Genomic DNA, 1,092,148 nt, shown 5'->3' with positions numbered 1-1,092,148 from the left:
CTGACTGTCACAACATGCTGTCTGTGTCACGACACATTAGTTGGGTTGGTTTCGTTTGTCCGGCATCAATCTCTCCTGATTCTCCGTTCCTGTGTTCTCTATGAGAGAGCTGTCACCAGACTTTTACGACATCGTCTTTTCTCCAGAGACAATCCAATCGGCACTCCATAATCGGAGATGCTGGATCGGTTTTTAAAATTGTCTGGGGCTCCCATACACCCAAAAGCCATTGATATCTTTGGGCTTGGCTAACATTTGTCTAATGGGTATGGGGGGCTAGGTTGAGGCAGTGGTTGTAAATCCGGGCTTCGCTTCCAGGCATCAATGCCTATATACAGTGGGGCAAAAAAGTATTTAGTCAGTCAGAAATAGTGCAAGTTCCACCACTTAAAAAGATGAGAGGCGTCTGTAATTTACATCATAGGTAGACCTCAACTATGGGAGACAAACTGAGAAAAAAAAATCCAGAAAATCACATTGTCTGTTTTTTTAACATTTTATTTGCATATTATGGTGGAAAATAAGTATTTGGTCAGAAACAAACAATCAAGATTTCTAGCTCTCACAGACCTGTAACTTCTTCTTTAAGAGTCTCCTCTTTCCTCCACTCATTACCTGTAGTAATGGCACCTGTTTAAACTTGTTATCAGTATAAAAAGACACCTGTGCACACCCTCAAACAGTCTGACTCCAAACTCCACTATGGTGAAGACCAAAGAGCTGTCAAAGGACACCAGAAACAAAATTGTAGCCCTGCACCAGGCTGGGAAGACTGAATCTGCAATAGCCAACCAGCTTGGAGTGAAGAAATCAACAGTGGGAGCAATAATTAGAAAATGGAAGACATACAAGACCACTGATAATCTCCCTCGATCTGGGGCTCCACGCAAAATCCCACCCTGTGGGGTCAGAATGATCACAAGAACGGTGAGCAAAAATCCCAGAACCACGCGGGGGGACCTAGTGAATGAACTGCAGAGAGCTGGGACCAAGGTAACAAGGCCTACCATAAGTAACACACTACGCCACCATGGACTCAGATCCTGCAGTGCCAGACGTGTCCCACTGCTTAAGCCAGTACATGTCCGGGCCCGTCGGAAGTTTGATAGAGAGCATTTGGATGATCCAGAGGAGTTTTGGGAGAATGTCCTATGGTCTGATGAAACCAAACTGGAACTGTTTGGTAGAAACACAACTTGTCATGTTTGGAGGAAAAAGAATACTGAGTTGCATCCATCAAACACCATACCTACTGTAAAGCATGGTGGTGGAAACATCATGCTTTGGGGCTGTTTCTCTGCAAAGGGGCCAGGACGACTGATCCGGGTACATGAAAGAATGAATGGGGCCATGTATCGTGAGATTTTGAGTGCAAACCTCCTTCCATCAGCAAGGGCATTGAAGATGAAACGTGGCTGGGTCTTTCAACATGACAATGATCCAAAGCACACCGCCAGGGCAACGAAGGAGTGGCTTCGTAAGAAGCATTTCAAGGTCCTGGAGTGGCCTAGCCAGTCTCCAGATCTCAACACTATAGAAAACCTTTGGAGGGAGTTGAAAGTCCGTATTGCCAAGCGAAAAGCCAAAAACATCACTGCTCTAGAGGAGATCTGCATGGAGGAATGGGCCAACATACCAACAACAGTGTGTGGCAACCTTGTGAAGACTTACAGAAAACGTTTGACCTCTGTCATTGCCAACAAAGGATATATTACAAAGTATTGAGATGAAATTTTGTTTCTGACCAAATACTTATTTTCCACCATAATATGCAAATAAAATGTTAAAAAAACAGACAATGTGATTTTCTGGATTTTTTTTTCTCAGTTTGTCTCCCATAGTTGAGGTCTACCTATGATGTAAATTACAGACGCCTCTCATCTTTTTAAGTAGTGGAACTTGCACTATTGCTGACTGACTAAATACTTTTTTGCCCCACTGTAACTACCCCAAGTTTTGAGGAACTTTACCCATCAGAGTGGTCATCATCTTTTGACTCTCAAGGCCACAACACATTAAATGGCTGTTGGCCGTCTGACAGCCATCTCGCCTGGCTGTCCCATGCACAGTCAGCGAATTCTCTTGTGTTCTTTATGTCTGGCATTGTCTTACCTTCGCGAGACAATACGATCAGCAGTACAAAATCGGACCTGCCGTACCCTCATCAGTTGTTTGGAGCCGCCATAAACATCATAGAGTCAGCTTAACCCATGGATATCAATGGGTTCAGGTGAAATTAGTCTACTGTGCCGGGGGGGCTGGGTTCAGTGGCAGAAATAGGCCCAACGTGGCTTCATCTGCTCGTCCACATTGCATATGCGAATATGATCCACAGCAGAAATTCTTTATAATTTTTCTATGCTACTTATTTCCATAGTGCATTTTTTTCCACAGCCCAGGCAAAACTCCACAATGACATTTTACTTATGGCACAGTCAGGTGACTGTATAAATCGGACTGAGAACAGATCGCAATGTACGGACTGGCCGGCGGCTCTCCCGACTCAAGCATGATAGCTTCATAGAAATATATGCAACTGTCACACCCGCTGGCCAGTCCGTTCATTGCTTTCTGATCTCTGTCTGACTTAAACCAGCCTTAATAAGGTTAGAAGGCCTTATAAATCAGACAGAGATAATACTTTATAATCGGTTCACCCTTGTTGTAGTGGAAATCAGCATTGGATGCACTGACTGATAATGCAGTAGAACCATTTCTCACCAACATATAGCAGACATGTCTTCTCCTCTGAATTACAGCTTCAAGTCTGCACCCAACTAACAGCCTCATAGTCTAGTGCTGGGTTTCCATATACCCCAACAATCCAGATCACATGAGTTTCCTTGTGCCTCAACTGACGACAAAACAGAAGTCAAAATGGCACCAGTTGTCATCAATCATGTTAACCTGTTTCTACTGCAACATGTAGTTCCAGCTATTTGAATGGTTCAGTGCAACAACTGATGTACCAGATGGATGTGAAGAATCCCATAGCAAATCTATGGAATCCGTTCTCGCATCACCTTCGCTCCAACATTTCACCGCCATTCTGGAGGGAGAAAAAATTACCGTACATGGATCTTTAGCCCATATTACGCTGGTCTATAGGCCATATGTGAGGAGCGAACTAGTAATGTATCACTGAACCACAACCATGGTAATATGTAACTTTTAATAAATAATCAATAAAACTTTATGAAAATGGTACAAAAAAAACAATCAAGGGTATGTTATCAAGTGGTATAATAAATACAACCACTAAAGGAACTTGAAAAATGATAAAATTAGTAGGATACTAATACTATCTCTAAAGCTGCATTTAGGCAGGCAGGTTTTTTGCCCATAATGATTGCTGATTGACGATTTAACAAGTTCATCAGCAATCCTTTACAAGGATTTGTCTCCTATTGATAAATAATGTATTTTACCTGATTTGAGCATGTCAGACTGTCCACATGATAGAATGATGTCTGCAGAGCTGAATAAAACGTTTTTATTTTTTTTTTATTTCCCATCTTTGTTGGAGAGATATAAGCTTGTAAAGTTTCTACTCTAATTTGTGATAAGTAACACAATGCATACTTCTCTGGAGGCGTGTACTTCTTCCCCTGTATGACGTTGGCCAATCATAAAGAGGAGGTGTCTTGCCCCTACGTTCAGAAGAAGATGCTTTCTTCTGTGAGAAATGTAATGATAGAAAGTCTTTCTCTCCACTGTGATCAAAGCAGCTACTTCTGAGTGTCATTACAAATGCTTCAAGTATTTATCTCATGTCAGTCAGTGTGTGTGTGGTGGAGTAGTACAGTGACTTAAAAGGGCTCTCCAATAATGTAATAAAATAGCCCAACTCACCTAATTTAAACAACAACTGGTACTAGTCACGTTTCAGGATGGGCTGCAGTCTGAAGAAACACAGCTTCCGTGACCTGTGTCTCAACTGACAGCAATGCTGTATCGTAAGCACTGATATGCAACTAAAATGTGGGTAGGAAGGGGTCAAATGACAACTGTCACCAAAGACATGGTATGAATCAAGTTATACTTGCTGCCTTTGTGTCTTAAATAAGGTTTTGCTCCCCTTTTCTGTGTACCATTGCTCCTGTAGATATACAGGATATGAGGATAACATTTCTGCTCATTGCCGTCATAGTAATTGTAGCTTTTCTAAATAAATTCACTTCTGTAAAATCTGCAATTCTAATCTTCTAAAAAAGTTTACAGATAACAGAAGGCAGGAAAATGTCACCGGTTTGTAAATGGTGAGTATGGTGTCCTCCATATGACCTATGGGAAATTCTTGAGTAAGGTGTGTAGTGGGGTGGTCATCAGTCACGCAGAATACACAGGAAAAAAAATCCACTCCATATTCTTTGCTGTGTGCATTTCACCTAATCTAATCAATTGCAATGTTATCATCTTAATAACTAATTTTATGTATTGTTTGGAGGCAGGTTGTTGTCATATATCAGATTTATTTTTTGTATTGAAGAACTGAAATAAATTAACTTTTTGATGATATTCTAATTATGTGAGAAGCACCTGAATGTGTATATGTAATGCTAAACATTGCGAAATAGGAATGAAACCTATAAACTCCAACAGAAAGAAAGCAGAAATAATGCGCACAGTGATGTCACAATGCAGGGATAATGCCCACAGTAAAGTCACGGCACAGACATATTGCCCACAGTGAAGTCACAATACAATAATAATGACCACAGTGAAGTCATGGCACAGACACAATGCCCACAGTGAAGTCACGGCACAGACATAATGCCCACAGTGAAGTCACGACACAGACATAATGCCCACAGTGAAGTCATGGCACAGACATAATGCCCACAGTGAAGTCACGACACAGGCATAATGCCCACAGTGAAGTCACGGCACAGACATAATGCCCACAGTGAAGTCACGACACAGGCATAATGTCCACAGTGAAGTCACGCACAGACATAATGCCCACAGTGAATTCACGACACAGGCATAATGCCCACAGTGAAGTCACGGCACAGACATAATGCCCACAGTGAAGTCACGACACAGACATAATGCCCACAGTGAAGTCACGACACAGACATAATGCCCACAGTGAAGTCACGACAGACATGATGCCCACAGTGAAGTCACGGCACAGACATAATGCCCACAGTGAAGTCACGACACAGGCATAATGCCCACAGTGAAGTCACGACACAGGCATAATGCCCACAGTGATGTCATGGCACAGACATAATGCCCACAGTAAAGTCACGACACAGGCATAATGCCCACAGTGAAGTCACAGCACAGACATAATGCCCACAGTGGAGTCACGACACAGGCATAATGTCCACAGTGAAGTCACGGCACAGATATACGATACGATACGATACGATACGATACACTTTATTGATCCCGTGGGAAATTATGGTATCACAGCAGCACAACTTAAATCATAAAAATCATAAAGGAATTCTATAGTTGACATGACAGTGGAGTTGACAGAAGAACATTATACATTATACATTAGAATAGGACATACACAACGAGTGAACTGAAATGTAGAGAAATAAGTAGACATTCACCTTGGTGGTTTAACCCTAATGTTATTGTTGTACATTCCCATGGCAGTTGGCACAAACGATTTCCTATATTTTTCCTTCTTACACCTCAGAAGTATTAGCCGGTTGCTGAAGGTGCTCTTCTGTCTCATGAATAGCTCATATAGTGGATGTGCATTATTGTTCATAATTGTCATACACTTTCTCAGAGTTCTTTTCTCCACTACCTCCCCAAAAGAGTCCAGATTGTAGCCCACAGCAGAACTTGCCTTCTTGATAATCTTATTCAGCTTATTAGCATCAGAGGCCCGCACACTACTACCCCAGCACGTGATTGCAAAAAAGATGGCACTTGCCACCACAGATTGGTAGAACATTTCTAACATTTTGCTACACACATTAAAAGACCTCAGTTTCCTTAGGAAATACAGTCTGCTCATCCCCTTCTTGTAGACAAACTCTGAGTGGCATCTCCAGTCCAGTTTGCTATCCAAATGGACCCCCAAATATTTGTAACTCTCCACCTGCTCTACCTCCTGACCAGCAATAGTGATCGGTAAGCATTCCAACTTTATCCTGCTATAGTTGGCCACCAACTCCTTGGTTTTCTTAACATTTAGCTGCAGATAGTTACCATTGCACCAATCCACGAAATTCGACACCACCCTTCTATATTCCTCATCCCCCTGATCTCCCCTAATGCATCCCACAACAACAGAGTCATCCGAAAATTTTTGAAGATGGCAAAGTTCAGATTTATACTGAAAGTCTGAAGTATACAGTGTGAATAGAAAGGGCGCAAGCACCGTTCCCTGGGGGGCACCTACACTGCTCAATAATCTGCTTGACACCACTGCTCCCATCTGTACAAACTGTGGCCGATCTGATAGGTAGTCAGTTATCCAATTTCTCATCCCCTCCTCCACCTTCATATCAGTCATCTTTTTGTGTAGTAAAAGTGGCTGCAGGGAGTTAAATGCACTCGAGAAATCGAAGAACATCGCTCGCACCGTGGCTCCGTCATTCTCCAGAAATGAATGTACCCTATGTAACAGAGAAAGAATAGCATCATCCACCCCCAATCTATGTCGGTAAGCAAACTGAAGGGGATCAATAAAAGCATTGACCCTCGGTCTTAAGTGAGCAAGCACTAATCTTTCCAAGGCCTTCATAGCATGAGATGTTAAGATATAATGCCCACAGTGAAGTCACGACACAGGCATAATGCCAACAGTGAAGTCACGGCACAGACATAATGCCCACAGTGAAGTCACGACACAGACATAATGCCCACAGTGAAGTCACGACACAGACATAATGCCCACAGTGAAGTCACGACAGACATGATGCCCACAGTGAAGTCACGGCACAGACATAATGCCCACAGTGAAGTCACGACACAGGCATAATGCCCACAGTGAAGTCACGACACAGACATAATAACCACAGTGAAGTCACGACACAGGCATAATGCCCACAGTGAAGTCACGGCACAGACATAATGCCCACAGTGAAGTCACGACACAGGCATAATGCCCACAGTGAAGTTACGGTACAGACATAATGCCCACAGTGAAGTCACGACACAGACATAATGCCCACAGTGAAGTCACGACACAGACATGATGCCCACAGTGAAGTCACGACACAGACATAATGCCCACAGTGAAGTCACGACAGACATGATGCCCACAGTGAAGTCACGGCACAGACATAATGCCCACAGTGAAGTCACGACACAGGCATATTGCCCACAGTGATGTTACGACACAGACATAATGCCCACAGTGAAGTCACGGCACAGACATAATACCCACAGTGAAGTCACAACACAGACATAATGCCCACAGTGAAGTCACGGCACAGGCATAATGCCCACAGTGAAGTCACGACACAGGCATATTGCCCACAGTGAAGTCACGGCACAGGCACAGACATAATGCCCACAGTGAAGTCACGGCACAGACATAATGCCCACAGTGAAGTCACGACACAGACATAATGCCCACAGTGAAGTCACGACACAGGCATATTGCCCACAGTGAAGTCACGACACAGACATCATGCCCACAGTGAAGTCACGACACAGGCATATTGCCCACAGTGAAGTCATGACACAGACATAATGCCCACAGTGAAATTTAACATGTTATTTCAAGTGCTGCTGTATTAATATACTGTATATATGTTACTTTTATTCCTATAAGCTTGTGCAGTACTGAAGTTTTCCCACTAGATGGGGAACCCTAACATAGTGTAGATAGTTAACTAGAGGAGGAGCTAGACGTGGGTAAGACAGGAACATTTCCTGATTAGGGTATGTGCACACATTGCAGATTTCCTGCGGATCTGCAGCTTTTTTTCTGCGCAGAAATGCTGCAGAACTGCAAGTGATTTACAGTACAATGTAAATAAATGGCAAAAAAAAGTGGTGCGGAAAAATCCGCATGGAAAACGCAGCAGATTCAAAAATTCTTTGTGCAGATATGCTGCGTTTCTGCACCCATTCCATAATAGAAATCCGCAGGGGTAAAAAAAGGAAGAAATCCGCACAAAAATCTGCAACGTGTGCACATACCAAAAAAAGGCTCAGATTCTGACCTGCGTTTTCTGCCAAGAAATGCAGAATCTGTACAGAAAATTCCACAGTCAAATCTGCAACGTGTGCATGTAGCTTTATAGTTCAGTGAAGACTGGGAGCTGAGACAGCTCAGAGGGACCAGGGAGCCCCAGGCGTCCCGAGGGGCTTTAGAGCCTGGGACAGTGCAGCAGAAACGCAGCATCCTATAAAGAGGGCCCAGCCGTCCAGTGCCAGTGAGTCAGAGAGTTACAGTACAAGAAGTGCAGCAGAATAGAGATGCAGGTCGCTCCGAAAATGTGGCAGCTATCTACATAGGTTGAAGCCCTTCTGTCTGTTGCGAAACAGACGAGGGAACTCCCAAGAGTAGTCATGCTGGACAGGGAGGTCGCTGCAGTACCGAATGGTTCAGTACGACCCGGGGAAGCCCTGGAAGGAATAAGAGAAGGCACAGGGAAAGTAACAGATGTGAACGATGCCGTACTCTGTGTTGATGCTGTAACTGATGTGGATGTGCTGCAATTGAAACCAAGTAAAGTTCTTTGTTTACAGTTAGAAATGGACTCTGTCTCTTTGTGCTCAACAACACCAGCAGCCGAATTTCAGCAGCCCCAATGGGACCCTGACGGTGCAGAGGGTGCAGTAGAAGGTATGCAAGAAAACGGACATTGTTTACATGTGATGGCAGGCCAGGGCACGTGTAACCAGATATACTCAGCCACAACTACGGCCCTGGCTCTGCCCCTTACACTAAATACCAAATTCAAATAACTTGAGGGCATAAATAGACTAATATGAATCATAGACCTACCCTATAAAAACCAATTTTTATTATTTATTAACAAAACCAATAGGTTACAAAGAAAACCAAAAAACACAGTGAAATGACAAACAATCCCAACCATGGGATATTAGGGGAATCCCTAGTGCTGTACCTATGCTGTCACCTTCCTAATAGCGGGGGTTGGCACCCTATGGGAAACGTATTGGCGCCCCCGCTCAACGATGGCTACCCCTAGTGGCCCTAAAAATACCATGAGCCGTAACCCTCCCCAGATAGGGATTAAGGGGCACCTCTAGGTCTACACATTTTTTCATGTCTTGTTTGCATCAGTGCTCATGTTTTTGAAGGGCCGTCAGGGCAGGGTTTGGACTGCACCAAACCTTTGTCACTAAGAATAGACATGATTCTGGGGTACTTGTTTGTTCAAAGGGTTAACCATTTGTATTATGGATGTTTTTCTATGGATACCCCATTGGGATCAATAAGTAAGATCTATATGCATAGTACCACCATACGCCGATTGTGTTCATCATTTTGTTTTTAATTTGCACTTACATTGGGGGATTAGGGTTATCCTTAGATTTGTAGGAGTGATCACTGTATAGACCTAGAGGTGCCCCTTATTCCCTATCTGGGGAGGGTTACGGCTCATGGTATTTTTAGGGCCACTAGGGGTAGCCATCGTTGAGCGGGGGCGCCAATACGTTTCCCATAGGGTGCCAACCCCCGCTATTAGGAAGGTGACAGCATAGGTACAGCACTAGGGATTCCCCTAATATCCCATGGTTGGGATTGTTTGTCATTTCACGGTGTTTTTTGGTTTTCTTTGTAACCTATCTATTGGTTTTGTTAATAAATAATAAAAATTGGTTTTTATAGGGTAGGTCTATGATTCATATTACTCTGCCCCTTACACCATCATGCAGACTCATTTTTACCTTGTGTGCTGGGTGCCTCTTAATGGTCCCCATAACAGTTTGTAGCATAGCTGATCCCTCTTGAGGTTCCCTTATAACAGCAGATCATTGCAGAACAGCAAAAATCAAACAATTCAACTCTCTTTTTTTCAATCACATGTAGTGGTAGAGAAACGAAATGGTCGTTGTAGGAGCCAAAAAATGCTTGAAACATGCTACATGGAGTGCCCCCAGACGCAGGGCCGCGGGGTACTCGGTACCGGTCCTCTCTGTCTCGGTGCTGGGGTTGTCACGGTGGCTGGACCCGGTCCGTGACCCTGCCAAGGGGCGTCCAATGAGAGGGTGATGAAAGTTTGTCAAGGGTTCGTGACGCCACCTGTGGTATTCGGTCAGAATGACCGACGCTGCTTAGGGGTCCGCTGGGGTGATGGAATGGCAGCTAGATGGTATACTTTCCCACAAGTGAAGTATATCCCCAGGGCTTCCCAGTAGTGTAGGTTGCGATGATGTGAGGCGCAGTTAATAACAAGGACACAGGGTTGCAGTCTCTTTACCTTTTACTGAAGACTTCGGGATCCACAATCCAGAGCACTGCTAACAGGGCTGGCTGAGTCCGGCCGGTCCGAAGGCACATCCAGAGTTCCCTTTGCAGGTGGAAATCAGTGCCTACCAACAAGCGCCTGTGTGTTGTAGTTCTTCGCTGCTGAGCATTCGGGATAGTCCTAGCAACCTTCGTATCTGTTCTTTCTCTTGCTCTCTGTCCCCCAAGTTATTGTGTGGATAGGACGCACCCGTTTGACGGGAAGGCTCGGAGCTATTCTGGGACCCTAGAGACGCCCCTCTCCAACTTTGCCCCCTATGTCTGCTTAGGTGATGTAAGGTAGACAGCCAACCTAAAATCAACTGTCCTGCTGCTGTTTGAAGTAATGCTTGGAGTCTGTCACTTCCTCGGCGTTCCGGCCACCGGCTACGCGCCTCAGTAGGATGTTGCCGTTCTCGGGGCACGACTCCTACTGGATATCTCCTTGTGCTGCGATTTCGTTTCTCACTTCTCCACAATATCCTTCGCTTCGTGTCCTTCCTTAGGATGCCACCGCAAGGTAATGCAGGCGCGGCTCCGTAACGTTCTGTCCTTTCTGCTAAGTACCTGCCAGGAACCCACCCCTGAAAGGTCCTCCCTGGAGCTCTCCCAGGCTGCGTTCTGTTCTAACTTCCTATCCAACCCCCAGTTTTACCAGTGTGAGGAGTGGCCTAATACATAGTGCCTTTTGCTCCCCCTGGTGGCCGGAGTGTGAAGTGTAATGTGTGACTGTGATACCTGGTCAGGTGAACTCCTTTAGTGCAATCAGATATAACATCACTCCCCTTAGTAGCAGAGCGACATTACTGCAACGACCAGGACTCTGGGGCGCTGCACTCACCCCCGTTTAAATCCAGTACTCCCGGACTGGGAAAAGAAGAACAACAATACATGTTAGGAAAAAGACATACAAAGTTTTGAAATGCTATGAATAAGTAAATATAACAATGCTTCCCTTTATGGGAGGTGAGGCCACTTGAACGTTACAAACAGAAACATTTTAAATAACATTCTAATCTACTGACTATCAATAATTTCCTATTACCCAGCCGGGTATTCTACTAAGTGCAAATCTTTGAACAATAATTTAACTTTTCCTTTAAGGGCGTATAGGCTGAACCCACTAAAGGCTTACTACAAAACACTATGGTACAAAACTAACATTCTCTTTACTTCTTCGACTTCACACATGCATGACCGCCTAGCTACTTGTCTGGGCCTACTGCATCCCTTCTTCTAGGTCTACGGCAAACCATGATTCTCAGGAAGACTCTCTAACCCCTACGGGTTCACTTACTAGCTCTCTAGCTACACGTCATCTACTATGTAAACATTATTTCTACCTTACTACTTAAGAAACAGTGCAACACGTAAACATTCCCTTTAAGAGGGAAAATCAGTCTTTTCTGAGGTAGTGCAATCAATCAACAAGTCTCTAATAAACTTTAAGACAAGAGAAACTTTCACTTGGTCATCAGGAGCAGTCTTTTCGCAAAGTCCTCTTCCTTTGCAAAACCAGTAGGGAGCACCCCTAAGAAGGTGCAAACTATTTACAACACAGTTTGTGAATCATTCACCGTCCATGATTCGGCAGTCTTTTGAAACACTGATAACTTTGTGCAAGAGAAAACATAAAACAATAGGGACCCCGGGTCAACAAAGGGATCCCTTTAAGAAATAACCCTAGACGGGTTTAAGGCAGCAAAAGCAGGAAACCGTTAACTATTTACATTTGTCGGGGTTTCGAGGTTTATTTCTTTAGTAGGTGACAAGACATCAGTCGGTAGTGGACACTTCCTGACCGGGAATGGTCTGGATCCGTGCTCTCATCCGATGTCGTGTGGACGTCCTTGGGTTGTCCCTTAGCACAATCAAGTCATCAGTGGTCTGGGTACGGACGTCAGTGTTAGCGGCTGACTCCGTAGGCAGGACGCTACACGTAGGGGTAGTGGTACTGGGCGCCGTGGGCTCGGGGACTGGAGGGGTACCGTCACTAGTTTCAGTTGTGACAGTAGATGGCGCTAGTACAGGCTTGCATCGTTTGACTCCCTTGGCATACCATCCCTGCTCACTCCAGTGGCGGGTGTAGGTCACATGGTCCCCTCTGTACAAGTTTCGCATAGGCGGTACACTGTGGGACTGGGCTTCCACGTTACAGCTAGTAACATAGACTTCGGTCGGCAGCCCTGGCTCCAGTATAAAGCCACACCCCCTTCTCAACTGAAAGGCGAGTACTATCCCCTGTTTCACCACACTCTCAGGGCAGCAGTTGAAGAGGGGCATTTGTACCCCTGATCGGGCAGTCTGTTCTGTTCACCCCCGGTCTTTCCATTGTGAAATTAAGCATCGTCTATACTGCTCCCAAGTGAGCCCGATGACATAAGAGCCCTCCTGTATGGACCCGTCTGGTTGTATCCTTGGAGCATCCCATTCGAAGGTCACCCCCTCGCGACTCACATCCAACGGTTCGCCCATAGGCATCGGCAGCGGGGGCAGTATCCCTTTCATGGCATAAAGGGCTGCCACCACGACCTCGGCAGCGAGAGATCCGTCATAGACGGGATGGGGAGCGGTCACTGGAGTTGGGTCAGTCGGTGGGGCAGGGTCGTTTTTGGTACCTGCGTCTAATGTGGTTCCACCGATGGCGATCTGCTCCACTGATGAGGACGCTGGAGTTGGCTGCGGCACGGACCACGGTTCTTCCAGTGCGACCTTCCTGCACAGCTCCGACTTCCACTTCCTCACCGCTGTCGGCTCTGCGCCCGGGAGTGGACAGCTCGATGCCTCCTCCGGTGGCTCCAAGAGGTGCGGTTCCTCTAGTGGCGGCAAGCCCCGGTTCAGCTCCGATGGGCTGCGGTGGGTCTGGGTCACTTCGTTGTCGTTCAGGTACCCGCTGGTCGGCATCTCTGCTCCTTGATCTGTGGTGGCACTCACACGCTGCTCCTCCTTTTTCTGGGGGTGGAGCTCCTTCTTGTCTTGGTTCCTGCCGTTGCAAATCAGGGGGCGGTTCTCCTCTGCTTCGGGGCAGATCGTCCTCCCGCAGCAGTAATCGGAGGGGGCGGTCAGCACTTCTCGTGCCACTTTGATAGTCTTCTCCCATGGCACGCCCTCCTTCTTCTCCTGCGCTCCTCGTGGCGCGGCAATGGCGGCGGTTTTGGCGGGAATCTTGGCGGCAAATAGCAATACACAGTCTTTGCAATAAATCACAGTTCCAAGGCACACATGACCTGATTCTTCAGGCTTAAGTACGATCCTGTTCGTGATGCCAAGTTGGAGCGCCCCCAGACACAGGGCCGCGGGGTGGTCGGTACCGGTCCTCTCTGTCTCGGTGCTGGGGTTGTCACGGTGGCTGGACCCGGTCCGTGACCCTGCTAAGGGGCGTCCAATGAGAGGGTGATGAAAGTTTGTCAAGGGTTCGTGACGCCACCTGTGGTATTCGGTCAGGATGACCGACGCTGCTTAGGGGTCCGCTGGGGTGATGGAATGGCAGCTAGATGGTATACCTTCCCACAGGTGAAGTATATCCCCAGGGCTTCCCAGTAGTGTAGGTGGCGATGATGTGAGGTGCAGTTAATAACAAGGACACAGGGTTGCAGTCTCTTTACCTTTTACTGAAGACTTTGGGATCCACAATCCAGAGCACTGCTAACAGGGCTGGCTGAGTCCGGCCGGCCCGAAGGCACATCCAGAGTTCCCTTTGCAGGTGGAAATCAGTGCCTACCAACTATCGCCTGTGTGTTGTAGTTCTTCCCTGCTGAGCATTCGGGATAGTCCTCGCAACTTTCGTATCTGTTCTTTCTCTTGCTCTCTGTCCCCCAAGTTATTGTGTGGATAGGACGCACCCGTTTGACGAGAAGGCTCGGAGCTATTCTGGGACCCTAGAGACGCCCCTCTCCAACTTTGCCCCCTATGTCTGCTTAGGTGATGTAAGGTAGACAGCCAACCTAAAATCAACTGTCCTGCCGCTGTTTGAAGTACTGTTTGGAGTCTGTCACTTCCTCGGCGTTCCGGCCACCGGCTACGCGTCTCAGTAGGATGTTGCCGTTCTCGGGGCACGACTCCTACTGGATATCTCCTTGTGCTGCGATTTCGTTTCTCACTTCTCCACAATATCCTTCGCTTCGTGTCCTTCCTTAGGATGCCGCCGCAAGGTAGTGCAGGCGCGGCTCCGTAACGTTCTGTCCTTTCTGCTAGGTACCTGCCAAGAACCCACCCCTGACAGGTCCTCCCTGAAGCTCTCCCAGGCTGCGTTCTGTTCTAACTTCCTATCCAACCCCCAGTTTTACCAGTGTGAAGAGTGGCCTAATACATAGTGCCTTTTGCTCCCCCTGGTGGCCGGAGTGTGAAGTGTAATGTGTGACTGTGATACCTGGTCAGGTGAACTCCTTTAGTGCAATCAGACATAACATCACTCCCCTTAGTGGCAGAGGCCCAGAGTATCAGTGGCACAGCTGGCGAATATTGCAGAATTATCAGAAAAGATCACTGAGAACAATTTACGAAGACTGAACATATGTACAACCCTCTATCTGAAGTCCCTGATTGCGTCAAATAGGCCATGCTTTAGGGCCACATAACTCCACACAAACCTCAAGATAGAACTTGGTGAAAATGGAATTGTATTAATCCTCCCAGCCATGTCTTATTCTTCCGAGCACTTTCCTTTCCACCAAGGACTCACTCTTAAGAGCCCTGCTTCTCTGTAGCCAGGTCCTGTCTTCTAGATCCTTATTTTTCTTTCTTGATGCTTCTAGGGGTTTGGCTACAATATCTCATCTTTCAGAAGTGAAAGATGCACAGGCAGAGGAAACATCGGGCACTAGTAAGCGCTCCATAGAGGATTTGAAGATGAAATGTCATATTATTTTGGATGAGGGTCCAGGGGAGGGAAGGGTTGTGTTACTATGAGGATACATTATGTGACAATTTGGGACATTATGGGCAATTTGGGGATTTATGGGGATCATTATGGGACAATATGGGACATTATACGGGAATCTGAGACATTGTGGGGCATAGTAGAGCGAGGGACAGTGGGATGGGTGGGGACATGGAAAAAAGCAGTTTGGGGGGAAATATTGAAACGGCAATATGTGGGCAGACATTATGGAAAGGGGTTGTGTGGGAGAAATATTATATAGTGGGATAATGGGACAGTGTGGAGGGATCTTTTGGAGAGGAGCATTGTGAGGGGGATTTTATACAGCAGGGCAATGTGGGGGATATTTTACATGAATGCATGTACTGACTGTGGATCTGGTGCTGCATTCATGTACTAATGATGATTCTGGCACTCCATTTACCGTATGTACTGATGGTGATTCTGGCACTGCATTTAAGTTCTGACGGTGTTTATGGTGCAGATTTAATGTACTGACGGTGTTTCTGGCACTGAATTTGTGCACTGACTGTATTTACGGCACTGCATTCATGTACGGACTGTGGTTTTGACACTGCATTCATGTAGTGATGGTGGTTCTGGCGCTGCATTCCTGTGCTGACAGTTGTTCTGATCTTGTACACATGTAGTGATCCATAATGTGTTTTATAGCTATGTTAAAACCTAGAGATTTGAGATTACTAGGAGGATTTGGCTGGTAAAAAACTCAGTATAAGTTAGCGTGTGTTCAAACTGATTTTTTTTTTTTAGCTGAAACTGAGCACAAACTCTCCAAATCTTTCTCAAATACTCAAAATGTTATTACAGAGATCAGTTAATGCACTGATGGTGGTTTTAGTGATGAATTCATGTAACTACCTCTTTAAAAAATATTTGAAGCCCTTGGGATTGGTTCAGAATGGCATTGTGGTCCTTAGACTGAAAATTGTTGTGCTCTCCTGCCTTAAGGTAATAAGTTCCCCATGTCTTATCGAATATGAGTTTAAACTTGGAAATGAGGTGCAGGGACGGTGTGGCCCCTTAACCTGTATTTATATTCTAACCCTTGATGGACATATTGGTTTGCTCACTCAGATGACTAAAGTAACGCAGCTTAAAACCAGCAATGTCTAAAAAAGTTTTTACATACTGAGTGGCAATGAGCTTGATGGTTACAAAGTCTCTACAAAAGGCACCAGATTTTAACCAAGGTACAACTTGTACTTGTAACAGTGTTCTAGCAATCACTTCTGCAGCACTTCCTTCATTCTAGCACAAGCTCCATGTCTCCTGCAATGCAGTCAGCACACAGACTCGGTGGTCATTTTGATGCACTATTGCAGCCTACTCTGTTACTGCATCACAGCACTCGACATAAAGGCAGTAATGTCACTCCTCCTTGTCTCCTCCAGGGTGGCATTATCACCATAGCAGACTCCTCCAAAGCTATAAGCAAACAGATTTAGGGCCTGATTCATTATTATTTTTTGCACTTTTTCCTGATTTTGTGTGTTTTCCATCTGTGTTTAGTTCTGCCCTTACTCATCTTTTAACCTGTGCCTTTTTTAGAGTTACTTTATGTGGGGCTTTTTATAGTGGACGAGATTTAGATTTTCCAGATGTATGGGCCCAATTACTAATTTACAACTTTTCGAAAAATCTCAACATTTTTGTACAAATATTCTCACGTCTCCCCCAAGAATAATTTTGTATGCGCCATTATTTTATTTGCACAATTTTGAGCTAAAAAGTCACCCAAAAAATGAAAGACAAAATTAATATTTTTTACGTGGGTCAAAATTCATGAACCATTCATGCACCATTTTGAAATATTTGGTGAAGAAAACAGCAATGATTAGAAGTAGTGATGAGAAGAGTTGAGAAAATATGTTCGGATCTACTATATAATTGTCTAAGGGTCACTTCCGTCTTTCTGTCTGTCCTTCTGTCTGTCACGGAAATCCCAAGTCGCTGATTGGTCGCGGCAAAACAGCCACGACCAATCAGCGACGGGCACAGTCTGGCGGCAAAATGGCAGCTCCTTACTCCCCGCAGTCAGCACCCACTTCATAATCCCCTCCAGTGAGCGCTCACACAGGGTTAATGGCAGCGTTAACGGACCGCGTTATGCTGCGGTGTAACGCACTCCGTTAATGCTGCTATTAACCCTGTGTGACCAACTTTTTACTATTAATGCTGCCTATGCAGCATCAATAGTAAAAAGATCTAATGTTAAAAATAATAATAAAAAAAAAAAAAATAGTTATATACTCACCGTCCGTCGGCCCCTTGGATCCAGAACAGGCCTTTCCCGCTCCTCACGATGCTCCGGTGACCTTTCCATGCATTGCGATCTTGCGAGATGATGACGTAGCAGTCTCGTAAGACCGCTACGTCATCATCTCGCGAGACCGCAATGCACTCTTGGGACCGAAGCGCGCGAGGAGCATCGGTAAAAGCTTCGCCTGAATCCGGGGCCAACGGAAGGTGAGTATATAACTATTTTTTATTTTAATTCATTTTTTTAACAGGGATATGATGCCCACATTGCTATATACTACGTGGGCTGTGCAATATACTACGTGGGCTGTGCAATATACTATGTGGGCTGTGCAATATACTATGTGGGCTGTGCAATATACTACGTGGGCTGTGCAATATACTGCGTGGGCTGTGCAATATACTATGTGGGCTGTGCAATATACTACGTGGGCTATGCAATATACTACATGGGCTGTGCAATGTACTACGTGGGCTGTGCAATGTACTACGTGGGCTGTGCAATGTACTACGTGGGCTGTGCAAAATACTACGTGGGCTGTGCAATATACTACGTGGGCTGTGCAATATACTATGTGGCTGTGCTATATATTACATGGCTGTGCTATATACTATGTGGGCTATGTGGGCTGTGCTATATACTACGTGGGCTGTGCTATATACTATGTGGGCAGTGTTATACACTATGTGGCCTGTGTTATACACTATGTGGCCTGTGTTATACACTACGTGGGCTGTGTTATACACTACATGGGCTGTGGTATACACTATGTGGGCTGTGTTATATACTGCATGCGTGGGCTGTTATAAACTATGTGGCTGTGTTATATGCTATGTGGGCTGGCATACACTCCATGGGCTGTGCTATATACTACGTGGCTGTGCTATATACGCCATGGGCTGTGTTATATCCTATGTGGCTGTGCTATATACTCCGTGGGCTGTGCTATATACTCCGTGGCTGTGCTATATACGTGGCTGTCCTATATACTGCATGACTGTGCAATATACTACGTGGCTGTGCTATTTACTATGTGGGCTGTTATATACTATGTGGCTGTGCTATATACTACGTGGCAGGCTGCGAACAATCAGCGACAGGCGCAATCCTGTGTATTCAATGTATTATTCTAAAATCTTCATAAATAAACTACATACATATTCTAGAATACCCGATGCGTTAGAATCGGGCTACCATCTAGTTTGGTCATATTTGCCATATTGCTACCCTATTTGTGCTGAATTTATGTTTGTTGATCGGTTCGGTAATTTCTACTTCTATTGACACCAATTTGGCTATGTTCGGAGAATATTGCAAAACCAATATTCGCCTCCAATCGTAAATCGGAACCGAATTTTGAAAAATTCGCTCAACTTTAGTGATGAGTGAACGTGCTGGGATAAAGTGTTATTTGAGTATGCTCGAGTACTAACCTAGTGTCTTCCGCAAGCTGGAAAAATATGTTCTAGTCCCCACAGCTACATGTGTCATGGCTGTTCGACAGACGCAACACATGCAGAGAGTATTTAACAAATAGGACACTTGGTTAGTACACAAGACAAAAAAAGGAAAAGGGATTTAAAAACATGTAAATCAAAAATCGGGGGTTATAGTCTAACCTGTTTTTGGAGCAGCCTGCACAGAACACTGCAAACAACCCTCCTCTATGACCAGTCTCCCTAGTCCCCCAGTATCAGTATGCCATCTTCTTTCATGACACGTATCGGAATGGGGTTGATTCTGTATAATGTGCACGAATTTCCAGAAATCCAATTTCTAAAAATAGGAGAGGTGTAAAGGTGGCTGCTATAAAACTGCCCAAAGTCTGCAGATCTAGCTCTAGAGGTAACCCATGGATTTCATCTCTAGGGATATCATCTACCTTCGTATTAGGACATTTTTCTGTTTTCTTACAATTTACAGCTCATCACTCAAATTTTATACAAACTGCAGCAATTATGTCTTTAATTATTATTAAGAGCATTCTGTAAAGTGATACATCAGGTGACATCATTAAAACACAATTTGTGCAGCACATCTGCGGAATATGTTAGTGCGGCACTGAATCACCAAGCCAAGTATGAAATCATCCAACAGACAGTTCTGGAGCCGCCAGATGTTGCTTCATGGAAAGCCGATTTCATGATTTGGACAGAAAAAAAAATAAAATAAAAAAAATTACAGCTGTCATGTATATTTTCACAGCGTTAAGGGCTGAATGATTAACCATTTTATAATTTTATAATTTCATTCTGGATTTTTTAAACCAGATAGTAAAAATTATATATATATATATATACACGATGGTGGCCCGATTGTAACGCATCGGGTATTCTAGAATATGTATGTACGTATGTGTATAGCAGCCACATAGTATATAGCACAGGCCACATAGTATATAAGAGCCATGTAGTATATAGCAGACAAATACTACGTGGCCTGTGCTATATACTAAGTGGCTGCTATATACATACATACATACATATTGTAGAATACACGATGCGTTAATACAGGCCACGCAATATATAACAGTGGCCACGCAGTATATAAGACAGCTCAAACAATATATAACACAGCCCACGCAGTATATAGCAGCCACGCAGTATATAACACAGGCGACGTAGTATATAACACAGGCCATGCAGTATATAACACTGGCCACAACATATATAGCACAGCCCACGCAGTAAATAACACAGCCCACATAGTATCTAACAATGGTCACGTAGTATATAGCAGCCACGCGGTATATAACACAGCCCACGCGGTATATAACACTGCCCACGTAGTATATAGCAGTGTGGGCACATACAGTGGGGCAAAAAAGTATTTAGTCAGTCAGCAATAGTACAAGTTCCACCACTTAAAAAGATGAGAGGCATCTGTAATTTACATCATAGGTAGACCTCAACTATGGGAGACAAACTGAGAAAAAAAAATCCAGAAAATCACATTGTCTGGTTTTTTAACATTTTATTTGCATATTATGGTGGAAAATAAGTATTTGGTCAGAAACAAAATTTCATCTCAATACTTTGTAATATATCCTTTGTTGGCAATGACAGAGGTCAAACGTTTTCTGTAAGTCTTCACAAGGTTGCCACACACTGTTGTTGGTATGTTGGCCCATTCCTCCATGCAGATCTCCTCTAGAGCAGTGATGTTTTTGGCTTTTCGCTTGGCAACACGGACTTTCAACTCCCTCCAAAGGTTTTCTATAGGGTTGAGATCTGGAGACTGGATAGGCCACTCCAGGACCTTGAAATGCTTCTTACGAAGCCACCCCTTCGTTGCCCTGGCGGTGTGCTTTGGATCATTGTCATGTTGAAAGACCCAGCCACGTTTCATCTTCAATTCCCTTGATGATGGAAGGAGGTTTGCACTCAAAATCTCACGATACATGGCCCCATTCATTCTTTCATGTACCCGGATCAGTCGTCCTGGCCCCTTTGCAGAGAAACAGCCCCAAAGCATGATGTTTCCACCACCATGCTTTACAGTAGGTATGGTGTTTGATGGATGCAACTCAGTATTCTTTTTCCTCCAAACACGACAAGTTGTGTTTCTACCAAAGAGTTCCAGTTTGGTTTCATCAGACCATAGGACATTCTCCCAAAACTCCTCTGGATCATCCAAATGCTCTCTATCAAACTTCAGACGGGCCCGGACACGTACTGGCTTAAGCAGTGGGACACGTCTGGCACTGCAGGATCTGAGTCCATGGTGGCGTAGTGTGTTACTTATGGTAGGCCTTGTTACATTGGTCCCAGCTCTCTGCAGTTCATTCACTAGGTCCCCCCGCGTGGTTCTGGGATTTTTGCTCACCGTTCTTGTGATCATTCCGACCCCATGGGGTGGGATTTTGCGTGGAGCCCCAGATCAAGGGAGATTATCAGTGGTCTTGTATGTCTTCCATTTTCTAATTATTGCTCCCACTGTTGATTTCTTCACTCCAAGCTGGTTGGCTATTGCAGATTCAGTCTTCCCAGCCTGGTGCAGGGCTACAATTTTGTTTCTGGTGTCCTTTGACAGCTCTTTGGTCTTCACCATAGTGGAGTTTGGAGTCAGACTGTTTGAGGGTGTGCACAGGTGTCTTTTTATACTGATAACAAGTTTAAACAGGTGCCATTACTACAGGTAATGAGTGGAGGAAAGAGGAGACTCTTAAAGAAGAAGTTACAGGTCTGTGAGAGCCAGAAATCTTGATTGTTTGTTTCTGACCAAATACTTATTTTCCACCATAATATGCAAATAAAATGTTAAAAAAACAGACAATGTGATTTTCTGGATTTTTTTTATCTCAGTTTGTCTCCCATAGTTGAGGTCTACCTATGATGTAAATTACAGATGCCTCTCATCTTTTTAAGTGGTGGAACTTGCACTATTGCTGACTGACTAAATACTTTTTTGCCCCACTGTATCTCTGTTAAAAAAAAAATTAAATAAAAAATAGTTATATACTCACCCGCCGGGATCCAGCAAAGCTCTGGCGATGCGCGCGCGGCTGCCACCATCTTCCGTTCCCAGGATGCATTGCAAAATTACCCAGATGACTTAGCGGTCTTGCGAGACCGCTAAGTCTTCTGGGTAATTTCGCAATGCATCTCTGAGAACGGAAGCTGGCGGCAGGTGTGAGCGCATCGTCGGACTACGGAAGGTGAGAATAGCAGGTTTTTTGGTTTTTTATTATTTTTAACATCACATATTTTTACTATTGATGCTGCATAGTAAAAAGTTGGGGACACGCAGGGTTAATAGCAGCGTTAACGGAGTGCGTTACCCGCGGCATAACACGGTCCGTTACCGCTGGCATTAACCCTGTGTGAGCGGTGACTTGAGGGGAGTATGGAGCGGGCGCCGGGCACTGACTGTAGGGGAGTAGGAAGGGACTAATCGGACTGTGCCCGTCGCTGATTGGTCGTGGCAGCCATGACAGGCAGCTGGCGAGACCAATCAGCGACGCGGCATTTCCGTTACGGAAGTTGCAGACAGACAGACAGACGGAAGTACCCCTTAGACAATTATATGTATACTAGATTGTGGCCCGTTTCTAACGCATCGGGTATTCTAGAATATGCATGTGCCCGTAGTATATGGACAATGATGATTCCAGAATTCGCGGCAGATTGTGCCCGTCGCTGATTGGTCGAGGCAACCTTTATGACATCATCGTCGCCATGGCAACCATTATGACATCGACGTCGATACTGTGCCCGTCGCTGAATCAGAAACGTGGGATTTCTACGTCCTTTATGACATCATTATGACATCATCGTCGCTGTGCCCGTTGCTGATTGGCGGCCTCAACCAATCAGAGACGCGGGATGTCTACGTCCTTTATGACATCATCGTCGCTGTGCCCGTCGCTGATTGGTCGAGGCCTGGCGGCCTCGACCAATCAGAGACGCGGGATTTCTACGTCGATGCTGTGCCCGTCGCTGATTGGTCGAGGCCTGGCGGCCTCGACCAATCAGAGACGCGGTATTTCCAGGACAGACAGACAGATAGACGGAAAAACCCTTAGACATATATACTAGATTGTGGCCCGATTCTAACGCATCGGGTATTCTAGAATATGCATGTCCCCGTAGTATATGGAAAATGATTATTCCAGAATTCGCAGCAGACTGTGCCCGTTGCTGATTGGTCGAGGCAACCTTTATGACATCATCGTCGCCATGGCAACCATTATGACATCTACGTCGATACTGTGCCCGTCGCTGAATCAGAGACGCGGGATGTCTACGTCCTTTATGATATCATCGTCGCTGTGCCCGTCGCTGATTGGTCGAGGCCTGGCGGCCTCGACCAATCAGAGACGCGGGATTTCCAGGACAGACAGACAGACAGACAGACAGACGGAAAAACCCTTAGACAATTATATATATAGATATATATATCTATATATATATATATAGATAGATAGATAGATAGATAGACTGCTCAAAAAAATAAAGGGAACACTTAAACAACAGAATATAACTCAAAGTAAATCAAACTTCTGTGATATCAAACTGTTCACTTTTCACTTTTCACATGCTGTTGTGCAAATGGAATAGATGACAGATGGAAATTATTGGCAATTATCAAGACACACTCAATAAAGGAGTGGTTCTGCAGGTGGGGACCACAGACCACATCTCAGTACCAATGCTTTCTGGCTGATGTTTTGGTCACTTTTCAATGTTGGCTGTGCTTTCACACTCGTGGTAGCACGAGACGGACTCAACCCCCCACACAAGTGGCTCAGGTAGTGCAGCTCATCCAGGAGGGCACATCAATAGGAGCTGGAACAAGAAGGTTTGCTGTGTCTGTCAGCGTAGTGTCCAGAGGCTGAAGGTGCTACCAGGAGACAGGCCAGTACACCCGGAGATGTGGAGGGGGCCGTAGGAGGGCAATAACCCAGCAGCAGGACCACTACCTCAGTCTTTGTGCAAGGAGGAACAGGAGGAGCACTGCCAGAGCCCTGCAAAATGACCTCCAGCAGGTCACAAATGTGCATGTGTCTGCACAAACGGTTAGAAACCGACTCCATGAGGATGGTTTGAGTGCCCGACATCCACAGATGGGGGTTGTACACACAGCCCAACACCGTGCAAAACGCTTGGCATTTGCCACAGAATATCAGTATTGGCAAATTCGCCACTGGCGCCCTGTGCTCTTCACAGATGAAAGCAGGTTCACCCTGAGCACATGTGATAGACATGACAGTCTGGAGACGCCATGGAGAGCGATCTGCTGCCTGCAGCATCCTTCAGCATGACTGGTTTGGCAGTGGGTCAGAAAAGGTGTGGGGTGGCATTTCTTTGGAGGGCCGCACAGCCCTCCATGTGCTTGCCAGAGGTAGCCTGACTGCCATTAGGTGCCGAAATGAAATCCTCAGACCCCTTGTGAGACCATAAGCTTGTGTAGTTGGCCCTGGATTCATCCTAATGCAGGACAATGCCAGACCTCATGTGGCTGGAGTGTGTCAGCAGTTCCTGCAAGACAAAGGCATTGAAGCTATGGACAGGTCCGCCCATTCCCCAGACCTGAATCCGATTGAACACATCTGGGACATCATGTCTCATACCATCCACCAATGTCACGTTGCACTACAGACTGTCCAGGAGATGGCGGATTCTTTAGTCCAGGTCTGGGAGGAGATCCCTCAGGAGACCATCCGCCGCCATGCCCAGGTATTGTAGGGAGGTCATAAATGCACATGGAGGCCACACACACACACAACAGAACATCATTTCCTTTTTCCTTGTCTTGAGGCATTTCCACTGAAGTTGGACCAGCCTGTAATTTGATTTTCCACTTTGATTTTGAGCATCATTCCAAATCCAGACCTCCATGGGATATTAATTTTGATTTACATTGATCATTTTTATGTTTTATTGTTCTCAACACATTGCACTATGTAATGAATAAAGATTTGCAACTGAAATATTTCATTCAGTGATATCTAGGATGTGGGATTTTAGTGCTCCCTTTATTTTTTTGAGCAGTGTATATACAGTGGGGCAAAAAAGTATTTAGTCAGTCAGCAATAGTGCAAGTTCCACCACTTAAAAAGATGAGAGGCGTCTGTAATTTACATCATAGGTAGACATCAACTATGGGAGACAAACTGAGAAAAAAAAATCCAGAAAATCACATTGTCTGTTTTTTTTATATTTTATTTGCATATTATGGTGGAAAATAAGTATTTGGTCAGAAACAAAATTTCATCTCAATACTTTGTAATATATCCTTTGTTGGCAATGACAGAGGTCAAACGTTTTCTGTAAGTCTTCACAAGGTTGCCACACACTGTTGTTGGTATGTTGGCCCATTCCTCCATGCAGATCTCCTCTAGAGCAGTGATGTTTTTGGCTTTTCGCTTGGCAACACGGACTTTCAACTCCCTCCAAAGGTTTTCTATAGGGTTGAGATCTGGAGACTGGCTAGGCCACTCCAGGACCTTGAAATGCTTCTTACGAAGCCACTCCTTCGTTGCCCTGGCGTTGTGCTTTGGATCATTGTCATGTTGAAAGACCCAGCCACGTTTCATCTTCAATGCCCTTGCTGATGGAAGGAGGTTTGCACTCAAAATCTCACGATACATGGCCCCATTCATTCTTTCATGTACCCGGATCAGTCGTCCTGGCCCCTTTGCAGAGAAACAGCCCCAAAGCATGATGTTTCCACCACCATGCTTTACAGTAGGTATGGTGTTTGATGGATGCAACTCAGTATTCTTTTTCCTCCAAACACGACAAGTTGTGTTTCTACCAAACAGTTCCAGTTTGGTTTCATCAGACCATAGGACATTCTCCCAAAACTCTTCTGGATCATCCAAATGCTCTCTAGCAAACTTCAGATGGGCCCAGACATGTACTGGCTTAAGCAGTGGGACATGTCTGGCACTGCAGGATCTGAATCCATGGTGGCGTAGTGTGTTACTTATGGTAGGCCTTGTTACATTGGTCCCAGCTCTCTGCAGTTCATTCACTAGGTCCCCCCGCGTGGTTCTGGGATTTTTGCTCACCGTTCTTGTGATCATTCTGACCCTACGGGGTGGGATTTTGCGTGGAGCCCCAGATTGAGGGAGATTATCAGTGGTCTTGTATGTCTTCCATTTTCTAATTATTGCTCCCACTGTTGATTTCTTCACTCCAAGCTGGTTGGCTATTGCAGATTCAGTCTTCCCAGCCTGGTGCAGGGCTACAATTTTGTTTCTGGTGTCCTTTGACAGCTCTTTGGTCTTCACCATAGTGGAGTTTGGAGTCAGACTGTTTGAGGGTGTGCACAGGTGTCTTTTTATACTGATAACAAGTTTAAACAGGTGCCATTACTACAGGTAATGAGTGGAGGAAAGAGGAGACTCTTAAAGAAGAAGTTACAGGTCTGTGAGAGCCAGAAATCTTGATTGTTTGTTTCTGACCAAATACTTATTTTCCACCATAAAATGCAAAAAAAAAGATAAAAAAACAGACAATGTGATTTTCTGGATTTTTTTTTCTCAGTTTGTCTCCCATAGTTGAGGTCTACCTATGATGTAAATTACAGACGCCTCTCATCTTTTTAAGTGGTGGAACTTGCACTATTGCTGACTGACTAAATACTTTTTTGCCCCACTGTATACCTTGTAAAAGTTTAGGGTCACTTAGAAATTTCCTTATTTTTGAAAGAAAAGCACAGTTTTTTCCAAGGAAGCTAACATTAAATGATTCAGAAATACACTCTATACGTGGTTAATTTGGTAAATGACTATTATAGCTGCAAACGTCTGGTTTGTAATGCAATATCCAATATTGCAATAACATGCTAAATATCACCTAACCAAATCAGTTCTCATGCTTCGCACTGACGAGGGCCAACAACCCGAAACACCATGTCTGCGAATTGAGATATTGATTTGGCTTTTATCCTAAGTCATATTGCACGACTCGTTAAAGGGTTGATTGTGACTTGTAGGATCGCTACTTCCAACAGGTGGCGCTATAGAGTTTAAGTCGTCTTTTTCTCAGAAGAGGCAATTTGCATATTATATTTCCCAGAGGAGCATTGCACGGCGAATAAGCCTCCTTACCTTGACAAGCCAGAGCTGGTATGTCACTCGCCATAAGGAGAAACGATACCCCTTAGACCCCAGTCCAGAGCCTCTCACCTAGCCAAATCAGTTCTCATGCTTCGCACTGACGATGGCCAACAGCCCGAAACACCGTGTCTGCGAATTGAGATATTGATTTGGCTTTTATCCTAAGTCAAATTGCACGACTCGTTAAAGGGTTGATTGTGACTTGTAGGATCGCTACTTCCAACAGGTGGCGCTATTGAGTTTAAGTCCTCTTTTTCTCAGAATTGGCAATTTGCATATAAATATAACCAAGAAACTGAAGATTTCCTACAACGGTGTGTACTACTTCCTTCAGAAGAGAGCAAGTACATTAGAGTCTGTAGTTTGAGAAATCGATGCCTCACAGGTCCTCAACTGGCAGCTTCTTTAAATAGTACAAGCAAAACGCCAGTGTCAACGTCTACAGTAAAGAGGCGACTCCGGGATGCTGGCCTTCAGGGCAGAGTGGCAAAGAAAAAGCCATATCTGAGACTGGCTAATAAAAGGAAAAGATTAATATGGGCAAAAGAACACAGAGGTTGGACAGAGGAAGATTGGAAAAAAGTGTTATGGACAGATGAATCCAAGTTTGAGGTGTTTGGATCACACAGAAGAATATTTGTGAGACACAGAACAACTGAAAAGATGCTGGAAGAGTGCCTGACGCCATCTGTCAAGCATGGTGGAGGTAATGTGACGGTCTGGGGTTGCTTTGGTGCTGGTAAAGTGGGAGATTTGTACAAGGTAAAAGGGATTTTGAATAAGGAAGGCTATCACTCCTTTTTGCAACGCGATGCCATACCCTGTGGACAGCGCTTGACTGGAGCCAATTTCATCCTACAACAGGACAATGACCCAAAGCACACCTCCAAATTATGCAAGAACTATTTAGGGAAGAAGCAGACAGCTGGTATTCTATCTGTAATGGAGTTGCAGTCAGGGGTGGATTAAGGGTAGCCAGGGCCCCGGGCTGTTCAGACACTGTGGGCCCCCCCAGTCACGTGACGGGGGTCACATGATGGGGGTCACGTGACGGGGGTCACGTGACGGGGGTCACGATATACCCGAACCAGATTACTCCAGAAAAATGGCCGGGCCCTACTCTACTGTAACCTATTAAATATTTGTTAAAATCTGCAATACAATTTAGGTGTATTTTGACCAATAATATCACATACAAGGAACAAATACCACCACACCATGACCAGACCACAAATTACAACCACTTGGTGACCAAATAGCACATACAAGGGACAAATACCACAACACCATTTCCAGACCACATATTACCACCACATAGTGACTGAATACTACAATACTGATCAGTAATAAAAAAAAACACTATACTATCACCATAAATGCCATTATACACAGGAGATCTGTAATTAGTATGCAGTGTCTGTGTAGAGGTAATACAGAGATCACTGGTGGTATTATACACAGGAGCTCTGTATATAGTGTATAGGTAATACAGTGATCACTGGTGACATTGTACACAGGACCTCTGTATATAGTATACAGTGTATAGTGTCAGTGTATAGGTAACACTGATTCACCAGTGACGTCTCTAGGTGAAGTCCTTCATCTTTCATCCAGCACAGACCGCCATCATTTCTTCCAGCCAGGACTTGTCTCTGCAGGAAATAACACAGTTATCTCGAGCTCCGCTTGCAGAACACATTACTTAATTTTTCACAACTTCTACATTACACCACATGAAGAAAAAAAGGCGATATAGTGTCACTCTGCACAGTAACAGGACCCCCCCCCCATTTAAAACAGTATGCTCAAAAAATAAAATAAATACATCACTGCAGTAATAATATCCCTTAATTAGCCCCTATGGTAATACTATTCCCCACCCTGGCCCCGTTTATCTCATTCCTGACTCCAGCCATATGTTCTCGCATCCTGCCCTCATGAGTATTCATTCTACCCCATATGATCTCCCCATCCTGCCCCATCTGTCTCCATCATATCCATCCTGCCCCATGATCTAATCCTGCCCCATGTCTTTCATTCTGCCCCGTGTATCCAATCATGCCCCGTGTCTACATTCTGCCCATGCCTCCAGTCCTGCCCCCAGTGTGTCCAGCAATCTGCCCCAGTATGTCCAGCATATTGCCCCAGTGTCCAGCAATCTGCCCCAGTGTGTCCAGCATTGCCCCCAGACAGTGTCTCCAGCAACCTGCCCCAGTGTCTGACTCCAGCATATTGCCCCCAGTGTCCAGCAATCTGCCCCAGTGTGTCCAGCATTGCCCCCAGACAGTGTCTCCAGCAACCTGCCCCAGTGTCTGACTCCAGCATATTGCCCCCAGTGTGTCCAGCAATCTGCCCCAGTGTGTCCAGCATTGCTCCTAGACAGTGTGTCCAGCAATCTGCCCCAGTGTGTCCAGCAATCTGCCCCAGTGTCTCCAGCAATCTGCCCCAGTGTCTCCAGCATTGCCCCAGTGTCTCCAGCATTGCCCCAGTGTCTCCAGCATTGCCCCAGTGTCTCCAGCAATCTTCCCCAGTGTCTCCAGCAATCTGCCCCAGTGTGTCCTCCAGCGAGACAGAGAGCGAGACAGATTGAAAGAGACAGAGAGCGAGACAGTTTGAAAGAGACAGAGAGCGAGACAGATTGAAAGAGACAGAGAGCGAGACAGATTGAAAGAGACAGAGAGCGAGACAGATTGAAAGAGACAGAGAGCGAGACAGATTGAAAGAGACAGAGGGCGAGACAGATTGAAAGAGACAGAGGGCGAGACAGATTGAAAGAGACAGAGGGCGAGACAGATTGAAAGAGACAGAGGGCGAGACAGATTGAAAGAGACAGAGGGCGAGACAGATTGAAAGAGACAGATTGAAAGAGACAGAGGGCGAGACAGATTGAAAGAGACAGAGGGCGAGACAGATTGAAAGAGACAGAGGGCGAGACAGATTGAAAGAGACAGAGGGCGAGACAGATTGAAAGAGACAGAGGGCGAGACAGACTGAAAGAGACAGAGGGCGAGACAGACTGAAAGAGACAGAGGGCGAGACAGATTGAAAGAGACAGAGGGCGAGACAGATTGAAAGAGACAGAGGGCGAGACAGACTGAAAGAGACAGAGGGCGAGACAGATTGAAAGAGACAGAGGGCGAGACAGATTGAAAGAGACAGAGGGCGAGACAGATTGAAAGAGACAGAGGGCGAGACAGATTGAAAGAGACAGATTGAAAGAGACAGAGGGCGAGACAGATTGAAAGAGACAGAGGGCGAGACAGATTGAAAGAGACAGAGGGCGAGACAGATTGAAAGAGACAGAGGGCGAGACAGATTGAAAGAGACAGAGGGCGAGACAGATTGAAAGAGACAGATTGAAAGAGACAGAGGGCGAGACAGATTGAAAGAGACAGAGGGCGAGACAGATTGAAAGAGACAGAGGGCGAAACAGATTGAAAGAGACAGAGGGCGAGACAGATTGAAAGAGACAGAGGGCGAGACAGATTGAAAGAGACAGAGGGCGAAACAGATTGAAAGAGACAGAGGGCGAGACAGATTGAAAGAGACAGAGGGCGAGACAGATTGAAAGAGACAGAGGGTGAGACAGATTGAAAGAGACAGAGGGCGAGACAGATTGAAAGAGACAGAGCAAAACGGATGCAAGAAACCTCAGGGACATGTCAGGAGGGGAACAGTGTCCGTCCTGCCTCCTCCTCACTGCACAGTGCAGTCACCTCCAGCCCCCCGCAGCCTGAGCTCCTCTTCGTCCTATCTCCTGTCCTGCTCCTGTATGCAGGGCTCAGGGAGGGAAGAAGCAGCGTCCTGACTTTCTCCTGCTCCTCTCAGCAGGAAGAAGCCGGTGCCCTGTGCTGTGAGGTCTCTCCTGCAGACACAGCGTGCAATGTGGGCGTGTCTGCAGTTGGACCCCTGCAGCAGAGGTACAGTTCCGGCAGAACAGACAGCTGTAGTGCAGGGCGATCATGTCTCTCTGCACTACAGTGGAGCTTACCTATATCGGCGTGCTGTGCACACCGATATAATTAGCATTGGCATTAGCTCCAGGTGGGCCCCTCTGAGCTCCGGGGCGACCGCACCCTCTGCCCCCCTGGTAGCTTTGCTACTGGCCGGCGGGCATTCACAGACGATTATCAGAGGGTCAATCTGTGGCTGTGCGGTAGCCCAGGGCCCCCCCACACCACTGGGCCCTGGGCTACCGCCCATATTGACCCTCTGATAATCCGCCCCTGAGTGCAGTCACCAGATCTCAACCCCATTGAGCTGTTGTGGGAGCAGCTTGACCATATGGTTTGCAAAAAGTGCCCATCAAGCCAAACCAACTTGTGGGAGGGGCTTCTGGAAGCATGGGGAGAAATTTCTCCAGATTACCTCAGCAAATTAACTGCTAGAATGCCAAAGGTCTGCAATGCTGGAATTGCTGCAAAGGGAGAATTCTTTGACGAAAGCAAAATTTGAAGAAAAAAATTATTATTTCAAATACAAATCTTTTTCGAACCTTTTCAATTTCTGGACTAAATTTTCAATTCATTTGCCAACTCATTTGATTAATAAAAGTATGCGTTTTCATGGAAAACACAAAATTGTCTGGGTGACCCCAACATTTTGAACGGTAGTGTGTGTGTGTATATACACTGAAATTGCATCAGGTTTTTGTTACAAAGAAGATATTACTCTACAAGAGCCTTTTCTCATGTTACACCTTGGGAAAATGAGAAATTTGGGACTAAAATAGCTGAAGTATATATATATATATATATATATACATATATATATATATATATGTGTGTATATATATATACATATGAATATACAGTACAGACCAATAGTTTGGACACACCTTCTCATTTAAAGATTTTTCTCTATTTTCATGGCTATGAAAATTGTAGATTGACCCTGAAGGCATCAAAACTATGAATTAACACATGTGGAATTATATACTTAACAAAAAAGTGTGAAACAACTGAAATTATGTCTTATATTCTAGGTTCTTCAAAGTAGCCACCTTTTGCTTTGATAACTGCTTTGCACACTCTTGGCATTCTCTTGATGAGCTTCAAGAGGTAGTCACCGGGAATGGTCTTCCAACAATCTTGAAGGAGTTCCCAGAGACTGTGGAGGCGTAGCACCCCATCACTCTCCTTCTTGGTCAAATAGCCCTTACACAGCCTGGAGGTGTGTTTGGGGTCATTGTCCTGTTGGAAAATAGATGATGGTCCAACTAAACGCAAACCAGATGGAATAGCATGCCGCTGCAAGATGCTGTGGTAGCCATGCTGGTTCAGTATGCCTTCAATTTTGAATAAATCCCCAACAGTGTCACCAGCAAATCACCCCCTCAGCATCACACCTCCTCCTCCATGCTTCACAGTGGGATCCAGGCATGTAGAGTCCATCCGTTCACCTTTTCTACGTCGCACAAAGACACGGTGGTTGGAACCAAAGATCTCAAATTTGGACTCATCAGACCAAAGTACAGATTTCCACTGGTCTAATGTCCATTCCTTGTGTTCTTTAGCCCAAACAAGTCTCTTCTGCTTGTTGCCTGTCCTTAGCAGTGGTTTCCTAGCAGCTATTTTACCATGAAGGCCTGCTGTACAAAGTCTCCTCTTAACAGTTGTTGTAGAGATGTGTCTGTTGCTAGAACTCTGTGTGGCATTGTCCTGGTCTCTAATCTGAGCTGTTGTTAACCTGCGATTTCTAAGGCTAGGGTCACATTGCGTTAGGGCAGTCCGTTTAGCGCATAGTGCTACGGACTGCGCTAACGCAATGTCTCAAAAGGGATCCCGTTAGCCGATCCCGCTAGCGCAGATCCCCGATCTCCGCTAGCGAGGAAAGGACCGCGAACGCTGCAAGCAGCGTTTGCAGTCTGTCACTCAAATGACAGCACATTGCTAGGGCACACCCAATGTGGGCGTGCGCTAGCGATGCGTTCGCCATTACAGGCAATGGCAGCGTTAACGGACTACGTTACACCGCGTTATGCCACGGTGTAACGTAGTCCATTAAACGCGGACACATAACGCAATGTGACCCTAGCCTAAGGCTGGTGACTCGGATAAACGTATCCTCAGAAGCAGAGGTGACTCTTGGTCTTCCTTTCCTGGGGCGGTCCTCATGTGAGCCAGTTTCTTGGTAGCGCTTGATGGTTTTTGCCACTGCACTTTGGGACACTTTCAAAGTTTTCCCAATTTTTCGGACTGACTGACCTTCATTTCTTAAAGTAATGATGGCCACTCGTTTTTCTTTACTTAGCTTCTTTTTTCTTGCCATAATACAAATTCAAACAGTCTATTCAGTAGGACTATCAGCTGTGTATCCACCAGACTTCTGCACAACACAATTGATGGTCCCAACCCCATTTATAAGGCAAGAAATCCCACTTATTAAACCTGACAGGGCACACCTGTGAAGTGAAAACCATTCCCGGTGACTATCTCTTGAAGCTCATCAAGAGAATGCCAAGAGTGTGTAAAGCAATTATCAAAGCAAAAGGTGGCTACTTTGAAGAACCTAGAATATAAGACATAATTTCAGTTGTTTCACACTTTTTTGTTAAGTATATAATTCCACATGTGTTAATTCATAGTTTTGATGCCTTCAGTGTGAATGTACAATTTTCATAGTCATGAAAATACAGAAAAATCTTTAAATGAGAAGGTGTGTCCAAACTTTTGGTCTGTACTGTATATATACAGCTCTGGCAAAAATGAAGAGACCACCACATCAAAACCCTGTCATGGGCAGCCCAATCTCCAGACCTGAGCCCCATAGAAAACCTCTGGAATGTAATCATGAGGATGATGGATAGTTACAAGCCATCAAAGAAGAACTGCTTACATTTTTGCCCCAGGAGCAGTGTGAAAGACTGGTGGAAAGTATGCCAAGACACATGAAAGCTGTGATTAAAAATCATGGTTATTCTACAAAATATTGATTTCTGAACTCTTCAGGAAAACACATTAGTATTGTTGTTTCTAAATGATTTTGAACTTGTTTTCTTTGCATTATTTGAGATCTAAAAGCACTGTTTTTAAAAAAAAATTTGACCAGGACAGGAGAGAACGAGGACCTTGTTAGGACACTTCAGACAGCAAGGGACCAATAGCCAGCGCAAAGTGGAAGGCTTACAGACCTCACCTGGGAGAGGGATCCACCTTTGCCTCCAGGACGGCCGGACCACATCACCACCTCTTCCTGATACCCTGGACTGTGGACTGCTACCATCAGTAAACCAGGTAAAGACGTTCCAACTCTGTGTCCTCCATTTATTTGCCGGCATACACTATCTCTGCCCAGCACACCGGGAGCCCTGGGGACCTCGCTTCACCTGTGGGAAGCGTCACCATCTATGCTGCAGCAACATCACCCCAGAGGAGCCCTTTAAACAACGTCAGTCCCTACTGACCGAGAACCACAGGTGGCGTCACGAACACAAACTTTAATACAAACCCTTTAAAAGACCTTTCCCTTTTAATTCATTGCCTAGGGCCACGGACCGGGTCGCAGCCACCGTGACATCCCCTTTAAGTGCGACCAGACCAGGTACCGAGTATCCCCATTGCCCTGGTGGACGACTCATAAAGCGCTGCAGAATATGTTAGCGCTATATAAAAAATAAAGATTAATAATCCATTTTAAGGATTTTTTCTCTTGCATAATGGCAGTTTCTGGTATTGCAGTTCACACTAATTTACTTGAAAGCAGTTTTTTTTAAATTAAAAGCTGTAAATTACAAGTAATGGCAGTTTTTGTCGTATTTTGAGCCAAACTCTGCAGTTATTGCAAAATTTTATTGAGGCTACCTGGGTCTGTTTTATGGACCAGACTAAAGCAATCAGAGGCAGCTACAGCCCCTGTCCCCCTGTCTGCAACGCAGGTGAACCAAGGAACTACATACGCAGCCAATAACATCGGCAATTTGTGGTAGTGACTGACGTGATTTTTTAAAGTCATCTGACCCTGGACTATGTGTGCGTGTGATATTGCAGCTCTGGAGTGGAACCACTTAAGGGCAGTCCCACACGTCCAGATAATTCCGGTACCGGAAAAAATCGGTACCGGAATTATCCGTGTCTGTGTGCCCCTGCGTTTCTGTGGCACATCAGTGTGGCACACGTGCGGCACACGTGTGCCACCCGTGTGACCACTGGGTACCACACGGAGCGTGCAGGAGATAGCGCTAAAGTTTAGCGCTGTCCCCTGCATCGTGCTGAAACCGCGACTCATATCTTCTGTGCAGCAGCGTTTGCTGCAGAGAAGATATGAATAATCCTTTTTTTTAAGTTTATCGTGTATAAAATAAAGGTCCATGTCCCCACCCCCTGTGCAACCCCCCCCCCCCCCCCGCTGTTCTGAAAATACTCACCCAGCTCCCTCGTTGGCTGTCGCTGCTTCCTCCTGTCCTGGCCGCACCTTCTACTGTATGCGGTCACGTGGGGCCGCTCATTTACAATAATGAATATGCGGCTCCACCCCTATGAGAAGGTGGAGCTGCATATTCATGACTGTAATCGGCTCTATTCAAGCTCTATTCACATACCACATAATTATACCAATTATTTGCCCTTCCTTTTTTATCTACCATACCTGTTCTGTTTTAGTAGTTTTTTGGTGTCTCCGCATATCTACTACAGGAACATGCTGCTTATCTTTTCCTGTGCCTTGCAGATACCATAGCAGGCAGTGTAAGCATTGAGTTTCCTGACAGAAGCTCTGATACACAGCACTGACATTGCTCCATTGTTCCATCTGCTATCTCACATTCAGTGAAAAGAAATCTGGAAATAATCGATCAGATCAGATGTGTTTGCATCAACATTTCCCCCATCGCCACTTACAGTACAGACCAAAAGTTTGGACACACCTTCTCATTTAAAGATTTTTCTGTATTTTCATGACTATTAAAATTGTACATTCACACTGAAGGCATCAAAACTATGAATTAACACATGTGGAATTATATACTTAACAAAAAAGTGTGAAAATTATGTCTTAGATTCTAGGTTCTTCAAAGTAGCCACCTTTTGCTTTGATGACTGCTTTGCACACTCCTGGCATTCTCTTGATGAGCTTCAAGAGGTATTCACCGCAGAGGCGTAGCTAGGGTTTTGGTTCAGGGGGGGCAAAGCTTCTGAGTGGGCCCCTAACCAGGTAACCTTGATTACAATTCGGTGACCCGCCCTAATAGTGGAGGAGAACCTCAGCAGATGACCGCGCTATTACTGAAGATAATCTCTATATAACGACCAACATGGATATTACCGCCATATGGTCAGTGGTAGATACCAGCCCTGCAGAATATATAACGATCACAGCACAGTTACAGATAATGTCTGACCGCTGACGTTCTTTATGATGGAGTCGTCACTTTTCCCGTGTTTTCCATCTGGCCCAGACCAACATGACAACTTCTTCCAGCCAGGACTCGTCTGCAAAGAATATGCAGCGCCCCAGGGTCCTGGTCATTGCAGTAATGTTATTCTTCCACCAGGGGGAGTGATATTACGTCTGAAGGCAATAAAGGAGATCTCTTTATCAGGTATCACAAACCACACAACACACTTCACACTCTAGGCCGCCAGGGTGAGCCATGTTTCTATTTATTAGGGCACTCCTCACAATTAGGTAAAACTGGTGGTTTGGACAGGAAGTTAGGCAGAAGCGAGCTGGGTTTCACCCAAGCAGCACCAGTCTGGCGGACACTGGCTGGGCTACACTCAGTAAGCTGCTATCTGAGCTCCACTCAGGTAGTGGGTCCCTGACAGGGGTGGGATCCTGTCAGAGGCCTAGACAGAAGGTTACGGAGCTGCGCCTGCTTACCAATGCGGCAGCATCCAAAGAAAGAGACATTGAAAGGAATTGCGTTGCTGAGAGTGAGAAATGAAGTCAGAGCAAAAGTAGAGGAAACCAGAAGGAGTTCTTTCCTGTAAAAGGCTGCCTCCTTTCTGAGGCGCAGAAGCCGGTAGCAGGAACACCGAGGAAGTCATCGTCTCCAAGCCTGGCTCCAGAGACCGGCAGGACAGCTAATCCCATATTAGTTGCCCGACCCTATACCCAGGAGGCACGGTGGCAACTGTGGGGGCCGGGGCGTGATACTGTCCCTGTAAAAAGCCTCAGGCCATCAGTCATACGGGTTTGTCCTATCCTTACCATCAGGGGGACAGAGAGAGAAAGACATAACATCTATAACAGTTGTGAGGACCTTACCGAGACGCACAGCAGGGAGGTACTACAACACTCAGGCGCTAGAGGAAGGCTATTAATTTCCACCTGGATAAGGGGACTCTGGAATTGCCTTCAGACTGGCCGGACTCTGCCTGCCCTGTGATCTGGTGCTCTGGACTGTGGATGCTGAATCTTCAGTAAAAAGGTAAAGAGACTGCCACCTTGTGTCCTTGTTCTTCACTGCGCCTCGCACCATCCACCATCTACACACTGGGAAGCCCTGGGGACATACTTCACCTGTGGGAAGGTATACCATCTAGCTGCCATAACATCACCTCAGTGGACCCCTAAGCATCATCCTGACCGAATACCACAGGTGGCGTCACGAACATTATCCCTTTAAAGACCTTTCCCCTCTTTTTTACAACAGACGTCCCTAGGGCCACGGACCGGGTCAGCCACCGTCACATCCCCCTTGAGAACCGAAGGGCCCGGCTGCCCTAACGGGGGTGCTCCAAATACAACAAAGACACATTTCACTTCTCATTTTCCAGCCCCATCACCATCTATTCCCAACCTGCACAAACTCCTCATTCTGCTGATATCCCAATTCTGAGCCGCTGCTGCCGTATGTGTCCCTATTACGGCCCCTGATACCCCAATACTGAGCCTCTGCTGCCGTATGTGTCCCTATTACTGCCCGATACCCCAATACTAAGATGCTGGCGCCATATTTGTCCCTATTACTGCCCCTGATATCCCAATACTGAGCCGCTGCTGCCGTAAGTGACCCTATTACTGCACCTGATACTCAATACTGAGCCGCTGCTGCCGTATGTGTCCCTATTACTGCACCAGCTGTGTGGTTCTGGGTGCCCTCTAAATTCTAAGGAATTCCTCTATAATATAGCATTACCAGGTGCAAGTGCCCTAGAAAACAGTGCCCATATTTTGCTCCCTAGAAAATAATATTGCCCTGTGTGCCCCTTTGATAGTCACAGTAACCTGAGTTCCCCTATAACAATAAGTGCCCACTTTACATTTAATAATGTCCCGAGTCTGCCCACTGTACAGCTCCCCTATACACAATATGATGCTCTCTTATACACAGTATACTGACCCCTTAGTAGCCTCCAAACTGTTTGATGGCTCCAACACTGTAATCCCCACACTGTATGATGCCCCTCTAGATGGCCCCCATATAGTATAATGCACCAGATCATCCTCAATATAGTATAATGCACCAGATAGTCCTCAATATAGTATAATGCACTCCCCATAGGCCTACTCTATATTGTATAATGCACCCCCCATAGGCAGACTCTATAGTACAAGGCAACACCCCATATGCAGACCCTGTAGTATAAGGTAGCACCCCGCAGGCAGACCATGTAGGCAGACCTTGTAGTATAAAGCAGCACCCCTATAGGCAGACCTTATACTATAAGGCAGCACCCCCATAGGCAGATCCTGTAGTATAAGACAGAACCCTCCATAGGCAGACCCTGTAGTATAAGGCAGACCCCCCATAGGCAGACCCTGTAGTATAATGCAGACCCCCCCATAGGCAGACCCTGTAGTATAAGGCAGACCCCCCCTAGGCAGACCCCCCATAGACAGACCCTGTAGCATTAGGCAGACCCCCCATAGGCAGAACCTGTAGTATTAGGCAGACCCCCCATAGGCAGATTCTGTAGTATAAGGCAGCCCCCTTAAAAACATAAATACTCACCTCTCTTCCTGGTTCCTGCGCTGCTCTGGGCTCCCGCTCGCCTCCTGACAGCAGTTGCCAGGCAGTGACTCATCGCGCCCCCTGTCTGCATTGCCGACGTCCAACGCTGACAGGGGGATGATGGGGGAAGGAGCGCAGCACTCCTTCCCTCATCATTGCGGTCAGCTGTATCAGCTAAATGCCGATACATCTGACCCTGCGATGACAGGCGGGGGCCCCCTGCTGGCACCGGGCCCCCCCACCTGTTCAGGGGCCCCATAGCGGCAGAGCAGGGAGATCGATTCTCCCTGCTCTCCCGCAAAAGGTAACTGTATCGTAGCTCCGGGTGGGCCCCCTCTGAGCACCGGGCCCGGGGCACCCGCACCCTCTGCCCCACCGGGAGCTACGCTACTGAGTCACCAGGAATGGTTTTCACTTCACAGGTGTGCCATGTCAGGTTTAATAAGTGATATTTCTTTCTGTTAGAATTTGTTTTATGGCAAGAAAAAAGCAGCTAAGTAAAGAAAAACGAGTGGCCATCATTACTTTAAGAAATGAAGGTCAGTCAGTCCGAAAAATTGGGAAAACTTTGAAAGTGTCCCCAAGTGCAGTGGCAAAAACCATCAAGCGCTACCAAGAAACTGGCTCACATGAGGACCGCCTCAGGAAAGGAAGACCAAGAGTCACCTCTGCTTCTGAGGTTAACAACAGGTTAACAACAGCTAAGATTAGAGACCAGGTCAATGCCACACAGAGTTCTATCAGCAGACAGATCTCTACAACAACTGTTAAGAGGAGACTTTGTGCAGCAGACCTTCATGGTAAAATAGCTGCTAGGAAACCACTGCAAAGGACAGGCAACAAGCATAAGAGACTTGTTTGGGCCAAAGAGCACAAGGAATGGACATTAGACCGGTGGAAATCTGAGCTTTGGTCTGATGAGTCCAAATTTGAGATCTTTGGTTCCAACCACCGTGTCTTTGAGCGACGCAGAAAAGGTGAACGGATGGACTCTACATGCCTGGTTCCCACCGTGAAGCATGGAGGAGGAGGTGTGATGGTGTGGGGGTGCTTTGCTGGTGACACTGTTGGGGATTCAAAATTGAAGGCATACTGAACCAGTATGGCTACCACAGCATCTTGCAGCGGCATGCTATTCCATGCTATTCCATCCGGTTTGCATTTAGTTGGACCATCATTTATTTTTCAACAGGACAATGACCCCAAACACACCTCCAGGCTGTGTAAGGGCTATTTGACCAAGAAGGAGAGTGATGGGGTGCTACGCCAGATGACCTGGCCTCCACAGTCACCAGAGCTGAACCCAATCGAGATGGTTTGGGGTGAGCTGGACCGCAGAGTGAAGGCAGAAGGGCCAACAAGTGCTAAGCATCTCTGGGAACTCCTTCAAGATTGTTGGAAGACCATTTCCGGTGACTACCTCTTGAAGCTCATCAAGAGAATGCCAAGAGTGTGCAAAGCAGTCATCAAAACAAAAGGTGGCTACTTTGATGAACCTAGACTATAAGACATAATTTCAGTTGTTTCACACTTTTTTGTTAAGTATACAATTCCACATGTGTTAATTTATACAAGTTTCATAGTCATGAAAATACAGAAAAATCTTTAAATGAGAAGGTGTGTCCAAACTTTTGGTCTGGTACATACAATGCTTTTATATAGATAACTGATGCACATTGCAAGATCTGCTCACATGTCCCTTAAAGTGTGTAACCGTCGCTTTCATTTTTATTTCATAAATCAATAGTACGCATAAAAATAAGGAACTTTGTAATATATCTTATCACAGAAATCTGCTTCTTTTTCCTCCCGGATTAATCTTTCAGTTCTGGTAAATTGAGAATTTTAAGAATAAAAGATCAGTCCAGGATGAGGAAGATTTCTCTGATGCAATACATTGCAAAGTTGCTTATTTTCATATCTACTATTGATTTAGGTACTAAAAATTAAAACAACGATTACACTTTAAGGCCACATTCACACGCCCAGTATTCGGTCAGTATTTTCCATCAGTATTTGGAAGCCAATCTGGAACAATCAGAGGAAAAGTATAAGGCTGCCGTCACACTATCAGTATTTGGTCAGTATTTTCCATCAGTATCTGTGAGCCAAAACCAGGAGTGGGTGATAAATGCAGAAGTGGTGCATATACTGACCAAATACTGAACATGTGAACGGTGCCTTAGGAACATGTTATATTGGCTGAGCCAAGAAAGCATCATGAATCCATTCCACTATGGTAAGCTGTTACATAGGAAATTGTTGCTTGGTTACTTATTTTTGAAATTGACCAATTATTTTTTTAATCAATAGTACATGTCCTGTAGTTATAATGGACATTGGTGAAATTGGGGGATGAGCGGGGTGGGGGTGGATGTCCCAAAATGCCACTTCTATGATGATTTTTCTCTATCAGAGGGTGACCTTACAAATAGATCTCTTAGGCTTAAAGGAGATGTGTCATCACAAAATGATTATCAGGTTTTTGTTACAAATGATTTTTTTTAAAATGGCCGTGAATAGTTTTTTTTTTATTCCAGATCACAATATGCATTAAAAATATAAAAATAGAAATGTTGCAATTTTCACACTGAACACTGGTGCTTTTTTAGACTCAAACTTCCTGTAGTTTCAGAAAATTCACTCGTACATTAGTAGCAATAGACCGACTCCGATCTTATCTTTTATATTGAAGCATCTAATTAGCGTGTGCAAAGGTCATTGTGAAGGGAGGAGGAAAAGGGGAGCTGTGATATCGCCTATTGTGATTGGTGGATCCTATGTTAGCAGCTGTGTATAGATATGTTGCCTCTCACTGTAACCCTGCCTCTGATGATAACGAGTCTGCTGAAAAATCTTCCTGATGGAGTGTATTTTTGTTGTTGTTGTTGCCTTTCTTTATGATTCTTCTGTCTTTTTAATGCATTTTGGAGCTGTAATCACATCCCACTGAGCAGTAAGGAGGACATTAGTCAAGTCCAGGACTGGATGACTACATCATCTGCTGCCTGACTGTTCTGGGTTAAAGCTCCGCCCACAGGACTGGAAGAAGGTAATTACCATATACTGAGCAACCGCAAAATACGGTAACTAGATTTCATCCACAAACCACAGCTTTTCTGGGACATCAAGGGGCATGTTACTGGATTAGGGGACTATGTAGTAGAGATAAAAGTTTGGGATCTTTAGAAGCTGTCACAGGTTCCCTATCAGAAATATCTTAGGCCGGGTTCACATTGCATTAACAGCAGCCCATTCAACACATGTGATAAATGGGCTGCGTTAACGCAAGTGCCGACATGCCGTCGTGCTAGCGCAGATAGAACTAGCAGATGCTCTATCTGCGCTAGCAGTGACGGACCCAGAAACGCTGCAGCCCGCGTCCCAGGGTCCGTCACTCAATGACGGCACATCGCTAGCGCATGCCAATTTAGCGATGCGTCCGACATAGGGCTTATAGGTGGCGTTAATGGACTGCGTTACACCACGTTATGCCGCAGTGTAACGCAGTCCGTCTAACAGACTACAGAAACGTAATGTGAACCCAGCCTTTGAGATATGTTCCAATAGTGAAAGGTGAAATGTAGGGCGAATCTGCAACATATCTGCAGTTTTTCCACAGCAAAATGGACCTGTGTGCATATATCTCAAGAGTGTCTGTTACTTTTTTTAATTAAAAAATGAACAAAAAAAAGAAAGACCCATGAATAATTGTGGGAAATGTTCTCACTATTAATAGCTCATCAATAGATGATATTTACTTATTCCCAGTTTATTAAAGGGGTGTTCTAGCTATATACACTTATGTGGCATCCATAATGGCGTGTTCTATACATCACCCTTCCCTCTCTTGCCTGTCACAAGGATCCTAGGATCTCTGTTCTCCCAGGGTGGTAGCTATAGGATGTACAGAATAAGCAGTCCCACGTAAGATCTGTTGCCTGACATAAGTGGACAGGGTAAAAATGTCCTTTTGTTACAGAAGAAGACACTAATTGGTATTTGGTAGGTGGGTGCTGAGTCACATACTTTACACTGGGGCTAAGAAGACACAAGTTTCAAATCCAGGACTCAATAAAATGTCTAATGCCCCTTTAACAGGAGCTGCTATAAATATGTATAGTTTTTACCTGGTGTAAATGCTGCTGTTTTCCTGAATCCGGCGCCATTTTTCTTTTGTTCCTGCGCCTCTCCGTTCCTGAGATATGGCCTCCTCTTCCCTTATATAAATCTTGTCTTTTTTATCCAAGTGGGCATGGCCTTCAACTATTCTCTGTGGCTGTAATCTAGAGCAACACGCCCACTTGTCTAATAAGACTAGATTTCCATGCAGGGAAAAGGAGGCCATATCTCAGGAACGGAGAAACGTAGGAGCTAAAGAAAGACATTGCCGAATTCAGGAGAACAGCGGCATTTATACCAGGTGGAAATATTACATATTTATGGCAACTGACAGGTCCCTTTTAAGGAACTGTTCTCTAAGCAATTTCCTAATGTACATGTAAGGGAAGATTTACTAACTGTGAAGAAAGTGAGATTAAGCAGAGCAGATCTACTTCATATTGCACATCACCCATGAGACTTAAGCAGGAGGGGGCTGCTGATTGAACTGATTGAACCGTAACCCAGCACATTAATGTCTGCGGGGGAATAACTATGTGATCCTATAAAGAACGCTGAGCCTCTGACCACCTCCTACCTGGGAGTGAGATGTTACATCTGCAGCCATGACATCATCGGCCGAGTCCGGAGATTTTCTGATAAAAAGTCATAGATTTTGGATTATTAGGTGTTATTAGGAGCAGAACAGTTTGTCTTTTTTTCCCTTCCTATAACCGCAAGAAACCTATTTGCTGCAATTTTCTCACAGTTGCTCAAAAGTAAAAACGGTTTAGAAAAATCCCCAATGAAAAACAATTCAGTTCGGAAGATCCGCTGCACCCGCTGGTATGCAGAAATGTTATTTTCCCTGGATTCGGGCCCAGTGGACAATCTGAGTCAGCTGTCACCTGTTTTCTTGGTTTTAGTAATTTGCTGTTTGAGAAATGTGTTGTTCCCATTTTACGGAGCCGTTTTGCCACGGGGGGCACTTCCCATGCTTGACCTTACCGCTCCGATACCGGCCTTCAGAATGGGCCACTTGATCCCCTCTACTGCACTCAGGACTGGAGGAAGAAGGACCTCGCAACGCACCTCTTACTACATTTAGGCTACTTTCACACTAGCGTCGGAATCTCCCCGTCGCAATGCGTCGGGCAGAGATTCCGACGCTAGCGTTTAACGCACTGCACAACGGAGGCAGCGGATGCATTTCTCCGGTGCATCCGCTGCCCCATTGTGAGGTGCGGGGAGGTGGGGGCGGAGTTCCGGCCGCGCATGCACGGTCGGAAAAAGCGGTCCGTCAGGAGCAAAAAACGTTTGCATGTAGCGTTTTTTGCTCCCGACGGTCCGCCAAAGCACGACGCATCCGTCGCACGACGGATGCGACGTGTGGCAATCCGTCGCAATGCGTCGTCAATACAAGTCTATGGGGAAAAAACGCATCCTGCAAGCACTTTTGCAGGATGCGTTTTTTCTGCAAAACGACGCATTGTGACGGATTGCAGAAAACGCTAGTGTGAAAGTAGCCTTAGTGTATCTTTGGGTTGGACAAGTGTACATTTCCGCCATTCTTTTTCTATTTTTTACCATCGGCCTTCAGCTCGATCCCGAGCCATGGCGACTTGATGGATGAACGATCTGTAGGAAGAACGATCTTGTGCAAACCTAGATAGGTCCACCAGGGTCTTCTCCGCCGTTACTTTGACTGTACCAAGCCATCGGGATTGTTGTTCTTCCTCATAACATATGCCAATCTGGCTGACAGTGTTTGGTCCTGCCTACTTCTTCCTACGTCTCCCCATTTTCATAAAAGTGTACAAAAAATTGCCAAAATTTGCAACTTCTATGGTGTACAAGTCTTGATAAATTTACCTTTACTTTTTTTGTAACCGTCGTGACAAAGTCACTAGTAAAGTACTGGAGGGGAGTCGCTTAATATTGTCAGTGATGTGAAATCCAGAGTATTTTCCTCCAGCACACTATGTGCCGGGATGGGTTTAGCTAATTTTCATGCGTTAATTAATTTTTGGAGTCTTTATCGAGGGGGTATCGGTGACCATATTTTCTGGGGGTCTGTGCTGGATTATGACACTTTGATAAAGACCATAAACATTGGCGCTAAAGACAAAGGCCCATATATATTGTATTCCGCTCACTCGGCAGCACTTGAGGAATACACGGGAAGCAATTCTGTCCAGGCAGGTTCATTCACACGTCATAAACCGTGCTGTAAATAAATCCTATATTGGCCCTTGGGAGTAAGGAAAACAAAAACAAAAGTACAGTGGCACATACGGGTTGGTCCGGCTCGCCCAGACGGCGTAGCATCCAGCACAGCAGACTCTGGCCGGAGTCTTAACACCGGGGGTCCGCACACCTCCACTCACAAACCCTGAATGAGACAACTGGTCTCCTTTTTATCTACAGTACTACACCCCAGGGTGGGAATATGTGATCAGTCATTCCCACCCATCTCTCTGACTACTGGTAAACCTGGCCCTGACACGCCCTATTAACTCTCTCAGCACTATATGTGCTGGGGCCTGTTTTTCCAGGCTTACATAACCGAGGCTACAAACCTCAACGATACATATCTCCCCTGAAGGACCTGTCCGGCAACCATCTTAAAATATCTAGAACCATATGGCGGATTTAAGAAGAAACATAGAACTTCATGAGCACCAACTGTCATCTCCTATCTCAGTAATGGCAATGTTTGTATCCACTATGGGGACACAAGACCTGGATCTGAGGACTCAAAATGTCTTCCTACCCCCGGAATCAGTAGTTTAGTGCCATAGCAGATAGTTTCCAAAAGTCACTGACACCAAGTCACAGACAATTTACTCCATTTTTAAAGGTCCTGTGACTTAGCAAAAGTAAATGGTTCCATTGTGGACTCTGGAAAAAATGTTCCCATAGCAGCATGCATGGGGCATAAATAGAATAATATAAAATGTTTTATTCTATAGCAGAAAAAAACAGTATTTAACTACCATACAGAAATATATATCACAAGCAGCAAATTGAGACTTGTTCGCCACCTAGTGGAGTTTTTTTATAAAAGCAAGTAGACTGTGTAACCAAAATTGGAATGTTCCGAAAATTTTATTTTTATTATTTATTTTAAAGCACTGTTAATTCCAGGGTGATGAATATGTGAAAAGGGTTACATACATAACGTACAGTGTATATAACAAATATAAAAATTAGGGAAATAAACTGACAGACTGATACCGAGCGGGAGAGGACCCTGCCCTCCCAGGCTTAAGGCTATATGTGCACACGTTGCGGATTGGTGTGCAAATTTTTCTGCACTGTTTTTGCAAAATCCGCAGGTAAACCCGATTTGCCGCGGATTTACCGCGGTTTTTGTGTGGATTCCACCTGCGGTTTTACACATGCGGATTCCTATTGAGGAGCAGGTGTAAACCGCTGCGGAATCCGCACAAAGAATTGACATGCTGCGGAATAAACAACACTGCGTTTCCGTGTGTTTTTTCCACAGCATGTACACTGGGGATTTTGTTTTCCATAGGTTTACAAGTTACTGTAAACTCATGGAAAACTGCTGCAGATTCGCAGCAAAATCCACAACGTGTGCACATAGCCTCAGTGTCTGGTATCAAAATCTGATGAGAATAAGAAAAGCGTTTTTCTTCTACGTGGAAAACACTGATGTATGAATGCAGAGATGTATCCAGGTTTTCCGGCACCCGGGGCAAGAATTAAACTTTGCGCCCGCCGTAAACATCGTGATTTGCACACTAAGTGCCGACCAGCTGCTCTCCCTAGATCTCTCAATGTTCAGTGAAAAACTGCGAGAAGCAGGAAGAAAAGCTCGTTGTCATGTGACCGTATGTATGTGAAATCACATATGATTGAGGTGGCCATGTGATGACTGATCGAATCTGCAGGGATGAATCCTGACAGTGAGTACATTACACACTGTTAGGATTGGAGTGCTACAGTGCTTTACTTTATAATCAGAGGGCTCCTCCAGGTTTGAGATGAAGCTCTGCAGTCATTCTATGTGACTGCAGGCTTCTGAATTCTCACAGCGTCTCTATTGCACACTATTAGGATTCTCCCTGCCGGTGGCAAGAGTGGTCAGCACAAATATGAGATTTATGAGATTTATAAACTTCTGGCCACATTCCGGCCACGCTCCATTCATTTTCATTGAGTGAGGCAACGCATGTCTAGTCGGCACGTGACCACATGTATGCAAATCACCGATACGAGAGAATTCTGACAGCAGTCCGCACTGTGAGAATATAGAAGTATGCAGTCACATAGAATGACTACAGACTCATTACAAACGTGGACAATCCCATTAATGCATAGCATGAATACAAATATGAGAATTGGTCAGTATCACAAAAAACATTTACATCTAGGTAGCTGATAGATTACGTTGTCTCTGATTGGAATCATTCTCTTTCTTTTATTCATCTTGATCAGAATCCAGGAAGACTTTTCTCATCCACCACATGTCTCTGCAGACATCATCTTCTTCGGTCTAGTGCAGCACATCATTATCATGCTCCTGAATAAAAGTATTTGCCCTACGCTGAGCCCATGAATAAATGATTACCCCTCACTATATTCCCTGCATAAAACATGATCAACACACTGTCCCTCTTATGGCACATGGCCTCCACACTGCCCCCGCCTTTACATACTGGGCCCCTTCATCACATTGTCCTCTCACATAGTGTTCCCCCTATAGAGCCCAGTCTTCATACTATGCCCCCTCACCACACTCTCCCTCCTTGGTATACTGTCCCCTCCTGGCTGTGCCCTTATGACGCGCCCACAGGGCCGTGGGGTACTCGGTACTGGGTCCTGCGGTTCACAGAGGGATGTCACAGTGGCGACCCGGTCCGTGGCCCTGGGCATCAACGTTAAAGGGAAAGGTCTTAAAAGGGAATAAAGTTTATGTTTGTGACGCCACCTGTGGTGTTCGGTCAATGGGGACCGACGCTGCTTTAAGGGGTCCTCTGGGGTGATGTTATGGCAGCTAGATGGTACAACTTCCCACAGGTGAAGTGTATCCCCAGGGCTCCCATGGTGTAGATGGAAGATGGTGAGGAGTGCAGTAAAGAACGAGGACACAAGGTTGCAGTCTCTTTACCTTGGTTTACTGAAGACTTCAGCATCCGCAGTCCAGAGCACCAGATCACAGGGCAGGCAGGGGCAGGCCGGCTTGAAGGCAAGTTAGGAGTCCCCTTATCCGGTTGGAAATCAAAAGCCTTCCTCTAGCGCCATGGTGCTGCAGTCCCTTATGGCTTAAAGCTCCACATAAGGTCCTCACAGATGTTATCGCTCTCTCTGTCCCCGGGTAGGATAGGACATAACCCGTATGACTGGTGGTTAGAGGCTGTTTATAGGAATTCTAGCATGCCCCGGCCTCTGAGTGGTGCCACCGTGCCTCCTGGGTGTTAGGTCGGACAGGTAATGTAGAGTTCAGCTGTCCTGCCAGTCTCTGATGTAAGTCATAAAAGTCCTTACAACCTCGGTGTTCCGGCTACCGGTCTCTGCGCCTCAGAAGGAGGCAGCCTGCTTGGGGCTGGTCTCCCCCTGGTATTCTCTCCTGTGCTTTGCTCTCCTGCATGCTCTCTGCAATGTATTTGGCTTTCTCAATGTCTCTTTCCAGGAGCTGCTGCACTGTGGCGGCACAGCTCCGTAAAAACCTTCTGCTGCCTCAGACTGATCCAGTCCGTCTCCTGATTAGACCTTCCTGGAACTGACTAACTTTCCCTACAGACTACCAGTTATATATCTATGGGGAGTCACCTAGTAAGTAGGATCAAAAGCTCCCCCTGGTGGCCTGGAGTGTGAATGTGTTGCATGTTTGTGGTACCTCGTTGCAGTTATCCCTTCTTGCCTTCAAGCGCAACATCACTCTCCCCGTGAGGAAAGCTGTGATGACCAGGACCCTGGGGCGCCACACTTACACTGCTTCCTATGCTACCCCCCACTACTCAGTCTATATTCTATGCCCACTCACACTTTTCTCACCCTTACTGTCTCGTCACACTATTTCTCCTCCCTCCTCATACTGTGTACTCTAACATCCCCCTGCTAACCATACTGTCTCCTCATATATTTCTCCCCTCACCCTCCATACGGCCTCCTCACACATCCTCAGCGACTCCCCATGCTGTGTCTTGCACACATTACCCCGACTCCCCGTACTGTGTCTGCCCACATCCCATCACCCTCACACCCCATACTCTGTCTGCACACATCCCATCACCCTCACTCACATAGTGTGTCTGCACACATCCCATCACCCTCACTCCCCATTTTGTGTCTGTATACATTTCCCCCTTTGCTCCCCATATAGCATTTGCACCAATCCTCCTACTGTGTCTGCACCCATCCCCACACACTATACTGTGTCTGCACCAATTACCACATTCACCATGCTGTGTCTGCACCCAATCCTCACTCATACTTTGTCTGCATCCAGCCCCCACTGACCACACTAAGTCTGCACCCATCCCCCACTCACCATACTGTGTCTGCACCCATCCTTCATACTGTTTCCTCATACATTCCTCCCATCTCCCACCTTGCTCCTCATACTGTGTCTTCAAATTTCACCAGCTCCCCATATTATGTCTGCACCTGTCCCTTCCTTGCTCCCCAAGCTTGTGTCCTGAAATCTTCTTCACCCGGGTTACATTAAATCTTCCCCATCCCTCCCCCTCACACAAAATCTTCCCCACACAAAATCTCCTCACACACTTAATCTGCACCCACCTCCACACTAAATCTCCCCCTGTTACACTAAATCTTCAGTGTCTTCTTTGCACCTGTGCGCCGGCGAGTGATATCAGCAGTGTGATCACATAATCTGACGTCGCCCTGACTTGACGGTCAGAGCTTCAATTGTACTTACATCTGAAAGATGCGAGTACAATTGTTCTTTGGGATCCGACTAGCTGCAAACCCTCGAACTGGCTGCCATCTTGACAGAACAGCAGATTCCCAGTCTGGATGGCAACAAAATTCAGCCGCTGGGGAAACACCTCAAACCACCACATTAGGTGTCTGGACAGCACCTCCTGCTGGGTACACCAAGGGCAGATACCGCGCCTGTCCCCCTAGATACACCTCTGCCTGATTGTGCCCTTAGCCATTGAATTAGTGAAATTGGAAAATTAGATTATGAGCTCAATGGATACAGTGACAAGAGAGAGGAATAAGAAGGGACTGCATTTAGGCAATAACCAACCTTTGGGATTTTTTAAATTCACTTTTACTTAAATGCATACATTTTGGTTTAAAATCTTTTTTTTTTTTTTTTTTTTACAATTGGGTTCCATTAAAAATCTTGCACCATTTTCTATCTGTAGTCTCTGTGTTGCACTGACTGTTGCTGACTACTAAATTAGTTAACTGAGAATTAAACCCAATTGCAAAAATTATTATTTAAAAATTATCCCCAGAAGTGGGTAACCCCTTTAATAAGAAATATTTTTTTCAACAAAAAGTCTTCAAAATGAGAAACTATACATTGAATTCTACATATCTGGAATAGCCATCAGCTGCTTAAAAGCCTTTGTTTTCCACTTAAAGAGATCTTGTCACCAGGTCAAAAGTGTTTAGTTTTTTGTCTTATTTTATTCCCACTGATTCCCTCAGTATTCTGCTTTTTTCTTTTTTAAATACACCATACAGTTTCAGAGATGTGGGCTTTATTTCTTGCAAATGTTTATCCATACAAGGGGGTGTGACTCATTGTATTCTCTGGGGCGTGTTTTAAAATGATTTGCATAATCATAATCATAGTCCTTTGCAAAGAGTATAAAAATTAGCACTAATCAAAAGGGCCCATATCTCTAGAACCGTATTTAAAAAAGGAAAAAAGCAGAATACTGAAAGGATCACCGCAAATAAAATAAGGGCAAAAGCTGGCACTTTTGACCTGGTGACAGGTCCTCTTTAACACCACTAAGGCGCACTATTGGGACTAGGAGGGCAATGAATATACTGCATTTACCATTCTGGCTTCACCAGAGTGAAAAATTCACAAAATGACAATCCCCAGATGACAAAACCTATGGAACAGATTAAACTCCTGAATGTGTAATTAATCTCTGTTCTGGATGACAGCAGTACATGATTCACAATATGCCAATGTATTTAATATATTTCAGGGATGTCTACTCAATTAGCTGAATGATTTAACCTTGGGAAAACACTGTCGCACCATCTAAATTGTTTTTCATTCACATTTCTGTGGGACGAGAGGTGTAACTTGGCGTTCCTGCACCCCAATACCAAATCAATAACAGTGCGCCTCCTAACATGTGGTTTATAATGTGGCAGAAGGGCCACCTAATACACAGGGGCTGTTCAAGAAACATCTGGGCATCTTTTATTTTTTCAGTTCGGACATGTGTCACTTTACGTGGGAATAACTTTGGAATGCTTCTACCTGTTACGTGTCCTGGCTCTAGCACCAGACTCTGCTTCCCGCCATGCACCTCTGATGTCATTGCAGCGCCCCAGAGATCTGGTCGTTGCAGTATGACACTCTGCTGCTAAGGGGAGTGATGGTACGTCTGATGGCACTAAAGGAGTTCTGATCAGGTATCACAAACACACATGACACTTCACACTCCGGCCACCAGGAGGAGTGGTTCTATCTAGTAGGCCACTCCTCACACTCTGGTAAAACTGGGGGTTGGACAGGAAGTTAGACAGAAAGAGCCCGGGAGAGTTCGGGAGAGGACCTGTCAGGGGTGGGATCCTGACAGCGGTCTAGAAAGAGAACAGATCGTTACGGAGCCGCGCCTGCACTACCTTGCGGCGGTATTCTAGAAAGGACACAAAGCTAAGTTGATTGTGGAGAAGTGAGAAGCGGGATCACAGTGTAAAGGAGATAGAGCCAGTAGGAGTCGTGCCGTGAGACCGAGGCAACATCCTTCTGAGGAGCATAGCGGTGGCCGGAGCACCGAGAAAGTAAGAGATTTTACGCATTACTTCAACACGGCAGGACAGTTAATTATAGGTTCAAGAAACAAAAAAGATGGCTGACAGCACTCATAGGCCGGGTCGCCCGTCCAGGTCCAGGGAACCCACTAGGACCATACGGTATACCAAAAGTAAAAATAGACAGCGCTCCATCCAGGTGTATAGACCAAAAACCAGTGAATTTATTCAGCCATGATAGCTATCATGGCTGAATAAATTCACTGGTTTTTGGTCTATACACCTGGATGGAGCGCTGTCTAGTTTTACTTTTAGTTAATTATAGGTTGGCTGTCTCACCTAAATCACCTAAGCAGACAAGGGAGGCAACTGTGGGAGAGGGGCGTCTCTAGGGTCCCAGAATAACTCCAGGCCTACCCGTCATACGGGTGCGTCCTAACCATATAATCTGGGGGACGAAGAGAGAGAGAAAGAACAACGAACACAGACACAACAGTTGTGAGGACTATCCCGTGGTGCTCAGCAGGGAAGGACTACAACACACAGGCGCTAGTGGGTAGGCACTGATTTCCACCTGCAAAGGAAACTCAGGATGTGCCATCGGACCGGCCGGTCTCAGATAGCCCTGTTAAGCGTGCTCTGGATTGAGGATCCTGAAGTCTTCAGTAAAGAGGTAAAGAGACTGCAACCTTGTGTCCTCGTTATTCATCGCGCCTCGCACCACGCATCACACCATCACCTTTCATTGGGCGCCCCTTAGCAGGGTCACGGACCGGGTCTAGCCACCGTGACGACCCCAATACAGAGACTGAGGGGCCCGGTATCGAGAACCCGTGGCCCTGTGTCTGGGGGCGCTCCATCATCATCTTTTAAGGCCAGCTCTGGCAGCTGCATGCCTCTTGAGTATTCATGTAGCAGCACACTTGATAACATGTGCTTTTCAGTAGTCAAGCTACACTTGCCATTAGGCTCTGCATCAAGTCAGGTGCCTGATTATCTGCTCAGCCTCCCTTGAGCGCTATCTAGCAACCTGCTGCTATCATATCAGTCCTGTTCTTCCTGTTGCTGTCCACACCCTCAACTCTGCCATCAAGTTATCTGATGACCCACTCATCTCTGCTATTCCTTGCTATTCCTGATACTATCCTTACCGCAACTCTGCTTTTGAGATTCCTGATAACCAACTTGTCTTTGAGATTCCAGGTGCTGACCGCATGCTAAATCCTGTTAAACCAAAGTAAACGATAATCAACCTGTCTCTGCTATTCCTTGTGCTCTCCACATCCTCAAGTCAACTCTGTTGAATCAAAGTATACGATAACCGGTGCACTTTCTAGGAAACAATTCCATTTTTGGCTGTTAGAGGCCTATATATTTGAAATGGCAAAATAATTACTCCATTTTAAAAATTGCACATCTTCAAGTCTCCAAAACAGCATTCAGGAAGTTTGTTAACCCTTTGTATGCTTCATGAAGTTTAAGCCAAAATGGATGTGAAATTTAAAGATTTTCTTGCAGCCTTAAAGGGACACTGTCACCTGAATTTGGAGGGAACAATCTTCAGCCATGGAGGCGGGGTTTTTGGGTGTTTGACTCACCCTTTCCTTTCCCGCTGGCTGCATGCTGGCTGCAATATTGGATTGAAGTTCATTCTCTGTCCTCCATAGTACATGCCTGCGCAAGGCAAGATTACCTTGTGCAGGCATGTACTACGGAGGACAGAGAATGAACTTCAATCCAATATTGCAGCCAGCATGCAGCCAGCGGGTAAGGAAAGGGTGAATCAAAAACCCCAAAACTCCGCCTCCATGGCTGAAGATTGTTCCCTCCAAATTCAGGTGACAGTGTCCCTTTAATCCCTGTTTTTTTCCAGTAGCACAACAGGTATTAACAGTGAAACACCACTCTGATTTACTACCCCTGATTCTGCTGTTTGTGGCCATAATGTTTTTTTCCCTCTTAATCACAGCCATCATTGATGTAGTAGGTGTAAGGGTATGAACAGAAGGATGGACTCAAATGGGGTTGCCTCCTCTGCTCTGTGTCCGGAACCACCGTGGCAGATACCAGTGTTCCCGTGGGAAGCTTACCTGTCCAAGACCAACCTTCCCATGTGACAGAAGGGGGTGGGTACCGGTCAAACGGCGCTGCGCACGGGGAGCTGACAGGAGTCCGGGCGGGAAAGTGCAGAGCGCAGCAGAGTGAACTGCCAACTGCGCCGCAGTAAGTAAGCATGAGGGCCCCCCGACCAGGGACGCAAGCAGGGAGGCTTAACACTGTGAGCGCCCACGAACTGACACTGACCTGCCAGCCTCCGTAACTGGAGAAGACACCCCTCACAGGTTAGAGGCAGACGCTGGTGCAGGCAGGTCCGGTGAACTGAGTAGTAGGCCTGATCCCCTGATAGGAGTATTTGGACTTACCGGGGAGCGCAGTATCGTTCCTGTGGTGACTCGTTCTGGACAGAGCTTTGTGACTAAGACCGGTGAGAGCAGGACCTCGCCTCACCCCACGCCGCCTTGTTACCTGCTTTGGGAATCGTATCTTCGCCGTGGACTGGGACCTGAGAGACTTAATGTGCCGCTGTTGACGGTGCCAACGTTGGAGAATTAGACCCTTCAATCAAGCCTTCTTCTGACTGATAAATTTTATGCCTGCCTTTTGTTCATTTCCCTGAAATACTGTTTTGCCTCTTAATTGTTTCATTTAATTCCTTCATCCTCTCGTCCCTGTGCAGAGTGGTAATCCCTGTTAATAAATCTTTAACTCTTGGTCTGCCTCAGATCCGTGGCGACATCCTCCGTACCTGCAGATTATTGCATAGGATTGGGGACTTTGGAGCCTTCGTTTTATTTGGGGCTTTTGCAATAATATTGTTTTGCAGAGGCCCTGAGTTGCCAAAAATGTATTTAGTGGGGTAGTTGATCTAAGGGTGCAGCTGTCATTTTGCCTTGTAATTTATTATGAAAGTATAATATATGTATACAATATATATACAGTGTGTCGTAAAGTCATGGTGCACTTTTGACCAGTCATTGGAATGCAACAAAAAACAAAATAAATGTGAAATGTGCTCCAAATAAAAGAAAAACTCTCCCAGGTTTATACCTATTCAGTGAGTTCGATGTGGGCTCTATTTGTTGCCCTACACACATCCAAACGATAGTGAAGTTCTTGCCACACACAAGTAAGGACGTCTCGTGTAACAGAGTGAATAACGTCTATGATTCTCTGTTTTAAGTGATTAATGTCGTTGATACGTTCAATGTCACATGCTGCTTCACATAACCCCAAAAGTAAAAGTCTAAGGGCGTCAGATCCGGGGATTGTGTTGGCCATGGCTTGACAGCACCCCTGCCTATCCACCGCCGGGGGAATGTTCTATCCAGAAACTCATGAACAATGGTGGCATAGTGTGGAGGAGCACCGTCCTGGTGAAAGTTGACACCTTCTGGAAATTGTGGCACTCCATACAATTCCAACATGTCAAGATACGTGTTTGCCGCCACAGACTGGTCTGCGAAAAAAATGGGAATATCACCTTATCATGCATCAGGCCACACCACACGTTCACTTCAAGGGTGTTACGTTCGTACTCAACGTTGACATGAGGATGTTCAGCAGCCCATATTCGGACATTATGGCAATGAACATGTCCACAGATATGGAAGGACGCCTCATCGCTAAACACAATCTTCTGCAAAAATCTTTCATCATTGTCGATCTCATGAAGCATATCTGTAGCAATGGCACATCATTTGGGTCTATCTGCCGGTTTGATAGCATGCAACAACCACAATTTGAACCCCGTAAAACAGAGACATTTCTTTAACACATTATGAACTGTAGCCTTGTTTAGGTGTAATTGTTGAGCACACGCACACTGTTGTGAATTCTGTTGTCGAACTCCCTCCTGTGGTCCTGAATGGTACTTCGGCGAGTTCTGTCTATGGGTTCCCTCTGGTGGCTATGAGTGAAGCTGCTGCTTCTGAGGTTCCTTACACAGGTGACTTGGTTTATCCTTTGGTTGGCTTCTCTATTTAACTCCACTCAGATCGTTACTCCATGCCAGCTGTCAATGTTTTAGCATTGGTTCAGTTCGCTCCTGGATCTGCCTGGTGACCTGTCTTCTCCTGCAGAAGCTAAGTTCCTTATTGTTATTTTTGCTCATTGTTTCTTTTTCCAGATGGTTATCCTGATTTTGTCTTGCTAGCTGGAAGCTCTGGGATGCAGAGTGGCACCCCCCGCACCGTGAGTCGGTGCGGAGGACCCTTTTGCACACTCTGCGTGGTCTTTTGTAGGTTTTTGTGCTGACCACAAAGATTCCTTTCCTATCCTCTGTCTATTTGGTAGGTCTGGCCTCCCTTTGCTGAAACCTATTTCATTTCTGCGTTTGTGACTTTCATCTTTACTCACAGTCATTATATGTGGGGGGCTGCCTATTCCTTTGGGGAATTTCTCTGAGGCAAGGTAGGCTTTATTTTCTTCTCTAGGGCTAGCTAGCTCTGAGGCTGTGACAAGGCGCCTAGGGAGCGTCAGGAGCGCTCCACGGCTATTTTTAGTGTGTGCGATAGGATTAGGGCTTGCGGTCACCAGAGCTCCCACATCCCAGAGCTCGTCCTGTATGAGTTTAACTATCAGGTCGGGTGCTCCTAACCACCAGGTCATAACAGTACAGCTGGCCCAAAGTATTAATGCATCTCAATAGAAGGATAAGAGGACTTCTGAGACCATTTTTTTTTCTTTGCACTGTGTTTTGTCTTTCTTTTCCCCTAGACCTTTGGGTGGTTCAGGCACAGGTGTAGAGATGGACATTCAGGGTCTATCCTCTTGTGTGGATCATCTCACTGCAAGGGTACAAAACATTCAAGATTTTGTGGTTCAGAATCCTATGTTAGAGCCTAGAATTCCTATTCCTGATTTATTTTCTGGGGATAGATCTAGATTCTTGAATTTCAAAAATAATTGTAAACTGTTTCTAGCTTTGAAACCCAGCTCCTCTGGTGACCCCGTTCAACAAGTAAAAATCATAATTTCTTTGTTGCGTGGTGACCCTCAAGACTGGGTATTTTCCCTTCCTCCAGGAGATCCTGCATTGCGAGATGTAGATGCGTTTTTTCTGGCGCTTGGATTGCTTTATGATGAACCAAATTCAGTGGATCAGGCAGAGAAAATCTTGCTGGCTTTGTGTCAGGGTCAGGATGAAGCGGAGGTGTACTGTCAGAAGTTTAGAAAGTGGTCTGTGCTTACTCAGTGGAATGAATGTGCCCTGGCGGCAATTTTCAGAAAGGGTCTTTCTGAAGCCCTTAAGGATGTCATGGTGGGATTTCCCACGCCTGCTGGTCTGAATGAGTCTATGTCCTTGGCCATTCAGATCGATCGGTGCATGTGTGAGCGCAAAGCTGTGCACCATCTGGCGGTATTCTCTGAGCATAGGCCTGAGCCTATGCAATGTGATAGGACTTTGACTAGAGCTGAACGGCAAGAACACAGATGTCGGAATGGGCTGTGTTTTTACTGTGGTGAATCCACTCATGCTATCTCCGATTGTCCTAAGCGCACTAAGCGGTTCGCTAGGTCTGCCACCATTGGTACGGTACAGTCTAAATTTCTTTTGTCCGTTACTCTGATTTGCTCTCTGTCGTCCTATTCTGTAATGGCATTTGTGGATTCAGGCGCTGCCCTGAATTTGATGGACTTGGAGTTTGCCAGGCGCTGTGGTTTTTTCTTGGAGCCCTTGCAGTATCCTATTCCATTGAGAGGAATTGATGCTACGCCTTTGGCCAAGAATAAACCTCAGTACTGGACTCAATTGACCATGTGCATGACTCCTGCACATCAGGAGGATATTCGCTTTTTGGTGTTGCATAATCTGCATGATGTGGTCGTTTTGGGGTTGCCATGGCTACAGGTCCATAATCCAGTGTTGGATTGGAAATCTATGTCTGTGTACAGCTGGGGTTGTCAGGTTGTCAGGGGGTACATGGTGATGTTCCATTGCTGTCAATTTCGCCTTCCACTCCTTCTGAAGTCCCTGAGTTTTTATCAGATTACCGGGATGTATTTGAAGAGCCCAAATCTGGTGCCCTACCTCCTCATAGGGATTGCGACTGTGCTATTAATTTGATTCCTGGTAGTAAGTTTCCTAAGGGCCGTCTGTTTAATTTATCTGTGCCAGAGCACGCCGCTATGCGGAGTTATATAAAGGAATCCTTGGAGAAGGGTCATATTCGTCCGTCGTCGTCACCATTGGGAGCAGGGTTCTTTTTTGTGGCCAAGAAGGATGGCTCTTTGAGACCTTGTATTGATTACCGCCTTCTTAATAAGATCACAGTCAAATTTCAGTACCCTTTGCCGCTGCTGTCTGATTTGTTTGCTCGGATTAAGGGGGCTAGTTGGTTCACCAAGATAGATCTTCGAGGGGCGTATAATCTTGTGCGAATTAAACAGGGCGATGAATGGAAAACAGCATTTAATACGCCCGAGGGCCATTTTGAGTACCTGGTTATGCCATTCGGGCTTTCTAATGCTCCATCTGTGTTTCAGTCCTTTATGCATGACATATTCCGAGAGTACCTGGATAGATTCATGATTGTATATTTGGATGATATTTTGGTCTTTTCGGATGATTGGGAGTCTCATGTGAAGCAGGTCAGAATGGTGTTCCAGGTCCTTCGTGCGAATTCCTTGTTTGTGAAGGGGTCAAAGTGTCTCTTTGGAGTTCAGAAGGTTTCATTTTTGGGTTTCATTTTTTCCCCTTCTACTATCGAGATAGACCCTGTTAAAGTTCAGGCCATTTACGATTGGACTCAGCCGACATCTGTGAAGAGCTTGCAGTAGTTCCTGGGCTTTGCTAATTTTTATCGTCGCTTCATCGCTAACTTTTCCAGTATTGCTAAACCGTTGACTGATTTGACCAAGAAAGTTGCTGATGTGGTCAATTGGTCCTCTGCGGCTGTAGCGGCTTTTCAGGAGTTGAAGCGTCGTTTTGCTTCTGCCCCTGTGTTGTGCCAGCCAGATGTTTCGCTCCCTTTTCAGGTGGAGGTTGATGCTTCTGAAATTGGAGCAGGGGCTGTTTTGTCGCAAAGAGGTTCTGATGGCTCGGTCATGAAACCCTGTGCCTTCTTTTCTAGAAAATTCTCACCTGCTGAGCGCAATTATGATGTGGGCAATTGGGAGTTGTTAGCCATGAAGTGGGCATTCGAGGAGTGGCGACATTGGCTTGAAGGAGGTAAACATCGCGTGGTGGTCTTGACGGATCACACGAATTTGACTTATCTCGAGTCTGCCAAACGGTTGAATCCTAGACAGGCTCGATGGTCGCTCTTTTTCTCCCGTTTTGATTTTGTGGTTTGATACCTTTCGGGATCTAAGAATGTGAAGGCTGATGCCCTGTCAAGGAGTTTTGTGCCTGACTCTCCAGGTGTTCCGGAGCCGGCGGGTATTCTTAAAGAAGGGGTAATTTTGTCTGCCATTTCCCCTGATTTGCGGCGTGTGCTGCAAAAGTTTCAGGCTGATAGATCTGACCGTTGTCATACGGAGAAACTGTTTGTCCCTGATAGATGGACTGGTAGAGTTATCTCGGAGATTCATTGTTCAGTATTGGCTGGTCATCCTGGAATCTTTGGTACCAGAGATTTGGTGGCTAGATCTTTTTGGTGGCCTTCTTTTTCACGGGATGTGCGTTCTTTTGTGCAGTCCTGTGGGATTTGTGTTTGGGCTAAGCCCTGCTGTTCTCGTGCCAGTGGGTTGCTTTTGCCCTTGCCGATTCCGAAGAGGCCCTGGACACATATTTCCATGGATTTTATTTCAGATCTCCCTGTTTCTCAAAAGATGTCGGTCATTTGGGTGGTTTGTGATCGCTTCTCTAAGATGGTCCATTTGGTACCCTTATCTAAACTGCCTTCCTCCTCTGATTTGGTGCCATTGTTTTTCCAGCATGTGGTTCGTTTGCATGGCATTCCAGAGAACATCGTCTCGGACAGAGGTTCCCAGTTTGTTTCGAGGTTTTGGCGGTCCTTTTGCGCTAAGATGGGCATTTATTTGTCTTTTTCTTCGGCTTTCCATCCTCAGACTAATGGCCAAACCGAACGAACTAATCAGACTTTGGAGACATATCTGAGATGCTTTGTTTCTGCTGATCAGGATGATTGGGTGTCCTTCTTGCCTTTGGCTGAGTTCGCCCTCAATAATCGGGCCAGCTCGGCTACTTTAGTTTCTCCTTTTTTCTGCAATTCTGGTTTCCATCCTCGTTTCTCTTCAGGGCAGGTTGAGCCTTCGGACTGTCCTGGTGTGGATGCAGTGGTGGACAGGTTGCAGCAGATTTGGACTCATGTGGTGGACAATTTGACATTGTCCCAGGAGAAGACTCAACGTTTCGCTAACCGCCGGCGTTGTGTTGGTCCCCGACTTCGTGTTGGGGATTTGGTTTGGTTGTCGTCTCGTCACGTTCCTATGAAGGTTTCCTCTCCTAAGTTTAAGCCTCGTTTCATTGGACCATATAAGATTTCTGAGGTTCTTAATCCTGTGTCATTTCGTTTGGACCTTCCAGCTTCTTTTGCCATCCATAATGTGTTCCATAGGTCGTTGTTGCGGAGATACGTGGCGCCTATGGTTCCCTCCGTTGATCCTCCTGCCCCGGTGTTGGTCGAGGGGGAGTTGGAGTATGTGGTGGAGAAGATTTTTGATTCTCGTGTTTCGAGACGGAAACTCCAGTACCTGGTCAAGTGGAAGGGTTATGGTCAAGAAGATAATTCCTGGGTTTTTGACTCTGATGTTCATGCTGCCGATCTTGTTCGTGCCTTTCATTTGGCTAATCCTGATCGGCTTGGGGGCTCTGGTGAGGGTTCGGTGACCCCTCCTCAAGGGGGGGTACTGTTGTGAATTCTGTTGTCGAACTCCCTCCTGTGGTCGTGAATGGTACTTTGGCAAGTTCTGTCTATGGGCTCCCTCTGGTGGCTAAGAGTGAAGCTGCTGCTTCTGAGGTTCCTTACACAGGTGACTTGGTTTATCCTTTGGTTGGCTTCTCTATTTAACTCCACTCAGATCGTTACTCCATGCCAGCTGTCAATGTTTTAGCATTGGTTCAGTTCGCTCCTGGATCTGCCTGGTGACCTGTCTTCTCCTGCAGAAGCTAAGTTCCTTATTGTTATTTTTGCTCATTGTTTCTTTTTCCAGATGGTTATCCTGATTTTGTCTTGCTAGCTGGAAGCTCTGGGATGCAGAGTGGCACCCCCCGCACCGTGAGTCGGTGCGGAGGACCCTTTTGCACACTCTGCGTGGTCTTTTGTAGGTTTTTGTGCTGACCACAAAGATTCCTTTTCTATCCTCTGTCTATTTAGTAAGTCTGGCCTCCCTTTGCTGAAACCTATTTCATTTCTGCGTTTGTGACTTTCATCTTTACTCACAGTCATTATATGTGGGGGGCTGCCTATTCCTTTGGGGAATTTCTCTGAGGCAAGGTAGGCTTTATTTTCTTCTCTAGGGCTAGCTAGCTCTGAGGCTGTGACGAGGCGCCTAGGGAGCGTCAGGAGCGCTCCACGGCTATTTTTAGTGTGTGCGATAGGATTAGGGCTTGCGGTCAGCAGAGCTCCCACATCCCAGAGCTCGTCCTGTATGAGTTTAACTATCAGGTCGGGTGCTCCTAACCACCAGGTCATAACAGCACACACAGAGTTTTTTGGGCTCCTTAGGTAGCTATCCTGTATAGCTTCTACAGACTAGTCACTGACTGATTGCCTACCAGAACGGGGTTTCTCCACCAAATTGCCGGTTTCCTTCAACTGTTTATCCCTCCAAGTAATATTATTCCTATGTGGTGGCGCTTCGTTATAAATGCGCCAATATTCACGTAGCACTTTGGTCACGGATTCAAATTTAGTGAGCCACAGAACACACTGAACTTTCCTCTATACCGTCCACATCTTGACTGGCATGAAATACCACACAGCTGGCATAAGCTTGTGGTTGCATGATGTCACAGACCTGGCAGTGTATTAATCAGAGTTCAGTTTATCAGGGGTTAATCTGACTGGGGGCTCAGCAACAGCTTAAATGAGTTTGTGTTGTTTGATTGGTTCTTGCTACGTTTTCCCATGATAACCTCATAACCATTCATCCAGCCCCCAGCCCCCCTACCTGGAGCACTATGGAACGCACGCTCTGTCTGCAACAAACTGCCATTTATCCATGACTTCTTCATCACAAACAAACTCTCCTTCCTTGGCATCACTGAAACCTGGCTCACCCCCTCTGACTCAGCCTCTCCGGCTGCACTTTCCTATGGTGGATTCCACCTCTCTAACACCCTTCGCCCCAGCACCAAACGTGGTGGAGGAGTTGGCTTGCTCCTGTCCACCACCTGCTCCTTTACTCCAATCCCACTACCACCTTCCGCTATTCTTCCTTCGTTTGAGGTGCACTCCGTCTGCATCTATTCCCCCTCCAACCTCCAGCTGGCTGTCATCTACCGCCCCCAGAACTAGCCATCTCCACCTTACTTGACCACTTCACCACCTGGCTACTTCATTTCCTCTCTGCTGACATCCCCACTATCATCATGGGTGACTTCAGTATCCCAATTGACACTTCCACCTCAGCTGCCTCTAAACTTTTATCGGTTACTGCCTCCTTCGGCCTCACTCAGTGGTCTTCTGCGGCTACTCACAAAGATGGTCACACACTAGACCTTATCTTTACCCGCTTCTGTTCCCTTACTAATCTCACTAACTCACCCTCCCCCTGTCTGACCACAACCTACTGACATTCTCTTCCCTCTTCTCTCCCAGTGCGCAACCCCCACTCCACAAACTCACTCACCCTCGCAGAAATCTCAAACACCTCAATTTACAATCACTCTCTGAGTCCCTTCTCCCTCTTATAGACATAGCTTCCCTTCATGACACAGATGCTGCTGACACTTTTTATAACACCATAATAACAGCAACACTTGATTCGGCCACCCCCCTCATGCATAGCAAAACTCGTACAATCAACAGACAGCCCTGGCTGACCAGCCTGACCAAAGAACTGACACGGGCTTCCAGGGTCGCTGAGTGGAGATGTGTTATGTTTGCTAATGACAGGTGTTATGAAGGCAATCCAGAAACACAGTGTGCTTAGCGATCAGAGCGCACACAGTGATCTGACAAATACCCAAAAATACAAGAACGAGCTCTGAGACGTGGAAACTCTGTAGACTGCACACCTGATCCTATCCTAAACACAACTAAAAGCGGCTGTGGATTGCGCCTAACAACTACCTAGGCAACTCGGCACAGCCTAAGAAACTAGCTAGCCTGAAGATAGAAAAATAGGCCTGACTTGCCCCAGAGAAATTCCCCAAAGGAAAAGGCAGCCCCCCACATATAATGACTGTGAGTAAGATGAAAAGACAAAACGTAGGGATGAAATAGATTCAGCAAAGTGGGGCCCGATATTCTAGGACAGAGCGAGGACAGTAAAGCGAACTTTGCAGTCTACAAAAAACCCTAAAGCAAAACCACGCAAAGGGGGCAAAAAAAAACCCACCGTGCCGAACTAACGGCACGGAGGTACACCCTTTGCGTCTCAGAGCTTCCAGCAAAACAAAAGACAAGCTGGACAGAAAAAAAGCAACAAAAAAGCAAAAGGCACTTAGCTATACAGAGCAGCAGGTCACAGGAACAATCAGGAGAAGCTCAGATCCAACACTGAAACATTGACAAGGAGCAAGGATAGCAGCATCAGGCGGAGTTAAGTAATGAAGCAGTTAACGAGCTCACCAGAACACCTGAGGGAGGAAGCTCAGAAGCTGCAGTACCACTTGTGACCACAGGAGTGAATTCAGCCACAGAATTCACAACAGTACCCCCCCTTGAGGAGGGGTCACCGAACCCTCACCAGAGCCCCCAGGCCGACCAGGATGAGCCGCATGAAAGGCACGAACAAGATCGGAAGCATGAACATCAGAGGCAAAAACCCAGGAATTATCTTCCTGAGCATAACCCTTCCATTTAACCAGATACTGGAGTTTCCGTCTAGAAACACGAGAATCCAAAATCTTCTCCACAATATACTCCAATTCCCCCTCCACCAAAACCGGGGCAGGAGGCTCAACAGATGGAACCATAGGTGCCACGTATCTCCGCAACAACGACCTATGGAATACATTATGTATGGAAAAGGAGTCTGGGAGGGTCAAACGAAAAGACACAGGACTGAGAACCTCAGAAATCCTATACGGACCAATAAAACGAGGTTTAAATTTAGGAGAGGAAACCTTCATAGTAATATGACGAGAAGATAACCAAACCAGATCCCCAACACGAAGTCGGGGACCCACACGGCGTCTGCGATTAGCAAAAAGTTGAGCTTTCTCCTGGGACAAGATCAAATTGTCCACTACCTGAGTCCAGATCTACTGCAACCTATCCACCACAGAATCCACACCAGGACAGTCCGAAGACTCAACCTGTCCTGAAGAGAAACGAGGATGGAACCCAGAATTGCAAAAAAATGGAGAAACCAAGGTAGCCGAGCTGGCCCGATTATTAAGGGCGAACTCAGCCAACGGCAAAAAGGACACCCAATCATCCTGGTCTGCAGAAACAAAACATCTCAGATATATTTCCAAGGTCTGATTGGTTCGTTCGGTCTGGCCATTAGTCTGAGGATGGAAAGCCGAGGAAAAGGATAGGTCAATGCCCATCCTACCACAAAAGGCTCGCCAGAACCTTGAAACAAACTGGGAACCTCTGTCAGAAACAATATTCTCAGGAATGCCATGCAACCGAACCACATGCTGAAAGAACAAAGGTACCAAATCAGAGGAGGAAGGCAATTTAGCCAAGGGCACCAGATGGACCATTTTAGAAAAGCGATCACAGACCACCCAAATGACTGACATCTTTTGAGAAACGGGAAGGTCAGAAATGAAATCCATCGAAATATGTGTCCAAGGCCTCTTTGGGACCGGCAAGGGCAAAAGCAACCCACTGGCACGAGAACAGCAGGGCTTAGCCCTAGCACAAATCCCACAGGACTGCACAAAAGTACGTACATCCCGTGACAGAGATGGCCACCAGAAGGATCTAGCCACTAACTCTCTGGTACCAAAGATTCCAGGATGACCAGCCAACACCGAACAATGAAGTTCAGAGATAAGTTTATTAGTCCACCTATCAGGGACGAACAGTTTCTCTGCTGGACAACGATCAGGTTTATTCGCCTGAAATTTTTGCAGCACCCGCCGCAAATCAGGGGAGATGGCAGACACAATGACTCCTTCCTTGAGGATACCCGCTGGCTCAGATAAACCCGGAGAGTCGGGCACAAAACTCCTAGACAGAGCATCCGCCTTCACATTTTTAGAGCCCGGAAGGTACGAAATCACAAAGTCGAAGCGGGCAAAAAATAACGACCAACGGGCCTGTCTAGGATTCAAGCGCTTGGCAGACTCGAGATAAGTCAAGTTCTTATGATCAGTCAATACCACCACGCGATGCTTAGCTCCTTCAAGCCAATGACGCCACTCCTCGAATGCCCACTTCATGGCCAGCAACTCTCGATTGCCCACATCATAATTACGCTCAGCGGGCGAAAACTTCCTGGAAAAGAAAGCACATGGTTTCATCACTGAGCAATCAGAACCTCTCTGTGACAAAACCGCCCCTGCTCCAATCTCAGAAGCATCAACCTCGACCTGGAACGGAAGAGAAACATCTGGCTGACACAACACAGGGGCAGAACAAAAACGACGCTTCAACTCCTGAAAAGCTTCCACAGCAGCAGAAGACCAATTAACCAAATCAGCACCCTTCTTGGTCAAATCGGTCAATGGTTTGGCAATGCTAGAAAAATTACAGATGAAGCGACGATAAAAATTAGCAAAGCCCAGGAACTTTTGCAGACTTTTCAGAGATGTCGGCTGAATCCAATCCTGGATGGCTTGGACCTTAACTGGATCCATCTCGATAGTAGAAGGGGTTAAGATAAACCCCAAAAATGAAACTTTCTGCACACCGAAGAGACACTTTGATCCCTTCACAAACAAAGAGTTAGCACGCAGGACCTGAAAAACCATTCTGACCTGCTTCACATGAGACTCCCAATCATCTGAGAAGATCAAAATGTCATCCAAGTAAACAATCAGGAATTTATCCAGATACTCACGGAAGATGTCATGCATAAAAGACTGAAACACAGATGGAGCATTGGCAAGTCCGAACGGCATCACTAGATACTCAAAATGACCCTCGGGCGTATTGAATGCAGTTTTCCATTCATCTCCTTGCCTGATTCTCACCAGATTATACGCACCACGAAGATCTATCTTAGTGAACCAACTAGCCCCCTTAATCCGAGCAAACAAGTCAGATAACAATGGCAAGGGATACTGAAATTTAACAGTGATCTTATTAAGAAGGCGGTAATCAATACACGGTCTCAGCGAACCATCCTTCTTGGCTACAAAGAAGAACCCTGCTCCCAGTGGTGATGACGATGGGCGAATATGTCCCTTCTCCAGGGATTCCTTCACATAACTGCGCATAGCGGCGTGTTCGGGCACGGATAAATTAAATAATCGACCTTTAGGGAATTTACTACCAGGAATCAAATTGATAGCACAATCACAATCCCTATGCGGAGGTAGAGCATCGGACTTGGGCTCTTCAAATACATCCTGATAATCAGACAAGAACTCTGGGACCTCAGAAGGGGTGGATGACGAAATCGACAAAAATGGAACATCACCATGTACCCCCTGACAACCCCAGCTGGATACCGACATGGAATTCCAATCCAATACTGGATTATGGGTTTGTAGCCATGGCAACCCCAACACGACCACATCATGCAGATTATGCAACACCAGAAAGCGAATAACTTCCTGATGTGCAGGAGCCATGCACATGGTCAGCTGGGCCCAGTATTGAGGTTTATTCTTGGCCAAAGGTGTAGCATCAATTCCTCTCAATGGAATAGGACACCGCAAAGGCTCCAAGAAAAACCCACAACGTTTAGCAAAATCCAAATCCATCAGATTCAGGGCAGCGCCCGAATCCACAAACGCCATGACAGAAAACGACGACAAAGAGCATATCAAGGTAATGGACAGAAGGAATTTGGACTGTACAGTACCAATGACGGCAGACCTAGCGGACCGCTTAGTGCGCTTAGGACAATCAGAAATAGCATGAGTGGAATCACCACAGTAGAAACACAGACCATTCAGACGTCTGTATTCCTGCCGTTCAACTCTAGTCATAGTCCTATCGCACTGCATAGGCTCAGGTTTAACCTCAGGCAGTACCGCCAAATGGTGCACAGATTTACGCTCGCGCAAGCGTCGACCGATCTGAATGGCCAAAGACAAAGACTCATTCAAACCAGCAGGCATAGGAAATCCCACCATGACATCCTTGAGAGCCTCAGAGAGACCCTTTCTGAACAAAGCTGCCAGCGCAGATTCATTCCACTGAGTGAGTACTGACCATTTCCTAAATTTCTGACAATATACTTCTATATCATCCTGACCCTGGCACAAAGCCAGCAAATTTTTCTCAGCCTGATCCACTGAATTAGGCTCATCGTACAGCAATCCGAGCGCCAGGAAAAACGCATCGACACTACTCAATGCAGGGTCTCCTGGCGCAAGAGAAAATGCCCAGTCTTGAGGGTCGCCGCGCAAAAAAGAAATAATAATCAAAACCTGTTGAATAGGATTACCAGAAGAATGAGGTTTCAAGGCCAGAAATAGCTTACAATTATTTTTGAAACTTAGAAACTTAGTTCTATCTCCAAAAAACAAATCAGGAATAGGAATTCTTGGTTCTAACATAGATTTCTGATCAATAGTATCTTGAATTTTTTGTACATTTATAACGAGATTATCCATTGAAGAGCACAGACCCTGAATATCCATGTCCACACCTGTGTCCAGAATCACCCAAATGTCTAGGGGAAAAAAAAAAAGTGAACACAGAGCAGAAAAAAAAAAAATGATGTCAGAACTTTTTCTTTCCCTCTATTGAGAATCATTAGTTTGGCTCCTTGTACTGTTATGTTTGCTAATGACAGGTGTTATGAAGGCAATCCAGAAACACAGTGTGCTTAGCGATCAGAGCGCACACAGTGATCTGACAAATACCCAAAAATACAAGAACGAGCTCTGAGACGTGGAAACTCTGTAGACTGCACACCTGATCCTATCCTAAACACAACTAAAAGCGGCTGTGGATTGCGCCTAACAACTACCTAGGCAACTCGGCACAGCCTAAGAAACTAGCTAGCCTGAAGATAGAAAAATAGGCCTGACTTGCCCCAGAGAAATTCCCCAAAGGAAAAGGCAGCCCCCCACATATATCATGGTGGAGAAGCTGGTTTTGGAGGAACAGGGTTGAGCAGCTAAGAGGGGCATTGGGCGCTGCAGGCTAAAGCTTTCTCTGATCATATCGATCTTCTGTTTAAAGAAAGAGGCAAAGTCTTCAGCAGAAATGAGAGGGGAGGGAGGAGGTGCTGGGGGACGGAGTAGAGAATTGAAAGTGTTGAAAAGCTGTTTAGGGTTGTGAGACAGGGAGGATATGAAAGATGAGAAAAAAGTTTGTTTTGCGGCAGTGAGCGTGGACTTGAAGCTGGTGAGGGACTGCTTGTATGCGATGAAGTGCTCAGCAAAGCGGGATCTCTTCCATCTCTGTTGTGAATTCTGTGGCTGAATTCACTCCTGTGGTCACAAGTGGTACTGCAGCTTCTGAGCTTCCTCCCTCAGGTGTTCTGGTGAGCTCGTTAACTGCTTCATTACTTAACTCCGCCTGATGCTGCTATCCTTGCTCCTTGTCAATGTTTCAGTGTTGGATCTGAGCTTCTCCTGATTGTTCCTGTGACCTGCTGCTCTGTATAGCTAAGTGCCTTTTGCTTTTTTGTTGCTTTTTTTCTGTCCAGCTTGTCTTTTGTTTTGCTGGAAGCTCTGAGACGCAAAGGGTGTACCGCCGTGCCGTTAGTTCGGCACGGTGGGTTTTTTTTTGCCCCCTTTGCGTGGTTTTGCTTTAGGGTTTTTTGTAGACTGCAAAGTTCGCTTTACTGTCCTCGCTCTGTCCTAGAATATCGGGCCCCACTTTGCTGAATCTATTTCATCCCTACGTTTTGTCTTTTCATCTTACTCACAGTCATTATATGTGGGGGGCTGCCTTTTCCTTTGGGGAATTTCTCTGAGGCAAGGTAGGCTTTATTTTCTATTTCTAGGGCTAGCTAGCTCTTAGGCTGTGAAGAGGCGTCTAGGCCGTGTTAGGTACGCTCCACGGCTATTTCTAGTTGTGTGATAGGATTAGGGGTTGCGGTCAGCAGAGTTCCCACTTCCCAGAGCTTGTCTTGTGTGAGTTTAACCATCAGGTCGTTCCTGGTGCTCCTAACCACCAGGTCCATAACAGTACTGCCGGCCCAAAGCATTAATGCATCTCAGTAGAGGGATAAGAGAAGTTCTGAGACCATTTTTTTTTCTTTGCAGTGTGTTTTGTCTTTCTTTTCCCCTTAACCTTTGGGTGGTTCAGGACACAGGTGTACAGGTCCTTCTCAAAAAATTAGCATATAGTGTTAAATTTCATTATTTACCATAATGTAATGATTACAATTAAACTTTCATATATTATAGATTCATTATCCACCAACTGAAATTTGTCAGGTCTTTTATTGTTTTAATACTGATGATTTTGGCATACAACTCCTGATAACCCAAAAAACCTGTCTCAATAAATTAGCATATCAAGAAAAGGTTCTCTAAACGACCTATTACCCTAATCTTCTGAATCAACTAATTAACTCTAAACACATGCAAAAGATACCTGAGGCTTTTATAAACTCCCTGCCTGGTTCATTACTCAAAACCCCCATCATGGGTAAGACTAGCGACCTGACAGGTGTCAAGAAGGCCATCATTGACACCCTCAAGCAAGAGGGTAAGACCCAGAAAGAAATTTCTCAACAAATAGGCTGTTCCCAGAGTGCTGTATCAAGGCACCTCAATGGTAAGTCTGTTGGAAGGAAACAATGTGGCAGAAAACGCTGTACAACGAGAAGAGGAGACCGGACCCTGAGGAAGATTGTGGAGAAGGACCGATTCCAGACCTTGGGGAACCTGAGGAAGCAGTGGACTGAGTCTGGTGTGGAAACATCCAGAGCCACCGTGCACAGGCGTGTGCAGGAAATGGGCTACAGGTGCCGCATTCCCCAGGTAAAGCCACTTTTGAACCATAAACAGCGGCAGAGGCGCCTGACCTGGGCTACAGAGAAGCAGCACTGGACTGTTGCTAAGTGATCCCAAGTACTTTTTTCTGATGAAAGCAAATTTTGCATGTCATTCGGAAATCAAGGTGCCAGAGTCTGGAGGAAGACTGGGGAGAAGGAAATGCCAAAATGCCTGAAGTCCAGTGTCAAGTACCCACAGTCAGTGATGGTGTGGGGTGCCATGTCAGCTGCTGGTGTTGGTCCACTGTGTTTCATCAAGGGCAGGGTCAATGCAGCTAGCTATCAGGAGATTTTGGAGCACTTCATGCTTCCATCGGCTGAAATGCTTTATGGAGATGAAGATTTCATTTTTCAGCACGACCTGGCACCTGCTCACAGTGCCAAAACCACTGGTAAATGGTTTACTGACCATGGTATTACTGTGCTCAATTGGCCTGCCAACTCTCCTGACCTGAACCCCATAGAGAATCTGTGGGATATTGTGAAGAGAAAGTTGAGAGACGCAAGACCCAACACTCTGGATGAGCTTAAGGCCGCTATTGAAGCATCCTGGGCCTCCATAACATCTCAGCAGTGTCACAGGCTGATTGCCTCCATGCCACGCCGCATTGAAGCAGTCATTTCTGCCAAAGGATTCCCGACCAAGTATTGAGTGCATAACTGAACATTATTATTTGATGGTTTTTTTGTTTGTTATTAAAAAACACTTTTATTTGATTGGATGGGTGAAATATGCTAATTTATTGAGACAGGTTTTTTGGGTTATCAGGAGTTGTATGCCAAAATCATCAGTATTAAAACAATAAAAGACCTGACAAATTTCAGTTGGTGGATAATGAATCTATAATATATGAAAGTTTAATTGTAATCATTACATTATGGTAAATAATGAAATTTAACACTATATGCTAATTTTTTGAGAAGGACCTGTAGATATGGACATTCAAGGTCTGTCCTCTTGTGTAGATCATCTCACTGCAAGGGTACAAAACATTCAAGATTTTGTGGTTCAGAATCCAATGTTAGAGCCTAGAATTCCAATTCCTGATTTGTTTTCTGGGGATAGATCTAAGTTCCTGAATTTCAAAAATAATTGTAAATTGTTTCTAGCTTTGAAACCCCGCTCCTCTGGTGACCTCGTTCAACAGGTAAAAATCATTATTTCTTTGTTGCGTGGTGACCCTCAAGACTGGGCATTTTCCCTTGCGCCAGGAGATCCTGCACTGCGTGATGTAGATGCGTTTTTTCTGGCGCTTGGATTGCTTTATGATGAACCTAATTCTGTGGATCAGGCAGGGAAAGTCTTGCTGGCTTTGTGTCAGGGTCAGGATGAAGCGAAGGTGTATTGTCAGAAGTTTAGAAAGTGGTCTGTGCTTACTCAGTGGATTGAGTGTGCCCTGGCGGCAATTTTCAGAAAAGGTCTTTCTGAAGCCCTTAAGGATGTTATGGTGGGATTTCCCACGCCTGCTGGTCTGAATGAGTCTATGTCCTTGGCCATTCAGATCGATTGGTGCTTGCGTGAGCGCAAAGCTGTGCACCATTTGGCGGTATTCTCTGAGCATAGGCCTGAGCCTATGCAGTGTGATAGGACTTTGACCAGAGTTGAACGGCAAGAACACAGACGTCGGAATGGGCTGTGTTTTTACTGTGGTGATTCCACTCATGCTATCTCCGATTGTCCTAAGCGCACTAAGCGGTTCGCTAGGTCTGCCACCATTGGTACGGTACAGTCTAAATTTCTTTTGTCCGTTACTCTGATTTGCTCTCTGTCGTCCTATTCTGTAATGGCATTTATGGATTCAGGCGCTGCCCTGAATTTGATGGACTTGGAGTTTGCCAGGCGCTGTGGTTTTTTCTTGGAGCCCTTGCAGCATCCTATTCCATTGAGAGGAATTGATGCTACGCCTTTGGCCAAGAATAAGCCTCAGTACTGGACTCAACTGATCATGTGCATGGCTCCTGCACATCAGGAGGATATTCGCTTTTTGGTGTTGCATAATCTGCATGATGTGGTCGTTTTGGGGTTGCCATGGCTACAGGTCCATAATCCAGTTTTGGATTGGAAATCTATGTCTGTGTCCGGCTGGGGTTGTCAGGGGGTACATAGTGATGTTCCATTGCTGTCAATTTCGTCTTCCACTCCTTCTGAAGTCCCTGAGTTTTTGTCAGATTACCGGGATGTATTTGAAGAGCCCAAATCCGGTGCCCTACCTCCTCATAGGGATTGCGATTGTGCTATTAATTTGATTCCTGGTAGTAAGTTTCCGAAGGGCCGACTGTTTAATTTATTTGTGCCAGAGCACGCCGCTATGCGGAGTTATATAAAGGAATCCTTGGAGAAAGGTCATATTCGCCCGTTGTCATCACCGTTGGGAGCAGGGTTCTTTTTTGTGGCCAAGAAGGATGGCTCTTTGAGACCTTGTATTGATTACCGCCTTCTTAATAAGATCACAGTCAAATTTCAGTACCCTTTGCCGCTGCTGTCTGATTTGTTTGCTCGGATTAAGGGGGCTAGTTGGTTCACCAAGATAGATCTTCGAGGGGCGTATAATCTTGTGCGAATTAAACAGGGCGATGAATGGAAAACAGCATTTAATACGCCCGAGGGCCATTTTGAGTACCTGGTTATGCCATTCGGGCTTTCTAATGCTCCATCTGTGTTTCAGTCCTTTATGCATGACATCTTCCGAGAGTACCTGGATAGATTCATGATTGTATATTTGGATGATATTTTGGTCTTTTCGGATGATTGGGAGTCTCATGTGAAGCAGGCCAGAATGGTGTTCCAGGTTCTTCATGCGAATTCCTTGTTTGTGAAGGGGTCGAAATGTCTCTTTGGAGTTCAGAAGGTTTCATTTTTGGGTTTCATTTTTTCACCTTCTACTATCGAGATGGACCCTGTTAAAGTTCAGGCCATTTATGATTGGACTCAGCTGACATCTGTGAAGAGCCTGCAGAAGTTCCTGGGCTTTGCTAATTTTTACCGTTGCTTCATCGCTAATTTTTCTAGTGTTTCTAAACCGTTGACTGATTTGACCAAGAAAGGTGCTGATGTGGTCAATTGGTCCTCTGCAGCTGTAGAGGCTTTTCAGGAGTTGAAGCGTCATTTTTCTTCTGCCCCTGTGTTGTGCCGGCCAGATGTTTCACTTCCGTTTCAGGTCGAGGTTGATGCTTCTGAGATTGGAGCAGGGGCTGTTTTGTCGCAAAGAAGTTCTGATTGCTCGGTGATGAAACCATGTGCCTTCTTTTCTAGAAAATTTTCGCCTGCTGAGCGCAATTATGATGTTGGCAATCGAGAGTTGTTGGCCATGAAGTGGGCATTCGAGGAGTGGCGACATTGGCTTGAAGGAGCCAAGCATCGCGTGGTGGTCTTGACGGATCACAAGAATTTGACTTATCTCGAGTCTGCCAAACGGTTGAATCCTAGACAGGCTCAATGGTCGCTGTTTTTCTCCCGTTTCGATTTTGTGGTTTCGTACCTTCCGGGCTCTAAGAATGTGAAGGCTGATGCCCTGTCAAGGAGTTTTGTGCCTGACTCTCCGGATGTTCCTGAGCCGGCGGGTATTCTCAAAGAGGGGGTAATTTTGTCTGCCATCTCCCCTGATTTGCGGCATGTGCTGCAGAAATTTCAGGCTGATAGACCTGACCGTTGTCCAGCGGAGAAACTGTTTGTCCCTGATAGATGGACTAGTAGAGTTATCTCTGAGGTTCATTGTTCGGTGTTAGTGGGTCATCCGGGAATCTTTGGTACCAGAGATTTGGTGGCTAGATCCTTTTGGTGGCCTTCTTTGTCACGGGATGTGCGTTCTTTTGTGCAGTCCTGTGGGACTTGTGCTCGGGCTAAGCCCTGCTGTTCTCGTGCCAGTGGGTTGCTTTTGCCCTTGCCGGTCCCGAAGAGGCCCTGGACGCATATTTCCATGGATTTTATTTCAGATCTCCCTGTCTCTCAAAGGATGTCGGTCATTTGGGTGGTTTGTGATCGCTTCTCTAAGATGGTCCATTTGGTACCCTTTTCTAAATTGCCTTCCTCCTCTGATTTGGTGCCATTGTTTTTCCAGCATGTGGTTCGTTTGCATGGCATTCCGGAGAACATCGTCTCGGACAGAGGTTCCCAGTTCGTTTCGAGGTTTTGGCGGTCCTTTTGTGCTAAGATGGGCATTGATTTGTCTTTTTCTTCGGCTTTCCATCCTCAGACAAATGGCCAAACCGAACGAACTAATCAGACTTTGGAAACATATCTGAGATGCTTTGTTTCTGCTGATCAGGATGATTGGGTGTCCTTCTTGCCTTTGGCTGAGTTCGCCCTTAATAATCGGGCCAGCTCGGCTACTTTGGTTTCGCCCTTTTTCTGTAATTCTGGTTTCCATCCTCGTTTCTCTTCAGGGCAGGTTGAGTCTTCGGACTGTCCTGGTGTGGATACTGTGGTGGACAGGTTGCAGCAGATTTGGACTCATGTGGTGGACAATTTGACATTGTCCCAGGAGAAGGCTCAACGTTTCACTAACCGCCGGCGCTGTGTTGGTCCCCGACTTCGTGTTGGGGATTTGGTTTGGTTGTCGTCTCGTCATGTTCCTATGAAGGTTTCCTCTCCTAAGTTTAAGCCTCGTTTCATTGGTCCGTATAAGATTTCTGAAGTTCTCAATCCTGTGTCATTTCGTTTGGCCCTTCCAGCTTCTTTTGCCATCCATTATGTGTTCCATAGGTCGTTATTGCGGAGATACGTGGCGCCTATGGTTCCCTCCGTTGATCCTCCTGCCCCGGTGTTGGTCGAGGGGGAGTTGGAGTATGTGGTGGAGAAGATTTTGGATTCTCGTATTTCGAGACGGAAGCTCCAGTACCTGGTCAAGTGGAAGGGTTATGGTCAGGAAGATAATTCCTGGGTTTTTGCCTCTGATGTTCATGCTGCCGATCTAGTTCGTGCCTTTCATTTGGCTCGTCCTGATCGGCCTGGGGGCTCTGGTGAGGGTTCGGTGACCCCTCCTCAAGGGGGGGTACTGTTGTGAATTCTGTTATCGAACTCCCTCCTGTGGTCATGAATGGTACTTCGGCGAGTTCTGTCCATGGACTCCCTCTGGTGGCTGTGAGTGGTGCTGCTGCTTCTGAGGTTCCTTCCACAGGTGACGGAGTTTATTCGTTGGCTGGCTGCTCTATTTAACTCCACTCAGATCGTTACTCCATGCCAGCTGTCAATGTTCTTGTACTGGTTCAGTTTGCTCTTGGATCTTTCTGGTGACCTGTCTACTCCAGCAGAAGCTAAGTCCATGCTAGTTATATTTGTTCATTGTTTTCTGGTCCAACTTGCTATCATGATTTTGTTTTGTTAGCTGGAAGCTCTGGGATGCAGAGTGGCACTTCCGCACTGTGAGTCGGTGCGGAGGTCTTTTTGCACACTCTGCGTGGTCTTTTTGTAGTTTTTTGTGCGACCGCAAAGATACCTTTCCTATCCTCAGTCTGTTTAGTAAGTCGGGCCTCTCTTTGCGGAAACCTGTTTCATTTCTGTGTTTGTGACTTTCATCTTTACTCACAGTCAATATATGTGGGGGGCTGCCTTTTCCTTTGGGGAATTTCTCTGAGGCAAGGTAGGCTTTATTTTCTATTTCTAGGGCTAGCTAGCTCTTAGGCTGTGAAGAGGCGTCTAGGCCGTGTTAGGTACGCTTCACGGCTATTTCTAGTTGTGTGATAGGATTAGGGGTTGCGGTCAGCAGAGTTCCCACTTCCCAGAGCTTGTCTTGTGTGAGTTTAACCATCAGGTCGTTCCTGGTGCTCCTAACCACCAGGTCCATAACAAGAAAGGGCGCCACAATGTAAACTACAAATAGATCTTGTGACTGGTCAAAAGTGCACCATGAGTTTACGGACACACTGTATATACAGCTCTGGAAACAATTGAGACCACTGCAAAACGCTCAGTTTTTCTCTTTATAGGTATATGTTTGAGTAAAATGTAAATTGTTCTTTTATTCTATAAACTTCTAACAAAGTCTCCGAATTTCCAAGCAATAAATTTTGTATTTCCGTGCCCAACTTGTGCCACTGTGACTGAAAAGCCCCTTTAATTATTATTCTTGGTTTCCGAATAGCAAGTGCACGAAGAATAAGTCCAGATAAGGAGCTGCAAGCACACTTGTTAAAGGTTCAGTCTCTCTTTTTATAGGTTTAACAACCTACAGTTACTATAGTGATGCAAATTCGACTAATTCGCACTCATCAACAATCCTAAACTTCTATTGAAACCAATAATTATTATTTTGGGATTTTCTTTGTTGTTCCCTTTAAAAAGTCATAAAAGTCTGAGATCACTGCACAACAACACACATTGTCATAGCATGAAATATCATTCTGATGGATGATGTCAGATGCCAACAGAATACTTGAAGGCCTAATGCCAACTTTTTTACTAAGTTGAATTCCTTATTACATTAAAGATGTTGTTCACGATTAGAGCAAAAAACATGGCTGATTTCTTTCAAACACAGCTCCACCCATGTCCACTGGTTGTGTCTAGTCTTGGAATTCAGTCCCAATGAAGTTAACAGAGCTGAGCTGCAATGCCACGAACCACAATCCATGGTTCTAAAAAAAAAGCAGCCATGATTATCTAATCTAATCCTTTAAATATTTCTCTGTAAGAGGGTGTGTCATAGAAAATGAGATTCCCAAGAGCTGTTTAGCATTTGTGGCTGGAGATTGCCACTTACTGCCCAAGTATAACCCTGTGAAATCAACAGGAAGGGGAAAAGTTTTGGGAAGGACGAACTTAGATGGAGCACAGGTACAGGTAACCTTCATGATGGAGTTCCCCGATATAAGAAGCCGAAGTGACAAGCCGGGAAGAGAATTGGCGCCAACCAGTGAGACGAGCAGAATATGTGCCGAGAGGGGCGAGACACCAGGACGTAATAGGACGCCCAAACCAGTGGGTTGTTGTACATTCGCGAGTGGGAGTCAGACCATGCCAGTCAAGACCCGCAGACCAGACCACGCCGGTCAAGACCTGGGATCCAGATCCGCTCCAGTCAGGGTCCGTGAACCAAATGACGCCAAGCAAGACCCGAGGCCAAGCTCTCATCCGACTGGGCCAGATAAAGCACTGAAGATTTGTCGAGGACCCCCTCCAGAGGAGAACATCTGTAGCGGTGAACAGAAGGTGTGAGTGAGCCTGGCCGTTACTTCCAGCACTGATGTACAGTACAGGGTTTGGTCTGGGTTACTGAATGGAAAAGCACAACATTATTCTCTTTATTTTAGTACCTTTACTACTTTCACACTTTTCTCACATTCCTGAAATAATTATACTCGTATAAAGTGCGTTTTCATTAGCAAAATCTGGCAAGGAAAGAGAATGACCGGCCTTTTCACTAGCAAAAGTGGTGAGTCACCTTCAGAGGTTTCTTTAAAACCCAGCAAAACAGCAGCAACTTGTCAATTTCCACTTAAATGTTAATGGAATATATTAGAGAGCAAATCCCACATCCACAGAAGCGTGATTGATATTACAAAATGCAAGCCGAATAGGAAAACCATGAAGCTATTGGGTTACAAATGGCAAATGTTACTTGTCCAGTCAGCGTCGTCTTTGCCTTTCACTTGACAGGCATCCCGTCAAGTCTGTCTGAGCCAAGAACAGCTTATCTCTATGTAGCAAAAACAGCTTTCTGTAATGTGCTTTGTAAAATGAGGGACGTGGCGTGTTTTGCTTAAGGGGCAGAAATTTTGTAGCGATGTGGATTGTCAAATCATTACAACCATATAATGAAATTAGTAATGTAAGATGATTAATGACGGCGATTGTTTAGCGATTTACCGCATTCCTGCCAAGTTGACTGATAAGGCTGGTCACTCTAAGGTCAAGATGGCAGTAAATCTCACCAGATAATCAAAAATAAAAGCATTTGACTGATGGAAGAATGAAATGAAAATGATTGTACAATAGAAGACATCTTTGGGGCCTCATATGGGTTTCCCAGATTCAAATAATATGGGGAGAGGAGATCACATGGACACAAATAGGTGGTCTAGGTTAGAAAACATATTTTTAATTATTATTTTAGAGAATACTAAGTAAATAGTTTTTTGGAGCTCCCCAATTCAAGACCTTCATGTATTACTCAGAGTGGAATGCAGTTACAAGGAGCATCTGTGTTTCTAGAACACATGTAAGGGATACAAAGGCGGTACTATATTCCCCACACTCGTCCCAGTATGTCTTATTGTGAATATTGTATGTACGTGTTATTTACCTAGATGTCTTACGGTATCTTGGACGTGACATTGTATTTAACTATTAATGCTGCAATGTACATATTTTCTACTGTGTATATTTAGTAAATAGGGTAAGTGCAGTTTTAATATTAGCCACTAGATGGTAGGGTTATAGTATACTGAAATATAGTGAAGCCAGTTAGTAAACAATAAAACATAGGAGGGGTCAGCTGCAGCTAAGAGAGGGAAAACTTCCTTAAAGTAGTCAGCCGAGCCAGGGTGCCCAAACCGCCTGCACAGGCTTAAGTGCCTGGAATGACAGCTGTGACCATGCAATGTTGAATAAGGAAGAAGCCCAGCCATCCACAGCACGAGGCCTGAATAGTAGTATGCCAGAACAGTAGCAGGAAAAGAAGCTCCCTAATGTGGCATGTTATCGCATAGGCTGATGCCCTCAGATCCGGTGCAAAACAGCTGAGGGAACACTCAGATGCAATGAGTTTGGACCAGGGCGATGCTGTGTCACCGAAAGGGATAGTACAGATGGGCAGGTCGCTCGCCATGTGGCAACTGACTTCAGAGGCTGAAACTCTTATGTCTGGGGTGAAACAGACTAGGGAATGTCTAACCATTGCAGAGCTGAACAGGGAGGATGCTGAGGATTGGAACCATGTGAGATGGTCCGACCTGGGTACTTGCTGTGTGACAGAGAGAGAAGTGCAGGGCAAGAGAAAAAAATGTGCAATGTGAAACCTGTTGTAAATGCTGTAAAGAATATGGATGTGCTGCATAAAGAAAAACAGTAAAGCTGTTCATTAGAAAGTTGAAATGGACTGTGTCTCTATTTATGTGGAACCGTCTATAGGGAGCCTACAGCAGAGCAGAGAGGACCCTGACAGCGTAGAAAGTGGAGTCACAGGTATGCAGAGCAATGGACACTATTTTCATGTGATAGGAGGTCAGGGCACAAATGCCCCGCTGCGTTCGACCATGACTATGGCCCTGGCCCTCCCTCACACATGTCGAACTCTGGTCGACAGGCCAAATCTGACCCACAATGCCGGCACTGCCACCCCACCCTGGCATTGCAATTTCAACTGTATCGACATCCTGGATGCTGATACAGTTGAAAGCAATGATGGACGAGGGAGTATCAGCTGACATTCCCTCAGCCAGCATTCTCTCTCTGGGTCTGATGTTTCAGCGCAATGAGCGCAATGACGTCACTATTTTGAGCCCGCTATGCCAAGCAGTGAATAGCTTCAGAGCGCTCCTTGCAGAGACTGGAGCAGTGAGGGAACAAGGAAATAAGAGCATTTTTTTAATGTGGGTACATTATACTGTATGGAGGACAATGCAGAGCCATTATTCTGTATGGAGCTATGTAGGGCCATTAGTCTATATGCAGCACAATGTGGGACCCTTTATACTGTATGGAACACTATGTGGGGCCATTGTTCTGTGTGGACCACTATGTGGGGTAATTTTCCTATATGGAGCACTGTGTACAATGTAGGGCCAATTAGGCGTATGGAGAACTATGTGGGGCTCATTATTCGTATGGATGACTATGCGGGGCCCATTATACCATGTGGAGGACTATGTGTGGCCCATTATACTGTATGGAGGGCTGTGTTGGGATCACAGTTGAGGTATCATACTGTGTTGAGGTCACCATACTTTTCTGGGAGGTACAGTAGGGTCATCATATCATGTGTGTGGAAGGTACTGTGTGGGAATTCACTGTAGGGGTATCATACTGTGTTTTGGGGCACTTTTGTTGGTATCATACTTTTTATCTGTATTATTTATTAACTAAAGTTTTTTTATCATTTGTTATTACATATTTAATTTAGGCTATTGGGCCATATGCTTTTTACTGCTCTTACATAACATATTATATTATTCCAGTATTATATCCCATTTATGGTTACAGCATGTGTTTATTTTATTCTAAGATCAGTTAATTAAAATGTACTTTGTTCATGGGACAATCCCTTTGAGTTTGTTTCTATATGAAAAGGTTCATCGTGATATTTGATGATAAAGAAAAACTTCCTCAATTATAGACATTCTTTAATAAATGTTAAGGTTGGCAGGCGACTGTGTCCAAGTTTTTTATTTTTGCCCTCTGTGTATTTGAGTTTGACATCCCTGCTGTAGACCATCCAGTACTAGTGGGTGTCATCGATCCTACCTTTTAGCTCCTGAGGTACAGCAGTATCTTCTAAAAAGAGGCTCCCTGCAATCGTGTTGCGTTTTTGAATTTAAAGTACCCCCAAAAAATGGCCTGTTGGCACTGGAACTTTCCAAACATGAAGCGTGGAGATGTTGGCTCTCCAGAAGACGGTTGAGGAGGCCATCAGGCCACTTGTTTTGGTTGCACATGGTCATGACCAAAAAACCGATATAATGATGCTGGTGTTGCAGCCATGTGGTCCTTCTTGGCAAGTGAGGCACATGCCAAAGCCAATTAAGGGCTCATGCGTACATCAATGACTTTCTTGTATGAAAACAATGGTCTGAGTTTCACCAGATCACAGTGTCTTCAGATCATCTTCAAAGCTTCGTCAGAGCTTCGTCAGCTTTCTCTGATAAAAAAGCAAGTTTCTTCACCTTCCATTTATCAGTCCGTGAAAAACAGACAGCACTTGGATGGTATCTGATTGCTGTCCAATTTTTTAAATAGACCCATAGGTTTTTATTGCAGAGTTTGAATCGACACTGGGATCAACACCAGACATGTCTTCATGACTTTGGAAGGACCATTCGGTCGGCAAAAAATAACTGACATGTGAACAACATCATAGACTGTCATACGCATGGATGCTGAAAAAAATCACAGATGGCACTTGTGCATAAAAAAACTGATGTGTGAATGAAGCCCTATGCTTCACATCTTGATCTTTGCACTGTATGTTGGCTTTAACCTGTGGTGCAAGACAGATAACTGCCACATATGGAATGACAGCTCCTTGGTCTCTGAGGTGTAGCTCCTGGCTATTTCCTGCTCACCTGGTGCCGGCATAATCGCACCTTGCAACGAATCATACCTATGCAATGAGTGGTCTTGCCAAATCAATTCTGGCCTCATACAAAATGTTATCAGCAAGCGAAGGAAAGCGGACTATGAAATCCTACTGCAGCTTCTTTAGACTATAACCTTTGTACCTGAGCCTCCTGCTTTGGGAGTCAGCTACCTAGTGATTTTCCCACAGTCTGCACCCTAACCTTCCGTATTGAAATCCATTGAACCGTAGGATCACAATCACCCTCTGCTCCCACTCCAATCCAGTATACAGTCTCCCCTCTCCCTGGCTTTTCTGCCTCTTGAGTCTCTGTAGAGCTTTCCCTCTGTTCCCTGCACTCTTCTCTATTTCCCTCTCTTTCCTGTAATACAGTTTTTTGGGGATCAGGGTGGGACTTTGTTGTCTTAATTTGGTCTAGGATCTGATTTTAATTAAATGGTCCAATTTGGGATCTCAAAATTTCAAGATGTCTTGGGTGTCAGCTAATTTAGAGATTTATTCCTAGTTCATTGGTATTGGTAGCAGCAGGAGTCTAAAGATGTTGCAGCAGGAAAATTTACATTTGTCAGGAGAAGTTGTCATAGTGGTCTGGGCCTGATGTGAATTAAAAAAAATTAAAGAATTGAGGAAGTGTTATACAATAAGTTCCTGTATTTAATGGCACTGTGATAACTTATATGATCTGCAGAACACTTATTATTACAGTATGGCCGTATGTCATGCAATACCTTACCCCCTCCCTATTTTTGCACATCCAGTAATTATGTGCATTGAGAGAACTGTCTGTGAAGTGCTGTGGAAATTAATTGAAATATATTAGCAATTAAAATAAGTACAGTACATAACAAGAAGAATAGGGAAACAACAATGCTGTAGGATGAAAATATAGGAAAAAAGTATCAATATTTTTAACCTGTAATAAAATATGGATGAAAAAAAAAATCCATGCTGTATTGTTACCTGTAGACAAGTGCAAACATCTGTCAAGACTGCCAGGGATGTGCCGCATAAGCATCATCTCCTCCTCTTGTAGCTGAATTGCACTATTGAGCCACCATCTGTAGCACCTCGCTGGGTCACCTTGTCCCTCATCTCTTCGCCTGCAGCTATAGTAACTTTTTTTTCTTTACATTTCCGCAGATCTCGTTAAAATATATTTGTGGAGATGTAATTGCTTGGTTTGGATTATTGCAAGTTTGGAAAAAAGCCGTCTTATATTCATGGGAGAAATGAAATATCTTACTAACATGTGTATGACTTAGGTGCATCTCCAAAAGACCACCATATTTAAAAAAACAACTAAATGCGAAGACCACCTTTAAATAACTACTGCCCAAGTTCAAACCCCTTTGACATAACCAGATTTCTGCACCAGAACAGTATTGTTACAAAGGAAACTGACTCCAAAAAATGAAGCAAGTGTGAACAGGTGGAAGCTGCGGTGACTATGGTTTCTATAGAACAGCAATGGTGGATTTCTTAGAATAATTTGCTTATGAGCAAATTTTTGTCAATGCAGCACATAGAGCAGATGCCCCATACATGTTCCCCATACTTATCTATGATAAAAATGTAATGTATTTCCTCCCTCGGTTGATTTCCAAGCAGCCAAATTGATGGTAAAATTTCCATTTTCTGATTATCGACACATCTGCTCTCAAAATAACACATGGCCAATTAGTTTTAATACATTTTTAACCAACGCATCTTGTATACTAGGATGGATCCCGAGAACTCAGGAAGAGGTTTTCTTAGCGAAGCTTTTAAGAAACATTAACCTGTCTTATTCTGTTAAATATTTAGAAGCTCGAGCCCAAACTCTCCCATTATGTACATCCTTGAATTGGCACTAAAGGCATTTGCAAGGATGCTTCGGTCCAGATGTTCTCCATGAATTCATCCAGCGTTTTATGTCAAACATTTTAGAGGCTAAATAAATTTAAGGTTTCTGCAGGAGCGCTGTACTGGCGTCCAAATACAGATAAATCTGTCGTCTTATGCCTCCATTTACTTTTGCACACTTTATGATTTGGATACAATTTTTAAAACGGACCCTAAACAGATGTAGTTGATCCCTTTACTAGGGGTGCAAAATTAATTGGCATGTCTAATTGTTGCCCCGTCTATTACTTTTTTTCTTTAAATGGTTCCTTTAGAATACATTTTTCATGTTTTAATGGAAGCTGGTTATTTTCAGGTAAGATTTCAGAAAAAGCTGTTATATGTTCATGAATAATTTCTGCCCATTATAGTGTTATGGGCTCCATTAATGAGAAGGATTTGAAAAGTCATAAGTCAGGATGAGGGGCTTCAACTAGAGGAACTGGTGTAGCGGAATAGGACAACTGTATGGTAGCTGGAACGACGAGAGTCACTACATGTGGATATGCAGGATGGCAGGTGGATAAGCAGAGCTGGAAGTACTAAATGCAGCAAAGACAAATTTGTGGACAGCACCTTGATGCAGAAGTGTAGATAACACAAATGAACAGCAGAATTGAATAGGAAATCAGGCACCTTGTTTGGATAGCATACAGGCACAGTAGATTGAGTAGGCAATCATACACTTTGCAGGAGTGAAAATAGCAAACAGGAAAAGCAAAGTTGGGTAGGCAGTTACCTTGAAACAGTAGAGTAGATGGTGCGGACTGCACCATGAACAGCAGAGCTGAGTTGATAGTTGGAGCCGGACATAAAATAGCACAATTGAGTAGCTGAGTAAATAAACAGGTAATAATAATAATCTTTATATAGCACCGCTTTACAGTTTGCACACATTATCATCACTGTCTCCATGTATGTCTTTTGGAATGTGGGAGGAAACCAGAGTACCAGGAGGAAACCCATGCAAACACAGGGAGAACATACAAACTCATTTCAGATGTTGTCCTTGGTGGGTTTTGAACCCAGGACTCCAGCGCTGCAAAGCTGCAGTGCAAACCACTGAGCCACCGTACTGCCCAGGTGACTAAAGATGTCACTTATAAAGTGCTGAAAAACGGCACGCGCATTTGTCAACCCAAATGGCATCACCAGGTTCTCATAATGTCCCTCATCATATGTGTGTCCTGCTACTCTGTTCCAATGAAGCCACTGTGTCTCTCAATTGAGTACCCCATAAAAATGAAGACTGGCGGGCACCACTACATGGGATCTCCCATCACATGCCACAAATGCATATATATAGAAAAACAAAGAAAAAAGAGAGGCATGTACAAAGTGGGGATCACCACATTCTAGATCATACAAATGTAATAAATTTTATTGAATACAACAAGCACAAAACACTGCAAGAAAGCTTAAAAACACATAAAACCACCAAAAACATGGTAAATACAAAGACCCATAATAGGGTCTATAACCCTGGTTCAAACAAACCCCCACATACAATAACGTGTTCAACACCAGTATAATGCACTGAATATAGATACACTATGCAGTCCCAAAGGCTAAGATAGTGAAATAAACAGACCTAGACTTACATATAGGCAAAGAGTACCCAATCCAAAATATCCATATAAGGAGTGTAGGTATAAGGGTAACCCCCAGTAAATCCTAAGGATACAGGTCCGGTGTAAAAGCACAAAAAATCTATCATGGCAAGATGGAAAAATACAAGGATATGTACCATGTGCAAGGTTTAGCCCCAATCCCTATAGGATGTCAGGGGATTCTGAAGGACAAGCAAGGAGGGTAGAGAACCAGGGCATAAAACCGCCCAACGCGTGTCGCCAGGGAATCTGGCTTCCTCAGGGGCAATGAATGCAGAGAAAGTGCCCGCATTATAAATACCTGTTAATTATGCAAGGCTAGCGACAGCTGGTGCCTGATATCCAGCGTGTGGGGCATGGCGCTGGTGCTGGTCGGAGAAAGCCGGAAGTGGCAAAGGACGCCGGCGTCTGCGCAGTGCAGTGGAACTTCCTGAGATGAGAAGTTCCCTAGTTGCGGACTGCCCGCGAATGCGCATGCGCCAATCGGCGATGAAGGACACCGGCGTCTGCGCAGTGCAGCAAGGCTACAGAAGGAGAGAGGATTCTATTAGTGCGTACTGCTGGCAAGTGCGCGTGCGCCAATCGGCGCCTGCGTACTAAGTGCCAAAACATAATAAGTCCGCATACAGACTCTCGGCCGAGAGTGGTTAGAAGAAAAGAACCCCTAATGGACACAATAGGACAAGGGTAAAAAAAGGGGGGGGGGGGGGTGTAGTACACAGGGGGCACAGGACAGGGACATACCTACCCATAAGGGCATAATGGAAACAAAGTTCATTTGAAGGACAGAAAGTTTAAATAGTCTGCACCATAGCTCTGAGGAGTATGTATTAAAGAATACAAAAATAATAAATAACAATAAGCACAAATAAATACAAACAAGAATGAATTAAATAAAGAAAAAATTAATAATAATAGCAATAATAATAAGAAATATCAAAGTAACTAAATTGGAATAAAGAAAAAGGTATAATATAAAAAAAAATAAAAAAAAATAAAAATAAAAATATATAAAGAAAATAATAATAAAGACACAGCCAAAATACTAAGATTGTTTATAATATCCAGAAAATAAGAGTTCCTCATTGAGTCCATGTGGAGCGAGGCTTTGAAGGTCATGGATCCATCTCGATTCACATCGCAGTAGTTTTTTAGCTCTATCTCCACCTCTGATATTGAGTGGAACCATCTCCAGTCCCATAACCTTTAAGCCCCTGGTACGGCCAAGGTGGATGTCCAGAAAGTGTGTCGCTACTGATGAAATACTCTTGCCCTTCTCTCGATCCTTCTGAGCCGTGGCAATGTTCGATAAGTGCTGTTGAAACCTCCTTCTTAATTCTTGAGTTGTTTGTCCCACGTAGATTTTGGGGCAGTCGCATATTAAGGCACAGACCAATGAGCGACTTTTGCAGTTGAAGAAAGACCTCCTAGGTTTGATCTGGAGAGGAGAAATAGATAGTGACAGACCATCCTGGGCTACGGTATACTGGCAAACGTTACAGCCTCCACAGGGGTAAGTGCCAAAAGTCCTAATACCCCTGTTAAGTCTGGTGGTGGGACGGACAAAATGACTATGGCATAACAAGTCCTTCAAATTACTAGCCCTCCTGGCTATTAATTTGGGTGTTTCTGCAATGTGAGGCTTAAGCTTGGGTTCACTAAGTAAGATCCCCCAGCTGTGATCCAAGATTTTATAAATCTCCCCCCACTGATTATTAAATGTGGTAACGATACCCAGGGGCCTAGAGGACTCACGTGTTTGTCTTTGGAATAGTCCCGTCCGTTCACTATTTTTCGCTCTCTGATAAGCCGAGGAAATAACAGTCTTTGGATATCCCCGATGTTTAAAGCGGTCAGTCAATTTCCGAGCCTCCACATTGAAATCTGTCGTCACACTGCAATTTCTCCTTAGTCGAAGAAATTGGCCAGTTGGTATGCCATTTTTTAAATGCCTAGGGTGGAAACTAGAATAATGCAGCAAGCTATTTGTCGCTGTCGGTTTGTGATAGAGGGTGGTAGCAATATACGAACCATCAAGGGTAAGCTTCAAGTCAAGGAATTCCACTGACGTCCGTGATAGATGTGAGGTAAGCCGGATGTTGAAAGGATTGTTGTTAAGATCAGTGAGGAAAAGATAGTAATCCTCCTCCGTACCTGTCCAAAAAATTATAACATCATCAATGAAACAAAGCCATTTCTGGCAAAATTTCTTGTAGGCTCCGTGTTCGAAGACCACCGACTCCTCCCACCACCCTAAAAAAAGGTTTGCATAGGATGGTGCGCATCGTGCCCCCATGGCCGTACCTTTTACCTGTCTATAGAATATGCCATCAAAGACAAAGTAGTTTTTGTCAAGGACAAAAAACAAAAGATCTAAGATAAACTGATCATGTCCTCTATCCCCTGTACTGCTATGTTCCAAAAAGAATGAAACAGCCCTTAGACCTATGTCATGATCGATACTTGTGTACAGGGACTCGACATCCAGTGTAATTAAGAGAGTGCCAGATGGTAAGGCAAAATCCTGGAGTAACTGGATCAAGTGTGTCGAGTCCCTGATAAAAGATTTTAATGACATTGCCATAGGCTGTAAAAAGAAATCCAAATACGTACATGGTTTCTCAAAAAGACCACTTATGCCGGACACGATTGGCCTACCTGGAGGGTTTTCCAACGACTTATGCACCTTGGGGAGCAAGTAAAAAGTCGGTACCACAGGATGGTCTGTTGTCAAGAACGTCACTTCCTTTTTATTCAGAGTGCCATGTTGGAGTGCTAATTCAAACAGACGATCCAGTTTCCCTTTGAAAATATCGGTGGGATCTCCAGGTAGGCGTCTATAGCATGTAGAATCTCCCAGTTGTCGTTCAACTTCCTGCAAGTGAAGAGAGTTAGGCCATAAGACAATGTTGCCCCCCTTATCCGCCTCGCGGACCAAAAATTCCTTGTTCTTTTGTAGACCCAAAAGGGCCCTCTGTTCAAGTGGACTTAGATTCCTGTTTTTATTACCATCCACACGTAGAGTCTGTATTTCTCTACAGATGTTATTGAAGAAGATCTGGACCGCCGGGAAGAGGGAAAGAGATGGAGTGGCCTGTGATGGTAGTCTTCCGGAGAATCGTCTCCTGGTGACATCCAAGTCATTCTCATTAAGCAAGTCCATAAGATCCCTGTGGTCTGCTAGAGAGGGATGATGATACAGGAGTTTAAAAGTTAATTGACGGCAAAATAAATACACATCCTTGACCAGGGTGAATTTGTCAAGGGTGTTCATGGGAGCAAATGACAAGCCCTTAGTCAAGACCATGTTTTCTGCTGGTGTCAGAACATGTGTGGAAAGATTAATAATTTGCAGGTTAACTTGATCTTGGTCTTTAGGGTCTTGATGTACAATTGGACATAATGCAGTCAGTGTTGTTGATTCCTGCGATTGAACCTCGTCTCCCTTTTGTGAGATGGTGGAGAGTTTCTGTAGCCTCTGGTTTTTCTCTTCTTTACCCCTCCGAGTCTTGCGTCGACCCCGCCTATGGCCCCGTCGAGGTCGCTGGGGTCTGATGACAAAAAATCACTGGACGAGGCCTCAAGTCTCGTATTAGTATCCCTTGGGTTTTTAGAATCGAAGGACACCGCCCTTCTATTGCCTCGATGACCCCATTTATAGGCCTGTCCACTAGAAAAATCAGATTTGTCCCTTTGAAATTTGCGTTTCTTGCCAACCGAGATCTCTCCTTCATATTTTTCGATGGTAATTTTAAGTTGCTGTTTGAATGAGGACACTTGTGATGCATCAAAACTAGCTAGTTTAGTCTCTCTTACTATTATATCATCCTTTAATTTATTTAGGAGAGCTTGATCATGGACAATCAGCATATCCATAAGTATTACAGAACACTTCATTAAACCACTTTCCCAGTTCTGGCGGAAACAATCATCTACCTCCCAAGCAGGGAAAATCTGGACCCTAAGTCCACGGGGGACAAAACTAGACACCTTGTATTGCTCCAGACTTCTCAAATTCCACCACACTTTTGTTAAAGATTTATGCAAATTAGTCAACTCATTTGTAAGTTTAGAAAAACCTCCATCGTCATTAGCAATCACAGCACTATCGTCACCCCCGATTTCAAAAATACCCTTAGCCTTCTGGCTCCAAGCTGTCTCCCTAGCCTGTAAGTCCATAATAACAGTCAGTAATACCAACTACTGTAGTGTGCCACACTCCAAGAAAAAGGGGGAACAAGAGGAAAGGAAACCCCCGAACTCCCTAGAAACGAACTTATAAAAATGAAGACTGGATTTATATATATATATGGATATTTTGGATTGGGTACTCTTTGCCTATATGTAAGTCTAGGTCTGTTTATTTCACTATCTTAGCCTTTGGGACTGCATAGTGTATCTATATTCAGTGCATTATACTGGTGTTGAACACGTTATTGTATGTGGGGGTTTGTTTGAACCAGGGTTATAGACCCTATTATGGGTCTTTGTATTTACCATGTTTTTGGTGGTTTTATGTGTTTTTAAGCTTTCTTGCAGTGTTTTGTGCTTGTTGTATTCAATAAAATGTATTACATTTGTATGATCTAGAATGTGGTGATCCCCACTTTGTACATGCCTCTCTTTTTTCTTTGTTTTTCTATATCAATTGAGTACCCCAAGGCAGGTCTCCATTGGCTTCTCTGTTGTGAATTCTGCTCTTGGGCTCCCTCCGGTGGTTATGAGTGGTAGTGCTGCTGTCTTTGGATCACAGCATTTATCAGGTGTGTTCACTTTTTGCAATTTGGACTCAGCTATTTAGTCCTGCTTGATCCTTTAGTCAGTGCCAGTTGTCCATTGTTTTTGGAGGATTCACATCCCTTACTGGTCTCTCCTGTTTGCTGTGCTTTTCATCAAAGATAAGTTCTGGCTTTGTTTTTGCTGTCCACCTACTGTGGACCTTATAGTTCTGTGCATTTTTATGTTTTGTCTTGTCCAGCTTTGTCTGTGAAGGATTTTTTGCAGCCAAGCTGTGTCTCTGGAGATGCAGATATACCCTCCATGTCTTTAGTCAGATGTGGTGATTTGTATTTTCTGTGGTGGATATTTTCTAGTGTTTTAATACTGACCGCATAGTACTCTGTCCTATTCTTTCTTTTTAGCTAGAATGGCCTCCTATGCTAAATCCTGATTTCATGTCTGCGTATGTTATTTGCCTCTCCTCTCACAGTCAATATTTTTGGGGGGCTGTCTATCCTTTGGGGATTTTCTCTGAGGCAAGATAGTTTTCCCGTTTCTGTCTTTAGGGGAAGTTAGTTCTCAGGCTGTGTCGAGGGGTCTAGGGAGTGTTAGGTACTCCCCACGGCTGCTTCTAGTTGCGCTGCTAAGTTCAGGGTTTGCGGTCAGTACAGGTACCACCTTCTCCAGAGTACGTCTCATGCTGCTCCTAGGCCACCAGATCATAACAGTACAACTGGCCAACAATGAGTTAATTGCATCTCAGAAGAAGGGAGGAAAGGTTTTGAGCCATTTTTTTTCCTTAGCCTGTTTTGTCTTTTCCTCCCTCTTAATCTCTGGGTGGCTGCGGAGCCTAGTAATAACATGGATGTTCAGGAGTTAGTTTCTCGTGTGGATCAGCTTGCTGCTAGGGTACAGGGTATTTCAGATTATATTATTCAGACTCCTGCCTTAGAACCTAAGATTCCCACTCCTGATTTATTCTTTGGTGACAGATCCAAATTTTTGAGTTTCAAAAATAACTGTAAACTGTTTTTTGCATTGAGACCCCGGTCCTCTGGTGATCCCATTCAGCAGGTTAAAATCATCATATCCCTGCTGTGTGGTGACCCACAGGATTGGGCATTTTCCCTGGAAACTGGCAATCCTGCTTTGCTTTATGTTGATTCTTTCTTTCAGAGAGAGAGAGATAGAGATGGCGTGCACTCGGTCAGGGATGCGAGGTGCTGGTGTAATGGATCAAATGATCCTGAATACTAGTAAATATATACACCGCACACTCTAATGATAACGTGTTGATTGCTTAAACATTTATTGTCAAGTAAACTTATATTGGGGAGCGAAACAGCAACATAGAACTTGGAAGCAATATATACAGACGTTTCGGCTCTACCAGAGCCTTACTCATTGTATCGCTGAAACAAATAAAAATAAAAAACGTATATCACAAAACAAAATAATAATAATATGTTGACAATACAGTGGGGCAAAAAAGTATTTAGTCAGTCAGCAATAGTGCAAGTTCCACCACTTAAAAAGATGAGAGGCGTCTGTAATTTACATCATAGGTAGACCTCAACTATGGGAGACAAACTGAGAAAAAAAAATCCAGAAAATCACATTGTCTGTTTTTTTATCATTTTTTTTGCATATTATGGTGGAAAATAATTATTTGGTCAGAAACAAACAATCAAGATTTCTGGCTCTCACAGACCTGTAACTTCTTCTTTAAGAGTCTCCTCTGTCCTCCACTCATTACCTGTAGTAATGGCACCTGTTTAAACTTGTTATCAGTATAAAAAGACATCTGTGCACACCCTCAAACAGTCTGACTCCAAACTCCACTATGGTGAAGACCAAAGAGCTGTCAAAGGACACCAGAAACAAAATTGTAGCCCTGCACCAGGCTGGGAAGACTGAAGCTGCAATAGCCAACCAGCTTGGAGTGAAGAAATCAACAGTGGGAGCAATAATTAGAAGATGGAAGACATACAAGACCACTGATAATCTCCCTCGATCTGGAGCTCCACGCAAAATCCCACCCCGTGGGGTCAGAATGATCACAAGAACGGTGAGCAAAAATCCCAGAACCACGCGGGGGGACCTAGTGAATGAACTGCAGAGAGCTGGGACCAATGTAACAAGGCCTACCATAAGTAACACACTACGCCACCATGGACTCAGATCCTGCAGTGCCAGACGTGTCCCACTGCTTAAGCCAGTACATGCCTGGGCCCGTCTGAAGTTTGCTAGAGAGCATTTGGATGATCCAGAGGAGTTTTGGGAGAATGTCCTATGGTCTGATGAAACCAAACTGGAACTGTTTGGTAGAAACACAACTTGTCGTGTTTGGAGGAAAAAGAATACTAAGTTGCATCCATCAAACACCATACCTACTGTAAAGCATGGTGGTGGAAACATCATGCTTTGGGGCTTTTTCTCTGCAAAGGGGCCAGGACGACTGATCCGGGTACATGAAAGAATGAATGGGGCCATGTATCGTGAGATTTTGAGTGCAAACCTCCTTCCATCAGCAAGGGCATTGAAGATGAAACGTGGTTGGGTCTTTCAACATGACAATGATCCAAAGCACACCACCAGGGTAACGAAGGAGTGGCTTCGTAAGAAGCATTTCAAGGTCCTGGAGTGGCCTAGCCAGTCTCCAGATCTCAACCCTATAGAAAACCTTTGGAGGGAGTTGAAAGTCCGTGTTGCCAAGCGAAAAGCCAAAAACATCACTGCTCTAGAGGAGATCTGCATGGAGGAATGGGCCAACATACCAACAACAGTGTGTGGCAACCTTGTGAAGACTTACAGAAAACGTTTGACCTCTGTCATTGCCAACAAAGGATATATTACAAAGTATTGAGATGAAATTTTGTTTCTGACCAAATACTTATTTTCCACCATAATATGCAAATAAAATGTTAAAAAAACAGATAATGTGATTTTCTGGATTTTTTTTTCTCAGTTTGTCTCCCATAGTTGAGGTCTACCTATGATGTAAATTACAGACGCCTCTCATCTTTTTAAGTGGTGGAACTTGCACTATTGCTGACTGACTAAATACTTTTTTGCCCCACTGTATATATTGAAACATATCCGTGATCCTAGAAGTAAAAAAACACTGCATCGTAAATGAACAAATATGTACAAAATATACAATATAGGCTAGCAAGTACTGGTGTCCTAATAAGTACATCTATTTAGAAAGGGTATGTTACCTTTTCCACAGTAAAGAATGAGATGAGACGACTAGGGTAGAAATCCCACAGTGCCCAGATAAGACTGCAAAGAATAGCAACATAATTAATATAAAGGTTAAACTCTCTGTGTCATAGAGAAAGAGTAGGAAGATTGGATGGTACCTATGGCTGTGCTGCTGTTCATGTAATGTATGCAGGTGGTGGCACAGCAGATGTGTGGTGGTAGTCTATGGAGGGATGGAAACACATAGTAAGATATACATGTAGGGACATAGAGGTATGGGGGTTTAGTATGGCGCTAGTAGTGCCCCGGCTTGTGTGCTGGCATGAGTTACCTGAAACGCTGGTAGGGGTAAGCGGCGCTCCCGCGCCTTGCTCTGTCAGCGGCGTGCCTGCAGATCCCATCTCCCTGTGTTATATGCGGCCAGAAGTGTCGAAAACCGGAAGTCCCAGACCGGAAGTGACGTGGCGCTGTGTGTCTGGATAACAGAGTGCAGATGTAAGGGAGCCTGTGTATACCCTGTAGTCAGGGTAACGAAAGTGAAACAGCAACGCTGAGATAGCGCTATGGTGTAGCCCCAGTGTGTATGCATGAGTAACCGGACCTCTATGCATAGGTCACACAGTGCAAATCTGGGACGCAAGTGTGTACTAGGAACAGCAAAGGGAGGGGCAAGCATAAGGATGGCACTACAATGAGGCTCAGAAATAAGGCTATGACATGTTCCTATATATGCTGTGTAATAAACTAACTAAGGACTACATATGAACAGAACAGGATAGCAGCTATATATATGGGCAAACCCATGTAAGGGAGTGACACTAGATACATATCCTAGAGTAGATATAGTGGAAGTATTGATCCATATATATAGAGATGGCACTAATTATGCCTAGGACATAAAAGGTGTATATGATAAAAATAAAAATAAAAATAGAGGAATCAGGGATTATGAGGAGACAGAGACCAGAGGGTAGGAGGGGGAAGGTGAAGAAGGTTATTTTGGAAACTCACCCATCATGATAGTTTAACGGGTCTGTGAAGACAATAGGGTAAAGGTTATACGTAGTTTATAAGAGCCAATCTATTTCTCTATTAAGCCCTTTTGGGGCTAATGTATCCAGCTTATGTATCCAATAAGACTCTCTCATTTTAAGGAGTCTTACATGGTTACCACCCCTACGGGGGCGGGGGACGTGCTCTATTATCTGAAAGCGAAGTTGTGCTACAGAGTGACCGGAGTTAGAGAAATGTTCTGGTAGAGGGAGCCAATTCTTTTTGCAACGGATAGTAGATTTATGGCTCGCGATGCGATCTCTCACATGTTGGGTGGTCTCCCCCACATAGAGGAGACCACAAGGACATTTCACCAGGTATACCACAAAGTTTGAGTTGCATGTGTAGAAGCCTTTGATTGGAAAAGATTTGCCTGTCCTGGGGTGGGTTATGTTATCTGACTTGATGACGTTGGAGCAGGCCGCACAATTTAGACAGGGGAATGTCCCCTGACGACGGGTTGCCAGTACCTTTTGTGTAGAAGTAGGTCTGGAACTCCCCATGTCCGCTCTTACCAACTTGTCCCGGATATTGGAGGGCCGTTTAGTACAAATTAAAGTTGGCGCTTTAAATGAGTCAATGTTAGGGTATGCCTTAGATAATAGTGGCCATTGATGTAGCGATGATATCCCAGGGCAAACCGTGAGAAGAGATCATTAGGGAATACATGATTGATCTCAAAGAAATTCATGTAAGCGTTTGCATAAGCTGGCGCTACGTTCGCGCCCATTGCAGTACCGCATTTCTGGACATAGAATGTATCCTTGTATAGGAAATAGTTTTCACGTAATACTATGTCTAATAGGTCTAGGCAAAATTGTATAGAATCAATGGACATATCTGATGATTCTAGTAGAAACCTAGTAGCTTCAATCCCCTTATCGTGTGTGATTGAGGTGTAGAGGCTATTGACGTCTAAGGTCACTAGGATACTCTCTGAGGGTACTGTACCCTGACGTTGTATGATTTCTAAAAAATGTCCTGTATCTAAGAGATAAGATTTAGTTTTCTTCACTAGTGGTGTCAATGTTTTTTCTAGAAAAACTGAAAGTGGAGATAAAACTGAGTCGGTGGAGGCGACTATTGGTCTGCCTGGTGGATTCTGAAGGGACTTGTGAATTTTGGGCAAGATATAAAAGACCGGTGTGATGGGATAAGGATTGATAAGGAAAGAGGCAGTTTTCTGATCAATCGTCTTTCTTTCAAGCATTGGGGTTATTGTATGATGAGCCTAATTCTGTGGATCAAGCTGAGAAGATCTTGTTGGCCCTGTGTCAGGGTCAAGAAGCGGCAGAATCGTATTGCCAGAAATTTAGAAAATGGTCTGTACTGACTAAATGGAATGAGGATGCCTTGGCGGCAATTTTCAGAAAGGGTCTTTCTGAATCCGTTAAAGATGTTATGGTGGGGTTCCCCACGCCTGCTGGTCTGAGTGATTCTATGTCTCTGGCCATTCAGATTGATCGGCGCTTGTGCGAGCGCAGAGTTGTGCACACTGTGGCGTTGTCCTCCGAGCGGAGCCCTGAGCCTATGCAGTGTGATAGGATTTTGTCTAGAGCTGAACGTCAAAGATTCAGGCGTCAGAATAGGTTGTGTTTTTACTGCGGCGATTCTGCTCATGTTATTTCTGATTGCCCTAAGCGTACAAAGAGAATCGCTAGTTCTGTTACCATCAGTACTGTGCAACCTAAATTTCTGTTATCTGTGACCTTGATATGCTCATTATCATCATTTTCTGTCATGGCATTTGTGGATTCAGGCACCGCTCTGAACTTAAACTTAGAATTTGCCAGACGTTGTGGTTTCCCCTTGCAGCCTTTGCAGAACCCTATTCCTTTAAGGGGTATTGATGCTACACCGTTGGCTAAAAATAAACCTCAGTTTTGGACACAGCTGACCATGCGCATGGCGCCAGCCCATCAGGAAGATTGTCGTTTTCTGGTGTTGCATAATTTGCATGATGATATTGTGCTGGGTTTTCCATGGTTACAGGTACATAATCCGGTGTTAGATTGGAGATCTATGTCTGTGACTAGTTGGGGTTGTCAGGGGGTTCATGGTCACGTTCCTTTGATGTCAATTTCCTCTTCCCCCTCTTCTGAAATTCCTGAGTTTTTGTCAGATTTCCAGGATGTATTCGATAAGCCCAAATCCAGTTCCCTTCCACCGCATAGGGACTGTGATTGTGCTATTGACTTGATTCCAGGTTGTAAGTTCCCTAAGGGCCGACTTTTCAACCTGTCTGTGCCAGAACATGCCGCCATGCGGAGCTATATTAAGGAGTCTTTGGAGAAGGGGCATATTCGGCCATCTTCTTCACCATTCGGAGCAGGTTTTTTTTTTGTTGCCAAGAAGGATGGCTCCTTGAGACCCTGTATTGATTATCGCCTCTTGAATAAGATCACGGTCAAATTTCAATACCCTTTGCCTTTGCTTACTGATTTGTTTGCTAGGATTAAGGGGTCTAGCTGGTTTACCAAGATAGACCTTCGAGTGGCATATAATCTTATTCGTATTAAGCAGGGTGACGAATGGAAAACTGCATTTAATACGCCCGAAGGCCATTTTGAATACCTTGTGATGCCATTCGGACTCTCTAATGCCCCATCTGTGTTCCAATCCTTCATGCATGATATCTTTCGGAGTTATCTTGATAAATTCATGGTTGTATATTTGGATGATATTTTGATTTTTTCTGATGATTGGGAGTCTCATGTGAAACAGGTCAGGATGGTATTTCAGATCCTCCGTAATAATGCTTTATTTGTGAAGGGGTCGAAGTGCCTCTTTGGAGTGCAGAAGGTTTCTTTTTTGGGCTTCATTTTTTCTCCCTCATCTATAGAAATGGATCCGGTTAAGGTTCAGGCCATTCATGATTGGATTCAGCCCACATCTGTGAAGAGCCTTCAGAAATTCTTGGGCTTTGCTAATTTTTATCGTCGTTTCATTGCCAACTTCTCCAGTGTGGTTAAACCTCTGACCGATTTGACAAAGAAAGGCGCTGATGTGACGAATTGGTCCTCTGCGGCTGTTTCTGCCTTTCAGGAGCCTAAACGCCGATTTACTTCTGCCCCTGTGTTGCATCAGCCGGATGTTTCTCTTCCATTTCAGGTTGAGGTTGACGCGTCTGAGATTGGGGCAGGGGCCATTTTGTCTCAGAGGAATTCTGATGGTTCATTGATGAAACCGTGTGCCTTCTTTTCTCGGAAGTTTTCGCCTGCGGAACGCAATTATGATGTCGGCAATCGGGAGTTGTTGGCTATGAAGTGGGCATTTGAGGAGTGGCGACATTGGCTTGAGGGGGACAAGCACCGTATTGTGGTCCTGACTCCTGACCGATCATAAGAATCTGATTTACCTCGAGTCTGCCAAACGGCTGAATCCTAGACAGGCTTGATGGTCCCTGTTTTTCTCCCGTTTTGATTTTGTGGTCTCATACATTCCTGGTACTAAGAATGTTAAGGCAGATGCCCTCTCTAGGAGTTTTTTTCCTGATTCCCCTGGGGTTCTTGAGCTGGTCGGCATTCTGAAGGAAGGGGTGATTCTTTCTGCCATCTCCCCTGATTTACGACGGGTTCTTCAGGAATTTCAGGCTAATAAACCTGACCGCTGTCCAGTGGGGAAACTGTTTGTTCCTGATAGATGGACTAGTAAAGTGATTTCTGAGGTTCATTGTTCTGTGTTGGCTGGCCATCCTGGGATTTTTGGTACCAGAGATTTGGTTGGTAGGTCCTTTTGGTGGCCTTCTTTGTCACGGGATGTGCGTTCTTTTGTGCAGTCCTGTGGGATTTGTGCGCTGGCTATGCCTTGCTGTTCCCGCGCTAGTGGGTTGCTTCTGCCTTTGCCGGTCCCTGAGAGACCTTGGACGCATATTTCTATGGATTTTATTTCAGAGCTTCCGGTTTCCCAGAGGATGTCTGTTATCTGGGTGGCTTGTGACCGGTTTTCTAAGATGGTTCATTTGGTACCTTTGCCTAAATTGCCTTCTTCTTCTGATTTGGTTTCGTTGTTTTTTCAGCATGTGGTTCGTTTGCATGGCATTCCGGAGAATATTGTGTCCGATAGAGGTTCCCAGTTTGTTTCTAGGTTTTGGCGGGCCTTTTGTGCTAGGATGGGCATTGATTTGTCTTTTTCTTCCGCATTTCATCCTCAGACAAATGGCCAAACCGAGCGAACTAATCAGACTTTGGAAACTTATTTGAGATGCTTTGTGTCTGCTGATCAGGATGATTGGGAGGCTTTCTTGCCATTGGCTGAGTTTGCCCTTAATAATCGGGCTAGTTCTGCTACCTTGGTTTCGCCTTTTTTATGTAATTTTGGTTTTCATCCTCGTTTTTCTTCAGGGCAGGTTGAGCCTTCTGATTGTCCTGGTGTGGATTCTGTGGTTGACAGGCTGCAGCAGATTTGGGCTCATGTGGTGGACAATTTGGTGTTGTCTCAGGAGGAGGCTCAGCGTTTTGCTGGTTGTCTTCCCGTCATGTTCCTATGAAAGTTTCTTCCCCTAAGTTCAAGCCTCGGTTTATTGGTCCTTATAGGATTTCTGAGATTATCAATCCTGTGTCTTTTCGTTTGGCCCTTCCAGCCTCTTTTTCCATCCATAATGTTTTCCATAGATCTTTGTTGCAGAAGTATGTGGTGCCCGTTGTTCCCTCTGTTGATCCTCCGGCCCTGGTGTTGATTGATGGGGAGTTGGAGTATGTGGTTGAGAAGACTTTGGATTCTCGTTTTTCGAGGCGGAGGCTTCAGTATCTGGTCAAATGGAAGGGTTATGGCCAGGAGGATAATTCTTGGGTTGTTGCCTCCGATGTTCATGCTGATGATTTGGTTCGTGCCTTTCATTTGGCTCGTCCTGATCGGCCTGGGGGCTTTGGTGAGGGTTCGGTGACCCCTCCTCAAGGGGGGGGGGGTAATGTTGTGAATTCTGCTCTTGGGCTCCCTCCGGTGGTTATGAGTGGTAGTGCTGCTGTCTTTGGAATTTGCAATTTGGACTCAGCTATTTAGTCCTGCTTGATCCTTTAGTCAGTGCCAGTTGTCCATTGTTTTTGGAGGATTCACATCCCTTACTGGTCTCTCCTGTTTGCTGTGCTTTTCATCAAAGATAAGTTCTGGCTTTGTTTTTGCTGTCCACCTGCTGTGGATCTTATAGTTCTGTGCATTTTTATGTTTTGTCTTGTCCAGCTTTGTCTGTGAAGGATTTTTTGCAGCCAAGCTGTGTCTCTGGAGATGCAGATATACCCTCCATGTCTTTAGTCAGATGTGGTGATTTGTATTTTCTGTGGTGGATATTTTCTAGTGACTATCATAAACTATCCTAAAATAACAAATCTTTATTAATAAATACAAAGAACCTATATTGGTTCACACCGCAAAAGACGGACAAAAATGACAAAAACAAAAAAAATGTGCTCAAAACTAAACACTAAGTTAAAATTGGGGGGTATACTATGAATCCCTGATTAGTACTACACTTCTCCCCTACCTGGCTGTGGAGGTTGACACCCAACGGGGGAGCGTTGTGGCGCCCCCACTCCGCGGCGGCTGTCCCTGGGTTACTAATGCACCCTACGATAGCCACGGGACACCCACTACCCACAGCCTAGGGCCCACTAAAGGCTAAACAGAGAAGCTCCTATACTAAGGGAACACTAGATCCCCACAAAGTAAAAACAACGTGCAGAACACATAAGGCACATCGATGCAGACGTATTTTTCGGGGAGTACTTATAGGGGCACAGTCTCATACAAGTACATACTGCCAGTCATGGCCGATCCCCTTGACCTTGGCTGAAACCCGTAGACCAGTGTCACCCATATATGTGTACATGTGTAATCACAAATCTTGATGATACATTGTGAGCACTTATCTCCCACTGTACGTCGTTTGCCCCAGACCACAGCGCCTCAACGCGTTTCGCCCTCCGCGGGCTCCTCAGGAGGCAAGATTCACTGACGTAGTGTGTCCTGATGCGGTGTCATGGCTGAGCAGCCCCCAGCACACCCGCTCCTTTAACCCTCCGCCGCCATAGCGGTGGACTAGATCACCACGCCCCCTACCTGCGCATTTCCGGTGAGTCCGGCATCACTGCGCCTGCTCCCGCTGGCCCGCATGAGACTCCGCCAGCGGCAGCACGGCGTCCGAGTCCCCGCTGCCCCTTTCACTTCCGGGGACGCGCTATGCGACCCGCACCGCTTCCGGGTTGTCCCTCGCCTGTCCTCACTGCGCATGCTCCAGCTCCACATCCTGCAGCTGCGCACATCTCTCCATATTTACTGCGTTTGCGCAAGGATGATCAGTGCGATGACATTTGTTTTATTGAGACACTCGGACTATGCCTTACTAAAGCCTCAAACCCCCACCCCCTAAGTTTGTTATACACTTTGACTTCCCCGAATAGAGCCATACCACACCGCGCATGCTCCAGCTCCCCATCCTGCAGCTGCGCACATCTCTCGATATTTACTGCGCTTGCGCACGGATGATCAGTGTGATAACATTTATTTTATTGAGACACTCGGACTATGCCTCACCTGGGACATCATAGCTCCACCCCCTAAGTTTGTTAGACACTTTGACGTCCCCGGATAAAGCCATACCACACCGCCGCAGATTATTAGCGCATGCGTATGACCACAATCCACAAGACATCCCTATCTCGCACCAAACCAGGGGGGGGGGGGAGGGCTTTAATCTTTAAGCCTCGCCGGCTCTTGTCATAGCCGAAGCGTAGGAACACATGTCCGCCCCCACATTTATCCTCAGGTATACTTAGCGCCTGCACACTGTATGACCAACAAAACAGGGAGTTAGTACCCTCTAGTCTATTTTTGGTGGATCTCCCCATTCGATATTGGGGCCGGACCTTCAGAGAAAGGGATATTATTTTCCCCCTTATTTTAATCAAGCTCTTTTCGTCCGGATATCTTACCCTTACAGTGGCTGGTATATTCATTGCTCTATACCTAATTGATGGCCCTCTCAGTGTTCATTGATGACACCAGTGGTGGACACCTATTCCGATATTTCAGGTCAGGTGTATCCGCCCACCACTGACACAATCGTGTACCTAGAGGATTATGCGGACCTATTATTGGTAGGAGGGTTTGTAGGGTTATAAGAGCGGGATATTAAAACCTTGATATCTTGATATTACACATCGATCCATGCCGCTCCCCTATTCCATCGGGAGACTCCAGACAAAAGTTAGACAAATGCACGGCTATTAGATTGTTGACCCCTATCCAACACCCTTATTTTGACTGTACTACAAAAAACAGGCATATGACAATTGCTCATTCAGTCCTTTAGGTTCAAGACTCCCCATTCTAAATATCCATTCGCACTCTCTCTTTAGAATGGTCTTATCTGTATTACCCCCTCTGGGGTTGATGTTAACCACCTCAATAACGGTAAAGGTCACACTTTTAACATCTCCCCGTGATGGGTTTGTATATGCTTTGCTAGGGGGTATCCCGGTTGTTTCTGATGTCCCCCATGTGCTCCCCCACTCGTCTCCTAAATTCCCTTTTTGTTTTGCCTACATAATCTTTCGGGCATGAGCATTTCGCCATATACCCCACCCCTGTAGTTTTACAGTTAGAGAAGTTCCTCTGATAGTATACTCTCCCTGTGGCCGAGCTACGAAATGATTTCCCTGGTTCCATCCATCTACACATACTACAGTTGCCCCACTTGAAGAAGCCACATGGCTTTCTATCCAACCAGGTGCCACTTGGTTCAGGTCTTCTATATTGGCTATGTACCAGCATGTCTCTAAGCGACTTCCCTTTCCTGAACGTAATACTGGGGTATTCTCCCACCACTTCGCTCAATTCTGGATCCAGTCTAATGATGTCCCAGTGTTTAAGTAGTATTTTACGAATTTCCTGATGCCTAGTGTCATAAGTACCAATTATCCTTATGTCCTCCTTACCTTCCTCATCCCTTCCCTTACTTTGTAGAAGTTTTTGTCTGTCTGTTTTTTTGGCATGTTCATAAGCAGTGTCAAGTACATGTCTCGGTTATCCCTTTTCCCTAAATCTTCTGTACATGTCCCCTGCTTGCCTGTCAAACAGATCTGTCCTGGAACAGTTCCTCTTGAGTCTCAGGAACTGACCCTTGGGGATCCCTCTCTTAAGGGGGGTCGGATGGTGACTTTGCCAATGCAAAAGGCTATTAGTACTTGTCGGCTTGCGATATATCCCAGTGGAGATTCCCCCTCTATCCTCTTTTTTGATAGTGACATCCAAGAAGGCCAGTTCCTGTTTTTGGATTTCTGATGTGAACCTGAGCCCTAGACCGTTATGATGGAGGTCCCCTAAGAAGTCCCCAAACGTCTCTCTCGTTCCTGTCCATATTACAAACACGTCGTCTATAAACCTGTACCATACTAGAATGGAGTCCTGCCACCAGCCAGCATCGCCTCCAAACACCACCGTCTCCTCCCACCAGCTCAGGAACAGATTTGCATACGATGGGGCACAGGGAGTCCCCATCGCGGTGCCCCTGAGCTGGTGGAAGTGCCTCCCATCAAACATAAAGGTGTTATGGGTAAGCGTAAATTCCAGAAGGGACAGTACAAATTTGTTATGCTCCCTGCATGCCACCGACCTTTGTTGTAGGTAAAACTGTACTCCTTTAATCCCTGCCTCGTGTGGTATGCTGCTGTATAAGGCCTCTATATCAATGGATGCCAGCCAGTACTCCCCCTCCAGATGTATTCCCTCCAATTTCAACAATAAGTCCGCTGTGTCCCTCAGATATGATGGAGTAGCCACCACAAATGGACGCAAGATTTGATCCACATAAATCCCACAGTTCTGCAGCAGAGAATCTACTCCCGACACTATGGGTCGTCCCTTTAATGGATTCAGCCCCTTGTGAATCTTCGGGAGTGCATAAAACGTGGCCATGAGTGGATATTTGGGTAGCAAAAAGTCATACTCCTGTTTTGAGATAAGATCCCGGGAGAGGGCCCCTTCTAGTAATGTTCTTAATTCCTCCCCAAAAATCCCCATTTGACTGCGGTCTAGAATCTCATATGTTTCTCTGTCATTTAAGATGGACTGACACATTGATCGATATTCAGTGTGGTTTAAAATGACCAGATTTCCCCCCTTGTCTGAGGGTTTAATTATTATCTGTTCATTCTTTTTAAGGGTATCCAGGGCCAAACATTCACTCTCTGACATGTTTCCTTCTCCCCCCATACTGTGTAATTTCCTCAGGTCCCTTTCCACCAATAGTGCAAAGATGTCGATGTTACTTGTGTCTCCCTGCGGTGGCATCCTTGTGCTTTTGATTTTCAAGGATGTGAATGGACCTTTTCCATCTTGTGGGGCTCTGTCATTTTCTCTAAGGAGATCTCTGAGTGCCTGGTACCCCTCTATATCCTCATGACTCAGGCCATGTTGTTGGCATTCTTCCCGAGTGTTATGCTGAAAAAACTTTTTCCACTTTAACTTCCTACAAAATAGGTTCAAATCTTTTACCCATTCAAAGCAGTTGTACTTATTAGTTGGTACAAAATTGAGGCCCCTAGACAATATACGCATTTCATCATCAGTGAGTAGGTGCGAGGACAGGTTCACGATCTGACCTTTTATTGGTTGAATCGAGTTCTCAATCCGTATCCTGTTCTCGCACCCTGCTCCAAAAAAGATGGTACTGAGGAGGATGAGGATGGTTGTGTAGATGCCACTCCCCCACTGTGTGGAAAGAAGGAGGCAGACATTCCTGCTGCCCCGTTGTATGCTCCTCTTCCTCTTTTTCCTGTTTTCCCTCTCCCCTTCTGCCATTTTGGTCTATGTGTGGCCCCCCGGAACTGTTGTACCCCGACCCCTCTAGGGCTTGTTCTCTCTGTGTCTGAGGTATCAATGTCCGAGGATGATGTCTCGGACTGTCTATCTGTTTGGAAATTGAGAACCTGATTTTCACTGAAATCCTTCAAATTGCGTGCCCCCAATACTAAATGCCTGATTTGCATCTTCCAGCCAAAAATCTGAGTTAATGGGGCCTGTAAGGAAGCCGGCCATTCCAACTTTGAATTATTAAACTTTCCAGAAACCAATACAATCACATAGGATCTCAAGAGACTATCATAAACTATCCTAAAATAACAAATCTTTATTAATAAATACAAAGAACCTATATTGGTTCACACCGCAAAAGACGGACAAAAATGACAAAAACAAAAAAAATGTGCTCAAAACTAAACACTAAGTTAAAATTGGGGGGTATACTATGAATCCCTGATTAGTACTACACTTCTCCCCTACCTGGCTGTGGAGGTTGACACCCTACGGGGGAGCGTTGTGGCGCCCCCACTCCGCGGCGGCTGTCCCTGGGTTACTAATGCACCCTACGATAGCCACGGGACACCCACTACCCACAGCCTAGGGCCCACTAAAGGCTAAACAGAGAAGCTCCTATACTAAGGGAACACTAGATCCCCACAAAGTAAAAACAACGTGCAGAACACATAAGGCACATCGATGCAGACGTATTTTTCGGGGAGTACTTATAGGGGCTCAGTCTCATGCAAGTACATACTGCCAGTCATGGCCGATCTCCTTGACCTTGGCTGAAACCCGTAGACCAGTGTCACCCATATATGTGTACATGTGTAATCACAAATCTTGATGATACATTGTGAGCACTTATCTCCCACTGTACGTCGTTTGCCCCAGACCACAGCGCCTCAACGCGTTTCGCCCTCCGCGGGCTCCTCAGGAGGCAAGATTCACTGACATAGTGTGTCCTGATGCGGTGTCATGGCTGAGCAGCCCCCAGCACACGCGCTCCTTTAACCCTCCGCCGCCATAGCGGTGGACTAGATCACCACGCCCCCTACCTGCGCATTTCCGGTGAGTCCGGCATCACTGCGCCTGCTCCCGCTGGCCCGCATGAGACTCCGCCAGCGGCAGCACGGCGTCCGAGTCCCCGCTGCCCCTTTCACTTCCGGGGACGCGCTATGCGACCCGCACCGCTTCCGGGTTGTCCCTCGCCTGTCCTCACTGCGCATGCTCCAGCTCCACATCCTGCAGCTGCGCACATCTCTCCATATTTACTGCGTTTGCGCAAGGATGATCAGTGCGATGACATTTGTTTTACTGAGACACTCGGACTATGCCTTACTAAAGCCTCAAACCCCCACCCCCTAAGTTTGTTATACACTTTGACTTCCCCGGAGAGAGCCATACCACACCGCGCATGCTCCAGCTCCCCATCCTGCAGCTGCGTGTGGAAAGAAGGAGGCAGACATTCCTGCTGCCCCGTTGTATGCTCCTCTTCCTCTTTTTCCTGTTTTCCCTCTCCCCTTCTGCCATTTTGGTCTATGTGTGGCCCCCCGGAACTGTTGTACCCCGACCGCTCTAGGGCCTGTTCTCTCTGTGTCTGAGGTATCAATGTCCGAGAATGATGCCTCGGACTGTCTATCTGTTTGGAAATTGAGAACCTGATTTTCACTGAAATCCTTCAAATCTCTCTGGAATTGCAGTGTCTTCCTTTCTTTTAGCAATGCTTGATATCTCTCTACAGATGTTTGTAGCAGTCCCTCTCTTCTATTAAAGTCTGGATCGCTTTTACTCTTAAGGGCACGCTCAATAAGCTGATTTAATTCGCTATTGGCTTTTTCGAACACTTTTTTCTCTTCCACCAGTAAGATATTCATAAGCCTCAGTGATGATTCTACTGATTCCCGCACCCATATATTCATAAATTCGGGGGAAGCCACTCTTGGGGAGGGAGAAATGTTTATCCTTAAACCTCTGGGGACAATATGATTTTTAATGTAATTCTCCAATGTTCTAATCTCCCACCAGGATTTCAAATACTCCTTATATCCACCGTATACCTCACTGAACAAATTTTTAAGAGCTAAGGGACCCGTATTGGTGTCATGCGTGCCCCCAATACTAAATGCCTGATTTGCATCTTCCAGCCAAAAATCTGAGTTAATGGGGCCTGTAAGGAAGCCGGCCATTCCAACTTTGAATTATTAAACTTCCCCCCCCCCCCCCTGGTTTGGTGCGAGATAGGGATGTCTTGTGGATTGTGGTCATACGCATGCGCTAATAATCTGCGGCGGTGTGGTATGGCTTTATCCGGGGACGTCAAAGTGTCTAACAAACTTAGGGGGTGGAGCTATGATGTCCCAGGTGAGGCATAGTCCGAGTGTCTCAATAAAATAAATGTTATCACATTGATCATCCGTGCGCAAGCGCAGTAAATATCGAGAGATGTGCGCAGCTGCAGGATGGGGAGCTGGAGCATGCGCGGTGTGGTATGGCTCTATCCGGGGAAGTCAAAGTGTATAACAAACTTAGGGGGTGGGGGTTTGAGGCTTTAGTAAGGCATAGTCCGAGTGTCTCAATAAAACAAATGTCATCGCACTGATCATCCTTGCGCAAACGCAGTAAATATGGAGAGATGTGCACAGCTGCAGGATGTGGAGCTGGAGCATGCGCAGTGAGGACAGGCGAGGGACAACCCGGAAGCGGTGCGGGTCGCATAGCGCGTCCCCGGAAGTGAAAGGGGCAGCGGGGACTCGGACGCCGTGCTGCCGCTGGCGGAGTCTCATGCGGGCCAGCGGGAGCAGGCGCAGTGATGCCGGACTCACCGGAAATGCGCAGGTAGGGGGTGTGGTGATCTAGTCCACCGCTATGGCGGCGGAGGGTTAAAGGAGCGCGTGTGCTGGGGGCTGCTCAGCCATGACACCGCATCAGGACACACTACGTCAGTGAATCTTGCCTCCTGAGAAGCCCGCAGAGGGCGAAACGCGTTGAAGCGCTGTGGTCTGGGGCAAACGACGTACAGTGGGAGATAAGTGCTCACAATGTATCATCAAGATTTGTGATTACACATGTACACATATATGGGTGACACTGGTCTACGGGTTTCAGCCAAGGTCAAGGGGATCGGCCATGACTGGCAGTATGTACTTGCATGAGACTGTGCCCCTATAAGTACTCCCCGAAAAATACGTCTGCATCGATGTGCCTTATGTGTTCTGCACGTTGTTTTTACTTTGTGGGGATCTAGTGTTCCCTTAGTATAGGAGCTTCTCTGTTTAGCCTTTAGTGGGCCCTAGGCTGTGGGTAGTGGGTGTCCCGTGGCTATCGTAGGGTGCATTAGTAACCCAGGGACAGCCGCCGCGGAATGGGGGCGCCACAACGCTCCCCCGTAGGGTGTCAACCTCCACAGCCAGGTAGGGGAGAAGTGTAGTACTAATCAGGGATTCATAGTATACCCCCCAATTTTAACTTAGTGTTTAGTTTTGAGCACATTTTTTTTGTTTTTGTCATTTTTGTCCGTCTTTTGCGGTGTGAACCAATATAGGTTCTTTGTATTTATTAATAAAGATTTGTTATTTTAGGATAGTGTATGATAGTCTCTTGAGATCCTATGTGATTGTATTGGTTTCTGGAAAGTTTGGATATTTTCTAGTGTTTTAATACTGACCGCATAATACTCTGTCCTATTCTTTCTTTTTAGCTAGAATGCCCTCCTATGCTAAATCCTGATTTCATGTCTGCGTATGTTATTTCCCTCTCCTTTCACAGTCAATATTTGTGGGGGGCTGTCTATCCTTTGGGGATTTTCTCTGAGGCAAGATAGTTTTCCCGTTTCTGTCTTTAGGGGAAGTTAGTTCTCAGGCTGTGTCGAGGGGTCTAGGGAGTGTTAGGTACTCCCCACGGCTGCTTCTAGTTGCGCTGCTAAGTTCAGGGTTTGCGGTCAGTACAGGTACCACCTTCTCCAGAGTACGTCTCATGCTGCTCCTAGACCACCAGATCATAACACTTCTCCTGCCCACGATCCATTGTACACACATAGGGAAAGACCTGTCAGTCAACTAGAGTGGGGCAAGGTGAAGTTTCCCATATTTCAGGCAGCATTAATCTGATTAGTTTCCTTTTAAAGAGTATTCTCAAGTTTGGAAATTATCCCCTAACTATAGGATATGGAATAACATCCTGATACCTGAGATACCCAACAAACTGGACAATCATGACTCTGAAGAGCCCAGCGTGAATGGAGTGTTGGTCGATCATGCTCATTAGTGCACCATTCATTCTTATAGAAGTACTGAAGACCAGTTAAGCTCAGAGTTTAGCTATTTCAGGCAGGACCATTAAGAATGAATAGGGAGGCAGTGCAAATGATCAACCATCATTCCATTCACACACGGTTTTTGGGATCAATGAGGCTTCTATTGGTCAGATCACAAGCAATTGAAAAGTTATTCCCCATCCAATGGACCGGAGATAACTTTAAAACTCGAGAATTACCCTTTAAAGCAATTGGGGCTGCAGAAAGATATGGTAACTTTTTGGAAAAAAACAATCATGTTTTTCTAATCCCCAACAATCCCCTAAACGATAGAAATGAAGTGGAAATAAAGAACAAAGACAACAAATTCTGAACGAAAATAGAGGAGCAAGAGAAACTGACTACAAACTAAAATGTGCCTATACAGATGCACACATCATATGAAACAAGGAGAATTGGAGCTGCTAACACAGGAAGAAACATATGTCATAGGCATCACTGAAACTTGGTGGGATGATATACATGATTGGAATACAAACCTTGAAGGCTACAATCTATTTATAAGAAACAGGCTTAACAAGATTGTAGGAGGTGTTGCATTTTACATTAGGAAAGCGTATATCTCCACAGAGATCCAAGCTTCAGAGAATGGTAGCTTTGTAGAAACTTTTTGGGTTAGAATACGAGGAGAGAAGAACAGAAAGGACAATATTGTAGGTGTTTATTATAGGCTAACTGGACAGACTGAAGATGTGGATAAACTTTTTTTTATATCAGATGTCTTTCTTCTCAAAAAAGTATGACATAGTGATCATGGGAGATATTAAGTATCCACATATTTATTGGGAATCTCTCTCAGGCAAAAGTAATGTGTCCAGAAAATCCTCATCTTCGCTCGCTGATAACTTTATCTTTCAAAAGGTAGAAGAGAAAACAAGAGAATCTGCCATCTTAGATCTAATTCTTATCAACAGGGAAGAAATATTTGAAGACGTAAAGGTGGCTGGGAATTTAGGAGGCAGTGATCCTGCTAGCCTCGAATTTTGGATTACAGAGGAGGAAGACCAGCGAGGAGGAAGACTTTAAGGTTGGACTTCAGAAAGGCAGATTTTAATGGACTCAGAAAGAGGGTAGGAAAGGTCCAATGGCTGGATGTTCTAAAGGACAGAAATATCCAAGAAGGATGGGAGATTTTGCTAAATAAAATTCTCCCTGCACAATCAGTAGCACTTCTGAAAAGAAGGAAGAATTGGAAGCATTTAAAGAGACCAGAATAGATGAACACAGAACTTAAACACTTGCTAAAAAGGAAAAACTAAAAGTATGTCAAATAGAAAATGGGGTATATCAAAAGAAGAATACAATGCGGTCGGCAGGGAATGCAGGGCAAGCGTTAGAAGCACTAAAGCCAGTAATGAAGTGAGGCTTGCAAGCGAGACCACATGCAATAAAAAAGGATTTTAGGGGTGTGTCAAATGCAAAAGAAAAGTCAAAGATGCAATAGGATTTTTACATGATGAAAAGGGTGAATTGGTCAAAAATAATTTTGAGAAGGCCGAACTTTTAAATTCCTAGTTTAGTTTACATCTGTGTTCTCTCAGAAAGCAATTGTAACATCTACTGATCTTCACAGTGCCATTGAAGGAATAAAATAATCCTCACTATTCATAAACAGAGAGATGGTTTGGGAACACTTAGCTAATTTAAATGAATTTAAATATACTGGCCCAGATGAATTACATCCTAGGGTACTGAAAGAGTTAGCAGAGGAAATTGCAGAAACATCCTGGAGAACGGCAAAAGTCCCAGAAGATTGGAGAAGATCAATTGTTATCTTTACAAAAGGAAAGAAGACAGAGCCAGGAAATTACAGGCCAATGAGCCTTACTTCTATACCAGGAAAAAATCTTTGAACAAGTTATTAAACAGCATGTATGTAAGTACTTGGATAAGAATACAGTAATTAGCCAGAGCCAGCATGGCTATGAAGCAAACAAGTTACGCCAGACTAATCTAATTTCCTTCTATGATGGAATCACTGACTGGATAGATCAGAGAAACGCAGTAAAAATAGTATATCTTGACTTCAGCAAAGCAATTGATTCAATATTTCATACTATCCTTATTGAAAAAATGACCAAGTATGGGATTGACAAGGCTACGGTTAGGTAGATTCTTAACTGACTCAGTGATCATATTCAAAGAGTGGTAATAAATGGTTGTACATCCATTTGGAAGAGTGTTTCAAGTGGGGTACCATGATGTAGATAAGGGAATTGAAGGTAAACTAATCAAATTTGCAGATGATGCAAAGCTAGGAGGGATAGCTAACACTAGAGAAGACAGAGAAGGGATTCAGAAGGATCTAGAAAATCTTGGACAATGGGCGCAACTAATAGAATGGAATTTAACAGGGAGGAATGCAAGATTGTACATCTGGGCAAGAAAGATGGAAATTATATCTACAGAATAGGGAGAAAAGAACAAAGGAACAGCACAGCAAGAACAGGAAAAACTAAGCAACAGCAAGTCTTTTTTCACAGTGTGAAAAGATTTGAATATACTAATAGATCACAGACTGCACATGAGTCAACATGAGTGAGATGCAGCAGCAAAGAAGGCAAACACAGTTCAGGGATTTATTAAGAGGAGCATAGAGTCTAGATCACGTGAAGTAATTACAGGAGCTTCTCACATAATTAGAATATCATCAAAAAGTTAATTTATTTCAGTTCTTCAATACAAAAAGTGAAACTCATATATTATATAGAGTCATTACAAACAGAGTGATCTATTTCACGTGTTTGTTTCTGTTAATGTTGATGATTATGGCTTACAGCCAATGAAAACCCAAAAGTCATTATCCCAGTAAATTAGAATACTTAATAACACCAGTTTGAAAAATGATTTTAAAATCCGAATTGATGGCCTACTGAAATGTATTTTCAGTAAATGCACTCAATACTTGGTCGGGGCTCCTTTTGCATCAATTACTGCGTCAATGCGGCATGGCATGGAGGCGATCTGCCTGTGGCACTACTGAAATGTTATGGAAGCCCAGGGTGCTTTGATAGCAGCTTTCACCTCATCTGCATTGTTGGGTCTGGTGTCTCTCATCTTCCTCTTGACAATACCCCATAGATTCTCTATGAGATTAAGGTCAGGCGAGTTTGCTGGCCAATGAAGCACAGTGATACTGTGGCTTTTAAACCAGGTATTGGTACTTTTGGCAGTGTGGACAGGTGCCAAGTCCTGCTGGAGAATGACATTTCCATCTCCAAAAAGCTTGTCGGCAGAGGGAAGCATGAAGTGATCTAAAATTTCCTGGTAGACGGCTGCGCTGACTTTGGTCTTGATTACACACAGTGGACCTACACCAGCAGATGGTATGGCTCCCCAAACCATCACTGATTGTGGAAACTTCACACTAGACCTCCAGCAGCTTGGATTGTGTGTCTCTTCCTCCAGACTCTGTGACCTTGATTTCCAAATGAAATGCAAAATTTACTTTCATCTGAAAACAACACCTTGGACCACTGAGCAACAGTCCAGTTGTTTTTCTTTTTGGCTCAGGTAAGACGCTTCTAGCGTTGTCTATTGGTCATGAGTGGCTTGACACAAGGAATGGGACAGTTGTAGCCCATGTCCTGGATACCTATGTGTGGGGTGGCTCTTGAAGAAATTAATCCAGCAGCAGTTCACTCCTTGTGAATCTCCTCTCAATTTTTGAATGGCCTTTTCTTAACAATCCTTTCAAGGCTGCGGATATCCCGGTTGCTTGTGCACCTTTTTCTACCACACTTTTCCTTCCACTTAGCTTTCCATTATTATGCTTGGATACAGCACTCTGTGACCAGTCAGCTTCTTTAGCAATGACCTTTTGTGGCTTACCCTTCTTGTGTAGTGTGTCAATGACTGCCTTCTGGACATCTGTGAAGTCAGCAGTCTTCCCCATGATTGCGGAGCCTACTAAAACAAACTAAGGGACCTTTTTAAAACACTTAGGAAGCCTTTGCAGGTGGTTTTTTTTTGTTAATTCTTCTAATTTACTGAGATAATGACTTTTGGGTTTTCATTGGCTGTAAACCATAATCATCAACATTAGCAGAAATAAACACTTGAAATAGATCACTCTGTTTGTAATGACTCTATATAATATATGAGTTTAACTTTTCGTATTGAAGAACTGAAATAAATTAACTTTTTGATGATATTCTAATTTTGTGAGAAGCACCTGTACCCCTCTCTACTCATCCTTGGTTAGGCCTCATCTGGAATACTGTGTCCAGTTTTGGGCACCACATTTTAAAAAAGGCAATCAAAAACTGGAGCGAGTTCAGAGAAGAGCTGCCAGGATGGTGAGCGGACTGCAAACTATATCCTACGAAGAAAAGTTAAAGGATCTGGGAATATTTAGCTTGCAAAAAAGAAGACTAAGAGGAGACTTAATAGCTGTCTACAAATATCACAGTGTAGAGGGATCATCCTTATTCTAATTTGCACATGGAAACACGCGAAGCAATGGAGTGAAACTGAAAGGAAGAAGACACAGATTAGATATTATAAAAAACTTTTTTACAGTGAGGGTAATCAACGAGCGGAACAGGCTGCCATGAGAGGTGGTGAGATCTCCATCAATGAAACTCTTCAAACAGAGGGTGCACAGACATCTGTCTGAGATGAATAAGTGAATCCTTCATTTAGCAGGGGGTTGGACACGATGACCCTGGAGGTCCCTTTCAACTCTAACGTTCTATGATTTTAGGATTCTTTGATACTTGGTCTATCAAATGCATACTGTAATAAGGGATATGGGATAAAAAGGAGTTAAATAATATGTATCAGTAAGGTAAACTACACAAATTAACATCAAATTGTTGCAGGATCTTGCAGAACACGGCTCTACATTGTGTCGGATCCAAAAACAATATTTACTGTTCAACATATTGAGAAACAGGAAAAAAATCTCTTCTCGCACATTGCTAGAGAGAAGTCATAGATTTAGGTGATAACCAGCTCAGGCATTGCTATGGATCCAGTAAACATGATTGATTTGGGATTCCAGGATGCAACACAGGAGAGAGATGCAGCAATTAAACCTCGTAGAGAAACACATTATTGGAAGTCTTGGCAGAGACAGGATTTTACTGAATAGCAGTAATATAAAGTAAGTGCTAAACTTAAGATATAGGATGTGAGAGGCCCCACGGACTGAGTAACATGAGTCATCGGCTCCGCTCTACAAATAATGTTTTCATTGCTTAAACTGAGCCCCGAGAATCATGCTAAATAAATACATCTATAATAATCATCTTTGCTGAATTTAAATTAGGAAATCTCATTTCATTTTGCGAAATGTAACACTAAAGGAATTTTCCGCACCAGGTAGAAAAATGGTCTCTGATCTGAGGGCTGGATGCTGCAGAGCATGAGGGGCTGATCAGACTGATGTACATTTTTGGAGAAAAAGTTTCAGTAATACTTGGATTTTACTCTTTGAAATCCGTGATGTTTTTAAGGTCCAATGGGCAGTTCTAGTTTTATCAGTCCAGTGGGCGGTCCTACTAGTGATTGACAATCTTCCATGTGTGACACTGCATGCAGAAATTTCAGAAATCTCTGTCAATCAATAATCGGTTCACTCATTGGACTCATGCTTACAAACATCAGGGATATAAATGAATAAAATACAAGTTATACGGAATCTTTTCCCACAAATCTATTTACCATTCTGCTCAGCTTCTCCGCACCCTTGTGTACACTGATCGGGCTGCATGTACATGGCAGGTTCCCTTTAGGCATTATACAGCACCCATTCAAATCAACGAGTTGTCTCTGTGATGCAGATCAGGTCCTTCAGAAGACAAAATCTTTGTTACTACGTTCCACTTAGACCAAGAGATGAGGATCCCATATAGTTGGTTTCCCTCTGTTATTTCAGAATTTGGATTCAGGGGTCTTAAAAGAAAAACATGATGTAGGGTCAGAGACCCCAATAAAACCATCAAGGTCATTGGGGTGCTATAACCCTGTAAGTCCATGATCCCAATGTTGCACATAGCCTTGCTAATGTAGGGTTTCCTTATAGATTACATATAGAAGCATCGCCGGTTTGAATTATCCCTATATCTAATGCTGGAGGTGCAAATACTATATTCCACCTGCTGTTAAGTGTAAATCTTTTTGATTCTCTTTGTTATGAGCTGTAGTCGGTAATATAGTATGGCCGAGGGAATAGGAATGTAATTGAACCCTTGAGACACGCCGGGTCTACACATAGTCTACTTCATCGCAGAAATATTCCCACAGCTGTAAGATTTCACAGTAAAGCCGGGATTGATGTCTTGGAAACATTGTAATTTCTCCGAATATGTTATCATATCCTTCTCTACACTTAAATTCCCATAGACTGTAATAGGGAAACATCCAAGTACTGGATTTATATAATACTTATATGATTATTCTATAGTGATTATACAACACATAATACTTAGATTAATAATTATCCCAACCTCCTAAAAACATAGAAATGCACATTTGTGGTCATTATGAATGCAATCACTGGTGGTGGACTTGGGGCTCAGGATCAATCCTTAGCTTAGGTCAATAATGTCAATAATGTTAAAGGGATTATTACGCTCCTTATTTTTCAGCATTGGGAGACGAAACGTGTTACTGACATGACGTCCATTGGCTACTTTGCTTTTCTTATGCATTTGTCCTTTTAATTAGACCTAGCAAAGCCAACGAATGCTAGGTCATTAACACCCTTCACCTCCTGATGTTGAAGTTACTAACCCCTTTAATGTTCTGGCAAACCCTAATAACTTGTCTGCACATTTTTGTATGGCTTATCAGCTGTGGACAGCAGTTGTATTTTGGACACAGGGAAGGTCAACTGAGAGGAGTCAAGGCTTCCACCCGGCACTGAAGGTCCAGGACCCCTTACTAACTACTATATTTGCATTAGGTTGACAGATTGAATTTAGGAAGCACCCATCACCGTGGCCATAGGCACTGCTCAAATGCCTAAACAAGTAGGGTGTACCTGGAGACTAGCATCATGATGGACAGTTTTTAGTTACAATAATTGAAGCCTATGTTCTCCTGAGGGCACTTGGTGTTACCATACTGGTGGAGCACAGCTGGAATTTAACCCCTTTACCCCCAAGGGTGGTTTGCACGATAATGACCGGGCCAATTTTTACAATTCTGACCACTGTCCCTTTATGAGGTTATAACTCTGGAACGCTTCAACGGATCCCGGTGATTCTGACAATGTTATCTCGTGACATATTGTACTTCATGATACTGGTAAAATTTATTTGATATTAACTGTGGTTATTTATGAAAAAAATGGATATTTGGCGAAAATTTCGCAATTTTCCAACTTTGAATTTTTATGCAATTAAATCACAGAGATATGTCACACAAAATACTTAATAAGTAAAATTTCCCACATGTCTACTTTACATCAGCACAATTTTGGAAACAATTTTTTTTTTGTTAGGGAGTTATAAAGGTTAAAATTTGACCAGCAATTTCTCATTTTTACAACACCATTTTTTTAGGGACCACATCTCATTTGAAGTCATTTTAAGGGGTCTATATGATAGCAAATAACCAAGTGTGACACCATTCTAAAAACTGCACCCCTCAAGGTGCTCAAAACCACATTCAAGAAGTTTATTAACCCTTCAGGTGTTTCACAGGAATAAAAATAAACATTTAACTTTTTTTCACAAAAAATTTACTTCAGCTCCAATTTGTTTTATTTTACCAAGGGTAACAGGAGAAAATGGACCCAAAAGTCGTTGTACAATTTGTTCTGAGTATGCTGATACCCCATATGTGGGGATAAACCACTGTTTGGGCGCATGGCAGAGCTCGGAAGCGAAGGAGCGCCATTTGATTTTTCAATGCAAAATTGACTGGAATTGAGATGGGACGCCGTGTTGCGTTTGGAGAGCCCCTGATGTGCCTAAACATTGAAACCCCCCACAAGTGACACCATTTTGGAAAGTAGACCCCCTAAGGAACTTATCTAGATGTGTGGTGAGAACTTTGATCTACCAAGTGCTTCACAGAAGTTTATAATGCAGAGGTGTAAAAATAAAAAATCATATTTTTTCGCAAAAATGATCTTTTCGCCCCAAATTTTTTATTTTCCCAAGGATAACAGATGAAATTGGACCCCAAAAGTTGTTGTACAATTTGTCTTGAGTACGCTGATACCCCATATGTGGGGGTAAACCACTATTTGGGCGCTTGGCAGAGCTCGGAAGGGAAGGAGTGCCATTTGACTTTTCAATGCAAAATTGATTGGAATTGAGATGAGACGCCATGTTGCGTTTGGAGAGCCACTGATGTGTCTAAACATTGAAACCCCCCCACAAGTGACACCATTTTGGAAAGTAGATCCCCTAAGGAACTTATCTAGATGTGTTGTGAGAGCATTGAACCCCCAAGTGTTTCACTACCAGGGCCGCCATCAGGGCATGACGGCCATGACTGGCGTATGGGGCCCGGTGGGCAGAAGGGGCCCGCATCGGGCCCCGTCTCATCTGCTCACCGGGCCCCTACCGGCAGCCGCAGGCTAACCGGGCCCTTAGCGCCCCTTAGCTTCTGTGTATAATGTCACCGGTGATCACTGTATTATCTGTAGACACTGCTTACTAATTACAGATCTCCTGTGTATAATGGCACTGATGGTGATAGTATTGTGGTTTTTTTTTTATTACTGATCAGTATTGTAGTATTCAGTCACTATGTGGTGGTAATATGTGGTCTGGTCATGATGTAGCGGTATTTGTTCCTTGTATTTTATATTATTCGATCACTGTGGTGGTAATATGTCATCTGGTCATAGTGCTGTATTTGTTCCTTGTATGTAGTATTATAGGTCATTTTAAAAATTGAAAAATAAATAAAAATATACCTAAATTGTATTGCATATTTTAACAAATATTTAATAGGTTACAGCAGAGTAGGGCCCGGCCAAAAGTGTCTACCGTGTTATGGTGGCGGCTTAAAAAATCTTTTGGCCAAAACAAAAGCTGCTGGCTATATGTGTGATCTGGTGATGGGAACTGTCAATGTGTGATAGGTAAGAAGTGGAGATTTTCCAAGAGAGAGTGGTGGGACTGTGGACAGTTCGAGGGGTGGAGCCTGGAGGCGGGGCTGGGGTGGAGCCTGGGCGGAGTCTCAAGGGGGCCCCGAAAATTTTGCCAGTATGGGGCCCCAAAATTTCTAGAGGCAGCCCTGTTCACTACAGTTTATAATGCAGAGCCGTGAAAATAAAAATTCTTTTTTTTCCCACAAAAATTATTTTTTAGCCCCCAGTTTTGTTTTTTTCCCAAGGGTAACAGGAGAAATTGGACCACTAAAGTTGTTGTCCAATTTGTCCCGAGTACGCTGAAACCCCATATATGGGGGGGAACCACCGTTTGGGCGCATGGAAGAGCTCGGAGCAAGGATCAATGGCGGCACTCAACTGTACTAAAGCAAGGAAATGTGCGATACATGAAATGTGAATAGCATAATGGCTTGTGAAATCTATGAAAAAACACATGAGATGCTTAGCACAAGATTTTTGCCAAAAAATGTGAGCCCATCCACCATCGTCAAGGTAATCTCATGGATTGGATGGGTTAATATCATGGTAAAGTCTGCATTTATAGGAAGGTCGGAACCAAATATGTTTGGATGTAATTAAAATGACAGCATGGTGAAGGGCGGGGGGTTCAAGTCAGAAAAGATAGTACATAGTAAATATAGGTAAACTGACTGAACAGCAATCTAGTCTGAACTGGTGCATAACCAAAAAAGACTTACATAGCAAATAGATCAATGGCTGCACTCAACTGTACTAAAGCAAGAAAATGTGCGATACATGAAATGTGAATAGCATAATGGCAGTTGGTTCCGACCCTCCTATAAATGCAGGCTTTACCATGTTATTAGCCAGAGGTAAGTGTTCACACTAGGTAGACAGGTTAGAGACCCATCTGATCCATGAGATTACCTTGACGATGGGCTCACATATTTTGGCCAAATCTTGTGCTAAGAATCTCATGTGTTTTTTCATAGATTTCACAAGCCATTATGCTATTCACATTTCATGTATCGCACATTCCCTTGCTTTAGTACAGTTGAGTGCAGCCATTGATCTATTTGCTATGTAAGTCTTTTTTGGTTATGCACCAGTTCAGACTAGATTGCTGTTCAGGCAGTTTACCTATATTTGTTTTTAAATAGAGATGAGCCTCATATTGCCACTGTCTGTTTTTCCCATTTAGTTATATATTTACCACTCTTGTTTAAAGGGAAAATACTAAACTAATTAACAGATAATCTAGTGGTTATTAAAAAGGTTCCCTTGACTGTATGTGGTATTATGGCTTAGCCTAGAGATGAGCAAATCAATTCAATGTGAATCGAGTTCAAGTCAAATTATTTTAAACTCTGTAAATTTTAACAATTTGTGACTAGGGCGCTACCGGGTGGGTGTCCCCATAATGTCTTATAGCGATCACCTCACATGGTATTGCACATCCAATCAAAAAGCACAGCCATAGCCCACATAAAAGCAGAAGCAGGGAATCCAGCAGCCATTTTGGAGTGAATCTCAATCGTAAAAGGACATTGCAGCTCAGCAAAAAACTTAGAGAGAGAAAGCCATGAAACACTGAAGAAACTGAACAGCAGCAGTGAATAACAACTGCCATCAGTTCACCCATAGCCAAGTATGTTGAGATCATTTTGATTACTAAGGCTGTATTTGTGTTATAGAGCTTGGAATAAGTTGGATACAGTCCTAGGAGACCTCAGGCGATATACACAGTTACAAATCAATTTAAAGGGATTATCCAGGACTATCTAATGTCTTTAGTATCGGCCTAAGAACAAACAGGCAGATAGTTGCTAACTACTTGCCTGTTGTGACCAGCACCGATTTTTGCCGCACAGAGCTGCTGGTGATTCAGTCACTTCCGCTGATGTCATGTCAGCAGAGCAGCGACTTCTCTTCCGCTCTGCTCTGTTTACAGTCCATCGATGTCATGCTGATTGACAGACAGCTTTCTGCTGCTTATCAGTGGTGGGTCAGCTGTCAATCAGCATGACGTCGGCATTCACGCCCATCACTAGAGCAGCCCGGAAGAATAATAGGTGTTGACATTGAGCAGCTGAATCGCCAGCAGGAGTGGTCGGTGACTGCTCTCATCTAGCACAGGGTAGAACAGGCAGGTAGTTGCCTCTGTTAGCAGCTACCTGCCTGTTAGTTTTTAGTCCCACAGTAAAAGAAAGTAAAATAGTCCTGGACAACCCGTTTAAATGCTTGCAATTTGTCATGAATCGAATTGTTAGGAAAAATTTGGCGAATTCAAATTTCAAAAGATTTGTTCATCGCCGCATTCATTGATACGGGGTTAAATAAGATTAGAAAAAATTGTCTTCTTATGAGAAATAGCTCCACTCTTGTCCAATGGATGAGTCTGAAATTAAAGCGTAATTCCATTTACCTTAATGGGAAACTTTCTTTTTTTGTTAATCTCATACAAATACCTCAATAAATCACACAACTCAGAGGCTTCAATTTCTAGGAATATTTGTTATGTTAACGATAATGCCCCAGCTCTTTCCAACCATGTTGTACAGTTGTCATTACAGAGATGTCATCTACACCTTTAAGCTAAATCTTTCTAACGTTCCCCATGTGATTATCCTCTTCCATTAATGCTTAGAATAAATATACAAATTATTCCATTAGATTATATTATGCTGTTGGGGGAAGGTATTTCCAAACTTATGCGGTATTGTACTTCTCCACAATTTTAAAGATGCAACAAAAGGCGTCTTTAGCTTCGAGGCATGCGACTTAAATTGATGTTTCGACTATATCATATTTCTCGCAAAGCCAGCAGTAAAATCTAATGTTACCAAACAGTAAATTGCTGCTGCCTTTATGCCGGCCGCCTGAGCTCTTTTGGATGAAAGAGGGGAGGGAGGAAAAATCTTATTTTGAAGCTTGCTGTCTGCAAGGTTGGAATCACATTATCAGCTTATAACATCATATGGGATTGTTACCATGTGTGGGTTTAAAGATGATTACCTTGTTCATTAAATGGGACACAATAACACCTGCACTTGTGTGGTCTGGGTGCAGAAGGATATATCTGGACTATGCAGCGGTGGGAGCATTTTTACTAAAATTTGTCTTATAGAAACAGACATGGGGATTTTTAAAATTAAATTTATGCATTTGTGGGTAAAAATGATTTTTGTAATAGGGTTTCATTAAAAATTGTGAACCATTCTGCAGCCCCTATTTATCACAGTACATGGATTGTAGAATGGGTTATCAGTGACTCTGTCAGTAGGTCCCCACTACTGATCTCTTTTCTCCCAAAGCAGCTCCTAACCTGATTTGTGACCAGCTGAAAAATGACCTTTGATGTGGTCATTCATTGGCTTAGAAAATCAGTCAGGAAAAAATGATTAGGGTTACAGATCCTGCCATGAGAACATGATCACTAATGGATTCACTGTTAGGCTGCCGTCACACTAGCAGTATTTGGTCAGTATTTCATATCGGTATTTGTAAGCCAAAACTAGGAGTGGATGATAAATGCAGAAGTGGTGCATATGTTTCTATTATACTTTTCCTCTAATTGTTCCACTCCTGGTTTTGGCTTACAAATAATGAAGTAACATACTGACCAAATACTGCTAGTGTGACGGCAGCCTTAGCACTTTCTGCAGTCTACTCTGTACTCTTGTTATGTACCTGTCTTGATTCTAGGTTCGGTCTCCACTCCCTTTGGCCAGTCTCACACGTCCAGATAATTCCGGTACCGGAAAAATCGGTACCGGAATTATCCGTGTCCGTGTGTCCGTGTGCTCCCGTGGTACATCAGTGTGGCACACGTGTGCCGCCTGTGTGCCGACTGGGTACCACACGGAGCATGCAGGAGACAGCGCTAGAGATAAGCGCTGTCCCCTGCTTCTGGTGCTGAAGTGGCCATTCATATCTTCTCTCCAGCAAAAAAAATCCTTTTTTTTTTGTCCTCGTGTTTAAAATAAAGATCCCTGTCACCACGCCCCTCCCACCCCCTGTGCGCCCCCCCGCTGTTACTAAAATACTCACCCGGCTCCCTCGCAGCATCCTGTCCTCGCCGCACCTTCTCCTGTATGAGCGGTCACGTGGTGCCGCTTATTACAGTAATGAATATGCGGCTCCACCCCTATGGGAGGTGGAGCCGCATATTCATGACTGTAATTGGCGGCCCCACGTGACCGCTCATACAGGAGAAGGTGCGGCGAGGACAGGACACTGCGTTTACTTGTGAAAAACAACTGAAATCTGGCGAAAATTTTAAAAATGTTGCAATTTTCCAACTTTGAATTTTCATGCCCTTCAATCACACAAAATACTTAATAAGTAACATTTCCCACATGACTACTTTACATCAGCACAATTTTGGAACCAACATTTTTTTTTGTTGGGGAGTTATAAGGGTTAAAATTTGACCAGCGACTAATCATTTTTACAACACCATTTTTTTTTTAGGGACCACATCAGATTTGAAGTCACTTTGAGGGGTCTATATGATAGAAAATACCCAAAAGTGACACCATTCTAAAAAATGCACCCCTCAAGGGGCGCAAAACCACATTCAAGAAATGTATTAACCCTTCTGGTGCTTCACAGGAATTTTTGGAATGGTTAAAGAAAATGAACATTTAACTTTTTGTCACAAAAAAATTACTTCAGGTCCAATGTTTTTTATTTTCCCAAGGGTAACTAACAGGAGAAATTGGACCGAAAAGTTATTGTCCAATTTGTCCTGAGTACGCTGATACCCCATATGTGGGGGGAACGACTTTTTCGGCGCATGGCAGAGCACAAAAGGGAAGGAGCGCCATTTGACTTTTTCAACGCAAAATTGGCTGGAATTGAGATCCAACGCCATGTCGTGTTTGGAGAGGCCCTGATGTGCCTAAACAGTGGAAACCCCCACAAGTGACCCCATTTTAGAAACTAGACCCCCCCAAGGAACTTACTGTATCTAGGTGTGTTGAGAACTTTGAACTCCCAAGGGCTTCACAGAAGTTTATAACGTACAGCCGTAAAATTAAAAAAATGATATTTTTTCCACAAAAATGATATTTTCACCACCCATTTTTATTTTTCCAAGAGTAAAAGAACCCCAAAAGTTATTGTGCAATTTGTCGTGAGTACGCGGATACCCGACATGTGGGGGTAAACCACTGTTTGGGCGCATGGCAGAGCTCAAAAGGGAAGGAGTGCCGTTTGACTTTTTTATCGCAGAATTGGCTGGAATTGAGATCTGACACCATGTTGCGTTTGGAGACATGATGTGCCTAAACAGTGGAACCCCCCAATTCTAACTCCAACCCTAACCCCAGCACACCCCTAACCCTAATCCCAACCCTAACTATAACCCTAACCACAAACCTAACCCTAATCCCAACCCTAATCCTAACTTTAGCCCCAATCCTAACCTTAACTTTAGCCCCAACCCTAACCCTAACTTTAGCCCCAACTCTAACTTTAGCCCCAATCCTAACCCTAAATTTAGCCCCAACCCTAACTTTAGCCCTAACCCAAACCCTAATGGTAAATGGAAATAAATACATTTTTTCATTTTATTATTTTTCCCTAACTAAGGGATTGATAAAGCATGGTTTGATTTACTATTTATAGCGGGTTTTTATTTTTGGCAGCTGTCACCGCTAAAAGACGCTTTTTATTGCAAAAGCCTGTTTTTGTATCACCATATTTTGAGAGCTATAATTTTTCCATATTTTGGCTCACAGAGTCATGTGAGGTCTTATTTTTTGCAGGACAAGTTGACATTTTTATTGGTACCATTTTCAGGCACATGACATTTTTTGATCGCTTTTTATTAAGATTTTTGGGCGGCAGAATGAACAAAAACCAGCAATTCATTAATTTCTTTTGGGGGGGGGAGGTTTATACTATTTCGTGTTAAAATTGATAAAGCAATTTTATTCTTCGGGTCAGTACGATTACAGCGATACCTCATTTACCGTATATATTTTTTTATATTCTGGCTCTTTTATACAATGAAAACAATTTTATGGCATTGCAGCTCAGTTTTTGCGGGACAAGATGACATTTTCAGCGGCACCAAATTTATTTATATACATCTTTTTGATCGCGAGTTACTCCACTTTTTGTTCAGCGGTATGATGATAAAGTTTTTTTTTTTAAGGGCTTCACTAAAGGGGTTAACCAGTGGGACGGTTTTATAGGTCGGGTCATTACGGACACCGCGATGCTAAATATGTGTACTTTTATTTTTTTATTTACATAAAGAAATGTATTTTTTGGAAAAATATATATTTTTTTCTTTATTTAGAAATTTAAAAAAATATATTTTTACACATGTTAATTTTTTTTTATTACTTTTTTATATTGTCCCAGGGTGGGACATCACTATATAGTGTCAGATCGCTGACAGGCAGTGAAGGAGGCTTTTCAGATCCTGCTCTCAACAGACACTGACAAGCCACCTCCTTGCACGACCCGGAAGGACCCCGCAGCCATCTTGGATCCGGGGGCCTGCAGGGAGGAGACCCTCGGAACAACACGATCACATTGCGTTGTTCTGAGGGTCTCAGGGAAGCATGCAGGGAGCTCCCTCCCTGCATGATGCTTCCCTATGCCACTGGAACGCTGCAATCTTGTTTGATCACAGTGCTCAGGAGGTTAAAGTGCCGGGAGCGGCCTGTGACCGCACATAGTGACTGTGATTCTGACAGCTGACACCCGGCCGCGATTGGCGACGCTCCCCCTGTGTGTCTGACTATTCAGTCAATGTTGTGTTCAGTTGACATTTATCTAGAAGTTTACCAACATCTAGTTTCTTCAGCTGCAATCATCTTTGAAAACTCCTGTGGTTTCTAGAGCCTCCATATATTTCTCTTCAGAAGTGCTGATCAATCCTTCGGCTGCTGTAAGCATTACGAACTGTTATCTAGAGCATGTTGGCACTAGTAATCATCTCTGCAAACTCCTGTGGTTTCTACAGCCTGCATTTAATTCTGCTCAGACATGCTGATTAATCCATCATCTGCTGAAAGCATTACGGACTGTTATCTCGAGACTGTTACCATCAGGGTATGTGCTCACATCAGGATTTCTTGCAGAAATTTTCCTGACAAAAACCGGACATTTCTGCCAGAAATCCGCATGCGTTTTTACCGCGATTTTGACGCGTTTTTTATGCGTTTTTGGTGCGTTTTTCCCAAATGCATAGAATTGTGGGAAAAACGCAGAAAATCCGCAAAAATAATGAACATGCTCATTTTTTTACCGCAATGCGTTTTTTTCACGGAAAAAAAACGCATCCATGTGCACAAAACATGCAGAATGCATTCTAAATGATAGAATGCATAATGTATGCATTTTTAATGAGTTTTTATAGCGCGAAAAAACGCGAAAAAACGCAAAAAAACCTGAACGTGTGCACATGGCCTCAAGCTGCAATAATCTCTACAAACTCCTGTGGTTTCTACAGCCTGTATTTACTTCTCCTCAGACTTGCTGATTAATCCATTGTCTGCTGAGAGCATTATGGACTGTTATCCTATTCACATAAAGCTGCAAAAATCTCTAAAAATTCTTGTGGCTTCTACAACTTGCATCTAAATCCTGATTTAGACCTTCCGTTTAACCCTTCATCTGCTCCCCTGTGTTTGTCTACACTCATGACTCTGTGGCTTCCAGTGTGTTAAGCTCTGCTTGTTTGCTTGTCGTCCAACATAGTCCATTTTCCAGTTCCTTACTGTTTTACTTGCCACATGGCAAATCTAGCTCACTGTACCATTGCCCCAGCCCTGTGTTTACCCTGACCTGTGGCTTAGTGAATCCACCTCACCTGGTGTGAGCCCCAACAACTAAGATACATAGAAGTTATAGAGACCAAAACATTCCAATTTTTTAATGAAACTCTATAGCAAAATTAATTCTTAGCCAAAAATATATGCTTTGACTTTCATTTGTCCATGTTCATAGATCTTTTATTTATTATTACTTTTGTTAGATTCAAGTTATTTCTGTGACCATTGTGCACTTTTCTGTCATTAATCTAATAAAGTATCCTTAAATTAAATAACATTGATCCTGCCAGTTATGGAAGTCATATAATGTCAGCCATAGTGGCCATATAATAACTCCATTTAGGGGTTTTATACCACAGTACCCTAAAAGGGCCACCTTCAACAGCACTGCTAGAGCAAAGCTGCCAAAATAGCTGTAAAGTGCATGGCATTGCGTCCTATATAATATTACTATGTGCTAGTCAAGGCTGATAAACCAAGTATAGTACATATAAAAGTTGTACAGTTTGTACTGCATGGATTGGAAGCCACAGATGAAAGGGTTCCTGTACACAGTTGTATAATAACTCCGTTTTGTATGGTATAGATCTACCAGAGACAAAAACCCACAGAGAATCCTGCTCCCATTGTCCAATGTAGTAAAAATCAGCTTTTATTGAATAATCCATGGACAACAGGCACGACACAAGTCCAGAAATTGCAGAAATGCAATGCATTTTGGATCACTTATTATCCTTTTTCATAGTGTCTTATCATATGCTATGAAAAAGGATCATAGATAATCCGAAACGCGTTGCATTTCTGCAATTTCTCTACTTGTGTCGTGCCTGTTGTCCGTGGATTATTCAATAAAAGCTGAATTTTACTATTTTGGACGGTTGGAGCAGGAATCTCTTCATTTTTCCTCATTGCTGCACACAGATCTGGTCATCTGTGCACCTGGTGGAGAGTTAGCTGGATTTTATCTACATTGGACAGAGATCCTGATTCCAGCAATGCATCGCTTACTGAGCAATGTTTTTGTGTTTATAAAATCATGCTTTATTACTTTCAGGACTAGCTGCCTCGTGCCATTTAGTCCTCCTGCTTTGTATAACCCCGCCACCCAAGACCGATTAGCAGCTTTTCAGCATTCCGAGCTCTGCTAGATCTGCAGGAGAGAAAAGTTATTCTATTACAACTGCTGCACCCAGTAATCTAAGTGACACTGCTGGAATCAGATTCTCTGCACCTCCATAATGCTGCTCTCAGATTACATAGCAAATACCTGCTGATGAATTCCCATAAAATGTTATCCTTACCAAATTGCATCAAAATTCAGGTGCAAAAAAAGTGCCACAAATAAGCCAAAGGATCAAATTTCTCATCCACTATAAGCCACTGCATTTGGTGCATTGTAGGGTTAATAAATCTGACCTGTAGTACCATGTTTAACTGATCTTTAAAGTATACAGGTTTCTACACTAGGAAAATTGCTTTTAGTAAGGATTCTCTCTGTACAGATGTAGTTAGAAGGAGCCTGCAAATAAGTGCATGGAGACCATATAGCGCTGCATTAAAGAACCATATTGGCACAACACTCCGCCAATTGAAAGGGAATTTATCCAAACAGATCTTGCACCAACTCTGTAACGTCAATGGAAATTGCCACTGTTTTGTAAGAATGGTTTACTTTTGCATTGACTTTTTCTCGGGAAAATAACACAACTTCTCCAATCCGTGTGATATTCAGGGGGTCCGTGGACTGTACACAAAACCATCTATTTCATTCTTGGAAGAAGACATTTACTGGACAAAAATTGCAAGATACATCATCAAGCCAGAAAATCTAATAAATTGTGTGTTAGAAGAACCTCCAGCACCAAGAATATGTTATGCATTATATGTATGTATAATAGTTTCCATGTGAAATGCATCAGTCCACAGGCTGCGCCCCCTGGACAAGATATTCTCTTTCTGACCTCCCCCCACCTTTGTAATTCCCACAGTAAATAGCGGCAGGCTCCGGCCCCCTGCGGCTATTGTAATGTATGTCTGGCCAGCTGGTTTCCTATTGGCTTGTCCTGTGTATCTGTGTTATATATTCTGTGTGCTGAAAATAAAGTGTGTTCTTTTAGACTGGAAATACGTGGGGTAGCAGTCAGCTTTTATATGCTCTCACGTAACCAAGGAATTCCAGCCAGCGTCCTACATTCAGAATCCAGCAAAAGCAGCGTGGACCTCCTGAAACACTGGGTGGTACTGAAAGAGGTACTCCAGCTTGTTAGACCCCGTTAAACTGGTGGCAGACAGCAGGATCTGATACCCCTTCTACAGGAGGAAAGGAATGAATGGAAGACAACTACCAGAAGTTAAAGAGAACTACATTAAAAGATCTGGTGGAAGCCCGAGGGTTAATCGCCAGCAACAAAACAAAAGCGGATTTGATAGCAGCCATCATGGAACACGACAGTGCAGCGCCCCCAATGTGAACGTGGAGGAGACTGAATTCCAGAGGGAGGTAAAGAACAGACTGGCGTTCTATGGCCCAAACCCTGCAGTAGAGATCATACGAGAGGTGATGGCTGATGTGCGTACTGATCTGAAGGAAGAGATGGCCGAGCGGACCAGGATAGAGCTGGCCAAGTTGGAGATGGCAGAACGGACCAAAGTGGAACTGGCCAAGATGGAGATGGCAGAGCGGAGAGAGGAGGGTCAGCGAGCAGGGGGAGCTCTGGCTTCCGCCCAGGTACCTTCAACAGCAAGCCACAAAAAGATCCAGTATAATGCCTTCCGACAGTTGGGGGAGGCAGAGGAAGACATTGATGGCTTTCTGCAGGACTTTGAGCGGCAGTGTGCCCTTCATCAAGTGAAGCCGGAGGAACGGGTTCAGATTCTGGCCAGCAAGCTCACAGGCCGGGCAGCGGATGCCTATCGCACGGTACCTGATGAGGACTGTATGGACTATGAGCGGATCAAAGAAGTGATCTTGGCCCGGTATGCGCTGACACCAGAGGCATACCGCCAAAAGTTCCATGGACTTATAAAATGAGTAACCGATACCCACGCTGAATGGGCCTGTGAATTACGGCGGTCACTGCTACAGTGGGTACAAGGGAGCCAAGCAACCACTAAGGAGGACATCCTCCAGCTCTTCTTGTTAGAACGATTCTTTAATGGACTAAACCCCGAGACACAGGAATGGCTTCGGGACAGGCGGCCAATGACTCTTGAGGAAGCCGCTCGTCTGGCCGATGAACATCATGACGCCAGGAGGCCTCAGTTGTCAGGATCAAAGATGGTCACGAGGGGTCCGCCCATGGACCTGGAGGGCCCCAAACCACCGAAGATTGTAGTGGGACCAGCTAGAAACCCGGCCTACCACAGCTCCCCTGGGGCGTGATGCCACACCTGCCGTCAGCTGGGCCACCTGCAAAGACAATGTCCCAGCCGGACTCAGCATACCCAGTGGCCAAAGGCGGGAACAGCTACCTTCCGCCGGGCCACTGTATGCTGCTACCAAGGCGAAGCTGACCCGGCATTGGGGGCTACAACTAACCAAGGGGTGGAAGACATGGAGGAAGTGCTGCATGAAGTAGACCCCGTGCAGGCAGCCCGGGCAGATAATCGACAACAGCATCGACAGGTCGTGTGGGTTAATGGGAAACGCATGCAGGGACTAAGAGATTCCGGAGCAACTTTGACCCTTGTTAAGCCTCATCTCGTCCGGGACCAAGAGAAGACGGACCGGACAGTGGCAGTCCGTGTAGCAGGGGGAGCCATACATCGACTGCCCACTGCCAGGATTCACCTGAACTGGGGAGTTGGGGATGGCCTTGTTGAGGTCGGCTTGATGGAGGATTTGCCTGCAGATGTTTTGCTGGGAAATGACTTGGGGCCCATGTTGTCTGCCTTCTCAGTTGCCCCTCTGGCTGAGACATATCCTGTGACCACCCGGAGACAAGCTCGAGCTGCGGAGACGGAATCACACTCAGAGGAAGCCCAGGTAAGACATCCCAGCCCTACACATATTCCCATAGCCAGACACATTTCTTGGGCCACCCCAGATGAATTTAAGAAGGAGTTACTTGAGGATCCTTCATTGGAGGGATATCGTGGGAAGGCACAGGAGGGGAGAGGGGTACTAGAAGGGGAACAGTTTATATGGAAGCAGGGACTCCTCTACCGGATCACAGAGCAGCACCAAACAGCAACGAGCCCCACTATAAAACGACAGCTGGTAGTTCTCAAGAAGTATAGGCAGGAGTTACTGCGAATCTCTCATGACATACCCTTGGCGGGTCACTTCGGCGTCAGTCGCACCAGGCATCGTCTGACACAAAACTTCTTTTGGCCGAGGGTAACCTATGATGTTCGTCAATACTGCCAGACCTGTGACAGTTGCCAGCGCATTGGCAAGAGGGGAGATCAATGCAAGGCCAAATTACGCCCCCTCCCCACTGTGGAGGAACCATTTATCCGAGTAGCGGTCGATCTGATAGGGCCGTTAGCCAAACCCAGTCCGTCAGGGTAAAGGTATATATTGACAGTGGTAGATTATGCCACACTGTATCCAGAGGCGGTTGCGTTACCTAACATACTGGCAGAGACGGTGGTGGCTGCCTTGCTCCAGGTTTTCTCATGGGTTGGATTTCCCCGGGAGATTATCTCAGACCAGGGTACCCAGTTTACAGCAGAGGTGACCAACCAACTGTGGAAGCTGTGCGGCGTAAAGTCCATTAGAAGCGCCCCGTACCACCCGCAAACCAATGGGTTGTGTGAACGCTTTAACGGGACGTTAAAACAACTCATTGGGACTTTTGCCAGGACCTACAGGGACTGGGAGAAATTCTTGCCTCACCTCCTGTTTGCCTATCGAGAGGTGCCCCAAGAATCCACGGGGTTCTCCCCATTCGGACTAGTATACTGGAGACGGGTAAGGGGACCCCTAGACTTAGTGCTAGAACACTGGGAAGGGGAGGGCACCATAGAAGGGGTACCTATTTTACCCTATGTGCTGGAATTCCGGGACCGCCTACAGGAGCTGACCCAGGCTGTACGTGGGAACATGCAGGTGGCCCAGCGGCGCCAGCGCGTATGGTACGATTGGAGGACCAGAGAGCGCACCTTGGAAATAGGGCAGAAGGTTCTGGTGTTAGAGCCCACTAGGCAGTACAAGTTCCAAGCTGCATGGCAGGGGCCCTACCAGGTAGTGGGGAAAATAGCTGACACCACCTATAATGTCGCCGATTGTGACGACCCCAGGGTTATCCGCATGTTCCACATGAATATGCGGAAGCCCTATCGGGAGCGCCCTGAAGAGGTAGTGGCCATCTGTGCACCTGAAGCAGAGGATTTAGCCGGACTTCCCTTGCCTGATGTCTTAGGGGAGAGGACTCAGTCTAAAACATGGGACCAGGTACACTGGGGTGAAGACTTAGGTCCCCGGGAGAGACAGCAGGCGGAGGAGTTGTTGAGGCAGCGACAGAGGATGTTTTCGGGGAAACCCGGGTACACTCACCTGGCACAACACAAGGTTGAGACCCAGGATCAGACCCCCCTGCGACAACCCCCCTTCCGCATCCCTGAGTCTGTACGAGAAGGGATGCGACAAGAGATACAAGAGATGTTGCGTTTAGGGGTCATTGAAGAGTCAGATAGTCCCTGGGCATCCCCCGTAGTGTTAGTGCCCAAAAAGGATGGGACTACATGGTTTTCTGTAGACTATCGTAAGCTCAATGAGAAAACAGTGACGGATGCGTATCCCATGCCGCGTGTGGATGACTTGTTAGACCGGCTGGCAGGGGCAAAGTATTTGACCACCATCGATCTATGCAAAGGCTACTGGCAGATTCCCCTTAGTCCTGATGCTATTCCCAAGTCGGCATTTGTCACCCCGTTTGGCTTATTCCAGTTTCGAGTTATGCCATTCGGGATGAAAACTGCCCCGGTGACCTTCCAGAGGCTGGCTGACTGGCTTCAGGATGGTCTCCAGGACTATGCGTGTGCCTACCTGGATGACATCGCTATCTACAGCGCGACATGGGAAGAGCATCTAAATCACCTAGAGACAGTATTAGACAGGATCCACAAGGCCTGAATCACCCTGAACCCAAACAAGTGTCACGTGGGCAAAGCAGAGGTTCAGTATTTAGGGCATTGGGTGGGAAGTGGGAAACAGAGACCAGAACCAGCCAAGATTGAGGCCATAGCCAAATGGCCCACCCCACGCACTAAAACCCAGGTCATGGCGTTTCTAGGGACAGCGGGGTATTACAGGAAATTCGTTCCCAATTACAGCAGCGTAGCCAAGCCCCTCACTGATCTGACCCGTAAGAACCTACCCCGCCAGGTAACCTGGACCCCAGAGTGTGAGGAAGCCTTCCGCCAGCTAAAGGACGCCCTCACCAATACCCCTGTATTGGCCGCACCCGATCCAACTAAACGTTTCCTGGTCCACACAGACGCTTCTATGTTTGGATTGGGGGCAGTACTGAGCCAAGTCGGGCCAGACGGCCAAGAACACCCGGTAGCTTACCTGAGTCGGAAACTACTGCCCCGTGAAGTGAGCTATGCGGCCATCGAGAAGGAGTGCCTGGCAATAGTATGGGCACTCAAAAAGTTACAACCATATTTGTATGGACGACAGTTTTCCCTCCTAACGGACCATAATCCCCTAGTCTGGCTTAATCGGGTCTCCGGAGACAACGCCAGATCACTGCGGTGGAGTTTAGCCCTACAACCTCTGGACTTCACCATCCACTACAGACCCGGCAAACAAAACGGTAACGCCAATGGACTAAGTCAACAAACGGAACTCGTACCAACCCCATAAACTTCGGTCATCCCCAAACCGATCCGTTAAGGATCAGACTGTGTATGCCGATCGCGTCGCTGAAAAGGGGAGCCGTGTTACAGAACCCCCAGCACCAAGAATATGTTATGCAGTATATGTATGTATAATAGTTTCCATGTGAAATGCATCAGTCCACAGGCTGCGCCCCTGGACAAGATATTCTCTTTCTGACCTCCCCCCACCTTTGTAATTCCCACAGTAAATAGCGGCAGGCTCCGGCCCCCTGCGGCTATTGTAATGTATGTCTGGCCAGCTGGTTTCCTATTGGCCTGTCCTGTGTATCTGTGTTATATATTCTGTGTGCTGAAAATAAAGTGTGTTCTTTTAGACTGGAAATACGTGGGGTAGCAGTCAGCTTTTATATGCTCTCCAGCAAAAGCAGCGTGGACCTCCTGAAACACGGGGTGGTACTGAAAGAGGTACCCCAGGTTGTTAGACCCCGTTACATTGTGTACACCTGAAAACCTGCTAAAAATAAAATACCATGCTATGGATTGTTATTTTAGGATTAAATGCATAATTTGTGAAGAATACACTTACACTGGAGCAGACAGGGGGTCTAAGGGTCAGATGTGTAACTAGTCCCAGAGGGATTCATTACTTCCAGATTGTGACATTTCTCTAATACATGTTTGCTCTAAATCAATATTGCTGCCCAATCCCTAGACCATAAATTGTGCAAAGATGTACTGTTTTTTTTATAGTTAATCCACAAGGAAGACATAAGCCAAGACTAACTGTGTCAAGGCGAGTATTCTGTGGATTGTTGTTTTACTTTTTAATTTTGTATGTTTTTATTCCCCTAGCCCTAGACCTGACCGTAACCTTACCCTTATCTCTATTCCTTAACCTAACCCTAGTCAAACTCTAACCATACTTAAGGTTAGAAAAAATATGTAAAAACTTTATTGTAACTTTATTGTTTAGATTTTTTATTGACTTTATTTATTTTTTACAGGGGCCACTTTTTTTTAGACTTGAAACCGTTCCCTTGTCAGGTCCCTGTCTCTTCTCCATAAAACTAAAAGTGAGAAGAGAGGCAGGGAGCTTTGGGAGAACACTGTGCAGCCTTTGTCATCTCAGTTCCTGCCCATCGAGAGGAGTTTGTCATCTGCTGTTCGGCAGCAACTTAAGGTACCTTCACACTGAACAACTTAACAACGATATCGCTAGCGATCCGTGACGTTGCAACGTCCTGGATAGCGATATCGTTGTGTTTGACACGCAGCAGCGATCTGGATCCTGCTGTGACATCGTTGGTCGGAGCAGAAAGGACAGAACTTTATTTTGTCGCTGGATCTCCCGCAGACATCGCTGAATCGGCGTGTGTGACGGTACCTTTAGAAGACAAAGTTCACTACAGAGACTTGTCATTTGGGTTGCTGCCTTTGCAGAGCGCAGTAGTCAAGATGAGCTTGTCCTCAACTGCTGTGCTTTGCATTGGCAGTGACATAGATGACAAAGCTCACTTCATCATAATGAGAGCTTTGTTATCTTGGTCTCTGCCTATGCAGAGTGCAGCAGTTGATAAAAAATAAATTTGTTATCTATTGCTGCACTCTGCAGAATAATCTGTTTCATCAACTTTGGAGGAGTGTTGTAGAAATTTTGCACCCCCATAGAATTTGATACCAAGAGCAACTGCCCCTGTGATCACCACTGCATAATTTGTCCTTAGGATATGTACACAACTATCGACACTAAAGTATATTTTGTGGACCTTTCCTATGAGTTCTAAATGCACAGTAGGGTTCACACCTTTCTCTCATTCTAGAAGACAATAATGGGGGATGAGTTAACCTCAACTTGTGCAAGATATTGGCACTTTCCAATAAGGGACTACTCAGTGTATGCATGGTCCACACACAACCCACAAGTGATCTCAGCTCCAGTTGATGATGATTCTTGAATATCGGTTGGAAGTGTCTAATTTACATAGTAACATAGTGAGAGAAAGAAAAGGACCACTCCAAAATACCGCACACCACTGGTAAATATAATATAAAAGGCAAACTTTTATTGATGCGATAATTTAAAAACATCTAAAAAATCCCCACCAAAACCCAGCAGATCCGGCGCCAGACATGACAAGGTCAAAAAATGCATGTAAAAGGTAAACATTAAATATTATGACTAAAGTGTAATGCAAGATACCAATGTATCATGTGACCATGTATCCGATAGCCTGAATGGCTAGTACGCACCCCAGGGGGTAAAGCAAACAACCGCACATATATATACGGCTATTACATACTACAAAAGCCTGTGCCGAGGACTATACTGCTGTGCCTGTATGCCAGAACAAGCGTCAAAATACATAAAGGGGCAGGAGCAGTGATATGCATGCATGTAATGCCCCACTATGCAGACGAAATTACCACACTACAGCGGTAACAACCGCAGTCCTAAGCCTGATAATGTGCAGAGGAACGCAGTGCCAAGGTGTCTGAGCACGAGCAAACCTTAGCCGGGCATGAATGGAAACCTGAGTCCAACTGTGTGTGGAACCCAGAGCAAAGACAGGCAGCCACCGGGGGAGGAAAGAAGAGGAAAGAAGAGGCAAGGATCAGCGTGGGGACGGACCCTACGGGTGTCGCCGTTACAAGGACGGCTTCATCAGGGGATATATATATATATAAAAAGAGTTTTTGGCAAAGCCAGCTTACCGCTTTGAAGAAACAGGAACACATCCAAGCTGTGGTTACAGTTCGCACAGAAAACGGATTGGGACAAATCCACACATGTAAAGAAAAAACTTATTGTTTCTCCAGCGATCAGTCCAATGGTAGAGTAAAATATACCTTTTATTTATCCATTAAAAAGTTCCAGATTTCTTCAGTTGCAATATTGCATACATTTAATCCCTTATGGACGACATGTTTCGACACCACATGTGTCTTCCTCCAGGTCCAATGGATAAATACAGTAAAAGGTATATTTTACTCTACCATTGGACTGATCGCTGGAGAAACAAAAAGTTTTTTCTTTATATATAGATATACATATATCTATATATATATATATATATATATATATATATATATATATATATATTTATTCTGACTTTAAGGCATTATGAGTCTCTAAATCCTTAGCAATCAATCCCTTAGATAACTGTATGATTTTTGTATTCACATGCCAGGCTTCCTCAGACAGTGCCAACTCAGCCGTACTGATTTGTAATGAGAGTCGAGGAGAAACAGAGTTGATATTCTCTGAAATCCTGTACTGAGTACAATGCAGCAGGTGGAAAGAGTAATCCCAAACAGAGAAGTATACATGTGCATCCAAAGATGGCTACAGCAAACTGATAATGAAGAAGAAGGGTGGTGCAAGGGCTAACATCATCAACTACAGAAGGGAAGAAGGGACACACTTCAAAAGACAGAGCTTCTCCCTAGCAACAGCAGAATTCAATGCATAACATAGAAATACATAACAAGGTTTTCCCATTCATGAGACACAACACTCCCCATCTGAAATCTTCAGATTTCACAATGACTCTGTATGACGTGATGAGTTTGCATCTCGGCTTTGGGAAAATGGCCGCCGCGATCTCTTCTGCGCACGCGCGGCATCCCGCGGCCATTTTCCTGAAGCCCCGTGCAGCAGAGCACTACATCTGCGCACGCGCGGCCCCAGGAAGATGGCCGCCCGCACCGATGAAAGGAATGACAGCGCAGATCGCGCGCTGTGTCTTCACGTGGGCACAGGGAATCCGGACCTTGGACATGCGCACACCACTACGCCACCAACGGAAACCTGGGGAAGAAAAGAACGCTGTGAACACGCCCACCTGACCAGACCAGCCTGATTGACAGGCGAAAACGCCGACTTTGGTAATGTATTTCTCGGCATACATGGGGAATCAGGGTACACTACATACACCATAGTAACGCACAGCACAGGCCCTATTTAACAGTATTTATATCTCAATCTCAAAAAACGGGGTGACAGGTTCCCTTTAAGGTCCAAGCCATCCATGATTGGACTCAGCCGACATCTCTGAAAAGTCTGCAAAAGTTCCTGGGCTTTGCTAATTTTTATCGTCGCTTCATCTGCAATTTTTCTAGAATTGCTAAACCATTGACCGATTTGACCAAGAAGGGTGCTGATGTGGTCAATTGGTCTTCTACTGCTGTGGAAGCTTTTCAAGAGTTGAAGCGTCGTTTTTCTTCTGCCCCTGTGTTGTGTCAACCAGATGTTTCGCTTCCATTCCAGGTCGAGGTTGATGCTTCTGAGATTGGAGCGGGGGCTGTTTTGTCGCAGAGAAGTTCTGATTGCTCGGTGATGAAACCATGCGCCTTCTTTTCCAGGAAGTTTTCGCCTGCTGAGCGAAATTATGATGTTGGCAATCGAGAGTTGCTGGCCATGAAGTGGGCATTCGAGGAGTGGCGTCATTGGCTTGAAGGAGCTAAGCATCGCGTGGTGGTCTTGACTGATCATAAGAACTTGACTTATCTCGAGTCTGCCAAGCGGTTGAATCCCAGACAGGCTCGTTGGTCGCTGTTTTTTGCCCGTTTTGACTTTGTGGTTTCGTACCTTCCGGGCTCTAAAAATGTGAAGGCGGATGCCCTGTCTAGGAGTTTTGTGCCCGACTCTCCGGGTTTATCTGATCCGGCGGGTATTCTCAAAGAGGGAGTAATTGTGTCTGCCTTCTCCCCTGATTTGCGGCGGGTGCTGCAAAAATTTCAGGCTAATAAACCTGATCGTTGCCCAGCGGAGAAACTGTTTGTCCCTGATAGGTGGACGAATAAAGTTATCTCTGAGGTTCATTGTTCGGTGTTGGCTGGTCATCCTGGAATCTTTGGTACCAGAGAGTTAGTGGCTAGATCCTTTTGGTGGCCATCGCTGTCGCGGGATGTGCGTTCTTTTGTGCAGTCCTGTGGGATTTGTGCTCGGGCTAAGCCCTGCTGTTCTCGTGCCAGTGGGTTGCTTTTGCCCTTGCCGGTCCCGAAGAGGCCTTGGACACATATCTCTATGGATTTTATTTCAGATCTTCCCGTCTCTCAAAAAATGTCAGTCATTTGGGTGGTTTGTGATCGCTTCTCTAAGATGGTCCATTTGGTACCCTTGTCTAAATTACCTTCCTCCTCTGATTTGGTGCCATTGTTCTTCCAGCATGTGGTTCGTTTACATGGCATTCCAGAGAATATCGTTTCTGACAGAGATTCCCAGTTTGTTTCGAGGTTTTGGCGAGCTTTTTGTGCTAGGATGGGCATTGACTTGTCTTTTTCCTCGGCTTTCCATCCTCAGACCAATGGCCAGACCGAACGAATCAATCAGACCTTGGAAACATATCTGAGATGCTTTGTTTCTGCTGATCAGGATGACTGGGTGTCCTTTTTGCCTTTGGCTGAGTTCGCCCTTAATAATCGGGCCAGCTCGGCTACCTTGGTTTCGCCGTTTTTCTGCAACTCTGGGTTCCATCCTCGTTTCTCTTCAGGGCAGGTTGAGTCTTCGGACTGTCCTGGTGTGGATACTGTGGTGGACAGGTTGCAGCAGATTTGGACTCATGTAGTGGACAATTTGACCTTGTCCCAGGAGAAGGCTCAACGTTTCGCTAATCGCAGACGCTGTGTGGGTCCCCGACTTCGTGTTGGGGATTTGGTTTGGTTGTCTTCTCGTCATATTCCTATGAAAGTTTCCTCTCCTAAGTTTAAACCTCGTTTCATTGGTCCGTATAGGATTTCTGAGGTTCTTAATCCTGTGTCTTTTCGTTTGACCCTTCCAGATTCTTTTTCCATCCATAACGTATTCCATAGGTCATTGTTGCGGAGATACGTGGCACCTATGGTTCCATCTGTTGATCCTCCTGCTCCGATTTTGGTGGAGGGGGAGTTGGAGTATATTGTGGAGAAGATTTTGGATTCTCGTGTTTCAAGACGGAAACTCCAGTATCTGGTTAAGTGGAAGGGTTATGCTCAGGAAGATAATTCCTGGGTCTTTGCCTCTGATGTCCATGCTCCCGATCTTGTTCGTGCCTTTCATGTGGCTCATCCTGGTCGTCCTGGGGGCTCTGGTGAGGGTTCGGTGACCCCTCCTCAAGGGGGGGTACTGTTGTGAATTCTGTGGCAGAGCTCCCTCCTGTGGTCACAAGTGGTACTTCGGCTGATTCTCTCTATGAGCTTCCGTTGGTGGAGGAAAGTGGTACTGCGGCTTCTGAGTTTCCTTCCTCAGGTAATGTGGTGAAGTCGTTAGGTGCTGCTCTATTTAACTCCACCTAGTGCTTTGATCCTGGCTTCCAGTCAATGTTCTAGTATTGGACTTGCTTCCTCCTGGATCGTTCCTGTGGCCTGCTGCTCTGCATAGCTAAGTTCCGCTTTTGCTATTTTTGTTTGCTGTTTTTTCTGTCCAGCTTGCTTATTTGTTTTTTTCTTGCTTGCTGGAAGCTCTGGGACGCAGAGGGTGTACCTCCGTGCTGTTAGTCGGTACGGAGGGTCTTTTTGCCCCCTTTGCGTGGTTGTTTGTAGGGTTTTGTGTTGACCGCAAAGTTACCTTTCCTATCCTCGCTCTGTTCAGAAAGTCGGGCCTCACTTTGCTAAATCTATTTCATCTCTACGTTTGTCTTTTCATCTTACTCACAGTCATTATATGTGGGGGGCTGCCTTTTCCTTTGGGGTATTTCTCTGAGGCAAGGTAGGCTTATTTTCTATCTTCAGGCTAGCTAGTTTCTCAGGCTGTGCCGAGTTGCATAGGGAGCGTTAGGCGCAATCCACGGCTGCCTTTAGTGTGGTTGGAGAGGATTAGGGATTGCGGTCAGCAGATTTCCCACGTCTCAGAGCTCGTTCTATGTTTTTGGGTATTGTCAGGTCACTGTATGTGCTCTGACTTCTATGTCCATTGTGGTACTGAATTACCTAATCATAACAGTACTGGAAGCCAAAAGTACTAATGATTCTCAATAGAGGGAAAAAAGAAGTTCTGAGACCATTTTTTTTTCTCTGCATTGTGTTTTGCCTTTTTTTCCCCTAGACATTTAGACATGTACTGAATTACCTAATCATAACAGCTCCTGCCATTTGTGATGGCTTTGAAGCAGATGCAGATATTGTCTTCCACCGGTGCCAGAATATATTAGACAGATGTTGTACCTGCTTCCATTGACGTTTGAAAATGTCTTTGTGATCAAAGTCTCTGGGAGAGACTGGAACAGCTCCGATCTTCTGCGTAAGATGTGTTGCTACAGTGAGAATCATTGGAGCATCGGGGTCAGATGATACCAGAACCAAAGGTCTGTCATTTATTATAGCTGGCACCTCTGCTAGGAATGTGACCAGCACTTCATGGGTGAGAGGAAGCTTGTTGTCCAATACAAGAAGCAATAGTGTAGAGTGGCCACACCATAAGCATACCCTCTGGTTCACTGGTTCCCTCTGGTTCACACTGGTTCACTTATTTTTGTTTTTGTTTGGGTCTATTGTTAGGTGTGCAATATATTTTAAATTTATATTATTAAAAGCTATGTTTTAATAGTGGATATCCTCCACAGCTGAAGCTTGTGGTCCAGCAACATGGAATCAAGAATTCTTTGTGCAATTTCAATCATGCGTTCCCAGGATCCACCCATGTGTGATGAGTGTCGAGGATTGAACACCCAGGTGCAGCCGTTATTGGTCAAGAAGTTGTCTAACTGCAATTTCTTGCGAGCCCCTATAAAGTTAGTTCCATAGTCGGACCGGAGTTGTTTAGCAGGCCCACGGATGGAAAAGAATCTTCTTAGTCCATGGCTTTGATAACCTCAATACAAGGATACAGGTAAATAGACAGGTAAATAGAACAGCCCATTGCTTATTGTTTGCACCTTCACCACAGGTTCTCCGAGTAATGACTGACCAAGGACCGAAGATGCCGACCCAACATAAGAGAATGGCTGATCTGTGCTTAGACGATCTGAGATTCGCCATCTGCTGGTACTGATGTCTTCCTCTTAACCTTTGGCACTTAAGGCATCTATGGAGCACAGAGGAGACACATGTCTTCATTCCAATGATCCATAAACCACTGGGCCTGAGGCTACCTTCGGTAAGCTGTATGCCTTGATGCTGTACTTGTTCGTGATAGTGCCGGACTAACAGAGTAGCCACGTAGTGCCGACCTGGGATGATAATAGGGTTCTGTTCCTTATGGTGCAGTGCAGATTTCCCTATGCGACCGCCTACTCTGAGCAACTTGCTGTGATCGAGCACTGGGTTCAAGTCAAGGAGCGTACTGTTTTTGGAGAGGTTGACACCTTTCGTAATACTGTCAATCTAATGGTGATATACTTCTTGTTGTACACACCTGATGATGACTTGTGCAGCTTGCTCCTTGTCTTTGATGGTAGGATGACCCTTGCACATGTGCCGGCAACGGAAACCTGAAGACTTGTCATTGGTAAAAGAATGAGTGATGTGAGTAAGACGAGCCATGGCTCGTACAGTGGATGACCAACTTGAGAAGTGTTCAAAACAATGAGGTTTCAACTTCAGCCTTGATATCTTTGAAGTATAGTGTGTGGAGATAGTTGGTCTCATTTCTTTGTCAGATTCTGGATCCACCAGCTCGTATGCATTGCTGATGTAGTTATCATAGGTATCCTCGTATAAGATACTTGGAGGTGTCAGCCACATGTTGTCACCGAGCTTGGATGCAGCTGTGAGTCTCGTTCCTCGGTCAGCTGGGTTTAATCAGAGAGGATGTGATGCTACTGCTCAGGAGTAGCAAAACATCTGATGCACTCTACTCTATTACTCACATAGACGTAGAATTGTTTAGTTTGGTTATATATATATCCGAGTACCACTCTACTATCTGTGTAGAATGTAAAGGAATTGATTGTGATGTCAATTTCATCTCTCATGACTTCAGCGATTTCTACCACCAATACTGCGGCACAAAGTTCAATCCTTGGTACTGAGTGTGCAGGTTTAGGGGTTAGTTTGGCCTTATCCAGAATGAAACCACAGTGCACTTCATTGTGCGCTCCCAAGGTCTTCAAATAAGCTACTGCGGCTATGGCTTCTGTAGATGCGTCAGAGAAAATGTGGACTTCTCTTCTGGTGGCAACTGAAGTTTTTACAGAGTAGCAACGTGGAACTTGGAGTTGTTCTTAGTCCTTTAGTGACGTCTTCCAGGCCTCCCATCTTTGTTGTTTCTGGGACGACAGCAGAGCATCCCAATCGGTATTTTCGGCAGTGAACTATCTTAGCAGAATGTTGCCTTGAATAGTGATGAGTGCAACGAACCCAAGAGGATCGTAGATACTGTTTATGACAGATAGGACTCCTCATTTGGTGAATGGTTTGTTGCAGAGTGACACTTGAAAAGTAAATGTGTCCAGTTTAATATCCCATAGCAGACCGAGGCTGCATTGCGTGGGAGGGATGTCGGAACCTAAATCGAGGTCTCTTAAGCTCGTGGCATAGTCTTCGGATGGAAACGTCTCCATTACCTCTTGACTGTTGGAGATAATCTTGTGGAGCCTGAGATTTGCTTCAGCAAGGTGAAGAGCTGTTTCTGAAGATGTGTACCTTCATCCAGTAGTCCACGACATCATTGTGGATGTCATTGCCCTTGTGTCATAGGAATCTGAGATAGTTTCTACTGTCTTCCCTCATGAAGAAGCAATGAAACATCTGCTGGATGTCTGCCATTATAGCCACGGGTTCAAGCCTGAAGCGAATTAACACTCCTCTGAGGCTGTTGTTCATGTTGGGTCCAGTAAGAAGCAAGTTGTTCAGGGAGACGTCTTCATGCTGAGCACTGGAGTTAAATACCACCCTGATCTGGTTAGGTTTCCGAGGGTGGTAGACCCCTAAGGATGGAAGGTACCAGCATTCTTCTCCTTCCTTCAGTAGTGGTGTAGGTTCTGCATGATCTCTGTCAAAAATGTTTTGCATGAAATCGATGAAATGTCTATCCATCTCTGGCCTTCTTTTTAAAGTGCGCTTTAGAGAAGATAACCTTGCTGTTGCTTGCTGCAGATTGTTTAGCATCCTTGGTCTTGGAAAACGAAAGGGTAATGGAGCCACCCAGCTGTTGGAGTCGTATTGAGCAAATTCTTTGTCCAAAACCCTTATAAATTCTTTATCTTCTCTTGTAGGTGCCAACTTGTTGTCTTCACTTGTGGAATTGAACACTGTTGACGCGAGCTCTTCGCCCCAGGGACGGTCCGTTTTCGCACTGGCAAGTGGTGGCCTTTGCCACTTGGTGTCGCTCAGTATCTCTTTCACCGAGTAATGATGTGGGCATGGCTGGAATTGAGTGCTGTGACTATTTGACAAGATGTGCGTGTTGTAGGAGAAGATAGCATTAGGTCTCTTCATTCTGTCCACGCAGTCGTTCCCTATGATCACCCAGCCTCGGTCGATGCGTTAAACAAATGGTGCGTCGGGAGGACTGTTGATTTGCTGACGTATCTTATGTAAATGGCAGATATCTCTCCCAAGTAGAATCAGGATTTCTATGTTGTGATCGAGAGCTGGAATCTCGCTGGCTATAGACTGAGGGTGATGAAGAGCGGCTTCCAGAGTTAGGATCTCTTCCATGTTAGACGGTATCTGATTGCACTCGACGAGTGTGGGTAGAGGTATTTCTATGGTATTTTCAAGAGATGTTACCATGAGACCACTTCTTCCGAAGACTTCTGAGATGCTGCTGCAGGTGCCTATGGTGTAGGGTAGGCGCTTCCCTTTAAATCAAACAGATCAAAGCATTCTGACCTTGCAACTCTCATCGTTCAGGATGCTATACACCTTCACAGCTTTCTCTGGGTGACCCTTGGGATGTACCTTTACCAGGCAAATCTTCGCACAAGACTTGTCCCAAAGATCTTCTCCGCAGACTTCTATGTGCTGGGATGGATGGAGCGCTTGTACGTGGTCCTCGCTGTCACACACCATACACTTGATTGTAACCTTACAGTCCTTAGCAAGGTGTTCGGTACAAGCACAACATCTGAAGCATACTCCAAACTTCTTGAGAAGCTCCTTATGCTCTTGGAGCGGTTTCTTTCTGAAGCTGATACATTTCTTCAGCGGAAGTGGCTTCTTGTGGATGGGAAACTGATGGTTTGGATTCTCGACTTTCACCCTTGTCACCCTCATCAGGAACCGATGCTGGTGTGGGAAAAACATCAGTCTTTTTTACCGATACTGGGCATCTGCGTTTTTTGCAAAAGAGAGAAAATTAAAGTAAGAGGCAAACGGGCTTCAGCCAGCTCACTGACCACCACAGGTGCACAGAACTCCGTCTTGACTGGACGTGCAGTATTTGTGACAAAGATCTGTTTAGATCGAAACGCATCGCTTATTCCTTTTTCTTACATGCTTGCATAATTTTTATACAAGGATTTCCACCTATACTATGAAATTTTAATGGACCAATAAAGTTTTTTTCTATTTTTAAGGAGCTGGAACAACGTTTTTTATCAATTTGATAAGGGCTCTCATATTTGGGAGTGGATGGAGCTGTGCCGGTGAGTTCTCCAAAGCTTGGGTCAACTTTACGCTCTGCAATGTCTTTTATGAACTCGCAGAAGTAGGAGAACGGAGGAAAGGACACCTGGTGTTCCTTTTTGTATCTTGTCCCTAGCATAGTCCACCTTTGTTGCACATTATATGGCAGCTTGGCGACTATGGGTTTCACCCCACGTGCGGTGTAGCTGAGGCCAGGTACATGGGTGTCTGTCTTGGCCAGCTGGAGTTTGAACAGCAGGTCACTGAGCTCCTGGAATTTTGAAGCGTCCTTGCCGGATATTTTAGGAAAATCCTGTAATTGTTTGAGCAGTGCGCCTTCTATAGCGTCAAGACTGCCGAAACCTTTCTCTAGTCTGTCCCATGCGGTCGTGAGACCAGCCACTGGATCGCTGATGTTAATGGATCTGAGTCTCTTTATTTGCTCTGTGGATCATGGTCCCAGCCACCTGATCAGCAGGTCCAGCTGTTCGGCAGCAATGCCTAGTTGTAGTTTTAAAGGCACACTTCCACTCTGTAGTTTTCAGGTTGGTCGTCGAACCTTGTGAGACTGGTGTTGGTGAATTCTCGGCAAATCATGTACCTCGCAAAGTCGGACATGTCTGTTCTTTCTAACTTTGGGAGCACATTTGCTGGCTGAGAAGTGCTGTTTACTTTGGTTGTAGTTTCTTGGTTCAGGAACACGGGAAGTTATGGATCGGCATAAGTGTTCAACCCAGCAACTGGTTTGGTGTATACAGTCTCTGTCGTATGCGAGGCTAGTGCCATGCAGTTGTCAAAGGTATAGTGACTTGCTGTCATGTTAGGTTGCATGTAGACATCAGCATATGGAGTTTGCTAAGTTGCAGTATTTGGCTGTGTGTTGGAGCGTGAATGAGATTCAGGTTTGGACATTAGTTGTGCATTGACTGACCTTGATATTTGGGAGCTGCAGGCGGATCAACGTCTTGGTGCCTTGGAGAGTGTCGGATCTGACAGGAATGTTAGTGTTGATCGGTGGTTCGTTGTTTTGGCTTAGTACATAGTTACTTGTGTGACTAAGGGGGTTTTCTGTATCGATCTCACAGAAGCTGATATTGTCCCATTGACTCCCACTTAGAGCTTGTTCAAAGACCTTTAACCTTGCGATAGCTGTCGCAAGTTCGCATTCCTTCTCTATGGCTTCTATTTCCGCCTTGTAACGTGCAGCCTCGGCTTCTGCCCTTGCTGTCATCACATCCTTGTCTGACTTCTTGCGTGCAGATTCAGCTTATATCTCTTCTTTTTTGGGGGCGAAGACGGCTTGCACTTTCGTAGTGTCCGCTTTGGTACGCGCTCTTATAAGCTGTTCACTGAGGGTAGAGAATTTTGATGCACTTGATCTGGAAGAGTGCTTTGAGTACTTAGCAGACCTGGATTTGTGAGATGACACTTCTGATATCTGTGTGATTTTTGCTTCCGTTTTATTCACAATGTCACGCACAGTGCAGTCTCATTCAGAATTGAGTTTTGAAAGCTCTGAAGTTCCTTTAGAGACTCTGGTGTGTCTAGTCTCACCAAGACAGAGGTATGTTTCTCACAAGTGTCCTTGAAAGACTGGTACGCTGGGTACAATAGTTGCAGGGCTCCCTCTGGTGTTAACTTATGAGCGCCAGACATAGATAAGACAGTCACATGATTCTGCAGCCTTTCCCATAGAGAAGTTACATTGGAAAGTAATTCACATTTGGTGGTTTCTAGATTGTCTTTGACCTTCCATGTAGGTTTAGTCAAGCGTTTAGATCTTTCACTGAAGGCTCCATAAGATCCTGTGTCTTTTTCTTGCTGTCGTAAATCAGGCAGAGAATTGGAGATCCTTCCTGTGTTTGCCATTATACAAGGAATGCAAGGGTGGGGGCTATTCTGCTCCTACAGTAGCTGCAGAGGAGCTGGCATACAATGTTGCAATTTATAAGCAGCATAGGCAGTGTCTACAGACTATATGAAGCTGCTGTGTCTTCGCAATTAGCTTTATAGATGTTCCTTTCTCTGGATTGTAAGCCGTATACTGTTCTAGGTGGCAGGCCACTCTTTCCACTATTCTGACTCTTCAAGGCAGTATGAGTCTCTAAATCCTTAGCCATCAATCCCTTAGATAACTGTATGATTACTGTACTCACATGCCAGGCTTCCTCAGACAGTGTCAACTCAGCCGTACTAACTTGTAATAAGAGTCGAGGACAGAGTTGATATTCTCTGAAATCTTGTATTATGTACAATGCAGCAGGTGGAAAGAGTAATCCTAAACAGAGCAGTATACATGTGCATCCAAAGATGGCTACAGCAAACTGATAATGAAGAAGGGAGGAGCAAGGGCTAACATTATCAACTACAGAAGGGAAGAAGGGACACACTTCAAAAGACAGAGCTTCTCCCTATCAAAAGGAGAGTTCAATGCATAACATAGAAATACATAACAAGTTGTTCCCTTTCATGGGACACAACAATATTCCTCTTTTTTACATTTTAAATATTACAAAAGGATAATGGACAGATGTAAAAGTTTGGACACCCTGCATGGTTAGAACCTAGTAGCACCCGCTTTTGAAAGTATCACAACTTGTAAACACTTTTTATAGTCAGAGAAGAGTCTTTCAATTCTTGCTTGAGGGATTTTCATCGATTCCTTGGAAAATTCTTCCAGTTCTGTGAGATTTCTGGGTCGTCTTGCATCCTCTCCTATTTTGAGGTCTAGCTACAGATTTTTAATGATGTTCAGATCAGCGGACTGTGAGGGCCATTGTAAAATCTTCAGCTTTTGTTTTTTGAGGTTGTATTTTGTGGATTTTGACATGTGTTTAGGATCATTGTCAATTTGTAGAAGCCATCCTCTTTCAACTTCTGCTTTTTTTTTTACAGATGGTGCATAGTCTTTTGTAGTCAAGCGGGGGTTCTGATTTGCCTCTCTAGCAATCCTATGAGCAGCTCTCACTGAAATTTTGCTTTGTCATCCAGACCTTATCTTGATGTCCACTGTTCCTGTTAATTGCTGTTTCTTAATTACATTTCAAACTGAGGAAAGAGCAACTTGAAAACACTTTGCTATCTACTTATAGCCTTCTCCTGATTTGTGGGCCTCCACCATTCTCATTTTCAGAGTGCTAGGCAGCTGCTAAGAAGAACCATGGCTGCTGTTTTTTTTTAGCACAAGGTTAGAAGAGGCTGGGTTTTTAAAAAGCTGGGAAAATTGCATCACCTTGCCTTTCCTAACGATGATAGTGAACAAGCCATAACCCAAACAGGTTAATTAAGGTCTGAATCCTTGGCCAAAGTTATCGGAGCACACAAATCTCCAAAGATGGATCCATAGTGTGTATTTGACACCTATGATGTTCCAAGTGCAATCGAAGGTGGAAAACACTGACATGTGAAGTGGGAATTCTCGCTGACTCAAGTCTCGTTTTGGATCCATATCGTTCTAAATCCAAAACTGGAATTTCTGGAGGGTTTGCTCTCCGGTTAATATCCTACTATTCTGATAAAAAAGCTTATTCCCACATGTTCAACATCGGCAACAACTAATGGAATTGTCCCTACCAAAGAATAAAATTAATGGGGACTACCTGACTGATTCCATTAAAAAAAATGATAATATTCATCTATTAACATTGGTCTGATGACACTTGTAAAAACAAGCACATTTGCAATTTATTGCTTATTAATATTTGCAGTCGTTTTTGAGATATTAACACTTTTGTTCTCCTTTGTTTACAGCTCGTTGACGAAGAGACAGGACCACCGCCGCTTATAAGCATGGCGCTGAATCTGCATGGGATTAGGAATTTGGAACCAACAGTGTGTATCATATTCAAAACAGCACTTACAAGCTCAATAGAAAAGTGCTGGTAAGCACTGAGTATGTTCTACTGTCTAGCAGAAGCAATCTATAGAGTCTCACAGAGGTTCTCTTGCTTGATTACAGTTTCTTTAATGAAAACTAAAAATTGCAAAAAAAAAAGCAAATTGAAAATGATTACAAAAAATCCATTTAAAAGTTGGCGATGACGACCATTCACTCACTTTGAATCACAAGTTGGGCTTTACTTAAAGCACCTTCGGGGCATTCTTTTTGCTGAAATTTATTTTTGACTAAAATTCATTGATTTAATTGGGTTTCAGTAGAAATTGTGCACAGTTTGACTTCTATGTTGTCTGTGTTGTACTTTCTATTGCTGGATGCAGGATGAGTTACCTGAGAATTGGTCAGTGATCTTGGTCTGACCGTCTAATGGGAGAGTTTATAAGTTTTATGCGTCTTTTTCTGAGCTCCACTTAGCTGATTTATCACCCCAGTTAAATATGTAGGGGAAATAAAGAGCCTGAAAAGCTAAATAGTGTACAATGCATGCATTTAAAGGGGTTTCCAGGACTTTTCCAATGATCACCTAGCCCTAGAATAGGTCATCAATAGCTAATAGGTGGGGTCCATAGCGTAGCTACCAGGAGGGGGCAAGAAGGTGAAAACACTGTGTGGTGGGCAGAATACTGTTTGGAGGACTATGAGGAGGGCATTACACTATATGGAGGAATATGGAGAGTGCATTATGCTATATGGAGGACTATGTAGAGTGCATTATACTATATGGAGAACTATGGAGAGTGCATTACACTACATGGAAGACTACGGGGTGCATTATACTATATGGAGGACTATGGCAAGTGCATTACATTATATGGAGTACTATGGCGAGTGCAGTATACTGTAAGAATGAATATGGGGAGTGCATTATATTATCTGGAGTACTACGGGGTGCATTATACTATATAGAGGACTATGGTGAGTGCGTCATACTGTATGGAGCACTATGGGGAGTGCAGTATACTGTATGGAGGACAATGTGGAGTGTAATATACTATATGGATGACTATGAAGAGTGCATTATACTATATGGAGGATTGTAAGCTTGCGAGCAGGGCCCTCATTCCTCTTGGTATTTGTTTTGATCTATGTGTTTATTGTTATGCTGTAATGTCTATTGTATGTACAAGTCCCCTCTAAAACGTAAAGTGCTGAAAAATATGTCGGTTCTATAGAAATAAAATTATTATTATTATTATTATTATCCTGTATGGAAGACTATGAGGTGCATTATCCTATATGGAAGACTATGAGGTGCATTATCCTATATGGAAGACTTTAGGTAGTGTGTTATATTATATGGATGACTATGGGGAGTGCATTATACTATATGGCGGACTATGGGAAGGGCATTATACTGTATGGGGGACTGTGGGGAAGATATTGTACTATATAGAGAATTATGGGGCGTGCAGTATACTATACGGAGGACTATGAGAAGTGCAGTATACTATATGGTGGACAATGTGGAGTGCATTATACTATATGGAGGACTATGGGGAGCACATTATATTATATGGATGACTATGTGGAGTGCATTATCCTATATAGAGGACTATAGGGAGTGCATTATACTATATGGGGGATTATGGGGAGTGTATTATACTATATAAAGGACTATGGGGAGCATTACACTGGGGGCTTTGTGGGAGTCACAGTTGGGGGATCATACTGTGTTGGTGTAACCCTACTTTTCCGAGGGCGTTGAGGGGTGGGGTAACGTAGAGTCATCATACTGTGCGTGTGGAGGGTGCTGTGGAGGAATTCACTGTAGGGGTATCTTACAATGTTTTTGGGACACTTTTGTTGGCATCATACTTTATGAGTGTAATGAAAGCAGGACTGAGGGCTCAAGTTGTAGGAAAATTAGAGAGCATGCAGTACCACACAGTAGCTGCAGTAATAGGAACACATACAGCAGAAGCGGCTCAGCATTGGGGTATCAGTAGTATGAGGAGTTTGAGCAGGTTGGGGATACATGGGGATGGCACGTGAATGTAAGAAGTGAAATGTGTCTTTGTTGTAACCTCTGCAGCAAAGACCTGGCTGGAAAAAATTATTATGTTAGTCTGGAGCCAGATGGAAAAGATGGTAAAAGTGAACAACTCCACCAGAAATAAGGTCAGTAAGTGACTTTATGTAATTGTACTGTAATCTCTTACATGTTCTGCAGCACTTGTATCTACCACTGTATGGTCACTATATGGCGGCAATATCAGTGTTGGTGTTTGTATAGATTATGTAAGGTGGCAGCTGAACAGGTCATGGATGAGAGGTATGTTTCCCCGAGATGCCAAGCCTTGGTGATGTAGGATCCGGAGAAGCAGGCTCCAGTACACTTAGTGCAGAGAGGTGTTTTTATGAGCCTGGATTATGGGTCTGGGTTTTATGAGCAGCAGAAAGAGCAGCTCACTACCTCCAGTCAAAGTCTTGGATGGTCTGATTTAAGGCAGCTGGGGCTGCCTCACTTGGTCTGTGTGTTTTGCAAGGTGAGGAAGCCTTGAAAAGACTGCTCAGACCCTGCTGGAGTCTGGGAGGAAAAGACTCACTAAGGCTACGATCACATTTGCGTTGTGCGCCGCTGGATCGGCGACGCAACGCACAACGCAAATAAAAACGCACCAAAATGCACGCAAAAGCGCTTTGTTTTGCGACGCATGCGTCCTTTTTTGTCGAAATTTGGACGCAAGAAAAATGCAACTTGTTGCGTTTTCTGCGCCCGATGCTTGCGGCAAAAAAAACGCATGCGTCGCACAACGCAGCACAACGCATGTCCATGCGTCCCCCATGTTAAATATAGCGGCGCATGACGCATGCGTCGCCGCTGCGTCGCCCGACGCAAACAAGCAAAACGCTAATGTGAACGTAGCCTTAAACTTCTGAGCCCATGTGTTATACGTACTGGTTATTTTCCGTTTTGTTCTGTGATACCTTTTGTTTACCTGGAAGAAGCTGTGTTATTTTTTTTGTTACCGCTGTCGGTTTATGAGCTTTTAATAAACCGCTTGTATGTTTGAGTCAACGAACTAAGATGAGTGTGTGAACCGGCATCTACCACAGAGTCAATTTCTCACAATATTTATTTAGTAATAGCACGGTCATCTGCTGAGGTTCTTCTATATCCACCATTAGGCTATGTGCACACGATGCGTTTTTGAGGCTTTTTTTATGGATGGAAATGCTCCAAAAATGCAATGGAATACTAGAGCAAGGTAAAGCAGTGACAATCTGAGGTGTTGTGCACATGACAAAGGGTATCCGTGACTCACGCGAGCTCTTAATGAGGCCCCATTTCCCAACCCTGTACTATCTCAGAATTACAATCCCCTCCCCCCTTTCTAAACCAAGAAATACAACCTTAATAAACACACGACAGTCATGAATTGGATTAATTGGCCACAGCAGCCATTTATTAACATTTAAATATACATAATATTCAAACCATAAACTCCCGGAAGTGGATGGTCCTCGAAGCCCAAACCATATAACCAAAAAATATCCAAAAACGTCCCACTTTTTTGGCCCTGGGTTAGTCTTACCCCCAGCCGCTACGCACCAGCTCGGAGGTAGATAACAACCAACCTGGCCAAACCACAAGCCTGATAATGAGTCCATTAATAATCCCTCCCACGGGATTATATATATACAGTGGGGCAAAAAAGTATTTAGTCAGTCAGCAATAGTGCAAGTTCCACCACTTAAAAAGATGAGAGGCGACTGTAATTTACATCATAGGTAGACCTCAACTATGGGAGACAAACTGAGAAAAAAAAATCCAGAAAATCACATTGTCTGTTTTTTTAACATTTTATTTGCATATTATGGTGGAAAATAAGTATTTGGTCAGAAACAAACAATCAAGATTTCTGGCTCTCACAGACCTGTAACTTCTTCTTTAAGAGTCTCCTCTTTCCTCCACTCATTACCTGTAGTAATGGCACCTGTTTAAACTTGTTATCAGTTTAAAAAGACCCTGCACCAGGCTGGGAAGACTGAATCTGCAATAGCCAACCAGCTTGGAGTGAAGAAATCAACAGTGGGAGCAATAATTAGAAAATGGAAGACATACAAGACCACTGATAATCTCCCTCGATCTGGGGCTCCACGCAAAATCCCACCCCGTGGGGTCAGAATGATCACAAGAACGGTGAGCAAAAATCCCAGAACCACGCGGGGGGACCTAGTGAATGAACTGCAGAGAGCTGGGACCAATGTAACAAGGCCTACCATAAGTAACACACTACGCCACCATGGACTCAGATCCTGCAGTGCCAGACGTGTCCCACTGCTTAAGCCAGTACATGTCCGGGCCCGTCTGAAGTTTGCTAGAGAGCATTTGGATGATCCAGAGGAGTTTTGGGAGAATGTCCTATGTTCTGATGAAACCAAACTGGAACTGTTTGGTAGAAACACAACTTGTCGTGTTTGGAGGAAAAAGAATACTGAGTTGCATCCATCAAACACCATACCTACTGTAAAGCATGGTGGTGGAAACATCATGCTTTGGGGCTGTTTCTCTGCAAAGGGGCCAGGACAACTGATCCGGGTACATGAAAGAATGAATGGGGTCATGTATCGTGAGATTTTGAGTGCAAACCTCCTTCCATCAGCAAGGGCATTGAGGATGAAACGTGGCTGGGTCTTTCAACATGACAATGATCCAAAGCACACCGCCAGGGCAACGAAGGAGTGGCTTCGTAAGAAGCATTTCAAGGTCCTGGAGTGGCCTAGCCAGTCTCCAGATCTCAACCCTATAGAAAACCTTTGGAGGGAGTTGAAAGTCCGTGTTGCCAAGCGAAAAGCCAAAAACATCACTGCTCTAGAGGAGATCTGCATGGAGGAATGGGCCAACATACCAACAACAGTGTGTGGCAACCTTGTGAAGACTTACAGAAAACGTTTGACCTCTGTCATTGCCAATAAAGGATATATTACAAAGTATTGAGATGAAATTTTGTTTCTGACCAAATACTTATTTTCCACCATAATATGCAAATAAAATGTTAAAAAAACAGACAATGTGATTTTCTGGATTTTTTTTTCTCAGTTTGTCTCCCATAGTTGAGGTCTACCTATGATGTAAATTACAGACGCCTCTCATCTTTTTAAGTGGTGGAACTTGCACTATTGCTGACTGACTAAATACTTTTTTGCCCCACTGTACCTCGACCATTTGAATTCACCCAGGGGAGTCCAGGACCTGTTGAGATCCCCCCACCAATCCACCATTTTTGAATTCCACCAACTTCGAAGACCTCCCCCCATGCCAAGCTGCCATGATAAATGTTCTTCCATAATGAAATAAAACTACAATCAAAATAACAAAACAACCTTCCCAAACTCGAAACCAATGACATAATTGAGTCCATAAACCTTTAACCTTAATAAAGGGAAGGGTAGGTGGGAGCTTCTGAACTTGGCCGGTGAGTACCTAAAATGGTTGCCCCACTAACATGGCCACCCCCATTTATATGGTCCCTTAAACCCCACCTCTGACCTCACCTACCCCCTAGATTCAAACTCCACTCCTCCTATAACCATAGCATTAACCCCATAGCCCACTCCAGCAACTGTCAGCTCCCTATATTCCCACGTCACCTCGTCATGTCGGCCTCCCCTGATGGCCAGGGGCCCAGTACGGCCTCTCTTGACAAAGAGTATCCGTGACTCATGCGAGCTCTTAATGAGACCCCATTTCCCAACCCCGTACTATCTCAGAATTACAATCCCCTCCCCCCTTTCTAAACCAAGAAATCCAATATTAATAAACACACAACAGTCATGAATTTGATTAATTGGCCACAGCAGCCATTCATTAACATTTAAATATACAACATATTCAAACCATAAACTCCCAGAAGTGGATCATCCTCGAAGCCCAAACCATATAACCGAAAAATATCCAAAAACTTCCCACTTTTTTGGCCCTGGGTTAGTCTTACCCCCAGCCGCTACGCACCAGCTCGGAGGCAGATAACAACCAACCTGGCCAAACCACAAGCCTGTTAATGGGTCCCTTAATAATCCCTCCCACGGGATTATATATATACCTCGACCATTTGAATTCACCCAGGGGAGTCCAGGACCTGTTGAGATCCCCACCACCAATCCGCCATTTTTGAATTCCACTAACTTCGAGGACCTCCCCCCATGCCATGAACATAAATGTTATGACCCCTCAAACATTTATGTCCCCCCACACTTTCAAAGCTGTTTCGATGCCTCCCTGTATAGCCAAGCACCATATATCCGTGCCGACCGCATTCAAATGCACGCCATCCAACCTCCAGAAACCTCCAGTGCCGGACTCCAAATCTATGTGCTGCACTACTACTGCCCCATTCCTTGCCATAAATCGAGAAACAGCTTTGTTCACCTTGATCCTTGCTTTATTCACCCCTTCAACCGACCTAGCGCCACGCCAAACCTTCTGCAGAACAAGGTCGGACCAAATCACCAAAACCCTTGGAAACATTGTCCAAAGCCGTAACATGTCAAATTTGATGTCTTTTATCAACTCTCTACAAGGCCTCTTCCCTAAATCATTTTCCCCTAAATGTATAATCACAATGTCTGGGACCTGATCCAAGTGCACAAAGCGATGAAACTTGGGCAAAAACTGACTCCATACCATCCCCCTTCTTTCAATCAACCGCACGGTTACCAATTCCCGCGGGAAATCCAAATGACGTCCATCCGGACGAACTGCTGCCCTCTGTGCGGCCCAGAAAACGAAAGAGTGTCCCATTATCCACACCAGTCGCTGTCCATGCTCTGCAAGAAGAAAAAACAATAACACTGATTAAATTCAATAACCAAATACTGAAGCCGTGAACCTCAGACCAATTCTGGATGAACATATGACCGGAATCTCTCCGATTCCCACCGCTCCATCCTCTTCATCACCTCATCACCCAAACCCCTCCTGGCTGCTTCCGTTGCTGCCCCTAATGTCCACTATGCTCTGCCGCTGAAATGCCCCCCAACTCTAAACAGCGCCTGAATAGGGAAACAAATTGAAAGCGCGACAAAAAGGAGCCATCCGCATGAACCAACAACAGGTTATACAATACACCGCCCCGTTTCATGAAATTATACACACAGGTCACGGGACACAATGGACAACCCGGGATCCCAAATAACACTATTTTACATCCCTTGCCCATTACATCCGTTTTAGAAGATCGAATGAACACTACCACCTTATCCACAGTAACATCCACGTCCTCTCTCAACAAACCCCCTTTTTTAACCCTGGAAGGGCTAACTAACTCTCCTAAATGAAATGCTCCAAAAAACGCCAATGCGAAAGCCGCACGGAATAAATCCACCTCCCATTCCAAAAAACATACTCCCAATAATTGCCTTCCAATAACTAATAACACTTCGAAAGAGACCGGTCGCCTACCGTCCATCGACTTCTGCCCTTTTTTCCAGCCCCTTACCACTTGGGTCACTAGGAATGATTTTGTCTCGTCCCTGATACCTCTAACTTTAAAACCGAATGATAATCCGGCCAAAAACTTACTCACTTTGGTCAGCCCACCTCCCAACAATGACCCACAAGCATCAATAGCCTATTCTCATCTTCCATTCCAGCCCCCTTGGACGCATTCCAAGCCTGCCAAGTATTCCACGCCTGATCATATTGTCTCCAAGACCTATCCGACAATGATTTTTAAAACAACTCCCTTATGGCCCGAAGGGCAGGTTCCACAGTTCCGCTGGACATTCCAGGCCCGCTGAATCCGTATAATGTCTCGGATCTTGAGACTGATGCCACTGTGAATGAAAAAAACATCATCAACAGGAGTAATCATACTGGCCTTAAGCTTCGCCACAATCCATAAGTTACGCTTCAAACCCAGAAAAACTGCGACAACCGCCGGAGTTGCAGCGGACAATGTGTTGATCACCTCCACCACCCCCGCGTGTTCGCAAGGAAAGCAAATTTTTTTATTCTTTACCATCTCACCCCAGACCGATAGTGCCACAACCCTTGGGAATAACTGAAGCAAAATCCGATTTTGTAACAAACCTTGTTCGCGCCATGCGAATGGCCACTCCGCCAATAACCGGTTACCTTGAAATTGCAAAGCAAAACCACGTTTGTCATCCACTTTGACATAGAGACCTAAGACGCCTGCACTTTCACCTGGCTGAATCCAAATGGATCTGCAGTTATACTCCTCCAGAAAAAGTGCCCACACCTTCAAATCCTCCCTCAATTCCTTTTTTAATCTGATAAAATGTAAAGGAGACTTCACCCCCGCTGTCACCAAGGATAAACTCCGACAAAAAGCGCGACCCATCGGCATAATCCTGCAAGCAAAATTTAGCTTGCCCAACAATGATTGTAAATCGTGCAGCGTTATCATTTGCAGAGAGCCTGCTTTTTTTAACCTCGTCTCGTATAGCAATCACTTTGTCATCAGGCAGTCTACATTCCATCGCGGTGTCGATCTCTATACCCAAAAAACTCAGCGAGGTTACAGACCCAACGGTCTTCTCAGCCGCTAGTGGAACCCCAAATCTTTTTGCCACTCTCTCCATTGTATGCAGTAAAATTGAACAATCTGAAGCTTGGGCTGGACCTATAAAAAAGAAATCATCGAGATAATGTATGCAAGAATTCAAGCCTGACATGTCCTTAACGACCCATTCCAAGAATGTACTAAACGTCTCGAAGTAAGCACACGAAAGTCAACAGCCCATGGGAAGGCAACGATCAACGAAAAAAACCCCATCCCAGAAACAGCCTAACAAGTGCATACTATCGGGGTGCACAGGTAACAAGCGAAATGCAGCTTCGATATCTGTCTTTGCAAGCAAAGCCCCTTTTCCGCACAACCGAACCAAATCCATCGCTACATTAAATGACGTGTATAAAACTGAACACAATTGAGGGTCAATCCCGTCATTAACCGACGACCCTTTTGAAAAAGACAAGTGATGAATAAGCCTAAATTTGTTAGGTTCTTTTTTCGGAACCACCCCAAGCGGTGACACCCTTAATTTGCTGATGGGAGCTAACGCGAAAGGTCCCGCCATCCTTCCCAATGCAACCTCTTTTTTTAACTTCTCAGAAACTACAACTGGAAACTGCATCGCCGACTTTAAATTCTTTTTTGACAAACGAAAATCTTGTTCAACAATCGGAATCTTGAAACCTTCCCCAAAAACCTCCTTCAACAATGACGCCGCTGCTATGTCAGGGTATCTATTTAGATAAGCCACCATCGCGCCCAGATGCACTGGGGTCTCCCCTTTTCTCAACAACATCTCCCCCTCTTGCTTTGCCCCCTCTAAGACATCTCACTGCACCATATGTGCCCCCACACCCTGAACATTCATGTTTGAACTTACATTTGCTCCCAAATCTACAGGTCCCCTAGTTGAACGAAAAACACAGTCCCTTCTGCATTGTGACCGAGTGTCCTGACTGTCCCAAACTCCAGGCGCCCCCTTGAAAAGGCTGACTCCCTTGACTCACCCTAGATGGAACCATCACCCTCATCCATAAGGCTATATCCTTGTGGTCCCACCGTATACTAGGTCGGATCGCCTTCCGCTGACAGAATGTCATGTCGGACGCTGTTCACACTAGGGCATCCGACATACAGCGGTAATTCCACATTTGTCCACTATACGCTCAGTGGCACCTGCTGGATTTTATCCAGGTTATCCAGGGTTAATCTGGCTGGTAATCTGGTTGGAGGCTGGGTCACGCCCGTGGCCTTTAAATAGTCATTCTGGACTTTGGGCATCGCCGATTATAGCTTGTGTCTTGTGCCTGGTGATCTCGGTCTGTAGTGGTGGTCTAGGAGTTGAAGTATCGTATCTGGTGGTGTATTATCCTTTGTCATATTTCTCCTTCCTATATTTGTGTTTATTTTTGCCCTGTGCACATTATAGTGTTTTCCTGTGTGTCTGCGGCGAGGTGCGTTTTTAGTTTTCCTTGTCTGTACTTTCTGTGTAGGTTGGTGTGTGGTCTTATCACTGGGTGGCGGGTGGAGGTTTCAGCATAGGGCTGAAACAGGAGTTAGGGTCAGGCCTGGCGGCCCAGACAAGCACGCCAGCAGTGTAAATTCTGGGAGAGGGACAGACAGGGTTTTCCCTAGTCTGAGGGATATTGCAGGGGCCCGGGTAATCAGCTTTAGTCTACCCAATACCCCCGTGACATTATAATCGGCCTAAATAAATTTTGGATGCCATGGATCCCATGACTTCCATAACCCGCCAGTTGGAGGCGCTGTCCTTACAGGTCACTGAGTTGAAGGGGGCAGTTCAGCAACAAGGTCTGGTAGTATCTAATGTGCAAGCTGAGACTGCAGGTAGAGTCGCAGAGCCAAAGATCCCTTTACCTGAGAGGTTTGCTGGGGAACGCAGTAAATTTGTTGTTTTTCGTGAAGCTTGCAAATTATATTTTCGTATGCGCCCGGTTTCCTCAGGTAATGAGGCTCAGCGTGTGGGCCTGGTATTGTCATTACTGAACGGAGACCCCCAAGCATGGGCGTTTTCATTACCATCTGATTCAGCTGCATTTAACTGAGTGGAGATTTTTTTTTCTGCTCTTGGACTCATATATGATGATCCTGACAGACTGGCTCTAGCAGAGTCTAAAATACGCGCTCTCCGCCAGGGGGAGCGAATGGCGGAGGATTACTGTTCTGAATTTCGCCGCTGGGCGGTGGACACGCAATGGAATGACCCTGCGCTGCGGAGTCAATTTGTACATGGGGTTTCGAGAAGGGTTAAACAAGCCCTCCTTATGTATGAGACTCCTGCTTCTCTAGAGTCTGCCATGAGTCTTGTTGTCCGCATTGATCGCCGTTTGCGTCAGGGAGCGCAAGAGACGCCGCCTATGGGGGTGGGCGTAGGTGCACGTGTGATTGCTGCAGGTGAGCCCACAGAGCCTATGCAAATCGCAGGGGTGTCACATCATCTTGCCTCCTCACTCAGGAAGCAGGGAGCCTGTTTTTGCTGTGGTAAAAAAGGGCATTATGTAAATACTTGTCCTCTGTTTTCTAAGGAAAGCACAACGGCGGAAAACTTCTAAGCTCAGAGGGTGTGGAGGAGGCCAATCTGAGCTTATGCATATCCTCCATGGGGGTCTCTCAATGTATGCTCCCTGCCAGAGATACGGTCGCTGGCAGAGAGCTGCCAATCACTGTTTTTGTGGATAGTAGATCGGCCACTAATCTCATTGATGCGGAGTTTGCGCACATGGCCGGGTTCACGGTCGATAAAATGCCTCATCCTATCCGGGTGGTCACCATCAATGCTACTCCACTCCCACAGGGGGAGATTACTGAGTTTGTGGCTGAGGTTAAACTCCACATTGGGGTCCTACATTCTGAGCAAGTTACATGTAGGGTGCTCAGTAATCTTCCTGCACAAATGGTTCTGGGTTTTCCATGGTTGTCTATGCACAACCCGGTGATTGGAAAACTCAGGATATAATTCAGTGGAGCGGATTTTGCCAGGAGAATTGCCTGGCCACATGTGTGTCCGCTGTGACTCCTAGCATACCTGAGTCACTGCTGGATTTCGCGGATGTGTTTTCTGAGAAGGGTTGCTCAGAATTGCCACCACATCGCCCCCTATGACTGTACTATCAGGTTTAAACCAGTGGCCAAGTTGCCGAAAGCTAGGATGTTTAATATTTCTGGTCCTTAGAAGCAAGCCTTAAAGGACTACATTGCTGAGAGTCTGAGCAAAGGGTACATCAGGCCTTCGTCCTCGCCGGTGGCAGCGGGGTTCTTCTTCGTTAATAAGAAAGATGGCGGACTACGCCTGTGTCTGGATTTTAGGGAGTTAAACCAGATTACGGTTCGTGATCCATACCCTATGCCAATGATACCTGATTTGTTCAGCCAGGTGGCTGGTGCTATGTGGTTTTCCAAGCTTGACCTCAGGGGGGTGTACAACCTCATAAGAGTCCGTCAAGGTGATGAGTGGAAGACGGCTTTTAATACTCCTGAGGGTCCTTTTGAAAATTTGGTGATGCCAGTTGGGTTGACAAACGCGCCTGCTGTATTCCAACATTTCATAAATGATGTGTTCTCGCATGTACTGGGGAAATTCGTTATTGTGTACCTAGATGACATTCTCATTTATTCATGCGACCGTGATACTCATTTAGAGCATGTGAGGCAGGTGTTACAACTACTCAGAGAAAATAAGCTTTATGCAAAACTTGAGAAATGTGTTTTTTTCGGTTCAGGAGTTGCCTTTCTTGGGTTATTTTGTGTCTGCTTCAGGGTTTAAAATGGACGCCGCTAAGGTGCAAGCGGTGCTGCATTGGGAACGGCCTGATAACCTAAAAGCACTCCAGCGGTTCCTTGGATTTTCTAATTATTATAGAAAATTTATCAAAGATTTTTCTACCATTGCTAAACCGCTTACTGACATGACGAAAAAGGGTACCAATTTCTCCACCTGGCCGGAGGCTGCTGTGCGCGCATTCGAATATCTGAAGAACAGTTTTGCTTCGGCCCCCATTTTGGTGCAACCGGATGTATCAAAACCATTTACCGTGGAGGTCGATGCATCTGAGGTTGGAGTGGGGGCGGTGCTGCCACAAGGCTCATCCTTGGGCGAGTTGCGTCCATGCGCCTACTTTTCCAAGAAGCTGTCGTCCGCCGAACGTAACTACGATATCGGCAACAGGGAGTTGTTGGCTATCAAGTTGGCTTTTGAGGAGTGGCGACACTTTTTGGAGGGGGCGGTCCACCAGGTTACAGTTATCACCGACCATAAAAATCTGCTTTATTTAGAGTCAGCCAAGCGTCTGTCCCCCAGGCAGGCTCGCTGGGCATTGTTTTTTACGCGTTTCAACTTTTTTGTCACGTACCGTCCGGGGTCTAAAAACACTAAGGCAGATGCTTTATCCAGGTGTTTTCCGGGGGGAGAACCTCGGGAAGATCCGGTACCCATCCTCCAAAAGGGTGCAGTGTGTTGTGAATTCTACTCTTGGGCTCCCTCCGGTGGTTATGAGTGGTAGTGCTGCTGTCTGTGGATCGCAGCATTTATCAGGTGTGTTCACTTTTTGCAATTTGGACTCAACTATTTAGTCCTGCTTGATCCTTTAGTCAGTGCCAGTTGTCCATTGTTTTTGGAGGATTCACATCCCTTTCTGGTCTCTCCTGTTTGCTGTGCTTTTCAACAAAGATAAGTCCTGGCTTTGTTTCTGCTGTCCACATGCTGTGGGCCTTATAGTTCAGTGCATTTTCATGTTTTGTCTTGTCCAGCTTGTCTGTGAAAGGATGTTTTGCAGCCAAGCGGTATCTCTGGAGATGCAGATATACCCTCCATGTCTTTAGTCAGATGTGGAGTTTTGTATTTTCTGTGGTGGATATTTTCTAGTGTTTTAATACTGACCGCATAGTTCTCTGTCCTATTCTTTCTTTTTAGCTAGTAAGGCCTCCTTTGCTAATCCTGATTTCAGTCTGCGTTTGTCATTTCCCTCTCCTCTCACAGTCAATATTTGTGGGGGGCTGTCTATCCTTTGGGGATTTTCTCTGAGGCAAGATAGTTTTCAGTTTCTATCTTTAGGGGAAGTTAGTCCTTAGGCTGTGTCGAGGTGTCTAGGGAGTGTTAGGTACATCCCACGGCTATTTCTAGTTGCGCTGCTAAGTTCAGGGTTTGCAGTCAGTACAGGTACCACCTTCTCCAGAGTACGTCACATGCTGCTCCTAGGCCACCAGATCATAACAGTCGTGGTCTCGGCTCTCACGACAGAGGTTGAGGCGGAGATTGCCGAGGCTCAGGAGGAAGTACTACCAGAACTTCCCGTTAACAAATCATTTGTACTGCTTCATCTTCGCCTAAAGGTGTTGGGTGAGCATCATGATGCGGTTCTGGCTGGCCATCCAGGGGTTAGGGGTACCTTGGAGTTGGTGTCGTGTCGGTTTTGGTGGCCCAAAATCCGTCAGGACGTGGTCTCGTACGTATCAGCATGTACAACGTGTGCTAGGGCTAAGACGCCTCGCTCCCATCCTGCTGGCTCATTACATCCTCTAGGGGTACCCAGTAGGCCATGGACGGAGATCTCCATGGATTTTATTACAGACCTACCTTCCTCTGCTGGGAACACGGTCATCTTGGTGGTTATTGATCAGCTCTCAAAGATGTCGCACTTTGTGTCCTTGCCTTCGTTACCTAACGCAAAGACTCTGGCTCAGGTTTTTGTGCAGGAGGTGGTCAGACTTCACGGGGTCCTGTCTGACATAGTGTCTGATAGGGGTACTCAGTTTGTGGCGAAGTTTTGGAAAGCATTTTGCTCACGACTGGGGATCAAGTTGTCGCATTCTTCGGTGTTTCATCCTCAGTCAAAGGGTCAGACCGAGCGTATGAACCAGAATTTGGAGCAGTACTTACGCTGCTTTATTTCTGACAACCAGGAGGAATGGTCAACGTTCCTTCCTTTGGCTGAGTTTGCCATTAACAATCACCACCAGGAATCGTCTGGGGAGTCCCTGTTCTTTTGTGTTTATGGGTACCATCCTCAATTTTGTACTCTGCGTCAGGGTGGCTCTGCTTGCGTTCCTGAGGAGGACCAGCTAGGAGCACAACTGTCATCTGTTTGGAGGAGAGTGAAACAGCGCTTGCTGAGCGTGGGTGCTAGGTACAAATGAGTGGCTGACAGTAGACGTGTGCCAGGTCCGGACCTGAGTATGGGTGATTGGGTGTGGTTGTCCACAAAAAACATAAAGCTCAAAGTACCATCCCTGAAATTGGGTCCAAGGTTTATTGGTCTATTTAGGGTCGCCGCCATCATTAACTCGGTAGCCTACCAATTGGAACTTCCTACAGTATATAAAATACACGTGTTTTACAGATCTTTGTTAAAGAAGGTGGTGGGTTCTGTGGACGCGGCACCTATGCCACCTCCAGTCTTGGTGGATGGCAATTTGGAGTTTGAAGTCTCCAAGGTGGTTGACTGTCGTATAGTGCGCCGCACATTACAGTACTTGGTACACTGGCGTGGTTATGGGCCAGAGGAGAGGTCTTGGGTACCAGCTTCGAACATACATGCGGACCGGCTGGTCAGTATGTTTCACCGCCGCCATCCGGACAAGCCGGGTCCTATAAGTCGTGAAGGCCCTGGGGTCCTCGTAGAAGGCGGGGTACTGTCATGTCGGACGCTGTTCACACTAGGGCGTCCGACAGACAGCGGTAATTCCACATTTGTCCACTATACGCTCAGTGGCGCCAGCTAGATTTTATCCAGGTTATCCAGGGTTAATCTGGCTGGTAATCTGGTTGGAGGCTGGGTCACGCCCGTGGCCTTTAAATAGTCATTCTGGACTTTGGGCATCGCCGATGATAGCTTGTGTCTTGTGCCTGGTGATCTCGGTCTAGTGGTGGTCTAGGAGTTGAAGTATCGCATCTGGTGGTGTATTATCCTTTGTCATATTTCTCCTTCCTATATTTGTGTTTATTTTTGCCCTGTGCACATTATAGTGTTTTCCTGTGTGTCTGCGGCAAGGTGCGTTTTTAGTTTTCCCTGTCTGTACTTTCTGTGTAGGTTGGTGTGTGGTCTTATCACTGGGTGGCGGGTGGAGTTTTCAGCATAGGGCTGAAACAGGAGTCAGGGTCAGGCCTGGCGGCCCAGACAATTACACCATCAGTGTTAATTCTGGGAGAGGGACAGACAGGGTTTTCCCTAGTTTGAGGGATATCGCAGGGGCCCGGGCAATCAGCTTTAGTCTACCCAATACCCCCGTGACACGGAACTGCTCATCATATCTCAACCAATCCTGACCAGCATAAACCCGATAAGCTGCCCCTATCGCATCCATATAACAAAACAAACCCGAACAATTTTCTGGCGCCTTCTCGCCAATTACACTTGCTAAAATAGCAAATGCCTGTAACCAGTTAGAGAAGGTCCGAGGAATAAATTGGTACCTCCTCTTCTCCTTGTCTTCCTTCTTGGAATCTTCTCTCCTCAGCCTATCAAGATTGAATCGTTCCAACGGCAATAATGAAAATATATCAATGTAATCCCCCTTCCATATTTTTTCCCTTACCTCTTCCTTCAAATGGGACCCCAGCGGTCCCTCAAAACATACATACACCTCCCCGCTAGCCGTATCGTCCAAGCGTATTGCATTATCCTTCTCTTTTTCCCTGCCATCCCCCATATATTGGCTCGTGCCTCCCAAGTCCCCTGATCCTGCACACCCTTCTGATGCCCTGCCACTCCCCCCTAGAGAAGCTGAAACACTTGTCCCTAGATCTGAATTAACTAAACCTCCCTCAAAACACAGTGATACCCCGAACCCTTAAACCACTCACCATTCCCTATCCAAGCGGCTGACGGTGACCCCCCTCCTTGTATGCCCCCATACCGCAACCTAGCTAGATCGCTCAGGCCATGTAATATTAAACCCATACCCCTGCTAACGCCCCCTGAAAATGCCTCCCGATCCCTAAACTCATGAGGAGCTAAGCAGGGGTTAAATGGAAAAAACTGTTCACTCTCACCTGGCTGCCTGGGCGCTGTGAACCCAGCAGCCGCAGGTCCCAAATCCTGACGAGGGTGCGCTGTTCCCAATCTGGGCCAGTCCATTGTTGACTCGGCAGCTCCCGGGTCTCCCTGCCTCACAAGTTGCCTGCCGCTCGCGGCAGCTGAGCTGGCCACCTGTGCAGGGACCCCCGGAGCCGCCGCTGCGCTGCATACGTTGCTGCCGTCCTGGTGTCAACCTTGGGATGCCTCCCCCGCATCTTGGGAAGAAGCTGCTGAACTTCTGACTGAGGCAGCCGACTGCCGCCCCCCCGTTCCTGGTATCACAAGTGCCGCCCCTTCCTCCCCGCTTGCGGCGCTTAGTCCCAGCACATCTTGCGCTGCCACCCGCAGCGCGCTGGTTACTGGGCCAGCTGCCGCCCGTTATTCTCCCGACACTGAGGAGCCACTCGACAGGGCCCCCTCCCCCTCGATTTACGAGGCCTTCTCCGATGAGTGGGCCCTGCTGTAGCACAGGCGCCTGCCGCTCCAGGTCCCGATACCAGTTGCTGCTCTGATGAGAGGGAGGCGGACCCCCCCCCTGTTGCAGGCCCTGCCACCCGGTTGGATTCCTCCCAGCTTGAAGACACGAAGCGGCCGGCCTGCGGCCACCATCGCTAGCTGGAGGGTCCCCAGAGGGGCTCCTGATACGGCGCCGGACCCGGGGAGTGACTTCCGGACTTAGGCATGCTGGAGGCCTGGACCTCCGCGGCCGGCGTCCTGCTGATGGAGCGTTGGAAGCTCCAGCCACTGTCTCCTGCAGCAGGCCATTGACTGAGGACTGCAACCACTCCATACCCTGAGCATCCGCCACGTCCCTCAAACGCTGCAGCAAGGCCTCCACATCCATAATCGCGATAGGTACCCTAAAGCTTCTGAACTTGGCCGGTGAGTACCTAAAATGGTTGCCCCACTAACAAGACTACCCCCATTTATATGGTTCCCTTAACCTCACCTCTGACCCCACCTACTCCAAAGATTCAAACTCCACTCCTCCTATAACCATAGCATTAACCCCATAGCCCACTCCAGAACTGTCAGCTCCATATATTCCCACGTCACCTCGTCATGTCGGCCTCCCCTGATGGCCAGGGGCCAAGTACGGCCTCTCTTGATCAGTAAATTTCCATCCTTATTTGCAGCGTTTTATTTTCTGCAGCATGTCAATTCTTTTTGCAGATCTGCCATGTTTTTGACTCATTGACTTCATTGACTGAGTCAGTCAAATCTGCAGCAAAAATGCATATTTAATGCTAAAAACGTTGCGAATTGTCAAAGGGAAGTTATGTCAGAAGAAGGAAGAGTGTGTGGGTGGAGAATGTTTATGTGTGTGTCTCTGAGTGGCCGGAGAATATGTGTGTGTGTCTTTGTGTGTGAGCGGAGAATATGTTTGTGTGTCTCTGTGTGTGAGTGGAGAATGTGTGTGTCTCTGTGTGTGGGAGGAGAATATGTGTGTCTCTGTGTGTGGGCGAGAATTTGTGTGTGTGTCTCTGTGTGTGGGCGGAGAATATGTGTGTGTGGGGGAGAATATGTGTGTCTCTGTGTGTGGGCGGAGAATACGTGTGTGTCTCTGTGTGTGGGCAGAGAATGTGTGTGGAGCGCCCCCAGACACAGGGCCATGAGTTCTCGGTACCGGGCCTCTCTGGTTCGGTTCTGAGGCTGTCACGGTGGCTAGACCCGGTCCGCGACCCTGCTAAGTGGCGTCCAATAAAGATGGTACAGTCTGTCAGGGATTCGTGACGCCACCTGTGATGTTCGGTCAGGGTGACTGACGCTGCTGTGGGGTCCACTGGGGTGATGGAATGGCAGCTTGATGGTATACCTTCCCACAGGTGAAGTGCATCCCCAGGGCTTCCCAGTAAGGTGGATGGTGATGGTGTGAGGTACAGTCAATAACGAGGACACAAGGTTGCAGTCTCTTTACCTCTTTACTGAAGACTTCAGGATCCTCAATCCAGAGCACGCTTAACAGAGCTATCTGAGACCGGCCGGTCCGATGGGCACAACCAGAGTTCCCTTTGCAGGTGGAAATCAGTGCCTACCACTAGTGCCTGTGTGTTGTAATGCTACCCTGCTGAGCATTCGGTATAGTCCTCACAACTGCTGTTCTCGTTCATTCTTTCTAATTCTCTCTCGCTTGTTCCAGATGTTACTAGTTTCTCGTCCCCCAGTATGTTATGGCTAGGACGCACCCGTATGACGGGAAGTATGTCTTCGTAGGAAATTTAAGGTAGACAGCCAACCTATAATTAGCTGTCCTGCGGAGTTCGAAGTAAGGCCTAGAGTCAGTTACTCCTGCGGTGTTCCGGCCACGCTCCTCAGTAGGATGTTGCCTCGGTCTCACGGCACGACTCCTACTGGTTCTCCTTTGTGCTTGATCTCGTTTCTCACTGTTCCACAATATCCTTCCCTTCGTGTCTCTCTCTTAGGATACCGCCGCGGGGTGTGCAGGCGCGGTTCCGTTACGTTCTGCTCTGTTCGCTAGGCACTTGCCAGGTTCCCACGCCTGACAGGGACCCCCCTGTGTCTTCTCCCTGCAACACCCCCTGCCACGGGATGTTGCCTGAATCCAACCCAGTCCGCTTCTGACTAACTTCCTATCCAACCCCTAGTTTTACCAGCGTGAGGAGTGGCCCAATAAATAAATAAAGCCTTTTTCTCCCCCTAGTGGCCGGAGTGTGAAGTGTAATGTGTGCTGGTGATACCTGGTCAGTAGAATTCCTTCAGTGCCATCAGACGTACCATCACTCCCCTTAGCGGCAGAGTGTCATACTGCAACGACCAGATCTCTGGGGCGCTGCACTCCCCCCCGGTTAAATCCAGTACTCCTGGACTAGGAAGAAGAACAACAATACATTTCAGCAAAAGACATACAAAATTTTGAAATGCTTAAAACAAGTAAATAGAACAATGCTTCCCTTTATGGGAGGTGAGGACACTTGAACGTTACAAACAAAACAAGGTTAAATATTTTTAAATAACATCCTATTCTACATACTATAAATAACTCTCATTACCCAGCCGGGTATTCTACTAAGTGCAAATTCTGAACAATAAGTTAACTTTTCCTTTAAGGGCGTATAAGCTGAACCCACTAAAGGCCTACTATAAAATACTATAAAATAACTTAACTTTTCTTTCCTTTCTAGCTTCACCAATGCAGGACCGCCTAGCTCCTGGGTCGGGCCTACTGTCATTGTCTCTCTTCCAACAACCAACTGTTGTTCTACGGTTCTCAGGAGGACTCTCTCTCTAACCCCTACGGGTTCACTTTCAATCTTTCCTGTCCTCAATCTCTATTAACATTATCAAACTTTTCTAAATTTCAACATTATCAACATTTCAACCTTTCCTAAGGCAACATGTAAACATTCCCTTTAAGAGGGAGCCAAGTCTCTAGGAGGTAGTGCAGATTCTCTCTGTCTGCAAGTCTAATGAAAGCAAGACCTTCTGCATCATGTCCAAAAGCATTATCTTCGCAAAGTCTTCTTTCCTTTGTAAAACCAGTAGGGAGCACCTTTAAGAAGGTGCAAACTATATACAAAACAGTTTTGGAATCATTCACTGTTCATGATCCGGCAGTCTTTGAAACAATGATAACTTGTGCAAAAATAGAAAAAGAAATGCAAAACAACAGGGATCCTGGGTCAACAAAGGGATCCCTTTAAGAAATAACCCTGGATGGGTTTAAAGCAGCAAAGACAGGAAACAGTTAACTATTTACATTTGTCGGGGTTTCGAGGTTTAGTGCTGTAACTCAGGGGGTAGCACTGGTCGGAGTAGCCCAGCTGGATACTTGAGGCTACCAGGTGCCACATAAGGGGCTCCCTCACTCCAGATGGGGGTCTTATGGCTTTGCATATCTCTTTTCTCATCCGATGCGGTATCAATGTCACTAATCGGTTCTTCAGGTATAATCTGGGTTCGAATGTCAATTTTGGTAGTAGGTTCAGTAGCGGCAATAATGCCCACTGTGGTAGTAGTATTAGGATTTGTCAGTTCAGGGTTAGTCTTAGTCATGGCAGCAGGTGGCGCTGCTACGGGGCCTACCAGTAGGTCTTCTGTCACTGGGGCAGGGTCGTTCTTCATACCTGCTTCAGATGCGGTCCCTCCGGTGCCGGCCTGCTCCGTCTCCGCTGGGATCTGGAACGCTGACTGCGGGGCCTGGCGCTGCGGCGTTGTCATCTCTGTTTGCAGCATCTCGCTTTCCGGCAGGGCCTTGCTTTCTGGCTTCGGAGCGCTGGAACTTCTTTCTTGCTCCGGACCAAACGAGGCTGCCGACAGACGTCTGGTGAGGCCCCCGGTGACGATCTCCTTCCACCCGGCCTCAGTGCTCTGCTGCGTCCACCAGAGTTGATCGCTGAGCTCGTCCACTCCGGCCTGCAGGAAATCGGGGCCAACAGGTGACGCCTGGCCGCGGTATCTCTCTGGGTAGCTGGGGGAGTCCTCGGCTCCGACCCCGGGCGGCTGGCCATGGCGTCTCCTGTTATGATCAGGTGGCCTTGGAGCAGCATGAAATGACCTTCGCTGGAGCAGTGGTAACTTTACTGACCGCAAACCCTGATCCTATCACCGCAACTAGAAGTAGCCGTGGGGTGTGCCTAACCAGACCTAGACACCTCGACACAGCCTAAGGACTAAATATTCCTAAAGATGGAAATAGGAAAACTCTCTTGCCCCAGAGTAGATCCCCAAAGGATAGATAGCCCCCACAAATAATGACTGTGAGTAGGAGAGGAAAAGACACACGCAGACAGAAAACAGGGATAAGCAAAGGATGCCACTTCTACCTAGACAGGAAAGGATAGTACAGGATACTATGCGGTCAGCATAAAACACTACAAAATATCCACAGCAGAAAAATACAAAAACTCCACCACCTAACTAAAGATGTGGAGAGTATATCTGTGACTCCAGCGAGTCCAACTAGACTGAGAAAAACATCAGGCACAGTCTAGCAGGAACAAAATAGAAACAAGATAAGCACAGAAAATAAACACACAGCAGTGTGTCTAAAAAAATAAAGCAAACACTTATCTTAGCTGAATTGGCAGCAAGCAGGAGAGGCCAGGCAGAGGACTAACACTTCCAAAGGAACATTGACTACTGGCAAGGACTAATGAGTCCTGCACAGCTAAATACCCCAGTCAGAATTGCAATTAGCAGAAACACCTGTCCAAGGCTGCTGCTCAGGAATAACTGCATTACCATCAACAACCACCGTAGGGAGCCCAAGAGCAGAATTCACAACAGTCTCCCACGTGGTTCACTTCTTCACCCTCCTTGTCCTTTTCCCGCTCTCTCCTTTATGGGCGGTTTCGTTTTCTTTGTCTCTGCCCTCCACTGAGGATCAGGAGGCGGATCTCGGCTGCTGACGGACACCTCCTCAAAGTACAGAAATATTTAGACTGGGCGGCCATTACTTTTCGCGCTCTTCAGCTTGCTCACTCCCACTTCCACGCCCTTCTTCTTCTCCTACGCTCCTCGTGGCGCGGCAATGGCGGCGGTTTTGGCGGGAATCTTGCGGCAGATAGCAATACACAGTCTTTGCAATAAATCACAGTTCAAACACGTTTCAATCACAGTTCCAAGGCACACATGACCTGATTCTTCAGGCTTAAGTACAATCCTGTTTGTGACGCCAAGTTGGAGCGCCCCCAGACACAGGGCCACGAGTTCTCGATACCGGGCCTCTCTGGTTCGGTTCTGAGGTGGTCACGGTGGCTAGACCCGGTCCGCGACCCTGCTAAGGGGCGTCCAATAAAGGTGGTACAGTCTGTCAGGGATTCGTGACGCCACCTGTGGTGTTCGGTCAGGGTGACCGACGCTGCTGTGGGGTCCGCTGGGGTGATGGAATGGCAGCTGGATGGTATACCTTCCCACAGGTGAAGTATGTCCCCAGGGCTTCCCAGTAAGATGGATGGTGATGGTGTGAGGTGCAGTCAATAACGAGGACACAAGGTTGCAGTCTCTTTACCTCTTTACTGAAGACTTCAGGATCCTCAATCCAGAGCACGCTTAACAGGGCTTTCTGAGACCGGCCGGTCCGATGGGCACATCCAGAGTTCCCTTTGCAGGTGGAAATCAGTGCCTACCACTAGCGCCTGTGTGTTGTAGTGCTACCCTGCTGAGCATTCGGTATAGTCCTCACAACTGCTGTTCTCGTTCGCTCGTTCTTTCTAATTCTCTCTCACTAGTTCCAGATGTTACTAGTTTCTCATCCCCCAGTATGTTATGGCTAGGACGCACCCGTATGACGGGAAGGCTCGGAGCTCTTCTGGGACCCTTGAGATGCCCCTCTCCACGCGTTGCCCCCTATGTCTTCGTAGGAAATTTAAGGTAGACAGCCAACCTATAATTAACTGTCCTGCGGAGTTCGAAGTAAGGCCTAGAGTCAGTTACTCCCGCGGTGTTTCGGCTACGTGCCTCAGTAGGATGTTGCCTCGGTCTCACGGCACGACTCCTACTGGTTCTCCTTTGTGCTTGATCTCGTTTCTCACTGTTCCACAATATCCTTCCCTTCGTGTCTCTCTCTTAGTATACCGCCGCGGGGTGTGCAGGCGCGGTTCCGTTACGTTCTGCTCTGTTTGCTAGGCACCTGCCAGGTTCCCATGCCTGACAGGGACCCCCCTGTGTCTTCTCCCTGCAACACCCCCTACCACGGGATGTTGCCTGAATCCAGCCCAGTCAGCTTCTGACTAACTTCCTACCCAACCCCTAGTTTTACCAGTGTGAGGAGTGGCCCAATAAATAAAACCTTTTTCTCCCCCTAGTGGCCGGAGTGTGAAGTGTAATGTGTGCTGGTGATACCTGGTCAGTAGAATTCCTTCAGTGCCATCAGACGTACCATCACTCCCCTTAGCGGCAGAGTGACATACTGCAACGACCAGATCTCTGGGGCGCTGCATGTGCTTCTCTGTGTGTGGGAGGAGAATATGTGTGTTTCTGTGTGTGGGCGGAGAATATGTGTGTGTATCTCTGTATGTGGGGGGAGAATATGTGTGTGTGGGGGAGAATATGTGTGTGTCTCTGTGTGTAGGCGGAGAATATGTGTGTGTGTATCTGTGTGATGGTGGAGAATATGTGTGTGTGTCTGTGTGTGGGCGGAGAATGTGTGTGTCTGTGTGGGCAGATAATATGTGTGTGTGTCTCTGTGTGGGGGGAGAATATGTATGTCTGTGTGTGGGCAGAGAATATGTGTGTGTGTCTCTTTGTGTGGGGGGAGAATATGTGTGTCCTGTGTATGGGCAGAGAATATGTGTGTCTCTGTGTGTGGGCAGAGAATATATGTGTGTGTCTCTGTGTGGGCGGAGAATATGTGTGCGTGTCTCTGTGTGTGGGTAGAGAATATGTGTATGTGTCTTTGTGTGTGAGTGGAGAATATGTGTGTGTGTCTTTGCGTGTGGGCGGAGAATATGTGTGTTTCTTTGTGTGTGGGTGAAGAATATGTATGTCTGTGTGGGCGAAAAATATGTGTGTGTGTGTGTGTGTGTGTGGGCTGAGAATGTGTGTCTGTGGGCAGAGAATTTGTGTCTCTGTGTGTGGGCAGAGAATATGTGTGTGTGTCTGTGTGTGGGTGGAGAATGTGTGTTTCTGTGTGTGGGCAGAGAATATGTGTGTCTGTGGGCAAGAATATGTGTGTCTCTGTGTGTGGGCGGAGAATGTGTGTGTGTCTGTGTGTGGGTGGATAATGTGTGTGTCTCTGTGTGTGAGCGGAGAATATGTATGTGTGTCTCTGTGTGTGAGTGGAGAATGAGTGTGTCTCTGTGTGTGGGAGGAGAATATGTGTGTCTCTGTGTGTGGGCGAGAATATGTATGTGTATCTCTATGTGTGGGCAGAAAATATGTGTGTGTATCTCTGTGTGTGGGGGGAGAATATGTGTGTGGGGGGAGAATATGTGTGTCTCTGTGTGTGGGAGGAGAATATGTGTGTCTCTGTGTGTGGGCGAGAATATGCGTGTGTGTCTCTGTGTGTGGGCGGAGAATATTTGTGTGTATCTCTGTGTGGGGGGAGAATATGTGTGTGTGAGGGGAGAATATGTGTGTGTGTATCTGTGTGATGGTGGAGAATATGTGTGTGTCTCTGTGTGTGGGCGGAGAATGTGTGTGTCTGTGTGGGCAGAGAATATGTGTGTGTGTCTCTGTGTGGGGGGAGAATATGTATGTCTGTGTGTGGGCAGAGAATATGTGTGCGTGTCTGTGTGTGTGGGGGGGGGGAATATGTGTGTCCTGTGTATGGGCAGAGAATATGCATGTGCCTCTGTGTGGGGGGAGAATATGTATGTCTGTGTGGGCAGAGAATATGTGTGTGTCTCTGTGTGTGTGGGGGGGAATATGTGTGTCCTGTGTATGGGCAGAGAATATGTGTGTGTCTCTGTGTGTGGGGGGAGAATATGTGTGTCCTGTGTATGGGCAGAGAATATGTGTGTCTCTGTGTGTGGGCAGAGAATATATGTGTGTGTCTCTGTGTGGGCGGAGAATATTTGTGCGTGTCTCTGTGTGTGGGTGGAGAATATGTGTATGTGTCTTTGTGTGTGGGTGGAGAAAATGTGTGTGTGTCTTTGCGTGTGGGCGGAGAATATGTGTGTGTGTGTCTTTATGTGTGGGTGAAGAATATGTATGTCTGTGTGGGTGAAAAATATGTGTGTGTCTCTGTGTGTGGGCTTAAAATGTGTGTGTGTGTGTGTGTGTGTGGGCTGAGAATGTGTGTCTGTGTGTGGGCAGAGAATGTGTGTCTCTATGTGTGAGCAGAGAATATGTGCTTCTGTGTGTGGGCAGAGAATATGTGTGTGTGTCTGTGTGTGGGCGGAGAATGTGTGTCTCTGTGTTTGGGTGGAGAATATGTGTGTGTGTGTCTCTGTGTTTGGGCAGAGAATGTGTGGTTCTGTGTGTGGGCAGAAAATATGTGTGTCTGTGGGCGAGCATATGTGTGTCTCTGTGTGTGGGCGGAGAATGTGTGTGTGTCTGTGTGTGGGTGGAAAATGTGTGTGTCTCTGTGTGTGGGCGGAGAATATGTGTGTGTGTCTCTGTGTGTGAGTGGAGAATGTGTGTGTCTCTGTGTGTGTCACTCTCCATAAGTATGGTATGTCACTCTCCATAAGGAGAAAAATTACCCCTTAGACCCCAGTCCAGAGCCTCTCACCTAGTCAACTCAGTTCTCATACTTCGCACTGACGAGGGCCAACAGCCCGAAACACCATGCCTGCGAATTGAGATACTGATTTGTCTTTTATCCTAAGTCATATTGTACGACTCGTTAAAGGGTTGATTGTGATTTGTAGGATTGCTACTTCCAACAGGTAGCGCTATAGAGTTTAAGTCCTCTTTTTCTCTGAAGAGGCAATTTGCATATTTAATTTCCCAGAGGAGCATTGCATGGTGAATAAGCCTTCTTACCTTGACAAGCCAGCTGGTATGTCACTCTCCATAAGGAGAAACGTTACCCCTTAGACCCCAGTCCAGAGCCTCTCACCTAGCCAAATCAGTTCTCATACTTCACACTGATGAGGGCCAACAGCCCGAAACACCATGTCTGCGAATTGAGATACTGATTTGGCTTTTATCCTAAGTCATATTGCACGACTCGTTAAAGGTTGATTGTGACTTGTAGGATCGCTACTTCCAACAGGTGGCGCTATAGAGTTTAAGTCCTCTTTTTCTCTGAAGAGGCAATTTGCATCTCTGTGTGTGGGCAGAGAATATGTGTCTGTGTCTCTGTGTGTAGACAGAGAATATGTGGGTGTGTCTCTGTCAGACAGGATTAGTATTATATGTTGGTTTATTATTTTTTGATTGTTTGCAGGAGACAAGGGCGTCAGTAAGTATGGTAAATTTAGATTCATTAAGGCTAGGTTCAGATTGCGTTAGTGCAATCCGTTTTGCGCCTAACGCTAGCGGATTGCGCTAACGCAATGTGTTGTAAAGGGGTCGCGTTAAACGTCCCCGCTCTCGCAGATCTCCGATCTACGAGAGCGGGGAACGGACCGCGGGCGCGCTTCGGACGCTGCAAGCAGCGTCCGCGGCTCACCACAAAACACCGGCACATCGCTAGCGCGTGCCGAGAATGGCACGCGCTAGTGATGCGCGTCCCCATTGCTGTTAATGGGCGCGCTAACGGACGCGTTGCACGGCGTTAATTTCGCCGTGCAACGCTGTCCGTTAGCGCGGTCCCATTAACGCAATGGGAGCCTAGGGAGTCTGTGTGATTATTTCAAATAAAGGATTTTATTTTGGGTGTCTGTGTTTTTCTACAATATCACTATATGGTTAATAATTGATAGGTGTCTTATAGACGCCTCTCCATTACTAACCTGTGGGCTTGATGTCACCTGACAATACAAAGTTGACATCAACTCCACAAATATGAGCCCCACTTACCACCACTACAGGGCAAGTGGGAAGAGCGAGTCTAAGTGCCAGAATTGGCGCATCTATAAGATGCATCATTTCTGGGGTGGCTGAGAGCTGATGTTTTTAGCCTGAGGGGTGCCAATATCCATGGCCCCTTCACAGGCTATTAATATTGGCCCGCAACTGTCTGCCTAGCCTTTGCTGGTTTAATTGTATAGGGGGGCGCCCTTGTCAATTTTTTTCTGGGGTTCCCCCGTAAAGGCTAAGCAAACAGCTGTGAGCTGATATTAGTAGCCTGGGAACCTTTATGGCTATTTGTTCCTTCCCAGAATATTAACATCAGCCCTCAGACGTCAGCTTTTCCTCTGCTGGTTATTAAAATTATGCGGGAGCCCACGAAATCGTTTAAAAATTTTTCTTGAAAAATAAACATATTGCATTTCACGCAGATTTCTGAGGGTATGTTCCTACGGTCAGTAAACACTGTGGGTTGGACGCTGTGAACCTGCAGGGGCCAGATGTTACAGCATAGTGGGTGAGATTTCAAGAAATCTCATGTCTGCTTCCCTGCTGAGACTGACATGTGGTGCATCTTTTCCGACCGCAGCATGTCTATCTTGCAGAGACGCTCAGTCTCCGTAAGATAAATATCACCCGTCCAGTGAACACATGCGGAATCACCTGCGTTCAAAAGCCGGCAGAACTTTGAACAGAGCAGACATGTGCTGCTTCCAAAGCACTGTCAATTACTGTCCGTGGGGATGTAGCCAGGGCCGGACTGAGAAAAAAATCAGCCCTGGCATTTGAAGTTATACAGACCCACTTGTCTCATGGTGACGGTATAATATCTTTGTACACTTGTAGGCAGGGCCGGTATTAGGCAAAGTGGGGCCCTAGGCAAAGTTTAAAATAGGGCCCCAAATGCTAACATATTGCACATCACACAAAAGCATTTCGGTTGTATTCACATGCGCTGATCTCAGGCCGCTAACTGAGTTTGATTGACAATACTGAAGTTGTTCAACGCTTGTTTCTCGGCCTCTTTCCACCAGCTGAGGAATAATGATGGGACAGAACGATGACTAATAGATCACTAACAGATCACCATACAGCATCATGTGATCAGTAGCACATCTACAGTTTACACCGGCGATGTGCTGCTAAGAACAATGATTTTTGTTCCAGCTAAAACAATCTGAATATGCAGCATTTTACTAGTGTAGTAAAATACACCCCATAGTCCTCCATATATTATAATGTGCACCACAGTCCTCCACATAGTATAATACACTCCCTATAGTCCTCCATATATTAAAATACACTGCTCAGTCCTCCATATAGCATAATACACTCCTCATAGTGCTCCATATAGTATAATGCACCGCCACAGTCATCCATGTAGTGCAATTCACTTCCCATAGTATAATGCACCCCATAGTTCTTCATATAGTATAACGTATTTCCCATAGTCCTCAATACAGTATAATGCAGCCCACATATAATATAATGCAGCCACCACCCTACAGAATATAATGCAGCCACCCCAGAGTATAATGCAGCCAACCCAGAGTATAATGCAGCCACCTCATAGAATATAATACAGCCCCCCTCATAGTTTAATGCAGCCCCCTCATAGAGTATGATGCAATCACCCCTCAAAGAATATAAATATAATACAGCCCCTCATAGAATATAATGTAGCCTCGAATAGAATATAATACAGCCCACCTCCCCACAGAATATAATGCAACCACATCAAAGACTATGATGCAATCATCCCTCACAAAATCTAATACAGCCCCCCATAGAATAGAATATAGCCCACCTCCCCATAATATATAATGTAGCCCCATAGAATATAATGCAGCCCCCATAGTATATAACACAGCCTCCCCCATAGAATATAATATACCCCCATAGTATATAACACAGCCTCCCCCATAGAATATAATATACCCCCACAATAGTATATTACACAGCCACATAGTATATAACACGACCTCCCCATAGAATATAATATACCCCCCATAGTATATAACACAGCCTCCCCCATAGAATATAATATACCCCCACAATAGTATATTACACAGCCACATAGTATATAACACGGCCTCCCCCATAGAATATAATATACACCCCATAGTATATAGCAAAGCCAGCATAGTATATAGCACATCCTGCATAGTATATAGCAAAGCCCGCATAGTATATATGCACAACCAGCATAGTATATAGCACAACCTGCATAGTATATATCACAACCCACATAGCATATAGCACAACCCGCATAGCAGATAACACAGCCCATGTAGTAGTATACAGCACAGCCCACACACTAGTATACAGCACAGCCCACACAGTAGTATGCAGCACAGCCCACACAGTAGTATAGAGCAACGGCCCACGTAGCAGTATACAGCACACCCCATGCAGCAGTATACAGTACAGCCCACATAGCAGTATACAGCACAGCCCACGTAGCAGTATACAGCACTGCCCACGTAGTAGTATACAGCACAGCCCACATAGTAGTATACAGCACAGCCCACATAGTAGTATATAGCACAGCCCACATAGTAGTATACAGCACATCCCACATAGTAGTATATAGCACAGCCCAGCCCACATAGTAGTATATAGCACAGCCCACATAGTAGTATATAGCACAGCCCAGCCCACATAGTAGTATATAGCACAGCCCACACAGTAGTATATAGCACAGCCCACATAGTAGTATATAGCACAACCCAGCCCTCACAGTAGTGTATAGCACAGCTGTTATGACCTGGTGGTGAGGACAATAATGGACCTGGTGGTTAAGAGCACACGGAATGACCAGATAGTTACTAATAATACAGGACAAGCTCTGAGACGTGGGAACTCTGCTGACCGCAATCCCTAATCCTATCACACACACTAGAAATAGCCGTGGAGCGCTCCTGACGCTCCCTAGGCGCCTCGTCACAGCCTAAGGAACTAGCTAGCCCTAAAGATAGAAAAATAAAGCCTACCTTGCCTCAGAGAAATTCCCCAAAGGAACAGGCAGCCCCCCACATATAATGACTGTGAGTTAAGATGAAAATTACAAACACAGAGATGAAATAGATTTAGCAAAGTGAGGCCCGACTTACTGAACAGACAGAGGATAGGAAAGGTAAGTTTGCTGTCAGCACAAAAAACTACAAAAAGACCACGCAGAGGGTGCAAAAAGACCCTCCGCACCGACTCACGGTGCGGAGGCGCTCCCTCTGCGTCCCAGAGCTTCCAGCAAGCAAGACAAAAATCAAAAAAGCAAGCTGGACAGAAAAAATAGCAAACAGAGAAAAACAAGCAGGAACTTAGCTTCTGCTGGGAAGACAGGTCACAAGAACGATCCAGGAGCGAACTAGACCAATACTGGAACATTGACAGGTGGCTTGGAGCAATGATCTAGGTGGAGTTAAATAGAGCAGCCAGCTAACGAATTAACCTCGTCACCTGTGGAAGGAACCCCAGAAGCCGCAGCCCCACTCACAACCACCAGAGGAAGCCCATGGACAGAACCAGCCGAAGTACCATTCATGACCACAGGAGGGAGCTTAACAACAGAATTCACAACAGTACCCCCCCCTTGAGGAGGGGTCACCGAACCCTCACCAGAGCCCCCAGGCCGACCAGGACGAGCCAAATGAAAGGCACGAACCAGATCAGCAGCATGAACATCAGAGGCAAAGACCCAGGAATTATCTTCCTGAGCATAACCCTTCCACTTGACCAGGTACTGGAGTTTCTGTCTCGAAATACGAGAATCCAAAATCTTCTCCACCACATACTCCAACTCCCCCTCAACCAACACCGGGGCAGGAGGATCAATGGATGGAACCACAGGCGCCACGTATCTCCACAACAACGACCTATGGAATACATTATGGATGGCAAAAGAAGCTGGAAGGGTCAAAAGAAATGACACAGAATTGAGAACCTCAGAAATCTTATACGGACCAATGAAACGAGGCTTAAACTTAGGAGAGGAAACCTTCATAGGAACATAACGAGACGACAACCAAACCAAATCCCCAACACGAAGTCGGGGACCCACACAGCGCCGGCGGTTAGCGAAACGTTGAGCCTTCTCCTGGGACAATGTCAAATTGTCCACCACATGAGTCCAAATCTGCTGCAACCTATCCACCACAGTATCTACACCAGGACAGTCCGAAGACTCAACCTGCCCTGAAGAGAAACGAGGATGGAAACCAGAATTGCAGAAAAACGGCGAAACCAAAGTAGTCGAGCTGGTCCGATTATTAAGGGCGAACTCAGCCAAAGGCAAAAAGGACACCCAATCATCCTGAATAGCAGAAACAAAGCATCTCAGATATGTTTCCAAAGTCTGATTAGTACGTGCGGTTTGGCCATTTGTCTGAGGATGGAAAGCCGAGGAAAAAGACAAATCAATGCCCATCCTAGCACAAAAGGATCGCCAAAACCTCGAAACAAACTGGGAACCTCTGTCCGAAACGATGTTCTCCGGAATGCCATGTAAACGAACCACATGCTGGAAAAACAACGGCACCAAATCAGAGGAGGAAGGCAATTTAGACAAGGGTACCAAATGGACCATCTTAGAGAAGCGATCACAAACCACCCAAATGACCGACATCTTTTGAGAGACAGGGAGATCCGAAATAAAATCCATAGAAATATGCGTCCAGGTCCTCTTCGGGACCGGCAAGGGCAAAAGCAACCCACTGGCACGAGAACAGCAGGGCTTAGCCCGAGCACAAGTCCCACAGGACTGCACAAAAGAACGCACATCCCGCGACAAAGACGGACACCAAAAGGATCTAGCCACCAAATCTCTGGTACCAAAGATTCCAGGATGACCAGCCAACACCGAACAATGAACCTCAGAGATAACTCTACTAGTCCATTTATCAGGGACAAACAGTTTCTCCGCTGGGCAACGGTCAGGTCTATCAGCCTGAAATTTTTGCAGCACCCGCCGCAAATCAGGGGAGATGGCAGACAAAATTACCCCCTCTTTGAGAATACCCGCCGGCTCAGGAACACCCGGAGAGTCGGGCACAAAACTCCTTGACAGGGCATCAGCCTTCACATTCTTAGAGCCCGGAAGGTACGAAACCACAAAATCAAAACGGGAGAAAAATAGCGACCAACGAGCCTGTCTAGGATTCAACCGTTTGGCAGACTCGAGATAAGTCAAATTCTTGTGATCCGTCAAGACCACCACTCGATGCTTGGCTCCTTCAAGCCAATTATGCCACTCCTCGAATGCCCACTTCATGGCCAACAACTCTCGATTGCCAACATCATAATTGCGCTCAGCAGGCGAAAACTTTCTAGAAAAGAAGGCACATGGTTTCGTCACCGAGCCATCAGAACTTCATTGCGACAAAACAGCTCCTGCTCCAATCTCAGAAGCATCAACCTCGACCTGAAACGGGAGCGAAACATCTGGCTGCACAACACAGGGGCAGAAGAAAAACGACGCTTCAACTCCTGAAAAGCTTCCACAGCCGCAGAAGACCAATTGACCACATCAGCACCCTTCTTGGTCAAATCAGTCAACGGTTTAGCAACACTAGAAAAATTACTGATGAAGCGACGATAAAAATTAGCAAAGCCCAGGAACTTTTGCAGACTCTTCACAGATGTCGGCTGAGTCCAATCATAAATGGCCTGGACTTTAACAGGGTCCATCTCGATAGTAGAAGGGAAAAAAATGAAACCCAAAAATGAAACCTTCTGAACTCCAAAGAGACACTTAGACCCATTCACAAACAAAGAATTAGCACGAAGGACCTGGAACACCATTCTGACCTGCTTCACGTGAGACTCCCAATCATCCGAGAAGACCAAAATATCATCCAAATATACAATCAGGAATTTATCCAGGTACTCTCGGAAGATGTCCTGCATAAAGGACTGAAATACTGATGGAGCATTGGAAAGCCCGAATGGCATAACCAGGTACTCAAAATGGCTCTCGGGCGTATTAAATGCTGTTTTCCATTCATCGCCCTGTTTAATACGCACAAGATTATACGCACCACGAAGATCTATCTTGGTAAACCAACTAGCCCCCTTAATCCGAGCAAATAAATCAGACAGCAGCGGCAAAGGGTACTGAAATTTGACTGTGATCTTATTAAGAAGGCGGTAATCAATACAAGGTCTCAAAGAACCATCCTTCTTGGCCACAAAAAAGAACCCTGCTCCTAATGGTGACGACGACGGGCGAATATGACCCTTCTCCAAGGATTCCTTTATATAACTCCGCATAGCGGCGTGTTCTGGCACAGATAAATTGAACAGTCGGCCCTTAGGAAACTTACTACCAGGAATCAAATTGATAGCACAATCGCAACCCCTATGAGGAGGTAGGGCACTGGATTTGGGCTCATCAAATACATCCCGGTAATAAGACAAAAACTCCGGGACTTCAGAAGGCGTGGATGACGAAATAGACAAAAATGGAACATCACCATGTACCCCCTGACAACCCCAGCTGGACACAGACATAGATTTCCAATCCAAAACTGGATTATAAACCTGTAGCCATGGCAACCCCAAAACGACCACATCATGCAGATTATGCAACACCAAAAAGCGAATATCCTCCTGATGTGCAGGAGCCATGCACATGGTCAATTGGGTCCAGTACTGGGGCTTATTCTTGGCCAAAGGCGTAGCATCAATTCCTCTCAATGGAATAGGATACTGCAAGGGCTCCAAGAAAAAACCACAGCGCCTAGCAAACTCCAAGTCCATCAAATTCAGGGCAGCGCCTGAATCCACAAATGCCATAACAGAATAGGATGACAAAGAGCAAATCAGAGTAACGGACAAAAGAAATTTCGACTGTACCATACCAATGGTGGCAGACCTAGCGAAACGCTGAGTGCGCTTAGGACAATCGGAGATAGCATGAGTGGAATCACCACAGTAAAAACACAGCCCATTCCGACGTCTGTGTTCTTGCCGTTCAGCTCTGGTCAAAGTCCTATCACATTGCATAGGCTCAGGTCTATGCTCAGATAATACCGCCAAATGGTGCACAACTTTACGCTCACGCAAGCATCGATCGATCTGAATGGCCAAAGACATAGACTCATTCAGACCAGCAGGCATGGGAAATCCCACCATGACATCCTTAAGGGCTTCAGAGAGACCCTTTCTGAAAATTGCTGCCAGCGCACATTCATTCCACTGAGTGAGTACAGACCAGTTCCTAAACTTCTGACAATATATCTCTACCTCATCCTGACCCTGACACAGAGTCAGCAAGATTTTCTCTGCCTGATCCACTGAATTAGGTTCATCATAAAGCAATCCAAGCGCCAGAAAAAACGCATCAACATCACGCAATGCCGGATCTCCTGGCGCAAGGGAAAATGCCCAGTCTTGAGGGTCGCCACGTAACAAAGAAATAATGATTTTCACTTGCTGAACAGGGTCACCTGAGGAGCGAGGTTTCAAAGCAAGAAACAATTTACAATTATTTTTGAAATTCAGAAACTTAGATCTATCCCCAAAAAACAAATCAGGAATTTGAATCCTAGGCTCTAACATCGGATTCTGAACCACAAAATCTTGAATGTTTTGTACCCTTGCAGTGAGATTATCCATACAAGAGGACAGACCTTGAATGCCCATATCTACACCTGTATCCTGAACCACCCAGAGGTAAAGGGGAAAAGAGAGACAAAACACACTGCAAAGAAAAAAAAATGGTCTCAGAACTTCTCTTATCCCTCTATTGAGATGCATTAATACTTTGGGCCAGCTGTACTGTTATGACCTGGTGGTGAGGACAATAATGGACCTGGTGGTTAAGAGCACACGGAATGACCAGATAGTTACTAATAATACAGGACAAGCTCTGAGACGTGGGAACTCTGCTGACCGCAATCCCTAATCCTATCACACACACTAGAAATAGCCGTGGAGCGCTCCTGACGCTCCCTAGGCGCCTCGTCACAGCCTAAGGAACTAGCTAGTCCTAAAGATAGAAAAATAAAGCCTACCTTGCCTCAGAGAAATTCCCCAAAGGAACAGGCAGCCCCCCACATATAATGACTGTGAGTTAAGATGAAAATTACAAACACAGAGATGAAATAGATTTAGCAAAGTGAGGCCCGACTTACTGAACAGACAGAGGATAGGAAAGGTAACTTTGCTGTCAGCACAAAAAACTACAAAAAGACCACGCAGAGGGTGCAAAAAGACCCTCCGCACCGACTCACGGTGCGGAGGCGCTCCCTTTGCGTCCCAGAGCTTCCAGCAAGCAAGACAAAGATCAAAATAGCAAGCTGGACAGAAAAAATAGCAAACAGAGAAAAACAAGCAGGAACTTAGCTTCTGCTGGGAAGACAGGTCACAAGAACGATCCAGGAGCGAACTAGACCAATACTGGAACATTGACAGGTGGCATGGAGAAATGATCTAGGTGGAGTTAAATAGAGCAGCCAGCTAACGAATTAACCTCGTCACCTGTGGAAGGAACCCCAGAAGCCGCAGCCCCACTCACAACCACCAGAGGAAGCCCATGGACAGAACCAGCCGAAGTACCATTCATGACCACAGGAGGGAGCTTAACAACAGAATTCACAACACACAGCCCACATAGTAGTATACAGCACAGCCTGCATCTCTCCTCCCCCCGAGAATGGCCCCACAGTCCAGTAAAAAAAAAACACACTCCTCACCTCCGCGTTGCTCCCTGGTCCTGTCTCGGCAGCTGCCTCTGCACTGCCTGGGACACAGTGAGTGCGCGCGCACCCGCAGTGTCAGATGCAGAGCGGGGAATGATGGGAGAGGGAGCGCCAGCAGACGCTCTCTCCTCCATCATTGCATTCAACTGTAGCGGTGTCATAGACGCCAGTATAGTTGAATGTGGCGGCAGCACTGGGGGGGGTGAGTCGGCGCGCAGCGGCCCACTACTGGCACTGGCCCTGGACGTAGGCCAACAGTTGATGTTTTGTTATAGCATATGTAGGTTAATTATGTTGATGCTCCTACATAGGTTGGTGACTGTGTGTGTATGTCTTTACTTAATATTAATGCGGGTATCTGGCTGAAGTGGTTGAACAAGGAAATGACATTACAATTCTTTTTTTATAATAATATATGTTTATTTAACTCTATGGATTGACAAAAACGCATGAAAAAACGCGTGAAAAAAAGCATGAAAAACGCATAAAAAAGAGCACATTTTCAACTGCGTTTTTCTGCCAAGAGATGTAGAAACCTTGCAGAAATTTCTGCAAGCAAATCCACAACCTGTGGACATAGCCTTAGGGTGCGCCTCTATAGATGTAATCAGGGTTACCTTTTCAGGAGCCCACTCAGAACTTTTGCTTCTATGAACAAAACTTCTAGCTTAGCCTCTGGTGGGAATGGAACGCCTAACACCCCCACGATCAATTGTTACTAGTGTCAGATGGACGTTCACGGACACTTCCAGAACACAGCAGCTCAACCAAAATTATAGTGGCCATGTTTGAATATGGGGCGGTGGGTTTGCAGTACCCGGCAGTGGCCACTTAGAAAATGACAGAGCTGCTGTGTTCTGGCAGCATCTGCCAACTTCTGACTGCTTTTAGTAACAGATGATCAGCGGTGCTGTCAGGTATTGATCCCCACCGATCAGCTATTGATAGGCCAATACAGAGAATACCTATTAATATGGGCATACAGCTAATAGACATGTTACACTAGTGCAGCGCCCCAGGGTCCTGGTTGCTGCAGTAATGTCATTCTTCCACCAGGGGGAGTGATGTTACGTCTGAAGGCAATAAAGGAAATCTCTTTATCAGGTAAACACTATGCATGCAACATGTTCACACTCCAGACCAGAAGGGGGAGCTCTAAGCCTGTTTTAGGTGAACTCCCCTATAAAACATCCTGATCTGGAGGGAAAGGGGGTTCAGAGTTGAGTTCCTGTCAGGAAGACAGAGGGAGAGGAAGGAGTCCTGGAGCCTGAAGTGCTGCAGCTCCTGGAAGAAGACACTAAAGCGAACATATTGCAGAGAGTGTGCAGGAGAGCAGAGCACAGGAGAGGAATATCAGAGGGAGACCAGCCAGGAGCAGACTGCTTCCTTCTGAGGCGCAGGATCCGGTAGCCAGAACACAGAGGGAGTAAGGATCTCTATGCTTTACTTCAGAGACTGGCAGGACAGATAATTCCACATTACCTGCCCGACTTATACCCAGGAGGCATGGTGGCAACTTGTGGAGGCTGGGGCGTGCTAGAGTCCCTGTAAAAAGCCTCAGGCCATCAGTCATACGGGTTGTTTCTATCCATCTGGGGGACAGAGAGAAAGACTTAACATCTAGAACACCAACACAGTTGTGAGGACCTTATGAGAAGCTCAGCAGTAAGGTACTACAACATCCAGGCACTAGAAGAAGGCTACTGATTTCCACCTGGATAAAGGGACTCTGAATTTGACTCTGCCAGCCCTGTGATCTGGTGCTTTGGACTGTGGATGCTGAACCTTCAGTAAAAAGGTAAAGAGACTGCAACCTTGTGTCCTCGTTCTTCACTGCGCCTCACACCATCCTCCATCTTACACACTGGGAAGCCCTGGGGACATACTTCACCTGTGGGAAGGTATACCATCCAGCTGCCATAACATCACCCCAGCGGACCCCTAAGCAGCGTCGGTCACCCTGGCCAAATACCACAGGTGGCGTCACGAACATTATCCCTTTAAAGACCTTTCCGCCATTAACAACGGACCTCCCGAGGGCCACGGACTGGGTCAGCCACCGTGATATCCCCCTTGAGAACCAAAGGACCCGGTACCGAGTACCCCACTGCCCTACGGGAGCGATCCACTAGTCCTACCTGTATGCCTCATATTAGCAATCTTGTTGCTGAGAAATGTTATATTCTTTCTTTATGCTAATGATTTCTTCCAGGCTCCAGGGTGTGTGGTGCCTGGAAGAAATCCCTGCTTCTTCTCTTCAAAATAATACTATCCCCCACCCATGTACGTCAGTTCTGGTGCTGGAATCCGGCCCCTGCGCCCTGCACTCCTCCACAGTATGTACTTTTCCTCCCTTCTATGGGCACTGTATTCAGGGACCTTTCTGCACAGGTGAGTCACTGTGATCTCCAGCGTGTGCGATGATAATGTGCTCTCCCCATGTTTACATAGTGATTACTGTGCAGGGAGGAAGTGGGGAGAACACCTTATCGGCACACACGCTGGAGGTCACTGGAGCGGAAGTTCAGAAGATCGCTGAATGCAGTGCCTACAGAAGGAAGGAAAAAGGTACGGTAAGTATGGTGGATAGAGAGCAGGGTGCAGGTGTTGGATTCCAGCGTCAAAACTGATGTGCATTGGAGGGGGTAGTATTATAATGAAGACAGGAGGCAGGGCCCGGAGCCTGGAAGAAATTATTAGCATAAAGACGGAATATAACATTTCTCAGCAACAAGACCATTAATATGGGGCATACAGGTAGGACTAGTTCAACATTTCTATTACCTGAATGCCTAAATAGCTCATATACATCCCGGGGGTGAAAGGTTCCCTTTAATTAAAAATAATTGATTGATGCCTTTAGGCATATAAAAAAATTCAAATTGTGAACCACCGCTTTAATTACTCTACTCAATAACGGTAGTGTGTTGTTCAGTTGTCTATTAAGTCTCATTTGAAGAAATCTGAGTTTGTGTTTTTTTCTGCTTAGGATATCCACAAGGCAGGGGCTACCTTCTGTGGATGCTTAGGAAAGAGACTTGCTTTATTTGCCAGCTTATCTAAAAGCTCAGCTTCTGTGTATAAGATTCCTCAGAAACGCTGATATTGGAAATCACCATAAAGAGAGGCGCAGCTCCCTGATGGATGTGTTCTCCATGATAAGAGTTGTTCCTTACGATTTTCTACAAGAATTTACAAGTAACAAATGAAGCTGTTGTAAAAGCTTCCATCAATTCTCTTTATTCTGCGAAATCATCTTCAGCAGGTTACACGCTGCTGAAAAAAATGTGCAACAATTTGTAAATTGAAACATTTGTACGTTTACAGGCTTCTCCACCATTAGGTGCGCTGTCAGCACAGATGGATATTATGAGGGATCCGGAAATTAATCTGAAATGACCAGTTATAGCGTGAGAAGCATAAGTAATAAAAGGGCAATTTGCTTTGAATGAAACAAATAGTTTACTTCCTAGACCAATTAGAGCTGAAAGCAATGCTATAAAATGCAAATGTCATCCGTAAAAGTTTAATTAGTAAAAAAACAATTAAAAATTAAGAATAAGTTCTTATATGTTGACTTTTTCATAGTTGGTGAGATGAAGAACTACTATTTGTGGACAATGGAGTATGATGAAAACTTTTAAAATTAGAAAATGGGTACAGTAGCATTTTCCTAAAGGTGATGGTACATTTTATCTGAATGTGGGCTTCTTTATACCCCAGTGATCAAGGATTTTTTTCCATGCAGCAGCCAGTGAATGGGAAATCTAGTACAATATGGCAGCCACTAGAGGAAAAGGGCTATCCACGTAAAGCATTAATGGGCACAGAGCACAGAGAATGGAGTGATACTGCACCGAGTTCCTAAATGGAGGACCATCCTCTAACACATCCATAGGCCATAAGGAAATCAGTCATGGGTTGTCTCCAGGGGTTGGCTTACCAGTACCCCAGCTCAAAATCCCCATTTCCCAATGTCAGCATTTGCTGCCTCCTGTCAGTGTGTTAGAAAATGTGTGATCACAAAGATTACCTTATCTCCTGTGTTGACAGTACTTGCTTACTGATTTGGGTATTCACCACAGAAGAATGAATTTCAAATGTAACAAATCTTGCAGGAATTTTTTTCATATTTGACAAGGTCTTTAATTGCCTGTAGATCAGGTAGAGTTTGGGTCCTAATACACCCCACCGATTGCTCAATAGACCCCTGAAACCATGCAGCCCAGAAGACAGGAGCATACAACATATCGAGCGGATAATAGAAATCATAGAATATCAAGACTTCTAGAACGACACCCTGCGAGTGACAAATCTGGAGCCCTTCGAGCAACAAGCCCGGCACCCTTCCAGCAACAAACTCTGTGTCCTGCAAGCAACAAACTCGGCGCCCTGCAAACGTCAAGCCCCGCACCCTGCAAGCAAAAAGCCCAACACCCTGCAAGTGACAAGCCCAACACCCTGCAAGCAACAAGCCCCGCACCCTGCAAGCAAAAAGCCCAACACCCTGCAAGTGACAAGCCCAACACCCTGCAAGCGTCAAGCCCCGCACCCTGCAAGCAAAAAGCCCAACACCCTGCAAGTGACAAGCCCAACACCCTGCAAGCAACAAGCCCCGCACCCTGCAAGCAAAAAGCCCAACACCCTGCAAGTGACAAGCCCAACACCCTGCAAGCAACAAGCCCCGCACCCTGCAAGCAAAAAGCCCAACACCCTGCAAGTGACAAGCCCAACACCCTGCAAGCAACAAGCCCCGCACCCTGCAAGCAAAAAGCCCAACACCCTGCAAGTGACAAGCCCAACACCCTGCAAGCAACAAGCCCCGCACCCTGCAAGCAAAAAGCCCGACACCCTGCACGTAACAAGCTTGACACCCTGCAAGTGACAAGCTCGACACCCTGCAAGTGACAAGCCTGGCACCCTGCAAGTGGCAAGCTTGACACCTTTGCAAGCGACAAGCCCTGCATTCTGCAAGTGACAAGCATGGCACCCTGCAAGCGACAAGCCTGGCAACCTGCAAGCGACAAGCCCGGCACCCTGCATGCCAAAATCCCTGCACCCTGCAAGTGACAAGCCTGGCACCCTACAAGTGACAAGTCCAGCACCCTGCAACTCACAAGCCTGGCTCCCCGCATGCCAAAATCCCTGCACCCTGAAAGCGACAAGTCCGATTCCCTACAAGAAACAAGCCATTCATCCTGAAAGTGACAATTCTGGCACCCTGCAAGTGATAAGCTCGCCACTCTGCAAGTGACAAGCCCGGCATCTTGCATGCCAAAATTCCTGCACCACGCAAGCGACAAGCCTGGATCCCCACAAGCAGCAAGCCAGTCATCCTGCAAGTGACAAGCCTAGCATACTGCAAGCGACAAGCCCGGCACCCTGCAAGCGACAAACCCGACACCCTATAAGAAACAAGCCAGTCATCCTGCAAGTGACAAGTCCAGCACCTTGCAACTGACAAGCCCGACTCCCTGCAAGTGACAAACTCCATACCCTACAAGAGACAAGCCCTGGCATCCTGTAAGTGACAAAGTCTACACCCTGCAAGTGACAAACTCCACACCCTACAAGTGACAAGCCCTGGCACCCTGCAAGTGACAAAGTCTACACCCTGCAAGTGACAAGCTCCACATCTTGCAAGCGACAAGTCCACCCACATTGTTGCTTGCAATCCTGTTTCTTGAGATACTAATTATGCACAAGTTATTGTTACCCCAAATCAAAAAGGATTGGACCCCCTCTCCAAGAATTCATAGCAGGCTCATTGTCTGCCTCTATGTTCCAAATTACTCAGTAATGGAGGATCTTTACTAGCCATGTAAAGGTATTGCTGAATTTGTCTTTGAACGAGCCACTTGTGCATATCAATAGTTTTGGGGGGTACAATCCTGCTGACAGATTCTCTTTAAGAAAAATGTCCACAGGGGAAAAAGAAAAGAAAGTCGCATAGTACAAACGTCTTCTGCCTGTGCCCTAAAAGTACATTTTTCTCAGGTTCTTCAAGATACCTTGTATTCTCCTTTATAGAAAAATAATACGTTAATATAGAGACTATAACTCTTGTTTCCTCCTAGTTGCCCAATTCCACCATGATAAGTGACTTGTTTAGGTTGAGGCTATAAATGAAATATCACTCAGAAAATTCCACTTATCTAAATGAAAAGGAAGATCAGTGAATTCCAAAATACAATTGTGCTGATTCTACTGCTTCAGTGGAAAAGCCGCTGAGCTGATGCAATCAATTACCAGCTCAATAAACGTTTATCAGAACAATTAATGGCCAACACTTGCGTATAATTTATATAGGTATCCCACACTTCATTCTGTGACCAGTGTATTTTAACCCCTTAGTGACAGAGCCAATTTGGTACTTAATGACCTGGCCAATTTTTGCAATTCTGACCACTGTCACTTTATGAGGTTATAACTCTGGAACGCTTCAATGGATCCCGCTGATTCTGAGATTGTTTTTTCGTGACATATTGTACTTCATGTTAGTGGTAACATTTCTTCGATATTACTTGCGATTATTTATGAAAAAAATGGAAATATGGCGAAAATTTTTTAAATTTTGCAATTTTCAAACTTTGTATTTTTATGCCCTTAAATCAGAGAGATATGTCATGAAAAATAGTTAATAAATAACATTTCCCACATGTCTACTTTACATCAGCACAATTTTGGAAACAAAATTTTTTTTTGTTAGGGAGTTACAAGGGTTAAAAGTTGACCAGCAATTTCTCATTTTTACAACACCATTTTTTTTTAGGGACCACATCACATTTGAAGTCATTTTGAGGGGTCTATATGATAGAAAATAATGAAGTGTGACACCATTCTAAAAACTACACCCCTCAAGGTTCTCAAAACCACATTCAAGAAGTTTATTAACCCTTTACGTGCTTCACAGGAACTGAAACAATGTGGAAGGAAAAAATGAACATTTAACTTTTTTTTGCAAACATTTTAATTCAGAACCATTTTTTTTATTTTCACAAGTGTAAAAACAGAAATGTAACCATAAATTTTGTTATGCAATTTCTCCTGAATACGCCAATACCCCATATGTGGGGGTAAACCACTTTTTGGGCGCACCACAGAACTTAGAAGTGAAGGAGCGCCGTTTGACTTTTTCAATACAGAATTGGCTGGAATTGAGATCGGACACCATGTCACGTTTAGAGAGCCCCTGATGTGCCTAAACAGTGGAAACCCCCCACAAGTGACACCATTTTGGAAACTAGACCCCTTAAGGAACTTATCTAGATGTGTGGTGAGCACTTTGAACCCCCAAGTGCTTCACAGAAGTTTATAACGTAGAGCTGTGAAAATAAAAAATCGCTTTTGTTTACACAAAAATGATCATTTCGCCCACACATTCTTATTTTCACAAGGCTAACAGGAGAAATTAGACCACAAAAGTTGTTGTGCGATTTCTCCTGAATACGTCGATACCCCATATGTGAGGGTAAACCACTGTTTGGGCGCACCGCAGAGCTTGGAAGTGAAGGAGCGCCGTTTTACTTTTCAATGTAGAATTGGCTGGAATTGAGATTGGACGCCATGTCGCGTTTGGAGAGCCCCTGATGTGCCTAAACAGTAGAAACCCCCCACAAGTGACCCCATTTTGGAAACTAGACCCCTTAAGGAACTTATCTAGATGTGTGGTGAGCATTTTGAACCCCCATGTGCTTCACAGAAGTTTATAATGTAGAGCCGTGAAAAAAAAATTGCATTTTTTCTACAAAAATGATCTTTTTGCCCACAAATTTTTATTTTCACAAGGGTAACAGGAGAAATTAGACCACAAAAGTTGTTGTGCAATTTCTCCTGAGTACGCTGATACCCAATATGTGGGGGTAAACCACTGTTTGGGTGCACCGCAGAGCTTGGAAGAGAAGGAGTGCCGTTTTACTTTTTCAATGTAGAATTGGCTGGAATTGAGATTGGACGCCATGTTGCGTTTGGAGAGCCCCTGATGTGCCTAAACAGTAGAAATCCCCCTCAAGTGACCCCATTTTGGAAACTAGACCCCCCATGGAACTTATCTAGATGTGTGGTGAGAACTTTGAATGCCCAAGTGCTTCACAGAAGTTTATAATGCAGAGTCGTGAAAATAAAAAATATTTTTTTTTTCCACAAAAAAGATTTTTTAGCCCCCAAGTTTTTATTTTCATAAGGGTAGCAAGAGAAATTGGACCCCAAAAGTTGTTGTCCAATTTGTCCTGAGTATGCTGGTACCCCATATGTGGGGGTAAACCACTGTTTGGGCGCACGGCAGAGCTCGGAAGGAAGGAGCGCCGTTTTGGAATGCAGACTTTGATAGAATGGTCTGCGGGCATTATGTTGCGTTTGCAGAGCCCCTGATGTACCTAACCAGTAGAAACCCTCCACAAGTGACCCCATTTTGGAAACTAGACCCCCCAAGGAACTTATCTAGATGTGTGGTGAGAACTTTGAATGCCCAAGTGCTTCACAGAAGTTTAGAAAGCAGAGTCGTGAAAATAAAAAATATTTTTTTTTCCACAAAAAAGATATTGTAGCCCCCAAGTTTTTATTTTCACAAGGGTAACAGGAGAAATTGGACTGCAATAGTTGTTGCACAATTTATCCCGAGTACGCTGATGCACCATATGTGGGGGTAAACCACTGTATGGGCGCACGGCGGAGCTCGGAAGGGAAGGAGCGCCTTTTTGGAATGCAGACTTTGATAGAATGGTCTGTGTTGTGAATTCTGTGGCAGAGCTCCCTCCTGTGGTCACAAGTGGTACTTCGGCTGATTCTCTCTGTAAGCTTCCGTTGGTGGAGGGAAGTGGTACTGCGGCTTCTGAGTTTCCTCCCTCAGGTGATGTGGTGAGGTCGTTAGGTGCTGCTCTACTTAACTCCACCTAGTGCTTTGATCCTGGCTTCCTGTCAATGTTCCAGTATTGGACTTGTTTTCCTCCTGGATCGTTCCTGTGGCCTGCTGCTCTGCATAGCTAAGTTTTCCTTTGCTATTTTGTTTGCTTTTCTTTTGTCCAGCTTATCTATTTGTTTGCTGGAAGCTCTGGGACGCAGAGGGTGTACCTCCGTGCCGTTAGTTCGGTACGGAGGGTCTTTTTGCCCCCTTTGCGTTTTTTTTTGGGTTTGTGTTGACCGTAAAGTTACCTTTCCTATCCTCGCTCTGTTCAGAAAGTCGGGCCTCACTTTGCTAAATCTATTTCATCTCTACGTTTGTCTTTTCATCTTACTCACAGTCATTATATGTGGGGGGCTGCCTTTTCCTTTGGGGTATTTCTCTGAGGCAAGGTAGGCTTATTTTCTATCTTCAGGCTAGCTAGTTTCTCAGGCTGTGCCGAGTTGCATAGGTAGTGTTAGGCGCAATCCACGGCTGCCTCTAGTGTTGTTGGATGGGATTAGGGATTGCGGTCAACAGAGTTCCCACGTCTCAGAGCTCGTTCTATGTTTTTGGATTATTGTCAGATCACTGTATGTGCTCTGACCTCTATGTTCACTGTGGTACTGAATTGCCTAATCATAACAGGTCTGTGGGCATTATGTTGCGATTGCAGAGCCCCTGATGTACCTAAACTGTAGTAACCCCCCACAAGTGACCCCATTTTGGAAACTAGACCCCCCAAGGAACTTATCTAGATGTGTGGTGAGAACTTTGAATGCCCAAGTGCTTCACAGAAGTTTAGAATGCAGAGTCGTAAAAATAAAAAATATTTTTTTTCACAAAAAAGATATTGTAGCCCCCAAGTTTTTATTTTCACAATGGTAACAGGAGAAATTGGACCACTAAAGTTGTTGTCCAATTTATCCTGAGTATGCTGATGTCCCATATGTGGGGGTAAACCACTGTTTGTGCGCACGGCAGAGCTCGGTAGGGAAGGAGCGCCTTTTTGGAATGCAGACTTTGATAGAATGGTCTGTGGGCATTATGTTGCGATTGCAGAGCCCCTGATGTACCTAAACTGTAGTAACCCCCCACAAGTGACCCCATTTTAGAAACTAGACCCCCCAAGGAACTTATCTAGATGTGTGGTGAGAACTTTGAATGCCCAAGTGCTTCATAGAAGTTTATAATGCAGAGTCATAAAAAAAATATATATATATTTTTCCATAAATAGGATTTTGTAGCCCCCAAGTTTTTATTTTCACAAGGGTAACAAGAGAAATTGGACCCCAGAAGTTGTTGTCCAATTTATCCCGAGTATGCTGATGCCAAATATGTGGGGGTAACCCACTGTTTGGGCGCACGGCAGAGCTCAGAAGGGAGGGAGCACCATTTGACTTTTTGAGCGCAAAATTGGCTGTCGTGTTTGGAGACCCCCTGATGTACCTAAACAGTGGAAACCCCTCAATTCTAGCTCCAACCCAACTCCAACACACCCCTAACCCTAATCCCAACCCGATCCATAATCCTAATCACTAACCCTAACGATAATCCCAACCCTTACCCCAAAACAACCCTAATGTAAACCCTAACCATAACCCTAATCAAAACCCTAAATCCAACACACCCCTAATCCTAATCTCAACACTAACCTCAAACCTAACCCTAATCCCAATACACCCCTAATCACAACCCTAACCTTAACCCTAATCCCAAACCTAATCCTGATCCCAAGCGTAACCCTAATGCCAACCCTAACCCTAATACCAACCCTAATCCAAACCCTAACCCTAATCCCAACTCTAACCCTAACTTTAGCCCCAACCCTAACCCTAGCCCTAAGGCTACTTTCACACTTGCGTCGTTTGGCATCCATCGCAATCCGTCATTTTGGACAAGAAACGGATCCTGCAAATGTGCCCGCAGGATGCGTTTTTTGCCCATAGACTTGTATTGCCGACGGATCGTGACGGATGGCCACACGTCGCGTCCGTAGTGCATTGGATCAGTGTTTTGGTGGACCGTCAGCACAAAAAAACGTTCAATGTAACGTTTTTGTTGTACGTCGCATCCGCCATTTCTGACCGTGCATGCGTGGCCGTAACTCCGCCCCCTCCTCCCCAGGACATAGATTGGGCAGCAGATGCGTTGAAAAACTACATCCGCTGCCCACGTTGTGCACAATTTTCACAACGTGCGTCGGTATGTCGGGCCGATGCATTGCGACGGCCCCGTACCTACGTAAGTGTGAAAGAAGCCTAACCCTAAATTTAGCGCCAACCCTAACTCTAAATTTAGCCCCAACCTTAACCCTAAATTTAGCCCTAACCCTAACCCTACCCTTAGCCCTACCCCTACCCCTAGCCCTAACCCTAGCCCTAACCCTACCCCTAACCCTAGCCCTAACCCTACCCCTAACCCTACCCCTAGCCTTAACCCTACCCCTAACCCTAGCCCTAACCGACCCCCGATCATGCTCTTTGGGGTCTCGGCTACCCCCAACAGCCGAGACCCCAAAGATTCTCGCGGGGCCGGCTGGCGGGCGCACTGCGCATGCGCCCGCCATTTTCAAGATGGCGGCGCCCACCGGGAGCCACGAGGAGCATCGGGGGAGATAGGTAAGTATTGGGGGGCTACCTAGGACCCCTTTTCTCTATCCTCCGATGTGCGATCACATCGGAGGATAGAGAAATTAAAAAGAGATCGCGTTTTGTTTTTTTTTGCGATCGCCGGTAAACGGTTAATTACCGGCGATCGCAAATGCGGGGTGGGTTAAAAACCCCCCGAATCATGTTCTCTGGGGTCTCGGCTACCCCCGGCAGCCGAGACCCCGGAGAAAATCCGACTCTGGGGGGCGCTATTTAGTTTTTCCACAGCACCGTTAATTAACGGCGCTGTGGTTTAAGTACCCTTAGCGGCCGCCGTTAAAAGGCGTATCGGCGGTCGTTAAGGGGTTAATAAAGTGTGCAGGATTTTGTTGAAGTACATTTTTATGTCCAGGTAGTTTCAATTTCTAAAGGAGGATTTCAAAATAATAGTTGGGCAAAGGGTTAATGCAATATATAGCTGGATATTCGTAGGTAACCTGCTTGGATCTAGTGGAAAGATGATGAAGCCCCTGCTAGGTCATCGAATCTAGATTGTGCCTGGGGAGCAAGGAACATGGCCTATTTCCAAGTACAATGCCAGGACCCAATGTGCAGTTGGAGGCAACTAAAGTAGAAGATTCCCAGAGAGCTGTGGGCATAGGAGATCGCTGAACTGCTCGACCTTGCAAGGTACTTGGTTTGAATAGTCTTTTGTTGCAGACAGACTCCCTTTAACCAGGTTCGGCTGGACCCGCTGGTCCCCAAACCAAGAGTTTATGCAGGGAACGTCAAGCACAGTAACCAAGCATCTAATTTGGTGCCATAATATTATTTGCTTCTTCAGGTCTGGGATCTTATTCATCCTGGGGTCTAATTCAATTAGGAGTCTGGTCTGTTGAATCATTCTACGGGCTGATATATTTATGTGGTCTAGTCTGAGACCTTAATTAGTTAAACCTTTAACAATTAGTGCCATATTTGACAGTGGCATTTACAATGTGGCCGGGGAAGGCTATTACACGTGCCCAACGCCATACCCATATGACATGAGTGCCGATTGTCTACTGAAGGCCCTCCATGCCTGCATACAGTTGGTCTACATAGGAGACCATGATTTTTAATGTGTATTACAAAACATTTGTATTGTGGTTTAAGGTATACGTGATTGCAGGTTTAGGTATTATTTAAATATATATATATTTTTTAATATAACAAATATAACAATTGGAATCACCACCTTAAAAATAAAAGCAAAAATGTAAAAAAAAAACATATTTCATATGTCTACGCAGCCCAATCTATCAAAACATTAAGTTAATTATCCCGACCGATAAAAACTATAAAGAGAAGAGAACACAGAATCACAAGAATAGTACTTTTTGTTTGCTGCAACTTTGCAAAAAAAAATGCTATAAGAAACAATCAAAATGCCAAAATAATATCAATAAAAGCAACAACTCCCCATACAAAAATATCAACCATCACTCAGCTCCACTAACCGAAAAATGAAAACGTTACAGGTCATGGAAAATGGAGACACAATTTTTTTTTTTTTTTTATTAATTTCCAATTTTTTTTTCATTGCCTAATTTCAATGCTTAATTTTTTTTTCATTGCTCAAATAGAAAAAAAGAAAAAAAGAAGAATCATACCGCCAGGTCATTTTAACTCTACTATGAACACCATAAAAAACTTATCCAGAAAAAAACAAATTTTGTTCAGTCAATTTCATCGCACTTCGAAAAATGTTTTCACCTGTTTGCCAGCATGTTGCATGGTAAAATGGATGGTGGTATTTAAAAAGTAGAATTCATTCTGCAAAAATCAAGACCTCATACAGGCTATGTCAATGAAAAAAAAATTAAATGTTATGGCTCTTGGAAAAAGGGGAGGGAAAAAACGGAAGTGCAAAAATGGAGAGTCTGAATTAAATTTGGAGTCTAAAAGTTTAGCTTGAAGTTTTTTCGTCAATCATTTGAGAAAAAGAATGATGTAATAGGAAAAGTATGAAATAAGACTTTACTGAAAGCTTCCGATGGGGTCAGCGCAGCCACTCCAGCCCCACACACATACGCCCATAAATTGCTTATTGGTAAATATATGTTGTATATATGTGTGAATATATATGCAGCGCCCTAGGTGCCTAGCGAACAGAGCATAACGTAACGGAACCGCGCCTGCACACCCCGCGGCAGTATCCTAAGAGAGAGACACGAAGGGAAGGATATTGTGGAACAGTGAGAAACGAGATCAAGCACAAAGGAGAACCACTAGGAGTCGTGCCGTGAGACCGAGGCAGCATCCTACTGAGGCACGTAGCCGGTGGCCGGAACACCGCGGGAGTAACTGACTCTAGGCCTTACTTCGAACTCCGCAGGACAGTTAATTATAGGTTGGCTGTCTAACTTAAATTTCATACGAAGACATAGGGGGCAACGCGTGGAGAGGGGCGTCTCTAGGGTCCCGGAAGAGCTCCAAGCCTTCCCGTCATACGGGTGCGTCCTAGCCATAACATACCTGGGGGACGAGAAACTAGTAACATCTGGAACAAGCGAGAGAGAATTAGAAAGAATGAACGAACAAGAACAGCAGTTGTGAGGACTATTCCGAATGCTCAGCAGGGTAGCACTACAACACACAGGCGCTAGTGGTAGGCACTGATTTCCACCTGCAAAGGGAACTCTGCAAGTGTCCATCGGACCGGCCGGTCTCAGAAAGCCCTGTTGATCGTGCTCTGGATTGAGGATCCTTAAGACGTCAGTAAAGCGGTAAAGAGACTGCAACCCTGTGTCCTCGTTATTGACTGCACCTCACACCATCACCATCTACCTTACTGGGAAGCCCTGGGGACATACTTCACCTGTGGGAAGGTATACCATCCAGCTGCCATTCCATCACCCCAGCGGACCCCACAGCAGCATCGGTCACCCTGACCGAACACCACATGTGGCGTCACGAATCCCTGAGTTTGCCAAAAGACATGTGAGAGACTCCCCAAATGTATGGAGGAAGGTGCTGTGGTCAGATGAGACCAAAATTGAACTTTTTGGCCACCAAGGTAAACGCTATATCTGGGGCCAAACCAACACAGCTCATCACCATATGAACACCATCCCTACAATTAAGCATGGTGATGGCAGCATCTTGCTGTGGGATGTTTTTTGGCAACAGGGACAGGGGAAATGGTCCGAGTTGAGGGGAAGATGGATGGTGCGAAATACAGGGCAAAACTTGAGCAAAACCTGTTTTAGTCTGTCAGTGATTTGAGACTGGGACGGAGGTTCACCTACCAACAATAAAATGACCCAAAGCATACTACTAAAGTAACACTCAAGTGGTTTAAGGGGAAACGTGTGAATGTTTTGAAGTGGCCTAGTCAAAGCCCAGACCTTAATCCAATTGAGAATCTGTGGTCAGACTTGAGGATCACAGCTCACCAGAGGAAACCATCTAACTTGAAGGAGCTGAAATGGTTTTGCCTTGAGGAATGGGCAAAAATCCCAGTGGCAAGATGTGGAAAGTTAATAGAGACTTATCCATAGTGACTTGCAGTTGTAAATGATGCAAAAGGAGGCTCTAAAAAGTACTGACTTTAGGGGGGTGAACAGTTATGCCCACTGAAGTTTTCAGTTATTTTGTCTTATTTGTTGTTTAAGTCACAATAAAAAGAAAAACAAATGTTCACAGTTGTATGCGTGCTCTTTACATGAACTGATGCAAACTCTCAACAAGCAAACCATGAAATACCAGGTCGTGAGGTATAAAAAAAACACAAAAATTCCTAGGGGGTGAATACTTTCACAAGCCACTATATATATACTGTGTATATATATATATATATATATATATATATATATATATATATATATATACATACACAGTTATATGAAAAAGTTTGGGCCCCCCTATTAATCTTAAGCTTAATGTTTTATAAAAATTGTTTTTTTTGCAACAGCTATTTCAGTTTCATATATCTAATAACTGTTGGACACAGTAATGTTTCTGCCTTGAAATGAGGTTTATTGTACTAACAGAAAATGTGGAATCTGCATTCAAACAAAATTTGACAGGTGCATAAGTATGGGCACCTCACCAGAAAAGTAACATTAATATTCAGTAGATCCTCCTTTTGCAAAAATAACAGCCTCTAGTCGCTTCCTGTAGCTTTTAATGAGTTCCTGGATCCTTGATGAAGGTATTTTTGCAAAACAATTCCAGTTCAGTTAAGTTTGATGGTCGCCGAGCATGGACAGCCCTCTTCAAATGATCCCACAGATGTTCAATGATATTCAGGTCTGGGGACTGGGATGGCCATTCTAGAACAGTGTAATTGTTCCTCTGCATGAATGCCTGAGTAGATTTGAAGCGGTGTTTTGGATCATTGTCTTGCTGAAAGTTCCATCCCCTGCATAACTTCAACTTTGTCACTGATTCATGAGCATTATTGTCAAGAATCTGCTGATACTGAGAGGAATCCATGCGTCCCTCAACTTTAACAAGATTCTCGCTGCTGGCATTGGCCACACAGCCCCAAATCATGATGGAACCTCCACCAAATTTTACTGTGGGTAGCAAGTGTTTTTCTTGGAATGCTGTGTTTTTTGGCCGCTATGCCTTTTTGTATGACCAAACAACCCAATCTTGGCTTCATCAGTCAACAGGACCTTCTTCCAAAAAGAAATTGGCTTCTCCAAATGTGCTTTTGCATACCTCAGCCGACTCTGTTTGTGGCGTGCTTGCAGAAACGGCTTCTTTAGCATCACTCTCCCATATACCTTCTCCTTGTGCAAAGTGCGTTGTATAGTTGACCGATGCACAGTGACACCATCTGCAGCAAGTTGATGCTGGAGCTCTCTGGAGGTGGTCTGAGGATTGTCCTTGACTGATCTCACCATTCTTCTTCTCTGCCTTTCTGATGTTTTTCTTGGCCTGCCACTTCTGGCCTTAACAAGAACTGTACTTGTGTTCTTCCATTTCCTTACTATGTTCCTCACAGTGGAAATTGACAGGTTAAATCTCTGAGACAGCTTTTTGTATCCTTCCCCTGAACAACTATGTTGAATAATCTTTGTTTTCAGCTCATTAGACAGTTGTTTTGAGGAGCCCATGATGCCACTCTTCAGAGGAGATTCAAACAGGAGAACAACTTGCAAATGGCCACTTTAAGTAGCTTTTCTCATGATTGCATACACCTGGCTATGAATTTCAAAGTTCAATGAGGTTAGAAAACCCCCAAAAGTGCTTTAGTAAGTCACTAAAAAGTAGGTAGGAGTATTTAAAACAAGAAAATGATAAGGGTGCCCATACTTATGCACCTGTCAAATTTTGTTTGAATGCAGATTGCACATTTTCTGTTAGTATAATAAACCTCATTTCAAGGCAGAAACATTACTGTGTCCAACAGTTATTAGATATATGAAACTGAAATAGCTGATGCAAAAAAAACAATTTTTATAAAACATTAAGCTTAAGATTAATAGGGGTGCCCAAACTTTTTCATATAACGATATATATATATATATATATATATATGAAAGAAAAAAATTGGAACAGCATCAAACACTACCTTACAAAGTATGCAAAGGTCTCCCAACCAGCAATCCAATGGTCCTCAATGATAGATTCAAAAAAAGGAAAGCAGCACAAAAAAAAAACTAAAGAAAATAAGTGGACTTTAATGCCTGAATGGCGTGGCAACGTTTCGGATGTAATATCCTTTTTCAAGCTTGAAAGAGGATATTACATCCGAAACGTTGCCACGCCATTCAGGCATTAAATTCCACTTATTTACTTTAGTTTTTTTGTGCTGGTTTCCTTTTTTTGAATATATATATATATATATATATATATATATATATATATATATACACAAGTGTATATACTGTATATAAAATCATTATATATATAACACAGTAAACACATTTGTCCGGGGGTTTAAATGTGTATTGTAGTTTTTACATTTATTTTTAGTATTTATCAGTCACATGCACCTTGTGTAATACTGGAGAAATTGACTTCATTCTTGGGTGTAAGCCAAATGTTTAAGTGTTCAATGTTCAACAATTTCCATTAGTTTTCAGCCACCAAATACATCTTTTCCTGGTGAATAAGAACCTAACAAAGACTGACATATATTCTGGTACATTAGATTGTGAAACTCGTCACAATTCTGTAGCTTCTGTAGCGAACCTCGTCTCTTTTCTTGTGCTTCTCATTGTGCGTTTTCTCCAATTTTACTCGCTATTACTTTTTTTCCATCATCTCTACTATAAATGTTAAAGTAATTCTTATATGCTAAATTCCCAGTAATCCACTATTTAATTAGCTATCCATCTATCTTTTTCGATGTCTGCATTTTTTTAGGTGGCCCCCTAGCAAATATATTAAAGGAAATTGACAAATAAAAACAAATAAAATATAATATATCTACTATATAATTGTCTAAGGGTCACTTCCTTCTGTCTGTCCTTCTATCTGTCCTTCTTTCTGTCACGGATATTCATTGGTCGAGGCATCTGCCTGTTATGGAATCCAAGTCGCTGATTGGTCGCGCCAGCTGCCTGTCATGGCTGCCGCGACCAATCAGCGACGGCAATAGTCCGGAAGAAAATGGCCACTCCTTCCTCCCCGCAGTCAGTGCCCGTTGCCCGCATATTCCCCTCCGGTCAGCGCTCACACAGGGTTAATGACAGCGTTGACCGCGGTGTAACGCACTCGGTTAACGCTGCTATTAACCCTGTGTGACCAACTTTTTACTATTCATGCTGCCTATGCAGCATGAATAGTAAAAAGATCTAATGTTAAAAGTAATTAAAAAAAATAAAAAATAGTTATATACTCACCCTCCGGAGGCCCCCCGGATCGAAGCGGTTACGACGCTCCTCGCGACGCCCCGGTGACCGCTCCATGCATTGCAGTCTCGCGAGATGATGACGTGCGGTCTCGCAAGACCACTACGTCATCATCTCGCGAGACCGCAATGCACTCTTCAGACCGGAGCGCACGAGGAGCGTCGGTAACCGCTTCAATCCGGGGGGCCAACGGAGGGTGAGTAACATACATAGTAACATAGTAACATAGTTAGTAAGGCCGAAAAAAGACATTTGTCCATGCAGTTCAGCCTATATTCCATCATAATAAATACCCAGATCTACGTCCTTCTACAGAACCTAATAATTGTATGATACAATATTGTTCTGCTCCAGGAAGACATCCAGGCCTCTCTTGAACCCCTCGACTGAGTTCGCCATCACCACCTCCTCAGGCAAGCAATTCCAGATTCTCACTGCCCTAACAGTAAAGAATCCTCTTCTATGTTGGTGGAAAAACCTTCTCTCCTCCAGACGCAAAGAATGCCCCCTTGTGCCCGTCACCTTCCTTGGTATAAACAGATCCTCAGCGAGATATTTGTATTGTCCCCTTATATACTTATACATGGTTATTAGATCGCCCCTCAGTCGTCTTTTTTCTAGACTAAATAATCCTAATTTCGCTAATCTATCTGGGTATTGTAGTTCTCCCATCCCCTTTATTAATTTTGTTGCCCTCCTTTGTACTCTCTCTAGTTCCATTATATCCTTCCTGAGCACCGGTGCCCAAAACTGGACACAGTACTCCATGTGCGGTCTAACTAGGGATTTGTACAGAGGCAGTATAATGCTCTCATCATGTGTATCCAGACCTCTTTTAATGCACCCCATGATCCTGTTTGCCTTGGCAGCTGCTGCCTGGCACTGGCTGCTCCAGGTAAGTTTATCATTAACTAGGATCCCCAAGTCCTTCTCCCTGTCAGATTTACCCAGTGGTTTCCCGTTCAGTGTGTAATGGTGATATTGATTCCCTCTTCCCATGTGTATAACCTTACATTTATCATTGTTAAACCTCATCTGCCACCTTTCAGCCCAAGTTTCCAACTTATCCAGATCCATCTGTAGCAGAATACTATCTTCTCTTGTATTAACTGCTTTACATAGTTTTGTATCATCTGCAAATATCGATATTTTACTGTGTAAACCTTCTACCAGATCATTAATGAATATGTTGAAGAGAACAGGTCCCAATACTGACCCCTGCGGTACCCCACTGGTCACTTCGACCCAGTTAGAGACTATACCATTTATAACCACCCTCTGCTTTCTATCACTAAGCCAGTTACTAACCCATTTACACACATTTTCCCCCAGACCAAGCATTCTCATTTTGTGTACCAACCTCTTGTGCGGCACGGTATCAAACGCTTTGGAAAAATCGAGATATACCACGTCCAATGACTCACCGTGGTCCAGTCTATAGCTTACCTCTTCATAAAAACTGATTAGATTGGTTTGACAGGAGCGATTTCCCATAAACCCATGCTGATATGGAGTTAAACAGTTATTCTCATTGAGATAATCCAGAATAACATCCCTCAGAAACCCTTCAAATATTTTACCAACAATAGTGGTTAGACTTACTGGCCTATAATTTCCAGGTTCACTTTTAGAGCCCTTTTTGAATATTGGCACCACATTTGCTATGCGCCAGTCCTGCGGAACAGACCCTGTTGCTATAGAGTCACTAAAAATAAGAAATAATGGTTTATCTATTACATTACTTAGTTCTCTTAGTACTCGTGGGTGTATGCCATCCGGACCCGGAGATTTATCTATTTTAATCTTATTTAGCCGGTTTCGCACCTCTTCTTGGGTTAGATTGGTGACCTTTAATATAGGGTTTTCATTGTTTCTTGGGATTTCACCTAGCATTTCATTTTCCACCGTGAATACCGTGGAGAAGAAGGTGTTTAATATGTTAGCTTTTTCCTCGTCATCTACAACCATTCTTTCCTCACTATTTTTTAAGGGGCCTACATTTTCAGTTTTTATTCTTTTACTATTGATATAGTTGAAGAACAGTTTGGGATTAGTTTTACTCTCCTTAGCAATGTGCTTCTCTGTTTCCTTTTTGGCAGCTTTAATTAGTTTTTTAGATAAAGTATTTTTCTCCCTATAGTTTTTTAGAGCTTCAATGGTGCCATCCTGCTTTAGTAGTGCAAATGCTTTCTTTTTACTGTTAATTGCCTGTCTTACTTCTTTGTTTAGCCACATTGGGTTTTTCCTATTTCTAGTCCTTTTATTCCCACAAGGTATAAACCGCTTACACTGCCTATTTAGGATGTTCTTAAACATTTCCCATTTATTATCTGTATTCTCATTTCTGAGGATATTGTCCCAGTCTACCAGATTAAGGGCATCTCTAAGCTGTTCAAACTTTGCCTTCCTAAAGTTCAATGTTTTTGTGACTCCCTGACAAGTCCCCCTAGTGAAAGACAGGTGAAACTGCACAATATTGTGGTCGCTATTTCCTAAATGCCCAACCACCTGCAGATTTGTTATTCTGTCAGGTCTATTAGATAGTATTAGGTCTAAAAGTGCTGCTCCTCTGGTTGGATTCTGCACCAATTGTGAAAGATAATTTTTCTTGGTTATTAGCAGAAACCTGTTGCCTTTATGGGTTTCACAGGTTTCTGTTTCCCAGTTCTGTTTCCCAGTTAATATCCAGGTAGTTAAAGAGTATATAACTATTTTTTATTTTAATTCTTTTTTTTAACAGGGATATGGTGCCCACATTGCTATAGACTGCGTGGGCTGTGCAATATACTACATGGACTGTGCAATATACAACGTGGGCTGTGCAATATACTACATGGACTGTGCAATATACAACGTGGGCTGTGCAATATACTACGTGGGCTGTGCAATATACAACGTGGGCTGCGCAATGTACTACATGGGCTGCGCAATATACACTGTGGGATGCACAATGTACTACATGGGCTGGGCCACATACTACGTGGGCTGCGCAATATACTACGTGGGCTGCGCAATATACTACGTGGACTGTGCAATATACTACGTGGGCTGCGCAATATACTACGTGGGCTGCGCAATATACAATGTGGGCTGCGCAATATACTACGTGGGCTGTGCAATATACAACGTGGGCTGCGCAATGTACTACATGGGCTGCGCAATATACACTGTGGGATGCACAATGTACTACATGGGCTGGGCCACATACTACGTGGGCTGCGCAATATACTACGTGGGCTGCGCAATATACTACGTGGACTGTGCAATATACTACGTGGGCTGCGCAATATACTACGTGGGCTGCGCAATATACAATGTGGGCTGCGCAATATACTACGTGGGCTGTGCAATATACAACGTGGGCTGCGCAATGTACTACATGGGCTGCGCAATATACACTGTGGGATGCACAATGTACTACATGGGCTGGGCCACATACTACGTGGGCTGCGCAATATACTACGTGGGCTGCGCAATATACTACGTGGACTGTGCAATATACTACGTGGGCTGCGCAATATACTACGTGGGCTGCGCAATATACAATGTGGGCTGCGCAATATACTACGTGGGCTGCGCAATATACAACGTGGGCTGCGCAATATACAATGTGTACTGCGTGGGCTGCGCAATGTACTGCGTGGGCTGTGCTATACACTACGCATACATATTCTAGAATACCCGATGCATTAGAATCGAGCCACCATCTAGTTGTTATATAAATACATGCCTTACTGGCTAAAATTAATTTTTGCAATATGAATTCATTACAACTTTTAAAACCGTTTTGCTACAACAACCTCTGTGTTTCACAGTACATAGCAGACTGAAAAATGAGTTAACGGTGAATCCATCAGTGAGCTCATTCTGACCACAAGGGATTTATCCCTTATTTTTCTTCTTCCACGCAACTTATAAGCCAAGTTGTGTCCAAATAGATATTCAGCATAAGGGCTCACACTCCTCAGAGTAAATAAAACCAGTCCAATGTTGTCCCTGAAAACTAGGACTTGTGTCATGCAAGTACAAAGTGATTTTTCTCACATAGCATCCATATGCAATGTGATTTTTTTTATAGGCACATGAGCATGAGCCCTAAATGTGACCATAAAGCGTAGAAGAAGGTGATTTAAAGAGGCTATGTGTTCGGTCAATATGAGGAAATTGTAACCGTCATTTCAATTTTGATTTCATAAATCAAATTAAGGAACTTTGTACTGTATTTTATCAAAGAAATTTGCTTAGTACTCCTCCTGGACTGATCATTATCAGTTCACGAAAAAAAATCTGACTTCAGTGAAGACAGATTTTCCCATTGCTGAGATAGGAGATGACAGTTGGTGCTCATAAAGTTCTATGGAGAGGGGAGGAACTAGGGGCCAAACACAGACACTCCATTGCAAGTTCTTCTGAATCAACAGTTACCAGTTCTCCATAGAACTTTATAAGCACCAACTGTCATCTATTTCAGAAATGAGAAACTCTGTATTCACTAAAGACACATTTTACCTGTGAATTGACAATTTTTTAAATTAATGGTTACTCCTGGAGGAGAAAGAAGCAGATTACTCTGATAAGATGTATTACCATTGATTTATGAAAAAACCCACGCCATGACCTATTCCGTTTTCATGTTTTTGTTCTTTTCCTCCCCTTCTTCCCAAAGCCATAACTTTTTTTATTTTTTTTTATATGAGGGCTTGTTTTCTGCAAGATGAGTTGTACATTTGAAAGACACCATTGATTTTACCATCTAATGTACTGGAAAACAGCAGAAAAATTTCAAGTGCGGTGAAATTGCAAAAAATGTGCAACTCAACAATAGTTTTTTTTATTTTTTTATTTACCATGTTCACTAAATGCTAAAACTGACCTGGCAATATGATTCTCCAGGTCAGTATTAGTATGCAGATACCAAACATGCATAGTTTATTTTTATTTAAAGGGAACCTGTCAGCAGGATTTTGCTAAGTAAACTACAGGCATTGTCAGGTTGGCGTTGTTAAACTGATTAAAATTATATCTGGGGTGAAGAAATCCGTCTTGTGGTTCTTGTGTAATCAGTGTTAGAAGTTTTCTGTTAATGATATGGCTGTACTCTGGGGCGGGACTGTAGGCAGAGAGTTATCTACCTGCTCTAGGTCAGAGGAGCCAAGTAAGAACCTGCCCACAGGCTGCCCCAAAACACAAACGTGTTCCTCTTCATAGAGAGAAGACAGTTTGTGCTTCAGGGTGGCCTGTGGACATGTCTTTTCTTGGTTCCTCTGGCCTAGAGCAGGTGGATAACTCTCTGCCTACAGTCCCGCCCCAGAGTACAGCTATATCATTAACAGAAAACTTCTAACACAGATTACACAAGAACCACAAGACGGATTTCTTCACCCCAGATATCATTTTAATCAGTATAACAGTGACAATCTGACACTGTCTGTAGTTTACTTAGCAAAATCCTAATGACAGGTTTACTTTAAGTGATGAAAAAAACCCGTCCGAAATTTGGATAAAAAAAGTTTTTGCATTTTTAGCCATTTTTTGAGACCAGTAGCGTCAAGCTGACATTTTTATTGATACTATATTGAGCTAGATACAATATTTTGATCGCCTGTTATTGCATTTTGTTGTAAAGTAAAAAAGTAATTCTGGTGTTTTGATTTTTTTTCTAGCTATGCTATTTACTGATCAGATTAATTTAGTTTATATTTTGATAGATTGGACATTTGTGAACTCAGTGATACCAAATGTGTATTTTTTTATTCTCAATGGGAAAAAAGGAGGGTGACTTGAACTTTTTACTTTACTTAATAGTCCAATTAGGAGGATTGAAGCTGCGATCATCTGATCACCTGTGCTACACATGCACGAGGATCTTCTGCAGATCCCCAGTTGTAATGACAACCCATCGGTACCTACTGATCACATGACAAGGGCGCCAATGGATGGGATTAATTATGCGCTTCTGGCTGTAGCATATTAAATCCCATGGTCAGAGATTGACACAGAGGCTCCGAGGCTTTTAAAGGCACATGATGGCCCATTAAATCAACCAACATGTGCTGGGAAATATGTCATATGTTATGAAGCGGTTAAGTAAAAATGTAATTTGCCCTGAAAGGTGATAAGCTCGGTAATAATAATGTAATGAGCAAACGTTAAGTATTTGGTGCAGAAATTTTTGTATATTTTGGCAGGAAAAAGGCTGTGTAAAATAGGTGGATTTTTGCAACTTTTTTGCTTTCTTTTTTTCATGCGTTTTTTGCTCAGATTTTTCCTGACTTATTAGTTTGAGTGAAATCTGCAGCAAATGACTGGAAAAAAAAATGCATCAAAATGCCCATATTTTTCGGATAATTTTTCTGCCAAAACTCTAGCAGATATTTCTGCTGCAAATACTGAACATGTGCCCATACCCTTATTCAGTCTCTCCTCTTTAAAGGGGACCTGTCAGTAAGATCATCCCTTCTAAGCCATCTATATACGCATGATATCACGCTGTGATGATCTTCAGTAAGGAAGAGGGGCCTCAATCTGTCCCTGGAGCTGGGACCCTAACTATACCTGTCCCGGGGGTACTCCGACTTGTAAAAACCTTAATGTGATGTGTTGTTTTATTCCAGAGAAATCCATCATTTTCTTTTATATGCAAATGAGCTGTTAAGATCTATGGGCGGGACATAGATCTGCAAGAGAATCTACAGTTAGGGCCAGAAATATTTGGACAGTGACACAATTTTCGCGAGTTGGGCTCTGCATGCCACCACATTGGATTTGAAATGAAACCTCTACAACAGAATTCAAGTGCAGATTGTAACGTTTAATTTGAAGGGTTGAACAAAAATATCTGATAGAAAATGTAGGAATTGTACACACTTCTTTACAAACACTCCACATTTTAGGAGGTCAAAAGTAATTGGACAAATAAACATAACCAAACAAAATATTTTTATTTTCAATATTTTGTTGCAAATCCTTTGGAGGCAATCACTGCCTTAAGTCTGGAACCCATGGACATCACCAAATGCTGGGTTTCCTCCTTCTTAATGCTTTGCCAGGCCTTTACAGCCGCAGCCTTCAAGTCTTGCTTGTTTGTGGGTCTTTCCGTCTTAAGTCTGGATTTGAGCAAGTGAAATGCATGCTCAATTGGGTTTAGATCTGGAGATTGACTTGGCCATTGCAGAATGTTCCACTTTTTGGCACTCATGAACTCCTGGGTAGCTTTGGCTTTATGCTTGGGGTCATTGTCCATCTGTACTATGAAGCGCCGTCCAATCAACTTTGCAGCATTTGGCTGAATCTGGGCTGAAAGTATATCCCGGTACACTTCAGAATTCATCTGGCTACTCTTGTCTGCTCTTATGTCATCAATAAACACAAGTGACCCAGTGCCATTGAAAGCCATGCATGCCCATGCCATCACGTTGCCTCCACCATGTTTTACAGAGGATGTGGTGTGCCTTGGATCATGTGCCGTTCCCTTTCTTCTCCAAACTTTTTTCTTCCCATCATTCTGGTACAGGTTGATCTTTGTCTCATCTGTCCATAGAATACTTTTCCAGAACTGAGCTGGCTTCTTGAGGTGTTTTTCTGCAAATTTAACTCTGGCCTGTCTATTTTTGGTATTGATGAATGGTTTGCATCTAGATGTGAACCCTTTGTATTTACTGTCATGGAGTCTTCTCTTTACTGTTGACTTAGAGACAGATACACCTACTTCACTGAGAGTGTTCTGGACTTCAGTTGATGTTGTGAACGGGTTCTTCTTCACCAAATTAAGTATGCGGCGATCATCCACCACTGTTGTCATCCGTGGACGCCCAGGCCTTTTTGAGTTCCCAAGCTCACCAGTCAATTCCTTTTTTCTCAGAATGTACCCAACTGTTGATTTTGCTACTCCAAGCATGTCTGCTATCTCTCTGATGGATTTTTTCTTTTTTTTCAGCCTCAGGATGTTCTGCTTCACCTCAATTGAGAGTTCCTTTGACCGCATGTTGTCTGCTCACAGCAACAGCTTCCAAATGCAAAACCACACACCTGGAATCCACCCCTGACCTTTTAACTACTTCATTGATTACAGGTTAACGAGGGAGACACCTTCAGAGTTAATTGCAGCCCTTAGAGTCCATTGTCCAATAACTTTTGGTCCCTTGAAAAAGAGGACGCTATGCATTACAGAGCTATGATTCCTAAACCCTTTCTCCGATTTGGATGTGGAAACTATCATATTGCAGCTGGGAGTGTGCACTTTCAGCCCATATTATATATATAATTGTATTTCTGAACATGTTTTTGTAAACAGCTAAAATAACAAAACTTGTGTCACTGTCCAAATATTTCTGGCCCTAACTGTATCTCCAGAGCTTATTTTAAGTGAAACGGGGCATTACCAGTGTGAGACATGTAATGACTAACAGTCTGTTCTCCTGGTCTACATGTCTCACACTGGTAATGTGACATCCCCTTTCACCTAACATGAGCTCTGGAGGCAGATTCTTAGGGACATCTATGTCCGGCCCATAGATCTGAACAGCTTATTTATATATTGAGAACAATTTTAATTTCTATGGAATGAAATGTCAGATCACAAATATCAAGTTATCATTTTTTTCAGCTTCTTATGACCTGCATGCCCATATTGACGGCTTAGGAGAGCTGATCCTACTGACAGATGCCCTTAAAAGTAATGCATTATTGACAAACAATGGGGTGAAGAATTGACTCTAGAGTCACAGAAGGAAAAAATCTTGGCACCATAATGTGTGGTTTGTTGAACTTTTGCTATGGAATCCCCTCTTACTTTTTGTATAACGCTGTGCCCATAAAATCAGAAACATGCAAAGGTATTGTATGGGGCCATATATGTCGACGGGTGCCATACTAGCGATTTTCATGCTATACATCTATAATACAGCTGTGTAAATGAGCCTCAAACGTAACCACAGTGGTATAATTATGGCACACGCTTCTTTGCCTTTGACATGTGGACACAGTGCATTAATTTGGAACCCTAGGACTTTTTACGACGTATGGTTGTATTTGGATGAAGAGATTGGAGTGGCATTATGGCTTCTGCATCTAGCCAAACCATCCAGGTGGCTAAATGAAGTGTGGTGGGAAATTAGTTTGGCTCATGATTTTTTGGGTCGTATCTCAACCATTGACAATGGAGGAAATGCAACATAATTAATTGATAGTATTAAAGGAATGGACTGGGTATGGATATAATCTGTGGAATAATATAAAAAAAAATTTAGATAGTGCAGCGTCCCAGGGTCCTGGTCGTTGCAGTAATATCATTTTCCTCTAGGGGGGAGTGATGTTATGCCTGATGGCAATAAAGAAGATCACTTTACCAGGTATCACAAACCATACACCACACTTCACACTCCAGTCCGCCAGGGGAAGCTATGCTCCTATCTATTAGGGCACTCTTCACAATTAGGTAAAACTGGTGGGCTGGATAGGAAGTTAGGCAGAAGCTGACTGGGCTTCACCCAGGCAGCACCTGTCAGGCAGACAGGGGGAAGGAGGAACATCTAAGAGCCACAGACAGAGTGGTCCCTGACAGGGGTGGGATCCTGTCAGAGGCCTAGATAGAAGGCCACGGAGCTGCGCCTGCCCGACATGCGGCAGCATCCTAAGAAAGGACTCGAAGAGAATTGTGTTGTAGCGGGTGAGAAACGAAGTTATAGCACAGGAGAGGAAACCAGAAGGAGTTCTGCCCTATAAAAGACTGCCTCCTTTCTGAGGCGCAGAAGCCGGTAGCCAGAACACCGAGGGAGTAAGGATCTCTACGCTTTACTTCAGAGACTGGCAGGACAGTTAATTCCATGTTGGCTGCCCGACCTTATACCCAGGAGGCACGGTGGCAACTTGTGGGGACTGGTGGGGCATGATAGGGTCCCTGTAAAAAGCCTCAGGCCATCAGTCATATGGGTTGTTCCTATCCATCTGGGGACAGAGAGAAAGACTTAACATCTAGAACACCAACAACAGTTGTGAGGACCTCACCGAGAAGCACAGCAGGGAGGGACTACAACACTCAGGCGCTAGAGGAAGGCTACTGATTACCACCTGGATAAGGGGACTCTGGAATTGCCTTCAGACCGGCCGGATTCTGCCTGCCCTATGATCTGGTGCTCTGGACTGTGGATGCTGAAGCCTTCAGTAAAAAGGTAAAGAGACTGCAACCTTGTGTCTTCGTTCTTCACTGCGCCTCACACCATCCACCATCTACACTTTGGGAAGCCTTGGGGTTACACTTAACCTATGGAAAGGTATACCATCTAACTGCCATAACATCGCCCCAGCGGACCCCTAAGCAGCGTCGGTCACCCTGACCGAATACCACAGGTGGCGTCACGAACATTTCCCCTTTAAAGACCTTTCCACCATTTATCAACGGAAGTCCCCTAGGGCCACGGACCGGGTCAGCCACCGTGACATCCCCCTTGAGAACCAAAGGGCCCAGATCCGAGTACCCCACTGCCCTACTGGGGGGCGATCCAATAGTATTAGATGGAATAGTGGTTTTTAATATTGATAGTAGAAATATACAAATATATAATTAAGTTAAATAGTGCCATACATTTCCAAGCACTGAATAAGCAAATTGCCTCTTCAGAGAGGAAGACGACTTGATCCCTGGCACCACCTATTGGAAGCAACCATCCAAAAATCAATATCGACCCTTTAACGAGCCTTGCCACATGGCTTAGGATAAAAGACAAACCAGAACCTATATTTGCAGACATGTGTTTTGGGGGGTTGTCCCTCCTAAGTGCAAAAGATCTGATTTGACTGTATGAGAGGCCTTTGACAAAGACCAGCCACGCTTCTTGAGCAGAGACAAAGACCAGTCAACCCACTTCTTGTAGATAAGCAGAAACCAGCCCTGCTTCTTGTAGATAGACAGAGACCAGCCCTGCTTCTTTGAGCGAGACAAAGGCCATCTCCACTTCTTTCAGAGAAACAAAGACCAGCCCTGCTTCTTCTAGAGACAGAGACCAGCCCCACTTTTAGCACAGAGACAAAGACCATCCCCACTTCTTGTAGAAATAGAGGCCATCCCTGCTTCTTGTAGAGACAAAGACCAGCCCTGCTTCTTATAGAGACAAAGACCATCCTCAGTTATTTTAGAGAGACAAAGACCAGCCCCACTTCTTCTAGAGACAGAGACAAGCCCCGCTTCTTATAGAGAGACAAAGACCAGCCCTGTGTCATGATCCAGACTGGGTTTTGAGTCCTGCCTTCCCTTTTACCAGTCTGGTCATGTCAGGGGTTAACTTCTCTGAGCCTCAGTCTGGGTTTAGGTTTGCTATTTATCGCCGTTGCATCCTGCAGGTGGTGTCAGTTATAGTTCTGCCTAAAGCGTGAGTAGCTGACTCTGTTACACTCTTACTTGTCGTGCTGTTATTTCTGACTCGACCCGTGTCTGTGTTATACCCTGCTCCCTGTCTTGTTTCTGTGTGTCCCCTTTGTGTCTGGACTTCTTGGTACTTGAACTCGATTTGGACCCTGACCTGCTTTTGTCTCTTGTCTTTGGCATATATGCTCATGACCGATACTGATCCCCTGGCTTGACTCTGACCCTGAGTTTGCTTATACCTTTGGATTTGACCCGGCTTGTTTGACTTGCCTGCTGCCAACTGGTGGTAGCTTCGCTGCTGCACTTTCGGTCTGCTTCATCTGTGTGCATGACTTCTATATCGCCACCTAGTGGAGCGCCCCATCAGGGCAGCGGGGGTACTCGGTACTGGGTCCTGAGTTCACAGGGGGATGTCACGGTGGCGACTCGGTCCGTGGCCCTGGAGCTTCCATGTAAAAGGGAAAAGTCTTTTAAGGGAATAAAGCTTGTGTTCATGACGCCACTTGTGGTATTCAGTCAGTGGGGACCGACGGTGCTTTAACCCCTTTACCCCCAAGGGTGGTTTGCACGTTAATGACCGGGCCAATTTTTACAATTCTGACCACTGTCCCTTTATGAGGTTATAACTCTGGAACGCTTCAATGGATCCTGGTGATTCTGACATTGTTTTCTCGTGACATATTGTACTTCATCACAATGGTAAAAATTATTTGATAGTACCTGCGTTTATTTGTGAAAAAAACGGAAATTTGGCGAAAATTATGAAAATTTCGCAATTTTCCAACTTTGAATTTTTATGCAATTAAATCACAGAGATATGTCACACAAAATACTTAATAAGTAACATTTCCCACATGTCTACTTTACATCAGCACAATTTTGGAACCAAAATTTTTTTTTGTTAGGGAGTTATAAGGGTTAAAAGTTGACCAGCAATTTCTCATTTCTACAACACCATTTTATTTTAGGGACCACATCTCATTTGAAGTCATTTTGAGGGGTCTATATGATAGAAAATACCCAAGTGTGACACCATTCTAAAAACTACACCCCTCAAGGTGCTCAAAACCATATTCAAGAAGTTTATTAACCCTTCTGGTGCTTCACAGGAATTTTTTGAATGTTTAAATAAAAATGAACATTTAACTTTTTTTCACAAAAAATTTAATTCAGCTCCAATTTGTTTTATTTTACCAAGGGTAACAGGAGAAAATGGACCCCAAACATTGTTGTACAATTTGTCCTGAGTATGCCAATACCCCACATGTGGGGGTAAACCACTGTTTGGGCGCATGGCAGAGCTCGGAAGCGAAGGAGTGCCATTTGACTTTTCAATGCAAAATTGACTGGAATTGAGATGGGACGCCATGTTTCGTTTGGAGAGCCCCTGATGTGGCTAAACATTGAAACCCCCCACAAGTGACACCATTTTGGAAAGTAGACCCCCTAAGGAACTTATCTAGAGGTGTGGTGAGCACTTTGACCCAACAAGTGCTTCACAGAAGTTTATAATGTAGAACCGTAAAAATAAAAAATCATATTTTTTCACAAAAATTATCTTTTTGCCCCCAATTTTTTATTTTCCCAAGGGTAAGAGAAGAAATTGGACCCCAAAAGTTGTTGTACAATTTGTCCTGAGTACGCTGATACCCCATATGTGGGGGTAAACCACTGTTTGGGTGGATGGGAGAGCTCGGAAGGGAAGGAGCGCCGTTTGACTTTTCAAAGCAAAATTGACAGGAATTGAGATGGGACGCCATGTTGCGTTTGAAGAGCCACTGATGTGCCTAAACATTGAAACCCCCCACAAATGACACCATTTTGGAAAGTAGACCCCCTAAGGAACTTATCTAGAGGTGTGGTGAGCACTTTGACCCACCAAGTGCTTCACAGAAGTTTATAATGCAGAGCCGTAAAAATAAAACAAAATTTTTTTCCCACAAAAATTATTTTTTTAGCCCCCAGTTTTGTATTTTCCTGAGGGTAACAGGAGAAATTGGACCCCAAAATTTGTTGCCCAATTTGTCCTGAGTGCGATGATACACCATATGTGGGGGGAACCACTGTTTGGGCACATGGGAGGGCTCAGAAGGGAAGGAGTGCCATTTGAATGCAGACTTAGATGGAATGGTCTGCAGGTGTCACATTGCGTTTGCAGAGCCCCTAATGTACCTAAACAGTAGAAACCCCCCACAAGTGACACCATTTTGGAAAGAAGACCCCCTTAGGAACTTATCTAGATGTGTGCTGAGCGCTTTGACCCACCAAGGGCTTCACAGAAGTTTATAATGGAGAGCCGTAAAAATAAAACAAAAATTTTTTCCCACAAAAATTATTTTTTAGCCCCCAGTTTTGTATTTTCCCGAGGGTAACAGGAGAAATTCGACCCCACAATTTATTGTCCAATTTGTCCTGAGTGCGCTGATACCCCATATGTGGGGGGGAACCACTGTTTGGGCGCATGGGAGGGCTCGGAAGGGAAGGAGCTCCATTTGGAATGAGGACTTAGATGGAATGGTCTGCAGGTGTCACATTGCGTTTGCAGAGCCCCTAATGTACCTAAACAGTAGAAACCTCCCACAAGTGACACCATTTTGGAAACTAGACCCCCTAAGGAACTCATCTAGATGTGTTGTGATAGCTTTGAACCCCCAAGTGTTTCACTACAGTTTGTAACGCAGAGCCGTGAAAATTAAAAAAAAAAATCTTTCCCCCCAAAATTATTTTTTAGCCCCCAGTTTTGTATTTTCCCGAGGGTAAGAGGAGAAATTCGACCCCAAAAGTTGTTGTCCAATTTGTCCTGAGTACGCTGATACCCCGTATGTTGGGGGAAACCAACGTTTGAGTGCATGGCAGAGCTCGGAAGGGAAGGAGCGCCATTTGGAATGCAGACTTAGATGGAATGGTCTGCAGACGTCACATTGCGTTTGCAGAACCCCTAATGTACCTAAACAGTAGAAACCCCCCACAAGTGACACCATATTGGAAACTAGACCCCCCAGGGAACTAATCTAGATGTGTTGTGAGAACTTTGAACCCCCAAGTGTTTCACTACAGTTTATAACGCAGAGCCGTGAAAAAAAAAAATCTTTTTTTTTCCCACAAAAAATATGTTTTAGCCCCGAGTTTTGTATTTTCCCAAGGGTAACAGGAGAAATTGGACCCCAAAAGTTGTTGTCCGATTTGTCCTGAGTACACTGATACACCATATGTTGGGGTAAACCCCTGTTTGGGCACACGGGAGAGCTCGGAAGGGAAGAAGCACTGTTTTACTTTTTCAACGCAGAATTGGCTGGAATTGAGATCGGACGCCATGTCGCGTTTGGAGAGCCCCTGATGTGCCTAAACAGTGGAAACCCCCCAATTATAACTGAAACCCTAATCCAAACACATCCCTAACCCTAGTCCCAACAGTAACCCTAACCACACCTCTAACCCTGACACACCCCTAACCCTAATCCCAACCCTATTCCCAACCGTAAATGTAATCTAAACCCTAACTGTAACTTTAGCCCCAACCCAAACTGTAGCCCTAGCCCTAACCCTAACCCTAATCCTAACCCTAGCCCTAACCCTAGCCCTAACCCTAACCCTAGCCCTAACCCTAGCCCTAGCCCTAACCCTAGCCCTAACCCTAGCCCTAACCCTAGCCCTAACCCTAGCCCTAACCCTAACCCTAGCCCTAACCCTAGCCCTAACCCTAACCCTAACCCTAACCCTAGCCCTAACCCTAACCCTAACCCTAGCCCTAACCCTAGCCCTAACCCTAGCCCTAACCCTAACCCTAACCCTAGCCCTAACCCTAGCCCTAACCCTAGCCCTAACCCTAGTCCTAACTCTAACCCTAGCCCTAATGGGAAAATGGAAATAAATACATTTTTTTAATTTTTCCCTAACTAAGGGGGTGATGAAGGGGGGTTTGATTTACTTTTATAGCGGGTTTTTTAGCGGATTTTTATGATTGGCAGCCGTCACACACTGAAAGACGCTTTTTATTGCAAAAAATATTTTTTGCGTTACCACATTTTGAGAGCTATAATTTTTCTATATTTTGGTCCACAGAGTCATGTGAGGTCTTGTTTTTTGCAGGACGAGTTGATGTTTTTATTGGTAACATTTTCGGGCACGTGACATTTTTTGATCGCTTTTTATTCCGATTTTTGTGAGGCAGAATTACCAAAAACCAGCTATTCATGAATTTCTTTTGGGGGAGGCGTTTATACCGTTCCGCGTTTGGTAAAATTGATGAAGCAGTTTTATTCTTCGGGTCAGTACGATTACAGCGACACCTCATTTATATCATTTTTTTATGTTTTGGCGCTTTTATACGATAAAAACTATTTTATAGAAAAAATAATTATTTTTGCATCGCTTTATTCTCAGGACTATAACTTTTTTATTTTTTTGCTGATGATGCTGTATGGTGGCTCGTTTTTTGCGGGACAAGATGATGTTTTCAGCGGTACCATGGTTAGTTATATCTGTCTTTTTGATCGCGTGTTATTCCACTTTTTGTTCGGCGGTATGATAATAAAGCGTTGTTTTTTGCCTCGTTTTTTTTTTTTTTTTCTTATGGTGTTTACTGAAGGGGTTAACTAGTGGGCCAGTTTTATAGGTCGGGCCGTTACGGACGCGGCGATACTAAATATGTGTACTTTTATTGTTTTTTTTTTTTTAATTTAGATAAAGAAATGTATTTATGGGAATAATATTTTTATTTTTTTTTCATTATTTTGGAATATTTTTTTTAATTTTTTTTACACATTTGAAATTTTTTTTTTTTACTTTTTTACTTTGTCCCAGGGGGGGACATCACAGATCAGTGATCTGACAGTTTGCACAGCACTCTGTCAGATCACTGATCTGACATGCAGCGCTGCAGGCTTCACAGTGCCTGATCTGAGCAGGCTCTGTGAAGCCACCTCCCTCCCTGCAGGACCCGGATCCGCGGCCATCTTGGATCCGGGGCTGGAGGGAGCAGGGAGGGAGGTGAGACCCTCGCAGCAACGCGATCACATCGCGTTGCTGCGGGGGCTCAGGGAAGCCCGCAGGGAGCCCCCTCCCTGCGCGGTGCTTCCCTGTACCGCCGGCACATCGTGATCATCTTTGATCGCGGTGTGCCGGGGGTTAATGTGCCGGGGGCGGTCCGTGACCGCTCCTGGCACATAGTGCCGGATGTCAGCTGCGATAAACAGCTGACACCCGGCCGCGATCGGCGGCGCTCCCCCCGTGAGCGCTGCCGATCGCATATGACGTACTATTGCGTCCTTGGGAAGTAAAGCCCACCCCACATGGACGCAATAGTACGTCTAATGGCAGAAAGGGGTTAAGGGGTCCTCTGGGGTAATGTTATGGCAGCTAGATGGTATATCTTCCCACAGGTGAAGTGTATCCCCAGAGCTCCCGGTGTGTAAATGGAAGATGGTGAGGAGTGCAGTAAAGAATGAGAACACAGGTTTGCAGTCTCTTTACCTTGGTTTACTGAAGACTTCAGCATCAACAGTCCAGAGCATCAGATCACAGGGCAGGCAGGGTCTAGCCAGCTTGAAGGCAAGTTAGGAGTCCCTCACCCAGGTGGAAATCAAAAGCCTTCCTCTAGCGCCGTGGTGTTGTAGTTCCTTATGGCTTAAAGCTCCACATAAGGTCCTCACAGATGTTATCTCTCTCTCTGTTCCCCGGGTAGGATAGGACATGACTGGTGGCTTGAGGCTGTTTATAGGAACTCAAGCACGCCCCGGCCTTGGAGGGGTGCCACCGTGCCTCCTGGGTGTTAGGTCAGACAGGTAACTGTTATGACCTGGTGGTTAGGAGCACCCGGAATGACCTGATAGTTAAACCTCATACAGGACGAGCTCTGGGATGTGGGAGCTCTGCTGACCGCAAGCCCTAATCCTACCACACACACTAAAAATAGCCGTGGAGCGTTCCTGACCAGACCTAGACGCCTCGTCACAGCCTCAGAGCTATCTAGCCCTAGAGATAGAAAATAAAGCCTACCTTGCCTCAGAGAAATTCCCCAAAGGTAAAGGAAGCCCCCACATATATTGACTGTGAGTAAAGATGGAAGTCACAAACGCAGAGATGAAACAGGTTTCAGCAAAGGGAGGCCAGACTTACTAAATAGACAGAGGATAGGAAAGGTAACTTTGCGATCAGCACAAAAACCTACAAAAGACCACGCAGAGTGTGCAAAAAAGACCTCCGCACCGACTCACGGTGCGGAGGGGCCACTCTGCATCCCAGAGCTTCCAGCTACCAAGACAAAATCATGCTAACCAGCTGGACAAGAAAACAGTGAACAAATAATGACTATCAGGAACTTAGCTTCTGCAGGAGAAGGCAGGTCACCAGAGAGATCCAGGAGCGAACTGAACCAATGCAAAAACATTGACAGCTGGCATGGAGTAACGATCTGAGAGTTAAATAGAGCAGCCAACCAAAGAATAAACCACGTCACCTGTGTAAGGAACCTCAGAAGCAGCAGCTTCACTCATAGCCACCAGAGGGAGCCCATAGACAGAACTCGCCGAAGTACCATTCACGACCACAGGAGGGAGTTCGACAACAGAATTCACAGCAGGTAACATAAAGTTCAGCTGTCCTGCCAGTCTCTGATGTAAGTCATAGAGTGCCTTACGATCCTCGGTGTTCCGGCTACCGGTCCGGCGCCTCAGAAGGAAGCAGCCTGCTCGGGGCTGGTCTCCCTCTGATATCCACTCCTGTGCTTTGCTCTCCTGCACGCTCTCTGCAATCAATTCAGCTTTCTGAATGTCTCTTTCCAGGAACTGCTGCACTGGGTCTACACAGCTCCATAAAACTTTTGCCTCCCTCAGATGGCTCCTGTCTGCTTCCTGGCAGGAACCCTCTGGAAAACTGACTAACTTTCCCTACAGACTACCAGTTATATATATATATGGGGAGTCACCTAGTAAATAGGATCAAAAGCTCCACCTGGTGGCCTGAAGTGTGAATGTGTTGCATGTTTGTGGTACCTGGTTGCAGTTATCCCTTCTTGCCTTCAAGCATAACATCTCTCTCCCCATGAGAAAAGCAATGCTACTGTGACGACCAGGACCCTGGGGCACCACACTAGCTTCTACCTGCATTGCAGCAGAGTGATACCCTGCTTCTTCTAGAGACAAAGACCTGCCCCATCTCTTTTAGAGAGACAAGGACCAGCCCCGCTTCTTCTAGAGACAGAGACCAGCCATGCTTCTTGTGGAGAGATGGAGAGGAGCCCCGCTTCTTGTACAGAGACAGTGACCAGCCCCGCTTCTTCTAGAGACAAACACGAGCCATGCTTCTTCTAGAGACAAAGACTAGCCCCATTTCTTTTAGAGAGACAAAGACCAGCTCCACTTCTTTTAGCAACAGAGACCAGCCCGTCTTCTTGTGGAAAGACACAGACCAACGCCGCTTCTTCTAGAGATTAAGATCAGCTCCGCTTCTTGTAGAGAGACAAAGACCAGCTCCACTTCTTCTAGATATAGAGACCAGCCCTGCTTTTTGTAGAGAGACAAAGACTAGCACTGCTTCTTCTAAAGAGAAAGACCAGCCTCGCTTCTTCTGGATATAAAGACCAGCCCTGCCTTCTTGTAGAGACAGAGACCAGCCCCCCTTCTTGTACTGAGACAAAAAGCAGCCCCACTTGTTCTAGAGATAAAGACCTGCCCTGCCTTCTTGTAGAGACAGAAACCAGCCCCTCGTCTTGTACTGAGAAGACGACCAGCTCTACTTCTTGTACTGAGATGAAGATCAGCCTACCTATAATCCTTTCTGGAGTCTTTGCTCTCTAGAGACAGGTTACAGGTGATGACAGGCAATGTAGTCATTTAGGCAGAAGAGAGAAACTTAATGGCCAGCACTTTGTAGTGACTTTGTGAGGGTAAGACACCATAATTTATATAATAAATATAATAAGACAATTTACAGATTGTCTATTTATTACACTGCATGGCCGCTGGTAGGACCCACTACGAGGTTTGCCGTGAAGTGGCAGTGGGCTTCATACAGTCTGATCAGAATGTTAAACTGAAAACCTCATGTTCAGTTATATAAATTTTTGCCTAGCGGCTTTAGATCAACGTATGATTTTGGGATGTGTGGTTCATGCTCTTTTTTTTCTTTTTGTACAAAGCTATTTATTACACTACTTATCTAATTATATCAAGTTGCCTGAAAGTACAAAGGCCTTTTAAATATCTGCTCATAATTACAAAAAACAAAAAAATTGCAAAAAGAAAAGTGATCTGCTTACATATAACTGCCAATGAGATTGCAGTTTTTACTTTTAGTAGATATTATAAAGGAGAGATGGGTTCTGTTTGCTAAAATGATGATGATGATCATTCTTCTCTGTGCTACTTTGCTGAGGTATTACATGACACATATCAAGAATCCAAGCAATCTAATTAGTCTATATCTAATTGATCTGATACATCTACAGTTATGTAATAAATTCAGCCTTATTCCCACTGCAGAACTTATATGATTTCATGTATATCCATCTGAGGGATAGAGGAGATGCGACAACTCCATCACAATCATTTAACTAATTAGTATCCACTCCTCTCCCTCCTCCGTACATTGACAAGAGGGTCAGGGAAGCGGAGCAGGCAAACCTGCTAAGTGATCCTATCACTGTAGTATGGTCTCACAGCAGAAGAGGATAGAAAGGGTGCCGGAGGATTATGCGAGATCATTGCAAAGGGGAGGAGGAATGATTTAATGGGAGAGGATTTATTGGTTAGATTGGGAAAATGCTGCAAGAGCAGAACATGCCAATAACACTACTGGAAATAGTGGCTGCTACAGGAGTGGGGATGGAAAGTAACAGGCAGTCCTAGGAGCCAAGGAGAGAGAAAGAGCTGCAGGTTACTCCAAAGATAAAGGAAAGAGGTGACCACAGATGAATCCAATAAAGTGCAAGACAAGAGGATGACTTCATGGTCGGAAGGCTGCAGGTGAGATGAGACTTCCTTCATGTAAGCACCTCTCCCCTCACTGCTCATGAGCTGCTATTGAATACACCTGGATGACACCTTACCCTGCACCTCAGCACCCTTACACCACTAAATAATTCTGATGTCCAGACATTTTCTGCCCAAAGGCTGAGAATTATCCCCCCACTGTACATGAGCCCAGACATAAGAGACCACCCAGGGAGAGGATCCTGCCTCCTTACAGGAGGCACTGGTTAGACACAGCACCTTGCCCCAGTTTTATATATGGCTTCATGATGCTGATGCGTTTGCCTTTACTGCTTGCAGGAATCAACCAAAGTCCCAAGATCCAAGGAGGTAACATGCTCCTGGTATCAAACTCCGTGGACTGGACGGGCTTGGAGGAGCTCAACCCTCAGCACTTTTAATGGGGCAATTTTCGAGATCTTAAACTGCCAGAACTTTCGGCATTGGGACGCGATCTGGTATTCTGAACTGCCGGCACTACCTGCATTGGGACGCTTTCCGCAGTGCTAACTTGCATCTTCTGAACTGGAATGCAACCTGGGGTGCTGAACAGCCTGTTCTTGTTGTAAAGAGATGCTGACTGAGAGTCTCAACTCCTTACTTGTATTGGGACACTGAATCTTTTCAGAGCCTCCTGCACTTTCTGCATTGGGACACTGCACCAGGATCTTCTGCACTAGGAAGCTATCTGAGGTGCTGAATTGCCTACACTACCTGCATTGGGACGCTAAACTGATGGCACTTCCTGCATTGGGAAGTTAACTGGAGTGCCGGACTGTCTGCACTACCTGCATTGGGACGCTATCTGGGGTGCTGAACTGCCGACACTTCCTGCATTGGGACGCTATCTGGGGTGCTGAACTATCGGCACTTCCTGCATTGGGACGCTATCTGGGGTGCTGAACTATCGACACTTCCTGCATTGGGACGCTATCTGGGGTGCTGAACTATCGGCACTTCCTGCATTGGGACGCTATCTGGGGTGCTGAACTATCGGCACTTCCTGCATTGGGACGCTATCTGGGGTGCTGAACTATCGGCACTTCCTGCATTGGGACGCTATCTGGGGTGCTGAACTGCCGGCACTTCCTGCATTGGGACGCTATCTGGGGTGCTGAACTGCCGACACTTCCTGCATTGGGACGCTATCTGGGGTGCTGAACTGCCGGCACTTCCTGCATTGGGACGCTATCTGGGGTGCTGAACTGCCAGCACTTCCTGCATTGGGACACTATCTGGGGTGCTGAACTGCCGGCACTTCCTGCATTGGGACGCTATCTGAGGTGCTGAACTACCGGCACTTCCTGCATTGGGACGCCATCCGTGGTGCTGAACTATCGGCACTTCCTGCATTGGGAGCTATCTGAGGTGCTGAACTACCGGCACTTCCTACATTGGGAGCTATCTGAGGTGCTGAACTGCCGGCACTTCCTACATTGGGAGCTATCTGAGGTGCTGAACTACCGGCACTTCCTACATTGGGAGCTATCTGAGGTGCTGAACTACCGGCACTTCCTGCATTGGGAGCTATCTGAGGTGCTGAACTACCGGCACTTCCTACATTGGGAGCTATCTGAGGTGCTGAACTATCGGCACTTCCTGCATTGGGAGCTATCTGAGGTGCTGAACTACCGGCACTTCCTACATTGGGAGCTATCTGAGGTGCTGAACTACCGGCACTTCCTGCATTGGGACGCCATCCGTGGTGCTGAACTATCGGCACTTCCTGCATTGGGAGCTATCTGAGGTGCTGAACTACCGGCACTTCCTACATTGGGAGCTATCTGAGGTGCTGAACTGCCGGCACTTCCTGCACTGGGATGCTGTCCATGGTGCTGGACCATAGCCAGATTACGCAAGCGCAGTGTCTCCAGAGCCTGCACGTCCAGAGCCTTGTGTGCTGCCCTGCCACAGTCTCAGCACCTGCAGCCAGAGGAGCGTTACCATGAACTGCTACACCCATCCCAAACCTACTCACCCGGACTCGGTCACCACCAGCATCAGCAGCAGCCCCGCGTCCCAGCCCAGGAGCTTCCCAAGCACAGAATGCCGGGGGGCAAACGAGGGTTGGTGGCACCTCAGAACACGTTTTTGGAGAACATCGTCAGACGTTCAAGTGGTGAGTATCCGACTACCGTGTCAGTAGTCGGCAACTTGTGGCTATTGTAAAACTATCACTCCAAACATGCTGCCAGACCATGTTGAGAGTTGTAGTTTCCAATGGCAGCAGATCCTGTGTGTGTGCAGTTTTCTAGGACTTTTCCTGTACCTGTTAAACCACTAGTCTGATGCTTTTAAAGAGACACTAACCCCAAAATCTATTTGCTGTGCAATCTCTTTTCGCCTTATATCTCCTTGGACTGGTGTTCTACAATGAAAATAGTTATAGAGAGTTATTAATTCTCTGCCTCATGATCAATATTTTAGCTCACATTCCCCAGATAATATTAGCTGTGTTCAGTAGGGTTAGAGCTCTCCCTTCACCATAGTAGTGGTATAGTATCACTAAAGCCCTGGAGCTTGGCCTGGCATTGCAGTGTAGACTAGGTCAGAGTAAAGCCGGAATATTATCCCACCCTGGATTATTAGCTCACCGGGAGATTGGATGTTGGTCATTGTGCTGCTTATTTTCTGGCTGAACAGTAGTTGTAATCAATAATACAGAAAAAAAGAAGTTTGTTTTATATTTATTTTTTCGCATTTTTGTGTAGTTATTTCTCAAATGTAAACAGACTTCTGGTGGGTTATTCGTTTAGATATTAATAGCTGTTAGATTTTTAATTAAGAAAAGTAAATGTAATTTATTCACTTTTTTGTTATTCGAATTTAAATATCTATTAAGACACACACACACACAAATATATATATACACACACATATGTATATACACAAACATACATACACACACATTTATATATATACACACACACACACATACATATACACACACATACATATACACACATTTATATATACACACACATATGTATATACACACATATTTATATACAAACATACATACACACACATATACACAAACATACTTACACACACATATACACCCACACATATATATACACACATATGTATATGCACATATACACAAACATACATACACACACACAAAAATATATATATACACACACATATATACACATACATACATACACATATATGCACACACACACATATACACACACATATACACATATATACACACACACACATATATACACAATCATACATACACATATATGCACACACACACATATACACACACACATGCGCATACATATACAGTATATACACAACCGTATATGGCAAGTCTATACATGCATTTATTGCATTTTATATATTTTATATGGTATATACCATGCATCCAATTAAGGACCCCGTCTGTACATGTCCATTTAATAGAAAGTGATCAATATCTATGCATCCATCATAGCAGACACCAAGCGTTACATATGATTGTGTTACCACTTCACTGAAGAAGCAGATATAACATTTTCATCTGTACTAAATCAAAGTCTAAATGTGTGCATATATACTGTATATATAAGCTGTATACACACAATGTCTATAGATAGATAGATAATTATATAGTAAAGCTAAGCTTTGTCATTTGATAATGTGTTTATTTAAACTTGACAGTAAATCTGCAGTGTGGTCTTCTGACAAAATATACAGTTTTTGTAGTTTTGCTACATAGTTATACTATCTATATCTATCAATCTATCTCTGAATATATCAATCTACATCTATTGTCTATTTATTATCTATCTATCTATCTATCTATCTATCATCTATCCATCTATCTCATATCTATCTATCTATCTATCTATCTATTTATCTATCTATCTATCATCTATCCATCTACCTCATATCTATCTATCTATCTATCTATCTATCTCTATCTATCTATCTATCTATCATCTATCCATCTATCTCATATCTATCTATCTATCTATCTATATCTATCTATCTATCTATCTATCTATCTATCTATCTATCTATCTATCTATCTATCCATCTATCTCATATCTATCCCATATCTATCTATCTATCTATCTATCTATCATCTATCCATCTATACCATATCTATCTATCCCATATCTATCTATCTATCTATCTATCTATCTATCTATCTATCTATCTATCTATCTATCTATCTATCTATCTCTATCTATCTATCTATCTATCTATCGTTCTATCTCATATCTATCCCATATCTATCTATCTATCTATCTATCTATCTATCTATCTATCTATCTATCTATCTATCTATCTATCTATCTATCCCATATCTATCTATCTATCTATCATCTATCCATCTATCTCATATCTATCTATCTATCTATCTCTATCTAACTATCTATCTATCTATCTATCTATCTACCTATCCATCTATCTCATATCTATCCCATATCTATCTATCTATCTATCTATCTATCCATCTATCTCATATCTATCCCATATCTATCTATCTATCTATCTATCTATCTATCTATCTATCTATCTATCTATCTATCTATCTATCTATCTATCTATCTCATATCTATCTATCCCATATCTATCTATCTATCCCATATCTATCTATCTATCTCATATCTATCTATCTATCTATATCTATCTCATATCTATCTATCTAATATCTATTTATCTATCTATCCCATATCTATCTATCTATCTATCTATCTATCTATCTATCTATCTATCTATCTATCCCATATCTATCTATCTATCTATCTATCTATCTATCTCATATCTATCTATCTATCTATCTATCTATCTATCTATCTATCTATCTCATATCTATCTATCCATCCCATATCTATCTATCTATCTATCTATCTATCTATCTATCTATCTATCTATCTATCTATCTATCTATCTATCTATCTATCTCATATCTATCTATCTATCTATCTCATATCTATCTATCTAATATCTATCGATCTATCTATCTATCCCATATCTATCTATCTATCTATCTATCTATCCCATATCTATCTATCTATCTATCTATCTATCTATCTATCTATCTATCTATCTATCTATCTATCTATCTATCTCATATCTATCTATCTATCTATCTATCTATCTATCCCATATCTATCTATCTATCTATCTATCTATCTATCTATCTATCTATCTATCTAATATCTATCTATCTATCTCATATCTATCTATCTATCTATCTATCTATCTATCTATCTATCTAATATCTATCTATCTATCTATCTATCTATCTATCTAATATCTATCTATCTATCTCATATCTATCTATATGCCTGCCGGGTATTGAGGCGAGAGACTCGTGTGAGTTTCTCGCATGTGTGATCCCGGCCTAACTCTTTATTAACATTTTATTATGTTTATTACTAAACATCGGGCTTGGTATCATCTATCTATCTATCTATCTATCTATCTATCTATCTATCTATCTATCTATCTCATATCTATCTATCTATCTATCTATCTAATATCTATCTATCCATCCATCCATCCATCCATCTCATATATCTCTATTTCTCTGGAACATACAGTATACTACACAATAACTTTATTTTACCAGTTTTTTGGTCATGTAAGCTATATCTCCACATTGCCAATGCTTTGTGGCTCATTTACCTAAATGTAAGAACTGACTACTCATTTCATACTAAGTGAGCCGTGTTGCAAAATCATACAATGTCTATATGACCAGGAGAAATGTAAAATGGCTATAGATGAACTGCACCTGAGGAATACAATGTGTTGTCCAACCAAAGGCACGGACATGGGGAAGCCCTTGGAGCACTTTCAGCATGACATATATAAACTATATGATGTCTTATATCACTTTTAGAGTTTATAAAATAATTACAGGTGCTTCTCACGAAATTAGAATATCATCAAAAAGTGAATTTATTTCAGTTCTTCAATACAAAAAGTGAACATCATATATTTTTACAAACTGCATGATCTATTTCAAGTGTTTATTTCTATTAATGTTGATGATTATGGCTTACAGCCAATGAAAACCCAAAAGTCATTATCTCATTAAATTAGAATACTTTATAACACCAGCTTGAAAAAATTATTTTAAAATCCTAAATGTTGGCCTACTGAAATGTATGTTCAGTAAATGCATTCAATACTTGGTCGGGGCTCCTTTTGCATCAATTACTGCATCAGTGTGGCGTGGCATGGAGGCGATCAGCCTGTGGCACTGCTGACGTGTTATGGAAGCCCAGTCTTCAGCTCGTTTGCATTGTTGGGTCTGGTGTCTCTCATCTTCCTCTTGTCAATACCCCATAGATTCTCCATGGAGTTAAGGTCAGGTGAGTTTGCTGGCCAATCAAGCACAGTAATGTGTCACTGACTGCCTTTTGGACATCTGTCAAGTCAGCAGTCTTCCCCATGATTATGGTGCCTACTGAAACAGACTAAGGGACCTTTGCAGGTGTTTTTTGTTAATTATTCTAATTTACTGAGATAATGACTTTTGGGTTTTCATTGGCTGTAAGCCATAATCATCAACATTAACAGAAATAAACCCTTGAAATAGATCACACTGTTTGTAATTACTCTATATAATATATGAGTTTCACTTTTTGTATTGAAGAACTGAAATAAATTCAGTTTTTGATGATATTATAATTTTGTGAGAAGCACCTGTAGATGTAGCAGAGCCGAGTTTGTCACTTATGATATTTTGTGATATTTGTGGCATCCCATAGGACTCCCTAGTACATTATCAGAATGCTTTGAAGTAATGGTTAAACTGCAGATTCAGCTCTGCTATACCGGAGACTTTTTTATTGCTCTATATCCATAGCTATACCGAGGGTAGAAATTGACATTCTCTATATTTTCATTGGTCACATAAAAGAAAACACAAAATGTTTCCTCTGGTGACATAGTTCACCTTATTTTCCTTACTTGCCACCAGAGGTCATCCTAAGTGCTTTTATAAAATGAAGGCTGCCCAGCAGTAACTCATCCCACCCCAATACGTTCAGCTCACCTTATCCAAGATATAAGACGGACATATAAAGTTTACACATTATGAGCGGAGTTACATGAAAACAAAAGAAGATCTGTCCAAAGACAAAGTCCTCTGCTCTCCGATAGTGAAGGGGTGACCTTGTACAGTCACTGCCACCAAGACTAACTTACATCGATACTGAATCCGGTGTATTCAGAAATAGCCGTGCTTAATGTGTAATCTGGCACACATTAAAATGATAGTATAGAAAGGTAGGAGACAAAAAAGCGCAAATATGGTAGGAGGGTAGGTTTGTCGCAGCAGCGCGGATTTTATCCACATTCATCTATTATAACATTAAAATGACTCACATCAGGCAATAATATCACTAGGGGGTGTAGCGATACGGGAGTCAGTGGGTGCTCTCGTTCACTGGCCCAGCTATCTTTAGAAAGACTACATGTACCAAGGCTCATACGACTGAATGCCCGCGCTCTCTCTTTGTGGGCCGAACACTACTCACACTACACAGGATGAGGGTAAAACAGTGTGGCAATAATTTATTGAACCACTAACACACAATAGCATACAGAACAGTCCCAGCAAATACCCAAGATGGTGCATAATACAGAGTCTCAACCTTCCACTGACTCTCCAGGATTAGGGCTGCTTCCAGGGCAGGGTACCCCCACCAGTGGCTCCCCGCTTTTGGTGGGTCCCCACAGAGAGGAGGTAAAGACAAGCTTAGGAAACTAACCGAGAGCAGTAAGGTATGTAACCAGGTGACCCAATTGTCCCAACCTGGATTCTGTAAGACATCTCTGGGGTTCTTGCAGCCCTGTGTTCTTCCAGCCAGGGCGGTAGTCCCCTAAGCTGATATCCTGTAGAGTCACATGGACCAGAAGAAAACATCTCTTTATATAGTGCACAACTGGCCTTCAACCAGCATCCAGAGGTCAGAGAGAAATGTGCATGAGGCCAACCTGCATTGTTTGACTATGTAATCTATTTGCATGGTTTATCCTCCTTTGCTTGGAATTTCAACAAACTGGCTGGTATGGACAATGCATGTAATCAACATATCAGCAAATATAATTGTTCAGTGGCCATGCATTCCTGTATTGTAAAGATAAAAGAAAATAAACTGTAGGAGATAATATTAGAGGTAAATATTTGTCCTACAAGAAGAGTCAATACTTCTGACAACAGTTTATGATTGTGGGCCCACTCAAATTAAGTCTGGCATAATTAAGAAGATAAGTTGTTTCGTCACGGGGGCTATCTGCTATATAAAGTTAAAAGGTTCCTGCCAGTACGTGTTTACATATGGAAGTCGTGGTATGAGTGTACAGGTGCTTGTCCTGCATTAAAAATTACACCTTTTTTGTAGAGATCCGATGTGCCAGTCATGAGAAATCTTGTGTAGAAGACAGATCAGGCTAGAAGTGCTCTGGGGGCAAATCACTGCAGCTTGGAGAAAGCCATATAAGGGTATTGACACGCCCCCAGCCTGATTTGTTTAAATCTTCTACCTTAGATTTCTCATTAAATAGAAACTCAAGGCAAGGAATATATAAATACCTGATGCACGTAGTACGATAATCAATAAAGATGGAGTATTAGGTACACAATCAAAATTTACATATGTAGTTGTATGTATCCCGCAATGGACGTAGTAATGGAAAAATCGGAAGAAATATACAAAAAAAGAGAACACAAAAACCGAACTGATGCCCAAACAGTAAATTCAAATAATTTTATTTATAAGTGAATACACCAAATGGTAGGGGGGAAAAGAAACCAAAAGAAGGCACAATACCAAGGAGACGGAGCAATAAACAGTCCTGCTGTAATAAAGTAATGGAGTGATACAAATAAATAAATGAATAAATAAATATATGTAACCCCACAGAACTGAGAAATGTGTATATACACACACAAAATGAATGAATGTACAAGGGGAAGGGAAATACAATATATAATATATGGCGGTACACCTTTAAAAAATGGCCTAAGGTGCTTAGTAGGCTAAGGTGCACAAAATGATTGCAAGTGCAATGAGGAGTGTGTGTATATATTAATATACCAGCGTAAAGTGCAACCAGTGCTTAGAGAGTGCGGCCAGAGTACGAATATAAAGTGCAAATGTGCAGCCAAAAATTACGCTGGAAAAAGAGTGTAAATGCAGGTACCTGCTGAATAGGTTCAGGCATTATCACAATGTCACAGATGGTCAATCATAAATTAAGAAAATAGTGTATTTAAATAGTTAGCCTGGAGCAGGTGTTACCTGTAATACTGCCGTCTCCTGGATGTGCCACTCCCCGACGCGCGTTTCGGCATCAGCCTTCGTCAGGGGCTTAGATTTCTCATGACTGGCACATCAGATCGGTACAAAAATGTGTCATTTTTATTGAGGGACAGGTTCCCATCCTACCATACCACTATTTCCATATGTACTGTAAATACTTGATGAAAAAAATCCCTTTTTTTTTGGGCATGCGAAGTTTGCGCTGCCCTTCTAACTTACAGCGCAGGCGCCGGGGATTTCGGGAAGGAAATGGAGGCGGCGCCCGTAGGCCCTGAGTGACGGCTGGGAGGCGTTTGTGTCAGGGTGGAAAAGACATGCCCCCCTGACAAATTCAGTTATGAGGGGCACATTACAAAAGTGATTATTTCAGCGTTTTTTCAGAGGCCCAAACTAAAAGAGCCACCTTGACAGAATGCAGCATTAGTTCTGCACAAGGTGGCTATTTTGTTAAAAACGCCTAGGGGGTGAAAGGTTCCCTTTAAGGGATAGGTTTTATACTTACCTAGTAGTTGCCTGGCTTTCCTTACTGCTATTTTGTTTTACTTCATTTCAGGGCCAATATTCTATTTTGCCTTGTCTTGCATTGATTTTCTATCTCTTTGCTCTGCCATTATTGTATACTTATGGGGCACCTTAACTAGAAATTATCAAATCTATTGAAAGCAAATCTAATGCTACGTGAATTTTATAAAATTTGCAGGTCCAATCCATCTAAGTCTGCATTCCAAATGATGCTCCTTCCCTTCCGAGCTCTGCCATGCACCCAAACAGTGGTTCCCCCTCCACATATGGGGTATCAGCGTACTCAGGACAAATTGGACAACAATTTTCGGGGTCCAATTTCTCCTGTTACCCTTGGGAAATTACAAAACTGGGGACTAAAACATAATTTTTGTGGAAAAAAATGATTTTTTATATTCACAGCTCTGCGTTATAAACTGTAGTGAAACACTTAGGGGTTGAAAGTTCTCACAACACATCTAGATAAGTTCCGTGGGGGGTCTTGTTTCTAATATGGGGTCAACTGTGGGGGGATTCTACTGTTTAGGTACCTTAGGGGATCTGCAAACGCAATGTGACGCCTGCAGACCAATCCATCTAAGACTGCATTTCAAATGGCGCTCCTTCCCTTCCATGCTCTGCCATGCGCCGAAACAGTGGTTCCCCCCCTAGGGTTAGGGCTAGGGTTAGTGTTAGGGTTAGGGTTGGGGCTAGGGTTAGGGCTAGGATTAGGGTTAGGGCTAGGGATAGGGCTAGGCTTAGGGTTAGGGCTAGGGTTAGGGCTAGGGCTAGGGTTAGGGCTGGGGCTAGGGTTAGGGATAGGGTTAGGGTAAGGGCTAGGGTTAGGGCTAGGTTTAGGGGTAGGGTTAAGGCTAGGGTTAGGGCTGGGGTTAGGGCTAGGGTTGGGGCTAAGGTTAGGGTTGGTAATAGGGTTAGAATTTCAGTTAGAATTGGGGGTTTCCACTGTTTAGGCACATCAGGGGCTCTCCAAATGCGACATGGCGTCCAATCTCAATTCCAGCCAATTCTGCGTTGAAAAAGTAAAACAGTGCTCCTTCCCTTCCGAGCTCTCCCGTGCGCCCAAACAAGGGTTTACCCCAACATATGGGGTATCAGCGTACTCAGGACAAATTGGACAACAACTTTTGGGGTCCAATTTCTATTACCCTTGGGAAAATAAAAATTATGGGGGCTAACAGATCATTTTTGTGGGAAAAAAATGATTTTTTATTTTCACGGCTCTGCGTTATAAACTGGAGTGAAACACTTGGGGGTTCAAAGTTCTCACAACACATCTAGATAAGTTCCTTGGGGGGTCTAGTTTCCAATATGGGGTCACTTGTGGGGGGTTTCTACTGCTTAGGAACATTAGGGGCTCTGCAAACGCAATGTGACGCCTGCAGACGATTCCATCTAAGTCTGCATTCCAAATGGCACTCCTTCCCTTCCAAGCTCTGCCATGCGCCCAAATGGTGGTTCCCCCCCACATATGGGATATCAGCGTACTCAGGACAAATTGGACAACAACATTTGAGGTCCAATTTCTCCTGTTATCCATGGGAAAATACAAAACTGGGGGCTAAAATATAATTTTTGTGTGAAAAAAAATAATTTTTATTTTCATGGCTCTGCGTTATAAACTGTAGTGAAACATTTGGGGGTTCAAAGCTCTTACAACACATCTAGATAAGTCCCTTAGGGGGCCTACTTTCCAAAATGGTGTCACTTGTGGGGGGTTTCAATGTTTAGGCACATCAGTGGCTGTCCAAACGCAACATGGCGTCCCATCTCTATTCCTGTCAATTTTGCATTGAAAAGTCAAACGGTGCTCCTTCCCTTCCGAGCTCTGCCATGCACCCAAACAGTGGCTTACCCCCACATATGGGGTATCAGCGTACTCAGCACAAATTGCACAACAACTATTGGCATCCAATTTCTTCTCTTACTCTTGGGAAAATAAAAAATTGGGGGCGAAAAGATAATTTTGTGAAAAAATATGATTTTTTATTTTTACGGCTCTGCATTATAAACTTCTGTGAAGCTCTTGGTGGGTCAGGGCTTAGGTTTAGGGCTAGGGTTAGGGTTAGGGCTAGGGTTAGGGCTGAGGCTAGGGTTAGGGATAGGGCTAGGGTTAGGGTAAGGGCTAGGGTTAGGGCTAGGTTTAGGGGTAGGGTTAAGGCTAGGTTTAGTGTTATGATCTGGTAATTCAGTACCACAATGGACATAGAAGTCAGAGCACATAGAGTGACCTGACAATAACCCAAAAACATAGAACGAGCTCTGAGACGTGGGAACTCTGCTGACCGCAATCCCTAATCCTCTCCAACCACACTAGAGGCAGCCGTGGATTGCGCCTAACGCTCCCTATGCAACTCGGCACAGCCTGAGAAACTAGCTAGCCTGAAGATAGAAAAAAAGCCTACCTTGCCTCAGAGAAATACCCCAAAGGAAAAGGCAGCCCCCACATATAATGACTGTGAGTTAAGATGAAAAGACAAACGTAGAGATGAAACAGATTTAGCAAAGTGAGGCCCGACTTTCTGAACAGAGCGAGGATAGGAAAGGTAACTTTGCGGTCAACACAAAACCCTACAAACAACCACGCAAAGGGGGCAAAAAGACCCTCCGTACCGAACTAACGGCACGGAGGTACACCCTCTGCGTCCCAGAGCTTCCAGCAAGCAAGAAAAAAACAAAAAGCAAGCTGGACAGAAAAAAACAGCAAACAAAATAGCAAAAGCAGAACTTAGCTACCACTCTCCTCCACCAACGGAAGCTCACAGAGAGAATCAGCCGAAGTACCACTTGTGACCACAGGAGGGAGCTCTGCCACAGAATTCACAACAGTACCCCCCCCTTGAGGAGGGGTCACCGAACCCTCACCAGAGCCCCCAGGACGACCAGGATGAGCCATATGAAAGGCACGAACAAGATCGGGAGCATGGACATCAGAGCCAAAGACCCAGGAATTATCTTCCTGAGCATAACCCTTCCACTTAACCAAATACTGGAGTTTCCGTCTTGAAACACGACAGAGCGAGGATAGGAAAGATAACTTTGCGGTCTACACAAAACCCTAAAGAAAACCACGCAAAGGGGGCAAAAAGACCCTCCGTACCGAACTAACGGCACGGAGGTACACCCTTTGCGTCCCAGAGCTTCCAGCAAAACAATTAGACAAGCTGGACAGAAAAAATAGCAAACAAATAGCAAAGAAGAACTTAGCTATGCAGAGCAGCAGGCCACAGGAATGATCCAGGGAAAAACAAGTCCAACACTGGAACATTGACAGGAAGCATAGATCAAAGCATTAGGTGGAGTTAAGTAGAGAAGCACCTAACGACCTCACCAGATCACCTGAGGGAGGAAACTCAGAAGCCGCAGTACCACTTTCCTCCACAAACGGAAGCTCCCAGAGAGAATCAGCCGAAGTACCACTTGTGACCACAGGAGGGAGCTCTGCCACAGAATTCACAACAGTACCCCCCCTTGAGGAGGGGTCACCGAACCCTCACCAGAGCCCCCAGGCCGACCAGGATGAGCCACATGAAAGGCACGAACAAGATCGGGAGCATGGACATCAGAGGCAAAAACCCAGGAATTATCTTCCTGAGCATAACCCTTCCATTTAACCAGATACTGGAGTTTCCGTCTTGAAACACGAGAATCCAAAATCTTCTCCACAATATACTCCAATTCCCCCTCCACCAAAACCGGGGCAGGAGGGTCAACAGATGGAACCATAGGTACCACGTATCTCTGCAACAATGACCTATGGAATACGTTATGTATGGAAAAAGAATCTGGGAGGGTCAGACGAAAAGACACAGGATTAAGAACCTCAGAAATCCTATACGGACCAATGAAACGAGGTTTAAACTTAGGAGAGGAAACCTTCATAGGAATATGACGAGAAGATAACCAAACCAAATCCCCAACACGAAGTCGGGAACCCACACAGTGTCTGCGATTAGCGAAACGTTGAGCCTTCTCCTGGGACAAGGTCAAATTGTCCACTACATGAGTCCAAATCTGCTGCAACCTGTCCACCACAGTATCCACACCAGGATAGTCCGAAGACTCAACCTGCCCTGAAGAGAAACGAGGATGGAACCCAGAGTTGCAGAAAAACGGCGAAACCAAGGTAGCCGAGCTGGCCCGATTATTAAGGGCGAACTCAGCCAAAGGCAAAAAGGACACCCAGTCATCCTGATCAGCAGAAACAAAGCATCTCAGATATGTTTCCAAGGTCTGATTGGTTCGTTCGGTCTGGCCATTAGTCTGAGGATGGAAAGCCGAGGAAAAAGACAAGTCAATGCCCATCCTAGCACAAAAGGCTCGCCAAAACCTCGAAACAAACTGGGAACCTCTGTCAGAAACGATATTCTCTGGAATGCCATGTAAATGAACCACATGCTGGAAAAACAATGGCACCAAATCAGAGGAGGAAGGTAATTTAGACAAGGGTACCAAATGGACCATCTTAGAGAAGCGATCACAAACCACCCAAATGACTGACATCTTTTGAGAGACGGGAAGATCTGAAATAAAATCCATAGAGATATGTGTCCAAGGCCTCTTCGGGACCGGCAAGTGCAAAAGCAACCCACTGGCACGAGAACAGCAGGGCTTAGCCCGAGCACAAATCCCACAGGACTGCACAAAAGAACACACATCCCGCGACAGAGATGGCCACCAAAAGGATCTAGCCACTAATTCTCTGGTACCAAAGATTCCAGGATGACCAGCCAACACCGAACAATGAACCTCAGAGATAACTTTATTCGTCCACCTATCAGGGACAAACAGTTTCTCCGCTGGGCAACGATCAGGTTTATTAGCCTGAAATTTTTGCAGCACCCGCAGCAAATCAGGGGAGATGGCAGACACAATTACTCCCTCTTTGAGAATACCCGCCGGCTCAGATAAACCCGGAGAGTCGGGCACAAAACTCCTAGACAGAGCATCCGCCTTCACATTTTTAGAGCCCGGAAGGTACGAAATCACAAAGTCAAAACGGGCAAAAAACAGCGACCAACGAGCCTGTCTAGGATTCAACCGCTTGGCAGACTCGAGATAAGTCAAGTTCTTATGATCAGTCAAGACCACCACGCGATGCTTAGCTCCTTCAAGCCAATGACGCCACTCATCGAATGCCCACTTCATGGCCAGCAACTCTCGATTGCCAACATCATAATTTCGCTCAGCAGGCGAAAACTTCCTGGAAAAGAAGGCGCATGGTTTCATCACCGAGCAATCAGAACATCTCTGCGACAAAACAGCCCCTGCTCCAATCTCAGAAGCATCAACCTCGACCTGGAATGGAAGCGAAACATCTGGTTGACACAACACAGGGGCAGAAGAAAAACGACGCTTCAACTCTTGAAAAGCTTCCACAGCAGCAGAAGACCAATTGACCACATCAGCACCCTTCTTGGTCAAATCGGTCATTGGTTTAGCAATACTAGAAAAATTGCAGATGAAGCGGCGATAAAAATTAGCAAAGCCCAGGAACTTTTGCAGACTTTTCAGAGATGTCGGCTGAGTCCAATCATGGATGGCTTGGACCTTAACCGGGTCCATCTCGATAGTAGAAGGGGAAAAGATGAACCCCAAAAATGAAACCTTCTGAACACCAAAGAGACACTTTGATCCCTTCACAAACAAAGAATTAGCACGCAGGACCTGAAACACCGTTCTGACCTGCTTCACATGAGACTCCCAATCATCCGAGAAGATCAAAATGTCATCCAAGTACACAATCAGGAATTTATCCAGGTACTCTCGGAAGATGTCATGCATAAAGGACTGAAACACAGATGGAGCATTGGCAAGTCCGAATGGCATTACTAGATACTCAAAATGGCCCTCGGGCGTATTAAATGCAGTTTTCCATTCATCGCCTCGCTTAATACGCACAAGATTATACGCACCACGAAGATCTATCTTGGTGAACCAACTAGCCCCCTTAATTCGAGTAAACAAATCAGATAACAACGGCAAGGGGTACTGAAATTTAACCGTGATGTTATTTAGAAGGCGGTAATCTATACAAGGTCTCAGCGCACCATCCTTCTTGGCCACAAAAAAGAACCCTGCTCCTAATGGCGACGATGACGGGCGAATATGCCCCTTCTCCAAGGACTCCTTCACGTAACTCCGCATAGCGGCGTGCTCAGGCACAGATAAATTAAACAGTCGACCCTTTGGGAATTTACTACCAGGAATCAAATCGATAGCACAATCACAATCCCTATGCGGAGGTAGGGTATCGGACTTAGGCTCATCAAATACATCCCGGTAATCAGACAAGAACTCTGGAACCTCAGAAGGGGTGGATGACGAAATAGACAGAAATGGGACATCACCATGTACCCCCTGACAACACCAGCTGGACACAGACATGGATTTCCAATCTAATACTGGATTATGGACTTGTAGCCATGGCAACCCCAACACGACCACATCATGCAAATTATGCAACACCAGAAAGCGAATAACCTCTTGATGTGCAGGAGCCATGCACATGGTCAGCTGGGTCCAGTACTGAGGCTTATTCTTGGCCAAAGGCATAGCATCAATTCCTCTCAATGGAATAGGACACTGCAAGGGCTCCAAGAAAAACCCACAAGGCCTAGCATACTCCAAGTCCATCAAATTCAGGGCAGCGCCTGAATCCACAAATGCCATGACAGAATAAGATTACAAAGAGCAGATCAAGGTAACGGACAAAAGAAATTTTGACTGTACCGTACCAATGGTGGCAGACCTAGCGAACCGCTTAGTGCGCTTAGGACAATCAGAGATAGCATGAGTGGAATCACCACAGTAGAAACACAGCCCATTCAGACGTCTGTGTTCTTGCCGTTCAACTCTGGTCAAAGTCCTATCGCACTGCATAGGCTCAGGTTTATGCTCAGAAAATACCGCCAAATGGTGCACAAATTTACGCTCACGCAAGCGTCGACCGATCTGAATGGCCAAAGACATAGACTCATTCAGACCAGCAGGCATAGGAAATCCCACCATGACATCCTTAAGGGCTTCAGAGAGACCCTTTCTGAAAATAGCTGCGAGCGCACCTTCATTCCATTGAGTGAGTACGGACCACTTTCTAAATTTCTGACAATATACCTCTATCTCATCCTGACCCTGACACAGAGCCAGCAAATTTTTCTCTGCCTGATCCACTGAATTAGGTTCATCGTACAGCAATCCGAGCGCCAGGAAAAACGCATCAATATTACTTAATGCAGGATCTCCTGGCGCAAGGGAAAATGCCCAGTCTTGAGGGTCGCCACGCAAAAAAGAAATAATAATTCTCACTTGTTGAACTGGGTCACCAGAGGAGCGAGGTTTCAAGGCCAGAAACAGTTTGCAATTATTTTTGAAATTCACAAACTTGGCTCTATCACCATAAAACAAATCAGGAATAGGAATTCTTGGTTCTAACTTAGGATTCTGAACCACCATATCTTGAATATTTTGTACATTTATAACGAGATTATCCATTGAAGAGCACAGACCCTGAATGTCCATGTCCACACCTGTGTCCTGAACCACCCAAATGTCTAGCGGAAAAAAAAGGCAAAACACAGTGCAAAGAAAAAAAAATAGTCTCAGAACTTCTTTTTTCGCTCTATTGGGAATCATTAGTACTTTTGGCCTCCAGTACTGTTATGATCTGGTAATTCAGTACCACAATGGACATAGAAGTCAGAGCACATACAGTGACCTGACAATAACCCAAAAACATAGAACGAGCTCTGAGACGTGGGAACTCTGCTGACCGCTATCCCTAATCCTCTCCAACCACACTAGAGGCAGCCGTGGATTGCGCCTAACGCTCCCTATGCAACTCGGCACAGCCTGAGAAACTAGCTAGCCTGAAGATAGAAAAAAAGCCTACCTTGCCTCAGAGAAATACCCCAAAGGAAAAGGCAGCCCCCACATATAATGACTGTGAGTTAAGATGAAAAGACAAACGTAGAGATGAAACAGATTTAGCAAAGTGAGGCCCAACTTTCTGAACAGAGTGAGGATAGGAAAGGTAACTTTGCGGTCAACACAAAACCCTACAAACAACCACGCAAAGGGGGCAAAAAGACCCTTCGTACCGAACTAACGGCACGGAGGTACACCCTCTGCGTCCCAGAGCTTCCAGCAAGCAAGAAAAAACAAAAAGCAAGCTGGACAGAAAAAACAGCAAACAAAATAGCAAAAGCGGAACTTAGCTATGCAGAGCAGCAGGCCACAGGAACGATCCAGGAGGAAACAGGTCCAATACTAGAACATTGACTGGAGGCCAGGATAAAAGCACTAGGTGGAGTTAAATAGAGCAGCACCTAACGACTTCACCACATCACCTGAGGAAGGAAACTCAGAAGCCGCAGTACTACTCTCCTCCACCAACGGAAGCTCACAGAGAGAATCAGCCGAAGTACCACTTCTGACCACAGGAGGGAGCTCTGCCACAGAATTCACAACAGGTTAGGACTGGGGTTAGGGCTAGGGTTGGGGCTAAGGTTAGGGTTGGTAATAGGGTTAGAATTTCAGTTAGAATTGGGGGTTTCCACTGTTTAGGCACATCAGGGGCTCTCCAAATGCGACATGGCGTCCGATCTCAATTCCAGCCAATTCTGCGTTGAAAAAGTAAAACAGTGCTCCTTCCCTTCCGAGCTCTCCCGTGCGCCCAAACAAGGGTTTACCCCAACATATGGGATATCAGCGTACTCAGGACAAATTGGACAACAACTTTTGGGGTCCAATTTCTATTACCCTTGGGAAAATAAAAATTTGGGGGGCTAAAAGATCATTTTTGTGGGAAAAAAATGATTTTTTATCTTCACGGCTCAGTGTTATAAACTGTAGTGAAACACTTGGGGGTTCAAAGTTCTCACAACACATCTAGATGAGTTCCTTGTGGGGTCTAGTTTTCAATATGAGGTCACTCGTGGGGGGTTTCTACTGTTTAGGTACATTAGGGGCTCTGCAAATGCATCTAAGTCTGCATTCCAAAAAGCACTCCTTCCATTCCGAGCTCTCCCATGCGCCCAATTGGTGGTTCCCCCCCACATATGGGGTATCAGCGTACTCAGGACAAATTGGACAACAAATTTTGGCATCCAATTTCTCTTGTTACCCTTGGGAAAATACAAAACTGGGGGCAAAAATATAATTTTTGTGTGAAAAAAAATAATTTTTATTTTAACGGCCCTGTGTTATAAACTGTAGTGAAACACTGGGGGTTCAAAGCTCTTACAACACATCTAGATAAGTTCCTTAGGCAGTCTACTTTCCAAAGTGGTGTCACTTGTGGGGGTTCAATGTTTAGGCACATCAGTGGCTCTCCAAGTGCAACTTGGCGTCCCATCTCAATTCCAATCAATTTTGCATTGAAAAGTCAAATGGCGCTCCTTCCCTTCCGAGCTCTGCCATGCACCCAAACAGTGGTTTACCCCCACATATTGGGTATCAGCGTACTCAGGACAAATTGCACAACAACTTTTGGGGTCCAATTTCTCTTATTACCCTTGGGAAAATAAAAATTTGTGGGGCTAAAGATAATTTTTGTGGGAAAAAATGACTTTTTATATTCACGGCTCTGCATTATAAACTGTAGTGAAACACTTGGGGGTTCAAAGTTCTCACAATACATCTAGATAAGTTCCTTGGGGGGTCTAGTTTCCAATATGCGGTCACTTGTGGGAGTTTCTACTGTTTTGTTACATCAGGGGTTCTGCAAATGCAACTCGACGCCTGCAGACCAATCCATGTAAGTCTGCATTCCAAATGGTGCTCCTTCCCTTCTGAACTCTGCCATGTGCCCGAACGGTGGTTCCCGCACATATGGGGTGTCAGCGTACTCAGGAGAAATTGGACAACTTTTGGGGTCCAAATTCTCCTGTTATCCTTGGAAAAATACAAAACTGGGGGCTAAAAAATAATTTTTGTGAAAAAAAAAGATTTTTTATTTTCACAGCTCAGTGTTATAAACTGTAGTGAAACACTTGGGGGTTTAAAATTCTCACAACACATCTGGATAAGTTCCTTTGGCGATCTAGTTTCCAATATGGGGTCACTTGTGGGGGGTTTCTACTGTTTAGGTACAGTAGGGGCTCTGCAAACGCAATGTGACGCCTGCAGACATTTCCATCTAAGTCTGCATTCCAAATGGCGCTCCTTCCCTTTGATCTCTCCCGTGCGCCCAAACGGTGGTTCCCCCCACATATGGGGTATCAGCGTACTCAGGACAAATTGGACAACAACTTTTGGCATCCAATTTCTCTTGTTACCCTTGGGAAAATACAAAACTGGGGGCTAAAACATAATTTTGTGGGAAAAAAATCATTTTTATTTTCACGGCTCTGTGTTATAAACTGTAGTGAAACACTTGGGGGTTCAAAGCTCTCACAACACATCTAGATAAGTTCCTTAGGCAGTCTACTTTCCAAAATGGTGTCACTTGTGGGGGGTTTCAATGTTTAGGCACATCAGTGGCTCTCCAAACATGGCGTCCAATCTCTATTCCTGTCAATTTTGCATTGAAAAGTCAAACGGCGCTCCTTCCCTTCCGAGCTCTGCCATGCACCCAAACAGGGGTTTACCCCCACATATGGGGTATCAGCGTACTCAGGACAAATTGCACAACAACTTTTGTGGTCCAATTTCTCTTATTACCCTTGGGAAAATAAAAATTTGGGAGGCTAAAGATCATATTTGTCGGAAAAAAATGATTTTTTTATTTTCACGGCTCTGCGTTATAAACTGTAGTGAAACACTTGGGGGTTCACAGTTCTCACAACACATCTAGATACGTTCCGTGGGGGGTCTAGTTTACAATATGGGGTCACTTGTGGGGGGTTTGTACTGTTTAGGTACATTAGGGGCTCTGCAAACGCAATGTGATGCCTGCAGATGATTCCATCTAAGTCTGCATTCCAAATGGCGCTCCTTCCCTTCCAAGCTCTGCCATGTGCCCAATCGGTGGTTCCCCCCCATATTTGGGGTATCAGTGTACTCAGGACAAATTGGACAACAACTTTTGGGGTCAAATTTCTCCTGTTACCCTTGGGAAAATACAAAACTGGGGCAAAAAATAAATTTTTGTGGGATAAAAAATAATTTTAATTTTCACGGCTCTACATTCTAAGCTGTAGTAAAACACTTGGGGGTTCAAAGCTCTCACAACACATCTAGATAAGTTCCTTAGGCAGTCTACTTTCCAAAATGGTGTCACTTGCGGGGGGTTTCAATGTTTAGGCACATCAGTGGCTCTCCAAACGCAACATGGCGTCCAATCTCTATTCCTGTCAATTTTGCATTGAAAAGTCAAATGGCGCTCCTTCCCTTCCAAGCTCTGCCATGCGCCCAAACGGTGGTTTCCCCCCCACATATGGGGTATCAGCGTACTCAGGACAAATTGGACAACAACTTTTGGGGTCAAATTTCTCCTGTTACCCTTGGGAAAATACAAAACTGGGGCAAAAAATTATTTTTGTGGGGAAAAAAAATTATTTTTATTTTCACGGCTCTACGTTCTAAGCTGTAGTGAAACACTTGGGGGTTCAAAGCTCTCACAACACATCTAGATAAGTTCCTTAGGGGATCTGCTTTCCAAAATGGTGTCGCTTGTGGGGGGGTTTCAATGTTTAGGCACATCAGTGGCTCTCCAAACGCAACATGGCGTCCAATCTCTATTCCTGTCAATTTTGCATTGAAAAGTCAAACGGCGCTCCTTCCATTCCGAGCTCTGCCATGCGCCCAAACAGCGATTTACCCCCACATATGGGGTATCAGCATACTCAGGACAAATTGCACAACAACTTTTGGGGTCCAATTTCTTCTCTTACTCTTGGGAAAATAAAAAATTGGGGGCAAAAATATCATTTTTGTGAAAAAATATGATTTTTTATTTTTACGGCTCTGCATTATAAACTTCTGTGAAGCACTTGGTGGGTCAAAGTGCTCACCACACATCTAGATAAGTTCCTTAGGGGGTCTACTTTCCAAAATGGTGTCACTTGTGGGGAGTTTCAATGTTTAGGCACATCAAGAGCTCTCCAAACACAACATGGTGTCCCATCTCAATTCCAGTCAATTTTGCATTGAAAAGTCAAATAGCGCTCCTTCCTTCCGAGCTCTGTCATGCGCCCAAACAGTGGTTTACCCCCACATATGGGTATCGGCGTACTCAGGAAAAATTGTACAACAACTTTTGGGGTCCATTTTCTCCTGTTACCCTTGGTAAAATAAATTAAATTGGAGCTGAAGTAAATTTTGTGTGAAAAAAGTTAAATGTTCATTTTTATTTAAACATTCCAAAAATTCATGTGAAACACCTGAAGGGTTAATAAAACTTCTTGAATGTGGTTTTGAGCACCTTGAGGGGTACAGTTTTTAGAATGGTGTCACACTTGGTTGTTTTCTATCATATAGACCCCTCAAAATGACTTCAAATTAGATGTGGTCCCTAAAGAAAAATGGTGTTGTAAAAATGAGAAATTGCTGGTCAACTTTTAACCCTTATAACTCCCTAAGAAAAAAATGTTTTGGTTCCAAAATTGTGCTGATGTAAAGTAGACATGTTGGAAATGTTACTTATTAAGTATTTTGTGTGACATATGGAGCGCCCCCATGGGGCCATGGGGTACTCGGTACCGGGTCCTGCGGTTCACAGGGGGATGTGACGGTGGCTGACCAGGTCCGTGGCCTTGGAACGTCCATGTAAAATTGAAAGGTCTTTAAAGGGATAAAGTTTGTGCTCATGACGGCACCTGTGGTATTCGGTCAGGGTGACCGACGCTTCTTTAAGGGGTCCGCTGGGGTGATGCTATGGCAGCTAGATGGTATACCTTCCCACAGGTGAAGTATGTCCCCAGGGCTTCACGATGTGTAGATGGTGAATGGAGAATGGCGCAGTGAAGAACGAGGACACAAGGTTGCAGTCTCTTTACCTTTACTAAAGACTTCAGCATCCACAGTCCAGGGCACCAGATCACAGGGCAGGCAGCGTCCGGCTGGTTTGGAGGCAAGTCCAGAGTCCCCTTGTCCAGGTGGAAATCAGTAGCCTTCCCTTGCGCTGTAGTGGTGTAGTCCCTTACTGCCTATGGTTTCTCATAAGGTCCTCACAGATGTTATAGATGTTATGTCTCTCTCTCTCTGTCCCCCGGATAGGATAGGACAAACCCGTATGACCAATGGCTTGAGGTGGTTTATAGGGACTCTATCATGCCCCAGCCTCTAAGGGGTGCCACCTTGCCTCCTGGGTATAGGGCGGACAGGTAATGTGAAATTAGCTGTCCTGCTGGTCTCTGGAGCAAGGCATAAAGCGTCATTGCTCCCTCGGTGTTCTGGCTACCGGGATCTTGCGCCTCAGAGAAAAGCAGCCTGTGTCTGGCTGGTCTCCTTCTAGTATCCACTCCTTTGCTACAACTTCTTTCACCCTCTCTGCAATACAGTTCTCCTACAATGTCTCTTTCTGGAAGCTGCAGCTCTCAGGGCATGCACAGCTCCGTGTCCTTTTTCCTCTATCTCTGACAGGATCCCACCCCTGTCAGGGACCAACTATCTGAGCGGAGCTCAGCCAGCAACTAACTAACTTTCCCTACAGGCAACCAGTGTTACCTAAGTGTGAGGAGTGACCTAATAAATAGGAGCAGAGCTCCCCCTGGCGGCCTGGAGTGTGAAATGTGTTACATGTTTGTGATACCTGGATGCAGTTGTCCTTCTTTGCCTCCAAACGTAACACCCCTCCCCCTAGAGGAGAATGATATTACTGCAACGACCAGGACCCTGGGGTGCTGCACCACCCATTAAATCCAGTACTCCCGGACTGGGAAAAGAAAACAACATACATTAGCAAAAAGACATACAAATTTTTGAATGCAATTAAACAAATTAATATAAACTGATGCTTCCCTTTATGGGAGGTAAGAACTCTTGAACGTTGCTTAACAAAAACATTGGTACATGGTAGGCCTACTTTCGGAAATAGAACAATTTAGCAAAACAGTACATTAACTAACTATGAAATACAATTACCCATACAGGTATACTATCTCTTAAGTGTAAATCAAGCATTTTTCTTTATTCAAGTGCAAATCACCATCTGATTATTTCTACTCTTCTTTAAGTGCAGGGCAGTCTATTAACCCCCATGGGCTCACTGCATTTTCTCTCAATTTATTCTTTTTTTGTTCCATTCAAAAGTGCATCAAAATATCAATACTCGTTGTCGGCTATGTAAAACATTATTTTAACTAGATTCAAAAGTTAGCTTTCACTACTATCTACTATAGTAACCCTCTAATATACTTTGTCAAGCGCAACAATTGAACATTCCCTTTAAGGGAGCAAACAGTATTCAAGTCTCTTTTCTGAGGTAGTGCAAAGTGTCAATCACATTATTATTCAAGTCAGTTTAGCAACAAAAATGACGTGATGCGAGGGACCCATTACGAACCCCCAACATTGGACTTGGGTGGGCTACAAGGCTTGTATCTTGACCCGATATTCTGCCACACCAATGGGTTTTTCTTCAGGTCTCTGTAAGACAAAAACACTTTCTAACAACATTAGAAACAGTCTCTGTCAGAAACAGTCTCTGTAAAGCTTCTGCTGTAACACCAGTAGGAAGCACCTTTACGAAGGTGCAAATTATTTACAAATAAAGTTTGTGAATCACTGTCCATGATTCAAGTGTTATTTAAACCAAGGCAACTTGTGCAAAACGGGTGTGGAACTTGGAATCCTCCTATAACTGAGGACCCTTTAAGGCATAACCCAGTCGGGTTCAATAAACTTTGACTGCAGCAAAAAGAGTTAAATAACTATAGATAGTCATTTTCAGATTTCTATGGTTCCCTTATAGCAGGTTGCAAGGCATCAGCCGGTAACGAACACTTCCTGGCCGGGGAAGGTTTGTATCCGAGTCCTCATCTGATGCTATATCAACGTCATTGGTTTGTCTCTCAGGTGTGGTCAAGCCATTAGCCGCCTGAGTACGGATGTCAGCTTTAGCATTTACCACAGTGGCAGTCTCAGTGGTGGTGATTATGCACACTGTTGTAGTAGTGTTGGTTTGAGGAGTCGCTGTTTCAGAGACTGGAGGGATAGTGCTGGTGGTCTTAGTTTTGGCACCAGGTGGCGCTACTGCAGGTGCACATCGTTTAACATTCTTGGCGTACCAACCTTTCTCGCTCCAGTGACGGGTGTAGGTCACATGATCCCCTCGACACAAGTCTCGGTCAGGATGTCCTTCCCGGAGATGAGTTTCCACGTTACGGCTGGTGACATACACTTCTGTCTGCAGTCCCGGTTCCTGAATGAAGCCCCAAGCCCTTTTCGGGTGAAAGGCTACTACTATCCCCCGCTCCGCTGGACTCCTATTACAGCATTTGGTTTTATGGGTCTGCGCTTTATGTTGGGCTTCCCGCTCCTTTCTGTCTCTCCAGTGTAAGAGCAGGCATTGTCTATATAGGTGAGGATTCCAATATAGGCCCCGTTCATCCTATCTCTCGGAGCATCTCATCGGAAGATCACCCCCTCAGGGCTCACATCCAGCCGTATGCCCTCTGTCGCTAGAGACGGGAGTGGTGTCTCCTCAGTGGTGTGGGGAGTCGCTGGAGCTGGAGCGACGGCTGGTGTTCGGTCGCAGTCTGGAGGAGGAACGGTCACTGAAGCGGGATCAGTAGCTGGGGGAGAGCGGTCATTGGAGCAGGATCGGTTGGTAGGGCAGGGTCGTTTTCTGTACCTGCGACTGATGTGGTTCCACCGATGCCGGTCCGCTCCGCTGATGAGGATGCTGGAGTCTGCTGCTGCCCGGACCGTGATTCTTCCAGTGCGATCTTCCTGCACAGGGCCGACTTCCATTTCTCTGCTGTCGCTACCCTGTTGCTCAGGATCTGGCGGTGTAGCTCCTCCACTGGCAACTCCAGGAAGTCCAAATCCTCCAGCTGTGGTAGGTCTGGGTATTCCTCTGGTGGCTCGAGACGGTCCTGGGTCACTTCATCATCGTTCAGGTACCCGCTGGTCGCCATCTCTACTCCTGGATCGGCGGCCGCACATGCACGTTGCTCCTCCATATTCAGGGGGCGGTTCTCCTTCTCCTTGTTCCTGCCATTGCAAAGCAGGGGGCGGACCTCTTTGGCTGCTGGGCACGTCCTCATCACGTAGCAGCAGTCGGAGGGGGCGTTCATCACTTTTGGCACCGCTTTGGTAGTCTCCTCCCATGTTGGCACGCCCTTCTTCTCCGGCGCTCCTCGGGACGCTGTAATGGCGGCGGTTTTGGCGGGAATCTTTGACCCATCAAGTGCTTCACAGAAGCCAAAGTGCTCACCACACATCTAAATAAGTTTATTAGGGGGTCTCCTTTCCAAAATGGTGACACTTGTGGGGGTTTCAATGTTTAGGCACATTAAGGGCTCTTCAAACGCAACATGGCATCCCATCTCAATTCCAGTCAATTTTGCATTGAAAAGTCAAATAGTGCTCCTTCCCTTCCGAGCTCTGCCATGTGCCCAAACAGTTGTTTACCCCTACATATGTGTATCAGCGTACTCAGGACAAATTGTACAACAAATTTTGGGGTCCATTTTCTCCTGTTACCCTTGGTAAAATAAATCAAATTGGAGCTGAATTAAATTTTGTGTGAAAAAAAAGTTAAATGTTCATTTTTATTTAAACATTCCAAAAATTCCATAAGGCATAAAGGGTCGTTGCTCCCTTGGTGTTCCGGCTACCGGGATCCTGCGCCTCAGAGGGAAGCAGCATGTGTCGGGCTGGTCTCCTTCTGGTATCCACTCCTTTGCAATGACTTCTTTCACCCTCTCTGCAATACAGTTCTCCTTCAATGTCTCTTTCTATAAGCTGCAGCTCTCAGAACAAGCACAGCTCCGTGTCCTTCTTCCTCGATCTCTGACAGGATCACACCCCTGTCAGGGACCAACTACCTGAGCAAAGCTCAGCCAGCAACTAACTAACTTTCCCTACAGGCAACCAGTTTTACCTAAGTGTGGGGAGTGACCTAATAAATAGGAGCAGAGCTCTGTTGTGAATTCTGTGGCAGAGCTCCCTCCTGTGGTCACAAGTGGTACTTCGGCTGATTCTCTCTGGGAGCTTCCGTTTGTGGAGGAAAGTGGTACTGCGGCTTCTGAGTTTCCTCCCTCAGGTGATCTGGTGAGGTCGTTAGGTGCTTCTCTACTTAACTCCACCTAATGCTTTGATCTATGCTTCCTGTCAATGTTCCAGTGTTGGACTTGTTTTTCCCTGGATCATTCCTGTGGCCTGCTGCTCTGCATAGCTAAGTTCTTCTTTGCTATTTGTTTGCTATTTTTTCTGTCCAGCTTGTCTAATTGTTTTGCTGGAAGCTCTGGGACGCAAAGGGTGTACCTCCGTGCCGTTAGTTCGGTACGGAGGGTCTTTTTGCCCCCTTTGCGTGGTTTTCTTTAGGGTTTTGTGTAGACCGCAAAGTTATCTTTCCTATCCTCGCTCTGTTAAGAAAGTCGGGCCTCACTTTGCTGAATCTATTTCATCCCTACGTTTGTCTTTTCATCTTAACTCACAGTCATTATATGTGGGGGGCTGCCTTTTCCTTTGGGGTATTTCTCTGAGGCAAGGTAGGCTTATTTTCTATCTTCAGGCTAGTTAGTTTCTCAGGCTGTGCCGAGTTGCATAGGCAGAGTTAGGCGCAATCCACGGCTGCCTCTAGTGTTGTTTGGAGAGGATTAGGGATTGCGGTCTGCAGAGTTCCCACGTCTCAGAGCTCGTTCCATTATTTTGGGTTATTGTCAGATCACTGTATGTGCTCTGACCGCTATGTCCATTGTGATACTGAATTGCCTATCACAACAGTACAGGAAGCCAAAAGTGCTAATGATTCTCAATAGAGGGAAAAAAGAAGTTCTGAGACCATTTTTTTTTCTTTGCACTGTGTTTTGCCTTTTTTTCCCCCTAGACATTTGGGTGGTTCAGGACACAGGTGTAGCAATGGATATTAAAGGTCTGTCTTCATGTGTGGATCAGCTCACTGCAAGAGTTCAAAATATTCAAGATTTTGTGGTTCAGAATTCTTTGTTAGAACCGAGAATTCCTATTCCAGATTTGTTTTTTGGAGATAGAACTAAATTTCTGAGTTTCAAAAATAATTGTAAACTGTTTCTGGCTTTGAAACCTCGCTCCTCTGGTGACCCAGTTCAACAGGTTAGGATCGGCATTTCTTTTTTGCGTGGCGACCCTCAGGACTGGGCATTTTCTCTTGCGTCAGGAGATCCTGCATTAAGTAATATCGATGCGTTTTTCCTGGCGCTTGGATTGCTGTACGATGAGCCTAATTCAGTGGATCAGGCAGAAAAAAATTAGCTGGCTCTTTGTCAGGCTCAGGATGAGATAGAGGTATATTGTCAGAAATTTAGAAAGTGGTCCGTGTTTACTCAATGGAATGAATCTGCGCTGGCAGCTATATTCAGAAAGGGTCTCTCTGAAGCCCTTAAGGATGTCATGGTGGGATTTCCTATGCCTGCTGGTTTGAATGAGTCTATGTCTTTGGCCATTCAGATCGGTCGACGCTTGCGTGAGCGTAAATCTGTGCACCATTTGGCGGTATTACCTGAGAATAAACCTAAGCCTATGCAGTGCGATAGGACTATGACCAGAGTTGAACGGCAAGAACACAGACGTCTAAATGGGCTGTGTTTCTACTGTGGTGATTCCACTCATGCTATCTCTGATTGTCCTAAGCGCACTAAGCGGTTCGCTAGGTCTGCCACCATTGGTACAGTACAGTCAAAATTTCTTCTGTCCGTTACCTTGATCTGCTCTTTGTCATCGTATTCTGTCATGGTGTTTGTGGATTCAGGCGCTGCCCTGAATTTGATGGACTTGGAATATGCTAAGTGTTGTGGGTTTTTCTTGGAGCCCTTGCAGTGTCCTATTCCATTGAGAGGAATTGATGCTACGCCTTTGGCCAAGAATAAGCCTCAATACTGGACCCAGCTGACCATGTGCATGGCTCCTGCACATCAGGAGGTTATTCGCTTTCTGGTGTTGCATAATCTGCATGATGTGGTCGTGTTGGGGTTGCCATGGCTACAAGCCCATAATCCAGTATTGGATTGGAAATCCATGTCGGTGTCCAGCTGGGGTTGTCAGGGGGTACATGGTGATGTTCCATTTCTGTCAATTTCGTCATCCACCCCTTCTGAGGTTCCAGAGTTCTTGTCTGATTACCGGGATGTATTTGATGAGCCCAAGTCCGATGCCCTACCTCCGCATAGGGATTGTGATTGTGCTATCAATTTGATTCCTGGCAGTAAATTCCCAAAAGGTCGACTGTTTAATTTATCCGTGCCTGAGCACACCGCTATGCACAGTTATGTGAAGGAATCCCTGGAGAAGGGGCATATTCGCCCGTCATCGTCGCCATTAGGAGCAGGGTTCTTTTTTGTAGCCAAGAAGGATGGTTCGCTGAGACCTTGTATAGATTACCACCTTCTTAATAAGATCACTGTTAAATTTCAGTACCCCTTGCCATTGTTATCTGATTTGTTTGCTCGGATTAAGGGGGCTAGTTGGTTCACCAAGATAGATCTTCGTGGTGCGTATAATCTGGTGCGAATCAGGCGAGGCGATGAATGGAAAACTGCATTTAATACGCCCGAGGGTCATTTTGAGTATCTAGTGATGCCATTCGGACTTGCCAATGCTCCATCAGTGTTTCAGTCCTTTATGCATGACATCTTCCGAGAGTACCTGGATAAATTCCTGATTGTGTACTTGGATGACATTTTGATCTTCTCGGATGATTGGGAGTCTCATGTGAAGCAGGTCAGAACGGTTTTTCAGGTCCTGCGTGCTAATTCTTTGTTTGTGAAGGGATCAAAGTGTCTCTTTAGTGTGCAGAAGTTTTCATTTTTGGGGTTCATCTTTTCCCCTTCTACTATCGAGATGGATCCTGTTAAGGTCCAAGCCATCCATGATTGGACTCAGCCGACATCTCTGAAAAGTCTGCAAAAGTTCCTGGGCTTTGCTAATTTTTATCGTCGCTTCATCTGCAATTTTTCTAGTATTGCCAAACCATTGACCGATTTGACCAAGAAGGGTGCTGATTTGGTCAATTGGTCTTCTGCTGCTGTGGAAGCTTTTCAAGAGTTGAAGCGTCGTTTTTCTTCTGCCCCTGTGTTGTGTCAACCAGATGTTTCTCTTCCGTTCCAGGTCGAGGTTGATGCTTCTGAGATTGGAGCAGGGGCTGTTTTGTCGCAGAGAGGTTCTGATTGCTCAGTGATGAAACCATGCGCTTTTATTTTCCAGGAAGTTTTCGCCTTCTGAGCGAAATCATGATGTGGGCAACCGAGAGTTGCTGGCCATGAAGTGGGCATTCGATGAGTGGCGTCATTGGCTTGAAGGAGCTAAGCATCGCGTGGTGGTATTGACTGATCATAAGAACTTGACTTATCTCGAGTCTGCTAAGCGTTTGAATCCTAGACAGGCTCGTTGGTCGCTGTTTTTTGCCCGTTTTGACTTTGTGATTTCGTACCTTCCGGGCTCTAAAAATGTGAAGGCGGATGCTCTGTCTAGGAGTTTTGTGCCCGACTCTCCGGGTTTATCTGAGCTGGCGGGTATCCTCAAGGAAGGAGTTATTGTGTCTGCCATCTCCCCTGATTTGCGGCGGGTGCTGCAAAAATTTCAGGCTAATAAACCTGATCGTTGTCCAGCGGAGAAACTGTTTGTCCCTGATAGGTGGACGAATAAAGTTATCTCTGAGGTTCATTGTTCTGTGTTGGCTGGTCATCCTGGAATCTTTGGTACCAGAGAGTTAGTGGCTAGATCCTTTTGGTGGCCATCTCTGTCGCGGGATGTGCGTACTTTTGTGCAGTCCTGTGGGATTTGTGCTCGGGCTAAGCCCTGCTGTTCTCGTGCCAGTGGGTTGCTTTTGCCCTTGCCGGTCCCGAAGAGGCCTTGGACACATATCTCTATGGATTTTATTTCAGATCTTCCCGTTTCTCAAAAGATGTCAGTCATTTGGGTGGTCTGTGATCGCTTTTCTAAGATGGTCCATCTGGTACCCTTGTCTAAATTGCCTTCCTCCTCTGATTTGGTGCCATTGTTCTTCCAGCATGTGGTTCGTTTGCATGGCATTCCAGGGAATATCGTTTCTGACAGAGGTTCCCAGTTTGTTTCGAGGTTTTGGCGAGCCTTTTGTGCTAGGATGGGCATTGACTTGTCTTTTTCCTCGGCTTTCCATCCTCAGACTAATGGCCAGACCGAACGAACCAATCAGACCTTGGAAACCTATCTGAGATGCTTTGTTTCTGCCGATCAGGATGACTGGGTGTCCTTTTTGCCTTTGGCTGAGTTCGCCCTTAATAATCGGGCCAGCTCGGCTACCTTGGTTTCACCATTTTTCTGCAATTCTGGGTTCCATCCTCGTTTCTCTTCAGGACAGGTTGAGTCTTCGGACTATCCTGGTGTGGATACTGTGGTGGACAGGTTGCAGCAGATTTGGACTCATGTGGTGGACAATTTGACCTTGTCCCAGGAGAGGGCTCAACGTTTCGCTAATCGCAGACGCCGTGTGGGTCCCCGACTTCGTGTTGGGGATCTGGTTTGGTTATCTTCTCGTCATATTCCTATGAAGGTTTCCTCTCCTAAGTTTAAACCTCGTTTCATTGGTCCGTATAGGATTTCTGAGGTTCTTAATCCTGTGTCTTTTCGTCTGACCCTCCCAGATTCTTTTTCCATACATAACGTATTCCATAGGTCATTGTTGCAGAGATACGTGGTACCTATGGTTCCATCTGTTGACCCTCCTGCCCCGGTTTTGGTGGAGGGGGAATTGGAGTATATTGTGGAGAAGATTTTGGATTCTCGTGTTTCAAGACGGAAACTCCAGTATCTGGTTAAATGGAAGGGTTATGCTCAGGAAGATAATTCCTGGGTTTTTGCCTCTGATGTCCATGCTCCCGATCTTGTTCGTGCCTTTCATGTGGCTCATCCTGGTCGGCCTGGGGGCTCTGGTGAGGGTTCGGTGACCCCTCCTCAAGGGGGGGTACTGTTGTGAATTCTGTGGCAGAGCTCCCTCCTGTGGTCACAAGTGGTACTTCGGCTGATTCTCTCTGGGAGCTTCCGTTTGTGGAGGAAAGTGGTACTGCGGCTTCTGAGTTTCCTCCCTCAGGTGATCTGGTGAGGTCGTTAGGTGCTTCTCTACTTAACTCCACCTAATGCTTTGATCTATGCTTCCTGTCAATGTTCCAGTGTTGGACTTGTTTTTCCCTGGATCATTCCTGTGGCCTGCTGCTCTGCATAGCTAAGTTCTTCTTTGCTATTTGTTTGCTATTTTTTCTGTCCAGCTTGTCTAATTGTTTTGCTGGAAGCTCTGGGACGCAAAGGGTGTACCTCCGTGCCGTTAGTTCGGTACGGAGGGTCTTTTTGCCCCCTTTGCGTGGTTTTCTTTAGGGTTTTGTGTAGACCGCAAAGTTATCTTTCCTATCCTCGCTCTGTTAAGAAAGTCGGGCCTCACTTTGCTGAATCTATTTCATCCCTACGTTTGTCTTTTCATCTTAACTCACAGTCATTATATGTGGGGGGCTGCCTTTTCCTTTGGGGTATTTCTCTGAGGCAAGGTAGGCTTATTTTCTATCTTCAGGCTAGTTAGTTTCTCAGGCTGTGCCGAGTTGCATAGGCAGAGTTAGGCGCAATCCACGGCTGCCTCTAGTGTTGTTTGGAGAGGATTAGGGATTGCGGTCTGCAGAGTTCCCACGTCTCAGAGCTCGTTCTATTATTTTGGGTTATTGTCAGATCACTGTATGTGCTCTGACCGCTATGTCCATTGTGATACTGAATTGCCTATCACAACAGAGCTCCCTCTGGCGGCCTGGAGTGTGAAATGTGTTGCACGTTTGTGATACATGGATGCAGTTGTCCTTCTTTGCCTCCAAAGGAAACACCACTCCCCCCTAGAGGAGAATGATATTACTGCAACGACCAGGACCCTGGGGCGCTGCACATATCTCTGTGATTTAAGGGCATAAAAATTCAAAGTTGGAAAATTGCGAAACTTCAAAATTTTTGCCAAATTTCCATTTTTTTCACAAACAAACGCAAGTCTTATCGAATAAATTTTACCACTTTCATGAAGTATACAATATGTCTCGAGAAAACAATGTCAGAATCATCAGAATCCGTTGAAGCGTTCCAGAGTTATAACCTCCTAAAGGGACAGTGGTCAGAATTGTAAAAATTGGCCCGGTCATTAACGTGCAAACCACCCTTGGGGCTTAAGGGGTTAAAATCTAAATCCATCAACATCTTTATATTTTCACCAACCTATAAAAAGTCTCCACCAAAAATAACAATATACCATATAAAGAAAGAAAAAAAGAGAAAAATAAGGTGACCAGATATATAACAAAATAAGTAAAGTTTATTGATAAATAAGTAGAAATAATTAAGACATCTCCTGATGAAGCCCAGTGTTGGTGAAACACACATTAAGGTGAGTGTGTCCCCTCCTGCTCTTTTCCTTGTTTTTTGTTTTTTTTTTACTGTCGTTATGTCTGAAGGTATATGCAGAATTTAGTACTTAAGGTTTGTATTATTACATGTAGCCTATTGTTTGGGCTCTGGTGCAATTTTGGCACCTGGATTCTCTTGCCATTTACTCTTATATTTAGATTTCCAGGGCAACTTTTCCTGTAAGCTGCAATGTATATGGAGCGCCCCCAGACACAGGGCCACGAGTTCTCGGTACTGGGCCTCTCTGGTTCGGTTCTGAAGCTGTCACGGTGGCTAAACCCGGTCCGCGACCCTGCTAAGGGGCGTCCAATAAAGGTGGTACAGTCTATCAGGGATTCGTGACGCCACCTGTGGTGTTTGGTCAGGGTGACCGACGCTGCTGTGGGGTCCGCTGGGGTGATGGAATGGCAGCTGGATGGTATACCTTCCCACAGGTGAAGTGTGTTCCCAGGGCTTCCCAGGAAGGTGGATGGTGATGGTGTGAGGTGCAGTCAATAATGAGGACACAAGGTTGCAGTCTCTATACCTCTTTACTGAAGACTTCAGGATCCGCAATCCAGAGCACGCTCAACAGGGCTATCTGAGACCGGCCAGTCTGATGGGCACTTCCAGAATTCCCTTTGCAGGTGGAAATCGTTGCCTACCAATAGCGCCTGTGTGTTGTAGTGCTACCCTGCTGAGCATTCGGAATAGTCCTCACAACTTCTGTTCTCGTTCGTTCGTTCTTTCTAATGTGTTCCAGATGTTTCTAGTTCAACGTCCCCCAGGTATGTTATGGCTAGGACGCACCCGTATGACGGGAAGGCCTGGAGGTCTTCCGGGACCCTAGAGACGCCCCTCTCCCACTGTTGCCCCCTATGTCTTCGTAGGTGTTTAGGTGAGACAGCCAACCTATAATTAACTGTCCTGCGGAGTTTGAAGTAAGGCGTAGAGTCAGTTACTCCCTCGGTGTTCCGGCCACCGGCTACGTGCCTCAGTAGGATGTTGCCTCGGTCTCACGGCACGACTCCTACTGGCTCTCCTTTGTGCTTGATCTCATTTCTCACTGTCTCACAATATCCTTCGCTTCGTGTCTCTTCCTTAGGATACCGCCGCGGGGTGTGCAGGCGCAGTTCCGTAACGTTCTATTCTGGTCGCTAGGTGCCTGCCAGGTTCCCACGCCTGACAGGGACCCCCCTGTGTCTTCTCCCTGCAACATCCCCTGCCACGGGATGTTGCCTGAATCCAACCCAGTCAGCTTCTGACTAACTTTCTATCCAACCCCTAGTTTTACCAGTGTGAGGAGTGGCCCAATAAATAAAGCCTTTGGCTCCCCCCTAGTGGCCGGAGTGTGAAGTGTAATGTGTGCTGGTGATACCTGGTCAGTAGAATTCCTAGAGTGCCATCAGACGCACCATCACTCCCCTTAGTGGCAGAGTGTCATACTGCAACGACCAGATCTCTGGGGCGCTGCACTCCCCCCCGGTTAAATCGAATACTCCTGGACTGGGAAGAAGAACAACAATACATTTCAGCAAAAGACATACAAAATTTTGAAATGCTTAAAACAAGTAAATAGAACAAAGCTTCCCTTTATGGGAGGTGAGGACTGTTATGATCAGGTGGCCTTGGAGCAGCATGAAAAGACCTTCGCTGGAGCAGTGGTAACTTTACTGACCACAAACCCTGATCCTATCACAGCAACTAGAAGTAGCCGTGGGGTGTGCCTAACCAGACCTAGACACCTCGACACAGCCTAAGGACTAAATATCCCTAAAGATGGAAATAGGAAAACTCTCTTGCCTCAGAGTAGATCCCCAAAGGATAGGTAGCCCCCCACAAATAATGACTGTGAGTAGGAGAGGAAAAGACACACGCAGACAGAACACAGGGATAAGCAAAGGAGGCCACTTCTACCTAGATAGTAAAGGATAGTACAGGATACTATGCGGTCAGCATAAAACACTACAAAATATCCACAGCAGAAAAATACAAAAACTCCACCACCTAACTAAAGATGTGGAGAGTATATCTGCGACTCCAGCGAGTCCAACTAGACTGATAAAAACATCAGGCACAGTCTAGCAGGAACAAAATAGAAACAAGATAAGCACAGAAAATAAACACACAGCAGTGTGTCTAAAAAATGAAGCAAACACTTATCTTAGCTGAATTGGCAGCAAGCAGGAGAGGCCAGGCAGAGGACCAACACTTCCAAAGGAACATTGACTACTGGCAAGGACTAATGAGTCCTGCACAGCTAAATACCCCAGTCAGAATTGCAATTAGCAGAAACACCTGTCCAAGGCTGCTGCTCAGGAATAACTGCATTACCACCAACAACCACCGGAGGGAGCCCAAGAGCAGAATTCACAACAGTACCCCCCCTTGAGGAGGGGTCACCGAACCCTCACCAGAGCCCCCAGGCCGGTCAGGACGAGCAAGATGAAAGGCACGAACCAAATCAGCGGCATGGACATCAGAGGCCGAAACCCAAGAATTATCCTCCTGGCCATAACCCTTCCATTTGACAAGGTACTGAAGCTTCCTCTCGAAAAACGAGAATCCAAAATCTTCTCAACCACATATTCCAACTCCCCATCGACCAACACAGGGGCCGGAGGATCAACAGAGGGAACAACGGGCTCCACATATTTCCGCAACAAAGATCTATGGAAGACATTACGGATAGCAAAAGAGGCCGGAAGCGCCAGACGAAAAGACACCGGATTAATAATCTCAGAAATCCTATAAGGACCAATAAACCGAGGCTTAAACTTAGGAGAAGAAACCTTCATAGGAACATGACGGGAAGATATCCAAACCAGATCCCCAACCCGAAGCCGGGAACCAACACAGCGACGTCGGTTAGCAAAACGTTGAGCCTCCTCCTGAGACAACAACAAATTGTCCACCACCTGAGCCCAAATCTGCTGCAACCTGTCAACCACAGAATCCACACCAGGAAAGTCAGAAGACTCAACCTGCCCAGAAGAAAAACGAGGATGAAAACCAAAATTACAAAAAAAAGGCGAAACCAAAGTAGCCGAACTAGCCCGATTATTAAGGGCAAACTCGGCCAATGGCAAAAAAGCCACCCAATCATCCTGATCAGCAGACACAAAGCATCTCAAATAAGTCTCCAAAGTCTGATTAGTACGCTCGGTCTGGCCATTTGTCTGAGGATGAAATGCAGAAGAAAAAGACAAATCAATGCCCAGCCTAGCACAATAGGCCCGCCAAAACCTAGAAACAAACTGGGAACCTCTGTCGGACACAATATTCTCAGGAATACCATGCAATCGGACCACATGCTGAAAAAACAACGGAACCAAATCAAACGAAGAAGGCAATTTAGGCAAAGGCACCAAATGAACCATCTTAGAGAATCGGTCACAAACAACCCAGATAACAGACATCCTCTGGGAAACAGGAAGATCGGACATAAAATCCATAGAAATATGCGTCCAGGGCCTCTCAGGGACCGGCAATGGCAAAAGCAACCCACTAGTACGGGAGCAACAAGACTTGGCCCACGCACAAGTCCCACAGGACTGCACAAAAGACTGCACATCACGCGATAAAGAAGGCCACCAAAATGACCTACCAACCAAGTCTCTGGTACCAAAAATGCCAGGATGACCAGCCAACACAGAACAGTGAACCTCAGAAATCACTACTAGTCCATCTGTCAGGAACAAACAGCTTCCCCACAGGACAACGATCAGGTTTTTCAGCCTGAAATTTCTGAAGAACCCGTCGTAAATCAGGAGAAACGGCAGAAAGGACCACCCCTTCCTTCAAAATACCGAATGGTTCCAAGACCTCAGGAGAATCAGGCAAAAAACTCCTAGAGAGGGCATCAGCCTTAATATTCTTAGAACCCGGAAGGTACGAGACCACGAAATGAAAACGAGAAAAAAACAAGGACCATCGAGCCTGTCTAGGATTCAACCGTTTGGCAGACTCGAGGTAAATCAGATTCTTATGATCGGTCAAGACCACAATACAGTACTTAGCTCCCTCAAGCCAATGTCGCCACTCCTCAAACGCCCACTTCATAGCCAACAACTCCCGATTGCCGACATCATAATTGCGTTCTGCAGGCGAAAACTTACGGGAAAAGAAGGCACACAGTTTCATTAAAGAACCAACAGGATCCATCTGAGACAAAACAGCCCCTGCCCCAATCTCAGAAGCGTCAACCTCAACCTGAAACGGAAGAGAAACATCCGGTTGACGCAACACAGGAGCAGAAGTAAAACGATGCTTAAGTTCCTGAAAGGCAGAGACAGCCGCAGGGGACCAATTCGCCACATCAGCGCCCTTCTTCGTCAAATCAGTCAAGGGTTTAACCATGCTGGAAAAATTAGCAATGAAACGGCGATAAAAATTAGCAAAACCCAAAAATTTCTGAAGGCTCTTCACGGATGTGGGCTGAATCCAATCATGAATGGCCTGAACCTTAACCGGATCCATCTCTATAGACGAGGGAGAAAAAATAAAGCCCAAAAAGGAAACCTTCTGCACCCCAAAAAGACACTTAGACCATTTCACAAACAAGGCATTAGACCAACAACAAAAGAAAAAGAGTAGCATGCATGATAAAGGGATCACCACAAAATATATAGCAAAATATAACACATTTTTATTGAAACACACTTGAGTACACCACAAAAAAGTTAAAAACACTTAAAATAGCAGCATAGAGCAAATATGAAAAACAAGGCCCATAATAGGGTCAAGCCACAGTGTCACCCCACACACACTACCAGGGAAAATAGCAAGTATAGGAGATATAGGGATATAATGGAACCCAGCAAATAGGGCCTCTGTAGCTAAAGATAGCCAAACAGATAACCCATCCTATACTACCAGACGTGAGTAGACCAGGCCTCCTAGGTAGCGTTCCTGCATAATAAATCAGGGCTGATGAAAGATGACAATAGACAGGGGTGGCACCGGGCTAAGATGCCCAACGCGTGTCGCCAGTAAACTGGCTTCTTCAGGGGCAGTATCAGCAGTGTCCCAAGTATACGGTTTAAATACCTTGATAATGGTGTGCAAATTCAATACAGCTGGAGACCAGGGAGGGTCGGGAACGCGGTATGTGCAGGTGAAGCCGGAAGTGTAGAACAACGCTGGCGCCTGCGCAGTGAAAGGGCAGAGCCGAGGTCCCCGCCTCAAAGCGTCCGTCCAGAAGCAAGCGCGCAAGCGCCAAGAGCGGCGTCCGCGCACTGCAGTCCAGGCGGGCGCCTGGCAGAGACAGGACACCGCGCCACCATCCCCCACCGTGCCGGCGCCTGCGCAGTATGAGGTATGAAGGCCGAGCCACCCTTTCCAAGATGGCCGCCCGAAGCTCAGTGCGCACGCGCAGGTGCGCAAATAGAGCAAGGGGCGGGCATCCAGCGAGCAGGGTGCCCGGTGACATAAATACCAGCGAAGGAAGCCAGAGGGGGAAGGAGGGAACTGAGAGAGGGGTGGGAAAGAACGGAGATCTCCATAATGCGTAGCAGATCCCCACCACCCATATATCAAGAGGCCAGGCACTGGAGTCTAAAAAAAGGGGGGGGGGTGCCCTGAAAGTATGCAAGGGTATATTAAACCAACTAAAGGTCTCGAAGAGGTTATGTACAGAAGAAATATATATACAGAAAAATATAAACAATAGCACTTCAAGTATAATGAACATATATATAATAACAAAAAAGCATTAGTTAAAGAGACATAAATATATATAATACTTGAAAATAAATTCAAATACACCCTTTACGAAAACCATGGTTTTCACGGATAGAAACTAGTTCATCCGTATTTGGACATATATATAACGAGGTACAGATATAGGTCACAGAAAAAATAAAAGTAAACAAACAGCATTAACATATTCTATAGTTGTTTATAGTAGCCAGTGAAAAGTAATTCCTCGTTCAGTCCATGTGGAGTGAGGGTGTTGAGATTATGAATCCACTTGGACTCACATCTTAGCAGTTTTCTTGCCACATCACCACCTCGGATATTCTGTAAGACTCCCTCTAGTCCCATGACCTTTAACCCCCTTGGCTTTCCATTATGACAGTCCAAAAAATGCGCAGCCACAGATGAAATGCCCCTGCCCCTTGCACGATCCCTTGACGCCATAGCGATATTGGATAAATGTTGCTGGGTTCTTCTACGCAATTCCTGCGTGGTCTGTCCCACGTAGATCAACGGACAGTCGCAGATTAAAGCATAAACAAGGCAGCGGGTTTTGCAGTTGAAAAAGGCATTTTTCGGTGTAACCTGAAAAGGAGAGGCAATGAGCGTGAGCCCATCCTGTGCCACCATATATTGGCACACATTACATCCGCCACATGGGAATGTTCCAACAATCCTCACTCCCCTGTTCAGTCTAACCGTAGGGCGTACATAATGGCTATGGCAAAGCAAATCCTTAAGATTTTTCGCCTGTCGCGCAATCAATTTAGGCGTAGCCGAGATATGTGATGTCAACCTCGGTTCACTTAATAATATGCCCCAACTGCGGTCAAGAATCTTATAGATGTCCCGCCACTGATTGTTAAAAGTAGTCACAATACCAAGTGGTATATTGGACTCACGTGCCTGTCTCTGAAGCAGATCTGGTCGTGCACTAGTCCGGGCCCTCTGGTATGCAGACGAGATTACCTTCTTGGGATAGCCACGATATCTGAAGCGGTCCGTGAGTATCCTTGCTTCATCTTGAAAGTCAGACATTAGGCTGCAGTTCCTCTTAAGGCGCAGAAACTGGCCGGTTGGTATGCCATTCTTGAGGTGCCTAGGATGGAAACTTGAATAGTGTAACAAACTATTCGTCGCTGTCGGCTTACGATAGAGTGTAGTGACGACGTTTGGACCTGCCAAACTCACTTTCAGGTCTAGAAACTCCACCGAAGTTCGTGAGATATGTGAGGTCAGCCTGATATTGTGGGGGTTGTCATTCAAATCAGCAATAAACCACTCACAGTCCTCTTCGGTGCCTGCCCAAAACATTACAATGTCGTCAATAAACCGAAGCCACTTAAGGCACCGTTCCCTAAACGCCACATGTTTGTACACAACCGACTCCTCCCACCACCCTAAAAATAAATTCGCATAAGAAGGTGCACACCTAGCCCCCATGGCGGTCCCCTTGACCTGTCTATAAAAACACTGATCAAAGACAAAATAATTTTTATCGAGGACAAAGAACAGAAGATCAAGAAGGAATTGATCATGCTCCCTGTCGCCCGTGGTGCACAGGTCCAAGAAAAAGGATACCGCCTTCAAACCTAAATCGTGATTGATGTTTGTGTAAAGGGACTCGACATCTAAAGTAATCAAGATCGTATCTGGTGGTAGACAGAGATCTTGGAGAAGTTGGATAAGATGTGTCGAGTCCCTAAGAAACGATTTAAGCTTCATGGCCAATGGTTGGAGAAAGAAGTCTACATAGATACAAGGCTTTTCAAATAGGCCATTGATGCCGGAGACTATCGGCCTACCTGGGGGATTAACCAACGATTTGTGCACCTTCGGAAGAAGGTAGAAGGTCGGTGTGACCGGGAACTCCGTTGTAAGGAAGTCCACCTCCTTTTTGCTCAATATGCCACGGTCCGCTGCTTGTCCAATGAGCTGTTCCAATTTCCCCTTGAAGAAGTCCGTAGGATCCGCTGGAAGGCGCAGGTAGCAAGTAGGGTCTCCCAGTTGGCGACCAACCTCCTGTAGATAAAGTGAATTAGGCCACAGAACAATATTGCCCCCCTTGTCCGCTTCACGGACAAGGAATTCCATATTGCCCTGCAGATCCCTGAGTGCCCTGCGTTCAGATGAATTTAAGTTGTTATTGCTATTACCGTCGATGCGGAGAGCCTGGATTTCTCTGCAAGTTTGATTAAAGAAGATCTGGACCGCCGGAAAGAGGGAGAAGGAAGGGGTGGCCCGTGAGGGTAGTCTTCCATCAAAACGTTTCCTTGCCGATGTCGTCTCATTTTCATGAAGAAGGTCCATCAGATCCCTGAGGACTTGCCGTTCGTCATTTGGGAGCAGATCTACTGAGGAAGGGTGATGATACAAAAGCTTGAATGTAAGCTGACGGCAAAACAAATATACATCTTTCACCAAAATAAACTTGTCCAAGCTGTTCATGGGAGCAAAAGAAAGACCCTTTCCCAAGACATGTTGTTCAATTGGAGTCAAAACATGCGTGGAAAGATTAATGATTTGTAGGTTACCCGAATCATCCTGTAGGTTTTGCTGCTCCGAAGAAACACAGGGGGCTGGGTCTAACGTCTCCTGTAGTTGTATCCCGTTTCCCGTTTGTATGCAGGGGACGAGTTCTTGAACCCCCTGGTACGTTTTTTGGTTGTTGTGCCTCCAAGTCTTACGTCTGCCCCTCCTGCAGCCCCTTCTAGATCGCTTGGATCTGACGATAAAAAATCGCTGGACGATACTTCCAGTCTATTGTTGGTGGTAATGTGAGTGTTAGTCTCTGGAGGTGTTACCCTTCTATTACCACGGTGTCCCCATCTATAGGCCCGACCACCTGTAAAGTCCATCTTGTCCCTATGGAATTTACGTCTTTTTCCCTCAGTTATTTCCTTCTCAAATTTATCGATGGTACTTTTGAGTTGTTGTTTAAACGCTGCCACTGAGGACGCTTCAAAGGTGGCAAGTTGAATCTCCCTACTCTTAATGTCCTCCTTCAATGTGGCTAGGAGGGCCTGGTCATGGGCTATTAGCATATCCATTAGGATTGATGAGCATTTCATTAAGCCGGCCTCCCAGGTATTTTGAAATGCTGTATCCACTTCCCAAGCAGGGAAGATCTGTACCCTAAGGCCTCGGGGGACATAACCTGTTATTTTATACTCCTCCAGGCTTCTAATATTCCACCATACCTTGGTGAGTGTTTTATGCAAATTAGTTAATTCATTAGTCACCCTAGAGAAACCCCCGTCACTACTAGCTGTTTCAGTAGTACAACTCCCACCATTATCAAAGATCCCCTGAGCCCTCTGGCTCCAAGCCGTTTCCCTGGTCTGCAGATCCATATAAATACCACAGTCCACAAATAAGTAAATAACAGTGTGCCGTACACCAAGAAATGAGGAACCACAAGGTCCCCAAACAACAACCTGTGTACACTACAAAATATAGGTCGGCACCACCGTCAGGGATCACCTATAACATGCTACAGAAGAGCTAAGACCAACAACAAAAGAAAAAGAGTAGCATGCATGATAAAGGGATCACCACAAAATATATAGCAAAATATAACAAATTTTTATTGAAACACACTTGAGTACACCACAAAAAAGTTAAAAACACTTAAAATAGCAGCATAGAGCAAATATGAAAAACATGGCCCATAATAGGGTCAAGCCACAGTGTCACCCCACACACACTACCAGGGAAAATAGCAAGTATAGGAGATATAGGGATATAATGGAACCCAGCAAATAGAGCCTCTGTAGCTAAAGATAGCCAAACAGATAACCCATCCTATACTACCTGACGTGAGTAGACCAGGCCTCCTAGGTAGCGTTCCTGCATAATAAATCAGGGCTGATGAAAGATGACAATAGACAGGGGTGGCACCGGGCTAAGATGCCCAACGCGTGTCGCCAGTAAACTGGCTTCTTCAGGGGCAGTATCAGCAGTGTCCCAAGTATACGGTTTAAATACCTTGATAATGGTGTGCAAATTCAATACAGCTGGAGACCAGGGAGGGTCGGGAACGCGGTATGTGCAGGTGAAGCCGGAAGTGTAGAACAACGCCGGCGCCTGCGCAGTGAAAGGGCAGAGCCGAGGTCCCCGCCTCAAAGCGTCCGTCCAGAAGCAAGCGCGCAAGCGCCAAGAGCGGCGTCCGCGCACTGCAGTCCAGGCGGGCGCCTGGCAGAGACAGGACACCGCGCCACCATCCCCCACCGCGCCGGCGCCTGCGCAGTATGAGGTATGAAGGCCGAGCCACCCGTTCCAAGATGGCCGCCCGAAGCTCAGTGCGCACGCGCAGGTGCGCAAATAGAGCAAGGGGCGGGCATCCAGCGAGCAGGGTGCCCGGTGACATAAATACCAGCGAAGGAAGCCAGAGGGGGAAGGAGGGAACTGCTAGTAGTGACGGGGGTTTCTCTAGGGTGACTAATGAATTAACTAATTTGCATAAAACACTCACCAAGGTATGGTGGAATATTAGAAGCCTGGAGGAGTATAAAATAACAGGTTATGTCCCCCGAGGCCTTAGGGTACAGATCTTCCCTGCTTGGGAAGTGGATACAGCATTTCAAAATACCTGGGAGGCCGGCTTAATGAAATGCTCATCAATCCTAATGGATATGCTAATAGCCCATGACCAGGCCCTCCTAGCCACATTGAAGGAGGACATTAAGAGTAGGGAGATTCAACTTGCCACCTTTGAAGCGTCCTCAGTGGCAGCGTTTAAACAACAACTCAAAAGTACCATCGATAAATTTGAGAAGGAAAAAGGGGAAAAAGACGTAAATTCCATAGGGACAAGATGGACTTTACAGGTGGTCGGGCCTATAGATGGGGACACCGTGGTAATAGAAGGGTAATACCTCCAGAGACTAACACTCACATTACCACCAACAATAGACTGGAAGTATCGTCCAGCGATTTTTTATCGTCAGATCCAAGCGATCTAGAAGGGGCTGCAGGAGGGGCAGACGTAAGACTTGGAGGCACAACAACCAAAAAACGTTCCAGGGGGTTCAAGAACTCGTCCCCTGCATACAAACGGGAAACGAGATACAACTACAGGAGACGTTAGACCCAGCCCCCTGTGTTTCTTCGGAGCAGCAAAACCTACAGGATGATTCGGGTAACCTACAAATCATTAATCTTTCCACGCATGTTTTGACTCCAATTGAACAACATGTCTTGGGAAAGGGTCTTTCTTTTGCTCCCATGAACAGCTTGGACAAGTTTATTTTGGTGAAAGATGTATATTTGTTTTGCCGTCAGCTTACATTCAAGCTTTTGTATCATCACCCTTCCTCAGTAGATCTGCTCCCGAATGACGAACGACAAGTCCTCAGGGATCTGATGGACCTTCTTCATGAAAATGAGACGACATCGGCAAGGAAACGTTTTGATGGAAGACTACCCTCACGGGCCACCCCTTCCTTCTCCCTCTTTCCGGCGGTCCAGATCTTCTTTAATCAAACTTGCAGAGAAATCCAGGCTCTCCGCATCGACGGTAATAGCAATAACAACTTAAATTCATCTGAACGCAGGGCACTCAGGGATCTGCAGGGCAATAGGGAATTCCTTGTCCGTGAAGCGGACAAGGGGGGCAATATTGTTCTGTGGCCTAATTCACTTTATCTACAGGAGGTTGGTCGCCAACTGGGAGACCCTACTTGCTACCTGCGCCTTCCAGCGGATCCTACGGACTTCTTCAAGGGGAAATTGGAACAGCTTATTGGACAAGCAGCGGACCGTGGCATATTGAGCAAAAAGGAGGTGGACTTCCTTACAACGGAGTTCCCGGTCACACCGACCTTCTACCTTCTTCCGAAGGTGCACAAATCGTTGGTTAATCCCCCAGGTAGGCCGATAGTCTCCGGCATCAATGGCCTATTTGAAAAGCCTTGTATCTATGTAGACTTCTTTCTCCAACCATTGGCCATGAAGCTTAAATCGTTTCTTAGGGACTCGACACATCTTATCCAACTTCTCCAAGATCTCTGTCTACCACCAGATACGATCTTGATTACTTTAGATGTCGAGTCGCTTTACACAAACATCAATCACGATTTAGGTTTGAAGGCGGTATCCTTTTTCTTGGACCTGTGCACCACGGGCGACAGGGAGCATGATCAATTCCTTCTTGATCTTCTGTTCTTTGTCCTCGATAAAAATTATTTTGTCTTTGATAGGTGCTTTTATAGACAGGTCAAGGGGACCGCCATGGGGGCTAGGTGTGCACCTTCTTATGCGAATTTATTTTTAGGGTGGTGGGAGGAGTCGGTTGTGTACAAACATGTGGCGTTTAGGGAACGGTGCCTTAAGTGGCTTCGGTTTATTGACGACATTGTAATGTTTTGGGCAGGCACCGAAGAGGACTGTGAGCGGTTTATTGCTGACTTGAATGACAACCCCCACAATATCAGGCTGACCTCACATATCTCACGAACTTCGGTGGAGTTTCTAGACCAGAAAGTGAGTTTGGCAGGTCCAAACGTCGTCACTACACTCTATCGTAAGCCGACAGCGACGAATAGTTTGTTACACTATTCAAGTTTCCATCCTAGGCACCTCAAGAATGGCATACCAACCGGCCAGTTTCTGCGCCTTAAGAGGAACTGCAGCCTAATGTCTGACTTTCAAGATGAAGCAAGGATACTCACGGACCGCTTCAGATATCGTGGCTATCCCAAGAAGGTAATCTCGTCTGCATACCAGAGGGCCCGGACTAGTGCACGACCAGATCTGCTTCAGAGACAGGCACGTGAGTCCAATATACCACTTGGTATTGTGACTACTTTTAACAATCAGTGGCGGGACATCTATAAGATTCTTGACCGCAGTTGGGGCATATTATTAAGTGAACTGAGGTTGACATCACATATCTCGGCTACGCCTAAATTGATTGCGCGACGGGCGAAAAATCTTAAGGATTTGCTTTGCCATAGCCATTATGTACGCCCTACGGTTAGACTGAATAGGGGAGTGAGGATTGTTGGAACATTCCCATGTGGCGGATGTAATGTGTGCCAATATATGGTGGCACAGGATGGGCTCACGCTCATTGCCTCTCCTTTTCAGGTTACACCGAAAAATGCCTTTTTCAACTGCAAAACCCGCTGCCTTGTTTATGCTTTAATCTGCGACTGTCCGTTGATCTACGTGGGACAGACCACGCAGGAATTGCGTAGAAGAACCCAGCAACATTTATCCAATATCGCTATGGCGTCAAGGGATCATGCAAGGGGCAGGGGCATTTCATCTGTGGCTGCGCATTTTTTGGACTGTCATAATGGAAAGCCAAGGGGGTTAAAGGTCATGGGACTAGAGGGAGTCTTACAGAATATCCGAGGTGGTGATGTGGCAAGAAAACTGCTAAGATGTGAGTCCAAGTGGATTCATAATCTCAACACCCTCACTCCACATGGACTGAACGAGGAATTACTTTTCACTGGCTACTATAAACAACTATAGAATATGTTAATGCTGTTTGTTTACTTTTATTTTTTCTGTGACCTATATTTGTACCTCGTTATATATATGTCCAAATACGGATGAACTAGTTTCTATCCGTGAAAACCATGGTTTTCGTAAAGGGTGTATTTGAATTTATTTTCAAGTATTATATATATTTATGTCTCTTTAACTAATGCTTTTTTGTTATTATATATATGTTCATTATACTTGAAGTGCTATTGTTTATATTTTTCTGTATATATATTTCTTCTGTACATAACCTCTTCGAGACCTTTAGTTGGTTTTATATATACTCTTGCATACTTTCAGGGCACCCCCCCCCCCTTTTTTAGACTCCAGTGCCTGGCCTCTTGATATATGGGTGGTGGGGATCTGCTACGCATTATGGAGATCTCCGTTCTTTCCCACCCCTCTCTCAGTTCCCTCCTTCCCCCTCTGGCTTCCTTCGCTGGTATTTATGTCACCGGGCACACTGCTTGCTGGATGCCCGCCCCTTGCTCTATTTGCGCACCTGCGCGTGCGCACTGAGCTTCGGGCGGCCATCTTGGAACTGGTGGCTCGGCCTTCATACCTCATACTGCGCAGGCGCCGGCACGGTGGGGGATGGTGGCGCGGTGTCCTGTCTCTGCCAGGCGCCCGCCTGGACTGCAGTGCGCGGACGCCGCTCTTGGCGCTTGCACGCTTGCTTCTGGACGGACGCTTTGAGGCGGGGACCTCGGCTCTGCCCTTTCACTGCACAGGCGCCGGCGTTGTTCTACACTTCCGGCTTCACCTGCACATACCGCGTTCCCGACCCTCCCTGGTCTCCAGCTGTATTGAATTTGCACACCATTATCAAGGTATTTAAACCGTATACTTGGGACACTGCTGATACTGCCCCTGAAGAAGCCAGTTTACTGGCGACACGCGTTGGGCATCTTAGCCCGGTGCCACCCCTGTCTATTGTCATCTTTCATCAGCCCTGATTTATTATGCAGGAACGCTACCTAGGAGGCCTGGTCTACTCACGTCAGGTAGTATAGGATGGGTTATCTGTTTGGCTATCTTTAGCTACAGAGGCCCTATTTGCTGGGTTCCATTATATCCCTATATCTCCTATACTTGCTATTTTCCCTGGTAGTGTGTGTGGGGTGACACTGTGGCTTGACCCTATTATGGGCCATGTTTTTCATATTTGCTCTATGCTGCTATTTTAAGTGTTTTTAACTTTTTTGTGGTGTACTCAAGTGTGTTTCAATAAAAATTTGTTATATTTTGCTATATATTTTGTGGTGATCCCTTTATCATGCATGCTACTCTTTTTCTTTTGTTGTTGGTCTTAGCTCTTCTGTAGCATGTTATAGGTGATCCCTGACGGTGGTGCCGACCTATATTTTGTAGTGTACACAAACAAGTTATTGTCACGAAGGATCTGAAATACCATCCTGGCCTGCTGCACATGAGACTCCCAATCATCGGAAAAAATCAAAATATCGTCCAAATATACAATCAGGAATTTAGCAAGATAATCCCGGAAGATATCATGCATGAAGGACTGAAAAACAGATGGAGCATTAGAGAGTCCGAATGGCATCACAAGGTATTCAAAATAGCCCTCGGGCGTGTTAAACGCAGTTTTCCATTCATCACCCTGCTTAATACGAACAAGATTATAAGCCCCCCGCAGGTCAATCTTAGTAAACCAACTAGCTCCCTTAATCTTAGCAAACAAATCGGAAAGAAAAGGTAAAGGATATTGAAACTTGACCATGATCTTATTCAAGAGGCGATAATCAATACAGGGTCTTAAGGAACCATCTTTTTTAGCAACAAAAAAGAACCCCACCTCCCAACGGTGAAGAAGATGGCCGAATATGCCCTTTCTCCAAAGACTCCTTAATATAGCTCCGCATGGCGGTATGTTCAGGTACAGACAGGTTGAAAAGTCGGCCCTTAGGAAACTTACAGCCTGGAATCAAGTCAATAGCACAATCGCAGTCCCTGTGTGGTGGAAGGAAACTGGACTTGGGCTCATCGAATACATCCTGAAAATCAGACAAAAACTCCGGAATTTCAGAAGAGGAAGAAGGGGCGATAGACATCAGAGGAACATCATTATGAACCCCCTGACAACCCCAACTAGTCACAGACATGGACTTCCAATCCAAAACAGGATTATGTACTTGCAACCATGGAAAACCCAGCACGATAGCATCATGCAAATTATGCAACACCAGAAATCGACAATCTTCCTGATGGGCTGGCGCCATGCGCATGGTCACCTGTGTCCAAAACTGGGGCTTATTTTTAGCCAAGGGTGTAGCATCAATGCCCCTTAAAGGAATAGGGTTCTGCAAAGGCTGCAAGGGAAAACCACAACGCCTGGCAAACTCAAAGTCCATTAAGCTCAAGGCGGCGCCAGAATCCACAAACGCCATGACAGAAAATGATGACAATGAACAGATCAAGGACACAGATAACAGAAATTTAGGTTGTACAGTACTGATGGTAAATGAACTGGCGATCCTCTTGGTCCGCTTAGGGCAGACAGAAATGACATGGGAAGCGTCGCCACAATAATAACACAACCTATTCTGACGTCTAAAACCTTGTCGTTCCGTTCTAGACAGAATCCTATCACATTGCATTGGCTCAGGAATTTGCTCTGAGGATAACGCCATAGCGCGCACAGTTCTGCGCTCCCGCAAGCGCCGATCAATCTGAATGGCCAGAGACATAGAATCACTCAGATTGGAGGATGTGGGAAACCCCACCATAACATCTTTAATGGATTCAGAAAGACCCTTTCTGAAAATTGCCGCCAAAGCATCATTATTCCATTTAGTCAATACAGATCATTTTCTGAATTTCTGACAATACAATTCTGCCGCCTCTTGACCCTGAGACAGGGCCAACAAGGTCTTCTCAGCTTGATCCACCGAATTAGGTTCATCATACAGTAATCCTAACGCCTGAAAGAAGGAGTCTACATTAAGCAAAGCAGGATCCCCAGATTCCAGGGAAAATGCCCAATCCTGTGGATCACCACGCAGCAGGGAAATGATGATTTTAACTTGTTGAATGGAATCATCGGAGGATCGAGGTTTCAATGCAAAAAACAGTTTACAGTTGTTTTTAAAACTCAAAAATTTGGACCTGTCACCAAAAAACAAATCAGGAGTAGGTATATTTGGTTCTAAAGCAGGAGTCTGCACAATGTAATCAGAAATACCCTGTACTCTAGCAGCAAGCTGGTCTATACGAGAAACTAATTCCTGAACATTCATGCTAGCACAAGGCTCTTCAGCCACCCAGAGATAAAGAGGGAGGAGAAGACAAAACAGACTGGGGGAAAAAAAATGGCTCAAGATCTTTCCTCCCTTCTTCTGAGATGCAATTAACTCATTGTTGGCCAGTAGTACTGTTATGATCAGGTGGCCTTGGAGCAGCATGAAAAGACCTTCACTGGAGCAGTGGTAACTTTACTGACCGCAAACCCTGATCCTATCACCGCAACTAGAAGTAGCCGTGGGGTGTGCCTAACCAGACCTAGACACCTCGACACAGCCTAAGGACTAAATATCCCTAAAGATGGAAATAGGAAAACTCTCTTGCCTCAGAGTAGATCCCCAAAGGATAGGTAGCCCCCCACAAATAATGACTGTGAGTAGGAGAGGAAAAGACACATGCAGACAGAAAACAGGGATAAGCAAAGGAGGCCACTTCTACCTAGATAGTAAAGGATAGTACAGGATACTATGCGGTCAGCATAAAACACTACAAAATATCCACAGCAGAAAAATACAAAAACTCCACCACCTAACTAAAGATGTGGAGAGTATATCTGCGACTCCAGCGAGTCCAACTAGACTGAGAAAAACATCAGGCACAGTCTAGCAGGAACAAAATAGAAACAAGATAAGCACAGAAAATAAACACACAGCAGTGTGTCTAAAAAATGAAGCAAACACTTATCTTAGCTGAATTGGCAGCAAGCAGGAGAGGCCAGGCAGAGGACCAACACTTCCAAAGGAACATTGACTACTGGCAAGGACTAATGAGTCCTGCACAGCTAAATATCTCAGTCAGAATTGCAATTAGCAGAAACACCTGTCCAAGACTGCTGCTCAGGAATAACTGCATTACCATCAACAACCACCGGAGGGAGCCCAAGAGCAGAATTCACAACAGAGGACACTTGAACGTTACAAACAAAAACAGGATTAAATATTTTTTTAAAATAACATTATGACTATAAATAACTCTTTTCACCCAACCGGGTATTCTACTCAGTGCAAATTCTAAACAATAAACTAACTTTTCCTTTAAGGGCGTATAAGCTGAACCCACTAAAGGCCTACTATAAAATACTATGAAATAACTCAACTTGTCTTTCCTTTCTAGCTTCACCAATGCAGGACCGCCTAGCTCCTGCGCCGGGCGCAACCAACTATCGTTCTACAGTTCTCAGGAGGACTCCCTCTCTAACCCCAAAAGCATTATCTTTGCAAAGTCTTCTTTCTGTGTAAAACCAGTAGTGAGCACCTTTAAGAAGGTGCAAACTATATACAAAGCAGTTTTGGAATCATTCACTGTTCATGATCCGGCAGTCTTTGGAAACAATGATGAACAAACAAAAAGAAGAGGGATCCCGGGTAAACAAAGGGACCCCTTTAAGAGTTAACCCTTGACGGGTTTATAGCAGCAAACAGGAAACAGTTAAATAACTATGTACATACTCGGTTCTTTGAGGTTTATTGCTGCGACGTTTGCGGTCTTACCTCACAGACCACCCCTCTTAGCCGAGAACGGGTGGGACCCCCAATGACACGCGGGGCCTGGTCTGTCTGGTGGTCCGCAGCAGGGGCTTCACCCTCTGGAACCTCAGCTGCAACCTGAAGGACTGCGCATCGCTGGACACCCCTGGCCACCCAGCCGGTCTCCCTCCGCCACCGGGTGTAGGTCACTGCATCCCCAGGTCTCAAGTCACGATCCTCTTCGACCATTCCATAACAGGGCTCCACCTCGCTCCGAGACCTGCAGGGGCTCTCCAATCTCCTGGATGACCCCCCTCTCCTCCTTGGGGTTATAGAAGACCACCTCTCCCCACTGTGATGTGGGACCTTCTCCTCTTCTGTGAGGTCTATCATGGTCACAGGTCGAGGCTGTTTCCTCCATGCCGCCACTAGGCGTCGCTGGTGTTCCGTCACCGCGCGCTGGTGTTCCGAGCGCGACACCCTGGTCGGGTGCGGGGACCTGACGCGGCCGGAGTGGGTAGAGGAGGGGACACGGGAGAGAGACGGATCTCCGTCGGGTGACCCAACCAGGAACTCACCTGAGCGCGGGCCTCCAGGCAGCGCGCCAGCCACCGAGCCTCAGCGGCAGCCACCCAGACATCAGGCATCCGTCCGATGGGTTTTCCTTCAGGCAGCTCCACAGCGGTCGATCTCTGCAGCGGCGGTGACTCCGGAGTCACCGTGGGTGATGCAGGCCTGCGCCTGGCTGGGTCGTCTCCATGTGGTGGCCTGGAAGTCGCCATCTTTGTCCCCTCCTCTGGATCTTCTTCCCGGGCTCTTTTTCGGGGGCGGCTCCGTCCTCACTGTCCCCACCCTCCATAGCGGATGAGAAGGCGGACCTCAGCGGCTGACGGGCCCGGAAGACGGGCTCAGAATACAACAATACTTAGACTGGGCGGCCATTATCTTTCGCGCTCTTCAGTTCTTTCACACCCAATTCCATGCCCCTATTTTTCTCCTGCGCTCCTCGTGGCACGGTAATGGTGACAGTTTTGGCAGGAATCTTGCGGCAGATAGCAATACACAGTCTTTGCAATAAATCACAGTCCAAACACGTTTCAATCACAGTTCCAAGGCACACATGACCTGCTTCTCAGACTTAAGTACGATCCTGTTCGTGACGCCAAGTTGGAGCGCCCCCAGACGACACAGGGCCACGAGGTCTCGGTACCGGGCCTCTCTGGTTCGGTTCTGAAGCTGTCACGGTGGCTAGACCCGGTCCGCGACCCTGCTAAGGGGCGTCCAATAAAGGTGGCACAGTCTGTCAGGGATTCGTGACCCCACCTGTGGTGTTCGGACAGGGTGACCGACGCTGCTGTGGGGTCCGCTGGGGTGATGGAATGGCAGCTGGATGGTATACCTTCCCACAGGTGAAGTGTGTCCCCAGGGCTTCCCAGGAAGGTGGATGGTGATGGTGTGAGGTGCAGTCAATAATGAGGACACAAGGTTGCAGTCTCTATACCTCTTTACTGAAGACTTCAGGATCCGCAATCCAGAGCACGCTCAACAGGGCTATCTGAGACCGGCCAGTCCGATGGGCACTTCCAGAATTCCCTTTGCAGGTGGAAATCGTTGCCTACCAATAGCGCCTGTGTGTTGTAGTGCTACCCTGCTGAGCATTCGGAATAGTCCTCACAACGTCTGTTCTCGTTCATTCGTTCTTTCTAATGTGTTCCAGATGTTTCTAGTTCAACGTCCCCCAGGTATGTTATGGCTAGGATGCACCCGTATGACGGGAAGGCCTGGAGGTCTTCCGGGACCCTAGAGATGCCCCTCTCCCACTGTTGCCACCTATGTCTTCGTAGGTGTTTAGGTGAGACAGCCAACCTATAATTAACTGTCCTGTGGATTTTGAAGTAAGGCGTAGAGTCAGTTACTCCCTCGGTGTTCCGGCCACCGGCTACGTGCCTCAGTAGGATGTTGCCTCGGTCTCACGGCACGACTCCTACTGGCTCTCCTTTGAGCTTGATCTTGTTTCTCACTGTCTCACAATATCCTTCGCTTCGTGTCTCTTCCTTAGGATACCGCCGCGGGGTGTGCAGGCGCAGTTCCGTAACGTTCTATTCTGGTCGCTAGGTGCCTGCCAGGTTCCCACGCCTGACAGGGACCCCCCTGTGTCTTCTCCCTGCAACATCCCCTGCCACGGGATGTTGCCTGAATCCAACCCAGTCAGCTTCTGACTAACTTTCTATCCAACCCCTAGTTTTACCAGTGTGAGGAGTGGCCCAATAAATAAAGCCTTTGGCTCCCCCTAGTGGCCGGAGTGTGAAGTGTAATGTGTGCTGGTGATACCTGGTCAGTAGAATTCCTTCAGTGCCATCAGACGTACCATCACTCCCCTTAGTGGCAGAGTGTCATACTGCAACGACCAGATCTATGGGGCGCTGCATATACCCATTGAGCTAATTATCAGCTATTGTGCCCTTGACTCTCTATATCTAATTTTTGCCTGTAATTTGCATTGTGTCTATGTAAGTATTTGTTACATGATGTGTTTGTATATTGTTGTCATCAAGGAGAATTGATTTGGAGGTGATGAGGTGGTGGTTTGACCTTTCACAATAGGGATTTTTTTTCATCCATTACCCTGATCTGACCTCACCTGACCACCATTTAATTATTTGTATTTATTTATCAATAAACTTTATTTTATTGTTAAATATTTGGTTGCCCTTATTTATCTCTTTTTTCTTTATTTGGGACATTATTTACTGTGCTATTTCCCAATTAGGAAATAATTGTTGGTTCTACCTTTATACCTACTAGCTGTTGCTAAATTCCCAAGGAATAGTGTTTTCATTTGTACGCAAATGAGGTGTAAAATGATCTTGGCATTTCAGAGCGCTTCCCTAGCATCTTCCTCCTGAGGCTGTTTCCATGCCCAGCAGCAGCCTCTTTAGCTTGATTGACAGCTCAATGTCTTTGTGACATCAGGCAAGGAAATCAGACAGTTTGCTATTAATGATGAACGAATGCGCTCGGATAAGGTGTTATCTGAGCATGCTCGTGTGCTAATAGAGTGCCTTTGGCGCGCTTGAAAAATATGCTCGAGTCGCTGCGGCTGCATGCCTGGTGGCTGTTCGACAGCTGCAACACATGCAGGGATTGGCTGTTTGTTGGGTAATTCCTGCATGTGTTGCGGCTGTTGTACAGCTGCGAGACATGCCGCCATGGGGACTCGAATATATATACTTTTTTAAGTACGCCAAAGTCACTCGGTTAGCACCCGAGCATTTTCAGATAACACCTTATCCCAGCATGTTCGCTCATTATTATTTGCTATCAATCAAGATAGAAGTTGGTATTGGGCGGGGAAACAACCTTAGAAGGCAGAGGCCCGGGAAGTGCTCTGTAATGCCCAGAGCATTAAACACCTAATTTGCATACAAATAAAAACACTAATTACTTGGGAATGCAGCAACGGATAGAAGATATAAAGGCGGAAACAAAAATTACTTCCTAATTGGTAAAATAGAACAATAAATAATGGCAAAGGCTTGGGAAGTGCTCGATCACACCCAGATCTCTTCACGCCTCATTAATGGGAATGAAATAGCTAATTATTTGGGAATGCAGTAACAGATTGAAGTGTAAAGCCGTCACCACCTTTATATCATCTAGGATCTGCATGGCCATATACGAGATTGGGAGGATTTTGACCTCACTGACCGATTCCCTTTCAAGTCATGTAGTTCAATGTTCTTTACTTTTACCCCTTTAAAAGGGTAACTCAGTAGACACTTTAAAGGGACACTGTCACCTGAATTTGGAGGGAACAATCTTCAGCCATGGAGGCGGGGTTTTGGGGTTTTTGATTCACCCTTTCCTTACCCGCTAGCTGCATGCTGGCTGCAATATTGGATTGAAGTTCATTCTCTGTCCTCCATAGTACACGCGTGCGCAAGGTAATCTTGCCTTGTGCAGGCATGGACTACGGAGGACAGAGAAGGAACTTCAATCCAATATTGCAGCCAGCATGCAGCCAGCAGGTAAGGAAAGGGTGAATCAAAAACCCAAAAACCCCGCCTCCATGGCTGAAGATTGTTCCCTCCAAATTCAGGTGACAGTGTCCCTTTAAGAACCTGGGTAAAACCCTGTAATGCATGTTATTGGGCACCAACCAGGCATATTCCTTGCTACACCACAGAGAATATCATGAGAACAGAGTTCTCAGAGTATATCAGCTTTAATGTGACGGTGAAAACGATGCAGACCCTAAATCGAGCTCAGAGTGGCTTCCACTTCTCTACGCCCACGTGGCTCCTCGATGAAGCTGCAGTAGATGATGCTCTAATAAATCATGCTAAGAGCAAAGTATCCAAGGTTAAAGCACTAAGACTATGAGAAATTTAACATAATGAAGGTTATTAATTGCTCTTGGTCCTTAAAATGAACATGTCCAGTCCAGTCCTCCATTACTGAGAAATCAGCATTTGTATTGATATGTAAATGAGGCTGAAGTACTATGGTAGATCAAAAACCTCTCTCACTCCAGCTCTATTTCCTCGCCTGGTGCCGCCTCCTCCTGCTTGACTGATGACTCCTTTATGAAACTGACCCCAATGCATTTTTTTTTTTAATCGAAAAAAGTCCATTGGAATCACTCTGTACAATGCTGCAAAATATACTGGTGCCGTGTATGAAAATATTTTTACATGTAGGAGATCACCTTTCAGAAATAATATTGTAACTAGTTTACCTATATGGAGTTTGTAGCCTGATCCTAAATTTTTCTTTTGTGGGAGCAACTCTCCCAGGAATATAGGCTGGAAGTGAAGTTTGACTGCTGCTGTTTTCAGTAGGTCATATATCATCACAGCTTCTATCCTGTGCTTATTTCTTTTTCAAGGCCTTTATTTTTTATCTGAAGCTTGCCTGACATTGTAGATACTTTCTCCCCTCTCCCTATTGTGAAAATATCTCTACACCTCCCTCCCTCCCTCCTGCAATGTCTATCACTGAGAAAACAGAGGATAAAAAAGAAAGAGCCATCAGAGCTAGAAGCTTTCACTGGTTTGTAACATTTTTCCAAAGCACTCAGCTAGATAAAGGCGTTGCAGCTGCTGTGCTGCATAAAAATGGCGATTATTATTATTTTATTTTAAATGATGACTGTTGATAAAGATTTGCATTTAGGAAACAAGTGAACAATAAAAAAAATGATTACCCAAGGCATCCACAGCCTTTGGCCGGCTTCACACTTGCGAGTTTTACGGACGTAAGAGCGCAGAAACTACGTCCGTAAAACTCGCAAAAAATACGGCACAATTATTCTCTATGCCCCTGCTCCTATCTGCCGTATTTTACTGATCAGTATTATACGGCTTTCTACGGCCGTACAAAATCGCAGCATGCTGTGTTTGTCACCGTACTGCGCAAGAAATACGCCAATGAAAGTCTATGGAAGCGTGAAAAATACGGATTACACACGGACAAGCAGTGTGACTTGCGAGAAATACGCAGCGGTGTTAGAGAGAAAAGCCGGTAATTCAGTGCGGTGTACAGTAAAATCACACTGACAGCTTACAGTCCAATAGGTAGAATAAATGTGTACACATAGAATAGGTATATATATTGTAGCGTGGCTAAAGGATGTCTAATCGATGGGAGATATGTGTCTTATAGATGGCTTGTTGCTGTGATGTAACCATGGCTACCTATATGTGTTTCAGGACCTGTGGTGATGTCACAACCACATGTCTGGTCATGTGATGGGTTCTGGGTGTGGTTAGACATATAAAAGAAAGCCTAATGCTTAACACAGGTAGGTATGTGTGGAGGTGAAACCCTCCTGAGTGTGTTACGGCTTCAGGACTGAGCCGGATGAACTGGACACTTGTTTTTCTTTACCTGAACCAAAGGCTATTTGTTTTCTGTTGTTTGCCACATGGTTTATGAAGCAGTAAACCCAGTGAACTTTAAAGGAACACGTCTCCTGAGTGTCAGCCGTCGCAGCTGAGTGAGTGAAATCCCTACAATTGGTGGTAGACGTGCGAGCAGCGTTCCCAGCGGAGACGTGAGTTTATTTTGAATGTCCTGGGTCAAGGCTGTTGCAAGCCAGCAAGCATTGCCGGAGAAAATGGAGGACCTGCTGAAACAATTGGTCCAGATGCAGTCACAGCAGGAGAAAAGGCAGCAAGAGACCAACAGGCTGTTGATGCAGCAGATACAAGGGCAAGGCGAGCGCCCCAACCCCAGGTTTGGCTGATGACACCCACGTCCGGAAAACGGTAAGACGCGCATTGCAGAAAATGACTCCCGGGGATGATGTTGAGGCCTTCCTGACGGTGTTTGAGAGGGTCGCTGAGAGGGAAAAACTTCCGCCAGAGCAGTGGGCAGAGGTACTTGCGCCATACCTGACGGGAGAACCCCAGAAGGCGTACTATGATTTGACCTTGCAGGATGCCAAAGAGTATCACAAATTGAAAGCCGAGATTCTCGCACGTTTGGGGGTGACACTGACTGTCAGGGCACAGCGAGTTCACTCCTGGGGCTATCACCGGGACAAACCACCTCGTTCCCAAATGTTTGATCTGTTGCACCTGGTCCAGAAATGGCTGCAGCCAGAGTCCTCTGCGCCTGCACAGATGGTAGAACGGGTGATGATGGATCGGTTTGTCCATTCCCTCCCGAGGCCTATACAGTCTTGGGTTGCCCAGGGTGATCCCCAGAATGCCGACGAGCTGATCGGACTGGTTGAGAGGTACCAAGGGTTGGAAGGCTCCTTCGGGAGGCAGCCCATGCCGTACTGGGGATCCCAGAAGGCAGCTGAGTCCCAAAAAGGGGTGGTGCGTCCAAGGTCACAAAGGGCGGGGGAGGTGGTGCCCAAGGTCCCCACGGGTGATATTATTTGTTGGAGGTGCCACAAGCCAGGACATATAGCTGCCCGTTGTTCCCAAACCACTGAGCAGATGGACTGCAGCATGGGACGCCGTTGTTCATACTATGCGTATCCAGCTTGCAGTGTGAACTCTCCGCCCAACGAGGGACCTCAAGCATGTCCCGTGAAGGTGAACGGTCAAGCAGTAACGGCACTGTTAGACTCGGGGAGCCTAGTGACCCTGGTGAGGGCCACTTTTCCTCTCCACCTGCTCCCGGGAAAGAAGGTCGGAGTGCGGTGCATACATGGTGATGCAAAGGACTACCCTGTGGCCAGTGTGAACATTGAAACGACATGTGGCACGGAGTCCCACATAGTCGGCGTCGTTCAGGACTTGTTGCACCCTATAATTATTGGCCGGGATTTCTGTTTGTTTTGGGATTTGTGGGGGAAAGGTTCTGAGCTCCCTAGCAAGAGTAGGGAACCAGTGAACCCGGGAAGGGTGGTGCCACACCCAGAGTCAGACAGATTTCCTTTTTGTGTCCTGGCTGGAGATGAGGAGGAAGTGTCCCCTGCATCTGACATTCTGGAGTTAGAGGTATCCGGTGAAAATTTTGGGACTGCCCAACATAGGGACCCCACTCTGAGGGAAGCCTTTAATAATGTCACAGTTATTGACGGGGTGGTACAGGAGCCGGGGGCAGACACAAGATTTCCCCATTTTCTAATGAGCAGGGAGTTGTTGTACCGGGTCACGAAAATAAGGGAGGAGTTGGTAGAGCAGTTGGTAGTGCCGGGTCCATATAGACGGAAGGTGTTGGACATGGCCCATTCACACATCTTGGGTGGACACCTAGGGGTGGAAAAAACGCAGGAACGGGTTGTGCAGAGGTTCTATTGGCCTGGGTGCCACCGGGAAATAGTGAACTATTGCAGGTCCTGCCCTACATGTCAGCTAACTGCTCCCACTCCTCATTTCCGGAACCCCCTTGTGCCACTGCCCATTATTGAGGTGCCATTCGAGAGAATTGCCATGGACTTGGTCGGTCCCTTAGTTAAATCAGCCCGGGGCCATCAGTATATATTAGTCATCCTGGACTACGCCACACGCTATCCTGAGGCAATTCCCTTGAGAAATTCTTCTTCAAAGAGTATAGCTCGCGAGTTGGTCCATGTCTTTTCCCGGACAGGTCTGCCGAAGGAGATCCTGACTGACCAGGGGACACCTTTCATGAGCAAGGTGATGAGGGAACTATGCAAAGCCCTGAAAATCTCCCAGTTGAGGACCTCGGTGTACCATCCCCAGTCAGATGGCCTTGTTGAGAGATTTAACAAGACACTGAAGAGCATGCTGAGAAAAGCTATAGAGAAAGACGGTAGAGACTGGGATTGTCTCTTACCCTATTTGATGTTTTCCATTCGTGAAGTTCCACAGGCCTCCACAGGTTTCTCACCGTTTGAGCTTCTGTATGGCCGACATCCACGAGGACTCCTGGATATAGCCAAGGAAACCTGGGAAGCCGAAGTCACGCCCCACAGAAGCGTCATTGAGCATGTGGCCCTGATGCAGCAGAGGATTGCAAAGGTGATGCCTATCGTGAAAGAACACCTTCTCCAAGCACAAGAAGCTCAGGCCAGGGTCTACAACCGGTCTGCAAGAGTGAGGCAATTCAATCCGGGAGACCGAGTTCTTGTGTTAGTTCCGACAGTGGAAAGCAAGTTCTTGGCCAAATGGCAAGGGCCATATGAGGTTGTCGAGAAACTTGGTGAAGTAAACTATAAAATTCACCAACCAGGAAGACGGAAACCATTCCAAGTATACCATGTCAACCTTATCAAGCCGTGGCAAGATAGAGAGCCGACAGTAACTCCATCGTTGTTAAGCAACCCAGAAGATGAGGTTGGAGCGGTTACTATAGCGGAGACGCTATCGGAGTCCCAGAAACAGCAATGCCGGGAGTTACTCCAGAAAAACAGGGACCTGTTTTCCGAGTTGCCTGGGTACAAGAAGGTCATAGAGCATGAGGTCCTGACAGAGCCCCATGTGCGCGTGAACGTGAAGCCCTATAGAATTCCTGAGGCCCGTCGAGAAATAGTCTCCAAGGAAGTGGAGCGTATGTTGAAGCTTGGAGTCATTGAGGAATCCAAGAGCGGTTGGTCGAGCCCAATTGTCCTGGTCCCAAAACCTGATGGGGAGTGGAGATTTTGCAACGACTATAGGAAGTTGAATGAGGTCTCCAAGTTCGACGCATATCCCATGCCCCGAGTTGATGAGCTCATCGAAAGGCTTGGGCCCGCCAGGTACATAACCACCTTGGATTTGACGAAGGGGTATTGGCAGATCCCCATGGCACAGGAAGCCAAGGAGAAGACGGCGTTTTCTACACCAGATGGATGCTTCCAGTATGTCCGGATGCCATTTGGCCTACAGGGAGCTCCGGCCACCTTCCAAAGGGCTATGGATAGAGTCCTTGCACCCCACAAGGCATACGCTGCTGCGTACCTAGATAATATCGTCATCTTTAGCCCGGACTGGGAGAGTCATCTGGAGAAAGTCCAAGCGGTGTTTGATGCTATAAGAGAGGCCGGATTTACAATAAACCCGAAGAAGTGTGCATTGGGTAAAGAAGAAGCTAAGTACCTTGGATACATAGTGGGTCATGGAGAAATAAAACCCCAAATCAGTAAAGTGGAGGCAATTCAAACATGGCCAAAACCAGTTTCCAAGAAGCAAGTTAAAGCCTTCCTGGGAATCGTGGGATATTACAGGAGGTTCATCCCAACTTCGCCACAATGGCGGCGCCTCTGACTGACCTGCTAAAAGGGACAAAATCAGTAATGGTTAAGTGGTCCGAAGAAACAGATTCAGCCTTCCAAGAAATGAAAGAGGCTTTATGTAAGCAACCCGTTCTGATGGCCCCAAACTTCAAGAAAGAGTTTATTCTTCAGACAGATGCCTCAGATGTTGGGGTGGGAGCAGTCCTTTCCCAAGAACTACATGGAGAGGAGCATCCTGTTCTCTATCTGAGTAGGAAGCTGTCCTCGTCTGAAAAGAACTACTCAGTCGTTGAAAAGGAGTGCTTGGCCATAAAATGGGCAGTCGACACATTACAGTACTATTTGCTGGGACGTAAATTTAGACTGATATCCGACCATGCCCCACTTAGGTGGATGAGGGAAACGAAGGGTAGAAATGCTAGGGTCACCCGTTGGTTCTTAGCCCTGCAGGACTTCTGTTTCCATGTGGAACATAGGGCCGGAAAGCTGCACGGTAATGCTGATGCCCTGTCAAGAATCCCTTGTCTAGTGGGAGAAAGTGCCAAGCCCCACGGCTTTAGGCAGAGGGGGGAGGTATGTAGCGTGGCTAAAGGATGTCTAATCGATGGGAGATATGTGTCTTATAGATGGCTTGTTGCTGTGATGTAACCATGGCTACCTATATGTGTTTCAGGACCTGTGGTGATGTCACAACCACATGTCTGGTCATGTGATGGGTTCTGGGTGTGGTTAGACATATAAAAGAAAGCCTAATGCTTAACACAGGTAGGTATGTGTGGAGGTGAAACCCTCCTGAGTGTGTTACGGCTTCAGGACTGAGCCGGATGAACTGGACACTTGTTTTTCTTTACCTGAACCAAAGGCTATTTGTTTTCTGTTGTTTGCCACATGGTTTATGAAGCAATAAACCCAGTGAACTTTAAAGGAACACGTCTCCTGAGTGTCAGCCGTCGCAGCTGAGTGAGTGAAATCCCTACAATATATATAATGTCAGTGAGACACATATATGTATATATATTAATATTTATTCCAGCGCTATACAGCTTGAAAGCCGGTAATTCAATTACCGGCTTTTTCTTTCTCCTTCCTAAACCCGACATGATTTGAGACATGGTTTACATACAGTAAACCATGTCTTCTCTCCATTTTTTTTGCAGATTCCACACTACTAATGTCAGTAGTGTGTATCTGCAAAATTTGGCCGTTCTAGCTCTTAAAATAAAGGGTTAAATGGCGGAAAAAATTGGCGTGGGCTCCCGCGCAATTTTCTCCGCCAGAGTAGTAAAGCCAGTGACTGAGGGCAGATATTAATAGCCTGGAGAGGGTCCATGGTTATTGGCCCCCCCCTGGCTAAAAATATCTGCCTCCAGCCACCCCAGAAAAGGCACATCTGTAAGATGCGCCTATTCTGGCACTTGGCCACTCTCTTCCCATTCCCGTGTAGCGGTGGGATATGGGGTAATGAAGGGTTAATGCCACCTTGCTATTGTAAGGTGACATTAAGCCAGATTAATAATGGAGAGTAGGGTTGAGCGACCTTGACCTTTTTAGAGTCGAGCCGTGTTTCGCGAAACCCTACTATCTTAGAAGTCGAGTCGAGTGGAATCGGCCGATTTTCGCGAAAAGTCGGGTATCGCCCGAAACACGAAACCCCATGCAAGTCAATGGGGGAGCATAGTCGGCAGTGAGTGGAGGTCAGGAAAACACCTACACTGCCCATTTTAATGGCAAAAACATCCATTCTTGTTAAAGAAGCTTGTCAATCGTAATTTACCTTATAATAATTGGAAGGCATTTGAAATTGGGGGTCATTTGGCTAAAGTTGTGGGGGGTAGGGCTGGTTCAAGTAATTAGTGGGCCCAGTAAATCTGGACCACGTCACGGCAGTGGAGCAGGGAGAGGTAAGTATTTCAACTTTGCAAGTGCTGTGATCCTGAGCAAGCAGGGGGGGGGCACTCGTTGGCATTGGCACAGGCACAGGGCCCCTCAAAGTACAGCGGTGTGTTTGCACGGCGGGGGCGCCTCCCATCGGCAGCAACACTTTTGCGTACTATGAGAGGCCCTGTGCCAAAGACGTCGCCAACTAGTATTCCTCCCCCCACCTGATGAAGGAACCTGCACTTTCATCTGCACCTTCCTCTTTGTCCCCGTGTAAGGTGGTATGGTATGCGGGAAGAGGAACCTGACTTTCAGCAGGGTCACAATCTTGCTGTGTAGCGTGCACGGGGAATTTTGCGTTATGGGTCAATGTACCAGCAGACTCATCTATCACTGGCTGGGCAATGGGCAGGATGAGGAGGAAACACAGATATAGGCCCAAAGAATAAAGTTGGCTAAATGCAGTTCAAAATTGGTAACACAGGACTAACCAGGGGGCATTGCAGTGGAGGACAACTGGAATGAGAGGCTGACACAGAGAGTAGGCCCAAATCAGTAAGTAGTCGAAATGCAGTTCAAAATTGGCAACCGTAGTAAACAGGCGGCACAGCTTTGTTCAGTGGAGGAGAACAGCAAGGAGTGGCAGACACCGATAGTAGGCCCCAACCCAACTAGTAGGCCAAATGCAGTCTAACATTAACAACTACTTAACAAGAGCCTGAAAATGGAATTTCAGGACAGGAAACCAGGAGAACAGCAAGGAGTGGCAGACACCGATAGTAGGCCCCAAACCAACTAGTACGCCAAATGCAGTTGTTCCGTTTAACCACAATTTAATGAGAGCCTGAAGATAGAAGTTCAGGAAAGGCAACCTGGAGAACACCTTGGAGTGGAACACACCATCTCTCTACACCCCATACCCAATTTGTAGGCCTAATGCAGCGTAGTTTCCAACAACTACTAAACGAGAGCCGGAAGATCGGAGCTCAGGAAAGGTAACCTGGAGAACACCTTGAAGTGGAACACACCATCTCTCTACACCCCATACCCAATTTGTAGGCCTAATGCAGCGTAGTTTCCAACAACTACTAAACGAGAGCCGGAAGATCGAAGCTCAGGAAAGGCAACCTGGAGAACACCTTGGAGTGGAACACACCATCTCTCTACACCCCGTACCCAATTTGTAGGCCTAATGCAGTGTAGTTTCCAAGAACTACTAAACGAGAGCCGGAAGATCGAAGCTCAGGAAAGGCAACCTGGAGAACACCTTGGAGTGGAACACACCATCTCTCTACACCCCATACCCAATTTGTAGGCCTAATGCAGTGTAGTTTTCTACAACTACTAAACGAGAGCCGGAAGATCGGAGCTCAGGAAAGGTAACCTGGAGAACACCTTGGAGTGGAACACACCATCTCTCTACACCCCATACCCAATTTGTAGGCCTAATGCAGTGTAGTTTCCAACAACTACTAAACGAGAGCATGAAGATCGAAGCATTGGCGAGGAAACCTGGGGAACACCTTGGAGTGGAACACACCATCTCTCTACACCCCATACCCAATTTGTAGGCCTAATGCAGTGTAGTTTCCAACAACTACTAAACGAGAGCCGGAAGATCGAAGCTCAGGAAAGGCAACCTGGAGAACACCTTGGAGTGGAACACACCATCTCTCTACACCCCATACCCAATTTGTAGGCCTAATGCAGTGTAGTTTCCAAGAACTACTAAACGAGAGCCGGAAGATCGAAGCTCAGGAAAGGCAACCTGGAGAACACCTTGGAGTGGAACACACCATCTCTCTACACCCCATACCCAATTTGTAGGCCTAATGCAGTGTAGTTTCCAACAACTACTAAACGAGAGCATGAAGATCGAAGCATTGGCGAGGAAACCTGGGGAACACCTTGGAGTGGAACACACCATCTCTCTACACCCCATACCCAATTTGTAGGCCTAATGCAGTGTAGTTTCCAACAACTACTAAACGAGAGCCGGAAGATCGAAGCTCAGGAAAGGCAACCTGGAGAACACCTTGGAGTGGAACACACCATCTCTCTACACCCCATACCCAATTTGTAGGCCTAATGCAGTGTAGTTTCCAAGAACTACTAAACGAGAGCCGGAAGATCGAAGCTCAGGAAAGGCAACCTGGAGAACACCTTGGAGTGGAACACACCATCTCTCTACACCCCATACCCAATTTGTAGGCCTAATGCAGTGTAGTTTCCAAGAACTACTAAACGAGAGCATGAAGATCGAAGCATTGGCGAGGAAACCTGGGGAACACCTTGGAGTGGAACACACCATCTCTCTACACCCCATACCCAATTTGTAGGCCTAATGCAGTGTAGTTTCCAACAACTACTAAACGAGAGCCGGAAGATCGAAGCTCAGGAAAGGCAACCTGGAGAACACCTTGGAGTGGAACACACCATCTCTCTACACCCCATACCCAATTTGTAGGCCTAATGCAGTGTAGTTTCCAACAACTACTAAACGAGAGCATTAAGATCGAAGCAATGGCGAGGAAACCTGTGGCACACCTTGGGTAGGCAGACACCGTTAGTAGTCCCTACCAAAGTTGTACCCCCAATGCAGTTTTAAAATTCCTAGAGGCTGAAAACAAGACTATTGACGCTCAGCTTTTTTCAAAGGAACACAGCTGAATTGAGTGGCGCAGACAGACACAGGTAGTAGGACTTAACCCAAAAATGTGCTCTGGGCAGTGGAGGACAATTTCAATAGTGGACCGCAGACAGACTTTGTACGCCTACTATTAAAAAAAGGATGCTCTATGCAATTAAAAATAGGTTCCAGGGGTCCACGGGCAGCAGTGGTGTGGTCAGTGGACGAGTATTGGAAGGAGGGACCGCAGACAGGCGTAGTAGGCCTAACATAACAAAATTAGGCTGTAGATACTGTAAAATTGGTTCCAGGGGTACACGGGCAGCAGTGGTGTGGTCAGTGGAGGCCTAGTGGAAGGAGTGACCGCAGACAGGCATCGAAGGCATAAAAAAATTGGGCTGGCTGTAGGCAATTTTAAATTGGTTCCAGGGGTACACGGGCAGCAGTGGTGTGGTCAGTGGAGGCCTAGTGGAAGGAGTGACCGCAGACAGGCATCGAAGGCCTAAAATAATAACACATGGCTGTAGGCAATTTTAAATTGGTTCCAGGGGTACACGGGCAGCAGTGGCCTGGTCAGTGTAGTAGTAGTAGAAAGAACGGACCGCAGACAGGCATCGAAGGCCTAAAATAAAAAAATTGGGCTGGCTGTAGGCAATTTTAAATTGGTTCCAGGGGTACACGGACAGCAGTGGTGTGGTCAGTGGAGGCATATTGTAAGGAGTGACCGCAGACAGGCATCGAAGGCCTAAAATAATAACACATGGCTGTAGGCAATTTTAAATTGGTTCCAGGGGTACACGGGCAGCAGTGGTGTGGTCAGTGGAGGCATAGTGGAAGGAGTGACCGCAGACAGGCTTCGAAGGCCTAGCATAACAAAAATGTCAATACAATGGTATTGTCAGTGGCAGGCATTGAAGGATGTCAGCGCATAGACTAAACATTGGTGGAGCTGTGAGATAATTTTGCAAGTGGTAGAGCACTGTTTGAGCTGGGGGGGGGGGGGAACTGTCTTGTGGCCGGCGGTACAGGCCCAGGGCCCCTCATATTACAACGGTGTGTCTGACGTTGGGTGCGCACCACCACCGCCAGAGACACTTTATTGTACTAGGAGGGACCCAGTGGCAGTGCCGTCGACCAAAAGCGGGCACACCCACCTCTTCAGACAAACAGCACTCTCACGGGTGCTGTCGCCAAGTGTCGATACCACGGCCCCGTGTGGGGAGTTTGGCCATTTAGTGAGGTGTAAACATGTCGTATGCTGGACAATCAGGTGCAGAAATTTATGAGATTGGAAAAGGCATTCAGAATAGTCCACAGGCAAGACCTTTTCATAGGAAAGCTAGGTGTCAGCCGGGCAAGGTGGGGCAAAAGATTTCGAAATCCAGTTGTGGTTCATTTTAATGAAGGTTAGATCATCTACATTTTGGGTAGCCAGACGAGTCCTTTTTTCTGTTAGTATTGAACCTGCAGCACTGAATACTCTTTCTGATAGGACACTAGCTGCCGGGCAAGCAAGCTCCTGCAATGCATATTCTGCCAATTCTGGCCAGGTGTCTAATTTTGATGCCCAGTAATCAAATGGGAATGACGGTTGAGGGAGAACATCGATAAGGGATGAAAAATAGTTTGTAACCATACTGGACAAATGTTGTCTCCTGTCACTTTGAATTGATGCTGCAGTACCTGTCCTGTCTGCGGTCATAGCAAAATCACTCAACAACCTGGTCAGAAAACCCCTCTGGCCAACGCCACTTCTGATTTCTGCCCCTCTAACTCCTCTGGTCTGCTGGCCCCTGCAGCTCGTGTGAGAACGATCACGGGCGCTGTGTGCAGGGAATGCCAGAAGCAAACGGTCAACAAGAGTTGATTGTTTGGTTGCTATTATTAGTTCCAAGTTCTCATGTGGCATTATATTTTGCAATTTGCCTTTATAGCGAGGATCAAGGAGGCAGGCCAACCAGTAATCGTCATCGTTCATCATTTTAGTTATGCGTGTGTCCCTTTTGAGGATACGTAAGGCATAATCCGCCATGTGGGCCAAAGTTCCAGTTCTCAAATCTGCGGTTGTGCTTGGTTGAGGGGCAGTTTCAGGCAAATCCACGTCACTTGTGTCCCTCCAAAAACCAGAACCCGGCCTTGCCGCGCCACCAATTTCCAGTGGCCCTGGAAAAGCTTCCTCATTAAAAATATAATCATCCCCATCATCCTCCTCGTCCTCCTCCTCCTCTTCGCCCGCTAACTCGTCCTGTACACTGCCCTGGCCAGACAATGGCTGACTGTCATCAAGGCTTTCCTCTTCCTCAGCTGCAGACGCCTGATCCTTTATGTGCGTCAAACTTTGCATCAGCATACGCATTAGGGGGATGCTCATGCTTATTATGGCGTTGTCTGCACTAACCAGCCGTGTGCATTCCTCAAAACACTGAAGGACTTGACACATGTCTTGAATCTTCGACCACTGCACACCTGACAGCTCCATGTCTGCCATCCTACTGCCTGCCCGTGTATGTGTATCCTCCCACAAAAACATAACAGCCCGCCTCTGTTCGCACAGTCTCTGAAGCATGTGCAGTGTTGAGTTCCACCTTGTTGCAACGTCTATGATTAGGCGATGCTGGGGAAGGTTCAAAGAACGCTGATAGGTCTGCATACGGCTGCAGTGTACGGGCGAACGGTGGATATGTGAGCAAAGTCCACGCACTTTGAGGAGCAGGTCGGATAACCCCGGATAACTTTTCAGGAAGCACTGCACCACCAGGTTTAAGGTGTGAGCCAGGCAAGGAATGTGTTTCAGTTGGGAAAGGGAGATGGCAGCCATGAAATTCCTTCCGTTATCACTCACTACCTTGCCTGCCTCAAGATCTACAGTGCCCAGCCACGACTGCGTTTCTTTCTGCAAGAACTCGGACAGAACTTCCGCGGTGTGTCTGTTATCGCCCAAACACTTCATAGCCAATACAGCCTGCTGACGTTTGCCAGTAGCTGCCCATAATGGGAGACCTGGTGTGCAACAGTGGCAGCTGCGGATGGAGTGGTTGTGCGACTGCGGTCTGTGGACGAGCTCTCGCTTCTGCAGGAGGACGAAGAGGAGGAGGAGGGGGTGCGAACGGCTACAGCCAACTGTTTCCTAGACCGTGGACTAGGCAGAACTGTCCCAAACTTGCTGTCCCCTGTGGACCCTGCATCCACAACATTCACCCAGTGTGCCGTGATGGACAAGTAACGTCCCTGGCCATGCCTACTGGTCCATGCATCTGTTGTCAGGTGCACCTTTGTGCTCACAGATTGCCTGAGTGCATGGACGATGCGCTCTTTAACATGCTGGTGGAGGGCTGGGATGGCTCTTCTGGGAAAAAAAGTGTCGACTGGGTAGCTCGTAGCGTGGTACAGCGTAGTCCATCAGGGCTTTGAAAGCTTCGCTTTCAACTAACCGGTAGGGCATCATCTCTAACGAGATTAGTCTAGCTATGTGGGCGTTCAAACCCTGTGTACGCGGATGCGAGGCTAAGTACTTCCTTTTTCTAACCATAGTCTCATGTAGGGTGAGCTGGACTGGAGAGCTGGAGATCGTGGAACTAGCGGGGGTGCCGGTGGACATGGTAGACTGAGAGACGGTGGGAGATGGTATTGTTGCCGCCGGTGCCCTAGATGCAGTGTTTCCTACTACGAAACTGGTGATTCCCTGACCCTGACTGCTTTGGCCTGGCAAAGAAACCTGCACAGATACTGCAGGTGGTGCGGAAAATGGTGGCCCTACACTGCCGGAAGGGATGTTGCGTTGCTGACTAGCTTCATTGGCCGAGGGTGCTACAACCTTAAGGGACGTTTGGTAGTTAGTCCAGGCTTGCAAATGCATGGTGGTTAAATGTCTATGCATGCAACTTGTATTGAGACTTTTCAGATTCTGTCCTCTGCTTAAGGTAGTTGAACATTTTTGACAGATGACTTTGCGCTGATCAATTGGATGTTGTTTAAAAAAATGCCAGACTGCACTCTTTCTAGCATCGGATACCTTTTCAGGCATTGCAGACTGAGCTTTAACCGGATGGCCACGCTGTCCTCCAACAGGTTTTGGCTTTGCCACGCGTTTTGGGCAAGATACGGGCCCGGCAGATGGAACCTGTTGCGATGTTGATGCCTGCTGCGGCCCCTCCTCCTCCGCTTCAAAACTGCTGCCGCCTGCACCCTGTTCCCCCAATGGCTGCCAATCGGGGTCAAGAACTGGGTCATCTATTACCTCTTCTTGTAGCTCGTGTGCAACTTCGTCTGTGTCACCGTGTCGGTCGGTGGTATAGCGTTCGTGATGGGGCAACATAGTCTCATCAGGGTCTGATTCTTGATCATTACCCTGCGACGGCAATGTTGTGGTCTGAGTCAAAGGACCAGCATAGTAGTCTGGCTGTGGCTGTGCATCAGTGCACCCCATGTCAGATTCAACTTGTAATGGGCATGGACTGTTAACTGCTTCACTTTCTAAGCCAGGGACGGTATGTGTAAAGAGCTCCATGGAGTAACCCGTTGTGTCGCCTGCTGCATTCTTCTCTGTTGTTGTTTTTGCTGAAGAGGACAAGGAAGCGACTTGTCCCTGACCGTGAACATCCACTAACGACGCGCTGCTTTGACATTTACGAGAGGAGGCAAAAGAGCTAGAGGCTGAGTCAGCAAGATAAGCCAAAACTTGCTCTTGCTGCTCCGGCTTTAAAAGCGGTTTTCCTACTCCCAGAAAAGGGAGCGTTCGAGGCCTTGTGTAGCCAGACGACGAACCTGGCTCCACAGCTCCAGACTTAGGTGCAATATTTTTTTTCCCACGACCAGCTGATGCTCCACCACTACCACTACCCTCATTACCAGCTGACAATGAACGCCCCCGGCCACGACCTCTTCCACCAGACTTCCTCATTGTTTTAAAAACGTAAACAAACTAACGGTATTTGTTGCTGTCACACAACTTACACGGTGAGCTATAACTTCAGTATGATTTAGCTACCCCTTTACAGGTGAGTGAGACCACAACGAAAATCAGGCACAATGTTACACACTCTGTTGTTGGTGGCAACAAATGAGAGAGATGCCACACACGCAGGACTGTCACTGAAGCACAAATGTAAATATTAATCTCCCACTGATTTGATTTTTTTTTTTTTTTTCAGGGAGACTTTAGGAGAAAAAAAAATAATAGAATAAAATGATTTTTTCAGGAAGAATTTAGAAACCAAATAAAATAAAATGATTTTTTCAGGGAGAATTTAGAAAACAAATAAAACAAAAAAAGGCTTTCTATGGTCCACTGAGTGAGAGATGACGCACACAGGAGTCAGGAGTGGCACACAAGCCCAGAGGCCAATATTTATCTCCCACTGATTGATGTAGTGATTTTTTCAGGTAGATTTTGGAACCCAAATCAAGCTAAAAAAATAATAGGCTTTCTATGGCCCACAATTGGAGAGAGAGAGAGAGGGCACACCCATGAGTCAAGACTGGCACACAAGCAGAAAGGGCAATATTAATCTCCCACTGATTTGTTTTTGTTTTTTTTTTCAGGGAGACTTTAGGAAAAAAAAATAATAGAATAAAATGATTTTTTCAGGAAGAATTTAGAAACCAAATAAAATAAAAAAAGGCTTTCTATGGCCCACTGAGTGAGAGATGACGCACACAGGAGTCAGGAGTGGCACACAAGCCCAGAGGCCAATATTTATCTCCCACTGATTGATGTAGTGATTTTTTCAGGTAGAATTTAGAACCCAAATCAACCAAAAACATAAATAGGCTTTCTATGGCCCACTATTTGTGAGAGAGATGGCACGCTCAGGACTGACACACAAGCCCAGAGGCCAATATTAATCTCCCACTTTTTATTTTTTTTCAGTGAAAATTTATAAACCCAATAAAAAAAAAAAAAATAGGCTTTCTATGGCCCACTATCTGAGAGAGAGAGATGGCACGCTTAGGACTGGCACACAAGCCCAAAGGCCAATATTAATCTCCCTTTTTTTTTTCAGGGAGAATTTATAAAACCAAAAAAAAATAAATAAATAGGCTTTCTATGGCCCACTATTTGTGAGAGAGATGGCACGCTCAGGACTGGCACACAAGCCCAGAGGCCAATATTAATCTCCCACTTTTTTTTTTTGTTCCAGGGAAAATTTATAAACCCAATAAAAAAATAATAAATAGGCTTTCTATGGCCCACTATCTGAGAGAGAGAGATGGCACGCTTAGGACTGGCACACAAGCCCAAAGGCCAATATTAATCTCCCACTGATTGATTTATTGATTTTTTCAGGTAGAATTTAGAACCCAAATAAAGCAAAAAAAAAAAAAAAATGGGCTTTCTATGGCCCACTGAGTGAGTGATGATGCACACAGGAGTCAGGAGTGGCACACAAGCCCTGAGGCCAATATTTTTCTCCCACTGATTGATGTAGTGATTTTTTCAGGTAGATTTTAGAACCCAAATCAAGCAAAAAAATAAATAGGCTTTCTATGGCCCACTGACTGAGAGATGGCACACACAGGAGTCAAGAGTGGCACACAAGCCCTGAGGCCAATATTTTTATCCCACTGATTGATGTAGTGATTTTTTCAGGTAGATTTTATAACCCAAATCAAGCAAAAAAATAAATAGGCTTTCTATGGCCCACTGAGTGAGAGATGGCACACACAGGGATGGCACTCTAGCAGAAATGTCAATCTTAATCTCCCACAAAAAAAAACAAAAAAAAAAAAAAACAGGGAGTGTCCAACAATTACTATCTCCCTGCAGTAATCTCAGCCAGGTATGGCAGGCAGCAATAAGGAGTGGACTGATGCACAAATTAAATAAAAAGTGTGGACAAACAAAAAAGATAGCTGTGCAGAAAGGAAGGAACAAGAGGATTTGTGCTTTGAAAAAAGCAGTTGGTTTGCACAGCGGCGTACACACAGCATTGCAGCTATCAGGGAGCCTTCTAGGGCAGCCCAATGAGCTACAGCGCTAAGGGGAAAAAAAAAAATGTAGCTTCCACTGTCCCTGCACACCGAAGGTGGTGTTGGGCAGTAGAAATCGCTACAGCACAAGCGGTTTGGTGGTTAATGGACCCTGCCTAACGCTATCCCTGCTTCTGACGAAGCGGCAGCAACCTCTCCCTAAGCTCAGATCAGCAGCAGTAACATGGCGGTCGGTGGGAACGCCCCTTTATAGCCCCTGTGACGCCGCAGACAGCAAGCCAATCACTGCAATGCCCTTCTCTAAGATGGTGGGGACCAGGACCTATGTCATCACGCTGCCCACACTCTGCGTTTACCTTCATTGGCTGAGAAATGGCGCTTTTCGCGTCATTGAAACGCGACTTTGGCGCGAAAGTCGCGTACCGCATGGCCAACCCCGCACAGGGGTTCGGATCGGGTTTCATGAAACCCGACTTTGCCAAAAGTCGGCGACTTTTGAAAATGAACGACCCGTTTCGCTCAACCCTAATGGAGAGGCGTCAATTATGACACCTATCCATTATTAATCCAATTGTAGTAAAGGGTTAAATAAAACACAAACACATTATTTAAAATTATTTTAATGAAATAAAAACAATGGTTGTTGGAGTATTTTATTCTACGCCCAATCCAGTCACTGAAGACCCTCGTTCTGTAAGTAAAAAAACATAATAAACCAACAATATACTTACCCTCCGCAGATCTGTAACGTCCAACGATGTAAATCCTTCTGAAGGGGTTAAAACATTTTGCAGCAAGGAGTTCCGCTAATGCAGGCTGATCCTTGCTGCAAAACCCCGGGGAATGAGGCTAAATATAGATCAATGATTCATTTGCTTCATTTGCGGTGAGGCACCCTCTGCTGGCTGTTCCTAGATCGTGGGAACTTACCTAGAAAGCTCCCACATTTTTTATGTTGTTGCAGTGGCCGAAAATCCGTAATTCTGGTGTTTTCATTTTTTACTGATCAGATTAATTTACTTAAAATTTTGATAGATCGGACATTTACAAATACAGCGATGCCAAAAATGTGTATTTTTTTATTTCTTAATTTTGAATGAAAAAGAGGGGCAATTTTAATTTTTATATATATTTTTTATCTGTATTTGCTAGTTCCCTGAGGGGACTTGATCCTGCGATCATCTGATCACTTGTGCTCTATACAGCAATGCTAGAGTATTGCTGTATATAACAAAAATCTCGGTTTCCTATGAACATCGGCCAGGGTTGGTTTTCACAGGAGCTCTGAAATGACAGCCATGGGGGGTCTTCAGCAGACCCCTGGCAGTAATAGCAACTCATCGCATCATGGAAGCACCGATGGGCAGATAGAACGGCGCCCCCTGCTGGAGCACTGTAGATGCTGCTGTCACAGATTCACAGCAGAATTTCACAGGTTAATGACCCAGGGCAGAGCTGCGCTCCACTCGTGGCTGTTAGGGGCAGATGATGGCTGATTATCACAGCCATCATCTGCCAAGAAAGATGCGGACTTGGCTTGCACATAAAAATTTCTCACCTCCTCCACAGTATAGGTAATAAATGTCTAACTGTTGGGGGAAGGTCTCACCCCTGTTTAAGAAGAGTGGTGGTTGATCATGCATGTTACAGATCCAAAGTCTATGGGAATGAGGAATTAACGACAGTGCTCGGCTACCTCCATCTTTCCCAAGTGTTGATCCTGGAAACACTACTTTAATTAACAGTAGAGATACGTGAATTAATTCAGTTTTATTTGGGCAGACATATTCAAATTCAGCTCGCAGATTCAATATAAAAAAATAAACTTTAAATTTACCTCTCCCCTCTTGTTCTAATGCCTTTTACACAATCTGTAGCGCTCCATGGTCTTCTTTTCTTTCTGTGTTCTCCCATTTTGGGAGCGATAATGTATGTTGTAAGAACCGGTGAGGAAAGGAGACTATCATTTTTATTTCTTACCCCTTCCTGATTTAAAAAAAATGAATCCATCAAAATGGTGGCCATCAAAACCCCAAAAATTCAGATTCTCACAAATTTGAATTATTTTAGGAAAATTCATAATGAATTAATTTTATATTGATTTGCACATCTCTAATTAAAAGGATTATCCAGGTCACTATTTTGTTTTCAACTTTGAACTAACGGACAGCGTTTTGGACACAGCGCATTTGCACTGCTTCCAAAAATTTACCGCTGCATAAACTCACCTGCGATTAATTTTGGCTTTGGATGCTACATAGTTTCCCCATGGCCAGTCATTAGATGCGGTAAATTCGCATAGTTCACTAAGAATATGCAGATTTAACTGCGTGATTAGAACTCAGCACTTTGGAGGTAGTTAAAACATGCTGCTTTCAAAACACTGCTATTCCTGATCGTTAGCACATAGCCTTAACTTCCTGCATGTTGTGCCAGGCACTGATCTCTGCTGGCTCATCGCAGACTGCTCCTGCCGGCGATTCTGCTTCTCTTCAGCTCTGCTCGATTGCGTATTACTGCCGATGTCATGCTGATGGGTGTAGATCGGGCATGCCCAGGAGGGGTGTAACTAAGCAACTACCTGATTTTTCACTAGATCCTCTGATAGTGAGGCTAGGCTTGAGTTGTAGGTACATAACCAAAATCCAAATAGTGGGCAACCCACCTCAAAGAACCATTTAGATACACAAACACCACTTGAGTTGTAGGTAGCTGCAAGGTACCACTTCAAGGTCGTCCCCAATGCTGCAGCAGTTGACCCCAGGGGTCATGGATGCAGGTACAGACTTGGGGTGTCAGGCAGAACAGGATCAGGATCACTGGCAGTATGGATACTAGTTCCAGTTCTGACAGAGCAAATTCAGGTTCAGACAGAATCGCTGATTCAGACAGAACAAGTTCAGGTTCGAGCAGAATGACTGGTTCAGACAGGACGGGCTGAGGATCACTGAATAGGCACTGGTAAAGGATCGCATACTAAGTTCGGGAACAGGGACCTAAAATGGACTAGTAGGTTGTAGACACACAAGGTACTAAAATTGCTCAGGCACCTCCCTACAGGGAAGGGTGCCTTAAATACCTTTGCCTACCAGCTATAGACTTTGGACACTTGTGGAGTGTGCTGCGCCTATAAGAAGCAGGGAGCATGCATGCATGCCCTAAGAGCATTGCTGGGAGACCTACGTGACATACGCAGGCCCTGGGAAAACTGAAAGCCGCACCGGGATCCAGAGCGGAAGGCACCGCTGAGTTGCTGTGTTGGTGAGCATGTTAGCATCCCTACTGGAGGAAGGATGGGGAACCCATGCAGGTATGCTGGTGCTACATTGATTCAAAGCCTGCTCCCCGCTGCCTTACTGCGGAGAGCCAGCTATCAATCAGGATGACATTGGCAGTCATGCTCCTTCGACAGAACAGCCTAGGGAAAGAAGAACTGCACTGTTGATGTGTAGCAGCTTACTTGTCGGTAGGAGCAGTCAATGACCGGACTGGGTAGAACAGGCAGATAGTTGCCTCAGTTAGTTTTTTGGCTCACAGCACAAAATAATGTAGTCCTGGACAAGCTCTTTAACAGATCACATATTTTACAATATCTACAAATAATTCTTGTCTATTTGTCCCCTTTAACACGTACCCTGTAGGTTTTATATTTTTGTTGACTACTTGATAATCAAAGTTTTCCCAGTGCATATTTCCGTAGTGAAGGCAGGTAGGATATTGGCTTAATTACCATTGTTATTCTGCTGAGGCCATGCTGCCCTACTTCTAATATAAAGCAATGTGGTTGCCGCTCAGACGAACACTTACAAACACTATGCATTATTTAGAAATGAAGGCGGCCAATAAAATGTTGGAACACGGCTGCATTTAATATACAGGCGCCTGCAGATTTGGCAGGAAGGGGTTTTTTTGTACAGTAGATAGATATAATGTAAATTTATGGCTTGCATTAAAATGATTTGCATCGTGTATGGTCGGAGCTTTGGATTCAAGAGATAAAGTACAGTGTCAGTCTGGCAATATCACATCTTACCTTTCTCCATTTTACGAGGAGACGTAAGGTGAAGGCACTTCATGTTAGGTCACATAATAGAAAGAATATTTAAAGGTTGTGTCCACTTTTGTGACCTTTTCTGGAATAAGAAAAGATGGTTAAAAAAATCTGAACCCTATGGGAAATATAATCCATAGGTTCAACGGTATTTAGGCTTTTTCCTGGGGCAAATACTCAGTTTGTCACCTTTGTCCTGTCTAAATATCATGGCCAGGGCAGCGATCATTGACGTTCCTAACGGGCATCAAAAATTACCACTTCCAACAACATCTAAGCTATGTACTTTTTTGTTATTTTAGCTGGCGTGATCACTTACTAAAACCTTTAAAGATACACATCTTCACTTGCAGTGCACTGTTTATTCATTTTGATACAGACTAGAAAAATATGTGAATTACTTCAACCCTTTACTTCTTCCCTGCTGATGTCAAGTACAGGAGAAGATAAAAAAATATGAGATGGAGCAAAAACCCCCAAAAATGAAGTGTACTATATACTGGTATACATGTAAAGTGTAAGAGCACATTCACACTGTGACCATTTCACAGACACAACCCAAGAAAAAAAACAACACTAAAAAATTTGCATTTACCCTACAGCAAGTAAGCAGTAATAGTACATGTAAATTCCATATGGTACTTATTTAATGCTATTTTGATCAAAAAAGCATAAAAGCCATCCCACCACAACAAGATGTACCCATCGGGATGGTCCTAACCTGTCTCTACTATTAAAACTTTACCATGTGTCAAATGGATTGAATGTGAATAAGGATGGGTGTTTCAGTCGGGCCCCATCCTTCTCTGCCCTTATTCACATTGACGTTGCTTGATGCATGGTAAGGTTTTAATACTAGAGACAGGTTAGAGACCATCACGATGGGTACACCTTGTCGTGGTGGGATGGCCTTTATGCTTTTTCTTTTTAAAAAATTAAAATAGCGTTAACTAAGTACCCTATGTTATTTACATATACTTTTGCTATTGTCTTATTTACCGTACTTGCTTTAGGGTACAGTGCCTTGCAAAAGTATTCGGCCCCCTGGAACTTTTCAACCTTTTCTCACATATCATGCTTCAAACATAAAGATACCAAATGTAAATTTTTGGTGAAGAATCAACAAGTGGAACACAATTGTGAAATTGAGCGAAATTTATTGGTTATTTTAAATTTTTTTTAAAAGTGCAATATTATTCGGCCCCTTTATTTTTAGTGCAGCAAACTCATTCCAGAAGTTCATTGTGGATCTCTGAATGATCTAATGTTGTCCTAAATGCCTAATGATGATCAATATAATCCACCTGCGTGTAATCAAGTCTCCGTATAAATGCACCTGCTCTCTGATAGTCTCAGGGTTCTGTTTGAAGCACAGAGAGCATCATGAAGACCAAGGAACACAACAGGCAGTTCCGTGATACTGTTCTGGAGAAGTTTAAAGCCAGATTTGGATACAAAATTATTTCCAAAACTTTAACCCCTTTCTGACCTCGGACGGGATAGTACATCCAAGGTCAGAAGCCCCGCTTTGATGCGGGCTTCGGCGGTGAGTCCGCATCAAAGCCGGGACATGTCAGCTGTTTTGAACAGCTGACATGTGCCCGTAATAGGCGCGGGCAGAATCGCGATCTGCCCGCGCCTATTAACTAGTTAAATGCCGCTGTCAAACGCAAACAGCGGCATTTAACCACCGCATCCGGCCGGGCGGCCGGCAATGACGGCATCGCCGACCCCCATCACATGATTGGAGGTCGGCGATGCTTCAGTATTGTAACCATAGAGGTCCTTGAGACCTCTATGGTTACTGATCGCCGGTAGCTGTCAGCGCCACCCTGTGGTCGGCGCTCACAGCACACCTGATTTTCTGCTACATAGCAGCGAACAGCAGATCGCTGCTATGTAGCAGAGCCGATCGTGCTGTGCCTGCTTCTAGCCTCCCATGGAGGCTATTGAAGCATGGCAAAAGTTTAAAAAAAAAAGTAAAAAAAAATGTGAAAAAAATAAAAAAAATATAAAAGTTTAAATCACCCCCCTTTAGCCCCAATCAAAATAAATCAATAAAAAAAAATCAAATCTACACATATTTGGTATCGCCGCATTCAGAATTGCCTGATCTATCAATTAAAAAAAAGCATTAACCTGATCGCTAAACGACATAGCGAGAAAAAAAATTTGAAACGCCAGAATTATGGTTTTTTGGTCGCCGCGACATTGCATTAAAATGCAATAACGGGCAATCAAAAGAACGTATCTGCACTAAAATGCTATCATTAAAAACGTCATCTCGGCACGCAAAAAATAAGCCCTCAACCAACCCCAGGTCATGAAAAATGGAGACGCTATGAGTATCGGAAAATGGCGCAATTTTTTTTTTTTTAATCAAAGTTTGGAATTTTTTTTCACCACTTAGGTAAAAAATAACCTAGTCATGTTAGGTGTCTATGAACTCGTACTGACCTGGAATCATAATGGCAGGTCAGTTTTAGCATTTAGTGAACCTAGCAAAAAAGCCAAACAAAAAACAAGTGTGGGACTGCACTTTATTTGCAATTTCACCGCGCTTGGAATTTTTTTCCCGTTTTCTAGTACACGACATGCTAAAACCAATGATGTCGTTCAAAAGTACAACTCGTCCCGCAAAAAATAAGCCCTCACATGGCCAAATTGACGGAAAAATAAAAAAGTTATGGCTCTGGGAAGGAGGGGAGTGAAAAACGAACACGGAAAAAACGAAAAATCCCAAGGTCATGAAGGGGTTAAACATCTCAATGAGCACTGTGCAAGCGATCATATTGAAATGGAAGGGGTATCATACCACTGCAAATCTACCGAGACCTGGCCGTCCCTCTAAACTTTCATCTCAAGCAAGGAGAAGACTGATCAGAGATGCAGCCAAGAGGCCCATGATCACTCTGGATGAACTGCAGAGATCTACAGCTGAGGTGGGACAGTCTGTCCATAGGACAACAATCAGTCGTACACTGTACAAATCTGGCCTTTATGGAAGAGTGGCAAGAAGAAAGCCATTTCTCAAAGATATCCATAAAAAGTGTTGTTTAAAGTTTGCAACAAGCCTCCTGGGAAACACTCCAAACATGTGGAAGAAGGTGCTCTGGTCAGATGAAACCAAAATTGAACTTTTTGGCAACAATGCCAAACGATATGTTTGGCATAAAGGCAACACAGCTCATCACCCAGAACACACCATCACCACTATCAAACATGGTGGTGGCAGCATCATGGTTTGGGCCTGCTTTTCTTCAGCAGGGACAGGGAAGATGGTTAAAATTGATGGGAAGATGAATGGAGCCAAATACAGGACTATTCTTGAAGAAAACCTGTTTGAGTCTGCAAAAGACCTGAGACTGGGATCGAGATTTGTCTTCCAACAAAACAATGATCCCAAACATACAGCAAAATTTACAATGGAATGGTTCACAAATAAACGTATCCAGGTGTTAGAATGGCCAAGTCAAAGTCCAGACCTCAATCCAATCGAGAATCTGTGGAAAGAGCTGAAAACTGCTGTTCACAAACGATCTCTATCAAACCTCACTGAGCTCGAGCTGTTTGCCAAGGAAGAATGGGCAAGAATTTCAGTGTCTCGATGTACAAAACTGATAGAGACAAACCCCAAGTGACTTGCAGCTGTAATCGCAGCAAAAGGTGGTGCAACAAAAGTATTAAGTTAAAGGGGCCGAATAATATTGCATGCTCCACTTTTCAGTTTTTGAATTTCCACAAAAATTTTAAATAACCAGTAAATTTCGTTCAACTTCACAATTGTGTTCACCTTGTTGTTGATTCTTCACCAAAAAGTTATCTTTGGTATCTTTATGGTTGAAGCATGATATGTGGGAAAAGGTTGAAAAGTTCCAGGGGGCCGAATACTTTCACAGGGCATTTTTTTTTTCCTCAGGTATTGTCTGAAAATGAGATGGAACAAAATAGTTTTAATATTTTACAAAAACAGGTTATCATGTTGAGGTTTCTTTTTTTTGTAGAGGGAGATTACTATTTAATGCAGTCCTGTGATTACAGCAGCCTTGGCACTGAATCAGGAATTATGTAGGAGAGTACAAATAGGGAATGATGTTGACAAGATTTCTTTGTGTCTGTAAAGGGAGTTTACTAGTTAATGAATTTCTGTGATTACAGCAGCCTTGGCACTGAGTCAGGAATTATGTAGGAGAGTACAAACAGGGAATGAAGAAGAGGTGTCTTTGTGCCTATATAGGGAATTTACTTGTTAATGTAGTCCTGTGATTGCAGCAGCCTTGGCACTGAGTCAGGAATTATGTAGGAGAGTACAAAAGGAATGATGACGATAAGGTGTCTGTAGAGGGAGATTGCTAATTAATGCAGTCCTGTGATTACAGCAACATTGGCACTGAGTCAGGAATTGTGTAGGAGAGTACAAACAGAGAATGATGATGATAAGGTGTCTATAAAGGGAGTTTGCTAGTTAATGCAGTCCTGTGATTACAGCAGCCTTGGCACTGAGTCAGGAATTACATACAAACAGGGAAAGGGGAGAAGTGTCAAGTGTAATGTGAGCTAGAAGGTTCTCATTCATCGTGGACTATGACCGGGATGGCAGACCATGACAACGTCCTGAAGGTTAATTAGTAAAAAGAAGAAGTTTGCAGTTCCAATATCTGAGCTTGGTAGGTAAATACTCTACAAAAAGTAGTGTACATGAGGATCTCGGAGCACGTTAGGTTTTTCTTCACTGATAGCACGCCTTAAAAACAGTTCAAACTCCATTGAAGCATTTTGGCAACTAGGTGTTTCCTCTTCTGCACGCAGATTAATGAGCTGTATGCAAAACGACATGTCTTTTCCGTTACTTAGCTAAAAATGCGAGAAAATGTCACAAGAAGCTGAATTTTTATTGTTACAGAATAGAACCTGACATTCTGCTATGGACAATAGACTATGGTTTTCCTAAATACTCCAGACATCCTGTGAACAAAGCAGAAAAGGGCAACTGGACTCATAGATAGCAGAGAATGGTAATTGCCACTGAGTAATGGTCAATATCGGTTATTGCCAGTAGCCTTCAGCCCTTTTTAATTCTCTGGTTATATTTTCCAGGATTTTACATCACAGTGGAAAAAATAAGACAAGATGGACATTTATCCTATGAAAATTGCAGAAGCATTTTGTAGTTGCAAGGACTGTGTAATATCAGATGTGATGTTTCATGAGTTATTTGCAGTTCTCAGGCGCAGTTGACTGGTTTTAACCATCAAAGATGTAACTTAAAAGGTCGCTAATGCAGATTTTACATAAAGACAGTCCAACCTAGCATGTGCCATTTATAATTCTAGACGTCTGTTGTCTTAAGGGAAACTTTAGATTTTCTCGGCTACTAGGGTTTGGGTACAACTACTAATTCTACACTGCCCACAGTAATGCCCCTAGTATAAACGCATTCCTCTGTGTTGTACAGATACTGTATCACTGCCCTCATTGGGGCTCACAATCTTTGTTCCCTATCAGTATGTCTTTGGAGTGTGAGCGGAAACCAGAGAAGCCAGTGAAAACTCACGCAAACACGGGGAGAACATACAAACATCATACAGATGTTGAAGCTTGGTGGGACTTGAACCCAGGCCCCCAGCGCTGCTAATCACTGAGCCAACCTGCGGCCCCATGGAGACGCAGCCTCCTGATTGGGTTCTTGTTGTGAATTCTGTGGCAGAGCTCCCTCTTCTGGTCACAAGTGGTACTTCGGCTGATTCTCTCTGTGATCTTCCGTTGGTGGAGAAAAGTGGTACTGCGGCTTCTGAGTTTCCTTCCTCAGGTGATATGGTGAAGTCGTTAGGTGCTACCCTATTTAACTCCACCTGGTGCTTGGATCCTTGCTTCCAGTCAATGTTCTAGTGTTGGACCAGTTTCCTCCTGGATCGTTCCTGTGGCCTGCTGCGCTGCATAGCTAAGTTCCTCTTTGCTATTTGTTTGCTGTTTTTTCCATTCCAGCTTGTCAATTTGTTTTTTCTGCTAGCTGGAAGCTCTGGGACGCAGAGGGTGTACCTCCATGCCGTTAGTTCGGTACGGAGGGTCTTTTTGCCCCCTTTGCGTGGATTTTGTAGGGTTTTGTGTTGACCGCAAAGTTGCCTTTTCTATCCTCGCTCTGTTCAGGAAGTTGGGCCTCACTTTGCTAAATCTATTTCATCTCTACGTTTGTCTTTTCATCTTAACTCACAGTCATTATATGTGGGGGCTGCCTTTTCCTTTGGGGTATTTCTCTGAGGCAAGGTGGGCTTATTTTCTATCTTCAGGCTAGTTAGTTTCTCAGGCTGTGCCGAGTTGCATAGGCAGAGTTAGGCGCAATCCACGGCTGCCTCTAGTGTTGTTTGGAGAGGATTAGGGATTGCGGTCTGCAGAGTTCCCATGTCTCAGAGCTCGTTCTATTATTTTGGGTTATTGTCAGATCACTGTATGTGCTCTGACCGCTATGTCCATTGTGATACTGAATTGCCTATCACAACAGTACAGGAAGCCCAAAGTGCTAATGATTCTCAATAGAGGGAAAAAAGAAGTTCTGAGACCATTTTTTTTTCTTTGCACTGTGTTTTGCCTTTTTTTTTCCCCTAGACATTTGGGTGGTTCAGGACACAGGTGTAGCAATGGACATTAAAGGTCTGTCTTCATGTGTGGATCAGCTCACGGCAAGAGTTCAAAATATTCAAGATTTTGTGGTTCAGAATTCTTTGTTAGAACTGAGAATTCCTATTCCAGATTTGTTTTTTTGGAGATAGAACTAAATTTCTGAGATTCAAAAATAATTGTAAACTGTTTCTGGCTTTGAAACCTCGCTCCTCTGGTGACCCAGTTCAACAGGTTAGGATCGTCATTTCTTTTTTGCGTGGCGACCCTCAGGACTGGGCATTTTCAATTGCGTCAGGAGATCCTGCATTAAGTAATATCGATGCGTTTTTCCTGGCGCTTGGATTGCTGTACGATGAGCCTAATTCAGTGGATCAGGCAGAAAAAAATTTGCTGGCTCTTTGTCAGGCTCAGGATGAGATAGAGGTATATTGCCAGAAATTTAGAAAGTGGTCCGTGCTCACTCAATGGAATGAATCTGCGCTGGCAGCTATATTCAGAAAGGGTCTCTCTGAAGCCCTTAAGGATGTCATGGTGGGATTTCCTATGCCTGCTGGTTTGAATGAGTCTATGTCTTTGGCCATTCAGATCGGTCGACGCTTGCGTGAGCGTAAATCTGTGCACCATTTGGCGGTATTACCTGAGATTAAACCTGAGCCTATGCAGTGCGATAGGACTATGACCAGAGTTGAACGGCAAGAACACAGACGTCTGAATGGGCTGTGTTTCTACTGTGGTGATTCCACTCATGCTATCTCTGATTGTCCTAAGCGCACTAAGCGGTTCGCTAGGTCTGCCACCATTGGTACAGTACAGTCAAAATTTCTTCTGTCCGTTACCTTGATCTGCTCTTTGTCATCGTATTCTGTCATGGCGTTTGTGGATTCAGGCGCTGCCCTGAATTTGATGGACTTGGAATATGCTAAGCGTTGAGGGTTTTTCTTGGAGCCCTTGCAGTGTCCTATTCCATTGAGAGGAATTGATGCTGCGCCTTTGGCCAAGAATAAGCCTCAATACTGGACCCAGCTGACCATGTGCATGGCTCCTGCACATCAGGAGGTTATTCGCTTTCTGGTGTTGCATAATCTGCATGATGTGGTCGTGTTGGGGTTGCCATGGCTACAAGCCCATAATCCAGTATTGGATTGGAAATCCATGTCGGTGTCCAGCTGGGGTTGTCAGGGGGTACATGGTGATGTTCCATTTCTGTCAATTTCGTCATTCACCCCTTCTGAGGTTCCAGACTTCTTGTCTGATTACCGGGATGTATTTGATGAGCCCAAGTCAGATGCCCTACCTCCGCATAGGGATTGTGATTTTGCTATCAATTTGATTCCTGGTAGTAAATTCCCAAAAGGTCGACTGTTTAATTTATCCGTGCCTGAGCACACCGCTATGCGCAGTTATGTGAAGGAATCCCTGGAGAAGGGGCATATTCGCCCGTCATCGTCGCCATTAGGAGCAGGGTTCATTTTTGTAGCCAAGAAGGATGGTTCGCTGAGACCTTGTATAGATTACCGCCTTCTTAATAAGATCACTGTTAAATTTCAGTACCCCTTGCCATTGTTATCTGATTTGTTTGCTCGGATTAAGGGGGCTAGTTGGTTCACCAAGATAGATCTTCGTGGTGCGTATAATCTGGTGCGAATCAGGCGAGGCGATGAATGGAAAACTGCATTTAATACGCCCGAGGGTCATTTTGAGTATCTAGTGATGCCATTCGGACTTGCCAATGCTCCATCAGTGTTTCAGTCCTTTATGCATGACATCTTCCGAGAGTACCTGGATAAATTCCTGATTGTGTACTTGGATGACATTTTGATCTTCTCAGATGATTGGGAGTCTCATGTGAAGCAGGTCAGAACGGTTTTTCAGGTCCTGCGTGCTAATTCTTTGTTTGTGAAGGGATCAAAGTGTCTCTTTGGTGTGCAGAAGGTTTCATTTTTGGGGTTCATCTTTTCCCCTTGTACTATCGAGATGGATCCTGTTAAGGTCCAAGCCATCCATGATTGGACTCAGCCGACATCTCTGAAAAGTCTGCAAAAGTTCCTGGGCTTTGCTAATTTTTATCGTCGCTTCATCTGCAATATTTCTAGTATTGCCAAACCATTGACCGATTTGACCAAGAAGGGTGCTGATTTGGTCAATTGGTCTTCTGCTGCTGTGGAAGCTTTTGAAGAGTTGAAGCATCGTTTTTCTTCTGCCCCTGTGTTGTGTCAACCAGATGTTTCTCTTCCGTTCCAGGTCGAGGTTGATGCTTCTGAGATTGGAGCAGGGGCTGTTTTGTCGCAGAGAGGTTCTGATTGCTCAGTGATGAAACCATGCGCTTTTTTTTCCAGGAAGTTTTCGCCTGCTGAGCGAAATTATGATGTGGGCAACCGAGAGTTGCTGGCCATGAAGTGGGCATTCGAGGAGTGGCGTCATTGGCTTGAAGGAGCTAAGCATCGTGTGGTGGTATTGACTGATCATAAGAACTTGACTTATCTCGAGTCTGCTAAGCGTTTGAATCCTAGACAGGCTCGTTGGTCGCTGTTTTTTGCCCGTTTTGACTTTGTGATTTCGTACCTTCCGGGCTCTAAAAATGTGAAGGCAGATGCTCTGTCTAGGAGTTTTGTGCCCGACTCTCCGGGTTTATCTGAGCCGGCGGGTATCCTCAAGGAAGGAGTAATTGTGTCTGCCATCTCCCCTGATTTGCGGCGGGTGCTGCAAAAATTTCAGGCTAATAAACCTGATCGTTGTCCAGCGGAGAAACTGTTTGTCCCTGATAGGTGGACGAATAAAGTTATCTCTGAGGTTCATTGTTCGGTGTTGGCTGGTCATCCTGGAATCTTTGGTACCAGAGAGTTAGTGGCTAGATCCTTTTGGTGGCCATCTCTGTCGCGGGATGTGCGTACTTTTGTGCAGTCCTGTGGGATTTGTGCTCGGGCTAAGCCCTGCTGTTCTCGTGCCAGTGGGTTGCTTTTGCCCTTGCCGGTCCCGAAGAGGCCTTGGACACATATCTCTATGGATTTTATTTCAGATCTTCCCGTTTCTCAAAAGATGTCAGTCATTTGGGTGGTCTGTGATCGCTTTTCTAAGATGGTCCATCTGGTACCCTTGTCTAAATTGCCTTCCTCCTCTGATTTGGTGCCATTGTTCTTCCAGCATGTGGTTCGTTTACATGGCATTCCAGAGAATATCGTTTCTGACAGAGGTTCCCAGTTTGTTTCGAGGTTTTGGCGAGCCTTTTGTGGTAGGATGGGCATTGACTTGTCTTTTTCCTCGGCTTTCCATCCTCAGACTAATGGCCAGACCGAACGAACCAATCAGACCTTGGAAACCTATCTGAGATGCTTTGTTTCTGCCGATCAGGATGACTGGGTGTCCTTTTTGCCTTTGGCTGAGTTCGCCCTTAATAATCGGGCCAGCTCGGCTACCTTGGTTTCCCCATTTTTCTGCAATTCTGGGTTCCATCCTCGTTTCTCTTCAGTACAGGTTGAGTCTTCGGCCTGTCCTGGTGTGGATACTGTGGTGGACAGGTTGCAGCTGATTTGGACTCATGTAGTGGACAATTTGACCTTGTCCCAGGAGAAGGCTCAACGTTTTGCTAATCGCAGACGCCGTGTGGGTCCCCGACTTCGTGTTGGGGATCTGGTTTGGTTATCTTCTCGTCATATTCCTATGAAGGTTTCCTCTCCTAAGTTTAAACCTCGTTTCATTGGTCCGTATAGGATTTCTGAGGTTCTTAATCCTGTGTCTTTTCGTCTGACCCTCCCAGATTCTATTTCCATACATAACGTATTCCATAGGTCATTGTTGCGGAGATACGTGGCACCTATGGTTCCATCTGTTGACCCTCCTGCCCCGGTTTTGGTGGAGGGGGAATTGGAGTATATTGTGGAGAAGATTTTGGATTCTCGTGTTTCAAGACGGAAACTCCAGTATCTGGTTAAATGGAAGGGTTATGCTCAGGAAGATAATTCCTGGGTTTTTGCCTCTGATGTCCATGCTCCCGATCTTGTTCGTGCCTTTCATGTGGCTCATCCTGGTCGGCCTGGGAGCTCTGGTGAGGGTTTGGTGACCCCTCCTCAAGGGGGGGTACTGTTGTGAATTCTGTGGCAGAGCTCCCTCTTGTGGTCACAAGTGGTACTTCGGCTGATTCTCTCTGTGATCTTCCATTGGTGGAGAAAAGTGGTACTGCGGCTTCTGAGTTTCCTTCCTCAGGTGATATGGTGAAGTCGTTAGGTGCTACCCTATTTAACTCCACCTGGTGCTTGGATCCTTGCTTCCAGTCAATGTTCTAGTGTTGGACCAGTTTCCTCCTGGATCGTTCCTGTGGCCTGCTGCTCTGCATAGCTAAGTTCCTCTTTGCTATTTGTTTGCTGTTTTTTCCATTCCAACTTGTCAATTTGTTTTTTCTGCTAGCTGGAAGCTCTGGGACGCAGAGGGTGTACCTCCGTGCCGTTAGTTCGGTACGGAGGGTCTTTTTGCCCCCTTTGCGTGGATTTTGTAGGGTTTTGTGTTGACCGCAAAGTTGCCTTTTCTATCCTCGCTCTGTTCAGGAAGTTGGGCCTCACTTTGCTAAATCTATTTCATCTCTACGTTTGTCTTTTCATCTTAACTCACAGTCATTATATGTGGGGGGCTGCATTTTCCTTTGGGGTATTTCTCTGAGGCAAGGTGGGCTTATTTTCTATCTTCAGGCTAGTTAGTTTCTCAGGCTGTGCCGAGTTGCATAGGCAGAGTTAGGCGCAATCCACGGCTGCCTCTAGTGTTGTTTGGAGAGGATTAGGGATTGCGGTCTGCAGAGTTCCCACGTCTCAGAGCTCGTTCTATTATTTTGGGTTATTGTCAGATCACTGTATGTGCTCTGACCGCTATGTCCATTGTGATACTGAATTGCCTATCACAACAGGTTCTGAATCATCATGCAAAACTGTAACAGGGTCCTCAACTATCATGAGTAAAAACATTGGATTCAGATGTGACTGGAACATCCACATATCTAGTAGGCTGCCCCAGTGACGGGACATGTTAGCTAATGTAATGGTCTTGTGCCAGCTTCCCTTGTTTTATTTTCGATACCTTCTCACAAAGGTTCCTGGAGCTGCCCCTTATTGCCTCTTTTTCTCCTTTGTGCTGCTAAGGGTACGTTCACACTAGCGTTGCGCCGCCCTGCGTCGGCGACGCAACGCGCGACGCATCGAAAAACGCGCGCAAACGCGCACAAAAACGCGCGCGTTTTGCGACGCGTGCGTCGTTTTTGACCAAAATCGGACGCACAGAAAATGCAACTTGTAGCGTTTTCGTGCGTCCGACGCTAGCGTCGGAAACGACGCACGTGGCGAAAAACGCAACCAAAAAGACGCACGCGTCCCCTATGTTAAACATAGGGGCGCGTCGCCGCTGCGTCGCCGCTGCGTCGCCGACGCAACAGCGGCGCAACGCTAATGTGAACTTAGACTAAGTTATCTCTGTCCTTGGACCTGCAAAACTTAACTCATGGTAATTTATAAACAGGGACATGACTACACGTGCAGGGGTTGTAATCACACCCGAGCCCTGGAGACTAAGGAGCTTCAGAAGGAACCTTTTGCCTATATAGAAAGACCATTACTATTAGGGGCCCATTGGAGGTTTTGAATTGAGGCCCACAAGCTTCAAGTTATGCCAAAGTTTATAAACCATCCAAAAGGGAACCATATGCAATAAGTAACTTTCATTATTATAACTGTTATCCCATCTAAAAAAAAACAGTAATGCAAAGGGCATGTGCTCCTGGTCCTCTAGTGGATCTACTTCAACAAAAAGAAGACCCTTTACATTTAAAACGCTTGTCCACTCCTGATTGAATAGTTAACCCCAGCCTAATTTAGCCATGCATGGTGTTATTCTGCTGTCTGGGATGGAATCAGAACCAATTTTTGTCCAATATTAACACTGCCTGATTGATCCGCAAATCACTTCTCTACAACTTTGATTGCAATTGGTCCAAGCCATCATTTATGGTCCTACCTCCATACACTATTAAGAGGGAGTCTGTCAACACAAAGTGACAGTTCAAATCAAGCACTCGAGCTCAGTACATTCCTGTTATGGCCACACTATAAAGCGCACCTTCCCCCTTACTTGTTTTCCATCTATCTCTCTCTTCTCTGGCTCTATAAAGCCAGAGCTGTCAATCAAAATAGAGAGGCAATAGAGGGAAAACAAGTAGGTGGGTAGGTGTACAGAACTGTTTGGCCACGATAAGAGTGAACAGATTGTCGGTATTTGTTTCAAACAGCCATTTTGTGCTGAGTCTCCCTTCAAGGATTCACATTGGTTTCCAAATTAAGTAGACAAGACTACTAAGAAAAACAATAGTTAACAGCATAATTAATATTGGACTTGATGATCTCTACATTCCCATGTGTCAATGTCATTGTATTTCCAAGCCGTCTTCAAGTGATCAGTAAAATATAAAAGCATTCACAAAAATAAAATGTTTGTATCGGATAGAGTAATCTAAGTGACATTATTTTCTCAGGGATTGGTGTTCAGTAGAGGTGAGCAGATCTTTTGAAATTAAAATTTGCCAACTTTGCCGAATTTTCCTCCAAAATTTAATTTGTAGTGAATAAATTTACGTATCAATACTGAACAGATTATCATTGCTCAGAAAATAGATAATGGAGAAAGGAGAGAGACGAAGACCCTTGCTGACCACAAGAGCTTACCTTCTGTAGCAGTATTCCTCAACTCGGTCCTCAAGAGAAACCAACACGTCTTGTTTTCAGGATTTCCTTAGTATTGCACAGGTAATGGAATTTTTGCCTGTCCAGGTAATGCAATTATCACCTTTGCAATACTAAAGGTACTGTCACACTAGACGATATCGCTAGCGATCCGTGACGTTGCAGCGTCCTCGCTAGCGATATCGTCCAGTGTGACAGGCAGCAGCGATCAGGCCCCTGCTGGGAGATCGCTGGTCGGGGAAGAAAGTCCAGAACTTTATTTCGTCGCTGGACTCCCCGTAGACATCGCTGAATCGGCGTGTGTGACACCGATTCAGCGATGTCTTCACTGGTAACCAGGGTAAACATCGGGTAACTAAGCGCAGGGCCGCGCTTAGTAACCCGATGTTTACCCTGGTTACCAGCGTAAAAAAACAAACAGTACATACTTACATTCAGCTGTCTGTCCCTTGCCGTCTGGTTCCTGCACTGACTGCTGGCCGTAAAGTGAAAGCAGAGCACAGCCACAGCGGTGAGTCACCGCTGTGTGACTCACCGCTGTGCTGTGCTTTCACTTTCACTTTACGGCCAGCAGTCAGTGCAGGAACCAGACGGCAAGGGACAGACAGCTGAATGTAAGTATGTACTGTTTGTTTTCTTACGCTGGTAACCAGGGTAAACATCGGGTTACTAAGCGCGGCCCTGCGCTTAGTTACCCGATGTTTACCCTGGTTACCGGGGACCTCGGGATCGTTGGTCGCTGGAGAGCTGTCTGTGTGACAGCTCTCCAGCGACCAAACAGCGATGCTGCAGCGATCCGGATCGTTGTCGGTATCGCTGCAGCGTCGCTAAGTGTGACGGTACCTTAAGGAAATCCTGAAAACATGATGTATTGGTGGCTCTTGAGGACCAGAGTTGGAGAACACTGCTCTACAGTATACAGAGAAATATGACCCCGCTGACCATAAGAGCTTACACTCTACAGAAGTGAGAGAGGGAGAACCCCCACTGACCATAAAAGCTTACACTGTACAGGAGAGAGAGTGGACCTCACTGACCATAACAGCATAAACTCTACAAGAGACAGAGACAGGGAGGACCCAACTGATAACACGAGCTTACACTCTACAGGAGAGAGACGACCCTGATGACCATAAGAGCTTACACTATACAGGAGAGAGACAACCCTGATGACCATAAGAGCTTACACTCTACAGGAGAGAGACGACCCTGATGACCATAAGAGCTTACACTCTACAGGAGAGAGACGACCCTGATGACCATAAGAGCTTACACTCTACAGGAGAGGGAGAGGACCCTGCTGATCATAAAAGCGTACACTCTACAGGAGAGAGAGGACCCTGCTGACCATAAGAGCTTACACTCTACAGGAGAGAGAGAGGGCCCTGCTGACCATAACAGCTTACACTCTACAGATGAGAGGGAGTATGAAACTGACCATAAGAGCTTACACTCTACAAGAGAGAGAGGACCCCGCTGGCCATAAGAGCTTACATTCTACAGGACAGAGAGAACCCTGCTGACCAAAAGAGCTTACACTCTACAGGAGACAGAGGACCCTGTTGACCATAAGATCTTACACTCTACAGGAGAGAGACTAACCCAGTCACTCTGAAGATGGAAAATGACTATGCTGCACAAACTGTGCTCTATTGAGAACTGGTGATCTGTGATAGACCCAGTACAGAACACCACTGTACAAACCATAATCCGCTAGATGTCATAGTTGCAGGGCATTATTAGGTGGCCCATCGCCATGCAAAAAGGCATTCACCCGCTCTCTGATGCTTCAGAAGAGTGAGAAATAGTGTCTGGCAAGTTTTTTTGCAAACAGCAAATCTCAAAATGTTTGATTTCGTGAGAACCCACAAATTACAGGAAATTCAACTCAAACTCAATCTGCTCATCTCTAATGTTCAGTCTTTCACTCTGAACTCCTAATATCCCATGTATGGCAGTCACTGCTCTCCTTGTTCCTGTTTACACATTAGCAAGGACAGCATGGCAGACATCACGGGGCGCTTTTCACTGCTGTCCACTCTGCCTTTCTTCAGAAGACATTGTTTTTGCACTGATAAAATGATGCTTTCAGGAAAACATTGGAAAAATTGGAAAAAGCATGCAGAGGACCTCAGAGGAGTTACCAGACAGATTGAATACAACGACTCAGGTAGGACACTCTGGGTGCTGTCCTTCACATTAGAAGTACCTCTCAAAATGGAGTAATCCTAAAAAAGACATTATCATCTGATTTTCCTATCTCAAAAGTTGATTATTATTTCTATTACATGTTATCAAGTTAATTTGGATTTCTGATAACTTTGTGAATGGCGTTTCCTTAGATGGTCTCTTCTTCTAGTTTGACTTTCTGACTTCTTGACAGCATGTCTCTTCTTTCTTTTTTCTGGACATTCTCTTCTTTACTCTTAAAATGTGTAGTTGAGCTTAAGAAACCCATTGTTATACGCTATTCCTATTTAGGAATTCTCAAGTAATAGAGTGGGGTCTTCCATTGAGGGTAGTTGAGCTTAGAAAACCCATTGTTATACCCTATTTAGGAATTCTCAAGTAATAGAGTGGGGTTTTCCATTGAGGATCTTTTGCTGTTGTCCAGATTGGTTAACGGTTACAAAGAGTTCCTCTTGTTTTTAGAAGACATGTAGATCACCATTTTGATGATTTTACTAGGACCAGGAGTAGGCAAAAAAATATATTAAAAAAATATATTCTCATCTCTTACATATCGCTTGTCTTGGCATATCATCCCCCCTACCTGGTCCTCTATGTGCTCGATTTTTCCTTCCTTCTTTAGTCTTCAGTCTCCACTTTACTATTTTTAGAAATTCTTTAATAGAAGGAATTGGTAAAGCACTGGCCAGATTATTGACGCTCAGTTTTACAGATATCTGCCATAGTTATGGCATCTCTTCTAGTAAACTCATTTTTGTCTTGTGTGTAATTCTTAAACGCATAACCAAGAGCGAAAAACTTTGCAAAAGCATCATGGCATTCCCACATATAAAGGGGAGCCTTTCATGTTGGGCTTTATTTAGGGACCATTTGTAACATGTTGCTCTACTTTTACATTTGGAAACTCTGAATTTTACCGGTTTGGTGAATTGCATCAAATTATAAATTCGATGGACATTGTCTTTTTTTTAGCTTTCGTCTCAATTTCATTGTTAACGGGGTTGCCATTTCTTCTGTTAAAAGTCTGTAAATTGTGAGAATACTGCAGTATTCTCAATCATGACAGTGTGTGGTGTGCACACTTTCAGGATTCACTGGTATTGCCTGTGAGTTATTGGCAATTATTTGACCACAAGAGTGACATTTGCATACATGTAGTCACATCTCCGACTTATGGTTGGAATGTGGCTGGAAGTATACAAATCGCATATTTGTGGTCACGTGACCACGCTCTCATCAGTTTTTCTTGTTTGTGGATACAAAAAAGTTTCTCCACCTTCATGTTTCTAACAGTCCTCGAAAATTGGACCTCACTTGGATGTAATCTGGGTGTGGTCCAATTTCTTCATGGACCTATAAACTTGCATTTCAGATTTTGATCTGTTGCTCGGATCAAAAGTGAACATGCCTATATTTTCTGCAGATCACTCGATCCAAGGAAAAAGATGGACTTGTGAAAAGCCCAATAGAATATCACAGGTATGAGTGCTCTCTGTGAAAAAAACGGATAGCACTTGTGATAAGCCACAATTTTTAAATCCATTAAAGGAAACTCTTTGGCTTGACTCGTGGTCTGGTTTCCAAAACGAGATAATAATTCAGATTAGGTGGATAGGGTTTTGTAGGGTATTTGGTTCTCAGAACCCTTTGTTCTTTTTTCTATTAGGTCATATTGCATTGATATACTGTAATGTAGCCCATCTTTTGATTTTAGTGAAAATTACATCATTTGGACAAATATTATTTTTTTTAAGGACTAGGTAATGCTTGATTTACCTCTGCATGAAGAAAATAAGCCTGTACATAGCAGCCGCATATCCTTCCTCCCCCGCATGATAAATCTGTCTTTGGTGGATATTGTATGTTTCCAAATATGTAAATCCTTTGAATGCCATGGTTTATCTTTAGAAAATGACTCAATGTGTATCATTAATGCAAAAGTATTTTTCTCTTTCCATTAGTTAATATTTGTTTTGACTAATTTGAATCCAAATGGAATCACCCTCAAATCTGTATGTAAACATTTTCCGATGAGGCAAAAATAACTTTGTATCAAAACTTAAAAATTGTATAATTTAATATTAACCTCCAGGAATAACACATGCATTGCATAATAATTAGTCACTCAAATTAGATTCCATCTTCTAAATAAATCCGTTCAAAAGCTACAATGGTGAAGTCGGTTTGCCTGATTTATAGAAATGCTAAATGCAAAACTGATGTATGTAAGGTGTTACCAATAGTGCAGGGTCATAACAGTCGTACAAGTGCATTAGACATGATTGATTAAATAAAGAAAGTAGGGGACAATCATGGGTCGTGTCCGACTCTTCTGTTCCTGCAATAGACATAACTGTGAGGCAGATTTACTAAAACTTTCACATTTTTGAACCACGTAAACTTTGCACCAGTAATTTTCTCCCAACTTTTGGCACCTGTCATTGCATCCAATTTCATGCCAAACTCAGCCCCTTTCTGCTAGTAGGGTCACACAACCCTACTTTGAATGAGATGGAAAAGACGTGCAAAATGTGACATAACATGAAGCTTGTGAGCCCCAATGTAAAACTTCCAAAGGGGTTCCAACTATTAAGCATCTTTGATGGTATTGTTCTTCTCATATGGGCGAAACCAACATTCTTGGGCTCCCATATGCTCTACAACCTGTGCACCCACTGATGTTCTGCCCCTAGTTCAAGGCACGTTGTCATGTGTCTGGGTTCAAACCCTCGAGCCTTTGCTTTGTGGTCAGCTTCTTTGTCTATTAAGCCACAGAAAACATACCTTTTCTCTTCTTTTATCCTTGCTTTAGTCTTTTTAGGGTAATAGGTGTTAGGCATCGGGATTCTCCCACTGTATGGGATAGATCCCAAGCCTTATCTGCCTCTGTGGTCTCCCATTCAGGTCCGGTTGCTCAGATTGCTGCTTAGCATAGACGTCGTTCCCTGCTCCTGGTATGTACTTGGTTACTGCTGGCTCTCCAGCCAAACCTATAGTAACCAGTGTTGCGCAGGTGCAGTCTTGTGCTCTGTGGCCTATGTCCAGAAATCACCTTACTAAGCATGATGTGGCAGTTCCGGAATGGCCTGCAGCTGATGTCACAACTGGCAGGGTGTGAGTCTTTGGGGTGGAGCCTAATGTTTAAAAGGCTCTCAAAGATGCTCATTTTATGTATGGCTATGTGAGCAAGTCTCTACCACTCTGTCTGCAAGTGTCGTGAGTCTGTCTAAGCTTTGGGACTGTACACGTAGGCAGGCAGCTAGCATCAGTGGGGCAATTAGCCATTGGCTTACCATCTGATTCTTGCATGTGTGTGGTTAGCACAGCAGAGTTCCAGAGCAAGCACAACCCTAGTCACGGTACTAAGCTCAGAGCACCTGTTCCATTTCTGTGTGCGAGTGACACAGCTCAGTTGCAGAGCTTCTCTTTCATTTCTGTGTGCGAGTGACAGAGCTCAGGTGCAGAGCATCTCCTTTGTTTCTGTGTGCGAGTAACACAGCTCTGTTGCAGAGAATTTGCTTTGTTTCTGTGTGCAAGTTCAGTTAACGTGCTTGTCCTGTCACGTTAACAGAGCAAAACACTTAGTACCCAGTGTGTATAAGTAATCGCTCACGTGTGTTCCATCATTGTTTACTAGTAGCATTTTTCCATCTCTGCACGGTGGACCCCGGGTTGCGATTGCTCTTTATTAGTTATTTTATTTAGCGCAATCCGCCAACCCTGGGTGCAGCTTTATATACTTTCCCCCTACTGGTATTTCCTACTGGTGATAGTTTCTTTTAGATGTCCAGCCATACTGACATACAGTCAGTGAAAGGCTAGTTATGGGTTATCTCTCTGCTGTTTATGTTCTTTACTCTGCACCTATTTTCTGTTTCTTTTTAGGAAATAGGTGACATAATCTCTTACAGTGCATACTTAAAGGGGTTGTCCACTACTTTCAATTAACTCCCCAATATATCCCCCCGGGACCCCTAATGAATTGTGTAAATACCTTCCGTTGCTGTTTTCGCCTGTGAGCGGCGCTATGCAGGCGGCTGAGTCCGAGTCACGTGACCCTCAGGCTGCAGTCACCGCTAATTTCCGCCAGACTCTGGAAATTGACGTTATGTCAGCAGCAGGCGTGACCCAGCCTCCACAGACAGCGGTCACTCATCAAGAGTGACTGGGCTGTGGGCGGCGCTGGGGGCTGCAGGGCTGTGCTGGGGGTGGGCGGGGCTGTGCTGGGGCGGGCAGGGCTGTGCTGGCTGTAATGGATGGGTGGGGCTGTGCTCTGATGTGCGGGCATGGGGGTCTGCATGGCTGCATCGGGCAGTGCGGCGGCGCCGGGCAGTGTGGCTGCGCTGGGATGTGTGGGCGCCGGGCGGTGCTGGGGTCTGCAGGTGTGTGCGGTGGGTCCACTGGCCGTGCTGGGGTCTGCTTCGGGTGGGGGTGTCATTGGTGTGTGTGTCTCTGTATGCAGGCATCATCCGATGGGACTACAAGTCCCATCGGGCTATGCCTGCTACAGTGGCAGTGAGTGACACATTAGCCAATGATGGGACTGTAGTAGTCCCATCATCCGGCTAATGTGTTGAATGTAAAAAAAAACAACACACATATACAGTACATACAACATACACCATGCGACATGCAGCATGCGACATGCAACATGTGACATGCAGCATGCGACATATGACATGCGACATGTGACAACATGCAACATGCAGCATGCAACAACATGCGACATGTGATAACATGCAACATGCAGCATGCGACATGTGACAATATGCGACAACATGCGACATGCAGCATGCGACATGCTACATGTGACAACATGCGACATGTGACGACATGCGACATGTGACAACATGTGACATGCAACATGCGACAAGATGTGACAACATGCGACATGTGACGACATGCGACAACATGCGACATCATGCGACATGCAGCATGCAACATGCGACAGTGTGCAACATGCAGCATGCAACATGTGACGACATGCAGCATGCGACATGCAACGTGACAACATGAGACATGCAGCATGCGACATGTGACAACATGCGACATGCAGCATGCGACATGCAACATACAGTACATACATACAGTACATACTGTACATACAACATACATATAGACATACAGTACATATAACATAGTGTACATACTCACCATCACTTGTCACTTTGATCCCCGAAGCCAGTGTCACCTGTAAAAAATATTAAAATAATAAACAAACACTATACTCCCATATACGCAGATATCCAATTAAAACGAGTGTCCCACGACGATCTCCCGTAGAGAGCAGCAGCATCAGCTGATGCAACCGCTCTCCAGGGGCTGCAGGAATACAATGATGGAAGATATCCTTCCACAATGTATTCCCCACAATGTATTCCTACGCCCCTGTGAGAAAATAGTCCCTAGTCTCACTTTTGGCATTGCTGTATGAGAAAGTTCCAGTGCAGCAATGGCATAAAGTGAGACCAGTGAACTATAGTAACCTCTCAGTGATACACTGCAGGAGCCATTGTCTCCTGTCAGTGTGTCACTGAGGGTCCTATAGAGCAGTGACATCACCCGATGTCACTGTTCTATAGGGGAGATCGTCGTGGGACACGTTTTTTGCAGGCGCTGAAGTATGGTAAGTATGGTTAAATTAAGAATATTAAAATACTTTTTTCTGACTGTGTCTTTATTTTTTTAACTCTTTCACTACTCTAGGATTAATAATGGATTGGCGTCTTATTGACGCCTCTCCATTATTAACCCGGCTTAATGTCACCTTACAATAGCAAGGTGACATTAACCCCTTATTATCCCATATCCCACCGCTACTCGGGAGTGGGAAGAGAGGGGCTAAGTGCTGGAATTGGCGCATCTTACAGATGCGCCATTTCTGGGGGGGCTGCGGGCTGGTATTTGTAGCCGGGGGGGGGGCAATATCCATGGCCCCTCTCTAGGCTATGAATATTAGCCCGCAGCTGTCTGCGTAGCCTTTCTGGCTATAAAATATAGGGGGACCCCACGTCATTTTTTTGGGGGGGTCCCCCTATTTTAATAGCCAGTAAAGGCTACGCGGACAGCTGCGGGCTGATATTCATAGCCTGGGAGGGGCCATGGGTATTACCCCCTTCCCAGGCTACAAATAGATATCTATCTATCTGTGTGTAATGGAGTGTGGATTGGACAAATGAAAAAGAGGAGGTTGGACAGAAATAACATCACAAATCTTTTTGAAGCGAGAGGAGGGAGGGGTTTGGGTGTGTTTTTGGAGAGGGTGTGGTAGGTTCGAGCTTAGTGGCCAGTGCAATGCATCATGGAACTTGTAGTATTAGAGCACAATAACTCAGGAGAAAGGAAGTTGTCTATTAACGCCATGAGACCTGGATCCAGCACTGAAGATGTGCTGCTACAGCATGATAACAGGTAATATTGCTAAAATAAACACAGTGGATGTTTTCAGTGGCACATAATAGCAAGATTTATGAAAAAATATATATATTGCAGTGGACAACTTCTTTAATCCTTTATTTTTTAATTTGTGGTTTTTTTCTCACTCTGTGATCTCTATTTCAGCACACTTTCACTTTTGTAGGTAACTTGCACTCTGCTCTGCCCTCCGGTTCTTTAGGAAGAATAGGAAGCATTCGACAGCCTTTCAGACATCATAGGTCAGCGTTGCCATCATCTAGTCTGCAATTAGGGCAATCTCAGCTCACACAGAAAGCACTAGGGACTGCAGGGTCAGAATCTCTAGCCTGTGCAGGACCTGGAAGGGTCAGTTCCAGTTTTTAGTGTCTTACCTATTTTCCAAGTGAGTTGCTACATTATCATAACACATGTACAACATTTTCTAGAATTCTTGCACACTTACCTTAGTGAATCTCTCCAAATGTATCCAACTGTGCTCCAGCTGTGGCAATGCAAAAGTTCAATACAAACTATGTAATGAATAAAGATTTACAACTGTAATCCATCCATCCGTTCACCTTTTCTGCGTCACACAAAGACATGGTGGTTGGAACAAAAGATCTCAAATTTGGACTCATCAGACCAAAGCACAGATTTCTACCGGTCTAATGTCCATTCCTTGTGTGTTTTAGCCCAAACAGTCTCTTCTGCTTGTTGCCTGTCCTTAGTAGTGGTTTCCTAGCAGCTATTTTACCATGAAGGCCTTCTGCATAAAGTCTCCTCTTAACAGTTGTTGTAGATATGTATCTGCTGCTAGAACTCTGTGTGGTATTGACCTGGTCTCTAATCTGAGCTGCTGTTAACCTGCGATTTCTGAGGCTGGTGACTCGGATAAACTTATCCTTAGAAGCAGAGGTGACTCTTGGTCTTCCTTTCCTGGGGCGGTCCTCATGTGAGCCAGTTTCTTTGTAGCGCTTGATGGTTTTTGCCACTGCACTTGGGGACACTTTCAAAGTTTTCCCAATTTTTTGGACTGACTGACCTTCATTTCTTAAAGTAATGATGGCCACTCGTTTTTCTTTACTTAGCTGTTTTTTTCTAACAGTCTATTCAGTAGGACTATCATCTGTGTATCCACCAGACTTCTGCACAACACAACTGATGGTCCCAACACCATTTATAAGGCAAGAAATCCCACTTATTAAATCTGACAGGGCACACCTGTGAAGTGAAAACCATTCCCGGTGACTACCTCTTGAAGCTCATCAAGAGAATGCCAAGAGTGTGCAAAGCAGTCATCAAAGCTAAAGGTGGCTACTTTGAAGAACCTAGAATATAAGTCATATTTTCAGTTGTTTCACACTTTTTTGTTAAGTATATAATTCCACGTGTTAATTCATAGTTTTGATGCCTTCAGTGTGAATTTACAGTTTTCATAGTCATGAAAATACAGAAAAATCTTTAAATGAGAAGGTGTGTCCAAACTTTTGCTCTGTACTGCATATAATTTTATTTTGCGCTATATACATATAATTATGAAGGAAAAAATGTTTCTTAGGATTTTCCCTTTAAAAAAAAATGTAGGTTTAGTTTGGTAGGTCTTTTTATAAATCTGTAAACCTTGCGCAATAGTTTGACAACAATATCTCCCAGATACCATGTGTGAGTCAGAAAAGCATGCAGGCATCTTCTCCATGCTGTTCCCATTTAGTTTTAGCTCTTCCCATTCATTTCAGCTTTTTTCTCGTGCCGCCAAACCTGTTTGTTGGGTCCAGCAGAAAAATATTCGGCTTTCCCATTGACTTGCATTGGATTCGTTATTTGGTGCGAAAACATGGATATTTATTCGTGCTGATGTTCCCGAATCCGAATAGTTCACTATTCTCTTATCTCTACTCTAGGCACATTTTTAACCCCTTGTTGATGGCTGCAATACTATGTGGATTGGGTTGAGGAGTTGAGGCCCTTCCATACAGCATGGGTTACATAGCTGGAATCGGAGCCCAAGTATTGCGATCTATGCTAGCTGTGGTCACAACTGTTCAGTGTCTCAAATGCCACTTTCACGTGACATTTTGAAGGCTTTAACATGGCAGCCGTCATTTTCCTGTGCAATGCAATTATGGGGAACCGATGTGAGTTGTCAATCCAGCTAGGGCCTACAAACATCCCGAAGTCTTCCAAGTTAGAACTTTTATGACGCCCAGCCAGTGGTTTCACTTCTTAGGTGTTTGTAAGTTTCACATTACTTTGCAATACTACAAGCGATTTCAGGTTCAAGTAATTAAAAGTATACAATGCGTAATTGCCTGAACCAATAATTATAAAATATTTAGCTCATCAAATGAACGCCATAATAAAAAAAAAAGGAATGCTGGAAATGCTGTTTCTTCTTCACCACTCTTCCTCCTCAAAATCCAATTAAAACATTGCAAATATCCTAACACGGTATCAATGCAAAACTACATTTCGATGTATAAGAAATCAAGCTCTCAAACGGGTCCATTGGCAGAAGAATATAAAAGCTACAGGTCTCGAAAAATGGAAGCACGTAGTAAATTTTGTTTTTCTTACAAAGCTTCAAGACAATGAAACAAAGCAAAAAAAATGGCGGAATTGTGTATTTCATTTTTTTTAATCATTTCACCACAATTTTTTTCTTGTTTTCCAGTACATTATGTAGTAAAATGACAGGTATCAGTCAATACTATAAGCCACAAAAAATTAAGCCCTCATTCGGCTATGTCTTCAGAAAAAGAAAATTGGAAGAAGAGGAAGGGAAAAAAAGAAAGAGTAAAAATTAAAAATCACCCAGACTTTAATGGATTAAAAACCACTGGTAATGTCAAAGAAAATAATTTTTAAAAAATACTAATATTCATCGATGTTCTATGTCCATGTGCTTTCCGAAGCTGTTAAGCTTTTAAAAAATATATGACCTGCTAAAAGACTAAGGCTGCAAATTAGCGGCCATTTCCATAAACAACGTGTGCAAGTTGAGAAGAGGTGCGCACCACGGCACTCAGGAGCAGTTACACGAGTAGCTGCCCTATTAAGTCTTCATTGCTTCACTAACACCTTAACTTAAAACACAAATAATGGATTGCTCATCAATATTGTACAAGCTAAAAGTGCCGGCCGAGATGCGAGAACATCCTGATCTGGAGGACGGAGAACAGAGCATTCTCTTACGCCTCTCGAAGTTTCTTGTGTGTTTCTCACAGCTCTAATGATGAACTTATTGACTAATTTATATTCAGAAGCATAATGCCTGTCCTTCTCCGCAAGATTATCTGTGTAAACAAACCGAACCTTCCCTTTAAGTTCTTTTCTGTGTCCCATTTTGCTATTAGTGTTACTACACAAAAAGAACAAACTGAGTCATTCACAGTTTCGGGAACTTTCAGAATGTTCCTGGAGGAACTGTAGACATCCATTGAGTCTGGATAGTTTTGATAAAGAGTATTATAATTAAAGAGGATCAACTATGGGATTTCACAATCTAAACTGAATTCATTATTGAATAGAGTTCTTGGGCCTGATGAGGCTGGTGTACATACTATGAAAATTCTCATAAGAGTGGCTGTAAAATATATATTTTTTTTATTTTTTCTTGCTCTATGTTAAATTTGGTTGGCCACTACTTGGACAACCCCTGCTCAATTACAATATTGCCCCATTTAAAGGGAACCTGTCACCCCCAAAATGGAAGATGAGCTAAGCCCACTGGCATCAGTGGCTTATCTACAGCCTTCTGTAGTGCTGTAGATAAGCCCCCGATGTATCCTGAAAGATGAGAAAAAGAGGTTAGATTATACTCACCTGGGTGGGCGGTCCAATCCGATGGGTGTCGCGGTCCGGTCCAGGGCCTCCCATCTTCATAGGATGACGTCCTCTTCTTGTCTTCACGCTGCGGCTCCTGCACAGGTGTACTTTATCTGCCCTGTTGAGGGCAGAGCAAAGTACTGCAGTGCGCAGGCATCGGGAAAGGTCAGAGAGGCCCAGCACCTGCACACTGCAGTAGTTTGCTCGGCCCTCAACAGGGCAGACAAAGTACGCCTGCGTCGGAGCCGCAGCATGAAGACAAGAAGACGTCATCGTAAGATGGGAGGCCCCGGACCGCGATGCCCATTGGACCAGACCGCAGCGGGGCCACCCCTGGGTGAGTATAGTCTAACCTCTTTTTCTCATCTTTCAGGATACATCGGGGGCTTATCTACAGCATTACAGAATGCTGTAGATAAGCCCCGGATGCTGGTGGGCTTAGCTCATCTTCAATTTTGGGGGTGGCAGGTTCCCTTTAAGGGCCCAGTCAGACGGCCGTATAAATCGGACTGAGATTGGAACACAGTGCATGGACTGGCCAGCGGCTGTTCTGACCCGAGCGTGGCCAGCTTGGAGGCAGTAAGAGATCCCTTTACAAGGTGAGGTCCGTAAGCCTTTCCTACTTGCACTGTTTAGTTGGTTAGGTGCCTGCCACTTGAAGCTCAGTGCAAGTCCCCTCTCTCCTGTCCTAAGACAGATGTCTGTACAATAGGCAGTTCGAGCCTGTTTACAGGGACTCTATCATGCCCCGGGTTCTAAAGTGACTGCTTCACCTCAGACTAGATACAGGCAATTGACATACAGTCCTATGCCCTCCGGTTCTGCTAAGTGTCCTAGAGTCGCACTATAGTATCGGGCTCCCGATACCCAGTTCTGCACTATGGCTCCCAGGGTGTCCTTCCACTGAGCCTCTTCCTCCTCTGTGCTTCTTCCCTCTAAGCTCCTCCACAATTCAACTTTCCTTCTGCTTCTCACTCTTTCCAGGGGTAGCAGCTCCCTCGTGGCTGCTCGGCCCCCATGTCTGCTCCAGACGTCCATCTGCTCTCTACTCTCAGACTGGCTAGCTCCTCCTCCAGACCAGGAAACATAAAGTGTCAGGAAGCTCCCCTGAATTCGGGTCCTGAGCTCCCCCTCGTGGCCTACAGTCAGATGTGTTGAATGTGAGTGCCTTACCTGATAGAGAGAATCTCACTTGCCTCCAAGCGTGACATCACCCTCCCCAAAAGGAAGGCAACATCACTGCAACAACTGGTTACCTGGGGTCTTGCATATGCGTGCACGGACGCCTCCGGCTTTCCTGTGGAGACGGACATGCGGCACGTCTTTCCAGACTGCAGCATGTCTATTTAAATAAATTTCTCCAGTCCAATGTATTGGATGAGGTGATTTCGCACAGTTCAATGAACAGATGTGGAATCACCTGCGTTCAAAAGCCGGCAGCGCTTTGGACGGAGCGGACATGTGCTGCATCCAAAGCGCTGCCGATTACTGACCGTGGGGACTTAGCCTTAGTGTACACAGTTTGTGTTGTAAAATCTTTTGACAGCTTTGGTGGAGAAAGGTTGAACTTGATAGATCTTGGTTTTTTTTTTCAACCTATGTAGCTATGAAATCTCATTAATAATTGACTCATTGTAAAGAAATGGTAGCAATGGTGACAGCCACATAAAAAACAGGAACTTTGGAAAATCTAATACATCATGAATGCGCTTCGTAGTGGTTTGATTTCACCTAGTGCTCAGTCAAATGCATAGTGGCCATGGTTGATACTGCACATCCGCCCCCTAATCATATCAATAGGGGGCTGATGGTTAGTACTTAGACAATCGGTGGAGCATTTTAGCTCCACAACTGATCATATCTGGCAGCCACTTTTGCACCCCCACCAATCAGACATTGATGACCTATGCTAAGGCTAGAATATCAATATCAAAATCCAGGACCATCTTTTTATATATGAATACTGATGGTCTGACTTTTTGGACCCCCTAATCATTCACAAGAATGGAGTTCCCAAAGACCCCCTGGTCAATGTATCAGTAGTCAGCATGAGCGACCACTGTTGGGATCACTATTGGTAAGAGTGGTGGTAGGACAAGCTCACTACCCCCCGTCCCCCAAGGGCTCCTGTTTTCAGGACCTGGGGGTCCTGATCATACATTTATCATCTTTCCTTTGCATAGACCAAATGTATGTAAAGTAAGGGGCTCACTGGACAGTTGCTACGTAGACCCACCAATCAGAGACATGGCAGTGCCAAGCTCAAGAGTCTGCAGAGTCTGAATGGTACCAAGCACGGCTTCTCTATTCAATGTCTATGTGTTGGAAACAGACAAATTCAGCAAAGAGGATGACCCAGGGGGCACTGGACCCCTATTCTGGTAATTTATGAGGTGGTGTGCTCTGTGGTCCTCCTAAAGCAAAACTCAGATCACTATGAAGTCGTTTCAGCAGATGGAATGACTTTGTGTACCCTTCTTTGCTTTGTATTGTCCTTATTATGTTTTATTTACTAACATGATTAATATTACTGGTAAGAAGTGGAGCTGTTATGTAAATAGAATAAACACAGAATGCCATGATTGGGACTATTGGAATTATACTTGCCTTTCATAAATGTCACTTTGTCGGCCAGATTCCCATGTAATCATATTTTAAGTAGGGGGGCGATGTCACAGCGAGATTCGTGAATATGCATCGGCATTCCCATAATGGAGGAATGACAATGATGCATATCAGGGAGCCTTGCTGATACTAATAAGAGTTGCAAATCAATCTTTAGAATTGCACTGCAATGCACTTTCTACGGATTTTTTAATCTGCTGGGAACGGAGGCTACCTTCTATTTCTTGGCAAATTGTTCTGTTTTCAGACCGTCATCTGCAGCCAGGACGAGTATTAAACTGAATGCAAATGGAAAATAACTGAAGTTTATATTGTTCTTTTCAATTCTGCGTGTCACCCTTATAGCCTCCTCCCTCGGTACCAGATTACAGCGACTACTGATAAATCCAACTCTGCGAGGAGATATTCTCAGACGTTAGTCACTTCTACATCTCAGGAAGGACAGATCGGCCACATATCAATGAAAATTCAGCTTTATTACAGCCATTTAAATATCATGCAAGTAACATGTACATGAAGTATTGAGTAACTCGGCTTTGCTTATTTTGTGCTGACTTTGAGTTATTTTCTTTTTTCTCCATTTACATCTTAAATGGAATGGGAAGGTATCTTCACAAAATGGCCTCTTATATAGAGTAAATCAGGTTGTTAAATGCGTTTTTAGTCAAATGTATTATTTTCTTAATTTAAAAAAAAGAATAGAAATCCTGTAATTATTTACATTGCCCACTAAGCCTAACACTTCCTGTTCTGTATAGTAAACTTTGCAGCAGTCTCATTATCATCACAGAAAGGATTACAATGACAGACAACACATTTCTATACAGTAGATAATACAGGATCCACTATTCACAATAGGTGATGTGACAGCTCACCTCCTCCTCCTCCTGTATAATGAATGATAACACCTCTATATACAGTAGATAACACAGGATTCACCATTCACAATAGTTAATGTCACAGCTCACATCCTACTACTGTATAATGACTGATAACATCTCTATATTTACAGTAGATAACACAGGAGCCACCATTCACAATAGGTGATGTCACAACTCGCCTCTTCCTCCTGCACAATAATTGATAACACCTCTATATACGGTAGATAGCAATGGATCCACCATTCACAACTGGTAATGTCACAGCTCACCTCCTCCCCTTCTGTATAATGGCTTATAACACTTCTACATGTAGATCTATACACAGTATATATCTACATTTTTTGAGATAACACACGATCCACCATTCATAATAGGTGATGTCACAGGTCACCTCCTCCCTCTCCTTAACAATCACTGATAACACCTCTACATACAGTGGATAACATAGGATCCACCTGTCATGGCTCAACACTGGTGCTGGATCCAGTGACCTCTGGCTGTGTGGTTGGTTTTCCTGTTGGACCACAGCCTGTGTTGTCTCTGTCCAACTGCTTATAATTCTCTTGTCTTTGCTGTGTTGCTTGTGTGCAGGTGTTCTCACTTCCTCGTTTGGTTTGACCTATCATATGTTGGGAAGGGCTATAATTACTCTTCTGGCACATGCGATCTTTGCTGACTGTATTCCATGTTTGATGGATGTTTCAAGTCCCAGCTCTTCAGTGCAGGATTATCTTGCTGAGGTTTTGTCTATTGCTTCTCCTGTGGTTTGCTTGCTTGTTCCCCTTCTCAGCACTCTTCCCATTTTGTTACATGTATGCTCTGGGAGTTTTCACTTATGCCGAAGGTCGTTTTGGGTTCCATTCTGTTTCTTCCATCTTTCATGTATGACTGTGTGAACTTGTCATTAGCCCTGTGTGTCACCCTCTCTCTGTGTGCTCTCCATTCCGCTGTTGCTGTTTTGGTTTACACTCTGTGTATAATTAAGGTTGCAGACACTCGGGGTCAGCCAACACTGAGTTGGGGAGCGATTGCGTAATTTTAGAGTGCCAACCTCCACGGTCAGGCAGGGACAAATCAGGATCAGGTTAAAGATTTGCCTAGTCTGTTTATGAACCTGTGTTGTGCAGGTTTAACATCTCCCCTGGTTTGTTTACCCCCCCCACCCCCCATTAGTTTTAGGGCTCAGACATAACAACATTTACAATAGGTGATGTCACAGCTCACCTCCTCCCCCTCCTGTACAATAACTGATATGTATGGTACATAGAGGTGCGAACATAGAATCCACCATTCACAATAGATGATGTCACAGCTCTCCTCCCCCCTCCTGTGCAATTACTGATACGTCAATATTCAGTAGAGAGCAAAGATCCCCCATGCACAATATGTGATGTCACAGCTCACTTACTCCTCTCTTCACAAGGAATGTTGCCCTGATTGGAGCATGCATAGAAAAGCTCTCCTGTAGAAGTCAACAAGTCAGAGCTAGCCCATTGCTTCCTATGTCCATGAAGCTGCTGCAGAGAATAGCAACTAGGAGCCTAGTTAGGTTTTATTGGCAGTCTGAAAATTGCATAATGTCTGATTTATTTTTTTTAAATTTAGATTGTGATATAGAAAAAAAATATATATGTTGACTATAGCAAATCCATCATCTCAAAGAGGTCTTACACTGTCAGCCTTGATGATAACCACTTGTCTTAGCAGGGTCCAAGGGCTTTTTCACTCTTCAGTCTCTTGCATTTCCCTAACCCTAGTACTCACAGCCTCTCCAACAGATCATGTTTTCAGGATTTCCTTAGTATTGCACTGCTGATGGCTCCAATATATACTTTTCTGTATTATATTACTATTTATAGTATACTATTACTCCCGTCTTCTTCAGTGCTGCAGTTATACAGTACATTACTGTGTGCATTATCTGTTCAATATTTGTTGGATTTCTCTTCCTATCTCTATCGATGCGCTTTTAGCACTGATGTCCTCTCACTATATTTAATCATGCTACAATGGCTGCTGCATTCCTTTCCTTGGCTTTTACACAGGCTACGATAGTCCCTCCAGATTGGTCGTGCTATACTACGTGATACGATAGCTGCAAAGCATAATGGGGAAGCCTGGGCTGTCGTTCCTGAGGTCGTCAGCCTTCTCTGGCTGAGGAAACCTACTATAATGTGTAAAAGACGGCTGCCATTTTTGGGACGAATAGCACAAAATTTATTTCAAATGGTTCGATTTCGCTGGAACCTGTGAATTTCGTAAAATTCATGAAGAATTCAATTTTCATCAATCATCATTATGACTTTTATGTAATATGTATAATGTACTTTTTATATAACATCTTACTACTGTACAAGTGATGATATTGATATAAAAAAAACTGATGAAAATTTGCAACTTTTTTGTCAAAATTTGGCTCATGTAAATAATGTAAAAAAAATTCAGGCACAAGAGATCATTGAAAATGACGCCAAATAAATTTTACCTGTGTCTTGGAAATTGCATATTTGGACTTTAATTAGGGTCTTTGTCATTTTATCAGATGCTACAGCAACAAAATTTACCATTCCTTACTTCTTGACCCACTAGAACATTTCTTGTTTGACGGTGCTCTATCCTTCTGCTAAATGCTTTGTGCATGTCACACTATTTTCTTTTCATTGTTTAATAGGCTAAACATATATTGTATCATGTCTCTGATCAATAATACTGATACAGAACAGTTCTGCTTCCTACAATGGCTCTTTAGCACTTTACTACAGATTCAGAAGAGATAGAACTATAACTTCAACTCAAAAACGAGTTCACAGTTTAAGGGCTCATACTCACATTCGAGAAACTCAGATGAGTCTCGCACGTCAATACCTGGCACTGCACCCGGCACTCAGGAGCGGAGCGTTCAGCTTCATGTATTGCTATGCAGCCGCATGCTCCGATCTGAGTGCCGGGTATTGACGAGCGAGACTCATCCGAGTTTCTCGCATGTGAGTATGAGCCCTTAAGCTCATTACCATCCAAAATGTATTTTGATATCCTGGTCAACAAAAACTAAGTTTTTGAATATTTGTAGTTTTTTCTTGTAGCCCCAAGTATGGAGATAGCATACCATGAGCTCCTTTATGTCTCTAACTCCTGAGCTCAGTTCTGCACTTCTGTCATTGGCTGTAGCCTCTCTCTCTACCTGATATACAATAGTTAGGACTTTACCCTATTTCTAAATTTTTTTAAAGATTTTACAAGTTTTATTTTCTTGTGTTAAAGGTAATCTGTCACCAGGTTTTTTCTGCATCTTCTGAAAAAAAAAACAATGTAGGGGAAGAACCTGATTTCAATGATGTATCAATCACCATTGATCGGCAGCTTTCTGTGTACACTGTGTATAGGCAGAAAGCTGCCAATAAGTGGTGGGGGCGTGGTTATACAGCGCTCATGGATATGGAGGACTACTGGGCAGCAGGTTTAGTAGTCCTCTATCGAATTTCCTGAAGATAATGCAGGGAATACCTCGAAACACTGTGTCTGCCAATTGAGATACTGATTTGGCTTTTATCATATACAGTGCCTTGCAAAAGTATTCGCCCCCCTGGAACTTTTCAACCTTTTCCCACATATCATGCTTCAAACATAAAGATACCAAATGTACATTTTTGGTGAAGAATCAACAACAAGTGGAACACAATTGTGAAGTTGAATGAAATTTATTTACTTTAAATTTTTGTGGAAAATCAAAAACTGAAAATTGGGGCGTGTAATATTATTCGGCCCCTTTAACTTAATACTTTTGTTGCGCCACCTTTTGCTGTGATTACAGCTGCAAGTCGCTTGGGGTATGTCTCTATCAGTTTTGTACATCGAGAGACTGAAATTCTTGCCCATTCTTCCTTGGCAAACAGCTTGAGCTCAGTGAGATTTGATGGAGATCGTTTGTGAACAGCAGTTTTCAGCTCTTTCCACAGATTCTCGATTGGATTGAGGTCTGGACTTTGACTTGGCCATTCTAACACCTGGATACGTTTATTTGTGAACCATTCCATTGTAGATTTTGCTTTATGTTTGGGATCATTGTCTTGTTGGAAGACAAATCTCCGTCCCAGTCTCAGGTCTTTTGCAGATTCCAACAGGTTTTCTTCAAGAATGGTCCTGTATTTGGCTCCATCCATTTTCCCATCAATTTTAACCATCTTCCCTGTCTCTGCTGAAGAAAAGCAGCCCCAAACCATTATGCTGCCACCACCATGTTTGACAGTGGGGATGGTGTGTTCAGGGTGATGAGCTATGTTGCCTTTACGCCAAACATATTGTTTGGCATTGTTGCCAAAAAGTTTGATTTTGGTTTCATCTGATCAGAGCACCTTCTTCCACATGTTTGGTGTGTCTCCCAGGTGGCTTGTTGTAAACTTTAAACGACACTTTTTATGGATATCTTTGAGAAACGGCTTTCTTCTTGCCACTCTTCAATAAAGGCCAGATTTGTTCAGTGTACGACTTATTGTTTGTGATGAAAGTTTAGAGGGACGGCCGGGTCTTGGTAGATTTGCAGTGGTATGTTACTCCTTCCATTCAATATGATCGCTTGCACAGTGCTCCTTGGGATGTTTAAAGTTTTGGAAATAATTTTGTTTCCAAATCCAGCTTTAAACTTCTCCACAACAGTATCACGGACCTGCCTGTTGTGTTCCTTGGTCTTCATGATGCTCTCTGTGCTTCAAACAGAACCCTGAGGCTATCACAGAGCAGGTGCATTTATACGGAGACTTGATTACACACAGGTGGATTATATTTATCATCATTAGGCATTTAGGACAACATTGGATCATTCAGAGATCCACAATGAACTTCTGGAGTGAGTTTGCGGCACTGAAACTAAAGGGGCCGAATAATATTCCACGCCCCACTTTTCAGTTTTTGAATTTCCACAAAAATTTAAAATAACCAATAAATTTCGTTCAACTTCACAATTGTGTTCCACTTGTTGATTCTTCACCAAAAATTTACATTTGGAATCTTTATGTTTGAAGCATGATATGTGGGAAAAGGTTGAAAAGTTCCAGGGAGACGAATATTTTCGCAAGGCGCTGTAGTCATATTGCAAGACTTAGTAAAGGGTTGATTGTAACGTAGGATCACTGCTGCAAGCAGGTGGCTCTATAGAGCTCAAGCCCTCTTTCTCTCTGAAGTGACAATTTGTATGCTGATAATGCAGTGGTTTTATCAAAACTACACTAAGCTGCCCAGTAAGTGATACATCGCTGGAATCAAGTCTCTACCACTGCATTGTGCTGTTCTCAAATTAGGTGTCCAAATCCTGGTGACAGCTTCCCTTTAAATATTTTCATTTTATTCAGCAGCCTGACAAAATATGAGACTTGCCTTATTTTTGTTTCTGATGATCTCTGCTTTTCTCCGTCTCAGAGGCTTGGTACTTGAATACTTCTTCAATGATCAGGACAGCTCTCGAGTGTCCTTTAGGTTATGAACGCTATTTGAGTCAATGATAGAAAAGCACTTACTCAAAATGGTGGAAATTGTCTCAAGCTTATCTAGGGTTTATGAAATCCATTTTACTAATGTCGTTGGCGTAGCCGACTGCATCAGATATGATTGTAATTCATGTACAGAATACAGGCAGAATTATTCCTTTGTTGCCCGTTCTAAAATCCAATAACTATATTATCTTTTGCCTGGATTGGGTCAGACTGGGCCACAGGGGATGCCTCCAATCAATGCAATAACCTGAAGCTTGTGGGCCCCAATGCAAAATCCCCAACAGGGCCCCCAACTATCACTGATCATTGATAGTAATAGTTATTTCCAATGGGGCAATGGGACCATTGATGCCCCTCTAGTCTCCAGAGCTCTGGTGTGATTGCAACCCCTGCACCTATGAGCCAGGCTCTGCCATAATGATGTGCCCCAAAATAAAGGAGGGTTGGTCAACAAAGGAATTTTCTACGATAGTCTCACGTTACTCCAGCCCAGCACTGGATCAGGGGTAATGTTGGATATTTTTTAGTGGACTATCTCCTGCAGTGGATGAAATCATGGCGTTATATAACTTGGTCAACAAATTGATGGCTGATATGGTTAAGGTTGATTTATTGTTTGCTTGTATCTTCTGCAATATTGGTCATACGTGGACCTTACTGCCAGGGACATTTGTTTAACCCAACCTACCCAATACATAGAGTTGTCCCAATACTTATCGGAACAGGGCCACTCCTCCGCATTCTGCACTATGTCCCCTGCTGGTCTTTAGACCTCTTATCCCCATGGGGGCATCTGGTTGTTGACAGAAAAAACAATCCCTCTTCTGACTTGGAGAATGAATGCTAAAGCCGATCTGCTGTCATTTTAAAGCCCTGCAGGTCTAGAAGCACTGATTTTTTTTTTTCATTTCCCACTACCCTAAGCCATTTAGAATGTGTTTTAAATAGGAAACTGCCAGCAAGTTTTTGCTATTTAATCTGAGAGAAGCATAATATAGGTCACGAGAGCCTGATTATGGCAATGTGTCAATTATTTGCCTGTGTGATGTAGTTTCAAAACAATCAGTGTTTTATCAGAAGGAGATTATCGCTGCTTGACTACATCTCACATGCAGAGCAGTCCAGCTAATCTATGTAACCCTGCCCCCACAACTGATTGGCTGACAATGCACTGTCTACACAGGAAACTGCCAGTCGGGGGTGCAGGCAGTTATTCACAGCCCAGAAGTCTTAGCCCTGTAACATCTACATCAGACAAAGAGGGAATCTATCAAAACTGCACCAATCAGTCCAGTAAGTGGCTCATCGCTGACATCTGGGTCTCGTGCACTATATTATGCTGCTCTCAGGTTATATAGCAAAAATGGAAATGTATTATCAGCCACAACTTGCATGACAGTATTACGGAATATGTTCACAGCCAGCCCTGATCCGAACCAAAATTCCAGTTCCCCTTTAGAGACTACTGTTCATGCATGGTAACTACTAAGGAGCATGACATCAAAAAGTTTAAAATATTTTTTATTGGTAGTTTCCAGATAATTACTATATTTAAAAAAAAGAACAAAAAAAATATGTATTTTTCCTTTACAAAGTGTAGATTATTTTTACCTGAAATAAGTAGGTAATTTTTTACTTTATACATTTTTGTTATCAGTGTAATTTAAGTTATTTTTCCGTTTATTTGGGACTTATTTTCAATAGTTGATTAAATCCCATTTCTTAGTCTATCATTTTTTCTGTTTGAAACCAAACTAAAAAAATAATTTTATGTTGTTGTATTTTTCTGTTTGATGGGTACATGCTTTGTTTTTTTTTTTTTTTTTTCATGTTTTGTAATGCCTTAGTTTTGGAATTAATTATCTGGGGTTGTATATAGGACAAAGGTTTTGTAAGTGTGTGCTGTACAGCATATGTGTGTACCTCTATATGTACTGTATGTGTATTATTTGTTTGTCTATATTTGTATGTGTGTGTTTATGTCTGTGTACAGTGGGGGAAATAATTATTTGATCCCTTGCTGATTTTATATGTTTGCCCACTGTCAAAGACGTGAACAGTCTATAATTTTAAGGGTAGGTTAATTTTAACATTCAGAGACAGAATATCAAAAATAACATCCAGAAAATCACATTGTATAAATTATATACATTTATTTGCATTTTGCAGTGAGAAAAAAGTATTTGATCCTATACCAACCATTAAGGGTATGTGCACACGTCCGGATTTTTAGCGTTTTTTTTGCGGAATTTCGCTATAAAAACGCTATAATTCCGCATCAAAAACGCTAAAAATATGCATCCTATCATTTAGAATGCATTCCGGATTTTTTGTTCAGATGGATGCATTTTGTTACCGCAAAAAAAAACGCATTCCGCAAAAAAAATGAACATGCTCATTCTTTTTGCGGATTTTTTGCGGATTTCTTAGCCAAAATGACTTTCAGGGAAAAAAAAAAAAACCGCAAAAATTCCGCAAAAAATCCGCGCAAAAACCGCGAAAAAACCGCGAAAAATCCACGCGGAAAAAAACGCGAATTTCTGCCAGAAATCTCCGGATTTTGTCAGGAAAAAAACCTGACGTGTGCACATACCCTAAGAGTTCTGGTTCCTACTGACTGAGGAAGTGAGAGATCAGCCTAAAACTACACAGGTGGAGCTTGTTAATGATCTCAAGGCAGCTGGGACCACAGTCACCAAGAAACCATTGGTAACACATTACGCCATAAAGGTTTAAAATTCTTCAGTGCCCGCAAGGTTCCTTTGCTCAAGAAGGGACATGTGCAGGCCCGTCTGAAGTTTGCCAATGAACACCTGGATGATTCTGTGAGTGATTAGGAGTAGGTGCTGTGCTCGGATGAGGCAAAAATTGAGGTCTTTGGCATTAACTTAACTCGCTCTGTTTGGAGGAAGAGAAATGCTTTCTGTGACACAAAGAACACCTTCCCCACTGTCAAGCATGGAGGTGGAAACAATATCTTTTTGGGGTGTTTCTCTGCTAAAGGCACAGGACTACTTCACCGCATCAATGGGAGAATGGATGGAGCCATGTACCGAAAAATCCTGAGTGACAACATCCTTCCCTCCGCCAGGACATTAAAAATGGGTCGTGGCTGAGTCTTCCAGCAAGACAATGACCCAAAACATACAGCCAAGGAGTGGCTCAAAAAGAAGCACATTAAGGTCATGGAGTGGCATAGCGAGTCTCCAGACCTTAATCCCATAGAAAACTTATGGAGGGAGTTTAAGCTCCGAGTTGCCAAGTGACAGACTCAAAATCTTAATGATTTAGAGATCATCTGTAAAGAGGAGTGGTCCAAAATTCCTCCTGACATGTGCAAACCTCATCATCTACTACAAAAACGTCTGACTGCTGTGCTTGCTAACAAGGGTTTTGCCACCAAATATTAAGTCTTGTTTGCCAGAGGGATCAAATACTTATTTCTCACTGCAAAATGCAAATAAATTTATATAATTTATGTAATGTGATTTTCTGGATTTTATTTTTGATATTCTATCTCTCAATGTTAAAATTAACCTACCCTTGAAATCAGAGGTGTAGCTAGGGTTTCAGCTTGGGGGGGGCGAAAAATCTGAGTGGGCCCCTAATCAGATAATCCTGACTACAACTACGTGGTGCTCCCTAATTGTGAGTATAGTGGAACATCAGCAGGTGACCGCACTGTGATTGAAAATAAATCTATATACAAAACCGAACACTGATATTACTATATGGAGACCATATCGTGGTAGATACCAGACCTGCAGACCATATAAGAGATCACAGTACAGCTATAGTTGGTGACTTACAGCTGACATTCTTCTTTTTCATCTGGCCCAGACCAATGTGACAACTTCTCCAAACAGGACTCGTCTACAGAGATTACAACAAAGACACACATGACTTCTCAAATTTCCTGCACCGTCCCCATCTATTCCCAACCTGCACAAACTCCTCATCCTGATGATACTCCAATGCTGAGCCGCTGTTGCGTATGTGTCCCTATTACTACACCTACTGTGCGGTAAAATAACTGTGCTCCTCTTACCGACCCACATAGTAATGCCACCACTGTGCTCCTTACATAGTAATAATGCCACATTTTGGCTTGGAGATAGTAAAATCCCCCCCAAAAATATTAATGCCCTGTGCTAGTGCCCTCCACATTTTGTCCCTAAAAAGTAATATTACCCCATATGCAACTTTGATGGTGACAATACTCTTAGTGCCCCTATAACAATAATGCTTCTTAAATGCCCACTTAACATTAAATAATGTCCGGAGTCCCCCCATGTACAGTAACAATGGCCCCAGTATCAGTGATGTCAGCAGGCGGTTGTGTGACGACTCTTTCGTCTTCTCTCAATTCTCTTCTATTAAGAGAAACCAAACCTTTCTAGTGGACACATGCACATAGCAAACGTGGTTGCATGACCACCTGATAACGCCAGTGATATTGGGGGCTCATGCAGCAGGCGCTCCCTGTCATGATTTGGCAGTCTGCAGTCACATAAAGTGACATTTATTCCAAGCTGAAATTAATTTTATAATAAAATGCTCCTGCACAGGTGTACCTCTCTGTCCTGTCGAGGGCAGAGCAAAGTACTGAAGTGCGCATGCAGCGGGGCTCTTTGACCTTTTTTTCCGGCGCCTGCGCACTGCAGATCTTTGCTCTGCCCTCGACAGGGCAGAGAAGTGCACCTGTACAGGAGCATGGTGCCGAGGAGACGCGTCATCCACACAAAGCAAGCAGCAGGGCGGCAACAAAAGAAGAAGGGGCGCGCCGGACCAAGACAAGAGACGTCCATCCGACCAGACCACCTTGCAGGTGAGTATAATAAAAGTTTTTTTCTTCTCTTGCAGGTCGGGTTGGGGGCAGATATACAGCATTATAGAATGATGTATATCAGCCCCAAAAGGTGGTGGACGTATCTCTTATCGGGCCAAACCTGGTGACAGGTTCTCTTTAGGTCATAGCAGACCAAGTGCTTTTTATTTCCCATGGGCCACACTATTGCTTGGCTGTATTCATCCTCTCTGTTGTGAAAGCCTGGAGAGTGTACCTTTTGTACAGTATTTGCTTTAGGCACTTTGCAGATTGAATCATTGTAATATCTGCCTAAAAATTAGTGTATATTTATGCACTTTTCCCTTTATCCAGTCAGTTTGTTTGTCCCCCCCCCCCCCATTTAGCTTAGCAGCCTTTGTATTTTATCCACTATTTTTAACATATGTCTAATAAAACTTAGTATTTTAGGATTATACTCCATGAGCATGTAATGGAGTGCATATAATCTCCTAACAAAACAGTATAATAATCAACCCCCCAGTACCTTGTTGCCCCTCACCCACCTCAGCCCTCACAATACCCTCATCCTCTCACACTCACCCCCAGTGCCCTGTACCCCTCCCCCCACAATACCCCATCCTCTCACATTCACCTCTAGTGCCCTGCCCCCTCCCCCACTTCAGCCTCCACAATACCCCATTTTTTCACATTCGCCCCAATTGCCTTGTCCCACTCCCCCAGTTCAGCCCCCACAATACCCCCATCTTCTCACATTCACCCCCAATTGCTTTGTCCCCCTCCCTCACTTCAGCTCCCACAATACCCCCATCCTCTCACCTTCACCCCACAGTGACCATGACATGGCTTCATTTAATAAAGCTAATAAATTCCATCCCCACTTACCGATGATGTTTGCAGGCAGTGAGGCCGAACCAGGAAGTGTCAGAGTGGGCACTAGGGCACAGCGTGCTTGAGCCAATTTGAGCATGCACCAAATTGCAGTCTGACAGAAGCTCCTCAGGTCATAAGCCTGCAGCATACAGTGCGGGAGGGCCACTGGCCACTGTGTTACGAGCGTGCAGTCTCTGTCAGGCTGGGGAGCAGGCATTTTCCTGCACTCCTGTGCTGTGTTCTGCCTCATGTCTCCCGGTGGGCCCCTTCATGTGACGGGGCTCGGGGCGACGGCCCCCTCTGCCCCCTCAGTAGCTATGCTGCTGCTTGAAATTATAGATAGACTGTTCATGTCTTTGTCAGTGGGCATACTTACAAAATCAGCAAGGGATCAAATACTTATTTCCCCCACTGTATATACAGTATGTGTGTATTGTGTGTTAGTATGTGTACATGTATGTGTTTGTCTAGTATTCCAGGACCAGTAAACCTGCTGCCAGGTAGTCCAACCACGCCCCCACCTCAGATTGGCAGCCTTCTGCCTATGCACAGTGTACATAGAAAGCTGCCAGTCAGTGATGTGGGAGGGGCTATACATGGCTCTGCTTTTAGAGAACCACTAGATCTGCAGCAGATAAATCAGTTTTTACCAGTAAAGTAAGTGATACATCGCTGGAATCAGGGTCTCTGCCCCAACATCATGGTGCACTCAGATGGAAGAGCAAAAAACAGGTGACAGATTTTCTTTAAAATCATGTGTCCTGCAAAATTGCGTCAGTCTTCAGTTTAAATAGACACATGCAGGTTGTATCTGCATCCACGCCCTGACAGTGCACAGAGCCCAGTGGCTTCATTGCAGGGGTGTAGCAATAGTTGTGGAATTGTGTGTCAGTTGCACCTTGGCCCTAGTGCCAAAAAGAAATCAAAGGGCCCTCCGTTACTTAAGATAGCAATATTAGAAATGGCACTCAGCATAAATACCAGGCTCTTCTACAGATTTAGCATTGGGGCCCCAGGGTTTCACGTTGTTCTGTATGTGCTTCTCTATAAAATTACAAAGGATTTTACATCTCATTTTGCTAATTCATAGGCAGCAGTGAACATATAGAAATGATCTGACATTCTACATCTTATTCCCCCTACAGAATCAAGCTTCTTACTGGGAAACGCACAGATTGTGGACTGGCCTGTAGTTTATAGTAATGACGGATTCTGTAAACTTTCTGGATATCATCGAGCCGACATCATGCAGAAGAGCAGTACGTGCAGGTGAGCGACAATATTTCCTTCTTTATTCTTGGGAAAGAAAATCATGCTGAGCGTGAACCCAGGAGAGAGCAGTTTCTCGAAAGCCGATTTTCATAGAAAATGCCTAAAAATTAGTGATGAGAAAACGTGCTTGGACCAGGCATTATATAAGCATGCTCGGGTGCTGACTGGATGTCTTCGGCATGTTCGTATAATATGTTCGAGTCCCCACTGCTGTATGTCTCGCGGCCGTTCGACTGCCACAACACATGCAGGGATTACTTGTTAGACAATCCCTGTCTGTGTTGCGGCTGTCAAACAGCCACGAGACATGCAGCCGCGAGAACTCGAACATATTTTTCGAGTGCGCCAAAGACACTTGGCTAAGACCCGAGCATGCTCAGATAACACCTTTTCCCATAACGCTCATCACTACTAAAATCTAAGTTAATGCAGAAGGTTCCCCACTAAGAACCCGATATATTAACCAAAAGGGAGAGTATTACACAATCAGCCTATTGATTCTGGCAGAAACGGAAATACCTTTTTTTCACTGTGGAGGTGCTTCAGGAAAATGTAATATATTCTGTTAGGCTGGAGTCACACACAATGTATAAAAAAATCTGTCCGATTTTGTCTGCTGAGAATCGCACAAATGTTCTCCGTATGGTGATCCGTATCTTATGTGCTGTGCCAGGATGCTTTTTTTCTCATCCATGTGTTGAGATTTTCTCACACACTTGCAAAATGAGCAAATAATGGCTGAGCCATTCCTGTCACCTGCCCAATGCCTGAGAATTTCTCGCAAGTCACACGCATGGTCCGTTTTTTTCTCGCCGCCTTTGACTTGCATTGGCGTTTCTCAGCTGAGATACGCAGACAATCGCAGCATGCTGCGATTTCACTCGCAAGCATAATACGGACGAGAAAAAAACGCATGCTATGAACTGCCCCATAGATTAACATTGGTCTGAGTGCTATGCGATTATTTATTGCATAGCCCTCGTCCATATTACAGACTAGTGTGACTCCAGCCTTAGATTCATCCACAAATTACAACTTCTAGAAAACATTACTAATTAAAGTCAAAAGTGACTTAAAAAATATATATATTATTGTGGTTTTTTTTTACTGTTAGCATTTAAATAATTTTTCCCATTAATAAATGCTGTGACAGCTAGGAAATATGATAACTTTCTCACTGATGGTTGATGGGAACTGTAGTACAGCAACATTCAAATAATCATGGTGGTCCTGAAGTTAAGGATCCCTTATTGATCAGAAATGTCATATTAATATACCATTTTCTAGGGTATATGCTCTTTATGCTTCTTAGGCTATGTGCCCATGATCAGGAAATAGTAGCACTTTTGACTTTTGACTGTATTTTCGCTGTGTCCAAAGAACTCTGTTCAGTCACACAGTGAAATCCACATGTGCTCATTGAACAATGTGAATTTATTGCATCCAATGCATATCTATTGTGGAAATATCTGTTTTGAAGACTAGCATCTCCACAACAGAAATTGACATGCTGCGGCTCGTAAGCCCGCACCGTGGCTGAGTTTACGTAAAATAGAAGCAGAGTGGGCATGGGATTTCTACAGTTCCCATCCATCATGCTTGTATTGTAAAACACAGCATTTTTGGTGCAGCGCAGGTGAGTTGCATCCAAAATGCTGCTATTCCTGATCCTGGAAACGTATCCTTATTGTTACTAAGAGTAAATTCGAATGCAACTGTTCACGTCATAAGCAGCAGACAAATTGCCCCTCTTGTGGTCGCAATAGTTAGCAGAATTATGTTTAAGCAGGAAACAGGCAACAGTGCTCTATATTAAAGCAGAAACCAGGCAACGGTGCTCTCTGCTAATCAGAAGTCAGGCAACGGTGCGCTATGCTAATCAGAAGCCAGGCAAAGGTGCGCTCTGCTAAAGCAGAAACCAGGCAACGGTGCTCTCTGCTAAAGCAGAAACCAGGCAACGGTGCTCTCTGCTAATCAGAAGTCAGGCAACTGTGCGCTATGCTAATCAGAAGCCAGGCAAAGGTGCGCTCTGCTAAAGCAGAAACCAGGCAACGGTGCTCTCTGCTAAAGCAGAAACCAGGCAACGGTGCTCTCTGCTAAAGCAGAAACCAGGCAACGATGCTCTCTGCTAAAGCAAAAACCAGGCAACGGTGCTCTCTGCTAAAGCAAAAACCAGGCAACGGTGCTCTCTGCTAAAGCAAAAACCAGGCAACGGTGCTCTCTGCTAAAGCAGAAACCAGGCAACGGTGCTCTCTGCTAAAGCAAAAACCAGGCAACGGTGCTCTCTGCTAAAGCAGAAACCAGGCAACGGTGCTCTCTGCTAAAGCAGAAACCAGGCAACGGTGCTCTCTGCTAAACCAGAAACCAGGCAACGGTGTGCTCTGCAAAAGCAGAAACCAGGCAACGGTACGCTCTGCTAAAGTAAAAGCCAGGCAACGGTATGCTTTGTTAAAGCAGAAACCAGGCAACGGTGCTCTCTGCTAAAGCAGAAACCAGGCAACGATGCTCTCTGCTAAAGCAGAAACCAGGCAACGGTGCTCTCTGCTAAAGCAGAAATTAGGCAATGGTGCACTCTGCTAAAGCAGAAACCAGGCAACGGTACTCTCTGCTAAAACAGAAACAAGGCAATGGTGAGCTCTGCTAAAGCAAAAACCTGGCAATGGTGCACTTTGCTAAAGCAGAAACCAGGCAACGGTGCTCTCTGCTTAAGCAGAAACTAGGCAACAGTGCTGTCTGCTAAAGTAGAAACCATGCAACGGTGCTCTCTGCTAAAGCAGAAAACAGGCAACGGTACGCTTTGCTAAAGCAGAAACCAGGCAACGGTGCTCTCTACTAAAGCAGAAACCAGGCAACGGTACGCTTTGCTAAAGCAGAAACCAGGCAACGATGCTCTCTGCTAAAGCAGAAACCAGGCAACGGTGCTCTCTACTAAAGCAGAAACCAGGCAACGGTACGCTATGCTAAAGCAGAAACCAGGCAACGGTGCTCTCTGCTAAAGCAGAAACCAGGCAACGGTGCTCTCTGCTAAAGCTGAAACCAGGCAACGATGCTCTTTGCTAAAGCAAAAACCAGGCAACGGTGCTCTCTGCTAAAGCAAAAACCAGGCAACGGTGCTCTCTGCTAAAGCAAAAACCAGGCAACGGTGCTCTCTGCTAAAGCAGAAACCAGGCAACGGTGCTCTCTGCTAAAGCAAAAACCAGGCAACGGTGCTCTCTGCTAAAGCAGAAACCAGGCAACGGTGCTCTCTGCTAAAGCAGAAACCAGGCAACGGTGCTCTCTGCTAAACCAGAAACCAGGCAACGGTGTGCTCTGCAAAAGCAGAAACCAGGCAACGGTACGCTCTGCTAAAGTAAAAGCCAGGCAACGGTATGCTTTGTTAAAGCAGAAACCAGGCAACGGTGCTCTCTGCTAAAGCAGAAACCAGGCAACGATGCTCTCTGCTAAAGCAGAAACCAGGCAACGGTGCTCTCTGCTAAAGCAGAAATTAGGCAATGGTGCACTCTGCTAAAGCAGAAACCAGGCAACGGTAATCTCTGCTAAAACAGAAACAAGGCAATGGTGTGCTCTGCTAAAGCAAAAACCTGGCAATGGTGCACTTTGCTAAAGCAGAAACCAGGCAACGGTGCTCTCTGCTTAAGCAGAAACTAGGCAACAGTGCTGTCTGCTAAAGCAGAAACCATGCAACGGTGCTCTCTGCTAAAGCAGAAACCAGGCAACGGTGCTCTCTACTAAAGCAGAAACCAGGCAACGGTACGCTTTGCTAAAGCAGAAACCAGGCAACGGTGCTCTCTGCTAAAGCAGAAACCAGGCAACGGTGCTCTCTGCTAAACCAGAAAGCCAGGCAAAGGTGCTCTGTGCTAAAGAAGAAACCAGGCAAAGGTGCTCTGTGCTAAAGCAGAAACCAGGCAATGGTGCTCTCTGCTAAACCAGAAACCAGGCAAAGGTGCTTTCTGCTAAAGCAGAAACCAGGCAACGGTGCTCTCTGCTAAAGCAGAAACCAGGCAACAGTGCTCTCTGCTAAACCAGAAACCAGGCAACGGTGTGCTCTGCTAAAGCAGAAACCTGGCAGCGGTGCTCTCTGCTAAAGCAAAAAAGCAGGCAACGGTGCTCTCTGCTAAAGCAGAAACGAAGCAAAGGTGCTCTCTGCTAAACCAGAAACCAGGCAAAGGTGCTTTCTGCTAAAGCAGAAACCAGGCAACGGTGCTCTCTGCTAAAGCAGAAACCAGGCAACGATGCTCTCTGCTAAAGCAAAAACCAGGCAACGGTGCTCTCTGCTAAAGCAAAAACCAGGCAACGGTGCTCTCTGCTAAAGCAAAAACCAGGCAACGGTGCTCTCTGCTAAAGCAGAAACCAGGCAACGGTGCTCTCTGCTAAAGCAAAAACCAGGCAACGGTGCTCTCTGCTAAAGCAGAAACCAGGCAACGGTGCTCTCTGCTAAAGCAGAAACCAGGCAACGGTGCTCTCTGCTAAACCAGAAACCAGGCAACGGTGTGCTCTGCAAAAGCAGAAACCAGGCAACGGTACGCTCTGCTAAAGTAAAAGCCAGGCAACGGTATGCTTTGTTAAAGCAGAAACCAGGCAACGGTGCTCTCTGCTAAAGCAGAAACCAGGCAACGATGCTCTCTGCTAAAGCAGAAACCAGGCAACGGTGCTCTCTGCTAAAGCAGAAATTAGGCAATGGTGCACTCTGCTAAAGCAGAAACCAGGCAACGGTACTCTCTGCTAAAACAGAAACAAGGCAATGGTGAGCTCTGCTAAAGCAAAAACCTGGCAATGGTGCACTTTGCTAAAGCAGAAACCAGGCAACGGTGCTCTCTGCTTAAGCAGAAACTAGGCAACAGTGCTGTCTGCTAAAGTAGAAACCATGCAACGGTGCTCTCTGCTAAAGCAGAAAACAGGCAACGGTACGCTTTGCTAAAGCAGAAACCAGGCAACGGTGCTCTCTACTAAAGCAGAAACCAGGCAACGGTACGCTTTGCTAAAGCAGAAACCAGGCAACGATGCTCTCTGCTAAAGCAGAAACCAGGCAACGGTGCTCTCTACTAAAGCAGAAACCAGGCAACGGTACGCTATGCTAAAGCAGAAACCAGGCAACGGTGCTCTCTGCTAAAGCAGAAACCAGGCAACGGTGCTCTCTGCTAAAGCTGAAACCAGGCAACGATGCTCTTTGCTAAAGCAAAAACCAGGCAACGGTGCTCTCTGCTAAAGCAAAAACCAGGCAACGGTGCTCTCTGCTAAAGCAAAAACCAGGCAACGGTGCTCTCTGCTAAAGCAGAAACCAGGCAACGGTGCTCTCTGCTAAAGCAAAAACCAGGCAACGGTGCTCTCTGCTAAAGCAGAAACCAGGCAACGGTGCTCTCTGCTAAAGCAGAAACCAGGCAACGGTGCTCTCTGCTAAACCAGAAACCAGGCAACGGTGTGCTCTGCAAAAGCAGAAACCAGGCAACGGTACGCTCTGCTAAAGTAAAAGCCAGGCAACGGTATGCTTTGTTAAAGCAGAAACCAGGCAACGGTGCTCTCTGCTAAAGCAGAAACCAGGCAACGATGCTCTCTGCTAAAGCAGAAACCAGGCAACGGTGCTCTCTGCTAAAGCAGAAATTAGGCAATGGTGCACTCTGCTAAAGCAGAAACCAGGCAACGGTAATCTCTGCTAAAACAGAAACAAGGCAATGGTGTGCTCTGCTAAAGCAAAAACCTGGCAATGGTGCACTTTGCTAAAGCAGAAACCAGGCAACGGTGCTCTCTGCTTAAGCAGAAACTAGGCAACAGTGCTGTCTGCTAAAGCAGAAACCATGCAACGGTGCTCTCTGCTAAAGCAGAAACCAGGCAACGGTGCTCTCTACTAAAGCAGAAACCAGGCAACGGTACGCTTTGCTAAAGCAGAAACCAGGCAACGGTGCTCTCTGCTAAAGCAGAAACCAGGCAACGGTGCTCTCTGCTAAACCAGAAAGCCAGGCAAAGGTGCTCTGTGCTAAAGAAGAAACCAGGCAAAGGTGCTCTGTGCTAAAGCAGAAACCAGGCAATGGTGCTCTCTGCTAAACCAGAAACCAGGCAAAGGTGCTTTCTGCTAAAGCAGAAACCAGGCAACGGTGCTCTCTGCTAAAGCAGAAACCAGGCAACAGTGCTCTCTGCTAAACCAGAAACCAGGCAACGGTGTGCTCTGCTAAAGCAGAAACCTGGCAGCGGTGCTCTCTGCTAAAGCAAAAAAGCAGGCAACGGTGCTCTCTGCTAAAGCAGAAACGAAGCAAAGGTGCTCTCTGCTAAACCAGAAACCAGGCAAAGGTGCTTTCTGCTAAAGCAGAAACCAGGCAACGGTGCTCTCTGCTAAAGCAGAAACCTGGCAGCGGTGCTCTCTGCTAAAGCAAAAAAGCAGGCAACGGTGCTCTCTGCTAAAGCAGAAACGAAGCAAAGGTGCTCTCTGCTAAACCAGAAACCAGGCAAAGGTGCTTTCTGCTAAAGCAGAAACCAGGCAACGGTGCTCTCTGCTAAAGCAGAAACCAGGCAACAGTGCTCTCTGCTAAACCAGAAACCAGGCAACGGTGTGCTCTGCTAAAGCAGAAACCAGGCAACGGTACGCTCTGCTAAAGCAAAAGCCAAGCAACGGTACGCTTTGTTGAAGCAGAAACCAGGCAACGGTGCTCTCTGCTAAAGCAGAAACCAGGCAACGATGCTCTCTGCTAAAGCAAAAACCAGGCAACAGTGCTCTCTGCTAAAGCAGAAACCAGGCAACGGTGCTCTCTGCTAAAGCAGAAATTAGGCAATGGTGCACTCTGCTAAAGCAGAAACCAGGCAACGGTACTCTCTGCTAAAGCAGAAACAAGGCAATGGTGTGCTCTGCTAAAGCAAAAACCTGGCAATGGTGCACTTTGCTAAAGCAGAAACCAGGCAACGGTGCTCTCTGCTTAAGCAGAAACTAGGCAACAGTGCTGTCTGCTAAAGTAGAAACCATGCAACGGTGCTCTCTGCTAAAGCAGAAAACAGGCAACGGTGCTCTCTACTAAAGCAGAAACCAGGCAACAGTACGCTTTGCTAAAGCAGAAACCAGGCAATGGTGCTCTCTACTAAAGCAGAAACCAGGCAACGGTACGCTTTGCTAAAGCAGAAACCAGGCAACGATGCTCTCTGCTAAACCAGAAACCAGGCAACGGTGTGCTCTGCTAAAGCAGAAAGCCAGGCAAAGGTGCTCTGTGCTAAAGCAGAAACCAGGCAAAGGTGCTCTGTGCTAAAGCAGAAACCAGGCAATGGTGCTCTCTGCTAAACCAGAAACCAGGCAACTGTGTGCTCTGCTAAAGCAGAAGCCAGGTAAAGGTGCTCTCTGCTAAAGCAGAAACCTGGCAGCGGTGCTCTCTGCTAAAGCAAAAAGCAGGCAACGGTGCTCTCTGCTAAAGCAGAAACCAGGCAAAGGTGCTCTCTGCTAAACCAGAAACCAGGCAAACGTGCTTTCTGCTAAAGCAGAAGCCAGGCAACGGTACGCTCTGCTAAAGCAGAAACCAGGCAACGGTGCTCTCTGCTAAAGCAGAAACCAGGCAACGGTGCTCTCTGCTAAAGCAGAAACCAGGCAACGATGCTCTCTGCTAAAGCAAAAACCAGGCAACGGTGCACTTTGCTAAAGCAGAAACCAGGCAACGGTGCTCTCTGCTAAAGCAGAAACCAGGCAACGGTGCTCTCTACTAAAGCAGAAACCAGGCAACGGTATGCTTTGCTAAAGCAGAAACCAGGCAACGGTGCTCTCTCCTAAAGCAGAAACTAGGCAACGGTACGCTTTGCTAAAGCAGAAACCAGGTAATGGTGCTCTCTGCTAAAGCAGAAACCTGGCAATGGTGCTCTCTGCTAAAACAGAAACCAGGCAATGGTGCTCTCTGCTAAAGCAGAAACCAGGCAATGGTGCTCTCTACTACAGCAGAAACCAGGCAACGGTGCTCTCTGCTAAAGCAGAAACCAGGCAACGGTGCTCTCTCCTAAAGCAGAAACCAGGCAACAGTGCTTTCTGCTAAAGCAGAAACCATGCAACGGTGCTCTCTGCTAAATCAGAAACTAGGCAACGGTGCTGTCTGCTAAAGCAGAAACCTGGCAACGGTGCTCTCTGCTAAAGCAGAAACCAGGCAACGGTGCTCTCTGCTAAAACAGAAACCAGGCAACGGTGCTCTCTGCTAAAGCAGAAACCAGGCAACGGTGCTCTCTGCTAAAGCAGAAACCAGGCAACGGTGCTCTCTGCTAAATCAGAACCCAGGCAACGGTGCTCTCTGCTAAAGCAGAAACTAGGCAACAGTGCTCTCTGCTAAAGCAGAAACCATGCAACGGTGCTCTCTGCTAAAGCAGAAACCTGGCAACGGTGCTCTCTACTAAAGCAGAAACCAGGCAACGGTGCTCTCTGCTAAAGCAGAAACCAGGCAACGGTGCTCTCTGCTAAAACAGAAACCAGGCAATGGTGCTCTCTGCTAAAACAGAAACCAGGCAACAGTGCTCTCTGCTAAAGCAGAAACCAGGCAACAGTGCTGTCTCCTAAAGCAGAAACCAGGCATCGGTGCTTTCTGCTAAAGCAGAAACCAGGCAACGGTGCTCTCTGCTAAAGCAGAAACCAGGCAACGGTGCTTTCTGCTAAAGCAGAAACCAGGCAATGGTGCTCTCTGCTAAAGCAGAAACCAGGCAGTAGTGTATAATCCATATGTCTCGTCAAACTCAATCTGACAGGTGCCCCGCCCCTATCAAAGTGTATCAAAAGTGTGTAACCCCTCCCCTCCCCTTGTCTGACGGCTGGTAGCCAGCTCTCCCTCCTTGTTTGATTTCCCCTTTTGATATAGTTTGATATAGTTTGATATAGTTTGATATAGTTTGATATTATTCCCGTATTTGTTTTATATTAAATTTTATACGTAGCTCGAGCTTGATTCTGTAAGCTGCGTTTTATTCACAGTGTACACATATCTACTGACCATTAACTAAATGATGGTCACCTTATTTACACAAACAGAAAAGACAGATTTTCTCTTTGTGCCTGTAGATGTTATCTGAGGGTCATTTGCCCGGGCAGTGTGTTTTATTTATGTTTTTATAACGCACCATGTTTGATATTGTTAATTTGATTCTGGGATAACACATGTTTAATGTCTCAGGCTTATTTTTTGTACAAATCCAGGCTGATATTATTCCCGTATTTGTTTTATATTAGATTTTATACGTAGCTCGAGCTTGATTCTGTAAGCTGTGTTTTATTCACAGTGTACGCATATAGTGCAGAACTTTGTTTTATAACGCACCCCAGCTGTTTATTTGTGTCTCTACTGACCATTAACTAAATGATGGTCACCTTATGTTTGATTTCCCCTTTTGATATAGCTTGATATAGTTTGATATTATTCCCGTATTTGTTTTATATTAGACTTTATACGTAGCTCGAGCTTGATTCTGTAAGCTGTGTTTTTATTCACAGTGTACACATATAGTGCAGAACTTTGTTTTATAACACACCCCAGCTGTTTATTTGTGTCTCTACTGACCATTAACTAAATGATGGACACCTTATTTACACAAACAGAAAAGACAGATTTTCTCTTTGTGCCTGTAGTTGTTATCTGAGGGGTCATTTGTTTTTGTATTCGCTTTCTCTTTGTGCCTGTAGATGTTATCTGAGGGTCATTTGTTTTTGTATTCGCTTTCTCTTTGTGCCTGTAGGTGTTATCTGAGGGTCAGTGGTTTATAACACCTCTCTCATTATATGGGGGCCCTATATATACAGTGGGGCAAAAAAGTATTTAGTCAGTCAGCAGTAGTGCAAGTTCCACCACTTAAAAAGATGAGAGGCGTCTGTAATTTACATCATAGGTAGACCTCAACTATGGGAGACAAACTGAGAAAAAAAATCCAGAAAATCACATTGTCTGTTTTTTTTAACATTTTATTTGCATATTATGGTGGAAAATAAGTATTTGGTCAGAAACAAAATTTAATCTCAATACTTTGTAATATATCCTTTGTTGGCAATGACAGAGGTCAAACGTTTTGTGTAAGTCTTCACAAGGTTGCCACACACTGTTGTCAGTATGTTGGCCCATTCCTCCATGCAGATCTCCTCTAGAGCAGTGATGTTTTTGGCTTTTCGCTTGGCAACACGGACTTTCAACTCCCTCCAAAGGTTTTCTATAGGGTTGAGATCTGGAGACTGGCTAGGCCACTCCAGGACCTTGAAATGCTTCTTACGAAGCCACTCCTTCGTTGCCCTGGCGGTGTGCTTTGGATCATTGTCATGTTGAAAGACCCAGCCACGTTTCATCTTCAATGCCCTTGCTGATGAAAGGAGGTTTGCACTCAAAATCTCACGATACATGGCCCCATTCATTCTTTCATGTACCCGGATCAGTCGTCCTGGCCCCTTTGCAGAGAAACAGCCCCAAAGCATGATGTTTCCACCACCATGCTTTACAGTAGGTATGGTGTTTGATGGATGCAACTCAGTATTCTTTTTCCTCCAAACACGACAAGTTGTGTTTCTACCAAACAGTTCCAGTTTGGTTTCATCAGACCATAGGACATTCTCCCAAAACTCCTCTGGATCATCCAAATGCTCTCTAGCAAACTTCAGACGGGCCCGGACATGTACTGGCTTAAGCAGTGGGACACGTCTGGCACTGCAGGATCTGAGTCCATGGTGGCGTAGTGTGTTACTTATGGTAGGCCTTGTTACATTGGTCCCAGCTCTCTGCAGTTCATTCACTAGGTCCCCCCGCGTGGTTCTGGGATTTTTGCTCACCGTTCTTGTGATCATTCTGACCCCACGGGGTGGGATTTTGTGTGGAGCCCCAGATCGAGGGAGATTATCAGTGGTCTTGTATGTCTTCCATTTTCTAATTATTGCTCCCACTGTTGATTTCTTCACTCCAAGCTGGTTGGCTATTGCAGATTCAGTCTTCCCAGCCTGGTGCAGGGCTACAATTTTGTTTCTGGTGTCCTTTGACAGCTCTTTGGTCTTCACCATAGTGGAGTTTGGAGTCAGACTGTTTGAGGGTGTGCACAGGTGTCTTTTTATACTGATAACAAGTTTAACCAGGTGCCATTACTACAGGTAATGAGTGGAGGAAAGAGGAGACTCTTAAAGAAGAAGTTACAGGTCTGTGAGAGCCAGAAATCTTGATTGTTTGTTTCTGACCAAATACTTATTTTCCACCATAATATGCAAAAAAAATGATAACAAAACAGACAATGTGATTTTCTGGATTTTTTTTTCTCAGTTTGTCTCCCCTAGTTGAGGTCTACCTATGATGTAAATTACAGACGCCTCTCATCTTTTTAAGTGGTGGAACTTGCACTATTGCTGACTGACTAAATACTTTTTTGCCCCACTGTATATATAATATGCCCCAATGTTACAACACACGCAAGTAAGAAGCGGTGTGTTTTATACGAAAATAAAACCAAAGACACGTTATTGTAAAATTTAAAAAGATTTTATTTCTCACAATAAAACAACATCTAAAAGACATTTCAATACTATAAAAATTCTTACAGAATATAAAAAGTAAAAACATTAAATAGTACAATGAACATACATCATTACACTTCTTACAAAATAAATTAGCTTTTTGATAATCCCCTATTAGATGACCGTGGTATATAATTATATCCTAGGATCTGTACGATTACATACGGCATTCTGTACAGCGGTCTCAGGCTTATTTTTGTACAAATCCATGCTGTTTGGTGAACCCCTTTTTGTATTGCCTCTGCTTTTTCTTGTTTTTGTGTAAAATCTCGGTCAGGCAGGCACGAACACACACACAACACAGAACCCACACACAACAAACACACATAACATACAAAACACACACAACACATACAACACACACGACAAACATACACACACAACATACAGAACACATACAACACATGCGGCACACACAACACACACACACAACAAACACACAGAACACACACACACACAAGAAATAGACATTTAGGACTTATTCATGTTATGTTTTTGCACTTTGCCTGTGCTGTCTATAATTTGACTCCTTTTTATTCAAAGACAGCTAACATATGCAGACTTTTAAAGCTTTTTTACATTTCTATTGGTGTTACATTTCTATTGGTGTTACTTTTGCACATGTATTACTGGATTCTTTAAAAATATGAATATTATCTAGTTTACTTATGTTGCAGTATTTTATTTTCCTGGTGTTACTTTTGCACATGTATTACTGGCGTCTTTAAAAAATATGAATATTATTTAGTTTACTTATGTTACAGTATTTTATTTTCCGTGTGTTACTTATGCACATGTATTACTGGCGTCTTCAACAGTTATGATCCATACCTTTTCTATATAAATATGGGTAAATGAATACACCATTATAGAACCATTTCGAATCCATGTTTTGTTGAAAATAACTGGGCATACATAAGAAACCGTGCAATATATCTTTATAGAAATAACACTTCTGCACCCACGGCCGCTTCTCAGCAACCCCTGCATCCGGTACTCATCAGGCACTGTGAAATAATGCAAAAATACATCTGTGTGCGGCTGGCGGGATCAACATTTTGCTATTATAAGTTTATGGTTCTGTAAAAGAACACACAACACATACAGAACACACACACACAACAAGCACATATTATGAAAAAATGACAATCATTGTATGTGATTTAAAAGACTTTAGTCGCTCACACGTATCACAGAAAGATTTAGTTTAAAAACTGCTTAGTCATGGGGATTTAGATTTATCAGGGGTGATTTAGTTTGAAAGCACACAGCTCCGCGATAATGTCGGGGGTTGGGCAGGCATTTAACAGTCTTTCATATGTATCACAGAAAGATTTTAGTTCCATCTGTGCGAGTTTGCTTTGAGCGTACTGTGCAGCCATGTCAGTAAACATTTTGACATGGTCATCATCCCACGAAGGACGACCTGTGTAAGGTGTATGTACAGCAACTTTCTGTTTTTTACCTACATGGCGACGGGATACTGCGCGTTTTGTTAGAGGTAATACAGGGGCAAAAACGCTAGAAGAGCCTGCAAGAGCAGTATCTGCAGATTGCACAGTCTGGCACACAGGTATATTGAGGGGGTCTATGGGTGACCACATACCCTCGGAGAGCTGGTCAATTTCTCTGTTTTCAGGAGTAACTTGTGGTATGGCGACTGCGCTATTGGCGTCCCGAGTTATGCAGGGACTAGCGTTCTGCGATGCACGTCTCTCTCTTGAAATGTTCGTATATTTCTGATGTGGAATCTTGGGGCTTGGATTCCCGGGTTGTTTTGGGGCCGCGTAGCATTCATCACGATCCACAACACAGATGGGCGAAAGAGATGTTGTTCTCACCGCCGTATTAGCTCTTTGTGGTTGATTCTCGGCAGCTCCGTAATTACACCGTTGCAAAACGCGTTGCTGAAGATCCGTCGTATCTAAAAGAAAAGATACAAGCGTCGGATAGCCGCGAAACGGGGCAAAATTGGAAAAGCTAAACGGCGACGCATAGCTATGATCCTGCGTAATATTTGAAAAGTTAACGGTGCCAGTTACCCATGAAATCATTGTAACAATATTTACATAAACCTGTATAGAGCAGCCCAGATATATACTTACAAGTATGAAGCGGGAATTGCCCCACAACAGCAACAGATGGGAATATTCTCTTTTTCAAGCTGTATTTTCCGGGCAACTAGATTAGCGGATGTAAGTAAAAATATAACGATTAGCTAACACAGAATTGATTTTCTACACAAAAGTGCAGCGTTGAGACGGATACATATATATATAAATATATATATATATTTTTTTTTTTCAAAATGAATTTTCTGACAGCTAGTTAGCAGCTGTAAGTAAATATGAGTATTACACAAAAGTGAGAATCGACTGTATTTCAAGTGAACAGATACCTTTTCTATTCTTGAAACACCTGCGTAACGAGCTGCCGCGTCTTTTAGGCGCAGCGGGTTTCGATGAAATTGCAGGGTTCTTGACATCTATGATCTCCACGTCTGAACCCAGTGTATCGCATGGTTCGGGAACACACCAGTTTTCAGGCATATCGTCAGATGTCTCCGTGTCAGTATCTGTATGAGAAATTGCGCGTAGTTCGTGTTTACATACAAAGGATTAAAGCAACTGACATAGTATAATATAGTTTTACGGCATAAACATATTTGCGGTGTAAAATTAATATAGCAAGACTTATGCCGCTATATATTAATAATTCAGTATTATATTGGTGGCTACCGCTATTATTTGTTTTATGAATTTAATCATATATTTATTATGACATAATTTGTGTAATACAATAGTTAATAGCTGCTATAGTTTTACGCCATAAACAGTATATATTAACATAGATAATATATATATATATATATATATATATATTTAGCTTTCTTACATGTGATACATGAAAGATAAATATCTTTGTACCGTGTTACAATGACATTTTTCCCTATCTAAAAGCAAAAAGGCGCGCCTAATTACCCATGATGAGGTGAAGAGCAGGCCCATTATCGGCTATAGGCTCCACGGCTTCAATGCTCTCATAATTCTGCGTTATGAAATTATTGCGCCAATCGGGCGACATACACGGCTCTTAAATAAGAAAGAATGCATGAATATATAATTAATATAAATTACTTATAATATAATGACACAATCAGAATGAGTCAATACTCTGTACATTATACGCGTATAATACCTAATTGTGTGCTTGCAAGAAGGGGGCTGCATTGATCGCGAGGGTATTGGGCTTCCATCTTAAATAAATAGGGGAAAAGTTTTATCTATAACTGCTCCGCCAATAAATACAGTTTAAAACTACATTACAAAAATATGCGTTACAGGCAATGATAATATTAGGCCGCAAATAAAACAGTAAACACTTACTTTTTCAGAGAGTAGCGCAGCTGTTCAGAGGCCCAGAAAAATGGTGTTTAAGATTCTGCTTCTCAAGCTTGGAGGAACTATCCATGTATGTAAAGAGAAATTACCACCCACCGTGACCACACCTACAGGAAATCCGCATTATACGGCACCCGTGACTAATTGCTAGCACATGTCAGATAACAATGGTGGTTATGCCCCCGCCATAAGTCTTTCTATATTAATTATGTACCACAAATATGGTTTATGCAGTAAAGCTATATTATACAGCGCAACTAAATATGCAGCTAGCTTCCAGTATAACACTAACTTATTAAACAAATAACATCCTTAATTATGGTTTTAGAGACGCATAGTTAAATATAATTAAGCATTTGCGAATAATAAGCCAACTGTCTTATATACTTACATTTAGAATAGTTCTGCTTTTTGTCTAGTCTGGCTTCTGGTGGATGTCTGCTGTACTGTAGTGGTACAGCCAGCTGTATTTATCCTGAGTGTCAGAAAACAAGCCAGCTGTTAACACCCAGAAACACACCCAGTTACGCCCCACCACACGCCTTCTGTTAACACCCAGAACACAGTCATACATGCAATTAATGCATGTATTAACTCAGTATTATACGCGTATAATGTACAGAGTATTGACTCATTCTGATTGTGTCATTATATTATAAGTAATTTATATTAATTATATATTCATGCATTCTTTCTCATTTAAGAGCCATGTATGTCGCCCGATTGGCGCAATAATTTCATAACGCAGAATTATGAGAGCATTGAAGCCGTGGAGCCGATAGCCGATAATGGGCCTGCTCTTCACCTCATCATGGGTAATTAGGCGCGCCTTTTTGCTTTTAGATAGGGAAAAATGTTATTGTAACACGGTACAAAGATATTTATCTTTCATGTATCACATGTAAGAAAGCTAAATATATATATATACTGTATATATATATATATATATATATCTATGTTAATATATACTGTTTATGGCGTAAAACTATAGCAGCTATTAACTATTGTATTACACAAATTATGTCATAATAAATATATGATTAAATTAATAAAACAAATAATAGCGGTTGCCACCAATATAATACTGAATTATTAATATATAGCGGCATAAGTCTTGCTATATTAATTTTACACTGCAAATATGTTTATGCCGTAAAACTATATTATACTATGTCAGTTGCTTTAATCCTTTGTATGTAAACACGAACTACGCGCAATTTCTCATACAGATACTGACACGGAGACATCTGACGATATGCCTGAAAACTGGTGTGTTCCCGAACCATGCGATACGCTGGGTTCAGACGTGGAGATCATAGATGTCAAGAACCCTGCAATTTCATCGAAACCCGATGCGCCTAAAAGACGCGGCAGCTCGTTACGCAGGTGTTTCAAGAATAGAAAAGGTATCTGTTCATTTGAAATACAGTCGATGCTCACTTTTGTGTAATACTCATATTTACTTACAGCTGCTAACTAGCTGTCAGAAAATTCATTTTGAAAAAAAAAAATATATATATATATATATATCCGTCTCAATGCTGCAGTTTTGTGTAGAAAATCAATTCTGTGTTAGCTAATCGTTATATTTTTACTTACATCCGCTAATCTAGTTGCCCAGAAAATACAGCTTGAAAAAGAGAATATTCCCATCTCGGCGAGTTTGAGCATTGCGCCGACCGTTAAACCAGGAGCTGTTGTGGGGCAATTCCCGCTTCATACTTGTAAGTATATATGTGAGCTGCTCTATACAGGTTTATGTAAATATTGTTACAATGATTTCATGGGTAACTGGCACCGTTAACTTTTCAAATATTACGCAGGATCATAGCTATGCGTCGCCGTTTAGCTTTTCCAATTTTGCCCCGTTTCGTGGCTATCCGACGCTTGTATCTTTTCTTTTAGATACGACGGATCTTCAGCAACGCGTTTTGCAACGGCGTAATTACGGAGCTGCAGAGAATCAACCACAAAGAGCTAATACGGCGGTGAGAACAACATCTCTTTCGCCCATCTGTGTTGTGGATCGTGATGAATGCTACGCGGCCCCAAAACAACCCGGGAATCCAAGCCCCAAGATTCCACATCAGAAATATACGAACGTTTCAAGAGAGAGACGTGCATCGCAGAACACTAGTCCCTGCATAACTCGGGACGCCAATAGCGCAGTCGCCATACCACAAGTTACTCCTGAAAACAGAGAAATTGACCAGCTCTCCGAGGGTATGTGGTCACCCATAGACCCCCTCAATATACCTGTGTGCCAAACTGTGCAATCTGCAGATACTGCTCTTGCAGGCTCTTCTAGCATTTTTGCCCCTGTATTACCTCTAAAGAAATGCGCAGTATCCCGTCGCCGTGTAGGTAAAAAACAGAAAGTTGCTGTACATACACCTTACACAGGTCGTCCTTCGTGGGATGATGACCATGTCAAACTGTTTACTGACATGGCTGCGCAGTACGCTCAAAGCAAACTCGCACCGATGGAACTAAAATCTTTCTGTGATACATATGAAAGACTGTTAAATGCCTGCCCAACCCCCGACATTATCGCGGAGCTGTGTGCTTTCAAACTAAATCACCCCTGATAAATCTAAATCCCCATGACTAAGCAGTTTTTAAACTAAATCTTTCTGTGATACGTGTGAGCGACTAAAGTCTTTTAAATCACATACAATGATTGTCATTTTTTCATAATATGTGCTTGTTGTGTGTTGTGTGTGTGTGTGTTCTGTATGTGTTGTGTGTTCTTTTACAGAACCATAAACTTATAATAGCAAAATGTTGATCCCGCCAGCCGCACACAGATGTATTTTTGCATTATTTCACAGTGCCTGATGAGTACCGGATGCAGGGGTTGCTGAGAAGCGCCCGTGGGTGCAGAAGTGTTATTTCTATAAAGATATATTGCACGGTTTCAACAAAACATGGATTCGAAATGGTTCTATAATGGTGTATTCATTTACCCATATTTATATAGAAAAGGTATGGATCATAACTGTTGAAGACGCCAGTAATACATGTGCATAAGTAACACACGGAAAATAAAATACTGTAACATAAGTAAACTAAATAATATTCATATTTTTTAAAGACGCCAGTAATACATGTGCAAAAGTAACACCAGGAAAATAAAATACTGCAACATAAGTAAACTAGATAATATTCATATTTTTAAAGAATCCAGTAATACATGTGCAAAAGTAACACCAATAGAAATGTAACACCAATAGAAATGTAAAAAAGCTTTAAAAGTCTGCATATGTTAGCTGTCTTTGAATAAAAAGGAGTCAAATTATAGACAGCACAGGCAAAGTGCAAAAACATAATAACATAAATAAGTCCTAAATGTCTATTTCTTGTGTGTGTGTGTTCTGTGTGTTTGTTGTGTGTGTGTGTTGTGTGTGCCGCATGTGTTGTATGTGTTCTGTATGTTGTGTGTGTATGTTTGTCGTGTGTGTTGTATGTGTTGTGTGTGTTTTGTATGTTATGTGTGTTTGTTGTGTGTGGGTTCTGTGTTGTGTGTGTGTGTTCGTGCCTGCCTGACCGAGATTTTACACAAAAACAAGAAAAAGCAGAGGCAATACAAAAAGGGGTTCACCAAACAGCATGGATTTGTACAAAAATAAGCCTGAGACCGCTGTACAGAATGCCGTATGTAATCGTACAGATCCTAGGATATAATTATATACCACGGTCATCTAATAGGGGATTATCAAAAAGCTAATTTATTTTGTAAGAAGTAGTGTTGAGCATTCCGATACCGCAAGTATCGGGTATCGGCCGATACTTGCGGTATCGGAATTCCGATACCGAGATCCGATATTTTTGTGATATCGGGTATCGGTATCGGAAGTGTAAAATAAAGAATTAAAATAAAAAATATTGTTATATTCACCTCTCCGGCGGCCCCTGGACATCAGCGGGAGGATCCGGCGTCCGGCACGGCTTCTTTCTTCAAAATGCGCGCCTTCAGGACCTGTGGAATGACGTCCCGGCTTCTGATTGGTCGCGTGCCGCCCATGTGACCGCCACGCGACCAATCAGAAGCCGCGACGTCATTCCTCAGCTAAAGTCCTAGAATGAGCGCCTTCTAGGACCTGAGGAATGACGTCGCGGCTTCTGATTGGTCGCGTGGCGGTCACATGGGCGGCACGCGACCAATCAGAAGCCGGGACGTCATTCCACAGGTCCTGAAGGCGCGCATTTTGAAGAAAGAAGCCGTGCCGGACGCCGGATCCTCCCGCTGATGTCCAGGGGCCGCCGGAGAGGTGAATATAACAATATTTTTTATTTTAATTCTTTATTTTACACTTTAATATGGATCCCAGGGCCTGAAGGAGAGTTTCCTCTCCTTCAGACCCTGGGATCCATGAGGATACATTCCGATACTTGATGTCCCATTGACTTGTATTGGTATCGGATATCGGTATCGGCGATATCCGATATTTTTCGGGTATCGGCCGATACTATCCGATACCGATACTTTCAAGTATCGGACGGTATCGCTCAACACTAGTAAGAAGTGTAATGATGTATGTTCATTGTACTATTTAATGTTTTTACTTTTTATATTCTGTAAGAATTTTTATAGTATTGAAATGTCTTTTAGATGTTGTTTTATTGTGAGAAATAAAATCTTTTTAAATTTTACAATAACGTGTCTTTGGTTTTATATTCGTATAAAACACACCGCTTCTTACTTGCGTGTGTTGTAACATTGGGGCATATTATATATATATATAGGGCCCCCATATAATGAGAGAGGTGTTATAAACCACTGACCCTCAGATAACACCTACAGGCACAAAGAGAAAGCGAATACAAAAACAAATGACCCTCAGATAACATCTACAGGCACAAAGAGAAAGCGAATACAAAAACAAATGACCCCTCAGATAACAACTACAGGCACAAAGAGAAAATCTGTCTTTTCTGTTTGTGTAAATAAGGTGTCCATCATTTAGTTAATGGTCAGTAGAGACACAAATAAACAGCTGGGGTGCGTTATAAAACAAAGTTCTGCACTATATGTGTACACTGTGAATAAAACACAGCTTACAGAATCAAGCTCGAGCTACGTATAAAATCTAATATAAAACAAATACGGGAATAATATCAGCATGGATTTGTACAAAAAAAAAGCCTGAGACATTAAACATGTGTTATCCCAGAATCAAATTAACAATATCAAACATGGTGCGTTATAAAAACATAAATAAAACACACTGCCCGGGCAAATGACCCTCAGATAACATCTACAGGCACAAAGAGAAAATCTGTCTTTTCTGTTTGTGTAAATAAGGTGACCATCATTTAGTTAATGGTCAGTAGATATGTGTACACTGTGAATAAAACGCAGCTTACAGAATCAAGCTCGAGCTACGTATAAAATCTAATATAAAACAAATACGGGAATAATATCAAACTATATCAAACTATATCAAACTATATCAAACTATATCAAAAGGGGAAATCAAACAAGGAGGGACAGCTGGCTACCAGCCGTCAGACAAGGGGAGGGGTTACACACTTTTGATACACTTTGATAGGGGCGGGGCACCTGTCAGATTGAGTTTGACGAGACATATGGATTATACACTACTCCAGGCAATGGTGCTTTCTGCTAAAACAGAAACCAGGCAACGGTGCTCTCTGCTAAAGCAGAAACCAGGCAACGGTGCTCTCTGCTAAAGCAGAAACCAGGCAACGGTGCTCTCTGCTAAAGCAGAAACCAGGCAATGGTGCTCTCTGCTAAAGCAGAAACCAGGCAATGGTGCTCTCTGCTAAAGCAGAAACCTGCCAACGGTGCTCTCTGCTAAAGTAGAAACCAGGCAACGGTGCTCTCTGCTAAAACAGAAACCAGGCAATGGTCCTCTCTGCTAAAGCAGAAACCAGTCAACGGTGCTCTCTGCTAAAGCAGAAACCAGGCAACGGTGCTCTCTGCTAAAGCAGAAACCAGGCAACGGTGCTCTCTGCTAAAGCAGACACCAGGCAACAGTGCTCTCTGCTAAAGCAGAAACCAGGCAACGGTGCTCTCTGCTACAACAGAAACCAGGCAACAGTGCTCTCTGCTAAAGCAGAAACCAGGCAACAGTGCTCTCTGCTAAAGCAGAAGAAAGGCAACGGTGCTCTTTGCTACAGCAGAAGCCAGGCAGCTATGCACTCTTCTAAAGCAGAATCCAGGCAAAAGTGCTCTCTACTAAAGCAGAAACCAGGCAACAGTGCTCTCTGTACCACCCACACTTCTTATCCCACACCTGGGTTTACTATTACGGCTCCACTTCTCAGGTAATATGTCTCCATCTTTGCATTAGTGTATTTGGCGATACCTACTGCATAGGGCTTTCACAATTTAATTGGGCATTAGTATATTAGGATGCCTTAGGTACTTGGTCACTTTATTAAATACCGGTACCCTTTTCCTTTGCCTTTTCTCTTGAAATTAGTAATGCCATTATGCTAGCACAGCTTTTTCACTGATTTCTTTATTATTATCTAATATTTATTTTGGAGCTGTAGATATAGGCACTGATCTTTAATATATATTGTTGGTGTTTTCCTCGGTCCCCCTTGTGTATTAATGGTTTATGTCCTTTATCTTTTTAAATATTTATTAATAAATGTTCATTTTAAATTGATAACCTGGGTTCTCTTTGTTTAGTCTGTTGTTTAATTACAGCAAAACTTTTTTGTTGTTCAGGTAATAAGCAGTGCCTGGTTTTCTCCACACATACCGCTTAGAATTATGACCAAAAAGGTCTATCTTCGTCTCATCAGACCAGAGAATCTTATTTCTCATAGGCTGGGAGTCCTTCATGTTTGTTTTGCAAACTATGCAGGCTTTCATATGTCTTGCACTGAGGAGAGGCTTCCGTCGGGCCACTCTGCCATAAAGGCCCGACTGGTGGAGGGCTGCAGTGATAGTTGACTTTGTGGAACTTTCTCCCATCTCCCTACTGCATCTGTGGAGCTAAGCCACAGTGATCTTGGGGTTCTTCTTTACCTCTCTCACCAAGGCTCTTCTCCCACGATTGCTCAGATGGCTGGACGGCCAGGTCTAGAAAGAATTCTGGTGGTCCAAAACTTCTTCCATTTAAGGATTATGGAGGTCACTGTGCTCTTAGGAACCTTTAGTATTGCAGAAATTCTGTTGTAACCTTGTCCAGATCTGTGCCTTGCCACAATTCTGTCTCTGAGCTCCTTGGCCAGTTCCTTTGACCTCATGATTCTCATTTGGTCTGACATGCACTGTGAGCTAGTATTGAAAGATAGGAGACAAAAAAAGCGCAAATGGGGTCTTATCCTCAGGATTGTTTCTGATCAATTGTGAGAGAACTGCTCACCTGGTAGTACACAGTACAAGCGTGTAGTTTGTCAGCTGCTGCAGATCCACAGGTCGGCGCTGCGACCTCTCAGAACCGTTATAATAGATGAAATGTGGATTACATCCGCGCTGCTGCGACAAATAATAGATCCAGATATACTTGTAAGATGTTCGGGTGGTTTATTCAACGCGTTTCGAAGCTCATGGCTTCTTCTTCAAGAAGTTTCCACACAAAGATAACCAAAAATGCAACAAAAATGCACTGTGAGCTGTGAGGTCTTAGGCTACGTTCACATTTGCATTGTTGGCCGTTGCGTCGGCGACGCAACGCACAACGCATGCAAAACGCATGCGAAAACGCATTGTTTTGTGATGCATGCGTCCATTTTTGGCTTGATTTTGGACGCAAAAAAAATGCAACATGCAGGGTCCTCTGCGCCCTGACGCTTGCGCCAAAAATGACGCATGCATCACAAAACGCAAGACAACGCATGTCCATGTGCCCCCATGTTAAATATAGGGGCGCATGACGCATGCGTCGCCGCGGTTGCGCCCGACGCAACACAAATGTGAACATAGCCTTATGTAGACATATGTGTGCCTTTCCAAATCAAGTCCTATCAGTTTATTTAAACACAGCTGGAATCCAATGAAGGAGTAGAACCATCTCAAGGAGGATGACAAGGAAATGGACAGCATGTGACTTAAATATGAGTGTCTGAGCAAAGGGTCTGAATACTTATGACCATGTGATATTTCAGTTTTTGTTTTTTTATTAAATTTGCAAAAAATACTACATTTCTGTTTTTTTCAGTCAAGATGGGGTGCAGAGTGTACATTAATGTGAAAAAATGAACTTTTTTGAATTTACCAAATGGCTTCAATGAAACAAAGAGTGAAAAATTTAAAGTGGTCTGAATACTTTCTGTACTCACTGTATATATATTTTTTTAACTTAAAATCCATGTATTTTGGATTAAAATACACTTTTACAATTGGGTTTCATTAAGGATTTTGCACCATTTTGCTTTTTGTGTCTCTGCACAATGCTAGATGCAGAGTACCGTATTTTTCGGACTACAAGACGCACTTTTTCCCCCCCAAAAAAGGGAGGAAAATGGGGGGTGCGTCTAATAGTCGCAATGCAGGCTTACCGCCACGGTAAGAGGTGCTGTGGCAGAGGTGCAGCGGCAGAGGTGCGGTGGCAGAGGTGCGGTGGCAGAGGTGCAGCGGCAGAGGTGCGGCGGCAGAGGTGTGGCGGCAGAGGAGGCGCAGTAAGCGGGGTCCCTTTCTCCGGTGAGGTGATGCAGCAGCCCGGTATGCAGCAGAGCCGGGTGAATCCTGTTATCGGTGGTGGCGGCCATTTTCCTGAGGCCGCGCGTGCGCAGATGGAGCGCTCTGCTTCCCGGGGCTTCAGGAAAATGGCCGCCGCAATCTTCATCTGCGCACACGCGGCCTCCCGCGGCCATTTTCCTGAAGCCCCGGGAAGCAGAGCGCTTCATCTGCACACGCGCGGCCTCAGGAAGATGGCCGCGCCCACCGATAACAACAGGATTCACCCGGCTCTGCTGCTTACCGGGCTGCTGCATCACCATACCGGGGAAAGGGACCCCGCTTACTGCGCCTCCTCTGCAGCTGCACCTCTGCCACCGCACCTCTGCCACCGCACCTCTGCCGCCACGGTAAGCCTGTATTGCCTGCACGGTAAGCCTGGGACCCCTCTCACGCCATACCTCTCACTGCACCTCCTGATCCCAGCACCTCCTGATCCCAGCACCTCCTGATCCCAGCACCTCCTGATCCCAGCACCTCCTCATCCCAGCACCTCCTGATCCCAGCACCTCCTGATCCCAGCACCTCCTGATCCTAGCACCTCCTGATCCCAGCACCTCCTCATCCCAGCACCTCCTGATCCCAGCACCTCCTGATCCCAGCACCTCCTGATCCCAGCACCTCCTGATCCCAGCACCTCCTCATCCCAGCACCTTCTCATCCCAGCACCTCCTCATCCCAGCATCACCCCACCTCTGCCGACACCTTGCCTCCTGTGACCCTGCTCTGCCACCGCCAGCCCTCAGGTAAGATACTGTAAATTCGGACAATAAGACGGACCCCCATCTTATAAAAAATCTTTTTTTCTGCAATTTTCACCCCAAATTTGGGGTGCGTCTTATGGTCCGGTGCGTCTTATAGTCCGAAAAAATACGGTAAGTTAACTTAGCATCCATCAGTGAAATCATTCTGACCAGTTTGTCACAATTTGATCTGTCTTTCTGTGAGCTCCCTTCAGACTATTTTTTGACAATGGCAATGTTCATCTTAACTTTAATGTGGTCTGTGGTTATGAATCAGCACAGAAGAGTTAAGAAAAAGTCAGAATTGCAAAGTTCACATCAGATCAAGTTCACTAACAGATTCTCAGGTATCTCAATCCACAGTGAATAATTGTGGAAAGAAATAAAGAGTGTAAAAAGTTAAATAATGCAAAATCTTTAACTGAAACTCAATTGCAAAAGTTATTTTAACTACAAAATATATGTACTTATGTCAAAATATTACATTTAAGTTTAAAAAGATAGTTAATAATTACTATATTACTAGAGTTTGCAGGAGGGGTGGGGACAATCACTTACTGTGTCAAATATACCTAAATCGATCCCTCGCTGCAGCTTCCAAGCTATTAACATCAATTTCACCTAAATCAAACTGCTAATTCCAACGATTATATCTGCTAATTTCCCCTAAATAAAACTGATAAAGGTTTACCTTGACACTCCACTATAGTCCCGTGGAAACACTGAACGGATCTGAACCCCTGTAACATTATGAGCCATTTACACCAATCTATTTCTTAGAACACATTTTAATCAAATTGTGTGTGCCCACTGGCCACAACCACACACTAGTCTGGTTCGTCTTTTTTAAGAATTGAACCAACAAAAAGAGCTTGGGGTAAATAAGAGACATCTTTATTTTACTCTAGAAAAGTCTTGGACAGATGGGACAAGACCACGATCAAGATGAAGGCCGTCGCCACTCCTACATATACAATGCAAAAAGTGAAGTTAGAAGATCCAAACAAAGTGAAATAAATGTGCACAGTCAAAACAGGCTCAAAAGATTTAGCAGCACAGGGAAAGCTCTAAAAGATGTACATGCAAATATTGAGAATATGGATTTTTCGGACTATAAGACGCACCGGACTATAAGACACACACCAGGTTTCAGAGGTGGAAAATAGGGAAAAAAATATTTGAAGCAAAAAAAGTGGTAAAATATTTAATAACATAAATAACATACATGTGGTGTTAATATATATAATAGTATGTTATTATGTTGGAAGCTGCGGGACCAGTGTGGTGTCTGTGAAGTACTATATGAAGACGCTGGAGGGTGAGTATAAGAATGGGGGCACGGGCTTATATTGAAAGCACCACTCCAGCACTGAAAAATAACACTGGAGTGCTGCTTTAAAATCCCATGGGAGAACTATAACTCCCAGCATGTCCTACAGATCCTACAGCATGATGGAAGTTATAGTTCACCAAAGGAGTGTCAGAGTGCTGTATTGTGTGTTGTAAAGACTAACCTCTTAATTGTGGCAGCCAGCCACACTGTGGTGAGGTAAAAGCTGGAGCATCCCATGACTGCACAGAGCTCTCCCTCTTGTTGCCTCTCCACAGCACAGGTTATAAGAGGAGGCCTGCAGATTCTAGTGGGGAGTCTGACGGACCTGTGATGACATCAGAAGAGGGAGGGATCTTTGCTGTCATGTGATGCTCCAGCCCGCCCACTTCATGACATCACACAGGTCCTTATGCCCAGCACTCAGCATCCAGCACAGCCTGGCAGGTATGCGGCGCTCTTGTCCCCTCTGGCCCCCTGCTGCTGCCCCCTCCTCCACCGGACACAGATCTTCCCATCCGCTGCAGGAATCCAGCGTCGGGGAAACCATGTGTGTCCGCTGCTTAAGTGGAGTATTCATTTGCTGCTCCCTGCTCACTGCTCTGAGCTGACAGGTGGGCGGGGAAGCGGCTAATGAATATTCACTGCACTTAATCATCGGGACCAGGTGGTTTCCCCAGTGCTGATTCCGGGCAGCGGGGACATTTTTCTGCCTCCTGAAAGTGGGATCCCAGTGTGATCCCACTAGCCGCTGCCACCCCTCCCCACTTGTTACATTCCAACCATAAGACGCACCCACACTTTCCTCCCAAATTTGGAGGGAAAAAAGTGCATCTTATGGTCGGAAAAATATGGTACAATTTACACAATTTGATCAAAACTGTGTTAGCCCACCGGCTACACCAATGCGACGTCATAAAGAGAAGTCCCTATACTATATCGTCAAGAGTAATTAAAAAAAATAAATCTGGTGAGATTCACATAGTTTCCAAATCTTTTTTAAGCTGCCAGATATTTTTCTATTCCCTGAATATATAATTGCATAATATAAAGCCGGCAGTGCCTACTGATAGGAGAGGATGCTCAGAACATTGGGAATCAATAGAGGTTATTGTTCTTTAGTGCCAAATTGTCATCTATTCCATTTGGTTAAAAGCCCTTAAGACTTTGGCAAGAAGGTTAAGGAGGTTAAAGTTGTCTGGGCTTAGACTAGAAAGTGTTACTGGAGCCTAAGACCCTTCATCTCTCCCTGTTGTTTCTTTTACATGTAGGGGACAGAAACCAATTGCTGCTGAATCTTCTGGTAAATTTGATCTTCATGCTCGAAATTGCTTTTTATGTTTTCAGTTGAGATTTCCATCACACACAATTATTTTAGGAGTCGACACGGTGTTTTATACCATTTTTTTCTCCCTGTGTGTCTATTGTTGCACAAAAAGGATAACTTGCTTATAAGCGAGCAGAGCAATCAATATATGACGCTTTAAGACTTTTAATATGTGAACTGCAGTAACACAACACTAAAAGACCACATGGACTGACCTTAGCTTCTGCTGTGTGAGTTGAATCAGCCACTTAAGAAAGTGATCAGTTTCCCTGAGGTTAATTTAGAATAACAAAGCATTTATCGGATTTTCTTGACTCATCCTCTTTCCCTGGTGTGAAAATGTTTTAAATGGTAAGACCACCTTAGCAATCCATGCATCTAAAATAACAAAGAAACTTTCCAAATACATTGAACCACCTCTACAATATATTTCTAAAGTCCATCATAAGCTTTTGTAGACAATCAACCAAAGTTGCAATGAAATATTGTTTTCCAAAAAGTTGACCAGTATGTATAACATAAAAGGGGTGGTCTTTGTGAGTGGTTTCATTATATCATACATACATTTCAACATTTTTTTAAATGGTCTAGATAAGGGAACTGAAGGTAAACTAATCAAATTTGCAGATGATGCAAAGCTAGGAGGGATAGCTAAAGGTACCGTCACACTCAGCAACGCTGCAGCGATATAGACAACGAGCCGATCGCTGGAGCGTCGCTGTTTAGGTTGCTGTAGAGACGTCAAACACAGCAACTCCTGAACGATGCAGGAGGGATCCAGTGACGTAACGGCGACTCACTTATCGTTCTCGCTGGTTGTTAGCTCCATGTAAAACGTTGCTGGCATAGTTGCTTTTGATGTCAAACATGACGATACACGCCGACCTGACAACGAAATAAAGTTCTGGACTTCTAGCTCCGACCAGCGATGGCACAGCGGGATCCAGATCGCTGCTGCGTGTCAAACACAATGAGATCTGTCATGATTCCAATGGCAGGGAATCACAAAAGGACAAGCACCAACGAGCTCTAGGGGGATGGAACCTGAGCTGACCGCGACCCTAAACCTGAACACACAAATAACAATAGCCGGGGAACGTGCCTATGTTGATCCTAGACGTCTCGCACCAGCCGAAGATCTAACTTCCCCTATTAGAAGAAACACAGACCTCTCTTGCCTCCAGAGAAATACCCCACAGAAATAGCAGCCCCCCACATATAATGACGGTGAAATGAGAGGAAGGCACATACACAGTATGAAAACAGATTCAGCAAAATGTGGCCCGCTAAAACTAGATAGCAGAGGATACAAAAGTAAACTGAGCGGTCAGCAAAAAACCCTTCAAAAAACCATCCTGTAATTACTTGAACTCATGTTCCAACTCATGGAACATGAGGAGCAATTACAGCCCACTAAAGCAACCAGCAGCAAAGAGACAATTATATGCAAGCTGGACAAGACAAAAATAAAGCAAAACGTGGAATAAGAAAATCAAAACTTAGCTTGTCCTGAAGATTACTGAAGCCAGAAGCTGAGGTAACAAAACACTCTGATAACCTTGATAGCCGGCGGGGAAATGACAAGAAAGCCCGGTTAAATAGGAAACTCCCAAATCCTAATAGAACAGGTGGACACCAGAGACAGCAGAACACAAATCACCCAGTACCATCAGTAACCACCAGAGGGAGCCCAAAAACAGAACTCACAACAGAGATCGCTATCCAGGACGCTGCAACGTCACGGATCGTTGTCGTTCTCGTTGCAAAGTTGCTGAGTGTGATGGTACCTTAGCACTAGAGAAGACAGAAAGGATTCAGAAGGATCTAGATAAGCTTGAACAATGGGCTCTGACTCATTGAATAGCATTTAACTGAGAAAAATGCAATATTCTACATCTGGGCAAGAAAAACAAAAATTGCATCTACAGAATGAGAGTAATAGACCTAAGCAACAGCACGTGTGAAAAAGACTTGGGTATACTAATAGATCACAGACTGCACATGAGTCAACAGTGTAATGCAACAGCAAAAAGGCAAACACAGTTCTAGGATACATTAAGAGAAGCATATAGTCTAGATCACATGAAGTAATTTCCCCCCTCTACTCCTCTTTGGTCAGACCTCATCTGGAATACTGTGTCCAGTTTTGGGCACCACATTTTTAAAAAGTCATGAAGAAACTGGAGCAAGTTAAGAAAAGAGCTACCAAGATGGTGAGCAGACTGCAAAGTATGTCCTACGAGGAATAGTTAAAGGATCTGGGAATGTTTAGTTTGTAGAAAAGAAGGCCAAGAGGAGACTTTATAGCGGTCTACAGATATCTGAGGGGATGTCACAGTGTAGAGGGATCATCATTATTTGCATTTGCATATGGAAACATGTGAAGCAATGGAATGAAACTTAAAGGGAAGAGTTACAGATTAGATATTAGAAAAAATGATCTGAAAAAGAAGGAACTCCTGCTTTCTATACTATAAGGTTTCTACGTTACTCTCCTCCGGGGAGTTCACATTTGCATTACATTTTGCCTACATGCTGTATGTACATGTGGCTGCAACATAAAATCAATATAAACCATGTATATAAGCAAAACAATAAGCATCATGTCCTACAGCCAAACATGACGTCCAATTAACTTGTAAGGTTGCATGGATTTCCCCAGTAGCCAATAATCAGAGCACAAGCATAATAATGATACGTAAACAAGACCGGCAAGGGATTCATTAAGAAAGCACATTATACCAACAAAACAAGTGTAATGTGAAGCTGCATTAACAAAACACCACTCGTAATGTTTCATCTTAGTGGCCATGCCTCGAAACAGGTGTGACAGGAGATTATCACCGGTCCATTAAAGAGAAATGAGATTTTTGCTTGTTGCGTACTGCCACAGGGGTGCTATAATTTGTGCAACCTGAGCAGCTATGTAATAGGGGTATCGCGGGATGATGAGTTTAGGCACAGACAGTTTCTTTATACTGATGTATTTTCATCATTAACAGTAGATCAGACAGGCTATGGAATGATAACTAATAGAAATAAATCTTGTTTGAGGAACAGTCCTATAAGATTGGTACTTTTTTTCCGAGAACTTATCTAAACTGAGATCCAGTGTCTTATAGAGAGCGAAGCTTATTTGTTACTCATACCATCCGCTGCTTTGTAGCCAGGTTCCTTGGGCAATTCATAATTAACCATCCAGTAACTCGCGGATCTTGGGCCCCCTTCAAAGATCACCAACTAAGGGTTAATAAAACCGGAGTTCTGGTCTGGCACCTTCGTCCTAGCGTGTTGCAGCTCTGTACACTTGCTTGCCCGTTGTCACCGATCTGTGCCAAATCTCTCTCTCCTTCAGACATGTTGCTCTACACACACTGGTTTTTCTTCTCTCCCTCACATTTAATCTACTCCTTTCCTCTGCCCCAGCACACTCTTTGTTTCTCTCCAGTAGTGCTCCATCACAGTTTTATAGACTCCAGTTACACACGGCCCAGCTAATAAGGGGCTCCCATGATACCTTAAAAGCAGCCAACAGCTTCCCATTAAGTATTAAATTGCTTGTAAGTGGTGATGTCGCCTATATACAGTTCGCTCCACCGGCCAGCAGCTTCTCCATAGATACAACACTAGGGCCTCTACAGTAAAGGCCAGATTTCTTTATACTGATTAAATGGTGAAAAGCTAGATTTGCAATCTGTGTTGTAAGGATATCTCATATAGCGCCCATTGCTTTCGATGGTCCATATTGTAACTTGTTCTTTCTACAATTCTATATAAAAGAACATAGATTCAGCAGGAATTCAAGGGAAAAAATGTGCATGCCAAATTACAGAAAGAGCATACAGGTGCCTACCGATGTGTCCTATGGATGGCAAAGCATTGCCCTCAAGCTTGTAGTTTGCATGGAATGGACTGAACAATTGATGCCCTGATGTTTTAAAAGCACTAGGACCTGCTTTATTAAGAAATATGGATATCATTAGGGACCTTTTTTATATGCATGTATTGTTTCAGCAAAATTTTATACATTTATGGCTTGTACAGGCGCTATGTATTACAGTACATAGAAAACTCCAGAATGAGGTAACTAGGAATCTGTCAGTGAGCTGGTTCTGGAAGTTGATGTCCTCTTAGCTGGTTTATCACCTCATCAAAGTTGAACTACACTTTGAAGTGGTTAAAAATCAACATTGAGAAGCTCAGGAGAAGAGAGATAAGATTACAAACCTTCTACCAGAATGAGCTTACTGACAAGTTGATAGCAAACTGCAGAATCAGGTGACTATGAACTATAATACATAAAGGCTATGGAAGCCAAATGGTTGAAAACCAAGAGCAGATGATCCTCTAAAAAGTGAATGGAGCTGCGGAGTTCTGCTGTCATAATCCAGTCCTGAGTTTGCTTTCAGCTGTCTTGTCTCTGGACTGGTCATGCGGGAGTTATTTCCCTCTGCCTCATTGTGAAGATGGCTCGGCTATTTCAGTCCTCTTCAGCCTGCGGGCCAGTGTCAGCTATAGTTCATGCTTCCTGGCTTGAGCCCCTGACCTGTATACCTGTATTAGTGATCCTTGTGCCTCTGACTGCCTGTACTCGTGTATGACTCGACCTGATCTCTGAACTTCGCCCCTTGTTTTCCGTCTCTGATACCACGCTTTCCAACTGGCTTCGACTCTGGCTTGTACCCCGACCTTGTCCTGACAGTTTTGGATTCGGCTTGTCTGACTACTCTTTCGCTACCTGTGGCACCTGTGTTGCTGATCAGTGTTGCAACGCTGTGTGTGCAGCCTCTCTTCCCTCACCAACATCCCCTGGTGGAGGTTGCACTATACTGCACTGCAGCAGCACATTACATTATAGCTGACCACACATTTAAAGGGGATTTTTGCATTTATTTCTCTGGTCATGGATCCGCTTTGTAACCTGGCGGATCAAGTATCCAGTTTGACACAGATGGTGCGGGATTTTTCGGTGGAACATTGGGCCCTTGTCATATCTCATACCCACTTACAAAAAAAACTGACGGAGACTGTTAAGACCGTGCAGGGAACCACCCCCCATGCTGTTAGTCAACCTGGTGAGTCAGTAGATGTTTTTTTGTACTCTGCCGAACCCTTGGTTATGCTTCCTGACACTTTTTCTGACAAAAAAGATAAATTTCGTATGTTCAGGGAGAGTTGTAAATTACTGTTTTCCTTTAGACCTCAATCGTCTGAGAATGAGACTCAGCGGGTAGGGATTATTATCTCCTTACTTAGGGAGGGTCCCCAATCTTGGGCTTTCTCGCTGCCCCCCACTGCTCCTGAACGGATGTCTGTAGATTGGTTCTTTGAGGCCCTAGGGCTTATCTATGATGATCTGGACCGTGCCAGGTATGGGTCTGGTTGAGGAGAAGCGTTCAGCCGAGTGGTACAGCTCCGACTTCCGTCGATGGTCCACTGAAGTGTCCTGGGATGATTCCATGCTGAGATGTCTGTTCAGGTGTGGACTGGTGGAATTCCTGAAGGACGCTCTGGCTCTCCATCCACCTCCCAGCTCAATGGAGGAAGCTATGAATCAGGCTATCCACATGGATCGGAGGCTACGGGAGAGAGGTTTTGTACAGCGAGAGGTTCCGTTGTTCTCTGCTGGTCCTGTTGTTTTGACTCCGTCTGAACCTATGGAGGTGGGGGCCGCCAATCTCAGGAGAGGAGAGGAGACGACAGCTTGAAGCAAAGTTGTGTTTCTATTGCGGAGACCCAGGACATTGGAAAAAGACTGCTCCTCCTGTCCACCAACCAACAAGCGGCTGAGTCTGGGTGATTGTTGTGGTAGTCACCCAGACTCTCAGGTACATTTTTTGGCATTTTCGAAAATTTTGTTGGAAGTGGAACTTTGTCGTGGGAGTGGCTCCATATCCACTTCTGCCTACGTGGATTGCCGGTCGTCGATGAACTTTATTAACTCTTATTTGGAGTCCAGGTCTAAGACAGGGACAGTTAGGCTGGAGACTCCTATTCATGTTGTTGCCATTGACAAAACACCACTGGCTAAGAATGTCATCAAAATGGTTTCAGACGAGTTTCTCCTTAATGTGAGTTTCTTGCACCAGAAACGTATTTAATGTTTCGTTATAGACAATCTGCCTGCGGGACTGGTGTTGGGGTTCCCCTGGTTGCAATTAGATAATCCTGTGATAAACTGGAAATCTCGGGACATTGTTAAATGGGGTCCCAACTGTTCTAAGAGATGTCTTATTACTGTATCTGTGACATCCGTCAGTCTGGAGGGTATTCCGGAGTACCTGAATGACTTTGAGGATGTGTTCTCCGAAAAGGAGGCTGAAGTTCTGCCACCACACCGGCCATTCGATTGTGCTGTTGATCTTGATCCCAGTGCCAAATTGCCCAAAGCCCGTCTGTACCATCTCTCCGCCCCTGAGCGGGCCGCTATGAAGGAGTATATCTCCTATAGCTTCCGCAAAGGGCACATTCGGCCATCTGTCTCTCCCGTGGCTGTGGGGTTCTTTTTCTTGAAGAAAAAGGATGGTGGTTTACGCCCATGCCTCGATCTTCGAGAACTTAATAAAATCACCATAAGATATACTTATCCCCTCCCACTTATACCCGATTTGTACCTCAGGGGGCATACAATCTCATCCGTTATGCGCTTTGGCCTGACTAACGCGCCAGCAGTATTTCAGAATTTCATGAATCATGTTTTCTCAGATTTTATAGGGCATTTCATGGTAACTAATTTGGATGACATCCTCATATATTCTTCTGACAAACAGAGTCACATGGGCCACCTTCGTGCAGTTCTTCTGAGGCTTAGGGAGAACTCACTATTTGCTAAACCAGAGAAGTGTTCACTTTTTCCTCAGGAATTAAAGGGTTCATTTTGTCCGCTAAGGGGTTTCGTATGGACCCTAGGAAGGTACAGGCTATTGTGGATTGAGTGCAACCCAGAGATCTCAATGGTTTTCAGCGTTTTCTGGGTTTCACCAATTATTGTAGAAAATTCATTAAGGGTTTTTCTCAGGTGGTCAAACCCCGCAAGGATTTAACTCGTAAAGGGGCTGAACTCAAAAACTGGTCAGCTCCAGCTTTGGTGGCATTTTCTTCTTTGAAGAACTGTTTCATAACTGCTCCTGTACTGGTTCACTCTGATTTGTATAAACTATTTATGATAGAGGTGGATGGGAGTGGGGGCTGTGTTGTCCCAAGGGCCCACCACATTGACTAATTTAAGACCTTGTGCCTTCTTTTTGAGACAATTTTCCTCTGCTTAGAGGAATTGTGATATGGGTAACCAGGAGGTGTTGGCCATTAAATTGGCATTTGACGAATGGAGGCATTTTTTGGAGAGGGCTGCCCATCGTGTCACTGTCATTACGGATCACAAGAATCTGTCTTACATCGAATCTACCAAACGTTTGACCCCAAGAAAGGCAAGGTGGTCACTTTTTTTTCCCGATTTCAGGTTTCTATTACTGTCAGACCAGGGTCCAAGAATGTGAAGGCTGATGCTTTATCTCATTGCCTGGATCCAGTTGCACCTCGTGAACCTCCTTCCTCCATTCTTCACCGTGGAGTGGTAGTGGCTACGGTGTCCTCGGCATTGGAACGAGAGATTCGTGAGGTCCAATCTCTTGCTCCTTTGTCCGTACCTGATAATAAGCTCTTTGTACCTGTCCAGTATCGGTTTAGGGTGCTTCGGGAGTTCCATGACTCAACTCTTAGTGGGCATCCTGCAATCTCGGCCACACGCAAAGTCAATCACTAGGCTGTTTTGGTGGCACTTGTTAGCTTCTGATGTCATTGGGTTTGTGTCTTCCTGTGAAACATGTGCTCACGCTAAATCCTCCCGTGACCGGCCTGCCGGGGAATTGGTGCCACTGCCAATTCCAAATAGACCGTGGACTCATCTGTCCATGGATTTTATCATCGATCTCCCCCCTCTAATGGCAAAACCATGATCTGGGCAGTTGTTGATAGGTTCAGTAAGCAGGCTCATTTTGTACCTTTGGCGGGCCTCCCTAATGCTGAGACTCTATCAAAACTATTCATTGAGAATGTGGTCCGATTGCATGGTGTGCCTGTCAGTGTGGTGTCTGATAGAGGGGTGCTATTTGTGGCAAAATTCTGGAGGGCTTTTTGTAAAAGGCTGGGTATCAGTCTGTCCTTTTCATCGGCCTACCATCCCGAGATCAACGGTCAGACTGAAAGGACTAAAAAGTCTTTGGAGCAGATATTGCAATGTCTTGCTACATCCCATGGCAGAATTTGCTTTCAATAATCGTGTCAATCAGTCCACTGGTACTTCCCCGTACTTCTGCAACTATGGGTTTCACCCTCACTTTGGTGAGGTCCCCCGGCTGGATTCGGGGTGTCCAGGGCCTGATTCGGCCTTTCTGTGGTTGGGGGAGATCTGGAGGGAAGTTCAAAGAAACATTGGGGAGGCTCAGGGCAAGTATAAATTTTTTGCCGATAAATGACGTTCTGTGGGGCCGGTTTACAAGCAGGGGGATTAGGTATGGTGATCCACTAAGAATATTAGATTGAGGATTCCCTCTGCTAAGTTGGGTCCCAAGTTTATTGTCCCTTATGAAATTTTAGAGGTGGTTAATCCTGTGGCCTTTCGTCTGCGCTTGCCTCCGTCGTTGCGGATCTCCAATGCATTCCATAAGGCACTTCTGAAGCCATCGGTGCCTTCCTCAGGTGTGTCTCCCTCGCACCCACCACCTGTTGTGGTGGATGGCCAGACTGAGTATGAGGTGGAACGGGTGGTGGATTCTGGTATGCTCCACCGTTTACTACAGTACTTGGTCCATTGGAAAGGTTACAGTCCTGAGGACCGGTCGTGGGTGCCGGTACTTTCGGTCCATGCAGATTGACTGGTTTGGGCCTTTCACGCTCGTTATCAAGGGAAGCCTGGGGGTCTGGTGGACTCTCATTGAGAGGGGGTACTGTCATGATCCAGTCCTGAGTTTGCTTTCAGCTGTCTTGTTTCTGGACTGGTCATGCGGGAATTAATCCCATCTGCCTTGTTGTGAAGCTGGCTGGGCTATTTCAGTCCTCTACAGCCTGCAGGCCAGTGTCAGCTATAGTTCATGCTTCCTGGCTTGAGCCCCTGACCTGTATACCTGTATTAGTGATCCTTGTGCCTCTGACTGCCTGTATTCGTGTATGACTCGACCTGATCGCTGGACTTCGCCCCTTGTTTTCCGTCTCTGATACCACGCTCCCCAACTGGCTTCAACTCTGGCTTGTACCCCGACTTTGTATTACGTCTCACGTTTTGTTTACCACGTTCCCGGTAGGCTCTGACTTCTTGCTTGTCCCTGACTACGTGTTTTGCTGTTATCTTTGGTACTTCAGCTCCTGACAGTTTTGGATTCGGCTTGTCTGACTACTCTTTTGTTACCTGTGGCACCTGTGCTGCTGCTCAGTGTTGCTACGCTGTGTGTGCAGCCTCTCTTCCCTCACCAATACCCCCTGGTGGAGGTTGCACTATACTGCACTGCAGCAGCACATTACATCTGCTTCTTACATTTTTGACATGCAGCCACCGCTATCTGCTTCCTACTGTTCCCCAGAATATGCAGTCTTTTTTTTAAATGTGCCATACGATTCCAGAGATATGGGCCTATTTATTTACCTAGGGGGCATGACTCACTGGATCCTCTGGGGCGTGTCTTTAGAATATAATAATTAGCAGTGAATATCTCTGGAACCATATGGTGGATTTAAAAAAAACCCTGAATAATCAGGGGAGCATTGGGAATAAACTAAAGCAAAAATCTGGGACAAGTTCTCTAAGTCTCTGGACTGATACGCCTGTGCTATGAGCACCTTACTGTTCAAACTACTACCTCATTAATAAAACGGACAACTTGCGCATGGCGCTGATTGTATTTCTGGTCATCTTGAAGTATTACCTTGATTCTGACTTATTAAGGATTCACATCACAGTATTGGAATCAGTATATTCTGCCCTTCAGTTTATATTTAAGCTAAAATGCTATGTAACATCCAGGATCTGATTTATCTGCTTTTTTTTGTTGTTGCTGCTCTGTAATAAAAAGTTCTATTTTAACATTCAAACATTCTATTTGCAAACTCTCAGTTCCTAATAAACGTCAATGCGTGTATCTCTTCCTCCACAGCTTCATGTACGGGGAACTGACTGATAAGAAGACTATTGAGAAAATCAGGCAGACCTTTGAGAACTACGAGTCAAATTGCTATGAAGTCCTCCTGTACAAGAAAAGCAGTATGTACATCGCCCCATTGTGTGTGCTACTAAGCCAGACTGCAGCAATTGTGCGATAACCGAATAATTATTTTCCTGTACCATTTGAACCGTTTGCTTCCAAGACTTTTCGATACTGTCCAAAAATCCACCTTTTCCCCACTCTATATTTATACTCTCAATAGCAATGATTTTGCGTCATCTCTCCCTTCCATCAAGGTATTATTTCTACTTTCTATATTCTACCATTGACCAACTCCAGTTTTCCAACTTCAATTCACTTTAAAGAGGTAGTCCATGATTAGGGAAAAAGTGTCCACTTTCTTCCAAATACAGTGCCATACCCATCCTTAGTTTGCATGAGGATAGGACATTGCAGCTCATTAAAGTGACTAGACATCAACTGCAATACCAAACACAACCTATGGATATGTATGGTGCTGTCTGCGGAGACAAAACAGCCATTTGACAAAGCCTCTAATTTGGGAAGCAGACCATAACTGATTTAGTAATCAAAAATGTGTCCCATAGTAATCCATAGCACTTCAAACAACATATATGAACCAATCCAATCTGTGCAAACCATATCCCAGAACAATAAGAAGAAATATATGATGCAATAAAAGATTTATAAGCTAATTGAAAAAAATTAAAAGAAAAAAAGTTATTTAAAAATCATGCATAGAAAAAGGAATATCTCTGGGGGACATCACACACTTTGGTGAATTAGTATTGCTTGCAAAATCAGGCTATATATAAAAATGTATAGAGGTATGAACAATAGTACTTAGCGCATGGTTTTTTTATTTCTACCTATATAATAAAGATTTTGCTCCATTTACAAGTACCATCAGAAACAATCACTAGTTAATATATTACCCATTAAAGTACATATATACATTATAAATATATAAAGGTGACCGTCTCTGTGGAGCTGTTTCAGAGGGACAGGTATGATGTGTCCTGCTGCCCCAACGCGCGTTTCACCTCGTTTGCTTCTTCCTGAGGGGCGTGTCACATAACTGATTTAGGAAGAACAAAATAAAATCATTATTCCCTTACAGAACAAACAGGGCACTATGAAATGTCACAGAGACTCATGAAAAAAATATTGCTTTGGAAATATTTGGTATGACTGTTCTAGGGGATAACATATCAATCAATGGTGGTCTTATTGTATGGCTAACACAAGGTAGAACTTTATTTTTTGTGGTAATTTCTAGAATATTTTAAGCATTGTTTCCCCGTGGCCATTATATTTTCTGAATTTATAAAAAAAAAAAGCAATATTTTTTTTTCCAGGAAAGACGTATCGTTTATTAACTTCAGGTAATCATGTTAACTTGAAAATCCGCTTAAAAAGCCTCCAGAAAATCCCCAAATGATCCTCTAGATCTCCAGATAAAGATTTTGTTTCTATGGATCTGCGCTAATGTTTCGCTCATTAGAATCAATATTCAGGTTCACTGAGGAGGCCGTAACGCGGAGCGCGACAATGGCGATTATTGGGCTGTTAATATACATGCCGATAGTTATTGCGGTAATACTGTTAATTGATTCCATGAGATTTCTTGCCTGTATAATGACGCCTTCAGGTTTTAGTCAATTTCTGGGAAAACGATGGCTTAAATTAACCATCTCTTATCTTCATGGACAAAATCCTTACACATGTGTTACATTACCTAGCAGTGCATGCAAATGGAGGCTGTAATGAGGTTTATTGTGACACAGCTGCAGCAAGAACCAGGCTTCACTGAACAATATGAAGAGCAGGCACAGGCGATCAGAGAGAAATGCTCGCAAATTTCTTACTTTTTAAAGTCACGGTCAAAAATAAATATCATATAACTCGTAAGTTCAGTGCATTGGACAAAACACTTACGATCTGGCAAATTGGGTAAATCCTACTTCTTTACTGATTTTCTTACAAATTTTTTTGTGCATCGACATCCAGGGTAGAATGGAGAAGATGGAGAAAAACTGCCGCCATCTTTTCCTCATCTGAGAGTTTGATCAGAGTGTCATTTGCATAATTGTCCCGATTCTCTCAGATGAGAGAATCTACAGCCATCTGCACCTGCTCTTTGTATCAAATTCCAGCTCCTCTACTCATGAGTTGATCTGCTCACCACCGTCCCTACTCCCCTTATTGTTTTCACGATGCATCTCAATTTTTTATTTACCAGTATTCCCATCACAGGCTCTAGTGACTAGAAGCCTCATCGGCTCTTCCTTTTCTTTCTGCTTGTAAAGATTTACCCACTTTTAGTCTAGTCAGCATTTGCAATTTGATCCCTGATTGAAGACAGATCTGTAGACAGATTTGAGCAGTTTTTGAGAGTGACTGACTAGTGCATAGAAAAAACGTGGGGGAAGAATTATTTTTCTCTAATAATATATTTTGTATTGTTGATTTTAGGAAAAAATATAGTAAGAAACAAGTTTCTATTTAGAAGATCACAGAGCAACTCAGTCCCTTCAATCTGCTGATCGGTGGAGATCAAAGTACTAGTATAAGTCATCAATGTCCCAGAAAACAACTTGACTCTTGGAGCTCTGTTGACTTTAGCATTTCATTAGCATTTCATTTTGGTGAGCGGGAAGTCCTGCCTACTAATACTTGTACCGCTAATCACATATTTTATGGATTCCTGGTGCATTTATATAGTTATTATGCTATATAATGACTTACTGTGTGATTATTATTACTATTAATATTCGCCTCCTTAGATGTTCTTCTCTTGTTTTACTAACATACATAATTTTTAAATTCCATTTTCACAGGAACTCCGGTTTGGTTTTATATGCAGATTGCTCCAATAAGAAACGAACACGACAAGGTTGTTTTATTCCTTTGCACTTTCAAAGATATTACGCTATTCAAACAACCGATCGAGGATGAATCTACAAGAGGTAAATTGTTCTGTTATTCATTAGTGATGTGCGTCTCTGGCAGTGTCTGTAAAGAGCATGTGCAGACATTCACTCATACCCAATCATTTTGCACATGCTCATGGCAAGTTATTTACCGAAACCTTGGTGAAAATGCAACATATAACACTGGAAATAAAAACAATTACTACATAAAGCATCATGACTTTTAATGCAAAGTGCAGATCTAAACTAATAGGAGAAATTGAGAACTGCAATAATATTCTCTTGTGTCCTCCACTGCTATACTAAATTTTCCTTTTTTTCAGAACCTGGAGGATTTGATGTGCAAATATCAAGGTTTTAGATATTTTTTCTAAAATGCAAATGTAACAAAATAAAATGGTTCAAATCATGAGAATCTACAATAAAAAACAAAAAAGGAAATAAGAAACGTTCAAGTCTTGTTTACTGCCCTGTCCGTATAGACTATGGCACTTAGACGAATCAATAGAGTCAGAATTGAGAAAGGGGGATGAAATTGAGACCTCCAAAGTTCAGTTCATCACTGGTTTACTTTTGTGCACGCCATAGTGACATATCTATTAGATTAAATGTAAGTGCCCAATAAGCTGATTATAACTTGCCGCAAAAGTGGCATAAATTACAAAAAAAAGTCTGCCAACCCATGACTGTTGTACAATTTGAAGATGTGCCAAATTAATCCATTAATTAATCTTAATCCATCAATTAGAATATGTGCCACATTAATTAATCCATTAATCTTAATCTATCAATTGGAAAATGTACCAAATTAATTAATCCATTAATCTTAATCCATCAATTGGAAGATGTGCCAAATTAATGAATTTGGTGCATTTTACTCCATCACTGACTAGTGTGAAAAATGCCAGTTTTAATTAATCGGAGCCTTGAACTACAACACAATGGGGGCATATTTATCAAGTCATGTCCCGCTTGAGCAAAGCCACATCTCCTTATAGAATAAAAGATGTGTAAAGTGTCCAAAACACAATGAATATGTCACAAGTCATGAAAGATAGTTTTTGGTGCAAATGAAGCACATCTAGCTTGATAAATATGCCCCAATGTAATAGGCTGTTTATGGCAAAACACATGCCAATCAACTAGTAGAGGGGATATTATGAAGAAGATGCTGGTTCTATGGGGAAAGAACAGGTAATCCTAACCAAAATACACCTTTAAAAGGGGTCTCGAGAAGATAATCATTGAGTGGTCAATTGAGATGAGCAAATAAACTCAAGTGAATCTTGCAAAAATCGCATTCACCAAGACTGTAATTTGGTTAGCGTGGATTCAGCAAGATGTTGGTGGCTGGCCACCATATTTCTAAATTAAAACAGCTATCAAAAGGTTAAAAAAAAAATAAAAAAATGATTACTCACCATAACGCTCACCTCTCTGTCTCCTCTGCTACTCGCTGCCACCTCCAGGCCTTGTTGCATCTTCTGGTCCACTGCCGCTCGACCTGGAATCCTTGGGTCTCTCAAGCTAGGTTTGCAATTGTGGGAGAGTTTGGGGCATTTGTGTTGAAGGACATGTCGCACATTGTGACGTCATGATGCTGTGACCTCTCATGTGCTTGCACAAAACCCTATTGGGCTTCATGAAAGCCAAAAGTCCCAGAGAAGCCCAGTGATTTCTGTATGAGTGGCGGGAATCAGAAGATGCAGTTAAGACCGGATGGATGGCAGTGAGTAGCAGAGGGGATGCAGAGGTGGATGAGGAGTAAGGTGATTTTAGGGATTTTTTAAATTTTTTTTTTTTTACATATTACGTTTGTTATACACTGAGCTCTGAAGAGACCCCCAGAGCATAATAAGGGACATTAAACTTGTGAAGACTATCTTCTCTGCAAATCTAATTTCCTGGGAAAAACACAGCAACAGGAAAATACAATGTTTGGTGGATCTGCTCATTTCTAGTGGTCAGTTATTGGTCACTTCTGACCAGACAATGTAACATAAGTGACTAAAGAAATGAATAATCATTCATGTAGTCAAATCCTTGTAAGCAGGAGTTGGTTCTAAATTCTGGCTCATAGAGGAAGGTGCTGTCTATGATTTTAATATTTCTGGAAAGAGGCACATGGTTGTCTTCATGAGATAAACCTTGTAAGAGTAATTCTTTGGCTCCTTACGTAATAAAAATTCTAACAAACAAGCACAATGCTCGAGAAAGCTTTTACAAGCCTAGATAAATATATCCGAGACGCTATAAATAAATAATTGATAAGATTAAGTAGCGTTGGGCCAAGACTCAGTAATGAGTTTCTTATTGTTATTGTTCACCTGTTTGCTTACAACGGAAATTAATAGAAAAAGACTTTCTGCAGACTTACAGCTCCAACAGAGGAATCTAGTTAAAATTTGATGCTGTGTTGGTTACAAAGCAACTCCTCGGAGATAATAAAACGTAATGATGCAGTGATCAATGGAAACACAAGAAACCGGAACTCATGTTGTAAATCAGGAACCTGATGAAAAACTTACTGCTTAGATTCACACTTTTAATTGTGCTAATCACAAATTTGGAATCTTGTTGTTTTTTTTTATGGGGTTTGATGGCTTTGCCTTTGTTAATGAACTTTCCCCTGGGAATCTAAACAAAGACTTTGATTCCATCTCCTGCAGTTGTGTGTTATACACTTCAGCTATAGGTGAGATTTTCATTGATCTTTCAATTCATGGGGTGATGTATAAAGAGAGGATCCTGCTTCATCACGTTGACATTGTAAAAAAAGATACCTTGCTGGGACTGTGCTTTTTATGTAATGTTCTTGATGTATGAGCCACACATAATCAATCCCTTTCTGTACGTAGACTTGGACACCACACATTAAAGTAACCACCACAAAAGGTTTACATGTTTCTGCCATGGGTGCCTCCAAAAATGATGATGGAAAGTATTGAATGACTTATCAACTGTTCTTTTCCAAAAGGTGTGTTGATGACGTCAACATTTTAGCATAGTCAGTGAACTATGTCCATGTGTAATTCAGTAGGGTATTTGACTTATTGTGGCTAGCCTTAATGGCAAAGGTGGATATGAAAATAGCCTTCTAGCTCCTATTGTCAGGATGTTTCTTTTATGGACATCTGTAAACTGATGGGGTATTCCTTGGTTGGACTTTCTTTGAAACTTCCTGTATGTTCCTTTAGTCGGTCTGGTAGGAGGGGACAATCGCTCACACTTTACTTAGACTACATCCTCTGTATTGAGCCAGCAAGATTGGAGGTGTGCCAAAAGTCGTTGGATACCTTCTGAAAACTCTTTGATTCCTATAATGTACGGGAAAATGGCCCAAAGAATTTCTTGAAATTTCTGGGGTTATAGTTGGATTAGGTAACAAGGGTCAGACAAGGTGGACAACATTAGGCGCTGCTTCCGTAAGGTGTTGGCCAATTGCTACTGACGAAGCTGGACTTCACCTAATTGTAATGGCCAGTGGCTGGTTGGGATATAGCTCATGTGTCTAATGCACATGATTTTATCAAACCTAAAGAGTATTCATTGGTGTGGGATACATTTTCTTAACAATGTTGTAGTTTTTACAAGATGTGATAGATGGTTTGGGCAAGTAAGACCTTTAACCAAACACAGTTTGGGGCATGTGGAGATTGAACTGGCCAGTATTAGTGTGCAATGTAGTATTTTCGTATCAATGGGACATTTTGGGGAAGAAGACTTTCTTAAGGGTGCACTTTGATGCTTCTTGTTTTTGGTGGGTTGAGTAGACAGCCATTTTGTTTAGATAGATTGAAAAGGACAGGACTGAAATAATAATGACCCGCTCTTGTGGAAAAGTTGAGATTTGGAAATTCATGTTCTGGTTTGTTCATTTTAGTTAAACGAGGTTGGTATGGGTGGGATGATTCCAACATTTGAGTAGTGATTGTGGAGGGTGAATTATGCATTTGAGGATTTTTGGCGTATGTTTAGTTTAAGTCAATAAACCCCCCCTCAGCCTTATTATCTTCATCTACAGGAACATCTCTGGTATCCTTATTTTGGCTTGGGAAAAGATGAGGTTGGGCTTGAAACTTGTCTCACAGCTCTGGTGATGTAGTTATATTTTAAGAAAAACTTTTCCTAAATTCTATTTTATGTTGATTTTCTGCATACAAAGTGAAGAAGAATAAATGTAAATCATCTCATCAGTCCCAAGTCACTGGTGGGGAGCACGGGAAAAGCTGCTGGCTAGTTCCCAAGTAATAGTACATGTAGAAGACTGGAGGTTTCAGCATCTGCTCTAAAAAAATATGAAAAATAAAATTCAATCATCCATAAACACATGAGAAACTCGATTCAATCGCACACAGGGCTTTTTGTTTAGTAACATCTATGTCTAAGAGCCATGTATGGATTTTAAACGAATAGGCCTTGTGTTTTTGGAGAACCGAATTCTTATTTTCATAATTTTCTAGAGCAGTTACAATGAAATTAAGTCTGAATTTTTTTTTTCTGGATGCTTCAACTCCCAGTCTGCATGTACCATTATCTGCATGTCTGTCAGTACATGCCAACAATAGTATACGAAAGAGTTAAAAAAAAATGTCTGTTTCAGTTGCGGTGCATTAATGGACACTTTCTTCCATGGTGAAAGCACGGACAATTGAGTATACAGCTGAATCTTACTTAATGATGACCTATATAGCGTCATTGGCAGCCCTATGTAAATGTCTTCTTCTGAAAACCATATATTAGTATGATAATGTGTACATACTGTAAAGCTCTGCGGAATATGTTAGCACTATAAAAAAAGACAGATTATTATTATTATATATTAGTTCAGATTGGAGAATGGAAAATGAGTATATTTTGCTGCCTTTTACATGAATTGTCAGTGTTGTGCTGAGTGTGCGTTGTGCCACTGTCTTGTAGATCAGCTCAGGGTTGATCTGATGAGGCAGATGGCAAGAACCCGTGGAATAAAATAAGTAGGCGGCTAGTGTTTGTTCCTTTTTTTTTACTCATTATATTTGCTTGACATCTCCCGGGTTTGAATGGTTCACACTAATGGTTTTATACCAGGATGACAGGATAATAAGGTTCCCTACTTGAGGCGGAAAACAGGAATGTGTGCAAATAACTAGTGAGGGAGATGGTTTCTCTGAAGTTAGGTAAATCTAAAGAAAAGTATGTCATATGCTGTAAATTACGTGTCCGGAGTCTTTATGATGGCACTAGAAATGCTTCAGCTCAGTGTTACGGAACTGCAGCACCTCAGGACATCTGTAACAATGTATAATCCCTCCTTCATGGTTCTATACAAAAAATATTCCCATAATATGATATTCAATTGAAAACTACACTTTTTCTTAAGGATTCCATATGAATCCATGAGAAAAACAATCTCTGTATTAAAAACTCAGTGGCATGCTAGAGTACCAGACTAATAGATTTCTGGCGAAACCATAAGCTGCTTCACGGGAGATCATCCAAAGAGAGCAACAAGTGAGTTTAAACTTGGAACAAAGTTTTTGTTTAAATCTTTTTCTGCAGCTAGGGTGATTGATAGTTGGTTGTCTGAGCATAAAGAGCCCCACTAATGATAAGGAGACTTTAGCCATCAATGAAGGGGGGGGGGGGGGGGGGGGGCTCAGCAGGCAAACAGCTAACAATTAAGAAATAAAGGTATATTTAGCGATGTTCTGTCACTTTCTTTCCTGAAATACCCATTTATTATTTACATTTAACCACACAAATTGAAAATACAGATGACATAATGACTGGAGTGGGAGAGGGGGGGTTTGAATAGGTGAGTAATGGGTCTTTTATTATTTTATAAAAATACATAATTTTGGGGTAACTTTTTTGAAAATCCTAAACCTTTTAAAGGGTTTTTCTCATCACACAATGAGATGGCATATTGTTAAGATTTACCATCATTTTCTGCTCAGACTTGTGAGACCTTGAAGCAACCCTTGACCCTGGGACCTGAATGGGCTATACATTTCTCAAGTATGGTCACACTATCTGGTGCCTCCGTTAGCCTTCCTCTGCCTCGTCAGCTGAGAGCTCTGTTCCTCCTGACTCCAAAATGGTGAGCCCTCTGGATAATCTAAACTATTAGTGATTATAAGGTGTTATCCAAGCATGCTCGGGTGCTAACCGAGTGTCTTCGGCGTGTTATCCAAGTATCTTGGGTGTGTTCAAATAATATGTTCTAGTCCCCACGGCTGCATGTTTCTTGGCTCTTAGGCTACTTTCACTTTTACGTCTTTTGAAATCCGTTGCAATGCATTGTTGTTGGAAAAAAACGCATCCTGCAAAGTTGCCCGCAGGATGCATTTTTTCACATAGACTTGTATTACCGACGCATTGCGATGTATGGACACACGTTCCATACGTCATGCACTGGATGCGTCGGTATTTGGTGGACCGTCGTAGCGAAAAAACGTTCAAGGGAACGTTTTTTCCTACGTCGTGTCCTGCATTTTAAACTGCGCATGCACGGCCGTAACTCCACCTCCTCCTTCCTGGGAGTTTACTATGGGCAGCGGACGCGTTGAAACACTGCGTCCGCTGCCCACGTTGTGCAAAATATCACCAACGTCCATCGGTACGTCGCGCTGACGCTTTGTGATGGCCGCGTACCGACGGAGGTGTGAAAGAAGCCTTAGACAGCCACAACACATGCAGGGATTTCCTGTTTGTCAGACAATCACTGCATGTGTTGCAGCTGTCGAACAGTGGCGAGACATGCAGCCATGGGGACTCGAACATATTATTTGAACACACCCAAGATACTTTGATAACACGCAAGCATTCTCAGATAACACCTTATCTGAGCACACTCACTCATTACTATAAACTATGCCTCTCCTGCCTTTCTTATCTCACAGGACAGGGAAGATGTGGTCTATACTATCCACTGTGCAGCCCAACTCCCCAAGGTTACTGCAATGGCCATCTTGGAAGCAAGAAAACCAGAAGGCTAAGCTGAGCAAAGGATGCAACAGGAAGCAAATGAAGGACACCTGGTAGTGTGGCTATATAGGAGAAATGTATTGTGACTTTTCAGTGCTATGGTGGAGGTTATCTTTAAGCAGTCTTGAGCAAAGTTAACCTTAGAAGGCCTGACCTTCAGATTTTTGTGTAATTGGTTAACCATCTAAAGTGTACGGGGGTCTCTCGATTCTCCATCAACAGAAGATTTCATGGAAGTGAAGGATCCGGACATTGGAATTTCATGGCCAATCTTTTGGAGCTAAGCCATTAAGTCTGGCAGTGACTCTCCCATAGGCCGGTTTCACACGTCAGTGGCTCCGGTGCGTGAGGTGACAGTTTCCTCACTTGCCGGAGACACTGACTCACGTAGACACATTGAAAGCAATGTGTCACTGCACATTTCAGCGTGTTTTCACGGACCGCGTGTCCGTGTGCAAAACACGGAGACATGTCAGTGTTCGTGGGAGCGCACGGATTACACGGACACATTAAAGTCAATGGGTCCGTGTAAAACACGTACCGCACACGGACGTTGTCCGTGTGCAGTCCGTGTGCCGTGCAGGAGACAGCACTACAGTAAGCGCTGTCCCCCCCACATGGTGCTGAAGCCGCGATTCATATCTTCTCTGCAGTAGCGTTTGCTGTAGAGAAGATATGAAAAATCCTTTTTTTTTTGTTTCTTGTGTTTAAAATAAAGATCCCTGTCCCTACCCCCCTCCCACCCCCTGTGCCCCCGCCCTTCCCCCCCCCTCCCGGTCTGAGGAGACAAAGATAGACCTTTTAGGCCAAGTACAGAGATATCATTGATGAAAACCTCTTCCAGAGTGCTTTGGACCTCAGACTTGGCCGAAAGTTCACCTTCCAACAAGACAATGACCCTAAGCACACAGCTAAAATAACAAAGGAGTGGCTTCAGACATACTCTGTGACCATTCTTGACTGGCCCAGCCAGCGCCCTGACCTAAACCCAATTTAGCATCTCTGGAGAAACCTGAAATTGGCTGTCTGCCAAGGTTCACCATCCAACCTGACGGAACTGGAGAGGATCTGCAAGGAAAAATGGCAGAGGATCCTTAAATCCAAAAAACTTGTTGCATCATTCCCAAGAAGACTCATGGCTGTACTAGCTCAAAAGAATGCTTTTACTCAATACTAAGCAAAGGGTCTGAATACTTATGAACATTTGATATGTCAGTTTTTCTTTTTTAATAAATTTACAAAAATTTCGACATTTCTGGGTTTTTTTCAGTCAAGATGGGGTGCAGAGTGTACATTAATGAGAAACTTTTTTGAATATACTGAATGGCTGCAATGAAACACGGAGTGAAAAATGTAAAGGGGTCTGAATACTTTCCATACCCACTGTAGTTGTTCTAGTTAAATCTTTTCCTTGTCCTTAAAAGGGAGGACCCAAAAACTATATATATTATACTATATATTCATCTATCCCCAGGGTGGGAGATATACGTACGCTAGCTGAGTATCTGACAATTGGGTTCCCTGCAATTACCAAGAGCGGTGCCAAGGTTCCCTGTCCCACTGCTGCACTCACTGTTAGGGCCGGACTGGAACAAAAATTCAGCCCTGGCATTTGAAGTTACACAGCCCCACTTGTCACATGGTGACTGTATAATATCTTTGTACACTTGTAGATTACAAGAAGTGAGGGGAGTGTAACACGACTATATAATATATAATTACAGCTGTATCCAGCATTACAGCTCAGTCCTATTTGTTGCTTTTAGTTGCAGTACCAAGAAAAGCCGCTACTTTGCCTGCATAACTGGATCTCGTAGGTAATGAAGGGATGAGACGACCAAAGGCAATGGAACCTCATTCTGATGCTCCATAAACGTTGCGCAGCACGAGACCCGGTGACTCTGAGGAGTGGTGACATCAGTATCTCAGTAACGTGATCGCTCTTCAGATATTCCGGGTCTTGCGCTGAGCTCGGCGACTGTGAAGAGCGGTATTGTTACTACCGTCACCGCTCTTCAGAGTCGCTGGATCTCGCCAGGTCTGGGCTAGTAGTGGGGATGTCTGATAGACACCTCTCCATTACTTACACCAGCGATTGATAGCAGCTGACATTACGCATCTGACATCAACCCTAAAAATCATTACACATACCAGAATTAAATGCTCTGATGGCTGGGAAAAGCAGTAGAGTTAGCGCTATTCCCAGGCGTCGGGTGCTAACTACAACTGTCATCATCCTTGCCTGGTCTCCCTGCGAAGCATTTCTGCTGTATTTACATGTGCTGATCTCAGGCCACTAAACGAGTGTGATGACAATACTGAAGTCGTTCGCTGGTTTCCCATCCTCTTTACACCAACTGAGAAAGAATGAAGGGAACAGAACAATCACAATTACATAAGTCTGTTCCCATACAGTATCATGTTATCAGCAGCACAACTACAGTTTACACCGGCGATGTGCTGCTGAGAAAAAGGATTTCTGTTCTCACATAAACAATCCAATCACTCGATGAATAGGCAGCATTTTGCTTGTTTAGTATAACACACCCCATAGTCCTCCATATATTATAATGTGCACCTCAGTCCTCCATATAGTATAATACACTCCTCAGTCCTCCATATAGTATAATACACTCCTCAGTCCTCCATATAGTATAATACACTCCCCATAGTCCTCCATATAGTATAATACACTCCTCATAGTCCTCCATATACTAAAATACACTGCAATTCCTCCATATAGTATAATACACTCCTCAGTCCTCCATATAGTATAATGTACTGCCACAGTCCTCCATAAAGTATAATACACTCCTTAGTCCTCCAAATAGTATAATACATTCCTCATAGTGCTCCATATAGTATAATGCCCCGCCATTGTCATCCATGTAGTACAATTCACTTCACATAGTATAATGCACCCATAGTTCTTCATATAGTATAATGTATTCCCCATAGTCCTCGATACAGTATAATGCAGCCCACATATAGTAACCCCAGAGTGTAATGCAGCCACCCCACAGAATATATCGTAACCCCCTGAGTATAATGTAACCCCCTAGAGAATATAATGCTGCCCCCTCATATAGTATAATGCAGCCCCTGCATATATAATATATGGTAGCCCCCTCATAGAACATAATGCAGCCCCATAGAATATAATACAGCCCCCCATAGAATGTAATACAGCCCACCTCCCCATAGAATATAATATAGTCCCCATAGAATATAATGTAGCCCCCAGAGAATGTAATACAGCCCCCCATAGAATGTAATACAGCCCCCCCCCATAGAATGTAATACAGCCCCCATAGAATGTAATACAGCCCTCCCACAAAGAATATAATACACCCCTCCCCCATAGAATGTAATACAGCCCCCATAGAATGTAATGCAGCCAGCCCCCATAGAATGTAATGCAGCCAGCCCCCATAGAATGTAATGCAGCCCGCCACCCATAGAATGTAATGCAGCCAGCCCCCATGGAATGTAATGCAGCCAGCCCCATAGAATGTAATGCAGCCAGCCCCCATAGAATGTAACTTAGCCAGCTCCCATAGAATGTAACGCAGCACAGCCCCCATAGAATGTAACACAGCACAGCACCCATAGAATGTAATGCAGCCAGCCCCATAGAATGTAATGCAGCCAGCCCCCATCGAATGTAATGCAGCCAGCCCCCATCAAATGTAATGCAGCACAGCCCCCATAGAATGTAATGCAGCACAGTCCCCATAGAATGTAATGCAGCACAGCCCCATAGAATGTAATGGAGCCAGCCAACATAGAATGTAATACAGCCCCCGAAATAGCCCAACAATCCAGTTATCACTCATTGATATAGTTAAAAAAAACAAAAAAAAACACTATACGCCAGTATAGTTGAATGATGCGGCGGCGCTGGCGGGGGGGAGTCGGTGGCGGGGGCGGGGGGAGTCGGCGCTGGCGAGTGGCCTACGACTGCCACCGGCCCTTCTGGCAGAAATGCCCGATGGCTCACTGTGCATACAGATGTAGTGTAACTCTAACACTGGTCAAAGTCTTGTGCAAAGTTATCTTAATACTAAATTTTATTTTTTTATTTAGGTAAATTTGCCGTGCATGGAAAGTTGTGAAACTTTGCAAATCAGAAAGAAACAGGAAGTCTTTTTTCCCTGCATGAGCCATTCGGCTCTTCAACTCCTGACACAGCTACTCCCTTGCAATTTCCCTCTAGGGAAAAAAGACTTACTGTTTCTACATAGAGCTTAGAAAGATTCATCTAGTCAGTTATTAATCACGTGATGACATAGACTTAATGGAAAAGAAAAGAATTAGCTGCGTAGAAAGGCAAAATGGGCAATTGTAAGTCCACAGTGCCGTATAATATGATGACTGCAATATATTAAGAGGATAAAAACTTTGATGGGGGGAGGAGGAAGAGGGGAGGAGGAGGAGGTGGAAAGGAAGAGGAGGAGTTCTTCAAATTTGGCTACAGCTTTACATATTCCATTTCACAGGAGGCTATTAGACCCTCTGTTCTCAAGTTCAGTTGGGACCCAACAAGATCCAGGCAGCAATCATTCATCTATAGGTGATCAGTGTTGTTTATGGCCTCTACATTATTCATCAGACTTGATATGACCTGATGGAGTTCTGCAAGAACAAGACTGCAGACCGTCATACTAATCTATTAGTAGGGTTTTATTTATTTTTTTAGGGGGGAAGGGGGATGTTCATTTTGTCTTTATCGCTTTCCACACACAGGTGTCAGGACCCAGGTCCTGCTCTGCCCCCATCTACAGTGAGGTCTATCAACACAGTGAGGTGACTCACAAGAGTTAGGGACCATTCCGATGGGGACACGCGGTGCGGCGGGATGGCTTTTACGTTTTTTTTTCAATCCAAAAATGTTAACTAAGTCCCTATATTATTTACATGTACTATTACTATTTATTACTTTACTACAAAGTATTTTCTCCTTTTGTTTATATCTTAGGATTATATTGTGTTAAACAGGCGAAAATCTTTGTGACCTAACCAAAACACACACATAGCCTTACTCAGTGTTATATAGTGCTGACCAGTGATGAGCGAGCGTGCTCGGATCAGGTGTTATCTGCTCATGCTCAGGTGTTGAGTGACTTTGATGTGCCTGAATAGTATGTTCTAGTCCCTGCAGCTGCATGTCTCGCTGCTGTTCGACAGCCTCAACACATGCAGGGGTTACCTGTCTGTTACAAGTGTTGCATCTGTCAAACAGCCGTGAGACATGCAGCTGCAGGGACGAGAACATACTAATTGAGCACGCTGAAGTCAGTCGGTTAGCACCCGAGCATGCTCAGATAACACCTTATCAGAGCATGCTCGCTCATAACTAGTGCTGACCTTTCACCTGGGGTTGTAGAAATAATGACTATGTGGCTTTCTGCCAGTGCCCTTCCATCTCCATCTTAAAGAATGTTTGTTTTTGACTTTTTGAGACTATGACTTTATTGTATGTTCATATTTGTGATTGTTGAATTTATTTTTAAAAAAAGTAAAAAAAAAAAAATAATAATTGGAAAGACAAAATGGGAATTCTTTTTTGCACAGCTCACCTGGGATCAACTCGTCTAAAAAACACACAAAGTAAGTCACCCTGGCTGCTGCTGCTCCATTAGTTGGTAGCATCTTTAGTAGCTCCTTATTTTTGTTAGTTAGAAGTTATAGTCCGGAAATGTTTGGTGTTGTGACCCTCCCTCGCCCAGAATTAGTACTAATAATCATTTAGAATTTAGGCTTCTATGTAAAATGTAGCAAAACCTCTTTGAGAAGACCACCCCGTAATCAGTTCCTTCATATAATATGCATAATCAAAGAGAAGTTTTCAGTCCAGTTTTGGCAAGGTCGCCTCAAGGAGGTTTTATTGTAGATCACTGTCAAATCTGTGCAGTAGATTCATCAAATCAGATGTGTTAATTATTACTTTGTCATTTAGATCTCTTAGACCTGATGAGACTCCTGTACTTACGTTGAAAATCCAGGTCAGAATAAAATGAGAATTTTAATATTAGGCTGTTAAACTTTTTATAAGGATCACACACCATTTTGACCTGGATATTCAAAGTAAGCACTCCAGCCTTATCAGACGTGTGAGATCTAACATCTAAGATCTCATTTTATAATGTATGCAGTTTGTATTATGAAATCGGGGGACAAATCCACTGTAAATTCGCATTGTCTTGCTAATTTTCTGCTTTTGTGTCTTCAATAAAAACATTAAGGTTCATTGACAAAAACTGACATGGAAACCATTTTTTTAATCTTTTTTTTTATTAGAAAAAGGGGTCCAAAAATTGTGACCTATTTGTATCATGTTTGCATTTTTTTTACCACCTTCAGACTTGACCAATGGTTTTACTAAGATGATACAAAGGGTGAAAAACTACAGCAAATCCACAATGTAGTCCAGAGAAAAATCTCTCTTAGGCCTGTCCCACACGTCCAGATAATTCCGGTACCGGAAAAATCGGTACCGGAGTTATCCGTGTCCGTGAGCTCACGTAGGCCATCTGTATGGCACACGGGTGGCACACGTGGGTACCACATGGAGCGTGCAGGAGACAGCGCTAGAGATAAGCGCTGTCCCCTGCATCTGGTGCTGAAGCCGCCATTCATATCTTCTCTCCAGCAGCGTTCGCTGGAGAGAAGATATGAAAAATCCTTTTTTTTTTTTCGTGTTTAAAATAAAGATCCCTGTTCCCACCCCCCTCCCACCCCCTGTGCACCCGCCCGCTGTTAATAAAATACTCACCCGGCTCCCTCGCAGCGTCCTCTCCGCGCCGCACCATCTCCTGTATGAGCGGTCACGTGGTGCCTCCATTACAGTCATGAATATGCGGCTCCACCCCTATGGGAGGTGGAGCCACATATTCATGACTGTAATGGGCGGCACCACGTGACCGCTCATACAGGAGAAGCTGCGGCCAGGAGAGGACGCTGCGAGGGAGCCGGTGAGTATTTTATTAACAGCGGGCGGGCCACGGGGGTGGGAGGGGGGTGGGGACAGGGATCTTTATTTTAAACATGAAAAAAAAAAAAAGGATTTTTCATATCTTCTCTCCAGCGAACGCTGCTGGAGAGAAGATATGAATGGCGGCTTCAGCACCACGTGGGGGGGACAGCACTTACTGTAGCGCTGTCTCCTGCACGGCACACGGATTACACATGGACAGCGTCCGTGTGCGGTACGTGTTTTACACGGACCCATTGACTTTAATGGGTCCGTGTAATCTGTGCGCTCCCACGAACACTGACATGTCTCCGTGTTTTGCACACGGATACACGGTCCGTGAAAACACGCTGACATGTGCAGAGACACAATGATTTAAATGTGTCTACGTGAGTCAGTGTCTCCGGTATGTGAGGAAACTGTCACCTCACGTACCAGAGCCACTGACGTGTGAAACCGGCCTTAAAGAGAACGTGTCCACAGAAAATGACCTATTTCTTAAATCAGGTTTTTATGTTAAATGCTTTGTTAAATTAGATTTTTCTTTTTAATTTTTAATTTATCACAATCTACATTAATCCCATAATGACCTGTGATATACATTTTTGTCATAGGTCGCTGAGGGAGGCAATTAGTGTCTTTTAAAACTGCAGCTTGTTCCACAGATACAAGCCCTCACATAGCTATGTTGAAAAATAAAAAAAAGTTTTGGCTCTTCAAAGAAGGGGAACAAATAACAAAAGTACAAAAACAGAAAAAAATGCCTCGATCCTTAGAGGAATAAAAAAAAATATCTTGTAATTTTCAAGTTGGTCAGTAGGAGTAAAACTAGACTCCTACTTCCTGTTCTTCAGAGGGAGATTAGCAGCAACAGACGGACTCATACACTATTTGTTTTTCTGTTTTTTGTTTTTTTTAAAAAGTACAAATTGGGCTTGTGCAAATCTGTTCAAAGGTTATTGTGTAGGAAGGAGGAGGAGGTGAGCTGTGATATCTCCTATTATGAATAGTGGGTTCTGTGATATCTACTCTCCAATTTGCCTTTTTCTCTGTTTTTTTATGTTGTTCCAATTCACACAAAGGAAATAAACATGTGTATAACAAAACATGGGTAATTGCAATAATTTTCTGGGATAAATACCGTACTTTATTTTCTGGAACAATTTCAGTGGTGCCAACACTTTCAGCCATGACTGTAGAGGGGTTATCAGGTATTGTACAGGAGGTGGATGATGTGAGCTGTGATATTACATATGTTGAATGGTGGATCCTGTGTTATCTACTCTATATAGAGGTGTCATCAGTCATTGTACAGGAGGAGCAGGTGAGCTGTGATATCACCTATTGTATGTGGTGGATCCTGTGTTATCTACTGTATATAGAGGTGTTATCAGTCATTGTACAGGAGGAGAAGGTGAGCTGTGACATCACCCATTGTGAATGGTGGGTCCTGTGTTATCTACTGTATATAGAGGTGTTATCAGACATTATACAGGAGGAGGAGGTGAGCTGTGACATCACCTATTGTGAATGGGGGATCCTGTGTTATCTATTGTATATAGAGGTGTTATCAGTCATTGTACAGGAGAAGGAGGTGAGCTGTGACTACACCTATTGTGAATGGTGGATCCTGTGTCATCACTGTATATAGAGGTGTTATCAGTCACTGTACATAAGGAGGAGGTGAGCTGTGATATCACCTATTGTGTATGATGGATCCTGTGTCGTCACTGTATATAGAGGTGATATCAGTCATTGTACAGGAGGAGGAGGTGAGCTGTGACATCACCTATTGTGAATGGTGGATCCTGTGTTATCTACTCTATATAGAGGTGTTATCAGTCATTGTACAGGAGGAGGAAGTGAGCTGTGATATCACCTATTGTGTATGGTGGATCCTGTGTTATTTACTTTATATAGAGGTGTTATCAGTCATTGTACAGGAGATGGAGGTGAGCTATGATATCACCTATTGTGTATGGTGGATCCTGTGTTATCTACTGTATATAGAGTTGTTATCAGTCATTGTACAGGAGGAGGAGGTGAGCTGTGACATCACCTATTGTGAATGGTGGATCCTGTGTTATCTACTATATATAGAGGTGTTATCAGTCATTGCTGTCCGTGTGCAGTCCGTGTGCCATGCAGGAGACAGCGCTACAGTAAGCGCTGTCCCCCCAGCGTGGTGTTGAAGCCACCATTCATTTCTTCTCTCCAGCAGCGTTCGCTGGAGAGAAGATATGAAAAATCTTTTTTGTGGGAGGGGGTTGGGGACAGGGATCTTTTTTTAAGCACCAAAAAAAACAAAAAAAAAGATTTTTCATATCTTCTCTCCAGCGAACACTGCTGGAGAGAAGAAATGAATGGCGGCTTCAGCACCAGATGCAGGGGACAGCGCTTAACTGTAGCACTGTCTCCTAAACGGTGCGTGTGGTACCCTGTCGGCACAAGGGCGGCACACGGATGCCGCACGTGTGCCACACTGATGTCGGCACAAGGGCGGCACACGGACACACAGACATGGATAATTCCGGTACCGATTTTTCCGGTACCGGAATTATCTGGACATGTGGGACAGGTCTAACCTTGTGCCAAAAACAGCAGCCATTGGTTCCTCTAAGCAGCTGCACAGTGCTCTGAAAATGGAGGAGGCCCACAATGTAGGAGAAGGTTACAAGAAGGTAGCAAATCGTTGTCCTCAGTTCGAAATAAATGCTTTTGTCAGAACTTTGCCTTATGGCAGTCCTCTGTTTTTCCTACTAAAAGGGGTATTATAGTTTCAGAAAACACCTAGTCCCGGTCCAGTTTAACCCCTCACTACAAAATATGCTTTACTCACCAATCCCAGGTCCAACACAGTGTCTCCTCCGTTACCCTGCTGTTTGTTATTGTCTGCAGGAAACAACAAATAGGAGGGCAACGTCGGAGACTCAGCTCTGGACCCAGGGAGGGTAAGTAATGCATAGTTTGTTTTGTTAAAACAAACTACAGCCAGGGGACAAGCACTTTCTGACACCGGAAAACCCTTATATATTTATGAATAAATTAACAACTGGGCGGTACTATTCTGCCTTGTTAGAAGGTAGCATCAGTACATTGCTATGGCATTGTCAGCACTGTCCTCGTGAACTAGCACATCCCCTTTAATTGGTAGTACCCAGTTTCCAGGAGTAATAACAAAAGAACAAAATATTAAATGAGGACTACAAGTACAGTTGTGTGAAAGATGAATTTGCCCCCTTCCTGATTTCATCTTCTTTTTCATGTTTGCCACACTTTAAATGTTTCAGATCACCAAGCAAATGTAAATATTAGACAAAAGATAACACAAGTAATCACGAAATTCAGTTTTTAAATGAAAGTCTTTATTATTAAGGGAAAAGAAAATCCAAACCTACAGGACCCGGTGTGAAGAAATGATTGCCCCCTAAACCTAATAGCTTGTCGGGCCACCCTTAGCAGCAACAACTGCAATCAAATTTTTGCAATAAATGGCAATGAGTCTTTTACAACGCACTGGATGAATTTTGGCCCACTCATCTTTTGCAGAAATGTTGTAATGTAGTCACATTGGAGGGTTTCCGAGCATGAACCAACTTTTTAAGGTCATGCCACAGCATCTCAATTGGATTAAGGTAAGGGCTTTGACTAGGACACTCCAAAGTCTTAGTTTTTCTTTTCTTAAGTGTGGTAGATCGGCTCACTTGGCTGCACACAGAGGTAGAGATGGGAACATTGTGGCTTGAAAGATGCACTTGGTTTATTAAGTACAGCATAAACCATGGGGTAAGCACAAAATAAACACGGCCCTCTGGGCAAAACAGCAAAATAAAACAAAACAGTAACTCTCGGTACAGTCCTTGTAGTAGGGGACAGCCCCCTCAGGGTAAGCACAACCGCAGATCAGGCATAAATCACAGCACAAAACCACTTCTCTGGAGTGTTCCTCTCCAGACCCACAACACACAGACTACCATTCGAGTCCAGCTATTTAAACCCAGACCATGTAACTCCTCACCCATGTGACTGATCACATGACTGTGACATCACACAGGTCCTGTCAGCACAGGTGGTGCCAGCTCTGCAGGTGGAGATAAGGTGGACATCTACTCTATAGATGTCCATATAAAACCAACCCATGCATGCAATTTTTTTATCCCTCACAACATGTGCTGTGATGAAGGAAAATACTCTGGTTTCACATCACTGACGCCATTAAGAGCAGTGATACATATCTCCCCTCCATTACTTTACCAGTGACTTTGTCACATAAGTCTTTCAGAGGTGGACTTACTGGTGTGTTTTGGATCATTGTCCTGCCACATAACCTAAGTGCGCCTCAGCTTGAGGTCATGAACAGATGGCTGGGCATTCTCCTGCAGGATTTTTTAGTAGACAGCAAAATTTATGGTTCCATTTACCGCAGCAAGTCTTCCAGGTCCTGAAGTAGCAAAGCAGCCCCAGTCCAACACACTACCACCACCATATTTTACTGTTGGCATGATGTTCCTTTTCTGAAATGCTGTGTTACTTTTACGCCAGATGTAATGGGACATACACCTTCCAAACAGATCAACATTTGTCTCATTTGTCTACAGAGTATTCTCCCAAAAGTTTTAGGGATCATCAAGATGTTTTCTGACAAAACTGAGAAGATCCTTTATGCTCTTATTGCTCAGCAGTGGTTTTCATCTTGGAACTCTGCCATGCAGGCCATTTTCGGACAGTCTCTTTTTTTATGTTGGAGTCATGAACACTGACCTTAGCTGAGGCAAGTGAGGCCTGCCGTTCTTTGGATGTTGTTGTGGGGTCTTTTGTGACCTCTTGGATGAGATTTAGCTGCAGTATTTTTTGTCAGCTGGCCACTCCTGGGAAGGTTCACTCACTTTTTCACACAACTGTATATACTAGAATAGACATGTAGTGGACTACAGTTAAGAAGGCTCACAGCTAGTGATGAGCTAGTATACTCGTTACTTGGGTTTCCCCAAGCATGCTCGGGTGGTCTCCGAGTATTTGGATGTGCTCGGAGATTTAGTTTTCATCGCAGCAGCTGCATGATTTGCGACTGCTAGACAGCCTGAACACATGTGGGAATTCCCTAACAAACAGGCAACCCCCACATGTATTCAAGCTGTTTAGCAGTCACAAATCATGCGACGAAAACTAAATCGAGCACATCCAAATACTCAGAGACCACCCTAGCATGCCCGAGGAAACCCGAGTAACGAGCATACTCGCTCATCACTACTCACAGCAAATATTAAAATTAGCCCTCAGTTATGGTGCTGAGTTTGCCACCTAGAAGAGAAATTTATTATGTAATTTTGAAACTGTTAAAGAGGACTGGTTAGGACAGTTACTGGTACAAGACCATGTAGTTATGGACCATCCCACTGCTAGGAGCCTCCATGATCTTCTGAGATCCCTGCTGGTAATCCAAAACGCCACAGGGTATTGGGCTGCATCCAGGATGCATATACAGAACTGTTCAAAAGTTTTAAGCAGGTGTGGAAAAAATTCTGCAAAGTAAGAAGCTTTCATAAAAAGAAGTGTTAATAGTTTATTTCTATTAAAAAACAAAATGCAAAGTGAATGAAAGAGAAAAATCTCAATAGAATTAATTTTTGGTGACCGCCCGTGCCTTTATCCGTTCTTCTCAGTATTTGTACTTGTACAGTGTTTCAAGGATCTCGGCAGGAAGGTTGTTCCAAACATCTTGGAGAGCTAACCACAGATCTTCTCTGTATGAGGCTTGATCCTTCTGTCCAAGACAGACTGGATGATGCTGAGATAAGGGCTCTGTGGGTGCCTGATCATCACTTAATGGACTCCTTGTTCTTCTTTACTCTGAAGATAGTTAAAGACATTGGCTGTAAGTTTGTAGTCATTTTCCTGCTGTAAAATACATTTGGAGCCAGTCAGCACCTCCCTGATGGTATTGTATGATGGATCATTATCTGCCTATATTTCTCAGTATTGAGGACACCAATAATCCTGACCGAATCCTCACCTCTATTTGCTGAAATGTTGCTCCAAACTTGCAGGAACCTCCACTGTGCTTCACTGTTACCTGCAGACACTCATTATTGTGCCAATCTACTGCCCTTCAGAGAACAAACTGCCTTCTGTTACAGTCAAATATTTCACATTTTGACTCCATTCAGAGCACCTGCTGATATTTTTCTGCACCCCAGTTCCTATGTTTTCCTACATAGTTTAGTCACTTGGCATTGATTCCAAATGGAGGGTACGGGTTCTTGGCCACATGTCACCCATCAAGCCGATTTCTGGCCAGACTTCTCTGAAAAGTAGATGGGTGTAGTTGGGTTCCAATGGTTGCTGCCAGTTCTGAAGGAACTGATGATACGTCTGGCCAACCACTGCGTTTAACATCTTTAAAGCTGTGAAATTAAGGCAAATAATTATCCATCATGCAATACCATCAAGAGGGGAGTCTGATTGGCTCCAAGTTTATTCTGTAGCTGGACAATGATCCCCCGTAACATACAGTCAATGTCCTTAAGAAGTATCTTCAGCATAAAGAAGAACAAGGAGTCCTGGAAGTGATGATCCGGCCCCCACAGAGCCCTGATCTCAGCATCCTCCAATCTGCCTAGGATTACGCAAAGAGAAGGATTTCCACAAGCGACATCCACAGAAAATTTATGGTTAGTGCTCCTAGATATTTGGAATAGGCTCCTTCAAAAACTGTGTGAAAGTACAAGTACCTAGAAGAGCTGATGCTCTTCAGAAGAAAAAGGGTGGTCACACCAAATATGGGTCAGAGTTAGATTTCGCTCTTTTGTTCATTCATTTTGCATTTTGTTAATTAATAAAAAAAACTTCAAACACATCTATGGTATTTTTGAAAGCGTCTTCCTTTGCAGCAATTTTTCCACACCTGCCCACATCTTTTGCCTCATACTGTTGTTCTCAAGAGATTCCTGAGAAGTCAAGATTTGTCCATTGGCCTCTGCTTTAAATACTTCTGTTACCTTACCAATAAAGTCCCATCAAGCAAGTGAGATATTGCTTTTGCAGCTGCCCCAGTATTTTCTAATATTTTGCTCCTCTAGTGTCAATTAATTTGAAATATTCCAGATTTTATTTATTTTCCTATGGAAGATCATTAACAAGACAAGCTGCTTTACTGGCAAAATATCTACATTTCTGAAGTAGCAGAGAAATTATTGAGCCAAGCGTTGCAATAAACAGCAGAAATTACCACTTTTTTATACAGATCGGCGCATAGCTGTTTAATGTATTTTGAATAAATCGAGTAGCTGAAATCTATTTCTAAAATTTCTCTTTGACCTAAAATTACAAGCAAAAATGTAACCTTTGCAGAATTAAGCCTTTGTAAGCTGGAATACCAAGCAGATGTTAGTTATAAATCCTATGAAGTATTTTGTAACAAGGGTCATTTGAGGCAATTTCTTCCCCTCCTATGTCTACAGTAGGAATTTGTTTTTAACTTAGTTAATTATCAGATCATAGTTATTTCAGATAATGCTCAAAATTGTAGAACGACCCCGTCATTTTTTTTTTCTAGTGATCTCAAGTTTTGCACTAATGTGAAGATCCTATGTACAGGGGCTGACTGGCCATCTGGCAATTTTGGCTAATGGTGTCATCATGTGGTGCATTGCGCCACTGACATCCGCTGCAAAACAGGATTGTAGAGGAGACAGTGGCTGCGGTGGAAGCCAAGGCTGGATTTGGTGAGTATTAGTTTTGTTTTTGTGGGCTGTGGTGCCGATAATACTGTGTGGTAATTCATTATACTATATCGAGGCCTATGGGGTGGGCCATCATACTGTATGGAAAACTGTGGGGAACCATCATATTATATAAGGGCCCATGGTGGGACCATCATAATATATGGGGGTCTGTGGAGAAACATCATACTAAATAGGGACCTGTGTGGAGAAGGTCATACTGTATGGAAAGCTGTGGGGGGCCATCATGCTATTAAAGGGCCTGTAGGTGGACCATAATACTATATGGGGTTCTGTGGAGGACTATCATACTATATGTGGGTCTATGGGGCACCATCATATTGTATTGGGGCTGTGGGTGACCGTCATACTACATAGGGCCCTACAGGGGACTATAATAATATATGGGGGTTGTGGGATCATCATATTGTTTTGGAGATATGGGGTACCATCATTCTGTGTGGGGGACCATCATACTATATGAGAGGCTATGGAAGGACCATCATACCATGTTGAAGGCTATGGGAGACCATCATATTAGATTGGGGCTGTGGTGGACCAATATAATATGTGGCTGGATGTAGGGGGGGGCATCATACTGTATTGGGGATTTGGGGGCACATCATACAGTGTGGGGACCATTATACTGTATTGCGGTTGTGGAGAGACCATCATAAAGTAATGGGGTAGTGGGAGGACCATAATACTATACAAGGGCCTGTGGGGGACCATCATACTATATGGGTGCCTGTGGGGGTCAATTATATGGGGGTTGGGGGAACCATCATAGTGAATTATGACTCCATAGTCATAATTCAGTATGATGGTTCCCTTGAGAAAGGCAATAGCCGAAACGCGCGTCGGGGGGGACAGGGGTGAGGTGCCAGTCCAAGCCGGGATTCTTTCTACACTGACTGGTATGTATATTAGTTTTACTCATTGTGTATGTGCTCTTTTATACAATCCTCTGGACCTGTGTGTTTAATGCAGGTGTTTGAACTTTATTTACTTGCACAGTCACTTTGATTTTTCTGTGATACCTGTCTCGGTTACAATGTGGATATATTTATACTGTAGGCACCTGTCCCCTGTTCATGTAGGTGCGTGCTGAGTACAGCACGGGGATTATTTCCCCCTGTCGTTTTTAAACCTGGAATTATCATTAATAAAGTTTGTTCTACATATTTATCTGGACTTTATGCTGCTTCCTTTCTATTGGTTTTTACAGTATATGGTGGCTATGGGGTATCATCATATTGTATTGGGGTTGTGGAGGACCATGGGGGGCCGTGAAGGATATCATATTATATGGAAGGCTGTGGGGGAACCATCATACTGTACTAGGGCCGTGGGGGGCATATAGAACTGAATGGGAGGTTCATCACACTATATAGGGGTTGTGGGTGGACCATCATACCATATAAAGACCAACATATTACATAGGGGCCTGTACGGGGACCATCATACTATGTGGGGCGTTTTGGGGAACAATCTTACTGTACTGGGGCTGTGGGAAACCATTGTACTATATGGAGGGCTGTGATGGGACCATTTTACTGTGTGGGGGGAACATCACACTATCTGGAAGGCTGAGGAGTGGACCATCATACTCTGCGGAGACCATCATACTGTGTGTAGTGACCATTAAACTGTGTGGGGAGCTGTGGTTTAATCATTATAATGTGTGGGGGAACCATCATGCTGTTTGGGAAGGCTGTGGTAGACATTATACTGCGTGGAGAGGCTGTGCTGACCGTCATAATGTGTGGGACGGCTGGGGTGACCATCATACTCTGTGGGGGGGGGGGAGGCAGGGGTGACCATTTTACTGTGTGGTGTTTGTGGGGCCAACACTACTGTGTATGTTGAACAGTATGGGAACATTAGTCTGAATCATTTTTTTGAGTATCATACTTTATGACGGCAAAGCAAAGGATAACGTAGTGGGCGAGAACACCGAGAGGATTCAGTAGGGGCAAAATAACTATGTTAGGCTGGTTTCACAATTGCTGTTGTGTCCACAGCGTTTCTGATGCATACATCCGCATGCGTCTTGATTTCCTATCATTAACATTGTAGTCGCAGGTGCATGCTTTTGTATGCGTTCGTCCGCATTTGCTTACGCATGCGCCTTTTTGCTGTGTGCGGCAGCACGTGGCTAACGCTCCATGTTGCAATTTTTGAGGTGGAAAATATCCGTCAAATATGTGCAGGCATGCGCATGCGGATGAGTGCGTTAAAAAAAGCATTACTGTCTATGGGAAAGCATGTCTTTGCATAGGCATGCGTTCGATGCGCTTGCGTACTTCGGACTGCGCATGTCCAGGAACTGATTTAGACACGCCCATTGAGACACGCCCTCCTGGAAATATCAAACGCATGCGCATAAAAAGCGCATACGCATGTAAAAACGCATGCAAAAGCTGCAGTTTTTTCCCGTCATGCGTAAGCTGAAGAGGATAAAAAATGTTGCGTTATCATGCTTTTGCATGTGGTTGCGGTTGCGGACGATACGCTGCGGACTCGACCGCAAATGTGAACCTAGCCTAAGTGCTGCAATATACAGTTTATCCCTCTCCTAAAGTTGAGAAGTCTGCCCTTCTGAGACTGAGCCTTTGTTCCATGAAAGGACTTTTCCAAAGGGATTCTGTGATTTCTATGTGCACCCCTCCTCAGAGGCATTATTTTAAGGAGGCACACTGGGGAATCATTACCATTATAAGGAGAGCACAGGGGGCATTATTATTATTATAAGAATGGACAAGGGTGTTTGTATTATAAGTAGGTTTGGTGTAATTATAATAAGACGTCACATGGGTTTTTTTTGCCTTCCTCTAGATCAACATGTTAAGGCATGTTAGGTTAGGCTATGGGTTGAACAAGATGGACTTAAAGTCTTCCCTCAACCTTAATAATTAAGCTACTATGTTACTATGTAAGGTCAATTATTATAAGGAGGCACAGTGCAATTATTATTATAAGGAGGCATGGGGGGCATTATTGCTATGAGTAACTGCAGAGGGAATATTATTTGTAGGGTTCGCAGAGGTGGCACTGTTATTGTGTGAGGTACATTACTGTACAGGGCACGCAGGGGCATTATCACTGTCTAGGGTACTAGTTGTAGCACTATGTGGTTTGTGTAGAGGTGGAAGAATGTGAGGAGGGGACTGGAAAAGCAGCAAGTCAAAGATGTCTCTGTGTTACATTTTGCAGGGATGATGAATGGATGGATGAAGAGGTCATGGCGGTCTGGGCCGAATAAAAAAGATAAAGGAAAATGAATGACAACAATCATCAAGAATGAAACTGGTGAAAACCTCTACAGTACACATGTAAGGAGGTGGCAGGGACCCTCATTTGCCTCCCCTCTCTCCTTTGCCTCTTGTGATATGTCACCTATGTACTAATGAGTATTGTCTTGCAATGTTCTTTTGTTATTCTTGTGCTGTGTTTGTCTTATCCTCATGTTCTACTATTGTATAATATAATGTATGTAGCTTAGGGATAGTAAGGGGTTAATTAAGGGGCTGGGTCAGCTGCCTCCAAAAGGAACAGGAAGTCCCTGTTGGTAGTTCAGTGCCCGAGCAGGTTTGCCCATGGCAGGACGTGCTCTCCATCTGGGAGTATCCTTTACCCCCTGGAAGGAACTGAGCTGCCAGTGGACTGTCGGGTAGCAAGCACAAGGACTGTGTGAGTGCCTCACAAGAGACTTTTTGCTCTTGGAAGCCGACTGGGAGCCATTGCCTTCACTGCTGCAGCCATTGCTGTGAATAGGAACAGTTCAGGGATTGTTACCTTTCTTCTCTACCTCACCTTTATTAAATCAGTTGCCACTGTTGGGCCCTAATGAGTGTGATGTGTGGTGCATCTGTTTCAGCATGGAGAGCAACTGAGGTATCCCACTGTGACTCGGGGCTGGGACTAGAACTGTCTATTTATGTGCAAGGGGCTGGAGTGCTCACTGACTGTCACCTAGTGAACTTGCCCATGACTACCACCCCGTGCCACCTTGTTACACTTGGCATAGTCAGCAGGATCGAACCCAGCAGCCCTGAAACCTTAATACTGTCAGAGAAGGATCCGGGGTCTACGACAGGGGCGGGAGCAGCTGAGATGGCATTCCCGGAACCTTTCCCCATTGGAACCGGACGAGAGGCTGAATGACTTTGAGAAGACTCCTGAGCTTTGTGAAGTGTTGACCGCCGTGAAGGAATTAAAGATAGCAGCTGACAAGTGATTGTGAATTGTTGACCGCCGTGAAGGAATTAAAGATGGCTGCTGACAGTGACTTAACGATGGTGCCGAACACTGACCGGGAAGCGGAGGTCAGAGCTGCGAGAATAAAGGAGGGTGCCGCCTTTCGTGAGTGTCATGAAAGAGATTTGGTGCTAAAGGAAAGAAGGCCGCAACCCCCTGTGAAAAAGGCCTGCCCGAAATGGGTGCGGGTGAAGAGAGAGCTCTCGTCCCTAAAGGCGGAACTTGGAGAAACGGGTGGAGAAGCAGGAAGTGACTCCACCCACGAATGGGAGGAGCCTGACAAAGACAGACTACCTGTTGATGGATGAGACATCATTGTGGGACACGATGGAAAGGCTCAGCACATCTTTCTGCTGTGGCATCAGCCACCAGGACTAGAGGCAATCCTCGGCCCGGGCAGAGACGGACCTGCGTTTTAAAGTCTGGTGGTCTGAGGAGCTGGAAAAATGGCACCCAGTCTGGCAGCCGAACAAGCAGCCGGTGGAGACCGAGGAGTTCATGGAATTGGCGGTGCCCAGACGGGAACTGGAAGGAATGCGGAAGACTCTGGAGACTGCCCTGCAAGGAATTGTGGTGGCTGCGATCCCCAGCACCAGCGGCCACGCCAGAGAACTGTTACTGGACGCAGTAGGAAGTTCCCGCCCGGTCATCCCATCACCTTATCCTCTGTCCCTTTACCTCCTGTGGCCCCACTGTCATCGCCGGAGGCCTCTCATCTCCCGACTCCACCTTCATCCCCAGTAACTATGGCCCTTGCATCCTCCCAGCCCATGACTGTTTCGGCTGACACCAATGGCATGTATGTGGAGGAGCCCTGGGTGCCAACTGCTGCAGAGACTCAGTGGATCCGAGGAGTCATGCGGGAGAAGAGGTGGCAGGAACGTTGCATTGTGCAGGAGCTGCAGCGCTCTGGCGGAGGGCATGTGTCTGACCAGATGACCAGCAGAGTGATCTGGTATTTTGACCCTGTAAGGGTTGGCGGAACGCACCGAGTATATATGTATGTATTAATGGGTGCGTTCGCAACCCGGGGTCCACCGTGCAGGAGAGGAACCTGCTGCTGGCAAGTGGCGGCGCTATATGGTGGTATAAGCGAACTCTTAACTCCACAGATTCGCTTAAAACAAGATGCTGTGCCCTGTTAACCTCACAGAGGTACACAGCTACCAACAAAGCAAAACTGTGGTCATGCAGTCACCGGAGGTGCCGGTATTCTAGCGACTTATTTCAGCCAAGGCCCTGAATACACACATACAAACTCCTCACCAGAGGTGCCGGTGTTCTAGGGGCTAATTTCAGCCAAACCCCAACCACATCCAGACATGACCACACTGGCGCTGAGCTCATTGACTTTGGTTTGATACTAGCGCACGGCCGTGCGGCCATGCGAACCTTTTATAGCTGTAGCAGACAAGGACCTTCCAAGTGGTCCAATAGGAGCTGCTACAGGGCCTGAGCGTGTGACCCCAGACCTCCAATGAGAGGTCCTCCCGTGGGCATGCTCAGTGTGTGCAAAGCAGGACTTAGTCCCAGAAAAGCCCGCATGCCGCTGACTAGTGCTAGCTACAAAAGCAGAACCTGGAAAGACAGCAGTAACCCTTTTCACACTATCAGGCTGAGCGAGACGCTGGGACTGACGTCTCCGCTGAGCAGGCTCCATTGCGGCTGAAGCAGAATGGGAGACCGCAGCAGACATGGCTCGAGATTCCCTCTGTGCAGCGGCGGGAACTCGACTCCTAACAGACCCCTCAAGGGTTTATGGCTTCATTTTGGAGGATGGCACTACGTTAATGCCATATCTGTACATTGCAAAGGCCCCATACAGGAATGGGATCAGGTAGCATTTATAAAGGAGTCATGACCTCGAGGGCCATACGTGGTGTCCATGCAAATGGTCTCCCCTCCTGAAGAACAATGGTAGCGTGCAGCCCGCCATGATCTGCGACCTGTTGCAACGGCCGCAGCGCCTGCTGCCAAACAAAAGAAACCGGAGCCTGAACTGTGTGAGGTGGCCGCAAATACAACAGTAGAGCCAGAAGCTCGGTGGGCTATGTGACCGCCGCTGGAGCGTCCTCGTCCCACATCTATATTATCGTGCAGGGCCCGCATGCGGCCCATTACACCAACAAACGGCCGTGCGTTGACTGACATGGCCCGTTAAGAAAAAATGTTGTGCTGGTTGCCCCTGAAAAAATGTAGAGAGACTGCGCCGCGTCTCGTAAAGGGTGAGGAGCCTGGTACGGCATCAGGACTGAGGTGCCAGTGGTGGCCAATCCGGTCACGGTCATAAGACTTTGTTTTTTCCCCTCCTCGCAGTTTATTTTCGCACCTTTGTGCACCCCCTGCTGGATCACGAGCCTGAAAACCCTATGAGGGTTGGCTACCAGGAACTGTGCGTGTAGCTGTTGCAAGGACTGTCTTCTTTTAACCCGGAACTTTGCCCCCATTTTAGCCTTGGACTAGCCCCATGTTAAGCATAGCACACCAATTTGCTGATAAGCCTGTGATCTGTTCAAAGAAGGGAGGGGGAGAGATTGGTGAGGAGGACCCAAGGAACGAGCCAGGTCAAGACTGTATGAACAGATGACAAGTGGAGCTGCTAGTGGACTGTCGGGCAGCAGGCACAAGGACTGTGTGTGTGCCTCACAAGAGACTTTTTGCTCCTGGAAGCCAACTGGGAGCCATTGCCTTCACTGCTGCAGCCATTGCTGTAAATAGGGACAGTTCAGGGATTGTTACCTTTCTTCTCTACCTCACCTTTATTAAATCATTTGCCACTGTTGGGCTCTACAGAGTGTAACGTGTGGTGCATTCATTCCAGCATGGAGAGCAGCCGTACATCTGAAATAACCCACTGTGACGCGGGGCTAGGACTAGAACTGTCTATTCATGTGCAAGGGGCCGGGGTGCTCACTGACTGTCACCTAGTGAATTCACCCATGACTACCACCCCATGCCGCTTTGTTACACACACATACAGTATGTGGTCTGCAGAGCACTGATTTAGACCACCTGATACTATCAATATACGGTCACTGTATGGTGATAGCATCAGTTCTAGTACAGAGGCTTTGATTAATGATCAGTATGGCAGTATTATCACCACTGTATATCTTGTGATATTTGTCTGTTATATTGCAATGTTATTAAATCTTATATAATGTTATTATTGGAAATATAGTTAATAGTCTTGGTTTCCTGTAGGCAGAGTTCAAGTCTCTGCGGCTGCATGTCTCGCTGCTGTTTGACATCCACAACACATGTAGGGATTTCCTGTTTGTTAGACAATCCCTGCATGTGTTACGACTGCCACCCGCCGCGAGACATGCAGACGCAGAGACTCAAACATATTACTCGAGCACATCGAAGTCACTCGGGTAGCACCGGAGCATGCTCAGATAACACCTTATCCAAGCATGTTAGCGCATCACAAATAGAGACCATAATCTGGGGGAGGGGGCAGCTACACCATGGGCCTATGTGCTTTCAAATGCCAGGACTGAATTCTAGTCCCAGTCCGTCCCTGCCTATGTAGAAGTTCAGATTTTTTTTTCATGAGGAACAATTATTACTACCTTATAATAGCTTTTAAGTGGAAGACCCTTACAAGTTACAGCATAGAACACATTATTTTCAAGGCTTACCTTTTACTAAGAGAGAATGCCCTACAACTTGCAGTGGCTCATGGCTACAAAAGTGGAAATTGGAAATAAAATGTCTTCCTTCTTCCGAAAACATTAGTTTGATAGATTAGGTTGATATTCAAATGATGATATAGGTAGATAATGGTTTAAAAATTAAACTGTTTGCATCTGACTTCTTGTAAGAAGAGAGGAGCATGCACAGGGACCCAAGAGGTAAAGGGGCCACTACCACCTCCAAAGGAGGTAATGAGATGTAAATGTTAAACACATGCGTTAAACGGGCTGAGTTTAACGCAAGTGGCGACATGCCATCGCACTAGCACAGATAGAGCTAGCAGATGCTCTATCTGCGCTAGCAGTGACGGACCCGGAAACGCTGCAGCCCGCGTCCCAGGGTCCGTCACTCAATGACAGCACATCGCTAGCGCACGCCCATTTTGAGCGTGTGCTAGCGATGCGCCCACAATAGAGATTAATGGCAGCGTTAACGGACTGCGTTACACCGCGTTATCCCGCGGTGTAACGCAGTCCATCTAACGGACTGCCAGAACGCAGTATGAACCCAGCCTTACACGCGAGAATCTGGTTAACTTTCAAGCAGTGGGATACAGAAAAGTGATGAAACCTCTTTGCCAGGTTTTGCCATCTCAGAAAGAAGAGGTTGGTGTTGTTTCTCCCTCTACACTCAATTCCCCACTTCCTTGTGGACCCACTAGATTTTAGCCATCCGAATGGCATCAGCCGACAATCTGATGCATATAGAGGCCTCACTTGCTTTTTTGGGGTAGATAAGAATTGAGCATCTTCAATGTCTCCTTTTTCAGTCAGAAATCAGCTGCCAATGGGTTATACCCAGTGTCCTAACTGGAAACTTGTGGGTCCGAATGCAAAGACTTCAACAGGGACCCAACTCTCATTCTCATAGATCTTCTCTTATGGGCCGAAGGACCTTTTGAGTGCAAATTTGGGTCCAAATTTGACTGTAACTACAGCATCCATGATAGTTATGCCGGAGGTTACGCCAAATGGTGCTTTTTGCACCCTTGATGTGGCCAAACAGTTGTCTGCATCTCCCCACCTTCTGGTTTTGCATCTTTCTCCACCCTCATCGTGCTTGACTGACTTTATAGCAGCCAGAGAAGGGCAGAGATAGACTGTTAACAAGTAGGCATGAATGTGCCCGTCACGCCAAGGATGCACACACGTTTATGCTTGGTTTGAACCATCATTTTGTGACAACAGAATCATTGCTACAATTCTAGGGCACATTCAGAAAGTCGTATGAATTGGACCAAGATCAGACTGTAATGCATGGAGTGGCTGGTGACTCTCCTGACCTGACCGTGACAGCTACATAGAAATACATGAAGCGGTCACGTTCGGGAGGGGAGAGCCGCCGGCCAGTCCATGCACTGCGTTCCAATCTTGGTCTGATTTCTACAAACGTCTGAGCGTGACATATGGAGGTGTCAGAACAAGTTGTCATGACCCAGTAGAAAGGGGGATAGAACAAACCAGAGCTAGGTCCCCTCTCTCCATGGCCACCAAGGCTGCCGCATGTTCAACTTCTACAGGATAAATGCCTACAAGTAGGAAAATAAGGAATGAAAAAAATCTGCACCTGAAAAGTCCAGAAGCACTTCGGAAAGTTGTGATGATCTCACACATTTAATAAATTAGTGGATTATTTTTTTTAGAAGATAATTGAGAAAGTAAAATTACTGTTTATATACAGGTGCTTCTCACAAATTTAGAATATCATCAAAAAGTAAATTAATTTCAGTTCTTCAATACAAAAAGTGAAACTCATATATTATATAGAGTCATTACAAACAGAGTGATCTATTTCAAGTGTTTATTTCTGTAAATGTTGATGATTATGGCTTACAGCCAATGAAAACCCCAAAGTCATTATCTCAGTAAATTAGAATACTTGATAACACCGGCTTGAAAAAGTTATTTTAAAATCTGAAATGTTGACCTACTGAAATGTATGTTCAGTAAATGCACTCAATACTTGGTTGGGGCTCCTTTTGCATCAATTACTGCATAAGTGCGGCGTGGCATGGAGGCGATCAGTCTGTGGCACTGCTGAGGTGTTATGGAAGCCCAGATTGCTTTGATAGCAGCCTTCAGCTCATCTTCATTGTTGGGTCTGGTGTCCCTCATCTTCCTCTATGGGATTAAGGGGTCAGGCGAGTTTGCTGGCCAATCAAGCACAGTGATACTGCACATGCACCAAGGCCATCTACTTCATAAACCAGATTACGCTTTACTCATTTAACAAAGTAAAGATAATACTGGGTGCTCTCATGTTCAAGACCATCCTTTATTATCGAGTGGTCTTGATTGAACATTGGTCTTTTATAGGTTGATCCTCTACAAAGCTGCTAGAAGGAAAGAATCTCTTGTTGTTTAGGACTTGCCATTTTAGGGGAAATTGTGATATTGTTAATTTCTACTGGGGTAAGAAACAGAAGACTTTCTGGTCATTGCCGACTGTTCTAATAAGAGAGCATGAGTCAAAATGGACAACTGTTTTACAGAGGGAGATCATATTGTGTCTTATCTGCAATGTAATATACAAGGTAGAGGACCTCATGCTGTGTTAGAAGACGAGCAGAGGACAAATAAATATATGTGTGGCTACAAATAAAAATGTCTTATCTTCCAAAACTGACTTTTTGAACTAATGGTTCAGAAAGGGAATTTCTTCATCCCATCCTCACCGATGTCTTCCATTTTCTTCTCCTTATTATCTCCCTGTACCCAAGAACAAGCCACTTCTGCATACAGAAAAAAAATTCACTCATACAGGAAAAAAAAAGTCTCAAAACTTTGGAGTTACATTCATCAGTCCAGTCCTACACAATTTTGGAAAGTTTAATAGGACTTATTCTTGAAAGTGCCAAAAACTTTCTAGCAGCGCCTCCTTTCAAAGAATATCTCAATAATCCAAAGATGTGCAGAAATCTTTCCATTAATTTATAGATAATTTTTAGAAAAATAATGAGATCAATATAAATCAACAAAACATGATCGAAAAACATCTAAAATCAGTATATTTTATAGTTGATTTTGCCAAAATGATTAAAGACCTACACAATTTACGATTGCCATTTTTATGTTTTTCTCTAAAGGATGGACAAAATTTGCCCGCTTAACTCGCGCATTGACGAACAGCCGAAGTGTTTTGCAGCAGTTGACTCCTATGAACAAAGCAGAAGTGGTCCACAAACATTCCAGATTAGCAGAAGTAAGGGATTCTTTATTTCTTCTTTGTTATTTTTGTTTTTTTTGGTTGGGGTAAACTAAAGGATTGCATACAGTGAATATTACTAGGTTTCTGTCATTAAAGGGGTTATCTGCATGACTGCAAGTGTGTAATATTCATACATGTGGTCACGTGCCACTCCCTGAGGAAGCGACGTGCTGCGAAACGCGCGTTGGAGTGCGGGGTTGAGGCACAGGCACATCATGAGCACTGGTAAGGTCAGCCACATTTATAATGCACCTTAGTTTTCTTGTACTTTATAGATACTAATATATGGAGAAGCTATAGGTATTATACCTTATATGGTCACTACTATTGCTATCAGCATCATGCACAGTGCACCTTACTATACATCTTTCTCTATTTGATAGTGGTTCTTTGCCGTGTCTCATACATACCTGTTGAGCAAAAAAAGAAAGGACATAATATTACTATACTTTATATACACTGTTATCAGTGGTCCTTATATAGAAACTTTTATATGTGTATTTTTGTGCCTCCTCCGACTGTCTGTGTTATTGTTTGTTAGTGTCTTTATATTTAATAAAATATTATGTTTTATCATATTTTCTTTGTGTTATTGGTTAGATTTTCAAGTAGTTTGTTTTGGTTACATGTGGTCACGTGCCGACTACGCGTGCCTGACCTTCCTCTGTACAAGTGTATTGAGAGAGGTTGGACACATCTAGTTGGAATGTGGCGGAAAGTATGCAAATTGCATAATTGTGCTCACATGACCAACCGCTCCCGGAACAAGCACCAGAGAATCCCGCAGTGGGCAATGCAAGTGATGTGGGACCGATGTGATGATTCACAAATCTGCAGTCACATACAGTGACTGCAGACTTGTACCCCAAGGCTGCACAACCAGTTTAATAAGCCTCTGCTTTTTCTAATGAGACCTGAAAGCCAGCATTGAAAGGGAATCTGAGAGTCGCATAATGTAGGGGCAAAGACCCTGTTTTAGCAAAATGCCACTTACTGGACTGCTTGCTATAGTTTTGATGAAATAACTTTAATCAGCAAGAGATTATCACTAGAAGACTAGTTAAACCTGCTGTCATGTAGTCCCACTCCACCCCTACTACTGATTGGTAGCTTTCTGCCTATACACAGTGCACACAGAAGCTGCCAATCAGTGATGTGGGCAGGGTTATACAGAGCTCAGCATTCAGCGAAATGGTAAATCTGCAGCAGATATTTATCAAAACTACAGAAAACAGCCAAGTAATGAATACATTGCTGGAATCAGGGTCTCTGACGTAAATCATGCTGCTCTCAGCAGAAGCCTGATGACAGATTCCTTTTATTCCATACAGTATGTATTAAGGTGTTTTTCATGTTGAAATAGGCTAAAAATGTAAAAACATCATAGCTGTTTGACAAATGTTTGATCGGTGGTGGAGAACTTCTTGTTACTTTTCATTAATCTGCTTAAAACGTTCGACTAAACAGAGTGGATGAAAAATAATAAAAAATGACTTAAAATAGGAAATGATTTATGGCATGGCACAAAACATATAGAGAATAAGGCACCAGTGATAAAGTCACTAAAAAGGAGCAAATTGCTCCAGAAAAAGGGAGAAACAACAATGATGAATTGCCGCCATAATTTGTCTTCACGGGTACAGATGGTGCAAATTGATTCACAGGACCTGGATAATCGTCAACAATGTATGGCCGTTGGACTGTAACGGCTTCTACCTCCCAGGATCTGCAGTTCTTTTTTTGATTAGCCGGCCTGGCTAATCAAAAGAGCCGCTGAGGATGCCGGGAGGTAGGAGGCGTTTCGCCGTCTCCCATCGACTAGCCACAGATTACTGCTGGTTCCTGTGAAACGATTTACACTTTTTACTGAGCAATAATTATATTTGGACATTATTATTTTTCATTCTTCCCCTTAATTCACCTATTATTATAGACATATCTCTATATTTCCTTTTTTTTGGAGGCCATTCGCAGGCCAGGTACTTAATGAAACTCTTTACAAAGTTCGCTACTTAATTACATATTAATTAGGAGAAAACTGAAGCGCTTAAGTAGGTCAGCGGCCTCCAAATACAGAGGATCCTTCACACTTACAGTTAAACAATTAGTTTCTCTCATTTACTGAGTCTTTTCTATTTTAAAGGGAACCTGTCACCCCCAAAATCGATGGTGAGGTAAGCTCACCGTCATCAGGGGCTTATTATCTACAGCATTCTGTAATGCTGTAGATAAGCCACCGATGTTACCTGAAAGAGGAGAAAAAGAGGTTAGATTATACTCACCCAGGGGCGGCCCTGCTCCGATGGGTGTCTCAGGTTCAGGTCCGGCGCCTCCCATCTTCATTCCATGATGTCCTCTTCTGGTCTTCCTGCTGCGGCTCCGGCACAGGCGTACTTTGTCTGCCCTGTTGAGGGCAGAGCAAAATACTGCAGTGCGCAGTCGCTGGGCCTCTCTGACATTTCCGGCGCCTGCGCACTGCAGTACTTTCCTCTGCCCTCAACAGGGTAGGGTATTAGAGAATGCTGTAGATAAGCCCCTGATGATAGTGAGCTTACCTCACCATCGATTTTGGGGGTGACAGGTTCCCTTTAATATCCCTTGGAAAAACCAATAATTTCAGATTTGTAATATTTTTTTTCTAGATATAAAATTCAAACTATATTGAGGTCTTAAACTAAAATCAGATGTCCAAGAGTTTAGTCCTGGATTCAGTACTAGAGCCTTATATTTAACCAGCGTTATGATACTAATTAGAGTGAAAATTTGTAAAGTTGAGATTTGTAGAGTTCAAGAATCCAGATCCAGTGGCCATGTTGGTAGTCATTGGCTGCCAAATCAGAGCCCTGTAAACCACTGCCTCCTACCTGCCGGCATCCCTGATTGCTCCGAGCCAATTAATCAGAAGAGTAGAAGGCGATATCACATTGAACGGGCTGCGCTGCGGTAAATGAGAAACCTTTTGTGTTCCAAAATGGTTCTTTATTGTTGCAATGCGTTTCGGTACCTGACCAACACCTTTTTGAAAGTAAAAAAATACAAGTTTCAAAATACTCGTTTTTTTACCTTGAAAAAGGTAACGAAACGCGAAACTGGAAATGAGAAACCTTTTGTGTTCCAAAATGGTTCTTTATTGTTTTAACACGTTTCTTCACCTTTTTCAAGGTAAAAAACTAAAAATCTTGATACTTGTATTTTTTACTTTAAAAAAGATGCCTGTCCAGTGCAGAAATGCGTTGAAACAATAAAGATCCATTTTGGAGCACAAAAGGTTTCTTATTTACCACAGCTTAGCCAGTTCAATATGATATTATCCTCCTTTACTATTATGTAGAAGTTTTTCTCCTTCAGCCATGGTGTCAGCAGCAGGTACACGCGTCTACAGGTGTTGTGCCTTCACCCCGCCAGGTGAGCGCATACTCCTGCCTTTCACTCTCCTTACAAGGTGATACTGCTCTGTGTGTGCGCGCGTTTGTCCTCCAGCAGTGTTTTATTAATCAGAAGAAGCGCCCGAGATTCTGTCTGGAATAAAAAAGTTTGCAATGGTCTGGTCCCATGACCAAGGACTTCCAAACAGCCAGATCCTGTGATTCTTTTTGCACAACTTTTTATGATCATTTGACCATGGCTTTAATGGCTCACAGGTTATGCTCAGACTAAAATCTCTGCTAAAATTCTATAGGTTCAATATTTTTTTAAAGTCTGGTGACTTAGTATTGCAGGAAAATTAATGTCTTGTGTCATGTGGTATAGTAAACTGAAAACTAGCTTAAAAGTTTTTTAATTCCAGTGATGTGTCATTTACTAGGCTGTGTTTTGCTGTTTCAATAAAATCAGTGTTTAATCAGCAGGAGATTTAACATTACAGGACTAGGTGTCTCGTGCCTGATGGTCCAACCCCGCCTTCATCACTGATAGACAGCCTTCTGTGTAAACTGTACATTGATAGAAAGCAGTGGTGTGGGAGGTTATACAGGGTTCAGTATTCTCAACTCTGCTAGATCTGTAGAAGAGAGAACTGCAATTCTATCACAGCTGCAGCACCCTGACACATCTTTGGAATCAGAGTCACTGTCCCTGTAGTGCCAGCATCCCTGCACAGCTCTCTCCTCCCCCGGCAGGGATGCCGACTCACTCACCGCCACGACCCCTGTCCCACACTTCCTTTTAATTCTGCTGCTGCCCGGGGTCGCCTTAAAGGGACATTGTGCGCCATTATAAAGTGTCCTAAGCCAATGGCTGGGAGATTCTTATTATTTAAGGCACTACCACCTGATGGAAGGTGCCTGAGCAACGTTGCCAGCATTTGCCTGTACCTGTCTGTCTTTGCCAGTACCTGCCTGTTCCTGTCTTTCCGTACCTGCTGTGCGTTCCTGTACACCAGCCATCCTGTTCCATACCTGCCTGTATACCAGCCGTACCCACCTGCACCTGCCGTGCCCATCTGTATACCAGCTGTACCTGCCTGCACCTGCCATGTTAGTCTGTATACCAGTCGTACCTGCGTGTACTTGCTGTGCCTACCTGTATGCCAGCTGTACCTGCCTTCACCTGCCGTGCCAGTCTATATTCCTGCCGTACCTGCCAGAACCTTTCGTGCCTGTCTGTACCAAAAAATCTACTCCTCCTGGCTGTTCCAACTACTTGCACTCATTGGGGGCCAGATGCCGTGTGTCCAAGGATTGTCCTGGAGTAGCATCCAGAGCCAAGTCTAAACGCACCATCAGGGCTCTAGCGAAGAGTCAGGTGTTCACCTAGTAACGGCCCTTCAGGCTCTCCTCTGTCAACTGCACAGTGGTTCCACCACTTCCGTTACAATCCCTACATTATCCTGCTCTCATATTACAAAGCAAACACCTGCTGACAGATTCCCTTTAAAAACAAACTAAACTGTGATCCTCATTGATCCACTGAAATCTACAGTGGAACCTGGAACCTAACAACAAGTATTCTTTTCCCCTGCAGTGCCACTACAGGGCAAATGAGATATTACACTGTGCCTATTAAAATAATAAAACCAATCAGCTGTCTGTATAATACAGCTTCTACAGATCCTCCAAAAGGTAGATACTCTCTTTGTAGCTGTTCAAATTTATGTAGATCCTGAATAAGAACCTTATTTAAAATTAATAAAAATGGCAACTATTTATTAATGAGTTATCTATATCCGAACCCGTCATGGAGCAGGGAAAATCGAGCTCCACTGTTACATTTTGCGCACTAGATTCCTTTAATCCCTTTTAACAGAGCATTGCAATTAATGTGTTCCGTATATTTGCTATTTATTATGAGAGATTGATAATCAAACCAGCTTCAAAACACTTTTTTCACGGTTGCACAAAGGTTCTTTATTGCACGCCTATGCCTAATTAAAATAACAATAATTTTTGATTGCCTTTCTAAATTTAGCTCCTTATTGAAGTGGAAATGCTCTAGTTTACATGCTATACCTATCTTTTTTTTCTGCGGCTTTTATATTATTTTTCAGGCCATTTTGTACTATTAACCTACTCTTTCCTGGCGACTGTTTTCAAACAGTTTAATAGTGTTAGCAAATAGAGAGCATCTTGATAATATTTAGCACTTTCTCAAAATTCAACGCGTTTCGCAGACTGATCTGACATCCTTTTCTTTGCACATCTGTAATTAATCCCCTCTGGGGTAAGGTTACGCTTGCAGCCTGCCTTTGCGTGTGGTGTGTAATAGGACATGGACTGTCCTGTCCTGCATGATTCATGCACTGATGAGATCCTTAGATTGCCCCAATTAATAATTCACCGAGTGTTGTTAGCCTTTGGAACCTAATCAAAATGTAAGATCAAAGTAGCTCCTTCTACTTGAAGGCAAGCATGTCTGTTATTCAGTTGGACCTATTCGCAAGTGTTACTATGTATCGGAGCAACCCAAATCCATATATTTGTTGCTTTTACTTATCTTGATAAATAGTCCCTAAAATAGAAAATTGTTTGATGTTCATGCTGCAGAACAGCCATCCCCGGGGGGAGCTACATTAAGATTCCTGTAGGCGTGAGCATTTGGGGGGGCGACTGTCTCCTGAGATTCTCTAATAAGAGAAAATTCCAGGTAAAAGTTGACATTAATTCTACAAAACTGGATGTTTTCTCGCCATCGATGTATATAAATATTATTCGTGTTACACACAGACAGGATATAAGAATATCTGTTAGATGTGACACAAATATCATATATATAAGATAATGATGCGCCAAGGCGAGAAACCTAAATGATAATATTTGGTAATATCTTAGACTTCATCCAAGGCCTAAGCAATCTTTTCAGTCTGTGTGGTCCTACCATGATAAAAAGGGTTCTGCAGGAACAGAAAAAAAGTAAAGAGAGAAAATGTCACCATGAATACTTTTCACTGCTTTCAAAAGATAGAAACAGAGGGCATCACTACTTAGTAATCAGACAAAAAGGGGTTCACCTGGAGCATGCTGTGTAACAATGGATAAAATAGAAGAGAGAAAGATGTATGCTGAAAAAGTCGGGAACACCCAAAAGTAGGTAAAAGAATAATTTGTATTAGGAACAACACCACATCACATGCAACAAAACAGACAGTTAAAACAATAAAAAAAAAAACAAAGAATGATTCAGTGACTGTTTACGCCCTTAATGTGGCAATAACCAACCTCAACTAATGTCAATTGGCAATATATCAGTATATGGTACCAGAGAAAAGTCAAAAAATTTTATAGCGAACAAAACAATTTTATGCAATCCTATTATATGGTTAAACCAATAAACCTATAAATATGCAAAGATACAAAAATGCCCAGCATGAAATGGCCAAGGCTGAATGCCCCTATTCATAGTACCATGTTATAAATCAAATGGTTATAGCCCCCAAGAATTATTATATTGACCCAAAGAAATAAAATAACGTCCTTAAGATGAAAAAAGTTATAGATGTGAAAAATATTGAATGCAAGAAAACCTTGCTTACAGAGTAGATGTGCTTACAGAGTAGACAACATCTATAGGGAGCAATCCAGGTTCAGACCTGCTGGAATGAAAACATGAAATAACTATCTGGAGCCATATTTGCAAAAAAAAAGCTTAAGGAGGGTTGGTGTACATGTACATTACGGCAAGGTTGCACATGCCCTTTCTATACAGGGCAGATGACGGCTGCACTATGCAACAGCAGGGATGGGCGCTAGCCTGTGATTGTGGATTTTAACTATTTAAATGCCGCTGTCAATCACCAACAGCGACATTTAACTGGAGTGATTGTTGGGCTTTAGTTGCTTAGAGTATATCTTGGGTTCCTTTGTGACTTCATAGTTTATTAGACGCCTTGCTCCTACAGTGATCTTTCCTCATTAACCACTTATGAGGAGGGTAATAATGGTCTTGAATTTCCTCAACTTGTACACAAACCATCTGACTTTGGATTGATGGAGTCCAAACGCTTTAGAAATGTTTTTTTTAACCTTTTTTCCAGCTTCACATCCAGCCATCAACAATGCATCTTCTTTGGTCCTTAGACATCTTCTTTGTTCATGCCATAATACAAGAAGATCACACTTTACTAAATCCCTGTTCTTTAAATAAAACAGGTCGCCCACTCATACCTGATTGTCATCCCATTTATTGAAAACCTTCAATAATCCTTAAGGTTCACATAATTTTACCACTCCCAAACATATTTTTGACTCATCAGTTTGTGGTTCTCATTATCTACTTTTAGGACTTAGGTGAAAATCTGATGTAGTGTTTGGTCAGATTTACGCAGAAATATGGAACAATTCTGAAGGGCTCACAAACATTCAAGCACCATTGTAGTTTGAGATAGATAGATCTTGTACACTGCATTATTTTTTCACATACAACACTCTTTGGTCTTATTTTAGACCTACATCAAAGGACTGAAACATCAAACCTTGCTGCCTGAACAATATGTTTTTCATGCCTCTGAATAATCCATATAAACAAGTCTTGATGTTCAATAATAAAAAAACGGTTCACTGGCGTTAGATAAAACATCTAATCTTCCAGAATCTAGAACGGTGACAGGATTGTATTTTCTTTTCGCATGAGTTTCCACAAATAAGGAAGCAGACATTAGGAATAAAGTGTCAGATGATTTTGACCGAGTTGTTTAGCAAGATAAGTTTGCAGAGCGAACTAGTGTTTGGCATTTTCACATATGCATGATCAGCTTTAATCCCTCTTGAATATCCCTCGATAGTGACCACTGTCTTGATGTCCTAATTCATATCCTTCCATCTCCTCCATTGCTGGAGCATGTACAAAACTTCCATGGAACATATCGGAGCTATGATGACAACTATGATGGATCCATAGAATAGATGGATCTTACAAGGTTTCCATTAGGGTTTGATGGCAAGAAGAATGCTTGCCAACAAAAATACTGCAAAAAGTGAATACTACTAATTTTACAAAACCTTAAAGGGACACAGATGAGTCTCAAACTATTTAGTTGTTCCAAAGTCAAGAATGGTTTAATGGTTTGACCCAAGTCTTCTGTCAAATTGTAGGAAGACTATCTGTATCGAGGCTTGCAGTAAGTCGTTCTCATTCTCAGATATTTTGAGAGTTGATCTCTCATGTTTTCTAGGATTATCATTCCTTTAAAGGGTGTTGGACAATAAATGCACATGATAGGTGATAATTTGCTGATTGCTGTGGGGTCTCGTCACTGGGACAGACATTCCTGATCCTGAGAATGAGGTTCTGCAGTGCCCCATTGAATGGAGTAAAGACTGCTTCATTCATTGACTATGGCTAAATCAATAGTACACATGAAAATAAGCAACTTTGTAATATATCTTACCAGAGAAATCTGCTTATTTCTCCTCCTGGATTGAGCATTCATTCTCAGTTAATGAGTAAATCTGTTTTCAGTGAAGACTGCTTTTCCCACTTCTGAGATAGAAGAGGACAGTTGGTGGTTAAAAATTTTATGGAGAGAGCAGAAGAGAGGAGCTACAGTTCCCCATAGAACTTTATGAGCACTAACTGTCATCTCCTTTCAATAATGGGAAAATCTGTTTTCACTGAAGATATATTTTATACATGAATTGAGAATTTTGAAAACGAATGATTAGTCCTGGAGGAGAAAGAGGTAAATTTATCCGATAAGATATATTAAAACGTTTCTATTGATTTATGGAAAAAAAAATTCATGACGGTTCGGTTACATTTTAAGTCTTATGGGATTATCTCTGCATTGCTGGACTTTTTCTATGTTTGTGATTTTCTTTGCCTATAGGACTGTTGGAGATCAATGAGTACTATGCTCTGCTAGCGCCGTTCGTCCAATAGGCAACGAATGTGGCAGTGGCACACATCTACTTAAATGGGCCAACCAAGAGCTCTGTCCTATGAATCAGTGGGTTTCCCAGTGGTGGAATCATGAAATCATCACTTGTCTTTCAGGGTGCAAGCCTTGTACTAGAATAGTCAATATATACCTGAGGAATAACGGTCAATAAAATATTGCATTGATGAGGTCACAGAAGTGAATAATGTCTTCCTGTTGTATAATAAATGCATACTTTGATTTGTATAACTAAGTTTTACATTTTTTTCACTTTTTTTAGGTTCTACAGTTGGGATCTGACATCCTTCCTCAATACAAGCAAGAAGCACCAAAAACTCCACCCCATATTATCTTGCACTATTGTGCTTTCAAGACTACGTGGGATTGGGTGATCCTTATATTAACCTTCTACACTGCAATCATGGTTCCTTACAATGTCTCATTCAAGACGAAACAGTACAACATTGCCTGGCTGGTGCTGGACAGTGTGGTGGACGTTATTTTCCTGGTTGATATAGTTTTAAACTTTCACACAACTTTTGTTGGACCTGGAGGAGAAGTTATTTCAGATCCAAAACTTATAAGAATGAACTACTTGAAAACATGGTTCGTCATTGACTTGCTGTCTTGCTTGCCATATGATATCATCAATGCCTTTGAAAATGTGGATGAGGTAAGTGTGTGGTGTCAAAGTGGTGGTACAAATGTATGATGACGTTAGACCGTAAAAGGCCTACATACACATGACAGGTGTCAGCCGGACAACTATATGACCGACAGCTATCAATACCCAACAGCCCCATACACATGAATGTTCCTCTCAGCTGAACTTTCACGGTATATTCAAGGGGGAGAATGGAAAAAAGCTTCTGCCACATGGCAAAAGGGTTGGCTTTAAAACTGCACGACACTTAGAGAAGGTGCACACCATCATTTTTTTTCTCCATCTAAGAAAAATGGACCGATTTATCAGATCAGACGGATCAGAGTTTGATCAGAGTAGGATCAGTTTTTTTCGGTTGTGGAGAAAAAAAAAAAAAAAGAGTTCCTCCACCTTTTCCATTATTTCAGTCCATGAAAATTGTCATCCAATTGTGGTCCAATGTTTTCTCTCCGCCCCATAAAATATTTACAGATAGCAGTCGTACTAGAAAATAGGTCGTGTCCACGATCCCTTAGACTCAGGATTAGAGATGAGCTAATAATGTTCGGTTCATATTATGATCGCCGAATTTGCAATATTCGCCGATTAATTTTTCGAATATTCACAGAACATAACTGAACGCCATTCATGTCAATGGGAGGCAAAAGCAAATGCATGCACAACACTTTATAATGGCCCCAAATACTGCCAAAACACATCAAATGAGGGACAGACACCAGGAAAGTGGCCTCAATTCACCCACAGTACAGATTTTTTGCATGGCACTGCAGCAATAAGCCAGGCATGAGGTATCTGGGGTTTGGGACAGCATTTACAGCTTTCAATTGAATGTCACAGTAAGATGAGGTGGTTGAGGGATCTGTGTAGGCCGCCTTTGCTGGGACCCCAGATACCATATGCAACACCTCGACTTGCTTTCCTGCTCAGCCATACCAAGGTGGCACAAATCAGTTTTGTAGACTACTATTGTCAGAAAAATTCTAGGATAGTAACATGGGTAGTTGAGTCTAGGAAGTGGAGGCCTGACGGTCTCGGAGGTCTACTGCTAAAGGCAACACACATGAAGGGGATCCAACCAGGATTCTACACATTTGCAAAAATTATTGGCAGACAATACCAAAGTGGCATCAATTTCACCACTGTATAGTTAGTATAATAGGGTCCGACAGGTTTTCCACTACACCCAATACAGCAGATGGACACCCAACCAGGAGTGTTCACATTTCCAAAAATTACTGGCAGACACCACAAAAGTGGCCTTACACCACAGAAGTGGCATCAATTTCACCACAGTAGAAATAGTATAAGGGTATGTGTCCACTTTCAGGATGGCAGGAGGTATTGTCGGAGCGGCTTTGCCGCTCTGTGGTAAGCCCCGCCCCCTTCTGGGACGCGATGATGCCGGATGTGTTCATAGCACACATCCGGCATCATCGCACCCATCGCATAGGGCCCTGTGCTGTTATGACCTGGTGGTCAGGACAATAATGGACCTGGTGGATAAGAGCACACGGAACGACCTGATAGTTACTGATAATATAAGACGAGCTCTGGGACGTGGGAACTCTGCTGACCGCAATCCCTAATCCTATCAACCACACTAGAAATAGCCGTGGATTGCGCCTAACGCTCCCTATGCAACTCGGCACAGCCTAAGAAACTAGCTAGCCCTGAAGATAGAAAAATAAAGCCTACCTTGCCTCAGAGAAATTCCCCAAAGGAAAAGGCAGCCCCCCACATATAATGACTGTGAGTAAAGAAGAAAATACAAACACAGAGATGAAATAGATTTAGCAAAGTGAGGCCCGACTTACTGAATAGACTGAGGATAGGAAAGATAGCTTTGCGGTCAACACAAAAACCTACAAAAAGACCACGCAGAGGGCGCAAAAAGACCCTCCGCACCGACTCACGGTGCGGAGGCGCTCCCTCTGCGTCCCAGAGCTTCCAGCAAGCAAGAACAATCGAAATAGCAAGCTGGACAGAAAAATAGCAAACCAGAGAAAAACAAGCAGTCACTTAGCTTCTGCTGGGAAGACTGGTCACAAGAACGATCCAGGAGTGAACTAGACCAATACTGGAACATTGACAGGTGGCCTGGAGCAAAGATCTAAGTGGAGTTAAATAGAGGAGCCAGCTAACGAATTAACCTCGTCACCTGAGGAAGGAAACTCAGAAACACCCACAGCCACCAGAGAAAGTCCATGGACAGAACCAGCCGAAGTACCATTCATGACCACAGGAGGGAGCCCGACAACAGAACTCACAACACTGTGCTATATCTTGCGGCGACGCAGCGTCGCCGCAAGATATACGGACATGCTGCGATCTGAAAAGACGCGCAGCATGTCCGGAGTCGCAGGGCCGCCGCGTGCGTGTTACCACGCATAGTGGAGACGGGATTTCATTCAATCCCCTCCACTATGCTGTAACATCTGGACGCTGCGTGTCTGACGCTGTGGCTCTATGCAGCGTCAGACACGCAGCGTTTCCTGCACGTGGAAACATACCCTAATAGGGACCAACAGGTCATCCACTACACCCAATATAGCAGATGGGCACCAAACCAGGAGTTTTCACATTTCCAAAAATTACTGGCAGACACCACAAAAGTGGCATCAATTTCACCACAGTATAGATAGTATAATAGGATTGACAGGTCTTCCACTACACCCAATCCAGCAAATGGACACCCAACCAGGAGTGTTCACATTTCCAAAAATGATTGGCAGACAATACCAAAGTGGCATTAATTTCACCACAGAAGAAATAGTACAGTAGGGACCGACAGGTCTTCCACTGCACCCAATCCAGCAGATGGACACCTAACCAGGAGTGTTCACATTTCCAAAAATTATTAGCTCAAACCACCAAAGTGGCATCAATTTCACCACAGTAGAAATAGTATAATAGGGACCGAGAGATCTTTCACTACACCCAATCCAGCAGATGGACACCAAACCAGGAGTGTTCACATTTAAAAAATGAGGGACTGATACCACCGAAGTGGAATAACTGCCACGAGAGTAGAAATAGTATAATTGGGACCGAGACGTCTTCCACTACAGCTAACCCAGCAGATGTAGACCAACCATGACTGTTCACATTTCCACAAATTTGTGTTAACATCAGCAGCAGCCACAGCAGGCACAGAAGCCACACTAAAAATATCACAGAGTGCAGTTACGTGACATTAATGCATCACACTAAAAATGCAATTTCACCTAGTCTTTACAGTCTGTGATTGGGGTGCAAAAGTCCTTGAAGATCCATGACTTGTTCATCTTGATGAAAGTTAGGTGGTCTACACTTTCACTGGACAGCCGGCTGCGCTTATCCGTCAGAACACCACCAGCAACGCTGAAGACACGTTCTGAGAGAACGCTGGCTGCCGGGCATGATAAAACCTCCAAGGTACAGTATGTGAGGCGAGCTCAGGCCACTCATCCATTTTGGAAGACCAAAATGTAAAAGGGTCCAAACCCTGATGGTATTGATATTCAGTGCTAGATACTCCTGCACCATCCTCTCCATTCGTTCCCCACGTGTAAGACTTGGACTCTGTTGTGCTGGTGCACGAGCTGGTCTAAAAAATTGTCAAATGACTCCCAGAAATTGCTTCTTCCACTTACACCGCTGCTGCAGCTAATGTTTTGGCATTGAAGAATTGACGTGCCAGAGGTTGGAAGTCTAGAGCTGCGATGCGATCTGTGTGCTTCACTGCTGTCTTGGGGAAAAGCTCTCTTAAGGTTGTGTAAAAACGTGTTTTGATACTTCAGCATTGACGGGTCCCTGTCCAGGGAGGGAAGCATCTGGCAAATAATTTTTTTAACGAGGATCTAAGGGGCAACCCAGTAGTCAGCATTAGGGTTGAGCGACTTTTACTTTTTTAAGATCGAGTCGGGTTTCGCGAAACCCAACTTTCTCAAAAGTCGAGTCGAGTGAAATCGGCCGATTATCGCGAAAACTCGGGGTTCGACCGAAACACGAAACCCAATGCAAGTCAATGGTAAAAATATATATTCTCTCTCTCTCTCCCCTCCGTCCCTGCACCGAAAAGCTGGTGTTGCACAATGCAAATCGCTACTACAGCACACAAGCGATAAGATGGCGATAGGCACACCCCTAAGACCTATGTCATCACTCTGCCCACGCTCCTTCATTGGCTGAAAAAATGGCGCTAAACGCGTCATATGAAACGCGACTTTGGCGCGAAGATCGCCGACCGCATGGCCGATCCCACACTGGGATTGGGTCGGGTTTCATGAAACCCGACTTTGCCGAAAGTCGGCGACTTTTGAATTTGTGTGATCTGTTTCGCTCAAGCCTAGTCAGCATTATTCCTAATCATAACTATACAGCGATCATGATGCAGATAGTGCAACAAGAAGGCACTCGTATGTCCAGCTCTACCATGAGGTCCAAGCCCATGCTGTTGGTGGCTGGGTAACAATAAGGCTCGTTTCCTCCGTCTCCTCCCGCCAACCACAAACAACAGAGAGGCAAAGATTACCCTCTTCATCTGACAGTTGCTCGCCCATCACCTCTTCCTGCTCCATTTGTTCCTTGGATCTTGCACCTTCGATAACAGATTGTCTGTTATCACCAGCCCCCCTCGATCGCAGTAATCCACCCTCCATTGGCACCTGCCTGTGTGACGACAGTCTGGAACTATGAGACAATGTTATCCCTTCTGCATGCTCCTCTGCTTCCGCCTTTTCTTCTGGGACCACCATCTCCTCCAGCAGGATATTCAAAGTCTGCTATAGCATATAGGCATATAGACCATGAATTTGAAAAAGAGAAAAGACCAAGCAATAAATGGTTTGCACACCTGAATGAATATCAAATATATACGTAAATCACAATTTATTGGGGAAACAACACACACATTAAATCTTAAAACCATTTAAAAACATATGCAAAATCAAATGACAACACCCTTAGCCCAATATACATGTGTAAAGATATTACCACCCCCTGTTGCACTATAACACTGGTATATGAAACCATGTTTATATGTAACGTTCAATAGACAGGCAATGATTATGATATAATCAAAACATGAGGAAGCATGCACATGTATACAAATGTCCACATATAACTAAATAGAAAACAATGAACCTCTGTTCCCCATTGTCCTGTGGACCCTCAGCTCATTTCCATTTGCTCCTTGCCTTTACTCAAACTGGTTTGGTAAATATCATCAGAGCTTTGGCGGTTTTTTTTTGGTCCTCAGTCTCCCTTGGTCAAGGGGCTTTCACATAGCAATCTTTTTTTGCTATAGGCATTGGTTATTCATCCTGGGCTTTTTACATAGGCATGTTACATAGGGGTTCACTGTTTTTTATTTAGTTATATGTGGACATTTGTATACATGTGCATGCTTCCTCATGTTTTGATTATATCATAATCATTGCCTGTCTATTGAACGTGACATATACACATGGCGGATTGGCCGCTACGGATTTGCAGCAGTTTTCCCTGAGTTTACAGTACCATGTAAACCTATGGAAAACAAAATCCGCAGTGCACATGCTGTGGAAAAAAAACGTGCATAAACTAAGCGTTGTTTATTTTGCAGCATGTCAATTCTTTGTGTGGATTCTGCAGCAGTTTACACCTGCTCCATAATAGGAATCATAATAGGTGTAAAACCGAAGGTGGAATCCGCACAAAATCCGCAAAAAAATTGAGGTAAATCCACGGTAATTCCACAGGTACTCTGCAGTTCGCTTTACCTGCGGATTTACCAAAATCAGTCCGGAAAAATCCGCACCACTTTCCGCAATGTGTGCACGTGGCCTTATAGTGCAATACGGGGTGGTAATATCATTACACATGTATATTGGGCTAGAGGTGTTGTGATTTGATTTTGCACATGTTTTTAAATGTTTTTAAGATTTATTGTGTGTGTTATTTCCCCAATAAATTGTGATTTGTATATTTGATATTCATTCAGGTGTGCAAACCATTTATTGCTTGGTCTTTTCTCATTTTCAAATTCATGGTCTAATTTTCCATGCATGGTTTTTGCACCCGCATTGATTAATATCTGTTTTTTGGTGCACCCTATAGTGCAGGGGTCCCCAACTCCAGGCCTCGAGGGCCGCCAACAGTGCAGGTTTTCAGGATTTCTTTAGTATTGCATCGGTGGTAATGTGATCATCTGCACAGGTGATGATTTCAACCCCTGTGCAATACTAAGGAAATCCTGAAAACCTGCACTGTTGGCGGCCCTCGAGGCCTGGAGTTGGGGACCACTGCTATAGTGCTTTGTATCAGTCCATTGCTACAGCATGTAGATGATTGGAATAGTGATGCTGATGACTGCAGTGTCAGCGCTAACCATCTTAGTAGCCATTTCGAAACTGTGCAGAATTGTGCAGAGGTCCTTAATCTGTGCCCACTCTGTAAACTTGATAGGCGCCACACCCGATGTCGATAAGGGGTTAAAATAGATTTTAAACTCTGCACCACCTCTGCAAACAGCTGAATTTCAGCAAATTCACAGGTAATATATGGCGTGCTGTATCATTAGCCACAGAAGAAGAATTGTTTAAGTGTGGATGACAAACAATTTGCAGGTCAGATGTCCCCTAATGACACTAGGAACAGAAGAATTTTTTGGTGGCCTCTGGATCAGGCCTCTATAACATACTAGATGCTACAAACCATTTTAAAGTCAGTCCCCTAGTGTATGACGTTAGGAACACAAGAATTTTTTGCAGCCTCTGCATCAGGCCTCTGCAGCCCCTTTTTCAACCCAACAAAATGACAAAGTGTGATGCGGCGGGCTGTCTAACTTTTTGCAACTGAAAAATTATATATTTTTTATGTGCCTTAGGTCTGCAGACAGTTTCATATCACAACAGCACAAAATGACAAGGTGGGATACAGCAGGCTGTTTCACATTTAGCTAGTGAAAAAATATTATTCAGAATGCTATACTGATGCATGGAGGACACTAGAAGCAGTGCACAACACACTTGTAGGACATGTGCCCTACTGTCTGTGGACCTCAGTAATGGCCCAAAAAGAAATGCTGGAAGGTAAATTTAACAGCCACACTGGACACTAGCTAGCTACACTATCTGACTGATATACAACTGCCTAGCTAACTATTTATAATCTTGCTGCTAACAGTGGCAGTGTCAGGAGCAGCCTGTCTTTGCTGTTACAGTGTCAACATGGCGCTAAAACAAGATCTCCGCAATTTATATGGAGAGGGACATGTGATTTCAGCAGCCAATGACACAAGCCGTTGTGTCAGGACATTGTGGGTGTTTTCTGTGCACTGATTGGCTAGCCGCAATGTGCACACATAAAGTTAGGGGACAAAAAAGACTGTTTACAAGAACGCCGCGACTCTGAGCTCTGCAAACCCCCTCCCCTCATCAAACACATGCCAAACACTCATGATACATCACCATAATCATTGCTAAAGTGTTGAAAATACTTTTGTGGCAACACAAATATTTTCCAGCACTTTTTACGAACGTTACCGATTTTTTCCGATTTTACAAAATTTTGCTTGTGTTTCCGATCATGAATCCGAATGTGCCATATTTATGCCGAATTTATGTTTGCCGATTGTTTTCTGAACAAATTCACTCATCACTACTCGGGATGCCATCATACACATAGGACTGTCGGACAATCTTGCCAATATCAGCAGGTAAGGATGACTTTAGTATAATGCATTAAAGAGTCATGTATAAGCAACCCTTGACCCCTGTGTGTACTTAACATAATACAATCATGTCCCTCCCCATACAATTTAAATAGGCGTTAGCCAAACAATGGTTCATCCAATTGGTTGGCCAGCAGCTATCTTGCTCATCTTTCCCGTACATATGAAACCCTTGCTTGGCTGTGAGAGAAAGCCGCTGCCAGATATCTCTGGCGGTGACTTATCTTTACAGAAAAACAGGATTGGTTGTCCAAATTTGGACATGCCTGACCCTTAGCTCCCCCAATCATCTTATGGGGAAACAGACACACATTAGACTGTGAGCTGAAACCTTTAATAATTGTCGGATTAAGCCAATTTTAATATGATATGCATGAAGGGTCCACTAGAGTAACCAAATAGTGCCTCCATAAGTAATCAAATAATACTTCTATATAGTGACTACAGAGATCGATTAATGGGACTCCAATCCAGTCACAAATTCAGTGGAACCTGGTAGTTAGATCAAAGGCCCGTGTCAAGAACCCTGCAGCTCTTGTGCACTAGGTGGCAGCACTTCTTTCTGGGTTATTCAGCTCTAACACTAATACCTGTGTTGTTTCTGATTGTCTCCACCCTGAGACCCTGATTGGCTCTATCCTGTAATCTCCTGATTGAACACCCTACTTAGACCTGGCATTGCACTTCACTCCTTGTGAAATTATTGAGCTCCCAGCCTTTAGTCAAGCTCTCCTTTCACCTGCTGCTTCATCCACGATTATACTGCTGCTACCATGTATCGACCCCTGGCAATTCCTGACTACGCAACCTGCAGATCCTTCAACTATATTGCTTCTCCCGTGTACCAACCTCTGACTATTCCACCTGATGGTGCTGCCCCTATTGGTTGCAATACCACTATTCCAACCCAAGTCAGTCCATAACAGCCCGTGAATCTCCTGCTTTTGGGCATAGGATTTGATTTTTATGGCTGGCATGACGACATCTGTGTGATGTTATGGACTGATTATGATGCGCCAGCTCTGAGAAATCAAATTCTGCGGGAAGGTAAAAGATTTGCCGTACCACTGACCTGAGCGCTGGACTGGAGTCCAAGCGAATCGATCAGATCATCTCTAATCATGACCACTGTATAGTGATGTATAGTGGGCTAATAATAATGCCATACAAGCAGTTTGCAGGGCTTTTTATGATGCACACCAGACAGAACCATGACCAACTCACCATATGCAGTTAATAGCAAATTTTTTACTTTGCCTCCTGTGCCATATTGTCACAAATGCTCCCTCCAGCTATACTGCTATTGCCAACGTCTGCTATAAAAGTTCCTGGCAGCTGCCCCTACTAGCAGTCCTTTCACAGTGCACTCTTTAAGAAACCTTTTTGGGGGCCTATTATTTGGTGATTGGGTTAATATGCAAAGAGAGACCAGATAAATTTTCTGTTGGAATCTGCATTCCCTGGTGGTCTAAATGAACAGATCAGATTCACATCAGCTTTATTTAATTTATGTGTGTGATTACTTTACACTTACCACAATAAAGAACTTTGCTTTGGTTTATATGACTGCCGAGACTACATCTTGATACACTTATGATCCTTCACTGTCAGGATCTTGTGGTTATTTAGACTTCCTGTTCATTACTAACCACTTATTCATCTATTGTGGTCATTATAATCTTTACTGGTATTACCTCGAGTATCAAATGATTTCCCCACTTATCTATACTTGGGTATATATGGGGAATACAAAAACATATTTGTGATTTGATATGTACACCATATCTGTCTGACTGTGAGCGCCTACCCAATCCCTTGATCTGTAGGCGCCCTAATCTATCTCTGTCTCCCAGATTACTCCTGAAGGTGGAGACACTGGTCACGTGCCTTGCTATTCTCCTACATTAACCATTATCTTCTCTCAACCACCCAGGAAGGTATGAGGCCGAAGTGTATAGAATAACACTAAAAAGACAAACAAGGAAAGACAGACAGGGATAAATGAAAACTACAATCAGACAAAATACACTCGCCAAACAGAGTGTAACACAGGAGAGGTATAGGAACATGAAACCAAATAGTAGAGGATTAGAATGTGCGCACAAACAAACTCCACACAACTATCTCTTGAACAACTCTCCAATCACCTACTCCAAACACATACTTCACGTCCAACCCCTAACCAGGCAGTAAGAACTAACACTGGCATTTCCCAAGTGCCAGTGGTGACCATATATAACAGAGGGGAGTGGCCAACACTCCAGGTAGGAAAGCTCCATGAGACAAACTTAACCGATTAACCTTTGCACTGCCAGCAAGGAAAAAGCCTGCATTGTTTAATAAGATGGTGAGCCAGTTTTAAGCAGTGCAGGAGTTTGTGAAACCAAACATGTGATCTTCTGGCCCTCTCTGTCGTGGTATCCCCGTGACAATATCTGGTGACATTATAAGTGATGAGGAATGCACTCGGCGCTCCTTTCTTAATGGAAGACACTTTCAGAGATTGTTGAGTAGCTCACACATGCAGTGGAAATCTGGATGTATTCCAAATACGTTCGTTCCTCAAAAGACGTCACTACTGGTGACCTGCAAAGGTCTTGTACTTACAGTGGAACGCAGTGTAAGTTCCAATCTGACCACTGACCGCTTGATTCTGGCAGCAGGGTTTAAGAAGGGACTCTTTCTTAGTGGAACGCACAGAGCATTCCATCATACATGCAGCCAGGGAGACATGATCCTTATTAAAGAAATACCTTCCATACAAGCATATTAGGACACCTAATTAATACTGTGCTTCACCTTCTGGGGGGAAACATGCTGGGATAAGCTTGTAAACATCTAAAGAGATAAGTGTACCACCTTATCGCTATTGGCCTGTTGTATTTTGACTTCAATTTTGTCCCTGGTGTCCTTAGACAGTTCTTTGGTCTTGGCCATGGTGGAAAGGTTGTAGTGTAATTGATTGTGTGGACATGTGTCTTTTAATCAGGTAACAAACTCAAACAGATGCAATTAATACAGGTAATGAGAGGAGAGTAGGAGGGCTTCTTAAAGAAAAACTAACAGGTTTGTGAGAGCCAGAATTCTTGCTGGTTGGTAGGTGATCAAATACTTATTTCATTTAATGAAATGCAATGCAATTTTTAAAAAAAATCATACAATATGATTTTCAGTTTTTTTATTTTTAGATGCTGTCTCTCGTAGTTGACGTGCAACTATGATAAAAATTAAAGACCTCTCCATTCTTTGTAGGTGGAAAAACTTGCAAAATTGACAGAGTATCAAATACTTACAGTGCCTTGCAAAAGTATTCGGCCCCCTGGAACTTTTCAACCTTTTCCCACATATGCTTCAAACATAAAGATACCAAATGTAAATTTTTGGTGAAGAATCAACAACAAGTGGAACACAATTGTTAAGTTGAACGAAATTTATTGGTTACCGTATATACTCGAGTATAAGCCGACCCAAGTATAATCCGACCCCCCTAATTTTGCCACAAAAAAATGAGAAAACTTAATGACTCGAGTATTAGCCTAGGGTGGGTAATGCAGCAGCTACCGGTAAATGTCAAAAGTAAAAATAGATACCAATAAAAGTAAAATTAATTGAGACATCAGTAGGTTAAGTGTTTTTGAATATCTATATTGAATCAGGAGCCCCATATAATGCTCGATAAAGTTTATGACGGCCCCATAAGATGCTCCATATTAAAATATGCCACAAATAATCCTACATAAAGGTTAATAATGGCCCCATAAGATGCTCCATAAAGATATTTGCTCCATATAGTGCTGCACAAACGTTGATTATGGCCCCATACAAACACTTGCGCCATATAGTGCTGCACAAACGTTATGGCCCCATACAGACACTTGCCCCATATAGTGCTGCACAAACGTTATGGCCCCATACAGACACTTGCGCCATATAGTGCTGCACAAACATTATGACCCCATACAGACACTTGTGCCATATAGTACTGCACAAACGTTATGGCCCCATATAGACACTTGCCCCATATAGTGCTGCACAAACGTTATTGGCCCATACAGACACTTGCCCCATACAGTGCTGCACAAACGTTATGGACCCATATAGTGCTGCACAAACGTTATGGCCCCATACAGTGCTGCACAAACGTTATGGCCCCATATAGTGCTGCACAAACGTTATAGCCCTATATAGTGCTGCACAAACGTTATGGCCCCATATAGTGCTGCACAAACGTTATAGCCCCATATAGTGCTGCACAAACGTTATGGCCCCTTATAGTGCTGCACAAACGTTATAGCCCCATAGATGCTCCATACAGACACTTGCCCCATTTGCTGTGATAAAAAAAAAAAAAATTGCATACTCACCTCTCCGTCGCTCAGGCCCCCGGCACTTTCAATAGGCACCTGCTCCTCATTCCGACGCCGCTCCATCTTCAGCACTGGCGTTCAGGCTGAGGGCGCGCACTAACCACGTCACCGCGCCCTCTGACCTGAGCGCCACTGCTGAAGATGGAGCGGCGGCGGAACGAGGAGCAGGTGACTATCGCGCAGCGCTCCCCCTCTCCGTTATACTTACCTGCTCCTGGCGCTGTGCAGTCCCTGGCTTCCCCGACACTGCAGCTTCTTCCTGTAGAGAGTGGTCACAGTTACTGCTCATTACAGTAATGAATATGCGGCTCCACCTCTATGGGAGGTGGAGCCGCATATTCATTACTGTAATGAGCGGTAGCATGTGATCGCTCAGTACAGGAGGAAGCTGCCGGCGCTGGGAAGCCAGGGACCTGCAGGGACCACGCCAGGAGCAGGTTGGTATAATTAGACAGCCCCCGCTCGCCCTCACCTGCCAACCCCTTGGTTTGACTTGAGTATAAGCCGAGAGGGGGACTTTCAGCCCAAAAAAGTGGGCTGAAAAATCTCGGCTTATACTCGAGTATATACGATATTTGAAATATGTGTGGAAATTCAAAAACTGAAAAGTGGGGCGTGGAATATTATTCGGCCCCTTTACTTTCAGTGCAGTAAACTCACTCCAGAAGTTCATTGTGGATCTCTGAATGATCTAATGTTGTCCTAAATGCCTAATGATGATAAATATAATCCTCCTGTGTGTAATCAAGTCTCCGTATAAATTCACCTGCTCTGTGATAGTCTCAGGGTTCTGTTTGAAGCACAGGGAGCATCATGAAGACCAAGGACCACAACAGGCAGGTCCGTGATACTGCTGTGGAGAAGTTTAAAGCCGGATTTGGATACAAAATTATTTCCAAAACTTTAAACATCCCAAGGAGCACTGTACAAGCGATCATATTGAATGGAAGGAGTATCATACCACTGCAAATCTACCAAGACCAGGTTGTCCCTCTAAACTTTCATCTCAAACAAGGAGAAGACTGATCAGAGATGCAGCCAAGAGGCCCGGGATCACTCTGGATCAGATCTGCAGCTGAGGTGAGACAGTCTGTTCATAGGACAACAATAAGTCATACACTGCACAAATCTAGCCTACATGGAAGAGTGGCAAGAAGAAAGCCGTTTCTCAAGGATATCCATAAAAAGTGTTGTTTACAGTTTGCAACAAGCCACCTGGGAAACACACCAAACATGTGGAAGAAGGTGCTCTGGTCAGATGAAACCAAAATCGAACTTTTTGGCAACAATGCCAAACTATATGTTTGGCATAAAGGCAACACAGCTCATCACTCTGAACACACCATCCCCACTGTCAAACATGGTGGTGGCAGCATCATGGTTTGGGCCTGCTTTTCTTCAGCAGGGATAGGGAAGATGGTTAAAATTGATGGGAAGATGGATGGAGCCAAATACAGGACCATTCTTGAAGAAAACCTGTTGGAGTCTGCAAAAGACCTGAGACTGGGACGGAGATTTGTCTTCCAACAAGACAATGATCCCAAACATAAAGCAAAATCTACAATGGAATGGTTCACAAATAAACGTATCCAGGTGTTAGAATGGCCAAGTCAAAGTCCAGACCTCAATCCAATCGAGAATCTGTAGAAAGAGCTGAAAACTGCTGTTCACAAACGATCTCCATCAAACCTCAATGAGCTCGAGCTGTTTGCCAAGGAAGAATGGGCAAGAATTTCAGTCTCTCGATGTACAAAACTGATGGAGACAAACCCTAAGCGACTTGCAGCTGTAATCATAGCAAAAACTGTTGCAACAAATCCAAACACAGAATCCAAAACGAGGCAAAGAAGGTTAACCCCCGCATGACTAGACCGGGGAGAGAATAGCAAGAAACAAACCACTGCCTGGATCATGACAGTCAGTAGGGCACTATGATCCCACTGTATTCTTGAGGGGAATGCTTTTGATCGACTCATTGTGCTTTTTATAAACCCAGTACTGAGGCTAAAAAATAGTATATTTTAGGGTACATTAAGTCATAACGATATACTGCTTTTTTACTACTATTTGTTAGGCAATCCCTGCATGTGTTGCACTGTCGAAAAGCCGTGAGGACTCCAACATGTTATTCTAGCACACCAAAGTCAATCTGTTAGCACCTGAGCATGCCTAGATAACACCTTATCCCAGCATGTTCACTCAACACTAGTCACCAGATTCATTCTGGTAGATACTACTGGAAACTAACTGACCTCTTCGCTTTTTCTCCACACTCCGTTCCATCCATCAAGCCCTAATTAACTCTTTAAATGGAACCTTCATGTGCTATAAATACCGTATATACTCGAGAATACGCCGACCCGAGTATAAGCCGACCCCCCTAATTTTGCCACAAAAAACTGGAAAAACTTATTGACTCGAGTATAAGCCTAGGGTGGAAAATGCAGCAGCTACCGCTGAATTTCAAAAATAAAAATAGATGCTCCATACCATTCATTATTGCCCCATAGATGCTCCATAGAAAGCTGTGCCCCATATAATGCTTTGCACCGTTCATTATTGCCCCATAGATGCTCCACATAAAGCTGTGCCATATAGAATGCTTTGCACCGTTCATTATGGCCCTATAGATGCTCCATAGAAAGCTGTGCCACATATATTGCTCTGCACCGTTCATTATGGCCCCATAGATGCTCCATAGAAAGCTGTGCCATATAGAATGCTCTGCACCATTCATTATGGCCCCATAGATGCTCCATATAAAGCTGTGCCATATATAATGCTCTGCACCGTTCATTATGGCCCCATAGATGCTCCATAGAAATCTGTGCCATATATAATGCTCTGCACCGTTCATTATTGCCCCATAGATGCTCCTGGAGCGCCCCCAGACACAGGGCCACGAGTTCTCGGTACCAGGCCTCTCTGGTTCGGTTCTGAGGCTGTCACGGTGGCTAGACCTGGTCCGTGACCCTGCTAAGGGGGCGTCCAGTAAAGGGATTTATACAGTCTGTCAATGGTTCGTGACGCCACCTGTGGTGTTCGGTCAGGGAGACCGACGCTGCTGTGGGGTCCGCTGGGGTGATGGAATGGCAGCTGGATGGTATACCTTCCCACAGGTGAAGTATGTCCCAGGGCTTCCCAGTAAGGTAGATGGTGATGGTGTGAGGTGCAGGCAATAACGAGGACACAAGGTTGCAGTCTCTTTACCTTTTTACTGAAGGCTTCAATATACTCAGTCCAGAGCACGTTCAACCAGGCTATCAGAGACCGGCCGGTCCGATGGGCACATCCAGAGTTTCCTTCGCAGATGGAAATCGTTGCCTACCAATAGCGCCTGTGTGTTGTAGTCCTACACTGCTGAGCATTCGGAATAGTCCTCACAACTGCTGTTCTCGTTCGTTCGTTCTCTACAGCTTTCTCTCTCTCTCTCGTTCTTTGGTTCCAGATGTTGCTAGTTTCTAACGTCCCCCAGATATGTTATGGCTAGGACGCCACCCGCTTGACGGGAAGGCTTGGAGGTCTTCCGGGACCCTAGAGACGCCCCTCTCCCAATGTTGCCCCCTATGTCTTCGTAGGTGTAGAAGGTAGACAGCCAACCTATAATCAACTATCCAGCGGAATTTGAAGTAAGGCCTGAAGTCAGTTACTCCTACGGTGATCCGGCCACCGACTACGCGCCTCAGTAAGATGTTGCCTTCCTCTCTCGGCATGACTCTTACTGGCTCTCCTTTATGCTGATCTCGTTTCTCACTGTTCCACAATATTCTTCCCTTCTTGTCTCTTTCTTAGGATACCGCCGCAAGGTGTGCAGGCGCGGTTCCGTTACGTTCTGTTCTGTTCGCTAGGCACCTGCCAGGTTCCCACGCCTGACCGGGACCCCCCTGTGTCTTCTCCCTGCAACACCCCCTGCCACGGGATGTTGCCTGGTTCCAACCCAGTCAGCTTCTGACTAACTTCCTCCCCAGCCCCTAGTTTTACCAGTGTGAGGAGTGGCCCAATAAATAAAGCCTTTTTCTCCCCCTAGTGGCCGGAGTGTGAAGTGTAATGTGTTCTGGTGATACCTGGTCAGGAGAACTCTTTAGTGCCATCGGACGTACCGCTGCTCCCCTTAGCGGCACAGCGCCATACTGCAACGACCAGGTCTCTGGGGCGCTGCATAAGCATTATTTGATATTCTATTCCCCAGATGGAGCTGGTGTTTTTATTGATTTAAGACATTTACCTCTTAATAAAAGTCCTCTCCTTTCTCAAGAACTACAGGATTTTTAATTCTGTTTACTGCTCATCGTCTAGGTTACCGGTCATCTTTGCAGTCTACCAGAGGTAGCTGGTGTTGTATGCACTTTCAAGGTCTCGGAAGCTGGCAGTCAGCGAAACAGGGGACAACCCCTTTAAATATCTGAATAATGTCTGATGAAGCATCAGGATAGGTGATAAATGTGTGATCACTGGTGGCCTTAGAGCTGAGAACTCCACCAAACCTGGGAGTGGAGTCCTGTTTCCAATCTCTCCTCACTATGGTTTTGATTTGATGGAGCAGCGCAGTCGTGCATGACATCTGACTCCATTTATTGACTTTGTGGCTGAATACAGTGGCAGCAAAATCCCTTGGCAGCGGTATCCTAAGAGAGAGACAAGAAGGGAAGGATATTGTGGAACCGTGCAAACGAGATCAGCACAAAGGAGAGCCAGTAAGAGTCGTGCCGAGAAGGAGAGGCAACATCTTACTGAGGCGCGTAGTCGGTGGCCGGATCACCGTAGGAGTAACTGACTTCAGGCCTTACTTCAAATTCCGCTGGACAGTTAGTCATAGGTTGGCTGTCTACCTTCTACACCTACGAAGACATAGGGGGCAACATTGGGAGAGGGGCGTCTCTAGGGTCCCGGAAGACCTCCAAGCCTTCCCGTCATACGGGTGGCGTCCTAGCCATAACATATCTGGGGGACGTTAGAAACTAGTAACATCTGGAACCAAAGAACGAGAGAAAGAGCTGTAGAGAACGAACGAACGAGAGCAGCAGTTGTGAGGACTATTCCGAATGCTCAGCAGGGTAGGACTACAACACACAGGCGCTATTGGTAGGCAACGATTTCCATCTGTGAGGGAAACTCTAGATGTGCCCATCGGACCGGCTGGTCTCTGATAGCCCGGTTGAACTGAGGATATTGAAGCCTTCGGTAAAGAGGTAAAGAGACTGCAACCTTGTGTCCTCGTTATTGCCTGCACCTCACACCATCACCATCTGCCTTACTGGGAAGCCCTGGGGACATACTTCACCTGTGGGAAGGTATACCATCCAGCTGCCATTCCATCACCCCAGCGGACCCCACAGCAGCGTCGGTCACCCTGACCGAACACCACAGGTGGCGTCACGAACCCCTGACAGACTGCACCACCTTTATTGGACGCCCCTTAGCAGGGTCACGACCGGGTCCAGCCACCGTGACAACCGCATAACTGAGCAGAAAGGACCGGTACCGAGTGACTTGTGGCCCTGTGTCTGGGGGTGCTCCACTTAGTCATCATCACTTTATATTTTTCGCTCCGAACCCGGAAATTGTTATTACTTTAGCGCCGATAGTGGGAAATTAAACTCGGGGATAATATAGTCGTTTTGTACTGGTCAACTGTTTCAGGATCCCCCCTGGTGATAAACACATTAAGTGGAAGCAATTTACTATGATAACGCTCTGGAGTATAGGATGATATAGTCACTAAGTGAACACTTGGCACCGGCGCTGTAGGCCAGAGCTATCAGGTACACACATCTCCGAGCTGTCACTCGATGACCCACTTCAGCTTGACACTGGCTTAGATAAAGGCTTTTATTGGTATCCGGGGGAACTGAAAAAGACTTATTGTTGGAATAACAGAACAATGAATCCCGAGAGCATAACCACTGTATTAATAGCTGCGATTCATACATTATTATTACTTAGGTTGATTTTATCATGTTTTCTTGGCTGTGCGTTTTTTAAAACCTTAAAGGGACAAATTCATCAAAAAAGGGTATTCTTTTATAAAATATTAATGTAAAACATTTTGTAGCATCAATGATATGCAAATGAGAAATAAATCCTAAATTTTGTTTTTCTAGCGGTGATCAAAAAGGCTTAAAAATCATGAATGGTAGGGGAAGAGAGGCTTTTTAACAAGAGGTAAATTGTGACGTTGCTTGAGAATCTGTCAACATGTTTTTGCTATGTAAACTGAGTACAGTTTGAGGTAGTGGTGAAAACACAGATTTCAATGATGTGTTACTTATCAGGCTGTGTGATGTATACTGACAATGAAAGTTTTATCACCTGGTGATTATTATTGCCGAGACTACAGCAACACCTGCATGTTAGATAAGCTGTGATAAGCAGCTCACTGTTAATAGACAATGTACATAGAGAGCCTGGTGTGGACGGAGTTAGTTCTGCGCCCCAGGGTCCTGGTCGTCGCAATGGTATTGCTTTCCTCTCGGGGAGAGTGATGCTACGTTTGGAGGCAAAAAAGGATCACTGCATCCAGGTATCACCAACATGCAACACATTCACACTCCAGGCTACCAGGGGGAGCTCCTGTTCTTATTTATTAGGACACTCCTCATATATATATAACTGGTAGTCTGTTGAAAGTTAGTCAGTTCCAGACAGGAGTTAGTTCCTGACAGAGCTCCAGACAGGAGTTCTGTAGGAGAAAGTTCCAGACAGTAGTCTGAGGAGGACAGAAGGTCAACAGAGCTGTTCATGGCCTCAGAGCTGCAGCTCCCAGAAACAGACATTGAAAGGCAGAATTGTATTGCAGCGACCATGAAGGAAGTCGAAGCAAAAGAGAGGATACCAGAAGGGGACCAGCTCCTCTCAGGCTGCCTCCTTCTAAGTTGCAAAATCCCGGTAGCCGGAACACTGAGGGAGTAAGGACCTCTATGCCTTATTTCAGAGGCCAGTAAAGAAGCTGCGGAGACACCGCAGCTTCTTTACTTGCATTTGCATATTTCCCATAAGGGATGGGGGCAGTGTTCTGGAATCACTGCGTTGAGAAACACGTGATGGTGTCTCCGCAGTGTTGGATGTTTTGGTCTCCCCGAGGCCAATCATCTGTGCCTTTATAGTCTTTTTACTAGGCACTGCTCCTAATAGCCAGATTCCTACTCCACACTGATGAGGGGCAAAAAACCCCGAAACAGCTGTCTGTGGATGGATACCATGCTTGGCATAGGTGGCTTTCCTTCATAGGATGCTGCCCTTCCCGTGGTTGTTCCTTCCCGGGGAAAGGCCTGGCTATTCACTGCTTGCGTCGAGAAACACGTGTTGGTGTCTCCGCAGCTTCTTTACTTGCATTTGCATATTTCCCATAAGGGATGGGGGCAGTGTTCTGGAATCACTGCGTTGAGAAACACGTGATGGTGTCTCCGCAGTGTTGGATGTTTTGGTCTCCCCGAGGCCAATCATCTGTGCCTTTATTTCAGAGGCCGACAGGACAGCTAATTGCAGGTTATCTATCCGCACCTACACCCAGGAGGTACATACAGAGCCGGGTTATCTAAGAGACCCTATAAACAGTCTAAAGTCACCAGTCATATGGGTTTTGTCCTATCCTATATGGTGGACAGAGAGAGTGAAACATCGAACTGTGAGACACTTATGTGAAGCCATAAGCAGTAAGGGACTACACCACTGCAGCGCAAGGGAAGGCTACTGATTTCCATCTGGACAAGGGGACTCTGGACTTGCCTCCAATCTGGACGGACTCTGCCTGCCCTGTGATCTGGTGCTCTGGACTGTGGATGCTGAAGTCTTCAGTAAAGGTAAAGAGACTGCAACCTTGTGTCCTTGTTCTCTGCGCCTCTCACCATATCACCATCTACACTCCGGGAAGCCCTGGGGACATACTTCACCTATGGGAAGTGTGATGCAGTGACCCCTGTGACCGCTAGGGGGCACTGTGAGTGCTCCTTGGGATGTGCATGGATGCATATCTATTGTGATAATCGTGGTGAAACAGTGACTGGCTGTGTTGTGAATGGCCGATATGTGTCGCAGAGGGAGTCTGCGTAGTAAGTCTGATGCAATGTTGTTGTTCTGAGACGTGTAGTCCCTCAAGAGTGTGTATATGTATGGTGTAGTTGTAAGGGAGACTTACTAGGCTAGTTGTGTGAGATGGGCGGGACAAACTAGCCACACATCCACACTCCCATCCAGGGGAGTGGTTAAGGGTATATAATGTGACCAGGGTGTGGGTCACATGTTCCTATGTGGTTCCAGTGGAAGGTCCTGGAGAGCCTGTGTGTTGGGAGGTTTTGGGAGTAGGACCAGATCCCTGAATAGCACACTAAACAACCTGTGTTGGATTTCCTGGGAGTAGGAGTCCAGAAGAGCATGTGGTGGGGCTTTGGACCTGGTGGCCTGGGGTGTTGGACAGAGGTCCTGAATAGCACCTGGACAGGTCACATGCTGGTGTGTTGGATTTCCTGGGAGTAGGAGTCCTGAATAGCACACTGAACAACCTGTGTTGGATTTCCTGGGAGTAGGAGTCCTGAAGAGCACATGGTGGGGCTTTGGACTTGCTAGTGGCCTCCGGTGTTGGTCTTACGTCCAGAATAGCATCTGGACAGGTCATATGCCTGGGGTATTGGACTGACGTCCTGAATAGCACCTGGACAGGTTATATGCCTGGGGTGTTGGACGAGGTCCTGAATAGTACCTGGACAGGTCATATGCCTGGGGTGTTGGACGAGGTCCTGAATAGCACCTGGACAGGTCACATGTACGGTTCATGTGAGGAGGAGATGCCAGTGTGTTGGATTTCCTGGGAGTAGGAATCCTGAATAGCACACTGGGCAACCTGTGTTGGAAGACCTGGGAAGAGGCTTCCTGAAGAGCACATGCTGGGGTGTTGGGAGGTTCTGGGAGTAGGACCGGATCCCTGAATAGCGCACAGAAAGACTATGATTCTCGATAGTCTATGTAGGGGAAGCTACCGTCCTTCGGTGGGTCTGGACTGACTAAGATATGCTGCCCAGTCAAGTTGGTGATCCCTGTGAGGCAGCTTTTCCGGAGGAGTGGACTGACAAGGAGTCAGCAGGTGGAGCAGGAGCTCCAGTCAGGTACCTATACAGACTGTTGGCGCTTGTGATGTTCTATGAACTGTGTGGTCTCCCACGGTGACGGAACGGAGTGAGGTTCGGCGTGTTTAGAGACCGCGACCCAGTGTCATATGCGCTGTATGACTTGGGACATGGTGAACTGTACGGCGTACGGACACCCATGGTAACTGGGTGAAGTGAGAGGTCCAGCATGTTTAGTGTCCGTGAGTCAAAGCCGTATATGAAGTGTACAAGATAAAGCTGCAAGTTAATATCACCAGTTGGTGCCTATTGTGTTCTATGAAATGTGTATAATGAACTGTGCATAACTCGGTTTATGACTCTTTAATAAACCGTATAGACTGTGTTTAAGTGAAAAATCGTTCCTGACTACGTTAATCCCGTGCCAAGCGAGTGTCCCCCAATACACTTAGTGAGAGCAATCTTACAGAAGGTATACCATCTTGCTGCCATAACATCACCCCAGCGGACCCCTTAAAGCAGCGTCGGTCACCCTGACCGAATACCACAGATGGTGTCACGAACATAAACTTTATCCCTTTAAAGACCTTTCCCTTTTACATGGACGTCCCAGGGCCGTGGACAGGGTCTGCCACCGTGACATCCCCCTGTGAACCGCAGGACCCGGTACCGAGTACCCCACTGCCCTTGGGGGGCAATCCATTAGCTTTTCAGCTCTGCTGCATTCTAAATCTAAAAACTGTGTGTCAGAATCAGAACGGCTGCACCCAGTAAACTAAGTGATACATTGCTGGAATCAGGGTCTCTTTGCCTACATCATACTGCTCTCAGATGAGCTAGCAAAAACCTGCTGACAGATTCCCTTTAAGAAGATAAGACCACCCCCTTAAGACTGTCCCAGCCACAGTCTCTATAAAATTTTGATGTAACGGATACAGTTGACCATGGTGACAATAGCAATTGCAAAGACAGATAAGTTATAAACTCCCCTTTATACCATCATAGCCAGCTGACCAACGGATTCTCGGTTAACCCATTCTACATGCAGCAATAGATGCAACACAGGGGTTACAAAAGGCAAGAAGGCAACATTTTTAATGAAGCTCATTTGCAGAAATAATTTTTAGCCCAAGTTGCATGCATTTAAGAAAAAAAACATCCCTGGACAACCCCTTTAACCTTCTTTACACTATATTACCAGATGGACAACTCCTTCAGAGGGGAAGTATGTGTGTGCTTTAAGTTATCGGCCTTAACACCTTACTTATTAGACTGCTGGTCAGACATAGAGTGATAAATTATTACCTCTCTGCCATGCTAACAAGGTCTAGGTAAAATAGTCCTTAAAGGGGTTGTCTTGTCCAAATCGATTAGTCTGCAGTCACTCTGTGTGACTGCAGACTTATGAATCCTCAAGCGGGCCAGGAGGGTATATATGTGTCATACATTCTCTTTATTTTATTCCCGCTGTTCTCCCAAGTATTTTTTTCTTGTTTGTATTTTTTTTAAAATCCATCATACAGTTCCACAGATATGGTCTTTTTATTTATTGCATGTTTTTTGTTTTTTTTCCAACAGGACGTTCCTAACAGGATCCTCTGGGGTGTGTCTTTAGGCTGCTCTGCTCTTGAAAGTCATGCCCCCTTGATGAAGGCCATAACAAAAATTAGCACTAAACAAAAAGGACCATATCTCTGAAACTGTATTTGGGATTTAAAAAAGTAAAAGAAAAATGTAGAATACTCAGAGAATCAATCAGGATAAAATAAAAGCAAAAACTGGCCATTTTTGACCTGCTGACAGTATATTTTTGAAACATTGTAATGGAACTATTATAAAATTGCTCATCACCCAAATACATTTATTTGAAAGGAAGCCATCATCAGAAAATGACCTATTGTTTAAATCAGGTTTTTGTGTTCAATTAATTTCTTAAAATATTTTGCATTTTGTTATTTATATTACGATCTTTATTAAAAAAAAGTAATCTTTCAAATTTTCACACTACCAACAGGGGATTTTTTAGACTTCCTATCCTTTCAGGAAGAGTTTTCAGCAGACTGCTTATCAACAGAGGCAGGATTACAATGACTTCACAGCTAATAACACAAAATCCCCCATTCACAATAGGTGATGTCACAGCTCAACTCTTCCTGTACAATGATTGATGATACCGCTATATACAGTAGATAACACAGGATCCACCATTCACAATAGGTGATGTCACAGCTCTCCTCCTCCTCCTGTACAATGACTGATAACACCTCTATATACAGTGGAAAACATAGGATCCACCATTCACAATAGGTGATATCACAGCTCACCTCCTCCTCCTGTACAATGACTGATAACACCTCTATATACAGTAGATAACACAGGATCCACCATTCACAATAGGTGATATCACAGCTCACCTCCTCCTGTACAATGACTGATGACACGTCTATATACAGTAGATAACACAAGATCCACCATTCACAATAGGTGATATTACAGCTCACCTCCTCCTCCTGTACAATGATTGATAACACCTCTATATACAGTCGATAACACAGGATCCACCATTCACAGTAGGTGATATCACAGCTCACCTCCTCCTCCTGTACAATGACTGATGACACCTCTATATACAGTAGATAACACAGGATCCACCATTCACAATAGGTTATCTCACAGCTCACCTCCTCCTCCTGTACAATGACCAGAGGCAATAGGAAGTAGCAGTCTAATAAATCTCCAGTGGCCAAAGTAAACATTGCAAGATTTCTTTTTTTTTTTAATACAGATTGTGATATTTTTTAAAAAAAACATATATACAGTGCTGGCAAAAATTAAGAGACCACAATATCAAAACCCTGTCATGGGCAGCCCAATCTCCAGACCTGAACCCCATTGAGAACCTCTGGAATGTAATCAAGAGGATGATGGATAGTCACAAGCCACCAAACTAAGAGGAACTGATTACATTTTTGCACTAGGAGCAGTGTGAAAGACTGGTGGAAAGCATGCCAAGACACATGAAAGCTGTGATTAAAAATCATGGTTATTCCACAAAATATTGACTTCTGAACTCTTTCTGAGTGACTGGGCAATATACTACGTGACTGGGCAATATACTATGTGGCTGGGCAATATAGTACGTGACTGGGCAATATAGTACGTGACTGGGCAATATACTATGTGGCTGGGCAGTATACTACATGGCTGGGCAATATAGTACATGAGTGGGCAATATACTACTTGGCTGGGCAATATACTATGTGGCTGGGCAATATACTACGTGGCTGGGCAATATACTACGTGGCTGGGCAATATACTATGTGACTGGGCAATATACTACGTGACTGGGCAATATACTACGTGGCTGGGCAATACACTATGTGACTGGGCAATATACTACGTGGCTGGGCAATATACTAGGTGGCTGGGCAATATACTACGTGACTGGGCAATACACTACGTGGCTGGGCAATATACTACGTGGCTGGGCAATATGCTACGTGGCTGGGCAATATACTACGTAACTGGGCAATATACTACGTGGCTGGGCAACATACTACGTGACTGGGCAATATTCTACGTGGCTGGGCAATATTCTACGTGGCTGGGCAATATACTACGTGGCTGGGCAATATACTACGCAATATACTACGTGGGCTGGGCAATATACTACCTGGACATGCATATTCTAGAATACCCGATGCGTTAGAATAGGGCCACCATCTAGTATATATATATATATATATATATATATGTATATATATATATATATATATATATATACATATATATATATATATATATTGTTAAAAATAACACCAGAAAATTGTATACACCCATGTAAATGGCGACTCACCAATCAATTTATAATCAGGAGGACATAGAGTCAAAAATACCAAAAAATTAAACAAAATTTTATTTAGAATTACATGCACATATAATCAATGTTAATTACATGGGTCTCATATATTTGAATACATGAATGAATCCAAAAGTGTGAATAATGACCGAGGGGAAGATCGGAAAAAAGAGAAGGGGAGAAAGACGATGAGCATCTATGATAAGCCTAACAATATTAACCACATAATGGTGTATATAATTCAATAACAGTGGCAGAATATAACTGCAAGTACTCTGTTTAAATCACAACACCATGACAATGTCCTTAACTTAATATGCCCATCATCCCTACATTGATACAGATAAGTAAAGGCAATAATTACCCATAAGTGTAGCCAATTCCCGTTCAGACCTCGGCCATAAACCCCGATGCGCGTTTCGCGTGTAAATAGTCTCGCTTCCTCAGGGGGAACTGGCCCTGCACTAATGCACTTCATCTTCTATCCTCATTATGCTAAGTTCATATTTTAATTATGAAGTCAAAGACAATAATGTGTCCACTATTCGCTATTGTGGTGCATATAGAAATGGTCCAAAAATAAATGCACAGTCCTAAAACCAAAATTGTGTTTGTTTCCAACTAAAATAACTTGACCATTGTTAACTTCTTACATGCTAATTGTCGCCTGTGTTTCCATGAACACTAGATAGCAACAAGCGAGCGCACTGCAGGCGACATTTATCTTTTTGTTCCAAGCCAATTACTTCCTACACTCTTGTACTTTCGCATGATCCAAATATACGTTCAATCGCATGCAATGATCCAAGTGAGAAATGTTTGTGTTAATTGTGGAAAATGGCTTGTGGAGAATACAGCGGGAATGTTTTTCTCTCTGAATCTCACAGTATAAAATGTACTGTATTGCTCCATACAGAATAATGGACCCCATATATTGTTCCATAAATAATAATGAGCCCCATATATAGCTCCATACAGTATTATGGGCACGACATAGAGCTCCATACAGAATAATGAGCCCCATATATTGCTCCATACAGTATTATGGACACCACATAGTGCTCCATACAGAATAATGAGCCCCATATATTGCTCCATACAGTATTATGGACACCACAAAGTGCTCCATACAGAATAATGAGCCCCACATATTGCTCCATATAGAATTATGGGCACCACATAGTCCTCCATACAGAATAATGAGCCCCATATATAGCTCCATACAGTATTATGGGCACCACATAGCGCTCCATATAGAATAATGAGCCCCATATATTGCTCCATGCAGTATTATGGGCACCACATAGCGCTCCATACAGAATAATGAGCCCCATATATTACTCCATACAGTATTATGGGCACCACATAGGCCTCCATACAGTATTATGGGCACCACATAGCGCTCCATACAGAATAATGAGCCCCATATATTGCTCCATACAATATTATAGGCACCACATAGTGCTAATTACAGAATAATGAGCCCCATATATTACTCCATACAGTATTATGGGCACAACATAATCCTCCATACAGTATTATGGGCACCACATAGCGCTCCATACAGAATAATGAGCCCCATATATTGCTCCATACAGTATTCTGGGCACCACATAGTGCTCCATACAGAATAATGAACCTCGTATGTTGCTCGATACAGAATAATGGACTCCATGTAATGTTCCATACACTATAATGAGCCCCATGTATTGCTCCATACATAATGGGTCCCATATAATGTTCCATACAGTATATGATGGGCCACATATAATGCTCCATACAGAATGGGCTCCATATAATGCTCCATATATAAGGGCTATAAGGGCCCCATATGATGCTCCATATATAATGAGCCCCATATATTGCTCCATACAGTATTATACGCACTACATAGTGCTCCATACAGAATAATGAACCTCGTATATTGCTCCATACAGAATAATGGACTCCATGTAATGTTCCATACACTCTAATGAGCCCTATGTATTGCTTCATACATAATGGGTCCCATATAATGTTCCATACAGTATATGATGGGCCACATATAATGCTCCATATATAAGGGCCCCATATGATGCTCCATATATAATGGGCCCCATATGATGCTACATATATAATGAGCCTCATATGATGTTCCATATATAATGGGCCCCATATGATGCTCCAGTATATGATGGGCCCCATACATGATGCTCCAGTGTATGATGGACCCCATATAATGTTCCTTGTATAATGGGCCCAAATACGATGCTCCAATATATGGTGGGCCCCATAAATGATGCTCCAGTGAATGCTGGGCCCCATATAATGCTCCATATATAATGGGCCCCATATATGATGCTCCAGAGTATGATGGTCCATATATATTGCTTCAAACATAAAATAAAAATGAAATACCTCTCCTTGCTGTCTGCTGCTCTGCTCTGGACTTCTTAGTGTCAGCGTTTTCCGTCTCTCTGCACTGTGACTGTACAGAGGGCACAGAGGGCGCACAGACATGCAGGGCCGGCTCCAGGTTTTTGAGGGCCCCGGGCGAAAGAGTCTCAGTGGGCCCCCCTTTAACACATACCACGATTCATGATCGCATATAAACACAGCCATGTAGTATATAACACTGCCCAAGTAGTATATAGCAGCCCATGTAGTATATAGCAGCCCACGTAGCATATAGTAGCCCATGTAGTATATAGCACAGCCCACGTAGTATATAGCAGCGCAGCCCACATAGTATATAGCAGCCCACGTAGTATATAGCAGCGCAGCCCAAGTAGTATATAGCAGCGCAGCCCACGTAGTATATAGCAGCGCAGCCCACGTAGTATATAGCAGCGCAGCCCACGTAGTATATAGCAGCGCTGGAGTTGGGACGGACGGACCCTCACCCTCTTTTAACCTCACCGAAGACGATTCACTGACAGTCACGAGTCACGACGACACACTCATAATCAGTGCAGGGTAACAATCAGTGCAGGGTAACAATCAGTGCAGGGTAACAATCAGTGCAGCAGGGTAACAATCAGTCCAGGGTAACAATCAGTGCAGGGTAACAATCAGTGCAGCAGGGTAACAATCAGTGCAGCAGGGTAACAATCAGTGCAGCAGGGTAACAATCAGTGCAGCAGGGTAACAATCAGTGCAGCAGGGTAACAATCAGTCCAGGGTAACAATCAGTCCAGGGTAACAATCAGTGCAGGGTAACAATTAGTGCAGGATAACAATCAGTGCAGGGTAACAATCAGTGCAGGGTAACAATCAGTGCAGGGTAACAATCAGCGCCACGTGTAGTAGTCATCAGTGCAGACTATCAGTGCGGGGTGATAATCAGTGCCATGTCTAGTAATAATCAGTGCAGGGTAATAATCAGTGCTATGTGTAGTAGACTAGTAGTCATCAGTGCTGACTCACTGCTTCGCCGGCCCCCTCGTTGTGGACACAGCAGGAGAGGAGAGGGTGCACCGTCCTCACCTCACTGCAGGCTGCAGCTGCTGCTCGTCTTCTCCTCCTGCTTGGCGCGCCGCTGCAGGTCCGGATCTGTCCTCTCCTGTGCTGGCCTGGATCATCTGGATGGTGGACGCATAGATTCTGACTGGACTGCCTGGAATGGGAAGAGGGAAGGCTTCAGCGGCGCGGTCCAACTCCGAACGGCTCTCTCTGTCCACTCCTTGCCCGCCGACCGGATGTACTAACAGGAGAGGAGATGACCCAGCGTCGCGACCCGGAAGTGTCTTCTGTATCCATGGTGACGGCCGGCAGAGGTGAATATTGCTGCTATTGCAGCTGCGCAGCGCCAGGCGCCAGCGAAATGGCCTCAGACACAGCTGACTGTGCCCCCTGCAGCCAAGGCGCCGCCGGGCGACGTGTGGACAGTGGATGGATACAGTGAGTGACGCGCGCTGGCTGCTGACGTGTACTACCAAATGGGCCCCCCCGTCTTGCCAGGGCCCCGGCATTTGCCCGGGTGCGCCGGGTGCTGACGCCGGCCCTGCAGACATGACATCATAGCACCCCTTGATCTGAACATCACACTCAGAAGACGTGGAAGACGCTGCAGTGGAGGAATGTGGAGAGGTAAGTATCGTAATTGCTGGGGCCCTGACCAAGTAATGGGCCCCCATAGTATGCCAGTGTCCCTGACGGTGAGTGGGCTCCCGCCTGCTTAGGTCACTTACCCAGGTGCTTATGCCGGCCCTGTCTACAATGGAATATCCTTGTATGGGCGCCACTTTTTTCATAATTCCTTATCTGTTTAGGACTGTCTTCCAGGAGACCTGATGAAAGCCAGTACAAAGAGTAGACTTTGGCCCCATTTCATAATTTCCTTTGTGCCTTTTTTTCTCTAATTTTGTTTTTCTATTGCACCCATTTCTTTCATTACTCTATTTCTTTTTTGTAGTCTATTTTATGTGTGCTCATCTGTTTTTGTTTGTTTTTTCCTCTTTATGGGCTGAATCTAGCAATTCCAGGTCTCTTTACCTGACTCATCATTTGTGGCGTCTTAAAAAGTTTAAAAACGTGGTGCCAATCCACGAAAGTCCCCTCCATTCTGGCGTATTTTTTGAGTACGTCAAACTTTTGGTGTTGAAAGTCAGAAAGAAAGCTTATTATTGACACCATGCCAAATTTATGAATCACGTCTACCATTTTGATTAATTTGGCACCACAAACCACACAACTAATACCTTGAGACAAAAATGAAAAGTAGCTTAAAAAATGGTAAAAAGAAAAATGTAACAAGCAACTGGATCTATTGGAAAAATAAAAATACATGTTGGCCATCACCAGTTCAATTGTGATTTTCAATTGGTGATGAACACCGCATAATTTTATTTTTACAATACATAGTGATGTCTAATAGAAGATCTGGTTACTGGATACAATTTTCTTTTTACCCAGTCCCCTTAATTTTTCATCTTGCAGTATTAGTTGGAGTTTTGGTGCCAAATTCATAAAATTTTGCTACCATTTACTTTTGGACTTATGGCAACGGACCTCTCGGCTTGTTGAACATTTATCTTCTGTTAATTTTCTACAATTAAATTGTAATGGGGCACTACGAATGAGCAGTCACATGGGGCTTCCCCTCCATCAGCCAATGGTCATTCAATGCAACTAGAAGGGAATCCAGATGACGTGCTAGCCCTTTGTGACATGCATTTAATTTTTTTGGTCAGCATAACAGCCTCGTAAGTTGTTGTCTGTTGGATCTTTCCAGTTGGCTTCAGTTTTTCAGAAAAATTAGACTTGAATCCACATATAGTAATTGTGAAACAAATGTTTAATCACTTGGTACACATTCAACAGCATCTTCATAGACGATGGAAGGTGGCCTTTAGTGTCAGCTATTGGAAGTAGCAATACTATAAGTCAATACTGAAATGTCAAATTAGCCTAGTAGCCAAATGACTTTGTCCTCTCAGACGTACGATTTTCACGTATGAGTGCTATCCATGGTTTTCACGGATAGCACTTGTACTTGTGTTACTCTATTGGGCCAATCCGTTGTGATGAAGGTCTGAAAAGACCCAAAATGTTATACTATATGGATTGCCAATAAATTATTTCATTTTTACTCAAATCTGAGTTCCAAGTTTTTCTGCTACTTATGGATTACGATTTGGAACCCTACTTGGGCTCCTTATTCACTCACCAGGAGTGCCACAAATTTATTTTCAATCAATTAATCTATGAGGCCATTCCCATGTTTGTGAATTTTCATAGACCGAGAAATCCTTGAAAAATCCTAGAGACATATTCAATTTTGGTCAATGGGTCTGTGAAAAATTCGGACTGAATTTGAATGACATCCGAGTGTTGTCCGATTTTTATAGAATGTCAAACTGGAGGAAGTGAAGAATTTTTTTTTTTTAACTTCGCCACGTATGAGAAAATTGGATGATGCTCATACCACACTCTGATCTGAGTCTGGTAAAAAGAATCGGACTGTTTTTTTAGTACGTGAAAAGAAAATCGGACGTGTGAATGAGGCCTTAGGGTAAGTCCATAGTGGGGGTTTTTCAACAGTTTTTGATGAAAAAACTTTCCAATCAAACATTATCATTTTGAACTCGTCTTGGTTTTTGGGGAGTTTCCAAAAATTCCTGAAAAAAACCTTTATATCTTAATGATAACATTCCAAATCGTAATTTCCACTTATAGACATCTGCTCCAGGGTTCTTGCCTCTCATCAGTGGAAAGTAGGAGACTGGTTAGCTGGGTGAAGACTGGTAGGTCATGGCAAGCAGTGCATGCCCTCTAAGTCTCTTTCCGTGAGCTTGTTGTCGCCTTTAACTCTTGGGTACTTATGGTAACACAGAGGTTCATATAGTTTGGTGGTATAAGCGTGTTGTGTAGTACTGTAGAACGTTTGGTATTTTATGATAGACCGAAGTTATTATAGTGAAATAAGTGCTGGTTGTTTTTCTGCCACCACAGTAGTCTTTGTGGTTTGTGTCATTGATGCAGGGCAATGAAGACTTTATATTATGCGTTAGCATGCCCATGTAATTTTAATGCAACCGATTTAATACTGTTTTGTCTTTCCCAGGGCATCAGCAGCCTCTTCAGCTCTCTTAAAGTGGTGCGACTCCTGAGATTGGGCCGTGTAGCCAGGAAATTGGATCACTATTTGGAATATGGTGCCGCGGTGCTGGTTCTCTTGGTCTGCGTATTTGGACTTGTTGCCCATTGGCTGGCCTGTATTTGGTATAGTATTGGAGACTATGAAGTTATCAATGAAGCCAACAACACAACCAAGAATGACAGCTGGCTTTACCAACTGGGAATAAGTATTGGCAGTCCGTATCGATACAATACCTCCGGTACAGGACAGTGGGAGGGTGGACCCAGTAAGTACTCATTGTACATATCATCGCTCTACTTTACCATGACAAGCCTTACAACTATTGGATTTGGAAATATTGCTCCAACAACTGATGGAGAGAAGATATTTTCTGTCGCAATGATGATGGTTGGCTGTAAGTATTTTGTTTTCTATTACTTTGCAAGTAAATCTTTGTCAGTGTTTTTAAACTGCCAAGAAATGATTACACTATATGATAATGTTTTGCAGTTTGCATTTTTATATAGATGTTTCAAGTGGCCACTGTTTCAGAATCTAAAGTAAACTCAGTATTATTTCGCAATGCATTAACAAATACAGCAAGGTACAAATTCATGTTTGACTATGCATACATTTTTGTGTTGAATCTGTTTATCCGACATGAGAGCCCCTGTATATTAGAACCAAAGATAGTCTATAAATGTTACTTACCATGTCCTTGCTATGCAAATTGCCTCTTCAGAGAAAAAGAGGACTTGAACTCTATAGCGCCACCTATTGGAAGTAGCGATCCTACAAGTCACAATCAACCCTTTAATGAGTCGTGCAATATGACTTAGGATAAAAGCCAAATCAGTATCTCAATTCACAGACACTGTGTTTTGGGCTGTTGGCCCTCGTCAGTGCGAAGCATGAGAACTGATTTGGCTAGGTGAGAGGCTCTGGACTGGGGTCTAAGGGGTAAGGTTTCTTCTTGTGGAGAGTGACATGTCCTTGCTGTAATGTTGGTCTTGGTTTCATTCCATGGTTAGGAGGCACAAAGATTTGTTGGTGTGCTATCCTCTTTTGCTTGGATAACGACCGGGCCATAAAGGTGATCATTCCCTTGCTATTGACTATAGCTATGATCCATTGGTTTGAATTTATAAATTTGAGTGCAATTTTTTTCCCAGAATCTTAACTTAAAGGGGTTGCCCCCTTTCATGACACCTTGGTCTACAGGTGCAGTTAATAATAATAAGACAAACAAACGTAATGTACTTGACTCACCATTGCCATCTACAGCACTGAGTTTCTATCGCTGCTCCCAGTGTTTCATTTTGCTGTTAGGATGACGTCAAATTGACAACGCTGCAGCCAATCACTGAGCTCAGTATTTGGCTGTAACACTGTCAATATGACGTCAGCATCACAGCCAATACCAAACACCAGGAACGACGGCAGAGACTCAGACCTGTGGAGGGTGAGTAAAACATGGTTTGTTTTCTAATAATAAACTGCAGCCCAGACACAACCCCTTTACACATAAAATTGTTTTAACTCACCAAAGACCACCATACATGAGAAGAATATTGATTAACTTGACTGGATGAATGATTCGGTGAGGGAAAACCCATCGAGGGCTGCCTTGAGCCGTGTTGGGTTTTTTCGGCCGATGACGCAGCCAACGCTCCTCAAAAAAAATCCAACATCCCCACTCCGTCTTTTTAACGATATTGAATATTCACCAGTTTACCATCAAATGAAATGAACAATTACTCCTTTCACCGGTACAGCCGATGATCGTCCATATTGGTTGACTTATCTTTGGTTGAGGCCATTAGGTCCATAAGGGACCTTGAGCCGTTTGGGCCGTGGGTCATCAGCTGTTTTTATGCTCAGTTTAGCTTTACTCAATGACCTTTTTTGACCTTTTTATTAGTTTTTTTAATTATATAGACAGGTAATTTGAGTTGGGTGGATCAATTTGCGAAACTCATGGGTATGGTATAACCAAGTCAGTAGTCTCTGATCGTTGGACAAGAGGGTCGCGTCGGAGAGCTCAGAAAAGATGAGATTTGCCAGCCTCCCATAGAGCTGCCCGAAACTTCTGACCTAGGCGATGGACCCAAGTCCTGTGAATTGATCTGCTCAGCACTAGTGATGAGCGAATATACTCGGTACTCGAGATTTCCCGAGCACGCTCGGGTGTCCTCCGAGTATTTGTAAGTACTCGGAGATTTAGTTTTTCTTCCTGCAGCTGGATCATTTACAGCTACTAGCCAGCTTGATTACATGTGGGGATTCCCGAGCAACCAGGCAACCCCCACATGTACTTATGCTGGCTAACAGATGTAAATCATTCAGCTGCGGCGCGGAAAACTAAATCTCCGAGCACTAAAAAATACTCGGAGGACTCGAGTACCGAGTATATTCGCTCATCATTACTCAACACTTCTGGTAATATTTTATGCCGTATGTACAAACTTCCCTTCTAGCAGAATCTGACCAATCCCAGAGCACTTTCCACGCCGTAACTTACATTTATTTACCATATCGTTAGAGCTTCTATTCCTCTTAATTTACTTAGCAATGAATTCTTCCACTAATGCGCTAAACCCCCGGTCCATCCAGTTATGATGATAAATGATTTAATCAGATAAAACCTACTGCTAATGTTTTATTGATATAAGAAGCCGGAGAAAATCCTCTGAGTAATTTTTCCAGCATGGTTTTAATGACTTGCATTTTGCGTGTACTTTGAAATGATTTATTATTACGTGTAATGGATCTTGATTGCCTTGATTGAAGCAGATGAGACAGAGAATGTATTGTCCAAACAGTGTGTTACCGAAGCTGGAACACAATACAATGATTTTCTGTTGAGTAACGAAAGCTCAATAATATGGCAGTGAGTATACTCAAATATTGCAGCAGGGAAACAGCTCTGTTCTGGTCTGGAGGAAATTTCTATATAAAGAAGCTGCCACTAGAGGGAGCATTTTCAAGACTGGTTGATTACAGGTTCATTGAGCTCAGTATCAGATTTAAAAAAAGTATTACATCAATCACTTTAAACTGTGTAATTATTGCATGGGATAGATGTAATGATAGTGGAACTTTAGTGCAGATCTGTCACCAGATTTCATAATCCAAATTACATAAGTTATTAAAAAGATCTCCTAGACCTGATGAAACTGATGTACTTACTTTGATATAATTTATGTCAGAATGGTTGGTTGTATAAACTTTTTTTTCAAGTTTAAACTCAATGTTTGCCGGAAAACCTTACTTACAGCTCCACGGTGTCCCTCCTCCTTGCTGACGCTGAATCTCCCTTCTCCTTGATACTGAATCTCAACCCACATAGCACAATTGACAGCTCCTCAGTGTCCCTCCTCCCTGCTGCTGCTGAGTCTCAACCCACATAGCCTGATTAATAGCTGCTCAGTGTCCCTCCTTCCTGCTGGTGCTGAGTCTCAACCCACATAGCTGATTAATAGCTGCTCAGTGTCCCTCCTTCCTGCTGCTGCTGAATCCCTGAACACCTAACTTTATTGATAGCTCCTCAATGTCCATTCTTCCTTCCTCAGTGTGCATCCTCCCTACTGATGCTGAATCTCCACCAGTCTAACCTGATTGATAGCTCCTTAATTATCCCTCCTCCTTGCAGCTACTGAATCTTTGCCCAGGTAGCCTGATTGATAGTTTGTCAGTGCTCCTCCTCCCTGCAGCTACTGAATCTTTGCCCAGCTAGCCTGACTGATAGTTTCTCAGTGCCCTTCCTCCCTGTTACTGCTTAATAGGGTTGAGCGAAACGGATCGAAAAAAATTAAAAAATCGACGACTTTCGACAAAGTCGGGTTTCATGAAACCCGACCCTGTGGGATCGGCCATGAGGTCGCCGATCTGTGCGCAAAAGTCGCGTTTCATATGACGCTTTCAGCGCCATTTTTCAGCCAATGAAGGAGGACGCAGAGTGTGGGCAGCGTGATGACATAGGTCTCGGTCCCCACCATCTTAGAGAAGGGCATGACAGTGATTGGCTTGCTTTCTGCGGCGTCACTGGGGCTATAAAGTGACGTGCACGCCGACCGCCATCTTACTTCTGCCGATCTTAGCATAGGGAGAGGTTGCTGCAGCTTCATCAGAAGAAGGGATATAGTTAGGGAGGGAAGATTAACCCCCAAACTGCTTGTGCTGTAGCGATTTCCACTGTCCAACACCACCATTTGTTTGCAGGGACAGTGGAGTTTATATTATTGTGCATCAGTTCTGTAGCTTATTAGGCTGCCTTATAAGGCTCCCTGATAGCTGCATTGCTGTTTACACGCTGCTGTGCAAACCAACTGCTTTTTTAAAAGCAAAAATCCTGTTGCTCCTTTCTGCACAGTTATCTTGTATATTTGTCTATACGTTTGTGTGCAGCAGTCCTTTTTATTGCTGCCATACTTTTCCTGAGATCATTGTAGGGAGATTGAAATTGTGCTACAGTCCTTGTATTTTTTAATATATCTTCCAGCCACTTTCTGCCACTTACATGGTGTTGTTTTATACACTGGGCCTGAGTTTTGGTTCAGTCTCCCCCAAAAAAGTGAGATTCAAATTCTCACAAAGTGGATATACTTCAGTCCTGTTAGTTTGTCATATGTCAGCCAGCCACTTTCTGCCACTTAGATTGCGTTGTTATATACACTGGGCCTGAGTTTTGGTTCAGTCTCCCCCCAAAAAAGTGAGATTCAAATTCTCACAAAGTGGATATACTTCAGTCCTGTTAGATTGTCGTATATCAGCCAGCTACTTTGTGCCACTTAGATTGTGTTGTTATATACGCTGGGCCTGAGTTTTGGTTCAGTCTCTTCAAAAAAAAGGGAGATTTAAATTCTCAACAAGTTTATATACACCGTCTACCTTGTTTTACAGTACCATATAACGGTTGTTATTTTGGTTAGATTTTCTAAAAAATGAGGAAGTCTGGTGGAAGAGCCCGTGGGCCATGGTCACTACCTGGCGCAAGCACCCGTGCGAGTGCCGTTTGCCTGGACAGGTGGGTGTGCCCACTCTTGGGCGATGACACTGGCACAGGGTCCCTCATAGTACAATGAAGTGTCTCTGACGGTTGTGGTGCACAACCAGCGTCAGACACACCGTCGTAATATGAGGGGCCCTGTGCCAGTACCGCTGCCCACGAGAGAGTGTTCCCCCCAGCTCGAACAGTGCTCTACCACTTGCAAAACTTACCTCTCCCTGCTCCACCACTGTGTAGTCTGTGCTGTTAAATCCTTCAATGGCACTGCCAATACAAATTTGTTGAAATGATAGATGATAGTAAAAATATACAGGGGCCCTGGCCTCCATTTAGACCAGTTAATACTTTGCACCTATTACCACTGTCTGCTACTCAGCAGAGGAGCCCACCCCAGTACCTAGCTATGCCACCTGTTTATTTATGAACAATTTTTTGGCAGACATTTAGCCCACTTTATTATTTGGGCCTACTAACTTAGTCTGCTACTCATTACAATTTTCCGACACTGAGCAAAGCAATGTCGCCTGTTTATTTATGAACAATTTTTTGGCAGACATTTAGCCCACTTTATTATTTGGGCCTACTAACTGTGTCAGCCACTCATTACAGTTTTCCTCCACTGAACAAAGCAATGCCGCCTGTTTAGTCCTGTTAACAATTTTGAACTGCATTTAGCCGACTTTAGTATTTGGGCCTACTAACTGTGTCTGCCACTCATTACAGTTTTCCTCCACTGAATATAGCAATGCCGCCTGTTTAGTCTTGTTACCAATTTTGAACTGCATTTAGCCTATTTTAGCCTATATCTGTGTTTCCTCCTCACCCTGCCCATTGCCCAGCCACTGCTAGATGAGTCTGCTGGTACATTGACCCAGACCTCTACATTCCCCTTGCACTCTACACAGCCAGAATCTGACCCTGCTGAAAGTCAGGTTCCCCTTCCCGCATATTATACCACCTTACACGGGGACAAAGAGGAAGGTGCAGATGAAAGTGCAGGTTCCTTCATCAGGTGGGGCATACTTGTTGGCGACGTCCCTGCACAGGGCTCCTCATAGTACGCAAAAGTGTCTCTGCCAGTGGGAAGCGCCACCCGCCGTCAAACACACCGCCATACTATGAGGGGCCCTGTGCCAGTGCCAACGAGTGGCCCCCCCCCCGCTTGCTCAGGATCACAGCACTTGCAAAGTTGAAATATCTCTCCCTGCTCCACCGCCGTGACGTATTCCGCGTTTCCTGGGCCCACAAAAATCTTGAGCCAGCCCTACCCCCCCACAACTTTAGCCAAATGACCCACAGTTTTCAATGCCTTACTATTATTATAAAGTAAATTAAGATTGACAAGCTTAAGTAATAAGAATTGATGTTTTTGGCATTAAAATGGGCACTGTAGGTGTTTTCCTGTCCTCCCCTCACTGCCGACTTTGATTCCCCATGGACTTGCATTGGGTTTCGTGTTTCAGTCGGCCCCCGACTTTTTGCAATAATCGACCGATTTCACCCGACCCGACTTTTGACAAAGTCGGGTTTCGCGAAACCCTCCCCCTTCTTGCAGCTACTGAATCTATGCCCAGCTAGCCTGAATGATAGTTTCTCAGTGCTCCTCCTCCCTGCAGCTGCTTAATCTTTGCCCAGCTAGCCTGATTGATAGCTTCTCAATGCTCCTCCTCCCTGCAGATGTTTAATCTTTTCCCATCTAGCTTGTTTGATAGCTTCTCAGTGCTCCTCCTCCCTGCAGCTGATGAATCTCCACCCTCTAGCCTGATTGATAGCTGCTCAGTGTCCCTCCTCACTGCTGAGATCTCACAATACTCAGTACAAGCTGCAGCTGTCAGTCAGGCTGGTTAAGAGAAGACTAAAACTTTGACTTGTGAGCACTTATACTCTTTAGCCAGACTCCTAAAATGCTCATGGTTAATAGAAAGGATTATACAGCAATTCTGATGCGGATTTTCAAAGTAAGTACACCAGCATTTTCATATCTAACAGATATATTTAATAATTTATGCAGCTTATATTGTGAAATCTGGTGGTTTGAAAAAAAGTCTTGATTAAAAATATATTGTAACTAGAGCCTCTATGGTCCCAAGTAGGTTTGCAGGACAGCAAGACCATTTGCAAAGGGTTGTGTTTTTACAATGACTCAGGAGAAACATTTTGGGGACTATAAGTCTATAGTAAGGGTGCATCATGGTGCTTAGATATAATGCAGCATTACCTGTATAGTCCTAGATACAAAAATGTATTATTGTCCCTTATCGCTCCTACCCTGGAGGAAGCCGCATAGCTTGTAAGGCATACTGCTGCTGACAGCACTGTCTATTATGGGAAATGTGTCCCAGGCACCCCGCCGAAAATGCTGATCGTGTCACACTCATCACTTCTCAGCCCTTCAGTCAAATAGAAAGGGCCCCATGGGGTCACAACAGATTTCTTTTTGGAAAATATATACTATCGGAAAGCCTCGAACTTCCATTTTCAGAAGAGCCCGGGGAAGGAGAGCTGTTAAATAAAATATCCAGGCTAAGTATAGCAGGAGTGACATTAAAGGCAGCTGACAGTATGTGGAGACGCAGTGCAGACATTCGGCTGTGTGCAGAAAGCTATACTTCTGATGGAGCTCGTAAGCGCGGAAAACCATTGCATCTAATACTTTGCAAATTGTACTAAATGATGCACTCCACTCTGCTGCATTTATAGAAGCTTAGATTCGGTAGCTGAAATTTAAAGTGCACATAACCTTTCACACCAAACTTGTAAAATAAAAAAGCATCATCCTGTTGTCCTCATCCTAACAAGTTAAAACTTATTTTGGTGCCTATACTGTATATGTCTAATACGTCGAATCAACATGCTCTTTAACTTGCCATTTGTTTTTTTTTTCATAGGTAGTTTCTCTCCATCTGAATTCTGCCAGCACTATAGGCGCTAGAACTACGTAACATAAATTGCTTCTGCCATTCTCCAACAGTTAGCTTGCTCTGGACTGAAAGTCCATCTCTGTGTTGTGTCTGTATGCAATTTGACAGATTCTAATGTCCTTTATTATACAGACTACAGAGAATAATAATAAGGATAAGACGTCAAAAACAATAAAACAAAACCTTACACTCACCTGTCTGGCCCTCTACTCCTCACAATAATTACTTGTCCGGTCCTCGTCACATCTTTAACCCCTCTGTGACCTTAGACGTACTATCCCGTCGAGGTGCCCTGGGCTTATCTGACCCTGGACGGGATAGTACGTCATAGCCGATCGGCCGCGCTCACGGGGGGAGCGCGGCCGATCGCGGCCGGGTGTCAGCTGCTTATCGCAGCTGACATCCGGCACTATGTGCCAGGAGCGGTCACGGACCGCCCCCGGCACATTAACCCCTGGCACACCGCGATCAAAGATGATCGCGATGTGCCGGTGGTGCAGGGAAGCACCGCGCAGGGAGGGGGCTCCCTGCGGGCTTCCCTGAGCCCCCCGCAGCAACGCGATGTGATCGCGTTGCTGCGAGGGTCTCCTCACCTCCCTCCCTGCTCGAGCCCCGGATCCAAGATGGCCGCGGATCCGGGTCCTGCAGGGAGGGAGGTGGCTTCACAGAGCCTGCTCAGAGCAGGCACTGTGAAGCAGCCTGCACTCCTATCAGATCAGTGATCTGACAGAGTGCTGTGCAAACTGTCAGATCACTGATCTGTGATGTCCCCCCCTGGGACAAAGTAAAAAAGTAAAAAAAAAATTTTCCAAATGTGTAAAAAAAATAAAAAAAAAAATTCCAAAATAATGAAAAAAAAAAAAAAATATTATTCCCATAAATACATTTCTTCATCTAAATAAAAAAAAAAAAACAATAAAAGTACACATATTTAGTATCGCCGCGTCCGTAACGACCCGACCTATAAAACTGTCCCACTAGTTAACCCCTTCAGTAAACACCGTAAGGAAAAAAAAAAAAAAAACGAGGCAAAAAACGCTTTATTATCATACCGCCGAACAAAAAGTGGAATAACACGCGATCAAAAGGACAGATATAAATAACCATGGTACCGCTGAAAGCGTCATATTGTCCCGCAAAAAAAGAGCTGCCATACAGCATCATCAGCAAAAAAATAAAAAAGTTATAGTCCTGAGAATAAAGCGATGCAAAAATAATTATTTTTTCTGTAAAATAGTTTTTATCGTATAAAAGCACCAAACCATAAAAAAATGATATAAATGAGGTATCGCTGTAATCGTACTGACCCGAAGAATAAAACTGCTTTATCAATTTTACCAAACGCGGAACGGTATAAACGCCTCCCCCAATAGAAATTCATGAATAGCTGGCTTTTGGTCATTCTTCCTCACAAAAATCGGAATAAAAAGCGATAAAAAAATGTCACGTGCCCAAAAATGTTTTCAATAAAAACGTCAACTCGTCCCGCAAAAAACAAGACCTCACGTGACTCTGTGGACCAAAATATGGAAAAATTATAGCTCTCAAAATGTGGTATTGCAAAAAATATTTTTTGCAATAAAAAGGGTCTTTCAGTGTGTGACGGCTGCCAATCATAAAAATCCGCTAAAAAACTCGCTATAAAAGTAAATCAAACCCCCCTTCATCACCCCCTTAGTTAGGGAAAAATAAAAAAAAATGTATTTATTTCCATTTTCCCATTAGGGCTAGGGTTAGGGCTAGGGTTAGGGCTAGGGCTAGGGTTAGGGCTAGGGTTAGGGCTAGGGTTAGGGCTAGGGTTAGGGCTAGAGCTAGGGCTAGGGTTAGGGTTAGGGCTAGGGTTAGGGTTAGGGCTAGGGTTAGGGTTAGGGCTAGGGTTAGGGTTAGGGCTAGGGTTAGGGCTAGGGTTAGGGTTGGGGCTACAGTTAGGGTTGGGGCTAAAGTTAGGGTTAGGGTTTAGATTACATTTACAGTTGGGAATAGGGTTGGGATTAGGGTTAGGGGTGTGTCAGGGTTAGAGGTGTGGTTAGGGTTACCGTTGGAATTAGGGTTAGGGGTGTGTTTAGATTAGGGTTTCAGTTATAATTGGGGGGTTTCCACTGTTTCAGCACATCAGGGGCTCTCCAAACACGACATGGCGTCCGATCTCAATTCCAGCCAATTCTGCGTTGAAAAAGTAAAACAGTGCTCCTTCCCTTCCGAGCTCTCCTGTGTGCCCAAACAGGGGTTTACCCCAACATATGGGGTATCAGCGTACTCAGGACAAATTGGACAACAACTTTTGTGGACCAATTTCTCCTGTTACCCTTGGGAAAATACAAAACTGGGGGCTAAAAAATAATTTTTGTGGGAAAACAAAAAGATTTTTTATTTTCACGGCTCTGCGTTATAAACTGTAGTGAAACACTTGGGGGTTCAAAGTTCTCACAACACATCTAGATAAGTTCATTGAGGGGTCTAGTTTCCAATATGGGGTCACTTGTGGGGGGTTTCTACTGTTTAGGTACATTAGGGGCTCTGCAAACGCAATGTGACGCCTGCAGACCAATCCATCTAAGTCTGCATTCCAAATGATGCTCCTTCCCTTCCGAGCCCTCCCATGCGCCCAAACGGTGGTTCCCCCCCACATATCGGGTATCAGCGTACTCAGGACAAATTGGACAACAACATTTAGGGTCCAATTTCTCCTGCTAACCTTGGAAAAATACAAAACTGGGGGCTAAAATATAATTTTTGTGGAAAAAAAAATATTTTTTATTTGCATGGCTCTGCGTTATAAACTGTAGTGAAATACTTGGGGGTTCAAAGCTCTCACAACACATCAAGATGAGTTCCTTAGGGGGTCTACTTTCCAAAATGGTGTCACTTGTGGGGGGTTTCTACTGTTTAGGTACATTAGGGGCTCTGCAAACGCAATGTGACGCCTGCAGACCATTCCATCTAAGTCTGCATTCCAAATGGCGCTCCTTCCCTTCCGAACCCTCCCATGCGCCCAAACGGTGGTTCCCCCCCACATATGGGGTATCAGCGTACTCAGGACAAATTGGACAACAACTTTTGGGGTCCAATTTCTCCTGTTACCCTAGGGAAAATACAAAACTGGGGGCTAAAAAATAATTTTTGTGGGAAAAAAATTTTGTTTTATTTTTATGGCTCTGCATTATAAACTTCTGTGAAGCCCTTGGTGGGTCAAAGTGCTCACCACACATCCAGATAAGTTCCTTAGGGGGTCTACTTTCCAAAATGGTGTCACTTGTGGGGGGTTTCAATGTTTAGGCACATCAGTGGCTCTCCAAACGCAACATGGCGTCCCATCTCAATTCCTGTCAATTTTGCATTGAAAAGTCAAACGGCGCTCCTTCCCTTCCGAGCTCTCCCATGCGCCCAAACAGTGGTTTACTGCCACATATGGGGTATCAGCGTACTCGGGACAAATTGGACAACAACTTTTGAGGTCCAATTTCTTCTCTTACCCTTGGAAAAATAAAAAATTGGGGGCAAAAATATAATTTTTGTGAAAAAATATGATTTTTTATTTTTACGGTTCTGCATTATAAACTTCTGTGAAGCACTTGGTGGGTCAAAGTGCTCACCACACCTCTAGATAAGTTCCTTAGGGGGTCTACTTTCCAAAATGGTGTCACTTGTGGGGGGTTTCAATGTTTAGGCACATCAGTGGCTCTCCAAACGCAACATGGCGTCCCATCTCAATTTCTGTCAATTTTGCATTGAAAAGTCAAACTGCGCTCCTTCCCTTCCGAGCTCTCCCATGCGCCCAAACAGTGGTTTACTGCCACATATGGGGTATAAGCGTACTCAGGACAAATTGGACAACAACTTTTGAGGTCCAAATTCTTCTCTTACCCTTGGAAAAATAAAAAATTGGGGGCAAAAATATAATTTTTGTGAAAAAATATGATTTTTTATTTTTACGGTTCTGCATTATAAACTTCTGTGAAGCACTTGGTGGGTCAAAGTGCTCACCACACATCCAGATAAGTTCCTTAGGGGGTCTACTTTCCAAAATGGTGTCACTTGTGGGGGGTTTCAATGTTTAGGCACATCAGTGGCTCTCCAAACGCAACATGGCGTCCCATCTCAATTCCTGTCAATTTTGCATTGAAAAGTCAAATAGCGCTCCTTCCCTTCCGAGCTCTCCCATGCGCCCAAACAGTGGTTTACTGCCACATATGGGGTATCAGCGTACTCAGGACAAATTGGACAACAACTTTTTGGGTCCAATTTCTCCTGTTACCCTTGGTAAAATAAAACAAATTGGAGCTGAAGTAAATTTTTTGTGTAAAAAAGTTAAATGTTTATTTTTATTTAAACATTCCAAAAATTCCTATTAAACACCTGAAGGGTTAATAAACTTCTTGAATGTGGTTTTGAGCACCTTGAGGGGTGCAGTTTTTAGAATGGTGTCACACTTGGGCATTTTCTATCATATAGACCCCTCAAAATGACTTCAAATGAGACGTGGTCCCTAAAAAAAAATGGTGTTGTAAAAATGAGAAATTGCTGGTCAACTTTTAACCCTTATAACTCCCTAACAAAAAAAAAAATTGGTTCCAAAATTATGCTGATGTAAAGGAGACATGTGGGAAATGTTACTTATTAAGTATTTTGTGTGACATATCTCTGTGATTTAATTGCATAAATATTCAAAGTTTGAAAATTGCGAAATTTTCAAAATTTTCGCCAAATTTCCGTTTTTTTCACAAATAAACGCAGGTACTATCAAAGAAATTTTACCACTATCATGAAGTACAATATGTCACGAGAAAACAATGTCAGAATCACCAGGATCCGTTGAAGCGTTTCGGAGTTATAACCTCATAAAGGGACAGTGGTCAGAATTGTAAAAATTGGCCTGGTCATTAACGTGCAAACCACCCTTGGGGGTAAAGGGGTTAAATCTCCGCCGCAAGCGCCAAATCCCTGAATTCTAGACACGCACCCGCAAGGTCATAGCGCAAGTCATGACCTTTTCCACATTATTGTGGGATCTCAGCGCTCAAAAGCGGTGATAGGAAGATGTGTCGAGGATCAGATCGGTGAGGGGCGAACTGAGTTTAATTTCTTTTTTTTAACGTTATTATGGATAATTATTTGTTAGAAAAATGGCATCCGCCACTTTGCTGAATCCACGCTGTAGCGAATGACAAAATATTACAAAATGAATGGATTACAAGATTTATTGAATCTAATTAATCTTTTTTTTTTTTTTATTTGAGCATAAATCAATTCTACTGGAATATATTCGCCTATATTCGCCTATCTCTAATAATGTATGATGAAATCCAATAGATCATTGTTTAAGGGGGAGAATATTTCAATTTTACAGCTATCTACAAACCCGAGTGCCCGTGTTCGCTTCTGTATATGCACAAAGCCAAGAGTAGTAATATGTATAAAAAAGAAAAAGAAAAATGTAAGCAAAAAAAAAGAAAAACAAAAATATGGCTAAATTTTTTGCTTCCTCATCACTACATACATAACTAAAGAAATCTGAGCATCGTCCTGAAATACTGCAGGGGATTTCATTTTATGGATTGGGTTTTCTTGATGTAAGAAAATTAGACATTTCTTAATTGTTTTTCTAAAATGATATAAAACTTCCACATACGGCGAGAAATAATAAAACGCAGCGTCTGCTCGTCAGCATAGACGTATGCCGCTGCCTGTTCCACAGCTCTACATAGTATATGCTGAATACCTTCCAATCTCTGTATTAACCATCTGCCTGAAAGGCTAAGCAGCCATCTGTCCAAGGTTTTATGGGATTGACTTGTATTAAGTACATATCACTCGAAACTAGCAGAAATTACAGGCTTTCTAGTTATTTTTAAGTGTTTGATGCCCATTTTAGTATATTACCTTATTCCGACAAGTCTCCCTATTTATAGGAGCAAATATATCATGTAATTCTAATATATGAGATTTTTTGAGTGTAGATAATCACAGAGCCCCATACCACAAACCTAACAGGGTCACCCAATAAACCTGGAAATATACATACAATATATATATATATATATATATATATACTCAAACTCTCCTACCTAGATTAATATACATACAGAAACAAAGACAAAAACATCCACAAATAAACGTGTCATTCATTTGTATATGAAAAGTAAGAATATGTAATATACAATTGTCCACTAGGGGCAGTGGAAGTCGTTACCTCAGTATCATCAGGGGGCAATGTCGGTGTTACCTAAAAATTGACTGTAGGTGAAGGGGTAGGTCACCTTGTCACATCTCTGCGATGTCTGCTTCTGTCACCAGGCACCGTCAGTGATGGAAGAGATGTCGAGACTGGAAGCTCTGGGAGGCTCAGGCTCTGTTTAGTGACAGAGACTAGTGTGGATAGGACTTGTAGTACGGCCCAGTCCGGCAGTATGGATGTCTCTCTAGTTTCTCCCATCTCTGGTTCACTTTTGTGCTTCAGCTCTTGTACAGTTTGTGACCTCAGACAGTTTAAAGGGAACCTGTCACCTGAATTTGGCGGGACCAGTTTTGGGTCATATGGGCGGGGTTTTTGGGTGTTTGATTCACCCTTTCCTTACCCGCTGGCTGCATGCTGGCTGCAATATTGGATTGAAGTTCATTCTCTGTCCTCCATAGTACACGCCTGCACAAGGCAAGATTGCTTTGTGCAGGCGTGTACTATGGAGGACAGAGAATGAACTTCAATCCAATATTGCAGCCAGCATGCAGCCAGCGGGTAAGGAAAGGGTGAATCAAACACCCGAAAACTCCGCCCATATGACCCAAAACCAGTCCCGCCAAATTCAGGTGACAGAGTCCCTTTAATGATGATTCTTCCAACTTCTGATTTTGTCACCTCTCTTCTGGTTGTGACCTGTCAGCCTCACCATTCACAATGGCTGGTGATGGTGTAATTTCCTCTTACAACCCCCAAAAAGTAGAAAATAGTTACTGATTCCAGAGTTGATGCCAGATGAAATGTTCAAACTTTATATAAACAAACAGTACTGAAATTGAGTGTAAAGGGAGTCTGTCAGCACAAAATGACTGTTCAAACCAACCACAGGTTCTTGGTGCACCCTTGGTGTGGCCAAACAGTTCAGTGCACCTTCCCAGGGCATTAGTGACCTTTCTGCCCTTTGCTCCTCAGCAGTCAGCCCCCCGCTCTGTAACATTTCATAGTCTTGACTTCGTGGCTGAGTTGCTGCAGTTCCTTCCATTTTCCATTAATATCAATTGATTCCTTTTAACATATAAACTTGAAAATACACTAAAGCGCATTGACAAAAACTTTTTTTTTATATAGAAGAAATACATTGATAAGATCTTTTGGATAAAAGTTGGAGACATTTTGGATTTCGCCGTCAGTATATCCGGCTCGTCTGTCAGACACAGTCATTACTAAAGGCAATTTTCCTGCAGGCATTCCCCGATGATACACTGCATAATAACAGCATCGTCTTGTGTTTATCTCAGCTTTCACATACGGTGATGTCCAGATATAGACTTGCCAGACATTGTAAATCATTGGAGTATTGCTGTAAACTCAGAAGGAAAAAAGAAGAATTCGATGAAATACACTGAACTGGGATAACAGATCTTAAGTTTGGATAAGGATTTTTTCTCTTCTTCAAACGTAATGAGAACAGTCTTGTTTTTGATCTACTAAAACTGAATTAGAAAAATGTAAATGAAGAAAAAAAAAGTTAAAAAAAAAAGTGTACAGCAGGCACACTGCAGTCAGGCGTGTAACTTTCTGGCATTCACCCAGCCCAGACTTGTCCTTCAGACGCTACATAGACAAGTGTGATCCGTCACTGCAGACAGAATGTTTTCTCCAGAGTCCAGTGGCGGCAGCTTTACACCGTACCATCCATCGCTCAGCATTGTGCTTGGTGGTGTAAGGCTGCACGCAGCTGCTCGGCCATGAAGCTTCCCGTGAAGGTGCAGTGTTTGTGCTGATGTTAATACCAGAGGTTCTCTGGACTCTGCAGTTATGGAGTCAGCAGGGCATTAGTGACCTTTCTGCCCTTTGCTCCTCAGCAGTCAGCCCCCCGCTCTGTAACATTTCATAGTCTTGACTTCGTGGCGGAGTTGCTGCAGTTCCTTCCATTTTCCATTAATATCACTCCAGGTGATGGGGGAAGATTTAGAAGGGAAGAAATTTAAGGAATTAACTTGTTACTCTGGTGGCTCCTATTACAGGACCACGCTAGGGTCAGTGAGATCTTTCCCACCGGACGTTCTGTCACGTTAATAAAAGCAGGTCAGCATCATAGTGGGGGGCTGGATTTTACACGCACGGGGGTGAGGGGCCGAATGTTATATACCATAAGAGACTGTTCAGGTGTTATACTCCTAGGGCAACGGGCTGGATGTTGTTCACCAGGGGAAATGGGGCCAGATGTTATAAACTAGGGGCAAAACTAGGGGCAAAGGCACTGATGTTATACACCGAGGGCAATGGGGCCAGATTTTATATACCAAGTGGCAATTGGGCCGGATGTTATTCACCAGGGGCAATGGGGACTGATGTATTACATCGGAGGCAATGGGGCCGGATGTTAAACACCAGGGACAATGGGTCTGGATGTTATACACCAGGGGAAAGGGGGCTGATGTTATACACTGAGGGCGAGGGGCCGGATGTTATACACCAAGGGGCAATGGGACCGGATGTTATACACCAGGGACAATGGGTCTGGATGTTATACACCAGGGGAAAGGGGGCTGATGTTAGGCTACGTTCACATTAGCGTTTCCCGACGCAGCGTCGGGAAACGCTGCGGCGACACATGCATCATGCGCCCCTATATTTAACATGGGGGACGCATGGACATGCGTTGTGCTGCGTTGTGCGACGCATGCGTTTTTTTTGCCGCAAGCGTCGGGCGCAGAAAACGCAACAAGTTGCATTTTTCTTGCGTCCAAATTTCGGCAAAAAACGACGCATGCGTCGCAAAACGCAGCGTTTTTGCGTGCGTTTTGGTGCGTTTTTATTTGCGTTGTGCGTTGCGTCGCTGACGCAGCGGCGCACAACGCAAATGTGAACGTAGCCTTATACACCAGGGACAATGGGGCTGGATGTTATACACCAGGGGAAAAAGGGCTGGTGTTATACACTGAGGGGGCGAGGGGCTGGATGATATACACATTTTAAGGGGTCAAATGTTATACACCGGGGATGAGAGGGCTGGATGTTATACATGGGGCAGTAAGGGGCCGGATTTTATACATGGGCCGGCGAGGCGCAGGATGTTATACATGGGGTGGGGAGGGGCCGGATATTATACTGCGAGGGATAGGGTCCAGATGTTGTACACCAGAGATGAGGGGCCTGATGTTATGCACCAGGGTCAATAGCAATTAAAGAAAAACCTGAATTCAGTGACTAAGACATGGGGACCATTCCTCTTGTCTATCTAGTATATTATGAAGTTAAATATGCTCAAGAGGTGTGATATGTAAACTGTCCTGATGCATTTCAGTAAACTCACAAATTTCCCATAAAATACAAATTCTGGGAAAAAAATGTAGAACGGTGTTTTGTGCCATTCCTCTACTACTTTTGTTGAAAAAATATGATTAAAATGACAACTGGGTGTTACCATTTTTACTGTCAATATGATATGTCCCTGCCCACTGTCAGTGGATTTTGTAGAGACAGTCTCCATTGATTTGAGCAGTCCGTAGTTGTCAAATCAATTATCATGCAACATTGATTAAAATGAAGATGAAAGCAAACAAAAACTGTAAATAAAAAAATAGAACAAAAAAAATAATAAATAGTCATGGCCAAAAGTGTCAGCACCCTTGATATAATAGTTCCAGAAAGTGAAGTATTTCTCCCAGAAATTACTGCAGTTACACATGTTTTGTTATACACATTTCCTTTGTGTGTATTGGAACAACACAAAAAAACTGAGAAAAAAAAAGCAAATTAGACATAGTTTCACATAAAACCCCAAAAATGAACCAGATTAACCCCTTTCTGCCAGCTGACGGAATAGTACGTCAGCTGGCAGATCCCCTGCTTTGAGGTGGGCTCCGGCGGTGAGCCCACCTCAAAGCCGCGACATGTCAGCTGTTTTGTACAGCTGACATGTGCGCGCAATGAGCGCGAGCGGAATCGCGATCCGCCCGTGCTCATTAACTAGTTAAATGCCGCCGTCAAGCGCTGACAGCGGCATTTAACTAGCGCTCCCGGCCGCGCGGCCGGAACTGCTCGCACTGCTGACCCCCGTCACATGATCGGGGGTCAGCAGTGCATCGCCATAACAACCAGAGGTCTCCTTGAGAACTCTATGGTTGTTGATGGCCGATTGCTTTGAGCGCCACCCTGTGGTCGGCGTTCAAAGCAACCCTGCATTTCTGCTACATAGAGGTGATCTGTACTTCACCTCTATGTAGCAGAGCCGATCAAGTTATGCATGCTTCTAGCCTCCCATGGAGGCTATTGAAGCATGCTAAAATTAAAAAAAAAAAGTGATAAAAAATATAAAAAAAATTAAAAATATATAAAAGTTCAAATCACCCCCCTTTCGCCCCAATCAAAATAAAACAATTAAAAAAAAATCAAACATACACATATTTGGTATCGCCGCGTTCAGAATCGCCCGATCTATCAATAAAAACAAAGGATTAACCTGACCGCTAAATGACGTAGCGAGAAAAAAAATCAAAACGCCAAAATTACGTTTTTTTGGTCGCCGCAACATTGCATTAAAATGCAATAACGGGCGATCAAAAGAACGTATCTACACCAAAATGGTATCATTAAAAACGCCAGCTCGGCACGCAAAAAATAAGCCCTCACCTGACCCCAGATCACGAAAATTGGAGACGCTACGGGTATCGGAAAATCGCGCAATTTTTTTTTTTTTTTTTAGCAAAATTTGGAAATTTTCTTCACCACTTAGATAAAAAATAACCTAGACATGTTTGGTGTCTATGAACTCATAATGACCTGGAGAATCATAATGGCAGGTTAGTTTTAGCATTTAGTGAACCTAGCAAAAAAGCCAAACAAAAAACAAGTGTGAGATTGCACTTTTTTTGCAATTTCATCACACTTGGAATTTTTTTCCCGTTTTCTGTTACATGGCATGGTAAAATCAATCGTATCGTTCAAAAGTACATCTCGCCCCGCAAAAAATAAGCCCTCACATGGCCATATTGACGGAAAAATAAAAAAGTTATGGCTCTGTGAAGGAGGGGAGCAAAAAACGAAAATGAAAAAGCGGAAAAAGCTCCGGGGGTGAAGGGGTTAAATTTTTGGGAGAAATACTTAATTTTCTGGAACTTCAAGGGTGCCAACACTTTTGGCCATGACTGTATCTACTATATAATTGTCTAAGGGTCACATCCGTCTGTCTGTCTGTCTTTCTGTCACGGATATTCAGTGGTCGCGGCCTCTGTCTGTCATGGTAATCCAAGTCGCTGATTGGTCGTGGCAAAACGCCCACGACCATTGCCACGACCAGTCAGCGACTGGTGCAGTCCGGCGGCAACATGGCCGCTCCTTCCTCCCCGCAGTCAGTGCCCGCTCCGTACTCCCCTCCAGTCAGCGCTCACACAGGGTTAATGGCAGCGCTAATGGACCACGTTATGCCGCGGTGTAACGCACTCCATTAACGCTGCTATTAACCCTGTGTGACCAACTTTTTTACTATTGATGCTGCCTATGCAGCATCAATAGTAAAAAGATCTAATGTTAAAAATAATAAAAAAATTAAAAAAAATCATCATATACTCACCTTCCGGCGCCTTTCCCGCTCCTCGCGATGCTCCGGTGACCGGTCCATGCATTGCGATCTCGCGAGACCGCTACGTCATCATCTCGCGAGACCGCAATGCACTCTTGAGACCGGAGCGCGCGAGGAGCGTCGGTAAACGCTTCCTGGATCCAGGGCCAACGGAAGGTGAGTATATAACTATTTTTTATTTTAATTTTTTTTTTTAACAGGGATATGATGCCCACATTGCTATATACTACGTGAGCTGTGCAATATACTACGCGGGGGCTGGGCAATATACTACGCAGGCTGGGCAATATACTACGCGGGCTGGGCAATATACTACGCGGGCTGGGCAATGTACTACGCAGGCTGGGCAATATACTACGCGGGCTGGGCAATATACTACGCGCGCTGGGCAATATACTACATGGGCTGGGCAATATACTACGCGGGCTGGGCAATGTACTACGCAGGCTGGGCAATATACTACGCGGGCTGGGCAATGTACTACGCAGGCTGGGCAATATACTACGCGGGCTGGGCAATATACTACGCGCGCTGGGCAATATACTACATGGGCTGGGCAATATACTACGCGGGCTGGGCAATGTACTACGCAGGCTGGGCAATATACTACATTATTGGGCAATATACTATGTGGCTGGGCAATATAGTACGTGACTGGGCAATATACTACGTGACTGGGCAATATACTATGTGGCTGGGCAATATAGTACGTGACTGGGCAATATACTACGTGACTGGGCAATATACTACGTGACTGGGCAATATACTACGTGGCTGGGCAATATACTACGTGGCTGGGCAATATACTACGTCGCTGGGCAATATACTACGTGGCTGGGCAATATACTACGTGACTGGGCAATATACTACGTGGCTGGGATATACACTATGTGGCTGGGCAATATACTACGTGGCTGGGCAATATACTACATGGCTGGGCAATATACTACGTGGCTCTGCAATATACTATGTGGACATGCATATTCTAGAATACCCGATGTGTTAGAATCGGGCCACCATCTAGTATATTATAGTAATCTTTCTCATATCTACATCAGACTGTGGTTTTAATAAAGGAAGAATAAAATACTGACCTCGTCGTTATAAGCCAAAGATGTTTCTTTGGGCTTAGTGGGAGAAATGCTGACTTGTAGAATAAAAGAATATGCTGTTCTATAACCCATGGCAGGGAAAATGATGTGAAACAGTCGTTCCCTTTACTCAATGGTTAGGTAAATGTGTCACATTAAATATAGGCTTTCTCTATCCCGCTTTTTACAGTTCAGTGGGTGAAAATCCAGCCAAAAAACACAGCGCGCGTCGTGGGTTTTGACTTTAATAGACACCACTGCAGCCAGCATCATTGCCCGCGCTGCCTTTTTATATCATTTGTTTTTTGAGTTATATGGGGATTTTTTTTTCTTTCTAAACAAATGATTTGAAGACAGGAGTAATTGCTTTCTGAACTATGCATCAATGCCATGGAGCAAGATAAATGCATTAAGTTACCACAAAACCACTTTGTATCGCGAGCAGGCGTAATTCAGCGGAGCGTACTCTCTATACGCCTAAATCTGCCCATATGATGCCTTTAAAATGGAAATATCTGCTATAGCTTTATTTTTCTGGCAGCTGCTGCTGTTTTATTTTATTTTTTCATGTGGATAAAAAGATTATATAATATTTGATGGCTGGAGAAGATAAAAACAATATGGGAGATTTATGGAAGCTGTCTAAATGTAAATCTGCCTGTGCTGAGCAAAGCAGCCAATCGGAGCTCAGCGTTTCCTAATTAAACAGAGCTAGTAAAATAAAATCGTCCCTCTGATTGGTTGCTATAGAAAAGAAGAAAAGATTTGTTTTATTAAGCTTTCATAATTTTATTCCAATGTGTTAACTATGTTATGAGGGTGGTCAGGGCACTAAACATCTGTAAGCAAAATCACTGAACAGCTATCTCATTATCACAGACAAGATTACAATGTCTGATAACACCCCTATATACAGTGGATAACACAGGATCTACCATTCACAATAGGTGATGTCACAGCTCACCTCCTCCTCCTGTACAATGAGTGATTAAACCTCTATATACAGTAGATAACACAGAATCCACCATTCACAATAGGTGATGTCACAGCTCACCTCCTCCTTCTGTACAATGAGTGATTACACCTCTATATACAGTAGATAACACAGAATCCACCATTCAAAGAATGTGATGTCAAAACTCTCCTCCTCCTCCTGTACAATGACTGATAACACCTCTATATACAGTAGATAACACAGGATCCACCATTCACAATAGGCGATGTCACAGCTCACCTCCTCCTGTACAATGACTGATTACATCTCTATATACAGTAGATAACACAGAATCCACCATGCAAAGAAGGTGATGTCAAAGCTCACCTCCTCCTCCTGTATAATGACTGATTACATCTCTTTTAAAAGGGATTTGGTGAATAGAGTTTGTTCGTGACGCCACCTGTGGTATTCGGTCAGTGGGGACCAACGCTGCTTTAAGGGGTCCCCTGGGGTGATGTTATGGCAGCTAGATGGTATAACTTCCCATAGGTGAAGTATATCCCCAGGACTCCCGGTGTGTAGATGAAAGATGGTGAATGGTGCAGTAAAGAATGAGGACACAGGTTTGCAGTCTCTTTACTTGGTTTACTTAAGACTTCAGGCAACCACAGTCCAGGGTACCAGATCACAGGGCAGGCAATCCAGAGTCTCCTTTACCAGGTGGAGTTAAAAGCCTTCCTCAAAGTGCGGTGGTGTTGTAGTCCCTTACTGCATATGGCTTCAGATAAGGTTCTCACAGTTCTTCTCTCTGTCCCCCATATAGGATAGGACAATACCTGTATGACAGGTAACTCTAGCCTTTTTACAGGGACTCTATCACGCCCCGGGCTCAATGTGTTACTGTGTCTTCAGGTGTGTGTGGTGGACAGGTAACTTGCAGTTCAGCTGTCCTGACGGTCTCTGCTGTAATACATAGAGTCCCTTACAACCTCGGTATCCGGCTACCGGTTATCTGCGCTTCAGAAAGAGGCAGCTTGTTCGCAGCTGATCTCCCCTGATATCACTCTCCTGTGCTCTGCTCTCCTGCACACTTTCCACAAGCTGTCCTTTCCTTCTTAATTTTCTTTCTTTAGGAGCTGTAGCGATTCTGGCTACATGGCTCCTTCAGTCCTTCCGACACTCTATGTCTGACTGCTTCCTCCTCTGTCCTCTGACAGAATCTCCCTAACTTCGCTCCAAACCACAATATATCTGCATTTGCAGGGAGTCACCTAGAAATAGGATCTAAAGCTCCCCCTTGTAACCTGGAGTGTGAACATGTTGTGTGTATGGTGATTACCCGATAAAAGATATCCTTCATCGCTTCCAAGCGTAACATCACTCTCCCCGTGAGGAAAGCAATGTTACTTTGTCGACCAGGACCCTGGTGCGCCACACTCCCCCCCATTAAATCCAGTTCTCCGGGACTGGGAAAAGAAGAACAACAATACATATTAGCAAAAAGGCATACAAATTTTTTAAATGCTGTAAACATGTAAAACAAATTTATGTAAACTGGAGCTTCCCTTTATGGGAGGAATTGATGCTTGAACCTTACAAGAACATATTTACATGGTATGCATACCTATTACAACTGACTATGAAATGTAATTACCCTCTAAGGGTATACTATCTTTAAGACTTCTAAATGAAAAACAAACGTTATCTTTATTTTCTTCAAAGTGCAGAACTTTTCTTACAAACAGTGACTACCCTTACAGGTATACTACCTAAGATTCTCTTTATTCAAAAGTGCAACATTAGACATACTATAATTTTCAACACTTTCTGCACATAACACTATCTGGCATATAAAATACAGTTCTAACTAGCTTCTTTGACACTATCAAATACTATCATTTTATTAAATTGCAACAAGTCAACATTCCCTTTAAGGGTGAAAACGTTTTTCAAGTCATTAGTATTTTTCTCGCTTTCTTTAACAAGAGTAAACATTATGGTTACCCTAAAGTGCAACACATTTAACTTTTTATACTGAGGTAGCATATTTAAAGGTGCAATTTATCATTCAAGTTAATGTTCAAGCAACGATGCGAGGGACCCCTCATAAACCCCCAACGTAGGCCCTTGGATGGGCTACGAGGCGTGTATCCAGACCCAGAATCCTGCCGCGCCAAACGTGTTTTTCTTCAGGTCTCTGTAAAACAAGGCAACTTTCACAGCAATATTAGAAACAGTTTCTTTAAAGCTTCTTTGTAAAACCAGTAGGAAGCACCTAAATAGGTGCCAACTATGTACAACAAAGTTTGTGAATCATTCACTGTCGATGATCCGAATGTCCTTTAACCCCTTCCCGACCTGTGTCACAGTGTATGCATCATGAAAGTCGGTGCCAATCCGACCTGTGATGCATATGCTGCATCACAGAATGATCGCGTTCCTGTAGATCAGGTGAAATGGTTAACTCAAATTTCACCTGACCTGCAGGGACAGGGAGAGTGGTACTTCAACCCAGGGGGTTGGTTTTGCCCCCATGTGGCTGCGATCGCTCTGATTGGCTGTTGAAAGTGAAACAGCCAGTCAGAGCAATTTGTAATATTTCACCAATGAAACTTAGTGAAATATTACAACGCTGCCAATGCTGAGCCATCAGCTGCGGATGCAGCCTTATATATGGAGGCCCTGGATGCAGGCCCACCGTCTAAACCACTTCCATCCCATCCGCGCCGACGATATAGACCCGTTCCACCTGAAGGTGAAGGACTGAGTCCGGAATCTCCAGCCAGGTCCAGCAGCCCCGCCGCACCTGGAGCGCCGCCTGCCGCCACATCAAAAGCTCTCCCCCGCTGTCTGCTGCTGGCGGATGAGGCAGGCCGCCTGACAGGGTCATCGCCACGGCGACCCGCTGCAATATCACATGGGGCCACAGTTGAACCGGCGTGCGCAGGCCTGCCAACCGCCACAGGCCCCAGCGCAGCTGTCGAATACCTCCCGGACCGAGTCCTGCTTGGGCATTTACAGGCAGGCACTCGGTCTGGAGGGGCTCCTGCGCTGCCGCTGGGCCATTTGAGGTAGGTCGGGGGATAGACGCTCAGGAGGCCTGACCCACCGGGACCGCCGCTCCCCTGTAGCGCTCGCCGGGGGACTCCCGCTGCCTCCACCCAGGATACCGGACACCTGGGACTCCAAGCAGCCTGGGGGCTGGTTTACAGCAACTGCCCACAGCCGTGCTAGCACCTGGTCGACGGAGCTTATCCTCGGTAAGTATGGATGTCCTGCCTTCTGAGCAGGAATTACTAAGCCCCACCCCCTGCTTCCTTCTAAGAACCCCTTCCCATCCATATTCCTTCTCCCATGATAACCCCACCCCTACCCTTCTACTCCAAACCCCCTGTCATGCCGGCTTCCTCGTACGCCGCCCGTGGGGGAGGGTGTGGCGACTCGCTCCAGCATGTTCTTTAAAATGACTGGTGACTGCATGGCATGTGCAGGAGCGTCAGTTCTCCTATTGACTAGGTGTCCAATAGCGAGACCCTTACGAATCAGTAATGTATGGTATATCTTGAGGAAGTACTTTTACTGCTTATACCTGTCATTTCAGGTGACTTTATAGAATTAGCTTTCATCTGTGTGTGTACATGAGTAAGAACACCGATTCTTGCCATTTTATGACTTGTGCCCTGCATTTTTCTCAAGTTTTCTCCTCTGTAAGCTAATGTGTGTAGACCAGATGTCTCACATCCACAGCATGCACAGACATGATGGATTACTGGTATCCTGTCACTATCAACACGTGAATAAAAACAGTAGCATGGAGGACATTATACAGGAATACTAATGTCACGTAGTGACTAGGGACCTACCCAATCACTCGAACTACGGGCGCCCAAGTTTATTCCTGTCCCATGGATTACTCCTGAAGGTGGAGATGCTGGGGTCAGAAGCCTTGCTAAGCTCCTATCTTAGCCTTTTCTGTGCGTTCCGCCACCCAGGGAGGTCTGAGGCCGAAGTGCATGGGATAATACTAGCCAGAGAGAAAAGGGAAAACAGACAGGAATAAATGAAAACTACAATCGTAGAAAATACACTCACTAGAGTGTAACACAGGGGAGGTATAGGAAAGTGAAAACAAATAGGAGAGGATGAACACACAAACAAACTACACACAGAAAGCTTCAGAATAACTCTCCAACCGCCAACTTCAAACACTGAACTTCACCTCCAGCTCCTAACCAGGAAGGAAGGACTAAAACTGGCAATTCCCAAGTGTCAGTGGTGAGCAATGTATATATAGCAGAGGGAAGTGTTCAACACTGAACAGCTTAAACAACCCAGGAGATCAAGTGAACTAATTTCCTCTTGCACTGTCCACAAGGAAAAAATCTTCACTGTGTAATAAGATAGTGAAGCAGTTCTAATCAGTGCAGGAGTTCATGAAACCAGACTACACAATCGTCTGGCCCCTCTCTGCCGTGGTTTCCCCATGATAACTAAGCAGTATAGCTGTAAAACTAGCAATGGGGTGAGATTAATCACAGATACAAGATTAAACATGAGGAGTATCACTATTTCTGGCCAATATATGACTTGTATCCTACATTTTTCACCAGTTTTTTCCTCTGCAGACTCTAGCTATAATTTACAGTTGCATCTGAGCTAGTGGGTGGAGACTATCTGCTAAGGGGTTTCCCATACACTGCACATAAATACATGAGGGATTACTGTTCTCTTGTCTTTATCCACCAAATGATAAAAAAACAACAGCATGGAGGATATTATACTGGAATATTGAGCAGAGTAGCTATAAATCCAGCACTGGGTGAGATTAGAAATTTAAACAAGCTATTTTACATGAATATTAACATTTTCTGGCTATTATATGGCTTATTATCTACATTTTCACCAGTATTCCTCTCTGTTGGCTCTCTAATTTATAGTGGTCACCAAGCTAAGTAATTGTCTCCAAACTAGATTCTAGCTAAAATATACTGTTGAAAGATTTCTATCTCTATTTAGCACATAATCAGAAACAGCAGCATATAGGATATTATGCTGGAATACTTAGCAGTGAAGCTGTAAATCCAGCACTGGGGTTATATTAGACACTTAAAACAGGAGACTAAACATGAGGAATAACACTTTCTGGCCATTAAATAGCTTGTATCCTACATTGTCTTTACAGAATTTCCCCTCTGCTGGCTATTTATTATCCAGTTGTCTCTGAGTTAGTGGATGGAGACAAGCTGCTAAGATGTCTCCAATACACTGCAACACAGAGACGTTAGAGATTCCTGCTCTTCTATCTCTACACGGGATGAGAAGCAGCAGCATGGAGGACATTATACTGGAACACTGATTGATATAACAATAGAACTGGGTTAAATTTCAAGTATGAGACAGATTAGTCACATGATTACTGGATGTTTATATCCTATCTGGTCTTGCTTTGTCCCAGTTATGGACACATTTCTGAACGGCTACATACCAAATGCTTTCGTTTAATCTACCGCTTTACCTCCGGTGGGCCAACTTCATCCTTGGACCCCATTGATGTTAATTGAGGCTAATCTCGGGTATAATGAATTTGTCATTTTTTGTTAAATGCTCCATTTACCCAGCGTCAGAGAAAATACTGAAAGTTTCTACTCGTCTATTTTTAGCCATTAAAACCCATAAACTAACAATGCAGAAAGCAACAGCCCAGCACAATTATTCTGTCTGTTCTCGGCACTCCAGGCTACTACACACTTTTTCTGTTTTCTTGTAGCACAAATTACATTGCGCACAGAACTAGTGGGACCCTTAAGGACCCTTTGGGTAAAGAGATGACCTCTTTTCTGTGCCAAGAAAAGCCAATAACATTCACTGCATTGATTTATTATTCTGAACATAGCCATCGTATCAGTTTTTCATCATAACTTTACCAGTCTTCCTTCGCTTAAAGGGATTGTATTGTTTTGTCACCCCCATCCATTCTCCATATTATGGCATATGCATGCAGCTATCTTTCTGGAAGATGTATTACTTAGACAGCCTGCTGATCTCAATGACACCATTTAAGATAATTAGGACCAATAATGCATATAGAGGTCATGTATGGGGTGAGATATTCAAGATGTCTTTTTATGTGCCAGACCCGAATGACTGGCATGTTATACAATTTTACTTTGTAACCATAGACTACCCTCTGATTTATCTTGGAAATTAACTACAATAAAAAAAAACATTTAATGCTTAATTTTCTGCTCCTTCTAATATTGGAGGACTATGTCTAAAATGGACAACCCCTTTAAGGGGTCTAACAGTGATATTTACCTTATGAAACTGGAACTTGGTAAGTAAAAAATAACAATACAACTAGAAAAGAGACACAGAAACACTAATAATGAAAGGACCAGAAAGACGGTTGCCAGAGACAGACGTATGCAAAACAAATGGGAGGGTGCAGGAAACAGAAAAAAACGTGGAAAGATGAGTTAAAGGGGCAGAAAGATGACTGCAAGAAGCGGAAAGACGAGTGCAAGAGATAGACGTGTGCAAGACATATGGAGGGGTGCAGGAAACAGCAGAAAGTGGCAAAAGTCAGAATAACGATTGAAGAGGCAGATATATGAGCGCAAGAGGCAAAAAGACGAGGACAAGAGACATAAAGACATCTGCAAGACACGGAAACACGAGTGCAAGAGGCGGAAACACGAGTACAAGAGTTGGAAAGACAAGCGCAAGAGGCGGAAAGACGAGAACAAAAGTTGGAAAGACGAGAGCAAGAGGCATAAACACGAGTGCAAGAGGCATAAACACGAGTGTAAGAGTTGGAAAGATGAGAGCAAAAGTTGGAAAGACGAGAGCAAGAGTTGGAAAGATGAGAGCAAGAGGCGTAAACACAAGTGCAAGAGGCGGAAAGACAAGTGTAAGAGTTGGAAAGACGAGAGCAAGAGGCAGAAACACGAGTGCAAGAGGCAGAAAGACGAGTGCAATTGGTGTAAATATGAGTGCAAGAGTTGGAAAGATGAGAGCAAAAGGCGGAAAGAAGAGTGCAAGAGGCGGAAAGACGGGTGCAAGAGTTGGAAAGGCGAGATTAAAAGGCAGAAACACGAGTGCAATTGGTGCAAACATGAGTGCAGGAGTTGGAAAGATGAGCGCAAGAGGTTGAAAGATGAGAGCAAGAGCTGGAAAGACGAGCGCAAGAGGCGGAAAGACAAATGCCAGAGATAGACGTGTGCTAGGCATATGGAGTGGTGCAGGAAACAGCAGAAAGTGAGCAAAAGTCAGAATGATGAGGCCAAGAGGCAGAAAGATGAGCACAAGAGGTAGACAAGACCAAAAGGCAGAAAGACGAGCGCAAGATAAGACTAAGGAAAAGCTGTAGGAGAGATCAGCGCAAATAGGGTTTTATCTTAGAAATACAGTAAACTTTATGCTCAGATTAAACTAACTTGTTTAATCTGTAAAAACAGCATACAACGTGAGGTCAGCTGCAGCAGATCCACCGGTCACCAAGTGACAATTTCAGATATCAAAAGGTAAGAAGGAGTTAGGTAATTTTATACACTGGGATATATGTTTTAATCCTGTCGGCAGCGCGGAGATTATCCACTAACTCCTTTTACCTTTTGAGTACAAGAGATGGAAAGACGAGTGCAAGAGACAGAAAGACAAGCGCAAGAGACAGAAAGATGAGCGCAAGAAACGGAAAGACGAGTGAAGAGACAGTTTAAGGGCGTTTTCTCAAGCTTAAAAGTTTACCCCTTTTCATATGAGCCCCTTTTGAATAGAGCTAAGGTTGAGCATGCATTCATTGTCTCTGGGATTGGTGTAGATAATCAAGTACAAGGCTTAATTTTTTCCAGCTATCGTAAACAATGAATGGACCATGCCCAACCATTTAGAAGGGGCTGCACAGAGCTCTGTAATCAGGATCGCTGGGTGATCCCAGTGGTTGGACCGCCAGCAATCAGCAACTTAGGGAATAAAGATACAGTAAATGTACATATATACATACACACCACCTAATAACTATATATATATATATATATGATTCCCATCTATTCATCCTCCGTAAACCCTCTAGACATGTAAAAGAAGACTTTGCTTTTTTTTCCTACCATGTCATTGCTAAGCCTACACATTTTAGCATAAAAAAAATTGAATTATCTATGAGTTCCAAGGAAAAAAGTTATCTCATGAAAGAGTAAATCCTTATCCATATGTTTCTTCATATTCCTCCAGCAATTAAACAAGGACACAAACTGAGTGCTTTAATTGATACATAAGTCATAACCAGAAGGAGAACTGGAATGCAAATACATCTCCTGGACATTTTATTTTCCCCGTTCTTTTTTTTTTTTTTACAAGAAGTAGGGCTTATTTCTGAAGTTTTCCCCACTGTGTTTAGCTTATTGTATACATTTCAATGTGATCATTCATTTTGGAATTATTTAAAGATGTTTACTTTTCTTCAGGTGTCAAAAGAAATAGGTTTGGTTAGTTGTTTGACTTGGTGCTGGAATCAATTACAGTGATTTTTGGCACTATATATGTCCAAATATTCTGTGCCAGCGAACATTTATACAGAGGTACCTGCATCTGCGACACATGCCCTGCAGAGATGTCAGTTGAATCACTTCTGCAAAAGTGACAGTCTGATTCCAATACCTAGCACTGGCACAGCAGGTGAAGAAGGGAGTGTGCTACTTTGGAGGCCCACCCAGGGATTCTTCGGCTCCCCAATTGGCCAGTCCCAGCCTGACTTTTTATGACACCATCTAGGCTAAATGAAAACCATACAATAAAAGACAATGACATAACCATATAAGTATTGGAAAACATGTATGAGAATATAAACAAGTAAAAGGTAAACTTTACAGTAATGAATAGCAATCACTCCAGTGTCATCTCAGCAGTATAGAAAATTATACTTCCCCATCTATGGAGAGACTCAACGACAACACTAGTGTGGAAAGTCTCGTAGAGATGCTAACTTTACAATGGTTAACTTAATGCAACAAATTGGTCCAATCATGGCTAGAACTGTTATAGGAGTGTTACTTTTAAAAATATTTTTACAGTTAAGTAAGATTAAATTGTATCAAAGTTATTTATTTTTTTAGACAAAACTTAGGGATAAAACTGTAATGAGCCAGAAGAAAGTGAAACATCAAAGTAAAGGAAGGAAAAGTTTAGAAAGAGAGGAGGGTGAAGGACGGGGGAAGGGTCAGAGGTAGAAGGGGGAGGAGGAGGAGCACCTCGGGTGATATGAACAATGTTTGTTTGTGATTAACCACACAGTGGTTCACTCTGGCCGCTAATTCTGCAATATGGTAGATTTGGTCTATTTTGTGGTAAAGTTGCTGTGCTGTGAGTATAACAGGAGACTGCCAGTATAGGTGGGGTGTCATGGTCTGCCCAGGAGTTCTTTGGCAGTACTTCTAGGTTTAATACTATGTGGCCTCTCTTTGGTTGGGGGAGGGCTATATCTATCTGCCCCTGTATTTCTGTGCGCATTGCCTGTCTTTGTATATTTGCCTGTGAATGACCCGGTCTGTTCCTCATTTGCTATCTGCCTGTTGACTCAGTACTGTCTGCTACTCTCTTGGTTTTGACCTCGGCTTCGTCCCATGACCTCCTTCTTACTTGTCCTTCTGGTACTGCTCCGTCTTCTGAATTCCGACCCCAACTTGTCTCTGACCGCCCTACTCGTCTGCCCCTTTTTAGTTACTGCGCTGTTCTCTGGTTTCTAACCTCAGGTAGCTGTGACACTCCTACATTCTTGCCTGTCCCACTGTCATCCCCGGGAGACCGGGGCCTTGCTCCGCCTCCAGCCACTCCCCCGGCGGTCACGTGCTGCAGGTTCTGTTCACCTGTAGCATGATCCTAACCGCGCTCGCACGTCTCTGTAGGACTCCTCACCAGGGTTCCCCAGCACATTTCTGGACACGTGCATGTCTCTGGTAGTGAGTCTGGTACAGTGTCCATCACATGGGGATGATCTAATCAATCAGCTGCAAATCAACTTTAAGTCAATTTGCTTAAAATTCAAACAATTTGCAATTTAATACAGTAGTGCAGCCAGTCAGGGGACTATCACAGCCACTATAAAAGCCACTATAAAAGATGAGACAAGGAAATCAGTGGCTACTTTAGGAATTTACAACCTAGAAATTGGAGATCAGAACACACAGCTTAACATTAGAGATAGGCTTAATCTGATTGTGATATACTATCGCACTGATAAAAAAATAAACATAGAAAATGGGTCTCAGTGAATAATGATCCAAAGAATCAAGTGATATAGGAAGGTGCAGGATCTGCAGAGTCAGTGTGACTGTGAGCTGATTGAGGTGTGATATGCTAAAGTAACAGTACCTTATACAGTATGGAACTGTACTCTTGTACTGTGCAGTTCCATAGCTGAGTAGTTCCGGATGACACTGGGAACAACTGATCGGCGGGGGTGCCACGTGTTGCAGCCCCACCAACCAGACTTTAAGGATAGACCATCAGTGTTAAAGTCCCGAACAACCTCTTTAACTTGAAGGTTAAGCATCAGTAAAAGCCTTTGTCCAGTTGGATGGCACATGGAACATGAGAATGTTATCTTGTGATGCCAAATTTGCCCTATTAGGGCATATGAAAAGGATTGTCCTGATGGTGTTACTCCTTTAAAGATATAACTGTATGATAAAATGCTAATATTTGATAATAGATAGGCAGGCGTGCTTAAAGTGGCTCTCTATTTGTTAGAGGGATAACTGTTGTCCAGCTAGGTTCTACAATAACCAGGTGTTATTTGGATAGAGATCTGGCAATAAGTTTTCAATTTCCCTGCAGCACCACCGCAGGAGAAATGAGGCATTACACACCGTCCATTCAAAATCATTGATCAGTCTGAGTAATGCAGGACAGGGCAGTTCCTCCACAGCAAGAGATGCTCTTTGTAACTGCTCTCTACTCTGATCATGAGACGATAATCCACAACATGTTAATTCACCAATTTCTGATAGACTGTATGGAGATTGGCTTTCTAAACCGAACAACGCCTTTAATAAAAATTGGTAATTTAGAAATTTACTTTCTTAGCATAATGGGATTTTTTTTTCAGATTATTTTGAAAAACTTTGTCTAATATCGCATCAACCAATTCCACCAAGAGACTAGATCCATTCTTGCCCACCTGGACAATGCAGAAGTCTCTAATAGATCTCAAACATCCAACTTTAAACATTGTATTGGCCCATGAACCCTCAGGATAGTTCGTACTGGCCAGCGAACCCACAGGCAGTCCATATTGGTCAGCAGACCCATAGGAAGTCCATATTGGACCCACAAGCAGTTCATATTGGCCACCGGACCCACAGGCAGTCCATATTGGCCAACGGACCCACAGGCAGTCCATATTGGCTAGCAGACCCACATGCTGTCCCTATTGGCTCATGGAACCTATGGTAGACTGTATTTGCCCGTGAACCCTCAGGATAGTCATACTGACCAGCGAACCCACAGGCAGTACATATTCGTCCGCAGACCCATAGCAGTCCATATTGGACCCACAAGCAGTTCATATTGGCCAGTGGACCCACAGGCAGTTCATATTGGCCAGCGGACCTACAAGCAGTTCATATTGACCAGCGGACCCACAGGCAGTCCATATTTGCCAACGGACCCACAGGCAGTCCATATTGGCCAGCGGACCCACAGGCAGTCCATATTGGTCAGCGGACCCACAGGCAGTCCATATTGGCTCATGGAACCTAAGATAGTCTGTATTGGCCCGTGTACCCTCAGGATAGTCCGTACTGGCCAGCAAACCCACAGGCAGTCCATATTGGTCCGCGGACCCACAGGCAGTCCATATTGGCCAGCAGACCCACAGGCAGTCCATATTGGCCAGCAGACCCACATGCTGTCCATATTGGCTCATGGAACCTAAGGTAGTCCATATTGGCCTGTGAACCCTCAGGATAGTCCGTACTGGCCAGCGAACCCACAGGCAGTCCATATTGGCGCATGGATCCACTGGTAGTCCATATAGGTACACGGACCCAATGGTAGTCCATATTGGCCCACGGACCAAATATGGATCGCCTGCCCTATTTTACCTCCTTAATCTATTTGGATTTAGCTCCAAGCATTAAGCCTTGATAGGCACAAATCAAATTCTGATTCTAAGGTGCTGGGATAGATGAAAACCCTTCATTAATTCTGCTTTAGCAATGCTTCATGCTGTATTTCTATTTTGTTCACTTTGTCATTGGGAAACATTTGCATGCTGGATGTGGCGCTTTTTAGAACCAAGACCCAAATATAGAAAAAAGTATATATTTTTTTCTGAATTCCAACAAGTTATTCTGCTCCACTATTACAATCTGATCAACCTTATAGATAAATTTATCCACCTAAAATAGCTTCCATGAATCCCATAATACAAGGAATCACAGACAATTAGCCAAATTAGGATTATGGATTAGAAACATTCACTTTTTATTAAGCATGGAATTCAATCCTTTTATTATTTAGCTCTGAGGCAGTTTCCAAAAAAAAATTATTATATTTCCCAGTCTAAATTATTAATGCCTAAATGTATCATCAGTTGAATTTCCAGAGGACGGGGAAGTGTTAGGGCTGCAGACATGAGAAGTCAATGCACTGCCATGAATAAGAAAATGATAATATGATTTTAATGTTTTGTTATATTGGTTTTAATTGGCTATATATAGGACTATTTCGAGTCTGGAGTAACAACAAAAATTTCCAAGATCGAAAAAAAATATATATACGGTATATATTTTCAAAAACAGCACCACAGTAGTCTACTGGTTGTGTTTGGTATTGCAGCTTCGACTTCTATAGAGGTGAGCTGCAATTCTAGGCACTATCCATAGACAGGTGTGTTGGGAACAAAGTCATGTTTTTAATCCTCAGCAACCCTTCCTATATTAGTAATTTTATAGTGGAATATTGTGATATGCAAGCCAGTCCTAGTATATAGCTATCTAACATTTCAATACATTTCTGAAGTCCTTATATATGTCAAATATTTCACAGTCCAACACAATGGATGAATTACCATCATCCTTCAGACAGTGGGGAGGAGGGGGATGCTGCTGCAGTCTCTCTACGACAGCTGGTGGGTGAGTTTTCATGCTGTGAGAGGGGAAGCAGCAGGGAAGATCTCTAATTGGCAGAAATACACAGTACAACTCTTGCACCACCAACAAAATAGTCTTATGAGTAGAGGAAAATGTATATTTACAGAAACCATCAGAGGGAGGGAAAAAGAGACCCAAAATATGCAGGATACACACATTTCTGACATCCACATAACTAATACACAACTACTGTAGGGCTGCAGTTGTGTTTTCTTCTATGATAGGTACTCTTTAAAGGGAACCTGTCAGCAGGTTTTTTTTTTACCCCAAAGTAATGTCATCACGGTAAAGTACCTGTAATGATAATTACTTCTATACCTTTACATTACAAGTCCATGTCTCCACTAGATCATAATTCATTGGCAAATCCTTATGCAAATGAGCTCGGAAGTGCTGAGGGCTTGGCAGTAATATGTAGGCTGCGGTATTTAACAGGTAGAGGGCAGATGATGGCTGAATATCACGGCCATCTTCCGTCGGCAAAGATGCAAGCTCAGTTCCTGAACCTGCATCAAAGTCAGGAAGCCCGCATACAATGTATCTAGGTCTTATGTCAGTAAACGGTTAAAAAACTTCATAATCTATTTTTTCATTAGTGAAACTCACTTCTGAAACATTGATGGTAAATAAAGCCACACGGAGCAAATACTGATGAAAATCACATCTAAGCACTGTTTAGCAATGGTCTGTATTTTTAGGTATCACTGTCATCTGAATGGGCCTGCTCTGCAGGGCTGACATCACATCAACAGCATTGCAGCCAATCAGTAAGTGCAACAGCTTTGTCCGAGTTAATGGCACAAGCCACTTATCTCAGTTATTGTCTGTTGTGCTGTCGACATGAACTGGACCTGGGGAGGATGAAAAGATATTTTTTTTAAAAACAAACTGCAGCCAGGAGACAGGGCTTTTCTAAAACTGGAATACCTTCTTAAGGAAAATCTGAGTACTACAATAAGTTAAAATTAAGAATGGGTTAGCTGCTGCTCTTTTGTGTTGGATAGTTACCCACCTAATGTATTTGTTAGTTACCCCTTTTATTTTGGTTAGTTATCTCCCCTTTTGTATTGGTTAGTTACCCCGGCTTTGTATTAGTTACCCACGTTTTGTATTGGATAGGTACTCCTGTTTTGTACTGGTTAGTAACCCTCTTTTGTATTGGTTAGTTACTCTCCTTTTGTATTGGTTAGTTACCCCTGTTTTGTATTGGTTAGTTACCCCATTTTGTATTGGATAGTTACCCTCCGTTTGTATTGATTAGTTATCCTCTTTTGTATTGGTTAGTTACCCCCATTTTATATTGGATAGTTACCCCCGTTTTGTATTGGTTAGTTACCCTCTTTTGTATTGGTTAGTTGTCCGCCTTTTATATTGGATTGTTAACCCCATTTTGTATTGGATAGTTACCCCCGTTTTGTATTGGTTACCCTCTTTTGTATTGGTTAGTTACCCCCATTTTGTATTGGAGAGGTACTTCTGTTTTGTATTGATTATTTACCCTCTTTTGTATTAGTTAGCTACCCCCATTTTGTATTGATAGGTACCCCCGTTTTGTATTGGTTAGTTACCCTTTTTAGTATTGGTTAGTTACCCTCTTTTGTATTGGTTAGTTATGCTCCTTTTGTATTGGTTAGTTACCCCCATTTTGTATTGGTTAGTTACCCCGGTTTTGTATTAGTTAGTTACTCCCCTTTTGTATTGGTTAGTTACCCCCATTTTGCATTAGTTAGTTACCCCATTTTGTTTTGGTTAGTTACTCCCCTTTTGTATTGGTTAGTTACACCCGTTTTGTATAGGAAAGTAACCCCCATTTTGTATTGGTTAGTTACCCCTGTTTTGTATTGGATAGTTACCCCCATTTTGTATTGGTTAGTTACCCCGGTTTTGTATTGGTTAGTTAGCCACGTTTTGTATTGGATAGTTACCTCCATTTTTTTATTGGTTAATTACCCTCTTTTGTATTGGTTAGTTACCCCCCTTTCATATTGGATAGTTACCTCTGTTTTGAATTGGTTAGTTACCCCCATTTTGTATTACTTAGTTAACCCCATTTTGTATTGGATAGGTACTCCCGTTATGTATTCGTTAGTAACCCCCATTTTGTATTGGTTAGTTACCCTCTTGTATTGGTTAGTTACACTCTTTTGTATTGGTTAGTTATTCTCCTTTTGTATTGGTTAGTTTCCCACATTTTATATTTGTTAGTTATCCCCATTTTATATTGCTTAATTACTTCCCTTTTGAATTGGTCAGTTACCCCTGTTTTGTATTGGAAAGTTACCCCCATTTTGTATTGGATAGTTACCCTCATTTTGTATTGGTTAGTTACCCCTGTTTTGTATTGGTTAGTTTCTCCCCTTTTATATTGGTTAGTTACACCCATTTTGTATTGGTTTGTTACCCCTGTTTTGTATTGGATAGTTACCTCCGTTTTGTATTGGTTAGTTACCCTCTTTTGATTGGTTAGTTATCCCCATTTTGTATTGGTTAGTTAACACCCCTTTTTTGTTAGTTACTTTTCGATAGCTACCCCCATTTTGTATTGGTTAGTTACCCCCATTTTGTATTTGATAATTACCCCCATTTTGTATTGGTTAGTTATCCTCTTTTGTATTGGTTAGTTACTCCCCTTTTGTTTTGGTTAGTTACCCCATTTTGTATTGGATAGTTACCCCCGTTCTATATTGGATAGTTACTCCGCTTTTGTATTGGATAGTTACTACCCTTTTGTATTGGATAGTTACTCTGCTTTTGTATTGGATAGTTACACCTGTTTTGTATTGGTTAGTTTCCCCTGTTTCCCCCGTTTTGTATTGGTTAGTTACCCCCATTTTTATTGGTTATTTACCCTCTATTGGTTAGTTACTCAACTTTTGTATTAGTTAGTTACCCCCATTTTGTATTGGTTAGTTGCCCTCTTTTCTATTGGTTAGTTACTCCCCTTTTGAATTGGTTAGTTACCCCCATTTTGTATTGGTTAGTTACCCCCGTTTTGTATTGGTTAGTTAACACCCCTTTTTTGTTAGTTACTTTACTATTTATAAACACAGTTTAGAAACAATTGCATTCTGGAATTAACCCAAAATTTCTGTTCTGTAATGCAAAGCACTAAAACCATCACCATGTAACTCTGCTTATTCATCTAGCTGGCTCAAGATTTTTAGAAGAAGGAGTATTCATTAATCATAAAATCAGACAGAAACACTAGACCAATACATTTAAGAAATACATCTCTCTAAAGTAACATCGTTAATTATATTCTGACCAGGGGAAAACAAAAACACTTTTCTTAAGGTATTTTTCTTTCTTTCTTTCTTTCTTTCTTGAAATTGGAAATTTTGGTTTATAGCAAGATTTGCAACTTAATAAAAAACATTAACATTCAAATTCCTCTACATTTTTAAGACCCTTGCTTGCTTTGTGTGAGGGCTCATTCAAACATCAATCACTTGTCTCGCAGGCCAAAAAAACTCAGCCTTTTCTTAGTGTTTTTGGAACAGACTTCTGCAGTCTTTGGTCATTGCGTCCATTTTTACTTGCCGAGTTTCATCAGCTTAGCATTCATGACCCCCCGAGCTGCATCCGAGTGCTGTCTGATTTTTATTTTTTGTAGCAAAAGATTGAGAAACTTTCTTATTTCTTTTTTTCAGGAACCACAGACTTAAGCTGACGAGTTTGATGCTAGAATCAAAAAGAGACAAATCTCAGTTTTTTTTATTTTTATTTTTTTTTGCAGACCACTTGATATGCAAAAAAGACTTGAAGATGAAAACAGTCCCATAGACAATAATGAGTATGAGTTTGCAAAAAATCGAGAATAGAATTTGCATGGTGATCACAGAAGTCAGGAAGAGCCCTTGATGGAAACAATCTTGCTAAGGCAGACGTTGCGTCACATTCTGCTGCTCATTCAGCTCTTTGTTGGGAGCTTCGGCCTAAATATTCCCTCCATAAAAAAAGGCATTCAGACAGTCCCTCAATGTAGCCATGTAGCTTCAATAGACAAATAGTCCATAATATGAAAACTTTTGACTCCTTCTGACCTCCTTTCCAGGGGTGTCCATCTTTTTAGCTAGTAATAATATACTATTAGACACCATTATTGTGTCTGACAAAAAAAGGCAAGAACTGATGGAAATGAGGTGAAATAGAGTTTAAAGTTTCATATTTTGGGCTCCATTTACCTTATTGAAGTAGACGGCTAAGTCGGGTAATGTTTGAATGCCATTTTTCAAGTGTTCAGATGACCACCTCAACAAAGTGGTAAGAGGTAAAAAGGACACAGTGGTAACACAGCCTTACATCAGAAACAAGGAGAACATGGAGAGAAGCTAACCTTATATCTGAAACAAGGATAACAAGGTGTGACCGCAACCTTACATCAGAAACAAGGAGAACATGGTGTGAACCCAACTCTACATCAGAAACAAGGAAAAAATGGTACTAACCCAACCTTATATCAGAAACAAGGAGTATATGGTGTGAACCTAATCCTACATCAGAAACAAAGATAACATGGGTGCGAACCCAACCTCATATAAGAAACATGGAGTGCATGGTGTGAACCCAAGGTTACATCAGAAACAAAGTGAATATGATGCGAGCCCAACGTTACAACAGAAACAAGGAGAACCTAACCTTACATCAGAAACAAGGAGAACATGATGTGAACCTAACCTTACATCAGAAACATGGAAAACATGGTGTGAGCCTATCCTTACATCAGAAAAAGGAGAACATGATGCTGCGAAATTAATTAACTTTGCAACTTTTTTGCTATTTCTCCCTCACTCCATTCTTCTCCTATCCCTGCTTTGCTATTTTTTCTCATTTACTGCTCATTGCCAATAGGGCCAACAACCACACAAACCTGCTGTGGAGAAACAGCATTGTATCTTAATTAACTTCATGACTATTATTTCAGTAGGCCCAGGGATATGAGCTAGAGTTCATGTGAAAATGACTGCTGAGTTGACCCTTTTTGTCATTGAATTATTGTTCAGTGGCTGCCATTTGTTGACTGGCTGCTGATTAGTTATTGTATCTGTTCTAGTATTGCAGTCCTAGCATTGTTCTACTATCTTTGGGAAACAAAGGCACAATGTTTGAATGTTTGTTAATATGTTGATGACCCATTTATGCTCTGCAATATAAAAGACAAACTATGCATGTTGTTTGAACACGCCAGCAGTGAGGGATTGCCCCAAACCACCTTCCCCCAAGCCTGTGGTGGAATGAATGAAAGAGAAGTTGTGACCTATAAAAAGGAGGATCTGCATGTGTTCAGAAAGACAGAGAGAGACAGCCAGAGATTCTGCCAAGACATCCAAACACCAAGGGACCTTACAGTACTGTTGCCAATACATCATGGCTCCATCACGAGGGACACAGATCTATCATTCTACAGGAAACAACCTAGGGGACCTGTTGGAAGAATACAGATCTGCTCCAATGACCATTGCTGAACCATGGATACATTTGGAGAAAACCAGGATTGGGACCCGCCGGTCACCTGGCTCCATGGAGATGTTCGGTGAAGGCAGGTTGTGACCCTCGGGTCAACTGACCTTGTAACTCAGTGGACTGTCATCTTAAGCTTGTTGTTACCTTCTCTCTGTGTGAGTGCCACAAGTGGGGTAGGCGACCCTGGGAGCTCTGAAGTAATAGTTGCCATTATCCCAGCGAGTCAGCGAACCATCTTGGGGAAGTTTGCTGGGACTGTTCTACGTGTTATCTGCCTGTTTTGTTGTTCAATAAAGCATTGCCACAGTTTTACCCTCACCCTGTGTTGTCTGAGTAGCGTTATGCCCACCATAAAAGGAAAACAGGCGGGATGATCCTGGGTCCATGTGGTTTTGGTTAGTGGACTTGGGCCCCCACCGACCCCGTGTCTCCACACCTGATTGTAAGAACTACAGGGAGGTTGGCTGGGATTGCTGTAGAGCAAACCTTTAGTTGCACTGTTCTTCCAATGCGATGGTGACAAAGCTGCCTCATATAACAGCACCAGGACCACAATGTTTTCGCCAGTGACAAAACAATGCAGCTGGCCCAAACTGACACATAAGCCACCGTACCTGGCCCCCAGAAACCAGTTTAAAAAGCGCAAAGAAATCTAATAGTCACACATTTTCTCACAAAGGGAAACATTGAAATAGCATTAGAGTTTATTCATAACTTTCCCGCAGTATCATGCCACCATGTAGTCTCATCTGTAGTCTGAAAAAGCAGAAAATATGCTGGATGCCTCCAGATTTTAATCCTTCTGTGACATCAGACGTTTTAAACTTCTGTAACCTCAGATCTGTTTTCCAGTACAATATACATTTATGCCATCAACCTGAAATGTGATCCAAATCTGCGATGATATTTATATATCGAATTCAGCCAATGCTTCACATAAAATGAAAACATGGTACAAGGGCTGCCAACAGCAGTATCAGGATATTATCCTTCAAGAACCTTGCCAATTATGAAGGGATGATTTCATGGGCATCATTACTAGGAAAAATTTATACAAAATCGTGTAATACTGATTCCTCTGTAGCTGCTTTTAAAATAACCAAATGTTTCCTCTAGTTATTTTTAGATTTGTTCTTTCCTAAAACATATGTTACCTTTTGCTTTAGTATTAATTAGTTTGCGTTTTGAGTCTCTGAGACTCAGATGTTTTGGAGCAGTATCATTAATTTCTGAGGTCTCGCCTGAGTGTATCCAAGCTACTGAGGCAAAACTCATAATATATTTTCACTTTGGGTCAGAATCTCATCTGACATCTCAGAATTTCCTTTTTTTAGTCTTGGTATCATAAAATGCGCATTACATATTATGGAATTTTATATTCATGGATGTATGAAAAGCAATATTTGGAGACCTATAATTGCACATAGTAGTGAAATGTTATTATAACTAGTATAAAGTGGGGTTAAATATATATTTTTAATTTCTTTGCACAAATGCTTAAAATGGGTATTCTCAAGTTATTAAATTGCTTTACTTGGAAGGTATGAAAATAAGCAAGCTGACTTGCTGTCAGGGGTTTACCACGACAGAGAGGAGCCAGAAGACCACATTGTCTGATTTCTCCTACTCCTGCACTGATTAGAAGCACTTCACCATCATATTAAACAGTGCAGGTTTCTGCTAGCAGTGCAGAGGTAAATTTGTTCAGTTGAGAGCTCCTGAAGTTTTCCTGCTTTAATGGTATCAGCTGTTCAGTGTTGGCCATTTCCCTCTTCTATATATACTTACATCTGGCAATCAGGGATTGGCAGTGTTAGTTTCATACCGCCTGGTTCTGGAGTTGTAAGTGTTGACTGTTGAGGAGGCGTTTGGTGTGTTGTTCATAAGTGATTTGTCTGTGTCCATATGCCCTTCTTCTCCTATTTGATTTTTCTCTCTTGTGTTTCTTTCTGTTGTCTGTCAGTGCATATTTGTATGATTGGTATTTTCATGTATCCCTGTACGTCTTCCCTTGTTAGTCCGGTTTGTGTATTCTTATACACGACAGTTCCCCACTTCCCTGGGTGGTGAAGGGTACAGATAAGAGCGGATTTAGGAGCTCAGCAAGGAATGTGGCCCTGGCATCTTCACCATCAGAAGTAATCTGGGGGAACAAGGATAGCTAAGGCGCCCCTAGCTTTAGGAATAGGGAAGGATCCCCTAAACCTGGGATTTCCTGTAACAGTGCGGTGAGATTTGCTTTTTTATATCTGTTGACATGCTCTTGCAATGAGATATTTTATGTTTCATTGAGTACAGCTGGTTTCCACAGATTTCGGCCAAGAGACCCTGGTCAAGAGTGCAAAATAGCTACACTGCAAGGGAAGGATTAAATACTAAGATTCCAACCACCTCTCTCCAGCTCATTGATTTCTGTATAGCAGTTTGCTGTTCACCTCCCCTACAGTGTTGACATAGGGAGTGGGCAGGCGCGTGACTAAACATGCTTGGCCTCACTCAATACAAGGGAATTGAGTGAAGCCGTACACGTCTAGTCGGATTGTATCCACAAGTATACAAATCACATCCTTGTGGTCACACGGCACCACGACACACGTGCCGGCACCAGAGAACTCTGACAGCTCTCACTGTACTCACTGTCAGAATTTATAAGTCTGCAGTCACATACTGTAGACTGGCTGCAGTCTTCAACCTCAAGCCTGGACAACCCCTTTAAAAGTGGCAGGCCCTCCATAGCCCTTATGTGTTTGGTACCATATAAGAGTGGAAGTGCTTTTAGTACAGAAAATCTACCACATTTTACTTTTTTAAAATTGGATTCCTATGGGCGCCACAATGCAGCTCGGAGCTGGAGTCCTTGCAAGACGAGGCAATGCTCCGTGCATTCATTTGGTTTGTGTCTATGGAAATATTAAGTTGAATTATTGGATAAAAACAATATTTCTTTTTATTCTCACTCTTCAGTGTAGAATGGCATCGCATAAATATGATTTACTCTATCTATGGAGATTTTTCTCTTCTCCCTCTCAAGTAGTTAAGACGGCTCTGGAAAAAACGCCATTTGACTCCATCTGCTCGTATCATTTGTCCAAGATTAAAATCCCAAATAATGCCATTAAATATTTATAGAAACATAACAGCAAATGAGCCAATACATTTTTAATAGACTGTTGTATTTCAAGCACCGCGCTCAGAAGTGCCGTGTTCTCTACTTCTAAGGCTGCCAGGTAGATAAGAGACTGCAAATGGCTTTTCCTATTGTGTCGCAGGGTAGTGCAAAATCGGCCAATTTTACACGTTTCTTTCCGTCACAGCTTGTTTGCTGCTAGGAGCATTCCAGGAAATAAAATGGAGTTCATATCATTGGAAATGAGAGATTATATACCACTAGTCGGCACCTGGGCTCATACTTGGTATTCAATATTAGTGATTGAAGACTTCTGATAAAAGGGTAATGTTATGTTTGGGCTGTGGTGTTGCTTAACCCCTTAGTGACAGAGCCAATTTGGTACTTAATGACCAGGCCAATTTTTGCAATTCTGACCACTGTCACTTTGAGGTTATAACTCTGGAATGCTTCAACGGATCCCGCTGATTCTGAGATTGTTTTTTCGTGACATATTGTACTTCATGTTAGTGGTAACATTTCTTCGATATTACTTGCGATTATTTATGAAAAAAACGGAAATATGGCGAAAATTTTTAAAATTTAGCAATTTTCAAACTTTGTATTTTTATGCCCTTAAATCAGAGAGATATGTCACGAAAAATAGTTAAAAAATAACATTTCCCACATGTCTACTTTACATCAGCACAATTTTGGAAGCAAAATTTTTTTTTGTTAGGGAGTTATAAGGGTTAAAAGTTGACCAGCAATTTCTCATTTTTACAACACCATTTTTTTTTAGGGACCACATCACATTTGACGTCATTTTGAGGGGTCTATATGATAGAAAATAATGAAGTGTGACACCATTCTAAAAACTACACCCCTCAAGGTTCTCAAAACCACATTCAAGACGTTTATTAACCCTTTACGTGCTTCACAGGAACTGAAACAATGTGGAAGGAAAAAAATGAACATTTAACTTTTTTTTGCAAACATCTTAATTCAGAACCATTTTTTTTATTTTCACAAGTGTAAAAACAGAAATGTAACCATAAATTTTGTTATGCAATTTCCCCTGAATACGCCAATACCCCATATGTGGGGGTAAACCACTTTTTGGGCGCACCGCAGAACTTAGAAGTGAAGGAGCGCCATTTGACTTTTTCAATGCAGAATTGGCTGGAATTGACATCGGACGCCATGTCACGTTTAGAGAGCCCCTGATGTGCCTAAACAGTGGAAACCCCTCAAGTGACACCATTTTGGAAACTAGACCCCTTAAGGAACTTATCTAGATGTGTGGTGAGCACTCTGAACCCCCAAGTGCTTTACAGAAGTTTATAACGTAGAGCCGTGAAAAAAAAAATTGCATTTTTTCTACAAAAATGATCTTTTTGCCCACAAATTTTTATTTTCACAAGGGTAACAGGAGAAATTAGACCATAAAAGTTGTTGTGCAATTTCTCCTGAGTATGTCGATACCCAATATGTGGGGGTAAACCACTGTTAGGGCGCACCGCAGAGCTTGGAAGAGAAGGAGTGCCGTTTTACTTTTTCAATGTAGAATTGGCTGGAATTGAGATCGGACGCCATGTCGCGTTTGGAGAGCCCCTGATGTGCCTAAACAGTAGAAATCCCCCACAAGTGACCCCATTTTGGAAACTAGACCCCCCATGGAACTTATCTAGATGTGTGGTGAGAACCTTGAATGCCCAAGTGCTTCACAGAAGTTTATAATGCAGAGTCGTGAAAATAAAAAATATTTTTTTTTTCCACAAAAAAGATTTTTAGCCCCCAAGTTTTTATTTTCACAAGGGTAACAAGAGAAATTGGACCCCAAAAGTTGTTGTCCAATTTGTCCTGAGTATGCTGGTACCCCATATGTGGGGGTAAACTACTGTTTGGGCGCACGGCAGAGCTCAGAAGGAAGGAGCGCCGTTTTGGAATGCAGACTTTGATAGATTGGTCTGCGGGTATTATGTTGCGTTTGCAGAGCCCCTGATGTACCTAACCAGTAGAAACCCTCCACAAGTGACCCCATTTTGGAAACTAGACCCCCCAAGGAACTTATCTAGATGTGTGGTGAGAACTTTGAATGCCCAAGTGCTTCACAAAAGTTTAGAATGCAGAGTCGTGAAAATAAAAAATATTTTTTTTTTCCACAAAAAAGATATTGTAGCCCCCAAGTTTTTATTTTCAGAAGGGTAACAGGAGAAATTGGACTGCAATAGTTGTTGTCCAATTTATCCCGAGTACGCTGATGCGCCATATGTGGGGGTACACCACTGTTTGGGCGCACGGCAGAGCTCGGAAGGGAAGGAGCGCCTTTTTGGAATGCAGACTTTGATAGAATGGTCTGTGGTCATTATGTTGCGATTGCAGAGCCCCTGATGTACCTAAACTGTAGTAACCCCCCACAAGTGACCCCATTTTGGAAACTAGACCCCCCAAGGAACTTATCTAGATGTGTGGTGAGAACTTTGAATGCCCAAGTGCTTCACAGAAGTTTAGAATGCAGAGTCGTGAAAATAAAAAATATTTTTTTTTTCACAAAAAAGATATTGTAGCCCCCAAGTTTTTATTTTCACAAGGGTAACAGGAGAAATTGGACCACTAAAGTTGTTGTCCAATTTATCCTGAGTATGCTGATGCCCCATATGTGGGGGTAAACCACTGTTTGGGCTGTTATGATTAGGCAATTCAGTACCACAGTGAACATAGAGGTCAGAGCACATACAGTGATCTGACAATAATCCAAAAACATAGAACGAGCTCTGAGACGTGGGAACTCTGTTGACCGCAATCCCTAATCCTATCCAACAACACTAGAGGCAGCCGTGGATTACGCCTAACGCTACCTATGCAACTCGGCACAGCCTGAGAAACTAGCTAGCCTGAAGAAGAAAATAAGCCTACCTTGCCTCAGAGAAATACCCAAAAGGAAAAGGCAGCCCCCCACATATAATGACTGTGAGTAAGATGAAAAGACAAACGTAGAGATGAAATAGATTTAGCAAAGTGAGGCCCGACTTTCTGAACAGAGCGAGGATAGGAAAGGTAACTTTGCGGTCAACACAAAACCCTAAAAACCACGCAAAGGGGGCAAAAAGACCCTCCGTACCGAACTAACGGCACGGAGGTACACCCTCTGCGTCCCAGAGCTTCCAGCAAACAAATAGATAAGCTGAACAGAAGAAAAGCAAACAAAATAGCAAAGGAAAACTTAGCTATGCAGAGCAGCAGGCCACAGGAACGATCCAGGAGGATAACAAGTCCAATACTGGAACATTGACAGGAAGCCAGGATCAAAGCACTAGGTGGAGTTAAGTAGAGCAGCACCTAACGACCTCACCACATCACCTGAGGGAGGAAACTCAGAAGCCGCAGTACCACTTCCCTCCACCAACGGAAGCTTACAGAGAGAATCAGCCGAAGTACCACTTGTGACCACAGGAGGGAGCTCTGCCACAGAATTCACAACAGTACCCCCCCTTGAGGAGGGGTCACCGAACCCTCACCAGAGCCCCCAGGCCGACCAGGATGAGCCACATGCAAGGCACGAACAAGATCGGGAGCATGGACATCAGAGGCAAAGACCCAGGAATTATCTTCCTGACCATAACCCTTCCACTTAACCAGATACTGGAGTTTCCGTCTTGAAACACGAGAATCCAAAATCTTCTCCACAATATACTCCAACTCCCGCTCCACCAAAACCGGGGCAGGAGGGTCAACAGAAGGAACCATAGGTGCCACGTATCTCCGCAACAATGACCTATGGAATACGTTATGTATGGAAAAAGAATCTGGAAGGGTCAGACGAAAAGACACAGGATTAAGAACCTCAGAAATCCTATATGGACCAATGAAACGAGGTTTAAACTTAGGAGAGGAAACCTTCATAGAAATATGACGAGAAGATAACCAAACCAGATCCCCAACACGAAGTCGGGGACCCACACAGGGTCTCCGATTAGCAAAACGTTGAGCCTTCTCCTGGGACAAGGTCAAATTGTCCACTACATGAGTCCAAATCTGCTGCAACCTGTCCACCACAGTATCCACACCAGGACAGTCCGAAGACTCAACCTGTCCTGACGAGAAACGAGGATGGAACCCAGAGTTGCAGAAAAATGGCGAAACCAAGGTAGCCGAGCTAGCCCGATTATTAAGGGCGAACTCAGCCAAAGGCAAAAAGGACACCCAGTCATCCTGTTCAGCAGAAACAAAACATCTCAGATATGTTTCCAAGGTCTGATTGGTTCGTTCGGTCTGGCCATTAGTCTGAGGATGGAAAGCCGAGGAAAAAGACAAGTCAATGCCCATCCTACCACAAAAAGCTCGCCAAAACCTCGAAACAAACTGGGAACCTCTGTCAGAAACGATATTCTCTGGAATGCCATGTAAACGAACCACATGCTGGAAGAACAAAGGCACCAAATCAGAGGAGGAAGGCAATTTAGACAAGGGTACCAAATGGACCATCTTAGAAAAGCGATCACAGACCACCCAAATGACTGACATCTTTTGAGAAACGGGAAGATCTGAAATAAAATCCATAGAGATATGTGTCCGGGGCCTCTTCGGGACTGGCAAGGGCAAAAGCAACCCACTGGCACGAGAACAGCAGGGCTTAGCCCGAGCACAAATCCCACAGGACTGCACAAAAGTACGCACATCCCGCGACAGAGATGGCCACCAAAAGGATCTAGCCACTAACTCTCTGGTACCAAAGATTCCAGGATGACCAGCCAAGACGGAACAATGAACCTCAGAGATAACTTTATTCGTCCACCTATCAGGGACAAACAGTTTCTCCGCTGGACAACGATCAGGTTTATTAGCCTGAAATTTTTGCAGCACTCGCCGCAAATCAGGGGAGATGGCAGACACAATTACTCCCTCTTTGAGGATACCCGCCGGCTCAGGTACACCCGGAGAGTCGGGCACAAAACTCCTAGAAAGAGCATCCGCCTTCACATTTTTAGAGCCCGGAAGGTATGAAATCACAAAGTCAAAACGGGCAAAAAACAATGACCAACGAGCTTGTCTAGGATTCAACCGTTTGGCGGACTCGAGATAAGTCAAGTTCTTATGATCAGTCAAGACCACCACGCGATGCTTAGCTCCTTCAAGCCAATGACGCCACTCCTCGAATGCCTACTTCATGGCCAGCAACTCTCGGTTGCCCACATCATAATTTCGCTCAGCAGGCGAAAACTTCCTGGAAAAGAAGACGCACGGTTTCATCACTGAGCAATCAGAACCTCTCTGCGACAAAACAGCCCCTGCTCCAATCTCAGAAGCATCAACCTCGACCTGGAACGGAAGCGAAACATCTGGTTGACACAACACAGGGGCAGAAGAAAAACGACGCTTCAACTCTTGAAAAGCTTCCACAGCAGCAGAAGACCAATTGACCACATCAGCACCCTTCTTGGTCAAATCGGTCAATGGTTTAGCAATACTAGAAAAATTGCAGATGAAGCGACGATAAAAATTAGCAAAGCCCAGGAACTTTTGCAGACTTTTCAGAGATGTCGGCTGAGTCCAATCATGGATGGCTTGGACCTTAACAGGATCCATCTCGATAGTAGAAGGGGAAAAGATGAACCCCAAAAATGAAACCTTCTGCACACCAAAGAGACACTTTGATCCCTTCACAAACAAAGAATTAGCACGCAGGACCTGAAAAACCGTTCTGACCTGCTTCACATGAGACTCCCAATCATCCGAGAAGATCAAAATGTCATCCAAGTACACAATCAGGAATTTATCCACTTACTCTCGGAAGATGTCATGCATAAAGGACTGAAACACTGATGGAGCATTGGCAAGTCCGAATGGCATTACTAGATACTCAAAATGACCCTCGGGCGTATTAAATGCAGTTTTCCATTCATCGCCTCGCTTAATTCGCACAAGATTATACGCACCACGAAGATCTATCTTGGTGAACCAACTAGCCCCCTTAATCCGAGCAAACAAATCAGATAACAATGGCAACGGGTACTGAAATTTAACCGTGATCTTATTTAGAAGGCGGTAATCTATACAAGGTCTCAGCGAACCATCCTTTTTGGCTACAAAAAAGAACCCTGCTCCTAATGGCGACGATGACGGGCGAATATGCCCCTTCTCCAGGGACTCCTTCACATAACTGCGCATAGCGGCATGCTCAGGCACAGATAAATTAAACAATCGGCCTTTTGGGAACTTACTACCAGGAATCAAATTGATAGCACAATCACAATCCCTATGCGGAGGTAGGGCATCGGACTTGGGCTCATCAAATACATCCTGGTAATCAGACAAGAACTCTGGAACCTCAGAAGGGGTGGATGACGAAATTGACAGAAATGGAACATCACCATGTACCCCCTGACAACCCCAGCTGGACACCGACATGGATTTCCAATCTAATACTGGATTATGGACTTGTAGCCATGGCAACCCCAACACGACCATATCATGCAGATTATGCAACACCAGAAAGCGAATAACCTCCTGATGTGCAGGAGCCATGCACATGGTCAGCTGGGTCCAGTACTGAGGCTTATTCTTGGCCAAAGGTGTAGCATCAATTCCTCTCAATGGAATAGGACACTGCAAGGGCTCCAAGAAAAACCCACAATGCTTAGCATACTCCAAGTCCATCAAATTCAGGGCAGCGCCTGAATCCACAAATGCCATGACAGAATACGATGACAAAGAGCAGATCAAGGTAACGGACAGAAGAAATTTTGACTGTACTGTACCAATGGTGGCAAACCTAGCGAACCGCTTAGTGCGCTTAGGACAATCAGAGATAGCATGAGTGGAATCACCACAGTAGAAACACAGCCCATTCAGACGTCTGTGTTCTTGCCGTTCAACTCTGGTCAAAGTCCTATCGCACTGCATAGGCTCAGGTTTAAGCTCAGGTAATACCGCCAAATGGTGCACAGATTTACGCTCACGCAAGCGTCGACCAATCTGAATGGCCAAAGACATAGACTCATTCAAACGAGCAGGCATAGGAAATCCCACCATGACATCCTTAAGGGCTTCAGAGAGACCCTTTCTGAACATAGCTGCCAGCGCAGATTCATTCCATTGAGTGAGCACGGACCACTTTCTAAATTTCTGACAATATAACTCTATCTCATCCTGACCTGACAAAGAGCCAGCAAATTTTTTTCTGCCTGATCCACAGAATTAGGCTCATCGTACAGCAATCCGAGCGCCAGGAAAAACGCATCGATATTACTTAATGCAGGATCTCCTGGCGCAAGAGAAAATGCCCAGTCCTGAGGGTCGCCACGCAAAAAAGAAATAATGATCAAAACCTGTTGAACTGGGTCACCAGAGGAGCGAGGTTTCAAGGCCAGAAATAGTTTACAATTATTTTTGAAACTCAGAAACTTAGTTCTATCACCAAAAAACAAATCAGGAATAGGAATTCTTGGTTCTAACATAGATTTCTGATCAATAGTGTCTTGAATCTTTTGTACTCTTGCCGAGAGCTGATCCACACATGAAGACAGACTTCTAATGTCCATTGCTACACCTGTGTCCTGAACCACCCAAATGTCTAGGGGAAAAAAAAGGCAAAACACAGTGCAGAGAAAAAAAAATGGTCTCAGAACTTCTTTTTTCCCTCTATTGAGAATCATTAGTACTTTGGCTTCCTGTACTGTTAACTGTTATGATTAGGCAATTCAGTAGCACAGTGAACATAGAGGTCAGAGCACATACAGTGATCTGACAATAATCCAAAAACATAGAACGAGCTCTGAGACGTGGGAACTCTGTTGACCGCAATCCCTAATCCTATCCAACAACACTAGAGGCAGCCGTGGATTGCGCCTAACGCTACCTATGCAACTCGGCACAGCCTGAGAAACTAGCTAGCCTGAAGAAGAAAATAAGCCTACCTTGCCTCAGAGAAATACCCAAAAGGAAAAGGCAGCCCCCCACATATAATGACTGTGAGTAAGATGAAAAGACAAACGTAGAGATGAAATAGATTTAGCAAAGTGAGGCCCGACTTTCTGAACAGAGCGAGGATAGGAAAGGTAACTTTGCGGTCAACAACCTAAAAACCACGCAAAGGGGGCAAAAAGACCCTCCGTACCGAACTAACGGCACGGAGATACACCCTCTGCGTCCCAGAGCTTCCAGCAAACAAATAGATAAGCTGGACAGAAGAAAAGCAAACAAAATAGCAAAGGAAAACTTAGCTATGCAGAGCAGCAGGCCACAGGAACGATTCAGGAGGATAACAAGTCCAATACTGGAACATTGACAGGAAGCCAGGATCAAAGCACTAGGTGGAGTTAAGTAGAGCAGCACCTAACGACCTCACCACATCACCTGAGGGAGGAAACTCAGAAGCCGCAGTACCACTTCCCTCCACCAACGGAAGCTTACAGAGAGAATCAGCTGAAGTACCACTTGTGACCACAGGAGGGAGCTCTGCCACAGAATTCACAACATTGGGCGCACGGCAGAGCTCGGAAGGGAAGGAGCGCCATTTTGGAATGCAGACTTAGATAGAATGGTCTGTGGGCGTTATGTTGCGTTTGCAGAGCCCCTGATGTACCTAAACAGTAGTAACCCCCCACAAGTGACCCCGTTTTGGAAACTAGACCCCCCAAGGAACTTATATAGATGTGTGGTGAGAACTTTGAATGCCCAAGTGCTTCACAGAAGTTTATAATGCAGAGTCATAAAAAAAATATATATATATATTTTTCCACAAAAAAGATTTTGTAGCCCCCAAGTTTTTATTTTCACAAGGGTAACAAGAGAAATTGGACCCCAGAAGTTGTTGTCCAATTTATCCCGAGTACGCTGATGCCCCATATGTGGGGGTAACCCACTGTTTGGGCGCACGGCAGAGCTCAGAAGGGAGGGAGCATCATTTGACTTTTTGAGTGCAAAATTGGCTGTTGTGTTTGGAGACCCCCTGATGTACCTAAACAGTGGAAACCCCCCAATTCTAGCTCCAACCCTAACCCCAACACACCCCTAACCCTAATCCCAACCTGATCCATAATCCTAATCACTAACCCTAACCATAATCACAACCCTTACCCCAAAACAACCCTAATGTCAACCCTAACCATAACCCTAATCAAAACCCTAAATCCAACACACCCCTAATCCTAATCTCAACCCTAATCCCAAACCTAACCCTAATCCCAAGCGTAACCCTAATGCCAACCCTAACCCTAATACGAACCCTAATCCAAACCCTAACCCTAATCCCAACTCTAACCCTAACTTTAGCCCCAACCCTAGCCCTAACTTTAGCCCCAACCCTAACCCTAGCCCTAAGGCTACTTTCACACTTGCGTCGTTTGGCATTCCATTGCAATCCGTCGTTTTGGACAAGAAACGGATCCTGCAAATGTGCCCGCAGGATGCGTTTTTGCCCATAGACTTGTATTGCCGACGGATCGTGACGGATGGCCACACGTCGCGTCCGTCGTGCACTGGATCAGTTGTGTTTTGGCGGACCGTCGGCACAAAAAAACGTTCAATGAAACGTTTTTTTGTACGTCGCATCTGCCATTTCTGACCGCGCATGCGTGGCGTAACTCCGCCCCCTCCTCCCCAGGACATAGATTGGGCAGTGGATGCGTTGAAAAACTACAGCTGCTGCCCACATTGTGCACAATTTTCACAACGTGCGTCGGTATGTCGGGCCGACGCATTGCGACGGCCCCGTACCGACGTAAGTGTGAAAGAAGCCTAACCCTACCCCTAACCCTACCCCTAACCCTACCCCTAACCCTACCCCTAACCCTACCCCTAACCCTAGCCCTAACCCTAACCCTAGCCCTACCCCTAACCCTACCCCTACCCCTAACCCTACCCCTAACCCTACCCCTAACCCTACCCCTAACCCTACCCCTAACCCTAACCCTACCCCTAACCCTAACCCTACTTTTAGCCCCAACTGCTGTTCTCCTGCCGGCCGGCAGATGGAGACAGATGGCGGGCGCACTGCGCATGCGCCCGCCATTTTCTTCTGCCGGCGGCCAGGAGGAGCAGCAAGAGGATCCAGGGACACAGGTGAGTATTGTAGGGTCCCCGAATCCCCCTATTTCTCTGTCCTCTGATGTGTGATCACATCAGAGGACAGAGAATTACACTTTAATTTTTTTTTTTGCGGTCGCCGGTAAACAGTTAATTACCGGCGATCGCAAAACAGGGGTCGGTAAAACCGACCCCGATCATGCTCTTTGGGGTCTCGGCTACCCCCGGCAGCCGAGACCCCAATGATTCTCGCGGGGCCGGCCGGCGGGCGCACTACGCATGCGCCCGCCATTTTGAAGATGGCGGCGCCCACCGGGAGACACGAGGAGTACTGGGGGAGCTAGGTAAGTATTGGGGGGCCACCTGGGACCCCTTTTCTCTGTCCTCCGATGTGCGATCACATCAGAGGACAGAGAAATTAAAAAGAGATCGCGTTTTTTTTTTTTTGCGATCGCCGGTAAACGGTTAATTACCGGCGATCGCAAATGCGGGGAGGGTAAAAAAAACCCCGAATCGTGTTCTCTGGGGTCTTGGCTACCCCTGGCAGCCGAGACCCCGGAGAAAATACGACTCTGGGGGGCGCTATTCACTTTTTCTACAGCGCCGTTAATTAACGGCGCTGTGGTTTAAGTACCCTTAGCGGCCGCCGTTAAAAGGCGTATCGGCGGTTGCTAAGGGGTTAAAGTAGACCGCCACCAGGTCAAGAGTGGTCAGTTATTTCTCCTAGTATTCAGGTTTTTTTTAAATCTTTTTTTAAAATCCACCATATGGTTCCAGAAATATGGACATTTTTATTTATTGATAATTTTAATAATCTTTAGAAGGGAGTGGTGCGCTCAGAAAAGTCTAAAGAAAAAAAAATTAGCATCATTATTAGGGCTTGTTTTCACTTGCGAGGAACACGTCCGTGTCTCGCATGTGGAAACGAAGCTCTGGTGCCGGCACTCCGGAGCGGAGCGTGCGGCTCCATGTGTTCCTATGCGGCCGCACGCTCCGCTCTGGAGTGCCGGCACCAGAGCTTCGTTTCCACATGCGAGACACGGACGTGTTCCTCGCAAGTGAAAACAAGCTCTTAAGGTCCATATATCTGGAACCACAAGGCTGATTTTAAAAGAGAAAACCAGAAAACGGAGTACTCAGGAATAAAATAAGATCAAAAACTATTCACTTGTGACCCCTTGACAGGTCCTCATTAACCCCTTTATGACCCAGCCTATTTTGACCTTAATGACCTGGCAGTTTTGTTGCAATTCTGACCAGTGTCCCTTTATGAGGTAATAACTCGGGAACGCTTCAACAGATCGTAACGGTTCTGAGATTGTTTTTCATGACATATTGGGCTTCATATTAGTGGTAAATGTAGGTCAATAATTTTTGCGTTTCTTTGTGAAAAAAATGGAAATTTGGCTAAAATTTTGAAAATTTTGCAATTTTCAAATTTTGAATTTTTATTCTGTTAAACCAGAGAGTTATGTGACACAAAATAGTTAATATATAACATTTACAACACGTCTACTTTACATCAGCACAATTTTGGAAACACATTTTTTTTTGCTAGGAAGTTATAAGGGTTAAAATTTGACCAGGGATTTCTCATTTTTACAACGAAATTTACAAAACCATTTTTTTTAGGGACCACCTCACATTTGAAGTCAGTTTGAGGGGTCTGTATGGCTGAAAATACCCAAAAGTGACACCATTCTAAAAACTGCACCCCTCAAGGTACTCAAAACCACATTCAAGAAGTTTATTAACCCTTCAGGTACTTCACAGCAGCAGAAGCAACATGGAAGGAAAAAATGAACATTTAACTTTTTAGTCACAAAAATGATGTTTTAGCAACAATTTTTTATTTTCCCAAGGGTAAAAAGAGAAACTGGACACCAAACGTTATTGTACAATTTGTCCTGAGTACGCCGATACCTCATATGTGGGGGGGGAACCACTGTCTGGGCGCACGACAGGGCTCTGAAGGGAAGGAGCGCCATTTGACTTTTTCAATGAAAAATTGGCCCCAATCTTTGGCGGATACCATGTCGCGTTTGGAGAGCCCTTGTGTGCCTAAACATTGGAGCTTCACCACAAGTGACCACATTTTGGAAACTAGACCCCCCAGGAGCTTATCTAGATGCATAGTGAGCACTTTGAACCCCCAGGTGCTTCACAAACTGATCCGTAAATATGAAAAAGTACTTTTTTTTCACAAAAAATTTATTTTAGCCTCAATTTTTTCATTTTCACATGGGCAACAGGATAAAATGGATCCTAAAATGTGTTGGACAATTTCTCCTGAGTACACTGATACCTCATATGTAGTCACAAACCACTGTTTGTACACACGGCAAGGCTCGGAAGGGAAGGAGCGCCATTTGACTTTTGAATGAAAAATTAGCTCCAATCGTTAGCGGACACCATGTTGCATTTGAAGAGCCCCTGTGTGCCTAAACATTGGAGCTTCTCCACAAGTGACCCCATTTTCGAAACTAGACCCCCCCAAGGAACTTAACTTATCTAGATGCATAGTGAACACTTTGAACCCCCAGGTGCTTCACAAATTGATCCGAAAAAATGAAAAAGTACTTTTTTTTCACAAAAAAATTCATTTAGCCTCAATTTGTTCATTTCCACATGGGCAACAGGATAAAATGGATCCTAAAATTTATTGGGCAATTTCTCCTGAGTACACTGATACCTCACATGTGGGGGTAAACCACTGTTTGGGCACGCGGCAGGGCTCGGAAGGGAAGGAGTGCCATTTGACTTTTTGAATGAAAAATTAGCTCCAATCGTTAGCGGACACCGTGTCGCGTTTGGAGAGCCCCTGTGTGCCTAAACATTGGAGCTCCCCACATGTGACCACATTTTGGAAACTAGACCTCCCATGGAACTAATCTAGATGTGCGGTGACCACTTTAAACCCCCAAGTGCTTCATAGAAGTTTATAACGCAGAGCCGTGAAAATAAAAAATCATTTTTCTTTCCTCAAAAATTATTTTTTAGCCTGCAATTTTTTATTTTCACAAGAGTAACAGGAGAAATTGAACCCCAAAAGTTGTTGTCCAGTTTGGCCTGAGTACGCTGATGCCCCATATGTGGGGGGGAACCACTGTTTTGGCACACGTCAGGGCTCAGAAGGGGCTCAGGTCTGCGGGCGTCACGTTGCGTTTGCAGAACCCCTGATGTGCCTAAACAGTAGAAACCCCCCACAAGTGACCACATTTTGGAAACTAGACCCCCAAAGGAACTTATCTAGATATGTGGTGAGCACTTTGAACCCCCAAGTGCTTCACAGAAGTTTACAACGCAGACCCGTGAAAATAAAAAATCATTTTTCTTTCCTCAAAAATTATGTTTTAGCAAGCAATTTTTTTATTTTTGCAAGGGTAACAGGAGAAATTGGACCTCAAAAGTTGTTGCCCAGTTTGTCCTGAGTGCGCTGGTACCCCATATGTGGGGTAAACCACTGGGCGCTCGGAAGGGAGGGAGCACCATTTGACTTTTTGAACGCAAGATTGGCTGGAATCAATGGTGGCGCCATGTTGCGTTTGGAGACCCCTGATGTGCCTAAACAGTGGAAACCCCTCAATTCTAACTTCAACACTAACCCCAACACACCCCTTACCCTTATCTCATCTGTAGCCATAACCCTAATCACAACCCTAACCCCAACACACCCCTAACCACAACCCTAACCCCAACACACCCGTAACACTCATCCCAACCCTAACCCTAATCCTAACCCTAATCCCAACCCTAACCCTAATCCCAACCCTAACCACAACTTTAACCCCAACACACCCCTAACCCTATCCATAACCCTGACAACAAGCCTAATCTTAACCCTATTTCGAACCCTAGCCCTAATTCTAACCCTAACTCTAATTCCAACCCTAACCCTAAGGCTATGTGCCCACGTTGCGGACTCGTGTGAGATTTTTCCGCACGATTTTTGAAAAATCCGCGGGTAAAAGGAACTGCGTCTTACCTGCGGATTTCCAGTGTTTTTTTGTGTGGATTTCACCTGCAAAATTCCTATTGAGGAACAGGTGTAAAACGCTGCGGAATCTGCACAAAATTGACATGCTGCGGAAAATACAACGCATCGTTTCCGCACGGTATTTTCCGCACCATGAGCACAGCGGATTTGGTTTTCCATAGGTTTACATGGTACTGTAAAACCTGATAGAAAACTGCTACGAATCCGCGGCCAATCCGCTGCGGATCCGCAGCCAAATCGGCACCGTGTGTACATACCCTAACCCTAGCCCTAACCCTAACCCTAGTTCTAACCCTAACCCTAGTGGAAAAAAAATAAAAATATTTTCTTTATTTTATTATTGTGACTACCTACGGGGGTGATAAAGGGGGGGTCATTTACTATTTTTTTTATTTTGAACCTATCACAGTGATCAAAATATACCTGGAACAAATCTGCCGGCTGTCCCTGCAGATCGGGTGAAATTAACCCTTGCACCCGATCTGCAGGCACGCGATCTTTCCATGATGCCACGTAGGCGTCACAGGTCGGATTGGCACCGACTTTCATGATGCCTATGTGGCGTCAAAGGTCGGGAAGTGGTTAAAGGGATTGTACACTACTTATATATCAATAACCTATTTCTCAGGGATAGGGATCAGTTATTCATATTAGATCGATGGCAGCTGGATCGAACAGTACGAGTCTATACACCATGTAGTGGGCGTTTGGACATACTGCAATTCAGACCAAATAATTCTGTTTAGTAGGCACACCATTGTAAGGTGCTAGCAGGAAGACGGAATGCAGTGACGAACAGGAGGCAGAGGAAGCGTTAACGGGTTTTATGTATCTATTTATCTCAACAGTAAGTACTCCACACAGGGAGTGAGGGGGTGTAAATATACAGGCCCACAATGTGTATACGGCAATAAAGTAACTAAAATGGGTAAAATAACGGGTTAACATCAGTTTCTGGTTCCTGGACGGTGGTGGCTGGAAAATCCCACGATGGCGCCGTAGGTAGCGCAAGAAGTCTCTGAGCCGGTCCTGGAGAAAAGTAAAGCGCTGTCTCTGTACGGCGTCAAAGTATCTGGTCTTCTTACACGTGGCCTTGTGATCCTGGAACGAGGTGCAGAACAGGGAAGGATCTGCTGAACAGCTAAGGATGTACAAAGTCCCAGAGTGGAGGCCGCAGTCTCACCGCTGCAAACCGTGTGCAATGCCGGATCAGCATTGCAAAGAGAGTCAGCAGATGTCCGATGCACCAACTGGGGGATGGAATGCTGCAAAACAGGCCTGTCAGTTGGTGCCGGTCAGTGGAGAGGGAGTCAACCTTCTCCTGTAGCACATGCTGGATACCCGCCAAAAGCCCCGTTCCAGCACGCTCAGACCCTTTTATATCACACCCACCCCCAACAGTCAGTTGCAAAGGTCTACTCCGGTCAGAAAGGGCTTCCCCCAGCAACAATACTGACAGTCCCGACAGTTCCGGCCCGGACACACAAGAGGAACCGCCATCTTCCTACATTCCCCCACTCCTTTTGCTCGCCATTCCACGGGCGAGAGTTTTTTGTGAAACACATGGCCGTCTTCCTCTCTTTAGTACATTTTGCTGCCAAAATAAATGTTACTGATCAAAATTATTGGGGGGTTTTCCCACTGTTGTTCGTTCGGAGCGTCGTAAATTGGAAGGAGTAGTGGAGTCCACTTGAGTGGTAGAATCAAGTTGTACAGAAAGGAGCAATGGTGCATCTGTATTTTCGGGATCAGATTCTTCAAGGACCCCAGGTCTTAGTTCCTCACTCTCTTCATCCTCTTCTTCCTCTACGATCGTGGGAACTGGCTCAGGAGTCTCTGTTGTCTCTTCTGTTCGTACTGTGTCCTTTGCAGACAAGGTCGAAGCATGTTCCAATGAACTGTCCGAGTGGAAGAGCTCTGTTCTCCTTCAAGCTGAATCTCGTACACAGTGCCCTCGGAGCTGACACATCGCTTTATCCGGTATGGGTCCTTTTCCCACCGATTTTCCAGCTTGTCTCGAGGACGTCTTTCTCGCACCTGGACGCCGTCTCCGACGTGAAGATCTGTTGCCCACAGTGGAGTCCCAGCATTCTCTGACTCCCAAAGCCCACTCTGTACCAACCAATGCAAAGTTTGCAGGCGATGACGATGTTCTCGGACCCAGGAGGACACCCCCATCTGTGGGTAGTCCTCTTCTGGATCCAATTCTGACTTGGTGATTCCCTTTCCAGCCCGACCGAATAGAAGAGAATAGGGGGTAACCCGTGGTTCGTTGCACTTGATTATTGTATATCTACCCCAAATATGATACATACTCAGGCCACTGGGCCTTCCGATCTTCTAGAGTTCTCACCATTTGAATTAACGTTCGATTGAAACATTCACAGGCGCCGTTTCCCTGATACAGTGTGGTGCGGGATTTATCAATCCGGTACATACGATGTAATTCTTCCATCACTTTACCCAAGAAACAGGCGCCCTGGTCAGAATGGATCTGTGTCGAACATCCGTAAAGTTGAATGAAATTTTTACTAATTGCATATGCAGCTGACTCTGCAGTTTGATCACTGGTTGGAATCACAACAGCAAATTTCATGAAGTGATCCACCATCACTAAACAGTGTTCATACCCCTGGTGGGCCAGCCTGATGGTCAGATAATCTATCATTAACAGCTCCAGGGGGCGGATGTCACAATAGACTGTATGAGGGCTCTTTGATCTGGCGGTTTAGCCAATTCACATGTCCGACATGCTCTACAAATCTCTTCCATGACCGCCTTTATCCGAGGATGAAAAATGAACCGTTGTAATCACTCAAAAGTCTTCTCCTGACCAAAGTGTGCTCTTTTTTTCATGTGGCTATCTCGGACAACAACACTTCTGAAACTATGACTTGCCAGGTAGCACCCAACTCTGCCTGAAGTTGCACTTTCCAATACAGTAATTCATTATTCATCTGAAGGCGTTCCCACTGTCGAAGAATCCGCAGAGTCTCCTAGGACAGGGTATTTCTCTCTGCCAAACTGGGAATTCTCTTTAAGGTCACAAACCGTCTATGCAGAGCAAGCTCACTATCTTCTTGTTGTAACCGGATCGACTCATCCCGGGATCAGGCCAAGACGCCCCAAGTCAGGATTTGTACCTGGTCCTGCGATGCTACCACCATCCTGGCGAGGCCTAGGAACCTGGGAACCTCGTCACTTTCCTGTTCATCTCTACTTCGCTCAGGAATTAGCATGTTTCACCCTAGATAGTGCATCCACATGAGTGTTCTCTTATCCTCTTTTGTAGGCAATTTTGTATTGAATCTTTGCCATTCTGGCCACCCATCATTGTTCCAGAGCTCCCAGCCTCACATTTTCCAGGTGAGCCAATGGGTTATTGGTGCGTACCAGCACTTCGGAACCAGACAAATACTCTGCGAACCTCTCCATCATAGCGGGAATCCCTGACCGCTGCCACCAATTTGTCACAAATCACACCGTGACCGTCACCCTTACATCACGGGTCGGGGTGACTTTAGGCCAACAGACTGCTATCACATGTGCAGGGGGCTTATCTTAGTTATCCCTCCAGTGCTAACAATGTGATGAAAAAAAACACACACAAGGCTATTGACCTCTTAGTTTCCAGCAGGGGCTCATTTTAGGTATCCCACTGCTTCTCTATATACCACGAACTGCAGGGATTTATGTATATCCCTCTTACAGTTCCACTTAACACTTGCAGCTCTCTGGCGCCCCCTTACTCTCAGGTCAGATTAGGTACTGCACCCTGGGTAATTAGTCGCCAGACAGGCTGCCTGCTATGTACTGGCTATTGGGCACGCTGCAGCGACGCGATAAACTACTCCCACTCAGGCAGGAACAATAATTATCAACGCCGCAGTCGCTACAACATAACCCAAAAGTCTGCACACGGTATCACTGCCACCAGCTTCGATTAAACGGGTCCAAAGCTAACCCAACACAGTAGCGTATTTCCCTTCAAGAGACAGGGTACGTTTAGAGCATGGAGAATGAACTAATATTAAATATTATATCCCATAAAAATTAGGCAGTGCTTTATCAAAAATATTTTATAAAGATGTTACAAATGAGACAATTGCAAATATGTACAAGGGTAATTATAAAATAAACAGGGATTAAATGAGAAAAGATAACACTTACATGTTCTCAGTTCATTGCATGGCAGGCAACCATATGTCCCAGCTCATTAGACGTGCGCAGGGCTTTCCAGAAGAAAAAGCAAGCAAGCAAGGACAAGCTGGGGATCTGGCAGAGATTTAAAAAACCTGCAGCCTGTGACATCACAGAAAGGCTGGCTTATCCAGACCCTCCTCTCTCTACATTCTGAGTACTGCAACCTTAAATTTATCGACTTTCTATAACTTCGCTACCAAACATGTCATAGTCATAACAAACCCAGCATTCATCTCGGATTAACGTGAGCATTCTAATGAGATCAAATATGTCCTATCTGGGATACATATTTACAGAGAAATCCCTACTTCTTTACCAGACGGAGTTAGAAGCCCGTGTTTCGAGGGATGGGTAGGTCCACCGAGTGAGATTAAGAATATATATTTTCGTGTTCGTAACGTAAACGGTTGGCCTAATATCTTAGAAAAACCAAACAAAGACCTTTCATGGATCCTAGAAGTTTCTAGTTCACTTATAGCTGGACAAGAGCTTACACGGCAGGAAATGCCGGTCGTAAATACCTTGGCTCTCCTAAAACCCCCACACTCTCTGAGAAGGAAAGCTAAACTCTGAAGTAATGGGAAGGGGGGGTTTTGAGCCCAGGGTCTGCCATGTGTTTTTTTTTTTTTTTTTTGGAACCATGGTCAGAAGTGCCAAAAATCCCTCAGCTATGGTGCTAACAGGCAGAGAAACTACTACTTATTTTATACAGTTTCCTCACAGCCCACACCAACACCAGCAGCTCCAACTTAAAGGAACTGTAATTGTCCAGATTACGTTTGGAATCATGAAGGGACAAACCTGCGTAAGTGATCACCCCCCTCTCTCCTGTCCTGTATCTGTGACAACACAGCTCCAAATCCATGCAAACTCTCGTTGGTGTGGAGAATAAACGGTTGAGCAAAGTCCGCATAGGCCAACAAAGGAGCTTCTGGAGCGCCTTCTAGGACCGTGGGGTACTTGGTACCAGGCCGTTTCTTAAAGGGATGTATCACGGTGGCAGTGACTCGGTCTGTGGCCCTAGGCGTCCAATAAAATGGGCTTAATGGAAAAGGGAATAGAGTCTAATGAAAATAGTGTTTGTGACGCCACCTGTGGTACTCGACCAGGGATGCCCAACGCTGCTTAAAGGGGTCCACTGGGAATGATAGCATTGCAGCAGAGGTGGTGTAGCTCCCCACAGGTAGAGCTTAGTCCCCAGGGCTCCCGATACAGTTGGTAAAGATGATAGATGATGAAGTGCAGGAAAGAATTGGAGGACACAAGGTTGCAGTCTCTTTACCTTTTACTGATGACGTTCAGGTACGCAGATTACAGGCAGTCTTTGGAATCCGGGCAGCCTGGAAGTGATTCGGAATCCCTCTAGCCAGGTGGGGTTGGAAGCCTTCTTTACTGCGCTGTATTCTCAGTCTCTTGCTGCCTGAGGCTTCACACAAGGTCCTCTCTCAATTTGTCCTTTTAGGTGGACACTACCCGCGTGGCAGGCAACTCGAGTCTTTTTACAGGTGTCACTTCTTGTGATGACTCTGGGCTCTAATCTGCTGCTGTGCCTTCAGGTGTAATTGTGGCCAGGAGACTTGGAATCTCCTGCCCACCGGTTTCTGCTGTGGGGCATACAGTTCCACCACAACCTCAGACTTCCAGCCTCCGGTTTCTTGCGCTGATCTTGGAGGGAGCCCATTCGCAGCTCCACTCCAGTTTCTCTCTCCTCCTGTGCTCCTTCTTCTCTCACTGTCTCCTACAGACTCCCCTCCTGTCAGGAGCTGCAGAGCCGCACGTCTGCTCTGCTCCAGCTTTCCTCACAGACTGACTGCTAACTCCTCCTCCAGCCAGAATATATAAGGAAGCTACCCTCAAACCAGGGTTTCACACTTCCGTCAATGCCTTCTTCAAATATTGAAAAGTTTCCTCCTGGTGTTCCTTCCAACAAATGTTCCAGTTCTTTGCGCCCGAGGCACTCCTTTAAGCAGCTCCAGCAGTGGTCTTGCAGGCGGGCAAAATTCTTCGCAAAGTCGTGAAAATCCCAGGAATGCTTGAACATCTTTCCCTGTCTTTGGAGTGGGCCAATCCTGTATCACCGCGATCTTTTCTCGTGATGGTTTTACCCCATCAGCAGCAACAACATGGCCCAAGTGCTCAATCTGAGTGCAGAACAAATTACATTTTTGAGGTTTCACCTTTAATCCGTGCTTCTGAATGTTACTCAACACCTGTTCCAGTTATCAGAGATGTTCCTCAAATGAAGCAGCGTAGACTATAATGTCATCTAGATAGATAAGTGTGGCTTCAAAGTTCAAGGCACCCAGACACCTTTCCATGAGACGTTGAAAAGTTTTGGGAGCGTTGGCCAAGACGAACGGCATTCGGTTGAATTCAAACAGGCCCATCCCATAGGTAGAATAAAAGCGGTCTTTGCTTGATCCTGATCAGACATCGGCACTTGCCAATAGCCGCTGGCGAGGTCCAACATAGAAAAAAATGTGGCCTTTTCCTAGCGTGGACAGGGATTCCTCAATCCTGGGTAATGGGTATGAATCTCTCACGGTACAAGCCTTAAGTTTCCGATAATCCACACAAAGACTCAGAGTCCCGTCCTTCTTCCGCACCAGCAGCCCATGGACTCTGATTCTCTCTGATGACACCTTTCTGCAACATCTGTCTCAACATACTCTTTACCTCTTGGTACAGCTGTGGTGGGATTTGCCATTAACGTTTTCTAATCTGTATGGTATTTTCAGTGGGTCTCTTGTGTGTGATAGTCGTGGTGCAGCCAAAATCGTCTTCATGACTAGCGAACATGTCTCTATATCGCCCTATCAGGGCTTCCACCTGTTACACCTGTACCTGAGTGAGTCTGGCCAATTCGGCCCGCATTTGTTCCAAGACAAGTCGTCCATCCTGAATGTGTTGGGGCTCTAGTGGTGAGGAGGAGTTCACCGTCACAGTCTAAAGGTCTCCTTGCTGTACCTCCAGCTGTACAGTCCGAGATGGTACTATCTCTTCAGGCACACTCACAATCCGGGCTACTTCGTATTTGGGAAGAACTGTGTTCCTGATCCTCTAAATTGACTCAGCGTACAGGAACAGTTCCATCGTGCACGATGGCTAACCTACATGCCACTTAGAATCCCCAGGGAAGTTGTTCCGAGAAAGAAGGCTCAATTTGAATCTCATCTCCTTCCAATGGGATGCGAGCTTAAACGAGCAAAGTGAGTACTGTTTGTCCGGGCGGTAGAATGAGTTTGGAAGAAGCAGGAACAATCACTTTTTATAATACTCCTCCTTCACGGCAAGATTCTTGAGCTTGAGCTGCATGCACTAACGGTTGGTTGGCAGCCATCAACTTTATCACTGGGCCCCACTCAGGCGCCATGCTTCAGAAAAATGTCACAGGAAGTAGGTTTCCGGCATCGTTGTTACTTGTGAACCCGTGTCCACCAGGCAGCGCACTGCATGACCATTGAATTCGGCCCATACTACAGGACATGCTGACGCAAGACTTGTGAGACTTTCACTACTCCTCTGCATCTGTTCTGGCTCCGGGCGGCGTCACCCTGGCTTGGAGCCCGTTACTTTAATGGACGACTGGGTGGAACTCTTCCCCGACGTGTACACTCCCACGCTATATGTCCATTCTCGTCACAATTAAAGCAAGTCAGAGGTCTCTGTCAACAAAGCATTCTAGTGTCACGGCGGGACTTCCCTGTCCCCTGATGCATTTGCGTCCATCTCTGACTTCTTTTTAACATCAGCTAATTCTCCTTTAATATTCAGAAGTTCTCTCCTCAATTCTTCCACCCATTGGGGTTCGGTGATTGCATTTATGGACAACTCCCCGCTCCAGACCTTCCCCACCGGGATTGTCACCCCCTGCTCACTTCCTATCTCAGAAAAAGTCACCCAAGGGTTTACCTGCACACGCTCTCACAGGGTCTGTTTCGTCGTCGTGTCCCGCAAACCCATCACTAAAAAATCTCACAGCATTATGTCCGTAGAGCCTATACCAAAGCTATCTTTCCTGACAATTGCAGTATGTAATTCCTGCAGTGCTTCATGTACTGATTCACGGTCTCCCCTCCCTCTGTATGCAACTAAAGAGATGTGTCCTCAGTTCCCCTATGTCTGTGGGATCAGTGGGTCTCTTCCAAAATTTGCAGCACCTTTTTAAAAGTGTCTCTCTCTCTGGGGATCCGCAACATAACTGAATCTCTGGCTTCTTCATCTAGTGCCATGATAGCCACTTCGGCTTCCAACGCAGGTGTCATGGGGTGCATCCTCAACATCCTTATATGCTCAGTCCAGCTCCACAACATGGTGTTACTACCCGTAAACTTTGGTAAATTGTTCAATATTGCCCCCAGTGAGATACTGGACCTAGGGCCTCCCCCAACTGCTTGGTCTGCCGCCTCCATGTTGGACTGCATCCTGCCAACTACCCCAAGTGTAAGGTGCTAGCAGGAATGTGGGATGCAGTGACGAACAGGAGGCAGAGCAAGAGTTAATGAGTTTTATATATATACTAGACTGTGGCCCGATTCTAACGCATCGGGTTTTCTAGAATATGCATGTCCCCGTAGTATATGGACAATGATGATTCCAGAATTCGCGGCAGACTGTGCCCGTCGCTGATTGGTCGAGGCAACCTTTATGACATCATCGTCGCCATGGCAACCATTATGACATCATCGTCGCTGTGCCCGTTGCGGCCTCGACCAATCAGAGACGCAGGATTTCTACGTCGATGCTGTGCCAATCAGAGAGCCGGGATTTCCAGGACAGACAGACAGACAGACAGACGGAAAAACCCTTAGACAATTATATATATAGATATTTATCTCAACAGTAAATACTCCATGCAGGGAGTGAGGGAGTTTAAATATACAGGCCCACAATGTGTATACGGCAATAAAGTAATGACAACAGGTAAAATAACGGGTTAACTTATCAGTCTCTGGTTCCTGGATGGTGGTGGCTGGAAAATCCCACGATGGCGCCATAGGTGGCGTGAGAAGTCTCTGAGCCGGTCCTGGAGAAAAGTGAAGCACTGTCACTGTATGGTGGCAAAGTATCCTGGTCTTCTTACCTTACACGTGGTCTTGTGATCCTGGAACGAGGTGCAGAACAGGGAAAGGTCTGCTGAACAGCTAAGGCTGTACAAAGTCCCGTAGTGGAGGCCGCAGTCTCACCGCTGCGAACCACGTGCAACGCCAGATCAGCGTTGCAAAGAGAGTCAGCAGATGTCCGATGCACTGACTGGTTAGTGCTGTCAGGGTCATAGAATAATGGAGAGTTAATCTCTGGAGATGCACAGTTTGTATGCGCGGGGGATGGAACGCTGCAAAGCGGGCCTGTCAGTTGGCGTCGGTCAGCGGAGAGGGAGTCAACCTTCTCCTGTAGCACATGCTGGGTACCCGCCAAAAGCCCCGTTCTCTTTCATATCACACCCGCCCCCAACAGTCAGGTGCAAAGGTCTACTCCAGTCAGAAAGTGCTTACCCAGGCAACAATGGTGACAGTCCTGACAGTTCCAGCCCGGACATGCAAGATAGACCACTATTCTGGTCCATCTATCTACACCATCATGACTTCACCCCTAAACTATTTATATGCACAAGTAGCTCCTTCAAAGACAAGTCCAGCAATACCTTTGCATGGCCAGTCTTTTACTTCCTTACTAAGAAATCAGGGTTTGAACTGATATGCAAATGAGGCAGAAGAGCTATGGTAGATCTGAAGCCTCTGTCACTCCAGCTTTATTTCCTAGCTCCTCATGATTGACCATGGCTCTTTTCCCTGAAGACACAAAGCCTAAAAGCTGTAAGGCAAGCAGGAAAGGGCATTGCCAGCCAGGTAATAGAGCTGAAGTGACAGGAGATCTACCATAGCTCTTCAGCCTCATTTGCATATTGATTCAGCAGGCTGATTTCTCAGTAATAGAGGAGCAGACTGGCCATGCAAAGGCAGGGCAGCCACTAGGAATTTCGGGGCCCCATACTGGCAAAATTTTTGGGGCCCCTGGAAACTCCACCCTGGCTCCACCCTAGCCCCACCTCTACCCCTCGAACCTTCCAAAGTCCCACCACCCTCTCTTGGAAAATCTCCACCTCTGCACCACATCCTCAATCACACATTAACAGTTTCCATGACCAGGTCACATATATAGCCAGCAGCTTTTGTTTTGCCTAAAAGATTTTTTAATCCGCCACCACGACAAGGTAGACTCTTTTGGCCGGCTCTACTCCACTGTAACTTGTTAAACTTTTTTTTTTTTTTAAATATCCAATAGAATTTTAGGTATATTTTTATTTATTTTTCAATTTTTAAAATGACCAATAATGTCACATAAGAGGGACAAATACCACTGCACCATGTCCGAATCACATATTACCACCACATGGTGACCAATAATACCACATACAAGGAACAAATACCACCACGCCATGACCAGACCACATTTTCCCACCACATAGTGACCGAATAATGCCACAAACAAGGAAAAAATACCGCCACACCATGACCAGACCACATATTACCCCCAGTGACCGAATAATAGCAAATACAAGGAATAAATACCGCCACACCATGAACAAATCACATATTACCACCACATAGTGACCGAATACTACAATACTGATCATTAATAAAAAAACAAACAATACTAATGCCATTATACAGAGGAGATCTGTACTTAGTATACAATGTCCTTGTACAGGTAATACAGTGATCACCAGTAACATTATACACAGGAGCTCTGTATACAGCATATAGTATCAGTGCACAGGTGATACTGGGGTCACCAGTGACATTATACACAGGAGCTCTGTATCTAGTGTCAGTGTACAGGTAATACAGGGATCACCAGTGACATACACAGGAGCTCTGTATATAGCATATAATGTATTGTGTCAGTGTACAGATAATACAGGGATAACAAGTGACATTATACACCCAAATGCTGTATACAGTGTACAGGTAAAACAGTGATCCCCAGTGACATACACAGGAGCTCTGTATATAGTGTCAGTGTACAAGTAATACAGTGATCACTAGTGACATTATACACAGGAGCTCTGTATATAGTGTCAGTGTACAGGTAATACAGTGATCACCGGTGACATTACACACATGAGCTCTGTATATAGTGTAAGTGTACAGGTAACACACTGACTCATCGGTGACGTCTGTAGTTGAAGTCCTTCATCTTCGCTTTTCTTCTTCATCCAGTGCAGACCGCCATCACTTCTTCCAGCCAGGACTCTTCTCTGCAGAAAATAACACAGTTATCGAGTGCACATTTCCCAATTTTTAGCCAACGTCTATACTACGCCAGATGAAGAAAAAAACGACGGTGTTGCCCTGCACAGTAACAGGACCTCTAATCACCCACACTGAAGACAGTATCCTAAAAAATAATGTCCTTTAATTACCCCCTACAATAATAAAATCCCACATTCTGAACCCCATGTGTCCTCCCATTCTGGACCTCACGTGTCCACCCATTTTGCCTCATGTCTCTCCATATTGCCCCCATAGTCATCCATAATAGTATAATGCATCCCATAGTAATATATAGTCGTATAATGCAGCCTCATAGTAGTACAATGCAGCCGCATAGTGGTATATAATGCAGCCCCATAGTGGTATATAATGCAGCCCCATAGTGGTGTAATGCAGCCCCATAGTAGTATAATTGACCCCCATAGGGGCATAATGCAGCCTCATAGTAAATAATAGATTGTAAGCTTGTGAGCAGGGCCCTCATTCCTCTTAGTATCTGTTGATCTATGTGGTTACTGTTTATGCTGTAATGTCTTTTGTCTGTACAATCCCCTCTAAAATGTAAAGTGCTGCGGAATATGTTGGCGCTATAGAAATATAATTATTATTATTATATGCCCCATACTGTGGCTTTACAAAAAAAAATAATGCATCTGAGGCATGGACCTTCGTTCCGGCGTATGACAGTGATGTCATACGCTGGCGATGTGCCCCCTGATGTCAGCTGCAGGCAGATTCGCTGGTGACTTAACTGTTGCCGTTTGGGAGTAATCTGCCGCACGGAAACAAATTTTAACTGCCTGTGCATCTGAAGATGCACAGGCAGTTACTGAGCCGACAGAATCCTGCAGCTGGGGCCTGCTGAGGGCCCCCTCTGCTCATCGGGCCCCATCCAGTAAGGGCAGTAATGCCCTGCTGGCGGCCCTGCTTAGGTCAGTGGGTTTGGGAAGAAGGATATTTATATTATAAAGTCTTCAGGAATATTAGAAATAATTAAGGTATATAAAAGGCCGGGGTCACATGATTGATGATTCTGTCATGTGAGAGAATCGGCTAAATCATGCTACTGACACTTGGCTCAAACTCTCATCCGAGTGTCATCTGATTCTCTTTCATGAGATAATAATGTACATTGAGAAGAAAGAAAACTTAATTTCTCCATTGTCTGAGGCCGTGGATGTTGGACTGCACTCAGATGACAGCTGAGTGCAGCCTGATGTTTCACACGCTGCAGATTATTTTTCCACAAACCAATTTGGTCTGTAGAAAAAAATCACAGATCTGCACTGCCCTACAGTATAACATTATGCCGAGCGTTATCCGATAAACATCACATAGCATTCGACCGTGTTATACTCCCGTGTGAGCAAGCACTAAGAGCCTTTATTCCCTCTGCATATCTTCACCCACTAGCCTCTCAGGCTGGAGTGCGACCTCAGTTACTTTTTTTCTGCAATACTGTGGAAGTTTTGCATATTTCTACATATACTGTACTTGTGATTATATATATATATACTAGATGGTGGCCCGATTCTAACGCATCGGGTATTCTAGAATATGCATGTCCACGTAGTATATTGCCCAGCCACGTAGTATATTGCCCAGCCACATAGTATATTGCAGAGCGAGGTAGTATATTGTCCAGCCACGTAGTATATTGTTCAGCCACGTAGTATATTGCACAGCCACGTAGTACATTGCACAGCCACGTAGTATATTGCACAGCCACGTAGTATATTGCACAGCCACGTAGTATATTGCACAGCCACGTAGTATATTGCACAGCCACGTAGTATATTGCCCAGCCACGTAGTATATTGCCCAGCCACGTAGTATATTGCAGAGCCATGTAGTATATTGCACAGCGACGTAGTATATTGCCCAGCCTTGTAGTATACAGCAGAGCCATGTAGTATACAGCAGAGCCATGTAGTATACAGCACAGAGCCACGTAGTATATTGCCCAGTCACGTATGTCACAGGTTAAAAAAATAAACATACTCACCTAACGATCAGAGGGCCCCTTGTAGTTGAACATACTCACCATTCTTGTCGCTGCTCCTCAGCGTCCTGTCTCTCTGCCTCCTGGGATCCTGTGCAGATGAGCGCGCGGCTGCCTCCATCTTGCGTTCCCCAGATGCTTTGCGAAATTACCCATATGACTACGTCTTCTGGGTAATTTCGCAAAGCATCGCTGGGAAAGGAAGATGGCGGCAGGCACGAGCGGCTCAGCGGACAACGGAGGGTGAGTATAGCAGGTTTTGTTTGTTTTTTTTACCATTTTTAACATTACTTTCTTTTACTATTGATGCCGCATAGGCAGCATCAATAGTAAAAGGTTGGGGACACACAGGGTTAATAGCAGCGGTAACAGAGTGCGTTACCCGCGGCATAACACGGCCTGTTACCGCCGGCATTAACCTTGTGTTAGCGGTGACCGGAGGGGAGTATGCGGGCGGCGGGGACCGGAGCGCCAGGGACACTGACTGCGAGGAGTAAGCAGCGGAGCGCCGGGTACACTGACTGCGGGGAGCGGAGCGCCAGGGACACTAACTGCGGGGAGCGGAGCGCCGGGGACACTAACTGCGGGAAGTAAGCAGCGGAGCGCCGGGGACACTGACTGCGAGGAGTAAGCAGCGGAGCGCCGGGTACACTGACTGTGGGGAGCGGAGCGCCGGGGACACTAACTGCGGGAAGTAAGCAGCGGAGCGCCGGGGACACTGACTGCGAGGAGTAAGCAGCTGAGCGCCGGGTACACTGACTGCGGGGAGCGGAGCGCCGGGGACACTAACTGCGGGGAGCGGAGCGCCGGGGACACTAACTGCGGGGAGCGGAGCGCCGGGGACACTAACTGCGGGAAGTAAGCAGCGGAGCGCCGGGGACACTAACTGCGGGAAGTAAGCAGCGGAGCGCCGGGGACACTGACTGCGGGGAGCGGAGCGCCGGGGACACTGACTGCGGGGAGCGGAGCGCCGGGGACACTGACTGCGGGGAGCGGAGCGCCGGGGACACTGACTGCGGGGAGCGGAGCGCCGGGGACACTGACTGCGGGGAGCGGAGCGCCGGGGACACTGACTGCGGGGAGCGGAGCGCCGGGGACACTGACTGCGGGGAGCGGAGCGCCGGGGACACTGACTGCGGGGAGCGGAGCGCCGGGGACACTGACTGCGGGGAGCGGAGCGCCGGGGACACTGACTGCGGGGAGCGGAGCGCCGGGGACACTGACTGCGGGGAGCGGAGCGCCGGGGACACTGACTGCGGGGAGCGGAGCCCCGGGGACACTGACTGCGGGGAGCGGAGCGCCGGGGACACTGACTGCGGGGAGCGGAGCGCCGGGGACACTGACTGCGGGGAGCGGAGCGCCGGGGACACTGACTGCGGGGAGCACAGGACACAGGAGCTCAATTCAGAAGACTGAAGTTTATCACAGCAATTTGGAGGTGTAAATGTCACCTATGGGAAGCTTGAGAAGGGGCTGCTGTGTCCTGTGAGGAGGTAGATTTAGCTCAGCAGCCTTTCCTTCTCTGCAGGAGGTGAGGGGGAGGGGTGACAGCACAGACCGCGCTGTGCTCTTATCAGATCTACACTGCTGATACAGACGGGTCAGTATGGTGGCATACTCACTGGGCCAGCTGCTGTGATGATAGTAAGGCTGACCGTGTCAGAGGCTGCCTCTGCTGCATCATGTGTGGACTGCAGCATGTGTCAAGACACCGTCCTTACACTTCACCAGCACAGGCAGTCAGGCTCAGACACTCACCCGATGATGGCTGCGATGCTCCTGCTACTCAGTACTCACTCACTGTAAGTGTCTGGTGGATAGTGAACTGAGCCCGCGCTCAGCGGGGATTGGATGGTGGAAACTAGTCCCGCCCTCCTGTGGCTCTGCACTGGCTGCCTCTCTCAGTCAGTCAGTCTGTGATAATGACGCTCCTCCTTCTGCATCCACACACCGCTCCGGTTCTTTATGTAAATAAGCTCCGACCCCGGGCCCCTCCAGCTCACGGACCCGGGACCCCACTTGCACCCTGAATGAAATGTTAGGGGGGCCCGAGCGGAGCGCGGACCGGGCTGCCAGCGTGCTCGGGCCCCCCTTTTTGCTCCTCATCACCGGGCCCCATACTGCAGTAATGCCTGTAATGCCCTGATGGCGGCCCTGTGCAAAGGTATTGCTGGACTTGTCTTTGAATGGGCTACATGCACATGTAAATAGGTTAGGTGGTGAAATTCTGGTGACCTGGTTCTCTTAATAGAGGAACTTTGCAGTGATGTACAATTGTAGTTCTAATGATGAATTATGCAGGGAAAAGAGACTTCCTGTTTCTACATAGAGCTTAGAAGGATTCATCTACGCCGTTTTTAATCACGTGATGTCATAGATCTAATGGAAAAGAGGACAATAAACTAGGTAGAACGGCAAAACGAGCAATTGTTGTAAGTACACAGTGCTATATGATTATTCCAATATATTAAGAGGAGAAAAATTCTGATAGAAGAGTTTTTTAAGTAATACATAGTTTTCACGTCTTCAAGAAAGGGATGCTCTTTATAGCTGGTCTCTAATTTCTTTAAATGATAGTATTATCAATATAGTATTTCAAAATGGGTTTTATGAATCAGGCAGCCCCTTGTTAGGGCTAGTGGAACGCACCGAGTAAATAGAGATGTTTATTGATATTGGTGCGTTCGCAGCCCGGGGTCCACCGTGCAGGAGTACCTGCTGCTAGCAAACGGCGGAGCTATATGGCGGTATAGGCTAACTCAGTTAATTCACTGAGTAGCCGTGAAAGGAAAGCACTGTGCCCTGTTAGACTCCACAGAGGCACAGGCTAACTGCCCAAACAGAGAGCAGTCAGTGGTCACACAAACACACAAAACTCCTCGCCGGAGGAGCCAGCATTCTAGGGGCTTATTTCAGCCGGGTCCCTGAATACACTCAGACTCAATCTCCTCGCCGGAGGAGCCAGCATTCTAGGGGCTTATTTCAGCTGGGTCCCTGAACACACATACATGTGACCACACTGGCGCAAAGCACATAACATAAGACAATACTAGCGCATGGCCGTGCGGTCATGCGCAGTTTATATAGTTGCAGCACAGGAAGCTGCTACTGAAGTTTTTGCCCTTTCAGGACCTTCCAGAAGGACCAATGGAAAGTGCTGCAGTACCTGAGCATGTTTTGCCCTTTCAGGACCTTCCAGAAGGACCAATGGAATGTACTGCAGCACTTGAGCATGTGACCGAACATGTGGCCCTCGACCTCCAATGGGAGACCCTGCCCTGGGCATGCTCAGTGTGAGTAAACAAGGACTTAGTCCCAGAGAGGCTCACTCGCCGCAGATCAGTGCAGGGTACCATAGGAAAGCCAGAAAAGGCAGTAGTGACCCTATGCACCGAATCAGCCCCAGCGAGACGCTGGGAGCGACGTCTCCGCTGAGCAGAGCCCACTGCGGCCGATACCGAATGGGAGACCGCAGCAGACACGGATCGAGATCTCCCCTGTGCAGCAGTGGAAACTCGACTCCTAACATTACCCCCCCCCCTAGGGCCCCCCCTCCTTGAGCCTCACTACGCTCAAAAGCTGCGATAAGCAGCGGAGCCCGAATGTGCTCCACAGGCTCCCAGGTTCTATCCTCTGGGCCGTGACCCTTCCAGTCCACCAGATAAAATTTCTTGCCACGTACCACCTTGCACCCCACAATAGCATTCACCTCAAACTCATCCGTGGATGAACCCGATGTCCCAGCAGATGACTCGGAAAACCGGGACAAATGAACGGGCTTTAAGAGGGAAACGTGGAAAGTATCGGTGATACCAAGGCGTGGAGGAATAGCCAAACGGTAGACCACAGGGTTGACCTGTTCCAGAACCTTAAACGGGCCAATGTAGCGAGGAGCAAACTTAGTGGACTCAACTCGCAGCCTGATGTTACGGGCAGAGAGCCACACTAAGTCGCCAGGAGCAAAGACCGGAGCCGGGCGCCGGTGTGTATCAGCCGAAACCCTCATTCTCTCCTTGGAGGCCCGGATGGCATCCTGTGTGCGGTCCCAGATGTCACGTGCCTCCACCGCCCAGTCTGCCACCCTAGAATCGGTGGATGACACGGGCATGGGCACAGGGACACGCGGATGCTGGCCGTAATTAAGGAGAAAAGGAGTTTGACCAGTGGAATCGGCTACGGCGTTGTTCAGGGCAAATTCCGCCCAAGGTAGCAAAGATGCCCAGTCATCCTGCCTAGCAGAGATGAAATGTCGCAAATATGTCACCAGAGTCTGGTTGGTTCTCTCCACCAACCCATTCGTCTCGGGATGGTATGCAGAGGAGAGGTTTAACTCTATGCTGAGTAAACGGCAGAGCTCTCTCCAAAACCGAGATGCGAACTGGGGACCCCGATCGCTGACAATCTTATCAGGCATACCATGCAAACGGAAAACGTGTTTAATGAACAACACCGCCAAGGCCCGTGCTGAGGGTAACCGAGGAAGCGGCACCAAATGCACCATCTTGGAGAAATGGTCGGTGACAACCCAAATAATGGAGCAGCCACGCGACTTGGGTAGACCCACCACAAAGTCCATCCCGACCATCTCCCAGGGCCTGTCTGCCACCGGTAGAGGGTAATGCAACCCAGCAGGCCGTTGCCGAGAAGACCGATTCTGGGCGCAAGAAACGCACGCCTGAATATAGTCCTTGACATCTCGGGCCATATGCGGCCACCAGTATGTTCTCGCCAGAAGCTCAGATGTCCTCTTGGTCCCAAAATGCCCACCCACTCTGGAGGAGTGAGCCCAAGAGTGAACCTCCGGTCGCAAGTTAGCTGGTACGAAAGTCTTGCCCGGGGGCACAGACTCTAGCGAAACCGGAGCTACAGTTCTCAGGCTCTCAGAAGGGACAATAAGCCGAGGCGCCTCCTCCTCCGATGACAGCACGGAGCGGGAGAGAGCGTCAGCACGAACGTTCTTCTCCCCGGAGAAGAAATGGAGAGTAAAATGGAACCGGGAGAAGAACAGGGACCATCTAGCCTGGCGAGAATTCAGCCGCTGGGCCGTTTGCAGATACACCAAGTTCTTGTGGTCAGTGAAGACTTGGAAGGGAAAGCGAGCTCCCTCCAAGAGATGTCTCCACTCCGAAAAAGCCAACTTCATGGCCAGCAACTCCCTGGAATAAGCAATGAAATAGGGCGCACTACCAACATATAAACCTAATATAAAAAAATATATATATATCCATAAATACGGGGTGCAAGCGAGTGACAAAACGACCAAATATAACCAGCAGAAAGAAAAGTATCACTCCAGTTATGCACACCACGTATAAAAAAATGAAAACATAATGTAGGAAAAAACACAAGATTTTATTGACACACAACATAATAAAACATACTTAAAAACAGAAAGGCAAGGCCCTGTCCATAACACTCAGTAAATACAGAGTACAGTAATATATATAACCCATAATAAGCATACTGATAACCAATGCTATAAGCCTGCCTGTACCCTAGGACTAGATGCAGACCATACGTGGCCAGCTCACAGGGGCTGCTCTGGTCCCTGTCCTGCTTGCTTGCTTGCCTGGCTGCCCACGGACTCCGCTCTGGTCACCACTTGGGTAACCCCTTCTTCTAGTGCTCTGAGGTTTTTCCTGGCGATTCCAGTGCTTTTTTTTTTTTTTTTCCTCCCACTGTTATTTTGGGATCCTGTTGCCTTACTGGCTTAGGGTAGATATTTTTGTCCCATGAGCCGTTCGGGCTAAATGCACTATTTGGGTGTTTACTGGCCACTTAGGATTTTGTATACATCCACCTGGGTTGGTTAGTTTGCCCTGTGAGCTGGCCACGTATGGTCTGCATCTAGTCCTAGGGTACAGGCAGGCTTATAGCATTGGTTATCAGTATGCTTATTATGGGTTATATATATTACTGTACTCTGTATTTACTGAGTGTTATGGACAGGGCCTTGCCTTTCTGTTTTTAAGTATGTTTTATTATGTTGTGTGTCAATAAAATCTTGTGTTTTTTCCTACATTATGTTTTCATTTTTTTATACGTGGTGTGCATAACTGGAGTGATACTTTTCTTTCTGCTGGTTATATTTGGCCAGCAACTCCCTGTCCCCGATGGAATAATTCCTCTCCGCTGGTGTGAAGGTCTTGGAGAAGAAGAAGCAAGGATGCTTCTGACCTTGAGCATCCTTTTGGAAAAGGACTGCTCCAGCACCAACGGATGAGGCATCCACCTCCAAGATAAATGGCTTATCAACATCGGGGCGATGTAGGATGGGAGCGCTAGCGAAGTGTGACTTGATCGAGAGAAAGGCTTTGGAGACCTCCTCTGACCACAACTTGGGATTTGCTCCCTTCTTGGTGAGGGCAACCAAGGGAGCTACCAAAGTTGAGAAGTGTGGAATGAACTGGCGATAGTAATTAATGAACCCCATAAAACGCTGCACCGCTTTAAGAGAATGGGGTTCCTGCCAGTCCATTACAGCCTGTAGCTTGGCAGGATCCATAGCCAAACCCTGGGCAGAGATGATATAACTAAGGAAAGGCAAGGACTCCTGCTCAAACACACACTTCTCCAACTTGGCGTAGAGGGAGTTTGCCCGTAAGAGGTCGAAGACTTTGCGAACATCTCTCCGATGGGAGTCAATATCTGGAGAGAAGATGAGAATATCATCCAGATAGACTACGACTGAGGTGGTGAGCATATCCTGGAAGATGTCGTTCACAAAGTCTTGGAAAACGGCTGGGGCATTACAGAGCCCGAAGGGCATCACCAGATATTCATAGTTCCCATCCCTGGTATTAAAAGCCGTCTTCCATTCATCCCCCTCACGGATGCGAATCAGGTTGTAAGCACCCCGCAGATCTAACTTTGTAAATACCCTCGCTCCCCGTAGCCTATCAAACAGCTCAGATATCAGGGGTAGTGGGTACTTGTTCTTAACGGTGATGGCGTTAAGACCCCTGTAGTCTATGCATGGACGTAAGTCTCCAGTCTTCTTCTGTACGAAGAAGAACCCTGCCCCTGCCGGTGACACTGACTTCCTAATGAATCCTCTTGCCAGATTCTCCTGGATGTACTGGGACATTGCCTCCGTCTCCGGGAGAGATAACGGATAGACTCGACCCCGGGGAGGCTCAGCACCAGGCAAGAGGTCAATAGGACAGTCATAGGGGCGGTGAGGCGGAAGGGTCTCCGCAGCTCTTTTGGAGAACACGTCTGCATAGGGCCAATAGTGCTTGGGGAGAGAGGAAAGATCTGCGGGTACCTGTGTAGTAGCAACCTGAACGCACTCCCTCAGACATCTACCCTCGCAAGATTTACTCCATCCCAAAATTCTCCCAGAGGACCACTCAATATGAGGAGAATGGTAGCGAAGCCATGGTATCCCCAACAGGACCTCATCAATTCCCTCAGGAATGACTAATAGGGAGATTATCTCCTGATGTGATGGAGACACAGATAGCGTGAAAGGAATGGTTTGGTGGGTAATCTGGGAAGGTAGTGTTGACCCATTTACCACTCGAACGGTTACCGGCTTGGCGAGCATCACCAAGGGTATTGCGTGACGCTGGGCAAAAGCTGAAGACATAAAGTTACCCTCTGCCCCAGAATCCACGCATAGCTCGACCATAAGAGTGGATGGGCCTATGGTAATTGTCCCCTTGAAGGACAACTTTGAGGCAAACGTCGCCGTGTCTAGTGTACCTCCTCCAACTGCCACTAGACGCTGACGTTTCCCCGACCGCTGAGGACCCTTGGAGGCAAGGTGTCCTGACTGCTGGCAAACATGACGGACCTTATGTGCACGGGCAGACTGAGACTTGGATCCCGCTCGTGTCACCTCTAAGGCCTCATGTGACTCGGATGCCTGGACTGGAGATTCCAAAGGTTTGGCGAAGGTGGGAGCCAGCCGAAACCTCTGCCTACACTGGGCTCGCTCCAACCTCCGCTCGTTAAAACGGAGGTCGATACGAGTAGAGACAGTTATTAACTCCTACAGTGTGGCAGGAATCTCCCTAGTGGCCAGAACGTCCTTAATGTGGTCAGCCAGGCCCCTCCAAAATATGGGGATAAGGGCTTTATCCGACCACTCCATCTCGGAAGCTAAAGTACGGAAGCGGACGGAAAATTGGCTGACCAAGGACTCATTCTGAGTTAATGCCAGTAGTTGGAGCGCTGTGTCATGGGTGACTTGAGGTCCTAAAAAGACCTTTTTCAGAGTGCTCAGGAACAACGGAGCACTCTGCACCAAATGATCACCACGCTCCCACAGCGGCGTAGCCCACTCCAACGCCCTGTCCGACAAAAGAGACACAATAAATCCCACCTTAGCCCACTCTGTAGGAAAACGTGCAGCCAGAAGCTCGAGGTGAATAGAGCACTGACTCACGAATCCCCTACAAGTTTTGCTATTTCCAGAAAATTTTTCTGGCAGCGGGAGGCGAGATAATGTCGGAACAGGGGTGGCAGTGGACAAGGTTGCTGCAGCCACGCTAGCAGCCTGTACAGCAACTGCGGTAACATCCACAGCTGAGGTTGAGCTCTCGAGAGCCGCCAACCTACCCTCCAGCTGCTGGATATACCGCAAAGATTGCTGAATGTCCGCCATTTACTAGCCAGACCCTGGCGCTAGTATTCTGTTAGGGCTAGCGGAACGCACCGAGTAAATAGAGATGTTTATTGATATTGGTGCGTTCGCAGCCTGGGGTCCACCGTGCAGGAGTACCTGCTGCTAGCAAACGGCTGAGCTATATGGCGGTATAGACTAACTCAGTTAATTCACTGAGTAGCCGTGAAAGGAAAGCACTGTGCCCTGTGTTAGGGGTCGAGTTCCCGCTTCTGCACAGGGGGAATCTCGAGCCACCTCCGCTGCGGTCTCCCATTCTTGTCCAGCCGCAGTGGAGTCTGCTCAGCAAAGACGTCGGTCCCAGCGTCTTGCTCATTCTCACTCTGTTCTGAGAGTTACTGCTGCTTCTCCAGTCTCTGCCATTAAAGTCAGTGCTGGTCAGCAGCGAGCGGACTTCTCTGGGACTAAGTCCTTGTCTGCACGTACTGAGCATGCCCAGGGTAAGATCTCCCATTGGAGATCGAGGGTCATGTGCTCAGGCTCTGCAGCACATTCCATTGGTCCTCTTGGCAGGTCTTGGAAGGGCAAAGGTGCTGTGGCCACTTCCTGTGCTGCTGCTATATAAACTGCGCATGACCGCACGGCCATGCGCTAGTATTGTCTTTCAATCGCTAATGTGTGTATGTTGTGAGTGCAAGTCGTCCTTGGATACCCCTACCCTATTGAATGACTGTTCGCGGAAGGTGTATGGCTGCTACCTAGCGCCCGACTTATCCTACAGCACTAGTCACACATTATAGCGTCCAGTTGCTGTGACCGCCAGTACGGCGCCATGCACTTCCTCTGTGCTTTCCTTACCCAAGCCTGGGTGGTTAGTGGCGTTCGTCAGTGCGGCACTGCATGCACTCTTGTGCCTTAATATTGCTCTTCAGTTTCCTACACACCCAGTTGCGGTGTTGAGCCAGCAAGGGTCTAATCGGACTTTAATCCTAGTTGGGGTTGAGTTCGCTGACTACTTGCTCGCGCTTTAGGTACGGTACCGCGGTCCTGTGCCTTAACAGGATTGCTTCTTTCACGCTGGGTGAGGTTAACCCACGCGTGTATACTTTAGTGTACCGCCATATAGACTGCTAATTGCTAGCAGCAGGTTTTCACCTGCACGGTGGACCCCGGACTGCGAACGCATCTATACCATCTGTCTTGGTGCATTCCGCCAGTCCTAACAGAATACTAGCGCCAGGGTCTGGCTAGTAAAATGGCGGACGACCAGCGTTTACAGCGGTACATCCAGCAGCTGGAGGGAAGGTTGGTGGCTCTTGAGCGTTCAACCTCAGCTGTGGATGTTACTGCTGTCGCTGTTCAGGCTGCAAGTGTGGCTGCAGCTACCTTGTCCACTGCCGCCCCTGTACCGACGCTATCTCGCCTTCCGCTACCAGACAAATTTTCTGGTGACAGTAAGTCCTGTAGGGGTTTCGTGAGTCAGTGCTCAATACATCTCGAGCTTCTGGCCTCTCGTTTCCCTACAGAGCGGGCTAAGGTGGGCTTTATAATTTCCTTATTGTCGGACAGGGCGTTGTAGTGGGCTACGCTGCTGTGGGAGCGTGGCGATCATGTGGTGCAGAGTGCTCCGTTATTCCTGAGCACTCTGAAACAGGTCTTTCTAGGACCTCGTGTCACCCATGACACGGCGCTCCAGCTGTTGGCACTGACTCAGGGCTCGTCCTTGGTCAGCCTTTTTGCCGTCCATTTCCGCACTCTAGCATCTGAGCTGGAGTGGTCAGATAAAGCCCTTATCCCTATATTTTGGAGGGGGCTGGCTGATCACGTTAAGGATGCTCTGGCCACTAGGGAGAGTCCCGCCACACTGGAAGAGTTAATAACAGTATCTACTCGCATCGACCTCTGTTTTCACGAGCGGAGGTTAGAGCAAGCCCAGTGTAGGCAGAGGTTTCGGCTGGCTCCCACCTTCGCCAAACCTTTGGAATCTCCAGTCCAGGCTCCTGAGTTCCAGGAACCTAAGGTGGTGTCACGAGCGGGATCTAACTCCCAGACCGCTCGTGCACTCCAGGGTTGCCATGTATGCCAACAGTCAGGACATATTGCCACCAGATGTCATCAGCGGTCGAGGAAACGTCAGCGTCTAGTGGTAGTAGGTGGAGGTGCACTAGACACTGCGACGTTTGCCTCCAAATTGTCCTTTAAGGGGACAATTACCTTTGGCTCATCCTCCCACTCGGTAGACCTCTGCGTGGATTCTGGGGCGGAGGGCAATTTTATGTCTTCTGCCTTCGCCCAACGTCACGCAATACCCCTGGTTATGCTATCTCAACCAGTAACGGTACGAGTGGTGAATGGGTCGACACTCCCCGCACAGATAACACATCAGACCATCCCTGTTACTCTGTCCATGTCGCCATCCCATCAGGAGATTATTTCTCTGCTCATCATTCCTGAGGGTATTGATGAGGTCCTGTTAGGGATACCTTGGCTACGGTACCACTCTCCTCACATCGAGTGGTCCTCAGGCAGAATTCTGGGATGGGGTGAATCATGTGGGGGTAGGTGTCACCGAGAGTGCGTTCAGGTTGCTACTACTTAGGTACCCGCAGATCTATCCTCTCTCCCCAAGCAATATTGGTCTTACGCAGACATGTTCTTCAAAAAGGCGGCGGAGACCCTTCCGCCCCATCGCCCCTATGACTGTCCTATCGATCTCTTGCCTGGTGCGGAGCCTCCCTGGGGTCGAGTTTATCCATTATCTCTCCCGGAGATGGAGGCCATGTCTCAGTACATTCAAGAGAATCTGGCAAGAGGGTTTATCAGGAAGTCAGTGTCACCTGCTGGGGCAGGGTTCTTCTTCGTGCAGAAGAAGAATGGGGAACTACATCCATGCATAGACTACAGGGGTCTTAACGCTATCACCGTTAAGAACAAGTATCCTTTGCCCTTGATATCCGAGCTCTTCGATAGGCTTCGGGGAGCTAGAGTGTTTACTAAATTAGATCTGCGGGGTGCTTACAACCTGATTCGCATCCGTGAGGGGGACGAATGGAAAACGGCGTTTAACACCAGAGATGGGCACTATGAGTATCTGGTGATGCCCTTCGGGCTCTGTAATGCCCCAGCCGTTTTTCAAGACTTTGTCAACGACATCTTCCGGGATATGCTTTCCACCTCAGTTGTAGTCTATCTGGATGATATTCTCATCTTTTCTCCAGATATTGACTCCCACCGGAGAGATGTTGGCAGAGTCTTCGACCTCCTACGGGCAAACTCTCTTTACGCTAAGTTGGAGAAGTGTATGTTTGAGCAGGAGTCTTTGCCGTTCCTGGGCTATATCATCTCCGCCCAGGGATTGGCTATGGATCCTGCCAAACTACAGGCTGTGATGGACTGGCAAGAGCCCCATTCTCTTAAAGCGGTGCAGCGCTTTATGGGGTTCATTAACTATTACCGCCAGTTCATTCCCCACTTCTCAACTCTGGTAGCTCCCTTGGTAGCCCTCACCAAGAAGGGAGCGAATCCTAAATTGTGGTCGGAAGAGGTCTCCAAGGCCTTCACTTCTATTAAGTCCCACTTTGCTAGCGCTCCCATCTTACATCATCCCGATGTGGATAAGCCATTCCTAATGGAGGTGGATGCCTCATCCGTTGGTGCTGGAGCAGTCCTCTATCAGAAGGATGCTCAAGGTCGGAAGCATCCATGCTTCTTCTTCTCTAAGACCTTCTCGCCAGCGGAGAGAAACTACTCCATCGGGGCTAGGGAGCTGCTAGCAATGAAGTTGGCCTTTTCAGAGTGGAGACATCTTCTGGAAGGTGCGCGGTTTCCCTTCCAGGTTTACACTGACCACAAAAATTTGGTCTACTTACAAACAGCCCAGCGGCTAAATTCTCGCCAAGCCAGATGGTCCTTGTTCTTTTCCCGGTTCCACTTTTCTCTTCATTTTCTCGCCGGGGAGAAGAATATTCGTTCTGATGCTCTCTCTCGCTCCCTTATGTCAACTGAAGAGGAGGAAGAGGAGCCTCGGCTTATTGTTCCTTCTGAGAGCCTGAGAACCGTAGCGCCGGTTTCGCTTGAGTCTGTGCCTCCGGGCAAGACTTTTGTGCCCATTAATTTGCGACCGGAGGTTCTCTCTTGGGCTCATTCGTCCAGAGTGGGTGGACACTTTGGGACAAAGAGGACATCTGAGCTACTGGTGAGGACGTACTGGTGGCCGTATATGGTCCGGGATGTCAGGGATTATATTCTGGTGTGTGTCTCCTGCGCCAAAAATAAATCTCCGCGTCAAAGGCCAGCTGGGTTGCTCTATCCCTTGCCGGTGGCAGATAGGCCCTGGGAGATGGTCGGGATGGACTTTGTCGTGGGTTTGCCCAAGTCTCGCGGCTGTACCATCATTTGGGTCATCACCGATCATTTCTCAAAAATGGTGCATTTGGTGCCGCTACCACGGTTACCTTCTGCACGGGCCTTGGCTGCATTGTTCATTAAGCACATCTTCCGCCTACATGGTATGCCTGACAAAATTGTCAGTGACCGGGGTCCCCAGTTTGCGTCTCGGTTCTGGAGAGAGCTATGTCGTCTTCTCAGTATTGAGTTGAATCTGTCTTCCGCTTATCATCCCGAGACGAATGGGTTGGTAGAGAGGGCCAACCAGACCTTGGTCACATACCTGCGACATTTTGTTTCAGCCAGGCAGGATGACTGGGCATCCTTGCTATCATGGGCAGAGTTTGCGCTGAACAACGCCGTAGCCGACTCCACTGGACAAACCCCATTCCTCCTCAACTATGGTCAGCATCCACAGGTACCTGTGCCTATGCCCGTGTCTTCCGCAGACTCCAGGGTGGCAGACTGGGCTGTGGAGGCACGGGATATTTGGGACCGCACTCAGGATGCCATTCGGGCCTCTAAGGAGAGAATGAGGTCCTCCGCCGATGCTCATCGGCGCCCCGCTCCGACCTTTGCTCCTGGCGACTTGGTGTGGCTCTCCGCCCGTAACATCAGGCTGCGAGTTGAGTCCACTAAATTTGCTCCTCGCTACTTGGGTCCCTTCAAGGTCCTCGAACAGGTTAATCCTGTGGTCTACCGTCTGGCCCTTCCTCCACGCCTTGGTATCACCGACACCTTTCATGTGTCCCTCCTTAAGCCCGTATACATGTCCCGGTTTTCTGAGTCATCTGCCGGGACATCGGGTTCGTCTGCGGACGATTTCGAGGTGAACGCTATCTTGGGGTGCAAGGTGGTACGTGGCAAAAAATTTTTTTGGGTGGACTAGAAGGGTTACGGCCCTGAGGATAGGTCCTGGGAGCCTGCTGAGCACATTCGGGCTCCGCAGCTCATTGCTGCCTTCGAACGCAGCGAGGCCCAAGGAGGGGGGGCCCTAGGAGGGGGGGTAATGTTAGGGGTCGAGTTCCCGCTTCTGCACAGGGGGAATCTCGAGCCACCTCCGCTGCGGTCTCCCATTCTTGTCCAGCCGCAGTGGAGTCTGCTCAGCAAAGACGTCGGTCCCAGCGTCTTGCTCATTCTCACTCTGTTCTGAGAGTTACTGCTGCTTCTCCAGTCTCTGCGATTAAAGTCAGTGCTGGTCAGCACCGAGCGGACTTCTCTGGGACTAAGTCCTTGTCTGCACGTACTGAGCATGCCCAGGGTAAGATCTCCCATTGGAGATCGAGGGTCATGTGATCAGGCTCTGCAGCACATTCCATTGGTCCTCTTGGCAGGTCTTGGAAGGGCAAAGGTGCTGTGGCCACTTCCTGTGCTGCTGCTATATAAACTGCGCATGACCGCACGGCCATGCGCTAGTATTGTCTTTCAATCGCTAATGTGTGTATGTTGTGAGTGCAAGTCGTCCTTGGATACCCCTACCCTATTGAATGACTGTTCGCGGAAGGTGTATGGCTGCTACCTAGCGCCCGACTTATCCTACAGCACTAGTCACACATTATAGCGTCCAGTTGCTGTGACCGCCAGTACGGCGCCGTGCACTTCCTCTGTGCTTTCCTTACCCAAGCCTGGGTGGTTAGTGGCGTTCGTCAGTGCGGCACTGCATGCACTCTTGTGCCTTAATATTGCTCTTCAGTTTCCTACACACCCATTTGCGGTGTTGTGCCAGCAAGGGTCTAATCGGACTTTAATCCTAGTTGGGGTTGAGTTCGCTGACTACTTGCTCGCGCTTTAGGTACGGTACCGCGGTCCTGTGCCTTAACAGGATTGCTTCTTTCACGCTGGGTGAGGTTAACCCATGCGTGTATACTTTAGTGTACCGCCATATAGTCTGCTAATTGCTAGCAGCAGGTTTTCACCTGCACGGTGGACCCCGGACTGCGAACGCATCTATACCATCTGTCTTGGTGCGTTCCACCAGTCCTAACACCCTGTTAGACTCCACAGAGGCACAGGCTAACTGCCCAAACAGAGAGCAGTCAGTGGTCACACAAACACACAAAACTCCTCGCCGGAGGAGCCAGCATTCTAGGGGCTTATTTCAGCCGGGTCCCTGAACACACATACATGTGACCACACTGGCGCAAAGCACATAACATAAGACAATACTAGCGCATGGCCGTGTGGTCATGCACAGTTTATATAGTTGCAGCACAGGAAGCTGCTACTGAAGTTTTTGCCCTTTCAGGACCTTCCAGAAGGACCAATGGAAAGTGCTGCAGTACCTGAGCATGTTTTGCCCTTTCAGGACCTTCCAGAAGGACCAATGGAATGTACTGCAGCACCTGAGCATGTGACCGAACATGTGGCCCTCGACCTCCAATGGGAGACCCTGCCCTGGGCATGCTCAGTGTGAGTAAACAAGGACTTAGTCCCAGAGAGGCTCGCTCGCCGCAGATCAGTGCAGGGTACCATAGGAAAGCCAGAAAAGGCAGTAGTGACCCTATGCACCGAATCAGCCCCAGCGAGACGCTGGGAGCGACATCTCCGCTGAGCAGAGCCCACTGCGGCCGATACCGAATGGGAGACCGCAGCAGACACGGATCGAGATTCCCCCTGTGCAGCAGAGGAAACTCGACTCCTAACACCCCTTTAAGGCTACGTTCACGCTAGTGTGCGTCGGGTGGGCGACGCACGCGTCATGCGCCCCTATACTTAACATGGGGGACGCATGTGTTTTTGTTTGTTGCGTTGTGCGATGCATGCGTCTTTTTTGCCGTAAGCGTCGGACCAAGAAAATGCAACAAGTTGCATTTTTCTTGCGTCCGATTCTCGGCAAAAAACGACGCATGCGTCGCAAAACGCAGCGTTTTTGCGTGCGTTTTGCCGCATTTTTGCGTGCGTTGTGCGTTGCATCGCCGACGCAGCGGCGCACAACGCTAGTGTGAACGTAGCCTAACTCATTACCATGAAGCTAAAACCATTTACCTCTTGAAAACTCTGTATTATCCAGTACATTAAAGTTTAGTCTCTTTTTTTATTTTCAAAGCAAGCCTACTCTTCTCAGTTTTACATGACTAATTTAATTGATTTGATATTTGAATGAACAAGTCACAGACACTAGCATTTTCTTTCCCTTTAATATGAAATCCTCATTTCTCCTTCAGCACTCCCAGAGGCTTGGGGGAGAAGATGGCTCGTCAACATGTTCTTATGCTAATTGGTGAGCTCATTACACTTAATGTCAGTTTCACTGGAAGTAATTCCAAGTCGGCGTATTACACAACTCCTAAGCTAGGAAAGTCTTATTTACATAGAAAACTGATCAGAGACATCACGGTAATGACTAAGTTACACGGAGCCCATGCTCACCTCCGGATTAAGTGTTTCATAAATTGTCTCCGCGTAGACAGAATACTATTAGAATTAGAACAATGAAGGACATGGTAGAGAACTTGGCTGCCATCAAAGGCACGAACGATTGTGTATGTCAAAGTAAAGTTAAAGCAATTACATTGCGGTCAAGATGTTCCATGTAAGAACACCTTAAGATTGAAAAATAAGAGCTATGACCATTAAAGTAGTAATAAGTATGGATGCTCTCCTGTAGCCATAAAACACATTTTATTAATGAACCAAATAAAGTTTATAAACTTCAAGTGTTGATATTAAACAGAATGGACTCAACCAACTTCTAAATGGAAATCAAAAAATGGCACAAAGTTAAAATGGCTGCATTCACACATCTTCAGAGAGAAAGGACCATTTTTTTTTGCTTACTCGGTAGTGTCATGATCCAGGTCGAGGTTTGCTTCTTGCTTTTCTTTCCCCTGCCTGGTTATGGTGGGGTTAATCTTTCCTGCCTCTCTTTGGTTTGTTGGTGGCTATTTATTAGTGCCATTTCTGGTAACATTTGTCAGTGATAGTTCCAGTCTCTGGCAGGTATACATGCAGGTAGATCATGGCTGGCACAGCTGATACACAGGCAGGCAGGTGCTGGCGGGCTTGGCTGATATACAGGTAGGCACTTTTGTTGAGTTTCTTATAATCCCAGAAAATATCATCCATGGGATCAGATAGGTTATTTGTGAGTCATTCAACAAGGCATAGGTCATAGAGGCAAGAGATCGGCGCCAAGGTCAATTCCAATAGGAAAGGTCATATATTAGACCTTCAGGACCCATCATAACAGACATAACCTGAAGACATTCTATCATACAATCTTTTCTGTTTGATGCAGCAGGTTTACTTCCAGTCCTATTTATACAATGAAGGGACGACTAACTGCAATTGATTTGCCTGTAGAGTCTAGACTTCATAAAGTCATTATTCTATTTGAAGCTTGTCATTCACATTACAATAACTTCTCCATACTCCGGACTTCCTTTCCTGTAACTGATAATGGTTTCTACTTCTTCTTGGATGTCATGATTGGACCATTATATGAGTAGAAATCAGTATATAAGACCTTAATGGGTCCATCAGCAAGTTATTACACATAGCTGATAGGTTGGAATCAATACCTTTCACTTTATCCCATTGTCTGCCTGAAGCTCAGAATTTCCTCCATAATAACATCAGCTATAAATCTTTGTTGTTAACCTAGCATTTCTTTTATTGGTCTCCAGCTGGAATTCATAAATATTACTGTATTGTAATACTTGTCAATATGTCAACAAAAAACCCTCATCAATAATTAAAAGTTGTCTGATTATTTTATGTACTTTTACATTAAAGAAGCACTCCTCCTCCCATCAACATTTTAATCATCTTAATATATTGCAGTCACTAGGGTTGAGCGACTTTTCCTTTTTTTGGGTCGAGTCGGGTTTTGCGAAACCCGACTATCTCAAAAGTCGAGTCGAGTGAAATCGGCCGATTTTCTCGAAAAGTCGGGGATCGACCGAAACACGAAACCCAATGCAAGTCAATGGGGGAGCATAGTCGGCAGTGAGTGGGGGCCAGGAAAACACCTACAGTGCCCATTTTAATGGCAAAAACATCCATTCTTGTTGCTGAAGCTTGCCAATCTTAATTTACCTTATAATAATAGTTAGGCATTGGAAATTGTAGGTCATTTGGCTAAAGTTGTGGGGGGTAGGGCTGGTTCAAGTATTTAGTGGGCCCAGGAAATGTGGACCACGTCACGGCAGTGGAGCAGGGAGAGGTAAGTATTTCAACTTTGCAAGTGCTGTGATCCTGAGCAAGCAGGGGGGGCCCACTCGTTGGCATTGGCACTGGCACAGGGCCCCTCAAAGTACAGTGGTGTGTTTGCACGGCGGGGGCGCCTCCCACCGGCAGCGACACTTTTGCGTACTATGAGGGGCCCTGTGCCAGTGACGTCGCCAACGAGTATTCCCCCCCCACCTGATGAAGGAACCTGCACTTTCATCTGCACCTTACTCTTTGTCCCCGTGTAAGGTGGTATAGTATGGGGGAAGGGGAACCTGACTTTCAGCAGGGTCACATTCTGGCTGTGTAGCGTGCACGGGGAATGTAGCATTCTGGGTCAATGTACCAGCAGACTCATCTATCACTGGCTGGGCAATTGGCAGGATGAGGAGGAAACACAGATATAGGCCCAAATAATAAAGTGGGCTAAATGCAGTTCACAATTGGTAACAGAACTAACCAGGGGGCATTGCTTTGTTCAGTGGAGTACAACTGTAATGAGAGGCTGACACAGTGAGTAGGCCCAAATCAGTAAGTAGGCTAAATGCAGTTCAAAATTGGTAACAGAAGTAAACAGGCGGCACTGGTTTGTTCAGTGGAGGAGAACAGCAAGGAGCAGCAGACACCATTAGTAGGGCGAACAAAACAAGTAGGCCAAATGCAGTGTTATATTAAAAACAATTTAACGAGAGCCTGAAGATAAAAGCTAATGAAAGGCAACCTGGAGAACACCTTGGAGCGGCAGACACCGTCTCTACAACCCAGACCCAACTTGTAGGCCTAATGCAGTGTTGTTTCAACAACTACTTAATGAGAGCTTGAAGATAGAAGCTAGGGAGAGGCAACCTGGAGAACACCTTGGAGTGGCAGACACCGTCTCTAGAACCCAGAACCAACTTGTAGGCCTAATACAGTGTTGTTTCAGCAACTACTTAATGAGAGCTTGAAGATAGAAGCTAGGGAGAGGCAACCTTGAGAACACCTTGGAGCGGCAGACACCATCTCTACAACCCAGACCCAACTTGTAGGCCTAATGCAGTGTTGTTTCAACAACTACTTAACGAGAGCTTGAAGATAGAAGCTAGGGAGAGGCAACCTGGAGAACACCTTGGAGCGGCAGACACCGTCTCTAGAACCCAGAACCAACTTGTAGGCCTAATGCAGTGTTGTTTCAACAACTACTTAACAAGAGCTTCAAGATAGAAGCTAGGGAGAGGCAACCTTGAGAACACCATGGAGCGGCAGACACCGTCTCTAGAACCCAGAACCAACTTGTAGGCCTAATGCAGTGTCGTATCAACAACTACTTAACAAGAGCTTCAAGATAGAAGCTAGGGAGAGGCAACCTTGAGAACACCATGGAGCGGCAGACACCGTCTCTAGAACCCAGACCCAAATTGTAGGCCTAATGCAGTGTTGTTTCAACAACTACTTAATGAGAGCTTGAAGATAGAAGCTAGGGAGAGGCAACCTGGAGAACACCTTGGAGCGGCAGACACCGTCTCTAGAACCCAGACCCAACTTGTAGGCCTAATGCAGTGTCGTATCAACAACTACTTAACAAGAGCTTCAAGATAGAAGCTAGGGAGAGGCAACCTTGAGAACACCTTGAAGTGGCAGACACCGTCTCTAGAACCCAGACCCAACTTGTAGGCATAATGCAGTGTTGTTTCAACAACTACTTAACGAGAGCTTGAAGATAGAAGCTAGGGAGAGGCAACCTGGAGAACACCTTGGAGCGGCAGACACCGTCTCTAGAACCCAGACCCAACTTGTAGGCCTAATGCAGTGTCATATCAACAACTACTTAATGAGAGCCTGAAGATAGAAGCTAGGGAGAGGCAACCTGGAGAACACCTTGGAGCTGCAGACACAGTTTGTAGACCCCAACGAAACTTGTGGCCCCAATGCAGTTTTAAAATTCCGACACGCTGAAAACCAGACAATTGCAGCTCATTTTTTTTTAAGAGGAGGACAGCTGTATTGAGTGGCGCAGACAGACACTGCTAGTAGGCCTTACACCACAAAGTTGGCTCGCTGCAGGTTTAAGAAAGGTTACATGGGTACACAGGCAGCATTGGTGTGGTCACCGGAGGACAATTGGTAGGAGGGACCGCAGACAGACTTAGTAGGCCTAAAATTAAAAACTTAGGCTCAATGCAGTTTAAATTATGTTGCAGGGGTACACAGGCAGCATTGGTGTGGTCACCAGAGGACAATTGGTAGGATGGACCGCAGACAGACTTAGTAGGCCTAAAATAAATAAATTAGGCTCAATGCAGCTTCGATTATGTGGTAGGGGCACACAGGCAGCATTAGTGTGGTCAGCAGAGGACAATTTGAAGGAGGGACCGCAGACAGACTTAGTAGGCCTAAAATAAATAAATTAGGCTCAATGCAGCTTCGATTATGTGGTAGGGGTACACAGGCAGCATTGGTGTGGTCAGCGGAGGACAATTGGAAGGAGTGTCTGACACAGTTAGTACTCCCAAAAAATAAATAGATGTTAATGTCTCGCAAAACAACAAAACAAAAAAAAAGGGTGGCATACTAAGGTACAGGGGTGGGCTGCTCTGCTGACTTTCAGACATAGTAATTTGGCGCAAAGTATTTACTGGTGTAACTATAGGACACGGCCCCTGACTATTTTAACTAACATCATACAGGTCAACAAATTGGTATTGTCAGTGCCAGGCATTGAAAGATTTCAGCGCATAGACTAAACATTGGTGGAGCTGTGAGAGATAATTTTGCAAGTGGTAGAGCACTGTTTGAGCTGGGGGGGACAATCTCTTGTGGCCGGCGGTACAGGCCCAGGGCCCCTCATGTTACAACGGTGTGTCTGACGTTGGGTGCGCGCCACCACCGCCAGAGACACTTCATTGTACTATCAGGGACCCAGAGCAGTGCCGTCGACCAAAAGTGGGCACACCCACCTCTTCAGACAAACGGCACTCTCACGGGTGCTTGCACCAAGTGGCGAGACCACGGCCCCATGGGGGGAGTTAGCCCATTTAGGGAGGTATAAACATGTTGTATGCTGGACAAACAGCAGCTGCAAATTAAGAGATTGGAACAGTCAGTAAGACCAGTCCACAAGCAAGACCTTTTTTTGTCAGCCGGGAAAGGTGGGGCAAAATAATTAGAAATCTATGAGTGGTTCATTTTAATGAAGGTTAGATCATCAACATTTTGGTTAGCCAGATGAGTCCTTTTTTCGGTCAATATTGAACCAGCAGCACTGAATACTCTTTCTGATAGCACACTAGCTGCTGGGCAAGCATGCTCCTGCAATGCATATTCTGCCAATTCAGGCCAGGTGTCTATTTTGGATGCCCAGTAATCAAATGGGAATGACGGTTGAGGGAGAACATCGATAAGGGATGAAAAATAGTTAGTAACCATACTGGACAAATGTTGTCTCCTGTCACTTTGAATTGATGCTGCAGTACCTGTCCTGTCTGCGGTCATTGCGAAATCACTCCACAACCTGGTCAGAAAACCCCTCTGTCCAACGCCACTTCTGATTTGTGCACCTCTAACACCTCTGCTGTTGTGAATTCTGTGGCCAAGCTCCCTCCTGTGGTCGTGAGTGGTACTTCGGCTGGTTCTGTCTATGAGCTTCCTTTGGTGGATGAGAGTGGTACTGCGGCTTCTGAGTTTCCTTCCTCAGGTGATGAGGTTAAGTCGTTAGGTGCTGCTCTATTTAACTCCACCTGTTGCTTTGATCCTGGCCTCCAGTCAATGTTCTAGTATTGGTCTTGCTTCCTCCTGGATCGTTCCTGTGGCCTGTCTATCCTGCATAAGCTAAGTTCTGCTTGTGTTATTTTTGTTTGCTATATTTTCTGTCCAGCTTGCTATATTGGTTTTTCTTGCTTGCTGGAAGCTCTGAGACGCAGAGGGAGCACCTCCGTACCGTTAGTCGGTGCGGAGGGTCTTTTTGCCCCTCTGCGTGGTTGTTTGTAGGTTTTTGTGTTGACCGCAAAGCTATCTTTCCTATCCTCAGTCTATTCAGTAAGTCGGGCCTCACTTTGCTAAATCTATTTCATCTCTGTGTTTGTATTTTCTTCTTTACTCACAGTCATTATATGTGGGGGGCTGCCTTTTCCTTTGGGGAATTTCTCTGAGGCAAGGTAGGCTTATTTTTCTATCTTTAGGGCTAGTTAGTTTCTCAGGCTGTGCCGAGTTGCATAGGGAGCGTTAGGCGCAATCCACGGCTACCTCTAGTGTGGTGTGATAGGATTAGGGATTGCGGTCAACAGAGTTCCCACGTCTCAGAGCTTGTCCTATGTTTTTGGAAATTGTCAGGTCACTTTGTGTGCTCTGAACTTCAAGGTCCATTGTGGTTCTAAATTACCTGTTCATAACAGTACTGGAGGCCCAAAGTACTAATGCTTCTCAATAGAGGAAAAAGAGAAGTTCTGAGACCATTTTTTTTTCTTTGCACTGTGTTCTGTCTTTCTTTTCCCCTTTACATCAGGGTGGTTCAGAACACAGGTGTGGACATGGACATTCAGGGTCTGTTCTCTTTGATGGATAATCTCGCTATAAATGTACAGAATATTCAAGATTTAGTGGTTCAGAATCCTATGTTAGAACCTAAAATTCCTATTCCTGAGTTATTTTCTGGAGATAGAACTAAGTTTTTGAATTTTAAAAATAATTGTAAACTATTTCTGGCTTTGAAACCCCGCTCCTCTGGTGACCCAGTTCAACAAGTTAAGATCATTATTTCTTTATTATTATTATTATTATTATACATTTTTATAGCGCCATTTATTCCATGGCGCTTTACATGTGAATACGGGGCAAATATAGACAAATACATTAAACATGAGCAGATAACAAGGCACACGAGTACATAAGGAGGGAGGACCCTGCCCGCGAGGGCTCACAGTCTGCAGGGGGTGGGTGAGGATACACTAGGAGAGGGAAGAGCTGGCTGTGCGGCTGTTCAGTAGGTTGAGGATCACTGCAGGCTGTAGGCTTGTCGGAAGATATGAGTCTTCAGGTTCTTTTTGAAGGTTTCTATGGTAGGCGCGAGTCTGATGTGTTGGGGTAGAGAGTTCCAGAGTATGGGGGAAGCACGGGAGAAGTCTTGGATGCGGTTATGGGAAGAAGAGATGAGAGGGGAGTAGAGAAGGAGGTCTTGGGAGGATCGGAGGTCGCGTGTAGGTAGGTACCGGGAGACCATGTCACAGATGTATGGAGGAGACAGGTTGTGGATGGCTTTGTATGTCAGTGTGAGGGTTTTGAACTGGAGTCTCTGGGCGATAGGAAGCCAGTGAAGGGCTTGACACAGGGGAGAGGCTGGGGAATAGCGGGGGGACAGGTGGTCGGGCAGCAGAGTGTAGGATAGATTGGAGTGGTGCCAGAATGCTAGAGGGGAGTCCAGAGAGTAGGAGGTTGCAGTAGTCGAGGCGGGAGATGATAAGGGCATGCACTAGCGTTTTTGCAGTGTTGCGGTCAAGGAAAGCACGGATCCGTGGCGACCCTCAAGACTGGGCATTTTCCCTTGCGCCAGGAGATCCTGCATTATGTAATATTGATGCATTTTTCCTGGCGCTCGGATTGCTGTACGATGAACCTAATTCAGTGGATCAGGCAGAGAAAAATTTGCTGGCCCTGTGTCAGGGTCAGGATGAGATAGAGATTTATTGTCAGAAGTTTAGAAAGTGGTCCGTGCTCACTCAATGGAATGAATGTGCGCTGGCAGCTATTTTCAGAAAGGGTCTCTCTGAAGCCCTTAAGGATGTCATGGTGGGATTTCCTATGCCTGCTGGTCTGAATGAGTCTATGTCTTTGGCCATTCAGATCGGTCGACGCTTGCGTGAGCGTAAATCTGTGCACCATTTGGCGGTATTATCTGAGCATAAACCTGAGCCTATGCAGTGCGATAGGACTTTGACCAGAGCTGAAAGGCAAGAACACAGACGTCAGAATGGGCTGTGTTTCTACTGTGGTGATTCCACTCATGCTATCTCCGATTGTCCTAAGCGCACTAAGCGGTTCGCTAGGTCTGCCACCATTGGTACGGTACAGTCGAAATTTCTTTTGTCCGTTACTTTGATCTGCTCTTTGTCTTCCTATTCTGTCATGGCATTTGTGGATTCAGGCGCTGCCCTGAATTTGATGGACTTGGAGTTTGCCAGGCGCTGTGGGTTTGTCTTGGAGCCCTTGCAGTGTCCTATTCCATTGAGAGGAATTGATGCTACGCCTTTGGCCAAGAATAAGCCTCAGTATTGGACACAGCTGACCATGTGCATGGCTCCTGCGCACCAGGAGGATATTCGCTTTCTGGTGTTGCATAATCTGCATGATGTGGTCGTGTTGGGGTTGCCATGGCTACAAGTCCATAACCCAGTATTAGATTGGAAATCAATGTCTGTGTCCAGCTGGGGTTGTCAGGGGGTACATGGTGATGTTCCATTTCTGTCTATCTCGTCATCCACCCCTTCTGAGGTCCCAGAGTTCTTGTCTGGTTACCGGGATGTATTCGATGAGCCCAAGTCCAATGCCCTACCTCCGCATAGGGATTGTGATTGTGCTATCGATTTGATTCCTGGTAGTATGTTTCCTAAAGGTCGACTGTTTAATTTATCTGTACCTGAGCACGCCGCTATGCGGAGTTACGTGAAGGAGTCTTTGGAGAAGGGTCATATTCGCCGTCATCGTCGCCATTGGGAGCGGGGTTCTTTTTTGTGGCCAAGAAGGATGGTTCGCTGAGACCTTGTATTGATTACCGCCTTCTAAATAAAATTACGGTCAAATTTCAGTACCCCTTGCCGCTGCTGTCTGATTTGTTTGCTCGGATTAAGGGGGCTAGTTGGTTCGCCAAGATAGATCTTCGTGGTGCATATAATCTTGTGCGTATTAAACGGGGCGATGAATGGAAAACAGCATTTAATATGCCCGAGGGCCATTTTGACTACCTGGTTATGCCATTCGGGCTTTCTAATGCTCCATCAGTGTTTCAGTCCTTTATGCATGACATCTTCCGAGAGTACTTGGATAAATTCCTGATTGCATACTTGGATGATATTTTGGTCTTCTCGGATGATTGCGAGTCTCATGTGAAGCAGGTCAGAATGGTGTTCCAGGTCCTGCGTGCTAATTCTTTGTTTGTGAAGGGGTCAAAGTGTCTCTTTGGTGTTCAGAAGGTTTCATTTTTGGGGTTCATTTTTTCTCCTTCTACTATCGAGATGGACCCTGTTAAAGTTCAGGCCATTTATGATTGGACTCAGCCAACATCTCTGAAGAGTCTGCAGAAGTTCCTGGGCTTTGCTAATTTTTATCGTCATTTCATCAATAATTTTTCTAGTATTGCTAAACCGTTGACTGATTTGACCAAGAAGGGTGCTGATGTGGTCAATTGGTCTTCTGCTGCTGTGGAAGCTTTTCAGGAGTTGAAGCGTCGTTTTTCTTCTGCCCCTGTGTTGTGCCAACCAGATGTTTCGCTTCCGTTCCAGGTCGAGGTTGATGCTTCTGAAATTGGAGCAGGGGCTGTTTTGTCGCAGAGAAGTTCTGATTGCTCGGTGATGAAACCATGCGCCTTCTTTTCCAGGAAATTTTCGCCTGCTGAGCGAAATTATGATGTTGGCAATCGAGAGTTGCTGGCTATGAAGTGGGCATTCGAGGAGTGGCGTCATTGGCTTGAAGGAGCTAAGCATCGCGTGGTGGTCTTGACTGATCACAAGAACTTGACTTATCTCGAGTCTGCCAAACGGTTGAATCCTAGACAGGCTCGTTGGTCGCTGTTTTTCTCCCGTTTTGACTTTGTGGTTTCGTACCTTCCGGGCTCTAAAAATGTGAAGGCGGATGCCCTGTCTAGGAGTTTTGTGCCCGATTCTCCGGGTTTGCCTGAGCCGGTGGGTATTCTCAAAGAGGGGGTAATTTTGTCTGCCATGTCCCCTGATTTGTGGCGGGTGCTGCAAAAATTTCAGGCTAATAGACCTGACCGTTGCCCAGCGGAGAAACTGTTTGTCCCTGATAGGTGGACGAATAAAGTTATCTCTGAGGTTCATTGTTCGGTGTTGGCTGGTCATCCTGGAATCTTTGGTACCAGAGATTTGGTGGCTAGATCCTTTTGGTGGCCATCTCTGTCGCGGGATGTGCGTTCTTTTGTGCAGTCCTGTGGGATTTGTGCTCGGGCTAAGCCCTGCTGTTCTCGTGCCAGTGGATTGCTTTTGCCCTTGCCGGTCCTGAAGAGGCCTTGGACACATATCTCTATGGATTTTATTTCGGATCTCCCCGTCTCTCAAAGAATGTCGGTCATTTGGGTGGTTTGTGATCGCTTCTCTAAGATGGTCCATTTGGTGCCCTTGTCTAAATTGCCTTCCTCCTCTGATTTGGTGCCATTGTTTTTCCAGCATGTGGTTCGTTTACATGGCATTCCAGAGAACATCGTTTCTGACAGAGGTTCCCAGTTTGTTTCGAGGTTTTGGCGAGCCTTTTGTGCTAGGATGGGCATTGATTTGTCTTTTTCCTCGGCTTTCCATCCTCAGACAAATGGCCAGACTGAACGAACCAATCAGACCTTGGAAACATATCTGAGATGTTTTGTTTCTGCTGACCAGGATGATTGGGTGTCCTTTTTGCCTTTGGCTGAGTTCGCCCTTAATAATCGGGCCAGCTCGGCTACTTTGGTTTCGCCGTTTTTCTGCATTTCTGGGTTCCACCCTCGTTTCTCTTCAGGGCAGGTTGAGTCTTCGGACTGTCCTGGTGTGGATACTGTGGTGGATAGGTTGCAGCAGATTTGGACTCATGTAGTGGACAATTTGACTTTGTCCCAGGAGAAGGCTCAACGTTTCGCTAACCGCAGACGCTGTGTGGGTCCCCGACTTTGTGTTGGGGATTTGGTTTGGTTGTCATCTCTTTATATTCCTATGAAGGTTTCCTCTCCTAAATTTAAGCCTTGTTTCATTGGTCTGAGGTTCTTAATCCTGTGTCTTTTCGTTTGACTCTTCCAGCTTCTTTTTCCATCCATAACGTGTTCCATAGGTCATTGTTGCGGAGATACGTGGCACCTGTGGTTCCATCTATTGATCCTCCTGCTCCGGTTTTGGTTGAAGGGGAATTGGAGTATATAGTGGAGAAGATTTTGAATTCTCGTGTTTCGAGACGGAAACTCCAGTATCTGGTTAAGTGGAAAGGTTATGGTCAGGAAGATAATTCCTGGGTCTTTGCCTCTGATGTCCATGCTGCCGATCTGGTTCGTGCCTTTCATGTGGCTCATCCTGGTCGGCCTGGGGGCTCTGGTGAGGGTTCGGTGACCCCTCCTCAAGGGGGGGTACTGTTGTGAATTCTGTGGCCAAGCTCCCTCCTGTGGTCGTGAGTGGTACTTCGGCTGGTTCTGTCTATGAGCTTCCTTTGGTGGATGAGAGTGGTACTGCGGCTTCTGAGTTTCCTTCCTCAGGTGAAGAGGTTAAGTCGTTAGGTGCTGCTCTATTTAACTCCACCTGGTGCTTTGATCCTGGCCTCCAGTCAATGTTCTAGTATTGGTCTTGCTTCCTCCTGGATCGTTCCTGTGGCCTGTCTATCCTGCATAAGCTAAGTTCTGCTTGTGTTATTTTTGTTTGCTATATTTTCTGTCCAGCTTGCTATATTGGTTTTTCTTGCTTGCTGGAAGCTCTGAGACGCAGAGGGAGCACCTCCGTACTGTTAGTCGGTGCGGAGGGTCTTTTTGCCCCTCTGCGTGGTTGTTTGTAGGTTTTTGTGTTGACCGCAAAGCTATCCTTCTTATCCTCGGTCTATTCAGTAAGTCGGGCCTCACTTTGCTAAATCTATTTCATCTCTGTGTTTGTATTTTCTTCTTTACTCACAGTCATTATATGTGGGGTGCTGCCTTTTCCTTTGGGGAATTTCTCTGAGGCAAGGTAGGCTTATTTTTCTATCTTTAGGGCTAGTTAGTTTCTCAGGCTGTGCCGAGTTGCATAGGGAGAGTTAGGCGCAATCCACGGCTACCTCTAATGTGGTGTGATAGGATTAGGGATTGCGGTCAACAGAGTTCCCACGTCTCAGAGCTCGTCCTATGTTTTTGGAAATTGTCAGGTCACTTTGTGTGCTCTGAACTTCAAGGTCCATTGTGGTTCTGAATTACCTGTTCATAACACTCTGCCCTGTTGCCCCCTGCAGCTCGTGTGAGAACCATTACCGGCACTGTGTGCTGGGAATGCCTGAATCAAACAGTCTGCAAGAGTTGCTTGTTTGGTTGCTAATATTTGTTCGAGGTTCTCATGTGGCATGATATTTTGCAATTTGCCTTTATAGCGAGGATCAAGTAGGCAGGCCAACCAGTAATCGTCATTGGTTTTTATAATGCGTGGGTCCCTTTTGAGGATACGCAAGGCATAATCCGCCATGTGGGCCAATGTTCCAGTTGTCAAATCTGCGCTTGTGCTGGGTTGAGGGGCAGCTTCTGGCAAATCAATGTCACTTGTCTCCCTCAAAAACCCTGAAACCGGCCTTGCAACGCCACCAGTTTCTATTGCCCCCTGAGAAGCTTCCTCATCCAAAAAATACTCATCCCTATCATCCTCCTCGTCCTCCTCCTCTTCGCCCGCCAGCTCGTCCTGTAGACTGCCCTGAACAGACAATGGCTGACTGTCATCAAGGCTTCCCTCGTCCTCGGCTGCAGACGTCTGCTCCTTTATGTGCCTCAAACTTTGCATCAGCAGACGCATTAGGGAGATGCTCATGCTTATTATGGCATTGTCTGTACTAACCAGCCGTGTGCATTTGTCAAAAGGACTTGACACAGGTCTTGTGGCTTCGACCACTGCACACCTGACAACTCCATGTCTGCCATCCAACTGCCTGCCCGTGTATGTGTATCCTCCCACAAATACATAACAGCACGCCTCTGTTCTCTGAAGCATGTGCAGTGTGGAGTTCCACCTTGTTGCAATGTCGATGATTAGGCGATGCTGGGGAAGGTTCAAAGACCACTGATGGTTCTGCATACGGCTGGAGTGTACGGGCGAACGGCGGATATGCGAGCAAAATCTGCGCACTTTGAGGAGCAGGTCGGGTAACCCCGGATAACTTTTCAGGAAGCACTGCACCACCAGGTTTAAGGTGTGAGCCAGGCAAGGAATGTGTTTCAGTTGTGAAAGGGCTATGGCTGCCATAAAATTCCTTCCGTTATCACTCACTACCTTGCCTGCCTCAAGATGTACAGTGCCCAGCCATGACTGAGTTTCTTTCTGCAAGAACTCGGACAGAACTTCCGCTGTGTTTCTGTTGTCGCCCAAACACTTCATTGCCAATACAGCCTGCTGACTCTTGCCACTAGCTGTTCCATAATGGGACACCTCGTGTGCAACAGTGGCATCTGCGGATGGATTGGTCGTGCGACTGTGGTCTGTGGACGAGCTCTCGCTTCTGCAGGAGGACGAGGAGGAGGGGAGGCGAATGCCTACAGCCAACTGTTTCCTAGACCGTGGGCTGGGCAGAACTGTCCCAATATTGCTGTCCCCTGTGGACCCTTCATCCACCACATTAACCCAGTGTGCCGTGATGGAGACGTAACGGCCCTGGCCATGCCTACTGGTCCATGCATCTGTTGTCAGGTGCACCTTTGTACTTGCAGATTGCCTGAGTGCATGGATGATGCGGTCTTTTACATGATGGTGGAGGGCTGGGATGGCTTTTCTCGAAAAGAAGTGTCGAATGGGTACCTCGTAGCGTGGTACAGCGTAGTCCATCAGGGCTTTGAAAGCTTTGCTTTCAACTAACCGGTAGGGCATCATCTCTAACGAGATTAGTCTAGCAATGTGGACGTTCAAACCCTGTGTACGTGGATGCGAGGATGAGTACTTCCTTTTCCTAACGAGAGTCTCATGTAGGGTGAGCTGGACTGGAGAGCTGCAGATGGTGGAACTAGCGGAGGTGCCGGTGGACATGGCAGACTGAGAGAGGGTTGGAGATGGTATTCTTGCTGGTGCCCTACATACAGTGTTTCCTACCATGAACCTGGTGATTCCCTGACTGCTTTGGCCTTGCGACGAAACCTCCACATGTACTGCAGGTGGTGCGGTAAACGGTGGGCTTACAGTGAGGGAAGGGATGTAGCGTTGCTGACTAGCTTCATTGTGAGAGGGTGCTGCAACGTTAAGGGACGTTTGGTAGTTAGTCCAGGCTTGCAAGTGCATGGTGGTTAAATGTCTACGCATGCAACTTGTATTTAGATTTTTAACATTCTGACCTCTGCTGAAGGTCCTTGAACATTTTTTACAGATGACTTTGCGCTGATCATTTGGATCTTGTTTAAAAAAATGCCAGACTGCACTCTTCCTACTCTCGGATACCTTTTAAGGCATTGCACACTGAGTTTCTTTAACCGGATGGCCACGCTGTCCTACAACTGGTTTTGGTTTTGCCACACGTTTTTGGCCAGATACGGGACTGCCAGATGGAACCTGTTGCGATGTTGATGCCTGCTGCAACTCCTCCTCCTCCTCCGCTTCAGAGCTACGGCCGCCTGCACCCTGTTCCCCCAATGGCTGCCAATCGGGGTCAACAACTGGGTCATCTATGACCTCCTCTTCTATGTCGTGTGCAACTTCCTCTGTGTCACCGTGTAAGCCGGTGCTATAGCGTTCGTGATGGGGCTCCATAGTCTCATCAGGGTCAGATTCTGGATCAGTACACTGCGAGGGCAATGTTCTGATCTGAGTCAAAGGAACAGCATAGTAATCTGGCTGTGGCTGTGCATCTGTGCACTCCATGTCTGCTTCATCTGGTAATGGGCATGGCCTGTTAACAATTTCCCTTTCTAACCCAGGAACGGTATGTGTAAAGAGCTCCATGGAGTAACCCGTTGTGTCGCCTGACGCATCCTTCTCTGTTGTTCTTGGTGAAGAAGTCAAGGAAGCGACTTGTCCCTGACCATGAACATCCACTGACGACACGCTGCTTTAAAATTTAGCAGCTTCCGAAGAGGAGGCGAAAGAGCTAGAGGCAGAGTCAGCAAGGAAAGCCAAAACTTGTTCCTGCTGCTCCGGCTTTAAAAGCGGTTTTCCTACTCCTAGAAAAGGGAGCGTTCGAGGCCTTGTGTAGCCAGATGATGACACTGGCTCAACAACTCGAGACTTAGGTGCTATATTGCTTTTCCCACGACCACCTGATGATCCACCACCACTACCATCATTACCAGCTGGCAATGACCGCCCACGGCCACGACCTCTTCCACCAGACTTCCTCATTGTTTGAAAAACGTAACCAAACAAACGGTATTTGTTACTGTAAAACCAGTTACAAGGTGTACTCAAACTTGTGGTGAATTTATATCTCCCTTTATAGGTGGGTAAGACTGTAGGGAAAATCAGGCCCACTGTATAACAGTACACAGCTTAAGTGGCAGACAGATATGCCACTAACAGGACTGACGGAGATGCACACACTACCAATAAAAATCTCCCCCTTTTTATTTTTTCTGGGAGAATATTGAATAAATCAGGCCCACTGTAATACAATATATTTTCTGTGGCAGAAAATGAAAGACAGATGCCACAGACAGGACTGGCACTGATGCAGATTTGCCAATCTTAATCTCCCACTTGTTTTATTTTTTCTGGGAGAATTGTGAAGAAATCAGGCCCACTGTTCTACAGTAGGGTTTCTGTGGCAGAAAATGAAAGACAGATGCCACAGACAGGACTGGCACTGATGCAGATTTGCCAATCTTAATCTCCCACTTGTTTTATTTTTTCTGGGAGAATTGTGAAGAAATCAGACCCACAGTTATACAGTAGGTTTTCTGTGGCAGAAAATGAAAGACAGATGCCACAGACAGGACTGGCACTGATGCAGATTTGCCAATCTTAATCTCTCACTTGTTTTATTTTTTCTGGGAGAATTGTGAAAAAATCAGGCCCACTGTTATACAGTAGGTTTTCTGTGGCAGAAAATGAAAGACAGATGCCACAGACAGGACTGGCACTGATGCAGATTTGCCAATCTTAATCTCCCACTTGTTTTATTTTTTTCGGGGAGAATTGTGAAGAAATCAGGCCCACTGTTATATAGTAGGTTTTCTGTGGCAGAAAATGAAAGACATATGCCACAGACAGGACTGGCACTGATGCAGATTTGCCAATCTTAATCTCCCACTTGTTTTATTTTTTTCGGTGAGAATTATGAAGAAATCAGGCCCACTGTAATACAGTATATTTTCTGTGGCAGAAAATGAAAGACAGATGCCACAGACAGGACTGGCACTGATGCAGATTTGCCAATCTTAATCTCCCACTTGTTTTATTTTTTCTGGGAGAATTGTGAAGAAATCAGGCCCACTGTAATACAGTATATTTTCTGTGGCAGAAAATGAAAGACAGATGCCACAGACAGGACTGGCAGTGATGCAGATTTGCCAATCTTAATCTCCCCACTTGTTTTATTTTTTCTGGGAGAATTGTGAAGAAATCAGGCCCACTGTAATACAGTATATTTTCTGTGGCAGAAAATGAAAGACAGATGCACAGACAGGAGTGGCACTGATGCAGATTTGCCAATTTTAATCTACCCCTTTTTTTTTTTCAGGGAGACTAGTGAATAAATCTGGGCCACTGTATTAGAGTATATTTTCTGTGGCAGAAAGTGGCTTGAAGAGATATAACAAAAAAAAAAGGGACTGTACTACAATTACTATCTCCCTATAGTAATCTCAGAAAAGTATGGCAAGCAGCAATAAAAAAAGGACTGCTGCACACAAAAGTCAAAAGTGTGGACAAACAAACAAGATAGCTGTGCAGAAAGGAAGGAGCAACAGGATTTGTGCTTTGAAAAAAGCAGTTGGTTTGCACAGCGGCGTACAAACAGCAATGCAGCTATCAGGGAGCCTTCTAGGGCAGCCCAATGAGCTACAGAGCGGAGTAACAAAAATCTAGCCTCCACTGTCCCTGCAAACAAAAGATGGTGTTGGACAGTAGAAATCGCTACAGCACAAGCGGTTTGGGGGTTAATGTACCCTGCCTAACTGTTGCAGAGTGCGTCTTCTTGCAGTCACCGCTGTACTTAGGAGAGCTTCAATCAGCAAGATATCTTGAGTAAACAGTATTTACTTCATACTGGATAAACATGAGATACAATTCAGTGTCACACAGTCCCTGCACTGAAGACAACACATTCATGAAGAAAAGCAAAACCGAAAGTAAGAAAACAACCAACCACTGAGAGCTTCCCTCCCCACATTACAGCAAGTATATGACTTTACACACTATCGCCATCTGCTGTCTGGTTAGTATAAAGTCCTCCTTTCACTTATAATAAGTCCCAATCTGTTGCATATGCCAACACCCTTTCTCAACAGTAAGGAATTATTCAATCAAACCCAACTTTTTTATTAGTCTCTGATGTTTATCAGCATTCAACGCCTTCGTGGAAATGTCTGCTGTCATTTCTTCAGTAGGACAGTACTCTAACTTCAAGACTCCTTGGTCCTGATGATCTCTCAAGAAATGATATTTCACATCAATATGCTTGGTTCTTGGATTGACTCTTTCCATCTGAGCAAGAGCAAGACATCCTTGATTGTCCTCTTTTAGTTTTGTTGGTGCCAACTGTGGTTGTCCTAATTCTGACAATTGTCTTAACCACAGTACTTCTTAACTCGCATGTGCTGCGGCAACATATTCTGCTTCTGTTGAAGGTAGTTATAAAGGCACAGATGATTGGCCTCGGGGAGACCAAAACATCCAACACCGCGGAGACACCATCACGTGTTTCTCAACGCAGTGATTCCAGAACACTGCCCCCATCCCTTATGGGAAATATGCAGATGCATGTAAAGAAGCTGCGGAGACACCATCACGTGTTTCTCGACGCAAGCAGTGAATAGCCAGGCCTTTCCCCGGGAAGGAACAACCACAGGAAGGGCAGCATCCTATGAAGGAAAGCCACCTATGCCAAGCATGGTATCCATCCACAGACAGCTGTTTCGGGGTTTGTGCCCCTCATCAGTGTGGAGTAGGAATCTGGCTATTAGGAGCAGTGCCTAGTAAAAAGGCTATAAAGGCACAGATGATTGGCCTCGGGGAGACCAAAACATCCAACACCGCGGAGACACCATCACGTGTTTCTCAACGCAGTGATTCCAGAACACTGCCCCCATCCCTTATGGGAAATATGCAGATGCATGTAAAGAAGCTGCGGAGACACCATCACGTGTTTCTCGACGCAAGCAGTGAATAGCCAGGCCAATCCCCGGGAAGGAACAACCACGGGAAGGGCAGCATCCTATGAAGGAAAGCCACCTCTGCCAAGCATGGTATCCATACACAGACAGCTGTTTCGGGGTTTTTGCCCCTCATCAGTGTGGAGTAGGAATCTGGCTATTAGGAGCAGTGCCTAGTAAAAAGGCTATAAAGGCACAGATGATTGGCCTCGGGGAGACCAAAACATCCAACACCGCGGAGACACCATCACGTGTTTCTCAACGCAGTGATTCCAGAACACTGCCCCCATCCCTTATGGGAAATATGCAGATGCATGTAAAGAAGCTGCGGAGACACCATCACGTGTTTCTCGACGCAAGCAGTGAATAGCCAGGCCTTTCCCCGGGAAGGAACAACCACGGGAAGGGCAGCATCCTATGAAGGAAAGCCACCTATGCCAAGCATGGTATCCATCCACAGACAGCTGTTTCTTTTTATTTTTTTTTCTTCCCTCAGATGGGAAAATCCACGGTCCAGAAATCCAAGACCAAAGAAAAATCCCAAACAGCTGCGTCAAATCCAAAACACAAAAGCTGTTCCCATCATCATCGGAAAATTTCAGTTTACTACAACATCAGAAAAAACAAGTCAAGACATATTTACAAGGTATCTCCACTTCTTCACCTTCCAAATCCCTTCGGCATCCACCTCCCCCCTTCTTCTTTTATCCCATAGAAAACACACATACATCTTCCCCAAAATCACTTTTAGACTATTCTTTACTACAATTTCCTTTCTCTTAAAAACATACACATTCCTCACATCCCATAATACTTCCTTTATACACGCAACTATTAACCACAACACTCTCTCCTTCACTCCATCACACATTCCCAAGCCAAACATGAACAACTCGAATGCTAACAACCTCACACCACACAATTCTTTACACAACGGTCCCATTCTTCCAATCACCTCCCTAGCATAATGACAATTCCAAAACACATGTATTACACTTTCCCTTCCACCACACCCACCTCTCGGACACATATCATTTCTCCCCAACCCACGATTCTTCTGAAATTCCCTAACTGGTAACACTCCATGCAAAGACTGCCACACAATCTCACTCTGCCTATTCGTCATACCGTCTAACCGCACTTTCTTCCATACTTTTTCTATATCATTCCCTCTTACCATGTTTATTCCACACTCTGTCTCTCTACATTCAATCATCCTATATACAGCCTTCTTATTACTCAACAACCTAACATCCACATCACATAACTCATACTTCACCAAAAATTTATAAACCCACACATACCATCTAGGCACGTCAAAAGCAACCGGATACCTCAGATCCCTCTCTCGCCACTTCAAACGAAATAAATACGCCCCAAACAAAAACCTACACAGACAAGAAAACTTGCCATCCATCCTAATCACCCTCAACACAAAAACCACAATATTTACACCAAAAAACACCTCAAGGTTTGGAAAACCCAACCCACCTTTTTCTAAACGTTTCACCAAAACCTCCCTCCTAGCCCTCTCCATTCTAGAATTCCACAAAAACACAAACAGAATCCTATTTAACCCCCTCATACACATATACCCCGGCGGAAAGACCACTGCAATATATAAGAAAATAGGCAAAATCACACTTTTAATAACTAAGATTTTTCCAAAAAAAAGACTTCTCATCTTCCAAAAACATAACTTCCGCTCAACCTTTCCTTTCGCATCATCCCAACTTTCTTTCCCATCCAAACTCTCTGAAAATTTCACCCCCAAAACCTTAATAGACCCAGTCACCTCATTCACTCCTACATCCTTACTTAAAACCCCTCCCCCAAAAACCTTACACTCACTCTTCTCCCAATTCACCTTAAATGCTGACGCACCACAAAAAATAGACGCTAATAACTTCACCCGCCTCACAGAATACTCTGAATCACACAACACACACACGTCATCCATATAAGCACTAACCTTCCATTCCCTCCCTCCACCTCCTGGCACTTGTACTCCTCTAATCACTTTATCTTTCCTCAACATACAAAGCAACGGTTCAATCGCACAAATAAAAACCACAGGAGACAAAGGACAACCTTGTCGCACACCTGAAAAAACATTCACTCTTCTACCCACAGAACCATTCATCAAAACACAACTATAAATGTCTTTATATAAGCTCCTCACCCTCCAAACAAAATCAGGCGGAAACCCCATTCTCAATAATACCCGGAACAAAAAACTATGTGATAACCGATCATACGCCTTTTCAAAGTCCAAACTCAAAACAAATACACTCTTCTTCCGACTCATACAGTCCCACAAACAATCTCTCAACATACACACACACTCATGTATACGTCTCCCAGGCACTGCACAACACTGTTCATCCCCAATCACACTCTCTATCACATCACACATCCTATTCGCCATTACTTTCGCATAGATCTTATAATCGCAATTCAACAACGTTATCGGTCTCCAATTTTTTAAACTCTTCAAATCTCCTTTTTTAGGTATTAACACAACCATCCCTGCACGCATACTCTCAGCCACCTCCATACTAGACCACATATACTTACACATATCCACAAAATCCTTACCAATCACATGCCACATCACCCTATAAAACTCTATAGGAAGACCATCCTCTCCTGGAGTCTTATTTAACGCCATGCTATTCATTACCTTCCATACCTCATCACCTGTCACCTCACCCATCACTCTCTCTCTCTCCATCTCACTCAATTTATTTTCTAATACACTTAGTACATCCTCCTCCAAAGCCTCATCCCTCCACTTCACTGCATACAGCTCCTCATAAAACTTAGCCACATGTTCACACATATCCTCCCCACTTACCTCTCTTCCATCCTCTGCATTCAAAACACCCATACTCTGCTTTTTCCCAAAAACCTTTTTAAAGAAAAACCTCGAACACCTTTCATCTTGCTCCATTCTATCAATTTTTGCCCTAAAAATAATACTCTTCCCTTTCTCTTCCAAAAACTCTTTAATTTCTTTTTTAACCTTTTTTATCCCCTCCTCCACCTCCATTCCTCCTTACCTCAATTTATACAATAAACATAAACGGGCATTCAACTTAACAAACTTTTCCCTCTTAATTGCCGCAAATTCATACCCCACACTTTTAAAAAACTTTTTTGTCTGCCTCTTAACCCAATCCCACCACTCACAAACATTCCCAAAACTTTCCTTACTTTTACACCACTATTCATACTTTCTCACATACTCCTTCCTCACAGCTTCATTTTCCAACAATTTCACATTTAATTTCCACAAACCCTTTCCAAACACACCACTAACATTAATATCTAACTCGCACAACACACAAACATGGTCCGAAAAATCAACCCTATCCTGCTTATATCCAACAGGAATAATATTTTTAGAAATAAAACCATAATCCAACCTGGACTGTGCTCTTCCACTATCAGAAAAAAAGGTATCTAACAAAGGGTTAACCTTACACACATGCTGCATATCACTCAAATCAAAGTCAGTAACTAACTCCAGCAAAACTTTTCCAGACACATCCACATTCACTCCCCCCACATCACAATTCATATCACCCACAATCACCACAGGCACTCTTCCTGGAACAAAAAGCTTCACTTTTTCAAATAATAACTTACGCTCATTTTTTTCTACTGGCGCATAAATATTGATAACACAAAACTTAGCATTTTTATATTCAAAATTTGCTAAGATACACCTCCCCACCTCCACCACCAAATAATTATTCAAAACAACCTCCTGCCCCTTAACTAAAATACCCACACCATCATTTCTATTATTTGCACTACCAGACCACACAGACGCACCATAAGACCACTCATCCCCTTTCACACCATCCACAATCCCACATTCTTGCAAACAAAAAATAGATGCACTCTGCATAGCTAAAAAATCCAAAATTGCTGCTCTCCTCCTCGCTTTCTTAAAAACTCTCACATTTTGAGAAACTATAGAAAAACCCATACTATAAAAACAAAAAAACAATGCAAAAATTACCACAAAACTACACACATTACACAAAAAGCCCTTGACAAAGGTCAAGACTCACAGAAAGGAGAGAAAAAAAAAACAGATCCACTGAGCTTTCATTTTACCCAGTATCACCATTGTCCTCCTCTGCCATTTGGACTGAACAGCAAGTCTCTGAACCACTAACCCCTTCGTGCTCACTCCATTTTTTTTTAGCTGGCCCAATTTTCCTCTTAGGCATACTACTGCATGCCTCATCACTTTCCCCATCCTCCTCCCTCTGACACTTATTCGCACCCCTGTCCTGATCTGAAGAAAGCCCTCTAATATTCTGAGGATCTGAGGGGTGCACAGGGCTCTCAGCTTCAGAAATACGCACGTCTTCCTCTGTTGCATCCATTGCTTCCTCAAGAGAAAACATTTCAGGCACAGTAGAGTCATCATCTTCTTCCTCATCTTCTTCCTGATCTTCCTTATTAAACCCCTTCTCTACTTTTTTTGCCGCCAACCAAAACTCCTTATCTTCCTTCTGTGCATCACTCATAGTACCACGGGGTGCTAGCACAATGTCATCTGGAGTTACAGAGTGTCTTTCCCTCTTCCTCCTTTCCTCTCTCTCCATTCTTTCAGTTTCCTTCCTGATAGTCGCCAACCTTCTCCTTCTCTCCTCCTCCTCTCTCCATTCACTCTCTGAGTGTCTAGGCGCCCTCCACGGACAATCCTTATACATGTGGTCACTACTACCACACACGTCACAGGTCTTAGCCATCGGGCAATCACCAGCCATATGCCCCTCCTTCTTGCAGTTTCGGCAACACTGCCCCTTCTGGCAGTCTGCCTGGACATGTCCAAAAGAGAAACATCTCCTGCAAAACAGAGGCTGCCCAGGGTACGTGAGGAAACCCCTATGCCCTGCCACAGAGAAGTTCGCCGGAGGGTGTCTGAACCCACCCACACTGCCAGGATCTCTTCTGAACCTTACACGATATTTGTATCGACAATTGAAGATTCCAAAACAGTTCACTTGCTTCTCTCCCTTTGAAACAAAGTCACAATACTGTGAGAGGAAGCTCTCCAACAATGCAGGTTCAGTAAAGGGGTTATAGACAGTGATAGTCACCTGCCTTTCCTGAAGACCAAACAGTGGTTCACATTTGACTCCCTTCAAACAGGGATCTCCGGCATGATTCCGAAACCACTCATAGACATTCAGGCAATAATGCTCCGACATAAAAGTAACATCGTAGTTACCTTGATTAGGGAACTCATTGATGCTATAGATGTTCTCCCGCTTTCCTCCAGCCTTTTCCTCAATAAGGTCACGTACAATAAAGACCACGCTGTTCCTTGCCCGGATAGATGGCTCCAACGTCACTCGGATGGTGTTCTTCACATAACTCATCTTCAGAGCTGTCGGTACAAATGACCACAGAAAAAAACAGAATTCTCTGCAAAAGGGTCTGGATTGCTCCAGAAAACCTCACTCCAGACAGCTGTTTCGGGGTTTTTGCCCCTTATCAGTGTGGAGTAGGAATCTGGCTATTCGGAGCAGTGCCTAGTAAAAAGGCTATAAAGGCACAGATGATTGGCCTCGGGGAGACCAAAACATCCAACACCGCGGAGACACCATCACGTGTTTCTCAACGTAGTGATTCCAGAACACTGCCCCCATCCCTTATGGGAAATATGCAGATGCATGTAAAGAAGCTGTGGAGACACCATCACGTTTTTGTCGACGCAAGCAGTGAATAGCCAGGCCTTTCCCCGGGAAGGAACAACCACGGGAAGGGCAGCATCCTATGAAGGAAAGCCACCTATACCAAGCATGGTATCCATCCACAGACAGCTGTTTCGGGTTTTTGCCCCTCATCAGTGTGGAGTAGGAATCTGGCTATTAGGAGCAGTGCCTAGTAAAAAGGCTATAAAGGCACAGATGATTGGCCTCGGGGAGACCAAAACATCAAACACCCTTCCCAGGGAAAGGCCTGGCTATTCACTGCTTGCATCGAGAAACACGTGATGGTGTCTCCGCAGCTTCTTTACATGCATCTGCATATTTCCCATAAGGGATGGGGGCAGTGTTCTGGAATCAGTGCGTTGAGAAACACGTGATGGTGTCTCCGCGGTGTTGGATGTTTTGGTCTCCCCGAGGCCAATCATCTGTGCCTTTATAGCCTTTTTACTAGGCACTGCTCCTAATAGCCAGATTCCTACTCCACACTGATGAGGGGCAAAAACCCTGAAACAGCTGTCTGTGGATGGATACCATGCTTGGCATAGGTGGCTTTCCTTCATAGGATGCTGCCCTTCCCGTGGTTGTTCGTTCCCGGGGAAAGGCCTGGCTATTCACTGCTTGCGTCGAGAAACACGTGATGGTGTCTCCGCAGCTTCTTTACATGCATCTGCATATTTCCCATAAGGGATGGGGGCAGTGTTCTGGAATCAGTGCGTTGAGAAACACGTGATGGTGTCTCCGCGGTGTTGGATGTTTTGGTCTCCCCGAGGCCAATCATCTGTGCCTTTATAGCCTTTTTACTAGGCACTGCTCCTAATAGCCAGATTCCTACTCCACACTGATGAGGGGCAAAAACCCTGAAACAGCTGTCTGTGGATGGATACCATGCTTGGCATAGGTGGCTTTCCTTCATAGGATGCTGCCCTTCCTGTGGTTGTTCGTTCCCGGGGAAAGGCCTGGCTATTCACTGCTTGCATCGAGAAACACGTGATGGTGTCTCCGCAGCTTCTTTACATGCATCTGCATATTTCCCATAAGGGATGGGGGCAGTGTTCTGGAATCAGTGCGTTGAGAAACACGTGATGGTGTCTCCGCGGTGTTGGATGTTTTGGTCTCCCCGAGGCCAATCATCTGTGCCTTTATAGCCTTTTTACTAGGCACTGCTCCTAATAGCCAGATTCCTACTTCACACTGATGAGGGGCAAAAACCCTGAAACAGCTGTCTGTGGATGGATACCATGCTTGGCATAGGTGGCTTTCCTTCATAGGATGCTGCCCTTCCCGTGGTTGTTCGTTCCCGGGGAAAGGCCTGGCTATTCACTGCTTGCGTCGAGAAACACGTGATGGTGTCTCCGCAGCTTCTTTACATGCATCTGCATATTTCCCATAAGGGATGGGGGCAGTGTTCTGGAATCACTGCGTTGAGAAACACGTGATGGTGTCTCCGCGGTGTTGGATGTTTTGGTCTCCCCGAGGCCAATCATCTGTGCCTTTATAGCCTTTTTACTAGGCACTGCTCCTAATAGCCAGATTCCCACTCCACACTGATGAGGGGCAAAAACCCCGAAACAGCTGTCTGTGGATGGATACCATGCTTGGCATAGGTGGCTTTCCTTCATAGGATGCTGCCCTTCCCGTGGTTGTTCCTTCCCGGGGAAAGGCCTGGCTATTCACTGCTTGCGTCGAGAAACACGTGATGGTGTCTCCGCAGCTTCTTTACATGCATCTGCATATTTCCTATAAGGGATGGGGGCAGTGTTCTGGAATCACTGCGTTGAGAAACACGTGATGGTGTCTACGCGGTGTTGGATGTTTTGGTCTCCCCGAGGCCAATCATCTGTGCCTTTATAGCCTTTTTACTAGGCACTGCTCCTAATAGCCAGATTCCTACTCCACACTGATGAGGGGCAAAAACCCCGAAACAGCTGTCTGTGGATGGATACCATGCTTGGCATAGGTGGCTTTCCTTCATAGGATGCTGCCCTTCCCGTGGTTGTTCGTTCCCAGGGAAAGGCCTGGCTATTCACTGCTTGCGTCGAGAAACACGTGATGGTGTCTCCGCAGCTTCTTTACATGCATCTGCATATTTCCCATAAGGGATGGGGGCAGTGTTCTGGAATCACTGCGTTGAGAAACACGTGATGGTGTCTCCGCGGTGTTGGATGTTTTGGTCTCCCCGAGGCCAATCATCTGTGCCTTTATAGCCTTTTTACTAGGCACTGCTCCTAATAGCCAGATTCCTACTCCACACTGATGAGGGGCAAAAACCCCGAAACAGCTGTCTGTGGATGGATACCATGCTTGGCATAGGTGGCTTTCCTTCATAGGATGCTGCCCTTCCCGTGGTTGTTCCTTCCCGGGGAAAGGCCTGGCTATACACTGCTTGTGTCGAGAAACACGTGATGGTGTCTCCGCAGCTTCTTTACATGCATCTGCATATTTCCCATAAGGGATGGGGGCAGTGTTCTGGAATCACTGCGTTGAGAAACACGTGATGGTGTCTCCGCGGTGTTGGATGTTTTGGTCTCCCCGAGGCCAATCATCTGTGCCTTTATAGCCTTTTTACTAGGCACTGCTCCTAATAGCCAGATTCCTACTCCACACTGATGAGGGGCAAAAACCCCGAAACAGCTGTCTGTGGATGGATACCATGCTTGGCATAGGTGGCTTTCCTTCATAGGATGCTGCCCTTCCTGTGGTTGTTCCTTCCCGGGGAAAGGCCTGGCTATTCACTGCTTGCGTCGAGAAACACGTGATGGTGTCTCCGCAGCTTCTTTACATGCATCTGCATATTTCCCATAAGGGATGGGGGCAGTGTTCTGGAATCACTGCGTTGAGAAACACGTGATGGTGTCTCCGCGGTGTTGGATGTTTTGGTCTCCCCGAGGCCAATCATCTGTGCCTTTATAGCCTTTTTACTAGGCACTGCTTCTAATAGCCAGATTCCTACTCCACACTGATGAGGGGCAAAAACCCCGAAACAGCTGTCTGTGGATGGATACCATGCTTGCATAGGTGGCTTTCCTTAATAGGATGCTGCCCTTCCCGTGGTTGTTTCTGTTGAAGATAGTGTCACATGTATTTGAATCTTGCATGGATTTAATTTCTTTTTCTGTTGCTTCTATCCATTTATTAGCTTCTTCTACAGGCAGTTTAGATATTTCTTCCCAAGAAGTAGGCTCATAGATTTTTCTTGTGCTTGTCTTGTATGAGAGACGTTTTGGTGGTTTTCCTTTGTTCTCTCTCATTGAACGTCTTGGTTCTGTGTCTGTTTGTAGTTGTGATTCTTCACTTTCAGTATTTTGTTCTTCATTAACTTCTGCTTCTTTCTCATCAGATATTTCTTCAGTTGTGTCATTATTGGTTTTCTCATTTTTTGTTTCAACTGAAATCATAATGTCTTCATTTAAATCTTCAATGAATGTCACACTGTTACTCACTGTAACTCTGTCTGTTTTGGGATCTAGGATTCCGTATCCTTTGCAATTTTCACTATATCCAACAAATATTCCTTCCATGGATCTGTTTTGAAGTTTGGAACGTTTTTCTGTTGAAATGAATATGAAAACTTTACATCCAAAAACTTTTAAATGATTGACACTTGGTTTCATACCTTGCCACAGTTCATATGGAGTTTTCGTCAGTTTTCTAGAAAAAAGTCGGTTCTGTAGATAAGTAGCTGTCATTGCTGCCTCACCCCAATATTTCTCTGGTAGTTTGGAATCCGTCAGCATACATCTTATCATCTCTGTTAGAGTTCTGTTTTTCCTTTCTGCTACTCCATTTTGTTCAGGTGTGTATGGAACCATTTTCTGGTGTTCTATTCCATTTTGTCTTAAGTAGTCTTCTATTCTGTGACTTGTAAATTCACCTCCATTATCACTTCTGATGACAATTGGCTTCCTTTGAAATTTGTTACTTGATCTTGTTACATAGTCTACAAGTTTATCAAAAACTTCACTTTTGTTTTTAATTAAGTATGTGACTGTGTATCTTGAGTAATCGTCTATAAAAGTCAACATGTATCTATTGCCTCCTGATGTAGTCACTTTCATGGGTCCACATACGTCAGTATGCACCAAATCAAGTGGTCTTTCGCTTTTCATCTCACTTTCTTTTGGAATAGATATCCTTGTGGCTTTGGATTTTATACAACAATCACATCTTATGGTAATTGAGCAATCTGATATCTTTAAATCTTTTGTCAATTCTTTTCTCTGTAGTTCCCTTATACTGTCAGGGTGTCTATGTCCTAGACGTCTATGCCACATGTGAATACAGTTTTTGTGATCATGTGTACATACGTTCATCTGTTCCTTTGGTGTGTCAAAATGATATAATTGTTCATCTGCCTTGACTTTGGTTATCACCTTGTTTCCTGCAATAATTGCACACTCATTGTCTTTGAATTTCACTGTAAGTCCTTTTGCTGTTAAACGTTTCACAGATAATAATCCGCCTTCCAATTTTGGAACATACAACACATCTTGTACAAGTATCTTTGAATCTTGCCCGAACTTGTTTGAACAATTTAGCATACCTTGTCCGATACCTTCTGCGGTTATTTTGCTTCCATCTGCGAGATAAATGGCTTCTTTCTTATCTAAATCAAGATCAGTAAAGAAATTCTTGTCACTTGTCATATGACTCGTTGCTCCTGAATCAATAAACCAACCAAGTGATGATTTCTTGTCTGTTACTTTAAATGTGCCATTCCAATTATTCTCACATGAATCGGAAATTGTGTTTTTTACTTTCTCTGTATGCTTTTTATGTTGTAATTTTTGTTGTTCTGCTTTCCATATGGTACAGTCTTTCTTTAAATGACCTTTTTTCTTACATCTGAAGTATTCTCTTGTCTCTTTATTATAGGGTTTTTGGAATTCTGTAGCATTAAGAGCGTTTTCACTGTCCTTTTCAGTAGAAGAATCATTTCTTTGTTCTTTTCTTCTCTGATATTCATCTATTAGTCTTGTTTTCACAAAATCTAATGTAATGTCAGTTTCTGGTCTCGTCTCAAGGGCATTTATCAAGGCTGTATACGAATCTGGTAAACTGCACAACAATATAGCTGCTACATGACTTTCTTTAACATCTTCACCAATAGATCTTAGCTGTGATATCACTTCCATCATTGAGAATATGTGCTTCTGCATATCGTCATTTGCACTCAATCTCATACTGTACAGCTTTCTTAATAAAAATAACTTGTGATTCAAGCTAGGTCTTTCATACAGTTTTCTTAATGCTTCCCACATTCCCTTAGCTGTTTCTTCATTTCTTATATGTATTAATTGAGCATCATCCACTAATAAGCTAATGGTGGCTCTAGCTTTTATATCCTTCTTATCCCATGTCTGATTATCTTGATCTGGTCTTGCTGTAACAATTACTTCCCATAGATCATCCTTAGATAACAACATCTCTACTTTGAATTTCCATAACTGATAATTTTCACTATTCAGTTTAGCTACTGTAAATTTCAGTTCTGTGTTACTCATCATCTTTATATAGTCTTACCTGTTTAGAGAGTTGTACTGAAGATATTCTCCTGTATGTCCTGTGAATTCTCTGCAATTATATCCAGCTCCTGGGATGCTGAATTTCTCTGTCACTCTGTATCTGGATTTAGTTCCTTCTGTTTACAGAGCTTATCTGTGTGCTCCGTTATCTGGGCTATAAACCAGGATCCTTCTGCCTGAGCTTGTAGTGCAGACCTGTAGTGTCTGGGGTGCCTGGGTTGTCTGGAGTTATCTGGGGTGCCTGGGATGTCTGGGGTTATCTGGGGTGCCTGGGCCCATAACCTGTTGCAGAGTGCGGCTTCTTGCAGTCACCGCTGTACTTAGGAGAGCTTCAATCAGCAAGATATCTTGAGTAAACAGTATTTACTTAATACTGGATAAACATGAGATACAATTCAGTGTCACACAGTCCGTGCACTGAAGACAACACATTCATGAAGAAAAGCAAAACCGAAAGTAAGAAAACAACCAACCACTGAGAGCTTCCCTCCCCACATTACAGCAAGTATATGACTTTACACACTATCGCCATCTGCTGTCTGGTTAGTATAAAGTCCTCCTTTCACTTATAATAAGTTCCAATCTGTTGCATATGCCAACACTAACACTATTCCTGCTTCTGATGAAGCAGCAGCAACCTCTCCCTATACTCAGATCAGCAGCAATAAGATGGCGGTCAGCGTGCACGCCCCTTTATAGCCCCTGTGACGCCGCAGAAAGCAAGCCAATCACTGTAATGCCCTTCTCTAAGATGGTGGGGACTGAGACCTATGTCATCACGCTGCCCACACTCTGCGTCCACCTTCATTGGCTGATAAATGGCGCTGAACGTGTCGTAGAAACGCGACTTTGGCGCGAAGGTCGCCGACCATGTGGCCGACCCCACACAGGGATCGGGTTTCATGAAACCCGACTTTGCCAAAAGTCGTCGACTTATGAAAATGACCGATCCGTTTCGCTCAACCCTAGCAGTCACCATATTATTCGGCACTGTGTACTTACAATTGCTCATTTTGCCTTTCTACCCAGATTATTCTTCTCTTTTCCATCAGGTTTATGACATCAGGTGATTAAAAAGTCTTAGTGAATCATTCTAATCCCTAGGTAGGGACAGGAAGTTTTTTTTTCTCTGCATGAGTAATTATTAGAACTACAATTCTAAGTCACTGCAAAATCCCTTGAAGAGGGGAGGAGCAGAGCAGCTGAGTCAGAAGTTGAAGAGGAGGTGGAGCTGGGCTGCCTGGGACTTTGCAGTGATGTACAATTATTATAGTTTATTATATATATTTATATAACATATATATATATATATATATATATACATATATATAGTTATGTTTGCTAATGACAGGTGTTATGAAGGCAATCCAGAAACACAGTGTGCTTAGCGATCAGAGCGCACACAGTGATCTGACAAATACCCAAAAATACAAGAACGAGCTCTGAGACGTGGAAACTCTGTAGACTGCACACCTGATCCTATCCTAAACACAACTAAAAGCGGCTGTGGATTGCGCCTAACAACTACCTAGGCAACTCGGCACAGCCTAAGAAACTAGCTAGCCTGAAGATAGAAAAATAGGCCTGACTTGCCCCAGAGAAATTCCCCAAAGGAAAAGGCAGCCCCCCACATATAATGACTGTGAGTAAGATGAAAAGACAAAACGTAGGGATGAAATAGATTCAGCAAAGTGGGGCCCGATATTCTAGGACAGAGCGAGGACAGTAAAGCGAACTTTGCAGTCTACAAAAAACCCTAAAGCAAAACCACGCAAAGGGGGCAAAAAAAACCCACCATGCCGAACTAACGGCACGGCGGTACACCCTTTGCGTCTCAGAGCTTCCAGCAAAACAAAAGACAAGCTGGACAGAAAAAAGCAACAAAAAAAGCAAAAAGCACTTAGCTATACAGAGCAGCAGGTCACAGGAACAATCAGGAGAAGCTCAGATCCAACACTGAAACATTGACAAGGAGCAAGGATAGCAGCATCAGGCGGAGTTAAGTAATGAAGCAGTTAACGAGCTCACCAGAACACCTGAGGGAGGAAGCTCAGAAGCTGCAGTACCACTTGTGACCACAGGAGTGAATTCAGCCACAGAATTCACAACAGTACCCCCCCCCTTGAGGAGGGGTCACCGAACCCTCACCAGAGCCCCCAGGCCGACCAGGATGAGCCGCATGAAAGGCACGAACAAGATCGGAAGCATGAACATCAGAGGCAAAAACCCAGGAATTATCTTCCTGAGCATAACCCTTCCATTTAACCAGATACTGGAGTTTCCGTCTAGAAACACGAGAATCCAAAATCTTCTCCACAATATACTCCAATTCCCCCTCCACCAAAACCGGGGCAGGAGGCTCAACAGATGGAACCATAGGTGCCACGTATCTCCGCAACAACGACCTATGGAATACATTATGTATGGAAAAGGAGTCTAGGAGGGTCAAACGAAAAGACACAGGATTGAGAACCTCAGAAATCCTATACGGACCAATAAAACGAGGTTTAAATTTAGGAGAGGAAACCTTCATAGGAATATGACGAGAAGATAACCAAACCAGATCCCCAACACGAAGTCGGGGACCCACACGGCGTCTGCGATTAGCGAAAAGTTGAGCTTTCTCCTGGGACAAGATCAAATTGTCCACTACCTGAGTCCAGATCTGCTGCAACCTATCCACCACAGAATCCACACCAGGACAGTCCGAAGACTCAACCTGTCCTGAAGAGAAACGAGGATGGAACCCAGAATTGCAAAAAAATGGAGAAACCAAGGTAGCCGAGCTGGCCCGATTATTAAGGGCGAACTCAGCCAACGGCAAAAAGGACACCCAATCATCCTGGTCTGCAGAAACAAAACATCTCAGATATGTTTCCAAGGTCTGATTGGTTCGTTCGGTCTGGCCATTAGTCTGAGGATGGAAAGCCGAGGAAAAGGATAGGTCAATGCCCATCCTACCACAAAAGGCTCGCCAAAACCTTGAAACCAACTGGGAACCTCTGTCAGAAACAATATTCTCAGGAATGCCATGCAACCGAACCACATGCTGAAAGAACAAAGGTACCAAATCAGAGGAGGAAGGCAATTTAGCCAAGGGCACCAGATGGACCATTTTAGAAAAGCGATCACAGACCACCCAAATGACTGACATCTTTTGAGAAACGGGAAGGTCAGAAATGAAATCCATCGAAATATGTGTCCAAGGCCTCTTTGGGACCGGCAAGGGCAAAAGCAACCCACTGGCACGAGAACAGCAGGGCTTAGCCCTAGCACAAATCCCACAGGACTGCACAAAAGTACGTACATCCCGTGACAGAGATGGCCACCAGAAGGATCTAGCCACTAACTCTCTGGTACCAAAGATTCCAGGATGACCAACCAACACCGAACAATGAAGTTCAGAGATAAGTTTATTAGTCCACCTATCAGGGACGAACAGTTTCTCTGCTGGACAACGATCAGGTTTATTCGCCTGAAATTTTTGCAGCACCCGCCGCAAATCAGGGGAGATGGCAGACACAATGACTCCTTCCTTGAGGATACCCGCTGGCTCAGATAAACCTGGAGAGTCGGGCACAAAACTCCTAGACAGAGCATCCGCCTTCACATTTTTAGAGCCCGGAAGGTACGAAATCACAAAGTCGAAGCAGGCAAAAAATAACGACCAACGGGCCTGTCTAGGATTCAAGCTCTTGGCAGACTCGAGATAAGTCAAGTTCTTATGATCAGTCAATACCACCACGCAATGCTTAGCTCCTTCAAGCCAATGACGCCACTCCTCGAATGCCCACTTCATGGCCAGCAACTCTCGATTGCCCACATCATAATTACGCTCAGCGGGCGAAAACTTCCTGGAAAAGAAAGCACATGGTTTCATCACTGAGCAATCAGAACCTCTCTGTGACAAAACCGCCCCTGCTCCAATCTCAGAAGCATCAACCTCGACCTGGAACGGAAGAGAAACATCTGGCTGACACAACACAGGGGCAGAACAAAAACGACGCTTCAACTCCTGAAAAGCTTCCACAGCAGCAGAAGACCAATTAACCAAATCAGCACCCTTCTTGGTCAAATCGGTCAATGGTTTGGCAATGCTAGAAAAATTACAGATGAAGCGACGATAAAAATTAGCAAAGCCCAGGAACTTTTGCAGACTTTTCAGAGATGTCGGCTGAATCCAATCCTGGATGGCTTGGACCTTAACTGGATCCATTTCGATAGTAGAAGGGGTAAAGATGAACCCCAAAAATGAAACTTTCTGCACACCGAAGAGACACTTTGATCCCTTCACAAACAAAGAATTAGCACGCAGGACCTGAAAAACCATTCTGACCTGCTTCACATGAGACTCCCAATCATCTGAGAAGATCAAAATGTCATCCAAGTAAACAATCAGGAATTTATCCAGATACTCACGGAAGATGTCATGCATAAAAGACTGAAACACAGATGGAGCATTGGCAAGTCCGAACGGCATCACTAGATACTCATAATGACCCTCGGGCGTATTGAATGCAGTTTTCCATTCATCTCCTTGCCTGATTCTCACCAGATTATACGCACCACGAAGATCTGTCTTAGTGAACCAACTAGCCCCCTTAATCCGAGCAAACAAGTCAGATAACAATGGCAAGGGATACTGAAATTTAACAGTGATCTTATTAAGAAGGCGGTAATCAATACACGGTCTCAGCGAACCATCCTTCTTGGCTATAAAGAAGAACCCTGCTCCCAGTGGTGATGACGATGGGCGAATATGTCCCTTCTCCAGGGATTCCTTCACATAACTGCGCATAGCGGCGTGTTCGGGCACGGATAAATTAAATAATCGACCTTTAGGGAATTTACTACCAGGAATCAAATTGATAGCACAATCACAATCCCTATGCGGAGGTAGAGCATCGGACTTGGGCTCTTCAAATACATCCTGATAATCAGACAAGAACTCTGGGACCTCAGAAGGGGTGGATGACGAAATCGACAAAAATGGAACATCACCATGTACCCCCTGACAACCCCAGCTGGATACCGACATGGAATTCCAATCCAATACTGGATTATGGGTTTGTAGCCATGGCAACCCCAACACGACCACATCATGCAGATTATGCAACACCAGAAAGCGAATAACTTCCTGATGTGCAGGAGCCATGCACATGGTCAGCTGGGCCCAGTATTGAGGTTTATTCTTGGCCAAAGGTGTAGCATCAATTCCTCTCAATGGAATAGGACACCGCAAAGGCTCCAAGAAAAACCCACAACGTTTAGCATAATCCAAATCCATCAGATTCAGGGCAGCGCCCGAATCCACAAACGCCATGACAGAAAACGACGACAAAGAGCATATCAAGGTAATGGACAGAAGGAATTTGGACTGTACAGTACCAATGACGGCAGACCTAGCGGACCGCTTAGTGCACTTAGGACAATCAGAAATAGCATGAGTGGAATCACCACAATAGAAACACAGACCATTCAGACGTCTGTATTCCTGCCGTTCAACTCTAGTCATAGTCCTATCGCACTGCATAGGCTCAGGTTTAACCTCAGGCAGTACCGCCAAATGGTGCACAGATTTACGCTCGCGCAAGCGTCGACCGATCTGAATGGCCAAAGACAAAGACTCATTCAAACCAGCAGGCATAGGAAATCCCACCATGACATCCTTAAGAGCCTCAGAGAGACCCTTTCTGAACAAAGCTGCCAGCGCAGATTCATTCCACTGAGTGAGTACTGACCATTTCCTAAATTTCTGACAATATACTTCTATATCATCCTGACCCTGGCACAAAGCCAGCAAATTTTTCTCAGCCTGATCCACTGAATTAGGCTCATCGTACAGCAATCCGAGCGCCAGGAAAATTGCATCGACACTACTCAATGCAGGGTCTCCTGGCGCAAGAGAAAATGCCCAGTCTTGAGGGTCGCCGCGCAAAAAAGAAATAATAATCAAAACCTCTTGAATAGGATTACCAGAAGAATGAGGTTTCAAGGCCAGAAATAGCTTACAATTATTTTTGAAACTTAGAAACTTAGTTCTATCTCCAAAAAACAAATCAGGAATAGGAATTCTTGGTTCTAACATAGATTTCTGAGCAATAGTATCTTGAATTTTTTGTACATTTATAACGAGATTATCCATTGAAGAGCACAGACCCTGAATATCCATGTCCACACCTGTGTCCAGAATCACCCAAATGTCTAGGGGAAAAAAAAAAAAGTGAACACAGAGCAGAAAAGAAAAAAAAAATGATGTCAGAACTTTTTCTTTCCCTCTATTGAGAATCATTAGTTTGGGCTCCTTGTACTGTTATGTTTGCTAATGACAGGTGTTATGAAGGCAATCCAGAAACACAGTGTGCTTAGCGATCAGAGCGCACACAGTGATCTGACAAATACCCAAAAATACAAGAACGAGCTCTGAGACGTGGAAACTCTGTAGACTGCACACCTGATCCTATCCTAAACACAACTAAAAGCGGCTGTGGATTGCGCCTAACAACTACCTAGGCAACTCGGCACAGCCTAAGAAACTAGCTAGCCTGAAGATAGAAAAATAGGCCTGACTTGCCCCAGAGAAATTCCCCAAAGGAAAAGGCAGCCCCCCACATATAATGACTGTGAGTAAGATGAAAAGACAAAACGTAGGGATGAAATAGATTCAGCAAAGTGGGGCCCGATATTCTAGGACAGAGCGAGGACAGTAAAGCGAACTTTGCAGTCTACAAAAAACCCTAAAGCAAAACCACGCAAAGGGGGCAAAAAAAAACCACCGTGCCGAACTAACGGCACGGCGGTACACCCTTTGCGTCTCAGAGCTTCCAGCAAAACAAAAGACAAGCTGGACAGAAAAAAAGCAACAAAAAAAGCAAAAAGCACTTAGCTATACAGAGCAGCAGGTCACAGGAACAATCAGGAGAAGCTCAGATCCAACACTGAAACATTGACAAGGAGCAAGGATAGCAGCATCAGGCGGAGTTAAGTAATGAAGCAGTTAACGAGCTCACCAGAACACCTGAGGGAGGAAGCTCAGAAGCTGCAGTACCACTTGTGACCACAGGAGTGAATTCAGCCACAGAATTCACAACAATATATATAGTTTATATATATTATTATACTTATTATAGTTGTAATGATGACTCATGCAGGGAAGAGAGACTTATTGTTTCTACATAGAGCTTAGGAGAGTTTAGTGAGTCTGTAATCACGTGATGTCATAGACCTAATGGAAAAGAGAGGAATTAGCTGGGTAGAAAGGCAAAATGAGCAATTGTAAGTACACAGTGCTGTATGATATGATGACTGCAGTATATTAAGAGGATAAAAAATTTGATGCGAGTAGGAGAAGGAGAAGGGGGTGGAGGAGGAGGAGGAGGAGTGCTTTATTCAGGAGAAATCAGCTAGAAAAAGGTTTCCTGCTTCTGGAGGACACAGAATTAGATGGAATTCTACTGATATCAATTTGCACCATGTACTTCACCTCCCCTATTTTTTTTCTTTTTAAATTGATTACTACTAGTCACTCTAGGTCCAATCAGCAGGACCCTGTAACAATCTTCATTTAGGTGGATCCTTTTTACCAAAGAAAGGATTGTGAAAAATGGACAACTGTTTAAAACATTAAAAAGAAACTTATAGGGCACCTTAACATTACCTAAGATCAAGGCTAAACATACATTACAACATTGGTGCCATCCCACTAGCATTTTTTATGTTTTTTTAAAAGCGAGTCGGCCTGTGCAAAATGACTGTTGAAACGAAGCACAGGCGCGCCGCTCAACATTGGCATTGCCTAACAGTTGAGTGCATCTTCCCACCTTCTTGTTTTCCATCTACCGTATATACTCGAGTATAAGCCGACCCGAGTATAAGCCGACCTCCCTAATTTTGCCACAAAAAACTGGGAAAACTTAATGACTCGAGTATAAGCCTAGGGTGGAAAATGCAGCAGCTACCGGTAAATGTCAAAAGTAAAAATAGATACCAATAAAAGTAAAATTAATTGAGACATCAGTAGGTTAAGTGTTTTTGAATATCCATATTGAATCAGGAGCCCCATATAATGCTCCATACAGTTTATGATGGGCCCCATAAGATGCTCCATATTAAAATATGCCCCACATAATCCTGCATAAAGGTTAATAATGGCCCCATAAGATGCTCCATACAGACATTTGCCCTATATAATGCTGCACAAAAGTTATGGCCCCTTATAGTGCTGCACAAACATTATGGCCCCATATAGACACTTGCCCCATATAGTGCTGCACAAACATTATGGCCCCATATAGTGCTGCACAAACGTTATGGCCCCATATAGTGCTGCACAAACGTTATGGCCCCATATAGTGCTTCACAAATATTATGGCCCCATATAATGCTGCACAAACGTTATGGCCCCATATAGTGCTGCACAAACGTTATGGCCCCATACAGACACTTGCCCCATATAGTGCTGCACAAACATTATGGCCCCATATAGTGCTGCACAAACGTTATGGCCCCATATAGTGCTGCACAAACGTTATGGCCCCATACAGTGCTTCACAAACATTATGGCCCCATATAGTGCTGCACAAACGTTATGGCCCCATATAGTGCTGCACAAATGTTATGGCCCCATATAGTGCTGCACAAATGTTATGGCCCCATATAGTGCTGCACAAATGTTATGGCCCCATTGAGTGCTGCACAAATGTTATGGCCCCATATAGTGCTGCACAAATGTTATGGCCCCATAGATGCTCCATACAGACACTTGCCCCATTTGCTGTTGCTGTGATAAAAATAAATAAATCACATACTCACCTCTCCGTCGCTCAGGCCCCCGGCACTTTCAATAGTTACCTGCTCCTTATTCCAGTGCAGCTCCATCTTCCGCACTGACGTTCAGCAGAGGGCGCGCACTAACTACGTCACCGTGCCCTCTGACCTGAGCATTACTGCTGAAAACAGAGCGACGCCCGGAACAAGGAAAGTTGACTATCGCACAGCGCAGCGCTCCCCCTCCCCGTATACTCACCTGGTCCTGGCGCTGTGCAGTCCCTGTTTCCCCGACACCGCAGCTTCATCCTGTACTGAGCGGTCACCTTTACTGCTCATTACAGTAATGTGACCTTTCAGTACAGGAAGAATCTGCTGCCGCCGGCGCCGGGGAAGCCAGGGACCGTGCCAGGAGTAGGTGAGTATAATTTCACAGCCCCCGCTCCCCCTCCCCTGCCGACCCTGGATATGACTCGAGTAAAAGCCGAGAGGGGGACTTTCAGCTCAAAAAAGTGGGCTGAAAATCTCAGCTTATACTCGAGTATATACGGTATCTCCATCCTTCTCTTCCTTTACTGACAGCTCCAGCTTTACAGGAGTCAGAGGAGGGAAGAGATGGATGGAAAACAAGTAACTGTTCGGTCATGCCAAGGGTGCACCGAGTACCTGTGCTTGGTTTGAACAGTCATCAGTCATTTTGTGCTGACACAGTGATGGCAATGGAACCTTTAGGCTGCCGTCACACTATCAGTATTTGGTCAGTATTTTACATCAGTATTTGTAGCCAAAACCAGGAGTGGAACAATTAGAGGAAAAGTATAATAGAAACATATGCACCACTTCTGTATTTATCACCCATTCTTGGTTTTGGCTTACAAATACTGATGGAAAATACTGACCAAATACTGATAGTGTGACGGCAGCCTTAGAATATCATGACAAGCAAGTTACAAAAAAGTCAGAACTAGTTTGAATTTTTGCAAATTTCTTTTCTTGAATGCATTATCTTGAGGTCTTTGGATGTGTAACTGACGTCGCTGCCAAAATTGCTGTGTAGCCTTATGTCGAAAACAAACTTAGGCCACGTTCACATGTTCAGTATTTGGTCAGTATTTTACATCTGTATTTGTGACCCAAAATCAGTATTGGGTGATAAATACAGAAGTGGTGCATATGTTTCTATTATACTTTTCCTCTGATTATTCCACTCCTGGTTTTGGCTTATAAACACTGATATGATATACTGATAAAATACTGAATGTGTGAACGTGTTAATATTGATCAAATCATCCAATTTTGGCATGAACCGACCATCTAAGCTATATATGGTGACGTACCTATTTTTCCCCCAAAGCTAGGTGTCATGGTAGAAAAAGATCAGGCTGCTCGATTTTAACATGCCCCATCCTTTTCTATTTAGAGGATATAAGCTGCCACTTGAGATGTCTGTCTGCAGCATCTTCTTATGAAGAAACCTGCGCTCAGGCAGTTGACCTTGAATGTTAAATTTGGGTTTTTTACTGATACTAGAGGAGATTTTATTGGCTTTTCTGCCTAATTTTCTCTGGTGTTCATGAGGTTTTAATCAAAACTTTAGCCATTTGTCTGAATGAGCAGATTGCATGATGGGAAACAAAAAGACGTTGCCATTGATGGCCTTTCACCAGAGGAAGGTTCCTCCAGATGAGAAGAGCCGTTCGTCTCCATGCAAACTTCGGCCTTTTACTTTCAGAAGAAGCAAATCATTATTAGTTGTAGAGCGTCACGGCACACTTAATTAAATTTTGTTCTGGAGGCATGTTGGAGGCTAATTTGTACAAGAAATGAGGTGGGATTGGTGACTTATTTATTTATATAGGAAAGTATTGTGCGTGGCTTTAATTAGGAGAGATAGCAGCATGTAAGACAATTAGTGGAGGATGTAAAAAGCTGTTCAGGTCATAGACAAATTTGATAATTTGGCAGCAATTATTTAAATTGCTGCTACCTTTAATTTTCATGTTTTCAAGATGTTAGTGCAAGAAAACCTGACCTAATAAAGAGACATAAACGTGCAAAAATGTATTAGTAAGAACATAACATTAATAGAACGCTAAAATTATGGACTATTTATTTTAATAATATATTTTTCTGCTGATCAAGGCTCTGTCTTTCTGTTTCAGACTTACAAATACTCGGCTTTAGCTTATGCAAACAGTTAAATTATACCATTTTATGTTCCTGCAGACACCACTAGGGGGAGAGTGAAAGCTTACTGAAGACACACTTGTTATTGAGGTGTATAAAGTAGTTTGCAGCAAGCTCCACCTAGTGGTGGCCACAGGTAGTCAAAATATAATTTATTGCTGTAAGTATAAAGGGAGTGGATGATTTAGAGTCTGTAGCCACCCCCCAAAAACAAGTCTTTGACTCGGATATATTATAAAATGAATTAACTCAACATCAGAATTTTTATATAATCTAAAATACGTAGCAAAAGTTTTAGGCAAATGTGGGGAAAAAAAATTCAAAAAGAGAAATGTTCATAGTTATTTTTTAGTTACTAGGAAAATGCAAAGTGAGTGAACAAAAGCGAAATCTAAATCAAATCAATATTTGGTGTGAACACTAAAGAGGGGTGAATAAATTGGAGTGGAATTGAGTTCTACTTATATTTTATCATAATCCACATTAGCCAAAATTTTTTTGTAATTTGCTTCTGCATTGGCCACCATTTTCTACCCCATAACCAGCATCAAAAGGAATTAAAAATCGTTATACTCACCGCTTATATTTTCAGTCCCTCTGCTTCTCAACACGTGCGGTCCTCGCCACATCTTCTGATCCTCGCCGCTCACAGTGGAATCTTTGGTCCTCTTGTACTTCCAGATGTGATGATGCCTGGGCGGGTTCTGTACGTACGCACAAATGTCAGTATGCACATTGTGAAGGCGCTGACCTCCAGTTGCCCGCGCAGAACCCTTCCAGGTGCCAGACTCCCGAAAGTACAAGACGACCCCAGAGCATAAGGGACCTTAAATTCGCAGAGAATAAATTCTCCACTAATCGAATTTCCTTGGAAGCAAACAGACAATTTAGAATTTTTCCCTGATTCTCTGAACTCTAGCGACCACCCTTTGCTATCATCAATTCTTTTAGACACATTTGTTCATAGTTTTTGAAGGAACTCGGCAGATTGGAACAACCTAAATTCTTGGAGAACTAACCGCATGATCTTCATGAATTGATGCTATTTCGAAGGAAAAGAAAAGGAAAACCACATATTGACTTGAGTTAAATTTCTCTCTTTTGTTCATTCACTTTCTATTTTGCTAATTAATAAAATAAACTATTAACACTTCTATTTTGTAAAAATCATCCTTAATTGGCAGTATTTTTTCCACATCTGCCTAAAACTTTTGTGCATAGAAATGTATGTTCTTCCTTATAATTGCAGCTAACTAAACCAAGAATTGCATTACTTGTAATTTCTTTGCTGGAGGAACCTCATGGGCGGACCTTCACTACTGATATTTTCTATGTTACAAAGATTTTGAATGTTAGTTTATACTTTATATTATGTAATTACGGAAGAAAGTTATGCTTCATTTTTTTTTTAGATTGCTTTGATAGTAAAGAGTTTTATTAACTCCAGAGAGAACTTCAAAGCTTCTCCCAGGAGCAAAAGAAGGTGATATTTAATCAGAGTACCAGCTACGGCAATGCCAATTATTAATCAAGTTTCAGCATGTACATAAAAACTAATGAAGTTGCTATCAATTAGGATATTTTTCATGCTTATGTAGTATTATTTTTGTCTGTATTACTTCTTAAAATGATATATGCTCACTGTCCTAAGTTATATGATACATGTACGAATTAACAGAGAAAGTATAAAAATGAAAAATCAGAGGACCCTATATGTGTATCAGAATTACTAGTTAATCATGCAAAAAGATCATGGATTATTTTGTGTCATCCTCTTATGAATTCAATGTACATTATGCAGTAGGCTCCCTCTAGTGGTAGCTGTAGGTAGGCAGAATATGTCTATACAGAGAATTTGGAAAGTTTTGTATAAAGAAACGGGTGCCAACGAGTGAATAAAGATTCCCAGAACCGATCATAGAATGGAGTCTAGCAACACTAGCCCCAGCATTGATTGGTGCAATCGTACAATGACTCCAATGGCAGCAATCAGAGTTGCAGGAGATGCGGTCTGACCTACAATGACTGCTCTGCACTTCCTCATTCCAGCTTGGGGACGTTGCAGAGCGATCATTGTGCTGTTTTGTCCTGTTGTGCCGGCATTGTGGAGTCACAGACTTTTTCAAGCCTGTGCCATCACTTCTGCAGGGGCTGCCGCAGTTCCTGTAAGAAGAAAAGACGTTCTTGATCCATTCCTGTCCCCTGATTTTTCCTAATCCACCCCCATTCCCTTCTCCCCCCGGTCGGTCTCCGGTACTTTCCGATGAACCCCTAGTCCATAATTGAATGTGGCCAACACAAACAAGGCCGCAGTACTGTCAGGGTCCCGGTCGAGCGGCGTGGCAATGTATGGCAACGAGAGCAGCGGCATACAGTCCTGCACCCTTCTCAGGCCCTCAGGCTTACGTGCAGCGATCAACTGTACAGGGCTCTCAGCACTCCCTGTTACTGCAGTGGGCCCCGGCAGTGTTCTGGCATCGGGTCGGCCGTGTGTCACTACGGCCCGGCTGCGCACACCGTGGAGCACGCTGCGCATGCACCTTGCCTCTGTCACTGCTGGTGGGAAACTGGTTGATGCTGCGCGCGCTTTCACTTTTAACCGCGCCCCTGGCTTCAAGGTTAGGGCACCTGTCCGAGCCTTTTTGCCTGACCCCGGACAACATGGGACGCAGCCTTGACAGTTCCGAACCTGGTTTAGTACAGGTAACCGCGGTCCGGTATTCCTCCTTACAACAGCACCGTTGACATAAAATTACTGGTATTAAAAGGTAACTTCAAATCTCAGAGAGACAGAAGGGTCTGGGAGTATAAACTCATGACAACCTTTGACACACTCAGCGCAGGAATGAATGTGTCGTATGGATTTATGTCTTTTTACATCAATTAAGGAATTTGTTCCTCAGACCTTGTGGGGGCATCACTGTTGTGGATTCTGTTTTTGGGCTCCCTCTGGTGGTTACAGATGGTACTGGGTGACTTGTGTTCTCTGCGGTCTCTGGTGTCCACCTGTTCTATCAGGATATGGGAGTTTCCTATTTAACCTGGCTTTCTTGTCATTTCCTCGCCGGCTATCAATGTAATCAGTGTGTCTTGTTACCTCTGCTTCCCGCTTCTGTATTCTTCAGGACAAGCTAAGTTTTTGATTTTCCTGTTCCACGTTTTGCTTAATTTTTGTCTTAGTCCAGCTTGCAGATATGTGATTCCTTTTTGCTGGTTGCTCTAGTGGGCTGATATTACTCCTCATGTTCCATGAGTTGGAACATGAGTTCAAGTAATTTCAGGATGGTTTTTTGTAGGGTTTTTCGCTGACCGCGCAGTTCACTTTTGTATCCTCTGCTATCTAGCTTTAGCGGGCCTCATTTTGCTGAATCTGTTTTCATAACTACGTATGTGCTTTCCTCTCATTTCACCGTCATTACATGTGGGGGGCTGCTATTTCTGTGGGGTGTTTCTCTGGAGGCAAGAGAGGTCTGTGTTTCTTCTAATAGGGAAAGTTAGTTCTTCGGCTGGCGCGAGACGTCTAGAATCATCGTAGGCACGTTCCCCGGCTACAGCTAGTTGTGTGTTGAGGTTCAGGATCGCGGTCAGCTCAGTTTCCATCACCCTAGAGCTTGTTTTGTTTTTTGTGCTTGTCCTTTTGTGATCCCCTGCCATTGGGATCATGACAGTATAGCCGGCCAAAAAGTGGTAATCGTATTGGCTGAAGTAGGAGGAAAAGTAGTCTGAGGAAGTTTTTTTTTTTTTTCCCCTCAGAGTTTGCTGCATAGCCTTAATTGCATAATAAAATAAACACATCCCACGATGAACAGCAATATAGTGGATTTCATACACATACTAGTGGTATAGTGTCAGGGAAAGTACCCGTGCTAGAAATCCTTCAACTCGGACACTCCAAAATATATAAACAACCCAAAAAGACACATGGAGCATATGTCCCAAAATATAAAAAATGTACGTTTTTATTATAACAAAATTTAAAAACATATCAAATCAAAATACTCATAGAAATATATAGAGCATACAGTAGGAGAACACTACGGAAAACACTGAAAGTCTAAAAAGACGGATGACCCCAATATGCCAATATGCCAATATGCCAATATTTATGGCTTAGTAATCTTAATGCCATAAAGTGCACAGTTTCAGGGAAGAAAACCACCACTTCCACACATCAATAGGTGGAATAATACACTTCCCCAAGTGGAGTGCCGCTACTCATAACGCGGCCCACATCATAGTCTCTGGTAATTTCTAGTGGTTCTTACCCATCAGGTCAGAGTCCGGCACATGGGGGTCACCGCCGCAGCCCCAACGCGCGTTTCGCGTTGGCTTCGTCAGGGGGCAGTGCAGTGCATAATACTGGGCCAGATTTTATAATGCCCGACCATCCGGAACAGGTGCACCTAATTGCGGCGCATGTCCTCCATTGATCACACCGGGAGCTGCATCCCGGGCCGCATCCAACATGGCGCCGCGGTTCACAGTCGCGTACTAGTGACGCCACTGACCCGCAGACGCCATTACCGGGCGCCGCCCACAATGCCCCAGCCGCAGACCATGGGAGACATGCGCACTAGGCACCAATACAGCAGGTACACGTGAAAACCCTTATACCCTTCACTCGCATATGCGAGATTGCATAGAAACAAAGTGCAAAAAGTGCATTTCATCAGGCGGACTATGTGAGTTAAAGAAACGTGAATAATATATATATAAACACAACGAAAAAAATGGGGCTAGTAAGTAGTACCTCCAGGAGAATTGGCACATTGGATACCACTATAATTTAGAAAAAAGCCAGGTATAATGATATTATTCAATGACACTATATACTTCACATATAATTCCCGGACATATGTGGTTTTGATAGTCTGATGTAGAACACATCAGCTATATCCAATGTAACAAAAAAACTCCCAAATACCCCACAACAGTAAACATAAAGGACCATATACACAAAGCATATGATAATATTAATATATACCCCAAATAGACATTTCATAATACCACATAACCAAACAACATAATAAGTTAAACACATAAAGAAAAGTGTAGGAGTGCATCCACTTTAAATTGTCCGCCACTTGATTTTCATAAATCGCATGTGTAAGTTGTTTCAGTGAAGAAACCTGATGATGGTGCTTCAATCATGGTCAGTGTCATATTGATCCATACATCCCATCCGGAAGATTCAGTGTATAGGCACATATATGCAGCAGGGCATGAGAACTAAACATAAGAATAGCAAAAATACAAAAAATACACTATTATACACAGATATATACACAACACAAACAATAAAAATAAAATCACCAAAACTGGAGAAAATATTTATAAAAAGGAACTAAAGCTAAGATGTTCATTAAGCCCTAGTGGGGATACGGTATTGAGGAGCGTGATCCACCTACACTCGCATTGTGCCAGTTTGCGCTTCAAATCTCCTCCCCTAATGCCAGGACGCACTTTATCAATACCCCATATCTTCAAAAATTTGGGATCACAGTGATGGTGTAGGCGAAAGTGTCTCGGTATTGGTTTCAGGCTGTCCACATCGTTCGCATCTCGGGCTCCCATGATGTCACGTACATGTTCACGAACGCGAACACGCAATTCGCGTGAAGTTAAACCCACATAGATTAAATTGCACGTGCATACCGCGTAGTAAACTACAAAGGTGGAGCTGCACGTAATGTGTTCTCTGATTTCAAAAGTTCTTCCATCCGATGATGCGAACCACAGCGAGAGGTCTTGGAGCTGGGGTTATCGTTTTCTCCTTCTAATAACTTTGATTTTTTTTATAGCTTTGAAGGACCTCCATTTGTTTGCTCGGAAGGTCATTCTGAAAAAATTACATCTACGGTCCTCTCCAACTTCCGATATAACCGACCCAATTGAATTGGAGGCACTGCGAGATCTTGAAGAACTGGAGCAGGAGTCCAACCTAAGTGGGGTGAGTACCTCTCCACCTAACATCTCAGCCAGATGTACCACCTTTCCCCCCTTGTCTCTTTGCCCACAGGTTGAGATCTTCACTAAATTGGTAACAGAAGATTTCAAAAAGATAAATAATCATAAAAAAAGAGATAATCTCAATAAAGAACAGAGACAGGCATTACGGGAGATGAAAATGTGGGATGATGTGGTAATAAAACCTGCAGACAAGGGGGGAAATGTGGTCATCTGGCCTGTGGAGAGGTACGAAAAGGAGGCTTTTAGACAGTTGAAAAATAGAGATACATATACTCAACTGACACAAAACCCACTCCCTAAGTTTCAGAGCCAGCTCCGGATAATTTTGGAGCTGGCATGTGAGAGAGGTCTTATAACTAAAAAAATGTTGGGGGGACTGCTTCCACAGAACCCGGTAGTGCCTACTTTTTACCTTCTCCCCAAGGTCCACAAAGATCCTGTTTTCCCTCCAGGACGTCCGATTGTCTCTGGCATAGGGGGGCTTTGCGATATGACGTGTAAGTTCATAGAACATTATTTAAGACCACAAGTGGAAACGCTGCCCTCCTGTGTCAGGGACACTACGGACGTTCTGAAACGAGTTGATGGCCTTGTCGTGGAGGGGGATATGTTCCTGGTGACAGCAGATATTGAATCTCTGTACACGAGTATTCGGCATGTGGATGGCATGAGGGAAACGAGATTTTTTCTGGAATCAAGTAATCTAGATGCGGACATGCGTGAGCTGGTGTTGGAGCTGTTGGATTTTGTATTGACACACAACTTTTTTGTATTTAAGGATCGTTTCTTTCTCCAGAGGCAGGGCACTGCAATGGGGGCGGCCTGTGCGCCTTCGTATGCAAATTTGTTTTTGGGTTTTTGGGAGAGAGAAGTCTTTTGCGATGGCGTGCAGGCCGCCCCCCAGATTCTCGGTTGGTATAGATATATCGACGATGTTTTGTTTATATGGCAGGGCTCTGTCTCTGGATTACAGAATTTTATGATCGACCTCAATCGCAACGGCTCCAACATCAAGCTCACCTATGTATACCATCAGAAGGAAATTTCCTTTCTTGATATCATCCTGAAGGTACAGGAGGATGGGTCAATATATACAGACATGTACCGTAAGGAGACCTCTGTTAATGCCCTCTTGCACTCCACATCCTCACATCCCCCCTCCACGATAAGGGCCATCCCCGTTGGACAATTTCTTCGGGCTCGAAGGATTTGTACCTCGGACTCTATGTTTGAGGGACAGGCTGTGGACCTTGGGGAGAGATTTAGGGCACGTGGATATAGTGGCCGCTCAATTAAGAAGGGTTACCTCAGAGCTAGAAAATCCAAGAGAAACGATTTACTGGCTGATAGGAAAATAGATACCAGAAAAGACAAAAATTGGGATGGTCAGCCACGATTTATATCCACCTACAACCACAGATGGGAGCTTATGAGATCTATTATGAATAAACATTGGTCTGTCTTATTGACAGACGTTAGTTTGCGCAAATATTTGTCTGACCGTCCCCTGATGACAGCACGCAGGAGTGTAAATATACGGGACATGGTGGTACATAGCCACTATGTCGCAAAAACACCAAGTTTGTTTGGCGTGGGACAGCAGAGAAATGGTTTTTTCCCATGTGGTAGTTGTCTGGCGTGTAGGAATTTGGTGAGGTCCACGTCGTTCGCATCATCGGATGGAAGAACTTTTGAAATCAGAGAACACATTACGTGCAGCTCCACCTTTGTAGTTTACTACGCGGTATGCACGTGCAATTTAATCTATGTGGGTTTAACTTCACGCGAATTGCGTGTTCGCGTTCGTGAACATGTACGTGACATCATGGGAGCCCGAGATGCGAACGATGTGGACAGCCTGAAACCAATACCGAGACACTTTCGCCTACACCATCACTGTGATCCCAAATTTTTGAAGATATGGGGTATTGATAAAGTGCGTGCTGGCATTAGGGGAGGAGATTTGAAGCGCAAACTGGCACAATGCGAGTGTAGGTGGATCACGCTCCTCAATACCGTATCCCCACTAGGGCTTAATGAACATCTTAGCTTTAGTTCCTTTTTATAAATATTTTCTCCAGTTTTGGTGATTTTATTTTTATTGTTTGTGTTGTGTATATATCTGTGTATAATAGTGTATTTTTTGTATTTTTGCTATTCTTATGTTTAGTTCTCATGCCCTGCTGCATATATGTGCCTATACACTGAATCTTCCGGATGGGATGTATGGATCAATATGACACTGACCATGATTGAAGCACCATCATCAGGTTTCTTCACTGAAACAACTTACACATGCGATTTATGAAAATCAAGTGGCGGACAATTTAAAGTGGATGCACTCCTACACTTTTCTTTATGTGTTTAACTTTTTATGTTGTTTGGTTATGTGGTATTATGAAATGTCTATTTGGGGTATATATTAATATTATCATATGCTTTGTGTATATGGTCCTTTATGTTTACTGTTGTGGGGTATTTGGGAGTTTTTTTGTTACATTGGATATAGCTGATGTGTTCTACATCAGACTATCAAAACCACATATGTCCGGGAATTATATGTGAAGTATATAGTGTCATTGAATAATATCATTATACCTGGCTTTTTTCTAAATTATAGTGGTATCCAATGTGCCAATTCTCCTGGAGGTACTACTCACTAGCCCCATTTTTTTCGTTGTGTTTATATATATATTATTCACGTTTCTTTAACTCACATAGTCCGCCTGATGAAATGCACTTTTTGCACTTTGTTTCTATGCAATCTCGCATATGCGAGTGAAGGGTATAAGGGTTTTCACGTGTACCTGCTGTATTGGTGCTTAGTGCGCATGTCTCCCATGGTCTGCGGCTGGGGCATTGTGGGCGGCGCCCGGTAATGGCGTCTGCGGGTCAGTGGCGTCACTAGTACGCGACTGTGAACCGCGGCGCCATGTTGGATGCGGCCCGGGATGCAGCTCCCGGTGTGATCAATGGAGGACATGCGCCGCAATTAGGTGCACCTGTTCCGGATGGTCGGGCATTATAAAATCTGGCCCAGTATTATGCACTGCACTGCCCCCTGACGAAGCCAACGCGAAACGCGCGTTGGGGCTGCGGCGGTGACCCCCATGTGCCGGACTCTGACCTGATGGGTAAGAACCACTAGAAATTACCAGAGACTATGATGTGGGCCGCGTTATGAGTAGCGGCACTCCACTTGGGGAAGTGTATTATTCCACCTATTGATGTGTGGAAGTGGTGGTTTTCTTCCCTGAAACTGTGCACTTTATGGCATTAAGATTACTAAGCCGTATTAGCGGCATATTGGGGTCATCCGTCTTTTTAGACTTTCAGTGTTTTCCGTAGTGTTCTCCTACTGTATGCTCTATATATTTCTATGAGTATTTTGATTTGATATGTTTTTAAATTTTGTTATAATAAAAACGTACATTTTTTATATTTTGGGACATATGCTCCATGTGTCTTTTTGGGTTGTTTATAGCCTTAATTGCAGCCTGGCTGCGTCTTACCTCCTCTTAATCCTTGAATGGCTCTGACCTCAGCTGTTTATCATGGACGTCCAGAGTTTGGCTTCCAGCCTGAATAATCTTGCTGCTAAGGTTCAAAATATACAAGATTTTGTTGTACATGCTCCTATGTCTGAACCTAGAATTCCTATCCCAGAGTTTTTTTCTGGAGATAGATCTAGTTTTCTGAATTTTAGGAACAATTGCAAGTTGTTTCTTTCTTTGAAATCTCGCTCTTCTGGAGACCCTGCTCAGCAAGTCAAGATTGTTATATCTTTACTGCGGGGTGACCCTCAGAATTGGGCATTTGCATTGGCACCAGGGGATCCTGCGTTGCTCAATGTGGATGCGTTTTTTCTGGCATTGGGTTTGCTCTATGAGGAATCTAACCTAGAGATTCAGGCTGAAAAAGCTTTATTGGCTCTCTCTCAGGGGCAAGATGAAGCAGAAATATATTGTCAGAAATTTCGGAAATGGTCGGTGCTTACTCAGTGGAATGAGTGCGCCCTGGCTGCAAGATTCAGAGATGGCCTTTCTGAGGCCATTAAAGATGTCATGGTGGGGTTCCCTGCGCCTACAGGTCTGAATGAGTCTATGACTATGGCTATTCAGATTGATCGGCGTTTACGGGAGCGCAAACCTGTGCACCATTTGGCGGTGTCTTCTGAACAGGCACCTGAGACAATGCAATGTGATAGAATTCAGTCCAGAAGTGAACGGCAAAACTATAGGCGGAAAAATGGGTTGTGTTTTTATTGTGGTGATTCAGCTCATGTTATATCAGCATGCTCTAAACGCACAAAAAAGGTTGATAAGTCTGTTGCCATTAGTACTTTACAGTCTAAGTTCATTCTGTCTGTGACTCTGATTTGTTCATTATCAGCCATTTCCGTCGATGCCTATGTGGATTCAGGCGCTGCCCTGAGTCTTATGGATTGGTCATTTGCCAACCGCTGTGGGTTTAGTCTGGAGCCTCTGGAAGTCCCTATTCCTTTGAAAGGAATTGACTCTACACCTTTGGCTATGAATAAACCTCAGTACTGGACACAAGTGACCATGCGTATGACTCCCGTTCATCAGGAGGTGATTCGCTTCCTGGTACTGTATAATTTACATGATGTCTTAGTGCTTGGTCTGCCATGGTTACAAACTCATAACCCAGTCTTGGACTGGAAAACGATGTCTGTGTTAAGCTGGGGATGTCAGGGGGTTCATGATGATGCACCTCCGATTTCTATCGCTTCATCTACTCCTTCTGAGGTTCCGGTATTTTTGTCTGATTATCGGGATGTTTTTGAGGAGCCTAAGCTCAATTCGCTTCCTCCTCACAGGGATTGCGATTGTGCTATAGATTTGATTCCTGGCAGTAAATTTCCTAAAGGTCGTTTGTTCAATCTGTCAGTGCCAGAGCATACTGCTATGCGGGATTATGTTAAGGAGTCCTTGGAAAAGGGACATATCCGTCCATCTTCGTCCCCTTTGGGAGCAGGTTTTTTTTTTGTGGCCAAAAAGATGGTTCCTTGAGGCCTTGCATAGATTACCGTCTTTTGAATAAGATTACAGTTAAATATCAGTATCCTTTGCCATTGTTGACTGATTTGTTCGCTCGCATTAAGGGGGCTAAATGGTTCACTAAGATTGATCTTCGGGGTGCGTATAATCTTGTGCGGATAAAGCAGGGTGATGAGTGGAAAACCGCATTTAATACGCCTGAGGGCCATTTTGAGTATTTGGTGATGCCTTTTGGACTTTCTAATGCTCCTTCTGTCTTCCAGTCCTTTATGCACGATATTTTCCGTGAATATCTGGATAAATTTATGATTGTGTATTTGGATGATGTTTTGGTTTTTTCGGATGACTGGGAGTCCCATGTTCAGCAGGTCAGGAAGGTGTTTCAGGTCCTGCGGGCCAATTCTTTGTTTGTAAAAGGTTCAAAGTGTCTCTTTGGAGTCCAGAAGATTTCTTTTTTGGGGTATATTTTTTCCCCTTCTACTATTGAGATGGATCCCGTCAAGGTTCAGGCTATTTGTGACTGGACGCAGCCTACATCTCTTAAGAGTCTACAGAAGTTCTTGGGCTTTGCTAATTTTTATCGTCGTTTCATAACTAATTTTTCTAGTGTTGTTAAGCCTTTGACGGATTTGACTAAGAAGGGTGCTGATGTTGCTGATTGGTCTCCTGCGGCTGTGGAGGCCTTTCAGGAACTTAAGCGCCGGTTTTCTTCTGCTCCTGTGTTGCGTCATCCAGATGTTTCGCTTCCTTTTCAGGTTGAGGTTGATGCTTCCGAGATTGCAGCGGGGGCGGTTTTGTCACAGAGAAGCTCCGATTGCTCAGTGATGAAGCCATGTGCGTTCTTTTCTAGAAAGTTTTCGCCCACTGAGCGGAATTATGATGTTGGTAATCGGGAGCTTTTGGCCATGAAGTGGGCATTTGAGGAGTGGCGTCATTGGCTTGAGGGTGCTAGACATCGTGTGGTGGTCTTGACTGATCACAAAAATCTGATTTACCTTGAGTCTGCCAAGCGTCTGAATCCTAGACAGGCTCGTTGGTCACTGTTTTTCTCCCGTTTCGATTTTGTGGTTTCATACCTGCCAGGTTCAAAGAATGTGAAGGCGGATGCTCTTTCTAGGAGTTTTGTGCCTGACTCCCCTGGAAATTCTGAGCCCACTGGTATCCTTAGGGATGGTGTGATTTTGTCGGCTGTCTCCCCAGACTTGCGACGTGCTTTGCAGGAGTTTCAGGCGGATAAACCTGATCCTTGTCCGCCTGAAAGACTGTTTGTTCCGGATAATTGGACCAGTAGAGTCATCTCCGAGGTCCATTCTTCTGCGTTGGCAGGTCATCCTGGAATATTTGGTACTAGAGACTTGGTGGCCAGGTCTTTTTGGTGGCCTTCCTTGTCGAGGGATGTGCGTTCTTTTGTGCAGTCTTGTGAAGTTTGCGCTCGGGCTAAGCCTTGCTGTTCTCGGGCCAGTGGATTGTTGTCACCTTTGCCTATTCCAAAGAGGCCTTGGACGCACATTTCCATGGACTTTATTTCGGATCTCCCTGTCTCTCAAAAAATGTCCGTCATCTGGGTTGTGTGTGACCGCTTTTCTAAGATGGTTCATCTGGTACCCTTGCCTAAGTTGCCTTCCTCCTCTGAGTTGGTCCCTCTGTTTTTTCAGAACGTGGTTCATTTGCATGGGATTCCGGAGAACATCGTTTCTGACAGGGGATCCCAGTTTGTGTCTAGATTTTGGCGGACGTTCTGTGCTAAGATGGGCATTGATTTGTCCTTTTCGTCTGCATTCCATCCTCAGACGAATGGCCAGATGGAACGAACTAATCAGACCTTGGAAACTTATTTAAGGTGTTTTGTTTCTGCTGATCAAGATGACTGGGTTACCTTTTTGCCGCTTGCCGAATTTGCCCTTAATAATCGGGCTAGTTCTGCTACCTTGGTTTCTCCTTTCTTTTGTAATTCGGGGTTTCATCCTCGTTTTTCCTCTGGTCAGGTGGAGCCTTCTGATTGTCCTGGAGTGGACATGGTGGTGGATAGGTTGCATCAGATTTGGAGTCATGTGGTGGACAATTTGAAGTTGTCCCAGGAGAGGGCTCAGCAGTTTGCTAATCGCCGTCGCCGCGTGGGTCCTCGACTTCGTGTTGGGGACTTGGTGTGGTTGTCTTCTCGTTTTGTTCCTATGAAGGTCTCTTCTCCTAAGTTCAAGCCTCGGTTCATCGGTCCCTATAGGATCTTGGAAATTCTTAACCCTGTGTCGTTTCGTTTGGATCTCCCGGCATCGTTTGCTATTCATAATGTGTTCCATCGGTCGTTGTTGCGGAAGTATGAGGCACCTGTTGTTCCTTCGCTTGAGCCTCCTGCTCCGGTGCTGGTGGAGGGAGAATTGGAGTATGTTGTGGAGAAAATCTTGGATTCTCGTGTTTCCAGACGGAAACTCCAATATTTGGTGAAGTGGAAGGGTTATGGTCAGGAGGATAATTCTTGGGTGGTTGCCTCTGATGTTCATGCTGCTGATTTGGTCCGTGCATTTCATAGGGCTCATCCTGGTTGCCCTGGTGGTTCTCGTGAGGGTTCGGTGACCCCTCCTCAAGGGGGGGGTACTGTTGTGGATTCTGTTTTTGGGCTCCCTCTGGTGGTTACAGATGGTACTGGGTGACTTGTGTTCTCTGCGGTCTCTGGTGTCCACCTGTTCTATCAGGATATGGGAGTTTCCTATTTAACCTGGCTTTCTTGTCATTTCCTCGCCGGCTATCAATGTAATCAGTGTGTCTTGTTACCTCTGCTTCCCGCTTCTGTATTCTTCAGGACAAGCTAAGTTTTTGATTTTCCTGTTCCACGTTTTGCTTAATTTTTGTCTTAGTCCAGCTTGCAGATATGTGATTCCTTTTTGCTGGTTGCTCTAGTGGGCTGATATTACTCCTCATGTTCCATGAGTTGGAACATGAGTTCAAGTAATTTCAGGATGGTTTTTTGTAGGGTTTTTCGCTGACCGCGCAGTTCACTTTTGTATCCTCTGCTATCTAGCTTTAGCGGGCCTCATTTTGCTGAATCTGTTTTCATAACTAAGTATGTGCTTTCCTCTCATTTCACCGTCATTACATGTGGGGGGCTGCTATTTCTGTGGGGTGTTTCTCTGGAGGCAAGAGAGGTCTGTGTTTCTTCTAATAGGGAAAGTTAGTTCTTCGGCTGGCACGAGACGTCTAGAATCATCGTAGGCACGTTCCCCGGCTACAGCTAGTTGTGTGTTGAGGTTCAGGATCGCGGTCAGCTCAGTTGCCATCACCCTAGAGCTTGTTTTGTTTTTTGTGCTTGTCCTTTTGTGATCCCCTGCCATTGGGATCATGACACATCACAACACAGAACCAGACCCCAATCAGTGGAAAATAAAACTTTCACACTCCTTATCTAAGTAATGTTCTAATATTTATTGCCACTACTGTTTATCCCTCTCCCATAATGATAGTTCTGCTTCACATCACTTGTCTGATCTATTTCATTATTTCTGTTCTGTATTGTGTATAAATATGTGATTCTTCAGATTTTGTAATAGTCTGTGCCTGATGAAGAGACCGGAGTTGTCTCGAAAGCTTGCAATTTCTTACTGTCTTTTCAGTTAGCCATTAAAAGGTATCAACCACTGAGGACTCTCAATTCTAAATATTTTTCAGATCACCAAACAAATTTAAATATTAGACAAAGATAACACGAGTAAACACAAAATGCAGTTTTTAAATTAAGGTCTTTATTATTAAGGGAAAAATAGATCCAGACCTACAGGGCCCTGTGTGAAAAAGTGATTGCCCTCTCAACCTAATAACTGGTTTGGCCACTCTTAGCAGCAACAACTGCAATCAAGCATTTGGAATAACTGGCAATGAGTATTTTGCAGTGCCCTGGAGGAATTTTGGCCCACTCTTCCTTGCAGAAGTTTTGTAATTCAGCCACATGGGAGGGTTTCCGAGCACAAATCACCTTTTTAATGTGGATTAAGGTCAGGATTTTGACTAGGCCACTCCAAAGTCTTAATTTTGTCTTTTTTAAGCCATTCACAGGTGGACTTGCTGGTGTGTTTTGGATCATTGTCCTGCTGCATAACCCAAGTCACTTCAGCTTGAGGTCATGAACAGATGGCCGGACATTCTCAAACAGGATATTTTGGTAGACAGCAGAATTCATGGTTCCATTTACCACAGCAAGTTTTCCAGGTCCTAAAGCAGCCAAACAGCCCAACGCCATCACACTACCACCACTGTATTTTACTGTTGGTATGATGTCCCTTTTCTGAAAAGTTGTGTTACTTCTACATCTGATGTAATGGGACATATACCTTCCAAAAAGGTCAACATTTATGTCATCAGTCCACAGAGTATTCTCCCAAAAGTCTTGGGGATCATCAAGATGTTTTTTGGCAAAACTGAGATGAGCCTTTATGTTCTTATTACGCAGCAGTGGTTTTCATCTTGGAACTCTGCCATGCATGTAATTTGTGCCCAGTTTCTTATGGTGGAGTCATGAACACTGATCTTAACTGAGGCAAGTGAGGCCTGCAGTTTTTGGGATGTTGTTGTGGGGTCTTTTGTGATCTGTTGGATGAATCTGCCACTCCTGGGGAGGTTCACTACTGTTCCATGTTTTCGCCATTTGTGAATAATGGCTCTCACTATGGTTCACTGGGAGTTCCAAAGCTTCTGAAATGGCTTTATAACCTTTTTTCAGACTGATAGATCTCAATTGGTTTGTGACTCATTTGTTCTAGAATTTCTTTGGATCGCGGCATGATGTCTTGGCTTTGAGGATCTTTTTGTCTACTTTACTTTGTCAAGCAGGTCTTGTTTAAAGGGACACTGTCACCTGAATTTGGAGGGAACAATCTTCAGCCATGGAGGCGGGGTTTTAGGGTTTTTGATTCACCCTTTCCTTACCTGCTGGCTGCATGCTGGCTGCAATATTGGATTGAAGTTCATTCTCTGTCCTCCGTAGTACATGCCTGCACAAAGCAATCTTGCCTTGCGCACGCGTGTACTATGGAGGACAGAGAATGAAGTTCAATCCAATATTGCAGCCAGCATGCAGCCAGCAGGTAAGGAAAGGGTGAATCAAACACCCAAAAACCCCGCCTCCATGGCTGAAGATTGTTCCCTCCAAATTCAGGTGACAGTGTCCCTTTAAATGATTTCTTGATTGAGAACAGGTGTGGCAATAATCAGGCCTGCGTGTGGCTAGCGAATTTCAACTCAACTCCCCAAAGATGTGATAAACCATGGCTAATTTATTTAGTTTAGTTTTATGGAGGGGCAATCACTTTTTCACACAGGGCCCTGTAGGTTTGGATTTCTTTTGCCCTTAACCCCTTAACACCTGGAGCTTTTTTCAGTTTTGCATTTTTGTTTTTCTCTCCCCTCTTTCCCAGTGCTATAACTTTTTTTATTTTTCTGTCAATATGGCCTTGTGAGGGCTTATTTTTTGCAGGACGAGTTGTACTTTTGAACGACAACATTGGTTTTACCATGTCGTGTACTAGAAAATGGAAAAAAATTCTAAGTGCGGTGAAATTCCAAAAAAGTGCAATCCCACACTGTTTTTTTTGTTTGGCTTTTTTGCTAGGTTCACTAAATGCTAAAAATGACATACAGCTACCCAAGGTAGGAGTGTGTGAAAAATATCCTAGTATGTGTAGATCTCTTCTCTGGTTGGCTGGAAGCCTATCTGGTAAAATCTGCAAATGCTAAAACGAATGCAGACAAACTGATGAAAGAACTGATCTGCAGGTATGGTGTCCCAGAAACCACAGAAAGCGATAAGGGTACACACTTCACGGGAGAAATAATGAGGGAAGTCATACAGGCCCTGGGAGTACAGCAAGCATAACATGCACCATATAGACCACAAAGTAGTGGGAAAGTGGAGAGACTAAACGGGACACAAACTGAAAAATCAAAGGCCACGGCAGACACAGGAAAGAGCGGGGTAGAGTGCTTGTCTCTTGCACTCTTGTCAGTCAGACACACTCCAAATAAAAAGACAGGCTTGTGTCCATTTGAAGTCCTGTTTAGTAGTTTGCCAAAGGCTGGTCTGTACTTCCCACAAGTGCTACAAATGCAACACGGTGCTATGACAGCCCATGTCTAGGCCTTGCAGAAAATACTTAATGTGGTGCATAAACATATGACCTGCCATTATGATTCTCCAGGTCATTACGAGTTCATAGACACCAAACATGTCTAGGTTATTTTTATGTAAGTGGTAAAAAAAATTCCAAACTTTGCCCAAAAAAAAATAAAATTGTGCAATTTTCCAAGACCCATAGCGTCTCCATTTTTCGGGATCTTGGGTCATGTGGGGGCTTATTTGTTGTGCGCCGAGCTGACGTTTTTAATGATATCATTTTGGTATGGGGCGAAAGGGGGGTGATTTGAATTTTTATATTTTTTTTTATTTTTTTTCATATGTTTTAAAACATATTTTTTTACTTTTTGCCATGCTAGTGACCGCCAATACGCCTTTTAACTGACCTGAGATATAAGAGACTTATATCCCCATACAGGTGACAATCCAGTAGCTGTCAGCTGTCCACTATAGCTGACAACTTGCTGCATCAGCCACGATCAGTGTTTGCACCGTCCAAATCTATTTAACCCCTTAGATGCTGCTGTCAATAGTGACTACATCATTATAAACGGTTAACAGACTGTGGGGGCTTCCTCTTTATCCCAATTGGTGGTCTCAGATCATAATTGTGTGGTCCTGATGTTTGCCATGGCAATTCATGACCAAATAGTGGCCTTAGAGTCTGTCGGCTGTAGAAATCTGTTCAGAAGTTAGTGACATTTAGGTGATAAAAATACACATTTTCATTTTTGTCATGCCACTTTGCATTAATTCCTGAAAATCACCCGAAGGGTTAACAAACGACCTGACTGCAGTTTTCAATATATCAGGGGGTGCTGTTTTTAAAATGGTATCACTTGTGGGGATTTCCCTATAAATAGGACCCCCAAATTCACTTCAAACATGGATAGGTCCCTAAAAAAATACATTTTGTAAATTTCCTTGAAAAAAATTTAAATTGTTGCTACATTTTTAATCCTCCTAAAATGCTAACAAAATAAAATAACATTTTGCAAATGGTGCTGATGTAAAGCAAACATGTGGGAAATATTATTTATTAATGTTTTGCTGTGGTATGACTATTGGGATTAAAGGGATAATCATTCAAAGTTTGCAAATTGCTAATTTTTTAACATTTTTTTCAAATTTCTGATATTTTTTATAAATAAACATAAAGCATATCAACCTAAATTTACCATTATCATAAAGTATAATGTGTCACGAAAAAACAATCTCAAAATCACTGGGATTTGTTGAAGCGTTCCAGAGTTATTACCACATAAAGTGACACTGGTCAGATTTAAAAAATGTGGCTCTGTCACTAAGGGGTTAATAGCCTCCATGGGAGGCTAGAAGCTGGCATAGCCTGATCGGTCTCTTCTACATGGGAGCGATCCACAGGGTGGCACTCATAGCAATCTGGCATCAACAACCATAGAGGTCTTCTGGAGACCTCTGGTTGTTATGCCAATGCACCGATGACCCCCGATCACGTGACGGGGGTCACCGATGTGCGCATTTCCAGCCGAATGCCCGGAAGCGCTTGTTAAATGCCGCTGTCAGCGTTTGACAGCGGCATTTAACTAGTTAATAGTGGCGGGTGGATCACGATTCCACCCACCGGTATTGCGAACACGTCATCTGTACAAAACAGCTGACGTGTCCTCACCGCCAGAGCTGCATCAAAGCAAGGGATCTGCCATCTGACGTACTATTCTGTCCGATGGCAGAAAGGGGTTAATAGTAAAAACCTTCATTTAAAAACTGCATTTTGTGTTTACTTGTGTTATCTTTGTCTAATATTTACATTTGTTTGGTAATCTGAAACGTTTAAATGTGACAAACAAGCAAAACAATAGGAAATCAGGCAGGAGGAAAACACGTTTTTACACAACTGTAAATAATCAAATTATCGCACATTCAAGTCTTTGTTTCTGATTAAAATGTAGGAAATGTGAATATGTAAAAAAAAAAGTTTAGTTAAGGAAAAAAATGACACTCATGGAAACCAGAAAGATGCACATTATAACACTAATTGTTATTTGTAATAGCCAGCCTCATAAACAAGCAATCAAAGCAGTGCCAGAATTACTGTTTTTCAGTTTTCTTTCCACAGAATGACAAAAGTTAGTCAATGTATCCTGTTGTTGGGGAGTTGAATCGTGTACCACTTTGTCTGTTCTTCAACAACTATATACCCAAGATGGTACCAAAGAAAAATACAATTCATCTAACAATAAATAAACATCATCCAAATCCGACAAACATAAAAAATAAGTTATTGCTCTTGGATTGCAGGCACACAAAAACGTTATTTTTACTGTGCAAAAGTAGTAAGTGTTAAGAATATATAAATTTGGCAATGCTGTGTTTGTATTGACCTGCAGAATAAAGTTAGCACCATGAACTTGTTCATAAAAAAAACTTTTTTTACCCTTCCCCCTGACTAAAAAAAGTTGTTAAATTAACTAAAATACATATATACCCAAACTTGTTCTACAAGAAACAAGCCCTCATGTGGCGACTCAAATTAAATGGACTCGACTTAAATGGAAAAAGAAAAAAAAAACTGAGCCTAATGATGTGGCTAATCCTTCCTTGAAAAATTATCCATAAAACTGCTATGTGAGCTGCCATATTGTACCCGGTGGTATGTCACCAATAACAGCAGGGTGCACATATGCTTTAGTGACAATATTTAGGCTATGTGCACACATTCAGGGTTTTTCGCGGTTTTTTTTGTGCTAAAAACGCTATAAAAACTCATTAAAAACGCATACATTATGCATTCTATCATTTAGAATGCATTCTGCATGTTTTGTGCACATGGATGCGTTTTTTTCCGCAAAAAAAAACGCATCGCGGTAAAAAAATGAGCATGTTCATTATTTTTGCGGATTTTCTGTGTTTTTCCCGCAATTCTATGCATTTGGGAAAAAACGCACCAAAAACGCGTCAAAAACGGGGTAAAATCGCGGTAAAAACACATGCGGATTTCTGGCAGAAATGTCCGGTTTTTGTCAGGAAAATTTCTGCAAGAAATCCTGACGTGTGCACATACCCTGAATGTCCATGTCCCATAGGTATCTGGCAATTCCCAGCTATTTTCCACAGCAAACAGCTGCAAATAAATACTCTGATTGACATTAGCCCTGATGGCAGCAGCTTAACTCCTTAGATGCTGCAGTGAACAGTGACTACAGCATCTAAATAGGGTACATTAATCTACAGTAGATCCCTGTTATATCTATCAGATCAGATAATATCAACTGCATTGTCCATCAAGATCAAAGGCAATAATAGTAATAAAATAAAAAGTAGGCAGAAAAAAAGCTTTATTTTCCAAATCAACCCATATCCCAGCTATATCCTATGACATTCACATTAGCCTACGATCACCCTTGTTGCCCTTCATTATTGTATGGGGCTGGTGGAAGAACAATGCTGTAGGCTTGTGAAATTTTTCATATTGGGATCACTTGAAAAGAAAAAACAGGGTCAATGCTTTGTTTTCTTTTGAAGAACAGGGGTCAATAAGTCAGGAGGCTCTTGGGAAACATTTACTTCTGGACTGGACTAGTCCATTATGAGAGTTATGTACTGTGTATGCACCACCATCCCATGACCACTGATGGACCACCATAGTCCTATATGACTTGTTGACTTGAGCAAAAAATTGAAAGTTTGTTGATGAGTTACAGCTCTCTGTTTGGAAACGATATTGAGTTTTTCTAGATTATATCACATGCTGGAATAAGTTTAAGGCTGGAGTCACACTTAGTGTGGGGAAATACGGTCCGTTTTTTACAGGCATAATACGCAGAAATGATCCCAAAACAGTGATCCATATGTCATCCGTAGGCAAGGTGTGGCTGCATATTTTGCACATGTAAACCTCCATATGTAATCCGTATGGCGTCTGTACAGCGAGATTTTCTCGCCGGCTTGCAAAATGGACATAGAATGGATCCATGGGCTCAAATATTCGTGAAAACATATATACAGTATATATATAGAGAGAGACAGTTTCAGTGAGACACATACAGTACAGACCAAAAGTTTGGACACACCTTCTCATTTAAAGATTTTTCTGTATTTTCATGTCTATGAAAATTGTAAATTCACACTGAAGGCATCAAAACTATGAATTAACATATGTGGAATTATATACTTAACAAAAAAGTGTGAAACAACTGAAAATAAGTCTTATATTCTAGGTTCTTCAAAGTAGCCACCTTTTGCTTTGATGACTGCTTTGCACATTCTTGGCATTCTCTTGATGAGCTTCAAGAGGTAGTCACCGGGAATGGTCTTCCAACAATCTTGAAGGAGTTCCCAGAGATGCTTAGCACTTGTTGGCCCTTTTGCCTTCACTCTGCGTTCCATCTCACCCCAAACCATCTCGAGTGGGTTCAGGTCTGGTGAGTGTGGAGGCCAGGTCATCTGGCGTAGCACCCCATCACTCTCCACCTTGGTCAAATAGCCCTTAAACAGCCTGGAGGTATGTTTGGGGTCATTGTCCTGTTGAAAAATAAACGATGGTCCAACTAAACGCAAACCGGATGGAATAGCATGCCGCTGCAAGATGCTGTGGTAGCCATGCTGGTTCAGTATGCCTTCAATTTTGAATAAATCCCCAACAATGTCAATGGCAAAGCAACCCCACACCATCACACCTCCGCCATGCTTCACAGTGGGATCCAGGCATGTAGAGTCCATACGTTCACCTTTTTTACGGCGCACAAAGACATGGTGGTTGGAACCAAGGATCTCAAATTTGGACTCATCAGACCAAAGCACAGATTTCCACTGGTCTAATGTCCATTCCTTGTGTTCTTTAGCCCAAACAAGTCTCTTCTGCTTGTTGCCTGTCCTTAGCAGTGGTTTCCTAGCAGCTATTTTACCATGAAGGACTGCTGCACAAATTCTCCTCTTAACAGTTGTTGTAGAGGTGTGTCTGCTGCTAGAACTCTGTGTGGCATTGACCTGGTCTCTAATCTGAGCTGCTGTTAACCTGCGATTTCTGAGGCTGCTGACTCGGATAAACTTACCCTCAGAAGCAGAGGTAACTCTTGGTCTTCCTTTCCTGGGGCGCTCCTCATGTGAGCCAGTTTCTTTGTAGCACTTGATGGTTTTTGCCACTGCACTTGGGGACACTTTCAAAGTTTTCCCAATTTTTTGGACTGACTGACCTTCATTTCTTAAAGTAATGATGGCCACTCATTTTTTCTTTACTTAGCTGCTTTTTTCTTGCCATAATACAAATTCTAACAGTCTATTCAGTAGGACTATCAGCTGTGTATCCACCAGACTTCTGCACAACACAACTGATGGTCCCAACCCCATTTATAAGGCAAGAAATCCCACTTATTAAACCTGACAGGGCACACCTGTGAAGTGAAAACCATTCCAGGTGACTACCTCTTGAAGCTCATCAAGAGAATGCCAAGAGTGTTCAAAGCAGTCATCAAAGCAAAAGGTGGATGCTTTGAAGAACCTAGAGTATAAGAAATAAGTTTAGTTGTTTCACACTTTTTTGTTAAGTATATAATTCCACATATGTTAATTCATAGTTTTGATGCCTTCAGTGTGAATTTACAATTTTCATAGTCATGAAAATACAGAAAAATCTTTAAATGAGAAGGTGTGTCCAAACTTTTGGTCTGTACTGTGTGTATATATATATATATATATATATATATATATATATATATATATATACAGTGGGGCAAAAAAGTATTTAGTCAGTCAGCAATAGTGCAAGTTCCACCACTTAAAAAGATGAGAGGCGTCTGTAATTTACATCCTAGGTAGACCTCAACTATGGGAGACAAACTGAGAAAAAAAAATCCAGAAAATCACATTGTCTGTTTTTTTAACATTTTATTTGCATATTATGGTGGAAAATAAGTATTTGGTCAGAAACAAACAATCAAGATTTCTGGCTCTTACAGACCTGTAACTTCTTCTTTGAGTCTCCTCTTTCCTCCACTCATTACCTGTAGTAATGGCACCTGTTTAAACTTGTTATCAGTATAAAAAGACACCTGTGCACACCCTCAAACAGTCTGACTCCAAACTCCACTATGGTGAAGACCAAAGAGCTGTCAAAGGACACCTGAAACAAAATTGTAGCCCTGCACCAGGCTGGGAAGACTGAATCTGCAATAGCCAACCAGCTTGGAGTGAAGAAATCAACAGTGGGAGCAATAATTAGAAAATGGAAGACATACAAGACCACTGATAATCTCCCTCGATCTGGGGCTCCACACAAAATCCCACCCCGTGGGGTCAGAATGATCACAAGAACGGTGAGCAAAAATCCCAGAACCACGCGGGGGGACCTAGTGAATGAACTGCAGAGAGCTGGGACCAATGTAACAAGGCCTACCATAAGTAACACACTACGCCACCATGGACTCAGATCCTGCAGTGCCAGACGTGTCCCACTGCTTAAGCCAGTACATGTCCGGGCCCGTCTGAAGTTTGCTAGAGAGCATTTGGATGATCCAGAGGAGTTTTGGGAGAATGTCCTATGGTCTGATGAAACCAAACTGGAACTGTTTGGTAGAAACACAACTTGTCGTGTTTGGAGGAAAAAGAATACTGAGTTGCATCCATCAAACACCATACCTACTGCAAAGGGGCCAGGATGACTGATCCGGGTACATGAAAGAATGAATGGGGCCATGTATCGTGAGATTTTGAGTGCAAACCTCCTTCCATCAGCAAGGGCATTGAAGATGAAACGTGGCTGAGTCTTTCAACATGACAATGATCCAAAGCACACCGCCAGGGCAACGAAGGAGTGGCTTCGTAAGAAGCATTTCAAGGTCCTGGAGTGGCCTAGCCAGTCTCCAGATCTCAACCCTATAGAAAACCTTTGGAGCGAGTTGAAAGTCCGTGTTGCCAAGCGAAAAGCCAAAAACATCACTGCTCTAGAGGAGATCTGCATGGAGGAATGGGCCAACATACTAACAACAGTGTGTGGCAACCTTGTGAAGACTTACAGAAAACGTTTGACCTCTGTCATTGCCAACAAAGGATATATTACAAAGTATTGAGATGAAATTTTGTTTCTGACCAAATACTTATTTTCCACCATAATATGCAAATAAATTGTTAAAAAACAGACAATGTGATTTTCTGTATTTTTTTTTTCTCAGTTTGTCTCCCATAGTTGAGGTCTACCTATGATGTAAATTACAGACGCCTCTCATCTTTTTAAGTGGTGGAACTTGCACTATTGCTGACTGACTAAATACTTTTTTGCCCCACTGTATACAGCTCTAGATAGCTTAACAGCCGGTAATTCAATTGCCGGGTTTTGCTATCTCCTTATCAAATCCGACAGGATATGAGACATAGTTTACATACAGTAAACCATTTCATATCCCTTATTTCTTTACATATCGCTCACTACTAATGTTAGTAGAGTGTGTATGCAAAATTTGGGGTCTCTAGCTGTTAAAATAAAGGGTTAAATCACGGAAAAAACTAGCATGGGCTCCCGTGCAATTTTCTCCGCCAGAGTGGGAAAGCCAGTGACTGAGGGCAGATATTAATAGCCTAGAGAGGGACCATGGTTATTGCCCCCCCCCCCCCGGCTAAAAACATCTGCCCCCAGCCACCCCTGAAAAGGCACATCTGTAAGATGCGCCTATTCTGGCACTTAGCCTCTCTCTCTTCCCACTCTCGAGTAGCGGTGGGATATGGGGTAATAAAGGGTTAATGTCACCTTGCTAATGTAAGGTGACATTAAGCCTGGTTAATAATGGAGAGATGTCAATAAGACACCTATCCATTATTAATCCAATAGTAGTAAAGAGTTAATAATACACACATACATTATGAATAAAGTATTTTAATTAAATAAATACACACCTGGGGTTGTAAAATCTTTATTGTACGCTTAATCCGAAGACCCTCGTTCTGTAAAAGAAAGAAAAGAAAAAAGCAACAATATCCCATATCAGTCATGTCCTGTTATGACCTGGTGGTCAGGACAATAATGGACCTGGTGGATAAGAGCACACGGAATGACCTGATAGTTACTGATAATAAAGGACGAGCTCTGGGATGTGGGAACTCTGCTGACCGCAATCCCTAATCCTATCAAACACACTAGAAATAGCCGTGGATTGCGCCTAACGCTCCCTATGCAACTCGGCACAGCCTAAGAAACTAGCTAGCCCTGAAGATAGAAAAATAAAGCCTACCTTGCCTCAGAGAAATTCCCCAAAGGAAAAGGCAGCCCCCCACATATAATGACTGTGAGTAAGATGAAAATACAAACACAGAGATGAAATAGATTTAGCAAAGTGAGGCCCGACTTACTGAACAGACCGAGGATAGGAAAGGCTACTTTGCGATCAGCACAAAAACCTACAAAAAGACCACGCAGAGGGCGCAAAAAGACCCTCCGCACCGAATCACGGTGCGGAGGCGCTCCCTCTGCATCCCAGAGCTTCCAGCAAGCAAGACAACAATAAAAATTGCAAGCTGGACAGAAAAATAGCAAACCAAAGAAATACAAGCTGGAAATTAGCTTCTGTTGGGAAGACAGGTCACAAGAACGATCCAGGAGTGAACTAAACCAATACTGGAACATTGACAGGTGGCATGGAGCAAAGATCTAAGTGGAGTTAAATAGAGCAGCAGCTAACGAATTAACCTCGTCACCTGTGGAAGGAAACTCAGAAACACCCACCAGAGGAAGTCCATGGACAGAACCAGCCGAAGTACCATTCATGACCACAGGAGGGAGCCCGACAACAGAATTCACAACAGTACCCCCCCCTTGAGGAGGGGTCACCGAACCCTCACCAGAGCCCCCAGGCCGACCAGGATGAGCCAAATGAAAGGCGCGAACCAGATCGGCAGCATGAACATCAGAGGCAAAAACCCAGGAGTTATCTTCCTGACCATAACCCTTCCACTTGACCAGGTACTGGAACCACAGGCGCCACGAATCTCCGCAATAACGACCTATGGAAAACATTATGGATGGCAAAAGAAGCAGGAAGGGCCAAAAGAAATGACACAGGATTGATAACCTCAGAAATCTTATACGGACCAATGAAACGAGGCTTAAACTTAGGAGAGGAAACCTTCATAGGAACATAACGAGACGACAACCAAACCAAATCCCCAACACGAAGTCGGGGACCCACACAGCGCCGGCGGTTAGCGAAATGTTGAGCCTTCTCCTGGGACAATGTCAAATTGTCCACCACATGAGTCTAAATCTGCTGCAACCTATCCACCACAGTATCTACACCAGGACAGTCCGAAGACTCAACCTGCCCTGAAGAGAAACGAGGATGGAAACCAGAATTGCAGAAAAACGGCGAAACCAAAGTAGCCGAGCTGGCCCGATTATTAAGGGCGAACTCAGTCAATGGCAAAAAGGACACCCAATCATCCTGATCAGCAGAAACAAAGCATCTCAGATATGTTTCCAAAGTTTGATTAGTTCGTTCGGTTTGGCCATTTGTCTGAGGATGGAAAGCCGAGGAAAAAGACAAATCAATGCCCATCCTAGCACAAAAGGATCGCCAAAACCTTGAAACAAACTGGGAACCTCTGTCAGAAACGATGTTCTCCGGGATACCATGTAAACGAACCACATGCTGGAAAAATAATATAGTAACATAGTAACATAGTAACATAGTTAGTAAGGCCGAAAAAAGACATTTGTCCATCCAGTTCAGCCTATATTCCATCATAATAAATACCCAGATCTACATCCTTCTACAGAACCTAATAATTGTATGATACAATATTGTTCTGCTCCAGGAAGACATCCAGGCCTCTCTTGAACCCCTCGACTGAGTTCGCCATCACCACCTCCTCAGGCAAGCAATTCCAGATTCTCACTGCCCTAGCAGTAAAGAATCCTCTTCTATGTTGGTGGAAAAACCTTCTCTCCTCCAGACGCAAAGAATGCCCCCTTGTGCCCGTCACCTTCCTTGGTATAAACAGATCCTCAGCGAGATATTTGTATTGTCCCCTTATATACTTATACATGGTTATTAGATCGCCCCTCAGTCGTCTTTTTTCTAGACTAAATAATCCTAATTTCGCTAATCTATCTGGGTATTGTAGTTCTCCCATCCCCTTTATTAATTTTGTTGCCCTCCTTTGTACTCTCTCTAGTTCCATTATATCCTTCCTGAGCACCGGTGCCCAAAACTGGACACAGTACTCCATGTGCGGTCTAACTAGGGATTTGTACAGAGGCAGTATAATGCTCTCATCATGTGTATCCAGACCTCTTTTAATGCACCCCATGATCCTGTTTGCCTTGGCAGCTGCTGCCTGGCACTGGCTGCTCCAGGTAAGTTTATCATTAACTAGGATCCCCAAGTCCTTCTCCCTGTCAGATTTACGCAGTGGTTTCCCGTTCAGTGTGTAATGGTGATATTGATTCCCTCTTCCCATGTGTATAACCTAATGTGTATAAATAATGGCACCAAATCAGAGGAGGAAGGCAATTTAGACAAAGGTACCAAATGGACCATCTTAGAAAAGCGATCACAAACCACCCAAATGACCGACATCTTTTGAGAGACGGGGAGATCCGAAATAAAATCCATAGAAATATGCGTCCAGGGCCTCTTCGGGACCGGCAAGGGCAAAAGCAACCCACTGGCATGAGAACAGCAGGGCTTAGCCCGAGCACAAGTCCCACAGGACTGCACAAAAGAACGCACATCCCGTGACAAAGACGGCCACCAGAAGGATCTAGCCACCAAATCTCTGGTACCAAAGATTCCAGGATGCCCAGCCAACACTGAACAATGAATCTCAGAGATAACTCTACTAGTCCAGCTATCAGGGACAAACAGTTTCTCCGCTGGGCAACGGTCAGGTCTATCAGCCTGAAATTTTTGCAGCACCCGCCGCAAATCAGGGGAGATGGCAGACAAAATTACCCCCTCTTTGAGAATACCCGCCGGCTCAGGAACACCCGGAGAGTCAGGCACAAAACTCCTTGACAGGGCATCAGCCTTCACATTCTTAGAGCCCGGAAGGTACGAAACCACAAAATCAAAACGGGAGAAAAATAACGACCATCGAGCCTGTCTCGGATTCAACCGTTTGGCAGACTCAAGATAAGTCAAATTCTTGTGATCTGTCAAGACCACCACGCGATGCTTGGCTCCTTCCAGCCAATGACGCCACTCCTCGAATGCCCACTTCATGGCCAACAACTCACGATTACCAACATCATAGTTACGCTCAGCAGGCGAAAACTTTCTAGAAAAGAAAGCACATGGCTTCATCACCGAGCCATCAGAACTTCTTTGCGACAAAACAGCCCCTGCTCCAATCTCAGAAGCATCAACCTCAACCTGAAATGGGAGCGAAACATCTGGCTGGCACAACACAGGGGCAGAAGAAAAACGATGCTTCAATTCCTGAAAAGCCTCTACAGCTGCAGAAGACCAATTGACCACATCAGCACCCTTCTTGGTCAAATCAGTCAACGGTTTAGCAACAGTAGAAAAATTAGCGATGAAGCGCCGATAAAAATGAGCAAAGCCCAGGAACTTCTGCAGGCTCTTCACAGATGTCGGCTGAGTCCAATCGTAAATGGCCTGGACTTTAACAGGGTCCATCTCGATAGTAGAAGGGGAAAAAATGAACCCCAAAAATGAAACCTTCTGAACTCCAAAGAGACACTTTGACCCCTTCACAAACAAGGAATTCGCACGAAGGACCTGGAACACCATTCTGACCTGCTTCGGGCTTTCCAATGCTCTATCAGTATTTCATTCCTTTATGCATGACATCTTCCGAGAGTACCTGGATAAATTCCTGATTGTGTATTTGGATGATATTTTGGTCTTTTCGGATGATTCGCTCACGCAAGCGTCGATCGATCTGAATGGCCAAGGACATAGACTCATTCAGACCAGCAGGCATGGGAAACTCCACCATGACATCCTTAAGGGCTTCAGAGAGACCCTTTCTGAAGATTGCTGCCAGGGCACATTCATTCCACTGAGTGAGCACAGACCACTTTCTAAACTTCTGACAATATATCTCCGCTTCATCCTGACCCTGACACAGAGCCAGCAAGATTTTCTCTGCCTGATCCACTGAATTAGGTTCGTCATAAAGCAATCCAAGCGCCAGGAAAAACGCATCAACATCACGCAATGCCGGATCTCCTGGCGCAAGGGAAAATGCCCAGTCTTGAGGGTCACCACGCAACAAAGAAATAATGATCTTTACTTGTTGAACAGGGTCACCTGAGGAGCGAGGTTTCAAGGCAAGAAATCATTTACAATTATTTTTGAAATTCAAGAACTTAGATCTATCACCAAAAAATAAATCAGGAATTGGAATCCTAGGCTCAGACATCGGATTCTGAACCACAAAATCTTGAATGTTTTGTACCCTTGTAGTGAGATTATCCATCCAAGAGGACAGACCTTGAATGTCCATGTTTACACCAGTGTCCTGAACCACCCAGATGTAAAGGGGAAAAAGAGACAAAACACACTGCAAAGAAAAAAAAATGGTCTCAGAACTTCTCTTATCCCTCTATTGAGATGCATTAGTACTTTGGGCCACCTGTACTGTTATGACCTGGTGGTCAGGACAATAATGGACCTGGTGGATAAGAGCACACGGAATGATAGTTACTGATAATAAAGTACGAGCTCTGGGATGTGGGAACTCTGCTGACCGCAATCCCTAATCCTATCAAACACACTAGAAATAGCCGTGGATTGCGCCTAACTCTCCCTATGCAACTCGGCACAGCCTAAGAAACTAGCTAGCCCTGAAGATAGAAAAATAAAGCCTACCTTGCCTCAGAGAAATTCCCCAAAGGAAAAGGCAGCCCCCCACATATAATGACTGTGAGTAAGATGAAAATACAAACACAGAGATGAAATAGATTTAGCAAAGTGAGGCCCGACTTACTGAACAGACCGAGGATAGGAAAGGTTACTTTGCGATCAGCACAAAAACCTACAAAAAGACCATGCAGAGGGTGCAAAAAGACCCTCCGCACCGACTCACGGTGCGGAGGCGCTCCCTCTGCGTCCCAGAGCTTCCAGCAAGCAAGACAACAATAAAAATTGCAAGCTGGACAGAAAAATAGCAAACCAAAGAAATACAAGCTGGAAATTTGCTTCTGTTGGGAAGACAGGTCACAAGAACGATCCAGGAGTGAACTAAACCAATACTGGAACATTGACAGGTGGCATGGAGCAAAGATCTAAGTGGAGTTAAATAGAGCAGCAGCTAACGAATTAACCTCGTCACCTGTGGAAGGAAACTCAGAAACACCCACCAGAAGAAGTCCATGGACAGAACCAGCCGAAGTACCATTCATGACCACAGGAGGGAGCCCGACAACAGAATTCACAACAATGTCCCACGCTGTAAAAATCCATCTGAAGGGGTTAAATAATTTTACAACCAGGAGCCTGCTAATGCTGCTGCTCCTGGCTGTAAAAACTCTGGAATGAGTGGAATGCAGGGGAACATAGCATCGTAGACTTGCGGTGATGCGCCCCCTGCTGGCATAAACTCATATGAACTCTAGCGTGGGAATTTTTCTGAATATTTTCTCACGCTAGAGTTCATATGAGTTTATGCCAGCAGGGGGCGCATCACCGCAAGTCTACGATGGAAGAGAGTGGGAAGAGAGTGGCTAAGTGCTGGAATAGGCGCATCATATAGACGTGCTTTTTCTGGGGTGACTGGGGGCAGATGTTTTTAGCCGGGGGGGCCAATAACCATGGTCCCTCTCTCGGCTATTAATATCTGCCCTCAGTCACTGGCTTTCCCACTCGGGTGGAGAAAATTGCGTGGGAGGCCACAACAGTTTTTTCCGTGATTTAACCCTTTATTTTAACACCTAGAGCTCCCAAATTTTACACACAGACACTTCTAACATTAGTAGTGAGGAATATGTAAAAAAAATAGCCGATATGAAATGATTTACTGTATGTAAACTATGTCTCATATCATGTCGGGTTTGGGAAGGAGATAGCAAAAGCCAACAATTGAATTATCGGCTTTTATGCTATCTAGCTCTGTATTAAATATATATACTGTATATGTGTCTCAATGACATATATATAAATATATATATATATATATATATATATATATATATACCTATACTATGTGTAAACATTTATTTGATCTATTCTAACCTGTCAGTGTGATTTTACTGTACACCGCACTGAATTGCCAGCTTTTCTATAGAACACCAGTGCGTATTTCTCGCAAGTCACACTGCTGGTCCGTGTGTAATCCGTATTTTTCTTGCCCCCATAGACTTTCATTGGCAGATTTTTTGCTCAATATGCTGACAAACGCAGCATGCTGCGATTTTCTACTCCCGTAAAATACGGCGGCAAAATATACGGCAGATAGGAGCTGCCCCATAGAGAATAATTGGCCCGTGTGCAATGCGTAGTTTTTGCGCCTCTCATACGTCCGTAAAACTCTCTAGTGTGACCCCGGCCTAACTCTGCTTTATCTGTGGCTTTAGAAAATGTCGCAGTTCAGAGATGTAACTTGAAACTATTGGGTTCCAGTACAAAATCTGTAATAGGGCCCTCACATCCACTTCACGAAAGTAGTGTTTCCCTTGGTGGCCCGGGAACCTTCAAGTCTTCATGGCCATCAGTGCAATTGCTACTCCTGCACCCACTTTTAGATACTTTTCTGCTAAAGCTAGTTCTCTGAGATGACAAAATTGAGTACACTTGTTAGAGGATTAAAACAGTTCGAAGCAGTAAATCTTGAATTTAGCCTTCAGCTCATTGCTACATCCAATCTACAAATTCTTTAGCAGGACCAAGTTTAGCATAAATAATTTAATTTTTCAAATAGTTTAGAATTTTTAGGGTTGTACATGGTTCATCACCTGCCATTGCCACTTGAAGGGTGTGCCATAGGTCCTTATGTCGCATGCACTTCAAATACTAAGCTTGTTTTCTAAATTACTGGAAAGGCAGCTATACAGAAATGTACCTATGCTCCATCGTTTATTAAAGCTTGCCCTTCCCACATTGAAGATTCTACTCCTTAGGTGAGAGGTTTTGCCACCCATAAGAGAAAAGTATAGTGTGGTTTCCCTTTGTTTAGCCTTCCGGCCTAGCTGAAAAAACCTGACAGCATAATGAGAGGCCCATTTTTACTGTTGTTAAAGGACTAAAGATGAGGGAAAAGATTTGCAGAACCCCATTGCAGCATCCACATTGGCACACTGAGACAGCAGGGACCAGGGCATTGTGATATTTCTTGGCTGGCCTTCAAATGCCAGCATCTTTGGTGTGATTACTATGGCCTTGCGATATCATGAAGTTTTGTGAGGCCTGTTAAAAGCTCACTTGGTGAGAGGGACTCTCAAATCTGTAAGACAGGGTCAGCAGTACGAACTGGAGGCAATGGTGCAGCAGAGCGAGTCCTACCAAATGGCACATGGATCAGGGGGACCAGAAGAGTAGGGTATCCAGCACAGCAGACAGACAAGAGGAACAAAAAGAACCAAATATAGCAGAGGTAGGTGTGCAAATACACATGGGGAAAGAAAATGTATAGGCATTCTAGTAACTTACTTGTAGAGTTGTTGTTGCATACAGGTATAAAGGATGTAAAGTCTATATTGTAACTTGCTTGCAGAGATGCAATTACACACAGGAGTAATAGTTGTAACTTGATTGCAGTAATTCAATTACAAAGAGGAAAAAAGCTGAAAGTATAAGGCTGCTGTCACACTAGCAGTATTTGGTCAGTATTTTACATCAGTATTTGTAAGCCAAAACCAGGAGTGGAACAATTAGAGGAAAAGTATAATAGAAACATATGCACCACTTCTGTATTTATCACCCACTCCTGGTTTTGGCTTACAAATACTGATGTAAAATACTGACCAAATACTGCTAGTGTGATGGCAGCCTAAGAAGCCTAGGAATAGAATAGAGAAATAATAATCCAATACCTTGCTTGCAGAGACCAAGGTGTGACCAGCATCAGTATTATCCAAGATTAGTTCACTGAAAGTGCAATATCATCAGGATTCACATTTGTAGATAACAGACGTGAGTTTGATAGAGAGATGATTAGACACTTGACAAACAAAAAAGAAAAAATTGAGTCCGCACCAACAGCACACTAGATCATCAGCACTTACTGGTCACAGCTGACTTTGCGTTATATTGCCAATAGCGGAATTCGGGTGCTCATTCAAGTGAAGAGTGAGTCCAAACAAATATATTGGTATAAAAGAAGAAGAGCACTCACCCTCTGCAAACTATTTCAGTCTTTATTCTGGCATCATATAAATAGCAGGAACATATAGGGAGAACAGTGGATCCGAAAGACTGTCTTTTGGATCCACTGTTCTCCCTATATGTTCCTGCTATTTATATGATGCCAGAATAAAGACTGAAAAAGTTTGTGGAGGGTGAGTGCTCTTCTTCTTCTATACCAATATATTTGATTAGATACCTGATTTCAGCTGAGAGAAGTGGATGATGAGGCAAATTACGATAAAACACTTGAGTTAGGCTGCTTTCAAACCTCAGTTTTTTGCTATCAGTCAAACGTTGTCGCCAGATCCGTTTCTTTCTCTTTCTTTCTTTCTTTCAACTTTCTTTTTATTGAAAACGATGTATAATACAGGAAGAGATAAAGCAGATTGCACAAAACACAGTGTAAGATAATAAAACATATGTAGGAAAAGGGATAATCATGTAGAATCACGTAGATTACATTGAACCAAGATAAAGGGCCCAAATTTAACCTTTGATCAATGGGCCAACGCGGTAATTCGAAGAGTAGGGCATAGTGATTCAAGATTAACTCTGTTAATATGTGCATCAGCAACTTAGGGTTAAGGAAAGGAGAGAAGAAGAGGGGGGGGAAGAGGAAGGGGGGAAGGTTATAAAGGGACGGGGGGGGGGGGGGAAGGTCAGGAAGGAGGTGATGATCCAGAATAAGGCGGAACTTCTGGAGGAACTTCAGGACGAGCCATCCCATGTATGGTGTTGCTTGGTGGAGAATATTAATCAATTAGTTTTCTGTGTCTATGAAGGTATTTGAAAAATAATCAGAGCTGGAGCGGTACACGGACCACGGCTTCCAAATGTTCCGGAAGGAGGCGAGAGACTCCTGGGTGTTGGCTACTAATTCAGCTGTGTAGTGTAATAAATCTATTTTGTCTAGGACTTGTTTTTTTGTGGGGATAAGAGTAGATTTCCATAAGGTGGGAATTAGGTATTTTCCGGCCGCTATAATATTACTAGCCAGTTTGGACATTGATGATTCTTTGGGCCAAAGGGGAAAATTGAGTAGCACAGACTGAGGATCTAGGGATGGGACTCGGCCTAGTACTGAGAATATAATATCTGCTATCAGTTGCCAATAGCGCATGATTTTTGGACAAGTCCACCAGATATGTAGGTAGGAACCCACATCAGTGCAGCATCTCCAACATGTCTCGGGAGTGGGTGGGTGCCACAGGTGTATCTGGGAAGGGGAGCGATACCATCTTGATATCACTTTATAAGAGTTTTCTTGTAACTTCACACATTGGGAAGGTCCGTGTGAATTATTGTAAATAGAAGTGATTTGGTCTTGTGTGAACGAAATATTGAGATCCCGTTCCCAGAGTCCTATAAATGCTCTCTTGGGAACGGCTTTTTCGGCAATCAGAGTTTTGTAGAGTTTGGATAGGACCTTTTTGGTGGGTTATGTTGGGCGCAGAGTTGTTCAAAGGGTGTAGTGGGGCGGAATAGATTAAGCTGATCTTTCTTTTTATAGCAATAATCCCTTAGTATTTTATAGTGAAGGAAAGTGATGTTTAAATGGTGGTTAGATGTCTGAAACTCTGGGAAGCTCATCACTGAGCCTTCAATGAAGAAGACGTCAATTGGTAACGGTAGTCTGGCCAAGTCCCCATGGGGTAATTTAAAGGGGATGGGTCCAATGACGTCCTGTATTGTCAGAATTGGGGAGATAGGTGGTGTTAGTTTGGAAAACTCGGTTCTCCAAATTTTAAGTACAGCTATAGTTAACTCGTTAGAAAGAAGTTGGTTTAAATTAGAGTAGTCATGTAGTAATGCCATGGTTCTTAGGGGGATAGGGGCAAGGTGTTCTTCAATGGGCAGCCATAGTTTTTCGGCGGGTTTTCTGATCCAATCAACTACTCTAGAGAGCATAGCGGCTTTATAATATTGGAAAATATCAGGGACACCCATGCCTCCCTCCGACCTTGATAAAGCCAATGTGGTAGCGTTGATTCGAGGATGTTTATTATTCCAGACAAAGTTGATAAAGAAGGAGTTAATTTTGGCCAGATAGTGTTTTGGAATGTAGATGGGGATCATCTGGAAGAGGTATAAGAATTTAGGTAGTATAATGCTTTTCAGCAGATTTTTTCTACCCATCCAGGATAGGAAGGGGGCTTTCCAGGAATTGACCGTGAAGGTAGCCTGTTTTAGCAAGGGCACAATATTGAATTCCAAGAGTTCTCCCATCAACCTCCCAATTTTGATACCCAAATTTGTTATGAATTTGGGGGGCCATTTGAAAGGGTAAAGTTTTTTCAGTCTATCAATTTCAGACCTGGGAACGTTAAGGCTCAATGCTTCTGACTTTGTGATGTTGATTTTGTAGTTGGATAGTTCCCCATAAAGCTCTATTGTACGGACAAAGGCAGGGATACCCCTCCCAGGGTCAGACAGTACCACCAGGAGATCATCTGCAAACGCTGCAGATTTGTGATGGAAGCCGCCTACTTGGATCCCCTTGATATCTACGTTACGTTGAATGCTTTGGATTAAAGGCTCCATGGCCAGCACATATAAAATCGGAGAGAGAGGGCATCCCTGCCTCGTACCATTTTGGATATAGAAGGGGTCTGAAAATAAGTTATTAATTCTTAGTCAGGCTGAGGGAGTGGTATACATCTGGAAAATTGCGTCCACCAACTGGGGGAGGGATGTGAAATGTGAGGAGAGTTTCACGTAAGAATGTTCAGTCCACCCTGTCAAAGGCCTTTTCGGCATCTGTCCCCAATAAAACAAGGGGAGTCCCGTGAATTTTTGCGTATTGAATCAGGTGTAGAATTCTGGAGGTGTTGTCCCTCCCCTCCAGGCCTGCCACAAAGCCCGTTTGGTTGGGTGAGATGAGTTGTGGTAATAGTTCTGCTAGTCTCCTTGCAATAAGACTTGCATACATTTTTAGGTCAACATTAAGCAGGGAAATAGGTCTGTAGCTTCCACAACTTTCTGGGTCTTTCCCCTCTTTATGAAGAAGGGAAATGTGGGCTTCTAGCGATTGGGAGGGGAAAGATTTTCCACCCAGAACTGCATTACACACATTTATTAGGTGGGGACCCAAAATGTCAAAGAAAGATTTGTAGTATATTTTGGGGAGACTGTCCGGGCCTGGGGATTTCCCTTTTGCCCTTCCAGACAGAGTGGACTGTAGCTCAGAGGGTCTGAGTAGGCATTCCTGCTGGAGAGCAGAAAGTTGGGGGAGGTGTAGGGAGATGTAGGTGATTTTTGTCTTCTACTGAATCATTTTGGCGGACTTGATATAGATCCTTAAAAAAGGTCAAAAAGGCATCAGTGATCTGATTATATCGTTGCGTAGTTTGACCATCAGTAGATTTAATTTTATGGATAAAGGTTCGAGCTTGGTGTTTTTTGATCAGGGAGATCATGAGTTTGGATGCTTTATCCCCATGAGCAAAAAAGTTATTCTTCCAGGAAAGGTAGTATTTGGAAGTGCGAATATTTAATAGATCTTTTAAAGATTGGCGTTTTTTTCGTGAGTTGGGAAAGTACATCACCTGATAATTCCTTCTTATGGCAAGCATCCAAGGCCACAATATCCAAGGATTTCTGTTTTTTTCTGTCTATTTAAGAACGAGGCAATTGAAATGAATACTCCGCGAATCGTGGCCTTATGGGCCTCCCACAATAGTGGAGGATCAATGTCAGGGGTAGAGTTAAGTTTAAAATATTCTTGGAGTGATTCACGAATACGGTTTTTGCCGTCTTCTCGTTGTAGTATCGATTCATTAAACCTCCATGTCCTGATCCGTTTCTTTCTCATAGACTTGTATTAGCAACGGATTGCGACAGATGGCCTCACGTTTCATCCGTTTTTCGGCGGATCGGTCAAAGATTTTTTTCCGGCAGCCGGAGAAAATGGACATTGTAACTTTTTTGTGTCCGTCGAAAAAATGGACAGTGATGTATCCGTTTTTTAACTGAGCATGCTCCAATTTTTTTAGGATCCAATTAGCTGGATCAGCTAGTCGGATGCATAGAAAAAAACGGATCCTTCGCATCAGTTTTTCACAATCTGCGATGGATCCGTTGTTTTCAACATTCGACGGATTTTGACTGATGGCAAAGAACTGATGTGTGAAAGCAGCCTTAGAAGCAATGCATATTGAATTACTCAGACTCACATGGGGTGCCTGAGCTGGTTTTAAAATAAAATTGATAGACATACTGATGGGGAATTTAAATTGTGAACCTCATTGGGGACAATGATAATAATGTTCGTAAAGGGCTGCAGAATATGATGGCGCTATATAAGCATAAACTATAAATTGGGCAATGTCCTTCACTTTTTTACAGTATATGTAATGTAACACAAAACTAATTAATTGTTAATATACTGTACTAGTTTTGACCAATATTGCTAAAGTAATTGAGAGTATCGTCCTTTAAGCCACAAACCCAGTGATCATTAGCGAGACATTTAGTGGTAGTAGCTTTCTTATTCTTATCTTAAGGTAGTCCAACGAATTGTACAAGGTCTGCTGAATCCCATTTAAATCATAAACGGAATCTTAAGTTTAATGATGTATCTTTCCATAGGCAGTAAAATTATTAATGAGAATCGTTCCATGCCGAGCCTTCCTTGCTATTACCACTTAACTGGCCGGAAAGAAATGAAGATTGTCTGGGGTCATAGGGTTATTGATTTCATCTCCATATACTCCATTATGGAAATTGAGACTGTACATGAATGTATTCACCATGCAAATGTGTGGAAGCAACATTTCTGCATTGTAGAGAAGCAGGTAGTGCTTGTGCGGCGCCCAAGGGTCCTGGTCGTCGCAGTGGTATTGCTTTCCTCTCGGTGACAGTGATGCTACGTTTGGAGGCAAAGAAGGATAACTGCATCCAGGTATCACAAACATGCAACACATTTCACACTCCAGACCACCAGGGGGAGTTCCTGACCCTATTTATTAGGTCACTCCCCATATATATATAACTGGTATTCTGTAGGGAAAGTCAGTCAGTTCCAGACAGGAGTCAGTTACCGACAGAGCTCCAGTCAGGAGTTCTGTTAGTTAGTTCCAGACCAGAGTCTGAGGAGGATGGAAGGTTAAAGGAGCTGTGCATGCCCTCAGAGCTGCAGCTCCCAGAAAGAGACATTGAAAGGCAGAATTGTATTGCGGCGAGCGTGAAGGGAGTCGCAGCAAAGGAGAGGATACTGTTATGATCCGGTGACCTTGGAGCCGCATGGAACTTTCTCTGGAATTGGTGGAAACTGTACTGACCGCAAATCCTGAACTTAACACCGCACTAGAAGTAGCCGTGGGGTGTGCCTAACAAATCCTAGACACCTCGACACAGCCAGAGGACTAAATACCCCTATAGATGGAAGTAGGAATTCTACCTTGCCTCAGAGCAGAACCCCAAAGGATAGGCAGCCCCCCACAAATATTGACTGTGAGTAGTAGAGGAAAGACACACGCAGGCAGGAAACAGGATTTAGCAAAAGAGGCCACTCTAGCTAAAATAGGAAAGGATAGGACAGAATACTAAGCGGTCAGTATTAAAACCCTTCCAAAAATATCCACAGCAGAAAATACAAAAAATTCCACCATCTAACTAAAGATGTGGAGCGTATATCTGCAACTCCAGAGAATCCAACAAGACTGAGAAAACACTGACACAATCTAAGCTGGACAAGAGAAAACAAATGAATAGCACAGAATTATTAAGCACACAGCATGTGTGCCACAGAAACAAAAACCAGACACTTATCTTTGCTGAATTGGCAGCAAGGCAGGAGGAACCAGACAAAGATCCAAAACCTCCCAGTACCATGGCCAACTGGCAAGGACTAATGAATCTTGCACACCTAAATACCCCAGTCAGAACTGCAATCAGCAGATACACCTGACCAGGACTGCAACTCAGGGACAACTGCATTACCACCTACAACCACTGGAGGGAACCCAAAAGCAGAATTCACAACAGTACCCCCCCCCCTTGAGGAGGGGTCACCGAACCCTCCCCAGGGCCCCCAGGACAATCAGAACGAGCCAGATGAAAGGCACGAACCAAATCAACGGCATGGACATCAGAGGCAGAAACCCAAGAATTATCCTCCTGGCCATAACCCTTCCACTTGACAAGGTACTGAAGTTTCCGCCTCGAAAAACGAGAATCCAAAATCTTCTCAACCACATACTCCAACTCTCCATCAACCAACACAGGGGCCAGAGGATCAACAGAGGGAACAACGGGCTCCACATATTTCCGCAACAAAGATTTATGGAAGACATTATGAATAGCAAACGAGGCCGGAAGCGCCAGGCGAAAGGACACCGGATTAATAATCTCAGAAAGGACCAATAAATCGAGGCTTAAACTTAGGGGAAGAAACCTTCATAGGAACATGACGGAAGACAACCAGACCAGATCCCCAACCCGAAGCCGGGAAACAACACACCGACGACGGTTAGCAAAACGTTGAGCCTCCTCCTGAGACAACACCAAATTGTCCACCACATAAGCCCAAATCTGCTGCAACCTGTCAACCACAGAATCCACACCAGGACAGTCAGAAGGCTCAACCTGCCCAGAAGAAAAACGAGGATGAAAACCAAAATTACAAAAGAAAGGCAAAACCAAAGTAGCCGAACTAGCCCGATTATTAAGGGCAAACTCGGCCAATGGCAAGAAGGCCACCCAATCATCCTGATCAGCAGACACAAAGCATCTCAAATAAGTCTCCAAAGTCTGATTAGTTCGCTCGGTCTGGCCATTTGTCTGTGGATGAAATGCAGAAGAAAAAAGACAAATCAATGTCCAGCCTAGCACAAAAGGCCCGCCAAAACCTAGAAACAAACTGGGAACCTCTGTCGGACACAATATTCTCCGGAATACCATGCAAACGAACCACATGCTGAAAAAACAACGGTACCAAATCTGAAGAGGAAGGCAATTTAGGCAAAGGCACCAAATGAACCATCTTAGAGAACCGGTCACAAACAACCCAGATAACAGACATCTTCTGGGAAACCGGAAGATCAGAAATAAAATCCATAGAAATATGCGTCCAGGGCCTCTCAGGGACTGGCAATGGCAAAAGCAACCCACTAGCACGGGAACAACAAGGCTTGGCCCACGCACAAGACCCACAGGACTGCACAAAAGAACGCACATCACGTGACAAAAAAGGCCACCAAAAGGACCTACCAACCAAATCTCTGGTACCAAAAATACCAGAATGACCAGCCAACACAGAACAGTGAACCTCAGAAATCACTCTACTAGTCCATCTGTCAGGAACAAACAGTTTCCCCACTGGACAGCGGTCAGGTCTGTCAGCCTGAAATTCCTGAAGACCCCGTCGTAAATCAGGGGAAATGGCAGAAAGGACCACCCCTTGTTTCAGAATGCCGACCGGTTCAAGGACCTCAGGAGAATCAGGCAAAAAACTCCTAGAGAGGGCATCAGACTCTTGGGTTTCTGCCTCTGATGTCCTTGCCGTTGATTTGGTTCGTGCCTTTCATCGGGCTCATCCTGATCGGCCTGGGGGCTCTGGTGAGGGTTCGGTGAGCCCTCCTCAAGGGGGGTACTGTTGTGAATTCAGCTTTTGGGCTCCCTCTGGTGGTTGTAGAGGGTAATGTAGCTGTGCCTGGACTGCAGGAGTGGACATGTGTATCTACTAATTGCAAAACTGACTGGGGTATATAGCTTTGCAGGACTCTTTAGTTAGTGCCAGTTGTGGACCTTATAGTTCTGTGCATATTCATGTTTTTGTCTTGTCCAGTTTTGTCTGTGAAGGATTTTTTGCAGCCTAGCTATTTCTCTGGAGATGCAGATATACCCCCCATGTCTTTAGTCAGATGTGGTGATTCGTATCTTCTGTGGTGGATATTTTCTAGTGTTCTTATACTGACCGCATAGTACTCTGTTCTATTCTTTCTTTTTAGCTAGTATGGCCTCCTATGCTAAAATTTGATTTCATATCTGAGTATGTTATTTCCCTCTCCTCTCACAGTCAATATTTGTGGGGGGCTATCTATCCTTTGCGGATTTTCTCTGAGGCAGGATAGGTTTCCTGTTTCTGTCTTTAGGGGTAGTTAGATCTTAGGCTGTGCCGAGGGGTCTAGGGAGTGTTAGGTACCCCCACGGCTACTTCTAGTTGCGCTGCTAGGTTCAGGGTCTGCGGTCAGTACAGGGACCACCTTCTCCAGAGTCCGTCTCATGCTGCTCCTAGGCCACCAGATCATAACACAAGAGGCACGGTGACAACTACAGAGCCGGGTTATCAAAGAGACCCTATAAACAGGCTCAAGTTACCAGTCATACAGGTATTGTCCTATCCTATATGGGGGACAGAGAGAGCGAAACATTGCATTTGTGAGACCCTTATGTGAAGCCATAGGCAGTAAGGGACTACACCACCGCAGCACAAAGGAAGGCTACTGATTTTCACCTGGATAAGGGAACTCTGGACTTGCCTCCAAACCGGCCGGACTCAACCTGCCCTGTGATATGGTGCTCTGGACTGTGGATGCTGAAGCCTTCAGTAAAAAGGTAAAGAGACTGCAACCTTGTGTCCTCGTTCTTCACTGCGCCATTCTTCATTCACCATCTACACACCGGGAAGCCCTGGGGATACACTTCACCTGTGGGAAGGTATACCATCTAGCTGCCATAACATCACCCCAGCGGACCCCTTAAAGCAGCGTCGGTCACCCTGACCGAATATCACAGGTGGCGTCATGAATAGTGTTGAGCATCCGATACTGCAAATATCGGGTATCGGCTGATATTCGCTGTATCGGAATTCTGATACCGAGTTCCAATATTTTTACGATATCAGAAATCGGAATCGGAAGTTCCTATAGTGAAATTATGCAGTATAATGAAGTGTGGGCGGTGCGTGGGCGGTGCATGGGCAGACACTGTGAGTGTCTGTATGTGCCGGCGGGGTCTGTGCGGGCCTGCCAGGGATGTGTACCTGCCTGCTGGGGCTCTGTGCGGGCCTACCGGGGCTCTCTGGGGTCTGTGCAGCGTGCGGGGTGTCTCTGTGCAGCGTGCGGGGTGTCTCTGCGGCGTGCAGTGTCTCTGTGTGGCGTGCGGGGTGTCTCTGTGCGGTGTGTCTCTGTGCGGCGTGTGGGGTGTCTCTGTGCGGCGTGCGGGGTCTCTGCGGCGTGCGGGTTGTCTCTGTGCGGCATGTCTCTGTTCGGCCTGCGGGGTCTCTGCGGCGTGCGGGGTGTCTCTGTGCGGCGTGCAGGGTCTCTGCGGCGTGTGGGGTGTCTCTGTGCGGCGTGCGGGGTGTCTGTGCGGTGTGCGGGGTCTCTGCGGCGTGCGGGGTGTCTCTGTGTGGCGTGCCGGGTGTCTGTGCGGTGTGCGGGGTCTCTGCGGTGTGCGGGGTGTCTTGTGCGGGGTGCCTCTGCGGCGTGCGGGGTGTCTGTGCGGCGTGTCTCTGTGCGGCGTACGGAGTCTCTGTGTGGCGTGCGGGGTCTCTGTGCGGTGTGTGGGGTGTCTCTGCGGCGTGCGGGGTGTCTGTGCGGGGTGTCTCTGTGCGGCGTGCAGGGTGTCTCTGTGTGGCGTGCGGGGTGTCTCTGTGCGGGGTCTCTGTGCGGCGTGCTGGGGCTCTGGGCGGGCATCGTCCGATGGGACTACAAGTCCCATTGGACGATGCCTGCTACACTGACAGTGATTGACACATTAGCCAATGATGGGACAGTAGTAGTCCCATCATCCAGCTATTGTGTTGACTGAAAAAAAAAAAAATACTCCATACATGATATACATATAGACATACAGTACATTAAACATAGATTACATACTCAGCATTACTTGTCATTTTGATTCCCGAAGCCAGTGTCAACCTGTAAAAAAGATGAAAAAAACAAACAACCAATATACTCCCTGATCTGCAGAAATCCACAAGTGTCCCACGACGATCTCCCGTGGAGAGCAGCAGCATCAGAAGATGCGACCGCTCTCCAGGGGCCCCAGAAACACAATGACGGGAGGAAGGGATTCCTCCGCCACTGTAAAAAAATAGTCCCTAGCCTCACTTATGGCATTGCTGGGTGAGACATTTTCTCACGCAGCAATTGCCATAAAGTAAAACTTTGAACTTTAATAACCTCAGTGATGCACTGCAGGAGCCATTGTCTCCTGTCAGTGTGTCACTGAGGGTCCTATAGAGCAGTGACATCACCCGATGTCACTGTTCTATAGGGGAGATCGTCGTGGGACACTCGTTATTAATTGGACTACAGCAGACAGGTAGTATATGGTTTATTATTTAACGTTTTTTGCAGGCGCAGAAGTATGGTAAGTACGGTTAAATGAAGAATATTAAAATACTTTTTTCCGAATGTGTGCGTGTTTTCTTAACCCTTTCTTACTATTGGATTAATAATGGATAGGCGTCTTATTGACGCCTCTCCGTTATTAACCCGGCTTAATGCCACCTTACAATAGCAAGGTGACATTAACCCCTTATCACCCCATATCCCACCGCTACACAGGAGTATATTTCTGGGGCGCCTGCGGACTGGTATTTGTAGCCGGGGGGGGAGGGTTGGGAGGCAATATCCATGGCCCCTCTCTAGGCTATGAATATCAGCCACTTTCTGGCTATAAAATATAGGGGGACCCCACGTCATATTTTCTTTAGGTCCCCTTATTTTAATAGCCAGTAAAGGTTATGCAGACAGCTGCGGGCTGATATTCATAGCAGGCTACAAATATTGGCCCCCGGCCGTCGGCTTTCCCCCTCTGGCGCCGAAAATTGCGCGGGAACCCACGCCGTTTTTTTCAGCTTTTTTTTTTTTAATTCAACGCTCATTAAGGCCTCTTTCACTCTTGTGTCGGTACGGGTCCGTCGCTATGCGTCAGGCCGACATACCGACGCACGTTGTGAAATTTGTGTACGACGTGGGCAGCGGATGCAGTTTTTCAATGCATCCGCTGCCCATTCTGAAGTCCGGGGAGGAGGGGGCGGAGTTTATGCCATGCATGCGCGGTAGAAAATGGCGGGCGCAACGGCCAAAAAAACATTCACTTGAATGTTTTTTCGTGCCGATGGTCTGCCAAAACACGACAGATCCTTTGCACGCCGGACGCCACGTGTGGCCATCCATCGCGATCCGTCGCTAATACAAGTCTATGGGTAAAAAACGCATCCTGCGAGCACATTTGCAGGATCTTTTTTTTTCCGCCGGATCCGTGTTTTCCAGCCGGATCCGTTTTTTTCTGCCGGATCGTTTTTTTCCCACCGGATCGTTTTTTTTCACCGGATCCGTTTTTTTTTTCCGCCGGATCCGTTTTTTTCCACCGGATCCGTTTTTTTCTGCTGGATCAATTTTTTCTCATTGAGTTGAATTAGCGCCACATGTTTGATGGCCACATGTTTCATTCGTTTTTTGCAGGATCCGTCAAAAAAGCTGTTTCCGCAGGATGGAAAACACATAGAGGAATGGTTTTTCTGTCCAGCAAAAAAACGCACAGCGACGGATCCTGCAAAAACCGGATGGTAAAACGTGTGGCCATCAGGCGCAATCCGACGCTAATACAACTCTATGAGAAAAAAACGGATCCGGCGGAAAAAATCAGATACGGTGGAAAAAAAACGGATCCGGTGGAAAAAACGGATCCGGCGGAAGAAAAAGGATCCGGCGGGAAAAAAACGATCCAGCGGAAAAAAATGGATCCAGCGGAAAAAAAACGGATCCGGCAGAAAAAAACGACCTGGTGGAAAAAACGGATCCGGTGGAAAAAAAACGGATTTAGTGGAAAAAATGATCCGGTGGAAAAAAACGGATCTGGCGGAAAAAACTTTTCCTGCAAATGTGCTCGCAGGATGCGTTTTTTACCCATAGACTTGTATTAGCGACGGATAGCGACGGATGGCCACACGTCGCGTCCGTCGTGCCACGGATCCGTCGTGTTTTGGCGGACCGTCGGCACGAAAAAACATTCAAATGAACTTTTTTTGGCCGTCGCGCCCGCCATTTTCTACCGCGCATGCATGGCATAAACTCCGCCCTCTCCTCCCCGGACTTCAGAATGGGCAGCGGATGCATTGAAAAACTGCATCCGCTGCCCACGTTGTGCACAAATTTCACAACGTGCGTCGGTATGTCGGCCCGACGCATAGCGACGGACCCATACCGACACAAGAATGAAAGAGGCCTTAATGAGCGTTGAATTAAAAAAAAAAGCTGAAAAAAACGGCGTGGGTTCCCGCGCAATTTTCGGCGCCAGAGGGGGAAAGCCGACGGCCGGGGGCCAATATTTGTAGCCTGCTATGAATATCAGCCCGCAGCTGTCTGCGTAACCTTTACTGGCTATTAAAATAAGGGGACCCCCCAAAAATATGACGTGGGGTCCCCCTATATTATATATCCAGAAAAGCTACGCAGACAGCTGCGGGCTGATATTCATAGCCTAGAGAGGGGCCATGGATATGGCCCCCCCCCCCCCCCGGCTACAAATACCAATCCGGAGGCGCCCCAGAAATGGCACATCTGTAAGATGCACCAATTCCGGCACTTAGCCCCTCTCTTCCCACTCCCGTGTAGCTGTGGGATATGGGGTAATAATGGGTTAATGTCACCTTGCTATTGTAAGGTGACTGTCATGATATGTACTTTTGCCCTGTCCTGTATTCGTCAGGGGGTGTGTGTGAATTTTAATATTGTTGTCACTACTGCTATCCAATAAAAATTGACTTTTATACTTCATTCCCTGTCACTTTCTCATTGGTTCTACTTTCGGGTTTAGAGCTTTTTTTGTTTTTCTAGTGGTTTTCCACTAGAATCGTGGCACTGTTGGTGACCCTTTTATTTATATTGAAGAGAATATAGAATAGATATTATTTTATTATCACATATATTAATAGGGTGTCACTTCTGTGTCTTTTTACTAATCTTCTGGTGGACCCAACCATTGAATAGAAGGTGTGACCCCTACCCCCCTTCATGGGCGGATCCCAGGAGCTCAGACAATCCATTCTTATTTTGAGATCAGATGTGAGTTGATCTTTGAAGGAGAAGGAGTGGGGATTCTTAGCTGAGGCAAGACCCCATGTCCATCTGTGACTGCGGAAGCGAACGGGGCGAGACTTGAGCTGAGGACATATCTCGTCGTTCGTGGGATTGTTTTGGGATCCCTTGGACTTGTGTGGACTATTGCTTTGTTTGCTGGCACAAGGATTATCGGGAGGTGCCCCCGAACCTGTTCCGTTGGACTAATTGTGGACTCTGTAGATCTACCTGCATGTGTTGTTCCAGCATTCTTGATAATAAATCTGTGGAATCATCACTTGGCCTGTTGTCCCTTCTGGCTCTGCCGTACACCCCGTCACAAACTGGTTGGCAGCAGAGGGACCAGAGCAGAAGGAATAGAGGACAAAGGCCCATCAACATCGGGAACCAACACCGCAGAGTACAAAAACTGGACTTTGGGGAGCCTACAATCAAAGGCCCGTGAAGTAGGAGTCCGTTTTAAGGGACTCTCCAAGGAGCAGCTTATTGAGGCTTTGAAAGGAGTTCGCCTGCAAGATGACGCTGAGGAAGGATCCTCACAGCAAATGGAGGAAAGACTGCAGCCGGAGGTAAATACCCAAAAAAGTCAGTGGGTTGTGTGGTACGAGGAGGAGTTGGCATTGCTGGGAGAAGAGGCCACCATAGACTATAAGAAAGAGGCCATTCACCGAGCTCAGGAGAGGGAGAGGGAGGCCATTCACAGAGCCGAGAGGGAGAGGGAGGCCATTCACAGAGCCGAGGAGAGGGAGGCCATTCACAGAGCCGAGGAGAGGGAGGCCATTCACAGAGCCGAGGACAGAGCTCAGGAGATGGCATTGCTGGAGAGGCAGATCGCTTTGGAAGCAGCTAGAAGCTCCAGACAGACTCTAACCCCAGCACCCACCATGAGGGAACTCCCCAGAGTGTCCCGCAAAGACTTCAAGCCCTTTAATGAGGCTGCAGGCGACATTGAGGGCTTCTTCCAGGACTTTGAGCATCAGTGTCGATTAATGGAAGTTCCAGAAAGGGACCGAGTCTGACATCTGGTGGGGCTCTTAGAGGGTGGAGCTGCCGCAGCCTATAGAGCTATGGACCCTCAGGGAAACTGTGAGTATGCGGAGATTAAACGGACTATTCTAGAACATTATGCTGTTACCCCAGACACTTACAGGACTCAGTTCCGTACTTTAGCCTGTGATGAGGAAGTGTCTCTCAAGATGCATACCCACAGACTCAAACAAATATGTCAACGCTGGCTGGAGGCAGAGGAGGCCTTAACCTGGGAGACCTTCCTCCAGGTTATCTTAAAAGAGCAGTTTTACTTCAAGTGCCCTGCTGAGATCCGGGAATGGGTGCGTGAGAGGAGACCAGCCACTGTGGAGGAAGCAGCAGCTCTAGCTGATGAGGCTCTCACCATCAAGCCTCAGTGGAGGATTCTGTTCGAGGATGGAGAGAGGCCTACCAGCTCCACAACACCGGTGGCCCCCTGTTCTTCTGTCCCCATTGTTCCCCGTTCCTCTAAGCCACCACCTCATGCTGATACCCGTGTAAATGTGCCTCCAGTTGCTTCTACTGCGTTTTCTGGAATACGACGAGGAGAGGAAGTAGCAGAGCGCAGGTGTTATGGTTGTGGGCATCTGGGGCATCTGCAGGCCTCATGCCCAGCCAGCCCATGGAGGAGTGGTCCTCAAAACCCTACAGCACCTTCAGGTGGGGGCCGGCCTCCAGGTTCCCTTACCCCTCGCCCAAGAGGACGCCTTGGATGGAGTGAGACCCAGCACAGATGCTATCGATGTGGACAGCCGGGGCATCTGCAAGCCTCCTGCCCAGCTGTTCAAATGAGGATTGATCCTGTACCCAGTCATATTATTAATTATGTAAAGCCAAGTGCCATGGAGGACGACGTGTCACCACTATGGGAGGACTGGCCTTGTGCCTCACCCACCCATGTTGCACCACTAGGAGTTTATGGTGTGCGACCTGCAGCTATGACGACTTCTGCTCATCGAGGTAAGCACTTGCAGGAGGTCGTGCTGGATGGACAGAGACTTATTGGATTTTGTGACTCAGGGGCTTTCCACACACTGGCTGATCCCCAAGTGGTTCGGCCTGAGGCAATCCATCGAGGACCTGGGATTGTCATTGAACTGGCTGGTGGACAATGGAGGACTATTCCCACAGCCACTGTGGATCTGAACTTTGGTTTTGGGGTCAGGCGATGTGTGGTTGGGGTGATGGGTGGTCTGCCTGCAGATGTTCTCCTGGGCAATGATGTGGGAGAGCTACGATGCCAATTCATGGCTGCATGAAGCCACATGTAAGTTACGCTCTGCCTGTGTGTACTTAACCAGCGACCTGTAGAGGTCCCTGGTACGTACACAAATTGGGAGGGGAAGGGATTGTCATGATATGTACTTTTGCCCTGTCCTGTATTTGAATAATATGCCATTTGATGTATGTAACTGTTCTCCGGTTTCTATTAGCTGTAATTTATGTATTTTCTTGGCTGGGAGTTCACCTGTAAAGGCCCCTTCACATTTAGCGACGCTGCAGCGATACAGACAACGATCCGGATCGCTGCAGCGTCGCTGTTTGGTCGCTGGAGAGCTGTCACACAGACCACTCTCCAGCGACCAACGATGCCGGTAACCAGGGTAAACATCGGGTAACTAAGCGCAGGGCCGCGCTTAGTAACCCGATGTTTACCCTGGTTACCATGCTAAAAGTAAAAAAAAACAAACAGTACATACTTACCTACAGCCGTCTGTCCTCCAGCGCTGCGCTCTGCTTCTCTGCTCTCCTCCTGTACTGTCTGGGAGCCGGAAAGCAGAGCGGTGACGTCACCGCTCTGCTTTCTGGCTCACAGCCAGTACAGGAGGAGTGCAGAGCACAACGCTGGAGGACAGACGGCTGTAGGTAAGTATGTACTGTTTGTTTTTTTTTACTTTTAGGATGGTAACCAGGGTAAACATCGGGTTACTAAGCGCGGCCCTGCGCTTAGTTACCCGATGTTTACCCTGGTTACAAGTGAAGACATCGCTGGATCGGTGTCACACACGCCGATCCAGCGATGTCTCCAGGGAGTCCAGCGACGAAATAAAGTTCTGGACTTTATTCAGCGACCAACGATCTCCCAGCAGGGGCCTGATCGTTGGTCGCTGTCACACATAACGATTTCATTAACGATATCGTTGCTACGTCACAAATAGCAACGATATCGTTAACAATATCGTTATGTGTGAAGGTACCTTAACAATGTCTCCTTCCCCCAATACTTGCAGCCCTAAGCTCTAATGTAATTAAGCTTTGTCAACATCACTAGTGGAGGAATAGCCATTCTTCCTCACAGCAGGTGGCTAGTCAAATGTACATACTACATAGATTAAGCGGAGCCCACCAATCTAGAATCTTCTGGTGGACCCAACCATTGAATAGAAGGTGTGACCCCTACCCCCCTTCATGGGCGGATCCCAGGAGCTCAGACAATCCATTCTTATTTTGAGATCAGATGTGAGTTGATCTTTGAAGAAGAAGGAGTGGGGATTCTTAGCTGAGGCAAGACCCCATGTCCATCTGTGACTGCGGAAGCGAACAGGGCAAGACTTGAGCTGAGGACATATCTTGTCGTTCGTGGGATTGTTTTGGGATCCCTTGGACTCGTGAGGACTATTGCTTTGTTAGCTGGCACAAGGATTATCGGGAGGTGCCCCCGAACCTGTTCCGTTGGACTAATTGTGGACTCTGTAGATCTACCTGCATGTGTTGTTCCAGCATTCTTGATAATAAATCTGTGGAATCATCCCTTGGCCTGTTGTCCCTTCTGGCTCTGCCGTACACCCCTTCACAGTGACATTAAGCCGGGTTAATAAGGGAGAGGCATCAATAAGACGCCTATCCTTTATTAATCCAATAGTAAGAAAGGGTTAATAAAATACGCACACATTAGGAAAAAAGTATTTTAATATTCTTCATTTAACCATACTTACCATACTTCTGCGCCTGCAAAAAACGTAAAATAATAAACCGTATATTACCTGTCTGCCGTAGTCCAATTAATACTGAGTGTCCCACGACGATCTCCCCTATAGAACAGTGACATCGGGTGATGTCACTGCTCTATAGGACTCTCAGTGACACACTGACAGGAGACAATGGCTCCTGCAGTGCATCACTGAGAGGAGATTCATCAGCTCTGTTTTCAAGTTACTGCTTCTGGTATCAAGAAAGAATATTACCCCTTTGCTGCATACGGACATTTGAACAAAAAGTTTCTACAAATAAAAGTATAGAAATGCCCTATCTAAGGTCTTTGCAGGAATATCTATCTAATGTCTTGACACTGAAACTCATATCTAAGGTCTTCACAAGGATGTATTTATCTATTCTTGACACTGACACCCCTATCTAAGGTCTTCACAGGGATGTCGATCTAAAGGTACCGCCACACTCAGCAACTTTGCAACGAGAACGACAACGATCCGTGATGTTGCAGCGTCCTGGATAGCGATCTCGTTGTGTTTGACACGCAGCAGCGATCAGGATCCCGCTGTGCCATCGCTGGTCGGAGTTAGAAGTCCGGAACTTTATTTGGTCGTCAGGTCGGCGTGTATCGTCATGTTTGACATCAAAAGCAACGATGCCAGCAATGTTTTACATGGAGCTAACAACCAGCGAGAACGATAAGTGAGTCGCCGTTACGTCACTGGATCGCTCCTGCATCGTTCTGGAGTTGCTGTGTTTGACGTCTTTACAGCGACCTAAACAGCGACGCTCCAGCGATCGGCTCGTTGTCTATATCGCTGCAGCGTCGCTGAGTGTGACGGTACCTTAATTTATTGATATTGACACTACTAGGGCGTTAAACTAGAGGAAGAGGGGACAGGAAGAAAAACATTAGACTTGAACAAAGAAGACCCAGGAAAACATACTCAGAAGGGAGGTAAGAACATTTCTAAAACAATCCACAGCGAGGAGATTGGAACAAAACAAAATCCTCTAAACTGCATGCTCGCAAATGCCAGAAGCCTGACAAACAAGATGGAAGAACTAGAAGCAGAAATATGTACAGGTAACTTTGACATAGTGGGAATAACCGAGACATGGTTAGATGAAAGCTATGACTGGGCAGTTAACTTACAGGGTTACAGTCTGTTTAGAAAGGATCGTAAAAATCGGAGAGGAGGAGGGGTTTGTCTCTATGTAAAGTCTTGTCTAAAGTCCACTTTAAGGGAGGATATTAGCGAAGGAAATGAGGATGTCGAGTCCATATGGGTCGAAATTCATGGAGGGAAAAATGGTAACAAAATTCTCATTGGGGTCTGTTACAAACCCCCAAATATAACAGAAACCATGGAAAGTCTACTTCTAAAGCAGATAGATGAAGCTGCAACCCATAATGAGGTCCTGGTTATGGGGGACTTTAACTACCCGGATATTAACTGGGAAACAGAAACCTGTGAAACCCATAAAGGCAACAGGTTTCTGCTAATAACCAAGAAAAATTATCTTTCACAATTGGTGCAGAATCCAACCAGAGGAGCAGCACTTTTAGACCTAATACTATCAAATAGACCTGACAGAATAACAAATCTGCAGGTGGTTGGGCATCTAGGAAATAGCAACCACAATATTGTACAGTTTCACCTGTCTTTCACTAGGGGGACTTGTCAGGGAGTCACAAAAACACTGAACTTTAGGAAGGCAAAGTTTGACCAGCTTAGAGATGCCCTTAATCTGGTAGACTGGGACAATATCCTCAGAAATAAGAATACAGATAATAAATGGGAAATGTTTAAGAACATCCTAAATAGGCAGTGTAAGCGGTTTATACCTTGTGGGAATAAAAGGACTAGAAATAGGAAAAACCCAATGTGGCTAAACAAAGAAGTAAGACAGGCAATTAACAGTAAAAAGAAAGCATTTGCACTACTAAAGCAGGATGGCACCATTGAAGCTCTAAAAAACTATAGGGAGAAAAATACTTTATCTAAAAAACTAATTAAAGCTGCCAAAAAGGAAACAGAGAAGCACATTGCTAAGGAGAGTAAAACTAATCCCAAACTGTTCTTCAACTATATCAATAGTAAAAGAATAAAAACTGAAAATGTAGGCCCCTTAAAAAATAGTGAGGAAAGAATGGTTGTAGATGACGAGGAAAAAGCTAACATATTAAACACCTTCTTCTCCACGGTATTCACGGTGGAAAATGAAATGCTAGGTGAAATCCCAAGAAACAATGAAAACCCTATATTAAGGGTCACCAATCTAACCCAAGAAGAGGTGCGAAACCGGCTAAATAAGATCAAAATAGATAAATCTCCGGGTCCGGATGGCATACACCCACGAGTACTAAGAGAACTAAGTAATGTAATAGATAAACCATTATTTCTTATTTTTAGCGACTCTATAGCGACAGGGTCTGTTCCGCAGGACTGGCGCATAGCAAATGTGGTGCCAATATTCAAAAAGGGCTCTAAAAGTGAACCTGGAAATTATAGGCCAGTAAGTCTAACCTCTATTGTTGGTAAAATATTTGAAGGGTTTCTGAGGGATGTTATTCTGGATTATCTCAATGAGAATAACTGTTTAACTCCATATTAGCATGGGTTTATGAGAAATCGCTCCTGTCAAACCAATCTAATCAATTTTTATGAAGAGGTAAGCTATAGGCTGGACCACGGTGAGTCATTGGACGTGGTATATCTCGATTTTTCCAAAGCGTTTGATAACGTGCCGCACAAGAGGTTGGTACACAAAATGAGAATGCTTGGTCTGGGGGAAAATGTGTGTAAATGGGTTAGTAACTGGCTTAGTGATAGAAAGCAGAGGGTGGTTATAAATGCTATAGTCTCTAACTGGGTCGCTGTGACCAGTGGGGTACCACAGGGGTCGGTATTGGGACCTGTTCTCTTCAACATATTCATTAATGATCTGGTAGAAGGTTTACACAGTAAAATATCGATATTTGCAGATGATACAAAACTATGTAAAGCAGTTAATACAAGAGAAGATAGTATTCTGCTACAGATGGATCTGGATAAGTTGGAAACTTGGGCTGAAAGGTGGCAGATGAGGTTTAACAATGATAAATGTAAGGTTATACACATGGGAAGAGGGAATCAATATCACCATTACACACTGAACGGGAAACCACTGGGTAAATCTGACAGGGAGAAGGACTTGGGGATCCTAGTTAATGATAAACTTACCTGGAGCAGCCAGTGCCAGGCAGCAGCTGCCAAGGCAAACAGGATCATGGGGTGCATTAAAAGAGGTTTGGATACACATGATGAGAGCATTATACTGCCTCTGTACAAATCCCTAGTTAGACCGCACATGGAGTACTGTGTCCAGTTTTGGGCACCGGTGCTCAGGAAGGATATAATGGAACTAGAGAGAGTACAAAGGAGGGCAACAAAATTAATAAAGGGGATGGGAGAACTACAATACCCAGATAGATTAGCGAAATTAGGATTATTTAGTCTAGAAAAAAGACGACTGAGGGGCGATCTAATAATCATGTATAAGTATATAAGGGGACAATACAAATATCTCGCTGAGGATCTGTTTATACCAAGGAAGGTGACGGGCACAAGGGGGCATTCTTTGCGTCTGGAGGAGAGAAGGTTTTTCCACCAACATAGAAGAGGATTCTTTACTGTTAGGGCAGTGAGAACCTGGAATTGCTTGCCTGAGGAGGTGGTGATGGCGAACTCAGTCGAGGGGTTCAAGAGAGGCCTGGATGTCTTCCTGGAGCAGAACAATATTGTATCATACAATTACTAGGTTCTGTAGAAGGACGTAGATCTGGGGATTTATTATGATGGAATATAGGCTGAACTGGATGGACAAATGTCTTTTTTCGGCCTTACTAACTATGTTACTATGTTACTATGTTACTACCTAAGGAGTTTGCAGGGTAGTCTCTATCTACAGACTTGGCATTGACACCGATATCTAAGGTCTTTGCAGGGATGTATATCTAATGAAATGATATTAACACCCCTATCTAATGTCTTTGCAGGGTTGTCTCTATCTATAGACTTGGCATTGACACCCCTATCTAAGTTCTTCACAGGGATGTCTATCTAATGTAATTATTTTGTCACCTCTATACAGGGTTTTCTCTATCTACAGACTTAGTATTGACACCCCTAAGGTCTTCACAGGGATGTTTAATGTAATAATATTGACACTGCTACCTAAGGTGTTCGCAGGGCTGTCTATATCTACAGACTTGGCATTGACACCACTATCTAAGGTCTTCATAGGGATGTCTATCTAATGTAATGATATTAACACCTCTATCTTAGGTCTTCACAGGGTTGACTATCTACAGAATTGGCATTGACACCACTATCTAAGGTCTTCACAGGGATATCTATCTAATGTAATGATATTAACACCTCTATCTAAGGTCTTCACAGGGTTGACTATCTACAGCCTTGGCATTGACACCCCTATCTAAGGTCTTCACAGGGATGTCTATCTAATGTAATTATAATGACACCTCTATTGAAGGTCTTCGCAGGCATGTCTATCTAATGTAATGATATTAACACCCCTATCTAAGGTCTTCACAGGGATGTCTAGTTAATTTAACGATATCGATACCCCTATCTAAGGTCTTCACAGGGTTGTCTCTATCTACAGACTTGGCATTGACACCCCTATCTAAGTTCTTCACAGGGATGTCTATCTAATGTAATTATTTTGTCACCTCTATACAGGGTTTTCTCTATCTACAGACTTAGTATTGACACCCCTAAGGTCTTCACAGGGATGTTTAATGTAATAATATTGACACTGCTACCTAAGGTGTTCGCAGGGCTGTCTATATCTACAGACTTGGCATTGACACCACTATCTAAGGTCTTCATAGGGATGTCTATCTAATGTAATGATATTAACACCTCTATCTTAGGTCTTCACAGGGTTGACTATCTACAGAATTGGCATTGATACCACTATCTAAGGTCTTCACAGGGATATCTATCTAATGTAATGATATTAACACCTCTATCTAAGGTCTTCACAGGGTTGACTATCTACAGCCTTGGCATTGACACCCCTATCTAAGGTCTTCACAGGGATGTCTATCTAATGTAATTATAATGACACCTCTATTGAAGGTCTTCGCAGGCATGTCTATCTAATGTAATGATATTAACACCCCTATCTAAGGTCTTCACAGGGATGTCTAGTTAATTTAACGATATCGATACCCCTATCTAAGGTCTTCACAGGGTTGTCTCTATCTACAGACTTGGCATTGACACCCCTATCTAAGGTCTTCACAGGGATGTCTATCTAATGTGTTGACATTGACACCACTATGTATGGTCTCAAAATTGACACCACAGGCTAAGGGCTTGATAGGGATGCCAAGGTCTAAAATTGTGGCTTTGATATAACTATGTAAAGTCTTAAAATCTAAGCCATGTGATCTCTTCATTTAAAGAGAAAAAAAAACTAATGGTCAATGTTTATGATGATAAAACTTAAGAGTTTTAAAATAAATTCTTTCATGAATGACCTTGATGCTATTCATTACTGCCTGGTATATGCCACTGAATTTGATCCTTCTTTCGTAGAGTCAACAACTTTTCCATCTTAACGATGATACTGACCTGTCTTTGTTATCACTGTATAATTACAAGGTCTGAACTTTTCACAGGCTCCATTAGCAGCTTAAGTTTTAAAAGATAGCGTCTAAAAAGAAATGTAATAGCAAATTTAACAAGCTGAACGCCCAAGTTATCTTTAGAGTTGTTGGTGTTCATTACACGATATTGGCCAAGTTTAGATCAGGTATTCTTCCATGTGCTTCCAAAAGTAGGTTCCCCAAAAATGATGTGCAGAAATTCACGGGAAAACAGTAACTTACTAGGAAATATTTAGACTGATGGAAATATATCCATATTATTCTGTAGGCAACATACATGATTCATGTGGGTGCGGTCATGGTTTTGACTCTAACATAAGAAACCCTAAACTGGACTAAAGCAATATTAATAATCAGTCTCCCCAAGAACATTAAGCTTCTACATCAAGTTAATAACTAGTTGCTCCCCCGAGTAATTTTTATAATTTATAATGTTTCTAAATGTACCTGCACGATGCAGTCCATGGTATTTTATCATATATCACCATGTGAGTGGGGATCAGCCATCTTATTAGCTTATTGAGACTTCCCGGCTGTTGTGAAAATCATATACTGGTAGCTTATAATAAAGCACATAAATGTCAACCAGTCAAAGAAGGATCGCATTGTGCAGAAATCAATGGATATTGATGTTAGAATAAAAATGAAATGAGAAAAAATAAGGTCTTGGAAAAAGATGAATGTAAAATACAAAATTGTGATAAAAGACATATTGAGCAAATGGTGGTCACGAAGCATGATAATGGGTACACATTGAGCAAATGGTGGTCACCAAGCATGATAATGGGTACACATTGAGCAAATGGTGGTCAAAAGCATGATAATGGGTCAAAAATGAAATACCAAAGAAAGTCCTGAAATATTACACAAAACACAACAAATGACATGCAGGATATAGATTTAAAAAAGAGAAGAAAAGAGAAAGGAACATGATGGGTAGAGTTTCACTCTCTCTGATAGGCATTAGACCTTAGGTAGTGTTCACACAGGCAAAGCAGTTTTCGTCCAAACACATGCAGTTGCATAGTAGAAAAACAAACTCAAACCTTTTTGTTCTCTGTTTTTGAAACTCAAACCTAAATCCCTAGCCTTGTCCAGGCACTAACTAAACAGAACAGACCCTGGCTACTCACCCACTACTGAGCTAGCCCCAGGTCGGTCAAACAAAACAGCTATTGTCCATAGCAACCTCTGATACTTGCTGTTCTCTGCATGCGGCCTGTGCATTTAATCATGATCACATGTGTCAGTGCGGGATCACCCGAAAGATTACAGTTCATTCTCCTGGAGCAGACTTCATGCACAGGAGGCATGATCCCACCAGTCTCAGTATCCTCTTTCAGCCCAAGCTCCAGCAGCTTCCTGAACCAAACAGAAGTGTTCATTGGCATTGGCCCTCCAGTTGTGATGCTTTTGCCCTGCTTATCTCTGGCTGCTGCATTAAAACAGCAGAGTTAACAGACTTTAAAAACAGGCTGGTACATAGATAGGAGCAGGTCTACGCTTACTATAGAGATATGGGAGCAGAACCAAGCTTACTACAGAGATATGGGAGCAGAACCGAGCTTACTGCAGAGATAAGGGAGTAGAACCGAGCTTACTACAGAGATATGGTAGCAGAACTGAGCTTACTACAGAGATATGGGAGCAGAACAAAGCTTACTGCAGAGATAAGGGAGCAGAACTAAGCTTACTATTGTCTACTACAAGATACAGAAACAGAACCAAGCTTACGGCCTAAATATCGTACTAGAATCTAGATTACTACATCGATACAGTACCAGAACCAAGGTTACTGCTTAGATATGGTAACATAACTGAGCTTACTTACAAACCTAAATATATACAACTCCAGAAACACGGACATGTAAACACACATTACGGCAGGGGCATTGCTGGGGTCCTTAAAGATCAAGGGCCCAAGCCCCAAAGTGCATGTCTCCCATACGACCAACCTTTAGCCAACTAAAATAGCATGTACTGTATATATAATTACAGTATACCACTGTTGCTAACCAAAAACACACAATGCAAAGACCAATATTATCAATATTACTACTGTAAAAGGCCTGCACAATTCCCACTACCATCACCACCAACCACGCATACATACTATAATATGACCATTACCTCTACATAACAAAACACTCTATACAAAGACCAATGACACCACCATACACCTTCGACTACATAATGACCCAAACACATTAAGTTGTTGCTAAATAAATTTTAAAAAGCTACTAAAAAGAGCAATATTCCCACCTTACAGGAACCATATATTGGTAGATACCAGTCCTGCAGAACACACACATGATTACAGTCAGGGCTGCCACTAGGAATTTCAGGGCCCCATACTGGCAACATTTTCGGGTCCCCTTAAGACTCCACCAGGCTCCACCCCAGTTCCGCCTCCACACCTCGAGCCTTTCACAGACCCACCGCCCGCTCTTGGAAAAACTCATCTTCTACACTATGTCCTCACCAATCTGATATTAACAGTTGCCAGCAAACACCAGATCACATACATAACCAGCAGCTTTACTCTTGCCTATTAAACATTTCCTAAAATATCCAATACCCTTTTTAGGTTTATTTTTATTTATTTTTCTTTAAGGGAATGATTTACATATATTTTTTAGAATGACCATTAATACCACATACAAGGGACAAAAAAGTCACACCATAACCAGACCATATAGTACCACCACATATTGACCGAATAATACCACATGCAAGGTACTGTAAGATTGCTCTCACAGAGTGTATTGGGGGACACTCGCTAGGCACGGGATTCAAGCACACGGTCACGGTTTTTCAAAACAAAACAGTCCATGTGGTTTATTATGGAGTCATAAGCCACAGAAATATGAACAATAAGTACACAGTCTTTACATCAGTCTTCAGATCATGGTCTACGGCTTTGAAATGCGGTCACTAAACACGCCGAACCTCTGTGTCCAGTTATCGTGGGTGACCGCACGCCATACAGTTCAATAATGCCCATGGAGCACAACAGGCACCATCATACGACATTACAGTTGCAGCAACTAAACACGCTGATCCTCTCCTGACCAGATGCAGTGGGTTACCACACAGTTCATAACACAAGCACCACTAGTCCATATCGGTAACTGACGGGAGCTCCTGTCAGTCCTTGTCAGTCCTCTCTTCTGGGAAAGCTGCCTCACGGGGATCACCAACTTGCCTGGGCGACACACATTAGTTAGTCCAGACCCACCGAAGGACTGTAGCTTCCCTAACACAGATTATCCAGGTCCACAGTTTCACTGAATGCTGCTCAGGGATCCGGTCCTACTCCCATTACCTCCCAACACCAGCATGTGCTTTTCAGGAAGCCTACTGCCAGGTCTTCCAACACAGGAACCACACAGGAACATACACAGGACATGTGACCCACACCCTGGTCACATTATATATCCTTAACCACTCCCCTGGGTGGGAGTGTGGGTGTGTGGCTAGTTTGTCCCGCCCATCTCACATAACTAGTCCCCTCCTCTGTGACACATATATCGGCCATTCACCACAATGCTGGACTTTGTCACATCATCACATCCATGCATGCAACTGCCATGCACTCTCACAGCCTCAATACGCCTCCGTGCGTATACTGGGGAGACTATGCAGCGCCCCCTAACTGTTAGAGGGGTCACTGCATCACAGTACAAATACCTCTATACCATGACCAGATCACATATTACCATCACATAGTGATCAAATAATACCACATACAGGGATAAATACCACATAGAGGGAGAAATAACACCACATCATAACCAGATCACATACTACCACCACATAGTGACCGAACACTATAATACTGATCATTAATAAAAAAACACAACACTAATGCCATTATACACTGGAGCTCTGTATATAGTGTCAGTGTACAGGTAATACAGTGATCACAAGTGACATTATACAAAGGAGCTCTGTATATAGTGTCAGTGTACAGGTAATACGGAGATCACCAGTGATATTATACATAGGAGGTCTGATTATAGTGTCACTATACAGGTAATACAGTGATTACCAGTGACATTATACACAGGAGCTCTGTATCTGTCAGTGTATAGGTAATACAGTGATCACCAGTGACATACAGGAGTTCTGTATTTAGTGTACAGTGAACAGGTAATAGAGTGTATAATGTCAGTGTACAAGTAACACACTGACTCACCAGTGACGTCTCTAGCTGAAGTACCTCTTTATCTTTACTTTTCTTTTTCATGCAGCGCAGACCGCCATCATTTCTTCCAGCCAGGACTCGTCTCTGCATAAAATAACACCTAGTTACCTAGAGCCCTGCTTCCAGAGCACATTCCCCACTTTTTCCCTTTCTTCTACACTACACATCTGAATATAGACGTGTACCCACCATTAATATATAATTGGTTATTATGCAATCCACCATTCCAAATATAAATTATAATTCACCACTGTGCCGCACCAACTGTGCCCCAACCCTCCCTCTCCCATGATTCATTAAATTTATATGCCCCTTCAGCCCCAATTAATTCTCATGTCTTCTCTCTCTTCCACCCCCACCCTCATTATCAACTGCTCTCCCCCCACATTCAATACATTATTTTCTCCCACCACTTTGACAATTCATCATAATTTGCTCTCTCCAGGTCCTTGTTTGCTCTCCCCTTCCCCCACCTTCAATTTTATTGCTGTCCCCGTCCCTCACTTAATCATTTGCAGTCCCCCTCAGTTCATCATTCACTGTCCTCCTTCCCCTCTTCATCATTTGCAGTCCCCTTCCCCCTCACTTCATCATTTGCAGTCCCCCATTCTCCCCCACTTTATCATGTGCAGTCCCCTTTCATTCATGTCCAGTCCCCTGTACCCTCCCTCACATCATCATTTGCAGCCCCACTCCATCATCCTTTGCAAATTGCTGCACCCCTTCCATTATCTACAGCCCCCTTTATCATTTGCAGCCCCCCTTTCATCATTTGCAGAACCTCCTCCATCATTTGCAGCCCCCCTCCATCATTGGCAACACCCCTCCATCATTTGCAGCACCCTCCTCCATCATTGGCAGCCTCCCTCCATCATTTGTAGCACCCCTTCCATCATTGGCAGCCCCCATCCATCATTTGCAGCCACCCTCCATCATTGGCAGCCCCCTCCATCATTTGCAGCACTCCCTCCATCATTTGCAGCCTCCATCCATCATTTGTAGCACCCCCCTCCATCATTGGCAGCCTCCCTCCATCATTTGCAGCCACCATCCATCATTGACAGCCCCTCCATCATTGGCAGTCCCCCCTTCATCATTGGCAGCCCCCTTTCATCATTTGTAGCACCCGCTCCATCATTTGCAGCCCCCCTCGATCATTGGCAGCCCTCCTCCATCATTGGCAGCCCCCCTTTCAACATTTGCAGCCCCCCTCACCCATTTAGTTCATTTTATAAAAAAAAACAACATTTTTTAATACTTACCTCACAAGCAATCCCCAGCAGGCGCAGTTCCTCTTCTTGTCACTGTAGACGCTATACCTGGAATGAGCCCATACATTATATCATTTTCAGCAAATACCAACCACCAGAACTGTAGACCCAACTCCAAGAAATTAGTGGCATGGGTATACTTTTTACAAAAATATTACTTTATTTGAAGTGGTAAAAACCTAAGTAGGCATAAGGTACACTGTAAAAGGAAGAATTTTTACACAGGACTCCTACAGGTAAAATTTAAAATTTAGTGTATTCCACAAGTGATCGTAAAAATGTAAAAGTATAAAAAAAATTGTGTAGAAACAGAGGATATGGGGTTAAATATATAACCCACGATGTGAGTAAATATAATTGGCTATAATCCGTGCAAAAAGTGCAATGTGCCAAGAATGAAGCAAGGGAACAATGTGCTATGTGCTAAGATTAAAAGGAAAAAGGATAGTGAAGGGAAATACTTAGGAGTTCCTGTACCTTTAAGGCGTCACCAAATCCAAACAATGCGCACCCCGACGCGCGTTTCGGATATAAAAATCCTTCGTCATTTGCAGCAGTGAATCAGCTAGACTGTATGGGCTGCTGAGAGGACCTGGAAGGAGCCCATACATTCTAGCACATTCACTACTGAGACATCTAGACTGTATGAGCTGTAGTCAGGACCTGCAAGGAGCCCATACATTCTAGCTACAACCATGTCATCTGACCAGTCCAGAAGTCCAGGGAGGGTGGAGGGAGACATTTGCCTCCCTGCCAACTGGCCCAGCCCGCCCCTGCATACTCTGTTGTCTCTCCAGCATAAAAAAACATGAATGAAAAAATAATAATGCTCATCTTACCGTTCTCCTCTGTGAACCTGTGTCTGGCCCATTTCCCCCCATTTCTGAGTTTAGACCCTTGACATCATCAGCCTCATCATAAGCCACATCATATCGTCGGAGGCCTACTTGGTGCATGAAGCGCCAGCAGAATTTTAAAGGGAATCTGTCACCAGGTTTTACAGTGTATTCTGAGAGAAGCATGATTTAGGGGCAGAGACCCAGATTACAGTGATGTTTCCACAACTTGCTGGTCTACATACAGTCATTTTGATACAATCACAGTTTCCTCTGCTACAGATCTAGCAGAGCTCAGGAAGCTGATCTGTGTATAACCCCGCCCAACAGCACTGGTTGGCAGCTTTCTGTGTACACTTTGCATTGATAATAAACTGCCAGTGGTGGAGGCGGAGTTACAGAAAGCAGTTGACTAGGAGGTACAAGGCACCTAGTCCTGTAGTGATATCTCCTGTTTTTAAAACAATGATTTTATTGAAACAACACACAGCTCAGTAAGGGACACATCCATGGAATCACTCCCTCAGATTACAGCTCAAAAACCTGCTGACAAATTCACTTTAAGCTGCCTGACGTCTCATGTCCCATGGGGTGGGGAGTAATGGTGGCAGGACAGGTATTGGGTGGGTCGATGAGAGGAGAGTATAAGAATACTAGCTATTGAACCCGTTCTACGCCCGGGTGGCGAACATTTATATTGGTATATGGTCTCCATCCTGGTATGTGCTGCTCCATCCTGTGTCCCCATCCTGTCATGTGCTGCTCCATCCTGCGTCCCCATCCTGTCATGTGCTGCTCCCATCCTGTGCCCCCATCCTGTCATGTGCTGCTCCATCCTGCATCCCCATCCTGACATGTGCTGCTCCATCCTGCGTCCCCATCCTGTCATGTGCTGCTCCATCCTGCGCCCCCATTCTGTCATGTGCTGCTCCATCCTGCGCCCCCATTCTGTCATGTGCTGCTCCATCTTGCATCCCCATCCTATCATGTGCTGCTCCCATCCTGCGCCCCCATTCTGTCATGTGCTGCTCCCATCCTGCGCCCCCGTTCTGTCATGTGCTGCTCCCATCCTGCGCCTCCATTCTATCATTTGCTGCTCCCATCCTGTCATGTGCTGCTCCCATCCTGCGCCCCCGTTCTGTCATGTGCTGCTCCCATCCTGCACCCCCGTTCTGTCATGTGCTGCTCCCATCCTGCGCCCCCGTTCTGTCATGTGCTGCTCCCATCCTGCGCCCCCGTTCTGTCATGTGCTGCTCCCATCCTGCGCCCGATCTGTCATGTGCTGCTCCCATCCTGCGCCCGTTCTGTCATGTGCTGCTCCCATCCTGCGCCCGTTCTGTCATGTGCTGCTGCCATCCTGCGCCCCCATCCTGTCATGTGCTGCTCCATCCTGCATCCCCATCCTGACATGTGCTGCTCCATCCTGCATCCCCATCCTGTCATGTGCTGCTCCATCCTGCGCCCCCATTCTGTCATGTGCTGCTCCATCCTGCGCCCCCATTCTGTCATGTGCTGCTCCATCCTGCGCCCCCATACTGTCATGTCCTGCTCCATCCTGCGTCCCCATCCTGTCATGTGCTGCTCTATCCTGCGCCCCCATTCTGTCATGTGCTGCTCCATCCTGCGCCCCCATTCTGTCATGTGCTGCTCCATCCTGCATCCCCATCCTATCATGTGCTGCTCCCATCCTGCGCCCCCGTTCTGTCATGTGCTGCTCCCATCCTGCGCCTCCATTCTATCATTTGCTGCTCCCATCCTGTCATGTGCTGCTCCCATCCTGCGCCCCCATTCTGTCATGTGCTGCTCCATCCTGCATCCCCATCCTATCATGTGCTGCTCCCATCCTGCGCCCCCATCCTGTCATGTGCTGCTCCATCCTGCGCCCCCATTCTGTCATGTGCTGCTCCATCCTGCGCCCCCATTCTGTCATGTGCTGCTCCCATCCTGCGCCCCCATCCTGTCATGTGCTGCTCCATCCTGCGCCCCCATTCTGTCATGTGCTGCTCCATCCTGCGCCCCCATTCTGTCATGTGCTGCTCCATCCTGCGCCCCCATTCTGTCATGTCCTGCTCCATCCTGCGTCCCCATCCTGTCATGTGCTGCTCCATCCTGCGTCCCCATCCTGTCATGTGCTGCTCCATCCTGCGCCCCCATTCTGTCATGTGCTGCTCCATCCTGCGCCCCCATTCTGTCATGTCCTGCTCCATCCTGCGTCCCCATCCTGTCATGTGCTGCTCCATCCTGCGCCCCCATTCTGTCATGTGCTGCTACATCCTGCGCCCCCATTCTGTCATGTGCTGCTCCATCCTGCATCCCCATCCTATTATGTGCTGCTCCCATCCTGCGCCCCCATTCTGTCATGTGCTGCTCCCATCCTGCGCCTCCATTCTATCATTTGCTGCTCCCATCCTGTCATGTGCTGCTCCCATCCTGCGCCCCCGTTCTGTCATGTGCTGCTACCATCCTGCGCCCCCATTCTGTCATGTGCTGCTCCCATCCTGCGCCCCCGTTCTGTCATGTGCTGCTCCCATCCTGCGCCCGTTCTGTCATGTGCTGCTGCCATCCTGCGCCCGTTCTGTCATGTGCTGCTCCCATCCTGCGCCCGTTCTGTCATGTGCTGCTGCCATCCTGCCCCCGTTCTGTCATGTGCTGCTCCCATCCTGCGCCACCATTGTATGATATGCCCCCCATAAGACGCTCCAATGTGTATGCCCCCGTATGCTGCTGCCATATAAAAAAAAATACCATACTCACCTATCGTCCGGCTCCACTGCAGGTGTGTCTTCAAGAAAATGGCGCCGGAAAGCGCGGACTGCGCAGGCGCCGATTCCGGCAGCAGGAATCGGCGCCTGCGCAGTCCACGCTTTCCGGCGCCATTTTCTTGAAGACACACCTGCAGTGGAGCCGGAGTGTGTCTTCAAGAAAATGGCGCCGGAAAGCGCGGACTGCGCAGGCGCCGATTCCGGCAGCAGGAATCGGCGCCTGCGCAGTCCGCGCTTTCCGGCGCCATTTTCTTGAAGACACACTCCGGCTCCTCTGCCTGTGACTGGTAAGTCAGAGGGCGGCGCCGGCGTGCATTAAGCGCGTCATCGCGCCCTCTGAACTGTCACAGCAGAGGAGCCGGAAGACGGAGCCGCACACAGCGCTGGAACGGGGAAAGGTGAATATACTTACCCTCCTGGCGGTCCCTGACTCTCCGGTGGAGATCGCGGTATGCGTTCAGTGTTTACGCATACCGCGATCTCCTGGGAGCGTCACTCTGTGGGGGCCAGACTGCGCCGGCGCTTGCGCCTGCGCAGTCTATAAAGGCTTCGGACAGAGTGACGCTCCCAGCGTTATAGATATGCAATATTATATATGCTTGATACACACTATAATACACACAACATACACACTATTAGATGCACTTAATACTATATGTACATATGATATACACTAGATACTGTACATACACAGACTTATTGTAAGTACATATTAATATTCACACACTATATACACTATTATATACACAATGTACTGTATATACACAATTAGTGTTGTGTATATACCAATCAGTAGAATTGGTTTCCAGTACCATCTCTATGCTGATGACACCCAATTATACACTTCTTCTTCTGTTATCACGCCGACCTTTTTAATAAACACCAGTGATTGTCTTACCGCTGTCTCTAACATCATGTCCTCCCTATATCTGAAACTGTACCTGTCAAAAACTGAACTCCTCGTGTCTTCTCCCTCTATTAACCTACCTTTGCCTGACATTGCCATCTCTGTGTACAGTTCCACCATTACTCCAAAGCAAAATGCCCACTGCCTTGGGGTCATACTTGATTCCGAGCTTTCATTCACCCCCCACATCCGATCACTGGCTCGCTCTTATCTGCATCTCAAAAACATTTCTAGAATTTGCCCTTTTCTTACTTTCGACTCTGCAAAAACTCTTACTGTTTCACTTATTCATTCTCGTCTGGACTATTGTAACTCTCTACTATTTGGCCTCCCTCTTACCAAACTCTCCCCGCTCCAATCTGTCCTGAATGCTGCAGCCAGGATCATATTCCTCACCAACTGTTACACCGATGCCTTTCCCTTGTGCCAGTCATTACACTGGTTACCCATCCACTCAAGAATCCAGTACAAAACTACTACCCTCATCCACAAAGCACTCCATGGCTCAGCACCACCCTACATCTCCTCTCTGGTCTCAGTCTACCACCCTACCCGTGCCCTCCGCTCCGCTAATGACCTCAGGTTAGCATCCTCAATAATCAGAACCTCCCATTCCCGTCTCCAGGACTTTACACGTGCTGCGCCGATTCTTTGGAATGCACTACCTAGGTTAATACGATTAATCCCCAATCCCCACAGTTTTAAGCGTGCCCTAAAAACTCATTTGTTCAGATTGGCCTACCACATCAACGCATTAACCTAACTATCCCTGTGTGGCCCATTCAAAAAAAGCAAAAACAAAAACATAATCAGGTTCTTTGCAACATGTTTTCATACACTTTATGCAGTTAAGAGCCCTCTGTGTCTATACTGCTACATACTTAGGCAGTTAACTGGTTCATGCAGCTTTACATGAACACCTGAGCCTTACACTATGGCTGGTCCGAATATGTTAGCAGCGGGTTAATCAGCGCGATGTACAAAACGAGCAACAGAGAATGTTCATTTATTAAGAATCAAGAACATCCAGCTTACAACATGAGAACAGGATCAATCTGGTTTCTGAGAGAGAGAGAGAGAGAGCTGCTGTGACCTTTCAGCTTCAGCTGCACACACAAGAATGTGCCCAGAAAGAAAAGGGGAGGAGGAACTTCCTGTCTGTAAATGAGGACTCTTTTTTTTTTAACTTTGTTGACATGTGAACAATATGCATGCAGATATATAAATCACATCATATTAAACAAACAATAGTTATTGAAATACATACAGATCAATATGCATTAGGCCAACACCCCCACTCAACAACTACTTATTCTGTCAGTCCCATAGTGGTTCTCAATTCTTGGAACCTAGGTCTTGGCAATGGCTTGGTCAAAATATCAGCTAACATTTTATCAGTTTCACAATAAACAAATTGAATTACGCCACGATCTATTAAATCACGTAGATGATGACATCTGACGTCGATGCTTAGTTCTAGCACTGATCTTTTCACTGCATGCAAGTTTAATGCATCCTTGGTTGTCCTCATATATCACCGTTGGCTGAGTTAACGGTTTACCAAGATCATCCATCAGTTGTCTTAGCCAAATGATATCCTGACTTGCATAGGCTGCGGATACATACTCAGCTTCTGTAGATGACAAAGCAACAGATACTTGTTGTTTTCTACTAGACCAGGAGATTGAACTTTCTCCAAGTTTAAATACGTATCTGCTTGTGGATTTACGATTTTGCAAATCACCAGCCCAATCTGAGTCAACATAGCCGGTGAGTTTTAGATTTCCTGCTGCAGATATTTTTAAATTTACACCTTGTGTCCCTTTTAAATAATGGAGAACTCTTAACGGCATTCCAGTCCTTTTGGCGCGGTTTCTCCACATATCTGCACAATATTCCAACTGCTGTTGTAATATCCGGTCGAGTCATAGTTGATATATATAGAAGTGCCCCCACTGCCTGTCGATATTTCTCGCTGTTAGGCAACAGGTCATCTTCTTCCAGTTTCAGGTAAGATGGTTCCATTGGCGTTGATACACCTTTGGCCTCCGTCATTCCGAACTGATCCAAAATTGAATTAATCTTTGCACTTTGCAACCTCGCTTTAAATCTGTGGACTTTACTTTCAGAATCATATTTGGTTTTAAATACCCATTTGCACTTAATTGCCTTTTTATCCTGTGGTAACTCAGTGAGTTTCCAAGTTTGAAGTTGATGAAGCGAGTTCATTTCTTCATTCGCGGCATTGATCCACTTTGTTCTTTCATGGGCGGGTAGTTTCTGCACTTCATCCCATGACTGTGGTTCTGACTCAGGCAGTGTCTTCACAATGTAGGATAAACGTTTAGCTGGTATTCCTTTGTTTGATCTTGACGACCGTCTAATTTCAGGTTCACTATAATAATCTAATAATAATAATCTTTATTTTTATATAGCGCTAACATATTCCGCAGCGCTTTACATTTTTGCACACATTATCATCACTGTCCCCAATGGGGCTCACAATCTAAATTCCCTATCAGTATGTCTTTGGAATGTGGGAGGAAACCGGAGTACCCGGAGGAAACCCATGCAAACACGGAGAGAACATACAAACTCTTTGCAGATGTTGTCCTTGGTGGGGTTTGAACCCAGGACTCCAGCGCTGCAAAGCTGCTGTGCTATCCACTACGCCACCGTCCCGCCCCAAAGGCCTTTTGTTGTTCCTTCAGTAGTTGAAGAGTCCAGCCAGACTTCTACATTCTTTTCTTCAATGTCTTGTAATTGTGATTGAGATTGTTGTTGCTGCTTCATCTGGACTGCTGGCATAATGTCATAAAAATTGGGTGACTCAAAGTTTTTATCAAACACCACATCTTTACTTATTGTGACCTTGTTTGTCTCTGGGTGTAAAATTCTATAACCTTTTTGGGTTTCACTGTAGCCTACCAGGATGCCTTCCTTGGCATGAGATTCCCACTTAGTTCGTTTTTCTTTGGGAACATGTGCAAATGCTTTACTTCCGAAAATCCTTATGTGTTGTAGTTTTGGTTTTGTACCATTCCATTGTTCAAATGGAGTTTTCTCTGTCGCTTTACTTGGTAGTCTGTTCTGAAGATAACAAGCCGTCATAATAGCTTCGCCCCAATATACTGTAGGCAAATTTGCATCAAATAACATACTCCTTGCGCTTTCATAGAGTGTCCGGTTCCTTCTTTCTGCTACACCATTTTGCTCAGGGTTGTATGGTACAGTAGTTTGAAATATGATTCCATTTTTCTTTAAAATGCTCTGTGTTTCATTACTTGTATACTCAGTTCCATTATCTGCACGTAAAGTTTTTGGCATTCTTCCAAACTTGTTGTGTACTTCAGCTAGATATATTCCAAGTTTCTCTGGAATTTCATTTTTGCTGTGAAGTAAATAGACAACTGTATATCTTGAATTGTCATCAATAAATGTAAGATAATATCTCTTCTTTCCAGGGGTCTGAGTATGCAGAGGACCACAGATATCCGTGTGTACTAAATCTAGTGGTTGTTCTGTTCTTGTAGTACTTATCTTAGGAAAGGCCTTTCTGGACATTTTCCCTTTGATACAGCTGGAACACCTCATTGTCTGATTACATGAATCAATTGTAATATTATCAGCTAATTGTTCTTGAAATAACTTTCTTATTGCTTCTGGGTCTCTATGCGCAAGCCGCCTGTGCCATACATGAATACAGTTCTTGTGCAGTTCTTGCTTAGCTGTGCATACACACTCTTTACATTTCAACTGATACAGTTCATCTCTGATTTTTCCTTTTGCTAATGTGTGACCCTCCTTTGAGATGATGCAGCTATCGTCCTTAAATGTAACTTCATTACCTTGTTTTGTGAGCTTTTCCACAGATAATAGATTACTTTCAACACTAGGCACATATAGTACATCTTTTACATGGATCCTTCTACTTTGTGTTGCAGAGATGTTACAATCAATATAACCGTCTCCTATGCCTTCTGAGTTCATGCACTGACCGTTTGCCATTATCACTTTCTCTGACTTATTTTGGTTAAGCTTAGTAAAGAAGTCTCGGTCATTGGTCATGTGACTGGTTGCACCAGAATCTATACACCATGCATGCTTTGATTTAAATGCATTGACTGATGTGAATGCAGCTTCAGTATTTGCCGAATCATTGTTTCCAGATACAGCACTCTTAACTCTCTGTTGGCTGTTTTGCTTTTTCAGCTAATTCATTTTAGCTTTCCAGACTCTGCATTCAGCTTTTAAATGACCTGGCTTCTTGCATACAAAACATTCACGTGTCTCTTTAGGGTGGTTTCTGCTGGTGGGCACATCATGTGTTTGTAAAGCAGTTTCCTTGTTACATATCTTGCTGCTCATATTTTCTGTCTTTCTCTTATATTCATCTACAAGCTTTACTCTGACGTATTCCAATGTCAGTTCATCATCTGGGCGTGCATCTAGTGCAGTTACAAGCGTGTCATAGCTTTCTGGGAGACCACTATGTAATAGTGCTGCTACATGGAAGTCCTTCATATCTTCCCCAATGCCCCGCAGGCGCTCTACGGTCTCCAGAGTATTTCTAATGTAGTCCTGCATGTCCTGGTCATTGTGTAGCTTAGACTGATACAGCTTTCTCATTAGATAGAGTTTATTACTTAAATTTATTCTCTCATGTACTTTCTGCAACTGCTCCCACATTTCCTTTGCAGATTCACACTTACACACATGCACAATCTGATCATCCTCTATACTGAGTGATATGGTGCTCTGTGCTTTCTGATCCATTTCTAGCCATTCCTGTGGTACTGGGTCAGGCTTAGGGTCCTGAGTGTATTTCCACGTACCTTCTCTTATCAGCAGCATCTTCAACTTGAATTTCCAGGATTGGTAGTTCTGGTTATTCAGGCTTGGCACTGTAAACTTTGTTGAGTTGCTGCTGGCGGCCATTTTACTTCTTCTCAGTTTGCTTGCTGTTGTCTTTCTATCTCTGTGCTCTGGAGGTTTGGGATTGCGTGGTGTCCACAACGAGCAACAGAGAATGTTCATTTATTAAGAATCAAGAACATCCAGCTTACAACATGAGAACAGGATCAATCTGGTTTCTGAGAGAGAGAGAGAGCTGCTGTGACCTTTCAGCTTCAGCTGCACACACAAGACTGTGCTCAGAAAGAAAAGGGGAGGAGGAACATCCTGTCTGTAAATGAGGACTCTTTTTTCTTTTTTTAACTTTGTTGACATGTGAACAATATGCATGCAGATATATAAATCACATCATATTAAACAAACAATAGTTGTTGCAATACATACAGATCTATATGCATTAGGCCAACAGAATAACTAAAGCAATTGTTACCATCCACCTCTCGTGTCTACCCTTTTCCTCATAGATTGTAAGCTTGCGAGCAGGGCCCTCACTCCTCTTGGTATCTATTTTAAACTGTGACTTCTGTTATGCTGTAATGTCTATTGTCTGTACAAGTCCCCTCTATAATTTGTAAAGTGCTGCGGAATATGTTGGCGCTACATAAATAAAATAATAATTATTATTATATACACACACTATATACTACACACTCTATCTGCAGTACATACTATTATATACACTATATACTGTACTTAAAATTATATACACACTATATACTACGTCAATAATCTTCACTACATACACACAATTATATACACTATATACTGTACATATACACAATTATATACACACTATATTACACACACAATCTACACTACATACACATACTATATACTACAGACTATATATTATATACACAGCTTACAGTATTACACACTATTATATACACTATATACTGTACAGACACCCAATTAAAGCTCCTAAGCAAAGAACTTGCAAGTCAAGCTCTTTTTGCCTAGGAAACAGGCCACATCTGATACACTGCAGAGGTGGACAGTAACCTAGCCAATCAACAGTAAATTATAGAATTAAAAAATAATTTTTACTAAGACATAAATTGCAAAGTTGCTTGTTTTCACATTTAGCAAGATGAGGCCAGTTTAGTTAATAGAAAAGGAAGGTATTCATTAAACTGTATACCCACAGTCCTTTTCTTGTATTTGGATTATATCACTTTTGCTTCACGAATATCACACAAAGTAGAGTGACGTCTTCAGCTCTCTACAGGTCCTGCTTGTCAAATATCTACATAAATTTGTGAAAAATTCCAAAACATTACACTAATATTATATAATGAGTTGTGGCTATAGTTACATCTTACATTAATGTACCTTATACATAATACCTACCTATCAGATTTGTTTTACTCTTTGCAAAGTTTTTCTTTTCACTTGCAACCTTTTATAACAAAATTGCAATATTTATATACTTTTTTGCCAAGTGGAAAGGCAAATGCTGAAGATGTATTTTTTTCTATGCCGCACACATCTACAGTAAGGGTCAATTAGGAATAGTGGATAGTCTCTGCAATCTTTCATTCTTGGAGGCGAAAGCCGAGCACATTAATCTCCACAGTTATCCACAAATTGAACCTTGTGAACAGAATCATATATCATGTCCTCTGCTACACTGTCCGCCTCTCGTCACACATTTTGTGCAGTTTCCCACCCTGCCGGAGTGTCACATCACACACTGAAGCCAAAGAGCTGAAAATGAGTTATAACTCTCAATGCGATTTACTAGATCTTATCCGACAATTGCCAATATGTGCCTAAATGAATGCTAAAGCCATGTTTTTCTTAGGGAAATTGATTATCCGTGTGCAGTTATGCTGCTAGGTGCCAAATATTCAGTCAATGGAGAATCAGAAGTAGACTGATGTGTTATTTACATTGGGTTCCCCTGCTAGGTGACATCTTAATAAAAAAAAAACGCCACATATTCTTAGACCTGTGAGAGGAGTTTCATACATAAATCCTTCAAAAAGATCAAAATCAGTGAAAAATGTTATAATTAGGAGAAAATCTTCAATCCATGGTCTGGACTTCTTAAAAACACTCAACAAAAACAGCCACCTGCCACTTCCCAAAGTCTGGATTTTTCCTTTGCACCTCATCAGCCTGTGCACTGTGGAAAACTAATGAAATCTCTGTGCCGCTGGGTGGCAGAATAAAGTCCTCTCTGTGGATTGTCCATACTGTCTATGTGACGTCAGGCAAGGAACTCAGACCAAGAGCCATTGATCACTCAAAAGAGACTCTGTCCATGCACAGTGTTCCCCATCACGACACCTCAGGAGCCTTCACTTTGGATAGCTGTTGGACAAATGATGGTTTGGCCTATTGTTCAGCCAGCAGCTATTCCACCCGACTATGCCATACACAAGCACTTGCTCCAATGAGCATTCCTATGTTCTCTATGAGAAAGCCACTGCTTGACCCATCTGGTGGCGGCTTATTTCAAGAGCAGAAAATACAATCCAACTCAACCTGATTGCAGTTGGCATCGATCCTCAACACAAATTAAAAAAAACATTTCTGCTTGATGTGGTAGAAAGCAAAGTAGAAAAGGGAGAAATCCAGCCATTTTTCGAATAATAATATGTAAAAAGCTTTATTCTGTTGAGATAAAATGAGACAAACCCCATACCACAAAAACTCCTATGCCTTTCAGATTAGATCCTAGTAATGGATAAGTATTCCATGAGTAAGGAGTAGAAATTTAGAATAGCATTTATGTCCAACTAGATGGTGGCCCGATTCTAACGCATCGGGTATTGTAGAATATGCATGTCTACGTAGTATATTGCACAGCCCACGTAGTATATTGCCCAGCTATGTAGTATACTAGATTGTGGCCCGATTCTAACGCATCGGGTATTCTAGAATATGCATGTCCCCGTAGTATATGGACAATGATGATTCCAGAATTCGCGGCAGACTGTGCCCATCGCTGATTGGTCAAGGCAACCTTTATGACATCATCATAGTAACATAACATAGTAACATAGTTAGTAAGGCCGAAAAAAGACATTTGTCCATCCAGTTCAGCCTATATTCCATCATAATAAATACCCAGATCTACGTCCTTCTACAGAACCTAATAATTGTATGATACAATATTGTTCTGCTCCAGGAAGACATCCAGGCCTCTCTTGAACCCCTCGACTGAGTTCGCCATCACCACCTCCTCAGGCAAGCAATTCCAGATTCTCACTGCCCTAACAGTAAAGAATCCTCTTCTGTGTTGGTGGAAAAACCTTCTCTCCTCCAGACGCAAAGAATGCCCCCTTGTGCCCGTCACCTTCCTTGGTATAAACAGATCCTCAGCGAGATATTTGTATTGTCCCCTTATATACTTATACATGGTTATTAGATCGCCCCTCAGTCGTCTTTTTTCTAGACTAAATAATCCTAATTTCGCTAATCTATCTGGGTATTGTAGTTCTCCCATCCCCTTTATTAATTTTGTTGCCCTCCTTTGTACTCTCTCTAGTTCCATTATATCCTTCCTGAGCACCGGTGCCCAAAACTGGACACAGTACTCCATGTGCGGTCTAACTAGGGATTTGTACAGAGGCAGTATAATGCTCTCATCATGTGTATCCAGACCTCTTTTAATGCACCCCATGATCCTGTTTGCCTTGGCAGCTGCTGCCTGGCACTGGCTGCTCCAGGTAAGTTTATCATTAACTAGGATCCCCAAGTCCTTCTCCCTGTCAGATTTACCCAGTGGTTTCCCGTTCAGTGTGTAATGGTGATATTGATTCCCTCTTCCCATGTGTATAACCTTACATTTATCATTGTTAAACCTCATCTGCCACCTTTCAGCCCAAGTTTCCAACTTATCCAGATCCATCTGTAGCAGAATACTATCTTCTCTTGTATTAACTGCTTTACATAGTTTTGTATCATCTGCAAATATCGATATTTTACTGTGTAAACCTTCTACCAGATCATTAATGAATATGTTGAAGAGAACAGGTCCCAATACTGACCCCTGCGGTACCCCACTGGTCACAGCGACCCAGTTAGAGACTATACCATTTATAACCACCCTCTGCTTTCTATCACTAAGCCAGTTACTAACTCATTTACACACATTTTCCCCCAGACCAAGCATTCTCATTTTGTGTACCAACCTCTTGTGCGGCACGGTATCAAACGCTTTGGAAAAATCGAGATATACCACGTCCAATGACTCACCGTGGTCCAGCCTATAGCTTACCTCTTCATAAAAACTGATTAGATTGGTTTGACAGGAGCGATTTCTCATAAACCCATGCTGATATGGAGTTAAACAGTTATTCTCATTGAGATAATCCAGAATAACATCCCTCAGAAACCCTTCAAATATTTTACCAACAATAGAGGTTAGACTTACTGGCCTATAATTTCCAGGTTCACTTTTAGAGCCCATTTTGAATATTGGCACCACATTTGCTATGCGCCAGTCCTGCGGAACAGACCCTGTCGCTATAGAGTCACTAAAAATAAGAAATAATGGTTTATCTATTACATTACTTAGTTCTCTTAGTACTCGTGGGTGTATGCCATCCGGACCCGGAGATTTATCTATTTTAATCTTATTTAGCCGGTTTCGCACCTCTTCTTGGGTTAGATTGGTGACCCTTAATATAGGGTTTTCATTGTTTCTTGGGATTTCACCTAGCATTTCATTTTCCACCGTGAATACCGTGGAGAAGAAGGTGTTTAATATGTTAGCTTTTTCCTCGTCATCTACAACCATTCTTTCCTCACTATTTTTTAAGGGGCCTACATTTTTAGTTTTTATTCTTTTACTATTGATATAGTTGAAGAACAGTTTGGGATTAGTTTTACTCTCCTTAGCAATGTGCTTCTCTGTTTCCTTTTTGGCAGCTTTAATTAGTTTTTTAGATAAAGTATTTTTCTCCCTATAGTTTTTTAGAGCTTCAATGGTGCCATCCTGCTTTAGTAGTGCAAATGCTTTCTTTTTACTGTTTATTGCCTGTCTTACTTCTTTGTTTAGCCACATTGGGTTTTTCCTATTTCTAGTCCTTTTATTCCCACAAGGTATAAACCGCTTACACTGCCTATTTAGGATGTTCTTAAACATTTCCCATTTATTATCTGTATTCTCATTTCTGAGGATATTGTCCCAGTCTACCAGATTAAGGGCATCTCTAAGCTGGTCAAACTTTGCCTTCCTAAAGTTCAATGTTTTTGTGACTCCCTGACAAGTCCCCCTAGTGAAAGACAGGTGAAACTGCACAATATTGTGGTCGCTATTTCCTAAATGCCCAACCACCTGCAGATTTGTTATTCTGTCAGGTCTATTAGATAGTATTAGGTCTAAAAGTGCTGCTCCTCTGGTTGGATTCTGCACCAATTGTGAAAGATAATTTTTCTTGGTTATTAGCAGAAACCTGTTGCCTTTATGGGTTTCACAGGTTTCTGTTTCCCAGTTAATATCCGGGTAGTTAAAGTCCCCCATAACCAGGACCTCATTATGGGTTGCAGCTTCATCTATCTGCTTTAGAAGTAGACTTTCCATGCTTTCTGTTATATTTGGGGGTTTGTAACAGACCCCAATGAGAATTTTGTTACCATTTTTCCCTCCATGAATTTCAACCCATATGGACTCGACATCCTCATTCCCTTCGCTAATATCCTCCCTTAAAGTGGACTTTAGACAAGACTTTACATAGAGACAAACCCCTCCTCCTCTACGATTTTTACGATCCTTTCTAAACAGACTGTAACCCTGTACGTTAACTGCCCAGTCATAGCTTTCATCTAACCATGTCTCGGTTATTCCCACTATGTCAAAGTTACCTGTAGATATTTCTGCTTCTAGTTCTTCCATCTTGTTTGTCAGGCTTCTGGCGTTTGCGAGCATGCAGTTTAGAGGATTTTGTTTTGTTCCAATCTTCTCACTGTGGATTGTTTTAGAAATGTTCTTACCTCCCTTCTGAATATGTTTTCCTGGGTCGTCTTTGTTCGAGTCTAATGTTTTTCTTCCCGTCCCCTCTTCTTCTAGTTTAACGCCCTCCTGATGAGTGTAGCGAGTCTTCTGGCGAATGTGTGTTTCCCAGGTTTGTTGAGGTGTAGTCCGTCTCTGGCGAGGAGTCCATCATACCAGTAATTCACACCGTGGTCCAGGAATCCAAATCCTTGTTGTCTGCACCATCGTCTTAGCCAGTTGTTTGCATCAAGGATCCTGTTCCATCTCCTGGTGCCATGCCCGTCTACTGGAAGGATAGAAGAAAAAACTACCTGTGCATCCAGTTCCTTTACTTTCTTCCCCAACTCTTCAAAGTCCTTGCAGATTGTCGGTAGGTCCTTCCTTGCCGTGTCATTGGTGCCAACATGTATCAGAAGAAATGGGTGGACGTCCTTGGAGCTGAAGAGCTTTGGTATCCTATCGGTCACATCCTTGATCATCGCACCTGGAAGGCAGCATACTTCTCTTGCAGTTATGTCCGGTCTGCAGATGGTTGCTTCTGTGCCTCTCAGTAGTGAGTCTCCCACCACCACCACTCTTCGTTGCTTCTTGGCTGTACTTTTTGCTGTCACTTGTTGCTGTGTGCCCTTTTCTTTTTTGCTTGCTGGTATTGCTTCATTCTTAGGTGTGCCATCTTCATCCTCTACAAAGATTTGATATCGGTTCTTCAGTTGTGTGGTTGGTGATTTCTCCATGGTCTTCTTGCTTCTTTTGGTCACATGCTTCCACTCATCTGCTTTTGGAGGTTCTCTGACACTTTTTGCACCTTCTGTGACCAGTAGAGATGCTTCTGTTCTGTCTAGAAAGTCTTCATTCTCTTTGATGAGTTTCAAAGTTGCTATTCTTTCTTCCAGACCCCGCACCTTTTCTTCTAAAAGGGCCACTAGTCTACACTTCTGACAGGTGAAATTGGATTCTTCTTCTGGTCGATCTGTGAACATGTAGCACATGCTGCAGCTCACCATGTAGGTTGTCACATCTGCCATGTTGCTCCTAGATCCTGCTGACTTGCTGTGTGTTTTCCTTCTTGTGTAATCTACTCAGCCAAGCTCTCTTGCAATAATGTCCTACAGGCAAAAATTACGGCGCGCGGTTTGGTGATGCTTTCGAAGCAGCTGGTCCCGGCTGTACCCAACGATCTTCTAGCTTAGGGAGACTTCGCTTCTCCCAGAAGGCACCTGGAATATGCAAATTAGCCTCCTGAAGCTTGAATCCCTGGTTTGGTGATGCTTTCGAAGCAGCTGGTCCCGGCTGTACCCAACGATCTTCTAGCTTAGGGAGACTTCGCTTCTCCCAGAAGGCACCTGGAATATGCAAATTAGCCTCCTGAAGCTTGAATCCCTGGTTTGGTGATGCTTTCGAAGCAGCTGGTCCCGGCTGTACCCAACGATCTTCTAGCTTAGGGAGACTTCGCTTCTCCCAGAAGGCACCTGGAATATGCAAATTAGCCTCCTGAAGCTTGAATCCCTGGTTTGGTGATGCTTTTGAAGCAGCTGGTCCCGGCTGTACCCAACGATCTTCTAGCTTAGGGAGACTTCGCTTCTCCCAGAAGGCACCTGGAATATGCAAATTAGCCTCCTGAAGCTTGAATCCCTGGTTTGGTGATGCTTTCGAAGCAGCTGGTCCCGGCTGTACCCAACGATCTTCTAGCTTAGGGAGACTTCGCTTCTCCCAGAAGGCACCTGGAATATGCAAATTAGCCTCCTGAAGCTTGAATCCCTGGTTTGGTGATGCTTTCGAAGCAGCTGGTCCCGGCTGTACCCAACGATCTTCTAGCTTAGGGAGACTTCGCTTCTCCCAGAAGGCACCTGGAATATGCAAATTAGCCTCCTGAAGCTTGAATCCCTGGTTTGGTGATGCTTTCGAAGCAGCTGGTCCCGGCTGTACCCAACGATCTTCTAGCTTAGGGAGACTTCGCTTCTCCCAGAAGGCACCTGGAATATGCAAATTAGCCTCCTGAAGCTTGAATCCCTGGTTTGGTGATGCTTTCGAAGCAGCTGGTCCCGGCTGTACCCAACGATCTTCTAGCTTAGGGAGACTTCGCTTCTCCCAGAAGGCACCTGGAATATGCAAATTAGCCTCCTGAAGCTTGAATCCCTGGTTTGGTGATGCTTTCGAAGCAGCTGGTCCCGGCTGTACCCAACGATCTTCTAGCTTAGGGAGACTTCGCTTCTCCCAGAAGGCACCTGGAATATGCAAATTAGCCTCCTGAAGCTTGAATCCCTGCCATCGTCGCCATGGCAACCATTGTGACATCTACGTCGATACTGTGCCCGTCGCTGATTGGTCGAGGCGAATTCGCAGCAGACTGTGCCCGTCTCTGATTGGTCGAGGCAACCTTTATGACATCATCGTCGCCATGCTGTGCTCGTCGCTGATTGGTCAGAGAGCCGGGATTTCCAGGACAGACAGACAGACAGACAGACAGAAAAACCCTTAGACAATTATATATATAGATGGATGGCTATGAACAGTGCAGTATATTATATAGAGGACTATGGGGGTGCATTATATTATAAGGAGTGCATTATACTTCTTAAACAGTTCCCCATGACTTCTATGTAAGCCCTGATGAGTATAATGGTTTATATTCTTTTATACATTCTAACGCATCGGGTATTCTAGAATATGCATGTCCCCGTAGTATATGGACAATGATGATTCCAGAATTCGCGGCAGACTGTGCCCGTCGCTGATTGGTCAAGGCAACCTTTATGACATCATCGTCGCCATGGCAACCATTATGACATCTACGTCGATACTGTGCCCGTCGCTGAATCAGAAACGTGGGATTTCTACGTCCTTTATGACATCATCGTCGCTGATCGGCCTCGACCAATCAGAGACGCGGGATATCTACGTTCTTTATGACATCATCGTCGCTGTGCCGTCGCTGATTGGTCGAGGCCTGGTGGCCTCGACCAATCAGAGACGCGGGATTTCTACGTCGATGCTGTGCCGGTCTCTGATTGGTCGAGGCCGCCACCAATCAGAGACCCGGGATTTCCAGGACAGACAGACAGACAGAAAGACAGACAGACAGAAAGACAGACAGACAGACGAAAAAACCCTTAGACAATTATATATATAGATTGCTCAGCTATGTAGTATATTGCCCAGCCACGTAGTATATTGCCCAGTGACGTAGTATATTGCCCAGTGACGTAGTATATTGCCCAGTGACGTAGTATATTGCCCAGTGACATAGTATATTGCTCAGCCACGTAGTATATTGCCCAGCCACGTAGTATATTGCACAGTGACGTAGTATACAGCACAGAGCCACATAGTATACATCACAAACACGAAGTATACTGCCCAGTCAAGTAGTATATTGGCCAGTCACATAGTATATTGCCCAGCCACGTATGCAACAGGTTAAAAAATAAAAAAAGAAACATATACTCACCTTCAGAGGGCGCCTTGTAGTCCTTTCGCCTGTGTGTGGTGCACGAGGCAGCTTCCGGTCCCAGGGTTGGTATGAACGCAGGACCTGTGATGATGTCGCGGTCACATGACCGTGATGTCATGGCAGGTCCTTCTCACATAGCATCCTTAGCACCGGAACCTGCCGCCAGACAGGACGCGACGTCAGAGGGTGAGAATAACATTTCTTTTATTATTATTATTTGTAACATTAGATCTTTTTACTATTGATGCTGCATGTGCAGCATCAATAGTAAAAAGTTGGTCACACAGGGTTAATAGCTGCATAACCGGTAACGCTGGCATTAACCCGGTGTGAGGGCTGACTGGATGACTGGAGGGGAGTATGGAGCGGGCACTGACTGTGGGGAGGAAAGAGCGGCCATATTGCCACCGGACTGTGGCCATCACTGATTGGTCGTGGCAATGGTCGTGGGCGTTTTGCCACGACCAATCAGCGACTTGGATTCCATGACAGACAGAGGCCGCGACCAATGAATATCCATGACAGACAGAAGGACAGACAGACAGAAAGACGGAAGTGACCCTTAGACAATTATATAGTAGACATGGCTCAGATAGGGGATCAAAGGAAGGTCGGCCATTACTTAGAATTATAATAAAGTGTTTGAGGTTTCTTTTGAAGAAAATATAAAGTAAACTGACAACCACCTTCTGTTAAATCTTTGTATATCCCAGCAGCATTAGTGCAAGGGGTCTGTGCACCTAGGAAGACAGAAGGAGAGATGAGCGAATCTGTTTGGGTCCTGTTGTGAATTCTTTGGTCGAGCTCCCTCCTGTGGTCATGAGTGGTACTTCGGCTGGTTCTGTCTGTGAGCTTCCTCTGGTGGATGTGAGTGGGGCTGCGGCTTCTGAGTTTCCTTCCTCAGGTGACGAGGTTAAGTCGTTAGGTGCTGCTCTATTTAACTCCACCTAGTTCTTTGTTCCTTGCCTCCAGTCAATGTTCCAGTATTGGTCTTGCTCTCTCCTGGATCGTCCTTGTGGCCTGCATAAGCTAAGTTCTGCTTGTGTTTCTTGGTTTGCTATTTTTTATGTCCAGCTTGCTATTTTGGTTTGTTTTGCTTGCTGGAAGCTCTGGGACGCAGAGGAAGCACCTCCGTACCGTTAGTCGGTGCGGAGGGTCTTTTTGCGCCCTCTGCGTGGTTGTTTGTAGGTTTTTGTGCTGACCGCAAAGCTATCTTTACTATCCTCGGTCTATTCAGTAAGTCGGGCCTCACTTTGCTAAAATCTATTTCATCTCTGTGTTTGTATTTTCATCTTTACTCACAGTCATTATATGTGGGGGCTTCCTTTTCCTTTGGGGAATTTCTCTGAGGCAAGGTAGGCTTATTTTTCTAACTTCAGGGCTAGCTAGTTTCTCAGGCTGTGCCCGAGGCGCCTAGGTCTGGTCAGGAGCGCTCCACGGCTACCTCTAGTGTGGTGTGATAGGATTAGGGATTGCGGTCAGCAGAGTTCCCACGTCTCAGAGCTCGTCCTATGTTATTAGTAACTATCAGGTCACTTTGTGTGCTCTTAACCACCAGGTCCATTGTGTTTCTGAACCACCAGTTCATAACAGTACTGGAGCCCCAAAGTACTAATGCTTCTCAATAGAGGGAAAAGAGAAGTTCTGAGACCATTTTTTTTCTCTGCACTGTGATTTGTCTTTCTTTTCCCCTAGACATTTGGGTGGTTCAGGACACAGGTGTAGTGATGGACATTAAAGGTCTGTTTTCTTGTGTGGATCATCTCACTGCAAGAGTACAAAATATTCAAGACATTGTGGTTCAGAAATCTACAGTTAGGTCCATATATATTTGGACAGAGACAACATTTTTCTAATTTTGGTAATAGACATTACCACAATAAATTTTAAACAAAACAATTCAGATACAGTTGAAGTTCAGACTTTCAGCTTTCATTTGAGGGTATCCAAATTACAATTGGATGAAGGGTTTAGGCGTTTAAGCTCTTTAACATGTGCCACCCTGTTTTTAAAAGGACCAAAAGTAATTGGACAATTGACTCCAAGGCTACTTCATGGACAGGTGTGGGCAATCCCTTTGTTATGTCATTCTCAATTAAGCAGATAAAAGGCCTGGAGTTGATTTGAGGTGTGGTATTTGCATTTGGAAGTTTTTGCTGTGAAGTAAACATGCGGTCAAAGGAGCTCTCCATGCAGGTGAAACAAGCCATCCTTAAGCTGCAAAAACAGAAAAAACCCATCCGAGAAATTGCTACAATATTAGGAGTGGCAAAATCTACAGTTTGGCACATCCTGAGAAAGAAAGAAAGCACTGGTGAACTCATCAATGCAAAAAAACCTGGGCGCCCACGGAAGACAACAGTGGTGGATGATCGCAGAATAATCTCCATGGTGTAGAGAAACCCGTTCACAACAGCCAACCAAGTGAACAAAACTCTCCAGGAGGTCAGCGTATCAATATCCAAATCTACCATAAAGAGAAGACAGCAAGAAAAGTAAATACAGAGGGTTCACTGCACGGTGCAAGCCACTCATAAACATCAAGAATAAAAAGGCTAGACTGAACCTTGCTAAAAATATCTAAAAAAGCCAGCACAGTTCTGGAAGAACATTCTTTGGACAGATGAAACCAAGATCAACCTCTACCAGAATGATGGAAAGAGAAAAGTATGGCAAAGGCGTGGTACAGCTCATGATCCAAAGCATACCACATCATCTGTAAAACACGGCAGAGGCAGTGTGATGGCTTGGGCATGCATGGCTGCCAGTGGCACTGTGTCACTAGTGTTTATTGATGATGTGACACAGGACAGAAGCAGCCAAATTAATTCTGAGGTATTCAGAGCCTTACTGTGTGCTCAGATCCAGCCAAATGCAGCCAAACTGATTGGTCGTTGTTTCATACAACAGATGGTCAATGACCCAAAACATAAAGCCAAAGCAACCCAGGAGTTTATTAAAGCAAAGTGGAATATTCTTGTATGGCCAAGTCAAATATCTTATCTCAACCCAGGTGAGCAGCATTTCACTTGTTAAAGACTAAACTTCAGACAGAAAGGCCCACAAACATACAGCAATTGAAAACCACCACAGTGAAAGCCTGGCAGAGCATCAGAAAGGAGGAAACACAGCGACTGGTGATGTCCAAGAGTTCAAGACTTCAGGCAGTCATTGCCAACAAAGGGTTTTCAACCAAGTACTAAAAATGAACATTTTATTTAAAATTATTGAATCTGTCCAATTACTTTTGGTCCCTTTAAAAACAGTGTGGCACATGCTAAGGAGCTGAAACTCCTAAACCCTTCATCCAATTTTAATGTGGATACCCTCAAATGAAAGCTGAAAGTCTGAACTTCAACTGCATCTGAATTGTTTTGTTTAAAATTCATTGTGGTAATGTCTATAACCAAAATTAGAAAAATGTTGTCTCTGTCCAAATATATATGGACCTAACTGTATGTTAGAACCTAGAATTCCTATTCCTGACTTATTTTCTGGAGATAGAGCTAAGTTTTTGAATTTCAAATATAATTGTAAACTGTTTCTGGCTTTGAAACCCCGCTCCTCTGGTGACCCAGTTCAACAAGTTAAGATTATTATTTCTTTATTACGTGGCGACCCTCAAGACTGGGCATTTTCCCTTGCGCCAGGAGATCCTGCATTATGCGATAATGATGCGTTTTTTCTGGCGCTCGGATTGCTGTATGATGAACCTAATTCAGTGGATCAGGCAGAGAAAAATTTGCTGGCTCTGTGTCAGGGTCAGGATGAGGTAGAGATATATTGTCAGAAGTTTAGGAAGTGGTCTGTGCTCACTCAATGGAATGAATGTGCGCTGGCAGCAATTTTCAGAAAGGGTCTCTCTGAAGCCCTTAAGGATGTCATGGTGGGATTTCCTATGCCTGCTGGTCTGAATGAGTCTATGTCTTTGGCCATTCAGATCGATCTACGCTTACGTGAGCGTAAAAATATGCACCATTTGGCGGTATTATCTGAGCATAAACCTGAGCCTATGTATTGTGATAGGACTTTGACCAGAGCTGAGCGGCAAGAACACAGACGTCGGAATGGGCTGTGTTTTTATTGTGGTGATTCCACTCATGCTATCGCCGATTGTCCTAAGCGCACTAAGCGGTTCGCTAGGTCTGCCACCATTGGTACGGTACAGTCGAAATTTCTTTTGTCCGTTACTTTGATCTGTTCTTTGTCATCCTATTCTGTCATGGCATTTGTGGATTCAGGCGCTGCCCTGAATTTGATGGACTTGGACTTTGCTAGGCGCTGTGGGTTTTTCTTGGAGCCCTTGCAGTATCCTATTCCATTGAGAGGAATTGATGCTACACCTTTGGCCAAGAATAAGCCTCAGTACTGGACCCAACTGACTATGTGCATGGCTCCTGCGCATCAGGAGGATATTCGCTTTTTGGTGTTGCATAATCTGCATGATGTGGTCGTGTTGGGGTTGCCATGGCTACAAGTCAATAACCCAGTATTGGATTGTAAATCTATGTCTGTGTCCAGCTGGGGTTGTCAGGGGATACATGGTGATGTTCCAGTTCTGTCTATTTCATCATCCACCCCTTCTGAGGTTCCAGAGTTCTTGTCGGATTACCGGGATGTATTTGATGAGCCCAAGTCCAGTGCCCTACCTACGCATAGGGATTGCGATTGTGCTATCGATTTGATTCCTGGTAGTAAGTTTCCTAAGGGTCGACTGTTTAATTTGTCTGTGCCTGAGCACGCCGCTATGCGGAGTTACGTAAAGGAATCCTTGGAGAAGGGTCATATTCGCCCGTCGTCGTCGCCATTGGGAGCAGGGTTCTTTTTTGTGGCCAAGAAGGATGGTTCGTTGAGACCTTGTATTGATTACCGCCTTCTAAATAAAATCACAGTCAAATTTCAGTACCCCTTGCCACTGCTGTCTGATTTGTTTGCTCGGATTAAGGGGGCTAGTTGGTTCACCAAGATAGATCTTCGTGGTGCGTATAATCTTGTGCGTATTAAACAGGGCGATGAATGGAAAACAGCATTTAATACGCCCGAGGGCCATTTTGAGTACCTGGTTATGCCATTCGGGCTTTCCAATGCTCCATCAGTATTTCAGTCCTTTATGCATGACATCTTCCGAGAGTACCTGGATAAATTCCTGATTGTATACTTGGATGATATTTTGGTCTTCTCGGATGATTGGGAGTCTCACTTGAAGCAGGTTAGAATGGTGTTCCAGGTCCTGCGTGCAAATTCTTTGTTTGTGAAGGGGTAAAAGTGTCTCTTTGGTGTTCAGAAGGTTTCATTTTTGGGTTTCACTTTTTCCCCTTCTACTATCGAGATGGACCCTGTTAAAGTTCAGGCCATTTATTTACGATTGGACTCAGCCGACATCTCTGAAGAGTCTGCAAAAGTTCCTGGGCTTTGCTAATTTTTATCGTCGCTTCATCAATAATTTTTCTAGTATTGCTAAACCGTTGACTGATTTAACCAAGAAGGGTGCTGATGTGGTCAATTGGTCTTCTGCTGCTGTAGAAGCTTTTCAGGAGTTGAAGCGTCGTTTTTCTTTTGCCCCTGTGTTGTGCCAGCCAGATGTTTCGCTCCCGTTCCAGGTCGAGGTTGATGCTTCTGAGATTGGAGCAGGGGCTGTTTTGTCGCAAAGAAGTTCTGATGGCTCGGTGATGAAACCATGTGCCTTCTTTTCCAGGAAGTTTTCGCCTGCTGAGCGTAATTATGATGTTGGCAATCGAGAGTTTTTGGCCATGAAGTGGGCATTCGAGGAGTGGCGTCATTGGCTTGAAGGAGCTAAGCATCGCGTGGTGGTCTTGACTGATCACAAGAACTTGACTTATCTTGAGTCTGCCAAACGGTTGAATCCTAGACAGGCTCGTTGGTCGCTGTTTTTCTCCCGTTTTGACTTTGTGGTTTCGTAGCTTCCGGGCTCTAAGAATGTGAAGGCGGATGCCCTGTCTAGGAGTTTTGTGCCCGACTCTCTGGGTTTGCCTGAGCCGGCGGGTATTCTCAAAGAGGGAGTAATTTTGTCTGCCATCTCCCCTGATTTGCGGCGGGTGCTGCAAAAATTTCAGGCTAATAGAGCTGACCGTTGCCCAGCGGAGAAACTGTTTGTCCCTGATAAATGGACGAGTAGAGTTATCTCTGAGGTTCATTGTTCGGTGTTGGCTGGTCATCCTGGAATCTTTGGTACCAGAGATTTGGTGGCTAGATCCTTTTGGTGGCCGTCTCTGTTGCGGGATGTGCATTCGTTTGTGCAGTCCTGTGGGATTTGTGCTCGGGCTAAGCCCTGCTGTTCTCGTGCCAGTGGGTTGCTTTTGCCCTTGCCAGTCCCGAAGAGGCCCCGGACACATATCTCTATGGATTTTATTTCGGATCTCCCCGTCTCTCAAAAGATGTCGGTCATTTGGGTGGTTTGTGATCGCTTCTCTAAGATGGTCCATTTGGTGCCCTTGTCTAAATTGCCTTCCTCCTCTGATTTGGTGCCATTGTTTTTCCAGCATGTGGTTCGTTTACATGGCATTCCGGAGAACATCGTTTCTGACAGAGGTTCCCAGTTTGTTTCGAGGTTTTGGCGAGCCTTTTGTGCTAGGATGGGCATTGATTTGTCTTTTTCCTCGGCTTTCCATCCTCAGACAAATGGCCAAACTGAACGAACCAATCAGACCTTGGAAACATATCTGAGATGTTTTGTTTCTGCTGATCAGGATGATTGGGTGTCCTTTTTGCCTTTGGCTGAGTTCGCCCTTAATAATCGGGCCAGCTCAGCTACTTTGGTTTCGCCCTTTTTTTGCAATTCTGGTTTCCATCCTCGTTTCTCTTCAGGGCAGGTTGAGTCTTCGGACTGTCCTGGTGTGGATACTGTGGTGGATAGGTTGCAGCAGATTTGGACTCATGTAGTGGACAATTTGACATTGTCCCAGGAGAAGGCTCAACGTTTCGCTAACCGCAGGCGCTGTGTGGGTCCCCAACTTCGTGTTGGGGATTTGGTTTGGTTGTCGTCTCGTTATATTCCTATGAAAGTTTTCTCTCCTAAGTTTAAGCCTCGTTTCATTGGTCCGTATAGGATTTCTGAGGTTCTTAATCCTGTGTCTTTTCGTTTGACCCTTCCAGCTTCTTTTTCCATCCATAATGTATTCCATAGGTCATTGTTGCGGAGATACGTGGCACCTGTGGTTCCATCCGTTGATCCTCCTGCCCCGGTTTTGGTTGAGGGGGAGTTGGAGTATATAGTGGAGAAGATTTTGGATTCTCGTATTTCGAGACGGAAACTCCAGTACCTGGTTAAGTGGAAGGGTTATGGTCAGGAAGATAATTCCTGGGTCTTTGCCTCTGATGTTCATGCTGCCGATCTGGTTCGTGCCTTTCATTTGGCTCATCCTGGTCGGCCTGGGGGCTCTGGTGAGGGTTCGGTGACCCCTCCTCAAGGGGGGGTTACTGTTGTGAATTCTGTGGTCGCGCTCCCTCCTCTGGTCATGAGTGGTACTTCGGCTGGTTCTGTCTATGAGCTTCCTCTGGTAGATGTGAGTGGGGCTGCGGCTTCTGTGTTTCCTTCCTCAGGTGACGAGGTTAAGTCGTTAGGTGCTGCTCTATTTAACTCCACCTAGTTCTTTGTTCCTTGCCTCCAGTCAATGTTCCAGTATTGGTCTTGCTCTCTCCTGGATCGTCCTTGTGGCCTGCATAAGCTAAGTTCTGCTTGTGTTTCTTGGTTTGCTATTTTTTCTGTCCAGCTTGCTATTTTGGTTTGTTTTGCTTGCTGGAAGCTCTGGGACGCAGAGGAAGCACCTCCGTACCGTTAGTCGGTGCGGAGGGTCTTTTTGCGCCCTCTGCGTGGTTGTTTGTAGGTTTTTGTGCTGACCGCAAAGCTATCTTTACTATCCTCGGTCTATTCAGTAAGTCGGGCCTCACTTTGCTAAAATCTATTTCATCTCTGTGTTTGTATTTTCATCTTTACTCACAGTCATTATATGTGGGGGGCTGCCTTTTCCTTTGGGGAATTTCTCTGAGGCAAGGTAGGCTTATTTTTCTATCTTCAGGGCTAGCTAGTTTCTCAGGCTGTGCCCGAGGCGCCTAGGTCTGGTCAGGAGCGCTCCACGGCTACGTCTAGTGTGGTGTGATAGGATTAGGGATTGCGGTCAGCAGAGTTCCCACGTCTCAGAGCTCGTTCTATGTTATTAGTAACTATCAGGTCACTTTGTGTGCTCTTAACCACCAGGTCCATTGTGTTTCTGAACCACCAGTTCATAACAGGGTCCCACCTTATTCAGCAAGCTGTAGTGCTTACCGAATAAGCTGTAGAGAGAACCCAGTAAGCGCTATACCTTGCTGAATAAGGAGAGACCTGAACAGATTCGCTCATCTCTAGTCAGAAAATGTCATTGCTATACAAGCTCTCTTAGAGTATTTGAGTTCTGTTGTCTTTTATACCGTTTGAGTGGCTTAATGGTTCTTGAAGATTTTTGTTTGTTTTTATCTAAATTGGTACATGATAAAACGGATGAACATTATATAAATGATGTAATGAGAAAATGTTGTATACGTGCAGTCACTATTAAAGGGAGCTCAATAGTTCACTACACAATGTGGAGACACAGCATTGTATCTTAATTAACCAGATGACTATTTTTAGCAAACCAAGAAGAATAGTCTGTTATCTGTATGTTGACTTTTGAATTTATGTGTTGGTAACACATAACATCGCTGAACAATGGATACGTTTGGAGAAATCCAGGATTGTGACCTGCCGGTGGCCTGGCTCCATGAAATTGTTCAGAGAAGCCAGGTTGTGACCCTCGAGTCAACTGGCCTTGTACCTGAATGAACTGTCATCTTCCAAAGCTTGTCATTACTTCCTCTCTGTGTGCGTGCCACAGGTGGGATATTCGACCCTGGAAGATGAAGCCAGGTTGTGACCCTCAGGTCAACTGTCCTTGTACCTGAATGGACTGTCATCCTCCTTCTTACCTCCTCTTTGTGTGCGTGCCACATGTGGGGAAGTCGACCCTGGGAGCTCTGAAGTAACAGCTGCCATTTTCCCTGTGTGTCATCGGAAGGGTGAGACTCTGTAATGTGCACCATCTTGGGGTATTAGGCTGGGACTGTTCTACGTGTTATCCGCCTGTTTTGTGGTTCAATAAATTATTGCCGCACTGTTTTACCCTCACCCTGTGTTGTCTGCCCACATTAAAAGGAGAGCGGGCATTCGGTGGGATGATCCCTGGTCCATGCTGTTCCGACTAGCGGACTTGGGCATCCGCTGACTTGCCCCCCTCCCCCATGTCTCCACACACAGTGTTATACATTGACCTAAGTTTGGGCAGCATGATTCAGAGCCTGGCTACACTACTAAAGTGTTTCAGAGAGAATACAGCTTAAAATCCAACTTAGAAGGATAGCCAAAGACCATACTAGTCTGGCTCCTCCCCAGATCGGCTCCCCCACAGCACCTCTCTAGGTGATTGACAGATGTCTCTCTATGCACATAAGAGGGAGAAACCTGTCAAGTGCTGGAAAGACAACATAACTATCCCGTAGCAAATAAAGCTGCGGTCAAGAGAAGTGCCACATATATAAAATCAATACAAATCTTTATTAGAAGTATAAAATACACAATACATATAACCACGAACAAACATAGAATAAGGTGCCTCAAATAAACTACTTATAAATAGGGTCAGCTAGAGCTGGACAGATACTAAATACACTGGTAATGATACTCCTTGCAAAAAAAAAAACCCTTTCAGTACACTTAGACTTGAAAATGACTGCTATATGAACAGGCAATAACAGGAGTTAAAGGTTAAACCCAAGCATGCTCTGCCCAGTGGCACGCTGACCCTAATGGCCCCGACGCGCATTTCGCGTGTGCTTCTTCCTGCTGACAGATTCCCTTTAAATCACTTTTCTGATTTGTTTTTATTGTCAAATTTTTCTAAATGGCACTGGAAGTTCATACAGTTTGAGTAAAAATGAAAAAAGTACTAACTTTTTGCACATTTTTAGGTCAAAAAGTCGCAAAATAATTGGAGTACATAAAATCACTCAGGGGCGGGGGAGTGGCTAGAATACATTTGCACCAAAATTTAGCATTTTCTTTCAATATGCAAATTGAAGAATCATTTGAAAACATCTGGTAATCCCAAAACCCTGTCAACAGTGGCAAAACTTAAAAAAAAACAAAAAAACAAGTGGATGCAAATTAAATAAACTTTAAGGCTGTGTGCCCACATTGTGTTTTTTATGCGTTTCCGCCGCGTTTTTTGCCACAGCGGAAAAGCTTAACCCCTAAGGGTGGTTTGCACGTTAATGACCAGGCCAATTTTTACAATTCTGACCACTATCCCTTTATGAGGTTATAACTCTGGAATGCTTCAACGGATCCTGATGATTCTGACTCTGTTTTCTTGTGACATATTGTACTTCATGATAGTGGTAAAATTTCTTTGATATTACTTGCGTTTATTTGTAAAATATACTACGTGGCTGGGCAATATACTACGTGACTGGGCAATATACTACGTGGTTGGGCAATATACTACGTAGCTGGGCAATAAACTACATGACTGGCCAATATACTACGTGGCTGGGCAATATACTACGTGGCTCTGTGCTGTATACTACGTGGCTCTGTGCATTATACTACGTCGCTGTGCAATATACTACGTCACTGGGCAATATACTATGTCACTGGGCAATATACTACGTGACTGGGCAATATTCTACGTCACTGGACAATATACTACGTCACTGGGCAATATACTACGTCACTGGGCAATATACTACGTGCCTGGGCAATATACTACGTGCCTGGGCAATATACTACGTCACTGGGCAATATACTACGTGGCTGGGCAATATACTACGTCACTGGGCAAAATACTACGTAGCTGGGCAATATACTACGTGGCTGGGCAATATACTGCGTGGCTGGGCAATATACTATGTGGCTGGGCAATATATTACGTGACTGGGCAATATACTACATGACTGGGCAATATACTACGTAGCTGGGCAATATACTACGTAGCTGGGCAATATACTACATGCCTGGGCAATATACTACGTGGCTGGGCAATATACTACATGACTGGGCAATATACTATGTCCCTGGGCAATATACTACGTGGCTGGGCAATATACTATGTGGGCTGGGCAATATACTATGTGGCTGGGCAATATACTACGTGGCTGGGCAATATGCTATGTGACTGGGCAATATACTATGTTGCTGTGCAATATACTACGTGGCTGGGCAATATACTACTTGAGCTGTGCAATATACTACATGTATAAAGGCACGGATGATTGACCTCGTGGAGACCAAAACATCCAACACCGCGGAGACACCATCACGAGTTTCTCAACGCAGTGATCCAGAACACTGCCCCCATATATGCAAATGCATGTAGAGGAGCTGCGGAGACACCTTCACGTGTTTCTCAACGCAGGCAGTGAATAGCCAGGCCTTTCTCCAGGAAGGAGCAACCACGGGAAGGGCAGCATCCAATAAAGGAAAACATCCAATAAGGGAAAACCACCTATGCCAAGCATGGTATCCATCCACAGACAGCGGTTTCGGGGTTTTTGCCCGTCATCAGTGTGGAGTAGGAAACTGGCTATCAGGAGCAGTGCCTAGTAGAAAGTCTATAAAGGCACGGATGATTCCCTGGGTACCATATTCCTGAAAAAAAAAAGAATTAAAATTAAAAATACGGATATACTTACTTTCTGATGGCCCCTGGAGTCCTGCTGCCTCTCAGCGGTGCACGCGGCCTTCCCAGGGATGCATTACGTGAATCACCTGAGATGACATTACAAAAGTCCTTCGCGCAAAGCATTCCTGGGAACAGAACGTACCAGGAGCGCCTCTGAGGAGACCGGGGGCCGTCGGAAGGTGAGAAAAACCATATTTTTTCTTTTTTTAATTATTTTTAACATTCTATCTTTTACTATTGATGCTGCTTGGGCAGCATCAATAGTAAAAAGTTGGTCACACTTGTCAAGCACTATGCTTGACAAGTGTGACCAACCTGTCAATCACTTTTCCAAGCGATGCTTCAAATCGCTTGGAAAATGCAAGCATTCTGCAAGCTATAAACGCTTGCCAAACGCTTGTGTTCTGCGGAAAAACGCATGCGAATTCTACATGCGTTTACCCACAGCAGGGAGTTGCGGATATGCTGCGGACATTTCCGCAGCATTTCTGCAACGTGGGCACATAGCCTAAAAAGGCGCAAATTAAAAGAAGAGTAATGAAAAATAGGCAAAAAAACACTGAAAACTGGACAAAAAAAAGAAACAAATGTGATAATGAATTTGCTGTGTTTCCAAATGGGTATATTACATTAAATGTCACAGTCCCTTGTGAAACAAGTACTTTTGTATTTATATGATGTTTATACTGAATTATTAAATATAATGGTGTTACAATTGTTTTTCCTAATGCCTTGTACAATTAATTATATTGCAAAAAAAAGTAAAATGTCAACTGTTCCATTTCTAGCTGACGATGACCTTTCTCTTTTAGCTCTCCTTTATGCAACTATTTTTGGAAACGTGACCACCATTTTCCAGCAAATGTATGCCAACACCAACCGCTATCATGAGGTGCTGAACAATGTGCGTGACTTCCTCAAACTCTATCAAGTTCCTAAAGGCCTTAGTGAGAGAGTCATGGATTACATTGTATCAACGTGGTCCATGTCGAAAGGCATTGATACAGAAAAGGTACGAGTCCATGAGGTAAACGTCCAAAAATTATGCATTTCAATTCTAAACAACTAACTACATTCATCTCCATCACTAACCATCTACTGATACTTTGTATGACCTGTGTCATGTCCATTCAGCTTGTGGTCATTGGAAAAGATGCAAAGAGTGCTGTTCTCACATGTGTGATCTGTAAATAAGGGACACTAAACCTAGAAATGAATGATTAAATTAAACAAAAAATATAGTTTTCCTGTTTCTTAGGGCTTGTTTCCACTTGCGAGATATACGTCCGTGTCTCGCATGAGGAAACGAAGCTCTGGCGCCGGCACTCCGGAGCGGAGCGTGCGGCCGCATAGCAACACATGGAGCCGCACGCTCCGCTCTGGAGTGCCGGCGCCAGAGCTTCGTTTCCACATGCGAGACACGGACGTATATCTCGCAAATGGAAACAAGCCCTTAGTCCGCAGTATTTCCTGCAGGATCTTGTACCAATCAATCTCATAGAAATCCTATGGAGAGTTAAGGAGTTAAAGGGATGGTCCAAAACTAATATTGATTTTCATCCTAAATGTCACTCTGTTGATTCAATATAATAGTTATGGTTTAATTTAAAAAATTCCTAACCTACACTCTCTAATCTAACTGCTTAATTCCAACATATGCTCAGTACAAGTTCCCTTCTTATGGTGCAATATTCTTCTCACTTGACAGTGACAGTGCGCTCCCTCACTGATTCCAATTAGAATTGATGAGCTGGCAGCAGTGCGCAATATCAGTATTCATTCTAAGTAGAGAATATGGCGAGTAGAGAATAGTCCAACACCTGACAGCGATGTCTGTTTCAGGGGTAGGGCATCTCCTTACAATGCGCACTCTCTTGCCATCTTGTCACTTATGATAAGAGCCAGGGAGTGAGGGCACTGTCATGGTGCACTGAGAAGAATATTGCACAATGAGATGGGAGCTCGAACTGAAGATTTATCACAATTGACAAAAGATGCATGCTCAGTAGAGCAGGGACTAGCCCAGCCCCTGAAATGAAGCATCGCTGATGATGATGCTTCATTTCAGGGTGGGGATAGAGGCTGTGGCAATGACCGCAGTTCTTCCCTCTGATGATGCTTCATCTGAGTATCTCAGCATGTACCAGGGATTCTCAAACGAAGCATCATCAAAATAGAAATAGGTAAAAAGAAAAAAAAAGTAAACGTAGGCAGTTAGATTAGAGAGAGAAGGATATGGAATTTTTAATTACACCATATTATAAAAACTGTGATATTATTAAAATAGACATATAAGATGAAAATCAGTATTAGCTTCAGACACCTACATTAACCTCTTGCTGGCCAGTTCCATATTCAGCTGGTGAGCGTCTGAACCCCCACCCTCAAAGTCCTGGAGGCATGGCTTTGCAATCTTTAGGTCTACTGTAAACAAAGCAGATGGGGGAGGATTCTGCTGTAGCCAGTTGTCTCACAACCAGACACAGGACAGAGAGAAAAGACATAGCTGAGCTCCTGAGAATTTGTTTTATATATTTCTCAGATTTAATTGTATTGGAAGACAAAACATGATAAAAAAAGGGAGGAAGAGCAGCAATATTTGTCTTTTTGTGCAATTTCTGTGCTTAGTGTTCCTTTAAATATGTATATAACTTAACTTTAACTCTTTCTCATTACTGTTAAGTGTAGAGATAAGCTAAGCAACTGTCTTGAAATTTATTTCAGGCAGATTTGCTCAAATTGGCCTGAAGATTGGATTTTATCTGAATAATATTCGATCTTAATTGAAAGTGCTCCACGAAGATGCTTTTTTATCATCTGATGTTTTTTCCAAACTCCAAAGCAAAAATCTAGTGCTGAGAAAAGGTTACAAAATTAACAAAAGATTATATTCCCTATCCTGCCACCACAGCTCCTGATCTGATCGTTCCACTCACTCACTCTGGTCTTCTTATGTTCAGGTGTTGACTAGTCCTCAAATGGTCACATGGGGCGCGACGTACTGCTTTGACGTTCCTGACGTGCATCATGCAACACATGATCCCATGAGCCAGAAGAGTCTAGATACTGATCCAAAGACCCGAGGGATCAAAACTCGAAGCTGTGGTGGCAGAACAGTTGAGGGGAGTGCCTGTGATTCATGGGGAGGCATAATTTTTTATTACTTTTTAACCTTTACTTTTTGTTGGATTTATGCATATCAATCCTCAAAAACTTTAGAGTCTGAAATTCGGAAGGTATATATTTGGCGTAAGTAACTATTAATTATGAATGAATTTGTTCAGATGGTGAAGTATAGACATTCCGCTTACAAATCATGCTCTGAGCCATAGACAACCCTCCAGATAACTTCTTTATATTTTAGATATCTGTTTATTTATATTGTCCTTAATCCAAAGCTCATATTGAGGTAGACCAATATGGCTACACAAGGTCAGGGCTGAAGCCAGGTTGCTTGAAGAGGATTTTTTTCTCATTGATATGACTAGATTTGTTAAAAAAAAATCTACTTCTACAATGCAATGTTATTTTTTTTTCGCAATACTGATATAGAGTACAAAATAACATATGGAAAAAAAATTACAAAAATTACCCTTTAGACCTCACTGGGAGACTTCAGCTTGGAAATAGTCCAATATACTAGAGGGTTGTGTTTTTACTGGAGATGTGAATCCAATAAGCCAGAGCAGGACAAAGTGTAGCCCGCGGGCCAGATCTGGCCCGCTGACTGTTCCAGTTCGGCCCGCAGACTGAGACAGCCTTGGGGTTGAAAACAATGGCACCACTGGCCGCACCATGCCTGCCCCCGTCTGCTGTCACCATTGTCTTCTGTTTGCATCTGCGATAATACATAGATGAAGGAGGGGCCACAGCCACCTTTTTACACCAGTCAGCGTGTGAAACAGCTGACAAGATTATATAATTTCATTGCGTCAGCTGTTCACTGCAGAGTGTCAGTGTATCGGAGACATGAGCAGAGTGCCGGGGGAATGGGAACAAGGTAATTATGCTGTGTTTTTTTTTTATGTGTATGGGATGTTTGGCTGCATGTGGGGAGGTTATGGGGTTCTCATGCTGGAAATGGAGAGGCTGTGTGGGGCTCATGCTGTATATTGGAAGGCCTTGTGGGGCTCATTCTGTAAATGGGGAGGTTATGTGAGCCTCATGCTGTATATGGGGAGGCTGTATGGTGCTCATTCTGTATATGGGGAGGTTTTGTGGGGCCCATGCTGTATATAGGGAGGCTGTGTGGGGCTCATTCTGTATATTATTATTATTATTAATATTTCCGGGACTCATCGCCCGTGTGTTCGGTGAGGGGTGGCAGCATGTATGAGTGGGTGTGTGGCCTGGGTCGGTGTGTGATTTATGCTCCCATTACAGCATAGGACAGAGGTTGAATGCTGGACTGAGAGTACGGAGATAGATTAACCCTTGCAGGCACAACCCCAAGTCATGTGCTGAAAGCGGGTACGTGACGAATTAGTGACACCACAGAGTGGGGATCCGTGACAACTGATATCTGTACTGTACATCATCATCTTTCCCCCATCTCGCGTATCCCCCTACCTGATCTATCTATTATGGTAAATGGCACCACGCTCTCTCTCTGCTGCCTCGGGTAACTCTCAACTCTGCCCTGTCCTTCAAACTGCACGTCCAAACTTTCACCACCTTCTGTCGCCTCCAACTCAAAAATATTGCCAGAATCCGTCCCTTCCTAACCCCAAATTCTACTAAAACTCTTGTGCATGCCCTCATCATCTCCCGCCTTGATTACTGCAACACCCTCCTGTGGCCTCCCACTAACTCCCTTGCACCACTCCAGTCTGTCCTCAACTCTTCTGCCCGGCTAATCCACCTCTCTCCTCGCTACTCCCCTGCTTCTCCCCTCTGCAAATCCCTCCACTGGCTCCCAATTCCTCAAAGAATCCAGTTCAAACTACTATCACTGATCTACAAAGCCATCCACAATCTGTCCCCTCCCTATAGCTCTGAACTAATCTCCCAATATCTTCCCTCACGTAATCTTCAATCCTCCCAAGACCTCCTGCTCTCCTCCACACTTATTCGTTCCTCACACAACCGCCAAGATTTCAAGATTTCTCCCGAATATCCCCCATCCTCTGGAATTCCACGCCTCAACATATCCAATTATCCACCACCCTTGGATCCTTCAGACGGAACCTGAAAACCCATCTCTTCAGGAAAGCCTACAGCCTGCAATAACCATTCTGCCACCTCACGACCTGCCCGAGCTGCCGCCTCACCAACCGCCCGAGCTGCCGCCTCACCACCACCAGAGCTGCCGCATTCCTGACCTTCTGTCTCTTCCCCAGTATCCCGTAGAATGTACAGTTAGGTCCAAATATATTTGGACAGAGACATCATTTTTCTAATTTTGGTTACAGACATTACCACAATGAATTTTAAACAAAACAATTCAGATGCAGTTGAAGTTCAGACTTTCAGCTTTCATTTGAGGGTATCCACATTAAAATTGGATGAAGGGTTTAGGAGTTGTAGCTCCTTAACATGTGCCACCCTGTTTTTAAAGGGACCAAAAGTAATTGGACAGATTCAATAATTTTAAATAAAATGTTCATTTTTAGTACTTGGTTGAAAACCCTTTGTTGGCAATGACTGCCTGAAGTCTTGAACTCATGGACATCACCAGACGCTGTGTTTCCTCCTTTTTAATGGTTTTGGGCCTTTCTGTCTGAAGTTTAGTCTTTAACAAGTGAAATGCATGCTCATTTGGGTTGAGATCAGGTGACTGACCTGGCCATTCAAGAATATTCCACTTCTTTGCTTTAATAAACTCCTGGGTTGCTTTGGCTTTATGTTTTGTGTCCTTGTCCATCTGTAGTATGAAACGACGACCAATCAGTTTTGCCGCATTTGGCTGGATCTGAGCACACAATATGGCTCTGAATACCTCAGAATTCATTCGGCTGCTTCTGTCCTGTGTCACATCATCAATAAACACTAGTGACCCAGTGCCACTGGCAGCCATGCATGCCTAAGCCATCACACTGCCTCCGCCGTGTTTTACAGATGATGTGATATGCTTTGGATCATGAGCTGTACCACGCCTTCGCCATACTTTTCTCTTTCCATCATTCAGGTAGAGGTTGATCTTAGTTTCATCTGTCCAAAGAATGTTCTTCCAGAACTGTGCTGGCTTTTTAGATGTTTTTTAGCAAAGTCCAGTCTAGCCTTTTTATTCTTGATGCTTATGAGTGGCTTTCACCGTGCAGTGAACCCTCTGTATTTACTTTCATGCAGTCTTCTCTTTATGGTAGATTTGGATATTGATACGCCGACCTCCTGGAGAGTGTTGGTCACTTGGTTGGCTGTTGTGAAGGGGTTTCTCTTCACCATGGAGATTATTCTGCGATCATCCACCACTGTTGTCTTCCGTGGACGCCCAGGCCTGTGTGCATTGATGAGTTCACCAGTGCTTTCTTTCTTTCTCAGGATGCACCAAACTGTAGATTTTGCTCCTAATATTGTAGCAATTTTTCGGATGGGTTTTTTCAGTTTTTACAGCTAAAGGATGGCTTGTTTCACCTGCATGGAGAGCTCCTTTGACCGCATGTTTACTTCACAGCAAAACCTTCCAAGTGCAAGCACCACACATCAAATCAACTCCAGGCCTTTTATCTGCTTAATTGAGAATGATATAACGAAGGGATTGCCCACATCTGTCCATGAAATAGCCTTGGAGTCAATTGTCCAATTACTTTTGGTCCCTCTAAAAACAGGGTGGCACATGTTAAGGAGCTAAAACTCCTAAACCCTTCATCCAATTTTAATGTGAATACCCTCAAATGAAAGCTGAAAGTCTGAACTTCAACTGCATCTGAATTGTTTTGTTTAAAATTCGTTGTGGTAATGTCTATAACCAAAATTAGAAAAATGTTGTCTCTGTCCAAATATATATGGACCTAACTGTAAGTCCACAAGGACAGGGTCCTCTCCACTCTGTACCAGTCTGTCATCATAAATTTGTGTACTGTAAATTATATCTATAACCCTGTATGTAACCCCTTTCTCATGTACAGCACCATGGAATTAATGGTGCTATATAAATAAATAATAATAATATAGGGAGGCCATGTGGCGCTCATGCAGTATATATAGAGGCTGTCTGGGGCTCATGCATTATGTATAGAGGGGCTGTGTGGGCCTCATGCACTATATAGGGAGGCTATGTGGGGCTCATGCTGTATATGGGAAGGCTGTGTGGGGCTAATGCTGTATATGGGGAGGCTGTGTGGAGCTCATGCTGTATATAGGGAGGCCGTGTGGGGCTCATTTTGTATATGGGGAAGCCATGTGGGGCTCATGCAGTATATATAGAGGCTGTGTGGGGCTCATGCATTATGTATAAAGGGGCAGTGTGGGACTCATGCAGTATATGGGGAGGCTATGTGGGGCTCATGCTGTATATGGGAAGGCTATGTGGGGCTAATGCTGTATATGGGGAGGCTGTGTGGAGCTCATGCTGTATATAGGGAGACCGTGTGGGGCTCATTCTGTATATGGGGAGGCTACGTGGGGCTCATGCTGTATATGGGGAGGCTGTGTGGGGCTCATACTGTATATGGGGTTGCTGTGTGGGAGCTCTGACGGTATGTAGAAGGGGCTGTGGGTGGGCTCAAATCATTTATAGGGGGATGTCAGTATACTTAATTCTGCTCAATATTAAGGAATACAATTAATATTAATAAAAATAATTATAATTAATATGCTAATATTAATATTGAGCAGAATTAATTTTGACCTATTGGTGCAGCCTTCCACAATAGTCACGGTTTTTCATGTGGCTCCTTGGTGAAAATAAATTGCCAACCCCTACTCTAAGCTATGAGTCATTTGGTGCTGGCTAGACAGAGGCACAAACGGTATAGAATCTCCTGGTTCTTGACCCTTGCCCCAGCACAGGAAAGGGGAGATCTAAATATAAGAATTACATTAATAATATCTTATTAATCAGAAGTTTTCCTCTTACACATAATAATCAGCAAGGTAGCAGAGAGTTTCCAATCCCCGACTGTTGGCCTGAGGGCACCAGCAGCAGAATATACGTCTCTCTGCACATTCTGAAAATAATGCCGGGACAGGCTGTTATAATGTGCTGATGGGCACTGCAATATCTTGGCATCTGCTGCAAGGCAATAAAGGTGAACTTGAACTTCCCTACAAATGAGCACACAACTTATGCAAACAAAGTTATGTTCTGGAAATGTAGCACTGGTGTGCCAGCATATATGCCATTTGTGCCAATTTGCTTGTAGAGGTTGAGCTCAACCTGATGTCTAGAAATATGGCAGGCACCAAACTATAATAATTAAAAAAAAAATGTTATTTCTATAGCGCCAACATATTCCGGACAAATTAAACAGGGACATGTACAGATAATAGACATTACCGAGTAACACACAGTTCCACAGTTACAGGAGGAGTGAGGGTCCTACTCGCAAACTTACAATCTATGGCTACGTTCACACTAGCGTTATGCTAGTTTGCGTCGGGCGACGCAGCGGCGACGCATGCGTCATGCGCCCCTATATTTAACATGGGGGACGCATGCGTTTTTGTTTGTTGCGTTGTGCGACGCATGCGTCTTTTTTGCCGCAAGCGTCGGACCAAGAAAACGCAACAAGTTGCATTTTTCTTGCGTCCGAATTTCGGCAAAAAACGACGCATGCGTCGCAAAACGCAGCGTTTTTGCGTGCGTTTTGGTGCGTTTTTGAGTGCGTTGTGTGTTGCGTCGCCGACGCAGCGGCGCACAACGCTAATGTGAACGTAGCCTATGAGGAAATAGGGGGGTACAATAAGTAAAAAGTGCTTGTCATGTATGTGTAAGTGTAACACCCCAGGAAGCCGGTTGTTACAGTGGTGTTGCCTTCCTTTCAGGGAGGGTGATGCCATGCCTGGAAGCGAGGAGGATCCCTTTAACAGGTAGCACATACATGTAACATGTTCTGATTCCAGGCCAGGAGGGGGAGCTCTAAACCCGGTTTCAGGGGAACTTCCCTAGATATATGTTCTGGCTTGGAGGAGGAGTTAGAGTAGTTGGTAGCAGACAGTAGAGGAGAGTGGAGAGAGCAGGAGAGCTGGAGCCGTGCAAGCACATGGTGCTGCAGCTCCTGACCAGAGTGGAAGAGTCAAAAAGCAAACAAGATGGCTACCGCACTTCACAAACAGGAGCGCACGTCCAGGTCCCGGGAACCACCTAGAGCCATACGAAGTCCAAAGCACAAAAGTGACAGCGCTCCATCCGGGTGTATTCCAAAATTCAATTCTTTATTAAAGCCATAAAAACAGCAGACAGCAACGTTTCGACCTAATTGGTCTTTATCAAGCATGTCCTGACAGTGCAAAGGGCCGGCTATAAATGGTGTAGGCACCACACAGGGCACCAATCAACAACAAGCCCCACCCCCCCACATAATATAACAATACATACAATAATAAAAACAAAAATCAAACATATACCTAATAAAAATCTCCCCACCCAGGTACAGATTGCATGTACAAAATATACATATACCCCACCAGAGTACAAAACTGCAGTACAGTCTAAAGGAGTTTCATCTGTCAGAGTCCGGAGGTGTGATCTTCACACGACAGTCCACCAATCACCACACCACCACATGGAGTAATAAACAATCCATTGCCAATCGGATTCAGGCTCTCTTAGATGTCATGAAGCCTGACGACGCCCTCAGATAAATCACATGTCCGGAAACTTCCTCACCACCAATTAGGGAGCCTGTAATAGAATCAACAAAGCGCTTAAAACATCCTATGCCACCACCCACTCAAACCCGGGAGCGTCGGCGCCTGCCCCTCCAGACACGCCCCCAACTGGGGACCCATCCAGAACCAAGAGCGTCACATACACACCCCCCGGGGGGGCGGGGCCAAACCGGGACGTTGCCACAGTAACCGCACCACATTCATGCCCTCAGCCGCAGCGTTCAAACACTGGCTAAGCCCAGCGATGTGATGGTGAGGATGCAGCCGCGGGGCCCCCCGGAGCTAGCAACCCACCAACTGGTGGGAAACCCACCCAAGGGACGATCCCGCAGTCTACATACCACACTCACCACATCGCATGGGCCACAGCGATGGACCGCAGCGTTCAATAACTGGCTCCGCCCAGAGATGTGATGGCGAGGATGCACCCGCGGGGCCCCCCGGAGCTAGCCACCCACCAACTGGTGGGAAACCCACCCAAGGGACGACCCCGCAGTTTACATACCTCGTTCACCACATCGCACGGGCCACCATGTCACTAGAACCACCGCAACCAAGGCACAATGTGTGCAGAAACACAGCGATAGGATGAAAAATATACTGACATCCCCATTCCATATACATATAATCCCAATAAAAGGGGGGAACCGTCCTGTGGGAAAAGAACATAACCATTAACAGAAGACCTCAGACATTAACACATAACCAGGAGATCCTATTCAATGATATCTCACCACCCCCAAGTGGCCGTTAAAAGACATAGATAAACAGACCCAATAGGGTCTTATATCAAAACTGGACCTGTCAATAATTATCCACCGTCGACTCTGACAGCATACACTCAAATCAGTCTGAAATAAAGGGGTACAGCACACATTGACAACGCCTGACAAACCTGAGCAGAAAAGACATTAAAAACAAATACCAGAGTGGAAGAGTCAGACAGAGTTGTGTCTGTAGGATGTGCGAGAGGAGAAGAAGCATAGGAGAAGTAAAGAGCTGGAGGGGAGCTGCGACTGAGCTCCCTCACACGCTGAAGCGCAGGAATCGGTCATTGGGAGTCCGAGGCTGTGTGGGACTGTATGCCCCACAGCAGAAACTGGAGGGCAGAAGATTTCAGGTTGTATGCCCGCACCCACACTCAAAGGCACAGCAACATATAGAGCCCGAAGTCATAATTAGAGACACCTGTAAAAGGCTTGCGTTGCCTGCCATGCGGGTACTGTCTTAGGACAGAGAGAAAGAGGACCTTGTGTGAAGCCATAGGCAGCAAGGGACTTGCCTTACAGCACAGGAAGGAAGGCTTCCAACCTCACCTGAAAGGGGGATCCATAATCACTTCAAGGCCACCAGACCTCACCATCACCTGTTACCGGTACCCTGGACTGTGGCCTAAAACCACCAGTAAAAGATAAAGAGATTACAAAGTTGTGTCCTCTGATTCTTTCTGGCACCACACCATCTTTGCCTATTACATCAGGAGCCCTGGGAATTCAGCTTCACCTGTGGAAGCCATACCACCCCTGCTGCAGTACCATCATTCCCAGTGGACCCCTTTAAGCAGTGGTCATCCCTGACAGAATACCACAGGTGGCGTCACAAACATTTTTATTCCAAATAATCCCTTTAAAGACCTTCCCTTTTACTTGGACGCCCAGGGCCACGGACCATGTCGCTGCTGCCGTGACCAGCCCTTTAACGTCCACCGGTCCCGGCCCAAGTACTCCAAGGTAGGTCCTAGTGGGGCACTCCGTAAGCAGGTCACTGGAAGCAACACGCAGACAAGGACAAGGCGGAAGAAACCAATTTAACTATTTATTCTCTGGGTACAAATACTTGTAGGGGGGTAAATGGAATGAAGAGTAATTTGTGAATAACGGTACTTAAGGAGTACAATATTCAATATACAGTAATAGCAAGGTTATTATCAATGCACTGTAACTCCTGCAGTACAAATTCACTACATTGCATGTATCAGGTTTCTAATAAAAACAATATTCACAGTAACAAGGGTGTTGTCATAACAATCCCCTTTATCTTCCAGGCCCTAGCTGGGATCTCTATTTCTTCCAACTAGGCTGTATGTCCTTTTGACAAAGTCAGTCAATGCTCCCTGGGCCTCCTGCACTTTGGTAGGTCCTCATCCTGTCTGTTTCAACATCCCACGCTGTTCTCTGTACTGTACGTTTATGTCAGAATTAACGGCCTGGTTCACTCACGCCTCATGGGCTCTGCTGCCACAGAAGTTCCCTTCTGGATTGGGGTACTTGCCGGATCTTCAGAGCTTGACCTGTGACGGGCATCTGTAGGATCTTGACGGAGGAAGGCTAGGCCTTAGACCTTGTCTAGCATCACCTGGTCTCTTGACCTTGACTGGCACAGGACCGGGCCTCAGGTCTTGACTGGTGTGGTCTGTTCCACTGATCTTGCCTGGCGCAGTCTGTATCTTACTCGCAGGCACGCAGTAGCCCACTGGTCTGGTCTCTCGAGCACGTCTCGGTATCTCGGCTGTGATGTCCCTCTGAATACGCGTCCCCCTGCTCTCTCTTGTTGGCACCAAGTGTGTTCCCGCCTTGTCAATCTGACCTTATATGTATTGGGGAACTGCGGCATGAATGTCACCTGAACTGGTGCTCAATCTGGACTTATCCTCCTCGAAACACTTCCCCTCTTATTGGTTCCACAGGTTCCCGTTTGGATGGTAGGTGGCAGTCTCCAGTCACCAATGCCGCACAGTTCTGAGGATTTTAATCTTTCATGACACACCCTCTTACATATGGTCCAAACATTGTTATAATAAATAGGGCATGTCAGGGGAAGCAACACCACTGCCTCCAATAGCCAGGACAAGTATGCAATTGACTGACCAGTGATGGTTGAGGCCATGGCTGTTTTCCCTACTAGGCTATTTATTTGGGAATTTGCAGTGAATGTATGGTATATACACCTCCAATTCCAACACATGGAATATATATACACTTCAATACGATCACTGCCAAGTGCACAATAACAAAATAAACTACTAGCTGCCACCACCAATCTTTTATAAAGGCAGATTGGACACCCGTTACAGGTAGCGTATGGAGTCAGGGATGCGGTTTACAAAGCAAGAGTAACAGAACTATTACATTTTATATATTTTATCCAGAAAGGTAGGCACTGTTTATAAAAAAAATATGAAGATGATACAAAATGAGAGTAAAAGAATACTGTATAAACAATCATATATGATAAAAGGGATAGCAAAAGAAAAATACAAAACCTGTGTAATGGAAATGGTTCAGAACTTTGTGGAGGGAAGCACTCCTTTTAGGAAAACAGACAGTACCACAGCAAGCTGTATCAGGACTCAAAAAAGGCAAAAACTCAAACTCTGGTTTTTATTACAGTAGATCAAGGTTACACACACATACCTCCCCTTGGTGAGTTCATATGGGGGACTGGTTATGGGATGTGCTAGGTCTTTAGAAGATTATAAGAGCCAAACCTTTCAGCATATCTTCGCCGCTGGAGGTCCCATGCACTAAATATTGTTATATTTCCCATCACAACTTTACCTTTATATAGAGATGAAACATCTACTATATAATTGTCTAAGGGTCACTTCCGTCTTTCTGTCTGTCTTTCTGTCTGTCACGGAAATCCCAAGTGGCTGATTGGTCGCGGTCACGACCGATCAGCGACTGGCACAGTCCGCCGCAAAATGGCCGCCCCCTACTCCCCTGCAGTCAGTGCCCCCTCCATACTCCCCCCCGTCAGTGTCCGTCACCCACATAGAATTGTAGCAGTCCATTAAACCGACTGTGTTACACCGCAGCATAACGCGGTCCGTTAAGTCTACGTTCACATTAGCGTCGCGTCGCCGTTGCGTCGGCGACGCAGCGGCGACGCACGGAAAAACGCGTGCGTCGTTTTTTGCCGAAATCGGACGCAAGAAAAATGCAACTTGTAGCGTTTTCTTGCGTCCGACGCTAGCGTCTAAAACGACGCACGTGTCGGAAAACGCGTGCAAAAAGACGCACGCGTCCCCTATGTTAAACATAGGGGCGCGTCGCCGCTGCGTCGCCGACGCAACAGCGACGCACATTAGCGTAACGCTAATGTGAACGTAGCCTTAACGATGCTATTAACCCCGTGTGACAAACTTTTTACTATTGATGCTGCGTATGCCTCACCTGGATCCGGGGGCCGCCGGAGGGTGAGTATGTAACTATTTTTTATTTTAAAAATTTTTTAACGGGGATATGGTGCCCACACTGCTACACTGTACTTGGGCTGTGTTATATACTGCGTGGCTGCTACATACTACGTGGGCTGTGTTATATACTACGTGGGCTGTGTTACATATTACGTGGGCAGTGTTATATACTGTGTGGCTGCTACATACTACGTGGGCTGTGTTATATACTATGTGGGCTGTGCTATATATTATGTGGGCAGTCTTATATACTACGTGGGCTGTGCTATATATTCTGAGGGCAGTGTTATATACTATGTGGGCTGTGCTATATAATACGTGTGTTATGTTATATACTACGTGGGCTGTGCTATATATTACATGGGCAGTGTTATATCCTACGTGGGCTGTGCTATATATTACGAGGGCAGTGTTATATACTAAGTGGGCTGTGCTATATATTACGTGGGCAGTGTTATATCCTACGTGGGCTGTGCTATATATTACTTGGGCAGTGTTATATACTACGTGGGCTGTGCTATATATTACGAGGGCAGTGTTATATACTACGTGGGCTGTGCTATATATTACGAGGGCAGTGTTATATACTAAGTGGGCTGTGCTATATATTACGTGGGCAGTGTTATATCCTACGTGGGCTGTGCTATATATTACTTGGGCAGTGTTATATACTACGTGGGCAGTTATATATACTGCATGGGCTGTGCTATATATTACGTGGGCAGTGTTATATACTACGTGGGCTGTGCTATATATTACGTAGGCAGGGTTATACACTACGTGGGCAGTGTTATATACTGCATGGGCTGTGCTATATATTATGTGGGCAGTGTTATATACTACGTGGGTTGTTCTATATATTACATGGGCAGTGTTATATACTACGTGGGCTATGCTATATATTGCGTGGGCTTTGTTATATACTGCGTGGCTGCTACATACTACGTGGGCTGTGTTATATACTATGTGGGCTGTGCTATATTTTACGTGGGCTGTTATATACTAAGTGGGCTGTGCTATATATTACGTGGGCTGTGTTATATACTACGTGGGTTGTTCTATATATTACATGGGCAGTGTTATATACTACGTGGGCTATGCTATATATTACGTGGGCTGTTATATACTACGTGGGCTGTGCTATATATTACGTGGGCTTTGTTATATACTGCGTGGCTGCTACATACTACGTGGGCTGTGTTATATACTACGTGGGCTGTGCTATATTTTACGTGGGCAGTGTTATATACTATGTGGGCTGTGCTATATATTACGCGGGCAGTGTTATATACTACGTGGGCTGTGCTATATATTACGTGGGCTGTTATATACTACGTGGGGTGTGTTATATACTGCGTAGCTGCTACATACTACGTGGGCTGTGTTATATACTATGTGGGCTGTGCTATATTTTACGTGGGCGGTGTTATATACTACGTGGGCTGTGCTATATATTATGTGGGAAGTGTTATATACTACGTGGGCTGTGCTATATATTACGTGGGCAGTGTTATATACTACGTGGGCTGTGCTATATATTACTTGGGCAGTGTTATATACTACGTGGGCTGTGCTATATATTACGAGGGCAGTGTTATATACTACGTGGGCTGTGCTATATATTACGAGGGCAGTGTTATATACTAAGTGGGCTGTGCTATATATTACGTGGGCAGTGTTATATCCTACGTGGGCTGTGCTATATATTACTTGGGCAGTGTTATATACTACGTGGGCAGTTATATATACTGCATGGGCTGTGCTATATATTACGTGGGCAGTGTTATATACTACGTGGGCTGTGCTATATATTACGTAGGCAGGGTTATACACTACGTGGGCAGTGTTATATACTGCATGGGCTGTGCTATATATTATGTGGGCAGTGTTATATACTACGTGGGTTGTTCTATATATTACATGGGCAGTGTTATATACTACGTGGGCTATGCTATATATTGCGTGGGCTTTGTTATATACTGCGTGGCTGCTACATACTACGTGGGCTGTGTTATATACTATGTGGGCTGTGCTATATTTTACGTGGGCTGTTATATACTAAGTGGGCTGTGCTATATATTACGTGGGCTGTGTTATATACTACGTGGGTTGTTCTATATATTACATGGGCAGTGTTATATACTACGTGGGCTATGCTATATATTACGTGGGCTGTTATATACTACGTGGGCTGTGCTATATATTACGTGGGCTTTGTTATATACTGCGTGGCTGCTACATACTACGTGGGCTGTGTTATATACTACGTGGGCTGTGCTATATTTTACGTGGGCAGTGTTATATACTATGTGGGCTGTGCTATATATTACGCGGGCAGTGTTATATACTACGTGGGCTGTGCTATATATTACGTGGGCTGTTATATACTACGTGGGGTGTGTTATATACTGCGTAGCTGCTACATACTACGTGGGCTGTGTTATATACTATGTGGGCTGTGCTATATTTTACGTGGGCGGTGTTATATACTACGTGGGCTGTGCTATATATTATGTGGGAAGTGTTATATACTACGTGGGCTGTGCTATATATTACGTGGGCAGTGTTATATACTACGTGGGCTGTGCTATATATTACGTGGGCTGTGTTATATACTATGTGGGCTGTGCTATATATTATGTGGACAGTGTTATATATTACGTGGGCTGTGCTATATATTACGTGGGCAGTGCGATATACTACATGGGCAGTGTTATATACTGTGTGGGCAGGGTTGTATACTACATGGGCAGTGTTATATACTGCGTGGGCTGTGCTATATATTGCGTGGGCAGTGTTATATACTATGTGGGCTGTGCTATATATTACGTGGGCTGTTATATACTACGTGGGCTGTGCTGTATATTACGTGCGCTGTGTTATATACTGCGTGGCTGCTGCATTCTACGTGGGATGTGTTATATACTACGTGGGCTGTGTTATATTTTACGTGGGCAGTGTTATATACTGCGTGGGCTGTGCTATATATTACGTGGGCAGTGTTACATACTATGTGGGCTTTGCTATATATTAGGTGGGCTGTGTTATATACTACGTGGGCTGTGCTATGTATTACATGGGCAGTGTTATTTACTACATGGGCTGTGCTATATATTACGTGGGCAGTGCTATATACTACATGTGCAGTGTTATATACTGCGTGGGCTGTGCTGTATATTACATGGGCAGTGTTATATACTACCTGGGCTGTACTATATATTATGTGGGCAGTGTTATATACTGCATGGGCAGTGATATATACTGCGTGGACTATGCTATATATTATGTGGGCAGTGTTATATACTACATGGGCTGTGCTAAATATTACGTGGGCAGTGTTATATACTATGTGGGCAATGTTATATACTGCGTGGGCTGTGCTATATATTACACGGGCAGTGTTATATACTACGTGGGCTGTGCTATATATTACGTGGGCAGTGTTATATACTGTGTGGCTGCTACATACTACGTGGGCTGTGTTATATACTACATGGGCTGTGCTATATATTACATAGGCAGTGTTATATCCTACATTGGCTGTGCTATATATTATGTGGGCAGTGTTATATACTACGTGGGCAGTGATATATACTGCATGGGCTGTGCTATATATTACGTGGGCTGTTATATACTACGTGGACTGTGCTATATTTTACGTGGGCAGTGTTATATACTGTGTGGCTGCTACATACTACGTGGGCCGTGTTATATACTATGTGGGTTGTGCTATATATTACGTGGGCAGTGTTATATACTATATGGGCTGTGCTATATATTATGTGGGCTGTTATATACTACGTGGGCTGTGCTATATATTACGTGGGTTGTGTTATATACTGCGTGGGCTGTGCTATATATTACGTGGGCAGTGTTATATACTGCGTGGCTGCTACATACTACGTGGGCTGTGTTATATACTACGTGGGTTGTGCTATATATTACGTGGGCAGTGTTATATACTGCGTGGCTGCTACATACTACGTGGGCTGTGTTATATACTACGTGGGTTGTGCTATATATTACGTGGGCAGTGTTATATGCTACGTTGGCTGTGTTATATATTACCTGGGCAGTGCTATATACTACATGGGCAGTGTTATATACTGCGTGGGCTGTGCTATATATTGCATGGGCAGTGTTATATACTACGTGGGCTGTGCTATATATTACGTGGGCTGTTATATACTACGTGGGCTGTGCTATATTTTACGTGAGCAGTGTTATATACTACGTGGGCTGTGCTATATATTATGTGGGCAGTGTTATACTGCATGGGCTGTGCTATATATTACGTGGGCAGTGTTATATACTACGTGGGCTGTGCTATATATTACGTGGGCAGTGTTATATACTGTGTGGCTGCTACATACTATGTGGGTTGTGCTATATATTACGTGGGCAGTGTTATATACTGCGTGGGCTGTGCTATATATTATGTGGGCAGTGTACGTGGGCTGTGCTATGTATTATGTGGGCAGCGTTATATACTACGCGGGCAGTGTTATATACTGCGTGGGCTGTGTCATATACTACGTGGGCAGTGTTATATACTACGTGGGCAGTGTTATATACTACGTGGGCTGTGCTATATATTACGTGAGCAGTGTTATATACTACGTGGGCTGTGCTATATATTACGTGGGCAGTGTAATATACTACGCGGGCAGTGTTATACACTGCATGGGCTGTGTCATATACTACGTGGGCAGTGTTATATACTACGTGGGCAGTGTTATATACTACGTGGGCATTGTTATTTACTACATGGGCTGTGCTATATATTACGTGGTCAGTGCTATATACTACATGTGCAGTGTTATATACTACATGGGCTGTGCTATATATTACGTGAGCAGTGTTATATACTATGTGGGCTGTGCTATATATTATGTGGGCAGTGTTATATGCTACGTGGGCAGTGTTATATACTGTGTGGGCTGTGCTATATATTATGTGGGCAGTGTTATATACTATGTGGGCTGTGCTATATATTATGTGGGCAGTGTTATATACTAGATGGGCAGTGTTATATACTTCGTGGGCTGTGTTATATACTGCGTGGGCAGTGTTATATACTACATGGGCAGTGTTATATACTACGTGGGCTGTGTTATATACTACGTGGGCTGTGTTATATATTGCGTGGGTTGTGCTATATACTGCGTGGGCATTGTTATATACTGCGTGAGCAGTGTTATATACTGTGTGGGAAGTGTTATATACTACGTGGGCAGTATTATATACTACGTGGGCAGTGTTATATACTACGTGGGCAGTGTTATATACTACGTGGGCAGTGTTATATACTACGTGGGCAGTGTTATATACTGCATGGGCTGTGTTATATACTATGTGCCTGTGTTATACTACTTGGGCTGTTTTATGTACTACGTGGGCTGGGTTATATATTATGTGGGCTGTGCTATATATTATGTGGGCTGTGTATGCGGCTGTGCTATAATCTACGTGGGCAGTGTTATATACTAAGTGGCTGCTATATACTAAGTGGCTTCTATATACTATGTGGCTATGCTATATGCTATGTGGCTGTGCTATATACTACGTGGTTTTGCTATATACTACACTGTCTGTTACATGGGCTGTGTTATATACTACCTGGCTGTGCTATATACTGCTTGGCTGTGTTATATACTACGTGGCGGCTATATACTACGTGGCTGCTATATACTACGTGACTGCTATATACTACGTGGCTGTGCTTTATACTACGTGGCTGTGCTATATACTACGTGGCTGTTTTATATACTATGTGGGCTGTGTTATATACTACATGGCTCTTCTATATACTATGTGGCTCAGCTATATACTATGTGGGCTGTGTTATATATGACGTGGCTCTTATATACTACATGGCTGTGCTATATACTACGTGGCTGTCTGTGTTATGTGGGCTGTGCTATATACTATGTGGCTGCTATATACATACATACATACATATTCTAGAATACCCGATGCGTTAGAATCGGGCCACCATCTAGTAGTAACATAGTTAGGAAGGCTGAAAAAGACATTTGTCCATCCAGTTCAGCCTATATGCCATCAGAATAAATCCCCAGATCTACGTCCTTCTAAAGAACCTAATAACTGTAAGATAAAATATTGTTACGTTCCAGGAAGACATCCAGGCCTCTCTTGAACCCCTTGACTGAGTTCGCCATCACCACCTCCACAGGAAAGGAATTCTAGATTCTCACTGCACTTACAGTAAAGAATCCTCTCCTATGTTGGTGGAAAAACCTTCTCTCCTCCAGACATAGGAAATGCCCCCTTATGACCGTCACCTTCCTTGGTATAAACAGATCCTCGGAGAGGTATTTGTATTATCCCCTCATATACTTATACATGGTTATTAGTAACCAATTTTAGTAACCTAATTTTGCTAAACTCTCTGGGTATTGTAGTTCCCCCATCCCCTTTATTAATTTTATTGCCTTCCTTTGTACTCGCTCTAGTTCCATTATATCCTTCCTGAGCACTGGTGCGCAAAACTGTACACAGTACTCCATGTGCGGTCTAACCAGGGATTTGTACAGAGGAAGTATAATGCTCTCATTATGTGTGTCCAGACCTCTTTTAATGCCCCCCATGATCCTGGGGGATCAGCAGCATGGTGGCTCAGTGGTTAGCACTGCAGCCTTGCAGCGCTGGAGTCCTGAGTTCAAATCCCACCAAAGTCAACATCTGTAAGGAGTTTGTATGTTCTCTCCGTGTTTGCGTGGGTTTCCTCCGGTTTCCTCCCACATTCCAAAGACATACCAATAGGGAATTTAGATTGTGAGCCCCATTGGGGACAGCAATGATAATGTGTGCAAACTGTAAAGCGCTGCAGAATATCTTAGCGCTATATAAAAATAAAGATGATTATGATTATTAATATCCTGTTTGCCTTGGCAGCTGTTGCCTTACCTGCTCCAGGTAAGTTTATCATTAACTAGGATCCCCAAGTCCTTCTCCCTGTCAGATTTACCCAGTGATTTCCCGTTCAGTGTGTAATGGTGATATTGATGCCTTATTCCCATATGTATAACCTTACATTTATCATTGTTAAACCACATCTGCCACCTCTCGGCCCAAGTTTCCAACTTATCCAGATCCATCTATCTTGTATTGACTACTTTACATAGTTTTGTATCATTTGCAAATATCGATATGTTACTGTGTAAACCTCCTACCAGATCGTTAATAAATATGCTGAAGAGAATAGGCCCCAACACCCACCTCTACGCAACCCCCACTGGTCACAGCGACCCAGTTAGAGAATATATCATTTATAACTACCCTCTGCTTTCTATCACTAAGCCCATTTACACACATTTTCCCCCAGACCCAGCATCCTCATTTTGTGTACCAACCTCTTGTGCGGCACGGTATCAAGTGCTTTGGAAAAATCGAGATATACCACGTCCAATGACTCACCGTGGTCCAGCCTATAGCTTACCTCTTCATAAAAGCTGATTAGATTGGTTTGACAGGAGCGATTTCTCATAAACCCATGCTGATATGGAGTTAAACAGTTATTCTCATTGAGATAATCCAGAATAACATCCCTCAGAAACCCTTCAAATATTTTACGAACATAAGAGGCTAGACTTACTGGCCTATAATTTCCAGGTTCACTTGTAGAATCCTTTTTGAATATTGGTACCACATTTGCTATGCGCCAATCCTGTGGAACAGACCCTGCCGCTATATAGTCCCTAAATATATATGAAGTCCCATAAATATAACATGGCATCGATAGCACCATCCATCTGACCCAATGTTAAGATGGAGGTGTTCGGCCAGCTTTACAGTGATGTGAGTGAATCAGTTATGTTCGTTCCTTCGCTACGATGAAAAAAAAATATATCTCTTATAAATATCGGATCGCTGCAAACGAATATTCATCACTGAACACTGGCTCCTGAGTGTCTGAGTTAATACAGTTGAACAGATGAAGCCCATGTACTTGTCCACCTCTGAGTATACGAATCCTAGACTTGATGGCTGGTTCTCAACAAATCTCCTGTTGTAATTACCTGTGCATGGCAGAAGGTCCTACTTCAATGGAGATTGAAGTGTCAGCTCTTTCTCACTTCACAAGTTATAATTAATCCCATATGTTCAATGTGAGGTTGATATGTCCCATCTCTAGATATGTCTTTGTAGATTTTACAATTTTTCTCTACAAAAGGGCATTTCATATATAAGCTGCATGATTTGGTCATCAGCCAGTAGATACTGTATAGCCTCCAATGTGGATACAGCTAGACAAGAGAGACCAAATTCTAAGGAAAAATTCGAAAGAGGGAACAGGGAAGAGGTAGATTAGTGAAGTAAGGTGATAAGCCTGTGTAAAGAGATACAGTATGTTTTTAAAGCACACTTAATATTGTAGGTTTTAGGTATTAGTCAGATTGTCTGGGGTAGTGCATTCCAGAAAACTGGAACATCATGAGAGAAGTCTTGCAGACAGAGGTGCGAGGTTTGGATTATGAAGGATGATAGACTTAGGCCAGTTGCAAAATTGTGAGCATGGGTAAGATGATAGATATGAGTGAGGAGATGTATGGAGCTTTGTGGGTGAGAGTTTTAAGTTTATATTGTACTCTGTTGCGGATGGGTAACCAGTGCGATGAATGACATAGGGTGGAGGCATTAGTGTAGTTGCTTGACAAAAATATGACCCTGGCTGCCATATTCAGGATGGATTGGAGAGGAGAAAGTTTGGTTATAGGGAACCATCAATCAATTTAGGTCCCCTTCACTTTTTTTCCTTTCCCTCCACACACTATCCCTCCCTCTCCTTCCCCCCTCCTCCTCCTCTTGTCTTCTGGGAGCTGAGCAAGCGCCTCATTACTTTTCCTTACACCATGTGCATTCCTGCGCGTGCCACGTGCATTCCACTTTGCGCATGCGCTTTCTCTGGCAGAGACGTCTGCCTTTTTTGGATTGCTCTCACTTCCGGATGCTCAGTTCCGCCCTCACCAAGCTGCTTTCCAACTCACACCGGCAGTCTATTAGCTATTGATTACTAAGGTATTTATACCCTCTTGGCCACAATTGTGGTACATCCCCTGACTAAGCCGTACGGCTTACGGCGATACGCGTGGGGTCATTTCGGGGTATCCACTCATATCTCCAGCTGTTTGGATGTTCCTGCCTGGCTCTTCTTTTCCTGGCTATCTTGCTGTAAGTGTCTTTTCTGGTACATTTGGCCTCTACTCTTTTAGTGGCTCATCAGCCATCGGTCACCATTATCAATCTTATTTGACTGATCTGTCACCCATATTTGGTCCCTTTTTAGGTCATACTAGGGATCGTCCAAACCTATACATGTTCTGATTACCGATATGCCAGGGTGCATTGGATAAATATTCATTAGAAGCTATATTGCCTCAGGGTTATAAGATTGCATGGCATTTATTGAATCTGTTTATTGTAGGGGGTTTGAGTGGTTGTTCTCACATGTTTTTACTTGTGTTTTATGTTTCCTTTTTCTGTAATTGTGTGTCAATAAAATTATTACATTTTATTATTTTGGTGTAGGGTGCATGCCTTACAGCAGTGCTTTTCTTTTTTTTTTGCTTCATTATTTGTTTTTACTGCTGGCTTTTGCATCTCCCCTGATTACCCTTGTATAGTAGTGCGCCTGGTTTCATTATTATTGAATTTGGCTATGGGGAACCATCAATCAATTTAGGTTCCTTATTTAGGCACTGAATTTGGCACCTAGGACAGAAGATACTGGTGTTGGTTTCCTCCTCAACCCCATTCCTAATTCCCTAAGGGTTTCTCTGGAGAATGAAGTTTTGCCAAAGTAGCAAAGAGGATGGAGCCAACCAGTGGTCTATCTTAATGGATAATGAATGGGGTGTAAGGGGTAATGTTTCTCCTCATGGAGTGTTACATGCCTGACATGCCTTACCCGAGGCTGATAGGCTGTGCAATGCTCCTCTGGGAAATTAAATATGCTTATTGTCTCTTTAGAGAAGAGGAAGACTTGAACTCTTTTGGCACCTATTGTAAGTAGCAATCCGAACAATTTGCACACATCTGTTTCCCGTCCTCAGTGCAAAACAAGATCTGATTTGACTGTATGTGAGGTCCCTGCTTGGCATCCAAGGAGTAACATTTCTCCTTATGGAGAGTAAAGTCCTATTCCACTCTGAAGAGACAAGTTGCATATTTAGAACTCTGGCAAAAATTGAGACCACTGCAAAATGTTCAGTTTGTCTGATTAAGCTCTTTATAAGTATATTTCTGAGTAAAATCTAAATTTGTTATTTTAGTCTATAAACTTCTGACAACCTGTGTCCGAATTTCCAAGCAATAAATTTTGTATTTTTTTTCTGACAAAGAAAAATGGTCAAAATGTAAAAAAAAAAACCCAGTGCTTTCAGACCTCAAATAATGCAAAGAAAACAAGTCCATAATCATTTAGAAAAACAATACTAATGTTTTAACTCAGGAAGAGTTCAGAAATCAATATTTTGTGGAATAACCATGATTTTTAATCACAGCTTTCATGCGTCTTGGTATGCTTTCCACCAGTCTTTCACACTGCTCCTGGTACAAAAATATAAGCAGTTCTTATTTGCTTGATGGCTTCTGACTATCCATCATCCTCTTGATTACATTCCAGAGGTTTTCAGAGGGGTTCAGGTCTGGAGATTGGGCTGCCCATGATGTGGTGGTCTCTTAATTTTTACCAGAGCTGTAATTTAAAGGGACACTGTCACCTGAATTTGGAGGGAACAATCTTCAGCCATGGAGGCGGGGTTTTGGGGTGTTTGATCCACCCTTTCCTTACCCGCTGGCTGCATGCTGGCTGCAATATTGGATTGAAGTTCATTCTCTGTCCTCCGTAGTACACGCCTGCACAAGGTGCAATCTTGCCTTGCACAGGCGTGTACTATGGAGGACAGAGAATGAACTTCAATCCAATATTGCAGCTAGCATGCAGCCAGCGGGTAAGGAAAGGGTGAATCAAAAACCCAAAAACCCCGCCTCCATGGCTGAAGATTGTTCCCTCCAAATCCAGGTGACAGTGTCCCTTTAACAGAGGGGCATTGCATATACAATAAGCCTCTATACCCTGACATCTCAGGCATGTCACTCTCCATAAGGAGAAATGTTACTCCCTATACCCTAGTCAGAGGCCTCTTATTCAGCCAAATCCGATCTCATGCTTTGCACTGAGGAGGGGCAACACCCCAAAACACGTGTCTGCAAATTGAGATTCCCATTTGGCTTTTATATTAAGTCATGGGTCAAGGCTCTTTAAAAGGATTGGTATTGACTTTTAAGATTGCTACTATCAATAGATTGCACTAGAAGTCCTTTTCATCTCTGAAGAGACAATTACATGCAATATAATCAGATTTGAAGAAACTGCTCATTTAAAAACACAAACCTCCAGTGATTCGATCTGAGACTCTATAAAATGTCCAGAAGAATACTGCTCATGTCCTTACAACAAAAGAATCTAAAAAGTATTCAGCACCAACAAAAGGGATTATTTGTCTTGTATATATAATGAAGTTGCATGTCTTTTGGGAAGATCATTTTTCACCAGCTCCCTCTCTTGCTTCACTGAGTTTTACACTTTAAGCTATTAATTACAATCCATTAATTTTGTTAACATTTTAACTTCTAAAAGAGGTTACCTGCCAGCTACGCATTGTTGTCTGGATGTCCAGATACATTAGAGTTAAAAATGAATGAAAATATCTATTATTACTCAATGCCTAACAGCTAAGTGCTGGAAACTTCAAGGACAATTCCAGCGTTTGTCGCGGCTAAAAGTCAAACTCTATGGGAGTATTTGTTAACATTGGGCTCATTAAATTGAAAGAAGGAGAGAAAATCCTTTAAAATCTCAGCTTTCTGAAAGATCTCTAACTTTCCAATTACACAATTATATCAAGAGGAATATCTGAACGCAGAATGTTCATTTTAGCTGTCTTTCATTAGTTAACTGATTTATTAAGAAATTGCACATCTAACATCCTTATACTACCTTTTATTTCGGCATCAAACTTTTTGCAATTTTTGACCCCCTTATTAGCCATATCCCGTACTAGGCTCAATAACAAAATTAAAAAAATAAAAACAAATGAACAACTTTTTTTCCAACTTTTTATTTTTTTTATTTTTGATTATAGTATGGGTGGTAGGGGGCATTTTTACTGAGTTTTGAAAGGTGAGCCTGACATCATCTGAATTAATTTAACCCCTTTCTGCCTCAGCCAATTTCCCTTTTTTTTGTTTTTTGTTCTTTCTTCCCCTTCTTCCAAGAGTCATAATTTTTTTAATTTTTCCATCCACATAGATTCATGATAGATTTTTTTTTTTTGGGGGGGGGGATGAGTTGTACTTTTGAATGCCACAATTAATTTTATCATGTGATGTACTGGAAAGCGTTTTTTTTTATTTTCTCTATTTATCATGTTCACTATTTGGCAAGACTGATCTGGCAATATGATTCTCTAGGTCTGTTCAATTACAGAGATAGCAAATATGATTTATTATTATTATTATTATATTATTATTATTTAAGTGGTGAAAGAAAAAAAATCTGAAAAAAAAAAAAATTTTGCTTTTGTCACCAATTTCAGAGACCGTAATGTTTTCAATTTTTGATCGATAGGACTGTGGGATGGCTTATTTTTTGTGACAACCAAGAAAAACTAAATTCTGGCGTTTTGTTTTTTTTTTCTCATTATGCCGTTTACCGATCGGATTAATTTATTTTATATTTTGATTGATCGAATTGTTGCTCACGTATTGATACCAAATGTATATTTTTTTAATTTCTTCATTTTTAATGGGGGTGATTTGAACTTTAATGTTTTTTTTTTTTTTTTTTTTTTCATATTTTCAAAACTTTTTTTACCCCTTTCATCTACACTTGTTAGTTCTCTTGTGGGACTTCAAATTGTGATTATTTGTGCATGCCTCACTGCTACAGTACTGCTATGTATAAAGAAAATCACTCTTTCCTATGAACGCCAGCTACAGGCTGGCTTTCACAGGAACACTATCATAACAAGCACAGGGGTCTACAGCAGACCCCTGGATGTCATGGCAACCCATCGAGGTCTGCAGAGCCACAGGCAGAGATCCATTGGGAAGAGGTTAAAGATTAATCATCGTTTTAATTTTTATTCCATAAGTCAATAGTACAATGAAAATAAGCAACTTTGTAATATATCTTATCAGATAAATCTGCTTCTTTCTCCTCCTGAACTGAACATTCACTCTCAATTCATGGGGGAAAAATATATATTCAGTGAAGACTGAAGTTCAAATTACTGAGATAGGAGATGACAGTTAGTGCTTTCAAAATTCCATGGAGGAGGGCGGAGCTAGAGGAAGACACAGACGTTTATCCACTGTAAGTTCCATAGAACATTATGAGCACCAACTTTCATTTCCTATCTCGGTAATGGTAAAGTCTGTTTTTACTGAAGACAAATGTTACCCATGAATTGAGAATTTTGAGAATGAATAAACTGTCCAGGAGGAGGAGAAAAAAGCAATTTTCTCTGATAAAAATAGCAAACTTTGTAATATCTCTTATGTGTACTATTGAATTACGAAAAAAAAATGTAAATCATGATTACTGTTTTAAAAACAGTTAATTAAAAATTGATACATTGTGTTGTGTCTAGTGCAGGATCCAAATCGATATTGTATGAATTCTATATTTATGTACCTGTAATCAATCATGTGTATCCATCCCCATGTACCTTGTACTAAGCATAACTTGTTTATTTTTACTGGAATCTGTCGTCAGGTTTTTGCTATCTCATCTGAGAGGCTGAATCCAACTGTTAGGGCACACGAGATGCGTGTGTTCTTGCCTTAAGTGTCTGCCGCCAAACTGTATATTGGAGGTTTACGGCCGGAGAAATCACAGGATATGGACAATGAGTTGTGTCTCAAATGAATAGAAGGGTGTCACTAGGGTTGAGCGACCTTGACCTTTTTAGAGTCGAGTCGTGTTTCGCGAAACCCAACTATCTTAGAAGTTGAGTCGAGTGGAATCTGCCGATTATCGCGAAAAGTCAGGTATCGCCCGAAACACGAAACCCAATGCAAGTCAATGGGGGAGCATAGTCGGCAGTGAGTGGAGGCCAGGAAAACACCTACACTGCCCATTTTAATGGCAAAAACATCCATTCTTTTTACTGAAGCTTGTCAATCGTAATTTAGCTTATAATAATTGGAAGGCATTTGAAATTGGGGGTCATTTGGCTAAAGTTGGGGGTAGGGCTGGTTCAAGTAATTAGTGGGCCCAGGAAATCTGGAACGCGTCACGGCAGTGGAGCAGGGAGAGGAAAGTATTTCAACTTTGCAAGTGCTGTGATCCTGAGCAAGCAGGGGGGGCCCACTCGTTGGCACTGGCACTGCCGCACTGGCACAGGGCCCCTCAAAGTACAGCGGTGTGTTTGCACGGCGGGGGCGCCTCCCACCGGCAGCAACACTTTTGCGTACTATGAGAGGCCCTGTGCCAGTGACGTCGCCAACTAGTATTCCTCCCCCCACCTGATGAAGGAACCTGCACTTTCATCTGCACCTTCCTCTTTGTCCCCGTGTAAGGTGGTATGGTATGCGGGAAGAGGAACCTGACTTTCAGCAGGGTCACAATCTTGCTGTGTAGCGTGCACGGGGAATTTAGCGTTATGGGTCAATGTACCAGCAGACTCATCTATCACTGGTTGGGCAATGGGCAGGATGAGGAGGAAACACAGATATAGGCCCAAAGAATAAAGTGGGCTAAATGCAGTTCAAAATGGTAACACAGGACTAACCAGGGGGCATTGCAGTGGAGGACAACTGGAATGAGAGGCTGACACAGAGAGTAGGCCCAAATCAGTAAGTAGTCGAAATGCAGATCAAAATTGACAACCGTAGTAAACAGGCGGCACAGCTTTGTTCAGTGGAGGAGAACAGCAAGGAGTGGCAGACACCGATAGTAGGCCCCAACCCAACTAGTAGGCCAAATGCAGTCTAACATTAACAACTACTTAACGAGAGCCTGAAAATGGAATTTCAGGACAGGAAACCAGGAGAACAGCAAGGAGTGGCAGACACCGATAGTAGGCCCCAACCCAACTAGTACGCCAAATGCAGTTGTTCCATTTAACCACAATTTAATGAGAGCCTGAACATAGAAGCTCAGGAAAGGCAACCTGGAGAACACCTTGTAGTGTAACACACCATCTCTCTACACCTCATACCCAATTTGTAGGCCTAATGCAGTGTAGTTTCCAACAACTACTAAACGAGAGCAGGAAGTTCGAAGCAATGGCGAGGAAACCTGGGGAACACCTTGGAGTGGAACACACCATCTCTCTACACCCCATACCCAATTTGTAGGCCTAATGCACTGTAGTTTCCAACAACTACTAAACGAGAGCATTAAGATCGCAGCAATGGCGAGGAAACCTGGGGAACACCTTGGAGTGGAACACACCATCTCTCTACACCCCATACCCAATTTGTAGGCCTAATGCACTGTAGTTTCCAACAACTACTAAACGAGAGTCGGAAGACCGAAGCAATGTGGATGAAACCTGGGGAACACCTTGGAGTGTAACACACCATCTCTCTACACCCCATACCCAATTTGTAGGCCTAATGCAGCGTAGTTTCCAACAACTACTAAACGAGAGCATTAAGATCGAAGCAATGGCGAGGAAACCTGGGGAACTCCTTGGAGTGGAACACACCGTCTCTACACCCCATACCCAATTTGTAGGCCTAATGCACTGTAGTTTCCAACAACTACTAAACGAGAGCAGGAAGATCGAAGCAATGGAGAGGAAACCTGGGGAACACCTTGGAGTGTAACACACCGTCTCACTACACCCCATACCCAATTTGTAGGCCTAATGCAGTGTAGTTTCCAACAACTACTAAACGAGAGCAGGAAGATCGAAGCAATGGCGAGGATACCTGGGGAACACCTTGGAGTGGAACACACCATCTCTCTACACCCCATACCCAATTTGTAGGCCTAATGCACTGTAGTTTCCAACAACTACTAAACGAGAGCATTAAGATCGCAGCAATGGCGAGGAAACCTGGGGAACACCTTGGAGTGGAACACACCATCTCTCTACACCCCATACCCAATTTGTAGGCCTAATGCACTGTAGTTTCCAACAACTACTAAACGAGAGCAGGAAGATCGAAGCAATGGCGAGGAAACCTGGGGAACACCTTGGAGTGGAACACACCATCTCTCTACACCCCATACCCAATTTGTAGGCCTAATGCACTGTAGTTTCCAACATCTACTAAACGAGAGCATTAAGATCGCAGCAATGGCGAGGAAACCTGGGGAACACCTTGGAGTGGAACACACCATCTCTCTACACCCCATACCCAATTTGTAGGCCTAATGCACTGTAGTTTCCAACAACTACTAAACGAGAGTCGGAAGACCGAAGCAATGTGGATGAAACCTGGGGAACACCTTGGAGTGTAACACACCATCTCTCTACACCCCATACCCAATTTGTAGGCCTAATGCAGCGTAGTTTCCAACAACTACTAAACGAGAGCATTAAGATCGAAGCAATGGCGAGGAAACCTGGGGAACACCTTGGAGTGTAACACACCGTCTCTCTACACCCCATACCCAATTTGTAGGCCTAATGCAGTGTAGTTTCCAACAACTACTAAACAAGAGCATTAAGATCGCAGCAATGGCGAGGAAACCTGGGGAACACCTTGGAGTGTAACACACCATCTCTCTACACCCCATACCCAATTTGTAGGCCTAATGCACTGTAGTTTCCAACAACTACTAAACGAGAGCAGGAAGATCGAAGCAATGGAGAGGAAACCTGGGGAACACCTTGGAGTGTAACACACCGTCTCTCTACACCCCATACCCAATTTGTAGGCCTAATGCAGTGTAGTTTCCAACAACTACTAAACGAGAGCAGGAAGATCGAAGCAATGGCGAGGAAACCTGGGGAACACCTTGGAGTGGAACACACCATCTCTCTACACACCATACCCAATTTGTAGGCCTAATGCACTGTAGTTTCCAACAACTACTAAACGAGAGCATTAAGATCGCAGCAATGGCGAGGATACCTGGGGAACACCTTGGAGTGGAACACACCATCTCTCTACACCCCATACCCAATTTGTAGGCCTAATGCACTGTAGTTTCCAACAACTACTAAACGAGAGCATTAAGATCGCAGCAATGGCGAGGAAACCTGGGGAACACCTTGGAGTGGAACACACCATCTCTACACCCCAGACCCAACTTGTAGGCCGAATGCAGTGTTGTTTTCAACAACTACTTAAGAAGAGCCTGAAGATCAAAGCTCAGAAAAGGTAACCCGGGGAACACCTTGGAGCGGCAGACACTGGTAGTAGGCTGTAAACCCCAAATTTTGGTCAATGGAGTTTATGAAATGTTCCAGGGGTACACAGGCAGCATTGGTGTGGTAAGCGGAGGACAATTTATATTTGGGACTGCAGACAGACTTTGTAGGCTGTCCCCTGTGGACCATGCATCCACAACATTAACCCAGTGCGCCGTAATGGACATCTAACCTTTCGTGGACATGCTTACTGGTCCATGCATCTGTTGTCAGGTGCACCTTTCTACTATTAGATAGCCAGAGAGCATGGACAATGCAGATTTTTACATGATGCTGTAGTGCTGGGATGGCTTTTCTCGCAAAAGAAGTGACGACTGGGTAGCTCTTACCGTGGTACAGCGTAGTCCATCTGGGCTTTATAATTGTAAAATAGAGAATAAAAATTGGCTGTATGCACTTTAAAATAGGTTACAGGGGTACACGGGCGGCAGTGGTCTGGTCAGTGTAGCTGTAGTAGAAAGAAGGGACTGCAGACAGGCTTCGAAGGCCTAACATAACAAATTGGACAGGCTGTAGGCACTTTTACATTGGTTCCAGGGGTACACGGGCAGCAGTACAATGGTCAGTGGAGGCCAAGTGGAAGGAGGGACCGCAGACAGGCTTCGAAGGCCTAACATAAAAAAAAAGGGCTGTTGGCAATTTACAATTGGTTCCAGGGGTACACGGGCAGCAGTACAATGGTCAGTGGAGGCCTAGTGGAAGGAGGGACCGCAGACAGGCTTCGAAGGCCTAACATAACAAAAATAGGGGTGCAGGCAATTTAACATTGGTTCCAGGGGTACACGGGCAGCAGTGGTCTGGTCAGTGTAGTAGTAGTAGAAAGAAGGGACTGCAGACAGGCTTCGAAGGCCTAACATAACAAAATTAGGCTGTTGGCAATTTAATATTGGTTCCAGGGGTACACGGGCAGCAGTACAATGGTCAGTGGAGGCCTAGTGGAAGGAGGGACCGCAGACAGGCTTCGACGGCCTAACATAACAAAAATGTCAATACAATGGTATTTTCAGTGCCAGGCATTGAAGGATGTCAGCGCATAGACTAAACATTGGTGGAGCTGTGAGAGATAATTTTGCAAGTGGTAGAGCACTGTTTGAGCTGGGGGGGGGGACTGTCTTGTGGCCGGCGGTACAGGCCCAGGGCCCCTCATATTACAACGGTGTGTCTGACGTTGGGTGCGCACCACCACCGCCAGAGACACTTTATTGTACTATGAGGGACCCAGTGGCAGTGCCGTCGACCAAAAGCGGGCACACCCACCTCTTCAGAAAAAAAACAGCACTCTCACGGGTGCTGGCGCCAAGTGGCGACACCACGGCCCCGTGTGGGGAGTTTGGCCATTTAGGGAGGTGTAAACATGTCGTATGCTGGACAATCAGGTGCAGCAAATTACGATATTGGAAAAGTCATTCATAATAGTCCACAGGCAAGACCTTTTCATAGGAAAGCTAGGTGTCAGCCGGACAAGGTGGGGCAAAAGAATTCGAAATCCAGTTGTGGTTCATTTTAATGAAGGTTAGATCATCTACATTTTGGGTAGCCAGACGAGTCCTTTTTTCTGTTAGTATTGAACCTGCAGCACTGAATACTCTTTCTGATAGGACACTAGCTGCCGGGCAAGCAAGCTCCTGCAATGCATATTCTGCCAATTCTGGCCAGGTGTCTAATTTGGATGCCCAGTAATCAAATGGGAATGACGGTTGAGGGAGAACGTCGATAAGGGATGAAAAATAGTTTGTAACCATACTGGACAAATGTTGTCTCCTGTCACTTTGAATTGATGCTGCAGTACCTGTCCTGTCTGCGGTCATAGCAAAATCACTCCACAACCTGGTCAGAAAACCCCTCTGGCCAACGCCACTTCTGATTTCTGCCCCTCTAACACCTCTGGTCTGTTGGCCCCTGCAGCTCGTGTGAGAACGATCACGGGCACTGTGTGCAGGGAATGCCAGAAGCAAACGGTCAACAAGAGTTGATTGTTTGGTTGCTAATATTAGTTCCAAGTTCTCATGTGGCATTATATTTTGCAATTTGCCTTTATAGCGAGGATCAAGGAGGCAGGCCAACCAGTAATCGTCATCGTTCATCATTTTAGTAATGCGTGTGTCCCTTTTTAGGATACGTAAGGCATAATCCGCCATGTGGGCCAAAGTTCCAGTTCTCAAATCTGCGGTTGTGCTTGGTTGAGGGGCAGTTTCAGGCAAATCCACGTCACTTGTGTCCCTCAAAAAACCAGAACCCGGCCTTGCCGCGCCAACAATTTCCAGTGGCCCCGGAAAAGCTTCCTCATTAAAAATATAATCATCCCCATCATCCTCCTCGTCCTCCTCCTCCTCTTCGCCCGCTACCTCGTCCTGTACACTGCCCTGGCCAGACAATGGCTGACTGTCATCAAGGCTTTCCTCTTCCTTTGGTGCAGACGCCTGATCCTTTATGTGCGTCAAACTTTGCATCAGCAGACGCATTAGGGGGATGCTCATGCTTATTATGGCGTTGTCTGCACTAACCAGCCGTGTGCATTCCTCAAAACACTGAAGGACTTGACACATGTCTTGAATCTTCGACCACTGCACACCTGACAACTCCATGTCTGCCATCCTACTGCCTGCCCGTGTATGTGTATCCTCCCACAAAAACATAACAGCCCGCCTCTGTTCGCACAGTCTCTGAAGCATGTGCAGTGTTGAGTTCCACCTTGTTGCAACGTCTATGATTAGGCGATGCTGGGGAAGGTTCAAAGAACGCTGATAGGTCTGCATACAGCTGGAGTGTACGGGCGAACGGCGGATATGTGAGCAAAGTCCACGCACTTTGAGGAGCAGGTCGGATAACCCCGGATAACTTTTCAGGAAGCACTGCACCACCAGGCTTAAGGTGTGAGCCAGGCAAGGAATGTGTTTCAGTTGGGAAAGGGAGATGGCAGCCATGAAATTCCTTCCGTTATCACTCACTACCTTGCCTGCCTCAAGATCTACAGTGCCCAGCCACAACTGCGTTTCTTTCTGCAAGAACTCGGACAGAACTTCCGCGGTGTGTCTGTTGTCGCCCAAACACTTCATAGCCAATACAGCCTGCTGACGTTTGCCAGTAGCTGCCCCATAATGGGAGACCTGGTGTGCAACAGTGGCAGCTGCGGATGGAGTGGTTGTGCGACTGCGGTCTGTGGACGAGCTCTCGCTTCTGCAGGAGGACGAGGAGGAGGAGGAGGGGGTGCGAACGGCTACAGCCAACTGTTTCCTAGACCGTGGGCTAGGCAGAACTGTCCCAAAATTGCTGTCACCTGTGGACCCTGCATCCACAACATTCACCCAGTGTGCCGTGATGGACACGTAACGTCCCTGGCCATGCCTACTGGTCCATGCATCTGTTGTCAGGTGCACCTTTGTGCTCACAGATTGCCTGAGTGCATGGACGATGCGCTCTTTAACATGCTGGTGGAGGGCTGGGATGGCTTTTCTGGAAAAAAAAGTGTCGACTGGGTAGCTCGTAGCGTGGTACAGCGTAGTCCATCAGGGCTTTGAAAGCTTCGCTTTCAACTAACCGGTAGGGCATCATCTCTAACGAGATTAGTCTAGCTATGTGGGCGTTCAAACCCTGTGTACGCGGATGCGAGGCTAAGTACTTCCTTTTTCTAACCATAGTCTCATGTAGGGTGAGCTGGACTGGAGAGCTGGAGATCGTGGAACTAGCGGGGGTGCCGGTGGACATGGCAGACTGAGAGACGGTGGGAGATGGTATTGTTGCCGCTGGTGCCCTAGATGCAGTGTTTCCTACTACGAAACTGGTGATTCCCTGACCCTGACTGCTTTGGCCTGGCAAAGAAACCTGCACAGATACTGCAGGTGGTGCGGAAAATGGTGGCCCTACACTGCCGGAAGGGATGTTGCGTTGATGACTAGCTTCATTGGCCGAGGGTGCTACAACCTTAAGGGACGTTTGGTAGTTAGTCCAAGCTTGCAAATGCATGGTGGTTAAATGTCTATGCATGCAACTTGTATTGAGACTTTTCAGATTCTGCCCTCTGCTTAAGGTAGTTGAACATTTTTGACAGATGACTTTGCGCTGATCAATTGGATGTTGTTTAAAAAAATGCCAGACTGCACTCTTTCTAGCATCGGATACCTTTTCAGGCATTGCAGACTGAGCTTTAACCGGATGGCCACGCTGTCCTCCAACAGGTTTTGGCTTTGCCACGCGTTTTGGGCAAGATACGGGCCCGGCCGATGGAACCTGTTGCGATGTTGATGCCTGCTGCGGCCCCTCCTCCTCCGCTTCAGAACTGCTGCCGCCTGCACCCTGTTCCCCCAATGGCTGCCAATCGGGGTCAAGAACTGGGTCATCTATTACCTCTTCTTGTAGCTCGTGTGCAACTTCATCTGTGTCACCGTGTCGGTCGGTGGTATAGCGTTCGTGATGGGGCAACATAGTCTCATCAGGGTCTGATTCTTGATCATTACCCTGCGAGGGCAATGTTGTGGTCTGAGTCAAAGGACCAGCATAGTAGTCTGGCTGTGCATCAGTGCACTCCATGTCAGATTCAACTTGTAATGGTCATGGACTGTTAACTGCTTCACTTTCTAAGCCAGGGACGGTATGTGTAAAGAGCTCCATGGAGTAACCCGTTGTGTCGCCTGCTGCATTCTTCTCTGTTGTTGTTTTTGCTGAAGAGGACAAGGAAGCGACTTGTCCCTGACCGTGAACATCCACTAACGACGCGCTGCTTTTACATTTACCAGTTTCACGAGAGGAGGCAAAAGAGCTAGAGGCTGAGTCAGCAAGATAAGCCAAAACTTGCTCTTGCTGCTCCGGCTTTAAAAGCGGTTTTCCTACTCCCAGAAAAGGGAGCGTTCGAGGCCTTGTGTAGCCAGACGACGAACCTGGCTCCACAGCTCCAGACTTAGGTGCAATATTTTTTTTCCCACGACCACCTGATGCTCCACCACTACCACTACCCTCATTACCAGCTGACAATGAACGCCCCCGGCCACGACCTCTTCCACCAGACTTCCTCATTGTTTTAAAAACGTAACCAAACTAACGGTATTTGTTGCTGTCACACAACTTACACGGTGAGCTATAACTTCAGTATGATTTAGCTACCCCTTTACAGGTGGGTGAGACCACAACGAAAATCAGGCACAATGTTACACACTCTGTTTTTGGTGGCACCAAATGAGAGAGATGCCACACACGCAGGACTGTCACTGAAGCACAAATGTAAATATTAATCTCCCACTGTTTTTTTTTTTTTTTTTTTTTTTTTTTTTCAAGGAGACTTTAGAAACCAAATAAAATAAAATGATTTCTTCAGGGAGAATTTAGAAAACAAATAAAACAAAAAATAGGCTTTCTATGGCCCACTGAGTGAGAGATGACGCACACAGGAGTCAGGAGTGGCACACAAGCCCAGAGGCCAATATTTTTCTCCCAATGATTGATGTAGTGATTTTTTCAGGTAGATCTTGGAACCCAAATCAAGCAAAAAAAATAATAGGCTTTCTATGGCCCACAATTGGAGAGAGAGAGAGAGAGAGATGGCACACCCAGGAGTCAAGACTGGCACACAAGCAGAAAGGGCAATATTAATCTCCCACTGATTTTTTTTTTTTTCAGGGAGACTTTAGAAAAAAAAAAATAGAATAAAATGATTTTTTCAGGAAGAATTTAGAAACCAAATAAAATAAAATGATTTTTTTAGGGAGAATTTAGAAAACAAATAAAACAAAAAATAGGCTTTCTATGGCCCACTGAGTGAGAGATGACGCACACAGGAGTCAGGAGTGGCACACAAGCCCAGAGGCAAATATTTATCTCCCACTGATTGATTTATTGATTTTTTCAGGTAGAATTTAGAACCCAAATCAACCAAAAAAATAAATAGGCTTTCTATGGCTCACTATCTGAGAGAGAGAGATGGCACGCTTAGGACTGGCACACAAGCCCAAAGGCCAATATTAATCTCCCTTTTTTTTTTTTTTCAGGGAAAATTTATAAACCCAATAAAAAAAATAATAAATAGGCTTTCTATGGCCCACTATCTGAGAGAGAGAGATGGCACGCTTAGGACTGGCACACAAGCCCAAAAGGCCAATATTAATCTCCCACTTTTTTTTTTTTTCAGGGAAAATTTATAAACCCAATAAAAAAAATAAATAAATAGGCTTTCTATGGCCCACTATCTGAGAGAGAGAGATGGCACGCTTAGGACTGGCACACAAGCCCAAAGGCCAATATTAATCTCCCTTTTTTTTTTCAGGGAGAATTTATAAAACTAAAAAAAAAAAAAAAAAAAAAAAAGAGGCTTTCTATGGCCCACTATTTGTGAGAGAGATGGCACGCTCAGGACTGGCACACAAGCCCAGAGGCCAATATTAATCTCCCACTTTTTTTTTTTTTTTTTTTCAGGGAAAATTTATAAACCCAATAAAAAAAATAATAAATAGGCTTTCTATGGCCCACTATCTGAGAGAGAGAGATGGCACGCTTAGGACTGGCACACAAGCCCAAAGGCCAATATTAATCTCCCTTTTTTTTTTCAGGGAGAATTTATAAAACCAAAAAAAAATAAATAAATAGGCTTTCTATGGCCCACTATTTGTGAGAGAGATGGCACGCTTAGGACTGGCACACAAGCCCAAAGGCCAATATTAATCTCCCACTGATTGATTTATTGATTTTTTCAGGTAGAATTTAGAACCCAAATAAAGCAAAAAAAAAAATAGGCTTTCTATGGCCCACTGAGTGAGTGATGATGCACACAGGAGTCAGGAGTGGCACACAAGCCCTGAGGCCAATGTTTTTCTCCCACTGATTGATGTAGTGATTTTTTCAGGTAGATTTTGGAACCCAAATCAAGCAAAAAAATAAATAGGCTTTCTATGGCCCACTGAGTGAGAGATGGCACAGACAGGGATGGCACTCTAGCAGAAATGCCAATCTTAATCTCCCACAAAAAAAAAAAAAAAAAAAGGAACTGTCCTTCAATTACTATCTCCCTGCAGTAATCTCAGCCAGGTATGGCAGGCAGCAATAAGGAGTGGACTGATGCACAAATTAAATAAAAAGTGTGGACAAACAAACAAGATAGCTGTGCAGAAAGGAAGGAACAAGAGGATTTGTGCTTTGAAAAAAGCAGTTGGTTTGCACAGCAGCGTACACACAGCAATGCAGCTATCAGGGAGCCTTCTAGGGCAGCCCAATGAGCTACAGCGCTGAGAAAAAAAAAAAAAAATGTAGCTTCCACTATCCCTGCACACCGAAGGTGGTGTTGGACAGTGCAAATCGCTACAGCACAAGCGGTTTGGTGGTTAATGGACCCTGCCTAACGCTATCCCTGCTTCTGACGAAGCGGCAGCAACCTCTCCCTAAGCTCAGATCAGCAGCAGTAAGATGGCGGTCGGCGGGAACGCCCCTTTATAGCCCCTGTGACGCCGCAGACAGCAAGCCAATCACTGCAATGCCCTTCTCTAAGATGGTGGGGACCAGGACCTATGTCATCACGCTGCCCACACTCTGCGTTTACCTTCATTGGCTGAGAAATGGCGCTTTTCGCGTCATTGAAACGCGATTTTGGCGCGAAAGTCGCGTACCGCATGGCCGACCCCGCACAGGGGTCGGATCGGGTTTCATGAAACCCGACTTTGCCAAAAGTCGGCGACTTTTGAAAATGAACGACCCGTTTCGCTCAACCCTAGGTGTCACTACTAGGCTTGCCTGGATGCTGTGCATCTCCATTGTGTGAACAGCGCCATATACAAGTCTTTTATGTGCAGCAATGTGCCAAACAGCCACCCCCTCCATTAGTTTGGTAGGTTGAGAGTGGCTGCCTCATCGGTTATGCTGCACCTGTGTAGTCTCCATCTTAACCACATGGGTCCACTGCATCCTGATAGTGCATTTGTTTAGAGGCCTAGGCAGGTAAGCATGTCTGCCTTGTTTTGCTGTTTTTTCTTGGTTGAAATATACAATAATTTATAGGAAAAATAAGGGGCTTTACCACATATTACCTCATTGCCTTATCTCATAACTATTGCTAGTCATTGCTGATTTCTGTCGCCAACATGTCATTATCTATATTACTCTAATAGTTAATCAGTTAGGTCAAGCTGACATCTTGTCCTGCACGTAGCACCTTTGATCAACATGAGGGGAGGGGCGACTGGTACACCTTGGTACGGGCATATTCAGTCACTTTAACACAGGGGCGGGCTGGGCTGGGTGGCAAAGAGGCAAATGCCCCCAGGGCCGCTCCCCCAGCAGCTGCTCAGGGCTGGCCGCCTGGTGGTGGCTACAGCCAGCCACAATCAAATTGTGCACATCAGTGTGCGCTGTACTGTGACACGGCCGGCAGAAGACAGAGCTGCATCACAGTCAGCGTACATGCCAGGGCCGGGAGCTGTGCGCGGCCGTCACCTTGGTGGCTGCTCAGCTCCCGCTCCCTCCATGTTCTCTCTATACTTCCGGGTCAGGTGTTGGGCAGCACGATGACGTCATCGCGCCGACATGTCCCAGACCCAGACTCTAGAAGCAGAGTGGTGCTGCAGGGGAGCGACTGGTGAGGTAAGTATGAAAAACTTTTTTGTAAAATGAATTAAATGGTGGCCGGATAACTATAATGGGAGGGGGGGAGTTAAGGACACTGCACATGATGAGGGGAGTGGGGGCCGCACATGATGGAATTTGGGGGTGTAAGGACACTGCACATGATGGAGTGGGGTTGTACATGATGAAGGGGGAGTGGGGCTGCACATGATGGAGTTTGGGGATTAAAGAAGACTGCACATGATGGAGTGTGGTTGTACATGATGAAGGGGGAGTGGGGCTGCACATGATGGAGTTTGGGGGTTAAAGGAGACTGCACATGATGGAGTGAGGGGAGTGGGGCTGCACTTGATGATGTGGGGGTAAGGGGGATTACACATGATGGAGTGGGGGGTAAGTGGTGCTGCACATGATGAAGGGGGAGTGGGGTTGTACATGATGGAGTTTGGGGATTAAAGAAGATTGCACATGATGGAGTGGGGTTGTACATAATGAAGGGGGAGTGGGGCTGCACATGATGGAGTTTGGGGGTTAAAGGAGACTGCACATGATGAAATGGTGGGGGAGTGGGGCTGTACATGATGGAGTGGGGCCACACATAATGAAAAGGGGATAAGGGGGATTGCACATGATGAAGGGGGAGTGGGACTGCACATGAAGTGGGGGTTAAGGGGGACTGCACATGATGAAGTGGGGGGTAAGGCGGACTTCACATGATGAAGTGGGAGGTAAGGGGGACTGCACATGATGAAGTGGGAGGTAAGGGGGACTGCACATGATGAAGTGGTGGGTAAGGGGGACTGCACATGATGAAGTGGGGGAAGGGGACTGCACATGATGAAGTGGGAGGTAAGGGGGACTGCACATGATGAAGTGGGAGGTAAGGGGGACTGCACATGATGAAGTGGTGGGTAAGGGGGACAGCACATGATGAAGTGGGGGGAAGGGGACTGCACATGATGAAGTGTGTCTGAGGTGGGACTGCACATGATGAAATGGAAGGGGGATATGGGGGCTGCATATGATGAAGGGTCACTACAGATGAAGTGAGGGGGTGATAGGGGACTGCAATGGATGAAGTAAGGGGTCCTCAAATTAAAGTGGGGGGACTGAAAATGATGAATTCAGTGTGAGGGATGGGGACAGCAATTTAATTGAAGGTGGGGAGAACAAATGATGATCTAGGGGAGAACAAATAATAACTTTTGAGGGTGGGGGAGTAAATTATATATTGAATGTGGGATAGAGCAGTTGACAATGAATAGAGGGTGGGAGAGAAAGATATAACAATGAATTGGGGCGGGAGGGCCATGTAAATATAATTAATCGGGGTTAGGGTTAGAGCGGGAGGTACATGGGGGGTCGTCGAGGATGAAGTGATTGGTAATGAATTGGGGAAAGAGTACAGGTGCTAATTAATTTATATATTAAATGGGGAAAGTGGCAATTTATAGTTAATGGGTGCACAGTGGCAGATTATAATTTAAATTTGGAATGGTGGGTTAATAATTAATAATAATAATAATAATAATTAATAATAATAGTTTTATTTCTATTGCTCCAACATATTCCGAAACACTTTACATTTTAGAGCGGACTTTTACAGACAATGGACATTAAGAATAACAATAAACATAGATCAACAGATACCAAAAGGAATGAGGGGCCTGCTCGCAAGCTTACAATCTATGAGGTTGCATAATAGCCAATTATATATAGATTATGGGTGCACCTCTGTATTCAGATGTGTAGTGTAGAAGAAAGTGAAAAAGTGGGGAATGTGCTCTGGAAGTGGTGCTCTAGGTAACTGTGCTATTTTATGCAGAGACGAGTCCTGGCTGGAAGAAGTGATGGTGGTCTGTGCTGGATGAAAAAGAAAAGCAAAGATGAAGGACTTCAGCTAGAGACGTCACTGGTGAGTCAGTGTATTACCTATACACTGATACTATACACCGAATACTATATACATAGCCCCTGTGTATAATGTCACTGGCAGCGGTGATCACTGTATTACCTGTACACTGACACTTTATACAGAGCTCCTGTGTATAATGTCACCAGTGATCACTATATTACCTGTACACTGACAGTAAATACAGAGCTCCTGTATACAATAGCACTTAGTATAGTGTTGTTGTTTTTTTAACCCCTTAATGACCGCCAATACGTCTTTTAACTGACCTGAGATATAAGAGCATAGCCTCCCCATACAGGTGACAATCCAGCATCTGTCAGTTTTACACTATAGCTGACAACTTGCTGTATCAGCCACGATCAGTATTTGCACCATCTAAATCTGTTTAACCCCTTAGATGCTGCTGTCAATAGTGACTACATCATTATAAATGGTTAACAGAGCATGGGGGCTTCTTCTTTGTCCCAATTGGTGCCCTCATATCATGATTTTGTTGTCCTGATGTTTGCGATGTCAATTCATGGCCAAATAGCGGCCTTAGAGTCTGACAGCTGTAGTAATCTGTTTAGAAGTTAGAGACATTTAGGTGGTAAAAATACACATTTTCATTTCTGTCATACCACTTTGCATTAATTCCTGTAAAGCACCTGAAGGGTTAATAAACTACCTGACCGCAGTTTTTGATATGTCAGGGGGTGCTGTTTTTAAAATGGTATCACGTTTGTGGGTTTCCCAATATATGGGACCCCTAAAGTCACTTCAAACATGGATAAGTCCCTAAAAAAATAAATTTTGTAAATTTCTTTGAAAAAATGAAAAATTGCTGCTACATTTTTAAACCTCCTAAACTGCTAACAAAATAAAATAATATTTTACAAATGGTCCTGATGTAAAGCAGACATGTGGGAAATGTTACTTATTAATGGTTTGCTGTGGTATGACCATCTGGATTAAAGGGATAATCATTCAAATTTAGAAAATTGCTAATTTTTTAACATTTTTCTCAAATTTTTGATATTTTTTATAAATAAACACAAAAAATGTTGAACAAAATTTACCATTATCATAAAGTATAATGTGTCACGAAAAAACAATCCCAAAATCACTGGGATTTGTTGAAGCGTTGCAGAGTTATTACCACATAAAGTGACACTGGTCAGATTTCAAAAATTTGGCTCGGTCACTAAGGGGTTAAATTAATGATCAGTATTGTAGTATTCAGTTACTAACTATGTGGTGGTAATATGTGGTCTGGTTATGGTGTGGCAGTATTTGTTCCTTGTATGCGGTATTATTCAGTCACTATGTGATGGTAATATGTTGTCCGGCCATGATGTGGCAGTATTTGTTCCTTGCATGTGGTATTATTCGGTCACTATGTGGTGGTAATATATGGTCTGGTCATGGTGTGGTGGTACTTGTTTCTTGTATGTGGTATTGTTGGTCATCATGTGGTGGTATTATGTGGTCTGGACATGGTACATTGGTATTTGTTCCTTGTATGTGGTACCATTTGGTCGGCAAAACCATTTGGTCGGCAAAACGCCCACGACCAATCAGCAACGGGCACACTCCGTCGGAAAAATGGCTGCTTATTCCTCCCTGCAGTCAGTGCCTGCTCCATACTCCCCTCCAGCCAGCCCTCACACAGGGTTAATGGCAGCGTTAATGGACAGCGTTATGCCACGGTGTAACGCACTCCATTAACGCAGCTATTAACCCTGTGTGACCAACTTTATTCTATTGATGCTGTGTATGCAGCATCAATAGTAAAAAGATCTAATGTTACAAATAATAATAATAATAAAAAAAAAGGTTATTCTCACCCTCCGTCGTGCGCCCTCTCCTTGGCAGTGCAAGTGGCAGGTTCCGGTGGCAAGCATGCTATGCGAGAAGGACCTTCCATGATGTCACGGTCATGTGACCGCAACGTCATCACAGGTCCTGCGCTCATACTAACCCTGGGACTGGAAGCTGCCGTGTGCACCGCACACAAGCGCCAGGACTACAATGGGCCCTCGGAACGTGAGTATATGTTTATTTTTTATTTTAAGTCTTTTTTAACCTGTTACCTACGTGGCTGGGCAATATACTACGTGGCTGGGCAATATACTACGTGACTGGCCAATATACTACGTAACTGGGCACTATACTACGTGGCTCTGTGCTGTATACTACGTCACTGTGCAATATACTACGTGGCTGGGCAATATACTAAAAGGCTCTGTGCTGTATACTACGTCGCTGTGCAATATACTACGTGACTGGGCAATATACTACGTGGCTCTGTGCTGTATACTACGTCGCTGTGCAGTATACTATGTGGCTGGGCAATATACTACGAAATATACTACGTGACTGGGCAATATACTACGTGACTGGGCAATATACTAAGTGGCTGGGCAATATACTATGTGGCTGGACAATATACTACGTGAGTGGGCAATATACTAGGTAGCTGGGCAATATAGTACGTGGCTGGGCAATATACTACGTGGCTAGGCAATATACTACGTGGCTGGGCAATATACTACGTGACTGGGCAATATACTACATGACTGGGCAATATACTACGTGGTTGGGCAATATACTATGTGGCTGGGCAATATACTACGTGGACATGCATATTCTAGAATAACCGATGCGTTAGAATCGGGCCACCATCTAGTATATAAATAACGGATGAAAAGAAAATTGTTTGGTCTTACAAGTTACAAAACTATCCTCATTCCCCTGACAGCAGCTGTATACGTTGGGAAATTCATGGTTGTGCTTTATCTTTGGATGCAGTCTCACAATGTAAAAGTTACACTTTGACATTTCCTGGCTTGCACTTATAAATTAGGCCCTGTGTGTGTTAGAATACATGTTTCCAAGTAAACAAATTGTCAAAAAGCGTTTCAGAGGTCGCCCCCTTTCAGCAATCCTATTTATAAGACCATGAATAAATATCTGGCAAATTTATGAGCAGACCTTACATGGGGGAGTTTTCCGTGTACTCTTAAAAATGTCACTTCTGCTATTAAAAGGCACGTCAGTCATCCTGACGGCGGAACATTTTATTTTTTACTTTTTTGTTAACAAGGCTTAAAGAATTTTAAAACTAATATAAGACTCCAAAAAAAAGCAGTGCTGATAAAATTCAGGAATTTCATTATCCGCAGGAACAGAAAATGGCATTTACAATATTTTTTGGAACCACTTTTCGTTTCTAAATCGCACATGCAGGGTGTAAAAGATTAACGGAATACACACAAAGCTTCTATCTTTGAAAAATAGAACTCTCCAGACTTAAGAGGAGATTACCGTGCTTTCAATTTATGTAAAGGATGAAAAAATCCACAATCTCTATAGAGCTGTTGATTCTTTCCATTTCTTGGGTACCTTGAGTACAGGCGCAGTGCCATCTAATTAAGTCTCTCTTTTTTTGCATTGCCTGCTTAATAGTAATTGGGATAATTGTATAATGAAGGACCACATTAGGTGTATTATATTTAGCAAATCCTGGCTACCAAGCCATAGTAAAAATTAGTGATTTAAAAAGAAAATGATATATACCGTATTTTCCGGCGTATAAGATGACGTTTTAACCCCTGAAAATCTTCTCAAAATTCGGGGGTCGTCTTATACGGCGTGTGCATGGAGCGGTCCTGGATGGTTCCCAGGGTCTGGAGGAGAGGAGACTCTCCTTCAGGCCCTGGGATCCATATTCATGTAAAAAAGAATAAAAATAAAATATATGGCTATACTTACCTTCCGTCGGCCCCCAACTGGATGCATTTATGGACTGTCTTGTTTCCCAGCTGCGATCCGGAGGATACCATGTATTTTTGTGAGTTTGAACATTAAAACTACCGTATATACTCGAGTATAAGCCGAGAATTTCAGGCCATTTTTTTAGGCTGAAATTGCCCCTCTCGGCTTATACTTGAGTCACTCCCAGGGTTGGCAGGGGAGAGGGAGCGGCAGCTGTCTAATCATACTCACCTGCTCGTGGGGCGGTCCCTGTACGTCCCTGGTTCTCCGGGCGCTGACAGCTTCTTTCTGTAATGAGCGGTCACATGGTACCGCTCATTACAGTAATGAATATGGACCCGACTCCACTCCCATAGGGGTGGAGCCGCATCTTCATTACTGTAATGAGCGCCAGGACCAGGTGAGTATGACGGGGGCAGTGCGTGATATTCACCTGTTCCCCGTTCCATCGTCAGCGCTGCTCCGTCTTCCGCATCCTCTGCAGTGATGCTCAGGTCAGAGGGTGCGATGACGCGATTAGTGTGCACTCCGCCCTCTGCCTGAACAGTCAGTGCAGAGGATGCGGAAGACACAGCGGCGCTCGGCAAGAGGTGAGTATGTCATTTTTTTTTTTTAATAGCAGCAACAGCATATGGGGCATAATAGTCTATGGAGCATCTTATGGGGCCATAATCAGCATTTGTGGAACATTATGTGGGGCAAATATGTCTATGGAGCATCTTATGGGGCCATGTGCTGCATTATATGGGGCAAATATCTCTATGGAGCATCTTATGGGGCCATAATCAGCATTTGTGCAGCATTATATGGGGCAAATATCTCTATGGAGCATCTTATGGGGCCATGTGCAGCATTATATGGGGAAAATATCTCTATGGAGCATCTTATGGGGCCATGTGCAGCATTATATGGGGCAAATATCTCTATGGAGCATCTTATGGGGCCATAATCAGCATTTGTGCAGCATTATATGGGGCAAATATCTCTATGGAGCATCTTATCGGGCCATGTGCAGCATTATATGAGGCAAATATCTCTATGGAGCATCTTATGGGGCCATAATCAGCATTTGTGCAGCATTATATGGGGCAAATATCTCTATGGAGCATCTTATGGGGCCATAATCAGCATTTGTGGAGCATTATACAGGGCAAATGTCTGTATGGAACTTCTTATGGGGCAATAATCAGCATTTGTGCAGCATTGTATGGGGCAAATGTCTCTATGGAGTATCTTATGGGGTCATAATCAACATTTGTGCAGCACTATATGGGGCATATTTTAAATGGAGCATCTTATTGGGCCCATCATAAACTGTATGGAGCAATATAGGGGGCGTATTTTGTATGGAGCATCTTATGGGGCCCATCATGAACTGTATGGAGCATTATATGGTGCTCCTGATTCAATATGGATATTCAAAAACACTTAACCTACTGATGTCTCAATTAATTTTACTTTTATTGGTATCTATTTTTATTTTTGACATTTCCTCATTACTGCACTGTGTGGACACCGCTGCACTACAATAGTTATTGTATGAATTCACTCTCTCAGGTAGACATTGGGTAGCGTCCACACAGGCATTGCAGTTTTGTCCAAACAGGTGCAGTTTTATTGCTTTCATAAAACTCCAAGGGATCCAAAAACAAAGAAAGCCTCTTCTGGATACAAAGGTGTCAGAGCAAATAAACAGTTCATTTAGCAGGGCACATATGGAGCACCCCATAGGACCGTGGGGTACTCCGGTCAGGTCTGGCAGTACATAAAGGGGTGGTCACAGAAGCCGTGACCCGGTCCGTGGCCCTGGGTGTCCAATTAAAGGTGATGAAGTATAGTGGGAAATAAAGTCTATGGAGAAATGTTCATGACGCCATCTGTGGTACTTGGCCAGGGATGGCCGACGCTGGTTAAAGAGGACCACTGTGTTATGAACTGGTGATTCAGAACCACAATGAGATACAAAAACCGTGTGCACTACTGGAGAAGAATGGTGCTAGGTTAGGTTCCCACACCTTCATAGACTATAAAGAAAAAGAACCCAGCACTCAACTGATGCTTTAGTGCAATTTTAATCGTAGTAGTACCCAATAAACGTTTCGGTCCTTGAATGGACCTTCGTCAGTAACGTACTGTAGAATAATAGAATAGACCGTATGGTCATAGGGTACAAAAAAGCAGCGTCTTATGTGTGAGTCAGATAGGAGCGGTACTGAGGAGACCGAGCTGGATGGTGGTGCTGTCAGACGCGGTGTCCACCGTGGACACCGCGTCTGACAGCACCACCATCCAGCTCGGTCTCCTCAGTACCGCTCCTATCTGACTCACACATAAGACGCTGCTTTTTTGTACCCTATGACCATACGGTCTATTCTATTATTCTACAGTACGTTACTGACGAAGGTCCATTCAAGGACCGAAACGTTTATTGGGTACTACTACGATTAAAATTGCACTAAAGCATCAGTTGAGTGCTGGGTTCTCAGAACCACAATGGACCTGGTGGTTAAGAGCACTGAAAATGACCTGATAGTTTCTAATAACATAGGACGAGCTCTGAGACGTGGGAACTCTGCTGACCGCAATCCCTAATCCTATCACACCACACTAGAGGTAGCCGTGGAGCGCTCCTGACCAGACCTAGGCGCCTCGGGCACAGCCTGAGAAACTACCTAGCCCTGAAGATAGGAAAATAAGCCTACCTTGCCTCAGAGAAATTCCCCAAAGGAAAAGGCAGCCCCCCACATATAATGACTGTGAGTAAAGATGAAAATACAAACACAGAGATGAAATAGATTTTAGCAAAGTGAGGCCCGACTTACTGAATAGACCGAGGATAGGAAAGATAGCTTTGCGGTCAGCACAAAAACCTACAAACAACCACGCAGAGGGTGCAAAAAGACCCTCCGCACCGACTAACGGTACGGAGGTGCTCCCTCTGCGTCCCAGATCTTCCAGCAAGCAAGACAAACCAATATAGCAAGCTGGACAGAAAAAATAGCAAACAAAAGTAACACAAGCAGAACTTAGCTTATGCAGGGCAGACAGGCCACAAGAACGATTCAGGAGAGAGCAAGACCAATACTGGAACATTGACTGGAGGCCAGGAACAAAGAACTAGGTGGAGTTAAATAGAGCAGCACCTAACGACTTAACCTCGTCACCTGAGGAAGGAAACTCAGAAGCCGCAGCCCCACTCACATCCACCATAGGAAGCTCATGGACAGAACCAGCCGAAGTACCACTCATGACCACAGGAGGGAGTCTGACCACAGAATTCACAACACCACTGGGGCTGATGGTGTTGCAGCTGAGTTGGTATAGCTCCCCACAGGTAGAGCTTAGTCCCCAGGGCTACCGGTGCAGTTGGGATGATAGCTGGTGGGGTGCAGGACTGAGGGTGCAGGAAATAATTTGAGGACACAGGGTTTTCAGTCACCTTTACCTTTTACTGGTGAATTTCAGGTGCAGTCCGGGGCACAGGTTACAGGTGTAGATGAGGTCCGGGCAGCCTGGGAGTAACTTGGGATCCACTTAGCCAGGTGGGTTCTGAGGCCTTCCTTCTGCACTGAATTCTCTTTCCCTTGCTGCCTGAAGCTTTACATAAGTTCCTCCAGACCAGAACTTACAGGGAAGTTCCCCTGAAACTGGATTTAGAGCTCCCCCTTTTGGTCTGGAGTCAGGAAGGTGTTGTATGTTTGTGTTACTTACCAAGGGGATCCCTCCTTACTCCCAGGCATGACATCACCCCCCCCTCCCCCCGTGAGGAAGGCAATTCCATTGTGGCAACCGGTCTCCTGGGGTGCCACACATATACCAGTGCAGGCTCACGCTATCAGATTACAGTCTTTTATCCTGGAGCAAACATCATACACAGAAGAGGCACAATCCTACCAGTCTCTGTATTATCTTCAGCCCAACCTCCAGCAGCCTCCAATGCCAAACAGAAGTATTCAACTCCGTGCACAGTTCACACTGGACAAACTGCAGCTTCCACATGTTTCTCTGCAGCTCCAACAAACAGACTGCTCATTTTTCCTAGCTGACCCATGCAGTCTCCATTCATAAAGAAGCTGTGGCTTGTCTTTCTGAATGAATTTGGCAATTGCCTTTTCTTAACCTTTTTGCATAAATTATTAAGTGTAGAATAGATCATTGGTGGTTTTGTCCATGTTATCTGCCAAACATAAATGTGAACTGGGGGTCCGGCAGGGCAGTGGAATATAGTATGACTGCATGCAGGCTGACTAATTGAGAATTAGGACCAAATGACCAGAAGAGGCCCACACCTACTCTAAATAGTTAGAGGTCACTAGGTCAAAAGTGAAAATTTTTGCCCTTGTTTTATTCCTTCTCCTCTGAGTATTCCATACTTTTTCTTTTTCAAGTCTGCATTGGGTTCCAGAGATAAGAGGTTTTTTTTTATTTAGTGCCTATTTGTATGGTCATTACAAAAGGGACATGCTTCACAGGATCCTCTGGGGCGTGTCTTTAGGCTGCTTTGCATTACCCTGTGAGCACTGTCATTTTGTAAAGACTTTTTTTTTCAAAATGTTATCTTACTTGATAATTTTTTTATTTTTTCATTACATTATATGGTACCACTTAAAACTACAACACAGCCCACAAAAAACAAGCCATCATAAAGTTGTGTTTATGGGGGGAAAAAAAGTTACGGCTTTTGGAAGAAGGGGACGAAAAAAAATCAGTCTGGCAGTGGTTAAACATTGGCTTTTGATGGTAATAACCATTTACTTTAAAGGCGTGAAGCACAAGGAGAAGAAGACATTTCTACTGTCATGGTCCATATAAAATAAGCGGTTTCATTCACTTTCTTATTGACTTCAGCTTTCTGTTTTACTTTGTTACATTCCCTTGTGTTTTGTTTTCTATTTTATTACATCGTTAGAATGTCTTGCTACCAATCTCGCTGATCAACTATATTCTGCTCTGTACTGTGACACTCCTTAGTTTGGCACTTTATAAACACTTTATACAGTTCATCATTCTCACCTTACAAGGTTTTCCTCTACACAAAATATCTTTATATTAACAGAATATAAATGTATTTTATGACTCTTAATGGGAAAGTACTTTTATTTTTAGTTATCCTCAAGTAAATACAAATTTATGTATTTTTATATTATACTTTAGTACATTATTTTGCTACTTTCTCTGTCAAATACTATGCTATTTAACGGGGTGAATTCATGCTTCTTCAGAAGCTACTTTCACCTGCTGCTGAAACAGTAGCCTGAATTCTGTTCTATGGCCTCCCCCACCTGCCATCCATCCGCCTTCACCTCTCACAATTGGATCGCCCCCAGACGCAGGGCCACGGGTTACTTGGTACCGGTCCTCTGCTGGCTCAGTTCTGGGGATGTCACGGTGGCTGGACCCGGTCCGTGACCCTGCTAAGGGGCGTCCAATAAAGGGTGATGGTGCGTAGTGCGAGGAATAACGAGGACACAGGGTTCAGTTTCTTTACCTTTTACTGAAGGTTTCATGATCCTCAATCCAGGGCACTGTCAACAGGGCTGTCTGAGACCGGCCGGTCCGAAGGCACATCCAGAGTTCCCTTTGCAGGTGGAAATCAGTGTCTACCCACTAGCACCTGTGTGTTGTAGTGCTTCCCTGCTGAGCATTCAGGATAGTCCTCACAACTTCTGTTCTCGTTCTTTCTAGATCTTTCTCTTCACCGTCCCCCAGGTATGTTATGGCTAGGACGCACCTTTATGAAAGGTAGGCCTGGAGTTATTCTGGAACCCTAGTGTCGCCCCTCTCCCACGATTGCCTCCTATGTCCTTCTTAGGTGTTGTATGGTAGACAGCCAACCTGTAATTTACTGTCCTGCCGCTATTTGAAGTAATGCGTGGAGACTGTTACTTCCTCGGTGCTCCGGCCACCGGCTATGCGCCTCAGTGGGATGTTGCCGTTCTCGGGGCACGACTCTTACTGGATCCCCTTTGTGCTGATCTCGTTTCTCACTGTTCCACAATATCCTTTGCTTTGTGTCTCTTTCTTAGGATACCGCCGCAAGGTAGTGCAGGCGCGGTTCCGTAACAATCTGTCCTTTCGCTAGGTACCTGCCAGATTTCCCAGTTCTGACAGGTCCTCCCTGGAGCTCTCCCAGGCTTCATTCTGCCTAACTTCCTGTCCAACCCCTAGTTTTACCAATGTGAGGAGTTGCCCAATAAATAGAGCCTTTTACTCCCCCTAGTGGCCGGAGTGTGAAGTGTAGTGTGTGCTTGGTGATACCTGGTCAGTAGAACTCCTTTAGTGCCATCAGACGTACCATCACTCCCCTTAGTGGCAGAGCGATGTTACTGCAACGACCAGATCTCTGGGGCGCTGCACTCCCCCCCCCCCTTCCCCGGTTAAATCCAGTACTCCCGGACTGGGAAAAGAAGAACAACAATACATGTTAATAGAAAACACACAAAAATTCTTATATATATATACTATGAACAAATAAATATAACAGTGCTTTCCGTTATGGAAGGTAAGGATGCTTGAACGTTGCAAAAGATTGGTCATGCACAGTCCATGACTCCCAGTTCTGTAGGTGCAACCATAGAATAGCAGGGACCCCGGCTAAACAAAGGGGCCCCTGTGAAAGTTTTGGAGTGATTCAATGTCCATCACGTCATTGTCCATTTTTAACCTATAACACAGATATTTACACAAGCATTTTCAACCAAATAACAACTATCGTTAATATCGCCAAGGTCTATAATGAAGTGGAGTCTGATTCTTGGTGCTACGCGTGGACCTCCGCAGCGCAGGGGTTGCTACTGGCCTGACAGGACCCGCTACGCTTGCTATCGCTAGTGTAGTGCACTGTCTTCTAGCTACACTTCTAGTGAGCCTGGGCAGCACTGGCATACTGGCATCCTCAGTGCTACCACTATTAGTGGTGGGCATGGCAGATTCACCGATGACAGAGGGAGGACCCGCTGGTTCGACCGTTGGCATAGCATCTTCTGGTGGGGTCGGCTGCGCTGGCGGGTCCAGCTGCCCTGGCACCACATTTAGTTCTGGCGGTTTTGGTTGACGGAACGTTAGGACAGGTACCACAATGGCCTGATTTATTTGAGTCCAGGACTGGGGAAAATCGCCAAGAACAGTGTGTATCATCTTCTCTTCTTCCACGGGCGGAGAAGTCCTGGGATCTATTTCCCCATCTTTCAGCTTATCAGGGCATATTTTCAGGTGGTCTCTGGATATGGCTTCTGAGGTCTCCCCTCCGTCTTTACTGATGAGACAGACCTTTGTATTGTCGAAGTCGGAGGGGAGAATGGTATACGGTTCCGCTTCCCATTGATCATCAAGCTTGTGTAGTCTCCTCTTTCTTTTGAGTACTTGCTCACCAGGTGCCAATGGAGCCGCGGGAGCATGCTGGTTGTAGTCCCTCTCTTGCTTCTGTCTGGCCTGAGCGAGACTCTTTTCCACACATTCCTGTACTTTGCGGTACTTCTGCTGCCTCTCGGTATCCCAATCTGCATCTGGTGATATATCTTCGGGGGTCAGAACCACCATGTCCAGATCGACAGGTAACTTGCTAGACCTTCCACGCATCAGGTACGCTGGGGTGCAGTTGGTGGAATTCACCGGGATGTGGTTGTACATGTCCACCAGGTCTGGTAACTTTGTAGGCCACAAGTTCCGCTCCTCTACAGGTAAGGTTTTCAGTAAGTCGATCACCACTTGGTTCATCTTCTCACACATCCCATTTGGTCTGTGGATGGTACGGCGTGGTTCTGATCTTCTTACACCCGTACAAATTGCAGAACTCCTGGAACACCTCCACCTCAAATGCCGGCCCTTGATCGGTCAACACCTTCTCTGGGTACCCATGGGGTCAACAGAAGTACTGCTGGAAGGTTTTGGCAGACGTCCCAGCTGTCAGATCTTTGACTGGTATGACTACCAGGAATCTGGAATAGTGGTCCACAATGGTGAGAGCGTAGATATACCCTGACTGGCTAGGTGTTGGCTTTACGTGATCCAGCGCGAGCGGCCGTTTGGTGATGATGGGCTGCAAGGGAGCCCGTTGGCTGTCATGATCCTTCCAGCGTAGGCTACAGGGGCCACACTCTCAACACCACTTCTCGATGGCCTTCCTCATGCCGATCCAGTAGAACCTCCCACGGAGTAGCCTCTCCAGCTTCCTCCATCCGAAGTGTCCTGCCCCGTCATGGTACGCTCCCAGGACCATGGGCACATCTTGTCTGGGGACCACAATCTGCCACACTAGTTCGTGGGTGCGAGGGTCAATGTTCCTTCGGCACAGCTTGCCATCGTGAAGAAACAGTTTGCCCATCTCCTTCCACAACTGTAATGTCTCCGGTGGATCATCCGGGCCAGGATGCAAACCTGCCTGCGTCAGGAGCTCCTTCACCCGACGGACCGGAGGGTCACCATCCTGGTTCTCGGTCCACCCGTGGTGGGGCAGGGGATTCAACGGGGTGCCCTGTTTGTTTCTGCGCCTGTTCTCCACCTGATGGGAACACTGAGCTGCCTTGGGATGATTGAAAGCGGGCAGCTCCACTTCTTCAAATGCTTCTGGGTCTTCCTCCATTTCAGGCAGGTGAGGCATTCGGGACAATGCATCGGCATTTGCATTCTTATGCCCCGCCCGGTACTTGATGATAAAGTCGTAATTGGACAACCGGGCCATCCACCGCTGCTCCAAGGCGCCGAGTTTCGCTGTGTCCAAGTGCATAAGTGGATTATTATCCGTGAAGACGGTGAATTTCGCTGAGGCCAGATAGTGCTTGAACCTCTCAGTCACGGCCCAAATGATGGCGAGGAACTCCAGCTTAAAGGAACTGTAGTTGTCTGGGTTCCTTTCAGTGGGGCGAAGCTTCCTGCTGGCATAAGCGATTACTCGTTCCTTGACCTTCTGGACCTGGGACAACACCGCTCCCAGCCCCACGTTGCTGGCGTCCGTATACAATACAAATGGTTGGTCGTATTCCGGGTAGGCTAGTACTTCCTCTCCCATCAGTGCCGATTTTAAGCAAGTGAACGATCCTTTCAGTCCGTCGTTCCAATCCAACGGGGTATTCTTACCCTTGGGTTTCTTGGGCTGGCCCACCAACAGGTCTTGCAACGGCGCGGCCTTCTTGGTGAAGTCCTTGATAAACCTCCGGTAGTAACCCACCAACCCGAGGAACTGCCGGACCTCATGAAGCTTACTGGGCTGCGGCCAGTCCTTGATCACCATGACCTTGTCAGGGTCTGGGGCCACTCCTTCGGCACTCACCACATGGCCCAGGTACTGTACTTTGGGTTTGAGCAGATGGCATTTGGACGGCTTCACCTTTAAGCCAAAGTTGGACAGTGCTTCAAATACCTCAGCCAGGTGCTTCAGATGGTCTTCATAGGTCTTAGAGAAGACAATGACATCGTCCAGATACAGCAGCAAGGTCTCAAAGTTCTTGTGTCCCAAACAGCACTCCATCATCCTCTGGAATGTCCCCGGGGCGTTACACAATCCGAAGGGCATGTGTTGTGAATTCTGTGGCAGAGCTCCCTCCTGTGGTCACAAGTGGTACTTCGGCTGATTCTCTCTGTGAGCTTCCGTTGGTGGAGGAGAGTGGTACTGCGGCTTCTGAGTTTCCTTCCTCAGGTGATGTGGTGAAGTCGTTAGGTGCTGCTCTATTTAACTCCACCTAGTGCTTTGATCCTGGCCTCCAGTCAATGTTCTAGTATTGGACCTGTTTCCTCCTGGATCGTTCCTGTGGCCTGCTGCTCTGCATAGCTAAGTTCCGCTTTGCTATTTTGTTTGCTGTTTTTTTCTGTCCAGCTTGTCTATTTGTTTTTTCTTGCTTGCTGGAAGCTCTGGGACGCAGAGAGTGTACCTCCGTGCCGTTAGTTCGGTACGGAGGGTCTTTTTGCCCCCTTTGCGTGGTTGTTTGTAGGGTTTTGTGTTGACCGCAAAGTTACCTTTCCTATCCTCGCTCTGTTTAGTAAGTCGGGCCTCACTTTGCTAAATCTATTTCATCTCTACGTTTGTCTTTTCATCTTTACTCACAGTCATTATATGTGGGGGCTGCCTTTTCCTTTGGGGTATTTCTCTGAGGCAAGGTAGGCTTATTTTCGATCTTCAGGCTAGCTAGTTTCTCAGGCTGTGCCGAGTTGCATAGGGAGCGTTAGCCGCAATCCACGGCTGCCTCTAGTGTGGTTGGAGAGGATTAGGGATTGCGGTCAGCAGAGTTCCCACGTCTCAGAGCTCGTTCTATGTTTTTGGGTTATTGTCAGATCACTGTATGTGCTCTGACTTCTATGTCCTTTGTGGTACTGAATTACCTCAATATAACAGGCATGTACAGTGGGGCAAAAAAGTATTTAGTCAGTCAGCAATAGTGCAAGTTCCACCACTTAAAAAGATGAGAGGCGTCTGTAATTTACATCATAGGTAGACCTCAACTATGGGAGACAAACTGAGAAAAAAAAATCCAGAAAATCACATTGTCTGTTTTTTTATCATTTTATTTGCATATTATGGTGGAAAATAAGTATTTGGTCAGAAACAAACGATCAAGATTTATGGCTCTCACAGACCTGTAACTTCTTCTTTAAGAGTCTCCTCTTTCCTCCACTCATTACCTGTAGTAATGGCACCTGTTTAAACTTGTTATCAGTATAAAAAGACACCTGTGCACACCCTCAAACAGTCTGACTCCAAACTCCACTATGGTGAAGACCAAAGAGCTGTCAAAGGACACCAGAAACAAAATTGTAGCCCTGCACCAGGCTGGGAAGACTGAATCTGCAATAGCCAACCAGCTTGGAGTGAAGAAATCAACAGTGGGAGCAATAATTAGAAAATGGAAGACATACAAGACCACTGATAATCTCCCTCGATCTGGGGCTCCACGCAAAATCCCACCCCGTGGGGTCAGAATGATCACAAGAACGGTGCGCAAAAATCCCAGAACCACGCGGGGGGACCTAGTGAATGAACTGCAGAGAGCTGGTACCAATGTAACAAGGCCTACCATAAGTAACACACTACGCCACCATGGACTCAGATCCTGCAGTGCCAGACGTGTCCCACTGCTTAAGCCAGTACATGTCCGGGTCAGTCTGAAGTTTGCTAGAGAACATTTGGATGATCCAGAGGAGTTTTGGGAGAATGTCCTATGGTCTGATGAAACCAAACTGGAACTGTTTGGTAGAAACACAACTTGTCGTGTTTGGAGGAAAAAGAATACTGAGTTGCATCCATCAAACACCATACCTACTGTAAAGCATGGTGGTGGAAACATCATGCTTTGGGGCTGTTTCTCTGCAAAGGGGCCAGGACGACTGATCCGGGTACATGAAAGAATGAATGGGGCCATGTATCGTGAGATTTTGAGTGCAAACCTCCTTCCATCAGCAAGGGCATTGAAGATGAAACGTGGCTGGGTCTTTCAACATGACAATGATCCAAAGCACACCGCCAGGGCAACGAAGGAGTGGCTTCGCAAGAAGCATTTCAAGGTCCTGGAGTGGCCTAGCCAGTCTCCAGATCTCAACCCTATAGAAAACCTTTGGAGGGAGTTGAAAGTCCGTGTTGCCAAGCAAAAAGCCAAAAACATCACTGCTCTAGAGGAGATCTGCATGGAGGAATGGGCCAACATACCAACAACAGTGTGTGGCAACCTTGTGAAGACTTACAGAAAACGTTTGACCTCTGTCATTGCCAACAAAGGATATATTACAAAGTATTGAGATGAAATTTTGTTTCTGACCAAATACTTATTTTCCACCATAATATGCAAATAAAATGTTAAAAAAACAGACAATGTGATTTTCTGGATTTTTTTTTCTCAGTTTGTCTCTTATAGTTGAGGTCTACCTATGATGTAAATTACAGACGCCTCTCATCTTTTTAAGTGGTGGAACTTGCACTATTGCTGACTGACTAAATACTTTTTTGCCCCACTGTAGTTGAACTCGCAGAGACCCATCGGCGTCGTGAAGGCTGTCTTTTCCTTGTCTGTCTCTGCCACGGGAACCTGCCAATACCCACTGGTGAGATCTAAAGTAGAGAAGTAATTAGCAGACTTTAACGCGGCCAAGGACTCCTCTATCCTAGGCAGGGGGTATGCGTCCTTATGTGTAATGCGGTTTAATTTCCTATAATCCACACACCTCCACATGGTGCCATCTTTCTTCCTAACGAAGACTAACGGAGCTGCCCAGGGGCTACAGCTGTCTCTCTCTACCCCAGCCTCCTTCATCTCTCGTAACCCCCATGGTACAGGACGGTATCTTTCCTTTACGGGTGGGTGATCTCCGGTGGGGATGTGATGTTGAATCCCTTTTACCCGCCCGAAATCAAGGGGGTGTTTGCTGAATACCCGCTCATACTCGTGAACCACCCTGTAGGCCCCCTGTATCTGGTGAGATGGAGTAGCATCAGTGCCCACATGTAGTTCCTGACACCAATCTTTTGATTGCTCTGCAGAGCCGTTATCCTCCGCCAACTTGGACGGAGCCTACAGAGACTCTAATGCCAACCAAAGATGTTCGTCACAAGGACGGATCCACCCCCAGAGATGGCTGGTGGGAAAGTGGGAAAGGTACCGCCGAGAAGAAGAGAGTCGAGAGCTGGAGCAGGACGCAGGAAAGCGTGGCTGCAGCATGGCTGCCCGCTACCCGGTAAAAACCTTCGCAGACAGCAGTGGAGAGCCGCCAGAACCTACCGACACCAGTGGAGATGTCCCCGGTCCGCAGCGACAAGAAACCTCAGACCTGAAGCCTACCTTGGACCCAGAGCTCGTCGGCGCAGAGATGGAGTAGCTGGCTCAGTGACTCCTGCAGACCCAGATGACAGCGGTGGCAGCATGGAACGAGTCTCTGATCCGGAGGATGAAGACCACGCAGACCCAGACCACATCACCAGCGCTCACAGCCCCAGCGGAGCCAGAGGGAGCAACGCTGCTGCAGGAAAAGGCTCTGACAGGAGATCCGAAGCCTGTGCCTTTGACCCCGTTGGAGCCAGAAAGTAAGACGCTGCCGAGAAAGATGACAACACCGACGGAGAACCCATAGCCCACACCTGTAACCTCAGCAGAGCCGGAAAGCAAGATGCTGCAAACCGAGATGACAACGCCGCAGCACCAGGCCCTGCAACCAACGATCCTGACCCCAGCAGAGACAGAAAAGGACACCGGCAACGGCGAGACAGGTATTCAAACTGCCCCGGTAGCTGAAGCAACCCTGGTGGGACCCCAAGCACCCCCGCCAACCTTAACGCCTGGCCAGGGAGCAATAGCTATAACCTGGGACCACATGACAGATCTGGGGGACCACTTACTGACCCTACAGTACCTGATCTCTTGCCCCTGAAGGCATGCAGGCCAAAAGAATCCATATGCTGGAAGTACCCTAAAACTGACCTTAGGAAATCCCCAGTAGAGGCCCAAGCAGCAGCTAACAGGACATACTGAACTGTTTGTTTACCGCAGAGATGTGGAGTCACACCTCTTAAAGGGACACCCTGACTGTGACCTATACCCAGGAGACAAAGTGACTTTTACCGGGCACCATGGTGAAACGGGATATTATGCCCTACATGTTAAAAGGTGCTCAGGACAATGTACCAATGCCCGTGTAGCCACTGACAGTGGAGTGCATACCCAGGCTAAACAAACCCGTTGATGGGCTGTTTCCTATTTAGTCAACGGTTGTGGCATATACCAAAGAACTTCCCCAATCAGGAAGCTGTGCACACCAAAACCTGCCCTGGAAGAATAAGTAAAGAGACATTTACCTGCTTTGAAAGTGTTATGATTACGTGTTTGCACTTGATTTGTAAAATGTTTGCACTTTTTCACCTGTGTGCACTAATGTAAATTTTGATTAGCAGCGTTTAACCCCTTAGCGACCGCCGATACGCCTTTTAACGGCGGCCGCTAAGGGTACTTAAACCACAGCGCCGTTAATTAACGGCGCTGTGGAAAAAGTCCATAGCGCCCCCCAGAGGCCGATTTTCTCCGGTGTCTCGGCTGCCCAGGGTAGCCGAGACCCCAGAGAACATGATTCGGGGGGTTTTTAACCCACCCCGCATTTGCGATCGCCGGTAATTAACCGTTTACCGGCGATCGCAAAAAAAAAAAAGCGATCTCTTTTTAATTTCTCTGTCCTCCGATGTGATCGCACATCGGAGGACAGAGAAAAGGGATCCCAGGTGGCCCCCCAATACTCACCTAGCTCCCCCGATGCTCCTCGTGTCTCCCGGTGGGCGCCGCCATCTTCAAAATGGCGGGCGCATGCGCAGTGCGCCCGCCGGCCGGCACCGGGAGAATCTTTGGGGTCTCGGCTGCAGGGGGTAGCCGAGACCCCAAAGAGCATGATCGGGGTCGGTATTACCGACCACTGTTTTGCGATCGCCGGTAATTAACTGTTTACCGGCGACCGCAAAAAAAAAAAAAAAAAAAGTAAAGTGTAATTCTCTGTCCTCTGATGTGATCGCACATCAGAGGACAGAGAAATAGGGGGATTTGGGGACCCTAGCATACTCACCTAGGTCCCTGGATCCTCTTGCTGCTCCTCCTGGCCGCCGGCAGAAGAACATGGCGGACGCATGCCCAGTGCGCCCGCCATCTGTCTCCATCTGCCGGCCGGCAGGAGAACAGCAGTTGGGGCTAAAATTAGGGTTAGGGGTAGGGTTAGGGTTAGGGGTAGGGGTAGGGTTAGGGGTAGGGTTAGGGGTAGGGTTAGGGTTAGGGGTAGGGTTATGGGTAGGGTTAGGGTTAGGGGTAGGGTTAGGGGTAGGGTTAGGGGTAGGGGTAGGGTTAGGGGTAGGGCTAGGGTTAGGGCTAGGGTTAGGGCTAGGGTTGGGGCAAAAATTTAGGGTTAGGGTTGGGACTAAATTTAGGGTTAGGGTTGGGGCTAAACTTAGGGTTAGGCTTCTTTCACACTTACGTCGGTACGGGGCCGTCGCAATGCGTCGGCCCGACATACCGACGCACGTTGTGAAAATTGTGCACAACGTGGGCAGCAGCTGTAGTTTTTCAACGCATCCGCTGCCCAATCTATGTCCTGGGGAGGAGGGGGCGGAGTTACGGCCACGCATGCGCGGTCAGAAATGGCGGATGCGACGTACAAAATAACGTTACATTGAACGTTTTTTTGTGCCGACGCTCCGCCAAAACACAACTGATCCAGTGCACGACGGACGCGATGTGTGGCCATCCGTCACGATCCGTCGGCAATACAAGTCTATGGGTAAAAAACGCATCCTGCGGGCACATTTGCAGGATCCGTTTCTTGTCCAAAACGACGGATTGCGACGGAATGCCAAACGACGCAAGTGTGAAAGTAGCCTTAGGGCTAGGGTTAGGGTTGGGGCTAAAGTTAGGGCTAGGGTTGGGGCTAAAGTTAGGGTTAGAGCTGGGATTAGGGTTAGGGTTTGGATTAGGGTTGGTATTAGGGTTAGGGTTGGCATTAGGGTTACGTTTGGGATTAGGGTTAGGTTTGGGATTAGGGTTAAGGTTATGGTTGTGATTAGGGGTGTATTGGGATTAGGGTTAGGTTTGAGGTTAGGGTTGAGATTAGGATTAGGGGTGTGTTGGATTTAGGGTTTTGATTAGGGTTATGGTTAGGGTTGACATTAGGGTTGTTTTGGGGTTAGGGTTGTGATTATGGTTAGGGTTAGTGATTAGGATTATGGATCAGGTTGGGATTAGGGTTAGGGGTGTGTTGGGGTTAGGGTTGGAGCTAGAATTGGGGGGTTTCCACTGTTTAGGTACATCAGGGGGTCTCCAAACACGACAGCCAATTTTGCGCTCAAAAAGTCAAATAGTGCTCCCTCCCTTCTGAGCTCTGCCGTGCGACCAAACAGTGGTTTACCCCCACATATGGCGCATCAGCGTACTCGGGATAAATTGGACAACAACTATTGCAGTCCAATTTCTCCTGTTACCCTTGTGAAAATAAAAACTTGGGGGCTACAATATCTTTTTTGTGGAAAAAAAAATATTTTTTATTTTCACGACTCTGCATTCTAAACTTCTGTGAAGCACTTGGGCATTCAAAGTTCTCACCACACATCTAGATAAGTTCCTTGGGGGGTCTAGTTTCCAAAATGGGGTCACTTGTGGAGGGTTTCTACTGGTTAAGTACATCAGGGGCTCTGCAAACGCAACATAATACCCGCAGACCATTCTATCAAAGTCTGCATTCCAAAACGGCGCTCCTTCCTTCCGAGCTCTGCCGTGCGCCCAAACAGTGGTTTACCCCCACATATGGGGTACCAGCATACTCAGGACAATTTGGACAACAACTTTTGGGGTCCAATTTCTCTTGTTACCCTTGTGAAAATAAAAACTTGGGGGCTACAAAATCTTTTTTGTGGAAAAAAAAAATATTTTTTATTTTCACGGCTCTGCATTATAAACTTCTGTGAAGCACTTGGGCATTCAAGGTTCTCACCACACATCTAGATAAGTTCCATGGGGGGTCTAGTTTCCAAAATGGGGTCACTTGTGGGGGATTTCTACTGTTTAGGCACATCAGGGGCTCTCCAAACGCGACATGGCGTCCGATCTCAATTCCAGCCAATTCTACATTGAAAACGTAAAACGGCACTCTTTCTCTTCCAAGCTCTGCGGTGCGCCCAAACAGTGGTTTACCCCCACATATTGGGTATCGACGTACTCAGGAGAAATTGCACAACAACTTTAGTGGTCTAATTTCTCCTGTTACCCTTGTGAAAATAAAAATTTGTGGGCAAAAAGATCATTTTTGTAGAAAAAATGCAATTTTTTTTTTCACGGCTCTACGTTATAAACTTCTGTGAAGCACATGGGGGTTCAAAGTGCTCGCCACACATCTAGATAAGTTCCTTAAGGGGTCTAGTTTCCAAAATGGTGTCACTTGTGGGGGTTTCCACTGTTTAGGCACATCAGGGGCTCTCCAAACGCGACATGGCGTCCAATCTCAATTCCAGCCAATTCTACATTGAAAAAGTAAAACGGCGCTCCTTCACTTCCAAGCTTTGCGGTGCGCCCAAACAGTGGTTTACCCTCACATATGGGGTATCGACGTATTCAGGAGAAATCGCACAACAACTTTTGTGGTCTAATTTCTCCTGTTACCCTTGTGAAAATAAGAATTTGTGGGCGAAAAGATCATTTTTGTGTAAACAAAATCGATTTTTTATTTTCACGGCTCTACGTTATAAACTTCTGTGAAGCACTTGGGGGTTCAAAGTGCTCACCACACATCTAGATAAGTTCCTTAAGGGGTCTAGTTTCCAAAATGGTGTCACTTGTGGGGAGTTTCCACTGTTTAGGCACATCAGGGGCTCTCTAAACGTGACATGGTGTCCGATCTCAATTCCAGCCAATTCTGCATTGAAAAAGTCAAACGGCGCTCCTTCACTTCTAAGTTCTGCGGTGCGCCCTAACAGTGGTTTACCCCCACATATGGGGTATTGGCGTATTCAGGAGAAATTGCATAACAAAATTTATGGTTACATTTCTGTTTTTACACTTGTGAAAATAAAAAAAATGGTTCTGAATTAAGATGTTTGCAAAAAAAAGTTAAATGTTCATTTTTTCCTTCCACATTGTTTCAGTTCCTGTGAAGCACGTAAAGGGTTAATAAACTTCTTGAATGTGGTTTTGAGAACCTTGAGGGGTGTAGTTTTTAGAAGGGTGTCACACTTCATTATTTTCTATCATATAGACCCCTCAAAATGACTTCAAATGTGATGTGGTCCCTAAAAAAAAATGGTGTTGTAAAAATGAGAAATTGCTGGTCAACTTTTAACCCTTATAACTCCCTAACAAAAAAAAATTTTGTTTCCAAAATTGTGCTGATGTAAAGTAGACATGTGGGAAATGTTATTTATTAACTATTTTTCGTGACATATCTCTCTGATTTAAGGGCATAAAAATACAAAGTTTGAAAATTGCAAAATTTTAAAAATTTTCGCCATATTTCCGTTTTTTTTCATAAATAATCGCAAGTAATATCGAAGAAATGTTACCACTAACATGAAGTACAATATGTCACGAAAAAACAATCTCAGAATCAGCGGGATCCGTTGAAGCGTTCCAGAGTTATAACCTCATAAAGTGACAGTGGTCAGAATTGCAAAAATTGGCCTGATCATTAAGTACCAAATTGGCTCTGTCACTACGGGGTTAAGGATAAAGAGATAAAGAGCCTCCCATAAAGAGAAGAAAAGTTGGTGCTACCTGTGTAACCTGTTACAAAATTTTGCATGTATTCACCTGGTTTTTGCTTTGTTCCAGCCCGGGACGCGCTGTGTTTAACGGGGGGAAGGAGTGGGGGGGGGGGGGATGTGGCGCCCCTGAAGCTCCAGACACCACAGAGGTATTGCATTTCAGCCAGAGTTGTGGTATCCCAACTCTCTGGTAAGAAGAATACATCGTACAGAACTCCAACACTCGCACCCAACAGACAACAGTTTAGACAGAGCATCTGGGTGAACCCTTAGGGAGGATGGCCTCATCCCTGTTTAGATAGGAAAGAGTGTTGGGGAGTGGGTGGAGAAGGAAGGAAAAAGGGGAGGAGATAATCAGGCAGGGAGAACTGTGAAGCAGTTGGTCCTGAGAGACCAAAGAGGAAGGAAGTCTGAGGTGGAGGGGACCAGAAGAGGAGCTCAACTAGGCGTAGTTGTTACGAGAGGAGTGCAGCTGAGCACTGCAGACACGGGGGTCTGCAGCTCCAGACAGACTGAGAGAAAAAGCAACAATTGAAAGAAAGAAGAAGCTCCCAGTAGAAGGGTTTCCAGGAACATGGGAAGTGCAAGAGACCACCCGTATCCAGGCTGACCAGGCTGCAGTAGGGGATCCGACCCCTGAATTAGTGGGAACACTCCAGGCTCCAGCTAAGAATCCGGAGGCTGTTGTGATTGCAGGTGCAGTAGCTACATTTGGACCTACTCGCTGAAAAGGTGAACACATAGGGTTCAGGGGACAGAGAGTACGTTTCCCGACAAAACCCGTGTTCACTGGCTTGGGACACTGGGTGGCAAGCGCTGAGGCAGGAGAGGCGATAGCCAGTACAGAAGGACAGCCAGGAGAGGCATACATATAAGTGGAGTTCTGGATAGGTGCCTGACTTGCCGGAGAGTTTCCTGGACTTCTTACCTGGAGGACACAACACCCCGGCTGGGGGCCCGGACTGTGAGTAAAGCTGTGAAAACTGCAACCTGCTGTGTCCTTCCATTTCTTTCCAATATCATCCACTCTGCACCTCTACCTGTCTTCAATAACATTGCCACCCACATCACTCACAACCCTGGGGACCCAGCTCTACCTGTGGGGAGCTATAACATCTAAGCTGCAAAACCATCACCCCGGAGGACCCCTTTAAGCAGCATCGGTCACCCTGACGGAAAACCACAGGTGGCGTCACGAATATAGACTTTATTAAACCCTTAAAAGACCGTTCCCCTTTAATTGAGCGTCCAGGGCATGGACTGGGTCGCAGCCACCGTGACATCCCCTTTAAGAGAAACCGGACCCAGTTTTGTTTGTGTATTTTAGAAACATTTCTGGTATTAAATGGAGTGAATCCAATAAGGTCACTTGCCAAGCAGTAATAAGTCAATAATAACTGTCTCTGCAAATATAGCACCATACTTTGGCTCAAGTAGCTCAATCGATACTGAATGAAAAAATAGACCATATACAGTATAGACCAAAAGTTTGGCCACACCTTCTCATTCAAAGATTTTTCTGTATTTTCATGACTATGAAAATTGTACATTCACATTGAAAGCATCAAAACTATGAATTAACACATGTGGAATTATATACTTAACAAAAAGGTGTGAAACAACTGAAATTATGTCTTATATTCTAGGTTCTTCAAAGTAGCCACCTTTTGCTTTGATGACTGCTTTGCTCAATCTTGGCATTCTCTTGATGAGCTTCAAGAGGTAGTCACCGGGAATGGTTTTCTCTTCACAAGTGTGCCCTGTCAGGTTTAATAAGTGGGATTTCTTGCCTTGTAAATGGGGTTGGGACCATCAGTTGTGCTGTGCAGAAGTTTGGTGGATACACAGCTTATAGTCCTACTGAATAGACTGTTAGAATTTGTATTATGGCAAGAAAAAAGCAGCTAAATAAAGAAAAATGCCCAGGAAAGGCAGACCAAGAGTCACCTCTGCTTCTGAGGATAAGTTTATCCGAGTCACCAGCCTCCGAAATTGCAGGTTAACAGCAGCTCAGATTAGAGACCAGGTGTTAGGAGTCGAGTTCCCGCCGCTGCACAGGGGGAATCTCGAACCATGTCTGCTGCGGTCTCTCATTCTGCATCAGCCGCAGTGGAGCCTGCTCAGCGGAGACGTCGGTCCCAGCGTCTTGCTCAGTCTCACTCTGTGCAAAGGGTTACTGCTGCTTTTCCAGCTTCTGCCATTGTAGCCTGTGCTGGGCAGCGGTGAGCAGACACTTTTGGGACTAAGTCCTGCTTTTCCCCTTCTGGGCATGCCCAGGGCAAGATCTCCCGTTGGAGATCGAGGGTCACATGCTCAGATACTGCAGCAGATCCCATTGGTCCTCCAGGAAGGTCCTGAAGGTGCTCAACTTCTGTGGCAGCCTCCCATAGGTCCTTTTGGGAAGGTCCTGTACATGCTGCAGCTATAAAAGGTTCGCATGGCCGCACCGCCATACGCTAGTATACACTTGTTTATGTGTGTGTGTTGTGAGTGAAAGTCGCTCATTAATCATCCCCTCCTGTGTTTGAATGCTCGCGTAAAGAGGATGATTGTAATCTAGCGCCCGACTTGTAACCAACACTGGTACACTAACAGCGTCTATTGCTGTGACCGCCAGTGCGGCGCCGTGCACTATCATGGCACTTTCCAAACCCAAGCCTGGGTGGTTAGTAGCGTCCGCCAGTGCGGCATCGCATGCACTCTCGTGCTATTTGATTATTGGTTTTGTTACGTGCGGTACTGCGGCCCTGTGACGCAACAGGGTTTGCTTCTTTCACACAGGGTGAAGCTAACCCGCGTGTATCCTCATTGTACCGCAATATAGTCCGTCATTGCTCAGCAGCAAGTTCCATCTCTGCACGGTGGACCCCGGGCTGCGAACGCACCTTATTCCTTTTCTCTAATTATTTGGTGCGTTCCGCTAGCCCTAATACCAGGTCAATGCCACACAGAGTTCTAGCAGCAGACACTTCTCTACAACAACTGTTAAGAAGAGACTTGTTTGGGCTAAAGAACACAAGGAATGGACATTAGACCAGTGGACATCTGTGCTTTGGTCTGATGAGTCCAAATTTGAGATCTTTGGTTCCAACCACCATGTCTTTGTGCGATGCAGAAAAGGTGAATGGATGGACTCTACATGCCTGGTTCCCACCATGAAGCATGGAGGAGGAGGTGTGATGGTGTAGGGGGTGCTTTGCTGGTGACACTGTTGGGGATTTATTCAAAATTGAAGGCATACTGAACCAGCATGGCTACCACAGCATCTTACAGCGGCATGCTATTCCATCCAGTTTGCCTTTAGTTGGACAATCATTTATTTTTCAACAGGACGATGACTCCAAACACACCTCCAGGCTGTGTAAGGGCTATTTGACCAAAAAGGAGAGTGATGGGGTGCTACACCAGATGACCCGGCCTCCACAGTGACCAGAGCTAAACCCAATGGAGATGGTTTGGGGTGAGCTGGACCGCAGCGTGAAGGCAAAGTGGTCAACAAGTGCTATGCCTCTCTGGGAACTCCTTCAAGGTTGTTGGAAGACCATTCCCAGTGACTACCTCTTGAAGCTCATCAAGAGAATGCCAAGAGTGTGCAAAGCAGTCATCAAAGCAAAAGGTGGCTACTTTGAAGAGCCTAGAATATAAGAGATAATTTCAGTTTTTTCACACTTTTTTGTTAAGTATACAATTCCACATGTTTTAATTCATGGTTTGATGCCTTCAGTGTGAATGTACAATTTTCATAGTCATGAAAATACAGAAAAATCTTTAAATGAGAAAGTGTGTCCAAACTTTTGTTCTGTACTGTACTTAAAAGTCTTAAAAAATATTTAGGAAACCCTATAAAGTTACTCTTGTGCAATTTAATTCAACGTCACAGATTATTTCTAGACTACGACTGCAGACGAGATACTTCATGGAGACTAATGGGCAGTAGACTACAATAAGGCCTATATCTTCCTTTTTTAGAGGGGCAAAGTGGCAAGCTGACCCTTCCTCCATGGTTAGATGCACTGATTTCCCAACCCTTACAGTGGAATTGTTTTGATCAGGCAAAATGCAGTTAAAGGGACACTGTCACCTGAATTTGGAGGGAACAATCTTCAGCCATGGAGGCGGGGTTTTTGGGTGTTTGATTCACCCTTTCCTTACCCGCCGGCTGCATGTTGGCTACAATATTGGATTGAAGTTCATTCTCTGTCCTCCGTAGTACATGCCTGCACAAGGCAATCTTGCCTTGCGCAGCCGTGTACTATGGAGGACAGAGAATGAACTTCAATCCAATATTGCAGCCAGCATGCAGTCAGCAGGTAAGGAAAGAGTGAATCAAACACCCAAAAACCCCGCCTCCATGGCTAAAGACTGTTCCCTCCAAATTCAGGTGACAGTGTCCCTTTAAGGGGGATGAAAAATTGCCAATTATTTGGCAATTATCATGTGTCTACCGTTGGTTCTAGACTCATAAACCTGCGATTCTTGGGATCAATATTCATATAATTCTCAATTAATGTAACAGTTTTTTTGTTAATTATGGTTATGATTACTAATCTATTTTGAGGAACCTTTTACATGACAGCTATTGGAGCATCTCTTTTGTTGCTTTTCACCAAAACGCCACCCTGGAAGTATATCCTAATGAAAACTTGACCCTTCATAACATGCCTTATAGAAAACTTAATTAAAGTTCATCATACAAATATTAGAATAATGCCGGCCATATCAGACAACTTTAACGGGATTGGTCAACCATCAAATGTCTATTTTGGTGTCCAAACTCTTTCCTGATTGAACAAAGGGTAAGTCAGGTTGAACATTCTTTCCATTGATCTTGTGGGAGAGAAGTTTGGTAATTAGTGATGAGAAAATGTGTTCGGATAAGGTGTTATCCCAGTATGCTCATGGGCTAACAAAGTTACTTCGGCATGCTTGAAAAATATGTTTGAATCCCCGCACCTGCATGTTTCACGGCTGTCTAACAAGCAGGCAATCCCTGCATGTGTTGGAGATGTTGAACAGTCGCGAGTAGGGTTGAGCGACCTTCACTTTTATAGGATCGGGTCGGGTTTCACGAAACCCGACTTTTGGAAAAGTCGGGTCGAGTGAAATCGGCCGATCCTATAAAAAAGTCGGGGTCGGGGTCGGCCGAAACTCGAAACCCAATGCAGTGCATTGGGTTTCCATGGTTCCCAGGGTCTGAAGGAGCGGAAACTCTCCTTCAGGCCCTGGGATCCATATTTAAGTGTAAAATATAGAATTAAAATAAAAAATATCCTTATACTTACCCTCTGACGCGCCCTGGTACTAACCGGGAACCTTCCTTCCTTAGAATCAGCCTTCCAGGACCTTCGGTGACGTCGCGGGTGACGTCGCGGCTTGTGATTGGCCGCGCGGCCGCCCATGTGACCGCTCGCGCGGCCAATCACAAGCCGCGACGTCACCCGCGACGTCACCGAAGGTCCTGGAAGGGCTGATTCTTAGGAAGGAAGGCTGTCGGAAGGAAGCAGGGCGCTTCCGAGGGTGAGTATATTCCTATTAGGTATATACTCACCCTCGGAAGCCCCCTGCTTCCTTCCGACAGCCTTCCTTCCTAAGAATCAGCCCTTCCAGGACCTTCGGTGACGTCGCGGGTGACGTCGCGGCTTGTGATTGGCCGCGCGAGCGGTCACATGGGCGGCCGCGCGGCCAATCACAAGCCGCGACGTCACCGCGACGTCACGGCAAGGTCCTAGAAGCGCGGATTCGAAGGAGGAAGGCTGCCGGTTAGTACCAGGGCGCGTCAGAGGGTAAGTATTGCAATATTTTTTATTTTAATTCTATATTTTACACTTTAATCTGAATTCCGATACCAATTCCCGATATCTTAAACATATCGGGAATCGGGATCGGAATTCCGATTCCAGATTCAAAAGATCGCCGACTTCATGGCCGACCCCCCACTGGGGTCGGGTCGGGTTTCATGAAACCCGACCTTGCCAAAAGTCGGCGACTTTTGAACAATTTCGACCCGTTTCGCTCAACCCTAGTCGCGAGACATGCAGACGCGGGAAGTCGAACATATTAGTAGAGCACACCGAAGTCACTCGATTAGCACCGGAGCATGCTCTGATAACACTTTATCCGAACACGTTCACTCATCACTATTGGTAATGGTCTACTCTACACTATCCATGAACAACACATGCACATTCACCCAAGCCAAGTCTATACGTGTATAGTTTGGGCTAAAAATCTATCTTAAGTGTATCGCCAGCTTAAAAATGTTATTTTTTCCGAAAAATTGCACATTTCTTCCTATATTCCAAATTCCAAAGATTTTAATATTCCTTTAATATAAATAACTCCCACATTATGTGATCACATTTTCCAATGTTGTCATCTCATCAGTCATTGTGATGTTAGTTTACGTATTGATGGGATGAAGTGGAGACAGATGAACGAGTTCTCATTCGCTTTTTCATAAACACACACAACAAAACACCTACACTGATAGCGTTGGCAATTTACCTGAAATGTGTGTCATTTATCCTTAATAATGCCTGTCAGAATGAAGTATGGTTATCGGATAGATGAGAGAAATAAAAATCAGATTAGATACAGGAGTAGCTTAGTAAAAGGGCATATTGTCAATGTGCACAATAGAAGTTAGTCACCTACATGCATTTTGCTCTGTTTGGCTACAATAGGGCATTTGTATATGAAACATTATAAGTCACATTATTTAGGTCTTACAGTATGCAAAATCTCTAACAAGGCTCCTAAACGTTACATGCAACTTACTAATATCGTATGTGACAAAGAAGTTATTCACTTCCCCCACGACTCCAATCCATACACTTCATGTTCACCTTTGTCAGTGCACCCCGTCACATATGTTGTTGCTCCCAGGGCTGGAGTGGTGTGTACTCAGGAGCTGGGTCCCACATGTGGACCAACAGATGCACTATGCTGAAGATCCCACTGATGCCATCTGCATTTGCACTCAATGACCAAGTCTAATTAATGAAAAACAGACACATTTACAATCCTGTCTAATAAAACATCCCCCAGATACCCTCACAGCATCCTAATTGCCCTGAGAGTGGCTCAGCTCAGCTCAGCTACGCTATCTTCAGCTCTGCTATACATGTAAGGAGGAGCATGATTGCACTCTGAAGACCCCCGTTAACCACAAATGAAATGTGGAGCTTGTACATAGTAATGAATATTGATCAAATATTGGGTCATAGGCATTACATTCTAAACTATCAATGATCACCTCACGCATTAAATAAGAATTTCCCATCTTGAGATCCATATCTATCAGAAAGCGCATAGGGTAGCAAAGGCAGGGGCCTGCAGCACTGAGGAGAAACAGAGCGCTGGTGCTTCAATTATGTGAAACTGGATGCAAAGCGAGGCAGATAGCGATCAAGATGATCAAGACACAAATGTACAAGAAACTTTAAAGGTACCGTCACACTGAATGATATCGCTAGCGATCCGTGACGTTGCAGCGTCCTGGCTAGCGATATTGTTCAGTTTGACACACAGCAGCGATCAGAATCCTGCTGTGATGGTGTTGGTCGCTGCAGAAAGTCCAGCACTTTATTTAGTCGCTGGACTCCCTGCAGACATCGCTGAATCGGCGTGTGTGACGCCGATTCAGCGATGTCTTCGCTGGTAACCAGGGTAAACATCGGGTTACTAAGCGCAGGGCCGCGCTTAGTAACCCGATGTTTACCCTGGTTACAAGCGTAAAAGTAAAAAAAACACTACATACTTACCTTCCGCTGTCTGTCCCTCGGCGCTCTGCTTCTCTGCTCTGTGTAAGCACAGCGGCCGGAAAGCAGAGCGGTGACAGCTCTCCAGCGACCAAACAGCGACGCTGCAGCGATCCGGCTCGTTGTCGGTATCGCTGCAGCGTCGCTTAGTGTGACGGTAGCAGATTCTTTGCTTTATAAAAATATTGAAAATATTGTAGGATTTCAGCTCCCTGTTTGCGGCATGGATACTCACTAGCACATGGTTTTTATATCAAAACAGCATAAAGCATATGGTCCATCATAAACTTTACAGCTCCAAAACGAAAACAGCTTTTCTCCAGATGAATAACTTAAGCAGTCCTTTCTTCAGACACAATGAAACAAGGTAAATGTAGCAGCCTCACCAATCTCAGTATACCAGGCAGTATCAATTCAAGCAGTTTATACATGATCACCAAACAAACACATCTCTGTTCAGCTCAAGCCAAAACTCCACTCTGCTGAGCTAACCCAGATGCTGTTATTAGGCCTGTAAGCCCCGGGCTGGATTATGGGAATGACCCTTCCCACCCAGACTCTTGGCTTCTCCTAAATGATAATCCCAGACCTAAAATCCAGTCAAATTAAAACGCTCTCAGTAACCTGGTGTTACTGGTACATATTTTACATTACCAAGACCTTGGTGACTCATATCTGCCATCCAAGATCTTACCTCCTGTTTTCTTACAACATATACAGAGATAGAGCAGTGATTTGCACCTGTGAAGTGAAGAAAATGAGAAAAACAAACAGTTCATCAGCTCCCCGCTGCAGAAGATATATTGAAGTAGGGAGAGGTGCACAGAAGGATCAGGCTGGCTCATGAGCTGAAACCATGAAACAAATTGTGGAAAAATCCAGCTACTGCAAAAAAAATAAGTTTTATATATAAAGCATCACATTCATTTGAATATGTCTAAAAGCAAAGATAAAATGAAGATAGTATAAAATAACATGGTGGACACTTGATGTACACACTTTCCACCTTATAGACTCTAAGTCTTGCCTTGAAATGGGTAGACCCAGTGTCTACTATGTTATTTTATACGATCTTAATTTTTTTTGTTTTTAGCCATATTTTATATATAAAAATTTTTTTTTGCAGTTGCTGAATTTTTCAATTTTTTCTTCCAGGTGAAGTAAAGCTTATATTTTCTTCTGGGGCTGTGACTACACAGGAGTAATTCTTAAGACTGACTTACTTACATATTACTTGTAGATAGCTGTTGGGCTGACAATCGTTGGGCTGACAGCTATTTCCCCCACACCCCCATACACAGGAACACACATGTTCTGTTATGATTCCTGGAGTGGACCCACTGGATCGCAGTGACGACAGTTCCCAGGCGAGCTGACCAGATGGAACCGACCCCTATAAAGGGACCGTTACTGACAAGCCTAGGAGGGAGATACACCGCGATAACTTGTACCAGAGGGGCGGCTCAAGGATAACGAGGAGAATCAGGGTCCTCACCGAGGACCAGATGGGCAGAGCAGCCACAGAGAAAACCCGGGACTCAGGACTAGAGTTGAGCGACCTTGACCTTTTTAGAGTCGAGCCGTGTTTCGTGAAACCCAACTATCTTAGAAGTCGAGTCGAGTGGAATCGGCCGATTATCGCGAAAAGTCGGGTATCGCCCGAAACACGAAACCCAATGCAAGTCAATGGGGGAGCATAGTCGGCAGTGAGTGGAGGCCAGGAAAACACCTACACTGCCCATTTTAATGGCAAAAACATCCATTCTTGTTACAGAAGCTTGTCAATCGTAATTTACCTTATAATAATTGGAAGGCATTTGAAATTGGGGGTCATTTGGCTAAAGTTGTGGGGGGTAGGGCTGGTTCAAGTAATTAGTGGGCCCAGGAAATCTGGAACACGTCACGGCAGTGGAGCAGGGAGAGGTAAGTATTTCAACTTTGCAAGTGCTGAGATCCTGAGCAAGCAGGGGGGGCCCACTCGTTGGCATTGGCACTGGCACAGGGTCCCTCAAAGTACAGTGGTGTGTTTGCACGGCGGGGGCGCCTCCCACCGGCAGCAACACTTTTGCATACTATGAGAGGCCCTGTGCCAGTGACGTCGCCAACTAGTATTCCTCCCCCCACCTGATGAAGGAACCTGCACTTTCATCTGCACCTTCCTCTTTGTCCCCGTGTAAGGTGGTATGGTATGCGGGAAGAGGAACCTGACTTTCAGCAGGGTCACAATCTTGCTGTGTAGTGTGCACGGGGAATTTTGCGTTATGGGTCAATGTACCAGCAGACTCATCTATCACTGGCTGGGCAATGGGCAGGATGAGGAGGAAACACAGATATAGGCCCAAAGAATAAAGTGGGCTAAATGCAGTTCAAAATTGGTAACACAGGACTAACCAGGAGACATTGCAGTGGAGGACAACTGGAAAGAGAGGCTGACACAGAGAGTAGGCCCAAATCAGTAAGTAGTCGAAATGCAGTTCAAAATTGGCAACCGTAGTAAACAGGTGGCACAGCTTTGTTCAGTGGAGGAGAACAGCAAGGAGTGGCAGACACCGATAGTAGGCCCCAACCCAACTAGTAGGCCAAATGCAGTCTAACATTAACAACTACTTAACGAGAGCCTGAAAATGGAATTTCAGGACAGGAAACCAGGAGAACAGCAAGGAGTGGCAGACACCGATAGTAGGCCCCAAACCAACTAGAACGCCAAATGCAGTTGTTCCATTTAACCACTATTTAACAAGAGCCTGAAGATAGAAGCTCAGGAAAGGCAACCTGGAGAACACCTTGGAGTGGAACACACAGTCTCTACACCCCATACACAATTTGTAGGCCTAATGCAGTGTAGTTTCCAACAACTACTAAACGAGAGCATTAAGATCGAAGCAATGGCGAGGAAACCTGGGGAACACCTTGGAGTGGAACACACCATCTCTCTACACCCCATACCCAATCTGTAGGCCTAATGCAGTGTAGTTTTCTACAACTACTAAACGAGAGTCAGAAGACCGAAGCAATGTAGACGAAACCTGGGGAACACCTTGGAGTGGAACACACCGTCTCTACACCCCATACCCAATTTGTAGGCCTAATGCAGTGTAGTTTGCAACAACTACTAAACGAGAGTCGAAAGACCGAAGCAATGGAGAGGAAACCTGGGGAACACCTTGGAGTGGAACACACCGTCTCTACACCCCATACCCAATTTGTAGGCCTAATGCAGTGTAGTTTTCTACAACTACTAAACGAGAGTCGGAAGACCGAAGCAATGTAGACGAAACCTGGGGAACACCTTGGAGTGGAACACACCGTCTCTACACCCCATACCCAATTTGTAGGCCTAATGCAGTGTAGTTTTCTACAAGTACTAAACGAGAGTCGGAAGACCGAAGCAATGTGGACGAAACCTGGGGCACACCTTGGGGCGGCAGACACCGTTAGTAGGCCCTACCAAAGTTGTACCCCCAATGCACTTTTAAAATTCCTAGAGGCTGAAAACAAGACTATTGACGCTCAGCTTTTTTCAAAGGAACACAGCTGAATTGAGTGGCGCAGACAGACACAGGTAGTAGGCCTTAAACCAAAAATGTGGCTCACTGCAGCTTAAAAAAGTTACAGGGGTACACAGGCAGCATTGCTCTGGGCAGTGGAGGACAATTTCAATAGTGGACCGCAGACAGACTTTGTACGCCTACTATTAAAAAAATGATGCTCTATGCAATTAAAAATTGGTTCCAGGGGTCCACGGGCAGCAGTGGTGTGGTCAGTGGACGAGTATTGGAAGGAGGGACCGCAGACAGGCGTAGTAGGCCTAACATAACAAAATTAGGCTGTAGGCACTTTAAAAATGGTTCCAGGGGTACACGGGCAGCAGTGGTGTGGTCAGCGGAGGAAAATTTGAATTAGGGACTGCAGACAGACTTTGTAGGCTGTCCCCTGTGGACCATGCATCCAACACATTAACCCAGTGCGCCGTAATGGACACGTAATTTTTTGTGGACATGCCTACTGGTCCATGCGTCTCTTGTCAGGTGCACCTTTCAACTGTTTGATTGCCTGAGTGCTATGACAATGCAGACTTTTTCACGCCGGTGGAGGGCTGGGATGGCTTTTCTCGCAAAAGAAATGTCGACTGGGTAGCTTGAACCGTGGTACAGCGTAGTTCATCTGGGCTTTCTAAATATAAAACAAAGAAAAAAAGGAGGCTCCATGCACTTTCAGCTGGGTTCCAGGGGTACACGGCCAGCATTGGTCTGGTCAGTGGAGAACTATTGGAAGGAAGGACCGCAGACAGGCTTCGAAGGCCTAACATTAAAAAATTGGGCTGTAGGCACTTTATAATTGGTTCCAGGGGTACACGGGCAGCAGTAGTCTGGTCAGTGGAGGCCTAGTGGAAGGAGTGACCGCAGACAGGCATCGAAGGCCTAACATAATAACAGATGGCTGTAGGCAATTTTAAATTGGTTCCAGGGGAACACGGGCAGCAGTGGCCTGGTCAGTGTAGTAGTAGTAGAAAGAACGGACCGCAGACAGGCTTCGAAGGCCTAACATAAAAAAATTGGGCTGTAGGCACTTTATAATTGGTTCCAGGGGTACACGGGCAGCAGTGGTCTGGTCAGTGGAGGCCTAGTGGAAGGAGTGACCGCAGACAGGCATCGAAGGCCTAACATAATAACAGATGGCTGTAGGCAATTTTACATTGGTTCCAGGGGTACACGGGCAGCAGTGGTGTGGTCAGTGGAGGCCCAGTGGAAGGAGTGACCGCAGACAGGCATCGAAGGCCTAACATAATAACAGATGGCTGTAGGCAATTTTAAATTGGTTCCAGGGGAACACGGGCAGCAGTGGCCTGGTCAGTGTAGTAGTAGTAGAAAGAACGGACCGCAGACAGGCTTCGAAGGCCTAACATAAAAAAAATTGGGCTGTAGGCACTTTATAATTGGTTCCAGGGGTACACGGGCAGCAGTAGACAGGTCAGTGGAGGCCTAGTGGAAGGAGGGACCGCAGACAGGCTTCGAAGGCCTAACATAATAACAGATGGCTGTACGCAATTTTACATTGGTTCCAGGGGTACACGGGCAGCAGTGGTGTGGTCAGTGGAGGCCTAGTGGAAGGAGTGACTGCAGACAGGCATCGAAGGCCTAACATAATAACAGATGGCTGTAGGCAATTTTAAATTGGTTCCAGGGGAACACGGGCAGCAGTGGCCTGGTCAGTGTAGTAGTAGTAGAAAGAACGGACCGCAGACAGGCTTCGAAGGCCTAACATAAAAAAATTGGGATGTAGGCAATTTTAAATTGGTTCCAGGGGTACACGGGCAGCAGTGGTCTGGTCAGTGGAGGCCTAGTGGAAGGAGTGACCGCAGACAGGCATCGAAGGCCTAACATAATAACAGATGGCTGTAGGCAATTTTAAATTGGTTCCAGGGGAACACGGGCAGCAGTGGCCTTGTCAGTGTAGTAGTAGTAGAAAGAACGGACCGCAGACAGGCTTCGAAGGTCTAACATAAAAAAATTGGGATGTAGGCAATTTTAAATTGGTTCCAGGGGAACACGGGCAGCAGTGGCCTGGTCAGTGGAGGCCTAGTGGAAGGAGTGACCGCAGACAGGCATCGAAGGCCTAACATAATAACAGATGGCTGTAGGCTATTTTAAATTGGTTCCAGGGGAACACGGGCAGCAGTGGCCTGGTCAGTGTAGTAGTAGTAGAAAGAACGGACCGCAGACAGGCTTCGAAGGCCTAACATAAAAAAATTGGGCTGTAGGCAATTTTAAATTGGTTCCATGGGTACACGGGCAGCAGTGGTCTGGTCAGTGGAGGCCTAGTGGAAGGAGTGACCGCAGACAGGCATCGAAGGCCTAACATAATAACAGATGGCTGTAGGCAATTTTACATTGGTTCCAGGGGTACACGGGCAGCAGTGGTGTGGTCAGTGGAGGCCCAGTGGAAGGAGTGACCGCAGACAGGCATCGAAGGCCTAACATAATAACAGATGGCTGTAGGCAATTTTAAATTGGTTCCAGGGGAACACGGGCAGCAGTGGCCTGGTCAGTGTAGTAGTAGTAGAAAGAACGGACCGCAGACAGGCTTCGAAGGCCTAACATAAAAAAACTGGGCTGTAGGCACTTTAAAATTGGTTCCAGGGGTACACGGGCAGCAGTGGTCTGGTCAGTGGAGGCCTAGTGGAAGGAGTGACCGCAGACAGGCATCAAAGGCCTAACATAATAACATATGGCTGTAGGCAATTTTAAATTGGTTCCAGGTGAACACGGCCAGCAGTGGCCTGGTCAGCGAAGGATGATTGTAATGAGTGTCTGCCAGTTAGTAGTCCAAAACAATACATAAATGTGAATGTCTCACATTAAAATCCAGCGAAAACACTAAAGGGTGCAATCTTTAGGTACAGGGGTGGGATCCTCTGCGTTGTTTCTAACCTACTAATTTGGCGCAAAGTTTTTACTTGGGTAAATAGAGGACACTGCCCCTGACTATGTTAAGTACCATTATACATGTCAACACAATGGTATTGTCAGTGGCAGGAATGGAAGGATGTCAGCGCATAGTCTAAACATTGGTGGAAGTGTGAGAGATAATTGTGGAAGTGGCAGAGCAATGTTTGACCTGGGGGTGGGTGAACTCTCTTGTGGACGGCGGTACAGGCCCAGGGCCCCTCATGTTACAACAGTGTGTCTGACGTTGGGTGCGCACCACCACCGCCAGAGACACTTTATTGTACTATGAGGGACCCAGTGGCAGTGCCGTCGACCAAAAGCGGGCACACCCACCTCTTCAGACAAACAGCACTCTCACTGTGCTTGCGCCAAGTCCCGATACCACGGCCCCGTGTGGGGAGTTTGGCCATTTAGGGAGGTGTAAACATGTCGTATGCTGGACAATCAGCTGCAGCAAATTAGACATTCGAAAAGTAATTCACAGTAGTCCACAGGCAAGAGCTTTTCATAGGAAAGCTAGGTGTCTGCCGGGCAAGGTGGGGCAAAAGAATTCGAAATCCAGTTGTGGTTCATTTTAATGAATGTTAGATCATCAACATTTTGGGTAGCCAGACGAGTCCTTTTTTCGGTTAATATTGAACCTGCAGCACTGAATACTCTTTCTGATAGGACACTAGCTGCCGGGCAAGCAAGCTCCTGCAATGCATATTCTGCCAATTCTGGCCAGGTGTCTAATTTTGATGCCCAGTAATCAAATGGGAATGACGGTTGAGGGAGAACATCGATAAGGGATGAAAAATAGTTTGTAACCATACTGGACAAATGTTGTCTCCTGTCACTTTCAATTGATGCAGCAGTACCTGTCCTGTCTGCGGTCATAGCAAAATCACTCCACAACCTGGTCAGAAAACCCCTCTGTCCATCGCCACTTCTGATGTGTGCACGCCTAACACTCCTGGTCTGCTGCCCCCTGGAGCTCGTGTGAGAACGATCACGGGCGCTGTGTGCTGGGAATGCCTGAAGCAAACGGTCAACAAGAGTTGATTGTTTGGTTGCTAATATTAGTTCCAAGTTCTCATGTGGCATAATATTTTGCAATTTGCCTTTATAGCGAGGATCAAGGAGGCAGGCCAACCAGTAATCATCATCGTTCATCATTTTAGTAATGCGTGTGTCCCTTTTGAGGATACGTAAGGCATAATCCGCCATGTGGGCCAAAGTTCCAGTTGTCAAATCTGCGGTTGTGATTGGTTGAGGGGCAGTTTCAGGCAAATCTACGTCACTTGTGTCCCTCAAAAAACCAGAACCCGGCCTTGCCACGCCACCAATTTCCAGTGCCCCCGGGAAAGCTTCCTCATTAAAAATATACTCATCCCCATCATCCTCCTCGTCCTCCACCTCCTCTTCGCCCGCTACCTCGTCCTGTACACTGCCCTGACCAGACAATGGCTGACTGTCATCAAGGCTTTCCTCTTCCTCTGGTGCAGACACCTGATCCTTTATGTGAGTCAAACTTTGCATCAGCAGACACATTAGGGGGATGCTCATGCTTATTATGGCGTTGTCTGCACTAACCAGCCGTGTGCATTCCTCAAAACACTGAAGGACTTGACACATGTCTTGTATCTTCGACCACTGCACACCTGACAACTCCATGTCTGCCATCCTACTGCCTGCCCGTGTATGTGTATCCTCCCACAAAAACATAACAGCCCTCCTCTGTTGGCACAGTCTCTGAAGCATGTGCAATGTTGAGTTCCACCTTGTTGCAACGTCTATGATTAGGCGATGCTGGGGAAGGTTCAAAGACCGCTGATAGGTCTGCATACGGCTGGAGTGTACAGGCGAACGTCGGATATGTGAGCAAAGTCCACGCACTTTGAGGAGCAGGTCAGAGAACCCAGGATAAGTTTTCAATAAGCACTGCACCACCAGGTTTAAAGTGTGAGCCAGGCAAGGAATGTGTTTCAGTTGGGAAAGGGAGATGGCAGCCATGAAATTCCTTCCGTTATCACTCACTACCTTGCCTGCCTCAAGATCTACTGTGCCCAGCCACGACTGCGTTTCTTGTTGCAAGAACTCGGACAGAACTTCCGCGGTGTGTCTGTTGTCGCCCAAACACTTCATAGCCAATACAGCCTGCTGACGCTTGCCAGTAGCTGGCCCATAATGGGACAACTGGTGTGCAACAGTGTCAGCTGCCGATGGAGTGGTTGGCCGACTGCGGTCTGTGGAAGAGCTGTCGCTTCTGCAGGAGGACGAGGAGGAGGGGGTGCGAATGCCTACGGCCAACTGTTTCCTAGACCGTGGGCTAGGCAGAACTGTCCCGAAATTGATGTCCCCTGTGGACCCTGCATCCACCACATTCACCCAGTGTGCCGTGATGGACACGTAACGTCCCTGGCCATGCCTACTGGTCCATGCATCTGTAATCAGGTGCACCTTTGTACTCACAGATTGCCTGAGTGCATGGACGATGCGCTGTTTAACATGCTGGTGCAGGGCTGGGATGGCTTTTCTGGAAAAAAAGTGTCGACTGGGTAGCTCGTAGCGTGGTTCAGCATACTCCATCAGGGCTTTGAAAGCTTCACTTTCAACTAACCGGTAGGGTATCATCTCTAACGAGATTAGTCTAGCTATGTGGGCGTTAAAACCCTGTGTACGCGGATGCGAGGATAAGTACTTCCTTTTTCTAACCAGAGTCTCATGTAGGGTGAGCTGGACTGGAGAGCTGGAGATCGTGGAACTTGCGGGTGTGCCGGTGGACATGGCAGACTGAGAGACGGTTGGAGACGGTATTATTTCCGCCGGTGCCCTAGATGCAATATTTCCTCCTACAAAACTGGTGATTCCCTGACCCTGACTGCTTTTGGCTGGCAAAGAAACCTGCACAGATACTGCCGGTGGTGCGGAAAATGGTGGCCTTACAGTGACGGAAGGGATGTTGCGTTGCTGACTAGCTTCATTGGCCGAGGGTGCTACAACCTTAAGGGACGTTTGGTAGTTAGTCCAGGCTTGAAAATGCATGGTGGTTAAATGTCTATGCATGCAACTTGTATTGAGACTTTTCAGATTCTGACCTCTGCTTAAGCTAGTTGAATATTTTTGACAGATGACTTTGCGCTGATCAATTGGATGTTGTTTAAAAAAATGCCAGACTGCACTCTTCCTAGCATCGGATCCCTTTTCAGGGATTGCAGACTGAGCTTTAACCGGATGGCCACGCTGTCCTCCAACAGGTTTTGGCTTTGACACGCGTTTTGGGCCAGATACGGGCCCGGCAGATGGAACCTGTTGCGATGTTGATGCCTGCTGCGGCCCCTCCTCCACCTCCGCTTCTGAACTACTGCCACCTGCACCCTGTTCCCCCAATGGCTGCCAATCGGGGTCAACAACTGGGTCATCTATTACCTCCTCTTCTAGCTCGTGTGCAACTTCGTCTGTGTCACCGTGTCGGTCGGTGGTATAGCGTTCATGACGGGGCAACATAGTCTCATCAGGGTCTGATTGTGGATCAGTACCCTGAGAGGGCAATGTTGTGGTCTGAGTCAAAGGACCAGCATAGTAGTCAGGCTGTGGCTGTGCATCAGTGCACTCCATGTCAGAATCTACTTGTAACGGGCATGGCCTGTTAAGTGTTTCACTTTCTAAGCCAGGGACGGTATGTGTAAAGAGCTCCATGGAGTAACCCGTTGTGTCGCCTGCTGCATCCTTCTCTCTTGTTGTTGTTTTTGCTGAAGAGGACAAGGAAGCGACTTGTCCCTGACCGTGAACATCCACAAGCGACGCGCTGCTTTTACATTTACCAGTTTCAGAAGAGGAGGCAAAAGAGCTAGAGGCTGAGCCAGCAAGGTAAGCCAAAACTTGCTGTTGCTGCTCCGGCTTTAAAAGCGGTTTTCCTACTCCCAGAAAAGAGAGCGTTCGAGGCCTTGTGTAGCCAGACGACGAACCTGGCTCCACAGCTCCAGACTTAGGTGGAATATTTTTTTTCCCACGACCACCTGATGCTCCACTACCACTACCATCATTACCAGCTGACAATGAACGCCCACGGCCACGACCTCTTGCACCAGACTTCCTCATTGTTTTAAAAGCTTAACCAAAGTAACTTTATTTGTTGCTGTCAAACAACTTACACGGTGACCTATAACTTCAGTATGATTTCAATATCCCTTTACAGGTTGGTGAGACCACAAGGAAAATCAGGCACAATGTTACACACTCTGTTTTCTGTGGCACCAAATCACAGAGATGCCACACACGCAGGACTGTCACTCAAGCACAAATGTCAATATTAATCTCCCACTGTTTTATTTTTATTTTATTTTTTCAGGAAGAATTTAGAAACCAAATAAAATAAAATGATTTTTTCAAGGACAATTTAGAAACCAAATAAAAAAACAAAAAAAGGCTGTCTATGCCCCACTGAGTGAGAGATGGCACACACAGGAGTCAGGAGTGGCACACAAGCCCAGAGGCCAATATTTTTCTCCCACTGATTGATGTAGTGATTTTTTCAGGTAGATTTTGGAACCCAAATCAAGCAAAAAAATAAATAGGCTTTGTATGGCCCACAATTTGAGAGAGAGAGAGAGAGAGATGCCACACCCAGGAGTCAAGACTGGCACACAAGCAGAAAGGGCAATATTAATCTCCCACTGTTTTATTTTTTTATTTTTATTTTTTTCAGGGAGACTTTAGAAACAAAATAAAATAAAATGATTTTTTCAGGAAGAATTTAGAAACCAAATAAAATAAAATGATTTTTTCAAGGACAATTTAGAAACCAAATAAAAAAAAAAAAAAAAGGCTTTCTATGCCCCACTGAGTGAGAAATGGCACACACAGGAGTCAGGAGTGGCACACAAGCCCAGAGGCCAATATTTTTCTCCCACTGATTGATGTAGTGATTTTTTCAGGTAGATTTTGGAACCCAAATCAAGCAAAAAAATAAATAGGCTTTGTATGGCCCACAATTTGAGAGAGAGAGAGAGAGATGCCACACCCAGGAGTCAAGACTGGCACACAAGCAGAAAGGGCAATATTAATCTCCCACTGTTTTATTTATTTATTTTTTTTTTTTCAGGGAGACTTTAGAAACAAAATAAAATAAAATGATTTTTTCAGGAAGAATTTAGAGACCAAATAAAATAAAATGATTTTTTCAAGGACAATTTAGAAACCAAAAAAAAAAAAAAGCTGTCTATGCCCCACTGAGTGAGAGATGGCACACACAGGAGTCAGGAGTGGCACACAAGCCCAGAGGCCAATATTTTTCTCCCACTGATTGATGTAGTGATTTTTTCAGGTAGATTTTAGAACCCAAATCAAGCAAAAAAAATAAATAGGCTTTCTATGGCCCACTGAGTGAGAGATGGCACACACAGGAGTCAGGAGTGGCACACAAGCCCAGAGGCCAATATTTTTCTCCCACTGATTGATGTAGTGATTTTTTCAGGTAGATTTTAGAACCCAAATCAAGCAAAAAAATAAATAGGCTTTCTATGGCCCACTGAGTGAGAGATGGCACACACAGGAGTCAGGAGTGGCACACAAGCCCTGAGGCCAATATTTTTCTCCCACTGATTGATGTAGTGATTTTTTCAGGTAGATTTTAGAACCCAAATCAAGCAAAAAAATAAATAGGCTTTCTATGGCCCACTGAGTGAGAGATGGCACACTCAGGAGTGGCACACAAGCCCTGAGGCCAATATTTTTCTTCCACTGATTGATGTAGTGATTTTTCCAGGTAGATTTTAGAACCCAAATCAAGCAAAAAAATAAATAGGCTTTCTATGGCCCACTGAGTGAGAGATGGCACACTCAGGAGTGGCACACAAGCCCTGAGGCCAATATTTTTCTCCCACTGATTGATGTAGTGATTTTTTCAGGTAGATTTTGGAACCCAAATCAAGCAAAAAAATAAATAGGCTTTGTATGGCCCACAATTTGAGAGAGAGAGAGAGAGATGCCACACCCAGGAGTCAAGACTGGCACACAAGCAGAAAGGGCAATATTAATCTCCCACTGTTTTATTTATTTATTTATTTTTTTTCAGGGAGACTTTAGAAACAAAATAAAATAAAATGATTTTTTCAGGAAGAATTTAGAGACCAAATAAAATAAAATGATTTTTTCAAGGACAATTTAGAAACCAAAAAAAAAAAAAAGCTGTCTATGCCCCACTGAGTGAGAGATGGCACACACAGGAGTCAGGAGTGGCACACAAGCCCAGAGGCCAATATTTTTCTCCCACTGATTGATGTAGTGATTTTTTCAGGTAGATTTTAGAACCCAAATCAAGCAAAAAAAATAAATAGGCTTTCTATGGCCCACTGAGTGAGAGATGGCACACACAGGAGTCAGGAGTGGCACACAAGCCCAGAGGCCAATATTTTTCTCCCACTGATTGATGTAGTGATTTTTTCAGGTAGATTTTAGAACCCAAATCAAGCAAAAAAATAAATAGGCTTTCTATGGCCCACTGAGTGAGAGATGGCACACACAGGAGTCAGGAGTGGCACACAAGCCCTGAGGCCAATATTTTTCTCCCACTGATTGATGTAGTGATTTTTTCAGGTAGATTTTAGAACCCAAATCAAGCAAAAAAATAAATAGGCTTTCTATGGCCCACTGAGTGAGAGATGGCACACTCAGGAGTGGCACACAAGCCCTGAGGCCAATATTTTTCTCCCACTGATTGATGTAGTGATTTTTCCAGGTAGATTTTAGAACCCAAATCAAGCAAAAAAATAAATAGGCTTTCTATGGCCCACTGAGTGAGAGATGGCACACACAGGAGTCAGGAGTGGCACACAAGCCCTGAGGCCAATATTTTTCTCCCACTGATTGATGTAGTGATTTCTCCAGGTAGATTTTAGAACCCAAATCAAGCAAAAAAATAAATAGGCTTTCTATGGCCCACTGAGTGAGAGATGGCACACACAGGAGTCAGGAGTGGCACACAAGCCCTGAGGCCAATATTTTTCTCCCACTGATTGATGTAGTGATTTTTCCAGGTAGATTTTAGAACCCAAATCGAGCAAAAAAATAAATAGGCTTTCTATGGCCCACTGAGTGAGAGATGGCACACACAGGAGTCAGGAGTGGCACACAAGCCCTGAGGCCAATATTTTTCTCCCACTGATTGATGTAGTGATTTTTTCAGGTAGATTTTAGAACCCAAATCAAGCAAAAAAATAAATAGGCTTTCTATGGCCCACTGAGTGAGAGATGGCACACACAGGAGTCAGGAGTGGCACACAAGCCCTGAGGCCAATATTTTTCTCCCACTGATTGATGTAGTGATTTTTCCAGGTAGATTTTAGAACCCAAATCAAGCAAAAAAATAAATAGGCTTTCTATGGCCCACTGAGTGAGAGATGGCACACACAGTGATGGCACTCTAGCAGAAATGCCAATCTTAATCTCCCACAAAAAAAAAAAAAATAACAGGGACTGTCCTACAATTACTATCTCCCTGCAGTAATCTCAGCCAGGTATGGCAGGCAGCAATAAGGAGTGGACTGATGCACAAATTAAATAAAAAGTGTGGACAAACAAAAAAGATAGCTGTGCAGAAAGGAAGGAACAAGAGGATTTGTGCTTTGAAAAAAGCAGTTGGTTTGCACAGCGGCGTACACACAGCAATGCAGCTATCAGGGAGCCTTCTAGGGCAGCCCAATGAGCTACAGCGCTGAGAAAAAAAAAAATGTAGCTTCCACTGTCCCTGCACACCGAAGGTGGTGTTGGGCAGTGGAAATCGCTACAGCACAAGCGGTTTGGTGGTTAATGGACCCTGCCTAACGCTATCCCTGCTTCTGACGAAGCGGCAGCAACCTCTCCCTAAGCTCAGATCAGCAGCAGTAACATGGCGGTCGGCGGGAACGCCCCTTTATAGCCCCTGTGACGCCGCAGACAGCAAGCCAATCACTGCAATGCCCTTCTCTAAGATGGTGGGGACCAGGACCTATGTCATCACGCTGCCCACACTCTGCGTTTACCTTCATTGGCTGAGAAATGGCGCTTTTCGCGTCATTGAAACGCGACTTTGGCGCGAAAGTCGCGTACCGCATGGCCGACCCCGCACAGGGGTCGGATCGGGTTTCATGAAACCCGACTTTGCCAAAAGTCGGCGACTTTTGAAAATGAACAACCCGTTTCGCTCAACCCTACTCAGGACACGACAGGATTCACACAGAGGGTACTGGATCCTGGACGGAGCAGAGCACGCACTGGAGGAATACTATGATGAAGCAGAGCTGAGCACGCACTGGAAGCGTACAGGGACTGAGCAGAGCACGCAGGCACTTGAAGCGTACAGGGACGGAACAGAGCACGCACTGGAGGAATACTGGGATGAAGCAGAGCTGAGCACGCACTGGAAACGTACAGGGACTGAGCAGAGCACGCAGGCAATGGAAGCGTACAGGGACTGAGCAGAACATGCACACACACTGGAAGCGTACAGGAACAGAGCAGAGCACGCACTGGAAGCGTACGGGGACCTGACATACAGAAACCAAAGTAGACCTGGAGGGCACAATAACAATCAGGCGCTTCCTCTAGCAGGAAGCGACCTGATATACCCGGAGGCTGCTGCCCATGCAGAACAGTGCTTCTGGGTCAGTACAACCCGGCATCATAAAGAAGCCGGGAGTGTACGCGACCTAAGCGGCCTAGCGTGGATTTGCGGGGAATGGGATCCCGAGCAAGGCTGAGGACCCAGAAGAGGAGGTGGGACGCTGCGAGGAACCCGGGAAGCAAGGTGAGCATCTCCGTGCGCCGTAATATGTTCTCTATCAGAGCCGCTGCCAGTGGGTTATCTGAAAGGAGACTGAAAAGATCATCCATCAAAATGAATAATGCCAGATGCTTTTCTCTTCTGACATCAGCTTTAGGAGAGAGTCGGGAGGCATTCATGCACATTAGACCATTTACTACTTCTGCCAATTTTGGTGGATGCGACTGTAGGTGTATGGGGAGTGGTGGGGCTTTACAGTTACCTTACAAAACTTTAGAACGTCATAGAACAGATACAACAAACACTATGATGTCAAATCGGATACCCAAGACTACATTTTTGTCAGTACGTAGACAATAAGGATGATAGTTAATGCACATAGTGATGTCACAGTACTATTATAATAAACAATGTCCAAGGGGGCCAACAGTCACGGTTTTGCAAGATCACAAAAGGAATAAGACTTGCTCAAACGAAACTCAAAAGGTCCTTTTCCATTTGGGGATGTGCAAAAAGTTCCTTAAAAGTCCCCATTTTGCCCCTAAGTTGTTAGTATTATGGATGCCGCAGTGCTTTTCATTACCTGATAGGTCATGGTGGTAGTCGGATCACCTCCAAACCCGCGGCCATATGTGACTGCTGCTTCAATTAATGTCCTTGTGGCCCAGTACAAGAGAACTGTGCCCAAATGTGTGTTGCACACATTGCACTTCATATGTCATTAAAAAAAAAATTACATATTAGAGAATCTTTTCAAATGTGAATTTTCAAGCTTTTGGAATGATTCACAGCAAATCACAAGTTCTCCTATTGCCCTGAAAAACATGTTTATAACACCCTGAGGTCTCCTAGGACTGTATACAGCTCCTTTCAAATTCATAAATGCAAACACAGCCCGAGTAATGTCAGACAGACCTTAACATATATGGTTATAGGTAAACTATTGTCAAGTGTTCTTCACTGCTGTGCTGTCACACATACTACCTGTACGTTTTTTTCAGTATTATATGGCTTTCTCTTCTCAACCATATGGCTAAAATTATATTTGATATTATACTCTACTCCTTGTCTACAACCCACAAACTTGCACACCCTCGCAGAGATCTTAAACACCTCGATCTACACTCACTCTCTGAATCCCTTCTCCGTCTTACACAAATAAGTTCCCTACACAATGTGGATGACACTGCTGCTCTATATAACACAATAGCTGTAGCTTTGGAATCTGTTGCCCCTCTCACACATACCAAAGCTCGTAAAATCAACAGACATCCCTGGCATACCAGCCTGACCAAAGAACTGCGGCAAGCTTCCAGGGCTGCTGAGCGGAGATGGAAAAGATCCCACTCCAACGAGCACTTCATCGCATTTTAAACAGTTCCTCACTACTTTCAAGGTCACACTCGCCACAACTGAACAAACTTACTTCTCATCTCTCATATCCTCCCTGTCTTACAACCCTAAACAGTTATTCAACACCTTCAATTCTCTCTTCCATCCCCCAGCACCTCCTCCCTCCCCACTTATCTCAGCTGAAGACTTAGCCTCATTTTTCAAGCAGAAGATTGATAACATCAGAGACAGTTTTGGTCGACAACCCCCAGAGCCCTTCCTCCCAACTGCCCAGCCCTCCACCTACAAAACCAACTTCTCCACCATTACAGAAGATGGACTCTCCACTCTACTCTCAAGATCGCATCTCACCACGTGTGCAATTGACCCATTCCTTTCCCACTTCATCCCAAATCTTGCCACAGTCTTCATCCCAACCCTAACCTATCTCTTCAACCTATCACTAACAACTGGTGTTTTCCCCTCAAGCTTTAAACATGCCTCAATCACACCTATCCTCAAAATGCCCTCTGACACCTCCTCTGCATCTAGCTATTGCCCTATATCACTTCTTCCCTATGCCTCAAAACTACTGGAACAACACGTCTGTTATAGCTGTTTTCGTTCTGCCCAATGTCAGCTGACAGATCACCAGTGAGACCAAATTGTGGAGTTACGCCCGTCATTTTACAAGCGCGCTTGGAGACAAAAAGACACCTCACACATATCCTGTGAGCAAGTCACTTTTATCTGAAGTAATAGAGCAAGAGGCAATATTTTATACCATTTACAACATTAATGCAATTCATGTAGCCCCCACCATCACCCAGGGTCATACTGACCTTTATTCTCTAACGTACCCAGAGCATGTTGTGACTGACTATTGAGAACATACATTGATAAGAAGTATGGTCTCCTTGAAAGGAGGCCATCAGACTACTGCGTCAACAGATTCTAGTAATTCTAACAATTAAAGGCAAAAGGCACTTAAAGGCAAACTATTAACCCTTCTATATCAATTTCCCCCTTTTGTAAATGGTATAACCTCTGCTACGGGGTCAGCTGATGTCCACAAAGGAGCTACTGTCTCATGGGTCTAGTACCCACAAGGGGACTTCCTACCTGCTTCGCCCATCCACCCTCAGTGTGGACACTCACCTCCCCGTCAGCAGTGGCTACACGGGGCCTATGATACACTACAGAAGGTTCAGCCTTAGATTTTTTTTCTACACCTACATTATTCCATAGCTTAGGTAATATATATATTAGCGCTTTTACGGCTACATAAAACAATAAGCAAAGCAACAAAATTTGCAAACAAGTCTGTAAAATACCAAAAATAATCCATCCCGCTAGGCCGCTAAGCCAATTGGCTGGATTTAAAAAGGAGTCTCTATATTGTATTAGTCTCATTAAGAGCCTTAAGGAACCAAGAAAATCTGAGTCCAAGTCTCATTGTATATGTGGTGTGGTGTTAATACCTTCCTTGGCTCCAGGGTTAAGTCTAAGTACAGCATAGTCCTTGCAGATACTGGGCTGTGTATGCAGATCCAACAGTCCAGCAGTTTTTGTCCTTCCGCGTCTTTTATAAGAAAAGCAAGATGTTGAATATGTTTGTTTATCCAGTGCCTCTGTAAGGTGCAAACATCCTACCACTGCCAGCAAGGTGATTAGGACAACAGTCATTCTGCTGGTGAAAAGATCTTTTTGCAGTGACTGGCATGGATCCAGGTGGGCTTTCCCTCAAGTTTCCCTGAGGTGAATGTGGTCAGCTGGACTTTAGAATGGGCCGTCAAACCGTGGATCTAGGCTCCTTCTCACGTGTCTGTGTATGACCACCAATCACCTGGATTCAGCTGATGTACGTCTGCACTGGCATTAGTATCTGGAATGGATGAAAACACATGTTTATGCACCACATTAAGTCTCTTCTGTAAGGCCTGGACATGGGCTGTCATAGCACCGTGTTGCTTTTGTAGCACCTGTGGGAAGTACAGACCAGCCTCTGGCAAACTACTAAGCAGGACTTCAAAAGGAGACAAGCCTGTCTTTCTTTTTGGAGTGTGTCTGACTGACATGAGTGCAAGAGACAAGCACTCTACCCCGCTCTTTCCTGTGTCTGCCGTGGCCTTTGATTTTCCAGTTTAAGTGTCCCGTTTAGTCTCTCCACTTTCCCACTACTTTGTGGTCTATATGGTGCATGATATGCTTGCTGTACTCCCAGGACCTGCATGACTTCCCTCATTATTTCTCCCGTGAAGTGTGTACCCCTATCGCTCTCTATGGTTTCTAGGACACCATACCTGCAGATCAGTTCTTTCATCAGTTTGTCTGCAGTCGCTTTAGTATTTGCACATTTTACCAGATAGGCTTCCAGCCAACCAGAGAAGAGATCTACACATACAAGGATATTTTTCACACACTCCTACCTTAGGTAGCTGTATGTAGCCAGTCTGCAGTCTCTGAAACGGGTAGAGAGGCCTGGGTGTCGCTTTCTTAGGGATTTTTACTGTTTTACCTGGGTTGTGCTGTGCACAGATGAGGCATGACTGCAAGAGCTTTGCGGCTGCGTAACTGAAACCAGGAGCGATCCAGAAGGCATCTTGTGTTGCTTGCGCCATGATTGGGAGCAGGGATCTTGATATATACGATTTATGCTTATTCTCCCATACTCTTTCTGAGTTCAGCTCAGCTCCCATTCTCCCAGTGTTCCTTCTCTGTTTGGGCAGCTGGAGGGATTTCAGGACATCTAGGCACAGTGTGGCTGGAATACTCTGACTCCCCGCCACCGTCCACTGCTCCCTAGGCCGCCTTGCTGCTACTTTAGCAGCCTCGTCCGCCCTTTTGTTGCCCTCTACCTCCACAGAGTCACCGTCCGTGTGTGCTTTTACCTTGCCAACCTGGACTGATAACGTCAATGCCTCCACTAATTGTTTCACCAGCTCTGCATTTTTAATTGGCTTACCGGCTGATGTAAGAAACGCTCTACTTCTCCAGATAGGGCAATAATCATGGGATATTCCCCATGCACAATTTGAATCTGTGTAACTGTTAGCAACTTTACCTGCAGCAGCTCTACACGCCTCAGTGAGTGCCTTCAACTCTGCCTCCTGCACCGACATGTGAGGAGCGAGTGGTTCAGCTCGGATTACCTCATGTGAGGATACTACTGCATATCCAATGTAGAGTCGCCCATTCTGGTGGTATCTGGAGCCATCTACAAAAATAAAAAACCTCAAAATATGCATTAGGAACAGGTTTTTTTCTTCCCACGAACATATGTAAAGCCCACTGTCTCCTGACTCATCAGTTCCTATGCAGTCATGTTCGTGCGTCATGTCAACGTCATGTCACGTTCTCTTTCCCACCTGCCAATGCTGTCACCAATTCCCCCTTTTCTGAATCGACAGGCAAATGAGTGGCTGGATTCAGAACATTATGTCTTTTGAGGGTGACATATTCAGGAATTAGTATTAGAGCACATTCAAGTCTGATCTGTCTCTCCTTAGGCAGGTGTTTTGGTTGAACTTGTACGAGTATGGCATTAATGTCACGTGGGGAACAAATTGTCAAAAAGAAAAAGTCAGTGTGATCTCACATGCCTTTCAGTAATACAGCAGCTCCTACAGCACAGACTCATGTAGGAGACCCTCTAATCACTGGGTCTAATTGTGCTAAGTAGTAAGCTATCGGTCTCTGTTTCTTTCCATGTTGTAGTGTCAGTACTGCGGTAGCATGTCCACCCTGCTCTGTGAAAAATAAGAAAAATGGCTGATCATAGTTTGGAATGTCTGACACAATGAGCAGCTTGAGACAGTGGAAGGAGTCAATTGCTTCTTGAGTGAGATTGTAGGGGTCTGATGGCAAACAGTCATAGAGTGGGTGCATCATTTGTGAAGCAGACCTTATCCAAGGCCTACAGTAGGTCACCAAACCTAGAAAAGTGCGTAGATGCTGGTGTGACCTGGGTAAAGGGAGATTTGTATTGCCTGTTTTCTGTCTTCAGTCAGGTGTCTTGTACCTTCAGCAATACAATGTCCTAAAAATGTCACCTTTTGTTTGCAATCACGTGAGACTCTGCAACCCTTTTCTGCCAAAAAACACAGCAAGGAAACTGTAGCTTCCTTGCAGGACGTCTGGTCCGGGCAGCAGAGCAAGAGGTCATCCACGTACTGTAGTAGTACAATCTGTGGATGAGGTGGTTGCCACTGCTCAAGAATCCCTGCCATCGCTGTTGAATAGATGGTTGGGGAGTTCTTTCCCCCTTTGTGGGAGGACCGTCCAACAGTATTGTTTACCTTCGTGAGTGAAAGAAAAAAAGATACTGACAGTCAGAGTGCAGTGGTACAGAGAAGAATGCATTTGCCAAATCAATAACTGTGAAACATTTTGACGTCGCTGGGATCTGTGACCGTACGGTGTGTGTATTAGGGACAGTTGAGGTCACACTCACTGTAACATCATTAATAGCTCGTTAGTCATGAACTATTCTGTAAGTGTCAGGGGAACCCTTGGGTCCTTTTTTTCTTAATGGGATACAAAGGGGTGTTGCAGAGGGAATATCTCTGCACTAGAACCCCTGCCTTAACATACTCCTTAATATCCCGGCTCAGGGCCATTGATTTGACTAGACTTAAGGGGTATTGCCTTAACCAAAGAGGAGTGATTACTTCTCTTGATTTATCATGACAGGGGGAATGGGCAGCCGACCCATATCAGATTTTCCCCTTGCCCAAACGGTGTCTGGTACCTGTTTTCCCTGTCCTCAGACATTCTGGTGTCAGGTGTTACTTTCACTACTCTTGCCATATACACCATTTCTGCAATATTACACAAGTGTTTATATAAGTCACACATTAATGTCCAAATATTTATACCCGTATTTGATTGGGTAGAGTATCCCTTAAAAAAACTAAATTTGATTCACAAAATGTTACCAAAAGAAAATTATATATATGATTACGAAAGATACTGAGTCAAAAAACGGGGGAGCACAATGCCATAGGCCACAGCAAAGCACAAGCTTATTCTAAGAAAGTAACAGCCCTATATAAATCCATAACTAACAGTTCCAAATACAAAAAGAAGGGATTTGAAAAATACCAAATATCAATGCCAGTTGCCTGCGATAAGGTATAAGAAGTGGAAAAGACGAATAAACAGTGACTATGGTTTGAGCCAATATAATGAATGGCTAAAAAACTATATATCATGTGAAGACAACCTAGAAATACACTGTAACTATACCATCTTGTGTAAGGAAACTACTAAACTGGTAAATTAATGGAATTAAGTGTAACTATAATAGGGCATGATTTACCTGTGGTATAATGTGCATGTGGAAGACCCTGGCGTCCCTCTGCCACAAGTGTTTATATGAAAAGGGGACTTGTGACTGTAATACCCTCAAGAGAGTACTGTATAGTGCCTAGACAGCACTCAACTCTGCTCCCAGCAAATTCATAGGGGTATTGTCACTAACAATAAGTTTGTAAGCACCTCTTGGCTGTCTCGTGACTCTAGTCTTTTCTTGTTTAGTTATAGGGGCTTCAGTCGCTTGTCCCCCTACCCTCACGTATTCCACAGTCTTGTCAGTAATCATGTCTGGCAGTATCAAGTCTTTGTGTACTAGTCCCAGCTGCCCCAGTGTCGGTCAAGAATTCTGTCTATTTCCCTCCCAGCATTGGTATGGTGGTCATCAAGGCAAGACCAGGTCCGAAGGGGACAAGAACAGGCACACATTTGTCACTGGGTTGTCAGTTTCCTAGTCTGAAGGTGAAGGAGGTGGAAGATTGGTCTGAGTGTCCATTTTCTCCACAATTCCAGCACTTCACTGTTTCTAAGTCCTTAGGTCCCTTACTACATCTCTACTATTTTCCTTGTGCTCCAGCATACATGACACGTCGTCTTATTGTCCTAGTTTCTTCAACTCCTGAGCAATCTTATAATATAATAATCTTTATTTTTATATAGCGCTAACATATTCCGCAGCGCTTTACAGACATTATGATCACTGTCCCCGATGGGGCTCTTCAGGAGGTCTTTGGATCTACATTTCTCCATTTAGGTCTGGCTGGCTGTACTGCGTCTCGTAAGCCTTTTGTCATACCGTCAATGAATGTATTTACAAATATTTTAACATCGAGTGGGTTTACTGGACTGTACCCCGTGTCTGCCCATTTCAGCTGTAACCGTCCAAAGTACATCTCTACACTCTCTCCTTTTGCCACATCTGTAAAAGTCTTAATTTGCATCCTAGTAAGTCACCTGCTTTTGTGCTCACCAACTCTGCTCAGATGCACTTATACGTCCATCATATTGTCTTTGTCTGTAAAATGGGAAAGGTTTGTTCTCAGGGTCAGCCAATTATTTTAGCGTAGCTAGCTAGTCAGAGGGCTTCCAGGGATAATACTCCTGTATCTGTCTTACCCTACCTGATGTGGTTGGTTCTCTGGTGGTGGGGGTGACTAGATGACCGGTTGGGAGTGACTAGCCATGCTGGTCTACAGCTCCTTCCCAAAAGGATTACTGTCAGCTTACTCCCAAAAGTTAATGTCCCCACTACCCACTAACCACAATCCTGTGTCAGCTTCTTATGTCACTACATGTGATCTTGTCTGGACAGGATTCAGTGTAATTAACTTAGGTTGGGTTGCAGCCCAGATCATACAAGTATTTCTCCAGTCTGGGTTTGTCTGACCGCAATGTTTACAAGTCCATCTGTCTTGGTCTCTGGTTATACAAAGGTATGACCGTAGCAGCAATGTGTCGGTCATAGTCGGACTTTTGAGCATCAAAACATTCATAATACACCTTACTTCCGTCCTGCTGCACTCTCTCAGACGCCATTTATTCACATGCTATTTTCCTCCTTTGTCTGTGCCTTTTTGAACATCCAAACATCCATCCACTCACTGGTATTTTTGCCTGTTTCAATATTGGTCTCACATCTTTCACTGCTTCCTTTTTCCAATCTGTACAGCGGTTTTTGGATCCCATTGGGGGCCCTGACTGCACACAGAATAAGTTGCCCATGGCTTCAACTTATCCGCTCAGACACTCACCTCTAAAAATGCCCTTTTTTAGTGTGCCTTGCCTTAAACCAGGGTTGCAACACGTGACAAGTCAGAGTGAGTGTCAATGTTTAGCGGGCAGGTTACACCACCTACCACCCGGTAGACCTAAAGGATTCTAGCGGGCAGGTTACACCACCTACCACCCGGTAGATCAGCTGGCTAGCACAGCTCCATGGAACGGCAAGGTTACACCACCTATGTGCCGTAGGCTGACTGAAGCAGGTTACACCACCTATTACATCAGCCGTGCAGTTGGTTACCTCCTCAGTTGATCCTCAATTTTCTATATATCAATCACTCAACTTGAAGCAGGTGAATCTTTTACCAATCTTTCAATCACTTACAAGTTTCCTCTAAAATAGGCACAATTCTTTCACTTTCAAATTCCAACTTGAACTTACGATATTTCTTTCTACTTCAATACATACAGTACTATTGCTTTAAACACAAATCTCTCAGCGCGTACTGAACCAAGGACAGAATATGCACAGCTCCATATTCTTCAGCGCAGCTGCATGGCCCCCCTTCCTCTGGCCCGCAGCACAAAGAGGAGAAATCAAAAACAAGTCTCGCAGGGGTTCGCCCCTCCCATCAAGTATAAACACAGATAAGAGCTTGTCTTACACACAGAAACAGAATGCAGCAGTTTTCAGACTTAATCTCTACAAAACATTCATCCTCTCGGAATTAAAAACAGCTTCTCTATACAGGCAGATCACTGCACAACTTGAATAAGCTGATTCTGACCGCGTCCGGCCAAAAAACATATAGAAACCTATCCAATGTCAAACCATATAAAACAAGGGTTTCACTGAATCTCAGATGTAAATTAAATGTACATTAAAATATCCAGAACTCATTCATCCTGGACAATTAACAACAGTTAGATAAGTAATGATACTTATGTGATCACTCATACATACATGCTCATTCAGGGATTGTTGTTTCTTTTCCTTTCACTTTTCAGTTGATTTTTACAAGAAGAAAATTCCTTATCTCAATCACTCCACCTAATTCAGCTCAAACTGAGTTGAATAATGTCTTCTGTCACATACAGAGGACCACACCTAACGGAACCCCTCATCAATCAGGGATTTATGTTTATTCCTTATACTCATTTACTCACCTGTCATCTCATTCAGAGTTCTCATAGACTTACATACATACAAGGTTACATACAAGGTTCACACAGCCTGCCTATTTTGCACTTTGGAATTAACACAACTCTATATAACAAAAACTGCAGCAGTGTCCACTGACACTCTGAAAGCACTTTAAGGCCAAACAACAAAAACCACGGCCTTATACAAAATACAGCTTCATATAATGTACTGCCAATCCAAAATGACCAAAATAACAACACTGCACAGAGTCTATCCCAGCTCTGTATTACAGACACACTAAACAAATACACAACCAATGAGGATATTGACAAGTAATACAGATAACAATTATCATCTTATAACTCTATTATTCAACTCTCATACGGACATAAATAGACAAAACACAAAACTCACTGGTGATGTGGATTCTTTGAACCGTGCTCGTAGCCTTTTACCCAGAGGTATGGAGAGATCCAGATGAGAGATTGCAAGTGCAAAACAGATTGTAAGAATAATATTTCTCACCTTGCTGCAGCTGGTGTTTTGCATGTCCAATTTCTCAGAAAGCTCCCACATACGGATTCCGAATAGGCTGGATACACGGCCCCACGTTGGGCGCCAAAACTGTTATAGCTGTTTTCGTTCTGACCAATGTCAGCTGACAGATCACCAGTGAGACCAAATTGTGGAGTTACGCCCGTCATTTTACAAGCGCGCTTGGAGACAAAAAGACACCTCACACATATCCTGTGAGCAAGTCACTTTTATCTGAAGTAATAGAGCAAGAGGCAATATTTTATACCATTTACAACATTAATGCAATTCATGTAGCCCCCACCATCACCCAGGGTCATACTGACCTTTATTCTCTAACGTACCCAGTGCATGTTGTGACTTACTATTGAGAACATACATTGATAAGAAGTATGGTCTCCTTGAAAGGAGGCCATCAGACTACTGCGTCAACAGATTCTAGTAATTCTAACAATTAAAGGCAAAAGGCACTTAAAGGCAAACTATTAACCCTTCTATATCACGTCCATCTTGAATTGTCCTCCCATCTCTCTTCCTGCTCCATCTTCGACCACTTACAATCTGGCTTACGGTCACACCACTCCACTGAAACTGCCCTAACTAAGGTCACCAATGACCTATTAACCGCCAAGAGCAAGCGACGCTACTCTGTCCTCTTCCTCCTGGGCCTTTCCTCTGCCTTTGACACAGTGGACCATTCCCTATTATTACAGACCCTCTCATCCCTTGGCATCACAGACTTGGCCCTATCCTGGATCTGGTCATACCTAACAGACAGGATATTCAGCGTCTCCCACTCACACACCACCTACTCACCTTGCCCCTTATCTGTCGGAGTCCCGCAAGGTTCAGTCCTAGGGCCACTGCTCTTCTCCATTTACAGCTTTGGCCTGGGACACCTCATAGAATCTCATGGCTTTCAGTATCACCTCTATGCTGATGACACACAGATCTACATCTCTGGACCAGATATCACCTCACTACTAACCAGAATCCCTCAATGTCTGTTCGCTATTTCATCGTTATTCTCTGCTAGATTTCTAAAATTTAACATGGACAAAACAGAATTCATCATCTTTGCCCCATCTCACGCGACCCCCCCAACGAACCTATCCAATACAGTAAACGGCTGCCCACTCTCCCCAGTCCCACAAGCTTGCTGTCTCGGGGTAATCCTTGAAACTGATCTCTCCTTCAAACCACATATCCAAGCCCTTTCCACTTCCTGCCGCCTTCAACTCAAAAATATTTCACGAATCCGTACATTCCTAAACCAAGAATCTACAAAAACTCTAGTCTATGCCCTCTGTTGGGAATTCTGCTCTTGGGTTCCCTCCAGTGGTTGTAGGTAGGAATGCAGTTGTCTCTGACTCGCAGTCCTGGCCAGGTGTATCGGATGATTACAATTCTGACTGGGATATTTAGGTGTGCAGGATCCTTTAGCCCTTGCCAGTTGTCAATGTTCCTTGTGAAGTGTTGGATCACTTTCTGGCTTCTCCTGTTTGCTGCCAAATTCAGCAAAGATAAGTGTTTGGTTTTTGTATCTGTGGCACACTGCTGTGTGCTTGTTTCAGTTTTATTCCTGCTCTGATTGTAGGATTCACTGGAGTTGCAGATTTACGCTCCTACATCTTTTAGTAGATGTAGGAAGTTTTTTGTAGATTCTGCTGTGTATGTTTTGAAGGGTTTTAATACTGACCGCACAGAACTCTGTCATATCCTTTCCTATCTAGCTAGAGTGGCCTCCTGTGCTAAATCCTGTTTTTCTGCCTGTGTATGTTTTTTCCTCTCCGACTCACCGCCAATGTTTGTGGGGGGCTGTCTATCCTTTGGGGATTTTCTCTGAGGCAAGATAGTATTCCAATTTCCATCTTTAGGAGTATTTAGTCCTCCGGCTGTGACGAGGTGTCTAGGTGTGTTAGGTACACTCCACGGCTACTTCTAGTTGCGGTGTTAAGTTCAGGATTGCGGTCAGTATAGTGGACACCTTCTCCAGTGAAAGTTCTCATGCAGCTCCTAGGTCACCGGATCATAACAGTACAACTGGCCAACAATGAGTTAAATGCATCTCAGAAGAAGGGAAGGAAGTTCTTGAGCCATTTTTTTTTCTCCAGTCTGTTTTGTGTTCTCTTCCCTCTTAATATCTGGGTGGCTGAGGAGCCTGGTGCAAGCATGAATGTTCAGGAATTAGCTTCTCGTGTAGACCAGCTTGCTGCTAGGGTGCAAGGTATTTCTGATTATATTGTTCAGACTCCTGCTTTAGAACCGAAGATTCCTACTCCTGATTTGTTTTCTGGTGACAGGTCTAAATTTTTGAGTTTTAAAAACAACTGTAAACTGTTTTTTGACCTGAGACCTCGATCCTCTGGTGCTTCCATTCAGCAGGTAAAGATCGTAATCTCTCTGCTGCGTGGCGACCCGCAGGATTGGGCGTTTTCCCTGGAATCTGGGAATCCGGCTTTGCTTAATATTGATTCCTTTTTTCAGGCTTTAGGACTATTATATGATGAACCTAATTCTGTGGATCAAGCTGAGAAGACCTTGTTGGCCCTGTCTCAGGGTCAAGAGGCGGCAGAATTGTATTGTCAGAAATTCAGAAAATGGTCTGTATTGACTAAATGGAATGATGCTTTGGCGACAATTTTCAGAAGGGGGCTTTCTGAATCTGTTAAAGATGTTATGGTGGGGTTTCCCACGCCTTCCGGTCTGAGTGATTCTATGTCTCTGGCCATCCAGATTGACCGACGCCTGCGGGAGCGCAGAACTGTGCGCGCTGTGGCGTTATCCTCAGAGCAAATTTCTGAGCCTATGCAATGTGATAGAAGTCTGTCTAGAACGGAACGACAAGGTTTCAGATGTCAAAATAGGTTGTGTTATTATTGTGGCGATGCTTCTCATGTCATTTCTGTCTGCCCTAAGCGGACAAAGAGGATCGCCAGTTCAATTACCATCAGTACTGTACAACCTAAATTTCTGTTATCTGTGTCCTTGATCTGCTTATTGTCATCATTTTCTGTCATGGCGTTTGTGGATTCAGGCGCCACCTTGAATTTAATGGATTTTGAGTTTGCCAAGCATTGTGGTTTTCCCTTGCAGCCTTTGCAGAACCCTATTCCTTTAAGGGGCATTGATGATACACCCTTGGCTAAAAATAAGCCCAAGTTTTGGACACAGGTTGCCAGCTCATCAGGAAGATTGTCGATTTCTGGTGTTGCATAACTTGCATGATGTTATCGTGCTGGGTTTTCCATGGTTGCAGGTACATAATCCTGTGTTGGACTGTCCATGTCTGCGACTAGTTGGGGTTGTCAGGGGGTTCATAATGATGTTCCTTTGATGTCAATCTCATCTTCTTCACCTTCTGAAATTCCAGAGTTTTTGTCTGATTTTCAGGATGTATTTGATGAGCCCAAGTCCAGTTTTCTTCCACCGCACAGGGACTGCGATTGTGCTATTGACTTGATTCCAGGCTGTAAGTTTCCTAAGGGTCGACTTTTTAATCTATCTGTGCCTGAACATACCGCCATGCGGAGCTATATTAAGGAGTCTTTGGGGAAAGGGCATATTCGACCATCTTCTTCACCGTTGGGAGCGGGGTTCTTTTTTGTTGCTAAAAAAGATGGTTCCTTGAGACCCTGTATAGATTATCGCCTCTTGAATAAAATCACGGTCAAGTTTCAATACCCTTTACCTTTGCTTTCCGATTTGTTTGCTAGGATTAAGGGAGCTAATTGGTTTACCAAGATTGACCTTCGGGGGGCATATAATCTTGTTCGTATTAAGCAGGGTGATGAATGGAAAACTGCGTTTAACACGCCCGAAGGCCATTTTGAATACTTTGTGATGCCATTCGGAATCACTAATGCTCCATCTGTTTTTCAGTCTTTCATGCATGATATCTTCCGGACTTATCTTTATAAATTCTTGATTGTATATTTGGACGATATTTTGATTTTTTCCGATGATTGGGAGTCTCATGTGCAACAGGTCAGGATGGTATTTCAGATCCTTCGTGACAATGCCCTGTTTGTGAAAGGGTCTAAGTGTCTCTTTGGGGTGCAGAAAGTCTCTTTTTTTGGGCTTCATTTTTTCTCCTTCGCCTATAGAGATGGATCCGGTTAAGGTTCAGGCCATTCATGATTGGATTCAGCCCACATCCGTGAAGAGCCTTCAGAAATTTTTGGGTTTTGCAAATTTTTATCGCCGTTTCATTGCTAATTTTTCCAGCGTGGTTAAACCCTTGACCGAATCCTAGACAGGCTTGATGATCCTTGTTTTTTTTCCCGTTTTGATTTCGTGGTCTCGTACCTTCTGGGTTCTAAGAATATTAAGGCTGATGCCCTCTCTAGGAGTTTTTTGCCTGATTCTCCTGAGGTCTTAGAGCCGGTCGGTACTCTGAAAGAGGGGGTGGTCCTTTCTGCCATTTCCCCTGATTTACGACGGGTTCTTCAGGAATTTCAGGCTGACAAACCTAACCGCTGTCCTGTGGGGAAACTGTTTGTTCCTGACAGATGGACTAGTAGAGTGATTTCTGAGGTTCACTGTTCCGTGTTGGCCGGTCATCCTGGAATTTTTGGTACCAGAGATTTGGTTGGTAGGTCCTTTTGGTGGCCTTCATTGTCACATGATGTGCGTTCTTTTGTGCAGTCCTGTGGGACTTGTGTGCGGGCCAAGCCTTGTTGTTCCCGTGCTAGTGGGTTGCTTTTGCCATTGCCAGTCCCTGAGAGGCCCTGGACGCATATTTCGATGCATTTTATTTCTGATCTACCGGTCTCCCAGAAGATGTCTGTTATCTGTGTTGTTTGTGACCGGTTCTCTAAGATGGTTCATTTGGTACCCTTACCTAAATTGCCTTCCTCTTCTGATTTGGTTCCGTTGTTCTTTCAGCATGTGGTTCGTTTGCATGGTATTCCGGAGAATATTGTGTCCGACAGAGGTTCCCAGTTTGTTTCTAGGTTTTGGCGGGCCTTTTGTGCTAGGCTGGGCATTGATTTGTCTTTTTCTTCTGCATTTCATCCTCAGACAAATGGCCAGACCGGGCGAACTAATCAGATCTTGAAGACTTATTTGTGATGCTTTGTGTCTGCTGATCAGGATGATTGGGTGGCCTTCTTGCCATTGGCCGAGTTTGCCCTAAATAATCGGGCTAGTTCTGCTACCTTGGTTTCGCCTTTTTTTTGTAATTTTGGTTTTCATCCTTGTTTTTCTTCTGGGCAGGTTGAGCCTTCTGACTGTCCTGGTGTGGATTCTGTGGTGGACAGGTTGCAGCAGATTTGGGCTCATGTGGTGGACAAGTTGGTGTTGTGTGTTGGTGTTGTGCTAATCGTCGTCGGTGTGTTGGTTCCCGGCTTCGGGTTGGGGATCTGGTTTGGTTGTCTTCCCGTCATGTTCCTATGAAGGTTTCTTCTCCTAAGTTTAAGCCTCGGTTTATTGGTCCTTATAGGATTTCTGAGATTATTAATCCGGTGTCTTTTCGACTGGCGCTTCCGGCCTCTTTTGCTATCCATAATGTCTTCCATAGATCTTTGTTGCGGAAATATGTGGAGCCCGTTGTTCCCTCTGTTGATCCTCCGGCCCCTGTGTTGGTTGATGGGGAGTTGGAATATGTTGTTGAGAAGATTTTGGATTCCCGTTTTTTGAGGCGGAAGCTTCAGTACCTGGTCAAATGGAAAGGTTATGGCCAGGAGGATAATTCTTGGGTTTTTGCCTCTGATGTCCATGCTGCTGATTTGGTCCGTGCCTTTCATCTGGCTCGTCCTGATCGTCCTGGGGGCCCTGGTGAGGGTTCGGTGACCCCTCCTCAAGGGGGGGGTACTGTTGTGAATTCTGCTCTTGGGTTCCCTCCAGTGGTTGTAGGTGGGAATGCAGTTGTCTCTGACTCGCAGTCCTGGCCAGGTGTATCGGATGATTACAATTCTGACTGGGATATTTAGGTGTGCAGGATCCTTTAGCCCTTGCCAGTTGTCAATGTTCCTTGTGAAGTGTTGGATCACTTTCTGGCTTCTCCTGTTTGCTGCCAAATTCAGCAAAGATAAGTGTTTGGTTTTTGTATCTGTGGCACACTGCTGTGTGCTTGTTTCAGTTTTATTCCTGCTCTGATCGTAGGATTCACTGGAGTTGCAGGAAGTTTTTTGTAGATTCTGCTGTGTATGTTTTGAAGGGTTTTAATACTGACCGCACAGAACTCTGTCCTATCCTGTCCTATCTAGCTAGAGTGGCCTCCTGTGCTAAATCCTGTTTTTCTGCCTGTGTATGTTTTTTCCTCTCCGACTCACCGCCAATATTTGTGGGGGGCTGTCTATCCTTTGGGGATTTTCTCTGAGGCAAGATAGTATTCCAATTTCCATCTTTAGGGGTATTTAGTCCTCCGGCTGTGACGAGGTGTCTAGGTGTGTTAGGTACACTCCACGGCTACTTCTAGTTGCGGTGTTAAGTTCAGGATTGCGGTCAGTATAGTGGACACCTTCTCCAGTGAAAGTTCTCATGCAGCTCCTAGGTCACCGGATCATAACAGCCCTCATCATCTCCTGCCTAGACTACTGCAACCTCCTGCTCTGTGGCCTCCCCTCGAACAGTCTCGCACCCCTCCAATCTATTCTAAACTCTGCTGCCTGACTAATCCACCTGTCCCCCGCTATTCCCCGGCCTCTCCCCTCTGTCAATCCTTTCACTGGCTCCCCATTGCCCAGAGACTCCAGTACAAATCCCTAACCATGACATACAAAGCCATCCACAACCTGTCTCCTCCATAGATCGGTTACCTTGTCTCCTGGTACTTACCTGTACCCAATCTCTGATCTTCACAAGATCTCCTTCTCTACTCCCCACTTATCACCTCTTTCCACAATCGCACAGAAGATTTCTCTCACGCATCACCCCTACTTTGGAACTCTCTACCACAACACATCAGACTCTCGCCTACCATCGAAACCTTGAAAAAAAACCTGAAGACCTATCTCTTCCGGCAAGCCTACATCCTGCAGTAACCACCGATCGACCAAACCACTGCATGACCAGCTCTATCCTCACCTACTGTATCCTCACCCATCCCTTGTAGATTGTGAGCCCTTGCGGGCAGGGTCCTCTCTCCTACTGTACCAGTCGTGACTTGTGTTGTTTAAGATTATTGTACTTGTTTTTATTATGTATACCACTCCTCACATGTAAAGCGCCATGGAATAAATGGTGCTATAATAATAAATAATAATATTTGATTTGCATTGAATCAATTTGCTCATTAGTATTATAAAGACGAACAACAAGCTAGTCAATCAATAAACATGTAGATTGAGTCATTACACACCACCAGCCTCCTAGATCTCATGATATAGAATTGCAAAGTTACTTTTAGGTTTATTGGAGAATAAATTGTGCTAATAAAGTGCATTTTTGAATGATTCTTGTATAGTTAATTTTATCAAATTAAAACAAAGAGTGGATAAAATAAATCCATAAAAGAAGAGGCTACAAAAATAGCGACAGCATCCGAAAGGCCTTATGTGGTTTATTCCTGTGTTACATATAAAGAGCAGTAGTTCCAGAAAACGCTGAATTATGTTACTGCTCTTTCTGTGCTTCTATATTCATTGCTCTCTCCTGACAAGAAAGCAATATATGGTGTCGATGGCAGGAACTGCTCGGCTTTAAATTGCACAAAGTTCTACTTTTGATTGACTGCTTGATCTGTAGTATCACTAGACACAAGGGTTTAGGAACAGAGCTGTGATCTGATGTTCCAGATTTCAATGCAAGATCTGTAAAACATCCTCCACCTGCCATGTACCATAACCAGGGCTGCCACTAGAAATTTTGGGGCCCCATACTGGCAAAATTTTCGGGGCCCCCTTGAGACTCCGCCCAGGCTCCACCCCAGCCCCGCCTACAGGCTCCACCCCTCGAACTGTCCACAGTCCCACCGCTATCTCTTGGAAAATCTCCACTTCTCACCTATCACACATTAACAGTTCCCATCACCAGATCACATACATAGCAGGCAGCTTTTGTTTTGGCCAAAAGATTTTTTAAGCCGCTACCAGAACACGGTAGACACTTTTGGCCGGGCCCTACTGTACTGTAACCTACTAAATATTTGTTAAAATATGCAATACAATTTAGGTATATTTTTATTTATTTTTCAATTTTTAAAATGGCCTATAATACTACATACAAGGAACAAATACCACAACACTATGACCAGATGACATATTACCACCACAGTGATCGAATAATATAAAATACAAGGAACAAATACCACAACACCATGACCAGACCGCATATTACCACCACATAGTGACTGAATACTACAATACTGATCAGTAATAAAAAAAAACAACCACAATACTATCACCATCAGTGCCATTATACACAGGAGATCTGTAATTAGTAAGCAGTGTCTGTGTACAGGTAATACAGTGATCACCGGTGACATTATACACAGGAGCTCTGTATATAGTATACAGTGTATAGTGTCAGTGTATAGTTAACACTGACTCACCAGTGACGTCTCTAGGTAAAGTCCTTCATCTTTCATCCAGCACAGACCGCCATCATTTCTTCCAGCCAGGACTCGTCTCTGCAGGAAATAACACAGTTATCTCGAGTTCCACTTGCAGAATACATTACTTAATTTTCACAGCCTCTACATTACACCACATAAAGAAGGTGACATAGTATCACTCTGCACAGTAACAGGACCTCCCCCCATTTAAAACAGTATACTCAAAAAATAAAATAAATACATCACTGCAATAATAATATCCCTTAATTAGCCCCTATGGTAATATTCGCCATCCTAGCCCCCGTGTGTCTCATTGCAGGCTCCAGCCATATGTTCTCCCATCCTGCCCTCATGAGTATCCATTCTGCCCCATATGATCTCCCCATCCTGCCCCATCTGTCTCCATCGTATCCATCCTGCCCCATCTGTCTCCAATCCTGCCCCATCTGTCTCCATTCTGCCCCATCTGTTTCCAATCCTGCCCCATCTGTGTCCAGCACTCTGCCCCATCTGTGTCCAGCACTCTGCCCCATCTGTTTCCAATCCTGCCCCATCTGTGTCCAGCACTCTGCCCCATCTGTGTTCAGCACTCTGCCCCATCTGTGTCCAATCCTGCCCCATCTGTGTCCAGCACTCTGCCCCATCTCTGTCCAGCGCTCTGCCCCATCTCTGTCCAGCGCTCTGCCCCATCTCTGTCCAGCGCTCTGCCCCATCTCTGTCCAGCGCTCTGCCCCATCTCTGTCCAGCGCTCTGCCCCATCTCTGTCCAGCGCTCTGCCCCATCTCTGTCCAGCGCTCTGCCCCATCTCTGTCCAGCGCTCTGCCCCATCTCTGTCCAGCACTCTGCCCCATCTCTGTCCAGCACTCTGCCCCATCTCTTCCCAGCACTCTGCCCAGCACTCTGCCCCATCTCTGCCCAGCACTCTGCCCCATCTCTTCCCAGCACTCTGCCCAGCACTCTGCCCCATCTCTGTCCAGCACTCTGCCCCATCTCTGTCCAGCACTCTGCCCCATCTCTGTCCAGCACTCTGCCCCATCTCTGTCCAGCACTCTGCCCCATCTCTGTCCAGCACTCTGCCCCATCTCTTCCCAGCACTCTGCCCCATCTCTTCCCAGCACTCTGCCCCATCTCTGTCTAGCACTCTGCCCCATCTCTGTCCAGCATTTTGCCCCATCTCTGTCCAGCGCTCTGCCCCATCTCTGTCCAGCGCTCTGCCCCATCTCTGTCCAGCGCTCTGCCCCATCTCTGTCCAGCGCTCTGCCCCATCTCTGTCCAGCGCTCTGCCCCATCTCTGTCCAGCGCTCTGCCCCATCTCTGTCCAGCGCTCTGCCCCATCTCTGTCCAGCGCTCTGCCCCATCTCTGTCCAGCGCTCTGCCCCATCTCTGTCCAGCGCTCTGCCCCATCTCTGTCCAGCGCTCTGCCCTATCTCTGTCCAGCGCTCTGCCCCATCTCTGTCCAGCACTCTGCCCCATCTCTTCCCAGCACTCTGCCCCATCTCTGCCCAGCACTCTGCCCCATCTCTTCCCAGCACTCTGCCCAGCACTCTGCCCCATCTCTGTGCAGCACTCTGTCCCATCTCTGTCCAGCACTCTGCCCCATCTCTGTCCAGCACTCTGCCCCATCTCTGTCCAGCACTCTGCCCCATCTCTGTCCAGCACTCTGCCCCATCTCTGTCCAGCACTCTGCCCCATCTCTGTCTAGCACTCTGCCCCATCTCTGTCCAGCACTCTGCCCCATCTCTGTCCAGCACTCTGCCCCATCTCTGTCCAGCACTCTGCCCAGCACTCTGCCCCATCTCTTCCCAGCACTCTGCCCAGCACTCTGCCCCATCTCTGTCCAGCACTCTGCCCCATCTCTGTCCAGCACTCTGCCCCATCTCTGTCCAGCACTCTGCCCCATCTCTGTCCAGCACTCTGCCCCATCTCTGTCCAGCACTCTGCCCCATCTCTGTCCAGCACTCTGCCCCATCTCTTCCCAGCACTTTGCCCCATTTCTTCCCAGCACTCTGCCCCATCTCTTCCCTGCACTCTACCCCATCTCTGTCTAGCACTCTGCCCCATCTCTGTTCAGCACTCTGCCCCATCTCTGTCCAGCACTCTGCCCAGCACTCTGCCCCATCTCTTCCCAGCACTCTGCCCCATCTCTTCCCAGCACTCTGCCCCATCTCTTCCCAGCGTTTTGCCCCTGTGTCCAGCACTCTGCCCCATCTCTGTCCAGCACTCTGCCCCTTCTATTCCCAGCACTCTGCCCCATCTCTTCCCAGCACTCTGCCCCATCTCTGTCCAGCGTTTTGCCCCTGTGTCCAGCACTCTGCCCCATCTCTGTCCAGCACTCTGCCCCATCTCTGTCCAGCACTCTGCCCCATCTCTGTCCAGCACTCTGCCCCATCTCTTCCCAGCACTCTGCCCCATCTCTTCCCAGCACTCTGCCCCATCTCTGTCCAGCGTTCTTCCTTGGGCCCCCGGATCGCCGCTCTAAAAAAAAAAAAAAGAAGTTCTTCTTACCTGCCGCGCTCCTGCGGCGGGCGAAGTCTCCACGCAGCTGCAGCGTGCATGCACTCGCCGGCGACTGACAATGATGTCAGACGCCGGCGACATGCACGCACGCTGCGGCTGACGTCAGCGCCCGCCAGCCTCAGATTGGCTGGCGGCGCCGCGGCTGTTAACTATTGACGTGCGGGCCCGCGCCCGCACGTCAATAGCTTTAAACAGCTGCAGCGTCGGCGCTAAGGGCCCGGTTAGCCTGCGGCTGCCGGTAGGGGCCCGGTGAGCAGATAAGAGGGGGCCCGATGCGGGCCCCCTCTGCTCACCGGGCCCCATGTGCCAGTCACGGCCGTCATGCCCTGATGGCGGCCCTGACCATAACACCGATATCTTCATATATGTGGCAGCCATAATTTGGACTTGTCAAGCATCAGGGTAAGTATCTATAAGAACACATCATATACGGTAATCACACTGTTAATATAAGTTGTACTAAAGGGAATCTGTAATTCCCTCTTACTAGAATGTATTCTTCATCTAAGGAGGCAGCTAGTGAAGGTCACTCGTAGAGACAAATAGTATTCTAGACAACAAAAATCCTTGTTACTTGTTATTTACTTATTTGTAGTAATATTGTGTGTGTTGGCCAATAATTTGCATGGAGACTCCCTAAAAGCCACAAATTAGTCTTAAGAGGTTGTGAGTGCAGATCTCTTCTTGCTGCTGTTCTGCAGAGATCTCATAAGGTCACAGTTATTTTAATATTTCTTTACATCCTAACCGTCTTACCGTAAATTCACTTCTAAATAAACTTTCGATCTATTTTCACAGCGAGACTAAAGACATTCTTCAATGATTTTTCCATATCAATTGGTAGAGGATGCGGGCATGGATGAGTTCATAGCGGCATAATCAGCACAATTAACAATTATGAGAAAGTGAGATGATCAATAATTTAAAAGTATGATTGGTGATATAATTTGGAATCTTTGGCTTAACTTTCAAAACTTAAACATAATCTTTACGTTGAAAAAGTCTCCTTAACCCCTTAGTGACAGAGCCAATTTGGTACTTAATGACCGAGCCAATTTTTACAATTCTGACCACTGTCACTTTATGAGGTTATAACTCGGGAACGCTTCAACAGATCCTGCTGATTCTGAGATTGTTTTTTCGTGACATATTGTACTTCATGTTAGTTGTAACATTTATTCGATATTACTTGCGTTTTTTTATTAAAAAAACAGAAATATGGCGAAAATTTTGAAAATTTAGCAATTTTCAAAATTTGAATTTTTATTCCCTTACATCAGAGAGATATGTCACACAAAGTGGTCAATAAATAACATTTCCCATATGTCTACTTTACATCAGCACAATTTTGAAAAAAAAAATTTTTATTAGGGAGTTATAAGGGTTAAAATTTGACCAGCAATTTCTTATTTTTACAGCAAAATTTACAAAACCATTTTTTTAGGGACCACCTCACATTTGAAGTCAGTTTGAGGGGTCTATGTGGCAGAAAATGCCCAAAAGTGACACCATTCTAAAAACTGCACCCCTCAAGGTGCGCAAAACCACATTCAAGAAGTTTATTAACCCTTCAGTTGCTGCACAGGAACTGAAGCAATGTGGAAGGAAAAAATGAACATTTTACTTTTTTTCACAAACATTTTACTTCAGAACCAATTTTTTTTATTTCCACAAGTGTAAAAAAGAAAATGAACCACATAATGTGTTGTGCAATTTGTCCGGAGAATGCCGATACCCCATATGTGGGGGGGGGGGGGAACCACTGTTTGGGTGCACAGTAGAGCTCAGAATGGAAGGAGCGCCATTTGGCTTTTTCAACATAGAATTCCCTGGAATGCGGACACCATGTCGCATTTGGAGAGCCGCTGATGTGCCTAAACAGTGGCAACCCCCCACAAGTGACCCCATTTTGGAAACTAGACCCCCTAAGGAACTTATCTAGGTGTGTGGTCAACACTTTGAACCCCCAAGTGCTTCACACAAGTTTATAACGTAGAGCCGAAAAAATTAAAAATCTTTTTTTTTTTCACAAAAATGATCTTTCACCCCCAATTTTTTTATTTTCCCAAGGGTAGCAAGACAAATTTGACCCCAAAAGTTGTTGTGCAATTTGTCCTGAGTATGTCGATACCCCGTATGTGGGGGTAAACCTCTGTTTGGGTGCACAGTAGAGCTCAGAAGGGAAGGAGCGCCATTTGACTTTTTCAACATAGAATTCTCTGGAATTGAGATCGGACACCATGTCGCGTTTGGAGAGCCGCTGATGTGCCTAAACAGTGGAAACCCCCACAAGTGACCCCATTTTGGAAACTAGACCCCCTAAGGAACTGATCTAGGTGTGTGGTCAACACTTTGAACCCCCAAGTGCTTCACACAAGTTTATAACGTAGAGCCAAAAAAATTAAAAATCATTTTTTTTTTCAGAAAAATGATCTTTTCACCCCCAATTTTTTATTTTCCCAAGGGTAGCAAGACAAATTGGACGCCAAAAGTTGTTTTGCAATTTGTCCTGAGTATGTCGATACCCTGTATGTGGGGGTAAACCTCTGTTTGGGTGCACAGTAGAGCTCAGAAGGGAAGGAGCGCCATTTGACTTTTTCAACATAGAATTCTCTGTAATTGAGATCGGACACCATGTCGCGTTTGGAGAGCCGCTGATGTGCCTAAACAGTGGAAACCCCCCACAAGTGACCCCATTTTGGAAACTAGACCCCCTAAGGAACTTATCTAGGCATGTGGTCAACACTTTGAACCCCCAAGTGCTTCACACAAGTTTATAACGTAGAGCCGAAAAAATTAAAAATCATTTTTTTTTCACAAAAATGATCTTTTCACCCCCAATTTTTTTATTTTCCCAAGGGTAGCAAGAGAAATTGGTTCCCAAACGTTGTTGTGCAATTTGTCCTGAGTATGTCGATACCCCGCATGTGGGGGTAAACCTCTGTTTGGGCGCACTGCGGAGCTTGGAAGGGAAGGAGCGCCGTTTGACTTTTTAATCTCTTAATTGTGAGAGCGGACGCCATTTTGGGTTTGTAGATGTGCCTAACAGCAGAAACCCCCCACAACTGACCCCGTTTTGGAAATTACACCCCTCAAAGATTTTAATCGGGTATATTGAGCAATTTGAACCCACATGTACGACAAAGAGTTTGATAACATTAGGTCGTCATATTGAAAAAATTCATTTTTTTCCACGAGAATCTTGTTTTAGACCTGAATGTCTCACTTTTTCAGAAATAACATCAAAAAGTGGACCCCACAATTCGTTACCCACTTTATTATGAGCGCAGCGATATCCCATATGTAGTCAAAAAGTTCTGTTTGGACAAATGGCAGGGCTTGGACAGAAAGGGGCACAATGTGACAAATTTGGCTGTATTTGAAATTGAAGATCCAGGACCCATTCAAAGCTTCTAGAGACATTGAGCAAAAAAGAAAATCCTTCCAGGAATTGTTACTCACAGAGGGAGGCATGCTCCTAAAACACAATGGCTGACTATAAAATTGGTCTTGCTAACAAAACAGTTGTCCCGCATTTGCGTATATTGTATAGCAGGAAGAATAAACTACTGGAATGAAGGGCAAAATGTGTAGGAAAATGCAGCCAACTATGTGGCAAAGCGGAGTTTGTTCCAAAGATGAAAGAACACCATCAGGGCTAGAATGGCAGACACTTTCAGAGACTGGTCGTACAACGTCCTTTTAGCTCCATCAATCCCTATATGAGAGACGAATGTGCCAATAGACGTGGTACACCATAGCAAGCTCCCACACGCCAAGGTCAGAACCGCTATATGCACAAAACAACCAGTTCTCTATAGAAAGTATTGTCTGGTACCAGAGGTTCGGCAAGAACCATAAAGTAAAGCCCATAGTGTATAAGTACGGAACTTCCTAATTTTTTTAGAAATCCTACAATAAAATGTTCATGCCCGTATCATCAACATAAATATAAGTAATATAAATGGAAGCCAAAGTTTTGTGTAGCAAGACAGTCATAAAAACAGACAAAGTTAGATAAATGGTCAAAAATGTTTGTGAGTAATCAAGTCCTAGAATTCATTTTCAGATGATCTCACTTTTCAAGATCATTTCTGGGGTCCACATTCTAATGCTTATTGACATAGGTACATAGACGAGAATTTGTTGGAATAGTAGTTTGGTATGGGATTGATCGAGTCCTAGAATTTTCAGATGACCTGACTTTGCAAGAACATTTGTGGGGTCCACACTCTAGAGCATACAGACGTGGGTACATGGATGAGAATTTGTTGGGATAGTAGTTTGGTATGGGATTGATCGAGTCGTAGAATTTTCAGATGACCTGACTTTGCAAGAACATTTGTGGGGTCCACACTCTAGAGCGTACAGACGTGGGTACATGGATGAGAATTTGTTGGGATAGTAGTTTGGTATGGGATTGATCAAGTTCTGGAATTAATTGTGAAATGGGGTAAAATGGGATCTACTAATTAAACAATTATTTATCAATTGTTCCAAATTGTACTACTGGGGCCACTAAGCAGAAAATAAAAATTATTGAAAAAAAAAAAAAAATAATAATTGTAGGTGGTGTGGTAGGTCTCAAAACAGGGGGAGATACAAAGGCCTGGTTGGGATGGGCATGTGGGGCAATAGAATCGGGAATCACTCCGTCTGCCATGCTTTCTGCAAACTCGGCACCTTTTTTGAGGATACCTTTGGGTGGGAGTGACAGGGACAGGGTGAGGAAAATGGCGTTCTGAAAGTCTCCGGGAATCCTCAGAGTCGAAGGCTTTCCCCGGTGCCATGAACTCAAATATGAGGCTGTCTACTACTTTTTCTGAAAGTGCAGGAACGTAAGTGGTCCTTGGGATTTTTTATATAGGACAAAGCTGTTATATGTGGCAGTTTGAATGAGATTGATTGCCACCTTTTTATGCCACGCCCTGGTCTTCCTCTTGACCAGGTATGGTTGCAGAACCTGGTCTGACAGGTCTACGCCACCCATATGTCTGTTATAGTCTGTGACGCAGACTGGTTTTTCTTTGTCCCTGGTGGCACCCCTCTCTCTGACCATCACAGTGCTGTCCGTATGCAGTGTGGAAAGCATGTAGACGTCCTTCCTGTCTTTCCACTTCACTGCAAGAAGTTGGTCGCTTGCAAGTGAGAATGACGCCCCCTCTCCAAAACGTCTGGACACCAACTGTGACGGAAACCCCACTCTGTTTTTCCTCACTGTCCCACAGGCCCCTGTATTTGCAGCATGGAGGGATTTGTATAGGGGGATGCTCGTGTAATAGTTGTGGTACTCTTGATTGAGAAAGGGCGTCATTAGCTCCCAGACAATTTTACCTGGGATACCAATTGTCTGGGGGCAGTTTGGGGGGTTTATTTGGCGGTCCCTACCTTCATAAATTAAGAAGGTTGACGTGTACCCTGATGAGCACTCGCAAGCTTTGTATAATTTTATGCCGTATTTGGCTCTCTTGGAGGGAATAAATTGGCGAAATGACATACGGCCCTTGTAGCTCTTCAAGGACTCGTCGACTGCCACATTTTGCTCTGGGGTATAGGAATTTAGAAAGGAAGTTTTTAGGAGGGAAATTAGGGGTCTTAATTTATTTAGCAGATTGTAGTTGGGGTCAGTTCTTGGAAGAGCTTGGGAATTGTCACTGAAGTGGAGGAATCTCATCAGGGCTTCATAACGGACTCGGGACATGATGGCTGCAAATACAGGGGTGCAGTGGACAGCTTTTGTTGCCCAGTAAGAGCGGAGAGTGGGTTTTTTACTATACCCATATTCATGGTGAGGCCTAAGAATTTTTTTATTTCGGGGACATTTGTGGGGATCCAGGAACGGGAATGAAAGGCAGTGGGTTTTTGGGAAATATATTGCCGGGCATATAGGTTTGTTTGGTGGACGATTAATTGCTGGACTTCGGGGCTAATGAAAATTTCAAAAAAATCAATGGGGGTAAAATTGGCGACATCTACTTTTATTCCAGGGACTGCAGAAAGGGGGAATTTGAGGGGAAAATGAGGTGTCATTATACCACAGCGGTGGGGGGACTGCGGTACTTGGTCCTGCCTCTGAAGCTTCAGCAGTGACGACCGACTCCGCTACCACCGGGCTGGGGGATCCCGTGGAGGAAGAGTCGTCATCACTGTCTGAAAGCTGCTCAGCTTCAGAGGCAGAATCTGTTTCACTGCCGGAGCTGCCGAAGCAAAGCAGGCTGTAAGCTTGCTCCACGCTGAAAGTTCTGCGGGCCATTTTATTTAATTCCTCCCCTAACCCTAACCCTAAAAAATTTAAAAAAAAATATATAATTTTTTTTTATTATCCTCTGCTGATGATGCAGGGATTATGGAGAACGGGGGTGGGTAAATTGGATGCTGGCGGATATAGAAAAGTGTTTTTGTAACTGACAGGGCAGCACTTGAACTGTAGTCTCTCTCTCTTCTCTTCTTGACCTCTGTCATTGCCAACAAAGGATATATTACAAAGTATTGAGATGAAATTTTGTTTCTGACCAAATACTTATTTTCCACCATAAAATGCAAAAAAAAATGATAAAAAAACAGACAATGTGATTTTCTGGATTTTTTTTTCTCAGTTTGTCTCCCATAGTTGAGGTCTACCTATGATGTAAATTACAGACGCCTCTCATCTTTTTAAGTGGTGAAACTTGCACTATTGCTGACTGACTAAATACTTTTTTGCCCCACTGTATAAGGGAGATGCAAACATGTATATACTGAGGTGAAAATGAGGGGTGTGAGGTGAAAATGAAAAGGTATGAGTGCAAAATGAGAGGAGTGAGGGAAAATAGTGGAGTGATCGGAAAATGACAGATGTGAGGTCGAAATGACAAGTGTTAGGGGGGAATGAGAGGAGTGAGGGAGAAAATGAGAGGTGTGAGGGAGAAAATGAGAGATGTGAGGGGGAAAATGAAAGATGTGATTGGGAAAATGAGAGGTGTGATGGGAAAATAAGAGAAGTGAGGTGCTATAACTAACCACAGATATTTACTATGCCCAGGCAACGCCGGGCACTTCAGCTAGTATATTATATATATATATATATATATATATATATATACAGTTAGGGCCAGAAATATTTGGACAGTGACACAATTTTCGCGAGTTGGGCTCTGCATGCCACCACATTGGATTTGAAATGAAACCTCTACAACAGAATTCAAGTGCAGATTGTAACGTTTTAATTTGAAGGGTTGAACAAAAATATCTGATAGAAAATGTAGGAATTGTACACATTTCTTTACAAACACTCCACATTTTAGGAGGTCAAAAGTAATTGGACAAATAAACATAACCCAAACAAAATATTTTTATTTTCAATATTTTGTTGCAAATCCTTTGGAGGCAATCACTGCCTTAAGTCTGGAACCCATGGACATCACCAAACGCTGGGTTTCCTCCTTCTTAATGCTTTGCCAGGCCTTTACAGCCGCAGCCTTCAGGTCTTGCTTGTTTGTGGGTCTTTCCGTCTTAAGTCTGGATTTGAGCAAGTGAAATGCATGCTCAATTGGGTTTAGATCTGGAGATTGACTTGGCCATTGCAGAATGTTCCACTTTTTGGCATTCATGAACTCCTGGGTAGCTTTGGCTGTATGCTTGGGGTCATTGTCCATCTGTACTATGAAGCGCCGTCCAATCAACTTTGCAGCATTTGGCTGAATCTGGGCTGAAAGTATATCCCGGTACACTTCAGAATTCATCCGGCTACTCTTGTCTGCTCTTATGTCATCAATAAACACAAGTGACAGAGTGCCATTGAAAGCCATGCATGCCCATGCCATCACGTTGCCTCCACCATGTTTTACAGAGGTTGTGGTGTGCCTTGGATCATGTGCCGTTCCCTTTCTTCTCCAAACTTTTTTCTTCCCATCATTCTGGTACAGGTTGATCTTTGTCTCATCTGTCCATAGAATACTTTTCCAGAACTGAGCTGGCTTCTTGAGGTGTTTTTCTGCAAATTTAACTCTGGCCTGTCTATTTTTGGTATTGATGAATGGTTTGCATCTAGATGTGAACCCTTTGTATTTACTGTCATGGAGTCTTCTCTTTACTGTTGACTTAGAGACAGATACACCTACTTCACTGAGAGTGTTCTGGACTTCAGTTGATGTTGTGAACGGGTTCTTCTTCACCAAATTAAGTATGCGGCGATCATCCACCACTGTTGTCATCCGTGGAAGCCCAGGCCTTTTTGAGTTCCCAAGCTCACCAGTCAATTCCTTTTTTCTCAGAATGTACCCAACTGTTGATTTTGCTACTCCAAGCATGTCTGCTATCTCTCTGATGGATTTTTTCTTTTTTTTCAGCCTCAGGATGTTCTGCTTCACCTCAATTGAGAGTTCCTTTGACCGCATGTTGTCTGCTCACAGCAACAGCTTCCAAATGCAAAACCACACACCTGGAATCCACCCCTGACCTTTTAACTACTTCATTGATTACAGATTAACGAGGAAGACGCCTTCAGAGTTAATTGCAGCCCTTAGAGTCCATTGTCCAATTACTTTTGGTCCCTTGAAAAAGAGGACGCTATGCATTACAGAGCTATGATTCCTAAACCCTTTCTCCGATTTGGATGTGGAAACTATCATATTGCAGCTGGGAGTGTGCACTTTCAGCCCATATTATACATATAATTGTATTTCTGAACATGTTTTTGTAAACAGCTAAAATAACAAAACTTGTGTCACTGTCCAAATATTTCTGGCCCTAACTGTATATATACTAGATTGTGGCCCGATTCTAGCGCATCGGGTATTCTAGAATATGCATGTCCCCGTAGTATATGGACAATGATGATTCCAGAATTTGCGGCAGACTGTGCCCGTCGCTGATTGGTCGAGGCAACCTTTATGACATCATCGTCGCCATGGCAACCATTATGACATCTACGTCGATACTGTGCCCGTTGCTGATCAGATGCAGGGATGTCTACGTCCTTTATGACATCATCATCGCTGTGCCCGTCGCTGATTGGTCGAGGCCTGGCGGCCTCGACCAATCAGAGACGCGGGATCTCTACGTCGATACTGTGCCCGTCGCCGATTGGTCGAGGCCTGGCGGCCTCGACCAATCAGACGCGGGATGTCTACGTCCTTTATGACATCATCGTCGCTGTGCCCGTTGCTGATTGGTCGAGGCCGCCAGGCCTCGACCAATCAGAGACGCGGGATTTCTACATCGATGCTGTGCCGGTCTCTGATTGGTCGAGGCCTGGCGGCCTCGACCAATCAGAGAGCCGGGATTTCCAGGACAGACAGACAGACAGACAGACGGAAAAACCCTTAGGCAATTATATATATAGACTAGATTGTGGCCCGATTCTAACGCATCGGGTATTCTAGAATATGCATGTCCCCGTAGTATATGGACAATGATGATTCCAGAATTCGCGGCAGACTGTGCCCGTCGCTGATTGGTCGAGGCAACCTTTATGACATCATCGTTGCCATGACAACCATTATGACATCATCGTCGCTGTGCCCGTCACTGATTGGTCGAGGCAACCTTTATGACATCATTGTCGCCATGGCAACCATTATGACATCATCGTCGCTGTGCCTGTCGCTGATTGGTCGAGGCCTGGCGGCCTCGACCAATCAGAGACGCGGGATTTCCAGGACAGACAGACAGACAGACAGACAGACAGAAAGACAGACAGACAGACGGAAAAACCCTTAGACTATTATATATATAGACTAGATTGTGGCCCGATTCTAACGCATCGGGTATTTTCTAGAATATGCATGTCCCCGTAGTATATGGACAATGATGATTCCAGAATTCGCGGCAGACTGTGCCCGTCGCTGATTGGTCAAGGCAACCTTTATGACGACATCGTCGCCATGGCAACCATTATGACATCATCGTCGCTGTGCCCGTCGCTGATTGGTCGAGGCGAATTCGCGGCAGACTGTGCCCGTCGCTGATTGGTCGAGGCAACCTTTATGACGACATCGTCGCCATGGCAACCATTATGACATCATCGTCGCTGTGCCCGTTGCTGATTGGTCGAGGCCTGGCGGCCTCGACCAATCAGAGACGCGGGATTTCCAGGACAGACAGACAGACAGACAGACAGACGGAAAAACCCTTAGACAATTATATATATATATATATATATATATATATATATATATATATATACTAGATTGTGGCCCGATTCTAACGCATCGGGTATTCTAGAATATGCATGTCCCCGTAGTATATGGACAATGATGATTCCAGAATTCGCGGCAGACTGTGCCCGTCGCTGATTGGTCGAGGCACCCTTCATGACATCATCGTCGCCATGGCAACCATTATGACATCATCTTCGCTGTGCCCGTTGCTGATTGGTCGAGGCCTGGCAACCTCGACCAATCAGAGATGCGGGATGTCTACGTCCTTTATGACATCATTGTCGCTGTGCCCATCGCTGATTGGTCGAGGCCTGGCGGCGTCGACCAATCAGAGACGCGGGATTTCCAGGACAGACAGACAGACAGAAAGACAGACAGACAGACAGAAAAACCCTTATACAATTATATATATAGATATTTACAGTTTTATCTGGCCTAAAATTCTAAGGAAATGTGTCATTTTCAATTTTAGCCCTTCAACTTGCTTAACTTTTCACGATAACACTAATTTTGACCAGGGGTGCCCAAACTCTTACATGCTACTATATGAATGTATTTTGTCACGCTGTGTGCCATTATTCAAGTATTTTTGTCAGGTAATATTATATCTAATACAAGTAGGTAGGCATAGTACTAGGTATCTACAGATGCCAATTATACGTAATGATTAGTGTTGAGCATTCCGATGCTGCAAATATTGGGTATCGACCGATATTCACTGTATCGGAATTCTGATACCGAGTTCCGATACTTTTGCGATATCGGATACCGGAATCGGAAGTTCCTATAGTGCAATGATGCACTATAATGGAGTGTGGGCGGTGCGTGGGCAGAGACTGCGTGTGTGTGTGCGGGCGGGGTCTGTGCATGACCGTGGGGGAGTCTGTGTGTGCCTGCCGGGGCTCTGTGCATGTGTGTCCGGGCTCTGTACGTGTGTGCCGGGGCTCTGTGCGGGCCTGCCAGGGCTCTGTGCGTGGGTGCCGGGGCTCTGTGCAGCGTGCCGGGGCTCTGTGCGGCATGCTGGGGCTCTTTGCGGCATGCGGGGCTCTGTACGGCATGCCGGGGCTCTGTGCGGCATGCGGGGCTCTGTGCGGGCTGCCGGGGCTCTATACCTGTGTGCAGGCATAGTCCGATGGGACTACAAGTCCCATTGGACGATGCCTACTACAGTGACAGTGATTGACACATTAGCCAATGATGGGACAGTAGTAGTCCCATCATCCAGCTAATGTGTTGAATGAAAAAAAAACCATACATACTACATATATGCTACATACATGCTACATGCATACTACATACATCCTACATACATGCTACATACATGCTACATACATACTACATACATACTACATACTACATACATACTGCATACATGCTACATACTACTTACATGCTACATACATACATGATACATACAGTACATTCATACATTACATACAATACATACGTACATACAGACATACAGTACATTAAACATAGAGTACATACTCACCATTACTTGTCACTTTGTTCCCCGAAGCCAGTGTCATCTGTAAAAAAATATAAAAATAACAAACAACCAATATCCTCCCTGTCCGCAGAAATCCACGAGTGTCCCACGACGATCTCCCGTAGAGAACGGCAGCATCAGCTGATGCGACCGCATTCTAGGGGCTCCAGGAACATAATGACAGGAGGAAGGTATCCTTCCGCACTGTATTCCTCCGCTGCTGTAAAAAAAAAGTCCCTAGTCTCACTTTTGGCATTGCTGCATGAGAAATTTTCCCACGCAGCAATTGCCATAAAGTGAGACTTTGAACTTTAGTAACCTCAGTGATACACTGCAGGAGCCATTGTCTCCTGTCCTGGGTCACTGAGGGTCCTATAGAGCAGTGACATCACCCGATGTCACTGTTCTATAGGGAAGATAATCATGGGACACTCATTATTAATTGGACTACGGCGGACAGGTGGTATACGGTTTATTATTTTACGTTTTTTGCAGGGGCTGAAGTATGGTAAGTATGGTTAAATGAAGAATATCAAAATACTTTTTTCCTAATGTGTGTGTGTCTTATTAACCCTTTATTACTATTGGATTAATAATGGATAGGCGTCTTATTGACGCCTCTCCGTTATTAACCCGGCTTAATGTCACCTTACATTAGCAAGGATACATTAACCCCTTATTACCCCATATCCCACCGCTACATGGGAGTTGGAAGGGAGTGGGAAGAGAGGGGCTAAGTGCCGGAATTTCTGGGGCGGCTGCGGACTGGTATTTGTAGCCAGTGGGGGCAATATCCATGGCCCCTCTCTAGGCTATGAATATCAGCCCGCAGCTGTCTGCGTAGCCTTTCTGGCTATAAAATATAGGGGGACCCCACATCATTTTTTGGGGGGTCCTCTATTTTAATAGCCAGTAAAGGATACGCAGACAGCTGCGGGCTGATATTCATAGCAGGCTACAGATATTGGTCCACAGCCCCGCACGCCGCACAGAGCCCCGGCACGCCGCACAGAGCCCCGGCACGCCGCACAGAGCCCCGGCACGCCGCACAGAGCCCCGGCACACCGCACAGAGCCCCGGCACGCCACACAGAGCCCCGCAGGCCGCACAGAGCCACGGCACGCCGCACAGAGCCCCAGCACGCCGCACAGAGCCTCGCACGCTGCACAGAGCTCTGACATGCCGCACAGAGCCCCGGCACACACGCACAGAGCCCCGCACGCCGCACAGAGCCCCGGCAGGCATGCACAGAGCCCCAGCAGGCGCACACAGACCCCTGGCAGGCCCGCACAGACCCCCAGCAGGCACGCACAGACCCCTGGCAGGCACACACAGACCCCCGAGAGGCTCGTACAGATCCCCGGCAGGCCCGCACATACCCCGCCCGCACACACAGACACGCACAGTGTCCGCCCACGCACCGCCCACACTCTTCCCCCCTCCGGAACAGGATGTAGAAGGACAGAAAGGGCTTATTTACATTCCGATATTTGTGTCCCATTGACTTGCATTGGTATCGGGTATCGGTATCGGCGATAACCGATATTTTTTGGATATCGGCCAATCCAATCCGATACTGATACTTCTGGATATCGGAAAGTATCGCTCAACACTAGTAATGATATTTTTAGCTGGCAGTGCTAAGATGCCAAGTTTTCTATTTCTAGCTAGTAGAGGTCAGACACATAGGCAGTCTGGCAGAAGGGATAAGAGGTGTAATGCCCAGCAAAGAGTGTCTGCATCACAGCTAGTTAGAAGTGGGGATGAGTAGCATGCAATACATATATTATATTACCCTAAGGTTATAGTGGGACACAGGTGAAGATCAGCCTGTGTCAGAATAGCACCATTGCACAGGGAGGGAGCTATGGTCACCACCACCAAAGGGAGCAGTGAGGCTAATAATTGTTATTTTCTATTTTTGTTTATTTTTGCAGGTTCTTGCAATATGTCCCAAGGACATGAGAGCGGACATTTGTGTGCATCTAAATAGAAAAGTTTTTAACGAGCACCCAGCTTTTCGTCTTGCCAGTGATGGCTGCCTGCGAGCTTTGGCAGTGGAGTTTCAAACCATTCATTGTGCTCCAGGGGACCTCATCTACCATGCCGGTGAAAGCGTGGACGCTCTGTGTTTTGTGGTGTCGGGATCACTGGAAGTCATCCAAGATGAAGAAGTCGTGGCCATACTAGGTAACATTAACTCTGATCAACATAACTTTTTTTTGTTTGTTTGTTTTTAATAGACACCAGTCCCGGCTAGTCCCATCAAATTTTTCAAAACTGGGCAGAACTTTGCTGGAAGACTGCATGACCAATAACAGTTGACAGCTTTATAAAAAAAAATTGATGTAAAAAATAGTAGTGTAGCTTGCAACAAAAAGTTCTCCCATCCCCTGACTGGGGTTCATTTCTTGTAGTGACTCAAAGCAGCTGAAAATTGCACCAAATAAAATTAGAGGTGCACACCGCTTGAGGAATTTAAAGCATCTTATTCCAGCGCGCTCTTCATCAAGACTGGAGTGAAAATTGCCAATCTGTATGAAGCAGGTTCTTAGTCTTTGGGTTCCACAAGTATTCATTTTCTTCCACCTCCAAATCTCCATGGATTTATTCCAAGAAAATGGGAAACTATATTGAAGCCTGTCTACTATTAGGTTCTGTAGAAGGACGTAGATCTGGGGATTTATTATGATGGAACATAGGCTGAACTGGATGGACAAATGTCTTTTTTCGGCCTTACTAACTATGTTACTATGTTACTATGTTACTTAAAGGGGTTGTCAAGGCTTAGGGCTCAAGTCTGCAGTCACTCTGTATGACTGCAGACTTATGAATTCTCCTGTGACAGGAGAGGGCAGTCATTTCACCGCAAGTATAGGATTTGCATACTTCCTGCTACATTCCGACTAGACATATCCAGCTTCTTTCAATTGACTTGCACTGAGTGAGGCCAAACACGTCTAGTCATCACATGACCACATACAGTACAGACCAATAGTTTGGACACACCTTCTCATTTAAAGATTTTTCTGTATTTTCATGTCTATGAAAATTGTACATTCAATTTGAAGAGCCTATACTATAAGACATAATTTCAGTTGTTTTACACTTTTTTGTTAAGTATATAATTCCACATGTGTTAATTCATAGTGTTGATGCCTTCAGTGTGAATGTACAATTTTCACAGTCATGAAAATACAGAAAAATCTTTAAATGAGAAGGTGTGTCCAAACTTTTGGTCTGTACTGTATATGCAAATCACATACCTGCCGTCACATACCTACCAAGTCCTGGCCTCGGAAAAATCCTGACAGCACGTGACTGGGCCGATTCAAGAGTCGGTAAGCACATACAATGACTGAAAATTTGAACCCGAAGCCTGGACAACCACTTTAAGATCTAACCATCTACCGGACTTTGAGGAAAAACCCTCTTTTGAAAGTAGTAATTGCAAAATATGAGATTTAGCCCAAACGCTCTGATATTAAAAATTAGCAATGCCTACGAGCATCATCATCAAACTTTAGGAACTTAAATGATAACATCAACAATAACTTGAAACTTGGCTGCGAATGGCGTTTGTATGTTCTACTAAGGCTTCTTTCACACTAGCGTCGGAATCTCCCCGTCGCAATGCGTCGGGGAGAGATTCCGACGCTAGCGTTTGCTGCATTGCACAATGGGTGCAGCGGATGCATTTTTCCGGCGCATCCGCTGCCCCATTGTAAGGTGCGGGGAGTTGGGGGCGGAGTTCCGGCCGCGCATGTGCGGTCGGAAAAAGCGGTCCGTCAGGAGAAAAAAATGTTACATGTAGCGTTTTTTTCTCCCGACGGTCCGCCAAAGCACGACGCATCCGTCGCAAGACGGATGCGAAGTGTGGCAATCCGTCGCAAATGCGTCATCAATAGAAGTCTATGGGGAAAAAACGCATCCTGTAAGCACTTTTGCAGGATGCGTTTTTTCTGCAAAACGACGCATTGTGACGGATTTAAAAAAACGCTAGTGTGAAAGTACCCTTACTCGCCCATAGTAGATGCTTTATGTTCCCTGTAGTCCCCTATCCAGTGGGGTTTCTTCTATGTAGCACCAAACTGTGCCATCCTCCTTTCCAGTCTGTAGTTACTGCAGGAATAATCCATTAAGTTACCTACCTAAATCATATCAGTATTACTATAATCTTACTTATAGGACACATATACAGACTTCTAGAACTATGCCTCCATTTTACTAGCAAGGTTCCCCACCACTACGATCCTCACGTCCACCAATACAAGAGTCCTGGAAAACTCCAGTCCTCATCTGCCAAGCTTCCTTTCCATGGAGTGAGTGATTCCATAATCACACATGCACATGGCGGACACACTGATGAAAAGGAAGATGAGGACTTGGGACCACTGTTCCTTTTATAATGCAAAAGACGGAACATGGACAACTTTACACCAGTGATTACACGACCCAAAAATCCCTTATAGCTTATTCCTAAGATAAAAGGGCTCTGAAGAGTCTTCTCTCACATCACACGGTCTATGGACCTAATATTGAAGATCATCCAATAAATAATTTGTTATGATTACTTTTTGTCACTGTATGACGAAATCAGTTCAACCCTAAAGTGTATCAGGCAGATTAAAAAATTCCTGCCGAAAAAAACTGCAGTGATACAAAATTTCATTTTTCAGAAAATAAGAAAAATGTTGTCTTATTGGCATAATATTAAAAAAAAAAGTAAACCTTTTGGTCAGAGAACTTAACTAAACAATCCTGCATCTACGCTGGAGTCACATAGACCTTCCTTTGATCTTCAAGGTGACATCCAAGAACCACTGGAAGGTCCGACGCAACACCTTCAGAGTAAAAATCAAAGAGTATTTCTTTTTATATGCATGTAGGTTTGACATCCAATTTACGTGTGTCAAAGCCCATATGATTTTTCTCATCGCTCTAGTGTAGATATGGAAAACGGCTTTTGGATACTAGCACATAACCCATCTCTCAATGTTGGAAAAGGAATGTCATCTGCACCATGTATGCAGATATATCTCAGCATGCTCAGGTGTTAACAAGGTGTCTTCGGGGTGCTCGACAAATATCTTCCAGTCCCCGACGCTGTTCGACAGCCATAAAACATGCAGGGATTACTTGTTTGTTAGGCAATATCTGTATGTGTTGTGCCTGTTCAACAGACGCGGGGACTGGAACATATTATTCGAGCATGCCACAGACACTCTGTAAGCACCAGAGCATGCTGAGATAACACCTTACAACAGCACGTTTGCTCATCACTAGAGGGCATACATATTTGACAACGGATAGCATAATCTGCTGATTTCAGAGGGATCGGACCGTTGTCATGTGTGTATGGGTTTCCCCAACTTTTCTCATATGGCACATATTGGGAGAGGAAGGATTGGATTTATGTTGGTTCTTGCCGGAAATAATTGAGTTTGCATTTTCACACTGAGTCCGCTGGTATACGGGGGAGGAACAGCTTGGCATTTCGCTGACAGTTATCTAAACATATGAGCACCTGTGGAATTCCGTAGTTTCTGATAAATGTTTATAAAGCAGAGACTTAAAGGGAGTCAGTCTGTGCTGACAAACTCCCTTTAACCAATAGAACATTGGAAAATTCAGAAGATGTGGGAATAAGGGTATGCGCACACGATGCAGATTTTGCTGCGGATCCGCAGCGTTTCCGGAGCTGCGGATCCGCAGCAGTTTCCCATGAGTTTACATTACAATGTAAACCTATGGGAAACAAAAAACGCTGTGCACATGCTGCGGAAAAAAACGCGCGGAAATGCAGCGGTTTACATTCCGCAGCATGTCACTTCTTTCTGCGGATTCCGCAGTGGTTTTACAACTGCTCCAATAGAAATCCGCAGTTGTAAAACCGCAGTGAAAACCGCAGAAAAACCGCGGTAAATCCGCGATAAATCCGCAGCGGTTTTCCACTGTGGATTTATCAAATCTGCTGAAATCTGCTGTAGAAAAATCTGCAGTAGACCAGAATACGTGCGCACATAGCCTAAGACTGTATGGGTGACTGATGTTCCTTCAAGCCTCACTGCACCACAACATGTCGGGTTTCTCACTTTAATATCAACATGGGTTTGTTTGTTTGTTTGTTTTTTGTTTTTTTTTATTAATATTTGGTTGTTTGCCCCTTAAATTAATGGGATTCCCGACCATAAGATGAAGTGTTTGATATTTGGGTTAGCAGCGCACATTTATCTAATAAACATAATTATGTCAACACTTGATATATTGGGACTCTGGTCGGTGCAAGCTTGAAGACATGAGTGATCGGCTCAGCCATATGTGGCAATTTGTTACTAATGACACAGGCAATGGGGGTCCGATCTAATGCCTTTTCTGAATAAATGTTGCATTGCATCTTGATTGGGTGCTTAAAGGGACGTGATCATCAGAAAATTACCTATTGTTTAAGTCACTTTGTGCTAAATGTATGTTTTCAAATTTGTTTGCAATTATTTTTTATATATACGTATTAGTCCAAACCTTAAATCCCTATAGGTTACACTCCGTATACATTCAACAAACCAGAACCCAACAAAAAGGGGGAACAAGGAGCGAAAGTCTAAAATCCAATTTATTAAATATCCATAAAAAACATCATTATTATTATATATAAACAAGTGTTTAAAGTGCCTCAAGTCAAAACTAGAATTAGACAGTAGTGTTGACACACGCTTATGATCCTAAGGTATTACATAAATAATACTAATACCTCTTCCTTTCTGGGATACATAAACAAATACATTTTTTAATCTGTGATAGATATAATCCTATTATTCACAAAAGTACTGAATCCCATAATGGTACAATACCATACTGAAGAAGGAGTGGCGAAACGCGGCGTCGGGGTGAGACAGCAGTGAGGACACGCAGATCCAGGTAGTTATATGCAGATATGCACTCCATATTTTGATACAATTTTGTGCGATAGACTGAGATGGAGGTGGGTATCAATATACTCTCTCAGTATGGTATTGTACCATTATGGGATTCAGTACTTTTGTGAATAATAGGATTATATCTATCACAGATTAAAAAATGTATTTGTTTATGTATCCCAGAAAGGAAGAGGTATTAGTATTATTTATGTAATACCTTAGGATCATAAGCGTGTGTCAACACTACTGTCTAATTCTAGTTTTGACTTGAGGCACTTTAAACACTTGTTTATATATAATAATAATGATGTTTTTTATGGATATTTAATAAATTGGATTTTAGACTTTCGCTCCTTGTTCCCCCTTTTTGTTGGGTTCTGGTTTGTTGAATTATTTTTTATACATCACAATCTTTATTTTTAAAAAAATAGTAATCTTGCAATTTTCACACTGTCCACTAGGGCTATTTTAGACTCACACTTACTCTATGTTCAGGAAGGGTTTTCAGAAGTCTCATTATATAGAGGCAGCATTTGGATACGGATAATACAGGATGCACCAATCACAATAGGTGATGACACAACTCACCTTGTCCTCCTCTACAATGACTGATAACACCTCTGTATAAAGCTGATAACACAGGATCCACCATTCACAATAGGTGATGTCACAGCTCACCTCCTCCTCCTCCTGTACAATGACTGATAACACCTCTATATACAGCAGATAACACAGGATCCACCATACACAATAGGTGATATCACAGCTCACCTCCTCCTCCTGTACAATGACTGATAACACCTCTATATACAGCAGATAACACAGGATCCACCATTCACAATAGATGATATCACAGCTCACCTCCTCCTCCTGTACAATGACTGATAACACCTCTATATACAGTAGATAACACAGGATCCACCATTCACAATAGGTGATATCACAGCTCACCTCCTTCTGTACAATGACTGATAACACCTCTATATACAGTAGATAACACAGGATCCACCATACACAATATGTGATGTCACAGATCACCTCCTCCTCCTGTACAATGCCTGATAACACCTCTATATACAGTAGATAACACAGGATCCACCATTCACAATAGATGATATCACAGCTCATCTTATATAATGACTGATAACACCTCTATATACAGTAGATAACACAGGACCCACCATTCACAATAGGTGATGTCACAGCTCACCTCCTCCTATACAATGACTGATAGCACCTCTATATACAGTAGATAACACAGGATCCACCATTCACAATAGATGATATCCCAGCTCACCTCCTCCTCCTGTACAATGACTGATAACACCTCTATATACAGTAGATAACACAAGATCCACCATTCACAATAGATGATGTCACAGCTGACCGGAGGGGAGTATGGAGCGTGCGGGGAGCGGAGCGCCGGGGACTCAGTGCAGGGAGCGGAGCGCCGGGGACACAGTGCGGGGAGCGGAGCGCCGGGGACACAGTGCGGTGAGCGGAGCGCCGGGGACACAGTGCAGGGAGCGGAGCGCCGGGGACACAGTGCAGGGAGCGGAGCGCCGGGGACACTGACTGCGGGGAGCGGAGCGCCGGGGACACTGACTACAGGGAGCGGAGCGCCGGGGACAGTGACTGCGGGAGTGGGCGCCGGCCACTGACTGCGGGGAGCGGAGCGCCGGGGACAGTGACTGCGGGGAGCGGGCGCTGGCCACTGACTGCGGTGAGTACGGAGCGGCCATTTTCTTCCGGACTGTGCCTGTTGCTGATTGGTCCTGGCTGTTTTGCGGCGACCAATCAGCGACTTGGATTTCCATGATAGACAGAGGCCAGGACCAATGAATGTCCGTGACAGAAGGACAGACAGACAGACGGAAGTACCCCTTAGACAATTATGTATATAGATACGCAGGATTAGTCATAAATGTGAATTAAGTTTGGAACTCTAACCCTTCTCAAGAACGAGGGACCTGACTTGTTTTCAGAACTTCCATAGAAATCAATAAAGAGAGAAACACATGAGCAATTACCTCTCTAGATAGAATGAGGGATCAAGGACCCCAATGCATGAACTAGGTATGGTACCTATGGTGTGCGGAATATCTCCATATTGGTGGAACAACTCGCCACCTCTGCAACCAGCCAGTGAATGAATGGACAGGCAGCTGTGCAAACGCTTGGCTTTTTTCCATTCATTTTTATGGGAGTCCAGGAAACAGCCAAGTATGCTTACTCACACATTAACAGCCACCTCTCCCCTCTCTTGGGAAGTGGTGGCCCCTGTAAGGCTACGTTCACACTAGCGTTCGGCTAGTGTGCGTCGCGCTAGCGTCGGGCGACGCAGCGGCGACGCACGCGTCATGCGCCCCTATGTTTAACATGGGGGACGCATGCGTTTTTGCTTGTTGCGTTTTCCAACACGTGCGTCTTTTTGACGCTAGCGTCGGACCAAGAAAACGCAACAAGTTGCATTTTTCTTGCGTCCGATTTTCGTCAAAAAACGACGCACGCGTCGAAAAACACAGCGTTTTTGCGTGCGTTTGCACGCGTTTTTCGGTGCGTTGTGCGTCGCGTCGCCGACGCAGTGGCGCACAACGCTTGTGTGAACGTAGCCTAAGGGATGAGAATTGGAGAACCCTGTTCTGTAGATAAGAGGCATGTGTATCAGTTTGCCATAAATGTGTAAGATGGAGAACTACCAACAAATCTGTTTAATAAAGTAGGTGTCCTAAAATAGAAAAAGTTATTTTTCTTGCAAAAACAGCGCCACTCTTCCCTAAAGGCTGTGTCTGGTATTGCAGCTCATCCATAATCTCTTGAACATGAATGGCCAGCAATACCTGACACAACCTACAGACAAGAGTGGTGCAGTTTCTAGGTAAACCTATGGAAAAGCATACAAAACTATTGGGGTTTTGGGCTAGTCAGACCATTGAAAAATACAATTTCCTGCAATGATGAGCATAAATATAAGGGGATTAAGTGAACCAATAATTTAATATAATATAATCAAAAAAATCAAAACCTAGATTATTACTAATAAAAACTTTATTAATCACCAAAATAATGGAGTATAAAAATACACATTTACAAAGATATCCCCAAGTCAGACCCCCAAAAAAGCCCCACATGAAAACAAGGCAAAAGAGGTGAAAAAGACATAACCCATAATTAGGGTCAAATGGAAGAAATGTAGATAGTTGTGTCAAATGTCAGAAAAAGAATAGTAGGTGTATTGAAAGGAATAGATAAAAAAAATATATATATATAGTCATAAATGGAAATATAGCATATCATGTACTGGCCCAAACAATCAACGGTAAATATTTGATCAAAGCTCGATTCTAGAAAGTAAACATGCAATCAAAGCATTGTAAAAAGGCTGATTTACCTAATGACATGATGCTGAATGGTATATACCCCCTTATGCAAACCCCTCAACATGCGTTTCGCAGCCTTCATCAGGAGAACTAAAAAAATATAAGGGGACAGAGATTGCAGTGGCACAACATCCATGGCGCCTGCAAGGGTATAGGAGCCTGTGTTTATAGAGGGGACACGTGTGTTGTAATAGTTTGGGTGCCTGTAACAAAGTTCTCATCAGAAGCTATAAATTGTAACTTATCTTTTTTTTTTAAATAATTTTCTCTAGCATGGAAAGTTTTGAAGCATTGAAAATCACTTTTCTTAGGAAATTTGTCTTCATTCCTGTAAAAAAAAATTGTATGTGAGTGGCTTCCAAACCCCTGCATTTCCGGGATGGTCAGATGCCTCTCAATCAGCCAAACCAGATCTCCACTCTGACGAGGGGCAGTACCCCGAAACACAGTGTCTGCAAACTGAGATTCTGGTTTGGCTATTATCCTAAGTCATGTGACAAGGCTCGTTAAAGGGTCGACACTGACTGTTAGGATTGCTACTTCCAATAGGTGGCACTAGAGTTCTAGTCCTCTTCCTCTCTGAAGAAACAATTTGCACTTTCACTGCCATCATTTGTGCTCTTAATGAGCTAAGCTGACCCTTTCACTGCCATCATCTGTTTGTACTCCTAATGAGCCAAGCTGATCCTTTCAATGCCATCATCTGTACTCCTATTGAGCCAAGCTGACCCTTTCACTGCCATCATCTGTACTCCTATTGATCCAAGCTGACCCTTTCACTCCTAACGAATATGTTCTGATACTGATACTGTTAAAGGCAGGCAAATAGACTACCGTAATTTAACTCTGGGGTTTGGAAGCAACTTGCATGCAATCCCTTAATAAAGTGATTTGTAAAGCTTGGCAGAGTTTTATAACATTCCACGCTGGACAAAATTATTTAAAAAAATGTTTTGCTATGTCCCTGTGCCTGAAGTGTCAAATCTCTATATGTGAAATCTGTTATTTGCCAAGACAGTGACAAATGTCGTGTCTGAGGCAGAATATGCTGAGCATAATCAGATTTTAGGTTTACAGTCTGAAAATTAGCAACGCCATTAAAAAAAAGAACTCATCATCGGTTATGTAGCCGGGAAGACTGATTTATGCTCCACTTAACTAACCAGTGTCCCCCGCCGCCTCTTCTCGGTGTCCCCCGCTGCCTCTTCTCAGTGTCCCCCGCTGCCTCTTCTCAGTGTCCCTGCTGCCTCTTCTCAGTGTCCCCCGCTGTCTCTTCTCAGTGTCCCTGCTGCCTCTTCTCAGTGTCCCCAGCTGCCTCTTCTCAGTGTCCCCTGCTGGCTCTTCTCAGTGTCCCCCGCAGCCTCTTCTCAGTGTCCCCCGCTGCCTCTTCTCAGTGTCCCTGCTGCCTCTTCTCAGTGTCCCCAGCTGCCTCTTCTCAGTGTCCCCCGCTGGCTCTTCTCAGTGTCCCCCGCTGCCTCTTCTCGGTGTCCCCCGCTGCCTCTTCTCGGTGTCCCCCGCTGCCTCTTCTCGGTGTCCCCTGCTGCCTCTTCTCGGTGTCCCCTGCTGCCTCTTCTCAGTGTCCCCGCTGCCTCTTCTCAGTGTCCCCCACTGCCTCTTCTCAGTGTCCCCACTGCCTCTTCTCAGTGTCCCCCGCTGCCTCTTCTCGGTGTCCCCCGCTGCCTCTTCTCAGTGTCCCCCGCTGCCTCTTCTCAGTGTCCCCTGCTGCCTCTTCTCAGTGTCCCCCACTGCCTCTTCTCAGTGTCTCCCGCTGCCTCTTCTCAGTGTCCTCCAATACCTATTCTCAGTGTCCCCTGCTGCCTGTTCTCAGATTTCCCGGCTTCGTCTTCTCGGTTTCCCCCGCTGCCTCTTCTCGGTGCAGTCTGCCTCTTCTCAGTGTCCTCCAATGCCTCTTCTCAGTGTCCCCTGCTGCCTGATCTCAGTATCCCCCGCTTCTTCTTCTCCGTGTCCCCCACTGCCTCTTTTCGGTGTCCCCCGCTGCCTCTTCTCGGTGCAATCTGCTTCCACTGAACAAGCCTCCAGAACTCATTGCTGCCGACTTTATACATCGTTGAAATGTCCTTTGATAAAAATGCATCAATAAGGATTTTGCAAACTCTGCTTTGCTACAATCTGCTTTCCTATTGTATTTTATTAGAGGTGGTCGTCCTAAATTAGAGCAGGCGATAAAATATAGTTAAGGCAGACCCTGTAGTTGGTATGATATCCAGATGAGCCCATTGGTGCGGCTTCAGTACAAAACCTGAGGATTTTTACGTCTCCATCTCTTCTGCAGCTGCTATTTGCTAAAAACGTGCAGAGCCAATATAAATGACATAATTACATGTTTGAGAAAGGATCCAATTTAGCAGCTTGTCTGTAAATATACTTAATAAATTTCACTTCTGCTATGTGACTCAAGAACATAAGCAGCTCATTACCTAATTTTGAAGCTCATTGACATTGGCTGCAAATACTTGAAATTTCATTTTCAACTGAATGTACAGATATAGAAAAAGCCTAAATAACGATCATTTACCATAAATATGTTTTTTGTTGTTTTTTTTAACTTTGTATAAATGACGCTGTTTTCCTGAATCTGGTATTGTTTTTCTTTTGTTCCTGTGGCGTAGATATGGTCCATATTACGTATATTTAGTCCATTTAGCCAAGTGGACATGGCCATAAGCTCTTATCTATGGACATTTTCTTGGAGACCAGGCCTAGTTGGCTAAAAGACTAAATTAATAAACAGAGAATATCTTAGGACTGGAAAGGCACAGGAACAAAATAAAAACAACATTCGATTCAGGAGAACAGCAGCATTTACATCAGGTGAAAATAATATATATTTATTCCAAGTTATGGTTTGTAGTTAGACGCTTTAGATAGTTCTTCATGGCCAAAAACATGTCCTCCCAAGACATATGAAAGAGTTCTTGACTTACCTGAACAAACCTTTAAATGGTTTATTCAATTGGTTCAGTTATTACCTATCCACAAGACCACTGAGACCCTCACAAATTCCAAGAATGGGGCTATGAAAAGCAGATAGATATAGCCAAGTACAGCAATCCCAGAGACAATGAACAAATGCAACGCAACCAGTCCATATTGATAGGATATTTCTGTGCCCCATTCTTGGGATCATGAGTATCCCAGTGGTCGGATCTTTAGTGATCAGTGATCTTGTGGATAGGTATTAACATGCCGAGTTGAGAAAACACCGCTAAAAGGATTGGACTTCCAAGATTTCACAAAAAAAAGACCACATCCTTCAAGAAACAGCACCACACCTGTCGGTGAGTGATGTCTGGAGAAGTACAAGTAGTGCAGGACATGTCCAGTTGGCATAGATGGAGTTCACTTGTGGAGGAAGAACTAATTCAGTAGTTCTTTATTAATATTACATTGGGGAAAAATGTTGTTTAAGATCATCACTCTCTCTTAAAATTTAAAGGGATTCACACAACAACCCTTTACAATATTATGGATCTCACATTAGGAGATGGGGATCAGTTTGGGTACTACCTATAACAGAGAGGACAGCCTATGCATGAAGGGTCTATTGCTCTGGTGGATTTTGGTGCCGCCATTTAATACTTAATAGCCCATTGACGTCATTATAATACTACAGTTTTCCTCATAGGGTCACAATAAGGAAAATGTGAATGTACCAGTTGCTTCCCACAAAGTGATCAACTTATGAAAGATTCTTCAGAAATTGCCTTAAACCAGTGGACATCATCAATAAATGGTTATAGTAATCATTCCTATGATTTGATCGAAATCTTCTGTATTCACAACGCCCTTTACCATTTTAAGGGTAACAAATCTATGGAATCAGGACATTTTGTTAATATTTGTCTTCACAGGAAAGGGAGATGTCTTTGGCGATATCTTTTGGAAAGAGACCACTCTGGCTCATGCCTGCGCCAACGTGCGAGCCCTAACCTACTGCGATTTACACATCATCAAGAGGGAAGCTCTACTGAAAGTCCTCGATTTTTACACTGCTTTCGCCAACTCGTTCTCCCGAAACCTGACACTGACCTGTAATCTGAGGAAACGGGTGAGTGCTATCGAGTGTTTGTGTTCAAAGCTCTTTTATGGATCCAGTCTATTGTGTGAGTCAAGTGAAGTTATACATAGGGTGTACTGAGCCAGGGCTGCCAGGGTCTTAAATTATCTCACGGTTCTCATATCTCTTAGCTGTTCAATCACTAGTGTAAGAGGGACCCAATTACGTGAAAAAGCTTTTTTTTTTTTAGACCAGTAATGCATATTATTAGGTGGAATGAGAAATGCTTAAAACCATTCTTAACAACTTTTAAGAAAGGACTAGAGAAAGATAATGTTGGCGCTCCACACAAAAGCTTCAGAATGCACCCCTTTAAAAATAGGCCATGGCCCTAATTTACTGCCCTAGATCTTCTAACTGTGATAATCTTGGCTAACCACAATGCACCACCACGACTTGGCAAATCATAGTGCACCCCCATGTCTTGGCCAATTACAATGCACCCCCACGACTTGGCTAATCATATGCACCCCCACAACTTGGCCAATTATAGTGCACCCCCACGACTCGGAAAAATCAAAATGAACCCCCACGACTTGGCTAATCATAGTGCACCACCACGACTCGGAAAAATCATAGTGCACTCCCAAGACTTGGCCCACCATAGTGCACCCCCCACAACTTGGCCAATTACAGTGCACCTCATAACTTGGCCAATAACAGTACACCCACCCCGACTTAGCCAAACAGAATGCACCCTCACAACTTGACCACTCAGAGTGCACCCCCATGACTCGGACATTCAAACTTTTGAACAAAATAGTACCAGATTTAAATTGTTAGTCACTGTGCCACTTTTTAAGTGATATTCAGGGAAAACCCCTTTAAAGACTCATGTTGTAAGGTATAGTTCCATAAAGGTTCTAAGTAAAACCACATTGTGCAAAAAAAATATTAATCAAATAAGTGACATAACACAAATTTCTAGACAAGACACCAACAGATAAATATGTGCTGCAACTTCCGAAAGAGTTGTCCAAGTCTAAGCAAGTGATCACCTATCCACCGAGACCCCACCAATCACTAGTATGGAGACTTGCAACCAGAGGAGAATGTGGAACACAACGAGACAGGTGAATTCCCCGGTAGGCCCCTGTGCATAAGTTGGCCACTCACCTCCCTATATGACCAGTAGTTGGTTCACTTTCTCCAAAGACAGCATCTATTTATTTACCCCCCACAGTTAACAAACTGCCCAATTTATTATCGAATCTTCTTCAGTGTCATAGATTTGATGAAGAGGTAGCGCAAAAGTGCGACCTGCACAACATTCATCTCCAGGGTGCGGTCTTGTGGCCATGAATGAACGGGAGGAACAAGTTTCCCATTCTGGCAATTTATGGGGGTCCCAGCAGTTACAACCCATTTAAGGGTATGTTCCCTCTGAAGTTTTGATAAGGGATCATCTTTAAGCTCTTTGATGTGAATTTTGAAGCAGATCCACTTCAAAATTCACATCAGAAATCACGTATCCAGTTGATAATTTACTGTACACTCCTTGGCATGAACATCTCACATGGATCTTTTGGACTCTGCTCTTTTGGACTCCAAGGCCACTCTGCAATCCCTTGAAGCTTTGCCCCTTTCATTGAGATCTTGCGGCATAAAGGATTAGTTATGGTAATTTGTATATATCTATTACTTACATTTGCTCTTAGCGTTTTAGGCTTTTGTCGGTTGGAATTCTGTCAGAACTTAGTGATGCAAGACGTGAATTTCATTTAGCCGAGATCCCATGGCGGCGCAGCAGTTTTAGTTTAAAACTGAAAACTCTGATAGATGCAGTAAATCAATCTTTCCCTCTTTCCTCATTTCTCTGTGTGTAAAACTGATTAAAATCTTAAAACCAGCATTCTCTTTGGCTTGGGAATAGGATCATTACATTTGCTTTGAGTTAGTGGGTTTAATTAATTATCTGCTAGATAGAAATGATTGCATTAAAAAAAAAAACAGTAGACGAATCATTCATAAATATTCCATACTGTTTCACTTTTGGACAAACGATTATCAGAAGTAACACCACATCTTGGATTTCTTGGTGATTATCAGGGTCCCGCCGCTGTTGGAACTCCCAGCAATAGGCTGTATCCTTCATGGTAAATCCTGCAATGCGTGTTCCGTTATACTGCAGCGCCACCACAGGAGAAATTAAGTATTACACAATCATCATTGACGTCAATTAAATATCAAGTCATACACAAATGTGCCAAGTCCTCCCAAACATGAGATTCAGTACAGCAATGTTAATAGACAAAGGTCCTGAATTGAGGATATATTCAAACAAAACAACATATCCTGAAATACATTAAAGTTGGTTTTCATTTGCCTCCAGTGATTTCCCTATGATTTCCATATTTCTTTCCAAGATATATGCAGAGAGGTTTGATCAACTGGGACCATTCCTTTAAAGTGGTATTGCCTTAAAGGGGTATTCGCAAGTCCAAGATTCTATTCCAATTTTTAGTAGGTGCAAAAATAATATTAGCAAATACCTCCAATTAGAAATGTAGTATAGTTCTACTGATTAAGTATGTCGCTTACCCCATGTGCATTATTAACGAACAAGACATGCACTCTCGCTAGTGGTGGTGCAGACTGAACATGGAGGGATACTCCAAACTATAGTCATACAACAACAGTCGCACTCAAGGAAAGATTTTCAGAGTTTCGGTTTTTGCTGAAAAAACGTGTTTTCTCTTTATTATAAACACCAACATAAAGGTAAAGAAATCACCGCAGTGTTTCAAGGTAGGTAACATTTTCGACCCACAGGGTCTTTCTCAAACCTTATAATTGTAGGAGCAGAGCGGAGGGCATAGGTCTCTGGAAGGGTGTATGAGTCCCAGTTCGGGGCTATAGCAGCGTAGGTTGCGGTGTCTGCGGTGATGGTGTGTTTTCTCCGCCAGAATGGTAAAGCCAGTGACTGAGGGCAGATATTAATAGCCTGGAGAGGGTCCATGGTTATTGGCCCCCCCCCCCCCCTGGCTAAAAACATCTGCCCCCAGCCACACCAGAAAAGGCACATCTGGAAGATGCGCCTATTCTGGCACTAGGCCTCTCTCTTCCCACTCCCGAGTAGCAGTGGGATATGGGGTAATAAAGGGTTAATGTCACCTTGCTATTGTAGGGTGACATTAAGCCTGGTTAATAATGGAGAGGTGTCAATGAGGATTTTTTTGTTTATTTATTTTTTAAATTGATAAGGCGGTTTTATTCTTCAGGTCAGTACAATTACAGCGATATCACATTTTTTTATGTTTTGGTGCTTTTACACAATATTATTTTATAGAAAAAATAATTATTTTTGCATTGCTTTACTCTAAAAGCAATAACTTTTTTATTTTTCCAATGATGGAGCGGCTTGTTTTTTTGCGGGACAACATGAAGTTTTCAGGGATACTATTTTTATTTACATTCATCTGTTTGCATTACATTCCACTTTTTGTTCAGCGGTTATGGATGTGTCGAGACCAAGTATGTCTACTTTTTTGCTAGTGATCTCTTATGAGACCGGTTTCACACGTCACTGACACACAAACTCACATTAAAATCAATGCATCTGTGCAGATGTCATTGATTTTTTGCGGACCGTGTCTCCGTGTGCCAAACACGGAGACATGTCAGTGTTCGTGGGAGCGCACGTATTACACGGACCCATTAAAGTCAATGGGTCCGTGTGCCGTGCAGGAGACAGCGCTCCAGTAAGCGCTGTCCCCCCCACATGGTGCTGAAGCCGTCATTCATATCTTCTGTGCAGCAGTGTTTGCTGCAGAGAAGATATGAATAATCCTTTTTTTTTTTAAGTTTATCGTGTATAAGTTTATCGTGTCGCTGCTTCCTCTCCTGGCCGCACATTCTACTGTATGCGGTCACGTGGGGCCGCCGATTAAAGTCATGCATATGCGGCTCCACCTCCCATAGGGGTGGTGCCACATAGTCATTACTGTAAATGAGCGGCCCCACGTGACAGCATACAGTAGAATGTGCGGCCAGGAGAGGAAGCAGCGACAGCCAACGAGGGAGCTGGGTGAGTATTTTCAGAACAGCGGGGGGGGGGGGGGGCGCACAGGGGGTGGGGACATGGACCTTTATTTTATACACGATAAACTTTAAAAAAAAGGATTATTCATATCTTCACTGCAGCAAACGCTGCTGCACAGAAGATATGAATCGCGGTTTCAGCACGATGCAGGGGACAGTGCTAAACTTTAGCGCTGTCTCCTGCACGCTCCGTGTGGTACCCAGTGGGCACACGGGTCGCACACGTGTGCCGCACGTGTGCCACACTGATGTGCCACATAAACGCAGGGGCACACGGACACGGATAATTCCGATACCGATTTTTTTCCGGTACCGGAATTATCTGGACGTGTGGGACTGCCCTAAAGCAAAGCAATGTTCAAGCATTGCTATGCTTTATAAACTCTTAGCGCTGCACTGACACACAAGCTTGTTACACCATGATCGGAGCATGGTGTAACAAGCCTGCTAGCTCTGATGACCCGGATTTGACGACATCGGGTCACCATAGGAATGATCGGGGGCGCCGATCGGAGGGCAGAGGGGTCTCCCTCCCTCTACCTGCCTTCTAAATGCTGCGATCAACATCGATTGCAGCATTTAGGGGGTTAAACTGCGGGTTCCAGACCTGGCAGTGAGTGCTCGGTGTCAGCTGTCAGAATCAGCTAACACTTGGCGGCGATCGCCCGTGCACACCTCCTATATACTGCATTGGTCGGGAAGAACTTCCAGACCATGACATATATATACTCAAGTGTTCTGAAGGGGTTAAGCAATTAACAAGCACCTGCATTTTTTTTTACCAGAATCTTCTGTTAAGAAACTAATAAAATACATATAATAGATTAATAGATTATATCCTGCACATAATTGTCCACCCAAGCCACAATCCAGATAATCTCATGTATCTGATGCTATACAAGTGATGTGCACAGTCTTGTTCCTGTGCCAGACGTTGGTAGTGACCTATGGCTGTACTATCCACAGGCGCTCGGCGATGGTCATTAGTCGTTTTGCTGTATGGGGTAGAAGCTCCTATTTCAGTTCTTTGGAGGAATATCTATCAAATAAATCAGTTTCTACCAGTGAATAAAAGAAAGTGACATTTTTGCAGTGCTGGCCTACCCTTAAAACAGTAATTGATTTTGTTTTCAGTCTGGACCATTTATTAAGTTTCGCTTTTACAGAACCATGTCCTACATTTATATAGTATTTTTAGTTATTTTTTTAAATTATTTGGGCCAAGGAAAAGTGGTTGGTTGACAAATACCTTGGCAGATGCCCTTTTTTCATTACAATTACTTTACCTTACTATTGTAACAAAATACATACCGTATATATATTGCAGTGCAGCGGGGTTAGTGCAGTGTGACAGACAGGCAGTGGCCACAGGAAAGTTCACAGCAAATCGTGCTTAACCCCTTCATGACCCAGCCTATTTTGACCTTAAAGACCTGGCCGTTTTTTGCAATTCTGACCAGTGTCCCTTTATGAGGTTATAACTCAGGAACGCTTCAACGGATCCTAGCGGTTCTGAGATTGTTTTTTGTGACATATTGGGCTTCATGTTACTGGTAAATTTAGGTCAATAAATTCTGCGTTTATTTGTGATAAAAATGGAAATTTGGCGAAAATTTAGAAAATTTCGCAATTTTCACATTTTGAATTTTTATTCTGTTAAACCAGAGACTTATTTGACACAAAATAGATAATAAATAACATTTCCCACATGTCTACTTTACATCAGCACAATTTTGGAAACAAATTTTTTTTTTGCTAGCAAGTTATAAGGTTTAAAATTTGACCAGCGATTTCTCATTTTTACAACGAAATTTACAAAACCATTTTTTTTAGGGACCACCTCACATTTGAAGTCAGTTTGAGGGGTCTATATGGCTGAAAATACCCAAAAGTGACACCATTCTAAAAACTGCACCCCTCAAGGTGCACAAAACCACATTCAAGAAGTTTATTAACCCTTCAGGTGCTTCACAGCAGCAGAAGCAACATGGAAGGAAAAAATGAACATTTAACTTTTTAGTCACAAAAATGATCTTTTAGCAACAATTTTTTTATTTTCCCAATGGTAAAAGGATAAACTGAACCACGAAAGTTGTTGTCCAATTTGTCTTGAGTACGCTGATACCTCATATGTGGGGGGAACCACTGTTTGGGCACACAGCAGGGCTTGGAAGGGAAGGAGCGCCATTTGACTTTTTGAATGAAAAATTGGCTCCACTCTTTAGCGGACACCATGTCATGTTTGGAGAGCCCCCGTGTGCCTAAAAATTGGAGCTCCCCCACAAGTGACCCCATTTTGGAAACTAGACACCCCAAGGAATTTATCTAGATGCATTGTGAGCACTTTAAACCCCCAGGTGCTTCACAAATTGATCCGTAAAAATGAAAAAGTTATTTTTTTTCACAAAAAAATTCTTTTAGCCTCAATTTTTTCATTTTCACATGGGCAACAGGATAAAATGGATCCTAAAATATGTTCGTCAATTTCTCCTGAGTACACCGATACCTCACATGTGGGGGTAAACCACTGTTTGGGCACATGGTAAGGCTCGGAAGGGAAGGAGCGCCATTTGACTTTTTGAATGAAAAATTATCTCCATCGTTAGCGGACACCATGTCGCGTTTGGAGAGCCCCTGTGTGCCTAAACATTGGAGCTCCCCCACAAGTGACCCCATTTTGGAAACTGGACCCCCAAGGAACTTATCTAGATTCCTAGTGAGCACTTTAAACCCCCAGGTGCTTCACAGAAGTTTATAACGCACAGCCATGAAAATAAAAAAATAATTTTTCTTTCCTCAAAAATGATTTTTTAGCCTGGAATTTCCTATTTTGCCAAGGGTAATAGGAGAAATTGGACCCCAAATATTGTTGTCCAGTTTGTCGTGAGTACGCTGATACCCCATATGTGGGGGTAAACCACTGTTTGGGCGCACGGCAGGAAACTAGACCCCCAAAGGAACTAATCTAGATGTGTGGTGAGCACTTTGAACCCCCAAGTGCTTCCCAGAAGTTTGTAACGCAGAGCCATGAAAAAAAAAAAAATTCTTTTCTCAAAAATGATTTTTTTAGCCCACAATTTTTTATTTTCCCAAGGGTAACAGGAGAAATTTGACCCCAAAAGTTGTTGTCCAGTTTCTCCTGAGTACGCTGATACCCCATGGGGATCAGAAGGGAAGTAGTGACTTTTGAAATGCAGACTTTGATGGAATGGTCTGCGGGCGTCACGTTGCGTTTGCAGAGCCCTTGGTGTGCCTAAACAGTAGAAACCCCCCACATGTGACCCCATTTTGGAAACTAGACCCCCCAAGGAACTTATCTAGATATGTGGTGAGCACTTTGAACCCCCAAATGCTTCACAGACGTTTACAATGCAGAGCCGTGAAAATAAAAAAATCATTTTTCTTTCCTGAAAAATGATGTTTTAGCAAGCATTTTTTTATTTTCACAAGGGTAACAAGAGAAATTGGACCCCAGTAATTGTTGCTCAGTTTGTCCTGAGTATGCTGGTACCCCATATGTGGGGGTAAACCACTGTTTGGGCACACGTCGGGGCTCGGAAGTGAGGGAGCACCATTTGACTTTATGAATACAAGACTGGCTGGAATCAATGGTGGCGCCATGTTGCGTTTGGAGACCCCTGATGTGCCTAAACAGTGGAAACCCCTCAATAATAACTCCAACACTAACCCCAACACACCCCTAACCCTAATCCCAACTGTAGCCATAACCCTAATCACAACCCTAACCCCAACACACCCCTAACCACAGCCCTAACCCAAACACACCCCTAACCCTAACCACAACCCTAATTCCAACCCTAACCCTAAGGCTATGTGCCCACGTTGCGGATTCGCGTGAGATTTTTCAGCACCATTTTTGAAAAATCCGCGGGTAAAAGGCACTGCGTTTTACATGCGGATTTACAGTGGATTTCCATTGTTTTTTGTGCGGATTTCACCTGCGGATTCCTATTGAGGAACAGGTGTAAAACGCTGCGGAATCCGCACAAAGAATTGACATGCTGCGGAAAATAAAACGCAGCGTTTCCGCGCGGTATTTTCTGCACCATGGGCACAGCGGATTTGGTTTTCCATAGGTTTACTTGGTACTGTAAACCTGATGGAACACTGCTGCGAATCCGCAGCGGCCAATCCGCTGCGGATCCGCAGCCAAATCCGCACCGTGTGCACATAGCCTAATTCTAAAGGTATGTGCACACGCTGCGGAAAACGCTGTGGATCCGCAGCAGTTTCCCATGAGTTTACAGATCAATGTAAACCTATGGGAAACAAAAATCGCTGTACACATGCTGCAGAAAAACTGCACAGAAACGCAGCGGTTTACGTTCCGCAGCATGTCACTTCTTTCTGCGGATTCCGCAGCGGTTTTACAACTGCTCCAATAGAAAATCGCAGTTGTAAAACCGCAGTGAAATGCGCAGAAAAACCGCGGTAAATCCGCGATAAATCCGCAGCGGTTTAGCACTGCGGATTTATCAAATCCGCTGCGGAAAAATCCGCAGAGGACCAGAATACGTGTGCACATACCGAAACCCTAACCCTAACTGGAAAAAAAAAAAAGGGGGGGTCATTTACTATTTTTTTTATTTTGATCACTGTGATAGATTTTATCACAGTGATCAAAATGCACATTGGAACGAATCTGCCGGCCGGCAGATTCGGCGGGCGCACTGCGTATGCGCCCGCCATTTTGGAAGATGGCGGCGCCCATGGAGAAGACGGACGGATCCCGGGAGGCTCAGTAAGTATGATTGGGTGGGGGGAGCACAGGGGGGTGGATCGGAGTGCGGGAGGGGTGGATCGCAGCACGGGGGTGGATCGGAGCATGGGGGGTGGATCGGAGCACGGGGGTGGATTGGAGCATGGGGGGTGGAACGGAGTGCAGATGGATTGGATTGGAGCACAGGGGTGGGATTGGAGCACGTGGGGAGCGGACAAGAGCATGGGGGGAGCGGACAGGAGGACGGAGGGGAGCGGAGCAGTGTACAGGACTGATCGGAGGACTGGGGGGGGGGATCGGTGGCGGTGGGGGGAGGGCAGACCAGTGTTTCCAGCCATGGCCGATGATATTGCAGCATCGGCCATGGCTGGATTGTAATATTTCACCTGTTTTAATAGGTGAAATATTACAAATCGCTCTGATTGGCAGTTTGACTTTCAACAGCCAATCAGAGCGATCGTAGCCACGGGGGGGTGAAGCCACCCCCCTTGGGCTGTACTACCACTCCCCCTGTCCCTGCAGATCGGGTGAAATTGGAGTTAACCCTTTCACCCGATCTGCAGGGACGCGATCATTCTGTGACACAGCATATGCATCACAGGTCCGATTGGCACCGACTTTCATGACGCATACGCTGTGTCACAGGTCGGGAAGGGGTTAATGTCCAAACTCACACATTGCACAGCACGCGGTATCCTCTGGATTACAGCTGTGAAAACAAAGACAGTCCGAGACCAGTTGCCATGGGCAACTGCTGTATGCTGAGGGTGTCAGGCCTCCGCTTGGTCCTGTGTTGCATCACACAGGATGAGCTCTGCAGAGCCTTCTGCTCTGCCTGCTTGCAAGACCAAACTGACACACCCAACCATCTGTTGCAGGGGTTTTTACAAAAGAACCTGTGTCCGCCGGCCACATGGAAAACCCAGGGCCAGGGAGGAAATGGACCACCCCACTACCATTCTGTAGTCTGTTTAAAAAATAAATGCCCAGAGCAAGTTTTCTTAAATCTGCCTTGGACAAATACAGCTCTGGCAAAAATTAAGAGACCACTGCAAAATGTTCAGTTTATCTGATTTTTCTCTTCATTGGTATATTTTTGAGTAAAATGTAAATTGTTCTTTTATTCTATAAACTTCAGACAACATGTCTCCGAATTTCCAAGCAATACATTTTGTATTTTTTTTCTGACAAAGAAAAATGGTCAAAATGGTCCAGACTTATTTCATGAGTTTTATTAATTGAGTTTTTCTTGAGTATTAATTCTATGGAAGCATGGTTGAAAAGCAATGTCTGACTTTCATTTGTTCATTTTCATAGATTTTTTATTTATCATTATTTTTGTCAGATTCAAGTTATTTCTGTGACCAACAATTTTGACCACGTGTGTATATATATATATCTATATATATAATTGTCTAAGGGTTTTTCCGTCTGTCTGTCTTTCTGTCTTTCTGTCTGTCTGTCTGTCTGTCCTGGAAATCCCGCGTCTCTGATTGGTCGAGGCCGCCAGGTATTCTAGAATATGCATGTCCCCGTAGTATATGGACAATGATGATTCCAGAATTCGCGGCAGATTGTGCCCGTCGCTGATTGGTCGAGGCAACCTTTATGACATCATCGTCGCCATGGCAACCATTATGACATCTACATTGATACTGTGCCCGTTGCTGAATCAGAAACGTGGGATTTCTACGTCCTTTATGACATCATCGTCGCTATGCCCGTCGCCTGGCGGCCTCGACCAATCAGAGGCGCGGGATTTCTACGTCGATACTGTGCCCGTCGCTGATTGGTCGAGGCCTGGTGGCCTCGACCAATCAGAGACGCGGGATTTCCAGGACAGACAGACAGACAGAAAGACAGACAGACAGACAGACAGATGGAAAAACCCTTAGACAATTATATATATAGATATATATGTATATATATATATTGTATCTAATTCTTATTCGGACCAATAGGATGCTGAGACACATGGTAGCAAGACTGAAGTATAAGATGATAGACGGAGTGAGCATAACTGGTTAGCCGGAGAGCTGGAGCCGGACATCGAAACTCACCAGTGGGATAATTATAGAGCTGCCAAAGCTTTTTGTAGAAACATCTGTCAGCTTTGGCAGAAATCTGAGCAACAGCTGCCCTAAAACACAATTATGGGAACACTGTGATGCCAACATTTCCTTCCTGCGGAGAGAGCGGCTCCAGATAACTAGAGCGCAGCTTCATCTTCTATTCTGATAGCATCAGTCACAACGGTGTCTCGATGTATTGCCAAAGTGGTAACTGCTGTGACTGGTGAACTAAAGGACAAAAAGTCTTGGCCGATTTCACTTAGCCTACCACAGATAATACCCCAACATGTAAGCAGGTCGTAATAAATATGGCATGTACAATTTATACTAAAGAGATCCTTTTTCTTAAACTAAGCTTAATTTTTGTGCAAACGTTGACTACTGTGATGGAGCATAAAACACGGAGGATAGTTGTTCTTTTACAAAAACACACACAATTTAATATTCTGAGCTTTCATGTTATGGTTGACTTTAAGAGCACAATCAAATGGCCCTATAATTCGGGCAGCAACTGGAACGCAGTGCACAGACTGGCTGGTGGCTCTCCCGTCCAGAGTTTGTGCACGGTGTTCCAATCGCTGTCCAATTTATACAACCTTCAGACTGTGCCCTTAATCTAAATCTGAAAATTCCATAATAAGGAGTTACCTATCTTGTCAGGTCTGTTTTAGCAAGTTCTTAAAGAGTAATTAAACCTTTTATTTTTTTCAGTAAGTGAAACTTTGCAAATCAAATTTGTCTTCAACACCGTTACAAAAAGACCCTGCTTTTCTCCAGTATATTTGACTGGTTTCTACGGCATAGATATCGGAACATACTCATTTGGAGTACTGAGGAGGAGTCAGAGGCTGACCCATCACTGCCATCATCGGTACTCAAAATAAGTACACATTTTAATATCAATTTAGCAAAAGGCAGTTAAATAGATTGCGAAAAAAGACTTAGACTATCAAAAAGGGTCACACAGAGCCTGTCACTTCTGCATCAGTTGGTGAATGCCACTGCTCTAGTCTTGCAAGGAATCGGTAGGCTTAGTGTGCACTTACTAAATGGGCATGAGTCCATATTCTAATTAATAAAATATAAGCAATGTTGGAGAAGGATGCTATCAATACCATTAATGAACCAAGAAGATGTACCAAGAAGAACAAACAAATCAATTTTGGAACAAATAAAGCCAGACATGTCACTTGAAGCAAGGATCACCAAGCTATGATTAGCCTACTTTGAACAGATCATACAAAGTCAGCAATCTCTGGAGAAGGACATCATGGTCGGCAGAATAGAATAGAAGGAACAAGGCGAAGAGGAAGACCAGCAACCCGATGGCTTCATATCATCAAAATAACAGTGGAGAAGACCCTGGCTTGGACAAGATCAATCCTTTTACAGATAGTTCAACAGTCAAGTCGCCATGGCTCGAGATCAAGCTGATGGACATTAAAAACAAAAACAATGATGCTTGTTGGGCTGGAAAGTGGCAGGACCACCCACCTGTCAATGTAGAACTGAGGGGTAGCAGATAACCCCTTTTAAGTATCCAAGACCACAATGGACTTCATAATTTGCTTTTTTTCTCCTCCAGACCACCTAGGACTTTACAATTGGCTTTTTCACTACCCAAGCCCACCTTACAGGATTATATAATTACCTCCTTTGCTGCCCTAGGTCACTAGAGATTTAATAATAAGCTCCAAGTTCTCTGGAGCATCAAGAACTTGGCCATTTGATGTACCCTACCATTAAGTAGTTTGTATTAAATGGTCTATTCTTGTTATAACAAAAATTTGCATAAATTAATAGCACAGCCAAATCTGAAAAATATTGTAATAGATCTTTCCAGAGAAATCTGTTTCTTTTCCCACTTCTACACCCCCTACCTCCTGAAAAATATATATATGAAATATGCCCTGTTCAAGACTGCTAAGTGTTAAGGACCGGTGGAACGCACCAAGTATAGATGGTATGAAACTAGGTGCGTTCGCAGTCCGAGGTCCACCGTGCAGGTAAAGACCCTGCTGCTAGTAAGACGGACTATATGGCGGTACTAAGTATACACACATGGGTTAACTTCACCCTGCATGAAGGAAGCGATCCTGTTGCGTCACAGGACCGCAGTACCGCACATAAAGCGCGAGCAAGAAGTCAGCGAACTCAACCCCTACTCAGGATTGAAGTCCGATTAGACACTTGCTGGCACAACACCGCAACTGGGTGTGTAAGGAAACTAATAAATAGAATATAAAGGCACGAGAGTGCGTGGGGTGCCGCACTGACGGACGCCACTAACCACCCAGGCTTGGGTAAGGAAAGCGCAGAGGAAGCGCACGGCGCCGTACTGGCGGACACAGCAACTGGACGCTGTGATGTGTGTTACGTGCAGATGGCTAGTCGGGCGCTAGATAGCTACCATCATCCGCGAGCAGTCAACAACACTAGGGAGGGATACTTAGGAGCTTTCATTCATCGACATACATCCATCTACACACACACACATTATCAAGACAATACTAGCGCATGGCCGTGCGGTCATGCGCAGTTTATATAGTTGCAGCACAGGAAGCTGCTACAGAAGTTTTGCCCTTTCAGGACCTGCCAGGAGGACCAATGGGATGTGCTGCAGTACCTGAGCATGTGACCCTCGATCTCCAACGGAAGATCTTGCCCTGGGCATGCTCAGTGTGTGCAAATAAGGACTTAGTCCCAGAGAAGCTCGCTCGCCGCAGATCAGTGCAGGGTACAACAGGAGAGCCAGAAAAGGCAGCAGTAACCCTCTGCACAGAATCAGTCCCAGCGAGACTCTGGGAGCGACGCCTCCGCTGAGCAGAGCCCACTGTGGCCGAAGCAGAATGGGAGACCGCAGCAGACACGGATCGAGATTCCCCCTGTGCAGCAGAGGAAACTCGACTCCTAACATTATCCCCCCTCCTAGGGCCCCCCCCCTCCTTGTGCCTCATAGTAACATAGTTAGTAAGGCCGAAAAAAGACATTTGTCCATCCAGTTCAGCCTATATTCCATCATAATAAATCCCCAGATCTACGTCCTTCTACAGAACCTAATTGTATGATACAATATTATTCTGCTCCAGGAAGACATCCAGGCCTCTCTTGAACCCCTCGACTGAGTTCGCCATCACCACCTCCTCAGGCAAGCAATTCCAGATTCTCACTGCCCTCTTCTATGTTGGTGGAAAAACCTTCTCTCCTCCAGACGCAAAGAATGCCCCCTTGTGCCCGTCACCTTCCTTGGTATAAACAGATCCTCAGCGAGATATTTGTATTGTCCCCTTATATACTTATACATGGTTATTAGATCGCCCCTCAGTCGTCTTTTTTCTAGACTAAATAATCCTAATTTCGCTAATCTATCTGGGTATTGTAGTTCTCCCATCCCCTTTATTAATTTTGTTGCCCTCCTTTGTACTCTCTCTAGTTCCATTATATCCTTCCTGAGCACCGGTGCCCAAAACTGGACACAGTACTCCATGTGCGGTCTAACTAGGGATTTGTACAGAGGCAGTATAATGCTCTCATCATGTGTATCCAAACCTCTTTTAATGCACCCCATGATCCTGTTTGCCTTGGCAGCTGCTGCCTGGCACTGGCTGCTCCAGGTAAGTTTATCATTAACTAGGATCCCCAAGTCCTTCTCCCTGTCAGATTTACCCAGTGGTTTCCCATTCAGTGTGTAATGGTGATATTGATTCCTTCTTCCCATGTGTATAACCTTACATTTATCATTGTTAAACCTCATCTGCCACCTTTCAGCCCAAGTTTCCAACTTATCCAGATCTATCTGTAGCAGAATACTATCTTCTCTTGTATTAACTGCTTTACATAGTTTTGTATCATCTGCAAATATCGATATTTTACTGTGTAAACCTTCTACCAGATCATTAATGAATATGTTGAAGAGAACAGGTCCCAATACTGACCCCTGCGGTACCCCACTGGTCACAGCGACCCAGTTAGAGACTATACCATTTATAACCACCCTCTGCTTTCTATCACTAAGCCAGTTACTAACCCATTTACACACATTTTCCCCCAGACCAAGCATTCTCATTTCGTGTACCAACCTCTTGTGCGGCACGGTATCAAACGCTTTGGAAAAATCGAGATATACCACGTCCAATGACTCACCGTGGTCCAGCCTATAGCTTACCTCTTCATAAAAACTGATTAGATTGGTTTGACAGGAGCGATTTCTCATAAACCCATGCTGATATGGAGTTAAACAGTTATTCTCATTGAGATAATCCAGAATAACATCCCTCAGAAACCCTTCAAATATTTTACCAACAATAGAGGTTAGACTTACTGGCCTATAATTTCCAGGTTCACTTTTAGAGCCCTTTTTGAATATTGGTACCACATTTGCTATGCGCCAATCCTGCGGAACAGACCCTGTCGCCATAGAGTCCCTAAAAATAAGAAATAATGGTTTATCTATTAGGCTGTGTGCACACGATGCAGATTTGGTGCAGAAAAATCTGCTGCAGTTCTGCACTAAATCTGCATCTCCTGGCAGAATCTGCAGGTGCGTTTTTTATGCGTTTTTGATGCGTTTTTGATGCGTTTTTTATGCGTTTTTGATGCGTTTTTGATGCGTTTTTTGAGCACAAATCTGCACAAAAAACGCATCAAAAACGCATCAAAAACGCATCAAAAACGCATCAAAAACGCACCTGCAGATTTCTATTATGGAGGGGTGCAGAAACGCTGCAGAACTGCACAAAAGAAGTGACATGCACTTCTTTGAAATCTGCAGCGTTTCTGCGCAGATTTTTCTGCACCATGTGCACAGCTTTTTTTTTTTCACATTGATTTACATTGTACTATGATCACAGTGCAGTTCTGCAGCGTTTCTGCTGCAGAAAAATCTGCTGCAGTTCTGCACTAAATCTGCATTGTGCGCACATACCCTTACATTACTTAGTTCTTTTAGTACTCGTGGGTGTATGCCATCCGGACCCGGAGATTTATCTATTTTAATCTTATTTAGCCGGTTTCGCACCTCTTCTTGGGTTAGATTGGTGACCCTTAATATAGGGTTTTCATTGTTTCTTGGGATTTCACCTAGCATTTCATTTTCCACCGTGAATACCGTGGAGAAGAAGGTGTTTAATATGTTAGCTTTTTCCTTGTCATCTACAACCATTCTTTCCTCGCTATTTTTTAAGGGGCCTACATTTTCAGTTTTTATTCTTTTACTATTGATATAGTTGAAGAACAGTTTGCGATTAGTTTTACTCTCCTTAGCAATGTGCTTCTCTGTTTCCTTTTTGGCAGCTTTAATTAGTTTTTTAGATAAAGTATTTTTCTCCCTATAGTTTTTTAGAGCTTCAATGGTGCCATCCTGCTTTAGTAGTGCAAATGCTTTCTTTTTACTGTTAATTGCCTGTCTTACTTCTTTGTTTAGCCACATTGGGTTTTTCCTATTTCTAGTCCTTTTATTCCCACAAGGTATAAACCGCTTACACTGCCTATTTAGGATGTTCTTAAACATTTCCCATTTATTATCTGTATTCTTATTTCTGAGGATATTGTCCCAGTCTACCAGATTAAGGGCATCTCTAAGCTGGTCAAACTTTGCCTTCCTAAAGTTCAGTGTTTTTGTGACTCCCTGACAAGTCCCCCTAGTGAAAGACAGGTGAAACTGTACAATATTGTGGTCGCTATTTCCTAGATGCCCGACCACCTGCAGATTTGTTATTCTGTCAGGTCTATTAGATAGTATTAGGTCTAAAAGTGCTGCTCCTCTGGTTGGATTCTGCACCAATTGTGAAAGATAATTTTTCTTGGTTATTAGCAGAAACCTGTTGCCTTTATGGGTTTCACAGGTTTCACTTTCCCAGTTAATATCCGGGTAGTTAAAGTCCCCCATAACCAGGACCTCATTATGGGTTGCAGCTTCATCTATCTGCTTTAGAAGTAGACTTTCCATGGTTTCTGTTATATTTGGGGGTTTGTAACAGACCCCAATGAGAATTTTTCCCTCCATGAATTTCGACCCATATGGACTCGACATCCTCATTTCCTTCGCTAATATCCTCCCTTAAAGTGGACTTTAGACAAGACTTTACATAGAGACAAACCCCTCCTCCTCTCCGATTTTTACGATCCTTTCTAAACAGACTGTAACCCTGTAAGTTAACTGCCCAGTCATAGCTTTCATCTAACCATGTCTCGGTTATTCCCACTATGTCAAAGTTACCTGTAGATATTTCTGCTTCTAGTTCTTCCATCTTGTTTGTCAGGCTTCTGGCGTTTGCGAGCATGCAGTTTAGAGGATTTTGTTTTGTTCCAATCTCCTCGCTGTGGATTGTTTTAGAAATGTTCTTACCTCCCTTCTGAGTATGTTTTCCTGGGTCTTCTTTGTTCGCGTCTAATGTTTTTCTTCCCGTCCCCTCTTCTTCTAGTTTAACGCCCTCCTGATGAGTGTAACGAGTCTTCTGGCGAATGTGTGTTTCCCATGTTTGTTGAGGTGCTACGTTCGAAGGCAGCAATAAGCTGCGGAGCCCGAATGTGCTCAGCAGGCTCCCAGGACCTATCCTCAGGACCGTAACCCTTCCAGTCCACCCAAAAAATTTTTTTGCCACGTACCACCTTGCACCCCAAGATAGCGTTCACCTCGAAATCGTCCGTAGACGAACCCGATGTCCCGGCAGATGACTCAGAAAACCGGGACATGTATACGGGCTTAAGGAGGGACACATGAAAGGTGTCGGTGATACCAAGGTGTGGAGGAAGGGCCAGACGGTAGACCACAGGATTAACCTGTTCGAGGACCTTAAAGGGACCCAAGTAGCGAGGAGCAAATTTAGTGGACTCAACTCGCAGCCTGATGTTACGGGCGGAGAGCCACACCAAGTCGCCAGGAGCAAAGGTCGGGGCGGGGCGCCGATGAGCATCGGCGGAGGACCTCATTCTCTCCTTAGAGGCCCGAATGGCATCCTGAGTGCGGTCCCAATTATCCCGTGCCTCCACAGCCCAGTCTGCCACCCTGGAGTCTGCGGAAGACACGGGCATAGGCACAGGTACCCGTGGATGCTGACCATAGTTGAGGAGGAATGGAGTTTGTCCAGTGGAGTCGGCTACGGCGTTGTTCAGCGCAAACTCTGCCCATGATAGCAAGGATGCCCAGTCATCCTGCCTGACTGAAACAAAATGTCGCAGGTATGTGACCAAGGTCTGGTTGGCCCTCTCTACCAACCCATTCGTCTCGGGATGATAAGCGGAAGAGAGATTCAACTCAATACTGAGAAGATGACACAGCTCTCTCCAAAACCGAGACGCAAACTGGGGACCCCGGTCACTTACAATTTTGTCAGGCATACCATGTAGGTGGAAGATGTGCTTAATGAACAACGCAGCCAAGGCCCGTGCAGAAGGTAACCGTGGTAGCGGCACCAAATGCACCATTTTCGAGAAATGATCGGTGATGACCCAAATGATGGTACAGCCGCGAGACTTGGGCAAACCCACGACAAAGTCCATCCCGACCATCTCCCAGGGCCTATCTGCCACCGGCAAGGGATAGAGCAACCCAGCTGGCCTTTGACGCGGAGATTTATTTTTGGCGCAGGAGACACACGCCAGAATATAATCCCTGACATCCCGGACCATATGCGGCCACCAGTACGTCCTCGCCAGTAGCTCAGATGTCCTCTTTGTCCCAAAGTGTCAACCCACCCTGGACGAATGAGCCCAAGAGAGAACCTCCGATCGCAAATTAATGGGCACAAAAGTCTTGCCCGGAGGCACAGACTCCAGCGAAACCGGCGCTATGGTTCTCAGGCTCTCAGAAGGGACAATAAGCCGAGGCTCCTCTTCCTCCTCTTCAGTTGACATAAGGGAGCGAGAGAGAGCGTCAGCACGAATATTCTTCTCCCCGGCGACAAAATGAAGAGAAAAGTGGAACCGGGAAAAGAACAAGGACCATCTGGCTTGGCGAGAATTTAGCCGCTGGGCTGTTTGTAAGTAGACCAAATTTTTGTGGTCCGTGTAAACCTGGAAGGGAAACCGCGCACCTTCCAGAAGATGTCTCCACTCTGAAAAGGCCAACTTCATTGCTAGCAGCTCCCTATCCCCGATGGAGTAGTTTCTCTCCACTGGCGAGAAGGTCTTAGAGAAGAAGAAGCATGGATGCTTCCGACCTTGAGCATCCTTCTGATAGAGGACTGCTCCAGCACCAACGGATGAGGCATCCACCTCCATTAGGAACGGCTTATCCACATCGGGATGATGTAAGATGGGAGCGCTAGCAAAGTGGGACTTAATAGAAGTGAAGGCCTTGGAGACCTCTTCCGACCACAATTTAGGATTCGCTCCCTTCTTGGTGAGGGCTACCAAGGGAGCTACCAGAGTTGAGAAGTGGGGAATGAACTGGCGGTAATAGTTAATGAACCCCATAAAGCGCTGCACCGCTTTAAGAGAATGGGGCTCTTGCCAGTCCATCACAGCCTGTAGTTTGGCAGGATCCATAGCTAATCCCTGGGCGGAGATGATATAGCCCAGGAACGGTAAAGACTCCTGCTCAAACATACACTTCTCCAACTTAGCGTAAAGAGAGTTTGCCCGTAGGAGGTCGAAGACTCTGCCAACATCTCTCCGGTGGGAGTCAATATCTGGAGAAAAGATGAGAATATCATCCAGATAGACTACAACTGAGGTGGAAAGCATATCCCGGAAGATGTCGTTGACAAAGTCTTGAAAAACGGCTGGGGCATTACAGAGCCCGAAGGGCATCACCAGATACTCATAGTGCCCATCTCTGGTGTTAAACGCCGTTTTCCATTCGTCCCCCTCACGGATGCGAATCAAGTTGTAAGCACCCCCGCAGATCTAGTTTAGTAAACACTCTAGCTCCCCGAAGCCTATCGAAGAGCTCGGATATCAAGGGCAAAGGATACTTGTTCTTAACGGTGATAGCGTTAAGACCCCTGTAGTCTATGCATGGACGTAGTTCCCCATTCTTCTTCTGCACGAAGAAGAACCCTGCCCCAGCAGGTGACACTGACTTCCTGATAAACCCTCTTGCCAGATTCTCTTGAATGTTCTGAGACATGGCCTCCGTCTCCGGGAGAGATAATGGATAAACTCGACCCCGGGGAGGCTCCGCACCAGGCAAGAGATCGATAGGACAGTCATAGGGGCGATGGGGCGGAAGGGTCTCCGCCGCCTTTTTGGAGAACACGTCTGCATAAGACCAATATTGCTTGAGGAGAGAGGATAGATCTGCGGGTACCTCAGTAGTAGCAACCTGAACGCACTCTCGGTGACACCTACCCCCACATGATTCACCCCATCCCAGAATTCTGCCTGAGGACCACTCGATGTGAGGAGAGTGGTACCGTAGCCAAGGTATCCCCAACAGGACCTCATCAATACCCTCAGGAATGATGAGCAGAGAAATAATCTCCTGATGGGATGGCGACATGGACAGAGTAAAAGGGATGGTCTGATGTGATATCTGTGCGGGGAGTGTCGACCCATTTGCCACTCGTACCGTTACTGGTTGAGGTAGCATAACCAGGGGTATTGCGTGACGTTGGGCGAAGGCAGAAGACATAAAATTGCCCTCCGCCCCAGAATCCACGCAGAGGTCTACCGAGTGGGAGGATGAGCCAAAGGTAATTGTCCCCTTAAAGGACAATTTGGAGGCAAACATCGCAGTGTCTAGTGCACCTCCACCTACTACCACTAGACGCTGACGTTTCCTCGACCGCTGATGACATCTGGTGGCAAGATGTCCTGACTGTTGGCATACATGGCAACCCTGGAGTGCACGAGCGGTCTGGGACTTAGATCCCGCTCGTGACACCACCTTAGGAACTCAGGAGCCTGGACTGGAGATTCCAAAGGTTTGGCGAAGGTGGGAGCCAGCCGAAACCTCTGCCTACACTGGGCTCACTCTAACCTCCGCTCGTGAAAACGGAGGTCAATGCGAGTAGATACTGTTATTAACTCTTCCAGTGTGGCGGGAATCTCCCTAGTGGCCAGAGCATCCTTAACGTGGTCAGCCAGCCCCCTCCAAAATATAGGGATAAGGGCTTTATCCGACCACTCCAGCTCAGATGCTAGAGTGCGGAAGTGGACGGCAAAAAGGCTGACCAAGGACGAGCCCTGAGTCAGTGCCAACAGTTGGAGCGCCGTATCATGGGTGACACGAGGTCCTAGAAAGACCTGTTTCAGAGTGCTCAGGAATAACGGAGCACTCTGCACCACATGATCGCCACGCTCCCACAGCGGCGTAGCCCACTGCAACGCCCTGTCCGACAATAAGGAAATTATAAAGCCCACCTTAGCCCGCTCTGTAGGGAAACGAGAAGCCAGAAGCTCGAGATGTATTGAGCACTGACTCACGAAATGCCTACAGGACTTACTGTCACCAGAAAATTTCTCTGGTAGCGGGAGGCGAGATAGCGTCGGTACAGGGGCGGCAGTGGACAAGGTAGCTGCAGCCACACTTGCAGCCTGAACAGCGACAGCAGTAACATCCACAGCTGAGGTTGAACGCTCTAGAGCCGCCAACCTTCCCTCCAGCTGCTGGATGTACCGCTGTAGACGCTGATCGTCCGTCATTACTAGCCAGACCTTGGCGCTAGTATTATGTTAAGGACCAGCGGAACGCACCAAGTATAGATGGTATGAAACTAGGTGCGTTCGCAGTCCGAGGTCCACCGTGCAGGTAAAGACCCTGCTGCTAGTAAGACGGACTATATGGCGGTACTAAGTATACACACATGGGTTAACTTCACCCTGCGTGAAGGAAGCGATCCTGTTGCGTCACAGGACCGCAGTACCGCACATAGAGCGCGAGCAAGAAGTCAGCGAACTCAACCCCTACTCAGGATTGAAGTCCGATTAGACACTTGCTGGCACAACACCACAACTGGGTGTGTAAGGAAACTAATAAATAGAATATAAAGGCACGAGAGTGCGTGCGGTGCCGCACTGACGGACGCCACTACCCACCCAGGCTTGGGTAAGGAAAGCGCAGAGGAAGCGCACGGCGCCGTACTGGCGGACACAGCAACTGGACGCTGTGATGTGTGTTACGTGCAGATGGCTAGTCGGGCGCTAGATAGCTACCATCATCCGCGAGCAGTCAACAACACTAGGGAGGGATACTTAGGAGCTTTCATCCATCGACATACATCCATCTACACACACACACATTATCAAGACAATACTAGCGCATGGCCGTGCGGTCATGCGCAGTTTATATAGTTGCAGCACAGGAAGCTGCTACAGAAGTTTTGCCCTTTCAGGACCTGCCAGGAGGACCAATGGGATGTGCTGCAGTACCTGAGCATGTGACCCTCGATCTCCAACGGAAGATCTTGCCCTGGGCATGCTCAGTGTGTGCAAATAAGGACTTAGTCCCAGAGAAGCTCGCTCGCCGCAGATCAGTGCAGGGTACAACAGGAGAGCCAGAAAAGGCAGCAGTAACCCTCTGCACAGAATCAGTCCCAGCGAGACGCTGGGAGCGACGCCTCCGCTGAGCAGAGCCCACTGTGGCCGAAGCAGAATGGGAGACCGCAGCAGACACGGATCGAGATTCCCCCTGTGCAGCAGAGGAAACTCGACTCCTAACACTAAGTCACTGAGGGATCAGCTTGCAGCCACCCTTTGAAGTCTATAAAAGTGGCAAAGTGATTGGCAGAGTGAAAGAGAGAAGAAGAGACACAGTGCTGAGCTGCTGCTTATTAGTGAGCATTTTAAACTCACTAATGCTGGATTCACAGTTGCCCAGTACAGTTATACGGTGTTTTTTCTGCTACTGAACATGTGCTTCATGGTAATAGGAGCCCCCTTGTTAGTGGTGTTTATGTGAGGGATGACATCAGCTGGTCTCCACCTACCTTCTCAGAGACAACTAAACATAAGAGACAGGGCCGGCATTAGTGGCAGGCAAACCAGGCAGCTGCCTAGGGCCCCTGCTCCCCCAGGGGCCCCCAGCCAGTGGTGTGCCACTAATAGTGGCACATGATGCAGCTGCTATGGGGTTCGTGAGTCAGAGGGGCCCACCTGCCGCCAGCGCCGGCTCCCCCCAGCCACCGCCGGTACAGTTCAAAACAATGATGGAAAAGAGAGCATCAGATGACACTCCCTCTCCAATCACTCCCCTGTGCCTCTGATACTGCAGGTGTGCAATGATGTCACTTCATCACGCACCCACTATGTGCCACCGTTGAGACCAGAGCCGAGCCTGGAGCAGCACGGGGCACGAGGAGAGGTGAGGATTGTGTGTGTGTTTTTTTAAATATATCAGTGAGTACAGGACTGTGGTGCCATTCTCGGGGGTAGGGGGTGTATTATATTCTATGGTGCCTACATTATATTCTATGGGAGGCTGTATTATTATTATTATTATTATTATTTATATAGCACCATTATTTCCATGGTGCTGTACATGAGAAGGGGTTACATACAGGGTTATAGATATCGTTTACAGTAAACAGAATTACAGTGACAGACTTGTACAGGGGGGAGAGGACCCTCTCCTTGCGGACTTACATTCTATGGGTATTATATTCTATGAGGGAAGATTGCATCATACTCTTTGATGGGGCTACATTATATTCCATGAGGAGGTGGGCTGTATTATATTCTGTAGGGGGGCTACATTATGTTCTATGGGGGGGCTGTATTATATTCTATGAGGGAGGATTGCCTCATACTCTTTGATGGGGTTACATTATATTCTATGGGGAGGTGAGTTGTATTATATTCTATGGGGGTCTACATTATATTCTATGGTGGGACTGTATTATATTCTATGAGAGAGGATTGCACCATACTCTTTGATGGGGCTACATTATATTCTATGGGGAGGTGGACTCTATTATATTCTATGGGGGGCTACATTATATTCTATGGGGGGCTGTATTATATTCTATGAGGGAGAATTGCATCATAATCTTTGATGGGGCTACATTATATTCTATGGGGAACTGTCTGTATTATATTCTATGGGGGGCTGCATTATACTATATGAGGAGGGCTTCATTGTATTCTATGGAGGGGCTTCAATATACTATATAAGGGGGCTGCATTATATTCTATGGATGGGCTGCATTATATTCTATGGGCGGCTGCATTATTCTCTATGACGGGGCTACCATATATTCTATGGAGGGGCTGCATTATACCATATGAGGGGGGTTGCATTATATTCTATGGGGAGTTACATTATATTGTATGGGGAGGCTGCAATATACTCTTGATGGTGCTACATCATATTCTTTGGGGTGGCTGCATTATACGCTGTGGAGTGGCTGCATTATACTCTGTGAGGTGGCTGCATTATGCTCCATGAGGTGGCTGCATTATACTGTATCGAGGACTATGGAGAATACATTATACTATATGAAGAACTATGGGGTGCATTATACTGTGGGAAGTGAATTGTACTACATGGATGACTATGGTGGTGGATTATACTATATGGAGCACTATGAGAAGTGTATTATACTATATGGAGGACTGAGCAGTGTGTTTTAATATATAAAGGGCTATGAGGAGTGTATTATACTATATGAAGGACTGAGGAGTGTATTATATTATATGGAGGACTATGGGGAGCGTATAATACTATATGGAGCACTATGAGGAGCACTATGAGGAGTGTATTATACTATATGGAGGACTATGAGAAGTGTATAATACTATATGGAGGACTGAGGAGTGCATTTTAATATATGGAGTACTATAGGGAGTGTATTATACTATATGAAGAACTATAGGGAGTGTATTATACTATATGGAGGACTATGGAGCACATTATACTATGTGGAGGACTATGGGGTGTATTATAATAAACAAGCAAAATGCCGCCTATTCATCGAGTGATTGGATTGTTTATGCCGGAATAGAATTCATTGTTCTCAGCAGCATATCGCCCGATGTAAAATGAAGATGTGCTTCTGATAACATGATACGGCATGGGGACAGATTGATCTAATAGTGAGTGTTCTCCTCCCATCATTCTTTCACAGTTGGTGGAAAGAGGCCGGGAAACAAGTGTCGAGCGACTTCAATATTGTCTCGATCACACTCGTTTAGGCTACGTTCACATTTGCGTTGTGCGGTGCTGCGTCGGCGACGCAACGCACAACGCTAATGTAAACACATGCACAACGCAGCGTTTTGTGACGCATGCGTTCACTTTTTCATGGATTTTGGCGCAGAAAAAACTGCATCATGCAGCGTCCTCTGCTCCCTGACGCATGCGCTGCAGTGACGCATGCGTCACAAAACGGAAGTGCAACGCATGTCCATGCGCCCCCATGTTAAATATAGGGGCGCATGACGCATGCGTCGCCACGGTTGTGCCCGACGCAACGCAAATGTGAACGTAGCCTTAGCGGCCTGAACTCAGCGCATGTAAATACAACAGAAATGCTTCTGTGTGATGTGCAATATGTTAGCATTTGGGGCCCTATTTTAAACTTTTGCCTAGGGCTCCACTTTGCCTAAAACCTGCCCTGATGAGAGATAAATCATGCAGTGGAGAAAACTGCAGAATACAAGTCATAGGGGCCAGAAATATTGTTCTTACTTATGTATACATAAGTCAGCTGAAACTGAAAAGTCACCTAAATTGACAGGCGCATGTAAAAAAAAATTAATAAATAAATAATTAAATAGAATAGATCAATGTGGCATCACCTAATAATTAGCAAGTGGTAAATCATAACTTCACACATCCTTCAGTCGGGGTTATGAATGATTCATCTATAGGTAAACTTAATAAAAATGAAAATTAGCCACATTTTATATATTCAAAAACAATCATTTTCCTCCTTTTCAAAAATCTATCAGCGTGACTCATACCTGCCAACAACCCGAACTAATTCTGTACATTCACAGTTGCCGTGGGAGGATTTTAAATTAAAAATGGGTCAAATTATTTTATTCACGGGTGTAGTAGAGTTGTTTACGGACACGACCAACTTTGTCATAAAGTTTACTTTTGTCTCAAATTTTACTTCAATATTCGAAGCTAAGAAATTTCTATGTTCCATTGTTGACATGAATTAACTGGAATAATAACCCACAAGTGTAGAAAGCAAATCTGAGAGATTTAGATAATGAAGGAGTGATAAAAATCTGGAATTATTCAATTCTGTATGATCTTCCATGGTACTTGGGTTTGGCATATGGGATCTCCATGAGAATTGCATGAAGGGTTTAGAAAATTTTCTATTATAACTTTTATAATCACCTCTTCCCAGCCCTACCCATTTCAGTCTCAAATCTAATCCCATCATGGTCCTTTGATAAGCCCATCTTCCCTCTTATTTTCAATCAGGTTCTTCCAGTAGGCACCATGCTGTCACGTAGGTTGCAGTGAACATGGCATACATACAACGTGTGTTGCACTCTACATAACAGTGTGGGGCCTAGTCAGCAGTGATGGTGCCCACTGGATGATCCAGAGGGAAAAGAAGAAGGAAAAATAGCTGATCATTAATGTGAATGTTACAACATGTCTTCAATAACTCCTAAAAAGAAGATCCTCCATTAATAAGGCTCTGTCCAAATCACTGATGTGAACATTGGCTACAAAAAGTAACTTGTTGGTGTAGAGGACTTGACACATCTATACAAGGATTACAATGAATAGAGATTTACATGTAAAGGGTGCAGTACTTCATCTCTCCTGTGGTGGTGCTGCAGAACAATCCAACACTTTTCTTGGGTAACCGAACAGCAATATACTGCTCAAACTTGAAAAAGTTTGATTTACATGGCTGCAAATAATAATTATATAGCACTGTATTAGAATTACAGAATGGAGACAGGAAGAGTTCATGTAAAGAGTTAAAGTAAAGAGTAGTGATGAGCGAATATACTCGTTACTCGAGATTTCCCGAGCACGCTCGGGGGTCCTCCAAGTATATTTTAGTGCTTGGAGATTTAGTTTTTCTTGCCGCAGCTGAATGATTTACATCTGTTAGCCAGCATAAGTACATGTGGGGGTTGCCTGGTTGCTAGGGAATCCCCACATGTACTTATGCTGGCTAACAGATGTAAATCATTCAGCTGCGGCAAGAAAAACTAAATCTCTGAGCACTAAAAAATACTCAGAGGACACTCGAGCGTGCTCGAGAAATCTCGAGTAACAAGTATATTCGCTTATCACTAGTAAAGAGTTATAGTAGAAGAGGATGATATCACGTTGAACGAGCCTTGCAGCAGTAAATAAGAAGCTTTGTGTGTTCCAAAATGGTTCGCTATTGTTCCAATGTATTTCTACTCTGGATAAGCGCCTTTCTCAAGGTAAAAAAACAAATATCAGTTGAGATAAAAGTAGAGAGTTAATGAGCTAAAGAAAAGTTACAGAGTTAAAGAGTTAAAGCAAAGAGTTAAAGGAAAACCGTCAGCAGGTTTTTGCTATGTAATCTGAAGACAGCAGCAGATAGAGTCTGAAACACAGATTTCAGGGATGTGTCACTTGTCAAAGTGCATTCGGTTGTTTACTAGCTGTGAAGGATTTATCACTAAGAGATTAACATTGCTGGACTAGTCCGGTATCTAAGCACCTCACTGTCTATGGACTTTGTACAAGAATAGCCTAGTGTGGGCAGGGTTAGCTTTCTCAGCTTAGCTTCATTCTAAATCTAAAAGCTCTGATTGCATCAGAATGGCTGCACAAAGTAATATAAGAGATACATAGTTAGATTTAGCTTCTCTTTGCATACATTATGCTGCTATCAGATGAGATAGCAAAAACCTGCTGACAGATTCCTTTTAAATAGTTAATGTAAAGAGTTAAACAGCTAAGGGAAGAGTTAGTTTTTACATGTAAATTATAAATGTGCTGTAGTCATGTTTTTACTACATCTGAATCTAGCAGCCCTGGAATAACATGAATACTATACAAAGACAAACTTTGGTAATCATATGAAGCATTGCCATGAAATCTGTTTTCAAGGTCATAAAATACAATTACCATAAAAAAAATTACAGTGCATAAATCCAAGATGCTCAAGAAATGCAACTATGAAGGCCTTAAGACCCAGGTAATAAATATTAAATGCAGGCAATTTACGGAGTTAAATAAAATCGATGAATTTATCATTACGTACATAACTGCACTGCTGCGTTAAGTTGATGTCATATTAATTTTGCTGTCGCAAGGTACGGTTACATTGCATTATTTAGCAGCCTATCAATTATTTATACGTGCAGCTCTCATAAACTAGGACATTAACGTTCTTCTTAATTAGCCAAAGCGTGTTCTTCAGCAGCGTGCTCCGCAACAAACTAATTGTTTTTTTTTCTTTGGGTGGGGTAATTTAACTATGGAACAAAAGTAAGCTCCATATTCTTGCCTCGTAGGAAAGGTTTAGGTCAGCATTTTATGATCTCTGAATTTTTATCTTTTTTTTACATAATGTAAGGATGGATGGATGGACCCTGGTTAGGGTTCCAGTTCAATGGCTGCCTCCTCATCTCCATTGTTCCTTCTGTCTGCTCTTGGGGTCTTTGACGGTCTTGGAGCATGTCCATGACAGCCATTTTGCCATATTTGTGCCAATTCAAATTTGTGAAATTCGTAATTAGGGTTGAGCGACCTTGACCTTTTTAGAGTCGAGTCGTGTTTCGCGAAACCCGACTATCTTAGAAGTCGAGTCGAGTGGAATCGGCCAATTATGGCGAAAAGTCGGGTATCGCCCGAAACACGAAACCCAATGCAAGTCAATGGGGGAGCATAGTCGGCAGTGAGTGGAGGCCAGGAAAACACCTACACTGCCCATTTTAATGGCAAAAACATCCATTCTTGTTACAGAAGCTTGTCAATCGTAATTTAGCTTATAATAATTGGAAGGCATTTTAAATTGGGGGTCATTTGGCTAAAGTTGTGGGGGGTAGGGCTGGTTCAAGTAATTAGTGGGCCCAGTAAATCTGGACCACGTCACGGCAGTGGAGCAGGGAGAGGTAAGTATTTCAACTTTGCAAGTGCTGTGATCCTGAGCAAGCAGGGGGGGGCCCACTCGTTGGCATTGGCACTGGCACAGGGCCCCTCAAAGTACAGCGGTGTGTTTGCACGGCGGGGGCGCCTCCCACCGGCAGCAACACTTTTGCGTACTATGAGAGGCCCTGTGCCAGTGACGTCGCCAACTATTATTCCTCCCCTACCTGATGAAGGAACCTGCACTTTCATCTGCACCTTCCTCTTTGTCCCCGTGTAAGGTGGTATGGTATGCGGGAAGAGGAACCTGACTTTCAGCAGGGGCACAATCTTGCTGTGTAGCGTGCACGGGGAATTTTGCGTTATGGGTCAATGTACCAGCAGACTCATCTATCACTGGCTGGGCAATGGGCGGGATGAGGAGGAAACACAGATATAGGCCCAAAGAATAAAGTTGGCTAAATGCAGTTCAAAATTGGTAACACAGGACTAACCAGGGGGCATTGCAGTGGAGGACAACTGGAATGAGAGGCTGACACAGAGAGTAGGCCCAAATCAGTAAGTAGTCGAAATGCAGTTCAAAATTGGCAACCGTAGTAAACAGGCGGCACAGCTTTGTTCAGTGGAGGAGAACAGCAAGGAGTGGCAGACACCGATAGTAGGCCCCAACCCAACTAGTAGGCCAAATGCAGTCTAACATTAACAACTACTTAACGAGAGCCTGAAAATGGAATTTCAGGACAGGAAACCAGGAGAACAGCAAGGAGTGGCAGACACCGATAGTAGGCCCCAAACCAACTAGTACGCCAAATGCAGTTGTTCCATTTAACCACAATTTAATGAGAGCCTGAAGATAGAAGTTCAGGAAAGGCAACCTGGAGAACACCTTGGAGTGTAACACACCATCTCTCTACACCCCATACCCAATTTGTAGGCCTAATGCAGTGTAGTTTCCAACAACTACTAAACGAGAGCCGGAAGATCGAAGCTCAGGAAAGGCAACCTGGAGAACACATTGGAGTGGAACACACCATCTCTCTACACCCCATACCCAATTTGTAGGCCTAATGCAGTGTAGTTTCCAACAACTACTAAACGAGAGCATGAAGATCGAAGCATTGGCGAGGAAACCTGGGGAACACCTTGGAGTGGAACACACCATCTCTCTACACCCCACACCCAATTTGTAGGCCTAATGCAGCGTAGTTTCCAACAACTACTAAACGAGAGCCGGAAGATCGAAACTCAGGAAAGGCAACATGGAGAACACCTTGGAGTGGAACACACCATCTCTCTACACCCCATACCCAATTTGTAGGCCTAATGCAGTGTAGTTTCCAACAACTACTAAACGAGAGCCGGAAGATCGAAGCTCAGGAAAGGCAACCTGGAGAACACCTTGGAGTGTAACACACCATCTCTCTACACCCCATACCCAATTTGTAGGCCTAATGCAGCGTAGTTTCCAACAACTACTAAACGAGAGCCGGAAGATCGAAGCTCAGGAAAGGCAACCTGGAGAACACCTGGGAGTGGAACACACCATCTCTCTACACCCCATACCCAATTTGTAGGCCTAATGCAGTGTAGTTTCCAAGAACTACTAAACGAGAGCCGGAAGATCGAAGCTCAGGAAAGGCAACCTGGAGAACACCTTGGAGTGGAACACACCATCTCTCTACACCCCATACCCAATTTGTAGGCCTAATGCAGCGTAGTTTCCAACAACTACTAAACGAGAGCCGGAAGATCGAAGCTCAGGAAAGGCAACCTGGAGAAGACATTGGAGTGGAACACACCATCTCTCTACACCCCATACCCAATTTGTAGGCCTAATGCAGCGTAGTTTCCAACAACTACTAAACGAGAGCATGAAGATCGAAGCAATGGAGAGGAAACCTGGGGAACACCTTGGAGTGGAACACACCATCTCTCTACACCCCATACCCAATTTGTAGGCCTAATGCAGTGTAGTTTTCTACAACTACTAAACGAGAGTCGGAAGACCGAAGCAATGTGGACAAAACCTGGGGAACACCTTGGAGTGGAACACACCATCTCTCTACACCACATACCCAATTTGTAGGCCTAATGCAGTGTAGTTTCCAACAACTACTAAACGAGAGCCGGAAGATCGAAGCTCAGGAAAGGCAACCTGGAGAACACCTTGGAGTGGAACACACCATCTCTCTACAGCCCATACCCAATTTGTAGGCCTAATGCAGCGTAGTTTCCAACAACTACTAAACGAGAGCTGGAAGATCGAAGCTCAGGAAAGGCAACCTGGAGAACACCTTGGAGTGGAACACACCATCTCTCTACACCCCATACCCAATTTGTAGGCCTAATGCAGCGTAGTTTCCAACAACTACTAAACGAGAGCTGGAAGATCGAAGCTCAGGAAAGGCAACCTGGAGAACACCTTGGAGTGGAACACACCATCTCTCTACACCCCATACCCAATTTGTAGGCCTAATGCAGCGTAGTTTCCAACAACTACTAAACGAGAGCCGGAAGATCGAAGCTGAGGAAAGGCAACCTGGAGAACATCTTGGAGTGGAACACACCATCTCTCTACACCCCATACCCAATTTGTAGGCCTAATGCAGTGTAGTTTCCAACAACTACTAAACGAGAGCATGAAGATCGAAGCAATGGAGAGGAAACCTGGGGAACACCTTGGAGTGGAACACACCATCTCTCTACACCCCATACCCAATTTGTAGGCCTAATGCAGTGTAGTTTCCAACAACTACTAAACGAGAGCATTAAGATCGAAGCAATGGCGAGGAAACCTGGGGCACACCTTGGGGAGGCAGACACCGTTAGTAGGCCCTACCAAAGTTGTACCCCCAATGCAGTTTTAAAATTCCTAGAGGCTGAAAACAAGACTATTGACGCTCAGCTTTTTTCAAAGGAACACAGCTGAATTGAGTGGCGCAGACAGACACAGGTAGTAGGACTTAAACCAAAAATGTGGCTCACTGCAGCTTAAAAAAGTTACAGGGGTACACAAGCAGCAGTGCTCTGGGCAGTGGAGGACAATTTCAATAGTGGACCGCAGACAGACTTTGTACGCCTACTATTAAAAAAAGGATGCTCTATGCAATTAAAAATAGGTTCCAGGGGTCCACGGGCAGCAGAGTTGTGGTCAGTGGACGAGTATTGGAAGGAGGGACCGCAGACAGGCGTAGTAGGCCTAACATAACAAAATTAGGCTGTAGACACTGTAAAATTGGTTCCAGGGGTACACAGGCAGCAGTGGTGTGGTCAGCGGAGGCCTAGTGGAAGGAGTGACCGCAGACAGGCATCGAAGGCCTAAAATAAAAAAATTGGGCTGGCTGTAGGCAATTTTAAATTGGTTCCAGGGGTACACGGGCAGCAGTGGTGTGGTCAGTGGAGGCCTGGTGGAAGGAGTGACCGCAGACAGGCATCGAAGGCCTAACATAATAACACATGGCTGTAGGCAATTTTAAATTGGTTCCGTGGGTACACGGGCAGCAGTGGTGTGGTCAGTGGAGGCCTAGTGGAAGGAGTGACCGCAAACAGGCATCGAAGGCCTAACATAATAACACATGGCTGTAGGCAATTTTAAATTGGTTCCGTGGGTACACGGGCAGCAGTGGTGTGGTCAGTGGAGGCCTAGTGGAAGGAGTGACCGCAAACAGGCATCGAAGGCCTAACATAATAACACATGGCTGTAGGCAATTTTAAATTGGTTCCAGGGGAACACGGGCAGCAGTGGCCTGGTCAGTGTAGTAGTAGTAGAAAGAACGGACCGCAGACAGGCATCGAAGGCCTAAAATAAAAAAATTGGGCTGGCTGTAGGCAATTTTAAATTGGTTCCAGGGGTACACGGGCAGCAGTGGTGTGGTCAGTGGAGGCCTAGTGGAAGGAGTGACCGCAGACAGGCATCGAAGGCCTAACATAATAACACATGGCTGTAGGCAATTTTAAATTGGTTCCGTGGGTACACGGGCAGCAGTGGTGTGGTCAGTGGAGGCCTAGTGGAAGGAGTGACCGCAAACAGGCATCGAAGGCCTAACATAATAACACATGGCTGTAGGCAATTTAAAATTGGTTCCAGGGGTACACGGGCAGCAGTGGTGTGGTCAGTGGAGGCCTAGTGGAAGGAGTGACCGCAAACAGGCATCGAAGGCCTAACATAATAACACATGGCTGTAGGCAATTTAAAATTGGTTCCGTGGGTACACGGGCAGCAGTGGTGTGGTCAGTGGAGGCCTAGCGGAAGGAGTGACCGCAAACAGGCATCGAAGGCCTAACATAATAACACATGGCTGTAGGCAATTTTAAATTGGTTCCAGGGGAACACGGGCAGCAGTGGCCTGGTCAGTGTAGTAGTAGTAGAAAGAACGGACTGCAGACAGGCATCGAAGGCCTAAAATAAAAAAATTGGGCTGGCTGTAGGCAATTTTAAATTGGTTCCAGGGGTACACGGGCAGCAGTGGTGTGGTCAGTGGAGGCCTAGTGGAAGGAGGGACCGCAGACAGGCATCGAAGGCCTAACATAATAACAGATGGCTGTAGGCAATTTTAAATTGGTTCCAGGGGTACACGGGCAGCAGTGGTGTGGTCAGTGGAGGCCTAGTGGAAGGAGTGACCGCAGACAGGCATCGAAGGCCTAACATAATAACACATGGCTGTAGGCAATTTTAAATTGGTTCCGTGGGTACACGGGCAGCAGTGGTGTGGTCAGTGGAGGCCTAGTGGAAGGAGTGACCACAAACAGGCATCGAAGGCCTAACATAATAACACATGGCTGTAGGCAATTTAAAATTGGTTCCAGGGGTACACGGGCAGCAGTGGTGTGGTCAGTGGAGGCCTAGTGGAAGGAGTGACCGCAAACAGGCATCGAAGGCCTAACATAATAACACATGGCTGTAGGCAATTTAAAATTGGTTCCGTGGGTACATGGGCAGCAGTGGTGTGGTCAGTGGAGGCCTAGTGGAAGGAGTGACCGCAAACAGGCATCGAAGGCCTAACATAATAACACATGGCTGTAGGCAATTTTAAATTGGTTCCAGGGGAACACGGGCAGCAGTGGCCTGGTCAGTGTAGTAGTAGTAGAAAGAACGGGCCGCAGACAGGCATCGAAGGCCTAAAATAAAAAAATTGGGCTGGCTGTAGGCAATTTTAAATTGGTTCCAGGGGTACACGGGCAGCAGTGGTGTGGTCAGTGGAGGCCTAGTGGAAGGAGTGACCGCAGACAGGCATCGAAGGCCTAACATAATAACACATGGCTGTAGGCAATTTTAAATTGGTTCCGTGGGTACACGGGCAGCAGTGGTGTGGTCAGTGGAGGCCTAGTGGAAGGAGTGACCGCAAACAGGCATCGAAGGCCTAACATAGTAACACATGGCTGTAGGCAATTTAAAATTGGTTCCAGGGGTACACGGGCAGCAGTGGTGTGGTCAGTGGAGGCCTAGTGGAAGGAGTGACCGCAAACAGGCATCGAAGGCCTAACATAATAACACATGGCTGTAGGCAATTTAAAATTGGTTCCGTGGGTACACGGGCAGCAGTGGTGTGGTCAGTGGAGGCCTAGTGGAAGGAGGGACCGCAGACAGGCATCGAAGGCCTAACATAATAACAGATGGCTGTAGGCAATTTTAAATTGGTTCCAGGGGTACACGGGCAGCAGTGGTGTGGTCAGTGGAGGCCTAGTGGAAGGAGTGACCGCAGACAGGCATCGAAGGCCTAACATAATAACACATGGCTGTAGGCAATTTTAAATTGGTTCCGTGGGTACACGGGCAGCAGTGGTGTGGTCAGTGGAGGCCTAGTGGAAGGAGTGACCACAAACAGGCATTGAAGGCCTAACATAATAACACATGGCTGTAGGCAATTTAAAATTGGTTCCAGGGGTACACGGGCAGCAGTGGTGTGGTCAGTGGAGGCCTAGTGGAAGGAGTGACCGCAAACAGGCATCGAAGGCCTAACATAATAACACATGGCTGTAGGCAATTTTAAATTGGTTCCAGGGGAACACGGGCAGCAGTGGCCTGGTCAGTGTAGTAGTAGTAGAAAGAACGGACCGCAGACAGGCATCGAAGGCCTAAAATAAAATAATTGGGCTGGCTGTAGGCAATTTTAAATTGGTTCCAGGGGTACACGGGCAGCAGTGGTGTGGTCAGTGGAGGCCTAGTGGAAGGAGGGACCGCAGACAGGCATCGAAGGCCTAACATAATAACAGATGGCTGTAGGCAATTTTAAATTAGTTCCAGGGGTACACGGGCAGCAGTGGTGTGGTCAGTGGAGGCCTAGTGGAAGGAGTGACCGCAGACAGGCATCGAAGGCCTAACATAATAACACATGGCTGTAGGCAATTTTAAATTGGTTCCGTGGGTACACGGGCAGCAGTGGTGTGGTCAGTGGAGGCCTACTGGAAGGAGTGACCACAAACAGGCATTGAAGGCCTAACATAATAACACATGGCTGTAGGCAATTTAAAATTGGTTCCAGGGGTACACGGGCAGCAGTGGTGTGGTCAGTGGAGGCCTAGTGGAAGGAGTGACCGCAAACAGGCATCGAAGGCCTAACATAATAACACATGGCTGTAGGCAATTTTAAATTGGTTCCAGGGGAACACGGGCAGCAGTGGCCTGGTCAGTGTAGTAGTAGTAGAAAGAACGGACAGCAGACAGGCATCGAAGGCCTAAAATAAAAAAATTGGGCTGGCTGTAGGCAATTTTAAATTGGTTCCAGGGGTACACGGGCAGCAGTGGTGTGGTCAGTGGAGGCCTAGTGGAAGGAGTGACCGCAGACAGGCATCGAAGGCCTAACATAATAACACATGGCTGTAGGCAATTTTAAATTGGTTCCGTGGGTACACGGGCAGCAGTGGTGTGGTCAGTGGAGGCCTAGTGGAAGGAGGGACCGCAGACAGGCTTCGAAGGCCTAACATAAAAAATAGGGCTTTTGGCAATTTAAAATTGGTTCCAGTGGTACAAGGGCAGCAGTACAATGGTCAGTGGAGGCCTAGTGAAAGGAGTGACCGCAGGCAGGCATCGAAGGCCTAACATAATAACAGATGGCTGTAGGCAATTTTAAATTGGTTCCAGGGGTACACGGGCAGCAGTGGTGTGGTCAGTGGAGGCCTAGTGGAAGGAGTGACCGCAGACAGGCATCGAAGGCCTAACATAATAACACATGGCTGTTGGCAATTTTAAATTGGTTCCGTGGGTACACGGGCAGCAGTGGTGTGGTCAGTGGAGGCCTAGTGGAAGGAGGGACCGCAGACAGGCTTCGAAGGCCTAACATAAAAAAATAGGGCTGTTGGCAATTTAAAATTGGTTCCAGTGGTACAAGGGCAGCAGTACAATGGTCAGTGGAGGCCTAGTGGAAGGAGGGACCGTAGACAGGCTTCGAAGACCTAACATAAAAAATAGGGCTGTTGGCAATTTAAAATTGGTTCCAGGGGTACACGGGCAGCAGTACAATGGTCAGTGGAGGCCTAGTGGAAGGAGTGACCGCAGACAGGCTTCGAAGGCCTAACATAACAAAAATGTCAACACAATGGTATTGTCAGTGCCAGGCATTGAAGGATGACAGCGCATAGACTAAACATTGGTGGAGCTGTGAGAGATAATTTTGCAAGTGGTAGAGCACTGTTTGAGCTGGGGGGGGGAACTGTCTTGTGGCCGGCGGTACAGGCCCAGGGCCCCTCATATTACAACGGTGTGTCTGACGTTGGGTGCGCACCACCACTGCCAGAGACACTTTATTGTACTATGAGGGACCCAGTGGCAGTGCCATCGACCAAAAGCGGGCACACCCACCTCTTCAGACAAACAGCACTCTCACGGGTGCTGGCGCCAAGTGGCGATACCATGGCCCCGTGTGGGGAGTTTGGCCATTTAGTGAGGTGTAAACATGTTGTATGCTGGACAATCAGGTGCAGAAAATTACGAGATTGGAAAAGTCATTCAGAATAGTCCACAGGCAAGACCTTTTCATAGGAAAGCTAGGTGTCAGCCGGGCAAGGTGGGGCAAAAGATTTCGAAATCCAGTTGTGGTTCATTTTAATGAAGGTTAGATCATCTACATTTTGGGTAGCCAGACGAGTCCTTTTTTCTGTTAGTATTGAACCTGCAGCACTGAATACTCTTTCTGATAGGACACTAGCTGCCGGGCAAGCAAGCTCCTGCAATGCATATTCTGCCAATTCTGGCCAGGTGTCTAATTTGGATGCCCAGTAATCAAATGGGAATGACGGTTGAGGGAGAACGTCGATAAGGGATGAAAAATTAGTTTGTAACCATACTGGACAAATGTTGTCTCCTGTCACTTTGAATTGATGCTGCAGTACCTGTCCTGTCTGCGGTCATAGCAAAATCACTCCACAACCTGGTCAGAAAACCCCTCTGGCCAACGCCACTTCTGATTTCTGCCCCTTTAACACCTCTGGTCTGCTGGCCCCTGCAGCTCGTGTGAGAACGATCACGGGCACTGTGTGCAGGGAATGCCAGAAGCAAACGGTCAACAAGAGTTGATTGTTTGGTTGCTAATATTAGTTCCAAGTTCTCATGTGGCATTATATTTTGCAATTTGCCTTTATAGCGAGGATCAAGGAGGCAGGCCAACCAGTAATCGTCATCGTTCATCATTTTAGTAATGCGTGTGTCCCTTTTGAGGATACGTAAGGCATAATCCGCCATGTGGGCCAAAGTTCCAGTTCTCAAATCTGCGGTTGTGCTTGGTTGAGGGGCAGTTTCAGGCAAATCCACGTCACTTGTGTCCCTCAAAAAACCAGAACCCGGCCTTGCCGCACCAACAATTTCCAGTGGCCCCGGAAAAGATTCCTCATTAAAAATATAATCATCCCCATCATCCTCCTCGTCCTCCTCCTCCTCTTCGCCCGCTACCTCGTCCTGTACACTGCCCTGGCCAGACAATGGCTGACTGTCATCAAGGCTTTCCTCTTCCTCAGCTGCAGACGCCTGATCCTTTATGTGCGTCAAACTTTGCATCAGCAGACGCATTAGGGGGATGCTCATGCTTATTATGGCGTTGTCTGCACTAACCAGCCGTGTGCATTCCTCAAAACACTGAAGGACTTGACACATGTCTTGAATCTTCAACCACTGCACACCTGACAACTCCATGTCTGCCATCCTACTGCCTGCCCGTGTATGTGTATCCTCCCACAAAAACATAACAGCCCGCCTCTGTTCGCACAGTCTCTGAAGCATGTGCAGTGTTGAGTTCCACCTTGTTGCAACGTCTATGATTAGGCGATGCTGGGGAAGGTTCAAAGAACGCTGATAGGTCTGCATACGACTGGAGTGTACGGGCGAACGGCAGATATGTGAGCAAAGTCCACGCACTTTGAGGAGCAGGTCGGATAACCCCGGATAACTTTTCAGGAAGCACTGCACCACCAGGTTTAAGGTGTGAGCCAGGCAAGGAATGTGTTTCAGTTGGGAAAGGGAGATGGCAGCCATGAAATTCCTTCCGTTATCACTCACTACCTTGCCTGCCTCAAGATCTACAGTGCCCAGCCACGACTGCGTTTCTTTCTGCAAGAACTCGGACAGAACTTCCGCGGTGTGTCTGTTGTCCCCCAAACACTTCATAGCCAATAAACCCCTGCTGACGTTTGCCAGTAGCTGCCCCATAATGGGAGACCTGGTGTGCAACAGTGGCAGCTGCGGATGGTGTAGTTGTGCGACTGCGGTCTGTGGACGAGCTCTCGCTTCTGCAGGAGGACGAGGAGGAGGAGGAGGGGGTGCGAACGGCTACAGCCAACTGTTTCCTAGACCGTGGGCTAGGCAGAACTGTCCCAAACTTGCTGTCCCCTGTGGACCCTGCATCCACAACATTCACCCAGTGTGCCGTGATGGACACGTAACGTCCCTGGCCGTGCCTACTGGTCCATGCATCTGTTGTCAGGTGCACCTTTGTGCTCACAGATTGCCTGAGTGAATGGACGATGCGCTCTTTAACATGCTGGTGGAGGGCTGGGATGGCTTTTCTGGAAAAAAAGTGTCGACTGGGTAGCTCGTAGCGTGGTACAGCGTAGTCCATCAGGGCTTTGAAAGCTTAGCTTTCAACTAACCGGTAGGGCATCATCTCTAACGAGATTAGTCTAGCTATGTGGGCGTTCAAACCCTGTGTACGCAGATGTGAGGCTAAGTACTTCCTTTTTCTAACCATAGTCTCATGTAGGGTGAGCTGGACTGGAGAGCTGGAGATCGTGGAACTAGCGGGGGTGCCGGTGGACATGGCAGACTGAGAGACGGTGGGAGATGGTATTGTTGCCGCCGGTGCCCTAGATGCAGTGTTTCCTACTACGAAACTGGTGATTTCCTGACCCTGACTGCTTTGGCCTGGCAAAGAAACCTGCACAGATACTGCAGGTGGTGCGGAAAATGGTGGCCCTACACTGCCGGAAGGGATGTTGCGTTGATGACTAGCTTCATTGGCCGAGGGTGCTACAACCTTAAGGGACGTTTGGTAGTTAGTCCAAGCTTGCAAATGCATGGTGGTTAAATGTCTATGCATGCAACTTGTATTGAGACTTTTCAGATTCTGCCCTCTGCTTAAGGTAGTTGAACATTTTTGACAGATGACTTTGCGCTGATCAATTGGATGTTGTTTAAAAAAATGCCAGACTGCACTCTTTCTAGCATCGGATACCTTTTCAGGCATTGCAGACTGAGCTTTAACCGGATGGCCACGCTGTCCTCCAACAGGTTTTGGCTTTGCCACGCGTTTTGGGCAAGATACGGGCCCGGCAGATGGAACCTGTTGCGATGTTGATGCCTGCTGCGGCCCCTCCTCCTCCGCTTCAGAACTACTGCCGCCTGCACCCTGTTCCCCCAATGGCTGCCAATCGGGGTCAAGAACTGGGTCATCTATTACCTCTTCTTGTAGCTCGTGTGCATCTTCGTCTGTGTCACCGTGTCGGTCGGTGGTATAGCGTTCGTGATGGGGCAACATAGTCTCATCAGGGTCTGATTCTTGATCATTACCCTGCGAGGGCAATGTTGTGGTCTGAGTCAAAGGACCAGCATAGTAGTCTGGCTGTGGCTGTGCATCAGTGCACTCCATGTCAGATTCAACTTGTAATGGTCATGGACTGTTAACTGCTTCACTTTCTAAGCCAGGGACGGTATGTGTAAAGAGCTCCATGGAGTAACCCGTTGTGTCGCCTGCTGCATTCTTCTCTGTTGTTGTTTTTGCTGAAGAGGACAAGGAAGCGACTTGTCCCTGACCGTGAACATCCACTAACGACGCGCTGCTTTTACATTTACCAGTTTCACGAGAGGAGGCAAAAGAGCTAGAGGCTGAGTCAGCAAGATAAGCCAAAACTTGCTCTTGCTGCTCCGGCTTTAAAAGCGGTTTTCCTACTCCCAGAAAAGGGAGCGTTCGAGGCCTTGTGTAGCCAGACGACGAACCTGGCTCCACAGCTCCAGACTTAGGTGCAATATTTTTTTTCCCACGACCACCTGATGCTCCACCACTACCACTACCCTCATTACCAGCTGACAATGAACGCCCCCGGCCACGACCTCTTCCACCAGACTTTCTCATTGTTTTAAAAACGTAACCAAACTAACGGTATTTGTTGCTGTCACACAACTTACACGGTGAGCTATAACTTCAGTATGATTTAGCTACCCCTTTACAGGTGGGTGAGACCACAACGAAAATCAGGCACAATGTTACACACTCTGTTTTTGGTGGCACCAAATGAGAGAGATGCCACACACGCAGGACTGTCACTGAAGCACAAATGTAAATATTAATCTCCCACTGTTTTTTTTTATTTTTTTTTTTTTTTTCAGGGAGACTTTAGAAACAAAATTAAAAAAAATGATTTTTTCAGGAAGAATTTAGAAACCAAATAAAATAAAATGATTTTTTCAGGGAGAATTTAGAAAACAAATAAAACAAAAAATTGGCTTTCTATGGCCCACTGAGTGAGAGATGACGCACACAGGAGTCAGGAGTGGCACACAAGCCCAGAGGCCAATATTGTTCTCCCAATGATTGATGTAGTGATTTTTTCAGGTAGATTTTGGAACCCAAATCAAGCTAAAAAAATAATAGGGTTTCTATGGCCCACAATTGGAGAGAGAGAGAGAGATGGCACACCCAGGAGTCAAGACTGGCACACAAGCAGAAAGGGCAATATTAATCTCCCACTGATTTTTTTTTTTTTTTCAGGGAGACTTTAGAAAAAAAAAATAATAAAAAAAAATGATTTTTTCAGGAAGAATTTAGAAACCAAATAAAATAAAATGATTTTTTCAGGGAGAATTTAGAAAACAAATAAAACAAAAAATAGGCTTTCTATGGCCCACTGAGTGAGAGATGACGCACACAGGAGTCAGGAGTGGCACACAAGCCCAGAGGCCAATATTTATCTCCCACTGATTGATTTATTGATTTTTTCAGGTAGAATTTAGAACCCAAATCAACCAAAAAAATAAATAGGCTTTCTATGGCCCACTATTTGTGAGAGAGATGGCACGCTCAGGACTGGCACACAAGCCCAGAGGCCAATATTAATCTCCCACTTTTTTTTTTTTTTTTTCAGGGAAAATTTATAAACCCAATAAAATAAATAATAAATAAGCTTTCTATGGCCCACTATCTGAGAGAGAGAGATGGCACGCTTAGGACTGGCACACAAGCCCAAAGGCCAATATTAATCTCCCTTTTTTTTTCCAGGGAGAATTTATAAAACCAAAAAAATAAAAATAAATAGGCTTTCTATGGCCCACTATTTGTGAGAGAGATGGCACGCTCAGGACTGGCACACAAGCCCAGAGGCCAATATTAATCTCCCACTTTTTTTTTTTTTTTCAGGGAAAATTTATAAACCCAATAAAATAAATAATAAATAGGCTTTCTATGGCCCACTATCTGAGAGAGAGAGATGGCACGCTTAGGACTGGCACACAAGCCCAAAGGCCAATATTAATCTCCCTTTTTTTTTCAGGGAGAATTTATAAAACCAAAAAAAAAAAAATAAATAGGCTTTCTATGGCCCACTATTTGTGAGAGAGATGGCACGCTCAGGACTGGCACACAAGCCCAGAGGCCAATATTAATCTCCCACTTTTATTTTTTTTTTTTCAGGGAAAATTTATAAACCCAATAAAAAAAATAAATAGGCTTTCTATGGCCCACTATCTGAGAGAGAGAGATGGCACGCTTAGGACTGGCACACAAGCCCAAAGGCCAATATTAATCTCCCACTGATTGATTTATTGATTTTTTCAGGTAGAATTTAGAACCCAAATAAAGCAAAAAAAAAAAAAAAAGGCTTTCTATGGCCCACTGAGTGAGTGATGATGCACACAGGAGTCAGGAGTGGCACACAAGCCCTGAGGCCAATATTTTTCTCCCACTGATTGATGTAGTGATTTTTTCAGGTAGATTTTGGAACCCAAATCAAGCAAAAAAATAAATAGGCTTTCTATGGCCCACTGACTGAGAGATGGCACACACAGGAGTCAAGAGTGGCACACAAGCCCTGAAGCCAATATTTTTCTCCCACTGATTGATGTAGTGATTTTTTCAGGTAGATTTTAGAACCCAAATCAAGCAAAAAAATAAATAGGCTTTCTATGGCCCACTGAGTGAGAGATGACACAGACAGGGATGGCACTCTAGCAGAAATGCCAATCTTAATCTCCCACAAAAAAAAAAAAAAAAAGGAACTGTCCTTCAATTACTATCTCCCTGCAGTAATCTCAGCCAGGTATGGCAGGCAGCAATAAGGAGTGGACTGATGCACAAATTAAATAAAATGTGTGGACAAACAAACAAGATAGCTGTGCAGAAAGGAAGGAACAAGAGGATTTGTGCTTTGAAAAAAGCAGTTGGTTTGCACAGCGGCGTACACACAGCAATGCAGCTATCAGGGAGCCTTCTAGGGCAGCCCAATGAGCTACAGCGCTGAGGAAAAAAAAAAAATGTAGCTTCCACTGTCCCTGCACACCGAAGGTGGTGTTGGACAGTGGAAATCGCTACAGCACAAGCGGTTTGGTGGTTAATGTACCCTGCCTAACGCTATCCCTGCTTCTGACGAAGCGGCAGCAACCTCTCCCTAAGCTCAAATCAGCAGCAGTAACATGGCGGTCGGCGGGAATGCCCCTTTATAGCCCCTGTGACGCCGCAGACAGCAAGCCAATCACTGCAATGCCCTTCTGTAAGATGGTGGGGACCAGGACCTATGTCATCACGCTGCCCACACTCTGCATTTACCTTCATTGGCTGAGAAATGGCGCTTTTCGCGTCATTGAAACGCGACTTTGGCGCGAAAGTTGCGTACCGCATGGCCGACCCCGCACAGGGGTCGGATCGGGTTTCATGAAACCCGACTTTGCCAAAAGTCGGCAACTTTTGAAAATGAACGACCCGTTTCGCTCAACCCTATTCGTAATTAATTCAATTAGTCACAAATCGATTCGCTCATCTTTTATCCATAGATATAAATAATGGGTGGCAAGGAAGGCAGTCAACTGGGAGTACTGGTCTCTAGATATACAGAGAATGGACCTTTTGAGGTTAGCTTTTATGTAAAAGGGCTATTCTCAACTTCATAAATGGATATTGACGGATAGTGCTAGTGAAAACAAGCACTTTTGCAATTTACTGCTTATTAAAACTTGCAGCCATTCTTTAGGTTTTAAGAAGTTTATTCTGCTTACAGCTTGTTACCTAGGAGATCGACCGCCGCTGCTGTCTAGCTTGTAAGGACTGCACCAAAAAGAAGCTGTCTGGGATTAGAAAATAACAGCACGCTCCAGCAATCTTAGCTAGTATTCGTGCAGTCCTTACAAACTCAATATAAAGGAACTTGTGAGCACTGCACTTAATCTGCTGTCTAGCAGCGGTGGTCGGTCTCTAAGTCAACGAGATGCAAGCAAAAGGAATCAAAGTAAACAAATTGCTAAATTTCTTCTATTTACAAGCTCTATCCGACATTACTCATTTATGAGGATGGGAATGACTCTTTAAGGTTTCTTTCTGCAAAAATTGAGAATCTTCATTGCACCTAAATTCTGTCCTTATTTAGTGTTCCTGGTGAAAGAGACATTAATTAAAGGGATAGTGATCTTCCTTAATACCTGCACAAGTGACACACACCACACAGGACGAATCTCCAAATAGAAAGCAGACACCTGTGCGATCTATCCGATCACTAGATTAATTCACTCACACCTTCAAGGAAATGTATCAAGACCATATAAAGAATAAATTATATAAATAATTAATTTTTTTAATGGTTCCCATACACATCAATATTACAATTTCTGAAGAGCATTAACAGATCTACATCTAACAGGATCTTTGCACAACTTCTAAAAAAAAGGCAGACAATTTCCTTGCAGTCACACAATGCTATTGGATTTTCTAAAGAATTTGCAAATTAAGAACATTACTGGTGTATGTATCCAGCACTCATCCCAAGGTTCAATAAAAAAAAATTCCCATTTATTAGATTAAAAGGTCAAAGGTAAAAAAAAGTTTAAAAAATACACGTGTAGACTGTAACACGTTTCACATCGTAGTCCACATGTTCTTAATCATGATCAGCTCATCAGAAGACCAGAAGAAGCATTAATGTGACCAGGATATGACAAAATAGTGGGAACCACAGCCAAAGAGAATACTATTTAAGGGAGCATTAGGTGCCTCTTATTTATCACAAGTGTCTACAGTGGCATGTAAAGGTTTGGGTACCCCTAGTTAAAACTACTGTTATTGTGAACATTTAAGCTAGTTGAAGATGAAATCCTCTTTAGGGTATGTTCACACGTTCCTGATTTCCATCCTTTTTTTCTGCACTAAAAACCGCAGCTCTTGGCAGAAAACGCAGGCGTTTTTTGGTGCTTTTTTGGTGCGTTTTTGGTGCGTTTTTTGATGCGTTTTTGATGCGTTTTTTAGTGCGTTTTTAGTGCAGTTTTCTATGCTGAGTCTCTGTGTGTTTTCTAGGAAGTTTAGGGTTAATGGCTGAAAATACCCTAACCCTACCCCTAACCCTAACCCTACCCCTAACCCTAACCCTACCCCTAACCCTAACCCTACCCCTAACCCTAACCCTACCCCTAACCCTAACCCTATTCAAACCTTAGTGGAAAAAAAAAAAATTCTTTATTTTTTTATTGTCCCTACCTATGGGGGTGACAAAAGGGGGGGGGGTCATTTGCTATTTTTTTTATTTTGATCACTGAGATAGATTATATCTCAGTGATCAAAATGCACTTTTGAACGAATCTGCCGGGCGGCAGATTCGGCGGGCGCACTGCGCATGCGCCCGCCATTTTGGAAGATGGCGGCGCCCAGGGAGAAGACGGACGGACGGACACCGGGAGGCCGGGTAAGTATAGGGGGGGAGATGGGGGCACGGGGGGGGCGTCGGAGCACAGGGGGGTGGCATCGGAGCATGGAGGGGTGGGATTGGGGCACGGGGGGGCAGCCACACTGCAGCGGTTCTGCACCACAAACCGCAGTAAAACCCGCAGATATTTTTTTCATCTGCGGGTTTGACCTCACAATGGAGGTCTATGGGTGCAGAACCGCTGCAGTTTCGCAAAAAGAAGTGACATGGTACTTCTTTTTTACCGCAGCAATTCAGTACGTTTTTTTTTAGAATTTCAGGATCATGTGCACAGTGGTTCCTGTTTTCCATAGGGTACAGTGTACTGTACCCTGCATGGAAAACAGCTGCGGAACCGCAGTAAAAAACGCACTGTGTTAACATGGCCTTAAAGGGCCTACATTTAAAGAGGATACATTTCCTTTGTATTTTAGGCTAAAATATATATATATACAGCATAGGCCAAAATTGTACTATGAAAATTGTAAATTCACACTGAAGGCATCAAAACTATGAATTAACACATGTGGAATTATATACTTAACAAAAAAGTGTGAAACAACTGAAATTATGTCTTACTAGATGGCAGCCCGATTCTAAAGAATCGGGAGTCTAGAATCCATATATACTTTATTTATTCAAATGTAAGAATAATACAATTAATAAATAATAGTAAGAAAGAACAAAAATAATAGGCAGTATATGGAGAAAACACCAAACAAAAGTTCAAAATTGGTGTGAAAATGTCACTGAACCACTTCACAACTAAATATATATAGTTTTGGTAAATGGTATTATCATTTTTTTGACGAAATTCGGCAGGAGCTTGAAGAGCAAAGTCACTGGGCCCGCCTCCACGCAGTAGAAACTTGCTGTGAGGTAAAAATTCAAAAATCACACCAAAATGGCGGGCGGAGTGTGTCACAGTACGGCACGTTTCTGATTGGTCGCTCGCAGCAGGCGGCAACCAATCAGACACTGGACACTGTTGACGTCACTTATCTCCGGACATTAGCTCCGGACATTAGCTCCGGACATTTTCTCCGGACATTAGCTCCGGACATTAGCTCCGGACATTAGCTCCGGACAAAGCCACGTAAGTTGGCAGAAATTGCAGGAAGTAGTATTCTAGGCAATTAATCTCCGGACATTAGCTCCGGACATTAGCTCCGGACATTAGCTCCGGACAAAGCCACGGAAGTTGGCACAAATTGCAGGAAGTAGTATTCTAGGCAATTATATATTAGATATTCTAGGTTCTTCAAAGTAGCCACCTTTTGCTTTGATGACTGCTTTGCACACTCTTGGCATTCTCTTGATGAGCTTCAAGAGGTGCCAATCCGACCCATGACGCCTATGTGGCGTCATGGAAAGATCGCGTCCCTGCAGATCGGGTGAAAGGGTTAACCCCCATTTCACCCGATCTGCAGGGACAGGGGGTGTGGTAGTTTAGCCCAGGGGGGGCTTCACACCCCCCCCCCCCCCGTGGCTACGATCGCTCTGATTGGCTGTTAAAAGTGAAACTGCCAATCAGAGCGATTTGTAATATTTCACCTATTATAACGGGTGAAATATTACAATCCAGCCATGGCCGATGCTGCAATATCATCGGCCATGGCTGGAAACACTAATGTGCCCCCACCCCACCGATCGCCCCCCCAGCCCCCCGATCTGTCCGGTACACTGCTCCGGCTCCCCTCCATCCTGTGCTCCGCTCCCCCCGTGCTCTTGTCCGCTCCCCCCGTGCTCCAATCACCCTCCCCCGTGCTCCAACCACCCCCCCTGCACTCCGATCCACCCCCCTGCAGTCCGATCCACCCCCCCTGCAGTCCGATCCACCCCCCGATGCTCCAATGCACCCCCCTGTGCTCCGTTCCACCCCTCCCGCGCTCCGATCCACCCCCCCATGCTCCGATCCCCCCCCATGCTCCCCCCCACCCCATCATACTTAATGATCCTGCCGGGGTCCGTCCGTCTTCTCCCTGGGCGCCGCCATCTTCCAAAATGGCGGGCGCATGCGCAGTGCGCCCGCCGAATCTGCCGGCCGGCAGATTCGTTCCAAAGTGCATTTTGATCACTGAGATAGATTATATCTCAGTGATCAAAATAAAAAAAATAATAAATGACCCCCCCCCCTTTGTCACCCCCATAGGTAGGGACAATAAAAAAATAAAGAATTTTTTTTTTCCACTAATGTTAGAATAGGGTTAGGGGTAGGGTTAGGGTTAGGGGTAGGGTTAGGGGTAGGGTTAGGAGTAGGGTTAGGGGTAGGGGTAGGGCTAGGGTTAGGGGTAGGGTTAGGGCTAGGGTTAGGGCTAGGGTTAGGGGTAGGGGTAGGGCTAGGGTTAGGGCTAGGGTTAGGGCTAGGGTTAGGGTTTTGGTATGTGCACACCTATTCTGGTCCTCTGCGGATTTTTCCGCTGCAGATTTGATAAATCCGCAGTGCTAAACCGCTGCGGATTTATCGCGGATTTACCGCGTTTTTTCTGCGCATTTCACTGCGGTTTTACAACTGCGATTTTCTATTGGAGCAGTTGTAAAACCGCTGCGGAATCCGCAGAAAGAAGTGACATGCTGCGGAATGTAAACCGCTGCGTTTCCGTGCAGTTTTTCCGCAGCATGTGTACAGCGATTTTTGTTTCCCATAGGTTTACATTGAACTGTAAACTCATGGGAAACTGCTGCGAATCCGCCCCGTTTTCCGCAGCGTGTGCACATACCTTTAGAATTAGGCTACGTGCACACGGTGCGGATTTGGCTGCAGATCCGCAGCGGATTGGCCGCTGCGGATTTGCAGCAGTGTTCCATCAGGTTTACAGAACCATGGAAAACCAAATCCGCTGTGCCCATGGTGCGGAAAATACTGCGCGGAAACGCTGCGTTGTATTTTCCGCAGCATGTCAATTCTTTGTGCGGATTCCGCAGCGTTTTACACCTGTTCCTCAATAGGAATCCGCAGGTGAAATCCGCACAAAATACACTGGAAATCCGCGGAAAATCCGCAGGTAAAACGCAGTGCCTTTTACCCGCGGATTTTTCAAAAATGATGCTGAAAAATCTTACACGAATCCGCAATGTGGGCACATAGCCTTAAGGTTAGGGTTGGAATTAGGGTTGTGGTTAGGGTTATGGCTACAGTTGGGATTAGGGTTAGGGGTGTGTTGGGGTTAGTGTTGGAGGTAGAATTGAGGGGTTACCACTGTTTAGGCACATCAGGGGTGTCCAAACGCAACATGGCGCCACCATTGATTCCAGCCAATCTCGTATTCAAAAAGTCAAATGGTGCTCCCTCAATTCCGAGCCCCGACGTGTGCCCAAACAGTGGTTTACCCCCACATATGGGGTACCAGCATACTCAGGATAAACTGCGCAACAATTACTGGGGTCCAATTTCTCCTGTTACCCTTGTGAAAATAAAAAAATGCTTGCTAAAACATCATTTTTGAGGAAAGGAAAATGATTTTTTATTTTCACGGCTCTGCGTTGTAAACGTCTGTGAAGCACTTGGGGGTTCAAAGTGCTCACCACATATCTAGATAAGTTCCTTGGGGGTCTAGTTTCTAAAATGGGGTCACTTGTGGGGGGTTTCTACTGTTTAGGCACACCAGGGGCTCTGCAAACGCAACGTGACGCCCGCAGACCATTCCATCAAAGTCTGCATTTCAAAAGTCACTACTTCCCTTCTGAGCCCCGACGTGTGCCCAAACAGTGGTTTACCTCCACACATGGGGTATCAGCGTACTCAGGAGAAACTGAACAACAACTTTTGGGGTCCAATTTCTCCTGTAACCCTTGGGAAAATAAAAAATTATTTGCTAAATAATTATTTTTGAGGAAAGAAAACGTATTTATTATTTTCACGGTTCTGCATTATAAACTTCTATGAAGCACTTGGGGGTTCAAAGTGCTCACCACACATCTAGATAAGTTCCTTTCGGGGTCTAGTTTCCAAAATGGGGTCACTTGTGGGGGCTTTCTACTGTTTAGCCACATCAGGGGCTCTGCAAACGCAATGTGACGCCCGCAGAGCATTCCATCAAAGTCTGCATTTCAAAACGTCACTACTTCAATTCCGAGCCCCGGCATGTGCCCAAACAGTAGTTTACCCCCACATATGGGGTATCACCGTACTCAGGAGAAACTGGACAACAAATATTGGGGTCAAATTTCTCCTGTTACCCTTGGGAAAATTAAAAAATTCTGGGCTAAATAATTATTTTTGAGGAAAGAAAACGTATTTATTATTTTCACGGCTCTGCATTATAAACTTCTGTGAAGCACTTGGGGGTTCAAAGTGCTCACCACACATCTAGATAAGTTCCTTTCGGGGTCTAGTTTCCAAAATGGGGTCACTTGTGGGGTGTTTCTACTGTTAAGCCACATCAGGGGCTCTGCAAACGCAACGTGACGCCCACAGAGCATTCCATCAAAGTCCGCATTTCAAAACGTCACTACTTCACTTCCGAGCCCCGGCATGTGCCCAAACAGTGGTTTACCCCCACATATGGGGTTTCAGCGTACTCAGGAGAAACTGGACAACAACTTTTGTGGTCAAATTTCTCCTGTTACCCTTGGGAAAATAAAAAATTGCAGGCTAAAAGATCATTTTTGAGAAAAAAATTTTTTTTTAATTTTCATGGCTCTGCGTTATAAACTTCTGTGAAGCACTTGGGGGTTCAAAGTCCTCACCACACATCTAGATTAGTTCCTTTGGGGGTCTAGTTTCCAAAATGGGGTCATTTCTGGGGGATCTCCAATGTTTAGGCACACAGGGGCTCTCCAAACGTGACATGGTGTCCGCTAATGATTGGAGCTAATTTTCCATTTAAAAAGCCAAATGGCGTGCCTTCCCTTCCGAGCCCTGCCTTGCGCCCAAACAGTGGTTTACCCCCACATATGGGGTATCAGCGTACTCAGGACAAACTGGACAACAACATTTGGGGTCCAATTTCTCCTATTACCCTTGGCGAAATAGGAAATTCCAGGCTAAAAAATCATTTTTGAGGAAAGAAAAATTATTTTTTATTTTCATGGCTCTGTGTTATAAACTTCTGTGAAGCACCTGGGGGTTTAAAGTGCTCAATATGCATCTAGATAAGTTCCTTGGGGGGTCTAGTTTCCAAAATGGGGTCACTTGTGGGGAGCTCCAATGTTTAGGCACACAGGGGCTCTCCAAACGCGACATGGTGTCCGCTAACAATTGGAGCTAATTTTCCATTCAAAAAGTCAAATGGCGCGCCTTCCCTTCCGAGCCCTGACGAGTGCCCAAACAGTGGTTTACCCCCACATATGAGGTATCGTCGTACTCAGGAGAAATTGCCCAACAAATTTTATGATCCATTTTATCCTATTGCCCATGTGAAAATGAAAAAATTGAGGCGAAAATAATTTTTTTGTGAAAAAAAAGTACTTTTTCATTTTTACAGATCAATTTGTGAAGCACCTGAGGGTTTAAAGTGCTCACTAGGCATCTAGATAAGATCCTTGGGGGGTCTAGTTTCCAAAATGGGGTCACTTGTGGGGGAGCGCCAATGTTTAGGCACACAGGGTCTCTCCAAACGTGACATGGTGTCCGCTAAAGAGTGGAGATAATTTTTCATTCAAAAAGTCAAATGGTGCTCCTTCCCTTCCAAGCCCTGCCGTGCGCCCAAACAGTGGTTTACCCCCACATGTGAGGTATCAGCGTACTCAGGGCAAATTGGACAACAACTTTCGTGGTTCAGTTTCTCCTTTTACCATTGGGAAAATAAAAAAATTGTTGCTAAAAGATAATTTTTGTGACTAAAAAGTTAAATGTTCATTTTTTCCTTCCATGTTGCTTCTGCTGCTGTGAAGCACCTGAAGGGTTAATAAACTTCTTGAATGTGGTTTTGAGTACCTTGAGGGGTGCAGTTTTTAGAATGGTGTCACTTTTGGGTATTTTCAGCCATATAGACCCCTCAAACTGACTTCAAATGTGAGGTGGTCCCTAAAAAAATGGTTTTGTAAATTTCGTTGTAAAAATGAGAAATCGCTGGTCAAATTTTAACCCTTATAACTTCCTAGCAAAAAAAATTTTGTTTCCAAAATTGTGCTGATGTAAAGTATACATGTGGGAAATGTTATTTTTTAACTATTTTGTGTCACATAACTCTCTGGTTTAACAGAATAAAAATTCAAAATGTGAAAATTGCGAAATTTTCAAAATTTTCACCAAATTTCCGTTTTTATCAAAAATAAACGCAGAATTTATTGACCTAAATTTACCACTAACATGAAGCCCAATATGTCACGAAAAAACAATCTCAGAACCGCTAGGATCCGTTGAAGTGTTCCTGAGTTATTACCTCATAAAGGGACACTGGTCAGAATTGCAAAAAACGGCAAGGTCTTTAAGGTCAAAATAGGCTGGGTCATGAAGGGGTTAATAAGTGGGATTTCTTGCCTTATAAATGGGGTTCTGACCATCATTTGTGTTTTGCAGAAGTATGGTGGATACACAGCTGATAGTCCTACTGAATAGACTGTTAGAATTTGTATTATGGCAAGAAAAGTGCAGCGAAGTAAAGAAAAACGAGTGGCCATCATTACTTTAAGAAATGAAGGTCAGTCAGTCTGAAAAATTGGGAAAACTTTGAAAGTGTCCCCAAGTGCAGTGGCAAAAACCATCAAGCACTACAAAGAAACTGGCTCACATGAGGACCTCCCCAGGAAAGGAAGACCAAGAGTCACCTCTGCTTCTGAGGATAATTTTATCCGAGTCACCAGCCTCAGAAATCGCAGGTTAACAGCAGCTCAGATTAGAGACCAGGTCAATGCCACACAGAGTTCTAGCAGCAGAGACACACAGTTGAATTATAACTACGATAAAAATTACAGACCTCTCCATTCTTTGTAGGTGGGAAAACTTGCAAGATCGGCAGTGTATCAAACACTTATTTTCCCCATTGTATATACCGTATATATATGTGTATATATATATATATATATATATATATATATATATCAGGGCCAGCTCCAGGTTTTTGAGGGCCCCGGGTGATAGAGTCTCAGTGGGCCCCCCCTTTAACACATACCATGATTCATGATGCACAGATACAGCAGAGAAATATAGCACAGCCACATAGCATATAACACAGCCCACGTGGTATATAACACAGCCCACGTAGCATATAGCACAGACATCTACTATATAATTGTCTAAGGGTCACTTCCGTCTTTCTGTCTGTCTGTCCTTCTGTCTGTCTTTCTGTCACGGATATTCATTGGTCGCGACCTCTGTCTGTCATGGAAATCCAAGTCGTTGATTGATCGCGGCAAAACAGCCACGACCAATCAGTGACGGGCACAGTCCGGAAGAAAATGGCCGTCCCTTACTCCCCGCAGTCAGTGCCTGGCACCCGCATACTCCCCTCCGGTCACCGCTCACACAGGGTTAATGTCGGCGGTAACGGACCGCGTTATGCAGCGGGTAACGCGTTCCATAACCGCTGCTATTAACCCTGTGTGTCCCCAACTTTTTACTATTGATGCTGCCTATGCGGCATCAATAGTAAAAAAATGTAATGTTAAAAATAATAAAAAAACAAAAAACCTGCTATTCTCACCCTCCGTAGTCCGCCGAGCCGCTCGCGCCTGCCGCCATCTTCCATTCCCTGTGATGCATTGCGAAATTACCCAGAAGACATAGCGGTCTCGCGAGACCGCTAAGTCATCTGGGTAATTTCGCAATGCATCCTGGGAACGGAAGATGGCGACTGCCGCGCACGTATCACTGGAGCTTCGGTGGATCCCAGGGGGTGAGTATATAACTATTTTTTATTTTAATAATTTTTTTAACAGGGATATGGTGCCCACACTGCTGTTTACTACGTGGGCTGTGTTAGATACCGCGTGGCTGCTATATACTACATTGGCAGTGTTATATACTATGTGGGCTGTGTGATATACTCCATGGGCTGTGCAATATATTACGTGGCCACTGTTATATACTGCATGGGCTGTGTTATATACTACGTGGCTGCTATATACTGCGTGGGCTGTGCTATATATTACGTGGCCACTGTTATATACTGCGTGGGCTGTGTTATATACTACGTGGCTGCTATATACTGTGTAGGCAGTGTTATACCCTACATGGCTGCTATATACTGCGTGGGCTGTGCTATATATTACGTGGCCAGTGTTATATACTGCATGGCCTGTGTTATATACTACATCGCCTGTGTTATATACTGCGTGGCTGCTATATAGTGCGTGTGCTGTTTTATATAGTACGTGGCTGTGTTATATACTGCGTGGCCACTGTAATATATTGCGTGGCCTGTATTAACGCATCTGGTATTCTACAATATGTATGTATATAGCAGCCACATAGTATATAGCACAGGCCTCGTAGTATTTGACTGCTATATACTACATGGCTCCTATATACTACGTGGCCTGTGCTATATACTATGTGGCTGCTATATACATAAATACTAGAATACCCGATACGTTAGAATCGGGCCACCATCTAGTGTAGCATATAACACAGCCCACATAGAATATAAAACAGCCCATGTAGCATATAGCACAGCCACATAGCATATAACACAGCCGCGTAGTATATTGCATTGCACAGCCCACATAGCATAACACAGCCCACGTAGTATATAGCACAGCCACGTAGCATCTATCACAGCCCACGTAGTATATAACACAGCCCAAGTAGTATATAACACAGCTCACATAGTATATAACACAGCCCACGTAGTATATAACACAGCCCACGTAGTATATCACACAGCCCATGTAGTAAATCACAGCCACGTAGTATCACACACCCACGTAGTATATCACACAGCCACATTGTATATAGCACAGCCACACAGTATATAACACAGCCCAAGTAGTATATAACACACAGCCACGTAGTATATAGCACAGCCCATGTAGTATATAACAGACAGCCACGTAGTATAACACACAACCATGTTGTAGATAGCACAGCCACGCAGTATATATAACACAGCCCAAGTAGTATATAACACAGCCCAAGTAGTATATAACACACAGCCCACGTAGTATATAACACGCAGCCCACATAGTATATAACACGCAGCCCACATAGTATATAACACAGCCACGCAGTATATAACACAGGCAGCCCAAGTAGTATATAACACAGCCACGTAGTATAACACATACCAAGTGGAAGACAGTGCACCCTCATTCACTGCTTCAATTCACCGTCACGCCGTTGCCCCCGTTGTGGACAGAGGGTGCGTGCACCGTCCGTGCACCTGGCTGCTCATCTTGCTTGGCAGTTGGTGCTGGACCTGGAGTGGACGGTGGACGACGAGCTCTTAGGATGACGAGCTCTCACCCGACCGGAAGTGATTACACAGATGACTGCTGGCCGGCGGAAGTGACTCGTATCCATGGTGACGGGCCTGACGGCGGTGACGGTGAGTATTCCTGCAGCTGCGCAGGAGCTCTGTGCGGCTTGCTGCCAGGCGGGGATGACGGATGTGCTCCGCCTCGGCGCCTCTGAGTCCTGGCTGGCTGAGAGTTGACTGTCAAACACAGACACAGCACAGGGATGTAGTTCGGCTGCGGGGGCCCCCCAGGAGCGCATCAGTGTGTGTGTGTGTGTAATGTACTGTTACTATCGTAAATGGGCCCCCCTGTCTCGCCAGGGCCCCAGCACTTGCCCGGATGCACCGGGTGCTGACGCCGGCCCTGATATATATTTATTCCCCTAAAATACTAAGGAAATGTATCATCTTTAGGTCTTTTATAGATCATTTCATCTTCAACTTGCTTAACTATTCACAATAACAGCATCTATATATCTACTATATAATTGTCTAAGGGTCACTTCCGTCTTTCTGTCTGTCCTTCTGTCATGGTTATTCATTCGCTGATTGGTCTCGCCAGCTGCCTGTCATGGCTGCCGGGACCTAACAGCGACGGGCACAGTCCGGAAGAAAATGGCCGCTCCTTACTCCCTGCAGTCAGTGCCTGTCGCCCGCATAGTCCCCTGCGGTCACCGCTAACACAGGGTTAATGCCGGCGGTAACGGACCGCGTTATGCCGCGGGTAACGCACTCCATTACCGCCGCTAATAACCCTGTGTGTCCCCAACTTTTTACTATTGACGCTGCCTATGCGGCATCAATAGTAAAAAAAAATGTTATGTTAAAAATAATAATAAAAAAAAAACCTGCTATACTCACCCTCAGTAGTTGCTCGCGTCGGCCGCCATTTCCGCTGCACTTTCCGGTGGCAAAGATGGTATGGCAGAAGGACCAGCCATGACGTCACAGTCATGTGACCGCGATGTCATCACAGGCCCTGCGCGCCTGCGCTAGAAAGACCTGCCATGACGTCATGGTCATGTGACCGCGACGTCATCACAGGTCCTGCGCCCATACCAACACTGGGACCGGAAGCTGCCGTGGACTACAAGTGGCCTTCGGAAAGGTGAGTATATGTTTATTTTTTATTTTTTCACCTGTGACAAACCTGGCTGGGCAGTATACTACGTAGCTGGGCAATATACTACATGACTGGCCAATATACTACTTGGCTCTGTGCTGTATACTACTTCGCTGTGCAATATACTACGTGGCTCTGTGCTGTATACTACGTCACTCGGCAATATACTATGTCACTGGGCAATATACTACGTTACTGGCCAATATACTACGTGGCTCTGTGCTGTATACTACGTTGCTGTGCGATATACTACGTCACTGGGCAATATACTACACAACTGGGCAATATACTACGTGACTGGGCAATTTACTATGTGGCTGCGCAATATACTACGTGACTGGGCAATATACTACGTAACTGGCCAATATACTACGTGGCTGTGCAATATACTACATCACTAGGCAATATACTACGTGACTGGGCAATATACTACGTAACTGGCCAATATACTACGTGGCTGCGCAATATACTACATCACTGGGCAATATACTACGTGGCTGGGCAATATACTACGTGGCTGGGCAATATACTACATCACTGGGCAATATACTACAACACTGGGCAATATACTACGTGTCTGGGCAATATACTACGTGGCTGGACAATATACTACATCACTGGGCAATATACTACGTCACTGGGCAATATACTACGTCACTGGGCAATATACTACTGGCTGGGCAATATACTACGTGTCTGGGCAATATACTACGTCACTGGGCAATATACTACAACACTGGGCAATATACTACGTGTCTGGGCAATATACTACGTGGCTGGGCAATATGCTACGTCACTGGGCAATATACTACGTGGCTGGGCAATATACTACGTGGCTGGGCAATATACTACTGGCTGGGCAATATACTACGTGGACATGCATATTCTAGAATACCCGATGCGTTAGAATCGGGCCACCATCTAGTCTACTATATAATTGTCTAAAGGTCACTTCCGTCTGTCTGTCTGTCCTTCTGTCACGGTTATTAATTCACTGATCTGATTGACTGGTCTCGCCAGCTGCCTGTCATGGCTGCCGCGACCAATCAGCAACGGGCACAGACCGGAAGAAAATGGCTGCTCCTTACTCCCCGCAGTCAGTGTCCCCGGCGATCCGCTCCATACTCCCCGCTGTCAGTGTCCCCGGCGCTCCGCTCCATGCTCCCTGCAGTGTCCCCGGCGCTCCGCTCCATGCTCCCCGCAATCACTGTCCCCGGCGCCTGCTCCATACTCCCCTCCGATCACCGCTAACACAGGGTTAATGCCGGCGGTAATGGGCCGCGTTATACCGCGGGTAACGCACTCCGTCACTGCCGCTATTAACCCTGTGTGTCCCCAACCTTTTACTATTGATGCTGCCTATATGGCATCAATAGTAAAAAATGTAATGTTAAAAATAGTACAAAAACAAAAAACCTGCTATACTCACCCTCCGTTGTCCGCTCATGCCTGCCGCCATCTTCCATTCCCAGCGATGCATTGCGAAATTACCCAGAAGACCTAGCGGTCTCGCGAGACCGCTAAGTCATCTGGGTAATTTCGCAATACATCCTGGGAACGGAAGATGGCGGCAGCCACGCGCCCATCAGCACAGCGCCGTTGGATCCCAGGAGGCGGAGAGACGGGACGCTGAGGAGCAGCGACCAGAATGGTGAGTATGTTAAACTTCAAGGGGCCCTCAGATCGTTAGGTATGTTTATTTTTTATTTTTTAACCTGTGACATACGTGGCTGGGTAATATACTACGTGGCTCTGTGCTGTATACTACGTCACTGGGCAATATACTACGTCACTGGGCAATATACTACGTGGCTCTGGGCTGTATACTACGTCGCTGTGCAATATACTATGTGGCTCTGTGCTGTATACTACGTAACTGGGCAATATACTACGTCACTGGGCAATACACTACGTGGCTGGACAATATACTACGTGGTTGGGCAATATACTACGTAACTGGGCAATATACTATGTGGCTGGACAATATACTACGTGGCTGGGCAATATACTACGTGACTGGGCAATATACTCCGTGACTGGGCAATATACTACGTGACTGGGCAATATACTACGTGACTGGGCAATATACTACGTCACTAGACAATATACTACGTGCCTCTGTGCTGTATACTACGTGGCTTGGCAATATACTACGTGTCTGTGCTGTATACTACGTGGCTGGGCAATATACTATGTGCCTCTGTGCTGTATACTACGTGGCTGGGCAATATACTACGTGTCTGTGCTGTATACTATGTGGCTGGGCAATATACTACGTCACTGGGCAATATACTACGTGACTGGGCAATATACTACGTCACTGGGCAATATACTGCGTGGCTGGGCAATATACTACGTGGCTGGACAATATACTACGTGGCTGGGCAATATACTACGTCACTGGGCAATATACTACGTCGCTGGGCAATATACTACTTGACTGGACAATATACTACGTGGCTGGGCAATATACTGCGTGGCTGGGCAATATACTATGTAACTGGGTAATATACTACGTCGCTGGGCAATATACTACGTGGCTGGACAATATACTACGTGGCTGGGCAATATACTACGTCACTGGGCAATATACTATGTCGCTGGGCAATGTATTACGTGGGCTGGGCAATATACTATGTGGCTGGGCAATATACTACATCGCTGGGAAATATATTTCGTGGACATGCATATTCTAGAATACCCGCTACGTTAGAATCGGGCCACCATCTAGTATATATATAATTACCTAAGGGGTACTTCTGTCTGTTTCTAACTTCCGTCTGTCTGTAACGGAAATCCTGGGTCACTGATTGGTCATAGCCGGCCGCAACCAATAAGCGATATTGGGGCGGGATTAAACACCGCTTCACTTTTTACTATTGATGCTGCCTATGCAGTCTATGCCTAGACTTCTTACAAAAATCTTTGTTGACGATGACAGCTTCAAGACGCATTCAGCACAGAGAAAGTAGCACGCATTGCTCAGGTGTGACTTTAGCCCATTCTTCCTCATAAACACTCTTCACATCCTGAAGGTCTCGTGGGCTCCTTCTATGAACTCTGAGCTTTAGTTCCTTCCATACATTTTCTCTTGGATTCAGGTTAGGTGATTGGCTCAGTCATTCTAGCAGCTTTATTTTCTTTCTGAAACCAATTGAGAGTTTCCTTAGTTGTGTGTTTAGGATCCTTGTCTTGCTGAAATGTCCAACTTTGTTTCATTTTCATCCGGATAAATGGCAGCAGATTTTTATCAAGAATGTCTCAGTACATTTGTCGATTTATCCTTCCTTCAGTCATATGAAGTTTGTCAGTGCGATATGCTGTAAAATAGGCCCACATCATGATGTTCCTACCTCCAAACTTCACTGTTAGTATGGTGTTTTTGGAGTGATATGCAGTGCCTTTGGGCCTCCAAAAATGGTGTGTATTATGCCATCCAAATGGTTCCATTTTGGTCTCATCTGACCACCTATATTCTTCCAGTATTTTACAGGCTTGTCTAAATGTTGTTTAGAAACTTTAAATGTGCTTGGAAACGCTTTTTGTTCAGCAATGGGGTCTTGTATGGTGAGCAAGAGAGAGAGAGATATCCATCCTAAAATGCTTGAGTGGGCCATTCATTTTCATTATGCTCACTACTTGAGTTGAGATCTGTGTTCCTAGGAGAGTGATCTTTTTACTAACTGTCTTGTATTAGCTTCTATCCTGCAGTGATTTATCCTTCTACAGATCAGGCACAAGCATGTGCTTTCCTCTCTATTTATGGCTTGGGTGAACTGCCCTCCATAATAAGTTGAATGGTCCACTCTATTGTCCATTGTCCATCTTATCTGTGGTTTACAACTCATTTCCTCTGCTATCACTAAAGGTACCGTCACACTGAACGATATCGCTAGCGATCCGTGACGTTGCAGCGTCCTGGCTAGCGATATCGTTCAGTTTGACACGCAGCAGCGATCAGGATCCTGCTGTGATGTCGTTGGTCGCTGCAGAAAGTCCAGAACTTTATTTCGTCGCTGGACTCCCTGCAGACATCACTGAATCGGCGTGTGTGACGCCGATTCAGCGATGTCTTCACTGGTAACAAGGGTAAACATTGGGTTACTAAGCGCAGGGCCACGCTTAGTAACCCGATGTTTACCCTGGTTACCAACGTAAACGTAAAAAAAACAAGCACTACATACTTACAGTACATTCCGCTGTCTGTTCCCGGCGCTATGCTTCTCTGCACTGGCTGTGAGCGCCGGCCAGCCGGAAAGCACAGCGGTGATGTCACCGCTCTGCTTTCCGGCTGCTGTGCTCACAGTCAGTGCAGGAAAGCACAGCGCCGGGGACAGACAGCGGAAGGTAAGTATGTAATGTTTGTTTTTTTTACTTTTACGATGGTAACCAGGGTAAACATCGGGTTACTAAGCGCGGCCCTGCGCTTAGTAACCCGATGTTTACCCTGGTTACCGGCATCGTTGGTCACTGGAGAGCTGTCTGTGTGACACTGCAGTGTCGCTTAGTGTGACAGTACCTTAACACTGGGAGAAGGGAGAGGCAACACACTAAAATAGCCACTAGCTTAAAGGGACACTGTCACCTGAATTTGGAGGGAACAATCTTTAGCCATGGAGGCGGGGTTTTTGGGTGTTTGATTCACCCTTTCCTTACCCGCTGGCTGCATGCTGGCTGCAATATTGGATTGAAGTTCATTCTCTGTCCTCCATAGTACACGCCTGCGCAAGGCAAGATTACCTTGTGCAGGCATGTACTACGGAGGACAGAGAATGAACTTCAATCCAATATTGCAGCCAGCTTGCAGCCAGCGGGTAAGGAAAGGGTGAATCAAACACCCAAAAACCCTGCCTCCATGGCTAAAGATTGTTCCCTCCAAATTCAGGTGACAGTGTCCCTTTAAGGTATTGGGGAGATATGGAGGGCTACTTCTGCTGACTGGAATGTCATAGATTTCCATTGGTATCAACCTCGGATATAGAGATGTCTATAGGCGCCACTCCAATATTCCTTATGGAGATGGGACAATGTCATCCATCTACCTACGCTAATAGAAATCAGATTTGAATGTTCATTGTGATAACATAACACATTAAAGTGACTTTTTTTTTTAGCAATTCATGCGAAGAACGTTTCCCTAAGACATAAAAAAAACCACAGTGTCATTTCTTAAGCTCATTAGGGAGATAATGAACCACAAAGTAAAAGTTTAATAACGGAATGATACCATGTGTTGCCGGTAATTGAGCAGATAATACTATAGACTGTAACTCGTTCAGGTACGGTTTCTACATTACAAAATTTGCAGATTTTAAATTTTTGGATTGAAAATATCCCATTTAAGAAATGACACATTAATGACCAATTTTATAGGGCATTCCCAGCTAACGTCAAACTACTTTATGGAGTTCAATATCAGTTTTTGGCAAAGTTGGGGTAAAGGTCAACTAATGGCCATTATTCGAGTTCTCACTTTCCGGTCTCCTATTATAACATTGAAAATGTGCCCTGGTCATCCAGCAGTATGCAGCTAACTATACCCAAAAGCTTTCAAAATTAGGATCAAAATGAGATAGGTTCTTCACTTATTCCAAAAAAAGAGTAGTGATGATAAGTGATGAGCGAGTATACTCGTTACTCGAGATTTCCCGAGCACACTCGGGCGTCCTCCGAGTATTTTTTAGTGATCGGAGATTTCGTTTTCATCACCGCAGCTGAATGATTTACATCTGTTAGCCAGCTTGATTACATGTGGGGATTCCCTAGCAACCAGGCAACCCCCACATGTACATATGCTGGCTAGCAGCTGTAAATCATGCAGCTGTGTCAACAAAAACGAAATCTCCGAGCACTTACAAATACTCGGAAACCCCCCGAGCATGGTCGGGAAATCTCGAGCAATGAGTAAACTCGCTTATCACTAGTGATGATCAATGGCATTCGTGGTCTACTTCTTTGCAAAATATTAAGGGGTTTCCCAGAAATATTATAGTGATGGAAAATAGAGAAGAAGGGCCAATCACCGGTTATCCGGTTATCCTCTGGAGCTCAGAAAAAGGTCACTGCCAGGGATATGAACAAAACAGAAAAGGAAGGATAGACCTGGCGAAACAGAGATAACATTTTGAACTTTTATTTGATCATCATAAAATCATAGACAAAACCCAAGAAAATAAAACAAACAAAATGAACATGCACCCTATTGTAAGTAAATAAGTAAACCGGAATAGTACACAAATAGGGACTTGGTTAACACTATTTTGATCAAAAATGCGTAAAAGCCATCACACCACAACAAGGTGTACCCAATCAGGATGGTCCTATCCTGTCTCTAGTATTAAAACCTTACCAGGTGTCAGCCAATATCAATGCGAATAAGGGTAGAGCAGAACAGGAACCCAACCGTTCAGACATCTGCCCATGAGAAGCTATATAGATGAAATGCCTAGCTTAAAAAGGGTGTGGGAAGGGGGTACGCCCCTTTTTGTACAGAACACAAGAAAGTACAGCAAAACTAAAGAAATGAGCCGAAGCATGCGCTTGCTTGTATGCGTGCAGTGTGTAAAAGCATGTTCACATTGTGGCCATGTCACAAACAAAACCCAAGAAAAAAACCCCAAAAGATCATATACCCTAGAGTAAGTTATTAAATAACTAGTAATAGCACATGTACATAACAAAGGGGACTTAGTTAACACTATTTTGACTTATAAAAAGTAAAAAACACAACATCCCACCACAACAAGATGTAACCAATCGGAATGGTCATATGCTATCTTTCAGCATAAAATAATAGTTTACATCCATGGAGTGCATAAAGCACCTATACTCAACATAAGAGTGATATATGCACCAGAAACGTGTTGGTATTTGCTTCGTATGGGAACTATATAAATCTTTGTACCATATTAGCCAGTAGATAGAAAAATATTTACATTTAAGAATCCTCAGTGGTTGATACCTTTTAATGGCTAACTGAAAAGATGGTAACAGATTGCAAGCTTTCGAGAATACACAGGTCTCGTCATCAGGCTGGAAGACCACAAAATCTGAAGAGTCACATATTTATACACAGCAGGACACAGGAATAATGCAATAGATAAGGCAAGTGACATGAAAAAGAACTATCATTATGGGAGAGGAAGTAGCACTTATGGCTGTAAATATTAGAACAGTTTATAGATAAGGAGTATGAAAGTTTTATTGTCCTGTGATTAAGGTATGGTCCATGGTTGTGATGCCCCCAAAAAGTCTCATGAGCAAATTCCTTATTGATTTAGAAGGACCTTTCCTTTTATAATGACCACGGGCAAGATAAAGATCCTAAACTCACATCATTTGTTACCTTTTATTGGCCAACTGAAAAGATGGTATTAACTATTGAGGACTCTCAAATTTTAATATTGTTCTATTTTTTTACAGACACTTCTTGGATGTAAAGTATGCTTTTTTGATGATGTACATATATTGATCTGGATCTATTCCTCCTTTTCCATATCAAAGTGATGACCTATTCTTAGAGAAGCTGATCAAGAACAGATCAGTGGCCACCCCATGATCAGCTCATGGAGTCCAACAGTACAGCTCCGTTCATGATGTAGTGGCCATTATTGGGTATTACAATTCAGTTGCTATTCACTTGAACTTCAATCTTTGCATCCTTTAGTCACCATTGCTAAAAATTGCTGATCAGTTAGGGTGCAGTGTGTCAGTTCCCCACCAATCTGATATGGATGACCTATCCCAGGTCATCACTATAATATGCCTGGAAAACTCCAGCACTATTCAGCTCTGGCTGTGTCTACTACTGTTTCTCGGCCCATTCCTAAGTTCAAGTAGCTAAGCTGCATTACCAAAAGCAACCACATGGCTGAACTGATAAACTGATTTAATATTGCAGTGCCCCCATATTAAGGTCAGTCCCCTACTTATCATATTTTGATAGCTTAATATAAAATCTTAGAAAACTCCTTTGAGCATAAATTGAATGAAAACACACCAATGAGCAATACTGGCAATGGAAGTATGTTTGGGGTGGGTGGTGGGGGCTCAAGTTTTTTTTTTTTATTTACTGGTCCTTTAAGGTTCATTGAAGTGTATTTTTTTATATTTCACCTTGAAGGAGAGAGAACTATAAAAATAGAGGAATGCATTTCGATCCAAATACTTCTCTTCGATCTCCTGCCTTGGAGCAATGTGATATATACATGTATATAAGAAATTGCTGTCCATAAAGTTTCCTGGCCAAGAAGGTCTTAGTTCTCCCAGAGAAGCCTAAACTGTCTTTAAAAGTATTATTTTTCTTTTTTTTTGCTCTTTTAGATTGTATTCCGCAAAATCAGTGATGTAAAGAAAGAAGAAGAAGAGCGACAACGGCAGAAGAATGAGGTGACCCTAACCATCCCCGTAGACCACCCGGTACGGAAGCTCTTTCAGAAATTCAAACAGCAGAAAGAGCTACGAAACCAAGGCTCGGCGCACAGTGACCTGGAAAGGCACCAAATCCAAGTGGAGAATCGCGCTGTGCACAATGGAGCTGTCATTACTGGCACCAGCGTTGTGACAGTGTCCCAAATAACGCCCATTCAGACAACTCTTTCCTATGTCAGAACCAATGAACCATTGAAACAGAACAACAGGGATGTCATAGAACTCAAGCCAAATGGCAACAGTGACCCGAAATGTCTTAAAGTCACCAGTCCCACGCGTATGAAGAACGCAAATGCAAAGGGTTGGCTGAGATTAAAGAACAATATGCAAGCTAACGAAGAGAAGAAAGAAGACTGGAATAATGTAACAAAAGCCGAGTCCATGGGTTTGCTTTCAGATGACCCCAAATGCATTGACCCCGAAAGTGGGGTACCTAAAAATCCTTTGCGGAAAACAGACTCTTGTGACAGTGGTATTACAAAAAGTGACCTTCGTTTGGACAAAGCAGGAGAAACTCGTAGTCCACTTGAACATAGTCCTATCCAAGCTGATGCAAAGCACCCTTTTTACCCTATCCCTGAACAGGCCTTACAGACCACGCTGCAAGAGGTTAAACATGAGCTCAAGGACGACATTCAGTCACTAAGCTGTCGCATGACCGCCCTGGAACAGCAGGTGGCGGAAATCCTAAAACTATTGTCAGAAAAGAAAGCGCCCCCAACGCCCCCTATAACACCTTCCAGCCCAATCCAAATACCATGTCAGGATATTTTTAGTGTTTCGAGGCCGGTGACCCCGGATTCTGAAAAGGATGAAATTCAAGTATAACATAAATTGTACATGTGTGTGAATGGGGTGCATGGGTGCATATATGCAGTTAGGAATATATATGGGTATATGCAGTCATACCTATATATTCTCACTGTTGTCGGCACACTGTTCCCTCCAAGTGGAGTGATCTGGAAATGTCAGTGGTCATTTGAAAAGGACTTGTTATCAGATCAAAACTGACCAGTTTTGGCTCTTATTTTATTCCTGATACTCTTCCAAGTATTTTGTTTTATTAAAATCCGCCATACGGTTCTAGAGATATGGGCTTTTTTTTCCTTGCTAAAGGGGCATGACCTGCAGGATCCTCTTGGGTGTGTCTTTAGGCTCCTCTTACATCTTATCACCCCCCTTGTGAACATAATAAAAATTAGCACTGAATAAAAAAGGCCAATATCACTGGAACCATTTGGCGGTTTTCATAAAGGCAAAAACTGAAATACTCAGAAAAGCGGCAGGAATAAAATAAAACCAAAAACTGGCCTGCTGACGGAACCTTTTCGGTTGCACTACACAGTACATCCAGGGTGGAGCCACTGATTTGATTGATCTAACCCCTTTATTTCCAGAGTATAAAGCTTCGAGGTAACTTTGCCTGTGTGTAACTTGAATATCTTATAGTTTTATGATTTTTTTTTGATATGTAAATATTGCATGTCCAGCTGGTTTCTGGCCTGCCAAAGAAATGATCCTTCATATAGATATTGCTTGTAAAATATGCAGTTGACTGCATGCGATCTTGACAGTCATTTATAATAACCTTCATTGCACAGAATATTTGTATTATAAAGGCAATGCTATATATATATATATATATATATATATATATCACACAGTAGAAATATCAGGGTCCAACCTGCCAATATTGCTAGAAGATGCAAACCTCAGGCTTCTAATATGGGGCATCTTTCTTCACAGCTTTCCAATGGATAACATGATAACATGAGTAACATAACAGACATGTATACCCCCAATGGTATATATGGGTTAATTCAGGTTTAATATGAGTAATAAAAAGGTAGGATATAATGTGTATTTTTGGGCACTTTCCCTTTAAGATATTTCAATAATTTATATTTATGTAATGGAAACTGTACTTATTCACATATGAAACGTTTTGCTTTAGCATTGAACAAAGCATAGACAGAAATTGCTCTTTTCACCACCAACAGGCTAAATGAGGTATTACAACATAATATTAAAAATCATTAAATAAGTATCCTTTTAGACCTAGCTCACTAAATGATCCTTTATTTCTTTACATCCAGTACAATACATTGTTATCTTTATATATTATGTAGGTAGCATGGCTACTTTTGCTTTCCATGTCCAATATATAAATTATATTTATATAAAGCAATTAAGAATAGGAACATTATCATAATGAAGTAATAATTAAAAACTATGCATTTTTACTAATGGGATGAATAATAGAAATAATGTTCGGTTGCTATTTTTATGTCATAAGCGGAGATAAAATGTATATTTTAATAGACATTTCCTTGGCGATTGTAGCTGTCATTATGAGACGGTCTAGAATGGAAATGAAATCGGAGAACATTTTTGCAGAGCTTGGACAACTTTTCTTTGGCTGCTCGTGAAGAAATAATAGATTGTCCTGACCCCAAGATTCTTAAAAAAATCATTATTAAATCCTCCAAATGTTCTTTATTTAGAAGAATAAAGAAATGACCTTACTCACAAGCCATAGTGCCTGTGCTCATCACTTCTGAAACAAACTGTAACCTTAAACATTTAGCTCTGGTCTAAATAAATTCAGGAGCTTAAAGCTGGCCATGAACAGCGGGAGCTGTTGACCATCTAATGTCTGTGAGGGTCTCCTGATGTATAGTCATCGGAGAGAAGAATTAGGCAGTTGGATTTTAACATGACAGATACTGTTTTGTCCCCAGGAGAAATGTTGCCGCCGGAGGTGCTGGCCGTCAGCCAACTTCCCTCTACCCATTCTGAGCTCATCCACAAGCAATTGAGACATATGATCCAGGAAGGACAGCTGTCAGCCAACAGGCATTAAAGTGTATGGCCAGCTTTAGGTTCGGCAATGTTTTCAGCTTTTTATTAAGCCCACAGTGCTCCAATGCACTCTCACACTCACCAACATGACAGCCCACATGCACTCTCAGACTCATCAACATGACAGCCCACATGCACTCTCACACTCATCAGCATGACAGCCCACATGCACTCTCACACTCATCAACATGACAGCCCACATACACTCTAAGACTCATCAACATGACAGCCCACATGCACTCTGACTCATCAACATGACAGCCCACATGCACTCTCAGACTCATCAACATGACAGCCCACATGCACTCTCAGACTCATCAACATGACAGCCCACATGCACTCTCACACTCATTAACATGACAGCCCACATGCACTCTCACACTCATCAACATGACAGCCCACATGCACTCTCAGACTCATCAACATGACAGCCCACATGCACTCTCACACTCATCAACATGACAGCCCACATGCACTCTCACACTCATCAACATGACAGCCCACATGCACTCTCACACTCATCAACATGACAGCCCACATGCACTCTCAGACTCATCAACATGACAGCCCACATGCACTCTCAGACTCATCAACATGACAGCCCACATGCACTCTGACTCATCAACATGACAGCCCACATGCACTCTCAGACTCATCAACATGACAGTCCACATGAACTCTCAGACTCATCAACACGACAGCCCACATGCACTCTCAGACTCATCAACATGACAGCCCACATGCACTCTCAGACTCATCAACACGACAGCCCACATGCACTCTCACACTCATCAACACGACAGCCCACATGCACTCTCACACTCATCAACATGACAGCCCACATGCACTCTCACATCCATCAACATGACAGCCCACATGCACTCTTACACTCATCAACATGACAGCCCACATGCACTCTCAGACTCATCAACATGACAGCCCACATGCACTCTCAGACTCATCAACACGACAGCCCACATGCACTCTCACACTCATCAACACGACAGCCCACATGCACTCTCACACTCATCAACATGACAGCCCACATGCACTCTTACACTCATCAACATGACAGCCCACATGCACTCTCAGACTCATCAACATGACAGCCCACATGCACTCTCAGACTCATCAACATGACAGCCCACATGCACTCTCAGACTCAAACATGACAGCCCACATGCACTCTCACACTCATCAACATGACAGCCCACATGCACTCTCACACTCATCAACATGACAGCCCACATGCACTCTCACACTCATCAACATGACAGCCCACATGCACTCTCACACTCATCAACATGACAGCCCACATGCACTCTCAGACTCATCAACAAGACAGCCCACATGCACTCTCACACTCATCAACATGACAGCCCACATCCACTCTCACACTCATCAACATGACAGCCCACATGCACTCTCACACTCATCAACATGACAGCCCACATGCACTCTCACACTCATCAACATGACAGCCCACATGCACTCTCACACTCATCAACATGACAGCCCACATGCACTCTCACACTCATCAACATGACAGCCCACATGCACTCTGACACTCATCAACATGACAGCCCACATGCACTCTCAGACTCATCAACACGACAGCCCACATGCACTCTCACACTCATCAACACGACAGCCCACATGCACTCTCACACTCATCAACATGACAGCCCACATGCACTCTCACACCCATCAACATGACAGCCCACATGCACTCTTACACTCATCAACATGACAGCCCACATGCACTCTCAGACTCATCAACATGACAGCCCACATGCACTCTCAGACTCATCAACACGACAGCCCACATGCACTCTCACACTCATCAACACGACAGCCCACATGCACTCTCACACTCATCAACATGACAGCCCACATGCACTCTTACACTCATCAACATGACAGCCCACATGCACTCTCAGACTCATCAACATGACAGCCCACATGCACTCTCAGACTCATCAACATGACAGCCCACATGCACTCTCAGACTCAAACATGACAGCCCACATGCACTCTCACACTCATCAACATGACAGCCCACATGCACTCTCAGACTCATCAACATGACAGCCCACATGCACTCTGACTCATCAACATGACAGCCCACATGCACTCTCACACTCATCAACATGACAGCCCACATGCACTCTCAGACTCATCAACACGACAGCCCACATGCACTCTCACACTCATCAACACGACAGCCCACATGCACTCTCAGACTCATCAACATGACAGCCCACATGCACTCTCAGAATCATCAACATGACAGCCCACATGCACTCTCAGACTCATCAACACGACAGCCCACATGCACTCTCAGACTCATCAACATGACAGCCCACATGCACTCTCAGACTCATCAACATGACAGCCCACATGCACTCTCAGACTCATCAACATGACAGCCCACATGCACTCTCACACTCATCAACATGACAGCCCACATGCACTCTCAGACTCATCAACATGACAGCCCACATGCACTCTCAGACTCATCAACATGACAGCCCACATGCACTCTCAGACTCAAACATGACAGCCCACATGCACGCTCAGACTCATCAACATGACAGCCCACATGCACTCTCAGACTCAAACATGACAGCCCACATGCACGCTCAGACTCATCAACATGACAGCCCACATGCACTCTCAGACTCATCAACATGACAGCCCACATGCATTCTCAGACTCATCAACATGACAGCCCACATGCACTCTCACACTCATCAACATGACAGCCCACATGCACTCTCACACTCATCAACACGACAGCCCACATGCACTCTCAGACTCATCAACATGACAGCCCACATGCACTCTCAGACTCATCAACATGACAGCCCACATGCACTCTCAGACTCATCAACATGACAGCCCACATGCACTCTCACACTCATCAACATGACAGCCCACATGCACTCTCAGACTCATCAACATGACAGCCCACATGCACTCTCAGACTCAAACATGACAGCCCACATGCACGCTCAGACTCATCAACATGACAGCCCACATGCACTCTCAGACTCAAACATGACAGCCCACATGCACGCTCAGACTCATCAACATGACAGCCCACATGCACTCTCAGACTCATCAACATGACAGCCCACATGCACTCTCAGACTCATCAACACGACAGCCCACATGCACTCTCAGACTCATCAACACGACAGCCCACATGCACTCTCAGACTCATCAACATGACAGCCCACATGCACTCTCAGACTCATCAACATGACAGCCCACATGCACTCTCAGACTCATCAACATGACAGCCCACATGCACTCTCACACTCCTCAACATGACAGCCCACATGCACTCTCAGACTCATCAACATGACAGCCCACATGCACTCTCAGACTCAAACATGACAGCCCACATGCACGCTCAGACTCATCAACATGACAGCCCACATGCACTCTCAGACTCAAACATGACAGCCCACATGCACGCTCAGACTCATCAACATGACAGCCCACATGCACTCTCAGACTCATCAACATGACAGCCCACATGCACTCTCAGACTCAAACATGACAGCCCACATGCACTCTCAGACTCATCAACATAACAGCCCACATGCACTCTCAGACTCATCAACATGACAGCCCACATGCACTCTCAGACTCATCAACATGACAGCCCACATGCACTCTCACACTCATTAACATGACAGCCCACATGCACTCTCACACTCATCAACATGACAGCCCACATGCACTCTCAGACTCATCAACATGACAGCCCACATGCACTCTCACACTCATCAACATGACAGCCCACATGCACTCTCACACTCATCAACATGACAGCCCACATGCACTCTCAGACTCAAACATGACAGCCCACATGCACGCTCAGACTCATCAACATGACAGCCCACATGCACTCTCAGACTCAAACATGACAGCCCACATGCACTCTCAGACTCATCAACATGACAGCCCACATGCACTCTCAGACTCATCAACATGACAGCCCACATGCACTCTCACACTCATCAACATGACAGCCCACATGCACTCTCAGACTCATCAACATGACAGCCCACATGCACTCTCAGACTCAAACATGACAGCCCACATGCACGCTCAGACTCATCAACATGACAGCCCACATGCACTCTCAGACTCAAACATGACAGCCCACATGCACGCTCAGACTCATCAACATGACAGCCCACATGCACTCTCAGACTCATCAACATGACAGCCCACATGCACTCTCAGACTCATCAACACGACAGCCCACATGCACTCTCAGACTCATCAACACGACAGCCCACATGCACTCTCAGACTCATCAACATGACAGCCCACATGCACTCTCAGACTCATCAACATGACAGCCCACATGCACTCTCAGACTCAAACATGACAGCCCACATGCACGCTCAGACTCATCAACATGACAGCCCACATGCACTCTCAGACTCAAACATGACAGCCCACATGCACGCTCAGACTCATCAACATGACAGCCCACATGCACTCTCAGACTCATCAACATGACAGCCCACATGCACTCTCAGACTCAAACATGACAGCCCACATGCACTCTCAGACTCATCAACATAACAGCCCACATGCACTCTCAGACTCATCAACATGACAGCCCACATGCACTCTCAGACTCATCAACATGACAGCCCACATGCACTCTCACACTCATTAACATGACAGCCCACATGCACTCTCACACTCATCAACATGACAGCCCACATGCACTCTCAGACTCATCAACATGACAGCCCACATGCACTCTCACACTCATCAACATGACAGCCCACATGCACTCTCACACTCATCAACATGACAGCCCACATGCACTCTCACACTCATCAACATGACAGCCCACATGCACTCTCAGACTCATCAACATGACAGCCCACATGCACTCTCAGACTCATCAACATGACAGCCCACATGCACTCTGACTCATCAACATGACAGCCCACATGCACTCTCAGACTCATCAACATGACAGTCCACATGAACTCTCAGACTCATCAACACGACAGCCCACATGCACTCTCAGACTCATCAACATGACAGCCCACATGCACTCTCAGACTCATCAACACGACAGCCCACATGCACTCTCACACTCATCAACACGACAGCCCACATGCACTCTCACACTCATCAACATGACAGCCCACATGCACTCTCACATCCATCAACATGACAGCCCACATGCACTCTTACACTCATCAACATGACAGCCCACATGCACTCTCAGACTCATCAACATGACAGCCCACATGCACTCTCAGACTCATCAACACGACAGCCCACATGCACTCTCACACTCATCAACACGACAGCCCACATGCACTCTCACACTCATCAACATGACAGCCCACATGCACTCTTACACTCATCAACATGACAGCCCACATGCACTCTCAGACTCATCAACATGACAGCCCACATGCACTCTCAGACTCATCAACATGACAGCCCACATGCACTCTCAGACTCAAACATGACAGCCCACATGCACTCTCACACTCATCAACATGACAGCCCACATGCACTCTCACACTCATCAACATGACAGCCCACATGCACTCTCACACTCATCAACATGACAGCCCACATGCACTCTCACACTCATCAACATGACAGCCCACATGCACTCTCAGACTCATCAACAAGACAGCCCACATGCACTCTCACACTCATCAACATGACAGCCCACATCCACTCTCACACTCATCAACATGACAGCCCACATGCACTCTCACACTCATCAACATGACAGCCCACATGCACTCTCACACTCATCAACATGACAGCCCACATGCACTCTCACACTCATCAACATGACAGCCCACATGCACTCTCACACTCATCAACATGACAGCCCACATGCACTCTGACACTCATCAACATGACAGCCCACATGCACTCTCAGACTCATCAACACGACAGCCCACATGCACTCTCACACTCATCAACACGACAGCCCACATGCACTCTCACACTCATCAACATGACAGCCCACATGCACTCTCACACCCATCAACATGACAGCCCACATGCACTCTTACACTCATCAACATGACAGCCCACATGCACTCTCAGACTCATCAACATGACAGCCCACATGCACTCTCAGACTCATCAACACGACAGCCCACATGCACTCTCACACTCATCAACACGACAGCCCACATGCACTCTCACACTCATCAACATGACAGCCCACATGCACTCTTACACTCATCAACATGACAGCCCACATGCACTCTCAGACTCATCAACATGACAGCCCACATGCACTCTCAGACTCATCAACATGACAGCCCACATGCACTCTCAGACTCAAACATGACAGCCCACATGCACTCTCACACTCATCAACATGACAGCCCACATGCACTCTCAGACTCATCAACATGACAGCCCACATGCACTCTGACTCATCAACATGACAGCCCACATGCACTCTCACACTCATCAACATGACAGCCCACATGCACTCTCAGACTCATCAACACGACAGCCCACATGCACTCTCACACTCATCAACACGACAGCCCACATGCACTCTCAGACTCATCAACATGACAGCCCACATGCACTCTCAGAATCATCAACATGACAGCCCACATGCACTCTCAGACTCATCAACACGACAGCCCACATGCACTCTCAGACTCATCAACATGACAGCCCACATGCACTCTCAGACTCATCAACATGACAGCCCACATGCACTCTCACACTCATCAACATGACAGCCCACATGCACTCTCACACTCATCAACATGACAGCCCACATGCACTCTCAGACTCATCAACATGACAGCCCACATGCACTCTCAGACTCATCAACATGACAGCCCACATGCACTCTCAGACTCAAACATGACAGCCCACATGCACGCTCAGACTCATCAACATGACAGCCCACATGCACTCTCAGACTCAAACATGACAGCCCACATGCACGCTCAGACTCATCAACATGACAGCCCACATGCACTCTCAGACTCATCAACATGACAGCCCACATGCACTCTCAGACTCAAACATAACAGCCCACATGCACTCTCAGACTCATCAACATGACAGCCCACATGCACTCTCACACTCATCAACATGACAGCCCACATGCACTCTCACACTCATCAACACGACAGCCCACATGCACTCTCACACTCATCAACATGACAGCCCACATGCACTCTCACACTCATCAACATGACAGCCCACATGCACTCTCAGACTCATTAACACGACAGCCCACATGCACTCTCAGACTCATCAACACGACAGCCCACATGCACTCTCACACTCATCAACATGACAGCCCACATGCACTCTCACACTCATCAACATGACAGCCCACATGCACTCTCAGACTCATCAACATGACAGCCCACATGCACTCTCAGACTCAAACATGACAGCCCACATGCACGCTCAGACTCATCAACATGACAGCCCACATGCACTCTCAGACTCAAACATGACAGCCCACATGCACGCTCAGACTCATCAACATGACAGCCCACATGCACTCTCAGACTCATCAACATGACAGCCCACATGCACTCTCAGACTCATCAACATAACAGCCCACATGCACTCTCAGACTCATCAACATGACAGCCCACATGCACTCTCAGACTCATCAACATAACAGCCCACATGCACTCTCAGACTCATCAACACGACAGCCCAAATGCACTCTCACACTCATCAACATGACAGCCCACATGCACTCTCACACTCATCAACATGACAGCCCACATGCACTCTCACACTCATCAACATGACAGCCCACATGCACTCTCAGACTCATTAACACGACAGCCCACATGCACTCTCAGACTCATCAACACGACAGCCCACATGCACTCTCAGACTCATCAACACGACAGCCCACATGCACTCTCAGACTCATCATCACGACAGCCCACATGCACTCTCACACTCATCAACATGACAGCCCACATGCACTCTCACACTCATCAACATGACAGCCCACATGCACTCTCAGACTCATCAACATGACAGCCCACATGCATTCTCAGACTCATAATAATAATAATAATAATAATAATTTTTATTTATATAGCGCCAACATATTCCGCAGCGCTTTACAAATTATAGAGGGGACTTGTACATACAATAGACATTACAGCATAACAGAAATACAGTTCAAAACAGATACCAAGAGGAGTGAGGGCCCTGCTCGTAAGCTTACAAACTATGAGGAAAAGGGGAGACACGAGAGGTGGATGGTAACAATTGCTATAGTTATTCGGACCAGCCATAGTGTAAGGCTTGGGTGTTCATGTAAAGCTGCATGAACCAGTTAATTAATTTTTTTTTTTTTTTAATATAGGCCACACAGGGATCGTTAGGTTAATGCATTGAGGCGGTAGGCCAGTCTGAACAAATGAGTTTTTAGGGCACGCTTAAAACTGTGGGGATTGGGGATTAATCGTATTATCCTAGGTAGTGCATTCCAAAGAATCGGCGCAGCACGTGTAAAGTCTTGGAGACGGGAGTGGGAGGTTCTGATTATTGAGGATGCTAACCTGAGGTCATCAGCGGAGCGGAGGGCACGGGTAGGGTGGTAGACTGAGACCAGAGAGGAGATGTAGGGTGGTGCTGAGCCATGGAGTGCTTTGTGGATGAGGGTAGTAGTTTTGTACTGGATTCTTGAGTGGATGGGTAACCAGTGTAATGACTGGCACAAGGTAGAGGCATCGGTGTAACGGTTGGTGAGGAATATGATCCTGGCAGCAGCATTCAGGACAGATTGGAGCGGGGAGAGTTTGGTAAGAGGGAGGCCGATTAGTAGAGAGTTACAATAGTCCAGACGAGAATGAATAAGTGAAACAGTAAGAGTTTTTGCAGAGTCGAAAGTAAGAAAAGGGCGAATTCTAGAAATGTTTTTGAGATGCAGGTAAGAAGAGCGAGCCAGTGATCGGATGTGGGGGGTGAATGAAAGGTCAGAATCAAGGATGACCCCAAGGCAGCGGGCATGTTGCTTTGGAGTAATGGTGGAACCGCAAACGGAGATGGCAATGTCAGGCAAAGGTAGGTTAGTAGAGGGAGAAAACACGAGGAGTTCAGTTTTTGACAGGTTTAGTTTCAGATAGAGGGAGGACATGATGCTAGAGACAGCGGTAAGACAATCACTGGTGTTTTCTAATAAGGCAGGCGTGAGATCAGGAGAAGAAGTGTATAGTTGGGTGTCGTCAGCATAGAGATGGTACTGGAAGCCAAATCTACTGATTGTTTGTCCAATAGGGGCAGTATACAAAGAGAAGAGGAGGGGGCCTAGGACTGATCCTTGAGGAACCCCAACAGTAAGGGGAAGGTGAGAGGAGGAGGAACCAGCGAAACATACAGTGAAGGATCGGTCAGAGAGATAGGAGGAGAACCAGGAGAGAACGGTGTCCTTGAGGCCGATGGAGCGGAGCATAGTGAGGAGGAGCTGATGATCCACAGTATCAAATGCTGCAGAGAGATCCAAGAGGATTAGCATGGAGTAGTGACCATTAGATTTAGCTGTTAGTAGGTCATTAGAGACTTTAGTGAGGGCAGTTTCAGTAGAGTGTAAAGAGCGGAAACCAGATTGAAGAGGGTCGAGAAGAGAGTTATCTGAGAGATAGCGGGTAAGACGGGAGTGGACCAGGCGTTCGAGGAGTTTAGAGATGAAGGGAAGATTAGAGACAGGTCTATAATTAGCGGCACAGTTTTGGTCGAGGGATGGTTTTTTAAGTAATGGATGTATGATGGCATGCTTAAATGAGGAGGGAAAAATACCGGAAGTGAGGGAAAGGTTGAATATTTTAGTTAGGTGAGAGGTGACAGCCGGGGAAAGGGACTGGAGGAAATGTGACGGAATGGGGTCACTGGTGCAAGTGGTCGGGCGAGAAGATGCAAGGAGCCTGCTTACTTCTTCTTCTGTAACTGGTTCAAAGTCAGAGAGTGAACTAGATGCAGTGGGGGAGGGAGGACAGTGCATGGTATGAAGAGATTGGGAGATGATTTCCTGTCGAATATGGTCAATTTTTTCTTTGAAGTAATTGGCCAGATTGTCAGCACGGAGATCCGTGGTTGGGGCCTGCGCTCTTGGGTTGAGTAGGGACTGGAACGTGTCAAAGAGACGTTTAGGGTTATTGGACAGGGAGGTGATGAGGGTGTTGAAGTAGGTTTGTTTGGAGAGGTGAAGGGCAGAATTGTATGTCTTTAGCATGAACTTATAATGGATGAAATCTTCGGGTAGATTAGATTTTCTCCACAGACGTTCTGCGCACCTGGAGCACCGCTGCAGGAAACGTGTTTGCAGCGTGTGCCACGGTTGTTGCCGTCTGTGCCGAGTTGTTTTATGTATAGGAGGAGCAGCTTCATCCAGGGCACTTTGCAGGGTTTCATTGTAATGCTTCAGAGCAGAATCAGGACATGAGATGGAGGAGATTGGGGCCAATGAGGACTGCAAGTTCTTCATAAGTTCCTGGGTGTTAATGGCCTGTATGTTTCTATAAGTGTGGAAAGTGGGGGTGACCTGAGCGGGATGGCAGTTCTTGATAGAGAATGAAAGAAGGTGGTGGTCAGAGAGTGGGAGAGGGGAGTTTGTGAAATCATCCACTGAGCAAAGCCGGGAGAAGACCAAGTCAAGGGAGTTTCCATCTTCATGTGTTGGCGAGTTAGTATGCTGCGAGAGGCCGAAAGAGGAGGTTAGAGCCAAAAGGTGAGAAGCAGATGGGGAGAGGGGAGAGGCAATAGGGATGTTGAAATCACCCATGATAAGGGTGGGGGTGTCACAGGAAAGAAAGTGTGGAAGCCAGGTGGCAAAATGATCCAGGAACTGATGAGAGGGGCCGGGAGGACGATACACCACCACCACTCGCATGGAGAAGGGGACGTAGAGTCTGACCACATGGACCTCAAAGGAAGGGAAGACAAGTGAGGGTACTTGGGGGATAACTTGGAAAGTACATTTTGGTGAAAGGAGCAGACCAACGCCTCCACCTGCTCTGTTGTCCGATCTTGGGGTATGAGAAAAGTGTAGTGCACCATATGAAAGAGCAGCAGCAGCGGTGGTGTCTGACTGCTGGATCCAGGTTTCAGTAAGAGCCAGGAGGTTAAGAGAATTAGAAAGGAAGAAGTCATGGATGAAGGAGAGTTTATTACACACAGAGCGAGAATTCCAAAGGGCACAATTCAAAGAGACAGAAGGCATGCAGGGAATATTAATAAGGTTAGAGGGGTTTCTGGGTGTAGAAATTGGACTCATCAACATGACAGCCCACATGCACTCTCACACTCATCAACATGACAGCCCACATGCACTCTCACACTCATCAACACGACAGCCCACATGCACTCTCAGACTCATCGACATGACAGCCCACATACACTCTCACACTCATCAACATGACAGCCCACATGCACTCTCACACTCATCAACATGACAGCCCACATGCACTCTCAGACTCATCAACATGACAGCCCACATGCATTCTCAGACTCATCAACATGACAGCCCACATGCACTCTCACACTCATCAACATGACAGCCCACATGCACTCTCACACTCATCAACACGACAGCCCACATGCACTCTCAGACTCATCAACATGACAGCCCACATGCACTCTCAGACTCATCAACATGACAGCCCACATGCACTCTCAGACTCATCAACATGACAGCCCACATGCACTCTCACACTCATCAACATGACAGCCCACATGCACTCTCAGACTCATCAACATGACAGCCCACATGCACTCTCAGACTCAAACATGACAGCCCACATGCACGCTCAGACTCATCAACATGACAGCCCACATGCACTCTCAGACTCAAACATGACAGCCCACATGCACGCTCAGACTCATCAACATGACAGCCCACATGCACTCTCAGACTCATCAACATGACAGCCCACATGCACTCTCAGACTCATCAACACGACAGCCCACATGCACTCTCAGACTCATCAACACGACAGCCCACATGCACTCTCAGACTCATCAACATGACAGCCCACATGCACTCTCAGACTCATCAACATGACAGCCCACATGCACTCTCAGACTCATCAACATGACAGCCCACATGCACTCTCACACTCATCAACATGACAGCCCACATGCACTCTCAGACTCATCAACATGACAGCCCACATGCACTCTCAGACTCAAACATGACAGCCCACATGCACGCTCAGACTCATCAACATGACAGCCCACATGCACTCTCAGACTCAAACATGACAGCCCACATGCACGCTCAGACTCATCAACATGACAGCCCACATGCACTCTCAGACTCATCAACATGACAGCCCACATGCACTCTCAGACTCAAACATGACAGCCCACATGCACTCTCAGACTCATCAACATAACAGCCCACATGCACTCTCAGACTCATCAACATGACAGCCCACATGCACTCTCACACTCATCAACATGACAGCCCACATGCACTCTCAGACTCATCAACATGACAGCTCACATGCACTCTCAGACTCAAACATGACAGCCCACATGCACTCTCACACTCATCAACATAACAGCCCACATGCACTCTCAGACTCAAACATGACAGCCCACATGCACGCTCAGACTCATCAACATGACAGCCCACATGCACTCTCAGACTCAAACATGACAGCCCACATGCACGCTCAGACTCATCAACATGACAGCCCACATGCACTCTCAGACTCATCAACATGACAGCCCACATGCACTCTCAGACTCAAACATGACAGCCCACATGCACGCTCAGACTCATCAACATGACAGCCCACATGCACTCTCAGACTCAAACATGACAGCCCACATGCACTCTCAGACTCATCAACATAACAGCCCACATGCACTCTCAGACTCATCAACATGACAGCCCACATGCACGCTCAGACTCAAACATGACAGCCCACATGCACGCTCAGACTCATCAACATGACAGCCCACATGCACGCTCAGACTCAAACATGACAGCCCACATGCACGCTCAGACTCATCAACATGACAGCCCACATGCACGCTCAGACTCAAACATGACAGCCCACATGCACTCTCAGACTCATCAACATAACAGCCCACATGCACTCTCAGACTCATCAACATGACAGCCCACATGCACTCTCACACTCATCAACATGACAGCCCACATGCACTCTCAGACTCATCAACATGACAGCCCACATGCACTCTCAGACTCATCAACATGACAGCCCACATGCACTCTCAGACTCAAACATGACAGCCCACATGCACTCTCAGACTCATCAACACGACAGCCCACATGCACTCTCAGACTCATCAACATGACAGCCCACATGCACTCTCAGACTCATCAACATGACAGCCCACATGCACTCTCAGACTCATCAACATGACAGCCCACATGCACTCTCACACTCATCAACATGACAGCCCACATGCACTCTCAGACTCATCAACATGACAGCCCACATGCACTCTCAGACTCAAACATGACAGCCCACATGCACGCTCAGACTCATCAACATGACAGCCCACATGCACTCTCAGACTCAAACATGACAGCCCACATGCACGCTCAGACTCATCAACATGACAGCCCACATGCACTCTCAGACTCATCAACATGACAGCCCACATGCACTCTCAGACTCAAACATGACAGCCCACATGCACTCTCAGACTCATCAACATAACAGCCCACATGCACTCTCAGACTCATCAACATGACAGCCCACATGCACTCTCACACTCATCAACATGACAGCCCACATGCACTCTCAGACTCATCAACATGACAGCTCACATGCACTCTCAGACTCAAACATGACAGCCCACATGCACTCTCACACTCATCAACATAACAGCCCACATGCACTCTCAGACTCAAACATGACAGCCCACATGCACGCTCAGACTCATCAACATGACAGCCCACATGCACTCTCAGACTCAAACATGACAGCCCACATGCACGCTCAGACTCATCAACATGACAGCCCACATGCACTCTCAGACTCATCAACATGACAGCCCACATGCACTCTCAGACTCAAACATGACAGCCCACATGCACGCTCAGACTCATCAACATGACAGCCCACATGCACTCTCAGACTCAAACATGACAGCCCACATGCACTCTCAGACTCATCAACATAACAGCCCACATGCACTCTCAGACTCATCAACATGACAGCCCACATGCACGCTCAGACTCAAACATGACAGCCCACATGCACGCTCAGACTCATCAACATGACAGCCCACATGCACGCTCAGACTCAAACATGACAGCCCACATGCACGCTCAGACTCATCAACATGACAGCCCACATGCACGCTCAGACTCAAACATGACAGCCCACATGCACTCTCAGACTCATCAACATAACAGCCCACATGCACTCTCAGACTCATCAACATGACAGCCCACATGCACTCTCACACTCATCAACATGACAGCCCACATGCACTCTCAGACTCATCAACATGACAGCCCACATGCACTCTCAGACTCATCAACATGACAGCCCACATGCACTCTCAGACTCAAACATGACAGCCCACATGCACTCTCAGACTCATCAACACGACAGCCCACATGCACTCTCAGACTCATCAACATGACAGCCCACATGCACTCTCAGACTCAAACATGACAGCCCACATGCACGCTCAGACTGCTTGTCTTATGATTTCATCAATTTCAATGGTGAGCACAGCCTTGAGGGTGAAACAGATGAGATATGATGTCCTGTCTTCCAAATTGTCATTACTGGGTATATAGAGTACCAGTCCCTATGCACCATGCATGGCTGGTCAGATTAGAACAAAGGAAATATTTATGGCAACGTAATATGGCTATAGTGGGATAATCTCTTGACTAACCTATTATAGCCAATGGCCAACCATGTGCCCTCTGAAATAAGCTGGGCACAGTCATACTATGGCTGCAATTTTTGTCTATTGATATGGAGGACACAAAATTCAATAGCAACAGCCGACAGCACTTCTGATATCAGAATGCACGTTCAGAATCCATAGGACCCAATAGGAAAAATGTATACCAGAAAATCAAGACGAACAGCATCAAATCCGGGTGAAAAACGAAAAATACCTCTTTATTTTGCCATAGCTTGAAAAAAAGACCTACAATTGGTCGAAACGTCACATTATGGCAAAATAAAGAGGTATTTTTGTTTTTTTTTTACCCGGATTTGATGTTATTCTTCTTGATTTTCTGGTATTGATATGGAGGACAGTTCAAAAAGATCAAGGGGATCTCAGTCTAAGTATGACAAGGTTCTCAGAAAAAAATCACAATATATAAATAGATTAATCCGAGAACTCAAAAAATCAGTGCATCAAAATTGATTTATTCAAGTAACAACCAGTCATACAGGATGCCTAGTAACAACCAGTCATACAGGCATCCTGTATGACTGGTTGTTACTTGAATAAATCAATTTTGATGCACTGATTTTTTGATTTCTCGGATTGATATGGAGGAGTCACATCAACAAGACCCACTATATCAGTGTTTCTCAACGCCATTCCTCAAGACCCCACAACAGGTCATGTTTTCAGGATTTCCTTAGTATTGTATAGGCGATGGAATTAATGCTTGAGCAGGTGATGAAATTATCACCTCTGCAATACTAAGGAAATCCTGAAAACATGACCTGTTGTGGGGTCTTGAGGACTCGAGTTGAGAAACACTGCACTATATCCTCTTTAAAGGGAATTTGTTACCAGATTTTTGCTCTGCAATCTGAGAGCAGCATAATGTAGGCCAAGAGACCCCAATTTCAGCGATGGATCACTTTCTGCTCTACTTGCTGTCATTTTGATAAAATCACAGTTTTCTCTGCTGCAGATCTAGTAGATCTCTGAATGCTAAGCTGTGTATAACTCCGCCCACACCACTGATTGGCAGCTTTCTGTGCGCATTATGCATAGGCATAAAGCTGCTCATTGGTGGGGGCCGGGGCTTTTACAGATCAGGAGGACTAGAAGGCAGGAGACAACCTGTCTTTTAGTGATAATCTCCTGCTGATAAAACACCTATTTTATTGAAACAACAACACACAGCCTAGTAAGTGACACATTGCTTGAATCAGGGTCTCTGTCCCTATATCAAGCTGCTCTCAAATTATACAGCAAAATCCTGCTGACAGTGTCCCTTTAACTATAAATTCTTATGATTCTACAAACAATTCCATTGTTGGGAGAATATATAATTAAAAAGTATCTAGAAACTTAGATTAGCAAAAAAAACATTGAAATAGTTCTGGCCACCCACACATCAGGGCCAACCGGCCTCTCTACCCACACATCAGGACTAACTGACCTCGCCGCTCACAAAACAGGGCCAGCTAGCCTCACCACCCACACATCAGGACTAACCAACCTCATCACCCCCACATCAGGGCCAATCGGCCTCACCACCCACACATCAGGGCCTACCGGCTTCACCACTCACATCAGGGCCAATTGACATCACAACCTACAGATCAGGGCCAATCGGCCTGACCACCCACACATCAGGAACAATCAGCCTCACCATCCACACATTAGGGTCAACCAGCCTCACCACCCACACATCAGGGCCCACCTGCCTCACCACCCACACATCAGGGCCAATCGGCCTCACCACCCACACATCAGGACCAATCAACATCAACTTACACAAAGTAGGGTCAACCGGCTTCACCACCCACACATCATGGCCTACTGGCCTCAACACCTACACCTCAGGGCCTACCGGCCTCACCACCCACACATCGGGGCCAACCAGCCTCACCACCCACACATCAGGGCCGACCGGCCTCACCACCCACACATCAGGGCCAACCAGCCTCACCACCCACACATCAGGGCTGACCGGCCTCACCACCCACACATCAGGGTCTACCAGCCTCTCTGCCTACACATCAGGACCAATCGGCCTTACCATCCACACATCAGGGTCAACCGGCCTCACCACCCACACATCAGGGCCAATTGGCGTCACCACCCACACATCAGGGCCAACCGACCTCACCACCCACACATCAGGGCCAACTGGCCTCACCACCAACACATCAGGGCCAACCGGCCTCACCACCCACACATCAGGGCCAATCGGCCTCACCACCTACACATCAGGGCCTACCGGCCTCACCACCCACACATCAGGGCCGACCGGCCTCACCACCCTCACATCAGGGCATACCGGCCTCTCTACCTACACATCAGGACCAATCGGCCTTACCATCCACACATCAGGGTCAAACGGCCTCACCACCCACACATCAGGGCCAACCGACCTCACCACCCCCACATCAGGGCCAACCGGCCTCACCACCCACACATCAGGGCCAATTGGCCTCACCACCCACACATCTGGGCCTACCAGCCTCACCACCCACACATCAGGGCCATCCGGCCTCACCACCCACACACCAGGGCCAGCCAGCCTCACCACCCACACAACAGAGCCTCCTGGCCTCACCACCCACACATTAGGGTCAATCAGCCTCACCACCCACACTTCAGGACCAATCAGCCTCACCATCCACACATTAGGGTCAACCAGCCTCACCACCTTCACCACCCACACATCAGGGCCCACCGGCCTCAACACCCACACCTCAGGGCCAATCGGCCTCACCACCCACACATCAGGGCCAATCGGCCTCAACACCCACACCTCAGGGCCAATCGGCCTCACCACCCACACATCAGGGCCAATCGGCCTCACCACCCACACATCTGGCCAATCGGCCTCACCACCCACACATCAGGGCCAATCGGCCTCACCACCCACACATCAGGACCAATCAGCCTCACCATCCACACATTAGGGTCAACCAGCCTCACCACCTTCACCACCCACACATCAGGGCCCACCGGCCTCACCACCCACACATCAGGGCCAATCGGCCTCACTACCCACACATCAGGACCAATCAGCCTCACCATCCACAAATTAGGGTCAACCAGCCTCACCACCCACACATCAGGGACTACCGGCCTCACCACCCACACATCAGGGTCTACTGGCCTCACCACCTACACATCAGGGCTACCGGCCTCACCACCCACACATCAGGGCCAATCAGCCTCACCACCCACACATCAGGGCCAATTGGCCTCACCACCCACACATCAGGGCCAACCAGCCTCACCACCCACACATCAGGGTCTACCAGCCTCTCTGCCTACACATCAGGACCAATCGGCCTTACTATCCACACATCAGGGTCAACCGGCCTCACCACCCACACATCAGGTCAGGGCCAACTGGCCTCACCACCCACACATCAGGGCCAGTCGGCCTCACCACTCACACATCAGGGCCAACTGGCCTCACCACCAACACATCAGGGCCTACCGGCCTCACCACCCACACATCAGGGCCAGCCGGCCTCACCACCCACACATCAGAGCCTACTGGCCTCACCACCCACACATCAGGGCCTACCGGCCTCTCTACTTACACATCAAGGCCAATTGGCCTTATCATCCACACATCAGGATCAACCGGCCTCACCACCTACACATGAGGGTCAACCGACCTCACCACCCACCCATCAGGGCCAATCGGCCTCATCACCCACACATCAGGACCAATCAGCCTCACCATTCACAAATTAGGGTCAACCAGCCTCACCACCCACACATCAGGGCCCACCGGCCTCACCACCCACACATCAGGGTCTACTGGCCTCACCACCTACACAGGGCTACCAGCCTCACCACCCACACATCAGGGCCAGTCAGCCTCACCACCCACACATCAGGGCCAATCAGCCTCACCATCAGCACATCAGGGCCAACCAGCCTCACCACCCACACATCAGGGCCGACCGGCCTCACCACCCACACACCAGGGCCTACCGGCCTCACCACCCACACATCAGGGCCAGCCGGCCTCACCACCCACACATCAGGGCCTACTGGCCTCACCACCCACACATCAGGGCCTACCGTCCTCTCTACCTACACATCAGGACCAATCAGCCTTACCATCCACACATCAGGATCAACTGGCCTCACCACCTACACATCAGGGCCAACTGGCCTCACCATCCACACAACAGGGCCATCTGGCCTCACTACCCACACATCAGGCCAACTGGCCTAACCACCCACACATCAGGGCCACTCAGCCTCACCACCCACAGATCAGGACCAACCGGCCTCACCACCCACACATCAAGGCCAATCGGCCTCACCACCCACACATCAGGACCAATCAGCCTCACCATCCACACATTAAGATCAACTGGCCTCACCACCCACACATCAGGGCCCACCGGCCTCACCACCCACACATCAGGGCCTACTGGCTTCACCACCCACACATCGGGGCCTACCGGCCTCACCACCCACACATCAGGGCCAAGCGGCCTCACCACCGACACATCAGGACCAACTGGCCCCACCACCAACACATCAGGGCCTACCAGGCTCAGTTATATTTGTTAGTATAAACTGCAGCGGCTAAATCATATTGCAATACAATCTGTTCATTATCTTAATGCATTTGGATCGGGATATCATTTATGAACTAATATCAAATTTGTGGAAACAAAAAAAATTATTGGCCAAGATCCAAAATATCTGCCCATATACCAGGGATATTATGCTTGTTTGCACTATGGTGGGATCAAGGCAACCAGTTCTAGATATTAGCAAAAAAAATCACACTATGCAAACATTGATTAGCTAGAACCGGCGACTGCTTTGACAGGCGCATGCTGGGAATTATAGTACCACAACAGCTACAGAAACACAATTGTATTTGCTATCAGTGCTTTTCTGGAGGCATTTTGAGCTATAAATGTAATATAACCCCAAAAACTGCAATAAAAAATAAAATCATTTTTAGAATATATGGTGATTTATACATATTCAGCGACGGCTATTCCATACTGATATATAGGGATTTTCTATATTTCTATATGTAACTAAATGTGAAAGGTCTGCAGAAATATCTATGGGTACTTGTATATAATTAGCTCTAAAATATATATTCTGCAAGTCAGCCGGCAGCATGCATGTATTTTCTTGTTCATTGTCACTTTTCCATTTACCTGAATTAGCCAAGCAAATGTCGATCAGCTGCAGATCTCCATAATTAAAGGGCACACTCCAGGCAGAAATAATGTTATGCTTGTGCAGGGCTTGGCATCGGTGGTGCAAGACTCAGGATGTTTTTTCATTGCCCTAGTGATGAGTGAGGGTGCCCGGATAAGGTGTTTTCCGCTCATGCTTAATTGAGTATTTTCGGCATGCTCAAAAAAATATGTCCGAGTCCCCATTTGTTAAGCAATCTCTGCATGTGTTGCAGCTGCCGAACAGCCATGAGGCATGCAGCCGTGGGGACTCGAACATATTTTTCGAGCACGATGAAAATACTCAATCACTAGCGGATAACACCTTATCTGAGCACCCTCGGTCATCACTATTCTGCCCTTCTTCTAGAGCGGAGCGCAAAATAGCTCATCAGCTTTGCCCACATTTCGCTCAAGCTTTGCCCCAGTTCTATTCCTTTAAAAGAGCATAGTATGCATTTTGAGAAGAGTTGCAAAGGATATCACTTTTTTCCATAGTAACGAAGAAACTTTTTGTAGTTTTATTTTTCTGAATTCCAAATAAACTGAACCTATTTTTGCTGTTAAGTAGCCTTGCATGAAGACCTTCAGGGGTTATTCCCAACTTTGCAAGTTATCCCCTATCCAAAGGAAACCGAGCCAAAGAGCAAGTATCCAAAAGACGGTGCACAACATGCATACACAACACCAATTCATTCATAGTCCATGGAACTGCCTGAAGCAGAGCCCTGTTCTTCTAAATCAATGGGAATCCCAGACGCTGGATCCCCATTGATCAGAAAATTATCTGAGAATTTAGCAAATCATCTGTATTCCAGAAAAATTGCAGACGTTCCCCTTGGAGTACATCATGTTCCTCACCTTCAGAGAATATAGCTACATATACACAAAATATCCAAGAAGGACGGTTGGTTGGTTTGTTTCCTTTGTTGATTTAAATGTTGCTTCTTACATTCAATAATTGTAAGAGAACCAAGGCTGTAGCCTAAGGGGCCATAAATTCTGGGGCAATAAAATGATAATCTAATACCAATGGAACTTGCCCTTTTTGCCACGATTGACCAACTCTCTGGAGTGCATAGGGTCAATAGACTCCTATTCGTTCTCTCCCCTCTCGGCATCAGGAGAATAAATGTTTGGGCCTACTGGATTTCCACATGCCCAATCCTTTGTATTTGACAGTGGCTTACCTTCTCATGCATGCTCAGTTGAGCACAGTATGCACATACATAGGGCAGCAGAAGGGACAGCTGTAGACCTCAGATGGTATTAGTGGTCCTTGGGGATAGACCATGTCAATAAATATTGGATTTATGTATCCTTGTGGGGACCAAAGAGTTATAAAATAACTAGATAATTGTTATGGAAGCATTAAAGTAGCACTCTAGTGTAGCACACCTAGTGTACGTTGTGCAGCACAACACAACAAATACCAAAATGAGAATCCTTTCGTCATGCACCGATCCATCTGGCCATGCACTAAATATAACACAGTGTACCATACCTGCCTGGATTGTTCCTTTAATTAACTTGAATGTTATGAAAATGTCACAAATTACACAATTTAGATTTTATTTTCAGCATTACATTAAAGAGGAACTGTCACTTACTCCAAAAAGTTGACTTAAATTTCTTATAAAATCCCTCATCTACACGGATTTTGTTGCTTTTTTCCATTTTGTGCTATGTTACTCCATTGCAGAGATCTACTTTTGGAGTGCAGTATGTGAAATCTCTGCTTGCACACCAGTTTCTTCAGAGTCTTCTCTGGGGTGGTGTGCTTTCACCCCTCCCTATCAGACGCTGCCAATCACTGCCAGCTAATATAGCAGTCTAATAGTCTTAAGTCGCTGCTGTGATTGGTTGTGTCTTGTAGGGAAGGATGAAAGCACACACTCCCAAAGAAGACTCTGAAGAAAATCCCAGTTGGATCACAAGCAGAGATTTCACATGCTGAATTCAAAAACCAACAAATACGAATATCTCTGCAATGGAGCGACGCAGCACAAAATGGAAAAAAGCAGCAGAATCAGGGGAGATACAAGGTATTAAATTATTTTTTGGGAGTAAGAGAAGGACTTCTAAGTTTCATTCATTACAGATTTCAAATGCCTCAGTCTTATCGGGTAGCTTTCTTAAGTAGCCGTTGAGTTGTACAATAGGTTAAATGATGTAATATATTGTATTTATTTAGAGTTGTACAACTTTAAGAGTAAAGTACTTTGACTATATAAAATTATATAAAATTATATAATAAATATATAAACACATTAATGATCTAAAAGTTGATTTTCTAAAAAGAAGAAAAAAAAATCTAATATTCTAATTTTGAAAAGTTTATACTTTCTTTGAAAACGAATATGTCATTTTACAGGTTGGTTCGGAAAAATTTGTCTTTGGAGCACATGTTGCTTAGACGAAGTGGAGGAAGCTCTTAAGTGGTTCGAACTAATATTTATCGCAATGTCTATGTCTTATTATTTTCTATCAGGCCGGATTCATATGTCCGATATTCACAGTGCGAATATGAACTGATCACCTGTGTCCTGACCCAACGTCACTCTTTCATATGTGTACAAGGCTGAGGGTTTGGCTACTTCAAATATGGCGGCCTGTACCCGGACTTTAAATGTCGGATATGCAAAACCAGCCTTAGTTTATGATGATTTGTTGGAGAGGACCCAGAGATAAGAATTGTCCTGTGCCTCTAACTGTAGATCATGATCACCTTGCCATCCATTATGACTACAGTACACTACAGAATTAAAAAAGACTGTTTTTTTTTCAAAAACAGCGCCACACTTGCCTAGAGGTTGGGGTAGTATTGCATCTCATACCTATTTAAGTCATTGAAGTGCAATATCAGACAAGACATGGACAGAGGTGGCTCTGTTCTTGGAAGAAACACTATGGACCAGACTTATTGCATTTGCACCTTTGTCTAGTTTTCAGTGTTCTTCGCCTATTTATTCATTTGTGTCTTTTAACCCCTTTGAGAACCTGCCCTTTTTTGTTTTTGCGTTTCTGTTTTTTGCTCCCCTTCTTCCCAGAGCCATAATTTTTTTTATTTTTCAGTCAGTGTGGCCATGTGAGTGCTTGTTTTTTGCGGGACAAGTTGTACATTTGAACAACACCATTGGTTTTACCATATCATGTACTAAAAAATGGGAAAAAAAATTACAAGTGCGGTGAAGTTGCAAAAAAAGTGCAATTCCACAAGGGTTTTTTGGATTTTATTTTTTTTTACCATCTTCACCAAATGCTAAAACTGACCTGTCATTATGATTCTCCAGGTCTTTACGAGTTCATAGACACCAAACAGGTCTAGGTTTTTTTTTATTTAAGTGGTGAAAAAAAAAATCCAAAGTTTGTTAAAAAAAAAAAAAAATTAATTTTCTGTTACCCGTAGCGTCTCCATTTTTCGTGATCTCGGGTTGAGTGAGGGCTTATTTTTTGCAAGCCAAGCTGACGTTTCTATTGATACTTTCTTTTGATCACCCGTTATTGCATTTTAATGCAATGTCACGGAGACCAAAACAACGTAATTCTGGCATTTTCACTTTTTTCTCACTACTCCGTTTAGCGATCAGGTTAATGCTTTTTTATTGATAGATCGGGCGATTCTGAACACGGCGATACCAAGTATGTGTATGTTTGATTTTTTTTTATTGTTTTATCTTCAATGGGGCGAAAGGGGGGTGATTTAAACTTTTATATTTTTTTTTCATTTTTTTAAAAACATTTTTTTTTACTTTTGGCATGCTTCAATAGTCTCCATGGGAGTCTAGAAGCTGCCATAACCCGATCGCCTCTGCTACAAACAGGCGATGATCAGATCCCCTGTATGTAACAGAATTGCTGTCTTGCTATGAGCGCTGACCACCGAGTGGCACTCATGGTAATCCGGCACTAACAACCAGTTGTCATGCCAACCAACTGGTGACCCGCGATCACGTGCCTGGGGTCACCGGTGGGCAGATTTCCGTCCCGATGGCCGGAAGCGTGCGTTAAAGGGACTCTGTCACCTGAATTTGGCAGGACTGGTTTTGGGTCATATGGGCGGAGTTTTCGGGTGTTTGATTCACCCTTTAATTACCCGCTGGCTGCATGCTGGCTGCAATATTGGATTGAAGTTCATTCTCTGTCCTCCATAGTACATGCCTGCGCAAAGCAATCTTGCCTTGTGCAGGCGTGTACTATGGAGGACAGAGAATGAACTTCAATCCAATATTGCAGCCAGCATGCAGCCAGCGGGTAATTAAAGGGTGAATCAAACACCCGAAAACTCCGCCCATATGACCCAAAACCAGTCCTGCCAAATTCAGGTGACAGAGTCCCTTTAAATGCCGCTGCCAGAGTTTGACATCAGTATTTAACAAATTAATAGCTGCGGGTGAATTGCAATTTCACCTGCGGCTGTTCCGGGCACATGTCAGCTGTTCAAAACAGCTGACATGTACCGGGAAAGATGTGGGCTCACCGCCGGAGCCACATCAAAGGGAGGGAAGTGACCTGCGCAGTACTAGTACGGCTGAGGTTGCAAAGGGGTTAAATTTGCACATTTCTAAAGTCAATTTTATGTGTTCGCCACTGGTATGGGGCTTGGAGTTTCCAGATGTTTTTGGCTGATTCATCAATTGCAACTTTTTAAAAAGTTTGAAACTTATTGCACAGATGTACCCTAGTCTCTCCCACCACCCGTTCAGTGATTTTATGTAGATCTGATATTTTAGTGCTAATTCTGCCCCATTTTAGTAGAACATATGATTTTTATGCTTAAAAGTCATGAAGCAGGTTAAAGACAACAATAAAGGGTATTTTAAACTTTTGAGAAAAATTCATGAACTTTCTGCTCCATTTTGAAAAATTTGGCACAAGATAAAGTCAAATACCACAAGAGAAAAAAGAAAGGAGACCATAAAATAAAACAAAAACACAAATGATGATAAATCGAGCATAAAGCCATGTTCACACATTCTGTATGTGTTCAGTATTTTACATCAGTATTTGTAACTCAAAACCAGGAGACAAACAATCAGATGAAAAGTATAATAGAACAACGACCACTTCTGTATTTTTCACCCACTCCTTTTATTAGCTTACAAATACTGATGTAAAATACTGAACATGGCATAATATCTACAGTGGCATGTAAAAGTTTGGCCACCCCTGGGCAAAATTACTGTTATTATGAACAGTTAAGCAAGTTGAAGATGAAAGGTCTAAAGCTAATGATGACACATTTCCTTTGTAATATATATTTTCATCTTCTACATTTTAAAAATTACAAAAAGGAAAATGGACCAATGCAAAATTTCAGTGAGAATTGCTAGAGAGGCAAATCAGAACCCCCACTTGACTACAAAAAGCCATTGGAAAGATTTAGTAGACTCTGGAGTTGTGGTCCATTGTTCTACTGTTCAGAGACACCTGCACAAATATGGCCTTCATGGAAGAGACATCAGAAGAAAACTTCTCCCGTGTCCTCACCATAAAGTTCAGCTCCAAAAGTATGCCATAAAACTTCTAAACAGGTCTGATACATTTTGGAAACAATAAGGTTAAAATAAAACTCTTTGGCTACAAAGATCAAAGGTATGTGTGGAGAAAAAAGGGCACAGAATTTCAGGAAAAGAAAATCCAGCCAACCATTAAGCATGAGGGGTGGATTAACCATGGTTTGAGGTTGTGCTGCAGCCAATGGCATGGAGAACATTTCACTGGTAGAGGGAAGAATGGATTATGATCCTAAACACGGGTCAAAATCCACAATAGACAACCTCAACAAGGTGCAAGCTGAAGGTTTTAGACCTAAACTTTCCACAAGAACAGTAATTTTGACCAGTGGTGCCCAAACTTTTACATGCCACTGTGTATATCTATATACAGTATGTGTATATATATATATATATATATATATATATATATATACAGTATATATACGGTATGTATATGTATATATATATATATATATATATATATATATATATACAGTACAGACCAAAAGTTTGGACACACCTCAGTTAAAGATTTTTCTGTATTTTCATGACTGAAAATTGTACATTCACACTGAAGGCATCAGAACTATGAATTAACACATGTGGAATTACATACTTAACAAAAAAGCGTGAAACAACTGAAAATATGTCTTATATTCTAGGTTCTTCAAAGTAGCCACCTTTTGCTTTGATGACTGCTTTGTATATATATATTTATTTATTTTATTTTTTTAATTGTTTGCAACCTGATTAAATGTAAGAAGAGCTCTGTCTGACCAATATATTATCTCCTCCCTTAGAATCATAAGTCCGTGTCACCGCTGCTGCTCGTAATTATTCACTTATGTAAATAAGTATCTACATCATTTGGAACTCGTTAAGGGCATGTTCCAATGTTGCGTTTTTAATTTAAATGCAAAAATATCCATAGGATATCACAGTACCATCTAAGAAGATAGAGATTTTGTGCAATGCTTCTATGAGACTTCTTACAATCCTGAGCAGAAATTAGCCTACAGTGCAGAGTTTAAGATCTACAGTTTAATAATTATTTGAAAAAAAAAATTCAATTCAGATTTGAGTCTTTGCAAAGGAAACTGTGAAACGTGATGCAAATCTGCATCAAAATCCTGATTTAACAAGCGCATATTGCTACAAATAAGCTTCAGAAAAAAATCTGCACCAAATGTTCAATGTGTAAACGTATCTGAATATTAGAAATCACATGGACCAAGCTAGTTTGGTGGTATTCGCTATGGGTGATGATGACCCCTTTAATGTCACTTGTTCATAAAATATTGTTCAGCTAACACTTCCTCCACTAATTTAAGGCAACAAGAGCTCTAGAGCGAAACGATTAAACAGTCCGAAACTTTTCTTGTGGTTGGAATGTATGTATGGGGCAAATGTGAAGCCATTGACATAGAGAAAACACAAATACATCATTTTTTGCCCAAAAGATTCTGGGTATCAGCACAAATAAAATGTAACTCATCAGGGAATGTCTTGATTTACCACCCAGCTCTGTACTGGTGTGGAGATTTTTTTTTCATTGATACAAAAATAAAAGTTGCATTTTGTTGAAAAATGGCTTGGACCTTGTTTTTGTTTTGGACATCGAGCGAGTTTGTGAAAAGCATCTGTCAACATAAAATGACTGTCCAAACCAAGCATCAATGGCACGGATCTGTGCCACTTCCCTCCTACCTCAGGCTCCTCTTCCTTGATTGACAGCTCTGGCTTTTAGGAGACATGGGAGGGAAGAGAAAGATGGAAAACTGACCTGTTTAGCCATATTAGTGGTGCTTGGTTTGTACAGTCCTCGTAAATGTTATTAACTGGTGACAAAAAACTGATGCCATATCGATTGGATACAGACCACTGCGCAGCAGAAAATTGACCGTTCTTTCTTTCTGGATGAAAATCAGACTTTTTTATGTATGATCATGTGAACATGGCAGCTTCAGGTAAAAAGTGCTATGATGGGAATACCCACAAACTACTTATATCCACATGTAGCTCTTTAGGCTATGTGCACACGTCCGGAATGCATGCAGAATTTTCCTGAGATAAACCTGAGGTTTTCTGCAGGAATTCTGCATGCGGATTTTTCGCGTTTTTTGCGCGTTGTTTTGCGGATTTTATGCGGATTTTTTGCATTTTTTTCCCAGACAATGAGTATAAAGGGAAATCCGCAAAAATCCGCAAAAATAATGAACATGATGCTTCTTTTTCCAGGATGCGTTTTTTTTGGCGGAAAAAAATGCATCATGTGCATAAAAATTGCGGAATGCATTCTAAATGATAGAATGCATATGCATGCGTTTTTTATGCGTTTTTATAGCGTTTTTATCGTGGAAAAACGTGCAAAAAATGCGAAAATTCTGGAACGTGTGCACATACCCTTAAAAGACCAACAACGCCTTTACATGGCCAGTCCGGTCCTCCAATACAGAAATCAGTGTTATGTTAATGAGGCTAAAGAGCTATGATAGATCTGACGCCACTGTCACTCCAGCTCTATTTCCCATTCAGTGCCGCCTCCTCCTACTTGATTGAGGACCTCTGTGATGTGTGACTTCAGGCAAAGGAGCCATCAGTCAATTAAAAGGAGACTATGCTGGGTGGGAAAGAGAGCTGGAGTGACAGAGATGTCAGATCTATCATAGCTCTTCAGCTTCATTTGCATATCAATTAAAATGCTGATTTCTCAATAATGGAGGGTTGGACTGGCATTGTAAAAAGGTATTGATGGACTTTAAAAGAGCTACTTGGGCATCTAAATAATTTGGGAGGGTGAAATCCTTCTGACAGGTTCTCTTTAATAGTCTAGGGGCCTGATTCATCAAGACCAATGTTTGTTACATCAGACTTGATGAAGGGGCATGCTGGAGTCAGATGCTCCTGAATCATTAAGTAATGCACACCTCTTCATGAATAAGGAGTAGTGTTTAACAAACGTCTGTGTGCGACTCACCAGAAATTCTACTCCAACCCCTCGTGAAGAAAAATTTGTGGCATAGCAAACACCGCAATTCTTCATGAACTTGACAGTAGTCACTACACCCCCTTTCTCCCCCAGCTCCACTTATTTGGCAGGAACTGTAGTGAAAGCACCCCAAAATTCCCATTTTGGTGCAACTCCAAGCTTTGCCAAAATTTTGTAACTTTTCAAACCTTCTATGCCAAAATTTTGGTGTGAATCGGGTCCAAAATATCTTGTTTCTAAACCAGTTCAGCACAGGTTCTTCCCACTTAGCAGCAACCATGGATGGATCCAGTATTTCCAAAGTCCTAATAGCAGCTACAATAGTCCATACACCCTCAGCCGTAACAGATTATAGTCAGCAAAGTCCAAATTAGATTAATTGGATTTTTCACTTTTAGGTTGTGTTCACCTGTGATGCAAATTTTTCCTGTAAGTGTCCGCACAAAAATATGCAATGACAATTTTGATGAATCAGTTTTCACTGCATTTTTTTTTATTTGTTTTTGATCCAGATTTGAAGCAACAATTTAATGCCTTTTTTTTATCAGAAAACACCTTTGAGTCTCCCTTTGGCATATAAGGCAACGGAGGCTGAAATAAGGATCCATTTTAACGCATTTCACATCTTCATATGCATAAAATAAAGCTGTGAATCAAGAACATTGTGTTGTTGAAACACAGAAATGTTTCTGGAATCGTTCAGTTTCCGTCTACAACTAATGAAGTTTTACTTTGCGGTAATTCCAGGGCTCCGATATCATCGTTATGCACAGCCCTGTCTGAGATCTTCTCTCGAAACATTCGTCAATTAGTAGAATAGGTGTAGTGTCGAGGAATGCAAATATTATTTTTTCCCCCTTTATAATTCAATAAGATAATATTCCGAGGACGACAGCAGAGCGCCGACAGAATGAGAATTCATGGAGATTAATTGGACACGGACACATGCAGGTGCCAGAACCTCAAATTAATATTTATGCCAGGCATTGAGAAATAAAAGATTAAAAGTTACTTAAGACCATGAGGTCGGCCATTTTACTACAGTACCAAAAACTGTACAGCAATGGCAAAAATATATTAAAGTGGAAAATCTGAGCCTGCTCCATGCACGGCATAATATGAGCAAGCTCCATTCGCAGCATTTTAACATCTTATGTGCTGCAGTTAATTGCAACAGGCAGTACTTCAGAGGACATTGATAAAATGATAAACATATTGTAACGCATTGTGCAAGCAAAAAGACAAAGCAAAATAAAAATATAAGGCTGAGAATAATTGCCACATAGTGAAGATAAAAATGAAAACAATTGCTAAAAACCTCGGATTTTCTTTCCAATTCCACACCACAACCTTTTATTTCCGAAAAAAGAAATGTTGCCATTAAGAAAAAAAAAAGTACATCTAGTCCCTCAAAAATCAAGATAACAGTTATGTCAAAAAATAAACTGATGGGAATGAAAAATAAATTATGACATTTGAAAGATATAGCAGAAATCGGACTGCATCACTGAGCCTACTAGCCTCGATGATACATATCTCCCTCGAGGACCTATCTGGTGGCCATCTTAAAAGGGTTAATCCCAAAATTGACATTTATCACCTATCTATTGATTGGCGATGAGTTGTGGAGCAGTGGGGGTCTTACTACTGGAGATAGCTAGATACTGTCCTCCAGTGGTCTCACATAATGGAGTGGTGGTGCACAAGAATGGCCACTGTACTACTCTGACTAGGTATTTCAGAGACTTGTTGTCAGAATCGGTGGTGATCCAAGTGACTGGCCCTTCTCCAATTTGGAATAACCCTTTAAACCATTTCTGCTTTACACAATTACTCACAAGGCACAATGGATAAATACCCCATAGAGTTTTCATTTCACTTTCCCCGGGATCAGCACAACTAGACATTACAAGATACCAGGTATGTTTCATAACATAAACCTCAGTACGAAATAAGTTTATTCCTATGTATTATAAGCATACAGTTCCTATTTCTGCAATATGTATCGTGTCTCCCCTGACGGCATAATCATTGTATGGATTTGGCTCCAGTCGACACCAGCAGAATAGCGTGGGATACAAAGAACACATTTTCTAATGAGTCTAGAGAGTTACAACTGATATTAGTTTGCAGTAGGTGTATACTGTATTTTACCAATGAAATCATATTTCAAATGTTCCCCAATGAAAACTTCAAACCGTCACTATTCTACTGGAATTGATTTGTTACCATGACAACCATTTAAACAGACTGTGATTCCGAGAAATTTACGGTATATAAAAAGATCCATGTGAGCAGGTGACTTCTAATTACTCTACATCTAAGAATATAATGGTGCTTCTCACAAAATATGAATATCATCAAAAAGTGTGTCCATGACTGTCTTCTGGACATCTGTCAAGTCAGCAGTCTTCCCCAAGATTGCGGAGCCTACTGAAACAGACTAAGGGACTTTTTCAAATGCTTAGGAAGCCTTTGCAGGTGTTTTTTGTTCTAATTTACTGAGATAATGACTTTTGGGTTTTCATTGGCTGTAAGGCCGGGGTCACACTAGAGAGTTTTATGGACGTATGAGAGGCACAAAAACTATGCATTGCACACGGACCAATGATTCTCTATGGGGCAGCTCCTATCTGTGGTATATTTCGCAGCCGTATTTTACAGGCTGAGAAAATCGCAGCATGCTGCGTTTGTCAGCGTATTGCACAAAAAATCCACCAATGAAAGTCTATATGGGCGAGAAAAATACGGATTACACACGGACCATCAGTGTGACTTGCGAGAAATACGCACCAGTGTTCTATAGAAAAGCCGGGAATTCAGTGCGGTGTACAGTAAAATCACACTGACAGGTTAGAATAGCTAAAATACATGTCTACACATAGTATAGGTGTATATATATATATATATATATATATATATGTAATTGAGACGCATATATATATATATATATATACTGTACATATATATATATATATATATATATATATATATATTTATTTAATACAAAGCTAGATAGCAGAAAAGCCGGTAATTCAATTGCCGGCTTTTCCTATCTCCTCATCAAACCCGACAGGATATGAGACATGGTTTACATACAGTAAACCATTTCATGTCCATTATTTTTTTTCATATTCCTCACTACTAATGTTAGAAGTGTCTATGTGTAAAATTTGGTGGCTCTAGCTGTTAAAATACAAGGTTTAATCACGGAAAAAACTGGCATGGGCTCCAGCGCAATTTTCTCCACCAGAGTGGGAAAGCCAGTGACTAAGGGCAGATATTAATAGCCCAGAGAGGGACCATGGTTATTGTCCCCCCCTTCCTGGTTAAAAACATCTGTCCCCAGCCACCCCAGAAAAGGCACATTTGTAAGATGCGCCTATTCTGGCACTTAGCCTCTCTCTTCCCACTCCCGAGTAGAGGTGGGATATGGGGTAATAAGGGGTTAATGTCACCTTGCTAATGTAAGGTGACATTAAGCCTGGTTAGTAATGGAGAGGTGTCAATAAGACACCTATCCATTATTAACCAATATTAATAAAGGGCTAAAAAACACACACACATTAGGAAAAATGTATTTTAATGAAATAAATTCACATGGTGTTTTAAAATCTTTATTGTACGTGGGAATTTTTCAGAATATTTTCTCACGTTAGAGTTCATATGAGTTTATGCCAGCAGGGGGCGCATCACCGCAAGTCTACGATGCTACGTTCCCCTGCATTCCATTCATTCCCCAGTTTTTACAACCAGGAGCAACAGCTGCATTAGTAGGCTCCTGGTTGTAAATTTATTTAACCCCTTCAGATGTATTTACAGCGTGGGACATGACTGAACGCCGGAGAGGTATGGGATATTGTTGCTTTTTTATGTTTTGTTTTTTTTACAGAACGAGGGTCTTCAGGTGGATTAAGCGTGCAATAAAGATTTTAAAACACCATATATATTTATTTCATTAAAATACTTTGTTCCTAATGTGTCTGTGTTTTTTTAACCCTTTATTAATATTGGATTAATAATGGATAGGTGTCTTATTGACACCTCTCCATTATCAACCAGGCTTAATGACACCTTACATTAGCAAGGTGATATTAACCCCTTATTACCCCATATCCCACCTCTACTCGGGAGTGGGAAGATAGTGGCTAAGTGCCAGAATAGGCGCATCTTACAGATGCGCCTTTTCTGGGGTGGCTGGGGGCCGATGTTTTTAGCCAGGGGGGCCAATAACTATGGTCCCTCTCTAGGCTATTAATTTCTGCCCTCAGTCACTGGCTTTCCCACTCTGGCAGAGAAAATTGCGCTGGAGCCCACGCCAGTTTTTTCCATGATTTAACCCTTTATTTTAACAGCTAGAGCCACCAAATTTTGCACCTTCATGGGAAACGTCACTCCATCCCTAGTCCCAGGATTGTGGTGTGGGGTGGCATGATGTACTGTAGACAGACTCATCTAGTCTTCATATCAAGTGCACGAACAGCTCTGTGTACATTTATTTGGTGATGGAAACAGTGATACAGCCGTTTCTCTAAAATGTCCTAGTCTTTCAACACAACACCACCAGGCCACATATTGCTCGTGCTACTGGAAATAGCCTGCATGGCCCAAAACTGCGCCCATGGCGTTCCATTGAGCACGTCTGGGACCTCATTGGTCAGTGATTACACAGGAGCTGCCAGCAGTGGATCTTGATGATTTGTTCAAGTGCACTCAGGGACAAAACATTCCTCAGACAGCAATTTATAATCTCAATGATAGCAGCCAAGGCTGTAAGAGTGGGGATTTCTGTACGCGGCTCATACTACTTACTGAATAAATCGAAATGTGTAGAAAATGTGTAAAGTTTTTCATCACTTGCATAATCAATAACATATCTAACTATTCTGTGATGTCCAAATTCCACAACTTTTACTTCTTGGTGTTGCAATTTTAATCTCGCAGGAGTGTAAAATGATAAAACAATTCATGATGACTATTTGAAAAAGGGTCTAATAAAGAAATACAGTTTTTCTTTATTTTAGTAATATTTAATCTATTATTCTTGGAGCAATTGTGAGAAGCATTCCCTGTCTATGCTCATCATCTCCATAACTCCTTGCATCTCTGAACTTGTCAGATTTGTTCAGCGTGCCTCCTGGTCAGGATATACTTTATGTCAAAATCACATGACCCTAGGCTGCAAACAGTAATTCTCCACTACTTGACTTCAGGCTGGCCCTAAAACTTTTGCCATGTTTCCACTTTTTCCTTTTTCTTTTTATTATTATTTATTATATTATCTTGGATCACCTGTGTTTCATTGCTGTTGGTTTTGAAAAGAATCTAAAGTAGGAAAAGATTAATATGTTCCCAAGATTTTGTGATACTCTGTTGGGAGAGATTTATGCTATGTGAGTCTATATGTAAGCACCCGGTGGTTGTGATATGGAATGAAGACTTCTTAGGGTTGTTGTTGCGACATGGTCCTCATCTAGAAGATGAAATATGTCCTATAACAAATATTTGTTCAACTTTTCAATTTTGGAGTCACGTTTGTGATTACTCATGCTCACCACCTGAATTTCAGGGGTTAAGTGTGACAGAGTAGAAGCAGAAGTCTTGGAACGAATGTGAAGGTTGCATGTTAACCTGTGTTGGTGTGAAAAATGGTTCATTTACATCACTTTTCTTCCTAAGCTTTAGATTGCTGACAGTTGTGCTGCCTCTGCTTCATGGCACTGACAGGTAATTAGTCTCCGGTGAATATAAAAATGGGAACTGCTGGTTTCTGTAGTAATGCATCAAATATACTGGAGACAGATGAGATTCTGCCGGGCAATCCCGGCGTTCTTGTGCTAACTTTACATGATTACAGGATTAATTTAGATCTGATTCATAAGAACACGGGTCAATTATAGAGGACCCTATGGCCAATAGGTACAAGGTCGCATGGTCCTGCTAGAATATCCATCTCTTCACAGCTGGTACAAAGATCCTTTCTGTCGGGTAGCGGGCGGAGACAGAAGGGGCCCCCTGTGCGAGAACTATACATGGGCACTTTGCAGAAAAAGTTTTGAAAAGTTTTAAGCTTTTCTTTTTGTGAATTTTTCATTGTAGCCAATTTGTACAAGTCTTTAGAATCATTCAGGACATGCACTTTTTTTTCCACTTTTTTTTTCAAAACGACTGTAGAAAAATAATAAGAGCTAATAAAACAAAAAAAGCAAAAACATCATAGAACTGGAGAAACAAATGGGTTATTCTGCACTGCCGTGGAGAGAAAAAAATGACGGCTGCCAATTCAATTTCAGGTGGTTTTATTCACCAAAACATTTCAAATTTTATAATTTCTTCATCAGGACAATCCACGATCATCATTACCCTACAAAGGATGAAGGATTTCCAATTTACAAGTGTCAATTGTCTACTTATATGTGACACACTCTCATTAATGTCCAACAATCCTGGTACAGAAATCAATCAAATCAGTGCTAATTCAGTCAGCTGGAAGAGGAAATCTAGAATCAGGTTTTATTTTGGACCCTGTCACATATTGACGACTGAGCGCTCTCTAATTAGCATAATAAATAATGGCACAATGATTATCCCGGCAAATAACGACAACTCCATGGAGCCATAGAGTAAATGTGCACCGACATATACGGATCAGCAGAAAATAAGCCGCACATGAACAGTATACAAGCTGACACACACTGACATCCCGTGTCACGTCAACAGAAGCGGGACACGGTCAGGAGCTGGGGCTCAGGAACCAAGCACAGAGGGAACAAGGCTTAAAGGGGTCATCTGCTTTAGAAAAACAATTACTATGTTAGTGAAAATTTCCCAAAGCTTAAAGGGAACCTATCAACACATTTCTACATCTATAAGTAGTGTTTGGCTGTATAGATGCTTGCCCCCCCCTCCTCCCCCCCGCAAAAAAATTATACCTTTTATTTGTAGAGCTCTAATGTACCAGTCATGAGAAATCTAGCATAGAAGACATATGCAAATGAGGCTAAAAGACAATCAGGGGTGTGAAGAAAGTTTAAGTTCACTGACACTGACAGTGCACTCCCAGCCTGATTTGCATGCAGTTTCTACATCAGATTTCTAAGGACTTTTGGGGGAGGGGGGTATTTACATAAAAGATATCATCTGTGTTGGAAGATAATGGCTTATACCATCACGTCACCAATCCGCAGCCGAACTCTCAAAATGTTATTATCAACTTCTATCTGCAGGACAGTACAGAGTGGTGGCTGCAGACAGGGGGCAGTGATGAGAACTAGAAATGGCACAAGGCGAGCTCAGCTGCAGTTATACATCTTGATTGACAGTGCTGAACTCAATCTGTGGCTCTAGACCTCTGTGCTGACACTCACATAATGTTATTACTAGCTGTAATCACTAGCTCCTGTCTGTCCCCTCCATCCCAATGAGGATACAAGTGCCCCATTCTACTGATCGGTTCAGATCTGAACTCTGGAACCCACAGCAATCTATAAGCAGACCTCCCAACCGTTCCAGATCCAGCGGGGAAGTCCCGATTTTGAGAGTCTGCCCTGCGGTCACAGCTGGGATCTTACTTTTCCCACACTGCACTGACTGTGATCTATTATTCATTCACTGACTGGCTGCTAAGAGATGTAGGGAAACTTCCTTTGCAGCTTTTCTTTGTACAACAGATCTGGATGGCTTCTCTGTGTGCACAGGACCTGTGATGAGGTCACAGGAGGGTAGGAGTTAGGGGTCACACGATCAGGGGCTCCATGTATGCAGGACTCTGCTGTGCTGTCATGGTGCTGGATGAGGGTAAGTTTATGTGTGGGGTCAGGAGGGATTTACAGTGTGGATGTGGCAGAAGTGTATGAAGCGGAGCCGTGTGTGTACGACGTGTATTGAGAGGAGCCGCGTGTGTACAAGGCGTTTGGAGCGGAGTCGCATGTGTACGAGGTGTATGGAGCGGAGTCGCATGTGTACGAGGTGTACAGATCAGAGCCACATGTGTATGAGGTGTACGGAGTGGAGCCGGATGTGTACGAGGTGTATGGAGCGGAGCCATGTGTGTGTATGGAAAGGAATCATGTGTGCATAACTCCCAACCATCCCGGATCCAGCGGGACAGTCCCAATTTTGAGACTCTGCCCCGCTGTCCCCGCCGGGATCCTCCTTTTTCCACATGGCCTCAGACCAAATGTACCGCCACTTTAAACTGCTTGCACGATCCCTAGCTGTGTCGGATCGGAGCACATATTGCTCCTCACTCTGACACAGACTGGCACAGGAGACATGGAGCAGTCTTTATCAGTGGAGTACATGGCTGGGATCTTTCTTTGCTAGTACTGCACTGACTGTGATCCATTATTCATTCACCAACTCGTTGCTAAGAGACGTCAGGAAACTTCCTCTGCAGCTTTTCTTTGTACAACAGATCCTGATGGCTGCTCTGTGTGCACAGGACCTGTGATGAGGACAAAGGAGGGGAGGAGTCAGGGGTCACATGATCAGGGGCTCCGTGTGCCAGGACTCTGCTGTGCTGTCATGGTGCTGGATGAGTCAGCGTGGATGTGGCAGAGCCATGTGTGTACACGGTATATGGAGCAGAGCCGCATGTGTAAGAGGTGTACGCAGTGGGGCCACATGTGTATGAGGTGTATGGAGTGGAGCTGCATGTGTATGAGGTATATGGATCGGAGCCACATGTGTACAAGGTGTACGAGGTGTACGGAGTGGAGCCGCGTGTGTACGAGGTGTACGGATCGAAGCCACATGTGTATGAGGTGTATGGAGCAGAGCCGCATGTGTATGAGGTGTATGGAGCAGAGCCGTGTGTGTGTACAGAGCGGAGCCGCGTGTGCATAACTCCCAACCATCCCCGGTCCAGCGGGACAGTCCCAATTTTGAGACTCTGTCCCGCTATCCTGGCCGGGATCCTCCTTTTCCCGCATGGCCTCAGACCAAATGTACTGCCACTTTAAACTGCTTGCGCGATCACTAGTTGTGTGGGATCGGAGCAGATTTGCTCATCGCTCTGACACAGACTGGCACAGGAGACACGGAGAAAGGTCTTTATCAGTGGTGTACCAAAACTGCAGCAACGTCAGAGAAAGCTGCCAGCTGCTGTGAAGGAGGGCGGTGAGAGGTGTGTGTATAGGTGTGTGTGTGGTGATTGAGAAGGCAATGATGGGGGTTGGGAAGAAGGCAATGATGGGGGTGGGGTAACTATGTGTGGTCATTATACTGTACGCAGCATCATGTGGGGCCATTATACTGTATAGAGCATCATGTGTGGCCATTTCACAGTATTGCGCATCATGTGTGGCCATTATACAGTATTGAGGATCATGTGTGGCCATTATGCAGTATGGAGCACTGTGTGGCCATTATACAGTATTGAGCATCATGTGTGGTCATTATACAGTATGGAGCATCATGTGGGGCCATTATGCAGTATGGAGCACTGTGTGGCCATTATACAGTATTGAGCATCATGTGTGGCCATTATACAGTATGGAGCACTGTGTGGCTATTATACAGTATTGAGCATCATGTGTGGCCATTATATAGTATGGAGCATCATATGTGGACATTATACAGTATGGAGCACTGTGTGGCCATCATACAGTGTGAAGCATTATGTGTGGCCATTATACAGTATGGAGCATCATGTGGGGCCATTATGCAGTATGGAGCACTGTGTGGACATTATACAGTATTGAGCATCATGTGTGGCAATTATACAGTATGGAGCACTGTGTGGCAATTATACAGTATTGAGCATCATGTGTGGCCATTATACAGTAGAGCATCATGTGTGGTCATTATACAGCATGGAGCATCATGTGGGGCCATTATACAGTAAGGAGCACTGTATTCCCATTATACAGTATTAAGCATCTTATGTGGCCATTATACAGTATGGAGCATCATGTGTGGCAATTATACAGTATGGAGCATCATGTGGGGCCATTATACAGTATGGAGCACTGTGTGGCCATTATACAGTATTGAGCATCATGTGTGGCCATTATACAGTATGGAGCAACATATGGGGCCATTATACAGTATGGAGCACTGTGTGGCCATTATACAGTATTGAGCATCATGTGTGGCCATTTTACAGTACTGAGCATCATGTGAGGACATTATACAGTATGGAGCACTGTGTGGCCATTATACAGTATTGAGCATCATGTGGGGCCATTATACAGTATGGAGCATCATGTGTGGCCATTATACAGTATAGAGTATCATGTGTGGCCATTATATAGTATGGAGCACTGTGTGGCCATTATACAGTATTGAGCATCATGTGTGGCCATTATACAGTATGGAGCATCATGTGGGGGCATTAAACAGTATGGATCACTGTGTGGCCATTATACAGTATGGAGCACTGTGTGGCCATTATACAGTATTGCACATCTTGTGTGGACATTATACAGTATGGAGCACTGTGTGGCCATTATACAGTATTGAGCATCATGTGTGGCCATTATATAGTATGGAGCATCATATGTAGACATTATACAGTATGGAGCACTGTGTGGCCATCATACAGTGTGGAGCATTATGTGTGGCCATTATGCAGTATAGAGCATCATGTGGGGCCATTATGCAGTATGGAGCACTGTGTGGACATTATACAGTATTGAGCATCATGTGTGGCCATTATACAGTATGGAGCACTGTGTGGCAATTATACAGTATTGAGCATCATGTGTGGCCATTACACAGTATTGAGCATCATGTGTGGCCATTATACAGTATTGAGCATCATGTGTGGCCATTATACAGCATGGAGCATCATGTGGGGCCATTATACAGTAAGGAGCACTGTATTCCCATTATACAGTATTAAGCATCTTATGTGGCCATTATACAGTGTGGAGCATCATGTGTGGCAATTATACAGTATGGAGCATCATGTGGGGCCATTATACAGTATGGAGCACTGTGTGGCCATTATACAGTATTGAGCATCATGTGTGGCCATTATACAGTATGGAGCATCATGTGGGGGCATTATACAGTATGGATCACTGTGTGGCCATTATACAGTATGGAGCACTGTGTGGCCATTATACAGTATTGCACATCTTGTGTGGACATTATACAGTATGGAGCACTGTGTAGCCATTATACAGTATTGAGCATCATGTGTGGCCATTATATAGTATGGAGCATCATATGTAGACATTATACAGTATGGAGCACTGTGTGGCCATCATACAGTGTGGAGCATTATGTGTGGCCATTATGCAGTATGGAGCATCATGTGGGGCCATTATGCAGTATGGAGCACTGTGTGGACATTATACAGTATTGAGCATCATGTGTGGCCATTATACAGTATGGAGCACTGTGTGGCAATTATACAGTATTGAGCATCATGTGTGGCCATTACACAGTATTGAGCATCATGTGTGGCCATTATACAGTATTGAGCATCATGTGTGGCCATTATACAGCATGGAGCATCATGTGGGGCCATTATACAGTAAGGAGCACTGTATTCCCATTATACAGTATTAAGCATCTTATGTGGCCATTATACAGTATGGAGCATCATGTGTGGCAATTATACAGTATGGAGCATCATGTGGGGCCATTATACAGTATGGAGCACTGTGTGGCCATTATACAGTATTGAGCATCATGTGTGGCCATTATACAGTATGGAGCATCATGTGGGGGCATTATACAGTATGGATCACTGTGTGGCCATTATACAGTATGGAGCACTGTGTGGCCATTATACAGTATTGCACATCTTGTGTGGACATTATACAGTATGGAGCACTGTGTGGCCATTATACAGTATTGAGCATCATGTGTGGCCATTATATAGTATGGAGCATCATATGTAGACATTATACAGTATGGAGCACTGTGTGGCCATCATACAGTGTGGAGCATTATGTGTGGCCATTATACAGTATGGAGCATCATGTGGGGCCATTATGCAGTATGGAGCACTCTGTGGACATTATACAGTATTGAGCATCATGTGTGGCCATTATACAGTGCGGAGCACTGTGTGGCAATTATACAGTATTGAGCATCATGTGTGGCCATTACACAGTATTGAGCATCATGTGTGGCGATTATACAGTATGGAGCACTGTGTGGCCATTATACAGTATTGAGCATCATGTGTGGCCATTATACAGTATGGAGCATTGTGTGGCCATTATACAGTATTGAGCATGATGTGTGGCCATTACACAGTATTGAGCATGATGTGTGGCCATTACACAGTATTGAGCAGTGTGTGTGGCCATTATACAGTATGGAGCACTGTGTGGCCATTAAACAGTATTGAGCATCATGTGTGGCCATTATACAGTATGGAGCATCATGTGTGGTCATTATACTGTACGCAGCATCATGTGGGGCCATTATACAGTATCAAGCATCATGTGTGGCCATTACACAGTATGGAGCACTGTGTGGCCATTATACAGTATTGAGCATCATGTGTGGCCATTATATAGTATGGAACATCATATGTAGACATTATACAGTATGGAGCACTGTGTGGCCATCATACAGTGTGGAGCATTATGTGTGGCCATTATACAGTATTGAGCATCATGTGTGGTCATTATACAGTATGGAGCATCATGTGGGGCCATTATGCAGTATGGAGCACTGTGTGGCCATTATACAGTATTGAGCATCATGTGTGGCCATTATACAGAATGGAGCATCATGTGGGGCCATTATACAGTATGGATCACTGTGTGGCCATTATACAGTATGGAGCACTGTGTGGCTATTATACAGTATTGAGCATCATGTGTGGCCATTATATAGTATGGAGCATCATATGTGGACATTATACAGTATGGAGCACTGTGTGGCCATCATACAGTGTGAAGCATTATGTGTGGCCATTATACAGTATGGAGCATCATGTGGGGCCATTATGCAGTATGGAGCACTGTGTGGACATTATACAGTATTGAGCATCATGTGTGGCCATTATACAGTATGGAGCACTGTGTGGCAATTATACAGTATTGAGCATCATGTGTGGCCATTATACAGTATTGAGCATCATGTGTGGTCATTATACAGCATGGAGCATCATGTGGGGCCATTATACAGTAAGGAGCACTGTATTCCCATTATACAGTATTAAGCATCTTATGTGGCCATTATACAGTATGAAGCATCATGTGTGGCAATTATACAGTATGGAGCATCATGTGGGGCCATTATACAGTATGGAGCACTGTGTGGCCATTATACAGTATTGAGCATCATGTGTGGCCATTATACAGTATGGAGCATCATATGGGGCTATTATACAGTATGGAGCACTGTGTGGCCATTATACAGTATTGAGCATCATGTGTGGCCATTTTACAGTACTGAGCATCATGTGAGGACATTATACAGTATGGAGCACTGTGTGGCCATTATACAGTATTGAGCATCATGTGGGGCCATTATACAGTATGGAGCATCATGTGTGGCCATTATACAGTATAGAGTATCATGTGTGGCCATTATACAGTATGGAGCACTGTGTGGCCATTATACAGTATTGAGCATCATGTGTGGCCATTATACAGTATGGAGCATCATGTGGGGGCATTAAACAGTATGGATCACTGTGTGGCCATTATACAGTATGGAGCACTGTGTGGCCATTATACAGTATTGCACATCTTGTGTGGACATTATACAGTGTGGAGCACTGTGTGGCCATTATACAGTATTGAGCATCATGTGTGGCCATTATATAGTATGGAGCATCATATGTAGACATTATACAGTATGGAGCACTGTGTGGCCATCATACAGTGTGGAGCATTATGTGTGGCCATTATGCAGTATGGAGCATCATGTGGGGCCATTATGCAGTATGGAGCACTGTGTGGACATTATACAGTATTGAGCATCATGTGTGGCCATTATACAGTATGGAGCACTGTGTGGCAATTATACAGTATTGAGCATCATGTGTGGCCATTACACAGTATTGAGCATCATGTGTGGCCATTATACAGTATTGAGCATCATGTGTGGCCATTATACAGCATGGAGCATCATGTGGGGCCATTATACAGTAAGGAGCACTGTATTCCCATTATACAGTATTAAGCATCTTATGTGGCCATTATACAGTATGGAGCATCATGTGTGGCAATTATACAGTATGGAGCATCATGTGGGGCAATTATACAGTATGGAGCACTGTGTGGCCATTATACAGTATTGAGCATCATGTGTGGCCATTATACAGTATGGAGCATCATATGGGGCCATTATACAGTATGGAGCACTGTGTGGCCATTATACAGTATTGAGCATCATGTGTGGCCATTTTACAGTACTGAGCATCATGTGAGGACATTATACAGTATGGAGCACTGTGTGGCCATTATACAGTATTGAGCATCATGTGGGGCCATTATACAGTATGGAGCATCATGTGTGGCCATTATACAGTATAGAGTATCATGTGTGGCCATTATACAGTATGGAGCACTGTGTGGCCATTATACAGTATTGAGCATCATGTGTGGCCATTATACAGTATGGCACATCTTGTGTGGACATTATACAGTATGGAGCACTGTGTGGCCATTATACAGTATTGAGCATCATGTGTGGCCATTATATAGTATGGAGCATCATATGTAGACATTATACAGTATGGAGCACTGTGTGGCCATCATACAGTGTGGAGCATTATGTGTGGCCATTATGCAGTATGGAGCATCATGTGGGGCCATTATGCAGTATGGAGCACTGTGTGGACATTATACAGTATTGAGCATCATGTGTGGCCATTATACAGTATGGAGCACTGTGTGGCAATTATACAGTATTGAGCATCATGTGTGGCCATTACACAGTATTGAGCATCATGTGTGGCCATTATACAGTATTGAGCATCATGTGTGGCCATTATACAGCATGGAGCATCATGTGGGGCCATTATACAGTAAGGAGCACTGTATTCCCATTATACAGTATTAAGCATCTTATGTGGCCATTATACAGTATGGAGCATCATGTGTGGCAATTATACAGTATGGAGCATCATGTGGGGCCATGATACAGTATGGAGCACTGTGTGGCCATTATACGGTATTGAGCATCATGTGTGGCCATTATACAGTATGGAGCATCATGTGGGGGCATTATACAGTATGGATCACTGTGTGGCCATTATACAGTATGGAGCACTGTGTGGCCATTAAACAGTATTGCACATCTTGTGTGGACATTATACAGTATGGAGCACTGTGTGGCCATTATACAGTATTGAGCATCATGTGTGGCCATTATATAGTATGGAGCATCATATGTAGACATTATACAGTATGGAGCACTGTGTGGCCATCATACAGTGTGGAGCATTATCTGTGGCCATTATACAGTATGGAGCATCATGTGGGGCCATTATGCAGTATGGAGCACTCTGTGGACATTATACAGTATTGAGCATCATGTGTGGCCATTATACAGTACGGAGCACTGTGTGGCAATTATACAGTATTGAGCATCATGTGTGGCCATTACACAGTATTGAGCATCATGTGTGGCGATTATACAGTATGGAGCACTGTGTGGCCATTATACAGTATTGAGCATCATGTGTGGCCATTATACAGTATGGAGCATTGTGTGGCCATTATACAGTATTGAGCATGATGTGTGGCCATTACACAGTATTGAGCATCGTGTGTGGCCATTATACAGTATGGAGCACTGTGTGGCCATTAAACAGTATTGAGCATCATGTGTGGCCATTATACAGTATGGAGCATCATGTGTGGTCATTATACTGTACACAGCATCATGTGGGGCCATTATACAGTATCAAGCATCATGTGTGGCCATTACACAGTATGGAGCACTGTGTGGCCATTATACAGTATTGAGCATCATGTGTGGCCATTATATTGTATGGAGCATCATATGTAGACATTATACAGTATGGAGCACTGTGTGGCCATCATACAGTGTGGAGCATTATGTGTGGCCATTATACAGTATGGAGCATCATGTGGGGCCATTATGCAGTATGGAGCACTGTGTGGACATTATACAGTATTGAGCATCATGTGTGGCCATTATACAGTATGGAGCACTGTGTGGCAATTATACAGTATGGAGCATCATGTGGGGCCATTATACAGTATGGAGCACTGTGTGGCAATTATACAGTATGGAGCATCATGTGTGGCAATTATACAGTATGGAGCATCATGTGGGGCCATTATACAGTATGGAGCACTGTGTGGCCATTATACAGTATTGAGCATCATGTGTGGCCATTATACAGTATGGAGCATCATGTGGGGCCATTATGCAGTATGGAGCACTGTGTGGACATTATACAGTATTGAGCATCATGTGTGGCCATTATACAGTATGGAGCACTGTGTGGCAATTATACAGTATTGAGCATCATGTGTGGCCATTACACAGTATTGAGCATCATGTGTGGCCATTATACAGTATTGAGCATCATGTGTGGCCATTATACAGAATGGAGCATCATGTGGGGCCATTATACAGTAAGGAGCACTGTATTCCCATTATACAGTATTAAGCATCTTATGTGGCCATTATACAGTATGGAGCATCATGTGTGGCAATTATACAGTATGGAGCATCATGTGGGGCCATTATACAGTATGGAGCACTGTGTGGCCATTATACGGTATTGAGCATCATGTGTGGCCATTATACAGTATGGAGCATCATGTGGGGGCATTATACAGTATGGATCACTGTGTGGCCATTATACAGTATGGAGCACTGTGTGGCCATTATACAGTATTGCACATCTTGTGTGGACATTATACAGTATGGAGCACTGTGTGGCCATTATACAGTATTGAGCATCATGTGTGGCCATTATATAGTATGGAGCATCATATGTAGACATTATACAGTATGGAGCACTGTGTGGCCATCATACAGTGTGGAGCATTATCTGTGGCCATTATACAGTATGGAGCATCATGTGGGGCCATTATGCAGTATGGAGCACTCTGTGGACATTATACAGTATTGAGCATCATGTGTGGCCATTATACAGTACGGAGCACTGTGTGGCAATTATACAGTATTGAGCATCATGTGTGGCCATTACACAGTATTGAGCATCATGTGTGGCGATTATACAGTATGGAGCACTGTGTGGCCATTATACAGTATTGAGCATCATGTGTGGCCATTATACAGTATGGAGCATTGTGTGGCCATTATACAGTATTGAGCATGATGTGTGGCCATTACACAGTATTGAGCATGATGTGTGGCCATTACACAGTATTGAGCAGTGTGTGTGGCCATTATACAGTATGGAGCACTGTGTGGCCATTAAACAGTATTGAGCATCATGTGTGGCCATTATACAGTATGGAGCATCATGTGTGGTCATTATACTGTACGCAGCATCATGTGGGGCCATTATACAGTATCAAGCATCATGTGTGGCCATTACACAGTATGGAGCACTGTGTGGCCATTATACAGTATTGAGCATCATGTGTGGCCATTATATAGTATGGAGCATCATATGTAGACATTATACAGTATGGAGCACTGTGTGGCCATCATACAGTGTGGAGCATTATGTGTGGCCATTATACAGTATTGAGCATCATGTGTGGTCATTATACAGTATGGAGCATCATGTGGGGCCATTATGCAGTATGGAGCACTGTGTGGCCATTATACAGTATTGAGCATCATGTGTGGCCATTATACAGAATGGAGCATCATGTGGGGCCATTATACAGTATGGATCACTGTGTGGCCATTATACAGTATGGAGCACTGTGTGGCTATTATACAGTATTGAGCATCATGTGTGGCCATTATATAGTATGGAGCATCATATGTGGACATTATACAGTATGGAGCACTGTGTGGCCATCATACAGTGTGAAGCATTATGTGTGGCCATTATACAGTATGGAGCATCATGTGGGGCCATTATGCAGTATGGAGCACTGTGTGGACATTATACAGTATTGAGCATCATGTGTGGCCATTATACAGTATGGAGCACTGTGTGGCAATTATACAGTATTGAGCATCATGTGTGGCCATTATACAGTATTGAGCATCATGTGTGGTCATTATACAGCATGGAGCATCATGTGGGGCCATTATACAGTAAGGAGCACTGTATTCCCATTATACAGTATTAAGCATCTTATGTGGCCATTATACAGTATGGAGCATCATGTGTGGCAATTATACAGTATGGAGCATCATGTGGGGCCATTATACAGTATGGAGCACTGTGTGGCCATTATACAGTATTGAGCATCATGTGTGGCCATTATACAGTATGGAGCATCATATGGGGCTATTATACAGTATGGAGCACTGTGTGGCCATTATACAGTATTGAGCATCATGTGAGGCCATTTTACAGTACTGAGCATCATGTGAGGACATTATACAGTATGGAGCACTGTGTGGCCATTATACAGTATTGAGCATCATGTGGGGCCATTATACAGTATGGAGCATCATGTGTGGCCATTATACAGTATAGAGTATCATGTGTGGCCATTATACAGTATGGAGCACTGTGTGGCCATTATACAGTATTGAGCATCATGTGTGGCCATTATACAGTATGGAGCATCATGTGGGGGCATTAAACAGTATGGATCACTGTGTGGCCATTATACAGTATGGAGCACTGTGTGGCCATTATACAGTATTGCACATCTTGTGTGGACATTATACAGTGTGGAGCACTGTGTGGCCATTATACAGTATTGAGCATCAAGTGTGGCCATTATATAGTATGGAGCATCATATGTAGACATTATACAGTATGGAGCACTGTGTGGCCATCATACAGTGTGGAGCATTATGTGTGGCCATTATGCAGTATGGAGCATCATGTGGGGCCATTATGCAGTATGGAGCACTGTGTGGACATTATACAGTATTGAGCATCATGTGTGGCCATTATACAGTATGGAGCACTGTGTGGCAATTATACAGTATTGAGCATCATGTGTGGCCATTACACAGTATTGAGCATCATGTGTGGCCATTATACAGTATTGAGCATCATGTGTGGCCATTATACAGCATGGAGCATCATGTGGGGCCATTATACAGTAAGGAGCACTGTATTCCCATTATACAGTATTAAGCATCTTATGTGGCCATTATACAGTATGGAGCATCATGTGTGGCAATTATACAGTATGGAGCATCATGTGTGGCCATTATACAGTATTGAGCATCATGTGTGGCCATTATACAGTATGGAGCATCATATGGGGCCATTATACAGTATGGAGCACTGTGTGGCCATTATACAGTATTGAGCATCATGTGTGGCCATTTTACAGTACTGAGCATCATGTGAGGACATTATACAGTATGGAGCACTGTGTGGCCATTATACAGTATTGAGCATCATGTGGGGCCATTATACAGTATGGAGCATCATGTGTGGCCATTATACAGTATGGCACATCTTGTGTGGACATTATACAGTATGGAGCACTGTGTGGCCATTATACAGTATTGAGCATCATGTGTGGCCATTATATAGTATGGAGCATCATATGTAGACATTATACAGTATGGAGCACTGTGTGGCCATCATACAGTGTGGAGCATTATGTGTGGCCATTATGCAGTATGGAGCATCATGTGGGGCCATTATGCAGTATGGAGCACTGTGTGGACATTATACAGTATTGAGCATCATGTGTGGCCATTATACAGTATGGAGCATCATGTGGGGGCATTAAACAGTATGGATCACTGTGTGGCCATTATACAGTATGGAGCACTGTGTGGCCATTATACAGTATTGCACATCTTGTGTGGACATTATACAGTGTGGAGCACTGTGTGGCCATTATACAGTATTGAGCATCATGTGTGGCCATTATATAGTATGGAGCATCATATGTAGACATTATACAGTATGGAGCACTGTGTGGCCATCATACAGTGTGGAGCATTATGTGTGGCCATTATGCAGTATGGAGCATCATGTGGGGCCATTATGCAGTATGGAGCACTGTGTGGACATTATACAGTATTGAGCATCATGTGTGGCCATTATACAGTATGGAGCACTGTGTGGCAATTATACAGTATTGAGCATCATGTGTGGCCATTACACAGTATTGAGCATCATGTGTGGCCATTATACAGTATTGAGCATCATGTGTGGCCATTATACAGCATGGAGCATCATGTGGGGCCATTATACAGTAAGGAGCACTGTATTCCCATTATACAGTATTAAGCATCTTATGTGGCCATTATACAGTATGGAGCATCATGTGTGGCAATTATACAGTATGGAGCATCATGTGGGGCAATTATACAGTATGGAGCACTGTGTGGCCATTATACAGTATTGAGCATCATGTGTGGCCATTATACAGTATGGAGCATCATATGGGGCCATTATACAGTATGGAGCACTGTGTGGCCATTATACAGTATTGAGCATCATGTGTGGCCATTTTACAGTACTGAGCATCATGTGAGGACATTATACAGTATGGAGCACTGTGTGGCCATTATACAGTATTGAGCATCATGTGGGGCCATTATACAGTATGGAGCATCATGTGTGGCCATTATACAGTATAGAGTATCATGTGTGGCCATTATACAGTATGGAGCACTGTGTGGCCATTATACAGTATTGAGCATCATGTGTGGCCATTATACAGTATGGCACATCTTGTGTGGACATTATACAGTATGGAGCACTGTGTGGCCATTATACAGTATTGAGCATCATGTGTGGCCATTATATAGTATGGAGCATCATATGTAGACATTATACAGTATGGAGCACTGTGTGGCCATCATACAGTGTGGAGCATTATGTGTGGCCATTATGCAGTATGGAGCATCATGTGGGGCCATTATGCAGTATGGAGCACTGTGTGGACATTATACAGTATTGAGCATCATGTGTGGCCATTATACAGTATGGAGCACTGTGTGGCAATTATACAGTATTGAGCATCATGTGTGGCCATTACACAGTATTGAGCATCATGTGTGGCCATTATACAGTATTGAGCATCATGTGTGGCCATTATACAGCATGGAGCATCATGTGGGGCCATTATACAGTAAGGAGCACTGTATTTCCATTATACAGTATTAAGCATCTTATGTGGCCATTATACAGTATGGAGCATCATGTGTGGCAATTATACAGTATGGAGCATCATGTGGGGCCATTATACAGTATGGAGCACTGTGTGGCCATTATACGGTATTGAGCATCATGTGTGGCCATTATACAGTATGGAGCATCATGTGGGGGCATTATACAGTATGGATCACTGTGTGGCCATTATACAGTATGGAGCACTGTGTGGCCATTATACAGTATTGCACATCTTGTGTGGACATTATACAGTATGGAGCACTGTGTGGCCATTATACAGTATTGAGCATCATGTGTGGCCATTATATAGTATGGAGCATCATATGTAGACATTATACAGTATGGAGCACTGTGTGGCCATCATACAGTGTGGAGCATTATCTGTGGCCATTATACAGTATGGAGCATCATGTGGGGCCATTATGCAGTATGGAGCACTCTGTGGACATTATACAGTATTGAGCATCATGTGTGGCCATTATACAGTACGGAGCACTGTGTGGCAATTATACAGTATTGAGCATCATGTGTGGCCATTACACAGTATTGAGCATCATGTGTGGCGATTATACAGTATGGAGCACTGTGTGGCCATTACACAGTATTGAGCATCGTGTGTGGCCATTATACAGTATGGAGCACTGTGTGGCCATTAAACAGTATTGAGCATCATGTGTGGCCATTATACAGTATGGAGCATCATGTGTGGTCATTATACTGTACACAGCATCATGTGGGGCCATTATACAGTATCAAGCATCATGTGTGGCCATTACACAGTATGGAGCACTGTGTGGCCATTATACAGTATTGAGCATCATGTGTGGCCATTATATTGTATGGAGCATCATATGTAGACATTATACAGTATGGAGCACTGTGTGGCCATCATACAGTGTGGAGCATTATGTGTGGCCATTATACAGTATGGAGCATCATGTGGGGCCATTATGCAGTATGGAGCACTGTGTGGACATTATACAGTATTGAGCATCATGTGTGGCCATTATACAGTATGGAGCACTGTGTGGCAATTATACAGTATTGAGCATCATGTGTGGCCATTACACTGTATTGAGCATCATGTGTGGCGATTATACAGTATAGAGCACTGTGTGGCCATTATACAGTATTGAGCATCATGTGTGGCCATTATACAGTATGGAGCATTGTGTGGCCATTATACAGTATTGAGCATGATGTGTGGCCATTACACAGTATTGAGCATCGTGTGTGGCCATTATACAGTATGGAGCACTGTGTGGCCATTAAACAGTATTGAGCATCATGTGTGGCCATTATACAGTATGGAGCATCATGTGTGGTCATTATACTGTACGCAGCATCATGTGGGGCCATTATACAGTATCAAGCATCATGTGTGGCCATTACACAGTATGGAGCACTGTGTGGCCATTATACAGTATTGAGCATCATGTGTGGTCATTATACAGTATGGAGCATCATGTGGGGCCATTATACAGCATTGAGCATCATGTGTGGCCATTATACAGTATGGAGCATAATGTGGGGCCGTTATACAGTATGGAACACTGTGTGGTCATTATATAGTATTGAGCATCATGTGTGGTCATTATACAGCATGGAGCATCATGTGTGGCCATTATACAGTATGGAGCATCATGTGTGGCCATTATACAGTATGGAGCATTATGTGGGGCCATTATACAGTATGGAACACCGTGTGGCCATTATATAGTATGGAGTATCATGTGTCGCCATTCTACAGTATGGAGCACTGTGGCCTTATTTTGTTATTTATAATTATTGTTTATGAAACAGTGTGATCAGCAGTGCTAAATGGGTGTGGTTGGGGAGTAGATATGGGTGTGACCAGGGCCGTATTTGCCACTAGGCACTTGAGGGCACGTGCCTAGGGCAGGGACAATGCAGGGGGGCGGCACCTGAGCAAGTTTAAAAAAAAATTTTTTTTTTTTTTTTTTTTAAAGTCCGGGGGTCCCCCCGCCCACCCACCTCAGTCCCAGCTGCTGCGGGGGGAGGGGGTCTCAAGCGCAAGGCCACCATCAGGGCATTGCTGCCCTGACTACTGTATGGGGCAGAAATGGGTGCTGTACCTTTAAGCAGCAGCAGCCCAAGTGCATCATGGTCCTCCTGACGCCGGTCATGTCACACGCTGCGCGCTCTTCTTACTGTAAGAGCACTGGAGCAGACTGCAGAGAAGCATTTAATGTTTGTGGGAGAAGATACTGAAGTCGGCGGTGAGCAGGGAGAGGAGGAGGCGGGCAGTGTGTGAGGACTCAGAGGAAGCTGCAGAGAGGAGACGGGAGTCTGCTGATGTGAGTGAGTGAGGGGAGGGGATGAGAGGCTGGTAAGGAGCTGAGAGGCAGGAGAGGAGAGGCTGGAAAGGAGAGGAGATGAGAGGCTGGTAAGGAGAGGAGAGGCTGGAGAGGAGAGGCTGGTAAGGAGATAAGAGGCTGGTAAGGAGCTGAGAGGCAGGAGAGTAGAGGCTGTAAAGGAGAGGCTGGTAAGGAGATGAGAGGCTGGTAAGGAGCTGAGAGGCAGGAGAGGAGAGGCTGGAAAGGAGAGGCTGGTAAGGAGATGAGAGGCTGGTAAGGAGCTGAGAGGCAGGATGGGGGAGAGGCTGGTAAGGAGAGGCTGGTAAGGAGATGAGAGGCTGGTAAGGAGCTGAGAGGCAGGAGAGGAGAGGCTGGAAAAGAGAGGCTGGTAAGGAGATGAGAGGCTGGTAAGGAGCTGAGAGGCAGGAGAGGAGAGGCTGGAAAGGAGAGGCTGGTAAGGAGATGAGAGGCTGGTAAGGAGCTGAGAGGCAGGAGAGGAGAGGCTGGTAAGGAGAGGCTGGTAAGGAGATGAGAGGCTGGTAAGGAGCTGAGAGGCAGGAGAGGAGAGGCTGGAAAGGAGAGGCTGGTAAGGAGATGAGAGGCTGGTAAGGAGCTGAGAGGCAGGAGAGGAGAGGCTGGAAAGGAGAGGCTGGTAAGGAGATGAGAGGCTGGTAAGGAGCTGAGAGGCAGGAGAGGAGAGGCTGGAAAGGAGAGGCTGGTAAGGAGATGAGAGGCTGGTAAGGAGCTGAGAGGCAGGAGAGGAGAGGCTGGTAAGGAGAGGCTGGTAAGGAGATGAGAGGCTGGTAAGGAGCTGAGAGGCAGGAGAGGAGAGGCTGGAAAGGAGAGGCTGGTAAGGAAATGAGAGGCTGGTAAGGAGCTGAGAGGCAGGAGAGGAGAGGCTGGAAAGGAGAGGCTGGTAAGGAGATGAGAGGCTGGTAAGGAGCTGAGAGGCAGGAGAGGAGAGGCTGGAAAGGAGAGGCTGGTAAGGAGATGAGAGGCAGGAGAGGAGAGGCTGGAAAGGAGAGGCTGGTAAGGAGATGAAAGGCAGGAGAGGAGAGGCTGGAAAGGAGATGAGAGGCTGGTAAGGAGAGGAGAGGCTGGTAAGGAGATGAGAGGCTGGTAAGGAGAGGAGAGGCTGGAAAGGAGAGGCTGGTAAGGAGATGATAGGCTGGTAAGGAGCTGAGAGGCAGGAGAGGAAAGGCTGGAAAGGAGAGGCTGGTAAGGAGATGAGAGGCAGGAGAGGAGAGGCTGGAAAGGAGAGGCTGGTAAGGAGATGAGAGGCTGGTAAGGAGCTGAGAGGCAGGAGAGGAGAGGCTGGAAGGGAGAGGCTGGTAAGGAGATGAGAGGCTGGTAAGGAGCTGAGAGGCAGGAGAGGAGAGGCTGGAAAGGAGAGGCTGGTAAGGAGATGAGAGGCTGGTAAGGAGCTGAGAGGCAGGAGAGGAGAGGCTGGAAAGGAGAGGCTGGTAAGGAGATGAGAGGCTGGAAAGGAGATGAGAGGCTGGAAAGGAGAGGAGAGGCAGGAGAGGAGAGGCTGGAAAGGAGATGAGAGGCTGGAAAGGAGATGAGAGGCTGGAGAGGAGATGAGAGGCTGGAGAGGAGATGAGAGGCTGGAGAGGAGATGAGAGGCTGGAGAGGAGATGAGAGGCTGGAGATGAGAGGCTGGAGAGGAGAGGCTGTAAAGGAGATGAGAGGCTGTAAAGGAGAGGAGATGAGAGGCTGGAAAGGAGATGAGAGGCTGGAAAGGAGATGAGAGGCTGGAAAGGAGATGAGAGGCTGGAAAGGAGAGGAGATGAGAGGCTGGTGAGGAGATGAGAGGCTGGAGAGGAGATGAGAGGCTGGTGAGGAGATGAGAGGCTGGAGGGGAGATGAGAGGCTGGAGAGGAGAGGCTGGAAAGGAGATGAGAGGCTGGAAAGGAGATGAGAGGCTGGAAAGGAGATGAGAGGCTGGAAAGGAGAGGAGAGGCTGGAGAGGAGAGGCTGGAAAGGAGAGGAGAGGCTGGAGATGAGAGGCTGGAAAGGAGATGAGAGGCTGGAAAGGAGATGAGAGGCTGGAAAGGAGATGAGAGGCTGGAGAGGATAGGCTGGAAAGGAGAGGAGAGGCTGGAAAGGAGAGGAAAGGCTGGAAAGGAGAGGAAAGGCTGGAAAGGAGAGGAGAGGCTGGAAAGGAGAGGAGAGGCTGGAAAGGAGAGGAGAGGCTGGAAAGGAGATGAGAGGCTGGAAAGGAGATGAGAGGCTGGAAAGGAGAGGAGAGGCTGGAAAGGAGAGGATATGAGAGGCTGGTCTCATGCTGTATATGGGGAGGCTGTGTGGGGCTCATGCTGTATTTAAGGGGCTGTGGGGGGTTTAAAGATATATAGGGGGTGTCAGCATACTTAATTCTGCTCAATATTAAGTGATACAATTAATATTAATTAATATTGAGTAGAATTATTTTCATGCTATTGGTTCGGCCTCCACAACAGTCATGGTCTTTCATCTGGCCCCTCGGGAAAATAAATTGCCCACCCCTGATCTAGAGACATGGAGTGAGAAGCCCACATACGATAGCAACAGATTAGTCCGTTCTCTCACTAAATTACCCATCCAGCTCTTCAAACTATCCTCTCTGAAACGTCCCAGCATTGCAGAGATAAACTTCCCTGTTTGCAGTCTGAGTGATGCTGCCCGTGGTTTTGGTAGTATGAATCGACTGACAGGTTCCCCTTAAAAACCTGTCAGCCAAACCTTGCAACCGTGGCAGAATCAACTGACCATGTACTGTGTATGAGATCCACCAGATTCTCACATGACAACTAATGGAAAGGGTTGCTAAGGCTACTTTCACATCAGCGATTTTCTTTAATTGGTGTCTACATATCTCTAGTATCTCCTGCACATGACAATTACAGATTGCAGAATCTTTAGTTATTTTTTATCTTTCGTGACCTGATGCAGAAAGTCTCTGATTCTGTGCTTATCTCTACATTTTAAGCTTCTTTCACACTTCCGTTTTTACAATCTGCACAGGATTCGTCAAAATGTTAAAATGACGGATCCTGTGCAGATTGTAAAAAACGGGTGCACTGGGCCCGTTTTTCTGACGGACCCATCGAGGTTATATGCACCTGTTGTATATGCGTCTTCGCAGCAGTTTTCCGCTGTGAAAACACATACACAACACAACCCAAATTAAAAATCGCAATATTCTTACCTTCCGGCATCCCGCGCAGCATTACCGATGCTCGCAGCAGCTGGCGTCATCATCAGGTCATTTCGCAGTGCATTACTGGGAACGTTAGCTGCTGGGACCATCGGTAACGCTGCGCGGGACGCCGGAAGGTAAGAATATTGCGATTTTTATTTTTAACATTATATCTTGTTACTATTGATGCTGCATAGGCAGCATCAATAGTAAAAAGAGAGAGGGAGCAAGCGAGAGAAAATTTCCCTGACTGGAAATTCTTCCACGCATGCTAAGTTTCAAAAGATGGTACCTGTCGCTGGATTCCTGCTTTTGATAGTCAGTGATGGATCCTGCGCCCATAGGCTTCCATTATAGCCAACGACGGACAGCGCAGGATCCGTCACTGAGCGATTTTCCGACGTGCAGAAAAAATGTTCCTGTACCTTTTCTCTGCCCGACGGACAGCGATTTTCAGACGGATCCAGTGCACGACTGATGAAACGGATGGCCATCCGTCACAATCCGTCGCAGAATTTTTGCTTTCTTGGCCTTTTTTTTCAGAGAATATGAATGATAACACCAAAACTTTTTCTCCACTCATGGTTAGTGGTTGGGTGAATCCATTTATTGTCAAACTACAGTGTTTTCTCTTTTTAAATCATAATGACAACCCAAAAGCCTCCAAATGACCCTGATCAAAAGTTCACATACCCCATTTCTTAATACCGTGTATTGAAAGGCTAATAAAGCAAAAATTCTGCCGGGGTATGTAAACTTTTGAGCACAAGTGTATATACTCTCATACGGTCACTGCCAGCTTAGCAATAACAAAATAACTACTAGCTGCCACTACCAATCATTTACTCATTCCAATTGGACACCTGTTACAGGTAGTGTAATTACATAAAATAAAAAGAAATAGCAGAAGAAAATTACTAAACCTCGTCACAGAAATGGCTCAGAGCTTAGCGGAGGGAAGCTGTCACGACACAGCTGTCGAGTGACTCGGGACCTTCCCTGTCCCTAACACAAGGGGGGACCCAGCTCGCCCTGTTTCCCGGGATACTTCAGATGGTGAAGATGCCGGGGCCTTCACCCTTGCCTTATCTCCTGAGTTAGCCCTCCATCTGTTCTCTTCCCACACCCAGGAAAGATGGGCGAACTGTGCACCGTAGTACACCAACCTGACAAACAAGGCAACACAAACAAGAGTTAACAGAAAACTCCAGGCATACAAAATATTCAATCACATGTAACAGAGGAATGCACCGTGGCGTGGAGGTAGGGGAATAAACCAAAACAGAGAAGGATAAGGAATTATCACACATACAAACCAAACAGTCACAGATAACTCCTCCGACACTCATTCTCATATGAACACCACTCCCTCCATTAGCCATGCAGCAAATGCTAGCTCTGGCGAGGATTAGTAACAGAGCCCAGATTATAAAGGGAAAAGGAGTGGCTAGCCGAGCACAGCTGTGAGCACAGGGATTTCCAACATGGCCGATTAACCCATTCTGCCAGAAGAAATAAACACATTTAAAATGAAGAAGTGCTTCTTCTCAGTGCCGGAGTAGGAGCAATCAGACTATGTGGTCTTATGGCTCCACACTGTCGCGGTAACCCTGTGACAGAAGCACTCCGATTGGAAAATTTAGAGAATCCACAGTGAACTATGTCTTCCAACGACTGACAATAAAAAGCAGTATTTTGGTCTTTGTCATTTATCTCAAGGTTATGCCCACATACTTCCCCTTAATGAGCTCATGTAGAGGCGGATTAGGGAACTTGCTGGGTCTGTTAGAATTTTATGAAATACCCAACTTACAGGATATCTTCACCCATGAGGGTTCCAGGAAGTAGATATTGACATCATATTTCTTATCATAATTTTACCTTTACATAGAGATCAAACATGGCCTGGTTCCTAGCATTTTTTGGGCCATCATTAAGTTGTAGGGGTTCTAGTAGCCCCCACTGCGATGTGAGTGATTCACGTCTGTCCCTTCAGTACAACGCTGAAAATTAATATCCCATTAATATTTGATCATCGGAAAACCCCAATATTCATATCTGGATAATTTAGACACAGCATCTGGAGCACTATAGAAAAAAATCTTTCCTTTGAACCCAAAATATTTTTTCCTTGGAACAAAAGCAGCCTCTGCAATCCTCCTCCCCTGGACAGATATCCTTTTCCCCAGCAGATATCCTGTTTTAGTCACCTGTCCAAGGCAGAAGGTCTCTGCTTCAAAGAATGGTTGTTTTAATTAGTTTCTCTGTCACGATCCATTTTTGGATCTCTGGCAGATCTGGCATCTCAGATTAAAACTTTTTTCCTTTCAGGCTATTGGGAGTTAATTTAAAAACCTGACCATCTGTCTAGTACCTGTATAAGCAGGGTTCAGAGAGAAAATATCCATGTGGACATGCAGGATGGAACAGCTTTAGTGCAAATGGCCCACAGAGGAGTGGTGGACTCCCCAGTCTTGTAGAAACAAGAGAACAATTATAGAACCAAAAACACATGGGCTACTTGCACAGTGAACAAGTCTGTAGAAACCTGTTCACACCACCAAGAAACTAGAAGACACAAAAAGCTCACAGCGAGGTCAAAAATACTCTGTTGTAAAGAAGTCACAGTAAATGAGCAAGTGCTAGTCAAAAAATGAAAAAAAAATACAGGGTATTTAGTTAATACTTTTTTTTGCAAAAAAAATGTATATTAAGCTGCTCCACCAATCGCCAAGGTATACCCATAATAGAGCAGTCCTATCTAATGTATATAATCCATATCTGATGTATTTAAAAACCTGATCATCTGTATAGTACCTGTATAAGCAGGGTTCAGAGAGAAAATATCCATGTGGACATGCAGGATGGAACAGCTTTAGTGCAAATGGCCCACAGAGGAGTGGTGGACTCCCCAGTCTTGTAGAAACAAGAGAACGATTATAGAACCAAAAACACATGGGCTACTTGCACAGTGAACAAGTCTGTAGAAACCTGTTCACACCACCAAGAAACTTGAAGACTCAAAAAGAGCACAGTGAGGTCACAAATACTATGTTGTAAAGCATTGCCCCCCCCCCTTCTTTTCACAAGACTCCATTTCACAGTTTCCCTCTATGATTTGATTTTTTCTTATTCATATTATTACTGTAATCTTTATATTTCACTTTCAGGGAAACAGGAGAGAATAAATGTGAGTGGTAAAAAGTGAGAATGTAATGTTTATATTTAGCTGAATAGATAATTTTTCTAACAGAGAGATCAATAAAAAATTTTTGATAAAAATTGACATAATGTGCTCACATGATCCTGGATAGAAATGGGCAACTCAAGGGAAAATTGGGTTTTAGGTAACATAATGCAAATCAGGGCTAGAAGCACAGAACAAGGAGTAATATACTTTGATCTTCATTTATCAATGGTCTCATTATTAGACAAGGCTCCAGGGTTGAAATACAGAAACAGTGGGATTTTAATGAAGGATTTATAGCCAGGCAGATATTTTTCTGTGCTACGGTACATTGCGTGGTTTGGCACATAAGAGTTAAAAAGTCAGTGAATCCATTGAATTCCAGAGATCTTCACTGAGCAAAATCCACTTAATGTTGTAATAAATAATTATAATCTACATACCGTAAATTAAAGATATTCTTTAATTGCAAATAAAGGACTCTTCCTAAACCATGAAAAATATCTGCTGATCCCTCTGGACTTTACATCACTCCAGCAGATGCCTGGAATTAAGAGCGCAGATTTCATTGTGACTACTCAACCAAAGAAACCCTGTTTAAAAGGGGTTGTTTTTTAAAATCCCTCTAGCCTGGCTGCATTTTTAATCACCTTTTCTTGATGTCTGTTATTTTCTGCAACGCTGATGCCACGATGACAGTGCTTCAGCCATTCGGTGAGATCAGTGGCTTTGCCCGAGTTGACAGCTCAAGCTGCTCAGCTCATTGATTGGCTGCAGTGCAGTTATCGTGACAAATACTGGGAGCATTGGTGAAGACAGAGTTGGACCTGGGGAGGGTGAATAAAGAAATTGTGTTTTGGGAGGATTTTCTCTAAACCAGTGTTCCCCAACTCCGGTCCTCAAGAGCCACCAGTAGGTCATGTTTTCAGGATTTCCTTAGTATTGCACAGGTGATAATTGCATCATCTGCACAGGCAATAATTCCATCACCTGTGCAATACTAAGGAAATCCTTTGTAGCTTCACTTTGTAATTAATGGATGTCAATAATGAGGGATCACTAATGAAGTCAACATATTCTAATACAAAAATATATATTATTGTATTTGATTTTATTTTTTACATATATTAAATTCCAGGATACAATGTTGGCACTGACCCATCACTATATATATCTTTCCCACTTTGTATATGCAGAGACTTCTCCCTCCTCCCAGCAGAGTCTTCAGATGCTTCCATCGCCCCGGGCTCTCTCCTCTTACCGCTGTAACCTGTATTGAATTATATGGCCTCATTAGAGAGAGGTCTCTTCGCTTTGCTGGATCAGCAGATTGCGGCTCTAGAGTCATTGAATATAAACCATGAAATGAGGCCGAGTCTTGTAAGGATGCCCAGACTTGGCTGACACATCTCTGTTCTGACTCAATAAGCAGGCAGGGGAACGGACACAAAAGGAGCAATCATGACATTGGTGGTTGTCAATTAGGTTTTCTTTGGGTATTGGATTGTTTTTCTTCTTTTACGCTCCTGTTTTCGCATTGTTGTCCCTGCTTCTATACCCTTTTAAATCCTCTCATAGGGCAACTATTGAGCTGACATATTGACTGCAAGTTTTATGATAACCGAGGTTACAGTTTGTTTCTACCTTGACAATTAAGCCTTTCCCAAGTATAGAAAATCCTATAGTGTATTATGTAGAACTATACAGTTATAATTGTATTATTTTCACTGGAGAGCTTATAGTTTACAATGTCCAGGAAAGGCTGAACATTTTGTCAAATTAAGCCTGTATTCAGACTAATTGTGAAATCATCCTAGTTTTACATCAAATGTGAATCGGCTTTGCGCCTATGAGCTGTCTATTTTTCACGGACCCAAGGAATATACTTTGGCGCGAGATATCTGAGAACTATACCCAATCAATCACAATTCCCACAGAATTGTTAACATTTTAGTGGGAAAGATAACACAAAGTGGCCTATTGACTTTAAAAAGAGACAGTCACCTGGTCAAAAGTGTCCCGTTTTTGTACTTCTAGCATTCCTGTTGTTCCCCTGATTATTCCTGTTTTAGTCCTTTGTAAATCCGTCATATGGTTCCAGAAATATTGGCCGTGTTATAAGTTGCTAATTTTAATGTTCTAAACAAGGGGTGTGACTCACAGGGTAAATATGCAGAGCAGCCTAAAAACACACCCCAGAGGATCCTGTGATCTACGACCCCTAGAAAGACCATCATACTGTAATTAGCACTAAATATAAAGGACAATATGGTATGGTGGATTTTGAAAAACAAACAAACAACAGGAATTCTCAGGGGAGCAGCAAGAATAAAATGAGATCTGGACAATTGACTTAATGACAGGTCCTCTGAAGGTGCTCACATCAGACGCTAGTCAGAGAGGCTGGGGCGCTGTAGTAGAAGGATCTCATTTCCAGGGGTTGTGGCCCCCAAACATCAGGTTCAGCCCCTCAAATCTGAGGGAATTGAAGGCAGTGGAAGAAGCGTTAAAAGCCACATCTGTCCTGATTCAAGGTCACCACGTACGTGTCTTCTCCAACAATAAATACACCAGCCTGAAACTAACCGCTGCAAGGATTTTTTCCTGGGCAGAAAAATATCTTCTGTCCATCACAGCAGTGCATATAAAAGGATCAGACAACATCGAAGTGGACTTCCTCAGGAGGAAGGACATCCACCCGGTGGAGTGGTACCTAAACCAGGAGGTCTTCTTGTCCCTGGTTTTGAGGTAGGGGTGTCGCGACATAGACCTCTTTGCCAAAAGTCAGAACATAAAGGCAAGTACATTCTTCCCAACAACCCCGCAAGCGGAGCACAGGACTCTGAAAGCAAGAGGTCTCTCAAATGGAGTAATACAGACTCTCCAGAGTATGAAACCAGTAACCAACGCCATCTATGGCAAGGTTTGGAAAAGATTCTCATCCTGGTGTTTCCCAAATAAGCCTGATCTCTTCCATCCCAACATTGCACAAATTTTAGATTGTCTACAGAGGGGACTAGATTTAGGACTGACGTCTAGTACACTGAAGGTTCAGGTGACAGCTCTTAGTTCCTTCTTTGATCAGGATTTAGAGGGCCATCGCTGGGTTAAACGTTTCATGAGTCATGACATCTGCAGCTAGGATCCGTCCTAGGCTCCGTAGCCAAATCCCTCCTTCGGATTTGAATCTAGTCCTAAATAGTCTAACCGGGATCCGTTTTAACCTCTATAAACCGTGATATCTGTCTTGAGATTCTTTTGACTATGAGCACTATGCACTTTACTCTGTATTTACCTATATACAATATTGAACTGGGCCTCAAGCGGATGATATTAAATTCTTTATCTTGGCAGGGCCGGCTCCAGGTTTTTGAGGGCCCCGAGCGAAAGAGTCTCAGTGGGCCCTCCTTGCAGTATATAACACAGCCCACGCAGTATATGGCACAGCCCGCGCAGTATATAACACAGCCACCCACGTAGTATATAGCACAGGCCCGGGCCATACGTAGTATATAACTCAGCCAGCCATTTAGTATATACAGACAGTCTAGGACTACAAGTCCCAGCATCGCTAACATACTATATTGTTGCACAAGTCCCAGACAGAGACAGTACTGTCTGTCTTACAAGTTGCACGGAGCAGAGACCAGGCATGATGACCCACTCCCAGGCTCACAGCAGGCTGCATCCCCCGCCCCCGCAATGCGTGTGGACCACCAGGAACTTGAAAGGAAGACTCACTCTTCACTCACTGCTTCACTTCGCCCTTGCTTCCGTTGTGGACACAGGGACAGGGACCGGGTGCACCTGACTGCAGTGCTGCTCCTGCCTCCTGCTCGTCTTTCTGCTTGGCGCTGCGCCTGCGCTGCCGCTGGATGCCAGGACCTGGACGGTGGAGGACGTGGATGACAGGATCTCTTCTCTGAGCTCTTAAGGTGACAGGACAGACGACCGCCAGCCCGGAAGGGATTCTGCGTATCCATGGTGACGGACCCGGAGGAGGTGAGTATTCCTGCAGCTGCGCAGCGGGGCGGTGATGATGGATGTGCTCCACCTCCAAGTCCAGGCTGGGAGACTGTCACAATGTGTCACACAACAGCACAGCAGGGATGTAGTCCCGGCTGCGGGGCCCCTCCAGGAGCGCATAACGGCATAAGTGTGTCTGTGTGGAGTGTGTGAGTCTACAGTACTACTTGTGAACCAACTGTTACTACTGTAAATGGGCCCCCCATCTCGCCAGGGCCCCGACACTTGCCCGGGTACGCCGGGTGCTGACGCCGGCCCTGCTTGGATGTAATACACATGTGTTATGAATTCCGCTCTTGGGCTTCCTCCGGTGGTTGTAAGTAACATTTTTGTGAGTTCTGCTCTTTGGCTCCCTTCTGTGGTTTTGAGTGGTATGGCTGCTTCTTGGATTTAGCTTCAGCAGCTGTTTTCACTGATCGTCTTTCTGGCTCGGCTATATTAGTCTGGCCTTATCCCTCATTCAATGCCAGTTGTCAATTGTTCCTGCCTGGAGTCATTGCTCTTAGGACTTTCCTGACACTCTGACCAGTTCATCAAAGCTAAGTCCTTGCTTGTCCTTTTGCGGTTTTCTTGTTGTGGACTTTGTTGTTCAGCACTTTCTTTGTTTTTGTTCATTTGTCCAGCTTTTCAGTATGGATCTATTCAGCTAAGCTGGAAGCTCTGGGCAGCAGAGTTTGCCCTCCACACCTTTAGTCAGGTGTGGAGATTTTTGCATTTCTCTGCGGTGGACTTTTTCTAGTTTTTATTACTGACCGCACAGCGTTCTGTCCTGTACTATTTTCTATCTAGCTAGAAGTGGCCTCCTGTGCTAAATCTTGTTTCATACTACGTATGTCATTTCCTTCTCCTCTCACAGTCATTATTTGTGGGGGGCTAATCTATCCTTTGGGGATTTTCTCTGAGGCAAGATAGTTTTCCTGCTTCTATCTTTAGGGGTAGTTAGCTCTTAGGCTGTGACGAGATGCCTAGGCAGCGTTAGGAGCATTCCACGGCTACTTCTAGTGTTGTGTTGAGCTTAGGGACTGCGGTCAGTATAGTTGCCACCTGCTCAGAGCTAGACGCATGTCGCTCCTTAATCACCAGATCATAACAGTACAACTGGCCAAAAATGAGCTGAATGCCTCTCAAAAGAAGGAAGAGAAAAAGAGTTTTGAGCCATTTTTTTTTTCTTTAGTTTGTTTTGTCTTTTTCCTTCCTCGATCTCTGGGTGATTCGGGATTTGGATGCAGGCATGGATGTTCAGGGTTTGTTTTCTCGTGTGGATCAGCTTGCTGCAAGAGTACAAAGTATTCAAGATTATGTGATTCAGACTCCGGCCTTAGAGCCTAGAATTCCTACTCCGGATTTGTTTTACGGGGATAGATCTAAGTTTTTGAACTTTAAAAATAATTGCAAATTGTTTTTTGCTCTGAAACCCCGTTCCTCTGGTGACCCCATTCAGCAAGTAAAGATAGTTATTTCTCTTCTGCGTGGTGACCCACAGGACTGGGCATTCTCACTTGAGTCAGGGAATCCGGCATTGCTTAATGTAGATGCATTTTTTCAATCGCTCAGATTATTGTATGACGAACCTAACTCTGTAGAGCATGCTGAGAAAACACTGTTGGCCCTGTGTCAGGGTCAGGAAGCGGCAGAATTATACTGCCAGAAATTTAGAAAATGGTCTGTGCTCACTAAATGGAATGAGGAGGCTCTGGCAGCAATTTTCAGAAAGGGTCTTTCTGAAGCCCTTAAAGATGTTATGGTGGGGTTTCCCACGCCTGTTGGTTTGAGCGAATCTATGTCTCTGGCCATTCAGATTGATCGGCGCCTGCACGAACGCAAAGTGGTGCACCATATGGCAGTGTCCTCTGAGCAAAGTCCTGAGCCCATGCAATGTGATAGGATTTTGACTAGAGCGGAACAGAGGGGATACAGACGTCAGAATGGGCTGTGTTTTTACTGTGGTGATTCTGCTCATACTATTTCTGATTGCCCTAAGCGTATTAAGAGGGTCGCTAGATCTATTACCATTAGTACTGTGCAGCCTAAGTTTCTCCTGTCTGTGACCCTGATTTGCTCATTGTCATCTTTTTCTGTCATGGCATTTGTGGATCCAGGTGCTGCTTTGAACTTAATGGACTTAGAATTCGCTAGGCACTGTGGTTTTTCTTTGCAGCCTTTGCAGAGTCCCATACCCTTGAGGGGTATTGATGCTACACCATTGGCCAAGAATAAACCTCAGTACTGGACGCAGATGACTATGTACACGGCTCCTGCACACCAGGAAGATTGCCGTTTTCTGGTGTTGCATAATTTACATGATGTTGTTGTACTGGGTTTTCCATGGTTACAAGTACACAATCCAGTGCTGGATTGGAAATCAATGTCTGTGACTAGTTGGGGTTGTCAAGGGGTACATAGTGACGTTCCTTTGATGTCAATTTCCTCTTCCCCCTCTTCTGATGTTCCTGATTTTTTGTTAGATTTCCAGGATGTATTCGATGAGCCCAAGTCCAGTTCCCTTCCTCCACATAGGGACTGTGATTGTGCTATTGACTTGATTCCTGGCTGTAAGTTCCCTTTTCAACCTGTCTGTGCCAGAGCATGCCGCCATGCGGAGCTATGTTAAGGAGTCTTTAGAGAAGGGGCATATTCGGCCGTCTTCGTCACCATTGGGAGCGGGATTCTTTTTTGTTGCCAAGAAGGATGGCTCCTTAAGACCCTGTATTGATTATCGCCTTCTTAACCCCTTAGTGACAGAGCCAATTTGGTACTTAATGACCAGGCCAATTTTTGCAATTCTGACCACTGTCACTTTATGAGGTTATAACTCTGGAACGCTTCAACGGATCCCGCTGATTCTGAGATTGTTTTTTTGTGACATATTGTACTTCATGTTAGTGGTAACATTTCTTCGATATTACTTGTGATTATTTATGAAAAAAACGGAAATATGGCGAAAATTTTTAAAATTTTGCAATTTTCAAACTTTGTATTTTTATGCCCTTAAATCAGAGAGATATGTTAATAGTTAATAAATAACATTTCCCACATGTCTACTTTACATCAGCACAATTTTGGAAACAAAATTTTTTTTTGTTAGGGAGTTATAAGGGTTAAAAGTTGACCAGCAATTTCTCATTTTTACAACACCATTTTTTTTTAGGGACCACATCACATTTGAAGTCATTTTGAGGGGTCTATATGATAGAAAATAATGAAGTGTGACACCATTCTAAAAACTACACCCCTCAAGGTTCTCAAAACCACATTCATGAAGTTTATTAACCCTTTACGTGCTTCACAGGAACTGAAACAATGTGGAAGGAAAAAATGAACATTTAACTTTTTTTTGCAAACATCTTAATTCAGAACCATTTTTTTTATTTTCACAAGTGTAAAAACAGAAATGTAACCATAAATTTTGTTATGCAATTTCTCCTGAATACGCCAATACCCCATATGTGGGGGTAAACCACTGTTAGGGCGCACCGCAGAACTTAGAAGTGAAGGAGCGCCGTTTGACTTTTTCAATGCAGAATTGGCTGGAATTTAGATCGGACGCCATGTCACGTTTAGAGAGCCCCTGATGTACCTAAACAATGGAAACTCCCCACAACTGACCCCATTTTGGAAACTAGACCCCTTAAGGAACTTATCTAGATGTGTGGTGAGCACTTTGAACCCCCAAGTGCTTCACAGAAGTTTATAACGAAGAGCCGTGAAAATAAAAAATCGCTTTTATTTACACAAAAATGATCATTTCGCCCACAAATTTTTATTTTCACAAGGGTAACAAGAGAAATTGGACCCCAAAAGTTGTTTTCCAATTTGTCCTGAGTATGCTGATACCCAATATGTGGGGGTAAACCACTGTTAGGGCGCACCGCAGAGCTTGGAAGAGAAGGAGTGCCGTTTTACTTTTTCAATGTAGAATTGGCTGGAATTGAGATTGGACGCCATGTCGCGTTTGGAGAGCCCCTGATGTGCCTAAACAGTGGAAACCCCCCACAAGTGACACCATTTTGGAAACTAGACCCCTTAAGGAACTTATCTAGATGTGTGGCGAGCACTTTGAACCCCCATGTGCTTCACAGAAGTTTATAACGTAGAGCCGTGAAAAAAAAAAATTGCATTTTTTCTACAAAAATGATCTTTTTGCCCACAAATTTTTATTTTCACAAGGGTAACAGGAGAAATTAGACCACTAAAGTTGTTGTCCAATTTGTCCTGAGTATGCTGGTACCCCATATGTGGGGGTAAACCACTGTTTGGGCGCACGGCAGAGCTCGGAAGGAAGGAGCGCCGTTTTGGAATGCAGACTTTGATAGAATGGTCTGCGGGTATTATGTTGCGTTTGCAGAGCCCCTGATGTACCTAACCAGTAGAAACCCTCCACAAGTGACCCCATTTTGGAAACTAGACCCACCAAGGAACTTTTCTAGATGTGTGGTGAGAACTTTGAATGCCCAAGTGCTTCACAGACGTTTAGAACGCAGAGTCGTGAAAATAAAAAATATTTTTTTTTCCACAAAAAAGATATTGTAGCCCCCAAGTTTTTATTTTCACAAGGGTAACAGGAGAAATTGGACTGCAATAGTTGTTGTCCAATTTATCCCGAGTACGCTGATGTGCCATATGTGGGGGTAAACCACTGTTTGGGCGCACGGCAGAGCTCGGAAGGGAAGGAGCGCCTTTTTGGAATGCAGACTTTGATAGAATGGTCTGCGGGTATTATGTTGCGTTTGCAGAGCCCCTGATGTACCTAACCAGTAGAAACCCTCCACAAGTGACCCCATTTTGGAAACTAGACCCCCCAAGGAACTTATCTAGATGTGTGGTGAGAACTTTGAATGCCCAAGTGCTTCACAGAAGTTTAGAATGCAGAGTCGTGAAAATAAAAAATATTTTTTTTTCACAAAAAAGATTTTGTAGCCCCCAAGTTTTTATTTTCACAAGGGTAACAAGAGAAATCGGACCCCAGAAGTTGTTGTCCAATTTATCCCGAGTATGCTGATGCCCCATATGTGGGGGTAACCCACTGTTTGGGCGCACGGCAGAGCTCAGAAGGGAGGGAGCACCATTTGACTTTTTGAGCGCAAAATTGGCTGTCGTGTTTGGAGACCCCCTGATGTACCTAAACAGTGGAAACCCCCCAATTCTAGCTCCAACCCTAACCCCAACACACCCCTAACCCTAATCCCAACCTGATCCATAATCCTAATCACTAACCCTAACCATAATCACAACCCTTACCCCAAAACAATCCTAATGTCAACCCTAACCATAACCCTAATCAAAACCCTAAATCCAACACACCCATAATCCTAATCTCAACCCTAACCTCAAACCTAACCCTAATCCCAATACACCCCTAATCACAACCCTAACCTTAATCCTAATCCCAAACCTAACCCTAATCCCAAGCGTAACCCTAATGCCAACCCTAACCCTAATACCAACCCTAATCCAAACCCTAACCCTAATCCTAGCTCTAACCCTAACTTTAGCCCCAACCCTAGCCCTAACTTTAGCCCCAACCCTAACCCTAGCCCTAAGGCTACTTTCACACTTGCGTCGTTTGGCATTCCGTCGCAATCCGTCGTTTTGGACAAGAAACGGATCCTGCAAATGTGCCCGCAGGATGCGTTTTTTGCCCATAGACTTGTATTGCCGACGGATCTTGACGGATGGCCACACGTCGCGTCCGTAGTGCACTGGATCAGTTGTGTTTTGGCGGACCGTCGGCACAAAAAAACGTTCAATGAAACGTTTTTTTGTACGTCGCATCCGCCATTTCTGACCGCGCATGCGTGGCCGTAACTCCGCCCCCTCCTCCCCAGGACATAGATTGGGCAGCGGATGCGTTAAAAAACTACAGCTGCTGCCCACGTTGTGCACAATTTTCACAACGTGCGTCGGTATGTCGGGCCGACGCATTGCGACTGCCCCGTACCGACGTAAGTGTGAAAGAAGCCTAACCCTAAATTTAGCCCCAACCCTAACCCTAAATTTAGCCCCAACCCTAACCCTAAATTTAGCCCCAACCCTAGCCCTAACCTAGCCCTAACCCTACCCCTACCATAGACTTGTATTGCCGACGGATCGTGACGGATGGCCACACGTCGCGTCCGTCGTGCACTGGATCAGTTGTGTTTTGGCGGACCGTCGGCACAAAAAAACGTTCAATGAAACGTTTTTTTGTACGTCGCATCCGCCATTTCTGACTGCGCATGCGTGGCCGTAACTCCGCCCCCTCCTCCCCAGGACATAGATTGGGCAGCGGATGCGTTAAAAAACTACAGCTGCTGCCCACGTTGTGCACAATTTTCACAACGTGCGTCGGTATGTCGGGCCGACGCATTGCGACGGCCCCGTACCGACGTAAGTGTGAAAGAAGCCTAACCCTAAATTTAGCCCCAACCCTAACCCTAAATTTAGCCCCAACCCTAACCCTAAATTTAGCCCCAACCCTAGCCCTAACCCTACCCCTAACCCTACCCCTAACCCTACCCCTACCCCTAACCTAACCCTACCCCTAACCCTACCCCTAACCCTACCCCTACCACTAACCCTAGCCCTACCCCTACCCCTACCCCTAACCCTACCCCTAACCCTAACCCTACCCCTAACCCTAATTTTAGCCCCAACTGCTGTTCTCCTGCTGGCCGGCAGATGGAGACAGATGGCGGGCACACTGGGCATGCGCCCGCCATTTTCTTCTGCCGGCGGCCAGGAGGAGCAGCAAGAGGATCCAGGGACCTAGGTGAGTATGCTAGGGTCCCCGAATCCCCCTATTTCTCTGTCCTCTGATGTGCAATCACATCAGAGGACAGAGAATTACACTTTACTTTTTTTTTTTTTTTTGCGGTCGCCGGTAAACAGTTAATTACCGGCGATCGCAAAACAGGGGTCGGTAATACCGACCCCGACCATGCTCTTTGGGGTCTCGGCTACCCCCGGCAGCCGAGACCCCAAATATTCTCCCAGTGCCGGCCGGCGGGCGCACTGCGCATGCGCCCGCCATTTTGAAGATGGCAGCGCCCACCGGGAGACACGAGGAGCATCGGGGGAGCTAGGTGAGTATTGGGGGGCCACCTGGGACCCCCTTTCTCTGTCCTCCGATGTGCGATCACATCGGAGGACAGAGAAATTAAAAATAGATCGCGTTTTTTTTTTTTTTTTTTGCGATCGCCGGTAAACGGTTAATTACCGGCGATCGCAAATGCGGGGTGGGTTAAAAACCCCCCGAATCATGTTATCTGGGGTCTCGGCTACCCCCGGCAGCCGAGACCCTGGAGAAAATCGGCCTCTGGGGGGCGCTATTGACTTTTTCCACAGCGCCGTGTGGTTTAAGTACCCTTAGCGGCCGCCGTTAAAAGGCGTATCGGCGGTCGCTAAGGGGTTAATAAGATCACGGTCAAATTCCAATACCCTTTACCTTTGCTCTCTGATTTGTTTGCTAGGATTAAGGGGGCTAGTTGGTTTACCAAGATTGACCTTCGAGGGGCATATAATCTTGTTCGTATTAAACAGGGTGACGAATGGAAGACTGCATTTAATACGCCCGAAGGCCATTTTGAATACCTTGTGATGCCATTTGGGCTTTCTAATGCTCCATCTGTGTTCCAGTCTTTCATGCATGATATTTTCCGCAATTATCTTGACAAATTCTTGATTGTGTATTTGGATGATATTTTGATTTTTTCCGATGATTGGGAGTCTCATATGAAGCAGGTCAGGATGGTATTCCAGATCCTTCGTGATAATGCTCTATTTGTGAAGGGGTCTAAGTGCCTATTTGGAGTTCAGAAGGTCTCTTTTTTGGGGTTTATTTTTTCTCCTTCGTCTATAGAAATGGATCCTGTTAAGGTCCAAGCCATTCATGACTGGATTCAACCCACATCTGTGAAGAGCCTTCAGAAATTTTTGGGCTTTGCTAATTTTTATCGCCATTTCATTGCCAACTTCTCTAGTGTGGTTAAACCCTTGACCGATTTGACGAAGAAAGGCGCTGATGTGACTAATTGGTCCTCTGAGGCTGTTGAGGCCTTTCAGGAGCGTAAACGCCGATTTACTTCTGCCCCTGTGTTGCGTCAACCGGATGTTTCTCTTCCTTTTCAGGTTGAGGTTGACGCTTCTGAGATTGGGGCGGGGGCCGTTTTGTCACAGAGGAATTCTGATGGTTCCTTGATGAAGCCATGTGCCTTCTTTTCCCGAAAGTTTTCGCCTGCGGAACGCAATTATGATGTCGGCAATCGGGAGTTTTTGGCTATGAAGTGGGCATTTGAGGAGTGGCGACATTGGCTTGAAGGAGCCAAGCACCGCATTGTGGCCTTGACTGATCATAAGAATTTGATTTACCTTGAGTCGGCCAAGCGGCTGAACCCTAGACAGGCTCGGTGGTCCCTGTTTTTCTCCCGTTTTGATTTTGTGGTCTCGTATCTTCCTGGATCTAAGAATGTTAAGGCGGATGCCCTCTCTAGGAGTTTTTTGCCGGATTCTCCTGGAGTCCTTGAGCCGGTTGGCATTCTTAAGGAAGGGGTGATTCTTTCTGCCATCTCCCCTGATTTGCGGCGGGTGCTTCAGGAATTTCAGGCTGATAGGCCTGACTGCTGTCCTGTGGGGAAGCTGTTTGTTCCTGATAGATGGACGAGTAAGGTGATTTCTGAGGTCCATTGTTCCGTGTTGGCTGGTTATCCTGGGATTTTTGGTACCAGAGATTTGGTTGCTAGGTCCTTTTGGTGGCCTTCCTTGTCGCGCGATGTCCGTGCTTTTGTGCAGTCCTGCGGGACTTGCGCTCGAGCCAAGCCTTGCTGTTCCCGCGCTAGTGGGTTGCTTTTGCCTTTGCCCGTCCCGGAGAGGCCTTGGACGCATATTTCTATGGATTTTATTTCGGATCTTCCTGTGTCCCAGAGGATGTCTGTTATCTGGGTGGTTTGTGACCGGTTCTCTAAAATGGTCCATTTGGTACCTTTGCCTAAATTGCCTTCCTCCTCTGATTTGGTTCCATTGTTTTTTCAGCATGTGGTTCGTTTGCATGGCATTCCGGAGAATATTGTGTCTGACAGAGGTTCCCAGTTTGTTTCCAGGTTTTGGCGGGCCTTTTGTGCTAGGATGGGTATTGATTTGTCTTTTTCTTCGGCGTTCCATCCTCAGACCAATGGCCAAACTGAGCGAACTAATCAGACCTTGGAAACCTATTTGAGATGCTTTGTTGCTGCTGATCAGGATGATTGCGTGACTTTCTTGCCGGTGGGCGAGTTTGCCCTTAATAATCGGGCCAGTTCGGCTACTTTGGTTTCGCCTTTCTTTTGTAATTTTGGTTTCCATCCTCGTTTTTCTTCAGGGCAGGTTGAGCCTTCTGATTGTCCTGGTGTTGATTCTGTGATGGACAAGTTACAGCAGAATTGGGCTCGTGTGGTAGACAATTTGACGTTGTCCCAGGAAAAGGCTCAGCGATTTGCTAACCGCCGTCGGTGTGTTGGTCCTCGGCTTCGTGTGGGGGATTTGGTTTGGTTGTCCTCTCGTCATGTTCCTATGAAGGTTTCTTCCCCTAAGTTCAAGCCTCGGTTTATTGGTCCTTATAAGATTTCTGAGATTATCAATCCTGTGTCTTTTCGTTTCGCCCTTCCAGTCTCTTTTGCCATCCACAATGTTTTCCATAGATCTTTGTTGCGGAGATATGTGGTGCCCGTTGTTCCATCTGTTGATCCTCCTGCCTCGGTGTTGGTTGAGGGGGAGTTGGAATATGTGGTTGAGAAAATTTTGGATTCTCGTTTTTCGAGGCGGAAGCTTCAGTATCTTGTCAAGTGGAAGGGTTATGGCCAGGAGGATAATTCTTGGGTTGTTGCCTCCGATGTTCATGCCGCCGATTTGTTCGTGCTTTTCATTTGGCTCATCCTGATCGGCCTGGGGGCTCTGGTGAGGGTTCGGTGACCCCTCCTTAAGGGGGGGTACTGTTGTGAATTCCGCTCTTGGGCATCCTCCGGTGGTTGTAAGTAGCTTTTTTGTGAGTTCTGCTCTTTGGCTCCCTCCTGTTGTTTTGAGTGGTATGGCTGCTTCTTGGATTTAGCTTCAGCGGCTGTTTTCACTGATCGTCTTTCTGGCTCGGCTATATTAGTCTGGCCTTATCCCTCACTCAATGCCAGTTGTCAATTGTTCCTGCCTGGAGTCATTGCTCTTAGGACTTTCCTGACACTCTGACCAGTTCATCAAAGCTAAGTCCTTGCTTGTCCTTTTGCGGTTCTCTTGTTGTGGACTTTGTTGTTCAGCACTTTCTTTGTTTTTGTTCATTTGTCCAGCTTTTCAGTATGGATCTATTCAGCTAAGCTGGAAGCTCTGGGCAGCAGAGTTTGCCCTCCACACCTTTAGTCAGGTGTGGAGATTTTTGCATTTCTCTGCAGTGGACTTTTTCTAGTTTTTATTACTGACCGCACAGCGTTCTGTCCTGTACTATTTTCTATCTAGCTAGAAGTGGCCTCCTGTGCTAAATCTTGTTTCATACTACGTATGTCATTTCCTTCTCCTCTCACAGTCATTATTTGTGGGGGGCTAATCTATCCTTTGGGGATTTTCTCTGAGGCAAGATAGTTTTCCTGCTTCTATCTTTAGGGGTAGTTAGCTCTTAGGCTGTGATGAGATGCCTAGGCAGCGTTAGGAGCATTCTACGGCTACTTCTAGTGTTGTGTTGAGCTTAGGGACTGCGGTCAGTATAGTTCCCACCTGCTCAGAGCTAGACGCATGTCGCTCCTTAATCACCAGATCATAACACACATGGTATATTTATATCCAGGATACTGTCATCATATGTTCCGTCCAATGTATGTTTTTTTCATCCTGATTTTTCAGTTTGCTCTTATCTCCATAAAACATTTTAAGATTTGTATTTTCAATAAAGACATTATTGATCAGTAGTGATCAATAGTGATCACAAAATAATAAGTTTTCATGTATCCTTTAATAAGATGTGTAGTAGAGGGGTTACAAGGACACTAAACTTCAGGAGGGCAAATTTCCAATAGATGAGAGATGATCTTGGTGCAATTAACTGGGACGATATCCTGAAACATAAAAATACACAAAGAAAATGGGAGACGTTTATTAGCATCCCAGATAGGACCTGTGCACAGTATATACCGTATGGGAATAAACATACTAGGAATAGGAGGAAACCAATATGGCTAAATAGAGCTGTAAGGGGCGCAATAAGAGACACACAGAAAGCATTTAGAGAATTAAAGGAAGTAGGTAGTGATGAGGCATTAAATAAATATAGAAAATTAAATACATTCTGTAGAAAGCAATTCAAGGCAGCAAAAATTGAGACAGAGACTCATTGCCAGAGAGAGTAAAAATAATCCCAAAATATTCTTTAACTACATAAATAGTAAGAAACTAAAAAATGATAGTGATGGCCCCCTTAAAATTAGTCTGGGTGAAATGGTGGATGAGGATGAGGAAAAAGCCAATATGCTAAATGACTTTTTTTAATCAGTATTTACACAAGAAAATCCCATGGCAGACAATATGATCAGTGATAACAAAAATTTCCAATTAAATGTCACCTACTTAACCCAGCAGGAAGTACGGTGGCGTCTAAAAATCACTAAAATTGACAAATCTTCAGTCCCGGTTGGGATACACCCCCGAGTACTGCAGGAATTAAGTACAGTCATTGATAGAGCATTATTTTTAATCTTTAAAGACTCCATAATAACAGGGTCTGTACCACAGGGCTGGCATATAGCAAATGTGGTGCCAATATTCAAAAAGGGGACAAAAACTGAACTCGAAATTATAGGCTAGTAAGCTTTACCTCTACTGTGGGTAAAATCCTGGAGGGCATTCTAAGGGATGCTATGCTGGAGTCCGGGTTTACTAGGGACCGTTTCTGTCAGACTAATCTGATCAATTTCTATGAAGAGGTAAGTTCCGGACAGGACCAAGGGAACACAGTGGATGTAGTGTATATTGACTTTTCAAAAGCTTTTGATACGGTGCCACACAAAAGGTTGATATATAAAATGAGATTAATGGGGATAGGGGAAAATATGTGTAAGTGGGTTAAGAGCTGGCTCAGGGATAGGAAACAAAGGGTGGTTATTAATGGAGCACACTCGGACTGGGTCATTATTGGGCCCTCTTCTTTTTAACATATTTATTAATGATCTTGTAGGGGGCATACAGAGCAGAATTTCAATATTTGCAGATGACACTAAACTCTGCAGGGTAATCAATGCAGAGGAGAACAATTTTATATTACAGGAGGATTTATGTAAACTAGAAGCTTGGGCTGATAAATAGCAAATGAGCTTTAATGGGGATAAATGTAAGGTCATGCACTTGGGCAGAAGTAATAAGATGTATAAATACAGTGGGGCAAAAAAGTATTTAGTCAGTCAGCAATAGTGCAAGTTCCACCACTTAAAAAGATGAGAGGCGTCTGTAATTTACATCATAGGTAGACCTCAACTATGGGAGACAAACTGAGAAAAAAAAATCCAGAAAATCACATTGTCTGTTTTTTTAACAATTTATTTGCATATTATGGTGGAAAATAAGTATTTGGTCAGAAACAAAATTTCATCTCAATACTTTGTAATATATCCTTTGTTGGCAATGACAGAGGTCAAACATTTTCTGTAAGTCTTCACAAGGTTGCCACACACTGTTGTTGGTATGTTGGCCCATTCCTCCATGCAGATCTCCTCTAGAGCAGTGATGTTTTTGGCTTTTCGCTTGGCAACACGGATTTTCAACTCCCTCCAAAGGTTTTCTATAGGGTAGATTTCTGGAGACTGGCTAGGCCACTCCAGGACCTTGAAATGCTTCTTACGAAGCCACTCCTTCGTTGCCCTGGCGGTGTGCTTTGGATCATTGTCATGTTGAAAGACCCAGCCACGTTTCATCTTCAATGCCCTTGCTGATGGAAGGAGGTTTGCACTCAAAATCTCACAATACATGGCCCCATTCATTCTTTCATGTACCCGGATCAGTCGTCTTGGCCCCTTTGCAGAGAAACAACCCCAAAGCATGATGTTTCCACCACCATGCTTTACAGTAGGTATGGTGTTTGATGGATGCAACTCAGTATTCTTTTTCCTCCAAACACGACAAGTTGTGTTTCTACCAAACGGTTCCAGTTTGGTTTCATCAGACCATAGGACATTCTCCCAAAACTCCTCTGGATCATCCAAATGCTCTCTAGCAAACTTCAGACGGGCCCGGACATGTACTGGCTTAAGCAGTGGGACACGTCTGGCACTGCAGGATCTGAGTCCATGGTGGCGTAGTGTGTTACTTATGGTAGGCCTTGTTACATTGGTCCCAGCTCTCTGCAGTTCATTCACTAGGTCCCCCCGCGTGGTTCTGGGATTTTTGCTCACTGTTCTTGTGATCATTCTGACCCCATGGGGTGGGATTTTGCGTGAAGCCCCAGATCGAGGGAGATTATCAGTGGTCTTGTATGTCTTCCATTTTCTAATTATTGCTCCCACTGTTGATTTCTTCACTCCAAGCTGGTTGGCTATTGCAGATTCAGTCTTCCCAGCCTGGTGCAGGGCTACAATTTTGTTTCTGGTGTCCTTTGACAGCTCTTTGGTCTTCACCATAGTGGAGTTTGGAGTCAAACTGTTTGAGGGTGTGCACAGGTGTCTTTTTATACTGATAACAAGTTTAAACAGGTGCCATTACTACAGGTAATGAGTGGAGGAAAGAGGAGACTCTTAAAGAAGAAGTTACAGGTCTGTGAGAGCCAGAAATCTTGATTGTTTGTTTCTGACCAAATACTTATTTTCCACCATAATATGCAAATAAAATGTTAAAAAAACAGACAATGTGATTTTCTGGATTTTTTTCTCTCAGTTTGTCTCCCATAGTTGAGGTCTACCTATGATGTAAATTACAGACGCCTCTCATCTTTTTAAGTGGTGGAACTTGCACTATTGCTGACTGACTAAATACTTTTTTGCCCCACTGTATGTGCTTAATTGTAAAACACTGGGCAAAACCATCAATGAAAAGACCTGGGAGTATGGGTGGATGACAAACTCACATTTAGTGGCCAGTGTCAGGCAGCTGCTACAAAGGCAAAAAAAATAATGGGATGCATTAAAAGAGGCATAGATGCTCATGAGAACATAATTTTACCTTGATACAAGTCACTAGTTCGACCACACTTAGAATACTGTGTACAGTTCTGGTCTCTGGTGTATAAGAAAGACATAGCTGAACTGCAGCGGCTGCAGAGAAGAGCGACCAAGGTTATTAGAGGACTGGGGGTCTGCAATACCAAGATAGGTTATTACACTTGGGGCTATTTAGTTTGGGAAAACGTAGGCTAAGGGGTGATCTTTTAATGTATAAATATATGAGGGGACAGTTCAAAGACCTTTCTGATGATCTTTTTAATCATAGACCTGAGACAGGGACAAGGGGGCATCCTCTACGTCTGGAGGAAAGAAGGTTTAAGCATAATAACAGACGCGGATTCTTTACTGTAAGAGCAGTGAGACTATGGAACTCTCTGCCGTATGATGTTGTAATGAGTGATTCATTACTAAAATTTAAGAGGGGACTGGATTCCTTTCTTGAAAAGTATAATGTTACAGGTTATATATACTAGATTACTTGATAGGGCGTTGATCCAGGGAACTAGTCTGATTGCCGTATGTGGAGTCAGGAAGGAATTATTTTCCCCAATGTGGAGCTTACTATTTCCCATTCTACAGTTCATAAGAGTTCATGCCGCCAGGGGGCGGAGCTTCAGTACTGCACCGCTAGTCACCGAAGCTCCGTTCCCTGCTTTTCATTCATTCCCCAGTCTTTTACAACCCGGGAGTGGCCGCATTAGCAGCGCTCCCGGTTGTATATTTATTAACCCCTTGAGATTGATTACTGCGTGGGACTTGACTGTACGGCGGACAGGTATGGGATATTGTTGCTTTTTTTTTTTGCATTTTTTTTTCAGAAGAACGAGGGGTTCGCTTTGGATGGAGCATACAATAAAGATGGTAAAACCTGTGTGTTTCTTTCTTTCATTAAAAGACTTTACTATTGGAATAATAATGGATAGGTGTCTTATTGACACCTCTCCAGTATTAACCAGGCTTAAAGTCACCTTACAATAGCAATGTGACATTAACACCTTATTACCCCATATGCCAATGCCACAGGGCAGTGGGAAGAGAGAGGCTAAGTGCCAGAATAGGCGCATCTTACAGATGCACCTTTTCTGGGGTGGCTGGGGGCAGATGTTTTTAGCCGGGGGGCCAATAACCATGGTCCCTCTCTAGGCTATTAATATCTGCCCTCAGTCACTGGCTTTCCCTCTCTGGCAGAAAAAAATTGCGCGGGAGCCCACTCCAGTTTTTTTCCGTGAATTAACCCTTTAATTAACACCTACAGCTCCCAAATTTTACACACACACTTCTAACATTATTAGTGAGGGATATATAAAAATCTAAATGGATATGAAATGGTTTACTGTATGTAAACCATGTCTCATATTTTGTCAGGTCCGGAAGTGATTTAACAAAAGCCGACAATTGAATTACCGGCTTTTCTGCTATCTAGCTCTGTATTAAATATAAATATATATATGTGTCTCACTGACATATATATATTTACTGTATATATATGTTTTCAAGAATATTTGAGCCCATGGATCCATTATTTGTCCATTTTCCAAGCCGGCCAGAAAATCTCGCCATACGGATGTCATACGGATGCCATACGGATGACACACGGATATTTTTTGGAGAATTATTTTGGAGAAAAATATCGCATCCTCACACTGCACAAGGATCACTGTTCATGAAACATTTGTGTGTTTCTCGTCCATGTAAAACGGACCGATTTTTTATACTTTGTGTGTGACTCCAGCCTTACCGGTAATTCAGTTTCTAGGAACCATCCATGACATCACTAATTTCCCTCGCTATCTGATATTCTTATTGGATGATTCCTGCACTTGAGGGGTAACTATGCGTGCTACTGTGTCCAGAAAAAAACACTGGTGGTTGCAGGAAGGAGAGGGGTATTTAACCTCTTTGTGTTTCCTGTCCCCTATTAGGGCGGGGAGACATCCTCCGATACTGCTGTAGTGGAAGGTTCCTAGAAAACAATTTACTGGTAAGACTAATTCTATTTTTTTGCTGGATAAGTTGTACTTTTGAACAACCCCATTGGTTTTACCATATCATGTACTGGAAAACGGGAAAAAAAATCCATGTGCGGTGAAATTGCAAAAAAAGTGCAATCCTACAGTTGCTTGGTTTTTCTTTTCCCCATGTTCAGTAAATGCTAAAATTGACCTGCCATTATGATTCTCCAGGTCATTCCAAGTTCACAGACACCTAACATGTCTAGGTTAATTTCGATTTAAGTTTGTAAAAAAAAAAAAAAAAGAAAAAGCAAAGTTGCAACATTTTCCAATACCCGTAGCATCTCCATTTTTGGTGATCTGGGTCCGGGTGAGGGCTTATTTTTTGCTGGCCAAGATAACATTTCGGTATTGCATTTTCATTCAATGTTGTGGCAACCAGAAAACGTAATACTGACGTTTTTACTTTTTGTCTCATTACACCGCTTTAACTACCGGTTTCTTTTTTTTACTTTTTGCATGCTTCAAAAATATCTTTGGGAGACTAGCAGCTGCAGTACTTTGATCGGCTCTGCTACATACAGGTGATGATCAGATCGCCTGTATGTAGCAGAAATGCTCACTTGCTACGAGGGTCGACCACCGGGCGGCACTCATAGAAATCTGGCTATGATAACCATAGAGATCTGCTAGCGTTCTCAGGTTGTCATGCCAACCCATTGGTGACCCACGATCACGTGACTGTGTAGGGAGGTCAAACGGACCGCGGGTACCTGCATGCCAGGTCCTGAACTAAAAAGGCTGCATCCTCTGTTCCCAGGGGAAGCTTGACGGGGCGGACCTTCCCCTGCTGCCTGAGGGAAACCTGAGTGAGGCGGACCTTCCTCCTGATGAAGGGGGCGGGGAGAGCCTGAAAAGGGCGCACAGTGTCGGGGGCATAAGAGGAGAAAGCATGCGAAGCAGGAGAGTCTGACGCAAGCGCAGAGCAATGCAGAGGGCAGCCCAGAGAGCAGAGTGGTGAGCGACGTGCTCTGCTGCCCCCACCAGAAACAGGCCATATAGAAGGAGCCCCCATCGCCTGCAGAGAGCCGTGCAGAGCAGAGCCGTCCTGAGCAGTTCAGAGCCGTGCCCACAGAGCAGAGCCGAGCCGAGTGTGGCAGCTGCCACAGAGAGGAGTGCGGTGTGGGGTGGAGAGCAGTTGCAGAGGAGGTATGCTTCCCGCAGAGGATGACGATCCTGACCAAAGCATCCACCAGACAGGCGCAGAAGTGAGTGCTAGACGTGTGAAGGAATGGGACACCTGTCCACAAATTGTCCTACTCAAGACAGCCAATGGCAAAGATCCAGAGATTGACAGCGGCATTAAACTAGTTAACAAGCGTAGGTGGATCGTGATTCCACCCATGGCTGTTACAGGCAAATGTCAGCTGTATAAATCAGCTGCCTTGTGCCCGGAACGGTGTGGGCTCAGCACCGGAGCCCGCACCACACAGGGGCAAAGAGCCATTAGCGTACTGTTATGGTTGATGTCGGAAAGGGGTTAAGGCATATGGTAAATGCAGTGAACAGCGGGTTTATAAGGCACTGGATGGGTTTATTGATATGACGAAGCCAAATGCGTTATATTTCATACAACACTATACAATACCACTTTGCACCGATCTGTTTGTAAGGTGGTAACGGCAAGACAAGGAACTGCAAGGTTGCACCTAGACTACTCAAATTGGACAGGTAGATTTATGCAGCCATCCACTCGCTATCAGCCATGGAGTAAAGTAATGATTTTCTTCTCTGCATTTCGAGAATTAATACATTGTAAATCATAACACTGTTCTCGGTATTTATAATGTATTGTATAATCAGCTTTTAATCCCGCCATAATTTAGTATATCGGTCAATAAAGGTCCACAGAACACGCAGTTTCTGTATCACGTTAATCATCTGTAGTGCCGTAAACAGAAACTATCTGCATTTGGGGGGATGTAATTACAATACATAAAGTGTGCAGAACCGCAGTACTAAATGGTGACTATGGCCTCATGAGAACTATACTAGATGTGTCCCTGAAATTCTGGGACTCTTCGGTTAGCGAATCCACAGCATCGGGTTAAAAGAATCCATAAATAATTGTGACATTTTATCATTGCTTATATAGCGGCAACATATTCTGAACCATTCACATCAATCCCTGTCCCCAATGGGGCTCAAAGTTTGTTTCGAGAAACTAATTATCTAATTTTTTCCAAGAGCGACCACTAAGGCTAGGTTCACATTGCGTTAATGGGTTAAGGCTAACGGACAGCGTTGCACGGCGAAAATGTCGCAATTAGTGCACCCATTGACAGCAATGTGATTTGTGCCTGTAGCGCATCGCTAGCGCATGCCATTTTCGGCACGCACTAGCGATGTGCCGTTCTTTTGTGACGGACCTCGGACGCTGCTTGCAGCGTCCGAGGTGTGTCCGAGGTCCGTCCCTCGCTAGCGCAGATCGGGGATCTGCGCTAGCGGGGACAGCGAACGCAGACACAAAATAAACATTGCGTTTATGCCGATACAGCTGACCCTGTGGTGATGGGCGGGGGGAGGGGGGGGGCAATTGCTGGCACCGACTCCCCCGCCTGCTCAGGGGACCCATAGCGGGCGGCAGAGCAGGGAGATCGATTCTCCCTGCTCTGCCGCAGAATGTAACTGTATCGGTACGCTGCGCTCCGATACAGTTACAGTAGCGTAGCTCCGGGTGGGCTCCCTCTAAGCTCCAGGCGCGGGGTAATGGCCCCCTCTGATCCCCCCGGTAGCTATGCTACTGCTTCTTGACCAGTGTAATTCTTCACTTTTAAATATTGCATGCACATTTGCTTTCGATTACAGTACTGTCCTCGATCAAGACCCTTTCTGTGGTTGGTCCTGTCATTCCAAAAGGTGATTTTCTTAAGGTATTTAAACAGTGTGAATGGACACCTTATATTGCTGCCGATGTGCATGTCTCTTTATATTGAGAAAGAAGCCTTGAATCTTTGAAATGCATTGTCTGCTTTAAACATTCACAACAAAGATCATTCTTCATCATGTTCCTGTGGATGATTCATTCTAAACTGCTCTGGATCCGATGCTCTACATAATGGGACATAATGGGATGTTGATTGGTTGCCCCTTAGTGTCATCTGCATTCCCTATATGCTACATATAAAGGATGAAGAAGACATCTATGAATGCCTGTGTTTCCACACCTTGTCAGTCTTTTGCGGTGTCTTCAGGTATTCTGTTTTAGCACACAGTGTGGCATCTAAGACTTCATACTAGCACAAACTGTCTGAAACTAGGGTTCGTGCAAATCAATTTGCAGCCACATCAGTCATCTGTGGCCACTGAATGGGAGCCGTGACATCCGACTTCTACCTGCCGGCATATGCAGCTCTTTTTCTTTGACTAGTCGTCCTGGTGTTACATCACATGTGCTTAACTTCACAACTATGTAGCAGCACTAGGCCGGCTAATCAAAAAAAGATTTTCGGATGCAGTCCTTAAAAGACGCTTGTCCTGCTTTCATCCAGCAGTCATATACCACTGTTGAGGTTGAGAAAGTTGTTGCAAATTGATTGCATGACCCAGCACATCTGAGTCCCATAATTCATATGGTGCAAGTCATAAAACAGAGGGTTTTTTGTTTTTGGTGCAAATTGCATCAGAATGTCGGAGCAATAAATTTCATAAACCTCCCCCATTGAATAAATACAGCATATGTACAGTGCTCAGCATAAATGAGTACAACCCCCTTGAAAAGTAAGATTTCATTCAATAACTCACTGAAGACAATAACAATTTCCAAAATTTCATTTTCTAAATGCAAGATGCCTACAGTGACACATGGTGGAGGAAGTGTGATGATGTGGGCATGTGTTGTGAATTCTGTGGCAGAGCTCCCTCCTGTGGTTACAAGTGGTACTTCGGCTGATTCTCTCTGTGAGCTTCTGTTGGTGGAGGGAAGTGGTACTGCGGCTTCTGAGTTTCCTCCCTCAGGTGATCTGGTGAGGTCGTTAGGTGCTTCTCTACTTAACTCCACCTAAGTCTTTGATCCTGGCTTCCTGTCAATGTTCCAGTGTTGGACTTGCTTTTCCCTGGATCATTCCTGTGGCCTGCTGCTCTGCATAGCTAAGTTCTTCTTTGCTATTTGTTTGCTATTTTTTCTGTCCAGCTTGTCTAATTTGTTGCTGGAAGCTCTGGGACGCAAAGGGTGTACCTCCGTGCCGTTAGTTCGGTACAGAGGGTCTTTTTGCCCCCTTTGCGTGGTTTTCTTTAGGGTTTTGTGTAGACCGCAAAGTTACCTTTTCTATCCTCGATCTGTTAAGAAAGTCGGGCCTCACTTTGCTGAATCTATTTCATCTCTACGTTTGTCTTTTCATCTTAACTCACAGTCATTATATGTGGGGGGCTGCCTTTTCCTTTGGGGTATTTCTCTGAGGCAAGGTAGGCTTATTTTCTATCTTCAGGCTAGTTAGTTTCTCAGGCTGTGCCGAGTTGCATAGGCAAAGTTAGGCGCAATCCACGGCTGCCTCTAGTGTTGTTTGGAGAGGATTAGGGATTGCGGTCTGCAGAGTTCCCACGTCTCAGAGCTCGTTCTATGATTTTGGGTTATTGTCAGATCACTGTATGTGCTCTGACCGCTATGTCCATTGTAGTACTGAATTGCCTTTCATAACAGTACAGGAAGCCAAAAGTACTAATGATTCTCAATAGAGGGAAAAAAGAAGTTCTGAGACCATTTTTTTTTCTTTGCACTGTGTTTTGCCTTTTTTTTCCCCTAGACATTTGGGTGGTTCAGTACACAGGTGTAGCGATGGACATTAGAAGTCTGTCTTCATTTGTGGATCAGCTCTCGGCAAGAGTACAAAAGATTCAAGACACTATTGATCAGAAAGCTATGTTGGAACCAAGAATTCCTATTCCTGATTTGTTTTTTGGAGATAGAACTAAGTTTCTGAGTTTCAAAAATAATTGTAAATTATTTCTGGCCTTGAAACCTCGCTCCTCTGGTGATCCAGTTCAACAGGTTTTGATTGTTATTTCTTTTTTGCGCGGCGACCCTCAGGACTGGGCATTTTCTCTTGCGCCAGGAGATCCTGCATTGAGTAATATTGATGCGTTTTTCCTGGCGCTCGGATTGCTGTACGATGAACCTAATTCAGTGGATCAGGCAGAGAAAAATTTGCTGGCTCTTTGTCAGGGTCAGGATGAGATAGAGGTATATTGTCAGAAATTTAGAAAGTGGTCCGTGCTCACTCAATGGAATGAATCTGCGCTGGCATCTATGTTCAGAAAGGGTCTCTCTGAAGCCCTTAAGGATGTCATAGTGGGATTTCCTATGCCTGCTGGTTTGAATGAGTCTATGTCTTTGGCCATTCAGATCGGTCGACGCTTGCGTGAGCGTAAATCTGTGCACCATTTGGTGGTATTACCTGAGCTTAAACCTGAGCCTATGCAGTGCGATAGGACTTTGACCAGAGTTAAACGGCAAGAACACAGACGTCTGAATGGGCTGTGTTTCTACTGTGGTGATTCCACTCATGCTATCTCTGATTGTCCTAAGCGCACTAAGCGGTTCGCTAGGTCTGCCACCATTGGTACGGTACAGTCAAAATTTCTTCTGTCCGTTACCTTGATCTGCTCTTTGTCATCGTATTCTGTCATGGCATTTGTGGATTCAGGCGCTGCCCTGAATTTGATGGACTTGGAGTATGCTAAGCGTTGTGGGTTTCTCTTAGAGCCCTTGCAGTGTCCTATTCCATTGAATTGATGCCACGCCTTTGGCCAAGAATAAGCCTCAATACTGGACCCAGCTGACCATGTGCATGGCTCCTGCACATCAGGAGGTTATTCGCTTTCTGGTGTTGCATAATCTGCATGATGTGGTCGTGTTGGGGTTGCCATGGCTACAAGCCCATAATCCAGTATTAGATTGGAAATCCATGTCGGTGTCCAGCTGGGGTTGTCAGGGGGTACATGGTGATGTTCCATTTCTGTCAATTTCGTCATCCACCCCTTCTGAGGTTCCAGAGTTCTTGTCTGATTACCGGGATGTATTTGATGAGCCCAAGTCCGATGCCCTACCGCCGCATAGGGATTGTGATTGTGCTATCAATTTGATTCCTGGTAGTAAATTCCCAAAAGGTCGACTGTTTAATTTATCCGTGCCTGAGCACGCCGCTATGCGCAGTTATGTGAAGGAATCCCTGGAGAAGGGGCATATTCGCCCGTCATCGTCACCATTAGGAGCAGGGTTCTTTTTTGTAGCCAAGAAGGATGGTTCGCTGAGACCTTGTATAGATTACCGCCTTCTAAATAAGATCACGGTTAAATTTCAGTACCCCTTGGTTCACCAAGATAGATCTTCGTGGTGCGTATAATCTGGTGCGAATCAGGCGAGGAGATGAATGGAAAACTGCATTTAATACGCCCGAGGGTCATTTTGAGTATCTAGTGATGCCATTCGGACTTGCCAATGCTCCATCAGTGTTTCAGTCCTTTATGCATGACATCTTCCGAGAGTACCTGGATAAATTCCTGATTGTGTACTTGGATGACATTTTGATCTTCTCGGATGATTGGGAGTCTCATGTGAAGCAGGTCAGAACAGTTTTTCAGGTCCTGCGTGCTAATTCTTTGTTTGTGAAGGGATCAAAGTGTCTCTTTGGTGTGCAGAAGGTTTCATTTTTGGGGTTCATCTTTTCCCCTTCTACTATCGAGATGGATCCTGTTAAGGTCCAAGCCATCCATGATTGGACTCAGCCGACATCTCTGAAAAGTCTGCAAAGTTCCTGGGCTTTGCTAATTTTTATCGTCGCTTCATCTGCAATTTTTCTAGTATTGTCAAAACATTGACCGATTTGACCAAGAAGGGTGCTGATTTGGTCAATTGGTCTTCTGCTGCTGTGGAAGCTTTTCAAGACTTGAAGCGTCGTTTTTCTTCTGCCCCTGTGTTGTGTCAACCAGATGTTTCTCTTCCGTTCCCGGTCGAGGTTGATGCTTCTGAGATTGGAGCAGGGGCTGTTTTGTCGCAGAGAGGTTCTGATTGCTCAGTGATGAAACCATGCGCTTTTTTTTCCAGGAAGTTTTCGCCTGCTGAGCGAAATTATGATGTGGGCAACCGAGAGTTGCTGGCCATGAAGTGGGCATTCGAGGAGTGGCGTCATTGGCTTGAAGGAGCTAAGCATCGCGTGGTGGTATTGACTGATCATAAGAACTTGACTTATCTTGAGTCTGCTAAGCGGTTGAATCCTAGACAGGCTCGTTGGTCGCTGTTTTTTGCCCGTTTTGACTTTGTGATTTCGTACCTTCCGGGCTCTAAAAATGTGAAGGCGGATGCTCTGTCTAGGAGTTTTGTGCCCGACTCTCTGGGTTTGTCTGAGCCGGCGGGTATCCTCTAGGAAGGAGTAATTGTGTCTGCCATCTCCCCTGATTTGCGGCGGGTGCTGCAAAAATTTCAGGCTAATAAACCTGATCGTTGTCCAGCGGAGAGACTGTTTGTCCCTGATAGGTGGACCAATAAAGTTATCTCTGAGGTTCATTGTTCGGTGTTTCTCGACGCAAGCAGTGAATAGCCAGGCCTTTCCCCAGGGAAGGAACAACCACGGGAAGGGCAGCATCCTATGAAGGAAAGCCACCTATGCCAAGCATGGTGTCCATCCACAGACAGCTGTTTCGGGGTTTTTGCCCCTCATCAGTGTGGAGTAGGAATCTGGCTATTAGGAGCAGTGCCTAGTAAAAAGGCTATAAAGGCACAGATGATTGGCCTCGGGGAGACCAAAACATCCAACACCGCGGAGACACCATCACGTGTTTCTCAACGCAGTGATTCCAGAACACTGCCCCCATCCCTTATGGGAAATATGCAGATGCATGTAAAGAAGCTGCGGAGACACCATCACGTGTTTCTCGACGCAAGCAGTGAATAGCCAGGCCTTTCCCCGGGGAAGGAACAACCACGGGAAGAGCAGCATCCTATGAAGGAAAGCCACCTATGCCAAGCATGGTATCCATCCACAGACTGCTGTTTCGGGGTTTTTGCCCCTCATCAGTGTGGAGTAGGAATCTGGCTATTTGGAGCAGTGCCTAGTAAAAAGGCTATAAAGGCACAGATGATTGGCCTCGGGGAGACCAAAACATCCAACACCGCGGAGACACCATCACGTGTTTCTCAACGCAGTGATTCCAGAACACTGCCCCCATCCCTTATGGGAAATATGCAGATGCATGTAAAGAAGCTGCGGAGACACCACACTGATGAGGGGCAAAAACCCCGAAACAGCTGTCTGTGGATGGATACCATGCTTGGCATAGGTGGCTTTCCTTCATAGGATGCTGCCCTTCCCGTGGTTGTTCCTTCCCCGGGGAAAGGCCTGGCTATTCACTGCTTGCGTCGAGAAACACGTGATGGTGTCTCCGCAGCTTCTTTACATGCATCTGCATATTTCCCATAAGGGATGGGGGCAGTGTTCTGGAATCACTGCGTTGAGAAACACGTGATGGTGTCTCCGCGGTGTTGGATGTTTTGGTCTCCCCGAGGCCAATCATCTGTGCCTTTATAGCCTTTTTACTAGGCACTGCTCCAAATAGCCAGATTCCTACTCCACACTGATGAGGGGCAAAAACCCCGAAACAGCTGTCTGTGGATGGATACCATGCTTGGCATAGGTGGCTTTCCTTCATAGGATGCTGCTCTTCCCGTGGTTGTTCCTTCCCCGGGGAAAGGCCTGGCTATTCACTGCTTGCGTCGAGAAACACGTGATGGTGTCTCCGCAGCTTCTTTACATGCATCTGCATATTTCCCATAAGGGATGGGGGCAGTGTTCTGGAATCACTGCGTTGAGAAACACGTGATGGTGTCTCCGCGGTGTTGGATGTTTTGGTCTCCCCGAGGCCAATCATCTGTGCCTTTATAGCCTTTTTACTAGGCACTGCTCCTAATAGCCAGATTCCTTCTCCACACTGATGAGGGGCAAAAACCCCGAAACAGCTGTCTGTGGATGGATACCATGCTTGGCATAGGTGGCTTTCCTTCATAGGATGCTGCCCTTCCCGTGGTTGTTCCTTCCCCGGGGAAAGGCCTGGCTATTCACTGCTTGCGTCGAGAAACACGTGATGGTGTCTCCGCAGCTTCTTTACATGCATCTGCATATTTCCCATAAGGGATGGGGGCAGTGTTCTGGAATCACTGCGTTGAGAAACACGTGATGGTGTCTCCGCGGTGTTGGATGTTTTGGTCTCCCCGAGGCCAATCATCTGTGCCTTTATAGCCTTTTTACTAGGCACTGCTCCTAATAGCCAGATTCCTACTCCACACTGATGAGGGGCAAAAACCCCGAAACAGCTGTCTGTGGATGGATACCATGCTTGGCATAGGTGGCTTTCCTTCATAGGATGCTGCCCTTCCCGTGGTTGCTCCTTCCCCGGGGAAAGGCCTTGCTATTCACTGCTTGCGTCGAGAAACACGTGATGGTGTCTCCGCAGCTTCTTTACATGCATCTGCATATTTCCCATAAGGGATGGGGGCAGTGTTCTGGAATCACTGCGTTGAGAAACACGTGATGGTGTCTCCGCGGTGTTGGATGTTTTGGTCTCCCCGAGGCCAATCATCTGTGCCTTTATAACATTGTTCGGTGTTGGCTGGTCATCCTGGAATCTTTGGTACCAGAGAGTTGGTGGCTAGATCCTTTTGGTGGCCGTCTCTGTCGCGGGATGTGCGTGTTTTTGTGCAGTCCTGTGGGATTTGTGCTCGGGCTAAGCCCTGCTGTTCTCGTGCCAGTGGGTTGCTTTTGCCCTTGCCGGTCCCGAAGAGGCCTTGGACACATATCTCTATGGATTTTATTTCTGATCTTCCCGTTTCTCAAAAGATGTCAGTCATTTGGGTGGTCTGTGATCGCTTTTCTAAGATGGTCCATCTGGTACCCTTGTTTAAATTGCCTTCCTCCTCTGATTTGGTGCCATTGTTCTTCCAGCATGTGGTTCATTTACATGGCATTCCAGAGAATATTGTTTCTGACAGAGGTTCCCAGTTTGTTTCAAGGTTTTGGCGAGCCTTTTGTGGTAGGATGGGCATTGACTTGTCTTTTTCCTCAGCTTTCCATCCTCAGACTAATGGCCAGACGGAACGAACCAATCAGACCTTGGAAACATATCTGAGATGCTTTGTTTCTGCCGATCAGGATGACTGGGTGTCCTTTTTGCCTTTGGCTGAGTTCGCCCTTAATAATCGGGCCAGCTCGGCTACCTTGGTTTCACCATTTTTCTGCAATTCTGGGTTCCATCCTCGTTTCTCTTCAGGACAGGTTGAGTCTTCGGACTGTCCTGGTGTGGATACTGTGGTGGACAGGTTGCAGCAGATTTGGACTCATGTAGTGGACAATTTGACCTTGTCCCAGGAGAAGGCTCAACGTTTCGCTAATCGCAGACGCCGTGTGGGTCCCCGACTTCGTGTTGGGGATCTGGTTTGGTTATCTTCTCGTCATATTCCTATGAAGGTTTCCTCTCCTAAGTTTAAACCTCGTTTCATTGGTCCGTATAGGATTTCTGAGGTTCTTAATCCTGTGTCTTTTCGTCTGACCCTTCCAGATTCTTTTTCCATACATAACGTATTCCATAGGTCATTGTTGCGGAGATACGTGGCACCTATGGTTCCATCTGTTGATCCTCCTGCCCCGGTTTTGGTGGAGGGGGAATTGGAGTATATTGTGGAGAAGATTTTGGATTCTCGTGTTTCTAGACGGAAACTCCAGTATCTGGTTAAATGGAAGGGTTATGCTCAGGAAGATAATTCCTGGGTTTTTGCCTCTGATGTCCATGCTCCCGATCTTGTTCGTGCCTTTCATGTGGCTCATCCTGGTCGGCCTGGGGGCTCTGGTGAGGGTTCGGTGACCCCTCCTCAAGGGGGGTACTGTTGTGAATTCTGTGGCAGAGCTCCCTACTGTGGTCACAAGTGGTACTTCGGCTGATTCTCTCTGTGAGCTTCTGTTGGTGGAGGGAAGTGGTACTGCGGCTTCTGAGTTTCCTCCCTCAGGTGATCTGGTGAGGTCGTTAGGTGCTTCTCTACTTAACTCCACCTAATGCTTTGATCCTGGCTTCCTGTCAATGTTCCAGTGTTGGACTTGCTGGATCATTCCTGTGGCCTGCTGCTCTGCATAGCTAAGTTCTTCTTTGCTATTTGTTTGCTATTTTTTCTGTCCAACTTGTCTAATTTGTTGCTGGAAGCTCTGGGACGCAAAGGGTGTACCTCCGTGCCGTTAGTTCGGTACGGAGGGTCTTTTTGCCCCCTTTGCGTGGTTTTCTTTAGGGTTTTGTGTAGACCGCAAAGTTACCTTTTCTATCCTCGATCTGTTAAGAAAGTCGGGCCTCACTTTGCTGAATCTATTTCATCTCTACGTTTGTCTTTTCATCTTAACTCACAGTCATTATATGTGGGGGGCTGCCTTTTCCTTTGGGGTATTTCTCTGAGGCAAGGTAGGCTTATTTTCTATCTTCAGGCTAGTTAGTTTCTCAGGCTGTGCCGAGTTGCATAGGCAGAGTTAGGCGCAATCCACGGCTGCCTCTAGTGTTGTTTGGAGAGGATTAGGGATTGCGGTCTGCAGAGTTCCCACGTCTCAGAGCTCGTTCTATGGTTTTGGGTTATTGTCAGATCACTGTATGTGCTCTGACCGCTATGTCTATTGTAGTACTGAATTGCCTTTCATAACAGGCATGCATGGCTCCAATGCCACAGAATCACTAGTGTTTATTGATGACTAGATGGAGGTCTGATGCTCTTGCATCAGGAGGGCGGTAATGTCACGGTGGGGGCATGCTTTGCTGTGTTGAGAATCTCTCCTCCCCATGTGCTCACCCACCTATCCACTCTCTCTTTCCTCATGTGCTGACTACTCTCATCTGTGTTCTCTTCTTTGACCTGTCTACCCCATGTGCTATATGCATTGTTGCTCTTCAACAGTCTCATTTGCCTGTTGTTGTCTTCGACCATGTGCCTTTGCTACTTTCCTTTCATTGTCATTGGCGTACTTTTTAGGAGGAGCCATGTTGGCGTTGATAATTTGCTTTTTAAAGGGGTTTTCCCACGAATGAAAGTTCATATTAAAAATTGTCTGTGTCTGACTGTGTAACAAACATACCACAGCTCCTGGGCAGGGTAGGAAGCAAAAGACAATACTGACATTACAGCAGGGGATCTCAGAGGATACATTTTGTGAGGTAAATAATTGTTTAAAAACAGTCAGTGAAATATTTTACCTGACAAAATGAATCCTCTGTGATCCCCTGCTGTAATGTTAGTATTGTCTTTTGATTCCTCCCTTGCCCAGGAGATGTCTTATGCTTCATACATGGTCAGACACAGACAATTCTTAAAATGAACTTTCGTTCGTGGGAAAGCCCCTTCAATGTTACCAGCTTCCTCTGCCTGTAGACACGTCACGCATCAGCCGCCGGGATCAGCCGAATGATTGACTGTGCCTGCGTGAAATTTGCACAGGCACAGTAAATCAGACCACCATTATCTTTGTGCAGACAGATAGTGGCAGTCAAATTAAAATTGCGCATGCACTCCTCCTGTACAAAGGCTAGTTTCACATTTGCGTTAAAAAACGCAGCGTTAAAAACGCATCCGCAGGTGGTGAAAAAAATGCATGTAAATGCGTTCAAACACTGCGTTTTTTAGATGCATGCGTTTTCGTATGCGGTAAAAAAAGCCGCGTTTTTACGCGTTTACATGCGTTTTTTACTGCGTTTACATTTTTTAAAAGCATGATGAGAAATTTCACAAGAGAAAAATCAAGATCCAGACACCGCCAATGGGACTACAGAGGGCGTGTGACATGACTCTGTGGACCAAAATATGGAAAAATTGTAGCTATCAAAATGTGGTAACGCAAAAAATATTTTTTGGAATAAAAAGCGTCTTTTGTGTGACAGCTGCCAATCATAAAAATCAACTAGAAAACCCACTATAAATAGAAATGGCTAGGGTTAGGGTTTGGATCCCCAGGGTTAGGGTTAGGGTTTGGATCCCTAGGGTTAGGGTTAGGGTTAGGGTTTGGATCCCTTTATCACCTTGATGGGTTAGGGTTAGGGTTTGGATCCCTTTATCACCTTGATGGGTTAGGGTTTGGATCCCCAAATCACCTTGATGGGTTAGGGTTAAGGTTAGGGTTTGGATCCCTTTATCACCTTGATGGTGGGGGGTGGCTTATCAGTGTGTAGACTTGTTTTTCTCTATGGAAACGCATGCGTTAAAAAACGCATCAAAACGCATGTGCTAAAAATGCATGCATTTACATAGACAGCAATACGTTTTTTGCCGCAAAAAAAACGCCTCTAGAAATTACTACATGTTGCATTTCCGCAACAAAACGCAAGCATAGAAACGACGCATGCGTCGTCTAATGCGGCAAAACGCATACACAAAAAAAGCATGCCTTTTTAATGTTAAATATAGGAAAAATAAACGCATGCGTTTTTTTGCGTTAAAACGCAGCGGCAAAAAACGCAAATGTGAAACCAGCCAAAGATGGCGGTGGTCAGTGAATCATTTGGCTGATCCCGGCAGTGGCATGTTCGCGACGGTGTTCCGCTGGTGGTACCGCGCAAGAGGCTGCATATGGCATATACAGTGTGTGTCTTGTGTACCGCGCAAGAGGTTGGTACCACCAGCAGTTTCCCTATTGAGACACCCATCACTTGGGTGTCCCAATATGGCGGTCGGTGAACTTCCGCCGCTTGGAATTCTGGGATCCGGACACATCTAGATGGAACAGGATGTGAAGACATTGAAAGGTAAGTATATATAAAGATGTTACTGAATACAGAAGCAGCTGGATACATTCTGTGTGTACGAGGCTGTAATTTCTGCCAGAATCAACCAAACACAGCAAGGTGGTTTGTATGGTGCATCACAGGACAGATGGACAATGACACAAAACATACTGCGAAAGCAACCCAGGAGATAAGACAAAGAACTGGAATATTCTGCAATGGCCGAATCAATCATCAGAACTCAACCCCGCCACCAAGCAGCATTTCAAGCAGACAAAACTTATGGCAGAAAGACCCCCAAACAAGCAACAACTAAAGTCAGCTGCAGTAAAGAGGGCAAACTATCACAAAGGATGAAACCCAGTGTTTGGTGATGGCCATGGCTTCTAGAGTTCAGGCATTCATTGCCTGCAAAGGATTCTCTACAAAGAATTAAAAACAAGCATTTTATTCATGGTAAATCAACCATCTTCTGACAGAAAAGATGTGGGCTCGGTGTGTGAGTCCGCATTCAAGTCAGGGAGATGGCGTATGATGTTGCAGTATGGCCTATGTCAGTAAGGGGTTAAACCTGAAAGTCTGCAGTTCAATTGCTTTGAGTTTCATTTTAAATGAAAAATAGTGGCCTGCAGAGTTGAAATCACAAAGCTTCGGCCACTGTTCAAATATTTCTGGATCTAACTGTACAGCTTCCCTGGTGCCATCAAGTTGGCGACTGCTACATGTGCATTATCTAGGGAACGACAGCAAGAGCCACAGGGAAGTCCCTCATGTAATAAATTCCGGAAAATAAACACAAGCAACAAAGTTGGTAACAAATTAGTAAGGAAAAGAAATAATAAACAGCAAAGTATCACAATCACCAAGATTAAAGGAGGAGGAAAGAGGACATTTCTTCTTTCCATTCCAGAGTTGGAGGGGAGGAGAATACAATAATTACAGCTTTATATTGTGTCCACCGAGACCGATGTATTCACAGAAAAGTGAAAAGGAGGAAGAACTAAATATACGAAAATATAAACACAACATTACAACTGCAGAGCGTCGAGCAGAGTTGCCTTAATGTTCAACGTTTTAATGAGATTTCAATTGATTCAGTTTATTTTCGGCATCTTAATACATAGTTTTCAGTTTCCCTTCGTCACTGACATTTCATCTAAACAATATTGAATTTGTTTACTTTTTTGTTCTTGGGGGGACGCTCTCGTCCGCCTCCTACTCACACAGCTGGCAGTCGGACATATTTGTGGCATAGTCATTAAACCGTACACACACTACAGAGCTGCAGAACCTTACTGCATTCAATGCACAAAGATTACCAACAACAAGTCTGGTGAACGGATCGCAAATAGGAGGTTTGCTCTGTTTCCCAAAATTAAAGGGGTGATTAAGGCAATGGTGTGAACAGACAGTCTGGCCGGCTAGGCTAATGGTGGCATGTTTAATTGCATTTTAAGACTGCAGAGGCAGAAGAATTGTGGAAGCTTACAAACAAAGATAGCATTCCATACTATGTGTTTTCGGAGGTAAACAGAAGCATGTCCTCTTTTTTTTTTTAATCCGAATATTAGACGCACAATATTAGGCCAGGTTCAGATGGCTATATTTCCTGCTCTGTATATGGACTGCAATGCTTGAACAGACTGAGGCTCCCTTGACCGGAACATAAACACAGCAAGTGAAGTATTTAATACGTCACCAATTTTCTAAGTAAATATATTTGTAAAGGTGCTATTGACATGAAATCATCACCAGATGTCAGTAACAACAAATCCAATCCACACAAGTAAAGAAATCAAACCAGAGATGTCCATAAATTAAATTGTGTGTAATAATGAGAGAAGACATTGAAAAAGTATTGAACACGCTTTGCTGAAATGTATTTAATACTTTGTACAAAAGGCTTTGTTGGTGATGAGGCTTCAAAACGATTCCTGTGTGGAGAAACTAGTCGCATGCATTGCTCATGTGTGATTTTTGCAAACACTCTTCACATCCTGAAAATCCTTGGGTTCCTTCTATATACTCTGAGCTTTAGATCTTTCCAAACATTTTCTCTTGGATTCAGGTCAGGTGATTGGCTCAGCCATTCTAGTGCAGCGCCCCAGAGACCCGGTCGTTGCAGTAGTGTCGCTCTGCCACTAAGGGGAGTGATGGTACGTCTGATGGCACTAAAGGAGTTCACCTGACCAGGTATCACCAGCACACAGTATACTTCACACTCCAGCCACTAGGGGGAGCAAAAGGTTCTATTTATTAGGCCACTCCTCACACTGGTAAAACTAGGGGTTGGATAGGAAGTTAGTCAGAAGCTGACTGGGTTTTGTCCAGGCAACATCCCGTGGCAGGGGGTGTTGCGGGGAAGATTCAGGGGGGTCCCTGTCAGGCATGGGAACCTGGCAGGTACCTAGCGACAAGGCAGAACGTTACGGAATCGCGCCTGCACTACCTTGCGGCGGTATCCTTAGAAAGGACACGAAGAGAAGGATATTGTGGAAAGTGAGATATGAGATCAAGCACAAAGGAGAGCCAGTAGGAGTCGCGCCCCGAGAACTGCAACATCCTACTGAGGCGCGTAGCCGGTGACCGGAACACTGAGGAAGTAACTGACTCTATGCCTTTCTTCAAATACCGCAGGACAGTTAATTATAGGTTGGCTGTCTACCATACATCACCTAAGCAGACATAGGGAGCAACCGTGGAGAGGGGCGTCTCTAGGGTCCCAGAATAGCTCCGAGCCTTCCCGTCATACAGGTGCGTCCTAGCCATAACAAACCTGGGGGACGGAGAGAGAAAAGAACTAGAAAGAACAAGAACAGAAGTTGTGAGGACTATCCCGAATGCTCAGCAGGGAAGAACTACAACACACAGGCGCTAGTTGGTAGGCACTGATTTCCACCTGCAAAGGGAACTCTGGATGTGTCTTCGGACCGGCCGGTCTCAGACAGCCCTGTTGACAGTGCTCTGGATTGAGGATCCTGAAGCCTTCAGTAAAAGGTAAAGAGACTGCAACCCTGTGTCCTCGTTATTGACTGCGCCTCACACCATTGCCACCTACACTACCGGGAAGCCCTGGGGACATACTTCACCTGTGGGAAGGCATACCATCTAGCTGCCATAACACCACCCCAGTGGACCCCAAGCAGCGTCGGTCACCCTGACCGAATACCACAGGTGGTCACGAAACCTTAGCCAACTTTCATCATACCTTTTATTGGACGCCCCTTAGCAGGGTCACGGACTGGGTCCAGCCACCGTGACAACCCAAGAACTGAGACAGAGAGGACCGGTACCGAGTAACCCGCGGCCCTGCGTCTGGGGGCGCTCCAACTTGGCGTCACGAACAGGATCGTACGAAAGCCTGAAGAATTGGGTCATGTGTGCCTTGGAACTGTGATTTATTGCAAGGACTGTGTATTGCTGATTGCCGCAAAGATTCCCACCAAAACCGCCGCCATTGCTGCACCATGAGGAGCGCAGGAGAAGAAGAAGGGTGTAGAAGTGGGCGTGAGCAAGCTGAAGAGCGCGAACGACAATGGCCGCCCAGTCTAAATATTTCTGTACCTTGAGGACGTGTCCGTCAGCAGCCGAGATCCGCCTCCTGATTCTCAATGGAGGGCGGAGACAAAGAAAACGAAACCGCCCACGAAGGAGAGCGCGGGAAAAAGACCAGGAAGTGACCTACGTGGAGGACGCCATGGCCAGTCGCTCAGACCCAGAATGCGGGGTTGAAGCGGAGGACTCCCCCAGCTACCCGGATGAGCACAGCAACCAGATCTCCACGGTTGGGACCGGTCTCCTGCAGATTGAGTTGGAGGACCTGATGGAGCAGCTCCTCCAATTGCGGATAGAGACCAAGGCCTCGTGCCAGGAGGCGCCGGCAGAGGGCCCCCCCCCCGATATCAGTTCCTTTGCCGCTACCGGAGCCAGCTGCGATGGAGGAAGTCGTACCGGCCGATGAGTCTGCCGACCCTGCCCCGCTAGCAGAGGACCTTTTGATAGGCCCCGTCGCGGTACCCCCTCTCCCTGGGACCCATATACTCCAACGCCTTCCGCCCTGGGATAAGGCCACGGGTATGGAACACTTACTGAAGGCCCCAATCTCGCCGATCACCATGCCAGGCGAGGTCTATGCGGAGCGCACAGTGTGCCGCTGGGTGAACCCAGGGTCCGACTTCATGGGGTTCCCCGGGGTGAAGACACAGGAAGGGGAGATGGTGGAGGCCCTCAGCTGGGAAGAATATCAGGTCCAGCTAGACCGACAGTGGGAGAAAAAGGAGAGAAAGTATCAGGCCGAGCGAGAGGCCTACCACCAGCGGGACCTAGCGATGAAGGACCGGGCCCGCAAAGATTGCACCACCCACCAGGCCCCGCGCAGGCAGGGCACCGTCGTCGACTTCAAACTTCGTGGGGGCTGGGGCTTTATTAAGGAGCCGGGCCTGTATGCGGAGGTCTTTGTGAACCGGAGGGATGTGGAGTCCCATCTCAGAGAAGGCCACCCGGACCGGGATCTCTACCCGGGGGACGAGGTCACCTACACCCGGCACTTTGGGGAAAAGGGGTGGTTCGCCCTGAACGTCCACAAACGGCGAGGCCCCGTGACATACCCGACTAAAGCGCCGGTGAAGCTGTCCCCCGTAGCAAAGGCGCCCCTTTGTGACCGATCCACCATTATTACTAAGACTACGGTGGTTACCCCGACGTGCACCATTGTCAAGACCACAACCTGCACCGTTGATACCACTACCACCGTGATAGCCGAAGGATCGGCCGCAGTGATGGCTAGTACCCAGGCCGTTTCGGGGTCCAGAACTGTAGCCACCCAGACCCCTGCCTGGAGGGGAGGAGCCCCTGGAACCACACCTGGTAACCGCAGGTATCCGGGTGGGTAGCCCCGCCCACTGCTGCCTGCGGAGCTACAACCACCAGAATCAGAGTTAAGCTACCTTCACACATAACGATATTGTTAACGATATCGTTGCTATTTGTGACGTAGCAACGATATCGTTAATGAAATCGTTCTGTGTGACAGCGACCAACGATCAGGCCCCTGCTGGGAGATCGTTGGTCGCTGAATAAAGTCCAGAACTTTATTTCGTCGCTGGACTCCCTGGAGACATCGCTGGATCGGCGTGTGTGACACCGATCCAGCGATGTCTTCACTGGTAACCAGGGTAAACATCGGGTAACTAAGCGCAGGGCCGCGCTTAGTAACCCGATGTTTACCCTGGTTACCATGCTAAAAGTAAAAAAAAACAAACACTACATACTTACCTACAGCTGTCTGTCCTCCAGCGCTGTGCTCTGCTCTCCTCCTGTACTGGCTGTGAGCCGGAAAGCAGAGCGGTGACGTCACCGCTCTGCTTTCCGGCTCCCAGACAGTACAGGAGGAGAGCAGAGAAGCAGAGCGCAGCGCTGGAGGACAGACGGCTGTAGGTAAGTATCTAGTGTTTGTTTTTTTTTACTTTTAGCATGGTAACCAGGGTAAACATCGGGTTACTAAGCGCGGCCCTGCGCTTAGTTACCCGATGTTTACCCTGGTTACCGGCATCGTTGGTCGCTGGAGAGCGGTCTGTGTGACAGCTCTCCAGCGACCAAACAGCGACGCTGCAGCGATTCGGATCGTTGTCGGTATCGCTGCAGCGTCGCTAAATGTGAAGGGGCCTTTAACCTTGGAAAACTGAAATTGTACATAGTTATTTAACTGTTTGTCTTCCTGCTGTTTTGCTGCTATTTGAACCTGTCTAGGGTTAATCCTTAAAGGGGATCCCTTTGTTTACCCGGGATCCCTATTGTTTTTGGCTTGTTTGTTTGCCATCAGTGTTTTAAAAGACTGATGAATCCATGGACAGTTAATGATTCACAAATTGTGTTGTAAATAGTTCGCACCTTCTTAAAGGTGCCCTCCTACTGGTTTTATAAAGAAAGAAGGCTTTGTTAAGAGACTGTTTTTGAATACAGCACAGAAGTTCTTGCTTTCCAAGGGACTTGCAGATAGAGAGAATCTGCACTACCTCAAAGAGACTTGGTTCCCTCTTAAAGGGAATGTTCACGTGTTGCACTTAAGTATAATGTTGCCTTAAGAAAGTTAAATTGTAATAATGTTGAGATTTAGGAAATGTTAATAATGTTACTAGAGATTGAGGACAGGAAAAGTTGGAAGCCGAATTTCAGCACAGTGAACCCGTAGGGGTTAGAGAGTCCTCCTGAGAACCATAGAAAGATGATTGGTTGCGCTGATAGAAGAACAGATGGCAGTAGGCCCAGACAAGGAGCTAGGTGGTCCTGCATTTGTGAAGTTAGGAAAATAAAGAACAAGTTGAGTTTGCATTATAGTAAGCCTTTAGTGGGTTCAGCCTATACGCCCTTAACCCCTTCATGACCTTGGGATTTTTCATTTTTCCGTGTTCGTTTTTCACTCCCCTCCTTCCCAGAGCCATAACTTTTTTATTTTTCCGTGAATTTGGCCATATGAGGGCTTATTTTTTGCAGGACGAGTTGTACTTTTGAACGACATCATTGGTTTTAGCATGTCGTGTACTAGAAAACGGGAAAAAAATTCCAAGTGCGGTGAAATTGCAAAAAATGTGCAATCCCACACTTGTTTTTTGTTTGGCTTTTTTGCTAGGTTCACTAAATGCTAAAACTGACTTGAATTATGATTCTCCAGGTCAGTACGAGTTCATAGACACCTAACATGACTAGGTTATTTTTTATCTAAGTGGTGAAAAAAAATTCCAAACTTTGCTAAAAAAAAAAATTAAAATTGCGCCATTTTCCGATACTCGTAGCGTCTCCATTTTTCGTGATCTGGGGTCGGTTGAGGGCTTATTTTTTGCGTGCTGAGATGACGTTTTTAATGATAGCATTTTGGTGCAGATACGTTCTTTTGATCGCCCGTTATTGCATTTTAATGCAATGTCGCGGCGACCTAAAAAACGTAATTCTGGCGTTTCTAATTTTTTTCTCGCTATGCCGTTTAGCAATCAGGTTAATGCTTTTTTTTAATTGATAGATCGGGCGATTCTGAGCGCGGCGATACCAAATATGTGTAGATTTGATTTTTTTTTATTGATTTATTTTGATTGGGGCGAAAGGGGGGTGATATAAACTTTTATATTTTTTTTATTTTTTTCACATTTTTTTTAACTTTTTTTTTTTACTTTTGCCATGCTTCAATAGCCTCCATGGGAGGCTAGAAGCAGGCACAACGCGATCGGCTCTGCTACATAGCAGCGATCTGCTGATCGCTGCTATGTAGCAGAAATGGAGGTGTGCTGTGAGCGCCGACCACAGGGTGGCGCTCACAGCCACCGGTCATCAGTAACCATAGAGGTCTCAAGGACCTCTATGGTTACAATGGAGATGCATCGCCGACCCCCGATCATGTGACGGGGGTCGGCGATGACGTCATTTCCGGCCGGCCGGCCAGATGCGGTAGTTAAATGCCGCTGTCTGCGATTGACAGCGGCATTTAACTAGTTAATATTGCGGGCACATGTCAGCTGTTCAAAACAGCTGACATGTCCTGGCTTTGATGCGGGCTCACCGCGGAGCCCTGCATCAAAGCAGGGGATCTGACCTCGGACGTACTATCCCGTCCGAGGTCAGATAGGGGTTAAAGGAGAAGTTAAATTATTGTTCAGAATTTGCACTTAGTAGAATACCCGGCAGGGTACTAGAAGTTATTCATAGTCAGAGTGTTATTTAAAATATTTAACCTTGTTTTTGTTTGTAACGTTCAAGTGTCCTCACCTCCCATAAAGGGAAGCATTGTTATATTTATTTGTTCCTTGCATTCCAAAATTTTGTATATCTTTTGCTAACATGTATTGTTGTTCTTCTTCCCAGTCCAGGAGTACTGGATTTAACTGGGGGGAGTGCAGCGCCCCAGAGACCTGGTCGTTGCAGTAGTGCCGCTCTGCCACTAAGGGGAGTGTTGGTACGTCTGATGGCACTAAAGGAGTTCACCTGACCAGGTATCACGAGCACACAGGACACTTCATACTCCGGCCACTAGGGGGAGCAAAAGGTTCTATTTATTAGGCCACTCCTCACACTGGTAAAACTAGGGGTTGGATAGAAAGTTAGTCAGAAGCTGACTGGGTTTTGTCCAGGCAACATCCCGTGGCAGGGGGTTTTGCAGGGAAGATTCAGGGGTGTCCCTGTCAGGCGTGGGAACCTGGCAGGTACCTAGCGACAAGGCAGAACGTTACGGAACCGTGCCTGCACTACCTTGCGGCAGTATCCTTAGAAAGGACATGAAGAGAAGGATATTGTGGAAAGTGAGAAACAAGATCAAGCACAAAGGAGAGCCAGTAGTGGTCGTGCCCCGAGAACGGCAAACCTGGGGGACGGAGAGAGAAAACAACTAGAAAGAACGAGAACAGAAGTTGTGAGGACTATCCCGAATGCTCAGCAGGGAAGAACTACAACACACAGGCGCTAGTTGGTAGGCACTGATTTCCACCTGCAAAGGGAACTCTGGATGTGCCTTCGGACCGGCCGGTCTCAGACAGCCCTGTTGACAGTGCTCTGGATTGAGGATCCTGAAGCCTTCAGTAAAAGGTAAAGAAACTGCAACCCTGTGTCCTCGTTATTGACTGCGCCTCACACCATTGCCACCTACACTACCGGGAAGCCCTGGGGACATACTTCACCTGTGGGAAGGAATACCATCTAGCTGCCATAACACCACCCCAGTGGACCCCAAGCAGCATCGGTCACCCTGATCGAATACCACAGGTGGCGTCACGAAACCTTAGCCGACTTTCATCATCCCTTTTATTGGACGCCCCTTAGCAGGGTCACGGATCGGGTCCAGCCACCGTGACAACCCAAGAACTGAGACAGAGAGGAGCGGTACTGAGTAATCCACGGCCCTGCGTCTGGGGGCGCTCCACTAACAGCTTTATTTCCTCTCACCGAAGCCAGTTGATTGTTTCCTTGGTTGTGTATTTGGGATCATTGTATTGCTGAAATATCCACTCTCATTTCATCTTCATCTTGGTAGATGGCAGCAGATTATTATCAAGGATGTCTCTTTACATTTGTCCATTCATCCTTTCTTCAATTAAATTAAGTTTATCAGTGCCATATGCTGAAAAACAGCCCCACGTCATGATGCCCCCACCTTCATATTTCACTGTTGGTATGATGTTTTTGGGGTGACATGTGGTGCCTTTTGGCATCCAAACAAGGTGTGCGTTATGGCATCCAAAGAGTTCAATTTTGGTCTCATCTAACCAGACTATATTGTCCCAGTATTTCACAGGCTTGTCTAAATGTTGTTGAGCAAACTTTAAACATGCTTTTTGTTTAGCAATGAGTCTTGCTTGGGGAGCATGCATACAGGGCACGGAGGTAGCGTGCATACAGACAATGGTAGTTGAGTGGATTAATTATTGTTCTCCTTGAAACAATTGTACCTGCTGATTCCAGGTCTTTACGTAGCTCTCCACATGTGGTCCTTGGCTCTTGGACATTTCTTCTGATAATTCTTTTCACTCACCTATCCGAAATCTTGCGGGGATCACCTGCTCATGGTCTGTTTATGGTGAAATAATGGGCTTTCCACTTCTGGATCAACATCACTTACTGAACTTTTAGTAGTTTAGAAATTCTTCTGTAACTAATGCCATCAGTATGTTTTGCAACAATAAGATATTTTGGTATTTCGGGTCAGTAAATGAATATGTAAATTATTTTTTATGTCAATATATTGTGGTACATTTTAGCATGTTATGTTATGTAATGCCTGGAACGCCTGGTCCACTCCGGTCTTATCCACTATCTCTCAGATAACTCTCTTCTCGACCCTCTACAATTCGGTTTCTGCTCTTTGCACTCTACTGAGACTGCCCTTACTAAAGTCTCTAATGATCTACTAGCAGCTAAATCTAATGGTCACTACTCCATGCTAATTCTTTTGGATCTCTCTGCAGCATTCGACACTGTGGATCATCAGCTCCTCCTCACTATGCTCCGCTCCATCGGCCTCAAGGACACTTTTCTCTCCTGGTTCTCGTCCTATCTCTCTAACTGCTCCTTCACTGTACCTTTTGCTGGTTCCTCCTCCTCTCAACTTCCCCTTACAGTTGGGGTTCCTCAAGGATCGGTTCTAGGCCCCCTTCTCTTCTCTTTGGATTCTGCCACTGTTAGTAAAACAATCAGTAGATTTGGTTTCCAGTACCATCTCCATTTTGATGACACCCAATTATACACTTTTCCTGATATCATGCCTGCCTTTTTAGAAAACACCAGTGATTGTCTTACCATTGTCTCTAACATCATGTCCTCCCTCTATCTGAAACTGAACCTGTCAAAAACTGAACTCCTCATGTTTTCTCCCTCTACTAACCTACCTTTGCCTGACCTTGCCATCTCCGTGTGTGGTTCCACCATTACTCCCCAGCCACATGCCCGCTGTCTTTGGGTTATACATGATTCTGAGCTTTCATTCACCTCCCACATCCGATCACTGGCTCGCTCTTCTTATCTGCACCTCAAAAACATTTCTAGAATTCAACTCCAATCTGTCTTGAATGCTTCAGCCAGTATCATACTCCTCACCAATCGTTACACCGATGCCTCTATCTTGTGCCAGTCATTACACTGGTTACCCATCCACTCCTGAATCCAGTACAAAACTATTACCCTCACCCACAATGCACTCCTTGGCTCAGCACCATCCTGCATCTCCTCCCTCAACTCATTCTACCACCCTACCCGTGCCCTCTGTTCTGCTAATGACCTGAGGTTAACATCCTCAATAATCAGAACCTCCCACTCCCATGTCCAAGACTTTTCATGTGCTGCGCCAATTCTTTGGAATGCACTACCCAAGTTAATACGATTAATCCCCAATCCCCACAGCTCAGTTGCAGCTCCAATCCCTCAGGTTCTCCTCTCACTTGCTTCCACTTCCTAAGACTAGCTCTGACTGACTGACTAACCCCGCCTCCAGGCCAGAACTTATAGGGCAGCTCCCCTGAAACTGTGTTTAGAACTCCCCCTTCAGGTCTGGAGTCAGGAAAGTGTTGCATGCTCTGTTATCTGCTAAGGGGATCCCTTCTTGCTTCCAGGCATGACATCACCCCCTGTGAGGGAGGCAATGCCACTGTGGCAACCGGACTCCTGGGGTGCCACACTTCTCCACCAGAAAACTGGCATAAAAGCTTTGAAAAGCCATAATTTTTTTTGCACAATGGGGAGATAAGCAAAAATTTGACAACTCAGGGAAGTTTTTCTTTTTGACAGTTTGTTCAGCTCTGCTGAAATGGGCGGAGCTGAGGGAGGATGGGAGTGTGAAAACACCCGCCAGAGTCATCAAAAATGCCCGGCAATTTGTACGCCAAAAATGCTGCTCCAGTCTCAGAAGCACATGCTATGTAAAAGAGGCCCTTAATTAATTAATGGGCATGCGCTTCTTAATGAAGTCGGCACCTTCTACTTCAGTAAGACTGGTGTGGCTATGCCCATCTCTATTAAACAGCCCTTTATGGTGTTATGCGCAGCAGCTACATTGCCAACATAACAAAAGGGCTCATTAACATGTCATTTTTTCATGCAGGATTCCTGGCCATTTTTTTTCGGATTTCACTCAGACCTTTGATTGTCTATGGTGCAGTGCACATTTCAATGATTTTTTGCGGACAGAGGGGTCCATGCAAAATCGGTAACACCTGTTCAATATTGATTTGAGTGTTGGATCAAACATGGCAATTCCAGTCTATGGGTCTTTGAAAAAATCTGATAGCATTCGGATACCATCTGTGTGCTGTATTTTTCACTGACTGATAGAAGGTAGAGAGACTTTTTTTCTCATTAGTAGAGGTGGGCAGACATCAGGATGTTCAGGACCGGCGGGTTTGGCCCAACAGTTAAAAAAAAGTTTGGGTTCGGGTACCAGAACAGTACCCGGACCCGTACCCTGACCCCATTCACTTGAATGTGCATAACACAGCACGGCAAAATCCGCTTCTGATTGGCGGTAAAGTCATAACCTCTGGTCAAAGAATGGCGGTTTCAAGTTTTTCTCCAGTCACTGGCATCGGCTACCGCTCCCATCAACCGACGCCTGCTGCCGCTAATAACAGCAAGAGCCATGATGCCAAGATGCAACCATCCAGGTTTAGAACCACTGAGAGAATGAGGTGCTGCCCCATAGCATAACATTAGACCGAGTGTTATCCGATAAAACATCACACAGCTCACGACCGTGTTATATGCAAGTGTGATGGAGCCGTTATAGAGACTCTTTTATTCTAGGGAATATTTATTTTTAGTAAAACCCAATGTATATAAGAAGCCAGTAACCCCTTCCTGACATGTGCCGTACTAGAACTGCGCTGCGGGAACTGCGTTCCCGCAAACTGCAGTACTAGTACGGCGCTGCTATTTCTGGTCACGGAGCTGCATCGCGCGGTGACCGGATGAGAATGGCTGCTGCTTTCTAACAGCAGGCCATCCAGGCACGTCACCACGAGGGGCTGATCCGCCCCCCCCCCCCGCGTCAGCGAATGCTGTGATTAGCTGGTGAACTCTCACCAGCCAATCACAGCAAAGCTGCCAATAAAGTTGCTAAAAAAAAAGCACGTGACAGGCTGTGATTGGTGCTGTGTGACGTCGCACCAATCACAGCCGTCACAGTAGGTGGGGTGATCGCCACGTCACCTCACCTGATTAACCCCTATGGCGCTGATTGGCTGAACAATAGTTTTTAGCCAATCAGGGGCAAAGGGGTTAATTTAAAATACCGATCACCACTCTGCATGCCATCAGATTTGGCGTGCAGAGCGGTTGTCTAAGCCCTCTCTGAGTACCTGAGAAAAGATTTCATTGGTGGCCAGTGCGATCATCCCTGCGATCTTTTTGCCTTCCTGTGCTGTGAGCTGCTCCAGCTTCGTGCTCTGTGCTTGTGCTCTGTGCTTGTGCTCTCTGCTGTCATCTGCCTGCTGTGTGAGGTGAGGCCTGTGATCACAGCAGCAGCAGCAGCACCTCCCCCACCTCTTTCCCATCCCCCATCCCTGTTCCAGTACCCCTCCCTCTCCTCCAGTTGATTTTTTGCGCACTTTTTTGCGCTTTTTTTCCTGTGCGCGGCATCCCGCGCAGATCATTCGTGCTCTTCCTGTGTCCGTAGCGCTTTGATCAGTATCGCTGCTGATCAGAGACTGCGCCAAAGTACTTTTTCTTTTTTTAGCTAGTTAGTGTAGCAGACTTCGCAGTCTGTGTGAAGGCCGATTTTTTTATAGAAAAAATAATAATCGTAGTTTGTACAGTGTAGTTTGACGCAGCAAAGTACCGTAGCCAGCGTCAGTGTTTGACGTCCCCTTTCCCATCCCTCCTCCCTGTTCCAGTACCCCCATCCCTCTCCTCCCTCCAATTGATTTTTTTGCGCATTTTTTTGCGCTTTTTTTCCTGTGTGCGGCGTCCCGCGCAGAGCATTCATGCTCTTCCTGTGTCCGCAGCTCTTTGGTCAGTATTGCTGCTGATCAGAGACTGTGCCACGGGAATTTTTCTTTTTTAGCTAGTTAGTGTAGCAGACTTCGCAGTCTAAGCGAAGTCCAAGTTTTTTAGAAAAAAATAATCGTTGTTAGTATAGTGTAGTTTTAGATGTAGCGAAGTACTGTAGCCGGCGTCAGTGTTTGGTGACGTCCCCCTGTCCAATTGAATTTTTAGCGCACTTTTTTGCGCTTTTTTTCCTGTGCGCGTCGTCCCACGCAGAGCATTCGTGCTCTTTATGTGTCCGCAGCGCTTTGATCAGTATCGCTGCTGATCAGAGACTGCGCCATGGGAATTTTTCTTTTTTAGCTAGTTAGTGTAGCGGACTTCGCAGTCTAAGCGACATCCAAGATTTTTTAGAAAAAAATAACAGTAATTAGCACAGCATAGTTTTAGATATAGCAAGGTAGCGTAGCCGGCGTCACATTGTTAGTGACGACCGATCTTCTTTTAGAGAAAAAAAAATTGTACAGCATAGTTTTAGTGGTAGCGTGTTAGTACAGCCGGCGTCACAGCGTTAGTGACGACCAATCTTGTTTTAGAAAAAAAAAGTACAGAGTAGTTTTACAAGTAGGGAGGTAGCTTTTTTTTTCTTGCATAAAAAGTGCATTAGGGGAGCGTATGCCACATTGTTGGTGACGTCCGTTTTTCTTCTGTAAAAAAAAAAAGAATTAGTTGCGTCGATTAACTTTTTAGCGAGTGCATTAGGGGAGCGTACGTCACATTGTTGGTGACGTCCGTTTTTCTTTTGTAAAAAATAATTTTCGTCGGATAAATTTATAGGGAGGACATTAGTGTAGTGAACGTCTGTTTTTTTATCGAAACTTTTTTTAAATCAGATTTTTCTTTACATTTTTTCTTCTACATTTTACCTCTCTACTTCTGTTTTCTTTGTTTTGTTATAATAAAGAGTTCCCTATACACAAGCCCCACACATTACACGTGTAAAAGCACCACTTACATACACTTTTTTTGGGAAAAAAATAAAAATGGCCCATTCGTCAACAAGGTGATATTCACCAGAGGAGGCTTACGCCATCCTTGCATCCGACGGGGATACAGCCAGTGAGGAAGATCCCACATTCCTCTATTCCTCCTCCTCCTCCTCATCCTCCTCATCTGGTGAGGAAGGACCCCCAACAAGGCACCCTAGGACCCAGGCATCTCCTGCAGCAATCGATCTCGTATGGATGGCACACCCCGAAAATTTTCAGCCCGTCATTCCGGATTTCAGCAGCAGCTCAGGAATCCAGTTTGACACGACTGGCCTCACTGAAATTGACTTCTTCAAATTCTTTTTCAGTGAGGAAATAATAAATCTTATGGTGGCCCAGACGAACCTGTATGCCCAGCAATTTTTCACTCAAAATCTCACGTCATCATATGCCAGATGGACCCCCGTAAATGCAGCAGAGATGATGACATTTTGGGTTATTGTGCTGCAGATGGACATAATAAAAAAAACAGCGATTCGTCAGTACTGGAGTACTGATATTCTCTACAGTACACCGGTATTCCGCATGGCCATGACAAGGACACGATTTGAAGGGATCCAAAGGTTTTTGCATTATAGTGATAATGCACACTGTCCTCCCCGAGACGATCCTAACTTTGATCGTTATATAAAATTCAGCCAGTGGTTGAACACTTCAGCAGAAAATTTGCTGAAGCGTACATACACCAGAGGGACATCGCTATTGATGTATCTCTTGTTCATTTCAAAGGGAGGCTAAAATTCCGACAATGTCTGCCCAGTAAGAGGTCCAGGTACGGAATAAAGCTGTACAAACTGTGCGAGAGTACCTCAGGGTACAGTACACCCACAGATTTAGGGTCTACGAGGGGAAGGACACCCAAATTAACCCCCCTGATTGCCCCCCCCCATCCTGGGGGTGAGTGGGAAAATTGTGTGGGAATTGCTGCACCCACTGACGGATAAGGGTTATCACCTCTACATTGACAACTTTTACACCAGCATCCCACTCTTAAAGGACCTCTCTGCCAGAGGTACAGCTGCATGTGGCACCGTGCAAAAAAATCTGCGAGGCCTCCCTAAGCCGCTAATTGGGCAAATGCTGAGAAAAGGGGAAAGCGGAGCCCAATGCAGCGACAACATGCTGGTGGTCAAGTATAAGGACAAAAGGGATGTCCTTATCCTGACCACCATACATCGTGACAACAGTACCCTTGTCACTGTTCGTGTGACCACAGCACAAGTCCGAAAGCCAGATTGTATCTTGGATTACAATCGGTACATGTGGGGTGAGGATGTTTCAGATCCTCCAACCATACAGTGCCATGCGAAAAGCCAAAGTATGGTACAAAAAATTGGCCGTGCACATTGTACAGATGGCACTGTACAATGCTTTTGTGCTGTCCCAATCTGCAGGCAATACCGGAACCTTCCTTCAGTTTCAGGAGGAAGTCATCAAGGCCCTAATGTTTGGCACTCTGGGAGGTGAGGGCCCCAGTACTTCTGAATCTGATAGTGCCCGTATTGTCCCAGGTCAACAACTCCCAGGTCAGGTTCCCCAAACAGCGAGGACAGGACGATCACAAAAACGGTGCAGAGTATGTTCCAAGAGGGGAATCCGAAAGGACACAATTTACCATTGTGAAACCTGCCCTGAGAAACCTGGCCTTTGCATTAAGGATTGCTTCAAAGCATACCACACTTCCACAAATTAATAAAATTTGTTTATACCCTGTTGACAAAACACACTTTTATAAATCTGATGTACCTCGCACATCTTACATATAACACCACATTATAAATTAATACACCAGTAAAACAAAAAGCATTATAATCAATACTATAAAACTATGCCTCTAGATAAATTCATTCAGGGGTGTAGATTCCAAAATGGGGGTCACTTGTGAGGGGTTTCCACTGTTTAGGCACATCAGGGGCTCTGCAAATGCAACATGAGGCCTGCAGACCATTCCATCAAAATCTGCTATCCAAAACGGCACTCCTTCCATTCTGAGCCCTGCCATGCACACAAACAGTGGTTTTCCCCCACAAATGGGGTATCAGCGTATTCAGGAGAAAATGTGCAACGACATTAGTGGTTTATTTTTTCCTGTTATCTTTGTGAAAATAAAAAAAGGGGCTAAAAGATCATTTTTGTGGAAAAAATGTGATTTTTTTTCCACAGCTCTACGTTATAAACTTCTGTGAAGCACCTGGAGGTTCAAAGTGCTCACCACACAGCTACATAAGTTCATTAAAGGGTCTAGTTTACAAAGTTGGGTCACTTGTGGGGGTTTTCCAATGTTTAGGCACATCAGGGGCTCAGCAAATGCAACATTACGCCCGCAGACCATTCCATCAAAGTCTGCAATCCAAAACGGCACTCCTTCCATTATGAGCCCTGCCGTGTGCACAAACAGTGGTTTTCCCCCACATATGGAGTATTGGCATATTCAGGAGAAAATGTGCAACAACTTTAGTGGTTTATTTTTTCCCGTTACCTTTGTGAAAATAAAAAATTGGGGCTAAAAGATCATTTTTGTGGAAAAAATTAAATTTTTATTTCACGGCTCTACGTTGTAAACTTCTGTGAAGCACCCGGGGGTTCAAAGTGCTCACCACACAGCTATATAAGTTTGTTAAAGGGTCTAGTTTCCAAAATAGTGTCACTCGTGGGGGTTTTTCCAATGTTTAGGCACATCAGGGGCTCTTCAAACGCAACATGGCGTCCATTCTCAATTTCAGCCAATTTTGCGTTCAAAAAGTCAAAAGGCGCTCCTTCCCTTCCGAGCCCTGCTGTGCGCCCAAACAGTGGTTTTCCCGTATATACAAAGAAATATAGGCCGGCACCACCATCAGGGATCACCTATAGCATGCTACAGAAGAACAAGGGCCAAAAACAGAAGAAAAGGGTAGCACGCATAATGAAGGGATCACCACAAAATTTATAACAAAGTATAACAAATTTTTATTAAACCACACTTGAGTACACTACAAAAGCCATTAAAAACAATTAAAATTGCAACACATAGCAAAAATGAGAACTAGACCTAAAATAAGGTCAAGCCACAGTGTTACCCCACACAGACTACCAGGACAAGTCCAGATACAGGAGATTTAGGGATGCAATAGTACCCCACATGAGAGGCCCCCGTAGCTAGAAGTTACCGGACAAATAAACCGTCCTATACTACCTGACATGAATGAACCAGGCCTCCTAGGTAGCGTTCCTGAATAATAATAAGTCAGGGGTAATAAGAGATGGCAATGATAAGGGGTGGCACCGGGCAAGAATGCCCAACGCGTGTCGCCAGTAAACTGGCTTCTTCAGGGGCAGTGACAGCAGTGTCACAAGTGAATGGTTAAATACCTTAATAATAATGTAAAAAGTAGATGCAGCTGGAGACCAGGAGATCCGGGAAAGCCGCATGTATAGGAGAGACCGGAAGTATCAGATGACGCCGGCCACTGCGCAGTGAGAGGACAGAGCCGGGGCCCCCACTCCGAAGCGTCTGCCCAAATGCAAGTGCGCAAGCGCCAAACCGGTGCCCGTGCAGTGCAGTCCAGGCGGGCGCAGTACAGAGAGAGGACGCACAGCCAGAGTCCCCCAGCGCCTACGCAATATGCGTTGTGAAGTCCGAGCCCCCTGTTCCAAGATGTCCACCCGGGGCTCAGTGCGCACGCGCAGGACCGCAAAATGAGCCGAGGGCGGACACCGAGTGAACAGGGCGCTCAGTGACATGAGAACAGGGGCGTGTCTGTATAAAACATACGAGCAGAGCCAAAGGGGAAGGAGGGAAGGGGAGGGAAAGGAGGGGAAAAGGGACGCACACGTGCCAAGGAAAACATTAAAGGCAATGGGAGGAAATCTTGCTAAGCAGAAAATCGCCACCACCTATACATCCAAGGGCCAAGCAATAATGCCCCAAAATATATAAAACGGACACTGAGGGGATGTAAGAACAGTGGCAAGATGAACCAATTTTAGATCTAAGGTAGACTGTATACAGTGGTTTTCCCCCACATATGGGGTATCGGCGTATTCAGGAGAAATTGCTCAACAATGTTAGTGGACCATTTTCTCCTTTTAAACCTGTGAAAATAAAAAAAATCATTGCTAAAAGATCATTTTCGTGGCAAAAATGTGATTTTTTTTTCACGGCTCTACGTTATAAATTTCTGTGAAGCACCTGGGGGTTCACAGTGCTCACCACACAGCTACATTAATTCGATAAAGGGTCTAGTTTCCAAAATGGGGTCACTTGTAGGGGTTTTCCAATGTTTAGGCACATCAGGGGCTCTTCAAACGCGACATGGCGTCCACTCTCAATTCCAGCCAATTTTGCGTTCAAAAAGTCAAAAGGCACTCCTTCCCTTCCGAGCCCTACTGTGCGCCCAAACAGTGGTTTTCCCCCACATATGGGGTATCGGCGTATTCAGGAGAAATTGCTCAACAATGTTAGTGGACCATTTTCTCCTTTTACCCTTGTGAAAATAAACAAATTGATGCCGAATGATCTTTTTTGTGACTAAAAAGTTAAATGTTCATTTTTTCCTTCCACATTGCTTCAGCTCCTGTGAAGCACCCGAAGGGTTAATAAACTTCTTGAATGTGGTTCTGAGTACCTTGAGGGGTGCAGTTTTTGGAATGGTGTCACTTTGGGGTATTTTCTGTTATATAGACCCCTCACAATAACTTCAAGTGTGAGGTGGTCCCTAAAAAAATGGTTTCCTAAATTGTATTGAAAAAATGAAAAATTGCAGGTCATAGTTTAACCCTTATAACTTCCTGACCAAAAAATATTTTGGTTCCAAAATTGTGCTGATGTATAGTGCATATGTGGGAAATGTTATTTATGAACTAATTTTTGTGACATATCTCTCTGATTTAAGAGCATAAAAATTCAAAGTTCAAAAATTGCAAAATTTTAAATTTTTTTTGCCAAATTTCCATTTTTTTCACAAATAAACGCAAGTCAAATCAAAGAAATTTTACCACTATCATAAAGTACAATATGTCACGAGAAAACATTCTCAGAATGACCAGGATCCGTTGAAGCTTTTCAGACTTATGACCTCATAAAGTGACAGTGGTCAGAATTGAAAAAAATGGCCTGGTCAGGAAGTTGAAAACAGGCTTCGGGTGAAGGGGTTAAAAAGCTTGATAAATAATATGCTAGAAACGTGAAGATAGATCAGCCTGCAGCAACTTTTACTTTGAGATTTCCATTTTTGTGGTGAGGGTTATACATGTACTAGAGTAAGTCCAAAAGTCATTGTAATTCATATAAAAGTCATATCCACCGTTTGCCCAGATCTTTTATCTGTTTTATCCATAGCCATCCATCGTCCATCCACGCAGCCGACATCCATGCATCAGATATCCATCCCTGTTTCTGATAATATTCACTCATTGACCCAATATCAACCCATTAACAATATATTCATCCATCTAACCTCTATCTAAACAAGACGAGGTTCAAACAAGTGCATGAAAAAAAAAACCCAAAAAACACAATAGCAGAACTACGTAAAAAGCCCCCACTGACTGCATCCTCCCTATAGGTGAGCCCACCACCCACCAGTGAATACTGTGGAGAAGCCATAAAAGTCTTAGGCTATGTGCACACGTTGCGGATTTTGCTGTACAATGTAAACCTATGGGAAACCGAAAACGTTGTGCCCATGCTGCAGAAAAAAACGCACGGAAGCGCAGCTGTTTACATTCTGCAGCATGTTAATTCTTTGTGCGGATTCCGCAGCTGTTTTACACCTGCTCCATAATAGAAAACCGCAGGTGTAAAACCGCAGTGGAATCCGCACAAAATCTGCATAAAAAACTAGGTAAATCCGCGGTAAATCCGCAGGTAAGACGCAGTGTCTTTTACCTGCGGATTTGTAAAATCCGCTGCGGAAAAATCCACAGAGGTCCATTCTACGTGTGCACATAGCCATGTGGGAATACTTTCTTTCAACTTCATAAAAGCTCTAATATTTTATATTTCTCCTAAGCTTATGATAAAAGATATCCAAGAACTGTTTACACCAAGATATGCAAGATACAAGATCAGAGAGATAAAAGCCATTTCAGAGCATAAAACAAGCTCCTCTGACACATACATGGCTCTCTCAGAGTGGGCACATGGGGGCGTGGGGGACATGTAGGATTTGTGTACTGCGGATGGAACCAAAGTCATGTACATTATGCATTTTACATTTCAGTGATTAGAAATGGGGAGCTGTATAAAAATTACACCAAAAAGGAAAAAATATATATATTAACCCCTTCACCCTTGGCCATTTTCTGTTTTTCTATCGCCAAGAGCCATAACGTTCTTTTTCCATCAATATTGCAGTTATGGTTATGAGGGCTTGTTTTTTTGTAGGACAAGTTGTACATTTGAACTACACAATTGATTTTACCATATAGCATACTAAAAAACGGGAAGAAAAAAAACAAGTGCTATAAAATTGCAGAAAAACAGCAATTCCACAATTGCATTTTTTTTTAATTTATCATGTTCATTTAATGCTAAAACTGATTCTAGAGGTTAGTATGAGTACACAGACACGAAACATGAATAGGTTATTTTTTTATTTAAGTGTTGTAAAAAAATCTGAAATTTGCAAGAATAAAAAAAATTGCCATTTTTCTTAGACCTCTAGTGTCTGTCTTTTTGTGATCTGAGGCTGGGTGAGGGATTAATATTTTTCGCACCAATCTGATGTTTTTATTGATACCATTTTGAGGCAGATACGATGTTTTGATCACCTGATATTGCATTTATTTGTTTTATTGCAATGTTGTGACGACCAAAAAAACTTAATTTTGGTGTTACGATTATCTTTCTCATGATGTTTACTGATCGGATTAATTTACATTATATTTTGATAGATCTGGCAAGTCTTAACCCCTTCATGACCCAGCCTATTTTGACCTTAATGACCTGGCCGTTTTTTGCAATTCTGACCAGTGTCCCTTTATGAGGTAATAACTCAGGAACGCTTCAACGGATCCTAGCGGTTCTGAGATTGTTTTTTCGTGACATATTGGGCTTCATGTTAGTGGTAAATTTAGGTCAATAAATTCTGCGTTTATTTGTGATAAAAACGGAAATTTGGCGAAAATTTTGAAAATTTCGCAATTTTCACATTTTGAATTTTTATTCTGTTAAACCAGAGAGTTATGTGACACAAAATAGTTAATAAATAACATTTCCCACATGTCTACTTTACACCAGCACAATTTTGGAAACAAAATTTTTTTTTGCTAGGAAGTTATAAGAGTTAAAATTTGACCAGCGATTTCTCATTTTTACAACGAAATTTACAAAACCATTTTTTTTAGGGACCACCTCACATTTGAAGTCAGTTTGAGGGGTCTATATGGCTGAAAATACCCAAAAGTGACACCATTCTAAAAAATGCACCCCTCAAGGTGCTCAAAACCACATTCAAGAAGTTTTTTAACCCTTCAGGTGCTTCACAGCAGCAGAAGCAACATGGAAGGAAAAAATGAACATTTAACTTTTTAGTCACAAAAATTATCTTTTAGCAACATTTTTTTTATTTTCCCAATGGTACAAGGAGAAACTGAACCACGAAAGTTGTTGTCCAATTTGTCCTGAGTACGCTGATACCTCATATGTGGGGGTAAACCACTGTTTGGGCGCACGGCAGGGCTTGGAAGGGAAGGAGCGCCATTTGACTTTTTGAATGAAAAATTGGCTCCACTCTTTAGCGGACACCATGTCACGTTTGGAGAGCCCCCGTGTGCCTAAAAATTGGAGCTCCCCCACACGTGACCCCATTTTGGAAACTAGACGCCCCAAGGAACTTATCTAGATGCATAGTGAGAACTTTGAACCCCCGGGGGCTTCACAAATTGATCCGTAAAAATGAAAAAGTACTTTTTTTTCACAAAAAAATTCTTTTAGCCTCAATTTTTTTCATTTTCACATGGGCAACAGGATAAAATGGATCCTAAAATTTGTTGGGCAATTTCTCATGAGTACACCGATACCTCACATGTGGGGGTAAACCACTGTTTGGGCACATGGTAAGGTTCGGAAGGGAAGGAGCGCCATTTGACTTTTTGAATGAAAAATTATCTCCATCGTTAGCGGACACCATGTCGTGTTTGGAGAGCCCCCGTGTGCCTAAACATTGGAGCTCCCCCACAAATGACCCCATTTTGGAAACTAGACCCCCCAAGGAACTTATCTAGATGCATATTGAGCACTTTAAACCCTCAGGTGCTTCACAAATTGATCTGTAAAAATGAAAAAGTACTTTTTTTTTTCACAAAAAAATTATTTTCGCCTCAGTTTTTCATTTTCACATGGGCAATAGGATAAAATGAATCCTAAAATTTGTTGGGCAATTTCTCCCGAGTACGCCGATACCTCATATGTGGGGGTAAACCACTGTTTGGGCACACGGCAGGGCTCGGAAGGGAAGGCGCGCCATTTGACTTTTTGAATGGAAAATTAGCTCCAATTGTTAGCGGACACCATGTCGCGTTTGGAGAGCCCCTGTGTGCCTATGCATTGGAGCTCCCCCACAAGTGACCCCATTTTGGAAACTAGACCCCCCAAGGAACTTATCTAGATGCATATTGAGCACTTTAAACCCCCAGGTGCTTCACAGAAGTTTATAATGCAGAGCCATGAAAATAAAAAATAATTTTTCTTTCCTCAAAAATGATTTTTAGCCTGGAATTTCCTATTTTGCCAAGGGTAATAGGAGAAATTGGACCGCAAATGTTGTTGTCCAGTTTGTCCTGAGTACGCTGATACCCCATATGTGGGGGTAAACCACTGTTTGGGCGCACAGCAGGGCTCGGAAGGGAAGGCACGCCAATTGGCTTTTTAAATGGAAAATTAGCTCCAATCATTAGCGGACACCATGTCACGTTTGGAGAGCCCCTGTGTGCCTAAACATTGGAGATCCCCCACATATGACCCCATTTTGGAAACTAGACCCCCAAAGGAACTAATCTAGATGTGTGGTGAGGACTTTGAACTTCCAAGTGCTTCACAGAAGTTTATAACGCAGAGCCATGAAAATAAAATAAAAATTTTATTTTCTCTAAAATGATTTTTTAGCCTGCAATTTATTATTTTCCCAAGGGTAACAGGAGAAATTTGACCCCAAAAGTTGTTGTACAGTTTCTCCTGAGTACGCTGATACCCCATATGTGGGGGTAAACCACAGTTTGGGCACATGTCGGGGCTCAGAAGGGAAGTAGTGACTTTTGAAATGCAGACTTTGATGGAATGGTCTGCGGGCGTCACGTTGCGTTTGCAGAGCCCCTGGTGTGCCTAAACAGTAGAAACCCCCCACAAGTGACCCCATTTTGGAAACTAGACCCCGAAAGGAACTTATCTAGATGTGAGGTGAGCACTTTGAACCCCCAAGTGCTTCACAGAAGTTTATAACACAGAGCAGTGAAAATAATAAATACGTTTTCTTTCCTCAAAAATAATTTTTTAGCCCAGAATTTTTTATTTTCCCAAGGGTTACAGGAGAAATTGGACCCCAAAAGTTGTTGTCCAGTTTCTCCTGAGTACGCTGATACCCCATATGTGGGGGTAAACCACTGTTTGGGCACACGTCGGGGCTCAGAAGGGAAGTAGTGACTTTTGAAATGCAGACTTTGATGGAATGGTCTGCGGGCGTCACGTTGCGTTTGCAGATCCCCTGGTGTGCCTAAACAGTAGAAACCCCCCACAAGTGACCCCATTTTGGAAACTAGACCCCCCCAAGGAACTTATCTAGATATGTGGTGAGCACTTTGAACCCCCAAGTGCTTCACAGACGTTTACAACGCAGAGCCGTGAAAATAAAAAATCATTTTTCTTTCCTCAAAAATGATGTTTTAGCAAGCAATTTTTTATTTTCTCAAGGGTAACAGGAGAAATTGGACCCCAGTAATTGTTGCCCAGTTTGTCCTGAGTACGCTGATACCCCATATGTGGGGGTAAACCACTGTTTGGGCACATGTCGGGGCTCGGAAGTCAAGTAGTGACGTTTTGAAATGCAGACTTTGATGGAATGGTCTGCGGGCGTCACGTTGCGTTTGCAGAGCCCCTGGTGTGCCTAAACAGTAGAAACCCCCCACAAGTGACCCCATTTTGGAAACTAGACCCCGAAAGGAACTTATCTAGATGTGAGGTGAGCACTTTGAACCCCCAAGTGCTTCACAGAAGTTTATAACACAGAGCAGTGAAAATAATAAATACGTTTTCTTTCCTCAAAAATAATTTTTTAGCCCAGAATTTTTTATTTTCTCAAGGGTAACAGGAGAAATTGGACCCCAGTAATTGTTGCCCAGTTTGTCCTGAGTACACTGATACCCCATATGTGGGGGTAAACCACTGTTTGGGCACACGTCGGGGCTCGGAAGGGAAGGAGCACCATTTGACTTTTTGAATAAAAGATTGGCTGGAATCAATGGTGGCGCCATGTTGCGTTTGGAGACCCCCTGATGTGCCTAAACAGTGGAAACCCCTCAATTCTAACGCCAACACACCCCTAACCCTTATCCCAACTGTAGCCGTAACCCTAACCACAACCCTAACCCCAACACACCCCTAACCCTAACCACAACCCTAATTCCAACCCAACCCTAACCCTAAGGCTATGTACCCACGTTGCGGATTCGTGTGAGATTTTTCCGCACCATTTTTGAAAAATCCGCGGGTAAAAGGCACTGCGTTTTACCTGCGGATTTACTGCGGATTTCACCTGCGGATTCCTATTGAGGAATAGGTGTAAAACGCTGCGGAATCCGCACAAAGAATTGACATGCTGCGGAAAATACAACGCAGCGTTTTCGTGCGGTATTTTCCGCACCATGGGCACAGCGGATTTGGTTTTCCATAGGTTTACATGGTACTGTAAACCTGATGGAACACTGCTGCGGATCCGCAGCGGCCAATCCGCTGCGGATCCGCAGCCAAATCCGCACCGTGTGCACATAGCCTAATTCTAAAGGTATGTGCACACGCTGCGGAAAACGCTGCGGATCCGCAGCAGTTTCCCATGAGTTTACATTTCAATGTAAACCTATGGGAAACAAAAATCGCTGTACACATGCTGCGGAAAAACTGCACGGAAACGCAGCGGTTTACATTCCGCAGCATGTCACTTCTTTCTGCGGATTCCACAGCGGTTTTACAACTGCTCCAATAGAAAATCGCAGTTGTAAAACCGCAGTGAAATGCGCAGAAAAACCGCGGTAAATCTGCCATAAATCCGCAGCGGTTTAGCACTGCGGATTTATCAAATCCGCTGCGGAAAAATCCGCAGAGGACCAGAATACGTGTGCACATATCGAAACCCTAACCCTAACCCTACCCCTACCCCTACCCCTAACCCTACCCCTACCCCTAACCCTAACCCTACCCCTAACCCTACCCCTAACCCTACCCCTAACCCTACCCCTACCCCTAACCCTACCCCTAACCCTAGTTCTAACTCCAACCTTAGTGGAAAAAAAAAAAAATTCTTTATTTTATTATTGTCCCTATCTATGGGGGACAAGTGGGGGGGGGGGGGGGTCATTTACTGTTTTTTTATTTTGACCACTGTGATAGATTATATCACAGTGATCAAAATTCACATTGGAACGAATCTGCCGGCCGGCAGATTCGGCGGGCGCACTGCGCATGCGCCCGCCATTTTGGAACATTGCGGCGCTCGGGGAAGAAGACGGACGGACGCCGCCAGGATCGGTAAGTATAAGGGGGGGAGATCAGGGCACAGGGGGGGGAGATCAGGGCACGGGGGGGCGTCGGAGCACGGGGGGGGAGGGATCGGAGCATGGGGGAGAGTGATCGGTGTGCGGGCGGGTGGATCGGTGTGCAGGGGGGGTGGATCGGTGTGCAGGGGGGGTGGATCGGAGCACGGGGGGGGATCGGAGTGCGGGGGGGTTTGATTGGAGCACGGGGGGTGTGATCGGAGCACGGGGGGAGCGGACAGGAGGACGGGGGAGCGGAGCACAGGACGGAGGGGAGCGGGCCACAGATCGGGGGGCTGGGGGGGCGATCGGAGGGGTGGGGTGGGGGCACATTAGTATTTCCAGCCATGGCCGATGATATTGCAGCATCGGCCATGGCTGGATTGTAATATTTCACCATTTTTTTAGGTGAAATATTACAAATCGCTCTGATTGGCAGTTTCACTTTCAACAGCCAATCAGAGCGATCGTAGCCACGAGGGGGTGAAGCCACCCCCCCTGGGCTAAAGTACCACTCCCCCTGTCCCTGCAGATCGGGTGAAATGGGAGTTAACCCTTTCACCCGATCTGCAGGGACGCGATCTTTCTGTGACACAGCATATGCGTCACAGGTCGGATTGGCACCGACTTTCATGACGCATACGCTGTGTCACAGGTCGGGAAGGGGTTAACAAAGCAATACCAAATGTGTATTTTTTTTAATTTTTTTTTATTTTGAATGGGGCAAAAAGGGGTGATTTGAACTTGAAGCTGCGATCTTCTGAGTTACACATAGCCTGGACTGCACCAAAACACACTGCATTTCTCACACCTTTCGGACACAACTATCACGTGCATCCTCAGCCTTACGCCTTATTCAAACCTTCATTTTTTCCATGTACGAGAAAAATGAACCTATTATTCTGATCAGATTTTGATAAGTGTGGTACGAGTGTCATCCATTTTTCTTGTACGTGAAGAAATAAAAAATAAAACAAAATTTCTCCACCTTCTCCATTCTGACAGTCTGTGAAAATTGGAATGCACGGAGTGTGGTCCAATTTTTTCACTGACCCATTGACTTGCATTGCAAGATCAAAATTGGGCATGTCTTCGCAAGTTTCCATGGACTTCTCGGTCCACGAAAAATCATGGGCATGTGAATTGCTCCATAGACCATCAGAGGTATGAGTGCAATACATGAAAGCAGATAGCACCGTATGTGAAAATGGGATGTGTGAATGCACCTTTACAATCACTCATTCAGAAATCTACCAGGAGCCACCAGCCAGACGAAAACTTTAGATATACCAAGCTCCCACCCAAAAACTGCTCTGACAAAAGACATAAATTCAACCAAAAAATACAATAACTAGGGGGCAACACGTCCAACAAAAGGAGAATGCCAGAACAAAATGAGCATATACATTCTTTTAGGTAAGAGGGTGGCGAGAGTCATGTCCACCTTCTTACAATGCTGCATAGGTAATCCTTGTTCACCACATATAATGGGTCCATTCAGCTTAAAGCCACATGCATAAAACCTAAAACTTTGGCACAGCATTACTCTACGTTTTGTGTAATTAAATTAGTTTAAATTGAGAGTTCCAACACGCACAGACACTTCAACATTGGTGACAAACCTGTCCACATTTGCAATTTTTTTATGGTTTTCCATATAGGTTGGGTTTAGTCGTGGTGGATGTTATGCTATAAGTCTCTGGATATCAGATCTGTTTTGTTGCTTTTTTCTCTAAGACAAAAATGGTTAACATTAAAAAAAAAAGTTTGTGAAGAAAAGGACGTCTCAGAACTGGAACTTCCCACGGTGCAGCCAGTTGTTAAATTGCACTAAATTTGGGCAGATGCACCCACTGGCTCTCTCTGCAGATGATAGCTACCAGCCAGCTGAAAAAGCAGGTGGCTTCAAAGATCCAGCACACAAGAAAATAAGGATAAAAAAATGACAGCTGTGAGAAAATAAAGCAATTCTCTACAGGCCACTTGCTTTGTGAGTTGACAGAGTGTTACCTGGATACATTTCCTTCTGCTGTTCATTAGTCGGCTTGGAAAATAAAATTTAGGACTGCTCAGATTCTATTCTATTCTGTGTCAGTCTCTGGTAATTCTGCTCGGCCATATATTGTTCCATTTCACCATCACTCTTCTGCTATTGTAGATGTAGCTATATGTGCTTGATCTTTTGTAGTGGATCAATGGGATAGAGTCATCCAACTCCTCTCTCTTCTGGGTGATGAGAGGCTCTGCTTGACTTAAGCCAGCCATTCACATGGGATAGCAATCTGCTGAGGGCTCGATTGGAAGACAGAAAGCTCTCCAAACTACCGTCGTTCACATGAGCCCTTATCTAGACCAAGCGTTCAAGTATTTTCAATGGGGAGATAGGAGAATGTGACTCCCTGACAGCGGCTCATCTTACCAGAAAACCAGCTGTCCGATACTTCTCTTCCTCAACATCATCTATAGCTGGAGGCAGACATGTCAGATGGTCAACTTATCTCAACACATAGGCAGGTTTGTTCAACTTTCATCTACATAACTGGTATTTAGACAAAGTTATTTTACTCTACTTTCTTTGGCGGAGAGGTGATAAATGGCATACCCAATGGCCTGTTTCCTTCATCCACATTTCCTTGTCTTTACTTTGACTAAAATGCATAAATTGTCTCGTTTTGGTCAAGAGACCCATGCCAATCTCATAGATCATAAGAGGCTGTCAAGTTCAGATCAGGATGCATTGTAGTCCAAGTGTGGACAGTGAAACATGGATGTGTCAGGCTATGTTTTCACATTGAGTTTTTAGAGAGTATTTTACTCTGCATACTTTAGAAAAAAATTGAATTAACCTATTTTACTTATTAGATGCAGAAATGGTGTGGAAGACCTGCCATATCTAAAACTCACCAAAAGCTCATGGTAGGAACGCAGCCTCAGTGACATATCTTTCCTTCTTGATCAATTTCTTGTAATTAAAATGTATTCTCGTCTCTTGACAGACTACCATGTATTCTGTGCAATATGTTTGTCTGACTAAGTTCTGAGGTTTTCTCTCCTTTTCACATTCACCACAAAGTGGCAGCAACATCTTCTGCTTGGGCTTTTATAGTGGCTATGCCATAAGGTGGGCTAACTGAAAGACTATATGTGGTTGCCCACCGTGCCCTGCTTGTGGTCATGTAATCTTTCCTCTCTGCTTTAGGGAAGAGTCAGATGGCCGTATAACTTGGACAATGATAGCAACACAGTGCTCGGACTGGCCGGTGGCTCTCCCTACCCAAATGTAACAGCATGTATTTCTATGCAACTGTCACACCTGGGTCGGGATAGCCAACGACCAGTCTGAGCATTGCGTTGTGATCCTCAGAGTTATATGACCAGCTGACTCTTCCTTCATGCTGCTATCAGTAATGCAGCAGCAGAAAGTTTAAAACATTCATGCAAAACAATCGAAGAATTGCAAATTTTAACAAAAATTAGCAAAAATTAATGCCAAACTTGATGCTTGCAGAAGAGATTCGCTCATTTCTACTCAACGGTAAATTACAGAAGGTTCACTTTACAAGTCCACCGCCTGCATTAGCTCTAACACCCTCTATCACATTACCCTATTCATGTCTCTGATCCATTGCAGCCACTTTTACTGATAAACCGACTGCCATGAACCCGGCAGCTGTAAAATATACATAGAAATGAAAAGAAAATTGCATAAAAATTTTGTTTCTAGTGCAGTCAATATAAATAAAATTACCACCAAAATATATACTGGTAGGCAGCTGGCATATAAGATCTTCAAGAATTAATGTAAAGAATGCACTGTAGATTCTCTTGTATATACGATGGCTTTCTATTGCCAATACCACTGGTAAACCATTTATTTTGCTGCTTACAATAGATAATAAGACTGTCTCTGCTCTAGGAACCTGGAAGAAAACTGACGCCACTAGGTTCCAGAGGGAAATCTATGCAGCTTTAAAAGAAAGAGTCAGATCAGGATTTTTTATACCTGGAATGTGTGATAACACAGATAGAACGAAGGATGAAACACAATGTGGAAGATTTGGCGCACTAGATTTAGTGTAATTTTCGGGTTGTTTTGTACATGAGGTTAAGAGAGCTGTACATTTTTTTTCCTTGTTAGGATAGTCAAAAAAATGTTTGCATCTTTTGTTCTGCTATATGGAACTTCATGTTTAGGTCATTGTCAGTATTGAATATGGCACTACTAAAAATGTGCTACTATAAAAGAAAGTGGCAAAGGGAGTAGAAAGCGCTCATAATGTAGAGTTCCTTTGGACCTTACTGAGGAAATGTAACTCTGAAACCACAAACTACTAACAAGTTGACAAGGCAGTTAATATAATTAGTAGAGTTGAGCGACCTTGACCTTTTTAGAGTCGAGCCGGGTTTTGCGAAACCCGACTATGTCCAAAGTCGGGTCGAGTGAAATCGGCCGATTATGACGTAAAGTCGGGATCGACCGAAACACGAAACCCAATGCAAGTCAATGGGGCAGCATAGTCGGCAGTGAGTGGGGGCCAGGAAAACACCTAGAGTGGCCATTTTAATGTCAAAACCATCCATTCTTCTTAATGAAGCTTGTCAAGCGTAATTTACCTTATAATAATTGGAAGGCATTTGAAATTGGGGGTCATTTGGCTAAAGTTGTGGGGGGTAGGGCTGGTTCAAGTAATTAGTGGGCCCAGGAAATCTGGACCACGTCACGGCAGTGGAGCAGGGAGAGGTAAGTATTTCAACTTTGCAAGTGCTGTGAACCTGAGCAAGCAGGGGGGGCCCACTCGTTGGCATTGGCACTGGCACAGGGCCCCTCAAAGTACAGCGGTGTGTTTGCACGGCGGGGGCGCCTCCCACCGGCAGCAACACTTTTGCGTACTATGAGAGGCCCTGTGCCAGTGACGTCGCCAACTAGTATTCCTCCCCCCACCTGATGAAGGAACCTGCACTTTCATCTGCACCTTCCTCTTTGTCCCCGTGTAAGGTGGTATGGTATGCGGGAAGAGCAACCTGACTTTCAGCAGGGTCACAATGTTGTTGTGTAGCGTGCACGGGGAATGTTGCGTTATGGGTCAATGTACCAGCAGACTCATCTATCACTGGCTGGGCAATGGGCACGATGAAGTGGAAACACAGATATAGGCCCAAAGAAGAAAGTGGGCTAAATGCAGTTCAAAATTGGTAACACAGGAATAACCAGGGGGCATTGCAGTGGAGGACAACTGGAATGAGAGGCTGACACAGAGAGTAGGGCCAAATCAGTAAGTAGTCGAAATGCAGTTCAAAATTGGCAACCGTAGTAAACAGGCGGCACAGCTTTGTTCAGTGGAGGAGAACAGCAAGGAGTGGCAGACACCGATAGTAGGCCCCAAACCAACTAGTACGCCAAATGCAGTTGTTCCATTTAACCACAATTTAATGAGAGCCTGAAGATAGAAGCTCAGGAAAGGCAACCTGGGGAACACCTTGGAGTGTAACACACCATCTCTCTCCACCCCATACCCATTTTGTATGGCCTAATGCAGTGTACTTTTCTACAACTACTAAACGAGAGTCGGAAGACCGAAGCAATGGCAAGGAAACCTGGGGAACACCTTAGAGTGTAACACACCCTCTCTCTACACCCCATACCCAATTTGAAGGCCTAATGCAGTGTAGTTTCCAAGAACTACTAAACGAGAGCCGGAAGATCGAAGCTCAGGAAAGGCAACCTGGGGAACACCTTGGAGTGTAACACACCCTCTCGCTACACCCCATACCCAATTTGAAGGCCTAATGCAGCGTAGTTTCCAACAACTACTAAACGAGAGCCGGAAGATCGAAGCTCAGGAAAGGCAACCTGGGGAACACCTTGGAGTGGAACACACCATCTCTCTACACCCCATACCCAATTTGAAGGCCTAATGCAGAGTAGTTTCCAAGAACTACTAAACGAGAGCCGGAAGATCGAAGCTCAGGAAAGGCAACCTGGGGAACACCTTGGAGTGTAACACAACGTCTCTCTACACGACGGAAGGGCTGATTCTTAGGAAGGAAGGCTGTTGGAAATAAGCATTGCGCGTCCGAGGGTGATTATATTCTTATTAGGTATATACTCACCCTCGGACGCGCCCTGCTTCTTTATTTGGAATGAATGTTTATTTGCAATGTGGTGTTGACTTTCTCTATTATTTTGGTAATTAATGATTTTATTATTTTCATTATTTTGCATCTTCTCGGCAATAATATAAAGAAGACGCGACAGGACAACACTCGGTGGATGCCATATGTGTGTTTTCAATTTAAAAAAACTTTCAGTTAACTACTTGCAGGAGAAAGTAATTGTAGCTGGTGGCCATTTTTAGTACTGTACCAGATTAGAGTTGTGTGTTTGTTTTTAATGTTAAAATGTCTGCATTTGATATCTCACCAGTATTTTCTTTTTTATAAGCAAAATACTTATTTTTATATTTTCTGATGTTGGTTCCAGGGGTACACGGCCAGCAGTGCCCTGGTCAGTGTAGTAGTAGTTGAAAGAATGGACCGCAGACAGGCATCGAAGGCCTAAAATAATAACACATGGCTGTAGGCAATTTTAAATTGGTTCCAGGGGTACACGGACAGCAGTGGTGTGGTCAGTGGAGGCCTAGTGGAAGGAGTGACCGCAGACAGGCATCGAAGGCCTAAAATAATAACACATGGCTGTAGGCAATTTTAAATTGGTTCCAGGGGTACACGGACAGCAGTGGTGTGGTCAGTGGAGGCCTAGTGGAAGGAGTGACCGCAGACAGGCATCGAAGGCCTAAAATAATAACACATGGCTGTAGGCAATTTTAAATTGGTTCCAGGGGTACACGGGCAGCAGTGACCTGGTCAGTGTAGTAGTAGTTGAAAGAATGGACCGCAGACAGGCATCGAAGGCCTAAAATAAAAAAATTGGGCTGGCTGTAGGCAATTTTAAATTGGTTCCAGGGGTACACGGGCAGCAGTGACCTGGTCAGTGTAGTAGTAGTTGAAAGAATGGACCGCAGACAGGCATCGAAGGCCTAAAATAAAAAAATTGGGCTGGCTGTAGGCAATTTTAAATTGGTTCCAGGGGTACACGGGCAGCAGTGGTGTGGTCAGTGGAGGCCTAGTGGAAGGAGTGACCGCAGACAGGCATCGAAGGCCTAACATAACAAACTTGGGCTGGCTGTAGGCACTTTTAAATTGGTTCCAGGGGTACACGGGCAGCAGTGGTCTGGTCAGTGGAAGTCTAGTGGAAGGAGTGACCGCAGACAGGCATCGAAGGCCTAAAATAATAACACATGGCTGTAGGCAATTTTAAATTGGTTCCAGGGGTACACGGGCAGCAGTGACCTGGTCAGTGTAGTAGTAGTTGAAAGAATGGACCGCAGACAGGCATCGAAGGCCTAAAATAAAAAAATTGGGCTGGCTGTAGGCAATTTTAAATTGGTTCCAGGGGTACACGGGCAGCAGTGACCTGGTCAGTGTAGTAGTAGTTGAAAGAATGGACCGCAGACAGGCATCGAAGGCCTAAAATAAAAAAATTGGGCTGGCTGTAGGCAATTTTAAATTGGTTCCAGGGGTACACGGGCAGCAGTGACCTGGTCAGTGTAGTAGTAGTTGAAAGAATGGACCGCAGACAGGCATCGAAGGCCTAAAATAAAAAAATTGGGCTGGCTGTAGGCAATTTTAAATTGGTTCCAGGGGTACACGGGCAGCAGTGACCTGGTCAGTGTAGTAGTAGTTGAAAGAATGGACCGCAGACAGGCATCGAAGGCCTAAAATAAAAAAATTGGGCTGGCTGTAGGCAATTTTAAATTGGTTCCAGGGGTACACGGGCAGCAGTGGTGTGGTCAGTGGAGGCCTAGTGGAAGGAGTGACCGCAGACAGGCATCGAAGGCCTAAAATAATAACACATGGCTGTAGGCACTTTTAAATTGGTTCCAGGGGTACACGGGCAGCAGTGGTCTGGTCAGTGGAAGTCTAGTGGAAGGAGTGACCGCAGACAGGCTTCGAAGGCCTAACATAACAAAATTGGGCTGGCTGTAGGCACTTTAAATTGGTTCCAGGGGTACATGGGCAGCAGTGTATGGTCAGTGGAAGTCTAGTGGAAGGAGTGACGGCAGACAGTCTTCGAAGGCCTAACATAACAAAATTGGGCTGACTGTAGGCACTTTTAAATTGGTTCCAGGGTAACACGGCCAGCAGTGGCCTGGTCAGTGTAGTAGTTGTAGAAAGAAGGGACCGCAGACAGGCTTCGAAGGCCTAACATAACAAAAATGTCAAAACAATGGTATTGTCAGTGCCAGGCATTGAAGGATGTCAGCGGCTAGACTACACATTGGTGAAGCTGTGAGAGATAATTTTGCTAGTGGTAGAGCACTGTTTGAGCTGGGGGGGGGAACTGTCTTGTGGCCGGCGGTACAGGCACAGGGCCCCTCATATTACAACGGTGTGTCTGACGTTGGGTGCGCACCACCACCGCCAGAGACACTTTATTGTACTATGAGGGACCCAGTGGCAGTGCCGTCGACCAAAAGCGGCCACACCCACCTCTTCAGACAAACAGCACTCTCAAGGGTCCAAGCGCAAAGTGGCGATAGCACGGCCCCGTGTGGGGAGTTTGGCCATTTCGTGAGGTGGAAACATGTCGTATGCTGGACAATCAGGTGAAGAAAATTACGAGATTGGAAAAGTCATTCAGAATAGTCCACAGGCAAGACCTTTTCATAGGAAAGCTAGGTGTCAGCCGGGCAGGGTGGGGCAAAAGATTTTGAAATCCAGTTGTGGTTCATTTTAATGAAGGTTAGATCATCTACATTTTGGGTAGCCAGACGAGTCCTTTTTTCTGTTAGTATTGAACCTGCAGCACTGAATACTCTTTCTGATAGGACACTAGCTGCCGGGCAAGCAAGCTCCTGCAATGCATATTCTGCCAATTCTGGCCAGGTGTCTAATTTGGATGCCCAGTAATCAAATGGGAATGACGGTTGAGGGAGAACGTCGATAAGGGATGAAAAATAGTTTGTAACCATACTGGACAAATGTTGTCTCCTGTCACTTTGAATTGATGCTGCAGTACCTGTCCTGTCTGCGGTCATAGAAAAATCACTCCACAACCTGGTCAGAAAACCCCTCTGTCCAACGCCACTTCTGATTTCTGCCCCTCTAACACCTCTGGTCTGCTGGCCCCTGGAGCTCGTGTGAGAACGATCACGGGCGCTGTGTGCAGGGAATGCCAGAAGCAAACGGTCAACAAGAGTTGATTGTTTTGTTGCTAATATTAGTTCCAAGTTCTCATGTGGCATAATATTTTGCAATTTGCCTTTATAGCGAGGATCAAGGAGGCAGGCCAACCAGTAATCGTCATCGTTCATCATTTTTGTAATGCGTGTGTCCCTTTTGAGGATACGCAAGGCATAATCCGCCATGTGGGCCAAAGTTCCCGTTGTCAAATCTGCGGTTGTGCTTGGTTGAGGGGCAGTTGCAGGCAAATCTACGTCACTTGTGTCCCTCAAAAAACCAGAACCCGGCCTTGCCACGCCACCAATTTCCCGTGCCCCCGGGAAAGCTTCCTCATTAAAAATATACTCATCCCCATCATCCTCCTCATCCTCCACCTCCTCTTCGCCCGGTACCTCGTCATGTACACTGCCCTGACCAGACAATCGCTGACTGTCATCAAGGCTTTCCTCTTCCTCTGGTGCAGACGCCTGATCCTTTATGTGCGTCAAACTTTGCATCAGCAGACGCATTAGGGGGATGCTCATGCTTATTATGGCGTTGTCTGCACTAACCAGCCGTGTGCATTCCTCAAAACACTGAAGGACTTGACACATGTCTTGAATCTTCGACCACTGCACACCTGACAACTCCATGTCTGCCATCCTACTGCCTGCCCGTGTATGTGTATCCTCCCACAAAAACATAACAGCCCGCCTCTGTTCGCACAGTCTCTGAAGCATGTGCAGTGTTGAGTTCCACCTTGTTGCAACGTCTATGATTAGGCGATGCTGGGGAAGGTTCAAAGAACGCTGATAGGTCTGCATACGGCTGGAGTGTACAGGCGAACGGCGGATATGTGCGCAAAGTCCACGCACTTTGAGGAGCAGGTCGGATAACCCCGGATAACTTTTCAGGAAGCACTGCACCACCAGGTTTAAGGTGTGAGCCAGGCAAGGAATGTGTTTCAGTTGGGAAAGGGAGATGGCAGCCATGAAATTCCTTCCGTTATCACTCACTACCTTGCCTGCCTCAAGATCTACAGTGCCCAGCCACGACTGCGTTTCTTGCTGCAAGAACTCGGACAGAACTTCCGCGGTGTGTCTATTGTCGCCCAAACACTTCATAGCCAATACAGCCTGCTGACGTATGCCAGTAGCTGCCCCATAATGGGAGACCTGGTGTGCAACAGTGGCAGGTGCGGATGGAGTGTTTGTGCGACTGCGGTCTGTGGACGAGCTCTTGCTTCTGCAGGAGGACGAGGAGGAGGAGGAGGAGGGGGTGCGAACGGCTACAGACAACTGTTTACTAGACCGTGGGCTAGGCAGAACTGTCCCAAACTTGCTGTCCCCTGTGGACCCTGAATCCACCACATTTACCCAGTGTGCCGTGATGGACACGTAACGTCCCTGGCCATGCCTACTGGTCCATGCATCTGTTGTCAGGTGCACCTTTGTGCTCACAGATTGCCTGAGTGCATGGACGATGCGCTCTTTAACATGCTGGTGGAGGGCTGGGATGGCTTTTCTGGAAAAAAAGTGTCGACTGGGTAGCTCGTAGCGTGGTACAGCGTAGTCCATCAGGTCTTTGAAAGCTTCGCTTTCAACTAACCGGTAGGGCATCATCTCTAACGAGATTAGTCTAGCTATGTGGGCGTTCAAACCCTGTGTACGCGGATGCGAGGCTAAGTATTTCCTTTTTCTAACCATAGTCTCATGTAGGGTGAGCTGGACTGGAGAGCTGGAGATCGTGGAACTAGCGGGGGTGCCGGTGGACATGGCAGACTGAGAGACGGTGGGAGATGGTATTGTTGCCGCCGGTGCCCTAGATGCAGTGTTTCCTACTACGAAACTGGTGATTCCCTGACCCTGACTGCTTTGGCCTGGCAAAGATACCTGCACAGATACAGCAGGTGGTGCGCTAAATGGTGGTCCTACACTGCCGGAAGGGATGTTGCGTTGATGACTAGCTTCATTGGCCGAGGGTGCAACAACCTTAAGGGACGTTTGGTAGTTAGTCCAAGCTTTCAAATGCATGGTGGTTAAATGTCTATGCATGCAACTAGTATTGAGACTTTTCAGATTCTGACCTCTGCTTAAGGAAGTAGAACATTTTTGACAGATGACTTTGCGCTGATCAATTGGATGTTGTTTAAAAAAATGCCAGACTGCACTCTTTCTAGCATCGGATACCTTTTCAGGCATTGCAGACTGAGCTTTAACCGGATGGCCACGCTGTCCTCCACCAGGTTTTGGCTTTGCCACGCGTTTTGGGCAAGATACGGGCCCGGCAGATGGAACCTGTGGCGATGTTGATGCCTGCTGCGGCCCCTCCTCCTCCTCTGCTTCAGAACTGCTGCCGCCTGCACCCTGTTCCCCCAATGGCTGCCAATCGGGGTCAAGAACTGGGTCATCTAATAACTCTTCTTGTACCTCCTGCGCAACTTCGTCTGTGTCACCGTGTCGTTCGGTGGTATAGCGTTCGTGATGGGGCAACATAGTCTCATCAGGGTCTGATTCTTGATCAGCACCCTGCGAGGGCAATGTTGTGGTCTGAGTCAAAGGACCAGCATAGTAGTCTGGCTGTGGCTGTGCGTCAGTGCACTCCATGTCAGATTCAATTTGTAATGGGCATGGACTGTTAACTGCTTCACTTTCTAAGCCAGGGACGGTATGTGTAAAGAGCTCCATGGAGTAACCCGTTGTGTCGCCTGCTGCATTCTTCTCTGTTGTTGTTTTTGCTGAAGAGGACAAGGAAGTGACTTGTCCCTGACCGTGAACATCCACTAACGACGCGCTGCTTTTACTTTTACCAGTTTCACGAGATGAGGCAAAAGAGCTAGAGGCTGAGTCAGCAAGATAAGCCAAAACTTGCTCTTGCTGCTCCGGCTTTAAAAGCGGTTTTCCTAATCCCAGAAAAGGGAGCGTTCGAGGCCTTGTGTAGCCGGACGACGAACCTGGCTCCACAGCTCCAGACTTAGGTGCAATATTTTTTCCCCCACGACCACCTGATGCTCCACCACTACCACTACCCTCATTACCAGCTGACAATGAACGCCCCCGGCCACGACCTCTTCCACTAGACTTCCTCATTGTTTTAAAAACGTAACCAAACTAACGTTATTTGTTGCAGTCACACAACTTACACGGTGAGCTATAACTTCTGTATGATTTAGCTACCCCTTTACAGGTTGGTGAGACCACAGCGAAAATCAGGCCCAATGTTACACACTCTTTTTTTGGTGGCTGCAAATTAGAGAGATGCCCCACACGCAGGACTGTCACTGAAGCACAAATGTTAATATTAATGTCACACTATTATTTTTTTTTTATTTTTATTTTTTTCAGGAACACTTTAGAAACCCCCCAAAAAAAAAAAAATAGATTTTTGCAGGGAGAATTTAGAAAACAAATGTAACAAACTATATGCTTTCTATGGGCCACTGAGTGAGAGATGACGCACACAGGAATCAGGAGTGGCACACAAGCCCAGAGGCCAATATTTTTCTACCAATGATTGATGGAGTTATTTTCTCTGGTAGATTTTGGAACCCAAATCAAGGAAAAAAAATGTAGGCTTTCTATGGACCACAATTGGAGAGAGAGAGAGAGAGAGATGGCACACCCAGGAGTCAAGACTGGCACACAAGCAGAAAGGCCAATATTAATCTCCCACTGTTTTTTTTGGTTGTTTTTTTTTTTTTTTTTTTCAGGGAGACTTTAGAAAAAAAAATAATAAAAAAAATATGATTTTATCAGGAAGAATTTAGAAACCAAATAAAATAAAATGATTTTTTCAGGGAGAATTTAGAAAACAAATAAAACCAAAAATAGGCGTTCTATGGCCCACTGACTGAGAGATGACGCACCCAGGAGTCAAGACTGGCACACAAGCAGAAAGGCCAATATTAATCTCCCACTGTTTTTTTTGGTTGTTTTTTTTTTTTTTTTTTTCAGGGAGACTTTAGAAAAAAAAATAATAAAAAAAATATGATTTTATCAGGAAGAATTTAGAAACCAAATAAAATAAAATGATTTTTTCAGGGAGAATTTAGAAAACAAATAAAACCAAAAATAGGCGTTCTATGGCCCACTGACTGAGAGATGACGCACCCAGGAGTCAAGACTGGCACACAAGCAGAAAGGCCAATATTAATCTCCCACTGTTTTTTTTGGTTGTTTTTTTTTTTTTTTTTTCAGGGAGACTTTAGAAAAAAAAATAATAAAAAAAATATGATTTTATCAGGAAGAATTTAGAAACCAAATAAAATAAAATGATTTTTTCAGGGAGAATTTATAAAACAAATAAAACCAAAAATAGGCGTTCTATGGCCCACTGACTGAGAGATGACGCACCCAGGAGTCAAGACTGGCACACAAGCAGAAAGGCCAATATTAATCTCCCACTGTTTTTTTTTTTTTTTTTCAGGGAGACTTTAGAAAAAAAAATAATAAAAAAAATATGATTTTATCAGGAAGAATTTAGAAACCAAATAAAATAAAATAATTTTTTCAGGGAGAATTTAGAAAACAAATAAAACCAAAAATAGGCGTTCTATGGCCCACTGACTGAGAGATGACGCACACAGGAGTCAGGAGTGGCACACAAACCCAGAGGCCAATATTTTTCTACCAATGATTGATGTAGTTATTTTCTCTGGTAGATTTTAGAACCCAAATCAAGGAAAAAAAATATAGGCTTTCTATGGACCACAATTGGAGAGAGAGAGAGAGAGAGAGAGAGAGAGAGAGAGAGAGAGAGAGATGGCACACCCAGGAGTCAAGACTGGCACACAAGCAGAAAGGCCAATATTAATCTCCCACTGTTTTTTTGGTTGTTTTTTTTTTTTTTTTTTTTCAGGGAGACTTTAGAAATAAAAATAATAAAAAAAATATGATTTTATCAGGAAGAATTTAGAAACCAAATAAAATAAAATGATTTTTTCAGGGAGAATTTAGAAAACAAATAAAACCAAAAATATGCGTTCTATGGCCCACTGACTGAGAGAGAGAGAGAGATGGAACGCTTAGTACTGGCACACAAGCCCAAAGGGCAATATTAATCTCCCTTTTTTTTTCCAGGGAGAATTTCTGAAACCCAAAAAAAAAATAAAATAGGCTTTCTATGGCCCACTATTTGTGAGAGAGATGGGACGCTCAGGACTGGCACAGATGGCACGCTCAGGACTGGCACAGAAGCCCAGAGGCCAATATTAATCTCCCTTTTTTTCTGGGAGAATTTATAAAACCAAAAAAATATTTAAATAGGCTTTCTATGGCCCACTATTTGTGAGAGAGATGGCACGCTCAGGACTGGCACAGATGGCACGCTCACAACTGGCACAGAAGCCCAGAGGCCAATATTAATCTCCCTTTTTTTCTGGGAGAATTTATAAAACCAAAAAAATATTTAAATAGGCTTTCTATGGCCCACTATTTGTGAGAGAGATGGCACGCTCAGGACTGGCACAGATGGCACGCTCACAACTGGCACACAAGCCCAGAGGCCAATATTAATCTCCCTTTTTTCAGGGAAAATTTATAAAACCAAAAAAAAAATTAAATAGGCTTTCTATGGCCCACTATTTGTGAGAGAGATGGCACGCTCAGGACTGGCACAGATGGCACGCTCACAACTGGCACACAAGCCCAGAGGCCAATATTAATCTCCCTTTTTTCAGGGAAAATTTATAAAACCAAAAAAAAAATTAAATAGGCTTTCTATGGCCCACTATTTGTGAGAGAGATGGGACGCTCAGGACTGGCACAGATGGCACGCTCAGGACTGGCACAGAAGCCCAGAGGCCAATATTAATCTCCCTTTTTTTCAGGGAGAATTTATAAAACCCAAAAAAAAATAAAATAGGCTTTCTATGGCCCACTATTTGTGAGAGAGATGGCACACTCAGGACTGGCACACAAGCCCAAAGGCCAATATTAATCTCCCACTGTATTTTTATCAGGGAGAATTTATACACCCCACAAAAAAAAATACAGAAAAATGAAAAGGCTTTCTATGGCCCACTATGTGAGAGAGATGGCACACACAGGGATGGCACTCTAGCAGAAATGCCAAATTGCCAATCTTAATCTCCCACCAAAAAAAAAAAAAAAAAAAAAACAGGGAATGTCCTACAATTACTATCTCCCTGCCTGCAGTAATCTCAGCCAGGTATGGCAGGCAGCTACTATCTCCCTGCCTGCAGTAATCTCAGCCAGGTATGGCAGGCAGCAATAAGGAGTGGACTGATGCACAAATGAAATAAAAAGTGTGGACAAACAAAAAAGATAGCTGTGCAGAAAGGAAGGAACAAGAGGATTTGTGCTTTGAAAAAAGCAGTTGGTTTGCACAGCGGCGTACACACAGCAATGCAGCTATCAGGGAGCCTTCTAGGGCAGCCCAATGAGCTACAGCGCTGAGGGGAAAAAAAAAAAAAAAAAAAATTCCACTGTCCCTGCACACCGAGGGTGGTGTTGGACAGTGCAAATCGCTGCAGCACAAGCGGTTTTGTGGTTAATGGACCCTGCCTAACGCTATCCCTGCTTCTGACAAAGCGGCAGCAACCTCTCCCTAAGCTCAGATCAGCAGCAGTAAGATGGCGGTCGGCGGGAACGCCTCTTTATAGCCCCTGTGACGTCGCAGACAGCAAGCCAATCACTGCAATGCCCTTCTCTAAGATGGTGGGGACCAGGACCTATGTCATCACGCTGCCCACACTCTGCGTTTACCTTCATTGGCTGAGAAATGGCGCTTTTCGCGTCATTGAAACGCGACTTTGGCGCGAAAGTCGCGTACCGCATGGCCGACCCCGCACAGGGGTCGGATCGGGTTTCATGAAACCCCGACTTAGCCAAAAGTCGGCGACTTTTGAAAATGTTCGACCCGTTTCGCTCAACCCTAATAATTAGTATAAGGTATGGTTATGGTTCTCTTATGTCTTACAGAGCAGTGTCACGATTCGGATTGATCCTGGTACTTTTCTCTATACCCACGGCTCTGAGCTGCAGCAACATTACCAGAAGTAACATAAATTTTCCTACTTGTGGACTGTGCTGCATAATCAACAAACGGACAGAGCCAGTACTATTACATCCTTAATGTTTCCAAGAGGAAACCTATTTCTTTTGCTACTTGAGGCTCTTGTTTGAGTGGACATACCCATTAATTAACTGTGTCAGCCCCTAAGAGCTAGCCTAGCTGGTTCCACCTCATCTTGACGGATTTAAAGAGAAAATGAAGATTCTTTTCTTAGGTAGGTTAGTTTTCAAGACTTAAAGACAACCTGTCATCTGCCATAAATGTGGGTTCTTTTTAACCTGGTGTAAATGCTGATGTTCTCCTGAATCCGGAGATGTTTTTCTTTTGTTCCTGTGCTTCTCCATTCTTAAGATATCGCCCCCTCTTTCCTGTTTATAAATCTAATCTGTTTAGCAAAATGGGAGTGGTCTTCTCTGTGGGAGTATAACTGCCTACCACGCCCACTTAGCTAACAAGACTAGATTTGTGCTGAAGGAAGAAAGCGCCATATCTCGGGAACGGAGAGAGGTAGCAATAAAAAAGCAACAACATTGGATTCAGAAGAACATCGGCGTTATCAAAATGTAACACAATTACATATTTATATCAAGTGATCAGTCTTCCTTAAAGTGAAATCCCGGCAAAGCATTCCACATTTGCTTAGCATTGGGGTTGTAGTGGGGGGTTTCCAATGTCTGGAGAAAAATAGGTGTTGCACGACCTAACCCTAATACAACCTACTGAGTGTTCCCTTTAAACAAAATAATCCAAGGACCCCTATTAAAAAGTATTACTGCACCCTCAATGGCCACTCCAAAAGAACTAATGCCACCTTTGCTACAACACACCAACCCCTGCAAAAAAAAAATGTAATTTATTTTCATTTAATTGTAATGACCTAGTCCTCTTCTCAGCTGCACATAAAGCAATTTGTCATAGGCAGTACAAAGCAGGGACGTTAATGCACCACAACGGTGACATCTTGTCGGCTCTACAGGAGAATGTAGCCCACAGGAAGGAGAGTGGTTGGGTCTATGGCTCACTGCTCTACCACAAGACTGTTGGCAACAATATAGTTCAAAGTGGCATTCACCTGTAAAACCAGGGGACCCAATCAGGAGTCCAGGGTTGTACTTTTTCCCTCTTGAAATATTGAGCCTCTAAGAATTTTGTACTCCGCTCACATTCCACTCGCTATAATTTATTTAGCCAACCTCCCAAGTAAGAATTAGAATTATACATGGAATATGGTATGTTGGGAGTTTGAGATAAATTTGTGGCGGGGCCACAAGAGGAAGCCCTACTTAGACTGGTATTGCTCAGAGTTACCATCACTTTTATATGATCCCTGTGTGCACTTTATTATCAGATTGGTACCACAGCTGAACAAAATGTTTTTGATAATAAAATTACTCAACAGAAGTGCAATGTCGGAAATGTTTCTAATCCTTGATGTTTTCTGGAAAGTGATTATTACACCTGTGGTGGACATACTTAGTCTCTTACTTGAAAAATAAAACTTAAACAAAGTAATAAAAATGTCACAAATGTAATTTAGCACATCTGTGTAGACTAAAAGCTTGAAAAAAAAGTTTAGCAAGCAAAGTAACTAGAATTTACAGCAAAGATGTAAAGCCATGTCACATGCGGTAGAAGTGTATATCCAGCATAAAGTCTTACTCTGATAACCTCATAATATTACAATGCGCAGTAATATACTGTAGGACGCCTAAATACTACTGAAATAATTGAGCAGAGAGTCAAAGAAAGCTCTTAAATCATCCAAAGATGGTCAGCGAGACTATGGGAAATCATGAGGGTCAAGTTCCGAGACCCCCAAGAGATAACACTTGGCATGTTATAATGATTTCATTCTCAATTTCCCAATAAAATATTGCTGATCACATTGTAAAAGCCCTAATGCTTAGTGCCAGATTTACTGTACTGTGTCAGGAGTCTGTAGTCATGGTTGTTACAAGCTCACTTGGCGAGGTGGAGTCTCTAAGCCATTGGTCATGGTGAGCAGCAGGGACTGAAGGCGATGGCACAGCTCAGCAGGATTTTTCAGAAGGCACATGGATGTACCAGAAACAAGAGCTTTATGGTGATCAAAGACATCGTAAGTGCTACTTGTATTTGAGTACTCACGATGCCACTCAGTAAAGTAATATGGGTAATATCAAGAATACAAACCAATGGCTGCAACAAGACTGATAGAAGAGGTTTGCTCCCTCATTATAGATACTGGTTTTCCAAAATGTTTATGCCTATTTCCCCTTTCCAGTGTGATAGCCCCAATTAGGGTCTGCTGAAGTAGTCATGATGTGGAGCTGCTGTGTGTGCCTTAGAATAGTAAAGTCACTTCCATGGCAGAGCAGAGAGGCTTCTGGCACAGGCAACGCATGTGTGGCACCCCAGGAGTTCAGGTACCACAGTGGTATTGCCATCCTCTCGGGGAGGGTAATGCCATGCCTGGAGACCGGAGGAATCCCTTTGGCAGGTAACCTTACATGCAACACATTCTGACTCCAGGCCAGAAGGGGGAGCTCTACACCCGACGTGAGGGGAGCTGCTCTCTCTGGTCGGGAGAATGAGTCAGTTGCTAGGCAGTTGCTAGACAGAAAAGCAGACAGTTGACAGTTGGTAACAGACAGTGAAGGAGCTAGAGAAAGACAGCTAATGGGCCTCTCTAAGCTGAGCGCAGAAACTTGCTACCGTTGCTGAGGGGGACTGCAAGCTCCACGGCAGAACGAGAGGGCAGGAAACTAAAAGGGACTTGCCACATAATACCTGAGGTACAGCAGCAATCAGAGTCCAGAGTCACCGTGAACATGGACCCTGTCATGATTCCAATGGCAGGGAATCACAAAAGGACAAGCACCAACGAGCTCTAGGGTGATGGAACCTGAGCTGACCGCGACCCTAAACCTGAACACACAAATAACAATAGCCGGGGAACGTACCTACGTTGATCCTAGACGTCTCGCACCAGCCTAAGATCTAACTTCCCCTATTAGAAGAAACACAGACATCTCTTGCCTCCAGAGAAATTCCCCACAGAAATAGCAGCCCCCCACATATAATGACGGTGAAATGAGAGGAAGGCACATACACAGTATGAAAACAGATTCAGCAAAATGAGGCCCGCTAAAACTAGATAGCAGAGGATACAAAAGTAAACTGCACGGTCAGCAAAAAACCCTTCAAAAAACCATCCTGTAATTACTTGAACTCATGTTCCAACTCATGGAACATGAGGAGCAATTACAGCCCACTAGAGCAACCAGCAGCAAAGAAACAATTATATGCAAGCTGGACAAGACAAAAAATAAAGCAAAACGTGGAACAAGAAAATCAAAAACTTAGCTTGTCCTGAAGATTACTGAATCCAGAAGCTGAGGTAACAAAACACTCTGATAACCTTGATAGCCGGCGGGGAAATGACAAGAAAGCCCGGTTAAATAGGAAACTCCCAAATGCTAATAGAACAGGTGGACACCAGAGACAGCAGAACACAAATCACCCAGTACCATCAGCAACCACCAGAGGGAGCCCAAAAACAGAACTCACAACAGTTGTCCCCCCTTGAGGAGGGGTCACCGAACCCTCACGAGAACCACCAGGGCGACCAGGATGAGCCCTATGAAAAGCGCGGACCAAATCATCAGCATGAACATCAGAGGCAACCACCCAAGAATTATCCTCCTGACCATAACCCTTCCACTTGACCAAATATTGGAGTTTCCATCTGGAAACACGAGAATCCAAGATCTTCTGCACAACATACTCCAATTCTCCCTCCACCAGCACCGGAGCAGGAGGCTCAAGCGAAGGAACAACAGGTACCTCATACCTCCGCAACAACGACCGATGGAACACATTATGAATAGCAAACGATGCCAGGAGATCCAAACGAAACGACACAGGGTTAAGAATTTCCAAGATCCTATAAGGACCGATGAACCGAGGCTTGAACTTAGGAGAAGAGACCTTCATAGGAACAAAACGAGAAGACAACCACACCAAGTCCCCAACACGAAGTCGAGGACCCACGCGGCGACGGCGATTAGCAAACTGCTGAGCCTTCTCCTGGGACAACTTCAAATTGTCCACCACATGACTCCAAATCCGATGCAACCCATCCACCACCATGTCCACTCCAGGACAATCAGAAGGCTCCACCTGACCAGAGGAAAAACGAGGATGAAACCCCGAATTACAAAAGAAAGGAGAAACCAAGGTAGCAGAACTAGCCCGATTATTAAGGGCAAACTCGGCCAGCGGCCAAAAGGTAACCCAGTCATCCTGATCAGCAGAAACAAAACACCTCAAATAAGTTTCCATGGTCTGATTAGTTCGCTCCGTCTGGCCATTCGTCTGAGGGTGGAATGCAGACGAAAAGGACAAATCAATGCTCATCTTAGCACAGAACGTCCGCCAAAATCTAGACACAAACTGGGATCCCCTGTCAGAAACGATGTTCTCCGGAATCCCATGCAAACGAACCATGTTCTGGAAAAACAGAGGGACCAACTCAGAGGAGGAAGGCAACTTAGGCAAGGGTACAAGATGAACCATTTTAGAAAAGCGGTCACACACAACCCAGATGACGGACATTTTTTGAGAGACAGGGAGATCCGAAATAAAGTCCATGGAAATGTGCGTCCAAGGCCTCTTCGGGATAGGCAAAGGTGACAACAATCCACTGGCTCGAGAATAGCAAGGCTTAGCCCGAGTACAAACCTCACAAGACTGCACAAAAGAACGCACATCCCTCGACAAGGAAGGCCACCAAAAAGACCTGGCCACCTAGTCTCTAGTACCAAATATTCCAGGATGACCTGCCAACGCAAAAGAATGGACCTCGGAGATGACTCTACTGGTCCAACTATCTGGAACAAACAGTCTCTCAGGCGGACAACGATCAGGTTTACCCGCCTGAAACTCCTGCAAAGCACGTCGCAAGTCTGGGAAGACGGCCGACAAAATCACCCCATCCCTAAGGATACCAGTGGGCTCAGAATTTCCAGGGGAGTCAGGCACAAAACTCCTAGAAAGAGCATCCGCCTTCACATTCTTTGAACCTGGCAGGTATGAAACCACAAAATTGAAACGAGAGAAAAACAGTGACCAACGAGCCTGTCTAGGATTCAGACGCCTGGCAGACTCAAGGTAAATCAGATTTTTGTGATCAGTCAAGACCACCACACGATGTCTAGCACCCTCCAGCCAATGACGCCACTCCTCAAATGCCCACTTCATGGCCAAAAGTTCCCGATTACCCACATCATAATTCCGCTCAGCGGGCGAAAACTTCCTAGAAAAGAACGCACATGGCTTCATCACCGAGCAATCGGAGCCTCTCTGTGACAAAACCGCCCCCGCTCCAATCTCGGAAGCATCAACCTCAACCTGGAAAGGAAGCGAAACATCAGGCTGACGCAACACAGGAGCAGAAGAAAACCGGCGTTTAAGTTCCTGAAAGGCCTCCACAGCCGCAGGAGACCAATCAGCAACATCAGCACCCTTCTTAGTCTAATCCGTCAAAGGCTTAACAACACTAGAAAAATTAGTTATAAAACGACGATAGAAATTAGCAAAGCCCAAGAACTTCTGCAGACTCTTAAGAGATGCAGGCTGCGTCCAGTCACAAATAGCCCGAACCTTGACGGGATCCATCTCAATAGTAGAAGGGGAAAAAATATACCCCAAGAAAGAAATCTTCTGGACTCCAAAGAGACACTTTGAGCCCTTTACAAACAAGGAATTAGCCCGCAGGACCTGAAACACCTTCCTGACCTGCTGAACATGAGACTCCCAGTCATCAGAAAAAAACAAAATATCATCCAAATACACAATCATAAATTTATCCAGATATTCACGGAAAATATCGTGCATAAAGGACTGGAAGACTGAAGGAGCATTAGAAAGTCCGAAAGGCATTACCAAATACTCAAAATGGCCCTCAGGCGTATTAAATGCGGTTTTCCACTCATCACCTTGCTTTATTCGTATAAGATTATACGCACCCCGAAGATCAATCTTAGTGAACCATTTAGCCCCCTTAATGCGAGCAAACAAATCAGTCAACAAAGGCAAAGGATACTGATATTTTACGGTAATCTTATTCAAAAGACGATAATCTATGCAAGGCCTCAAGGACCCATCTTTTTTGGCCACGAAAAAAAAACCTGCTCCCAAAGGGGACGAAGATGGACGGATATGTCCCTTTTCCAAGGACTCCTTAACATAATCCCGCATAGCAGTATGCTCTGGCACTGACAGATTGAACAAACGACCTTTAGGAAATTTACTGCCAGGAATCAAATCTATAGCACAATCGCAATTCCTGTGAGGAGGAAGCGAACTGAGCTTAGGCTCCTCAAAAACATCCCGATAATCCGACAAAAATACAGGAACCTCAGAAGGAGTAGATGAAGCGATAGAAATCGGAGGTGCATCATCATGAACCCCCTGACATCCCCAGCTTAACACAGACATTGTTTTCCAGTCAAGGACTGGATTATGAGTTTGTAACCATGGCAGACCAAGTACTAGAACATCATGTAAATTATACAATACCAGGAAGCGAATCACCTCCTGATGAACGGGAGTCATACGCATGGTCACTTGTGTCCAGTACTGAGGTTTATTCATAGCCAAAGGTGTAGAGTCAATTCCCTTCAAAGGAATAGGGACTTCCAGAGGCTCAAGACTAAACCCACAACGCTTGGCAAATGACCAATCCATAAGACTCAGGGCAGCGCCTGAATCTACATAGGCATCGACGGAAATGGATGATAATGAGCAAATCAGAGTCACAGACAGAATGAACTTAGACTGTAACGTACTAATGGCAACAGACTTATCAACCTTTTTTGTGCGTTTAGAGCATGCTGATATAACATGAGCTGAATCACCACAATAAAAGCACAACCCATTTTTCCGCCTATAGTTTTGCCGTTCACTTCTAGACTGAACTCTATCACATTGCATTGTCTCAAGTGCCTGTTCAGAAGACACCGCCAAATGGTGCACAGGTTTGCGCTCCCGTAAACGCCGATCAATCTGAATAGCCATAGTCATAGACTCATTCAGACCCGCAGGCGCAGGGAACCCCACCATAACATCCTTAATGGCCTCAGAAAGGCCATCTCTGAACTTTGCAGCCAGGGCGCACTCATTCCACTGAGTAAGCACTGACCATTTCCGAAATTTTTGACAATATATTTCTGCTTCATCTTGCCCCTGAGAGAGAGCTAATAAAGCTTTTTCAGCCTGAATCTCCTGGTTAGGTTCCTCATAGAGCAAACCCAATGCCAGAAAAAAAACGCATCCACATTAAGCAACGCAGGATCCCCTGGTGCCAATGCAAATGCCCAATTTTGAGGGTCACCCCGCAGGAAAGATATAATAATCTTAACCTGCTGAGCAGGGTCTCCAGAAGAGCGAGATTTCAAAGAAAGGAACAGCTTGCAATTGTTCCTAAAATTCAGAAAACTAGATCTATCTCCAGCAAAGAACTCTGGAATAGGAATTCTAGGTTCAGACATAGGATTATGTACAACAAAATCTTGTATATTTTGAACCTTAGCAGCAAGATTATTCAAGCTGGAAGCTAAACTCTGGACGTCCATGATAAACAGCTAAGGTCAGAGCCATTCAAGGATTAAGAGGAGGAAAAAAAAAAATCAGCCAGGCTGCAATTAAGGCTAGGCAGCAACCTCAGAGGAGAGAAAAAAAAAAAAAAAAACTTCCTCAGACTACTTTTCCTCCTACTTCAGCCCAAACATTTTGGCCAGCTATACTGTCATGATTCCAATGGCAGGGAATCACAAAAGGACAAGCACCAACGAGCTCTAGGGTGATGGAACCTGAGCTGACCGCGACCCTAAACCTGAACACACAAATAACAATAGCCGGGGAACGTGCCTACGTTGATTCTAGACATCTCGCACCAGCCTAAGATCTAACTTCCCCTATTAGAAGAAACACAGACCTCTCTTGCCTCCAGAGAAATTCCCCACAGAAATAGCAGCCCCCCACATATAATGACGGTGAAATGAGAAGAAGGCACATACACAGTATGAAAACAGATTTAGCAAAATGAGGCCCGCTAAAACTAGATAGCAGAGGATACAAAAGTAAACTGCGCGGTCAGCAAAAAACCCTTCAAAAAACCATCCTGTAATTACTTGAACTCATGTTCCAACTCATGGAACATGAGGAGCAATTACAGCCCACTAGAGCAACCAGCAGCAAAGAAACAATTATATGCAAGCTGGACAAGACAAAAAATAAAGCAAAACGTGGAACAAGAAAATCAAAAACTTAGCTTGTCCTGAAGATTACTGAAGCCAGAAGCTGAGGTAACAAAACACTCTGATAACCTTGATAGCCGGTGGGGAAATGACAAGAAAGCCCGGTTAAATAGGAAACTCCCAAATGCTAATAGAACAGGTGGACACCAGAGACAGCAGAACACAAATCACCCAGTACCATCAGCAACCACCAGAGGGAGCCCAAAAACAGAACTCACAACAGGACCCAAAAGAAACGGCTCAAGTTGCCTACCGTGCAGGTACTGTCCCTGAACAGGGAAGAAAGAGGGCCTTGTTGGAGAGCTACAGGCAGCAAGGGACCACAGACCACCACATAGTGGAAGGCTTCCAAACTGACCTGTCAAAGGGATTTCCACCTGTCTTCAGGCTGCCTGGACTCCAGCTACACCTGTTACCTGTACCCTGGACTGAGGCTGAATACTATCTCAGTAAACCAGGGAAAGACTGCAACCCTGTGTCCTCCAATTATTTGCGGCATTCACCATCCCTGCCAAATACACCGGGAGCCCTGGGGACACCGCTTCACCTGTGGGAAGCGACACCATCTTTGCTGCAGCACCATCACCCCAGAGGACCCCTTAAAGCAGCGTCGGTCACGTCTGACCGAGAACCACAGGTGGCGTCATGAACTTTTCTTATTTCCACAACCCCTTTAAAGACCGTCCCTTTTACTTGGGCACCCAGGGCCACGGACCGGGTCGCTGCCACCGTGACCACCCATTTAATTGCGACCAGACCCGGTACCGAGTACCCCATGGCCCTGACGGACGACTCATTTTGGCATCACGAACAGGATGGACTGACCCTTTGAAGTGGGTCTTGTGCGCCTAAGCGACTGTACTTAAAAGAGAGACTTTAATAAGTTGTATGCCAGAGACTTTAATGAGTTTCTAAAACATCGCCATCAAAACATCGCCATTACTATGTCACACCATAACTGCCGCCATCACTGTGTCACACAGTGCGTGCACTTTGTTTTAAAAATAACCGCCAACAGTTACCAGAAGGAGCGCCGTGAGGAGCACAGGAAAAGAGGCATGTGCCATTGTGGGCGGAGCCTGAAGTGAGAGCTGCAAGTGAGGATGCCGTGCAGCAACACTGCAAGTGAAGATGCTGCACAGCCCTGGACGGAGGACCGGGAGAAGAGCTTGACCGCTGACAAGAGGAACTGCTGCAGACCACGTACCGGAGGAACCGCTACAGTCTTCGGAAGAGAAACCTCTATGAGGTTAGCAAGGGGACATGTCTGACCCGGGAGAAAAATTGGCGGCGGTCGCAGCCGCAGACCCCATGCTGCCCTCAGACCCCGCAGCCGCAGGTCCCATAATGCCACCAGGCCTCGCAGTGACCACAGCTCCTGCCAGCCGGCTGGACCTCACTGGCGTAACTGCTCCCATAATGCCGCTATCCATGCCCTATATACCAGGAGCATATAAAGGCACAGATGATTGGCCTCGGGGAGACCAAAACATCCAACACCGCGGAGACACCATCACGTGTTTCTCAACGCAGTGATTCCAGAACACTGCCCCCATCCCTTATGGGAAATATGCAGATGCATGAAAAGAAGCTGCGGAGACACCATCACGTGTTTCTCGACGCAAGCAGTGAATAGCCAGGCCTTTCCCCGGGAAGGAACAACCACTGGAAGGGCAGCATCCTATGAAGGAAAGCCACCTATGCCAAGCATGGTATCCATCCACAGACAGCTGTTTCGGGGTTTTTGCCCCTCATCAGTGTAGAGTAGGAATCTGGCTATTAGGAGCAGTGCCTAGTAAAAAGGCTATAAAGGCACAGATGATTGACCTCGGGGAGACCAAAACATCCAACACCGCGGAGACACCATCACGTGTTTCTCAACGCAGTGATTTCAGAACACTGCCCCCATCCCTTATGGGAAATATGCAGATGCATGAAAAGAAGCTGCGGAGACACCATCATGTGTTTCTCGACGCAAGCAGTGAATAGCCAGGCCTTTCCCCGGGAAGGAACAACCACGGGAAGGGCAGCATCCTATGAAGGAAAGCCACCTATGCCAAGCATAGGCCACCTATGCCAAGCAAGGGATGGGGGCAGTGTTCTGGAATCACTGCGTTGAGAAACACGTGATGGTGTCTCCGCGGTGTTGGATGTTTTGGTCTCCCCGAGGCCAATCATCTGTGCCTTTATAGCCCTTTTACTAGGCACTGCTCCTAATAGCCAGATTCATACTCCACACTGATGAGGGGCAAAAACCCCGAAACAGCTGTCTGTGGATGGATACCATGCTTGGCATAGGTGGCTTTCCTTCATAGGATGCTGCCCTTCCCGTGGTTGTTCCTTCCCGTGGAAAGGCCTGGCTATTCACTGCTTGCGTCGAGAAACACGTGATGGTGTCTCCGCAGCTTCTTTTCATGCATCTGCATATTTCCCATAAGGGATGGGGGCAGTGTTCTGGAATCACTGCGTTGAGAAACACGTGATGGTGTCTCCTCGGTGTTGGATGTTTTGGTCTCCCCGAGGCCAATCATCTGTGCCTTTATAGCCTTTTTACTAGGCACTGCTTCTAATAGCCAGATTCCTACTCCACACTGATGAGGGGCAAAAACCCCGAAACAGCTGTCTGTGGATGGATACCATGCTTGGCATAGGTGGCTTTCCTTCATAGGATGCTGCCCTTCCCGTGGTTGTTCCTTCCCGGGGAAAGGCCTGGCTATTCACTGCTTGCGTCGAGAAACACGTGATGGTTTCTCCGCAGCTTCTTTTCATGCATCTGCATATTTCCCATAAGGGATGGGGGCAGTGTTTTGGAATCACTGCGTTGAGAAACACGTGATGGTGTCTCCGCGGTGTTGGATGTTTTGGTCTCCCCGAGGCCAATCATCTGTGCCTTTGTAGCCTTTTTACTAGGCACTGCTCCTAATAGCCAGATTCCTACTCCACACTGATGAGGGGCAAACACCCCGAAACAGCTGTCAGGAGTGAGGTTTTCTGGAGGAATCCAGACTCTTTTGCAGAGAATTCTGTTTTTTTTCTGTGGTAGTTTATACCGACAGCTTTGAAGAAGAGTTATGTGAAGAACACCATCCGAGTGACGTTGGAGCCATCTATCCGGGCAAGGAACAGCGTGGTCTTTATCGTTCGTGACCTTATTGAGGAAAAGGCTGGAGGAAAACGGGAGAACATCTTTAGTATCAATGAGTTCCCTAATCAAGGTAACTACGATGTTACTTTTATGTCGGAGCATTATTGCCTGAATGTCTATGAGTGGTTTCGGAATCATGCCGGAAGGGAGTCAAATGTGAACCACTGTTTGGTCTTCAGGAAAGGCAGGTGACTATCACTGTCTATAACACCTTTACTGAACCTGCATTGTTGGAGAGCTTTCTCTCACAGTACTGTGACTTTGTTTCAAAGGGAGAGAAGCAAGTGAACTGCTTAGGAATCTTCAATTGTCGATACAAGTATCGTGTAAGGTTCAGAAGAGATCCTGGCAGTGTGGGTGGGTTCAGACACCCTCCGGCGAACTTCTCTGTGGCAGGGCATAGGGGTTTCCTCATGTACCCTGGGCAGCCTCTGTTTTGCAGGAGATGTTTCTCTTTTGGACATGTCCAGGCAGACTGCCAGAAGGGGCAGTGTTGCCGAAACTGCAAGAAGGAGGGGCATATGGCTGGTGATTGCCCGATGGCTAAGACCTGTGACGTGTGTGGTAGTAGTGACCACATGTATAAGGATTGTCCGCGGAGGGCGCCTAGACGCTCAGAGAGTGAATGGAGAGAGGAGGAGGAGAGAAGGAGGAGGTTGGCGATTATCAGAAAGGAATCTGAAAGAATGGAGAGAGAGGAAAGGAGGGAGAGGGAGAGGGAAAGACGCTCTGTGACTCCAGATGACATTGTGCTAGCACCCCGTGGTGCTATGAGTGATGCACAGAAGGAAGATAAGGAGTTTTGGTTGGAGGCAAAAAAAGTAGAGAAGGGGTTTAATAAGGAAGAAGATCAGGAAGAAGATGAGGAAGAAGATGATGACTCTACTGTGCCTGAAATATTTTCTCTTGAGGAAGCAATAGATGCAACGGAGGAAAACGTGCGCATTTCTGAAGCTGAGAGCCCTGTGCACCCCTCAGATCCTCAGAATATTGGAGGGCTTTCTTCAGATGAGGACAGGGGTGGGAATAAGTGTCAGAGGGAGGAGGATGGGGAAAGTGATGAGGCATGCAGTAGTATGCCTAAGAGGAAAATTGGGCCAGCTAAAAAAAAATGGAGTGAGCACGAAGGGGTTAGTGGTTCAGAGACTTGCTGTTCAGTCCGAATGGCAGAGGAGGACAATGGTGATACTGGGTAAAATTAAAGCTCAGTGGATCTGTTGTTTTTTTTCTCTCCTTTCTGTGAGTCTTGACCTTTGTCAAGGGCTTTTTGTGTAATGTGTGTAATTTTGTGGTAATTTTTGCATTGTGTTTTTTGTTTTTGCAGTATGGGTTTTTCTATAGTTTCTCAAAATGTGAGAGTTTTTAAGAAAGCGAGGAGGAGAGCAGCAATTTTGGATTTTTTAGCTATGCAGAGTGCATCTATTTTTTGTTTGCAAGAATGTGGGATTGTGGATGGTGTGAAAGGGGATGAGTGGTCTTATGGTGCGTCTGTATGGTCTGATAGTGCAAATAATAGAAATTATGGTGTGGGTATTTTAGTTAAGGGGCAGGAGGTTGTTTTGAATAATTATTTGGTGGTGGAGGTGGGGAGGTGTATCTTAGCAAATTTTGAATATAAAAATGCTAAGTTTTGTGTTATCAATATTTATGCGCCAGTAGAAAAAAATGAGCGTAAGTTATTATTTGAAAAAGTGAAGCTTTTTGTTCCAGGAAGAGTGCCTGTGGTGATTGTGGGTGATATGAATTGTGATGTGGGGGGAGTGAATGTGGATGTGTCTGGAAAAGTTTTGCTGGAGTTAGTTACTGACTTTGATTTGAGTGATATGCAGCGTGTGTGTAAGGTAAACCCTTTGTTAGATACCTTTTTTTCTGATAGTGGAAGAGCACAGTCCAGGTTGGATTATTGTTTTATTTCTAAAAATATTATTCCTGTTGGATATAAGCAGGATAGGGTCGTTTTTTCGGACCATGTTTGTGTGTTGTGCGAGATAGATATTAATGTTAGTGGTGTGTTTGGAAAGGGTTTGTGGAAATTAAATGTGAAATTGTTGGAAAATGAAGCTGTGAGGAAGGAGTATGTGAGAAAGTATGAACAGTGGTGTAAAAGTAAGGAAAGTTTTGGGAATGTTTGTGAGTGGTGGGATTGGGTTAAGAGGCAGACAAAAAAGTTTTTTAAAAGTGTGGGGTATGAATTTGCGGCAATTAAGAGGGGAAAGTTTGTTAAGTTGAATGCCCGTTTATGTTTATTGTATAAATTGAGGGAAGGAGGAATGGAGGTGGAGGAGGGGATAAAAAAGGTTAAAAAAGAAATTAAAGAGTTTTTGGAAGAGAAAGGGAAGAGTATTATTTTTAGGGCAAAAATTGATAGAATGGAGCAAGATGAAAGGTGTTCGAGGTTTTTCTTTAAAAAGGTTTTTGGGAAAAAGCGGAGTATGGGTGTTTTGAATGCAGTGGATGGAAGAGAGGTAAGTGGGGAGGATATGTGTGAACATGTGGCTAAGTTTTATGAGGAGCTGTATGCAGTGAAGTGGAGGGATGAGGCTTTGGAGGAGGATGTACTAAGTGTATTAGAAAATAAATTGAGTGAGATGGAGAGAGAGAGAGTGATGGGTGAGGTGACAGGTGATGAGGTATGGAAGGTAATGAATAGCATGGCGTTAAATAAGACTCCAGGAGAGGATGGTCTTCCTATAGAGTTTTATAGGGTGATGTGGCATGTGATTGGTAAGGATTTTGTGGATATGTGTAAGTATATGTGGTCTAGTATGGAGGTGGCTGAGAGTATGCGTGCAGGGATGGTTGTGTTAATACCTAAAAAAGGAGATTTGAAGAGTTTAAAAAATTGGAGACCGATAACGTTGTTGAATTGCGATTATAAGATCTATGCGAAAGTAATGGCGAATAGGATGCGTGATGTGATAGAGAGTGTGATTGGGGATGAACAGTGTTGTGCAGTGACTGGGAGACGTATACATGAGTGTGTGTGTATGTTGAGAAATTGTTTGTGGGACTGTATGAGTCGGAAGAAGAGTGTATTTGTTTTGAGTTTGGACTTTGAAAAGGCATATGATCGGTTACCACATAGTTTTTTGTTCCGGGTATTATTGAGAATGGGGTTTCCGCCTGATTTTGTTCGGAGGGTCAGGAGCTTATATAAAGACATTTATAGTTGTGTTTTGATGAATGGTTCTGTGGGTAGGAGAGTGAATGTTTTTTCAGGTGTGCGACAAGGTTGTCCTTTGTCTCCTGTGGTTTTTATTTGTGCGATTGAACCGTTGCTTTGTATGTTGAGGAAAGATAAAGTGATTAGAGGTGTACAAGTGCCAGGAGGTGGAGGGAGGGAATGGAAGGTTAGTGCTTATATGGATGACGTGTGTGTGTTGTGTGATTCAGAGTATTCTGTGAGGCGGGTGAAGTTATTAGCGTCTATTTTTTGTGGTGCGTCATCATTTAAGGTGAATTGGGAGAAGAGTGAGTGTAAGGTTTTTGGGGGAGGGGTTTTAAGCAAGGATGTAGGAGTGAATGAGGTGACTGGGTCTATTAAGGTTTTGGGTGTGAAATTTTCAGAGAGTTTGGATGGGAAAGAAAGTTGGGATGATGCGAAAGGAAAGGTTGAGCGGAAATTATGTTTTTGGAAGATGAGAAGTCTTTCGTTTTTTGGAAAAATCTTAGTTATTAAAAGTGTGATTTTGCCTATTTTCTTATATATTGCAGTGGTCTTTCCGCCGGGGTATATGTGTATGAGAGGGTTAAATAGGATTCTGTTTGTGTTTTTGTGGAATTCTAGAATGGAGAGGGCTAGGAGGGAGGTTTTGGTGAAACGTTTAGAAAAAGGTGGGTTGGGTTTTCCAAACCTTGAGGTGTTTTTTGGTGTAAATATTGTGATTTTTGTGTTGAGGGTGATTAGGATGGATGGGAAGTTTTCTTGTCTGTGTAGGTTTTTGTTTGGGGCGTATTTATTTCGTTTGAGGTGGCGAGAGAGGGATCTGAGGTATCCGGTTGCTTTTGACGTGCCTAGATGGTATGTGTGGGTTTATAAATTTTTGGTGAAGTATGAGTTGTGTGATGTGGATGTTAGGTTGTTGAGTAATAAGAAGGCTGTGTATAGGATGATTGAATGTAGAGAGACAGAGTGTGGAATAAACATGGTTAGAGGGAATGATATAGAAAAAGTATGGAAGAAAGTGCGGTTGGACGGTATGACGAATAGGCAGAGTGAGATTGTGTGGCAGTCTTTGCATGGAGTGTTACCAGTTAGAGAATTTCAGAAGAATCGTGGGTTGGGGAGAAATGATATGTGTCCGAGAGGTCGGTGTGGTGGAAGGAAAGTGTAATACATGTGTTTTGGAATTGTCATTATGCTAGGGAGGTGATTGGAAGAATGGGACCGTTGTGTAAAGAATTGTGTGGTGTGAGCTTGTTATCATTCGAGTTGTTCATGTTTGGCTTGGGAATGTGTGATGGAGTGAAGGAGAGAGTGTTGTGGTTAATAGTTGCATGTATAAAGGAAGTATTATGGGATGTGAGGAATGTGTATGTTTTTAAGAGAAAGGAAATTGTAGTAAAGAATAGTCTAAAAGTGATTTTGGGGAAGATGTATGTGTGTTTTCTATGGGATAAAAGAAGAAGGGGGGAGGTGGATGCCGAAGGGATTTGGAAGGTGAAGAAGTGGAGATACCTTGTAAATATGTCTTGATTTGTTTTTTCTGATGTTGTAGTAAACTGAAATTTTCCGATGATGATGGGAACAGCTTTTGTGTTTTGGATTTGACGCAGCTGTTTGGGATTTTTCTTTGGTCTTGGATTTCTGGACCGTGGATTTTCCCATCTGAGGGAAAAAAAAAAAAAAAAGAAACAGCTGTCTGTGGATGGATACCATGCTTGGCATAGGTGGCTTTCCTTCATAGGATGCTGCCCTTCCCGTGGTTGTTCCTTCCCGGGAAAAGGCCTGGCTATTCACTGCTTGCGTCGAGAAACACGTGATGGTGTCTCCGAAGCTTCTTTTCATGCATCTGCATATTTCCCATAAGGGATGGGGGCAGTGTTCTGGAATCACTGCGTTGAGAAACACGTGATGGTGTCTCCGCGGTGTTGGATGTTTTGGTCTCCCCGAGGCCAATCATCTGTGCCTTTATAGCCTTTTTACTAGGCACTGCTCCTAATTGCCAGATTCCTACTCCACACTGATGAGGGGCAAAAACACCGAAACAGCTGTCTGTGGATGGATACCATGCTTGGCATAGGTGGCTTTCCTTCATAGGATGCTGCCCTTCCCGTGGTTGTTCCTTCCCGGGGAAAGGCCTGGCTATTCACTGCTTGCATCGAGAAACACGTGATGGTGTCTCCGCAGCTTCTTTTCATGCATCTGCATATTTCCCATAAGGGATGGGGGCAGTGTTCTGGAATCACTGCGTTGAGAAACACGTGATGGTGTCTCCGCGGTGTTGGATGTTTTGGTCTCCCCGAGGCCAATCATCTGTGCCTTTATAGCCTTTTTACTAGGCACTGCTCCTAATAGCCAGATTCCTACTCCACGCTGATGAGGGGCAAAAACCCCGAAACAGCTGTCTGTGGATGGATACCATGCTTGGCATAGGTGGCTTTCCTTCATAGGATGCTGCCCTTTCCGTGGTTGTTCCTTCCCGGGGAAAGGCCTGGCTATTCACTGCTTGCGTCGAGAAACACGTGATGGTGTCTCCGCAGCTTCTTTTCATGCATCTGCATATTTCCCATAAGGGATGGGGGCAGTGTTCTGGAATCACTGCGTTGAGAAACACGTGATGGTGTCTCCGCGGTGTTGGATGTTTTGGTCTCCCCGAGGCCAATCATCTGTGCCTTTATAGCCTTTTTACTAGGCACTGCTCCTAATAGCCAGATTCCTACTCCACACTGATGAGGGGCAAAAACCCCGAAACAGCTGTCTGTGGATGGATACCATGCTTGGCATAGGTGGCTTTCCTTCATAGGATGCTGCCCTTCTCGTGGTTGTTCCTTCCCGGGAAAGGCCTGGCTATTCACTGCTTGCGTCGAGAAACACGTGATGGTGTCTCCGCAGCTTCTTTTCATGCATCTATATACCAGGAGCGGCCTGGCTTCCACAATATTCTGAGGAGTCCCATACACTCAGTGACTTTAAGGAAAGGCTCTGCAGCCTATTTGAAGTATATCCTCTGGCAGAACATCAAAAGGTCAGCATTCTAATTGGCCAACTAATTGGCACAGCCCTAAGAGAGGAAAAATCCTGGCCAGATATAGAAAAAGGGACTGTGCAGCAAATCTTTGCCCAAACTTAAAATCACTTTTGACACCCGCACCGTTGCAGAAATCAAAATGAAGTTTTTCGGGTGCAGGCAGAGAACACAAGATAGCATACGGGACTATGCCCTTAATCTACAGGAGGCACTGCGGGCCATCAAACAAGTTGACCCTAACAGCGTACAGAATGGAGACAAGCTCTTAAAGGAGCAGTTAGTTGAGGTACTCCTGTCCAGCACCCACAGGACCCAGCTACACATCCTGGCCTTGAAAAACCCTGACCTGGACTTTGCGCAATTTAAAGACAGGGCCATCCGGGTGCTGCACGAACCTCAGCCCAGCCGCACCGTGCCCCCTAGGCATCCAGCCCTCACATACCACCAGGAGGTGGCATCATATCCTCAGGTTCCCGTTGAGGCCGATGCACAGATCCTGGATGATGATCCTTCCACAGGACTACGCCTCCAGGTACAGAAACTGACAAAAAGCGTAGCTGCACTAGCCAGGACCATGCAGTCCCTGCAGAAATCTACTAAATAAAAGATTAAGCTGGCTGCCAGCCCTGAGGATGTCCCCTGGTGAAGACCGAAGAGGTTTCTGCCGACCAGAGGAAGAGATAACGACCGCTATCATCAGGACGAACGACCCATTTGCCGTCGCTGCAACCAGGCAGGACATATTGCAAAGTACTGTCATTTAAACGAGCGACCCCTGGGGCAGAGGGCCAACCCCCAGGAGTAAGACGACCAGGCCCAAAAAGTTGGCGACCCAAGTACATCAAAGGACGACCGGTCCTCCCCATTGTGATCGACGGCATCCCGATGAACGCTTTATTGGACACTGGTTCTTAGGTGAAGACAATGCCTTACATCCTATATAAACAGTACTGTGCTGACATTACCCGTGGCCCAGATAGTGATTTAACAATAGTTGCCAGTAATGGTCAGCCTTCGCCACAGGTGGGGTACAAAGAGGTCACCATTAAGGTGGGGCGGGTAGAATTGAAGGCCCAAAGAATGGTGATTGTTGATATTGATTGACGTGAATGTAACCTTATGATGACCATTGGTACCAATGTCATTGAAAATTGTCTTGCCGAGGTTATTGTCTTGTCACAATAGGTGGCTGAAACTGCTGGTTCCAGTGAACAATGTGTCCTGCAGAAAGAAATCAGAGCTCTGGTGCAGAGACAACAGGTAGAATTATCTGGTGGAGAGATTAGCCATGTCACAGTGAGTGATCCGATCCCCATTGCAATACCCCTCCCCCCCCCAGGAGTGAAATGGTAATATGGTGTCGGGCAGCAATGGGCCTCAGAGGTAAAGACTAACAGGCCCTGGTGGAACCTGTGTATTCAGATATTAGGCCCACAATCCTGACATCTAGAGGGGTGGTTGATATCTGCAAGGGGAGGGTACCAGTATGTGTCCTTAACTGTGGAGAGAAATAGGTCCACTTAACCAGATATACCACACTTGCCAAACTGTTTACTGTTGATAATAATGCAATACAGGCAACAGAATCCTTGGTCCCGTCCAACCAGGCAGAGGACAATTAGAAGACTGGTGTCAGAAATTACACGTGAGCACTGACTCTACCCCATCACACCAAAAACAAGGGGCTTACCGGGTGGTCCATGAGTATGAGTGGGTATTCAGCAAACACCCACTAGATTTTGGGCAGGCAAAAGGGATTCAACATCATATCCCCACGGGAAATCATCCGCCCATTAAAGAGAGGTACCGGCCTGTACCTCCAGCTCACGACCAATGTACCAAAAGTCTGTTACGAGAGATGAAGGAGGTTGGGGTAATCAGAGATAGTTGTAACCCCTGGGCAGCTCCATTAGTCCTCGTCAGGAAGAAGGATGGTACAATGAGGATGTGTGTTGATTACAGGCAGATAAACCGCATTACACATAAGGATGCCTACCCATTATCCAGATTTGAAGAGTCATTAGCTGCTTTAAAATCTGCTAACTATTTCTCTACCTTGGATCTCACTAGTGGGAACTGGCAGGTTCCCGTAGCAGTGGTGGATAAGGAAAAGATGGCCTTCACAACACCGATGGGTCTCTCTGAATTTAACTACATGCCGTTCGGACTGTGCAATGCACCGGGAATATTCCAGAGGATGATGGAGTGCTGTCTTGGGCACAAGAATTTCAAAACGGTCTTGCTGTACCTGGGCAATGTCATTGTCTTCTCCAAGACATATGAGGACCACCTGAAGCACCTGGTCGAGGTGTTTGATGCTCTGTCCAACTTTGGCCTAAAGGTAAAACCATCCAAATGTCATCTGTGAAAGCCCAGACTGCAGTACCTGGGCCATGTGGTAAGCGCCGAAGGAGTGGCACCCGACCCTGACAAGGTCACCGTGATCAGAGACTGGCTGAAGCCCAGCAGCATCCATGAAGTCCAACAGTTCCTCGGGTTGGTAGGCTACTACAGAAGATTTATTAAAGACTTCACCAAGATAGCCGCACCACTACAAGACCTGTTAGTGGGCCAATCTAAGAAAACCAGGGGAAAGAACACCCCGTTTGACTGAAACGACAGACTGGAGGAATCCTTCGCTCGGTTGCAGTTGGCTCTCACGGGAGATGAGGTACTGACCTACCCAGAATATGACCAACCGTTCGTGCTGTACACAGACACCAGCAACGTGAGACTGGGAGCCGTGTTGTCCCAGGTACAGAAAGGCAAGTAAAGGGTAATTGCCATACGCCAGCAGGAAACTTCACCCCACCGAAAGGAATCCCGAGAACTATAGTTCCTTCAAGTTGGAGTTCCTCACCATAGTATGGGCGGTAACAGAGCGGTTCAAACACTACCTGGCCTCCGCAAGATTCACCATTTTAGAGGAAACAAATGGCTAGCACAAGACTTATGCTTGGATGTACGGTGCTAGCAGGGGTGGATTAAGGGTAGCCAGGGCCCCGGGCTGTTCAGACACTGTGGGCCCCCCGGTCATGTGACGGGATCATGTGACGGGGTCATCATATACCTGAACCAGATTATTTCAGTAAAATAGTTGCTGTGTGAAACTATAACCTGTTAAACATCCATTGATCTAGTCAATTTACCCTTCAGTTAGGAAGAAAAAAAAACAAAACACAATACTATCACCATAAGTGCCAGTATTCACAGGAGATCTGTATTTAGTATGCAGTGTCTGTGTAGAGGTAATACAGTGATCACCGGTGACATTGTACACAGGACCTCTGTATATAGTATACAGTGTATAGTGTCAGTTTATAGGTAACACTGACTCACCAGTGACGTCTCTAGGTGAAGTCCTTCATCTTTCATCCAGCACAGACCGCCATCACTTCATCCAGCCAGGGCTCGTCTCTGCAGGAAATAACAGTTGTCTCGAGCTCCGCTTGCAGAACACATTACTTAATTTTTCCCAACTTCTACATTACACCACATGAAGAAAAAGAGGCCACATAGTGTCACTCTACACAGTAACAGGACCAGCCCCCCATTTAAAACAGTATCCTCAAAAAATAAAATAAATACATCACTGCAGTAATAATATCCCTTAATTAGTCCCTATGGTAATAAATTATAATAATATCCCCCATCCTGGCCCGTGTATCTCATTTCTGGCATCAGCCATATGTTCTCCCATCCTGCCCTCATGAGTATCCAATCCTGCCCCATATGATCTCCCCATCCTGCCCCATCAGTCTCCAACATATCCATCCTGCTCCATGATCGTGCACAATCTGTCTCCAGTCATGCCCCATGTCTTTCATTCTGCCCCATGTCTCCAAGCATGCCCCGTATCTACATTCTGCCCATGTCTCCAATCCTGCCCCATCTGTCTCCAGTCCTTCCCCAGTGTGTCCAGCATCTCTGCCCCCAGCGTCCAGCATCTCTTCCCCCATTGTCCTGCATCTCTGGCCCCGGTGTCCAGCATCTCTGCCCTCAGTGTCTATCATCTCTGCCCGCAGTGTCCAGCATCTCTGCCCCCAATGTCCAGCATCTCTGCCCCCAATGTGCCCAGCATCCTGCCCCGAGTGTCTCCAGCATTCTGCCCCAGTGTGTCCAGCATATTGCCTCAGTGTGTCCAGCAATCTGCCCCAGTGTGTCCAGCTTTCTGTCCCAGTGTGTCCAGCATTTTGTCCCCAGTGTGTCCAGCATTCTGCCCCCAGTGTGTCCGGCATATTGCCCTCAGTGTGTCCAGCATATTGCCCCCAGTGTCTCCAGCCTATTGCCCCCAGTGTCTCCAGCATATTGTCCCCAGTGTCTCCAGCATATTGTCCCAGTGTGTCCAGCATTCTGCCCCCCAGTTTGTCCAGCATTCTGCCCCCAGTGTGTCCAGCATATTGCCCCTAGTGTGTCCAGCATATTGCCCCTAGTGTGTCCAGCATTCTGCCCCCAGGGTGTCCAGCATTCTGCCCCCAGGGTGTCCAGCATTCTGCCCCCAGTGTGTCCAGCATATTGCCCCCAGTGTCTCCAGAATATTGCCCCAGTATCTCCAGCAATCTGCCCCAGTGTGTCCAGCATATTGCCCCCAGTGTGTCCAGCATATTTCCCCCAGTGTGTCCAGTATATTACCCCCAGTGTCTCCAGCATATTGCCCCCAGTGTGTCCAGCATTCTTCCCCCAGTGTGTCCAGCATATTGCCCCCAGTGTGTCCAGCATTCTGCACCCAGTGTGTCCAGCATTCTGCACCCAGTGAGTCCAGCCATCTGCCCCCAGTGTGTCCAGCAATCTGCCCCCAGTGTGTCCAGCAATCTGCCCCCAGTGTCTCCAGCATATTGACCCCAGTGTCTTCAGCATATTGCCCCAGTGTCTTCAGCATATTGCCCCCAGTGTGTCCAGCATTCTGCCCCAGTGTGTCCAGCATTCTGCCCCCAGATTGTCCAGCATTCTGCCCCAGTGTGTCCAGCATTCTGCCCCCAGTGTGTCCAGCATATTGCCCCCAGTGTCTCCAGCATATTGCCCCAGTCTCTCCAGCATATTGCCCCCAGTGTCTCCAGCATACTTCCCCAGTGTGTCCAGCATTCTGCCCCCAGTTTGTCCAGCATTCTGACCCCCAGTGTGTCCAGCAATCTGCCCCAGTGTGTCCAGCTTATTGCCCCCAGTGTGTCCAGCATATTGCCCCCCGTGTGTCCAGTATATTACCCCCAGTGTCTCCAGCATATTGCCCCCAGTGTCTCCAGCATTCTGCCCCAGTGTGTCCAGCATATAGCCCCGAGTTTGTCCAGAATTCTGCACCCAGTGTGTCCAGCATTCTGCCCCCAGTGTGTCCAGCAATCTGCCCACAGTGTGTCCAGCAATCTGCCCTCAGTGTGTCCAGCAATCTGCCCCCACTGTCTGCAGTATATTGCCCCCAGTGTGTCCAGCATATTGCCCCCAGTGTGTCCAGCATTCTGCCCCCAGATTGTCCAGCATTATGCCCCAGTGTGTCCAGCATTCTGCACTCAGTGTGACCAGCATATTGCCCCCAGTGTCTTCAGCATTCTGCCCCCAGTGTCCAGCATTCTGCCCCAGTGTGTCCAGCTAACTGCCCCCATTGTGTACAGCATTCTGCCCCCAGTGTGACCAGCATATTGCCCCCAGTGTCTTCAGCATATTGCCCCCAGTGTGTCCAGCTATCTGCCTCCAGTGTGTCCAGCATTCTGCCCCAGTGTGTCCAGCTATCTGCCCCGTGTGTCCAGCTATCTGCCCCCAGTGTGTCCAGCATTCTGCCCCAGTGTGTCCAGCATTCTTCCCCCAGTTTGTCCAGCATTCTGCCCCCAATGTGTCCAGCAATCTGCCCCCAGTGTGTCCAGCAATCTGCCCCCAGTGTGTCCAGCAATCTGCCCCAGTGTCTCCAGCATATTACCCCCAGTGTCTCCAGCCTATTGCCCCCAGTGTGTCCAGCATTCTGCCCCAGTGTGTCCAGCATTCTGCCCCCAGTGTGTCCAGCATATTGCCCCCAGTGTGTCCAGCATTCTGCCCCCAGTGTGTCCAGCATTCTGCCCCCAGTGTGTCCACCATATTGCCCCCAGTGTCTCCAGCATATTGCCCCCCAGTGTCTCCAGTAAAATTGACCCAGTGTCTCCAGCATATTGCCCCCAGTGTCTCCAGCACATTGCCCCACTTTGTCCAGCATTCTGCCCCCAGGTTGTCCAGCATTCTGCCCCCAGTGTGTCCAGCAATCTGCCCAAGTGTGTCCAGCATATTGCCCCCAGTGTGTGCAGCATATTGCCCCCAATGTGTCCAGCATATTGCCCCCAGTGTCTCCAACATATTGCCCCCAGTATCTCTAGCATATTGCCACCAGGGTGACAAGCATATTGCCCCCAGCAACCTGCTCCCAGTGTGTCCAGCAATCTGCCCTGGTGTCTACAGAATATTGCCCCCAGTGTCTCCAGCATATTGCCCCAGTGTTTCCAGCATATTGCCCCCAGTGTGTCCAGCATTCTGCCCCAGTGTGTCCAGCATTCTGCCCCAAGTTTGTCCAGCATTCTGCTCCAGTGTGTCCAGCAATCTTCCCCCAGTGTGTCCAGCATTCTGCCCCCAGTGTGTCCAGCATTCTGCCCTCAGTGTGTCCAGCATATTGCCCACAGTGTCTCCAGCATATTGCCCCCCAGTGTCTCCATCATATTGCCCCAGTGTCTCCATCATATTGCCCCAGTGTCTCCAGCATATTGCCCCCAGTGTGTCCAGCATTCTGCCCCAGTGTGTCCAGCATTCTGCTTCCAGTTTGTCCAGCATTTTGCCCCAGTGTGTCCAGCATATTGCCCCCAGTGTGTCCAGCATTCTGCCCCTAGTTTCTCCAGCATATTGCCCCCAGTGTATCCAGCATTTTGCTCCCAGTTTGTCCAGCATTCTGCCCCCAGTGTGTCCAGCAATCTGCCCCAGTGTGTCCAGCATATAGCCCCCATTGTGTGCAGCATATTGCCCCCAGTGTGTTCAGCATTCTGCCCCAGTGTGTCCAGCATTCTGCCGCCAGTTTGTCCAGCATTTTGCCCCAGTGTGTCCAGCAATCTGCCCCCAGTGTGTCCAGCATTCTGCCCCCGGTGTCTCCAGTATATTGCCCCAATTTGTCCAGCATTTTGCCCCCAGTTTGTCCAGCATTCTGCCCCCAGTGTGTCCAGCAATCTGCCCCAGTGTGTCCAGCATACTGCCCCCAGTGTATGCAGCATACTGCCCCCAATGTGTCCAGCATATTGCCCCCAGTGTCTCCAGCATATTACCCCCAGTATCTCTAGCATATTGCCACCAGGGTGTCAAGCATATTGCCCCAATGTGTCCAGCATTCTGCACCCAATGTGTCCAGCATTCTGCCCCCAATGTGTCCAGCAATCTGCCCCCAGTGTGTCCAGCAATCTGCACCCAGTGTGTCCAGCAATCGGCCCCCAGTGTCTCCAGCATATTGCCCCCAGTGTCTCCAGCATATTGCCCCCCAGTGTCTCCAGCATATTGCCCCAGTGTCTCCAGCATATTGCCCCAGTGTCTCCAGCATATTGCCCCAATTTGTCCAGCATTTTGCCCCCAGTTTGTCCAGCATTCTGCCCCCAGTGTGCCCAGCAATCTGCTCCCAGTGTGTCCAGCAATCTGCCCTGGTGTCTACAGAATATTGCCCCCAGTGTCTCCAGCATATTGCCGCAGTATCTCCAGCATATTGCCCCCAGTTTGTCCAGCATTCTGCCCCAGCATGTCCAGCAATCTGCCCCCAGTGTGTCCAGCAATCTGCCCCAGTGTGTCCAGCATATTGCCCCAGTGTGTGCAGCATATTGCCCCCAGTGTGTCCAGCATTCTGTCCCAGTGTGTCCAGCAATCTGCCCCCAGTGTGTCCAGCATATTGCCCCCCAGTGTGTCCAGCATTCTGCCCCCAGTGTGTCCAGCAATCTGCCCCCAGTGTGTCCAGCATATTGCCCCCCCAGTGTGTCCAGCCTCTATGCCCCCAGTGTCTCCAGCATTCTGGCCCGGGCCCCCCGGATTGCCATTCGTAATAAAAGCAAAAAAGATGAGTTGTCCTCAACTGTCCGTGCTCCAGCGGCGAAGCTCCCTCCTCGCAGCTGAAGCGCGCACTCGCCGGCGACTGACAATGACATCAGATGCCGGCGATGTGCGTGCTGCGACAGATGTCAGCTGTCAGCCTCCGATTGTCAATAACGTTAAACTGCCGCAGCGTCGGTAGGAGCCAGGAGCCAGGTGAACAGATGAGACGGGGCCTGATGCGGGCCCCCTGTGCCCACCGGGCCCATACACCAGTCAGGGCAGTAATGCCCTCATGGCGGCGGTCAATCTGAGCGGTTACCCAGGGCTCTCCCACACCACTGGGCCCTGGGCAACTGGGTACTGTTGTACTGTTGCTAATGAACAAGGACACTCTAGTATAACACCAGGTGTACTTTTGCAAATATGTTCGCAACGTTTAAGCCAAAAATGCCTCCCGTAAGGGAAGAATAAGTTTAAACCTGTTTTATGTTTTTAAAAATGTTTTACACCTTTGTAACCTGTTGTTTATGTTTCCTTTTCCCAGTCCGGGAGTACTAGATTTAACAGGGGGGGATGTGGCACCCCAGGAGTACAAGTAGCACAGTGGTATTGCCTTCCTCTCAGGGAGAGTAATGCCATGCCTGGAGACAGGAGGAATCCCTTTGGCAGGTAAACTTACATGCAACACATTCTGACTCCAGGCCAGAAGGGGGAGCTCTGCACCTGACTTGAGGGGAGCTGCTCTCTCTGGTTGGGAGGATGAGTCAGTTGCTAGGCAGACAAGCAGACAGTTGACAGTTGGTAGCAGACAGTGAAGGAGCACAGAGGTACTTAGGAGCTAGAGAAAGACGGCTACTGGGACTCTCTAAGCTGAGCGCAGAAACCGGGTACCGAGAGCCTGAGGCTGAGGGGGACTGCAAGCCCCACGGCAGAACTGGAGGGCAGGAAACTAAAAGGGACTTGCCACATAATACCTGAGGTACAGCAGCAATCATAGTCCAGAGTCACCGTGAACAGAGACCCAAAAGAGACGGCTGAAGTTTCCTACCGTGCAGGTATTGTCCCTGAACAGGGAAGAAAGAGGGCCTTCTTAAAGAGCTACAGGCAGCAAGGGATCACAGACCACCGCATAGTGGAAGGCACCCAAACTGACCTGTCAAGGGGATTTCCATCAGTTTTCAGGCTGTCGGACTCCAGCTACACCTGTTACTGGTACCCTGGACTGAGGCTGAATACCATCTCAGTAAACCAGGTAAAGACTGCAACCCTGTGTCCTCCAATTATTTGCGGCATTCACCATCCCTGCCAAATATACCAGGAGCCCTGGGAACAATGCTTCACCTGTGGGAAGCAACACCGTCTTTGCTGCAGCACCATCGCCCCCAGAGGACCTCTTAAAGCAGCGTCGGTGACCCCTGACCGAGAACCACAGGTGGCATCACAAACTTTCCTTATTTCTACAACCCCTTTAAAAACCGTCCCTTTTACTTGGGCGCCCAGGGCCACAGACCGGGTTGCTGCCATCGTGACCACCCCTTTAATTGTGAGCAGACCTGGTACGGAGTACCCCACGGCCCTGACGGGTGACTCACATGCACCCAACAAGCAGGTGAGACACCCAAGGATCCAGACAGGCACTACTGCAGGACACAGACTATGGCTGTAACTGCTGGAAACAGCACATTAACAAAGTGGATATTACTAGGGAAATAGATTTTGCGAACTCTTGAATAAAAATGGGTAGACAAAGATAAATTGAATTACAAAATTATTACTTTAAGGGCCTGCTTAGCAAGTGGTTTCTCCACTTTTACCAACTACCCTAGTATCAAAATTATTTGAGCCTTCATGGAAAACATCTTTTGTAGTTAGTTTCCCCTCTGGCTGCTATGACCTGCTGCAAACATATTTCATTGCCAGATGCCATTACTTCCTCAAGAGTGATGAACTCCAGCTTACTAATAATCTACTGCATCTGCCTTCTAGAAATCCACGCAAAGATTTTCTATGGGATTCTAGTCACTTGACTGACGGCTAGACAAGAATCTTGCAGGAATTCTTCAAACCCAAAAGTGAAGTTTGAGGATGGTATGCATGGGATTATTGTCTTGTTGGAAGATCCAAAGATGCCAAAGCTTCAGTTTCCTGACAGAATGCATTAATTTGTTTCTTAGGATTTCTGGATTTTTGGTTGCATCCATCTCGACTTCCAGATATTGCAGATTTCAAATAAAAAAAAAAATAAGGCAAAGTCCAAGAGCATCTAAAGGATCAGGAAATGTTTAGCCTGAAAAAAAGGGTAAGAGGAGACTTTATAGCTGTCTGTTGTGAATTCTGTGGTCAAGCTCCCTCCTGTGGTCATGAGTGGTACTTCGGCTGGTTCTGTCCATGAGCTTCCTCTGGTGGATGTGAGTGGGGCTGCGGCTTCTGAGTTTCCTTCCTCAGGTGACGAGGTTAAGTCGTTAGGTGCTGCTCTATTTAACTCCACCTAGTTCCTTGTTCCTGGCCTCCAGTCAATGTTCCAGTATTGGTCTTGCTCTCTCCTGGATCGTTCTTGTGGCCTGTCTGCCCTGCATAAGATAAGTTCTGCTTGTGTTACTTTTGTTTGCTATTTTTTCTGTCCAGCTTGCTATATTGGTTTGTCTTGCTTGCTGGAAGCTCTGGGACGCAGAGGGAGCACCTCCGTACCGTTAGTCGGTGCGGAGGGTCTTTTTGCGCCCTCTGCGTGGTTGTTTGTAGGTTTTTGTGCTGACCGCAAAGCTATCTTTCCTATCCTTGGCCTATTCAGTAAGTCGGGCCTCACTTTGCTAAAATCTATTTCATCTTTGTGTTTGTATTTTCATCTTTACTCACAGTCATTATATGTGGGGGGCTGCCTTTTCCTTTGGGGAATTTCTCTGAGGCAAGGTAGGCTTACTTTTCTATTTTCAGGGCTAGCTAGTTTCTCAGGCTGTGCCCGAGGCGCCTAGGTCTGGTCAGGAGCGCTCCACGGCTACCTCTAGTGTGGTGTGATAGGATTAGGGATTGCGGTCAGCAGAGTTCCCACGTCTCAGAGCTCGTCCTATGTGATTAGTAACTATCAGGTCATTTTCTGTGCTCTTAACCACCAGGTCCATTGTGGTTCTGAATCACCAGTTCATAACAGCTGTCTACGAATATCTGAAAGGATGTCACAGTATAGAGGGATCATCATTATTCTCATTTGCACATGGAAATACGAGAAGCAATGGAATGAAACTGAAAGGGAGAAGATACTGATTAGATATTAGAAAAACAATTTTGACAATGAGGATGATCAATAAGTGAAACAGGCTGCCATGAGAGGTGTCGAGTTCCCCTTCAATGGAAGTCTTCAAACAGAGGCTGGACAGACATCTCTGAGATTGTTTAGTGAATCCTGCACTGCATTGAGCTGGGACATGATGACCCTGAAGGTCCCTTCCAACTGTAACATTCTATGATTGTATGATTTCTGAACCACTGCAATTCTTCATTGAAATCATCACTGAGCCACCACCATGCTTCACTGTAGGCATCACCAAGCCATAACCATGGTTTACTGTAGGCACAACCGAGCCACCATCATGCTTCACTGTAGTCATCACTGAGTTACCACCATGCTTCACTGTAGTCAAGGTACTCTTTTCATTCTTCCTCCTACACACATAGCATCTCATTGCTCTGTTGTGAATTCTGTGATCGAACTCCCTCCTGTGGTCATGAATGGTACTTCAGCGAGTTCTGTCCATGGACTCCCTCTGGTGGCTGTGAGTGGAGCTGCTGCTTCTGAGGTTCCTTCCACAGGTGACGTAGTTTATTCTTTGGCTGGCTGCTCTATTTAACTCCACTGAGATCATTACTCCATGCCAGCTGTCAATGTTCTTGTACTGGTTCAGTTGCTCTTGGATCTTTCTGGTGGCCTGTCTACTCCAGTAGAAGCTAAGTCCCTGCTAGTTAATTATTTGTTCCTCGTTTTCTTGTCCAGCTTGCTATCATGATTTTGCCTTGCTAGCTGGAAGCTCTGGGATGCAGAGTGGCACCTCCGCACCGTGTGTCGGAGCGGAGGTCTTTTTGCACACTCTGCGTGGTCTTTTTGTAGTTTTTTGTGCTGACCGCAAAGATACCTTTCCTATCCTCAGTCTGTTTAGTAAGTCTGGCCTCCCTTTGCTGAAACCTGTTTTATTTCTGTGTTTGTGACTTTCATCTTAACTCACAGTCAATATATGTGGGGGCTGCCTTTTCCTTTAGGGAATTTCTCTGAGGCAAAGTAGGCTTTATTTTCTATCTTTAGGGCTAGTTAGCTCTTAGGCTGTGAAGAGGCATCTAGGCAGTGTTAGGTACGCTCCACGGCTATTTCTAGTTGTGTGATAGGATTAGGGGTTGCGGTCAGCAGAGCTCCCACTTCCCAGAGCTTGTCCTGTGTGAGTTTAACCATCAGGTCGTTCCGGGTGCTCCTAACCACCAGGTCCATAACAGTACAGCTGGCCCAAAGTATTAATGCATCTCAATAGAGGGATAAGAGAAGTTCTGAGACCTTTTTTTTTCTCTGCAGTGTGTTTTGTCTTTCTTTTCCCCTTAACCTCTGGGTGGTTCAGGACACAGGTGTAGATATGGACATCCAAGGTCTGTCCTCGTGTGTGGATCATCTCACTGCAAGGGTACAAAACATTCAAGATTTTGTGGTTCAGAATCCGATGTTAGAGCCTAGAATTCCAATTCCTGATTTGTTTTCTGGGGATAGATCTAAGTTCCTGAATTTCAAAAATAATTGTAAACTGTTTCTAGCTTTGAAACCCCGCTCCTCTGGTGACCCTGTTCAACAAGTAAAAATCATTATTTCTTTGTTGCGTGGTGAACTGGTGATCCTCAGGACTGGGCATTTTCCCTTGCGCCAGGAGATCCTGCATTGCGTGATGTAGATGCGTTTTTTCTGGCGCTTGGATTGCTTTATGATGAACCAAATTCAGTGGATCAGGCAGAGAAAATCTTGCTGGCTTTGTGTCAGGGTCAGGATGAAGCGGAGGTGTATTGTCAGAAGTTTAGAAAGGGGTCTGTGCTTACTCAGTGGAATGAGTGTGCCCTGGCGGCAATTTTCAGAAAGGGTCTTTCTGAAACCCTTAAGGATGTTATGGTGGGATTTCCCACGCCTGCTGGTCTGAATGAGTCTATGTCCTTGGCCATTCAGATCGATCGGCGCTTGCGTGAGCGCAAAGCTGTGCACTATTTGGCGGTATTCTCTGAGCATAGGCCTGAGCCTATGCAATGTGATAGGACTTTGACCAGAGCTGAACGGCAAGAACACAGACGTCGGAATGGGCTGTGTTTTTAATGTGGTGATTCCACTCATGCTATCTCCGATTGTCCTAAGCGCCCTAAGCGGTTCGCTAGATCTGCCACCATTGGTACAGTACAGTCTAAATTTCTTTTGTCCGTTACTCTGATTTGCTCTTTGTCGTCCTATTCTGTTATGGCATTTGTGGATTCAGGCGCTGCCCTGAATTTGATGGACTTGGAGTTTGCCAGGCGCTGTGGTTTTTTCTTGGAGCCCTTGGAGCATCCTATTCCATTGAGAGGAATTGATGCTACGCCTTTGGCCAAGAATAAGCCTCAGTATTGGACTCAATTGACCATGTGCATGGCTCCTGCACATCAGGAGGATATTCACTTTTTGGTGTTGCATAATCTGCATGATGTGGTCGTTTTGGGGATGCCATGGCTATAGGTCCATAATCCAGTTTTGGATTGTAAATCTATGTCTGTGTCCGGCTGGGGTTGTCAGGGGGTACATGGTGATGTTCCATTGCTGTCAATTTCGCCTTCCACTCCTTCTGAAGTCCCTGAGTTTTTGTCAGATTACCGGGATGTATTTGATGAGCCCAAATCCAGTGCCCTACCTCCTCATAGGGATTGCGATTGTGCTATTAATTTGATTCCTGGTAGTAAGTTTCCTAAGGGCCGACTGTTTAATTTATCTGTGCCTGAGCACACCGCTATGTGGAGTTATATAAAGGAATCCTTGGAGAAAGGTCATATTCGCCCGTCGTCATCACCGTTGGGAGCAGGGTTCTTTTTTGTGGCCAAGAAGGATGGTTCTTTGAGACCTTGTATTGATTACCGCCTTCTTAATAAGATCACAGTCAAATTTCAGTACCCTTTGCCGCTGCTGTCTGATTTGTTTGCTCGGATTAAGGGGGCTAGTTGGTTCACCAAGATAGATCTTCGAGGGGCGTATAATCATGTGCGAATTAAACAGGGCGATGAATGGAAAACAGCATTTAATACGCCCGAGGGCCATTTTGAGTACCTGGTTATGCCATTCGGGCTTTCTAATGCTCCATCTGTGTTTCAGTCCTTTATGCATGACATCTTCCGAGCGTACCTGGATAGATTCATGATTGTATATTTGGATGATATTTTGGTCTTTTCGGATGATTGGGAGTCTCATGTGAAGCAGGTCAGAATGGTGTTCCAGGTCCTTCGTGCAAATTCCTTGTTTGTGAAGGGGTAAAAATGTCTCTTTGGAGTTCAGAAGGTTTCATTTTTGGGTTTCATTTTTTCCCCTTCTACTATCGAGATGGACCCTGTTAAAGTTCAGGCCATCTATGATTGGACTCAGCCGACATCTGTGAAGAGCCTGCAGAAGTTCCTGGGCTTTGCTAATTTTTACCGTCGCTTCATCGCTAATTTTTCTACTGTTGCTAAACCGTTGACTGATTTGACCAAGAAAGGTGCTGATGTGGTCAATTGGTCCTCTGTGGCTGTAGAGGCTTTTCAAGAGTTGAAGCATCGTTTTTCTTCTGCCCCTGTGTTGTGCCAGCCAGATGTTTCGCTCCCGTTTCAGGTCGAGGTTGATGCTTCTGAGATTGGAGCAGGGGCTGTTTTGTCGCAAAGAAGTTCTGATGGCTCGGTGATGAAACCATGTGCCTTTTTTTCTAGAAAATTCTCGCCTGCTGAGCGCACTTATGATGTTGGCAATCGAGAGTTGTTGGCCATGAAGTGGGCATTCGAGGAGTGGCGACATTGGCTTGAAGGAGCCAAGCATCGCGTGGTGGTCTTGACGGATCACAAGAATTTGACTTATCTCAAGTCTGCCAAACGGTTGAATCCTAGACAGGCTCGATGGTCGCTGTTTTTCTCTCGTTTTAATTTTGTGGTTTCGTACCTTCCGGGTTCTAAGAATGTGAAGGCTGATGCCCTGTCAAGGAGTTTTGTGCCTGACTCTCCGGGTGTTCCTGAGCCGGCGGGTATTCTCAAAGAGGGGGTAATTTTGTCTGCCATCTCCCCTGATTTGCGGCGGGTGCTGCAGAAGTTTCAGGCTGATAGACCTGACCGTTGTCCAGCGGAGAAACTGTTTGTCCCTGATAGATGGACTAGTAGAGTTATCTCTGAGGTTCATTGTTCGGTGTTGGCTGGTCATCCTGGAATCTTTGGTACCAGAGATTTGGTGGCTAGATCCTTTTGGTGGCCTTCTTTGTCACGGGATGTGCGTTCTTTTGTGCAGTCCTGTGGGACTTGTACTCGGGCTAAGCCCTGCTGTTCTCGTGCCAGTGGGTTGCTTTTGCCCTTGCCGGTCCCGAAGAGGCCCTGGACGCATATTTCCATGGATTTTATTTCAGATCTCCCTGTCTCTCAAAGGATGTCGGTCATTTGGGTGGTTTGTGATCGCTTCTCTAAGATGGTCCATTTGGTACCCTTGTCTAAATTGCTTTCCTCCTCTGATTTGGTGCCATTGTTTTTCCAGCATGTGGTTCGTTTGCATGGCATTCCGGAGAACATCGTCTCGGACAGAGGTTCCCAGTTTGTTTCGAGGTTTTGGCGGTCCTTTTGTGCTAAGATGGGCATTGATTTGTCGTTTTCTTCGGCTTTCCATCCTCAGACAAATGGCCAAACCGAACGAACTAATCAGACTTTGGAAACATATCTGAGATGCTTTGTTTCTGCTGATCAGAATGATTGGGTGTCCTTGCCTTTGGCTGAGTTCGCCCTTAATAATCGGGCCAGCTCGGCTACTTTGGTTTCGCCTTTTTTCTGTAATTCTGGTTTCCATCCTCGTTTCTCTTCAGGGCAGGTTGAGTCTTCGGACTATCCTGGTGTGGATACTGTGGTGGACAGGTTGCAGCAGATTTGGACTCATGTGGTGGACAATTTGACATTGTCCCAGGAGAAGGCTCAACGTTTCGCTAACCGCCCGCGCTGTGTTGGTCCCCGACTTCGTGTTGGGGATTTGGTTTGGTTGTCGTCTCGTTATGTTCCTATGAAGGTTTCCTCTCCTAAGTTTAAGCCTCGTTTCATTGGTCCGTATAAGATTTCGGAAGTTCTCAATCCTGTGTCATTTCGTTTGGCCCTTCCAGCTTCTTTTGCCATCCATAATGTGTTCCATAGGTCGTTATTGCGGAGATACGTGGCGCCTATGGTTCCCTCCATTGATCCTCCTGCCCCGGTGTTGGTCGAGGGGGAGTTGGAGTATGTGGTGGAGAAGATTTTGGATTCTCGTATTTCGAGACGGAAACTCCAGTACCTGGTCAAGTGGAAGGGTTATGGTCAGGAAGATAATTCCTGGGTTTTTGCCTCTGATGTTCATGCTGCCGATCTAGTTCATGCCTTTCATTTGGCTCGTCCTGAGCGGCCTGGGGGCTCTGGTGAGGGTTCAGTGACCCCTCCTCAAGGGGGGGGGTACTGTTGTGAATTCTGTGATTGAACTCCCTCCTGTGGTCATGAATGGTACTTCGGCGAGTTCTGTCCATGGACTCCCTCTGGTGGCTGTGAGTGGAGCTGCTGCTCCTGAGGTTCCTTCCACAGGTGAAGTAGTTTATTCTTTGGCTGGCTGCTCTATTTAACTCCACTCAGATCGTTACTCCATGCCAGCTGTCAATGTTCTTGTACTGGTTCAGTTGCTCTTGGATCTTTCTGGTGGCCTGTCTACTCCAGCAGAAGCTAAGTCCCTGCTAGTTAATTATTTGTTCATCGTTTTCTTGTCCAGCTTGCTATCATGATTTTGCCTTGCTAGCTGGAAGCTCTGGGATGCAGAGTGGCACCTCCGCACCGTGAGTCAGTGCGGAGGTCTTTTTGTACACTCTGCGTGGTCTTTTTGTTGTTTTTTGTGCTGACCGCAAAGATACCTTTCCTATCCTCAGTCTGTTTAGTAAGTCTGGCCTCCCTTTGCTGAAACCTGTTTCATTTCTGTGTTTGTGACTTTCATCTTAACTCACAGTCAATATATGTGGGGGCTGCCTTTTCCTTTGGGGAATTTCTCTGAGGCAAGGTAGGCTTTATTTTCTATCTTTAGGGCTAGTTAGCTCTTAGGCTGTGAAGAGGCGTCTAGGCAGTGTTAGGTACGCTCCACGGCTATTTCTAGTTGTGTGATAGGATTAGGGGTTGCGGTCAGCAGAGCTCCCACTTCCCAGAGCTTGTCCTGTGTGAGTTTAACCATCAGGTCGTTCCGGGTGCTCCTAACCACCAGGTCCATAACATTGCTCCACGAAACAAAATCCCAAACATCTTTGGCTCATTTATAGGATTTTGATAATATGGGTAACAACTTTTCTTGTGCTTTTGAATCAATAGAGATGTATCTTCGAATCTGGGCATGGAGACATTTAGTAATTACAATACACTTTTTTTTACCTAAACTGAAACCTAATTGATGTTGTCATAAAATCTTGCTACAGTCTTTTTGCAGTCTCTTGAAGGTTTTTGAGCACATGCCTCCTCAGAAATCTGATGGCAGCTTTCTCTTTCTGCCACATCCAGATTGCCGGGCCAGTGTTCTTTTAAGTTTATACTTGCAAACTCTGCTTCCAGTTGTATCCCTACATGCATTTAGTGCCTTTGTATTCTTTTTCTTGTTTGTGCAAGGCAATGGTCTCTTCTTAACTTTTTGGTCCGCTCTCTTCACCTCTTGTTACTTTAAATTGTAAAACAAGACCAAACAAGATAAAAAAAGGTAGGAATAGAAGAGGGAGTGCTGGGATACTCTCTTAGTCTTGTTTTATTCTGTTCGTGCTCTTTTCAGCTATTTTTCTTTTGAAGTTGTTCTTTTAGTCTTTTTTTCAAACTCTGAACCCAGGATGGATAGAAAACTTGACAGTTCAGGATTTCCTTGTTCAGCTTTGGTTCTCCCAGCAACTAAGCCACTTCACAAAGCTATTAGTCATCCTCAAGGACGTGCCTTCAAATAAACTGAGCTTCCTTATTCGCTGTATTACCGTAGAGTACTTGAAAGGATTGCCTTCTAGAAAAATGGATAGTAAAGAACATGAACATGTAAGTGCTCAACATCCTTCCCTAGAAAAACTGCTTTTATTCAGTAACTCAGAATCAGCATCAGTCTTCTAATCAAAACACAGCTTCATGCTCTATACGGTCACGGTACAGAGGCCTGGGCACGATACGCTGCATGTGCTGACAAAAATTGCCTACTGCAGGAATCATAGACTCATGTGGAATGTCGTGGGGAATATGGACATCTTTTCCTTCCACTATCATCCATGCCTTTTTTAATATTAGTTTGGATCTCAATTTTTGAAATGACCCTTTTGGCTTTCCTACTCTCCAAAACCAGAAAAGAGTCTAGATATAGCTATGGCAGCCTAATAGGATGTGTGTTGACAATGCTGGGTTTTCACAGGGCGGTCACCTGCTATGTGGCTCAGGAGTGCATGGAATAAGCACATCTGTTTTGCAACTTTTCTGCAGAAAATGTGAGTGAAGTGCAAGGTTTTTATGACATTCAACCAGTGTCGTAACTTGAAGTTTGTGGGCCCCAACGCAAAATCCCCAACAAGGCCTCCAACTCTCACTGGTCTTTAATAGTAATTTCCTATAGGGAAAAGGGATCATTGAGGCCCCTCTAGTCCTCAAGGCCTGGGTGCAATTGCAACCTTTGCACCAATTATAGTTATGCCCCTGCTGTCAACAGTTTCCTGCTATGTAGAAACTAGGGCAAATTATGGGAGCTGAAAAACATCAGCCTTATATGCTAGTTTAATCATCAATTTATTGGGTTGGCCCTAAAATGGGATGTAAAGCAAAATGAAAAACTATAGTTATCCAAAATTATTGCTTTTTCCATAAACAAAGGCACTATTTCCAATATTGTTCTTTTTACTTTAACCCCTTAGTGACCAAACCAATGTTGACTTTAATGACCAAGCCAATTTTTACAATTTTGACCACTGTCACTTTATGAGGTTATTGTTCTGGAATGCTTCAATGAATCCCACTGATTCTAAGATTTTTTTGTGACATATTGTGTTGGTGGTTACACAAAAAGGCCTATCGACTATAAAAATCAGGCCACAGAATGTTAGAGTTTAAAATAGAAATTTATTGTTAACAAACAGAATAAAATATTACTTTCACTGATTATAAAAAGTGCCTCCAATCCAATGACCGACTTTACATGAAATGCAGGTAAGCAGCAATAGAAGGTTTAATGTTTGTACAAAATAACACGTTTTATAGTTAATTAACCTATATCTATAAGCCGAAGGTTATATATTTATATACTAGAGGGCTACTTGGTAAGTATAAGGGGATCCGTTACACCACGATGTATCATATGTCCGTATACCAGACTCAAACTCCTAAAATGTGTCTGATGGCCAATAAGGCTTATTTCAAAACATAAGGAGACTTATTTTAATCCAGATCACATACCCCTATATAACACCTAAGTGATACATAAGTCAAATTGTGCAAAAGCAGGCAACTAGAGCTAAACTCCCAAGGTGTGTCCTATGGCCAATAAGGCCTAAATCAAATCATAAAAAGGTCCATCACAACATGACTGCATACCCTAATTTGTATGACACCCAGGAGGTAAAATACATGTAGTTGCATGAACACAAACAAAGGCCGTCAGTATCCCTAATCCGAAGTCATAATTACCTCTGCACGTACTTCACAGAAAGCCGGTATGATACCCTTACGCGCGTTTCGATATATCTCTTCTTCCGGGGCGTGTGTTAAAAAGAGGAAATGAGGGTCTATTTAAATGAGTCTCCAACCAATGACCATAACATCAAAGAGAGCACGTATTTAAGCATGGACACCGCCGCTATATTGTGCGCCGATACACAGTGACGTAGATATCGAGTGCCTGTGTTGCTATGTAACCGCGTTGCCGCCTACTGACAGACCAGGTCGCCATTCTCTACGCAAGCCACTGCCGCTGTATTGTTCGCCGATACACAGTGACGTGAATATCGAGTGCCTGCGTTGCTAAGTAACCTACTGCCGCCCACTGACTCACCAGGTTCCCGTGCTCTACGCAGGACACGGCCGCTGTATTGTGCGCCGATAACAGATGACGTCAATGTTAAGTGCCTGCATTGCTAAGTGACCAGATAGCCACTTGCTAACTCACCAGGTCGCCATGCTCTGTGCAGATGTGGAAGTGCGCTACAATAATATCTCCCTCGGCAACCTAGACACACATTATGAGCCTAGTAACCATGACGCGAGTGTTTGTGGGACAGGTATTTTTGTGCATGCCTGCAATTTTTGTTGCCCGGTTACGTAGTAGTCTAACGATCGTTATGTGGAATTTGTTCCCGCAGTTGCGCACTGTGCGGTATCATGTGAGTTAAATACGCCGATGGTGTATGCCGTTTAGATAATTTAGTAATACGGCACTAGACATTTACACTGTCTAGAATCGGCTGTCCGACGTGCACCGATGAATATTATGACACTTATGTTCAAGCGGTAGTTGTAGGGTACATCCATTGTGCGCATGCGTACATACTCATAATGTGTGTCTAGGTTGCCGAGGGAGATATTATTGTAGCGCACTTCCGCATCTGCGCAGAGCATGGCGACCTGGTGAGTTAGCAAGTGGCTATCTGGTCACTTAGCAACGCAGGCACTTAACATTGACATCATCTGTTATCGGCGCACAATACAGCGGCAGTGTCCTGCGTAGAGCACGGGAACCTGGTGAGTCAGTGGGCGGCAGTAGGTTACTTAGCAACGCAGGCACTCGATATTCACGTCACTGTGTATCGGCGAACAATACAGCGGCAGTGTCTTGCGTAGAGCACGGCGAACTGGTCTGTCAGTAGGCGGCAACCCGGTTACTTAGCAACACAGGCACTCGATATCTACGTCACTGTGTATCGGCGCACAATATAGCGGCGGAGTCCTTGCTTAAATACGTGCTCTCTTTGATGTTATGGTCATTGGTTGGAGACTCATTTAAATAGACCCTCATTTCCTCTTTTTAACACACACCCCCGGAAGAAGAGATATATCGAAACGCGCGTAGGGGTATCATACCGGCTTTCTGTGAAGTACGTGCAGAGGTAATTATGACTTCGGATTAGGGTTACTGACGGCCTTTGTTTGTGTTCATGCAACTACATGTATTTTACCTCCTGGGTGTCATACAAATTAGGGTATGCAGTCACGTTGTGATGGACCTTTTTATGATTTGATTTAGGCCTTATTGACCATAGGACACACCTTGGGAGTTTAGCTCTAGTTGCCTGCTTTTGCACAATTTGACTTATGTATCACTTAGGTGTTATATAGGGGTATGTGATCTGGATTAAAATAAGTCTCCTTATGTTTTGAAATAAGCCTTATTGGCCATCAGACACATTTTAGGAGTTTGAGTCTGGTATACGGACATATGATACATCGTGGTGTAACGGATCCCCTTATACTTACCAAGTAGCCCTCTAGTATATAAATATATAATCATCAGCTTATAGATATAGGTTAATTAACTATAAAACGTGTTATTTTGTACAAACATTAAACCTTCTATTGCTGTATACCTGCATTTCATGTAAAGTCGGTCATTGGATTGGAGGCACTTTTTATAATCAGTGAAAGTAATATTTTATTCTGTTTGTTAACAATAAATTTCTATTTTAAACTCTAACATTCTGTGGCCTGATTTTTATAGTCGATAGGCCTTTTTGTGTATCTATATAGTGGAATGTGTTCTTGATCTTTTGGACAAATATGTATAAATATTGTGTTGGTGGTAAATTTTCTTCAATATGACTTGCGTTTTTTTAAGAAAAAAATGGAAATTTGGCAAAAAATGTTGAAAATTTTGCAATTTTCAAACTTTTAAATTTTGTGCCCTTAAATCACGGAATCATGTCACACAAAATAGTTAATAAATAACATTTCCCACATGTCTACTTTACATCAGCACAATTTAGTAAATATATAGAGTATATATATATTTTTTTTAGGATGTTATAAGGGTTAAAAGTTTACCACCGATTTCTCATTTTTCCAACAATATTTACAAAACCATTTATTTAGGAACTACCTCACATTTGAAATGACTTTGGGGGGTCTATGTGACAGAAAATATCCAAAAGTGACACAATTCTAAAAACTGCACCCGTCAAGGTGCGCAAAACCACATAAAAGAAGTTTATAAACCCTTCAGGTGCTTCACGAGAACTAAAGCAATGTGGAAGAAAAAAATTAACATTTAACTTTTTTCACAAAAAAACTATTTTAGACCCAAACTTTTTTATTTTACCAAGGGTATCAGGTATCATGGACCACAAAATTTGTTGTGCAATTTCTCCTGAGTACGCCCATACCCCATGTGTGGGGGAAAGCCACTGTTTGGGTGCATGGCAGGGCTCAGAATGGAGGGAGCACCGTGTGACTTTTTGAAAGTAAAATTGGGTGGAATCGATGGCGTGCACCATGTTGCATTTTGACACCCTTGATGTGCCTAAACAGTGGAATCCCCCCAATTCTGACTCCAACCTTAACACAGCCCTAACTCAACCTTAATCCCAACTGTAACCACAACCATAACCCTAACCACAACCATAACCCCAACACAACCCTAACCCCAACACCACAACCGTAACCCCAACACAAGCCTAGCCCCAACTCTAACCCTAGCCCCAACCCCAACTCTAGCCCCAACCCTAACAGCAAAGAATAGAAAAAAATAAAATTTTTCATCTAACTAAGGCTGGTTTCACATTTGCGTTTAAATCTGCAGCGTTTTAAACGCATCCGCAAGTGGTGAAATAAACGCATGTAAACGTGTACAAACGCTGCATATTTTAGACGCATGCGTTGTCGCATGCGGTTAAAAAAACGCAGCGTTTGTACGCATTTACATGCGTTTTTTCCTGCGTTTGCGCTTTTGGTACGCATGATGAGAAATTTCACAAGCTGGTTTTTGTTCATTCTGCTTCACAAAAATCGGAATAAAAAGCAATCAAAAATGTCACGTGCCCGAAAATGTTACCAATAAAAATGTCAACTCGTCCCGCAAAAAACAAGACCTCACATGACTCTGTGGACCAAAATATGGAAAAATTGTACCTCTCAAAATGTGGTAATGCAAAAAATATTTTTTGGAATAAAAAGCGTCTTTCAGTGTGTGACAGCTGCCAATCATAAAAATCCACTAGAAAACCCCTTATAAATAGAAATCAAACCCCCTTCATCAACTCCTTAGTTAGGGAAAAATTAAAAAATTAAAAAAGTGTATTTATTTCCATTTTCCCATTAGGGTTAGGGCTAGGGTTAGGGTTAGGGCTAGGGCTAGGGTTAGGGCTAGGGTTAGGGTTAGGGCTAGGGTTAGGGTTTGGATCCCTTTTGGCTTAGGGTTAGGTTTAGGGCTAGGGTTAAAAAAAACGCAAATGTGAAACCAGCCTAAGAGGGTGACAAAAGTGGGCTTGATTTACTAGTTTTTTATTTTGATCACTGTGATAGTGTCTATCACAGTGTTCAAAATGAACTAATAGGAAAAATCCCCTATTGTTGCTGGGTACCGGCTAACATATCTTAGCCGACGCACTGCGCATGCGCCCACCATTTTCTTTCAGGAAGATGACAAGGAGGGTCGGGGGATACAGCTGGAGGGTCTGGGTATGATGGAGGTACCAGTGAGGGGCTCGGGAGATCCCATTTCTCTCTCCTCTGGTATGCCAGATCTTATCAGAGGAGAAAGAAGTTAACGGAAAATCTGAATTTTTAGTTTTTTTTTGTGATGACTAACGGCAATTATGTGACTGGGGACAGTAAAAAACGACCTGAATCATGTTCTCCGGGGTCTCAGCTAACCCTGGTAGCCGAGACCCTGGAAATTTTCTGACACTTGGGGGCGCTATACACTTATCTCTCAGTGCCGTTAAAAAGTGGCGCTGAGGAATAAGTACCCTTAACTGTCGCCGATAAAGGGTTAAAAAAGGCACGGAAACGCATTGGTTTGAATAAGAAAACCCTTCCTTATATTCTCCAGTTCTCATTCTGTGAGCAGTGCACACACATCGTGATAATCTCCATATTGTTAAACTGCTATATGGGAGATACTCTCCTCCAGTCACGGGGCTGCAGCTACGGTACATCAGGCCTCTCTACAGGAATTTGTGTCCATACACAACCTCTGAATGTAAAGGTACCGTCACACTCAGCAACTTTTGAACGATAATGATAGCGATCCGTGACGTTGCAGCGTCCTGGATAGCGATCTCGCTGTGTTTGACACGCAGCAGCGATCTGGATCCTGCTGTGACATCGCTGATCGGAGCTAGAAGGCCAGAACTTTATTTCATCGCTGGATCACCCGCTGTCATCGCTGGATCGACGTGTGTGACGCCGATCCAGCGATGTGTTCACTAGTAACCAGGGTAAATATCGGGTTACTTAGCGCAGGGCCGCGCTTAGTAACCCGATATTTACCCTGGTTACCATTGTAAATGTAAAAAAAACACTACATACTCACATTCCAGTGTCTGTCACATCCCTCGCCTTCAGCTTCCCGCACTGACTGTGAGCGCCGGCCGTAAAGCACAGCGGTGACATCACCGCTGTGCTCTGCCTTACGGCCGGCCGGCGCTCACGCAGTGAAGGGAAGCTGACGCCGGGGGACATGACAGACACCGGAATGTAAGTATGTACTGTTTTTTTTTTTTTTACTTTTACAATGGTAACCAGGGTAAACATCGGGTTACAAAGCGCGGCCCTGCGCTTAGTAACCCGATGTTTACCCTGGTTACCTGGGGACTTCGGCATCGTTGGTCGCTGGAGAGCTGTCTGTGTGACAGCTCTCCAGCGACCACACAAGGACTTTCCAACGATCACGGCCAGGCCGTATCGCTTGTCATGATCGTTGGAAAGTTGATCAGTGTGAAGGTACCTTAAGCGTTACCACCACCTCCCTATCATGCACCTTTGTCCCATCCAGATCTTCTTAATTTTGCAGCTCAGCTTTATACCCTTAAAAAATCTAAACTTTAATACCAGAAAAAGCCAAACATACAAGAGTGACACTGTTTTTAATCCTGTTATATTTTATATATATTTTTATGCCGATGACTCGCATGGTTTGTAAGCTCCATCCTACTCACTGCGTGCTCACTCTGCTCCTCCCGGTGTCAGACCATCTCGCAGATTTGCCTTGTGCAACACTTCCAAGACTGCTACATTCTCCTGCTAGAGAGTCTCCACCCATCTATAGAGGCATTGGGAGACTCTGCAGTTTTGCTTCCCTGACCTATCCTCTGCCAGCAGTTGGTATATTGGGCAGCTCCTCCCTCCACATCTTACCTAAGCTTAAGTCCTAGCTGTACTTTGTCATTAGTTCCCTGTCAAGGTCTATTATTGTTTTGACTCTCCTGACTAGGCTTTTTCCCTTGTTTAGTCTGATCTCTCTGCTCCTGATCCCCGCTTCGTATTATGATCTTGTTCTGCCCACCCCATCCTTGGACCATCTGACTACATCTGTGTCTTCACCCTCTGTGCTTTGTATTTGTGCTTTTGACCCACTGGCCAGCTGCTGCAGGTCCAGGGACTGCCCTGGAGTGACACCTGGTGACTACCCTAACAGCCTAAGCCTATCATCATCATCAGAGGATCTAATGAAGACCAAGTAGTCACTTAGTTACGCCCGTCCAGCGTAAGCCCGGCCAGTGGCGCAGTGGGTCCACACCCATTGCAGTCACAATAGATACCAGGCAGTAGATACCAGTTCTTTTCAGTAGACTGGATGAAGTGGTCAAACCCCCTGAAAATGATGCCCTTTGAGTGTTGTTGGATTCAGGCATGTAACGGATCCTATCTCCTGATAAGTTGAATTTCTTGAATAGAACAGAGATATGGAATCTCCTATTGCAGAACATCCTAAAACAGAATTTCGGAAATTTGATAGACATTCTAACACAATGGTTATGGGTATAATAAATCATCAGGTTTCATACAAAAAAAATCAAACAAAACAAAAAGTAACAAATCACAGAATCTGATTAATGACATTTCGGTGTCATTTGCACATTACATTCATCAAATGCTGCAAATGTTGTTTCTGGAGTTTCTAATCAGATTGGCGGGTGCTGCTGATGGGCATTGGTTCATGTGCGGGTATATTAGATTGTAGCCGGAGACTTCAGCAGACTAACACAATATTCCGTATATTATTTGAGAAGTCACCGCACGCTCTATTATGATAGCATATATTATTTATATCCATTATGTATTTATAGCAATGGCATATAATCCAGCAGCGTACAGAATTTTTAATCCTTTACATTTTTTTTTCTGTTGGAGAAGTTGGATGTTAATTAAATGATATACATGTTCGGTTAAGTAATCAGTCAGTAAAAAATTAACGATAAAGTTCTTCTGCTTGTGTCTATATATTTATCTCTATGCTATGCATATATTTTGCATAATACATTGCTATCATTATGTGTAGATGTCCTATAATAGACACCAGTATTATAAAAAGCACATGTAGGCAAGAGCATCCTCTAAGATGGTGCTGTAATTGAAGCCCGCGCTACACAGATGTTTTGTTTATAAATTCATAGTTTTTCAGATCATATTATAGATAGGGGGCGCTATTGCATTACTCTCAATAGAGAGCATCTGCCATGGAGAAGAGTTATAAATAATATCGTGAATGACAAAAGTTACTAATATTTCCAAATTTGAAAGCATAGTTTATATTCAATTGGATCTGATGCATCGTATGTAAAATTTTATCATGATGGAATATATATGTATTTTTTTTTAAATTAGGACATATCTTCGTAAATTTACAAGAAGTCACTACGGTGATCTGATTTTTAGATCATGGGGGAGAACAGATCTGTAGGAGAATGGCAGAGATGAGACTTCAAGATTTCACTTGCAAGAGGTACAGGGAACGCTCAGGAGGGGAAAACTGCGCTAAGCTCATTGCACACCATTCGCAAGGTTAAAAGGGAACCCATCACCAGGTTTTCCAATATGAACTAAAGACCTCACCTTTATCGGCTCTCAAAGCAGTCTAGCAACCTGCGTAGAACCCCCTCTGCATAGCCCAAAAAATACTTTTTATAACCCCAACGTACAGTGCGGTCTGATGGGCGTCTCTGGCCTTCATCCGGCTCCTCCTCTATCCCCGTAATTGCCAGCCTCCTTCCCTACATCGTGTGGGTGACGCATCTTACGTTATCCACACAGCGTCTCCCAGTCTCACTCCTGCACAGGCACATTTCTCTGTGCTCTCTTGAGAACAGAGCACAGTTCTGTAAAGCACATGTGCCAGGAGAGGACTAAGGGCGCCGATGATACAGACATAAAGCAGACTCAGGCATCAGGAGAGGACAGTGAGCCCCGATGGCACAGATGTAAGCGGTTACAAAGACTACTCTAATCCTCACACATGTCCCAGCTAAACGTTTGGTAAATGTAAATGTACCACCCTGTATATATGGTTATATATTGTAATGCTGTTAATGTTTATAGGGAGAGTGCAGTACTAAGTTAGCCCACTAGAGGGGGCACATTAGGACTAAACAGTAGAAGGATAGCAATTAGTTAACATAGGAGGGGTCTACTGTGGGTAAGATAGGAGCATTTCCTGAATGTATTCAGTGGGGCAAGAGTAGAGCCTCAGAGCCCAGGCAACACAGTGGGCCCCGTAATGTTTAAAGCTAGGATGCCAGACGTCCAGGGCTTGGGAACTAAAGGAAACCACAACAGAGGAATGCAGAGCAGCACCAAGATGTGGCAGCTTGCTACATGGGCAGATGCCCTTATGGAACAAAGGAAAGGGGAACTTCTAAAGGTAGTAAAGCCAGACAGAAGGAACGCTGCGGTACCGGATGAAACAGTATGACCTGAGAGCATTCTAGAAGAAGTTGGGAAAAGCATAGGAATAGACAAGGATGTGTACTGTGATGTTGCCTTTGAAATTGCTGTAACTGAACTGGACGTACTGCGAAAGAATTCAAGTAAAGTTGTCAGTTACAAGTTGAAACTGGACTCTGTCTCTCAGAGGGGACCCTTATGGTACTGAAAGCATTATAGAAGGTACGCTGCAAAGGGGACACTGTATGAATGTGTCGGGCGGCCAGGGTGTGCTCCAGCAGCTATCATTGTGGGCAATGACTACGGCCCTGGCCCCAACACAGACATAAAGTAGGCACATGCACCGGGAGACGACAAAGAGCGATGATGACCCAGAAATAAAGCAGGCGCATGAGCCGGTAGAGGACAAAGAGCGCCAATGACACGAACATAAAGCAAGTGCATGCGCCAGGAGAGGACAAAGAGCACCAATCACCCAGACATAAAGCAGGCATGTGCACACTAAATTACTTCTGATACTAGTAGGGCAGAGAGAAGTGTGCATGATCAGGGGCGAGATTGGGGGACATTGTGTGGGCGACGTAGGACACGTCATCCACATGAAGCACAGTGATGGTGGAGAGAGAGGAGGTGGTGAAGCAAGACCAGTGATTCTCATCAGACCGGATGAGGTATTTTTTGGGCTATGCAGCGGTGATTATGGACTTACATACAACATATTAGAATACTGTAAAACAGGCATTAAAGGTAGTGGTCGTACTTTACAGTATTTTGGGAAAATCTGGTGAGAGGTTCCCTTTAAAATATCAAAAAATTAACAAGGAACAATATTGGTATATCTATAATGCAGGAGCCGATGGGAAGCAGAACAGGGATAAAAAAAACAACATAAAAGCACCACCATGCCATGCCCACCACTGCACACATTGCACTTAGAATGATACAATGTTTCTACTGTGCCTGACATTTTCCTTTAAATATGTATTATATGAGTGCACAATGTATAGATGTATGCTCATCTCTTATTTTATAATTTCTTTGTTTCAGAATTGCAAAGTATTTTATAAAATCAGATGCCACTCTGATGGTGCATATGGCATCCGATTTTTTTTCTCGCACGCACTGAGTTTTTTTTTTATCAGATTGCACTCTGAGTTATATGTGTGGTGACCCAGGGACCTGGTCGTCACAGTGACATTGATTTCCTCACACTCCAGGCCACAAGGGGGAGCTTTTGATCCTATTCCTAGGTGACTCCCCTATATATATTGTGGTTTGGAAGGAAAGTGAGTTCAGTTCAGTCAGATAGTGCCGGAGAGCAGACTGGAGCAGTCTGAGGCAGGAAGAACGTATGAGGGGCCGTGCATCCACGAGAAAGTTCTGCAGCTCCTGGACAGAGATAATACCAAAAGCAGAACAGATTGCAGTGAGCGTGCAGGAGAGCGAAGCACAGGAGAGTGATATCAGGGGAGACTAGCTGCGAATGGGCTGCCTCCCTCTAAGGCGCAGATAACCGGTAGCCGGAACACCAAGGTTGTAAGGGACTCTACTAATTACAGCAGAGACTGGCAGGACAGCTGAACTGCAAGTTACCTGTCCGCTCCAATATCCAGGTGGCACAGTGACGCATAGAGCCTGGGTCATGACAGAGATCCTGTAAAAAGGCTCGAGTCACCTGCCATACGGGTTTGTGTCCTATCCTATATGGGGGACAGAGAGAAGAACTGTGAGGACCTTATCAGAAGCCATAGGCAGTAAGGGACTACAACACCACGGCGCTAAGGGAAGACTTTTAACTCCACCTGGATAAGGGGACTCCCAACTTGCCTCCAAGCTGGCCGGACTCTGCCTATCCTGTAATCTGGTACCCTGGACTGTGGCTGCCTGAAGTCTTCAGTAAATCAGGTAAAGAGACTGCAAACCTGTGTCCTCATTCTTTACTGCGCCATTCACCATCCTCCATTTACACTCCGGAAGCCCTGGGGATATACTTCACCTGTGGGAAGTTATACCATCTAGCTGCCATAACATCACCCCAGAGGACCCCTTAGAGCAGCGTCGGTCCCCACTGACCGAATACCACAGGTGGCGTCACGAACATAAACTTTATTCAATTTCCATTTTACATGGGCGCCCAGGGCCACGGACCGGGTTGCTGCCACCATGACATCCCCCTGTGAACACCAGACCCGGTACCGGGTACCCCACGGCCCCTTTGGGGGTGACTCATCTGCTGGTCTGAGTGAGCCCTTAAATTTAGTGTTTTTGCTGCTTTTTTTTTTCCGTGCAGAAAAAATCTAAAATCTCACTCACATGGTGCTTTTTCTTGCCTTGCAATTTTTTTTTAACAGCTTTAGGCTACGTTCACATTTGCGTTGTTGGGCGCAGTGTCGTCGACGCAACCAACAACGCATATACACAACGCTGCATTTTTTGATGCATACGGTGACATAAACTAGTAATGTTCTTGAGTTTTGGCACAGGGAAAACGCTACAAGTAGCGTAGTCTGCGCCCTGTCTGGTGCGTGAAATTGACGCATGCGTCGTAAAACGCAATACAACGCATACCGGCGAATGTCCATGCTCCCTCCATGTTAAAGATAGGGGTGCATGACGCATGCGTCGGTATGCGTCGACGATGCTGCGCCCAACAACGCAAATGTGAACGTAGCCTTACTTTTGCTTTTTGTTTTTCAAACCACAGCAGGTCAATTCTTCGAGCATTTTTTTAACTCATAAAAAAAAGATCAGGTAATGTATGCAGCATTCTTCCTGCCAAGACTCTGCGTTTTCCATCGGATAAAAAAAGAAAAAGCTGCAGAAAAGCATTGTGTGAACGCAACCTTATGTAAAAATATAAGCTATGGGCAGCCAGTGACAACATTTTTGGTTGGTGTGTATATGTATATACACTGCTCAAAAAAATAAAGGGAACACTAAAATCCCACATCCTAGATACCACTCAATGAAATATTCCAGTTTTAAATCTTTATTCATTACATAGTGGAAAGTGTTGAGAACAATAAAACCTAAATATAATCAATGTAAATCACAACTAATATCCCACGGAGGTTTGGAATTGGAATGATGCTCAAAATCAAAGTGGAAAATGAAGTTACAGGCTGGTCCAACTTCAGTGGAAATTCCTCAAGACAGGTAAAAGATGCTCAGTAGTGTGTGTGGCCTCCACGTGCCTGTATGACCTCCCTAGAATGCCTGAGCATGCTCCTGATGAGGCGGTGGATGGACTCCTGAGGGATCTCCTCCCAGACGTGGACTAAAGCATCCGCCAACTCCTGGACAGTCTGTGGTGCAATGTGATGCTGGTGGATGGTGCGAGACATGATGTCCCAAATGTGTTCAATCGGGTTCAGGTCTGGGGAGTGGGCAGGCTAGTCCATAGCTTCAATGCCTTCATCTTGCAGGAACTGCTGACACTCTCCAGCCACATGAGGTCTGGCATTGTCCTGCATTAGGAGGAACCAAGGGCCACCTGCACCAGCATATGGTCTCACAAGGGGTCTGAGAATCTCATCTCGGTACCTAATGGCAGTCAGGCTACCTCTGGCGAGCACATGGAGGGCTGTGCAGCCATCCAAAGAAATGCCACCCCACACCATTACTGACCCTCTGCCAAATTGGTCATGTTGCAGGCAGCAGATCGCTCTCCATGGCATCTCCAGACTCTGTCACGTCTGTCACATGTGCTCAATGTGAACCTGCTTTCATCTGTGAAGAGTAGGGTTGAGCGACTTTTAGTTTTTTAGGGTCGAGTCGAGTTTCGCGAAACCCGACTATCTCAAAAGTCGAGTCGAGTGGAATTGGCCGATTATCGCGAAAAGTCGGGGATCGACCGAAACACGAAACCCAATGCAAGTCAATGGGGGAGCATAGTCGGCAGTGAGTGGAGGCCAGGAAAACACCTAAAGTGCCCATTTTAATGGCAAAAACATCGATTCTTGTTACTGAAGCTTGTCAATCTTAATTTACCTTATAATAATAGTAAGGCATTGGAAATTGGGGGTCATTTGGCTAAAGTTGTGGGGGGTAGGGCTGGTTCAAGTATTTAGTGGGCCCAGGAAATGTGGACCACATCACAAGAGTGGAGCAGGGAGAGGTAAGTATTTAAACTTTGCAAGTGCTGTGATCCCACTCGTTGGCATTGGCACTGACACAGGGCCCCTCAAAGTACGGCGGTGTGTTTGCATGGCGGGGGCACCTCCCACTGGCAGCGACACTTTTGCATACTATGAGGGGCCCTGTGCCAGTGACGTCGCCAACGAGTATTCCTCCCCCCACCTGATGAAGGAACCTGCACTTTCATCTGCACCTTCCTCTTTGTCCCCATGTAAGGTGGTATGGTATGCGGGAAGGGGAACCTGACTTTCAGCAGGGTCACAATCTTGCTGTGTAGCGTGCACAGGGAATGTTGCGTTATGGGTCAATGTACCAGCAGACTCATCTATCACTGGCTGGGCAATGGGCAGAATGAGGAGGAAACACAGATATAGGCCCAAAGAATAAAGTGGGCTAAATGCAGTTCAAAATTTGTAACAGGACTAACCAGGGGGCATTGCTTTGTTCAGTGGAGTACAACTGTAATGAGAGGCTGACACAGTGAGTAGGCCCAAATCAGTAAGTAGGCTAAATGCAGTTCAAAATTGGTAACGGAAGTAAACAGGCAGCACTGGTTTGTTCAGTGGAGGAGAACATCAAGGAGCGGCAGACACTATTAGTAGGGCCAACAAAACAAGTAGGCCAAAAGCACTGTTATATTAAAAACAATTTAACGAGAGCCTGAAGATAGAAGCTAGGGAAAGGCAACCTGGAGAACACCTTGGAGCGGAAGACACCGTTTGTAGAACCCAGACCCAACTTGTAGGCCTAATGCAGTGTTGTTTCAACAACTACCTAACGAGAGCTTCAAAGATAGAAGCTAAAGAGAGGCAACCTGGAGAACACCTTGGAGCGGCAGACACCGTCCCTACAACCTAGACCCAACTTGTAGGCCAAATGCAGTGTTGTTTCAACAACTGCTTAATGAGAGTCTGAAAATGGAATTTCAGGACAGGAAACCTGGAGAACAGCACAGAGCGGCATACACCGTTAGTACGCCCCAACCAAACTAGTAGCCCCACTGCAGTTGTTCGATTAAAAAACTATTTAATAAGAGCCTGAAGATTGAAGCTCAGGAAAGGCAACCAGGAGAACACCTTGGAGCGGCAGACACTGTTAGTAGGCCCCAACCAAACTAGTAGCCCCACTGCAGTTGTTCAATTAAAAAACTATTTAACAAGAGCCTGAAGATTGAAGCTCAGGAAAGGCAACCAGGAGAACACCTTGGAGTGGCAGACACTGTTAGTAGGCCCCAACCAAACTAGTAGCCCCACTGCAGTTGTTTGATTAAAAAACTATTTAACAAGAGCCTGAAGATTGAAGCTCAGGAAAGGCAACTAGGAGAACATCTTGGAGCGGCAGACACCGTCCCTACAACCCAGACCCAACTTGTAGGCCAAATGCAGTGTTGTTTCAACAACTACTTAACAAGAGCTTGAAGATAGAAGCTAGGGAGTGGCAACCTGGAGAACACCTTGGAGCGGCAGACACCGTCCCTACAACCTAGACCCAACTTGTAGGCCAAATGCAGTGTTGTTTCAACAACTGCTTAATGAGAGTCTGAAAATGGAATTTCAGGACAGGAAACCTGGAGAACAGCACAGAGCGGCATACACCGTTAGTACGCCCCAACCAAACTAGTAGCCCCACTGCAGTTGTTCGATTAAATAACTATTTAATAAGAGCCTGAAGATTGAAGCTCAGGAAAGGCAACCAGGAGAACACCTTGGAGCGGCAGACACTGTTAGTAGGCCCCAACCAAACTAGTAGCCCCACTGCAGTTGTTTGATTAAAAAACTATTTATAAAGAGCCTGAAGATTGAAGCTCAGGAAAGGCAACCAGGAGAACAGCTTGGAGCGGCAGACACTGTTAGTAGGCCCCAACCAAACTAGTAGCCCCACTGCAGTTGTTTGATTAAAAAACTATTTAACAAGAGCCTGAAGATTGAAGCTCAGGAAAGGCAACCAGGAGAACACCTTGGAGCGGCAGACACTGTTAGTAGGCCCCAACCAAACTAGTAGCCCCACTGCAGTTGTTTGATTAAAAAACTATTTAACTAGAGCCTGAAGATTGAAGCTCAGGAAAGGCAACCAGGAGAACACCTTGGAGTGGCAGACACTGTTAGTAGGCCCCAACCAAACTAGTAGCCCCACTGCAGTTGTTTGATTAAAAAACTATTTAACTAGAGCCTGAAGATTGAAGCTCAGGAAAGGCAACCAGGAGAACACCTTGGAGTGGCAGACACTGTTAGTAGGCCCCAACCAAACTAGTAGCCCCACTGCAGTTGTTCGATTAAAAAACTATTTAACAAGAGCCTGAAGATTGAAGCTCAGGAAAGGCAACCAGGAGAACACCTTGGAGTGGCAGACACTGTTAGTAGGCCCCAACCAAACTAGTAGTCCCACTGCAGTTGTTTGATTAAAAAACTATTTAACAAGAGCCTGAAGATTGAAGCTCAGGAAAGGCAACTAGGAGAACATCTTGGAGCGGCAGACACCATCTCTACAACCCAGACCCAACTTGTAGGCCTAATGCAGTGTTGTTTCAACAACTACTTAACAAGAGCTTCAAGATAGAAGCGAGGGAGATGCAACAGAGAGAACACCTTGGAGCGGAAGAATCAGTTTGTAGACCACAATGAAACTTGTGGCCCCAATGTAGTTTTATAATTCTGACAAGCTGAAAATCAGCCTTTTTTTTTTTTTTTAGAGGAGGACAGCTGTATTAAGTGGCGCAGACAGACACTGCTAGTAGGCCTTACACCACAAAGTAGGCTCACTGCAGGATGAAAAAAGTTACATGGGTTCACGGTCGGCATTGGTGTGCTCAGGTGGAGGACAAAAGGAAGGAGGGACCGCAGACAGACTTAGTAGGCCTAAAATTTTAAAAAATAGGCTCAAAGCAGTTTGAATTATCTTGCAGGGGTACACAGGCAGCATTGGTGTGGTCAGCGGAGGACAATTGGAAGGAGGGACTGCAGACAGACTTAGTAGGCCTACAATAAAAAAAATTAGGCTCAATGCAGTTTGAATTATCTTGCAGGAGTACACAGGCAGCATTGGTGTGGTCAGCGGAGGACGATTGGAAGGAGTGTCTGATACAGTTAGTACTCCCAAAAAATAAATAGATGTTAAGGTCTCGCAAAACAACAAAACCAAAAACAAAAGGGTGGCATACTTAGGTACAGGGGTGGGCTCCTCTGCTGAGTTTCAGACATAGTAATTTGGCGCTAAGTATTTACTGGTGTCAATATAGGACACTGACCCTGACTATTTTAACTAGCATCATACATGTCAACAAATTGGTATTGTCAGTGCCAGGCATTGAAGGATGGCAGCGCATTGACTAAACATTGGTGGAGCTGTGAGAGATAATTTTGCAAGTGGTAGAACAGTGTTTGAGCTGGGGGGGAAACTCTCTTGTGGCCAGCGGTACAGGCCCAGGGCCCCTCATGTTACAATGGTGTGTCTGACGTTGGTTGCGCGCCACCACCGCCAGAGACACTTTATTGTACTATGAGGGACCCAGTGGCAGTGCCGTCGACCAAAAATGGGCACACCCACCTCTTCAGACAAACGGCACTCTCACGGGTGCTTGCGCCAAGTGGCGAGACCACGGCCCCATGGGGGGAGTTAGCCCATTTAGGGAGGTGTAAACATGTCGTATGCTGGACAAACAGCTGCTGCAAATTAAGAGATTGGAACAGTCAGTAAGACCAGTCCACAAGCGAGACCTTTTTACAGGAAAGCTAGGTGTCAGCCGGGAAAGGTGGGGCAAAATAATTCGAAATCCATGAGTGGTTCATTTTAATGAAGTTTAGATCATCAACATTTTGGGTAGCCAGACGAGTCCTTTTTTCGGTCAATATTGAACCAGCAGCACTGAATACTCTTTCTGATAGCACACTAGCCGCTGGGCAAGCAAGCTCCTGCAATGCATATTCTGCCAATTCAGGCCAGGTGTCTATTTTGGATGCCCAGTAATCAAATGGGAATGACGGTTGAGGGAGAACATTGATAAGGGATGAAAAATAGTTAGTAACCATACTGGACAAATGTTGTCTCCTGTCACTTTGAATTGATGCTGCAGTACCTGTCCTGTCTGCGGTCATTGCGAAATCACTCCACAACCTGGTCAGAAAACCCCTCTGTCCAACGCCACTTCTGATTTGTGCACCTCTAACACCTCTGCCCTGTTGCCCCCTGCAGCTCATGTGAGAACCATCACCGGCGCTGTGTGCTGGGAATGCCTCAAACGGTCTACAAGAGTTGCTTGTTTGGTTGCTAATATTTGTTCGAGGTTCTCATGTGGCATGATATTTTGCAATTTGTCTTTATAGCGAGGATCAAGGAGGCAGGCCAATCGTCATCGGTCATCATTTTAATAATGCGTGGGTCCCTTTTGAGGATACGTAAGGCATAATCCGCCATGTGGGCCAAACTTCCAGTTGTCAAATCTGCGGTTGTGCTGGGTTGAGGGGCAGTTTCAGGCAAATCTACGTCACTTGTCTCCCTCAAAAAACCTGAACCCGGCCTTGCAAAGCCACCAGTTTCTATTGGCCCCGGAGAAGCTTCCTCATTCAAAAAATACTCATCCCCATCATCCTCCTCGTTCTCCTCCTCTTCGTCCGCTACCTCGTCCTGTAGATTGCCCTGACCAGACAATGGCTGACTGTCATCAAGGCTTTCCTCTTCCTCGGCTGCAGACGCCTGCTCCTTTATGTGCGTCAAACTTTGCATCAGCAGACGCATTAGGGGGATGCTCATGCTTATTATGGTGTTGTCTGCACTAACCAGCCGTGTGCATTCCTCAAAACACTGAAGGACTTGACACAGGTCTTGTACCTTCGACCATTGCACACCTGACAACTCCATGTCTGCCATCCAACTGCCTGCCCGTGTATGTGTATCCTCCCACAAATACATAACAGCACGCCTCTGTTCACACAGTCTCTGAAGCATGTGCAGTGTGGAGTTCCACCTTGTTGCAACGTCAATGATTAGGCGATGCTGGGGAAGGTTCAAAGACCGCTGATGGTTCTGCATATGGCTGGAGTGTACGGGCGAACGGCGGATATGCGTGCAAAGGCTGCGCACTTTGAGGAGCAGGTCGGGTAACCCCGGATAACTTTTCAAGAAGCACTGCACCACTAGGTTTAAGGTGTGAGCCAGGCAAGGAATGTGTTTCAGTTGGAAAAGGGCTATGGCAGCCATAAAATTCCTTCCGTTATCACTCACTACCTTGCCTGCCTCAAGATGTACAGTGCCCAGCCATGACTGAGTTTCTTGCTGCAAGAACTCGGACAGAACTTCCGCGGTGTGTTTGTTGTCACCCAAACACTTCAATGCCAATACAGCCAACTGTTTCCTAGACCGTGGGCTAGGCAGAACTGTCCCAATATTGCTGTCCTCTGTGGACCCTGCATCCACCACATTAACCCAGTGTGCTGTGATGGACACGTAACGTCCCTGGCCATGCCTACTGGTCCATGCATCTGTTGTCAGGTGCACCTTTGTACTCACAGATTGCCTGAGTGCATGGACGATGCGGTCTTTTACATGCTGGTGGAGGGCTGTGATGGCTTTTCTCGAAAAGAAGTGTCGACTGGGTAGCTCGTAGCGTGGTTCAGCTTAGTCCATCAGGGCTTTGAAAGCTTCGCTTTCAACTAACCGGTAGGGCATCATCTCTAATGAGATTAGTCTAGCAATGTGGGCGTTCAAACCCTGTGTACGCGGATGCGAGGATGAGTACTTCCTTTTCCTAACGAGAGTCTCATGTAGGGTGAGCTGGACTGGAGAGCTGCAGATCGTGGAACTAGCGGGGGTGCCGGTGGACATGGCAGACTGAGAGAGGGTTGGAGATGGTATTCTTGCTGGTGCCCTACATGCAGTGTTTCCTGCTACGAAACTGGTGATTCCCTGACTGCTTTGGCCTGGTGCCATTTACTGCAGGTGGTGCGGGAAATGGTGGGCTTACAGTGAGGGAAGGGGTGTAGCGTTGCTGACTAGCTTCATTGGCCGAGGGTGCTACAACCTTAAGGGACGTTTGGTAGTGAGTCCAGGCTTTCAAATGCATGGTGGTTAAATGTCTACGCATGCAACTTGTATTTAGACTTTTAAGATTCTGACCTCTGCTTAAGGTAGTTGAACATTTTTGACAGATGACTTTGGCTGATCATTTGGACGTTGTTTAAAAAAATGCCAGACTGCACTCTTTCTGCTATCGGATACCTTTTCAGGCATTGCAGACTGAGCTTCTTTAACTGGATGTCCACGCTGTCCTACAACTGGTTTTGGTTTTGCCACGCGTTTTTGGCCAGATACGGGCCTGGCAGATGGAACCTGTTGCGATGTTGATGCCTTCTGCGGCTCTTCCTCCTCCGCTTCAGAGCTACTGCCGCCTGCACCCTGTTCCCCCAATGGCTGCCAATCGGGGTCAACAACTGGGTCATCTGTGACCTCCTCTTCTATCTCGTGTGCAACTTCGTCTGTGTCACCGTGTAAGCCGGTGGTATAGCGTTCGTGACGGGGCACCATAGTCTCATCAGGGTCTGATTCTGGATCAGTACACTGCGAGGGCAATGTTGTGGTCTGAGTCAAAGGAACAGCATAGTAATCTGGCTGAGGCTGTGCATCTGTGCACTCCATGTCCGATTCAACTTGTAATGGGCATGGCCTGTTAACTGTTTCACTTTCTAACCCAGGAACGGTATGTGTAAAGAGCTCCATGGAGTAATCCTTCTGTTGTTCTTGGTGAAGAAGACAAGGAAGCGACTTGTCCCTGACCGTGAACATCCACTAACGACGCGCTGCTTTTACATTTAGCAGTTTCAGAAGAGGAGGCGAAAGAGCTAGAGTGTAGAGCCTTGTGTAGCCAGACAATGAACCTGGCTCAACAACTCGAGACTTAGGTGCTATATTGCTTTTCCCACGACCACCTGATGCTCCACCACCACTACCATCATTACCAGCTGGCAATGACCGCCCACGGCCATGACCTCTTCCACCAGACTTCCTCATTTTTTGAAAAACGTAACCAAACTAACGGTATTTGTTACTGTAAAACCAGTTACAAAGTGAACTCAAACTTCTGTTGGATTTATATATCCCTTTATAGGTGGGTGAGACTGCAGGGAAAATCAGGCCCAATGTATAACAGTACACAGCTTAAGTGGCAGACAGATATGCCACTAACAGAACTGATGCTGATGCAGACACTACCAATAAAAATCTCCCCCTTTTTATTTTTTCTGGCAGAATATTGAAGAAATGTGGCCCACTCTTATACAGTATATGTTCTGTGGCACAAAATTAGAGACAGATGCCACACACAGCACTGGCAATGAGGCAGAATTGCCAATCTTAATCTCCCACTATTTTTTTTTCTGGGATAATTAAAAAAAAAAAACTGGCCCAGTATTACACACTAGGTTTAATGTGGCACAAAATTTGAGACAGGTGGCACACACAGGACTGGCACTGAAGCAGAAATGCCAATCTTAATCTCCCACTATTTTTTTTTTTCAGGGAGAATTTAAAAGAAATCTGGCCCAGTATTAAACACTAGGTTTAGTGTGGCACACAATTTGAGACAGGTGGCACACACAGGAGTGGCACTGAAGCAGAAATGCCAATCTTAATCTCCCACTATTTTTTTTTCAGGGAGAATTTAAAAGAAATCTGGCCCAGTATTACACACTAGGTCTAATGTGGCACAAAATTTGAGACAGGTGGCACACACAGGAGTGGCACTGAAGCAGAAATGCCAATCTTAATCTCCCACTATTTTTTTTCAGGGAGAATTTAAAAGAAATCTGGCCCAGTATTACACACTAGGTTTAATGTGGCACAAAATTAGAGACAGATGCCACACACAGCACTGGCACTGAAGCAAAATTGCCAATCTTAATCTCCCACTATTTTTTTTTATGGGAGAATTGGCAAGAAATCAGGCCCACTGTTAGACTGTATGTTTTCTGTGCCAGAAAATGAGACACAGATGCCACACACAGGACTGCCACTGATACAGATTTGCCAATTTTAATCTGCACCCTTTTTTTTTTTTCCTTTTCTTTTTTCTTCAGGGAGACTAGTGAATAAATCTGGGCCACTGTATTAGAGTATATTTTCTGTGGAAGAAAGTGGCTTGAAGAGATATAACGAAACAAAAAAAAAAGGGACTGTCCTACAATTACTATCTCCCTGCAGTAATCTCAGCAAAGTATGGCAGGCAGCAACAACAAGGAGTGGACTGCTGCACAAAAAAAGTCAAAAGTGTGGACAAACAAACAAGATAGCTGTGCAGAAAGGAAGGAGCAACAGGATTTGTGCTTTGAAAAAAGCAGTTGGTTTGCACAGCGGTGTACAAACAGCAATGCAGCTATCAGGGAGCCTTCTAGGGCATCCCAATGAGCTACAGCGCTGATGAAAAAAAAATCAAGCCTCCACTGTCCCTGCTAAGAAAAGGTGGTGTTGGACAGTGGAAATCGCTACAGCACAAGCGGTTTGGGGGTTAATGTACCTGCCTAACGCTATCCCTGCTTCTGACAAAGCGGCAGCAACCTCTCCCTATGCTCAAATCAGCATCAGTAAGATGGCGGTCGGCGGGAACGCCCCTTTATAGCCCCTGTGACGCCGCAGAAAGCAAGCCAATCACTGCAATGCCCTTCTCTAAGATGGTGGGGACTGAGACCTATGTCATCACGCTGCCCACACTCTGCGTCCACCTTCATTGGCTGAGAGATGGTGCTTTTAGCATCATTGAAACGCGACTTTGGTACGAAAGTCGCGTACCGCATGGCCGACCCCACACAGGGATCGGGTCGGGTTTCATGAAACCCGACTTTGCCAAAAGCCGGCAACTTATGAAAATGACCGACCCGTTTTGCTCAACCCTAGTGAAGAGCACAGGGCGCCAGTGGCGAATTTGCCAATCCTGGTGTTCTGTGGCAAATGCCAAGCATCCTGAACGGTGTTGGGCTGTGAGCACAACCCCCATCTGTTGACGTCGGGCACTCAGACCATCCTCATGGAGTCGGTTTCTAACCATTTATGCAGACACATGTACATTTGTGGCCTGCTGGAAGTCATTTTGCAGGGCTCTGGCAGTGCTCCTCCTGTTCCTCCTTGCACAAAGGCTGAGGTAGTGGTCCTGCTACTGGGTTGTTGCCCTCCTACGGCCCCCTCCATATCTCCTGGTGTACTGGCCTGTCTCCTGGTAGCACCTCCAGCCTCTGGATACTACACTGACAGACACAGCAAACCTTCTTGCCACAGCTCGCATTGATGTGCCATCCTGGATGAGCTGCACTACCTGAGCCACTTTTGTGAGTTGTAGAGTCCGTCTCATGCTACCACGATTGTGAAAGCACAACCAACATTCAAGTGACCAAAACAGCAGCCAGAAAGCATTGGTATTGAAATGTGGTTCTGTGGTCCCTACCTGAAGAACAACTCCTTTATTGAATGTGTCTTGATAATTGCCAATAATTTCCATCTGTTGTCTATTCTATTTGCACAACAGCTTGTGAAATTGATTGTCAATCAGTGTTGTTTCCTAAGTGGACAGTTTGATTTCACAGAAGTTTGATTTACTTGGAGTTAAATTCTGTTGTTTAACTGTTCCTTTTATTTTTTTGAGCAGAGTATAAACCCATGGGGGCAACATGGAAAATCTGCTTTCTGGCAAATACTTGCCTTAGACTTTTGAATGTTGAAGATCCTCCTGATAAAATAATTACTAGTGATGACGAGCGAATATACTCGTTACTCGAGATTTCCCGAGCACGCTCGGGTGTTCTCCGAGTATTTTTTTAGTGCTTGGAAATTTAGTTTTTATTGCCGCAGCTGAATGATTTACATCTGTTAGCCAGCATAAGTACATGTGGGGATTCCCTAGCAACCAGGCAACCCCCACATATACTTATGCTGGCTAACAGATGTAAATCATTCAGCTGCGGCAATAAAAACTAAATTTCCAAGCACTAAAAAATACTCGGAGGACACCCGAGCGTGCTCGGGAAATCTCGAGTAACGAGTATATTCGCTCATCACTAATAATTACACCTGATCACAATACAAGAGTGCTACAACGCTGCAGATTAGTCTTGACAATATCCCACAGTTTTGCCTTTACAGAAGCAATATAGGAGACTGGATTGTTTGCAGCCGTAAGGAAGGTTGTCAGTAGAATATTCTGTGATCAGTGGGAGACACCAGCGATCTGTCATCCTTCACTTAGGAGAGATGCACCAAAGGCCGGTATCACATTTTTGAGTGCAATGCGAGAAACTTGTCCATCAATACCTGGCATTGCCGCCGGAGGTTCAGACCGGAGCATTCAGCTGCATAGAAATACATGCAGCCGCACACTCTGGTCCCGAGTGCCAGCGGCAGTGCCTAGAGAGAATCGCGCAAGTTTCTCGCATTGCACTCACAAGTTTGACACCTGCCAAAGAGTGGGAATTTCAGAAGAAAAGCCTGTTACTTTCTAAAATTATAAAAAATAATGGTAATCTATACATACAAACATGACATTTTAATTCTCGCCATCTGCAGAGATCAATAATTTTACCTGCGGCACAGAAATCTTTTCCCTGCAATCCTGAAAATATCTGTTTTATAGGATGTGATTTGCTTAGTTAACAACAGTAAGAACAAAAAATGCCCTAAATCATAAGCACGGAGAACCGTGATAACATCAAACATCTATGTAGAGCAAAAAAAAAAGTCTTCCAAACATAGTAGTGCATAAAAAATACATTTTATTGAAACATATGCTTAAAAATGTTAAAAGAAAGTGTTTTGGAGATGTATACAGACCAAACAGAAAAAACAAGCAAAACACTGGGCTCAAAAAATAGGTCGATAATATAAAAATAATAATTATATTGCATCCATAATTATAAGCAATCTGCAACTACCTGCATAATGAATTTTAATTACAAGGTGTGTGAGCGGCAGCCAAAGCCGTAGTCATGGCCCCATGGATGTCTGCTTTAGCGCGCCCTGGCCACCCATACCACATACACACAGTCCCACTGTCTCACTTGCCTGGTTCTCAGGGTCCTCTCTGAGTCCAGTTCCAACTTTAAATGAACAACTTTACTTGATTCCATACGCAGCACACCCAGATCAGTTACAGCATTGACCTGGGATTCCACACAGCACACATCCTTCACTCCCCCTGTACTCCTCCTCAAATCTCCAGGTATGCTCCCGGGTTGTACCCTCTCGATCGGTACCACAGCGTCCTCCCTGTACGGCTTAACTACTTTCAGAAGTTCCCCTGTCCATTTTGAACCAGACATAAGGGCATCTGCCCCCATAAAAAGCTGCCACATCTTGGAGCGACCTGCGTTTCTATTCTGCTATGACTTCTGAGGTAGCCTTCTCCTTTAGCGTCTGGCCACTATAGACCCTGGACCGCTGAGCTCCTAGCTTCACAACATTGTGGGGTCACTATGCTGTCCCAGGGCTCTAATGCCCTCCAGACTGTCAGGGCTCCCTGGCCCCACTGCTTACAATAAGGAAATGTTCCTAGCTTACCCACAGTGGCCCCTCCTATCATCTGCATGGAGAGCTCCTTTGACTGCATGTTTACTTCACAGTAAAACCTTCCAAATGCAAGAACCACACCTCAAATCAACTCCTGCTTTTATCTGCTTAATTGAGAATGATATAACGAAAGGATTGCCCACACCTGTCCATGAAATAGCCTTGGAGTCAAATGTCCAATTACTTTTGGTCCCTTTAAAAACAGGGTGGCACAGGTTAAGGAGCTGAAACTCCTAAACCCTTCATCCAATTTTAATGTGGATACCCTCAAATGAAAGCTGAAGGTCTGAACTTCAACTGCATCTGAATTGTTTTGTTTAAAATTCATTGTGGTAATGTCTATAACCAAAATTAGAAAAATGTTGTCTCTGTCCAAATATATATGGACTTTACTGTATGTACGCATTTCCGGAAACCAAGGTAATCAGCCTACACTACATCTGTCGCTTCCTACATTACCCTTCCTTTCTTATACCTCTCTTTTCAGTGAACATACATTATCCTTGAAAGTAAATTGTGACTACCTTTCACTCTATATTGTGTATGTTTTATTCATTGTCTTTGGGTTTATTTTATTTGTACATATTCCTTGGTGATTGTATACTTAATTCTTTTGACCCTCCTTCATTGTATATTTGTTTCTTTGTTTGATATTGTTGCTATGCTATGACTAGTTATTTATACTGTTTCTTTATCTCCTCAGTAACCCCATGAATAAGACCCTGGTGGGTCGAAACGTTGGATTTGGTTTCGATTTACACGTACTGCTCTTATTATCCTGTGGCAACCTTTTTTGTGATGACAATAAATTTGTTGAACACTTTTGCATCACATCGAAACTGAGTGGGCGGTATAATTTGGTAAGTAACTGCATCCCAGACACACTGAAGGGTGGAACCGTGACAGTAATGCACAACATAAATGAAGCTTGAGCAAATTAGCTGTTGCAGATCCACGGGTTGTAAAAGTATAGATTGACAGAAGTACAAGGAATATGTGGTTTCTCTGAATTGTTGGTGAAGATTCACGAGTTGCAAAACTGCAGATTGGCGGAAGTACAATGAATATGTGGTTCCTCTGCACTGCATCAGGATACAATCATAATCACGATCTGTTTATGGTTTTTCCTAGTGAAGAAGTCATATGACTGTGAAATGCGTTGATGATAAAACCAAATCAAGTTTATCTGGTCTCCTAGATGTCTCCTTTGGATCTTCATAAGCAGCACAGAACAACCACGTATTCTTTGTACATTTGTGATGTAGATAGTGGCTGCAGGTACCCAACCGGTAAAGGACTTGTGAACAGAGGCGGGGGAAATCTAGTCCTTAAAGTCCCAAGCCACGGCATGGTGTCTACCCATTTCTCCCAGCATCCGCCATACATGTATGACAGAGGACGTACGGATTTATATGGAGTGGGCTCATACGCTGAGCCAGATCCATACAGTATTTGACAGATACTGGCTGTTTACTCAGCCCCCAGAGTTTTAACCCAGAAGACTGTTACGTAGGCACCTAGCACCCTACAACATGCCGAAACCACCATATCCCTCCAAGAAGGACATTTGTGTGCATCTAAAGGCTGTAAGGTGGCTATCTTTGCAGTCATTCTTAAAACTATCTCCGAACCTTGCTAACATTATGACACTATTTTCATTACATATATCCAACATCAGTAAAATGACCAGCAATGTCATAAATGCCACGCTTACTATATTATAGCCCATCATGCACAATTACATCTATCCCTTCTATTGCCATCTCTTTATAAACGAAATGCACCTTCCCCTTCCAGAGATACCGGACTGCCCTATTCTATCGTCAACATAAATTTATGTAATTTCTCCAAGTGCCTGGGAATATTCGCCTCCACTACAGATCAAGAGATAGGAAATATGATAATGAATACATGGAACAGCGGAAAATGTGCTAAGTGGATGTTGTAGAAGCAAGAGACGCTGATGCCAATTATAAATTAAGGGGGGGGCGGGGTGTAGGTTGTAGCAACAGGAAACCTATTAAGTAAAATGACGCCATTTAATGAATAAAAAAATTAATGGTTGATTTGAGGAAAAAGATAATTTGGCAGTCGGGAGCCAATTCTGTATTTCACTCTATGCTGCAGGAATCTTCATATTTATATTGTGCATGTACTGGAAAATGGCCATGAAAAGTCAGAATTATTGTCACGGAATTGCTCCTTAGATTGGATTTCTATGCGACTTACTGTATATATGCAATAAATACTCAATGGGTCCCACCTTTGGGACCTTCATAAACAAGAACAGCAGCCATCTCTCATGAACTGTGCTTAAGGATGGAGCAACCAGAACCCCTGTTCCTCCCTATAGGTGAAAGTCCCATAATGGGATTTGTCATAAATTTGTGGCATATTCTATTCACTTTTGGCCACTAGACTCTTTCTATGGTCACTGGCCTTGGATTGGAAAGGTTCAAAGAGATGGAAACTGATACCGTGATGAATTTACAGCACGTCTTCTACATATGTAATCAAATGCTTAAAGAGGATCTTCTACTTGCCATAAATATTTTTTTTCATACCTGGTGTAAATGCCGCTGTTCTCCTGAATTCGGCATTGTTTTTATTTTGTTTCTGCGCCTCTCCGTTCCTGAAATATGGCCTCCTCTTCCCTGTCTATAACTCTAGCCTGGCTAGCCAAAAAGGCGTGATCCTCAAGAAGACACCCACGAAGACTTGAAGGTCATACCCACTTGGAAAAAGAAACCCTAGTAGATTTACGTACAGTGAAGAGGGGGTCATATCCCCGGAACAGAGAGTTGCAGAAGAAAAAGAAAAACATCGCCGGATTCAGGAGAACTGCGGCATTTACACCAGGTAAAACGATTACATATTTATGGCAAGTGATAGCTTCTATTTAAAGGCTATTTACATACTAAGGAAGAAGGGTTTACCATTTTTGGGGGCAAAGCTCAATCCTAGTTCAAGTATTGCAGCACATTCCATTTAATATCGTTTATTTCTAGATAATATGAAACCCTTTTAAAATGTGAGAAGCCCTTTAAGAACATTGTGAAAACAAAAAACAAAGCAAGAAAGTAGCCCTGGCTTGGAAAATAGACACGCTTCACTTCCATTACCCCATACACTATATTACTACTATCATAGTTGCTTTGTCAAGTGTAATTTTCAGGATTTATTTGCATTTTCCATTGTTACAAATGAGTTAACACTTTCGTTACCATCTGCCAGAGGAGACTATTCGTTACCATGTCCTCTCTAGGGAAGGATGGGTTAATTAATCCTCGGGGTGTCAATAAGACATCCCAGTTCTTGAAGTTACATGACTGGGGCAGGAGAAGGGTCACTGCAGCCAATGTAATTGATTTCTCAACATGAAATCAGATAGATAATCACATTGTAGCTCCTAATTGTGTCATTACGGGACAACATGATAAACAACCACCGGCTGCAGATTACTCCACTTTTTTGACACTTTATTTCTCAAGACTGCCGCGTCTCTGCTCGACAAATGTCAAAGCGCTATAATTTAATTTCAAGGCTGGTAGGAACGCGTTTATGTTGTGACCCGAGCCAGAGGATGCATAATGAATAATCCGACGCTTAACTCTCCGCGTTTACTAGAACATCAGCGGCAAATGAATTGTTCTGACATTAAACAAATACAGAAGCGGCAGAGTGAATAGCCAGCAGCCGCGGGTGTGATGCCCCATAACCAGGATCTACGGTTTCATCTAGAGAGGAACGATCGCTTTGTGCAACCCCGATCCACATCCGTGCTCTCTAGCCATGGATATGAACTCTCACCTTGCGGGTTCATCGGTGCGATGCTTGAGACGCCGGATTGGGGTGACGTCATCTGTGGGCAGTGCAGCACATGCACAGGTGACCACACGCCAGCACAGCAACCCAAAAGACAAGCATCTGGTCGAGGGAGGACAGGAAATTCACTCAGTTCCTGTCCACGGTCAAAAAGCACTGACCTGAGCCATGGACCGCGTTTGCGTGAAGCGATTTTCTCATCTCTTGTGTTATATAAATAAAGCTAACAAGTAGCACTTTGTAAAATGCAATCCCTTAGACAAGGCAGGCAAATTCTACAGTCAGTGAGAACAGTCCTGGTACGTAAAATTCCCACTATCTGGTTAAGCCCATTTTATAATTCTGAGTTAAATGCCATCTCTGAATGACCAAAAATATCTGGGCATTGCACAAACATTTGAAAATTGATTTCAATAGGGATTGTTGTAATTCTTCATTTTACCTGTTGGGGAGATACAGAGAAATTGGGCAGTTGTTGCTGAATTAACCCACAGATTACAGTAGCCCCCTAGAATTTTCTTTTAGCGTAAAGCCCCCAAGTCAGGTGATTGCAGTTGAAGTAGGGTCAATTTACATGCCCTGTAATGGATACTTGTCAACTCCTCGGGAACATTTGGGAGGCTCCTGTAAAGAGGGGAATATCCTGACTCCAGAAGGAGCTAGTAAATGTACAAGGTGAAAATGAAGCCTCTGGAGATTTTCAGGAGAAAAAGATTTGGGAGGCTTCAGTGGTGCCCAAACAAACACTCAGGAGGCTTGGAGGTGGTGTGTACAATGCATGGGGCATAGCGAGAAAAATGGATGGTTTCACCCTGGATTAGAATTCCAAAAGGTTGGTACATATTCTTTATTGGACCACAGCTCCATACCTTGTCTATCCTGAAGCCTCTGGAGATTATCAGGAGAAAAAGTTTTTGGAGACTTTAGTAGTGCCCAAACATACACCCAGGAGGCTTGGGGGTGGTGTAGACAAGGCATGGGACATAGTCAAGAAAATGCTCCATTTCCTCTTGGAGAAGAACTCCAAAAGGTTGGCAAATACTGTATTCTTTATTGGGCCACAGGTTCATACCTTTTTCATCCTAGAGGACATACATATGAAATCTCTCAAATTCTAGAACAAGCAAATTCCAGAAGGCTTCAGTGGTGTCCAAACAGATATCCATGTTGCATGGAGGTGGTATCGAAGGGATATGGACTGTGACCACACAACCATTTCTCCACACTGCTGTTTCCTCCTGGACACCAGTTCAAAAGGTTGGCAACTGGCAAGTACCCGGTAATGGACTACCAGTCCTACCCTATTAATTCTGACAGATATGCAAATTAGCTCATCCCCAGAATTAAGAGCATTCTCTCTATCTCCATTGCTACTTATTGGAAGCAGCGACCCTATAATTCTATATCCCGACCCTTTTATGAGCTTTATAAAATTAATAAAGATATTAGTCAAACCAGACTCTGCTCCAAAAAGGAAGAGATGTATATCTCTAGACGGTTGTTTGAAGGTTCTAGTCCACCATCATTAAGGAGAAAGAGGGTACTGGGTGTATTGAGGTAGCTCTAACAGTATATTCATATAACAAAACAATTGGGTTTTGAGCAAAAAATGGTCCAAAAACCATCTGAAAATAAGCTCAGAAGCTGCTCCAATGAACCTTGTCATTCTTTTCTAGGTAAAAGAGCTTATAATTATTATTCCAAAGACATACTGGTAGGGAATTTGGACTGTGAGTCCCATCCGGGTCAGCAATGATAATGTGAGTAAACTGTAAAGCGCTGTGGAATAAGTTAGCGCTATATAAACATAAAGATTATTTACTTATTTATTTATCAGGGCTTTTAGCAACTTCTTACAACTTCAGGTTTTCTTAAATGCCAAGTAATTAAAAGAAGCAACCGGACTATTCTTAAGGCTTTTTCCATTTAGAAGACGTTCCATACTTTACAATGGAAGTGAATGTAGAGGCAAAAAGCAAACGTCTCTGCATCTTTTGAAGTGTTTCGGTCTAAAATAAAATGCTCAGATTTTACTCATTGCTTAATGGACTTTAGAAAATACTTGCAAATCATCCTCAAAAAAGCTACAAAAAAAGACTCACTCAAAAAGTGCCCCAAAAATGTTTAAGAAAACAACAAGAAAAAACAAAAGCCACTTCAGATGACACCAGAGAAAACATGCATGAAATGCTTTAGGAAAAATACACTGCAAAAACTATGGCGTTTCATGAAGCGCTTCCCACTTGGAAGCTTTGTTGTTTCAGCCCGACTGAAGAGAAAACAAGTGTTAACATATCCCAAGGAAACTTATACAGCAACCAATGGATCTTGGGAAAAAAAAAAGTGTATATTAAAGTTATCTACGATCACTTTATGTGACCACAAACTTGTGAATCCTCGCAGTCGCACTGTGTGTGATGTCAGGATACTCCAGTGCCGGGCGGTCATGTGACTGCAAGTACGTGAATTGCATATTTCTGCCCACGTTCCGACTAGACTTGTCTGGCCTTGTTCAATTCACTTATATGGAGCAAAGCCATGCACGTCTAGTTGGCATGTGCATGAATGTATGCAAATCACATACTTGCAGTAACACGCCCACCTGATCCCTGCTATCGGAGAGTCCTGACAGTGTGCACAATGCGTGCTGTGAGGACTCACAAGTCTGCAGTCACTTTTTGTACACCAAGGCCGGTCAGCCCCATTTACTTTCCTCTAGAAGAAATAAACTGTCTTTTCAGTGCAATCTGCATAATTGTACAACCTCCATATAGGGTAAAATGCTGCAGGACGCGAGTCATGAGAATTTCAACCTTCATTGAAAGTTGCTGCATGCACCCCAAAGTCACAATGGGGCAAAAGCCTAATAGGGCAGCAAATACCTTGTTACATGATGAAAGTAAAGAGGCTTAATGTCCTAGAATATGCAACTCCAATATCAATCTCACATTTGTCATATGTTCCCATTGACACAGCCCCTTTAAAAAAAATAGAAATACCGGTATATATTTATTTTTTTTGCAGAACGTGCAAGAAAATAACGATCAGGAAAAAATGTCTAAACATATTATGCCATAAATAACAGAATATTCTGAGGAGTCAATAGATACAGATCTTTCTGCTGCGTTTGCAAAAACAGCTATTTCATGCAAATTGACCCCAAGAGATTTCAGCAAACGGCAAGATATTGCATTGTTTATATTGGACGTGAAATAGTTGTTCAACTTCTTATTCTGAAAAGTAATTTCCCCATGAAGATTTATTCTAATGGAAACAAGTTGATCTTTAGGAACGTCTAATACTGTCAGCCAATGCTGTGTGCATTACTTATGAAATGAGACTGAACTCTGTCTGCTGTTCTTAGATCAGAACATCGTTCTATTGGAACTATCCGACTTATTTACCCATTCTGATGTGCGCACAGTGTTCTACAAAATCTCGAGAGCTGGATCATTTTTTTATGCATTGCAAACTAAAAGGTACCGTAAGATGCTCAGCAAGTATCCAAATTATCCTGCTCTGTAACTTGCCATCCACTCATTTTCAGTAGGAGATTCCTCTTTATCTGTATTCTTCCAGCACTATAGGTGCTGGAAGTTTCACTCTCTCATGTCCCAGTATGGTCTTGCTCAGTGCTCCCCAACTCCGGTCCTCAAGAGCCACCAACAGGTCATGTTTTCAGGATTTCTTTAGTATTACACAGGTGATGGAATTCCTTCCTGTCCAGGTGATGCAATTACCACCTGTGCAATACTAAGGAAATCTTGAAAACATGACCTGTTGGTGGCTCTTGAGAACTGGAGTTGGGGAATACTGCTCTTGCTGATGTTCAATGGCTTTTGTTGCCCATAAAAAAGTTGTCGAATAGTAGGACAACCCCCTTCTTAAATACTTTATTCATCCTTGGAAAATAAAAACACCTTATACACCCCTCCCATGTACCGGTTCCAGCTATGTCGAGTCTCCCAAGACTTGTGTGCAGTCAGTGTTAGAACTAATCAGTGCCACTATTGATCTTCTGCACCAACACTTCCTTCGGGTGAACCTCAGCCATCCAGGAGAAGTAAGAGCACTGCAGTCCACTAAGCGGCCACTGATTGGCGCAGGCCTCATGCAGCATAACATTTACAAATGAGCGGATCGTTTCTCGCAACTCCGGTCCATAGTCCAGGTCAGTGATCTCTGGCCATTCATGTACTCAAATTTCTTGAGCTTTCAGATTCCTTGGAGCAGAGTGTGATATGGTGGCCTGGCGCAAAGTCATTGGTGAGGCATGCAAGGTAACATCTCACTGGCCTGGCTCATCGTAAGCCGAGCTTGGGATGCTGAAGGTAAGGAAATTCACTCAGCTCCTGTCCATGGCTAGGGAACACCGACATGGACTAGGGAGCACTGACCTGGACTAGGGATCACAGTTGCGCATATCAATCCATCTCTAAAAACGATGTCCCACGAGCCTTAAGAGACCCAGCATGAACATTGTTGGAACGTCGCCAGCATAGGAGGAGAGTATTGGCTATTTTTATTTTCCAATTTAAATATAATATTTAAGAAGGGATTCAGTAGTGGACAGCCCCTTTAACTGAAAGCTCACCTCTCGGTTATGCCTGTATCCTTCCTGTTATCTGTCTCCACTTGTCGGATGCATAAGGTGGATTGCACTTGGCAGCAGGCAGTGAGCAGCAAGTAAGAGAGAAGAGAGACACCTAGTGGCTGGCACTTTGGAGTGATTTTTAAGGGTTAAAACAGCATTTTTTTTTAAATAAAGGGATTTGCAGATTGTCTATCGCAATATCTATACAATTAGACAGTATGTCTGAAATCACAGATCACAGATAGCAAATATAGATGTTTACGCAGCATTTGCCACTTCACAGTTTTCTAATCCGGTTGTGCTTAAAAAGATGGAACATGTGCACAAGATGTTGTTTTCCATTACTGTGAATATGGTCATTCCTTCATAGCATTTTTAAAGCGTTTTTAAACTTATATTCTAGGTTCTTCAAAGCAGCCACCTTTTGCCTTGATGACTGCTTTGCACACTCATGGCATTCTCTTGTTGAGCTTCAAGAGGTACCGTATTTTCCGGCGTATAAGATGACTTTTTGACTCCTAAAAATTGTCCCAAAAGTCAGGGGTCGTCTTATACGCCGGGTACGGTGTGTGCAGGGAGCGATCCTGCATGTCGGCGTGTGGTTCCCAGGGTCTGGAGGAGAGGAGACTCTCCTTCAAGCCCTGGGATCCATATTCATGTAAAAAATAAAGAATAAAAATAAAAAATATGGATATACTCACCCTTGGACGGCCCCTTGCTCACAGCGCTGCTATCGTCTCCCTCCGTTCCTAAGGAATGCAGTGAGTGAAGGACCTTCGATGACGTCGCGGTCAGGTGACCGGTCAACTGACCGCTCATGTGACCGCGACATCATTGAAGGTCCTTCACTCACTGCATTCCTTAGGAACGGAGGGAGATGCTAGCAGCGCTGTGAGCCAGGGGCCGTCCGAGGGTGAGTATATCCATGTTTTTTATTTTTATTCTTTATGTTTTACATGAATATGGATCCCAGGGCCTGAAGGAGTTTCCTTTCCTCCAGACCCTGGGAACCACACGCCGTATAGGATGACAGGGCGTATAAGATGACCCCCGTCTTATACGGCGGGCATATCCCAAATTCCATATTTTATATGGAAAAGTTGGGGGTCGTCTTATACGCCGAGTCGTCTTATACACCAGAAAATACGGTAGTCACCGGAAATGGTTTGCGCTTCACAGGTGTGCCCTGTCAGGTTTAATAAGTGGGATTTCTGGCCTTATAAATGGGGTTGGGACCATCAGTTGTGTTGTGCAGAAGTCTGCTGGATACACAGCTGATAGTCCTACTGAATAGACTGTTAGAATTTGAATTATGGCAAGAAAAAAGCAGCTAAGTAAAGAAAAACGAGTGTCCATCATTACTTTAAGAAATTAAAGTCAGTCAGTCTGAAAAATTGGGAAAACTTTGAAAGTGACCCCAAGTGCAGTTGAAAAAACCATCAAGCGCTACAAAGAAAATGGCTCACATTAGGACCGCCCCAGGAAAGGTAGACCAAGAGTCACCTCTGCTTCTGAGGATAAGTTTATCTGAGTCACCAGCCTCAGAAATCGCAGGTTAACAGCAGCTCAGATTAGAGACCAGGCCAATGTCACACACAGTTCTATCAGCAGACACATCTCTACAACAACTGTTAAGAGGAGACTTTGTGCAGCAGGCCTTCATGGTAAAATAGCTGCTAGGAAACCACTGCTAAGGACAGGCAACAAGCAGAAGAGACTTGTTTGGGCTAAAGAACACAAGGAATGGACATTAGACCAGTGGACATCTGTACTTTGGTCTGATGAGTCCAAATTTGAGATCTTTGGTTCCAACCACCGTGTCTTTGTGTGACGCAGAAAAGGTGAACGGATGGACTCTACATGCCTGGTTCCCACTGTGAAGCATGGAGGAGGAGGTGTGATGGTGTGGGTGTGCTTTGCTGGTGACACTGTTGGGGATTTATTCAAAATTAAAGGCATACTGAACCAGAATGCCTACCACAGCATCTTGCAGCGGCATGCTATTCCATCCGGTTTGCGTTTAGTTGGACCATCATTTATTTTTCAACAGGACAATGACCACAAATACACCTCCAGGCTGTGTAAGGGCTATTTGACCAATAAGGAGAGTGTTGGGGTGCTACGCCAGATGACCTGGCCTCCACAGTCACCAGACCTGAACCCAATTGAGATGGTTTGGGGTGAGCTAAGCATCTCTGGGAACTCCTTTAAGGTTGTTGGAAGACCATTTCCGGTGACTACCTCTTGAAGCTCATCAAGAGAATGCCAAGAGTGGGCAAAGCAGTCATCAAAGCAAAAGGTGGCTACTTTGAAGAACCTAGAATATAAGACATATTTTCAGTTGCTTCACACTTTTTTGTTAAGTATATAATTCCACATGTGTTAGTTCATAGTTTTGATGCCTTCAGTGTGAATTTACAATCTTCATAGTCATGAAAATACAGAAAAATCTTTAAATGAGAAGGTGTGTCCAAACTTTTGGTCTGTACTGTAGATTTGGATTATTTAAGTCTAGCTTAAATCAGTCATCTTCAGCAGACCCCAGATAATGCATGCAGCAGTGATGCATAAGCTCAACTTCCAGGCTTTGCAGTGCACCATTCTCTAGGGGCTCCAGAAGTTGAACCCGCAGAGAACAGTAAGCCATCTCTCCCTGTGAGAATAGCGAGAGACCTGCCACTCCAGGGGAACGAGAAAGGAGATGCCACTAGGTTTGAATAGTCTCCCATGGGGCTCAGTCCCCGGTGGCTTTTAAAGCTTGTTTTTCTCAAACAGTACTAAGGGGTTACGTTTCTCCTTATGAAGAGTGACAAACCAGTGTGAGGAGACTTAAAGGCCATCCAATGCTCAAAGATATGGTGGCATGTAAAAGTTTGAGAACCCCTGGTCAAAATTACTCTTATTGTGAACAGTTAAGCTAAAGATGAAATGATCTTTAAAAGGCCTAAAGTTAAAGATGACTTTTCCTTTGTATTTTAGGCAAAAAAAAGGAAAGTATATTGTAATTTTTTTTACAAAAGAACAGAAAATGGGCAGATGTAAAAGTTTGGGCACCCTTCAAGATTTGTGTGCTCTGTTAACTTTAATCAAGGTTTGAGACTTTAATTAGCCTGTTAGGGTTATGGCTTGTTCACTATGATCATCAGGAAAGGCCTAATGACGCAAATTTCCCAGCTTTATAAAAACCCAGCCTCCTCTAACCTTATACCAAAAGGATCAGCCATGGGTTCTTCTAATCAGCTGCCTAGCACTCTTAAAATGAAAATGGTGGAGGCCCACAAAGCAGAAGAAGACTATATAGGAAGATAGCAAAGCATTTTCAAGTTGCCCTATTCTCAGTTCAAAAACGATCTAAGAAATATCACTTAAGAGGAACAGTGGAGGTCAAGATAAGATTTGGAAGACCAAGCAAAATTTCAATGAGAGCTGCTCTTAGGATTGCTTGAGAGGCAAATCAGAATCCCCACTTAACTGCAAAAGACCTTCAGAAAGATTTATCAGACTCTGGAGTTGTGGTTCATCGTTCTACTGTTCAGAGACAACTTCACAAATATGCCCATCATGGAAGAGTCATCAGAAGAAAACCTATCCTGCATCTTCACCATAAATTTCAGAGTCAGAAGTATGCAAAAGAACATCTAACTAAGACTGATGCATTTTGGAAACAAGTCCTGTGGACCTATGAGGTTAAAATAGAACTGTTTGGCCACAACTATTAAAGGTATGTGTGGCGTAAAAAAAGGCATAGAATTTCAGGAAAAGAACATCTCGCCAACCATTAAAAATGGCAGTGGATCAATCATGCTTTGGGATTGTGTTGCAGCCAATGGCACGGGGAACATTTCACAGATAGAGGGAAGAATGGCTTCAATGAAATTTCAACAAATTTTTGATGCAAGCATAACACCAGCTGTAAAAAAAAAGCTGAAGTTGCATAAAAAATGGCTTCTACAAATGAATAATGATTCTAAACACATAACAAAATCTATACTAGGCGACTTCAAAAGGAGCAAGCTGAAGGTTTTACAATGGCCCTCACTGTCTCCCGATCTGAAAATCATTGAAAATCTGTGGCTAGACCTCAAAATAGCAGCACATGCAAGACGATCAGGAATCTCACAGAAATGGAAGAATTTTCCAAGGAAGAAAGGATGGAAAACCTTCACACAAGAATTTAAAAACTTGGCTGGCTGCAAAAAACATTTACTAGCTGTGATACTTTCAATAGGGCGGCTATTATGCTACTATGTACTAATCATGCAGGCGGCCCAAACTTTTGCATGGGCCCATTTTCCTCTTTGTTTTTTTCTAAATGTAAAAGATAAAACTTTTTTTTTGCTTTTAATGCAAAGGAAATCTTCTTTAAAGGGTTATTCCCATCTCCAAGATCCTATAATATGTAGTAGTAATAATAATAATAATAATAATAATAATAGCAAATACCTCCAATTCCTCCAACTAGAATATAGTTTTTCTGATTCGCTATTTGTGTCAAAAAGAGAAAAAAAGAACTACTTAATAATGTGCATACCAGAATCATAAAAAACATATCAATATTTATTAGAAAACAACATTGACAACATGTGCACTACTATGATTAGGTATACACTGCCTTTTTCACCTGCATGATGCGCAGCATTCCCTTTGTTTGCCATTAACAGCCACCAGACCACTACCAGTACGTATTCAGCTTTAAATCATGGGAAACACATAGACCTCACTTCCCCTGATGAAGCCGGCGATCACCATGTCTCATTGATTCTGGGTACTTACCATCTCTCCAGAGTTCTTCCCTCCACTTGGTGCCAACAGGTATCCTCTCTCCCTTCCCTTCTGTGATTGAACCCTATCTTTACTCCATATGCAGCTTTGCGGGCTTTATTATATACAGGGTTCTCTGGATTACATAGGAATTGGGATGTCTGTTTTCATGTGCAATTGTTTATAACTTTGGTCTTCTTATTAGATGCAAGGGCATACATTGTAAGGACATTGTGCACACCATCTTGTTTCTCGGGACAATTATTGTGTCTATCTCTATGCATGTATCCATATGGACATATCAAAAATTGTTTACTGGATCTTAGACTATGTTACATCACCTGTGATTTATCACAAGAATATATATGTATGTCTTTGTCCTGGTTACTTTGTTGTCATACTTTAATATGATCTGTATTTTTTGTGAGGATAATGGTTTCCTAATTATATAGCACCCTGTGAAAATTTTGCAAGGTATATACCGGTACTTCAGATGGTGATGGCAGAGACAGAGAGTGCTTCCTTTTAGATGCTTTTAATGTTGTCCATGTTCTTTTCTAATAAATATTGATATGTTTCTCTATAATTCTGGTGTGCACATTATTAAGTAGTTCTTTTTTCTCTTCTTGACACAATCTTCATGCTTAACTACTTTATGTAGCACCCGTGTTGCATTAAGATTGATTATGTAGTGCGCTCTGCCCCATTCGTTGGCTTTCAGATTCACTATGTCTCTTTCCTCATGTGCAGGGCATTGCACGTCCTTAGGTATCCATGGTTATGACCACTGATATAGTGACAATTAGTTAGCTAGGTGCTAGAGGTCGTAATCATGGATACCTAAGGTCCGGCAATACCCTGCACATGAAGAAAGAGATTTAGCGATTTTGAAAAACTATACTACATTTTTAATTGGAGTTAATTGCTAATATTATTTTTATTTACATGTTCTACATATTGGGATAGGATCTTGGGGATGGGAATACCCCTTTATGTTTAGTTTTTTTTTTTTTAAATCATTTTATGTTCAACTTGCTTAACTGCTCACAATAACAGTAATTTTGACTAGGTGGCCCAAACTTATATATGCCTGTTGTCGTGCAGCGGTATCCACGCTGTGCAGTGATAAGGCACTGACCCAGGAAAGTTCCAAAACAAAAGACTCTGCTCAACTCACAGCAATACGCAGCACACAATATCCTCCCGATTGCAGCCGGGAACCATATCCTCTAGATTGCAGCCAATAAACATGCCAGTCCACCTCTGAGACCAGTTGGCATGGGCAACTGTATCGTTGTGTACGTTGTGGGTGCCAGGCCTTTTAGCTTCCTTTGCTGTTTGGCTCTGCTATCCTGTGTTGCCTACTGCTCTGCACTCTTGCAAACACCAGACTGACACTGACACTGCTCCTGACACACCCAAACCTTTTGCTACAGGGTTTTTAACTGGATCTGTGGCCATAGGTCACATGAAAACCAGGCCAGGAAGGAAACGGACTGCCCCACTACCATCCTGTAGTCCATTTAAAAAATTAAAGCCCAGCAGGTTTTCCTAAATCTGCCTTAGACAAATAGTTTGCTCAAGACTAAACGCAAACTTATATTCCGCATTGCAATCACAGCTATGCCTGTGACTGCAATGCACTCCCATGGCCTCAATATGCCTCCATTCGCATCCTGGGGGAAACACACAGTGACCATGACATGTAACAACAGTCACTGCCTCAAACCTGTGGGGTTGAACACTTGTTACCCCACATGGGCGCGTGACAGGGCATCCACATTTCCTTGTGACACCCCTGCCCGACACTGTACTGAGAAACTAAAGTAGGGACCGGAACCATCGGTTGACGCAAGCATCCCTCCCCTTTGCGTTTTTCCTCCATAGTTTGTTACCCGGCCAACCACATCCCTGTTCTCCATTGCAGACAAAACGCCTCCTTTCCTGATGAACAGTAGACTTGGGCCAGTTTCAGGTTGCCTCGACTCAGTTTATTTGGGGTTCACTAATACCGTTTCCTCTGTATCCTTAACCGTGCCTCGGTGACTACATCCCGCCAAAACACCAAGGTCCGCCCTGGCAATTCCGGGCATACATCAGTACTACATCACACCCAAACCTGAGCCTCCCGACTCTGCTGTCTAGCGAGAGCTCTATCCATTTTACCCTGCCCCCCCGGCATATCCTTGGCCGGTGCCAGAGAGTTACTCGTGCGTATGTTCCTAGTCGACTCCGTGACCACACACTCCCAGTTTCTCCATACTTTCTTTTTATTTGTGCACTTCTGCCTGGGTCCCTGGAACTGGACTGTCCCGAACTTACCAGGGGACATTTCCAGCTCGGGGTTCGGTAGGGTTTCCTCGACCTCTCCTGCCACAATCTCTAGGGGGAACCTATCGGGGTTACACTCTGTCCCTAGGTTGGCAACCCCTATGGCAGGTATCCCTGACTCGGGATCTTCAGGTTCTGTGCCCAGAACAACCTTTACCTTGGTAGGGTTAACCCTGGTCTCTCACAGGGACCAAAACATGGGCAAGTGTCTTCCCAACAAAGTCCCATATGGAAGGGTCTTCACCACTCCCACCACATGTTTAATGTCCCCACATGGTGTGGAAAAATTACCTCCGTGGTTGGGTACTCCCAGATTTCCTCATGGATACTCATCACCTCCACTTTCCGTCCTTTGGTGTTGTCCTCTGCAACATGGGACTACACTCCCCAAGTCCAGGAGAGCCTCTGTTTGGTACCCTGTACCTGGCACAGTTGGGGGTTGCTGTTGGCAGTGCCTGTAGTGGCGGTACAGGCTGGCTGGGCATACACAGACACATGGCGAATATACCCGCAGTCCATGGCTTCAGACACCAGGGGGCAGTTGGCAGCCACAAGTCCGGGGCCTCGGCACCACCAACACTTGATCGCTGCAGCACGACTATACCTTGGAGTTACTTTAGGGGAAACAGGACTTTTGTCACCCTCACTTTGGGTTATCCCCTCCTCATGGGTTCAGTCCTGGTTAGCCCCAACAGTGGTTTGTAGACTTCTCCCATGCTCCTGTACAAAGTCCTGAGTGGCTGTATGCCACTCAATCAATCCTACCTGCTGGTCCAGAGTGCCTGGGTCCCCTTGCCCCACCCCACGCTGTATAGCTGCTGGCAGTGCCCTCATCAGCCGGTCAACCACCATCTTGGCCGAGGTCAAAGTCTCAGGCTGGAGCCATTCCTCCACCAACTGCAATAAGTCATATGCCTGAGATCTGGCAGGACGAGTCTCTGCAAAGGACCACTGGCACACCCTCTGATCGCCCCTTACCTTAGGGGTCTCTTCTTGATACCGCTGTTTGCCCCCCACCTTCGTGGTCTCCTCTTTACACCGCTGATCGCGGCACACAGTGTACCTATACCAGCAGATGACATGGCTCCTCAAACCATCACTGCTTGTGGAAACTCCATACTAGACCACAGGCAGCTTGGATTGTATGTCTCTCCACTCTTCCTCCAGACTCTGGGACCTTGATTTCCAAGGTCTAGTGTGAAGTTTCCACAATCAATGATGGTTTGGGGAACCATATCATCTGCTGATGTAGGTCCACTGTGTTTTATCAAGACCAAAGTCAGCGCCGCCACCTACCAAGACATTTTAGAGCACTTCATGCTTCCCTCTGCCGACAAGCTTTTTGGAGAAATTTAATTCTCCATCAGGACTTGGCACCTGCCCACACTGCTAAAAGTACCAATTCCTGGTTTAAAAATAACAGTATCACTGTGCTTGATTGGCCAGCAAACTCGTCTGACCTTAACCCCATAGAGAATCTATGGGGTATTGTCAAGAGGAAGATGAGAGGCACCAGACCCAACAATGCAGACGAGCTGAAGGCTGCTATCAAAGCAACCTGGGCTTCCATAACACCTCAGCAGTGCCACAGGCTGATCGCCTCCATGCCACGCCGCATTTATGCAGTAATTGATGCAAAAGGAGCCCCGACCAAGTATTGAGTGCATTTACTGAAAATACATTTCAGTAGGCCAACATTTCGGATATTAAAATAATTTTTTCAAGCTGCTGTTATAAAGTATTCTAATTTACTGAGATAATGACTTTTGTTTTTTCATTGGCTGTAAGCCATAATCATCAACATTAACAGAAATACACACTTGAAATAGATCATGCTGTTTGTAATGACTCTATGTAATATATGAGTTTCACTTTTTGTATTGAAGAACTGAAATAAATTAACTTTTTGATGATATTCTAATTTTGTGAGATGCACCTGTATATGCTGGAAGGTTGATTTAACGCAGGATCCTATCTATCTGAACTAGCTGAGAAAAACCACCTAGCTAACTCTGACTACTTGCAGCAGCCTATATACACTATTACACTCACAAAATGGCGCCAAAGCCACATGTTCGCTTTTAATATGGAGAGGGACATGTGATTTATTTTGGCAGCCAATGACACAAGCCCTTGTGTCCGGATGTTGTGGATGGTTTTTGCTCCCTGATTGGCGGCCAGAAACTCCACACATTAAGTTAATTAAAAAAAATAATATTCCGCAGCTCTTCTGACCTCTCCGCACCTACTCCCCTCATCAACACGTCCTCGCCTGCTCATCATACAGCACCACTATCCTACGCAAAGTCCCAACAAAAGCATTAGAGGAAACTCGATCATTTACCAAACTTTGGTGGAATTTTGCCGAATTTGAGAAAAATGTTCGGGAACACGAATCCGGATGTGCAAGGTTTGTGCCGAATTTGATATTGGTGAATGTTTTCAAACAAGTTCACTCATCCCTACTTAGGACCATGTGGAACGCTCTTGAAAATTTTTACAACTGACTTTATTTCTTTTGCTAAACAACTTGGCAGCGTTAAACAAATCTTCCTGCTTGTTCTTCTATCTTGTGTGTTGTGTTCGGGAGATGATTGATGCTCTTGATATTAACTTAATTTTACATTAGGATACTGCTGTCGTTATACATAATCTGTGAAAATTTTTGAATAATTTTGTGCTGACTTCATTTCGGTTACAGGCGCATCTGTAGGAAATTATGCATTATCACAGCCTCTTTTAAAAAGTATGGATTTCTTTTTTTCCCCGTTGTTGCTTAGCAACAACTCCTTTGTTCTATCAGCATTCTAAACTTCAGGAGCTGAGAAAGTAGAACATTCGTTATTAACATAATACGTCAACCTGAGGGTTCTCTCTAACAAATAAAAGAAAAATGGATGTCTCGTGTACGTTCAGTTAAAATCGTTTTTTGTATTTTTTTTTTATGTTCTACATTTTTCCAGGTCGACAGTTATGTTACAAGTTATGTATTTTCTAGTGGATAATTGTCAAACTTTTCTAAAATTACCAAAATGATTTTAAGTATTCTGCTTTACCATCTTCTACATAATTATCAATTGTATCGACTATTGTCCACACAATATATACAGGGATTGATGGGAATCATTGAGAAGCACAGAAACGTAACCATGTCCTGCTTACAGCTGCTTTGTCATTATCTCTGGCTTTGTGACATCAGTCCCAATTCTTACATCAATTGGAGCCGCATGTGACAAATTTGGTTAAAATGGGTTGTCTTGGTTTTACATTTTCAGGAAACAGCGCCACTAATATCGAGAGGTTGTTTCTGGAATGGCGGCTCATTCACAAACAAGTGGTATGAGCTGCGATATAAGACATAGATGGGTAAGGGATGCAATAATTCTTGCAAAACCGCAGACTTTTTCGAATGCTGGACAACCCCTTTAAATGGTCATATTAAGGATATGGCCACATAGTTTATGTAGATTTTGAAGTTTCAAATACTATGCATTATTCTCATGTAGAGAGTTCATTTCCTACATGGTTTTAAAAACAATCCGGTGTGATACTTTAATTATTTCTTACTAGATGGTGGCCCGATTCTAACGCATCGTGTATTCCACGAATATGCATGTCCACGTAGTATATTGCCCAGCCACGTAGTATATTGCCCAGCCACATAGTATATTGTCCAGCCACGTAGTATATTGCCCAGCCACGTAGTATATTGCCCAGCCACATAGTATATTGCCCAGCCACATAGTATATTGCCCAGCCACATAGTATATTGCCCAGTCACGTAGTATATTACCCAGCCACGTAGTATATTGCACAGCGACGGAGTATAGAGCACAGAGACATGTAGTATACAGACTTAAAATAAAAAATAAACATATACTCACCCTCCGTTGAAGTCCTGGCCCTGTGTGCGGTGCACGCGGCAGCTTCCGGTCCCAGGGTTGGTATAGGCGCAGGACCTGTGATGACGTCGCGATCACATGACCATGATGTCATGGCAGGTCTTTCTCGCAGGACCTGTGATGACGTCACGGTCACATGACCGTGACGTCATGGGCATGGCAGGTCCTTGTTGCATACCATCCTTGCCACCAGAACCTGCCGCTTGCATGGAGCGGTTACCGGAGTGTCGCCAGGAGTGGGAAAGGCGCCGGAATGTGAGTATATGATGATTTTTTATTTTTGTTATTGTTTTTAACATTAGATCTTTTTACTATTGAGGCTACATAGGCAGCATCAGAAGTAAAAAAGTTGGTCACACGGGGTTAATAGCAGCGTCAATGGAGTGTGTTACACCGTGGCATAACGTGGTCCATTAGCGCTGCCATTAACCCTGTGTGAGCGCTGACTAGAGGGGAGTACAGAGCGGGCACTGACTGCGGGGAGGAAGGAGCGGCTATGTTGCTGCCATATACTCACCTATCCACCGTAGTTCATGTTATCCCGAATGTCCCGCTGCGAATCTCACGTGTAGAACAGTCTCATCGGGAGTTAAAGGAACCCATGCAGTTGGGGGTTGCGCTCACGTCGTATGTTTCCCCCAACATTTGCAAGAAAAAGGTGCATGATTTTTTTTTGTGGGAAGAAGGGACATTTTATTAGGGCATGTCCTGAAATTCCAAAGCAAAAAGAGATTATTAACCCTTGGGAGCCTTGAGGTTGATAATCAAGGGGTATGTTAGTCTTCAAACCGCAATTCTCGTTTTGTCCTGTGTTTGTATACAGTGGAGCTGGAGTCAGTATGGTTGATGCTGAGTTTGTTAGAACTCATGGTTTTGTCTGCACTAACTTGGCTAAACCGAGGTCTCAGCAGTTTGCTTTTCAGACTTCTTCCTGGTCCTTCTGATCTCTCTCGATCTGAGTGTTTATAACTCCCAACCTGCTGTTCGGAGTTGCGGGTGATATTTTCTATTTTGCACTTCCCTGTTGAGGATTGGAGCTGCAGCAGTTGGCTAGTGTCTTTTTTGTAGTTTGGAGGACGTTGCTGTCTACTCAAGCTAAGTGTTCCCTTGTTTTGTGCATCCTAGCTGTCTTTTTGCACTTAGCCTTTCCTACACTGTGCGTGACAGGGACCCTATGTCAATTTCTTTCTGGGGTCCTCCTGTAAACTAGCCAGTAAAGGCTAAGCTGACAGCTGTGAGCTGATATTAATAGCCTTTATGGCTATTGGCTCCTTCCTAAAATATTAATGTGATGCCCCAGGGTCCTGGTCGTCACAGTGACATTGCTTTCCTCACAGGGAGAGTGATGTTACGCTTGGAGGCAAGGAAGGATAACTTTCACCAGGTAAACACAAACATGCAACATGTTCACACTCCAGGCCACAAGGGGGAGCTTTTGATCCTATTCCTAGGTGACTCCCCCATATATATATTGTGATTTGGAGGGAAAGTTAGCCAGTTCCTGTCAGAAAGACAGAGGGGAAGGAAGCAGAGGTGACGTGCAGCCACGAGAACGTGCTGCAGCTCCTGGACAGAGATAATGCCAAAAGCAGAACAGATTGCAGCGAGTGTGTAGGAGAGCGACGCACAGGAGAGTGACATCAGGGGAGGAGGGCTGCGAACGAGCGATCCCCGCTCTGAAGCGCAGATAACCGGTAGCCGGAACACTGAGGTTGTAAAAGACTTTAAGACTTACAACAGAGACAGGCAGGACAGGATACCCAGGAGGCACAGTGAAACAGAGCCTGGGTTGTGATAGAGACCCTGTAAAAAGGCTCGATATCACGATCTGCTGCAGCCGCAGATGCGGCCCAGCCCATAGACGCCCCCAAGCTTACCAACCTCTGAAGGCGTGGAGCGTGCATCCCCTGGGAGCACACACAGAAACCATTACAGCACAAACAGTGCAGGATCTGAGGCTCAGGGCACCTGGCTGAAACTGCATGCACTGAGCCACGTGGAAAGTCATGCACCAGCTGCAAATGACCTCACAACCCGCGGACAGCTTCACAGCAGCAACCAGGGACCGCACATGAGGAAGGTATGCAGCAGGGCAAATACCTAAAAACCCATGTACGACTGCGCAGCAGAGCAGGGAACTGAGAAGGCTCCATTCAGGTAACAGCCAACAGTATCCCAGCTCAAATTAGGTGGAAAAGAGTAAAGGTTTAAAGCAAGCATATGCATTTTCACACCGAAACCCAAATACAGACAGAACGGCGTGACATTATCCCCTCTTAAAGCCTCCTCTTCTGAAGTCCCCTCCCAAAAAAAATACACAGAAACTTTTCTTGGGAAAGGCGGTAAGTCCCAGTTCACAAGCAGCAGAGTTCATTGCTCCAGAAATCCACACCGCTTTCCGAGTGCAGGGTTGAGCAATCTAGTCCACTACCAGCTGGGATCCGAGCCATATCATCCGCTGGCCAAGCAGGGCTCGGAAACAGTCCTACAGTCCATACATGCTCAGCTGAGTCCGAGGCCTGAGCTTCTGTCACGATCAGCTGCAGCCGCAGATGCTGCCCAGCCCATAG

General features: G+C 44.8%; 1 protein-coding gene and 1 long non-coding RNA gene across 2 annotated transcripts; both read left to right on the top strand.

The window, feature by feature from the left end:
* The first annotated feature begins 40,965 nt into the window (after positions 1-40,965).
* LOC138644893 (uncharacterized) lies at positions 40,966-148,268 on the top strand. The gene is made up of 3 exons (XR_011314680.1): positions 40,966-42,078; positions 139,584-139,793; positions 146,957-148,268. It is a non-coding gene; the product is annotated as an uncharacterized lncRNA (long non-coding RNA).
* A 75,037-nt stretch (positions 148,269-223,305) lies between these two features.
* On the top strand, positions 223,306-872,659 carry KCNH5 (potassium voltage-gated channel subfamily H member 5). Its single transcript, XM_069733797.1, has 11 exons — positions 223,306-223,451; positions 339,210-339,333; positions 376,418-376,524; positions 379,288-379,416; positions 412,088-412,203; positions 421,800-422,192; positions 453,706-454,135; positions 674,054-674,253; positions 794,612-794,864; positions 806,844-807,040; positions 870,975-872,659. Exons 1-11 carry the CDS (start codon positions 223,379-223,381, stop codon positions 871,908-871,910), a joined length of 2,958 nt encoding a protein of 985 aa, XP_069589898.1. The 5' UTR covers positions 223,306-223,378; the 3' UTR covers positions 871,911-872,659.
* The last annotated feature ends 219,489 nt before the right edge of the window (positions 872,660-1,092,148 follow it).

The sequence above is a fragment of the Ranitomeya imitator genome, chromosome 1 (genome assembly GCF_032444005.1).
Source record: "Ranitomeya imitator isolate aRanImi1 chromosome 1, aRanImi1.pri, whole genome shotgun sequence".
NCBI lineage: Eukaryota > Metazoa > Chordata > Amphibia > Anura > Dendrobatidae > Ranitomeya > Ranitomeya imitator.
Note: the sequence above shows the minus strand (reverse complement) of the source record. Positions and strands in the feature narration are given on the sequence as shown.

Excerpts from the sequence above, each read along its gene's own strand:
- KCNH5 (XM_069733797.1), top strand. The coding sequence starts at position 223,379 with ATGCCGGGGGGCAAACGAGGGTTGGTGGCACCTCAGAACACGTTTTTG. Across the intron at positions 412,204-421,799 it reads AACATTCCAGATTAGCAGAA|GTTCTACAGTTGGGATCTGA; the intron begins GTAAGGGATTCT and ends CACTTTTTTTAG. Across the intron at positions 454,136-674,053 it reads CGCAATGATGATGGTTGGCT|CTCTCCTTTATGCAACTATT; the intron begins GTAAGTATTTTG and ends TTTCTCTTTTAG.